This window comes from Sturnira hondurensis, unplaced genomic scaffold (genome assembly GCF_014824575.4).
Source record: "Sturnira hondurensis isolate 20B ecotype Veracruz unplaced genomic scaffold, ASM1482457v3 Scaffold0004474, whole genome shotgun sequence".
Taxonomy (NCBI): domain Eukaryota; kingdom Metazoa; phylum Chordata; class Mammalia; order Chiroptera; family Phyllostomidae; genus Sturnira; species Sturnira hondurensis.
The window spans coordinates 9,385,755-10,499,163 of record NW_028077105.1 but is presented as its reverse complement, the minus strand read 5'-3'; the positions used below and the strand labels follow the sequence as shown (position 1 = coordinate 10,499,163).

At 37.2% G+C, this 1,113,409-nt stretch overlaps 10 protein-coding genes, 1 non-coding gene and 2 pseudogenes across 26 annotated transcripts in view; 6 read left to right on the top strand and 7 right to left on the bottom strand.

Annotated features, from left to right (window-relative positions):
* RSPO3 (R-spondin 3) overlaps positions 1-67,503 on the top strand; it is a 78,065-nt gene extending 10,562 nt beyond the window's left edge. The window contains exons 2-5 of the mRNA XM_037045804.1: positions 19,708-19,899; positions 20,365-20,511; positions 25,083-25,280; positions 65,481-67,503. Coding sequence (XP_036901699.1) covers positions 19,708-19,899; positions 20,365-20,511; positions 25,083-25,280; positions 65,481-65,668 — 725 coding nt within the window. The 3' untranslated portion in view covers positions 65,669-67,503. The remainder of the gene's footprint in view (positions 1-19,707; positions 19,900-20,364; positions 20,512-25,082; positions 25,281-65,480) is intronic.
* A 53,222-nt stretch (positions 67,504-120,725) lies between these two features.
* On the top strand, positions 120,726-141,434 carry RNF146 (ring finger protein 146). 10 transcript variants are annotated; one of them, XM_037045801.1, is made up of 4 exons: positions 120,790-120,879; positions 130,492-130,604; positions 138,093-138,248; positions 139,689-141,434. In XM_037045801.1, exon 4 carries the CDS (start codon positions 139,690-139,692, stop codon positions 140,764-140,766), a length of 1,077 nt encoding a protein of 358 aa, XP_036901696.1. In that variant the 5' UTR covers positions 120,790-120,879; positions 130,492-130,604; positions 138,093-138,248; position 139,689; the 3' UTR covers positions 140,767-141,434. The 10 variants fall into 10 exon arrangements, 9 of the variants coding, with proteins under 9 accessions (XP_036901695.1, XP_036901690.1, XP_036901693.1 ...); XM_037045800.1 differs by lacking the exon at positions 138,093-138,248 and having other exon boundaries at positions 120,726-120,812; positions 130,497-130,604; XM_037045795.1 differs by lacking the exon at positions 138,093-138,248 and having other exon boundaries at positions 120,726-120,812.
* Positions 141,435-143,586: 2,152 nt separating this feature from the next.
* On the bottom strand, positions 143,587-161,508 carry ECHDC1 (ethylmalonyl-CoA decarboxylase 1). Of its 5 annotated transcripts, XM_037045793.1 has the most exons (9): positions 161,301-161,508; positions 160,496-160,626; positions 159,910-159,999; positions 156,904-157,125; positions 155,581-155,723; positions 153,068-153,101; positions 148,296-148,348; positions 146,766-146,846; positions 143,942-144,363 (listed from the first exon to the last, which is right to left on the bottom strand). In XM_037045793.1, exons 3-8 carry the CDS (start codon positions 159,923-159,925, stop codon positions 146,772-146,774), a joined length of 543 nt encoding a protein of 180 aa, XP_036901688.1. In that variant the 5' UTR covers positions 159,926-159,999; positions 160,496-160,626; positions 161,301-161,508; the 3' UTR covers positions 143,942-144,363; positions 146,766-146,771. The 5 variants fall into 5 exon arrangements, with proteins under 5 accessions (XP_036901684.1, XP_036901687.1, XP_036901686.1 ...); XM_037045789.1 differs by lacking the exon at positions 153,068-153,101 and having other exon boundaries at positions 143,587-144,363; positions 161,301-161,488; XM_037045792.1 differs by lacking the exons at positions 153,068-153,101; positions 159,910-159,999 and having other exon boundaries at positions 143,587-144,363; positions 161,301-161,488.
* Positions 161,509-222,567: 61,059 nt separating this feature from the next.
* On the bottom strand, positions 222,568-238,456 carry KIAA0408 (KIAA0408 ortholog). Its single transcript, XM_037045788.1, has 5 exons — positions 238,313-238,456; positions 233,709-234,071; positions 233,529-233,608; positions 230,063-231,395; positions 222,568-227,472 (listed from the first exon to the last, which is right to left on the bottom strand). The coding sequence occupies exons 1-5, from the start codon at positions 238,445-238,447 to the stop codon at positions 227,299-227,301; spliced, it is 2,085 nt and encodes a 694-aa protein (XP_036901683.1). The 5' UTR covers positions 238,448-238,456; the 3' UTR covers positions 222,568-227,298.
* A 16,223-nt stretch (positions 238,457-254,679) lies between these two features.
* MTCL3 (MTCL family member 3) lies at positions 254,680-288,722 on the bottom strand. The gene is made up of 6 exons (XM_037045787.1): positions 287,531-288,722; positions 286,871-287,095; positions 284,720-284,878; positions 261,065-261,136; positions 256,260-257,435; positions 254,680-254,802 (listed from the first exon to the last, which is right to left on the bottom strand). Exons 1-6 carry the CDS (start codon positions 288,626-288,628, stop codon positions 254,692-254,694), a joined length of 2,841 nt encoding a protein of 946 aa, XP_036901682.1. The 5' UTR covers positions 288,629-288,722; the 3' UTR covers positions 254,680-254,691.
* Positions 257,701-257,832, bottom strand: LOC118986821 (uncharacterized; annotated as a pseudogene).
* Positions 288,723-325,427: 36,705 nt separating the features above from the next.
* On the top strand, positions 325,428-339,237 carry CUNH6orf58 (chromosome unknown C6orf58 homolog). Its single transcript, XM_037045892.1, has 6 exons — positions 325,428-325,748; positions 329,678-329,764; positions 331,474-331,658; positions 332,565-332,665; positions 336,752-336,990; positions 338,830-339,237. Exons 1-6 carry the CDS (start codon positions 325,445-325,447, stop codon positions 338,943-338,945), a joined length of 1,032 nt encoding a protein of 343 aa, XP_036901787.1. The 5' UTR covers positions 325,428-325,444; the 3' UTR covers positions 338,946-339,237.
* Positions 339,238-346,869: 7,632 nt separating this feature from the next.
* On the top strand, positions 346,870-346,973 carry LOC118986831 (U6 spliceosomal RNA). Its single transcript, XR_005066462.1, has one exon. It is a non-coding gene; the product is annotated as a U6 spliceosomal RNA (small nuclear RNA).
* A 47,659-nt stretch (positions 346,974-394,632) lies between these two features.
* THEMIS (thymocyte selection associated) lies at positions 394,633-551,711 on the bottom strand. Its single transcript, XM_037045786.1, has 6 exons — positions 551,414-551,711; positions 507,897-508,055; positions 489,699-490,157; positions 474,739-475,790; positions 405,770-405,918; positions 394,633-394,699 (listed from the first exon to the last, which is right to left on the bottom strand). The coding sequence occupies exons 1-5, from the start codon at positions 551,502-551,504 to the stop codon at positions 405,790-405,792; spliced, it is 1,890 nt and encodes a 629-aa protein (XP_036901681.1). The 5' UTR covers positions 551,505-551,711; the 3' UTR covers positions 394,633-394,699; positions 405,770-405,789.
* Positions 415,753-417,185, bottom strand: LOC118986761 (keratin, type I cytoskeletal 18-like). Its single transcript, XM_037045865.1, is given in 2 exon segments — positions 415,753-415,967; positions 415,969-417,185. Coding segments are annotated over 2 exon segments (1,428 nt in total). The 3' UTR covers positions 415,753-415,756.
* LOC118986760 (60S acidic ribosomal protein P1-like) lies at positions 462,582-462,938 on the top strand (annotated as a pseudogene).
* A 51,003-nt stretch (positions 551,712-602,714) lies between the features above and the next one.
* On the bottom strand, positions 602,715-1,101,376 carry PTPRK (protein tyrosine phosphatase receptor type K). Of its 3 annotated transcripts, XM_037045783.1 has the most exons (33): positions 1,100,928-1,101,356; positions 981,890-982,012; positions 912,254-912,525; positions 848,371-848,452; positions 845,968-846,083; positions 833,184-833,358; positions 800,307-800,600; positions 719,696-719,998; positions 707,218-707,327; positions 706,031-706,232; positions 702,054-702,159; positions 695,640-695,913; positions 692,774-692,810; positions 643,460-643,598; positions 640,384-640,413; positions 635,456-635,616; positions 633,582-633,617; positions 631,820-631,831; positions 629,382-629,566; positions 627,544-627,631; positions 626,452-626,528; positions 623,675-623,711; positions 622,015-622,112; positions 621,135-621,251; positions 616,149-616,303; positions 613,907-614,042; positions 613,502-613,651; positions 612,448-612,621; positions 610,373-610,504; positions 610,121-610,246; positions 607,349-607,512; positions 606,703-606,838; positions 602,715-604,204 (listed from the first exon to the last, which is right to left on the bottom strand). In XM_037045783.1, the coding sequence occupies exons 1-33, from the start codon at positions 1,101,022-1,101,024 to the stop codon at positions 604,151-604,153; spliced, it is 4,398 nt and encodes a 1,465-aa protein (XP_036901678.1). In that variant the 5' UTR covers positions 1,101,025-1,101,356; the 3' UTR covers positions 602,715-604,150. The 3 variants fall into 3 exon arrangements, with proteins under 3 accessions (XP_036901678.1, XP_036901677.1, XP_036901676.1); XM_037045782.1 differs by lacking the exons at positions 631,820-631,831; positions 633,582-633,617 and having other exon boundaries at positions 1,100,928-1,101,376; XM_037045781.1 differs by lacking the exons at positions 631,820-631,831; positions 633,582-633,617; positions 640,384-640,413 and having other exon boundaries at positions 1,100,928-1,101,248.
* Positions 1,101,237-1,102,302, top strand: LOC118986715 (atherin-like). The gene is made up of 2 exons (XM_037045784.1): positions 1,101,237-1,101,552; positions 1,101,841-1,102,302. Exons 1-2 carry the CDS (start codon positions 1,101,237-1,101,239, stop codon positions 1,101,843-1,101,845), a joined length of 321 nt encoding a protein of 106 aa, XP_036901679.1. The 3' UTR covers positions 1,101,846-1,102,302.
* Positions 1,102,303-1,113,409: the final 11,107 nt, after the last annotated feature.

Below are 1,113,409 nucleotides of genomic sequence, written 5' to 3'. Positions count from 1 at the left end.
CGGGGGGGGGGGGGGGGTGATCCCGGCGAGCGTGCTCTCCTTTGAACTCTATGCCACGGATGTGCCAGGCGGTAAAGCGTATGGGAGATAGGGTGTTAGCCATACCAAAAAGGTTTTCAAAGCTACTTGATAATAAGCAAATGTTTTTATGTCTTAGCTGAAAACTGGGTCCTCTTTGTTTTTAGAGAAAACGTAATGGTTAGAAAACTGCCTAACGAGAAATATACGTGCCTTTATAGTTTCTACAATTCCTGACCAACTGTAGATTGACTACTGGCAATCAGTAAAACTGCTACGTAAATAGCATAGTTTTAACGTTATCGTAATGGATTAAGTTTTGTGGTAAGTTACAAAGTCACAAACTTAGCGTTTTTAGTTCTCCCCTAACATGACCTTCTTTGGGCATCTACCTTCCTTAAATCTTGTTTATTATTTTTTCTTGCCCAGGAAGGATTTTCAGTCCTTGTCACAAACCAGGGAAAGCTCTGTGTATACGGAGTGGAAGTGTGGGCTTCCTGTCAGACTCGATTTTGCTTGTTAAGGTGGCTTCTTGGGAGAATTTGGGTTCTAGTGAGTCACTAGGCCAAATCCCAATGGCCGCAATTGCCAGAAGTAATTAGATTGAGGAAAGCCAGGCTTCTGGGGAGGGGAGTCATCACAGCGCCCGAACCGTTGCTCCGTGGCCAGGCCTAGTTCCACGTCCCTAAGGAAGGGGAACAGTCATGAGTTATGGAGAGCAGAACGTCCACCAGAAAACAATGCTCCCCACCAGGTTTATTTTTCCCTCAATAGCTCACTCACCCTAAGCAAGAAGGAGATGGAACTACGCCACTGGTATTCATGCACAGTTCACGGCGCCCTGCTCACGCAGACCACTTGTCTGCCGGCGTGAGTACAAACACACACGCAGAGCTCCTGCTGTCGTCATTGCACTTCTGCCCGCCCCTCCGGAGTAGAAGAAAAAAACCCGAGGAATGTGGTGTACGTCTTTGTAAAAGATGCGTCTGATTAGGAGGGAAAAGGAAGGGAAGGGACTTTTGTAAACATCCCAGGGTCAATTTACACCCACTGTTACTAACGTAACCCTTGGCAATAAGAATGTGGTCATACAGTGCACCCACCAGGGCTGGAGTTTTAGAATCTCTGGAGCTAGGAAAAGGCCAAGAGCAAACTTAGGATTTCTTGTACTGAAAAGGACACCATGTGGAAACGTGGTGCTGTCCCTAGCCGGGTAGAAATTACCGATAACTAAGTGGTGCTCTAATTTTGAACTTTTAATATGGTAGAAATCATAGGAGTGTTAAATCTTTCTATAGGCAAATATTCAACTGGCATGAGTATACACAATAACCCAAGTGAAAGTTTGCCTTAGAAACTACCGGCATTGCCTTCATGTCAAAACAAAGATACTCTCTCCCTTTGTGGGTCTTTAAGGAAGGAAGGCACAGAGCTGCTCCACTGCTGATATTCTTCACCGGGGGAAGCATCCCACGCCTTTATGACTTGGATGACTTCAGTGTATTTCAGTACTTTTATGACCTTAGACTCCAGTTCTCTTTGTTTAAACGTGTGGACAGATGATATTGCTTATTTTAAATCCACTGACAGGCAGGCAGATTCACTTTCTGGCCAGCTTTCACTGGCAACTGGCAATTTCTAGGTAATATTTGGCAAATAAACTCTGACCATGTGCACCAAAGAGTCATACGGAACCTGCTGACAATATATTACCAGTCTAATGGAAATGTTTGTTTTTCCCTTGGTCTTGAACTTGACCTTGAGATAATCTAATAGAAGAATCCTAATTTGGGGAAACTCGGCAGCAAAACTGCTCCCTGTGTTTACTTATATGGCTACCTTTTCATGGCATGTAGTTTCTGCCATGAAATCCTAAAGATATAGGCAAATGCTGCTTGGCCACAAAGCAAATGAGCACCTACAGAGCAGATGAATATTTGTTTCTTACAGAATTCAGTCTTGTTTTCCAACTTAGGACCAATTTGTTGATTTAAATCTAAAAGGACCCTCACTACATTTGGTAACAAAAAATGAAGCCCAAAGGTGGTATCCTCAGCCCCTGTGGCCTCAGTCCCCCCACTCATTTCATGCCCTCCTCACAAAGATAACTCTTAACCCCCTTCACAAACACTAATACATAATAAGTCTTTACGTGAAAGGTGCAGTCCCTCTTTCCTATACCACATTTCTAAGACACCCATCCAACTTTTCAGTCTGTCCAGAGCTTGATGTAGATCCAACCTTTTAACACAAGTCAGTGGTATTCCCTTGGAAGCCAGTGGGCTTGCAGGGAACCATGTGGATGCACTCAGGGCCCTGGTGCAAGCAGCAGCGTGTGCCCTTCCCCTCAGTGCAGAGCCCAGGACCCAGCCCTGACTCATGTGCATTCTCAGACTTGTGAACATTACATGCTTGTACCTCAGAATTTAATTTCTGAGAGAATAAAGGGGAGTTTCAAGAAGAGGCATTCCAAACCACTTCAGGTTACCACTCTCGTTTTCAGCACCCTTGTGGACATCTCCCATTGCAGAAATTCATTATGAAGTATTTGCCTCTGAACTTAATATATTACCCATGCCATTCATGGAGGGTCTACAGTCGCAGAAAACTTTATGTAATACTTTTTAACCAAACTACCTAAATCACTGGCTGTGGGCAGACATGCTATCATTCATCAAATAACACATTTCAAATGAAAATTGCCAAGATTTTCCAGTTCAGGATATTTTCTCCGCCCTTCCTAGCCTAAACTCGCTTCCTCATCCACTGCATTCTAAACCGCTACTCAGATAATTGAACAGTCATGATTTTAGAATCTCCCAAAGGAAAAACAAACACACTGATAGCCAAGTTAATTATAAAACACTGCTGCATTTGTCTTGGCAGCTTTTATTCTTCTCCTTGCTAACTCTTGCATGCTGACTCTCACTCAGCAGGTCGTGGGATGAACAAGTCATTTCTGTATATGAAGCACCTTGAGGACTATTGTACAGAATAAGTTTGGTGTTTATTCACACTTCTTAAACAGGTTTCTTTCCTCAGATGCAATTTATTAACTGGGTCTCTGAAACCTAAATAATCCTTTTAAGTTTGAGACAAACAGAGAGTCATTTTTATAAGAGCAATAAACGAAAGTGGCTGGTCAGATACTTTCCTTGAACTGGTCTGCACACTGAAGTACCTTTTGGTTAATACAAACCCTTGGTATTCCAGCAAGCTGCTCCCTGAAATTCTAAGGCTGCACGGAACTATGTGCCCAGGGACCAGGTGTCTTCCCTCCCCCACACACCAGCCCCCTGCTTCTGGGAGTGTGCCAGTAATTTTGCATGATTCGTCCTGACAACTGTTCTGGTATAAATATTTAGAGAAATCCTTCCATTAGAGATTAAACAAAGTGTAAGTAACTGTTCCTAAATGATAGATCTTATTAATGTTTGCAACAGCAGGCATTATGCTATCTGGTGTGAAGAATTCAGTGTTGCACACTGAAGAAGAGGCTAGGGGAAAGAGAATGAAGGCAGAAATTACATTGAATTGTATGTAATCTGAACTGCAAAATATTATTTTAAGCTATCACTGCAGAGATGACTTATCCTTAAAGTGCATGGAATATTGGGGAAATGGGTTCATTTAAACTGAAAATAGCAAAAAACTTGCTTCTTGTATCTTAATGGTTTAAAATCGGTGAGAGGCAAGTACAGATCTTGATCACCATGCCAGTTCAAACGCAGTTCGTAGATCATTCTCCATATTCCTACCAAATGAGGTAATACATCTGAGATCCTGTCTGATATAAGTTCTGGTTTCTACGTAGTTATTCAAGGACTATTCAGAGAGATAATGGATGAGCTCTTCATATCAAATATCACTTGTTAGAATAGGGTGGTACTCATACCTCGAGGGGTGGAAGCTCGCCAGTGTTCCACGTCTGTGCTTTCCAGGTTGTATGGCATTATCGTGTGCTTGTTACATACTAGTGGGCCACACAGCAAGTAATCCAAAGCATCGGAGACTAGACTGGCAGAATTTCAACTTATTTTTGAAACATTAGTGGTTATTGGGATAGTTGACTAGAACAGGTGCACACCCTTTAGTTATTGTTTCCTCCTCCCCTTGAGGATTTAAGGTCGACACTCAAACGTGGAAGGCCATGAATTTTAATTCAACGCCTTTATTCATGTCGCAATCTTAGATTTCTCATTAATGTATGTTCTTCAGGAGTAAGAATTCTTATTTTACTTTAGATGATTTTTTTCAGTAGAAAAGCATTTTAGAAAAATAGATGTTAAAATAGCTATAGTAAGACTTTCCTTTTCCTTCAAATATATAATGACAGTCATTCACTGTTCAGTCTCCCATTGACTCCCACCTGAATCCTGAATTTTTTCCTGGTTTAGCAAAGAAAATAATAAAAATTGATTTCAGGGAGATGAAATGGAAACTTCATAAACTTCATTGCAGGAGAATAACACCTTCTAATTGCCTTCTTAGATTCTAGATCGTCTTGAGTTTGGACTGTAGTTAGAGAAATCCCACATTAAGGGGCAAGTGGATTGATTTCTAATTAATACTGCTGTGTAATTTAGACAGATCACTTAGTCTGCGATTCAGTGGCATCCACTGTAAAATAGGACTCATGATTTTTCATTTACTGAAAGCAGGATAGTGATCTCGAAGGCCCCCCACCTGTAAGATCAAAGCCTTTTGCCTTCTCCTCCTGTAGCTCTAACCTTAGATAGTTGTCAGAACTTCAAGAATGTGGAGTTAGGGCTTGAATTCAAAGGCATAAGTTTCTGTTTCTACTTTCATGGAATGTTTACACCATATTTTTAGAAAGCTAACAAGTGAAAAATAAGTTCTGTTGGGGATAAAGTCTTGGGAAAAATTGAAATTAAACTTAGCCGTAACCAACACAGCATAAATTCATTCATTCAGCAGCTGTTTATTGAATTTAGTATGTGCTGGTATTACAAAAGTGAGCAAAAATCACACATAAAATCTCCCCTCATAGCTTGTCACAGTGGTTAAGGATAGAAAATATAAAGCCAGAATTAAATAGTATTTGGCTCAAGATAAACTAAAACTGCTGCATACTGTTTATAAGCTGTATCACATTTTTTAAAGGTTTGTTTAAATAGAATTACAAATTAATTGGTTTACAAGTGAGCCTAATGCACACCCAGATTCTTCTCTGGAAAACAAGGGTACTAGACAGCACAGGGTTCAGGCAGGAAGGTGGAAGGAAGATCAGCTGAAAACACTGACGTTTATTGGGCCTCCCAGTATTTTCTTGTCTGGAAATTTATGGCAAGTGAACAGGAGTCATCATTTAGCATGACGTTTGTGACAATCATAGGAAGCATGCTATGCGCACTATAAACGTAGTTGGCATTGTTAGGTAAAGCTTGTAATGGAGTAGCATAGTTTGGCTGAGCGAATTTCCATTTTCAGCACATTGAGTCATTGCTATAGTTGAACTTTCACACTAGTTCATTAAGTGGAATTACTTTTACTAAACAAACATTAAAATATTTGATGTTTTAAAATAGTGCATTTTTCCCTATCTCTCCAAGGCATTTTTTCAAATCTTTTATGATAAACCCTTGACCATTACATGGAGCATACAGTCCAATCTACTCAAAGCACAAGTTTGGCAAACACATATCAACAATTTGAGTTTCTCGTGTAAGTCTCTAGATGACATTTCCTAGCATCAATCGACAGCTTTAAAGATGTCAGCTGCCAGACTTCTGAGTTTCAAAAACAACGTGATCCAGTTCTTTTCAATGTGTTATGACCAACTTGTAAAGGGTGTTGAGTAAAGAAAGGTAACTATCAGGTGTTTTTTAGTTGTTAGTTCATGTAACCCTTACAACAATCTCGTGATACATTGATAACTGTTTTATGAAAAAAATAAACTGAGATTCAAAACAATTAAAGAACGGACCCAAACAACATAGCTGGAAATGGTAGAACTAAGTGTATACCCAGATCTTTGTACGTAAAGCACAGCTTTGCCCATTCCATCCTGCTTTTCAGTAAGTTTGCTGCAGAAGAATGCCAGAGGGCGGTGGAATGATGGAGAGCTCCCCTGGTGCAGCCCCGAGTGAGCGACTAAGGCCTCCTTCCGCAAAAGTGGTTACGTGGAAGTGCAGCGAGAAAACTGTGAACCGTTTTTAAAGCAGGAGCCTGATCAGATCATAACTATTATCCTTAAAAGATGACTCTAATTGCTAAATGGTAGCAGCAGTCATGATAGGAAATGGAAAGTTGGAGGTTGCATTAGTTAAAATTGTAGAATCCGTAGGAAAGGGTGATTGGAGATGTGGATGAGGAGGGCTCCTAAGATTTCTGGCTTTAATAACTGGATGGTGTCATTTAGTGAAACAGAAAATATTAGAGAAAAGCACATGTGGATTAGGTGTTCAACATATTTTAATAGGAAGATTTGGGGGAATAATTTATACCACATAATCCCCTCATGTTACTTTGCAGGAAAAAGAGAGGCCAGACAACTTACTTGGTGGAAGTCCCTTTGCAGGGGAGCGGAGCAGAACTAACTCTCGTGGCCATCCTGTAGCACCGATTACCACCTAGCAGATGAGTGCCTCGAGGACTGACCCTCCAGAGAGTGATCTGTGGAGTTTCTGGCAATCTGATTTCTTATTTAATTAGTGCTCATTTCAAAGAGAATTATCTGCTCACTGGATGAAGATTTATTTCCCAGACTCTTTATTCCCTTACTCCAAGAGATTCGAATCTTAAAAAGTTACTATAACCTGTTGCCTGTTCTAACATGACTCATGATAGGGTACAATGAAAAGACAATCAATTACCCATACTGTCATCAGACACAGATGTCAGCTTTCCCATCAAATGAGTTCTTATTCTATTCTTAGGAATGGTTAGGTTCAAATCTGGCCCTGAGTTGTAGAGTATCATTATGCCTATTATTAACAATAACACAACATCATAATTTTATAAAGCTTATTTGATTTTTTCAATACCCTTGTGAAATGAAAAGGACAGATTTTATCATTCTCATTTTACAGATAAAGCTCAAAGACATTAAATGACTTATATAGTATCACAAAGCTAGTTAAGTGGCCGAACTCAGCCTCACAATTTTTGTTGGGGATATTTATTTTGTTTAATTAGAAGTTCATGGCTTTTCCTGTATTGCCACTATCTCATTTATCTCCTGTGGAGTTCCTACTATTAGTCTAAATCCTTTGGCTTTGACATTAGAAGCATGTAAAATAGGGGAAATCTTTGTTCAGATGAGGTTATTCTTACTGGCTGATAAGGTGGATTGGTGAGTTAGTCCTTTCTCATTTGCACACCTATGTGTGAGCCCAACACAGGGAAAGGGATATAGGAAGGATATATAGGAAGACTGAGGAAAAATGCATATATATCTAAGAATAATATTTTAAGTCCAGCCCTGGCTGGTGTGATTCACTTGGTTGGAGCATCATCCCATAATCCAAGGGTTGCAGGCTCGATTCCCAGTAGGGGCACGTGCCTGGGTTGCAGTCCTATCCTGAATCCAGGCACTATGGGATGTTTCTCTTTCTCATTCCCTCTCTCTCTCTAAAAGCAATAAAAAAAATGTCCACAGGTGAGGATAAAAAAATTAAGTGCACGGCTCCCCTAATAGTCCTTTTAAACCAAAAATAACTTTAAAAAAGACTCATAATAATACATTCTTTTGTAAAATTATTAAGAAAGAAAACTTTCCCATTTTGTTATTTCATTGTCTTTAACCATTATTTCTGAATCAGGATCCTAAAATAAGCTCCCTAATGAAAATTCACCAGGGGCCTTTTGGTGATGCAGAGTCCAAAGCAACATGTGTGTTGGAACTATGTGGAAAGTGAGCCATGTTGGATCCTCGTGTAACAAAAGGTTTGGGCTATGTAGTCTCAGTGTACAATGGTCATTTGTAAGGGACCACAGGAAAATCAGTTTCATCCTGTGGGAAAGATAGAAAATCAGAGGAATTACTGTCAGGTGTCTCTGCTCCTACTTTCATGACTAACTTTTCACACCCTGTCTCCACAATGACTGCTCAGCCAGAACTCAACATCAGGGATTGATCTCAAACATCACAACACATAATGGGATACTATTGCTTTAAGAAATTAAATTTAGCTCCTGCATTATAGCTCTGTGTGTCTTTGGAAAACTTGGATTCTCAGCCTACACGAGCGCATGCTCAGGTGTGATGGTTGCACTGCTGAGTTGAAAGCATCCCCTCAACTTTGTTTTCTGAACTCCTATCACACAGGAACACCTTTCCTTAAAATTCTATCACCTTTCAAAGCAGTCATGTTGCTTTGCTATCTTTACAGTAAACTTCTTAAGCAGCCTCTTCTATTTTGTCTTAACTTTTCCTCCCCTCTGTTTCTCTCCATCAATTTTACATTTCAGTCGAACCAACCAACCAACCAAACAAACAAACAAAAACCCAACCTGAAGAGGGCCGCTAATGCTAAGTAATCCCAGTCAAGGCACCCAGACCTCATAAGCCTCAGTTTTGGTTTTGGAGATTTTTTAGGTTTTTTTTAAATATAAAATGAAGGGGGTTATTTATTCTTTATGACTTATTGTAAACCTGTTAATGTACCTAGTCCTGGGCTATATGTTTGGGATCCAAAGGAGAAATAAGGCAAGTCCAAGCCCTTGGTACCTCAAAATGATCATTTTTACCTGCTTTCCTTCGTCCCTCAGTCAACTTTATTCTAGTGTGATATCTGAATCCCCTTTTCTCCATTAATTACATTATTTTGTGCTGGTCTCCCAAGTTACTCCTTGTTTGCCCATATAAATTTGATAGTCCAATCCTGTCTACGCTTCTTTGCAAATAAATTTGAAACCCATGCCCTCTTTTCCCATCCCATCAATGCTTTACTTATTCCACTAACAACGTCTGGTACAGAACGTCACGTCCAAAGGACTATCTCAACATTTAGTTTCTCCTCCATTGATTCTTCTCTCCATCATATCTTAAAATCAAACTAGATTATGCCACTGATTTGCCCATAAATACTTCCTCCAAAGTGCATGTAAGGTTAAACTCAAACACCCACCCAGATTCCCCTTTTTTTTTTTTTCAAAATTCAGCTCAAATGTCAGGTCTTCCAAGTGGTTACTTGCTTCCTTTTTGCCAAAGTCTTGTACATAATATTCACCACACTGGCTTCATTTTGTTTATTATCTTTCACCATACTTTGAACTCCTAGGTCTTAGACACCTTCCCTAAATCACCAAGCACCATTTGATAAACTGTCTTAAGGAAAAAGGAGAAAATGTGTTGGTGCATTCTGTGGTAGTAGAACGTCCTGAAAGACAGGTTTACATTCAATATGGGGAGATGTTTTAAGATATTCAATATGAGGAGATGCTGTAAAATAATTATATTGGCTACCTCCAAACACTATAATATTGTTTTACTAGACATGATTAAATACATTGTTCTGCGGAAGATGTTGGAACTGAATTCCTCTGAAGTTGCAAAGGTTTATGACTCTATCAGCTGGAAGCTAATTGACTGAACAGACCTCAGTGTTCTCATCTGAAATGTAAAAGAGAAGGAAGAGCTCTAAAATCCTTTTAAATTCCACAGTCATAATCACCATTCTCCCAAATCTTTTTTTATGTTGTACACAACCACTCCTGTTTGTAACATTCTCTGTCTTTCCTCCTTCCCATTTGTCTAAGTTATTCTTGCATTTCAAGTGTCATAACTGTTCCTATCTGTCCTCTATAGTCTTCACATACCTCCACCATCTGATAGCTCCTGCCTCTTAATTTCTGTTGTGCTAAATTTGTAGTCTATATACTCGTATTTGTGGCCCTTAGAATATAAAGAGACCATTTTACTAACCGTATTGTAGGCTTCTTTTTCAGAGGCCATGTTGTCCCTTTTAGCCCCCCAAAGAGTATTTCCCATAATCACAGAATATTTATTTTTAAAGATGGCAAAGATGTGGTACAGTGTGGTACTTGTATCACCTGCCTCACATTCACCTGGGGTTACTTTTTATAAATGCAGCTAGCCTTATTAAAAAGCACGCCAGGTTATTTTTACACACAGTACAGTTTTAGAGCCACAGGCACAGCCCTTCGGGCTCTGTATACCATTTGGTGTCATTTCTGTAGCATGCCTGACCAGTTGCAGTCTCTTCAAGCAGTGTGGAGTCCCAGAGGACTTTTTGCTCAGGATGCTGTGTGAGACTACCATTGATACCCATGAAAATCTGTGTCTACAATCCTTAAGAAGTAACCCCTCCCTATGACTATGAATGAGTCCCTGACTCCCTGAAGTTCCCCAGATCTCCTGTGCTAGAAAGAAGCATCAGCATTTGCCTTCTCTGCAGCCTCCTCACTTGGATGTTTCTGAGAGAATTATTATTAACTGCACCTCCCAGCTACCTCTAATGAGTGGCCATGGATTAAGGTACTTCTTGAGTAAAACAAAACGTCTTACGCCTGCTGACTCGTAGTAAGTGCCTGCAAGAGTGCTAAGGCGCTTACATACGACCTCAGTTAGTTTCACTCCCCACCCCAGTCTCTATCAAGGACATAGTCCCATGGTACAGATGAGGAAGCGTATGCTCAAAGAGGTCAGCAACTTTTGTGTAAATAAATAACCAGACTGTGAACTCCTGGACACAGATTATTGGTTGTATTCATCTTTGGATGCCTACTAACAAGCACAGTGTCTGGATGTTGCATAATTTAATGATAGAAATAAATAGCAAGATGAAGAGGTAAATTTTGGCTTTTCAACTGGTAAATGTCAGAGCTCTGTATGAGTCCACAGCCAGTTGTTCACCACCCAGCCCCTGCGCTCCTCTGGGGAGTGTGCAGGGCCCATTTCTAAATAAGGTGGCGATTCAGTGACTGGGCACATAAATACAAAAATGCATCACTCTCCCAAAGGTGCATGTCAGCACCTCCTGTTCTCTCAGCAGTTTTGTGAACCTAGTAGAAAAACCCACTTATTTTTCAGCTCATGATTTTAGACGTGACACATAAAGCTGCACTTATTTCATGGTATACCGACTATTTGCACATCTTCTTGTGCCTGTTAAAATACCACAAGTCCCTTGCCTGCTGTTTGCTTATGCTAAGACTTCAGCCATTAGATATTCTCCTTTAGCAGGCTATGTGGCAAGAAGATCCAAGTTTATTCATAATATAACAAAGTGGAGTTTGTTTTTAGCACAAACTGAAGTTTGTTTCATTCAAGAATGAAACTTAGTAGTTATGGAATCACACCCATGCAGATTCATTACCATTAAACTATCACATTTTCTGTTTATGTTGATTTCTAATTAATTCTCTCCTTTTAAAAAAAAAGGGAATGGCTCTCTCAGCCAGACTGGAGCACATAATGATTCCCACTGTTGGTTGAACACTGTTGGATCTGTCTCATGAAAAACGCTGTTATTACCACCCACTAACTCATCAACAGGTCCTGGCTCGCTGCAGAATCTGGGTCTCCGTCACCCCTATCCACACCCTCTTGTCCTCTATTCACCTCCATTTGGGAACAGAGCCACTTGGAGAAGGGGAAGCTTTCCCTCCCTTAGCAACAGCTGGAGATGCTGATTCGGTACCTTACATTTTACACCCCTAGCAGAGTGCATTGACTTACCATAGAAGTTCTACTTGTGGTTAAGGAAAAACACTATGTTTGGTTCCACAAATGCTTTTTGTTACAGTTTCAGCTGCAGAATCAACTGTAGCTATCTGGTAGGTCACCGGAAAACGAATATGGTTTTCAATACTTTTGAAGAATCAACTTTGGAATTAGCCCTTAGGTTATTAACTTATTTGCTGGAAAAAAAAACCCATAATTTTGAGATTTTGAAAGGAGATTTATATTAGAAGTGAAACAAAAGATTTAATTTAGAAGTGTTGTTCTAAATTATTTAGACTGTGTCAATATGCCTCTCTAATGGCAAGAATTCAGAAAAAAAGATTGTATACAATGTTGCAAATTGTTTTCCTTTTTATTCTCTGTGTGCATTCTTCTAACATCTTATATATTTTGTAATTTTCCTGTTTCTTCTCACCACTCCCACCACCACCACTATCCCTACACACACTACAGGAAGAGGGAATGAGAATTTGAAACCCCAAAGCAAACTAAAACTACTGCTAGAAAAAGATGGGAGGAACAGAGTGGAAACAAAATGTTCCTAAGAGCAAAGAACATGTAGCAAGGCACAGTCTCTTCAAAGATTGTAATCTGAATGTAAAGTCCCAAGTTGTGGCTAGTTAGAACATTCTCTAATATAAAAATTAATAAGAGAACATGTTTTCATGGGATCCAAGATTCTGGTCCTGTTCCATGACCCATAAATTCAACAAAAATTAAAAGGAATAAATAAGTCAGGCAAAATGTGTTCTTGCCTTTCCTTCTGATATTTTCTTAGCAAGGCAGAATCTAAATGCACATGAACAAGTACAAAGGACACATGGACAATAACTAAGGTGGGGGGGCGGAAATAGAAGGGAGGTGGGGAGCACTGGGGGGGGGTGGGGCTAGGAATACAAGATAGAGAACTGTACTTGAACAAGAATTAAATTTTAAAAATAAATAAATAAGTAAATAAATGCACCTGGCATAGATTGCAGCTATTCACTTGATCTACGATGGTGGATAGGATCTGGCTCTAACCTTCTCTAACTCCATCTCATTCTGCTCACAGCACCACAGCCTCGTTGGTTATGCTTCTGCGGCTCCTCGAGCCCAGTTCTTCTCCAAAGACTTAAAATGTTTGCATTTCCTAATGCTCCACCTGGAGTACTCCTTCTCAGGTGTTCATAGCTGACTCCTTCTTATTCTGATCTCAGCTAAAGGGCAACCTTCTCAAAGGAGCCTTCCCTGACCACTGTATTTAAAGTATCTCCCTAGAGCTGCATTCTGCCTTATCTGCCTGTTCATTTCCTTCACAACACTCCGCAATGTTTAATCAATTATTTATTTACTTGCTTATTAATGGATTAATTTCATGAGGAATGGAACTGATGGTCTTTTTCAGTCCTGCATTTATGCATCATGAGTCATGTTGGGCACATAGTGAGTTATCTGAAATTTTTGTTGAAAACATTAGTTGTAGTCTTCACAGTGTATCTACGATGTCCACTTTTGTCTATCTTTTATTTTTAGTCCTGGTTCTATGGTTTGTGGATGGACAAAGCACAACCATCTGCCACCAACTTGGCATCTAGCTACCACATATTCATCCTATCTTAGATTTCAGGGATTCTGTATCAGCCCTCCTTTGCTAGCCATCTTCTTAATATTTTGCGCTGGCTTGATTTTAGTGGAAAGTCTAGCTAATTGCTACCTACCGTTAGGTCTGTTTCACTGCTGTGGTTTTATTTATTTATAGGATATAAATATTAGACTACCTTCAGGAAATTATTATTCAGTAAGAGAAAGAGAATGATTTTCCAAGTTCTGAAAGAAATAGTTTCCATTAAAAACAGTGTGTTCCCCCACATAATAATGGTGGAGCCCTGACTGGGCTGTATTCAACAACTAGTGAATACGTTCCTCTCGGAGACTGTTAGGAATTTTGTGAAACCATTGGTATGGGCACGAGCCTTCAGAGTATTCAAGGTTGAGTCGCTGGGACAAAAGATGTGGCAGACTCCATTATCCTAACAGCTTCAGGTCCGTTCATGCCTGTCTCTTGACTTTGATAAAAGATCAAATACAGTGTGGGTGTGTCATGTGTCTTATTATGTTTATATATATACACACACGTTCATATTCACATGTATATAGGCACACATATAAATATAGCATAGGTGAATTTTAATTTATATAATGATTAAAACATTGGTATATTAGCATGTTTAAACCATCAAAAGATACACAGTATGTCAAAAACAGAAAAGTTTATATATATATATATATATATATATATATACCTATATATTTGTATATATAAACATGTGGCTCTTTCAACAAATTATTAGCCACAAATAATAATGAAGGAATATATCTCTGTTCATCCAGATAGTATTGTTTGAGAATGTAAACAAGTGTTGTATGCCAGTAAGCAATTCTATTCATTCAAACAGCTTTTGATATTTTCCTGTCTACACCTAACACTCCAAATTGCCCAAATGGCTGTGGAGATTAGCCATGGTCAGTTCTGCTTGGATGTTTTAACTTAAGAACAAATCAGAAACATTGGCTCTTTTTGTGTTTTGGGGCTGATTCAATAGAATTTGAAAGAGACTGCCAAGTCATTCAAATTTTTAACATTAGATTTTTCTTAAACTTAATATTGCCAAGCGTTCCAGAGGAATCAGGGAACACCTCTTCCTGTAACTATAACGTTACCTTAAACTTTGAAATGATTCTATAATAATCAAGTCCCAAAGTAGGACAGAAGTGTGCTGTCCTAACTTAGGCAGGAGAAAAAGGCTACATTTTCTGTAGGTGAATGGCTAACTGAAATAAACAGCACTTCGAAAAGCTTTTGTTGTTTTATTTTGAAAGGTTTATTTCATAATTAAGTGTCTTCAAAGTGTTATATGATTAGAAGCTTGTTTTTACCAAATGTTTATAGGCACAGCCTACTTAAAAATGATTCTTTACATACGTCCTATTAAGTATTTACCACTTTGACATCTTTATTATTTAAAAATACAAATAAATAGCTTATTTTTGCATTCCAATCATCCATTCAATAATCAAAAATTCTTTAAGAGAACCTATTCAATAAGCAGCTGCCCTGTGTAGAAAAATTGGAAATTATCAAGAAAACTATGAAGAAATTATCAAGAGAAACCAGACTTCTGCCTTCATGAAGCTTTCAGTCAGTGTGAATGCCCTTGTAGAAGCTGAAGACATGGAGGAAAGAACAGGTGTAAAAATAACTTTGATTATAGAATTTCACTGGTCTCTGCTCCCTACCTTGTCTCTTAAAACTACTCCATAAAGAATAGCAGGCAGTGAATGCTGTGAAGACGAGAAAAAATAACCTTTAATAAATTGTTAGCTTATTGCTTTTTCATGATCTGAATTATAAAATCAACCATTACATTTTATGTATTTGGCATGTCTTTTAAACTTAGTCAAACCAGTTTTATAAGACTGAAGTCTATTGAATGTTTGCAAATGCTCTGGCCACAAAGAAATGATGATCATCAGAGGTAATCGGCAGCCTGCAACGATGGCTGTCTTCCACACGGCAATTCCCAACCGATGTCAGGACAGTTGCCGTTGGGCTGTGGAAGGGGGTTACAGTGAAGCAAATTCATGAAGCCTTCCCTTCAGTTGTCACAGAAACAGAACATAGATTCCAGTGCTGCAATTAGCTGGGCATATCATTAAAATGAAAATAATGACCTAAATATTGTGTATTTACCAAATGCTCATATGTTCTGGATGCTTTATCAAAAAACTTGAAATAACACTCATTTCAGGGACTCCTGCTTCAGTCATTCATCACAAGATTTTTAAAGAGAGAAGTCTTGTTTAACAGCTAAAACATAATAATCAAGTCATTCAGAGTATCAGAAGTTCACATGCTGGAAATTTATTTGTTTATCATTAATACATACTGTTTTCATACTTACTCTTTATGTACAGGTTTAAAAAAATACTTTCCTCTTTCCCAATTTTGAGAAAAGTCATCCTAATTTGACCATGTATTTGACACATTTCTAATCAGAAGGTCTCAGTTGAAAGTTTCCAGGATTTCTGCCCATTTTTCCACTTATAATAACCCATATTACACTTCTAAAATTTACCTACATATAGACATCAGTATAAGATATCAGAGGTCTAGGTTCTAACTTTTGACCATAAGTTAGTGCTTGTCCAGTACTTTACAGCATTTATTTGACTTCTACTTTGGAGTTTTAAAATAAATAATTGTTGTAGATCCTACCATTACTAACAACACTTACGACAGTTTGTTTAGCTTTCTTTGAAAGCAAAAGTGGTACTGAAATACAAAGTAATATTTAGATTGGTGGATTATATATCTTTTTCTCTTACTGAATGTACCTATTTGAGGTTCTGTTTCCTTCACTGACATTTTTCAGCACCTCCCCTCTCAAGATGTCTTCTCTGATTAAGTACTTACCACCAGAGACCAACATGTACATCTCAAGCAACCAACACACTATAAAGCTCTATCTATTGAACATCGCTTTCTGGAAAACATATAAAATCTGAAAAATCAATTATCCCAGGCCATGTTTGTATTTTCAAACCTTTTTGTTTTATATACCTTGCTTCAAACTGCCAACAGGAAATTTTCACTGCTCTAGCCTTCCCTCTTTCCTATTTACTAGTTGGAACTCAAAACACACCTTCTCAAATCCTCTTTCTTGTCCAGTCCACATTCTGTTGCTCTCATTGATTTCTTCTCCTAAATATCCTTGGAATATGCCTCCCTTGCTCACCCATCACATTGCTCCTGTTATAGTTTAAGGTATCACCAGTCTTTTACTCTATCACATCAGTCGCCAAGTTTCCGTGCCTGCCACGCTGTCAAGGAAAATCACCTTTCCAATACAAATGTGATCATATTATTCACCAGATTTAAATGCCCCATATCTACAGAATAATTTCCTTGGCCCACAAAGGGTTTCGTAATCTAGATCTACCCTGTGCTTCCCACCTCCTTGATGTTCCCCATGCTCCCGTTAACCACTACTTAAGCATCAGTTGCACTGAACTCATGCCAGTCTCCTTCTTGATGTGGTAATTGTGGTGTTCCCTCCCCTAACCCCGCCATGGCCACTTCCATCCTGATAACTTCAGCATATTTTCTAAAATTAAGTATAAATGGTAGAGAGTCTATGAAACCTCCCCACCACCAATGCCTCCATTGATTCTATGAATAATAGCACAACAACATTGCTTGAAAAAGTGATTCTGAAATACAAAATGGAATATTATTAGAATGGAACAAAGAAGAAGCATGACAAAATGGAATTCTATTTGCTGTCTCAGAATCATAAGATTTGAAGGTTGAAAGGGTTGTTACAGTCAATTCAAACCAAAGTTTTCTGTGGTTTCCATATAAAAAGTAAAAACTCTTGCCTTAAGATGAAGTTTGGGAAATTTGTGCCTAGTTGTGTAATACTGACTGTATAATTTGAATGATCATTATACAGCTTTCAAGAAAGTAATCATTATGACACTCGACTATAAAAAAATTAGAACCTTAAAATATGAACTTCTTAGTCTCCATTCTTCTTACTTCCCACAACATAATACTGAAGCCTTCCTGAAGGAATAGTGTGCCATCGGATTTGTACATGGCCATATTCGATGTTCCCTGATTAAGAAAAAACAGACAAACAAGAGTTTCTTTACCAGTTAGGACAACTATGCCTTACCTCTTGCAAAAGAGTTTTCTGTTAAACACTTGTGTCTAGAAAGGAAAAAGCAAGCAAAAAGAATGATCATTGCATACTGGGTGTGTGGACTGTGCTGCATTTCATCAGTAAAAGTTTTAAAGAGGGAATTGGGCACCCCCATAATTTTGGTGCAAATTGTTACCAATCATGGGACCCATACCGTGCTTTCCTGGAGAAGTTTCCAAACATCAAAACTCAATTGTTAAAGTGAAATTTATTTTCATGTACATCATTGTTTTTTGAGGCTCTGAACATGTGATTCATGTTTATTTTCATAGCGGATTTATTTAAAGTTATGTCATCATTAACAAACGTTTCAAGGTGCTCAAAAGTATATTATGCTTCCTCTGAGCAGCTGCATTTCAGAGACAGGGACAGATTGGTGTGGACCGAGCCGGTCTATTCTTGTGTAAACCTAGAATCACTCAGTGCCCTGGGTTTGGAATGATTTTCTTTCAAATTGAAGTCCACTCTTCCAGAGTTTTATAGAAGAGTTTCATGAGTTGTTTTTGTTTTTAATCTACACCTCTAGTTTCCTGAAATGGGTCAGTTAGATTCAGAACACATGGAGCTCTCTTCCCTCCTTCCCAGTTTAGGGTCTTTTCCCGCTTAAAATATGTGCACATTTTCTGTAAGTCTCCAATGCTGAGTTACTGGCATGAAAAATTACCCTGTTACTTGGAAAGCAGTCTTCACTTACGAGTCCCCCTGGTCCTATAATGTCTAAACCTCCTGTGCCACTTTATATGTCTGCCCCACCCCACAGAGGAGCATGTGAAGGAAAAGCAGACTTCCCCTCCCCCCCACATTTCCTCAGTTTATTTACAAAACGTCTTGGAATGAGAATGAGCTGCTTGTGGTTCCTGTGGTTGATCCGGGGCTGGTTTCCTCCAGGCAGAGGGTGCGGGTCAACCGAGTGACCTCTCTGCAGCTAACTCATGCACCCTGTGGTGAGGCTGATTGGGCTTATGGGTACTCCTTCCAAGGAAACCTGGTGGGATTTGTGTTTGTGGTAAAGAACTTAATATCAGAAATCACCATAAAACAGACTGATGATGGCAGGGTCCTTCAGAGCCCGTCCCTCCCTCCGCCGACACAAAAAGCCAGAAATATACTAGGATGCATTTACACACTTATGCATCAACCTTCGCTTCTCATAAGGGTTAGGATTTTTCCCTTCTAGACTCCCGAAAGGCCAATAAAGTTACTAATAGTGTACTGAAATAGAGAATACATTAGTAGAATAAATCATCCTGAATACCAGCTTCATGAAATTTACCCTAGTTAGTAGCAATTTTCCAACAGCTCATAGGTGTCATAGACCAGGTAGTTGTAGCAAGGTCTAAAGTTGTGAAGATGTCAAGTCAACATAAACCTTCCAATTGTTGATCTATAATGGCTCTGACTTGCTAATGGACAGTCTCATCACATAACTAAATGACTCTTGAAAGCCTTGGAATTCTCAGGAATGTGTCTAGACGTAGTCCTTAGTGTGGACTGGTCATGTCCTCATCAATACACGTTTCACTGGAGTAAATGGAAGATGAGGACACAAACCCTGCAGGACTTCTCTGCCAATTGGTAAAATGTTGAACATAAGTTCTTTTAAATACTCACGTACGATCCACATGGAAATAAGAGGAAGTTAAACATCGCATTTCACCATGTATCAGTTTGAACTGATAAATATTAAACTCATTTGAGGAGAAATATTTCAGGAAAGCATTGGCAGGTGGAGGCCGAATAGCTACATAGTTTCAGAATCAATTAGCATTGGGACAAAGAGTGAAACTGTGTGCTCTAACAGACCATAGTTGAAAAAAGATATCCTAGAACACAGTGTCCTTAACTCAAGTTAAGCCCCAGTCCGTGTTGTCATCCTTGCTTGAAGAAATGAGAGATGTGCTTATCGTGCACCATGCAAATGAAAAGCAAAATTAATGAGCATTGATTTCAATGAATGAGCACAAAATTAGTATCTCCAAAGTGCCAGAGTGCTGGTTCAATTGGGATATATGTAATTATAAATAGCGTGACAATACACTATACTTTACATGGTCAAATTTTAAGACCTTTTAAATCAGAAACAAGGTATGTATATATTAAAAGGAAATATTAGATCACAAAAAAAGAGGAGAGAAATCCCAACTCATTCTCCCATTACCACCAAATTGAAAATTAATGAAAAAAAAATGTGTGTTCTCCCCGGAGAATGTCACTGGCCTTCTGTATTAACAATTTAACCTTTGTTTTTGTCTTTCCACATGTGCCCCCCAGTGCATCCTAACGTCAGTCAGGGTTGCCAGGGAGGCTGTGCAACGTGTTCCGATTACAATGGATGTTTGTCGTGCAAGCCCAGACTCTTTTTTGTTCTGGAAAGAATTGGCATGAAGCAGATTGGAGTGTGTCTCTCTTCATGCCCAAGTGGATATTATGGAACTCGATATCCAGATATAAATAAGTGTACAAGTAAGTGCCTACACAAAATTGTGTTTTTATCTCATCCTTGGGGACTTTCCAGGTTTGAAATGCCTCTAAAATATTTGTGATATTCAATGGTAAGTAAATAATAATATTTACCTGGTAATTAGGAAAACCCTGCTTGGACTTTACCCTCTGAAAGAGGCAAAGGCTGAAACACTTTCACTATTATTAAACATAAGTAGATATTTGGTTATAAACATTCTTGGTAGTACACTCACTGCCAAAATTGTTTTTCATAAGGCAAACAGTACAATGATTCTAAAATCAGTAATTGATGTACATCAACCAAATGACTGAGGGGGAATCCTTAATTTAGTTTGGCGACATAATTTTGAAGCCTGAACGTTTGTTTGGCACAGAAGTCACACGTGCGAGGGTTGTCAGAACTGGACTGACAAGAGCTGAGTGAAGATGATGAAAAGTTGTTTCTCACTTCTTTTTCTCTTTCAGAATGCAAAGCTGATTGTGATACCTGTTTCAACAAAAATTTCTGCACAAAGTGTAAAAGTGGATTTTACTTACACCTTGGAAAGTGCCTTGACAATTGCCCAGAAGGGTTGGAAGCCAACAACCACACCATGGAGTGCGTCAGTATTGGTGAGGAGAAGCTTTAAGGTTTACAAAGGATGGGAAACACCTCCGGCGATAATTCAGTCTCCATGGAAGTGCCTCTCAAAGTGGTTATTTCACAAGAACCTGAGGGACCGTTCCTAAGAGGCTCTCTCCATCCTCTCATCTCAGCCATGTTCCTGTAACTTTACCCAGCACGTATTAGAGCACAGTTAACACTCTGTGGGAGCTCCATGGTTTCTTAGGGACTGTTAATAATTATTTCAACTCCTCTTATCAGTATAGATTTGTTTTGTATCTTTCTTTCATGAAGTTTTACTTATAGTAATATATACATAACTATATATGCACACTATGTAGATAGATATAGATATAGATAGATATAGACATAGATACGACCATACATATATTCAGTCTTGAACTAAATTTTGACCTTAGGGCAGAAACTTCACAAAATACCTAGGTCTAATCTCATTCAGTGACCAAAGTTGTTTTCCAAGGAGAGAGAAAAAAAACATGCTCAGTGGGTAGATCAAATGCCTAGAGAACTGGAGCTGATACAGTTAAAACTCTTACTCTTTCCTTTCACACTGTTTTGCTGAAATGACCTGCTATGCAGATATTGGGAAACAAGGGGAGATTTTTGGACTTACTCACACTGACGGAGGAGGCAGTCCCAGGGTCTGATTAATTGCAGGCTGAGTTTCCTGGAGGGGAGGTCTCTCAGACAAGTTGTTTGTCTAAATAACAGATCACTGTCAGGCTATATTTTCCTTCTTTTAAATGCCGTGCAGCTACTACAGCTACAAGTTTGATGACCACTTGGGGAGCAGATGCTAAACCAAATGGGAAAACAGCGTACTAAATCCCCAGATCCCCTGGGCTAGAGCTACAAGAACCTTCGATGCTGCGCTGATGTTGGCATGTGCACACAAATGTCCTGCTTCGGTACAAGATAGTTTCCAGGACTCTCCTGGGGTCACCACAGACAGGTCCATTAGAACCTAGAGGGCTGGAGTAATAACCCTGAAGTGGTGATTTAACCATTTCTGGTCCACACAGAACATTTCTTTCTAAACAAGGCTTTGGCAGAATGAAATAAATGATACGTTAAAGATAATTTCAGAGAATCTAGAAGACAACAGTCCTGAACAGTTCATGACTTATTTTGGCTCTGTCTTTTTTTAAAATTTAGTCAATAAAGACACAGAAAAACACTTTAAAATAAGGTAAAAGTTACAACTTTATCTTCTTCTAAGTACCGAGTGTTGATTAGAGGTAATAAGTTTGAAACCGTGGAAATAACAGGAAACAGTTCTGTGGAATATTGAAGTGCAGAAATTCATGATGACTTGCAGAGAGTTCGTGGTACTTCTCCACCCAGAAGAAGGGGCACCTGTTTAGATTTTTCTTAGTTGTTGAAAGTAGAGTGTTTAGTCCTTAAAAGGATATTTATTTTAAATTTATCAATGCTTTCTTATCAGAGAGAGCATTTAACAATTAGAACTGTTGGATGAGCCTTTACAGCTTACTGGAAATTTATACTGCCATCAAGACAAAGACTATTTCTTAACACAATAAAATTAAAGAATTCCTATATTTTAGAAGAAGGGTTAGCAATATGAAACCCATTTAGTAAACCTGGCTCATTGACCTGGTAATACAAGCCAGCAACTTGAGTTCAAGACTGGCTCTTGTTGCTTACTTCATGTGAAGTGTCTCCCGTCATGCGGTGTCTGACCTGTAGGTGCCGTGCAGGCCATGTGCACAGGTGTGCCCCAGAATTCCGTGAAAAATGATGACCTGCTTGATTATCATAGAGGACTGTTAAAGCCAATTCCTTTAACAAATACGAAAACTAGGACTCAGAGAGCTAAAGTGAGGATCTCAAGGATGCAAGTGAGTTATTGCCAAGTGCTATAATTAGTACCTTAACTCTAGCTTTCCAGAGCTCTCCCAACAGGTTGAAGAACATGTTTCTCCCTCTCTTTGCTAAAATCTTAGCATATGGCTTGTTTCTTACCCAGATTTTCAATTGATAGGAAAGGTCATAAACATAGATACCACCACCCTGATGGAGAGCTGGGATAAAAGGCTCACAAACATATCCATTGCCATGGTTTGCAGGTCAAGTCAAGCACAATATCCTCTGAACTCAATTTTATAGGGGAACATATTTCTGCTACTTCATACTCCAGATATTTGCTTCCTTTCTGAACTGTCATTCCATTCTCTCATCCTTGTTGCTTCTCTTGGAAAGTTGGCCTTGTTAAGTAGTCAAAGAGGGAAGATATTCAGCTCCAAGAGTGACAAGTAAGGAACTTGCCCTTGCTATGTTCTCTGTGGAACCGTGCAGTTAGCCAACAAGAATGAAAGCAAACAAGTAATAATGTTATAATGGTGTTGTAAGTATTGGTGGAACATCTAGTTCAGCTTTCCTCCCAGTTCAACAATCCCTCTTACCGCGTTCCTGACTGATGATCAACCACAGCACGGCCACTTCCTGGGACGGGCAACTAGTTACTTTGTGAGACACTTGCTTTATTAGTGATAGTCAATTTCCTGGGCAAAGATTTATCTTAGCACAGGAGACAGAATAAATACAAAAGTGGAGTAGTCCTGTTTTTCCTTAATTACCTCTTAACCGAATAGTGTCCTTATTCTATGTTGTTCATTTAACGACCTGAACAACTAACTACCTTTGTTATTGTCCTTACATGTTTTCCAAAGTTTCTATTTTTCTCAGAAATAGTTTTGGGCACTAATACTATAGATTCATTCCACAGTATTTCTCCAGGAGAAATTTTCCTTCTTTCAAGGCTTTTTAATATACCATCTTATTAGAGCTTTTTACTCTCTGAACTCTTCAGTTTTGAATATTTTTCCTCCTTTATCAATTGAATTATCTATTATTAGATATAATCTACTATTAGAATATTATTATTAGAATTCCACTGTTAGAATCATTTATCCTCTGACTAAGGACTGATAGGTAGCTAGCTGTAATTTTTACAATACTTTTTGAAGTCTAAATATACATTTGCCTAGAGCACCTTTGTTATTGTAAAAAGCAACAAAGTTGCTGTTCACTTCCATGTCATATACCTTTTTTCTCATTTAGTCCCCTTAGTTCTGGTATTAAATGAATACTAGACAAAATGATAGCTGATAAACTTTGATTTTTATTTTTCCATGTGGTTGCTCGGAGGGCTTTTTATTTGTTGTGCTGAAGATCCACTGCTTTTTAATGATTAATATTGGGATGGAAGATACTTCCTTAACTGGCAAGAGATTACAATATCATTATGTGACTCTGTTGCTCTAACATTAGTATAACTGAGCATGAAGACTATTTTGAAAGTGGTTCAGTAAAGTTCACTTGAGTTCATAGAAGCTTAAGTTCACTTATCTAATCATTTCCATTTAACTCTGTGTCGTATTCAGATACCTGAGAGTGACTGAAAAAGCATGTGAAAAACTGTATGTCAAATGGACTTAAAGTTCTATCTCTTTAGGTTGTATGAAATATAGAATTCTTCCCAAAAGTAAGAATTCTTTAAATCAGAATACAGTAAGAAAGCTTACTAGAAAATTGTTTTTGTGGAGAGAAACTTGTTTTATCATCTGAAAGAGTAACTATTAGAAGCTGTTAGTGGTTGTTATAAATTAGGAAGTCTGTGGACATAAATATAAAAATAGCGCCTTACAGATATTTATTTTTATTAGAAAGTGCAAAAGTCTGACCTTGAAAAGTCCTGATTGAAGAGATTAACCCATAAAGAAAAGGACCAACTCTCTCTACAAAAGAAGCTTTAGAAAAAGTACATCAGTTGATCTTAGGAATCACTTGGTCAAGTTAATTCTCGAATTGGTCTAATAGCTAGAATTAATCCAGAATTCACTCAAAATAGATGTTGCCATGTTTGAACCATACCAATTAAAAATGATCAATGAAGTAGAAGAGATAGTGAATTATAGGCTAAGGAACTGGATTCATTTTTTTTTTTTTTTTTGCTTTACCATTCTGTAATGAAGTTATCAAAGTGTGTTCTCAGTAGTGCCAATCAGTATTGTATGCACTGTTAGTAATACGGATTCTCGGGCCCACTCCTAGACAACCGAATCAGAAACACTGGGGGCAGGACGTGGGCTTCTGCGCTTTAGCAAGCCCTCCTGGGGATTCTGTATGCTACAGTTTGAGAGCCAGTTCTCTAGCACATAATAATGACTGTTCTATAAACTTATGGTCAGAATCAATGACTGTCCTATCAAGTTACGTCCTGTGTTTAGAAATTGTAAAACATTGGTCAACTGTGAGTAATTATATTAGTTGCTGGTTAATCAACTCTAAAGTGAAAAGTAAACTAATATAAGAATAAGTTTACCTGATAATATGAGTACTAAACACCTGAAAACATTCTGTTCCTGCCTTTCCCTTTACATTCATTTTATCTTTAAGTCATCTTGCCCAACTTGGTTCTGCAGGATTTGCACTCAGAACTGGGGTATGTGTTGATGGAAGCAAGCTGTTTGGTTCACATAAGGATCGGAAAGGTACCTGTGAGCCCGCTGAGTCTGTGTCCGCTGTTCTGTTTCAGTGCACTGTGAAGCCAGTGAGTGGAGTCCCTGGAGTCCATGCACGAAGAAAGGAAAAACATGTGGTTTCAAAAGAGGGACTGAAACAAGGGTCCGAGAAATAACACAGCATCCGTCAGCAAAGGGCAACCTGTGTCCCCCAACCAGCGAGACAAGGAAGTGTACAGTGCAAAGGAAGAAGTGTCAGAAGGGAGAACGAGGTACAGTCGTACTAAAAAAGTGTTCTTATTTGAATCTTCATAACTTGATGCAAATTTTACTTTATTTCTTAAGACACATTTAGTATTGTCACTCATGTCTAAAACCATAAAATGCATAGCAATCAAATAATATGTTAGCTGTAAATTACAGACATAGATGTGCAATTTTTTAAAAGGGAGCCTGCTGTCAGAACTTCATGCTACTGTAGAAATATGCTAATTGAATCTGGATGAAAAAGGTTGCATCATGGGAATTTAGGCTTATTTGGGGAGCCAGGTGCATTATTTTCTCTATTCCACCTTCCTAGTACCTAAAAAATATTTGGGTAGCCTCATAAACACAAGGTCTAATGCCGTGCAGTACAAGGCTATGGTGAAGAGACACTAGAAAATAAACTTATTCCTTTCTCCACTGCCTACAAACCAAGATAATGCAATTAGGGTGTAAGCTTCTGTGGCTAAATGTATTTTAAAGGTTACATGATATTTTTTAAATGTTTAAATAGATATGTTTTCAATACTGATTTTTTAGATAAAGAACCACGCCATATTTTATAAATATAATATAAGCATTAATGACATGTTATCCTCCATTTTTTCATATTACACTAACTTTATATACCAGATTACAGAACCTATTAGATTAGTATTATGTAACTCTGGGTCAGGTCTTGTTCTGAAGTCTTCTGATTGCCAAGGAGAAATGTATCATTTAATATGACACTTAAGGTGATTAAATTTCCATCTAGAATTTTTTTAAAGTTTAACCTTTTTTCATCTTTCTCACTGTCTTGAGCACCACTGCCTACAAATATGCTGTATAGGTTGATGTAACTATACATGGTCAAAAAATTATCTCAATCAATTTTAACTTTAAAGAGTTTGGCTGCCATTGTAGTTGAACTTCCTTTGCTTATTTCATTCATTCATTCACTCGTTTACTTTATGGCCACACATGGTGCTTAGCCCTGGATATTCACAACTGAATAGGGTGCAGTTTCTGCCAGAGTCCTTTGGAGGTTTGAGATGTTCAAACAGGTAATCACAGTATCATATAGTAAGGGAAGTTGTATGTGTGTGAGCAAGTTCCGCAGGAACACAGAGGAGGTCGCTGTGTAAACTTGAACGTTGCTCGTGTAAGGAGGAACAGGAGTCACTGCACTCTGCAGCCTCACTGTACCGAATGAACTGGCCATCATTAGACTGCGTGAAGCTTCTTGTTGTTACTGCAATCAAGTAGTTAATGTGATAAAATTCTCAAAGACATGGATTGTCCTAAGAGAACTTCAAGCTTTTGTGAATTTGTAAGAGGTTTTGATTAAAATTAGGTTTAAGGAATGGAAGTTGGCTAGTGAAAAAGGTCTTTCTGGCATTTGTTACCAATTAATTTAAAACATCTTAGATTTTAAAATTTGGATTTAGAAATCAAATATTTCTTCACTGTACTTGTTAGCAAGTTCCAATAGTTGTGCATTTACTTATGTTTACTATATTTTCTTTAAATTTAGTGACTTACAGTTGGTCTTTACTCATATTATTATTTCTATAAAGATTCTACCTTACTAATCAGTATTTAGTACACTTGTCTTTTCAAATATAAGTAAAGAAAACATTATCCAATAAAATTTAAATTAGGATACTAATCACTTTTTTACTTGAGAATGTGATCTAATATATTTTGCTAGCACATGACTTAAACATTAGCATTGAAAATATCAGTTTTCAAAACTAAGAATGGATGACAAATAATGTGACAAGAAGTTTAAAAATAGTAACCTGTGACATAAGCTTGGCTTAAAAGTTATTTTTTCCTCCTCTCTGATAGGATATAATGACATTTTATGTTTACAGAGGAACACTATACAACCATAAAAATGTATATTTTATCCTTTTTCAAGTTTGATAATACATAGACAATCAAGTAGGAAGTATAAATTTCATTTATAATTAAATACCAGATTCAGTTCCACTTTTTTAATCTTCATTCATCTTTTTATTTGTCCCCAAAAATTTCTCAAGTAGCCTAAAAATTTAAGTTACAAAGGAAACCACTTCTTTTATTCCTTGCCTCACAAACCGAACAGTTTTCTTAGCTTCTTTTAATGGTAACCTTGAACATGGAGAAACCAAGTGGAAAAGTATTTATAACCTCTAGACAGGCCACTATATTACATCAAAATAATATTACCCAGAATACTCTATTTAGACTCTGAGATAATCTGATATATATACAATGTCCAGCACAAATAACACCCCTTTTTATTACACAATCATTTATTACAAAATGATAAACATGTAGTTCTGTAAGATAACAGTATCACATTTAAGCACACCATATGACATTTTAGGTGAAATGTTCAAATTGCTATCCATCTCATGTGAGACATTCACATACCCTACCAACACACTTGAGCAAGCATTACTTCTGCTGGACAATATAAATATAAATATAAATATGTAATAAAGTGTTAAGGACAAACACAATAAAGTGATAAAGATGTGATTTCTCCAACCATTAATATAGCTATTACTGAGTTGTTCTTAAATGTTTATAGATTCATAAAATAAGATTTTTTTAGGCTCATGGCTGGAGTATTTCTGAGGAATAAGATAAAGGATAAGGTGTTTTAAAATAAAATTTAGCCTGAAAATCTTGAATTTAAACTTATACCTATCATTCCTGCCTAAAAGGTTAACAATAGACAGAGGCAGATAAGGAATATTTGGAAAAGGTGTAGAGCATGTGTTCAGGATTTTTTTTGCTGTGTTGTAATTGCCAAAGGCAAGGTCTCCAGGGAAGAGTGATAAGATCCAGAAATGACTTTTCAAAATGTACACAAAGAGGTTGAATGGAAGAAACTAGGTTTTCATAACAGGATGGATTATTCTAGTTGCAAGATGCATATATATATATATATATATATATATATATACATACTACATATATACATACACACAATATATGTTTGAAAATTGCTAATCTTACACATACACACATTTTCTTTACTAACATTCTTCTCATGCATACAATAGTTACAATAAATAAATGCAAAGAAAAATGCAATTTATTCAGTCTCAAGTCTGAAATGTCATCTGATATACTCTTCATACCATTTAAGATTATTTCCCTTTACCTGACATGCTACCTTTCAATCAATTTGAATGTCTCCATTAATTACTAGCTTTAATAAGTTATTCCCATTACAATAGTTTCTAGCTTGAGCTTGTTTCAATTGAATTGAATGTGTAAAAGGTCAAAGTATATAACATTTTAAGAGATTATAAAGGTTAACATACAGACTACTGTCACAGTGCATTATAAACATGAGAGAAAATGCACTGTCAATGGTTGTAAACTCATATTTATTGATTTTTTTTTATTTCCTCGGTGCAACCATCTTAGATAAGGGGAAGTGAAGCAGGACAATGAAATATACATGTGCCTGCATTTGAGGCAAAAGGGTGATTTTTGTGTGTGTGCAGGGGTTGGGGGACAAAAGGAAAGAGGATCACCAAACATGTTCCTTATTCATTTGTGTATTATAAAGTGACTGAAGAAAATTTGCTACAGATACTGGGTTTTCAGGCAATTTGCAAAGAAAGAAAGAATGAAAGAAATTTTGTTGCATGAAGAACATACTAATTTATTACATGCAGTGCATGATCTTAGGGTAGAAAGGGAGGGACAGAATAGTCTCAGAAGAAATGGTGTCGGGTCTACTTTCTTGACGTCAGCAAGAAACAGCATCCCTCCCGCCAGGAAAGGAGACCAGGAATCCGTTAAAACATAAATAAATAAAATGTCCAGGGACATTTCCAGGGAAGAAACAGTGTGGGAATTACTGCATTATTTGGAAACATTGCAGGTTGCTTTATGTGTCTTCCCCAAATTAAAGTAAAGTAGTAAAAGTCTAGTAAGTTTTACACAAAGGAAACATGTTAATGTTAATTTGTAAATGGCTATTAATCACATCTTCAAATACCACTATTATAATATGCATTATGTGTATCATGAGTACTATATTTTATTTTATTTTATTTTTAAAAGATTTTAGTTGTTTGTTTTAGAAAGAGGAAGATGGAGAAAGATGGAAGAAAGATGGAGAAAGAGAGGAAGAGAAACATCCATGTGTGGTTGCCTCTCTCCCGCCCCCTACTGGGGACTTGGCCTGAAACCCAGGCATGTGCCCTGACTGGGAATCAAACAAGCAACCATTTGGTTCCCAGGCTGGCACTCAATCCATTGAGCCACACCAGCTAGGGCATATCATGAGTACTATATTTTAAACTACAGCAAAAAACGTTTAAAAAAATTAAGCAAATAAAAAATGAGTCTGTTTCATTGCTAAGTATCCTCCCCTGTTTGTTAGTTTACTTCTTAAAATCTTTATGATAAGTATGCCAATGATGAATAGTTGAGTTTTCTACAAGAAGAATTTATATTAAATATTCATTCAAATTCAAAACAAGATATTTAGCCAATATTGTTAGAACAGTGCTCAAAATCCAAATAGATGGATTCATTAACTCAAAATTGTAACATGCCAACTGGCTTAGAGTATGTGGATGATGTCTTCTCCCCACCTTCACTTCATGGAGGAAGACCAGCTGGCCTACAGACACTCATCCTGTTTAAGCTCTGAAGGGTGGGAGCTTTCTGCTCCTCCCCTGCACCCAAGCAGTGGACTAGCCCTTTGATATACATCAGAGAAAATTTCAAAAAGTACAGAGCTAAGATAATAATGGCATAGAGACTGTGGTTATTTTTTATTTTTAATTATTTTATTGTGGTTCAATAACAATTGTACTCCTTCTCCTCCATGGTTCTCCCCTGTCCTGCCCAACTCCCCCAATTCCATACTTACCCTCCTACCCCATTGTCCTTGTGCATAGGTCCTTTATACACACTCCTTGATTTGACCCTCCTCCTTCTTCCCCCTGTCATCTCCTTTCCACCTCCCCTCTGGTCACTGTCAGATTGTTCTTTATTTCCATGTTTCTGGTTCAGTTTAGTTTGCTTATTTGCTTTGTTGATTAGGTTCCTGTCAAAGGTAAAATCATATGGTATTTGCTTTTCACCCACTGGCTTATTTCACTTAGCCTAATGTTCTCCAGTTCTATTCATGCTGTCATGAAGGGTAGGAGTTCTTTCTTTCTGCTGCATAGTATTCCACTGTGTAAATGTACCACCATTTTTTGATCCAGTCATTTACTGATGAGCACTTAGGCTATTTCCAGCACTTGGCAATTGTAAATAATGTTTCTATGAACATTGGGGTGCATAGATTCTTTTGAGTTGGTGTTTCAAGATTTTTAGAGTATCATCCTAGCAGTGGAATTACTGGTCAAAAGGCAGTTCCATTTTTAGTTTTTTGAGGAAATTTTATACTGTTTTCCACAGTGGCTGCACCAGTTTGCATTCTGACCAACCAGTATACTAGGGTTCCCTTTTTTCCCATATCCTCACCAGCACTTGTTGTTTGTTGATGTGTTTATGATGGTCATTCTGACAGGTGTGAAATGGTATCTCATTGTGGTTTAAATTTGCATCTCTCTGATGGCTGGTGATGCTGAGCATAGTTTCATATGTCTCTAGGCCCTCTGTATGTCCTTCTTGAAGAAGTGTCTGTTCAGTTCCTTTGCCCATTTTTTAATTGAATTGTGTGTCTTCCTGGTGTGAAGTCGTGTGAGTTCTTTATATTTTGGAGATCAAAGCCTTGTATCATTGGCAAATGTATTTTTCCATGCAGTTGGTTCCCTTTTCACTTGCTGATGTTTTCTTTAGCTGTGCAGAAGCTTTTCATACAACAAAGACAGAAAACTACAGGCCAATATTGCTGATGAACATAGATGCTAAAATTGTCAGGAAAATATTGGCAAACCACATTCAGCAATACATTAAAAAGATCATACACCATGATCAAGTGGGATTCATCCCAGGGATGCAAGGATGGTACAATATTTGTAAATCAATAAATGTAACACATCACATAAACAAAAGGAAAAACAAAAATCACATGATCATACCAATAGACACTGAAAAAGCATTTGATAAAGTATAGCACCCATTTATGATAAAAACACTCAGCAAAGTGAGAGTAGGAGGAGAATACCTCAACATTCTAAAGGCCATATATGAAAAACCTACAGCTAACATCATACTCAACGGGTAAAATTTAAAAGCTTTCCCCCTAAGATCAGGAACAAGACAAGGGTGTCCACTTTTACCACTTTTATTCAACATATTATGGGAAGTTCTAGCCACAGCAATCAGATAAGAAAAAGAAATAAAAGGCATCCAAATGACCCTGGCTGGTGTAGCTCAGTGGGCTGAGCGTGGGCCTGTGAACCAAACAACCACAGTTCGATTCCCAGTCAGGGCACATGCCTGGGTTGCAGGCCAGTTCCCAGCAGGGGATGCACGAGAGGCAACCATACATTGATATTTCTCTCCCTCTCTCCTTCCCTCCCCCTCTAAAGATAAATAAATAAAATCTTTAAAAAAAATAAAATTTAAATTTAATTTTAAAAGGCATCCAAATGGAAAAGGATTAAGTAAAACTGGCATTGTTTGCAGTTGATGTGATAGTGTACATAGAAAACCCTGTATACTTCACGAAAAAGAGACTGTGGTCCTTAACCAGCATGATTTTGCTCCCCTGACTTTGATTTTGATCAACAGGGGCTATTTCTGATAATCACAACTTGGGAGAAGAGAATGCTATGGACAGCTAGTGGGTGAAGAGCAGGAATGCTGCTGAATAGCCTACATGGCCCAGGATGTCCCACACAATAAAAATTATCTGCTAGTGCCAAGGAGGAGAAATGTTATATAAACTCAACAATCTGTCTTCATTATCCCTTCCTGGGGATCTAGTCAGTTCCTACTCAAATGTGCTGTTAGTTCAGATACTGAGAAGGACCACTTGCCACCAACAAAAGAAAGCCTGCACATGGTATGAAGCTTTGGTAACAAGGACAACATGGTGGAACACAGGGGAGAATTTTTTTCTCCAATGAATATAAAAATAATAGCTTTTATTAAAAATTAATATTTTAGCCCTGGCTAGTGTAGCTCAGTGGATTGGGCACGGGCCTGCGAACCAGACGATCACGGTTCGATTCCCAGTCAGGGGATATGCTTGGGTTGCAGGCCAGTTTCCTGCAGGGGCCAGTTCCCTGCAGGGGATGCACGAGAAGCAACCATACATTGATGTTTCTTTCCTCTCTCCTTCCCTTCCCCTCTAAAAAGATAAACAAATAAAATATTTAAAACAGTCAAAAAAATTAATATTTTAACTTAAAACATTTTGGTGTCACACAAAAATATTCAGCTATGTTAAAACCTCCAAGAAAGGCAGTCCATTGCAGTAAATAAAACCATCTGCTCTCAGAGAGATATTCCCTAATAAAATGTATGTATCCTGTATTTTACAATCATTTGGTAGGTTCTTAAATGTCTCAATCTTAAAGAAAAGGCTCCAAATAAAATAATAAGCCTTTTATTTCATCCTAGGTGCTATACCATTTTTCATAATTCAACCGCCAGTTCTCTATAATTAATACCAACTTTATATTATCCCATTTTTGTAGGCTTTCTAAGATCTTCAGGACATTATTCATGGTGGTCAAAATTCATGGTGGGAAATACCTGTGTTATCATTGTAATCTTTTCCTTGCTACAGTGATAGAAAAATCATTTTTAGGTTTCTCTGCTGTTGATGTGTACCACAGCATCCCTATTCTAAAACCATCATATAATAAATTATCCTCATAAATACCTTTATTTTCTCAGATTTCGTGGTTTATAAATATCTAATGTTTGTTATAATACTTATAGATATGTGATATTTTTAACCTGACCCATAACATGCATGGGTCAGGTTATTAGATCAAGTGATGGTTGTAGTATACGAAGCATTGTTCAGCCCCTTAAACAAACAATGATTTTGCCATTGTTTAGATCCTCTGCATAAAAGTGAAGTTGTTCAGTTAGCTTTCACTGCATAACAAATGACCCCAAACCACACAGGCTTAAAACAACAATAACAATAAATGTGAATGAACAATTTAAACTGAGATCCTCTTGCAAATTCCATCTGGGCTCCTTCATGTGGTTGGCTGGCTGAGGACTAAAAAAACTGTGCTGTTTCTATCATTGTCAAGGTGGCTAGGGCTCTACAAAATCTGAAGAAGGAGAGGGAAAGCAGTTTATCTTGAAGAGCACATGGGGGAGGGGTATCAAATGGTCATGGAAGAAATGTGGGGTAGTGACACAATACAATATACAGGTAATGTATTATAGAATTGTACACATGAACCCTACATAATTTTTTGCCCTGGCTGGTGTGTCTCAGTGGATTGAGTGCCAGCCTGCCAACCAAAGGGTTGCAGATTCAATTTCCAGCCAGGGCACATGCCTGGGTTGCAGGCTAGGTCTCCAGTAGGGGGTGCACAAGAGGCAACCACACATAGATATTTCCCTCCCTCTCTTTGTCCCTCCCTTTCCTTCTCTCTAAAAATAAATAAATAAAATCTTTTAAAAAAAGAAACCTATATCATTTTATTAATCAATATCACCCCAATAAATTAAATTAAAAAGTAATAAGTAAACAAATATTAAAAAATAAAACAATGTAACTATAATTAGAGAAGGTAAAGTCATTTGCGAAAGTTAAGGATGTGTGTGCGTGGTGTGTAAATAATAAAGAGAAGGTAAAAGGGACTGAATTGAAGATTTAATGGAAAGAGAAATACATACGTAAAAGGGCAGAAACATAGTGGATTAAAGACGTTTTGAAGAATTTGCCATGCACACCCATTCTGCCCACATTAATAATGATAGCCTACTGGTGCCAGATGCTGTGCTAGAAACGTCATGTTTGGATTTGTCCATCAGTAAAAAATATACCTCTTTTTACTTGGGATCTGTTTTGACAACAATGTATAAAAATTAAACCATTTGAGTGGTGCATTCCCATTCATGATGCTAAAAGTGGTATATAGTTTAAACGTAAACAAGCTTGGGAATGTTTCTATTTCAATGATATCACAGAATGTAATTGGAACCTGGTTGTATTTGTTTGCTCACACCTCTTGGGAGGCCGAAGGACAAGGCATCCAGCCCTTTAGCCTTGCTCTAACAATCTACAAAGTTAGTCTGTAACGCTGCTATGAAGAAGTTCCTGGAGTAGATAAAAGGAGAACTAGAGAATGATCTATGGAAAGAATAATTCTTTTGTGCTGTCAAATGTAGGTGTCTTCTCTGCCAAAGCAGTTTCAGCAACACCAGCAGTTTCAAGGAGCGACTGTGTTAGGGAGGTGGGAAAGAGAACAGGAGCATGAAAGGAGGAAGTGTCTTTGCAGGAGGAATGTTTACTTTGTAATTAGCAAAGGACAAGAAGGCCCTTTTGGAAACTATACTTGGGGGTCCAAAATTTAAATTTATGCTGATGCTCTCCCAGTCTCTCTCTAGGGAACCCTCTTAATTGGCAGGGATCTCAGTTGGCTAGAAAAGACTGCAAATGAAGCCAAGGTCTCGAGGTCATTTCTCCAAACGGCCCCTGAACTCAGCTCTGTTCCACAACCACAAGCTGTATGTTTAACCCTACTTAACCATCTTGAAAACACATACTAGCACATCAACGTGGTGGTCACAGAAAGAAATACATATGTTCACCTTGAGACCAAAACTAAAAGTATGCAGAGATAGTTTATTTCTGCCAGCATAAACAAATGTCTTCGTAAATGTGCTAGCAAATGCTAATGCTAATGAAGACGTCAGTTACTGATGGAGCAATCTGCAAAGCTGAAAACTGTCCACACAGGTATATATTATAAGTGAGCTGATCATCAATGCTTGTTACCTTGTGGACTGACATAAACCATGATGCCAATGGCTAAAATATAAGATTCATAATGGCAAGGACTTTTTTTGTTTCTTTGGTTCATTTTACATCCTAGAAACCTAAGAGTGCCTAGCACATAACTGCTGCTTTAGTAAATATTTGTTAAGTATATGGAGGTATCTTGGCCTGGCCTTTTATTTTTTTTCCAGTTCTGCCCTTTACAAGTTGTAAAGTATAATAGAAATAATCGTTGCCTGTGTTTTTGCAAAGGAAGAAACAGTACTTAAGATAGGAAGAGAATGTTGAATGATGAGTAATCCCTCTCCTTTCAAGTTTTGTTTAAAGTGCCCCCCTTTTCATGTTCTAAATCAGAAATGGTTTTTTGTCATTTTCTTTCTGTCTTTTCATTTCTCCAAATACATTATTTTCAAATATATGCCATTATTGCTTCAACAGAAGAAGAATATAATAGCATTTATCCCCCTTTGATAATCCTTTTTCACCACGCTCACTGTTAACCTTGCCTCTGTATTCATAGGACATTTAAGTTGAAAATGGCAGGTTCCAAATTACCGTAAGCAAAAAGAAAACTATCGTCTTCGGGCACAGCTTGCTCCAAGTCCTTAAACAATATCACCTGGCTCTTTCTCGCCATTTCCACTCGTCCTGCCTCTGTTCTCACTGTGAATTGGCCGTGCTCTCCCCTGCCGCGCAGAGCCTTTCTTGACGCAGGGGAGAGCTGGCGCTGGGCAGCCCTAAATCTACATCCGCATCAATCTCAGTCTCAACAGTTACTTCTCTCTCTGAGTTTTCACTCATCGCCTCTCGTGAACGGACTCGGATGGGACCCTGCATGGGTCCCATGTCTACCCCTGAATGAATCAATGGGGCAGGAGCACTAGACTGCTGTGACTGGTCTGCCTGAGTCCCAGGCCATTGTTGAAGCCAAGAAATATGGGGGTCACTGTGAGTGATGATTCTATGTGGAAACAAGGGGGCCGGGCTGAAAAAACCACAGCAGTGAATGATCCCCTTCCACAAAGGAAGTTCAAAATTTATGAAATTTAGAAACTTAGACTCCTCTATAAGGTAGTCCTGCCCAATATTATTTAAAGAAAAAAATTGAGTGAGGAGGAGTAACCAAAGTGTTTCTCCATCTATCTTACACTAGAAAGGCATGCCCAGCATAATGCTCAGAATATTACCACCTGTTTTCTTTCTGATTTCTCTGGTTTGATAAAAACTTTTTTATGTGAGTAAGCTGGCTCTGAAATGAATAGAAAAAGAACCCAGTGCTCAGATGAGTGGTTCCTGGGATTGATTTGTGCAAGCTTAAGTAAAGACACGTCCATTTCCATTTCCAGCTGCTGCTGCTCTGTGTGAAATGTACCAGTGTGGGTAATGACCTTTTGCTTGATTATGCACCAGGCCACTGGAACTTCAAAATTGACTCAAACCTAATTACTGAAGTCTTCTGTTTACACTGTTTATACACTACGCGGTCATAACTCTAGCCCCTGTGAGCTCAGGCTTCCATAATTGAGAAATTTGCCTTGTAAAGGGTTGTTTTGTTTATTTGTTGTTTCTGCTGGAAAAGCCTGCTTTTCCTATTTTTGCAAAGAATCAAATTTAGGAAAGAGTTTCTGAACAGAGTCCAATCACATTTCATATCTCAATGCAAAACATGTGCATTTTAGATATTCCTTTTACTTTTGCATTGTATAAAATCTAGAATTTTAGAAACACAGTGCCACTTATTTTTTTATTGATGTTTTATAAAATATCACACTTTTGGCAAGAAAACATCAACATTATTAAATTCACGCTTGGGAAAAATGAATAATTGCTAATTCCCAAAGTCAGACTGACACAGCAATCTACGCAGGATCAGGACCAGCAGTTCATGTCTAATTAATTGGAACCTTATTACCCCAATTGACAGAAATAATAACCCAGTTTTCCATAATGTAATTAGTAGAATGCTAATCGGCCAATTATTTTTTATGGAGCACAGACATGTGATAGTGAAATATCTCTCATAATAATAAACACTCGCTGTAAACATCTGATATAATACGTATCTGCTTTCCGTGCAAAACCGACATCATGAAGGAATTTGGTTTTGTTTCGGATTTGGTGTGTTTCAATAACTAAGACAGCCTACTGAAGTGTTTTATTGGCAGAACTGGGGTGGATTCACACTTGCTCAGTTTGTCAAATTTGGCTCTGAGTGCGCAGGACAAAGGAGAGTCACTGTGCCGTTTCTCCCCCTCGGCCCTTTCGTTTCCTTCCGTTTTATGCCCTGAGCACCCGATTCCCACTTCGTATCTTGTCTTGTCATCCTTTCCTGCCAGGCCTGCGGGTTTTCTCAGTTTTCAGAGAATTGTCTGCTCATACACTCATTGTTTCTTTTTGTGTTTAAAATCTTCACAATATAATGTTTACTACTTAAAATATCAGCTTAGTGAAGTAAAAAAGTACCAACATAGTTTGAAAGGCAAAAGTATCTCAGTTCAATTCTGGATTACCTGTTTATTTGTTTCTTTGTTTACTTTTTTACAAAAACATTATTTTTAATATCAATAATGGTATACATGCTGTGGTATGTGTAGACCTTAGTGGTAAATATACAATATACCATAATGGCATACATGGATAGTAAATTTTTTCCAGACTTTGCTCTTACTACTATAATAAAAAATCTGTATAATATTAATAAATCGATGCCCTCACTTTCAACCAGAAGTAAAAGAGTTGATATGTCACAGTATTTAGAATGCAGGCTCTGGACCCACATGCCTGTGTTCAGATCTCAGTTGTGCTTTTAATCAGTTCCATTACTTTAGGCCAGTTACTTAGTCTTCTTGTCCCCCGTTTTCCTCATCTGTAAAATGGGCATGAGAATAATAACTACCTCACAGTTAATGCAAGGACTTGCATAGTGAGGCATTGACGAGCGTGTAATAGACAGAATATTGTACTTAAAACATAATTAAATAATTTTTTTAAATTAAAAAAAAAACCCTTAGGCTTGTGTCTAGCCCATGGTGAGCATCCAATAATGGTGATACTTAAAGTAAAATGGAGTCCTAGACATTGGATGGATAAGTAAAAGAATGTGCAAATGTTAAATATTAGTGTATTCTGCCAAATTACATTCCAAAAAGCTTTTAACAGTTCACATTTGTGGCTTATCAGAAATGCCTGTTTTCGTATAGACTTACCAGAACCGGATGTTAGCAGTTTTTCAAACTCTTGCTAATTTGATGCATTAACAATAGTATCTTATTGTTTTATTATTGGCACTTTGCTGCTTACTGGTAAGGCTAATCCCGTGTTTGTTATTTATTTGGATTTCTATAAGATAGCTATTTATATACATCGCCCATTTTTCTACTAAGTAATTTCCAAACCAGTTGTAGGAACTCTTACAGGTGCATTAATCTTTTGTCATGAGCATAGCAAATGTTTCTCATACTCTGTTATTTATTTGACTGTTATACCTACGGTGTTTTTTTTTTTCCTATCGTTTAAATAATTACAGTCTTTACTTCAGGGTTGCTGATTTTTGAAAAACTTGTTAAAAGTTTTTAACTGTAACCTTATATGTGTGGGTGTTCATTCAACAAACATCTATTGAGCAGTAGTTGTGTGCTGGACGTCGTGCCAGGCGCACTGGTGAAGAGTGTTTATTTGTGTGGACGTACAATGATCTATACATTGAAGCTGCCTTGCCCTGTATCTATCATAAACTCACTCCTGCCTCTACCAATGGACTTGAGAGGAGAGGCATGTTAGGACTAATCCTATTTCTCTTGTATAGCAGTAACAACATGAGAAAAACCAAAATGAGAGAGTCAAAAGGTGTCTTAGAGAAGCAAAGTTCACCTGTCCTTTTTTTGGCAATAAATAACACTAACACTTAAAGAGATTAGATGACTTTGCCCAAGTGACCTTATCTCAGTCTTAGTGCATGGCAGCAGCCATGCTGCTTTACGAACACAATATTTCCTATAATATTGTTTACTTGCTTTCCATTAACAACTGTGTTGCTGTTACTAATTCAGTGTGTGGAGCTATACAGATGTTTAACAATGTATTGTCATACTAACTTTACTTGCGTTCTCCTCTTTTTGAATCACCTTGTATCAGCCCTATTTTTAAACAGCCATCTACTTCGATGTTATAGTGGAAAAGAGACGAAATAGGGCTCTCTCGGTGAGTTTGTTCTCATTCTGGTGTAGCACAGGGCCAGGCATCCCAGAAGGCAGATTTGAGCATTAGGCTAAAAAGAGTGCTACCTGGAAATGTGGTCTGGGAAAGGACACCAAAAGAGGGGACCAAAAAAGAAGAGGGAATGAAGAAACAGGCAAGAGGTTTCTTATAGGGGGAAGAGCAGCCTTTTTACTAGGCTTTTTACTGAGCCGTCTTGCTTTGGTCCTGGTAGTACAGTACTGGGCTATCTACAGATGCTTACAAGATGAGAAGATTGGATGAGCAAAGTCATTTTAAAATGGGTTTTAGTAACAGACCCCTCAGCTTATTGAAATCGTATGCAGAGCCCAATATATAAAATAGATCAAAATAGAAGTGCACTTTGGTGGAGAGGATGTGGAGAAATTGGAACCTCTGTGCACTGTTGGCGAGAATGTAGAATGACAGAGCCACTGTGGAAAACAGCATGGTGGTTCTGCAAAACATTAAAAATAGAATTATGACATGATCCACCAATTCCACATCTAGTTATATACCCAACATAATTGAAAGCAGGGTGTCAAAGAGATATTTGTATACCCATGTGCATAGCAGCATCATTAACAGTAGCCAAAAGGAGGAAGCAATCCAAGTATCCACTGATAACATTTGTTTATCCAGATGAAGTGTGATATATATGTGTGTGTTTGTGTGTGTATATGTATGTGTATGTGTATAATCTCCACAATGGAATATTATTCAGCTTTACAGTGGGAAAAAACCCTGTCACATGTTACAACATGGAAAAACCTTAAAAATATGATGATCGGTGAGATAAGCCAGTCACAAAAGAAAACACTGCATGATTCCACTTACATGAGACACCCAGAGTAGTCAAATTCATTAGCATTGAACAACAGACCGATGGTTGCCAGGGGCTGGGGGGAGGGAGGAGTGGGGCATTGTTATTTAATAGGTGGTACAGAGTTTCAGTTTTGAAGACAAAAAGACTTGTGAAGATGGATGGTGGTGATAATTGCACAACAGTGGGAATGTACTCGATTCCGATGCCGTGGGCACTTAAATATGATTAAGGTGGTAAGTTTTATGTTCATTTTACCACAGTTTAAAAGAATTAACAATGTAGAAGTGCTTGTACTGAAGTAAGGCCTAAACAACCAATACCCCTGTGCTAGAATACTCTATATAAAACCATTAAAGAAGATCGTTTATGCGATCTCTTTTACGTTTTCTAATTAGATTCAGATAAAACCTGAACTTGCTATTCCTATAGGACCTTTTCTAGGGTAAAGCACAGTATTTTTTCTTAGGGAAACTGCTTGAATCTTGGGAGGGAGAAATGTTCGATGTGCCCCCAAGGCATCACTCAGAGGTTATGTTGGATGTCACAGCATATTTCATGCTGTGGCTATAAGATGTTCCGGGTGACGAGAAATAAGGCACTGTGAACACTAGCTCTCTACAGATACATTGACATGCTGGCCTTTGTTTGTTTTCTTGCTTTTCTCCTCAAATTCATATGCACTTATATTGATTTATGGAAACGTCACTTCCCCATTTGTCATCTATAGCAGCAACTCTATGGAAAAAAGCATGCAATTTCATAGCATTTCATAACAATTACAGTGTACATATAACCCTTAACTTGTAGTAATGTTTAATGTGTGGCACATATAATTTTAAAGAATATCCTTTCTTGTTATCTGTCCCACCTAATGTTTTTTTTCTGTCATTTATATCTTCTTTTTTGCTTGCTGAATACAAAATCTAAAAGACTAGGTTGCAAGCCATCCCTAAATTGGCCAGGAGCTTAAGAGAATTACTCTGAACACTTTTTATATAAACTCTAAGGAGGTCAAATTTAGAAATATCTCAGCTGCTGCATTTGGATCCCATGAGCCGCTGACCATTTATAATTAATATTAATAAATGGCAGATGACAGATGTTTATTGCTTAACAAAAATGTGTGTGCAATACTAAATTTAAAAGAATAAGTTAGTTTAAGACCCTAAGGGCTTGAATATATGTATTCAGAATAATGAAAAGAATAAAACTACCAACATGTGATCCAGAGTCCTCTAACTGCAAACACCACAGTTTCATAGGAGACATAAAAGCATTTTCAATTCATCATATTAAACATTGGATTGCCATGAAACTCTATCCCTTTAAACAAAAATGCCTCTTTTACAAGCCTCGATTACTCTAGAAAGAAGGCTTATGAATCATTAATATGTCCTTAACCATTGATCTCACAATCTAAAATTAAACTGTTTAACGTGTACAGCTTTTATAATCAGAAATTTTTTAAACATAATATCCAAATCCTGAGTTGCTTTAAATCCCAATGTTCCATAGATTCCCACTAAATAGTTTAACAACTGGAAGGGGATTTATTCACCTCTAGACACTAAGAAGTTAAAACACAGTAGTTTAGTTACATAGTTCTGTTATTTGGGGAACCTAATAAGATGATTAAATTGGAGACTATGATAACTTCTAGTTTTGAAGAAATAAAAATCAATTTCTAAGGGAATTACATTGGATCCCAAATCATCTTACAAAAAACCAAAACGGCAGGAAAATAATTTGCTTGGGTTGTATGTCCGTACTCACATTCAATAACCATATCCACAGACACAAATTCTTTCCAATTGGGCTGTGATTTAATAATAAGATTTGTCTAAAGCTCGGCAAGTTGCATATTTATCTCATGTAGTCCTTTAAATATTCTGGGCATTTCTGCATTATAGTCATCAACTCCATTTTAAAAATTAGGAAATTGAGGCATCAGGACTGGAACCTGGATTTTTTGTCTATTAATCCAATCCTCTTCTCATGCTGTCTCTTTCAACTGTTGAAAGAGACACATGACCATTAATTTTTATTTGTCTGACCTTTTGTAATGATACCCACACACATGTGCTTGGCATTAGCCATTATTTCTTATTATTGTTATTGTTGTCGCTGATAAATTTGAGAACATTCTATTTCTACCACCAAATCTGCTGTCTTTCTTTGTACTTTCCAACGATTCTGGTATTCAAAGAGCAAACTTGAGCTTAATGAGCAAATTGGCCAATGATTTCCCTTTTGCCTCAAATCACAAGGCTGTTTGAAAGCCAAATGGTTTTCACAAATTGCCAACATCATATTTACATGCAGTAAATAGTTATGTTAGCCAGCATCACTTTGTCTAAACAAAGACACTGTCAATCAATAGAGCCAGTGACCTTCAGGCTCTAAGTACTTTACGCAATTTTCACAGGGTTACGTTTAAATGTGAATCCTAATAAAGATCCTTGCTTGGCTTTTTAAAAGGTCATGAAAATTAAGACCCCTTCCAACTACTATAAAATAACATTGAAGACATAAAAATGAAATTCACTAAAAAAAATGTGTTTCAAAGGTTCAGACTTTCAACTCAATTTATGAAGTACTGTATATATGGTCTCCTAAGTGTCATGTGAATCAGTGGATATGCCAGACACGGAGCAAAGTTCCAACCCCAGGAGGCTTCCAAAGCCCAAAGCAAGCTGTAATGGGAGAGAGTTCCAAGAGAGAACACAATGTGCGTGTGCGAATAAAGCAGATGCAGCATGACTTTTGGTTTGTTCTTTGGGAACTCACAACTATATGGAAAAATCACACACTGCTCTCAGTTGCTGTAGACATCTGTTGAAGGCACGTGAGATTGAAGCGAAGGCAGTGGTGCAGAATTCCTTCTAGAATATGACAGCTTAACTTTAGAAACCAGGGAAACTGCTCACCGAATAACAGATCCATTCTAACATTAGAAATGCACAGCGTGCCTGGTATACACGGTGGCAAATGGAGGGCAGTAAGCTATTTGTTTGCAAAAAAGATGGGGGCATTCCTTTCCTGTATAACATCATTAGATACCTACTTATACGGCCTTTCATGTGGGATGTCAAAAACCAGCTCATTTCTAATGGCACGTGTATTTGTAATACCTTGCTCTTAGCAGACTTAAAAATTTAAAGAGGCTTGAGGCTTTTAAATATTTTTTAGACGTGAAATTGAGCTCACAAAATAAGTTTAATGGCAAGTTAGTCAAAAACACATGGATATGTTTCCTTTAAATTATATACAGATTTTTAGAATTAAGATTGTGGTAAAACCTACTAGCAATCCATTAAGCCTTCTAAAGCACTTAAAACATAATTAAATATTTTTTTTTCAAATTCAAAGATGTTCTAATGGAAATAGCAAATTGGCAGTTGTCATTTTGGCATTGCCTGTGTATTTTTACAGACACTTAAATTTAACCCTGTCCTGGAGTAGCGGATATTCTCCCGTCAGGGAAAGACCTGCCTTCGTGCTCCATGTCATTTTCCTGCCATTGTCGTGTGGGAAGAAGAGGACCTTCCCTTTCCGGGGGGACCTCACTGCCACCAAACTCTGTAGCACCAACAGAATGGAACATTTTCCTCAAAGATTAAATATGTGTGTGCTGCACAGTACTTAAAAATAACACATTTGGAGTCGGAGAACTAGAAATATAGTCACCAACGCCTTCTTTTTAAAACAAAGCCTATTTTATCACCTATTTGTATTCATTATCAGCTACTCAATAAATTTCCATTTGAAGTGCTCGATAAAAATTTCCTAAGCTAGTTTGATGGGGTGTCTGGCAAAAATAGTGTTTAGATTTATCAAGAAGCTTTCTATCTTTGGACAGGTTTAGCTTAACTTTTTAAACTAGCCACGAAATCATATGAGCGAGGAACTCTTAGACTTCATTTGTATCTCTGACTTTAGACACAAATATATTTGTGTCTAAAATATATTTGCGTCTAAAATATTATTCTACTTTAAAACTTTCTAGTGAATAGATTGTGTATTATATTTCTATGAAAAAAGGTGATTTTCCCAGCTTACTGAAAACATTCAGTGCTCACTTCTTCATTCTCTTTATGCTCTATAGTTCATTTGTCTTCTAACATATACATTTTCCCAGTATACATTCATTAATTTATAGTTTTATTCCTACATTTGACCCTTAGTGTCTCTTACCTTCTGCTGTGGCCATTTATTTTGTTTTGTTCATTTGTCTAACTTAAAAAAATAGAGTTTCTCTCTGAAGATAAAGTCCCAAAGCACAATATTCAGATTTTGTGGAGGCGGGGGTGGGGGGACTCATCTTTCTTAATATTGAAAACCTAGATTGTTCAAAGAAGAACTCTGCTAGTGTGAATTATGGGATACATTTGAAAGATGTACAATTCTCTTCCTTTCTTCAATTTCATATGGTTAAAATCTGTTGCCCCTAAGTACCAGATATTAGTTAGCTCACTGCTTCAGTTTTCGAACAAAATGGCCGGGTGACATTGATTCCTTTTTTCGTAAATGACATAAAGTGCTAGAACACATTGCACCTTTTGATAATTTAAATACCTCTGAAAACAATTGTTTGTTTCCATTTTACATGTACTTAACCATCCTTCTTCTCCCTGGTGATATTGCAAAGGTCAATCTTAGTATACTTATCATGGTGCCTTCCCAGTCATAGACGCCAATTTGTAGAGTTATGGCTGATTTGCTTTTATTACGCAGCCTGATTTCCATACCTCTATACTGGTCTCAGCCTAAAAACTAGTAAGAATAGATCTGGTACCAGATGTGAATATACCTTAAAGACTGCATTCTTTAAGACTTGTTCACCCAATTTTCTAATATTGGTGAGGACGTTTATGTTGAATAAGAGCATTAGTAACCATACTCTAAGGTTCGTCTTAAATTGCTTTGTTATAGGCATTATGAATTTATCATATTTAACATATCTATCATATTGAACATATCTATATCATAATGCCTATAACAAAGCATCACTGTCATTTTAAAAACTTATGAAGTGCCCATCAAAAAATGACATTCCGCTGGATATTTTGTGATGTTAAGCAGATGCAGACATAAATGCAAAAGCAAATCCCAGAGTATTTTTGTAGTCATGAAACCACCATAAAGAGAGGTTTGTGACCCCAATGTTACCTTAATATTGTCTTCAGTGTTTCATATTTAATTATAGTCAATTACTCACCAATATAATAAATATAGATTTATGAGATACTTTAATGTTTTTAAAACAAATGAAAACCACCCAAGAGGAGCCTCACCAAACCTGAGGTTGTCCAGATTGCATTGGCTAAGATTAAGTGGAAGATCGTTCATCTCCAGGGGTCATGCAATTAATCTCAGAGTGGGAGTCAGGGCAATGACTAAGCGAAAAAGGAAGCTGAAGTACAAGCCTGTTACAAAAGCAGTTGTAGCTCCGATGTCAGAGAACTCACTTCCTTTTCTCGTGAAGAGACCTAAAATATCACCTCTTACTCTCAGCTTCTTAGGGCCCTAAAACCCCACCAGTTTGGTCAGCTATTTTTCATGACTATTACTGATTCGGCCAAATACGTGAAAAGAATAAGTTTTCAAAAGAGCAAATGGGTTTTAATTTTCTAGGTGGAAAAGGCCACTTTATCTTAGAAGTCACCAGAAAGTAATTTCAAATGAATTTACGGTAATACAGAGTTTGGGCAATGAAAAAACTCAATAGTCTACTTCAGGGTGTGTATATGAATTTAATTGCAAATAAAAGTTAAAGCTCATTTTCATTTAGCACAGGTCACACCTGTTGACAAAGTGAATTTCGTATTGCTGAATTATCATAGTCTTGATGAACCCTATGATTCCTTGTGGCAGCGAATGTTTCTTTCTAGTAAATACCACCTTTCCTCCCCCTCTTTTCCACTTACCGAGATTGTCAGACCTCACATTGTAAGCAGGACTCCTTCTGAACTTGGTCCTTCCTTAATGGCAGAACCTTGCTCTAACTGGGGAGGGTTCTGACACAAGATTGGCTTGCCTTTGGGGTTTTTAACATGATGTGCCACAGCTGATGGCTTATTAAGTCTATTGCTCACATCAGTGTTCCCTCTGGATATTTTTCTCATTCTTTGGGAATTTAAAAGAATAACAAATAACCAACAAATCACTAAAAACTATAACATGTTACCCAATTCTTGGGAATAGGCCAATGAACTTAAAATCTGCTTACATATCACAAATGTGAATCCCCAGCCTTTCAAGCTACCACATCGTATCAGGTGCTTACCAATCAGAACTCTGCATCTCAGCTTCACAGAAGTGACACTGTCATCTGCTAGCTGCCAACTGCCAGGTTCTGCCCTCTGAAACCTAGCTGGTCAGGCAGCAGCCCGGATCTGGTATTTGCCCCTGAGAGAGCAGAAGGTCATGTCAGAGAGAGGACGTGAATGCAGATGGAATCTGAAATCAGTTTCAGGTTGGCACTAAACGTTCCATGCCAGGAGTAAGTGGAACTTATTACAGTCGTATGAACTTTGTATTCTATTAGAATACGCTGTGAACTTAATATGTCATAAGCTATAGCAGCAAATAGAGCTGGACAAGAAACTAATGTGAGAAAACAAGAATTGAAAAGGTTTTAAAAATGTAAACTGAAAAATAATGTAAACTGGAAAAACTCACAAGAAGCCAACCTTTTTTTACAAATGTGTTTGTTTTTCCTCAAAAGTCAATCGTAAGTGCTACGCAGGGAAGAAAGTCAGAGAGAGCCAAATGGTGATCTTCAAGTTTTGTTTTTGTTACTGGGTTTTTTTGTTTCCTTTCCCCCCAAAAAGGAAATGGTAAAATAAATTTTATTATGCTGGTATAAGTCGCATAATCTGTGGTATATAGTCCTTCTCTGACTCATTTATGAAATAAAAATGAAGTGTGAAATAAAACTGGTATTCATTGAATGTTTATAGGTGTTTACTTAGCTGTTCTTTAAGGCTATGCATGTTAACTAATTATATTTCACTGAATAGATTTTAAACAGGTTAAATTGTAGTTGACAAGCAAAGACATTTTGTATACTTTGGGTTACACAACAACTATAAATGTCACTGACAACTCCTTGACTTTCTCTCAGATATACACATAAGCTTTTTAATTATAAAATTCATAATTTTATAATTATGACTATACATCTTAAAGCAGCCTTAACTTGGGCCCCTTTTCACATATGCATAGAAATTAATAAGTAAAATTACTACATTTGGGGCAAATTGATTTTAGTTTTTCACCCACTTCTTCAAAGATTTTTCTACAACTAAGAATCTGATTAATACATACTCTTAGCTACAAATATGCTCAGTCGTAAGTCAGAATAAATAGTAAAATATCAATTTGCTATCAATATTCAAAGAAACACATTCTGGGATAAAAGTCAGCATTAACATGATAAATATTTGCTGCCTTGCGTTACATAAAGTATATGTAATATTACATATAATATTACATACATAATGTATATGTTCATTCCTAGGTATTTTCCAAAGGATGTTTTTATTTTGTAAGCCTGTATAAATGAAATTAATAAAATACATATACATATGCAAAATATGTATTGTTCTAGATTTCAACTCTATTTTTTCATATTACACTTCAAAAGAATGTAACCATTTCTGCGAAAGGAGCATCTGTGTCTTTTCACGTATAACTTTTCTTGATTATTTCTAGGAGAGCAGACTAAACATGCAACTGTGACATAATGCAGTGTCCCGTTTTGATTTCTGGTTAGCTCAGAAGCCTTCACCAACTGAAAGAAGTTTCTGAAAAAGGCAAAACTTTCTGACCTCGGGAGGTTCTGATAGGAAGAACTGAAGCAATGAACACTGAGAGTAGAGGAAACATTGGAATAAATTCCCTGAAGTTCTGTAACAACATTGGTGTGGGTGCATGGAGGAAGGCATAATTTCATTCTCAAAGAATCTCCCTGTTTTCACATTCTTTGTTTTTCTCAAAAACTGATCTTGTAGATGATATAGTCCAGATGAATTTCTGCTTAATAGGAATTCTTGTTCACAAACTGACACTGAGAGTGAATCCATCATATTATCTAAAAATAAGATGGGGTGAATCTACCTTGTCTCAAAATTTGGCTAATCATTTACCAGGTCATTTTTAAGCCGTTATTTAAATAAATTAAGATGCAGCTCTTTCTGACGCTTTGGCTGCTTTCGATCTACTATTTTGCATCTGGTCATCAATAAATTTAATTCCTCCAAATTTCCTGAAATAAAGTTTCCAGAAATGAAATTAAGGTGCTTATATTTTAACAGTCTGTGCAGACAGGTTAGGTGCTATTCATAGCCAGGGTGATCTAGGTTACCTACGTCATTTGAACAGTGGCATACTGGTCTCCCAAACTGTTTTTGTCATATGTTTATGAACAGAAATATAAGAAAACAATCACAGAGTTCATGCTTGCATTAGTGCTTTATTGCTGTCATAAATTCCCCCAAATTTAGTGTCTTAAACAAAAAAAACCCTATCATCTTTTAGTTCCATAGGTCAGAAGTCCAACATGGGCCTAAACAAACTAAAGTCGAGGTGTCCACAGGGCTGGCTCTTTCTAGAGGCTCGAGGGGAGAACCCAGCTCCTTGCCTTCTCCAGCTTGTACAGTCTGCCAGCATTCCTTGGCTCGTGGCCCCTTCTTCTGTCTTCAGAGCCCCAAATGGCAGGTTGAGTCCTTTTCACACAATGTCTCTCTGACCCTTCAGCCTCTTCTTCCACTTTTAAGGACTATACAATTAGACCGGGCCCATAGGAATCATCCCGCATAATCTGTCTCAGAGTCCGTTGAGGAACAGCTTCCATTCTATCTGCAACCTTAATTCGCTCTGCCGTGTAAAGTAACATATTCACAAGTTCCAGGGTTAGACATTGTCATTTTAGAGAGGTTATCAGTCTGCCTACCATGGAGCTATTCCAGAAAAATAGGTTATGCTTCTTGGAAATTTGAAGGGCCTCCCAACTTGCATAATACTCTCTTAATGGACCCTAGGTGAATGGTCACCAAGCCAAGGACAAACATTAACTGGCCTTGCTAATTTTTGTGAATTGGACACTCACAGTGATGATTCCCTCTACGAGAAATTGTTGACAGATTCAGCTAAGTCTGCCCAGTTCTTTCATTACTCTCACAATTTTCCCTACTAATTATCTTTTACTGATTTAAAAAGGAAAGTTGATTTTTCTCATAAACAAACTGCAGAAAATATTAATAAATCTATCATCCTTGATGTATGTATGTGTTTGCTGTGCATAGTAGTCAGAGGACAAACTGCAGCCTATAAATTGGAAGCTGGATGCATTGATACTGTGAGTAAGCCTTGCATCCTCACTACTCCCAGCTGAGATGATGTAATGACACTGTGCCTCACATAGATCACATCATCACCAAAAGCAAAGATTCTTTTACTAAGAACAGCATAAAGAAACAAAGCAATATAATTGTGCCATAGAAAAAGTAATCTAATAAAATAAATTGATGTCCAGCTAGAAAATTTACTTTTATATGTAAAATTGTCCCTAAATTGTTTCTTTTAAGCCTTGTGGTATCATCACTTATCTTGCTTTGCGTGATTCTGGTGTTCAACATTCTGTCTTTTTATCCTTTCATTTAACTTTGTGTATTGAATAATAGTGATATGCCGGGAACTATGCTAGATGCTAGAAGTGAAAAGGACATGGTAACTATACAAGAATGTCTGAGATTCACAACTTCATTGAAGAGTTGGCTGGAAACTAATAATAGCAAAGTAGATGGATGGGTATGGTGCTCTGCAAATGGAGGAGGTAAACTGTTATTGCCTCTCACAGGCCAAGTAAAATCTTTTCATTGAGGAGCAGATTCTAAGGCACAAAAACAAGAAAGAGCATGATGTGACCAAATAATAGTGAGACATGTAGTATGTAGAAACAAGGACAAATTAGGGAGAAATGATGTTTTGTAAAATTGGCTGGAGTCAGATTCTGAAGGGCCTTCTAAACCATGTAATCCAGACTGTGGGAGAACTGGTACTGGGGAGACTTAACAACAAGAGATCAGAAGGAAAAACAGACCAGCCCACCGCACTCTAAGAAGGTCACCTGACAGGAAGGTGAAAGGCAACAGGAAGCAGACAAAAAACATCACCTGCTTTTGCAAAAGGATATTCTGGAGATGATTGAGACTTAGCTAAATGAGATAAAAGAGGGAATAACACACTTGAGAGATATGTAAGAGGTAAAATGAACTAAATTTTACTAAATTTTATAAAATTTTAATAAAGCAGATGGACTTGAGTGAGTTAAGGAGTTCCACCAAGAGTCTTAAAAGGAATTAAGTACCTTCAAGTTATTACCCTAGTCAGAGTAAACCTGTTCTGTGTTCAAAAATGGTATTTTTTTCACTCAATTGTTTTATATTTTCATAAGGCCCATCACCATCACTATCATTTTAGGGATTATAATTTCACAATGCTTTGCATTTCCTAAGTACTTATGTATTATTTACTCTTCACACCTACCCCAGATAGTGAAAATAACAGGAACCTCCCATTCTGGTTTAATAAATGTGGCAACTGAAGCACAGAAAGCACATTGCTGGTAAGGATTATAGTACAACCAAGTCTAAAATGCACATTTTCTGATACCTGTTGCAGACTTTCTACATTTAATGTAATGTTACACATATTTTTAGCATACTTTAAAAAAATGAGTTTCTAAGAGTTTAGTAACCACCCCCAACAAGAGCCAACGCTAAATGTTTTAGCCAAAAATCAGACTCATCTTTCTAACTTCAGAAACCATGGTCATAAAGGCTGTACTCCGCTGCATCCATCCTCCCCTGGTAGAGAATGACAGGGAAAACTTCATGGAGAAAGCCCTTTGAGAAACATCTTGTAGAATGTGTTGAATATATAGGCAAAGTGTGATTTTCAAAATATTTAGCAACCAGGGTAGTAAAAGACATTGAGCCCAGCTATAAATAAAAATGTTAAATTATAACACACATAAAGAACTGCAACTGCTGACCAATAGAAAATCATCTGTTAGATCATTCAGTGATCTCTGCAACCGTTGCTGGTTTATAGAAATCACTGGTATCCTTTTTTGTGCAGGGAGATCCATACACCCACACCCAGACCTACTCATACTCAGGGAGGGCTGCCCAGGAGGCCTTTTGTGCTTAACTTCCCCGAGTCCCCTGCAGCGAAAAAGTACCAACAGAGTTTGCAGGACCCCAGAAAGCACTCAATTAAGGTGGCCAGGGTGTAATGGAAAAGAGTTTTTGAGACAAAAGAGACAAATCCAGAGGTTTTTAAAGTCTTCTGATTTCCTTAAGGATTTTTACTCCCCGGTATTTTTAATCACCTCCTACCACTGCCCCCTTTCCTAAAAATTCTCTGCAGATAAGGGAACAGCTATATACAATCGTTGTTCACATAGTCTCCTTTCTCCCTTAACACGGTCTTCTGGCACACAGGGAGATTAGTCACTTTGCTCAGAAAATAAAAATTAAAACCATTGTTATTAAAAATGATTTATTCCTTTAAAACATTTTTACAAATTTCATTTGGCCTTTTTATTTCCAAGATCATCTTATTTGACTCTTTAATACTCACCTGAACTTAAATACTCATTTCCATGGAGATTGACCATGGCAGGGTCCATTCCTTCAGGAATTATCACAATTTCTTTTTTTTTAAATTTGCTCTTTGTGGGTTTTATTTTTTTAATTTTATTATTGTTCAAGTACAGTTTTCTGCTTTTTAAAAAATATTTCAACTCATGTGCTTAAGTCTGTTGTAGGACTCTCTCCCCATTAATTCTATTACACATGCATCTCTGCCTGGGCTTCACCCTTTTAAATTAGTTTTATCGGAGTGCCCAGTGGCCCTTCGTTTTGGTAGAATTCCACCGAAAGCAAGGTTCAACAGATTACAACAGAAGCCACAGTCATTCAGAGCTCAAAGGGAAACCAGGCTTCTGAGACTGTGCTGTTACTTCAAAAACCCCCAGATTGGGCCTAGCTGAGCCAGGGTCATATTTCATCATTTTAAAAGAAGACTTCATTGCCAACCCCTGCTGTAAAAGATAATGTAAGGCAGAAAAAAATTATTTTGCCATCATTAAACTCTTCACAATCATCCTGAGTTCTTTCCTCTCCTCCTCCTTCCCCTCTCTGTCCCCTCTCTAACCACCTCTGATTTTCCAGTCTCAGAAATGTTTTGTTAGGACACTGTTTTGCAACATTGGGCTGGAAGGTGTACTCGAGTTCACACTCCCACTCTCGGTGAAATTTTTAGGGCCTTCAAATCCTCCAAACTGCTCTAGAATTACAATTTCTTCTCAAAAATAAGAGGAAAAAGTAGAATCCTCTATAAGCGCTCTGTTGCAACCTGGACTTTCTAAGCTCTCTTCTTACAGCAGTCTTAGAACAGCCTATATATTCATCTTTGGTTCGGTTTCAGACGTGATCTTCTAGAGCCTGACAAGTCCAAGTTATTTCCCCAAGACCGTGATGTAGCTCTCTGGAGTAGGCAGTAGCCACTTGAAGCTGATGTTGGAACAGAAGTGGCTCATTGGCTGAGGACTCCACAATAACAATGAGTCATTAAGATAAGTTGTTTGAAATCCTAGGTAATCACAGCATCCTTGCATGGGACAGAGTAACACCCAAAGCCTCTCTCTCTCTCTCTCTGCCTGTCCTCCCCCAGCTCTTCCTCAAATAGAATGACAGGTATGAAATCAAGAAAAGAGAGCCTTAGTCATAATCACCTTTTTAATTTTTTCAACAAATATGTATTCATTAGCTACTGTGTACAGGCTTTTGCCAAAGAGAAAGGCAAAGGGCCACATTCTTTGGAACAATGATAGTAAATGCTGACCAGACATGTGGGCCTTATGTGCTTCTGAGTTTCTCCGTGTGCAAAATGAATCTATAACTTACGACTACAAGCCCCAATCTTATCCACTCCATTCCACCCCCAAATAACCTATCCTGTGAACTGTATTTTGTCTTTTAATGTTTTTATAAGAAATCAGAATTAAGGTTGAGTTGCTCATCATATGTACAGTTATTACTACATTGTTCTTCCCAGCATTAAAAAAACTAGAAACATAGTTTAATATCACCTGATAAACTGCCAAAGGGCCTGTAATATGGATGAAAATTCAGTCGATAATGTATTATAATACATTTAGGAACCCAAACAAAACAATGCAAGGAAATGATCTAGTTAACAGAGAAAGAGGAGGAAAATTGGGCTTCTGATGATAATGTCATTGTTGGTAAACTCCACATAGACAAGGCTGAGTATCCAAAGGAAAAAAATGATTCTTTGGTTTCTTCTGCAGTAATCAGGTATTTATCATAGGGCCATATTCTGTTTGCCCCACAACACTTTGAAAATTTTCAAGAAAAAAAATAGAGAAGATGCATGTATTAACGAATGTGTTTCGTAAGAAAAGTCAGAAGTCATATAACCTAGCCAAGTCTCTTTAAGGATTCAAGTTTCTGGAGGACCCTTGTAAATGGGATGAATCTCCTTTCAGACTTCATTCAAAATTAAATTGGAAAACAGGCTCTTGGTCTTTTTTTAATTGATATTTTTAAATCAACCAGGAAAATAGAACTTAACCATCTGTGGAGAGAAGGGACCTATAAATAAATATGTGCATATATATTTATGTATACACATGCAAACACACATACACACTTGTACGTGTGTCTTTCCTCCCAACTCTCCCCCTCCACTCTAACGCGCACAGTGAAAAGGGGCAAAACAAGAAGCAGTAACATTTTACTAATCTTATTTAATTATAGGGTTGTTATTTCTAGATTATTAAACTTTCAATTGCCAAAAAATTAAAGTCATTAAATCATTTGTATTTCGTTCAAGTATATGTAACCACTATTGATGATGTAATTACAATGAGCTATCTTCCTGATTATGGAAACACACATGGAAAGTATTTCTAAGAACAAATATTTGCACCAACAAATACAGTGGGAGAAAAAGTATTTTGAAGTTTGCATTGTCTTCCTTGGTGAAATATTCCCCTTATCATCTTACTTAACTCATGAATAAAATGTATTTTTTACAAATTTTGATATAGTAGAGGTTAAGTGAGGTTTTCTATGTTTTCCAATCAAGTTATTAATAGTTTGAAAGAGTTTGTAATAAAAAATAAGAAAGAAAATCCTGAAACATTGTGAAAACATTTGAGAAAGTAATAAAGGTACATAAAAGTATTAGCTTTAGCTCTCTGGAGTAGGCAGTAGCCACTTGAAGCTGATGTTGGAACAGAAGTGGCTCATTGACGGAGGACTCCACAATAACAATGAGTCATTAAGATAAGTTGTTTGAAATCCTAGGTAATCACAGCATCCTTGCATGGGACAGAGTAACACCCAAAGCCTCTCTCTCTCTCTCTCTGCCTGTCCTCCCCCAGCTCTTCCTCAAATAGAATGACAGGTATGAAATCAAGAAAAGAGAGCCTTAGTCATAATCACCTTTTTAATTTTTTCAACAAATATGTATTCATTAGCTACTGTGTACAGGCTTTTGCCAAAGAGAAAGGCAAAGGGCCACATTCTTTGGAACAATGATAGTAAATGCTGACCAGACATGTGGGCCTTATGTGCTTCTGAGTTTCTCCGTGTGCAAAATGAATCTATAACTTACGACTACAAGCCCCAATCTTATCCACTCCATTCCACCCCCAAATAACCTATCCTGTGAACTGTATTTTGTCTTTTAATGTTTTTATAAGAAATCAGAATTAAGGTTGAGTTGCTCATCATATGTACAGTTATTACTACATTGTTCTTCCCAGCATTAAAAAAACTAGAAACATAGTTTAATATCACCTGATAAACTGCCAAAGGGCCTGTAATATGGATGAAAATTCAGTCGATAATGTATTATAATACATTTAGGAACCCAAACAAAACAATGCAAGGAAATGATCAAAACAATGCAATGTAAGTAATTAATAGCTGACAATGTTAAATTATAGCTATGACATTGGGTAACATCTTTACTAAAAATATTGTAGGGTAGAGCATGCTAAGTAAGTGATTTGATTTTTCCCCCTGTAATTCCTGATTAGTTATATTTCCCCCCCACGGAACAGTGAAAAGCTTCAAAGAAAAGAGTGGGATACAGTAGGATAAGAATTAGCGAGGCAACTAGAGCATAAAATGATGAAAGAGACTAGAATAATATCAACATTTTTTGTGTAATCAATCACCGCATATGTGTCAGCAAGTGTGAGGCCATCACCTCCTGTCACTGCAACCAAGCAGACGACTCGGGTAGGGGAGAAAGGACAGCACAGTCAAACATGGTTATCAACACTTCTTTTTCTGTTTCAGAAGAACAAAATTCTGAGACAAGTTTTGGAGCAAATGGAAATTTATCCAAATGAAAATCAAATGATAAATGCCAAGAAAATATTCTCTCTTTGGAATTCTTTCAGTTCTTTAATTTAACCAGCTGGAATGAATTTTCAAGTAGCATTCTGTTCAGCCTTTTGAAATGAAGGACTTTCCTGTTAATTGGAAAGCTATATTTCATCAGCGATGAAGACAGTGCTCTTGGCTTAGTGATTCTCTTTTTCTTTCAAAAAAAGGAGGGGAGGCATTTGGTGGATATTTACCATAAACAGATCCTAGAATATGAAAGACTTAACTGTGTGCCTACACATCTAACTAAAGAAAAATAAGGAAAATTCAAATACCAGTGTTATTCTTAAAAAAAAAAAAAAACCCTAACTATCTCTGTGCTCTCTAGTGAGAGGAAAATGTGGAATACATAAGGATGGAAAAAATCAAACAATAGTATTAACTTGCAGAATCAAATATTGATACAAGTGAGGTTTCTGGTTTCTTTAAGGTAAATGAATTGGGTAAATCAACAAATTTAAACATTCTTTACTATGTTACTTTAATTATTTGTTATTGGGTCTGAGGTAATGATTGTCAACTCAGATTTAGAGTAAAAAAATAAAAATTCCCCCAGAAACAAATATTTTTAAGACTCAGATTTTCAAAGCAATCTACTTTTTAGACAGTACTTTCAACTTATTTGTTGGTTAGTGATATATTAAATAAATTGTTACAGTTAAATTTTAAATTAACACAAAATTAGGCAAAACTTACTCATCACAAAATATGCTCAAAGTTTTAAAAAATAATTATAATGCAGTATTGAACACATAATGTATCCAGACTTCTTAAAGAAATTGCTTGATACAGGGTCTGAATGATAATTGTGTATTCTGCTGTAAAATAATTTTATAGGAAAACCTATCCGTGATACTATTTATATACTTTAAGTTTGCCAGTATGGTATGATGATAATTTTCAAAAAGTCTATTTCACTATTATTCTTACTATGTATTATTGAAATCCAGTTTTAAAGGATAATATGAAAGAACTGTTTGACATAAACATTTCATAGACGCGCATATCCAGTACCTTGAGAATACAAGGTGGCAGCCAGAGTGAGTCAGGGGTGGGCAGTGAGGAGGAGGACCAGGTAGAGTATGAGTTCCATGAAAGATAACTGCATCAATTCATCTTTGATACAATCATCAATACTTTGAGAACACTGGTCTAAACCAGGGAGAACCAAAATTTCAGGGAGAACATTTGACAAGTTTCAATGGGTTTTGAAATAGTGGAGGCAGCCACACATCTGTCTAGAATGAAGGAAGATAAGCAGTATATCACACAAGCCTCTTTATTAGAAGTTCATAAGCAGCATATCGTACAATCAAACTATAGAGTCATTTTTTTCGTAAAGGAGCAATAGTGTTCATTTTTACATCTAGTCATGAGTTTTATGGCAAAAGTAATGAACAAAATTTGACTGGACCTAATAGGTGAAATTTAGCAACATACCTTTGACAACAATTAAAAATTGGGATATTACATGCTTATTCAATAGATACAATGGTCTAAAACAAAAGATATAGTACAAAACACATTATGCAAATGTGTATAGGTCCAGAAATTTTCAACACAGAAATTAATGTGCATGACTTAGCCTCTGAGAGTTTTGTAATGTAGCCTAATATGGTGGATAGAATTTCAAAGTCAATTTAAGAGATGTTGCATTGAAAAAAGAAACACTGAAATGACCAACTTCAAATAAACTTTTTTTAGTCTTTTTTAAAGATTTTATGTATTTATCTTTAGAGGGGAAGGGAAGGACAGGAGAGAAATATCAATGTATGGTTGCCTCTCATGGGTCCCCTGCTGGGAACCAGCCTGCAACCCAGGAATGTGCCCTGACTGGGAATCGAACTGAGATTGTCTGGTTCACAGGCCCACAATCAATCCACTGAGCTATACCAGCCAGGGCTCAAATAAACTTTTTAAGCAAAAGACAGTTGATTCAAGAGAAATAAGCCCACATAAAGAATACTAAACTTTTTCTTTTTCCTAGCACTTAGTAGCTGGGTTAACAGCTAATATTTTTTAAACAGGTTACAAAGAATTCTAAACTTTGAGTAGTTATGCAATATAAATTATAATGCTGTATGTTTTTAAAATATTATAAAATGAAATATAGGAAATATAAAATGAAATATTACAAAATAAAATTAAAATATTTTATTTTTATAAAATAATGTAAAATGGAATATAGGCTTTACGTATAATGAGCAAATTATAAATGTTGCAAATAGTAAGAAATCTTTGGGTACTTTTCCTCTTTGCACTTTTAACTTTTGTCCTGTTGATTTGCAACAGGGGGACAGTCCAGTATACAATCAATATTCAGTATCTTTAACCGTTTCTTTGAACTCTAGTCAATGTCCCTTTGGAAGGCAAGGAGTCCAGACCAGAATTCTGGACAGCAGAAGCAATGAGGTGGGAAGCAGTTACCTTGGGTGATAGGGCTGTGGAAACTTCTGTCAGGGAGTCTGACTTGGGATCAGAAATTCGAAATTTTAGATCCTAAGGCTTCATTGAGTAATGAAATTACTGTCACAAAAGAGGAAAAAAATTCTGTAAAGACTTATTGACATAGTTGATTCATAAGTATTTACTGTGGCAAAAACAGTTCATTATGCTAAAGCAGATTATAGAAATATAGTTTCTAAAAATGTGATTATTGATATTTAGGATCTTTGTTATGAAATTAATTGATAGAACTGCATTTAAACCTCAGTGGGTTTTAAACTTTAAATTCACAGTTTCTTTCTCTTTTTTAGTAATAAGTATAATAAAATAAAATCCCTGATAATTTTATTTGGATTTTAAAATGTAATAGTTGTTTAAAGGTAAAATAAAGTTTCTAAATTAGATACTCCACATAAATAATTTCAAACTATGTTTACATTGTATCTTACTTCTGTCTGACGGGTGGAGGGGAGAAGTACTGAAAAGCAAACGCATTTGCCGCGATAAGAAAAGGAGAAATGGCGAGTGAGGCAACTGAATGGCGGCGACATGAAGTGCCATTGGGCTCTGAGGAGCAACTCGCTGCTCAGAAAATTCAAATTCCAAGAGGTTGAGTATGTTCTCAACCTTGATTTTTATAAAATCCATGTATTTAATAAGTTCACTCCTAGACACTTTCCTTTTTTTCCTTCTTTTTTAAAGGATTTTATTTATTTATTTTTAGAGGAGAAGGGAAGGAGAGAGGGAGAGAAATATCAACGTATGGTTGCCTCTCGTGAGTCCCCTGCTGGGAACCAGCCTGCAACCCAGACATGTGCCCTGACTTGGAATTGAACCATGATACTCTGGTTCACAGGCCCGTGCTCAATCCACTGAGCTACACCAGCCAGGGCCGACACTTTCCTTTTTTTTCTTTTTTTTTTCTTATCTGTTGTTGTTGGTTATTTTTTACTCAGTAGCTTCAGTGCTAAATCCGACCACGATGCTATGCCACATTGACGTGAGGTGGAGGTGGGAGGGCGCAAGGGCGGAGCCCTCCGTTTCCTTCTCTTTCAAATGGGGTTTCTGGTGGAGATTGTAGACTCGGTGCTCTTGCTTGCAATTATCCCTGGCATGTATAAGTGTTCGCTAACTTTTTGTTGCTATTACTCTTCCTATGTTTTTGGTGATTTTATTTATTTATTTATTTATGTATGTCTTATCGTTCAGCTACAGTTGTCTCCATTTCCCCACCACCACTCTCCCCCCATTCATCCCCATCTCCCACCCTTGATCTTATCCCCATTTGGCTTTGTCCATTTATCCTTTTCCTATTTTCAAAAGCAGATTCCTAAGTCTTGGCATTATTGCAACAAGCTACTTGGAAGTTTATGGGCCAAAGAGAATAGAATCATACATAACCTAGGGTAGGAAAAGATGAGGGTTACAACAAGAGCTAGAGAAGACATTTTAGGTAATTAAATCAAATATTTGGGATGAAAGAGGACTGTGGGTTGCGGTGAGTGGCGTGAAGAGGGCCTGGGAGGAGAAGTGTGAGGCTGTAGAAATGGATGACAAGGGAAGCCAGAGGCTGGGTCACAGAGGGCAGGGACCCAGGGTGCGTGTTAAGCAACTTGGGTTGGTATCCTCTCACCTCCTAAAATTTACCCTCTGTCTTACAGTCAGGACAGACTTATTTCAGAATTCTGAAAAGAATGGGTCACAAATAGAAGACATCTCTTAAACTGGCTCTGCTCCGTCGGCGGCAAAATGCTGTTTCCATCTTAATATGTTTAGTATCAGAGCTCTCTTTGTAAAAAATGGGTTCAAGGTCATTTCCAGAATTAACAGCATCTAGTAAAGTGTGATGATGACAACATGTCAGACTATTTTTCTGTGAATAATTAGCCAGAAACATCTTGGAAGTTAAATAGAAATTCAGCTGAATTAATTCGTGTCTTAAAACTATGGAGTAGATTTAGATTTAGGAAAATCAAGTGTGTGTTTTAAAGCTATTATTTCATTTTCACCATGTTATTATACATCTCTAGGTTAAAATAACAACAAAAATAAGTATTTCTATTTTATTAAAACAAACACCCAAATGAAAGACGAACGGTTGAGTACATTTCTCAAATCAAGTCCCCTCGGTAATAATACAACTGAGAAGGAGGTGAGCCTTGCTGATTGTCAGCTCTGTTCTTCACCCCAGGTCAGGCGGTTCTGTCTTTCCACAGCCCACAATTCAAAGGCCTTGATCATAATGGTGAAGAAGTTATACTGTAGCAATTGGCCTGTCTTTGTAAATGTTCCCTAATTTTTAATTTCTGTACATAAAAACTAGGTCCAACTTTAAATCAAAAATTCTTCAGATTACTGTGTTTTCACATGATTTGTGCCTATTTGAAGGTATAAAGCAGTGGGTTTCCAACTGCATTCCATTCCACACCTAGTAAAGAGAAAAGACCTAGCAAAATTTGTAATTTTAATGGAATAATTATTTAATTGGTTTGAGTTGTGTAGTTGGTGATATTTAATCCTCAATCTAGAGTGTGGGATACATATTCAGTTTTTGGAGAAAGTTTTCTCGGAAGTGGAGCTACTTAAAGCTCAATGGCTCCCCTTAGTGGTGTCTTTTAAGAATTTCACTAAGCGGCAGCTTTTCTAAAGACCAACACGCAGATGTTTCTAAATCTGGAATATCATACACTGATTGTCTATTTTGAGTAATTCTCAATAAGTGAATTCAACTTGTGATTATAGGGAGGTAACTTTTTTATTCATAACCTCATTACATTGAAAAGGGTAATGGAGCATTTCCTATAGTTTTTATTTTCACTTGGGACTTAAATTAGTATTGTATAATTTAAGAAAATAATTCAGGATCATTTCCTTCTCTCTTTATTCCCTTCTACATGTTTATGCTTCTTAGTTCAAATTTCCATTTGAGCGGGTTGACTGCTCAGTCACCGGGGGTGGGGGAGCCTTACACTATGAAGGTTTAAAAGTCATCTACGCTTGGAAACCTTGTCTGCAGAAGGCCCTGCTTATATAATGACTCTTTTTTATTATTATTGTATTTTATTTTTTAAATCCCCACCCAAGGATAGTTTGTTTATTATTGATTTTAGAGAAGGAGGAAGAGAGAGAGAAGAAAAAATTAATATGAGAGAAAAGCATTGATGGTTCAGAAGCACTTCCCGTAGGTTCCCTGACCAGGAATCCAACCCATGACCTACTCCCCATTAGGTGTGCACCCTGATGGGAAGTAGAACCCACAACCTTTTGATGTATGGGATGATGGTCAAACCAACTGAGCCACCAATAGAATCGGCCAGGGCTGATTCTATTTTTGTATTAATGGAAAATAATTTCAGAATCCCAAAAGTGTCAGTTGCCTGTTCAATTATGTAGTACTGTTTTGCAACAAAGATTTTGAATAATATGTGGCTAAATGGTCTAAACAGAGATGTTAACTACTCTTAAAAGTTGCTGTTCAGAAGCAAATACCAGTTACTGCCTATACCCTCTCTATGGATTCTTATTACTTACAGAGGTGGTTTCTGAAATAGGAAGTAAGGTGATATGTCAAAACATCTTATTGGCCTTTCCCAGCTAGTCACAGAAACACTCACACTCTCTCCTCTCAGATTCTGATACGTGCTCTCATCTGGTTTTCAGCACCCCTGGGCCTTAGGACAAACTCCCAATATGGTAATCGCACCCTGAGTGTCCTTCCAGATTCTCGCATAATAAATAACCTGTATACAGAGCCTGATCAAACCGAGAAAGACTACTTTCAGTTCCCCAGTTTTATCGTGTCCTTGCATGCCTTCATGCCCTTGAAGTATTGTTTGCTGCCCCACATACCCTTCTTCCCCCTCAGCCTGGTAACCTCTCATTCATTCGGTAAGGCTCTCCTCAAAGGTCACCCCGTCGTGGGCAGTGCGTCTCAATCTCCACTGGCAGAGTTCAGTGCCCTCCTCTCTGTGCTCCCAACAGAATCTATTTGAGTACTAGCTTGTGACGGTAATAATTGTGTCTGTCTCCACATCTCACTCGGATCCCCAGGTTTTGGCACAATTTGGGGCATGGAGTCAAGGCTTAATTCATGTTTGTGTAATGAGTTAATAACATTAGCTTTCATTTCCCCCCTGATTAATGTGTGCCAGGCACTATGCTAAGTGCTTTACAAGCACCTGTGTAATGCTTACAAAGTTTAACAAGTAGCAACCATTATCCACACCTTAAGCATCAGACAATTAATTCCTAAAGATAGCAACAATGTGCCGAAACCACACAACAGGTAATGGCAGACTCGGAATTGGAACACCAAGTGACTCTGACTCTAAGGCAGTGGTCTTAAACACCCCACTCCAGTGCTTTCCTGCCAGGTCTCGGGTCGTACTCAATTGCTTATGGCAACGTCTCTTTACCCAAACACCATCCTCATAGCTGGAACGTGAAGAGAAAATGAACTTTCTTTTAATCATAAGAATGGTCCAAGGCCCAATTCCAGGACACATGTGCCCATGCATAGGCGCATAATCAGTGAAGGACCATACATAAACATCTATGTGAGACTGTGATAACTGGACTGATTGGTTTGCAAAATTACAAAAAAAAAGGTATTAAAGTAACTATTGACCACGTCAATGAAAAGTCATCAGCATAGCAAAAAAGAAGTCCCCGCTAATGAAAACCTTGCAGAATTTCCCAAATGGCACATGATTTTTAATGGAGTACAGCCACTCTTCAGTATTTCTATTTTATTTCTCGGACAAGAGGAAAATATATTATTTATGCAAAGGGGTAGTTAGTGTTTCCAACCACTAACACATGGCCTGTAAAAAATAATAATCCCCTTTTTCTGTTGTGCAACAGCCCTCCGTTGGGCAACACGGATATACAACGTGCTAGTTTTCTGTTTCTTTGCTCGAGCCTCCCCTTTGCTCACCGCCCGCACTTAAATAGCTGTTCCTTGGGTAATAAAAGTACAATACTGAGTTTCACGCGACTTTCAAAAATGTTTCTGCCCGTCTTAAGAAATAATCCTATCAGTTTGCTAATAAGAAGAAATGCACTGTGAGTTGAGTATGTTGTCACATGTGGCTAAAAAACACATACATCAACCTGTGATCAGGAAAGAAACAATGTATTTCTTATGTGTTCAAAACATTTCGGTCCTTGTCACAGCTGACAGGTGCTGGGCCATCAACAAGAGAACAATGTTGAACACTGAACTTTTGGATGATTTCCATAAAAGTTACATTTTGTCTGGGGTCAGTAGTTTCTATGAAACTTTGGAATAATTTTCACCGACAATTTTTTTGGAGTTGAGCTTAAACTACTCCAAAATGCTTTTTAAAATAGAAGTATTGTGTAATCTAACCTCTGCAGCCGGGTCCTTCTGAAAACCAAACACATACCATGAAAACCAGCATCTTTCCCTTTTAGTTTGTGAAGCTTTATGAAAATTAAAATATGCTATATATTCAGTAAGGTAAATTTACTCTTCACTTTTCTCTGTTCAGCTACCAAGTGCAAGTCAGTACTTGTATAGTAATGAAAGCCAATGTGGGGGGAAAACAAGACAAAACAAAACATGGATTTCTTCCATAGGAATCTTATCAACCCAGCAGCATTCTTTTGAATGAAAAGAAAAGTAGAATTGGTGATTCAGTGTACAAATAGTTCGGCCCTAGGCCTAGTAGTCAACTTCAATATATTTTGTTCATGTCTACATATTCAGAACAATTTGATATTTGTTTTACAGTGGTCTGAATTCTCATTATTGGTTAACTATCCTTTTACAGTCCAGAATTTGGAGGTGTGTTATGTTGAGCCCAACAAGGCAGGTTTTCATAAAGTAACTAGAAGCTTTTGTAAATATAGTCTCGGACAAAGCTGGTTGTGGCAAAAAGTCATCAATCCAAGGAGGCTGTATTGGCCGGGTACATGGATGCACTATTAATAATATCGCTCCCTGGGATTCTGAAACCAGAGCTCAGGAAAAGGAAAGCCAAACCGCTGAATTCAATATTTGCAGACTATTTCAGGACATGAAAATATTTTGGTTCCCTCATGCAAATCATTTCCCCAAAATACCTTTGTCCAAAATAACATTTTGTAGACAAAGACTAATATCAGATTTTGCATGGCTTAGTAGGTGGGGATAGGAATTATCAGAATTTGTTCCATATCAAGGAATAGTTGATTCCTGGTTTTCATTTACTATAATACTGAAATAGTAATTTCTCATTGAGATATGGGTATTTTTTTGGATATGGGTATTAATGGATGTTATTAAACCCATGATCTCTGAAATTATTTTACACTGTTGATGGTGTATGTCAAATGTTTACATGATAGTAAAACATCCAGTTAATCCTCTATTTAGAGATAAATTTAAAACTATCCATTCCAGGCTCATACAATTCGGTCAAATTACTCTCGTCTAAAATTCTCAGCCATTCTCCAGTGCCAATGGAATGGAATTCGGTTCTTCAGCCTGGCTCCAGTCTACCTCGCAATATGCCTTTCCACATCAAAACCTTTAAACCCCTATTGAGGCCGCTTTGTAAAATGCCTCATAGTGCAAATTTGACGTGGTGCAGATCTATGCCTGAAGCCCAGTTTAAAATCAGGCTCCCATGGAACCCGACACACATGCAATAACTACCCGCTCATTTGATTGATGGAGACAAAATCCCCACTCTTGCAGCTTATGCTCTGCAGTTATTGATGGTACAGTCACCACAGCTCCTACACACAAAGAAACAGCCATGGAAATTAATATCAACATGCAAATGTTTGTGTTAAAAGTTGTCAGTTAAAGTTGTCTGTTAAAGCAATTGTCCTGGTATTTCCCATGAGCCATTATTTGCATATTTGTATGCAAATCAATTCTGTTCTAAATAGTAGATGTCATGCAGATATATTGGCAGGTTGCAAATATGTAATTGCTACTGAGAAACTTCTGAACACAAAATAGTGCCTTAATAAGAGCCAGATAACACATCATCATTAATAAATTTCTAATGTGGCAAGAAATCTATTTGAAACTTTCTATCAAATATCCCTACATATCCATCATGTTAAATATTACCAAACATATCAATAAAAGCTTCTGAAGGTTGGAACTATTATCTATTCATTGCTTCCTCATCTTTTGTGTGTTTCATGTTTCTCCTGCTTGAAATATCACATGGACTTAATAAAGAGTAACTGAGTGAATGACTTAAACAGTAAATATTTGGTATCTATGGGTATAGTATGTAAACTAAGAAAAATGTAACCCATTTTTAAAAATTTAAGATAACCAAATAAAACATAATTGAATGAATTTTTAAAAGCATATCTTTTATTTCAGGAAAAAAAGGAAGGGAGAGGAAAAGAAAAAAACTTAACAAAGAAGAAAATAAGGATGCAGTACCTGATAACAAAGGTCTGGAACCGAGCAGAGAAACCCCAGAACAACGAGAAAATAAACAGCAGCAGAAGAAGCGAAAGGTCCAGGATAAACAACAGATATCAGTATCCGTCGGCACTGTACATTAGAGGGTTCCATGAGGTCGTCGTAGACTCATGATGCTGCTATCTCAACCAGATGCCCAGGACAGGTGCTCTCGCCATCAGGACCACAAATGGACAACGTGTCAGTTACTGCTCAGTCTAAACAACATTCCAAATAGTTGCTATACCTTCATACAAGCATAGTTAACAACACAGAGCCCAAAGTTCAAAGAAGGGGTGCTTTCAAATGGTTATCTTACATGCTTCTGTGCATTTTAAGAGACAAGAATTTTGTACATACTTATCAATAGGCTATAAGTTGTAACAACCTAATGATGTCATCTGGAGAATCAACATCTTTTCCCTATTAAAACAATATTTTTTCAAGCTATTGTTTTAAGAAGCAAAAGATAGCTCTGCAAATTCAAAGATACCATATCCCTTCAAAACAAACAAGAGATCAGGGGAGAGAAACATCTTTCAAAGGACAGTGTTGTTTTGTCCAGGAGATTTGGAGAGTGCTCAGATGTTAGGGCCTGGCATTTGGAATCAGGAATTCTCACCACAGAAACAACTGTTGTAAGATTGGTCCTATTGCCCTCATCCCATCTTGCAAGAAGCATGAGAGTGCACATAGGGTTAAATATGCTGTATGGGATTGGAGAAAGGCAAAGTGTGGAAGAAGCCATAGAGTTGGAGATGAGTTGTGTGCTTTGCAACACTGTGAAAGGTTGTGATCACCTGGAACAGGTCTCCAGTCTATGTTGGCACCACGTGGTTCAGCCTCTGCTGCCCCTGGGGTTATATAAGTCTGTAACACGTACCTGTAACTTGCTTCCAAAAGCAAAACCATACTTATTAGAAGGAAATTGTGATTTCATAGAAAACAGAAACTAGAGCAAGGAGAATATAACAGGTTTGCAAAGTCATGTGTTTTCTTTCTCTACGAGGGAGAAACCATTTTATACCTGCTTAATGGTCCACCTGGAACTAAGAGGGATACTACTTTCTAACAAGGTGTATCTAGTAGGGGGAAAGCCACCACAATAAATATATTTGTTGATAGTTTTAAAAGTTTGGTTTATTTTGTTTTATTGGAAAATTGTTACTCTTAGAGACTGATAAATTAGGAGAGAACTCTGTATCTGATGTCATTCAGAACATACTACATTTCTTAGCGTTTTCTTTTTAAATTTTCCTTGGGATATGAACCAATGGAGATTTACTTAAAGGATATCAGGAGATATTTATTCAACTTATTTTCTTATCGTAATCAACAAAACTCTTATTACAGATATATAGGCCTCCCTAAATTATTTCACTGACCCTTTCATTGCTTAGAAATGAGCACCTTGTTTGCACGTGGATGCATCTTGAACATTTGGCCTTTTCTTCCCTGCATTTTCTCAGGCTGTGGACCTCTTTGGGGGACTGAAGTCACACTGGTTGAAGGCCTCACCAGTGTTTCGCAGAGGACATGGCCAGCCCAGGGCTGTGCACATCATCGTATGACCCAACTTCCTGTTGTAGTGGGAGGGATGCTGTGTGGCTGCTCTGTCCACCATGCCTCCTCACCCTCTAAAGATCGCTGCTTTCTGAAGAATTTGCAGTGAATTGGGCTTCTGGCTCAGTTCTTCCGGGCACTCTTTCTCCACCAATTCATGTGGACTGATTGGCTTACTTCATTGCCCACTTCTCCTTTGCTCTTCCAAAACACAAATTTTTGAATAATGTATTCCTATTTCTCACTCTGGTGTTTTCTTAGGCACATGAGAAAAGCATTTCAACTGAGTAGATCTATTTCCAATGTATAAAAACAATTCTTTCTTCAACTACAACTTATGTTACCAAGGATAACCAGAACTTTTTCTACAGAACAACATTAGGTAGAAAAGAAAATATTCCCATGTTTTAAATTTTTTTCTTGGTTTCAAACATCATCTTTGTCCTCAGTCCTACCTAATCAAGCATAAGTGGCCAAATTATTTTATGTGTATCTTTTCATATTATCATTGTCTTCATTGTTTCAATAAGTAATTACTGGGAAGGCCTGTGCCTACATACACAGTACTGGGAAAAGGTTAAATAAACCAGGACACAACAATTGTGGCACATGACTATCACGTCTTCTCATGTGTTTTGACTCAAGACTTTCACCCCGTGGTCATCTAGACGATGCCAGACCATCTAAGTCTTTGATGCCGTACTTAAACAAAGGTAGAATTCCTGCAGGGGAAAAAATGAAAACTAACACAGATATTTACAAATTGGGTGAGGTATAAATGCAAACAACAGTAGCATGAATTTTACCACCCAATTCTCAGTCCACCTATAGTAGATCTTTAGGTATATGGGATTGTTCTAATCTTTGTACTAGCAGACTACTCAACTTTGAGCACAAACTCACAATCAGCTTCTGGTCACAGAAGGCATTAACTTTCTGCTCTGATTCTGTGTCTAAGATCTGGCGAACCAATAGTGGTAAAAGATGGCTGGTCAGTTTGGGTACAAAAAAAGATCAAGAGAATACAGCAACATAAATCTGTCTATGCCTGATCCATATTCTGGATCCGGCCTCCATGTTCTGCTTTATAATGGGGGGGGAGGGAGGTCTCTGTTCTGTCAGCATGTTTAGGCTCCAGTCCCAGCTGTTATTTACTGGCAGATCACTAACTTCTCTGGGTCCCCATTTCTTTTCTTTTTTAAAAATATATTTTATTGATTATTCCATTATAGTTGTCTTATTTCCACCCGCCCTTCATTCTCTTCTACCCTGCACATCCCCTCCCCTCCCATTCCCCCCTTTAGTTTATGTCCATGTGTCACAAGTTCTTTAGATTCTACATTTCCCATATTATTCTTGCCCTCCCCCTATCTATTTTTTACCTACCATCTATGCTACTTATTCTCTGTACCTTCTCCCCGCTTCTCCTCCTCCCACTTCCCTGTTGCTAACCCTCCATGTGATCTCCATTTCTATGGTTCCGCTCCTGATCTAGCTGTCCTCTTAGTTTGCTTTTGGTTTTTGGTATCATTTTAATAACTGTGAGTGTGCTGTCCTTTCACTGTTCATATTTTTTATCTCCTTTTTCTTAGATAAGTCCCTTTTAAGCACAACATACAAGAGGTGGGCTGGAGATGATCACTGTGATCCCAGTTAGGGGAGGAGTTGACACTCCCAATAGTTCAGGCGATGCCCTAATGTGTCCTCCTTAGCGAGAGTGTCCTTTGGGATTCCCCAACCTTGCTTTTCCCAAATGTGGAAATGTATGGGCTTTTAGGAGTATGTAGATTAAACTCCACTGCTCCGATGGGTATTGAATTAAAGTAATCTACACTACTGGTTTTAAAATATTGACATCAAAAACATTGAGACAGAAAGAAGAAATACATAAATAGGGCAAACAATAGGAATTGAGGCAGATTCCCACAAAGGGAGACAGAAAAGAAACGGGAAATTTACCATAGCCAAAATTAGACAGCTGAGTTAACATCCCAGTTCTATTATGTGACTGGCTATCACGTGTGTGACCTTCGGCGAGTCCTATGGTCTCTCAGGGCCTCTGTTGGTCATCTGCAAACACAATGTGAAAACCCCTATCTTGCACAATTATTATGAGAACTAAAAGTTTAATCACTCATTATAATAATAACTATTACGTATATAAATAAATATTGATGGAAAGTGATGATTCATTCCATAAGTAACCCATAGAAATCTATTTTATTTATTGATTAGAACATGCAATTATATCCGATAAGTATATACATGTAATAATTCCAAGGAGTAAGCATATATATGAAAATAATGGAAATGAATAATAGTAACTAAAATGTAAATGTCAGTTTTGTGTAGGATCTTCTTAAAAGTAAGAAATTACTTTTTTAAACTATACATTTTTATAAATGGGCATAAATAGACACTATCTTTCCTATGGACATATTTTAATGGCAGAGAAACTGAATACACTGTTTCTCAATTTAACTGCTACTATTTATGTGCAAATTAGGGAGGTGGAGCTTCTTTCTAAAGCTGATTAGTTACAAATAGGGAATTACTTCTTATAATACAAATGGAACTGTGAAGGGATCGGCCAGAGAACACAAATCCAAAACCCATAAACACAGGTGACAGTGTGCAGATGGCCAGAGGAAAGGGGTGGAGGCTGGATGGAGGTGGGCAAGTGGGGGGACATGGGGACATCTGAAAAAAAAGTGAGTTGTCTGGAAGCCAGTATAAATCCATTTCCTTTTGAAATAATAAGATTAAATGATATTGGTGGTCGTATCAAATGATGTTTTTCCCCCTTCAAGCAATACTTGATCTCACAAATTTTATGTGTATTAGCTTTTATTATATTTCTAGATTTATTAGAAAAGAGAAACAAAACAAAAACATTGTCTATACCTTCTTTCTGCTAGCTGCTTACCATTGACTAAATGACATTATGGAATTATCCCAAAAGCCCTCTGAGAGCGTCATTGATATTCTTGTTTTTAAAAGGAGAAAACTGAGGCACAGGAAAGTGCCCAGAGTCACAGAGCCAGCACACAGTGGACCTGGAAGTCACTCCCAGCTCTTGATGACTCCAAAATCCACATTCCTTCCCTACATCATATTCCTTAAAGCCATTTTTATTATTAGTTCCAAGAATGTCCATGACATACATTATGGAAGCATTTTCCTTCCCATGATCTGAACCAGACCTCATGAAGGAGAAACCTGGAAGTCAGCTCACAGAGGCCTCACCCCAGAATAATACTCAACTCTGAATCTGAACTCACTTGTGACTGAGTGTGTGTGAGGATGTGGAGAAATGTTGTGTGTGTGTGAGCTCCAGAGGGCCCATGGGATGGCTGACAGGGCTGTGGATGAGGGGAAGCAAGAGTGCTTGGAGGGAAAAGGAGAAATGAGAATGACATGCAAACAGAAAAAGACCACAGTTCAGACACAGAGGGAAAACATGTATGACCCCTGGAACAAGTTCTGGATGGCTCTTGCCCTTTGTGACATTGGGCTGACTCTCAATTCAGTTCCCTTCCATGTAAGCAAGATATTTTCCAACACTATCATTTTTTCCCTTAGTCCTTGTTCAGAATTGCATTGATACAGTAAGAAACATCAACAAATCTTTTCTATTGGAACTGCCAAAACAACTTTGTTCAAATAATGCCTCACTTTCTTCCAGCTACTCCACACATTCGACATGGGTATTTTAATTGTCACACACCTTTTCTTCTTAATCATTCTACATCTCAGGTAATTCAAAGAGTAACACATTCATCATCTAAACAGATAAGAAAAATGGAAAGGAAGACAGGCTAAAGATAATAATCACTTTTTCCATGTTGACTAAAGTACAGTTGTAAGAGAACCTCTTCTAGTAGGAATATTCCATTAGCTGGAAAATTGGTGACATAATTTCAGAAGACAGAATTATATAACCATAAAACAGTCTGATGAATAAGCAGTTGGAAGAATATCTTACACTTCTGTATCTATAGTTGTGCAAAATGGAAAACAATGTTTGAAATGGTGCTCAGATAGTCCAAGATACTGACTCATCGACTAAAGATTAAGTTTTACTTCTAAAAACAGAGAATTGGAAAATGCATTTAGAAATACTCTTAAACAAAGTTAAATAATTTCATTACCAATGTTTTCTGGCTAGTTAAGGGTTAACTGATTTGCTCTCAAATAATCCCTGTTAAACTTTTGTCACAAACAGGTTTTAAGCGAGGGACATATTTTGCAACTAATTTAATAACTCATTAAAAATTTTGCAAAGCCATCTACATTTATAATAAAATCTGAAAAGATATAATACATTTATAAATGCTTTGAAATTATAAAGCCCAATAAATATAAGCTACTATTATTGCTAACTGTTCACTCACTACAGAGATTTCCTTTCATTTCCTCATTCCTCACACTGTTGACCTCACTGGTGACTTTTTTTAGAGGAAATTATCTATATCTTTCCCTAGAAGGAGTTAATAAAAGCACTAATTCCTGAGGTGACCACAAATTTGAGAATGTAGCATGCAGCCTTTCCTTGCGGCATATTTTTCTGTAGCTGCTGGCATTGGAGATACATCCGTGGTGGAGCAGGAAGCTACACTTCACTTAATAAATTTTGTGGTGCCCAAACAAATAACATAGGCTACCGCTAAATCTTGATATTATACCAGAGACATTTTTGAGTCAATTGATGCTAACAAGCATGCTCTCTCTCCCAAGATCATGCTCACTCCTGGTGGGTCCCAACCTCTCTAGTGGTAGGGAGTTCTGTAATAGCTCAGCCAACTCAAAGTTAAAGAAAAAAAGGAAGGAAGGAAGGAAGGAAGAGAGGGAGGGAGGGAGGAAAGAAGGAAGGAAGGAAGAAAGGAAAGAAGAAAGGAAGGAAGGAAGGAAGGAAGGTATGATCCTTCCCCAAAACTGGGGGGCAGGGCTCTTACTTTCATCATTACAGCTAGTCAGTGACAACCACATACTGAAGCTCCTCTGCAATGCTATACAAAACAAACACACATATAACAAACAAACAAACAAACAAACCCAGCCATGCTCTTAGCCTGGGGCACATGCTCTTAGCCTGGGGCAATGGGCTCTCCTACTGGCAATGTCAATGGACCTGGCCTTTGACCTCTTTCCCTACTTTGGTTCTCTACTTTGCTTGTTTACATTCTTTGGTTGGCTAGTTTGCGGGGGCGGAGGGGGGGATGCTCCCAACGATTTAAAAATTAATCTAGGGCCCTGACTGGTGTAGCTCAGTGGATTGAGCATGGGCCTGCGAACCACACGATCAAGGTTCGATTCCCAGTCAGGGCACATGCCTGGGTTGCAGGCCAGTTCCCAGCAGGGGATGCATGAGAGGCAACCATACATTGATACTTCACTCCTTCCCTCCCCCTCTAAAGATAAATAAATAAAATATTTAAAAAATATTTTAAAAAATTAATCTAGGAGTTGAAGAAATCTTTCAGTAAGTTACCCTATTTTTAATGTAAAACTAAGGAAAAATACTGTTTACACTTACAGTAGTATTTTAATAAGACAAAACAAAAGGAAACTAGAAAAAACAAATAGAAACACTTGGTATTTAACACTCAGGAATTTTCCTTGTGCAGTACCTATTTAGGAGTAGGGCACATTTATCACTAAGTTTACCCTACTGATTTTTTGCCCATAGTAAAAAAAATGATTATGACTCACTTTAGGAGCACACCAAATGCTACAGGAAAATTCATTCCATTTTTATCCAAACCAGCAGTGAGAATAATTTATGATAGACAAGTAGAGTCAGTTTAGGAAAGTGAGTCATTTTTATGCAAATGAATTCTAGCTTTCCTGATTGCCATCTCCTTTTAAAAGTTGGAGTTTCTAGGGTGGTGTGGGGGAGAATGAATTATTGTGGTAAACCAACAGTTCCGCTTGTTGCCTGTGGAATATTTAAAGCGCAGCTTAATACGCAACATGTGAAAGGGTCAAGAGAATAGAGCTTAATTTGTATTTCCATATGACTCAATCAAATCCAAAATGCTATTTATTTATTTATAGAAAAGAAGAGATCATTAGAATATGCCATTCCAGGTCCCCAGATTTTCCAAATTTATTATGAAAATTATCCTTTCCCCAATCATCAAAACAGATTGCTTGGGCATATACATTCATTCTGACATGCCTAAGCCATTTGAAGTTCAGTACCAATATCAGCTTCCTTGCCTTCACACTTTCCATCCCCCCAAAACAACCAGTCATTTACAAAACAAATACATATAGACTAAATTGTTAGAGGAGGATTAAAAATGGATAAACTTTGCCCTGACTAGTGTGGCTCAGTTGGTTAAGCGTCATCCTGTAAAGCAGAGTCACCCATTCAATTCCCATTCAGGGTGCATGCCTGGGTTGAGGTTTGGGAGGGGCAGCCAATAGATGTCTCTCTCTCACATTGATGTTCTCTCCCTGTCTTTTTCTCTCCTTTCCCCCTCTCTAAAATTAAATAAGTAAAATCTTTTAAAAATCAATAAACGTAAAGAGAAATTACTATAGAAAAAGCATCAATTATTTCAGGTTTAATATAGTCACTTTGGGAAATGACCATAATACCCGTTAGTAGAACTTGCAATCCGTCTGGGTCCAATGGGGCTGTTAGGATAAAATACCAGAGACTGGGTAGCTTATAGACAACACTTGTGGAAGATGGAAGTCTGAGGTCAAGGCTCTGGTAGACCTGGTGTCTAGGGAGGGCCCACTGTATACTTCACAGATGCCACCTGCTCCCTATGTATATATGTGGTAGAAAAGGGCTCGAAAGCTCTCTGGAGGCTCTTTTGTGAGTGCGCTAACCACAAATATGAGGGCTCCACCTTCATGACCTAAGTATCTCCCACAGGTCTCACCTCCTACCATCACATATGACATTAGGATTCCCACATATGAATCAGGGATGGGAAACACATTCAGATGATAGGATTATCTGTTAACGAGCTATTGCTTAACTAAATAATCAAACAATAGACTCTTACATCCTCATCATATAGCTAATTAGCAACAGTGCTCCAAAATCTAGCCATTACACTTAGTATTTTCATATGTAACAGCTACCTAAATATTTTCCTAAAATTTTCTATACGGTCTCTAGGTGGAGGTTAAAGGCCTTGTGTTATGTTGTTAAAATTGCTGCACCAATCCTGGCATCCACAGAAAGTGTTAAGGTTTTCAAGTCTGTAAAGATAATAAGAAAACGTATTGCTTTTGTAGTTACATAATTTCATAAGTCTTGATTTTTAAAAAAACAGAAAATGGGAAAACACAGAACTCCAACTTTGTAAGGACACGGTGTTTTAATGATCAGTTTGAAGAAAAATGTCTTGGTTTGTAAAAACAGTCATGGCTGAACCACTCACTGAGCTAGGTAGGAAAACCAGGGTCTTGACCTGCTCCCCAAGCAATGTTCTGAAGGACTGAAAAAAATAAAAAATACCTTTGAGTAGCATTTCAACTAGAGAATTAACCAGTGTAAGATGATTTCAGATCCTCAAAACAACAACAAAAAAAAGGATTCTATTGTCCCACTTTCTGTTGTGTTAGTTACTTGAAACTCTATGTAATACTCAATCATTAAGAGGGAATTGAGGAGAATACTTCAGAAAACAAATTGATTCCCAAATCACTTCTTTAACTGTGGAAAGAAAAACAATGCTAAAGTAGAAGAAAATAATTAAAAGTGGAATTCCCTAGATATTCTGATTTGCAAAAGGAGGCTTCAATCCTTCTGCAAATATCAATATTATGGTTCCAGCGACGCTACGCTGGCCAAGTCCAAAGCTGCTCTCAGTGCTTCCTTCCTCAGCCTCACTGGCTCTCACACTCCCAGCTTCTATTTTGCAACGCCCTGGCCTGCACTCCCACAGACTCGGTGCTGGGTGCCCCGACAGAAACATGAAGCCCACTCTAAGGGGCCTCGAGAAGGCAGAGGTAAAGACAAACAACTTTTGGAAAAAATTATATGCTGAAATAATTTTAAAAGGAAAAAGTTATTCATATTATTAAAGTGACATTGAAGTAGTTACAATGAGGAAAAGAAGAACTTACTCTTTCTGGTTTTTCAGTTTAATATTGTTTTATTTCATAACACATAAAGGAAAAGGATAGCAGAATCGTTCAGTGCACGTGGCCTCCGCAAACTTCAACGACCCTAGTGCACAAACACAGCCCCCTGTCTGCTAGCCAGGGCACAGCCTGATGTGAGAAGCACCAGTACCTCCATCAGAACAGAACAAAGTGCTCTCTATCCTGGGTGCCTTGGGAAAATCTCCTTGCAGCTTTGATGGAAGCCAGTTTTGTAAGCAAGTGCACCAGGGCTCAGTCACCCATTCTGCCTTGTGCTTCTTTCATTTCTGGTCAGATGAACAGGTCCAAGAGCTCAACTCTTTCTCACAGGGTGAATCACATAAAATCTTATAGAATCAAAAAAAGAGAGAAAGGAAAAAACAGCATCCTCATAATGAAAGGAATAACAGAGAACATGCTGGAGAAAACCAGCCGCACCCTCTCTTTCTAGTGCTGTGTGGCTTTAACCCACAAGCCCAAAGTAAATTGTCCTCATTTCAAGAAGCTGTCTCTCTATAAATAAACTGACCAATGTATCTTTAAAACATAAGCAGCTCAGACTGTCATAATAAACATTGCAAAATAAATATGAAATAACATCTGGAGACAAAGCTTTGGATGGGTGAGTTGAGTGTGCTAACTTTTCCTAGTTCTGTTAATAAAGTATGAATTTCATTTTTTAAATTTAGGAAATACTTTAGATTATTAACCAAACACAAACCATAGACATTCTGATTTTGCTTTAAAATACCAAAGAATGTAATGCTGTCTGTACATAACGTCTCTTCACAAACTGGGTTACTCATTATTTTAATGCTCATTTTCTACTCTTTGAAACTAGGATAATATGTGTTGTCACTAAGCTGCTTCAGCTATATATAAAATGGTTCATAATTAGCTTTAATTATCATTAGTACTGGTAGACTAGAAAACTACCTTCTTTTTGCCTCAGGAAACTAAAATCTTCAATGTAATGTACTAGAAAATGCAGCACTTCCATTGTAAGACAATATTATAGCAATTATTACATTTAATTGTTATTCCTCACTGCAGTTGCATGCAAAAAGACTACCTTTCCTGTAGTTCTTATATGCAACCAACTTCTGTGTAGCAATGCCATTCAATTAATGTTTATAGAGAACCTATAGCAACCGGCTCCCTTCTTGTGCAAAACAACCGCATGGCTTGCTTGAGTCCTCTCATAAACCGTTACACAGATACTTTCCTAGTAGTCACTTCGCCCACTTTATGTAATACTCTGATAAAGTTGTTGTAGGTGTATATTTCTATATACAGTGAAATATACCAGTAAACCTGGTATGTCCAATGCTAAAAAAAACAATAGAAACTTCTATCATCTGTGAGTAAAAAACCTGTATGTCTAATTTACAGTAAATAATTACAATCAGTTAAATTATTCCAAACTTACATACTCTCAGTTATTTCTGTCTCCAGTTTATGAAGTTTGGTTTTTTTTAAAAGGAAACAAACATGTTAATTAGTAGTAGGATACTCAATATTTCTCATTTAGTCAGGTTAGTATGTAAGGATATCTAATCTTATACAAGTGTTTTTTAAAAGTGTACTTTGTTTTCTATCCATAGTAAGTAGTCCGGGCGAAGGAAAAAAGCTGAGATATGATCTGAGATACCGTCTCATCTGCTAACAGTCTGCTCTTCATTTCACATATTTATTGCATTTTGCACATGTGGCCTAACTATACAAGCAAAATGAGGAACGCGATTTTCCTTAAAAGAAAAAAAAAGTTCTCTTTTGAAAATAACAATCATTTCATTCCATTTTTTCTTTTTCTTTTTCTGATTAACCGAAATGACACTTGTACCCAGGCTGCATAAAGGACCTTCTAAATGTTAAATTGTAAAGTGTGCATCGAATATTGCAAAGGTTGGAATTATTCCAAAGGTTGGTGCAGGTGATGTTTACCTAGGCTGCAAATCGTAATAAATTTAAAAGAACCACCCTCCACTTTGATGACTAATTATTTCCTCTCTTTCAACAAAGATTCATCAAACAAAAACAAAACTTTATTCATATTACAAGTTTCAGAAAGAATATTTTATTTTTATATTACAAGGTTCTAAATGACAAAATAAAACATATTTAGCCAAAAGTAAATATTTCAAAACTCAACAGAAAGGAAGGAAGACGAAATATGAGAGGAGGGGCACATTGGCAGCACGTTATGCATAGCCATTCACCAGTCCCCCCGTTTCCCTCTCCTGGGACTCCTGGCCCTGCCTCCCTCCCAACCAACACACCCCCAGTTGACTGTTTCACAGAACAATCCAAATGTGCTTCCGAAGAAATGGCTAAGATGAATAATTAGAGATGTCACTGGAGAACACTAGGATTTAAGCTGGGGTTGCTGCCCTACTGAGTGAAAGTTAGTAGAGAGAGCACAGGCTTTGGAAACAGAAGGAGTTTACGTTTAAATCCCTCCACCACTGACTACTTATGCAATCTTGGAAAAATAAGTTTGTGATTCTCAGTGTCCTCTTATTCAAAGGGAACATATTACTACAGAACTGGATAGAGTTTCGAAGGTTAAAGGAAACTAAGTACCTGGCATGCCAGGCACATGGTGGATGGCCTATAAATTGGTGCTATCATTATTAGATTTTACATATGCTTTTTAAAAAATATTTGTATGTGATTTAGACATATATACACACACATATATCTACACAGAGGTATCTAACACAACACATATACCTCCCTCTATAACTAATCTTTTAGATTCAATTTAATAAAAGAGGATTTACTGTATACCTACCCTTTGCCAGAGACAGGCTTGATACTCTTGTTACAAATAACAGAAGACAAAATCCTTATCACTGAATCTTCCTAGTGGAAGAAGCACATACACTACTCTCATGCTATTAATATGTTTTTACCTAAATACATGCTTGGCGGTGTGGGGGTCAATAGGAACGAGCCCTGATCTCAGCCTTGGGAGCACTGTCAGGGGAGGGTGAGTGGCTGATTCCCAAAGTGTGAGTAACTCTTTGCCCGTGAAACCAGTCAGGAGACGAGTGCTGGCATCCCTGCGCATGAGGACGGTCTGGCAAAAAAAAGAGCATATGCTGTATGGGGAACTCTGAGTAGCTTTTGGGTACTGAGGCAAGAGATTTGGGAGACATATGGGCGGGAACAGATGACAAGCGGCCTTACATAATCTGTGAAAAACTTTGGCCTTTTTCTGGAAAGCAGTGATGAGTCTGTTAAGGATTTTAAGAATGATAATGAAATTATTCTATTTGCGCTTCACAGGTACCTTTGGTGAAAAGGAGAGGAAGGCGTTTTTAAAGAGTAAAGGAAAGGAGACTCAGGGAAGCAGCAGTTTTAAGTATATGGATTTAGACTATGTCACTCAACGGCAAAATAAGTAGAACCTGGCCCTGACCTGTGTGGCTCAGTCGGATGTCGCCCTGCAAAGCAAAAGATCACTCACCCATTGATTCTGGTTAGGGCACATGCCTGGGCTGCGTGGGCAGGTCCTCCTCTGGGGCCCGGGCGAGAGGCAGCCCATTGATGTTTCTCTCACTCATCGATGTTTCTCTCCCTTTCTTTCTCCCTCCATTCCCCTCTCTCTAAGAATAAGTAACTAAAATTTTCAAAATAAAATAAAATAATAAAACAAAATAAAATAGAGCCTGAATGAATTCAGGGAGAAAGGTGAAGGAGAGAAGGGGACAGGTATCAGAGACCATTTGAAGGTAGTAGCCACAAGTCAGGGGGACCACCACAATTAGGACACAGTGAGTGAAATGAATCCCACATTTGTCATGGTGAGTCCGAGGAGAACGTGTCACCACCGGAAAATCACCCGAGGCAAGACGGAGATTGCTCGTTCGCTTTATTGATTTTGAGATATAGGAGACATTCAACGGAGGTAAACTCACAGGAGTCTGAAATAGGGGTCTATCCCTGGTTAAAATGTATGAAATGCAGAGATGATCAATTTAGGAATAATCATCTAATAAAGTAATCAGAGGACATGGGTCAGTGGGCCTGAGAAGACCACTACAGTGAAACGGAAGAAAAAAGGTTAAACGCATTTAGCAATATTTAAAGAGTAACTGGAGGAAAAGCAAGTTATGAAGGAAACTGAGGAAGACAGACTCAGAGTAAATAACTATGAAACAAAGAAAGTGATAACATGGAAATGTTGGGGTGGGGATTAAAAGGTGTGATTATAACAAAATCATTCAATCCAAAGACCTCATGTTCCTAGGATTCGCCAATGGGGTCCTCTTCCAGAGCACGTTTCAAAAAGCCTGTGAGAAGGATCTCAGTATGCTGAGGATAGAGTGGGAGGTAGAGAATTGCAGGTATGGAATGTAGGTAACACAACAGAGAAGCTGCTTCTTTCAGTGGATGAGAAAGGGCACACCGCCCGGGGACAAAGTTTGCTTTCCCTGGGTCAGCCAGCTTTATCAGGGAATTAGACTAGCGCTTCGTAACTTCTGAAGCCAAGGAGAAAAAGAAATGTGCCACCACAGACAAAGAGCAGAATCATGCTAATCTCTAAAGAAATTCCAAGTGTAACTGAATACATAATATTAAGTGTGGTTGACAAATAGCAGTTTAACCCTTGTTTCTATCATAACCTGTTTCCCCCAACACATCTTCCAACCCTCTCTCAGATGCCCACCCCACTTCATAATTCTCAGCAAGGGAATGATCTTGCCTTTTCCTTGATCTGATTGTCTCCTTTCCTATAAAAATGCATGTAGTAATGCTATTCCATCTTACTCGGTTTCTCCATCCAAAATTAATCTATATTCTTTCTCACCTTAACACCTACTACAAGTTTCTAAACTTTTAAGCCATATCGCCTATATACTTTTTGGCCCAAAACTTACTCATATATATGTTGTATATATTAATTTCCACTTTTTTGTATGTTGCTTGATAGATGAATTACAAATTAAATTTTAAAAGGCATACATTTAATTTAGAGTATAATAATATCAACTGAAGGATGTCTTATCTCTTCTTAATTATGTTGTAAGTCAGTTTTTTGAATCATGAATACACACCTTTGACAAGAAGGAAAACTGTTCAAGTGAGCTTCTTGCTACCTAGTAGAAAAATTTTACGAAGAGAAATTTAGACCTAAGTATGTTTTATATGAAGCATAATTTTTTTTGCTCCATATTTGCTTTCCTTTTTCAAATACGTGCAACAACCTACTACATGCAAGTTGGTTTGGTGACACCTATTATATTTTATTATAATTAATAACTGTCTTTCCCATATTGACATGGGTTCAGCTAGTCAATTAAATAGAGAACAGGCTGACAGGGACCAGAGGGGAAAGCGGAGGGAATTTCAGGGGAAAAGAGGAAGAAGGGTTTACAAGAACAAGTATAAAGGACACATGGACAAAAACTAAGGAGGGTGGAAATGGGAGGAATGTGGGGAGCACTGAGGGGGTGTGGGCTGGGATGGGAGTAAAAGACAGAAAATGGTACTTTAACAACAATTAAAATAAATACATTTTTAAAAAATCAATTAAAAATTAGATGTTTTATTAATATGTTCAGTTGCTGATAAGAAGCATCCTGTGCTTAGCATATTCATCAAAAATAGGGCTAAATTGTCTCCATTAGCTTATACGATGTCTAAAACCAGAAACCTAATGTAATGCCTATAGTATAGATTCAGTGATAAATATAGATGCTATTTGTGTGCCTGATAGAAACTCAGGTAATGAGTAAAAATCACATACCTTACAGTTCCTTCTAAACTGAAAAAGATAGAGAAATAGTTGATTTCCAGTCAAATTGTAAATCATAAAAGCTGATATAGAAGGATCAGAAAAGCAAGCAGTTTTCTAATATCTATTGTGTATCTTATTAAAAAAGACATCCATGACATTTTCCTACTTCCTTAAAACTGCTAATTATTTTCAAGACATTTATTTTTTGCCTAAATAACAGGGCCTGCCCTGAGGAACAAATGCAGGATCTGAGGACTATGATAAAGTTGTGCATTTATACCTGACAAAATTCAAAACCCACTATGAAGCCGTTGATGTGGAAGCAAGAAGAATAGACCTGACTGACCATCGGAGTGCACTGTTCAGGCCCCCGAGGTCTCCACAGCTCTCAGACCCCAGGCTCTGCCGTGAGAATCACACTTTCCTGTCATGTTTCTCTGGGTTGGGATGTTGGTTTTGTAAAACAGCTTTTGAAGTAATAATTTAGGGAAATTTTATGAACTGTATGAATCTTGAATTTAACAAAGGATTCAACAGAACTTCTTTGCATATATTTATGAATAACATTTACGGAAGTGGCTACAATTAGATGGATCTATATCTAGCTGAGCAAACCCATGTAAGAAGTGTTGACAAAATGATCTGTGCCAAGCTTCAGGTTTTGAAAGAGTGCAGCAAAGTCTTTGTCCTTCGTTCCTTACTGCTATTTCATCCCACTAGCTTAGAAGAAGCTAAAGAAAGCATGCTTATCTAAATTTGAAAAAATAATACAGTGCTAAGAGAAATAACTGATATTTTATTTTTCATGTTTTTTTTATTTTAATTGTTGTTCAAGTACAGTTTTCTGTCTTTTACTTCCATCCCAGCCCAACCCCCAGCCCTCCCCACCTCTCTCCCATTTCCACCCCTCCTTGTTTTTGTCCTTTATACTTGTTCCCGTTAAACCCTTCCCCCTTTTCCCTGAAATTCCTTCCCCTCTCCTCTCTGTCCACTGTCAGCCTGTTCTCTATTTCAGTGTCTTTGGTCATATTTTGCTGGCTTGTTTGTTTTATTGATTAGTTTCCTATTAAAGGTGAGATCATATGGTTAGAAATAACTGATACTTTGGATGTGAACATAAAAACTGTAAAATGGACAAATAGAATGGAAGGATAGACTAGGACAAAAATAAAATCAATAAAATGAGAAATCATTAAAGCACAGCAAATGCCAAAGAAGAAGGGAAATAATTGCCACTGGCATGGGGAAAAAATCAGCTCTTAGAGACAAGCTTAATAGGAGCCAGGAGTCTGGACAGGTGCCTAAAGCAGCTGATGAAGCAGTCCTGCTGCGGACAGCTCGGACAGCTCGGCGTCTTCCCCGGGCTGCTGCGGCTTCCACCTCCACGTCAGGCCCTGGGAACCAGCTAATCTGGGTGTCTGCTAGAGTTTCTTCAGAGGCCCCATAATAAAATCCCCTGTCAGTTAGTCTGGGACTTTGAAAAGTGACTGTTTATTCATGTTCTCTCAAGTTCACCCCTGACCTCTGTGGGGAAATGTGAGACCAGTGAGTTCCAGAGCATGAGATGAGATTTTCACAGGAGGGGAGAGAATCCACCTGCCTAATTAAACACCAATGCCCCTCTCCAATCTACCCCTGCCTTTGAGAGAATTATTTAAATTTCAGTTAAAGCAAGGAAATGGAGAGCTCAATTTACAAAAAGTTTGATAATACAGGGTCCAGCACAAATAAGGCTCCAGTTTTATTTCAAAATCTTTTATTACAAAATCATAAGCATGTAACTCTGTAACATAACAATATCACACTCAAGCACACCATATGGCATTTTAACTGAACTGTTCAAATTAAAACTATAAATCATTACACCCACATTATTACCCTGCCAGGCACAGTCAAGCAGGCATTACTTCTGCTGGACCCTGTATGTTGGAATCTAGGTATCAGTTGGGAGAGATGAAAGTAAGGTGTGAATAATTCAGATTTGAAGCAACACAGATTAAACAAGGAAATAATACAGTTTGGGGGCAATGATCAGAGATGAGAGGAAGGTACATGGAGGAGGAAGATCAAAAAAGATAAAGATTTTCTGCCAGTGTTTTTGTACATTAACTTCTTTTTTAAACTCAGACATCTAGCATCATCAAACTTTATATTTGCATGCAACTATCATTGTGAATCCCTATTCATTCCCTTTATGCTTATCAAAGACTTGAGCAAATCATTTGTAAAGTCAAACATGTAGTCTTTTCTACTATATCTTAGATAACTGTCCCGTATATCTCTATATGCACACCTCAAGCCATGTCACATCTGGAATTCTTCCAGCTCTGGACTTACAATTTATGGATCAGCACACTCCACAGTGATTTCCTAAATTTTCTGTTAAATTTCCTAAATTTTCTGCTCTCTCAACTTGTAGGTCCACAAATAACATTCTTTAAATCTCATTAAGAACTCTAACCTGTGGTAGTTCAATTTATCTTAAACCCTTATCCTCTTCCTGATTTCATTAAATTACTCAACTAAGATTCATTTTCCACATTTGTAAGTGATATGTAAATCATACTTGATCTGAGGGATAAAAATAAATTACATAAAACACAGCAAAGCAGTGCCTACTCTTTTTGCTAAGAGTAGGCACTAAACAATCATTGCCAACTTGGTCTTCCTCCACTTCATAATTTATTATTTAAAAAACATCAGTAGATGAGTGTATCAAAAAAACAGTGGTACATTTAAACAATGGAATACTACTCAGCAGAAAGAAAGAAGGAACTCCTGCCTTTCATGACAATATAGATGGAACTAGAGACAGACTATCATGCTAAGTGAAATAAGCCAATTGGTGAAAGACAAATACCATGTGATCTCACCTATAAGAAGAATCTAATGAACAAAATAAACTAATGAGCAAAATAGAACTAGAGGCACAGAAACATGGAACAGAGTGACAGTGGCCAAAGGGGAGAGGGGAGGGAGTAATGAAAAGAAGAGGAAGGGACTAGTCCAAAAAACATGTAAGAATAACCCATGGACAATGGTGTGGGGATTGACTGTGGGAGTGGGGGGTGGGGGTGGGCTGAGCAAGGGAGGGCAAGGGGGTAAAGGTCTCCCACATCAGTCACACTATTACTATTACACAGTAAAATTTCTAACTACCGCTAGTCTGCTTCCTTTTTCATTCCGCACAGTAATATTTGCAGATCCTCGCCACTGTGATTTTCTCCACCACTCTCAGAAAATGAAGTCTACTTTAGAGAGAATGTAGAGACCATTATGGAAGAATGGTCTTCACTTCCTGTCTCTCCCCAGAACACCAAAACAATATATAAATGTACTCAGACCTTCTCTTCCTATTTTAGTTAAGTGGTTGTTTTGCATTTAGATGTTAATCCCTCCATCTGCTTTTTGTACCACATATGTCCATTTCTTTGGAAACCTTACGTCAAGTGTATCTCCTCTCTTCTCTATCTTTAACTTCTTTTTTTCTTTCAACATCTCCCATCTTGTCTCTTTTCTCCTTCTAGCGATGATTTTACTTTTCCTTTCCCTCCTATAGGAAAGTACAAACGCAATATGTACTTACTTTTGCCATCCTCGCCATCCCATTTTTTAAGTCTGATTCAACCAATGTGCTTTTTTTCAATGCATCATTAATTCCAATCTTACAAATGTCTTTCTAGTTGCTTAATATAACAGACATGTTTCAATCCTTACCTCACAGGACCTCTCTACTACTAATGGTGTTATTTACCATCTTTCTTCTTAGAATTCTTTTCTTCTGATGCCTATGATATCAGTTACCATTGATTTTCCTCCTTTATCTCCCATATGGAAAATCTCATTGATTTCTCGATTTTAACTGCCATTTAATTTTAATATTCTAACATTTAAATTTTCAACCCTGGTCCACTCCAGACTCATGTAGACGATGGATAATTTAAGAAAAACAAACAAACAAGCAAAACTTCTTGACTTGAATGTTTGATGGCATTTCAAACTTATGTTACAAATTGAGCTCACCATCTTCCTCCTACCTGCAAAGGTGCTTGTCTCCTGTTTTTCTTATCTTGACACATGACCACTTCCCATCCATTTTCTCAAGTCAGAAATTATATTCAAACTTCACATTTGTCTGGTAATGAAGTCCTGTCACTTTTTTCCTTAATATTTCTTAAATCTGTTGCTTTGTTGTTATTGTTCTTCCATGATCATTGCTGCACACTTGGCTATCCTTGTAGTTTTCTACAAGACATTCCTCGTTGTGTCTGCCAAACTTCACTGGAGCTACACGCCACGGCCAGGTGTCCTCCCAATCTAAAATTACCCAGCCCCTCCCCTGATATTCACCATTGCTTTAAAAGTTATTAAAAACTACCCTTTTCCTTAAAAAAAAACTCACTATGCGAGTAAGTACATATGGGCCTCTTTCCCCAGAAGCCTCTGGACAGTCTCAGAATATAAGGGACTTCCTCTCTTATGAATCCCTGTCCAAGCACTGCCCACTAAAGCTTGCTGTCTGTTAGTGCCTCTTATGGCCTACCTATTCCTTTCATGGGCTCGAAATCTCTTGAACCTTGACAGTGGCCATCCTATACTCCCTCCAGGATAAAATCCAAATTTCTTTTTAAAATTTTTTTATTTATATTTAGAGAGAAGGGAAGAGAGAGACAGAGGGAGAGAAACATTGAGGCTTGAGAGAAATATCAATTAGTTGCCTCTTGCACACCCCCAACCAGGGACCAGCCCGCAACCCACGCATATGCCCTGACCTGAAATGGAATTGGCAACCTTGCAATCTGCAGGAGGATGCCCAACCCACTGAGCTACACCAGTCTGGGCAAAAATCCAAACCTCTCATCCGAGCATATCAAAGATTTCATCATTTGGTCTCTGTCTGTTCCTCCGGCCTCATCTCCTACAAACATTTTTCTTTGTACCTTCTACATTTCAACAGTAACCTATTAACTGTAAATCCTCCAAAGGCCATATTCTAGCTCATTTTTGGACTATGATAACTTCTTTACTGGGATAAATAAATAATATCTATACATAACTAGAAACATTTAAATCAGCCAAGGTTAATAAGAAGTTAGATAACTGTGTATGCTATATTCCTCAGAGGTGGCTTAAATTAATAATCATTCATTTATTCCTTCAATAAATAGTTAGCATATACTTACTCTGTACATGGAATTATTCTAGGTACCCAGGGAAAATCTATCTATGAAATAGACAAACACACACACACACAAAATCCCTGTGCTTGTGAAGCTTCACTCTGGGGGGGATGAGACGGCAGTGGCCATTTTAGAAGAGTGGACAGAGAAGATATCAGGGAGGTGGCACTTGAGTGAGTTTGGGGCTTTGCTCTGGGATAGATGGGGAGCTACTGGACAGTTTGAGTGGATAAGTGCCATGACTAAAATTTCAACAGAACCACTTTAGCTTCTAGGTTGAGAACAGACTGCGGGGACAAGGAGCAAAGGAAGTGATGAGAAAAGGTGGTCTTAGAACAGGTTGGTGGCAGAGGAGTTGGTGCTAGAAGGTCAGATCCTGGGATTATTTTGAAAAGAAAGTCACTGAGTTTGATCAGAGGTTATAAGTAAGGCGTGAAAAAAACAGTGGAGTAAGGAATGACTCCAACATTTTTTTGTTCTGAGCACCTGGAAGCATGGAGTAGCTGTTAACTTTATGTGTAAGATTACAGTATGGTCTTAGTGTTCATTTTTTTTACTTCAAACTTAACCTTTCTCCTCAATAAACAGTAATTGTTATTACACATGGTGGGCAAAAGTAAGTTTACAGTTGCGATACAAATAAATAACACAATAATTAATAAATAATAATATAATAATAAACTGTTTTGTATACACACAACCATAAACCTACTTTTTCCCATTTCTGTATATCAAAGTTTTGAAGAAAATAATAATCCCCGGAGAAAAAATATCTGAACCAAGCAATCACATTTCAAATGTCAAAATAAAATAAGGACAAGTTGGATGGTTCAGTGTGTTCTAGATATTCTGATATTTCATATCGTCTAAGAATAGTAAAAGGCAGACTGCATCTGTAATAAATGAGTCACAAACAGGAACTGTTTAAGAATTGCAAAAATACAATATAAATACCAAAGTGAACTTTAAGATTTATTTTGAAAATCTATTATTCTTTTGTTTTATAACCCTTCTTTTTTCTGTCCTCCTCTTCTTCACTCTTCTTCTATTACCCTCAATTTTGTTATTCTTTTCTTCTCTGTAAACTGTTGGGAACTTCTGCCTGGTTTCAGGAACTGTAACTACCCCCCATGGCTAAGGATGAGTGAGTGACCTCCGGAATGTGAGCCATAGGAGACAAAGCTTATCTCTGGTAGCAAACACTGCCTCAGCTTACTCCCCTGCCCCCAAAGCATGGTTGATGTCCAAAGATGGGTAAGACTCCTCACGGCGAGGGGCAACCTAAGCCAGACACGATCACTTGGGAGGGCATCAGGGAAGGACTCGGAGGGCTGTGACAAAGAGGGGGCAATGGACCCTTGCCCCCTGGCTATGTGACATAGCCTGAGTCCCCACGTCCTCTGGGAGAAGCACTTCCTGGTTCTAATCCACTTAAGCCTGAAAACCTGATGGGGAGGGGTGCAGCTCCTTGGGGAAATCTGGCATCAGAAAGAATTCCTAAAATTCCTGTGAAATCTGCTTTGCTAAGAGTGCTTTCGTTCATATGATAAGGGTCCAAGCAGGAAATGAGTATGTCTCCCACAGTTTCTGAAACCCCCTTTCCTGACAGGCTCTGACTCAGACTAAGCTCTCAGATCTCTTTGAAATGTTATGTACTATTTGATCATTGCCGCACTGTATCCCTGTGAATTACAACCCAATTAAAGCCCCTGGAGAAAGGGGCTCCTGGTCTTTTTCCTCTGAGAAACTAGCCACCTCTCCCCCCGAAGCAGATCATGTCTTGGTAGTTTACTTTCATCTGTTGTGGACGNCGCCCCCACAGTAAACTGCATTTTTAACTTGGTTCCTCTTCGGCCCTTGAAATTGTCAAGGTCTTGGTTTTATTCTGTAGTTAAAGTGTGATTTCTGGAGCATGTGTGTGGATTAAAGCTTATTCAAATCCATCCTGTTCTATCTTAATCAACCTCTTTCTATCAGCAATGCAAAAGATCCAAATCTACTAAAACTTTAATTGGTAACAGAGGGGAACTGATGAGTCTTTCATTGTGAGTAGGTGGAATACATACTTGCCTCATGATTGCCTGAGCAATATATATACACTTCTGTAAAAATAGGAAGTCCTAGGATGAAGAGAATTAAATATTTATGCAAGGCTAAAAATAAGGACATAAATTTTAAAGCCAAGAGACTTGGGAATTACGCATTATATCTCGTAAATGGAGTGACTTTAGGCAAGACATTTAACCTCTCTGAGTCATAATTTCCTCATTTGCTGTCACGAGTGTATGTTTGTGATATAGTCTTTCTTAAAACTCAGCCTGGCAACTGTTTGGCTAGCTGTCTGCTGAGCAATTCAGCACCAAGGAGCAGACAAGAGTCACACACAGTAACTATGCTATTCACTCAACTTTCATTAAACACAGGTTCATTCAAAGTAGAACGTCAATATATATTAATATCCAACTCACACTTTAACAACCTAAGAGAAATGTCACACACACACACACACACACAGCAATCTATGAGGGATAATAAACCGATTCCAGAGTCTCAGAGTTTCAAAATAGTTGGACCCAAGAAAGCACACACCAAGGCACGTCATAAATACATTACCTAAGATTAAAGATAAGGAGAGAATCTTAAAAGCAGCAAGAAAAAAGGAGAGAGTTATCTACAAAAGAGTTCCCATAAAACTGTCAGCTGATTTCTCAAAAGAAACCTTGTAGACAAGAAGGGGCTAGAAGGAAGTATTCAAAGTCTTGAAAGGATGCAAAGACCTACATCCGCGATTACTCCATTCTTCAAAGCTATCATTTAGAATGGAAGGACAGATAACGTGCTTCCCGGAAAAGATCAAGTTAAAGGAGTTCATAAATAGAAGCCCTTATTATATGAAATGTTAAAGAAGCTTATCTAAAAATAAAAGATCAAAACTACGAACAGTAAATTGACAACAAATTCACAACTATCAACAACTGAACCTAAATAACAAATACAAAAACAAACTAAGCAAACAACTAGAAAAAGAACAGAATCACAGAAATGGAGATCACTTAGAGGGTTGTTGACAGAGAGAGGGAGGGGATAGATAGGGAAACGGTACAAGGAATAAGAAGCGTAAATAGTAGGTACAAAATAAACAGCAGGAGGTTAAGAACAGTATAGGAAATGGAGAAGCCAAAGAACTTATACATATGACCCATGGACATGAACTGAGAGGGGGACGGAATGCTGGTGGGTGAGTTGGTGCAGGGTGGAGGGAGTTAAAGGGAAGAAGAAAAATGGGACAACTGTAATAGCATAATCAATAAAATATACTTAAAAAGTGATATTTGTCATATTTATAGTTTCACCCATACTCATGGGATGGAGGTTATACAAGGCAATGGGTCTGTGGGGGTCATCTTAGAATTCTGCCTGTTGCAGGTGATATACCATGATATCTACTCCCCATAACTAAAACAATTAAAATAAGATTTTATAGGAAATGCTACTTGGTTTAATGTCTTTCATATACCAGAATCTTGACTGTAATAATCAACTCAGTCTAGGTATATTATTGAACAGTGTTACCTTGAGGCTTTCTCAAATTCATTAATTTTTTTCTTTATTCACCTATATCTGCCATTTATTTAACAAATATTTGTTAAATAAATATTTGCTATCTTGTTGACTGTCTGCTATATGCTATCCACATTTCTAGGCCCTGGTGTCGGGATAAGGTAGGCATGGTTTCAGCCTTCATGGAGCTTACCAATCTTCCCAAGAGAATAAAACCAACAAATAAAATCTCTGAACAAGGAAAAAAAAACAAATAAATACAATCTTTGCTAATTATGGTAAGAGCTTTCAGACACTGAAAGTCTTTTAGCAGGGTAGTGACATTATTCAGTTGGCATTTTTAGAAAATGTCAGTGAACAATAATATTAAGAGATTAATGTTTGTTGAGAATGACTAAACCCGTTCATGAAATGAGAATTCGGTACTTTTGCCACACAAAAACATAACTATATTGGCCTTAGGGAGAACTCAAGCCTCTTTCATAAATATAACATAAGTTCTACAGTCAATAAAAAAAAACAACTCTAGTTTAAGTCTTTTCTCATGTGGAAAAAAAAAAGCTTGAAGATATGTGTTCCAGGGCGTGTAGGGGGCTCAATGATGTCACAGATCCAGGTTCCATGGACCTTAGCTCATCACTTCCACCTCATGGTCCAAGAAAACTGGTCATTCCCAACTGGATTGTATTACAACCGGCTGAGAAGGAGGCTTGAAGAGTGGAGCAAAGAGCGTATGCCAGCTGATCCAAGTAAAGAAGCTATAAAAACAAAACAAAACCTTCTGCTTACATGCCATTTATCTCATTTACCAGAACTTAGACACGTGGTCATATCTTGCTCCAAGGAAGATTAGAAAATGGGCCTTCTTTCTAGACAGCCATATTTCCAACTAAAACCCAAGGTGTCCATTACAAGGAAGAAAAGGAGAATGGAAACTGAAATAAGCAACTAGCTGTCCCAGCCATGTGGTAAAAGCCGGGAAGTGAATTTGCATGGAGTAGGCCACATCCACAATGTGTGGCCAGTTTTTTGGGGGATCTCTCAAGCTAACTCAGTGTAGACAAAGGGGTCTTCTACATGGGCCAGCCTCAGCAACTAGAGTTCCCAATGCAGAATGTGAAGCTGAAGCCCCAGGTAGGAGTGGTATAGCAAACTGTCAATGTAAATGTGAATGTAAACAAAACAAAACAAACAGAAGGAATGAAAGTGTTGGTATATCAGTCAGGACTATCAGGCATATGTAACAGAAGCTCACCTTGAATGAGCTGAAGCATAAAAAGATATTTTATTGGTGAGATATTTGTCTAATGCTCAGAACTTAGAAAATTGCCAAATAACAAGACTTTGGAAGAACAAGTCTTGAACTAGCCTCAGGGATAAACCAGTTACTGAAAGGATCTTCTATACACGGTAATATTCTCACCACGTTCTCCCTACTTCTCACGTCTGTTTTAGGGATTGAGGGGACTCAGCTTTATTTTCTTGGATTTACCAACATGGTGAATACGTGGAATGCTTCTCAAAACTCAGTCAATGGTTTCTGACCAGGAGGTGATAGAAAGGGATGAAATTCCTGGAAAGGGACTCTAGTTTGTCCAGTTTGCAAGATATTTCCATCCATAGACTAATCATTGTCAGCCCCTAACTGAACAAAGTGGATAAAAACGTGGATGCATGGAAGCTGTACGTGGAGAAGGAGGAAAGCTACAGAGCAAATAAACTCCACAGAGGTCTGTTAGACTTGGAGCTGATACACTAAAGCTTTGGAAGTCCTGAACACCAGATCCAACAGAGGAATAAGAGGGGAAAAAACGTTTGTAAACATATTTTAGAATTTTAAAAACTTTCAGAAACAACAGTAAAATCCATTTAAGAGATTTATCATTTCTTGTGGGAACAAAGGATGTTCTTGATTAAGAGAAAGATTCATTTTGTTTAGTTTTATAGAGAGAAAACAACTTTCAGACACTTTATATTTCTGGCCTCATATAATTGAGCTAGGGCTTTTATCTGGTATGTGTTGCATAACCCTGGCTAGTTCTTCCACCCAGCTGCAAAAGAAGAGCCAAAGGAGCTCCCATGAGCTCCTTTTCCAGCCAACCCGAAAAACACAGGAAAAGAGAATCCAACCAGCTCTGCCCGGTGCTTTGGGCCAAACATTCTCTTCACTTTCTGCGCTTTCTTCCACTGTTTGTTGCTAGATGGTGTGCTTTCCTTGACTCAAAGAGAGCTGACATTCAGAATTTAGATTTAAATTTTGGAACAGAAGCAAATAAAGCAAGCAGGCCATCCACTGAACTTTGGTCCTATGCCTCTTAGGCCCAAGAAGCTCAGACGAAAGAATCGGCGTGTGATCGAGGCTAGCCCGGTCCAGTGGAGCTCTCCATGGGAATTTGGAGCCAACCCCAGAAAACAAGAAAGTGTTCCATTGTCTGATTTTGGTTTGGGGGGCATGTTTTTTTTTTGATTTGTGAGTATGGGAACCTATTAAAAATAGAATTATGGTCCTTGTGGTATTCTGTTTTGGCTAGCCATATCTCTTTCCATAAAATTTTTTTGCAGTTCACACACATATATATATATGCATACACACACGTACTTATCACAACTAAATGCATACATACATATGTGGGGTTCTGATATACTAACATAGTGTTAATTCTTTTTTGCTGAGGAGCTTATGAGATTCCTTTAGCCAGTGTCGATAAGGATATACAGTATCAATACAGCTTTAGTCTAGAGTCCTCTTATATTCTCTTCTGTGACTGTGATAGTTTTTTATCAGGCCACCTACATTGGGATTAGTGTCTCTCTTATTTAAAAGCACACTTACTACTACTTTCAGAGTAGTCTTCTTTTTCTCATATCTACATGTGCAAATTTCACCATCAGTTGAGTTCTATACAGAGTCAACTTCTCTAATTTGTTCCATTAAATACTTCCAGCCTGCTTTACTTCTTAACTTTGAAATTCTCTCTCTCTTTCTCAGATGGATGGAAGGATGATGGATGGGAAAAAGAAAAAAGTTAGCTATCATAAACAAAGCAATAAACAACAAATGTTGGAGAGGGTGTGGGGAAAAGGGGACTCTGGTCCACTATTGGTGGGATTGCAGACTGGTACAACCATTATGGAAAACAGTATGGAATTTTCTCAGAAAACTAAAATTGGACCTGCCTTTTGACCCAGCAATTCCACTGCTAGGATTGTGTCCTAAGAACCCTAAAACACCAATCCAAAAGAACATATGCACCCCAATGTTCATAGCAGCACAATTTACAATAGCCAAGAGTTGGAAGCAACCTAGCTGCCCATCAATAAATGAATGGATCCAAAAACTATGGTACATATACACAATGGAATTCTATGCAGCAGAAAGAAAGAAGGAGCTCCTACCTTTTGCAACAACATGGATGGAACTAGAAAGCATTATGCTGAGTGAAATAAGCCAGGTGTTGAAGGACAAATACCATATGATCTCACCTTTAACAGGAAGCTAAACAACAAAACAAACAAGCAAGCAAAATATAACCAAAGACACTTAAATAGAGAACAGGCTGACAGTGACCAGAGGGAAGAGGGGAGGGAATTTCAGGGGAAATAGGGGAGGGATTTAGAGGAACATATATAAAGGATATATGGACAACAACTGAGAAGGGTGGAAATGGGAGGGAGGGGGAGCACGGGGGGGTGGGATGGGATGGGAGTAATGGACAGAAAACTGTACTTGAAAAATAAATAATTTTTTTAAAAAGTTAGGAAAGAAATTAGGAAGAAGGAAGGAAAGAAGGAAGGGAGGGAGGAAGGGAGGGAAGGAGAAAGTTCTCAGAGAGCATTGGTATTGTACTTCACAAATAGCAAAAAGACTTATCCTTGATTAGGGTAATAACAACTTTCACAATGACTAACACATGAATATCATGTTATGACATGTCCTATGTCAACACTGACTGCGGGAATTGAAGATGTATCTGCCTAACAATTTCACCCCAGAGCACCACAGAGGTTATAACAAACACAGTTATCCTTGGTAGAGGATATCCACAAAGGTGATAGATTCATAGGAGTCCCGGAGGCGGGTAAAAGGAGTCTCAGAAAAGAGAGATTGTGGCTGCCAAAGAAACATTTTACTACCTCATTGCTTAGCATTTTCTGTGCCTTAAAACAAGTCAGGGAAAATGTCTGCTAGGCCTAACAGTGGGTTTAAGAGTCCATTTGGCACGTTGGAAACAGGAAATCTAGGAAACAGGGGCCTATAAAATGGCCCCTTTTTTAACTCCCATTGTTTCATGTTGGCCTGGGTCGTGTCCAATCACCAAACATAGAAATTAGATGTTACTGCTTCATTTAGAAGTTTAACTGACCTTAAAGAGTTAGTGCCCTGGCTGGTGTAGCTCAGTGGATTGAGCTTGGGCCTGCAGACCACACGATCGCGGTTCCATTCCAAGTCAGGGCACATGCCTGGGTTGCAGGCCAGTTCCCAGCAGGGGACGCACAAGAGGCAACCATACATTGATATTTCTCTCCCTCTCTCCTTTCCTTCCTCTCTAAAGATAAATAAATTTTAAAAAATCTAAAAACAAAGAGTTAGTAAATTTGTAATATGGATTCACCTAGGAATGACTCTTTTTCTCTCTTACATCATTCTTACCTGTGCTGACTTGTAAGTACAGTCATAATACAAGGAAAATATGTTTAAAATAAGACATAGATATTCTATAGTTACTATTCTAAAAAATTAACTAGTGTCTAAGCTAGTCAGATATAAATTGCATTGTTGTGACATGGTTATAGCAACCAGATGGGGAGAGTGCCACCTGCTATGTGTTAAAGCACCAACACCCATGATTGACTTGTTTTTAAAAGTAAATTTGAATCTTGGGAAAGAAGAATATAGTTGGAGGTATCACACTCTCCATTCTCAAACTATAATACAAAGCTATAACAACCAAAACAATATGGTAGTGGCACAAAAATAGACACATAGATGAATAGAATGGAATAGAATAGAGTAGAATAGAATAGAATAGAATAGAATAGAATAGAGAGCCCAGAAATAAACCCTCACTTACAAGGTCCACCAATCTATGATAAAGTTGGTAAAAAATACAAGGATGACAGAAGTAACTCCTGCTTAAATGTGGTTGCTAGGTAATAATATAGGTGTAATAATTTGTAGTTTTAATTTGAACATTTCACCTAAAATGTCATATGGTTTGCTTAAGTGTGACACTGTTATATTAAAGAACTACATGCTTATGATTTTGTACTAAAAGATTTTGTAATAAAAAAGGGGTGTTATTGGGGAGGTGGAAATGGGAGGGAGGTGGGGAGCACTGGGGGGGTGGGTTGGGATGGGAGTAAAAGACAGAAAACTGTACTTGAACAATAATTAAAAAGAGAAAGAGAAACATTTTTTTAAAAGGGGGCATTATTTGTGCTGGACCCTGTAGACTGGAATAATGACAGTCTCCTCAATGAGTGCTGTTGGAAAAACAGGATGGATACATGCAAAAAATGAAACTGGACTACTCTCTAACACCATGTATATAATAAACTCATTAATGAGTTAAAGACTTAAATATAAGGCCTGAAAACATATAACTCCTAGAAGAAAACATAGGAAGTAAACTTCTGACATCAGTCTGAATAATATCTTTAAGGACACATTCCCTTGAATAGGGAAACAAAAATAATAAGTGAGACTATATTAGACTAAAAAGCTTCTCCTCCGTGAAAGAATGCTTAACAAAACAAAAGGCAATGCACTGACTGAGAGAAAATATTCATATATGACATAGCTGATAAAGGGTTGCTATCCAAAATATATTTGCTCAACTCAATAACAAAAAAATAAACAATGGATAAAAAACAGGCAGAGAAAATGAAAAGAAATTCCTCCAAAGAAGACATACAGATGGCCAACATACACACAAAAAGATCATCAACTAATCATCAAGGAAATGCTAATCAAAACCACAATGAGATACCACCTCACACCAGTCAAAATGGCTGCTATAAAAAAAGTGAACAAGTAGCATGGATTAGGAGGACATAGAGAACAGGGAACACTGGCGCAACATTGATAGAACTGCAAACTGGTGCAGTCTCTGTGGAAAACAGTATGGAGATTTCTCAAAAACCTGAAAATAGGCATACCATACAACTCAGCAATTCCACTTCTGGGTATTTATCCAAAGAAAATGAGAACACTAATTTGAAAAGATGTATGCACACCTATGTTCATTACAGCACTATTTACAATAGTCAACATATGGGAGCCACCTAGGTATCCATCAATAGATGAACGGATAAAGAGGTTATGATATAGTTACATAAATAGAATATTACACAGCAATGAAAAATGAAATCTTACCATTTGTGGCAACATAAATAGATCTAGAGGGTATTGTGCTAAGTGAAATAAGTCAGACAGAGAAAGACAGATACCATATGGTTTCAATTACATGTGGAATTTTAAAACAAAAGAATCAAATAAAACAAAAACAGACTCATAGAAACAAAGACCAAAGGAATGGTTACCAGAAGGAAGCGGGTGGGGAGAATGGGTGAAAAGGGAAAGAGGAATATAGGCAATAATATTGGAATAAGTTTATATGACAACAAGTGATTACTAGAATTAGTGGGTTTATTAGAGTGTAACATATAAAAATGTCTAATAACTATGTTGTACACCTGAAACTCGTGTAAGATTATAAACCAATTATAGGATTATATATCATCTATACTTAAATAAAAAATAAATCTGAACCAATTCAAATTTTATTTCTAAACTATCTCACTCTCATTCTTTCCATTCCTTGTATTTTGATGTGTGTAGGGCTGCGGACAGTTTCAGTGTCTTGTCTGTGTCTTGGATCCTCTTCCATCAACTCACCAACCTTCCCCACCAGTTTCCCTCCCTCCCTGAGTTTCTGGCCTGTGCCAGAGACTCTTGAAAACTGCCTGAGGAAAACTGAAGCTGTTTGCCCACAGTCTCAGAGCAAAATTGCCAAAGGCTCCTGAGGGTTTAAGTATCTTCCACACTACACGACCCTGCCCCGACCCCCTGCCTCCCCTGCCTTCCGGCCCTCCACCAATTACTTACTGACACAGAAGTATAAATGCCCAGTTTTTTCCTCTTCCAATCAGGAAAGGTTATGAGGTGAATTTCACATTCCAGAGAATTTGACATTGTCCACAACACAAGTCTGGGTCCCTGCGTTGTTGTGCTTCCCTGACCTGCTAACCCTACTCTCTTTCTGATGTCTCCTGTGTACACATATCACGTATCTCTTACATATCACGTATCTGGGGGTTTGTATGCTCTGAGAAACCTGGCCTAAGACAATATCCTGTCTTTATAGAAAGGAAAATTATAACTTTGGAGACACTCTGTCAGAAGTTGCACGGATTGCACGGGGCTCAAAATCCACCCACAGAACTGTCCTTCACAGGAATATAGGAATGTCACCTGTCAGATGTGCAACTCAAAAAAAAAGTTAGAATCTCTCCCCAAATGAAGCCTGGAATATTTTTATATATTCAGTCTTTTGGCCTCAAGAGAAAGAAAACATAAGTCAATATCTGTACAAGTTCAAAGTTTCTTATATCAATTTGGGATTTTTTAAAGGCAGAAATGTATTACAATCTACTTATTTTTTATTTAATTCTTGTTCAAGTACAGTTTTCTGTCTTGTATTCCCAGCCCTGCCCCCCAGTGCTCCCCACCTCCTTCCCATTTCCGCCCCCCCCCCTTAGTTATTGTCCGTGTGTCCTTCATACTTGTTCATGTGAGTCCTTCCCCTTTTCCCCCGTGATTCTCTCCCCTTATTTTTAAAAAAATCATGGGGATGTTGAATTCTACATTCATTCTACAATTCCACAAGGTTTATTTCAAGAATTATTTTCACTTTAGTTAACTTTCTAGTGAAAAGGAAGAAATAGAGGAGGAAAATAGCAGTGGATGGAAGAATGGAAAGAAAGACCCAGTGAGAATCCAAACACACAATCGTGCCTAGTGCTCAGAGAGTGCTTATTGTGAGCCAAGTATCGCTCACATACACACATACAGATGTGTGTACATACAAGGTGTGCCCAGAAAAAGTTCCAGTCGTTGTTAATACAACGACAATGGTTTGCATGACATCGATATGTAAACTGTCAGCCAAGGAGAGTGGCCGAAAGTGTGCATGTGTGAACAGTGATGACTTCACTGTATAGTCAGAGGAGGTGGTAGGCACCACTGAGTGAGTAGGTGTACCATATGGCCATCGCATTAAAATGACTGAGCAGGTAGAGCAACAAATCTGCATCAAATTTTGAGTTAAGTTTGAAGATTCCTCTGTGGAAACCATTCAGATGATTCATAAGGCTTTTTTTGGAGATGATGCAATGAGCGCAGGGTAAATAAAAGTGTGGCACAAATGCTCCAGAGATGGTTGAGAACCTGCTGGAAAATGATCCATGTTCTGGAAGGCCTCCAACAAGCAGAACACCTGAGAATGTTGAACGTGTCTGGGCTGCAATCAACAAAGATCAGCAACTGATCTTCATCAGTTGAGAGATACAATACTACAAAAATAGCCACAGCTATGGGCAACTGGTGATTGGCAGCTTCACCACCATGCTCACACTTCATGTCTGGTGTAGAATTTCTTGGCAAAACATCAAATCACCCAGGTGACTCAAACCCCATACAGCCCAGATGTGACACCCTGAGACTTCTGGCTTACCCCCAAACTAAAACCGCCTTTGAAAGGGAAGACATTTCAGACAGTTGATGAGATTCAGGAAAAATGTGGCAGGGCAGCTGAGAGTGACTCCAACAAAGGACTTTGCAGAGTGTTTTGAACAGCGGAAGAGATGCTGGGAGACCTGTGTGAGGTCCCAAGGTGTGTTCTTTGAAGGGGACTGGGGTGTCATTGTCCTATGTACAATGTTTCTTATGCCTTGCATCTTCTTCAGTAAATGTCTCTATTTTTCATAGTATGTGGTTGGATACTTTTTGGACAGAGTTTGGTATATACACATGTACATATAGATTATATAGGCATATGTATGAGTTGGGGACTATTATTATCTTCATGTTTCAAAGGGAATAAATTTTAATGCTGAAATATTAAGTAATTTGTCCAAGTCATCCCAGAATATGTGATAGAGATAAGGTCTGGTCCCAAGGCATCTGGCTCCAGGGTCTAGGCCTAAACCGCTGTGATGCACTGCCTGTCCTGGGGGACAGTGAGAGCAATGAGTGGGAAGAGGCAGAGACTGCAATAGAAAGATGGAAAGTTAACTGTCTCATCTGCAATTTGATCTATTTTTCTGCTTTCTTTTAGATCAAGCATCTTTTTTTATTCTATTGATTCCTACCATTGACTTACTTATTACCTTTTCCTTTTTATTTGTTTAGTGATGGCTTTAGATGTTACAATATAGCAACATTACAGTCTGCCTTCAAAAATATTTTTAACTCATGTATAGTCTAAAAATCATAAAACTGTATATATTCATTCTCCTCTCCCATTCTTTGTGCTATTTTTGCTATAATTTTATTCCATTAATGCTTTACTGTACAACACATTGTTATTCTTTTGGCTTTAAGTAGAAATTATATTTTAGAGATGTAAAAAATGAGTTAAAAATAAGATATCCATCTTTCATCTATTTAATATCTCAGATTCTTTTCATTCATTAGTTTAAATTCAAATTCCCTTTATTATCATTTTCCACCTGCCTGAATAAGTTTTTTCCTTTTCTTTTCTTTCTTTCTTTTTTTTTTTTTACATTTCTTGTCATTTATGTCTGGTAGCAATAAATTCTTCCAACTTTATTAGTCTGAAAAAAGTTATATTCTGCTTTAGTATTTGAAACATATTCCTACTGGCTAAAGAATTCTAAATTAACCATGTTTTATTTCAGTGCTTCATAAAAGGTACTCCATTCGCTGTTTTCTGGCTTCCATTGTTTGTGTTGTTATTCTTGGATATGTTTCATTATATAATTTTTTTTCTCTGGTTCCTATTAAGGCTTTCTCATTATATCGAGTTTCCTGTAATTTGATTATGATGTGAGTTGACATGGTTTTCTGAGTTATTTTACTGATCATCTTGGATCAGTGGATTTATAGCTTTCATCAAATTTGGAAAATGTGTACTCATTGTATCTTCAAATGTTTTTCTGACACTCCCCACACCCAACCCCTTTCCTCTGCGGTTCCAATTACATGTATATTAAACTGCTACATGTTCTCCTCCTGGATATTGATTGTTTCTCAACCTATTTTTTTCCTCACTGTGCTTCATTGTAGCTAGTTTCTACTGCTTTGTCTTCGATTTCACTGATATTTTCTTCTACTGCCTCTAGTCTGCTCTTAATTCCATACTATGCACTTTTCATTTCTGATATTATATTTCCATCTCTAAAACTTCCACGTGGGGTGTTTTCATTCTGTCTGTATAAAAGACTCCTCTTCTCGTCATGTCATGTTCTGCTCTAGTAACTCAAACATGTGGATCTCATGTTCTACCATCTTGAACATGTGGATCATGTTTGTAAGAGCTGTTTAAACACTGTTGTTCATTTTACCCTCTCTAATGTTTCTGGTTCAATATTTTCCAGAATTGTTATTGACTTATTTTCCTAATTGTTATAGGTCATAGGTTTATACTCACTTGCATAAAAATTTTAATTTTAATTTTGATTGGTATTGATTATTATAGATTTTATAGTATCAGTTACTCTATATATCTTATTTCTTTAAATTGTGTTGACTTTTTTCTGGCACATTAATTATAAGACATAAATTATAAGTTACTTATATAATCGATTAGATCATTTTGAGTCTTCTTTTAAATTTCATTTAGAGTGTCCGTAGTATAAAAACTAAAAATTCCAGCAGTGCCTTAATATCTTTGACCTTCACATGGCCCACATGTCTACCTGTGAATTCTGCTCTCATCGGATATATCTTCCTCCCTGTAGGAAAGCCTGACACCTGATTAGTTCCCTTATCAGTTGTCACAGTTGTTCCATACTTGTTTTCAACCTAGTATGTTTTACTTCATTGCCAGCCCACATAATTTGTCAATCATAATTTTGTTAGTGATATACTACATATGACAAGTACAAGTCAATCATAAAATCCTCTCAGAAGCAAGGGGCATGTGTTGTTATTTCCACTCTTCCAATGGCCTCTTTGGAGTTAGTTTGATTCCCAGTACAACCTCCATGTGGCCCTGCATGACAGATGATGTCCACTCTCAAACTGTGAGTATATATGGCCAATAAATTGCTGCCAAACTCTTCTGTTCCTTGTTGGGTACCACGTGGTTGGCTGTCTCATGTTACTTAGGGCAGGAACTCTTCCTTCACCAACAGGGTAAGTAGGACATCATTGAACAGTGTCCAAAGCAGCCTTCGGTCTAGGGCTACTGTAGTCCCATTAAAGTGATACTCTTTTGAGAATTCTATCTGATGAACTTCATACTGCATGGTCTTCACACATGTGCTGGTAGGAAAAATGAACAATTCCCCGTATTAGGTGATTCCTAGGAATCCTTCTGCCTATTTCTTCTTGGTGGTTCTTCCTGTGATCTTTAGGTAGCTTTTCTTATGTGTGTATAGATCACTTCTTAGTTAAGATTCAAGAGATACCTCTAAAAATCTTAAGAACTCTTTTTTCATTTTTTTTTACCTCACCAGCAAATTCTAGCCCACTCAGCCTCCCTAAACTCTGACATTGTTGTTGTTGTTGTTGTTGTTGTTGTTTTTAAATATATTTTATTGATTATACCATTACAGTTGTTCTATTCCCCCTCTTCATTCCCCTCCACCCACACACTCCCTCCCCAACCATTCCCCTCCTTTAGTTTATGACCACATGTCTCAAGTTCTTTAGATTCTATATTTCCCTATTATTCTTGCCCTCCCCCCTATCTATTTTTTACCTACTGTCTATGCTATTTTCTGTACCTTCTCCCCCCTTCTCCTCCTCCCACTCCCCTGTTGCTAACCCTCCATGTGTTCTTCATTTCTATGGTTCCACTCCTGATCTAGCTGTCCTCTTGGTTTGTTTTTGTTTTAGGTGTGGTTGTTAATAACTGTGAGTTTGCTGTTCTTTCACTGTTCATATTTTTCATCTTCTTTTTCTTATATAAGTCCTTTTAACATTTCATATAATAAGGGCTTGGTAATGATGAACTCCTTGAACTTGACCTTATCTGAGAAGCACTTTATCTGTCCTTCCATTCTAAATGAAAGCTTTGCTGGATAAAGCAATCTTGGCTGTAGGTCTTTGGATTTCATGACTTGGAATACTTCTTTCCAGCCCCGTCTTGCCTGGAAGGTCTCTTTTGAGAAATCCGCTGACAGTCTGATGGGTACTCCTTTGTAGGTGACTGTCCCCTTATCTCTTGCTGCTTCTAGGATTCTCTCCTTCATTTTGGTCTTGGCTAATGTAATTATGATGTGCCTTGGTGTGTTCCTTCTTGGGTCCAACTTCTTTGGGACTCTCTGAGCTTCCTGGATTTCCTGGAAGTCTATTTCCTTTGCCAGACTGGGGAAGTTCTCCTTTATTACTTGTTCAAATAAGTTTTCCACTCGTGGCTGTTTCTTTCTCCCTTCTGGTACCCCTATAATCCAGATGTTGGAACGTTTAAAGATGTCCTGGAGGTCCTAAGCCTCTTCTCATTTTTTTGAATTCTCATTTCTTCATTCCTTTCTGGTTGGATGTTTCGTTCTTCCTTCTGGTCCATTCCATTGATTTGAGTCCCAGTTTCCTTTCCATCACTATTGGTTTCCTGTGCATCTCCCTTCATTTCAATTAGTTTAGCCTTCATATGTTCCTCTAATTTGTGACTATAGTCAACCAGTTCTGTGAGCATCCTGATAAACAGTGTCTTGAACTGTGCTTCTGAGAGGCTGGCAATCTCTTGGCCGCTTAGAGTTATCGGCTCTGGGACTTTGAGTTCTTCTTGCACCATCTTTTGGGCTGTTCGTGCCTGTTAGGTAGCAGGATCGGAGCCCTAGGTGTTCATCAGAGCAGGGCAACTCAGTCGCTGGGTTGTGACGCTGTATGTGGGGGCGGAGCCAAAGAGGAGCAATGGTGTCCCGTCTGCCGCCTCCCGCCGCAGCCCCCACAGGTGCCGCAGCTGCCACCGTCACCTGGGCCCATGCTTCATCCCACTGCACGCGAGTGTGCCACCACCGTCAGCCCTCCACCACTGGGCTCGCCCCCTGGGGCCTGCATGGTCCGTCTCACTGTGCGCAAATGTGTGACCCTGGTCAGTCTGCCCCAAACCCTGACTGGGTCCGGGCTACCTGCAAGGTCTGGGATCTTTCCTGCCCCGACCCTGCTCTGCTGCTGGCTCTGCCCCTCTTACCTTCCTTTGTTGTCGGACTTCTGTATAATTCAATTTTCTGTTCTTTGGCCGTGTCTTTGTTCTCCAAACCTTTGTTGTATTCAAACTTGGTTGTAGGAGAAGGCACAGTGTTTCCACCTATGCCTCCATCTTGGCGGAAGTTTGTTGTTGTTAACTAGCAAGATTCTTGGCCTCTGTTTGGGTTCCTATGCCTGAACTGCAGTGTGAAACTGTCTCCTGTAATGCAACGTGAAAATTTCTTTAGTCGCAGGCCTAAAGACATTAAACTGGGATATGTTTAGCTACCTGTTTTGTTTTATCGTTACATTTATTTGTCAGTATTTGAATGCTGCCTCAGATAAGAAATTCTCCACATTTTTGATATAACATTTATGAATGTTTACTCTTTGCCAAGTGCTATATTCCAAATGACAAATATGAGTACACACACAAATAGATAATATGTAATAGGGTTATATAACATACAGTTGTTAAAACTTTACATATAAAATAGTGTTTGATTTTAATACAATCCTCTAAAATAGGTTTTACAAGTATCTTTATTTTATAGTTAAGGAAATAGACACAGTGGGTATGTAATACACAGAAATGAGATGTATATATGCTTTTGTGATTCCAGAATTGATCATCTTAAACACTATATATAAATAGGCAATGTGTGTGTATATGTGTGTACATATATATGTACATATATGTACATACTTATACACATTTAGCCATACACATAGATATATAGAAGATTCAATTTTTATTTATTTATGGAATCTGGAAATAAATTATAATTTAAGCAAAAAATATAAATTGAAAAGGAGTGCTACACAGTAATAAAGAATAAAAGCCACAATGACTATTTGATAGTATATAGCTTTATATACCATTGTATCTCCTATATATCACACTAATTTTTATGCAAATTTGTTTAAGTACCATTTATTTAAATACCATTAAATTCTAACACAAAAAATTTCAAAAAAACATTTTTAGAAGCACAAAAGAAGTAAGGAAATGTGTAATGTCATTCTCAGTTCATGAATGGTCAAATAAATAAAAAATTGTAAGTATAGAGTATAACCAAATAATCTGTCAACAATAAGATTTATATAATTATGTATCAGCTACATTTTACATAAATTACATGGCCTTTTCAAGCATTCTTGTAACAGGGAATTTTTTTCTTGCATAACTCTGTACAAATAAAACCTCAGTAAATTAAAAAGATCTGTAAAAACAAAGAACAGTGCTACAAGTAGAAACTAAGAAGATATTCAAAACATACCTCTTCTTAAAATTTTCTTCAAGAGTCTTAAGTACTTTTATAAAAGCTATACTAAATAATAACAAGAAAATAAGGGGTCCAATCCAAAAGACTTTTAAAAATGTAAAAAAATATAGTTGTAATAAATTAATAAGCTAAAAGTAGGACTTTTTATCTTAGCAAGAAGGAATTAATGACAGATGGGAAAGCCGAAGAAGAGCATGAGCAAAGACATTGAGCTGAGCTGGTATAGATGGCTTCCTTTTGACTATAATGAAAATTTTGGATATTTTTTAAGTGGCTTAGTACAACTTTTAACTTGAAAGGAGGACAAACTCCAGCAACCATAAATATAAAATAAAGCAATAATAAATGGAAAGATAAAGCTGAAGTTGGAGCTCATGGAGTATTCAACCAGATACATCTATTAAGTTGGACTAGGATTGGGTTGTAAGGCAAATAGGAAGAGTAAATAAAGTATGACAAAATATTGACAAAGAAAATTATAACACATGTCCCTCCACAACTGATAGTCAAAGCATAGTTACTGATAATTCATATTTAAAAAACATTTTTTAGCCCTGGCCATTGTGGCTCAGTAGGTTGGAGTGTCATCCAGTGTACCCAAGGTTATGGATTTGATTCCCGGTCAGAGCACATACCCTAGATTGCAGGGGTACTTATGGGAAGGCCATCAATCAATGTTTCTCTCTCACATTGGTGTTTCTCTCTCTCTTCCTTTCTCTCGCTATATCTCTCTCCTCCATCTTCTCTCTCTACAATCAATAATCATATTTTAAAATTGTTTAAAGATGTGAGCAATACTGTTAATAATTTAGAGAACAATTAAGAAATGCACATCCTTTTAAAATTCAAAGAAGGTATATTTTATGGAAGAGATATAGTGAAAGGTAAGTGGGAAGGGACACGGAGCTCCCATGGTCTCTCCAGATACAACACTTTCCCAACCCCTCCACGTGTTTGGCCACCTGGAAGTTGGTGCACCGTGTACATTTGTAGGGGCTTCGTTATGTAGGCATGATTATTATCAGCTTAATTTTCAGCCTCTCTCCACTTCCTGCATGATGAGGGATGAGGCTGTTACCTCATTAGAATAAAAGACACTGCTACAACCCAGGAAAGTCCATGTGATTTAGAAACTCTGTCAGGAACCATCATCAAACACTAAATGTTGGAACACAGGATGCCCTTGGTGCTCTCGTCACTTAGAAAATTACAAGGATTTTAGAAGCTTTGTGCCAGAAACATATTTATCTTTATATTTATATTATTTCACACAGCTTTTTGCCTTAGAGCTGTATAGCTAAAGAGACATTTTAAATAAGTCTAACACAAAACATAGGCACATCTTTCCAAAAGATAAACTCAATTTTTGACCCCGTAACTCAGGAACCTCAGCCCTGATAATATCTACGTTGGCCTATTTATTCCTATTAGGTGGCAACAAAAGGGGAAAGGAGAACCTCCACATCACTAATCATTACTTTCATTCATATTCTTCTCTTTACATCAGAAATTTGGAGTGCTTTTGATTTGAAGCAATAAAAAGCAAAGAGGAAAGTACTATAGTTTTAAAATGAGTCATGACAGTCATTTGACCTCAGTAACCACATTCCAGGCATGATCTGATCATAGCCCCACCCAGTGGATAGATCCAGCCTCAGGAGAAAAGTAGACCAAAGGAGCAATTGAGGTTGGTAAGATTTAGGATTCTAGCACAGGAAAGTAGAAGCAACCAAGTAACATGACATTTGGAGAAAAAGCATACTTATATAATATGAAATCATAAGTAGAATTTGTAGCAGTGAGTCTTCTTTAGGTGCAAGAAACAAAGATCAGCCCAGTCTAGCAAGTACAGAGGAATATATTGGAGGACTGAAGAATATGAGACATCTTTATATAATCTCAGAGTCAGTCTTGGAAAAGTAACCAAAGTATCTAAGAGGGAAATGGAAACAAATGGACAGTCACAAGCAGATGGGGTGGATCAGCTCCAACTGCTTTTTCCACCTTTCTCCACATTTTACACGAACTTCAAATTCCAAAGACAGGAAAACATCTGACTGGCATAGCATGGGTCACATGCCTATCCTTGGCCAGGGGAAATGGAGACATCTTGTTTGATAGTTGCATGGTTGTATCCAATAGTGAAGGAGTAGTTTTCCCAATATAAGTTCAAGGCTCCATTTCAAAAGAAGAGAAAAAGGATTTCTGGCAGACATAAAAAACAGAGGTCCACTGCATGACTGAATAATACAGGTTTTGGGAAATGTACCAATGTAGAACAACATTTTAATTGCCAGTTGAATCTTGGTGCAAGACCATGATTTTTTAATATATATTAGAGAAAGGATATATAAAGATTTATCATTCTAGGAAGTGGTTGATACTAGAATAGGACATGATGGTGGACCTCTGTCTGGGAGAGGAAGGGTCTTTCTTCAGTCTCTGGGATGGGGGGCAGGTATGCTGACACCAAGACCTTATTCTAGAACCACTCCTGCCCGTGGTGGCTCCTGTGAATCTCTGCTTGCTCTGCGAGATGCAAGAGCAACAATAATGAAGAAAGAAAAGCTATATTCTGGAGCCTCCAGTATCCGTGACAGTGGCTAGGAAATTCTTCCTTGTTAAGGAAGATATCTGTAAGTGAGTGGTGTATAACAGGTACATAGCAAAAACAAAACAACACCCACACGTACTTTGCCATCTCCAATCACAAAACTAAAATCCCTAGTCAGTTGCACTGCAGGAGAGTTTTCTTTGCCTAAGATCAGGATAGCGTTTCCTCAGTGGTGACCAATAGAGGGTCTATGACCAGGATAAGACTATGGGGAGTCAGCTGTGTTCTGGATGGTGTGGTTCAGTGGATTGACCACTGGCCTGCAAATCAAAGGGTTACTGGTTGGATTCCCAGTCTACTGCACATGCCAGAGTCGTGGCCAGGTCAGGTCCCCAGTAGGCGGCGCATGAGAGGCAATCACACATTGATGTTTCTCTCCCTCTTCCTCCCTCCCTTCTCCTCTGTCTAAAAATAAATAAATAAAATCTTTAAAAAAGGAAAAATAAAGGGAGTCAGCTGCATCAACATAGGAGAGAAGCAAGATGAGGATGCTGGAGTGAAATAAACTGCTTAATCTAGAGCAAACATATGTTCCTTACACATTACTGAAAATCCATATAACCATTCTTCATAAAAGAATACAAAGAAGGTAACATAAAAGAAGACAAAGAACAAAGCAGAAATGCCCACATATGTAATATATAATATACATTTATGTATATGTATGTATATGATATATATATATATATATATTTCACTTAGAAAATAATTTCCAGTAATACTTTGAATAGTTTTTCATTCCCCTTTTAATTTAAGGTATTTTTGATGTACAGAAACTTGCCATTTTTATGACATCACATATTGCCCTTTTCCTCGGCAACTTTTTCCAACTCTTTTATGCTTAGGAAGTGCTTCCCACAGAAGACCAGTGTTATGGTGTCTCTAATTCAGTTTAAAGAACTCTGGCATAGACAATGTGCTATTATGTATATGATATCTGGCTTAAGCAGTATGTTGTTATGTGTGGTAATTTGCCCTAATAGATTTCCCTCTCCAAAGGATAACTAGTTAGTATCAATCAGAAAGTCCAGACTCCAAGTGGGAGTGCTTCAGCTAATTTATCTCTGATCACCACCAGAACTTTTGCTGATCAAAATATGAATAGTAGAAAAGGGGAAAGGTCTTTGTAGATGAGATGGGTTCTTACTGGTAAAACTAGTGGCATTTGAGGTATAGACAACAAATAAAAAAATACAGATACACTTACATCCCTTGCTTGAATGGTATACAGTACGAGAATTTTATTTTATTTATTTATTTTTAGAGAGAGGGGAAGGGAAGGAGAAAGAATAGGAGAGAAATGTCAATGTGCAGCTGCCTCTCATGTGTCCCCTATGGGGGACCTGGCCTGCAACCCAGGCATGTGCCCTGAGTGGGAATCGAACCAGTGACTCTTTACTTCACAGGCCTGTTCTCAATCCACTGAGCTACACCAGCCAGGGCACAGTACTAGAATTTAAAGAGTCTGCTATCTTGTTTGCTTAAGGACGGCGCCAAAACTTGATCCCTAATGAGACAATTTTTTGCCCTTTTTAATAACAACTTGATAAATGGGTTCATGTGGGGAATAATTTGGCCCACAAGTTTCTTTCTTCATAACCTGATAGAGGTTGTGGGGAAATAGTTAATCCTAAACCACCTCTAAGTATTGGAAACTAGTGCTGACAAAAGTAACCTAAAAGCCACACAAGTTCATTTGGCTTAGGCCAGTTCATAAGAGCCAGTAAAATATCCAACAGTATCTTCTTCTAATTTATTTCATGGTTTTTTATTTTCTAGCTAACTCCTGAGCCATCTGGAGTTTTTAGTCACAAATGACTACAGGAGTGGAGCCACTTACGTCAGCGTGTGAGGCAAGCTGGCACAAAATGGGAGGTAGGAAAAACTGTGCCAAATTGGGAGCACCGGGGGGTCTACCACTCCTGCTCCTGCCAAAGGCTGCCATCTGGGAACGTAGGTCCATTGTTGTTACACCTTCTGAATCACGTTTTTCCCCAGGCTTTTTTGTTTTTTAACATTTATATTTTGATAAAGTTTTTTTTTCTGATTTTTAAAATACCGGTATAGTTTTGTGGCCCTGTTCTGATATAAGGGTGGCCCATCCTCAATGTTTGCTTTATAGTATAAGTGGATGCAACATATTCTTCTCTCTGGGTAATGAACATTTCCTCATAAGGCAGCTTCATCATGACAATAGCCTCTCTTATTAAGAGCTTATTCTTTTCTCACTGAATATTGCACTCTTGTTTACTAGTGCTTATTATTTCCTGCACATTTGGGTAAATTTAAGAGTAACTCATCCATCTCCAATAACATCCTTTCAGATTTTCATTTGAAATTTGAATTTCAAAATAAGTCCTTACTAATTTGAAAATAATGTAAATGTTAATAAAATATTTATTTTAAAATGTTTTAATAAAACTCTTAATTTTTGTACATTTATTTTGTATCTAAATATTTGACTTAAATTTTTCTGGTTCTGAGAATTTTACAGTTTATTCTTTTGGGATTTCTACAATAAACATGTAATTAAATAACTGGTCATCATTTTCAGAGCTAGCAAACATTTTACGTAACAAAAAATTTTGGTTAAAGCTTGAAAGGTCTCTAAAGTGACTGTTGTGCTTTTTAAGTAATTCCATGATTATTGACTATATGCTTTGTGATTCTTGTCATTTTTGTTTTCCTAACAAATGTATTTTATTTTAGACTTTTATTGTTAGCAACTATGTGACATCGTTTTATGAGCATTGGACAATAAAGTCATACAACACCCCTTTGCTTAAGGAATTAATTCTCAGAAGGCAAGACAGATAATAAGCCAAAAAATAAAATTTTAAAATATCAAGAAAAATGCTCTGGTGGAATTAAGAGTGTGATATGGTAGGAAGTGACAAAGTTGAGGGATCTTCAGGAATCACAATTACTCAAGGAAAAAATAAAAGCCTCTAAAAAAACATGACATTTAAGTGAGACCCATTGACTGAAGAAACCATCAAAGATCCTGGCAAAGAGATTTGTCTTAGTCCATTGGAGCTTCAATAACAATAAACCAAGACTGGGCAGCTTATAAATAACCAAAATATGAGGGCTGTCCAGAAAAAGTCCAGCCATTGTTAATACAACAAGAACTGTTTTTGAGACATTCATATAGCCTGGCAGCCAAGAAAAGCGGACTGGAATGTGCCTGCATGAACAAAAACTACTTTGCTGTACTAGTCAGAGGAGGTGGTAGATGCCATTGAGTGAGCATGTGTACTGTGTGACCATCACATTCAAAATGACTGAGTAAAGCAACAAATCTGCATCAAATTTTGTGTTAAGCTTAAACATTCCTCCATGGAAACTACTCACATGATTCAGAAGGCTGCAGCTATGGGCAACTGGTGATTGGAAGCTTCGTCACAGCAATGTGCCTGCTCAGGCATCATGTCTAGTGAAGACTTTAAGCAAAACATCAAACCACACAGGTGACGCAGCCTCTGTACAATCCAGATTTGGTGCCCATCTTCTGCCTTTTCTCAAAACTAAAATCACCTTTAAAGAGAAGAGATTTCACACCATCAATGAAATTCAGGAAAATACAATGGAGCAGCTGGCGGTGATTGGCAGAACTGTGTGCAGTCCTAAGATGCTTACTTTGAAGGAGGCTGAGGTATCCCTGTCCTATGTACAATGTTTCTTGTATCTTATGTATTCTTCCATTAATGCCTCTATTTGTATCGATGACCTCTATTTTTCATACTACATGACTGGATACTTTATGGACAGACCTCCTTGTATATCGTTCACAGTTCTGGAGTCTGTGAGTTCGAGACCAGAGTGCCAGCAAAATGGGTGAGAGCCCTTTTCCAAGTTTCAGAATTTTTTGCTCTCATGACCAGATCTCTTCCCCAAAAGCCCACCTACTAGTACCATCACCTTTGGGATTCGGGACTGCAGCACAAATTTGTGGGGGTGTGGAACACAAACATTTCGACCATAGCAAAACTCTTGTAGAAGGCACAGTTAGTCCAATGTGTAGGAAAAAATTCTATGTATACAAAGATTGGTATGTTCTCAGTTACTCGTGTTACTGGAACTTTCAAATTTACTAATACAGTATTTCCTAGGAATGTTCACTTCTTTAATACTATGGTTGTTTTTCTCATTCTTAATAATGCTTATTTATATTTTATATATTTTCATTACAAAATTTGCTCAAGATTTATGTTATAGTGTACATTAATTTTTAAATCGGGCAACACTTTTGTATTATCAATTCTACTTTGATTTTTCTATTGGGTTGGCCAAATGATTGTTTGGTTTTTAAGTAAAAGACACATTTGTTTATTTTCATCAATAACTGTATTGAACAATGTATCTACCTTTTTGTTCCCCTTCCTTCTACCATCTTTCAGGAAACTTCATAATTTCAACTTCCCCAAAGTTTTTATCTTTTTGAACAAAGAACTGATCCCTGTGGCTATTGCAGTCTCCCAGGGAATTGAAATTTTTTCCATCAAGAGAATATTGTAAAGACTGAAATAACTGGAAGTCCGAAGGTGCAATGTCTGGTGAATGTGTGGAAGAATCAGAACTTCCCAGCCAGGCTGTAACAGTTTTTGCCCGGTCATCAAAGTAACACATGGCCTTGCATTATCCTGATGGAAGATTATGCATTCTCTGTTGACTAATTCAAGATGCTTTTTGTTTAGTGTTGCTTCCAGTTGGTCTAGTTGAGGGAAGTACTTGTTGTAATTAATCATTTAGCTTTCTGGAAGGAGCTCATAATAGACAACTCCCATCCAATTCTGCCATCACCTTCTCTGGATGAAGATCGGATTTTGAGGTGGTCGGTGGTAGTTCATTTCACTTGCCCCACTAACTCTTCCATTCCATATTATTGTGAAGTATCCACTTTTCATCACACATCACAATTTGTTTTAAAAATGGAAAGTTTTTGTTATGTTTAAGTAGAGAATCAAATGTGGAGTTATGGTTAAAAAGGTTTTTTTTTTTCCATTAACTTATGTGGGACCCAAACACCAAAGCAAGCAGTATGACGAACATAACCACGTTGGTACAAATGATTTTCTACACTTGATCCAGGTACTTTGAGTATGTCATCTATCTGCCGCCTGGTGTAACGCTGATTGTTCTCCTCAATGTTTTGATTTGGTCATTGTCAACTTCAACCAACTTCAACTGGTCTACCCAACCATGGAGCATCCAGCAAGAAATCTCCAGAATGAAACTTTGCAAACCACTTCTGACATGTTTGATCAGTCACAGCACTTTCTCCATATACTGCACCAATCAATTTTGCATTTCAGTTGTTATTACCTTTCTTGAAATAATAAAACATAACATGCCAAAAATATAGCTTATTTTCTTCTATCTTCAATATTAAAATGGCTACACAAAAATTCACCGATTTTGATAAGTTTTTTCAAGGCACACTGATATGACAGCTGTCATAATATGATCTAAAAAAATTGTTTCAAGTGAAGTTAAAAACAACTAAGTGCTACTAGAGCCATCTTACAGAAAAAAAACAAGTGAACTTTTTGGCCAAACCCCACAATATACCCAACTTTTTGACTAACCCAATATTTAGGATTTTATTCCCATATTCTTGTATTCTATTCTAAATTTCTAGTTTCTGTAACAAATTTTAAGACTATAAAATTTTCTCTGATGTACATTTTGCTCACATTAAAAATGCTAGTAGTATTCTTTTTAAGATTGTATCAAATTATATTGATTTTATTGTTAGATTCTTTTGAACTTTGAAATGATAGAGAATTTTTTCCCATTTAATATTTTGTTTTAATATCCAGCTTAATTAGATTGGTATCTGAAAATATATATTCCAAGTAAGTCATGATTTGAGAAATTTATTAAAATGTACTTTGTAGTCTAAGTACATGAGTTTCTTCTTTTTACCATTCTGTTTGGTAATTATTACATGTTTGGTAATTATTACACTTAGAAAAAAGGTATATTCTCATATAGATACAAAATTTATTGTATATCTATTGATTCAACCTTAAAATATTATGCAACATCTCCTTGCTATTACTTTTTTTATTTTAAGCTATGTACTCTATCAAAGGTTAAGAGATGTACCAGTTGTGCAAAACAGGTTTTTTCTTTACACTTTTTGCCTTATATTTGACAGTTTGGTAGGACAAGTATGAGAGCCAGAATGATGAAATTCTGGAGCTAGAATATGGGGCTATTTGGTGCCAGCATGTCTGTTGCTAGTAGGAACTGTGTCATGTATTATTGCATTCCTTGTTTCAGATCTACAGGAAACGTTAGCTCAAACTGACTTAATAAAGGGGCTATATGAGCTCGCATAATTGAGAAACTCAGAGAAAAGGCAGCCGGGAAAAGGCAGTGTGCTTCAACAAGGCCTCCGCCATTCTCCTAGCCCAGCTGTACTCTATCTATCTATCAGTTTGGTTTTCCACATGGGAGCAATGTCGTTGAGGCAGCTCAATGTGTGACAGTTGTACTTGACTCCATCCAAAGGACAAGGACTGTATTCTACAACTCTCTTCAAAAGTCTCAGAAAGTCACATGATAGCACAGTCTTAGGTCAAATGCCCACATCTTACAGTCTAGGGATTTGTATGTGCTGGGGTTTGTATGTGCTCACTGACTTAGGCCAGTTTACGTGTCCTATTTACAGAAATGGAGTAGTGTTTCCCAGAATCTCATTGACCACCCCCCCCCACCCCACCAGGGAAACCAGGGAAACAGGGAAGAACAAAAGGGGAAACGATTCCAGTCAGAGTAGCAGCAAATTTCTTTTCTCTTGATGCCCAGCCTCATGCTGGCACTTCTATATTCTACTTTATATGTAAGGAAGCTGGAAAAGGTTATTTTCCAAAATCTTCTGACCACTGGTTTCCTGTAGGGTTCTACTGATGAAAGGCACTCATGAGCAAACAAAAGGTGGGAAGCAAGATGACTCTTTTCTTGTTCCTGGCTCTGGCAGTGACAGGGGTAGGGGACTGCTGGTGGCCATGCATGCCTGGATCCCTGCAGCTCCTGTGAGCACGTGACCTCCTGACTTCCCCTCACAGTCATTCAAACAGGAGGGCTCCGGCAACCCGTGAGTCAGTCTGGGAACCCCGATAAACCCTTTGCTCCTCCCACCTCAGAAGTTCGAGTGACTTTCTGCACTTACCGATATCAGGGTATCCTTAGCTGCTCTTTTTTGGCTCCTCCAGTTTATAATACTTTTGCAACCAACTTACTGTATTAAATTCCCTTTGCTTGAAATACTTAAGGTGGTTTCTGTCTTCTAAATAGGACACTGACCGATATGCTGCTGTGAAAAGTATTTCAAATTTCTAGGTTATAATTGTATTAAACTGGGATAATATGAGTATAATTTTATAAATAAATGATCACCATCCCAAATATGTCTGATTATAAAGCCATTTAACATTGATTTGCTAAATCCTAATCATTCTGAGGAAAACGTGGCATTGAAAACATATTTGCTATCTGTACAACTTTAAGCTTTTTCCTTTATGTAATAGGGTGTACTGTTTCACTGGCATTTTAGTAAAACAATAAAAATAACAAATCAGTTCTGGCTGGTGTGGCTCAGTGAACCAAAGGGTTGCAGGTTTGATTCCCAGTCAGGTCACAGGCCTGACCAGGTCATACTGCAAGCCAGGTCCCCAGTAGTGGGGTGTGTAAGAGGCAACCATGCATTGAGTTTCTTTCCTTTTCTTTCTCTTTTCCTTCCCCTCTCTTTAAAAATAAATAAATAAAATCTTTAAAAAATTAAAAAGTAAAAAACCCACATTTAAAAAAATAAAATAAAATAACAAAAATAACAAATTATTCTGTCTAAAAATAAAATAGAACATTTAGTCTTATCTTTCAATATTATGCTCAGTGAGAGGTCATGTCATGAACTTTGGAGATAATATTGTCAATGTAAGACATCTAAAAATCAATACATATATCATGTATACATAAAACCAGGGTTAGGAAAGGCATGCTTTACTCTATGGTCACACTGTCACAGTTGACTCAGTGACTGTTTGGCATCGGGGTAGTTCCCAGGCATACAATTCACATAATTCACTTGTAACTTCTGGGGCTGCAGTAGGAACACTGAGAACTCGTCAAAGAGAGAGCATTAATTATCACATTAGGTAAAGGAAAAACACAAGGAAAATTGTCTACCATACTGTTATTTACAATGAAATTCTACTAGAAAAGTATATATTATTCGATTACTGTAAGTAGAACAACAGCTAATGGTAGGACACAGACTACGCTACATATCAGCTCTTGGCACAGAATTTTCAACTGAAATGGAAAAATTTGCTTCCCAAACTTCCCCTTGGCTTTATTTCTATTCATCTGCTAGCTATAATGACTCGTACATTCCCGAATCTGGTTTGTTCTGTTTCCAGACATATGAGAAAATTGTGTCCACAGTTATCAGATGATTGTTGGCATGTGGGAAGAAATCTAGCTTAGGGTTGGTACACAAAATAGCTTCAGACCAGTGTTCCCAAAATTTTCTGGTCTTGGGACTTCTTTATACTCTTAAAAATTATAGAAGAGTCAACAGAACTCATTTATATGTATTAATCTATCAATATTTACCAAGTTAGAAACTAAAACTGGAAACTGTGTAAAATACTTCTTAATTCATTTAAAATAATAAGCCAGTTAAGTGTTAATATAACTATTTTCTGAAAATTACTATATTTTTCAAAACAAAGTTAACTTAGTGAGAAGAGAGGCACTATTTTGTGCTTTGTGAAACTCTTTAAAACCTGGTTTAAGCAATAGAGACAAAATCTAATATCCGCATCTATATTCAGTCTGTTGCTACATCACACATCACGTAGCCTCTAGAAAACTTGACTACATACTGGAGAGAGAAAGTGAGTGAGTGAACAAGGCAGTGAGGGGTTTAGTGTAATTTTTACCTGTGGTTCCCTCTGAAAGCATCTCAAGAACCGCAGGGAATGGTAGAAACAGTTAGAAAACTATTGCCCTAGACTAGCTACACCAATGGTTCTCAATATGGTTTCCAATATAAAACATAACTTTCTCATGCCTGTTTTCATGGATGTCTTCAGACATCAATAAAACAAAAAGAGTATTTTGATTATTAAGCAAACAAGTAACATCAAAAATTTGCAAGGTAGGAGGGGGAAAAGGGAATGCCTGGAGGTATTCATGAAAACCTTTTATAAGCTTGTAGGAAACAGACAGTGGGTTATGAATAATGAGCAATTCCTAGTATTCTGTTGGAACTACTTTATCTCTGATTCAATGAAGCAAAATAGAATGCCAGTGACAGTACCATTATGACAAGGATACCTTATATCTGTTAGGATTAATTTATTTGTTTAAGTAAATCACTCAAAAGTTTGGGCACTTTAATAATTGCTCAAAAGCAACTACTTCTAGCCCTGGCTGGTGTAGCTCAGTGGATTGAGTGCGGGCCTGCGAACCAGAGGATCATGGTTTGATTCCCAGTCAGGGCATATGCCTGGGTTGCAGGCCAGTTCCCAGCAGGGGATGCATGAGAGGCAACAACACACTGATGTTTCTCTCCTTCCCTCCTTCCCTTCCCCTCTAAACATAAATAAATAAAAAATCTAAAAAAATTTTTTTTTAAAGCAATTACTTTTAAAACACTTGTGATAATGTTGAGAGATTCTGTCCTGTAATATTCACAGACAGAAACTCATTACTCTCTTTCAGGTGGCTGGTGGAGGTGAGGCACATACTACTCCACACATTCAATTCTCCTCTTTATATATAATTTCTGACAAATAGCAAGAAGTTTTTATTCATTTATATATGACTTGGTATATAAGCATGTGTGCATTCATTCAACATAGTTCCTGAAAGCTTCTCTAAAACTGTCAGGCAGTATTCTTGGCAGTCGGGATACGAAATAGAATACAAATTCCTGTCCTTGAGAGATTTATATTCTAGAGTGGAGAGATACACAGTAAAGACGAATAAGCAAACTAAATCATTCCTTATACTGTGAAAAGTACTAGGTAAAGTGAAGGAAGGAATAAGAAAAATCGGGAATGGGAGATGTCATGGTTTACAATGCAATACGGTGGCAAGGAGAGGACTGACTGTAACATGGCATCTGAGCACAAGCACAGGGAGGAAGCTGTAATGGGACCCAGGGTTCCAAACAGGAAAAGCAGCTGCAGAGACTGAGGCAGAGAGCTTATGCAGAGGCTTCTCTGGTCACTAAGTCGAGCACGCAGTTTGTGAGTCAGAGAGGTAACAAGGGGCCTTTTAGAGCCAGTAAGGACTTCGTTTTTTCCTTTTTTCAGGAAGCCATGGGAGACTTTGAACAGAGGGGTGTTATGATGTGACTTCCTTTTTAATAAGTTTACTTTGGCCTCTGTTTTGGAAATAGACTCAGGAAAGCAAGGATGGAAGTAAGAAAACCAGCCCCTGGCCTAAGGCAACAATCCAAACAAGAGATTCTATAGGTTGTAGTAGAATGGGTAAGTAGTTAGGTTCTAGGTGTGTTTTGAAGTGAGAACCAATAGAATATTTGCAAAATGGATATGAGACACAAAAGAGAGGAAGTTTGGACAAGGAAAGATGGAGCTATTCATTGAAATGACTAAGTTTATAGGTGTGACTGAGAGAAAGTTAAACATCTGGATGGGTGTTTTAGTGGGATTCCTGTTCATTCTTGCTTGCAGATGAATAGAGAAATAGATATGATACAGATTATAATATTCATTTAGTGGCCCTGTTCTAAATATGTGTCTAGAGCATCTGAAGAACTGTGAATAACTTTTCCTAAATTAAAAGTATTTACTGGTCAGGAAACATACTTGTGTTCTGATTCCAGTTTTATTTTTTTTAAATAATTTGATTTATTTATATTTAGAAGGGAAGGGAAAGAGAGAGGGAGAGAAATATCAATGTATGGTTGCTTCTCATGTGTCCCCTGCTGGGAACTGGCTTGCAACCCAGGCATGTGCCCTAGCTGAGAATTGAACTACAGTCCTTAGGTTCGCAGGCCAGCACTCAATCCACTGAGCTACACCAGCCAGGGCTGACTCCAGTTTTATTTTTAACAAGAGTCTTTAAGCAAGTCCTGTAACTTTGTTCTATCTATTTCATAATTGAAAAATAGAGAACCTGACTAAGTCAATTCTGACAGTTGCTGTATGGTTTCAAATCCTAGCTGTACCTGTGTCTGTAAAATGGGAATAACAATAGTCCCTAAATCATCGTTTATTGTCAGCTAACATGTGTAAAGCACTTCAAACCTTGCATGGTTTTGGTTAATAGTAGTATTTATCTCTTGAAGCTGGAATCTTCAAGTACATATCAAATTTTTGCTGTTATGTTTTTACGGGGTATGTAGGGTAGAGGGGTAAAACGGGAGAGTTAAGGAGGGCATAAAGATAGAGGCTTCAGTTTAAAGCTGGAGAACATACAATTCAAGATTGCTACATTTATGTAAGTTATAAAAATATTGCTTTTACTTACATGAAAAAGCATCGCTGAGCTAGATGGTATTCTTCAAGAACGGGTTTCAGACTGATATAGACCTTGTATGAATAAGAACCTCAAAAACATTCATTTCAGCAGAATATAAGAAAAATGTAGTCCTCTGTATATTTAAGGACACTGAAAACTTCCAACATTGAATAAAGTTAATCTGATCACAAATGCAACAATAATGCAAGTAAGAAGATACTGGCATGGAATGTTTGTCTTGTAGAAGACAAAAAGGGGAGAACTAGACTGGTACTTGCAAAAAAATGAAACTAGACCACCAACTTACACTATACACCAGAATAAATTCAAAATGGATAAAAGACTTAAATATAAATCTTGATATCATAAAAGTCCTACTGGAAAACATAGGCAGTAAAATTTGAGACATCCCACATAGCAATATTTTTGCTGACATATCGCCTAGGGCAAGGGAAATAATGGGGAAAATAAACAAGTGGGACTACATCAAATTAAAAAGCTTCTGCATGACTAAAGAAACCATCATCAAAGCGAAAAGGGTACTGACTGTATGGGAGAACATGTTTTCCAAAGATACATTGGACAAGGGTTTAATCTCCAAAATATATAAAGAACTCACACAACTCAACACTAGTTTAAAATAATCCAATTAAAAAATGGGCAAAGGACCTGAATAGACACTTCTCCAAAGAGGACATACAGATGTCCCACAGTCATCAGCACTAGCTCAACAGCACTAGCCATCAAAAGAGGTGCAAATTAAAACCACAACAGGATATCACCTCACACCTGTAATAATGACCATCATTAATAAATCAATAAACAAGTGCTGGTGAGGATGTAGAGAAAAAGGAACCCTAGTCCACTATTGCTGAGAATGCAGACTGGTGTAGCCACTGTGGAAAACAGTACAGAATTTCCTCAAAAATTAAAAATGGAAGTGCCTTTTGACCCAGTGATCCAGCTGCTGGGAATATATCCTAAGAATCCCCAACCACCAATTCAAAATAACACGCACCCCTATGTTCATAGCTGCGTTATTTACAATAGCCAAGGGCTGGAAACAGACTAAGTGCCCGTAAGTAGATAAGTGGATAAAAAACTATGGCACATTTACACAATGAAATACTATGCAGCAGAAAGAAAGAAGGAGCTCCTACCCTTTGCAGCAGCATGGATGGAACTGGAGATTATTATGCTAAGTGAAATAAGCCAGCTGGTGAAAGACAAAACCATATAATTTCATTCATAGGAAGAGTCTAACAAAATAAACTTAGGAGCAAAATATAACCATAAATATAGAAATATGGAACAGAGGAAAGTGGCCAGCGGGGAGAGATAGGGGGGATAATAGTGGAAAGAAGGGGAAGGAAATAGTCAAAAACACATATGAATGACCCACAGACATGGACAATCATGTGGGGATTGATTGGAGGGGGGATGGGAGCTGCTGGGTGGATGATGGCAAAGAGGGAAAAGTAATAAACAGGTAAATAAATAAAAACAAAAGGCACGCTCTTCCACTCTCTTTATTTTACTACATATTAATAAAATACCGTCAGTTCCATAAAAGATAAAGTGAAATGGAGGATATAGCCTAGCTTTTGATAGCCTAGGATATAGGATATAGCCTAGGAGGATATAGCCTAGCTTTTTAAAACCACCCGCATGCAACAAAATAACCCATTTGTTTAGGTTTAGATTCTTATGCAAATTAACCTTTCTCCAGCTTCCTATGCCTAGTCTAAAAAAAAAATGGGTCCAAAAGAAAGATCCTTTTTTTTCCGATTACACTGCTCAACCTTTCAGAAAATGTCCAAAAGGACTTCCTTTCTTTCTTGAAATGAGAACAAACGGTGTTTTGCCAACAGCGGTTGACCCCCAAATCCAGCTAGGCATTCAAAGGCTTCTTCTGGGTTCAGGGTTTCTGAGCAGCACCACCTGCTGGTCCTTTGCGTGTCTTACTCCTAGGTCCCAAATCTCTCCCTGCGGGACCCACACTCTTTCAGAGTCTTCTGCACCCGGTAACAACTGAAGCAAAATATCAACCACTTGGATGGGCTCAGGAAGTGAAACTGCAGATGCGCGCAGGCAGGCGAAGGCGGGCAGCCAGCAGCGCGCTCTAGGGGGCAGGAGATCTGGGGCTGGGAGGGGCTGACGCGAGCGCCCGGGTGCGCGGCGCTGTTCCCGCCCCCCCGCGGCGCGACGGGCGGTCACGTGACGGCCGCGCGCGTCCCCGGCCGCTGCGGGCTGTGAGGCCGAGGAGAAAAGACTGTGAGGCGGCCACGGCTGTGGCCTGAGAGGTGGGAGTCGGAGGTGAAGTCCTCGCGGGGGCAGGGTGAAAGTCAGCCCTTCCGGGGTCCTAACTCGGTGAGAGGTCTGGGGTCCCGCAGTGTCACCTCCAGCCGCGACACGGTCCGGGTCGACTCTGCGCTCCGGGCCTGAGAGGGGCGGTGGCGGGGTCAGGGGCCGGTACCGCGGCGGACGCCCTTGGGCCGGCGGGGCCGCGGCTGTCCTCCACGAGACGGGATAGGATGGGCCGGCTTAGCCCTTCCGGCCGCCCCCCACTGTACATGCTGTCGCAGGCTAGAAGACTGTGACGGCTCTGCTGTGCTGGCGACTCGCCGCAGCCCCTGTCCTGGTCGTCGGCCCGGAGGTGGTCACGGTCTGGGTGCGAGAGGCGGAGCAGCGGCCATTACTGCGCAGCCTCTTCCGCCGGGGTCCTCGTCGCTGCCTCGGTTGGGAGCCAGGTCCCTGTGATCTCCCCTGGCAGCTGTGTCCTTCTGGCCTCAGAGTTAGGGGCCGCGACGGTTTAGGGCTGTATCCTGCTCTCTGTGTCCCGTGTGGAGGCCTCTACCCGGGCCTTGGGGTAGATCGCAGCCAGGGTGTACTATCCCTGCATTTCGTCTTTTTCCGGAGCGTCTTTGGCTGCTCCTTTCCCTTCCTTCTCCCCCTCCCCTCGCTCAGTGTCTGGGTCTTGCCTAATGGGAAAAGTAGTACCTCCGCCTTGTCCTGGTTAAGCCCAGAGCTGCATAGTCTAAGTTGCTTGGATGGTTATTAAAGTATTGGAACAACTAGATCTCTCAGTGCCAGTCGAGCGTCCTAAACCTCAGTGCATCTTAAAAGCGGAGGCTGTTGCTTTGTTCTGGTCGCGGAGTTCTCTCCCTACTCCCATCCCGTCTGAAGGAGTGCGGTCTCCCATTGTTGTCGTAATTTTACTTTTCCATAGGCTTCTTGCGAAACGCTGCGCAGCTGTTCTCAGGGTACTCACACATTCTGACAACTAGATCTTTTCCCTCGGTATCCGTTTTCGTAAGTGTTTTTATTTTTCCCGAATGCCAGTTTAGTGAGCTTTTATTTTGCAAGTTTTCGGAAGTGCGTGTATTTTGTTTAAGTGCTATTTTTGTAATATTGAAGCGAATTGAGAGGAGACGAAAGCCAAAAAATGTTAGAAAACGCTTTGTCTTATGATTGACATCTCAGGTGCCCCCTCCCCCGTGTTTACTTTTTAAATAGGATGTGAAAGTATAAATTGGCATTGAGAGCAGTATATAATTACAGAATTTGGAAGGCCTAAGACTTTTTACGTAAGTGAATCTATATTTAGATTTTTAAAAGACGTGGTATGGTATATAGGACACATGAAGAAGATCCACACGAATAGGATTTATGATACTGGCTTTGGTGTTTTTGTGACCAGCAGATATTGTTTGTGATGAGTCTCTGGATGTTCCAAAAACACATGAAAATAGGTCAAGTGAATCCCATTTAAAAGAGAAAACCAGAAGAGCGAAAGCCACTCCAGAAATAGGTTTTGGGTGTGTTTATTTTAGTTTTGTAAGTCTTAAATTGGAGTAGTTTGTTAAGCCCAGTCTTTAATTTAGAATTTACGTTTCAAACGGGCCCCTGGACGTTGTGGGCAAAATGAATATAATGGTGGACATTTGAATGTTTTTGTTATTTATGGGCTGTTAGAACCTTGATAATACGATAGTCATCAGGGAATTATATTTCTAAAGAGCTGGCCACTAGACAAGAAGTTAAAAAGAAAGATAGACATATGTCAACTGGTAAAATACATTGTTTCATTTTCCACCAACTTGAATTGCCAGAAGAATGAATGAGACAGGTTTGTTTGTTTGTTTTTTTAATGATCCGAAAATGATTTCTTTACTTGGAAGAAAAATATACTATTAAGTCTTTTTATGTTATTGGTCTGTTTGGATATTATGTGTGAGCAATTTATTAGCATGAAACACCTGACAGACAGTCAGTTGGATATTTGAATGCTTTTTTCCCCCCAGCACTACACTGGGGAGAAACAGAAGGTGCTGAACCTTTTCCATTCTCTGGCATGGCTTCTGATTGTGCCTAAGGAAGCTGAGTTTGTGAAAGGAACAGGCCAGATTATGTGGCTGTGGAAACCATCTTACCAACATTCTGCTGCAACCCCTTGTACTTACTGATGGACTATTTAGTGTTCATGGCTTATTACCTTTTGGGTTAATTAAAACAAAACATGTTGTTAAATTGCTTAAAGTATTTAGAATTTAGAATTACAGAAGTATAGAGTGGGGTGAAATAACTAATAAGTTACAGGAGTCACGACTTGACCAAGGTCACACAGATATTTAGCAGCAGAACCTTTCGTACTTACAGAATGGTTGCAGGCTATGAAACTTTTGTTTGACTCCTGTGATTAAAAGACATTTGTTCACATTCACATTTCATGTTTTATTAAAATGCAAAGCCCACTTTTGGGGGTGAAAATATAAAGGTTTAATGTTTGAGTGTGAAGATTGTGAAGGCTATGTAGATAGTCCTCCAGGAATGTTCTTTAAGGGAAGTGCTTTTACAATAAGGGAAATAATTTAAGATTTTATTTCTTTATTTTTAGAGAGGGGGAACGGAAGGAGAAAGGGAGAGAAACATCAGTGTGTGGTTGCCTCTCATGTGTCCCCTACTGGGGACCTGGCCTGCAACCCAGGCATGTGCCCTGACTGGGAATTGAACTGACAGCCTTTTGTTCTGTGGGCCAGTACTCGATCCCCTGAGCCACACCATCCAGGGCAGGGAAATCATTTTTAAAAATAAAGTATTTGGTCCCATGGAGTTGTGAGTTTTCAGGAAAGACTTATTTCCCACTATGACTTGTGCTTTCAGTAAGCTGAGTTTTAACGGGATGAGAGGGCAGGCTGAAAATGGAAACATTAGGGCATTTAGTTACATCTCAGTTTGGGACTCTCTTTTAAGAAATAGATGTATAAGGTAAATTACAACCCGACTCTATTCCTTTTACTGGTTCTTCTTCTCCTGTTTCTCCTCCTCCTCCTCCTCCTCCCTTCTCTTCCTTCCTTTTCCTCTTCTCTTCCTTCCTTTTCCTCTTCTCTTCCTTCCTTTTCCTCTTCTCTTCCTTCCTTTTCCTCTTCTCTTCCTTCTTCATATACCAAAAATTCAAATTGAAGTATTTTTCTTTTCTGTCACTGATAGCTTTTATATAGAATATTCCTGTTCTATGTGTTTTGAAAATAAACAGTAACAACTCTTTTATTCTATTATTTTATTAGTAATTGGAAAAATACAGGAAATCTTTAAATCTCTATAATTTGATATTTGAACCTGTATACTTATCTTTTTTGGTTCTTTAAAAAGATATGTGAATCTAGTATCTAAAAATAAGCTTGATTGTTTTTTTCCTTGTGACTGACTTGAAAAGTAGAATTATAATTAATACTAGATGTTTTTCAGAGAAAATAACAGTGTATACAAATTATAGGAGTATAAATTTGTTGAGTGGCCAGAAATTGTAAATAATACAATATACTTTATTTTCTATTATTAAAAATTGGTTGAGTGGGTAAATTATTTAAAATCACTGATGATCTCTAAACTCTTTCATCTGTTTTAAAATATAGATGTCACTTTTTTATCTCCAGAATTGTTAAGAGAAATATCTAATTTAGTTTAAATCTTTTTCCTTTTTTTGCTTTTGATGTTACCTTCCTAACCATTTCTGTATAAATTTGCATCTAAAGAAGGAACATTAATCCATTAACTAATTGGTATTTGAATGTCAAGATTTTTTGTAAATTTTACTGTAGTGATCCATAAATTGTATTGAGATTGGTATGTAATTTACAAATCATTCGTTGCAGCAGGAATTATGTATGTTTGAATTATTTATTTTTGCCAAATTATTTCTGGCCTGTAGTTAGAATTACACTATTCTATTTTTGGTTGAAAGTAAAAGCCTCTTTCTCCCCACCCCCACTTAAGAAAAAAAATATTTGGTTTCAAATACAGAAGTTTTGTGAGGGTTACTTCACATGTTCGTTCTGAGTATTACATTCTGTGCCTTATTTTGTGCTTATATAATTATTGTGAGTGCAGAGGCTGGAGTTAGTGGATTGGTTTGGCAGAATTGGGACCACCTAAATCTGACAGATTTGATCACAACAGAATATGCAATTTTATTTTTCATCTGTGCCAGCAAAAGCATGAGTAAACTAACATGGAATATATTTTGTTCATTTAAAGATTCCTGTAGTAGGTAGCCAGTTTTGTGTTAAAAGCTAATTGTTCATGTGTAAGATACTCAAAACCCGTACTGTCTAGTATTGTAGCCACTAGCCACGTGGAGCTATTTAGCACTTGATATGTGGCTAGTCTGAACTGAATTGTGCTGTATGTGTAAAAAACACACCGGATTTGAAAGAGTGTACATACACATTTAAGAATGTAAAAATAGCACATTAATAATCTCTTTACATTGAATATATGTGGAAATGGTAATGTTTTGAATATATTAGGTTGAATAATATACACATATATATCTTAAGATTTTATTTACTTATTTCTAGAGAGGGGAAGGGAGGGAGAAAGAGAGGGAGAGAAACATCAATGTGTGATTGCCTCTTGCCCTTTGCGGACCTGGCCCACAACCCAGGCATTGATTGCCCTAGACTGGGAATCGAACCAGCAACCCTTTGATTCACAGGCCACCACTCAATCCAGAGCCACACCAGCCAGGGCAAATAAAACATATTATTTAAAATTAACTTTACCTGTTTCTTTTTATTGTTCTTAATATTGCAAATAGACTATTTGAATTTACGTATGTGGCTAGCATCATTTGCATCTATTTCTATTAGATATTGCTATTCTAGACCTTTTCTCTGAGACACAGTACACTGAAGAACATTTTTTAAAGGCAGTTTTTTAAACTTGAGTTTGAATCCCATCTCCCACTACCGATTTTGGGTTAAATCTTTGTGAACTTGGGTTTCCTCGTTTATAAGCTGGGTTTAGTTATATCTCATAGGGTTTTAAGTGTTCAGTGATATAGATTATATAGTGTTTCCAAATTTTAATATGCATATGAGTCACCTGAAGATCTGATTCCTTAGGCGTAGAGTGGGGTTCCAGACTTCATTTTTCAGGAACTCTCAGCTAATGCTGATATTGTTGGCTGGGGATCACAGTTTCATAGCTAATATCTAGATTACTACATGGATTTTTATTCATTTTTCCTTACCTCAGTGGTTATTACTCATTTCGAGTCTACTTTGAAAATTACCCATATGATACAGAAGTTGGAAAAGTTACTGTAGATTGCAAGATTTACTAAAATTGATTTTATCCATAGATATTTATCTGCATTCTGGAGAATTCATTGCCATTGAACAGAGAGGTAAATCTTGTGCTTGTCAAAAGACGTAATGGTGGCTTGAATCTTACAAATGTAACTACTGCTGTTAGATTTTAAGTTCTTCAAAGAAAGGTTTAGAACTTAGACATCTTTATATTTTTTGTAGCTGTGTGCCTTGTTCGCAATTAGAACTCAAATATGGTGATATGTGAATAAGTATATTTAGCTTTTTGATATTTTATTTTTCCCAACAGTTATTTCAGGAAGTTAGCTTTTCATTCATCCAAGAGATACCAGTTCAAGTCGATGGGCTCCAGCCTGGGAAGGAAAGAAAATGAGATCAGGAACTGGCTAAAGGAAATGGTGGTTAAGAGACGGGAAGTCCCATGAAATTAAAAGAAAAGGCGTGGGAGTGAATTAATGATCTTGAAGGACCAGAACTTGTGATCTGAAGATGATATTAAGATTTGAGAGAGGCCACAGTTTTAGGTGGCATACAGTTCCAAATGTTGCCATTATATTTTGTTGTTGGAGGACGGGGGTGAAATTCTTTGAATTTAAGATTTTAGGAATTGAAAATTGAGGACAGTATTTCTCAGATTGTGTGTGAAGCCCTACCTGCATCAGTATCATTTGAAGTGAGATTCCTCAGGTTCAGCCCACATTTATTGGCCCTAGGGTTAGGGCCAGAGAATGCCTATTTTTAACAAGCAGCCTCAGAGGGACAGGTTTAAGAACCTTTGAGTTAGGTGTTTGATGATTCATTCTCAGGGATATTTAAATAGGTTCATAGTGATGTATCAAGAGTTAGTCTGAAGAAAATAACCAAGAGAGAGAACATTAAGTCATTGCTTTGAAGGTTAGGGGAGAACTGTAGGTGATTATAGCCAGTGGTAGAGACGTCAAAGAATAAGTGTTGTTAAGAGTAATGATGTTAGCATAGCAGCACAATTTACAATAGCCAAGAGTTGGAAGCAACCTAGGTGCCCGTCAGTAAACGAATGGATCAAAAAACTATGGTACATATACACAATGGAATTTTATGCTGCAGAAAGAAAGAAGGAGCTCCTACCTTTTGCAACAACATGGATGGAACTGGAAAGCATTATGCTGAGTGAAATAAGCCAGGTGTTGAAGGACAAATACCATATGATCTCACCTCTAACAGGAAGCTAAACAACAAAACAAACAAGCAAGCAAAATATAACCAAAGACACTGAAATAGAGAACAGGCTGACAGTGACCAGAGGGGAGAGGGGAGGGAATTTCAGGGGAAATAAGGGAGGGATTTAGAGGAACCTATATAAAGGATACATGGACAACAACTGAGAAGGGTGGAAATGGGAGGGAGGGGGGAGGATGGGGGGTGGGATGGGATGAGAGTAATAGACAGAAAACTGTACTTGAAAAATAATTAAATAAATTGGGGGGGAAAAGAGTAATGATGTTAGAATAGTAGAATGTTTCTTCCTGTCCTGTGTGTGCAGTTGGGCAGTTCTATTTTGAGTAGGAGTCTTCTGTGGTGCCCTTGAAGTTACAGGTGCCTAGAGGGTAAAGAAAATGGGTTAGGTGGAGGGGGAATTGGGTCAGTGTTGTTCATATCATGTAAAGATTAAGTTCTGAAGTCAGAGTAAAACAGATTATGTAGAAATCCTATTTAGTCAGTTTTGAAAATTATCTAGTTTTGAGACATTATTGTTTTATTAAATATTTTATGGGATAAACTAGTATTTTAAGGCCATATATCAAAAAAAAGCTGTATCTTTAAACACTAAAATAATCCAGCTTTTTTAGTGAGATAGATTCCCACACTATGAGAGGCATATGGAACTGAAAAGAGATTGCAAGCTTCTATCTTGCTGTTTTCTGTGAGGCCCTTCATTTCTTCACTCTGTGTGTGTACTTGATTCTAAGTTTTATGTAATATGATGCCTTCTGCATTGGCCATGGTGAAGTGGAAGGAGGAAATACGGAATGAGAAGAAAAAGGTTTCAGGCCTTGAAGTTGTTTTGTTGCCTTTGGATTCTCTGAACAGGACGCAGTCGGAGAAATTTGGCATGGCTGTAAACTTGTTTATACAAATATATGGCAGGAGGTCTTAATGTGACAAGTTTATCTCTGCACAGTGTCTCCTTGTAGGAAGGTGATGGCTATAGAATGCATACCATGTGGGCCACTTATGCATGAAAAACTTTCACTTAAAAAATTGTTACTGTAAAATATAAATAATGAAAACTTCACTATTTTAACCATTTTAAGTCTACAGTTTAGTGTCATTCATTTCATTTTCAGTCTTTTTTACACCCATCAGCACTGTATATTCCCACAACTTTTTCATCACCTCAATCAAAAACTGTACCCCTCTCTCTAACCACTGGTAACCTCTAGTCCAGTCTGTCTCTAAATTTGCCTATTTTTAATATTTCGTATGAGTGAGATCATACATTTGTCCTTTTGTGTCTGACTTATTTCACTTAGAGTGAAATAGGGTTTATGTTTTCAAGGTTTATCCATGTTGTAGCATGTATGAAAACTTTTATTTCTTTTTATGGCTGAATAATACTACACTTTTACATGCCACATTGTTTATCCATTCATCTGTTAGTGGGCACTTGGGCTGTGCCCACCTTTTGACTTTTGTGAATAGTCACAGAAGACATTGATATGCAAGTATCCAAGTCCCTGTTTTTAGTTCCTGTGGATGTATGCCTGGGAGTAGAGTTGTCGGGTCAAATGGTAATCTTACGTTTAACTTTTTTGAGGAACCACCAAACAGTTTTCCATGGTTGGCTATACTATTTTTCATTCGCACCAACACAGTACAGGGTTTCCAGTTTCTTCATTCTCACCAATGCTTGTTATTTTCTTTTTCTGTTTGTTTAAATTGTAGCCATCCGAGTAGATGTAAAATGACATGTAATTATGATTTTCGTTTACATTTCCCTAATGACTAATAATATTATCTTTTCATGTACTTGTTGGCCATTTCTAAGTCTTCTTTGAACAAATGTCTATTCAAGTCTTTTGCCCACTTTAAAATTTGTCTTTTGTATTTTTGTTGCTTAGTTGTAGGAATTCTTTATGTATTCCAGATAGTATCCTTTTCATAGACATAGTCTCGTGTAATGTAGGTTTTCATTTTACTTGCCTGACAATGTCCTTTGATGCCTGAAAGTTTTAATTTTGATGAAATCCAGTTTATCATTTTTTTCTTTTGTTGCTCATGCATTTATTTGGTGTCACATCTAGGAATCCATTACCAAATTCTAGATTATGGAGATTTACCTCTAATGTTTTCTACTAAGACTTGCATAGCTTAACTCTTATATTAGGGTTGTTGATCCATTTTGAGTTTATTTTGTATATGGTGTGAATTGGGGGTCTGGGTTTCACTTTTTGCATGCAAAAATTCAATTGTGGCAGCATTTTAGAAGAGACTATTCTTTCTCCATCAAATGGAATTGGCACCCTGTTTGAAAGTCAGTTGGCCTTCTATATATGTGGGTTTATTTCTGGACTCTCTTTTACTGCCTCATTTGTCTGTTGTTATGCCAATATGACATTGCCTTGATTACTTTTGCTTTGTAGTAAGTTTTATAATCAGGAAATGTGTGTTCTCCAGCTTTTTTTTTAATCCCCAATTGTTTTGTCTATTTAAGGCCCCTCACAATTCCATATTAATTTAAGAACTGCCTTTTCTATTTCTGCAAAAAATGCTGTTGGAATTCTTATAAGAATTTTTTGAATCTATACATCATTTTAAGTAATATTGCTATCTTTATGCTCTTCCAGTTCATGAACACTAGTTGTCTGTCCATTTATTTAGCTCTTTAATTTCTGTCAGCAGTTGGTGATGTTGATTCCTGGGTATTTTTTTTTTTTTCATTTAGATGCTATTATAAATGGAATTGCTTCCTTGAGTTCCTTTTTGGATTGCTGACTGCTAGACATAGGAACAAAATGGACTTATGCCCTGAACTTGCAACCCTGCTGCTGAATTTGTGTGTTAGCTCTAAGTGGACTCTTTGGGATTTTCTGTGTAGAAAATAGAGATAGTTTTACTGTCTCTGCAAATGAAGGTGGTTTAACTTCTTTCTTAGATTTGTATGCCTTAAATCTTTTCAGGTCAAATTGCTCTGGCTAGAACTTCTAGTATAGTGTCGAATAGCGGGGGTGAAAGCAAACATCTTGGTCTTGAAATTTTTTCACTTGTAAGATAAAATTTGCCACTGCGTTATGTTATATGAAAGGGTCATACCCTTTCATAATTAAATAATTTTGTTGTTCTTAATTAGTCTGTAGAGAACTTGATGCTGAATTTTTTTCTTTTGCAGCACAGGATGAACCAGCAGTGGAAGAGCAAATACTGTAAAGTGGCTGGGCTGTGTGGCGGTAGAGATGACACCTTACTTTTGTGATGAGCACCTGTAGGGTCTATAATAGAAATGTAAGTGTGGCATCGTGGTTTCCCAGCGCTGTAGTAAATTATGTGTACTGGGATAAAATGCAGTAAATCAAGTATCTGTCATTTCTCATTTTACAAAATGAGCGTTTTTGTATTGATTTTTAGATATTTTATTGAGTTAGCAATTTTATTTACATTAACTTATCACTAATGTAGGATTTCCAAAAATCTCATAGGTAAAAGTCTCTTCAAATAGTGAAACTGTAGACAGAAAATTTGCTCATAGAAGACTAAAAAAACTAGAAAAATCTCACAGGTTCTTCTAGATTCTGTTTTCTCTTTACATAGTAACTTACTTAAATAACCATGCTAGGTAGACAGCAGCAGCTTTTATAAATAAGAAGCACTTGTGGGTTATAAAATACTAGTGAGTTAAAAACTTGTTTTGCTAAAATAAATTGATTTTTTTATTTGTACATTATTGCATTTTAATTTATATTGATTTCATTCTTATCCCCAGTTTTACTAGCTATTTTCTTATTATTTAGTCTTTATAAAATATACTGTCAAATGTTAGAGTACCAAATGATCATACCTATATGGAACTTCATTCTATTCTGGATGAAACATTTTTATACAATAAACATCATATCTACATCTTCCACATTAATATGAACACCGTCCTGCTTGATATCACTAACGAAAAATGCAGTGAACATTTTACAGACATTTGTAGTATTGGTGGTGACAGTGTTTAAAATACTAGTCAAAAAAGTGACTCTTACACATACTATTTGCACATGTACTTCTAGTTTGATATATAACTACTGTCATCTACTTTTCCAATATGATGCTTTGATTATATACACTCATTAAAAGTGTGACCATATCATTCTTGTTGAGAATTTCATAAAAAATTAAATCAGTAAGCCTTTTCTTCATAATTAGGGCAGATACATCTTTTATTTAATTTTATTGATGTTATCTGTCTGTCTGTTATCTGTCTTTTTAATCCTGTAGTTCAGAGAGTCTTTGTGCTGACTGTTAAGGACCTCTGTGGTCAAATAAGAGAGACATATATATAAAATTAATAATTAAACAGTGGAAGAAATGCCATAGTGAGGTAGCAATAAAATGCTTTTGGAACTGAGAGCATTTATTTCATCTGAAAGGTTCAGGGTAAACAGAAGAACTTTTGGCATGATCTTAAAGAATCAATAGAATTTTAACAATCAGGAAATTAGGTAATATTTTTCAAGCCAAGGGGATGAGGAGGGGCAGAGCTGCCTGAAACATGATGGCCCCTCAGGGGAGTCAGGAAGCAAGCCTGAGTGGGAAAGTGGGGTGGGAGAAAGAGATTTCATAGGAAAGGGAATGAGTGTTTGATTAGTACCTACTATATTGCCAGGTTCTTAAGTGGGTATTTTATTTAATTATTGAAATTAATCACTGTGATTAATCACTGTGAAAGATAGTAGTAGCTTTAGTTACTGATAAAGGAACAGAATTAGATGAAGTTACTTTGTCGGTGTTTACCAAATTTCTAAGTTAACCCTTTGGGACAGTTATTAAACAAAACAAGTTTTTAGACTCTAACTCAGTTAAGTCCAGATTTCTAGGGGAAAACACATCAACTTATTCTTACCTTTAGGGAAGTTTGGAAAATACTGTTTTGGTCAACATAGTGAAAATAAATGTAGAGCCAGGACTTTAACTGATTCTGTATTACTTTAAAGGCTGTATCAGTGTAATTAAGCCAGTGTTTAGGAATTTGCTGTAGATTATGTAGATAGTAGAAAACTGTTAAAGATTCAGTGGAGGGAAGACTTAATTAGACATGACTGAACTGAGAAAAGATGAGAGGAAGAAAGGCTGAAGTCAGGGAGGTCATTTAGGAGGTCAGTATTTTGTACATGAGGGTGTCCAGGAGTAGAATTTGGGAATAAGGGGAACACATAATAAAGAAGTTTCTGTCATAGAAAAGAGAACAGCCAAGGAATAAGGGAACAATGAGAATGGTTCAGAGTTTTTTATAAGGTAAAGATTAAAGGAAGAAGATACAGCTTTAAACCAGCAGATATTTTATTTTTAGTTACATTTGGTTTCATTTAGTATTTGGAAAATAATAAGGTAGACTTTTTGAAAATGTAGGTCTGAGGTGGAACGGTTCTGGATATTAGATGTTGGGTGCCATGTAAGTATGTGTATTTGGAATATTCAGTTGATTGTTTAAGTATAGAATGTTGTGTGAAAATAGGGCCTTTGTGAGGAATACTGGTATTTAAGGGGAGCTAGAGAAAATGAAATAGAAAGGAGAATTGGGAGAGAGTACCATCATGAAAATGAAGAGTAAAACTTTTAGAAAAAGAGCTCTGCCCAGTGTGGCTTAGTTGATTGGACATAGTCCCCCAGTGAAAAGTCACTAGTTCGATTCTTGGTCAGGGCACATGACGGGGTTGTAGGATTGGTCCCTGTCAGCGCTTGTATGAAAGGCAACATACGGATGTTTCTCATGTCAGTGTTTCTGTTCCTCTCTTTCTCCCTGCCTTTCCCTCTCTGTAAACATACATAAATAAAGCCTTTTAAAAAACTTAGAAAAAGAAGCCAGTGGTTAATAATATTCACTGCAATGTGATCATATAGATTTAGCCTGAAAGAGGCCATTACTATTTTTCACATGTAGTTGATTTTGAAATGTAGGGTTAGAGAATGTTGTTCAAAATCTTGGAGGAACTAAAATGGTTCTAATACCAGAAATTGAGGGGTTAACTTGGAAGACAACTAGCAGTGCCCCATCCTGAGCCAAGAGGAATGATAATAAGGAAGATTGAAAATAAAGATAAATTTTGGAATTCATTTTTACCTAATTTCTTAATGATAAGGGACTCCTGTATATCTCTTAACTAAAAGGTTGGAGGAGCTGTATAATAGCCTGTTCGAGAATAGGGAATATAAGATGTCTTAGCTGAGTGATAAGTTACTGATACCAGGCTCAGTGGTCTCTGGGACAGCAAAATGGCTAATCACTGTGTGGTGCTCACAGTTTATGCACCAAATTTTCACTACAAAAGTGGAGATTTTCCTGAGTTAAAGAGTAACTTTTGTAAGTTCTCTCCTTGTTTGACCCTTCTTTTTTGCAAGTGTCTCTCTCATGGCTTTTATGGTGGTGGCCTCTCTCTACTCCCTATTTCTCTGTGACCATTTTTTGTATCCTTTGCAGTCTACGAGGGGGGGACCCCAACCAAAACCCCAGATTTATTAAAAATTGTGTTTTTATTCATATAAGTTGAAACTTCAGTCACCTTCAAAGTACTCCCCATTTGCTACTACAGTACACCCATGAAGACGTTTTTCCCACTGCTCAAAACAGTTTTTGAACTCGTCGATTTTGATGCCTTTTAGTGCTTCTGCCATTTTTTGTTTTACCTCTTACATATTGGCAAAATATTTCCCTTTGAGGACTTTTTTCATCAGGGGAAACAAAAAAAGTTCCTCAGGGTGAGATAGAGTGAATAGGGAGCATGGGGCACAGGGATCCTCTCATTTTGGGGCAAAAACTGCTGAAGACGCACCGCCATTTGGGCAGGTGTGTTCATAAATCACCCACCATGAAATGGGCAAATATATTGAGTCTTCCAAAAATTTCACTAAAGCCTAAGGCAGCCCCTCACAACAATACCAGTTGGTGCACTGATATAGATGGGTTCCTAGAACACTCACTGAGAGGGGGAAGCTAAAAGGGGGCCCACCTCCAGAAGATAATTCCCGATTTCTTTGGGTCCCCCTCATATTTTGCCTTACTTAGAAACGTTGGGGTAATTCAGGGTTCTTTAATTGACTCTTTTTGTCTGTTGTCTTTATAGGTTTAATTTGGGCACTCATCCATTTTCATGTGTCCAAGAACCATGTACATTGATTCATCAGTATTTGAGCTTAGATTTCTTTGGAGTACCAGTCTAGTAAATTCAGCTTTTATCTACCTGTCTTCATCTGGTGACTTCATAATTATCTCAGAATCATTATATCTGAGACAGAACTTTCTCTCAGTGAGTGAGTTGTATCTCAGGATACAATTCTGTATCCTGATGGATATAGTACCACCACTCATCAGTAACCAATGTTGTTATTTCTGTTTCCGTCCTATTTCTCATTATCTGTTGATGGAACCTTACATCTGCAGCCTCCTTCCCATTGTCTTAGAAAGTATGGGGAATCCAGGTATTTGCACTGTGCTACCAAATCTTCCTTCAAACTGCTGTCCAAGTGATCTCGATAAGTTACTAAAGGTGGCTGTCACTTTATTACATAAAATCCTTCAGTAAATTCCTCTTGCCTCTTTGGGGGTTCTAGGTAGACCAGCTTTATAGAGATTCTTGAACCCCTTGAAATTTTATGTAAGATTTCATCAAATTCTTAGTAAGTCTGTGACCTAAAATTTTTTAAGAATCATTGGCATTTAGAATAAATGTTTAAATTTGTTAAGATAGCATAATGTACAAGGTCTTTGCGGCACTTACTGCATAGTACATTTTGTTCATTCAAAATGTATTTATCCCATCCCTGTTAGTTACCATTCCTTTCTTTTTTCTCTCTGATATCTGTTATACCTTTTGTAAAACTAATCAGTAATGTATGTATGTGTTCATTAACTTGTCTGCCTCTACACTTTGATGGCAAGTATTTTGCATCTCCTTTCTTGTGCCGTGGGCATTTTAGATGCTCACATACTTTTCTGTGTTCAAAATGGAAGGGGGGAAAAGGGAAATATTGAAAGTGACAGAGCTCTTGAGGCAGGCAATATAAATTTCATTACTTTATTACTTTGTGAAACTTCTTAGTAACTCCTTGGAGCTCTACCTTTCCTAACATTATTGATGGTGGTTCTTATATTTGGGCAATCATAATTATTTTGGAGGCAATCTCTGTAGCATTTAAGAGTGCAGACTGTGAAGTCATTCAGCTCTGAATGAATTTCAACTCCTGTAACAGCTAAGGAGTAGTTACATTTATACAGTCCTAAAATTATTTCAGCCCTTTGATGACAACTGTGAGGCTGATGTGGCCCCTGGTGAAAATTAGTTTGCCATTCCTGTTTAAGAGGACTTAGGAATGGTCATTTTTAAATTTAAATTTGAAAGTTTCATTTTTAACTTGTATTAAAGTTTAAACTCTTTGTATTCTAGGAGGGCTCAAGATTTAAGGAATTTTTTTCTTTTAAAAGTAGTCAAAGTTTGGGGAAGATGACATTCATTTTTGATAGCTTTGGACTTACCAAAAGGTAGTATGTTAACTTATTCTTTGTTTCCTTTTTGTTGTGTTTATAATTAGATTCTGAGCTCAGACTTTTAAAAAATCTGGTTTTTAATATTTGAAATTTTTATTGCTATCTAAGAACTTAATACTATGTAAGCTAAAGATCTTTTTCATTTATAGTAATTTTACCTTTTGACTAGATGTCTTCAAGAAGATTAAACAAAATCTAAGTACTTAGTAGTTTTCCATATCCCTCTAAGTCTTCTATGGGAAGAAGAATGGGATTTGTGCTTTCAAGTTATAATGCCACATTACAAATCCAGTTATATGTATGTTCTTTAGCAGAGTTGAGCTAACTTTACTCCAAATTTTTACATATTAAGTTAATTTAGTAACCAGGAAATAGATTCCCTTTTTTGAACAGCCACTGAAGTTTCCTAAGACATTTATTAGTTAGAGAATACCTCTCATTAATTAGCATTAACTCTTTCAGACCCTTGCTCTGCAAAAGAGGGCGGGGCATTTCTTCTTTACATATTTGTATGATCCTCTGCACACGTTAGCATCTGACCTATTTGAAGGTCATTGAAACTATGCAAAATAGAGACTTTGTAGGAAATTAAAGTGGTATGTCTTATGTTTTGAAGTATGTGTTATGTTTTATAGGCAGTCTAGTAGTTTGGGTTGTCTTGTCTTTATCTTGTCCTATGTCTTAGTTTTATCTTGTGTACTCTTATGTGCCTCATCCAGAATTATGTAAGATGTATTTACTGAGTTTTTCCTCCATTTCTTATTTAGACTAACAGTATAGTTGGTGGGCTAAATGAAAGCAGAATTTCAAGTCTGCTATGCCAGATAGGTAGTTGAAAGTGCTTCAGGTGAAATAATGAAGCTTTAGCTGTCTGTCGTTTGTTTTCTGATGAAATTTATCCACCTTTACTTCATTCTTTGAGAACTCCTCTCTAATGAGAATTCCTGCGCAAACAGAATTGTGCTTTTACAAGTGTGTTATTTACAGCTCATGCTTTCCCTGGGGTGGTTGTAATTGCTTCTCTCTTTTTTTTTTTAGTTTTTAAATTATATATTTAGTTTTATCCATGCATAGAATAAGGATTATATAAGATATTGGTCCTATTAAGTAGGGCGGAGAGTAATGTTTTCAGGTTGAAAACTTTTTGTAGATAAGCTAACTGCATCTGATGGAAAATTGATGTTTTGTGTCAATTTTATTTAAATATAGCAGGGGTTTGGATTATGTATTTTTTAAAGTATTTGGCAGTTACACACTCAGCATTTTGTTTAAAATTTACCAGGCTTTTGGGTTTTTTTCAAGTTGTACATTTATTCAGTCTGCCTTCTGATTACCTTATCGCTTCATCTCCTGCTTTCCATTGGTTATTTGACTCATTGTCTCTGCCTTGAGTTTCCTCCACTCCCAGCCTCCTGTACCCTAAACTTTCTAACCTGTATCCATCCTGTCATCTCTCTCATGATTATTTTAATAAGTATCTAACACATTTTTTTTTACTGCAGGAATCAAGCCATTGTATGATTATAGGCTTGCTTGTATGTATGTTTGCTTATTCTGCACAGTGGATGTGTGTCCTACTCATCTTCACTTCTGTCAGTACTCTCCATTGTACATGGACCATAGTAGTTGTGTAGGAAATGCTTATCTGAATCAACAATGCACAAGTCCCAAATTCTAGGCTAGTGTATAACCTTCATACACTCAGTTTGACAAGTCTGTGTCTTTCTTTTTTTCCTCTCTTCTCTTCAGGGCATCTTGGACATTCGTGTCATTTTCTCCCTTGGTCTTACATCAGGGGAGCTTCAGTGATTACAAAGCTTTTTTGGGGGGCGGGGGGAGGGAGTGCTATTCTCACCTAAGTTTTATAAACTGTGATATGCAGGTGAGGAAATTTAGACTAAGGGTTTAACTGAGTGCCTAAGAGCATATAAGTATCAGGGAAACCAGCACTCAGGTTTTTAGATTTATTGTCCACTCTTGGTTTCATTGCATTACCCTGCCTTTATTTAGGTTATCCTTTCTCCCTTGGCCATCTGCAGCATTTCAGCATATAGTCATCAGGGTGCTATATGCTTCAGGACTGATCGTTAATTGTACCAACAGAATTTTTATACATTCCAAAGGTATGTGTAAGTAAACACTTTGGGAAAAAAGTGTTTATCAGTCAGCTGTTTAACTTAATGTTATTGAAAATAAAAACCCCCCACAACTTATTTCATAATGTGATGTATTCATATTTTTCTTAGGGAAAACATTCGTTTTCTTAACAAAATTTTGAGTGTTCTGTGTCTGCCATACACTATATATGGGAATACAGAAATGAGCCAAGAGTGACCTATTCTCTGCCCTTATAAAGCCCACCCACCTATGGGGAAACTGACATTAACAAAATAATTCCACAGGTAGGTGTAACACTGCAATTCTGTTAAGTGCTACCAAATGAGAAGTGCATGGTAGTAGGGGGGCAGGGAAGGTGATTTGACGTAGTCACGAAGGCTTTGTCCAGAGGGATATTACATGGGAAGTAGTTTGCCCATGGAGAGCTGGGGAGGTGAGAAGTGAGGAAATGTTCCATATGGAGAAAAGCTTTTACTGGAGAGAGTAGCCAGTGTGGCTGGAAGGCCAGTCAAGGCAGTTTCAGGTGAGATGAGGTTGGCATGGGACTTGGGGTCCAGACCATTCTGGGCATAGAGATATCCTGGTCTTTTTCCTAAAATCAACTTTTTAAGCAGGTGGTAAGGTTGAACCAATTAAAAGGCATGCATAGTAGTTAAATAAACAATGGTCACTTGGTGGCTAGGGAAGTGTAGAGATGGATGATAGCATGATTCAGGAGATAGAGAATAAAATGTTGGCTTGCTGATGTTTTGGATAGGAAAATGTTAAGAAAAGGGCAGTTTCAGGTATGGATTTCTAGCTTGAAAAAGTGGATGGTGGTGCTGTAAAAGAGGAAATGAGGAGGAAATAGATCTTGAATTTAGTTTTTGTGTCTCCATGGCATCGGAGAAGAGATCTAAAACAGGCAATTAGAACTGTAGGTCTGGGGCTGAAAAGAGAGACCTGGGCTGGTGATACCAATTTGTGAATCATTTGTATATAGGTAACAATTGAAGCTATTAGAATAGATAAGGTCATTTTGAAAGAGTACAGCAGGAAGAGTATATGTGGTTTAGAAGAAGGTCACGGCAACAAAAGGAGGCCGTTACAAGAGAGTGTTTCACGGAGAGGGAATGAAATGACTGGTTTTACCTATGCTTTCAGATTGACAGCAGGGCTAGGGAGCCTCTGGGATTGCAGCTTTAGTCTTAGTTACGTATGGTGTACTTGTCAAGGACCAAAAGTATATTAACATACAGTAATATTTGCAAAATTGACACCATTAATATCCTAAAAGGCTACAAAATCATCACTTTCTGTAATGGTCATCTGAATTACTTTCAGCCATTTTTTTTGTTTCTGTAACTGCTTTCCAGACTGATTGTCAACGTCAGTCTAGAATGGACTGTACATTTTTAAATCTTTGCATTTGGTTCTATTTTACACGGTCAGTGACTGAATAAAATGGTACATTTATTTAAAATCTATCTGTACCTTAATTGTATTTTTTTAATTTTAGGCTTAACATTTGTGAGCCTTATTGCCCCCAACAAGCAAAAATTAATGGTATACAAACCAAAAAGATTTTTTACATGTTAAGAGTTTTTTCCTGTATTTTCATTTTTGTATCCTCATTATCTAGTACATAGCTTACATATGATAGGTGCTTTATAAGTTTTTTCTGAATTGTTGAATTAAAAGTTAAAACAGCATCTTAACATACGTATTTTCTTTTATTTTCTTAGGATGGCTGGCTGTGGGGAAATTGATCACTCAGTAAACATGCTTCCTACGAACAGGAAAGCGAATGAGTCCTGTTCTAATACTGCACCTTCTCTAACTGTCCCTGAATGTGCCATTTGTCTGCAAACATGTGTTCACCCAGTCAGTCTGCCTTGTAAACATGTTTTCTGCTATCTGTGTGTAAAGGGAGCTTCATGGCTTGGAAAGCGATGTGCCCTCTGTCGACAAGAAATTCCTGAGGATTTCCTTGACAAGCCAACCTTATTGTCACCAGAAGAACTCAAAGCAGCAAGTAGAGGGAATGGTGAATATGCATGGTATTATGAAGGAAGAAACGGGTGGTGGCAGTACGATGAACGCACTAGTAGAGAGCTGGAAGATGCTTTCTCCAAAGGTAAAAAGAGCACTGAAATGTTAATTGCTGGATTTCTGTATGTTGCTGATCTTGAAAATATGGTTCAGTATAGGCGAAATGAACATGGACGTCGCAGGAAAATTAAGCGGGATATAATAGATATACCAAAGAAGGGAGTAGCTGGACTCAGGCTGGACTGTGATGCTAATACCGTAAACCTAGCAAGAGAGAGCTCTGCTGATGGAGCGGACCATGTATCAGCACAGAGTGGAGCTTCTGTTCAGCCTCTGGTGTCTTCTTCTGTAAGGCCCCTGACATCAGTAGATGGTCAGTTAACAAGCCCTGCAACACCAACCCCTGATGCAAGTACTTCTCTGGAAGACTCTTTTGCTCATTTACAGCTCATTGGAGACAGCCTGGCTGAAAGGAGCCATAGGGGGGAAGGAGAAGATCGGGAATTACCATCTTCAGGCAGGGTACCAGCACCAGATACTTCCATTGAAGAAACTGAATCAGATGCCAGTAGTGATAGTGAGGATGTATCAGCGCTTGTTGCACAACACTCCTCGACCCAACAGAGACTCTTGGTTCCTAACACAAACCAGACAATATCTGATCGAGTAGATCGATCAGGAACTGATGGATCACCAGCAGGGGGTGTAACAGTGAGTAGCACAGCTAGATCTAGAAGGCCTGATGGACAGTGCACAGTAACCGAAGTTTAAATAAAAGAAGTCTTCAACTCCATGCTCAAGGTTAAAATGGTTATCTGTAAATTTATGCCCACATAACATTATACTCATCCCTAATAATACATTTTGGGAGTTGGGGTGGGAAGGGGTATAGGAAGGATAGATCTGTAATTAAAATGTCTAACATGTCTCTGTTGAGAAATTTATTTAATATAAGGAACTTGGGTGTTAATAGTTGAGAGTTGTTTAGTAATAACCCAGTTTTCTTGAGGTCTGTTTATTTTATAGTTTTTAAAGATTTCTAAAGTTCTTTTGGCGGATGTGTCTGTATTTGTGCATTTAATTGTCCCATCTGACGACTCTTGCATTTTGTCTTTTCTGCATGGATTGACTTAAAACCATTAACTAAAATTTGGCACCTATGAAATGTCTGGTATCAGTTTTAACAGGAAGCTTAATGTAAGAATACATGTGAATTTGGGATTTTAAAATACGAAAACTATACTAGTGAAGTTACTGAAACGGAAGTGTAAAGGACACCTAATAACTGAATGTTCCGTAACGTTGTCTGTAACACATTTCATGGCGTTCCCATACACTTCGCTGTCTAGTCCTTGTAGTTTGATGTTCCTCTTGATCCAGTTTTCTTTTTGATTACGAAATTTATAATTTAATAAATACTAGAGTTTATCAAAAATAAATCGTCTCTTGCTTAGGTCTGGAAAGGGGATGGAAACATTTTGACATTTGTGGCCAAAGGTCACTAAAAATGTGGTAGTTTGAAGTGGTGGTGTTCAGCTTAAATAAGTCACCTGCTCAGAGAAGTCTTTTTTTCGTAGGGAGCATTAAACAGAATCTACAGGCAGTGTGCATGGAGAAGTAAATGAAAAGCCTATGAGATGGATTTCTTAAATAATCAATAGTAGAGAATATGATTTTTCTTGCCAGTCTTCATTAGCAATCTTAATACTAATCTGAATTAAATTAAATGGTAGACTTATAAACAGTATTTGTAGACACAAATTCACTTTATACAAAACGTTGTAGACCCTATGGCCAGGTAGGAAATACTGGGTTTACTTGGTTACTCAGAATTTGATTATGCAAAAAAGTAATGTAAGTTGGTCTTACTACATTTTCCTAACTCGAAACAGGAGGATCATGTTGATGAAGTTTGTGTAAGTGTTTAATACGATTTTAAAGTGTGAACTGAGTTTTAAAAATAGCAAATAAAAACTGTCACTATTTTGAAATTATATTTTACCTCTGTGATATGTTAAAATTGGGACTTAATTCTTTCACCTATGTTTTTTATAGTCTGTTACTGATATGATCATGACTTTAAGTTGTATATTTTTATTAGTTTTAAAAGTTATAAAAGAAGAAAGGCTAGCTACTTTTCAGGAAAAACAGAAATCCGATGTACAGTGCAAATGTAGGTTACAGAATGATTGTGTCACTTTGAGCATCAGGCAATCTTGATAGAAAGTTAAATTTTACTACACAGTAGTAAAATTGAAAAAACAGCAGTAAATTCCAGGGCACACAAATGAATGGCCAGTTTTGTAGTCAGTAGACATGCTACATGGTGGCCATTCTTTTTTTTTTTTTTAATATTTTATTTATTTATCTTTAGAGGGGAAGGGAAGGAGAGAGGAAGGAAACAGCAATGTATGGTTGCTTCTGGTGCATCCCCTGCAGGGAACTGGCCCCTGCCAGAAACTGGCCTGCAACCCAAGCATGTGCCCTGACTGGGAATCGAACCACGATCATCTGGTTCGCAGGCCCGCGCTCAATCCACTGAGCTACACCAGCCAGGGCGTGGCCATTCTTGTTTAGTACGGAATTTAAAATAGAAAATTATTAGAAACATCAAATAAATAAAACTCCAAATTTGTAGGGGGGTAAGCTGGGGAGCATCTTTCATTCTCCATGCCTTCTTAGAGCACAAAACGATTGATGATACCTTTTCTTGTTTCCACTTTTGTTCTTTAATTTCAAGTTTCATTAAGGTTTTTTGTGTTTATAAATTATTTTCCAGATAAGGCAGAAAAAACACTCAATAAAAATAACCCCAGGAATAGGTTTATATAGAAAATTTCTTTAAATATGAGTAAATTTTTAAAAGATTTTTATTTATTTATCCTTAAAAGGAAAGGGAAGGAGAAAGGGAGAGAAATGTCAATGTATGGTTGCCTCTCATGTGTCCCCTGCTGGGAAATGGCCTGCAACCCAGGCATGTGCCCTGACTGGGAATCAAACCGGCGACCCTTTGCTTCACAGGCCCATGCTCAATCCACTGAGCTATGCCAGCCAGGGCTGAAATTTTTTCCTTTTAAAAACTAGTTTTTGGTTATAGGCTAAGAACTGGTATGGAAATTTGGGAATGGGCATTAATTTTAAAGCCAAAAGTATTGTGTATTTTAGCCAAACATTCCAGATTTACTTGGTAAATGCTGAAATACAATAATTTCCACCCCTCCCTTCATATGTGCTTTCACTTGAGGTTTTAGTTACCTACAGTTAACTGTAGCCCCAAAATATTAAATGGAATATTCTAGAAATAAGCCATGATTTAAATGGTATACTATTCTTGGTAGCATGTTGAAGTCTTACATTGTCCTACTCCAGGACTTGAATCTCTGTCCAGCGTATCTGCGCTGTGTATTCTACCTGCCTGTTGGTCACTTAGTAGCTCTCTCAGTTAGTATCATAGTGCCTATATTCAGGTAAACCTTATTTTACTTAATAATGGCCCCAAAGTGCCAGATTAGTGATGCTGGCGATTCAGATGTATCAGAGAAACAATAATGTGCTTCCTGCATGTAAAAAGGTAAGTAGAATACAATAAAGTATTTTGAAGAGACCACATTCACAGAGCTTTTATTAAAGTACATTATAATTGCTTATTAGTAGTGTTAATCTCTTATTGTGCCTAATTTGTAAGTTAAGCTATATCACAGGTGTGTAATTAAAGGAAAAAACAGTATACAGAGGGTTTGTTCCTATCCTCACTTTCAGGTTTCCCCTGGGGATCATGGAACCCAACCTCTGCAAGTCGAGGGGGTACTAGAGTATTCTAAAAATTACGCCAATGAGTTTAGGTACTCAAAAAATTATTAAAAACCCAAATACCACCGGTACCCTTCAAAGTAATTCTGACATTTAATATTTAAGTCTTTTACACATTAATCATTGCAGTATTTCATATTTTAAAACACCTACTTACAGAATTTTCCTTTCCTAGCAATAGCTTCCAGATTTGCTGGTCCACCCCAAAGTGTCCCTAAAAGATCTCTTTCGGTCTGTAATGCCTCCTCGAAACAAAGCTCTTTGCCTGAAGAAACAGCTTTTTTCAAAGCTCTAATTACTTCTGTTGGCCCTTGGGTAAACTGCTTTAGCCACTCTTGTGCCGCTCCCAGACTTTCAGTTTCACCTGAAGACTGCAAGACCTCGTCAACCATTCCTAGGTTTAAAGCTTGTTCTGAATCCATTTTGAGGGCCCCACTTAGCACTTTAAGAGCTTGTCTACTGCCGATAATTTCAGCTAGCCGGGTAGCGCCACCCCAGCTTGGTATTATACCCATCTCCTTGTGAACAAATCTGATCTCACTCCCTGTAGTCATTAATCTGCAACACAGAAAAGAAAAAAACAACTTAATTTTAAGTAAGTATACACGCTTTAGTCATCAACTACCAACCATTCATGATCTGATCAGAAATCTCCATAGGTCTTTATAGGTAGATACATTAAAAACTGAATGTTAAAAAAATCTGGCTAAATACAGAATTCAAATTATATACAATACTTACAACCTCCCTCTAAAACCAGTATCAACATTTTTGTTGTGCTTGCTTCTTTATAAATAAGAGTGTTGTCTTTATATTTATTTTTAAAAGCCCAAAATGTACCTCTAAAGTAAGTGGTGGCCTAATGAGAAAACCTAGGTTAAGTGAAGACATGTGAGTAGGTAATGTTATGTGTATACCATGAAAAAATAAAAAACAGTAATCAGTCAGTTGCCCACAGGAAAAGAAAAACTGTCTTTTAACCAGCATCTATCTAGTCTCCCAGCAAGTATGCACTGAGCACTACCAATGCCAGTTTCAAGAAAAGACACTGAATGACATAATGTCAGTGGTGGTAAGAGCTATAAAAATAAAATGGGGCAAGGGACTGGAGAAGGAGGGTGTGTGTGTCAGGGGTGTGCTATTTTAGATGGAAAAGGCCTCTGAATATTTGAGCAGCTACCTGAGTGAGGGAGCGATGAAAAAATCGGGGGTCGGGGTAGGGGGGTGGGTCAAGCGTTCCAGGAAGAGGGACTACAAGTGCAAAGGCCTTGAAGTAGAATTTCTTAGAATCTCTGGGGAACAGGCTACTGTACTTGGAATGCAGGAAACAGTAATGGCAGTAGAAATTGGAGAGGTAGGTGTATAAGCCTCACATGAGAGTTCAGATTTTATTTTTTAAGTGTGAAGCTATTTAGAGGAGGTTACTCAAGAGAGTAGTATCTGACTTATTTAAAAGGGTTACCCTGGTTGCTCTGTTAAGACTTTAGCATTCAATAACATACAGTTTTCTACAGAACTTCATGTCAATCCTCAGAACAATTGTATGGGGTACAGTAGTAGCCTCATATTACAGAGGAAAAGCTGAGGTAACTATATAAACACCTCAGCATCTTGTGCAGCTATAGCAGAGCTAGAATGAGAACCCAGGCAGGGCAGCTTCATTATGTGTGCACTAACCTCACAGTACCCACAACAGCTAGCTAGGCCGAACTGGAACTGGAGATACCATTCTGAAAGTTAATAGCAGCTGAGTGAGACTGAGAGCAGTGATTTTTCTCTCGCAGGAATTCACTGTCCCCAAATCTTGGGATTTTTATGAATAGGGTGGTTAATAAGCAAAGGGGTACAATAAAGATGAGTTAACAAAGAAATTAGTGAACATAGCAAAAGGTGTTCACAATTGCCAGTTCAGTATTTGTACTCTCTTAATAGACTGCATAAAGTTATACTGTTTAGGGGATGGTGCCTCTGAGTTTTATTTTGACTCCACACTTTAGTGAGAAGATTTCACTATGTTAAAAACTTAATTTGGACCAAAGGTCATGTCTGAATTTTTCTTTAAAAAAAATCATTGCTTTCACCTACTCATTACAAACAAATCCCACAAGTTAGTTTAGCTTTCGAAAGGGTTCAATGCTCAACCATAGGTGGTTTGGTTCCATCAGCACCAAGAATAATAAACTTACTCTTTGACCCCATAATCAGAAGAGAGAGTCCAGTAGAATACGCCTCACAAACGCCTATTTATTAAACCACTGGGAAAGAGAACTTCCTCCTCAGGTGTGAGTTCCTCCTACAAGGGTAAATCTTCCTCAATTATTAACCATTGCTTTTAGCTGCAAATATCCATGAAAATAGTAGTTTTCGATAACATAATTTTTAATTGGACGAAAGAACAAGTCCCCTAAGAATCTGAATCTAGCTCCAAATTTGAAAGGAAACACTGCTTGTTAAATAGAAGATGTCAAAAGAGAAGTAGAATAGAAATTACAGAAATAATGCCAAATGGTCTAGAGACGGGAATACTGTTAACACTGAACGCGATCCTATGAAGTGGCTTTCCACAGAATAAATTTAATAAATCACAGGTCTAAATTACATTCTGGAACTGACTCAAACTGGCTCAGGGCTATTCCTACAATACAGAAAAGGATTATGTCAGGAATAAATACACTGAGTATCACCTGAACATAAAAGGTGGTTAAAGCCCAAGATGCTGGGAGGGATTTTGCTAAAATGAATTTGAGTTCTTTAAACTCAATTTATTTTGTTAACTTTTGGAATGAGTGGTAATAAAATGATGGCAGAGTTATGCTTGACTGACTATTCTAATGATAAAAAATAATGTGCTAATTGATTTTCCTATTTTAAGATTATGAAATACTTATATTCAGGTGAATAATAAATTTGAGTATATGTTAGTTGTACCTGTGCAAGGGGTAATGCAGTTTTCACCCTACCTGAAATCACATGCCGTAATAAACTCTGCTCCTCCACCCAACGCCCAGCCTTGAACTAGTGCGACACTTATTAATGGAAGTCTGTATGTTGAAGGAAAAAGGAAAAATATATGTTCACATTTTTCATTTCAGTATTAATTTGCAAATATTATTTTAAAACTTGAGATGCAATAGAAACAAAATTATTGAACTATGTTTATAATCATAAAATCTCGAGGGATCATGAGGAGCAAAACAGTATATCTGAAGATACATAATTCATACTAAATACCGTGCAAATTTATCAAAATACCTCTTTGAATCATATATTTTTAAATTGTAGTCAGTTTGTAACTTTATTCCAAATAAATGGATATTTTTGGATGACATACAGTTCCTGGAACTTTTCAACTACTTCCTGGCAATCAGGAATAATTCGATGTGAGACTATTTTGGTCCACTTTTACTGATATCAGATTATACCTGGGGAAGTTAAGGCCGTAGCCAAAAGGAGGAAATGAGATACAGAAGAATGAGTTCCCAGACTGTGTTGTTACAAAGTCTTTTCACTGCTCACCGAAATGATCCATAGACAACTCCTATGTAAAAGGAATGTTCTGTGGTAAAAATAAATCTTGTCCCCTCTCCTGTGGGCATGACCCACCTTGCAGTGCGGGACTGTTCCAGTATTAAAAGATAAGTCGAAAATGTTTGGACAGTCTGGATTTTTTTTTTTTAGGTTCTAACGGAAATGCAAAGCTGTAGCTTTAAAGTGACTGCAAATTTCTTAACACTACTCCCAATTTAAAAAAAAAATTTAAAACAAAACTCAAGATTTATCTAAGAAAAAGTCAAATGTAATAGGAAAATGGAGGTGAACAGTTGCCAATACAATAAAAAGTATTTTAGAATAGTATGATTCCTTTGTTCTTTTTTATTGAAGAACAACAAAAGTACAGTGATGTCCAATTAGTAAATATACTAAATAAATATGAATTTCCTTAGTTTTTGTAATTAAGTTGTTTCCAGTTGGAATACAGAAGTAGAGAGCTAATCAGCCCAAACCAGTCATTGTTTGTAACTCCAAATGCACAGCAACAAGCCAAGAATTCTCTCCTTTTGCTTGTTCATTTAGGTGCAAAGTGAAGCCATCCTCCCCAGAAATCCACGGTTCTTTTTCTCTCTCCTCTAAATAACAGACCATGCTACCAACTTAGATTAGGTAACCTTTATGTGTCTTTATTCTGCTATAATATCAGTATTTAACTTTCTCATCTCTATAGCTACATATATATAGCTAATAGTAATATAAGTGCTTTAGGGAAAGTGCTGTGTCTTAAATTGTTTTTCTCTCGTGTCTTATTTTTAAAATACTTGTATATATTTCACTAACGTTTAATTAAGTGATTACCCTTGATGGCACAAATAGGTCATCATTAGAATAAATATAATTGGAAAATCAGCTTGCTCTTTTAAGTGGTGCAACACATAGAATAAAGAGCTATTTTTTTGTTTTTTAGAAATCATATTTTGAAAAGAAAATTGCATTACCTCATAAATCTTGTTAAGGTGTTTTGCATGAACATACATAAGGCCACTCCATCCTTTAAATAAAAATAAACACAAAGGTTTAATGCAAATTATTACATAAGATTTTTATTTCAGGAGTTAGAAGCAAAGTCAAAAATACATCTAACATTTTTAAATGAGGTTTCATTTAAAACTCTTTGATGCTGTGAAATGCACATTGATGCAGTTTTTGATACTGATTTTCTAGGATTCGAGCTCAGCTTTGCATGAAGCATTAGCAAACACTTAGATGTGAGAGTTAAATCAAATAACCCAGAAGAGTGTGTTCTGAGTAGTATGGAGGGAGGAGACATAAGAGACACCCGCTAATTATCCAAAACTCCGATCCCTAAGAATATAAACATATAAAAGCAATTTCTTAAAGGCAGTCTAAACTCACTGCATTTTTTCCTCCTTCAGGCCAGTATACTCTGATCTGTAGACTTCTCTCAAGACTCCCCTCAAAAGTTTCTAATAATCTTCATCAGGTCAGATTAAACAGCTTGTCCTTTCCTCATCTTCCTGTCTCTCCATAAGAAATGGTATTTTGCTTTGACAAGTTTCTTTATTTTGATATTCTTTCTCAGTTTCTAGTAACTGTCTAGTTACTAGTTCCCTGTCTACTCCTGAGTCTCTTCTCTTTTATTGTTCTTTTCCAGTTTTCTTTTTGTTTCTTTTTATTCAGCTAAATCTTCTAAATGCATGTATACGAATCTAATCCATGATTCTCTTCACCATCTTTATCTACAATTTCTTTGGAAATCTGATCCATTTCCATTGCTTCAACTATTGTTTTCACATAGAGTCGCAAAACTGACTAGAAATTTCACATTCTGCCAATACTTCATATTCATGATGGCAAAACAGAGGTGAGTTTGAATCCTAGCATTACCACTGTATAATAACATGCACCTGAGCAAGGCATAACTATGAACTTCAGTTTCCTCATCCATAAGGAAGGACTAAAAAATAAAAAAATACCTGTTCTATTTGACTTAAAGGACAGTTGGAAAAATGATCACAGAAATTTAAGAAAGTTATGAGTTAAGAGACAAAGGTCTTCTTGTCAATAAGACTCATAATTTTGGTTTTCTTTGGCCCTTCCACTTCACAGTTCTTCCACACTTGTCTAGTTACCAAGCATGTCTTCCAAATTCTTCCTTCAAAATATTTCCAACATAATCCCTTCATTTTTTTAATTTTCACTGTCATTACACTAGTCCAGACTTTTGTTATTGATGCTTAGATTATTAAAATAGGCTTACTTCCCAAATCACCTTTCTGTATTTAACTTCTTTTTCTTCTGCAATATATAGGGCACCCTGCTTCCTGATGAAGCTTCCCATAAGATGATTATTTCATATCACCAATAAAATAGTCTAAATCCTTAGGAAGGACAGATCCCAAACTATTTTACCAACTTTACTGACACCTGTACTGTTCATCCAAGCATCTTAACTTCAGCCACAACAAACTACTTGCCATTCCTTTAGTAGTTTACACTTGTTTCCATGTCTTTGCTCACACCATTCCCATTGCTCCGAAGAAAGCCTGTCCTTGCCTCTACGTATTTTAGGGAGTGCACAGATCAAATATTTTCCATCAACATTGTCTAAATCCTACAGTAATAGTGTCCTTTGTGTTTCTGCAATATTTTTATTTTTGTAATTTAATAATAATACTTACAGGTTGTCTTGTATGCATTGTGTCTGGATTTATTCTTAGGCTTGTCTCTACAAGGTAAGGGCTAAAGGCTACAGTAAGTAGACTGTGGTCCCAGTTCCTATTCCTCAAAAATCTTATGAGATAAAGAAATGCAATACATCAAGGTATAGCATAAATATTTTTTAAAATGCTCGAACAAACTGAGAATAGTACCAAATAAGAGACAATTCATTTCAATTGGTTGGGAAGTTGGGAAGGCCTCATAAAGTAGAAAGGGAGATGGCATTTACTTAGGCTTAGGCAGTAAGTTCCTTGAAGTTGGAAAAATGCCTTCTTTATTATCTTCAGAGGCTGGTACAATGTTTCGCTACATATAAATAGTATATGCCTGATGAAGTTAACTGAGTCAGATGACTTTTAGATGGATAACTATGCTGATCAATAAAACAAATGCAGACAACGAATGCTAAAAACCAGTATGATACCAATTTTCTAAACAAAATCCTTTCTCAGGAAGGGCAGTCTATATTATAAAGTGATAAGAAAATTAATGCAAGCACAAAGAGCTATAAGTTTAAAACCAGAATGATTTATATTCTATTGAAAACCTGTCTAATACAGACTGTTAAAGGATCTCAAAATAATTCTAATAGGCATATTTTCTGTTACTAGGTTTAGAGCACTTAACATTCTGATGGAAGTATTTAGAACTGATCGAAATGAAAGTGAGGAGGTATTAACCTGTGTACTGTTATAATTCTCATTCAAAAGTAAAACAGTAAAAAAGTTTAAAAGCAGTATGAAATCATGGCCAACACTACAACGCCACACAGACTCTACAACCAAACTGCCAATCAGCAATAAATCCGTACTTGTGATAGAACTAAAAGAAAGGAACCAATGAAAAGCTAGACTTGCTCTGAAAATGAAAGCTGGAAGCTGGCAAACACTAAAAATAGGTCAGTAGAGCTGCTGCAGGGGGTGATATTTTCATCCTTTCTGGAAGATACCCTGAGACCCAACCCTACTTTTCCAGAGAAGTGCAATACGCAGCCTAAGTGCCAAAGGAACTATATTAACATCCTATTTACTCTAGGCCACATTTATCTTAAGTGGAAAATGCCCAACCCGTAAAGTATCTTATCCTAGAACCATAAATGAGCCTCTTTCTCCCACTAAGTGCCTGCTATGTGGACTTATTTATATCCTCAGAATACTTTGGAAGAGCTTAGAGAAAAACATAATAGCTTGTCTATAAATCAGTAAGGCTAAAATGGAACTGTTCAATAGTAGTCACAGCCCTGGCTGGTGTAGCTCAGTGGATTGAGCGTGGGCCTGCAAACCACACGATCAAGGTTCGATTCCCAGTCAGGGCACATGCCTGGGTTGCAGGCCAGTTCCCGGTTCCCGGCAGGGGATACATTGATATTTCTCTCCCTCTCTCTCTCTCTCCTTCCCTTCCCCTCTAAGATAAATAAATAAAATATTTAAAAAAATAAAGAATGGAACAGTTTGCTAAACTGGTATCCGTTTAAAAAAATAGTAGTCACAAAAGCGATAAAGGTAGACAAGAACTTTGAGGTTGCTGTAGAAATTTAAGCAATGAGAAATAAGGAGCAATGGATTGGCAGAGTAGGAACAAAGTAGGTCAGGGGGCAAAAGATATTTTCAAGCTAGATTAAGTGTGTGAAGGTTTCTAAAATGTTAGACTTTTCCTTGAGGTTTAATACCCATTCAGTGCAAAGTAAAAGCATTTTTATCTCCTATCTTAAAGCTTATAATTAGATCTTAATTATTTTTGCCCTCTGACAAAAAAAGACTTATTGTGACCTACAGAACATCTGTGAAAACAAATTCAAATCATATAATTGGGTTAATATTGGGTTGGCCAAAAAAGGTCATTTGGTTTTTTCAGTAAGATGGCTCTAGTGGTGCTTAATTGTCTTTAACTTCATTCAAAAACAACTGTATTGTGACAGCTGTCATTTCAGTGTTTTTTTTAAAAAACTTATCGAAATTGAACTTTTGTATAGCCACTTTAATACTGAAGATAGGAGAAAATAAGCAACATTTCCAGCATATTATGCTTTATTATTTCAAGAAAGGTAAAAAAGCAACTGAAATGCAAAAAAAGATTTGTGCAGTGTAGGGAGAAACTTCTGTGACTGTGTCACAGAAAGTATCAAAACTGGTTTGCGAAGTTTCATGCTGGAGATTTCTTGCTGGACAATGCTCTACAGTCAGGTAGACCAGTTGAAGTTGGCAGCAATCAAATCCAGACATTAAGAACAATCTACATTATACTACAAAGGAGAGCCGCCATACTCACAATATTCAGATCAATTAAGTTACTGGTTAAAATGAAAAATGAGTCTTTTATAAAATAAAAACACATATGGACTTTTTGGCCAACCCAGTACTTACATTAGATTTTTTTCCTACTTTATTCTTTTCTCTGTCCCATAACTTCTGGGGGCCTAATGCTTGTGCTGTGCTAATTCATCTCTCTGCCAGAACTTTTCTCAATACCAAGAATTCTTGGTATACTTTCTGAAGAATTAATTGACTTGTAGGGACAGTTGAGGCTCTTTTCCTGCTCATTAAACAAAGAATACCAAACAAAACCAACTTCTTAAGAGACCAGCTACATAAAAAAATGGAATGATAAACAGATTAATAAAACGATTATGGTTGCTGATGCTGTAATGAGTACATACATGAGGGTTTCACTGTATTAGTCTCTCTACTTTTGTTGATATTTGGTCATTTTCATTAATAAAAATTTTTTTAACTGAAAAAAATACAGTGGCAAAAACATCAACACAATCGCGGTTTTTTTAATGCCATCTAATAGTCACTTTCAAGTATCTAATTGTAATGAGAAAGGAAAGTAAGCCAATTTCTAAAATCATCATGCTCAAAGAGCAAATGCACCCAATCGGCAGATGCTACTGATGCCCCTACAACAAAAAGAGTAAGTGCACTCTTGGTGGTGAGGGCGGATGCATTCATACACACAGCTGCAATTCATACCCAAGGACGAGCCACAGAAGTCCCCATGCCACTTCAAATTTCAGTGTCACACATACCTGTAGTTATTTCTGAGACATATAGAAATGCCATCTATATGAGAAATAGAAATACTTATCAGGAACTTTATGGACATTATTTCTACTGCTTGTTAATTTTAAAATCATTGTGAGACAAATATACCCCACACTTTACACATATTACTGTGCTTTTTAATATTATCCATAAGAGAAGTTTATGCAGATTTCCTATTTCTATGCTACATATTTCCTACACTATTACTGTATTTTGCCATGTATAATGCACAGTTTTTAGCCCAAATTTCTGAGGGGAAAATAAGGATGTGCATTATATATGGGTAGTACCTGAAATACCTTGTATCTGGTTCTCATCTTTTGTAATTATTTGTTATATAATGTTTCTTGTATAATGATATGGTCCACAATAAGTTCCTTTATAATACAAAAAAGTATCTAAATATAAATTAATTAAAAATTAACATGAAAGATTTTTTCTTGAAAGTTTGGGCCAAAAATGTGAGTGCACATTACACATGGGAGTGCATATCCATAGCAAAATATGGTAATAGGCAGATTTCATAAAAGTACAAGAAAGGATTCATCTACCCAGGAAAGTGCTTTAAATAAAATGAGGTACTTTAAGTACTGAGCTGGGTTCTAAAATACACATTGTAAAGTAAAATCACAACTCCAGGGTTTTTTGATTGGACTGGCAGCCTGGCATCACTACGGGTGACTGACACCCCCAGTGTGCTTTAGCACTGGGGGCCTCTCCACCTTGGTTGTCAGCAGTTGCTCAGAAGTTAATCTTACTCTACCGCAGGCATTCAGCAGAGCAGAGAACTTGGAGAATGTCCGTACGAGAAAGAATGGACTTTTTAAAGTGACCCCTTACCTTAAGTATGTATAAAAACTACACATTTTCCTACACAACTTAGATCATTCCTGTGTTTCCACTTTAACTTTTACATGCATGGCGGGGAAAATCCTGGCTGCATCATCTGAAGAGACAGAAACAACCTTCTAACTAGAAGAAAACAAAATAACCTTTCACCGTTTTAGGGATGTTTTCCTACCGGACTTGTATCAGACCCACAAGCACCTATTATTCTACCTTTACAGTGTCTTTAGTGAACAAAGGTGCCGAGTAATTCAATCGTTGTGGAGATGAAAACTTATAATCAAGTGACTTGCAGGTCACATGTTTAATTATTAGTAGAGCATGGGTAAGAGTCCATACATTTGATTTGCCAGCTTCACACTCTAACCAGACGCATTACAAATTTAAGTCTGGTGGTGCTACAAATTGTGAACCATTTCACGAATATTTATCGATATCAAGAGATTTAAAATAAAAATAGCTACATTTTTCAGATACTGTGCTAGAACTCACTTTATATACATTACCTTGAGTCCTCACAATAGTTTGTGAAATCCATAATTCTCATTTATGGATTAGGAAGATAAGATTTGGAAAGATTAAGTGACTGCGCAATAACTTAGCCAGAAAGTGTTGAAACCAGCCTTCAAATCCAAGTCTGCCAAAATTAACAAAAGAACTCTTTGCTCCCATATATTTATGCAAACATAGGTAGTGGTGTGAGAGTTGTGGAATACCAAAGAAGCAACTCTAACCCTTTGTGACAGCATGGATGGACCTGGAGAACATTATGCTAAGCAAAATAAGCCAGTCAGAGAAAGACAAATACTATATGATCCCACTCATATGTGGAATCTAATGAACAAACTAAACTGAGAAACAAAACAAAACCAGAGGCATGGATGCAATGGAACTGACTGACAGATCTCGGGGGAGGATGACTGAAGGCTGGTGTCAGGGCTCGGGGAGGGAAGGAAAGGGAAGGGAAATGGGGGGCATCTGTAACAGTATCAACAATTTTTTAAAAATAAGTTAAAAATAAGTGAATAACACAACTCCCTTTTTATTACCTAAATACGGCCCAGATCTATAATTAAATGGCAACAAATACATTTTTTCCTTTTCCTTGTCATTTTTTTCCTCTCTCTCTCTCCCCCCTCCCTCCCTGCCCTTTCTCTCTCTCATTTTGTTGTATGTGGAAGCCTGAATTTAAGAAAAAGAGGTTCCTAGGAGGATTGATAATGGAAGATGATTAAGATTTTTTTCTATAGGCATAATAATTAAAAGCAAATTTTTAAATTGTTATCATTTGTTGAAGCCTACTATGTACCAAAGCTATAACAGTACTTTATACCTTGCGTAAAATTCTTTCTCAGGAAATGGAAGGGGCTTCCACTTAAAAACTCAAATTCTTGCTAAATTTAATAATGTATAACACTTTGGTTATTGCTAATTTTCCTGTCTTTTTTTTAAATTCCAGTATTTCACACTACTAATCTTTAAGAAGCAAAACAACAACAACAAAAAACCTCTGATCCTTGAAAAGCTATTAAAGAGTAGCTGTCATTACAACAAATATAAGTAAGATATAAATATAAGTAAAATATAAGTATCTCAGCCATAAACGTCTAATAAACTTGTAGAACCTAGTATACAGTTCATATATACTTGCCTCTGGAGTTCCTAGTGCCTTCACAGCATTCAGATCAGACCCTGAGCAGAAAGTATTTTTTGCCCCACGAACAATGAGGCCTTTCCCTTCTGTCCAATTCTCCAATTCAATCACTTTTTCCAAAAGCTGTAGCATCATAACACCTGTCAGAGAGTAGAGGGGGGATCACAAACAGCTAAGACACTCAGAGAATAGAAATAATTTAGAAACAATGAGGTGGCAAACAGGGTACTTAGATGGTACATTTTACAAGTTTTTACCGAATGTTAAATCCCTGCTATGTTGCCACTGTGAATATATCCAGAAAAGGTATACATAACAGTGCCTGCTTTATTTACTTATTTTTTTGCCTATTTTAAAAGTTCATAATTTGTTAGCAATCTTTCTCTCTCTCTACCTTAAGAAATTACACAAATATATGGTTATGAAGAAAAATGAGAACATATATATGTCTTAGTAATACGAACACTAGAATCAAACTGTGGAATATGGTGTTAAGAAAACATATTCCTTAGGGTAAAAAGGAAATACAGGTCTCACTTCACAGCAGTACGCACTGTCTTAGACAGCAAACACTTAACGAGTTGTGCCAATATCCCTAATTCAACTACAGTACTGCCTCAGAGCATGAGGTTATGGTAATACTGGGCAGTACTGGGATGACTGAAGGTCCATATTTACCAATATAGATTTATTCTTACCCTAAATGTGTGTTTTTCTATAAAAAAAACGATTAGACTGTAAGTGTTTTGAGAGCAAGAATAAAATCTTGTATGCTAAGAGCACTGCCTAGCAAACAGAAAGTATTTACCATTAACTAAGAGTTAGGAAAGGAGCAACAAACAGGTATGGGAAGCATTTTCACTGGTAATACTGGAATTACATGGTTAAAAATCACAGTCTTATTTCAATTCACACAAAAAATTTAAGCTAATCAGTAATTTCTTTTTAATGTATAGGTTTTTCTCTTTAGTTTTTAAAAATATTTGAAAACCCCTTTTCTTTGTTTCCCAGTGACATTAGCTGAACACAAACAAATGAAGTTAGCAAGCAGTTAGTACATTTCAATGGAAAAAAATAGTCAAGATTAATTTGACAGTTTCCTTTTCATCAGCATCTGTATTCATGGGTTGTTTTAAAAGAAAAGCATTCAAATTTCCACAATTAGGAAAAAATGTTCCTGGCTCATATGACAGTTTTGTTTTCATGTTCTACAAGGATCCATGACTTCCAAGAGTTAATGTCACCAGGGTAAGGATAAGAGTTATGTAACAGCAGGTTACTTATGTTACTCTTTCACAAGCAAAAGAAAACTCTCTATACCTGAGAAGGCATTCCGTTTACTTGGATTGTTCAGAGTAAGAATGCCAATGCCATTGTCTTCCTTCTGAAGGTCAATGGTTCCCCCAGGAAACTGCTGAAGTATTTTCTTTACTTTCTCTTCATGGAAGCCATGAGATGTATTATAAAGTGACAATCCTGTTTGATGTAGCAATTTTGTCCTTAGAGACATAGATGATGTCTTCAAAAGACTTCTTGCCATTTCTGGAAAAAGAGACATAAGTATATGTAGTACAGATGAACAGACACTTTTGTAATATTATTTTGTTAATAGACCTTTCTGTTTAATTGGAAGTATCTCCCAACTTATGAAAGCACTCTTAGAAGAGATGGTTATAGTATGGAATTCCTTTCCTTTTCCCCCTTTCTCAAACCAAATAAGTCACAAAGGACATCATTTCAGGATCTACCACTGAGTGATGGTAACAGAGTGGCAGGGCATTTACACAGATTTAATATACTAGGGAGGGTTAGAAGAATGTTGCTATTCTGTATTTAGCGCCATTTCCTGCCTCCAGGTAATCCTTCTCATGACAGTAGTTATTTTTCCAATTCTAACATTTCCAAAATTTAAGAAGAAATCAGTTCAAATGTCTACTTAGAGACAGTCTCAATGCAGAAATGCTACAAAAGAAATCCCACTCTCTAACAGAAATTTGATTCTTAGCATTATCCTTACTTTCTGTGATGTTTTTATAGAGGCTGGAAGGGGTCCAGAGGAAGAAGGAAAAAAATAGGAATGTGTGTGTGGGGTTTCTGTGTTCCCCGGGGTCCTGTTACTCTTCTCTCACTTTTACCAAGTAATCGCAACTCTGCCCACAGACTTTTTACCTTACATAAGCATTGCTGTTGACATAAAACATATGTTAAGAATATACAGCTCAATGAACTTCCCCAAGGCAAATACATTTAAGTACCTAGCACTCAGCAGATAGCATGAATCTCAGGTTTGCTCTGCCAACTTTCGATCACCACTCCAAATAAGGATAACTATCTTGACCTCTAATATCCAAAATCAGTTTGTCTGCTTTGAATTTTATATAAAGAATATGAGATATTCTTTGTATCTGATTTCAACACTCTCTTTCCCCACTACTCTCTCCCTCTCTCCCATTTCCTCCCCTTCCCCCTCTCTCAAATATGTCCAAGCTTGGATTATGCTCTTAGATTATGTTCTTGCATGTTTTATACCTAGGGATATATCAGACATACAAGAGACAACTCTATAGAAAGTTAAATTGGGGAAGAAATCTTGATCTTTTCCACATTGACTATGACTTCAGTATAAAAGAAATGTGCCAAAGAAACCAGATAAGGACTTGGGTGGCTATTTTTAAAAAACTGCCTTTGTTTTCCACAATATTCTGTTTGGGGAAAAGAACAAGAATTAAACAAGAAGATAATGGAGTATGGTTTATAAAATCACTAGCATTTTAAATTCTTATTGTGGGATAACAGAATCAATAAACAACAGGTCTTCTTTCATTGCAATGAGTCTATTCTCTCTTCATAAATTACTCCCCCCTCCAAGCCCACAACACAAAGACAACTGGCACTGATTCCATCAGAGCTATTTCTCTTTGTCCTTAAATCATTACAAATTTAAATATTTATGTCACTAATATTTTGCCTCATTAGACATCTTCGATATGCTGATTTTTCCTAGGAAACCTTACAAATACTTCATGCTAGCCTTCTCTCTAGTAATTCCATATATTTTCACTTGCCCCCCCCACTCCTGCCCCCTTCCACTAACTCTCCCCCTTTTCTCTCCTCTTCTCATATTCCCTTGTCTATACCACAAACAGTACCATAAAAACTCAAGGGCCCTGCTTAAGCCTACCAGATTTGCTGACCTCGGTTCAGGAATCCAATTCTAGAAATTTGCTAATAGCTAATATGTACACTTTCATCCCAATTCTAACTTCAGAGACAAGGCTTCAGTGCTGAAGAGCTGACAAAGTGTTAGCTACTATTAAGTGATTATAGTTCCTGAAAGTACAAATAATTGAACAAGGACTGAGATTCAGGTTTTGTATATACATGCAGCCAAGCAATCAGTTCCAGACTTACAATATTATGAACAGATTCGAAGGCATTTACAATTCATAGACTTTCTTCAGGACAAAGCAAATGTTTACAACTTGTCATGCAGAAAACTTTGCTGTCCCGCCTTAAGCAGATTGGGTTCAGCTAAACGAGGTTGCAGTCAAGTTGCACCCAGGAAAAGGGAAAGAAAAGGGAGCACTGCAGAAGTCTGAGATGGAAGGTGCCACTCTCCATGTTTGTAAAGTTCTGCTAAGGTGAGCAAAGGGCTGCCCTCTCTGAGTGGGGAATAACCTAGCCATTCTCTTAAAGCCTGTTACACACTCTGAAATTCAGTAAACCACAAAATAACCACAAACACATACTTAATAAGAAAACAATTAGCCTACGACAGGTAATAAACAACAAAAAATTAGATATATTCTATTTCAGACCATCAATATAGGACCTTTTTAAAAAAGTCTTGAGTTCATTTTAGGCTCTCATTATATAATTTCAAATTTCATACACACATTTTATTACATGCCACCCACACCCTTCTTCCTCACACAGCCACAATTAACTTCTTTCAGTTCCTCAAATTCTTCAGGTGTTCTCTTCATTCGAAGTCTCTGTATTAGCTGAGCCCTCACCTATTACACTTTCTCTCCATGAGAGTAACTCCAGACCATCTCCTTTAACATGCTAGACAATGTAAAATACTCTTTCTCACTGTCTGTTCGCCTTCATGTTTTTTATTAACCCTCACACTGTTCCGTAATTACTTCCTTAACCAAATCTCCCACTAGATTTAACAGCAAGAAGGCATTTGCAGTGCCTTGAGCAGTGCTTGACAAATGAAATCTGCCAATAATCAGGTGGCATACAAGGCTTAAGAATCCATAACATCACAGGAAGCTTAACAGTTCTCCACTTAACACGCCAATTATTCTCACCACTTACCCTCATTAGACTCCATTCCTTTTCGAAAGCTAGTTTTTCACACTGGAATGATGATCGCAGCTTGTGCTCCACTGATCTTTTCACACTGGTCTTTCAGTCAGAATAGTACAATTTCAAGAACAAGTAAGCTGGTTGATCTCATTATTATGTTCCTCTCTCCCCTAGTAGATTTCACAATTTCTGTCTTTCCCCTACAAATTTTTTTTCTAGGCCAAGTTTCAGGAAGAGAGTTCTCACCTAGATCACTGGTTGGTAAACAATAGGCTCTCACATGTATGAGAAAAAGGGGGGTTGGAGGAGGGAGATGTAAATGTTTCTTTCTAGATCTTATCGGTCTTTTCCACAGGTAAGTAATCTGTGGTTTTGATCCCCTACATTTGTAACCTTGTATGTGTGTGGCAATAAACGGATTATTCAGGTTCTAAAAAATTCTAAAAGACACATTCTAAAAATGAGTTGGGCATTTTTGTTTGTTGTTCTTGGAAAGTTGGCTGCACAAAACAAATGATGTAAGTTTTAGTTCACCCAGCTAATTTAATGCATAGGTAAGTGAGAGGACAATTACAGAGATCCTCGGGAACATTACCTTCCCAGGACCACACATCAGCAAGCCAATAGAAAATATTGCCATCCCATAAATGCTCCCTTTTACCAGAAACGCAGTATGTTGTGTTGGGCAAATCTCCAAAAGCCAAGCCGACTCTGGGCCTTCTCAACCTATAACAGAGATTGAAGTAAACCTAATATACTAATCAGGTGGTGATTACAGAATAGGCTGTACTAACAAACTCATAAAAGATTCAGGTATGAAAAGTTTCCTTGTAAGTATTTTCCCAGATAGCAGCAGTGAAAACTGCGGATACAGTGATAAAACTACAGGATGATGTATGCAGGAGATGACACCGAAACCTCCCAAGGGCAGAGTCGGAAACAGCACGTTGCCAGAAATGTCTTAGTTCTCTTCCTCCTGCACCGTTCCCCTAAACTAGCCAGGACGCCTGCGTTGCTAACATGGGCTTTGAGACAAGAGGATTTCCTTCCTCCAGGATTTCCGGAAAACCACTTTCCTTTACATCAGCACCTGCCCTTCGGTTACAAACCTACACAAGGTTGACTATGGGGCCCACTCAATCTGATATATCTTGTCTCTTTCTTTATTTATTCTTTGTCCTATAAAATCTTCGGCTTTTTGGCCCCACTTAGCAATTCTTGGTGACTGCGTGCTTCAAGACATTAGACTGTATCAGATAACTGTTTTCTTTAGCCATTTAACACTACCTATCCCAGGACCTGTAAAGTATTCCTAATTTAAGTCAGCACGTTGAAATAATGCCTCCCAATGCAGCTATTTCTCCACGTTCTAAGGAAAGTTTTCCCCACCCGCTGTTCACCTGGCAAAGTCCGGCCGCAGCGCCGGGCACTGCGTCTCCACGCCCGGCAGGGGGCAGAGGGCGGCGCGGAGACGATTTAGAAATCGTATGGAGAAGCGACGAACTCCGTTACACAACGACCTGCTGGGGTTCCCTCCTAGACGTTACTTAAAATCCAGACCCTACAGCCAAGGTCCTGCTGTGCTCCCGGCTCACTCCCCTTCCTCTCTTCCGCGCCCCTCCTCCGCCCCACGCGACCCACTTCCGCTTCGTCGCGCGACGCTTCCGCCCGGCTGTGCCCGACCCCCGGCGGCTGACAGTTCGAAATCACCGGCCTCGGTGTCTGGGCGAGCCTAGGGCTGTACCTGCTGCGTGCTTTTGGTTCTACGACCGAGGGTTAGAGCTGGTCCCGGGAAGTTTCCAAACCCAGTTTATTTTCAGTCTCTATTGTAAACTTTGGAAATAGGGAAGCGATAGAGGAAGAGGCTAATTTGCGTAGCCACTGAGAGGATCCTCGGGGTCTCTGCTGGCGATGAACCTGGGTAGATGATATAAGCGCACAGAAAATTTGCAAAAAAAAGTCCTGTGCCTAGAGGGAAACTCCGAAGAGGCCGTGCACACGGGGTTGTGTAACGTCCCCAGTAATCTGTGGTTTCTGCCTCGCGGACTAGATTGCCTTACTCTGCGCCATTATGTAAACCTCTCAGAATTTTGTCACCGGCATTAGAGCAAGGCGAAACAACCCTTAAAATCTAAAAATATGATCCCACTCCATCCATGAGAACTGGGCTACCAGAATAGAAGTGAGACTGAAAGGAAAAGAAATTTCTTGCATACCTGTGTTTACACCTTGAAAGTTACACCCAGTATGTGTGCTGCTGTTTGTTACCTTTGTGAGTGTTTTACGTTGTAGTTTGTAATATGAACCATTTCACATATTTTTATTTTCCTTAATGCTTTAGAAAGTATGTATTTTGATTTTAATTCTACTGTGGTTACTTAAATTTCCCTAGAATCTCTGTCAAAGTATTATTATCTGTTTCTACCAACACAAGGTATAAAATTTGTGTTTACTCATTCCTTTGTAAAATAATTAAGGATTTTTACTTTTTTTATCTTCTTTTTTCTTTGTTTTATTTTTTTTTAAAGATTTTATTTATTTATTTACTTTTAGAGGGGAAGGAGAGAGGGAGAGAAACACCAATGTATGGTTGCCTTTTGTGCGTCCACTGCTGGGAGTTGGCCTGCAGGGAACCGGCCTGCAACCCAGGCGTGTGCCCTGACTGGGAATCGAACTGCGATCCTCTGGTTTGCAGGCCTGTGCTCAATCCACTGAGCTACACCAGCCAGGGCTTCCTTTTTTCTTTGTTTTAGATAAATAATCTGGTATTTGAGACCTACCATACATTACAAAAATATTATTTTGTATATTATCATTTATTTCAGTAATTTTCCAAAGTTGCATTTTATATTTTAGACCATGTTTAAATGGCTTTAGACTTAATTTTATGTTTAAAACCATCAGTTGTTTTATATAGCCTATTTCAACCTTTCATTTTAATTAACCTCTTACTTGGTTACAAAGGGGTTTAAAATGATTTTTTTGTGCCCTGAGGGGCTCAGTGTGTTGGACATAGTCCCACAAACCGAAAGGATTCCAGTTCGGGGCACATGCCTGGGCTGCAGGCTAGGACCCAGGTTGGGGGTGTGTGGAGTGGCAACTCATCCATGTTTCTCTTGCACATTGATGTTTCTCTCCCTCTGTTTCTCCCTCCAATCCCCTCTCTCTAAAAAATAAATAAAATCTTAAAGGTGTATTTATTAGTTTTGTTTGCTTTGTTCATTTTTTCCAAGAAGTACATATATTGTCTATTTTCAAAGGCTATGCATTTTTGAAATTGTCTCTTTGTTTTTACTAATGAACTTCAATGGCTGGTTGTTAATTCTTGACCACAACCTCCCTTTTCTCTGTAGACCTTACTGTCTTCTGTTCTGCTAGAGGGGAGACCTGAAGCCACCCTGATACTTGCTTTTTTAATAAGAAATTCTCCCTCTACCTATATGTTTCTGAGACCTTTATACTAAACTTGTAATGCTATAGATTACATTATATTTTATTATAGATCACAAAATATTGTCTAGGTGTGTATCTCTTTTCAATGATGATACATGGGCTAAGTGAACATTATCTCATCTATATATACAGTATTTTGTATCTCCCTGAAGAAAGTTTTCTTATTCGTTGTCTTCTTATTTCTGCAGTAATAACTCAGTTTAGGTGAGCTTTCTATTTGTGGCTCCCATTTTTCCAGCATTTCTCTGGACCTCATTTATCTTGCATAACTGAAATTTTGTGCTCCTTGACCAACATCTCCCTACTTCCGCCTCCCCCAGTCCCTAGCCACCACCTTTCTCCCTCCTTTGACTCATTTAGATTCCACATATAAGTGAGATCATGCAGCATTTGTCTGTCTGCCTGGTTTTCATTTAGCATAACGTCCTCCGGGTTCATCACTGTTGTCTCGAATGTCAGTATCTCTTTTTTTAAGATGGCATAATATTCCAAAGGAGTTTTCTTAAACTCTTCACTTTTCTCTTGGTTACGTAATTGAATGAGACTTACATCTTTGTATTTATGATGAGCCTAGGAGTAGACAAAAGTTTATTGTGTACTTGGCTTTGCATTCAAATTCAGAATGTCTTGAGTTCTCATTTCCTCTAACTTCATGCAAGTTTAAAAAACAAGTAGAAAATGGCTCTGTCTCTGAGAAAAATCCTTATACTAATATTCACACATGGGGTTTCAAAACAGAACAAAACAGTTTCTATGTAGATTGCTTCTTGAGAGACTGACCAAAAATCACTTACTAAAGAATGCCTCCTGCCACCTTTTGTCTGTGAAAAATGAATTTCATTTGACTAATTTTTGCTATTTTTTTTCAGTGTAATTTGAGTAAGTTTTGCTTTTTTCAGTATATACTATCTCAAAATTTTGTTCATAATAAAAGTATGTCTCATCCAATAAGATTTTTAGCAGAATAACGCTAAGAACAATAGTGTTCTTGACTTTCCATTCTTCACCTTGGAAAAATATACTGCTCCCCTAGTGGCAGTTCACATATATAACAAACCTAGAAATTCATTAAGCTGAAGAAATTTGAGCCCGGTAATAAATATAGTTCTTTAAATTGAAATACAATTTTTCCTAAAATTAATACCCTTGAAAGAAGCATAACATGCCCTTTTAAACTTATTTTCATAGGCGTATGGTATTGTTATTGTTGCTGCTGCTATTGCCGTTTTTTTGCAATTGAATTTTATTTTGTGGGGTTCGCTACCTCTTTGGCTTTCTTTCTCTGCTACCTGCCTTTTTCCAGTGAATTACTTTTGTTTAAACCAAAGCATAATCACAAGGACAATATGCTATTAACTGGGATATGATGGGCTTTGTTTTAAGGTAAAATGCTATTTTGAAATATAATTTTAAAAATTTCATTTTGGACTACGTGATACATATATACATAGTACAAAATTACGTGGGGTAAAAAGTCTTCTTCCCCTCTGTTCTCTACCTAGTTCTCCATACTAATTTTTTATCTATTTCCAGAGTTTACTATATCTATATATTAGATATAACACACACATTTATTATATCTATTATAATATATTATGTATACATGCTTTTTATATACATAAGAGGAAGGACACAGAAAACTCAGAATGTATTTATAAAAGTTGTATATTATTCTTACATGTCTAAACTTCAATAATCTTTAAAGTACTTTCCATTTGATGCAAGATACCTACTGAGACAGTTTTTCCACTGCCAAAAATAGTTTTTGAACTTGGCAATTTTGATGCCCTTTTGTGCTTCTAAAAGAAGCATGCTTTTGTATTTCTTTAGTGCTTTTACCATTTTTTTGTTTTATCTCTTCCACATTGACAAAACATTTCCCTTTGAGGTCTTTTTCATCCAGGGAAACAAAAACACATTGCCCAGGGGCTTGAATGGGGAGGGTGGGAGATGGGGGCCATAATGTTCTTTGTCACAAACTGCTGAACACAGCACGGTGTGGGCAGGTGTGCTTCTAAACCACCCATCACGAAATGGGCAAATGTGTTGAAAGAGTCTTCAAAAAAAATTCACCTAAGCCCAGTGCAGCATCTCACAACAACACCAGCTGGTACAATGATACAGATAGGTTTCTAGAATAGTCACCTAGCGGGGGAAGCCTGTACTACCAGGGCTCACCTTCCAGAGGGTAATTCCATTTTTTTGGTGCATACCCCTCATATATAAATATATGCCTTCTAATGCATTATAAAAATACGTTATAAGTAAATATGTAATTATGACTATATACATATACTTATGGTGCATTCATTCAAAGAATATGCAGTCTTAAATATAAGAATGAGGCACCACTTTGTACTGATATGGAATAATCAACAATATAAACTTAAAACGTGTACATTAACAAAATATTTGTTAATGTGTGTCTTTAGGGGTTGGCAAAAGTAGTTTAATATTTTTATCTGTAGATCTAAAGTGTGTCTACCGCCCTGGCTGGTGTAGTTCAGTGGATTGAGCACGGGCCTGCGAAGCAAAGGATCGCAGTTCGATTCCCAGTCAGGGCACATGCCTGGGTTGCAGGCCAGTTCCCAGTGGGGGACTCATGAGAGGCAACCATACATTGATGCTTCTCTCCTCCTCTCCTTCCCTTCCTCTCTAAAGATAAATAAATAAAATCTTAAAAAAAATAAAAAAATAAAGTGTGTCTACCTAAGATAGTGTAGAGTTGGTTCTTGTTTTTTCATCCAATATGACAAACTCTGCCTTTTTATTGGATTGTTTAACTTATTCATATTTAATGTTATTGTTGGTATAGTTGTATCTGCCATTTGAAATATTTTTTTCTGTGTCTAAATTTTTTATCTATTTTTCTTCATTTCTTAGTTTGGCAGTAATGAATATTTTCTAGAGTTACATTTCATTTCCTTTTTCATTTTTTTCTGTATTTGGGGATAGTTTTTTTAGTGGTTTGCCATATATGTTAGCTTAATTTATCACAGTCCACTTCAGATTTATACTAACTTAGTTCCAGTAACATATTGAAATATTACTTCTATATAGTTTTTGTTTCTGACTTTTGGTACCATAATTGTTATACATATTATATCTAGAAATCTTACAAACCTGACATTTTTATAAGTATTAATTTATATAATTACATATCTTTTGGAGGAGCTGAGAGAAGAAAAGAAAGCAAATGTGCATTTACAGCATTAGTTATAGTAACCTTTATATTTATTTCTTAGGTTTGCCTTCATTTATCCCGTAGAGTTAAGTTACCATCTGCTGTCGTATCTGTTCTCCAACGCAGCTTTGTTCCCGACAATCTCCTTTGTGCCTGGAGAAATTCTCTTTGAATGTCTTGTTAGTTGGGTTTGCTTACAATGATTATTTTTCAGTTTTTGTTTATCTGACAGTGTCTTTATTTCAGCTTAATTTTGCTCTTTGAAATTTTCAATGTAGACAAAAATATCTGAACATTTTCATTCTGATATTTCTTGATGAAGCAAGCTCTCGTGTTTTTCCTCCTTGGAGTTTGTTGGACCTCTTGGATGTTTCTCAGCAAATTTTTGTTTCTCAACAAATATGGGAAATTCTCAATCATTATTTTTTTAAAGATTTTATTTATTTATCTTTAGAGGGGAAGGGAAGGAGAGAGGGAGAGAAATATCAATGTATGGTTGCCTCTCATGTGTCCCCTGCTGGGAACTGGTCTGCAACCCAGGCATGTTCCCTGACTGGGAATCGAACTGCGATCCTTTGTTCACAGGCCCGCACTCAATCCAGTGAACTACACCAGCCAGGGCATTTCTTTTTTAACTTTACATTTTAGGTAATATATTGTTCCCTCTCTGGATATAATTACCTCCCACTTGTTTGGTGCTTATTAGTGTTGTTTGCCTGTTTATTGTATAGCTACTGGTGGTGCTGTCTTAGTTTGAATCCTCCAATTTTTCTCTCGAGAAGGGGCACATCCTTGCAACCAGTCGGCTTTCAGCAGGGCTGTGTTCGGCTGTCTCTTTCCCTGAGCACACCCAGGGATTAGACTCCTTTCGTTACTGCCCAACCCCTCTGTTTTTTTCACAATGCCCTCGTGCACAAATTGCTCCAAAGTTTGATACAATTAAATTTGGGCCTCATTTTAGAGGTAGCTTCTGAAGCCAGTGTATGGGGATTGCTTTGACCTGAGGAATGATTTCTGAAGGTGGTAGTTCTCCTGTTTCTCACCCCAACTAATGTGTCTATTGTTTTTAAGAGCATCCTTAAATTTTTATCTTTCCCACACTCTGTTTAAAATAGTTAGTTCATTTGAGAAAACTTCATAACTCCCTGTTCTAAAGGCCTATCCCTCCCCCTAAGAAAAAAAATGCCTGAGCCATTTTTCCTCTGGAACCAGAGTGGGGACTTACCTATGTATGGTACACTTATTTTAGGAGGAGGGTGCTGGGTGTAGGCAGTAGCCTGCGGTCCTCTTGTCTTGCCTCTCCTATAGTGGATTGCCTCTTGTCTTGCCTCTCCCTCTACTGGACACATAGCTGGGCTGAGAGAGATTGAGGCTCCAGTCTCTCAGCTGACACTTGTGATAGAGTCTCTGTCCTGTAAAGAGAAGCTAGATACAAGAAGGGAGTCTCTGATCTCTCATGCGGTCACCTAGAATTTAGTTTCTGCAAAATATAGCTGGAGTATTTGATAAATGCTAACAGCCTGGTCCTTGCATAGCTGTTAAGGGAAGAGGAAACCCCGTGGTCCAGGCTGCACCTGTCTGGACTGAAGTTTCTTTCATGCAGAGCTGGAACAAGGGGCAGAGGAAACAGTCCGTAATTCAAATGCCCCAGGTTCTCACTGTCCTTACTGACTTTTAGTATTTTCTCGAATGATTGTTTATTTATTGCATCCCATTTGCCACTCTCCACATGTATTAAATCATTGTGATTTTTTTAAATAATGTATAATTTTTAATCAATTATGCGCATTTGACTTGGAAATGGGTCCATGGAGCTCCTCAGGCCACCATTCCAGAAGTGGTACTCCTGAAGGTCCTCACTTTTGAGACAGAAGCTTCAATTAAGGAAGGAAGAAAGAGCGCAAATGATTTTTTAAAAATCCAAAGGATAGCAATGAAGCAAAGGCAAAGGCTATGATGTTACTTTATTCTTTGATGTTTTGATGCAAGGTAGGATAGCTATAAAATCAGAAAAAAGTACAAGGTGTGGAGAGATACTTTTAAATAAAGGCAATCTCTTGAGAGTCTGTGAATTTTAGTGTTGGAAGTAGGTAAGAAAGTTAACAAAGTTTGACAAGGAGGAAATATAGTGTTTTTCCCAAGTAAACAAAGATGGTAGAGCTGAGAGATCACTGTATATTTTTTTGATGAAGGGAAAGGTGGGGCGATGTGTCTTGAGGTAAAAAACAGGAAAACTAAAGTAAATTAGGAGTGCTGTCTTTGGTCCTCAGGCTGCAGCATAGACTCCCACAGTGTCTGTGAGGAAAATGTGTTGGAATGTCCCAGTGTCTTTTTTTTTTTGCCTCCTCCAAAGCTGACCTGTACCCAATGGTTCGTTTGCAAGCAGTTGGTTGAAAGTGCTAGGAACACAGGTGAAATGACACAGAAAAGCAAAGGAAGTACCACTGAGCACACTGCAGTGCAAAAGTGGAGCCTAATACTTGGGGAAGCTCTGGAAAACAGTGCAAAATAAACATACAAGAATTGCCCCAGCCAGGGAATGATGACAACTAGAGTGCCGGTGAGTCATTCATGAGCGTCTCTGGGGATGTCAATTTACTTCCACATCTGTCCTGCTGTGATCTCCAGCAAAATAAGTGCTGGCAGCCCAAGGGTAGCTCTCCAGCAAAGATGCAATAACTAGTTGTTAGAAACTATGATGGTTCACATGGAAATGATGCTTATGGACAGGGTGTCAGCAGTAGCTGCCTGCTGCACTCGGAGTTTTTCAAACAAACCAGTCTGTGTGCTTATCTTTCCTTCATCTCCTCCAAATTCTGATCATCATTGTACACAGCAGTATGGAGAAGAGGTGCGTGTAGAAATATCTCCTTCATAAAGTTGCCCCAGTGATTAATAGCTTCAGCTTATTTGTTAAAGACCATAGAAGTTAAATAAGAAAAAATTTCCAACTCAGGCTCATGGACTGAATGAGTCCATGAACCTGAGAGACTAGGGAAGAGAAAGAAAAACATTTACTAAGGTCTCTTTGGGCTTTGGAGGAAATGTAATTGTGAGTCCACGAGGAAAGAATCAAAAGATTCCTGGGGTTGAGGTGAAAATTGCAAGAACTCACATGACCGAGTCAGCACCACATTTGACATAGAAAGATCTTAGGCATTCTAAGGGCAAGAAATGAAGATTGTGAATTTGGGAATTGTCATGATTTATGAACTGATTCTGTAAGTCAGTGAAAGATGAAAAAATCTGGGGCCTCAAAGGTGCTAGATAACAAGGCAGAGCTGAAATATGAGAGCACAAAATTAGGCTAAAGAAGTAAGAGAAGTCAAAAGAGACCCTAATGTACTGAAAGAAGAACACGGAAGAGGCAAGAAAACCAGAGATCCTCTGATGACAGAGAGTAAGCGCATCAGACAGGGAGGAAACGGGGGGAAGGATAGGACAGAAGTGGAAACTTGTGATTTCTCGAGTGGAGTCGTTGGAGTGTCAGATTGTGGCTGAAATGAAGTGGAGATAAAAGTTTGGGAAATATGGAACTTGAGAAATTATGAATCCAAGCTTTCTGATGAGTCATTTGTAAATATAATGGCAGGAAATAAGAGGAAAAAGAAAAATATCAGCCTTGTATTAAAGTTTTGGAAGAAGATATGTGGGAGGATGTTTTGTAACACAACTGGAAGAAGCTGCAATACAACTTTGGAAAGAATAATGTAATTTTCAAAATTCTGTATTATGTTCAAAATTATTTTGATATTCGACACAGAGATGTAATTTGTCTTATTTCATGCTACCCACAACTTTAGTTTTTCTGATTTGCATGGAAAGAACTCACCTTCTTTAATGTTAAACAATATTCAAAGATATGCTTATCTGAAAGATAAGTTTTTAACAAATATTTAATTTATTTATTTTTAAGAGAGAGGGGAAGGGAAGGAGAAAGAGTGGTAGAAAACATCAGTGTGTGGTTGCCTCTCATGTGTCCCCTACTGGGGATCTGGCCTGCAACTCAGGTATGTGCCCTGACTGGGAGTCGAACCGGTGACCCTTTGCTTCACAGGCCTGTGCTCAATCCACTGAGCTACACCAGCCAGGGCTCAATAACTTTTTGAATTTCATAAGAAGCTCTCATTCAGTAGAATTAGACTGTTACCTAAGGAATGCAGTTGAGACCTGGCTGCTCACCCAGTGAGTGTTATTTTCATAGAGTGTTTGCCCATATGTTTGCCCAACACTCCATAGAGTGTTTTCCCCGATATGAAAACAGTGTGTTCAATCTTTAATCTATAAGCATGATGGGAAGCAATCTTTAAATTTTAAACTGCGCCTATCAGCAACCTAATTATTTTATAATTACCAGTTCAGCAACCCTGCTAAAACAGAGCCTGCATTTCAGTATGATCTTAGGACTTGTCATGTCCTAGGAAACTGTGTCAGAGGATGCCCTGTCTTAGGATACTATCTCCCAGGGAACAAGATAGACATGACTGCAGCTTTCTAGGAGAAGGAGGAGGTGACAAAAAAACAATTGTCACAAATGTGATTACTGTTGAAAAAAAGAAATAGAGATATTATCCTAAGAACCCTGAAACACCAATCCAAAAGAACCTATTCACCCCAATGTTCATAGCAGCACAACTGACAATAGCCAAGTGTTGGAAACAACCCAAGTCCCCATCAGCGAATGAATGGATCAAAAAACTATGGTACACTTACACAGTGGAATACTGCACAGCAGAGAGAAAGGAGCTCCTATCCTTTGTGACAGCATGAATGGAACTGGAAAACATTATGCTTAAAGAAATAAGCCAGGTGGTGAAAGACAAATACCATATGATCTCACCTTTAACAGGAACCTAATTAACAAAACAAACAAACAAGCAAAATATAACCAAAGGCACTGAAATAGAGAACAGGCTGACAGTGACCAGAGGGGAGAGGGGAAGGAATTTTGAGGGAAAGGGGGAAGGGTTTGGAGGAACAAGTATAAATGACACATGGACAAAAACAGGGGGGGGGGGTTTGGAAACAGGAGGGAGCTGGGAAGGGCTGGGGGGGTGGCCTGGGATAGGAGTAAAAGGCAGAAAACTGTACTTGAACAACAATTAAAAAAATTTTTAAAAGAACTTGTTACTCAGCAAAAAAAGAAACAGATTTCCTCCCCATAACTGCTTAGTTTATTCTAAGCATTTATTTATTCTGGCAATAAATAAATGAACACAAAGATTGGGATGAAAAAAACAAATAATTCTCATGGCAACATCTATCTGAATTCCAAGTGAATAGACATCACACAGTTTGACTTAATAATTTAAAAATATAATAAGAAATGCTTTTTGAGAGTACCTACTACGCATGCAAGCGGTTCACATACGTGAGCGCTAGTGGTAGTAGTGCCAAAGTGGGCAAGTGCTGTTTTCTGTGCGAATGTGAGTGTAAGGCCTCACTGCCTCACCCCCAACCAGCTTTCACCCCTTGGTCTCTGCTGTAGAGAAACCCTGTAGCACAGCTGAAGGTGGGTATTATTAACTTCATTTTATAGATGAAGAAACAGGTTGATTAAATAAATTGCCAAAGTCCTCACAGCTTAGAAAAGGAAAAGACATAATTTGAACTCAAATCTTGTAGAGATTTTTTTCTTTACAGCATTTCACTGAAGGTTATATTTCTTGTTGTATATCTACTGAGAATTTAGCTGTATATTTAAAAAATCCCCTCTCCATTTGGTTTCTTATGTCATTTTTAGAGCTTCCTCCACTTCATTTTTTTTCTTTACTCAGAGTTATGTCTGAGTACTTTAAGATTGCCAGCAAACATTTTTGACTGTGCGGCTACATATCCTGGCTGATACAGAGGTAGGAAGTAGAGAGTTCAAAGCCAATATTCCCAATGTTGGTTAGATATTTCTAATTCCTGTTTTATATTTCCTTTGAAGGTCTTGGGCCAGTTTGTCCTCAAACACCCACCACCTTGGTATGTTCTGTTCTGCAAAAGGGTGAACCCCCATGACAGTTGGTTTATTGCCAATGACCACGACTGGAAAGAAACTGAGGGGCGGGGGAAGACGAAGGCCATGGCTCTCCATCTCCTTGCCAGGGTGTCATAATTGGCAGCCATGTTCTAAAGTGGCTCCAGCTCCGGCTGGATGACCCTGACCGCTGAGCTCTGATAATGCCATTTCTGCCTTTTGTCTTTGCAGACTGAGATGGGGAAGGTAATGGTTTCCTGCTGTTTCGAATCTGAAGATAGCTTCACCTGTCCTCTCAGCTGGGCTTCCCGGTTTTCACCACTACAACTGTCCCACTGCAGGAAGTCCTGTTAAATACTCAGCTGTTTTTTGTTTTTCTGATCAGATCTTTACATGCACCCAAAACACTTTATATTTCATTATATAAAGCTCAGTGCATTTGTCAATTTATGTCTAATAAATATCTTCTTAGCCAAACTCCAAGTTTCATAAGGGCAGAGATCAGGCCTACTTCCCTCACCTTGGTACTGTGTAGTGTTTGCCACCCGAATGGTACTTGAAAAAATGAATGGATGAATAAGACATGCAAAAAAGTTTTTCTGTCCTCAACCCATCTCAGTCTCTTCCTCACTTCTTATTGTTGTCCTGGAATAATGAGGTAAAATAACAACAGACAAGCCCAAACTGCGTTTGTTCTATACTTGCTGCAATATCCTCAGATCATCGAGCCCCAAGAAAAGTCAGTTCACACACACACACCAACAAGTGACATCTGTCCAAACAATTAAAATAAAAGCGGAATAGTTGAATGTACCAAAGGGGAAAAAGGAAACTCTTCATGAAACAAACTGGAGAAGCTGGCAATGTGGATGCTAAACCTGGTGTGGCGTTTGAGAACCAGACAAAAACCAAGTGAGCACTGAACACATTTTATTGTAACTTGAAAGTTGTTCTTTCCTGTCATCTTTTCTTTCTGTCAAATGATTTGAATGGATTATATAGGTCACTCAGCATTTTGAAAAGCATTACTATTACTTAATTCAGTAGGGAAAAGGAGAGAATTAATTTTGAAGTTTCAGAAATCTTAAAAGATACGTTAATTTTTAAGAACGCTCTCCCCAGAAGTCACAACTTGGGTGGTCCCTGCAGATTTTTCAGATCTGTTTTCATCATGAAAGCGCTCACTGTGTATCTTCCTGACGTTTTTGGAGAACCTTCTATCCTCCTTTCTTCTCCTTCTTTATGAGGATAGCAGGAGGACATTGTAGTGGGGGAAAGGATGGAGTTGTCAGTTCAGTCTTTCGTTGCCATGATTGTGAAAAAGCAACTCAGTCCCTGCAAAAAGAAAGCACAAGAATGCAAAGAAGTACTCAAACTAGGCAACAATCATCTAGTCGGCTTTAAAAAGCAATGAGCTGGGATTTGGAGAAGGATGGTGGCAGAGTAGGACAAAGGATTTCACTTCTCTCCACGCACCGGAGACGGACCTGGCTGATATGCGGAGGAGCACAGTAGATGCCCAACAGGGACCCAGCATATAAGAAGGCAGGACTCCAGAGAGTGTAGCGGACGCTGAATGACCAGAGGTTGAGGAGAGGAGACGACCGCATATCAACAAGGTACGAGGGAGCAGTGTAGAGGCGGCAGCAGGCCCCCCACCAGGCCGTGCCAGGGCCCTGGCCGGTGGCCCTGGTCTCTGAGAACCGAGGGTAGGCAACACCGACTCTGGGAGAGAACTGGTCACCGCCCCCCCCCCCCATCTGGCAGGGCGCAGATTGGAAAACACCATAAGAGATCGGTCTGCCAGTAGTGGCAGAGAGAGGAGTGAGCATTTGGAAGCAAACCAGAAAGCTCTGATAACTCGTGGAGTCAGGTTGCCGGCTTGGGAGAACTGAGAGTTGCCTGAGCATTCCCTGCTTCGCGGGGCCTGTACCGACCCTTGAACAGTCTCAGGGAGACTTGGGCTGCTGGCAGGACCTCTAGAATTGAGTCGGTTGTGAGCTCCATCCCTACTCAGCCTGCGTAGAAGGGAAACACAGGAAGTCAGGCTGTTGCTGTTGGTTTGGGAGAATTGTGAGTTGCCCTGTGTGTTCAGCCACAACACAGGGAAAGGTCTGCATCCAAGCCTACGAGAACAGGAAAGCCTGGCTGGGAGCACACACCCTCACGCCAGGCCAGGGCTGGGAAGCCTGGGGAAAAACCTGCTCTCAGCGGACCATGGGAGAGTGGCACCAGTCTGGATCTTGGGGGGGTACTGGTGAGACCAGTTGAGCGTACCGAGGCACAAGAAAAGCCACACTAACAGCCCCTCAGGCTGCTGCAGCTAGTGAGACCAGAAGAAAAGGTTTGACTAGCTGGAAACCAACCAAAGGAGTAGTGGAAGTAGAGAACACCAAGATACCTACAGGAGACTGCGCCACTGAATTTCACAGGTATGCTACCACAGAAGTTCACACCATAAACTCAGGGTACCAGAACAGATCAATTTAAGAAGCTGAGGCCAACAAGAAGAGCATCACAAACAATGGGAAGACAAAGAAACAATCCCCAAATGAGAGAAAAGGAGGAAGTCTCAGAAAGAATGTTAGATGAAATAGAGGCAAGTCAACTATCAGATATTGAATTCAAAGCACTGGTTATCAGGAAACTCAAAGAGCTTACAACGAGCTACCAGAAACTACAGGGGAGCTACAATGAACTCTCTGCAAACTATACCAACATGAAAAAGGAAATAGAAACCACCAGCAAAGTCCAAGAGGAAATGAAGAATACAATTTCTGAACTGAAGAACACAGTAGAAGTTATGAATAGTAGGATTGATGAGGCAGAAGACCGCATAAGCGAGCTCGAAGACAGGGTGGAAAGAATCTCCCAGACGGACCAAATAATGGAAAAGAGAATCAGAAAAAAATGAGGAGAGTCCAAGAGAAATGCAAGACAATATGAAATGTAATAATATCTGAGTAATAGGAATACCAGAAGGAGAAGAAGAACAAGGGATAGAAAACCTACTTGAAAGAGTAATAATGGAAAATTTTCCTAAGTTGAGGAGAGAGAAAGTCACACGAATCCAGGAATCACAGAGCAGGTAGAACTCAAAGAGGCCTACTGCAAGACACATCATCATTAAAATGGCAAAACTCCAAGACAAAGAGAGAATCCTAAAGGCAGCAAGGGAGAAAAAGGAAGTAACATACAAGGGGGTCCCAATAAGGTTCGCTACTGACTTCTCAACAGAAACATTCCAAGCAAGAAGAGAATGGCAGGAAATATTCCAAGTAATGAGAAACAGAGGCCTACAACCAAGACTACTTTATCCAGCAAGGCTCTCAATCAAGAGAGAAGGCCAAATAAAGAGCTTCCAAGATAAAAGAAGTCTAGAAGAATAGGCCCCCACCAAACCAGCTCTATAAGAATTACTAAAAGGGCTGCTTTAAGGAAAGGAAGGAAAAGAGTGAGACGGAGAGGAACACTGGTACACAAATGGCAATGAATAAGTACCTTTCAATAATAACCTTAAACGTAAATGGATTAAATGCACCAATTAAAAGACATACAATAGCTGAATGGTTAAGAAAGCATGACCCACACATATGCTGTCTACAAGAGACCCACCTCAGGTCAAGAGACCACCACAGACTGAAAGTGAAAGGATGAAAACAAATTTTCCAAGCAAATGGACAAGAAAAAAAAAGCTGGGGTAGCAATCCTCATATCAGACAAAATAGACTTCTAAAAAAGGGCCATAAAGAGAGACCCAGAAGGTCACTTCATAATACTCAAGGGGAGAATCCACCAAGAAGACATTAACATCATAAATATATATGCACCCAACAGAAAGATATTGACAGCAACACAATTATAGTAGGGGATTTTAACACCCCACTGTCTAAAATGGACAGATCTTCCAAACAAAATATCAACAAAGATATTGCAACATTAAACAACACTCTAGAAGAAATTGACCTAATTGATATATATATAACCCTCCATCCCAAAGAAGCTAAATACACATTCTTTCCAAGTGCACATGGAACATTTTCAAAGATAGACCACATGATGGGGCATAAAACAATTCTCAACAACTTCAGGAAAATAGAAATCATACCAAGCATCTTCTCTGATCACAAGGGACTGAAATTGGAAACCAACCCCACAGGAAAAAACCCAAAACACCCAAAATCATGGAGATTGAATGGTATGCTATTAAACAACGAATGGGTCAAGATTGAAATTAGGGAAGAAATCAAAAAGTTTCTGGAAACAAATGAAAATGAACTCACCACAACCCAAAACGTATGGGACACAGCGAAGGCAGTCCTGAGAGGGAAGTTCATAGCAATGCAGGCTCACCTAAAGAAGATAGAAACATTTCAAACAAACAACCTAACCCAACACCTGCAAGAACTCGAGGAACAACAACAAAGACAGCCCAGAGCAAGTAGAAGGAAGGAAATAACCAAGATCAGAGCAGAACTAAATGACATAGAGACCAAAAGCACAATTCTAAGGATCAATGAATCTAGGAGTTGGTTTTTTGAAAAGATAAACAAAATAGACAAACCTTTAAGTAGGTTCATCAAGAAAAGGAGAGAGAGGACCCAAATAAATACAATCAGAAATGAAAGAGGAGAGATTACAACTGATACCACAGAAATAGAAAGGATTGTAAGAAATTACTATGCGGAACTGTATGCCAAGAAATTTGAAAACCTGGGTGAAATGGACAAATTTCTAGAAAAATATAATCTTCCAAAACTCAATGAAAAAGAAGCAGAAAACCTGAACAGGCCAATAACAGCAAATGAAATTGAAGAAGTAATCAAAAAACTCCCATCACACAAAAGCCCTGGGCCAGATGGTTTCACAGGAGAATTCTACAAAGCTTTTAAGGAAGAGCTAACCCCTATTCTTCACAGACTATTCCAAAAAATCCAAAAGGAGGGAAAACTCCCCAACTCTTTCTATGAAGCCAGCATCACCCTAATCCCAAAGCCAGATAGAGACACAACAAAGAAAGAAAATTACAGACCAATATCACTGATGAACATAGATGCTAAAATCCTCAACAAAATATTGGCAAATCGCATCCAACAATATATCAAAAAGATCATACACCACGACCAAGTGGGATTCATCCCGGGGATGCAAGGATGGTTCAATATACGCAAATCAATAAATGTAATACACGAAATAAACAAAAGCAAAGACAAAAACCACATGGTCATATCAATAGATGCGGAAAAAGCTTTTGATAAGGTACAACACCCATTTATGATAAAGGTACTCAGCAAGGTGGGAATAGAGGGAACATTCCTCAATATAATAAAGGCCATATATGAAAGACCTACAGCCAACATCATACTCAATGGGCAAAAACTAAAAGCTTTTCCACTAAGATCAGGTACAAGACAAGGTTGCCCACTTTCACCACTTCTATTCAATATAGTATTAGAAGTTCTAGCTGCAGCGATCAGACAAGAAAAGGAAATAAAAGGCATCCAAATCGGAAAGGAGGAAACAAAACTGGCATTGTTTGCAGATGACATGATAGTGTACATGGAAAACCCTATAGCCTCTACCAAAAAACTGCTGGAACTAATAAATGAATTTGGCATAACAGCGGGATACAAAGTTAATATCCAGAAATCAAAGGCATTTTTGTATACCAACAATGAAGCAGCAGAAGCAGAAATCAGGAAAAAAATCCCATTCGATATAGCAAAAAGAAAAATAAAATATCTGGGAATAAACCTAACCAAGGAGGTAAAAGACCTGTATGCAGAAAACTACACAACACTGAAGAAAGAAATCAAGGAAGACACAAATAAATGGAAACATATACCGTGTTCATGGATTGGAAGAATTAACATCATCAAAATGTCCATACTACCCAAAGCAATTTACAGATTCAATGCAATACCTATTAAAGTACCAATGGCGTATTTCACAGACATAGAACAAACACTTCAAAAATTTATATGGAACCATAAAAGACCCCGAATAGCAGCTGCAATTTTGAGAAAGAAGAACAAAGTAGGAGGGATCACAATACCTGATATCAAACTGTATTACAAGGCCACTGTAATCAAAACAGCCTGGTACTGGCACAAAAACAGGCACATAGACCAATGGAATAGAACAGAGAGCCCAGAAATAAACCCAACTCTCTACAGTCAATTAATATTCGACAAAGGGGGCAATAACATAAAATGGAGTAAAGACAGCCTTTTCAACAAATGGTGTTGGGAGAACTGGACAGCTACATGCAAAAAAATGAAACTTGAGCACCAACTTACACCATACACCAAAATAAATTCAAGGTGGATAAAAGACTTAAATATAAGCCGTGAAACCATTAAAGCCCTAGAGGAGAGCATTGGCAAGAAAATCTCAGATATTCCACGCAGCAATATTTTTACTGATACGTCCCCTAGAGCAAGGGATATAAAGGAAAGAATAAACAAATGGGATCTCATCAAAATTAAAAGCTTCTGCATGGCTAAGGAAAACAGTATCAAGATTAAAAGAGAAGCAACTGTTTGGGAAAACATATTTGCCAATGATACTTCAGACAAAGGTTTAATTTCCAAAATATACAAAGAACTCACTAGACTCCACTCAAAGAAGACGAGCAACCCAATTAAAAAATGGGCAAAGGACTTGAACAGACATTTCTCCAAGGAGGACATGCAGAGGATCCAGAGACACATGAAAAGATGCTCGATATCGCTAGCTATCAGAGAGATGCAAATTAAAACCACAATGAGATACCACTTAACACCAGTCAGAATGGCTATCATAAACAAAGAAACAAACAACAAGTGCTGGAGAGGTTGTGGGGAAAAGGGGACCCTAGTTCACTGTTGGTGGGATTGCAGACGGGTACAACCACTATGGAAAACAGTATGGGATTTTCTAAGAAAACTAAAAATGAACGTGCCTTTTGACCCAGCAATTCCACTATTAGGAATATATCCTAAGAACCCTGAAACACCAATCCAAAAGAACCTATGCACCCCGATGTTCATAGCAGCACAATTCACGATAGCCAAGAGTTGGAGGCAACCTAGGTGCCCATCGGTAAATGACTGGATCAAAAAGCTATGGTACATTTACACAATGGAGTTCTATGCTGCAGAAAGGAAGAAGGAGCTCCTACCTTTTGCAACATCTAGAGATGTTGCAACACCTTTTGCAAGAACTAGAGAACATTATGTTGAGCGAAATAAGCCAGGTGGTGAAAGACAAATACCATATGACCTCACCTTTAACAGGAATCTAAACAACAAAACAAACAAGCAAGCAAAATATGACCAATGACACTCAAATACGGAGCAGGCTGACAGGGTCCAGAGAGGAGAGGGGAGAGAATCATAGGGGAAAAGGGGAGGGCCTCACATGGATAAGTATAAAGGACACATGGACAATAATTAAGATGGGGGGAGGAAATGGGAGGAACGTGGGGAGCACTGGGGGGGGGCAGGGCAGGGAATATAAAACAGAAAACTGTACTTGAATAAGAATTAAATTAAAAAAAATTTTAAAAACCAATGAGCTGAAAATGATCTCTTTGTGTAAAGAAGTTGCACAACATTATAAATATCCCTTTGGAATCCAAATTCTCTTATGTTAGCAACATATCGGAAATGCTACTCTGCGATGTTCTTAAGCGCGGCTTAGGATAAGAGACAGAGAAATCCCAGCTGCTGTTTTAATTTAAAATATCCACACAAAATTAAAATAGGGGACCTGCATGAAACCTAGAGAACAGCGTAATCCCTCATGTGTAGCTATTTTGGTTTCATTTAGAACAGGAGACATGACGCAACTGAAGAGCTATAAAAACAAAGTCTTTAATAATATATTTTATACTATACAGCAGTACAGTTCATGCAGAAAACTGGGAACATAACTCTGTAGCTCAAGTGGGGGAAATACATCCCTGTACCTACCAAACTGCCTGCATTCCTCAATTTTTCTTGATTATAATTGTAGTGGATTTTGAGTATGGTAAATTGCACTATTGACTCTGTTCTTTCTCTCACCCAGTTCCCACCCCTTTGACATGTAAGTGGACATTTCCTTTCTCTAGAGCTGAGTGTCTTCCCCAGCTTTTGACTTTGCCCATGGGATATGAACAGATGAGAGGCAGGCAGAAAGTTGAAATGCACTTGAGTATATGTGGGTTTAACCTCCTGCATCTGTGTATTTCTGCCTTTATTATGGGAGACCATCCTTGGAGTAGCTGCTGATGCTGTTGTCTGTATAGGAGAATGAAGACACAGAGTAGAATCATACCATCTAACCAATGGATCCAGGAGTAAAATAGATGCTCGTTGCTTTTAGGTCACCGACATTTTCTGGATTTTTGTGTGGAGGGAAGTGTTGTTGCTGACATGTTGAGGATCAATACATAACACCTCTTTCTGTTGCCTAATTGCAGAGTTATTTGAAAGAAAAAGAGGGAGAGGAATTGGGTAAATAGTGAACAAATGCTATCTTTATTATTAAAATCCTCCTTTGGAAGATGGGGCTTAGTTAAGTGTATTTGAACACTGGCTTTACAACAGCAACTCCTGAACCCCACAGTCCTCTTCATCCAACTACTGGCAAGACTGGCCAGCAGAGACGGAGCCTTTCCTCCCACACCTGTGGGAGGGGCAGCGCCGGAGGGCTGTACTTGGCAGGCAGGTCCCAGAGGCAGGGGAATGTGAACAAGGTGAGATATGCTCACCTAGTTCCCACTCTCGGGTTACCTATAAGAGCATTCCCATCTCTAAAATGGATAGAACTAGAGTTCTATCCATTTTCAGGATGCCTGCTTTTCAGGGTTCTAGGAGAGTTTAATGAAAATATGAATAAAGTGCCAATATAGCACGTGGTAGAGACTGTACTCAACAAATATCCTTACTCTTACTCTTTCTCTACTCTAAACTACCTCTATTTTGTGTCTTTATTTGGGTTATTCTTTCCATTTTGCTTCTTCCTTTTGATTTTTTTTCCTGTCTCTCCATCTTTCTAATTCAACTCTAAATTAATGATAATATATACACGGTTGTATTTTAATAATTTTATGCTCCTTTTCTTAATTTACAAATCCAATGTATTACAATTTATATTCTTTTATAAATGTCAAATTAAATTAAATGTCTTTAAAACATCAGATTGGATATTCAATTGATTTTCACTTTTTATGTTTTATTTTATTTTATTTTTGAAAATATTTTATTTATTTTTAGAGGGGAAGGGAAGGAGAGAGGGAGAGAAATATCAATGTATGGTTGCCTCTCCTGCGTCCCCTAACGGGAACTGGGAACTGGCCTGCAACACAGGCACATGCCCTGACTGGGAATCGAACCGCGATCATCTGGTTCGAAGGCCCACGCTCAATGATTTTCACTTTTTAGGTCCTTGACTCCTCACAATATAATGTTCTGTTCCTCGGGAGGTTTCTGTCAAATTTTTCAACAGTTTTCTGTTTTTACTTGTGACTTTCTATGGAGAACTTACTCATTCTAACTTAATATTTTTGACTTGTTTGTACTTTTGATTTCAAATACTTTTAAATAGTTAAAAATCAAGGCGATATGTAGGTCACTAAACAACACTGTTGTGTTTCAATTTTCATTGCTGATGTGCTTTTCTTTTTGGTAGATTTAAAAAATCAATTTTTGAGAGACTGACAGAAGAGAAAGTATACAAAAGTGCAGCCCAGGGCCTTGGTGAAATGGTTACTCAATGGCTGGATGACAGGAAGAACGGAAGGCACGGGTGAGGGAGAAAGGAATGGAAAAAGAGAAAAAAAATAAATTCAAGAGTCAATGGATGATGTAAACACGAAAGGGGTGAATAAAGACTACCTGTTCTGTGATATCAAAGGGACGAGCAGTCTCACTTGTCCCTTTGAGCCTGGAGTAACACGGGCAAAGGCAAGGACGGTCTACAGCGTGAGAGTGGTGTGTGAACAGACAGCCTGAGTCCGCCCACAAGACAGTCTGTGTAAAGGAGATAGATATAAAACTTCTGAATCGTCCACACTTGTCATGTCCAACTTACTTATAACATGAAAAATGATGCAAGGAAAGACTGAAATAATATAAATACTCTATATACCAAAATACTTTAGAAGGTCAAAATAATAGTCACAGCTGAACAGCATGAAAATTTCAACCTACAATCAGCATGTACTCCAGCAGCTCTTTATTGGGGTAAAAATGTCCTAAGATTTGAGGAAAATACATTTTTTTCTTCTATAGCTCATTTCATTAGCCTTTAATGGACAGGGCTCCATTTTTTCCTTTTCCACACACAATTCTGCAGAAGGCCTGCAGCACCCGAAGCGTTGCAAAAAAGAAGGCAAAACCTGCTTCCCTCACTGGCAATAACACTTGCTTCTCGTAAGGGCCTGCTCCTCTGATCTTCCCATATTTAGTAAAGCAGGGAACAGCACAGTGAGAGGCATCAACAACACTGGCAAGTTTGGACGAGATCGGTAGTGTTTGGGGTGGTATGGCCGTAAACAGCACTGGCAGGTTTATATAGCAGCTCCTAAAGGTAAAAAGAAGAAGAAGAAATAATAATAATAATAATAATAATAATAAGAAGAAGAAGAAGAAGAAGAAGAAGAATGTGAATATAGTATGCATTTTAGCCAGATGAGATGAAACTTTTGAAACTTTTTATCCGAACTACTTAGACAGTTTTTTTCCGAAATGTACTCTTGATAGTAGCAAATATTAATTTCCATTGTGTGGGACTAGTGATTTGACCCATGGTCTGTGTGGCAGACTTGGGTTCATCCTGGTGTCCTCAAACAGCCTAGAATTATGACGTAGGGACTTTTTTGCCCCTGTCCTGAGCACAGTAAGTGGAGGGAGTGTGTGCTCTGTTTTATTTCAATAAAGCCTCCCATCTCCTCTTGTCCAACTGCGAAGTCTTGTAGCTATCACACAGGGATATCTAGGAAGGGATCAGAAGCAAACTAAAATGAGTATTTTTGTCAACTCACTCAGCACTATCATTGTGGTGCATATCTAATGTATTTCATGTTCTGACCCAGCTTCTTCTAGTTCTTGGTGAGAGAGCTAGTCTACAATGAAGGGCTTTGCTAATACCAGAAGTGGAAACACGATACAGATGTTAGTCAACATGTGGAGAAAATATCTTTTCATTTTATTCTCTCAGCAATAATGCATATCAAATTTTGCTTGGCTTCTAGTGAGAAAGCTATAAATTATTACCTTTGATTTATTGATTGAATTAATTATATGAATATGCTTTCTAATATCAAACCATTTTAGTATTTCTTGATTAAAGCCACCTAAAGTATATTACTTTTAGTATATGACTAAATTCATTTTGCTTCATTTTAATTTGGGGTTTAAGTGTATATGTTATAAGAAAATCATTGTTTTGATTTTTAAGTGCAGATTTAAGTTCTTGAATAAAAACATTATGAAATGTCTGACTTAAGTTTTTTGATATCTTGTTATAATGTAATTTTTTAGTAGTTGGAGACTACTCCATAACTGATAAACATACACACACACCAACATCAACACACACACACACACACTGTTCACTGTAAATTTTATCAATTAATGTCTTGATCCTATTAAATAAAATTTTCTTGAATTCCTTTCTTTTTGAAATTGTAATATTATTACTTCTTTTTTAAAATTATATGACTCTATTAAGTTGTGCATGAAAAACATGTTGGGGTGCTTATACATTTAAATTGATAGTATATTTTTGATGGGAAGAGGCTTAATGTATTGACATTTATTATTATTCTTGAGATATCTGGTTTTATGCTTTCTTATCATGCTTCTCTTCTCTTCTTTCTTTCTTTTACTTTATATTTATTCCTTTCTTTTTTCTACAGAATGTACTTTCTTCAAATGTCCTTTTTTTATATGACTTTACTAATATCACTATGAAGGACTCAAAACTCCATGTAATTGAGTAAATCTTTTGCTGTAATCATCCACGCATTATGAAGGATTCAGAATTGGGAAATAACATCATTCATAAATACCAGCCACCACATCGACCTGTTAGCTGGCACTTCAGACTGAGTACCCTACCAGCATCTCATTTGTGTAACACTGAGGTGAATGAAAGCAGATTAGCATGGCCCTAGTTCTGCTACCTCCAAATACTGAGCCCACATTCCATCAATCCAAATTTATAAACATTAGCAGACATTAATATGTTCAAAGGGCATTTAAACATAGTATAAATATTTACATTTGCATTTAAATATTATTTTGCCATTATGTATGTTCTTGAGGATAATAGTTTTGAAACTCTCTTTTTAAATAGGTTTTTTACTTCTTAGAGAAGCATACTGAAATATTATATATGAAATGATATCTATGCGATTTATTTTGAAATATTGTGGAAGACAGCCAGTTGTTCAGAGTATGGGGTGGTGTGAAGAAGCAGTGGGAGAATTCAACGTAGCTATTTCTCTGGTAAGTTTCTAGGTAACTTGAAGTTACCTAGAAACCTAGGTAAGTTTCTAGTTGGACAAATTTTAAAGCAGTGTTATCAGATAATTTTTTTGCTTATATTCCAGTGAGCTTAGGCTCTGGAAATAAGTTTAGGTGATCATATACCATATTCCAGAAGAGACATATTTGCATGAAATATGTATGGTACACTTTCTCTCGCTCTTTCAATCAAATCAGACTTAAGAGAAAGAATTCTTACTACTCTACTGTTCCTTTTTGATGCTTAACGCTGATCTGATATTTCCCCCACTAGTTTCTGAAACGATTATTTCTCCCTTAGAAGAACATCCAGAAATACAACACAGAATCTTCTAACAGTATTATGTTATCCTTGGTTTGATAGGAAGAATTTCTGTGTCAGGGAAACAAATGCTTTTCTTGGTCTGGATAGTAATTGCTTTCCCACTCACTGACAGCCAAGCAGCAGGCTCATTCTGTGTAAGACAAAGAATGGCCTGTCCCAGTGGTTGACAAATTGTGTTTTGGAAACAGATCCTTTTCTTTTTCAGTTTAAATTTTACGTATTTAATCATGTGTCTGTGTGTGTGTAGGCAAACATACATGGATAATTCAAATGGACCTTAATTCATTCACTTCCTACCTCAGTCAGGCCTTGAAGTGTGGGCAAAAAACCTAAAATCTTTTTGAAAAAACTAATATGGATACTATGTAGTTGTAACTTCTTTCAATTCAATAAGAACTAAAATATCTTGTATTAGACTTGCGATGCTTATTCCTCCACTTTGAAAACTAGAACATTGTAGAGTTAGATGGTGAAATGTTGATGAAGAAATTTGGAATCCATAGCTATAGTGTTGGATTAAGTAGATGAGGTAAAAGAAGAAAAAACTGATCAAAAAAGAAGTGGTGAGATTTCCTGGTAGCACTAACCTTGCAGCCTTGCATTTATGATGTTTCCTTTTGGTTAATTATAAATGATTCTTTCAAATCGCTGCTTGACTGAGAGTGCACTACATACAAGATTCATGATGTCGGTTGGGGCTGATGTTGCACCTTGTACCGGGTAGGATTCTTGTTCTCCTAAGTCGTAGTACATATTTGCCCTTGTACCACCAGCCTATTTGGGATCCTATTCATTCGCATGCTTGCCAATACTTTATGTTTTCAAATTCTAACTTTTGTTTATCTCATAGGTGTGAAAATGTAAACATCTTTGGTGCATTTATAGCCCATTCTTCACCTCCTGTGAATTATCTGTTTGTGTTCTTTCCCCATTTCCTATTATTTTTTCTTTGATTAATTTGTAGGAAAACATTTATTCTGAGTATTAACCATTTATGAATTATGTATTGTTAGAAGCTCAGCTGAGCTGGGAGAATGAGCTTAGCCGCCAGGTGCTAGAGTAATGGATTAAAACAAGAAGCCAAAAAATGAAAGAGCCAGGCCTTTAATGACTTACTGCCATGGTATCAGAGGCTAAAACCTGAGAAAGTGCCAACTTCCTGCTTCTTTTTACCTCAGTGGAAAGGTGTGCCAGTTGAGGGTCAGGTAGATCAGTCTAGACTCAGGGCATTGCTGGGGTTTGGGGTGTATTATTTTACTGTGGAGGGATCCTGAGTAAAAGGCCCCATCAGTGTATGAACTCTAGGATAGGGAGAGGATGAAGGGGTAGGGCGAGGAATAAAAACGTGCTAAGTTGGAGGAAGGAAATGGTTCTTCAAGGTTTCCCCCTCTTCTACCAGGTAAGGTCTCCACAGATAAAGAATGAAAGGGAATATGCACAGACCACCACCCACCAGGGGGCCTGGGCCTCAATGGAAACTCCCTTCAGAGGCTGTCACGCCCAAAAGCTGGTGAGGGGCAGTGGGAGGGTGGTGTTCTCCAGGTGGCCCTGTCTCAGAAAGCCTTTGGCGGGGCTGAAAAAAACGCCACATTGGTTTTAACCGGGAGCAGGGCTTCTTATGCTGCAAATGTCTTTTCCTGTGCGCAGTTTATTTTTTAACTCCTTAAATAAGTTAAACTTTTAAATTTATTCTTTTCCATCCCAAAGTCATAAGTCTCTTACCATTCCTAAAAGTCACCCTTTCGCTTATCACATTTAGGACTTGACTTGATAATGGTTTTTGTGTATGGTATGACATGAATTTATTTTTTTTATATTTATGACCAATTATTTAACAGCATTTATCGAATTGCCCATATTCTCACTATTGATTAGCAGTGCCAGTCTGTTTCTAGACTTACCATTCTGTTCTTTGGTCTTTTGTTTGCTTCTGAACCAACACAATATTGTGTCGATCATTACTGATTTATAGCAAACCCCAATTTTTTTTGTTTTTTTCTTTCTTTCTTTAAATTATTGTTCTACTAGAGTTGTTCTAATTTTCCCTCATTGCTCTCCCTGCCCCATCCCCCACCCCGCCACAGTCAGTCCCCACCCTGTTGTCCATGTTCATGGGTCATTTATCCTTGTTCTTTAGCTAGGTCCTTCCCCTTCTTTCTTCCCTTATGCCCCACCCCTCTCCCCTCTGGTTCCTCTCAGTCTGTTTTTTATTTCCATGTCTCTGTTTCTATTTTGCTTGTTTGTTTTGTTGATTAGGTTTCTCTTATAGATGAGATCATACGGTATTTATCTTTCACCCCCTGGCTTATTCCACTTAGCACAATATGCTCCCATTCTGTCTATGCTGGCCCGAAGGGTAGGAGTGCCTTCTTTCTTTCTGCTGTGCGTATGTACCATAGTTTTCGGATCCACTCATTTACTGATGGACACCTAAGCTCTTTCCAGCACTTGGCTACTGTAAATAGCTATGAACATTGGGGTGCATAGGTTCTTTTGAATTGGTGTTTCAGGATTCTTAGGGTATAATCCAAGCAATGGGTCAAAAAGCAGTTCCATTTTCAGTTTTTTTTTGAGGAAATTCCACACTGTTTTTCATGGTGCTGTACCAGTCTGCATTCCCATAAACAGTGTACTAGGGTTCCCTTTTCTCCACATCCTCACCAGCCCTTCCTGTTTGTTGGTTTGTTTATGATGGCCATTCTGAACTGTGTGAGGTGATATCTCCTTGTGGTTCTAATTTGCATCTCTCTGATGGCTAGGGATGTTGAGCATCTTTTCATATGTCTCTGGGCTCTCTGTGTGTCCTCCTTGGAGAATTGTCTGTTCAGGTCCTTTGCCCATTTTTATTTTATTTTTTTTGCATTTTTAAAATATATTTTAGTGATTATACCATTACAGTTGTTGTTCTATTCCCCCTTCATTCCCCTCCACCCTGCACACCCCCCTACCATTCCCCCCCTTTAGTTTATGACCACGTGTCTCAAGTTCTTTAGATTCTATATTTCCCCTACTATTCTTGCCCTCCCCCCATCTATTTTCTACCTACTGTCTATGCTATTTTCTGTACCTTCTTCCCCCCTCTCCTCCTCCCACTCCCCTGTTGCTAACCCTCCATGTGTTCTTCATTTCTGTGATTCTGCTCCTGATCTAGCTGTCCTCTTGGCCCGTTTTTAATTGGATTTTTTTTTCTTCCTGATGTTGAATCATATCAGTTCTTTATATATTTTGGACATCAAACCCTTGTCCAACAGCCATTATTGATTTATACTAAGCACTGGTATTTAATCGAGAAAATCCTTCCCTCTTGTTATTCTTTCTCAAAATTGTCTTGGCTGTTTTTATCCATTAGCTGATTTATATATATTTTCAAGCTAGTTTGTCAAGTTGCATAAAACAAGTGAGATTTTGATAAAAGGTCACATTTAATTTAGAGGTTAAGATCTAATAATGAACATCTTTTCTATATAGGAGTCTCTTCTGCATATACGTAATTTATTTCTTGAATATCTTCCAATTACATGTTCTTAATTTCCTCCTTGGTATTTTTTATTTTTGTTGTTACTATGATTGCTATCTTCAAAATTCTTTTTAAACAGTTTATATATATATATATATAATCATATATAATCTTAGTCTTGTAAAAGATCCTGTTATTGCTCTTTTTTCTTTCTTTTATTGTTATTTAAGTACAGTTGTCTGCATTTCCCCACCACCACTTTTATATTATTAACTGAAATGTTTTCTACAGATTCTTTCCATACAAACATGCTATTCTCATATAATGACTACTTGGTTGATTTTGTCTTTCTTTATGTACATTTTATTTTTCAATTACAATTTACATTCAATATTATTTTATATTAGTTTCAGGTGGATAGGATAGTGGTTAGATTGCATACTTTACAAAGTGGCTCCTCTAATATTTCATATACCCACTTAGTGCCATAAATCGTTATGCATTTATTTATTTTACTTGTCTAACTGCACTGCTATGGGTTTCTGTATGATATTCAATATGTTGATGATATAGTAAGCCCTGTTGCCTGAATCTTGATGGTAATGAATATTCACCTGGCATTTGGCCATCAGGCATAGTAATTTTGACAGGTTCCATTTATTGGTAAAGTTTTCTTCTATTTTTAATTTGGTATGAATTGCTGTGATAGTAAATACTGAATTTTAATAACATTTTTCTCTATTTAATTAGATGATCAGATAAATTTTTCCTTCAGTATATTATTAATATAGTGAACTCTATTAATAGACTTTTTTTAATTTTTGAAATCTTTATTATATTTTTTCTATTACATTTAGCTCCATTATACTCCCCCACCCCCAGCAATCACCACAGTCACCCATGTCAATGAACCCTCTTGCCTTTTTTTCCATCTCTCCTCTCCTTAGCTCCCCCTCAACTAGCTGTCATCCTGCTCTCCATCTATGAGTCTGCTCTGATTTTACTTGTTAGTTCAGTTTGTTCATTAGATTTTATATGTGAGTGAAATCATATGGTATTTGTCTTTCTCTGACTGGTTTATTTCACTTAGTATGATGTTCTTCAGGTCCATCCATACTGTTGCAAAGGGTAAAACCTTTGTTATGGCCAAATAGTATTCCATTGTATAAATGTCCCATAGTTGTTTTATCCACTCATCTACTGATAAACACTTGGACTCCTTCCATTCCTGGTGACGGCAAATAATGCTGCAATGAACAGGGCATGCTTATGTTCTTTCTAATTAGTGTTTTGGGTTCCCTCGGTTATGTTCCCAGTGGGATCACTGGCTGGGTCAAAAGGCAGGTTCATTTTAAATTTTTTGTGGTATCACCATACTGCTTTCCACAGTGGCTGTACCAATCTGCATTCCCAGTGCAAAAGTGTTCCCCTTTTTTCATATCTTCATCAGCACTTATTGTTTGTTGATGTATTGATGATAGCCATTCTGATAGGTGTCAGATAATATCTCATTATGATTTTAATTTGCATTTCCCTGATAATTAGTGATGTTGAGCATCTTTTCATAAATGCCTTGGCCATCTTTATGTCTTCTTTGTAGAAGAGTCTATTCAGGTCCTTTCCCAAGTTTTAATTGTTTTTTTTTAATTGAGTTTTGTAATTTCTTTATAAATTTTGTATATTAACCCCATAACACATGTTTTGGCAAATATGTTGTCCCATTCTGTTGGGTTGTCTTTTTATTTTGTTGATAGTTTCCTTTGTTGTGAGAAAACTTGATTTGATGCAGTCCTATTTGCTTACTTTTTCTTTTGTTTCTCTTGCCTGGGGAGATATATCCAAAAAATATTGCTACAGACAATGTCCATTTTGTTCTCTGTTTTTCTCTATGACGTTCACTGTTTCAGGTCTAACATTAAAGTCTTTGATCCACTTTGAATTTACTTTTGTGTGTGGTGTAAGAAGGTGGTCTAATTTAATTTTTCTGCATGTACCTGTCTAATTTTCCCAACACCACTTATTGAATAAACTATCTTTAGCCCATTGTATGTGCTTGTTTTCTCTGTCAAATGTTAATTGACTATACAGGTGTGGGTTTATTTCTGGGCTCTGTATTGTGTTCCACTGATCTCCATCTGTTTTTATGCCAGGACCATGCTGTTTTGATTACTGTGGCCTTAAAGTATTGTTTTATTTTAGGTAGTACAATTCCTCCAACTTTGCTTTTCTTTCTCAGGATTTCAAGCAGAGAAGAAAAAAAGAAAGGTGAGTTTAAAAAAATGAGGAGAGCTTAAGAAACATTTTGGACATTAAGCATAACAACATCTGCATCATGGGAATACCTGAAGGAAAAGAGTGAGTGAGAGATCAAGAATTTATTTGAAGAAATAATCATTGAAAACTTCCCTAATCTGGTGAAGGAAAAAGATACAGAAGTCCAGGAAGCTCAGAGAGTTCCAAACAAGTTGGACTTAAAGAGGCCTATATGGAGACAAATCATAATTACAAGGCTTAAAGACAAGGAGAGAATCTTAAAAGCCACAAGAGAAAAGCAGGAAGTTACCTACAAGGGAGCACAAACTAGACTGTCATCTGGTTACTCAACAGAAACATTTCAGGCGGGAAGAAAGTTGTATGAAATATTCAAGGTGATGAAAAGGAAGGACCTACCATCAAAGCTAATTTAACCAGCAAAGCCTATCATTTAAAATCAAAGGAGAAATAAGGGGCTTCCCAGACAAGAAAAAGCTAAAGGAGTTTGTTAACATTAAACCAGTACTACAACAAATGTTTGGGCTTGCTTTAAGAAGAAAAAGAAAGGAGAAAAAAAAACCAGAGGAAAGTAGTCTAACAATAAAATGGCACTAAATAAATATCTATCAATAATCACCTTAAATGTAAATGGCTTAAATGCTCTAACCAATAGACATAGGGTAGCTCAGTGGATAGGCTGCCTCCAAGAACCCCATCTCAGATTGAAAGACACACACACACTGATAGACTTCCAAATGCTAGAGTGTTATTGTACTCTTGCTTGGAACTTGACCATGATGCATTATTTTAAAATACACTGTTAATTCAGTTTCCTGATACTTTGACAATGATTCTTTTATCTATGCCTGTGAAACATCAGATCACTTTTCTTGTTCTGTGCTTCATTGATTTTCATATTAAATTTTTATTATTTTCTGTTTTCGTTATGGCTTGATTATGTTCTCCTTCTTTCTCCTTTCTGAATTTCTTTTGGATTGCTGGACTTTTTAAAAATTTCTACTGTTTTTTCCCCACTGACTTGATAATTATAAATTCTATTTTTCTTAGCTTATTCTTTGTAAATTAAATATATATAACTTTGATTAAATATTGCTATGCAATTGTCCACTTTCTTTGTTGTATCTTCTTTTCTTGCTTCCTGAATTAGACATGATGTTGCTGTTTTATGAAGTCTTTTAAGATAGACTTATCTACCTTTTTATTTTTTAATTAATTTTTTATCATTTTTATATGGAATCATTTTTTTCTGGCATCATTTTTCTTTTTTCTGACATATAGTTTGGAATTTCTTTTGTTAAGGGTTCGTTGAAGGAGAATGATCTTATTGTTGTTCTGAAATGTTTTTATTTATTCACATTTTAAAATAACAGCTTATCTTTATATGTAATTACAGGATAAAATAGGTCTGCATTGGTTTGAAAAATTTCTGGTTTACATTTGTAATTTGTGAGGTGTGAGGTCATGTTTGGCCCAGCTTTATCTGCTTGAATTTTGGACTCCTGAGAGCTTGTATTAAACTTATGCCCAGTAGAGAAAGTGTTTTGCCAGACACCAGGGCTATGCCAATGAGGGCCATTGCATATACATTTCTCAACCTGGCACTTCTGACACCACCCAGTGGTTTAAATGAAATTCTGGACACTGCCCAAATTATGCCTGTATTCATAAATTCCCAAGGGGGACTTTATCTCACTCCTAGCTCAAGTTAAGATGGACACATTTTCTGATTGCATAGATTTTGCCCTATTTATCATTTCACAGAAGGCATGGCCCTTCACAGATCACAGTTTTGTGCAGGGCTGAGAGTCAGGACTCGGTTTTATCTGCCCACCTGGATTGTCCCCACTGCCTTCTTCTTTTTTCTGTCCTGTCCTCAAAACGAAGAACTCTAATAACCCAGGTCAGAAAATACTCTGAAGTTTCCTTTAACTCACCATTGTAAAGCACACAGAACAGTAACCAGCAGACAGAAAGCATTATATATAACAATACGTTAAATAAATAGATAGAAAATGTCACATAGAAAATGGCTGATAGGACCAGGAGTCTTCTTTTTAAATTGTTGTTCAAGTACAGTTGTCTCTGTTTTCCCACCACCACTTTCCCCTGCCCCACCCACCCCCACCTCCTACCCTCAATCTTTCCCCCCTTTTGCTCTGTCCATGGGTCCTTTATACATGTTCCTTAATGACCCTTCCCCTTCTTTCCCCTGTTATCCCCCTCCCTCTTCCCCTCTGGTTACTGTCAATTTGTTCTTTAACTTAGAGAAATTACAACATTTTGTTAGGGTTGGGGTAGATCATGTGGTAGTTCTTTCTACTCAACTTCAAATATGTGAAAGTTGAAGAAGTTGAAATAGATTTGCTCTAGTGACCTGAATGAACAGGTTTAAGATCAATCCATCAATACCTGGTGGTAGCCACTGCTATCTGGCAGCATAAAATATAAAAGACTGAAATACCATCATTTTATTTATTCACTACAAACTTGGATGGCGCATATATAAAACTTTACTCATTTTTAAAAGTTTAACGTTAAATTATAAAACCTTAATATTAAAGTTTTTATAACATGATTATTGGCTCCACAATATTTCATAATGTGGAAAAGGCATGATTTATTTAACCATTCCCTTGTCGTAGAATTAATTTTTGCTTGTAAGAGTGCTCTGAAAAACATCCATATAAAATGTTTTTTTAAATCTCTGATAAATTCCTTAGAGAATGGCTGGAAGAGCCAAAAGGTCATGAATAAGCTTTAAGAGCGTTCAATATTTGTTTTCAACTCGTTTCTGAAAAGGTTAGCCCAATGTGCACTTCCGCCAGCAGCACGTGGTCATGCCTGTCTTGTTTCTGTGATTTTCTTCCTGGGTATTTTTACTACAGTTTTTAAAGCAGGAACTCATGTTTGCAATCTGTAATACCTAAATCACAGGCGTTGCTCATATAATATATACTAGGTTTGTCTTGTAACACAGATACTTAGATATTGCAAAACTGGTTGGTTCTGTTTGGCGGCCCTTTTCTTTCTTTGTCCTAAAGGAGACTGACTGTTCACAGTTCTCTATTCACAGCTTGAACGCTGTGTTGTTTTAGATGCCAAATGCTACTTCCTTTTGCCACAATAGAGGTAGAATCTAAAAGTAAATATATTTTAGACTACTTCTCTTATAACACTTTATTTTTCTACAATACCATGAACTCCTTGATATCTAAAAAATGCTATTTATTTAAGATAAGAGACTATATTCTTTAGAATAATTTTTTTTTACTTTTTAAAATTTGAAGGTTTTGACATTGAAATATAAATTTTACTCAATACATGGATTATATTGTTATGCATGGTGGTAGAAAAAAACTGAAACTGCATTTGCTGATCATGTATTTCAGTAAGTTATTTAAATAAGTAAATTAGTAATCCAGAATGTTTGCTTTTGTCCCAAAGTTATACTGTGCAAACTTCCCCTGGGCAGAATTGTGGTATGTGACCAAATTATCCCATTAGATCAAAAGTGAGTTTTCGGCTGGCGTGAGTGAGTCAACCTCATTTACTTACACCTTGACGTAATTTTCAAGCAACTCTTCAGGTTCCACAGAGCATCGTGTTTTTGTTAGCATAGCTGACAAATCAAGTACTAAGGAAAGAGAAGGGAGCCAAACGTCTAATTAAGCCTGATTAACTATGAAGGAGCAGCTTCACAGACACCCCAGGGGGCAGACTCATTCTTTGCTAAAGGGATTATTAACTCCCAACCAGTCAGGAAATACTGGCTTTCCACTCTGTGGGGAGGGGGCAGTGGGACAGTGAGAGGGGAAATTCCTTTACTGGGCTCATGTGCAGAAGAAGCCAAAATGGCAACCATAAAGAGGAGGAGACTACCCTGGGATAATCTGGAGAAAGGATGGTAGAGAATAAGGCCACAAAAGCCCTAGAAAATCCAGGGAAGGGCCCAGCACAGCCCCAGCAAGAATCAGGAAATAGTTTGGATAATTTGAAAGATAAACTGCTTGTTCTTGAAATCAAGAAAATATAGGGAGTATTAGTAGGGACCTCAGAGCAGCTGTTCCTAGAGCCTTCCTGCTTTCTACATGCCCAAGGGCATATTATTTCTTTCCAACCCAATATATCTTGCCACTACACTTAAACTACCCCCATGCCTGTGCCCCAGAATTCTTTTCTTGTGACATCTCAAGAGCCCATTTTCTCTGGCAATAGTTTAAAAGTCTCTTCTTAGAAAGAATGCAAGTCTTCCTCTATAAAGGCATGAGGAGTCAGTCAGTCTATACGTAGGCGAATTGTTCTGAGCGACAGGCAGCCTTCCTGTTATCCCTGAAAGAACCTCGCATAGGCAGCCACTAACCGATTCCTCAGACAAGTAAGGCTGACCTTGACCTCAAATGCTTCTTGACTTCATGGCTGTACCAGATTTAGGCAAATATGCACTGGAACACAGTTGAGTTTAAAAATCAATATGATGAAATACAAGGCACTTCTTTTCCATACTGCAGTCATTTATATGTCAGAAATGCTTCCTTTGATATCTTTAAAAACTGAATTTCAGGAAAGAAAATATAACTGGAAAAAAGCCATTTTTGTAGGGAAAAATGTGTCTGTGCCATCTGTCTTTCAAGTAGTCATCAACTGTTTTTGTCTAGGTGAGTGTAGCAACTCATATTTAAAAGACAGCAAGATATAAACAAAGTGTAACTGTCCCCTACTACTTTGAAAATTAAGTGAAATGTTATTCTTTATGAACTTTCAGAAATGTCAGCCTGAAGTTTAAGGTCCTTTGTTGATCAGTCCCCAAGACTATAGCTCATGTTACACGGCTTCAGAACCCCAGCTCTTAATCATTGTGCACAGCAGCTGTCTGCTTTCTTCCCTGGTTCACAGTGGCTCACGATGCTTTGTTCCCTGTAATTCTTCTTAGGGAAACCCTCTTCACCGAAAGACATATTTCAATTTATAAAAATAAATCCATACAGATACAAGTCACTGTGAAACTAAATAAGACAAAAGACAAAAATATCTTAACAGTTAGACACAGAAGAAGGAAGAGACACTTGCTCATGATTACAAAGACTTAAATTGTCAGATTCACACAAAACACTGAGCTGTCTGTAACATCAGGATGCCCCAAACTGTCGGATTCCATTTCCAGAATCCCTTCGCCTCACCAGTATGTACTTAGTTTCAGAGTGCTGAGAGGTGACTATGGGCCAAGTTAGCAGAGGAAAGTTACTGTACATGCCTTTCATTCTTCAGTATGCCAGCTGCAGACTGTTTATTATGACCAATCTGGATGGAATAGGTTGCCATAATAAAACCATCCTTAGCTCTGTAATCAGTACTTGCAACCCCTGCATGATCCTCATGTGTTTCTTAGTAAATGCTACCAGTCAACATGTGCGAGGAGTTCCGTTCAGAGTCACGCTTGCTTCTCGTGTCCATGTGGTGAGAGGAATGGATTATACATCTACTGCTATTCTTTCTATTCCAAACTGCAAAAGGATATCAGTAAGGTTACAGCAAAAATTTCAAGAGTAACAATGAAATCTAGAAGAGATTACTATTGAGAAAAAAACAACTCTGGACTTAGAATTGCATATTTAGCAAAACCTTTTAAGAAAAAGGAAAAACTAAAAATATTATTTACAAATAAAAAACTGCGTGTACTACCTACACACTGTGCAGCATCAAGCAGCATTTAGAAATGTGCTCCCGAGGAAGTGAGATCATCTCAGGGGGTTTGGGGTGCGAAAGGATTGCTGAACAAAGTGGTAAGTTTTATCGTGTTACTATGTGAAACTTACATGAACTAATATGAAAATTTTTAAAAAGCAAAAAGAAAAGAAGGAAATCTGACAGAAAGAAAAACAAGGACTACTCTAGGATGCTTCCCTTCAAAAAGTCACAAAGAAGATCCTCAGCACCACCTGAGTAAGTGGAAAGCCCAGGATACAGCGGCAGCGCACAGCAGGGGGCTGGAGAGCATTTCCAAGGGATTTTGAGATGCCCAGTTACATTGCAGCACAGGCTCTGTGGTGAGGCCGAAAGGAGTCTGGAGACTTGTGAAGGGGACCTGTGACTGGGGAGTCTGACAGCTCTGCCAGGCAGTGTGACTTTTATGCCTTTTTATACCAGCACCGTTTCTATGCTGTTTCTAATATCTACTTATATCATTGTACTTAGGTTAGATTATGGTCATTTATACACTGTCTTTCCTATTATAGTGTGAAGCCCTCTATAGAAATATCTAGGTTGATTTTTGTATTATCAGATACTTAGCAATTCCTGGTGCATAGTCATCGCTAAAAGCATGCCCACTTAATGACTAAAATGCTTAGCATTGTGTTCCTTGGCTGCCTCAGATAGATTTAACTACTTTGTTTGTCTGTGGTCCTGTACAGCCCATACATATCCCTAACATGACGTGTACTTGTTAAAAGATCTTGTCTCTGTTAGAACACTAACCCTCAGAGGATAAGGTTAATCTTTTTATCTCTTATTTCTGTCCCAAGACACTTCATAAACGTTAGTTTGTCAATGAGCATGAGTATGCACGTTCTAGCATATAAGATGAAACCAAACTCCAGGATGGGTTGAGTTATACGAGACGCACCCTCCAGGAGCAGAGTCAGTGGTGCACTGGAGTTCACTGACACCACTTCTTGACAGTCGGTTGATAAATGCTCAGAGACCCTGTGAGCTAGTGGATAGCACGTTAGAACCAGGAAATTGATTATGATAAAAAACAATGTACACCATGGAAGTCAACAAATGCTGTAACAAGGGTGTTTTTTATTTCTGGTTTCCCCAGAAAGCCAGTTGTAAAACATTTACCAGCACCCACATTCAGACCCCTTATCCTTGGGTTATGTTTCCACATGTTGTATCTTGGAAGGAAAGAAGGAAGACTGCGAATAAGCAGGGCAGGATCCAGTTTCTCTACAGCTGTCTTAGTACAGACCCAGATCACTCACCAGTCACCTCCCTCGCTCCTTCCTGCCAAACCCAGGCTGTGAGGTCACTGATTCCAATGCCTGGCAAACTGTATTAGCTACACTAGACGCCCACCAACAGATGGCTGACTTTCCACAGACTGACAGGTCCATGTGGGAAGGGCTTTCCTCTCTTCCGCACGTGGAGGAGAGGACCGGAAAGAATAATTTTTTGACCAGGTGTCTGTAGCTCCTTGCAAGTTACATTACTTGCTATTTTTTGTAAATTTGTATCATTTTCTTCATTTTTCATGTTTGAAACTCAGTTTCTGAGTTTCATGAGATCATAAAGTCATGATCTTATGCTCACATTATGGGCACAGAACGGATTTTGCTGTATAAAGTGAAGGAACTGGCTTAGGTTGAGTAGAAGAAAAAATTGTAAGACTATATCAATGGAACCCCTAAAATAAATAAACAAGAAAATAGCATTAGTAGTTAAACTGTGAAAGTACAAACTAAACTTAGCCAATTTGGCCAACTACAGTGTGGTAAGGATGACAAGTTATCTAGATCATTAACTCCTTCACACAATAAACACTATCGGCACAACTATGGCATGTCAGGCCCAGTGCTAAGTGCATAGGATCCATCGGTGCGCAAATCAGCAACGTTTGATCCTTCCAAGAAGTTTACAACCCAGTGAGGGATCAGACGATGAAACAGACAATTCAAACACAGATGTAGGGAGGGGTTCTGATGAAGTAGCTCAGGATCACGGGCTCCAGCTCCTGCCCTAAAGCAGAGAATGTACCCTCCAAGGAGTGTGTCTTTCTTTAACTTCGCGTCATCTCAATTGTAATATGACTCATTAAATCCTCTCTGTTGGGAGCAGTAGGAATCAATTCTGACTATCATAAGCCAAACCAGAGAACTTGTCAGAAGACTATAGAAACATCTCACAAAATCAACAGAGATCAGAATACAAGGTGGGAAGGAAGAAGGCAGATTCAGGAAACCCAAAGCAGGGGGCTGTGAATATATTTGTCCGGAATCTCCTTGTTATTTAAAGAACTGAGCTCAGCTAATTCTCAGGCTCCCTATCTTTTGATTGATAAGTTTGGTTCTGAAATCCACTCTTGGATCAAATAACTATGGCTATGTTGACAATGGCATTTTCTGTAGATACAGCCCTTAGGAACCCTTACTTCCTACTGTTGGGGTTGGCTACCAGGGAGGGCTGACTTGTGGGTCTCTTAATCACCTCAGAAGGTGACAAAAGTTATCAGTTTGCATTCCTAAGAATGCACATAGGAAAGAAGCATATAAACACGTAAGAGAAGCTAATAGGCCCTGGCCAATGGTGCAATTGGTTGGAATGTCATACTGCACACCAAAAAGTTTCTGGTTTGGTCCCTGGTCAAGGCACATACTTAGGTTGTGGGTTCAATCCCCATTTGGGGCACGTAGGAGAGGCAACCAATCAATGTTTCTCTTGCACATCAAGTTTTTTCTCTCTCTCTCCCTCTTTTCCCCCCATCTCTCTAAAAATTAATAAACCTAGCCCTCACCAGCATGGTTCAGTTGGCTGAGTGTCGACCCGAAAAGCAAAGGTCTCTCGTTTGATTCCCGGTCAGCGCATGTGCCTGGGTTGTAAGTTCCAGCCCCAGTTGGGGCACGTGCAAGAGACAACTAACCAATGTTTTTCTCACAAATTGATGTTTCTCTCCCTCTCTTTATCCCTTCTTGTTCCTCTCTCTAAAGATTAATCAATCTTTTAAAAAATTAATAAACGTATTCTCAAGTGAGGATTAAAAAAAGGTAAGCTGATAGGGGTCGAAACAGCCAAAGTAAACGCAGAGGGTTTCTGACTACCATTGTCACTCCTGATCCACCCGGAAGGATCTATTAATTAGCCATATTCAAGGCCACTGTCACTCAGGACTGGCTCTCTGAAGCTGTTTTTCCGAAGCAAGAAGCAGCAGAAGCGTGTAGAGTTCACCATGTCCTCTCCAAATCAATTCAGTTCATTCAGTCCATTCCGGTTTTCTTGGGCTTTTTTAATACAGTACTGTAATTCACACCAGAAAACATTTGAAGAGAAGAAACCTCTGTAAAACGTGGGACACATACTAACCAACAGCATCAAACGCCGTGGACCCTGGGTGTGGGTATTAGGAGACTGCTGTAAACTGCTCATGCTGTAACCCTCGACAGTGCCGCGGACCAGCGAACGGCCGTTCAGCTAACACCCAACTCTTCCGCGTTGCGATTCGGTCAGGAAAATTCCCCAGACAATCAGTCATGGTCTAAAACTTTACCTCTTCTTTCCTTCAATACTATTACTATTACCTATATTTTTCCAGTGGAACTTGGGTTCTATTTTGTCCATTGAAAATATCCTTGCTAATTGCCAAATTGCCTTTGGTGCAACTTTTCTCCGAGGCTTCATTTTCAGTCTTTTAAAAAGAAATGTCATCATATTCCTAGACAGTTTCATCTGTTACCTTAGTTTTAATATTTATAGACATTTATATTCTTACTTTTATACCTGTGGTTCAGACATTTCCCTGTGGCTCTAAAAAGCCTGTTAAGTATATCTTACTGTCTATTCTCCCTAAAATTTAAATTCAATATTTTCAGGTGAATTTTCTTCTTGTCTTGAAAATTCACTTTTCCTATTTTGCTATTGAGTGGATATTGTCAGCTGCCATTGGCCAATTCCTTTAAATACTTTCCTTTGTGTTTGTAATTCTCACATGTACGTTCTGCCTCCCTAATGTAGAAGCCATTAAGCTTACACCCACAAACACCGTTGCATCTACAGTAGAAGCATAAGAACTGGATTTTATACATTATATATAATAAACGTAATTTATTGTACTTATTATAAATAAATGTAATTTCTAAAACTTCAGAAACTTCTATAGCACTGAGTATTCCTTGTTGAAATAGTCAAAAATTAGATCTGAGCTGTCAGTTTACACTACGACATTTAGTTGGGTCTCCAAAGTCTTTCGATTTCCCTCAGGATGATAGGAAGTCTGTTCAGAAAGTATTCAGCCATGTGCTGTGAAAACTAGAGACGTCTACTGAAGGAGATACGAGGTACAAGAAACACTGTGCATAGGACAATGGTGCCTCAGCCTTCTTCAAAGTAGGCACCTTGGCACTTTACATAGTTCTCCCAGTTGCCATCAGCTGCCCCATTGTATCTTCCTGAATCTCATTATGGGTCTGAAATTGCTTCCCTTTTGAAGATGATTTTAGTTTAGGGAAAAGCCAGAAGTTTTGGGGTGCCAAATCTGGGCTATAGTGGGGCTGGGTCACCTGGATGATTTGATGTTTTGCCATAAAACTCTGAATGAGTCGTGATGCATGTGCGAGCATGTTGTCATGAAGCTGCCAATTACTGGTTACCAAACCTGCAGGCTTCTGAGTCATCCAAATAGTTTGCTTGGAGGAATGTTCAAGCTTAACTCAAAATGTGATGCAGATTTGTTGTTCTACTTGCTCAGACATTTTGAATATGATGGCCACACAGTACACATGCTCACTTAATGGCGTCTACCACCCCCACTGACTGGTACAGTGAAGTTGTCATTTTGCATTCATGTGCATTCCAGTCTCCTCTCCTTGGCTGCCAGGTTACATGGATGTCATGCAAAGTGTTCTCGTTATATTAACAATGACTGGACTTTTTATGGACAGGCCTCATAGATAGTGTCCTTAACATCCTCCTTTATAATTGGTCCTTACTAATCTATATGACTTGGTGTCACATCCGTCCTGTTACCTGGAAGCAGGGAGCTATTACCTTGCATATAATGCTCACATTTTAAACAACATCTCAAAGTACACTACTCAAAGACAATCACCCTTTTAACCTTTTTACAGTTATTAAATTAAACACAGTTACTTTGTTTTGCTTGCATGTCCTGTCTCTTGGATACAAGTTGGCTATGATTTGACAGAAAACTGTGGATTGACCATATATGTTTCCATATATGTGTTTCCATATGTGTTTTATATTACAAAGGATATTTTTAGATTTATAGACTTTTATTTTTTATGTTCATTCAATGGATATAAATATAACTTAAAGAGAATTTATTTAAGAGTCAAGTTAGTGCTCCACCTGTTGTTCAGGAGATAGAAAGTTTGGGATTGAAGGCAAACTTGGATAAAGAACACATTGTATGGAATGTTGAATGAACAGCTTTTGAATGAGATTTTCACTTAATGAGGTAATCAAGTAATAAGAAACTGACTTGGTTGAGTTCTTGGCTAGAACCAGAAGAGCAACAACTTTGCAGGGAAAGCTTCTGAGAATACTGCCAAGAGAGATTCAAACCCACTCTCGTTCTTCTCATCAATTGTGCAGCTCTCTATCAGGCCTGTGCAGGTCTGAGAAGTCCTGGCTTTGGCTCCATTTGTGAACTGGCATGGAGCAGGTTCTCAACAGAATGGTGACCCCATGTTCCCAGGCTCAGCTGCTTGGCACTCTGCTTCAAACCAGTTTCTTTTGTGAAGCACTTTGGAACTGAACAAAATAGTGGGTAAAGCTTAGAATGACTTATTATTCTCCTGGATACGGAAATTAAAAGGGACTGGGATATTTCTTTTAACCAAGTCTAAGGCTACTTAGGACGGAGGAGAGGTGGGGAGCTAACACTTACTAATGCCTGTGGCTCACTGTGCTAGAAGCTTGACGGGTTACCATGTCAAATCTCAAAAAGATATTTTCTCCAAAAAATATTTTTCTATTTCTAAGGTGATGAAACAGGGTCATAGAAGTGGCCATTTCTACCATTGCACACAGATCTAGTAAGGACCAAATGTAGGATCAATTCTACAGATGTCTGATTTTAAAAAATCATGCTCTTTCTATCATGTGCCTTTTTTTTACAGAGTTTGTCTTAGTTTTGGATTTAGTTTCTTACAAAAAATGAAATAGCTCACTTAAAATTAACCCCTAAGTTTCATAAATTACTGATTAAGTGGTAACTCCCTAATGAATCAAATACACATTAATAAAATAACATTTATAAGAGCTGCATGCTGATGTCATTGGTAGCATAAATTATTAAAAAGGGAGAGTAAAACCTGAACATAACATAAAATAAAACCTGAACATAACATAAAACCTGAACAAAAGGGAGAGAAAAACCCCCACTTTTTAAAGATGTTGAAGAAACAGATACATGGCAGAACATGCACCTAACTTATTGACTATTTCCATTATAAAAAATGTAGTAACCACACTTCCCTTAGAATGTAATTCAACATCTCAGACAGATTTTGATACTCTGTTCTCTACTAAAACTAGTAAAATAAATGATATCAAAATGCCTTTTGTGAAAAAAGGCCGGAGACAAGCCAGAAATTGTCTTTGAATGAGAACACACACGTTATAGGGCCAAGAAATCTCTGTACACTTTCATGTGACTGAATAAGGAACAGAAGGTACTAACTGTAGTGTGGGCTAGAGAGTATTGCACATTTTTGCAATGCTGTAGCCATTTCCAAGAATATGATGTCTTGGAATCCTTACACAGCCAGGAACCTTTCACATACAGACTAAGTGGCAGGATGAGTGTGCACTTCATCACAGTGACTGCGTGCTAGCAAGCTAGGTGGAATGTTCATAGCAATAGGATCAACCCAGCTCACAGGCAACCCATTTGCCACCTTGTCTCCCCAAGCTCGTAATTCCCTTTGAGTGGCTCAACATTGACAAAATCTGAGGCCACGTTTGTATAACATCAAGGAATGATTTTCTGAATGTGTAGCATTGCATCAAACATGTAGCTTTTTGACTGTGGAATGTTAAGTTGATAAGTATTCATTTATCTTCCCATTCATTCATCACACAGTTTTCTTTTCTCATTTGGATGCTTGGTATCATTTAAATGTGATCCGGAACTTATTCAGAAATTAAAAACACTTCTTTCTTACAAAGTTGGAATTGCCACGATGATATCACCATTTGTATATAAATAACAGGCATATCAATTATGCTGTTTTCTCCCTCACACAAAGCAGATGGCAAACTCTGACGCCTTCTTTCCAGGGGAAGCTTATTTTGGTATTTCCAGTTTGTAAAAGACTTAACCGAACACTGTTCTTCTATTTTTACTTTTGCAAAAACTGAACCTCAGAAACATTAGAGCTTTTCAGAAAGGCCCCATCAGCACACTGAAAGGCCCCATCTTCTACAGGAAAGACCAGCACACAGTTCCTGACACAGCTTCTTACTTTAGGCCCGGTGGCTCACTAACAGTGTGGTTTCTCTCAGCTCAACCACTGCCAAAGTCACCTTGAGTTATTACATAACACCAGCCTCAGGCAACTTTACCCATTGTGTTGTCATTATTAACATTAGAATCACAAAATTTTATAGTGAGAAGGAAGCTTCTGGATCATTGGAGTTCCTCTCCTTTGTATTAGAAGGGAGGAATCAGAGGCCAGGCAAGGTGTTGGTTTAGAGAGAAGGCTATCCCATGAACCAAGGTCAAGTTGTAGGGTTTTGTACAGAACAAGCCCATGAAATTCTTAGACACATGACTCAGAGTAACAGGCAAGGAATGATAAGAGACCGAGAGAGAGGGTCTGCACCATAAAAATCCGTGGAAAGTAAGAATTGTCTCATGCCAAAGTACAGCAGCTCACAGGGTTGCTGCACAAGGCGGGGTGCCATTTTCAGGGGATGACCTTCCTGCTGGGACCTGGCTGGCTGGTTGGTTTTACGTGGTCAATTGAAACTCCCCGGCCTTCTTTCTGGCATTGATTTGAGTTGTTCCTAAGCTTGAGCTAAGAACTCTTTTTCTGCACCCCAGAGAATTTCCATTAAAAATGATAGTATGCATATGTATATTGAGAGTCTATACATTTTGAATGGGTAAAATTTTCTAGCTCTTCTTTTCTAAAATGTCTTACTGTTGCCGAACAGCCAGTGCGGTCCTGCTGCGTGCTGCCACCCTCTAGGCAAAATTCCAGAAATAGAGGTTCGGTGATAAAGGGAAGGACTCTTTAGTCAAAAGCTACACAATTTAGGAATAACAGCTTTCCACATACATTAACCACTTACTCCTTTAGATTAAGGCTAAACTTTTTAACACCTGAGTTCCCTGATCATTCCTCCTGTTAGTTTTCAATTACCTTATTTCCATAGGAATAATTTACACACTAAATCAACATAAGATACAAAAGCTACACTTTTTTTGAAGAATGGCAGGCTTCTGTTTCACAGCCTGTCCCCTCTACAACACCCAAAAAATGACTCTGCCACACTCTGCCACACCCAGGCTAGCTCCATCCTAGGCTGCGCCTGGAGTTTTCTCTCACACCCATAATCCTTCCAAAAAACCATCCTTTGGGGAGCGCAGGTAGCTGCAGCATGGTCATCCAGGCATCCTAGAGGAAGAAAGCCCAGAGCCAGTCTCTGCTCTCCTTTTATTTTAAGTCTTCTGTCCCATAATTCTGTGTGCTCAGGAGGCGTTCAGCTTCTCAGCCAATCCCACTTAGGCTGTTTGCCATTGCCTCTCCAAGCCTCTGCCTATGGCCCCTCCCCACTCCTTCCCAGTGATCTGATCAGATCTCTCTGCATCATTACCTCCACCCCTCTCTTTAGCTCTTTAATTTTATTCTGCTTTTATCCATTTATTTGTTTGTTTTTCTTCATTATTACATTCAATCATTTCACATTTATTTTTTCCTTTTTGTAAAAAAGAGTTTTATTTATTTACTTTTAGAAGAAGGGACAAAGAGACGAAGAGAAACAACAGTGTGGGCTTTGCCTCTCACACACCCCCTACTGGGACCTGGCCTGCAACCCAAGCATGTGCTCTGACTGGGAGCTGAACTGGCGACACTTTGGTTCACAGGCCGGCATGCAATCCACTGAGCCACACCAGCCAGGGCTCATTTCACATTTATTAAATACTTGCTTTATATAAATGTATAGTGCACATGCTGGATGAGACATAAAGATGTATATGTTCTTTATTCTGAAGAATTTAATAGTGTCCTGTGTCAGATAGCTTTGTAAACAGATAATTTACAGTAGCAGAATACTACAAAAGTATAGAACTGCTGTTGGGGCACAGGAGAGAGTGTTGCCGACTGTACTTGGGGACATCTGAAGCAGAACTTGAAGAGTGAGTTAACTTGGCCAGAGAGAATGAAGAAAAATTCTTCCTTGCGTGGAAGAATTAGCATGGCAATTCATAATAGTATGGGCAAAAGCACGAGTTATAAAAGGGACTGCGATGTTTCATAAATGATAAACTTTTTCATGGGGCACAGGAAAGAGATGCTTTTGATGTAACATCAGCAGAAGTTGTGTGACTGGGTGGATGTTGGAAAAAAGAAGCTGCAAACTGTCTAGCATAGAAACTAAAATAAATAGTATATATTGCAGATACATCTTTAAGCAAGTCTAGTAAGATAGCATAGAGTTCAGTGTGGGACACTCGAGAATGGCTAGAACCCAGAGGTCATTTGTGAATAGTTATTAGTGTGCTTTTTCTGTAGTTACAAAAACTGTTGTCACTAAAATAGGTGGTCTTGCTTGGTTCTCAGTAATCAGGAGAAAAAAGAACATGTAAATACAGTAACAGATACTAACTTAAAAAATACTTCATTTCTTGCTATTGATAATAAAAGTCGAACCACATTTCTACTGTACTCAGTTCATTAACCCAGGAGACCCAATTAGAAGTGTGGCCCAGATTTCCAGTATTATCAATTTTGTAATTAGTTGAAACAGTTACACACACATAACTTGTAATATTAGTTATTAAGACAATTTGAATTAGAATGAGTGCAGTGAATATAGCTTGTACAAAGGTAAAACACACATATTGCAAATAAATTAGATCATGATGGAAGAAATAAAGGGAAATAAAGCCATTTTATATATATTGATTTACACCAGTACATAATATGATTTCCTGCTTACTTGGTGCAAATGTCTATTGTTCTATGATTTATCTACATAATCTATTAAAAAGTATTTTGAACCATTGGATTAGAACAACATATTTAATATATGTTCTTTTCTTTTTCCTAAACTTTTTATGTGAAAATGATTTCCAATTTATAGATAAGTGTTAGAAAAATTTGAATAACATATCACAGTAGTTATCAAACTCAATAAATATAGCATTGAAATTTAAATTTCCTTCAAATTTAAAATAACCATTTACAATGTTAAAATTATGTCTCAGTCATGTAGAAAACTCAGATTTAAAATACTTTACTGGGAATGATTGGCAGTTGTCCTGAACCCTGACCTCCTTTTGATAACCTGCAGAATGACTCATCTTCTCAGTCTCGTATCTGTTGTTGCTGGTTTAATCATTATCAAGCATCTTTTGCCCCAATTTAATTTAGTAAATGCTTTTAACAAAGTTTCCCAAATTGCTCTGTTTAGATTGGAATTTAAAAAATATATATATATTCTCACCCTGGCTGGTGTGGCTCAGTGGATTGAGCGAGGGCCTGCGAACCACACAATCTCAGTTCGATTCCCAGTCAGGGCACATGCCTGGGTTTCCGGCCGGTTCCCAGCGGGGGACTCATGAGAGGCAGCCATACATTGATGTTTCTCTCCTTCTCTCCTTCCCTTTCTCTCTAAAGATAAATAAATTATATATATATATATATATATATATATATATATATATATATATATATATTCTCCATAATCAAAGGCCACTAAGTGCTCAGGCAAACATCAACTCTTTCAAAAATGTTTATTAGAAGAACTATTTTTACATTATACGGTAAAAAGAGATGAGTCAAAAGATTTAAAAAGTTTCTTGTGTTTGTTTTTCATCGTGACCTAAGTTAGAAGAAAAAAGCCAGTGAAACTTTTGCTGAATAAATAATGAAAAAGGCAAACACCCACATGTGTGTATGTATCTGTTCTCCAGAATAAAGAATAACAAAGAGGCTATCTCTGTTAAAATTTAAAGACATAAAAAAACTCAGGGAGGAGGTTTGCCCTGCCTTTCTGAGTTAACATCCACTTGAACTCTGATACCAATAGCAATGTTTTTGTTATACTTGGCCACAGTTTGCTGCTGACCCTGATTTTATCCTGTGCCTCTTAATCTTTCCTCTGCCTGCCTGGAGCTACACACCACATGTTATAGCTCAGGCAGCGGAGTCCTGTATCTCACCCGTTAAAAGGCCAGGCCATAGGTGTGACTCTTGAGTTTCCCACTTGGACAAACAACATTCTCTTGTAACAGCTGGTCAGCTACTCAACAGTCAACAGCTTTTTATTTTCTCTCTCTCTCTCTGCCACATCTTTGGCTGCTTGGCCTCCTGGACTCGGACTTGGCCTGTTCAAAGTTCCTGAGCCTGATGCCTCTATTTTCAGTGGCCCCAGTCACCCCTATGAGGGTGTTTGTACACTCTACCAAGAAAATTTTTTGAAGTACCTCATTACCACTTTCTTAAGCACAATGTGGGGGCAGCAGGGTGGTGTCCTCTTGCCTGTGTGCCTTTGGATAGAAACAAGATTGTGTCCTGGATACCACCCCAGTATTAGAACACTCAGGAAATACCTCTGTCATGAGGGTGGTGTGTATGTGTTTTTCACAGGGTGTAAGGGAGGAGGAGGAGACAGAAAGCAAGCAGATTTCCTGCCTTCTTTTCTCCTCTTACCACTTTAGCTGCCTCCCACTCAGTGTTAATCTTGCTCTGCTCTGGGGCCTATGTTGAGAAGGTAAACTGACCCTCACTCTCCCTGCTCCCCTGCTGCTCCGTGAGAAGAGCAGACCCCACAGAGACACCTCAACACCTTTCTCCCCAACGCTCTCCTTCCTGTGGGAGGGAAATTCACCTCCTCACCCTGTGATCAAGCCCCAGGTTCTATACTACGCTCACACATCTAAATGTTCTAAATCCCTAGGTTACATTCACGCTCTAAGTAATTCAGATTAAAAAGAGAGAGATTTAAGTCAAGCTAGATTTATCTGCTAGCTTGACTTAAATTAGCCAGATAATAATCCAAAGCATTGCTATGCTTAACCATGTGGAACCAAGCCCTGGCTGGCATGGCTTAGTTGGCTGGGCGTCACGCCGAAAAGCTGAAGTTTCTCTGGCTGGATTCCTGATCAGGGCATGTGCCTGGGTTGTGAGTTTGGACCCTGGTTGGGGCATGTATGACCCTCGCTTTCTCCCTTCTTTCCTCAATCTCCAAAAAAAGAAAGAAAAGAAAAAAGATGTAGAACCGATCTGATAGACTATAAATCACTTTCAGTTACATTTTAAATTCAGGGTTTCAGGGACCTCCGAAGTCCTTGATTTCATAAGCTACTCAATGACTCTAATTTAGAAGGAAATTCTTTCACTATTTCAGGTCTCTGTGAGGAAGAAAGTTTTTCTGAGCCTGGTTTTCTGCGCACACTGAGATCCTGCCACACTCCAAGGGCTGCAGGCTCTTCCATTCGTGGGGCCAGTATTGACGCAGAGTCCTTCCTGCCTCCATCCACGCAGCCTGGTCGTGAGGCTCACAGTAACTCCATAGGTAGGGACGAACCAGGGCTTAGCACAGCCAAAGGGGGACTTTGAATCAAAGCCTCACATCTTGAGCCAGGTTCTTGACCACCCACCCTGGTTTCTGATATGTTCTTTTTCTATCTATTCAGGGAAGGAACTGAAGGACCAATGATCCCAAAGAATGCTCTGCCACCTCCCCGGACTCAGAAATAAAGTGAAAAAGGATTATCTCATCTTAGCTTTAAATTGTTCAGTGTCTAGTTTTATCTTAAACATGTGAAATAAATGTGTGCTATATATATGTTTTGAAATTTTTAATGTCTTATTTAATTCAATGTATTTGAAATATTATGTCAATATGTAATCAATACAAAATTATTAATGAGATATACATTCATTTTCATGGTGGCAAATCTTTAAACTGTGTATATTTTATACTTACAGCACATCATTAATGATTTTGTCAAAACGAGGACAAGAAAAATAAATTTAGTGGAATGTATGGTGATTTATTAATATTTGTCTTCATGACTCAACATATCACCAGTCTATAAACAGAATACCAAATGTGTTAACAGTGATGAAATTCAGCCAACTTTGGTATTTTTCAGACTTTCAAGTGATATAAAAAGACCATAGTTTTGTGATTCTCTGGTTATGAAGGTTTGTGACATATAGAATATGGGCCTCTATTTGTACTTCTGCCTCAGGCCCCACCAATGTTAGGGGTAGAACTGATTACTTTCCCCCATACGGCCAGGTCCAGTGGAGAGGAGAATTCACAGGCAGCCACGGGCCCATTCCATAATAGTACTTACCACTGAGTTTTGTTATTCCTAAATATCATCCCACATTCTCTGCATTAACCATAGCCTTTCCCTGTCAGTGAAATAAATATTTGTGGACTAAGTAAATCAATGCAGTTTTGATTCCGCAGTCTATAGGGACTTTCCCATGTATTGTCTAGCTGGTGTACATAGAGCACATCCGTGTGGTAGGTCGTGGCAGGAAAGGAAGCAGGTTGAGAAAGTTCGAAGTGATGATGCAACCAAAATTTAAGTACTCACCCTATGTTTTCCATTTTAATTTTTGCTCTTTCGCCTTCATTTGATTGCTTCATTTTGGGTGTGATTTGGACCAGGAAAAATGGGAGTCAGGAAAGCATTTTAAGTGTAGCAAATGGCATGAACAAAGAGACAGAGCAGAACTGTTCGGTTTGACTGAAGCTCCCTGTCTGTGTCCAGAAAAAAATGGCAAACGTGAGAAAGAGCAGGTCTGTGTTGATGAAGCCTCGTGTGTCAGGTTGGGAGTCTGCATTTTGCCCTGATAGTTTTGTGCCATGTTTTTCAGAGAATGTATCTGAAGTAAAGAAATCTTATTTTTATTAATAAAAATACTGTTTCCTTGCTCTTGAGAGTAAGCTGATTGGTGGGAGTGGTACACCTTGCACCTGCTAATAATAAACTCTTGAGGCCCGCATCCTCCTTTCATTCTCCAGTGGGAAGGAAGCAACTAATCCCGACCAGGTGGTTCCTCAGTGTGTACAACTGGTCACCAGGGTGACCGGGGGAGAGCAGGTGTGTGGGTCTGTTCCCACCCTACCACCATTTTTCAGCCAAATGCTCAAATGAGAAGGAATCTGCCACATTTTTTTTTGTACAAAGGAAAAGGAATTTCTTTTCTCAGTTGATGTACAGAGGTAGGCAAAAAGCAGGTTACAGCTGTAAAGTTTGTTCTTATGTTATTTATTAATTATTGTAATATTTTTCACATAGACGATTGTAAACCTCCCTCTGCCCATCCTTATATATTAGTTTATGAACTCTGTGTTTTCCAAGGCAAAGAAGAATTTTGTATTCACAGTTTCTAAAAAATTCTCCACAGAGCAGTGAGAGCAATATCTTTAAAACACATATAAGACCATGTCCTCTGCTGACTTAAAGGCCTGTTATGGCTTACTATTTTTCCTGGAGTAAAAACACAAGTCTTAAAACACCTCCAAGGGCCTTACACAACCTAGCTCCTCAATGCACCTTTAATTTCTTTTTTTATTTCTCTCTCTCTCTTGCTCACTCACTCTTATCTAGCCACATTGGCTTCTTTACTGTGCCTCTAATATCTGGACACACTGCTGCCTCAGGACATTTGCACCTGTTATTCCCTCTACCTGGGACACTCTCCCCCCAAATACCCATGTAGTTCATCCCCTCAGTCCCTATGATCATTGCTCAAATATCACCTAAATGACCATCTTCTTGACAAGACCTGCCCACTCATGCTGTTTAAATGGAATCCCTACTTCAGCCTACCTTCTGCTCTTTCTATTTCATTTTCCAACATACTACAAGTCATCACATGGAACCCTATATCTTTATTTATATATTTTCTGAGAGAAGGGATTTGATCAGTTTTGTTTGTGGCTGTACTTATCAAGACCTACAACCGTGCCCAGACGGTGCTTGGTAGATGTTTGTTGAATGAAATAAATGAGGCTTTTTGTTCTTTGATAATGGTACATAGCATTTGGGGAATTTGGGGGCTTGTTAAAGAAACTGCTAATCTTCTTATGGGTTTCTATGCATCTACAGAAATGTCTCCCATCCTTCTGAAAAATTTGAGGACTGTGTTCGTTAGAGACTTTCTTTTTTTTCAAGACTGGCACAGTCAGCGGGTTTTAGTCAGATGGAACAAAGATGACCTATTTCTTCTAGGTCATACATAGAACAGGGCTTGCCAAAGCCTGGGATCTCAAAAACTTCTCCATGTGCATGCTGGGATGTGGGCACCATCTGCGGTCAGAAATACTATTACTCAAACTGCCTAACCTGCCATTTCCACTCTATTTTTTATATGTTTGTATTTAATCTGTGCTATTACAATAGTGTTTTATGCTCACAGACTGACAACTCTGGAAATGCCTCAAAGATATATATATATTTTTCCCCTACTTATATAATAACATTTTAATATTTGAGAGCAAAAGACCAGGTTCCTAGGATGTCTAGATTGGTGGTGCACAGAGGCTCAGTAAATATAGGTTGACTAGGTACACTGATGTCTGCCTTTTAATTATGAGAGTCAAATAATGCCAGAGAAATTATAGTCTTTTCCATGGGTATCAATTATATCAGGCTGTTGAAAATCCACATAAGAACAAATAACTCTTGTGAGCACTTAAAGTATTAAAAAATTTAGAATCAGAGAATGGGAGGAAAGGATTAAGTGGGGAGATAAATTTCTGTTATAGTGCTCCAACATTTATTGCCAATATTTAAGTGCTGAGGACATTTTTGCAATATTAATTAATCTTATCCTGGTGTGGCTTGTTTTCATATGTTGTTGTAGAAGTATTTCGTGTAGTCATAAGCATAATTTTAGCGAATCCTTAAAACCCATAGATTCTCTGGATTCTTCATCAACAGAGAATTTTAGAAGAGGGGCAAAGTTCTATTAAAGTACAAGTGGTATAAGCCTTTATTCTGTTGCCTCAGCAAGATGGAAGTTGACTACTTTGGCTCTAACCAGAAAAAGAAAGACAAAGGAGCAATGTTCCCTAACCCTAGATTTGAAGCTGTTGGCGTGGGTGTGTCTCGTAGCCTCAGCCCATCCACTACAAACCACTTGTCACTGTTCTGCTATTCGCTTCCTCTCTGCTATCCCTCTTCCCAGGTTCACGGGGGTCTCAAGGCTTTAGAAAAACTGCACTGTACTTCAGGACATTTTCCACATCCTCAAAAACAAAAACTATTTATTAGAGATGAAAGTTACCCAAATTTCTCATTCAAAAAATTATTCCTAGAATCTTTGGACATTGCTACAAAGAAGCAGTTGATGTAAGTGGATTTCCTTCAGCTACTGTCAACCAGAATGAGAGCATCTGTGATGGGATTGTGATAATTCCATGACATCAATCACATTTTTGCCAAACTTAGTAGTCTGAATATTTATTTTGCCATAATATAACAGTCTTGAGTTCCTAAAAACAACTTATGAAAAATGCTTTTGACTCAGGTACCTTATTGAATGAAGCCTGCTCTTGTTTTCTCCAGACATAATGTCACTCCCTTGTTTCAGAATTTTCATTAGTTAAACATTGGTTTACTGAATAAGACATAAACTCTTAGCATTACCATTCTGGCCTCACCTGAGGCTCCCTTTAGGGTAAATGGGTCTACTTCCCATCCTCCAAATCCCAATAGAAATCTCAAGAAGTCCCATTGCCATGCTCTTACCCCGGAGGTTGTCTTGCACTTAACCCAACCTATGGTTCTGGGTCCAGTCAAATCCCACATCTGTTCCGAATCTCCGCTGATCAAGCCAGACTCCAATTCTGAGCTTCTAGACACTTAATTGACAAGAACAGTCGGAATCATGAATTCCATTTAAGACCTTACCTCCTACTGGATGTGAAAACTTGGACAAGTAACTGTCAACCTAAGTCTCAATTTCTTTATCTGTTGAATGGTGGTAATAATACTAAATTCAGAGTTGTTGTGAAGAATAAACTCTGTAAACTCTGAAAAGTTACAGAAATAGGAGATATATTATTATAATTTCTGTTCAATTCCATGCAGGTTTGTATTAGTTACTGTTTTCTGTGTGAATACCTATTTCTCCCTCCTAGAATCCGGGAGAGTGCTGCCAAGTTCTTACACAGGGTGGAGCAAAAGTAGTTGTGAGTACATGAAACACAGGCTTTATTCTTGCAGTATTACTTATTCATTACTATATTATTTTCCACTTGAACAATCGTAAACCTACCTTTATCCAACCCTCCTTTGTTTCTGCATTGTGCCTGGCCATGTATTCTTTCTATTCTATGGGAACAGAAACATATAGCAATTAATGAACTATATTCAATACAGTGACGAAACAGTTCTGGAGTATCTTACATTGGATATCTTATTTATTGATTAGTAATATATGATGGTAGTACTTAATCAATTTTGTCATCAATTGCAGGGGGGTTAGGAAAATTTAAATGAATCATTGTGGCAAAGATGATTGCGCTTTGTACAATAATAAAAGTCATATACCCCCACTTTTTGTCTCTCTGCCAGAAAACCAATGCTAACTTTGATCACACATTGCCAGCTATTCCCCATTTTCGCTTGAGGAGTTGGAACCCAGCCTCCAAGCTCTGACTGCAGGGTGAGTTGTAATTCAACCTCTTGCGGGCTGCCTGTGGATGGAACACAGTGGCTTTAATTAGAGCTTCAAACAGCTGACAGAAGTGGAAACCTGGGGGTAGGGTGGGGGAAGAGAAAAGATGCTTTGTTTCAGGGACCTACTTTTTCATCCCTTGATTGTAGACACCAATGGCTGCTTCAGAGACTGGGGTCAGGGGAGTCCCCAGGGTTTACTTTAGTTGGGTCTCCAGGGTAAACCAAACAGTTTGGAACAGAGCAAGATAAATAAGTAATACAGCCAAAGAGAGTATTTTTAAAAATCCACCTTTTGGTTATTAATATGAAGTTACACAATCTCTCTATGTGAGTACAAAATGACCCCAAGTGTCCTTTGAGACTTCGAAGCGCGGTGGAAGGCCACCCGAGACTTGCCCTGTACTTTCTCCTCCTCTCATCTTTGACGGCTGCTGTCGGGTTGCTAGCGCAGGCTCCCTGTGCTTCCAGTGAGGGCGAGGAGGGTGGGGCTGTCCCTGAAAAGAGAGAGAGATAAATAACAGGCCTGGTCTTTGTGGTGACTCCCAGAGGTTTTGAGAACTTTTAGAGTTTTTGATTGCGATGAAAAGAGGAAATCATGAAAGTTAACTTAAAAATCACAGACAATTGTCGGAAGGAGAAGGCAGAAGAAAACTGCCTGACAAACTATTGTGTGATTTAGAAAACTAGCTTCTGGCAATTCAGCAACATCTGCTAAAATCTTTAAAATGTTTATTTTATTTACTCAGAAATCCTATTGCTAATAATCTTTCAAAAGAAAATAATAGCAAATCTGAAGGAAAAAAATTTATTCACCAAGATATTACCAATTATATAAAATGAATCATGTACAAACATTAAAACACTGACATTAAACATATTTATAGCATGGGATGTTGAAAGAAAAGAGTCAGACATAAAATAATGTTTATATTATATGATTAAAACTATAAAACAAAGTGACATATAAGATATTATAAGTGTTAATGAGATTATACTCAGGTACATGTCCTTAACTTTTCTATAAAGGCAAATACAATTTACAAATAATAAATTGTATTTGTGCTTTCTTTATTACCTTTTCAACTAGAAAAATATTGCATGATTAACTAAGCTTTTCCAACAATTTTAAATTTTATAAAATGAGCTTCATTATGATTACCAAAGAAGATGTTTTATCTTATAATTAGCTTCTCTTTTCCTAACTGATGGTTCCTTTATCTTTTTGTTAGCATTTATAACTGCGTTGTTAGTTTAATTCTACTCTAAGCTATAAATTCCTCTCTGCTCGAAATCCTTTTGACTTGGAAAAATCACAAGAATTCTTTTTACTTGGAAAGGTCGCAAGAATTCTTTTGACTGTCTGTCCCATTTTCTTCGGAGCAGCACGTCATAGGATTTCAAGCCTGGAAAATACGTGTCAGGGCCATCTTACTACAACAAGGAGCTCCACTAGTACCCACGGAGATTAACTTAAAACCTTCCCTGCTTTTCACAGCAGCCCATTTACTATTAGTTCCTCTTAGCCCTCCCTTCTGTCCCCAGAAAGGGCCTGGGACAGGAGTGGGTCTACCCTGGCACAGTCTGGAAGGTGTGGGTTCTTGCCTTTGGACAGGGATGATTTCACAATCTGAGTCCAGGTGACTTTGAGGGTGCACGTATTAAAGCCGGGGACAGTGAAATGAAGGTGTTAGATAGAAGAGGCAAGATCAGAGCAGCGGGAGGAGGCCTAGCCAGAGCTGCCTTGGCCCTCTGGAAATGCGAGAAACAGTTGAGCCTAAGTGAGGCTGCCTTGGTCCTTTAAAAAAGAAGTCATAGACGAAGAAGAAGGAAGCCTGCTGGGCTGCAGGGACACAAGAAACAAGTTACAGAGACAAAAGGAGGGTCCTTGGAGACAGGTTCAGGGGGTTGGCCCAGGACCGGCTACTGTGGCCTGTTGATACCCTGGTTGCAAGTCTCCTGGAAATCTTTAGGCACAGGGGTGTCCAACTCACCCTGCACATGGCCCAGAATGACTACGAATCTAACCCAACACAAAATTGTAAATTTACTTAAAACTTTTTTGGGGGGTCATCAGTTTTCATTAACGTTTGTGTATTTCATGTGTGGCCCAAGACAATTCTTCTTGTTCCAGTGTAGCCCAGACATGCCAAAAGGTTGATCACCCCTCCAAAAAACTGAGGCCAAAAGGTTGGACACTCCTGCTTAGGAGAAAAAAAGCAACAGTACATGCCGGAGGAAAGAGGTGGGGGAAAGGGGTGCACGTGCTCCAGAGAGAGACTGCCTGCACTGGGTTGTTTGTCTTAAGGCATTTTATTTATTTTTATTTTTTAAAAATTATATATATATATATTTTATTGATTATACCATTACAGTTTTTCTATTCCCCCCTTCATTCCCCTCCACCCTGCACACCCCTCCTCCACCATCCCCCCCTTTAGTTTATAACCCCGTGTCTCAAGTTCTTTAGATTCTGTATTTCCCCTACTATTCTTGCCCTCCCCCCTGTCTATTTTCTACCTACCTTCTATGCTATTTTCTGTATCTTCTCCCCCCTTCTCCTCCCACTCCCCTGTTGCTAACTCTCCATGTGTTCTTCATTTGTATGGTTCCACTCCTGATCTAGCTGTCCTCTTGGTTTGCTTTTGTTTTAGGTGTGGTTGTTAATAACTGTGAGTTTGCTGTCCTTTCACTGTTCATATTTTTCATCTTCTTTTTCTTAGATAAGTCCCTTTAACATTTCATATAATAAGGGCTTGGCGATGATGAACTCCTTGAACTTGACCTTATCTGAGAAGCACTTTATCTATCCTTCCATTCTAAATGAAAGCCTTGCTGGATAAAGCAATCTTGGCTGTAGGTCTTTGGATTTCATGACTTGGAATACTTCTTTCCAGCCCCTTCTTGCCTGTAAGATCTCTTTTGAGAAATCTGCTGACACTCTGATGAGAGCTCCTTTGTAGGTGACTGTCCCCTTATCTCTTGCTGCTTCTAGGATTCTCTCCTTCATTTTAATCTTGGCTAATGTAATTATGATGTGCCTTGGTGTACCAGAAGGGGAAAAGAAACAGCCACGAGTGGAAAACTTGTTTGAACAAATAATAAAGGAGAACTTCCCCAGTCTGGCAAAGGAAATAGACTTCCAGGAAATCCAGGAAGCTCAGAGAGTCCCAAAGAAGTTGGACCCAAGAAGGAACACACCAAGGCATGTCTTAAGGGATTTTAATCTGAATTCTAAAGGCGGGAATTTTAGGGGAGGTCTCAGGAGAGGATCTCAACAGAATATTCCTCATTTAATATGCTGACACATCAAAATGAGTACATAGAGGGGTCAAGGTCATTCTCTGGTCAAATTCACCTTCAACAAATGTCACTGGAGAGGGACCAAGACAGAAGCAATCCTGCCCAGGTGTGTGGGACATGGAAACCCTGTGCCCCTAAATGGCCTTGGTTAGGGAAATGAGACTGTGGGATGTATTAGCTGACTGTAAATCGCTTGGCATTCTAACTATCTCTCAGTTTCCACATTCCATTCGCCAAACATTTTCCCCAGCTTTTTATGTACTATTATGCTTCACTTTGATCTCCGCTTTCTAGTTTTAAAATGTTTCTTGCTTTCCTCACTCCTGTGATACTCCATGGAGGAGCATCAAACAAGGAAAAATGTTTTAGTGTAATTCTGTCCCAAATATTGCATTTATCTACCTGTCATCTACTGATCTTTGTGTTAACAATTGGTTCAGAGTAGAATAAACCAACATGGTGTTTATGAACTGATTGTTGCTTAACTGAAGTTGAAATTTAACTGGAAATTCTGTGTTTATATGTGAAGATTAGCAACCCTCCCATGTACGGTCATCATAAACATGCTTATTGAAAGTTTTCCTCAAAGATGGTAATTTAATCAGGGTCAGGTAACCCAGAATTTCATAGTGTATTATTTAAAATAAGTTATAGAGTAAACACAATAGAGCTCATAATGCTTATATAATTTAAGTAAACAGATATTCACTTAGAAGATTAAACATATTTTCTCATTCTTTAGGAAAATTTTAATTTTTCTATTAGGACACCAAAATATAAACATTATTTGAAAGACTAAATTATATTTTGTTTGTATCTTTAAAATTTTTCTTTTTATACATATTTGTTTCTATAACATTGTACATCAGTGATCTTATCATTTTTCGCCATCACAAAACAGCAACATTTTTTTCCTATAGCCCAAAGAGTAAGTGCCTATTTGCTATTAAGTCCTCTAGATTCCTCTTCCCCTAGCGGCTGAGGTTCGCTGATATAATAAGGAGAGAGAACTTGGGATGCCTGGTGTCGCCAGCTCATTTCCTCCTCTCCTCGGTGGCCAGTTAGACACTGTGCCTGAGCTCTGGAAAACCCCCTTTCCAACAAGGCTACGTTATTCCATGACACTGTTAAAAGCTCTCCTTGTTAACCTGTCAAATCAGGCAGCCATTTCCTTCTCCCCTTTCTCTATTACTATGGAAAATAATAGTATCCACTATCCAGTTCTAGAAAAGGGGGTCCTTTATCCAGAGCCCTTTCCATGACATGTCCTCTGCCCCCAGCTCAGCACACCTCTGTGGGTTATGTAGGCCAGAGAGCGGTGTGTGCTTCGCTGGTTTTCCCTGCCTGTCAGCTTCCCCAGGACACCCACTTTCATTTATGCCTCCCGTTGCTCTCCTGTGTGCCCGTGCCACCTTGCATGACATGTGCTGCCTGAATCCGAAGACAGTAATAGTGAGATAAGTTAGAACCACATCGGCCTTTTCGTTGCACCTTAAAGACCTGAAGGGCTCTGACCCCAGTCTCAGACTGAAGCCAGAAAATCCCATCACTTCATGACAACCTTCTGAAAGCCATCTTTCTCTTCCACTCTGGAAATTTCCATTAGCTCTTTATAAATAAATTTCAGAAAGCAGAACTGTTCAGGAAAGTAAATATGTTTAAAAGTTAAGATTTCAATTAGATTTTGCCCCTAATATGTTTTCTCTCCTGAAATGGGTTTGAAATTTAAATAGTTATGGAAGCTTTGTTTAATAAGTCATGAGTATAGATTAAAAAGAAATGTTAGATGAACCAATATATTTTTGGCTTTGTAAATTTAGGATAACATGGGTTACAATGCTTAATTACAGCATAGATATGAAATGTAGTCTAAATAATAATCAGGAATGATTTATTAATCTATTTTTTAGGGGAAGGAGGAGTGTAGATCAATAGAATACTTTCATGGTGAAAGACTTATTCTTTGTCTTTCTCTGTATCACAAACGAGTTACTATTCTGCGTATAATTCGGGTGGATGGGGTGGGGGACAACCAAACCTCTTTATTCTACGCTCCAACGGTTTGAAATTTCTGCCAATTTAAGCTTGCTAATCCCTTTTGTTAATTTACTGAGAACTAAGTAAATGATCATACTACATTATTCTATTTTGCGGTAAAATATTGGAATAAGCAGAAACAATGTTCTATTATTTTTCCTGTCATTTTAAGGCCTTCTAAATCAAATGTTGGGCTCTAAAATTTGTTCTGCAGAAGTGTTTTGTTTTTTGCCACTAGCCTGTGTGTCCTCCGCTGTGTGTGGCCAGGGCTGGGAGGCTGCAGACTGCCTTTCTTAGGCTCCTTTGATACTGGCAGATCAGAATGATACAGGAAGAGAAAAGCTCCTAGCGTATGAAAACTGCGGGTAGTTTGCAATGGTAATGAGGAGAGGTCATTCCAGACTCTACAGTTCAAATGGAAGCAGCATTTTCCTATATGGCACGGTTCTTACTTAGCATTCCAGTTCAGCCACGAAAGAGCTCCCAATAGTATAACACCAGACGTGATCTACCCAGCCAGGAACATGAGCAACACTTAATCCCTGGGTGTTTTCTCTTTCTCCTTCTTGCTCCTGCAGTCCCCCCATCACCATTTTGTTCTTCCAAATATTCCAGTACCTGTGTTGTCCATTTCTCATGTGTTTAAATTCCCACCATTTTTCCCGTCCCCCTGATTTAAACCCTGACTGATTAAGTACTGGTGAGAAGCCAGTAGAAATCTTTTACTACAAAGAGTGTCTATGTCTTTGACTCCAAATAGCAAAGGCACCTCAACAAGTATCCTTGCTTTTGAAGGTATATAGTTTCACAAAAATGATGAAGTATATTCACATTTATGAAATGAAAATGCAGTGGTGTGCTATATTATAAACTCAACACAGATTTTTGGAATATAAATTTCACTCAAAGATTGTATTTCTAAAGGCAATTTTTTTTCACTCTACAAAGATTTGGGACAGATAATTTTTCTAGTAAATTCTACCAAACACCTGAAAAATTGACACTGATCCTTTACAAACTCTTCGGAAAAATACCGTAAAAAACAGAAAGGGGAGAACACTTCACATTTTATTCTGTGAGGCCAGCAGGACCCTCATATCAAAGAAAAAATCTTGGTGATGCTCCCTGCTGACATTATGGTCAAATATGTTTGGGATTCTAAAAGAAACTGGCTAGGTGGAAAAGATACACTTAGTGAATGATGCTCCCCAGTTTGAATGTACCAGAAGGATATCCAGGAATGACTGGTTGAGAGAGGAATGACAATTTTGCTCTTCATTTTAAACTTAAACACTAATAATTTAGCAATTTGATTATTGACCTTTATTAATTTTATACAGATAATTTATAATAAAATAATGAGTAAATGATTTTTAAAATACATGAGGTACATTTTTAATAAATGTAAAAACCTGCCCTGGTGGGTACGTGCAGAGAAACAGATCCGCAGAGCTGATGTTGGGGGAAGGTCTCTCTCTGTGAATTGGGTGGATCAGCAGCCTGGAGGGGCCCAGAAACCATATCTCTTCTCACACAGTTTGTCTTCATTTTCTTTGTGTATTAATGGGCTGGAAAGAAATGCTGAGTTTTGTTGAAAATTAGAAGAAATAATTATTTAGATGCTTTTCTTTATAGATACATTTAAAGAATTCAGAGTTGAAAGTGAAAACTTGCTCTGTGACTGATATGTATGCTGGCTTAGGCAGAGAAAAATGAAGAACAGATTTTCAATTTAGTGGAATGACTTTTTTAAAATAGAGAGTTGAAAATATTGTAAAAATGGCTAACATATGGGTTAAAATGATAAATCATTGCTTTCCCTAAGAATCGACAGTTCTCAAATTCGGCTTATCCAGCAAAAACATTTTATGATTGAATTCTTTATAAAAGCAAGATTGTGAAAGCTTTCACTGGGTGTGATAAGACTGCAGCAGAATTAAAGTGTAAAAATCATGAAGAGTTGACTTCATTGACAATGAAATTTTGGAAACTTTTAATTCAATTATATGATAAAAGTTACTGCACATATTTGTTTTTCTTCCTTCAAAGGGCTCTTCAACTTATTTTTCCCTTAAGACAATAAAAGACAATATTTCATATGACATGAGTCACTTGATTTTTCAACTAAAAGATGCTTAACAAAACTTCAAGTGTTCTAGTCACTTTGCCTTATGGATTGGATTATGCTTATAAGGTTTGCAAGACGGTAAAAAAATATTCCAATCTGCATGCACATTTTTAAGTGGATTCACATCCTCAAAATATGGTGACACTATGACAAGAAAAGAAATTACTATACAATGTAAATTCAGGTTGGCTCAATTTTATAAAATGAGTACATTCAGTCCAGCTGTGATTAAATAAGGAGAGAACAGAACTGCTGTTTTTCTATTAAAACATCAAAAATTTTGTCAACTTATTCAACAAATATTTATTGAGCCTATTATCTGCTGGCACTTTCAATCAGTGAACAAAGACAAAAATCCATATTTAAGGACTGTAAAAATCTTCAAGTTAAAATCCCCCAAATTTAATGAATTTCAGACACTATTAGAGAGTTTTACATAGTATTTATTTTCTCCAGTATTAGAGAACATCCTGGAAACATTCAAGAAACACTGATCTAGACGTTTTCTTACTTTCTGTAAATACCTAGGTAGTTGATTTGAGAACAGAAGACTGACTGAGTGTGGAAAAGTGAGCTGATGGAATGAGGGCCACCTATGTGCCACAGAACAGTCTGGGGGAACCTATGGCTCTCAGGAAAGAATGGAATAGTCCTGTGTCCAGACATTTCAGGTTCTCAGATCCTACTCTTTTTTGCTAGACAGTAATGGATCAACACTGGGTATTCTTGTTCTTGGGGTACCTTTTCCTCCACCCCATGCATCCCATTTCTTTTTCATTCAGACAGAGCTCAGAGCAGTTAAGTCCCACCTTCTTTAGTTATAGTCACATTTCACTTCTTTTTCTTTAATGCTGTATTTTATTCTCAGATGCAATTTTTCTCTATCCTCACCCACTTCATACATACAATTCTGTGTGATATTCTAGGTGGTTCTTTTAAACACAGACGTACTATTTGATTACGTGCCCATTTTTCTCATCAGAGAAAACAGCGGCTTCAATGTCTAGGATGTGATTTTGCTCTTATGGTCTATTATATGAAGGTGTAGATGGCTTATTATATTTATTTGATTATCTAGATAAAATGTAAGATTCTGCCGATAGTCACAAGACACTGACAACAGAAACTGAAAAGAGTATTTCTCTGTAGCTCCTCATCTTTGCCTGTCTTTTTAAATTCTTCAGTATGAGGTCCTCTGATGGCCTCCTATCAATTCTAGTTCCTAAAGATGCCCCAGTGAGAGCTCAGGCTGCACTGACCCTCCGCTTATTTCACCGTTGTGGTGATTTCACTTCTGGGCCTGAAAATGGGTCCTTCAGTTACTAACCTCCTCTTCTTCGCTCTCAACTTCAGTAATGATCTGGTGTGCCAGTGAAGACCTCTCCATTTTTATTTTGAATAAAAATTTCCCTCCCTACCTCTAGCTGCATCTCTCAATTTCCTTTCATGCTGGTTCCCAGGACTGGCCTTCTAAAGCTAGTATCCTGCTTTTGCCGGTTTACTTCCCAGAACATTTCATTCTTATTCTCTTCCTGGGTCAAGTGTCTGGTCTCAGCTGCTTTACGAAGAAGCCCTTTGAGGATGACCACCTGTCTAAGTTCTGAGCAGGGTAAACCCTGGAGTCCTTGATGTCGGGCTTTTCCAAGGCCTTCGATTTGCCTGGGAAAGTCTAGCATTGATTTTTGCTGAGCTAAATTCACTAGCTTTGATTCCCTGGGCTACACAACCACGAACTTCCTTTTTAATGGGTGACATTGCCTGGTCTCAGCTTCTCTCTCCTGGAATTTCCTAGGAGAACATATTAGAACCAGTGATCTACCTTCTGAGAGTATTAGCATGTAGAGACTATTGTCCCCTTTCACTTCTACATGTACTTCCTTTAAAAAGTACTGTAAATAGCTCTCTGGCTTTTATTGAAGGTTACCTATTTTACTCCAGATTTTATTAACTCAAAGAATCGTTTGCCGAGTTAATTATAACACAAAATATCTTGCAAAGATTGAAATAAAAATGTATTTTAAATCAAGCTAGGTTGAAAAGTGCACATTTTGAGTTTAGACTTCATAAAAACTTTCAGCTTTCCTGAAGACCCATATAGAAAAGGAGGAAAAATCAAAATATTCTCACTGTTTACAGATGCCACAGCCAGTGTTTCCACGCCTATTTTATTTGGTAGCTTCCAATGACCAAAGAAGGTATCATTTAGTGGTTTTGTCACAAATGTGCCTAAAATAATTTTTAAAATCGTTGTAGGGAATCAGATTATCTCTTTTTTAGTCCCAGATGTTTTCTCGGGGTGTGGGGTCTGGCTACATCCTCTATGTAGAAGAAAGTCATGTTTTGTGCATGATAATCCGGTCATCTCCATTGTCTATGCAAAAACAAATAAAAGTTACAGATAATTTTTGTTCAAGTGAATGATGCAAACAAAACTATATTTTTATATTCGGCTTTGACGTAAGACCATGTAGAGTACCTGCGCGAATGGTGTGCACTTGCACACCCATGCCCAAACACACACACACAAACCCAATCATTCTTCTCTGCTGCACTGTATTCCTTTCTGAGATAACCCATAATATTAGCAATCCTCATTTGAAATAACATAAGATTTTCCCGGCAAAAGTCTGCTAGAGAAAACTTTGGTTAACACAAGTGTTTCTCATCAAATAGTTCTAAAATGTTTACAAATTCCTGAAATCCAGCAGTGATGTCACAATGAAGGGTATGGTGTTGGGAAGAAAATGCCCATCCAAAGTAGGAAAGTACTGGCTAAAAATCCCAACACATCAAAAAGTATTTTTCAAAGGTAATTTTCATTCAACTGATAGATTTTTCCATATAAACTTATAAAATATGCTAAAACAGAACATTCACATGATCTTTGTTTTAGTTTCTTCATCTTTACAATCAAGGAGTTTGACTAGATGCTTTTTTTAGCTCTGAAGTTCTATGATTTTAGTCAACATAAGATGCTAAAATGTGTCCCATTCTTTAAATTGGTTGGTAATAGAAAATGTGGCTTAAAATTATTAAGACTTATCTATAACTCTTTTATTTTCAGATCACAAAGGCAAGTCCCAGGGAAGTAACTCAACTACCCAGTGACACCCAGCCACTGGGTGTTAATGCCACTTCTTCCCCATCTTCCTAATCATCAAATGGTTTGCTTTCAGTTTGTTTCGTTTCATTAAATACTCCATATTCTTACTCCCCACCCCGGGAAAATCTCTAGTAATCGTGGGATGAGGTCAGTAATCTAATTTTGTAAAAGAGATCCTCAACATTCTGACTTGTAGTTGAAGGTCAGAACCACTGACCCCCATCAGCTATCTGGGACACAGTGATATAGAGGAACAGGTGTGTCACACAGGCCTCGGGCAGGCTCTCCAACTTTACACAACAGCATCTCTCTAACATGTCCATCATTTTATGCCACAGGCTACCACCTGCCTAGTGTTTTCTCCCTTCTAGGTGCAATGCATACTATATTAATGACCTCATTTAGCATCTGGGTTTCTTTTCTCTGATTGATAGGCTTCCTGTGGAAAAGGATATTCCTGAAAAAACCAAGAATTTAAAAAAGTGGATCAATAGCCCTTACTTACCATCTGCTCCAACCTCACACTCTAGTGTAATTCAGTTCAACTCCTGGGCACTCCCTCATTGAAAAGTGTGAATCTGTCCACCGCCGTGCAACAGTCTCGAGCCTGTTAAGGCAGTCTGGGGTTTGGAAATTACTTACTTGGTGTAAGAGGAAGTGAATTTCTGCAAATTGTTAGAATATATCATACAGAGAAGGCTCTTTGGACACTTTTGTCATAAGAATTTCTTAACCTTTTTGGTAGTAAAGGCAAAGCTTATATAAACTTAATTTCTTAATAATACAGTTGGTTTTATATAGAGACAATGGAGAGCAAAATTATTTCTAAGAGACTCCATGTAAATTCCAAGTACCTCAACATTCACATTTCTGTCAGTTCTCACTGAGATCTTATGTGTTCGCTGTTGGCAATTGTGGCCAAAATACATATTTCTGCCCCTTACACTACTCTTGGGTACCAAAGTTTAGTTTAAGGCTTTTTTTCATGTAGCACACTTAAAGAAACACATAAGAAACCTCATTCTTCATCTTCCTTGTTCACAACTAAGTAAATTGGTCTCTTATCTATTGATTTTAGAAAAAGGAAAAAGTGAATGACTTACCTCTAAATAGGTATGACTCCAAATAAAGCAGCTGAACTAAAACTCACCATTCTAACAAAAATAGAATTCAGCATCATTTTCTTTTTATATCCCATTTAAAGAATGTTTGTAACTAGATTTGACAAAATAAACTAATTTTTAAGTCATGTTGTTTATAAGGCAGTCTCAGGATTCTGGCTCTGAGGACCAAGTATGTATCTAAAGCCCTAATAGACTACCAAATGACGTATAAAAGCTTTCATGAACATTTTATGTTTGCTTCAGAAGGGGGATCTGTTACACCTGTGACAGTTTTATTTACTTAAAAGAGCAAAGCAGGAAACCAATGATATTATCCTTATATGGGTTAAGAAACTATGAGTTGTCTATAGGAACCTACCAATGTTACATATGTGTATCTCTTATTTTTCAATGCAGTTGGGGCCCAGAAAGTGGTTAGTTAACATATGTACCTCAAATGCTTTAAGTGGATACCTATGAAAAGGTATATAAAATATAAATAGTACTGTATATTTTCAAAAATTTAAAATAAACACAAAGAATATATAGGTATACGTGTTATAATTTTGAAGTCAACACTAGCACAAATGTTTTCTTACCTAAATACATACTAGGATACTTCCTATTTCAACACATGCACCTGCAAACACATGGCCATGCACATAACCTTGCTTTCTGCCACTTGCAAGAAAGTTAGAATATACAATATAGTACATTGTTTAAACTTAAATCATACTGGCAAATTAATGAGGATGGCATTAAAAAGTCTGATCTAAGAAATCAACAGACAGGAAGATAAATATTCCATAGGTTAAAAACACTGAAGACTGATGGGAAGTTGAGATTTAAATTTCTTGTCCCACTGATCTTGAAAGACACAGAAGAGACAGGAAGGCCTGTAAACACTCAGGATACTCTGTATATCTGAAATCTAGCAATCCAGGCCAGAGACTCAGACCACTGATGCTTCAGACCGCAGAGAAACAGCAGAGCAGTGAGCAGTTCTCCGCGATGCAGGGGGAGCCGATGGAGATCTCGATGCCCATCTGGATGGGAGACGGCGATGCGCTGGTCTAGCGGGTCGGGAAAACCCTTTTCCATGTGAAGATTTCACTGCCATGGATTCCTAAGACAAAATAAGACATTCCTCTCACTATACCAGCACCAACAATAAGCTTAATATTTTGTGAATCTCAGCAATGGTCTTAATGTGTTAGCATATTTATGAGCAAGAACGACCATCACAAACTAAAAATGTCATCTCATATTTGTGCTCTTGAATGTTTTAATCAAGGCAATTTTAATATGTAATATGACATTTAATAATCTTTTCACATTGACACATTTTAACACAACTGGTTTTAGAATTTTAAGTTTATTATTCAGTAGTTCATGTCATAGATAACTTTGATACGATTGAACTGCAGGTCCTTCTTGGTGCTATTTTATAATGTTTTAAGTGTTATTTAAAAACAAAAAGATAATTTATAGAAGAAACCTCCTTTCTTTCTCAAGTTCTTGACATTTTTAAAGGTCATAAGCAAAAAGCACACAAACCACCAAATGATTTGTTTGAAGCTTTTTTCTGCTACTAAGAAGTAATGTTACAAGCTCTCAAAAATTCTGAAATTGCCAATAGTTACTATCAATATAGGGCATCATTCATTTGATGATCACACTTTTTTCCTTCCCTTCCTTTCCCTTTCTTTCATTTCTTTCTTCTGTTCTTTTTATTTTAAAGGAAGAGAATCATTTTTAGAACCTTGCGACTAAAAAAATGTATGTAACCCATTTTATACCTTTGGTTGTTTCTGGCCTTTTCAACAAAGCCTTTGCTCTTTTATCTGAGATAGGCAGTAAGGATGGCCCCACTTTCTATGACAGTATCCTTCAGGTTCCTATTCTTTCTTTGGAATCTTATTTTGCTAGAGGGAAGGGGATGAAGAACTACTTTTAAGGATCCATAACAGAGGACTCCTCCCAAACCTCCAATCAATGCAAAATTGAAGAATATTTAGTTAATGAGAATTTGGCTGGTTATTGTACACATGTTTTTTATTTCCCACCGGAAGTTAAAGGACCTTACAGGCATTTATGGGCTCAACTGAAATGAAAGATACATATACGCACCCTCATGTTCACTGCAGCATTATTTACAATAATCAAGCTATGGAAGCAACGCAAGTGCCCCTCAACAGATGAGTGGATAAAAAACCTGTGGTACATATATACAATGGGATATTCCTCGACGATAAAAAAACAAAATCTTACCATTTGCAACAGCATGGATGGACCTAGAGTGCCCTAAGTGAAATAAGTCAGAGAAAGACAAATACCATATGATTTCACTCATATGTGGAATCCAAAGAACAATATAAATGAACAAAGAAAACAGAAACAGACTCATAGATGCAGAGAACAGAGTGATGGTTGCTGGAGTGGAGGGGGTTTGGGAAACTGGGTGAAAAAGGCAAGGGGATAGAGAAGCACAGATTGGTAGTTACAGTATAGTCACTACCTATTTGTAAATAGGGTATGTAAAATATAGCATAGGAAATAAAGTCATTAATGCTGTAATAACAATGTATGGCACCAGGCAGGTGCTAGAAATGTCGGGGGATCACTTTGTACAGTATATGATTGTCTACCTACTATGCTGTACATTGGAAACTAATAAAAATAATATTGAATGTATACTGTAATTGAAAAAAAGAAAGATGCAAAGGCAAGGTAATTATTTGTGCCTTGTGCAAACTTGCACAAGATTTCTGATAAAATAGATGAAACTGATATTTATCTAGGGTTTGAAAGCCACACAAAGTATTTTTTTAAGTAATTAGAAAGTAACCTGCACAGCTTAAAACTATGCTGCACACATAGTTGCATTGTGTAAAAACAAGGATTTTTGAAGCATTAGCTAATTTTAACAATAGGTCACTTTGTAAGCTTTTGTGAATTACACATGAGAGGGTACTGTTAGATAGCTCCTCATTGGGAATGCCAACCTCTTCTACCTCTTTTCTGCCTATAACTAATAAAGATTACCCTCTTGAAAACTGTTTGGAACAAAAAAAGAACAACCCCGCTCCAAGTACCATTTTTTTTGCGTTTTCATGCTAAGAATGTACACAAATAAGAACGACCTTAAAATTGTTTAAGTTATAATATCACTTTTTACTTCAATGTACTGCCTGTTGGCTCCATAAATAAGAGAACTTTTTTAAGGCACTATTTTAAATGATGCACTTTACCCATATTTGCATTTATGTGACTAACCCCATGAGAAAAAGCATAAATCAAGTACTGAGAATGACTGAATTATTAATAGTTAATAACTGAAAAGTACAAAATATTTTAAAAATATTTTCCACATACTTAAAAATACTTTAAAAGAATTAAACTCTATAAATCAACAAATGCGTATTCAGAATATCTTTTCAAGAAAGTTATAGCACTTCATCTTCCTGAGGTTCTTAAGCACACATACTATATTTACGTTACCCTATTTCAGAATTTTAAAATACAGTGAAAATGTGCTAACCCCAGTCTTAACACTCCACTTTAACAAGTTCATGTTGAGTAACAATCGTAAGGTTATAGTTATTCACAAAGTGAAGTATCAGCAAGTTAAGACATCATATATAAATGCAAGGGACCAACCTCTGAGCCAGGGCTAAACATAAAGTTCTACCAAAATATACTGACTGCTTTCTCACCTCTGTTACCTTTTTCCAATCTATTCCTTGCTTTACTTGCTGTGCCCCACACATAGCTGTTTTTCCTTGAAGCTCTTGTTCTGTTTGGATTATTTTTAAATGCCGACCCAATGTGGCCCCAATACTGACATCAGAATTATATTTGGGCCAATCATCCTTGAAGCATGTAGAATTTTGCAGTGCAGACCCCTTAGATGGCTCATAGGTTTTCAGCAGCTTTTCCACAACACCATAATTTGACCTAGGATCTGCTGATCTTGGTCGGCCAGACAAATTACTGGGTCTCCAGTCATGCTCGTGGAGCATATTCCGATAACTGCTAGGACTCAGATGTTCCTGCATTTGCCTGAGTAGGCCTGTTGTGGATTTACTGGTGGGATTATCTGGCACATCTTCTCTAGGCACAGGCATGTGGGTACTGGTTTTCAGAATATCAGACATACTGTCATTTTCTGGTACATTGCCTATACGAGTAATTAAGGTATCATAAGGTTTAAGATCTTGAGATGATTCTGAGTAGCTCTGATTTTGCTGTATTGCATGACAATTTCTATCTGTTCTAAACACAGTTCTGTTAAATTCATCAGTCTTTGCTGCCAGTTTTTCATTCCTAGTAGTCCTTTCAAAGCCACAACTGAAACTTCTGAGTGGGCCACTGCTCTGCGTCCCTGAGGAACTATAGTTGCTGCTTCCATGAAGGTCAGCATGAGATTCAGCAGGGTGACCTGGGGCCATCTTTTCATATTTCGACTTATCAGGGGTAGAGCAGGTTTTCTGAAACCACAGGGCGGAGGGGCTATTTTTTGTGCCTATCACAGCATTGCATGACCTCATGCTTAATCCAACACTTTCTTTACATGGAGGCTTGTTATCTACTTTGGCTTCTGGTGCCAAAGAAGAAAACATGACACCATTTTTCAAAGTGTTCCCTTCATTTAGACAGAGCGTAGGCATCTCATCATGCCTCGGAAGGACATGAGGACTGCAGTTCCTTTCACCTGGACCCTCTTGGACCACCTGGCTGTGGAGACTTGCACTTTCCTTCAGACTTTCATAGAGTTGGTCAGGGTATGAGCTGGGAAAATTCCGAGATGTGCTTCTTGGAGGAGGCACTGGTGGGGTTTCATTACTTTGCAGATCAATTGTGTCAATTCCACATTTTTTCAAAGAATTCCTTTGAAGCATATCAGCATAGCTCAGATTCTTTCTGTTTTTCTGCATTTCTTTCTCTAAATTTATGGGAAGAATGCCCTGGCCATTGTTGATCCTGTGGTCTCCATGAGGCATGTTAATTGCATTTGGCATTTCCTGGAGAAAAGAATCTGACTTCATCCTAAACAATGATAAAACATGATGCATTAGCAATAACTTTATTTAGGATAAGTAATAAAAAAAAACATGGCTTAAGCAAGGGATTTTTGCTATAGGAGTAACAACTTCTTGCAGGGTATTTTCTATGTAAGTCCTCTCGTCAAAACCTCCAAATCTTTTTTACTGTGGGACTTCCTCTCAGCGCTGCATTCTGGGATCCATATACTCTGACCCAAACCATTTCTCCAACCTTGGCTCTCATGTTTTTCTATTACCTAAAACCTCACCTACTACATTCAGACTAGATCATGCATAGTATCTTGCGTGTCTGTTACTAGCATTCCCATTTCTACAAGTGTTTTCTAATCATTTCCTTACCTTTGCTCTGCCTACTGAATTCCTACTCGTTTTGTCATGTGAGATTCAGTTTCTCCCCTTGAATCTGAAGCACATTCTAACTAATGCAACAGAAATCTGAATAAAAGTGCAACAAGACATGAGTAATACCAAATAGAAGGTATCATTTGAAAGAAAAGTAAGAATTTTTTGGATGAGTGAAGGGCAGACAGGCAAAGTGAACTGTAGTAAAAGCAGTGTTGCTAATTCAGGGAACAGCAAGCACTATGGTGTGGATGGATTATAAGGCAGAGTGGAGAGGACAATGGAAAACAAGTGAGAAACATCAGACAACTGTAATGCCTTTGAATTATATACTAAGAATTTTAAATTTCTTCCTAAAAACCATGAAGTAACAAGGAAAACTTTATACTTCTCTTGAATTCAATAAAAGTAAAAACTGAAATATAGCCTCAATGAGGATTCTCAAATTAAAGTTAATTATATTGATAAATATAAGTCATATTTATATCTCTTCAACTTATAAAATATTATATGCCAGCTCACCATAAAGTACAGGTAAATACTCATTAACAAAGAATAGGAGACAAAAGCCAAATGGGCAAGTAGAGGACAATATTATGGGAAAAAAACATAAGTGGATAAGAAAATATACTTTAAGTCAGTAAAAAAATTCTCTGAGTTTCCTAAGAGCTAATGAAAAATTAGGGTGCTCACTGATATAGCTTTCTCAGAGATGCATTCTGCCTCACTAGGAGATACATGTTAATTCTAAGATAATCCATCTTTACGTAACTTGCAGAAAATTCCAATTTATTTTTTAATTTGGCTCAAACTTACTTTTACAATTATATAGGTGTCTCTGAGTTGAAACAGTATTTCATAGCACCATATATACATATGCACACATTTCTAATATGTTGTTCTGAAAATTATGTATGTTTCTATTATCCACATAATAGATGTACAGAAATAAATGACCCTTAGGTATAAAACATTTCAGTAGAGCATCATTATGTAATTAAGAAACCACATTGTTAAACCTGACATTGTTTAAAGATGCATTTTACTGGATTAGCTCAGCTGTATACTCTTCTACTGTCTAAATACTCAAAATAGAAAAAAATTTCATTAGAATGTATTTGTTAACTTATTACGAATGATGTATCTTTTTTAAAAAAGATTTTATTTATTTATCTTTAGAGGGGAAGGGAAGGAGAGAGGGAGAGAAACATCAATGCATGGTTGCCCCTCATGTGTCCCCCGCTGGGAACTGGCCTGCAACCCAGGCATGTGCCCCGACTGGGAACCGAACCCCCATCCTCTGCTTCACAGGCCTGCACTCAATCCACTGAGCTATACCAGCCAGGGCTATGAATGGTATATCTTAAATAAACACCAAAAGAGTAAAGTATTCCTGACAGTCAAATTACAAAGAGAATTAGGAGAAAACAAATAAGATTTGTTTGGTGAGATATGTTTGAGATTTTTTAAAAATTGGCTAGGTGAAAAAGACACACTTAGCAAATGAAGCTCCACAGTTTGAACATACCAGAAGGTATGTTCAAAATAAGAATTGTTTTAAAAATTGAACAATAATTAAATTTTAAAAAGTGCAAAAATTGTTTTAAGAATTTGCAAACAGAAAAATAGTCAATTAAATATTTTATCTCTTATCTAAAATCAGATTTTAATAACTCATTGTTAATTATGACTAAGAAAGTGTAAGGAATTCACCAACTAAACAGAATTTTTCTTGATTTTTCCAACACAAAATAATCACAAAAAACCAGCCTACCTTCTGTGGTTAGACCGCTTTCGAATTTCTGCTTGAAAGCTGCATAATTCTTCACTGACTTTGGCAAGTTCTTCAAGAGCCTTTATATATAGATATATATATATATAAGCAATATTGTGTTAGAACTAGGAAATGTAAATAATTTTTGGAAATATTCTCGGCCAGTCATGGCTTACTTACTGTGTTGAGGGCACCAGAACAGCCCTCGCCCACTTCCTCAGAAGTCCTCAGGTCAAGCCAGGCCCCACATTCCTGTTGGTCATCTGTGGCCAAAGGGTCCATAAACGCTACCTTTGATTTTTTGGTTGCTTTTCGTTCCTTACACATTTGATTTCCTTCACTGATTAAGCTCTGCTCTGTTTTAAGTTCTTTTTCCAGATCATCCCTGTGATTCATCCCTGTAAATTCATGTGGTCCTGAATTGGGGTAATTTGGAAAAGATTCCACCACTCTATCTTGAATGGCCTTCTCAGAATCAAGATCAATGACTTTAGCACGTTCACTCATGTTGATTTTCCTCCGAAGCTTTACTTCATGGCAAAGCTGTAAGAAAAACAAAGATAAGAATTTTTACCTCCTTAATTCATGCTGTCAGTATTTTTGAAGTTAAGTACACTGTTTCCAGTTCTTTTTGCCATATGACTATATACTACACTGGGATATTATTCATGCTTATCCCTCTGAATAGTACTTCTAAAATGTGGATTAGCCAGAACAACTGTGATAAACCATAAAGGCTACTTTTTATAGGTCAAAGCATGGATGACAATTTCAGTCTTTCTGAGTAGAAATCAGCTCAGTCCAAAGTAAAATAAACCTGAATCTACATACAGATACCACTAAGATACAGAAGTACTGACATGACATTAGAATGACCTTAATCAATTACTAGCCATGCTCTCTCATCACTTTCAGAGAGAAGCAACAGTTTAACGAACATTAAAGCCATATTTTAAAATACATGACCTCACCTGCATGCCAGCATTTACTGTCAAAATAGTTGACAATCTCATATAGTCAGTTTATCCTGTCCCCTAAAGTAGACATTTTGAACTCAAAGGATGTTTCTGTTGGAAATTATGTTGGCGAGGACTGGTTAATACTGAGATTTTCTAATGCCAGGCTATACACATTTTAAAAAAAGAGTTTTTCGTGCTGATTAAGACAAATGTGACCCTGTCCTATGTGATATAAAAGAACTCGAAGGCTCTGATCATCTATTAGTCTATGTTCAAGTGGAGCCTGAATTTTTTCTTGATGAGAATTTTGTTACCCTGCTGGCATTCACTCAGCTCCCCTCTAGACAGAGGGAGTAAGTAGCTTTCTCTTCTGGCTTGAGTTCTGGGAAAGCTTGTCAAATTTCAAAGGAGACTATCAAATAACAATCCAATCAAAAGACTACATTTTACTGCCACAGCCTATACTCGTACTACATCTATTATTTAAGGAATAACAGATTTATTGCTGCTCAATATTTACCTAAATCTCAAAGGAGAGAAGCACTATACATAGGTGATGCCTGAAAGCTGCCCAGTGTATTTACCTCCCTAGATCATGAAGAGTCTGTCGTTGGACGAAGTCAGGATAGCATCAAATTGTAGCCGTGGCCCTGGTAAAATTATTTCTACTGAACTGCTCTGGGCATTATGATTTTTGCTGACCGTGAGGATATTATAAGAAGCAACCCTCAAAAGCATCATGTTAAATCTAAGGAAGCTGTTGGCCGTGTCCTCTTTTTGAGGAGTCATGGGTAAAAAAAAATTGCTTTAGTTTCAAAAGTAGAGACAGAAGTACTATTTCTGGAAAACAGGTTTGCTTTTGTTTTCTGAATATTGAGAAATATGCATCTGGTAATATTAGTGTTAGTAAAAAGACAGACTTGCTATGTACATTTTATATATGACTCTCCCTCTTGTCTTTATCTCACCTTTCTTTTTGTTTTGTATATGCCATTGTAAGTTCTATTGGGAATTCAGGTGAGGTATGAATAAGCAAATAACATTATGCTATTGATGGAAAACAGTTTATTTTGTATAACAGCATCTGGTATCCAGTCCTTGACAATGGTTACCTAATCATTTGACCAAAGCAGATAAACAGAAAAGATTGCAATGTGATAAAAAAATTCCAGGCATCTATGTACTCTCTACAGCATTTCAATCTGGAATATACCAAGTTTTGAATGATACAAGTATGTACATCCTGGTTTTATAATAGCAAATACAATGATCATGGATAGTGGCTGAATAGAGAATCATCAGCATCTTATATATTCAATGCCGGAACCTCTCACTAGAAAATATTATTACTTAAAATCACTAGAGTTCTATGTGTGTTCCTAAAAATATGTAATTCCCTAATATACAGCTTAATCATTTGCATCTGATTTAATACACAGAACTTAGTGATAAATGTAAACAGTGTATTTCTCTCGTGGTATGTTATAATTTTTCCAAGTATTGATTGACTTTTTTTTATTAATTATACCTCACACACACATATAAACAATTTTTTAAAAGATTTTAAAAATTTATTTATCTTTAGAGGGGAAGGGAAAGAGAGAGGGAGAGAAATATCAATGTATGGTTGCCTCTCATGCATCCCATGCTGGGAACTGGCCTGCAACCCAGGCATGTGCCCTGACTGAGAATTGAACCGTGACCCTTTGGTTTGCAGGCCCATACTCAATCCACTGAGCTATACCAGTCAGGGCCTGACTGACTTTTAATTTTAGTTTGAAACAATCATCTTGATTTTCTGTGACATGTGAGGATACTTTCTTTCTCTTTTCCTCAATCTTTTCTACTTCCAACTTTATGCCCTGTAAGAAGTGATGTGTAACCTGTTCTTACAGGTTACAAAGCTGGGGCTGTAAAAGAAATACGTATTTTACAGCACTAGTGTTCAGGGATTGAAGAGCATCCTCTGTGAATATCCTGGGTAAGTCCATCCTCTAAACATACTCCCTGGTTGTGGAGCTATATACTGCAAGCAGCAAGGTGAAGAAAAACATTATAGCCCTTCTCTCCCCTTGAAGCAGAAAGGGACAGTGTTTTTAGAGATTAACAGCCTAAGCTTAAAGTATGTTTAATACCCAAACTAAGCAAATAAGCAGAACAGAAACAGAATCATAGATATGGAGAACAGTGGGAGGGTGGCCAATTCAGGGGAGGGTTCTGGGGGGAATGAGGGAAAAGGTGAAGAGATTAAGTACAAAATGGTAGTTACACAATAGGCAGAGGGATGTTAAGAACGTGCATAGGAATAGAGTAGCTGAACTTGTATGCATGGCCCATGGACCTGAACAAAGGAGAGGGGATCGCCAGAGGGAGTGGGGGGTGCTGGGTGGAGGGGGCAAAGGGGAAAATTGGGACAACTGTAATAGCATAATCTATAAAAAGTTAAGTATTTTTAATGCCTAGTTGATAAGGCTCATATTTACTACAGATGAAATCTACAGAGCTGTTAGAATTACATATTTTACAATAAAAAATTTAGCCAGACAGCAGATTGTTTTTTTGCAACATGGCTTAACCATTGGCTAGACTAATCATGACTCACTTAGTTATTTTGCTTGGATGCTACAGTTCTCTGAGACTCTTCCTAACCAGACTTTCCAAGCCTTTGGGAGCCACTGACTCAAGACTTCGGGTTTCTGACTGGAGTTGTGGATTCTGATTTGATCCAGATTGTCTTCTGGCTGCTCCAACCTGAGTCTCGGGGGGACGGATTCAGAGTGAGCAAAACACCTGCTCGGAACGCCACAGGGATGAGCAGTGGATCCTCTTCGCCATCTCTAATCATACACTACGTGCCTGCCTTCTCATCTCCACTTCAGAGGAACGATTTAATAGCTACTCTTTTTTCACTTTTCTTGGTGCATGCCAATTTGTATTTTATTCACTACCAATTACATGGCTGTTAATAAGAAAAATATTTGCACTACAAACACACAAAGCACCCGCTTTGACTGCCTCGGAATAAAGGAGTCTGCTAGAACAATCACTTTGGCAATGTGCACAAAGCCATGTAAGTCAATGCCATCGATGTCACCAGAACAAAGCAGGAGAAGCATACATAGTTTTCAGTTGGCACAAGCTTAAATGTACATCTGTGTAAATGCTGAAAGGAACATTATAGACTCCACAGGCGAAGGGAAGGTTAATGGGGATGAAGTGACTATTTGTATGAGAGTCAGGGCATGCCAGTTTTGGTTACCTCTTCTCTAACACAGGTGCCAACACGTGCAACGCACCCAACCAGGGTAAGTATCAGGCCCACTGCATTTTCTGTTTGACAGACGACACTCCTTTTGAGTTTACTGTATTATCTAATATGTAATTTCCTTTGTAGACATTATTCATAAATCTTCTCAGGAAAGATCTGCATTTTAATGCTCAATTATAATTTAGCTAATTTGTTTTACCAATTATGTTGTTTTTACATTTTCTTCCTGGACCCAGTATTTGAAAACTCATGAAAAAATGCATACTTTATTTTTTACTCCAAGGCACTCTGGTCAGAAAATAGTAAACTGATATGTTTTAGAGTGACATTTGAAGTTCTTAATTTTCATGCAAGGCTATAAAATAAGCCTAGTCCATGCGATACCACTGGGTAGGGTTACACTATTTTTGGTGTAGTAAATGTCACCGGGACACACACCTCTTAAATGAAATAAGGAAAATAAAAATAATTTACAATGCAAGACAAACTTCAACAGCATTTTCACCTTCATTATGAGCTTTAAGTTTCCAATGTATTCAAAACAAATCAACTGGTACCTCCTCTATCTTCTTCTGCATGACCTTCCATTGGGTTTCCCATTCCCGCCTTTCATTGTCAAACTGGTCCAGTAGCTCCATCTTTTCCTTGTGCCAGTCAGTCTCTGGGTTCCCCCATTGCTTGTGCAGGTCCATGGCAGCCAGGTGTCAGCGAAGGGGTGTTTCTGCTCGTCTCTGCCTTCTCTTTGTTGTTTCTTGGAATTTTGGAGTTGTTTTATTTGAAGCAGTCTCACTTGCCTTTAAAATAAAGCCTAATATAAACATAACAAGAGAGAGTACCAAATCCATATGCTTTCTAGAAACAATTAATCATTTTGTCAAGAGCCACTGACATAAACAAACTGTAAGGGAATTGGACTCCGAAGAAGAGATAACAATTTCCTTAAGAAGAAACAAATACAGCCAAAAAAAAAAATAAGTATTGTCAGAAGGTTTTCTCCCCCTTTCTAAGATCAGACAGCAAAATTTAAAAAGATAAGATGGTTAAATGTACATGTGAGATACAAGTATTCCTTTAACCAACCACCTCATCTAAACACAGAATGTTTCATGACTGTCTAAGACTGGAAATCTGAAGTTCAAGTGTCACATCCACATAACCACAGCAGATTATGCTGCAACAGAGTCACTCCCTCTGTTCTGATCATGCAACCAGATTGCGTCTCTCTGTGACTGAGTCTTGAGCCAGCGCTGGACCACAGTCTCAATTTTACATTCGGGGCTCCAGTCTACTCGAAATGGGGTTACTCTACTAGTAAGTCCCCAGAGTTGGTAGTCAATCTGAGACTGGTATATTAGCCGGAAACCAAACTCAACCACAACACAGTATTTTCATTATTTTGCTTCAGCAAGGAAAATGTAAAAGCAGCAAAACCATCCTCAGAGCCAAATGTTAAGCTGTACCCATGGTCTCGTTTCCCTCTAATAGATTATGTACCAGAACCAATTTAGGATACCGAATACAGAGAATTAAAGAACACACTGTGCTCAGTGTGGAGGGAAATCCCTGATCACATGAAGCCACATCTAAAGTAATTAGGTTTCTAGCACTTAGGATTTGTGTATTTAGGGTTTAAAGATGCAATTTAAAATACTGCATTAGTAACGCTAGGTCATCTAAAATTTCTGAGATTTAGTTTATTTACATTAAAAGAGGGCTGATCACCGTGTTGTTCCAAAGACAAAATGACATATAAAATGCAAAATAGTTTGAGAAATGTAATTTTTTTTCTTATTTTGCTTTAAAAATCTTGCTCCGATTTCCACTGTAAATAATTTTTATTAATAAAATCATATACTCTTTTAATGGGTAGAAAAGCGTGGATGCTTAAAATGTTTGGATCTCTATCTAAAATACTCGCACTTACAAGAAATCTAACTCTTTGGGTTTCTAGGCCATGACCAAAATGTCTTAACTTAGCAGGTGGCAGTTTATACTCATTATGAGCAAAGTTCCCCGGAGTTAATAGCTGCCAAGGTGATGGAATTGTGGAATGAAGCTGACAGAGCCAGGCAGCACGCCCCACTTTGGGCAACAGAAGACGCCACACATCACAGCCCAAAGAAAAGATAAACATTCAAGACTAGTTTAAACTTTTGTCAGACTGTTCTGAACAAGCATATCTGAGTGGCAAACCATTCCAAACATATATTTTCTGTGCTACAGCCTAGCAATGAATTATAACAGACAAATAACGATAAAAATGTTAGTTCTACATGTAGGCTCCACCATCAAAAACACCCTCGTAATATCGGGTCTGTACTGTTTCTTTTTTCTCAAACAATTTGCTATAGATACTCGGTTCATTTTTATCTAATTCATTGGCACTCACGGTACTACGACTAATAAGTCAAGAAATTTCAAATTTAACCATTAAAGATGTTGCCATGTCTCATTTTCAGCCATGTGCTTTTTCTCATCTCATTTTCCACCCTCTTATTCTCCACCATCCCTTATTTTTGGACCCTATACACCTATGAGAAAATGACCATAAGTACCCACCATAGCAAATGCCAGTTGGCCCCAAAGAAATGCATCAATGAAGGCCCAACAAAAGGAAGGTAGTAAAGAAATATACAATATTTTGTTTTTTGTTTTGGTGAATCTGTCACTGATCTTGAGTATGTAGTAGTCTTTTAGGTTCACTTAATAACTATTCACAGGATATGCAGACAGTTATTTTCAGAGACTAGCAGACTGCTTAAGGCTACATGTAATTAACTGTGAGCTGAAACTATCGCTCTTACTAGCAGGTGCTTAACGCTGGAACTTCTTAGGAACAGCGAAGTGGTTTGAGACCTCAAGAGATGGTTGCAGATTTCACCAAAGAACACATAGAAAGGGAATAGACTAATTTCAAGCTACCTGGAAAAGAGGTATTAAGATATTCTCTATTTCAGTCTAACGGTCTTTAAACACTGGAAATGTCCAGAAATCATCATAAAGTTCCTCTTACAATTACGTAGCACGTGGCTCCAATTTCTCTTTATATCCCTACTTTTCCTTGAATCACTTCTGGACCAGGTTAAAGCTGGCACTCCCTTTTGTTTCTCAGGTAACTGAAGGTCATCCAGGCCAACTCTCAATCAGGTTTGCTCCTGGCAATGGGAAAGTACATGAAGATACATGTATCTGGATACATGTTCCCAAAGCAGATGGAATCTTGCCATTAATTGCAAAGAGCCAAACTTCTCACTTAATCTGGAGAAAGGCCAACCTACAGAACTTCCCCTTTTCAAGGCCAGAGCAATTACTAGTGCCAGGAAATGTCATAGTTATGGATCAAAAACAGGCCTTTGAAGGAAAATGCCTACAAAGGAAAATCTGTGCCAATTTGGGGGAGAAGGTTTATTTCACCCTCTTAGCATCTCTGTCTTGTCATAAATGTCAAGTGTAATATAGCTGGATACATTGTTTTCTCCTCCAAAAAATAAAGTGGGGGCCGTAGAATTGTTGTGAGGATTAGGTGAGCAAAACAGAGAATGCTTAATAAAAGTGCCTAAAAGCATTCTGGGTCATAGTGGTGTTTCATAAATGTCTGTTTCTTGGTTTCTTCCTTCTGGCCCTTTCTCCCTTTGTCTTTTCCTTGTCTTCCCTCCCTTGCCTTTCCTTCTCTTCATCTACCCTTCCCTATTTTTTGTAAAATGAAATTAATGCTTTTGATCTTTAATTAGAAAATTGGTAGAAACAAGTCTCATGTGTGAACTTTCATATTTTCAATGATTTTCCTTTGCACTCAGTAGTTATCAAGTATTTCAAGGATACACTGAAAGTAAAATACTTAGGAAAGTTTTTTATTAGTGAGTTTTTGGATAAATAAATTGTATAAAATTGCTTTTGTTATAATTCTCCTTAAATACATAATTTTAGAAACTCCAACTACCGAGGCAACTTGGTAGGGACACAGTGTTCTACAATAGGAAGTTATGGGGTGAAGAGGTTCGCCAGATTCAGAAACCCAAATTCAGTGTTCCCTACTGAGGCCAGTATGAAAGTTCTCTTTGTTCCTGGCTGTCAGTCATTTCACCCACAGATACTGGCATCTACGTGGGAGGGCAGAAAGGATTTCTGCTATGTGCGCCCCTCCCATGTCTCTCTGGTTCTCCATTTAATTTCATTCCTTTCAGAATTTCATTCAGAATAAAAATTTATCAGAGCACAGGTGAGGGTAGAGTGAGCCGTACTCCTGAATCCTGCACAAGCCCTTCCTCCAGCTCTCAGGTAGCATTACACAACCCGCTACGGATACATCCTGCTCCCTGAGGCTGGGAGCCAGAGCTGTTGAGTACTGGGCGGGAGGGAAACGGTCTGGTGGCCTTCCCACCCAACTCTGTCAGGAGATTCTATGTGTGACACAGGAGTCTCACAAGAAATCATTTTCATTTTCCTCATCGGTCCCAATAGGTCATGGTAATGCTTCTTTGAGGGGTGCTCCACTGTTACTACTCCTGGTCATCACCATTTCCATCTTCCCCAGTAAAAACTGCACGTTAGCCAAACAAATAAAATAGTGTCAGGGAAATCGACTCCCTTGCTCTTCTATTGAGATTTTTTTTCAGCGTATTTGTTTCTTGATTTCTTATTTCCTCTAAACATACTACTTTTTCATACAGTTGAAGTTTTCATTTAAGAAGTTTACGTATTCCCACAGGAATGCCACACACAGTAGGTACTTGTCATCCTCCTCACAGTTCGGAGAAGAGTCGTTTGCCCCGAGGTGCTTTGCTTCCTCTGAACTTTGAGGAACTAGGCGTTCCCACATTCTCCCGTTCCCATGACAATGCTCATCAGAGTAAGGCACCCTTTGCCTTGAAGTTCCCCAGCTCTTTCCCAGGCTGTCAGAAATCACTTGTATCGTTTCAACTAATTAACAGCCCTATTCCTCCCCTATTGTTCACTGGCAAATGCATCGTTCCACAGCCAACCACGATTTGATTTCATTACAGGGAGAAAGGAAATGGTTTTTGTTGCTATTTCTTGTTATTTCAGCATGTCCCTTACGTTCCAATAAGGTGAAAGAGATACAATGCAATTTTGAAGAAATCAATTTTGCCTTCTCATCTTATTATCTTTTCTCCTTCCTTGTTTTCTCTCCAGTTGTATATTCAAAGTACAAAATATCCAAGATATAAGTGTACTGATTTTCCACCTCTTGTAAAATAAAACTTTGAAACTTTTGGCTTGTGTAAAAAAATCTAAAGTTAACCAGCTTTACTTGAAAACGCAGTGGTAAAGGTTCCTACCTAAGCACAGATTAACCCACGATGAAAGGCGCACCCTTTAACTCAAACTACAGAAACACTTATCATGCGGTGAGAAAACCATCACCTTGGATGCAACGACATCTATTTATTATCTTTCACTGCAATTTTCAAATACCAGCAACCTCAAGGGCTGCGAGCTTCACTTCACAAATGCTGAAAATTCTTCATCCTAATAAAAACAGCATTCTGATAAATATAGTGAGTGAAATACCACAGTAGGCAAAACACTGTCTGAACGACTGGGAGGCAGTGTTTGAAAAACAGGGTACGAGAGCGGATGGCACTGTCAGTCCAGAGTTGAGAAGCCCACCCACAGCAGCTGAACCCTCTGTTCCCTGGGAGTCAGTACATCCGTGACGAACCCCACCCCACTGCTGTTAAGACCAGACACAGACGCCAACGCAGGCAGATGTTGAAATCAGCCTCCACTGAAACAGTATCTATAGTTTCAAACGTCTCAGCAGCAGCCCTTTTACATTTTGCCAGAATTAGTCACTCACTTTCAAATTGCCAGAAAGACACATACCTTCTTGCTCTGGGGAGGAATCCTATGGATGTTCGACCACTGGCCAATCTGGCAATGGAAGAACTGCTAGTTGTTTCAAAGAGAAAAGCTCCAGCTTGGTGAAGCTTGCTTCTTTGCAAGAAATGTTAATACAGTATAAGTCCAACCATTCAACAGATCGGTACTGACAAGTCCCTTTGAAACCTTCGCCACTTTCACAAACCAAAAAGCTGCCCAGCTCAGAGTCACGGCAGCAGCAGCAGCAGCCTGGCCACTGTGACGTCAGTTACTCGGAGGCGGCCTTCGAGCCACCTCTTCCAACCAGAGCTCTGTAACTCTAGAGCATCCCTTCTCTGGGTAAACAACTCCAGGTCCAGGACATTTTTAGCTTTTATAACGGAGCTCAGTGTTTCCAAACTTGCCAAGAGAGCTGGGGGTGATATCACACAATGACAATGGCCAATTTTACATCTTTTATTTGAAAACTCAACTCCTTTTCTTAGAAGCAAGAATTATCTCCTTGCATACCTCTCTCCCCCTTTTCGCTAGTATCAGAATGCACTTTTCCGTGCTTTTAGAGGTTGTGTCTGGAGGTGGCAGAGAACACGTGGAGCAATGCTTTATATACGATTTCCAAAGGTTTGTGAGTTGTATCCAATTTCTATCTTTAAATAAAGTAGAAATGGGACATATTTAAAGGCCAACCTCGTAGCTCCTCGCGATTCATAACACTGATTGATGGCCTGTCTCTACAGCTATAGTGATGATGTCTCTCTGCTAGAGAAAATAAGACCCCATGGGAGAGGATGATAGTTATCACCAGAGGAAAAACGCCAGGGAGGCTCCCACGTGCTGGTCTTCCACCGCAGTGGGCTGCAGCCCAAGTACGCGGAGAGGCTCCTTCAAGCACGACCACAGGGAGCTCTGCTGGACAGGCCAGGACACGGCGCCTCCCCCAGCAACGCATCCGGGTTGTGTGAGAACATTCATGCGTCTGGTTGAGTTGGGTCTGAGGGACTGAAAGAGGTGTCTAGCGCAATCTGTGTCTAACTCAACAAATACGCAAGCTAACGGTTTAAACAAGAAGGTCTTATCCTCAAGTCTGTGTGGTTGTTCACGTTCACATTTTTGCCTGCTTCCAGGTAAGTATTTCATGAGGAACTAAAAAGTTTAGTAATAGTAACCTGTCTGCAGGACTTTTAGCACATACAGGACAACTGAACGAAACTGGACCTTGTGTTTTGAAAGCCTGGCATCATCATTTGAAAGGCAGCAACAGCAACAGTTACGGCAGTGATTGCCCACGGAGAGACAGCGCTTGGCGAGGCTCTGTGCTAAGGGCTTCGAATAGCTTCCTTTTCGGTCACCCTTCCAGCAACTGCGTCTGTAGATACTATTATCCCCACTTTGCCCATAAAACCATGGCTCAGCGAGGCAAGGTACCTTGCCAAAATTCACAGAAATGTGCTCGTGTGGAAGAGTCGGCTCTGGAACCAGTTTCTCCAACTGGGGATCCTGCGATTTTGTCACAGAGATCTCGGTTTTAGTTCTACTGTGGCCACTTATCTGCGTGAACTGAGTTTCAGCCTCCCATGCAGGGATAATTATATTTGCTTTAGGAGGTGGTTGTAAAAACATGAGAGATACTTAAGTGCCAGACATACAAGAAATGTTAGCTCATTTCTCCCTTCACCCTTAGGAAGACAGGAGGAAGATCCTGGTGTGTGGGGAGGGGGCCCCAAAGCATCTATAACAGGATTATCTTGTACCATCGTTCCCTCTTACCCACTCTTCCACTCCAGACCTCTTAATCTCCACGTGTCCTTTCTAAATCAGACAGACCGTTTTCTGAATGTTATGAGAACTTCAGATAATAGGTAGCTAAGTTACAGGAGAAAGTATGTTGGGCTACATACTCTGTTCTATCCCTCAGTAGTACCCGTGTCAATGTCCCTTTTCATGGGTGCACCAGTAATTTTTTACCACAGGTCATTCACCTGCTTCTTGTCGTGGTGAAGCTGACCCTAAATTACATAACCTAAACAACTAAGGAAAGACTGTGTGACAAGAATTTCACCCCTGGTCCCCCACTTCTTACATTTACCAACCCTTTCTGTGATAACTTTCTACCTGTTAGCTAAAGTTTCCACGGTATATTTTACACTCAAAAGAAACAAAGTCACAACTAGATGACAGCATACAAAGGCAATAAATATTCAGCACAGGGTTTTTGAACCTTTCCATTAAAAACTTAAGAAAATTTCATGGAAAGTTCCTGCTGCTAGGGACATAAAATTAGTGGATTTCAAGGACTGATGCTGGTGTGCTCGGCCTGCAGTGATACTCAGCCATCTCTACGTGCCTGACATTTTCAGGCTGGTGTCCAAATGAACAGCTGAAAGCCTTTGGGGAAAAATGCAGTATGTTGTATAATCCAGGGTACTCTTAAACCATTTAAGTATTTCAGCTTTCAAATATAAAACTGATCCAAATTTTTGCTCTGTGTATTGCAGAAAATTTGGAATAGTCATTCATATCCAATAACATACTAATCCTATTTTGGTGTGTTACAAATATGTAAAGAAGTGTATCTAATATTTGATGTAAAGCAAATGTAGAAATGCCAGCTGCTGGCAAGAAACCAAAAAGAAAATCCTGGAAAGGATGTGAAAACGTTTATACGAACAGTGATATTAAGCTACAAGCTACAGTATTTGGGAAAGGGTGAAAAGAGAATACTGCGTGCATAAATGTCACGAGTAGGTGTTCCCAGACTTGCAGAATTGTGCAGCCAGGAAGACCTCTGGAATCATTGAGCCGCCTTCTCGTTTTACAGCTGAGAGAGAGGCCCCCAAGCCAAGACATCTGCTCAAGGTCACTAAGCCGTTTACTAGCAACACCAGGAACAGAATCCAGGTCTTTTCACGGTAGTGGAGTACCTTGAGGTTTAAAATTCCAAAGCATTCAACAGAAGGGAAGAGAACCCCGGGATAGAGTTTTGGGTGTGAGAAGTTGATTTCTGGCTTGGTCAGATTTTAAATTCAGCTTTCTTCTAAGTCTAAATGAGAAAGGTGATATTCCATCTTCTAAGGGTAACAAAGGAATCATATAGCAGAGTATTTATTTTGATGAAAGAGGCTTTTTATAGATAATATAAATCCTACATCAAAATACAAAAATAAAAGGATTTTAACTTAGTGGTGGGGGGAAAATCTGGGAATAAGCACACCACCTTGGCCTTCAGTGTGCCAGCATACACCTGATTCATAGGTTTTTGTCTGAAAGATGACCGTGAAGCACTGCAAAGCAGTTGTTCGTTCAACGCTTTATTCTATGACAGCCCTGGCCGGGTGTGAGGCTGGGCGACTTCCGAGTCCTTGTTTGCGTAGCTCTTCAGCCCCTTCCTCCTTTACTCCTTTAACATATTTAGTAGAAGAGGCATCACATTTCTATTTACACTAATAAGGAGACAGGAAAAAATGGAAAACTGAGGACTTTGAAAAACTGCACTTGTTTTTACGCAGATTAAAATTTAGAGGCTACATGATCTCAACTGTTTAGTAAAACTCTCTTGAATCTTAAATAAATTACCCTCCATTTCTAGGAAGAGAGGTCTTGGGCACCCCAATTAACCTTCCACTTAACGACTAATCTGTAAGCACCAACTCCATGCCAGGGGTCGTGTTAGATCCCGAGAACTGGAAGAAGAGAAGTCCTTGCCCTCAGCAAGCTGTCAACTTTGAAGATCCCTCAGGTGTGAGTTGTAGCATGACTGCCCACATCCCCAGTCGCCCACTATCTTGGAATCAACTTACAAACTACGGGGAGGGCCTCCTCTGGTGGTCCCCACAGCCAGCTAGCAGGGGGACCACAGCTGAGTGTTACTCTCAGCCTTTGCTGCACACCACAGTCCCTCAGAGAATTATTTAAACATTGCTAAAGTTGAAACCTTCCCCCACACTTTCTGAATGAGACGATGCAGTGGGTGGCAGCTGGGTTTCTCAATTTCCTTACAGTTCCACACCTGATTCTGCTAAATTTGGCCCTCTGTTATTTGAGCTCTAGAATGACAGAGTTTGGACTCTGTGTTATATAAAGTGGCACAGTTTCGATACTTGTAAGGATATGGTTTGGGTTATAAAATTATGACAGTCATATGCAGAGAGCTCATTATCCATGGAAGTTACACATTTGCAATGCTGGGTTTCAGCGCATGTGCTGGTTTCCCAGTGCCGGATGACTTCCCCCCAGAATCATGGGAGGCTGGCTCTCCTTCCTGTGCCGGGGGCTGGCGACATGTCCACAGAGTTTTTAGTCAAGCAAATCTGTCATGGGGCTGTGTACAGGAATCTCCAGATAATGGAAATATTCAAAAGAAGCAGTTCCAAAACTATGTTCTTTTAAAGAACTGGTGTGTTTTCTGAAGAAATAAAACAGAAATGTGGGCTACTTTAAATGAGTTTTTTTTTAAAGTTTTAAAATTTATTTTTAGTATCTCATTATATTACTTCCAGTTTCAAGACTTGGGAGATGTTGACAATATTGACAACAAAAGGTAAATAATAAAAGGGAGCATTCTTCAGCTATCTCTTATTCCAGAAATGAGCCTTGGGAATGACCGTTCACAAGAGGGCCACCCTGAGTCACTTCTCTCAGGACATACTAGCAGTAAAGCAGGGCCAAGAAAGAGGCCATTTAGTGAGTACAAATTGAAAGCCACAGGAATTAATCTCCATTCCCCCTCACTGCCCACCCCCAGGGAGTTTCTAGACCACCTATATGTCCTACCAGAAATGTGGGGTTTATCACCATTAGTGACAGCATTTCAGCAATTTTCTAATGAAATGCTATAGAGGAAGTAGCATTCGGCACAGACAAGAGCAGTAGCACACAGAAAGGACTGGAAGGAACAAGTCAACATTAAGTCAGCTTTGAGTGGAGCTCATGAAGAGAGCTTGCCTCATACACAGCACATGGAGTGGAGGGGGGGGACAATCAGAATGCAGAACCATATGAGTGGGTGCTGGACTTTGAGGGTTTCGTGATGCATTACAATGTGAGAAAGCACAGGTGAATGATCTGGAGGTGAGGGTACATAAGGGAGGCTCAGAGTCACACTTCAGTGTAGTCTGGGGCCCACTCTGATCAGAGGATTTCAGAGCCCGTCAGACCCATTCTCCACACCACGGGCTCTTAGCAAATCTCCAACACAATGCCTTAACGGCAGTCTTGGCCCTTACACTGTATCTGTCGTTGCCATCAAAATATTTTGAAAAGTAAGATTCCTACCCTGGCTGGTGTAGCTCAGTGGACTGAGTGCAGGCCTGCAAACCACACGATAGCGGTTCAATTCCCAGTCAGGGCACATGCCTGGTTTGCAGGCCAGTTCCCAGCAGGGGACTCATGAGAGGCAACCATACATTGGTATTTCTCTCTTTCTCTCTTTACCTTCCCCTCTAAAGATAAATAAATAAAATATTTTTAAAAAGAAAAGATTCCTATAATTTCATTCTTTCTTATCCAACTATTTTGTATCCACCTGCTACTTGAATTAATCTCTCTACAAATACCAGTACTTCAAACAGTTTATTACGAATAAACTGTACTCCCTTTAAAGTGAGGAGTGTGGCGAGAGACATGAGTTTCCCCTGGTTTCTCCTCTTGGAGCCTTTCTCATAGGATTTGTGAGGTCCAAAGCTGGGGATGCTCAGCCTCCACCAATGATCTCTTTCGGCTGCTTCACTGTGTGTTTTTTTCCCCACAAATGGAGTCAAAGCAGTTAGGGTCCCTTAACACTCCCCATACAGTGGCCTGGTACCTCTGCAGAACCACATTTCCTTTCACACAAAGGAGCTCAGGTTGTTAGATGTCACCTAAAATGCAGAATAAATTAGTTTTTCTGACTTACATTTACCTCTCCCTCTGAAGCCCTAAATTACTGATCTGGGCTGACGTATTGAATGTTCTACTTAAAAAGTCTAACTCTGTTTTATCTGCCCAGGAGTTAATGATATGAAGGAGTTACATGAATTGTGCAAAAGTTGTGCATGTTTAAAGGGAAAAAGAAAGGGAATTTTAAACAATGCACTAAACTGAGCTGACTTTAAGAAATAAAAGACTCTCTAACCTATTTTTCTTAAAGCTCTTAAATTCTCTCCCCATACTAACTCATTTGTGGCCAGTGGCAAATTGATGAGTTTCTTTCTAACCCTCACACCCTCTCAATTTTCTGTGGTCTAGGTTAAGGCAGGTTCTTTCGACGCGCACTGGAAGAACTGACTTTAAAGCTACATCATGTTGGACAACCTCAGAAAGGTGCAAATGCTGTTTGCCAGCCTTCGAAAATCACTTTTGCCTTTTATTTGTTAACATAGATTAGATCAGCAGCTCAACTCATTACACTCAGAAGAGACTACGGAGAGTAAATTTGTAAAGCAACATTTTCGGAACCAGTAACCTCCAGAGCTCCGTCACGGGCGCGTGCTGCACAGGACACCTCCCCAAGCTGCCGCACGGTCCTGACCCTGCAGGGCCTCGTTGCCTTCTGTGGGATGAGTCAGCGTTCTAAGCTTTTCTGGAAGGTTACGGTTTTTCAGCTGCTGCGCAGTCCTCCAACTCGCAGTTTATTTAATATATATTTCGGCTTAAGATAAAACTTCCAATTATTTATTTAATATATCTAAAATGAGCTGACAAAGAAAAATAACTTTTAAAAGAGCAAGAATAAACTGAGCTTGAATTATCCCAAACAAGAATTTGGTGTAGACAATATTCAAAGAAACATTCTAATACACAAGTCAATGAAGTTACATAAATATTTTTGAAAAGGCTGAATAATTAGTAGAAACCACTAATTATATATTCTTATATCATAATTTTGATAAATTTATAAAACATGCAATTTTATTTTCAGATATTGTATTTTGATAGTACCCTATTTTGAAAAACGGCTACAGGAAAACTCATACACCCACGAACAAAAAAACCTTTTATAATTGTAACAATAAAACTGAATAACCAAGAAATGTCAATACATTTAAGTTTATTAAACATAAATATCTGAAATATAAGATGAGGATCTTAGGACAACATGGCCTGGCTGGACAGTGGACAGTGAAACGCGAAGATTCCTAAGGTTTCTCCTTATTTCTAAGAGGCAAGTGTTACACTTGCCGCCCCTGTTCTCTGATCAAGTGAACTTGTAACTACTCCACTGGAAAGTTCTTCCTGGAAGTTTTTTAATAATTACCCACAACTTCAGGATGACAGCAACAGAGTTAATTTAAATCTGCAAGCGAATATTTTGGAATGAGTGAGTGTCTGAGCAGAGAACGTACGGACTACAGTGTATTTATGATGTTACACTGAAAGGACCTTTAAAATTCTATGGTTCTGCACACACTTCCAGAATGCCCAGAATTTAAAATAGCGACCACCATGTCCCCCTGTCCCAGCTGATCGACACAAAAGTACCATTTAGAAGCATTTAGTAAGTCACCACATTTAATATAGTACCACAAAGGTTTTCCTGACAAGTCCAGGCCATAAAGTTTTCTTATTCTGGATGAGTTTCCCACCAGTAGGCCGTTGGGAATACCAGGACCTTCTCAGGAAGTGTTACTTTCACCCAAGCATGGATGTAATCACTTCATCTCCTACAACCTAAATCGAAATTACACACAGAATCAAAACTGTCTTTCACTAGACCTTTAACTGGTTTTAACTAGAGTTTAAGCAGTAGTATTTTCACAAATACTGTTTCTGAACTGCAACGAATTCCAGTAGTTTATAGTCAACTTTTCTCCCTTTCTGACATTATCCTCTACCACTTGTCTCTTCAATCCTTTCATTCATTTGTGGTATCTGACTCCACAACGCATGCCTCTATCAGATGGAAGGTGGGCTGCAGGTCTATAAGCACAGAGCTACGAACACTGCACGAATATTTGAAGTTAAGGCTGAGCTACCAAACTGACATTCCAAACTTCACTGGCAGCTGATTACAGCTGATTAATGCCCTACCACACAAACTGCAGTGGAGGCTGGGGAATGCAGGCCAATACACATTCCCAGCTCAACACTGAATTTTCCTTTGTTTTCAGTTTGTGTTAGTTATGCTTAACATGTATGCTTAAAAAAAACAGTATTTTTTCTTAAATTAGGTCAAAGCTACCAAAGACACTTCTTCCTATACCCAAGAATGTGTGTGCAAGGGAATTTTCTTCAATAAGGTTGGTCTGTTTGAATTTATTTTTAGCATGTTTAAATAGCACAGCTTCAAAACTACAAATAAAGGAGTCTTTGTCTCACTAATTGGGGGATTTTCTCCTGATGAACAAAGAAGGCTTGGTGTTCTTGTTTTACAACTACCTTTATACAATAAAGATAATGCAAGTAACAGGATCAAAGAGAAGATGCAAATGATACCGGAAAATCTTTCTGAGGTCCTGGGCACTGTCTTTGTTCACTTCTCTTCCCAAGCCAGTATCCTGTGGTGTGAGGGAGAGACATACCCTAAACCTAGGGGTCTATAGAACAGCCTGAAGTTCCAAGGAGACTAAGGCAAGAGACAAGGTCACTCCATGCCCTCTGGTCAATTGCTGACATCAGCTCCCAGCTACAAGCCCTCAGCAGCCCCTACAACAGAGGCAAGTCTGGACTCCCTCATGCACTACTCATTGTGCACCACAGTGCAGTAGGGGTGTGTGTGTACACGCAGGGACACACTGCTGAATAGACAAAGAATCCATACTCCATTTTTTGCTCCATTTTCTCATCTCTTGTGTATTCTCGTTACCCTAGTTGGGAGGGGGGAGTCAGTTGGGATCTATCATTTTAGGTGAATTTGAGGGATATCATATTCTCTTTTCTGATCATTAAGGAAGCTTTAGCTTTGTGGCAGGGGTGGCTATGTAACGACAAAGAGGTGGTCTGCTAAGGTGCGTGTTTGCAGAGGGTCATCTTGAGGCTTTAAGTCAGTGTGCACGTGTGCCTGTACCTCCCTGTGTGCGTGACCCTGTGCACACACAATATTCATTATGGTTCTCCTTTGTGTCAAATACTATTCCTATTCGGCTTCTCTGATTTGGTTGGTTTCAAGAACTTGTATTAATGAAAGGACAGTTTTCTAACACTATGACCAGTGTGGAAATGGAACTGCTTTGTCATGGCCAAGACTGGATGACAAAGGTAGAAGTGGTCGAGCTTAAAGCCACACAGGCTAGTGAATGTCCATAATACTCCTGAAGGGAACAAGTGCATTGCATACATTTGCCCACAGGATAATTTGCACACATTAGCAATTTGGGCAGGATAATTATTTGAAATTCTGATTTCTTTCCTCTAAAAGCCAATAAAGCATCTCAGTCGTGTGACAACCCACAACACCTCCATATACCATCATATGTGTCCAGGTTTTTAGCTGAGGGGATCTGGCTCCAAAAGCAATAAATATTTTAGATAAATTTCAGATCTCAAACATTTGCTTTTAGTTTTTTTTTTTCCGTTTGTTTGGTTTTTTTTTTTTTTTGCCAAAATAGTTTCTATGGCCTAGAGACTTATCAAAGATCCAACAGACAGATTTTGGTTTTTAAAGTGGCTGCTTTCCTGAGATAAAATTTTTTTAAAAGTAAATTTTTGAATAATTGCATAAATATAACACTTATGTATTTTCATTCCTTTTTGTCAGGAAGTTCTACCTAGCCTTTTGCATCTCCAAGTGTGCAGTGACAGATCCCTCCTCTGGTTAACCACTTCTTCCTCCCTCTCATCCCCTCTAAAACAAAATGAAGTAGAAACCAAACGGGAAACAGCATGGAGATTAAGAGCAGTTACTCTAAACTGAAATCTCGACAATTGTTAAGTGTTTCTCTTTAATAACTTAATACTCAAATGGAGACACTGGGGCAGGAGGTCACAAAAGTCTATTACCAGTACCAACTTTTGTAGTAGAGCAAAGATTTTCCACATAGTATTCCTTATTCTGAGATGCAAGACACTTTACTACGAATTTTCATGTCCAACAACCAATCTGAGACTATTTCCAAGTATGTGACTTGAACGACTGCTGTGATTTCTGTCTTTAGTGGCACTGGTGTCATTCTTCAGTGGCACTGGTGCCATCCACCTCTCCACTGGGTAAGTGGCCAATGAGATGGACCAATGAGGGGACCTGGTGCACACAGCCCACTTTAGACAGCAGGAGAAGGGGGCTATGGTTCAACAAAGCAAGTTTATGTCTAGAGTAATCCCTATTGGAACTATCCACTGGCTATGGATTGCAACTTATTAAAATTTTAGAGAATGACTATATATTTCCCTACTGAAAACATTTCACATATTATAATTCTAGCCTATTTCCTGCTCCAGAAACAGTTCTATATGACCATGTCTTCTAGACAACAGGACTGCCGGCAACCAATCTGATTAGCAACATATGGTTCCAATAACAGGTAAATGCAGAAATGCTGGTTTGGTTGCAAGCTGGTCAAATGGAATAGGATGGGGACAATTATTTTCTAAATGAACTAAGGCCTAACCCACTCTCATGCTTCAAAACCATCTCTTTAGACAGAACACCATCAGCATTGCAAACAATTAGTTTCCATGGGGGTCACATTTCATCCATTCACCAAAATATTTGTAGATATTTATTAGACATCAAAATTATCCTGTTAGTCTGATGTAACCTAGCAAAAGTAGCTTGCACACCTACATATTTTCTGGAAATGGACCCAATTTGTGAATGTCCAGCCTTTGAATTATCAGAGTAGGTACTACTGAGAAGCAACTGAGAGATTTAGCCAATTTTTAGTTGCTCTGCCAATTATTTTTCCAGAAGAGTACAAATTAAGATGTAAAAGACAGAAGCAAAAATTAAAATGATTTTAAAAAGTCACACTTACTTCCTTACCTGAAATATTTTAGTGCTTGGGCTTCTTATTGAATTTGCTAGTGGTAAGATGGGTCTTTTTAAAGAAATTAAGCAGTCTTCAGTGTTTTTATAGCATTGGTTACTACAGAAAATTATACTTCTTTTACTTCTTGTCTTGAATGGTGAACAAAATAAACAAACTAAAAATACTACAATGAATGGTGAATGATGAAAGATTTACAGTACAAAGAACAGCGTAAAAAGGAAGACAAGTTTAAATATTGTTGTGTAAGAAAGTGATGAAAATAATACAAGAATGAGAATAAGTAAAATGATAGGCTGGAACATCTGGGAAGGTAAATGCAAAGACAAAAAGAAGAGTTAATTAATAATAATTTTAGAAACTTCATGTCAACTAATCTAAGCATTCATTCAACTTCAGATAAAGCAAAACCCTCTTTTATGCCTCAGTTTACCTAATCTGAAAGCCTATTATTACATCCTTTCTCCCACTCTGCCTCTTTTTCCCCAACGATCAAACTGAAAAGCCACATGCTCAAAGTACCCAAAACACTGCAACAAAGAAACTAAAAACCAATTCTTATTTGATACATTACATACAAAGAAATAAGCCTCAACATTTAAAAAATTTAACAAGTTTTATCATAAGACTTTTTTCTTTCCATAGCAAAGCAGAGCAACATGCAAGATCAATAAGCAATAGGGTTGCAATTCTTCCAGTGGTGACTAACGGGCCAGTTAAATTAATGTCAGTCATGCTTGTGAGTATGAACTGATTTTTTAATTTAAACCTCTTGCGTATCTTAAAAGCCATGCATGCTGCTGTACTCCGCGGGTTCTCCAATGGATACAGGATACCAGGCTTGCCATAGGGGGGTGGCACTGCCTGTTCGGTTTTAAAAATCGTCTCTTAGGTGGTTAACTCTGACAAAATGCATTGGTCTTTGGCCACCATACCTGGCTAGAGCAGCTCAGTCCAATTCATCGGGTGTGCCTCTACAATTAGGATGAAGGAAAAATGCTGGTTTTCCCTGTTCGGGAATAGTTATTACTGTTTCTCTGAATTAGTGTTGCCTTAAACAATCCTTCCTCAGTCCTGAGATTTTCCACTATAGAGCCAACAAAGATACTTTTTCAGAAGTAATGATCATGTAACTTCAACTTGTGGTGAAGGAGCATCTTCCACTCATTCCTTTTGGTCCAGCCCTAGACCCAGTATCATCTTTTTTCTCTCCTGGTTTCTACGTTCACCAGTGGCTACGCATCAACTTAGAAATTTTTAAAAATGATTTTAAACTCAGTTTGAATCTTGGCTCAAAAATTGCAAACAACTGAAGATTCTTCTTGCAGTTAGAGCTATTAGAATTTGTGGAGTGATACTGAAAATGTTAGATTTTGTAAAGTTCTTTACGCACATGACCTAGTTTACTGTTCAAAGTAAACTTATGAGTAGATATTTAAACTGGTTTAAAAAACCTTGCTCATTAATAATAGTAAAATAATAAGTAATATCAGTAGTAGTTATAAATCTTAGAAATCCTTTAATCTTTACACAAAAACTGCGGGGCTGGGCAAAGTTTCCCTTTAAAAGTAACAGAGGGCAAGCAGTTACCAAGTAATCGGGTGACGAAAACTCAGGCCTGAAGAAGGACAGTGTGAAAGGTCTGAGCTGGGGCTCCCTAAAGCGGGGCGTGGGCGTCGGTGCGCGGAGACGCCCCACGCGGGACCGAAGCTCCACTGACCAGCCTCGCCATCGCCGTGGCTCGCAATAGGCAGAACTGTACCTGACTCACGGATATGGGCTCCTCGGTGCCGCGGTCGTCCGTGGACTTGGGCACCTCCAGACGGTCGATGAAGGTCTGCAGCTCTTTGCGAAAGGCCTTCATCTGCGCGTTGATGCGGTAGAGCAGCTCGTGCTCACGGATGCGGCTGCCGTCGTCCTCCTCGTCCAGCAGTCCGAACAGGTCCCCGTTGGCCACATAGATGCGCGCCTCCGTGATGATGGTGCTTGTGTCGGCAATGAGCCTGTCGATGGTCTTGCCCAGGCGCTCGGCCTCAGAGCGGATGTCCTTCATTTGCTGCCGGTCGGAGAAGCTCTTGGGCCAGGGCCCGGGAGCTGGGTAGAAGGAGCGCGTGGGTGTGAGGCAGCGGATGTTGCGCACCTCCTCAGAGTCGCTCTCTCCGCCAATGGGCCCTTCACGCTTGCGGTGTGGTGGCCTCGAGTCGTCGTCACTCTCCTTCTTGCCCGCATCGCTCTCAGCATCACTGTCACGGGGGCTGCCACGGATGCCCAGGTGCGAGGCCAGGTCGTAGCGCTGCATGTTGGACATGAGCACGCGGTTCTCATACTGCAGCTGCATGACCTTGCCGCTCAGCTCGTTGATCTGCAGGCGTGCTGCCTTCAGCTCCTCCTGCAGGGCCTCGGTCTTGGCGCTGTCGTGGTGCCGCGCGCTGTCGTGGGCACCGGACTTGTACTTGTACTTGTTGAGCTCCGCAGTGATGCGCTTGTTCTGCTCCTCCAGGTCGGCCACGTTCCTCCGCAGCAGCTCGGTCTCATCTTCCACCAGCTGCAGGTGCTGTCTCAGCTCCGACAGGGATTCGCTCTGCTCCCTCATGAGTGGGTTGGCCGAGCCATTGAAGTCGTCACCTCTTAAGTCATCCAGTTCCGCCTTTAAGCCTCTGTTCTCCACCTCCAGTTCCACGATTTTCCTGCCCAGGATGTTGGCTTCTTCCTCCACCAGCCTCAGTCTAAGCTTGAGCTCAGCCTCCCGGGTGCTGGGAGGCCCCCCGGCTTCTCCTTTGGGCAAAGGACTGTCCAGATCTCCATAAAAGGATCTGTACTTCTGGAGCTCGTGCTCAAATCTGTCTTTTTCTTTATCAATCTTGGCCATTTTCTTTCTCATCAAAGCAGCTTCTTCTTTCACAAACTGCAGCTGGCATTTCAAATCTTCATTGTCCTCCTCATTTGCGAAAAGGGGAAAAAAGGATAGGAGAGCATTTTTAAAATGTAAATCAAGAAAACAAAACAAAAGAGGACACCTGCACAAATTATCTCTTTTCCTTGTAATCAAGATATGAGAGAGAGAGAGAGGTGTAATGCTTCCTATTTTCTCCAACCATTCAAATTCTTTAGCAAAGAAAATATTAGGAGACTATTGCATTTTGACAATAAAATGAGAAAATATAAAAAGAGAAAAATGTGGTCATCATTATTCAGAGCTTATATGTTGTAAACCACATGCAACCATTTAGCTGTCATTTCAAAAATGTTCGTTTTGTTTGCTTGGTTTTTTCAATTAGCAATAATTGCGCCTCGGATAAACCTCATTGGCTACGATACTGCCACTGTGCAAAGCTGTTTGCTTGGTTTTTTAAAGTGGTTTCAATCCTTCCGACTATAATAAATATGATACCTATTTGCCATAAGGAACATATAGTTAATAGGCACTCACTGCGACTAATTGATCAGGGACTCAGGTTTTGCAAAATTCTTTACACATATGACCTAATTTAATGTTCAGAGTCATGAGTAGATATTAAAATGGTTTTAAAATGTTCAGTAACTTGTTCAAGATTACACAACAAATAAGCAGCAAACAACAAAGGTGAAAATTTGAATTCAGTTTTGCCTGACACTAACACTCAGGCTCACAATCACTCAACCATCCAGAAAGAAACTGACCTCACTCTTTACTTAAGGGAAAATTGTTTTTAAAGGCCTTTAAAGTAAGGAGAGTTTAACACTGGAGTGGCCCATCCAAGGAGAAACTGCTAAGTGGTCCATCCAGATCACTTTTGAAATCGGATGTACTCCTGTGAGTCTGAAGTGGATATAGTTGGTTCTGCCTGGCAAAAGGTGAGGGCAAGACCCTACAGAAGTTCTCATACTTTCTTAGACAACAATTAAACCCTGATCATATACTTGAACATACACTGCGTGTAATAAAACCATCAGAGGAAAGGAGAATGATGGGGATAGTAATCATTTTACTTTTTTAGAAGGAATCTTTTCACAATACAAAGTATGACAGTTTCTGCCACGGCAAGAGTTTAAGAACACTGTGTGCCAATGTGCCTTGCATCCCCATCTTCCAACCTAACTGTGGGAGGCTACATTTGGAACTGTGAACAGAAATACCAGGCATAACTGTTGAAGACATTAAATCAGAGATTGCATGGGATGTGCCTTGTTGACAGGCACTGAGCAACTTATGCTTGCTCCTATTTTCACACTAAATAGTAGGCAAAAAATATTAGAATGCTTTGAGATGTGAAGGAAGTTGTTATTTTCGTGTATGTTAAAGACTGACTCTCAAGAATATATAAATGGTATATGACAAGGGGGAACATAAAGATGAGGAAGGAGAACATAAAGATGATGAAGGGCAAAAAGAGGTGAGCTGAGCCTGGTTTTGACTTAGCTACCACTAGAAGCTAAACTGTACAAGAAGAAAATACTAACTTATTCAATCTGTACAACAATTCTCTGTTACAATCCCTATTTTACAGATGAGGAGAAAAGCGTACACAGAGTAAGTAACTGATGTAAAGTCATACAGCTTACATGGAAGAGATTGTCTTCTAGGTAAAGCAGCCCTAAATTTACTGTTCTTAATTATTATGTAATATCATTTCTCATTACGTAAAGTCACTGTGCTGCTGAGGGAACATGCAGGGAACTCATCAAAGAAGCTGAGGCAAATGAACAAAATGAAATACAAAGCTACACAAAAAATAGAAAGTTGAACCAAATCAAACTGTCACTAGTGTGGGTCAAAATTAACAGCATGCTGGCAATGTCACACGGCTATATAAAAATGGGGGCGTGGGAGTTTTCAAAAGTACATACTGAGCATGTTGCAGAATGCCAGACAGTAGACCCCGGTGAGTCAAAGCTGAAGAAGGTGGCTCCAGCCGAGACTACGCCCTGGCTGACTATAGATGAAGATGTGAACAAGAATTACAATACAAAGGGATGTTTGCCCTTAACAGATGTAAATCAACAGTCCTCAGCCTTGCTTGAGCCATAAAATCATCTGTGGACTACTTTAGAGTTGAGATCTCTCCTTCAAAACAGTCCTGTTCAATTTGCTGGAGTGGTTTTTTTGGGCGGGGGGAGGAAAGGCAGTTAATAACCCTGAAAATAATTTAATTACAAATGATGGCAGAAATTTCAAAGGCTATAATAGCATACTTAGAAATTCCCCAAGATGTTTGTAACCATGAAATAAAAACTGGTGGATTCCAATGCATCTTGCATATTGTAAGGTCCCAGGTCCCACTGAGAAACTGATGAAAGCTGTAAGTGCTTTTTGCAGAAAAGTGCTCAAATGCATGTGGACTGGGGTCCATAGAGCCAGGAATAAATAGTGGAGAATTCTTGGATTAGACAATGTTGTTGAAAAGAATACATAAATCTTAACATGGGAAATATAGGAATAGAACATAAGTGGATTAAAAGAAACTGCTGACTAACGCTGACTTCAGATTTTAGAACAAGGAACATAGAGCATCTTCTCACTAAATAAGGTGAAGAGGATTCATGGCAACATGGGGAATGATTCACAGCAGAATACTTAGTGTGAGGGGGCTAAACTTATGGCAAAGATAGTGAGAAAGCTGCAGCAACAACATATTTGACTTAACAAGGAAACTGAGAAAAATGTACGCAAAGGAGTAATGATCTTGGTATAAGATTCTGGCCTATAAATGTTCTTGTGCAAGTACCAGAAGAAAAATTACCCATGAACAGAGCAGGCAGAGAAAGGAAAAGAGAAGATAAACATTTAATATGATATGCTTTAAAAATATGATCAAGATAAACTTCTTCAAATTTTGTGTATTTAAAGTTACTATCTAATGAGAAAACCCGGTGAAAGAATAAACAAAAAGGTATAGTCTTCTAGATTCCAATGTATACATTTAAGGCAGTATCTAGGCAAGTGTTTTTGCAGAGCCATAATGTCACTTCTGCCTCCGAGTACTTCCTCTTCTGTTTTAAAATCTCCTTCACTACACCCACCAGTACCTTCTACTCACCCTGAGGGCAGAACTAGTCTTTACTGTGGCCGTGTTTCTAAGGTTCTTGACAAGCCAATGCTGAATCCATATTTTAACTTTTATTTTTATTCTTTTGTTGTCTTTCTTTTGCTTCTCCAGTCACTGGTATAGAGAATTACTTCAGTCTAGGGCTTAAAACCCTCACAAGCCCCTCTCTCCCTTTGCCATCCCTTCCTACCCCACTTTTTTTGTTACTCTTCCCTGATTCCATAGGAACAGCCAGTCTACTGACCTTACTAATGATGAGAAAACAAGATTAGCACCATGGGTACAGTTCTCAAATATAGGAACTCATAAAGTACTAATGACATTTTGCTGCATGTAAATGCATTAATAACAGGGATGTTAGTGCTAACTTTGTAAGTAAAGGTACTGAATGTTTTATACTGCCTGTATCTATAGCTGCATAATCACTATGCATAACTTTGCTTTACAGGGGTGTATGAGTATAATATCTACTCATAGAAGTGGCTTATTATATACATTTAGAGGTGCTTGATGTACTAGTTGAAATTTTATTTCTACATACCTCTGTGGGAGTCTGTTGAGTCTTTTTTTCAGATTTTGGCAAATCTTTGCTTCCTCTTCTTTTCAAAGACAGCTATAACAAAGCATAAATATATTCAGTTTGATAAACAATATTTTTAATTCAATTTTATGTTTTTAAATGTCCTAATCACATACCACAAAGCCAAGCCAAATGAAAAGCATTAGTTCAAAAGTCATAAAGGAGAAAAATAACTCAAGTCAGATATATTTACATATATTTTTACTTTGGACTAAGATACACATCACAGTAGAACAGAAGCTGGCAATTATCTAGTTAATTGAGAAATATAGAAACATTGTGAAAATGCAGAAAAATAACTGGAGAAAATTTAAATTAATGACTCAATGTACTAGATATTTCAGAATTTCAGTTGAAAGCAAATTCTTACTAGCATTTACATCGCTAAAGAAAAAATAAGCTTGTTATAAGCTTGTAAAGATAAACTTCAGTGGGTGTGTGTGAAATTTGAATAATCTCTTTCCTCACCACACTTCCATGCAACCACACATGACCGAATACACACACACACACACACACACACACACGCTATGTAAACAATAGGAAATGGTAGGGGTTGTGACATGTACAGGAGCAGGTGGACTAGGAATTAGCTTCAACTGATTGGTGTCACACAGGAGTGTGGGCTTTTTCAGGAGAAGCGAGAAATCTGGAATGTTATATAAAATCTCCCTCCTTCTATTGGTTGACTATCATTGAAATTCATACAAACAACACTTTGTAGATCAAATAACACTCATTGAGCGCCAAATCATTTCACGGACTAGCAGCATATGATGTCTGGAGTTCACTTCCATTTCTCTAGCACCAATATAACAAGAAGGGTCTCTCTGTATACATAATAACCCCTGTGTACGAATGGCTATTACATACCAGACACTGAGCTGCAAATACCATTAGGAAGCCCACAATTCTGCATGGAACACAGGGAAGCAAACAATTGCAGTGCTTCCATTCAATATGAAACTGAAACTACAGTGCAAAATAAATAAATAGTCCATGTGGTTATTTTCAGTTTCAACAGAATATATTTCCCTATGTTGCTTGAAACAAAAGCTGTGGGGCTGACTCACCAAAACCAAAAGTAATATAGGAGCCAATCAGCAAAAACAGTCCCAGGAAAACCAAGAACACAGCAAGCTGAACTAGGGAATCCTGGAATATTCTGTGTAGTGGCTACCTACAGAGAAGCCGCTGAATTCACTTTCTTATTTACTGAATGCTTTTGCTTTGATTTGACTCCATTACATGTTTACTAATCTACTTCCTGAGGCCCCTGTGATAGGACAAGAAAAAACAACATAGTCTCTGTTTTCTATGAGTGTTCCTACTTTATCTGGCAGTTCAGTCTACAATTTAACAGTCATGAAAGCAATGACAATGCAGAAACAATATTAAGAAACAATATTCAGAAACAATATTGCCACTGATTGAGCACTAATTCATGTCAAACACTCTTAATTAATTCTTAAAACACCCATTAGCCTCACTTTTCAGATGGTAAACTAAAGCTTAGAGAGGTTGGATAAATTATATAAAGCAGGGTTCTCAAAGTGTGATCCCAAGAACATAATCAATGTCACTTGGTAACTCATTATAAATGCAAATTTTCAGGACCAATCCCAGAACTAATGAATCAGAAACTGTGGAGATAGAGCCCAGAGGGCTATGAATTAACAAGCTCCCTGGGTGATAATGACGCATGATAAAGTTTGAGAAGCACTGGCCTAAAGTCACTACTTGGGGACTTCTGGCCCAGATGGAGACGTAGGTAGACACACTGTGCCTCCTTGCACAACCAAAATAAGGACAACAACAATTTAGAAATAAAAAAATAAAAAAAAAAACAACCAATACTGACAGAAAATTGAACTGCATGGAAGTCCAACAACCAAGGAGTTAAAATAGACACATTCATCCAGACCAGTAAGAGGGGCAGAGTCAGGTAGCTGGTGGAGAAGGGTCGCATCAAAAAAAGCAGTGGCTTGTGGACCCCAGGCACGCAAGATGGCTGTGGGCGGATCCTGGGCACTCAAGCGGTGGCTGGCAGACCCCAGGCGTGGGGTGGCAGCAGGCGAACCTAGCAAAGCAGATTGTAGGTGAACACCACAGGCAAGGCGACTGGTGGACCAGGAGGTCCCACAATTGGGTGCAGATAAACCTGGCAAAACTGGGGAGCGAGACAGACCCAGGGTCTCAGAGGTGGGAAACAAAGCCTCAAATCACTGATTGAAAACGCCTGTGGGGGTTGAGGTGCCGGGAGAGACTCCCAGTCTCACAGGAGAGTTGGAGAGACCCTCAAGGTCCTAGAATGTGCACAAGCCCACCCACATGGGAACCAGTACCAGAAAGGCCCAGTTTGCTTGGGGAAAGCATCGGAAGGGAATGAAATCCAGCAGAGAGCAGAGTAAGCGCCATTGTTCCCTCTCAGGCCCCACCCCCACATACAGCGTCAAAACCCAGCTAATGGGTTGTCCCGCCCTGGTGAACACCTAAGGCTCTGCCCCTCACAGGTGCATCAACACACAAAAAAATGGCCCAAATGAAAGATCAGACCAAAGCTGCAGAACAAATACAACTAAGCAAAAAAAGAGATAGCCAAGCTATCAGATGCACAATTCAAAGCACTGGTGATCAGGATGCTCACAGAACTGGTTGAATTTGGTTGCAAATTAGATGAAAAATGAAGGCTACACTAAGTGAAATAAAGGAAAATGCACAGGGAACCAATAGTGATGGAAAGGAAACTGGGACTCAAATCAAGGGAGTGGACCAGAAGGAAGAAAGAAACAACTGAACAGAAAAGAATGAAGAAACAAGAATTTTAAAAAAATGAGGAGAGTCTTAGGAACCTCCAGGACATCTTTAAATGTTCTAACATCCAAATTATAGGGGTACCAGAAGGAGAAGAGGAAGAGCAACAGGTGGAAAACTTATTTGAACAAATAATAAAGGAGAACTTCCCCAGTCTGGCAAAGGAAAGAGACTTCCAATTCCAGGAAATCCAGGAAGCTCAGAGAGTCCAAAAGAAATTGGACCCAAGAAGGAACACACCAAGGCACATCCATTTTACCCAAGATTAAAATGTAGGAGAGCATCCTAGAAGCAGCAAGAGATAAGGGGACAGTTACCTACAAAGGACTTTCCAGCAGATTATCAGCTGATTTCTCAAAAGAGGCCTTGCATGCAAGACGAGGCTGGAAAGAAATATTCCAACTCATGAAAGACAAGGACCTACATCCAAGATTGCTCTATCTAGCAAAGCTTTCATTTAGAATGGAAGGGCAGATAAAGTGCTTGTCAGATAAGGTCAAGTTCAAGGAGTTCATCATCACCAAGCCCTTATTACATGAAATATTAAAGGGACTTATCTAAGAAAAATATAAAAAACATGTATAGTAAAATGATAGAAAACTCACAGTTATTAACAATCACACCTACAACAAAAACAAACTAAGCAAACAACTTGAACAGCAACAGAACAACAGAAATAGAGACCACATGGAGGGTTATCAACAAGGGAGTGGGAGGAGGAGAGAGGGGGAAAAGGTGCAGAGAATAAGTACCATGGATGGTAGGTAGAAAATAGACAGAGGGAGGGCAAGTACAATATGGGAAATGTAGAAGCTAAAGAACTCATAATTATGACTCATCGACATGAACTAAAGGGGGATGCAGGTGGGAGAGGGTGTGCACATTGGAGGGGAGTGAAGGGGGGAAACGGGACAACTGTAATAGCATAATCAACAAAGTATATTTTTAAAAAGTCACTACTTGGTAAGAAGCAGAATCATGTTCTTGACTCAAGTCTTTCTAATCTTTCTGATCTATTACTTCACAAAGGAGAAAGACTTAATTCCATCTGGAGCTGGAGATGGTAAAGAGAATTAGGAAAGATTTCCAGAAAAAAGTAGTATCTTATCTTGAATCTGGCAGATGAGGGGTTATCCAGTAGAAGCTGGGGAGGGGAGGAATGGAACAACAAAGCATTCTATGGAGAAAGGCCATTTCTGGGACGTAAAGAAATTCTGTGTGGTTGTACAAAGAGTGACGTGGGATTAGGCGTAAGTCAGTCTTGACGGGCACAGTCTGGATTTCCTCTCACCAAGGTCAAATTATCATTCTAAGGTGAATTAGGAGTATTAAAGGGTTTTAAGCAAGTGTCCATAACCAGACTTTGCTGGAAGAAATACAAAGACACAAAGGCGGCAGTTCAAATGCCCAGGGGGTAATGGTATGGCTCGCAAAGAAAATGAATAAAACTATGCTCTAGTTCTGAGAACACTTTTTCTCTCTAGTCATAGTATTTCATTAATTCCACAGATTATCTGTTGAATTCTGTGTATATATGCTACTCTATAACATACAATTATGACTGAGAAATATTTTATTCCCCCCCTCAAAGAGCTGGTTGTTTATGGTGATATATAGATGTGGATAATTAGCTAAAAGAGAAGACAGAATTGACTAAGGGCATGAAATGAAGAACAAAGAATAATTGAGAGTGCAAAGAAGCATCTGTGATTCCAGATCTGGGGCAACAATTCAGAGAAAATCACCCAGAAGAGCTTATATGTGAAGACTGCAAAATTTCACTAGAAATAAAAACAAGTAAACAGCAGAAGAAAAGAGTTGGAGAATGGATGTCTCACAGGTTCACTGATGTCTGAAACGAACTAATGCAAGTAGGTGCACTTTGGAGAAGAGGCAGAAGAAGCCACTGAAAGGAATGAGGTCAGGTTGTGGAGCTGAGAAATTTAGACTTTATCCTGTGGGCAATGTTAAAACAAGCCCTCAAATTAATGCAGGAGAAATGCTGAAACTAGGCCAAGCTTTCCTAAGAGGCAGCTTCTATTTCACTTTTATTTAAATATCACTCAGATGGTGTCAAACTTAGAGAAAGCTCTGAAAATAAGGTTTTCCCTTGAATAAAGGTATATTGCCTTTAAGGTTCCTCAAAGACCTTTAAGTATCACATTTAAATGTTCAATACATATTAAATCATCTTTTCATATTCCAGTAAGTTGTTATTAAATTTGACTCTAATGGAAAAAAAGATGAAACATTCTTTTGGGAGAGAATGTTAGAGAAATAATGTAAGTGCAAAGATTCCTTTTCCTGTGAGGACAGAATGTCCTCAGTTCCCACTTTGTCACCCTGCCCCACTTTCGCCCACTCCCCAGAAACCTGCCTGTGGGGAGCAGTTTGGGAGGCTGGAACTGGATCTCAGATTTTCATCTTTGTTTGCAAACTGGCACTTCAGATGGTTCTCTAGAGAAAATTACTGAAAACGTGTCTTGTCTACATCTTCATTCTTTGCATTCTCAGCCTCAACTCGTCCAAAAGAGGTTGCTGTTCTTTCTATCCACACGAAGGCCAGGAATTAGAGAGATTTGCTGAAATTTTATTTGCATGACAATCATATAAAATGGATTGTTCGTATCCTAGAAATGTTTTCACCCTGCCTTTCTTCCTCAATTGAAATTTGGACCACTTCTTAATATGCAGTCTGTTTATGTTTTCAACAATTAAACAACAAAAGACAACCTGTCAAAAATGCTGCTGAAAGACCTATTATGTGTATGAAATTCTTTTATTTTTGATAAAATTAGCGAGAGCTCCATTTATATGACTGAATCAAGAAAGGGCACTAGAATTACTCCACCTAGGATTTATTGAGCACACGCCATGCACTTTTCCAAGACCATAATATGTATCCACTCGGGTAATCTCGCAATAGCCTTCTGAGTTTGACACCATTTTCTGCAGCACACAAAAGATAAATCACTCAGCCAGTGTTAGAACTACGATGTCATGCAGCTTTAAAGCTCTTATTCTGAACAACTAGATGACGCTCCAAAAAAGGTAAGTGCAAGGCTCTGTTGTTTCCAAGTATTATCTTTCTCTGAGGGCTTATACCTGGCTGCATGGGTTTGGGGGCACTATTTTACACATATTACATGTGAGCAATGTGTGCATGTTCAACATAGGGGTCAGCAGAAGTTACATACACACTCATTGGTTCTCCGAGTCATCCTGTAAATACTGTGACTTTGGGGCAACATTGTGGGGAGGGCTCAAGGCTTCTGGTGAGGCAGTTTCTGATACAAGAAACTCACACATCACTGTAAAAGCCCTCTTTTAGAGCAGAGTACAGGTTGTTAGAGGGGTCTTCAAACGACCAATTATTAAGTGATCCAAAAGCAGGACCATTTTGCTTGAAAAAGCTAAGGCAACATAATAATAAGTGGCTCTCCAATATTCCTATCATATAGTCCACTTGGACAGGAACAATACAAAGGCCTCAGAAAGCTCCACATGAACAAAAGGATTTGGGACTGGAAGCTTTCCCAGCCAAGTTTTTTTTTTGTTTTTTGTTTTTTTTTTTAATCAGAGTACCTGGTTAATGACTGAAACAATTATCATTAAGAATTTATTTTATGCCTTAGGTTCTTGACCCACAGTAAATGTATGCTTTCTAAGCTATGAATGTCATCAGCAAATACAGACATTTACATTCCCCTCTAATTTGCTCTAGTTAATAAACTGGGTTCTAGGCGCCACTGCATTTAGCAAGTAAAACACATTTAGAAAATTATGGGTAAGCACTGATTGCCGTCATTTCTAAGCAGAAATGGCAATTTCTAGTGCTTTTTATATTGAGCGTGAACCAGCTTCTACCTTACTAACACAGTGATATGAACTTGTATCAAGCTGAAAATCTTGTAAGCAGTGTGTTAAAAGTGCCCGTGCAAAATGGCAGGATGCCAAGTGGGCATTATGAAGGTATTTTAAAATTATTCTTTACACAATTATACATTAACATATTAGTGATAAAAAGTTAAAGACTGGAATATTCAGCAATTCCCAAAATGCACTGGAAGGGAACAGAAGCCAGTTTTGGAGGCAATTCCTACATGAGGTTAAGAAATGATAGCCCACAACTGTGCAGTAAAGTTTTTGGAATTAGTTACCAAATTTTAAAATGTAAGCAACTTACATTTCAGAAATCAAGATTTCCAGTTCCCCATAAGCAATTAGAAGGTCTGATTAAGTTGGGTCTTGGTTACAGAATGGACACCTTGGCTTGGAACTGAATATTGAGATATACACCGTATCCAGTTTGCCCCATTGTTCTTACACAGACAGCTTCAATCATTCGTATAACCTGCCTGGACCCTAGTAAAGTGGAGTGTTCAGACTTGCCCAAGACAGCTAGGGTTACATATGTGTAAAAAGTTCAAGAAACCCAGACTCCCTTTAGTGTCATTACAGGAATCATTTCTGTACCACCTAGGCTCTGCCTACTTTTTTCCAGGAGCTTGCTTCTATGTAAGGTAGGCAACACAATCCCCTTTACCGAAAACTTGAATAGAACTTGAGTTAAAAACCACTTAAAAGTGACTGAAAGGATAAATCTACTTTACCTTCTATATTAAATGCCTCCAAAATGGAAGAGAGTGGTCACATCCCAAGTCTTTTTTTCCAGGGTATACATACTCCCCAGTTCTTTCTGGCATTCATTTATCAGATCACTTGGTTTCATGTCTAGCTTATGGTCAACTAAACTCCCTAAGCTTTCGGGGTGTGTGCGCGTGTGTGTGTAAATAGCTGTGAATCAAATAGTCAGGCATCATATTTATTCATATTAAATTTCATCATGTTAATTCAGACTTATCACTCTTGTATGGTGACAACATTGTGAGTTTTTTGTTCTGTCCTTGCCTGTATCGTTTTCCATTGCTACTATGGAGAACTTTCCCTAGATATTCTTTTATTAGAGTATGACTGATATTTACTAGTGATATCACTGAAATAACTTGAAAATAAAAGGTATAAGAAGAAAGAGTGAATTAACTTCTTACTGCAGATTTATAAAAACTTTTATGAGTAAAGCATGACAATCACAATCTCTGTGACCTCTATCCATGAATCAAGTAAACACAAGTCATAAATTAAATGTAATTAGAGAATGTTTTCTCTACAAGTCTTAAATGCACTGGAAAAAATCTTGTTTCTATGGTTTTATTTAATCAACTATTCCTAGGAAATTGGACCTTTCCAATTTTGAAGGACAGTGAAAATAGAGATGGACATAACTGATTTAATAAAAAATTTAGAGGATATTTGAAAAGGCAAAGAGCTAAACCCAAGCTTTTCAAACCAAACCACACATCCACAGAGTGTGTTTTGTTTGTACAACTGTGTGTACTTCCATAGAGCAATGTCTATGAATGCATGCTTATAAACATATGTGCATATGTGAATAAGTGTGTGTATGTGTTTGTGCATGCTTGTGTATGCACATGTGTCTATCTATATGTATGTGTTTTTAGGCCCTGGAAGAAATTTCAGCTCATATTGAAAATTGCTTAGTGAATTCTAATACACAAGGACAACCAGAATTTCTGTATCCTCTACCCATATACCAAACAGATAATTTAAAATATATTATAGATACCAGAACACATGCTCACTGAAATGTCATAATTTGATTTTACATTACATTAAGGGGTGCCTTGATATCCTTTGAAAGTGTACTGTATTTGATCAAATTATTCAGAACATTTCAACATATTTTGAAATAGCACTAAATTTCTGAAACTTTAATTTGGACCAGAACTAGTGTCATTCTAAGCTAAACAAATTTATGGAGTCCTTTGATATACAATGCTGAAGAACACATACATGAGTGCACACACCTTTTTGAGACATAGAAAAACTTAACACTTAATAAATAATAAGTACCTGGGGAATATATGTATGAACATAAGAGAATGAGACCCCACTAGAATAGAATAAGATTAAATATTCTATATACTGAGGAAGTTACAGTAAGTAATCAAAAATGAAGCAGATTCATTTTCCCATGTAATATTTATAAAATAAAATTTACCCTGTTCATATTGTTAATCAAACTGAAAGAATTTCGAGTTAATATGGCATGAACCTATAACTTTCTCTTACTAAAATATACTTGAACACAAGATAAAAATGTAAATACAGTAACACTAGAAAATAAGCTTAAGATTCAAACATTTGCCAGAATCTGCAAAAAAATTTTCTATAACAATGGGATCAGTGGAATTCTACCAAGAAACATAATTAGTCCCATATGTAGCCTTTACTGTCTAAAGCAGAACAAATGAAGATGTAAACCAATCAAAACTAGATATCCTTATGTGTTAAAATGTTAAACATTTTGAAAATTGTTTAACATAAATTTGTCTTATGATCCAGCAATTCCACTCTTAAGAATGTACCCCAAATAAAATGCAATAAAACATATTCATACAAGGACTTATAAAAATATTCTTAGCAACATTATTCATAATAGTCGCAATCTAGAAACAACCTAAATGTCTATCTGATGAATGGATAGTTAAAATGTAGTATCCATTGAATGGATTATTATTCAACAATAAAAAAGAAATAACTACTAATACATGAAATGGCATGGAAAAGCCTCAAAAACATGCCAAGTGAAAGAAGCATGAGACAACTTATTATATGATCATGTACAATGTGTAGGAGAGGAAAATCAACTGAGATACATGGAGGAGAACAGTGGGTGCCTGGAGCCCAAAGGAAGGAAGAAATTGGGCTTAACAGGAAATTGGCATGGGGGATTATATTTAGGCGACAAAATGTTCTACAACTGATTTCTCATCATAGTTGCACACCACTGAAAATTCACTAAAAAGAATCACTAATACTGTTCAGTTGGAATGGGTTAATTGTATACGTAAAATACATTTCCGTAAAGTTATTATAAAACTAGGCATCCAACACTTCTACATTCTAGCCCTATTTTCTTCAATACGTGATGCATAAATATCATACAGACACTGCTTTACCATGTATCTGGAGAAGAGGCTTAGCCCATTTTCGATTGCAGTTCTCCAGTTATTAAAGCTCCAATACAAGTGGGTAGCAAGCAGGAACTAGATGATTAATAGTGCAATAAATCATGAGAGACAGTCCTACTTTACCCTGGGCTTCTGGGGTAGATACATAGGCAGAAAAGCCTTGAGAGCACCCATGGCGGAGTTTACTATTTTTCATATGCCTAAGGTAGATAAAGAGCATTGACATCAGATTCAAATTTTCCTCACACCCGGGATGTCTGGGCGCTGCAGTAGCTGTCAGGAACTGGGTCCGGCACATCAAGTTTTACTACAGCTTTGGATCTGAGAGTGGGCAGTAAGAGGGACTCCAAAAAATCACAGCAGGTGTCCTGAGTCAACACTGAATTTAAAAGAAAGTCTGACAATCAGTGATAATATTTTCTAAAAAGAAGGGAAAAATAGAAAAGGAGATAAAAGTTCACTGGACTAAGGCATTTCAATAGGGAAAGAACAGTTTTTCAACAAACATTGCAGGGATTAACTGAAGCTCCACCTGACAAAAGAAGAATTTAAACACGTAACTCACACCATATACAAAAATTAATGCAAAATGGATTGCAGGCAAAAAGATTAAGACCTACCACTAGAAAACCCTTACAAAACCACAGTAGAGTGAATTTCCCTGTCGGTTAGGCAAAGAGCTCTTAGATGTCACACTAAAAGCACACGAAGAACAAATACTTAGAAGTTGGGCTTTATCAAAATTGAACATTTTGCACCCCCAAAGACACCAGTAAGTATGTAAAAAAGGGACACCATAGAAGAAAACATTGCAAATCATACATCTTATAAGATGTGTAGCCAGACTATATAGAGCTTAAATTAGAATTCAAGAACAAGTAGAAAATACTCCAATTAAAAATGGACAAAGGCATAAATAGATATTGCATCGAAAATCTATAAATGAAGAATAGACACATTAAAAACATTCAACAATATTAGAGAAAAACAAATTACCACAATGATGTACCGCTTATACTCAATAGAGTAAATATAATAAAAAAATGTTGGCAAGGATGTTAGTAAATTGGAGCCCTTATCCACTGCTGGTGAGAATGTAAAATAGTGGAACCACTTTTGGAAACAGTTTGGCAGTTTCTTTAAAAAGTTAAACATAAATTCACTGTACGACCCATAAATCCTACTCTTAGATGTAGAATTTCTTTTCTCAAAAAAATGAAAATGTGTTCACACACAATGTGTTCATAAGAGCATTACTCACAGAAATAAAAAATCCAAAGCTCATTGACTGATAAATAGACAAAATGAGACACGTCCATACAATCAAATATTACTTCAAAGCAAAAAGGAGTAAAGTACTGATACATGGTACAGCTGGGATGATCAAACACTGGCGAACTGAATGAGGCCAAATGCAAAAGGAAACATATTGTATGACTGTAATTGTGTGAAATATGCAGACATACAAAGCTATAGATTCAGAAAATGATAGGTGCTTGGCTGGGGCTAGAGATGAGAACAGAAGGTGACTACAAATGGGCCCCAGGCATCTTTTTGAAATAATAGAAATCTTCTAAAATTTTACTGTGGAGAAGGTTACACAACAGTATATTTACTAGAAACCACTAAGTTGTACATTTAACACAACTGAATTTATGCTATGTAAATTATACTTCAATAAAGTTTTAAAATGTTTTGGTCAATAAAAAGAAGTAGTCAGCTAAAGAGAAAGGAAAAAATAAAAATATATGTCCACAAATTATTGACTCTGGAAAACAAAAGGCAGTTTTAAAAAAATATTGTATTCTCAATAAAATTGTAAATGTGGTTGCTATTAACTAAAAATAGGGAGTCGTGGAGGAAACTAAGCTCTGAAGAACAGAGAACTGCTGGAAATGAGAAAACTCACAAAGGACACTAATATTCAATGCAAGAATTAAATTTTGCACTGGAGTCTTTAAAGGGCATGACGGACATAACAGAAAATTATTTCAATGATTCTGAGAACAAACAAGAAATTGTCTAAAGACACAGGTGTAAGGATGCCAGGAAGGCTAAAGGATGAGATTACAGCAGTTAAGTAGTACAAAGTGAAGAAAATCCTAGATAGAAAAATAGAGCATGTGATTATCAAGCCTATGCTACAAGAAAGCTCCTCTGACCATATAAATGTGGATTCTCATATAAAGGATCTATGTGTTCTGGACATATATGAACAAAGACCAACACCTACGCACGTCGTGGCAATATCTTTGAACTGGTTATTCTCCTTTAGCTATCCGAATGCACTCTTGCTCTGCTTGGCTGTGGGCTTCAGCGGGCTGATCCCTGCGTACTGTTTGACCCAGCCTCCCTCCCTTACTAGTTGTCTTCCAGTTGGGTTTGGCCAATAGAAGGCAATGATGGAACTACTATGAGGTGAAGGGTAGGAGAAAAGATAGTTCAGGATATTTCTCCTCCTCGCTTCCTCACTTTTCAACACCGTATCTTAGCAGCTAAGACCTCTCCAGGAGAAACTGCTGCTGGCTGGACCTTCTTCCCCAGCTCCAGCTTTCACTGGCCCCTGTAACTCTATCGCCACAGCAGTGTCTTCCTCTGAGGTGGAAGATGGTTTCCGAGTGGAGGTCATCTCTGAAGGTCTCACCAGCCGAAATTAATAGTACGTTCCCTTAATCCTGCCCACTCACTGTGAGTAAACCTACCCACTTAATCCATCTAGGGTAAATTTTATTTCCTACTGAAGGACCCAGAATGATACAAAGGGTGATGAAAATACCCATAAATATATAAAGAGAAAATAATTTGGCATACAAAGGAATCAAAGTCAGACTGATCTCACACTTCTCCACTGTAAAAGAAATACTAGAAGCTAATGGGACAAAAAGATATAATGAGAAAAGAAAAATTTCGACTCAATAATTCCATTCTGCCATTCCTGTGTAAAGTCAAATGCTATTTTCGAAAGTGCAAAGGCTCAAATAGTATATACAAATTTTTCCTGAAAAAAAGTCAAGAACATTAATGTGTTTAAAATCACTGACAATAAGTATTAAAAGTGTTTAAATATACAGAATTGTTTATAGGACTATATAATTACATATGAGGCAAAACATATTCTTTAAGTTGAAAGAATTGTTATATACTGTAACAATAAGTAATTTAATACTAACAATCTTAGTCTATAATTTCATGTTAAATTAACAAAGACCAGAAAGTAATCCAAAAAATTGGACTAACCAAAAGAATTTATAATTCCTTGTTTTATTCTTGATTTTAGTAATTGGGAAAATTGAGAATTGTACATGTATTACAACAAAAAAGAACTTAAAGTCAACACTACTGGACTTAAAAATAAGATAACTATGTTCCAAATCACTGCAGAACATATTCTAATTTAAATATAGCCACACCTTTAAACAAACGAATCCAATAGCTGTATTTCATCCTTGAAAGACAATACATTCCCAAATTCACACAGATGGCTGCCCTGTGAAACCAGCTGAGAAAGGTTTATAAAATTTCTTCCTCCATGGACAAGTAAGCAGTGGATACAATCACATACCAACATATTAGTAGCTCACTGCACTTAAATACAGTAATCAATTGTTTTCTAATTATTTCTACTATTATTCAGGGTTCTTGGCCAATGCAATAGTAAGAACACTACTTTGTGAAGGAAAAAAATAATGTACTTCAATTTATTAACCACTTACCGATGTGATTTATTGGCTACAAAAACTGGAAATAATTTAGCTAGTCGGTAAGTGAATGTAAAATAGTTTGAATTTTTTATCTGAAGTGCTTTTGAGTTGAATCATGCTGAATATAAATTGTCCCATTAGGTGTACCATATAAGTATAAAATGGAAAATGTCAGGAGAGAAACTAAATGGCATCTTTAAATGTCATCTTCGAATATCATTTACCATCTGGATAAAGATCAGTTAAACTGACCCTAAAATGTAAAAATGGAATTTGAACAGAGATATCAAATAAGCGGCTGTATTTCCATTAAAATGAAATAAAATCCAAAATCTTCAAGATACAAATGAATCTTCAATTTGGAAAATACTTCCTAAAATACAGTGAAATTGAATGTTACGTTTACTCATATGAAACACAATGTTAGAGAACAAAGGAACCGAACACATTGTTTTCAAAGGAGCTAAAGATGAGCTCCTCGGACAAGACAGCAATCATATCTTCTCAACAACTCGTCTGTTGCCCAAGCTTTTATTGATAGTTTTGGCGTGTATAACAGCCTCTGCATGTGAATTAAATTGAAATAAAATGGTTCTTAAAATGGTTCTTAAAATCAGAAAGCATCAAATTTAGGTGTGGACTCAATGAAAGCTACAAAACAATCTAAAGTATATTGTGCTTGAATACATTAGCCTTCCTCTCTCTGCTAAAATATTCAAGAACGTTTACAGGGCAGCAAACGTAGAAGAGACACATTTATCCAGACAAATTGGAACTGCCAGCCCGGCTGATGAAAGCAAAGGCAGAGAGTGCAGCTGCAGCGTCTGTACCTCCCCAGCCCCAAACAGGAGCAAATATGAGCTGATGCTGATGGTGGGGGAACAGTAAGAACCAGGGACATGCCTCAGGGAAGAGGTACTAGGGAAAGTGGAACAAGTTACAATGGACTTACAGTGAAAAATGTAAAAGGGGAGCCTCAGGTAGCAGTAGACACTCATGGAAAAAGAGAGCGAAAGTGTTTCAAAGGCCTGTATAAAAGAATTGGAGTCCTATATAGACGAAATTTCAATCTCACGGACTTAAAAATTCTTCCTAGGAGTGACGTTTCAATCAGCTCCTCCAGAGTGCTGTGGTAACAAAGACATTTGATGTCCACATGGTTCCTTACAGTTTACAAAGCACTTTCATAGCAAATAGACTGCATAAAAAAATACTTTCCTCTAGGAGGTGATTAAATAGAAAGTCAACTATTAAGTGACCTATCTGAGATAACACAGGTTACTAAATCTATAAAGAATAGGGGACACGATCAACAGGCCTGAACAAGTTTTTCCAGCCCTATGTTTCTAGGTATTTTGTTGTCATTGTTTCCAAAGAGTCTCTCTCTGTGAGATAAAATAGCTTTTCCCTATGGGCACCTTGGCAGTCTTCTGGCACTGCTTGCTCAGAGCATTCCCTACACATGTGCTAGAGGTACAGAACTTGGGGATTCTCAGAACTCTGAGGTCCCTAATGAGGGCAGGCCATTTGTGGGTCAAGAGGAACATGGAAGTGGTCGGGGAAGCGGCAGCCTCAGTAAGGAGGTTGTGATGGACTGGTCAGTGGAGACTGCGGGCTTGGAGGCAGACAGATGGTTGCGGACCCAGACTGTTACTCCTGATATTAACCTTTCCGAGGCTCCAATGTTCATCTCTAAAATGAAGCTATTAACAAAATAATTATACATAAAGAAGCTGGCACAGTGCCTGGCTTCTAATTAGCACTTACTTAGCACATGATTATCAAGCAACTGAAGCCCTGGGGTAATTTTCCATATCTCTTCAGTGAAATTAACTGCTGCATTGACTATCCCAAACACTGAAGATTTAAAGCAGATTTAGTTGAATAGCCTTTGGGAGTGACAGCATCTGCAGGCTTCTCCTGTTGTCTAAATACGCATTTCACATTTTCTCAGCAAAGCACACAGAAATTAAACTGTAGAGTGGGTACTGGGGTGGCAGAATCGTCCTCTTGTTCTTGAATTCCTATCTTCATTTCCCTTCCCGAAAAGCCTTTAAGAGCTTGATGCAGGGAAGACCTTGTTGCTTCTGGTGAGTAACTAGGGTTTGAGAGAAGCAAGGTGGAGGAGGGAGGAGGGAGCAAAGTCTCAGGAGACCTCTGGTTCCAGAAGCAGGGCGAATTCCACATCAGCTTCCCTCTCATTTTGTCTGTGCTACACAAAGCACCATGGAAAGAGGCCTGGTGCTGAGTCATGTTTCTTGTTCTCTGCAAAAGGCGGCCTGAAACACCTATCTTAATTTCCACTCACTCTCTCATCCAAAATTATTTACTGTGTATCAGCTTTGGATCAACAACCGTGGTTGTTGTGGACACAATGATGAATAAGACTCAGTCCTTACTCTCAGGGACTTCAGGGCAGAAGGGCAGGGGAGTGTGTGCAAATGAAATGTGAATAGCAGTTCTTACAGTATTACAGAAGAATGTAGTCTAATTACTGTGTCCCAGACATAGAACTGGATGTTGAGAGTGCCCCAGTGATCACACAGGTATGGCCCTGTCCTCATAGAGCTTATTCTCCTGAGGTAATGTGTATCAAAGTACTCGGTGCAGCGATGCATATGTGTAACTGCTGTCAAAATACAACCTGAACAAGGCTGTCTTTTCTAGCAAAAAAGTTAACTTAAGGTCAAAGACTTTTCTCATGCTGACATTGACTGTTTATCCTTTATATATACTGTCCAAACACACACACACTCAATAAATATTTGCTTTAAAAGTTGGCTAAAATAAAGTCAGATCAAAGTTTTGGGGTGTTAGCCTCAAGGAAAAAGCTGAGACAGAGGGCCAAAGCCATTTTCTGCCACTTCTGAGGGCGAGGACCTTCTCAAGCAGCTGAGGGTGGCCAGGGTAGAGGGGAGTGGTAGAGAATAGTTCATTACAGCCCCAAAGCCTAAAGGCACCATCCCAGTGCTATCCTGAGTCCCTTAAGGAAAAACTATCAATGGGTTGGTAAATGGGGGCTTTTGTCTGTCTTACACACAAAAGGGGAGTAATTAACAAGTAATTTGCAAGGACAAGTAACCCCTAAGAGATTCTTGTGCTCTTGTAAAGCCTTTTACCTTCAAAAAAAAAAAAAAAAACATCAGGGAAGTGATAAGGGGATGAAAATAAATTAAACTTCACTAACAACAAAATACAAATGTTCTGATGTTTAACCGATAACCAGTAATCATTAACTCAGGTGCCACACCTCCCCCCATAGTGAGGGTCTGGCAGTCAGTCATCCAGGGGTGGAATTCACCCCAAAGAACTACAGGGATCACTTCAGACACTTTCTGCACATATCAGAATGTCTAGGTGCCACCATTCCATAATCTGGTTTACTTATAATTGGAAAAGAAGATGACTTATTTGGTTACCCTGAGGTCTCCTGGGGTGGGGGAGCTAATGCTACATCCGAAGTGTGGCTCAGATTATTCAGAAGCTCCACTTGCTCTCAGCCCAGCACACGGAGTCTTCAGTCCTGATTTTTTCACTGAGCCAGGCCCTGAAGGCTGAGCAGTAGCCACAACCAGAAGCACTGCAGGTCTTAGCCTCTGTGGTTCAAAACCGTCCAGCAGAGTCCCCAGAGAATGCAAACTCACTTTAAGGCAGCGTTCTGCTACCTCTCTCTGCATCCTCTGTGGCATCTATGGCCGGCATACTGCAGCAGGTAATAAATTGCTGTGCACTAAATATCTGTTGATTGAATAAGTTAAAAAATACTTGCAGTGATAAAACAGTAATAATGAAATGAAATGGCATACCTGGCTGTGAATAAAAGTTTTAGGGAGCACAGAGATAGGTAACTGACAAAGTAAACAAAAAAATGACATTTTTACAGGAGCCTCAGAGAGCAGTCAGTTTAACTATCACATTTATGAATAAAGAAACCAAGGGCAATAAATTTAATGTTACTTCCTCAATGTCACAGGGAATGAGTGTTGAGTCTTCAAAGCCAGTTTCCAGACTCCATGATACATGACCATTCCAAGAAACCGCACTCAAATTCACACTACTGACAAAATGCCCTAGTTTTTAACATTCTGCAAAAATTTTAATTCCTAATATTTTGATTACATAGATGAGAACTGACAATGTTTAGAGGCTCATCCATCCCTTGGTTGCCATGTAAATAGAGTCTGTTCATATAATTGTCAACGTTTTACTGTACTATAATTGATTTTCTTCATGGTTGCTCAGGAGGCCTCAAAGAAGCTCAGAGGTCTCCTTATATCTGGTCACAGCTAGGAGAGACTTTCTTTTTTTCAGCATCTCTCTCCCTGCCTTGATTGCTACTAAACTCAGAGCTATTCATAATAATGTTTCTCCTTTGGGTCAAGTTTGCCTTCACCTTCCTAGAATTTTTACTTGACCTAATTTTTAAACCATTATCTCAATGTTTATGATTTATTGTGAACCATTTTACATCCCTTTTTAAGATAGGTTAGATAGAGAAGTAAAAGATGTCAACAACTGTTTAAGTAATATATTTCCGTGCAGAAATTTAAACACAGATAAGCTGTGCACGTGTTCAGCCTAGCTCCAGACCCTCAGTTAAACCGAGAGAGCCCAGGGCTGGAGACTTAACTCCCATGAATGGTTTCTCAACAAATTCAGCCAACATTTCAACATACACCGGTTAGACAATTTTTATAAAGCCCATGATGCTTGCAAACATCAAGATCAATGGATATTTCAACTGGGAACTGCAACTCAATAGGAGTTGCTTAACCAGGCAAAATCTTTATTTTTACAGTGTCTTACTATTTCAAAAAGTTCCAAACTTCCACTAAAAAGGGAACTGGGATCTAATCACTTATGTAGGGTGAGTTATGTTGACATTTTATGTTTAAAAATGCAGAAATTTAAGGTTTATAATAAAAGTTCAATATGCTTCAAAAAACAATCCACCAACAGGCTCCTTCTGATCTATGTACTACTGTCCTTTGCTTTCCTGGGGACTTGGCATATCAGTAAAAGAGCCACTTACCCAAGACTGAGTCTTGGGAATCACTTCACAGTACATGTGACTACATATGCCGTTGCAACATTTATAATTCTTAAGTAAGTGCATCTTTAAAAATGTGGGGTGACCTCCTGGAAGACAAGCCTGTCTGTGCTTACCTGGCACACTATTCCTTGTTTTTAATTTCCATTTACTTGCCTATGTTATTCAAGAAACTATTGTCTCTGAGAACAGCAGTCCCCAACCTTTTTGGCACCAGGGACTGGTTTCGTGGAAGACAATTTTTCCACAGACGGGGCTGAAGGGGGCTGGTTTCAGGATGATTCAAGGTCATTACTTTCAAGCTTACCTCCTGCTGTGTGGCCTGGTTCCTAACAGACTCAGAACCAGGGACCCCTGTCTGAGAAGATATGACTTAAGTAGTAGTGTTTGATGCTTTTAAAAATACTATGGCAATTTCATTAAAAAATGTCAATGACTGTTTCATTTTTTTCAAATTATAAGGAAACTACCACAACTAAGGGGAAATATTTAAAACACCAAAAATGTTGTTCATTAAAACTGTCTCTTGGGCTGCTTCTCTTGCTAATTCATCACTCAGCGTTTCTCCTTTGCACTATACAAATTAGACCAACATGTGCGGTCAAAAGCAAGTATAGTTACAAGCAGTTCTTTATTTTATGTATGAAAATAAATAGGTTATTATAATCATGCAGGGCAAGCATTTGTTTGTGTTCTGTCTACAAAGGGAGTCTGGGTATAGATATACTCTCTATAGCAGAGGCCCTCCAAAACACAAAAACCCAGAGACAGAAATTTATAGCATTAATTATTTTTTGGTTCTAGAATGAAAGTTCATTGTAACAGATAGAAGATATAACCAAATTCACAGAAAATAAAAGCCCCAAGATATCTGGTGCTATTGTCGTAGGCCAGTTAAGACCCCTCTAGAGCAAAGAGCAGGAAAAGTTAAGACTCATTTTCTTTTACGACTCTTGTGGGCCAGAGAGGGATGAGAGGACACAGAGTGCAGATTCCGAAATGCAAGAGATCTAACAAACAACTAGCAACATCTGAGTTACTCAATTCTCTATTTTCAAAGGTCCCCTGTTGGTTATTCATTTTTTCAAATGGATGTTATTGACATTTCTGCAAGCACCAGACCTTAAAGGGGATGTGAGAAGACCCCGCCTCCTGAAGAACACAAGAGTTCCAAAGCTCTGAAAACAAAGGTTTCCCTACAGCAGCAGGACTTCACAAAGGGCATGAACACTCAATTAAACAAAGCAAAGACTCACCCTTCACAGACCCTCACTTTATGTTATTTGTGCATTAACCTGTCCTCAAATTCAAAGCACTGGTCGTAGTTTCCATCAGATAATTTTCTTTATAATTTTTTGTGATGTTGAATGATAGGCCATCATTTTCCCCAGGTTACATAAAGGTAAAGGCATTTTTTCTACTGCAAGAAAACACACTGCTAGTGGTGATCAGTGTTTTATAATTGGAGTGAGAATGCTGTTAAGATTCCAAAGCAGCATTTAAAGAGCTCCCTCGTTTGGTATTGGCAGAACATCAGTTACTTCAATACAAGCAACGCACTGTAGTAAACTTAACTAATTGTCTCCATCCGGCCTCTAACTCAACTTTTCTTACCCCCGAGGGCCTAATTCATCCTCTCAGGGGAAGAAGGTAAGCAGATGGATGTGAGCAGATGCACAGAACTTTGCACAGTCACCAGCCCTGAGAGCAATTGGTCAACACCCTTGAAGCCAGTTAAACATTTGGCAAATGGTTTCCAAACTCCAACTGACGGGCTATGGGTCCCAGTTATGCTGTCCAACATCTACAGGGCTGCAGACAAGAAACTAGGATCTGGGAGTTGGAGGGTTATTTCTCTCTAGTATTTTCTATTTCATATTTTATGATTTTACTCCATAACTAGTGTCTTCTTTTCATAACTGAAAGCTTGGCCTGCTTCTATTTTCTCCACTGGTAGAATGACACAAAGGGATGACAGTTGTGTGGTTAGCACTCGCCGAGGACATGAATGTTTTCATTTTACAACCAGTGAAGCAGATGGTTAACTGAAGCTGTTGCAATTATACAGAGACAAGTCAGTCTTCAAACTCACAGCTCCTACAAAGTGAGCCAGTTACCACCGCAGCTCAGTTTTAGTATTTATGCTCACAGAGGGCAACAAAATCACCATTACAAAAAAAAGTTATGTAAATGAAACATTTCTGATTTCCGAACATACTTTGAAGCTACTTTTTCTATTTCTGACTTTCTGAACACTATAAAGGTCAATTTTATATGAATGATTATGGAACTTTCTTACCAGAATATTTTTCATTTCCCCTACATTACATTTAGAATCCCTCAAATCTCTATCTTCCCCTCTCTTGCCCTTCTGCTCTAGTTCTATGTCTGCACCCCTATATTCCCAAACTGTAAATGTTATTTCAGAAGCTATTTTTTAAATAAAAGGTTCCCTTAGAAGAAGATATGCTGCATACCTGTTCCTAAATTTCTTGTAGTTTTACTATTGTAATCTCTAACCAGGGATTTGAATTTTGCTTTTATAATTCCAAGAAGAGTGCAAATTGCTTCTCTGGTGTGAACATACACACCCACACTACTTGGTGCTACAAGAGTGTTTTCCCAATTCAGAGTTAGAACTCTGAAGGAGAAAACTGTCATACGGAAGTGTGGGAGGAAAAGAATCAAAGTAGCGCATCTTTATAATGATTCTCCTGAGGACATTCCCAGGTTCCAGACCTTCTTCCCAGTAGCCAGATTATTTTCAATTTTATTTTAAGATGGGAGCAGCCCCGTCTGTCTGGCTAGTGAACAGCCGTTTATAAGCATTTTCCTCTTTCCCAGACATATGATGAAAATCAGAAAGTCCTAATGCTGTTCTTATATCCAGGGTTCTAGACACCAACCTGAAAAACATTCACATGGTACCAAATCATGAGGTGTTTCTCTTTTACCCTTGGTAAACAAATAAAGTTTGTTTTGACTTGAATAGTTTTAATTGTATAAACAAAGAACATGAGAGAAGGCAAGTTTGGTATGAACATGGAATGAAGCTGAGTGGAACTGACAATGAACTTTCTCTTTGCTTGCCCATAAGCTGGTATTTGGTAGCTACTGTTCTAGGGTTGAATTGTGTCCCCACAATTTGTATTTTGAAGTCCTAATCCTAAGTATCTCAGAATGTGACCTTCTTTGAAGATGGGGTCTTTGCGGAGGCAATCCAGCTACAAGGTCATCAGAGTGCGCTCTAACCTAATATGACTAGTGTCCTTATAAGAAGGGAAAATTTGGACACTGATAGGTACAGGGAGAATGCCGTGTGAATGTGAAGACAGTAATCAAACAAGCCAAAAGAAAAAAAAGACTTGGACTTGACCTTCCCTATATAGCCCTCATAGGAGTCAACCCATCAGTAACCTTCATTTTGGACTTCTTGACACCAGAATTGTGAGAAAACAAGATTTCTATTGTTTAAGCTGCCCAGTTTGTGCTACTTCGTTGCAGCAACCCTAGCTACCTACTTTATTATTTTCCTGGAAACTAAACTTTCAATTTTTGACAAATTTTAACTGTACGCTACTGTTGAAGAAACACATACTTATGTCTATTCAATTGCATATTTGATCTCAACTTTAGAAAAAAATCTATGCTTCTTTTTAATGGTAATGTCCTGGATTTCACAATAACATCTATGATCACCGTAAGAGATGCTGAGAATCCTCAAAAACAACATTTTACAACTGAATAAACAGAAGCAAGTAGAAGTTAGAGGACTCTGAGTCACCACTTAGTTACCAGAAGAGATGGTCACAGTCTTCGAGATTTTTCTACTGTAGCCTACAGCCACCCTTGGGTATTAGTCACTAATTACATATTATTAAAATGTGTTAAATCTACTGCAAGTCAAGTTAGCATAATAATAAGCAGAAACTTAGACCACAAAAGAGTTTACCCCTCTGAAACAGTTATAACACATATTCTTAATCAGACTATTGGTAATTTCACTGTTACATAGTAGATATAATTTTACACCATTTTGAGATAAGCACAGCAAATGGAAAACTGCAATATTAAATTAGTCCATGGAAAGATTAAGATTTTCATTTCAAATCTGCATATTTAAGCAAAGAAAATGTTGAGAGGACCACTTACGTAATTTGGTAATTCTCAATGGTTTTCACAAGTTGTACCTAAACACTCTCAGGCAGTTCTAAAAAATGTTATTTTACTATTTTAATTCAAGTTCTTACTTACTGCAAAGCTAATTATTTCTTAATAAATCTTTTCTGTTTCTTTTCACTTCCAATTATTTTCTCTGACACTGCTTTTGTTAAGATTTGGGGAAACATGGTAGGAGTCTTGAAATAGCTGATATAGATGACTCTTCTACCCTAAAGGGTAGAACTAAGATAACTTAGTCCAAGCGTCATTTAAATACGTTTCAACCCAGAACAAAGAAAACCTTTAAGAGGAGGCATGCTATGAGAGAAATTGCTGCTGCAGGACACCTTCCAAGGGTTAGTCGCTGGTGATGTTCTAAGCACTAGACCATTTGTTCTAAGAAGGATTTGGGCAACGATTAGATTATGTTAAGTGGACTTTATGGCCTTTTTCATCCTAAAAGTCCGTGGTTCTATGAACTCATTATTAACATCAAAGAACTAGTTCTTCCTCTCTGTTTAAACAAGGCTTATTCTTTCATATGCTTGACTCCCTTTTCGTTTGGTATATGGACTTAATTTATTTTTATACATTTAGAATACACAGGATGAAACATTATTCACGTTTCATATATGTCAAATTAGAGGTAGGGCTAAAGTCAAATTCTCATTTTTTAGAACAAACTCACCTAATCTGTTACTATATTAGATGAGAACAACAAACTGTCTTATAATCAAGAAAAAATAAAATTACTTTAACACTAATGTTAGTCCTTGGAATTCTTTTCTGAAGAGATAGAAATAATTACCACACCATGAGATACTTGAATACTAACCTCCTTCATTTTTTCCAATTCATTCTGTAAAGCCTGCTTTGCAATCTCGACTTCTATAAGCTGCTGCCTCAGTTTCTCATTTTCATCTTCTGTTGTGGTTCTCTTTTCTTCCACATTTTCTAATTCATGGTGAAGTCTCACAGATACGTCCTTTGCAACCTAAATTAAAATGTTTGTAACAATAAAATATAACTAAAGACAACAAAACATGTCAGCTACAGTTACATTTACACTAAAAGTAATGAAAGCCAACACTTGCATAGTATTTGATATGCAGGCATCATTCCCGATGCTTTACATACAAGCCGTTGATATACATAAACCATTTAACCCTCACAAAAACCCCACGAAGTAGGTATGGTTATTATTCTTATTTTATAGATGGAAAAACTGAGCATCAGAGACGTGAAGTAATACATTCAAGGTCATAGAGCTGACACGTGGCCAGGTAGCCTGGCTCTCAACCCTGTTCCCTTAACCTCTACACTATGCTATGGAATAAATGTTCAATTGTGCTTTATCATGCATAGAGATATTTCACATATCTTCTCTAATTCTATGAGGATGACATTTCTATTATCGCCGCCCATTTTAAAGACCAGAAAACAAAATTTTCACAAGTGGGGTGTGGGGCATGAATTTTGATCCTGGGCTTCCAGGTACTTTGTTTTAGGAACCACTTTGTTTTAGTCCTTGAGGTTAACTTTAAAAATAATAATAATAAAATAACTGCATTTCTGTCCCTTGTTCTGAGATTATCCTGGAAATTTTAGGGTTTGGAAAAGTAGACCAGTCTTGGGTAGTGGCTCAAGACACAGGGTATATTTTTTAGACTGGATGAGGAGCTAGCCTAGCTACTTACTAGCCAAGTTACAGGGCTGGGTGGAGGCTGGGCACCTAACCCCAGTAAAAGGTTCCATTTAAGCACCTGTTAAATGATGCTATTAATAATCCCTATTTCATAGGGTTTTTTTCCCTTGGGAAATAAATGAGAAAATAATATATGTAACAATGCTTGCCATAATGCCCGGTGCTTAATGAGTACTAAATAAAGGTTAAAAAAAGAAGAAGAAAAAAAGAGCCCTAGCTGGTGTAGCTCAGTGAGTTGAGCACGAGCCTGCGAACCAAAGGATCGCAGTTCGATTCCCAGTCAGGGCACATTCCTGGGTTGCAGGCCAGTTCCCAGCAGAGGATGCACAAGAGGCAAACATACATGGATATTTCTCTCCCTCTCTCCTTCCCTTCCCCTCTAAAGATGAATAAAATCTTTAAAAAGAAGAAGAAAAGAAGAAATAGTGCATCACTTTTCATAATATGTTTTCTCATTGCTTCCTTTAAAACAAATATAGGATAATTACATTTGATTTTTCTACCTCGAAGTTAAATGCAATTAAAATTATATATGTTTTTGGTTGTCCAAGGCCATGAAGACAACACCTGACTTACAGTCAAACTGAGTTAAACAGACAGACCCCTCCTGCTTAAAAAGGCATTTCAAAGTTGAAATTCTCCATTGGGGGATTCTGAAGAACTAACTTTGCATTAAACAAAAAGACCGTGAAGTGTTCCTTTTATTTATTTCACTCTCCCTGTACTTCCAAAAGGGGTCTTAAGTTGCATAGTTTTCCTGTCTGGGAGTTACGGAAGCGGTAAGCACAACCACTAAGGGTTCCTGTAAGACAGGGGGTGGCGACTTGTGGGGAGAAACCTCAACTTCTACCTTCCCAGTGCTGTTCCTATTCAGGGCTTGCACTGTGCTGGAGGAGTCTTCGTAGCAGAGCTCTGGAGTGCCTGATTCTACCTGGCCTTCACTTGGAAGACCAGGTGGATTCTAGAGGTCAGACTAAGGCCAAAGCCTGTGCACTGCCACACCCTTGATTCCACCAGGAAGGGAGGCGCCCTCTTCCCACCACCTCCGTTAGAGCCCCCGTGACTGCCAGGAGGGGCTACAGAGCTGGCTGACACATTCACTCTAGAGATCCACCGGCCTGCCCTTCGCCTTCTTCCTCCAGGACTGACATTTGTGGTCAGAGCTACGAAGCTCCGTGTCGCTAAAGCTCTTTGCCCGTCATCCCTGGACAAGAGCAAAGAGCCCTGACCTGAGCCCCATCTGCCTCCCCTGCCGCGCCCCCCGGCCCCGGCGCCGCAGACCTTGAGGTCCTGCTCCAGGCTGCGCAGAAGCTCCCCGTCGATTTCGCCGGTCTGCGCGTAGCGGAGCCTTTTGCGCTCGGCTTTGCGGAGGCGGTACTGCAGGATCCGGCAGTTTTTGTTGGCTCTCTCCAACTCGTGGCGCATTTCCTGCAGTTGACAGGCATCTTCCTCGAAGAAAGTGTCCCTCATCTCGTCCATCTCGGTCCTTAGCTCGTCAATCTCGTTCTGGGGTGACAGGCCGAGGGGCAAAATCAGCCTCGCCCCCCACCCCTCTGACATACACCGTGCACACCCCATCTCAACTCCAAATCCTCCAGGAGGCAAACGTGACACGGAGAAAATAGGGGGAAAAACAGGCCCTCCTTAGGCCTTCTTTCGCGCTCCTGCTCTATCTAGCTCTTTCCATGAAAACGTGGGCAAGCCACGATAGAAAAAGGAAGGTCCAGATTTAGATTTACAGGAGAACCTAACGCTACCAACCTCGCGCCGTCCTAAAGGCGGAAAAGGGCTAGGAGCCCCCTCCCCTCATTTCCTGTTCTCCTCCCCCTCCGAGGCCCCCTAACAGGTTAGCAGCCTCGCATGGCCGCGACACGCCCTAGTCCTACCGGGCCCACACTGCCACTGCCCCTCCCCCTCCCGGGTCCCCCCCACCCTCCTCACCTTGAGCGTCTCGTTTTCCTCTCGAAGCTTCTCCATCTCCTCCTGCATTTCTTCTTGCTCCTGGAGCTGCTGCGGGTGCGGCTGCGACGGAGGGGGCGCCGCCGCCTGCATGCCCCCGCCGCCCGCGCCGCCCTCTGCGCTCTGCTGGGGGCCCTCCGCTGCCGCCGCCATCGGGGAGGAGGAAGGGACTGCAAGAGATTCGCCAATGGCGGGGGCGCCAGAGACCGGCGAGCTGCGGCTGCCGCCGCCGCCGTTCTTAGAGTGAGTGTGAGCCGCGGCCGCCGCAGCTGCCGCCCGCTCTTTCTTGAGGTGGAACTGGATGAGCTCAGACTGCAGACATCCTTCCTTCCAGTAGCTCCCTCCCCCACTGCTGCTGCCCCCCACAACGCCACTTCCGGAGTTCCTGCTGCCGGGGCCCGGGGTTCTGACCGCCGAGGAGGATGGCGAAGGGGAGGCCCCCTCCCCACCGCCGCCGCCTCTCTGCGGAGCGCGCCCGCTTTTCCCTCGCCAGCCCCTGGGCGGCGGCGGAACGCCCCCCTCCCTTTCCCCGGAGCCGCCGCCGGCTCCTCCTCCTTCCCCAGCCCCTCCTCCTCCTTCCCCGAGTGGAGGGGGTTCCCCGAGTTTAGAGGACACTGGCTCTAGCTCCCGGGGCTGCTCCTCGGTCGGGCCAGGCCTCCTGCCCACCACCGGAGCCAGGGTCGCCGCGGGGGCCGCTTCAGCACCGGCCGCGGGCTGGACAGCTCCCGACACGGCCCCTTTGGGAGCGGGCGGCGCCGCCTTCTCTGCCCCGCCTGCGCTTCCTCGGGTGGCGGCCGGAGTCACCCCACGGCCCCCGGTCTTATTGCCTTGCTGCTGCTGTTGCTGCTGCTGCTGCAACTGCTGCTGCCGCACAGAATTGAGTTTAGTGCCTGCCCCCACTGGGGACCTAGTGGCCGTGGTTGTCTGTCGGACAGAATTGTCCCTCAGTCTGGCTGGTGATTGAGCACGCTGCTGCTTTCTGCTGCTGCCCTCCGGGTGCAGACGAGCCTCAGTGGCAGCGGTGGCGGCAGGAGCTGCGACTGTGGCAGGGGCAGCGCCCCCGGTCGGTGGCTGACTCATGGCTGTCTAGGAAGGATCTGATCTACCGGATGTGATTTAGAATGGTCCATTACCAGATCATTCTCTTTCCTCCTCACTGCCACCAAACTTCTTTTCCAATCTGGAACAAAAATAAACAAAACAACAACAAAAACATATACAGCACGTCTGCATTGTTACAGAGCAAAGGATGAATTTTGTTATGCAAGAAAAACCCTAGAAAATGATGAGATTTGAAAGGCGCTTAATTGAAGCCTGGACTGGAGGAAGATGCGGAATTGTCAGTTCTCCTTTTGCCGGGGGAGGCGCTCTCTCCAACCCACTCCACTTCAATAAAATGATGAGTGAAAGTAGCTGAACCTAACATTCTGAAGGATAAGACATATGAGATACAGAGTCAGAAAAGAATTTAGTGGAGGGAAGATTATAAAAAAAGGATAAAGTCAAGAAGAAGCATCAGAGAAAAAGGAGATAATCACATGCTATAGTTGTCAATACCTTGATTTTTCAACTATGTTTTTTCTCACCTCAAATCTGGAATTTAAAGCATAGTTTAGTGGAGAGAGTCTTTTTTAATATTCTCAGTGTCAGTTACAGAAAAGGGGTTATGAAGGTTCCTGAAGAAAATTGCTGTGGATAAATGGCACTTTTCTCAAACAGGTCTAACACTTACTGTCATTTTTAGTTGGAGAAATGCACCCAATTTCCTTTAGACTGGGATATATATATATATATATATACACATACATACATATATACATATATATATATACATAATATATCCAACTTCAGCTTCAAGAAAATAATGGCATTAGGAATCATCTATGTAGTTTAGCCATTAGCTCTTTAAAGAGATCTTTCTTTTATAAGCTTTGGGAAATAATTTTTAAAAATACTTTTAGAAAAGTTTATTGATGGCTTTGCACAATTTCTTAAATTACACGTAATAATTTTTTCACTTATCCGAATTTCATACTTCTTGTTATTTGCTTTAGCTCTAAGTGTAATTGCTAAAATATTCCTATTTTTAAGCATCTTCTCAAATGAAACACTGTAAGAAAAGGCATATTTTCCAAGTGCTCATTCCTTCCTATGGAGCCAGATTCCGAGACAGAATGACCCTACAGCTTGCGCATCTTGACTCGCGGTGATAAGACCGATTTCTACTGTGCATTTTTTCACAGATTAAGCCATCACTGGCTTTTACAACCTGGAAAATAGCAAACCATTGCTACCTGGGCTCTCCATAGTGATCCCGCTAAGCTAGTCATTTAGTCAATTGATTGACTAAATGTGCCTTTTTCTTAGAATTATAATTTTTCTCTGAAGCACTAAAAAGGGTATGACTAAGCAGAAAGTTCTGCTTTTTCCTTTTTTAAATACTCCTATTTGGAGAGGAGATGCTTGCCAGTTACTTTACTAACGTTATTGCTGTTATTGTCTATTTTAAGTATTATAACTAAGTCAAAGTACCGTTATGCCTTCTTTGATTTTTTAAAAATACTGGAAAAAATAGCTCCTTCTCCACCCCTTTTCTTTTCTCCGGATCTCCTTCCAACTAAGTTTGAAAAATAATAGTGAACAAAGAAGATATTAGGGGAGAAAAACAAAGTTTTTTTATCAACTCATTTTCTACGGGTTCTCTTGAAGCCCCATGCTTCTAGAATATCTGGCCTAGTTTATTGGTGTGGGTCACACTAACGTGATCACCCAAACAAGTTGAACGCTTAAATTTGGTTCCCACACAGCTCTAAGCCAGGAGCAAGCTTGGCTACCACAATCAAAGGTAACTGACTGTTGTCACGTGGTTCTCCAAAGTGACAAGAAGCTGTGTCTTTCCAAGCTTTTCCTTATGGAAACCGTCAACCAAGCACCCCTGAACAGCCCAAACCAAGATTTTAAACCTCCAATTTCATCTGCCCTTTAACCTACCCCATATCTCATCCCCATCCCTTTAGAAATCCAGAATAACTGCTCACTTCTCAGCAGACGCGCTGTTTCGAAGTTGATGTTAATCAACGGCGCTTTCCTTTTGATCTTCCGGTGACCTCAGGGTTTATTGTGTCTTTCAGAGATGAGGAAAGTTTAACTTCACAGCATTATATTCGACTTTCTGGCTGAGCACGACTTTGGGCCCACTCGCCCCAGTTCCACACCCACTGGATTTCTCCAAACAATGGCGTTCTCGTGCAGACGCGGTGGCCCCTGAGCAGGTTACTTCGCGGCAGTCCGCGGCTGGGCTGGAGGTACCAAGCCGTGCCAGACGCTCCCGAGGAAGTGCACTGATATTCATGAGCTGACCTCACCGCACTGGGCAGGGGAGGGGGCGGGATTGCAAGGGAGGAGAGGGTAGAAGTAACCAAAGAGAGGCTACTTTCTAGAGGAAAGAGAAGGCGGGGACAGGGTAAGGGGTGAGGGGTGGCGAGAAGACAAAAAGGCCGAAGCCACGCCCGAGATGGAAGATCCGTAGCCAAGCTCAAAGTCCTCGCTGCATTCCTGTATCCTGTACTTGGCAGACGATTCCAAAAACGCTCGAAATCGGATGCACTAGTTTTCAGCAAAGCTTTGTCCTGGGCTCGATCAATCCCCATCAATTTTTCACTTGAGCTCTTTTCACAGGCAGAAGGATGCAAACAGCCTCCCGGGTGTGACTGAGGTCTCCTGATGCAGCTGCGAGGCGCTGGCGGGCGGCTGCTGGGAGTTCTCTTTGTTCGCTCACTTTAATTCTCAGTCGAGCTCTCCACGCGGCGCACAGTCCCCACCCCCATCCCGGGCGGAGTCACCAGGCGTCGTTTCCACGAGCAGATAGGATTGCCAGACTCATCGTCCCGCAGACAAAGAGTTCTTGAGATGCCACGACTTAATTTAGTGTAAACCAACTAGATGTCGGTTTACAGGCATCGTTAACAGACAGATTTGACCTCGGTACATTTTCTCGTCTCTATCAAGTTCTAATTTCCACTGTGAATACAGGACCATTTGCTAGGAACCATGCTCTTTACAGTAATGCATGTGGATAACAGGAATCATCAAGAGCGAATACATAAGAGTTTAAGGAATTGGGAAGGGGGTTCAGAATAGATGCTTTAAAATGTACACTAATCCATTCGGTTCCACAGTAATAACGCTATAAAAATCTGGCTGGAAAAATTCTCTTTTCCCTCCAAGTTTCATTGTGGGGAGGTGGCGTGGAACCTGAAGGTCCCCTCCTACCTCTAAGATTTTCTTAATGACCTGAAAGATGATAATAAAATAAACACTGCACTGCATTAGAAAGGTTTTTCAATTAAGTTTCTCTTAAATTTCATATAGTGGTTTTATATCTAGAAGGAGGTCAATGTCTTGAAATAATAGTCGTTTATTCTAACATGAATTTTAGTGCAATGTTTTATTTACCAAGAGTAACATGTTGAATTAAAATGAAATTGAAACAACTTAGGAATAGTTTGCATACAAGCAATATTATTACAGCAAAATCAAAAATATGTTCAACCCCTGGTGAATCATATCTCCAGAAATACATCAGCAAAATCATTCCTGTATTCACCTGCTCCAAAACAGATTAAGTGCCTAGTTTATGCCGGGCACTGTCCAAGGTACTGGTTACTCAAAGATGAAATTAAGAAATAGTCCCCGTTCTGGGAAAGCTCAAACCTGCTTATGAGAATTAGAATAATGTCTCTGTCATCATTTGGATTATTTTGGATGGTGGAATTGCAGTATCTGTGACATCTATAATTGATAGCTGAGACCTTGACCAACAAGGGAAAAATAGAGGAATAAAAGGAAAGTAAAATGTAATCACAATTTATTTACCATTTATATTATGTAATTTGTCATTACGCAGCCACATTTGAGTTGTGGTTTCACTGAGAAATACCAAGACCTACAGGCATCATTCAACCAAAACATGTAAAATGGATAAAAATATTTTTCACATTAATTTTTAAGAATAAAATATTATGAACATAGTCTAAGAACACAGAATATTCCTGCCCTGGTCCTCTAAGAACTTGTACAATGTTCAGACATCTATGTTTCAATTTTTTCCTAAGATAGCATTTATTTTAATGTAATTAGTAACTTTAAAAAGAAAATCAAGAATTGATTATTATGCAGTCAATGTACTTAAATGTGTATATTAATAATTTAGTATGCAGTCTCAAGGTCGAAAGCTAAAATAAAACAGAGTAAGTGTAAGTGATATTTAAGATGCTTTTTTATTCCAGTAAATATGCTACTAAAACTTTTGAAATGGGAATTTATCTTGCTTATTCCTTCATTTGCTGAAGTTGTATATATCCAATTAAGCAACCTCAGAGATGATAATTCAGTGATTTGCCAGAATTCAGAAAGGCACTACTGTATTTTAGAAGTAAACAGACCAACAACCTTTTAGTGTCTGTAATATGGATCTTTCCCTTTATAATACAGTAAGATGTGGATCTTCAATCAAGAAGGTTAAAGTCTCAAATTAAAAGCCTTTAAGAAAAACATGTCCTAAAAAATCTACCTTTTTATTCTCATGACTTTTACCATATAGTTAGCTGTATCTTTATCTATATGGCTTTACAGTTTGCAAGGCCCTTCCACTTTGCATGCTCAAAATACTGTAAAGTAGATATTGTCTATTACGCTTAAAACATGGAGTATTTTTGCTAATTAGAACTTGAACTGGGTCCTTTCTTTTATTAAATCTGTTTTTAATATTCTTCCCAGGTGCCTCTTTTTCATGCTGTTAGTGATGCAAGAGAGATAGAGGCAGGAGGAACCAGATGATCTGATTCAAGTGCCTTTATTTGATGCTGAGCTTACAGATGGCTGAGTCTGGACACACTGCAGTCCTAGGGGAAGGCAAGAGTTTTTGTTTTTGTTTTTGTTTTTTTTAAAGAAAAAGCACGGGGCTTATGGAGGGGAGGGGGAGGGTTAGTATCTTATTCTTCTGTGCAGGTGCCTCAGGGTGTCGGGATGTGAGCCAGAACTATGGGTTCGGTAAAGGGCCGGGCTGTTCCCAGGTACAGGAGGGTCAGTCCGACCACGGGCCATTCTGGCTGGCATCAGATGTCTATAGCACACAGTGGGAGAGAGTTTTAATTAAGGAGCCAGGCTACCAAGCAAGTCAGGATAGTTGAGTCATGGGCAGTCCAGTGGGTTGGAAAACTGGCCTGATTGGGTCAAGAGCAGTCTGGTGGGCTGAAACTGGCCTGCCCTTTCACATGTCATGACTTAAAAATCTGTATCTATAATCCTAATTTTTTTATCTGTAAATTAGTCTGCTCGTGTCACTTTTGCATAAACTATATTTGGAGAAAAAACTATCACCTCAGACTCCATGTAAAATTTTTCTTTCTCCCCCAACTGATATTGATTTTTCTTTTAATGGAGGTAAACAGTATATTCTACATGTATTTTTCTTTTAGTGATATCATCATTTGATACTTTCCCACTGAATATTGTCTTCTTCATTCTTTAATCTTCTCCCTTCTCTTCTGTAGTTATTAAAAATACACATTTCCTAGACTTAGCTTTTCTATTTCCTGTGCAATCACCATAAAAATCCATAACCTTATAATTCTATGTTTAGACTACTGCAAATTCTTTCTTATTAGATAAATTATTTCTGCCAAATTCACATCATCAAATGCTGCCAGTTTATACCTTTATTAAACCAAAATTTCTTCATGGCACTCTGCATGTGGTGACCACCTTATTTTCAAACTCTTCTTCCTAGACTTCAAGAAACTGCACTGCCCCGTCCTATACCAGAACGTGTTCCCTAATACTTCTTCACCACACAAACTTCCTGTCCTAGTTAGATTTATTGTCTCTTTCCTCATAAACATGTGAGTCTCGTTCTGCTTGTATGCTTTTCCTCTTGCCATTTTTTATATTTACCTTGTCCTTCCTTTCCTGTCCAAAAGCTCCTATATTCCACAGCTCAGCTTAAGTTTCAAATCCTTCTGCCACATGATCTTAAGCAAATGAAACTTTTTGAGCTTCAGGTTTTTTCATTCACTAATTTATGAATTTATCTATACATTTAATATGTATTGTTGAATTCACATTATTAATAGTACCTAATTTCTGTGGTTATTACTATAAAGTAGTGATGGTAATTCTTGTTATAGTACATGAGACATGCAGTAATCATAACAAACAATAAGTGATAATTACTATGCTCCTGGCATATAAACTGTCCATTAATGTTAGTTATTATTGTCATTCTTCATATTTTAGGACCATTATTACATTAGTTTGCACCAAATGCTACCATTCCTGAATTTCTACAGAACAAATAAATAACATCACACTGTTAGAAACACTTGGTTGGTCTTGGATAATTTTATAATTGTTTACTCAGATGGTACATATCTTCAAGTAATATTCCTGTTTGTATCATTACTTCCAACAGGGAGTTAGACACACAGAAGCTGGCCATTATAGGAGCTGGATTGTTTAGTAGACTTTTAGTGACAGAGAAAAACTGATGTTTTTAGATTCATCCTCTGTTTTTTTTTTTTAGAGTAATTTAGCTTGGATCTGTGCCATTGCCTTGACCTTCATTGACGTATGTATGCAGTTACAAGCTATATTTGTTCTCTGGATTGTATTTTAGATAATATTTTATGAATCATAGACTCCTTGGGTTGCAAATACCATGATTCATATTTTTTTCTTGAAGCAGGCTACCCAACCCGTATTATACGTTGGGTTTAGCCCAATTTGAGGCATCCCAATAAAGTTCATTCCACAATCTCCCAGAGTACATGTACACATTTTAAAACATAACATTATGACAAAAACTAATGTCTAGTCACTCATTATGGCCAAAGTACTGTTGCATGGCTGATTTCAACCCAGCCCATTTTCAATCTTATTTTAGTCTTAGTGGAAAAATTTCACAAGTCTGGTGGATATTATGTAAATGCTGTACACATTTAGGATTACCATTAAATTTCCCCAAATAGCACTAGTGTCATAATTTAGAATCGTCAAAACTTGTTAGCAGTGTTTTAATAGTTATTGTAACTACTTGAAATCTTCCATCATCAATAATTAAACGGCTCTAATATGAGTACAGTAGGCTAATTCTCATTGTGCCTGATCAACAAGAATGCCCTAAGAGCACCCTGAGGCAAGGATGCCTTAAAGTGCCCTAAGTTAGTCTATTCTTCACTAGGAAATTCTAATACAAGTTTTCCATTTTTGCTACCTGCTTTCCTTCCACCATGTTGTCTGAAAAAAACAAGTCTAAGGGTCCTATGTATAGATTTAATCAATCAAAGATCTAATTAACTATAGATAAATCTTTTTATATGTAGTTTCTTATATTATTATATACTGAATATTTGTTAAGTGAACTGCAAAGCTTATATTTTCCATGTAATTGATCGAGTTTTAAGAAAACAACAAAATGGCACCTACATTTTCTGTTATAATATTTTGGTTTCCTTGTTTTTCGATATCAGTGAAGTTTTAAGTTAATGTCTAGTTGCTAAAGTTTTGGATATTATGATATGCTATTAAAGGTCAGAGTACTCTTTTTTTCTGACAGGATTCCAGACTACTTTTACTTTATTTTTTACTCAATGATGTTTATTGTATATGTGTTCATTCAGGCACACATAATTTAGGATAATTTGAAGAGGGTTTATTTACAATAGGACTATCTATGAAATATAGATCAGATGTAGGGGAAACCACCATGGATACTTCAAAAACTCGGGGTTAACTAAAAAAGGGGGCCTGTCACCACACTTTGTTGGAAAAGAAGACACTATTGGCAATAGTAGTAAATCATTTGGGGTACAGAGTGGTCATTGGAACACAGAAAAAGAGAGATGTATCGAGCATAACACCTTGAAAACAGCGATTTTCTACTGGGTGATATAGGCAATTGAAAGGGATCTTACTTTCCTCCCTGCCTCTGGTCTCCTAGAAATCTCCATTGACTAGTCCATTTAAATCCAGAGGGCTATGAAGGTATTTGATGTGATCTACTCAGACCAGCCTCCTGGTTGGAAAGCAGATCTGAAAGAATCAAATGTAAGTTATTCAGCACAGTAAGCTACAATATTATCAAAAACTCAAAGAATTTAAAATTACTATGTTCCATACAAACTCATATCTTTCATGTATGGTGGTGATCTTAAAATTCCTACTTTCAGAAAAAGCATATACTTTGATTTGCTTTTCCAATAGTAGTAATGAATTTTTCTCTGAGGTTATTTTCAGTGGAATTACATATTAATTGACTGAAGGGACAAACATATTTAGGATTGTTGTGGACCACTCTGCCTGGTTTCAAGAATTGTAACTACCTTCCATGGCTAAAGATGAGCGAGTGATCTCCGGAATGCAAGCCACAGGAGACAAAGCTTGTCTTTGGTAGCAATGCTGCCTCAGTTTCCTCTCCCTGCCCCAAAGCATGTTCTATGTGGTTGACGGGTAAGTTCCCTCAGAGGAGGGGCAACCTAAGCCAGACAGGATCACTTGGGAGGCCATCACGGAAAGACTCAGGGGACTGCAACAAAGAGTGAGCAATAGACCTGTGCCCATCATATTCAAACATTTATATCGTTTCTAACTCCTTACAAACAGTAATGTAAAAACCCACTTTGGGCATGGGCTCCTGTGCCCCACGTTTTCTGTGGAGTAGATGTCCAAAACTGAGCCACTGATTAAAATGTATGCTCCCTGATTCTTTTGAAGATTTTCCCCTTTACTCAGTGTCAGAGTGAGGTCTGAGTCCAGCCACTGTGGCTTTGGAATGCACTCTCTTAACTATTTCACTACTTTTACAGTATCTTCTTTTAAGATACTTTTACAGTATCTTAAAGTTCACTGTAAATAGGTATCTTTCCTGTACTGTCCACTATGTTCATCGATCTATTCTTATGCTAACACACGCTGTTTTAATTATTATGAACTCATAGACCATGTTCCTATCTGGTAGGTCACATCCCCTTATTTATTTAAATGTTTTATTGTCCTTTTATTTCCATCTTTGTCTTTCATGTGATTTTTAGAACTAGCATATCAAGTTTTATGAAAATCCTATTGTCATTATCTGACTTTATACATTTATTTGGAAAAATTAATGTCTGCAAAATATTAGAGTATTTTTTGCATAGGAATGTAATCTGTGCATTGATTTTGATTTTTTAAGTGGTACTGAACCATATTCCTTTTTATTTTGTCAAAGACTTGTATTTTTCTTTTGGTTTTATTTTAAGATATTCTAAAATTTATTTTGATTTTAAAAAGCATATTTTCAACTATATTTTCCAATTATTTACTACTATGTGTGAAAACTATAATTAGTTGATTTTTTGTCTCTGCAATGATCTTATAGATTCTGTTTTTTTCATTTACTGTATTAAATTTCTCTTTGAAATAAAAAATATAAAAGTTTTTGGATTTCCTTTAGAAATGAAGGATAGAAAATTGTTGCACAAACTATATTAAAATTATTACTTTGAGAAAGAAGGACAAAGAGAAAAAGTATGACATTCACCAAATGTACCCATAAAAGTAACTAAGTTTTATATGTATTTTGAGCTAGTCAATGTGGGTGTGAACAAATTTTCTTTACTTAGATTATTTTTTCTTTGCTGTAATTTTTTGCTGTTTTTCTTTTCCATAAAAAGGTCTAAGAAAAAAACATGTCAATTTATATTATTATGATACTTTTAAATCTTGCTTATGCAACTAAAGAGTGCCTGATTCAGAGTGAAAACATCAGCGTTCTGTAACAATTTCTTTCATTTCTTTGTTATTCTCAGCACCTTTGAAAGGAAAAATCTTTATACTATAAATGCCATTGATGGCCTGGGACAATATTTGTTTGAGAATAAATAGAATATTTGTTTAAAATGTGTGTACACATACATCCCACATAAACGTATACCTGTGAAGTCCAAAAAACAAAATCAACAAAGCAGTAAACTGCATTTATTTGTAGGTAAAATGCCAGGAGAAGGCAGAACTAGCATAACAGCAGGCTTTAGTGGTATATAAAAATATGGTACCTTTATCCGTGATAGTGTTTCCATACATTGTTATTTTAAGATCTTTATCAAAAAGGGATAGTGGCTTAAATTTAAAATATTTCAGAGGAAATTAAATTAGCATGCAGTGCCAGATAAAAGGGTTAAGTATTTGAGTAATTCTCTTAAACCTTTAGTGGGTTCCTATTTTGGGCTGCAAAATATACATATTAAAGAAAGGAAGTTTTCTACTTTTGGGGAAACTCGCTGACCTTCTCGCACTCCTTTTTTTTTTCAGAAACATTTTAATGTTAAGATATTACTCAGGTATATTTTATAACTTTTTCACGATATTTATTTAGTGTTTGTAAAGTTCAAAGTAAAGTAAGTAAGATGAAGCTCCTTGCCTTGCAGACTTTCAAGGCTGAGCACGTTTACTGGCGATTTGGGCACAGGGAAGAAAATGAGTGAAGGGGTGGGAATGCTTTACATGCCTTTATTCAAGGGTGGCGCAGCTTACACACCCAAAAGCTAGGCAAGCCACGTATCGTGTGTTGGGATGTCCCAACTCCCTATATACTAAATGGACACAAAGCCAGCAGGGTGTCAAGATATATAACAAAGCATGATTCTGTACATGCAGGCCCAGTCTCAAGGCTGTGGGAATACTGCTTATCTTAGTTGCCCAGACATCTGGGTAAGGGAGCCTGACTATACTTCCCCTACACTCTTGCTCTCAAGTTTACATTCTAGACTCTAACTAATGAATACTTTTAAGAAAATAGCAACATAAGTGCACATCAGACTAGCACTGATTTTATGAAGGAGCTGAAACTTCCAGGAGAGACATTTAGTTAGGGAAAGCATCGTGGAATGGCCAAACCCAGGCTGGCCTTGAAAGAACCGCAAGTTTGACCCACTTATTGAATTCCTGTGGCGGACAGCAATCTCTTTTCACTTTAACTCTGATGTGTCATTCTTCTCATTTAGTGTTCATATTCCAACCATGAAGTAATGAGTCGACACATTGAACAGGGCCATCCATGTCTTATACACAGTTCTACCCCTCCTGGGCCTTTGTACTTTTTTATTATTCATAAACATTTGCATATTTGAGTTACAATGTTATGTTATCACAAATGTATGTGTTATTTTTCTCATAGAGATTGTTAGGGATGTGTGTGGTCACAACTTCTCTATTTTTATATCCTTCCCAGTTTCTAGCCAGGGCTTTGCAAAGTACGAGTGCTTCATACATTTCCTTAATTGAATGAGGCTGGTGTGGTGGGAAGATGATTCTAAGCAAAGGAAATGAGAGATACAGATGAAAGCAAGGAACGAGGCCAAAGTGAAAGACATACTTTCTTTCTGAGGAGTGGTTGGGTTTCTTCAGTAGTTTTCTAATATCAGTTAATAGAAAGTCCATTTTTTCAGTTGTTTAATTTATTGTCTTTTTCTTCTCATACACCACCTCAGGTAATTACGCAGTCTTGTCAGTCCTAAATACAAAATAGACTCAGTGTTGAGTCCCATCTCACACCTCTCTCACTGCAGTCCACGGGAAAATCGCTCACCTGAAAGGATCTCCCTGCTCCTACCCTTGTTCTCTTTCCTATGTGAGTAATGTCCAGGTGGTGGCCAGAGGACCAGAGGGACCTTTTCCATTGTAAGCCAGAACATATATTGCCTTCAAATTACTTAGTCCCACCCTAGCCGGGTAGCTCAGTTGGTTGGAGCGTCTTCTCGCAGACCAAAATGCTGTGTTTGATTCCTGCTCAGGGTACATTCCTAGGTTGTTTGTTCAATCCCTGGTCAGGGCGTGTACAGGAGGCAACCGATCAATGTCTCTCTCACATCAATGGCTCTCTCTCTCTGCCTCTCTCAGCGATAAACATATCCTCCTGTGAGGACTTTAAAAAATGGCTTGGTCCCTCTTCCAGAGCAAAACCCAAGGACTATAGACTCACAAAACGCTACATGATCTGGTTTCCTCACTCTGCCCTGTTCTCTTCCTACTTCCCCCTTTCACACCAGCCTCCTTGCTGCTCAGAGATGATGGCTTTTTAAGTGGTTTATCCATCTCGAATTTATTTTGGTGCATGGTGTTTGTTGAAGGATGATTTTTGAAGCATTTATTTCCCCTGATTTAAGAATACTCTTCTCCAAAATAGTCCTCCACCTCATCTCCACGCTCCCCTGACCACCCAAATAGTCTGACTACAGTAATTCATGTCCATTCAATAATCTCTGTCGTTCCTTCTCTGCTTTATGTTTTTCTTTACTGTGCTTATCTCCATCTAACATGGTCTGAGAACTGGTTTGTTTCCTGTCTGCCTTTCCACTCCAGAATGGGAGCTCCGGGATGGTAGACATTCATTTTTGTTTCTGCTTTTCTTTTTTGTTGCTCCATCCCTTGGATCCAGGACAGAGGATCTTAAAAAGCACTAAAATGTTTTATTTGTTTGAATCAACAAATGAATACACAAATACCAAGTCAATCAAAAAGAATTCCTGCAGGTTTCAAAGGACAAAACAGAGTTTTGCTTTGAAATGAAAACAACAGAGGTACACCATGGATACCTGAGGTAGGGGAGAGAGGTCACCTGAAGTCACAGGATATATCTGGGGAAAGACAAAGAGAGTGAGAAAGAAACTGTTGAAATCCAATCTGAGGTCATTGGAATCTGGTTTAAGAAAATAGAAATGGTAATAAAGAAAAAGTGATTAATTCAAATGGGACAAAAAGTGAATTGGCTGAATTGAATTTGGTGGGTGGAGAAAAGTGACATTTCATAGACACTCCAAATACTATGATCTTAAAGAACTGAACCTTATCGGGCCAGTCCTAAAATGGAAAAGGTAGAAATTAAGTTTTTTTTTTCAGAAGAGATGGAGGAAGGGTTATGGCTTGTTGATAGTTTCTTTTAATCATTTTTGAAACAACGTAAAAAAGGATTAATTAAAGTGAAATGTTTATAGTTATAGAAGTCTGTTCTCAAGGCATGTTTGACTTTTTAATTTTATATTGTTCCTTCACACATCTAACAGCTATTATTTGACCAGTGTAGTAGTCAACAGAGAAGTGATTTTTTACTGGTCTAAACTCATTTAGGGTATATACTTGCTGGTTTAAAATACTCACAAAAGTAGTAGATAAGTCCCCAGGTTCTCCATGGCCCCGACTCCCTAGCAGTATCCCCATTTTAGGACTCTGCTTTTATAGATAGTATATTGACATAATGGATTTTAAGATTCTACATCTTCATACTGAGACAAAGAGAGAGCAAGAAAGAGGAAAAGGGATAGAGAAAAGAGGAGGGAGGGAGGGAAGGAGGGATAGAGATAGAGCAATAGAGATGGAGATAAAGGGAGAGATAGAGATAGAAGTAGAGATGGAGATAGAGATAGAGGTAGAGGTAGGGGTAGGGGTAGGGGTAGGGATAGGGTAGAGGTGGAGGTACACAGAGAGAGTTGGTTTATTGCTTTGAGCTTTTGCACTAGAATCCTAGTATCGTCTGCTATTTATTTTATGTTGCGTTTCTGAGAACATAAGTACCTGAAAAATACATGTTTATCCCATAGTTTATAAAGGAGGGATCTAGACCACTATAAGCTAATGGAATAAAGTCACACCACTCACCTACCCTCCAAAAGTACTGTAATCTGCAGCAGCAGCAGGTGTGGCAGGACTGAGCCATCCAGACTTGCAGGACTGAAGTGATGGCTGTCAGAGGGAACCCCCATTTGCAAAGTGCTTGGCATTTCTGGGCGGTTGTATCCTTTCAAGATGCCACTTAGTCCTAATGGGTCACGAGCTTTCTATTTGTTCTCCTAATTTCTGCCTTTTACTCTTTTTGCATTATTTTCTCCTCGGTGTTTCTAAAAACAATGAGAGTTAGACTTGAAGAGGTTATGGGGTACAGATTTAAGCTCCTGGACTACAGTTTTGAGTGGGTAGGGTGAGTGACCCCCTGATGAGTAAGAATTCTGTTGGTTAAAATGATGGAAACCCACATCAAACTAACTGAGGCAAAAAAAGGAGTATGTATTGGAAGATGCCTTGCTGTCAGATATGATTAGAGACATGTGACTAATGAATCCCTGGAAACGCAGGACTGTCATAGGCTCCAGGAACTGCTTGAACTTGGGACATGACTACTGTTGGGACTCTCTCTGTCTTTGGTTGTTGCTCCTCTGCTTTTCAGCTTCACTTTTTCCTACTTGAGGAGACCGGATTCCTGTCCTACTTGCCTAGCACCCGCAGCTCACACCTAGCTGCTCCCACTACCAGAGAGGCCCTGGCTGCATTTCTTAATTGTAGTTGGGAAGAAAAAAAAGGGGGAAGGAATCTGAGTCAGTCTTATGATATCCTGAGCTCACCCTTGGTGTATTCAGCCAAGACCAGGAGGCCATGGCATGAGATCTGACATGAAGACAGAGAGTCTTTTATTGATTTCACTGATGAGGAAACTGGGGAACAGGGAGGACAGCTAACCTGTCCAAGTTGCTCGTCTAGTACAATACAATTTGGTCAGTGTCTACAGAAGTTATTAAATAAATATTACTTATAATGAAGCTTGCAATCATTAAAAGCATCTGGGAAAATTCTGAAAACAGGAAACACCAAAAACAAGGGGAGTAGACTATATTTAATAGGTTTTATAGTACCATCTAGTGGTGATCTAAAAAATTTCATAATTAATTCATATTTCACTAAGGAAATTTTAATTTGTTTAATGTGATCTATAAAAAGTACCATAAACAAATATATATTTATAACACATTTGCATAGTTCACAGGCTCACTGAAAGTACACATTTAAAGAATCATTTCAATTGATATATAAGAAACAAGCTTTGTATCTCTGATATTAACAATAACTTTGAAATTTAAAAAAAATTGCTATGAAATTTTTTGCAGAACATCCCTATTTATTCTGAAATACAGTACAAAATGAGCCAAATATCACAATTTGCAACAGATAGTGGTACCACAGATGTTCTAAAGGCAGGTGAGCACTAGCGGCCTTTCCTGAGGCTGTGCTGGCTTACCCCGGAGACCACCACCGCAGCTGCTCTGCGCTTCGCTGCAGGGCTGGAGCCGGAACCGCAGGCTCAGAGCTGCCCACAGCCGGGCTCGGAATTCACGTGGCCGCTCCGGTCCCATCCATTTGGATGTAATACAGCCATGTTGTGTCCTTTTATAAATGTGTGGTTTAAAATAATATGATTCTAACACTTATTATTTTTATATACTACAGCACAATTTTAATGTATGGAAAATATTAGAAATTTCAAAATTTCTAATATTGAAATATTGGCCTCTTGACTGAATATTTAAAAATTATGTTCTATTGATTTTAGAGAGAGAGGGAAAGAAAGAGAAATATTGATTTCTTCCACTTATTTATGCATTCATTGGTTGATTTTGTAAAAAAAAATTAATTGTATTTTTCCCATTACCATTTATTTAATGATTGATTCTTGTGTGTACCCTGAATGGGGATTAAACCCATGACTTTGATGTATCAAGAGGATGTGCTCACCCACTGAGCTACCTGCCCAGGACCTTGACTGAATATTTTTAAGATTATGTTTAGTTCAAAAACATTTTGTGTATTTTAGTATAAATTTACATTTCTACTGCAGAAATGATGTTTCACAGTGCATGTGGTAATAAATTTGTTCCTTGAGCATCAGATGTGTATGTAACAAGAGATTCCACTTATCTATGGAGAATTCAGCACATCAGATAACTCTCTGGGTTTTCATGAGGTCATTTAAATCTTGATATAATACACAAGGGGAAAAAGTCATGAGAAAGTACATAATTTGAAAGTGATCTTTTTTTCATTGAGGTAAGCGGATTTCATAAAGTTCAAAAATATCATTCTGTTCTTCCCCCAGGTTAAAAAAAGGAGCTGTTATTCCAGCTCTTTTTTGAATTATTGCTAACTAGTTTACTTTTCAATTCTTGCATTAGCTGACAGCATGGGAACAATTGGTAAACTAAGGGCCGATGAATACAATAGATTGAATGGTAAGGTTTAAATGAGATACATTTTGAATGTAAATTTTATTTGCATGAAAGAACAAGTTTTTTAATGGAATCTTAAAATATATGATGCATACCTATAGTCATTTATATATATGTAATATAATTTACTAAGAACATCTGGATATTTATTCAAACCATCTGACTTTCTCATCACTATTTTAAAATGTATCATGTTAACCATAGTTTAAAAATATTTCACAAGGGATATAGAAAGCAGCATCTTCTGCAATAACCGCCCCACCCCCCCGCCTTCACTTCAACCTTCCCAGTAGAGAAACTCACTGATGAATCAAAAATCTTCTGGGATTCATCAAGAATCAACCTTCATTTATACGCTCAGGGCTAAAGATCTTAGGGAGCCTGAAAGATCGAATTTGCTCATATTTTCCTCATTGGGGAAAGTGTACTGGTGAGCCCCTCTGTATCCAAGTAGGATACAGGATTCCCGGTCATCTTTAAAGCATGTTTTATTGTACATGGCATAATAAAAGGGAATGAGCACTATTATTTACCAATTTTTCATGGTAAGATATAATAACCTCCTCTTGACAGTGACAAGGAACTGTTTTGCAAATTATTTAGTTACACTAAGGGACAATCAGGTCAGGTATAGCTATAAAGAATCCAAGCTGCTGTGTCTGAGGGCTAAGGAATATCTGCTCATTTTCACCATAATGGCAGGGTCCTCCTCCAAGATCTCGTGAAATGGAATTGTTCGTGCCTGGCTTTGCCTCTCACTTGAGCTGAAGGTTTAGAAACACAACCGCCTCCAAGATGCTACCTGAAAAAATGAGTACATTTGTACAATGGAATGGAACACTATGCAGCAGGAAGAAAGAAGAAGCTCCTACCCTTCCCAACAGCATGGATAGAACTGGAGAGCGTTATGCTAAATGAAATAAGTCAGGTGGTAAAAGACAAATGCCATGTGATCTTGCTTATGAGTAGAACCTAATCAACAAAACAAGCAAAATATAACTGGAGACATGGAAATAAAAAACAAACTGGCAGTGACCAGAGCGATGGGGGGGGGGGGTGGTGATAATGGGGAAAAGAAGGGGAAAGACCAAGTAGAGGAACATGTATAAAGGACACATGTACAAACACTATGGTGGGAACTGGGGGGTGGTTATGGCAGAGAAGAGTAAAGGGGGAAATGGGGACAACTGTAATTGAACAACAATAAAAATAATTAGTATACACAATAAACAAATAAAAGGAGAGGATGATTACGCTGAGAGTTAATGCCGACAGGACCCCAGCCTTTGCTGAGTCAGTGTGTAAAGGAAAGCAGATGAAATGGCCACCGTAACCCCCTTTCCCTAGAACCTCTGTAGGGTAATTCGAAGGGGATGGGGCCCTGAGGAAGGCATGCTTTAGTTCCTTTTGGGAACCAAGTTTCTGGTTCCATGTGGTCTTTTTACTCTCTCTGTGTAAGACCTTCCCATGTGAGTGGACTTCCAAATGGGTCCTTTCTAATTGGGACCCTAATGCTCTATAGTTTTCCTTGGTTCCTTATATCTATTGATAAGTGACTAAAAGTCAAAAAATAAAACGGTTTTGAGCTTCCCTTTTATCTAGTAACAAATTGTTTTAAATATTTGAGTCAATTTCTGGTCTTTTTTTTTCTGATTCATTTATCTCTTTTTTTCTTTAGCCAATCCAAGTGTTTCATTTACTTACCTATTCTCTTTCTTAGGTTTTATCTATTATTTCTTTTATTTTTCTTATATATAGGAAAATCTTGAATTTTCTATTTTTATTTTAGGAACACATTGCTTTTCTAAACTTTTTCATCTACACTAACAGCTCTTTATTTGGTTATCCTGGATATTCTACATAAATAATCTTATTGCTTATAAATAACAATAAATTTGAATCTTCTTTTTCCATATGTCTACACTGTTGATTTCATTCTCCTTCCATCGCTCTTTTCTTCCTTCCTTCCTTCCTTCCTTCCTTCCTTCCTTCCTTCCTTCCTTCCTTCCTTCCTTCCTTCCTTCCTTCCTCTAGCTCTTTAGGCTGGCTGAATAATTAAAATTACATAAGACATTAATAGGAATAAATCAATTTTAATTTTGTGCACATAGAAAGCCTGAATACATAAGAGTGTCAGAGGCCCCCCAAATACATGAAAGTCTTTGAGACAAAAAGGTAAAATAGCGAACACATGACACCCCGAGCTCATGAATGGGATACAGAGCCTGGGGCTTCGAAGGGAGTGGGGGCAGTTCAAAGGACTCATGGATTAAAGCAGACATTCAGTAATTAGACGTTTGCTCCACCACATAGATAAAAATTTTGTGGTACCACACAGATACCACAAAAATAAAATTTTATTTTCAATAATGATTCTGATTCTGAGAAAGATGCCCTAATTTAGATTCTTCCAGGTGGTTGATGGAAGGGCGAAAGTCTCCCTTGAACCCCCGGGATCATGACTGCCTTCCACTCAGAACAACCCACACACCACAGTAGCACATCTTGAGGCCACTGGTGCTGAATCCTTAACATTCTTTCTTGATTAACGCTCTAAACCTGGTGGCCAACCTTCTGGTGTCTCTGGGCCACACTGGAGGAAGAAGAGATGTCTTGGGCCACGCATTAAATAAATTGTGACATGTAGTTACAAAAAAGTCTCATAATGTTTTTAGTAAAATTATGGTTTTGTGTTGGGTTGCCTTCATAATCCCGCTGGGCCGAATGCGGGCCCGTGGGCCACAGGTCACTTAACAGCAGTAGGCAATGGCTCGGCCTCATTTCCTTTACTTTATATTCTTTGTGACTTTAATGTGAACAGCTAGGTTTGTTTTCACTTTGGCTTTCAATCAAGTACAACGTTTGCTTTTGGCTTCACTTACTGGTGTACATTCTGCTCCAAGTTCAAGACAAGAGGAACAAGAGCCCTGAACCAGCCTCCACGCACCTTCCACCAGATGTGCGTAGGGCAGGTTGGAAACCCCTTCCCCCTCCCCCACTCATCATCAGACCTGGTCAGGCTAGACTTGTCTACATCCCCTGACCTGCAGAGCTGGATTGCGCTTTCAGATCTCTGAAAACTGCCCCTTAGCTTTTTCACGTGAAGTAATGAATTATTGGGTGGTTTGCCATTGTGCAAGTTTCATTTCACCAGTATCAGGTTGCCCCAAAATTGCTTGAAGTCATTCTTCTGCTTTCTCTTAATTTTTAGTATTTCTCTGAAATAACAGTGAGAATTAACTAAGCATATCTGCTCAGCCAACAAACTTGAAATGGTTATGTTTCTTTTAAAAACAATATCTACAATTTTTGATTCTTGTGTCAAAACACAAGTGAAACTTCCCATCAGTAATACAGACAGATGGGAATAATACATTAAAACTGAGCTGCTCTCTACACGCCACTGATGATAGCTTCCTTAAAATTATTATCCTGCCTAATGTAATTGACACTGAATTAAGAAAAGTAGTTCCAAAGAGAAAATATAAATACAAGTTGTCTCTTTCCAGAAGAAGTGAAAACTAAGCACATGTGTTGATAGAGTGTTTTTTATTCAAATTATTCCATGAATTATTTTCATTTTTTAAATGTTAGCAAAGAGCTTTCCAAAGAAGCCAAGTTGAATTTTAGATTAACACTGCATATTAATTATGAAAAACCCCTCTCTTATTATTCTCTCTGAATAACAAATATTTTTGAGTAGGGCCACCTTAAGTTTGTGCATAGCAATGCCTGATTTTTCAAAAGACCTACTGCTCTGATCTCTGTCTCGCAGCACTGTGTCTCACTGTGTCTTCCACGGTGAAATGTCACTGTCTGAGTCACACTCTTGGCAGGATGGTGTCCTGTTCCATTTCAGAAAATCATGGGAGGTTGGAAGGAAGGAAGACAAATCTTATTTATGAAGTTCATACTTGAATTTTGTTTTGGCATTTAGGAATTTGCCCCTATATATGTTAGGGACATAAAAAATTCTGTAATTAAAAAAATAGTTTCTTGCCACAAAGGGATACTATATAACCCTCAGAAGCTCTTTTCTCAGTAGTTTATATGCTTTTAGATTTAATTCAAAATTCAAAATGGGTGCGACAGCTGCCACCAATTCATGCCTCTGCCCCTGTGTTCATTCTCATACCAGATATCCTCAGACACGTTACAATGTCATTTTACTCCTTCAATGGAAAAATACTGCTTCGGTCATACCCCAACCAGTTCTTTCTCACAGCACACCATTCTCAGACTCTTTCCTGTTCTTACTCTTTATACTTCACTCCACTGGTCCCCTGATTTCTATGATCCAGTTCCATGATTTCTAAGGTGGAATCTGGCTGATCTGTCAAACCCATTGTGAATCTAGCTATAGCCTTCTTTTATTCTCTATGCTGTAATCCCACCCTGACCTGTTACTGTGACTATGTTAAAGATGCGATTATATCCAGAGGCTGTGCTATTTTTCAGGGACTGAATATTTGGTTTGACATGCCTCTGCCCTAAACAGCTAGAATCCTACACTGACTTCAATGCTTTCAATTGTACCGAAGCTGATCTATAACTAAGGTATTAAAAAAAGGGATCTACAAATGTTAGCTCATTCTTGTATATCTTCAGATTCAAGTAACTCGGAATCTTACAGCTGTAGAAAGTTTCAAAACAAGAAGTCTTCAACGACACAGAGCATGTTGGTACAATTTGCCAACTTTGTAACTTCTCCTGCCTGATGAATTTTTCTTTTTTTCCAAAAAGACAGTTGTGTGCCCCTTGCTGTTACCTCTGTTACCAGAGGTTACCTCTCTGGTGTGGTCACTCGACTGGTGGAAAGGCCCACATGTTCCCTAGAACTGTCTCCTCTTCCCTAAGGTTGGAACCATCTCTAACTTACACTTGTGATGGGTCCATTGTTGTGGCCTTTTAAATGCATGGCATGTTTCTGCAAACAAATGAGCCAAATGAAAATACTGTAATATCTGGGTTCTAGGCCTACTCCCACTCCTGACTCAACACATGCTTTGGGCAAATCAGTCTCTAGACTAGACCTCAGCTTCTAGCTTCTTAGGACATAAACTGGGTTTTGGGTTGTGCGATATTTAATGTCACTTCCTGTTCTAAACTTGAAACTCTCGCTCACCTCAAGGTTTCTTCAATATTTGTTTATGACTGGTTATCTGTTTATTTGTTTGTGGTCCATTGCTGCTGGGAGGAGAAAACGAAGCAGGTAGGGTAATTGCCAACTCCGGACTGTGAGGAAATTAAGTCCTAGTCCACATATGGGTTTTATTTTCCTTCTCTAGACCATTTAATTTATGTCTACCCAGCAGTTAAAAGTTAAAATAGTAACCAACATTGCTTTTGAGAAGATTTAATAAATCAAACCCAAACGATAAATTTTCTTAGAGAAACGACACTCAGTCTAGGCCATGTTTCTTCACATCAAATGCAGTGGCTGGCATGTTCTTTTAATTTTTTAAAATATATTTTATTGATCATGCCATTACAGTTGTCCCATTCCCCCCCTCCACTCCCCTCCACCCTGCACACCCCTCCCCCATCATTCCCCCCTTTCATTCATGTCCATGTGTCACCAGTTCTTTAAAGTTTGTATTTCCCATAGTATTCCTGCCTTCCCCCTGTCTATTTTCTACCTACCGTCTATGCTACTTATTCTCTGTACCTTCTCCCCACTTCTCCTCCTCCCACTCCCCTGTTGCTAACCCCCCATGTGATCTCCATTTCTATGGTTCAGCTCCCGATTTAGTTGTCCTCTTAGTTTGCTTTCATTTTAGGTGTGGTTGTTAATAACTGTGAGTTTGCTGTACTTTCACTGCTCATATTTTTTATCTTCTTTTTCTTATATAAGTCCCTTTGGTGATGATGAAATCCTTGAACTTGACCTTATCTGAGAAGTGCTTTATCTGCCCTTCCATTCTAAATGAAAGCTTTGCTAGATAGAGCAATCTTGGCTGTAGGTCTTTGGATTTCATGACTTGGAATACTTCTTTCCAGCCTCTTCTTGCCTGTAAGGTCTCTTTTGAGAAATCCGCTGACAGTCTGATGGGAACTCCTTTGTAGGTGACTGTCCCCTTATCTTTTGCTGCTTCTACAATTCTCTCCTTCATTTGAATCTTGGCTAATGTAATTATGATGTGCCTTGGTGTGTTCCTTCTTGGGCCCAACTTCTTTGGGACTCTCTGAGCTTCCTGGACTTCCTGGAAGTCTATTTCCTTTGCCAGACTGGGGAAGTTCTCCTTTATTATTTGTTCAAATAAGTTTTCCACTCATGGCTGTTCCTCTTCCCCTTCTGGTACCCCTATAATTTGGATGTTGGAACATTTAAAGATGTCCTGGAGGTTCCTAAGCTTCTCCTCATTTTTTTGAATTCTTGTTTCTTCCTTCTTTTCTGTTTGGTTGTTTCTTTCTTCCTTCTGGTCCACTCCCTTGATTTGAGTTCCAGTTTCCTTTCCATCACTATTGGTTTCCTGTGCATTTCCCTTCATTTCAATCAGTTTAGCCTTCATATATTCCTCTAGTCTGTGGCTAAAATCAACCAATTCTGTGAGCATCCTGATCACCAGTATTTTGAACTGTGCATCTGAAAAGCTGGCTATTTCTTGGTCACTTAGAATTATAGGCTCTGGGGCTTTGAGCTGTTCTTGAGTCATAATGTTTGGTCTGTTTGCACCTGTTATGTTTGAGGGGTGGAGTCTTAGGTGTTCACCAGGGCTGGGCGACATATTTAGACCATGGCGTGATAATCCTCTTATCCATCCCGCTTGGGAATGACAGGTCTGAGTTTTACCAGAAAGTCAGAAAATCCAAGGGGCTAGAAAGTAATAGAAGGAGGCCCTGTTTCTAGAAACTGATGTGAAGACTTTATACCTTAACTGACCAGAAATTTGGGGTGTGTCTTGGTTCTGGAGGCATCTGATTTGAAGGTATCTAATCCCTGAATGTTGAGACAGTATCAGAGGGTTTTTGTTTGTTTGTTTATTTTGTTTTTCTTTAGACTGTGTCATGTTATTAAAGTTAAAATACAGGTTTGGCAAAGTTCATTTATTTTTTTAAGTTTGGAATGTGTGTGCAAGAAGGAAGTAAAACTCCTGATTGTCTGAAATTTACCTCACTTGATCAGTAGGGTTTCTGGTTGCTTCCCTCTTTGTCATTTGTCCAGGCTGCTCCTGTGAGCCACTGAACAAGCAGGCTGGTGACAGAGTCACTGGGCAGTTCAGGAACTTGAGTGTGTGAGAGGAAGGCCGTAGCACAACGCAAGGCCACAGGAGCCTGACTGGCTGGGGGATGCGGCAGTGGAGTAGCGATCTCTGCCCTCATTCAAGGAGCCCTCTTATTTGAGTTCATCTGGCCACTTGAAATAAAATCAGTTTATTCAGAAAACAAAAGCTAAAATTTAGGCCAGCGTTTGGGGATCACTTAAATTCCATACAATTTATCTCAACCAGAAATTTAAAACACAGTTACAACTTCTTATTAAAAAGAGTATGAACTTCAGTTAATGATGATGCATCAGTGTCGGATCGTTAATCATCATCAGTGTTGAGTGTGTGTATCGACGCTCACATGAGATATTAACAAGAGGGTGAATGTGGGGGGCGGCATATTTAAGAGTTCTACGTGCCATCTTTTCCACTTTTTTGTAAATAGAAAACTACTCTTACACTAAAAGTTTCTTTTAGAAAATCCCTAGATACTGCATTTACCCACAGCAGGTTCTAGTACATGAAAGCTGGTGAACAAATATGTAGTTTTATTGATGCCTCAGCCAAAGACGATCAGCAACTGTCAACTCAAGCTAACGAAGTCCATTGATATATCAGTTCATTACTGGACTTTCTGGGAGACCCCTTTCATGATCAAAGAACAATAGGATGTTTGTCAACACATAAAGTACAAGTTTACATACTAAAACTACCTTTTGCAGGATCCAAGATTCAATTTTTCAATTCGTATGAACTACAATAAATTTTCCTTTTCTGTCATAGACAGTCTCTCGACTTTAGAGGTCCACTCAGGAAACTTTCTTCAATGGGCTACTTTTTCATGCCTGAAGAGGCAAAGAAACTCAGTGTCCATTTTAATAATGCAGGATCTTTGACATTAGTTTAATAAGAGATTCTACTGAGTAAACCTGTTAGCTTTTCTTTATTTAGATGTCTCTCTACCTTGACACAATCAACATTTCCCGCCATGTAATTTTTTTTTGTAGGGGTCTGACATGCGCATTGCAGGATACTTAGTGACATCCCTGGCCTCTGCCCACTAGATGTTGGTAATGGGCAGAGTTAGCAGTTAGTTAGACCCTAGAGAGAGTGTCACACCCCCTTCTGGGTAGGAGAGCCAAAACTGATTCCAATTGTACCCTGGTCAGCACCACCGCCCTCACTTGAGAATCACTGGTTTAAATCCACACTGGGTCTGACTTGTTCACCATAGGGCCTCTTGAGCCCGTGGTTTTAAGGGCCTGATCTTGGTAGTGGCAAGCAACTTAATGACAACGGAACATTTCTGGGTTGTATCCTATCTAGCAAATCTCTCTGAGTGGCACACAATGACACTACCTGTGACTTTAGATATTTCGGGGGGTGGGGAGTGTCTGACGCCAGTATTTAGAATACATCACTCAGTTTGGATGCCTCACTCAGTTAATGCCTAATCTATTTGTCCTCTAGTTTGTTTCTATCTTGTTCCCCATACAGACCACCACTGACTTAAACATTGACCAGCTCTCTTTTGCTCTGTGTCATTCCTTGTGTATTAGCTTTGCTATATTTTGCTACCTGTCTTGTGTGTGTTAAATAGGGGACCCCTGAATTTGAAAGAGTCAACAATCCCCTGAAGGGAATTGCAATTTCTAATGGATATACTCATTGTAGTTTTGATTGTTTTGGTGACTAGTTTATAATGGCTATTATATTATTGTATCATTTTAAAAGAAGAGCAACTGAAGGATTTCTAGAGAAAATATTAGTCCAAACATTTAAAATATGTTGATTCCTTTAGAGAAAGTTTTTTTACTAAAATTTATCTTACAGATAAAAAGAATTCAACTCTAAGCGAAATTAATGGCCATGTTTACAATGTTACTATATAAGAGTTTGTATCAGACCATAGAATAAGACTTACTAACAGAACTGGAGAGCTTTTAAACAACTTAAAAGTTTTAGTAAGTGGAATAATAAGTGTAAAAATCTTTAGGTCATACCCTCAAATGTGGTCAATACTTAGAAATTAAACTGCATTGATGCCATCCTTTTGATTTTATCATAGTTTAAAAATAATATGAACATAATACTATAGTTTAAGCAAGACATAAAGTAATTTTTGTAGATACCTGGATAGATAAGCTAACATCCCTTTGGCAAATTTTAAGATTAAAAACATATAAATATATGTGTTTGAGAAAATAAAGTGATAATAGTTAATATCTCTAACAAAGAGGTTGATTCTTGTAATTTATTCATTATTTTAAAAATATTAACCCTGGCTGGTGTAGCTCCATGGATTGAGCGTGGGCCTGTGAACCACATGATTGTGGTTCGATTCCCAGTCAGGGCACATGCCTGGGTTGCAGGCCAGCAGAGAACTCACAAGAGGCACCCATACATTGATATTTCTCTCCTCCTCTCCTTCCCTTCCTCTCTAAAGATAAATAAATAAAATCTTTAAAAAAATAAAAAAGAAGGCAGTTGTCACTTTAAAAAAATATATTAACTGATTTTCTGTTATTTAATGGCCATCTTAATATTCTAGAAGAAACTTCATACACTCAACTCATATATTAGGTTCAATGAAGACACAATTATACCAAAAATTTTAATAATCTTTATATTTGTTTAATTCAACACAATCAAATCTGAAACATTGTACTCCACATTACAGAGAAATTTTTAATACTTAGACTATGTTATATAAGTAGATTTTATAAATTATTAAGAAAAATAATTAAGGAAGTAGATAAAATAGGTAAAAGGAGTGAGAAATAATTAAACCAAGGTGACAAAAGTGGCTAAAAATCATTTGCAAGGGTTGCTGATTTTGCTAGTATGTACATATAATACAACTAAATATGTATAATACAATTAAAATTTTATTTTAGGAATAAAATCAGTTAGATTGGCCAAGTCTAAGTAAGTTCTAATATTATCACTTACAGCTGTTGGGGTGTGCAAATTTACTTAATGAGTTATATACACTTTAAATTAATACAACTTTCTTCATTTTGCATATGATAATGTCTCTCAAAATTTAAAGTTATACATATTTTAACCTAAAGAAAAATTTCTTATTGCAGGTACAAATTTTTTATTTAGCAAATATTTGCTGCTAACTATTTTGCATCAAGCATTATGTAAAATACTGGAAATAAACTGATAAATAATATGAAAGTTTATTACCAATTAAAATATCTATGCTATGAGGCTGGTGATATGTACTTACAATGTAGTATTATATCAACTTTAGAAAGGACAAAGTAAGTCCATAAGTATAGGCATTTCTTAAAATTTATAAATATGTCTGGTAAAATATGGTATTAAATTACACTTAAAAATAAGTTGAAAAACTACATATTTTCATTTTAGTAAAAAGAATTAAAGTATGCATCATAAAAAATATGAAGAATTTTTACCCAAATTTTGCCACTAAATTGGGCAATATGACCATTGGCCTAAATGAATGAATGATTAAGAAAATAAGTTAATCAGGGTTAGACTGTCAAACATTTAACTACTACTTTTTAAACAATATAATTATTCTTTACACTCCCCCCCCCAAATATGATTAGAAAACTATTAATGGAAATAATGTTGCATGTAAAAGTCACTGTTATTTGTTCTAATAGTCCTTGACAATGATTAAGCCTAAAATGCTGGTAATTGTTTAATAATTAGGTGTTTTTGTTAGGGAGGGTGTGAGACTTCCTAAAAGACCTACAATTAATGAGTCTGTTCCCATTTGTCCTCTCTCTCATGGACCAGTGCCCGTTCTCCTTTGCCACATGGTGGCAGCATCCGAACACTGCCACCCATTTCCTCTGGGGCAAGTACACCTTTTAGCAACGAACACCTTGGTCGCGATGCAGCCCTATAGAGGGATTCGACTGGCCACGACTGATGTGCTGGGTAACGTCTTCCCATGAAAATGCTGTTTGTCACAGAAGAAAGTAATAGTTAATGTTCTGTTGCCATTGTGGGGAGAAACTTTTTTCTACCCTCAAGGTCCTCACAGTTCATCTGATTAAGTCTACGTGAGAACCATTAACAAGAGTTAATAACCAAATTTAACACTTAGGTAGGCATGGAAACCCCACATATGTGACCGGGTCAGAGACCCCACTTATGTGAGAAGTTTGTGGGCAAAAAGTTAAAATGAGGTGTACATGATATTCTGAGCCAAGGAAGAGGTAAGGTGCCTTGGGTCTTCAAAGGATCACTGTAGGATGAAAAACAAAGAAAACTAGTGAAACCAATCATTAAAAAAAATCAATACAATTTATAAACACACAGTTTGATTGATGGAGAGTCAAGCACCAGTGACTGATATGAGGGATACGACAGGGGACATCCCTGCACATTTTACCAAGATTTAAGAATAACATAAAAACTTCATGCCAACAAGTTTGAAAACAGAAAAATACTGATTTCTTGGGAGATTACAACACAAACTCAAAAATAAATAGAAAATCTGAACAAACTAAATAAAGGAATTGAAGAAGTAATTTTTAAAAGTCTTTTCCTAGACCCAATAAGTACTTTTCAGGCCTAAGGAAAATATAATACAATTTTACACAAATTCTGAAAATAAGAAAGAGTAATTCTCAAGTCATTTATCAGGCCTATATTGTCCTGTTACCATCACCAAAAGCAAGAACAGAAAATTACACACCAATGTGCTCTCTGAAGAGATACAGAAACACTAATTGTAATATAAGCAAATTGAATACAGCAATATATAAAAATGGTCCTAAATTTTGAACAAATATGGTTTATCCTAGCATAGAGGTTTAATTTGATCTTTGAAAATGAATCAGAATAATTCACAGGATTTGGGAGAAAAAAGTAAGATTATCTCCATAGGTTTAGAAATATTGAATGAAAAAAATTCTTCACAGTTTTGTGTTAACAATGAGGAGACTAGGAGTAAGAGGGCACTTTCACAAGCTGAAAAACTGCATCTGTGAAGAATCTATGAATGACATTATACAGTGTGAGACAAAAGTAAGCCTATAGTTTTTTGCAAGGAAAATGACAGAATGATAAATAAATAATAATGCAAGTTTAAACTTGGTGTTTCATGCACTCACAACTGCAAACCTACTTTTGCCCTACCCTGTAAGGGTTGCATTTCACTTAAGAGCAGAATCAAAGCTAAATGTCCACTCTTAACTCTTCTATATTTTATTAGAAGTTTTAGGACTACAATACAATACGAAAAATAAAATTGCGCAGACTGGAAATAGAAAATAAACTGTCTTTGTTTTAGACAACATGATTTTATACACAAAGATAATAAGGAATATGAAAAAGAAGCTATTATATAAATTTAGCAAAAGCATTTAATTACATTTCTCTATACAAGCAATGAACAGTTGGGAAATTAGAAGAATCTGTTTAGATTTCTATTAATGTATATATTTAAAGAATCTATTCACATTAGTATTCCAGACATGAAATTTTTAGGGTTACATTTACCAAAATAGATGCAAACCATAGCTACTGACAATTAGAAATACTGCATGGAATGTCTTCTAAAAATTACAGAAGACATAAGTAAACTAAAAAAAAACCATGATTATCAAATGGAATGAAATTTCACTAGGATTAAAATCTCAAGTCTCCTTAAATTGAATGCACTCTGAATTAAAGTACCAGCAGACTTTTCCTGAAAACTACCAAAGAGTCAATTTATTCAAAATTAATATAAATTAATTTAAGAGTATACATATGCACATATTTATAAACAGAGCACCAAAACACATGAAACAAAATGTAACTCCATTAAAGGGGAAAATGAACAATTCAACAATATGAGTTAGAACTTCAATACCACATTCTCAATAGCAGAAGAACTAGAGAGGAAATTAAGAACAATCCAGAAGAATTGATCAACACGATCCACCAATTGAACATAATGCACATCTGCAAAACACCACACACAACAACAGAATGCACATTTTATATATGGAACAGTGATTATAAGATACAATTAAATCTAATTAAGGTCTAACAAGTAATAACATGCACCAACTATACTAGGTTTGCAACGCACCCAGTTCGTGCACACAGACAGTTTATGATATACTTCAGGTTGCATATGAACATGGGTTGATTTATTGATGATGATCATGAAAGCCAGATTGTATAGAACAAAAATGACAACATAAAAGTGAATATGTAAAGCACCCCAGTGGTGGTGAAGGTACTTGAGCTTAAAGGAAAAAAGAACTGTCTACGTAGACATGGAAAGCCTCGGAGAGGAGAATGGATTATGTCATGTACCGAAACAAGGTCACCATTTAAAAAATGGAGAACAGAAAGGAAGTTCAATCCCACACAGAGAAGAGTACCTTAATGAAGAGGGAAGAATCCCTTCCTTCGGCATCTAAAGGTAACACAGTGATGAGTTTAATAGAAAGAGATAAATTTCAAAAAGTTTTAAAGCCCCAATGATGGCATTTTTGCATGTCAATTTAAAACATTGCAGATAAAGATGTCTGATTGAAGGTCTTGAAGTTATCCTACCATTTCATTTAATTGCCCAGTATTATATAAGTAAAACAATACTTTTAATACTTTTTATTTAACTCCTTACATGTGACTGTGCATACATTTCACTGCATAAACACCAATGTATTTGATTACAGGAGTTTGGTTTATATTCTTTTTTAAGGCTGCATAATGCATATATTACTTTTCTAAGAGTAATAAAAATGTAGAGGAGAAGTTCTACATTTCGAATTACTAGAGTGTTTATATCAGTTGTGTGTTGGTATGCTACAAATCACCCCCAATTTAGCAGCTTATGACAACATCATTCATGAGCTCACAGTCTGGCTCAGCAGTTTGGGTTAGGTTCAGCTGGGCACTGGCTCACTAATGTGACTTTAGTAATCTGTGGCTGGATTGAAGCTGGATGGTGTGGACTGACCTCAGTCTTGGTGGTTGGTGGGCTGTTCTCTGATTCTCCACCATGTGTCTCTTCAGCTGGATGCCGCTTGTTTGTATCACGTTTGTTTTTTAAACGGGCAAGAGCAGAAACTGTGAGGCATCATAAGGCCTATGCTTGAAAATGGCTCAACACTACTTTCACTACATTCCGTTGATGAAAACAATTCTCAAATCATACCCATTGAAGAAGTAGAGAGGTAGGCTATCTTTTCATAGGTGAAGAGGCAAAGATTTTGTGGAGTTTTTAACATTTACCACTCTGCTGTCATCAATTATGAACCTACCTAATCACAGGAGGGAGAGGTAAATGTTCCTGTTTCTACTACAGTGTCAAATTCTGAGAATGAGTTTTGATTTTCTTAACGGAATGAATGATAAAAGATGAGGATACACATGTCAGGTGACATATCAAGTTGATTACTTCAACAAAGAAGAATAGTGTTAAAAATCTATAGCAATCACCAATAAAGCAAAGAAATGGTGGTAAAAGTGGAGTTCGTGATATTATGAGACCATGTGAATAGGGTGTTCAGTAAGAGTAGCATCCATCTTGATGAATGTACTCTATGATTTATGAGCTATAAGTGACTAAGGATTAGCGAGAGCTATACACCAGGGAAAAATGTGTGTCAACCCCCTGCCCCCCCAAAATCAAACAAAGAAAAATCAAACAAAAAACAAAACAAAACAAAAAGGAGAAGTGTCAGTAAAGACAAAGAAATGGAAATGTAGGGAATGTCTATGAAGAGACTGAGGATTCTATTCTTTAATTATTTAAAGTGGAGCAGAGGGCACAATGGAAAAACTCAAAGAGATGTAGTGTAGTAACAAAAAGTTTACTCCAGGGGAGTCTTGGTGTAGGTGTATTGAAGGGAACCATAAATGCCTGAGATGTTTGATATAACCAATGAAAAAGTAATTCACTTTTGCTTACAGTGACATGTTGATTATAACCTAGGGAAAGGATGTGAAGATTTTAGGAAAAATATTTGTTTGGGTAATAAAAGGCAATCGACATGTCATTGTATATGTTCCTTGATTAAATCAATTCAATGTACTGGTATTCTAGAACTGGCAACTTATTGAAAAGGAACGATCAATATTTGCCTCTGTGCAAAGATACAGTAAGTTTCATTGAATTCTGACTATTGCAGTTAAGGTCATCTAAGGGCAAGAAAACATAGAGGCTATTAAGAAGGCATGAATTCAAGAATAAAACAAGAGTGACTTCTATTTAGGGATGAGTTTGCAAAGAGTGAGATGTTTTCACTACCACTGTGTATGTATGTACTGGTCTTGTGACAGGTACCCACCTGTATCTCAGGCCAAGCCACGCATCCGCTTTCACTATCCTTTTTCCTTTCATCTGATATATACTTCATCAGTAAAATATACAGGGGTCTGACACAAATAATACCCCTTTTATTACAAAATCATAAGTATATAATTCTGTAACATAACAATATCACACTCAAACACAACATATGACATTTTAGGTGAAATGTTCAAATTACTGTCCATCTCATGTGAGATGATCACATGTCCTACCAATGACACTCGAGCAGTATTTACTTCTCCCAGACCCTCTATACAGTTTCTTTTTTTGTAAAAAAATAGGTAGTTTCTTACAGAGAAAATAAGAGAGTCTTGAGAGAGACTTCCCATGGCGAAAGCAGGGAGGGGGAATAGCAGTTACTAGAAGAGGGACATAAAACTCCTCCTGGACTCCTTTTTTTTAAATTCTTTTATGGAACAAAAGCCGCAATCTGTGCATGAGGGAATAATAGAGCAACAAAGGGTTTCCCTTAGGACACAGGTATAAATCCATTACACCTGGGAGAAGGAAACATGAAAGTCCTCTATATGTGGGGAAGGGCCAAGAATACATGCAGGGAGACCCAGACCCAGAGCGGGAGGAAGGTAGACAGCACTTGTGCTGGTCACATCCCTGACCAGTGCCTACCAAACATGAAGGCTTCATCCTAACATTAGAGAATGACTCCTGTACCCCCAACCCTCCCAGGAAAGCAGGTGTGAAGCAAAGGTAAACTTGAAGTACTGCTGGGAGACCTAATGAGACTGAACTTCCTTGGAGTACAACACAGCAGAAGAAAAATCTGAGATGAAGGTAGAGCAGACATTTTTAGAAATCCTCTGGCAAACCAATCCTCAATGGAAAACACAAAGGATCAACAGAAAAATTTGAAGCCTCTGGTTCATTAATTGCAACTATGACAACAAAACAAATATCACATCCTGCTCAACTAGATTAACACAACCCCCCACTCCCACATCCACACAAAGATCTAACAGAAGGAAAGTTGTGCCCATTGCCATGCAAAAGACATACATGTCTTTTTTCCAGCTTCAGTGTTTTCTTGCCCTGAGATAACCTAAATTCCTAGCTCAGAGTTCAGTGTAACCTGTCTTTGTACAATGGTGGATTAATATTTATTGTTCTTTTAATATGTTGTATGTTAAAAAATTAGGGGACATAAAAAAGTCAAGGAAATAAATGTACTCCCTAGCTGCAAAGAAATTAACACTAGATTCAGATTATGTTCCAGGTGTTGAAACTATCTCTAATGGCATTTAAGCACATTGATTAATATGTTAAAGGCTGTAATGGAAAAAATGGCTAACATATAAGATCACACATGTAATTTTAACAATGAGATAGAAACTATAAGAGCTAAACAAATAGGAATGTTAAAAATCTACACTGTGACAGAGATGGAGTGGACTATAAAAGGCTCATCAATATAACCATCAGTATACTTTCTTGAGGTGACAACAGAATAAATGGTGAACTTGAAAATAGGTGAATAAGTAAATAGATATTACCAAAACTTAAATGAACAAAAAATAAAGAGGAGTGAGAATGAACAGAGAAAAGATAATGAGGCAGAAGAAGTCTTTGAAGTACTAATTGCCTAGAATTTTTTAAAATTAATGACACACGTACAAGTACAAAGCCATGAAACACAGGAAACAACAAGCAGGATGCATAAATTTTTTTAAAATTGGCATATATTCAAACTGCTAAAAACAAAGGACAAAGAGAAATTCCTACAAGTATACAGAGGGAAAAAGACACATTATTTAAGTTACTCTCTAATTCAGTGAAGGAAATAGACATACAAATCCAGGAAACACAGAGTCCCAAATAAATTGGACCCAAAGAGGATCACACCAAGACACATTATAATTAAAATGCCAAAGTTTAAAGATAAAGAGAGAATCTTAAAAGCAGCAAGACAAAAGCAGATAGTTACTTTCAAAGGAGTTCCCAAAAGACTGTCAGCTGATTTCTCAAAAGAAATTTTGCAGGTTGAAGGGACTGACAAGAAGTATTCAGAGTGATAAAAAGCAAGGACCTATGATCAGACTATCCAGCAAAGCTATCATTTAGAATGGAAGGGCAGATAAAGTGCTTCCCAGACAAGGTAAAACTAAAGGAGCTCACCATCACCATGCCATTATTTCATGAAATGTTAAAAGGACTTATTTAAGAAAAAGATAAAGAAAAGAATGTTAAAATGGCAACAAATTCACAAATATCAACAACTGAATCTGAAAAACAAACTAAGCAAACAACCAGAGCAGTAACAGAATCATACATATAGAGATCAGTGGAGCGTTATCAGCTGGGAAGAGGAAGAGGAAGAGGAAGAAAGGGGTAAAAGGTTCAGGGATTAAGAAGCATAATTGGCTGGGGCTCCTTCTTTCTCTTTAATCAACGAAAGAAAAAGGCAAACAAAATATAACCAGAGACACTGAAATTAAGAACAATCTAACAATAGCCAGAGCGGAAGGGGGAGGGAGCATTAGGCGGAAGAGTTTTCAGGAAACTTTCAAGATTTAAAGGACACATGGACAAAACCAAGGGGGAGAGCGGAAGCAAGGGAGAAAGGTGGCATTGGCTGGGGTGGTGAGGGGAGTGGTGGTGGGGAAACACAGACAACTGTAATTGATCAACAATAAAGTAATTTTTAAAAAGGGATGCAAACAGGAAAAAAAGAAGCATAATTGGTAGGTACAAAATAAACAAGAGCCTGTTAAGAAGAGTATAGGAGCCCTGGCTGGTGTAGCTCAGTGGATTGAGCACGGGCCTTTGAACCAGACGATAGCAGTTTAATTCCCAGTCAGGGCACATGCCTGGTTGCAGCCAGTCCCCAGTGGGGGACACACAAGAAGCAACCGTACATTGATATTTCTCTCCCTCTCTCCTTCCCTTCCCCTCTAAAGGGCTATATATATACATATATATATTTGTATATGAACTTTTTCTAAAGGTGGAATATATTTTTTAGACCATAATGTGTATCTTGATCCAGAATATAACAATTTCTAATTCTTCTCTTTTATATCAATATGTTTGGGAAGTTGAATACTAAGTGATTAGGAGACTATTGGGTAAGTCAGATGACAGGGTGAAGCAGCTGAATCCAGCTGAGGGGCATTTAATCTGGACCATGCCCGGAATAAACCATGTGCTTGCCCTGCCAGGAAACAGATGTTCCTAATGATGCTAGCAATTGGGCTTTCCAGCTGCACTCCTTATTAATAGTGAGGCAATCATTTTCACAATGTATAAGCAGAACCCCAATAGCAGTGGTTTAAACAAGATAGAGACTTGTTTCTCTCCCCCAGGTAAAATCCAGATGTAGAGACTCAAGGATGCCTCATGGCTCCAAGTTATTTAGGCTACAGACAATGTCAAGCTTTGCACTCTACCACCCTCAAGATAGTAGCATCATCCTTACATGTCAAAATGGAAATTTAACCATCACATCCAAAATCCAAGTCAAATTGTAGCGAGAAGGGTGAGAAAGTGGCACGTGCTCATTGTGTTTCATTTTTTAAGGGTTATATCGGTATCATTTCCACTTATGTTCCAGTGGCCAGCACTTTAGTAGCATGGCTGCTTTTGTAAGACATACTGGAAATACAGCTTAAATTCTGGGTGTTCATCTTCCCAGCTAACATCTTAAGGGAGAAGGAAAACTGGGAATTAACCAGGAGTTTTTGCCAATAGATTGGGTTGGTCTATTGCATACACAGGCACACTTCAAGCTTCTTCCTTGCAACAGAAATTACTATTAAATCAATCTTTTATATCTTTTAAAGTACATCTTTATACATTACTCTAACTCCTAGTATATCAATTTCACACTTTCTGTGCACTAAATTAAAGCTGTTTCATTTAATGAGGAAGAAGTACCCTAATATCATTCGTGATATGTTTTGCAATCACTGTAGGCTGGGGCACTCCTGGAAGGTGTCTGCTGACAAGTAGTTTATCTGTAATGTTATAGGCCACCCCGACCTATTCTTTAAGTTTTGAGATGGACAGATATCCAAAAATTTAACTCTTTTATGTGTCAGCTAATTAATCAATTTCCTCTACATTAACCCACAAACACTAATTGGAAACCTTTGCTTTTAAGAGAGCCCATTCCGTTATAACAAAATTGTAATCAACAGACATTTCTTTCTTAGTTAGAAATTATACGCCTGAAATTCAAGCCTATTAGACTGTCTCTTTCCCTCTAGAATCTAGAGATGCATGATTCACTACAAGAGCTAGTAGTTTTTATATTCAATAAACATACTAAATGTTTTAAAAGTTTTTTCTGAGCCTTTTGTGAGACATAAACTAATGGGTGTCTGTTTTCTCTCAGGGACTCATGTTCAAACATTTTTAAAAGGACTTCCCAGATTCAGCATATAGATATACTTATGGCTAAGATTCTTCACAGTGACGCAGGATAGATTCATAACTAAACCATAAGGAGAAAGACCCAGGCAGAACCTGGAGTAATGTATATATAGGTTTCCTTATGCTTTCTTCTTTTCATGAACGGTCACACAGAGCACACTTTTCCCACCTGCAATAATAGTGTAGCAGCATGAGTGTGATGTTCTTACCCCGAGATGCCCACTAGAGACACACTACCCATGCCACTTATTGAGGACTGGTCATGTAGGTTTACTGAGGGCATTGGTCAATGTACAAAAGTTCGGACTTTACAAGGAAAACAAGAATTTAGCATAAACCATCTTGATTGCCCAGCCTAGAAACAGTGAATCACCCTTGTCACTTAACTGTAGATTAGGAATTCTGAGAGCCAAGTATATAAATGCTAGCTAAGGACCAACTTTGCAAGCAGTGTTTTTTTTCTTAATAGCAGCCACAAGTCTGCTATATAAATTCTTTATTCTTTTCTGTAAAGTAAATGCCCATATGTTTGAATTTCCAGATAAGTAAGGCAAAGATATATGTGCAGGAGTGTACTTAACTTCATAGACATAAAGTACAATGTAGATATAATAACTGCTTTCTAAAATTTACTCAATCAATAGTAAATTTTCAATAGCTATGAAACAAATGTCAGACTGTGTTATGACTGTTATTTAACAAATAAAGCATCCTGTTTGCATTGGAAAGACACTCTTAGCACTCTATTGTTGGCAGTGGAAAGAACACTGCCACACAGTATTCTTTATTGGCAAACACCGTATTGATTTATTGGCAAACACCGTATTGATTTATTGGCAAACACAAATGAATACAGTGATTCCTTCCTCCATTTCCCAATAAAAAGACTTCCACAACCTTCATCCCCAGCTTTGGCATGATGGCTCTGCTGTCTTCTTGGGCCTGCATTCTAATTGTCTGCTTTTCTCTTTCTTTAGGGGAAGCAGCCAATCTCTCAGATCTGTATCCCCCACTATGGGAGGAGAGTCCTGGTCAGTTCAGTGAGTACAGAGTGGAGAATGGAAAGTACATTATTAATCCCTGGATATATCCCGAGAGAATGGGGATGTATAAAATTTTACTGACCCAGACAGCCAGGTATTTTGAAAAATTTGGACCAGAAAATGAAAACAATATATTGTGGGGATTGCCTCTACAGCATGGCTGGCAATATAAATCAGGTAAGACTGACTCTTGTTTTCAATCTGATGGCCTACCGGTATAACCACATAGTAATTGAGAAGTGGGACTCTGTATTTGTCATTCCATGTTTTTGAAATTGACTGTTTTCTTTCCTCTCCCTCTCCTACATAACCATTATTTTTCTCCTTCTCCTCCATAAATCCTCCTTTAATGTGCTTCCTGTTTTGACTAGAAAGTGCAATGGGCATACAGTATAGCTGTCAAACACAAAAGACGTCACGTCTAATCTAGTGAGCATTTGAAAAATAATTATTGAACTTCTACTAGTCCAGAAGGTCCAGACCCATTCTAAGCCCTGAGGTGAACAAAACAGTCAAGGGGAGCTATATTAAAAACAGAAGGTGACATCAAATTAGTTCGAATTCCTTAGAGTTCTGATTATGATTACCTCTTTGTTGAGGGCATGTGGTGACACCTTGTACATAAGGATGTTTCTCTTCAAATGAAGTACATGCCAGGGGTCATTTAGAAGATAGTTTGTGCCAAAGATTCTGAATCTAACAAGTATTTTTGTTTTGGCGTACAGAAGAAGCTCATGAAAAGGAGTTGTACCTCTTTGCCTGGTGCATACTGATAACACCGCACATAAGGAAACTAGTTCAGTTCCTAATGGGGAAAAACAGAGGGAGATCAGTGTTTATCTGAGGTCTGAGCAGGGGTCACATGGGGGAGTGACTGCAGTTGGTGAGCAATCCATCTTGGTAAGGAGGTATCTTGAGACTCAAATCTATTCTTACGTATGTGGCTTCCCTTGGAGTCAGAAAGACCACAGTCCAGGAGAAATCGTGAACACAGTGTTCACTACGGGAGGCATGTTAGCCTCAGGGGCCTGCAGGCTTGTAGTAGCTGGAAACTGAATTGGCTGGAGTAATGCCTTTCTTACTCTTTCATTACATTCACACATTAAGATGAAGCTTGAATAAACTCACCTAGTGATAGGCTTATATGTGCCTAGCATTTTCTAAGAGCAGTGGGAGTGTCGGGGGTGGGGTGAAAGTAAATATTTCTGAGAGTTTCCCTGCCATCAGAAATCCTACTACATCATTGGAATGAAAAAGATAGAAAAATTAAACAGGTAATAATAAATAACAACTTTTGGACAACAGTTAAAAGTGCAGAATGGGAAAGAGTGTGCCGTGAGCTGGAGTAATCACAAAAAATGGATTTGAACTAAGACTTGAAATGCTGACAGAATTTTACTAGGGAAGTAGAAACAAATCTCCTAGGGTATAAAAGACTGACCAAAACCTGGCATTCAGGTCTGGATGCACACTGAATATTACTGCTTAATTGAGAAATAGGGAGGAGCGCACTTTCCATGAAAGGCTGAAGGCTGTGCCTCTCTGGCTGAGCTGAAATACCGAGGGTGTCTCACCAGGGTAGAGTGAAGGCGACCTGCGTGGAGTAGAGCACAGTGAAGCCTACAGTACAGGAGCAGAGCAAGCAGACCTTTGAAAGCCGAGATGCCTAGCCAGAGAGGGGCGGTGCCAAAGAAGGTCTCAGACCCAGAGCTGGTCTGCAGTACTGCCGTTTTCACAGCGGCTCGGTAACACTGTTGAGCTCTGTACACTGAATCACGTTTTCTTCTTCTCTGCATGCCCACAAAACACAACCACAACAAAACAGCCCTCCAAAAAACCATTGCCTAGGTCCACCATTAGAAATCCTAATCTAGTTTAATAATATGAGAAATTAAGCTAAAGGAAAAAGCCTGGAAACACCACTGCACATGTGTACGTGATTGTGTGTAGGGTATGTGTGTGTGTTAAAAAAGATCCAGGGGAAAGGAGGGAAGACAGAGAAAGGGAATGAAGGGAAGAATGTTGTCAGAAGGTCAACAATGGAAGATCAAATTAAAGCAACGTACTGTATTTCCTGATATGTAGGAATTAATGTTCTTGATATACTGTGTAAATTTAGCTTAGGGCTTGGTTTTTGAAGTTTTAAGAGTTAAAAAATTTTTAGGTTCTGAAGCAAATATGCTTTTACTAAAAAAATGTGCATAAAGCTCGTTGGGTATTTTGGTTTAGATGGATTAAAACAAGGTGCTGGTGTGGTTGGGTCGAGATCAGATCGTGCAGAGACGATCCAGCTCTGAAATGAAGAATCTGAATGAGTGTATGTTCACAATGACAGCTAGGAAGATTATTCAGAGAGAAAGGACAGGACACGGTTTCAGCTTGGAAACAGAGGGAAAAAAAAGGAAGAACTAAGGTTCTTGAAATGAAAGAGTACAAAATTGTATTCCTCTGAGAGAAAAAAAGATATTCAACCTGGCATGGGTATCAAGATCAGTGTACAATTTCAACCATGTTCAATAGAGGTGAAAACAAATCAAATAGGACATATGCTGAAGTGGGTGTCTAAAGCTGAAGAATATTTGTTACCAACATCAGGTTCATACTCGAAGGTGCTCTACATGGTGAACTCTTGGAGGAAGTAAGTGAGAATAAAAGGTGGTGAAGTGATGGAAAGAGGAGGCAGGAGAACCTTCAAAGAAATGGAAGAGGAGATATGGAGAAGGAGAGGTTTACAGACATCTTCAATTCTAATTTTGCAGTCTGAGGATTACTCAGTTAGGAAAATTCACACTTCTAACATTCATGTAGGCTAATAGCATTGACAATTCTTTAACAATCATTGCTTCGGGAAGGATTAGGTTAAGGAAAGCTGAGTAATAGAAAATAATAAAAAGAAAGAAGAGAACTGAAGCTGTAAATGGTAAAGAGATGAGGAGAACTCACACACACACAAAGAATGAAGACAGTGAAATTGTAGAGAAATGGAAGGAAAAGAGGGTGGGCGGGGAGGAGAAAGCCTAGAAACAAAAGGGGCAACATAATGGTCAGTAGAGTCCTGAAAGCAGCTGGGGAAGGAATGAGAAGGAGTCTTAGGTAGAAGCCAGAGAGAAGAAGTTAAAAAGAGTGGGGAGAATAAGCTGTAGAGTGGTAAGATAATAAAGTAAAACAGTAAAACAAAACATGACAAAAAACTATACTGGGAGCAACAGTTGAAAGGGGGGAAGAAAGTATGACAGGAAATTCGAAGATGCAAAGGATAAGCCTGGGAAAAATGGGACAAAATAAATCTGAAAAGTCAGAAGATAGAAGATATCAGTGGTCATCTGATGAGAAAAAGAATGACTACCCTCATTGAAAAGACACTTTTCATGGGTTTTCTCACTCAACACACAACCATATGATAAAGTTAATATCATTATCCCCATTCGATAACTAAGCTATTAGTGGGAAGTTCTTTATCAAAGGTGAACTGAGTAAATGACAGAGCGGGATTTGGTTTGCCTGTAGGCCTCTTTTAATCTATGTGCCTATACCTCCTTAATTTTGAGATGAAGAAGAGAAGTACAAGAGAGAATAATTACAAAATTAAATAATATTCAAGACAGATAATTCAAAAGTAGAAAATTGTGGTATTACTCAAGACAGGAAGAAATTTGGTTCTGAGCAGAGAAATGAAGGGCAAAGAGTGAGAAGATAAATACCAGTGGTCAGAAGATAAATGTTGGAATAGTCTGATGGTTGCCAGATGGGAGGGGCTTTGGGAGCTGGATGTAGTGGGTGAAGTGATTAAGAAATACAAATTAGCAGTGAAAAATAGTCACAGGGGCACAGCATAGGGAATGTAGCCCCTAAAGCTGTAATAACTATGTGTGACATCAGCTGGGTACTAGAGTTACGGGGAGGATAGCTTCCTAAGTTATATAAATGTCTAACCACTATGCTGTTCATCTGAAATTAATATAGTATTGAGCTCAACCGTAATTGAAACATAAAAATAATTTTTAAAATATTTGTGCATTCTTGCGAAAGAACACACCTAATTAAGTGACAATTAATACCGGTTCAAAATGTGCATAATAAATAATCTGTGCATCCCTCTCTCCTAGGTCGGTTAGCTGATCCCAGCCAAAGGACAGACTGTGGCTATGAGTCTGGAGATCGGCTGTGCATCTCTGTGGACAGCTGGTGGGCTGGTAGGTTCATTGACACAGAAGAGATAGTAGCCTTTCTCTCCAAAATGTGTTCAGCATTAAGTTCTAGGCACAGAGACAAAGCTATATTCCTTTGTTAAAAGGAATGTACTTCCTCACACACCTTGTGGCCTTTTTTGTCACATCCTAGGATTTAACAGCCACAATGGCAATGATGATTCCTTAGGACATATTCTGTTTTTCACAGAAGGACTGAAACAAGGAGCTGGAAAGGATGAAGGCCTCTGACAGACCGGTACTGGCAGTTAGGTAGGAGGTCCCACTAGTGACAGGGAGTCTGAGGGATGAGTGAAAATGAGAAATGAGGGAAAAAGAAAATAATACTTTTGCTCATTTTGCCAAGAGGAAGTGTGTTTAACTTTTAAACAGGTAAACACATATTAGTCTATCACAAGTTATTTTATCAATCAATAATCTAAGGCTTCAGTCAGATATTAAATACTAAAATAGTCATAAGGCATTTTCTAAGTCTTTGAATTTATTTTGTTATGAAAGTAATTTACACACAATTTCTTAGGATATTTCTCAATAATTAGGAACAAAATCACTTTAAAGTTCACTTTCTTGGAGTGACACATATCATATACATCTTTACATATTTTTCTAATATGACATTGATTGGTTATTCTCGTACATCAACATACAGTCATGGCCACATCTCTGGAGTCAAATTTCTTCTCCCCTCACAAAATCAATACATGGCTTTTATTTTATCTTTAAAAGATTACAAATAAGTGTCAGCTATCATCTGACATTTTGCAGTTGCTGTAGCTGGCCCTGAGTTCAACATTTACGTAATTGAAGTCCGTTTGCAGGGAGCCCCTGGTCCCCTTCACAATAACTGTGAGTCCCTTCAGAGAAATGTTGACATTTTTTTTAATGTCAGCAGCCTGATTGCCAAGAATGGTCTTCATCCTCCCACTAGATGTGGACAAAAGGGCTAGAATCCAGTTTCTTTATTCTCAGGTTGACTTGGTAGTTTGAGCTATCGGCCTGCTGCACTGGGGCGTCGGGCTGCATTCACAATGTATGCGTACGATAAAAACTGTTTGCATTACCAGTGGGGGTCAGTATAAGCTCTGAGCCAGCTATATTATGATGTCTTAATCTTCTGGAATAGGTAGTTTACATGTAGAGAGAAAAAAATTAATTCATTGTCAATTTAAATATCCAAAAATCTATTGTCAACACTTATCCAAAATTTTGACTTAAAGACTTAATGTAATGCAGGGACTTTGTGATATCATGGTGGCACATTGAACTTGGTTAAATAAAATATAAAATATCAGTGCTATAACTACATATAAATATTTTAGATAAAAAAGTCACTTGTTATGTTAAAATCTCAGTTAGAGGTATAATATTTTTCTGTGCACAAGTAGATACCTATCTTCCTTTTATACCTAGTGGTTTGAAAATGTGTATTACCAAATCCATTAAAATTACTTTTTTGTTTTAAAATATTATAATCAACTACTTTAACTTATATTCATTTAAGAGCATAGAGCTATGAATACAAGTATGTTACATTTATATATATAATCCTTATGAAGATTTAAAATTTTTTCTAGTGATTATTTTATATATTTCTGGCTTCGTGAGTTTTGCTCAATGGTTTACAGATTACTTGAAAATGCCCTTTATCACATTTGTTAGTGCTTGTGGTGATCATATATAATTTACTCTTACAGACATGAACTACTTCCTCTGTGCGGTGCCCTTCCTTGCGGCGGTTGATTCTGGCATAATGGGGATATCATCAGACCAAGTCACACTCTTGCCACCACCCAAGGATGAGATGAAGTTTTGTGTTAATGTTTCTGCTTGTCAGTCATCCATTTCTACAGCAATGAGAAAGTGGAATATCTTCTATAAGGTTTTTTTTATATTTGTAATTTATTCTTGTGGGAGGTGGTAAGATAATTTCTTTTTTTGCATAATGCTTTGGTTTAGGTTTTTGTGTAGGTTATGCATTATTTTCCTAAGTATAAAAATGTAAGTTTTTATGTAAGTTATATTAACATTGTTACTTTGCAGCAGGGCATTGCAAGTCATTAACATCCTCTGAACCAATGAGGCATTGATGCAAAATCTATCCACTCATCTCATAAACAAATTATATTTAAATGTGAGAGCACCCAGGTATCTCACTGAATGAAACTATGCTGGGTAATTGCAACTCCAGGTCAACCACAGGCTAACTCTTGAGTGAAATTTGATCATGGAGTTTGTTTGCAAATAGTCCATTGGCTTATTTAAACTGCATCAAGAAATGATCACACATAGGTAGAACTAACTGTTTGGGGCAATGAAAACCAACTATTCAATGACCAAGAAAAAAATACACTGGTTACACATAGACATGGACCAAGATCAATGCCGAAAATATAGATTTTCTAGCTCTATAGTTTTAGTTCATCAGTTTAGATAGGCTTAAATTAAATATTCTAAGAATTTTTCCCTTTCCTTAAACTTTAATTTTTGTGATAATTTCAACTGTGACAGCAGAGGAAAAAAGGTAAACAAAAAAGCCCTGACTGTTGGGAAAATATTTGCAGTTCATTTCCTATAGATGCTTTCAATATTAATACTAATAATAGATAATTACTATAGTCTATCCAGAGTGTTAGTCACTGATGACTTACACAAATTAACTTTTAGAAACAAAATTCTCCTATTAAGTAGAAAATTGCTAAATTACCCATTTGAACAGGATTAAATTGTAGGGAGAGAAATTGCTATATTTGCTCAAAAATGAATAAATTTTCCCACTTCACAATAGCATTTGCAGTCACCTTTTAGTAGCTTCGAGGACCTGCTGAAGTACTTATGGGATGCGCATACCCAATCCTTGCATGATGTTTCCGAACGATTTGATCACAGGTAAGAATAGATCCCAAATCATTTTATTTAATATGGCAAATATCTTGAAAGTTTATTTATGCTTTTTTATTCTTGTATGTGGCTGTCAGTCTTCCCATTAAATAATACATCTAATCATTGAGGTATTTATTGATGAGGTGTAAATATTTTAGTATGATCAGAATCAGAAAATGTTTTATGAAGGGGCACAAACTTGAGAAGAAAAATCTCTGTTCTCCATTTCAGTGTCTTTGGTTATATTTTGCTTGCTTGTTTGTTTTGTTGTTTAGGTTCCTGTTAGAGGTAAGAATAGAGAACAGGCTGAAAGGGACTAGAGGGGAGAGGGGAGGAAATTTCAGAGGAAAAGGGGAAGGATTCACAGGAACAAGTATAAAGGACACATGGACAAAAACTAACAGGGGTGGAAATGGGAGGGAGGTGGGGAGCACCAGGGGCGGGGGGCTGGGATGGGAGTAAAAGACAGAAAACTGTACTTGAACAATATTAAATTTAAAAAATCTCATACCAACCAATCAACAAATAAAACATACAACCAATTTCTTTATTTAAAAAGAGAGATTTTATTCACTATTTTCACCATAGACACACAATATAATAGATACATACTTGGGGGAAAAAGTCAACCAGCATCTGGGTTAGCACAGAAAATGGCCTGGAAAATTATCAAGTTGCTCCACATGTAAACCTGGTGGTATTATGTACCCAGATGTGAAGGTTTAAGAATAATTTGTGTTTAGATTATGAGGACACTGTATTACTCAGGGTTTCCCAGAGAAATAGACACAGTAGGAAAGAGAGAGAAAGAGTGACGATAAGAAATTAACTCCTAGTAACTCCTATAATTATGGAGGTTGGCAAGTCCATAATCTGCAAAGCCAATGTCCAACTTTAGTTCAAGGCTGGCAACTGCTATAGACCCAGGAAGAACCTGTGCCCCAGTTTGAAGGGCATCAGCTAAAGGAATTTTTCTTACTCAAAGTAAGATTAACATTTTTTTCTATTTCCACAGTTAACTTATTGAATGCTGCCCATTGACATTGTGGAGGGCAATCTGCTTTTCTCAGTCTACTGATTTAAATATAAATCTCTTCCAAAAACAGTCTCACAGAAACACCCAGATTAGCCACAGCTCATCCACAGCTGGCTATGCTGTGGCACAGCTACCATCACAGATACTATTTAGAGGTGGAGTCAACCCTAAAAGTGAGGTGTAGGGTAGAAATCTGGGTATGGTAAAAAAAAACCAAAAAACAAACAAGAACAACAACAAAAAAAATCAAGGACCATTCATATTGTATAAGTAATTTGGTAGATCTAGGCAGGAATGTTTGAGTACCTCATATTTCACTGGTTGTTGTTTCTCTCGTGGACTTCATCATCCAGGAAGGTAAATAATTAGCCTGATTAGCAGATTCACAAAACATTTCCTGCTCTACCTGTTACGACAGTTGGGACAACTTAGTTAACCCGGGCAACAGCGGGGTCTTCTCCCTTGGCTGTGCCAATGATATGACTTGTGGCTGCAGACATCTTAACTGCATTTAAGAACAAAGGCTTTCAATCGATTCATGTCACTTAACACTTCAAAAAAATAGTTCTGCCAAATAGAGTTCTTCTGATACCTTATGTCGTTGGGAGGTGAATTGTTTAAGGATTTTTAAGATGGAAGATTTCAAATGCTTGCTTATGTCCCTTTTGATTTGCCCTAAAATTTTCTTTGAGTGCTTTTAGACTATTGATTGTCTCCTTAAAAAATGTAAGAATGTAGAAGTTAACGTCTTGTGCTTTGGAGTCAGATTTGATTCCAGTAGTCTGGGGATCCCAACAGTGTTAAACTCAGTCTCACCATCTTTACATCTGTAATAGTAATTTTGCATACTACGCAGAGTAGTTTTGAGGATTCGTTGAGGAATCCATGCACCATGCTTATCATACCTCAGGCACACAGAGAAGCACTGAATACAAGTTATCTATTATCATCAAGCCAAGAAGTAGTAGAGGGGACTAGGAAAGAACTTAAAGAACTCTAAAGCCAGAACCCCAGGATTTAAATGTTGTCTCTGCACTTTATTAGGGGTGTAAAACTGTATTTCATCCAGTTTTTCTAACAAGAATATAGCACAACTGATGATCACACAACAGTGTGCCACACAACAGTACGCATTTATAGCTCACATGTCTGAGGTTAGTTGGACAGTTCTCCTGACATCTCCTGGGCTCACCTCATGTTGGTTACTTTTTGTTGGCTCCACAGGGCTGAGTGGGGAAGCTCAGCTCTGCTCCACTGTTCTCTTATCCTCCATAGGGCAGACTTAGCTCTTTTCTATAGTGTTGACAAAATGGCAAGAGAGAGAAAGCAAGTTGTGAAAACTTATTTCAAGCATGTGCTGTGTCAAGTTGGTTGATATCCTATTGGTCAATTCAAATCATATGGCTGAGCCAATGGTAGGGAATTACGCTGTTCTCCTTCCTCCCCACCTCCCACTGTAGCAGGGAAGGAGAAATGGAAAATTCCATACCAGAATACAGGAATACAGAGAGTGTTGAGAAATTGGGGCCTTATGTGTGATGCACAAATGCTAGGGCACTTCCTTAATCCCATGTGTTACTTTCTTTAAGTAAAACATATACTAGCATTTTTTATTTATATAAAACAACACTGGACTCTGTGTAGCCTATATAACTTAAATAAAACTCTGTGATTTTAGAGTATGAGATTGGCTTAGAGTATGCATATATATAATTAAAGTCAAAATTTTAAGTTATATTTTTATATTTTTATTTGATCACATCTCAACTGACATTAGATAAATTATTCAATTATATATTCAATTAAGCCACTTTAAAGACTTCTGGTGAATTACACTTCTGCTCATATGATCTCTGTGTCCCAAACTGGGGGTGCTCTCATGTCTTCCTTCACAGTTTGTTTAATTTGTTGCTCATAAGGCTTTGAGGCCATGGCTCAGAATCCTTGTGAATTCACATATCTTTTTGTTTTTATTTCATAGTCAGCTGTAATCTGACTAAAGATAGTTGACTGTGAATCTAGGCCACAGTTGTCTTTCATCAAGGGTTCACTGACCCCACTCTCCTACTTCTGGATGTTGGGGTCAGGCAGGAGCCCACAAGCATGGGAACCAAACAGCAAAATTTCACCTGTGGGTTATGTTATCGCCCCCTTAATGTTGGGAAATATAACGTAAGCATTTTCTATTTAATGAACCCAACATATGGGATATGGAAACAGAAGTTAGAATATATTTTAATGAGAAAAACAAACTTTAAATATATGAATGACACAGTACCATGGGAATATTGAAGAGGAGGAAAGCCAGCTCCTTCTCAGGTGTGCTGAAACACCATGAAGGACGTGACACCAAGGATGACACTTGAAAGAAAATGTAGCTGGTGGGCAAAGCAGAGAGTAGACAATGTTTCAAGAAGAATGAGTCTGTTATAAAAAACACTGCAAGTTATTCAGCATGTTTACACAGCTGATGGAGGCAGGAACTATGAATTACATAGTTATAAAATCATTTACCATACCATTATCCTTACCACTGCAATAATTTGTCTCCCAAATATGTGAGAGAGTTTGGTTTCCTAGAAGACTTCATCCATGTAGGAAAAGTCTATGTATTTAGAAAATTAGACAAGAAAAACACACACCTATTTCTCTAGGATGCTCAACATTTTAGGGGCCTCCTGACTTTAGGAAATCAATAGTTACAAAGAGTGCCTGAATCTAGCAAAAATGCTGTCTTGGAAACTTTGACTTTATTCTGTATATTTCTAAACAGTATAATTTATTAATAGTGTAACATCTGCTTATTATATAATATGAAGATATAAATCTTGTTAAAAGTGACAAAAATGCCAAATATTAACAACAACTGAGTGGTCCTTTCAAGTTAAAAATTTAACTAACTATCCTTGTTCTTTCAAAGATAGAAGCCATTACATTCGAGAACTAAGAATTACAGTCTTAGTTTGTTGACCAAGGAGAATGTTTTTCTAGAAAATACTAGGCTAAAATTCTGCGTGTGCTAGTTATAATTGTACATATATCCACTATTCTTTCAGGTTGGAATACTATTCTAAGCCAGAAGCAGATTTTGAAAGAACATGGTTTGTGGATGTGAAGTATATAGGTGCATTAAGGTTACCTACAACCTTGATCAGGATACATGAATTGCAGAAGGGTCTGCCCCCACGAATGCTTGTGAAAGGGGATAGAATCCCCTTCATCAGTGACTTTAGCCAACGTCAAAACATATTTCTGTTTGTTCTAAATCTTGTTGGAGATGTGAATAACTGGACAGGTAAGGACATTTTAAAAATAGGTTAAAGAAAATCAATACTACATTGAATTTTAAAGGAAGAAATAATGATGATCTCAGAGATATATGTGTGTATGTATGTATATATAGATGTTTACAATCATAACACATGCTTTCAAAGAAGGTCATGATTTCCCATGGGCATCTATTTTACACATTTTGATCCTTCCACTCATGGTCTGTCTTTTCTCATAAGTTCTTATTGACCCATGAAGCTACCAGACATCAAGTCTATTTTTTAATCTAAAATCTATATGTGTATATATAAGTATATATACATATCCATATATATATACTATATATATAGTATAGATATCTATATATCTCTATACTATATATATATCTATGCATATGACTATATGTAGCTATATAGTTGTTATATATAATATTCTATTTTTATTTACTTATATATGACTCTTAAATTTGGGAAAAAGAAAAGGAATCTCAGAATAAATCCTGCTACAGGTAATAAGGAAACTATCGAATTAATTTAGGTACACAGCCTCCTCCAGCTTTACTAGTCAGGAAAGACAGATTCTGCTCCATTTCCTCAACTGTAGGATTCTGTAGCAGAGTGACAGTAATCTGTCATTGTATGTTTGAATAACTACATTATCACAGATTTTCAGATATGCTCCTATGCAGTGGACCAATCTTAAAACATAATTAAAATATTAGTATTTTTAGATTACTAATATCTGAAAGATATAAAAATATGAAAGGTACAAAAGCACAGTAAATACAATTACATTAAGTGTATTATTTGAAATCTTATTTGCATTATTTCAAGTAACAAATATACCCACATATTTTACGGGCTTCATGCATTTGAATTTTCTTGCCTGGTAGTGGCCCACGTATTTTGCTGATAAAGAAATCGGGGCTTTGTAAGTTTAAGTAATTCCCAAGCTGGTGAATGATCCAGTAAATTTGCATCCTGGAAGTATTGACTTAAAGCCTATCTTTTTTCTCCCTATCAAATCACCCTGCACCTTGAAATCTGTACTGTAGGATAATTAAGAATATGGTGTTCCAGCACTTTGCTATTGTTAGGTGTGTCAAGGTAGAACTGATTCGGTGTTATCAAATCTAAAAATTTAAACTAACCTAACTAGTCTAGATAAAAAGAAGAAAAAAATAGCTATTCTTGGGTCTTAAGACAGTAGTAGATTAGCTCTAGCCAACTGAGAAACGTGAAAGAAATGCCCTCATCCACCAATCAGGTAAGATGTTACAACTACGTGGGGAAGAGTAAAGGATGTTCATGAGAATTAAAGGGAAATCAAGCATTATTCTCTCATTGCCAGAGTCCAGGGAGGAAAAATTGTAGACCTAGGACAAAGAGTTCTGGATATTTCTGAACTGCTACCTCTTGTATATTAATGACATAACTTGAAATATTTTTCGCTTCAAAAATTGTTTTTAAAACTCTTAGTTATTCTTTACTTAAAACACATTTTAATTGCTGTCTTTTTCCTGATGTATTTAAAAGTATGTTTAACCCATTTAAACTTTTAAAGTCTAAGTATATAAACATATGAAATGAAAATAAAAAATCTTCTTTACCTTCTCCTTTCAATCACATTGGAGCGATGGGTGCACCATGCAGTAGGCACACTGTGCTTTATTGCGCTGTACTCTTGAAACCTATATGGTTTTGGGAACCAATGTCATCCCAATAAGCTCAATAAAAAATTATGTTTGAATTATCATGTAACGAACATATAATATTTGTTTGCAAAATACATGGAATTTAAATTAAAATAAACATTTTAATAGTTGGATTTATGTTTACATGTAAAAATTTTATAACTTTTCCAGGTTCACTATCTTTGACAATATGGAACTATTTCATGAAGACACAAAATGCAAGAGAGAAAACTCTAGAGTTTATAGAAACGATTCTTGAAAAGTTTAATTCAACATCTCCGAAGTAATGAATGAGTTAACAGTAGACATTTTTAATTTGTTGGACACAGCAATTTCAAATTTTAACTTGATCATAAGCATATAATTTTCTTGTTTATGTTGTTTTAGATTTGTGCTCATTTGTTAGGATTTTGAACATGTATTCCTAACTATAAATTCAAATTTTGTTCTGATTATTTTACTCTATTAATAATTCTTGATTTATCAATTAATCAATATATAATTTTGAATATCTAAAGAAGTTTGTATTAAGCTACTATAAATCCTTGATAAAATAATAAACAGACATTAAACCTGCAATGGCTTTTTTGTTGTTATCTTATGTAATCTACTTTCATGACATTTAAGGCAATATCTTTCTGATTTACAATTCAAATCCAGAACATTTAAAAAAATACTGACTGTCAATTAAAATTTTGAAATTCACAAAACTGAACTAACAAGCAGAGTACCTAACTGATCTGTCTTTTCGTGTGGGTATGCATTTTCATTGCTCACACATTTATAGCAATTGTGCTATCTTTCTTCTCCTCGGTCCACACGCGATCATGAATGGTTAAGGGTGAAAGCAGCTCTCTTTCAAAAGACAAATGTACTGGTCAGAAGGGGGACTCCCAGAGCTGACATAGGAGGGTTTTCCAGAGCTTTATCCCAGGCTAATTCTACCCACTAACTTTTGGGGAAAATCATATACACTGGTTTGAATAATATGGGCACTGGAATAGGAAGGCGTGGTTTAAATCTCAGTTCTATTGTTTTCCACCAGAGTGAACTTGGCCAATTCTTCTAGTCCGCTCCATGCCACAGCTTAGTTATTGTTAAAATGAAGATTACACAATCCAGTTCCAGAATTACTTTGAGAAGCCAATAAAAACATACAAATCAAGTGACTAGGACTCTTGCCAATGAATCGTATGCATTTACAAAAATTAGCAGTTTTCACAGTAATTGTTCTCCGAGAAGGAAGACACCCATTGTAATGTTGGGGCAGTGAAAACATCTTTGATGAACCAAGATGATGAATCAGTTTTTACTGAATGAAAAAGACAGACAATTTTTTGTCACTGTATGCAACAAAGGCAGTGTAGTAAACTTTCTCCCTACATCTTCTTCCTGAATGATGTGAAATAACTACACATCTATGATATGTCTATACAAAACCGAATTCTCAAATTACTTGAAGACAGATGATACTAAAAAAGCAAACATGCTCTCAGTAAAAAGAGAAAAAAATCAATAAGTAGCAGTTCCCAGTAATACAGATTTTGACCCCATTCTGGTGTCAGGGAAGAAGAAACTTCAGCCCCCCGCCCTTTAGTTCTCACAGCTGTACTTACTTAATGAAATAGTAAATTTAATATGTGCGTACAGGAGAATCACAATATGATACAATACTCAGGTCATAAAATAAGGCTCAAAGAAGTGATCAAAGTAGGCTCATTTTTAAAAAATTGAAAATGTTAGTTTTATTTCTATAACTTCTTTTTCATTAAATAGTTTTAAATTTTATTGTTGTTCAAGTACAGTTTTCTGCCCTTTTCCCCCATCACTCCCCGCCACTCCAGCCATTCCCACCTCCCTCCCCTGATTCTACCCACCCTTGTTTTTGTCCATGTATTCTTATAGTAGTTCCTGAGAACCCTTCACACTTTTCCCCCATTAACCCCCCTGCCCCCTGGTTACAGTCCATTTGTTCTTAATTTCAATGTCTCTGGTTATATTTTGCTTGTTTGTCTTGTTGGTTAGGTTCCTGTTAAAGGTGAGACCATATGGTATTTGCCTTTCAACGCCTGGCTTATTTCACTTAGCATAATGCTCCCCAGTTCCATCCATGCTGCCGCAAAGGGTAGGAACTTTTTAGACAAGAAAACAATACATTTGTGAGTAATTGACAGGACAAAGAGTTAGTGCTCATTTGCAAGGAACCTAAGCAAGGCTTGGGCTTAGGTAGTAAATTGGTGAAGGTGTATCAAGGTTTATTTACGTAGGCTTTTCCAACTTTGGATTTATAACTCTTGCAATAATGTCATCTCTCAGCCCATGTGAGTGGAGAGGGTACCTATCACATGGAGATTTATTTCCTGCGTTTAGAGAGACAGAGCAGAGTTGGAAGCACTCCTCCTGCTCTGGCTGCTTCTCCAATCATTTTATTTTATTTTTTTACATGTTTTACTGTATTTATTATCTTTTCCAAGAAGTGAAAATGTGCAATTTCTTACATATCTGCCTACAGGGAAGACATGTAAGACATTTCTGTTCCACTAGAAATACCCTTATTCATTCTGAAGGCACCCAAACACTGGTCTCCCTTCTTGAATTTCACCTGTTAAGGCTTTCCCCCCCATCCCTCACCAATTCCAATATCCTTTAGGTGCCATTTTTCTTGGAAGCCAATTTGGTCTTTTTTTTTTTTTTGCGGTATGGCCTGGCAATATCTTTTATTTAATGTTTTTTATTTTTTGGTCTAGTTTATCAGTTTATTTTTATTTTATTTTTTAAATTGTTGTTCAATTACAATTGTCTCCATTTTTCCCCATTACCCCCCCTGCCCTACCCACCCCCCACCTCCCACATTCAACCCCCCCCCATTGTTTTTGTCCATGAGTCCTAATCTGAAAGAATCAATGTGCCAGTGGTGGGATATCTTGGGGCAGTTGGCCCTGGGCCCCCAAACCAGCAAGCAAAGGTGACCAAGAAAAACTGTCAGTTAGACCCAGCCCGAGCCTGGAGCCTAATCCTGGACTATCAGCATCACAGGACATGTGGGGGTTTGGGGATTAGAGCAAAAATAATGTAACAGCTCCCATTCGAACCATCTGAACAGAGAGGGGAGAGGGTCAGTTCCAGAAAGAAGGATGCTTTTGACTCAGAAATGCAGGCAAATAAGCCATGTGACTATGCTCTGTATGTGGAGAGGTTTCAAGGGAAATAGAGGTCTATCTAGTTCTCTAAAGTTGGTCTACTACATGCTTGAATTTGGGGCACTCCATTTTACTGACTCATTTTTTAAAAAATTTAAGGCAGCATCCATATTAAAACAAAACAATACTCTCCTAGGAAGAATGTGTAGCACCGATAGTTGCCTGCTGACTGTTATCCTATTTCACCCATTTTCCTTGCTGGCAAAAGCTACCTGTCTCCCTAGAAGCTGGTAACATCCCCAGAACCTACCACCATTTCTGGTACATGGTAGGCACTCAAGAAATGTTGAATATGGAGTAGCTAATACAAACAAATTGAATGTGTAAAGAGCCCCCGCACAGCACACCGAGAAGCTCTTTGATTGGTGTTTAAGTCCACACAGTCATCATGGTATGGAGTAGCAAAGATCTTAGTTCAAGTCCCAGTTCTGCACTTTGGAAAGTTAAAATTTGGAAAACATACATACATACACAGATTTTTTATACAAGTGTCATGCAGAGTGAGTACCTGGAAAATAATTATAATAGCTAACTTATAAAGTGGCAAGGACTTGCCTAAATGCTTAAATATATTTACTCACTAACTTGTTATAACTCTTATGAGCTAGATAGGTAGTTACTATTCCCATTTCATAGATAAGGAAATGAGGTACAGGAAGAATAAGTGACTTGTCTAAGGTCACTCAGTTAGTATAGTGTTATTGGATGAGTGCTATGGAAGTCATTACATAAATATTAATCTTAATTAATTATAATTAGACTCGTAGTCATTAAGATGCCATTTGGAAAGAGCCTGAAAGAAGCAGAGCTGCAATGAAAGGGTGATGCACTATATTTACTAGGTGTTACATACCATCTAGTGGTGATCTAGAGAATTCCATCCTTGAATATATTTTACCCTGTAAAATCTAAGGCAGTTTTATTTTTCCATAATGATCTTTAAACAGCATCATAAAGGCAATGCATTTATAATCACATATTTACAGAGTTTATTAGCCCAGTGAGAGAACAGCACACATTTAAAGGATCATTTCAATCCATAGTCAAGAATACAGCTTTCCAGTGCTGATGTTAATAATAACCGAGATTTAAAAACTTTGGGATACATTCTGTTGCAGAAAACAGTGGTTTATACTCTCAGATGCAGCATGGAACAGGCTAGGTGTTGAGGTTTGTTTTGCGACAGTGGTAAAGACAGATGGTCTTCTTTCTGGGGAGCAATCGCTTGCCACTACAAATGAAGAAAAAAGGCAGGTGAGCACGAGTGGCCTTTCCTGAGGCTGTGCTCGCTTACCCCGAGGTCGCCACCGCAGCTGCTCTGCGCTTCGCTGCAGGGCTGGAACGGGAGCCGAAGGCGCAGAGCTGCCCACAGCCTGGCTCCAAATTCACATGGTCACTCCGGTCCCACCCATTTGGATATAATACAGCCATGCTCTTCCCTTTTATAAATGTGTGATGTACAACAGCAAGATTCTAGCATTTATCATTCCCACATAACACAGTATAAAACTTTGTATATTGAGCACGGGCCTGCGAACCAGATGATCGCGGTTCGATTCCCAGTTAGGGCACATTCCTGGGTTGCAGGCTGGTTCCCTGCAGGCTAACTACCTGCAGGGGACGCACAAAAGGCAACCATACATTGATGTTTCTCTCCCTCTCTCCTTCCCTTCTAAAGATAAATAAATAAATAAAATCTAAAAAAAAAAGACACAAGACTTATTGCAAAAATGTTTAAAAAAAAAAAACTTTGTATGTAAGACACTGTCCATGGACTTTGAATGTATTGTTCAACATTATTTCATGAATTTTAGTATAAACATTTTTCTATCACAGAAGTAATATTTTATGGTGCATGTGATCAATCAATTTGCCACTGGAGAACTAGACATGTACGACAATCTTTTATAGATCTTTAGAGAATTCATCATATTATGTTCTGGAAGTGTAAAATCTGGCTAATATTCAGAAATCAACATTTACTTTGTGAGATCTTTTAATTTTTATATTATCAGCAAGGAAAAAAATTACAAGGATGTTGGTAACTTCTACACGAACTTCTCTTATTTTATCCTTCCCTGGTGAAAAAGAGCTACTGCACTAGTTTGTAAAAATGAGCATAATTAACAGTTTCTGTTTTAAATGCCAGTATGAGAACAGATTCTTTTTTGACACAGGTGAATTAAAGGCTAATTAATGCAACTGATTAAATGGTAGGATTTAAAATTTGATAACTTTTGAATATAAATCTCATTTATGTGAAAGGAAAGTTAAATTTTTTAAACTACTTTAAATAATATGTCATTATTATATTTTGGATTTGGTATAAATATGTGGATAATGACATATCTTCTTAAATATATCTATAATATTAGAGAATTATCTGGCAGCCTTGCAGTCATTTAAAATGTAATACCTTAATAAAAATTTTGAAAATATTTTCTTGAGATACACAAAGCAGCAGCTTCTGAAATATCTTCATCTCTACCTCATTTCCTCCTTCAAAAGAAATTTAGACATGACCATGAACATGACCAAATTGCCTGGGATTATCAGAGATCAACATTCATCTGTACACTCAGGGCTCAAGACCTGGGGAGCCTGAGAGAGTGGCATTTGGTCATGTTCCTCTGATTGAGGGAAGTGTGCTGCTGAGCCCTCCATACCCAAGTAGGATGCAGAATTCTCGATCATCTTATGAACCATAGCCTTGAACATTAAAACGGAACGAACACTATTATTCACTAATTCTTCGTGGTAAAAAAATACTGTAGAAAAGTATTTTCTGTAGAAAATATTCTACAAATACCAATATCTGTAGAAAAGATTTCTTGCAACTTTTAACTTGATTAAAATTTTCCATACAATGAAAGACAGTGTTCCTAAAAAACAATAAAGATATCTGAGTTGTAGATAAAATTTTTATTTTTATCCCAATGTTAAAATTATTTTAAAATTTCAATTTAACTACAATGAAATTAGCATTAATAAAACACACAATGTTTTTATCTTAATATGATATATCTTTATATTAAAACTTATATGATACATAGTAACTAAAGAGAATAATGGATATTAGAGAATGAAAACTCAAAAGGTGGTGCCATTGTTTACATGTCACACTGTTGCAAATTTAAAAAGTGTGCTGATACTCATTTTGGCATAGATGAAGAGACATGAACTTTATTTTATTTTTCGAGACATAAATTTTAATAAATAATTTGCATCATTTTGTTTTTGTTTTTCATTTTATCTTGCAAGAATAAAACCTATGGCATACTTTATTTTATTTTTATTTTTTTAAGATTTTATTTATTTATCTTTTTTAAAGGGGAAGGTAAGGAGAGAAGGAGAGAAATATCAGTGTATGGTTGCCTCTCGTGAGTCCCCTGCTGGGAACTGGCCTGCAACCCAGGCATGTGCCCTGACCAGGAATCGAACCACGGTCGTGTGGTTCGCAGGCCCGGGGTCAATCCACTGAGCCACAGCAGCCAGGGCTATGGCATACTTTTAAATTGCACTTTAGCAATATCTAATCAATGAACTTGTTCCTTGCAAATTAATCTGTCGTGATTCCAACAAATTAAGTTATTAAAAGTCAACATTGAATATCATTTTGCATTGTCTAAAAATGGGAAGAATATAAGTCCACTCAATGGAGCACTATAGACTAATTTTAGAGAATGATGCATATCACTATTTATTGGCTTGTTAATATATCAAATATATGTGGTTAATGAAAAATGTATAGCAACAGTAGTGCCATACATTTAATCACTTTTATCCAAACAACATAGTTTTATCAAATACTTTATTCATTTGTTTACATCCACTAGTTCAAATATTTTTTTTGCAGGAGTGTGCCAAAACATAAACTACATCAGGCAAGGAATTAAGGTGTGAAGGCCAAGAAACAATGATGAAGAAGGTAAGTTTTATTTGCATCTAAGAACTTTCTGTTGCATTTTAATTTTTCAGTGGAGACATATTGAACACATTTAAACATAAATATAAGGGGGATGCTTTATGAAGTATCTGATTGTATAACTATTTTGTTGTGTAGCTAAAACTAATGCAGAATAATACTGAATGTAAACTGTACTTGAAAAATAAATAAATAAAATACAGCTATAAAAATAAAATTCTATTAGGAAATGGAAAACAGAATTTTGCATAGAACAAACATGTCAGAATTGATTGATCAGTCATGTGCCAGAAAGAAAGATACAGAAGTCTCGAGACTAGGACTAAAGAGCTTTTACCTCTGCTGACCCATGTTAGGGCAATCATGTTTATTTCCAATTGATTCATTTCATAGAAAGCTACTTTCATTAACATCTGAGACCCTTACCCCACCTTTAATTCTTCCCCATGGAAATCTCTGATTGGTGGCTGATAGTTGGAGTTTATTCATCAAAAATGTCAAAAGTCAGGAATCACTCTTCCCCACGCTTCTCCACACTATCAGGGAGGCAGGGCAGCCATACAAGTCAGTAGACTGTTCTGCAGACCAAGCTTTCCCCTGCATGGCTTTGCCAAAGTCTGGTTGAGGTGAATGAATGACTATCTTTAAAAATGCCAAATAATAGAGACTTGAAGCCCCAGGAATATTAAAGCATAAAGGCTAAAAGTACAAGAAATTCAGTCCATTTTCCAGTGTAAAACAAAACTTAAAATTTTCTGATTTCAAAAATGTAGTTGAATCTTAATTGAAAAACGTTCATACTTGTTTACTGACTGACCATAAACTAGTTGCTCTAATGTAGAAAACATATTTATTAATGGCATTTAATTCACAATTTTTATAATTGAATTAATTAAAAATATCTGCCAAGGTGTTTGGCACAGTTCCTGACTTTTGAACATCAATGGGAGCATGCAGTTGCTAGAGAAAGCTAGAAAACAAGGTACCTGTTTAACTACATTCCAATTTGTTGTTTGTTTTATTCTTTTAAATAAGATTTTATTGTAGTCTACAGAATCCATTCAATACTCCTTAACAAATTCAAAGTCAATTTTAGTCAAATTGGAGCTTAAAATAATCCAGGAACGATACAGATTGGCATGGCCCTGCTCAAGGATGACACGCAAATCCGTGAAGTGTTCCATATTAAGAAAAAAAACTAAAGTAAAAAAACATCTGGTAAACTTCCTTTCACTTTTTCATTGCTTCTGGAAAGGATGAATGATGGCTAGAAACGTTATGACAAAAATTCATCTGATCCTTGAATGGTGGCAGAAATGTGACATTGTCTGATGGGATCTCTATTATGCCAGAATCAGTCGCAGCAAGGAAGGGTACTGCAGAGAGATAAAAATTAAAGTCTGTGTAAACAAAGAGTTATTATTAATATCATTAACACACAAAAGGGGTTGTTTCTGAAGTAAGGAAATCTATCATAATGTTAAACCTGCAGATCTAGACCTGTTATATACCATAAGCAATAGTTCTGCACACTTCAGAAACTCTCAGAAATTTCCTTTATTGTCATATGTAAATTAAATATGCTTCTTTTAAAAACCCTACTCTCATCAAGCAGAATGAATTTATGTTGTAGATTTATTATTTTAAATCATAAAAAGGGAATAATGTGATACTGTACTGGATTTTAAAAATACTAATGAAATTCTAAAGCACACTAAGTGAAAAAGAAAAAATAAGTTACTCATCTAGAGAATGCTATACTTTTATGAGTTTTTATTCTAAATTTGAAAATCTGATGCATCTTTAACATATTTTAAAATATAGCTATATTTTAAAACAAAGTTTTGTTTGTTAACATATCAGAAATTCCCACTTATGTGCTCTTCAGATCTATAATTCTTCAGATCTATAGTCCTCTCAAGGTACTAACTACCTGGTATGGTAAATCCCTCAAACACTTAGATTCAAAGGCAGCAAGGAAAGAGAGAGCAAACACATAGAAGTCAAAGTCTCTAATGTAGCAGAAGAGAGGTGTCTGTAATCATCAACTGTTTATTCAAACAGGAGTTAATCAAATGACTGTGGTTTCGCCTACATAATTTAGCCAGTTTATCCTCCAAACCATTATGTTCAACCTGACTTTAGAAAATGCACAGGACTAGGAGAGCTTAGGGTAATCACAGTCATAGAACTTGGCACATCAGAGACACACTCTGGGTATAGATGCTTGTACCTAGTTCCAAATTATTTATGCTTTATATTTCTTTGCTCTTCAAACAGAAAGTATCTAATAAGGTTTGGCTGAGGACAACATGTGCTTCAGATTGGGTATATATGTAGAGGATGCTCAACTATGTTCCTTGTGGTCATTCTGCCTAAACTGAAGAAGAGGTTTTCGGTGAACTATCTTGTTCTATCCTCTAAGTTCTTTTAGAGATTCATGTTTCTGACTCTCTTTCCAACTAACCTCCAATACATTTTCTTAAACCATTTCCTTAATACATTTTCTTAAATTTATTACCTTTCTTCTGGTTCTTGATGCCAAATCATTTTTACCAAATACTCAGTATAGTATTTGTGCTTCTGATTTTGGACTATTTGTCAAATTCTCTATTCTCGTATTCATCTAATCTACTGGGACTCTGGCAACTTCCAGTCCTGGCTTATTGCAAAGTCTATTCCTCAGCCAGGCTTTGGCAGTCAGGCATGAATCCATGCTTCCTGTTAGTAAAACACATTTTCCTGCGTTCCTTCTTGGCAACCAGAGAAGGAACCACTGATATTTTTATTGTTAATCTAGTGGTTAAGTAAGATGCAGCCAAGGTAATTAGTGATATAAAATACACAGGAATTTCAAGAAGTCTTTTTAACAAGTTGTTTTCTCAAGTTGTTTTTGAACCTGAGTGACCTCTTTCAACTTCTTTCTCCTTTGAACCCGAATCTTCAAAACTGAATAGATGATTGTCAATATACACTTTATTTTGGACCATCTATCCTGGGCCTGAAAGAGTATTATTTTCATCGTATTTTTCAATTATTTTATTAAAATGTGTTAAAATTTTAAGTTATACTTGATGTTTAATATATTAGTTTCAGCTGTATAGCTTAGTAGTTAGACTTTTATATAATTTACAAAGTGATCACCCTGAGAGGTCTTGCTCCCACCTCACACCATATATAGTTATTATAATATTATTGACATATTCTCTATGCTGTACTTTACATTCCCATGACTATTTTTTAACTGCCAGTCTGTACCTCTTAATACTTTACCCTTTTCCTCCTGGTCCTCCAACACCCCTTTCATCTGACAATCATCAGTCTGTTCTCTGTGTCTGTGCTTGTTTTGTTTTATTTGTTTGTTTATTTTGTTTTTTTAAGATATCACATATAATTGAAATCATATGGTATTTGTATTTCACTCTCTGATTTATTTCACTTAGCATAATGCCTTCCAGATCCATCCATGTTGTTGTAAATGATAAGATTTTATTCTTTTTGAGAAGGAGGAAGATGGCGGTGGAGTAGGACAAAGGATTTTGCTTCCTTCCACGCGCCGGAGAAAAACCGGGCTGATCTGCAGAGAAGCGCAGCGGATACCCAACAGGGACCCAGCATATAGGAAGGCAGGACTCCAAAAAGTGTAGTGGACACTGAATGACCAGAGGTTGAGGAGAGGAGATGACCGCAGATCAACAAGGTATGAGGGAACAGTGCAGAGGCTGCAGGCCCTCCGCTGGGCCTCGCCAGGGCCCTGGCTGGGTCGCCCCAGTCTCTGAGAGCTGAGGGTGGGCAACAAAAACCCTGGGAGAGAACTAGTCACCGGCACCCTCTCTAACCAGCAGGGCACAGATTGGAAAACACCAGGAGAGATTGGTTTGCCTGTAGTGGCAGAGAGAGGAGTGGGCATTGGGAAACAAACCAGAGAGCTCTGATAACCCGTGGAGTCCCGGCTGTGGTTGCCGGCTTGGGGAGCTGAGTCACCCCTTCGTTCCCAGTAGCCTGAGCCAGCACTCTCACAGTCTCAGGGAGCTGAGGGATACTGGCAGGGCCCCTGGAAGAGCGCCAATCGCCACCTCCCTCCCTACCCAACCAGCACAGACTGAGAAGCACTGGGAGTCCGGTTGTGGTTAGGCTTGGGGATCTAGGAGTCCCCGTGCATTCCCAGTAGCATGAGTTCCCAGTAGCACGGGACTCCAGCCAGCACTCCCACAGTCACGGGGAGCTGCAGGCTACTGGCAGGACCCCTGGAAGAGGGCCAGTTGCCCGCTCCATCCCTACCCAGCTGGGCGCAGACTGAGAAGCACCAGGAGTCAGGCTGTGGCTGCCAGCTTGGAAGAATTGTGAGTCGCCCTCTGTGTGTGCAGCCACAGCACTGGGAAAGGTCCAAGCCCAAGCCTGCGAGACCAGGAAAGCCTGGCTGGGAGCGCACACCCTCACGCCACGCCAGGGCTGGGAAGCTTGGGGAAAAACCTGCTCTCAGTGGGGCATGGGAGAGCGGTGCCAGTCTGGATATTGGGAGTGCAGTGGCGAGACCAGCCAAGTTCACCGAGATGAGAGAAAGGCAACACTAATAGCCCCTCAAGCTGCTGCAGCTAGTGAGACCAGAAGAAAAGGTTTGACCAGCTGGAAACCAACAAGAGGAGTAGATGGGAGTGGAGAACACCAAGATACCTGCAGGAGAATGCACCACTGAATTTCTCAGGCATCCTACCACAGAAATTCACACCATTAACCCAGGAAATCAGAACAGATCAATTTAAGAAGCTGAGGCCAACAAGAAGAGCATCACAAACAATGGGAAGACAAAGAAACAATCCCCAAATTAAACAAAAGGAGGAAGTTTCAGAAAGAATGTTAGATGAAATAGAGGCAAGCCAACTATCAGATATTGAATTCAAAGCACTGGTTATCAGGAAATTCAAAGAGCTTACAATGAGCTACCAGAAACTACAGGGGAGCTACAATGAAAACTCTGCAAACTATACCAACATGAAAAAGGAAGTAGAAACCATCAGTAAAGGCCAAGAGGAAATGAAGAATACAATTTCTGAACTGAAGAAAACAGTAGAAGGTATGAAGGATAGAATCGATATGGCGGAAGATCACATAAGTGAGATCGAAGACAGGATAGAAAGAATCTCCCAGACGGACCAAATAATGGAAAAGAGAATCAGAAAAAATGAGGAGAATTTAAGAGAAATGCAAGACAGAATGAAATGTAATAATATCTGAATAATAGGAATACCAGAAGGAGAAGAAGAAGAACAAGGGATAGAAAACCTACCTGAAAGAGTAATAATGGAAAATTTTCCTAAGTTGAGGAGAGATAACGTCACACAGATCCAGGAATTGCAGAGAGTCCCAATCAGGTGGAACCCAAAGAGGCCTACTGCAAGACACATCATCATTAAAATGGCAAAACTCCAAGATAAAGAGAGAATCCTAAAGGCAGCAAGGGAGAAAAGGGAAGTAACATACAAGGGGGTCCCAATAAGGTTCGCTACTGACTTCTCAATGGAAACATTCCAAGCAAGAAGAGAATGGCAAGAAATATTCCAAGTAATGAGAAACAGAGGCCTACAACCGAGACTGCTTTATCCAGCAAGGCTCTCAATCAAGATAGAAGGCCAAATAAAGAGCTTCCAAGACAAAAGAAGTCTAAAAGAATACGCCTCCACAAAACCTGCTCTACAAGAATTACTAAAAGGGCTGCTTTAAGGAAAGGAAGGAAAAGAGAGAGACAGAGAGGAACACAGGTACATAAATGGCAATGAATAAGTACCTTTCGATAATAACTTTAAACGTAAATGGATTAAATGCACCAATTAAGAGACATAGAATAGCTGAATGGATAAGAAAGCATGACCCACACATATGCTGCCTACAAGAGACTCACCTGAGGACAAAAGACCACCACAGACTGAAAGTGAAAGGATGGAAACAAATTTTCCAAGCAAATGGACATGAAAAAAAAGCCGGGGTAGCAATCCTCATATCAGACAAAATAGACTTCAAAAAAAAGGCTATAAAGAGAGACCCAGAAGGTCACTTCATAATACTCAAGGGAAGAATCCACCAAGAAGACATTAACATCATAAATATATATGCACCCAACACAGGAGCACCCAAATATATAAAGAAAATCCTAGAGGACCTCAAGAAAGATATTGACAGCAACACAATTATAGTAGGGGATTTTAACACCCCACTGTCAAAAATGGACAGATCTTCCAAACAAAATATCAACAAAGATATAGCAGCATTAAACGACACTCTAGAAGAAATGGACCTAATTGATATATATAGAGCCATCCATCCCAAAGAAACTAAATACACTTTCTTTTCAAACGCACATGGAACATTTTCAAAGATAGATCACATGATAGGACACAAAACCAGTCTCAACAACTTCAGGAAAATAGAAATCATACCAAGCATCTTCTCTGATCACAAGGGACTGAAATTGGAAACCAACCCCACAGGAAAAAACCCAAAACACCCAAAATCATGGAGACTGAATGGTAGGCTATTGAACAATGAATGGGTCAAGATTGAAATTAGGGAGGAAATCAAAAAACTCCTTGAAACAAATGAAAATGAACTCACCACAACCCAAAATTTATGGGACACAGTGAAGGCAGTCCTGAGAGGGAAGTTCATAGCGATACAGGCTCACCTAAAGAGGATAGAAACATTTCAAACAAACAACCTAACCCAACGCCTGCAAGAACTCGAGGAACAACAACAAAGACAGCCCAGAGCAAGTAGAAGGAAGGAAATAACCAAGATCAAAGCAGAATTAAATGACATAGAGACTAAAAGCACAATTCTAAAGATCAATGAATCCAGGAGTTGGTTTTTTGAAAAGATAAACAAAATAGACAAACCTTTAAGTAGGCTCATTAAGAAAAGAAGAGAGAGGACACAAATAAACACAATCAGAAATGAAAGAGGAGAGATTACAACTGATACCACAGAAATAGAAAGGATTGTAAGAAATTACTATGCGGAACTGTATGCCAAGAAATTTGAAAACCTGGGTGAAATGGACAAATTTCTAGAAAAATATAATCTTCCAAAACTCAATGAAAAAGAAGCAGAAAACCTGAACAGGCCAATAACAGCAAATGAAATTGAAGAAGTAATCAAAAAACTCCCATCACACAAAAGCCCTGGGCCAGATGGTTTCACAGGAGAATTCTACAAAGCTTTTAAGGAAGAGCTAACCCCTATTCTTCACAGACTATTCCAAAAAATCCAAAAGGAGGGAAAACTCCCCAACTCTTTCTATGAAGCCAGCATCACCCTAATCCCAAAGCCAGATAGAGACACAACAAAGAAAGAAAATTACAGACCAATATCACTGATGAACATAGATGCTAAAATCCTCAACAAAATATTGGCAAATCGCATCCAACAATATATCAAAAAGATCATACACCACGACCAAGTGGGATTCATCCCGGGGATGCAAGGATGGTTCAATATACGCAAATCAATAAATGTAATACACGAAATAAACAAAAGCAAAGACAAAAACCACATGGTCATATCAATAGATGCGGAAAAAGCTTTTGATAAGGTACAACACCCATTTATGATAAAGGTACTCAGCAAGGTGGGAATAGAGGGAACATTCCTCAATATAATAAAGGCCATATATGAAAGACCTACAGCCAACATCATACTCAATGGGCAAAAACTAAAAGCTTTTCCACTAAGATCAGGTACAAGACAAGGTTGCCCACTTTCACCACTTCTATTCAATATAGTATTAGAAGTTCTAGCTGCAGCGATCAGACAAGAAAAGGAAATAAAAGGCATCCAAATCGGAAAGGAGGAAACAAAACTGGCATTGTTTGCAGATGACATGATAGTGTACATGGAAAACCCTATAGCCTCTACCAAAAAACTGCTGGAACTAATAAATGAATTTGGCATAACAGCGGGATACAAAGTTAATATCCAGAAATCAAAGGCATTTTTGTATACCAACAATGAAGCAGCAGAAGCAGAAATCAGGAAAAAAATCCCATTCGATATAGCAAAAAGAAAAATAAAATATCTGGGAATAAACCTAACCAAGGAGGTAAAAGACCTGTATGCAGAAAACTACACAACACTGAAGAAAGAAATCAAGGAAGACACAAATAAATGGAAACATATACCGTGTTCATGGATTGGAAGAATTAACATCATCAAAATGTCCATACTACCCAAAGCAATTTACAGATTCAATGCAATACCTATTAAAGTACCAATGGCGTATTTCACAGACATAGAACAAACACTTCAAAAATTTATATGGAACCAGAAAAGACCCCGAATAGCTGCTGCAATTTTGAGAAAGAAGAACAAAGTAGGAGGGATCACAATACCTGATATCAAACTGTATTACAAGGCCACTGTAATCAAAACAGCCTGGTACTGGCACAAAAACAGGCACATAGACCAATGGAATAGAACAGAGAGCCCAGAAATAAACCCAACTCTCTACAGTCAATTAATATTCGACAAAGGGGGCAATAACATAAAATGGAGTAAAGACAGCCTTTTCAACAAATGGTGTTGGGAGAACTGGACAGCTACATGCAAAAAAATGAAACTTGAGCACCAACTTACACCATACACCAAAATAAATTCAAGGTGGATAAAAGACTTAAATATAAGCCGTGAAACCATTAAAACCCTAGAGGAGAGCCTTGGCAAGAAAATCTCAGATATTCCACGCAGCAATATTTTTACTGATACGTCCCCTAGAGCAAGGAACATAAAGGAAAGAATAAACAAATGGGATCTCATCAAAATTAAAAGCTTCTGCATGGCTAAGGAAAACAGTATCAAGATACAAAGAGAAGCAACAGCTTGGGAAAACATATTTGCCAATGATACCTCAGATAAGGGTTTAATCTCCAAAATATACAAAGAACTCATTCGGCTCCACTCAAAGAAGACAAGCAACCCGATTAAAAAATGGGCAGAGGACTTGAACAGACATTTCTCCAAGGAGGACATACAGAGAATCCAGAGACACATGAAAAGATGCTCGATATCACTAGCTATCAGAGAGATGCAAATTAAAACCACAATGAGATACCACTTAACACCAGTCAGAATGGCTATCATAAACAAAGAAACAAACAACAAGTGCTGGAGAGGTTGTGGGGAAAAGGGGACTCTAGTTCACTGTTGGTGGGATTGCAGACTGGTACAACCAATATGGAAAACAGTATGGAATTTTCTAAGAAAACTAAAAATGAACGTGCCCTTTGACCCAGCAATTCCACTATTAGGAGTATATCCTAAGAACCCTGAAACACCAATCCAAAAGAACCTATGCACCCCGATGTTCATAGCAGCACAATTCATGATAGCCAAGAGTTGGAAGCAACCTAGATGCCCATCGGTAAATGACTGGATCAAAAAGCTATGGTACATTTACACAATGGAATTCTATGCTGCAGAAAGGAAGAAGGAACTACTACCCTTTGCAACATCAGGGATGGAACTGGAAAGCATTATGCTGAGCGAAATAAGCCAGGCAGTGAAAGACAAATACCATATGATATCGCCATTAACAGGAATCTAAACAACAAAATAAACAAGCAAGCAAAATATGACCAATGACAATCAAATATGGAACAGGCTGACAGGGTCCAGAGGGGAGAGGGGAGAGAATCATAGGGGAAAAGGGGATGGACTCACATGAACAAGTATAAAGGACACATGGACAATAACTAAGGTGGGGGGCGGAAATGGGAGGGAGGCGGGGAGCATGGGGTGGGGGCCGGGCAGGGCTGGGAATATAAGACAGAAAGCTGTACTTGAACAAGAATTAAATTAAAAAAAAAGGATTTTATTCTTTTTTATGGCTGAGTAATATTTCATTATATATATATATACCACTTCTTTATCCATTTGCCTTTTGATTGGAGCATTTAATCCATTTACATTTAAAGTAATTAATGATAAGTATATAGTTAATGACATTTAATTAACTGTTTTTTGATTCTTATTTTTGTAGTTCTCTGTTCCTTTCTTATTGCTCTTTTTTCTTGTATGTTGATGTTTTTTTTGTAGTGTTGTATTTGTATTCCTTTCTCTTTATTTCTTACGAATTTTTGTAGATTTTTGGGTTGTAGTTACCACATGCTTCATACATGACAAGTCATATTTATAGCAGTCTATTTTATGTTCAATCATATTCTAAAATCACTAGCATTTTTATTCACCCCCTCCACATTTATGTTTTTGTCATTATTTTTACTGCTTTTTGTGTTTGTTTGCATGTCTCCCTTAACCTACTGTTGTAATTACACATGATCTTCATACTTTTGTCTTTTTACCCTTGTTCTAGCTTTAGTATTGGTTAACTCACTGCTTTTATTATGTGCTAGCATTCATCAGTGTGGATTTTATCCCTTGTGATATTTATTTATTTATTTATCTTGATTTTTTCCCCTCCTTCTTAAAGAAATCCCTTTAACAGTTCTTTTAATACTGGTTTGATGCTCATGAACTGCTTCAGCTTTCAGCTTTTTTTTTTTGTCTTGGACGACCTTTATTTTTGAAATGTGCATTTATAAGACATGTTGTTGCCCTGGCTGGTGTAGCTCAGTGGATTGAGCACAGGCCTGTGAACCAGATGATCACGGTTCGATTCCCAGTCAGGGCATATGCCTGGGTTGCAGGCCAATTCCCAGCAGGGGACCCATGAGAGGCAACTATACATTGATATTTCTCTCCTCTCTTTCCCTTCCTCTCTAAAAGATAAATAAATAAAATATTTTTAAAAAGACATGTTGTTTTTAAAAATTTTGTCCCTAGTCAATTTACTTTTCTGAATAAATCATTGAGAAGCAGCATAGATATTAGATATAGTCTATAGTGAAAGTGATCTTTAAAGCCTAAAATAAGTTTCAATTATAAATTAAAAATTAATACAGTTTTGCAGATTGGGCTTTAGGGAAGCAAACTGGTACAGTAATTTTAAAAAATGGATTTTCAAGATAGAAAAGTGGGTGTTAAGAATCTACTACTAGCTTTTCTTTTATAGCCAATTATTCAACATCTCTCAGCTTCTATTTGATTATTTGTACTATAAGGATAATAATATCATGGAAAAAATTTAAACTATGCTGCCAAAGGGCTTAAGTAAGGTGCTAGAATGTAGTAAGTATGTAATAAATAACAATTAGTTGGAGAAGGGGCTGGTGGTGTGTGGAATAAAAAACAGAATGTCTGAAACACTGAGTACCTTTAAGGATCATCTTCTTTAGTATTTTTCTAAAATTAACAATATTTTGTACATAATTTAGAAAGGTCTAAGAGTGACCTTTCTAACTTGTTTTTAAAAGTTGATTAGCTCCAAGGAAAATTGTACTGAAAATTGTGTATCTTTACCCAATCAGGATTTAACCTAACTTACCCTAGCCCCACTAAAATCAGAGAGAGCAGGCTCACAGCCACAGCTCAATGAAGCGTAGGGCAAATATAACACTTATATATTTCCCCCACCACTGTTAACACCTAGACAGCCAGAAGCTCCAGCCTCATAAGCACAGACTGAACTATTAGGAGGCTTTGAAAATCACTCTGCTGAGTAAACAGAACAGGTGAAAAATTCTCTAGGACGAAAGTTTAAACGTTTAATAGACAGTCATGAGAAAGAGGAAAAATACACATATACTCCCCTACAAAGAATGCAAAGAGTAGTATGCTCCATTCACAGCATTTCATTCACCTTGAGAGCTGAAAGCTTCTCAGAGATGCCAGCTTGTGGAAAACACTCTTGTCTAAGTGAGGCGAGCAGAGTGTCTCAATTCTTTTGGTCAGTTTGTTGCTAAATAACGAGAGATGCTTGTAATAAGTCAAATGTACAGCTCTTCCTTGTTTTTCATTCTTTTCCACAGCCTGAATCTGAGAATGAATAGAAAGGAGACTGTGTGTTGAGGGGCATTATTAGATACCTTTTTTCATTTAGAATTTATGGGACAAAGATCAGGCTTCCAAAGGAGAGAATGTTTCTTACCTTAATTTGTGTGAAACTTTTCCCTGGGTTTCATAGTTGAAAGAAGCTTTTGTAATAGTTCCTTTAATAATCTCATTTATAAAACAAAGGTGTTTATAGTACCACTTTCTCTGATAAGATCGTCATACTTTAAGATGGTGAAATCTCAAAAAATGAAGATTTTGAATCCAGAGAGGGGCATTTCTTTTCCAAGCAGTATGCTTTTGCAGTTCACACAAATTTATTCTAAAAACTGTAATTTTTACCAAAAAGTCCATAAAATGTAAAGAAAAGGTATGCCAAATAATTTTACTAATCAAAATTATTTGATTAGGCCATAAGAAGGTCTGAATATTGGAAGATGATAATTATATTGATTATATATTCCATGAGCATTCAGATAGTTACATTTAAACATATTAACTATAAAGACAATGACCCTCTCAGTAATGAAAAAAGGAAAAAGGAATCTTCCTTGGAAATAATTAAAATGTACATACCTGTTTCACATAGCCTCCCATAAAATAAGATAAGTATCCAGAATACAATGCCTGTATTGTTTTGTCCAGATCAAATAAAATATCGGTTTGTTCTTGTTATAAGGGTCTTATACATTTGCAATTAATTAACATATTTCCGGGGATCAATGATTTTTTTTTTTATGTTGTACTTTCTTCACTAATTTGGTCTCCAAAAGGGAGGCAGCTATCATTTTCATCTGGGGCTGATACTGGATTTTGAACCAATTTCACAGTAAAGAAGCTCAAGAATAGAAAAGTGGGGAACATCAAAAAAAAAGCACATCTTCTTCACTGCCCATTGTACTTAAGGTTAAGTCTCAAACTATAGCAAATTATAGAGCTGATAACATTCAGATGGTATTTTTCTGCCAATCAGAGAATGATGAATCTGAACAGATGATTCTCTGACCAACCAGCACCTGCATAGTTAATGATACATAATGATAATAAATGGGCATCTGCTAATATAGATTTGGTAATTAGAATGATTAATGGCTATTGTGAATGACTCAAGTAAATAACTTCCAAAGATAATTTATTAATGTAGTCAAACTGTATTTTGCAGCTTCACTTTCCTACAGGTTCTCAAATTTTTTAAACTAATACCTTAGTTTTATTCCAAATTAATACTTTCATTCTTGCCTAAAAACTGTTTCCCAGGTGATAGTGAACAAAACAAAGAAATACACTTTTTAATTTCATTTTTTCTATTACCATTTAGTCCCCTTATACCTGCCCTCGCACTTACTTTTATCTTTGGGCCATTTCTCCTCTAATGCCATCGTGTTATTTAAAATACTCTTTATTCTTTGAAATAAAGAGCGATCATGTAAAAAAAATACGCTTTATTTTATGTGGCCCAGGAAAACTCAGCAGAAGGGAGGAAAGGGAACTAGAATTTATTTCTCTGGTTGTTATCTAGGTGGTTTTGAGTTATTAGCTCATGCAATCTCAAAATAATTTCATGCTGAAGGCATTATTATTTCTATTTTAAGGATTTGATGACTGAAATAAAAAAACAGGCTAACATAGTTTGTGATTTGGGACAGAGAGACTCAAAACTTTGGGGTCTTCCTGTATAATCCACTATTTCTAATGTGACAAGTGTTTGGAATTCTGGAGAATTTGGAAGTTTCTAATTGGACTCTACATTCAAGAATGGTTTTAACAGTGTACAAATATCTTAGTCCCAATAAATTACTATGAATCCTTCATTAAGTGATTATATTTTGTGTTTCAAATTCTAACATGAAAATTAGAATTCTAATTCAAATTCAAATTCTAACTGAGAAATCCAGAGGAAAGTAAGCATTTGCATTAGATGTTAAAATATCAGTGATATTCCTATTCAAGAGGCAGGAAGATCCAGCAGCCCACCTAGTACTGAGTATCTAAAGGAGTGAGGGGATGTTCAGCCTGGGTTATCTAAAAGTCAATCCATTTCAACAGACATTTTCATTTGATACCTTAGTAGACTGAATCAGCAGGCACCATCGACTCCCTATGTACTTCTAAGTGTTACTGGAATTTTCCTCTAGTACACCTCGTGTGCCTCTCTGTATACACAACTAGGCAGCTACTTCCAATCTCTTACCCAACTTCAGCCATCAAAGTTATCCTCTTTCTTTTTCTGAATGCATAATTACAGTTGTATTTATAGCACTTCATAGTTTACAATGCAGTCATTTATTCACTAAATATTAACTGTGTACCAACTAATAGGCAGTATGGTATTCACCAGCATTTTATGGTAAATGAATTCTCCATGGTGCTCCAAAGTGGGCAGATATATTTATAAACAAACTAATGAAATACAATGATATGTGTGTTAACAAAGACATATAAAAAGGCCAAGTATTTTGGGATAGGGGTTGGGGAGGTGACATAGGAAAATTAATTCAAACTGGATATTTTCTAAAATTGAAAGATTAACTAGGAAGAGACAATGCAAACAAGGCGTAGGAAATTCAGAGAGATTAAAGACTATGTGCAAAAGCATTCAGATAAACATATGAGAAAAAGAATGTTCTGAAAATGAGGGCCTAGTTGTGAACCACCAGAAATTGGGCTGCTGAGATAAGACATGATCGGATCATGAGAGTTAATTTAATTTAAGCCATGAAGGAACCTTAAGTGACTTTATTCTCGGGAGAGATATTGTTATTTGCTTTTATTTTAGAAAAAATTTGCACACCTATCTTTCTAACTGAATCAAATCTAAGCACATATTTTCTGCCAATATTTTGCTTCACTTACCTAATGAATGCATGATGATACAAATAAATAATCAGGTGGCTTAATTCAAAGTTAATTTTACAAAGAAAGAAACTTCGATTCTTCCCTCAAGCTCTCTTTCTACTCTCAGTGACCTGAGCAAGTCAACGACCTGTAGTTCCCTTGTTTATGTAATCAGACAAAGGACATTCTACATCTTGTCTAGCCAGCTTTAAACATGTATGATTCTAAGCTTCATTGCTTCTAAAAATTTTACTTGACCAGGAACAATTAGTAAACTTTCAAAAGCATACTAGCAATGTATCAAATTTCCTGGAATGACCACACTCCAGACACTGCTGCTGCACAGTGTCACCACACACAAATGATGCACTGCAGCTCCGGCGGCGGCAGCTCTTCTCTCCCAGCCTTCACCCGACTAGAGCTCTGAGGTCTTCCTCACCCAAGGGTTCACTGTATTCGAGTCATCCAAGTGTTTTTGAGCAGATTGTGCTGATTATGCTAGAGTCTAAAACTTAAGAGGATGCTAAAGAAAATGAAAACACTTACTAGAGTGCCTCACAACTGCTCAGAATCAAATACTTAAAAAAGTTGTTTATGCTATTACAGTTGTCCCAGTTTTTCCCCTTCGTCCTCCTCCTCCAGCCCCTCCTCTTCCCATAGTCAATCCCTGCACTGCTGTTCAGGGCTAATACATATATGTTCTTTGTGTAATCCACTCACCTTCTTTCAACTAGTCCTGATCTCTCCCCTCCCCTCTTATGGCCATTAGTCTGTTCCTTGTTTCTGTGCTTCTGATTATGTTGTGTTTGTTAGTTTATTTTGTTCCTCAGATTCTAGTTATAAGTGAGATCATATGGTATTTGTCTTTCATTGCTTGGCTTATTTCACTTAGCATAATAGTCTCCAGTGCTATCCATGCTCTCACAGAAGATAAGAAGTCCTTTTTCTAATGCTGCATGGCATTAAATTCCATGGTGTAAATATATGACAGCTTTTTTATCCACTCATCTACTGATGGGCACTTAGGCAGTTTCCATGTCTTGGCTATGGCGAATAACACTGCTATAAACACAGGGGAGCATACATTCTTTTGAATTGGTGTTTTGGGTTTCTTTGGATATATTTTCCATAAGTAGAATTGCTGGTCAAAAGGCAGTTTCGTTTTTAATTTTGTGAGGAAACATCATACTGTTTTCCACAGTTGGCTGCACCTGTCTGCATTCCCACCAACAGTGCCCTAGGGTTCCCTTTTCTCCACATCCTTGCCAACACTTGTTGTTTATTGATTTATTAATGACAACCATTCTGACAGGTGTGAGGTGATATCTCACTATGGTTTTAATTTGCAACTCTCTGATGGCTAGTGATATTGGACATCTTTTTATATGTCTACAGTCCATCTGTATGTCCTTGGAGAAGTGTTTATTCAGATTGCTTGCCCATTTCTAATAGATTTTTTTGTCTCCTTGGTGCTGATGTGTATGAGTTCTTCATATATTTTTATATGAACCCCTTATTAGATGTACCATTGGTAAATATGTTCTCTTATACAGTGAGTTCTCTTTTCATTTTGCTGATGGGTTCTTTAGCTATGCAGAAACTTTTTATTTTGATGCAGTCCCATTTGTTTATTATTTCCTCTGTTTTCCTTGTTCTAGGAGATATATTTGCAAAAATATTGCTATGCAAGGTATCTGAAATTTTACTGCCTATATTTTCCTCTAGAATTTTTATGATATTGTAACTTATATTTAAGTCCTTTACCCATTCTGAGTTTATTCTAGTGTGTGGTGTAAGTTGGTGGTCTAGTTTCCTTTTTTTCAAATACCAGTCCAGTTCTCCTTCTCCTAACATCATTTATTGGAGAGACTGTCTTTACTCCATTTTATGCTTTTACCTTCTTTATCAAATATTGACCATAAAGGTGTGGGTTTATTTCTGGGCCCTCTATTCTTTTCCATTGATCTATATGTCTTTACTTATGCTAGTACCAGGCTGTTTTGATTCCTGTAACCTTGTAGTATAGTTTTATGTCAGATATTGTGATCCCTCCAACTTTGTTCTTCTTTCTCAAGATAGCTGAGGTTATTCATGCTCTTTTATGATTCCGTATAAATTTTTGGAATATTTGTTCTAGATCTGAGAAATATGTATTAAGTATTTTAATACAAATTGCATTGAATCTGTAATTGTTTTGGGTAGCATGGACATTTTAATGATGCTAATTCTTCCAATCCATGAATAAGGTACTTAATTCAATAATAAATGAATCATCAATGAAATCAAGGAAAAAATCAAAAGGTACCTGGAAACAAATGAAAATGAACACACAACAACCCAAAACCTATGGGACACAGAAAAAGCAGGGCTTAGAAGGAAGTTTATAGCATTATACGCCTACCTCAAGAAGATAGACAAATCTCAAATAAGCAACCTCACCCTACACCTAAAAGAACAATAACAAACCCAGCCTAAAGGGAATAGAAGGAAGGAAATTATCAAGATCAGAGCAGATATAAATAATATAAAGACTAATAAAACAAATCAAATTGCAAAGAAACCAGGAGCTCATTCTTTGAAAAAACACGCAGCTGATAAAATTTTAACCAGACTTAGCAAGAAAAAAGGAGAGAGCATCCAAATTAATGAAATCAGAAATGAAAGAGGGAAAATAATAATGGATACCACAGAAATACAAAGGCTTATAAGAAAATACTATGAACAACTACAAGCCAAGAAACTGGGCAACATGGGCAAAATGGATAAATTTTAGAATCATACAATCTCCCAATACTGAATCAGGAAGAAGCAGAACACCTGAATAGACCAATAATGACTAATGAAGTTGAATCGGTAATCAGAAAACTCCCACCAAACAAAAGTCCTGGACTAGATGCCTTCACAGGTGAATTTTAGCAGTCTTTTAAAGGAGAACTAACACCTCTTTTTCTCAAACTACTCCAGAAAATTCAAGGAGAGGGAAAGCTTCCAAGCTCTTTTTACAAGGCCAGTATTATCCTAATTCCAAAACCAGGTAAAGACAAAACAAAGAAAGAAAACTATAGGGCAATATCCCTGATGACCATTGATGCTAAAATCTTCACTGAAATACTAGCAAAGTGGATCCAGAAATACAGTAAAAAGATCATACACAATAATCAATTGGGATTTATCCCTGAGATGCAAGGTGGGTACAATATTTGCACATTAATAAATGTGCTACATCACATAAACAAAATGAAAGATAAAAATCACAGGATCATATTAATTGATGCAGAAAAATCACTTGATAAAATCTAACACCCATTTATGATAAAAACACTCAGCAAAGTGGGAAAAGAAGGACCATATCTCAACATAATAAAGGCACTATACAAAAAAACCTACATCCAACATCATATTCAATAGGTAAATATCTAAAAGTGTTTCCTCATGATTGAATACTTTTGATGATGTGGTAAATAACTGCAATTCCCTTTAAGTGATATAAACAACTCATGCCCATCAGATCTCTATTTGGGGAGGTCATCTTCAAAGAAAGAAATTCCCAGCACCACACAAGTATGCAATGGATACTTAACAAAGATATACCAAAAATAAAAATAAAGTTATAATGGTTTGAAGGATTTTGTTAACTGAAGATGAAAATACACATAGGATTACTTTTAAAAGGAAAAATAAGTCTCCTGTTCCAAATAGACCCGGAGACACTTGATAGTCCTTTTAATCTGTCTTTAAAGAATTGATGGTGCATCAGAATACCTTGACAATACATAAGCCCCTAAGTCCAAACATTTGGTTCTTTTTGCCCAGGTTCTATGTTCATTGAGAAACGTGGTTCCTTCAGTAGATTCCTCTACAAAAATAAAATGCCATACCCAGGGGCATGCATGTATTACATGTTCACTTCTCTATTGTAAATAGTCTCTTCCTTGTTTGAGTTTCTTTTGCACTTGGTTAAGGGTTGCCAAGTTTCAGCCATGCTGAGCACAAGAACAAAATGAACTTCCTATGTCTACAAAGACGAACTCCAACTCTGGGCAAGACAATTTAATTTAGGAGCCCATCCATGAGGAATTGACCAGCTTCACCTCTATTACAGTATGTTATAAATGCTTCCCATTCATTGAGTTTTCCAGTAAGTCAGCTGATACTTATTGACAGTTATTAAGAGTTTGGCATTGTGCTGGGCACTTGAACCATAAATTGAAAAAAAAACATTTTTTTCCTACTATCTGAAGCTCAGTCTGGTGTAGGAACACTGGTGAGTAGACAAATGGACATGACTTATCTGATGAGTGTCATCATAAGCAGAGTAGGAAAGAAAACTCAATCAGTGCTTCCCATTTTGGATTCACATAGTTTTGCAGACTTCATTCCTCACTTACAAGCTACTCTTCTCTAGGATGAGGTATAATGAAATTTAGTGCTGGGGGGACAAGGTGAACTATTAACCACAATGAAAAATAAAGGTCTCATATCCACATCCTGTCGATCACTTACATAATTTATAATTTATAAGTGTTTATAACTATCTGAGACTAGGTCTTATTTCTATTACATTTGTAACAAAATAATTTTGGACTTTTAATAGTCACTTAATTATCTAGAAATACTACTGCTAGCTCATTTAAGGGAAGATTTTTATAGTATTTTTCTAGGTGATTGAAAAGGGTTCTGGCCCTGGCTGGTGTGGCTCAGTGATTTGAGTGCTGGCCTGTGAACCAAAAGTGTTCTGGAACTAATTCCAAAAATGCCTGTGTGTAGGGCTCCACACGCACACACTCATCAGACACCAGCAGGACATTACCTACTAAGAGATAGAATTCAATTCCACAGGTGAAGGGCTCAGTCACACCAAGGTGAGCTCCCCTTCAGATGCCAGTCACAAGCTCAGGTGCCTCAGACCTATTGGCTATAAATCAGAGGTTCCCACAAGCCCCTCCTTAGGTTTGATTGATTTGCTAGGACAGTTTGCAGAACTCAGGAAAATCTATTTCGTACTAGGTTACTGATTTATTACAAATAATAAAGGGCATGAGTGAATAGCTAGATGAAGAGATATAATACAGAGGGTGAGGTAGGGGCTTTTGTCCTCCTGGAGATGGGACCCCCGTACAGTGGCATGGAAGAGCATTCTGGTCTCCCATATGGAAGCTGTCTGAAGAAGGGGTGGCAAGCTGCCCTTCTGAGGGTTTGATAAAGGCTTCTCTACACAATAATGATGGACTCAGTCATTGGTCACTGGAAGGTAAGTTAATTCAAGCCCACTTACCCTACCAGGAAATTGGGCGAGAGGATTGGCTAAATGGTCCAACCCTCTAATCATACGGTTGGCTCCGTTAGGCACCAGATCATCACATTAACATAATAAAAAGCACTTTACCATTCTTAGCATTTAGGAAATTCTGAGGCCTGTGGGAGCTGCGTGTCAAGAATGGTGGTGAAAGACCAAATATATACATGAGAAATACATTTTGGTCATCTGAATTCCCCAATATTTATTTTTTATAAATCACAGTATCTCTGTAATGATTTGTTTATCATGTTGAAAAAAATTGCATCACTAATGGGAAAATCATTGATTTTTTTTTATTTCTTTTAGCTTTCCAGGAAAACATACATATGAGTCTACATTTATAACCGCTGTATTTAAATTATTTATAGATAAAAGTATCTCCGTTTAATTATGTTTTATAGTATGGTTAAACATTTACATGTAAAAATATATTTCATTAGTATTTATATCCTTCAAATTCTCTTTTCTAATTTCAATTAAAACATCTTTTTAATTTATAGTTTGAATATATTTATATAAATATAATTTACATTTTCTATGACTTTCAATTTCTGAAAACATAAAATTTTTATATTAAAGTTGTCTGAGTTTGATATGATTCTTAAAAAATTAAACAGTAAGGAAAGAAGAAAACCCAATAGGTTTAAGAAAAAGAAGGAAGTATATGTAGACTATTTAGAATTTGTGAAACATGAACTAAAAGATAGGAATCAGGCCATCAAAGATTTGGTTATCACACTAAAGGAGCCTCCATTGTTCATAATTACATTGAGTTTATCTGAAGAATGACCTGTGTTGTGACTGGTTTCATTCAACTTTCATTGCTGAATTTATTTTGAATTTTTAGTAAAATAAGTTTTTGTGTAAGTACATTGATCTTTTCCATAGAGCAGTACTTTAGAGTAAATATTTTAATAAAACTGTTTTTTTTTGTGTAAGGTAATTAATATTTTTAGCTATTAGATGCACCACCTGATAAATATGTTGTATTTGTTTTGATTTTGATTTTGTTTATCTGGATGTTCAGTATCTTGTTGCACATTTTCACTTGTTTTGTTTTTTGGCCTAAAAAAAAATTATGCAATGTCCACTAAAGGTATAAAGTGTGTAAGCATAATAGGCAATTGGAAAATGCTTTCAGAAATTTAGAGTAACAATGTCTACCTTGGGAGTAACTTTTCATAGTTCAAAATTAATATAAATGGCCTCCAAAAGTTAGAAAAAACTATATTCTAAATCAATGGTCAGATACTTTCATCATTCGAGGCCTTAAAAAAATAAATAAAAAGGCCTTCAGAATAATCTCTATGAAAGACTCTCTGGTGCCCTCCAAGTAAACCAGAAACTTTCCTGATTGTACCACTCCTTACTGTATTGTCCCCTTCAGTTCTGACCCCTTTTATGCCCTTTGCTCATCTCCCAAAGAATCTATTCTAGTCTCAGGGTTTTTCTCAGAAAATAAAAAAAAATAAAGCATCTCAATAAAACTTCAAGGCTAGAAGTCAGAACTATACAAGGTATACTTGAGCCCTGATTTGTGGTATATCATGATGAAAGCAGAAAAATTCAAATTCAGAGCTTGAGATGTTCCCACTTTTTTCTTCCTCCTAGATAGAATCAGTAAACCAAAAAATCCAGATGCATAAGCAATATCTGAACAACAGTAGCTATCAGTTTGATTTGATGGAAATTGATTGAGCATTACATATAAAAATTGCAGAATGCATATATTTTAAAATTTTATAAGATTTTATTTGAGTCAGACTGATGACATACGGTGAGAAGCAAGATTTCAAATGTTTCAGAGTATAACAGTTTTGCAGCTTTTTAAAATTCATTTGAAATTAAGGGGAGAACATCAGGCAGATTCCATGGAAGTGAGAGAAAGCATCTGGGGACCAGATTACAGTGCAGTTAACAAAGTAATGTGTTATCTTGAGGGTCAGTACCCCATTCAAGGGGTATTACTCTGATATTTCAAAGGTGTGTCAACCTAGATTCACAAGAACAATGAACAGGGCCGGCTTAAAAGCTTTTACTGAAGAAGCTGTAGCCTGGAGTGTGATTACCCACCATGACCTTCCCAGTTAGGAATTGATGATCAGATCACCCTGTTACATTACTTTCCCCCTTTTTTGATCCCCTCTTTTTTGATCCACAGATTTATGACTTATGGCCACAAATTAATCTAGAACATGCATTGATGGTGAACTTTTTGCTCAGATAATGTAGTTTCACAGTGTTAGGGAGGCTCATTCCTGGAAAGTGTCTGTATTGACATTATCTTGTTGAACATTGGTCCAATACTGTAACCATGAGATCTGAGTTAAGGCCAAATTTTCCCAGAAGGGGAAGGTACATGGAAGGCAGTCAGTCTATGGCTTTCACTGTGAAAAAAAAACAACACTCTGGATCAGTTCTATACCATGGACTATCATGATCTGAGTTTTGCCTTCCATCTAATTTTTCTGTATTTGGCATCTACTATTACATTTGCATAAGTCATGAAAAGAGTACTAACAGATAACTTATACATTTTCAGTAATCATAAATAGTTGGACTATACAGAAAAATGCAAAGAACAAGTATAACTATTATAATGACTAATATTATTAGCAAACAAGAATAGGTAGTTAAGAATGTATTTTGAGATCAGTACGAACCCATACACATACAGGCCTTGTCAACCTCTTGGGGTAGCTCTCTCATGTCAGCAGCTTCTTATCCTCAAGGATTCTTTGATATTCATAGACAGAAGTAGATGTCCAGTCATGGTTAGGCACTTGATAAGTAACTTCTGATGAGGTTGAAGAGTGTCTTTTGTTCGATGTCTTTTCTGATAAAATCCTCATGTGACAATCTAGATCTTTCAGGCCTGTCTCCTTGAAACTCATGTGAAAGGCAGTGGTTACCAACTTGAGATTTTCTTAAACCTTGGCAATATTGTAAGATGTCTCCTTTCAATAATGTCAGCTTCTGAATTCCTTCATTCAGGTTCAGCTTAAAAGAATACAAAAGCTAAAAAATGGGGAGCCAGCAATCAGGGAAGAACCAAGCATTCATTTTAGGTTTCCTGTGGCCTGACTATTTTTTAAATTTACAACCATTTTTACCTATTAAATGTACCCTAGAAGTTTGAATCATTTATTTTACAGTGCTTTCCATGCAATTTCATTTTTTGAGGTGTTCCATTGGCTCTTCTGAAACACCACAAAGTTATTCCTACATATATTGAGATTTTAATCCTCAAAACCTCAATGTCTGATGAAAACTAAGAAGTAATCAGTAAACAATACATATATTTTTAAGTGTGCATGGAGCATTCAACCAAGATAGCCCAGATACTGAGTCATAAAGTATCTCAATAAGTGAAAAGGATTGGCATTATATAGAGTTCTTTGACCAAAATGAAATACATTATAAATCATTTGCTGAGTATATGAATGAGTATATGGTGCTACAACCTAAATGTTAGTATGGTGAATCCTTGAGAGGTAATTAGGTTCAGCTCTAGGTAATCTATAAAGATATTAATGACCTATATCTCAAATGAAAAAATAGTGTGTATATATGTATGCATATATTGCAGGTAAAGAAGACATAAAATACATATTTTAAAAATATTTTTGTGACTTGTGCTGCTGTTGATGAACATTTAATAATGCTGATTCCACTATTTGACACCACAGTGTTAGAATGAGTATTCTCTTTCATATAGCTTTATGCACGGGAACTTCAGAGTAACTTTTACTTCAGAATGGTTAGGTAAAAAAGTTTATGCCTCTTTCTTCCTATCACCCACATATTACTAAAATGATTTCCAATAACATTATAGTAATTTGTAATCCACAGCAAAATATATGAGTACTATAACTACATTTTCCCCAAACTAGTTATTTCTTTTCTTTTAACTTTATTCTACCTGGTGGGTAAATTAGTGGTATTTTGTTGGGTCCCTTAAATTTGTATTTTCTCACTGGTATGTCTAAACATGTTTTCATACATATGTTTAAAATTTGCACTTAATTTTATATAAATTTCCCATTTGTATTTTCTGTCAATTTGGCAAATACAGTGGGTGAAAAAATGCCACCCTGCTGCTTATCTATTTATAATTTGCACTTCCTCACCAGTCAGGTTGAAAAATTTGCATGTATTTATTGATAAATGTAATCATATCTTCTGTGATTTGACTGTTTTGGCCAACTTTCATTTTCTAATCAATTTACCTGCAATAAATATCCCTTTGCATTTTTCTTTTCTTTTTTTAAGTGATTTAAAAAATTATTTATTTATCTTTAGAGGGGAAGGGAAGGAGAGAAGGAGAGAAACATCAATGTATGGTTGCCTCTCATGTGTCCCCTGCCGGGAACTGGCCTGCAACCCAGGCATGTGCCCTGACTGGGAATCGAACCGCGATCCTTTGATTCGCATGCCTGCGCTCAATCCACTGAGCTACACCAGCCAGGGGTACATTTTTCTATTCAAACTTAATTCTCTGTGTGGCAAAGAATTTTTCGTTTTCTCTCTTTTCTTTTTTAACTTTTGATATGTTGACTTTCGCCATACATTTCATTATAATCAATCTCCATCTTCCAATTTGTGAATCTGAATAGCCATCCTTGATTTTAAGTCTCTTCCTTCTCAGTTTTATGCAGACATTCATTTAAGTTAATGGCTGCTGACTGATCAGGGTGGTAGTTGCTGAAGGTTGTGGTGACTTCAAATTAGAAATTGTGGCAATTTCTCAAAATAAGACAATGAAGTTTGCCACATTATCTAACTCTCTCTTTCAGAAACTCTCCGTAGTACGTGATTCTATTTGGTAGCATTTTCCCCAGGGTAGAACCTCTTTCAAAACTGGAGTCAAGCCTCTCAAAACCTGCCTCTGCCATATAAACCAAGTTTCTGTAATATTCTAAATCCTTTTTTGTTACTTCGACAATTTTCAGAGTATCTTCACCAGGAGAAGACACAGAGACACGGAGTGAGCCAATGCTGCTGAAAAAATGCTGCCACTAGATTTGCTTCATGCAGGATTGCCACAAAGCATTACTGTGCAAAAACCCTTCATATTTGGGATGCACACGAAGTGAAGGGCAATAAAGCGAGGTGCGTCTGTGTTACAAACTGGGTGACTTAAACAACAGGAATTAATTGTGTCGCAGCTCTGAAGGCTTGAAGTCCAAGATTAAGGTGTCAACAGGGTTGGTTCCTTTGGAGGCTGAGAGGGAGAATGAGAATTGGTTTCCTGCTTGTGTCCTGGTCTCTGGTGGTTTGCTGGCACTTTTTCCTTATCTTGCATATGCACCACCTCATCTCTCATGTTTTCCTGCATTCACATTTTCTCTTTTTGTAAGGACACAAGAATTTGTGTCTTAACTAATCACATTCGCAAAGAATTCATTGTCTTAACTAATCACATTTGCAAAGAATTTATTTTCAAATAAGGTCATATTTGGAGGTGCTGGGCATCAGGACTTCAAAGCACTAATTTGGAGGGATAAATTCCACCCCTGACAGAGGCCACATCACTTGGTATTCCAACCGTGTGATGAGACACCTAGTTCCTCTGCATCCCCACCGACAATTGTCAATATTGTTTTAGTTGTCCTGTGGGTATAGAGGGGTATTCATTGTACTCATTTGTTTAAAAGACTATATTTGACCATTGTATTGGTTTTGTTTTTTGTCAAAAATCAATTGAATGTATATTATAAAAAACAGCACAAAGATTTCTAAAAAATTAAAATTAGAGTTACCACATGATCTCATAATTCTACCCGTGGGTATTTATTTGAAGGAAATAAAATCACTAATTTGATCAAATACATGCACCTCCACATTCACTTCAGCATTATTTATAATAGTCAAGACATGGAAGCCAGCTAAGTGTTCAATGACAGATGAATGGATAAAGAAAATATGGCATACACACACACACACACACACACTATGGAACACTATTCGGCCATAAAAAAGAAGAAAATGTTGACATTTTGTTTGTCTTTTCCCATGAAAGTTGACATTTTCATCTCTGCATATGCTGAATAATTTTGGGGTAGATCCTCATCATTTTGACTATTGTGTTATGAGACTCAGTTTTATTTAAACTCCATGAAGAATATTGATGTTTCTGTTTTAGCAGAGAATGTTCCTAGTAAAACTCTGGCCGCGATTTACTACCTATTTTCTGTAGGCTGGGGTTTCAGTGTTGGTTAATTTTTTAAAACCTCTGCAATGCTCAGTGCTATTGGATTGTCCCACATGTGCCCTACTCAGTAGTCAGTTTGGGGCCTGGGAAATATGTATTTATTAGTTCAGGTTTCAAAATCTTTGGTATGCTAATATGAACCAGATACATGCATAGGCAGGTAGAAATATGACCAGAACCCAGAACTTTTTAAAAAATTGAATCTATTAGGGTGACATTGCTTCACAAAACCATGCAGGTTTCAAGTGTACAACTCAACAAAACATCGTCTGCACACTGCACTGTGCACCCATTGCTTAAAACAAAGTCTCTTTGTAGACTCATTTCCCCGTTTGCCCAACTCCACTTCCATCTATGCCCACCCTCTTCCACCACACTGTTATCTGTGTCTGTGTCTATTTTTTTTTTTGCTCAGTCCCTTCACATTCTTTCATCCAGCCCCCCAACCACCCTCCTCTCTGGCAGTTGTCAGTCCGTTCCATGTATCTGTGCCTCTGTTCCTATTGTGTTCATAAGTTTATTTTGCCCAAAAGTTCTTAAATGAATTTGCAGGTGGCCTTCTGAGCTTTCCTTTTCCCTGAGTCTGAAGCTATAGTGTGTGTTAACTGTTGACAGTTGAGGAATGCTCAGGTTCATTTGTATAATTAAAGACTAAACTAAAACCTTCTTACAAAGAATTTATTCAATGGAGAATACATTACTGTTACAAAAAAAAAAAAAAGAAAAAAGAAAACCAGCAAGTAAAATGCTTTTTCTAAAAACTGTTGCCATATAGTTTATTTCTTTGTGATAGCACCACCCTGTGGTCTTTGTGTCCCAGGGCTTAACTATACCACAAATCAAGTTTTCCTTTCAGATATTTCTTGGATTTCCTGAAAAGAAGTCTGTGGAACCCCATAGGATAACAGGCCTCTGCAGGGTCAGCATTATCAGAAAGGTGCTTAGAACCATAAGTATGTACCTCCAGGATAAAGACAATGCAGATGAGGTGTCGGTTAATGGTTGGTTAACCTGAACCTAGCCTCTAGACTCCATTTTCAGATTAGCCTGTCTTTTATGAACTATTTCAGATCCTAGATTCCTATCTCGAGGCATGGAGACATACTCACAACTGAGAGTTAGCTATGTGTATCTATAGTAAAAACAATTCTGAAATACCAGTGAAAACTGATAGAGACATAATATCTGACTAACCCCCAGATAATGGATGTTTTAAACAGGGTTTCTTTCAGTGGGTGTTTTAAAAAATAAAATTTTGTGAATTTCAAGCTCAATTATTGCCCTGGCTGGTGTGGCTCAGTGAATTGAGAGCTGGCCTGCAAACCAAGGGGTTGCTGGTTCTCTTCCCAGTCAGGAAGGCACATGCCTGGGTTGCAGGCCAGGTCCCCAGTAGGGGGTGCATTAGAGGCAACAGCATATTGATGTTTCTCTCCCTCTGTTCTCCTTCCCTGCCCCCCGCTGTAAAATAAAAAGCTCATCTGTATATCTTTGACAGTGATACAAAATATTACTTAATTTTAAGACATAAAGCATAAAGAAGCTTTTCTACCATGTTGACTGATTAAATTTAATTAAACATCAATTGCTTAATTTATTAAGTCAATGCATATAAAATTTTAGAGAACTATAAGAGTTTATAAAATTAGCATTTAATTTCAGTTAGTTGACAAATTAATTCCTTTTAAATTAATGCCTTCCAGAGTTCCCTTAATCTATTAAAATTGTTGACATTTATTTAAAATTATAGGTACCTATTCAATTTTGCTTCAGGGTAGAAGAGTTACTAATAGAAATGTGATAAAATTATGTAATAGATCTTTGAGAGAGTTTCAGATTGATCTTCTATTGGCAATCACTGTTTCTACACCAGCTTTTGTATAAGGATCTGGATGTAGGCTTTTCCTAAATGATTTATTTATTATTTCAAAAATTATTGGTTTCATATAGAAAAGTTTAAATGGTAATAATAGGCATTACTGTTCGTATAACCATGAATTTTTACCTAATCTCAATTACCCTTTCTTGATGCAGTTGATTCTGAGGTAATGAGATATTTTTAGACCAACTGACAATTTTGGTGAAGGGATTAGGTAATTTTAGTATGTATAACAAAACAAAATTATACATATAATACAATACTATAACAAAAATTAGCTGCCATTTATTCTTCCCAAAAGCAATAAAAATATCCAAATGCATTTAAACTGTTGTGGGGATGGGAAAGACAATTTTTTTTTGTATTTAAAAATAGGTAAGAGGCCCTGGTTGGTGTAGCTCAGTGGCTGAGCGCGGGCCTGCAAACCACACAATCCCGGTTTGATTCCCAGTCAGGGCACATGCCTGGGATGCAGACCAGTTCCCAGCAGGGGACTCATGAGAGGCAACCATACATTGATGTTCCTCTCCTTTTCTCCTTCCCTTCCTCTCTAAAGATAAATAAATAAAATCTTTTAAAAAATAGGTAAGATACTTGGTTTACTGAACTTCATATTTTCCTAAAAATTGAGATACCCATAATGAAAATGTAACATTATTATAGTAATGATATTACTATAGGGTGATATATCATTATTAATTCTATTCAACAAAGTGTTGAGCATATTCATTCATTTCTTTCTTCACGAACTAAGTTAAACATACAGCACAGTTTCTTAAGTGATGGAGAAAGAAGTGTTAGGGTTAATTGAGATTTTAGATCTATCAAAGTTAACTCTTTATACAGGTGTGATTTGGGAATTTGTTTTTGCAAAATTGACCATAAACAGTTTGGGAGGATTTAAAACTAAATATCTGTTGACCAAAATAAGGCTTATGAATCATAGAAAGTAGGGTCTAAGTTTCATTATAGAAAGTGTAAGTTTAGCCCTGGCTGGTGTGGCTCAGTGGATTGAGCACTGGCCTATGAACCAAAGGGTTACAGGTTCAGTTCCTAATCAGGGCAAATGTCTGGGTTGCAGACCAGTTTCCCAGTTGGGGGAGCATGAGACACAACCACACACTGATGTTTCTTCCTCTCTTTCTCTCTCCTTTTCCCTCAGTCTAAAAATAAATAAAATCTTTTTTAAAAAAGAAAGCATAGGTTTATTACACTTTTATATAACCACTTTATTTTAGGATGTTGTATTTAATGCGGTATTATTTTCTTAGTTCACATAAATGTAGTTCTAGCAGGAAAAAAATATAAACCTATATTCAAAATCTGGCTCTAGCCATTTTGGATACTTATTACACTGTTTGGAAGCATTTCAGCTTATTTTTCTAGGCGTGTATGTCATACTACCAAAGCTCTTTCCTGTGTTTTGAGGATAAAGGGCTTTACATATGTAATGACCATAAAATGGTGTCTTTCTTTCTTTGATAACATTATAAAATTACATGTGCAAATAAAACTGTTTTCAGTGAGAGGAATTTTACTTTTGCCTCAACAGTAGTAATTCTCCCCTGTTGGTTTAGCATTCACAGGTATCTTCTAGAAATTTTCATGATCTATTGAAGTATGGATGGACTGTAGGTAGCTTGCCCCCTGTAAGTTGCTGGCAACTTTTTAAATGAGTAATACTGGATCTTTATATCACTTTAAATCATTATTTCTTGTTGATGTAGAACATACTTTCTGTCATATATGTTTCTCCTAAAATATCATTAAATTTTGCAATTTACTAGTATAAAGTTGTTGAGGAGGAAAAAACTGGAAAATATTTATTTATCATGCTCAGAAACCAAAATTAGTAGAAAATAATATGTGAACCAACAATTATGTACTCTCCCTCCAAAATAAAAAATAAAAAGTATAAGGACTTTTCTGAAGTCAATTTATCACTGATTTCTGCCTATAGTTCTTGAAGATACAATGAAAAGTAAATTCTACATAACTGAATATTTTTGATTACAGAACATATCAGAACACTCTGGAACAAGAAAGTTCCCTAAATACAACATGTAAACACAATACAAAACTGCCTGTTAACATGTAATACTGTACGTGTACCTGCTAGCAGAATGGGGTATTGATAATGACGTAACCTAGAACTAGTGACCTAATTTCAGCTCTCCTGATAGGTAGTTTACCTGGCAAACTTGCTGATAGGACACATTCACCCACAAAGTTATCCAGATTTGGATGAGAAAATTTTCTCTTCTGACCTTGTTGGAATCTGAAGAAACAAAGAAAGGAGGTGTTACTGCTCTCAGGGATGTATACCTCCAGGGGTGGATGTTTGAGGAATATGGGTACCTGGTGTCGTCCCTCCCACTGACCTCTTGATTTCTATTATTTCACCACCTCCATATGTTGATAATCCTTCATGACTGCCCCTACGACTGTGTGATGAAGACTCTTACCTGCTGAGGCTTCTGCGAGATGAACTAGGGTTATAACATCTTCAACCGCTGTTCTGCTGACAACTGTTTACCTGAGCCAGGTGTTCCCAGGGTGTGCCTCGTGTGGTTTGTTTGTGCCTCCACGTAGCCGTTGAGCCTTGATTGCTGTTGGGACGTCAGTGGGTGGGATTGGCCCTCAGGCTGAGTGGCCGTCAGGACTGGCTGTGGCTTCAGCAGACAAGCTGTGGTGCAGCTGAGTCGCTTTACAGCTGAGTCGCTTTAGTTGGTTTGCCTTGACCGGGGCTCTCTTACCTGCTGAGACCACTTGGGGTGTGTCCTTTGTGTTGCTAATTAGGTGGTGCTCTGGTGTGGTCCGAAGCAGGCCCCTTGAATCATGCCCTTTGATTGACCTAGAGGTAATACGAAGCCTTTCTATCCTCTTCCCCCACCCCAGGGCTCAGTACTTTTACTTCCTCCATTGCGCCTGAAGAAGAAAAAAGTGAAACATAAAAACCTGCCTAATTGAAGCAAAACTTGAAACTGCCTTACCTGAGTTTTGCCTATCAGGTTCTTCAGATTTCAGACATAATGATTTTTTCCCTCCCAAATCCTAATGTTCTGTTCTAGCCCTTTCCCAACTCCTGGTTGTATAGCGAAGGAAAGAGTAAAAGCAGCCTATAATTAAAAGTTTAAAAGTTACTCATTTAGTTCTAGAATGAATGTGCGCTGTTGAAATAACTCATCATTGAATTATCTGTACTCCTTACAGAAAAATTTCTAAATTAGTATGGGTATGAAAGGAGGTAGGGTATCTGTTAAAACATTATACTAAGAATAACTTTTTAAATATTATGACTGTATTGCAGATTTGAATGTTATAAGCTATCTCTCACTATAAAGAGATTGATAAAGACATATAAAGATATTGAGTGGCGAATTAGAAGCATTTATAATATGTTGATAATTTTAGCTTTTTATAACCTACAATTTTACTGAAAGTTAGCATTAGATTAGAAATCGTGTTTGAAAAACATGGATGACAAAAGGGAAAAACCAAGTTTCGGAAAAATACAACTGCTGAGATTTATAAACCAGGCAACTAGCAACATCTAGTGGTCATTCTCATGACCAACCCCTCTCTCTAACCTCACAGTTGCTCAGAATTCAGTCACATGCCGAGAGTTTGGGCAGGTACTTTGAATTAAGTAAGAAAAATAAAATATAAGTAAATTAAAATTAGGAAACAATATAAGAGAAATATAAGCATCAGTGTTTATATATATATATATATATATATATATATATATATATATACACACATACATGTACTGTTAACAGGACTTAATTCTACCAACATTAATCTTAAAAATTAAGATTTCAAGACTCCTGTTATAGATAATTCTCCATTATTTTAACTGATAGAATTGGCAAGGATTTTGAACAATTACTTATCTTACTCAGCTGTTTGAAATCAGGCAATAAGAACAGCAGGTTTCAGCCCTTGAATGCTTGTAATCTGGCAGTGAGAGCTTGTATACATGTTAAGAAATAATAGCCAATAGCTACCTGGAGGCAAAGGAGTTTGCCTGGGTTTTCTATTTTGATAGTCAATTTACAAATAAATAATCCAAGACCTGAATACAGATGAAAAATTGTCAGGAAAAGTTTGATTGCTACTAACATAATTTAAATGTTTTAAAAATCATTTCTTTTAAATATTGATGATATAATACTGATTTGACACTGAAAACATAAACATGATTGCATTCCAAAACTAGAGTGGGAAATGGAGAACAGGCAGTAATGTTTGTAATGCACCAGTCAAGTGACAGACCCAGGGTGGTGCTTCATCTGCATCTGTGATCATAATTCATCTCCATGACAATTCTAGAAACAGGTGTCATTTGCCACACACCGCTCTCCACTACATTTTATAGACAGAGGAAGAGAGTCTCGCTTCTGTGATCACACAACTGGTAAGTGACAAAGGTGGGTCTGAATTCAGCTCAACACCATTTTGAAATTAATGTTCTCATTATGCATATACACTAAATTTATAACCTGGGCAAAAGTTTTAAATATGATATCAGCATTTATTTTATTTCTAATTATATTTTATGGATTATGCTATTACAGTTGTCCCTATTTTTCCCCCTTGGCTCCCCTCAACCCAGCATCCCCCACTCCCTCAGGCAATCCCCACACCTTTGTTCATGTCCATTGGTCTTTTGTTTCAGTTCTTCGGCTACTCCATTTCTTATACTGTATTTTACATACCCATGGATATTCTGTAGCTACAATTTTTACTTCTTAATCCCCGGCTTCTTCAATCATTCTCTGAAACCCACTTGCCACCTGTTAACCAGCAAGACGCTCTCCATATCCATGATTCTATCTCTGTTCTTGTTTCTTTAGTTTGTTTTTTAGAATCCATTGTTGATAGATATGTATTTATTGCCATTTTATTGTTCATAGGTTTGATCTTCTTCTTCTTCAAAAAATCTCTTTAACATTTCATATAATAATGGTTTGGTGATAATGGACTCCTTTAGTTTTTTTCTTGTCTAGGAAGTTCTTTATCTGCCCTTCCATTCTTAATGACAGCTTTGCTGGATAGAGCAATCATGGCTCTGGGTCCCTACTCTTCATGACTTTAAATGCCAATGCCTTCTAGCTTGCAAAGTTGCTTTGGAGAAATCGTCTGACAGTCTTATGGGAACTACCCTGTAAGTAACTAACTCCTTTTCTCTTGCTGTTTTTAACATTCAATTTTTATCTTTAACTTTTGGCATTTTAATTATGGTGTGTGTTGCTGTAGACCTCTTTGCATCCATCTTTTTATGGGACTCCCTGTGCTTTCTGGACTTGCATGTCTGTTTCCTTCACCAAATTAAGAAATTTTTCTTTAATTCATTTTTCAAACAGATTTCCAGTTTCTTTTTCTTTCTCTTCTCCTTCTGGCACTCCTAAGACATGAATATTAGAATGCTCCAAGTTGCCCCAGAGGCTACTTACACTATCCTTGTATTTTTGGATTCTTTTTTTATTCTTACTGTTCTAAGGTTGTTTTTTGCTTCCTTATGTTCCAAATCTTTGATTTGATTCTCAGCTTCATCTACTCTATTTTTGTCTTCATCTACTCTTCTGTTGTTTCTTTGTAATCGTTCTTTATTTCAATTAGTGTATCCTTCATTTCTTACTGGATATTTTTATGCTGTTGAGGTCCTCACTAAGGTCTTTGAGCATCCTTACAACCAGGGTTTTGAACTCTGCATCTGATAAATTGCTTATCTCCATTTCATTTGGTTCTTTTACTAGAGTTGTGATGTATTCTTTCATTTGGGCCATATTTCTTTGTCTCCTCACTTTAGCAGGCTCTCTGTATTTGTTTCTATGTATTAGGTAAGGCTTCTATGACTTCTTGTCTTGGTAGCATGGCCTAATCTAGTAAGTGTCCTGTAGAGTCCAATGGCAGAGCCTCTCTCTCTCTCTCTCTTTTTGCACAACCTCTCTTATCATGGAAGCTGGGTTCTCAAGATGTGCCCTCTGTGTGGGTTAAGTACACTCTCTTCTTGTAGTTGAGCCTTGATTGCTGTTGGCAGGTAAATGGGAGGGATTCACCTAGGCCAGTCAATTTTAAGGACTGGCTATGACCACTGACCACCAGCCTCTGCCCTCCGTGGAGGGTCAGCTGTGTGGGAGTAGTGTAGTGGTGCTCTAGTGTGGTCTGTAGCTATCCACTGGGTGTGAAGGTACTGGGGTTTCCCTGGTGGTGCAGGCCAGGGTCAGCCCCAACCTGTGTTCTGCCCAGGGCCAGAGAGCAATCTGAAGATGGCTGCTACTATTGCTGGGCTTAGAGGTTCCCAGGCAAGGCCAAGTTGAGAACCTAGGCTGGCTGCTGCTTATGCCAGGCCTGTGGGCACTTAGCAAGAGTTCATGAGCCCGGGGACCCACTGTGGACAGCTATTGTTTGTTTGAAAGAATTTAGGAAATTGTGAAGCATGAGCCAAGACCAAACATTTATATGGAAAAGCCACTGTTAATAGCTTGGGTGAGCCCATAATTTGGGTGGGTCAATACCTCAGGGGATCTCCGGGACAGGGCAAACAGAATTAGCCATGTTGATGGAGTCTCAGATATGGCAGCTGCCTGTCAGCTCTGTGGTTTTGTGGGGGGAGGGTCAGAAAAGGGACAATGGCATCTGTCTGCCTTTTTGTCTAGATAAAGCTGTCTCCTAGCTCTTGCCTTGATATCAGACACGTTAGTTCCTCCCCATATGCCATTGGTGGCTTTCAAGCAACTACCCTGTTGCTGGAGCTCAGAAGAAGTGAGTCTGAGTAAGTTTGTGTGTGGGTTCTTTAAGAAGAACTGCTTGGGATTCCGAATGTTTCTTCCATTGACTCAATCCCTGCTGGTTTTTTCCAGCCAGAAGTTATGGGGACTTATCTTACTGGCACTGGAACTCTGGACTGGGGGCCTGGTGCAGGGTTGGGATTCTTCACTCCCAAAATATCCCCCCAAATTTCTATCCACCACACATGGATATGGGGCCAGCCTATTGACATCTTGTATCTCCTGCCCTCTCACCAGTCTGGATGGATGGGGTTTCTTTAATTTCATAATTGTAGGATTTCCATTCAACTTGATTTCTACTGGTTCTGAGTGATGGTTGTTCTTTAGTTTAGTTGTAATTTTGATATGGTTGGGCAAACAGGCAACCATATCTGTGTTTACTGATGCTTGACCAGAAGCCTTTTTGTAGTTTCCTCATCTTGCAAGCCCTGTAGCTCCAGAACCACACATTGTCTTGAAAGATGTCCCACTGTTCAAATCTGACTTTAATTCAACAATGAACAGTCTTTCATTTCATTTATTCATTCAACTATTATGTAGGTACTCATGGAACTAGAGAAAGCTCAAGATAAAAATCTAAGTTAAAGGCAGCATAGTAAATGAAATTTATATAACATTAGAGATCTACTCATTTAAAAATCATGTTATTGTGTACATACAATGTGTCACTGCTGATATAAAGCCAAATGATGCGATCACTTGAATACCAAGAACTCAGTGAAAATATATATAAACATGTATTCACAACACTGAAGATACATCATTGTACTATATGTATTAAGTGATAAAACGAGTTGGGAATGATGTGGTGTCAGCTCGAATGAATCTCGCAGAATTCTCAGAGGGGAGGTTTGAACTCTGCAGGTTACTAACCCAACTGAAGTGGGATGAAAGATTATGGCATGTAATCCAGGAGGGCCATGTAAAGGCAAGAAAGAGATGGAGAGAAGTAGAGGGATTTGAGGCATATTTAGAAAGTAAAAATACATCAGAGGTAAGGAGTCCTCATGGTCTTTGAGTAATGAGAAATAAACCTCATCACTAGGATGCAGGAGAGTCTGGGGCCATGAGAAAAAACTTCTGACTCTTGCAAATTAACTGATCTAAGAGGACATGATCAATATCTACACATCACTGACTGGAAATAGTATGGAGGAAAAGGAACTGTCCAGTTAAACTAGCTAATGTGCAATGTTTATGCTTTGTATACTTAGTTAATATACTATAAATTGAAACTAGAACCATGTTATTGGGAGATTGTTGTTATTTAACAAAACCACAGTAACTGAAAATTATGTGTATTGGAACCATGCAAGGCAATGACCGACTGTGTACACACCAACACACACACACAGCACCCACCACACCGAGGGTGTAAAACATCTGCAAATTTAATACATTGTTGATTGAAATGAAAAATAGAACAATCTGTGTAAACATTATGGCGGTTTCTTTAAAAGTTACACGCATCTACTACACAACTTGAACATTTTATTTTTCATTACTCAAGAGAAATGAAAGCATGTATCCACAGAAAGACTTACATACAACTATTCATAGCAGCTTTATTTGAAATAACCCCACACTAGGAATAATACAAATGTCTATCAGTGGACAAATGGATAAAAATCGTGTGGTATATTTATACAACAAAACACAACTCAGCAAAATTAAGAAGAAAAAATTAATATATGCAATAACATGTATGACTATCAAAATAATCACACTAAGCTAAAGAAGACAGACAAAAAGGTATATACTCCATGAGTCTATTTATAAACTCTCTAGAAAAAGGCTAATTTATAGTGATCAAAAGATGGAAACTATTGCCTAGAGATGAGGAGGATGGACAGGAAAAAATAAGAGGAGAAAAATATTGAGGGACAGGAAGAAATTTTCTGGCATCATGGAGATATTTACTATGTTTATTGAGGTCATGGGCTTATGGGTATAAATATATATCCAAATTTCTCAAATTTTTCATGGTAAATATACACTATTGTATATCAACTATATTAGTAAAGCTGTTATAAATATATATATATATAAATGTATTCATCCCATTTTAATTGTTTTACTGTCATTAACTTTGCATTAGCTTAGATATAGTATTACTACATATTTGTTCATTGGTAATATAAATTAATTAAAATAAATTTGATTAAAATTTATAAATTGTTCTGACTTTTCATATCATAAGACAATAATTTTGATTAATTATCAATACAATATGTTAAAAGATCTATGTCATTTTTATTGCCTGGCAAATATCTAAAAATTGTTAGACTTTTTACCTTAATTATGTGGCTAATATGTCAATGTAATTTTATCTTTAAAAGACACATTGCTGCCAGCTGTTAGAAGATGGAGCTAATGACTCACAGAAACATTTGAAACTAAAAAATGAGCTGTTTTCCCCACTAAGTTTTTCCAAATAATTATAAAATAAATTGGAATACTTCAAAATATTGATTACAGTTGTTGGATTATTAATTAATATAAAATTATATTTCTAAAAATTTTACTGAAATTCCTATTTAGGATTGGTTTAAATATATTTTGTAAAAAAAACAAGTGATTAATATCCTAAAAAAAGAATTTATTGAGCAAAGCATTTGAAACAATATTTTAAAAATTATCAGTAAATTTTATATCTGCAGAAATTAGGAGAAATCATAGGCCATTACTTCAGTTTTCAACACTTATGTTTAAACTTACATTTTGATATGACTGAGTCAAACTTTAATGTGGTCACATGTATAAATCAGAACAGGAGCCTGTATACAGGAGAAAAGTGGTCAAAAGATGACCATTCGTCCTTTCTTGTTGCTGTTGCCACGTTTTGATTCAGTGTGTATGGTCCTGGCTGCTGTTAATGGTGAGGTGTTTTTGCAAATAAAATTAAAATGAGTAAGTTTACATGTATAGTGTACTTCATACAAACTGATAAATAGTGTTCCAAAAAATACTGTTTCAGAAGCAAAAAGCTCTTAGTCTGGCAATTTGGATACGGGAATCTGGGGAGCACTGTTCCTCGTGGCTTTCTGTAACGAGTTTCACAGAAGTGCAAAGAGAGGTTATGAATGGTGAACACCATGACAAGAGATCAGAAACTGATCTAAAATCTAATATAGCCTAAGCAACATGAATTTCAATGGCAAAACCCAAATCAGGACAAGTACATCAAATATATTCATTGTTAAAAATCGAAATGCATCCCTAAGAAACAATATGCACCCTTACAACCAATCTAATAATGCAATATTTTCTATTTCTGAAATATTTGTCTCAAAACAAAGGTCAACTTTATGGATTAGGACAATTCTTTGTGTGCTATAAAATTTCATTTTAAGAATAACAACTTTTAAATAACAAACATACTGTATTTCATTTTTAGTGATTTTATTTGATATTTATTTTATTAATATTCTCTTTGTTAAATATTTTCTAACATCAAATTACTTCAAGCAGACATCATTTTTATATTTTATCATATGTATTATCTCTTAAGAATAATAAGCCAAGCATTTATTACCATACGCTTATTTTTAACTGAAGAACCCTGAAACTAGAACTGTGACACAACACTATTCATTTTTATCATTATGGGCACTCTATTTTAAAACAGATAAATAAATTATTATTTTAAATAGGAGAAAATCTATGATTTGGAGATTTTCCATATTGTTACAGGAACTGTAACATTCCCAAATCCCCAGTATTAATATCTGTGGGGAATTTAAAAACACCATTAGCAGTTTTCTTATTCTCTGCTTAAACCGTTTCTGATTTACAGAGTTCTATAAAGTCTAACTTTACCTCTAACTTCCATGGCTAGGGGTATCAAACACAAGTTTATATTGGACTTGCCCATTAGGTTGCTCTAGGACTTTGCAAACCTATGTCCAAAATTTTACCTTCTCCTGACTGCTGTGTGAAACATCTGTTAGAGTATTTTTAGTACATCTCTCTATGCATGTATCAAAATGAAATAATTAACTTGCTTAAACACCAACCACAATGATAAAAATTACCAAATGTAATATAAAACAAAACATATGGTCTAATTTCCACTCTCATAAGGGAGTCTTTATGTAACAAACTCTGATAAAGTAAATTTATGTTTCAGAATCTAAATGAGAAAACCATATATAGATAAGTTTTACCTTTTAATACTTTTAAAAACAGAAACCAGTAATCCAGATGAAGTTGTTATCAGGCAATTATTTCCATGTAATAAGAGAAAAGAAATGATAAAGCCATTTTTCTCCAATGACATACTACTAGTGTAATTAAGGATATGAGCATTTATAAATATTTTTGCTACTATTTCAGAAATAGTTTCTAACTTACAAATAAAAACTCTTCATGTATTTTTTTCATGCGTTGGAAGTATTCAACCCAAGTTTGATGTTTCCTCACAATGCACAAAAAATGTCAGGCTAATGTCTAAAAGAGTATGAATATTACATGCATGAGGTCTTCTGATAATACTGACCAAAGAGTTTAGCTTTGATTTTTAAGATTTTATTTATTTATTTTAGAGAGAGGGGGAGAGAGAAAGAGAGGAAGAGAAGCGTCAATGTGTGGTTGCCTCTCATGCATCCCCTGCCAGGAACTGGCCTGCAACCCAGGCATGTGCCCTGACTGGGAATCGAACTGCGTAGCTTTAATTTTGAAATACTTCAACAGGTAGGAATTTTCCATACAATGTAGAAAATGTTTATTTTCAACAAAAGAATTCAGAATGTTTAAAGGTACATACTGGGGAAAATGAATTTCTTATTTTTATTAGTGTGGGGGACAAGTATATAACATACTTACCAGATTACATCAATGGGAAAATGCATTCTAGCCAAAACAGCACAGCTAAAACATATGCTTAATAATGGTACATATGATAAACTAAAGTGCACCCAGAGAACTATAATGTGTATTTTGAGGGAGTTTAACTGAACATCCATCTCTTCCTTTGGCCAAGTTAAATAGTAGTGTTTTCCTTAAATTATTTTATCATGTATTTATCGTGAATGAAATATTGCTATATACAAAACCAAAACATATACAATACCATATGTTTATATACATTGGAATAAAATAAACAGAGACCCCCTTGAGAGCATTTTGTGGGGTGGAAGCAGCTCTTAGAGTAGCGGAAGCAGAAAGTCCACACCTTTCTTCTCCACCTTCAGTGGATTTCCAGCATTTGGTGGTTTTCATTCTTTTGGTACAGGATTTAATCCCGCTGCTTCCCTGGGGAATGGAGGCCTTTTGTCCTTCACATCTTCTGGTAGTACAGAGCTGGGTAACTACAAATCCACATTGACTTCCTCCAAAATCATTAATGGCAAAAAAATCACCCCCAACAGAATCATTGAAAATGGCCAAAAAAAGGGTGGAAGTAGAAGATGGAGAGTTAAAGTTGCTGATAATAAATGGAAAAGAGCAGTTGCTTTGAATCTATAAGTAATTCCAGTCTACATTTAACTTCAAGCACAGTGTGAGAAATAACAGGACATTTTTTGAAGATTGCAAGTGACCTCTACTTTTAAATTGCTACCCCCAACAATTTATACACAAACAATACATGCCAATGCTTATTTGTTTTTATTGCTGGGACAGCATGAATAGGACCTCTGCTTGTTTCTCTTTAAATCTGCTGCAAATGCCTGTATATACTTTTGCTACTCATTCAACATAATTCTGAGGCAGAAAATAAAAATAAATCATCCACATACTTACCTACAACCATAAGAAATAAACATTCTTATGCAAATGAAAACCACAATGAGATAACATCTCACACCTGTCAGCCTGGCCATCACCAATAAATCAACAAACAAAAAGTGCTGGAGAGGATGTGGAGACAAAGGAATCTCATGCACTGTAGTTGGGGATGCTGTAGTTGGGGATGCTGTAGCTGGGGATGCTGTAGTTGGGGATGCTGTAGCTGGGGATGCTGTGGTTGGGGATGCTGTAGTTGGGGATGCTGTAGTTGGGGATGCTGTAGCTGGGGATTGTAGTTGGGAATGGTGCAGCCACTGTGGAAAACAGTATGAAATTTCCTCAAGAAAACTACAAATGGATCTAATTGGAAGGAAAGTGGAGACAACTGTACTTGAGCCATAATAAAAAAAGTTTAAACAAACAAACAAAAAGAAAACTAAAAATGGAACTGCTTTCTGACCCAGCAATCTTACNGATTGTAGTTGGGGATGCTGTAGTTGGGGATTGTAGTTGGGGATGCTGTAGTTGGGGATTGTAGTTGGGGATGCTGTAGCTGGGGATTGTAGTTGGGGATGCTGTAGTTGGGGATTGTAGTTGGGGATGCTGTAGTTGGGGATTGTAGTTGGGGATGCTGTAGTTGGGGATGCTGTAGTTGGGGATGCTGTAGTTGGGGATGCTGTAGTTGGGGATTGTAGTTGGGAATGGTGCAGCCACTGTGGAAAACAGTATGAAATTTCCTCAAGAAACCTACAAATGGATCTAATTGGAAGGAAAGTGGAGACAACTGTACTTGAGCCATAATAAAAAAAGTTTAAACAAACAAACAAAAAGAAAACTAAAAATGGAACTGCTTTCTGACCCAGCAATCTTACTGCTGGGAATATACCCAAAAAATCCTGAGACAGTAATTCAAAAGAATTTATGGACCCCCACGTTTAAAGCAACACTTTTAAAAAAATAGCTAGGATTTGGAAACAGCCTAAGTGTCCATCAGTAGATGAGTGGATTAAAACAGAAGAGCTGGTATATTTACACAATGGAATACTACACAACAGAAAGAATGAAGGGATTCCTAACTTTTGCAACAGCATGGATGGAACTGGAGACTATTATGCTAAGCAAAATATTCCAGTTGGTGAAAGACAAAGATTCCTAACTTTTGCAACAGCATGGATGGAACTGGAGACTATTATGCTAAGCAAAATATTCCAGTTGGTGAAAGACAAATACCATATGATCCCACTTATAGGAGACATCTAAACAACAGAATAAACTAATGAGCAAAATAGAACCAGAGGATAGATGCAGGGAATAGACAGACAGCTGTAAGAGGGGAGGTTGAGGTGGGCACTGATTGAAAGAAGGTGAAGGAATTAGTCAATGAACACTTATGAAGGACCCATGGAATTGGAGGGTGGGCTGAATGGAGGGGCAGCAAAAGGGGAAAAAGTGGGACAATAGTAATAGCACAAACAATAAAATATTATAAAAATTAAAAAATAAAGGCACATGCCTTGGCTGGTGTGGCTCAGTGGATTGAGTGTTGGCCTGTGAACCAAAAAGTCGCGGGTTTGATTCCCAGTCAGGGCACAAGCCTGGATTACCAGTCAGGTCCCTGGTTGGGTACACATGAGAGGAAACCATACATTGATGTTTTTCTCCTCCTCCTTCTCCCTCCCTTCCCCTCTCTCTAAAAATAAGTAAAAATTAAAAAATAATAAAGGTACATAATAAGGAAGGAAGGAAGGAGGGGAGGGAGGGAGGAAGGAGGAAAGGAAGAGAAAGAAAGAAAGAAAGAAAGAAGAAGGAAAGAAAGAAAGAAAAAAAAAGAAAGAAAGAAAGATTCTTAATATACCCCAAAACACTTAAGTTCTCATTCCAATCTCTCCTCTGACTTGACCCTAGGGATCAGTACTATTCTGAAATTTGTGCTTATCCATCATTTCCTTGCTTTAGCATATAAATGAAGTGCACAATTCTTAAATGTGAAGCTTGATGCTTTTATATTTATGTGTATCTCCATATAGTCAGAACACAGACTACGACATAGAACATTGCCAGCACCCTAGAAAGCTTCATAGTACCCTGTCCAGTCATTACCAACTCAAATGCAAACAGCATACTTTCTTTTACTAAGCAGTGTTGCATGCTCTTAAAATAACATCAATGCAATCATACAGCATGCATTATTTTTATGTCTGCTTCTTTCCTTCCAAATTATCATAATGAAACATATTCATGTCGCTGCATGTGTCGTCGCCCGCATGTTGCTTTATCATTTTCTACAACTTACTTGTCTATTCTGCAGCTCATGGGCATGGATGGCTTACCGTCTGGAACTACTCAAACAAGTATACTACAGACATCTTTGTATATGTTTCATTGGTAAGCGAAGACAGTCAGTTTTGTTGGATTTACACGTAAGAGTGGAGATTCTTTGTCACAGGGAAGGTGTATACTCAAATTTAGCTTTAGTAGATAACATAGTTTTTGAAAATAGATGTATTAATTTAAATTTAAATTTCAACTAGAAATATGCATGAGTTCTGATTGCTCCACACTTTCTTCAAAACTTGTTCTTGTCAGTTAAAAATTTTTTTTAGCCATCTGGTGGATTTGTAATTGTATATGTCATTGTAGCTTTAATTTGCATTTTTCTGAAGATTGCTGTGATTTTGAGCACATTTACATATGCTCATCATCCATTTGACTATCCTTGTATATGAAATGCCTGCTTAAATCCTTTACGCTTTCTTAAAATTAGGTAGTCTATATTTTACTTAATGATTTGTAGGAGTTATTCACGTATTCTAAATACATGTATATATGGCAAATATGTCCATCCATTCTGTGAACTCTTTTAACATTTCTTGTTGATTCACAGGTCTTTATTTCTGGATTTATTTTTTTATAGAATACATCCTTTTCGTATTCTATGTACTGAGAATTTAACTGATTGTACATCCTATCTGTTTTTGTTCATCTTAAAAGTCTTTTGAAAATTATTTAATTTGGATCATGGTTCCTGAGAGATTTTTCTTCAGCACCCTGGCTGTCTGCTGTTTGCCCATTTGATGCCTCAGTCTTATCTTTGTACCCTTCTTCTCAAATTTCACTATTATATGATGTGCTGAAAAATTACTTTTAAAAAAACCTTTTAAGACATGCTATCTTTTCCAAATCTGAGCATTAATATTATTAATCAATACTAGAAACTTTTTAGGTAACATCTTTGAATATTGCCTCACCTCAGCCTTGCACCATTCTCAATTTCTCCCCCTCCAATTCTAATTAAATGAATATTATGTCTTCTTAAATTATTTCAATGTGTTTTCACATCTCTTTTATATTTTACATTGTCTTATCTTCCTTTGCATTCTGGGTGATAACTTAAAATCTACCATCTCATTCACTTCCTCTTCTGTAGTGCCTCAGCTTTAATAAGGGGTAGAAGAGACATAGCGAGCACAGTGCGGAGCAAGAAATTGCCAGGGCCTTCAGACACCCAGGTACTGCGTCTTACATACCCAACCATTGCACTGTTCTCAAGCAACAACCAGAAGATGTTATGCTGAATCACGTCAGCATAAGGAAGCCACAGGGGTTAGGACCTCTTGACTCAAGTACCTTGCTTGTCACCTAAAGGGGTGTGTATCTAGCTCTCATTCTTTAGTATAGTTTCAGTACATTAATGACAGAATATATACCAAACAATTGTGAAAGGGTGCATAAAGTCCTTAGATTTACCCTTTCGTAAATAGTGCATTTCCTCTTAGCATAGGTCAAATATAAGTAGAGACTTCTGGGCCACCCTCACCTCCCACTGAGTCCACTGGTTTCAGAGACCCTACCAGTGGCCACTTGTACATTTCTTAAGTTATAATCAAAGTAGACATATGCACCATCTCTCAGAACCATAGAAATGATTCATTGGTCAGTGGAGAAAGAGCTATTACAGTGAAATGGCTGAGTTGGAATTATCTTCCCTTACTTCTGGCCTATGTAGTAGACGTAAAACAATGATCATATCTCAGGTATATTGGCAGACATTAGTGCCACCCTCAAAGATTTAAGTAGATACACAGTATGATAGATATAATCAAACATTAGGGAGAAAAAAATAAGATGGGAATGGAGAAAGGAAGAACCAGGCCAGGTAGAGGGTACAGTTTTGGTATTGTGGTCAGAAGGAAGTGAGGGAGGGACCTGGTGGATACATGAGCAAAAACATTTCTGGGTCAGGAGAAAGCAAATGTGCTGGCATGTGTGTGAGCACACGGGGAGGCCAGCGTGGCTCGTGCATAGTTAGTAGAAGGAGAAGAGGCCAGAGAGATGGCAGGAGTAAATTATGTTGGGATCATTTTAGGAATTTTGGCTCTTACTGTAATTGAGGTAGGAAACAACTGTAGTGTTGAATAATACAATATGTTTTAATGAGGTCATTCTGGCTGCTGCAATAAGAATAGATTGATTGGTAGCAAGAGCAGGAATGGAGCACAGTTACATGGTCAGTACAATAATCCAAGAAGAGATGATGGAAGCTCAGCCCACAGTGGGAGAAGTGGAAGCAATAAGATGTGGTAAAATGGTGGAAATATTTTGATGGTAGAATAGAGAGAATGCTTTAATTCTATTAGGTTCAGTTGTGTATTGCTGTCTATTGAGATGAGGTTGGATCCCGAGTCCGACTCTTCCTTGCCACAAGTTTTAAATGGTAATGGAAAAAATACAATGCAATAAAAAAAATAAAAGCAATAGAAAAATAATACATAGCTTTTTCCTTTTGGAAATAATTTGTACTTTAATATTTTTGATAAGCATCTAGAAATGTCACTGATGTTGACTTTGATCTTAAAGCAGACTTTTTAAAAATTAAAGTTATATAAACAACACATCTCAAGAAGAACGTTTTCCTTGTTTCCATTTCTCACTCGGCGTTCATCTCTTTCCCTTAGCTGCTTGGCTGGTATAGCATTAAAAACTTGCAGCCTTGGCAGTTTCCTGTGCAGCCTGACCATGCTGTGAAATTCGGTCACTGTTTTCAACACGATAGGTCTCTAGTTTGGAGTGGGTAGGGGTGGAGAGGATGTCTCTCTTTCTGCCTTCTTTAAAATGGGCAGCCTCCTTCTTAGTAGTGAAGAATTGATTTCATTCTTAGTTAAGGAACATTGTAACTTACTTGTTATAAAACGATAGTTGTGTCACAGCTAAACATGACAGAGAACACACACACACGTGAATTAAAATGGGAAAATTTATTTTCAACCTCCCCGAATCTTCCATCAATGAGCATAAAGTTTATTACACTTTTCAATATCAAAGAACTGAAAGTCCAGCACACAATTTAATTTATATTAAATTAGAAACGTTATGTATGATTTCCACTGGAAAGCCCTCTATGATACAAAACCAAACTAAGTGGGACAGTATCCTGATTCTTCTAATCAAAGAATTGTACTTATTAAATGTACAAGTTTAATTGTTCTCACATACCAGGAAAAGTCACAACCAAGTATCCATTATTATTTGAAAAATAATGTGAGCTGGCCGAGGCTGTTGGGTTGAGAAAGGCCTCCCTGTGTGCTGCAATGACCACATGTGGGGGCATCACATGAAAAGATCTTGCTCATAGAGGCTGAAACATCCGAGACATTGTTCTCAGAAGCCATCCCAGAAATTTTCAGAAATTGTAGATAATTAGTACTATTACCCCATCATATTGATAAACAAGCTTTTGGATATTGTAAATCAGAATTCCTTTTCACGTAAAAAGACAAAAGGATAAGGGACAGTAAACTGAATCAGAGAAGTTGTGTGTCACTTAACAGTGGAGTTACATTCTGAGAAATGCCTCATTAGGAAATTTCATCACTGCAAACACCAGAGTGCACTCACACAACCCTCCATGGTCTGGCCTGCTACACACCGTGGCTGTGTGGTACAGTGCTGCGAACCTGTACAGCATGTGACTCTACTGAATATTGTAGACTTACCATTTAAATAGACAATGGTAAGTATTTGTATATTTAAACATATCCCAAACAGAGAAAAGGTACGGTAAAATACAATATAAAATAAGAAATGGTGCACCTGTATAGGGCATTCACCATGAATGGAGCTTACAGGACGTTGCTCTGGGTGGGTCAGGGAGGGAGCGAGGAGTGAACTTGAAGGCCCAGGACATCACTGTCTGCTACTATAGACTTCATAAACACTGTACACTTAGTCTACACTAAATCTGTAACACGGATTTTTCTTTCTTCAGTAATAAATTAACCTTAGCTGACTGTAACTTTTTTTTTTTACCACATGTGGTTTTTCATTTTTGAACTCTTCAATTCTTTTGTAATAACATTTAGCTGAACACACAGGCATATTTTACTGCTGTACAATTTTTTTTCTTTATGGTCTTATTCTCTAAGCCTTTTTTCTAACTTGAACATGTTTGGTTACAAATGAAGGTACAAACACACACACGAGCCCAGGCCTGGACAGGGTGAGGGTCATCGACTCCACCTCCTCCCCTGGAGCCTCGTCCCCCACCCAGAGCTGCCACCTCCTGTGAGAGCAGCGCCTCTGGAACACCTCCTGGAGGGCCTGCCGAGGCTGTCCTCGAGGGGGTGCCACTCTTTTCAGAAATATGTCCACAACTATGGTTTGCTTGGCTCATTTGTGTTTTTCACCACAGATTTGCTTGTAAATAGTTAATGTACCGTGCTTATCTTTTGGTATCAGGGGGTCCACATTTTCAAACACTTCAAGGAATTTTTGGAGGTGTGAAAAAGCTTTTGCTAAATGCTCCACTCAATTTGCTCAGGGGTTCTTCTCTTTCTTCTCCCCCATTTTCCTTTTCTCTTGCCTAGCCTTCAACTAGTTACAACAACTCGTGAATCAATTGCTAAGGAACAACCTCTAAGAGCGTCTCAAAGTCATCCTCATCCACACTCAGGTTAAGGTTGTGTGAACCTCATCCACAGACTTGTTGATTTTTGCAACCTTTGTGCAACAATGTTCTGGTGGCTATGACATCACTAGGCAATGGAAGTTTTTCAGCTCCATCATAAACTTATGGAACCATCATTGTATATGTGGTCCATCATGGCCCAAAACATTGTTAAGGGGTACCTGATGGCAATATAAACATTGTGTAAAAGATCTCTAACTGTAATTTTCTTTTTCTGTTGAAAAATTGACTCATCATTTGTTGCCATCAGAAACTCTTTGGCACCAAACCAATGAATAATTTCTGTACATAAAATAATGATGAGATAGAAGATGAACTAGTAACTTCAGTAAAGAGTATAACCTATGAACGAAACCAAGTCCTGACATTAACTTTTGATATAACTTCAATGAGAAACTTCTCTGTCTCTGCACTTTGTTAGATGCAAAATAATATTACCTTTATATATTTAATACATAATCATACATAAATTAAATGGTTTTCCTACAATCCTAATAAACATTAACCTAAAGGGTTAGCTAACATACATCACATAAAATGATAAGGTATATTATCAGTATTTTGCTGATATTGCAGTCATGAATTCTGGTTGTTAGGAAACTCGGGAGACAGTTATGGCAAAATCACTGAGACTCACCAAGGCTCGAGCTGTTAAAGCCTCAAACACACTTATTTACAGAGTGTTTCCAAAACAAACTAAAAATGTGAAGTAAAACTCATTTTTACAGTTCTAAGAGAATGAGATAAGAAACCTGGCTATTTTTAAATCATTCTCAGATATAATATTTTAACGTTAATTTTAAAGGGAATGATTTTAACACCAGAAAAATGGCAAAAGCAACTGTGAAAATAGAAGTAAATACTCGGTGAGATGTCATCCTAGTTTGTACTGCTTTTACTCAGAAACTGAAAGTCAAATAATTTTTCAATTGCTTAATAATTGTTAGTGGAAATAACCCCCCCCCAAAGTATACTTTCAATAAATATGTCCTAGTAACAAGGAAACCACACATAAAGATTTTGGTACAACCAGGTAGACTATATGAATTCTTTACATAGCTCTCTTACTTGTTTTATATCTTAAAACTTTTAAAGTTGTTTTCTTCTTTGCACGGGCAAGTCAAGCTTCTTGGGAAGGTTATTTATTGGGAAGTAGTTGTTTTCAGCCAGAAGGCTATGCTTACTTTTTCATCGCAACACTTGTTTTCATCACCAGTGGCTCCAGTCAACTCTCATTATTTTTGAGGTTTTTCATTTTTGAAGATTCCTATAAGTAAAGGAAAAATGAGAGGGGTCCATCAGAAATATGTATTGGAAATAGCCAGGAAGAAAACTATTTGCTTTCAAATACTGTTTACAGGACACTCTCATGTGTATATGCTTTTTGAGAACTAATTGGGATAAAAATAAGAAGAGTTAAAAAAGTAAGAAATGTAAACTCTTTAGCTACAACGTAAATATTTTTATGAGCTGGGAGATAATACTGTAAATTTGTAAAGTGTTTTTCCATTTACAAAGTGCTTTCCTTTGCATTTTTAGTTTACCCTCATAACAACTCTATGATGTAGGTCACATAAGGCGAAAAACTGAATTCACAGTGAGGAGACTTGCTTCACAAAGAGACGGAAGCTGGTTGCGCTCTAACGTGACTATCTGGCGGCAGGCCCACCACACTGGCTGTGGCATGGTGCCCATAAAATAGAGGCCAAACCTCATGGAGTTCTGAGGACCACAGAGGAAAAAAAGGTTACCTATAAATGTTAAATGGAAGAAAAGGCAACAGGTCTCAAGTTCAAGCTGCATGATCTAAAGCTTCTGATTAACATATACACAGACTTGACTTTCACACAGCATCATATTCATACTCAGGTCAAGAAAGCTACATTGCAAAAAGGAATTCTGTGTGTGTTCAGGCAAGACACTTCATTCTTCTCCAGTACGGTCTTGTGTACCTTGGGTGGCAGGGGGGTGGGCAGGTAAAAAAACCTAGTAACATGTAATAATCAAAAGGGAGAGAAACCAGTCATGCCCTGAGGCTCTTGCCCAAGTGCTCATTAGCCTATGCCTTCCTCTTTCATTTCCTTTCCCCCCCTTTTCTCTTCATGTCATCCTCCCTTCTTGCCCCCTTCCTTTCTCCTTCCCTCACTCTCTCCCCTCTCCTTTGTTTGTGCTTTCTTTCTCTTCTTCCCTCTCTTCCTTTCTTTCCTTCCTCTCTTTCTCTCCTTCCTTCCTTCCTTCCCCTGTTTTCTGCTAAATACCAACTCTATAACCTTAAGGAAGTCATCTAACATTCATGTGTCTCATTTCTTCATCTTTAAAAAAAGAGGAGGGAGGTATGATACTGCCTATTTTACACAATGTCTATGTGCCTATTAGGAGAAAGATTAAATGAGTAATTAAATGTAAAATGCTTTATATTTTACAGAGAGGAATTTTATTGTCTCAGCAGTTGCTAGTTATTTTTATATGTGTGAAATAGAAAGACAAAATACACAGTTTTGTGACCCTGGAGGAGCTCACAGACTAATTGGTAAAGTTTTAAGAAAAGAGATGTCAAAGCAGAAAGGAATGGAATTTCTCCACACATCATATTAATTCCCTGAACAACCTGAATTTATTTTCGTCGGTCAACATCTCTTGTCAGTGTTAACTTGGGTGAAGGGCTGAGGGCTGGGGGCAGAGTGAGGGTAGGCAGTGGCCTGAGGAGAGAAAGACAGCCTGGATTCCATGCTCCTGTTGATTTCATTCCCTCTCCTCATCATCCACTACCCTCAATTGCTGCCCTTAGATATTTCGGCTTTCCTTACATCACAAACAGCAATGAAGCTGCACACTCCAGCATATCCATTATAGATGAAAGAACACAGGGTTTTTAGGCAGCATGCCCAGATTTTATTCCCACTAGTATCTCTGGCTATCTTTATGTGACTTTATTTGTCAAAAGAGATAACAACAGTATTTCTCCCTCATAACGTTGCTTTTTTCGGTGGGGGGGCGCTGTGGAGAAAGGGGTTGAGGGCAAATGAAATAGCTATACTGTAGTATAGAAAAGAGAATCTGCAGCCTTAGGTATGATTTCTTGTTCTAAGACTTACTGGCTATGTGTCTTGAGGAATCTCTGAATTCCATTTCTTTATCAGTGAATGAGTTTTGATAGTAATAACTGAATCATAGAGTTGAAGAAATATTAAATGAAATAATAGACCTGCAAGTGCTTTGTAAAATGTACAGCGTTACAGAGATATTACCTTCTATTAACATCTTTTATTCACGTAAAACTATTACAAGTCCATAGTTTGAAAGTTCAATCTGTCATCTTGACAGTTATTAGTCTCACTGTCCCTTGTCAATAAACTGATTTAAGATAGTACATAGTTAAGCAGAAAAATAGGAGATGAGAGAATTAGAATAATTAGATTATCTCAACATAAAATCATAGGATTTTTTTAAACCAAAGAAGGGTTTTATTGATTTATTGCCAAACTATTTTACAGATAGCCAACCTAAGGTTACAACTGCCAAATGAGTACAGTTCTGGCATGAATATTGGTTATTTTGTTACAGTAACAAATCACTTGCTCATTATAATTCTAGAAGAACTTTTCTCTTTTTTTGTGCTATTCACAATGTAACAGATATGATACAACACCCTTGGAAGTTTAAGAATCATTATTAATATTTTCTCCATCACTTTAAGTCTAATTAGCAAAAAATAAAATAAAATAATATAAAATAAAATAAAATAAACCAAGCTCTGCACAGTAGCCTTTGCTAATTTCTGTAATATAAACACTAACACCATGGCCAATTTTCAGGTTATCAGTGTAAAGTTACTACACAACTGCTTGACAACTAAGAAGCACTAACAAATGTTATATTATTGTTTGTCTTCACATGAAGCTAGAAACTTGCCAACTCCATGGGATTTTTCATCTCATTTCATTTTGTTTTGCTTCTCAGGGCCTCTGGTAGGAGTCAGAGGAGTGGATATGGGATAGATGCTCATCTCTAAAATGTTTCCAGACATTTTCAGGCCCTCCTACCAGACCCAGCTGGGAAAAACACTGTCTGGCTCAGGTGAGGGCGGTGGTGGGGTCTTGGTGGGGAAGGGAGAATTGGGATAGTGGTGTGTTAAAGCTGGCTCAGAGTGACTTACCAGAGCCCACTGATACATTTTCAGGAATCTTGTAAACTGGTTGTTAAAATCATAGCCATTATTAAAAATTAATTTACTTAGATTTATAATTAAAGGAATTATACCACCTAAAGGTAATACATACTAAAACATCACATCTGAATTAGTTTGTATTTTAAAAATTATCAGTATTTTTGAGGTTATGTGTACTTTACCTATACAGAGAAAATACTACATAATGGTATAGTGTTGAAAATATTCAGAAAGGGGTCTTACATGTACACTCATGGCAATTGTTTCTGAATACAGAAATTGTTTAATAGGTGTCATATATTACAGATGGCATAAGGGAGGTAGGCAGTTTCAGTTTCAAATAAGGTGGTTATAGAAGGTGTCATGTGGCTATGAAAACCTGAAAGAGGCAAAGCTAAAGGCCATGTAGATTTCTGGAGGGAAGATTATGGCAATTAGGGAAAACAGCCTACATAAGCATTGAGGATGGAACACCCCTAGGGTTTCTGAGGAACAGTGAGGAGGCCAATATAGCTAGAACCATGCGGAAGGGGTAAGGGTGGGGAGAAAGACCACCAGAGGACTTTGAAGAAAGGAGTTCCTAATCTGACTAAGGTTTTAACACAATCACTCTGGCTCTTGTATTGAGAATGGTCAGTATTGAGCAAGGACAGAAGCAGAGAGACTAGACAGGAAGCCAATACAAGGATCCAGATAAGAAATGGTGATGGCTTGGACTAGACTGATAACAATGACCATGGTTTACAAATTAAGATCATATTCTAGATGCTGTTGAAAGATAAATCCAATAGAACTTGTTGATGTGGCAGTTATGATGAGTGAGAAGAAAAGAAGGGTTGTTCACAAGTCCCCTATTGCATTATTTTTAAGTGTGTGGTTCAGAGTACCCCTGCACCATAATCATCCAAGAAACATGCTGTAATCAATCCCCAGTTCCTACCTGAGAGCTTCTGAATTGGATTCTCTAGAGCAGAGGATAGAAAAATATTACTCTAAAACACCAAGTAATAAGTATATTAGTCTTTGCATGTGGCATCTCAAAACCATTCAGCTCTGCTGATAGAGCACGGAAGCGGCCATAGACAATGTGTAAATGAATGAATGTGGCTGAGTTCCAATAAAACTTTATACACATGTTGAAATTTGAATCACATATAATTTTCACGTCAAAATATTTTTCTTCTTTTAATTTTTTCCAACCATTTAAAAAATTTTTAAATTCTCATTTTACAGGCTGTAGAAAAGTAGGCAATGGGACAGATTTGATCAACTGCCAAAGCTGGCCAACCCTTTTCTAGAGAGCAGATCCCAAGATTAAATACTATTTTTAACAAATCTAAAAAAATTGGGGCCCTGGCTGGTGTAGCTCAGTGGATTGAGTGCGGGCCTGCGAACCAGATGAGCATGGTTCGATTCCCAGTCAGGGCACATGCCTGGGTTGCAGACCAGTTTCCAGCAGGGGACACATGAGAGGCAACCATACATTGATACTTCTCTCCCTCTCCTCCAAAAAAAATAAATAAATAAAATCTTTTAAAAAAGGAAAAAAAAAACTAAAAAAGTGGCTTTTTATGTTCAAGAATTTAGACAAACACTGAGAAAAATTGGGAAAGTGACTGTCATGTGTTCTTTCTTGCTTTGTTTAGTTCCTGGGTCAGAATAAAGATGGGCATCTCTAATAAAATAAGAACTAGAATTGGCTTGGGAAAACAAATAAAAGAAACATTTTCTCCTGCCAACAAAAGAAGATGGTTAGAAGAAAGGGGAATATAATAAGATTAAAAATTATTCATGAGAAAAACGAAGGAATCAGGGGGAGGCTCCAAAGCTTTTTACTTAGTAGTGCCTTTCATATTTAAAAAATTGCACTTACCATTAAATAAGGGAAATCGATGATTTGTACTTGACTCCATAAAAGTCAAAGACAAAGGTCATCAGATAAATCTAGGCCCTTGTTCTGCTGAAGTTAAGATACTGTCAATGATCTAAGAAAAACACTATTTTGTTATATGAAAGAACACTGCCTATCACAAGTTGTACATCACACACATAGCTCATCTCTGCGTGTAGCAGCCTGTGTTCTGTCTCAGTTGTTATGTTTTACAGCACAGCATCTCTTCTTTTTTTTATTTTATCATCTAATGCTTCAGTTGTTCTTTCTAATATTAACCTCAAATCATAAAATAATACTGCGAAAATAAGGAAAAGTTAATGCACTTAAATGAACTTATTAATCATAATCATGTTACTGAAACAGTGATCTTTCAAGTTTTATTTTTTCCCCATTTTTTTAATTTAATTATTTTTCAAGTACAGTTTTCTGTCTATTACTTAGATTTTAAAATAATTGATTTTGTTTCTTCAACTAGCAATTTTCAACCTTATATTACTTTGCCATTATGATCTTGCCTTCTTTGTCTCAAGATTTATCAAAGTTTTATTTTCTGAGAGCAAATACATTAGAAACTGACAATTTTTACTTTAGATAAAATAGTTTTAAAACAACAAACTCAAAGACAGTTTCAAGTTCTAATAGATCTAAAATTATTAACAAAGAACTTGGGGATTTTTTAAAAGAATTTATTGGTGAAAAATAATATGTTCATAATTTCCTAGCAAGCATTATGAAAACTGTAAAAAAGGTGATGAGAAGATTGAAAAAATGGAGTTTAAGACAAAATTTCAAACAGGCTATCTCAGTAATGTTTTAGCCTAACACTCCTAACTCCTGAGAGCTGAAAGATATTTTTCTTCAAATTTCTAATAGATTTCTTCATAAACCAATATGAAGCATGGTTAATATTATGCCACAGCAATTAATATGCAGTAAGTGCTAAATAAAGGTTGTTGATTGAGCTCTGTACTGATAGTATTTTAGTGTCTACTCTGTGTCTCATTACACACTGTCAAGGGAAGCAAAATATCTCTCTTCTCATTTCACAATCAGGAAACGAAATCACAGTGAAATGTGACAGTTCAGTCTTGGGTCTGCCCCGTTGCAGAGCCTGCACATTTTCCTCTGTTCCCCACCATTTCACAGACTCTTTTCCCACTGGTGAATTTTTTCTGCCCAGCCCCAGATTGAGAAGACAATCGAGTGAAGAGGACAGAGAAAACAAAGTTTCCTTCGCCTAGAGAGCTGTTTTTTTTCCCTTTCCACATGGCATATAGTTTTGCTTTTATAATTAACATTCTGCTGATGAGAACTCCCATTGGTGAAGGCCGAGGAGTCAGATTTTCCATGAAGAGCAAGCACGGCAGGAAATAAATTAATCTCTAGGGAAGACGAGGGGCAAGGCTGTCAGTACTCACACAACTGCCTAATGGAAAATGATATTTTGGAATTGTTCAAAGAATGAAATGACTGTGGGTTTTCCTTCTAGCATATTCTTAAACATTTAAACCTTCTGAGAAGAGGGAAATAGGTTGCTATAAAATGAAGAGCAATATTATAACATGTTACTTCAGACTCTCCAATAGTTCCAAACTGAGATAGTATTTTCTGGGAAATGTAAGGGAAATGCTACTAGTGTTATTATTTTGCTTGCATTATGAAAATACTGTATGATATTAAATATAAGAATAAGAAACATATCAGATTTTTGGATCGCCAGTTTGAAATCATCCACTATTTTATTTTATTTTTTATAATGCATAAAGAAAAAAATTTTATGGCCTCTGGGAAGAGAAAGTCTTTTTTTCTTTTTTTTATTTAATTATTTTTCAAGTACAGTTTTCTGTCTAGCACTCCCATCCCATCCCACCCCCTCCCCCGCCTCCCTCCCTCCCATTTCCATCCTTCTCAGTTGTTGTCCATGTATTCTTTATATATGTTCCTCTAAATCCCTCCCCTATTTCCCCTGAAATTCCCTCCCCTCTCCCCTCTGGTCACTGTCAGCCTGTTCTCTATTTCAGTGTCTTTGGTTATATTTTGCTTCCTTGTCTGTTTTGTTGTTTAGCTTCCTGTTAAAGGTGAGATCCACTATTTTAAATAAGAGTTTTCTGGTCTCTGGAGTAAAAACATTTATTGCACTTAAAATTACACACTACTCAGAATAACATTAATTGAAGTGTTCTTTTACTAAAATTGAGAGACAAGCCTATATTTTATGCTATCAAAAGTACCTACCTCCTTATAGCATACATTCAGTCTTCAGTCAAGGTCCTTAATATAGAACCCTCATGTTGTCTAATTCTCAAAGTCATCTGGATAAGGAACTGCTTCTGTTTCGTTTCCTGTCCTAGAAGTGCAATCTGGAGTTTAACATTTAGATTAATGTTAAACCCAATATAATGACTTCTTTATATTCCTATAGATGCATTCTTAACTTCTAGCTTCCCACTTGACCTCTGTGGAGAGTTTTCCCACAGAGCTCTGTCCCCTCCTCCATGTAATTCACCACGCGAAGCGTGTTCCTGGATGTGGGCATCATTTCCACGTGAGTCTCACTGAGAGAGGAGCAGCAGTTGCATCCCTGGATGAGATCAGAGTAGGCCATGGAGTTCACACCTTCAGAATGGACAGAGTACACCTCCTATTTTGGTGAGGAAAGTATAACTTCACCAAAAGTAAAGTAAAATATTTTGTGGAAAGCTACATGTCTAGTGTGTGCAGAGCTGGGACTGGCTGGACCTTAGGGTACCTGCATTTATTTTTTTGCCTAGGGTTCTCACCACTTCACAAGTTTAATTTATGGAGGGTGAATCATGGGTTTAGCTTAGAAAACTGTACTTGAACAATAATTAAATAAATTTAAAAAACAATAAAGCTAAAAAAAGGTATAGGGATAATTAGAAGAGCATAGTTGAAGCTTCAAAAGAAAGGAAATTCCATTAGAAAATGTTAATTAGGAGAGTATAAAATTTGTTCAGTAGAGAACATTTATGTCGGGCAAAATCAAGTAGGCGTATTTTAAAGGGTTATTTTTTCTGGCAAAGATCACAATTTCTAGTGAGACACATGAGAAGGGGGCGGAAACAGCCTCCTGTTCTGCCAATCAGGTTACCTGACGCAATCACTGCAATTAGTGAATGATCTACATAATAATCACATCCTCCTCACAACTAAATGATACTCCTCTGATACCAAAAGCCTGCCCTTGGCTGAAGGAGGGAGCGTACCTTACCTACAGCCATGCCCCTTTCTCGGGGCCATCTGCACCCAATGATTGATTTGCGGGCTATAAAGGCCTGGCCCCCTTACCCCAATAGAGAACAACTCTGCTTTTGCTTCTCTGCCTTACGTGTTGTTCCTGAGAACACTTCTTGATAAACTTCACCTGCAAATTTACCCTAGGAACAGGTCATGCAACAAATTGCTTAAAACAAACACGGCTCTTCAGACATGGCACTTACCAAGAAGAGCACTTACACTTATTAGAAACGGAACTCTGTGCTCTTCCCACCGCAGAGCTAAGGTGGGAAAGGGGTTCGTTAGTGGGATCAGTGCTTTCTTGTCTGTGCACAATTACAGTGTTTTGTGGACTCAGAGGAATCAGTGACTCATCTCCAAAGATTTCCAATCACCTCCCATGTCTATAGGATTCATAGAGGTCATGGAATTCCCAAGAGGATATGGTTCTCAAAGCAAGAAAAAAAAAGAACAGACAGAAACTCAAAGATTGCAAGAGCCACATGAGGTGGTCATAACCACCACTTTGGAGAACGTACTGCTAGGAAGCAGTTTTCCTTAGCAATCAACTCATAAGGATGCTGAAGTTCATTACAATAGCTATGATTCAATTGGAGTTTATTATGCACCACACCAACTCTAACCTATTTCACCTAATGTAGTTTTTGAAAGACCTACGGTGCAGTGTTATTATTTACCCATTTTTACAAATAAAAAGGTAGAGACATTAACAAATCGTTTGTGGTACACAGCTAGTGAAGACAGACAAGATTTAATCCCAGCTGTCTGAGTTCAGACACCAAAGGTTAACCATTTAATCATTCTACTTTCAGGGAACTGTCCTTTTAGTAATGTGTGAACAAAACAACCTGCAGACCTAATCACAATGTTTCTAAGCTAAAACGTGAGCCTCACCAAGCAACCAGAGTGAATGAGGGCCCCACAGAAGAAGGTAACCCCTGAGATCTGGGGAATCACTCCCGTCATCCTCTGAGGGACAGGGAGCGGGGCCTGGCCCTGAGGTACAGTTTACTGTGCTCCTGGCTGACACAGCTGAACTCCTGTTAACAAATATGCGTTCACACTGGAACGTCCAGGTTTTACACCCAATTCCAAAATAGAGAATTCCCTTTTGTGTAATTATTAGATACACATTTGAAGTGGTTCCACTTCATCTAATTGAAAGAATGAGATCTGGGTGTCCAGAAGGAGCAAAACTAGAGAAACAGCAACACGGTCTTAATCACATTTTTGTCTGTAACACGCTAGACGGTGATAAAACTGCCACACTCACCCGAGGAAAATTCAGACAGTGACTGCCTTATGTCTAAATATTAAAAAGAGGAGAAAGCTCAGAAAGGGTATCACTTGCCCATCTGAACTCCAAGGTGGTGACTGAATATTCAGAGATGAGCTGTTCATTCCACATCTGGTACTTGTTCAGTGGCAAGCCAATGAGTCTTTTTTTTTTAAACAAAGGAATATATACTATATCTCAAGACAAAAGAAATTGGAAGAATTACATTTCTGCTTTACTTAACTTTTGTGTTCTTACATATGGAATAGCCATACAACTCTAATTTGTAACGGAGACAGTACCTGTAATGTATTGTAATTACAAATGGGAAAACAAATGAAAATATTGCTCAGATGAGCATACTGAATAATTTCTGAAAACACGCCTGCTGAAATTATCTAAGCTAAGTAAGATTTCATTTCACTCTCTGGAATAAACTTAGGAGTCTCACTTGCCGAAAATCTCTACTGTAATTCAAGGACCTCTTTCTCCTTAAACCATTGCATAAACCACGCAACGTATTCAAAGCAGGTGCTGTCCTTTCTGCAACATACTCTGCACTATTTATTCAGGGGGCAAAGCAAGGCTGCCATGTGCTGTCCCTAGAAGAGGCACACGCAGTGATAGGTCAGATGACACGTTTTCTTATAATTGAAGCAAAAGCTTTGATATCAGGAATTGTGTTATCTGGTACTTTTTAGGATCCATAGTCTTAGGAAAAAATAGTTGCTAATAAATTAATAATGGTTTGAGACTCGACACGCTGCAGCAATTTTTACTGCAGTAGCTGTTCCTTTTATAGTCACACTTGGTTAGCATTTGAAATCTGGAGGAATAGCAATATGCATGGTTTTCAAAGCCCTGTACAGAATTTCATTTTTATCACTCAAAGAGAGTCAATGAAAAGGTAATAAGAAAAGCTCTATGGGATATTTTTATAGGAGTGTCAGAAGCCAGTAAGCTAACTACATGAAAGAACACAGATCGTACAAACAGAGTTTCAGCGGCCACTCTTCAGAGGCTTTATATCTGGTATTGTGACTTTTACGTGCCCTTGGAGGGAAAAAGGCTAGCTGCAAAGCCAGATAAGGAGGGGGAAGAAACAAATCATATGGTTAGGAATAATTACAGTTTCATTTTTCCTGCAAACTAAAATATAAAGTTTCAAAGATAAAATGTAGTAGATATGAAGCTGCTTTGGTGTGCCTAAAATATTTCCCTTGTTAACTCATCCCAGATTTCTACAATATAGATGTTTGTCCAGGCAGTTTAATTGAATGCTATCGACTTCTCCACAAGTCTAGTTGATTCTGTTTTTCTTTTAGTAGAGATAAACAGTGTCATATCACCTCTCTCTAAACTGTCATAATCCAAGTCTGCATTGGATTACTTATCTGACTCTCCTTTACCTGAAACATCTCAATTATGTTAACTTCTTCTCGGGCCATTAATCCTTCTTGTTAATTCTAGCAAAAATCTAAAAATAAAAATTTCACGATAATACAAGTAATCTTAAGTTCTCTGGCCATGAAAACTGTGAGAAAAATATAATAAAAAACAACGAAGAGACCTATCATTGGCACAAATATTTAATATTGTGCTACCCTTAAAACTTTATTACAATGAAATTTGCAGGTCAGGCAGTCACTTTGACTGGGTTATAAATTCTGCCCCCCCAAAAAAAAATAGTAGTAAGAATCTGTACACTGTGCATTTTCCCCGGAGGGGGGGCTTAACTGACCTGCAGTTACATCGGTGCTGCTACAGTGCCCCGCTCTTGCTTCTCTCTTTCTCCAGATCAGCCAAAGAACTTTGACAACCAGCTGGTACTTTTGAATCCAGGCCAGCTTGACTGGAATGCAGTTTCTTGGATATATCTACATGGAGACTCTGAAATGAGACAGGCCAGAGTGATTGATATTACAAGTAAATTATCAGTCCAAAATAAATGCTTCCCAGAGATATGACAAGGATAAACATTTATCATACAGCAAGTTATTTCTTATATGTGAAACAACATTCTACATGTCAAATAGAATTACAAGTTATATTTTCATCAATATATATTTTTAATCTAGGTGGGGGATTTTTGTGGCAATCTAAGTCACTAGAATAAGAAGTCATCTCAGATAGAGAACATCATCTCCAAAGGCAATTTGTATATATTACTTTCTTCTGTTGAATCTTATAGAATATTCTTGATTTAGAACATTTTTATTCAGTTTTCATAAGTAAAAATCCTGCATTTCATTATATAGTTCATGATTGCATACTGAATAATGAAGGGATTTCATTCCTTTGTTATTATCATTCTTTATATAAAACAAATCATAACATCAGCCTAAAAATAAATCACACTTGTACCAGTATTGTGCAAACTTGACAAAGCTCCTCCAGTCATTAAAGAATAATAGTTCATCATAACCATGAATTATTTAGGCACAACATCAGTAGGCCCTAAAACTCATCTCACATATATGAGATGTCATATAGCCTTTGATGTTGTACTCGTCTATTGTATGCTTCAAAAGAATCATCAGATAGGAGCAAAAATTAAGTCCTAAATAAGAAATTGAACTTTCAGCATTATACTTCATACACAAATTTAGACTCCAGGTTTTTCAGTTTGAATATGTTCACCAAGTGTTCAGAAATTCATAAAATTAAAATTAGCTATTTCTGGTGATCCACATAGCCATTTTATGCTAACCAAAGGATAGCAAAATGAATGACGATCCTTAAATTCCTCCTACAGTTTGTATACAGCATTAAATTTATTAAGAGCTTCACTCAAAAGCTTTAAAACTTGGAAAAGACCAATAAAAAATTAAAGTCTAGCACGATTAAATGATTCACCCAAATGAACAAAACAAATAGTGCTGATTCTGGAGGATGAGTCTCCTAACACTTAGGTGCTCCTCATACCATTCTATGATCCATTTGTTCATTCTACAATCCATTAGCTCAATGTGGTGGGTTACTTGTCACTATGGCCCCAGTTCTTTACCCTCCCCTGGATATATGTCCTATCTATATAATGTTTCAGTGCCCTCCTACCCTGACTTTTGACTTGTCCATGTGGCTTCACCCAGACCAACAGAATATTGGCACATGTAACAAAAACAAAGATTTGAAAGATGCTTGCACAGTTGGTTTTGCTCATTCTTATCTTTCCACTCTGCCATGAGGACATGCCTAGACCAGACTGCTGGATGTTGACTGGGACAGAGAGCAGGGTCAGGTCATCCCAGTCATCTGAGTTGAGATGAATAATAGCCAGAAGAGTCCCAGACATTTGGGCAAACCCAGTCTAGGTTAGCTGAACATAAGTCAGGTCAGCTGAACCCCACAGCCTCATGAACTAAACAAATGTTTTTGGATGTATGTTTATTAAGTTCTTCTGGTGAGTTCCCTGAGTCTCCAAACTAGGCTCAAATATTCATTTTCTGTTACATAAAGCTCCCACAAAGCTCTGTTCTTCCCTGCCCAGTTGGATTTCTTTAAGCCTTAATCCTTCTATCTCTTGTCTCTCTTTTTCTCTCTCCCCACCCACTTATCATCACTCAGATTCTTACACTGTGTCTTCAGAACTTTGCTCCATGGTTTGCAAATTGTACTATGTACTCAACTTCCTTTCAGAACATTACCTTTATCTTTTTAAAATTCCATTCTCTATTGAGGACAGCACTCTGTGAGTAAAGATGGCTGCTTCTTCCTCCACAACCTACAAACCCTCAGGCTGATGATACTCTTGCCCATTGCGCTATTTATTGCATTATTACCTCGGTGCAAAAAAAAATCACCATTGCTCTGATATTTTTTCCATCTAGCTATGCACCATATCCCTCCTTGTTGGCCTCCTCTACCTACTAATCTCTAGTAGCAATCCATTGTTCACGTAAAGACTGGATTACTGGATCACCCCACTTAATACCGACTGGATCTCCCTATTACAAATAAACTTTTCATTTCCCCACCTCAGCCTTTCTCTCTCAGAGTCACACTTGAAACCTGTCGTAATCTGTCATTCCACTTCCAAAATCACTGAATGCCTTTCCCTTTCATCTGATGGCCCGTCCTTGTTTATTGTTTCCACTCCTTACCTTCAAGACTGTGGGTTTGTTGTTGTTGTTCCTTCCAACCAGCACTATTCTTGGACGTCACTGGGACCTGAGATCCACTGATCTCTTACTTTGTCTACATCTACCAGCCCTCTAGGCTCTTGTCCCTTTCTCCTCTACACAGCAGGCATCCTAGTTCTAAAGCTGGATGTTAGACTTTACCTTTGTCACCCCCATGCAGCATCTGACATCTTATCACCCACTCTCTTTCCTGTCCCTCCTTCCACTCTGACCACTCATTCTAATTCCCCTTTGCTGCTTTAAACATTGACTGTTAAGTGTTTCTCAAGGTTTTGTTAACAATCTAGCTTTGTTTAGCCATCCCCAGATAATTCCAGCAATTACATGGCTTCGTTTACCATCTACATGTTTATGGCTCAGGAGAGGGACAAGATTTAAGAAATAAAATGAGGCAGGAGGTTGTATAACATGATAAGCACTCAGGACTCCCACTCATGTCTTTTAGTTCTACAATCCCACCATTCTTCCTTCCTGACTTAAGTCTTGGCTATTTTGTTTACCTGCAACAGAGATTTGCATCCTTTCTCACCTCATGGCACACATAAACGAATTTTACTAAAAGCCTGTGGCATGCCAAAAATATATATATTTTTGCCAATCTAACAAAAATAGGCATAATTTTGATTCATTCTCAGCAGTTGGCAATTGTTGTGTTGGCTGTTGTCATTTTTCATCTGACAGCCTAAGGGAAAATAGGTCAGTGCCTCTGACTAGTCTGGTGTTGCATGTTTTAAAAAGTCTTGTAGTGCATCATTGTGCTGTGGCACAACAGGTGAAAATCGCTGACCTAGAACCTTATCACAAACTCTTGCTCCTTGATTTTACTAAGTCTTTAGTTCCTTCAAATCTTCCCTCACCACGTAGACTTCAGCCAGTACCTTTCTTTTCTAGTCTTTGAGTATGTTGTACTTACACTGCAAAGTGCAGTACCTGGTTTAATGTTTAATGTCTATCTCTCTGGTTAAAAATATAAACCTACTAGAATAAGGACTATATCTGTCCTATTCACTGTCTTCAGTCCTTCTCTCGGTTTTTTAAATATAGTGGATATCAAATAACTACATATTAAATAAATGGAGAAATACATAAATAAAATATAGACTTCATTTTCACAACTTTTTCTTTGGTAGCAGATCAATGGCCACCACATATTCACACATTCATGTTATGAGTGCTATCCAGTCACTCCTAACAGTTGTTATTATCATATAGCTGAAAGTCACATAGGTAGGGCCCGGCACAAATAATGCCCCTTTTTATTACAAAATATTTTATTACAAAATCATAAGCATGTAATTCTGTAATGTAACAACATCATACTCAAGCGTACCATATGACATAGGTGAAATTTCCAAATTAAACTATAAATTAATACAGCCATATTATTACCCTACCAACCACACTCAAGTACCTTACTTCTGCTGGACCCTGTATTTTACCTTATTTTAATCCATAAAATGCATATTGCAAATCTTGTGTTTTTACATAAACTCACTGCTATTATTGCAAACATTACAGTTGTGTAATACCCCATACATTTCTTCAGTTCAAGTGAGGACCACAGAATGGCGGCTCTGTGAGGGAAAGCGAGACCCTGAGGACTGAGGGTGTGTGCAGTGGCTCTATGTTCCAGAGGCACAAGACTGGGACCCATGGTGGTGAAAGAAAGAAGATTCTCCATCAGACACTGCTTCAGTGATGTCAAGCCTTCAACTTGAAGATCAGGTCCAATGGAAAATGAGAAAAAATAAAATGTGTGCAAAGAATAAAGAGGAACCCAGATACATTTGAACTGATATGCATGAGGCCTTTGTGACTGCTCTATAGTTGTACTCCCTCAATAAATCCTCTTTTGTTTAGTGTAATTTCCACTTAACTTGCCATTAGAAATGAGTCGTTAGATTCCTGCCTGTTCAGATAAAACAACTATTCAATTATTTCTCATGTTATTCTTGGCTTGTAGTTTGCATACTGCTTTTAGTGTTCCTGCCGAAAGCAACAATTCAGTTACAAGGTACTGAGATTTTCTCATGAACAAAAGAACAAATAAACATTACCCAAAATAAGATTTCCATGAAAAAAAATTTAACAATATTTTCAAACCCATCTTTCATCTCATACCTAAAGCAATGTTGTTGGGTAAACATCATCATTTCCCAAACATTCATTGAGATTCCCAGTTCATGATTATACTCACTCTCGTCCCCTTTCCCCAAGGGCACATAAGGCTTGCTTTTCCTTAGAAAGTCACATAGAGCCTGTCTTGGCCCAGGGACTAAATACCATTCACATTGAAAACAACACGAAGTATCCCAGATAAAGATACCTCACTTTATACTTTGTAAAAAATCACTCACTCTCCTAACAGACCAAAGAATAAGCACCTCCTTCTCTGCTTATACAAACAACTGTTCTTTCCACTGTCCCGACCTTTTTTTATCAGAAAAGTAAATTCAAGTAATACCTGGGGAGAAATTTCTCATTAACTACCTTTCTTACAAAGAATTAAATTCTACTTTGATCAAGAACAATAGAAACAGTAATTCAGGGACTATATGTTCAAATGAAGAAATAAGATTAAAATATAACCATAAGGAGCATAGGTTTGCAATGCACATCAAACTATCATTCCAGGAGAACATGCAATTTTCTATGTAATGTGTCTCTAATATGTGTGTGTGAGGGTGTGTGTGTGTGAGAGAGTGTGTGTGTGAGTGTTTGTGTAGAGTGTATGTGTATTTTCTTTTTTGTTTGTTATATGGTTGAATCATCATAAATAATTTATAAGATCATCAAGTGGTTTTCAAAAACTCATAACATTCTCATCATGTACTATAAATGAAGGCAAAAAATGTTTAAACAAGCAAGAATAGAAAAGGAAAAATCATCTAAAGTTGATCATCCATGTAAATAGTCTTCTCTTTCAGATAGTTATCTGATGTTTTCTACAATTACCATCTATACTCGTAAACTATATCTTCCACACAGAATGTATTCTTTGTACCCACTTAAAGAATATGCTTTTGAATTCACCCCCCCGCCCCCAGTCCCAAAGACAAGCTGTCATCGACATCATTCCTGTCCCTTGCAGCCTTACATTGTTTGCACCGAGGTTGCCCAGGCCTGTGATTGGCAGGCCTTGTATTCTGGGCTCATCAGAAGCCCATGTCCATCTCTCTCACTTCTGGAACTTCAGACTGTGATCCTCCCAAGTGAAAAGCCTTCCGGGCATCACTTAACCTTCCTCAGCCAGTGCCCTTCCCCCTCTGATCACCTTCTTCATCAAATGGGACCATGTGGGTGGGTATGAGCTGGCACTTGATTGGGGGCCTCGGTAGCAGTCACAGGTGCATGCATGTGACTTGACACTTAGACACTCGTGGGCCCAACTGAGGTTGGAACAACCCCTTTATCCCTTACCTGTTCCAATTATCACCAGAAGTTCAGATGTTTATAAGAGTTTGGGTGTTCTATCTTCCCTGCCCATTCTTTTGATTCGGATAAAAGGCAATTGGCCCATAGGAAAGAAAGATGCTAGTGTCTACTTCCTAAGTCATCCTGACAAGGGACAACCTTCCCACCTCGATTCTTTAAAGTCCCGCTTTATCGACTGCACTTGCCAGGACCAAGCCTAAGGCAACACATCCCTTTTGGAACTATGATTAGAGACCTTAACAGGCAATACAATGCTAGTTCTTAAGATCAAAGATCTTACCATGTTCTTTGGGAAAGAAATCCTTCAGTTATTATGGAGATGACTTTAAATCTTTACATTCAAACACATGTTTCAAGAACATGTCATGCATTACAGAAACAAATTCACAGTGCTCATATGTTTCCGTTGCATCTTCCTCTGTTTCTCCTACTGCAATTGGGAACTAGACAATTTAGCTTCTAGAAGTGTCGCCATCCTGATCTGATGTGGGTTTAACTGCCCTCTTGGAAAAAATCAAATTCTAGCTCTTGGCTGCAAGAAGAACTCAATACAGTCACACACTTTGATCAAAACAAGACGAAGAATTTTGTTCCAGAGTACTCATGGTACAGAAGCCCTTCACACACTTTTGTCAAGCTCAATTCAATCTGCTTTTTTTGCTACTCAAATCTTTTATGAATTTAGCCAAAAATGAAATGGACACTTGAGGCAATGCTTCACCAATATATTTTGATTTAAAAATGCAGTCAGAATAGACAGCTTATCCGTACAATTGTTATTCTTAAGAATATAAATGAGAAGTCTGGCTGCCCTCAAAAATGCTAGCGCTGTCACTCCAGATAATGGACGATGATGCAAAGGTTTGCGATTTTAAAGATGCTGTAACAAGTGCACCCCCTTCAAAATGCCAGGACGGGTTCACTCATAACATTGGTATTGTGAACACTGGAATGGTTCTTTGTGTACGAATCAATCTTCTTTTACTTTATTTTCCCTCCTGGAAAGTTTAAAATTATTAATTTCCATAGTTATTGTTATAACTTCCGTAACTTCTATTTTAATTACGAATATCATCACTCTGACTGTGTGAGGTAATCTGTGGCCACGGGGCAGGAGAATTAATCTTAGTTTAAATTATAGAAATAGAAATTACAATAGGACAAACTATATGGCACATTTTCTGTTTAGATTAGTTTTTGGTGAAATTAGTTTTGAATCAGTGGACGTACGAATAGCATTTGAAAGGTGTCCAGCAGAGCAAATCTGCTGCAGATGGCAGATGGGAACCGCAGTGCACCGTATAATAGTTCTGTATCCAGGAGAAGTATTCTAAATTCAGTGCTTACAAATCACGTTTGAAATCATTTTCACTTCCTGGGTACTAAAACACAGCCATTCAATGTGAGTCTTTGAAAGGTATCCATCTTGGCAACCTGATTTAAAACATGGCTATACTATTATTTGAGCTAGAAAAACATTTAATGAGCATCATTCATCTCACTCTTTCTCTGAGCATTCATATTATGTGGTGTTAAATGGCGTTCTTGCCACCAAAATGCTGCTAAAATGAAAAAGCTCATGCTATTGTGAACATGTGCCCAACATATGTGCAGATTGTAGGCCTTGAAGGCTGCTGCCCACCTACCACCTCAACATTTCTTTGAAATGCTTTCCTGCGAAGGCTGCCCTTCTTACTTCGTCCTGCATGCCCACACTATTCCCCAGCCCCTTGTAAAGCATTCTCTGACACGGCCATCCAACACCATCTCTAAACTTCTACAGAACTCAGGCGTGACCTGAGTCATCTCCAGGGTTCTCCCCTGCAAAGAGGGCGTTTGCACATAATACCCTCTTCATCTTGTGTTCTTTTCTTTTTTGTCCCTTAACAAACAGGACATCAGAGGCCCTTAACGTTCACATCTAGTTGAACATTTTTTTCCCACTCCTTTTTGGCCTTGTGGAAGTACAGTCAGAACTTGGACCTCATTGTCCTTTAGAATTTCTTCATTATTGAGATCTTGGATTCTGAGACTTTCCTCTGTGCTCACACTTACTTAACACTACTCTTCCCTCTCAGTCTTCAGGTTACTTCTGCCTGTCAGCCTCTTCCTTGCCTCACTTGCTTTCCTACTCTCAGTCCTTAGGACCAGCTTGTTAACAGTTTTCTCACCATGGCTATGAGATTCTCACTTTCCATTTTATTCTCTTCACCAGTCCCTAATAGATCTCACTTTCTGTTTTCTCACCTCCCAAAATTAATTCATTGCTGGTAATATAATCACTGATGATAATAATAATAATAATAATAATAATAATAATAAAAAATAGAAATGGTCTTGTAATTTGGCTCTGACATGAATTCACGTTGCCCGGAGACACCCAGCTCCTCCAACATCCCTGAGTTATTGGAGGATTTCTGCTTAGGTTCCTTGTGAGGGATCCAGAGATGATGCTCGAAATCTTTTCCTCTTTTATCTAGCTCACAAAGTATGTAGTCACTTAAGTCATTGGGATTGTGTCCCTAGATAATCAATTCTCACATCTCCTTTTCTCCTGTTTTAGAAGTGCACTTGACTTCTTACCTTTCTTGCACAATGTGCTGTCCTCTTTCTCCACCTTTGACTGTGACACTTTCCCTCCCACTTTCCTATTGACTTACACACTCAGTTACTCTGCCCACTTCTAGAGCATTCTCTGATTCTGCCTCGCCATTGCCTTGGTCATTTTCTGCCAGACTTTAATACAAGTGATCTGTTCTTCCTCTTCCTTTCCTCCCACTGACTTACTAGCTGGGTATTTACTGCGTAGCCTCTGGTTTCTGTTCCCACCACTTGACAAAATATTTTCACCAGTAACTTTCTAATCATCAGTTATAAATCCCATGGCTTTTCCTCAGACCTTGTAGTTTCCAAGCTTTCTGCTGCACATAACTCTGTTAACCACCTCATCATTTTCAAAACATCCTTTTCTCCTCAGCCTCTAGTGACACTGTATCCTTGTCTTTATCTCCAGAACTGCCATTCACTTATCTCCTTTGCTGTCTTTTCTCTTTTCTACCAACTTCTAAATCACTGATCTCTGAACCATTCTGACTATATCTCCTTAACAGTAAAAATTTTAAGCATGAACCATAAATGTGATATGGGTATATGTACATTAAATTACATACATATGTACTCTACTAACATATATGCAGTTATGTACATTTACTCTAGTAAGATATCACACACATTAGGAAACAAGCTCAAAGTAGAAATATTAAAATAAATTAAAGTTAAAATAAAAATAGTTTAAGCAAAATTTTATTTTGAATATTAATAATATTGAGAAAATGGCTGAATGGTTTTCATTACCTTTCAAATCATGATTTCATACTTTGCAGTACAGAAATTCAATCATTCGCTTCATAATTCAGTGGACTTACATATTGAATTTTAATAATGTCACCACTAAAACATGCTGCTTCACAAAGATACATGGGCTCAAAAGAAAAAGTATGTTGTTAATTGCTCTAAGTCATGATATGCATATTTCAACAATGTCTACTAATTTTGCAAAGATGTTAAAATTGGCTAGGAAATTCCTACCTTCCCTGATGTCAAACGCTTTTTAAAAACAAAACAGATTTAAATTAGTAGTTAATTAATATTTTAATAATTGCATTTAAAACCCACTAAAAATTCTTTAGAACATTTTAAGAATGGTTAGAAATTCCGTTTCCTAGTTTTTAAAGTGTGCCCAATGAGGGGTTCTATAGGTGGCACCATAGTCACTGGATTGTTTTCAGCAATAAAAAGCATATGACGTTAAAACTATTTCCTAACAATCCATTTGCCAAACTTCCGTACAGGATGATTCCTTTATTACAGTCAGTTTTACTTCTTTTAATTGAAGGGCCAGTCAAGTGTGTATATTCCTCTAGGCAGCAGATGATTGACAGGCACTTACCATGAGCAAGGTAGACAAATGGGAGCACTCATCTCTTTGTAAAATAAATATTAATATTAACACATCTTTAAATTTCAAAATGCTTTATCATAAGGCAATCAGTAAACCTTTATTTTTTTAATTTTTATAATTTATTTTTTATCTTTCAATGAACTTTTTATTGGCCTTCTGCCCTGCCAAAGGATGCCCCACTCTGCTGCCATTAATGCCTCAAACCTTTGGTGTCCTTGACCTCAGAAACCACTCTGCCATCCATAGTCCTGTGGGTCCTGGTCTTTTGGATGGTTTGTAAGGAGAGGCTCTTGTTCAGGACGTCAACAAGATGGAAGTCCTCTATGTCTGCCAGTAAGCTGAGGTAGGTGGCAATCTCAGCCTCCAGCTTGACCTTGATGTTCAGCAGGGCCTCACACTCCAGGCCTGGTGTTGCCCCTCTGCTGGGTCTGGGCCAGCTCTGACTCCAGGTGCAGCAGGATCTCGCCGAGTTGTTCCATCTGCACAGCATAGCATCTCTCCACCTCCCTCGGGCTGTTCTCCAAATTGACCTTAAGATTCCTCATTGAGTCCAGGTTGATCTCCAAAGATTAGACCATATGTCTCAGCTCTGTGAGTGTTGTCTCAGCAGCACCTATCTCAGCGGTCTACAAGGTGACCTCTGTGGTGTTGTCTTTTATCTGATGGGACCGGTACTTGCCCAGCTCCTCTTGGTTCTTCCAAGCCAGCTCATCAGCCTCATCATTCTTCTGGGCCCATATGGCCCAGATGTTTGCCATAATTTTGCCAAGGTCCTGAGATTTTGGGCCATCCAACTTCATGGTCAACCCAGAATTGGCAATCTGATTTTGGAGATCATTTACCTCCTCCTTGTGGTTCTTCTTCATGAAAAGCAGCTTCTCCTTCAGAATCTCCATCCCTGTCTCCAGCTGCAGCCGAGTGATATTGGTGTCATCAATGACCTTTTGGAGCCCATTGATGTCATTCTTCACAGATTGGCACATGCCTAACTCCGTCTCATACTTGACTCTGAAGTCAGCAGCAAGATAGGCATTGTCAATGTGCAAAACAATGTAGGCATTGTCCACAGGATTTGCAGAGATTTGAGCCCTCATATACTCGATGGTCTTGAAATAATGTCCCCAGTCTCTGATCTGGGGTCCCTTCTTCTCTAAATTTTCCTGAATTTTGATCTCCAGTTTCCAATTATCAGCCTCCAGGCTTGTCACCCTCTCCAGGTAGGAGACCAGGTGGTCATTCAGGCATTGCATAGTCCCCTTCTTGCTCTGGATGCCCCCTGTGCCCACCAGACCCCTGGCTATCCCTGCAGCCAGGCCCCCAGGTCCCCAGCTGCCCTGCAAGCTGGTGGAGCTGGACACAGAGATCAGGGAGCCTGAGCCCCTGGCACCTGAATAGACCCTGGATGCAGTGCTGGTCGGCGGGACCTGGTAGCTGGGTGACCGCATGGAGCCCAGGGTCCGGTAGCTTGTGGAGAAGCTGGAGCATGTGCTGAAGCTTATTTTGTTTGGGGAGGAAGGTGAGAAGCCAAGACTCAGGTCAAACCTCCAGTAAACCTTTATATGGCACAAAATAATGCCACAATCCCTTCCTGTCTCAACAGTGTCATGAGGACTCTGCATTTTTGTTTTACACTTTTGTTTCTATACATTACTGAAAACATTCTGCAACACTTTGTAAACTTCTGGCTACTATTTTGTTGCTGCAATAACTTGATTATAATAATACCGGGAATATATTTCATATATAGATTCATCTGTCTAAGCTTCCTTGAGCATCACTTTAAAAAATTCTATCAGTGGGTTGAGCGCGGGCCTGAGAACCAGACAATCGCGGTTCGATTCCCAGTCAGGGCACATGCTTGGGTTGCCGGCCGGTTCCTTGCAGGCTAACTACCAGCAGGGGACGCACAAAAGGCAACCATACATTGATGTTTCTCTCCCTCTCTCCTTCCCCTCTAAAGATAAATAAATAAATAAGATCTTAAAAAAAAAAATCTAGACAATGCAGCTGCTATTTTGGTAGCTGTACTTAGTTCAGTCTGCCTGTAAAAGCAATGCCTTCACTACAGAGTCATTAAAAATGGGATAATGGCTTCTTCAGTGCATTAATTTTTTTCATGGATTTCATTATTGAAACATAGTCTCACAAATATAATAAACATATATGTCAGAGAAAACCTGAACTCTTTTGCAACTTTATAGAAAATCTACCTCACTAGAGTCACTTGTTCATTCAAACTAACAATAGCTAACGCTTATGTTGTGCTTACTGTCTTAGGTCTGTATCGTGTATTAGCACACTGCAATCTTTTGCATTTTTTTCCTAAACATTTTCCAAGAGTAGTTTCAGAAAAAGAAATGGTTTTAATTTGTCAGCACATCACTTCTATTAACTTGCTCACTTTTAGGAAGAAGCAGGGTACTAAAATTATGTAGTTTTTTTAATTACTATTTAAAAAATTCAAAGGATTAATGTTAACTTTAGTGACTTTTAAATGTAATGAAGTACTGGATTAAGTATAACATAATTATAAGCAAAACTGAAAAAGCAATGGAAAATTGCTTTCAGCCTTGGCCGGTGTAGCTCAGTGGATTGAGCGCAGGCCTGCGAACCACACGATCACGGTTCGATTCCCAGTCAGGGCACATGCCTGGGTTGTGGGCCAGTTCCCAGCAGGGGACTCATGAAAGGCAACCATACACTGATATTTCTCTCCTTACTTTCCCCTCTAAAGATAAATAAATAAATAAATAAATTTTAAAAAAGAAAATTGCCCTCATATTTTTGTTGCTTAACTTTAAGTATATATTGTTGATCACCGTGGCTTTGTTTTCTCAGTTGCTAAAATCACATAAAACAACATAAAAATATGGCAAAGTTTATTTTCACTTCAAATGTTTGTAAATCTTCACTTCAGTCTTCGTAACTTCACATTTTTGGCTGACATCTTGAAGGGTATGATTCATCATATTTTTTCCTCCGAATATAACTTATGAAACATTATTAGACGTGTGAAAGTTGTCAGATCTACTTTTTAAAAGAAATCACTCAGTTGTCCTTTGCTTGTATCATAAATACAATATTTTACTAAATTTACTTCCTGAAGTGTGTAATGCTTGTAGAAAAAGGCACAAATAATAAGAGCAGCTCAATGACTTGATACCAACTGAATGAGCCTGTGTAACTCCCACCCAGATCTGGAAATAGGGTATTAATAGTCCGCCAGCAGTTTCCTTGTGCCTAAACACAGTACATTTCCAATCTCTCTTCCCCAAAGCTACCTACTACTCTAACTCCAAAAATCACAATTAGTTCTCTTTCTTGTTTGGAAACCTTATACTTTGAATCCTAGAATACATTCTCTTTTGTATCTGGTTTCTTTCTTTTTAAGTATAACTTTACAGAGTATTCTGTTCTATGAATATACCAAAACCTACTCATCTCTTTACTACTGAAGAACATGTGAATTGTTTCTAATTTTTATCTACTACAAATAATGGTGTTATGAATATTCCTGTATACATTACTTAGTTCACATATATACATTTCTCTTTTGGATACACACATACAAATGTTTCCGTAGGCATATAATTGGGGGGCCATAGGGTATGTATGTGCCCAACTTCACCAAAGGTTTTCTAGGATATACACTTAGAGGGAGTATACAAAGTTTCAGTTTCTTCATATTCTTGCTAAGATTTGGCCTGTCAGTCTTTATTCAACCATTCCAGTGATTCTATAATGTTATCTCGCTGTGGTTTTAGTTTATGTTTCTCAGATGACTAATGTGACTGAATAGGTTTCCAATGTTATCTTGGTCATCGTGAAGTGCCTATTTTGTGAAGTAACTTTTCAGGTGTCTGCCCATTTTGTCTACTGTGCTGTGTGTATTTTTTTAATTGATTGGTAAAAGTTCTTTGTGTATTTTCAATACAAGTCCTTCTTAGTGTCCCTCATCTGTTTTTGCAAGAGTCTCCTTCACTCTGTGGCTTGTCTTTTCACTCTCTTAATGGTGTCTTCAGTAGTATAATCTTTGATTGACAGGTTGAGTGCTTTCTATTTTTTAAAAATAATCTTTTAAAAGTCCTTGTTCATTTTGTTGTGTTTGACTAGAAAAGACAATTTTCAAACACGTTGACCAGGCTCACCGCATCTGCAGCCCAGTACACCCTTATCAGGCAGCCCAGGCAGGGCCCCGGGCTCAGCTGGCTCTGGATGCAAAATCAAGACCCAGTGGCCAAAATACTCCTGTGCTTTCAGTTAACGGTGATCACCAACAGCTGTTAACTTTATTAAAAACAAACAAACAAAAACAGATGTTATGTACATCATGATAAAAAGTAATATTCACTATCCATGGAACGGTTGTCCAAGAAATCTACACCTAAATCTATTGTGCTTCAAGATTAACTATCAATTCACAGGAAAGCAAGTCAGAATACCTCAAAGGATACCCGTTCACAGGGAAAACAACCCTAGGAAATATGTACAATGTGAAGACACAAGAAAAAATATACTGAATTTCAGAAAATATGAGAGCTGTCCAGAAAGTACCCACCCAATTGTATAATAGGAAAAACATGCATTTATTGAAGGTACAGAACACAATAAGCTTTGTACACAGAACAATGATGCCTCAGTCCCCTTCAAAGCAGGTACCTTGGGACCTCACACAGTTCTAATTGCTATCAGCTGCCCCATCCTATTCTCCAGAATCTCATCAACAATCTGAAATCTCTGTCCTTTGGAAGCTGATGTTAGTTTTGGGAAAAGCCAGAAGTCACAGGGTGCCGAATCTGAGCTGTAGAGGGGCTGAATCTCCTGGGTGATTTCGTGTTTCACCAAAATGCTCTTCAGGAGACATGATACATGAGTGGGTGCTGCCGTGACGAAGCTGCCAATCACCAGTTGTCTACAGTGGCAGCCTTCTGAATCACCCAAACAGTTTCCACAGAGGAATGTTCATGCTTAACACAAAATCTGATGTAGATTCATTGCTCTCCTTGCTCAGTCATTTTGACTGCGACACCCATACGATACACATGCTCACTCCAGGGTCTACCACCCCACTGACTTGTACAGTGAAGTCATCATTAGTCATGCGTATTTGTTCCAGTCCACTCTACTTGGCTGCCAGGTTATATCATTGTCATGCAAACCATTCTCATTCTCTTAACAACAGCTGGACTTTTTGTGGGCAGACATGGCAGGATATAGTTTCTTAAATCATCTCATTTGCCTAAGTTGGGGGTTAATACTCAGGATAACCTATGTAGATTTCCTACGGTTTTAGAGGAGAATTTCAGAGTCTTGACTCTACTCCAGAAGGTACACAGGAAACTGCAAATTGGAAAATGTTGCAGGAAGAGGCTTGGGTGCTCAGGAAGGGAGGTTGCAATTTAACAACGAGAATGAGCACATGAATAACATAGAGTACATGATATGTTCAAAGTCAACACCAAGGCTCTTGGGAGGTACTAAAAAGAACAACCTGACCACTTCAGATTCAGGCGACACTACATTAAAGAGGCCCAGGGCTGTAGCCCAGAAACATCCTGCCTCACCCATCGGAGCCTCAGAAAACTTCAAGTGAGTCACCACGTCAGCTCTTCTGACGCGCAGGCATCGATAGGTGATGAAGTAATATTGCTCACACGGGCAACTCTGCGTTGTCTGCTCTAGGGCACGGGATGTAGAGACTTATTTATTTAATGATGATCAATGTCTTTCCTAAAGAACTTCAGGGAAGTCAGCTAGCTAGTTTGTATTCTTCTTGAAGATTTTTGGGCACTAAGCCTCCAAGCATTAATCAGACCACATATACATTCATGGTGAATAAAATAATCAATAAATCCAGTCATTTAGATCTGGACCTTCCTGGAGGGATTTGTTGGTAGACAGTAACACAGACCAGATCCTCCAGCGTGGCCAGGTTCACCATCCATCACGGCATTTGCTCTTGGTTACTTACAGAGAATAAAGAGAAAAGGGAAGAGTGTTTGGATCCAGGTGTCTTTTCCACTTATATATGAAATGCTCACATAATAACAGAAAATTTAGACACATATCTTTTCTGATTTTTTCATAATGCATGTCTAAAGTATTAGCTTGAGAGGAAATTAATTTCATTACATATAGTTTGTACAGAAATTGGAGAGATCTTAAATTTATACTGAGGAAATATTGACTATGAAGTGAAGTTCACACACGCAAACATTCCCACATGCATACATACACGCCTGCATGCATCCATGTACACACATACACACCTGTATGCATTCATACACACACATACTCATGCATACAACTGTATGCATTCATATTCAAACATACTGCATANATCTTTTCTGATTTTTTCATAATGCATGTCTAAAGTATTAGCTTGAGAGGAAATTAATTTCATTACATATAGTTTGTACAGAAATTGGAGAGATCTTAAATTTATACTGAGGAAATATTGACTATGAAGTGAAGTTCACACACGCAAACATTCCCACATGCATACATACACGCCTGCATGCATCCATATACACACATACACACCTGTATGCATTCATACACACACATACTCATGCATACAACTGTATGCATTCATATTAAAATATACTGCATACTCAGCTGCATGCATTCATACATGCATATGTAACATTTGAAATTCTGCAGAAAATGCTCCAACTCACTCACACATCACTTTGAAGAGAGAGAGAGTCAGCAGAGAGTAAGAGTGATGATAAGGCATATTTAAGAGCTGAGTATTTATTGACACAGGTTTTATAACAGCAGAATCTGGACTCAGGGTCATATAAACACTTTAAACACATTAAAATCTCTACAAAAGTACACAATCTGAATTATCTGCCAAATTAAAACTCAGCTGACAGAGAAACTGTAAGAGCCAAAGGTGATTAATCAAACTGAAGTACAAAAGGATTCAACAATATCCTCAAATGCAGAACAGGCTGGAGTCTGGCTAAAGGCTCATCGCTTTCAGACTGTTCAGATTTATGCTTATTACTTGCCATTTTATTCATTCTTCTATATTTGTCTTGACCTCTTAATGTGGTCAGAATTGCGTCTTACATTGGCGGTACAGTAATTAGAGGGTTTACCCCATTTCTGAAAACTAGAAAATAATGAGTAGGGAAAACTGAAAGACTAAGTAGAATAAAAACAACGTATGGGCTGTCCTGTACTTTCCCACCACACTTCAGAGAAAAGGTAAAACAATAGGAAAAAAAAACAAGAAGGAAATTGTGAAATAATAACAATATGGCAATTCATTAAAATAGTGCTCAGGGGCTGTTTCATTTAAAATACGATGTCTCTCTTGCTTTAGAAATTAGGTAGTAAACATATATTTGATCAAGCCACGGGAGGTTGTGACTTCATCTTAGTAGTAATTTTATACTGCCACCAGATGGCAGTCTTCCCTGGCTGTTCACAGCACCCTCCCAGAGTCTAGCATGGCTATTCACTGCTGACAACGCAGCGGCATTGTATCTGTGTCTATGCACTCGGTTCGAACATGGGAAATCGGCCAGGACTCCGTGGCTCCAGGATTAAATGTCTCTCATTTGAAAAGAGACTTCCACGGGCAGAGGTTTTTATTTTTCAAGTCATCCATTTATCTTCTGGATAAAGGCTATTTACATAAAGTCCAGGCTTAAGTTGAGCTGCTCAGGATTGCAGTTGGCACCTTTCCCGGATGCTCAGGACTCCAAGAGGCTGGTAACTGCACTGGCGAGTTTCAGAGTGTTGTATTTCTTAAAGCAGAGCCAAGTGAGAAGTATTCAAATGCTACACATATCTCCAGTATTCTCATCTGATCTCAGCTCCTAGAGTATTGACTTAAAACATTTTCATTTTCTTGGCATTCAATTGTACCTTTCTTTGAGATATTTATGGCTAAGGTGTGAAGCTTGAGAATTTTGTTCTCTGACTACATGTGCACAAATACATCAGAAACTAAAATTCCAGAGTAAAAGGCTTACCTCAATGATCAGTGACACTCGCATTCAGCAATTATCAGCAACGGAAATTCATCCACTCCCTATGGCTAGAAAACCTCAATGCCTTTTCCAAACTATTTTTAATTTGTACTTCTAAGAAATGTATATCCCTGATAAGGATCAGTATTAGTGGATTACTTTTTCCACACCGGAATTCACACAACACAAGATGCTATCTATACGTTATACAGAGAATAAGCTGTGAGCATTTTCACAGGGCACCGGCTCAGGGTAAATGGTGAGGCTTTGGGGAAAGGGGCTTCTCAGGCAAGGGCATGATGGTGACTCAGGGAGGCACATATGAGGTGGGGCTCTGTCCTTATCACTTGGCTTTCTTTTGTTGAATGATGTAGAACATGACATCCCAAAACATGACTGTAAGAGTTCAGCCTTTTTGGAATATGAATTAAAATCTTGAGCTGCCGGTACTTGACAAACAGCCAGTGCAGGGAGAGACCCTCTCTGAACTCCCCTGATCGACCTAAAGACAGATCCTCCAAAAGGAACTTCATTGTCATAAGTCTTCTTTCATCAACCAGAAGTTTGGGTCTTATCACAGGAGACAAAGGAAGTCGTGACCCAGGCAAACTTTGTCACAATGATCTTACCTCTCACCTATTCTTCTTAGGGCCCCCTCATCCTACCTTTTCTAAAACCGTTTACTCTCCCCTAAGAGACCTACACGACCTCATCCCTTTGTCTATTATGATGATATTTAGGCCTAAATTCTAAAGTTACCTCTGGGTTATTTAGTTTTCCTGGGTATCTCCCGCATATACTTGAGTTTTACATCTTAAAAAACTTGCTATTTTTCTTCTGTTAATCTTTCTTTGACTATAGAGGTCTCAGCAAAGAACTCATAAAGGTGGAGAGGAAAATTATTTTTTCCCTACATTACTCACATCTCACAGAAAAGGCACAAGCTATGAACAAAACTATAAGCAACTTAACCCTGCCCTCATTCTCAAATTCTCCCCTCACCCTCTCCACACAAGGCAATATGTTGCAAATCTAGAGAATTTCAACTGTTTTTATATGTATAATATAAACATTACTGTATATGTATGATATTTGTATAATACAACATATGTATAATATAGAAGCATTAGGACTCAGAATAAACTTAAGTTAAAAAAATTCTCATTATCCAGAACTAAATGCACAGTCATTCACAAAGAATGGGACTGTAATACAGTTGTGCAATAATGTATCATCTGTGAATACAATCATGCATAAAAAAAGAAAATTTTCTATGAATGAGGAATTGGAGACCAAATTATTTAGGCAAACAAGGAAAGGCTGTAGTAGTTTTCATCCTAGTGGAAAACAGAGAAGGTTCTATCCTATTTCAACAGCAAGGAGTCATAGGTTTTTCATATACTTAGAGTTTTCAACTTAACTTCAATACTTAAAATTTCTCTATAACTCTTATTCTTTAGCCAAAGGACAAATTCCAGACTAAACTCTGCGACCTTTAAGATATTCACCACCCAAATATCATATGATCTCACCATTAACAGGAATCTAAACAAACCAAACAAGCAAGCAAAATACGACCAATGACACTCAAATATGGAACAGGCTGTCAGGGCCCAGAGGGGAGAGGGGAGAGAATCATAGGGGAAAAGGGAATGGACTCACATGAACAAGTATAAAAGACACATGGACAATAACTAAGGGTGGGGGGTGGAAGGGGGGGCGGGGAGCATGGGGTGGGGGGTGGGCAGGGTTGGGAATATAGGACAGAAACCTGTGCTTGAACAAGAATTAAATAAAAATTATATTAAAAATAAATAAATAAATAAATAAATAAATAAAGATATTCACCACCCAGTTTCACACCTCCCCTCCTAGCTTTGCTTTGTAATTCTCTGAGTGTGCCCTGACCTTGCTTATTTTCCGGTGCGTCTTGCTACATCCTGTGCTCTGGGCAGTCTCCCCACGAGCTTGCCTCTCAAATTTTCAGGGAGTCCTCAATACATATTTGATGAGTGAGTTAATCAAATAACTCACAGTTACTTTTCTGACTAGGCTTTTCTAAAAAATTCCAAAATGCCAGGGAAATACATCTATTCACTCTTCCTTGGGAAGCCCTGGAATACCTGTGTATTGTATCAGCTTCCTTGGGCTGCTGTGGCAAATGACCACAAACTAATTAGCTGAAAACAGCCGAAATCTATTCTCTAAGAGTTCTGGAGGTCACAAGTTGAAATCTAATATCGGCCATGTTCTCTTTAGAGCCTTGAGGGGAGAGACTTTTTTTTTTCCTCTTTCAGCTTCTGGTGTTTCTTGACAGTTCCTTGGTGTTTCCTGGCTCCTTGGCTGCCTTATTCTCAATTCTGCCCCCATCTCCGCATTGCTTTTTTCTTTACGTTTTTGTGCATCTAAACTCCCTTACTTTCTGTCTCACATGATATGTGTAATGGCAGTTAGGGTCCAGCAGTTAATCCAGGATCAACTCCCCTTCTCCAGATTCTTAATTTAATCACATCGTTGCCTTATGAGGAAATATCCATTCTTCTGCCATATAAAGTAATAGCCAAATATATCAGGTGATTGAGATGCAGACACCTCGGGGGAGGGGCCATATGCAGCCTACCACAACCTGAGAACAAATAATTAACCTTTTGAGAGCATGACATTCAAACTGAGTTTGGGGTTTCTATGACCAACACAATAGTTCCTGGGTAGACCTAAGCCCAGACATTTCTATAGCTCTCAAAGGAAAGTTTTACTTACGGTGTCCAAGGAGATTGCTATGCTAAGTGAGCCACAAACAAACCAACACCCAGAAAACAAGAGGATGCAGAAGACCAAATCAATGAAAGGGTAACTTGGAGACAGACTGGATCAGCGCACTCTGCTCCTGCCTATTGGACAGGCCAGTGCTGTGACTGCGTGGGGACGGACATCCCAGACACACACGGTCCAGATGAAGCATCTGGAGCTAGATCCTAAATGTGGACAAGAAGCTCAAAATAAAAGAGCAATTTTCCCTTCCGAGGATCCAGGAGAGCAAGGGTGAACTGCTGTGGGACAAAAAATAAATCAAAATTAATTCCACCTACCTCAATGGGTGAGGAAAAAAGGAGGAACCAGCCAGTGGGAAGGACGAGGTGGAGTGTGAAACAGGGAGGGCCTGGGCAGCCTGCTTCATGCTGTAAACCTAACAAATTGTTCCAAGCACATAAACTAAAAAGAAGTTTTGTTTGACTCTGCAATCTGCCACTTTACCAACATTCTCATACTCTAAGATTCTATTGTACTAGTAGTTAAAAACATTTTAAATAATCATTTTTAAAGTCATTTTTAATAGTATTCATTGAAGGGTTCGCATTCAGCTGGGGGGCACTTGCACTGAGCAGACAGACTAGCATCAGCCTGCAAGCAAGGCACGGATCACTGGCCAGGGCTCATCTTGATTTTCTCCGGTATCATCACTGACTGTTTGCCTGGGCATGTGAGGACAGGCCTGGAGAAGGAGCCACTGGAGAGGAGATCACTGAACCTTGAGGCAGAGATTGTCCCCTGATTCCTCCAAAGAAAGAAACAGGAAAATAAGTAGAGCTTTGGCAATAGAAAGCTAATTGTTATTTTCCTGCTTTATGGTTGTTTTTTTTCTGAGCAGGAAGAAAAATTTTATCACAAAGACCATCTAAAGCGGAAGGGATTAAAATGTATGAATTGTCAGTTACAAAAACAGTCATGGGAGGGAAAGTACAGCATAGGGAATCTAGTCAGTAATACTGTATAGTAAGTCTGTATAGTGTCAGATGGGTACTACAGTGATCCGGTGAAGATTTCATAAGTTATATAACTGTATAGTCAGTATGCTGTACATTTGAAACTAAGATAAAACTGCATGTCAGCTTTAACTAAAAAGTTATTAAATAAATAAATAAACAAACAAACAAAGGCCATCTAAAATCCTCTAAGAACCCATGACACCAAGTGCTGGAAACTCAGACACCCTCAGAGCCCCGGCAACAGGGACCACGGAATGAAATGGAAGGGCCCTGTTTGTGATTGGCTTCAGAGCTGAGGCTACCAGTGTGTGATGGTCCCTGATTAACGAGAGCATCTCATCAGACACGCAGTGCTGAAGTTTGGAAGACTTTAGTGGAATTGAACATTGCTAGAAATCTTTATTGGAAATAAAGTTCAAACTGTTCATGGCCCTAGCTCAGTGATAGAAATAATAGAACAAAAATGCTCAATAAAGTGATTTTAATCAAACTCAATTGCATAGCCAATCCAATTAATTCTCTCAAAAGTATCTCTTAATTGGCCTAAATGTTCCCAATGTCATTAAAACAATGACCATCTACAAGGCCAGCCTCACTTTGCTGAGCTGCTATAGAAAGACATGAGAGCATGAATATCTTGATCATTTTTTTCCTTTGCTATCTGAAAATAAAGCTAGGGTTTGGTTATATATGATCATAGAAAACGAGAAGACTTATTTATTGAACAATCCACAATGAACATAGCATTAGACCTCTAGGGAGCATTTGTGAATTACTACTCCAAGTTAAAACTATAAACTATTTACCATAAAACTTTTTCAAGAAGAAGAAAATAAAAATGTATGGGACATAATATATATCATATGGTTTGATGATATATATCATATGATACATATATCATGTCATATGATACAGGTTATATGACCAATACAATGAATGATACATATTATATTACCAGCACATGGTTTTTTATATAATATTATTATTATGTTTTAAATTTATTTAATTGTTGTTCAAGTACAGTTTTCTGTCTTTTACTCCCATCCCAGCCTACCCCCCTAGTGCTCCCCACCTCCTTCTCATTTCCACCCCCCTTAGTTGTTGTCCATGTATTCTTTATACTAGTTCCTGTGAATCTTTCCCCTTTTCCCCTGAAATTCCCTCCCCTCTCCCCTCTGGTCACTGTCTACCTGTTATCTATTTCAGTGTCTTTGGTTATGTTTTGCTTGTTTGTTTGTTTTGTTGTTTCGCTTCCTGTTAAAGGTGAGATCATATGGTATTTGTCTTTCACTGCCTGGCTTATCTCACTCAGCATAATGCTTTCCAGTTTTATGCATGCTGTTGCAAAGGGTAGGAGCTCCTTCTTTCTTCCTGCTGCATAGAATTCCATTGTGTAAATGTACCATAGTTTTTGGATCCATTCATTTACTGATGGGCACCTAGGTTGCCTCCAACTCTTGGCTATTGTAAATTGACCAGCACATGTTTTAACTAAAAATCAACAGTCTTTTTAATTTGTTGCTTTCGTAACCATGCTTGAAGATAGGTCCACCTCTTTCTTCCCCTGGTCATTTATGTAGGGAGACATTTGCACAAGTGTGCTTGCCCACACCTGAAAAGCAGTTAAATTTTATCGATACCATCTAGAAACCAATGAACCCCCACAAATATTGTAGCTCTGTAGGATATTCAGTTTTAATTGCTTAAGTTTGCTCTGCAAACTTACCATCTAACTTCATTTTTTAACCAAACATGTGGAGAAGCAGAGCAAAACATAATGGTTCCCAATACATACATTATTTAAAAAATGGGAAAGTTTACCATTTCTTTTAAACTTTGCTCTTAAGTTTCCTGGTGAGTATTCAGTACTTTTAAGTGTCAAGTAATATCTATACTGCCACGTTTTTATTTCTCTTGGTGTTTTTTCTGATCCTGAAAAAGGTTCATAGAACAGCATTGTTTATTGGGGCTTATCAAGTTTTATTTGCAATAATATAAACTTAGACTCATAGAGGGAGAAAGAATCTGCCAGACATGTTACACATTCTACTCCATAGCAATATAAAAATGCAAAATGAATTGAGCAAAGAAAGATAAGACAACCGAGGACATATAACAGTTCTAGAATTCATTCTTAAGGCTTGAAGAACACAGAAGTCTGGAGACACAGCAGAAAGTGCTCAGCTACGTGTAATTTGATATTTAGCTTCTCCCATTCCTTAAGTGACCTGTGGAAGTCACTTATGGTTACTATGCTTTTCAGTTAGTCCTGTACTGTAACAGCTTATTCTCAGAAAGACCTGCTCATCTAACCAATTTCTTCATCTGCAGAATGAGAATAATAGTCACTGGCTGGCCGAGATAATGGGTTGAGACTGCTCAGGCTGGATGGAAGACAGGAGAAATCATCAGAACCCTGATCATTTTCTATGGATGGCATTAGAGTCACAAACTAATAATATTTGGCACCAGTGAAAAATGGCAACAGAATGGGTTGTTACAGAATTAAAAAAATAATAAGCAAGCTCTTCGCCGGGCAGCTAAGAGCATCATATGAAATCATAGGGGGAAAGAGAATATGGATCATTGAGGAAACAGTGTGGTAGTTCCTAAAGAAATTAAACTAGAATTATCATGTAATCTAGCTATGTGATTTTTCATTGTAAGAGGTATGTCTAGAAAGCTGTTTCATACAGCGAAGAAGATATGAGATACCAGAAACACTGTACACAGGACAATGATGCCTCAGTCCCCTTCAAAGTAGGTGCCTGGGAACTTCACACAGTTCTCGCGGTGTCTCTTTCACTGTTCAAAAACGTTTTGCAAAATCCTTTGCCAGAATCGCCATCAGCTGCCCCATTGTATTTTCCTGAATCGATTTCATCGATAGTCTGAAATCTCCTGCCTTTCAAAGGTAATTTTAGTTTTGGGAAAGCCAGAAGTCTCAGGGCACCAAATCTGGGTTGTAGCAGGGCTGAGTTAAACATTCTCGGGTGTTCCTGTTGCAGGCCTTCCAGAGCATGGATCACTGTCAACAGATTCTCACCCGTCTTTGAAACGTTTGTGCCAACTTTAATTTGCACTGCACTCATTGCATCATCCCTGAAAGCCTTCTGAATCATCTGAACAGTTTCCATGGAGGAACGTTCAAGCTTAACACAAAATTTGATGCAGATTCATTGCTCTACTTGCTCAGTAATTTTGAATGAGACAGCCACACAGTACATGTGCTCTCAACAGCCTCCACTGACTAGTACAGTGAAGTCATCATTGCTCATGCATGTGCATTCCAGTTCACTGTCCTTGGCTTCCGGGTAACACTGATGTTGTGCAAACTGTTCTTGTTATATTAACTATGGTTGGACATTTTCCAGACAGATCTTGTATATTCAAAAGAATTGAAATCAGGGATGCGAATGTATATTTGTACACAAATGCTCATAGAATTTGGTTGCCTTCACCATTGTAACTGAATTGGTTACAATTTGCAACCAATTCGGTTACAATGATGGAAGCAAATCAGGTATCCATTGACAGATAAGTAAACAAATGTGAAATATACACACAATGGAATGCTCTTCAGCCTTACAAAATGAAATTCTGACACAGTCTACAACATGGATGAACCTTAAAGACATTATGCTAGGTGAACTAAGCCAGACACAAAAGAACAAATTGTATGACTTCACTTATATGAGGTACCTAGAATAGCCATGTTCACAGAAACAGAAAGTAGAATGCTAGCTGCCAGGATGTGGTGGGAGAGGAAACGGGAAGTTACAGTTTAGTGCATCCAAAGTTTCAGCTCAGTAAGGTGAAAAGTTCCAGAGATGGGTGGTGTTGATGTTTGTACAACAATGTGAATATTCTCAATGCCGTTGAACTGTATGCACTCTTAAGTATTGGTTATAATGATAAATTTATGATATATATATGTATAAATATGTATTTACCACAATAAAAATATAGGAATTTTTCTTCCTGGGTTTTACAAAATCATGTCTTAAAATTGTTATCATATAAGAGAGCAATTTTCTTAGAAATATTTTACATGTGTAATGATGAATCATTAAAGGAAGGAGAGAGAGGACATGGGCTATTCTTTTGGTTCTCCAGCATGCCGGGTGGTCCAGAGAAGTCTAAAAGGCAAAACGACTCTTCTTCTTTAGATTAAAATAATGATATCTGAGCTCAGGTGGTAGTTTTGCATTACTATCCTCTTAATTTCAAGTTTATTACTTGACTGCTAATCATCTGGACACCCAATTTTCCAGATATGAAGTCTAAGTCTGAGAAAATGTATGTTACCCTTTAAAAATTGCTTTTGGCCTACAAAAAAAAAAACACTATACAGTAAATGTAAATAACTGAGATCTGGAAATAAAACCATTATTAAATCATTGAAATTAACCAACTTTCCAGTATCTGGTATCAGGTACAATGATCAGAGTTGCTGCTAGAACAGATGGTCCACTGACTGCACCAGGCAATTATTCTCCAATAAGTTACAGAAGCTGCCAGGGTAGTCTGGTCCCTTAGCTCAGCAAGCTGAAGCAGTGGATCCTTTGGAAATTTTCAGTGGAAACAAAGTTTTTCTTTAGTAGTCTCTTCTTGCTCATTCTCTCTCCTTCAATTCCTCCATCTCCCTTAGCACAATTATGTTACACCAGATCCTTTTGTATCAAATGTACAATTAAAAAGTAAGAGAGAGAAAAGACTAAGAGAAATGAAACACAGTGGAACTTATGTTAATGGCCCCTGAGCTTTGGAGACACTAAAACAGAATGACCTAACTCCACGATGCAGTCAGCCAAGGTGACTGGAACAGCACTCTCCCACAGTCTAACTCGGGAGAGCTTAAGTTATTTCCCAACCCTTATGGTAGCAATTTAGAAATATGTATTAAGAACATAAATATTACTATAGTCTTGACCAATAATTCTACTGATGGGAAAATCTGCCTAAGTAACAAATCTTAACTGTAAAGTATTTTATAGAGAAAAATTAGGAACAATCATTCAAATGACAAACTCCAAGTAATGCAGAATAACTAGTGATATTGTGGTTAATCAATAAGGCAGATTTTATTTTTTAATATATTTTATTGATTATGCTATTACAGTTGTCCCATTTTCCTGCCTCATTCCCTTCCACCCTCACACTATCTCCCACCTATATTCCCTCCTTTTAGTTCATGTCCATGTGTCATAAGTTCTTTAGCTTCTGTATTTCCCGTACTGTTCTTGCCCTCCCCCTGTCTATTTTCTACCTACCATCTATGCTACTTATTAAAGCCATTTAAAAAAGATGATCTTTTTAACACATAAATACCTATATGCTATATTGAGAAAAGCAAATAACAATATGGTATTTTACATAATGTATTTGCTCTATATATCCAAACTACAAGTGCTGGTCTGTTGCTATAAACATTGTACATTAGTATTTTGGCCTGTGGGTGGATTTGGATTCAATTCTAATTCAACATACTGAATTATCTTGTTTTAAGAAAAAAAAGTAAACTGTCTAACCTATTCTCTTATATTTATAAACATGAATAGAATTCTCAAAGACTGTCCATACTACTAGAATAAGATTTAAACAGCATATGTAATGCTTAAAGCATGTTTAAGTCTTAATTTTAAGACTTAAAATGTGTAATGTTGATAGTCATACTTAGAACATTGAAATGATTCCTTTCAAACTCAGTTAATGTCCAGCTATTTCTCTATTTCCTCACAAGTTATTCTTTCACTCCCTTCTACTCCCAAGCAGTAATATTCTCTTAAGTATCATGAGGTTCTCTCTCACTAACATCCTCAAAGCACTGCTTCTTTATCATGGTCAAGATACCTGCTGAAGCTCCCACTGTGCCATTCATTGTGATGGCTGATCTTCAACCTCCCTTTGAGACAGTTCTTGAAACTGACATATATCCTTTCATGCTCATATTTTATTTCTCATAACTTTGTCACATAAACAACCTAGCTGCAAATGAGGCCAAGAAAGATAGTGTTATACTGGTAGTCATACCCTACAAATCAGGGATTCCATGTTACAGAGGAGGATGTACAGAAGAACAATTAGAAAACAAATTAGCAATCTGTCATATAGCTTTTACTCTTTATTGCATTCCATAGTACCTAGTGCTTGACCAAATAGGTGTACAAGAAATATTTCATTAATGGTATTTTTAAAGTTTAATTCAACTAATGTGAAGTTATTCAATCACAAATTTGGGAGAATAATCTAGAAATGTGAATTCTAGTTATTTATATTATGTAATAAATCAAAGATGTGCTTAAAGATTTAACAAGAGTATATTGTTTATTAAAATATTTTAATACTACAAAAGTGTAAATCATAAATGACCAATGATATAAGACTGATTATATAAATTATAGTATATCCATATAATATAATACTATGCATGGAAATGTTGGTCTTATATTAAGTGAATTAAAAAGAGCAGATTACAATTCAGAGTGAAGAGAATTATAGGTGAGTTTAGGTTTATGATTATTTATCTCATTTTCAAATAGTTTTTTACAACAGCATTTATGTATAAAGGACAGCTCATATTAAAGTTATTTTTAGATCATAATTGGGTTAAGTAATATCAGCATCAAAAGAGCATAGAGCCCATAATTCATACCAAATATTCCTTATACTTTGGTCAAGTGATAATTGAGAGACACAAGAAAACTCCATTGCATTTTTTCTTATGCATGTGTCCCTACTTCCCTCCCATTCTCTCTTGGCACTTCCTTTTATCACATGCATGCAAGCACATACACACATTTGCACTATTGCACACTTGCGCAGAAAACAACCTGGGTATAAACTAAAAAAATAGAGAAAATAAATTCACAGGGGAACCAAATCAAATCGTAGTAAACCAAAAGAGAACTAAGAAATGCCACATTATGAAGAGAGCACATACAAAAAGCAACCTGATATTTCTTCTAGTATTTTCTACAATTAGCAAAGCTGTGAGTTGGGGCTAATATCTGGTAGGGTCTGCTGGTGGTCTTCCCTGTATGGGCTAGATTGTATTTATGTGGATTTATTCACTTGAGGAGTCTGCTTTACCAACACACATAGTCAAGATTTGATGGCCAGGGCCTGCCTGGTGTAGCTCAGTGGATTGAGCACGGGCCTGCGAACCACACCATCACGGTTCGATTCCCAGTCAGGGCACATGCCTGGGTTGCAGGCCAGTTCCCAGCAGGGGACACACGAAAGGCAACCATACATTGATATTTCTCTCCTTCTTTCCTTCCCTTCCCCTCTAAAGATAAATAAATAAAATCTTTAAAAAAAAAAGATTTGATGGCCAAATGGAGGTGTTATGAATAGCGCACCAAAATGGGAATGAATAAATAAGATTACCTTGCTAAAGTCACAGTTTCTCAGAAACTCAGTTTCCATTTTAACTTAGAATAACAAAATAATATACTATTTATGCCTTACTGAATTAAAATTTGATATTCACACTTCAAATATTTCATGCCTCAAATTATTTCATAATAAGAGTGCCCCTGGATTGAAAGCCAAGAGACATCAGTGTCAGTTCTCAGTCCCACTCTTAACTAGACAGTGTGTTAGGGGCTACCAGTATGCATATAAATGAGGGAGTGAAATAAGATGAATTCTAAGGTCTCATTCAGTTTAACTTTCCATAATTCTTTGAGCATGGCCTCTATAACAATTTCCCATGCCAGAATATTGCCATCGGCAAAAGTCTCCTCATGTGTAAAACCAGATCCAGCCCTGAGGATATTATACCTCGCTGAATCTAGAGCTCACTGCAGGGTGAAAGCTGTTCTTCTTTGGCTGGAAAAGCACGTAATTATTTAGTCTATGCCCCTCACAGTGTGGGTAACTTCTTTAGTCTCAATTGTTCAGATCTGACAAGAGCATAAAGATATGTGGTGATTATAAACTGCAAGAAAAGCAACTGAACTTGATATTTATTCAAACCCCAGGATTGATGCTCTCTATGTCAAGTTAATGAGGAGGAAAAGTCTTCACGAAACTAGATATGAAGCACCACACATCAGCAGCTTCTTTTGAAAGAAGATTTGAAACAGAAAAGAATGAGTCACATTCACAAAATGGCTCTATCTTATTTTCAATTCTCTCTTAGGATTTTTGCGGCATGTGCCATATACTTTCATAGGAACTGGCATCCCTCCTTGCAGCAGTAAATGTACAGGTAAGTCTGAAATAGATGCTATGATAAACCAGAGAAATTTTAGAGAATCTGTGAAAAAAAGGTTAAGACTTCAATTAAGTAATCTTATTCTGTAAGAACCTGGCAAACATTGCCAGGCCATGAGGCTGAATGTTCCTGGACCTTACTAGATTGAAGATGAAATTTAAGCCATAAAATAAGCCTTATACTACCCTAGACATATAGCTGAGCTGGAAGTTTATTAGAGCATAATACATCATAGAGAGTTGCAGCCAGCTCCACTGACCACTATAATCCTCTGTCATGGGTTTTACAGAATATGGGAACAGACTTAGAGTTTTGAGTAGTTCAAAGTATTAATAAAAAGGTGCTTTGCTTGATCTCTCCTGGGACACCAACAAAATGTCATTTTTAACTTGTGCTCATTTCTTTATGAAATAGGGGTACTACCTCCTCAAGCACTTAGAGATGCTTATGAGAAATGTTTTACACAGAAAAAGTGTGTAATGGCTTCATTATAATCATTGTTATTATGGGATATTACCACACTTCTGTCCAGGTGTCAATCAACTAATTCTATTGGGCCCGAGTGGTAATGAAACAGCTGTCCTCATGGGGAGAGAAAAAAATTACTGGTGTCTTACTCTAATTCACAGCATGTTCTAATCACCTTTAGGTGAAAAAAATTAGTTTTTACTGAGACAAAAACAAGGAAACGTGGTTTATATATTCTTCTGAGGAAAGCAAAAATGTTTGCCATAACATTGGACTATATGAAAAGTATCTCTTCATACATATATTTTAAGTATTTATTTTATTTTTATGGATCTCATTGTATTTTGTATGAAATGTGAGGTGTATCTAAAAAAGAAAACACAAAACAACTCATTAATTTAGGTACAATTTTATTCATGTCTCATCACAAATTCTAAACTGGATGGCAGTGCATCATTAATAAAAAAGCTATTCTCCTAGTAAATGTTTGGGTTTGGATTCCCATGACACTTGCACTAAACAGAGTCAAACTCGATCTTCTTATTTGATGTGACATAGGAAAAATTCGATTGTCCTAAGATTGGCTAAGTACTGGTACGATTTTAAGTTAATGGTTATAGTTCATGATAAAATTAAAATATAAAGAAGCTACTTGAAGAGTTCTGGTCAAGTGGAGGCATAGGTAGAAACACTTTGCCTCCTTGCCCAACCAAAGGAAGGGTAACAACCAATTTAAAAACAATAAACAGTTAAAACCGCCAGAAAATCAAACGGCATGGAAATCTGACAACCAAGGAGTTAAAGAAATATTCACCCAGACTGGTAGAAGGGGCAGAGACAGGCAGCCCGGTGGGCAGAGAGGAACTGTGGCGAGGCAGAGGACTGCACAGGCAAGGTGGAGCTGACTGATGGGGAAACTAAAGATTCAAAATGTCTAGCTTCAAAATACTGTGGGGGTTACAACGGTGAGGGCGGGAGAAACTTCCAGTCTCACAGGAGAGTTCGTTGGAAAGTGGGACTAGAGCAGAGCAAGTGAAATTGTTCCCTCTCTGACTCCTCCCCCACAGACAGTGCCAGAGGGTTACCCTTCTTAAGGGGAATACCTAAGGTTCTGCCCCCTTGCAGCTTAACAGGTGTGCCAGAGGAAGAAACATGGTCCAAACGAAAGAACAGATCAAAACTCCAGAAAAAGAGTAGAGGAGCTAGAAAACCTAACTGATGCAGAGTTCAAAACACTGGTAATCAGGATGCTCACAAAAATGGTTGAAATAGTTGCAAAATGAAGAAAAAAATGAAGGCTACACAAAATAAAATAAAGAAAAATACTCGGGGAACCAACAGTGAAGTGAAGGAAACTGGGACTCAAATCAACAACTTGGAACAAAAGGATGAAATAAACATTCAATCAGAACAGAATGAAGAAGAAAGAATTCAAAAAAAATGAAGAGAGACTTAGGAACCTCTGAGACAACGTTAAGCGCTCCAACGTCTGATTCATAGGGCTGCCAGAAGGAGGAGAGGAAGAGCAAGAAATTGGAAACTTATTTGAACCAATAATGAAGAAAAACTTCCCCAGTCAGGTGAAGGAAATAGACTTCTAGGAAGTCCAGGAAGCCCAGAGAGTCCCAAAGAAATTGGACCCAAGGAGGAATACACCAAGGCACATCATAATTATATTACCCAGGATTAAAGGTAAGGAGGTAATCTTAAAAGCAGCAAGGGGAAAGGAGAAAGTTGCATACAAAGGAGTCCCCATAAGACTATCAGCTGATTTCTCAAAAGAAACCTTACAGACAAGAAAGGACTGGAAAGAACTATTCAAAGTCATGAAAGGCAAGAACCTACATCCAAGATTGCTCTATCCGGCAAAGCTGTCATTTAGAATGGAAGGGCAGATAAAGTACTTCCCAGATAAGGTAAGTTTAAAGGACTTCATCATCACCAAGTTCTCATTATATGAAATGTTAATGGGACTTATCTAAGAAATAGAAGAAGATAAAAAACTATGAACAATAAAATTACAACAAACTCACAACTATCAACAACTGAACCTAAAAAAAAAACTGAACAAACAACAAGAACAGTAACAGAGTCAGAAATGGAGATCACATGGAGGGTTATCAGTGGGGAGGAGGACAGGGAGAATGGGGGAGAAAAGATAGAGGAACAAGATGTCTAATTGATAGGCATAAAATAGCTAGGGGGCCGTTAAGAATAGTATAGGAAATGGAGAGGCCAAAGAACTTAATATGTATGACTCATGGACATGAACTGAGGGGGACGGAGTACTGGAGGGTGAGGGGTACAAGGCAGAGTGGAGATACACAAGGGAAAAAATTGGGAGAGCTATAATAGCATAATCAATAACATATACTTTAAAACAAAGAAGCTGCTTGATATTCATTTCACATTATTTAAATGCTTCACAAGGTATACATTATAGGAGCAGTTCCCATCCTATAAAGGGGCTGTATTCCTATAATTGGGTAAAAGTATTTGAATAATTTTTTTATGAAATCCTTCTCAACCATATGTGTAGGCTTCTGGACACTTTCATAACAGTTGCTTTAATGTTGTTGAAATTTAATACAAATAATATTTCAAGTTGATATTTAATACATTATTCTTATGACGAAAGGTGTATGTATCTGCAACTCAGGATGCTACGGATAAATAGCGTTGCCTTAGCCCCATATACTTGTTATCTCTCCACTCCGCCACTCTTAGGGTGTCAGTTCTGCCCACTGGCCGTCATCAACAACAAGCAGACTCGGGCAACACAGTCAGAGGTTATTGCTCATGATAGGCATGGAGTTCCAAAACAAAAAGTACCTTGATACTTTTCAAATTAAATGTTACCATAAGGAACTGGTTAGTTCGCCTTCCCAATATAAGTAAATTTTGGATTTCTGCTGACAGCAATGGAGAGGTCAAAGAATTGTGAGGTTTCCAAAAAGTGTTTAACATTTCACATTTTTATCTAAAAAATATATTTCTCCCATCACCCTACAGAATCCTGAAAGAAACCATCTGGCTTATAAGATACTGTTTTTTAAAGCTGTTTTTATTTTATTTTGGTATCAACTTACTATAACTTTTAATTGTATGTTGCATAAATATTCGCCACCAAGTAAAAGAATAAAATCAGCAACATTCTCATCTCACATGTCAGACTTTACCAATCAACATTTAACACTAAATCATCCAAATACAGAAAAGAATTCATACTATATAACCAGGTGTGTTGTTTAAAAAATTCTCCCACCACCTTTTTTAAGAAGTTGTTATCATTGTCTTTCGAAGTGAAGAATTTCCTTTCAACCCTGTTTAATATAATCTCCTAAACCTACATGTAAAAATATTAGTATGCAAGCATGTTATCATTTCTATGACTTCAGAAGAACAATTGTATAGAGCTTCTGTCACATTAAAAAGGTAGAGCACAAACATCTCATTAACTTGTAGATCAATGACACAAATGTGACTAAAAATTCCTAGACAAATTTTGTCAGGCCTAAGGTTATTACTAATCCATTTTACTTTTTGCAGCAGCAGAAAAGGTAAAAACTATTCTATGACATTTTCTAACAGAATATGTTCATGACCAAATTCAAATGGCTGTGTCTGTCACCTCTAATGCTACTTTTGATAAGATGAGAATAAAAGTAAAGAGATGAGAATGATCAGTATATAAAAAACATTTCAGAAAANATGGAGAGGTCAAAGAATTGTGAGGTTTCCAAAAAGTGTTTAACATTTCACATTTTTATCTAAAAAATAGATTTCTCCCATCACCCTACAGAATCCTGAAAGAAACCATCTGGCTTATAAGATACTGTTTTTTAAAGCTGTTTTTATTTTATTTTGGTATCAACTTACTATAACTTTTAATTGTATGTTGCATAAATATTCGCCACCAAGTAAAAGAATAAAATCAGCAACATTCTCATCTCACATGTCATACTTTACCAATCAACATTTAACACTAAATCATCCAAATACAGAAAAGAATTCATACTATATAACCAGGTGTGTTGTTTAAAAAATTCTCCCACCACCTTTTTAAAGAAGTTGTTATCATTGTCTTTCAAAGTGAAGAATTTCCTTCCAACCCTGTTTAATATAATCTCCTAAACCTACATGTAAAAATATTAGTATGCAAGCAGGTTATCATTTCTATGACTTCAGAAGAACAATCCTATAGAGCTTGTGTCACATTAAAAAGGTAGAGCACAAACATCTCATTAACTTGTAGATCAATGACACAAATGTGACTAAAAATTCCTAGACAAATTTTATCAAGCCTAAGGTTATTACTAATCCATTTCACTTTTTGCAGCAGCAGAAAAGGTAAAAACTATTCTATGACATTTTCTAACAGAATATGTTCATGACCAAATTCAAATGGCTGTGTCTGTCACCTCTAATGCTACTTTTGATAAGGTGAGAATAAAAGTAAAGAGATGAGAATGATTGGTATATAAAAAACATTTCAGAAAACATTCTGGCACTTGTAAATGAAGCTTTTGGTTTTTTGCTTCTGACTTTTCTAACTGCCAGTCACCTGCATCCTCTAGGATTTTCCACTAATTATTAACTCTTTATTAATATGACATCTCCTTTATTTAGCCAAAGAAATAAAGCCTAGAATGATGGTGTATTTTCTGGTATATTAATATGCTACTCAAATTAATTTAAAAGTGAGTTTTATCAGAGTGGCTCATTGTTTAGCTTTTTTAAGGAAGGGTGCAGTAATTTAACTTTGAACTCCAAAAACACCCACTCTGCAGTCCAATTATTTATGTCCTAATAAAATACGCCACTACAATGAGTCTTGATTTTTTTCTGCCAAGTGGACAATACATAATCACTTTTTCTTTGTTAGAAGGTTTCTGCCAATTTTGTGGCAAAAATAATAAAATAGTATATTCAAAAAATGGTCATCACCTTATTTTCTGAAGGGAATGGTAGTTAATCAAAAATAGCTGCACTGCAGGTTAAAAGAACATTTATTTATTCCACAGTAGAGCTTTTCTTTAACACTTTCTAGGATGATAGAAATATTCCATATCTGTGCTATCCACTATACTAGCCACTAGCCACATGTAACTATTGAGCACTTGAAATGCAACCAGTTGAATTAAGAAACTAGATTTTTAATTTCAGCTAATTGAAATGTAAATGGTCCCACATGGATAGTGGCCATATTAGCCATGGTATAATATATTACTGGATTCTACAATTAATGTCAGAGTTTCTGATGATGTATCTAAGCCTTGGATTATATGTATATATTCTTGAATAGACAAAAATATATTAAAAATGTGACCATCTCCAAAGGCACTAATACATGTAGGCACTTTGTATGTTAATAAGCCAAGCGGTGAAGGACAAATACCATATGATATCACCGTTAACAGGAATCTAAACAACAAAACAAACAAGCAAGCAAAATATGACCAAAGACACTCAAATACGGAACAGGCTGACAGGGACTAGAGGGGAGAGGGGAGAGAATCACAGGGGAAAAGAGGAAGGACTCACATGAACAAGTATAAAGGACACATGGACAATAACTAAGGTGGGGGCGGAAATGGGAGGGAGGTGGGGAGCACTGGGCAGGGGGGGCAGGGCTGGGAATATAAGACAGAAAACTGTACTTGAACAAGAATTAAATTAAAAAAAGAAATCAATTCAGCATTCTGAGAAGTGTGGTTGGCTGGCTGTATTAGCTTAAATTATTTAGTTGTGGTATCAACAATCACCAATTTTTAGTAGGTTACAACAGTATAGTTTATTTCTGATTCCTGTTACCTGCTTTTTTTTTTTCAGGGTGCAGCTATAGCTAAGCTTTGGGACCGACTTGGAGTGGCTATTGGTGAGAAGAAGAGAACAATGGTGGATCCATATATTGGCTCTTAAAGCTTTGCTTTAAAGTGGCTCATGTCACATATGTCACATTTTATCAGCCAAGTCAAGATATATGGATAAGTGGGACATTGGTGGTGCTGAGAATACTATCTTCCTTTAGGCACAGCCTGGTCTGGTAGAGCAGAATCAGATAGAGAAGAGTGGAAAATGTTTTAACAATAATGCAATTTATTCTCTATAGATAAATAGATATACCACAGATATGTATATATGTGCATATACATGCATACATATGTATAATATTTAGACATATATAGTTTCATGACAATTTAAAAAGATATTTGAATTGGTTGGCATGTACATATATATATGAAACCAACAGAATACAACAAATGAAGAATTGAGAATACAATAAAAGTAAGATACAGTAAGAAAAGAGGGAGTACAAAAATATCAGATCATAGGTCCTTTACTGTTCATAGTTACCCTTTTACAATCTTATCTTCACAAAGCCACTGAAAGGAACATACCCAAATGCCAATTAGATCACGTTGCTTCCCTACTCAAAACCCTCTGCTGCCCTCTACCTTAGTCAGAAGAGAAAGCTTAAGTTTGTGTTGTTGCGTACAGGATCCGGCCCCTTGCTAACACTCAAAGGCATATTGTGCCTCGTAGCTCTACTCCAGCCAGGACAAGAACGGTCTCATCTCAAGGCCTCTGCACTGTGTGTTCCTTCTGCCTCTGTCTGTTCTTCTCCCAAAAGTAGGCATGACTGGCTTGCTCACTTTATTCCCTCACCATTCTATCTAATTAATTAAAATAGCTGCCCACCTCCATCATTTGCTATACCCTGTCTGAAGAATTTTCAATACTTATCAGCACTGAAAATTATGTTCAGCTTGAAAAATTGACATTGACTTTCCTTGAGTTTATCACGTCTGTCATCTCTTCTCCGTGATCTCTTCTCGGATCTATCGATTTAAGTATTTCTAGGCTAAATAAACAGATGGAAGTCGTTTAGTACTGCCTACCAGTTACCAACTTCCATAAAAATGAAAGAAAAACCTAAGCAATTAGCTCTCTATCTGCACTGAACAAACAAGGATAGGTAACTTCTAATAACTAGATAATCATAGAGCCTTACATAAATTTGAAATATCTGGGTTGGAGGAGATGGGCAAAAAGCCCAGGGGAATGTTTCCAGTGTCCCCTTTTATGATCAGTCCCAACATGGCTTTGTTCCTTAGCTTATGAAACTGAAATTTAAGAATTTGAGAAAGACAAGAATTTGCCTGATTTCTCTGAATAACTTGTAAAGGAAAAGTCCATTAGGAAGGAAAGAAAGAGCATTGTCATTTTAGTTTATTTACATGAGCCAATAAACTTTGTAGGCGATTAAAATATTCCTGATCCTTAATACACATTATATAATGCTTTATAGTTTACAGAAAGCTTTTATATACCTTTTATCATTGGATTATAAAAATCAAGATCTGTGTTATGGTTGTGATTGGATTAACTCATTAACAAGATCCCAAACAAAAGTTAATTTTGAATACCCCAAAGAACTGATGTCTGTGAGAGGCAGGTGTTTCTGAGCAACATTAGGCTTCTGCATGATAGGGTAGGTTATTATTACAAGTAACTTTAAAACAAAAACAAAACAAAATGCATTTGTCCTGGCTTTGTTACCCTCTCTACCCATCTGTACTCTCTCTACTAAAACCCATCAAAAATTACCTTACCCACTTGCAAATGACTGAAAATACACAATTAGAGATGGCTTCTTTTAGCTTAACGTTCTGCTCTATATAGGTCTGCCATATCCAATATGTAACTACTGGGCTCATGTGGCTACTGAATGCTTGAAGTGTGGCTAGTTGGAATGAGGATATGTGTAAGTATAATAGACACACTAGATTTTTCAAACTAAAAAAAAGAATATAAATAATCTCATTAATATTTTTCTTCTGAATACATTAAATCAATGAAATCAATAATATTTTGTAAATAGAAGGATAAAAACATGTCCATCAAATTAATGTGATTGGGGTTTTTGTTGTTTTTTTCTTAATATGATTACTAAGAAATTCAAAACTGCATATGTGCTTCACATTTGTGGCTCACATTATATCACTATGGGACAGATAACTATGGATAAACCGTAATAGATAAATCTTACACATTCTCAAAAGATAGTTTAATCAGATTTAATTAAGGAAACATAAACAAGAGTACAAAGATACCTATCACCAGTTTAGAAAGACTCAGGAAATTATGCAGTGTAATCTCTATCCTAAAATGGGGCTGATGGAATCCCATACAATTTGTTACACCTACTGAAAGCTTAGTCACTACATGACATTGTACATGGTTTGTTCCATTTGATGCTCATAAAACCCCCATGAGGTAGGTGCTAAATCAATGCTAAAGCCATCTGCTGCATATTTTTTCATGGTCACTTGCCAGAAATTCGTTTGTTTTTCTTTTTCATTGGGTTGAAGTCTGCATACTTGAGGCTTTTTTATTCTAGCTGTTTCCCTTTAAGATAGAATTAATACTTAAGAAATAGTAAAATATTGAAAAATAAAAGGGGTTATAAAATGTATATATGTAGGAGAATTCTGTGATCAACAGGATTATAAAATAAAGTCCTTGTTCAGTGTATACAGAGGTAGAATATCTTCAGAAAGGGCTTAAGTGGGACGCTAGTCTACTAACACCTGCCCTTGACTGTGTAAGCCACTATTTCCTGAAATAATGTAGTACTTGGTAAGGACACAGGCCAGGCCATAAGGATGGGTGTTGCTCACTGGCTTTACCTGAAGGCAACAGTGATCATTGGTCATCACACTGTGACTCAATACCAGTTTGTATTTTGTCTTGCATTTACATTCTCTCATTTAATTTTTGAATATCTATATGTTCTTATTTCTTAAAATTTCCAGAAGCTGTTCCAACCCTGCTTTCCTGAAGTGATTAACATAAATATTGTTATGTTAATAAATATTGTTTGTTTTGTTTTCTCTCCCTTTTCTTCTTTTGCACTTTAATAAAATTAGACCCCCCCCACTACAGTAGGAGTTTATGCTTAATTTTGTTCTCACATCTCCATTTGTATAGGCCACCACCAGGGAAATGTCATAACTGTGAATTTCAAAGCTTTGTGTAAACTACAAATGTCCTATTAATCTAATCCTGTTATAAGAGACCCTTGATTTCTCAGGGGATACCCCCTGAGACTGTCAAGAATTCTCAAAGTCAAGGACACTATTATATCCAACAATTTTTTCCTTAAAAATTCAATAATGCAGAGTGAAAAAAACATAAGTGGTCTCTTCGGACTTAGTGGTTCTGCAAACACAAGGCCAAAATCATGTGTATATAGCTATTTGAGGGATAAGAATTGCTACTTTCTTACATCTCTTTATTGCCCACCAATATTATCAGTTGGCTATTTTCTGGGAAATATTTCACAAAGCAACAAAGTTTTCCTCATGTCATGAGTATAGAAGATGATGAAGAGAGAACAATAAAAGCCCGAATTGAGATGAATTGTCAACTAGGAAAAATGGATGGGGAAGCTTACTACAGCACACTAGCTTCAAAGTATGAGAGAGTCAATTCCAGCTATGATAAATTACAAATTATTACATCCATTGTTTGCAAGATAATGAAGAGAATTTTTACCACCAAATATAAAAAAGTCACTCAAGCAATTTACTCAAAACCGAATTGTATTGTTACCATGGGTAGTCAGCTAATTATTAATAAGAAAGGAAACAAAGGGAATTGGACATTTTTGAGCCTAATGGACTGAAGAGCATAAGCCTGTTTGCTTTGCCAGGAAGTTACAGCTTCACACACTCCAGAGCATCACACAATTGTCCAGGATTAACACTCATCCTTTTTCTCCTCTGGTACCAGATTATTGGGGGGTAGGCAGAGCTAAGTACATGCACAGAAGTCAAAAGGACACAGAGGGAGGTGCTTGACCATAGAGGCCTGTCAGTCTGACCTGGGAGAATGATCTATTGGCTAGGGGGTGGACCCATCAGAAGCCAATGTAAGTTTGGGGAATTGATTGGATATTTAAAAAAAAAAATTTTATTTATGGAATTGAGAGAGAGAGAAACATTAATTTCTTTTTTCAATTATTTATGTATTCATTGGTTAATTTTTGTATGTGCTGTGACCTGGGATCAAACCTGCAAACTTGGCATATGGGGGTGATGCTCTAACCAGATGAGTTACCTGGCCTGGGCTTGATTGGTTATTTTTTAAAAAGTTCTTTGGGTCTTTCCCAAGCCCAAAATAATATAATCCTAAGGAACAAAGAAGAGCTCAACATGGGTCAAACATGGGTCAGTGACCCAAGTTTGCGCCTCGTACTGGTGTGTATTCTCTCTCCTTAATCATGTGGCCCTAACAGCCATGCAGCCAGCAGCCATGTGGACTCCAAATGCAGGCTCTAAGCAGGGGCCTGGTACAGCAGGATAGGTGGGAATAGTCCTAAGCTACCTGTGTGGGGACTGACACTGCTTAATAGCCAACTGCAGGCTCCAAAGGACTAAGCTTTAATATAAAACAGAAACTCTGCACAATGGTCCTTTGCTTTGGCCTTGCTGAAGACACAGCTGGACTTTTTCATGGCAGGATGGATGGAGATGGGATACGGGAGCAGCCCTCCTCCAGAATAAAGCTTGCTGCACCTCAGTCTCCCATGTGTGGGTCCATGAAATGCTTTTCTCGGGATCCCATATGTCTTGCAGTTGTTCAAGGTCAGGGGAGTTTACACAGGATTAGGGTAGACAGAAGAAAATTCACAGAGCCATGGGAATGTCTGACATACCTTTACTGTGGGTGGGGCCATCCACACACACCACAGGCTGGGTGTCACCACATGAAGTCCAGACTCCCTTATATACTAAGTGTACACAAAGCTGGCAAGGTGCCAATACTGACCATCAGGTTATATAACAGAGCTTCATTCTAGGCATGCGGAGGTTATATGAACACTGCTAAGTTATGTTTGCTAGGACATCCGGGCGAGGGAGCCTGACTGACTCCATTTTCCCTACACCATGAAAGAGCCCCACTTCCACCAGAAACAGTATTAGGTGTATTTGGGTGCTAGCTGACCATTATAGTAATCCTTGTGGAAAAAGCAGTAATTATTCTTAAATGTAGTGCAAGACTTTATTGAGTGGCTAATGTAGAAGCAAACAGAAATTCAGCAACCAAAATTCAAACAATTTGTGCTAATGACTTGCAGTACAAGGTACACATCTGAAATCACTGTTAAATATTCTCTGAGAATTCTAATAAACTTTTTTTAGTCCTCATCAAGAATATTTTTTATTGATTTTAGAGAGACAGGAAGGGAGAGAGAGAAAAACACTGACATGAGAGAGAGACATTGATCGGCTCCCTCCTGTACACTCCATGACTAGCAAGTGCCCTGACTGGGGATTGAACCCTCAAGCGTAGGATGTACAGGACAATGCTCCAAACTCTTAATTATCATCCAATGTACCGATTACATTGCAGTCTTACCTCTTTTACTGATTGCTTACTTCTTTGTGACAGCCACCAGGAATCCCTAATGTGAAATTTGTACATCTCATGTAGTATTTTTGTCTGTTTGTTGTAGTAACTACCAATTTTATTGAATGAGGCATGAACTTAAATTTTTGTTTTTATTTTATTTATTTTTAAAGATTTTATTTATTTATTTTTAGAGAGAGGGAAGGAGAAAGAGAGGGAGATACATACCAGTGTGTAGTTGCCCTACTGGGGACCTGGCTTTCAACCCAGGCATGTGCCCTGACTGAGAATCAAACCAGTGACTCTTTGATTTTCAGGTCCACACTCAATCCACTGGGCTATACCAGCCAGGGGAAATTTTCGTTTTTAAGATGCTCAATTTAATGATCCTTTTAGTAAAATAGGTATTTATAAGACACAGAGTTAGCCTCTATTCCATTCTACTTCCAGAAAAACAATAATTCCTTTATTCAGATAAGTAAAAAGATGTAAAATATATTCAATAAGTCCAATATAACAATTTGTGAGAATTTATTAATGTTTTAGGGTAGACCAGCCTCCCCTCCCCAATGTTTTAAGTACATCTTCCCGCTTTCTCTTTTGGTCTCTTTTCTCTGAACTACAGCACACAGCACGCAGTTTTCTCTATTTAGTTCTAAGTCAAGGTATTTAATGATTTTTCAGTCTTACAGGTCATAAATTGGAGTGAAAGTCCTTCAAAATATAATTGTCTTTTAAAAATTTAGATATAAAGTCATACAGTGTAATTATCAGTTGAATTATTCATATATTCAGACAATTGCTCAGATCAGAAATTTATTAGTTCCAAAAATATTAAAATGTTTCTAAGAAGTTCCTAAGTTACTTGTTTCTACAAAATTACATGCACATAGCTCAACGATGAAATCTAAAGTATCACCTTGTATTCATCATATTGGCTTTGCTTTCCACTGACAGGCTCTGATCTTTGTGATAGTCCTGGTCTTAGCTCCTATCTATAGCACAAAGTGCATCGTTCTTGCTTATCAAGTGGCTAACGCTATCGAATTGTACCCTTGAGCAGCACCACATTCACCGCCATCTAAAACGCAAATATTACAGTTTTTCAAATACAACACCAGTAAATAGCATTCATTTCAGTTCATTTTGCAGACTTTTCTTCATTAAGTCATTCTCTGAGTTTTGGTCACCCTTTGGCTCTAGTGAAATAGAAACATTAATTACATTTGCGAGAATTATTTGAGTTCTTAAAGCTACACTTCAAATGAAAGGTTTAATGAGGAAAGAAACAAACTGAAATAAATCTAACATTTTTTAAGGATCCTATTAAATCGGACAAATTATTTGAGTTAGTGCTCCTTGGTTTTCTTTAATCAGTAATTCGAACGGCTCTGGGAGTGGGGTTTAGGAGGTGGAAGGATCAGGCAAAAAGACAAAGGGCTCACGGACATGGGTAATAGCGTGGTGATTGCAGAGATGAGGGGGTATAGGGGGATAAATGGTAATGAAAAATACAGTAAAAATAATAAAGAATTTGTTTAAACTTTCATGTTGTTTGTTTTTTTAATGAATGAATGAAATAAATACCAATTGTTGAGAACTTAGGTGCTTGGCAGCGTATAAAGTGTCACTAAATCCATACACTCAGGCATTGCTTTCTACTGCCAATCAGACTTACTTTTCAGACTTAAGAAGATGTCATTTTTGCTCCATCAGCTAAAGGACCTTAAAATTACCTTCATTTTCCATAGTAATCCTTAACCTCACATTGAAAGTTGGAGCTGTGACAGTTTATAATCATTTATGGTTCACTGAAGCATAGTTGAAAACCAAATATTGCACCATAATTTTTCCTATTCCTTTTTTTCTGTGTAATTATAAAACATATATATATATATATATATATATATATATATATATATATATATATATCATTAGTTCACTATTTTTATCTTCCCTCCACAGGGTTACTGAAACCAACATGGTATGTGTGTATAACACCACATACATGTATATATCATATAAAAATGTATAATTTGTGTATCTTTAGTAGTTAAAAGAGTGCTTTGTATTTTGTTTTAAACTTGCTTTTTTACTTAATACTATATTTTGGACACTTCATTTTTCAATACTTCTACATCTGTCTCATTCTTTTAAAAATCTCCATAGTATGAACATTCTTAGTCTGTATAATTATTACATTATTAATAGATGACTACATGGTTTCCATGTGTTCATCATTTGAAATACTGTCACAAAATTTTCTTACATAAACTCAGGTATGGCAGGATTTTCTTAGGCAGTGGTAAGTAAAATTGCTAGGTCAAAAATTCTTCATACAGTGTATGAAAATATGGTTCCTCATGGCCTCTGGTTATTTTATTCTTAATCTTTCTTTTTTCCCTGTTTTTGTCCCTGGTAAATGGGACAAAACTATGCAGAATAAACTATGCAAAAACTTTAAACTTACTTTAAAGTTTGCATATGATTGATTTTCAGTAAGTTAAGAGGTGTTTCATATACTTCTTGGTCATTTTTAGTTCTGTAAATTTTCTATTTACATTATTTATTCATCATTCAGAAAAAGTATTATTTGTTCACTGAGGATATTTAAGAAAAAGTCCTCATATCTGAGCTAATAAAATGTTTTGTTTAAAATTACTTAAAGATTAAGCCCTTGAAATGATCCTCTAGAAAAAAAACTTGAATGTGATGTTTCATTTTTGTATTTAAGAATCACTCAACTATCTTCCTATTTTTGTAATTGCACAGACTACACTCTTATACCTTTTACTAAGGATTCTGGACAACAGATTCTAATTCCTGCGGCCTTTTCCTGGGAAAACAGTAATACGTTTTAAATCTGATGTCATTATGATGTTTCCATTCCTCAAAAAGTCTAAAACCACAAGAAGTTCTAGCACATGATTTAGAAGTCCAATCTTTTCATTGAGGTAGCTCATTAAAAGGGTCAGGGAGACTCAGTCTTCAAGGAATTGTTGTTGTATCAGAAGTACAATTTGTTTATTAGACTTCTCTTGGCTCTGCCAGTCATAATCTATTTAGCATAAAAATGAAGTTGTTCTATACCAAGTTGGTAGCACCAGATAAGTTTCAGAATTCAATGTGTGTATGTGCATAAATATATGCTGATTCAAACTTAAGTACTTAAAGCTCCTCAGTTAATTTTTGCATGATTTTGAAGATAAAAAATAATTAAGAAGCTAGAGGTAATCTCAAGATTTTTGCTGACAAGAGAATAGAACTTTGGCCTGAAACGCACTTTTTTGGGAAACATAGAAAAGAATGTAGCTTTTAATAATGGTTTCATTAGCTAATGTAGAACCATTGAGATCTATCAGAATGTTTTTAGAGTAGCAACTTATAAAAGAATCACTGTTTCTGATCATCAAACATATTCCCGATATATTTCTGTATGACTAGTAAGCCAAATTTTAATGTTAGAAACTTCCAAAAGAAGTATTATATTTTTATAACATATTTGAGCCTCTTTATCCCATTTTCTATCATTAAAATGAATACCATGTTAAAAATACTTAGAGATCTCTTAAAAATGCTTTATGTATTTAAAAATTTTTTTTGTTACTGATAAGTAGCTATAAATATAAACTTCCACTAAAAGAATTTTGAAAGATTGTTAATGACAACCAAAAGATTATGGATATTTTCATCACATACATGACATCTGGTATCTTCTTCCCTGCCAAGATCTATAAATGACTTAAACTCTCACTTAACTTTGCAAAAAGCACCCTTAGGTAAGAAGTCAAACAACCTAAATAATAATTAATACAGGTTGTTTAAGACTCTAATATTGGTGGCTTTGAGCTTACTTGTCAGAGGAAGTTAAGATTAGCTCAGGTTCAAAGATGTAAAATTGAAATTAGCCAATTTATTTATTTTCATTCTATATAATCTTATATTCTTATACATAGTTAGTGGCTTATAACAGTGTCTCAGTTATCAATTCTGCATAACAAATCATTCCAAAAGTAAGTGGCTTAAAACACCACCATTTTAGGACCTCACAATTCCATGGGTCATTTAGTCCCAGCTCCATGAGATGTCCCTAGGTCTACAGCATCCAAAATGGCTCTCTACATGCTTGGCACTTTGGGGAAGTTCATGTCAGTTGGAGGAAAGCTTTTCTTGATCTGAAGACTATGGAATAAAGAAATAAGCTACATGCCCTGACTTACTCAACATACAATGGGGAGACAGGATCAGGCAAACTCTAATGGGCACTTCAATTTTAAAAAATGAATAATGGAAGCAACATAGGAGTTACTGGTCTCAAAAAAATCAGATCCAGAGGAGTACAAGTTGCCATTTCCCTTTGAGAAGGAACAGAATAGGATGAGTAGGACTCAAATATGTTCCCTAGGGGCTTTCTTGGCTGTTGGCCCTGGACCACTACCCTCTGAGTCATATTTTTCTTAAGTAAAGGCCTAAATTTGTAGTCAAGTAGTGTTCTGAGCCTGCTTCCAAGTAGTAGGGAGTTAAGGGCTCAAGGCCTTTCTGTTTTGAAAGGTCTGTTCCTTTGTTTAAGCTGGTATAATTCTTTTTAAAACCTATGTATATATGATATATAAATTACAATCCAAGTCTTTTGATTGTAAAATAGGTTTTTCTTTTATAAAAGAAATTTCTCTTTAAGAACTTCATCAATGTAAAAAAGAAATCAAACTGACAACTAGCTTACTAAATATATTAAGTTTGCCAAATGTAAACATAAATATTAACCGGTTATTTATATTTTATGAAAAAAATTGTCAATGGCCAGTGAGTTCTGTGGTGAAAATATTCACTTGGATGATACCCTAAGAGCCCTGAAACACCAATTCAAAAGAACCTGTGCACATCAACGTTCATAGCAGCACAATTTACAGTAGCCAAGTGCTGGAGGCAACCTAAATGCCCATTGGTAAATGAGTCGATAAAAAAACTATGATACATTTACACAATGAAATACTACATAGAAGAGAGAGAGAAGGAGCTTCTACCTTTTGAAACAGCATGGATAGAAATGGAGATAATTATGCTAAGTGAAAGAAGCCAGGTGGTGAGGGACAAATACTGAATGATCTCACCTTTAAGAAGAACCTAATCAACAAAAGAATAAAAGCAAGCAAAATATAACCAGAGACATTGAAATTAAGAACAATCTGACAGTAACTAGAGGGGATAACTACCACCGTAGGGGATAATGGGGGAAAGGGTTTTCAGGAATAACTATAAAGGACACATGGACAAAACCAAGGAGCAGGTAGAAGCAGGAGAGGGAGGTGGATTTGCCTGGGGTGGGCAGGGGAGTGGTGGGGGGTAAATGCAGACAACTGTAATTGAACAACAATAAAAACATTTTTTAAAGAAAAAATAGGGAAGAAAATACTTGTGGAAAAGTGTTTTCAACAAAGATGTTTATGGCAAAATGCTTATACTGAAAACACCAGAAATGATACATTTATCTCTACTACATCCATTCCTCTGTTGATGGACATTTAGATTGTCTTAATATCTTGGCCACTGAAAATAATGTTGCAGTAAACAGATGTCTCTTCAACATCTAGATTTAGATTTTGGATATACTTTGTATACCCAAAGTGAGATTGCTTGTAGTTCCATTTTTAACTTTTTAAGAACCTTCCACAGTTTTCCATAGTGGCTGCACAATTTTACATTCCCACCACAATGTACAAAGACTCCAATTTGTCTACAACCTCAATACTTATGTTTTGTAAAACAAATAATAGTCATCTTAACAAGTGTGGGCTGATATCTTGTGATTTTGATTGCATTTCCATGATCATTAGTGATGTTGAACACATTTTCTTATACATATCAGCCATTTGTATGTCTTCTTTGGAGAAAAGTGTAATCTAATCTTTTGACTACTTTTTAATCAGGTCATTTGTGGGGGTTTTTTTTTGCTATTAATCTACACTATTTTTTTATATATTTTGGAAGTTAATCCCTTATAGAATATATGGTTTGCAAATATTTTCTCCAATTTCATAGGTTGCCTTTTCGTTCTGTTAATAAGATTCTTTGCTATGAAGATTCTTTTTAGTTTGATATAGTTGCACTTATCTGTTTTTCTATTGTTGCCTATGCCTTTGGTATATACCCCCCAAATTGTTGTCAAGACCAACAATTTCAAGACCAATTGTCAAGAAGCTTTTCCTATATGCTTTCTTTTAAGAGTTTTATGGTTTTGTATTTTACATTTAAGTCTTTAATCCATCTTCCACTAATTTTTGTGTATGGAGTAATGCACAAGTCCAAATTTCATTCTTTTGCATGTGGGGAATATTCAATTTTCCTAACAGCACCTATTAAAGAGTGGGCACCCTTGCCTTGTTCCAGATCTTAGAGAAAAAGTTTTCAATTTTCACCACTGAGTATGATGTTAGCTTAAACATACATGTTTAAGTGGGTGGGATCTTAAGTATGTTTATAACAATATAACCACTTCTAAAAAGTCTCATTCCTAGAGCATTGCCACTATTACACCAATCTGTGCAGCTCCTCGGAAAATCTCCTTTTGTAGGACTTGTCATTACTTGACCTAACTCCAGAAACTATCTGGAAATAGCCCTACCACTAGTAAATTTATTAAAAACATTCATCTTTCTGAAGCTGTGATATCAGGTTATCCCATCCATGTTCGAAATTCTTCCAATTTTCTTGTTTCATTTAAATCTGGCTCTCTCCAACACCCTTGCACACACACACAGTGTCAGGTAGGTAGACGATAGGATAGGTGAGTAAGCAGGTGGACAGGTAGATGATAGATGAGAGATAGACAAATAGATAACCTGACGGGAAACAGGAAGTTTCTAGATTAGCACCCAGTGTATTACTCACAGACCGTCTTAGCACTGGTAAGGCTCTGAAAGGCATCGCTGTTTAAAATCATCCTAAATAAATGGTATTAAAATAACTGGTTAATTACTTGAGGACAAATTAAGATTTTGCACACACAGTGGGACTGTACCACAGGCTCACAAAATAATGACATTCAGCTCCTTTGGGACATTGGCCTTTCCTCTCCACAGAAGAATAGTCTTTGACTTTAGAATGTAAGTAAATATCTAGAGAAGAGATAAGTCTCTAAATCTATCTGAAGCAACAATCTCTATCTTCCAGGACATGTTTGCTTTCCAGTCATTCATTAGCCAAGTTTGTTAGTGGTCTTTCCTCAGAAAGTTTGGACCATGTGGTAACATGAAAGCATTCACAGAGAATTGCCTTCCAACAGTCAGATCTTGGAGTTGAGGCTAAAGACTCCAGTGACCTTTCCTGATTTATTCTATAGCTTTTTATTATTGAATAACAAAAGGTTAGGGGACGAATGTAAAAGGGGAAAGTAAAATGTTTTCTTCAGCAGTATTGGCATTTTCATTAAAGAAATCAATGATATTCATAATTATTGCCCTCGTCTGAACTACCAGAATGTTTGAGAGTAGACATTTACTGGTAGTAACATGATACTAAAGTGTATTTTTAGATTGTAGTATCCTATTTGAAATACATTCTTTTAACATTTTGTCTCTATATCTTTCCTTGAAAAGACAAACAAAAAATTATCATAACAGCAGATTCTACCTTTTTAGAATCTTTGAATAGGTAGTAAACCTTTTTATCTTATAAATTCTGTTAAGACAAGGTTCCATCACTTAATCCTAAGTACTCTTCTGCCCACTTGCCCCAAACCTGACAAACTATTAAACAAATAAAATTGGCTTTATTTACCTTGATGTTATAAAAATATTTTCAAATAAATTTTGAAATCAGAAAAAAAGAGCCCTAATTTCTAGACCACACTTTTTTAAAAAAATTATTTATTTATCTTTAGAGGGGAAGGGAAGGAGAGAGGGATAGAAATATCAATGTATGGTTGCCTTTCGTGAGTCCCCTGCTGGGAACTGGCCTGCAACACAGGCATGTGCCCTGACTGGGAATCGAACCGCGATTGTGTGGTTCGCAGGCCCGTGCTCAATCCACTGAGCTACACCAGCCAGGGCTAGACCACACTTTAGAAACAAAACTCTGGCATCCTGAGCATTACTAACGGTAATCACGCAGGGCTCCCCCCTTACAGCTATAGTAATTCTTTCCCAGCAGAAATCCCAGCATGCCATATCTCTGCTCCAAACTCTTTGTTAGTTCTTCATCTCAGTCACAGAAGATAATCAGAGTTCTTTTCAGGGCCTGTAAAATACTGCATTGCCTGCCCATCCTGGATAACAGTTGTTCTGTTAGCTTCTTTTGTTTTGTTTTGCAATATCTACATAGTCCAAAGAACTGATTGATGGTTTGATAAACAATTGAATATAATAGCAGATAGCTTAGAAATAAGTCCTGGGTTCTTTAGCTTTGCATTGAAACTGGATTACTTCTGCATATAATTCAAATATTTTTCTCAGGTGTTTTAAAAATATATTCTCTTGTTTAACTCCAGACAAAGACTTACTGAGTATCTTTAGAGGACAGTCATATACTCATTCCAAACATGATGTTTGCTGTCCAGAATATTCCAGGTATAACAAAAGAGATAATATATGTACATTAATATTACTATTAGTAAAAAATTGCACAAAAGCTAAGGAATTACAAGGAAACTGTGGTAAAAGTCACTTGATTACTTGGTCCCAAATGGAAAATTCTGCTTAATGAATGAAGAATTTTCAGAGACTTACATTTGTTTTATCTCAGAGAAAGATAAAACAGCCACTTAGGGGCTTAAAACACCACCATTTTAGGGTCCAATTATTATGATGATTTTGTAATATTAAAAAAGTTGGTAGCAATCCTGGTACACAGTACATGTATATTGGCTTATCCTAGTCTTTGTTCACCTGGGTAGCCCACGGAAACACAGATCAGCACAGCTGAGATGAGGAAAGCGGTACACAATACCCGTCTCTCCAACAATTGGTCAGCAACACCATTTTTGTGTGAGATAGAAACGTGCTTGCTTCTGAAGTTATGTTACTGATTTGCCTAGTTATAGTACCTTTCCTCTAAAGGAAATAGCTTTATTTTGCCCTGGCTGGTGTGGCTCAGTAGATTTGACTGCTGGCCTGCAAAGCAAAGGAAATAGCCTTATTTCAAATCATAGAATTTATAAATGACACAAGAAAAAATTAGCTGTCTGTTAGGTAAGCTGTATTAACTCCCTTTGATATGCTATGCTTTTCAGATGTGTTATGTCTTTGGATTTTGTCTTTACAACCACCCTGTGAGAAACACGCTACTGTGCTGTTTTGCCTAAGATGAAAACAATAAACATGGATTCCATGCAAGAAACAATAGAGCAGGAACGTTGAAAGACATTCATGTACCACCTTTCCAGAAGCATCAAGGGACCAACCACACAAAGCGCCTGGGCTTTGTGGGCAGAGGAGCAGGGAGAAGGGCCTGCCCTACCACTGGCCACAAACCTGGGAACCTTGGGCAAGCGGCTTTAGCTACGCCTCGGTGATGATGATACCTACATCACAAGGTTGTGTTACAGGGTTCAGATGACATGAAGTAAACAAAACCACTGTGCACAATTATTATAGTTTCTAAGAAAGACACAGTTTAAAGAATTTCTAACATATCTGTCAATAACCAATGTCACGAAAATTTTAGAATCAGCATTTGGTCATGTTTCTGGCTCTCCCTGAATGCTTCTCATTTTGAACTACTTACTGAAAATCCTGTGTTGCCAATCAAAGCCGAATTGCTGCTTACCTCTACAGACCACTCTTTTGGAGACTGATTACCTTTTAACCATGATTAGAGATTTACTTTTCATAATAGGGAATAACAGCTTCTCAGTGTGGTCTGGCAAGGCTTTATAGAAGAGCAGCAGTCAGGCTGGCACGAGCTTTCAGTACCCATATCTCCTGTAGCTGCCCAGACAATGAGAAATCAACTTTGGTGAGCAGCACCGGTCATAACTGAACAGGTACACTTTTCTCTCAGGCTGGTCATGATGTCAAACGTTTGATTAGAAAGGTCTTGTGCTTTTAGCTAAATGGGGGTAAATTTCCTTTCATTTGCAAGAACAAGCTCTTCCTTTCTGCCTTACATACCATACTCCTTAGTGCCTCAGTTCTGGTCTTACAGTGCCAAATGGAAGCATAACTATGACACCCTTGAGATGCAGAAAACGATATTGTTGTATTTGTTTGAAAACAAATTGAGTTCGCTTCATGAAGGCATAGCTGCATCACTGCACAAAATCAGATGCATTGGGTGATGGAGGAGAGAATAGGGACAGGTTATACACAAAGAATGGGTTCTGGTGGAGGCAACCTGGGCATGGAGTGGGTAGCCCTGGAAAAGAATGTCAAGAAGGGTCACAGATACAGGAAAACTTTAAGGTGAAACAGATAAGAGTGAATGGGAATATTGCCGTGTGCATATTGAATGGAGTGACACAACCACCACAAACTGGGTTTTGGAAGTGCAGGGCCATAATAGGAAAGGGCGATTCTTAAACGAGGCAGTTCCTGGGAACAACCTCCCAGAAAAGTAAGAAAAGAGAAAATAGTGGCCAATTTCCTACTAAATGTAGGATGAAGAAGCTGAAACAGGCCCTATTAAATCAAGCATTATAGACAAGGAAAACTCTTCAGGTGCCACAGATAGAGAAGCAGACAAAGTCACCAGGGAGGCCACCATCCCTGCCAAATACCAGAGCTCATTTTTTTGGTACTTCCTGCTTCTTCTTTTTAACAAAAGAACAAAACAAACTTTTTGTTATTTCAAGAGACTCAAGTGAAGATTTTCAGTTACTTTTGATTCTTTACTGGCCAATGTATAGACACAGAATCATAGATGGGTAGAATATTTAGGTTAAAAAAATAGTACTGATCTTTTACCTTAACTTTATTTTATAGTCAAGAATGCTAAGATTACCCAAGATACTCTAACAAACTAGTAATGGAGCAAGGACAAAAATCACATTTTCTTAATTTCCAGATAATGTTTAATAATGATAAATATGCCTGGCTGGTGTAGCTCAGTGGATTGAGCATGGGCCTGCGAACCACACGATGGCGGTTCAATTCCCAGTCAGGGCACATGCCTGGGTTGCAGGCCAGTTCCCAGCGGGGGACTCACATGAGGCAACCATACATTGATATTTCTCTCCTTCTCTCCTTCCCTTCCCCTCTAAAGATAAATAAATAAAATCTAAAAAATAATGATAAATATATATATGTATACACAATATCAAAACATCATAGAAAGTGCTACATTTTGAACTACTGATTTAAGACAAGCCAGGTAAATGAAAGAACTCAAGTAAAATTTGAGAAACTTCCTCCCAAACAGATAGGTAAGGAACAGTATAATAAATATATGACACTGGGAAAATGTATCAACCATTTTTAAGAAATAAAGGTTTTTTCATAATGTATGCCATATAAATTCCTTATGGATTAAGGAGATAAATAACAAAATATGAAATGGTTTAAAATAATCATAAATTAATCTGATTTTAAAGCAGGTCAGGCTTGCTAAGCTTAAAACTATTTAACTAAATTATGAGACTAAGTATTTTTATTGCATTATGTAACAATGATTATTATAAAACAAGCAATCAATCAATAAATATGAGCTGATCTTGGATGGAGAAGCACTGATTCTGTGAGAAGAAAAGACTTGGAGACAATTAAGAGTCAAGGCATTAGCGTGTAAAAAGTTCACTTCCTATTTCTAGCTATTCTCACCAGACCTTCAGCAAATTCATTTTTACTCAAAAGTAGATTGTTCAGAGTTCCTTGAAAAATCAATGACAACAGATTAAATTCATCATTTGAAGCACTAAAGGCCAGAGTAACCTGGACACATATTACCTTTAGAAACCTTTAGCTCCTTGACAGAGTTGGAACACCTGTATCGAGATGGTACACAAACATGAAGAGTGGAAGCATTAATAAAGAGGGCTGGAGGGAATTGTAGTAGTGATAGATATGTTTATGGTATGGACTTTTGATGGTTTAATGGGTGTATACTTCCAACTAAACTCACCAAGTTACACATATTAATTATGGATATCTTTATATGTCAAAACTATAAAATTAAACAATGAAATCCAGGAAAAAAGTGAACACAGCAAAGGAGGTCACAGGAGAAAATATAAAGCTCCCAGATAAACGTTTAAAAAGAAAGAAGAAAGGCACTGAAATGTAAAAAATTACGTGAAATTGAGGGCTTTTTTGATTTTTATTTGGAAGTTAAAAAACTTGATGTTCAAAAGGATGCCTGGTGATAACTGCATTGCACACACCCACACACAAATACATACAGAAATATGCACATGTGGGTGTATACATATAAAAACAACGATACATGTACATACTTATAAAGAAGTCATTGAGCAAGTTGGACTTGAAAGGATATAAGCAGAAGCTTATTCTTTTTCTTTTATATCTCTTCAAATATCTGTGGTTGTTCAAACTCTGTATAAAATCTTGGGGAAATCCAGCCCTGGCTGGCGTAGCTCAGTGGATTGAGCACAGGCCTGCGAACCAGAGGATCGCAGTTCAATTCCCAGTCAGGGCACATGCCTGGGTTGCAGGCCAGTTCCCTGCAGGCCAACTCCCAGCAGGGGACGCACAAAAGGCAACCATACATTGATGTTTCTCTCCTTCCCCTCTAAAGATAAATAAATAAAATTAAAAAATAAAATAAAAGTCTTGGGGAAATCCCAAAGTTTTTAGTAAACAAATAGTTCATTAAAGTCTATATTTGTATAATAGTCACTTAATTCGAGGCCATTTTAGTATAAACAACCAAAGCTCAAAGACCTTCCCTACTTTGACTTCTCCCTGTAGTAACTTAAACCCTCCTGAAGCTCCCAAATCTGTAGCAGAGAAAATGTGGTTAAACTTCTTGATGATTAGCTTTCTCCACCTCCTTCCCCTACTCGCTAACTTCTCCTTTTTACTTCTCCAGCACAGAGAAAAAGAATAAACACTCTTGGGTCGCTGTCGCTGTAATTTGGATGTACAGTCATTAAAACTGACCCATTCATTCAGGGAATGCTTTTGCAGCACGACTGGAAATCACCCCACCTGGGAAAGACGTGGCAGCTTACTTGCCGACGGCGAAGCGCTTCCAACTCTCACTCTCAGCTCTCGGACATTAGAAAATACATTTATTGGTCACAGGTCCTTCACCTCTAGTCTCCTGAGAACCCATACATTTGCTCTGCCATTGATGAAAGGGCACTTTACTCTCAATATAGCTTATCTCCAAAGGGGAGAAACTCCAGTAATAGTCTCTTGCCTTTAGACTTTGTAGATATGGGGCAAATATCAGTTTCTATTTTTCTTGAACTCTCATAGCCCTATGTCAAAGGCCCCAAATGAATCATTTGATGGCCTCACCACATAACTTGAAGTGGAGAGGAAAAATCCAAGTTTTCTTTACCCAGAGTGTTGGGATAAGAGGAAAATATGAGCACAAAAGTTTCAGATATCCCATGCAGCAGTATTTTCACTGATACATCCCCTAAGACAAGGGATATAAAGGAAAGAATAAACAAATGGGACTACATGAAACTAAAAAGCTTCTGCATGGCTAAAGAAAACAGAAAAATGGAAAGGGAACCATCCATGCAGGAAAACATATTTGCCAATGATACCTCAGACAAGGATTTGATCTCCAAAATATATAAGAAACTCGCACAAGCCCTGGCTGGTCAGTGAATTGAGTGCCAGCCTGTGAACCAAATGGTCGTCATTTCAATTCCCAGTCAGGATACATGCCTGGGTTGCAGGCCAGGTCCCCAGTGCGGAGTATGAGAGAGGCAACCACACGTTGACGTCTCTCTCCCTCTCTTTCTCCCTCTCTTCCCCTCTGGCTATAAATAAATAAATAAATAATAAATAAATAAAATCTTTTAAAAAATAAAGAACTCACACGACTCCACTCCAGAAAGACAAACAGTTCAATTTAAAAATGGGCAAAGGTCCTGAACGAACACTTCTCCAAGGAGGCCCATAGACACATGAAAAGATGGGCAGTATCACTAGCCATCAGAGAGATGCAAATTAAAACCACAATGAAATACCACTTCAATACCAGTCAGAATAGCCATCATTAATAAATCAACAAACAAGTCCTGGCAAGGTTGTGGAGAAAAGGGAACCCTAGTGCACTGTTGGTGGGAATACAGACTAGTGCAGCCACTGTGGAAAACAGTATGGAATTTCCTCAGAAAACCAAAAATGAAACTGCCTTTTGACCCAGCAATTCCACAGCTGGGACTATACCCCAAGAATTCTGAAAAACCAATTCAAAAGAATCTATGCACCCCAATGTTCATAGCAGCACAATTTATAATAGCCAAGAGCTGGAAGCAATCTAAGCACCCATCAGTAAATGAGTGGATCAAAAAACTGTGGTACATTTACATGATGGAATATTACACAGCAGAAAGAAAGAAGGAGCTGCTACCCTTTTCAACAGCATAGATGGAACTGCAGAGCATTATGTTAGGTGAAATAAGCCACACAGTCAAAGAAAAATATTGCATGATCTTAGCTATAAGTGGAATCTAATCCACAAAACAAACAAATGAGCAAAATAGAACCAGACACTTGGTAATAAAGAACAAACGGACAGGAATCAGAGGGGAGTGGGGAAGGGAATAATGGGGGAAAGAAAAGGAAGGGATGAGTCAAGGAACACAAATAAAGGACTCATGGGCACAGACAATGCAAGGAAGGATTGACTATGGTAGTGGGGGAGACGGGGCAGGGGAGGGCAATGGGGAAAAAGACAGGACAACTGTAACTGAACAATAAAAACAAAGAAATTCCAAGGATATGATTAATACTGAAAAACAAATCTTCTTTCCCCACTTTGTTAATTTCTTAGCCTATTTTTTTCTTGATCTGAGGTGAGGCAAAATGCCCTAGCAATCAAAGAACACTTGCTTCTGGCTTGCAAGATGCAAGACTGGCTAATGTTCTTGGTACTGACTGTGGGACCTTCACCTTCCAGGTTCTGCATAGACAGTCTAGCAACACACTGTGGAGTCACTTTTCCAGGGTGATCTGCCTTTCTGAGGGAGCTAAGACCACGTTGGGTTGAAGCCCTCACTTCATCTAGTGACTAGCAATGGGTGAAGGACTTGCCCACATCACAGCCTCCATCTGCATTTACTCGACCCTTATCCTGCAGGACAATGGGGTGAAGGTGACTGAGGACAAGATCAATGTCCTCATTAAAGCCGCTAGTATAAATGTTGAACCTTTCTGGGCAGGTTTGTTTGCAGGGGCTCTGGCCGATGTCAACATTGGGAGCCTCATCCACAATGTAGGGGCTGGACCTGCCCCAGCAGCTGGTGCTGCCACGTGGCAGGGCATGGGGCCCTGCCCCCTCCACCCCTGCTGCCCCAGCTGAGGAGAAACTGGAAGCAAAGAAAAAGAATCTGACATGTCTGATGATGACGTCGGCTTTAGTCTTTTTGACTAATGCACTTTCATGACACTTTCAATGGAAAGCCAAACTCTGCTAAAAAAGTAAAATAAAAGTAGAGATTAAAGAGTCGAATGTAACAATGTATTAAACTACACACATGTATACATATGGGTATATGTCCACATATCACTTACCACACATACAGATATATACAGAATCATACATGTATGTGTGCCTGAGTCTATGTTAATGAATAATGGAAATATTTATAGAACAAAATATTAATGTGATGATTACTGGTGATTTCCTTTTATTCTTTCTGTTTTTCTATTTCCTGAAATAATATGCCTTATTCATAAAACCACTTAAAAAGTACATCTATAAATAAATACATAATAATGGATCTTATTTAAAGGTATGCTTTTAGTTCAAAAATAAAATAAAAGATCACTAAAAAAGAATAATTCAGAAACAAACTGTTACATAGAGAAGTATGTTATGTGATAAAGCATGAAAAATTGGAAGGAATCACTTATCAATTGTATTGATATTTTAGAATTACCTTCATAAAATTCAGATAGATTTAGTAGTATATAATACATATATAGTATGTAGTTTCACATACATGTATACACATATACACATATTTACCTAGGTATGTTCGCACATTTGTACAAATTAAGTACACACATAAATTCAAATTCTAAAAAAAATCAAAACAGAATTGATGAACATGTATTGAATCACTGGAATGAGGATAAGTTTAAAAGCAATAAAAATAAGTAAAAAGGTTAACAGGTTTAGCTGCATAAAAATTGAATATTCCACACAGAAGTATTATAAACCAGTAGTCTGGAAAATTTATCTAAAAAGGTGACATTTTCAGGCTTTTTTAAATACATGGACTGTAAAGGAATTTATTTAGAGAAAAGTAAAGTTAAATGTCCTTCTTTTCTCCCTTTCTTTTTTCTTTTCTTTCTTCCTTCTTGTTTTTTTATCCTTAACTGAAGACATGCTTACTGACTTTAGAGAAAGGGGAAGAGAGAGAGAGAGAGGAAGTTAACTGTTTGTCTCAGCCAGGGCCAGGACTGAACCTGCACCCAGGCACGTACTGTGACCAGGAAACAAACCTGTGACCTTCCGGTTTATGGGAGGACACTCCAACTGGCTGAACTACACTGGCCAAGGCCCTCTCTCCCTTTCTTTCTTCCTCCCCATTTCTTTACTTCTTCCAACAAGCATTCATTCATTGTTCTATAACAAATACAAACACACATTCCTAGGTTTAAAGAAGTACAGAGTCCAATTAGTACCATAGATACATAAAAGAGCCATCAGAGAAACACAAATTAAGAGCACCAAACACAGACTGTGAGCTGGGGGTTGAGAGGTTTTTTTTGTTTTTTTTAAAACAGGTAACCATACAGAGTAGTTTAGATAAAGGGTAAAAGACAGTTTAGAATTCTAAGTCTATCCCTTACTGGTAGCTCTCTTACCTTGAGCAATTATTCCCAGAGCCTCCATTTCCCTGTGTATAAATTAGAAATAATAATAAGACTAATAGGGAAACTGAAAAGATTTTATGAAAATAATTTCATTTTTTTTTAGGATTTAGAAAGCCCCCAATAAATGATTTGAAATGATTGGGAATTCAGGAGAGAATAAAGTTTGCAAAGGGCAAATTGAGTACGGCTGAATTACAAGTGTAAAGTAAGGTATGAGGTGGTGAAAACCTTGAGAAATAAATAAGAGACAAATAATTTAAAAATTAAAAGGAAAATACAAAGCATTTTTAGCAAGAGTTAAACAGTAATATTTTCCCTTTAGAATGACCAGTATATCAGTAGTATGAATAATACATCTGAATATAGTATGACCAGAAATAAAAAGACTAGTTAAGAGACATTCCCAATAATCCATAACAGAAGTCATGAAAATCTGAAGTAATGAGGTATATATTCAACAGATGCTAGAGAAGTAGAATTTATAAGATTTAATGATTAATAAGTGGAAAAAGGGAAAAAAGGGTTGTGTTTAGATGTCTGGTTTAGTAAATCATGGTGGCATTTGCAGAGACAAGAAATATAGGAGGATTAAATGTGATTAATTTTTTAAGACATAGTAGCCCTTATATTGTCAACTAATATCCAGTTTCTCTCTACTTGCAGGCATTAGGGAGAGTTATACCTTCTCATCACAGATAAATATAGACTACAATTTCTTCTGGCCAATTAAATAAGTGCACTGGCTAGAAATAGAGAGAGCAATCCCTCATCAGTGCATTATTCTCAGTTTATGATTCTCTGCCTCCTTATACCCACATGATAACAACCACCTGTGTTCCAAAAGAAGGAGCCTACATCAATATGGGTCCCTGATGGTGGAAGCCACATTTCAGAAAAATTTCCTTTGACAACTTACAGTCCAATAAAATTTTAAGTTACATCCCAATTAATTACATTGATGATTTCCATATTTTTGTGGAAAAAATAATATGCATCAATCATCCATGGCCTGAATTTTAATTCTAAAATCATAAATATTCTCTATGGTGCAAAGTCAATTAAACTAGTGTTCATTAGTTCTTCCTAAAAAGCAATAATTCAGACTTTGGTCTTGAAAAGTTATTCAATGTTGATAAGCATTAATTACCTGTACAATAGAGATAATAATTTGAGGGCTAATATCATTGGGTTTTTGTAAGGATTAAATCAGTCCACATACGTAAAAAGATTAGAATAGTGAGTAATTAATTTAACCACTCGGTTAATTATGCTATCCTATTGCTTATTTGTTAGGCTTTGTGTGTACCTCTTTTGTTCCTTATATTTTTAACCCCCTCACAGAAGTCCATGTCCTTTTTTCATGAACCACACACTCTCCAGCATCTTCTTCCTCTCCCTCAGAACTTTATTTACCAATTACAGTAGTACCCTTCACTCACGGTCTCACTTCCCACAGTTCCAGTCACTCACAGTTAGTCATAGTCAACGATGGGCTGGTGTTTTGTTTTGTTTTTGGATTACTGAAGACTGAGACAAATCTGGATTGCAGACCTTTGGATAGTTTATTGCACTACAGGCTGCCTAACAACCTGGTGAGAGACAATTTGGCCGGGGAAGAGTCTGATATGGATGGAACATGTAGAAATGATTACAGCTCAGAGGAGAAGCTGGAACCAGAGGCAATGAAAAGAAAAATAGCATGGTTAGGGCAATACCCATCCTTGGATAACAATGACCTTACGTGACTTCATGTTGTATCCTATTTTATTAAGTGGTGATTGTGTATTTTTTGAATATCAGTTAAGATCTGGAAAACATTTGCAAGCAACAAACTTCTATTAAGGACCAACAGTATGTAAATTTGTGTAATCCACATAGTATCATGTCACATATTAAAATTACATTCTTATCTCTTACACTAGAAGAACAGATGTTTTTGTTTTTTACATATTGTGTAACTCTATAATTTTGGAATCAACCCTTTTCAAATTTGTAACCACATCAATAATAGGAGACAATATATAGTTCTGTAGTCTTTAATGTATATATTTATTCCATTTGGCTAGCATTGTAGTCAGTGGCCTTCTGATTCATAGAATTTCTTCTAATGTTTTTCTTCCTCATCAAGTTTAAAATTAGCTATGTGGCTGGTTCACGGTAAATGCTTAAACAAAAGGCTCATCTTACAAAATGTTCTATTATAAGTGTATCTTGATGATTAAGTAGTGGGTAGAGTTTTCTAAGACACTATAATCACTGAAGTTAGATTCTGGATGAAGTACAAGGGAAAAAAGTTTAGTGTTATAAAAAGCTGGCTGAGAGTTTGCCCTTAAATAATGTACTTGTATTATCATTTCTATCTCTATGAATTGCTAGAGTGTTTATGGACCCTCTCATCTCTTAAATTCAAAGTTCATTTTGACTAACTACTCTCTTCTATTTCAAGGTAATTTTTTTTAAAGTTTCCTGCTTTTTTAAATCTGAAAAAAAAATACTGGTTTTTGGAAGCCTATCCTTATGCATGCTTTTAAAGCCATCCCGTATTTATTTTCTACCTTAAGATTTATCCAGGAAATTCAGTTTGGAAGGCAAAGCACAAAAATTTGTGGATCTGACATCAATGAAAATACCATCAAAATATTTAAAAGTAATTGTTGTCCTGCAAGAATCTGGGTAGTTTATCAAAATGTATTTGCTCAAATATAGAGCTTATGTCTTATTTTTAGGCAAGATTTTTATTCTAAAATAAACTCAAACTGATAAATACAGTAATAGGAAACTCAGAGAAATCTGTTTTGGGAATTAGAAAGCCAGCTGGAACTTCTCTCCTCTAAATTTCTCCAATTACTCTTCGGATTTCTAAAAATTTATAAAATAAAACTTAAGATAGTGAGCTCAAAGAACAGAACTTAAATATCTAATAAGCCCACACTCCAGTCATTGATTCTAGGCACTGAAATTCCTACAGGGATTATTGGAAGTTGGCAATTCAAGTGCCCTCCCTTTATAAATACTGTGCATTGAACATTCCAAACTGCTGATTTTTCCATCATAATTGGTCATTTCTAAACAAGGATTTCTAAGTTATGGACATTTAAGAAAATGAGAACTATTTTAACCCTTGTAAAAGCCAGAATTCTAATGTGAAATGATTGACTCCAAATTTCATTCAAAGATTTTGGCAATCCATTGGGAATATATATTTTTTAATTCCTATATTTTTGCAGCTGAAAAGTAATACTAAGACTGAAAATATGATAACCTCATAGTTGATGGTATTTTAGTTCTTGTCTCCACAGATGGGAGAGGAAGGTGAAGAACAGTACTAACTCAGGTTTATTGTCAGCCCTTCCTAACTCCTCAAGTGAAAACATTGTCAGTTGGCTGAAAGCCCAAAGAGGGCCACAATTTTGGTGCATTCAAGCATTTCCAAGTACAATTGTTCTTCAGTTATCCCATCAGGAAACAACGTCCTTTGGACATAAGCTCTCTAGAGAGAATGAGTATTTATTAATAGTTTGATAAGTGGTTCATTTTTGGAGGTCAAAATTCTCTTAAAATCAGGCAATGTTTTCTAATGCCTTACTTTCATCAATTATTGTTCATTTAAAACTCACTTAAACCATCATTTGGCTATATAGCTAGAAGTATTAATGTACTGCATGTCATGGCTGGAGTGAAATTTTAAGTCACGATTCCTGCTTCCAGAAACACAAACACAATTTGCAAATATTCTGTATTTCTCAATGAATACGGGTTTCTACCTGTGCTCATTGAGAAATACAGAATATCTACTTGGAGGGTTTCAGCTGGAACTATGGTTTGGCTAATTTTCAACTCAGCACTTAATGTATTCATCCTTTGCCCCTCCTCCCATCTCTTTCCCTTCCTCTTACTCAGCTGTTTACTGGCCCATGTCATTTACTAGAATACAAACCTCAGGAAACTCAAAAACCTGTAAGTGTCCTACTTTAAAAACATCTTGAATACTTGCTGAAGATGTGCCAAAATTATCTCACAGTTGAAATTCCTCAACATTTTAAAGAATAATCGTAAGTTCCCTTCATCTATTTATCAATCAGATTTAAGACCCCAATTTTTAGAGTGTGTCTACACTCCACCTTTAAGCCTTTGGTCTGTGAAAATTGCTAAAACATTAGTTTTCCTTATTCACAGGGAAACAGACTTAATGCTTCTATGTCAGATCGAAAGCAACCACCAAGAGTGGATAGATACCAGTCTACAGAAGTTGGATATAAGAGTTGGTATAAATTCAAATACTCTGTTTTTATACCACATCAGGTTAAAAACATATATAAACAAATCACACTGTTTGTGTGAAATGGCTAAATTCTATAGACGACAAATGAGTGGATATATTATTCTTTAAAGCAGCAATTTTCAATTGGTGTGCCACAAGAGTTTATAAAACATACAACACTGATTTCATCAGGAACACTGACCACTTTTCCCTTAGATTGTCAAATTAAAACAAAAGAAACAGCCAACATAGTAATAGCCATCCAGTGTAAATGAATCAAAATTATAACCACTTTTTTTTCAGATCAGCAACCATTATATTCTTTGGTGTGCCACAGAAGTTAATAATTAGTTTATGTGTGCCATGAGATGAAAAAGGCTGAAAATTGCTGCTCTGAAGATGCAGATGCGGCCCAAGAGTGTGGGTTTCTTTAACACTTCTCAGCCTCTCTGTCACATCGGATCACAAGTAAGTCCCAGCGCCCAGCAGCAGCTGTTGAAGTGTTCTCTGTGCAGCTCCCAGACACTATTGCTTTCCTTCAGCCTTTTCCAGCCCTCACTCCAATTCTGGTCCAGGGTTTGTTTTCTGTTCAATTCTCGGTACCTTGCCATTACTGCCTCCCTTGCTCTTGGCCTTAATGTCTCCTATGGGTGTTCTTGCCCAACAGAAATCTAGAAATTCTGGCAGCAAAGTGGACACTTGGGCATTAAAATGGCCAAACAGTGTTAGCAAAATGCAAGATTTCTGGTCCCAGTTGCAGTCTCTGAAGGAGTGGAATATCTCTCATCTTTCAACCAAAGGTTTGTTTTTCTATCTGGTTATAGGCTCTTTAATCAGAATACAGAAGTTACATTTCTCCTGTGTGGCACTCAGAAGTCATAGCCATATATATCTGTGACAGGCAAACACTCTAATGAGTGTATGTTCTTTCAAAGTCTCTGAAACTACTTACTGACATAGAAACTAACCTTTGGAGAAGAAGAGTCTACCCCACAAAATTCCTATTTAGAACACAATTTTAGGCCCAGCCTTGTTTATTTAGTCACTTCAAAATATTGTTTTCATCTGATTAAAAGTTATAATGTACATTATGCCCTCTATTATAAGCCTAAACATTTTTAAGGGTCCCTTAGTGTATCCTCATCCCTTTGTTTAGACCCCACACATTATTCTCCCAGTTAAGTATCATATTTTTAAAACAGGAATAAAACCCTTCAGTGTAGAATTAGGCCTTCCTTGAGATGTGCTGTTGTCTCTGTTGATATCCATCTGCCTTGCTCAGCTGTCCATGCTCATACCCACAATAAATTCTCAAAGTTTTACTACAGTCCATTTTCTCTTATTTAGGTATTGCTAAAACACAAGAAATGTTGACAATATCACCCAAAAAACATTAATTTCTATTGATTTTAGTTTCTATAACCTGACCTTATATATTTTTAATTTCTAAGTTTCTTAGATGAACCACAGGAAAAACAAAAGCAAACTTATATAACAAAGCATCTGTCTTCTGTTCATATATAATGAGATATTTTAATGAGTTAAGTGTGTTTGAATATTTAAATTCAAATAACCCTCACAAATTGTTCTCTGAATTTAAAGCAATATTTCACATACAGCCCACAAGGTTAGAGGCTTACTTTCAATGGTAGCTTTCTGCCTTTAGAATTAAAAAATGTTCTATTCAATCACTTCAAAAGCATACATACATAGCTTTAATGTAGATATCAGAAGAAATATATGGGAGAATGACACTGTAATAATAAGATATGCTTGGTTACAATAATTTTGCAGTAGATTATGCAGAAACTGACAGATATCTCATTTATATTAAAAAAATTATCCACTAAGCAGATTTCTATTTTTATGGTAAGAAAAATTGTTGAAAATGAGAAGCTCAGTAAGTCTAAACACATAATTTATAGTACCCTTGACATTGTAAAGTGATTTCAGGAAAATAAAGCTCTTTATCTACTACACTAAATTTGATGTAACTATGTAGTCATAAACAGAGAATCATAGACCCTTTTCAATCGACTGATAAAGTTTCAACCAAGCAGAAATCTCCCGACAACATCACTGAACCTAGGATTTCCTAGCTTCTGCTATAACGTTTTGGGGGACAATAAATCTGTTCTAACAATTATATCAAAATTGTCTTTCCTTGACTCTCAACCAAGGTTGTAATGAAAAATAAGAATGTACTCTCATCCTGGCTGGTGTGGCTCAGTGGATTTAACAATGGCCTGCAAACCAAAGAGTCACTGGTTACATTCTGAGTCAGGGTCCATGCTTGGGTTGCAGGCCAGGTCCCCAAAACGGAGTGTGCGAGAGGCAACCACACATTGATGTTTCTCTTCTTCTCTTTTTCCCTCCCTTTCCATCTGTCTAAAAATAAATAAATACAATCTTTAAAAATATACTTTTGATAGCTCTTTAAATGTGTAAAATAACTAATTATCAAGTACCAAGTCATTTAAGTTTTCACTATTACTCAGTTCCCTTAATATGTTCTCAGATGAAAATGTCTCCAGGACCTTTTAACAATTTAACAAACAAACCTTAACGTCTTAAGAAGTTTCAGTTTATCACTATTCTTTAGAAGAAGACTTAGAACTAGACACAATAATCCACATGAGGTTTGACTGGTGAAGAATTAGTTAAGAATTATTAAGTTGATCTAGAATCCTCCATCTATAAATTTAGTCTAAGAGAGCATTAGTTTTGTTTTACTAGGTGTGAGATAATAGAAATATTATTTATATATATGTCTCTGCCCCCAGCTCCTAGTGCAGAGCTCCTGAAATGCTTGTTGTAATTAATTCCCTATGTAATAATAGTCCTAGGAGTACTCCTAGGAGTACTTTTTGTTCTAATATTTCACCTTTGACCCTGGTTCCTGAAACAGGTCTCCTAAACCCTTTGCAATTTCCTAGGTCATAGGAGTATCTTTTGCTCCAGTGAGGAGAATCTGGGTGGGCTCCTAGGTGGCTTCTGGATGGTCATCAGAAAGACTAAATCCATAAATAGAAGCTTAGAATTTTGAGCTCCAGCCCCCTCCAATTATCTGGAGGAGGAAGAGGGACTGGAAGTGGAGTTACTAATTGATCATGCCTATGTGAGGAAGCCTCCACAAAAATCCAAAGAAGTATGAGCTTTGGGGAGCTTATGGATTGGTGAAAACACCCATGTCCTGGGTGAGTAGCACATCGCAACTTGGCTGGAAAGAGAAGCTCCAGATCTCGGGACCCTCTTAGAGCTTGCCTTCTCCATCTCTTCATGCAACTATTCATCTGTATCCTTTATTATCCCTTTAACAAAATGGTCAATGAAAGTAAGTATTTTCCCTGGGTTCTGTAAGCCACTCTGGCAAAGAGAACCCGAAGAGGGGTCACAGCAACCTCTGATTGGTAGCCAAGATAGATGGGAGATGTGGGTAACCCGAGGACCTATTACCTGTGAAAGGCATCTGATGTGGGTTGGGAGCTGTATGGTAGGACTGAGCCCAAAGTAACCTGTGAAATCTGACACTGTCTGCAGGTGGACAGTGTCAGAATCAAGTTGTAGAATAGCTAGCTGGTGCCTCAGAATTGCTTGGTGTGGGAAAACCCGCCCACACCTGGTGTTAGAAATGCTTTGAGTGTGGTAGTAACCTGAGAGTAAAGGAGAGTCACAGGGAGAAGGCCGGAGATTTTCCCAAAACAGTAGCCTAGACACACATGGTTGTTTTGTGGATTCCTCTCTTAACAAAACACTTAACTCATTTTCATCTGACATTATGTCAAAGGGCATTTAAAAAATTTTCATCTCTTTTTCTATAAATGCTTTCTTAGTAGGTTAGAATTTTTTTATTTCTGATTGTGATAGACATCTATTCTTTGGTATCTCCAGATCATCAAATATTGTCCCAATATCTATTATTTGAGGATGACTAGTCCTCATTCCCTTCCCCATTAATCTTGACTGTTTCGGGGCAGCCAACAAGTTGACTGGACCAGGAGATGGACATGTGATCCAAAGTTCTTCTTTTTTTAAATTGTAATCAAAAAGATATTCTTTCCTAGTGATGGAATTATGAGATGCAGTAACTGTAAGCAGTAGTGTGGGGGTATGAATAAAACTAGCTTGTGAAAATAAACCAATTTGTGATGAAAAGTAAGAACCACTCTGGCTATGTTCGAGATCCTACTTCCAATTGGTCCTGGAGCTTAGCTGTACCCTTAGGTTCTTCAAGAGTACATATCTAATAAATTTATTTTTAAAAATGAGCCACTTTGACAATAAAACAAGTTCTAACTTAAATACAAATTTTTTTCCATTAAAAGTTTTTACTTATATCTCCCTCCTAACTATATGCTCTCTGTTAACTTTCTATTGTTGCTATAACATGAACTGGGTGCCTTCAGTGATACAGATTTACTGTCTTAGAATTCTGTAAGTCAGAAATCTGACATGATTCTCACTGGCTAAAATCAAGGTGTTGGCACAGCTGAATTCTGCTCTGAAGGCTCTGGAGAAGAAGGTTTCTTTGCCTTTTCTAGCTTCTAGGTACCGTATGCTTTCCTTGGCTCAAGGCTCCTTTCCTCCATGTTCAAAGTCAACAACAATGCATTTCTCTGAAGATTCTCCTGAAATCCCATCTCTCTGATCCTGACCTCTACTGGGAAAAGTCTTTTTAAGGACTCGTAATTAAATTGGATTTACCTGAATAATCCACGATAATATCATTTTAAAGTCCTTAATTTTAAGATGACCTGTACAAAGACTCTTTTGCTACCCAATACTACATAGTTCCCGGTTCTTAAGCCTTAGGGATGGAAACCTTGGGGTTGGGAGCATTCTACTGCTTACCAGTAAAACACACCCCAGCATTCCATGTCTCACATCACTCAATTCAGCAATAAAAATACATTTAACAGGAGAAGCCAGATACTCTCCACATGAACAGAAGCATGTTAATCAACATTATTTGGAAACAGTTGTTTAATTCATAATGAGTCCTTTAAAATTGTTTTTCTGGAAAGAAATATGGCTGGCTTTATCTTCCTTCTTCTGAAGATGAGTTTGAAGATCCTTACTGGATTTCTCTAGCATACAGTCAGGATGCAATATTTGACATGTAGAATTATCAGTAGTTCCATACCCACACACTTGAAGCCTGAGGCAGCTAGTATTCCTGAGTACAGAGAGTAAACACAGCGTTGCTCTTTGTATTACTAATGGCTTTGTTTCCCCGAGCTGCTAGCACATCTGCCAGGCCAGAATGCACGCCTTCCACACGCCGCCGTGGAATCACTGCCGGCCGGATAAACGACCATGCTTCGTGCTGTAAGGGCAAATGCTTTCCAGACCCTCAGCAGGCAGTTTGCAAAAGGCAAAAACTTCAAGGAGTAACGAAGCTGCAACCCCTCCCATCCCCAAACCTTTAGAGTAGTTATGGAGTTGTTGATTCTGTAATGATCTCATACTGCCTGCAGTTTTATTGATTTTGTTTTTCAATAGAACTGTTAAAGATGCCAATTCCCAGATAGGCAGAATGTGGGCAGATGCTCATATGCTCACGCATAATTCTGCCAAGATATTTTTACATCTTTCTGCACTTAAAACAAAATGAAGACGTGTGTTATAGATGCGCGCTACTGGTAACCCACCAGAAGAAGAGAGGTTTTTGTACACTCATTTATTCCCTGGATGAAGTATTGTATCAAAACAACTCTAGCAGAAAAAAAAAAGTGAACAGCTCTTTCAAAATAAAAGAGATTTTCTTCTGAGTAACCTTACCAAACACGTCTAATTACTAAAACCCATTTAAACGGCAGTTTGGGTCAGCATATTCCAATGCCATCCCCGCTATTTCTAATTCGACATCAACTTCTTGTCACATTCACTGGGTAAGCATCAAAACACAAAATGCTGCAACAGCTTATGCCCTGTTGATGTTCATTCATCCACTGTGCGTCCAAAAGGCTCATTTCAGATACGGCATGAAAGAAAGAAAAGTAAGCAAAAAACAAACTCAGAAGAGGCTTGAAATAAATTGCCTCAAGAAAAACACTCAAGAAGGAAAAGTGCAAAATCACAGCCTTACCTTGGGGGACTTTGGCAGACGCACGGTCTTTTCTTCTGCCACCTGTAGCAGAGTTAGCTTTGCTTCTCCCACTGCGGGGTGCTTGGGGGGGCGGGGTGGGGGGTGCGAGAAAGAGCTCTCGTATCTGCGCATCATGTAATATTGTTCTTCTGTGATCTCTTCAATCAGAGTCTTGACTAGAACTGATCCTGTATCCTGAGACCAATTATTATTAACTAACTGAACAGTCATATTCAAGCGGCTGACAGGAACTTCCCAGCACTCAGTAGGGTTGGCAAAGTCACTTACGAGGAGGTAAGTGTCCGTGATGGTTTCCTCCAACTGCAGTCCTGGAGTAGCAGCCAAAATGTCTTCTTCGATGAAAAGATCTCTCACAGAGACCTTCACATTGAAGGGCCAGTGGAACTGGGCACAGAGCTCAGAAATCTGGTACTGCTTCTTGTCATGGATCACCTCCACAAAGCCTCCTTCCATGTACAAAGGGAGCAGTGCTGCCTCATACGATTTTTTGAGGATTTTTTCACAGGCCAGAACGGTCACCACTTTTTTGGTTCCCTCGCAGAGGACTTCCGTCGTCTGGGAGTGATGCACTAGAAACTGGTCCCCGACAGACACGGATGACAGCTCCTCATGAGGCGGGTGGAAGGCTTTGGTGGCCACCACGTGGAGAGCTTCCTTCTCACTCTTCGCTATCTCCAGGTCATAAGCTGTTGGGAACTCCCGAGGTCGTCGCTTGAACTTGCCTTTATAGCTAGTGGGGATTAAAAAGTGTCTTTTAGGAAAATTGCTTCTAATTTCTGAAGCTAAGATCCTAGATGCCTGGTACTTTTTGTGAATCACAATGGTTTTCCCAGGCTGTAAAACGCTTCTGGGGAGATGGTTTCCTTGAGGCGCTTCTATGACTTCGGCCACCACGGGGAACTCTTTACTGGTCCTTTGGGAAAGATCCTGTGTAGACAACAGCTGAAGAAACCAGTTGGCATCATAACTGTCAGTAATGTCTTTGACTTCAATATCTAAACTGGGGAGGATGCGGACTATGTCCTTTTGGACTGAAAAAAAAAAAGAGTATGACATTCTGTGCATCAAAGTGTTGCTGTGAGGCATTAAAAATAAAGTTATTTGTTATTAACAGGATATTATAATGATTTATTTTTTGACACTTCCTATTACAATGTTTTATAGTATTTTCATGACCCACCATTGTGTCCCAATATCTCCTGGCACCCTCTGTCAATATTTTTTTTTTCTTGTATGCTTTTGAAAATGAATAATGTAGAAGATAGGCCATATTTTTAATAAAATGTTACTTATATTATTGTATCTTATATTATTAACCATTCATGTAGCATTTGAAAACCATAACTCTATACTTTCTGTCACAGTACCTGCACACTTTGTGTACAAAGTTCTTGAAGACACAGAACGAAAAAACTATTATTTCCTTGAAAATAAAAAAGAAAAAATCAAATCTTGTCTGTAGGCTGAAGGTTGGTAAAAATTGTAAAAATTCATCATTAATAAAAGAGAGAGGGGCTAAAAAGAACATTCTTATCTTTATCAGTTCATTTTACAGCATTTGGCACAGGCAAACTTTTGAGATTGGTGCCACAGGCTTCCTAGAGCCCCAGGGTAATTCTAGCAACTCTCAAATCTCAGTTATTTAGATCAAAATGAACTAGGTTTAAGAACTGTGGAGCTAGCAACAGACTAGCTCATGCCATTTCTCAGTTGAGGGAACAGCTAGACATTGGTGGAATAGATGTTGCCGAGGAGTTTCTGGGACTCCCAGGCTGACCCATCAGAACATAGACACTCTAACGTGAACCGGTTCTCAATCTGTCATCTGTGTGTTGAGGGCAAGAAACTGTCTTAATAACTTATGAAGACTCTCCTGATGCCAGAGGGAGCTTCCAGACCAAGCTCTCTGACCTCAGTTACGTTTTTGCTGTTAATTGTTTGCAGCTCCTGCCCTGTTTTCATTATTTCCATACCAATTACACTGACGGTTTGCTAGCCTATCTCATCCTGCTAGATTTATCAGCAGCATTTCACAGAGTAGATTTTACTTTCTCCTCTTTGCATATTTGCCTCATTTACTTCTTTATCTTACTTATGATTCTTCTCAATTTCTTTTATGGTTTCTTCTGTCTATCTACATACCACCCACTTCTTCCCCACACCTTCACACCTTTTCATGTGTCTTAGTTCTGTTGCTTTCTCTATCCACACTCACGCCTACTGTAATTTTACAGTCTCAAGTCTTTAAGTACCATCTGTATGCTGATGGCTCCCCAAAGTATATCTCTAGCCAAATATTTCTCCTGCAGTCCAGATATCTGCTTAGGATCTCTACTTGGATATCTAAGAGATGTCTCAAAATTAACATGCCCAAACTAAAATTCCCATCTCCCCAACCAAAAGCTAGTCTATATATTGCTTTTATCTCATCTCAGTTATTGAAGACTTCTTTCTCCTTGTTCGGCCCAGAGATCTCAGAAATATTATTGCCTTTTCTCTTTTTCTAACACCTAACATCCATTACACAGAACTACGCTGACCTAAGCCACATTATTTCTTGCCTAATGTATTTCAATGGCTTTCTAAACAGGTTTCTTACAGTCAAATCTGAATAGGCCAGCCAAAATTTTTTTCAATGTTAAATTGATCATGTCTCTCTTCGACTTATAGACCCACAAGGGCAGGCTCTTTCATCCAGAATAAAAGTCAAAAGCCTTTCCATAGTCCGAGGTATCTCTTGGATCTCAACTCACTGCTGCCTCCCTGACCTTGTTTTTCATCAGGCCTTTTCTTTGCATGGCATGTTTCATTGCCAAAAGATCAATTTTTAGCCAGCTATATTTATGGCACTTCCTCTTGCTCTGCTTCAAGTCTACTTAACTTCATCTTAAATGAGAGTTGCTCAATAAATACTTGCCATAGACTGAACACTTTTGTCTCCTTAAAATTCATATGTTGAAACCTAATCTGCAAAGTGATTGCTTTGGGAGGAGCTAACTTTGGGAGATGGGTGGGTCATGAGACTAGTACCCTGATAAAAGAGACCCCAGAGACCCTCTTAACCTTATCTCATGTGATGGCACAGTGGGAAGATGACTATCTATGAAACAGGAAGCAGACCTCCACCAGACACAGATCTTCCAGCATCTTGATCTTGAATGCCCCAGGGTCCAGAATGATAAGAAGTTTCTGTTGTTCATAGGCCACCCAGTCTACGGTATTTAGTTCTAGCCAATGAATGGACTAAGAAAGTGTTTTAATTAAAACTGTAACTGTGTCTGTCCCTTGCCTGTTCTGTTTCTTTATTTTCCATGTTACCCTTCACCTTCAATTATTCCATGTAGTTTGCTTATTAATTATTACCAGAGATTATTGTTTGTTTCCCCTGATTGGAACACATGATCCACAGGGACAGGAGTCTTTGATTGTTTTGTCAAACAATCTATCCCCATGTTTAGAATGGTGCCTGGAACATAGTAGGCCCTACATAAATTGAATGAATAAAAAATAATTGCAAAACAATGTCTGTGATTGAACATTAAACGATGTGATCCAGTTAACAGGTGGAATTTCATGTGGAATTTCATTGGAAAGAAACAGTTTCTGTTGCTAAAACTTCTGCTATACATTATAGAATATATTGTATATTTTATATAAAACATTAGGTTGTAATTTATCTTAATGGCTTATTAACTACAATAAATAATTTATCATTTGGTTTCTACAAAAGAATAATCTAGACATGTTAGAGTATAATGATAATCACAATGCATATGCTTTAAGAGAAGATCCAACACAGGGAAACAGCACATACAATGAAAATTAGCAGCTCATCTTAGATCCCTCAGGGAACTGAGGTCTGAAGGCAAACCATTGCCTCTAAAACTAGAGACAGGTGAACACAGAGAGTTACGGGTGTTTTTTGGAAACAGAAACCACTGCTGGAGCTGTCAACTGATAAAGAAAGAGTGATTAACTAATTTTTGGAGACTAAACATGGACAAGCTTGACAGAGAAAATTTCTGGATGGCCACGCTTAGGGGGATTTCCCCACACCTTGCTGAGTTTGCTTCAAAGAACCGCACCAGGTTCTCAGGATAAAGTTCAAAGAAAAATCCCCTCATGCTTCGGGCAGCACGAGGGGAAAAGTAAACATTTTGAACTATACCCAGAGCATTGAGTTCTTCTTAAAAACCGAAAACTAACTACCTTGGGTTTTTTTCCCCCGGAGTCTAACCCACAAAGGGCTAGGAATTACCCAACTCCAGGCCCCTCTCCTTTCTCAGGGCGGGAGGGAAATACCCAGATCCACCCTGCAATCCACACGATCCACTTGATCTCACTAAGGGGGCAAGAGAGTGATAACTGAGAAGCACTTGTAAAGGTCATACCCTAGAGGCACAAAACCACTAAATGAGTGAGACCTAATCATAAGATTATAGGATGCTCCTCCTCTGCCACACCGTACCGAACATATCAACAGGGATTCTATTTAATAATTAGGGATTACAATATTTTAAAATGGCATTTATGGCTCCATTTAAATAGGAGGTCTATAGGAAAGACAACAGAGCAGGCCAAAATACAAGGGCACTACATAAAACTTTAATCTCTGACACCTCAGTTATAGCAAAGAGTAAGCCCAGCCTGATCCCTAGTAAATAAATATAAAACCCCATACTAAAAGTTTCTTTATCTTGGTTTCTTTTACCTGATAGATCATGTCTAGCTTTCAACGAGAAATTACAAGGTATTTTAAAGGGCAAACAATATAGTCTGAAAAGACAAAGCAAATGTCAAAAGCAGACTCAGATATGGTAGAGATTTTGGAATGATCAAACGGATCATTTAAAGTACGATAATATCCTAAGGGCTCTAAAAGAAAAAATGCAACAAAATGTGGATAACGCAAGCACGGAGATGGAAACTTTCTTTCTAGGAAAGAATCAAAAGGTAGTGCTAGAAATTAGAAATCCTGCAACAGTGATTAAGAATGACTTAGATGGGTTCATCAGTAGACTAGACACAGCAAAGAAAAAAAATCAGCGAGCTTAAAGATTTATCAATAGAAACATCCAAAACTGAAAAGCAAAAGAAATAATAATGAGAAAAAATTGAATAGAATATCCAAGACCTGTGGGGAAATTACAAAAGGTGTAACATACATGCCTGAAAAAAATGGTAATGAAAAGGAAGAAAGGAAGAGAAGCAATATTTCAAGTAATAATGCCTGAACATTTTTCAAAATTAACGAAGTTTAGACAACAATAAGCAGGATAATTACCAAAAAATCAAAACCTATGCATATCATATTCCAAATACAGAAAGTCAAAGAAAACAATTTGAAGAAATCAGAAGAAAATAATCTTAACTATCTAAGAAGAAGAAGAATTACATTAGAGTGCTCTTCAAACCATGAAAACAGAAAGGCAGTGCGCGCTATATTTAAAGTGCTGGAAAAAACACCAACTGAGAATTCTTTATCCAGCGAGATTATCCTGCAAAAGTCAAGGTGGCAAAATATGCCTCCCCAAAATATACCACGTTAGCATAAGGATTATTTTGAGGTAAAAGTACTTGAAAAGCAGCAGATGCAAGCAAATCATTCTGATCTCCCCCTTTCTTGTAGAAAAAGGAGATAAAAACTCCCATGTGAAAGATGCCCTCCCTTTACCAAGTGCAAAGAAACTAAGGAGAGTCCGGAGGATTCGGTACAAGCAGACCTTGTTACAACAATTCTTGCCTGCCTTTAACTCCCCACACACTTTAGCTACTTTTCCACAACTGTACCTCTTTGTTTAACCCTATATAAAAGCAAGTGAGTTTCTTTGGTTATTTCCTTATCAGGACTCCCGGGTCACACAAAACAGGTAAATTCATAAGTAAAATGTCTAAATTTGTATGCTTTTCTTCTCTTACTCTGACTAATGTCAGTTTAATGCTCAGGCTCAGCAGAAAAATGATGATAAGGTAAAAACAAAACTTTACCTATGCTATAAAATAAAGGAGAAAGACTTTCTAATATAAACATAAATTAAGAGAGCTTCTTACCTGCCTTGAAAGAAATCTAAAGGAAGTTCTTCAGAGAAAAGAAAAATGATATGGGTCAGAAACTCACATCTACATAAAGGGAGAAAAAGTGTTAGAAAAGGAATAAATGAAGACAAAATATTTTATTTTTCCTACTCTTACTTGATATAACTGATAACATTTTGTTCAAAATAATAATAGCAATACTATATTGGATAATTATAGCTCATGAATGATAAAATGAATGACAGTGATGTTATTAGGGAAGAGAGAGAAGAATTAGGAATACTTTGTTTAAAGTATCTGTACCACACAGGAAGTGATGTAGTATTATTTGAAAGTAAACTCAGATTATAAATGTCTATTGCAAACTCTACTACAACTAGTAAAAACATTTTTTAAATATAAGTGATATGCTGAGAGAAGAGAAAATGAAATCACATAAAAGGCTCATTAAATCCACATTAGGAAGAAAAAGAGTGAAAGAAACAACGCATTTAGCTTGGAAATGGAGAAAAAGATAGATATGAAAGATGCTTCTGTAACATGAGCCATTAAGGATGGGGGGAAATTACAAGTCAAGACAGGAGGCATGAGACAAAGGTTATAACTAACATGTAATCCAGTCTTGGCTTAAACTAGTGCATGGGGTCTAGTTTGGTGCATGGGGACAGGAGAACCGCCGAAGGTGAATCTATGAAGATGATCAACTCCTTGAATACCAAGCAGAAGAAATAACAATTTCAGGAGGATATCAAAAACTGGAAATTAAAAATGACCAAATTAAATTATGAATTTGGCAGATGAATTTGACAGCACAATGGAAAGAGACACCAAAACCCAAACATTTGCTTTTCTTCCTCTACTCCCCGCTATGAAGCTGCAGATGCCCAGTGTACTCACAACTCCACCTGCCTGATTATTTCGCATCAATTTCAAATTTTACATACTTTGCTCTCATGTCTGTTAATAAAGTAAAATAAAATCCCTCTTGGTTTTTTAATACTATTCTACTTACTCTTGCATGTTTTATGTTCTCTACAGTTGAAAGTTAAAGTAAAAATTTATACTTGTTTAAAATTACCTAGCATTTAGAAATTATACACTAAGTGTTTAAACTGGAATGGGATTAAACTAATTTTTATGATCAATTGTGTTATATCTATGTGTCCAAGAGAAAAATGAATAAATCACTCTATGTTTTGTTTTTCTAATAAAAGAAAATTGTCATGATCATAAAAATATATTTTAAAAACTAGAGGAGAGAAAAACAAGATAAAAGATTTGTACTCTTTTTATCAATTTATCAGCTTTATGTTACCACTGCTTACATTTTGGTATGTATAATTCTAGTCATGTGTATGACACATTGTTTAAACAAAGATATTGTGATTTTACAATTGGAAAATGTAATTCTCCCTCCACCTACCCACCCCAGCAAAACAAACAAACAAAAAGAAAAATAAAAAAAAACAAGCTCTAGAGCATAAGCTAAAATAGAAAATTTCCCCCCCTCCCCCAAATTATCTTGACTTCAAAATGATAAAGAGATAAGAAGGCAGCAACTCAAAGCACTTGGGACATTTCTGGAGGTGTTTATTACAAGCTTTCCAGTTTCAAACTAATCTGAAGTAAAAATAATGTATACTCATGCAACCTTAGTTTCGACTTCCCAAACTTTCTTTCTGGGCGAATGTGAATTGTTATTGCCTAGGTATGTTGTATGGTTATTTAGAGGGAGCTCTTGTGAAACAAGCAAAATGTCCATTCCATTTTCTCAAAAAAGTCTGCACTGGTTTCCTCTTAATGTTGCTGAGTCATTTTACTAAACTTTGCCTTTATGCCTGTTCTTTCAGGGAAAGCCCCGTTACAGTTAGGGCTCAAGTTAACCATAATGCGGTGCTTTTTTACATTTCCTGCCCCAGCAACTCTTTAGCTACCTGAATTTTGGGAACCCTACCCCCGTTAAACACTATTTAAAAAATAAAGATATACATTTAAGCTTGTACAATGTTGGGCAATGTACGTTTCCTCGGAAAGTTAATATTTAAATCTGGAATATTCTTGGTTTCAACTCAGCATTTAAGGACCTATCCTTTGCAATTAGCTCTGAATTCATAGCACAGGGTTGAAAATCTGTTGAAGAAATGTTATTCAGGTGTTGAAGACAAGGTGTTTTTTTCTAAACAAGTTTTATAAATTCTAGTACCATAGTTCTCTCGGAATGTCCAGTTCTGCCTATATTGTTATTTAACAACAATAATAATTCATGTATTAGTTGGACATTTTCACTTTCTAAGTTTGTCATTTACTTTCCAAAATTGTACTTATTTCTCTCAAAAGTGCTTTGACAAATTTCATCTCTAGCTCTCATTTCCTCAGTGAATTTGTTTACATTTGCGTCACATTATGCTTATTATGGTGATTATTAGATGCACTAATAATTTCTGAGCTCTGCCTTATTCTACAGTTTTAAATTAAATTTTCTTTTATAGTTCATGCCTTTGGTCCCGATTTTTTATGGCTATTCTGTGAATTTTTTCTTATTTAGTTTCATTACAATAAGAGAAGCTATCCCGTGAATTCCCATTTTGTTGGATGGTTCTCCTCTGGTTCCACTGCTGTTTGTGTTCAGAAACAGAGAAAGTACCGGTTGGATTGCTGACACCAGCTGCAGAAAAAAAGAAATCAGCACGACACTGAGAAATTGAGTTATTTAAAATGAATATACTGGCTTTTCATGTGGGTTTATTTATAACACTGCTTTGTCTTTACATTTTCATTTGGTTTATAAAAGCTAAGAAAAGTGAATAGTCATTTTTTATACTGGATGATGCACTTCAACATGTTTTCCCCACTGATGTTTGTGACAGTGAGTGGGCTCTGGTACCTAGTTAGCTAACCAGACAGTAACCTAGGGACAGCGTGGTACAATTTTGTAGATGTGGGTAATGTCTCAGTAAATTGACTAACTGACTTTGAGCAAAGGGTGTTCTGTTATCCCTGAAAATGTGGCTGAGCCTCGTCCACTCCGTTGAAGGCCTTGGGAGCAAAAAATGAGGTTTCCTAGAGAAGAAGAAATTCTGCCTCAGGACTCTGCATCAGCCCATCTCATAGATGTAAAACTTATTAGACCCATAATTGCATGAGCCAAGTCCTTAAATTAAATAAATTAGTTAATATACAATTATATATATATATATATATTTATAATATTAACAATATGTAACATTATATATACTGTTTCTCTGGAGAATCCTGACTGATAAAACATTAATAGTTGGTAGTGTAAAAATAAATAAAGTTATATAGATGGTAAAAACTGTACTCTTCTCTGCTTGCTGTTTGATATTCCTATTAGCAATAGCATGGCTGCCTAAATGGGGAAAATCAAATGGAAGCTGACTAGAATATTCATTGAATCTAAGTATCATGTTAAATCATAGTATTTTTACAGACACATACTAATACAAATTGAATTTGTTATATGAATATAAATAATATCAACTTTTGTGCCAAGAAGTGAATATTTATGCTCCTTAGATATTAAATTTATGAATATCTCATTGTAATAAAGCAAATCTGGATATGGTGAGAAAACCCTCTTGTTACCTAAATAAAAACTTTGCACTGCACAATGTGTATATACAGAAGCAATTATTTTAGTTGCTTCATTCATTGATTCATGTATTTGCTTTATTGAATATTGAATATTGACTTTATCTCAAGCATTGAGAAGCTAAAAATAAATACATAAGAAATTGACTCTAATATTTTATAAGTTATTGAAAGTTATGTTTTATTAAAATTATTTATAAATTACGATCATCATTTAGAAATACTGGTGACCAGTTGTTTTAAGATTATATGAGGTCCAAGTAAAACTGTGGGTTAGGACTAATTTAAACAAGTAGTAAAGTTTATGGGTGAAATATGTTGCCTTCTATCCCTTTTCTCCCTCAAATTTACCAGTAGTAAAAAGAGAGAGAAAAGGTCCAATGAATCTAAGACATCCACAACCCTTAAGCTAAATGAAAACAGAACTCAGATGGAAGAATGGTAAATGATTTGGCAGAATAGAAAAAGGAAAACCTATATGCCTTAGAAGTCTAATGAAAAGTCAGCTTTTTTCATCTCCCCCAAAGCCCCTTATGCCTACAAATTGGAGGCATAAGGCTCCTCTGAAGGTGGAATAGAAGCTAGGTGGCAAAAACATGGAAATTATTTTGAATGTCTGAAAAGTGGGTAAAACCAGGCTCCAACTCTAACCTGGGACCACTGCTTCCACCTCTTTCTCTGCAGAAAACAGGAGGCACAGGGTCCTAGAATCTGGAAACCAGACACAAGTGGACAGGGGAGAAGCACCTTGCAAGCCAAGGAGGTGAGGCTAAGTCTGTGGGGGAGGGTGAAACTCTCAGCCATTCCCCAGGTCGTGGGCTACAACAGTTCACAACCTCTGGAAGACAGCACAAAGATTCTTCTCAGGTCAAACCAAGTAAGACCCAGGGGAGAGACTCCTAGACCTGAGTGTGAAAATGTGCCTGTGAAAAAAGGTGGCAAAGTGAAACTAATGCATACACAAAGAGATTGTAGATAAACAGTGCCTTACTTGTTTATTAAAAGGAGTCTCACATGCAAAATGAACAAATAGCAAAAAATATTTAGGATTTGAGAAAAAACATTTAGCAAGAATGACAGACCAACACTTTTTCTTAAAAAGCTCAAAAGAGGCAGATAAAATGCAAGGAATAGTAGAAAACTTTTAAAAATGCAAAATAGTCTGAGAGAGATAATGTACTGCTACTTTAAAATAAGAACACAATAACATTTTTAAATTATGTAAGAAATAACTCTTGGAAGTTAAAAACATGACTGCTAAAATTAAAAATTCATTAAAACAGTTGGAAACGTAGTGAAAGAATCTTCCCTGAAGGTAAACCAAAGACAAGAAGACATAATGTAGAGAAGAAAAAAGCCCTCGATCTGCATGGGAGCTTCAACAAGAGATCAGAAGGTACAGAAAAAGAGAAAAGAAAAAAATGGGCAAAGGAAATTATCAAAGAAATAATCCCAGAATGGAAGGACCTAAATTTCCCCACTGAAAACTGCCATCACAGTGAAATAATAGAACCCCCCACCACAGGTGCGTTGCTGTGACACTTCTGAATACTATGGATAATCTCTTAAAGGCAACACTGGAAGGTAGAACATGAGGGGGCAATGCTTTCAAAATTCTGAGAATCATTTCACCCTGAAATTCTATAAGTAGCCAAACCACCAATCTTATGTGAGTATAGAATGAAGATTTTTCAAATATTCAGGTCCTTTAATTAAATAATAACTATTCTTCTCCACCTATCTCAGGAAGCAAGCAGGGGATGGGCTTCTCAAAACTGTAATAAAACCAAGAATGCATTTTTTTTTTTGATTTTACAAATCGCTAGTAGGCACAGAAGCAAGCCCAAGGGAAACCACAGGGATGATTATAAAAAATAAATCCCACCCTGGCTGGTGTAGCTCAGTGGATTGAGCGCTACCTGTGAACCAAAGGGTTGCTGGTTTGATTCCTAGTCAGGGTACATGCCTAGGTTGCAGGCCAGGTCCCCAGTAGGGGGCACATGAGAGGCAACCACACAATGATGTTTCTTTCCCTCTCTTCTCCTTACGCTCTGTCTAAAAATAAATAAATAAAATATTTTTAAAAATAAAAATAAATAAAATACAAATTCCAGGATAGCACTGTTATGGACTAAATGTCTGTGTCCCCCAATATTCATAGTTTGAAACCCTAAATCCCTGCCCTCTAATGTGATGGTGTTAGGAGACCAGGCCCTTGGTAGGTGATTAAAATTAGAGGAAGTCATAGAGTGAAGAAGTCCTTATGAGTGGGATCAGTGACCACAGAAGAATTGTGAGAGGGCACGCTTCCCCTCTATGCTCTCTGCTGTGTGAGGATCCAATGAGAAGCCAGGAGTCTGCAAACCAGCCTGGTTCCTCACCAGAACTCAACTTTGGGAGTAACCTGATCTTATAAGCCACTGGATCTTGGGTGTTTTTCTTGTAGCAGTCTGTGCAGTATAGGTCTAGAGAGCAACAGGTTCTAATTAGAGCATGAAATTGAAGGGGCCAGGAGGAATACTTGCAGGGAGAAAAATAATAGAAAAAAGTAGATCCCCTGATAGTTTGGTCTCTGTGGAAAATTGCATTGAAAGTTTTTTTCCCCCCAGAGATGTTAAAGAATACCGTAAGACTTAGGAGAGGATTTTTAAAAATTAGCATGAAACCATAAGGTCATCATTACAGAAAACCAAATAGTTAAACAAAATGGAATTATAGTAATTACCTACATCTTGATTCAGCAGTGTATTGTCACAATAAAGAAAATATTAATTATAATTTACCATATACTGAGAGAATGGGGTAAGAAAAGAGGAAGTAGAAATATAAGATAATGAAACCTTCATCACCATGGTAGGTAGTTACTGCTGAAAGTCAATAACTTGAAAATTAGCAAATTCCTTGTATGATTTGGAAAAGTAAATGCCAATACAGGAAAGCAGGGACCGTGCGTTTAAAGGAATTATACTGGAGCAACAGAATATGGGGGAAATTAGGAAATGATCGAGAGCACAAAGTTTGCTGACAATTTTGTTACATCTTTTTGCCGCTCTTTGACTTTTTTTTTCCTACTTTGGTAACGATTGGATTGATTTTTAAAAATAAAATGAGATGGTCTTTCACTTGGAACGTTTTTCCGGCTTCCCAGGTCCCACCTGTTGCACAATATTCATACGCTACCTTTCCAACACGGCCCTTTGCTTGTATGTCAGGCCTCTGCTTGTAAGTAAATGAACAGGTCATATCTGAGCAAAAACTGTACCCCCAAATTGCGGACGCCACTGTGTTTTTCCTCCCTAAGGGGAATGCAGCTTCCAACCCTTAAAATTTCAGGTAGGGAAGAAAAAATTGTTAACCTATACTTTAAAACATAACACCATTAAAAGGTTTTAATGATAAAGGCTTCTTTTCTGAAACAAATTTCAGTAACTGATGTAATTTTTCATTTAGAAATGTTATGCATTCCATTTCTTACACTAATATGAATTTCATCTTCCTGTAAAATTAAGGGGGTCTCAGGCCTGTAATAAGGAGCATACCCAAGAATTTCCAGGAACAGATATTTCATTTAAACCTTTTATGCTTCTGTTCTCTTTTATGAAGCCTATTTGAGCAATAAAACCATAGTTAAAGCTAACACCAAAGGATGCCTCACTCTCTCCTACTCATCCTCCAGGTCAGAGTTTAAATGCCATTTCCTCAGAGATCCCTTTCTTGAACAATCCCTAATTTAAATTCATTAAGTGTTCAGATACTTAGGTTGTAGACTGGCCTTTAATTGCAGCTGTGTGATAGGAGGTGCCAATGGTTGTAGGAAATTAACAAATTATAAAATGAGAAAATGCTATCCATTATTTATAAATATTGAGGAAAACTCAATTATTAATTTTGATTGCACATTTTGGGATAACTAACAAAATACTAAAGTGAGTACTGAAATTTTCTGTGGCCTCATTTTTTTGTCCAATTAAAAAATAATCATGCTGTGGCCTCAATCTTTTATAATATTAAAAAATAATCACCATTTGAGTGGGATTCCGTATCTATACCATTGGTTCAAATGAATTAATCAACTTGTGGTTCAATATTTGTGTGTAACAAAATTCAATATGTAGTTCTAAAACCTACCCAGATTTTCACATCAACTTTTTGTAATTGTACAGGTGACCAACAATATTATTAGGAGCAGAGATATATCATATCTGAGAGCGGAGTACACTTTGACCAAATATTTTTACACACTACTTTATGTTCTCAAGTATATTACATAAAGAACCTGAATAGAATCTTAGTTTCTTTTTAAAAATGTCTGTTGACTTGAGAGATAGAGAGAGAGGGAATGAGAGAGAGAGACTGATTTGCTGCCTCCCATAAGCACTCTGAACAGGGACTGAACCCACAAATTTTGGGTTTATAGGACAGGCCTCTAACCAACTGAGCCACACTGGCAAGGACTCATTTTATTCTCAAAACAACTCCAAGAGGCAGACAAAGGAATATCATTATACTTTTTGCATGAATCCAATTGTCCTGGCTCATCCAAAGCCACCACCTACTAAATTATTGATCCAAATTTAGAATTCAGGTCTTTTGACCACAAGCTCAGTACTCCTTCCTCCAGACTTGCCCTGATTATGTACCTAATCTTGCGAATTCAAGGCATCAATTCCTTTAGAGTAACAATACTCTCTCTAATTATTCCTATTTTAAAATGCAAATACTTTTCTGAAAAGTATGTATTTAAGCATACCTGTGTGTAAATTAATTTGCCACATCACTTCCCTTAAATCTTCCAGCTAAAAAGGAAGATTTATCACCAGTGACGGTGGCTGAAGGAAAGGTTGTCACAACAATAGGAGTAAGAGACACATCAGGAAAACTGCATTTTTACCTCTTTTTGGCCACTTCCATACAAGAATGTTTCTTTCTAACCAAATCTGTTGTATTTTTAAAAGTTGCTTTTTTTCTGACCATGTAGATTTCTACATGTAGAACAGTTTACCATGTAGAGCAGTGGTAAAAATGAATGAATACCTTAATCTGTCTGTAGGAGACAGAGCAGCTTACATTTGGTTAGCACCACATAATTCACAATATATGTTTATATACATTATTCATTTTGATCCTTGGAGTGAATATGTTCTTTGCTTATTTGTATATGAGAATCTAACTCTCGGAGGGCTTAATGGACAAGTCAGGGACAAAGTCCCATTCTTCACTCGAAAGTTTTTCTCTTTTCCAAATCACACAGTGCCCCTGCTCACAGAGTATCATTCTCAGTGGATACTTACATTTCATCACACCTTGAATTTCATAAACAGGTTTGAGTATCAGAGCACCATAAAAGCCTTTGGGGAATGGATTCGTTAAGTCCCACTTATTTGAAAAACCTGTGAGTTTCACCGTTCGTGTTCTGTTCTTGGGGATCTTCCACTCAACGATCTCCTTTAGAGTATAAATGCGTTCATCTTCACACTCGTAGAATTCTCCTTCTTGTGACAAAGGCAAAGTAAATGAGTGATTTTGGTGATTCCTTATCACTCCACAGTTCACCATTATTTCTCCATTGATTTCTTCAACTGAGTTGAGCATGATCTGCTCTCCTTGCTTTATGAAGAGATTCTCCAGTTTCATATCTTTCTGATGATAAAAGCAAGGATGCCCCAGCCTACTTGGTCCAATATGGATGGTCCTGGTAATTTCTTCCATAGTAAGGTATGGAGTTTTATCAGCCACAATCTTAAAAAGACCTAAGAACAGAATTGTGTGAATTAAAGACAGTTCTTAAAATGAAAGTGTTCTACAAAAATTGCAGTGAAAGAGTTATAAAACAAGTATAATGTAACTTTTCAAAGTGAGGTATCTTATTTTAAAGATTATATATACTTTTGTGAATTCTAAACTCTTCTAGAAAAATTATAATGAATTGTCTGTAGCTGACTGGACCATCTGATTGAGGCAACATAAATGGAGACCAGAAGAAATTCCCTTGAGAGGGAAAAGGCCCTGTTCTTGGAAACGAGAAATCTGTGTGAGATACTGGCTGTGTGACAGTGAGCAAGGCATTTAATCTCTTAAAATAACGTGTTTTCATTTTTTTTAAATGGGAGGATTGGATTAGACCAACATTCACATAAATGTAATCTTTAGACAAAACAAAATTAAGAGATATTCTGGAAGGAAACTGTTTTATGGGTAAATTAATGAACCAAACAAACAAACGAAACAGAGGCATGGAAACAGGGAACAGCCTGACAGGGACCAGGGCTGGGAGGGGTGGGACATAAGGGAGGAAAGAAGGGGAAGGGCCTAGCTAAAGGACAAGGATAAATGACCCATGGAAAACTGGACGGGGATTGACTGTGGGAGTGGGGAGAGAGGGGGGCAGGGGAGAGCAACGGGGGGAACTGGGATAACTCCAATAGAACGACAATAAAAAATACTTTGGGAGATTAAAAATAAAAATAGTTGAAATTTCTCATCTAACGCAAAAACAACAATAAACATAGATCTAGATAGTGGGGACAGCAGTACAACACTGTGACTGAACTTAAAGACACCAAATTGTATACTTTGAAACAACAGATTTTAGGCCATGTATATTTTACCACAATAAAAAATAATTTAGATATTTCAAATTAACTTAATATTTCTGAGAACATGTAGATATACCGTGACTCACAAGAAGGGAAAACAGGAAAAAATTTTTAATTTCTTTGTTTAAAGAACTCTTGATAAAATATCCACTAATAAGTCACAATATAACACACCATGCTTTGTTGGCACTTCATGTTACTCTCCTTGGAAAATACTAGGTTTCGTAGTTCTGGACTGAATGAATACTCTCAACTACATTTCATTCTTTCTTCTCATTCCTTCTGTAATTTTTTCATAGTTTCACCTTCTGAAATGTTTTCTCTAATACTACCAGGATAGTCACTAATACACTGAATTTTTACTGTGTAAGGTGCATCTTTTTATGGTTGTGTACTTAAGTGTTTAATTCTTCTCTTCGAGTTACTTTGATTTAATGAGCACATCTGCTTTGTAGAAGTTCCAGAATCTATTTACTGCATAAATTTCAATAAATTCCAGAGAAAATATGAATAAAGGAAAATTACATAATTGCTTTCCGAACCCAAAAGTAAATTAATGATAATATTATATTTATACTAGCATGCACAAAGGAGAAAATGTATTTTTTTAAAACTTAGTGGAATGATATAGCTTGGAAAAGTCATTTATTAGTTTTACTCAACATATACATTTCAACCAAGTTCATCTCTATACCAAACCACTATTAGCCAAGTTATAATGCCTTTTATATATATTTTTGTTTACTGTACAAGGACTTATGGTCAGTTAATTTTGTAGTTGATCTTGGCTCAAACAAAGAATATATAAGATTTTTGTGATTTTTAGATATAAACTTCCCGGAAAAGTGTGGGTGACACAGTCCCGGCAGGAATGAAGAAGGTAGCAGGTGAGATCTGTCCTAAAAACCTTCAGAAACTGAAAGCATCCATCCACTGCCAGTGTGCTTGATCACTGTAAGACAAAGAACCATTTACTTTGAAGGACCTTCTTATTTTATTATGTCTTGCATCAGGGAAAAATCTAATAAAGTAGTATTCGTGAATTCTCCACAGTAAATGAAATGTGTGTGTGTGTTCATGTGTGCACATGTATGTTCTCACAACACTTAATCTCATCTGTCTGTGTGTGAAGGTTTATGTCTAAGGGTCCACAATCATTATCAGGGTATAGAAAATTCAGCAGTTTTCGTGAAATAAATTTTAAAAAATCACTACCTAGAATCTCATAAATAGTGGAGAAACACAGCTTGTTTTTGTTTTTCTATCCTAGCTGTATCGATGACATAAGTCACAGAAAATTAATTTAGTATCTTCTTTCTTGGGGAATTGGGTTCACCTAAGGTAATAACAGACCTAAAATGTTATGAAGTAGAAAAAGTCTGAAGCCCTAAGGGCTACCATTATTTCAAGTTAATCACACACTTCAGCTCTGTCTTGTTGGACGTCTCTATTGCAAAAATAATCCATCTTTACATCTGAGTGTTTTACCTTAGAAAATGATTAAGTACACAGTTTAGCATAGTAAGTGGCAGAGTGCAGAAAAATTGATTAACTTATTTCTTCATATACTATTATAGCCAATCCAAAAGTCCTTTCTTATAAACACTAGGGCATATATCTAGATAGTCATAAAGGAACTTCAATTTCACAATAAACTAAAGCACCATAAGCCTGATCAGGTTTAAATTAGACCAATACTGCATCCTCTTCACAAAGAGTATGGTACTTTTTCACTAAAGAGAATATGATTTGTTATTCTTCCAAAGAAAAACAAAACACATTTCAGGAGCTGAGTGGTCATGAAAGTGATTATAAAATAAGCCAATATATGGTCTTCATAAAACAAGTTAACACACAGAAAATAGATTTCTATTTCCAAATTTTATTGTCACCTATTAAAATGGATAGTATTATTATTACTACATTGTAAGAAATTATTCACAAAGAGCATGTCACTTGAGAAAGATCAATTATAGGAAACTTTAAATTGATCTGTTGAAAATTAGTCGATAAGTGAATTTAGCATGTAAGATCTTGACTCTGAATCTTAGATTTTCAGGGAGTTTATACTTTTAACTAATTGTTAATGATCTGCAGTCATTGTTAGTAATAGTAACAAATAAAATTAGCTTAGATATTCATGAGGTTGAATGATTGTTTTCATTCGCATCATTTTTCCTCACAATGATCACTTAAGGACAGTGAAACAAATGCTGTCACCGAGGGGTCTGAAAGTGGCCATGGTTTTCACATTCGGGGCTCTCAAATAAGAGTTCTATGCTCTTGCCACCAGGCAGGGTACCTCCCTACCACGGGCCTGGCTTACCAAGACATTTCTATCGAAACCATGTTTACTCCAGCTTATAAAATAGGTCTATGCCCCTCTAGAGCTGGTCCTCCCTCTGCGTGGGTCAGCCTTTCCAGACCCTCCAGTATGGGAAGAGCAGGAATAATTTCCTGGTTCACTGTCCATAATTCGTACTCATCAGGTTTTCTCACACTTTTTTCTCTATCTCATCAATTCCCACCCAAGGAATCATTTTTAAATTAAAATTTCCCACTGTATATTAGAGTATTACTTAATATGCATAGTATGAGGGCATTATAAAGAATTTACAGTCTTTTATCCTAGTCTAATCTTTAGCTTGCTTTTCTAGTTCTAAGCAAATATAGTCCCTCCATCTTTGGAACAAGTTATCTTAGAGTGAACTTTACCTACTCATTCTCATCTTTCTCTCATAACATTAATATTTAGAATTATTAAAACATGAGCAACTTACAAATAAAACACAAAGATTTCACGGGTAAGCATATGAACGTTTGAAGAGGTGCCATAAATTCTCCATCATCATGTAGATCATAAGACACAAAGTATGTTTTGTGTCTCTGAAGTTCAAGGGCATAATCACAGAATTATACATTTCAGCCTTTCACTGTTATCTGAAATCATAAATTGTTTTTTTCTAGCCTTTTATTGGCTAAAGGAATGGTTGTAAGGGGTGTGTTTACCACGCTTTTGGATGCAAAATGACTTGGAACTTTTAAAACCTAATAAGAAAGTGAACTTCACTGACATTTAAGATGTTGATGGGCACAAGTCTTATGTGTTCACAGGTCAGGTGGCCACATGCCTGTAGGTGCAGGTGAGGCCACTGAGGAGGCCTGGGGGCCACACAAGGCAAAAGGGTTGCCGGTGCTTCACACACCAGTTTATGTACTTTCAATATGCCATGGGTTACCTGGCCATATTTAAGTGGATTTCTAGAATATATTATCATAGTTTTAAATAAAATAACTCTTGCTAATGGATAGATGACTTGAAATACTTCCTGCAAGAAAACCATGTATTGGAATTAAAATTAATATAAACACAAGAATGACAAAGAAATGGCAGAGTTGACATTTCTACTCCCACTGAAGCTTTTCTTCAGCCGTATTTAAGGTAAAATAATGGCACTCAAGTCTAATAAAAAGTCAAGTGGCTGAATCTCCTTTAACAGAAATTTACAAAAATACGGATTCTCATCCACTGCCATTGTAAAGAAATTTTCCCTTGAGATACAAATATATGTCAAATCTGCACACACAGTTTTAAATTCATACACATTTGAGAGGCATGTTTGAGAGGCATGTTTGAGAGGTATTTGAGAGGCATGTTTGGAAATTTTAATGCACTGAGGTATGTGAAGAAGATTTGGAGGTAAATTGGACTACTCCATATTTCTGATTATGCGTCTTGTCACTCTGCCAATAAAGCAAAGTGTGTCTCACTTATTTTTGAGTTTGCTTCATCTCTTAAAAAACTGCACTGTTTGTTCTGTGATAAAATTTCTAAACAGCTTTATTATTTTATACTTGTGTATATGTATTTCTCATTTCACATGCTTCTTGTGGCTTTTCTATCATTTTGTTATATTCCCAAGACAATTCTTGGGTCAGCATATCCTACAAAATCTTCTTCAAAACTATGCCAAATCCAGTATTTTTACTAGAAATTCTAGCTCAAGCCTCTCTATTCAATTTCAGATTGAAATGGAGGTGCATGAAATAATGTACCAAAGCAAAAACCTCAAAACCTTTGAGCAAAGGATATACAACATATAATAACATGTTACATAATAATGTAATAACAGTGTTCATACTATGAGAAAATTCTCCAGATTTCTCAGAGTCAAATATATGATTATCGAACATCATCACTAATCAGTGATTCCAACAGTCTTCAGAGAAGAGTTTTCAAGATCAGAAATAAGGAATGTGAAGAAACGTCAAAGTTCAGAGTAAGAAGATTTTGCATGGTAATTTAATTGAGTGTTTGGGAGGGGAGAAGACATATCAAAGATGGTGACCATTTTAAAATATAAGATGACACAGCTCTGGCTGGTGTAGCTCAGTGGATTGAGCACGGGCCTGAGAACCACACAATCGCGGTTCGATTCCCAGGCAGGGTACATGCCTGGGTTGCAGGCCAGTTCCCAGCAGGGTACTTATGAGAGGCAACCCTACAATGATATTTTCCTCCTTCTCTCCTTCCCTTTCTCTCTAAAGATAAATAAATAATAAAAATAAAAAATAAAAAAATAAGATGACACAGAGTGAAGCTGTAGAATTTCTATGTTTAAATGCCTTTACAATTATAATGGAATCAGAATGGTCTATTATAGCTATAAAGAGTTTTTAATAGTTCTTTTACCTGGAGGTAGAACAAGTAAGTCATAAAACCTACCAATTTATTTTTAACTCACAGTCAATGACTGCATTAAAAAATACCTCTTTTCTCAACTCACATAACATTTAAACTCCTTGAAAAAAGTGATGCTGCAATTTCTAGCACATCTGAGATGTTCAACAAATAATTTACACTAATAATGTTAGGTCTTGAAATTAAATGATGTAATTTGGTATCACTGTCTAAATCTTTGTTATAATCATAGTTTATTAATAAAGCTGCCATACTGACTCGTTTATGTTTGAGCTTTCCATCCCTCAAGTGATGAGAATGAGTAAGAAACCTAGGATGAGGCGGGAGAATGTAAGAGATTCTTCGCATAAGCCTTGGCAGGTGTACAATCCCTGGACTCCAGTTTTTCAGAGTCTTGTCACTTGGGTTACGGGAAGACACACAGATGCATCAGGCTGGGAAAGAAACCCCAAATCTCTCACTAGGCTTTGTTCAGAGGACCTTCAAAATACCAGACCTAATACTCTTAGCCCTGGAGACTTTAGGCGATAGAATTTTCAGGGCCAGTGACACACAAATGTCCCAACAGTAAAGTGCAAGTGTTAAAAGTACGAAGTGTTGATTCAGACAGCCTGGGTTTAATTCTGGTCTCAGCCCTTTCGTTACTGTGTAAATCTGAGAACTTAAACTCTCAGGGCTACAGTTTCCTTTTTTGTAAAATGAAAAAAAATGTAGCATATACATCACAAAATCAATGTGAAGGTTAAATGAGTTAATAAATGCAACATGCATAGAAAACAATATATAACATGCACCAAAGAAAGAAAAAAGAAAAAATGCTTATTATTTTTCCTCGTTTTTTTTAAACTCCAGAATTGTAGGTCATTGTAGGATGGTTATAAAATCAGAGAGATTAGTACCTAAAAGGCCAAGAGGATGAACTAGACATCCCAGATTGAATCAAATTAGGTAAGATAAACTATATAGAATCCACAATTCAGCGCCTGACACAGACCGAGTAAAAAACTCCAGCAATGATGTCTCCCATAGATTTTGCCAAAGTGTTTGCATATGGAAATGAGCCTCAGGTGACTTTTCTAGATAGACTGCCTTTGGGGAAACATTTCCAGGTTGCTTTGAAGAGCACGTCTGACCCCATGCTTTGATTAATTGCTTAGAATTTAACCACCATAATTTTACGGCCACAGTGAGCAGATTACAGGGAGATGTAAGCACTTTTTCAAATGCAAATGTTATGCTGCTTGTAGTTATTCACAAGGTATGCATTTTACACAGTTGCTGAAGTTCCCTTGAACAAAAGAAACAGCAAAATGCCAAGGCATTTTTGAAAATCTGTTTTATTCATGGCTCTGAAAGGTAGTTGAAGCCGACTGAGGGAGGAATATACCCTCCCTCTGTTTTAATGATCTTAATTTTGCTAATGGAATGTTAGTGGAGAGAGTTTGGGAGCCATGTGGTGCTGATTGCGTTGTTCAGTATTGATGTTGCTTGCAAATTAAATGTACCTAAGTAGCCACCTGTTTATGCTTACGATTATGTAAAGCCCCATATGTTTCCCTCTCTACACATGGGAGGTAAATATTGAAAGAATTACTCTGGTGTGAAGGGTGAGAACAGCAGCAGTTCCTCTGCGACTGTCACACAGGCTGCAGCGTTTCCTTAAGTGTGCGCTTTGTCTGACATATTTGCTGATTTTTACCATTCTGTGTTCAAAAAAATCTGTTACCCATGGTTATGCAAAAACAATTAAGATCAGTTTACATTAAATTCAAATAAGGAAGAGATATAATTTTCCGATGTAGCCGTAGGTTTTAAATAAACTTCAGAGCTTATGATTTAAATAGATTTTGATTTGCATGATGAAGAAAACTTTTTTTCCTCAATTCGCCAGCATATAAAAAGGGACATTTTCTTCCTGAAGATATCATTTTGATTCCAAATTACTAGGCAAGCAACAAAAGCAACCACAACCACAACCACAAAAATCCAGCTAACTTGCATCACAAGAATTTGCAAATCTCACCTATAATCGGTGGCTTTTTAACTGGCTAGCACACCACCTCGTCCCCGGCGTTGGCTGTGTAAAGCAGGTTGCTGGACTCCACCTAGAACTGACCTGGTCTGCAAGTGCTCCTGAGCAGTTTTGAGATGAGTTTCCTTAGTTCAGTGGAAGATCTGGTACAGCTAACACCTGTGGAGCTGCCTCAGGCTTTTCAGAGGTTGGTCCTGACAGGGCCTCACAGAAAGACTGGAGACAATGAACTTGCTAATGTTGATTACTTTAGATTCTGAAGATAAACGAATGGTAGTTTTATGTGGTTTGAGTCTGATCAAGAGCGGTTTCAAGATCAATTGTTTGGCAGTCTGAAAACGACAGTTACTGACTTCCAAATTAATTGTTTGCAAAACAACACATAATACGATAGAAAAAGATGAAAGCTTACCACACCACCCAAAACTATGAACAGACCAACTGCCTCCCAAAGACAAAATTTACTTTCATAATAAGACAGACAGAGCTGAAATGAGAACATGAGAGTCCTGCAACCCTGGGTCCCATGAAACAGAGGATCCTCTCTAAATTTTCCAGAGGTAAAAAGAATAAAAATAGCCCTGGCTGGTGTAGCTCAGTGGATTGAGCACGGGCCTGCGAACCACACAATTGCAGTTTGATTCCCAGTCAGGGCACATGCCTGGGTTGCAGGCCAGTTCCCAGCAGGGGACTCACGAGAGGCAACCATACATTGATATTTCTCTCCTTCCTTTCCCCTCTAAAAGATAAATAAATAAATCTTTTTAAAAAAGAATAAAAATAAAAGGAGTTAAAATCATTGAGTACTTTTCATAGGCCACATTTTGTAGGAAGCACTTAATGACGGCCTCACTTATTTAATTCTTGGAAGAGTTTTACAAGATAAATAGTATTTGCATTTTACCAACTTCATAGATAAAGAAATGAATAAACTGATGTACTAAAATACATCAGAGAGGACACCCAAGTCTTTTTAAATGTTGGTATTTCTTTCAGTCTTGATATATACATACATAGGTATAGATAGAAAAGTTGTCACAACATTTAAAGTATACCAAATACATTTGTTTGAATCCCCGTTTCACTTAATATTGAACCAGGATTACACCTCATGTTTTAAAATTTTTTTCACAAATTTGATTTTTAATAACTGTGTAATACATTGTAAGAGATGTAACATTTTTTCTTACTATTGGGTGTTTAAATTGCTTGTATTATTTTGCTAGCATAAATAGTCCTAAGAGGTTATTTCCTTAGAGTTCATTTTACTAAGTGGAACGACGGAGTAAAGGCCCTGCCCTCAGCGACTGTTGGTCCCAGGAGGGCGGGGCCCGGGATGCAAATGCACCCCTGTCATCAGTCACTGTCTGCACAGATGAAAGCAGCCGCATTTGCCGATTGATTGGCAGGTGGCTATGGTAAGGTATCAAATTCATTTTTAGAAAGGTTACAGCATCTACATACCCTTCAGGTAGGTTTGTGAGTGACCTCTTGATAATGCCTTTCTCGACCTCATTAGCATAAGTGTAAAAGCTCTGCTGATAAATATGTAGGAAAGTAGTCATTATTGTTTTAATTTACGGAGTCCAAACTAATTTCTGTGTGGCTACAAGTCATCTAAATTTCTTCTGTACTTTATTCATTCCCACTTAGTCTTGCTCTAAGCCATTTGATTTTTTGTCTTACATTTTAGTGATATCTAGCACTTTTGAAATTGTGTCATTTTTGCTCTTGAAATTTTCTTTCTGTTTTTATTTTTGTGATGTAGAGAAAGTGCCTTTCTGTGTAATTGGGTATATTGATTCTTTGTGGCTTTTCATTAGATTTATCATCTCAAAGTTGTTTTCAATACAAACATAAAATAATTTTACCTAAAATGTAATTTTTTATTCAACTTCAAGTTTCCTTTGCTATGTAGTGTAAAGTTGATGATCCAATTTCATCTATTGCTTTCTCAACTGATAAGTACACTACATCAATTTACTAAATAATTTTTTCTTTAACCCCATATGTATAGTACCAACTTTATCAAGTAGAAAGTAATAGTCTACATTAAAGTCTGTTTAAGGTCTACCAGCAAAGGCTGAAATTCAGGGACCCTACAGTCAAATTGGAAGCATTGCTCTAATGCTTATATAATAACTGGTGCCACCACTACTACTAACTTACCGGCTCAGCTTTTGATTTTCTGCAGCATTCACTATAATTTATTCTAACTTTTTAATGGGTTTTAATATTGTCAGGACAAGTACTTCTTATTGTTCTAAGAAAAATATTTGCTTCAATATTCTCACTTCTTTATTCTCTCAAATGAACTTTAGAATTACTTTTTCAAGAGACAACATAATAATAATTATGATTATAGTATATGAATTAAGTTTATCACTGTGTTTATCTCATAAATTATTTCATGTACATTTCATATATATAATATTCACTTTTCTGATTCCAGAACTTAAAATACGTTATTGTTTATTTTAATAAATAAGTGAGTTTTAATATTATTTTTAAATAAATAAAAAGGGAGTTAGTTTTATAATATTATTACACTGTATATAAAGATATTAAGCATAGTTGTTTTGTGCTTTTCCATGGCTTTTAAAAATTATATTACCATTATATGTTCTAAATGGTTATAAATGGAAAGTTATGACTATATATTCTCCTATATATATAAATGTTTGTTTTATTCATGTTTTATGTATATTCATGTTTTATGTATGTAAATATTTTTCTTATATATTTTTATTCTGTCTTCTTAAAAAACTAGCATGTTACTTACAACACATTAAAAAATTTTGTTTAACTTCATTCCATTGGTTTCTCTGTATGATCCTACTGCAAATAGCAGTCATCACCTCATTTCTAAAGGCCTTCCAATGCATTTGTTCCTATCCACGTTTACTTACTCAAAATTACAGAACAGTGTTCAATGAGAGGGACAGTAAACACCCACACAAGAATAGTGTTTCTTTCGTCTGACTCACTGGGCCTTACTGCTCGGCGCCCTAACCTGACTACAGAGAACCCTGCCTGCCCGCCCAGCTGGGTGACCTCCTGTCACCCAGGGATTCTGGGGGGTTATAAATTCATCTTGCTTTTAAAAAAATGATAGAGGATTACTAAAAATCATGGAATTATATACTTTAAACAGCTGAATTTTGTGATATTTAAATTGTATCTCCATACTGCTGTTAATTTTTTTTTAATTGGGGAAGGGAGAGATGGACAGTAAGTAATAGCTTCAGAAAACAGTTGAAGTGGCCCTCTCATTAGTTTCTGGTGGGAATGTAAATTGCCAGAATATTTATGCAATATGATTTGTCAATATGCATCAAAATCTTTCAAAAATTTTAAGTTCTAAAGTCACAATTTTATATATATGAAATTATAATAACAATGAAACATCCAGACCAAACTTCAATTAAAAGCTGCTCAGTATAGCATAAACTGCATAAGTAATCATTTTCAGAATGGACTTAATAAACTGTGATATATGTATATGAGAGACTATGATATAGAAAATAAAAAATTGCTTTTTGAGGAATATTTGATAATATAGGCAAATCCTTAGAAATAAGCTTGCTTCTCATTATATTAAATGTATCTATTTGTGTGTGGTTGTATAATGTACTAGAAAACAGTGGAAGAAATGTAATGAATATTAATGGTATACAGCTCGGCTGAAGGGATTACAGGGAGATTTAATTTACTTCTCTGCATTTTCTTCTGCTTTCTATTTTTCTATGAGATTGTGTGATATTGAGAAAAATCAATATATCTTATTACTTTAAAAAAATGTGTTCCTTATGTTTACACTAAAACCTGCATGTGGATGTTTATAGCAGCTTTATTCATAATTGCAAAAATTGAGAAGCTACCAAGATGTCCTCCAGTAGGTATATTGATAAATAAACTGTGGTATATCCAGACAATAGAATATTATTCAGTACTAAAAGAAATGAGCTATGAAGCCCTGTGAAACCATGGGGAACCTTCAATACATATTACAAGCCAATCTGAAGAAGGCTACATACTTTCCAAATATATTTTGGAAAAGGCAAAACTAAGAAAACAATAAAAAGATGAGTAGTTGTTGGGGTTTTGGGGGAAGGGAGATGGACAGGCACAGCACAGAGGACTTTTACAGCAGTGAAAATAGTCTGTATGATACTATAATGGTGGATACACATCATTATACATTTGTCAAAACCCATAGAATGAACAAAACCAAGAATGAGCCAATGTTAACCATGAACTTTGGTCATGATGTATCAATGCAGGTTCATCAGTTGTAACAAAGTGTACCACTCTTGTGGGGAATGCAATAATGAAGGAGGCTATGCATAACTGTAAGGGTAGGGGATAAAGAAGAGATTTCTGGACTTTTCACTCAATTTTACTATAAACCTAAGATAGCTCTTAAAAAATAAAGCCTACTAACAAAAGTTTTTGTTCCAATGGCAGAACCTCTACATCATTAATATATAATTATGTGTAAATATAATAATGTGCTTTACTAATATCCAGTTGACAGAACTAAAGATCTTAGTAGACATATTTTTTAAGAAAAATCTGGTTCCAACATGGTGATGGCATTGAGGTAACACCATAAAGAAATGTAGAGGAGTTATGCCCGTAGGAAAGGGAGCGGTGTGAGCAAAGTGTGATTAAATAGATTTTTAGAAGACATACATACAATGTTAACACTATGAAAATTTAGAATAGTGACAATTGTGGAAAAGCTGACTTTAGGATGATCTTTCTGGGAGCATGTTGGTCTTGGGCTTAAATGTACATAGGTGGGTGAAAAGAACATTTTACCCTAGACTTGAAAGGCCCACTTGTCTTCCAGATGCCACACATCTTAGTTATTCAACAATCAAAGATTCAGAGAGACAATCTGATGAGGTACTATGAAGCAGAAGAAAAAATAGGCCAGAAAAGGAACTCAGAATTAGTGTAAACGCCTAAATGCTTTGTACACCCAGACTGCATCATAGATTTTTGCATAGTGTATCTAGAATATCTCTTTTTGTCTAGGAAAGTATTTTGTATAATAGACATGGCTGAACTTGTTTTGCTTAAGTGAGCACAGTGGGGAAACAATGCCTTAAGAGAAGTTGACCCAGAATAGTTCATGATTCCTTGAATAACAAATCATCCAAAAGGCAGGGAGTCTATTTAGGGACACTCTGAATCATGTCTTCATAACATCCAGATGGAAAAATAGGAGCAGATTCTGCCTTGTACTTTGCCTCTTTTAACAAAAGTCCTTCAAAAAGCAGAAGCTAAAGAGGTTATTCACTACTAAGCTACTAAATATATTTCACCTAACAATTTTCCTATCAGGCAATTTCTCAAAGAAATTTATAAGCTGATATTATTGTCAGCCTCTAAAAAATTAGGTATAATTATAAAATGGTGAATCATAAAAGATTTAGTCATTTTAATGGTAGATAAAACAGAGCAATTAGCAAAAGTAGTTTTACGGTTTTGAGTATGTGAAACATAGATTTTAGTCTTGTATTATTATTTATTATTATATTATTTTCAATATGAACAACTGTAAACCCAAAAGTAGGTTTATTGTAGAACCTACTTTTAGGTTTACAGTTGTTCAATGACTTTTTAGATACGATTTTAAAAGTAAAATCTATTAGAGAAATAGTTGATAAACTGGTAGGTGAATGATATCTTAAGAGAATGAGAAGATAATCAACAGACTGGTAGAAAATATTTATAAAAACATATCTGAGGAAGAACTTGTATCCAAAATACATAAAGAATTCTTAAAATTCAACCAGAAGAAAATAAACAACCTGGTTAAAAAGTAGGCAGAAGACCGGAACAGAAACCTTACCAAAAAGATAAACACATGTCAAATAAATGCATGAAAGTACGCCCATTTTCTGTCACTAAGGAGTTGAAAATCAAAACAATAAAGAGATAACATTGGTGTATACATTTTAGAAGGCTCTGTACCTGAAACACCAACAACACAACATGCTGAGGAGGATGTGGGGCACCGGGAACTCTCGCTCTTTGCTGGTAGCAATGCAAAATGGTGCAGCCACTTTGGAAGACACTTTGGCAGTTATTTAAAACCAAACATACTTTTACCATATGTTCCAGTGATCATACTCCCTGGCATTTATCCAAACAAATTGAAAACTAATATCTACACAAAAACCTGCATATAAATGTTTATGGCAGCTTTATTAGTAATTATCAAACTTGGAAACAACTACGTTGTTCTTTAACAGGTAAATGCCTAAATTAACAGTGGCACATCCAGACAACGCAATATCATTCAGCGCTAAAAAAGAAGTCAGCTATAAACCAAGAAAACACATTGTGGAACTTTGATGCTGGGGAACCTGCTCATATCTAGAAGTAAGTACCTTCTGCTCGAATTTGTTGTGAACCTAAACTTGCTCTAAAAATATTAAAAAAAAAACAAAACAAAGGAAGTGAAATGATACACTAGGAAAGATCTACTTAACTCAAAAGAAGGCAATAATGGAGGAGTGGAGAACACAACAGGTCTAAAACATACGGAAAACAAATAGCAAAATGGGAGAAGTAAGCCCTATATTACCAATATTTGCATTAACTATAGATAAACTTAACACTCTAATTAAAAGGCAAAGATTCACAGAATGGATTTTAAAACATCATCCAACTATCTGCTGTCTATAAGAGATATGCTTTAGATTCAGATACAAATCCTTTGAAAATAAGATGATAGAAATTAAGCTGGCACATAACCCAGAGAGAATGGGAATGACTGCACTAATGTCAGAGAAAATAGACTTTAAAACAAAAATTGTTACTACAGACAAAGAAGAATATTATATAATGATTAAAGGGCTTATGGGGTCACTCCACTAAGAAATGATAACAGTTATAAACACATTTACGCCTTATATCAAAACCCCAAAATACATGAAGCTAGAGCTGCAGAATTGAAAAGAAAAATAGACAATTAAATGACAATAGTTTGAAACTTCGACACTCCACTTTCTATATTGGGCAGAGCTAGCAAGAAAATCCACAAGGAAGCAGGAGATTTGACAACACTGTGAATGGACAGACATGTGTAGTGCACTCCACCCAGCCGCAGAACGCATGATCTTCTTAAGTACACGTGCAATATTCTCCGGAAAAGCTATATGTTTGGCCATAAAATGAATCTCAATACACTTAAAAGATATAATATAACTGAAATTATACAAAGTATGTCTTCTGACCACAATAGAATAAAATTAGACATTAGTAACAAATAAATTTGGGGAAAGTTCTCAAATAAGAAAGAATGTTTAAAAATATATTGAATTTTTAAGCTTAAAATCTAACTGCAACTAAAATTGAAAGGTTTGAGTAGAGTCATAATTGAAGAAATTTCTATTTTGAAATTTATAAAAGAAACATTAGTGGCTTTGATTTTTATCTTACTCCCTAGTGTGGATATAGACAAATTTACGCCTATATCTGAGATTCCTTTTAACATGACCTAGAAGGTGTTTTTTAACTAAACCATTCCCCAATCTTCACCAGTCACTTTACCCCTTCATTTTAATCCTGATCATTGCAATAAAATTAAGCATATATATATACACTTTCCAAATTGTTACTCAATCAATACAGGATGATTATGTCAATTGAAAGCTCAAGGGGATATTCTAAGTAGCAACTTCCCAAGTTAAATTACTAGTCAAAAGCTAAGTGTTTTGACTACTATAATAAGATATGCTCCTTCTACCAGAAAATTCTAGTTTGTTTTGACTTACTAAATATTTATTATACAGGTCTTCTAAACACTGTGGGGATTATAGCACTAACCGAGATTCAATTCAGCCCTCAGCAACCTCGTGATCTATTCAACAGATGGTGTTCATAAGACAACCACACAAAAGAACTTCCATGACATGCAAAATGTAATTAATGCAATGATTAAGGCATGAAGGCCTATGGTGGTTCAAAATGTGATACACCCAGTTAGAGCACTTAGGAAAAGCTTGGAAGCAGTGGTCTCAACCATGGCTACTCATTAGTAACACTCTGGGGGCTTCAGAAAATCTTGATGACCAAACTTTAGCCCAGATCAAAAAAAAAAAAATCAGAATATCTCAGGCAAGTGGCATGAGCATCAATATTTTTTAAGTTGCTTTAGCAATTCCAATGTGCAGCCCAGTTTGAGAATCACTGAAATAAAAGATGGGGTGAGGAACAAATAATTAGAACTAAATAATGAGAAAGATTTCCACTGAAAGAGGTGGAATATTGGAGCACTTGGAAAAAACCTCTCCTCATATAGGTAACTTATTTTTATTCTCCAAACCTCAGCTTCACTACAACATTCGCTACAAAGCTTTGCCTGACTCCACCAATGATAATAACAATTAATAAAGGTAATAAAAGCTGACACATTTTATAGCCCTTGCAAATAATAAGTACCATTCTAGGCACTTTGAATATATTTCAATATTTGATCCTCCCAACACTGCTAGGACAGAAATAGCATTAGTATTCCTATTTTATACGAAAGGAGGATAAATAACTCGACAAAGTTACACAGCTGAGAGTGGCAGAGCTGGTATTCAAACATTGTATAAGGACTCAGAAACCTGTTCTGAAACATGACTGAATGGAGTTAGATGCCCTTTTCAAGACTCTCACAGAACCCATGCATACTTCAGTGATACCACAAATCTCATTATATTGTAAATGTTTGCTAGATTTTTCTCTTCCATGAATCATTCATTCAATAAACAATTATTGAGCATATTCTCTGTGCCAGAAAATGTGCCTGTTACTAAAAATACAAAGTTTCTTATGTTATATTTCATCTGTGAAAGAATTTTAGTTTACAGCAGAGGTCAGTGAACTAAAATTCACAGGCCAAATTCTGCTGGCCACCTGTTTCCATAAATATAATTTTTGATCCATGCTCATTGGTTTATTATCTACAGTTTTTTTATGCTATGATATCAGAAAGGAGTAGTGAGGGTGACGATCTGGCAGCAAAATCTAAAATTTACTATCTGGTCCTTTATCGCAAAGGTATGACACCCCCTGGTCTAGAGAATAATACAAGTAAGAAAATCACCAATGATTAAAATAAGGTACACACCTTGGTGCCCAGTACACTGTGGGAACATAAAAGAGAGAATCTACATCAGGTTGGAGGGTCAGCAAAAGTTTTCCAGGAGACCTGGCTGGTGTAACTCAGTGGATTGAGTGTGGGCCTGCGAACCACAGGATCGCAGTTTGATTCCCAGTCAGGGCACATGCCTGGGTTGCAGGCCAGTTAGTTCCTAGCAGGGGACACACGAGAAGCAACCATACATTGATATTTCTCTCCTTCTCTCCTTTCCTTCCCCTCTAGAGATAAATAAATAAAATTTTTTAAAAGATAAAAAGAAAACTTTTCCAGAAGACACGCTATTTGGTCTAATTGTGTAAGGCTGAGGAGACTTACCTACACAAAGAAAAACAGACTCATCAGCAAGTTTCAGGCAGGAAAGTTGAGTGGCAATCCAGAAAGTGAGAAAATGGCAGTTGGAATAAAGAGAGTTGATGTGTTTCATATATACCAATTAGTGCCCCATAATTTATGAAAATATATCTTTGATGTTTTCATTTTTTTTGCTATGTAGTATTGCTAGTGGTGCTTATAATTGAAACTCATCAAATATTTGTTAACGGAAAATGTAAAGCCCTAAGCAAAGGATGTTTATTTAAAAAGAGAAGAAAATACTTGCCTCCTATTAGTTCTTTTCTTTAAGATTTTATTTATTTATCTTTAGAGGGGAAGGGAAGGAGAGAGAAGGAGAGAAATGTCAATGTATGGTTGCCTCTCCTGAGTCCCCTGCTGGGAACTGGCCTGCAACCCAGGCATGTGCCTTGCCTGAGAATCGAACTGCGATCGTGTAGTTCGCAGACCTGTGCTCAATCCACTGAGCTACACCAGCCAGGGCTCCTATTAGTTCTTAAAATCACTGGACTATAAAAATCATGATTCTTTTACCCACTATCACTATCAAAAGTGGTAGTGAAAAAAACTACCACTTTTTCCTTGTTTTCAATTGTATAGGTGAATATATCTATTAACAATAAAGTTTTACAAATGTGAAATGGTTGCAATATACTCTACCTGGAAAATTCATAGGCAGTTCAAATGGTTGTGGAGATTCACGACCTTCAATGTGCTCACAAATTTCAGCTATGATTTTTTTAATTTTGAGACCAGTAATTTTAATCACTTCTCCTGTTGACAAACAGCATTCATTTCCAAACATTTCATAAATAGAGCCTGAAAAAAAGAAGAATAAAACAGCTCTTAAAGATGAATTAAATCATGAAGAAAAAGATAAGAGTCAAAAGCCTCATATTAAGTGTTTTTATTCAGTTCCTCTCGTAGCTACCTACTAAACAGAAATTTAATCAAGCTCAGCAAAATGTACGGCATGTTCCAAGAAAAATATTAGATTTTTACTTTATCCATTGGGCAAGGTAGAAACAATCTTATTTTTGTCATTATTATAAATTGAATTTATGGTTTCCTCAGAACCTTTAGTTCATCTTCCAAGGTCAAACTACAAAAATGTCCTTCCTTATTGGGATTTATGGTCTATTTTTGCAGGGTCACAGAATTAACCTCATGTGAGTCAACAATATTCTGAGTAAATACTGCAAACGCGGTTGTGATACAATCCAAATCCAAAGACAGAGGGTCTGCACAGCAGGGCTTTATACCAAGAGCATCATATCCATTTCTTGACCTGGTTCTCTTCATCATTGTGCATGTAAGACTTCTGCTCATTTTCTCTCTGGATTTTTGACACATTTGAAACAATATTTTTTATGGTGATAGGGGGCGGCCCAGTCCAGATAAACTGAAAAGCTTCATTTTAGTTCAGGATTTCAGTCTCCTTCCTAGCAAACCTTTAATCACAGATGCTAGAGTAAGCCTTTTACTCATTTATTTTCCTTTCTTATCTCCTGGTGGAGGAAGAGCAAGCAGTGAAGTGACAAGAAGATGAGCAACAGAAAGAAGAGGCAAAAATTCTGGATGATCTACCCCTAGTAAAAATGAAACAACCCCCAAACCATATCTTTGGGATCTTGGCAATTTACAGTTAAACACCAAATAAACTGGTTTGATGTAAATAAACATTATAAAGCTGTAGCATTTAAGACATATCAATTTTTCCTTACCTTCAAAGATGATATGACAAAGATGATATCACCTTTACCACACTAAAATGTGAACAACATAAGGGTAAGATTCGAGGTTTGTTTTTGTTTTTCTATTTTTTCTCTATTGGACCCACTCTTCCTAAAATCTTGCCTGCTATATAGCAAGCACCTAAAATTTTTTATAGCATTAATAGTTGTCATAAAAGTTGTGGAGACTGACATACAATCTAGCTTAACTCTTCACTTGTATTAGAATCTCAATAGAAATCGGGGTCACACTCAAAGTAAAATAATTTGAGAAGGTTTTAACAAAGGGGCAATTTACACAGAGGCACAGTCCATTCTAGGCAATGCAAGAAAATAAATACCCTGATCTCATTGTTCTCCCTCCACTTGATCCTCTGCCAGGCACCTCACTGGCCAGAATCAGCCAGAAGCCAGAAGACAAGGGAGGGGCTGATAACCCCACAGAAGTCACAGCCTAAGTAGAGAGCAAAGTGAAAATCCGGCACACCAAACTTAACATCCTTTTTTTTTTTTTACTTTTTTTTATTTAACTTTTGTTCAAGTACAGTTTTCTTTCTTGTATTCCCAGCCCTGCCCCCCCAGTGCTCCCCACCCCCCTCCCATCTCCGCCCCCCGTCTTAGTTATTGTCCATGTGTCCTTCATATTTATTCATGTGAGTCCATCCCCTTTTACTCTGTACTTCTCTCCCCTCTACCCTCTGGACCCTGTCAGCACGTTCTGTATTTCAGTGTCTTTGGTTACATTTTGCCAGCTTGTTTGTTTTGTTGTTTACATTCCTGTTAAAGGTGATATCATATGGTATTTGTCTTTCACTGCCTGGCTTATTTCGCTCAGCATAATGCTTTCCAGCTCCATCCATGATGTTGCAAAGGGTAGGAGCTCCTTCTTCCTTTCTGCAGCATAGAATTCCATTGTGTAAATGTACCATAGTTTTTTGATCCAGTCATTTACCAATGGGCATCTAGGTTGCTTCCAACTCTTGGCTATTGTAAATTGTGCTGCTATGAACATCGGGGTGCATAGGTTCTTTTGGATCGGTGTTTCAGGGTTCTTAGGATATACTCCTAGCAGTGGAATTGCTGGGTCAAAAGGCACGTCCATTTTTAGTTTTCTTAGAAAATTCCATACTGCCTTCCATAGTGGTTGTACCAGTCTGCAATCCCACCAACAGTGGACCAGGGTCCCCTTTTCCCCACAACCTCTCCAGCACTTGTTGTTTGTTTCTTTGTTTATGATAGCCATTCTGACTGGTGTTAAGTGGTATCTCATTGTGGTTTTAATTTGCATCTCTCTGATAGCTAGCGATATCGAGCATCTTTTCATGTGTCTCTGGATCCTCTGTATGTCCTCCTTGGAGAAATGTCTGTTCAAGTCCTCTGCCCATTTATTAATCGGGTTGCTTGTCTTCTTTGAGTGGAGTCAAGTGAGTTCTTTGTATATTTTGGAGATTAAACCTTTGTCTGAGGTATCATTGGCAAATATGTTTTCCCAAACAGTTGCTTCTCTTTTAATCTTGATACTGTTTTCCTTAGCCATGCAGAAGCTTTTAATTTTGATGAGATCCCATTTGTGTATTCTTTCCTTTATATCCCTTGCTCTAGGGGACGTATCAGCCATTATTTAATAGAGACCATTTTGGCAGACATGCTGGTGTATCTGTTCCTCAAGTCTTTGTATATATTTCCATAAATCCCCTATTTTCCCATACTCTTCCCTTAGCTACATGTGTTCATCCCTTTCATTAACTCTAATACATAGCCTTGTCAGCCATCACAAACCCTTTGTAGAACAAGTTGAGATATTAAAAAATAATAATAAGTCCATAGTGACATTTTCCTCCAGTGAACTCAGAATAGTTAATTTCTATGATCCTCATTTGGCAATTAATCAAATACTAACATTTTACATCTTCAGTATTATCTCATCCTGTACTTAACTTTTTATGACTTTAGTTTTTGTTATTGCCAATTTCAAGCTTTATGAAAGGAAATATTGCATTACACTATTGTATAACTACAACCTATCAACTTCCCTTTTTCATTTAAAACCTACTATGTACCAGGCATTGTGATTGACAGTTGGCATCAAAGATGAAATGCACAATCTCTCCCCCCTCTCCCAACAGAAGCACTGTCTTGAAGGGAACAGGCTAGTAAGCAAATATTGAAACAGATTATGAGAGAGTTATAATTTAAGGAATACAAGACATTGTGGGATGATACTGGAGTCATTTAATTAAGAAATTACATGAGAAAGAGATTAGAGAAGGATTCCTGGAGGAAAAGACAGCTGAGCTGTTTTAAAGGAAGCCTGACAAGATATCAGGACAGGCAGAGGCAATAATATTTGAAAGGTCACCGAGATGTGATACATTCTGGAAATTTCAAGTAGCTTGTTATGTCTCAAATACAAAGTAGAAAAAGGGACTTGGTAAAAAAAAGAAAAAGAAGATGACGAGCGAAGTTGAGGGCATCTAGATCATGCAGCATCCTTATGAAATCATCAATAAAGTAAAAGGCCAACAGAATCCCGCAACAATGTCAAAATCAAAGGATCTACATTCTCTGTTACCAGGGTTTAGGAACTAATACCAATTTAATGAGAGGTCATACGCATCAAGGTGCTTGTTATCCAGAGTCTAATCTACAGCATCACTTGGGAGCTTGTTAGAATATTGGCCAGACCCCAAACCTGCTGAATCAGAACCTACATTTTTAACAAGGCCCCCAGATGATTCATAAGCACATTAATGTTTGGAAAGCACTGGCCAAGGCAACAAAATGTATAACTGAAATAGTCTCTGTTCTGAGATTGTTGTAGCAATAACTGGATAGGGAAGACCGTGCCCTGTAGAGGAAGCATTCAGTGTCATCGGGGTAAAGGATGTCAAAAATGGAAACAAGAAAAGGGAAAGATTTTAAGTAGGCAAGTGATGTGGTAAGACTTTTCCTTGTCACATAAAATAGAACATAATGTAACCCAGTTCATTTTAGCTGAAGTCTGTTGGGCTTAATTTCAAAGCAATGAATGTCTAATTGTAGATGTATATCAAACTGACTGACTTGGAACACCAATCTTTTCAAAAGCTACACTGGAAAACTGAAAGATGAATTTATGTGACATTATATAACAAGTCATAGAGAACAGAAGCCAGAGAATTCTATGAGAAAATTCTGGGAGTTTTAGTCAACACACAAAAATCTTCCTTACTCTTCAGGTCTCATTCCAAATGTGTTAGTCCTTCAGAAAAAAGAAAATCACTTCTTTCAGTCATAAGAGGAATAGAACTTCATTAAAAAACTAATCTTTAACATTTATTAATAATTCTTTGTGGTTCTAATTTTCTCTAACAAAGAAAGCTGTTAATCCACTTTCGATAAAAAGAATGTTAGCCACACCCAATACTAGAAATGCAAGTTCATGATAGACGAGAACATATCTGAACTTGAAGAGGTCTTGTACTTTATCATCAATACAATGCCTCTTAAAATATACTTTTTTTCTCAGCAAAAATATAAAATGGTTAATTTAAAAAATAGCCAACTTTCATAATCTCAGAACAAGCACATATAACATGCATAAATGCCTTTCAAAAACTTGTTGAGATGAGTGTCCAAACTGTTTGTGTGTATATAGATATTAAGCTTGTTTTTATTTCATTTTAACAAGACATGTGTTTTGAATATGCAAATCTATTAAATCTTCACAGACTAATTCTTTCCAAGTCAATAGCATAAGTATTCAGGACAGTGCCAAACATCAGAGAGAGCTAGAACAAAGCGGCCTGTTTCCAGTGATCAAACATTCCCCCTGAAGACTGTAATGAAAGAGCCACGTGCCTTTGAAATCACCTTCTCTAATGCTACTTTGCACAACAGAAATGACACATTACTATCCTTTTATGAGCTCATTTCGTATTTGACAATTCATATAAGCAATACTGTGATCACATCAGAAGGGCCAAAACAATTGGTTCAATAGATGTTTTTCCATTTCCTCTAAAAGTTAAAAATGTATGGTAGTCAGTGCCGAAGAAACCCACCTCAACCAGTCGGTCCTAAAGATTCAGCTCATGTTCCTGGTCTCTTTTAAACCTTCCTTGACCCCCACACCTAAGTGAGAATTAATTTTCTCTTCTGTGCATGTGTCTCCATCATAGACCTAATGTGGTTATTACTGCAGCCTGCTATCGGGGCATTATTTTCTAACTCTTTATACTATGCATATTTTAGAATTTATTATGAGTTCTTGGAGGAAGCTATTTCTTAACTGTATTTATACTTGTCCTCACATACACACTGCTAGTTAACACCATTTTTGTCACTTAGTAGATTCTTAGTAAATGTTGAATTATATATCAGCTTTACATAAAATGACAGTAAGTAATTTTTTAAAGATTTTATTTATTTATCTTTAGAGGGGAAGGGAAGGAGAGAGGGAGAGAATATCAATGTATGGTTGCCTCTCCTGCGTCCCCTGATGGGAACTGGCCTGCAACCCAGGCATGTGCCCTGACTGGGAATCGAACCACGATACTCTGGTTTGCAGGCCTGAGCTCAATCCACTGAGCTATACCAGCCAGGCAACAGTAAGTAATTTTGAATATAGTAGTAGTCCTTCTACACCAGCAGTTGAAAGCATGGGCAACCCAAAGCTCTAGCATGGGTTATATTTTCACTTGATATGTTTAATATCAAATACACGAGCATATGTGAGAGTAGCTGGCCACCCTGTGAACTACATATACAAGGACCATTAGGATAGGCAATTCTATATTATGAATCTCTGCTTGAGTTTGCTACTTTACAATTAGGTTTTTATATTACTGGACTTGAAGAGGAAGTGAAGTGATGAAAAGAAATCATCTGAGACAGGTTTGGAGGAGTTAAGATTGCATCTGTAAAGTTTGCTGGGTATTGTATTACAGTGTATATAGAACCACATCAGATTGGGTTGCCAGCAGAGATGTAGCTTTACTCTTCATAGTTAGATATAATTATTCTTTCCAATGTAGTGAAAAAAATAAGCATGAAACAGCAAGCTTGCAGCTTTCCTAGAGTCAGATTCAACTACTTAGATATTGGAGTTACCACAGAGAGGTGTATCTGAACATGGTAGAAAACGATTTTTCAAGGTCATAGACACTCCCTTACCCCACCTCTAAAATATCAATACAAAAGACAGCAAAATACTGGCCTTAGATAGTAAGAGAAATGTCCACACTAAGAAGAACTAAGGTATAATCTCTCTTACCTTAAAAAAAATATAGGGCTCTTCTTGTACATTGGGGATTTGAATGTTATCCAGAAAGTCAAGCTTAAAGACAGAAATGAGCTGGAGACTGTGGTGAATGTTGGTGAGTCTTAAGAAGTCTGAATATGGGGAAGCGATGAAAGCCACAAGTTGGAAAGGCTGGAGCCTGAGAGCCAATTAAGCAGCCTAATATAGTAGTGAGTCCAGAAAATAGAAAATGGCCAGCTTTTCAAACACTGTGTGAAGTGCATGTCATTTAAATAAGTTGTACTGGTTGAGGAAGAAAGATTCGCAGTTTTATACACCAGCTAAAAGCTTAATGTTCATTTAATGGTGGAATAAATTTAACAGATTGAATAAAACTACGCTAAGTGGGTTTGTAAGTTGGTATGATAGAAGTCATCATTGCGGTTTTTTGTGTTAACAATGATCGGAGCAAAGGGAAGTGGGATGTGGGAGTATGAAAGGAACATCCTTCCTACACATCTACAAAACATTTCCTTATGATGGTGGAACAAATCAGTGGTTCTTCATCTCCTGACACTAGTATTGATCAAATGTTCCCCACATTTCACTCAAATTTTAACCTTCAAAATGCTATCATTAACGGTAATATAATTTCTTATGTGAACAACATTGCATTGGAAATTGGGCTTATCATTTTAGGAAGGACTTGGTTTCAAGTAATTTTATATACTCTAATATGTTTGCCTATTGTTTTATATTCTAAATACTAAATAAAGCTATTATAGACCTCTATATGCATTTAAAATAGTAAACCTGGTCTCTACATTTATTTAATGACTATGGATATACTGGTTGAATTGATTACATAGGGGCTCCAATACACTACAATGCATTCATACAATGCATAAAAAACAAAGCATCACTGTATTATAAATTTCCTCTAAATTCAAGTGTATTGAACACTTCATTAACTATTCTGCTTATGGAGCATAGTTTAGAATTTGAAAGGTTTAGAAACATTTATAGGAATTTTGAAGTTATTTTATACCCACCAAATTAACTAATAAAATATGGTTGCGTTTTGTATATTTTAAATTTTAAATATTATTTTTACAACAATTTATTTTCATTACCTTTTATTAAAGTACCAGTCAATGATCGATTGAGAAAAGAAAATAAATTGGGCCTTCACCACACAGAGTTTAAGAAGCTCTTTCATGAACCATTAATTATAAGTGAAGGACCAACCACAGTCAGTGCCAGGAAATAGGATCTACTTGGAGGGAGTTAGAGTAAAATGTGAACATATTGAAAAAAAAGGAAAGTTCTAACTTAATACATAAAGTTTTAATTGGTATTATTAACTCATCTATCTCGGTGTCACCAGCAGCCTGGGTGCCCTGGCTAAAACACGGGGATTTTAATCAACTTGACAGTAATAGTTCTAATTGCAAATTTTTATATTGGCATTCTGATTTGTACACTATGTTCTTCTGAGTTGAATGAGGCAGTGCTTGAGCCTAATTGACCCTGGATGCACTGAATCGTTAGACTTACACAAGCTCAAGCCCAAAGCCACAAGCAGGTAGAATCCCCTAGGAAATGAATTCCAAGAGTTCTACCTAACTAACCTGTCAGGCATTCTCCATGACAGAGACAGCAAACACCTGGAGAATATTCTGACCCCATCACTAATCATCCACAGCACATACGCAGCTGAATCCAGATGAGGCCTAATAATCCTCTTCAATATAAAGTTCCAGGTGACCATCCATCAGCTGAAGAGTGTGTGTCAGGTAGAAATTGCTTCCAGCCCAGTCCTACACCATGATTTAGCTTGCATTCTTTATGCCCCTTTGGTTGATATTTATTTTTACAGATTTTAACCCTGAGTTTAGGCTAATCTTTTACCCCCAACAACTTAGTCAACAGAAATACGGCAGAATATACACTCCCCTGATCCATCATTTTTTCCAAAGCAACTATCGAAACTGAGGCATAAAACATCTAACTTGAGAACCACAACAACTTTCTATAGTCTAATAACAGGTATAGGGTGAGTTTCAGTTCCATCTACATCTCTGAGTAAAGTGTCACTAATTTTGCTGGTATCTGGAATCACTGAATCTCAGTGTCAGACAGGAGCTTAAATATGACCTTATCCTACTAATATACCACGATGTCTGACTGAGTCTCGATACAATGTCTCTACCAAATGGTTGTCAAAACTATATTTGAACAATTTCAGTGACGGAATTCCAATTATTCTAAGGTGATCTATCTACTTTTGAGCCACTCTCATTGCAAAAAGTCCTGCATTTTATTAAGTATGATATGCATTCTTATGGGATATACATATTAGAACTATTTTTAGCCTTTGGAATCACACACAAAAAACAACTGTTGAACTTTTCCAATAGCAACTTTAAAATGTTCAAAGGCAGCTGTCATTAGCTGTTCTTTATAAAAATCAATCTGTCGAACCACTGAAATATGCTCGGGACCATGGCTTACCGCCCAGTCTACTCATCATAAAACTGCCTAAAGCACAACTTACACGAATGCAGCTGGCATGCCTGGGTTTGTGCAACATGGTAAATTGTGTGCCCTTGAGGGTTCCAGGGGAGGTTTGAGAGCGCCTGCCAGGAATGTTCAGGGGGAGTTTCTTCCTATCAAACTAGAAATCTTTGTGTGAGGAAAAGGGCAGCTAATTTCGTACTAGCAACATTTAGCTTTGCCAACCAAAGTAATTCCTACAGTATAAAAAGTAAAGACGTTCTAAAACTGAGTAGTAAATTTAAGAAAATAGTATATCACCAGAAGGTGTATTCTTCCTCTGCATTCTTTTAATCATCAAAGGCAAGACACGAAAATTATTTCCCCAGGAAAGAAGAGAGATTTAGTCATTGTTATTTCTGAGACTCAAAGATTTTTTTTGAATACCTGGGAGATAGTAATCATGAAAATACAGACTTTATTAGAAGGGGCACATATTTTTTCACAGTTGTCATAATCTTTTTATGTGAACATAAGAATCAAATGATTAAAGATTATCATATAGTAGATTTCAGACAAGACTTGGTGTATGACATAAAGTAATTTTTGCCTGACTGCAGAGAAAATCAGGGTTTGTTTTTAATTGCAAAGATGAAAAAATTCAGCATTTTAGTTTTTACTTCAAAAATGGGCTGTTTCTTGTTGAGAGAAGTCAAAATCAGGTCCTAAAGAAGAAGGTCATAGAACTGATACTTTGAAGTCATCTTGTAAAGAGAACACAGAAACTCCAGAATATCTTCTAGGAGACCAACTGAAATGGAGAGAGAAGAGTTTAAATACGAGTTATCTCAGAAAAGATTAGTTGGGATGGATTTGGAGAAATGATGTGAAAGAAGTCTAGAAAGTGCCATAAATTGCCTGTTCAGCATCCTCTATGTTCAAACTCAGGAAGCTGGGACTGCAGTCTGTAACAAAGGACCACTCTAACATGCACTAAATTAATGTGAAAAAACAAGTTCAGTTACTGTCTGTCAAAGGCCTCCTCCAATGGCTGCCTGAATATCAAGGAGAAATGATACAGATTAAACCACAAGTATCAGAGGCCCCCATGCCCACCGTTGGGTTTCACAACTCACTAGAAGGACTCACAGAATTCAGAAATCTGTTTTACTCACACTTACCATTGATTACACAGAAATGATACAGATTAAAATCAGTAAAGGAAAGAGGTGTGTATGGCAGAGTCTGGGAGACAAGTTTCTGGTTGTCCTCTCCCAGGGGAGTCACATGGACAGAGCTTAAGTCTCCCAGCAATGTCAGATAACAGCATGTACAAACTACTGCCAATCTGGAAAGCTCACCGGAGCCCTGGTGTCCAAAGTCTTTGTTAAAGGTCAGTGACATAGACATGCGATACCCACATCACTGTCCTTAACTACTCAACATTCATCAACCCCTTAGAAGTCAAACTAACAGAGCACAGCCTGGCACCCCAGTCAAATCAGAATTGGAATTCACTACAAGTCACATTGTTAACATAATCTGTTTGGGCAGTCCAAGTTCCAAAGTATAAAAAGACACTCTTATCAGGCCAAATATTCCAAAGAACCACTCCAAAGGTCAGTCTTTTCTATAGAATGTGCAGCACATCCAAAGCCTGCCGAGTTAACCCTTCACTACCTACCATGTCTCAAGACTTGTCAAAGCTTGCCAGGAAAAAGCTGTCCAAGACTTGTAAAGAGGAAAAAAAAGGTGTCTTTGGAATGAAGAGTTGGGTATTACTTAGCAGACCTTTTGGAAATTACTACTTCTATAGAGTTATGTAGCTTTTAATACATTACATTGATTTATAGAAATTGAGAGGTATGGAAACGATACTCAGCCTTAGGTTAAATGGTTATTTTTCCACTAAAATAAAAAAGATGTTTTACTGCACATACAATTGACATATATCTTGTAAAAAAGATAACCCTAAATATTACATATTTGAAAATGATACCAGGTTTGGGAACAAGAGAATTCTCTTGAGCATTTATGAATGTATTTTTGCACTTGTATGTGTGTGTTTGACGTGGTTATGACATTGCACTGGCTCTCTCATTTAATGAGTTCAATAAAATCTTTCACATGTTCATTTATGTTTCCATGAGAGTGATGTTTTTAACTTTGTGAAAAGTTTTACTTTACTAATCTCACATTAGTTGTACAATATACCTTTCGATATAACTAGTTATTTGTAAAAATGGGATCCTTCTTCCAAGAAATGCATAGATAATTTCATAAGGAAAGTGTTCAATATCTATATTTGGGTGAAAATGCTCAACAGTGAAATTTACCAGCCTTACATTTGTGAAATATTGTGTCTGATTTATGCTGTACACTTTCTTCCCCTTTTTTGCTTCTATTTTCCCTTTCCTTGTTTTCTGATTTAGTGAAGAATTTTAAAAATTGCTCTGATAAAGAGAAGATCAAAGACCTACGTTGTTTTCAAAATACATTAAATGTACTCAAGTCTTTCTATAAAGTGAAATATTCATTATAAGTCACTTGCCCAAAATGTCTATAGTTTTATTCAGTAAATAAAAGGTATAAAATAAACACTGATTAACATCATTATATAGTTATGTGATTTCATGGTATGTTTTTGCAGATCAAATTATGTTCTTTTTAAAGATTTTCTCATCAATACAAGTCTGCAACAGATAAAATTTCAATATCATTTATTTTTAAGAATAACTGTTTTTTAACTTTATTTCACGAGTCTGAGAAATTTTAAATACAATAAAATTCTAAATTGCATTCTAAATATTAAATTGCCCCCCCTGTGAAAGAGCTCACTTTCCCCATATTTCCACAAAGTTTTTCAAACAATGAGGAACAATTTCACATGAAATTGAGCTGACGGTTGTGACATTTACAGAAATTTCAGTACTCACTCTTTTTAATTAGTTACTATCATCCACTGAGCTCTTAAACAGTTCAGAGCACAATACCAGAAAAAAAAATCTAAAGACACAAACAAACAAAAACCAACCAACCAAATAAACAAACAAAACAAAGAATCCTTTTTCTTTGTGAAGTTTGCTTTCTAGGTAGCTGGACTTGGGAGCTGGACTCGGGAGATGCACACTGATGGTAAAGAATAAAAATAAGTGAACTAGTAGCTGCTAATGCCAGGCACAAAGAATTGTAACTAAACCTACTAAAGTGTTTCTGATTCTTGATGGGTCTGATGGGAAGCAGGAAAAAGAACAGTTTTCTCTGCTATAGAAGAGGATATTTGACAACTCCTTTTTGAAGACTATTATTTTCATTTTGCTGGGGAGGGAATCTGAAGAGTTCTTTTCGTTACATAAAACACTGTTGTTCTTGAAAAAAATGTAGACACAACCATGGGCTTGAATGCAGCTGTGCTTAACCAAGCAATTTCTCTGTAATATTAATTGGTATGTTTGTGTCACAACACTTTCTCCATTTTGGGAAAAAAATTAATGAATGGTTGTGAAGCCATCCCCAAAACCCCAATTCAGATGCTGAAACAAATACCGTAACAACAGTTGCTTAAACAAGAAATATGTTTATTTCTCTTTCAAGTAACAAGTCAGTGGTGGCTTGTCAGAGTATATATAGAATCTTCATAGCATCCAGCTTTTTTTTTAATGCTGCTATTCTGGCCTCTTTAGCACAGGACCTTGTTTTATATTCTAAGATGGCTGTTCTAACTCCTACCATGTCATATCTGAATTTCAGCCAGTAAGAAAGAGAGATGGAGAAGAGGGGACAATGTTCCTTTTGTCTTAGTGGCATGCGATAGAAATCTCACACTTCAAATACTTTCACCAACCTATTACCCCAAACTTAATCAAGTGATAACATTAAGCTTCAAGAGAGCTGTGTAATGTCATCTGTAGCCTGGCAGTTGTGTTCTCAGCTGGAACCCCTGTTACTACAGAATCAAGAGAGATCAGATACAATTAAAGAAACAGCTAACAGTCCCAGATCCAAAAGGTTAATGAAAAGGTATGTATATTTCATGGTTTAAATTAGACTACACAGTGCCTTTAAGTCTTATATTGTCTAATGGAGAGAAATTATGTATCTGTGTGTTTGAAACACCACAGAGAGGAGCGTTGTTGCTAAAGTTGAGGCTTCAGGATGGAATATCAGGGCTGATCGTTATCACCACCAAAGAGGCACAGCTGTTAAACTAACTGCATACGTGCGCACTTGCACACACACACTTCCTTTCTGCATTCATTCTTAGGCATTTGTTGAGGTAAAAGTCACATGCAAGAATGACTTTTCTAGATTCAGGTTCATGTCCAGGGTCTACATTTAATAGATGTGTGGCAATAGCTTCATTTTTAAAGTAGAAATAGTGCCTCAACTTCCTTATCTTTAAAATGATGATAGTAATATTACCTCAAATAATTATTTTTAAAATAAAAAAAAGATAATCAAATTTTAGGTGCACAGTCCAGCACCTGGCATCTGCTTAGGGCTTACTAAATATTAATCATCATTATTATTTTACATGATATTGTTTAAGACTGAATAATTTAGTATAATGTTATATTACTGTAAGCTGGTATGATTTTATTAAGATGAAAGATGTTTCCTCTTATAGATGGGAGAGGGGTTTCCCTGAATAAAAATATATATATTTTTTTGTTAAATATCTTAAGGAAGAGAAGATTATGGAAGAATAAATAGGAACTTAAGAGAATGGAAATAAAGATACATTCAAGGCCACTTTTTCCCCAACTTGTACCAGTGAACCTTGTTATGCCACATATGGATTATAAGTATGTCAACATACTTATACTGAACATACAACATACTGAACTTCTCATTCCTTAAAGTGACCTGCTCAGGTGAGTCTGGGATGACTACTGGCTTGGGCTGGTGGCCTCTGGCTGCAAGTTGCCTTGTCTGTTTGTGGGCATGTGGGCATGCCAAAGTAACATTTCTATTGTGTATATGTGTCTGACATAATTTAAAGAGATAGGGAGAATGGTCCATGAGCATTCCTAGTGCAAAACATAAGCTGCCTTCTTTCACATGGAAGTTAGCTGAGAATTAACTGTTGTACTAGGCAAGGCTGCAGCTCTACAGCCATTCAGAAAGAAGCCTTGAAAGATACTTTGCTTACTGACTAATTCACGTTTATCTGCTCAACAAATTAAGTAAATATCTGTGTTCTGCTAAGCAAGAGAACTATGAGAAGTACTGTTACAGGAAAAACTTGGTTCTTTTTGCTGATGCAGAAAAGAATTACAGATTAACAAGACTATTAGCATGTAAACAAAGTTTGTTATTGCTAAATGATCATGGAAGAGAACAAGCCTAGCTAAGATGGGGGTTAAAGGGAAGAGCTTGGATGGTAAAAGCAAGGGTGGCAAGAGGCATCAGGTCCTTTGCCCTGAGGACTTATACAGTTGGTGGGACGCTAGTGAGGGAGTTACCTATTGGTAGGTGGTGCCAGCTTCCCCTGAGGGGACATGACTACCCAAACATAGGTATGCGTGGGGATTCTTTCCCAGAGAGTGGAAATGGTGCATAGAATTTCAAGGACTCCCCTCCTGCCTTCCAGTCCTTGGGATGTTTAAAATACCTGTAAATCTTAGTAAGATTGTTACAGGAGCTTACAGAAGCCTAGTCTCAAAGACTGTCCCCTCCCCCTGTACGATCGTCGCTGTGTTTGTGCTGTGCAGCATGCCCAACAATATCACTGGGCCAGACTCAGGACTGCTGGGTCGAAGGACGAGACGTGTGTTCCTTTGCTTCTAGCCTCCTCTGTTAAGTTCTTTGTCAGATTATAGTGGCAGGGGTTCTGCCTTCCTGTCCCCTTTGGCTGCTCATTCTTAGCTGTTACCGGAGAGTAGCACTGATACAATTAAATGGCGAGGAAATAGGTGGTCTCGCCTTCATGAAATTTCTTCATACATTGGAATAAAAAATATTAATCAAAAAAATCATACCAATGTATGATTACAAAATGATAATTACTATGAAAAAAATTGCATGATATAAGGAGAAAGGGCCTGACCTTCTAGTATCCATGAACAGGGTATTTGTACTATATGCATTGATTAAATCATTCAACAAATATTTATTGCCAGTCTCAAGCTCATAGTAAGTCTTATTAAAAGGCTTAAAGACCACTGTTTCTGGGAAGATGGAGTGAGATATATATTGTCCTAACCTCATTTATCCCACACTTGAAACTGAAGGACCTGGCAATGCCAATGGGTACAGATACTATTTTTTTTAAGAAGCTCCAACAAAATTTGCTCTTTCTAGCAAAGCGAAAGGAACAGCAAAGGAACAGTCTAGTAAGAAAGAAAATTTCTGACAATAATCACTCCATTCAAGCTGAATACCACAGACAAAATTTTGGTTCCACAACCACCCACACCAGGAAAGGCTGAGTAGAGTGCTTAGAATCCCCTCCTTGATGTGTCAGGAAGATGCTCACCCTCCCTTTGCTGAGGTGGCAGCAGAAAGGGCAGGGGTAAGAGATGAGACTTGCATCTCTGTAAACCATTAATGAACCTCCACCCCCATGAGGAAAACGAAGTGGGGAGTGTGGACTTCCACCCCTACCCAGAAATACTGAGGTGCCTTTTCTCCTCCTCATACTGGGGTGATATCAAAGGATGGCTAGTAATAAAATAATTAGCACTGTTACTACTGAATTGGAGGTCAGTGATGAGGCATGCCTATCCTTCCAAGTGTGGTATTGGTGAAGGCACAGCAAAGAGCCAGTACTCACACTCAAACAAGCAGTCTGAAGGATCCCCTCCCTCTCAGGTGTCGGCGGAGGCTGAGGGGGAAACTGGACTTCTAACCCCACCTGGCAATAATGAGGTAATATGCCCCATCCCCTCCAGGAGAAACAAACACCAGAAACCAAACAGCAAAGTAAAGATATAATGGCAGACACAAGCCTTGACATATCAATAGTCATATTAGATGTAAATGGTTTAAGTATATCAATAAAAAGATAGTGATTCACAGTGTGAATTTTAAAAAAAGACCCAAATGTATGCTATCTACAAGAGACTTGTATCAAGTATAACAACATAGGCAGGTTGAAAGGAATTAGGTGCAAAAAGATATGCCATGCAAATATTTATCAGAGGAAAGCAGAATTAACTATATTAGTATCTTGTAGACTTGAGTAAAGAAAACTACTAGAAACAGAGATGTACATTACAGAATGATAAAAAGGCAAACCTACCAAGAAGATGGAGCAAACTTAAATGTGTATATACCAAACAACAGAGGTGGAAAATATATAAAGCAAAATCTGGTATACCTAGAAGAAAAAACAGGTAAATCAACAATCACAGTTGAAGATGTCAATATCCATCTCTCAACAATTGACAGACATGCTAGACAGTAAATGTATAGAACAGTAACACCATTAAACAAATAATCTAATCTACTTTTATAGAACACTATACCTAGCAACAACAAATATACATTGTTTTCAAGTGCCCACCAGAACATATGCCAAGATATCTTGTGCTGTAGAGCAACTCTCAACAGATTTTAAAAGTTGAACCACAGTATTTTCTGACCACAATGAATTAAACTAAATATCAGTAACAGGAAGGGAACATAAAATCTTGCAAACCCTTGAATACTTAAGCACCATACCTCCAAGTAGTCTGTGACTGAAAACTTAAAAAGAAAATGTATAAAATATATGTGAACTGAGTAAAAATGAAAAAAAAAAACTATCCAAGTTGTGAAGTACAGATACAGAACTACTGAGGAGGAAGTAATTTAGTACTATAATTGAAAAAAGAACAAAAATCTCAAATCAATCATTTAACCTTCTTCCTCAAGAACTTGGAAAAATGGAAAAAAATCAATGAAGCAAACAGAAGATTCTTTTAAAAGGGCAATGAAATTGACAAGCCATTAGCAATTCTGCAAAAGAAAAATATGCAAACTATTCATAAGGGGGAGTAAAAATCCAGAATTGGATGTAATTTGACAATTTAGGTGAAATGAACCAATTCTTTCAAGCAAAACCCCCACAATGTATCACAACTCACTCAATATAAAATGAATAAATGGTTCAGTACTAGAACTATTAAGAAAATTGATCATAATTACAGAATATCCAAAAAAGAAATCTCTAGGCCCCTCTTCACTGGAAAATTCTTTCAAAATTCTAAGGAAATATTTTCACCAATTCTATAAAACCCCTTGCAGAAAATAGAAGAAGAAAGACTCACCACTCTGTTTTTCATAGCTAGTATTATCATTATACCAAACCCAGATGAACATTACAAAAAAAGAAAATTGCAGACCAATATCCCTCATTAATATAGACCAAAAAATCCTTCACAAATATTAGAAACAGAATCGACCAGTATATAACAATAATTATCTACTAAGCCCAGCATGGTTAATCCCAGAGATGCAGGTGGTTCCATCTCCCAAAAGCAGCTTTGGCTGGCATGGCTCAGTTGGCTGGACGTCGTCCTGTGAAGTGGAAGCTTTCCAGTTTGATTCCCAGTCAGGGCACATGCCTGGGTCACAGGTCTGGTTCCCATTTGAGGCACATGTGAGAGGCAACACATTGATGTTTCTCTCTCACGTCAGTGTTTCTCTCTCTTTTTTTCCCTTCATTCCCCCTCTCTAAAAATAAAATCTTTAAAAATATATGCAAAAAACAACCAATGTAATCCTCTCACTGGTGTCCAACCTGTGGCCCACAGGCTACATGCAGCCCAGGATGGCTATGAATGTGGCCCATCACAAAATCATAAATGTATTTAAAACATTATGAGACTGTTGGGGGATTATGTGTAGCAATATATTTAATGTGTGGCCCAAGACAACTCTTGTTTTACCAATGTGGCTCAGAGACACCAAAAGGTCTAAAGAAGAAAAAAGTGTATAATCAGATAAATTGATATAGAAAAAGCACTTGAGATAGTTAAACACCCTTTCGTAATAATAATAGCAACAATAATAATGATGATAATAACAAAAACTTTCTGAAAAACTAGGGAATAGGGTAACTTTCTCAAACTGATACAGAGAATTTGCCAGAAACAACTGCACAGATAATGGTATTCTTAATGGTTAGAGACGAAAGGCTTTCTCCCTAAGATCAGAAACAAGTCAAGACCGTCCATTCTAACCATGCCTATTCACAGAATCTTGGATGTTCTACCCAGTGCATTAAGAGAAGAAAGGAAATAGAAGGCATGCATATTGGAAAGGAAGATATAAAACTGTCCCTAATTGTAAATGACATGATTATCTACATAGAAAATTCTAAAAAACTTACAAAAAATTTCCTAGAAACTCTCATGTGAATTCATTAAAATCATAGAACATAAGATAATATACAAAAGTTAAGTGTTTTTATAACTAGCAATGAACTTAGGGACAATTGAAAATGAAAATACAATTTACAATCTCTTAAAAACAAAATACTTACTTGTAAATCTAACAAGACATGTATAGGACTTATATGGTGAAAAGTAAAAAACACTGATGTGAGAAGAGAAAGATCTTTTGAAAAAAGGAGAGACATACTCTGTTCATGGGTTGGAACACGTGACATAATAAAGATGTTAATTCTCCCCACACTGGTATCCCGGCTAATGCTCCTCATATGAAACTTTCAAAAAGATCTTTTATAACAATTGACAAGATTTTTCTAAAATGTGTAAGGAAAGAGAAAGGAACTAGAAAGCTAAATTTTGAACAAGAAGAGTAAGGCGGAGGGAACTAGACTACTGGAGTTCAAGATTCATTACACAAGTGCAATAGCCATCACCGTGGTCCTCGCAGAGGCACAGGTAAACGCACCAAGGAGACACACTGAGGTAGTGCCTAGCAACAGTCCCACGGAAATAAGTACACTTGATTCTTGTCAGAGTTGCAGAAGCAAGTCGGTGGGAGAAAGGTGGACTTTTAAACAAATGGTGCAGGAGAAACTGGATACGCAGAGGCAAAATAAATAAAATGTTTATATAAATAAATAACCTATTACTAAACCTCACGCACACAAATGTTGACTCAAAATTGAGCATAAATGTAAATGTGAGGTATGAGAAACAAACAGAACAGTGGAAATTTTTAGGGCCTCGGGTTAGGCAGAGTTCTTAGAATTAACATCAAAAGTATAATTCATAAAGGAAAACTGATAGATTGGACTTCATCAAAATGAAATACTTTTGTTCTAGCAAATATGAAAGAATGAAAAGACAAGTAGAGATAGAGAAAAAATGTTTGTGAACCATATACCTGCCAGAGAAATTATATTTAAAATTTATAATGAATTCTCAAAGTCAAATATGTATTTCTATCACACAATAATTAGAAAGGGGGCAAAAGACTGAACAATCATTTCACTGAAGAGAATATATACAAATAGCAAATGAACACATTATTGGCCATTACTGATGAGTACATTAAAACCACAGTGATGTATTACTACATACCTAACAAAATGGCTAAAATAAAAAATAGTGGCAACACCAAATGCTGGTGAGGGTGTAGAGAAACTGGATGATTTGGACATTGTTGGTGGAAATGTAAAATAGTAGAGCCACTTGGAAACACTGCTTGTTAGTTTCTTAAAAAATTAGCCAATAAGCACTATCAGCCTTTCACTGACTGGTATTTATCCAGGAGAAACAAAAGAAATTCATACAAAAACTTTATACAAATGTTTATAACAGATCTTTTTTTAATAGCCAAAAAATGGAAATAGTCCAAATATCTTTCACCATGTGAGTAGTTAAAGAAACATTGGTAAAACCATACCTTGAAGTACGACTCAGCAATAGAAAAGGAATGAACTATTAATATATTCAAAACCTTGGATGAATCCCTAGAGAACTATGCCAGGTGAAAAAAGCCATTCCCCAAAGTGTATATATTCTATGATTTGCTGTATACAACCTTTGTGAAATAACAAAATTATAAAAACGCTGAACAGTTTGATGGTTAAATCTGATTAAAGGCATGATGGGGAAGTGGGAAGCAAGTCAGTATCACTATAAAAGGGCAATGTGGATGATGTGAGGGGAGCCATGTTTGCTGCCTTGACTGTACCAATGTCAATCATCTGGCTGGGATAGTGTGCCACAGCTTTGTAAGACGCGAAGGTGGATGTAGACTAGATGAAGGCTACATGTCATCTCTTTGTATTACTACTTAGTTGTGTGTAACTTTGCAATCATCTCAAAATAAATAATTGAATTTAAATAAATTGTGCGTGTGCTGCAGTGCAACTTTTCACACTACTGACAGACTGAAAAAGTTGAGTCAAACACAGAAACACATGTGTTCAAGGTAAAGCAGTACAACAGAAACACCCTGAGGAAAATCTGTAACCACAGAACTGCAGTAAGTCCTTACGAGAGTCATGATGGCAGAGAGAGGGCGGTAGGTTACACTGTCGCTGTAGAAGACAGGAGCCTCCTCCCAGCTCCGGGACTCCCAGGGACTCCAGAACAACACTGCCCAGCAAAATAGAACTCTGTGCCATAATGGACATATCATAATTTGAGGTGCCCAACACTGTGGCTAACAGCTACATGAGGCCGGTGAACATTTGAAATATAACTAATGTAACCGAGGAACTCAATTTTTAAATTTACTTGCTTCAGGGTCCAGAGGGGAGAGGGGAGAGAACCATAGGGGAAAAGGGGATGGACTCACATGAACAAGTATAAAGGACACATGGACAATAACTAAGGTGGGGGGCGGAAATGGGAGACAGGTGGGGAGCACTGGGGGGGCAGGGCTGGGAATATAAGACAAAAAACTGTACTTGAACAAGAATTAAATAAAAATAAAAATTAAAAAAATTTACTTGCTTCAATTAATTTCAATTTAAGTAGTCACATAAAGCTACATAAAGTTATTGTATTGAACAGCCTGTCTTTCTTTCTCTCTCTCTCTTTCTTTCTTTTTTACTAAAAGGAAAAATTGAAGCTTAAATAAGAGCCTACATTTTGCTTGTTCAAGGTGCCTCAGAGCTTTGGTAAATTCAGCATCTTTGTGTCACCTTCATTGTCCTCTCATGCTAATGAAGTCGGCAACAAACAATTTAACGCGCAATCTCTTACACATGCAGTAGTTGATGTGTGATTGTAGCCAAACAGGGTCAGCCTGGATGGAGAGTTATTAACAGTGATGAAAAGGGCATTTCAGAAAGTACAAACACCACTTTGCAGATTTAAACAAATGAACACATGTTAAAGGATTATCCGAAGGCAAGTGTCTTTCCAAGATGATCTGATCACAAAATAAAAAGTCAGGGGTTGGAAAAATCTAGGGAAAGTGGATTCAAACTTACGGCATTATAATGCTATTCTCAGAAAGTTCTAAGATCAGGTTGCAGCGTAAGGAAAGACACTGAGGGAATTGAGGGAGTGTCGCCACGTGCTTCAGTGACACAAGTACAGAGTAAAGAGAGCCTGAATAGGGTGACAGTCTCAGACACTGAAATGACACCACAGGAACTGTTGAAAGAAACGTAGACACCCAGGGGATGGTGGCGTACCTGTATGTGGAAATGCTGAGGGAAAAAAACCCACCAAGATCGGTTCTTGATTTATTGTTTCTAAAGTTAAATGGTCATCATGAAGCAGAGATGGTCTTACCCAGTTCCTCTTAAACAATTGTTTGCCAACAGGCTGCACCAGAATTAATGGAGGACAATTTAAAATAAAAATTCTTGTGCTATAGTTCAGAAATTCTAAATCAGATTCACCAGAGTGCAACCCAGGAACAGACATATGTGTGTGTGTGTGTGTGTGTGTGTGTGTGTATAAAAATATATAAAATATATATATATATATTTAAGTTCCCTAGAAGATTTCAAAGTTTATTTATGTTTGGGAACTGTTGGTACAAGTCACTGAATAGAGGAAAGACAGGGCCACATATGTTGACCTTGGAAATCAGGTTGACAAAATTTAGAATTAGTTAAAATTATAAGAATACAAGCAAAACAAAACAAAAGCATTTCTATGTATAAATCAGCTCCGCTAAAAGTGGGAAAAACAGAGCATCTGGGGCACATATGAAGATAAATGCTTAATATTATTAGAATGTGCATGCAATTTTCTTAAAATGCTTCAGCACAGACAGTGACATTTATAAGTAGGTTCTTCCATTGTTTTAACCTATAGCCCTGAGAAACAGATGAAGAAAATGCCAACATGTACAGTACACTAATCAGAAATATAAACTCAGGGTTACCAGTTAACCTGCAAGAGATTATTTAGAAGTCTATATATACTCTTAAAACAACTGCTACAAGTGTCCTCTACATTTATTCCCTATTCACACAAAAGTTTTCTTGGTTACAATAATGGGTACTAGTAAGGCTGCTTCACTGGTGAAGTGAGTGGTGTTCAAAACGTGTTAATTAGTTCCGAACATGACATAGGCACTCCTGTTCTTGCAAAGAGGTATAAGAATATGTGGAGCCCAATACAAACCCTGTGCTTCACGGTCCTGGTGCAGCTGCTGATTCAAAGCAGATCTGTCACGTAAGCGGAAGGGAAACTGGGGCCTGGGCTGGAACGCTGCTACAGAAGTCTCTAAGGAAACTTTCCTGCAGCGTGCTGTTGGAGCATCTGAAAAGACGAATAGCTGGGACTATTTCCAGTTAACAAACAGGCCACATAGCTGTTTTTATGCCAACTTGCAAATTAATGTTTTACATCTGGCAAAATTTGACCTAAAATTTTCTTTCACTACGGGAGACCATGTACTTCCAAGAACTGAAGTCTCTCAGTGTCTATTAAAAAAACACACCTAACAATGGTTAATGACCTAATCAGTTCTGGTCAGTTTGCAACAAAGTCATTTTTCTCACCCTGACTGGTGTGGCTCAGTGGGTTGGGTGTCATCCCACAAACCAATGTAGCACTCGTTTGATTCCTGGTCAGGGCGCAGGGGTTATGAGAGGCAGCTGATCAGTGTTTCTCTCCCTCTCTTTCTCCCTCCCGTTCTCTTTTCCTAAAAATAAATAAATAAAGTCTTTTCAAAAAGTCATTTTCTCCAGAAAGCTTGGCATGACTTTTTGTTACTCTTAATAAAAACAATGAAATTAATATTTGCCAATGGGCTACCTTAATAAATAGGAGCTGCTGAATTTTACTGAGCAGTGAGACTGTTTTTTTAAAAACATGGTGCTTCCTTGGATATGCTGGCTTTGTTACACAATGGATTCTGTTTAGAAAAGCCCAGCAACAAAAAAGCAATGCTAAAGGTCACTTGTCAGATGAATGGCATCTATCAGTTATTAATTTCACTGTCAAACTTTAATGAGAACTTGTCCATGAATCGCTTATTGTTCCAAGTAAGAGAACACTCTGAAGAGTAGAAATCAAAATTTCCATTCTTGTCTTCAGTGGTTTGAAGCACTCATTTAAGCTTCGAAGCATGTGTTGCAAGTAGTTTATTAAATGTCAACTTTTAAAGAATCTTTAGAATAATGTTCTTTATACTGAGAAACAAATGTTCTCTTAGTTACATTATCTGAAAATTCATACTTGACCCAAAGCATATCAATCCAGGAGTGAGTAACCTGTTGTGAGTGTGTTTTTGTGGAGCAGGTCACGATATCTTTGTAAGTGTCATGCCTGCCATCATGAGCAGGTCTTGTCTTCTTTGAGAAGGTCATGGTTATTTAATGATCTTGGTTGCTGCAAATTCAGCATACTGCCAAGTCACTCACTGTTAACTAAATAAATGGTCATTCTTAAAGATTACTTTGTTCATTTCATTGCTTACCTGCCTCCTTACATTTAAGGATCATAACAACCCAATTACAACATGGGCAAAGGACCTGAATAGATACTTCTCCAAAGAGGATATACAGATGGCCAATAGACATATGAAAAGATGCTCAATGTCACTAATCAGCAGAGAAATGCAAATTAAAACCACAATAAGATACCATCTCACACCTGTCAGAATGGCTATCAGCAATAAATAAAAAAAAAAGAAGTGCTGGTGAGGATGTGGAGAGAGCGGAACCCTTCTGCAGTGGGAATGCAGACTGGTGCAGCCGCTGTGGAAAGCAGTGTGGACACACCTCAAAAAAGTAATATGGATCTGCCTTTTGACCCAGCAATCCCACTTCTGGGAATATATCCAGAGGAACCCATAACACTCATTCGAAAGAACGTAAGCACCCCTTGTTCATTGTGGTTGTATGTACAATCATCAAGATGTGGAAGCAGCTCCGGTGTCCATCAGTAGATGAGTGGATAAAACAACTATGGGACATTTACACAGTGGAATTCTACTCAGCCATAAAAACAAAAGAACGTTTTACCCCTTGCAACAGTATGGATGGACCTGGAGAACATTATGCTGAGTGAAGTAAGCCAGTCAGGGAAAGACAAATAATGTTGTGATTTCACTCATATGGGGAATTTAATGAACAAACTGAACTAACAAGCAAAGCAGAGACAAGACTCCTAGATGGGGAGCAGATGACAGCTGGTGAGGAGGGAGAGATTAGAGGGTGGAGGGGCTGAGCAAAACAGAAAAAGGACTCATGGACATGGACAACAGGGTGGGGACTGCTGCGGGAAGGGGGACAAGAACTAAATAGTAAAGGAAAAATATAATAAAGATGATATATTTAAAAAAGAGTAAACAGAAAAGAAAGATAATTGTTGATCCTGTTTTAGAAAAAATGTTTTAGTCTTCTATTAATAATCTGTGAATGGACTGATTGCACAAAAACGTGACTTCAAACAGGTCTCTGCCTCAATAAAATGAGGTTACTTTTGTTGCTCTAGAATGCAGTGTCATTCTAAAAAGAGTAGACCGACTAGAAATGTAGAAAACGACTTTTTAAAACAATGGACAAATTATGCGGGGGCAGGTGTAGGGGGAAAAAGGAAAATGGATCCTTAGCGCTGTTAGGGAAACGGATTCTGCTGTGCCTGGAGAGGCCGGGGGCGGGGTGAGCGCGAGGGCGGAGGGAGCAGAGGCGGTGGCACCGCGTCCTTACAGTTTGCGGCGGCTCTTTGAGCTGGAGCTGTGCCTCCGTCTCCGACCGTTTCCGACCAGACCTGTCTCTCTGAGTTGGTCTTTCAGGATTTACAGCCTGTCCTCTAGGCCTTCTGCTGTTGCATATTTTACCCGCAGGTCCAGGGAGCCGAGGCCTGCATTAATCCTCCGTAGGTGGCCCTGATTTAGGCCCTGATTTACACTAGATTCTGGCGCCCACTCCTGCACTGACTTCGCAGCAGGTTTAGTCCGGTCATCAAAGACTCAGACCTTGTCCCCTTGGTATTTTAAAGCACGCAGTAGGCGTATAGCTGATCTGGAGTTGTTTTTAGGTGCCATCTGTTACTTATTTGCCCTTTGAGTAAAAAAACTTGGTGGCAAGTTTGTTTGTTTGTTTGAACCGCAGCACATGGTGGGTACTCAAAGAACATTACTGTGGAAGAGCATCTGTAAATGTATCAAATCTCACCTGACTAAACACAAAAGAGAATGACAAGAAGGAAGGGCCAACTTGTGTGTGAGCTAAGACAAGTTCAAGATTTTATTACTGTCGATTTTATAAACAATTTGAGCATGCTATATCATTGCTAATTTTTAAAAAAAATTACTGTAAGAAATGCATAGTCTATTTACATAGATATGTATTTAAAATTAGTAACTGTGTTCCTAATGTTCAAATTCTGAGAGATCTCTGTTAATGAACAGTTAATTCAAAACTAACAAGATTTTATTTCAGAACTTCTGGAAAAAAGTTGTTTTTAAATATGCCTTAAGCTTTTGCTGATTATAATAGAGAAGTCAAAAATGTGCTTTGGTCTGTGGTTAGAATTTACACATCATTTATGGGGCAGGTGTTCCTTCTTTAACCGACATAAATGCTGACTCATTAAAACCAACTCTTACACCGTAGAGTAAAACTGGAGACCTAAGTTTTCCTTACAAGAATCAGAATATTAAAGAGCTAATTTCATTACATAAATTAGAAGAAAACTTGTCTCAAATTCTAATAACTTAATTTTATTTAAAATAACAACCACAAAATCTTATCAAAGTATGATTGTCCATTGCCATTTACAAAGTATTATTTCACATGAAAAAATATATTTCATATAAGTAAATTTTACCTCATTGCTTTTGCTAGCATCTTATTTTTTAAAAGGTGTGATGATCCCCACTATTTATTAGGAGTAAAACAAAGTTGATGCCCCAAACAGTAATATTTGGTGAGCGGTAAATACAGACAACTGTAATAGTTTTAAAAATATAAATGAATAAAACTTAACAGAAAAACTATCAAAAACTTGAATACTGCATCAAAGACAGACATTTCTAAAAATGTTTTCATGTTTTTACACATTATTTAAAGTTGTTTTCATTCCCATTTTCAATACTTACTCATTAGTCATTTAGTAGTGCTTAACAAAATGTATCAATATCATAATATACAGAAAATAAACTACTATACTTAAGGCAAAAGTTTTAATTTTCTTTTCCTTTAATAAATGTTGCTCAATATTAAGTAAAAGAGCAATAATTTGTACCTGTTAAAATAAATTTAGGCAATTAAGATCCCTAACCAAAATGTCCATTTCACAACATTGGCAGTCTAGCAACCAAAAAAACCCATTATTTTGATTTAAATCTTGCTCAGTCTTTTCTTTGTATTTATAAAATGAAAAATTACATTACACTATATGTAACAGGTTTCAGTGTAGATTACACTATATGTAATCTATATTTATGTACCCATACAGAATCACATACCGCACTCCACTTTTCAATGTTGTGTTACGTAGTCAGGTTCGATACTTGGCGACAGGGAGTTAGAAATGTCTGAGAGTCAGCACTCGGCTGTAGGTGTAAATACTGTGCTCCCTAGTACAAAAACCTCTGCATTTTAGAACATCTCCATTTCAGTAAATAACACAAAAAATTTCTGGCAGTCATTTTCTTCTAAAACTTTAAAAATAATACAGCTGAAGTTACTCTTAACTGAGCTTCTTCTGCTTGTTCTTCAAATACCGATTTTAGGACATTTTCCTAAAATAAGACCTGCTTGAGCTAAATTTTAGGGTGACAAACTTTTATTCAAGCATGCATAGAAAAATGCACTAAGCTTGAAAAAATTTTTTTATGTTTTTAAACTTTAAGCATTTTTATTCTTATTTCTAAAAATATAATGTCTAATTACACTATAATGTTTAATTGAAAGAACCATAGATCAATGGTTCTTATTGATCTATAGTGTATGGCTTATAGGCAATCTAATAGTCAAATTATACGTTAGCTGAAGTATCAAGTCTTAGATAAAAATGATTGCAAAAAAAATCCATATCATTTCAAACACGTTTATACCTTAAAAATGTAGGCACAAGTGTAAGTTTTGCATATTACCAAATCAGTATGATTTGAATATGTATTTCTTAAATGAACATAAACACAAGTTTCCAAATTTTATTTTAATATTTATTTTAGTATCTAGCATTATGCTAATAACACTGAGCAAATTTAGATTTATTTAATAAAACATTGTCAATTTTAAGTTTGGGGTAAAACAAATTTCACCCAATTTAGAGCTGAGGTATAAAAAGTTTTCAATTTTTAACATCAGTGAACTTAGATTGTCTCTTGAATCTCAGTTGGGGAAGTTCAACAGAACATTCGTAAACATAGAAAAATTCTACTTTAGTGATTTAATGCTCGTCTTTCATTAATCTTATAAATATATGCTCATGTAAAGATGTTGCTGTTTTGTTTTGTTTTAGTTGAAATTTCTTTTTTAAAAAGGTGAGAGGCCATACATATTTCATTAGATTTTTATATAATTCCTTTCCTCTTGAGTCTATGTGAACTAATATTAGTATTGTAAATGCATATTAAAAAGTGAAAGTTTTTGCTTTGTCTGAATATGTAAAGTATATAAAATATGAGTAAATACATGTTAAATACAATGCTATAGTTTTCAAATTTGTCCTGATTTTACTACCATGTTCCTAACTGACTAAATTAAGCCTGAACAATTTAAATTTAGTTACATATAAAATAATTATGATGGCATTAAAATAGGCATAATTTGTTGCTATATGAACTTTATATATGCATCAAATTCATAAAAGTCATGTTCACGTAACACATAATTCACTATCATTTTTCAATATACTTGTTCAACCAGCTTTAAAGTTAATACTTCAAGGTTATACTTATCAAATGGCAATTGCAACCAGTAATAAGTTATTAAAAGACAAAACAAATGTGTAACTAGTACTAGTTATTTCTTGTGCATGTTTATTCTAGCAACCAAATTTGTATTGTCAAAGTGCCATTAATAAATTGTTATTATATTTCTTAAAACATTGATGGTTCTATAATGATAGAATTCACTATAGAATCTTGTAAACTCTTCAGGTAAGCTGGGCAAGAATGAACTTTACTCTAAATTTTATCTCTAGGGCATATGTAGGTGATATGGCAAATAGGTGACTTGAAAAATGGATATTATAATAATAATCTCACAAGATATGGCCAGGGATTAAGTCGCTTTGTAGAAATAATGAATTAAATAATTTAAGTAAGATTAAATATATGTGCCCATATATACATATACATACTAAATTTTAAGCTAGATGAGCATATTGTTTATATATGGTGTTTTAGATATATTCACATATATTTATATATAGCCACACATGTACATAAAATATATTTATGTATATATCATATATGTTTACATACCCAAATATATATATACAAAGGGCATGGCAGAGTGCCTGACACATAATAAGCTTTATATACATAGGGCTATAGTCATAGTTAATAATCCATCATAAACAATGTGCTAAAAATATTTATCCTTGACACCTTTAAACTTATTGTTCTGTGTCATTTCGTTCTGTCAAACTACCCCACTTTTTCCTGCTTCTCCTCCAAAAGACGCTTTTTGTTTTGACAGGCTCCTGCTCTATCCACACCTTCTATCTTGTTCTTTGAGACCCTAGCTAGTACTTCTTCTCAAGTGGACTACAGAGTCATTCCTGAAATAAGATTTATTTCACCCATTTACAAATATGTTAAAAGTGACAAGTTGATGACTCCTTTTACTTCAGAAGTACATTTTGGGTGGTGTAATGTTCATTTGCATCTGAGTGTCCTATAGGAGCTTCAGACTCATTGGGCTGTAGCTGAATGGTGCCCACATCTCCAAAACCTCTGCTGCTCCGTAGTAACGCTTTCAAGTAATGTTTTAAACACCTACCACATTTACTTAGTCCAGGGACCTCAGACCTGTGATCAACTCTTTTTTGCTGGCTGCTCCTTACAAACTGTGAAGTTCAGAAGATTCTACCTGAAAGACTGTAGATTCTGTTTCCTTCAGCTGTTATTAGCTCCTTATGGTTTGACTCAAATCCATCTGATAAACCTCTACTGGAATCTAATCTATTCATCAGAGCTGGGGGTTTTTTTGGTCTTAAACATCTCAAAAATTCCTTGGCTTTTCCCACATTTTAAAAATCGTTTACAATGAACACGTTTTAATTTTATAATCTGGAAAACACATTAAATAATATTTTTATGGATATCTATTGATTACAGAATAAATTCAATATCCTCCTTAGAATTCAGAAGCCACTTAAAATATGACCACAAATTATGTAATTACCTGCTGTTCCCTGGGTTCTTCTTGGGCCATATTTTAAATTTTTAAATGTATACCACCTTTAAACTCTTTTCTCTTATTTTGAAAATTTCTTATTTACCCACTCATCTTTAGTCTGCAAGACCCAGCAAAATACATATATTATGTGTGTATATACATATACGTATACATATACATATATATGTATATTTGTATCTCTTGTTAAGCTCCCTCTGACTTGAGTGGTAATTTGTGCTCTTCCCAGTGTTTTCAAAGTTTATACCTATTAGAGAACCTTTCACTTTATATCAGAAATATAGATTTCAAAATATTTATATCTTTTTACTGTCCTATGGAGTCCTTAAAGGGAAAAATCATACTTCATTTATTTTGTAAAAGGAAGAGATAAATAAGGAAAAATAGAGGAGAGACATATACAACTTTACAAAATAATTTCCATGATTCTAGTATATTTTGGCAGAAAAAATATATATAATATTTAATATATTCAAAACAAGGTACTTAAAAATCTTACTTTTCAAGAAGGGAAACTAATCTTTATGGCATTTAACAACTGGTATAAGATAAACTTTGAGCATTGTATTTATGAGCTCATTTCAGCAAAACTGTGCTCTGACTTATGTAAATGTGTGTGTGGTTTCATCAAGTATTCCTTTGCTGATAAACAGTAAAAAGAAATAGCTCATATCTCAATACATAGTGAAGAGAATAGTTCTATCATTGTGTTAGCTGTTTTGCTAATGTGATTAGTACCTCCAAGTTTCCAGTTCTTTTAAGAGTAAAATTTTGAATGTCCAAAAGTACCGTGTATTGTTCTCTACCATTTCCTCTCTGTGATCATTTTTGATCAGTCTTTCCCTCCCTCCAGCCTCACTGGTTTCTCACTCTTTCTTGAACTATATTAACACATTTCTCTTATAACATTTTGGTAAAGATGCTCTATGAGTTTGGAAAGCCATTCACCCAGCTATCTGGGAAACTCCCTCACTTCTCCCAACTAGAAAGTCTTTTCTGACTGATTTGTTCCTGGCATGCTTGATAACTGTATAAAGTTGGTTAATTTTTTTGTTGTTATTTGGATTTAAGACTTTAGAGAATTGTAACTAAGTCAAATGGAAATTAGATCTAAAGATAAGAGATAAAACTCTTTTTCAAAAAAACTAAGAAGTAAAGGGTTAATTCCATGGGTTTGGGGTGCTCAAACTCTGCAGATTCCAAAGAAAGGATTAGGCTTTACAGGCTCCTGAGAGACAAATCTAAACCCTTAAAAGAACCTGCCAGATTAGAGTGTTATCCTATATCTAAAATCTCAGGCCACACCAGGTAGTTTATGCTAACAATGTTATTAATGGTAAATGTCTGTTTTGTACACCCATGGTTCTGAATCACACTGTGTAACTTGACCTCTCCAACCCCTCTGGAGTGCTGGAGACTCAGTAACTAAGGTCAGTCGCCCAAATACCCCATGGCTAAGTCACTGTTCCAATAAAGATGGTGGACACAAGGGCATGAGTGAGCTTCCTAATTGGAAATATTCTGCCCGTGTTGTGACACATCATTTCCAGGAGACTTAGAGAATAAGTAGCAGCTTGTGCCTCTTTTCTCATGAACTCTGCCATATGTGTCCTTTTCCTTTGTAGACTTTAATCCATATCCTTTCTGTGTAAAAACCATAACTCTAAGTAAAACTACTTTTCTGAGTTCTGTATTTCCTGAAAATCATCAAAACTGGGAGTGATCTAAGAGACCCCCAATGTAAAACATTGGACAAAATTTGTGTGACCTTAATTACAAATATGAGTGCTAAAGAAAAAAATGACAAATTGGATTTCATCAAAATTTAAAACATTTTGCTTTGAAAGATGTTAAGAAAAATGAATAAAATAAGTCACAGAATAAAATATTTGCTGTCTATATCTGAAAATACTTGTAAATCAAATATTAGAGTGGAAATGCAGAAATAATTCTTTTATTAACATTCCAATAAAATTTTATTTATAAACAGAGAAGTTTAAATTGTATATAATAATCACTTGTTACAAAATCACCTTTTGAATTTTTTCAACTACTTGTAAATATTTTAAAAATCATTCTTAGCTCAAGGGCTGTACAAAAACAGGAAGTCTTCCATAAACAATAGATCCTAATGATAAAACTGGTGAGCTATGCTTAGTGGAAGCCATTCCTCTTATGTGTAAGTATAGAATAATCAATTCTAAGGTAATGCATATAGATTATTTTAGCTGTAGAAAGAACTGGCTCCACCAGTTATAACTCAATAACAAGAAGACAAACAAAGATGGGCAAATAATATGAAGAGGTTTTTATCAAAAAAGCCATGTAATAAACACAGAAAAAATTGCTCAGCATCACTTGTTATTAAAGAAATGCAAATTAATAACTACAATGTGATACCATTGACCATAATATAAAAATAGAAAATACCAGGTTTTAGTAAGAATTTGGAGACACTGAAATCCTAATACACTGTAAGTAGAAATGTAAAATGGTACTTTATTCATAGTATATTCAAAGGGAAATAATACAAGTGCCCTTTAATTGATATTAGATAAACAAAATATAGAGTATTTATATAATAAAATAGTATTTGCAATAAAAAGGAACAAAATACCTATGCATGCTACAACATGGATAAACCTCAAAACATTATATGAACTAGAAAAAATATATAAAAGACATACACTATATAGTTTATTGTATATGAAATGTTCAGAAAAGAATAATTTATAGACAGAAAGCAGATGAATGGTTGCTAGGGGGCTGGAAATACCAGTGACGATTATTGGCAAATAGTTCAGGGGACTTCTTTGAGGTGATGGAAATGGTCTAAAATTAGTGGTGGTTACACAACTCTATAAACTTGCTAAAAGTCACTGAATTACATATTTATAATGGGTGGGCTTTGTGGCTTAGAAAATTATACCTCAGTTAAGATGTGAGAAAAATCTGATAGAAGAAAACAGAGAAATAAACAATGAATAACTTATATGGCATGGAAGAATGAGATAGGTGTTTGGATTCCAAAACAAAACAGAAGAACATAGTAGAAAGAATAGGGAATATAGGGAGGAAGTGCAAAATTTTTGCAGTATTTGACAGGGTAGTTAGGGTAAGACATGTGTTAAAAAGGAGTTAGCCATGTTCCCATTTGGTAGAAGAGCAAGCCAGCCCAAGGGAAGAGATCCAGCAAAGCTTTAAGGCCAGGAGCGTATCCCACAGTTTGAGGACCAGTGAGGAGGTCAGTGTGGCTGGAAGGAGGAGATTAATAAACAATAAACTCAGATAGATAATGGGAGCAAGAAGGGGGAATTAGGGCCTTATCACCCATTGTAAAAAAAATGGAGAACCATTGGAGGATTTTTAACAGAGAAACAGCATAACCTGACACACAATTTAAAAGCATGATTCTTTATGTCATGTAGAGGACAGATTTAAGGAGTGATGGAGAAGCAGGAAAACCAGTTAAAGTGGCTACTTTGATATTTCTGGCAATAAATTATGATGGCTTGAATCAAGGTGGTAGATGGTGGTTGTGGTGAGTAGTGAGATTCTGGATAGAGCAAGGCAAAATAAATTTTAGCATCAATTTTTCTCTTTTTAAAAGTTAATTCATACTTTCATAAAAATTAGAAGAGAATACATCAAAATGTTAATAGTATTTCTTTCTGTTTGATGCAGTTTTTGGTAATTCTGTGCTTCTGCATTTCCTAACTTGTCAGCTGTGTCACTGAATTATTCCTATAGAGCAAAAATATTTTCCTCAATATTCAGTTCATTGAACAAGATAATAATGCAAAGCAGGTGTCTTTTGCCATATTTTTAATTCAACACCAAAATGGTTACATATGTGAATAGTGATGAGTGCTAATATTAGCAATATAAAGAATATTCAAGGAAGAAATAAGTTTCCTGAATACAGAGTCTTGGACTCACTCTTTCATGAACATGTGGTAGCATTATTACCCAAGGAACTTCTTTGACATTTCATGACTCTCTCCAGAATAGATCTCATGGCTAATTTTTAAAATTGGTAATAAATGCATTCCTAGAAATAATAAATACCACTTGTATCAGTCAGGAAAGTTTAGATTGTGCTGAAAGAACGGAACACCTCAAGTCTTAGAAAACTGAACAGTGTAGGTATATTTTTCACTCCACCAGGGCAGGGTCTCTAATAACTCTAGAAGCCAGATTGTTGGAGACTCCATCTTGTAATGGTCTATCAGGATCGAATGCATTAAAGTATCAACTGGTTCCTAAAAACATCTGTTTCCAAATGGTACGCATTCTTCTGCTCTCGTTAAACTGGCCAGTGTAAGTCCTACGGCTGCAGAAGTGTTGGAAAGCACAATCCTATGATGTACTCAAATGGAGGAAATTGGAATAAATGAACACTGTTTTTAAAAATTCTTTGATTTTTTTTCTTAGCTACAAACCATTCTTTTGAAGAATTGAGGGTGATATAATGGCACAGGTCAAGGTAGCGATGTTGTGCACCACAATGATTCATGCAATAGCTTACGTGATCTTTCATGGATTTGTGATGCAATTATGTTGTCTCTCAACACAGTTCTCTAAAATGGGTTGCATATTCCATAGTATATTACAAGATGGGAGGTAAGAGAAGAAAATATTAGAACTGCAACTTATATGGGTGTTTTAAAGATTGTATTTATTTATTTTTAGAGAGAGGAGAAGGGAGTGAGAAAGGGAAATATCAATGTGTGGTTGCCTCTCACACACCCGCTACCTGGGACCTGGCCTGCGTGCAACCCAGGCATGTGCTCTGACTGGGAACCAAACCGGCTACCCTTTGGTTTGCAGGCACTCATTCCACTGAGTCACACCAGCCAGGGCTAATTCATATTTGTTTTGACATAAAACAAATAAAAAATTAAACAATCCTACTATTCAATATAAAGGTTTTCTAATATTTAATTTTAATATTTGCTAGTATTTAATAGCACTTGTATTCCTACCGCAAGTTTGTTGTCAGCTGCATATAATCTGAAGAAACTTAAAAATAAGATTTATGAAGATGACATACAATTTGATAGTCACCAACATTAATGATAAATCTGTTCTAAGTATGTGTTATGCATAGTGTGTATATGGTGTTTATTGGGTCTTTATGAAGTATCTTTAAGAGCTATCATTCAAAACAAGTACTTAAATAAATCAGAACCATATATTTGAATTATTATAGCACATGATATTAAGTGAACATTTTCATAATATTGAAGTATTCAGTAGTGAAAATATGTTATATATTCCTTTTCTTAAAAAGTTCATTTTTTTAAAATTTATTTTTAAAGAGGGAAAAGGAGAGGGAAAAAGAGGGAGAAAAATATCATTGTGTGGTTGCCTCTCGTGCATCCCTAACTGGGGACCACCCATTCTGCAACCCAGGCATGCGCCCTAGACAGGGAATGGAACCAGCATGGCCTTTGGTTCCCAGGCCAGCATGCAATCCACTGAGCCACACCAGCCAGGGCTAATATTTTCAATAATTTTCAGTTATACTGCTTTCACTAAAATATATTCATAGTCAATATAATAAAGTTATCTTTTATGAAATAAAATATATTCTGTTAACAGAAAATTAAAATTACTTAAAACATTGTTAATTTCATCTTTATCCTCTTACAATTTTTATTATTGTGTATACTTTAGAACAATCATAAAAATCAGTAGAAAAGTTCATACTTATCATTTTTAACTGACAAGGTTTGTGATCATATAAAATACAGATCAGTTATATTATGGATGGGACATTCCAACCATGACCTTTCTCTGTGGCCAAAACACACTTTTCAGTTGTCTACTTGAAATCTCCACTCTGATAAATATTTATATTTAACATGTCAAAACAGAACTTTCGCTTTTCCCACCGGACCTCTTCCTCCCCTGGCCTTCGCCACTCTGTCAAATATACAAATACCAATCTAGTGGCTTAGCTCAAATCCTTGCAATTATCCTTTAGTCTCCACCTCTCATGCACACTGAATCCACTACCAAGCTGTGACATTTCTATCTCCAAAGCATATCCTGACTAGTCATTTCTCGGCAAACTAAATCAAGCCACCACAGTCTTTGGGACTACTGCATGGTTTCCTGATGCGTCTCATTGTAATTCCGCCCTCTTCTCCCAACAGCAGCCAATGAGTCTCCTAAAGCAACCATAGGGCCCTGTCAATCTCTTGCCTCATGCTGCTCATTGGCAGTTGTCGTAAAATCCAAACTCCTTGAAATGCTCTTGCCTACTCCTTAAACCTCTTCTCCTAAACTCTTTCCTCTCTGTTTTCTTCTGTCTGTACAAGGTACAGGGATATTTTTTCTCTTCCTCAAACAGACTAAATTCTCTTTGGTCTCCATATGTTTGCATGGCTGATTCCTTCCCAGCATTCAGTTCTCTGTCCCTAAATCAGCTCTCTAGTGTGACTATATCTTATAGCCCCCACCTGTTCCCCAGCCCACTCTGTACCAAATTAAGTATTACTTTGGCCTTTGAGTCCTACGCAATCCATACCTCCCCACCACATTCCCAAGCTCATCTCCCACCATCCTTCCCTGCAATTGCAATGCTTCATTCCCACTGACCTCCTCCTGTTTCTTAATTAGGAAGAATGTTATGTGATTTGTACTTGCTCTGTCCTCAGCAAGAATGTTCTTCCAGATATGTGTCTGGCTCATTTCCTCAGTTTATTCTGGCCCCTGCTAAATTTCGTCTCATCAGAGGTATCTGCCCTAATTACCCTATCAAAAGATCATTTCTTCCCCCTGCCTCGATTTACTACCTATTTATTTCTTCATAACACTTGCATGTATATTAAATCTGTCATTTGTTTCTCATTTGTCCCATTCACAAAAATATAAGTTCCAATAGGGTAAGGGCTTTGCTTTCTTCCCCCACTATAATTCTGGCCCCTTGAAAATGTATTATTTTACTTTATATAAGCTATTCCATGCTGATATTCACTTGATGTTTGTATATAAAAGATGGTGCTTATGATCATTCTTGTATAATCATGATTTTTACTTTTGTAAGTATATTTTAAGTTAATTTCTAGAGGTCATATATTTATGCACATGTTATATGAAGATGCATATTTCCCAATTGATATTTTGAAATCCGTAACAGTCTACACACCCAACAACTGTGCTTCTCCTCATTTTAATACACGCAGGCCTACATTGGATTTTGTCAATCTTTTTAAGACCTGTGACCTAAAAAGTGATTAAGTGATTTCTTTTTTATTTGCATCTTATTATTAGCAAGCTTGAAAATTTTTATTATGATTCTGACATGCGAACTTCTTTTATATATATATTTTCTCATTTTAAAATTTTACATTAATTTTTGTTTATTGTTATTTAATAATGCTTTATACACTTACATATTTACACTCTGGTGTATGTACTACAAAATTTTTCTCAGTTTGTAGTTTGACTTTCATCTTCATTTATGTATTTTAGTTTGTTTTTAATAAGGAAATTTGTCCTTCATAAGTCTAACTTTTTCACTTTTTAAAGCACCTAGTTGAATATTTTTATGGTTTCTTTTAGTGTTTTTATTGTTAATGTTTTAACTTTTAATATTTCTTCTCCATATCCAATTTATGTTGGTGTATGTAACAATAGTGGAATTCAAAGCAGTTGCATTTGACTTTTTGAGAAATGGTTGCTCAGTTTTCCTCATAATATACCAACATGATAATCATAATAGTAACACTTAAGATTTACTGCAAGATTCTTAAAGGACAGTCATTTTGCTAAATATTTTATGTGCAATAGCTCAATTAATCTTCACCTCAACCTTCAGGGTTACGATGAAGCCTATTTTTCTTGAGAGGGACAAAACAGATTTGGACTGTTTTAAGCTGACCATGGAATTACCCCTCATTTATAACAGCCAGGATTCAGAGACCTGAGTTTATAACCCCAGTGCCATGCTTCACACCAACAGGACAATTTACTAAGTGCTTGAGCTACATATGATTGATGGCCACGCTGTTTATTATCACTGTGGTTGCAAACTGGGGGGTATTCAATTCAGTAACATAGAACCTTACACTACTTGATTTTCTCAGTTTTCCTCAAATCTCCTTTCCCCTCAAATTTTCTGTCCTGAAGTCATCGCCATGGTGTGGGCCAAATCTGGTTTTGCTGCCTACACTGATACAATAAGCAGGAAAAAGATGAAGAACATGTTTTCTTGTACTTTAAACAAAATGCCAAAAAGTTGAAAATAAATGCTTAGAAAAAGATGTTCCAAGAGAAAACTAGATTAGTAACATTATCTAACAACCTAGAACTTAATGAAAACATCATATAAAAAAAGAACAATAATAAGCCCTGGCTGGTGTAGCTCAGTGGATTGAGCGTGGGCCTGTGAACCAGAGGATCGTGGTTCGATTCCCAGTCAGGGCACACTCCTGGGTTGCAGGCCAGTTCCCAGCAGGGGCCATTTCCCAGCAGGGGATGCACGAGAAGCAACCATACATTGATGTTTCTCTTCCTCTCTCCTTCCCTTCCCCTCTAAAAATAAATAAATAAATATTTTTAAAAAGAACAATAATAGCAGAGTAAGGTATAGCCCTCATTAACACAAGCAGATGCAACAACCTCAAAAATATGACCAAACAAAAAGCAGAAATAAGGAGTAAACTAGATATATCAACAGCTGTTAAAGGATTTTTTTAAATAGCCCTCTTAGGAAATGATAAAACCATAAAAAAATAAGCAATGAAAGCAAGATCAACACAAAGCAATGAAAAACTTGGGCAATTTGTTAAGTACTGAAAGATGCTATACCAAACAACAAAATATGTGTTTTTTAAAGCACATATGAAATATTTCATTGTAAGATATGGTTCATGCCATCAAGCAAGGGAAGCCTCACTCAATGACAAAGACACAAGATAGTGCAGACTATTGCTCTCTAACAACACACAATAAAATTATCAATTAAAGCAAAAGAACAGCTGAAAGAAGTCCCATATCATCCGTAAATAAGTAAGTATGCATTGGATCAAAAATAATAAATTGTATTTGGAACTTTTTGGAAGTGAGTAATAGAGTAATAGAAACTGAGTAATAGAAAAACTGAGTAATAGAAAAACTACTACATGGCAAAATTTATGGGGAACAGTTAAAGACATATTAAAAGGAAAAGTACAGTTTTAAACACAGTTATCAAAAATCAACAAATGTTTTTTAAATGATTGCCTATTTAAACCTAGAAATCTAGAAAAGGAACAAACAGATAAACAATAAAATAATAGAGATCAAGTTAAAAATCAATGAAAGAAACAAAACAAAACTAAAAAATTATAAAATTAAAAGAGATCTATATAACTGAAAGACCACAGGAGGTTCACGAATTAAAAAACTTTAAATGGTGGCAATTCTGTCCAACCAATGCACTGTTAATCAGAATGCCAAGTGGGCTTTTGTGGAAGTTGATAAGTTAATTCTAAAATGTATATGAAAATTCATGCTGCTAAACCTGGGGAGGAATAATAAATTGGGAGAACATTATATAATAGTTCTCAAACTAGCAGTTCTCAAATTTGGGTGCATGTTATAATCATCGGGGAGATTTTTAAAAACCTCAAGGTCATGCCTTATTTCCTACATAATTAAATTCTTATCTTTTCAGGAGAGACTAGGCATCTCTAGTTTTCATACCTCCCAGATATTTCTAATGTACAACTAAGTTTGGGAAGCACGGCTCTGCCACATATTATCATGTTCAATATAAGTTGCACATTACATTGGTGTAAATATATATTAATTAAGATGAGGTGAGACTGGACAGCAATTACATGAATGGGACAGAATAGAAGCTATAGAAAGAGACGCAGTCATGTATGGACACTGTTTACAGCCAAGATGACACAGTTAGAAAGAAGGAAAAAAGGCAGTTTGTCCATAAAAATACTGTAACAATTGGCTCCATAGAAGAAAAAAGTAAACATTGATCTCAACTTCAAACCATATACAAAAACAAAAAAGTTCTAGGTAGACGCAGATCTTAAGGAGAGACTAAACGAAAAACAAAAGACAATGTAAGAAATTATCTTTCACAATAAACAAATGGGACTCCATCAAACTAAAAAGTTTTTGCACAGCAAGGGAAACCGTTGACAAAACAAAAAGACAACCTGTTGAATGTGAGAAGATACTTGCTTATGATAAAGGGTTAATATCTCAGATTTATGCAGAACTCATACAACTCAACACCAGAAAATCAAACAATCCAATTAAAAATGAGCAGAGGACCTGAATAGCCACTTCTCCAGAGAGAACGTACAGATGTATGAAAAGATGCTCACTGTCACTGATCATCAGAGAAATGCAAATTAAAACCACAATGAGATATCACCACACACCTGTGAGAAGAGCTGTCATTAATAAATCAACAAACAAATGTCGGTGAGGATGTGGAGGAAAGGACACCCTTGTGCACTGTTGGTAGGAATGCAGATCGGTTTCCTGCAGCCGCTGTGGAAAACAGTGCGGAGGTTCCTCGAGGAATTGAAAATGGACCCAGTGATTCAATTCCTCAAGGAATTGAATTGTGACCCAGTGATTGAATTTCTGGGTATATATTTGAAGAAACCCAAAACATTAATCACTAATTCAAAAGTCAATATATACCCTCATGTTCGTTGCAGCACTATTTACGATAACCAAGCTATGGAGAGCAACCCAAGTGCCCACCAACAGACAAATGGATAAATAACGGTGAGATTTTGTATATATATATAAACTTGGCCAAAATAAAAGAATGAAATCTTACCACTTCCAACAATATGGCTGGACCTGGAGGGTATTTTAATGAATCAGACATAGAAAGGCAAATACCATATGATTTTACTTATGTGTGGAACCCAAAGAGCAAAATAAAAGAACGAACAAAATACAGAGTCATAGACACTGAGGGCAGACCGATGGTTGTCAGAGGAAAGGAAGGTTGGGAGACCGGGTGAAAAGGTGAAGGGATTGAGAAGCACCAGTTGGGAGTCACAAAATAGTCATGGGGATGTAATCAATAATACTGTAATAACTAGGCATGGTGCAGGTGGGTGATTGAAATATGGGAGGACTACTATATGAAGTACATTGTTGTTTAACCACTATGCCGTGTATCTGAAACTAATACAAATAATACTGAATGACAATTGTAATTAAAAAAAAGAAATTGGAAACTTAAAAAAAGAGAGAAAATATATTCATGAATTTAGGGTAAAAAAATTTTTTTGACAAGACATAAAAAAGAAAGCAATTATAAACTGAACACAATTCCATTAAAATTAAAACCTTCATCAAATGCACCATTTAAAAATGGAATATTAAGCTATAGACCAAGATACATATATCAGCATGGATAACAGGCAAAGAGTCAGAAATCCCTGTGTGTGTATGTATATAGTATATATATAGCATATATATATATATGTTAGAATATACATATATTCCAATTGATTAAAAAGTTTATAAAGTCCAGTGGAGAAATGGTCGAGAGATATGAACAATGTTTTTATACAGGAGTATCTCCAAAAGGCCAGTAAATGTATATATAAAAAGGTGCTTAATTTCATTAGCTACCAGGCAGGAAGATGCAAACTACCAACACTATACTCAAGAATAATAAAATTATAATTACTGATAACATCAAATGTTGTGAGGGATATAGATGAATTGAAACTCCTATATACTGATGGTAGCAATGTATATTGGTATAACTACTAGGGAAACTTGTTTTTCATTATTCACCAAAGCTGAGTATACCATACATATGACATGGAAATTTCACTAATTTATATGTGCAACTGAATATATATACATGTATACACACATGTACAAAAATTTTCACGATGACATTACTGGTAACAACTCCATACTAGACATAATTCAGATGTCCACTAGCAGTAGAATGCACTAATAAATTGTGTATATTTATTCAATGAAATGTTATACACATTGAAATGAATAAACTATATAGAACATCATTGATTAACTTTTAATAGATTATGTTGAGCATATATGCCAATTAGGAAATGATACATGCTATAATGTTTTATTTAGATAAAGTTCATAAATGAACAAAAGTTATGATAGTGATCACCTTTGAGGAGGGTAAAGGAAAGGGATTGAGAGAAAAGCACAAGATAAGATTTCTAGAATATTTGTAATTTTTTATTTCTTCACCAGGATGATGGTTACATAAATGCACTTACTTCATAAAAATTCCTCTACATATATACTTTGCCCCCTTAACTGAAGTATAGCATAGTAGTAAAGTATTAAAGGGTGAAGAGGGTCTGAACACATGGGGAGACATACTATGTTTTTTTTCTAAGACTTAATATAAAAATGTGAAATCTTCCGAAATCAATTTACAAAGTCAATATAATCCAATACAAATTCTAGTTGAATTTCTTAAGTAACTGACTGATTTCTTTAAGAGCATATTCAAAAACATCTAGAATAGCTAAAGTCAACTTAAATAAAAGTAGCAAAAGCAGGAATTGATCTATACATGGACTACATATTAACACATTTCAGAGCCATAGTTACAAAAATAGGGTGATCTTAGCACAGCTGAGGAAAAAATAGACTAATGGTATATAAGTGATATTTCAGAGACAGATTGTTCCAGATGCAAGTTTAAATATAACTAACAAGCAGCAATACAAATCAATGGGAAAAGGATGGCTAGCTGGGTAAATGGTACTGGCGGGTCAAGTTTATTTTAAGGAAAAAACTCTAAAATTGGATCCCTCTGCACCTCAGAGCAAAGTGTTCTCCAAATGAATTAAAAACTGAATGCAAAAATGGATAAACTGATATAAAATAATATAGGAAAATATTTTTGTAACCTGGAAATGAAGACCAACTTTTTATGTAAAGCCTCCATAGCACAAACTATGAAACAAAAAAAATGATTGGGGGCTGACTTGTGAACAAAAATATATTGCATAATATTGTATATATGGAAAAATGTGTTTTGATTTCAAACAATCAATATATAAGTGAATTAAACAAAACCCGATATTAAGCTGATAATAGCTTGTATCAACAGGTGTGTGTGTGTGTGTGTGTGTGTGGGTGTGTGTGTGTGTGTTGAATCTGACATTTGTCAATCTTTGTTTCATTTTATAATATAATATCTAAAACCTTTTTTTCAATGAAAGGTTTATCTACCAACACTTCTTTAAGTTACTTTCCTAGTAGTTTTACTGTATTTAATTTTGTTACTGCATCAGTTCTACCACCATTACGACAAGAAATACACGTTTGCCTAGAAAACACCTTTTTTCTCACATCTATCCAAACTAACTGCTTAAAGAATCTCTAGGCCTTAACATATTTTTGCTGAATGAACATAGTGAATTACATGAAAACATGTTAACTTACTAATCAATAATCCAAATTGAATCCAGACTTTTCAACATGAATTTTTAAAAACTATCTTGTGATTAAAAACCATTAATTTCTATACCTTCAAATAAGAATGGCATCATTTAAAGAATGAGGAGTTTGGCCCCTACAGAAAGGGTGTAAGAAGCACTGACAAAGGCAACAGCAAAAAGTGGTTAAGAGCTGACTGAATTTTTCTTTCTAAACACCGCCCTTTTAATAATTACTTTTGTTTTATAAAATTAAATTTTATTCTCTACATTCTAGAAATGTAAATATGGATAACTTAACTTTTCCGCCTTGCATTACAACCCATTTCAAAGAAAAGGCAGAAATAACTCACCATTGCTGTTGAACTATTCAGAAGGGTATGAAAACTCAGGAAGCTTCACACAATTCCTGCCCCCTATTTGCCCAAGTCCTATCTATTTCTCTCTTCTGTAATACTCTTGGGTCTTGACCATTACTTTCTCTCTTTTATGGTCACCTTTTCTTTAACAGAACTCATACATGTTCTACTGAAATTTCTTCCTCCAATTCCCAAGAGTATACACCTTACAAGTACTTTTAGCCAGCCAACAGACAGGAAGGTGCTTACCTTCAAAGTAGATGCCTGACTGGACTTCCAGGACCCTGGGCAGGGTCCTGAGGTCCAGGGAGTGGACAAATTCTTCCAGTGACAATGCCATTGCTCTGACTTGGGTCTCTTGCAGACCTCGTACTTACAGAAGCCTGTGGCTTCTGGGTGTCACTTGCCTGTAAATGCAGACCCTGCTCATGATCCCTCCCTCTGGCAGGCAGGGATGTCTCACCAGAGCCCAGCTGGGGTGGTGTAGCTATAGGTGGGGAGGACAGTGAGGGGGGAGGGAGGAGGCAGGGGGCAAAAGGTGTCAGAGCTCTTTTTGTTCTGGTTGTGGCTTCATTTCCTCCTGACACTGAAGTAAAACAGGATGGGGGTGGGGTGAGCAGGTCTGAGCAGACTTTGCCCCAAAAGTGAGATATGGTAAGCAGCTCAGTGACTGTTGCTAATCCAGGTGTACATCTACAGTTTGGGGTCAGAGTTGCTTGTTGGCCAGAAAAGAACAGAAATGCAGGACTGAAGTCTAATCTTAAACAAGTCTTAATCTTGATTCTTTATCTCTTTAGTTCATTTCTAAAGTTTGCCTTTATGCCTCATTTGCATACTCAGTGCTTTTATATTAAATTTGGGTCTGAAAGTGCTTTGTGTCAGCAGTTTTCAGAAACCTGATACTATGGAGAGAGAGGATCGAAACCACTTTTTATTCTTCCACGATAAAAAATTGTGCTGAATCTTAAAGGAGAGTGGGACAGGGGTGCAATATGCAAAGTGATACAGTAAATTAATTCAGTAAGTTAACATGAATCTCCACAGTATAGCGAGAGTATCTAAATCTGTCACGAGCAACCTGGGTTTCCTGAGTTTGGCTCTGCTTTTGATTTACATGGTACTCAGCCTTGTCTTCGCTGTTCTTTAGTTGTCTCATTTATCAAGGGAAGAACCCATAGGAGTCAAATAGATTGTACAATTTCTTTCCAGGTTAAAATTCTGCAATTCTGATCCTATAAAAACAAATCTTAAAAGTTCACCCTTTGTATTTAGAGCTAGGCTATACAATTCAGAGTGGTATTTTCTAAGTCTCTCTAAGGGTGAAGAAGGAGAGGCTAGTTGGTATAGATAGAAGTGAAAGATGCTAAGAAACTGCATCTAAACAAACTCTCTGTCTAGCGACTGTTTTATCTTCAGGCTGCAGAGAGCATGGCCAGAACAGAGAGGGTCAGCTCTCATCACAGCTCTACCATATCCTTCACATAAACGACCTAGTAATCAATATAGTAGTACCTTACTTTGATATAGAGCTGATAAAACTTCTGCAGCTCTTATTAACACACTCGATACTTGCAATAATCTGCTGGAATTCATTTCTTTTTTCACAAGACTAGAATTTATGGGGCCGTGTCATCAGGTTTTTCACCAGTAGCTTCTATATTCTCACTTGCAATTGTTTTTGCCCTAAAGTCTCCCAAAGTTGATTGCTCTGCCTTCTGCACCCCTCTCTCTAAGCTTAGGCTCCTTAATTGCCTGCAAGCACTGGGTAAAGCTTAACAGTGTACAACACACGGTGGAATACATGAGAAGGCTGCTGTGCACAGCTCCTTAAAATCATACATCTGTAGCATTGGTACCTCCACAAATTTCATTTGACATCTCATCCATACTGGACTTTACTCGATATTTTTTGATATTGATAAGTGAACTTTCTATACTACTAGCTAAAGAAGTCGTTTTAAAATATCACCAATCTTTTATAATTATCTATGCTATCCTTGCTTCTGCTCTTTCAACAGATAATCCTTTCTGTTACAATCTGCTTCTCTTATATTCCCAGTCATGGTTAAGGACACCACCATTCTCTTAGTTTGCTGAGCCAGAAGGCTGCATCATGGGGTGTGCCATCTCCAGCCTCCAAAACCCTCATGCACTAGAGATGGCAATACTCCATATCTCTCGCTCTGCTCCGCACCCCCACCATCCCCACTTCAGCCTTCATCATAAGCACTTCTGACACTGTGGGCAAAGAAATACTGATGTGAACGCCAAGACAAAACTGACACAGAGGAGTATTGAAAGGGTATTTGAACCACCAGGGGTAAAATGAATAATTAAAGTTCAATCATTGAAACTGCAGATTGCAGGTGTAATAGTAGTCAGACAAATGCTACTATATGAAAGGGTGAATTTCCAAAGCAGTAGGGAAACATATTTTATTCAAATAAATCTGATCAATGCTCCTACCAAGGACAATGTGAAATATGGATAATTCCTTATACATCTGTCTCAAGGAACAAGAGAACTATCAGGGCGGATGGAACTTGAGAGACCAATGTCCTGAAAGGTGAGAAAACACAATGAGGGGACACAATATTCTGCACTCCTTTCCCATCAAAACAGTTGTGGATTAGAAACTGGCACCACAAGAGAGTCTGAGAAGCAGAGGGTTAAGGAGGAGAGAAGCTCAGTTGAGTTTTTAGCAGTTTCGCGTAGCTAGAAAGACAAAAATTGGAATTTGGGACCATCGAGCACCCAGGAAAACTCCAAGAAATGAATTGTGCAGCACCCCTTGGCCCCTTCAGAGGCTGGCCTTTCACAAGCAGCATAAGGTTGGTTTCGTGAGGCACCAGTTAGAAAGTGATCAGTAGGAATTTGAAGAAGCCAAGAAGTGCTTTCTAGCAGTCTCATGGTGCTGGGAAGTCAGGGCCTGCCAAGATGCAGGGAGGAACTCCTGTAACTGCCCTTTGCTTTCAGCTAGGGCCCCAGAAGTCTACTGGTCAAAAGAAAATACTGACTATCAATAGAACATGCTTTCCCTAGGCTAAAATGAGCTTAATCCCTGATTGGGCTAAGGTGCTCTGCTCCATTTTAGCTGCCAGACAAAAGCAATCAGAAATCCTGCCATTGAGAAAAAGGAACCAGAACTTCTATAATTTTTTTAATGCAATGTCTAGAATTTAATAATTAAATAAACTCAGATATAGAATTATTAGGCATGAAGTTTAAAATAATTTTGATTAACATATTTGTTGTAGACTGCTCTGCCTGGTTTTAGGAATTGTATCTCTACCCCTTGTGGCTAAGGGCAAGGGATGACCTTGTTACCGAACAAGGGGTCCGGGGGGGGGGGCAATACTTGGCCCACCAAGGGATGCCAAAAACTGCTTCAGAAAACAGGGGCCCCTCCCAAGGACGATACTCTAATATCTATAGGGTTCTTCTGTCCGCCGCCAATTGGAAACACATCTCTCAATGCCAGAGATTTGTGAAAAGGAAACAAAATGTTTATTTAATGCTATTTAGGCCTAATGCCTTCCTTAAAATATTAAAGTCTTTAAGGATATACACCTACACAGACACACACACACACACAGCTGCCTTCTCCCACTGTCCCAACTCCGGGTACCGTAAATCAGGAAAAGAGCACACGTCCGTTTTTCTCCCAGGCCGCTGGCAGGTGAGCTGTGTCGCCTGCCTGTCCAGGCAGGATCTCCAATTAATCCAAAGTCATGCGGCACCTTCCACTGGCAAGAGTTCTTTGTACCAAGTTCTAGTCAAAGTCTCTCCTGCTTTCCAGGCTACTCAGCCAAAGGGAGCACGCCAAAGCCGTGTGGGCCTCTTCTACCAAAGCCGCGTCTTTCTTCCTCACCTGGCCGCAGGGATCTCCATTCTGGCAAAGTTGCGTGGTTTTCTCCTCCACCTGGCCAAGAGGGGGTCTGCACTCTGCTGAAACTGCATGGCTCTCCCTCCTAATGGCTACAGGGGTCTACATCTTTCTAAATAGCGTGACTCTCCCCCTCATCTGGCCAAGAGGGGGTCCTCACTCTGCTAAAGCCACATGGCTCTCTCGCAGGCACTCTCTCCGAGAAGCAGCTCCCAATTCTAGCCTGGTTTTTTTCACCACCCACTTCTCCCTGGCCCAAAACTTGGCCACAGCTATTTAACATATCTATGAAACCAGTTAAAGGTTATAGATATGTTAAATGCCATTCTAGAGGTTAGCTACAAAACTGTTGCTATGCAAAACAGCTCTCAATGGCCCTGCTCCATTCGTCCCTTCCCCCAACTGACACCTGGGGGGGGGGGGGGAGGACATCCTAATATTTCCTCCAATATTTCTGTACACTTTGAGTTCTGGACACCATTCCAAATCTTTTCTGCCCCCCCCCCCTTGGCTGCACCCTGTATCAACCTCTGGACTGGGAGCCGACGGAGACAAAGGCTGTCTCAGGTAGCAAACCGCTGCCTCAGCTTCCTCTCCCTGCCTCCAAAGCTTGGTTGGAAGTCAATGAGGATAATACCCCTCACAGCGGGGGCCAACCTAAGCCAGACTCAATCACTTGGGAAGCCTTCATAGAAGGACTGGGGGGGGGGGGGGTGGCAACAAAGAGCAATGGACTCTCGCCCCCTGGCTTTGACATAGTCCAGTTTCCATATCTTCTGGGAGAAGCACTTCCTGGCTCTAATCCCCTTAATCCTGAATAGCTGATGGGGAGGGGTGCAGCTCCTTGCCTTGCTAGAGCATGTCCTGGGGAAAAATCTGGCATCACAAAGACTTCCTGATAAACCTATGAAATCTGCCCTGCTAAAAGTGCTTTCATTCATATGTTAAGGGTTCAAGCAGGAAACCTTAAAACTCTGTTCCTGATAGACTCTGACTCAAACTAAGCCCTCACATTTCTTTGAAATGTTATCTACTGTTTGATCCTTGCTGCCCTGTATTCTTGTGTATTACAACCTAATAAAAGGACCTGGAGGAAGGGGCTTGAGGCCTTTTTCTCCTCAGAGAAACTGGCCGCTGCTGGTCTTTTTCCCCTGAGAAACTGGCCACTGCTCACAGCCTTTTTCCTCTGGGAAAATGGCCACTTCTCCTCCCTAAGCAGATCACATCATGTCTCAGTCATGATTACTCTCCATCCTTGGCACATGGGGGGACTTGTGAGGAAAGTTGCCCCCCCACATATTCAAAACCAGAAGAAGGAGAATTTCAGAAGAGAAGTGCCATTTATAAAAGCATCATTGAGCCCTGGCTGGTGTGGCTCAGTGGACTGAGCATGGACTATGAACCAAAGGGTCACTGGTTTGACTCCTAGTCAAGGCACATGCCTGAGTTATGGGTCAAGTCCCCAGTAGGGGGCCTTGGGAGAGGCAACCACACATTAATGTTTTTCTCCCTCTCCTTCCTCTTCCTTTCTCCTCTTGATAAAAATAAATGAATAAAATCTTTTAAAAAATAAAGGATCAATGAAAATTCTTGAGTTGAAAAATACAATTGAAAATATGACTGAGGATACATATCCAAAGGAACCCAAAACACTAATTTGAAAGAGTATATGCACTCCTATGTTCATTGCAGCATTTTTTACAATAGCCAAGGTACAGAAGCAACCCAAGTATCCATCAATGGACACATGGATAAAGATGCAGTACAACTATACGATGCAATATTACTCGGCTATTAAAAAGAAGATATCTTACCACTTACAGCAAGGTGGCTGGACCTAGAGAGTATTATACAAAGTGAAAAAAGCCAGACAGAGAAAAAAATAACATATGGTCTCATTTATATGTGGAATCTAAAGAAAAAATAAACAAAATAGAAACAGACTCATAGAGATAGAGAACAGACTGATGGATGCCAGACCTGAGGGGTGGGGCTGGGAGGAATGAAACAAGGTGATGGGATTAAAAGTACTAATTGGTGGTTACACCATAGACACAAAGATATAAAATACAACATATGAAATATAGTCATTAAGATTACAATAACTGTGTATGGTGCCAGGTAGGTACTGGAAATATCAGGGGAAACACTGTATACATATAATTCACTAAACATTATGCTGTACATCTTATACTAATACAAAACAATATTGAATATAAACTGTAAAAAGAGTATAAAATTTCTTCAAAATATTAAATATGAAACAGCCTTTTATCCAGCATTTCCTCTTCTGGAAATATATCCTAAGAATCCTGAAACACCAATTTAAAAGAATATATGTATTCTTATGTTCATAGCAGCAATATTTACGATCTGAAAACAGCCTAAGTAGCAATCAGTAGATGAGTGGATGAAAAAGATGTGGCACATTTACACAATGGATTGCTGCACAGCTGTGAAAAAGGAACTCTTACCTTTTGGGACAGCATGGATGGACCTGAAGATTATTATGTTAAGTGACATAGCTGATCAGAAAAAGGCAAATACCATATAATATCACTTATATGTATAATTTAATGAGCAAAATAAACTGAAAAACAAAATAGAAATGGTGGCATGGATACATGAAACAGACCGACAGCTGTCAGAGAGGAGAGGGGACTGGATGGAAGACGTGAAGGGATTAGCCAAAGAGCATGTATGTATAGCTCTTAGACACAGACAACAGTGTGGTGATGGCCAGAGAGAAGGGGAGGCCAGGGCTGGGTGGAGGTGGGCATAGGGGACAGATGGGGACATCTGTAATAATGTCGACAATGAAAATAAAAATATAGCCCTGGCTGGTATAGCTCAGTGGATTGAGCGCAGGCCTGCGAACCAGAGATCGCAGTTTGATTCCCAATCAGGGCACATGCCTGGATTGCAGGCTGGTTCCCTGCAGGCCAACACCCAGCAGGGGACGCACAAAAGGCAACCATACAGTGATGTTTCTCTCCCTCTCTTTCCCCTCTAAAGATAAATAAATAAATAAAATCTTAAAAAAAAAAAAGATTTGGTAGTAAATTCAAGAAAGCAATTAAAAAAAAAAAGAAAGAAAATAAAAATATAAATTTCTAAAAATAAAAAAGAACAAAAAATACAACTGAAATGAAAACTTTAATAATTAGATTTGACAGCTAATTTGGATATATAATAAGAGAAGACAATGAGAGAGTAGAAAATATCTGCTCTCTATCCACAGAGATGAAAAGAACTCAGTACTGAGAAAAGAATGTAGGGGACATTTTAGTCATAGTGAGATAGTCTTTGCTTATGTGTTCATTGCACCCTAACATGAGAGGAGAAAGAGAATAGAGGGAGAAACGATATTTCAGGAGATAATGGCTGAAGACTCTCCAAAGCTGAAAAAGACATCAATCCATAAATTCAGCAATTTTCAAGAAAACAAGAAGGGTAAATACAAAGAAAAGCCTACCAAAGAACATCAGACTGAAACTTTTAAAGCCAAAGTCAAACAGAATATCTTAAATATAATCTGAGAAAGAAAATCATCACCTTAAAGGGTAAAAATAAGACTACTGTATATGTAACTTATTAACAGAAAAATAAGTCAGAATATGATGGAAATAGCATCATCAAAATGCTGAAAGATAATAACTATCTACTTAAAATTCTACATTCAGAAAAAAAATTAATATAAGTAAGGACAAAGTAACTATAATTTTCAAACAAAGAAAAACTAAGAAAACTTGTTCTTAGTAGACCTGCACTAAAGCCATTTGAAAGGATGTTTTTCAGGGCAAAGGAAAGCGATCCCAGACAGAAAGGCAAAAATTCAGGAGAAATTAGGACATTAAATTTAAGGCTAAATTGAATGTTGACTGTATAAAACAATAATTACAATGGCTTAAGGAATTTAAAATATACGTAAATTATATATAGTTAAAACAAAATATTGCAATATGTAATAATAATGAAAAAACGCTAGTAAATGAGTTAAAATGTTCTCTGGTTCTAATCTTCTAGAGAAGCTATAAAAGTAATCATTAACATTAGACCAAAATAAATAAAAATGTATTTTATAATTTTTAGGCAAACCACTAACTATAGCAAATTAAAAATAAAATTATTTTTTGATTAATCAGAAAAATGGAAGGGAAAAAAGCTAGCAAAGAGTAGGATGATAGATAAACTAAAATATATTATTTTTGAATTAATTTAAATTAAATAAATACACATGTGACTTTTAAATAATTTCATAGTTCACTATATGTTGCTTAGAGAGCAGGCTGACAGTTCTGGGGTGGGGGTTGGGAGCTGGGGGATCAGGCAAAAAAGAAAGCAAAAGAGAAAGAACTCATGGACACAAGTTCTTGAGGGGGGAGGAGGGGGAGGGTAGGTAGAGATAGAATAATGTTTAGTGGGGATAAATGTTAATGAAAAAATAATATTAAAAAAGGTACACCTTAATTATAAGTGAAGAGAAAAATCCAAAAGTAAAAGGATAGAAAAAGATACACCAAGAAAACATTAAGCAAAAGAAGCTTATGAAACTCCACCAATATCAGATAAAGCTGATTTAAAGACAAGAGGCATTCTTAGAGTCAGAAATGCTGTATTATTTAATAATGAAAAAGTGATAAATTCTTGAGGAACATAGTACAGCTTTAAATCTCCATGCACCACAATAACATGCATAGCTTCAAAGTATCTAATGAACAATTAACCAAATGAAGAGAAGACATAGAATCCATTATTAAACTAAGAAACATTTACACATACACTCACCACTTGCAAGAACAACCAAATTTAATTTATGAAAGACATACTGTTTAGGGTATAGTATTTAGTCACTCAGCATAATGCAAACTGGTGTGATCTATCCTAAAATGAATTTGATACAGTAATTTTACCTTTAAACATCATCAGATACACACAAAGATATATCCATATCCTTTAAATTATTTATTAGTTTTAGAAGGAGGAAGAGAGAGAGAGAAACATCAACTTACTTACCAATGCATTCATTGGTTGGTTTTTGTATGTGCCCCAGGCAGAGATGAAACCCACAAGTTTGGTGTATTGGGACAATGTTCTAACCAACTGAGCTACCCAGTCAGGGCGATATAATCACCTCCAATGCCAAAAAATGAAAGGCACCTAAAATGTTAGAATGGAGCTTATTAAATCAATTATCCACATGATTGTACATTATGCTGCTTCAAAAAGCATGTTGTCAAAGATAAAATGTGTTGACTTGAGAAAATGTTAACAATATTAAAAATTGAGTATATCAGAGAAGCATCATAGAAAACAAAATCCAGAATATATACCAAATTATATATTTTTGATGTACTTGAGTGTGTTTTACTTAAAAAATTAAAAGATTGAAAGTGAATGAAACATCTTTTTGCTGTTGAACAAATAGAGATTACTTTTCTATTTTTGAAATACCTAGCTCCTTTGCACGATTTTCACTTACCACATATTACCCTATTTCTTTTTTATTATGTGGACAATTGTTGTTCCTTATCTTCATGTTCATGGCCACACTGCTTTCCTTGGCATATTATCCTTTCTTGGCTTCCCTAATTTTTTATTCCTTTTCTACCTTCTCCTTCTCAATCAAATTTGCAACTCCCTTCTTCTCTGCCTTTTAAATATTGCTGTGTTCGCACCAAAAGACATGCTGGAAACTGAAAATGAACTGTCTTTAAAATGAGAACGTTTAAATGAGAATGTTTAAAAAGCTAACCATAAATCCCTGCTTCTAAGACCGGCTTCCCCTGGTTTTCACATTTCAAAGGCCTAATCGTTCAACATTTCCTTGGATTACATAAAATATTATATGTTTCTAATACACTTCTCTTCTTGCTTAAATTAGGCTGAGTCACCTTATCTCATTGGTATCTGAAAGAACCCTAATCACTAAAGTGTCTAGTTAAGGTCCCCATTTCAAGATTATTCATGGCTGGACTAACTATAGAGGCTCCTTCTAGGGAAATTCCTAATTCCAGTGCCTCATCCTTAATCCCAGACTGGCTCTTTAGGTCCCAAAGCACAGATACCCATCATTAAAAATAAATAAATAAACCCATGTACAACATCTACCCTATGAATAGCATTGGATCCTTAAAAAGAGAGAGAGAGAATTCGCAACCTGATTCTGCTGGTAGCAGTAGCATTTTTTAGAGAAATTTTTATCCAGCCTAAGTCTCTGTAACTGGCAACTTGAGAGGAGAAACCCGTGAGAGTACCAGTGATAACTGCAGTGCGGCCATGAAAGTCTTATGCTAGGAAGATTATCCTGCAAAGAGCTGTACCTTTTGATCACAGAGACTGATGCTAAGGATCACTGAAGCACAAGGGAATTGGAACCGCCCAGGTCTTCCCTTCCTTTCCTGCAGGGAGCCTTGCAGGGTCTCTCACCACCACCAGCAGCAAAACAGAGCAATGTAAATATAAACCTTGAGCCTTCAGAATGCTCCATTTGTGAACCTGGTGTGTCTACGAATGGGGTGGAGCTCTTAAATCTTGATGTGGTTAAACCCAGATTGGACCCGACTCAGTGTTTCCTGCTATGGTAGCTGAAAGTAACAGAAACTAATTCCAGTTAGATTAACCTGAAAACTCACATTATTATTAAGGTTCAGAATTGTTTAAAGGCAAGCTTGCTCCTGGGGATCAAGTAAAAACTAGAACTACAAATCAAAAACACCTCTGGAACCTGAAAACTATGTAATTGTATTAACCAGAGTCACCCCAATAAATTCAATAAAAAGACATCTGGAACTTAATGTATTCTCTCATCATCTTTTATTTTTATTTTCCCTGCAAATTTTAAAGAGCCCAAGTAACCCTTTCGCATTCAACTCAGGTAGTGTGCAGTAGAAGCGAAACTTCTGGTTTTGAGCAATTTCTACTTGATTTCACTATGCCTCCAGAACAACTGAAATCAGCTATGCAAATCTAATTCCTTCCACATCTTAGTAATTGGTAAACTGCACCAAATGAGGTTGATGACTAGGTGCTTGAAGTCCCAGATATTTCCCCCCTCCCTTGTGTCTGCCTATTTTCCAACACAGTGTAGTAGATGGAGTTGTTGACCACGGCGTCACTTTGTCCTGATGCTGCACCACACTAGGCAGACCGTAAGAAAATCATTTAAACTCTCCAAGTCTTAGTTTTCTTCCTTTTAAAACAGGATAGTCATTGTATCAACCACAGAGTGCTGCTGTGAGGGAGAGAGAAATAAGAAGTTGCATATTCATGGCACCCAGAGTGCACCAGAACGTAGCAAACCTTTCTGATAGTACTAGAGCTATTAGCATCAACGATTCCACGTCAGTCCTCCAGGCAGCTCTGCAGTCCCATCTCCAGTCCTAAACACAAATCCCACAGCCTTCTTGAACATTCTCCAAGCAAAGATGTTGATAAAAAGTCTTTTAATGCCTACTTTTTTGTGTGGTGGAATAGGTGAGGTAAACAGATGAATTGGTATTCATTGATGACCTAATCCAAGTGTCACTGTCTGGTTTCCCAAAGAGAAAGACCGGCATTTCCGGGCAGCTCTCAGACCTTCAACTTACACAGGTGCCAATGGCACCTGCTGAATTAGCCTGTGGCATTTGCCAAAGCCAACCTCTGCCAAAAGCAGATCTCTCTCCTCCTGGCATGCTGAATAAGACATGGGGGTAGGGATGCATTAAACATTTACTGAGACACTTCAAGATTACCTCAGGAAACAGGAAGTGCTTTAAGATTTATTTAGCATGCTGTAAGTGCACGTAAATTAGTAGGAGATACACAGGGAATGTTCCTGAGATTTTTTTCTATTCCATAAACCTCCTCTGTGACTTTTACACTATAATTTATTTTTAAAGAGGCATCATAGTTTTTTTGGATGCCATATAAAATCTAAAATAAATGTTTTGCCCAGACAAGCACTATTTAAAAGAGAAGAAAACTGAATTCATTTAAATACATTTGCAAAAGATTGATTTCCCAGGGGAGAGTGTACATATTCTATTTATTTAATTATTCTTGAAGTTTTGCCTATCAACTGACAATTTCCCACAGAAGGGAAGCAAAACAGCCTGCCTTTCCTGACAGCAAAGAGCTACAATAATACTAGAATGAAAACTGGTGTGTCGTTTGCTTTATCTGTTCCAATGTCTGAGTTACTGGGAGTCAGACATGAAAAATCCACTACTCTAGTAAACACAGTTGCTAAGAACAGATTAAGCTAAAAGTTCATTTCAAAGACAACTTTCTCTAGATTTGAATATTAGTATACTCATTAACTCTAAGTAGCCAGTAAAATGAACTACACAAAATTAGAGTCAAATATAGCCGTATTTGGTTTATTTTTCTACTACTGTTCTGCTCTTCTCTAAAGCCTAGAACCTGCCACCTGGCTGTTAACGCAGGGCTTCTGAACAATGCATTCACGTCTGATTAAACCCTCCCCACCACTTTCACTAAGCCTAAGGCACCAGCCTCCAATGTCCTTTCTATTCTTTAGAAGCTGCGGTTTCTTTCTTGTCGTTCAACTTGGCTCAGTCCTCCTGAACTTGGTCTTCCCTCAGAAGCTCTGATCTCTGTTGAAGAGTCGCAGTGGTTACATCGTACGGCATTATGAATGTACTTATTGCACAACATTGTGATTTACATTACCTAAAATGGTTCAAACTTTTATGTTGTATATATTTTATTAAGTATTTCTAGGTAATAGATGGGCTTACTGCCCAGAGGGCTCTGACCTTCTTTTTCAATTAAGTCCACCCTCTCTGTACCTTTGCATACCAAAGACAAAGGCATTTTGTACAAGTTACAAGTATACAACATACACTTCATTTGTACTCTTTCCCTTCTCTTTCAAGAGATGGACTGTAATTTCTCTCCCCTTGGATCTTTGTGGGCTTATGTTGGGAACCGCTCTGCCTGGTTTCAGGAGTTGTAACTGCCCCCCATGGATAAGGCTGAGTGAGCGACCTCCAGACTGCCAGACACTAAGGAGACAAAGCTTATCTCTGGCAGCAGCTCTGCTTCTGCTTCAACTGCCCCCAGCGGTTGGTTGGTTAGTCAGAGATGGGTAATACCCCTCAGAGGGGTCAACCTAAGTCAGACACTATCACTTAGGAGGCCCTCAAGGAAGGACTCTGGGGGCTGCAGCAAAGAGGGAGTGATGGACCCTCGCCCCCCCACATCCCCACCCCAGGCTATTCTGACATAGCCTGAGTCCCCATTTCTATCTGGGAGAAGTGCTTCCTGGCTCGAATCCACTTAAGCCTAAAAACCTATGACTGGGAAGGCAGTGTATCCCTTTCCAAGCTAGAGCAGGGGCCGGGGTGATGGGGTATAAGAAAGAATTCCTAAAGTCCCGTGAAGCCTGCTTTTCTAAGAGTGCTTTCATTCATATGATAAGGGTCTGAGCAGGAAATGAGTATGACTCCCAAAGTTTTTGCAACCTCCTTACCTGACAGACACTGACTCAGACTAAGCCCTCAGAGTTCTTTGAAATGTTTTCTGTTGTTTGATCCTTGCAGCCTGACATTGATTGATGAGCTTTACCTGTATTCCTGTGTATTACAACCCAATAAAGGCCATTGAAGAAGAGGTTCTTGGTCCTTCTCCTCTGAGAGACTGACCACCTCTCCTCCCCAAGCAGATCATGTCTTGGTAGTTTCATTTTCATCCGTGGTAGAGGGACTTTCAGGCAAAGTTGCCCCCACAGGCTTATGACTCTCTTGAAACCAATCGAATGTGGCTAATAAGATGCTCTGTAAATTGTGAGGCTAGATGGGTTAATGGCAATTCATCTTTTCTCTTGCTTGCTCAAACTCTCATGTTGGTTTCCTCCACTACCCTGAGGCCACCATACTGTAGGGAAGTCCCAACAAACCCAAGAAGAGAGACCAATGAATAAGCCCTAAGACTCCATGGAGAGAGAGATTCATCCCTTAGCTATTCCACTTTAAGTCACTGACTGCAAGTCCACGAAACTCTAAACCAGAACTACACAGTTAAGTCCTTCCCAAATTCCAGACGCACCAAAACCATGAGAGACAATAAAATTAGTCTTGTCAATTTTGATCCATAAATTATTATACAGCAAGAGAGAAATGAAACAGAATTGGTACCTAAAAAGGGGTGCATAATAGAAACCAAAGATATGTGACATTGGGTTTAGGACCAGGCAAAAGTTGAAAAAACTTTGAGGAGACTGTTAAGTCTAAAGAGTCTGGAGAAAAATTTAGTTGAATCTTAAAAGAACTGAAGAATGCCATCTGTGAAAGCTTAAAGGAAAGTGAGGGACTTATAAGGGGAAGGAAATGAGATCTTTTCATGTGGTGACAGAAAGTTGAGGGAAGCAGTCCTCTGAGGTAACTTGGAAAATAGGAAATATATTCAATGAACTTAGTGATCTAGCTAAGAGGGGACTTCATGGCTGGGCATTAAGAGTGTTGCCTACTGTCTTCTAGCTACCTATTATGAAGGGAGAGAAAAGAGGAACTAAAACACAAACTATTCATTCAGGTTTTGAGTTGCATTTGAGGATTTGCAAAGGGCCCATAATGGACTTTTCAGCTAGCAAAAGCCTCTCAAAATAAGAAAGGGTCTCATACCAAAGGTCAAATCCAAAAGGTGACCATCAAGTTATTGGAAAGACCTAAGGCAGTGCCTCATGGTACCTTTCAGGCAGATAAAAAGGCCTCAAAAGATTGTGAGGGCACGGCTTTCAGATAAACAGGGTTTCTAAGAATCTTAAGGGCATTGTCCTTCAGCCTCACAGGTAAACTCAAGGTAGAAAAGAGATGGTCTTAAAATGATCTGTGGGTGTGGCTTTTGTTTAATGAGGCAAATTAGAAATTAATGTATGGGAAGCCTATAGCATTTGAAAAGAATTGTTTTTGAAAATCTGAAAATTAATAGACCTTTGGATTCTTTAATTTCCAAAGGCAGAAAGCAGAATGATAAATCAAATCAAATGCATATCTAGGCTCCAGGCTCACCTTACCTGCTTCTTGCCACACTCCTAAAATCACTCATTCCCCAAAAGTCCTACTTTCTTTTATTAAAGGATGGTACTAACACCAAGACCTGAGTTTTGGGTATGTTCACTGCTACTGGGATGTCATTACTTCTAGGACAAAGCAAAGAAATATATGTGTGTAGTATTCCACATCTACACACATATTTATAAATATTTCTAGATATTTATAGGCACTTATATCAAGCTAACTTAGAGTCCATAGTGATTCTATAAATGCTAACCTATTATTATTTAATCAATTATCTCCCACTGGGGGTATGGGTTAACAAATATTATACAGTTTGTGTCAAGGTAAGAAATGTTCAGTCCTGCAGAGAATTCTTCTAAGAGTTTGAGCCAAGCTAGTGACATGCTGGGAAGCAAGATCTCAAATACTCTAAAGAATGAGAGTTTTGGATTTTTTTAAAATGCATTTGGAATTAAGGAAGGACTGTAAGGAAGATTATGTGAAAGTGGGAGGAATAAAGGAAGGGGAATCTCTATGATTGGATTATAGGATAGCTAACAAGATTCTGTGCTATTTTGAGGGTGGTCACACCTGAATTGCAAGGGGTCTGGAAAAGAGGTATTTCAAAGGGGAGTCAATCTCCATAGGTGAGAATAACAGGGCTTAAGTCATTGATAACCTTTCAGTAGGGAAGTTATAGGCCTGAGGCATGACTATCCACCATGACCAGCTGGAAATTTACAGATCACCCTCTGAGGTTAATTTCAACTAGATTGATTGCAGAGCCCCCTTTCTGTCCAGACTCTACCTGTGCACTGATACTGAACCATTAAGTAAGTGGATGACTGATTTTAGGACTGAGACAAGAATTACATAAGATGAAATGAGCCTATAACATTCAGTAATGTTAGAAAGAAAGTACTCAAAAGCACAAAACAAAACAAGCACACACACATTAGCATGCACACACATGCTCTCTCTCAGTGACCGGGGACGTCAAAAGGACACAGGAGCCAACTGAAAGTTTCAATGGCCATATCTGGAACCATTTGAAAAAAACACGATAACATAGTTTTGAAGTAAAACCCAAAGTACAAAGAGAATATTGAAGAGTTCATACCAATATTAAAAAATGATAAATGAATGGAAGATAGTATCAAATATCCTATGAAAAAGAACTCCAAGTAATTTTTACAGATATTCCCCTTCAAGGAGGTAGAGCATAACTCTCCATGATTCAGTAACTTCTATCCAGAGATTGCATTTTGGAAAGGGAAGGGCAAAAGATTACTGTATTTTTAGGACTATAAGATGCACGAGACCATGAGATGCACCTAAGTTTTAGAGAAGAAAAATAGAAAAAAATTTTTGGAAGCAAAAAATGTGGTAAAATATTTAATACCCTGTGACCCTGTTCCACTGCCGCCCTCCCCCAGAGAGCCAGGTTAGCTACATTCAGATTACAAGATGCACCAAATTGGAGGTGTGTCTTATAGTCTGAAAATATGTAACTTTACAAGTAAGAAATCTAACAGACACTACCTTAACTAGGTAATCAAAGTCAACAACAACACTGGTAATTCATGTTGATAGTATGTGCCCTTGCTATGACGTACCATGAATAGCACATTATCACCAGAGTTTTTTCTCCCCAAACTCATAACTCCAGTCTAATAATGAGAAAATCAGACAAACCATAATTGAGGGCATTTAAAAAATACCTGACCCATACCCTTCAAAACTGTCAAGGTCATTAAAAACAAGGCCAGTCTGAGAAATTACTATGACGAAGAGGAGCCTAAGGACACGTAAGTAAATGTGACATGATGTCCTGAACGGGATCCTGGCACATTAAAAGAACGTTAAGAAACAACTAAGAAAATCTGAATAGAGAATAGCGTTTCGTTAATAATAGTGTATCAATATTTGTTTTGTTAATTTTGACAAGTGTACATAGTAAAGTTAAATGTTAGTAACAGGAGAAATTGGGCATAAATGAGAATACTTGGCATAATCTTTGTAATTTTTTCTATAAATCTAAAGCTATTCTAAAATAAAAAAGCTTATTTTTAAAAAGGAATTATGGAAGGAATTGGACTACCCTAAGAACATCACAGAGTTGTTATACCAATCCTGGATTACCGATAGCTGAATTTCTAACTACATCAAGGAAATTTCCATGTCATTAAATTACTCTTGATATAATTTTCTAATGCCCCCCAGGAGAGCAAAGCAATGATAAAGAGTATCCTGGGTCTCAGAGGTGTGAGAGAATGGCAGGGCTGAGAAAAGAAAGGACGAAGTTCTTTCAGAAGTAGGACCATTATTGTATAAATCCACGTCAAAATTGTGTGAATGACTATGCTTTTTTTTAAATGAACAAATTATTTGCTTTCCAAAGTTGAAGAAAAATCTTTAATCCTGTTAAATTATATTATGGGGAAAATAATAAGAAAACACAGTGAACAGAAGAAACCAGAGACAACCTGAGGTAACAAATGAAGTTTGGGGGAGACAAGGGAGAACACCCATGATGATGGAGTATTTGGGAGAAATGTTTAAGATTCGGTGTGGAAGGAGAACAGGTGTACATTAAAGGTCATATCAGCGTTGTCAAGAATCCTTGGTGTTACCTGCAACCTTAAAGAATCTTTTCAATTTGGCAGCCCTCACCATTTGCAGATCAAAGGAAGGTATAAATCTGGCAGCCCCTTGTTTGTCTTTGAGATCGTGTGCACCTGTGAGCAGAGGCTACAAAGGCCCATTTCCTGAGTGAATGTCTCATGAGACCCCCTAGAAAGGGTCTGGGCCCCTCTTGTTAACTGGGTGGCCCAAAGTTGATGTTCAAGTTCAAGAATGCCTCATCCACCTCATGAACAAAAGGGACAAAGAGGAAGTAGATTTAGGTTTGAAACCCAGAATCTTGTATTTGAGGGGAAACAAACCGACAAATTAAAAACACAGTGATACCAGACATAGGAAAGCAGAATGGGCTAACCAAGTGAAGGCCACAACTCCAACAGCGACAGGGCGGTGAAGCAGAGGGAAGACTGCCAGCATGAAGGAACCCCATAAAACAAATCACTGCAAAGGTAATTTAGTATCTATTTGCTCCTGGTTATAACTCATCCTCTGAAGGCCATATTTATATCATCCCCACAGGGTTTTAATGGGTCTGGGGAGGAGATGTATAGGTGCAATTGTGGTCTTCAATTTTGACACCCTAGGAATAGAAGCCGTCCTATAGACACACATTGCATTTTATTTCATGTGTTAGAAAACCTCATGTCTCATTTCATAAATTAAGAACGTGGCATGATATATTTAATTGTAATTTCTTCCTTGGCCTATGCAAAGTTCAATCCGAAACAATTTCAGAGTGCTTCATTTTAATGACTGAAATGTATCTTCAATTCCTGTAAAAATCCAAAGCTCCATTCTGAATGCTGTTGACATTCTCTAGCACATCATTTAAATTTCTCCTAGTAATCTTCTGCCTTCTGTGAGACAGTGATATTACATTGCCTCAAGGCATTTTGCATATTTTGTTGATTTTAACATTTAAAGTCCTGGTGGTTTTTACTCCCTCATTATGTCTCTGTTCATGCCCTATAATTCCCTCTACTCCTCTTTAGGAAGCAGTGAGAAAGTTGAAATGATTTGTGTGAGTTTAAAAAGCAATTTCTCAGAGATGGAGACTAAGGAGGGCTGGAGACAGAAAAATTGATGAAGATATAAGGAATCAAGGAAGTATGTTCTGGTTGTGATAGCTATGAAGATAATATAATTGAATTCTTCTACTTACTATGTAGAAGTCCTCAAAATAAAATGGGAGTTGAGGGCTAGAATTACATTTAGCATTTAGGGAAACAAAAAATAAATTTATAAAACCACCATATTACATGAAATTTCTTATGCAGGAGAGTAGGAAACTCATGAGGGAAAATGACAAAATATTCCAACGCTCTGATTTTTCAAAAGTAAATTATTCAGTGGAGAAGGAACGCTTGAACGAAAACAGAAGAGAATAATAAGCTAATCTGACCACAAGGTAATGCCAAGAGCCATTATGCCTGCTAACATTTTCCAGATGCCTCTATTCCAATGTATTAGTCTGAAAAGAGAGTCTGCCTAGTACCTACTTGCTAACATACATACACATTATATATTTTACTGACATATTTTATAATATCTAGACTATGACACATATTCCCAAGTACTTTTAAACATTTACTAGCCATAATCTTTGTAATATTTTCATTTTTAACCTACCTTTACCCCTCATATGTTTTTCATCCACCTACTTTCTTTGGCCTAGATTTTTTTTTAATGTATCTGTGCATTAATCAACCCATCAAACACTTACTGAGAAATGCCAGAGAGCCACATTACAGATGGCCAATGGAGAAATTGGATTCAGGTTAGAAACCCAGATACTCGCTTTGAGGGGAAATAAAACCAATAGAAACACAATGATATCGGAAATAGAAAAGCAAAATGCGGTGACCGAGGCCATACCCCTTGCAGTGAGAGTACGATGAAGCAGAGGGGAGACTGCTGTCACGAAGGGACCCCCGAAACCAACCACTGTAAAGGGGACTTAATCTTCAAATCTAGATGAGCTCTGCAACTGCTCTGGCCAATTCAAATAACTGATCAAGCCAAGTCCATACTGTTCCAGAGTTTGAGCCAGGTTTTAAGAGACTGGGAGCTTCTACTTCCTATTTCTTAATATGCTTGTTCTGGGGGAATTCGGTCACCAGGGGAGGAGTCCGATGCCCCAGTGTCTACAGTGGTATGAAAAGGCCCAGGCCAGCCACGTGCAGGGGCCACAAAGAGAGATGACCTGGACTAGATTATCAGCTAGTCCTGGTGACAGACATGTGAGTAAGAGCTTTTGATGACCCCAGGCACAGGTCATCTGACTGCAACCATATGAATGACCTTGAGAAACAACAAACTGAGCTTGTCAAAACCCGGAAGAAACTACATGTATCTTACATGTATGCATACATATCTTAAACTTATAAATTAAGTTTGAGAGTGATTATTACACAGAATTAAATAAATGAACAACCACACACTGAGTTCTGGGAAGATATGATGAAACACAGAAGAATAAAGGACTAATTATGGCTAGGATCAGGTTTCATAAAATGTTCATTGTTGAAGTAAGTGAGGTGAATTGGACTGTGTGAATTACTTAAATTCTCTGAACCTCAGTTTCCTTATCTGTAACTCTTATGAAAATCAAATAGGTTAATTATGTGAAATGCTGACAAAATGGTCCACAGAAAATATTAGCAGCTATGATCATCACCATCATCACGTCACTCCCACTTGCCACCCCATCGTCTGCATTATTCCACTCAGGGAGAAATCAGGAGACTAAGGAAACTTTTTCAAGAGAGTAAGAGAAGCCCCAACTAAGGTTCAGTCACAGGAAAGAACAATGGAATCCCTGAAATAAAGTTATCAGAAGAGACAGAAGCAGTGGGTTGGACAAGAGGAAAAGGAAAAATAAAGTTTTTGATTTGTGAGCCAGAAAGCCCAGAAGGAGATCTGACTGAGAACAGACTAGCACTCTGGGGAAATACATGCACCTAAAGAACCGTATTCCTGACAGCCCTGGCCTGCTCTGGTGTGGCGCGGCTCTCAGCGTGGTGTCTGTGGAGAGGGGGCGCCATTCCGTCTGCCTGGTGGAAAATCTGCACTCGGCAGCTGTTGGAGTTCCAAGAGAAGTGGAGAATCCAACCACACCTCTGCGAATTTAACCATAAGTGATGGCACTTATTTACTATGGACAATTATTCTGCCTTAAGTGATCCTGTATAATTTACTTAACCTCTTGGTGCCTCTATTTTCTCATCTGTAAAATGGAGTTAATAACCTGTGCAATGTCTGTTGTACAAATTATGTTTAAGTAACAACAAAATAAATGCTTGCTGTTAACAGGACCTATTTTTCACCGTATTTTGCTATGATAATGTTTCATTATAACAACAACAACAAAAAGCTATAGCCTTGGAAGCCCAGAAGAGTTTTGACGTTCAACTTCTCTGACACCAAACTGACGGAGCACAAGTACCTGTCCTCTTTGAAGGTCCAACTATCCTAGACAGTAGGAGAAGACACCCAATTCTTCTAGCCTTTCCCTATAATTCTGACACCTATTCTTGAGCCTAATGATCCAGCAGAGAGCCAGAGCACCTAAAAAAAAAACCCTAACAATAGAGGGGGCAGCTCATTCTCCATTCTCAGAGCATGCACTGGGGCCAATACCAGCTCTGAGATCTGGGAGTGACCAGACCTGGAAAACTTGGCCAAGGCTTAAGACACAGGGATTCTAGACATGTAAGGGAAAGAGGGAGTCCCTGATGCGGGCACACATCTATTTCATCTTAAACATTTAGGCCACCACCTCAAAGCATGATACCCCTCACCCAATTAGACAGGCACAGAAAGGAAAACAGAAAGAAAAAGTCCCCTGTTGTTCACAAAGGATACATTCCAAGACCGTCTGAATTTCGGAAACCTGGGAAAGTATCAAACCCTATACATACTATGTTTTTTCCTATAAGTAATATCTGTGGTCAAGTTTAATTCATAAATTAGTCACAGTAAGAGATAAAGAACCATAACTATTACTAAGATAGAACAATCTCAACTATACTGTAATAAAACTTATGTGAATGTTCTCTCTCTTTCTAAGTATCTCACATTACTGTACTGCCTTTAAACTTAAAGGAAGCACTTTGTTTTTCTGTGGCATGTCCAAATCGCCAGCATCACTACTCTTGTGCTTTGGGGCCATTATTATGTAAACTAAGGGCTCCTTCATCACAACCACCTGGAAAGCACAATGGTTGATCCGAAAATCAAGATGGAAGCTGCCAAGTAACTTACGTAACAGGCAGGCATGAACTTATAGGGTGTGAGTACCCTGTACAAAGGAATGATTCCTGCCTGTAGGGGAACAGTGGGACTTGTTAGATTTCATCACTACTAAGAAGGACATGCAATTTAAAACTTATGGATTGTTCGTATCTGTAATTTCTCACTTCATATTTTCAAACCATGATTAACTATGGATAATTGAAACTTCAGAAGGTGAAATTGCAAATGATGGGCAGCTACGCTAGCAGCATCCAGCTCTCTATTCACTGTAAGGAGCACAGCTGCCTTTGGGTGAAGGTCAGACAGGTGTGCCCTGCTGAGGTAAAGAGGAGAACAATATAGAGTTGTTGATAGATCAGTGGTGTGAGCGCCTCCTGTGTTTTCCATTTTCATTAAAGAAAACAAGAACTCAATTCCTACATCTCCTTTCTCAGCACCTGAACCATTTTTCATCTGTTCTAGAAGCTAAAAATATGTTATTTTAATTTCATCATTCATGCAGTATAGCATGTTTTAATAGTCAGTAATTCCTGGATATGGCTGGGTTAAAGTCATGCTGACAGCAGTGTGTGACATTAGTTTGTTTTTTAAAATTATGGAACATTTCTACAATATATCTTTTGCATAACTTTATTTGTTTAAAATCCAATAAATATATTTGGACAAATGCAAAAACAGAAGAACAAAAATTAACCCTGTATTTGTTTTTCAACATTTTTTTCCTCTGGGTGGTTCTTCTTATTTTTGGTTTGCTGACTCAATATCTGAGTGTTTTGACCCCAAGGCCACTAACTCCTTTAAGGTTTTTTTAAATTTTATTTTTTAAAACCCATATCCTCCTGGTTAAAGCACATTTACAGCTGTTTATTTTCTTCTTTTCTTCTATCACTTCTCAACGCGAATACAGTACTTGCAATTTATAAAATGATAGTATGCACTACTCTCTTCAATACTTTCAGAAATACATTTAGAGCATGTTTGTGGATGGCAAAATGATGTCAACACATTTATCCATCTGCCTTTCTATTAAATTGTAGATCAATGCAGAGTGTCTGATGTATACTGTGGATTCTAAGTGCTGTCCTCAACACTTCTGAAAATGGCTTACATCAAAAGCTGTGTGATTCATGACACTTTACTTAGAATTGGAAATCTACAAACCTCAGAATAGCTTATTCCATATTGATTCTCCTGTGCAAGAGATTTAATCTTTGGAGATTATGTTGGATAGAATTTTCCTTCCAAAAAAATAAACAGAGCAAACAAACAAAATAGTAAAACCCCTTTTCCTTCAGAGAGGCCCTGGTGAATTTTCCTAGTAACAAATAAGCGAGAGGTCGTCAAGGAGGACTTCTCTCTTTGCTTCTGTGATGTGTGTGGAGAGATATGAACACAATTTTGAGGGCTTTTTGAAACTGCAGAAACCTGCAGAACTTAAGGATCCACGTTCTTTAGCCCCCTGGAAGCAGAGCCAGTCAACCACAGGCCATCATGCTGTACCAAAGGCCACGATAGAACACTTGTAAAACTCAGAGAGACTCCGCACTGAATGAAGAACCAGTGCCCAGCTGACCCAGCCCCACATTGCTTTCCGACTGCCACTTCATGGAATGCCCTGAGCTGAAACCTTTCCAAAAATTCTACCCACAGAAATGTGAGAGATAATAAAACCATGATTGTTGTTTTAAGCCACATGCACACACACAAGAAGGAAAATGGAAAGCAGATACTTTCCTCAGGGCAGGTGCCAATTTTTGGAGCACTGTGCAAGACCAACATCTGGTCAGGGGCAACTGAAAAGAGGCAGAGAACCCTGAGAACTTTTGAAAATACCATAGTGTTAGAGATGAAACTTGGAGTTCAAGACTTCCAAGAAGCCAATGTCCATAATTGATGGGTGGTTTTTAAATTTTATCAGCTGCTTTTTCCAGATCATACTCACAAAAAAGCTAAATTTAAAAAAATTATAACAACATTGGGAGCATGTGGAGTGACTCAAACTCAAATGTCGGTAGAGAGAGTTTGAAGTGTTATAGCCACTTTGCAAATCTGCTATTTAGTATCTATTCATGGCAAGCGTGCATCTTCTAGGCCTAGGTATATACTTAGATATGTACTTAGCAGTAATGACTACCTGTGCTCGTGAAAAGATTTGTACTCTAGTGCATAGCAGCTCTGTCCTTGATAGAGAAAAACTGGAGACAATTGAAGTGTGCATCTCAGTAGAATGGACATGTTATACAATAAACAACTATTCAGTTGTGGGAATGAATGTACTACTTCTACATATAATAGCTCAGCTTAATCTTATAAATATTATGTCAACTAAAATAAAGCCAGGCACAAAAGAATTTCTTTGGTTTGATCTCATTTATATAAAGTGCAAAAACAGGTCCAACTAACCTGTGCTGTGAGAAGGATAACAGTTACCTTGGAAATAATAGTGACTGGAAGTGGCTGTGAGCTGGGTTCTAGGATGCTGGCAATAATCTATTTCTTGATCGGGTTGTTGGTTATGTGGGTATTTCCCCTTCGAGAAAATTTGCTGAGCTGTTCTTTTTTTTTCATTTGATTCAATCATTATTGTATGTTTCCACCACCATTAGTCACCTTATACCCCCCTACCCCCAGCACTTACCACACTGCTGTCCCTGTCCATGAGTCCCTTTTACTCATTTTTACCAAAATCTCATTGAGAGATTTTCTCAATCTCTCCACCCCCTAAGCAACCCCCCCGCTCCCCGCCCACTAGTTGTCATCTGCTCTCATTCTATGAGTCTGTCTTGGTTTTGCTTGTTAGTTCAGTTTGTTCATTAGATTCCACATACAAGTGAAATCATATAGTATTTGTCTTTCTAACTGGCTTATTTCACTCCTGATTTGTGCATATCTGTATGTAAGCTACACTTCAACACTTAATTATTTCAAAAAAAGCAATATCTTACCCCTATACTTTTATGGGTTTTACTTTGGAACCTGGGTTTTTACTACAAAGAGCTAAGAAATATCTATCCTGGCCCTGGCTGAGGGAGAGAAAATAACTCTTTTGAAATACACCTAGAGAATTCTCTATAACAAAGGCCTACTCTCCAGAGGGGAAGGACTTTATTCTAGCTTGTCTTAGCTCCAGCTCCCTCTAGAATTCCTGGCTCACCTAAGGAGGGAATGAAAACAAAGAAACACTTGTGAAAGTCAGATGCTTATGAAAGACACAGGCCCACTAAATGACTGAGCTGCAGTCATAAGATTATAGCTCACCTTCCCTTCCCCACATCTTACAACCACACTAATAGGCCTCCAGGATAACAACAGATTAGAACTCAAAGAGCTGCAATGTGTAAAAGACTAACAAGTTCTTATGGAAGCTCCCCAAACAACAAGGACATCGGAGGAATCTGAAGTCAATGGCACTACAGCTGTGGCAAGCATTAGGCCAACTCCCAGCCAGATTAACACAGAACCTCACCATAAAGGCCTGTTTACCTTAATTTCTATTACCATAAGTCTGACTTTCAACAACAAAATCACAAGGCATGCTAAAAGGCAAAAAAAAAAAGGTCTGATTTCCTGGCTGGACTGGTAGATATTTTTTATAAATAGTATAAATTATATCTTGAAAAGCTGAATTAATTCACTTGGTTTAAGGTAATTTTTCTTCATTGGGTATAATATTTAGTTGCCTATTTGAGTTATAAATTATACCAAACTTTTAGAAATTGCAATACTGAATTTAATTAGTACATTTTCTCACAAGATGAATAATATTTTCTATCTCAGATCTCTGCTCACCTGTCACCGCATCAGTGAGTCCTTCCATCATTTAAAATAAAAACCCTTCTCCACATTCCCGAGTCACTCTGCCTGTTTCTTTCTCTTCACAGCACAAATCTTTGTCTGACATGTTGTATATCTTACTCTGTTGTTTGTTATTGGTCTCCCCCACTAAAAGTTAAGCTTCATGAGAGCAATCTGTTCTTTTCATTACTCCTTCCAAAGTGCCTACAACAGTTAAATGAACAAATATATATTCCATCAATATTTATTTACAGTTAAATTAACATGTCAGATTATATGATGGTAGCTAACACTGACTGAATTCTTATATGTACTAAGATCTATGCTAAACAACTGTGGGGATTACATGCATCGCTTTATTTAATTTTCACAGCTCTCTGTGTAGGTGTTACTGTCTTCTCTCTTTCACAAACAAGAAAAACAAAGAACACACCAATGAAGCAAACTATTCAACACTCCCCACAGATGAACTGGAATTTTTAAAAAATGTTTTCTTCTATATTTGTGGAATATGTCATTGATATTTTAATAGGATTGTGTTAAATCTACAAATTGCTTTAGGTAGTATGGAATTAACATGTTGATGATGTTAATTCTCCCAGTCCATGAATGTGATATACGTTTCCATTTGTTTGTGTCTTCCTTAATTTCTTTCTTCAGTGTTGTATAGTTTTCCGAGTACAGGTCTTTTACCACCTTGGTTAAGTTTATTTCCAGGTACTTTATTTTTCTTGTTGCTACAGCAAAGGGAATTTTTTCCTGATTTCTGTTTCTAATAGTTCATTGTTGGTGTACAAAAATGCCTTTGATTTCTGAATATGGACTTTGCAGTCTGCTGCTTTTCCAAATTCACTTATTAGGTTGAGTAGTTTTTTGGGGGAGTCTATAGGCTTTTCTATGTACACTATCATGTCATCAGCAAACAATGGCAGTTTTACTTTCTCCTTTTCAATTTGGATGCCTTTTATTTCTTTTTCATATCTGATCACTGTGGCTAGGACTTCCAATACTATGTTGAATAGAAGTGGTGAAAGCAAACATCCTCTTGTTGTTCCTGATCTTATTGGAGAAGCTCTTAGTTTTTTTGCCTGTTCAGTATAATGTTGGCTGGAGGTTTTTCAAATATGGCCTTTATTTTGTTGAGTTGCGCTCCCTCTACTCTCACTTTGCTGAGCGTTTTTATCATAAATGGGTGTTGTATCACATCAAATTCTTTTTTCACATCTATTAATATGACCATGTGACTTTTGTCTTTCCTTAAATTTATATGGGACCATAAATGACTGAATAGCCACAGCAATTTTGAAAAAGAAGAACAAAGTAGGAGGAATCAATACCTGATATCAAGCTATATCGCAAGGCCACTGTAATCAAAACAGTCTGATACTGGAATAAGAACAGACACATAGATCAATGGAACAAAACAGAGAGCCCAGAAATAAACCCAAGTCTCTATGGGTAATTAATATTCAACAAAGGGGGCAGCAACATAAAATGGAGTAAAAATAGCCTCTTCAACAAATGGTGTTGGGCAACCTGGAGAGCTACATGCAAAAAACTGAAACTTGACCACTAACTTACACCATACACAAAAATAAACTCAATATAGATAAAAGTTGTTGTACCATAAAAGTCCTAGAGGAGAATATAGGCAGGAAATTCTCAGATATTCCATGCAGCAATATTTTCACCGATATGTCTCTTAGAGTAAAGAACATAAAGGAAAAAATAAACAAATGGAACTTCATCAAAATAAAAAGTTTCTTCACAGCTAAAGAAGCATCAGCAAAATAAAAAGGGAACCAACCATATGGGAAAATATATTTGTCAGTGATACCTTGGACAAGGGTTTGATCTCCAAAATATTGTAAGTACTCACACAATTCCACTCCAGAAAGACAAATAACTAAAAAATGGGCAAAAGTCCAAAATGGACACAACTACTTTTCCCAGGAGGACATACAGAGGGCCCAGAGATATATGAAAGGATGCTCAGCATCACTTGCCATCAGAAAGATGCAAATTAAAACCACAATGAGATACCACTTTACACTGGTCAAAATGGCCATCATAAATAAATCAACAAACAAGAAGTGTTGATGAGGTTGTGGAGAAAAGGGAATCCTAGTACACTGTTGGTGGGAATGCAGACTGGTGCAGCCACTGTGGAAAACAGTAGGGAATTTCCTCTGAAGACTAAAAATGGAATTGCGTTTTGACCTACCAATTTCACTGCTGTGATTATACCCTAGGAATCCTGAAACAGCAGTTCAAAAGAATCTGTGCAAACTAATGTTCATAGCAGTACAATTTACAATAGCCAAGTGCTGGTAACAGCCCAAGTACCCATCAGTAAATGAAGGGATCAAAAAACAGTGGTACATTTACACAATGGAATATCGCAGAAAAGAAAGAAAGAAGGAGCTTCTGCCCCTCATGAGGATGGTTGGAACTGGAGAGCATTATGCTAAGTGAAATAAGCCAGGCAGTGAAAGACAAATACCATATGATCCCATCTCTAAGTGGAACCTAATTAACAAAACAAACAAGCAAGCAAAATATAACCAGAGACATTGAAATAAGAAACAAGCTGACAGTAACCAGAGGGGTTGGGGTGGGGTGAGGGGAATAACGGGGTAAAGAAGGGGAAGGGTCATCAAGGAACATGTATAAAGGACACACGGACAAAGACAAAGTGGGGCAGGATTGAGGGTGGGAGGTGGGGGTGGGTGGTGTGGGGGAGAGTGGTGGAAGGAAAATGAAGAGAACTGTATTTGAACAACGATAAAGAAAAGGAAAAAATTTCTTATACTGATTGTAATGAGAGGGAAAGGGAGGGAGAAAGAACGAGAGAAACATGAAAGTGAAAGGGAAACATTGATCAGTTGCCTCCTGAACTGGGGACCCAACCCACAACCTAGGCATGTGCCCTGACTGGGAATTAAACCTCTGGCCTTTCAGTTTGCAGAATGACACCGGACCAACTGAGCCACACTGGCCAGGGTTGGACTTTTTTGATCTCAGAATTTTTACTAAATTACCAATGTTATAAGCCATATATAACAGGAGCCCCCTCAGTCTAAAGAAGAGCCAATATATACCCCTCTGTAGGACTTTTAGAAGGCATAGCAAACAATTCTACCATCATCAGACAATATATGTCAAAGTATACAAAGGGAAGCCTAAGCATTTGGAAAGGATGTTTTAGATGTAATTATCTTTTTAGATATTCATGACTAGATCAATGGAAAGGGCTGTGGCTTTTCTCATCTTCCTCCTTCCCTCATCCTTTCTCCACTCAAGGGCTATGCTGCCCAGTAAAATAATCCAGAGTGGTGATTTTACTCCCATACTTACTGAGCCTCAGAAACCCAGAGACCCTCACTAGCTCACTGAACCAAGGTGTGGTGCATTGAGATACTTCTCAATAGCTTCACCTGGGTCCTTTGGAGTTTGGGAACATACATTAACATAGAATCAGACATTTACCTTTCACCTGTACAAAGTTGAAGTTCAATTGATAACAGAAGCAGTTCCTTATGGCAGGGAGCCATTCACAGCCATCACTCTCCAAATTTTGCCATGACAGAGCTGGGAGAAATTCATGTTGAAGATCCCCACTTACGATGGTGGAGTGCTGGGGCAGGGGAAGCTTAGCAGTGAGAGACAGTGAGTTAAACCTGCTGGGTAGAGGAGGTGAGCTGGGTGTGGCCAGATGTCAGCCAGAGAGGGAATCGTGGGTGTTGGGAAACCATGCGGTGCAATGCAGAAGCCTCCACAAGTTCTCCAAAAAAACAAAGCGTAGCACAGGCTGGCCTTTGGGTGTCTGCTCCAGAGCAGGTATTGACCACTTTTCAGTGGCAGCCAAAGGAAGATAAAATTGCAAGACAAAAGAAATAAAAAATGAATAAAAATGTTACACCTTGGCTTTAATCTCTTCTCTCCATTACTGTGCTGTTTCAGATTTCTTTTGCCAGGTACGAGGGAGGGAGAATAAATGAACAGGCCTCCTACTCACGAGAGACCACAGTCTCAGGTCAGCTTGAGTTGGGATAGGAAAGGGAGTTGCTTTTCACTTGATTAAAATTTAGGCCATATCATGCTCTGTTCTAGAATTTGTAACACTACACTTCTTTAATTGTAAATTCTCAGAAAGCTATGGTATCTATCTGTCTACCCTAGACATCATCGAGGGATGAAGAAAGCAAATTAAAATTAAACAGGTTGAAAGCAATGGCAAAGAAAAATTAAACTTTCCTTCTTGTACCTTAAGTTATTCTATAAACAAGTTACAATGATGCATTTGTACTATATAGAGCTTTAATGTATCAGAAAATAATTAAAAGGAAATACAAAGTAATTTTCTTGATCTCTAAAAACACTGAAATATGGCAAAATCTGGGCTGGGAATTCACTTTTTATTTTGGTACCAAAGGACTTATTTTGGTAGTGTTAGTCCCGGCATAAAGGGACTAACATTTCATGCTTTCCCTCAACCATTTTTCATCTCCTCCAATAGCCATAAATGGAGTCTAAAACATTCAGTAAAGACCAACACAGTTGAGGAGACACAGTGACATACCCAATCTGCTAAGAGGCCATATAAAGTGGTGAAGATTACATATAAAGGAAGAACAAGACAACTGCTTAGATAATACAATAACCACGACCACTGACCACTGATTGATGCTAGTCACTATACAAAATTCTGTACTAATTCATTTAATTCTCACAATCAACTCATGAAATCAGTTCATTATTATTCTCATATATTTGACCTATGAGGCAACCAAGTCACAGAACAATTAAGAAACTAATTTCTTACTCAGCTAATAGGTGGCAGATAGTACTTCAACCCAAGTAGAATTCAGTCAATGTTTCCTCTAGCATTTATGTACCATAGATACCAAAAGTGGCAAAACAGAACTAGTCAAAATTCTTTAAAAGTCGTTATGAAATTACAAGAGAGTTGTTCCCCTGTGTTTCTTTAAGAACCAAGAACTCCTAGTATCAGAGGTGTCAGTTTTGAAAAATTTCCTCTGCCCAAAGTTGATCGTAGCATTATTATAAAATTCTTGGTGATTGTCTCTTCGGGGTCTTCAAACACAGTATGGTGGCAGGAATTTCTTTAAACTCAAATTTTGCTGGAGGGGAAAAATTAATCATTAAATGTGGACTGGCCCCAAAAGGTTAGTTCTTCTGTTCTTTCATCTTTACATTTACTTCTTGCAATACAAATACTACAAAATTATACAAAGCCTGTCCAGAACATATGCAGCCATGTAACTTGAAAAATGGAGACACTTTTTGAAGAAGATACAAGATACAAGAAAAATTGTACATAGGACAATGACACCTTAGTCTCCTTCAAAGTGGGCACCTTGGGACCTCACACAGTTCTCCCAACGGGCATCAGCTGCCCAGCTGTATTTTCCTGAATCTCATCCATGGTCTAAAATCTCTTCCCTTTCAAGGGTGATTTTAGTTTTGGGAAAAGCCAGAAGTTGCAGAGCACCAAATTTGGGTGATAGCAGGGCTGAGTCACCTGGGTGATTTGATGTTTTGCAAAAAACTCTCCACAAGACATACTGTCTGAGTGAGCATGTTGTCCTCACAAAGCTGCCAATCTCCAGCTGGCCATAGCTGTGGCCTCCTGAATCATCAGAATAGTTTCTGCAGAGGAGTGTTCAAGCTTAACACAAAATTTGATGCAGATTCATTGCTGTAGTCACTCAGTCATTTTGAATGTGATGGCCACACAGTACACATGCTCACCCAGTGGTCTATTGCCCCCTCTGACTAGTACAGTGAAGTCATCACTGTTTATGCATGTGCATTCCAGTCCTCTCTCTTTGGCTGTCAGGTTAGATCCATGTGACACAAACTGTTCTTGTTATATTAACAATGGTTGGACTTTTGCTGGACAGAGCTCATATATTCTACGTATCTTTAAAGCCTAAATATACATTGGCTTCATGCATTTGATTATTACTCTTGTAACACTCCAGTTGAAGTAAATGCTAAGTGTTTAGAACTAATGAACTTATTTCCTCAGCTACCATGAGTATTGCTGCCATTCCTCCCACCTGACTTGATCTCCAGGAATTGTTCTCGACAGAAAGAAATGCCTTAGTAAACGTTAAAACACTTTCTAGAAAGCTGTTTGAATTTAATGAGTGTTCATAAGTGTGGTTCCCTTGACTCAATGGAGACAATTTTGAAGGATTATCCCAGTTTCAGAAACCATCATAGAATGAGGTGAGGCCTTGCTGCAATGGGGTCACTGTTCATTTTCAACCTCTACAGTATTTGCCTCTTTCGTCCCTCACTTGTGTTGTTCCCTAGTAAAGGAACTCTCCGATAGATCTGCATGCAAATCCCAGGACCTTGGAGTTTATTTCCTGGGGAATGCAACCTAAGGAAGTTGGTACTGGAAAGTCGATATTGGGACTACGCCTGGAAACAAGCTCAGAAATGTCATTTTGGAGACAGGTCCACCACTGGCCATGTGGCAATAAGGACCCCATCACTTGCAGTGCATTTTGACAGTGCTGAACTGAGGTGAGATACTAGTGGAATGGAATATGTGGCTGCAATATCTTAGGATTTTGAGAGCTTTGGAGAAATAGTAATTTTAGGAGAGATGGAATCAGGGCACTACTGCTGGGGCAATAAACTTACTGAAAAATGACAATGAAAAGCTGAAGAGTATTAATCACCAACATAAGGTATAGTAGTAAAGTTAATGACTTTCTCTGACACCATATACTCTTATTTCCTACAGCTAGAGAGCAGGAAAATCTGAGGACTAGACCTAGGACTTGCTGTAATTATAAGAGAATCTGCTCCAGAGCAGATTGAATTAACCCTGGCAGGTCCTATACAACAAGATCCAGGCACTGATGTAGAAAGAGTCGGACCCTGAGACTTGAATGGGGACATCTGGGAAAATGTACTAATGGATTCTGAAGATCTAGAGTCCTCTGAACCCCTGGGCTTCAGAAATATCTCATTCTCCTAAATGACTTTAATTCTCCCTTTCTTTGAAGACAAAGTACAGGTTTTTTACTTAAAGACAATAGATTACTTGTTTACCATACTTTCTCAGCCCTACTTTCTCTTGTGGTTATGAGAAAAGCTGCTGAAATTGGGTCACAATGTAACTGGGTTAGAAAAGTGTTAGGCCTACTAAGAGAAGACAGCCTCTAGATACAAAAGGCAATGAAGGACTTAAGCTACATGTGCACATAGGAGTTATGAGAACATATATGAGTGGATCTTGAGAGTGCACTGACAAGGGGGATGGAATACAAAGTTGGATAAGGACATTTTTATCAGTATAGAGTCACTATAAATCACCCCAGGATTTAATATATTGGATTTAATATATGGTGCTATTACACTGTTAGATTGGGTCCAAAATGCTTGGAAAAGTGATGACTCATACTGAGTGAATAGAAAATATCAAGATTGTCAGTACAAATGGTAAAAAAAAAAAGAATTAAAGAGCTCAAAAATGGGCATACTACAGTGGAGAGTCTACATAAATCCAAGAAAATTACCAGATGACCAGAACCTATTGGAAGTCCCAGAGGACACTCTATTTACTAAGGAATGTGCTTGGGAGATGGGAAGTGACATTTTAAGAGTTTAAAGAGGCTGTCATCTGTAGCCTAGAGCTAATGACATGATATGTTGGAAGAAGAGAGAGGTCTGGCACACAGAGAGCTATGAAAGTAGTTAATGAAACATTCTGTTAGCAGAGCAAGATAAATGAACAATCTACAAGAGTATTCAATCTATGCAACTAAAATAAATCATTGGTTCACTATCAGAAGGCCACTACAATATCAAGCCATGGTTCACTACCCAGTTTCCAGACCTGAGCTAGTTCTTAGATCTTGGAACCCAATGACTATAGGCAAGGCTGGTCAATAGTCAACCACCAGAAAGGATGGAAGGTATATGGATAACAATTCCCATGGCCCTTTCCCAAAGAGAACCATGACATTTGTTACCATACATTGAAAAAAAGAGGGATACCCAAACAAGCAGAGGACTATTGAAAGCATCCTCATGTCTGACTAGTGAGGGTCAGATGATAAAAGGAGGTGTGGTCCAAATCCAATTCACAGTCACATCCAATGGTCATTTCTCTAGCCTCCAAATCTCGTATCCCATGCTTTGGCAGAATCTTTAAATTGGTTGCTTGATTTGTGAAGTAAGAGCTATTGTAGACAAAAAACTAAGGGAAATCTCTTGAAACTTTCTCACAAGATGTAAGTTAAGAAACAACGTTGCCCAAGTCTGTGAGAATAGTAAAAGTATTGAGTTGTGCAGTTTAAATTAGTAAATCACATGGTATATTGATTATGCCTCAATAAAACCATTAAAAATATTGTGACATTGGAAAATATCAGACTTTAGCATCACTCTTAAACACCTACAGGATTCTCTAGGTGACGATGATTACCAAACAGTCAATTAAGTAGGAACTTCAGTTATAATGGACACTCCAGATATGTTATCTTAACTAGAACAGATTAACATGGTCATAGAAATGTGATATGGGGCCACTGGCCGGGGAAGTTAGTTTGTTCCATCCCAATCAGACATAGGGCCACACGTGGTTCCCGTTCACGCGGAATGTGTGGCGGCACCTAGTTATGGTTGAGAGCCACTGTTTTCTACCACCATCTGTCAGAAAATAGTCTGCAAGGACCTGGGTATTTGGGACATTCTGCAAAAGATTAAATTGGCTCACCATTCAATGAAAAAATGCTAATCACACTTAGTGAGCAAGAACTGATAAGTATATTGTAGGACTTGGTAAAGAATAATAACTCCTGAACGTGGTGGCTAAAATCTACAGAGATTCCGTGACATGCCAAATTTGTAAGGTTTTCAAAGGTCTAGGGCAGGCTAAGACATCAAAAATTAAGGAATAAGGAATTGTCCAAAGTAGCAAACAAAGAATAGCATCTTTCACTTCCTAAGTTGAAGGCAGGGCAGTGCCTAGGACTCCTCCAGTTCTGGAGACAGAATCCTGCTGCCTGCGGGGGTATCCACAGCAAGAAAGGACTCTGAGCAGGTCCAAGTTGCACTTCAAGCATCCCAGCCTCCTGCATCCACAAACCACAGACTCTATTGCACTAAATTTATCTGTGGTAGGAAAGATATCCTTTGGCATTTGGGCTACTTCCTAATAGAAGTATCCTTGCATGGGTTCTGAAGCAATGCCAGCAGAGAACTCATTTAAAAAAAAAAACAACAGCCCTTTGCTGTTGGACCCTTGTGGAAATTGAGCATCTGACCATAGATATGATGCAACAAAGGGGACTGAGCTCTCGTTTTGAGGAGAATTTTCTCAAACCCACCAACTCCTAAAATCAGACAGGCCTAGCTGTAATCGATTCATTGTAAAATGGAAGTATCACCTGAAGCAAGCAAAGGAAGACAAGGAAACTACACAGTAAGGTAGTGCAGACGCCATGCCATGCATTACTCTTGCTCCAGTGCCCTTCCCTCGCTGCACAGCTGTAGCTAAATGAGAAGTGACTAGCAAAAATGGGGGTGGTGGGGCAAGTTAAGTTCATAAATTGTTTAATTCAGTACATGGGTGCAAGCTGAAAATAGACTACTATCCCACTACAGCCCCACTTAGTGGTGACCTTGAAAGACAGTGGTTAGAGAAAGTTATAGCACTTAATACAATTTTGAGCAGTGCAACTGGTCATCCACTTTGCATGGAAAGAGGAATAATCATGTTTAAATCTACACAGATTCATGGACAGTGACAGATAGCTTTCTATTCATTTGAGGTCTTGGAAGGAGAAAAATGGCATGATTGCAGATAAGGAGATTTGGGGAAAATGTGTGGAGACACATCTATAGAGAGGGCATGATGTGTGAACATCCTTACACTGTATGTCGCCACTAAAGAGTGTTCACTGCAACCAAGTGGGCAGAACTGCACAGCTAATTGTTCCACTGTCTCTCAAGGCCACCACTAAGTAGGGCTATAGTGGGGGAGCAATCTATGCTCAGTTGCACCCATATACTGAATTAAACAATTTGTGAACTTAAGTTGGCCCCCCACCCTCATTTTAGCAGGTCACTTCTTATTTGGCCCCTGGCAAATGTTCAACCTGACAGCAACTTAAACAAAGACTGAGCCCCCAATGTGGTACCAACCCTTGAAGAGATGAACCAGTCACTTGGCGTTGGTGGCAAGTTGAATACATTAAATTTCTTTTATGCAGGGTGGGCAAAAGAAGGTCTACAGTTGTAAGTACATGAAAAAACAGAGTGTATTCTTATATTGTTATTTATTAATGATTGTATTACTTTCCATATGAACAGCTAAGAACTTACATTTGCCCCACCCTGAACTGCAATAACCAACAATGTGTGTTGGCTAAACCCACAGTCATTCTGAGTGTGGGTTATCTCTCCTGCATCAAGGGCCTCAACCAGTGACCCGCTATCCAAAGTCTCACAGAGTTTTACAACCATCAGCATGGGAGTCCACTTACTGACAAAACCAAAGGGAGCATTTTAAAGCAAAATCAGTACAGCAGTGAGCACATAACCATGAGACCCACTCGTCCTAACACATTTTATATTACTCAGAAACCACCAGCTTGATGGAATAATGGAATAGCTTGTGAATGTGCAGACGAGACATCAGCTCAAGTAATGGAGCTGATGAATGTGACCCATACCCCAAATCAGCATCCACTATATGGTGCTGTATCCCCGATGTGTACATATATGGTTACAGGAACCAAGGGATACAGGTAAGAGCGGCTCTAATTATCATCGATCAGAGTAAACCCTGAAGTTTTGTTTCCTGCACCCTCAACTCCAGACTCTGTGGCACTAGATATTCTGTTTCCACAGAGAGAGTATTTCTGCCCGAGGACACAGAGTCCCATCAAACTTTAAGTCAAAGTTGACCCCTGGCCACTTCAAACTCCTTATACTCATGGTTTGGCAGGTAAGCAATGGTGTCGCTGATCTGGAAGGTTTCACTGATCCTGATTTTCATGGGGAGGCAAGGCTGTTGGTACACAATGGGGGTGCAGAAGAATTCATTTGGCCAAATAATCCTCTGGGGCATCTGGTGGTTCTCCTACGCTCCTGAGTACCGTAAACAGATGAGCACAGCCGCTGGGCTTGGGAAAAGTGTGCATGAGAGTCTATATCACTCCACTACATAAGCCACCGATACCAGTAGAGGAGCTAGGCAAGAATGAGGTATTTCTGGAACGAGTAGTAGAGGAGGAAGATGACAGATGACTTTGAGATTTAACTGTAATAGAGGGATCTAAAGTTTGTGCTGTTAACCTTCCTCTCGTTTTTTTTTTTTTCTGGAAATGGAGACTAACTGGAATCTTGGAAGATCTGACTCCAAATGGTGTAAGCTCATTATACAAAATAAATGGATCCAACAAATGGGGTTGGCTGGTGATGAACGCTGGAGCGTACCACCCAGATCCTTCCTCAGATTTGATAAACCCATCCCCCAGACAACAGAAGCACTCACTACTGACAGCTCTAGGAATTGCCCTTGGTGTGTGGAAACTTCCTCCCTCCAAAGTTGAGTGCCTTCCCTCTGGGGCGTAACCCATTGGGTAATCTGCAGCCAATGATCGGTCGATGGCAGGACACAAATGCCTGGCCTCTTTAGGGGCAACCTGCCACTCTGAAGGGCCACCCCAGCTCTGCTGCCACCGCATTGTGGTAAACCCTCTCCCACTGCCCCATCCTGCTTTCCTCACCCTCACAACCATCCTCAAAATGCCCCATAAACTGTTTACATGCTAATGTCCACTTCGGGGTCTCTTTTTAGGGAACCAGACCTGCACCATTTCCTAACTTGTTAGAATGACACTTCTTTTTTTCTTACCCAGCTGTTGTAAGTATATACGAAACCATTTTCTTGATGCTCCTCTTTCTAAGACAATAAAGAGTGCTTTTAACTGTATACTTAAATTATTTTTTGCTTGTTTCTTGGAAGCCTGTGTGTCAAATGTCAATTAGAACATTTTTTAGTGCCTTCTTCTCAAGATAAGATTGCGAAAGCTGGGTAACTAAGCCTAATATTCAAACCACCATCATCTATTTCCTCTATTTCTACAGGGCTGGCAAAAAGAAAAACTCTGCAACAGCTACTTTTAATATAAAAAAAAACTCAAACTCATTACCAAAGCCACCAATTTCCTGTATCTTTAAGCCTCCTTGTCTCATTTCAAGAACCACAAAACACAACATTAACAAAAGGCAACACTGTTTCTCAACCTAAATTGAAATTTGATATTTCTGTGTATGATTACCATAAGACGCAGTTCTAGGAGAGTGTAGTTATGGTTGCCTGGATAACTTTATTGACAACAAAATAAAGTCCAAACCTCTGGTGCGTTGGGCCTCCACACTTGCTTTAAGTTAATCGCCACTGTATTCTCTGTTCCAGCTAAGCTGGTTGGTACGTAATAACCTGTCTTGTCCCCCTCCTTGTTTTTGAATCCTGCCTCTCTCACCACTCTCCCAACCGTTAGTAAAGCCCCATCCCTCCTGTCATCTCTTTCAAAGTTTTCAGACCAATGGAGGTCAGGGAAATGTTTTTCATTGGTCATAAAAAAAAATCCTCATCCTTAACACAGCAGAGAAGGACCTGGATTGTACACCTCGCTCCTTGCCCAGCTTAGTCTTGCACCTTGCTGTCTAAGTTTCCCTCCAACTGGCATTTGTTGTACCATATTCTTCCTCACAAAGGGTTATTTGCATACCCGCCTTCATTCCTATAACACTTCCTGTTGGCCTGAAAATGTGAGCCTTTTGCCCTATTACTTTTTCAGTTTTTCAGATCTAAGATCAGTCTTTACTTCCTCAGGGAAACCTCTCCTGATTCCCAGAATTATGAGGAATCCTTCACTCTCTATTCTTGCAGAGCAGGTAACTCCAGTAGCGGTTGTGAGCCACAAGCCAGTCACCTGGTCTTCCTCGCTGATTCAGTGTTTTTTCATGTTGACTCGCCAGGTTTGAGGAGAAGGTCAAAAATACCCACTATAGGTTTTTTCCAGGAAGAACAGATTAAACATCAGAATTCAGGAAATCATAAAGAGAGGGGTCCTTTGTCATCTCTGCCGGGTCTTTGCGGCTAATTCACCAGAGAATGTTGAGAAGATTCTGGCAAAAACCCCTATTAGTGGCCTGCCAAAGTCCATGAAATTTCTTCACAGTGAGCAAGAGAATATGACCCTCTGCTCCTTTGCTTTCCTCTGAGCTTCCCATGAGCACCTTCCATTAGTGGGATCTAATCTCCTAAGAACTTGGGACAATATGGTTCCCAGGCTTCTAGATAAGAGTTAACATTTTTCACTAATGGTCCAGATGATAGTCAATGTTTTAGGCTTTGCTGTTCTAGCACAGAAGGCACCAGAGACACTGAATTTTTGAATTGCAGATAATTGTTTACATACTACAAACTCTTGTTTTTCTTTTGGTTCTCCCCCAACCCCAACCGTTTACAGATACAAAAGCCATTCTGAACTCAGGAGCGGTGCAAACAGGTGGTTGGCTGGATGTGGCTGGCAGACAGTGGTCTGCCAGCACCTGTTCCAGACCCTGCCATCCAAGGGGAGTGGGAAATGTGCTGCCATGCCAACAGACAATCTGGTACCTAACTATTAAAGCCAAAATGAATTTTGGCATCTCAAAGAGGACCGGGTGTGAGTTAGGGAAGAGGAAGTAAGGGTGGAAAGCAGCTGTCAGCAGGGACAGAGCCACCACACCTGAAACGCAGTTGTGACTTCTTTTTCTGCTCAGTCTTAGCCTCATACATGCCAATCACATTTCAAAATGGAATGCTGCCACACACCTTATCATTGCTTGGGGCAGGTAAGCCTCAGTTCGTGATAGTAGCCATTCCTAGGGTCCATTTTCATAGTGCCGGTGTTCTGCACCATACTTGGCTGTTCTTTTTCTACTAGGGCCACGTAGCAAACCCAAAGGAGCTCTACCGATGGAAAATCTTAGTTGGCAGAAAAGAAAATACTACTCCTCCAACCTCAGGAATCTTCATTGTGGTGTTACTATTGCTACATATCTCATCTCTATCTGCCACAAATTCTTCAAGTGCCATTCAGGCTTCTGGGGCACAGGTCTCAGTGGCAGGTCAGCGTGTGCAGCAGCCTGGGTCTGCCTCAGGTCCTCTCTTGCTCCACGTATTTCTTGGAACAGGGAGCCTTACAGGTTACCTGGTAGAAGGGCCAGAGCAGTAGACACATATATAATGCCTTAAATATACTAAGTGCTAGGGCTCTTTCTGCCTTAGACTGTGCAAAGTGAGGCAACTTGTCTCATTTAAGAGGCAATATCTTGACATTTTTCACACCACTGTTCTCCTGGAAATGTCATAATATCAGAGGTCAGTGAATTTTCACACGTTTCCCTTCCTCGGTCATGCTTTGTCTTCCTAAGGCATCTGGTTGTGAGCTTCTTGATGACAGAGTGAAATTGTCATGTCCCAACATGATACTCGGTTGTACATCAAGATGATCAAGGTCCCTCTAGACAAGAATACCAGCCATTTAAGGTACATTTCTGCAACAATAAGATAAACAGCTTGCACCAGACTGTAAATCAATACCCTGGTCCCTCAATAAAAATCCCGCTAAGATAAAAACTGTCAGCTGAACTGAACAGTGCACTTAGTGACATGGTTCACAAGCTGGTGCAAAATCTTTAAATTCACTGGTGACAAGAAAGAAGCATAAACCAAAATCCAGTTCACAGATGACACTCTGAGGATCACTGCTTCAGTCTAGACTATAACGTGACAGAGATCAGGCGCAGCTTTGATAAAAGGCAGCGAAGGAGTGCTGCTGAGCTCGGGCTGAAGGTGAGATACTGCAGGTTATATTTACTGGTAGAAACTAAAGGGAGAGCGTTTGCCAGGGCAATAGGCGTACATCATATTTCAGAGACAGATTTGTTTTAGAAAAGATACCAGCTATGGCTTGCCTCTGATTCCCAGGGTCTCATTTTTACCGGGCAAAGACCTTACAGGCACTCATCGAATCTGTGAGTGATTTGATGAACAGTGTTTGTAGGGCCACTTCTGGAACCCATTATTGTATCAGTCAAAATGTTGGCAAGAAATTGATGACATACTCAAATAATAAACTGAGGATTAAAAAAAAATAAAGACCATTACAGTGTAGCCAATGAGTTTAGAGATCAATGAAGGTGGGTGAAGCAGCCTGGAAATATCAAGGGCTAAAACTCATCACCATCCCTAGCCCGGAAGGGTAAGAGGATAAAGAACCTGGAGTGCTAAAGTCACAAGGTCAGTTTGGTAGAGAAATGTAGCCAGCATAAAAACCGTAGACCCGCAAAAGAAAACACCACTCCCCTTTCCTCCTGCCAGCTCATCTCCTATTGGCATCTTGCCTTGGCAAAACCCAGGAGATGCAGTCTGTCCCTAGAGGTAAGCTTCCCAGAACACACCAGCGGGCAGAGAAGGGCAGAGAGTAGCTCTTAAGAGGCCAGCAGAGAAAAAAGATACACTTTTTAAAGTCACATAGAGAATAACATACATTCATCCAAAGAGAACATTGTGATAAAATAGCTTAGATCTCTACAATAAAATAAAGCAATTTAAAAAATGAACCAGCTTTCTAATGTAAATGAATCTCAAAAACATAAGTGAAAAACAGAAAGGAGCAGCAGGATACCCACACTATAGCATTTGTATTACATTTAAAATCGAGTGAAACGACATTTCATGAGTACACACATGTGTGGAAAAAGATGTTCTAGCAGCTACTGGGAAGGCAGTTCCGTATATATACACCACTACGACTGGTTGACTATGTCTAAAAACATCTTCATTCTACCCTCACACTCGAATCATTTGGCCGAGAGTGTTAGTTACCTACTGCTGTGTGTTGGGGGCTGAATCACGTCCTACAAAAAGTACGTTGAAGTCCTAGCCCCATTACCTCAGAATGGGGACTTATTTGGAAATAGTCTCATTGCGGCTGAAACTAATTAAGTTAAAATAAGGAATATTGTAGAAAGGTGAGTCCTTAATCCATGATGACTGGTATCGTAGGAGGAGAAGAGACCAGGAGGAATACCATGTAAAGGCGAAGGCAGGGATTGGAGGGAAGCAGCTGTCAAACAAGAAATGCCAAGGTTTGGTGGCCACCCACCAGGAGCTAGAAGACACAAGGAAGGATTCCTTGCCACAGGTGTCAGAAAGAGTTTGACACTCTGACTTCAAACTTTCAGCCTCCAGCACTACCCATTTAAGTTGTTGTAAGCCACCCCATTTGTGGTAATTTGTTATGACAGCCCGAAGAATCTAATACAATCTCAGCACTGACACTCAGGATAACGGACATGCTTCTTGACTCTCAGTCCACATTAAGTAGAGGAGAGTGACTCCATCTGTCAGTCAAGGGCAGCCTGTTCTTCTTCTGGCCTTGCATGGCTCAGGCTACAGATACGCAGACACGGGTGGTCCATCTCTAAAATTCTTTCATTTTCAAAAAGTTTACATAAATGGAATCCTACAGCATCCACCCTTTTGGAACTTTTTTTTTTTTTAACTTAAAATGATTTCAGGAGCCCGGCACATCTCTCACTGTCAGTCAGCCATGTGACTTCAGCTTGGCCCTGGTCCTGGCCACCTGTCCCAATACCCCTAGGTTATACAGCTCAGTTCCCCTCCCCCACTCCCCCACTCACTGCTATGAATTTCTTTTAAAAAAAATATTTATTTATCTTTAGAGGGGAAGGGAAGGAGAGAGGAAGAGAAATATCAATGTATGGTTGCTTCTCTTCTCGTGCATCCCCTGCTGGGAACTGGCCCCTGCCGGGAACTAGCCTGCAACCCAGGTATGTGCCCTGACTGGGAATCGAACCGCGATCATCTGGTTCGCAAGCCCGCACTCAATCCACTGAACTACACCAGCCAGGGCTGCTATGAATTTCTATATGCTGCCTTTCCAGTACTCATTGGTGAGATTTTCATTTCTAGTCTTCATAGTAGGCTCCGTATTTATAAAATATATTTCTATATAGCTATTATTTGCATGTTTGGACTGAAATGGGGAAAAAGTTTTTCTTACATTCAATCAGTGATATTGAATTGGATGAATTGCTACGGTCCCCTTAGGGCCAGATTTATTTTTTGTTTATCATGGTCTAGAGTCAAATTACTTACTAAAGAGCTCATTGAACCCATGAATACTATACATGAAATACCAAAGTGCTCAAGGGAATGAGCTATACAGTGTAACCAAAAAAAAAAAAAAAGTCATCCTGGAAAGATCCCTGAAGCAGATGCCTGAGGGATTTATTTGTGCTCTTTTTAAGAAGCAGAGGCGCTCTGCGATGTTGTGGAGAATACAGGGGAGAAGCAATAAGCCCAGATTCTAGGTATGGCTTCAATGACATCTAACAAACATTTTTTGAAATTGGCCATGTGCGATGCAACGCATTACACACGACGCAATGTGAGGGTGGAGGAGAATGGAGCTTCAAGATGAATCATATATCCAAACGGTTGGTTCCGGCTTCTTCAGTTCAGGTGCTGTGACCACTCTCCCTGACCTCACGCCATACTACTCTCCTCCATGTGCTCTGCCTCACCGGCCACTTTCTTCTCCTTCTACACGTTCCATGTTTGAAGCCTTGGATGGAAAGGATCCTCTCCCTTAATTCTCTGCACGTATCCAGGCAATGTAACCTCACCAGCTATAACCTTCTGCACATACAGCACATATCACTGGCTGCCTCGTTTACTTGCCCCATACATTTTCCTCTCTGCGTTGTCTCTCTGGCTTCACTCTTTTGGGCTTGGTTTTGGACAAATGCAAGATTTGGATTTGTCATATTCCCTTTCTTATGCATATTTCTAACACTCCAACAGTAAGAAAAGATATATGCTGGAAAGGGTACTGTCTTCATGTGAAAAAGGGATTATGGACTCAGGATTTAATGATCACCTAATATTTTCCTCTATATTTAATACACGGGGACATGGCTTTGGATTATTTGCCACTGAAGAGTAGCTGAAATTTTTTGTAATTGTACGTTGCATATGGCCGGGTCATCTGGTCAGCCAAGTGTGTGCAGTGGCGAATCTTAGGTCGATGGACTCTCACTCAAGCTTCATGTTTCAGGGAAGCTTGAATCTGCTTTTCAAAACTGCCATACAATATCACAACCAGAATACAGATATTGAAATAACCCACTAATCTTACTCAGATTTACCCAGTCTTCTTTTACTCACTTTTGCTGCATGTGTGTATATATTTAATTGTATGCAATTTTGTTGCATGTATAATAAATTCATGCATCCACTACCACAGGGAAGATACTTTCATCACAAGGATCCCTTGTGTTGACCTTTTATAACCACGCCCACCTCCCGTCTCCCATTCACCCACTTCTCCCACATTCTGAATCCAAGGCAATAACTCATTGGTTCTCCATAACTAAAATCCCGTCATTTCAAAAGGTTACATAATGGAATCTGACAACATAAACCCTTTGTGGATGGGCTTTTGTTCTATTTTCTTTAAACAAAGCATAATTCCCTGAAGATTCTTTTGAGTTGTTGCCTATATAATAGTTCAATTCTTTTTTTATTGCTGAGTGGTGTTCTATAGTAGAGATGCACTGTAGTTTATTTAACTATTCACCATTTGTAGGACCTTTGGGCTGTTTCCAGTTTGGGGTTATTAAAAACGCTGTTGTGAATATTTGGTTTTTGTGTGAATACAAGTTTTATTTTTCTAGGAATACAATTGCTGGGTTGTGTGTTATTTTTGTGTTTGGTTTGATGTAAGAAACTGCCATGCTCTTTTCCAGAGTGCCCTTACCATTTTACATTTTATATAAAACTGCGCGCCTTAATTTCCATTTCCTAACGGTTAATGGTGTTGACCATCTTTTCATGTGCTTATCTGTCATATGTGTATCATCTTAAGTGAAACGCCTTTTCTTGTGCACATTTTCTAATGGCACTTTTTAAATGCTGGGTTTTGAGCATTGTTATATATCCTAGATGCTGGTGCTTTCACTGGGCATGCAATTTACGAATATTTCTTCTAATCTTATCCCTCATCTTTTTACAGGTGTTTTCCCAGAGCAAAGATTTTAATTGTGATGAGGCCTAAATAATCAATTTTAGTTTTAGGAATCATGCTTCATGGGTCAAATCTAAGAACTCTGCTTATCGCTAAATCCAGAAAATTTTCTATTTTTTTAAACAATGCCACACTCTTCTCATTAGTATAGCAGTATCAAAGACTTAATATTGGATAAAGCGGTTTCTTCCACCAACACCACACTTTTCAGATGAAGACAGCAATACGCAAAGCCTTAATTAATATAGGGTATAGTAATCCCTCCTGTTTCTCATTTTTTGGTCAAGATTGTTTTAGCTATCCTAAGGTGTGTGTTTGGAATGGCTGTGGTAAGATGGGAGATACCTTAAATCAATTTTGAGAAAACTGAGTGTGAACTCTGTTGGATCTTCCAGTCCACAAGCAAGTATCTATCTCAATTTATCCAGGTGTACTCTTTTTTATCAATATTTTGTAATTTTTGACTTGCAGATTCTGTACATGTTTTAGTAAGTATGTATCTAAGTGTTTCATTTTCTTTGGAGCAATTGTAAATGGGATTAATGCTTTTCAGTTTCATCACTTTATTGTTAATATATAAAAATGCAATTGATACTTTTGTATTGATCATGTATACAGTGAACTTACTTAACTCAATGATTCTAGGTCTTTCTTTAAAACTTTTTTTGATTCTTGGGATTTTTTTTACATGGATAATCATGTCATTTGCAAATAGGGTAAGTTTTTATATTATCCTTCAAATCTGTATGACTTTGGTTTCTTTTTCTTGCTTATTGCTGATAGAAATTCCAGCACTCTGATGAATACAGTAGTGAGAGGATATTATCTACCTTGTTTCTAGTGTTGGAGAGAAAGCATTTAGTCCTTTACTACTTAGTGTGAAGTTAACTGTGAGTTCCTTTAGATGTCAGTAAGCTGGGGAAGTTCCTCTCTCGAGTTTACATGAACGAGTGTTGGATTTTAGCAAATGCTTTTTCTCAAGTCTATAACATGATCATATCCTTGTTTTCTTTAGATTGTTGATATATCAGTATGATATTTTCAAATGTTAATGTAGCCTTACATACATGAAAATAATTTCACTTAGTTTCTTGCATGATTATTTTTACTTTGTTGAATTCAGCTTGCTAATTGTTTATTGGACATTTTTATGTAAAACTGATGGCGTATATTGGTCTGTACTTTTTCTTGCTTTTGTTTGGTACCATATTGGTATTTTGTTTGGTATTATGGATTTTGGTAATATGTTTATATCGCCCTCATAAAATGAATTCAAAAGTGCTCCTTTCTCTTCTATTTTCTAGAAGAGATTCATGTAAAATTGTTTGTTAATTCCTTAAATGTTTAATAGAGTTCTCCAGTGAAACCATTTGGGCCTAGAATTTTAAGAGGTTTTTTTTTTTCCAGGAATAGTCACTTTTTTCCTAAATTCTACAATTTGTGAGTATACATGTGTATAATTTGTATTATTTTAATGGCAGCATTCTCTCTAATAATGCCATTATAATCCTGATATTGGCAATTTGTCTCCTTTTTCACTTTTGTCTGTCTTGTTAGAGGTTTATTATGACTTTTTAGATCAAGATTTTCATTTTATTGATATTCACTAATTTCCTATTTTCATTGCCATTGATTTTTGTTCTTTGTTATTTTCTTCCTTCTGCTTGTTTTGGGTTATCTTGTTCCTTTTCTATTTTCTTGATGTAGAAACTTAGGTTATTGTTTTGAGACCTTGTGTCATTTCAAATGAAAGCATTTAGAGCTATAAATTTCCCTCTCACTACTGCTTTAGCTGCATCTTACATATCTTGACATTGTACTTCCTTTTCTTTCAGGTCTGTTTTTAAATTTTTTCTTTGAAAATTTTTTGTCATATAAATTGTTTAGTAGTGTCACTTAATTCACCTGTTTAGAGATGTTTCTATCGTCTCTTACTGAATTCTTTCAGCTGGATGTCTTTATGGTCAAATCATATACACTATAGAATTAAATTTGTTGAGGTTGTTTTATGGCCCAGTGTGTATAACCTATTTTGGTAATTGTTCCATGAGTACATTCTGCTGTTGTTGGGCAGTGTGTTCTAAATCTTTAAGTTAGACCCTGTCAGTTAATTGTTTTGTTCAGATCTGTATTTTTGCCGATTTTCTGCCTACTAGTCCCATCGATTGCCATGGGCAGGGAGGAGGGAGCAGGGCTTGTGGTTTCAATCCATCAGTTTTATTCATTCACTTTTGAGGTCTTGCAATTTGATGTTTCTGCATTTAGCATCATTATATCTTCTTTGTGGATTGATCCTTTTATCATTATATCATATCCTTTATGTAGTAATTTGATTTGCTTAGAAGTCGACTTTATTACATGGTGATTGTAGCTGCTCATTTTCTACATAGAATATTTGCATGGTGTTATCTTTTCCAATCATATTATTCTCAGTCTGTCTTTCATTGAAATATGGAGTTTCCTGTGTATGGCATATAGCTATCCTTTTAAAATCCAATGACAATCTGATTTTGTTAGCATACTTAGACCCTTTAAAGTAACTATTGAAATGTTAGCTCTAAATTGTCATTTTATTATGTTTTGTTTATGTTCATTCTTATTTCTGCTTCACTTTTCTTAATTTGCTCTGCATTATGTAAACATGCTTTAAAATTCCATCCTGATTCATGTGTTTTTGAGACCATTTCATGCATAGTTTTTTTCAGTGATTTCTCTGGGCATTAAACTATAAATATGTAACTTAATATGGTCTAGTGTTATTATTTTATCACTTTGAGTAAAATGTGTAAACCTCATTCTGTTTAGATTCTTTTCTCCACTCTATCATTTTCTTGAATACCAGATGGTGTTATATTTGTTTCAAATCATCAAATATGATTTTATAAAGCAAATATATGAAGAAAAGTATATTCTATTGTATTCACCCAAAGTTCTGCCCTTACTGCTCTTCCATTTTGATGCTTGGAAATTTCTTCTTTTATCATTTTTTTTTCATTTAAAGAGCTTCCTTTAGCCATTCTTTAAGAACAGGTCTAGCAACAAAGGAAACAGACAACAATAGCCACAAGGCTTAAATATTTACTATCTGACCCTCCTTTACTGGCAGACATACGACTTCTCTAGGGTTTAATTTCTTCCACTTAACAACAAGGGCATCGGACTCAATCATCTCTAATATCCTCTTAATAGGTATCATTTCATTCAATGAACTTATGTGATCTATTAGGTGAACATAAACTTATTCCTCCAATGATACTTTTGAGATCAGGCAATAAAGAACTAAACACTGGAACATAAATAATTAAAAAAGTTATTTACTTTATCAGGCCAAGAATATAACATGAAGGTGAAAAGAAATCAATTTCAGTCTGCTGACTGTGCTTCAAGTAATTAGATTTATGGAACTGGAGTTCAGGTTCCCACTGTGGGCTGGCAAGAGCTCATACTGTTTTGCACCTGCCATGGAAGTCAGCAGGCGCCGCACAATCTGGAAGGCTAGAGCTTCCGCAGACACTTTTCTGCACTTGTGACTGAAACAGTTCAGCCCATCCCACGGCTCACAGAACAAGTGCTCCCCTTTTGAGTTCTTTATACTATTACTTCCAGAAGAATTATTTCTAGTCATCATTTTTGGGCTGCTTACTAGGTGAAATGTATGAATTACTTCCTAAAACATGCTGTTCTGAATTTAGTCCAGGTAGGCGAGAAAGACACGTTTTGTTTTCTGTTTTACATCTGAGAAGTCACGATTCATCTATACACATTTTTAAGACAGAAAAATAAGAGAAGAAGGTAAAGGAGAAACAAAAAAATAAGTATGAAAAGTAGTCATGACAGCTTTTTAAAGACAACTGAAGTTCAAGTTTCTTTAAAAACATTTTCAAAAGGTATGGCAAAACAAGTTATTCTCCAGTGGAGTTCACAAACTGGGTGCCTAAAGTTCTTAAAATGACCAGACGAAGCCTCCTGACAGGTTTTGTTCTGCACAGCATCGGTCCAAAGTTTATTTTAGTTTTTGAATTTAATTGCCAACATTCAAAATTTTGAGTTCACATAAAAATCGACCCTTTGGAAAGTGAGTCCACATTTCCATGCAGCTGGGAGGTAAGTCATGTTCTATTTGGGTGTCACATATGCTTTCAAGTCCAAGTGCGAGTTGACTTTTCCACCTTGTTCCCTCCAGTCCCCATGTCAAACAAGAGTTGCCATTTATTATCAGTCTCATGCTATTGTTTCTTATAGTAGAGCTGAAGATGGCATAAAGTTAGCAACCATTTTTACATTCAGAGTAGGTAAATGCACGAAGCGATATGTGTTTTATTAAGAATGAGATACTTATTTTCTAGAGTTGACAACTATTCCTACTAGAAAGTGCACAAGCTGAGGCTGCCTGACCTGAATGACCATTCTGAAACACACCTGCCCCATTTCCCTCCCTCACAGTACCCATGGGCCTTTCTGGCATTTCTTCTTTCCCAACAAACAAGGAGAGGCCGTGGCGACCTTGTTTTTCCTTGTTTCCCAGTCTGATTTCATCTCAGACAACACAGCGTGGTGGCAATGCCTGGAAGTTGATAACAGTGTCCCTTTGGTATTTGTTATCTTCCAGGTTAGCATTTCAATTCACTTTGGAGGAAGTTGGAAGCTCAGGAGTGTTATGCATCTACCACATTTTCATCGATTTTTGGACAATTTATATGTGAGAAACCACTCATAGCTTACTTAAAGTAGATTCCAAGACAAAGCTTTTCCTTTTAGTTTCAGGGGGATGACATTGTAATACTCCGCCGACTGCTTGAACAGACCAGAATTGTAAACAAATTCAGGTAATCTCTCCCTTGCATAACCCTCCTACCATGTGGGGAGACTTTATGAAATAATATGTAAGTAGAAATTGCTATGACAGGCACAGCCAGCTGTCTTCTAACTTCACTCAGGATAGTGTTTAATAAAGCAGCATTTTCCCCTATCTTAAGTAGGGGTGTTTACTAAGACACTTAAATGAGTCTGGAAGATCGTGGAGTTTCTGATCATGGAAATATTTTATAGAGTAAATAATCATCATATTAGACTGGGGTGTGGGATATAATATTAGTTTCTGGCTATTTTGTTATTAAAAAGAAATACTTGTTGAAGTTTACAGACATTAAATATAAATGTATAATTGTCACTCTTCCATAAAACTTAGGTAAATCTCAAAGGCGATCTTCCAGAGCTAACCGACTATCTCATATTTGCTTGAGCTAAGGACAATCATTTATCTCCTGCATTTTAATGTTTAATATTAAATATTATTTTATATTAATAAATATTCTAATATTTATTAAGTTTTTAAGGAGCTGTTTTTGTCTGAATTCCAAGTTTGTCATATGAGTGCCTGCAACCCAAGACAGTCTCAATAAGGTGAACACTGAATGAACAGAGCACATCAGTATAGAAGTAAACATGTCTCCTCTCCCTCCTCATCCAAGTAAAAATATCTTTCTTTTGTTTATCTTTCAATGTCAAAAATCATTTGCCTGTGACACAGAAACACATTCATGCAAAAGTTTTTTCTTTCTCCAAAGTATTAGAAAAAGGCTAGGTAGCTTGGTTAAAACTTATAAATTCTCAGTTGCTTGTGTGTTTCTGCTGACACACTTCCAACATTTCCCTAGTGATAACATACAGGAAAGGAACCTATAAAATTCAACTTCACGACAGGAATAAGGGACACAGAGACATGGGGCCTTTGAAAAATATGGTCACTTTTAAAAAGTTCTGGCAGACCGTTTCTTGCCTGAGGGGACCCCGCCAAGGGCCAGAGCCAGGGGACTGCTCAGGGAGCTCCACCAGGGTACAAAGCACAATTTTTTAAGCACGAGTTTTGAGAAAATTGGCCTGAGAACCACTCCCCTCCCAATCCTGGTGAACTGGTCTCTGTGGCGTCAAACAAAGCAAGCATGACATTTTCATTTCCTGCTAGAGAGAAAGAGAACTCCTTTTGTTCTTTGCTTGGAGTTTGGAGGCCACATGGACCCCTGAGCTTTGTGAACACTGGTGCTCATGGTGGCTTTGTTGGTGTGTGGATGCAATGATGCGAGTAGAAATGAAGGCAGGGTCATGCAGAAAAGCAGAATCCTCCCCAGGATTAGTGCCACTGGGTAAAAAAATCTTGGGTAAGTCTGAGTCATTTTGTTAAACACATCCATGTTTAAATGGAACTTAGTCCTCCCAGAAAAAGAAGAAGTCTCTTTATCTAAATTCTTACCAATAAAAGTCACAACTGTTCTAATAATGTACAAAGCAAGTGGATTTTGAAGATACCCGTAACGGCTAACATTTTATGAGAAAATCAATTAATAAGAAAAAATAAGAATGGAGTGCCTAATTTTTGTTGTCACACAACAGGGAAGAGGTGTGGTTAGTGGAAGAGAGGAAGCTGCTAATTCAGACTCAGATTTGAATCAGTTGACAAATCATTTACGTTCTCAGTTTCAATTTCATTGGTAAAATAGAGATGATAATTACTATTTGTCAAGTCTGTTACAAGAAAGTAATGAGAAAATATATACTATATAAAAGAATAGTGACATATAACTATAAAAACTAAAAACGTAATTGATGTCAATACCTTGGCCTTTGTTTCTTCACTCATATGGACTTTTTGAAATTCAATTTTAAAAAGCAAAATGAAAGAAATTTGGTGCTTAGAGATTAGCTTTACTCCTAATAGAATTTTTGTGTCTACCTTTATCATTGAGAATAGGGTATTTAATTGGGAGTGCAGGCATGGCAATGAGGAGAAAATGATGTGCAAACAATACCTGATATAATTATAAAAACTTTATTTCACTCTTACTTTAATTAAATCTTTATAAGCACCATGTCGTGTACGGGCGACCTAGAACGAGGAGACCAGAACGCTTCAGTCAACAACAAACTGCAAGCCGATGGTGTCCAGTTACAGCTACATGGAGCACAGGAACAAGACCACATTTACGAAGGCTCCCTTGAGAATCTTGGGACGCTGCACAGAACAGGACTCTGGCATTCATTTGTGCACACTTTCTATGGTCAGAACCCAACGCTCGTGCATGTAAACATCCAAAGAAATGTTTTATCACCTTGACAGTTTACAGTTTGCTAAGACTCGACCCTGAAAGCATAAATGCTGCTACTTTGTTTTCTGCTTGGCCATAGGCTGAAAGGATCAAGTCCTTTAACATTTAAATGATGCTTGAAGGCTATGCTCTACGCTGCACACGCTACCGGCGAGGATTTTGAATGTGTTCGACTCTCATATGTCATCACCAAACCATTATTTATTTACCTAGTGAAATTGTGAAAAATTATACCTTTTCAGCGAAATGTTGTCATTTGGTCCTATATTAAAAGACCCAATTGCCAAGGTGTTTTACATAAATTTAATTCACAATCATGTTCACAAGAGGACCCACTATAAAGAACATTGCTTCTGGGTTTACGAATAAAGAGTTTATCCTCTACTTACACTAAAACCTACAAAAAATAATCTACAAAAATTGTTTACGATGAATTTTAGTGAAAGAAAAAGCTTCAGAAAAAAAAAGTGAGAGCGTGGTGGTAGTACTCTAGCCATCAAAAAAGGAATGTCAGTAACCAATAAATATAATGTGCTTTCTTCATATAGACATATTTACACTTGAGTCTTTGGCTTATGTTTTTTTTTTCTAAAAAGAACTTTAAATGATCCAGCCATCATTGCACATTAAAAGAAAATAAGCCAGTTATATATATTTATATATTTATATAGAGATCTGCTACACCTGAAACATATAAAAAATGAACTTTACTATGAATTTGCACAGCTTTTCTTTCTTCTTTCTTTAAAGATTTAACATCTTTTGTCTACAAAAAGGAGAAAAATACCACATAGAAAGTATTAATTCATGCAACATGTGGCGGCTGCTCTACCAAAACCAGGAGAGAAAAGGCTGCATATTCACTGTACAAACACTGATAAGTTCTCATTTGAATCTGGTTCTTATTAAATATAGTATATGTGGCACGAAATGTCAATGCTTTCATACAGTAATAGAAATTAATTGAGTCCTTTTTATTAAGATACACAACTTCATAGGAAAAATACTTTTACCTCTCGAATGTAAAAGTCGCCCACCCCCCACATTAAAATCTTTCTGCACAGGTGTAACAGGTACATCAGCTGCTGGCTCAACAGACGAACAGGTTTCTGATGGGATGCGGACGCCTCACCCGACTAAGACGATTCCAGGTACTCCAAGGCTACATCGTAGCAGAAGCGGTACTGCTCCTGAAAGACGTTAGCACAAAAGAGTTGGGGAGAGTTAAGAGCAAAGATACTCACGGTGAACGAAGGCTACCCCATGAATACTCAGCAGACAATTTACATTACTCAAGAATGACAAATTATTTTTTCTATATATAAGTTGAGTATCTGGGAATACATATTTTACATTTCAGTCTAATGGCTGCTGTTTAAGAAAAACAGATAATGTAAAAAGATATGTTGTCTTTGCCTTATAGTTCCTATCAAATTAAAAAAAAACACTATTTTTAAAGTTGATTATAATAGTAATACCTGATCATGACATATGGAAAAATATAAAGATCAATAAGTAGATTTTCTATACTTCCACCATCAGAAAATAAAATTGTTACTATTACTGCCTTAGTTTTGCTTCAGTCCTTTTTAATGCATGGTTGAAATAATAATTACTTTAGAACAAATATACTTACACACATACATGAAGATATAATTTTAAATTCATTGTCTTTTGTGTAACATGAAGTAAATCTTCCCATGTTAACATATCTTTTAATCCTATACAATAGACTAATAGGTGGACTGTTTGTCTATTAGACTGCATTTATTTTCTTCTACTATAAAATAATGCTACAGTGAATACATGCAAATATTTTCCTTCATATTTTAGACATTTCCCTTAGCAAAAGAAAAAAAAGAAGCCAGTCATTTCAGACTGCCACTTTACAATTTCAAATTCTTAATTTTTGACCGTTTTTGGTCCATCCAGGTATTCAAGTAAGTTTTTGACATTGGTTAGTGGTTCTTAAATTTTTTTGAGCTTATTTACATCTGAATATTTATTTATGCTTCCTTGATATACTTAAAAGATAATTTTGTTAGCAATAAAAAGTTTGAGTTTAAACTGCCTTTCCTCTAAGTCCATCTCCGTGTTGCTTATTCAGAATTTGAAAAAATTGAGAGACTGCATTACTAATTATGACTTACAACATTTAACTCACTAAAAACTTTCCAATTCAATCCAAGTAGATAAATTCAGACTGAAATGGAGAATACTGTGAAACTCGTATTCTTTCTAAAGCTAACTTCTGATTTGAAACACAAATCAGAGGGTGGGGGGTGTGTTATGATTCACTGGACATAAATTAAAAGTAAATCATAACTTTTTGGAAGATTTTAGAATGGAAGAGTTTAGCCATAGAATTATTTTCTTAAAGTAATGGTGGAAAATCAAAGTGAAATTTGGAGGTACAATTTGAATTCTGAGGTCAGAAGAAACCCCATTAATAATTTTAAGAGGACTTGGTCAGAGAGATAGAGGCAGAGTTTACATTAAGAAATCTTCAGACTGCAAACAGTTTGAAGACATAACCATTACCCATGTGCTTTTAAAGGCACCTGAGAGTTCTACCTCAAAAATTCCTCAACCTATCCCCCTTTCTCCACCTCGATTGCCAACACCCCGGTCAAAGCCACCACACCTTGTTTGGACAGCGGCAGTCACCTAAGGGATGCTGGGAGCAGAGGGGGTTGGAGCACTCGTAGAAGGTGAAAAAATCTTGCTATCACTCTTGAAAGTGAAAGAGTATGAATGTACCTCTTCAGATTTAGTCTCAGGAAGCAATGCACCCCTTGTGTGAACAATCCAAGGGCAGGAAGTGGTAAAAAAAAATGCTTAAAGGTTTATTGAATTGCTCATTTTGGTTATCTGATAATCTTGATAAATGTAGGGCAAGCAACAGTGATGCCTTGGTTTTTCTGGTTGACTTTTCTGTGAACACACACTACACAGGTGCTCCTGACTCTATCCCACCGTGCACATATGTGTAACCCACAGACATCTCTCCTTAGAAGTGCAATGTGCTGGAAGTGTAGCTTGCTTTCTTGTTCGTCATACAGCTTCAGCCAGACATACTCCCACACACACATATACATCTATTCTTATTTTGTAAGTTATATTCTGATTTTATGAGCTCTGGTAAAGTCAGGTAGCATCCTATGAACTAAACTCTATAACTGGTAAAAGCTGAAAATTATCAATGATGAGTTTAAAAATTTATACTTTGACCAGAAGTAATGAATGATAAAATTGCAGTTGCCCTTTAAAAACATTGGTATCTAAAGTTCCGATGTATATCCCTCAGATTAGTTTTATCAATAAACTCAATATACTTTAAGAAATTAAAAATAAACAAGAATAATGCCTAGACAGCAAATTTATTATTATAGAACCACTTACCCTAACTTTATTTTAGCAAATGTTTGTATCTGGAATAGAAAAACAAATTCCTATACAGTTTCCCAGTTTAATAAAAATAGTTTTCTTTATTATTGGCAGCTTATGAGATTTGTGATTAAGTTTCTTTGGGTAGAGGGGCTGCTCTATAGTTCATCAATTACAGGGAAAAGTCCCCACGAAGACAGATTTGCACCTCTCATGCCCAATGTGTGCATGAAACCAATTCACAGGTAGGTAAATGTCTGACTAGTCTCTACGCTCCCTTCTGTCTGGAAGACAGACTCACCGGGGCTTCCACCATGTTGGGCTTACTGTTCCTCAGTGTCTTGACCGCGTGGAACACATCAACGACGTTTTGCCGTTTCACCATTTCCACAACAATGCCGATGGCACAGAACATGCCACTTCGCCCGCCACCGTTTCTAAAGCCAAGGAAAGCAAAGGCATTTTACATCGGAGCTTTTGGAGACTATAGGTCACACAAAGATAGATCTTTGGAAAATAAAACACGATCTTTTAAATTTTTTGTGTCTTAATTTTGCTTCAGATGTACACCTGTATGGGTACCGGGTCAAGGGGAAGGGCATTTGTGGAAGATGTCAGCTCAGTGGCTTACGCTTAGGAGTGTGCTACAGGCACAGCTTGCCAACCAAGATCCTCAGAAATTGTGATAGATTTCCAAACCGTGTAAGTCAGAAAAGTGGTTCAGAGTAGTGTTCACGAGTTTATTTGAAATTCTATAAAAACTATGTAACAATCAACTTTTAAAAACATCTCAAAATCAAAGTTAGCCAGTAGTTAATTACAGGATCATGAGACAGGAAGGTCTACGGAGCTGTGTGAGATGTGAGCCGGTACTCTCCAGCACGGAGGAGGGAAGGCGAAGGCGGGCACGGGCGCCGCGGCTCCCGGGCCGCCACCTTGGTACTCACAGGCAGTGGATGATCGTGCGGCCTTCCCCTTCCTCACATTCCTCCTGCCACTTTTCCACCTGAAGTATCAGCTTCAGAAATGACCGCTTGGAGCCAGGCACTTCTCGATGAGAGGCCCATCCTAGATACTGAAACTGCTGTACCATCAGATAACCTTCCTGTGGCTGTGGAGGAAAGTGTTTTTATATAAGTAGGGACTAGACACTGAACCAAAAAGCAAGAAGTCCATACCAATCAACACCATGATATCAATGGCTGTAAGTCCTAAATAGGTTCATGCACGCCAGTGCAGAAACCCCCTAAGTTTCAGCAGCAGGAAACCTCAACGTTATCCTTTACACAAGCTTCTCCCTCAGAGCCCTACCCAATAATCAACTCCTACGTGTATACTTCTTGAAGAACTTTCAAAGTCATCTCTTCTCTATCACCACTGACATCAGTGCACTCCCGATCACGGGTTATGATAATTACCTCCTTCCTAGTGGATCTCCTGGAATACACTTTGATCTCTTTCCAACACTTTCTTACTGCAGGCATTATGATTATTTTGAAATGAAAATTTGATCTGGTCATTCTTCTGCATTAATGGTTTCCAAATGATCTTAGCATAAAATTCAAAGGACTAACATGGCTTAAAAATCCTTACATGATCTGGCTCCACCTTCTTCTTCAAAATTCCCTTTACTCAAACAGACCATTCAAGTTCCAGACACATCAGCCTTCTTTTAACCTTGCCTTGGGGGCTCTGCACATATATTCCCTTTGCCCTGAACATTTCCTTCTTGCTTGCCTTTCTCAGTTCCAAATGGTGACCAACTTGTCTTGGGTTTGCCTGGGACTTTTCAGGTTTTAGCATTAAAACTTGCGTGTCCTGAAAATCTCTCTAAGCTGTTTAAACCAAGACGGTTGGCTATCCCATCCCCAAATAGCTTCTACCAATTTCTCAAATTTTGAGTTAACTACCAGTGCCTCAAAGAAAGCTTCCCTGATCGCCCAGCTATGTCAGATCACCCAAATACTTTGTATTCTGTACTTTCTCTATAAAATTATTCCTATCTGTAAATAAATGCTTATTTAATTAGTTGTTTAATACTTATCTTCCCTGATAAAATATAAATTTTTAAGGACAAGAAAGGTTCCCCGCCCTCCCCCCCCCGCTCAAACTCTGTACCACTTGAACCTAGCAAAGTACTTTCCAGAGTTTTGCTGAATGAGTGAATCAAAACCTTAAACCCTCAAATAATGGTGTGAAGGAAGACTATGCAATTCGTGAGTAAGCCATATCATAAAGCATCAGATCTGAACCTCTGTTAGGTAAGGAGGGCTCATGCATCTTTTGACAGAATTGGGACATACCAAGTATAGCACCCAACTCCTTGTCGGTGCATGTACTAAATTTTTGATGAAGTGAATGACATTAGATAATGAGATAGAAAACAGAAAAATAATCCTGCATTGTTAAGACCCAGAATACCAAATATTGAAGAATACGCAAACAAATATGCCGGCAAAAATGTAACACCAATTTCAGTTCTTGTTACTGGAATATTTTTCATATAAACAGCTCAATTACCAGACAAATCTTACTTTCTTAGTTTAGCCGCTATGGTTTCCAGCTAAAACATGAGAAGAACCATAATGTAACAGATGTGCAGATATAATGAGATTTCATTGAAATTTACATCTAAGATATCCATGAACATTATGACATAATTGAATTTATCTTTTTCTCCATGAAAATGAGTGATAGAATTGGATAGGATTTTATCCTCTGTTTATAGTTATATACATATAGATTTACTAAGCAGAAACACATACAGCCATTTTGAGATGAAAAACATTGAAATATGATCATCCTACTCACACAATTAATATAATAGACACAGATATTTAGCTCATGTAGTGTAGTGCTGCTGCTCTGAACTACAGAGTGATTTTTCTTTTAAAAAAAGGAGGAATATCTAATGGAAGTTACTAATGTTTTATTTTCAAATTATGCCTGTTGTTTGGTTATATAACCTAAACAGTTTTTATCAGTACTTTTTTTAAAGGAAAGACCCAAGACACCCCACCACCACCACCACCACCACAAAGCACATGAATAGTCAGGGAAAGTTGCTATTTTGTTTCCAGAAAGAGCACAGTGGTAGAGCTGGTTCTACACACAGATCTGGGCAGAGGGAGACGTTGGGACATTTAGAAAGACACAGTTGTAGATGGGAGGAGAATCAGTGATGTCAGTGATGTACCTTCTTCCTGCCTTGCACAGGAAGGGCTCTTCCTCACACACAGGACTTGGAATAGTGATATGGAACCTTCTATAATGACTTCTAATAATACAGTCTTTCCTTTGGACATAACCCTTCTTTGTCATCATTATTATTATATTATTTTTTAACAGCATGTCTTCTCTGAGCTGGATGTCAATACTAATAAAACATGCAGTCAACCTGGAGGTATGTCTATATGTGTTCAGGAGCCAGGTAGACTAATCAAATTCAATTAAGCCAGTGCATCCAAATCTAGATATTCAGATGGAATACTTTAGTCTAGTAATGGACCAGAAAACAGTAGCTTCCAGCTTTCTGCTTTCCTGTTTTCATACTGCTTTTTGTTCATACTAAGGTATAAGATGATTTCTAATTTGGGGACTGATTATGTAATGTTTATTAATTCTACTCTCCATGTTGTCTGAATGGAATTATACCCCGTCATGGTTATGACCCACATATTCTGGATCAACTCAATTAGAATAATTAAACAATGACTTACTCTGGTGAGATTGCATATCCTAAAAATCCGGTTTATCACATCACAATCCATTGAACACGACATGCACTCCACTTGAATTGGGCCATATCGCAGCATCCCTTCTTCCGGCCAGTACTGAGGGCAGCCCTAGAGGATGAGGGTTTTGAAAGAAAAGAGTGTGATTTTTTTTCCTAATTAGGGTGGTATAAAGAATTTTATTACTATGCTATTAAGTTGTGTATACATACACAAAGGCAACCCACAGCCACTAACCTGGGACAAGTCGACTTCATTTAACATCACAATGGAAGTACAGCCATAGTCATACACTAATCTCCAGAAGTCCTTCACAGTGTTTGGCAGAGGGTATTGTGTGACGATGAAAGCAGCCGGTTGCCTGTAGCTCTGTGAAGAAACAATGTAGATGGGAAAACATAAGAACTTAAAATGCATGATCAGTTGCATAAGCAGGTTCAATGCACTTCAATGTAGGACCAGTAAAATGTAACAGCTTCACATGGGGATGGAGCCAGACTGTTCTACAAGGCATGGAATAACAGATCTGAAACACTGAAATGCACTAGAACTAGCAATTAGTTGTCTGGTGGTAAGACTTTGATGTGTAAACAGCAAACCGAGTAAGGAATTTAAGTTTTATTTTATTGAGAAAAGTAAATGGAAAAATAGAGAAGAAACTAAAGAACTTCTTGAGGTTAAGATACTCCATGAGGTGCCTATCAGGTTGTTTTAGTTTTCCAAAGGTAATCAGTTAGCCTGACAGGCTGAAGGTAAAGCCGCTGGGGTGTGTGTACGTAGGTACCTCTCTATCAATCAACTATCAATCTGTGATGCATGAAACTGCTTGCTTCTCCTCCACTCCAAATAAGAAAATCCACATATGCTCCAGAATCATGTGCTTTTACACTATCTAGATATTATAAGCACATTTTGTACATCTTATAGATAATCCACTTCCTTTAGTTTTCTGGGCATTTTTAATGTGTATCAATAAGCATGATCATAGTTTTAATCATTTAAGGTTTCTCGAGTACCAAACAGTAAAACCAGTGCACTCCTTTGCTCCTGAGAGGAAATGGGCCCTAGTTTGCCAAGTGACCCTTCAATGGGACACAGTACAATATCTCTTTTAGGGGCTAGAAGGAGGGGCTAATAAAGGCAATGCTCATCTAGCATGGATCTCTGGAGTTCTACAGATTGATGTTCTACACTGAAATAGAAATGTATATAATGACTGAAATTATTTAATAACATTATGCATTCGTTAATAACTTAAATGTATACATTTGATAACTTAAACTAATGATTTATAAAACAAACCACCATATTGTTACCTGAGATAGATTTCCTTAATGCTGATAAAAATTGTTGGTGATCTCCTAACTCATTTGTTAACTACTCTGAGTGCTCTACGTGTCTTCACATCAGTGTAGAAACCGATCCTTGAAATTCACTGATCCCACTACCATTTGGGAAATGCCGCTAACCATGGCATTTCACTCCATGGAGGACTTGAGGGTAAATGTGAGTAGACGGTTATTCACCTGGCTGCTTCTAAATGACCTCAGTGTTTTACAGAGCTGCACCTGCAGCTGCAGTGAGTCGCTCCTAAGAAAGCAAGAAAGTCCCTCCTAAGAAAGAATCAGAAGAAAGCAGGAAGCTTTCCTTTCAATGAAATGCCTACTCCATGGGAAAGTCAGTCAAACATGCTGATTGCTGTTTGCTCATCTTCTTGAGTCAGAGGAGAGGGAAGATGGATGAAGAAGAGGACAGGGAAGACACCAAAGATTTCCTGTTTCTTTCCTCCTTATGTACAGGAGCACACCTAAGACTTTTAAATCACAGAATCCTTGGCCTTAACCTCCTAATCCTTCTCAGGTATGGCAAAAGGGTGTATAACACTAATATTTATTGGAACGGTGAATGTCAGAGATAAAACTTTCCCTAATTAATACAAATTCAGAAAGATACGGCATCCTATGATTTTTAAAATTCCTTCTTAACTGTATTTAAAACAGATAACATGATTTTCTTTTCTGAAAATAATTAAGATAAAAACTCTCACCTGAAGATATTTGCTGTTCAGAATATAATAATCGACAACCAAGTTCCAGATTTACAATAAAGCCTAAAACTTATCATTCTTAAGAATCCCTATAGAAAAAACTCAAAAATCATTCTCACGATTTTGTATTTCATTGAACATTTCCAATTTTCCTTTACAGGGCCAGTTTTAATTTTCTTGGACAGAAAACGAGCCCTTGTTCACTTTCATGGAACTGTGTAGCTTTTCGTGACACTTTTCACTAACAGAGAAAGCAGGGTCTTACATCCATAAGAGCAGCATTGATGTAGTTGCTGCTCTCTCCGTCAATTGTAATTAAAAAAGGCAGGCATCTGTCAGGTGGCAGCATGTCCATGAAGCGGTTCTTGTCATGGTTCCTTGGCAGGCAGGCTATACTGCAGTCTTCGGCTTGCAGTCGAGGGGTGACTGAATTCAAAGTCTGTAAAAGGGGAACCCAGGTTAAAAGACAGTTACCCATTTAACAGCACAATACAGATTCATCAGGTATCTAGGAGGCCAAGTGAAGGATTTGTACGAGGTGATGGCACTTGTCACTATAACAGGCTGATAGACTTTGTAGTTGAAGCTAATGATACTCTTTCTTTGTAAGAACGACAAAGAAAAAAAAATACATGTACTGTACACCGTGCCTCTTCTTAAAAGGAAAAGGGAAGCCAGGCAATGCAACTACCCACAAAACGCAATCAGAGTCTCCCATGATGATAACCCATCACCGACGCTGGAAAGTGTCATTTATGAGGACATGTGGCACGCTGTACTTAAAGATAGGCTGTGGTATGCCAGCAAGAACACTAGGTAAAGAATTGAAGGATCAAGTTTCTGGAAGTACTTCTGAGTTCATTTTCACATCATTGTCTCACAGCTTTATGGATGCTTTAAGGGAAATATAAACATTTAGGGTATTTTTAGAAACAATGTTTATCACAAACTTAAGCTATTATTACTAATGTGCTTGATCTCATGTTTTGATTGACACAGGCCAAAATGCATTAGACCGAATTTTTAAAAAGGTTGTAAAAATACACAAATCACTAAAGTTGACTTTTATGATACCTTCCCCCCATTCTCTTCCCTGAATCTGAACTCATTTGCTCTTCATGATACAGCAGATATGAGCTCGTTAATACAAAAGTGACTGCATAATATGTATAATGAAAGAGACAGTCATTATAGTATACTTAAAATTGGGTCATAGGTTATAAATTTGACCCAAAAGACCTTCCTTAGAAGAATTAATAATACCCAGAACAAGTCAAAATAAATTTGCTCATAAAAGAGGCCCTAGAAATAGCAAATACCTGGAATTCATCTTTGAGATGTGAAGAGTTAGTCTGGGAATCTATTCTAATCATATCAAAATATGCAGCTTTAAATTCACAGACAGGTATGGCAGTTTCTCCACACAAGCAGGCTTCTAAAATGGCATCATGAATAAAAATGTACTGTTCCTATCAAAAGAAAGAGAAAGAAAATCTTCATACCATTTTAATAAAATTTACTTGTCATCAAAGGCAGAAAAAATACAGACTTTTTCTCCACAAGGAAATATTAATAAAAACACCGATATTAAACATACCAATATTAGTTTGATGAGCTAATCCTGATTCTATGTAAAAAAAAAAAAGAACATTGATCTATTTGAAAAATGTTAGAAAAGGCTAAAAATAAAACCCACTGGAGGTAAATGAACAACCGACACATACCTCTGTCTGGACCATATTGATGCGCCGAGATCTTAAGGCTTTGACACAGTTGTAGATGTCAACCACACCCTCCCGTTCAGCCATGTCCAGCATGATATCGATCACGATGTAGCACCCAGTTCGCCCAGCACCAGCACTGAAGAAATTAAACAGAAGAACTGCAGGAATCGTGTCTCTGCAACCTTACATAAAGATCCTTTTGGCTTTCAGACACGTGGGACTGAATGAATTTAACAAAGCACAGGCATAATTTGTACATACCCTGAGAACACTTATTAATATACAAAAAACTTCCTGTGGAGTATATAGTTTGGTATAAAGTGAAGACTGAAATAAGAGTTCCAGATGAGATGATATAACTTTATAAAAATAAAAGTTATTTTTATAAACCACATTATATTGAAAATAATGCATACATGTTCAAATTCTGTAGCTCTTACATAGTCTTCATTTTATGCAAATCAAATACACATAATTTTAAGTTCATAGAATTGTAACTGATCAAGGAATGAACTTAGACTTTAACATTTAACCCCCCAATTAAGGACGTTAACCCTCAGGTAGTTGTGAGTCCTCTGAGAAATGGAGGCTGCTGGCTCTCTTAGTCAAACAGACGCTGGTAAGCACCAAGGTAAAGAACATTAATCCCAAAGCCTTTCAATGGGGAATCTGAGGAGCCACAATACAGGAGAAATTCCCATGAAGAGAGTGGGGGGAAATAGTGGTTACCGATGGGGAGGAGACCAATAGTAGAGAGAATATTTGAAATGGAAATCTAAAGAAAAAATGAAAATGAATTGTTAGGCATAGATATTTAATTAATTACTTGAATTATAACATACTGTTGGTGAATTTACACCTTAGGATAGCTTCTCCAATTCTATGTATAGAAGTCAATGGAGGAAGCAAGATACAGTTGGGATTTTGGGAGGAGAAATCTTTTTCCCTTTGTAGTCTGCTACCTCGTTTCCATAAATTCACAGACACCTGAGTCCAAGTAAAAAAATGACACTTGTGTTTCAAGAGAGTATCTAAGAATCTTGGAACACTTCTGAAGCACAGAATTCATAGGAAAATAAACCTCTATGAAAAGACAACCCTGAACTGAAAACCTATTTATCTCATTTTCTAAATGTGTAGATAGATTATTCCCATTGTTTCTTTTTTGTCCAGTCACTTCTCTTAAATTCACTGTTCTTTAAGAAATTTAAGTGCTAGATATTGTGAATATCTCTTCCCCACCCCCTTTTCTTTCTCTTTCCCTCTTTTTTTTTTTGTGCTGACTGTCTCTCAATCACAGTTCCCAGGATTTGAGATAGGAAAGTAATTGAAGAGTACATCAGATTTCTTGAGTAGGACTGAATTTAGATTTTTTTCAGGGTACATAGTATCTGATTTTTATGAGATGACTTACTTTTACTTCGTTGTCTGTGGGTTTTTTTTCTTCTTTTATACATGGTCATTTAAACTCTGAATAGGTTGGATTTCAGAAAGAAAAATATATGCTTAAGTATAAACTATTATGTGGCTTGGAGGAGTTAGTATTTGAGAATGGTAAGTAGCATTTAGAAAAAGATGCTCAAATTCAGTATATATATATATTTTTTTGTTCACATCTCAAAATGAGGCCATGTAATTTGCTTTTAGTATTTCTGAATGCTTATTTTAAGAGAAGCTTCTAATCAGAAGAAAGTCTGGATATACTGTTCACATTTTTCTGGCATGTATTTACTGGATCTCTTTGATATAGTTTTCAAGGTCCTCTGATAGATTTTTTTATATATTAAATAGCTGTTTTATAGCACAAATTCTTGTAATTTAGGCCATTCAGTAACTCTGTATGCCTCAAATTTAGTTTTAAAAGCTGGGATTCTATTGGGAATTTACTGGATTGGCAAGAAATCTCTATTTCAATTTACCATTCCATAAAATGTGGGGTTTGCAAAAGCAATAAAAAACCCCCCAACAAAAACCCAAACACAGATGTTGCCCCTGAAAAGTAGTTCCTACACTCACAATCATGGATAACACTATACACATTAGAATGAATGCACTTATTTCTTAAGTTCCTATTTTATATCCTCCTTATGGCTAACTTTTATTTTATTGCTGTTTTACCTAATCTGTAATACATGCAAGCTGGAATTTTGTACACATGCATTAGTTTGTGCTTAAAAGCCTTATGTTTATGCTTTAAAAAAGCTGGCTGTACACAGTCATCGCCATTTGGACCATCACTCACCTGCAATGCACAACGATGGGGCCAGCACTGGGAGGGTTGGAGAACTTGACTCGCCGGATAAAGGAAAGCAGCCCCGTGGCGTGGTAGGGCACTCCGTGGTCAGGCCAGCCAGTGAAATGGAACTGCTTAACTTCCCGGATCTCATTGTAGCCCCTCTGCGTAAACATGTAAACAAGTGTGTTTAGATGGTCCAAAATCTAGTCATAAAACACAGTCAGGAGTACTAGACCTGCCAATGAAAAAAATGAATTTACCAAGATCAGGCTTTTTCTGAAAAAGGATGCTGGGCTGTTATGGTTTACGAGTTTAGGTTTATTGTCAGACAACTACCAGAGGAAGAAAATTAGAAGTCTTGCTCAGTTTTGTAAGTCTGGGTAAATTTCATTTACTCTGACTGTTTGTTCCTTACTGGGAATGGCAACACACAAAGTTAGGGAAAAGGGAATGGGAAAGCTAAAACGCTGCCCTACTGACCCAATGCGCTGAGTACTCAAGTGATTTATCAAAGCAACTTTCTAGCTTCTCACCTCACAAAGAGATTTTAATGCCTCGCTTATCCATGTTGAAAATAGTTTTGAAGCATAGCACGTGCGGATTTTCCAGGAGAATGCTACTCTAGATTGGTTTATAAAAAGATACGGACAGCTAAACTATTCTTTGGGCGGCCTATTTTTCTTCACTCTGTGCAACAATTCAGCACACAGAATATTATTTATAGTAACAAAAATACAAAATGAAAGAGGTAGAGTATCTATTGTTGTGCCCCTCTCATATTGGGCTAATTTAAGAGATCTTTAAATGCAATTTCAAAGCTTTTCCCTTCTTCTTCTTCTTTTTTTTGTTGTTGTTATTGAAAGAAGCCCATAGGCTGCGGTAATGCAGCTTGGAGCATACATGAAGTGCTATGGAATTTATTTTTCAGAATCCACCTTTGTAGCAAAAATACCCAAAACTGAAAAAAAAACAAAACAAAACAAAGCAAACTTCCCACTATGATCTATACAACTCTACTTCTACTGTGAGCTCTCTGTCAAATGTCAGTCTCGGTTGTTCAAAAGACAGGATAGGTAGAACAACTGCATGAAATAAATGAAACAAATTAAGAAAGTTAATGTTTATATTCCATCCTATATAGACCAATACAACTGAAACCTTGGAAGCCAGCGGTCATGTCTTATTCTTTTTCATTCTAGTTCTTAATAAAACACCCCACAGAAAGGAGGGCTCAGCAAGTCACTATACTAGTGACAATAATAAACAGCACCGATGGAGTCATGCAATGGAGAAATCCCTTTGTTACTCCTTTCAAAGGCAACACTAGTGCCGATTTTAGCTGTTACTTCACTTCCTCTACATTAATCCCTTTCCGGTAGTTGCTACGAGGGCCTTGCTCCTTTTCCTAAGTTTTCATATCTGGCAGCACAGGTTCCCTTGTTGTTCTTTTTACTTAATTTTTCCAAAATGATTTTCAAATATGTGGTGTTCATCAAAAAATCACTCTTTCCAGTTCTAAATACAAGGAAACATATTAAAAAGAAAAACCCAATGACATTCTGATTAGTACTGCACTGAATCCAGAATGTGGTATTAAGAACAAGTATACACAAGTATACCTGGGGCTCGTAGCATGTCTCCATTTGTTCCCATCTTATTTTATGTCTTTCAATACATTTCTGTGGTTTTTTCACCTAGGACTTCTATCTTTCTTGTATTTCTAGAAACTTCTCTAAATTATTACTGTTCATTCCTAGACAATATATTTCTAGATATTTTTTATTATTGTGAGAGATACTTTTAATGTCTACCCTGTTTATTGTTATAAAAGCTAGATTTTATGAATGTTTATTTTGAATTAGTCACTTAAATAAGTGATTATTAGTTAATATTGAAAAATATTATTGGTAGTTTTCTTGGTATAAGATCATTTCATTTAAAAATAACTTTGTCTCTTCTAACAGTAATGCAGTTTATTCCTTTTGTCTTATTTCATGTGACAGAGCTTTCTAATATGTTGAATTCTAGTGAGAATAATTATCTACATCACATTTCTGATTATAACAGCAATGCCTTTAATTTTTTACTCCTAAACACGCATGCTCCTAGTTGTTGTTGAAACACCTTTATTTAGGGACTTTCTTTATTTTCGTAATATAATTAGAATATCATTATAAATGTCACTTAAATCAAATTAAGTGCATTACAATGTCTATTAATGAAATCACATCATTTTGTTCCTTTAATGCACTGTCATAATGAAATATTCTGCCACAGTTTTAATATCTTTGTATTCTTAGAAAATAATCATGATGGATCATGTTATGATCTTTTCTTAATTCACTTCTGGATTCAAATTATCAGTATTTTATTTTGAAGTTGTTTCAATCATGTTCTTGAATGTAATTGATTCACAAGTTGTGGGCACACACACTGAAGAGACTGAGATAAAAAAGAGAGGGGCTTCTTTATCTGGTTCTGTTATCACAGGTATGCTATCTTTTAAAAATATATTTAGTTAGTTTTAATAGTTTCCTGTGGCCTAAATGTTTTGATTAAGGTAGGCATTGGTAATCCTGTAAATGTTAAAGAAACCTCAACTATGAAACCACTGTGCAATTTTAATGGTAAATTTTAACAATCATTTTATTTTCTTCTACCATTGGTTCGGGTTTAACTCTGAGTTAAATTTAGGAAGGTATCTTTTTTTTAGCAAATCAGTGTATATAGATGAAAATCTGCATCTGTACGTTTAAACAAAATATATTTATAACTTTCCTAATAGCAAGCATAACTGCAATTATATCTTTTCTCTATTACTAAAATTGCATATTTTTAAAAAGATTTGATTATTTTATTTTATTATTTTCTTTTAGAGAGAGCAGGGAATGGAGGGTGAGAGGGAGAGAAACATCAACATGAAGTTGCCTCTTGCATACTCCCAATTGGAGACCTGGCCTGTAACCCTGGCATGTGCCCTGACTGGGGATAGAATCAGCAACCCTTCAGTTTGCAAGCTGGCACTCAGTCTTCTGAGCCACACCAGCCAGGGCTACTACAGCTGCATATTTTTTTGATTGTTCTTTATTCTGAATCAGTGGTTTAGTTAGTCTATTGATCTTTTCAAAGAACTAGCTTTGTGATTTTTTGTGTTTCTGTTTAGTAGTTATTTTTTATTTTATTGATTTTTAAAGTTTTCTAGTTTAATGATTTTTCATGTGATCTAGGCTACCTTTAAAAATTGAAATGATTTACAGATATATATTTTTTAGAGAATAACTTGTGGGAAATTTTGGTATAAATCATTGATTACTACAGTATAATTTTAGCTTTGAGGCAATCATTCACTCAGGGATTATTTAGAAGAGGCTTTGGTGATTTCTAAGAGCCTAATTTGTGGAGTCATGGGTTAGTGATTTGTTATTTTCTATTGGATTTTGGGAGCATCTTGAATTTTTTGTTATATATTCACATTTCCTTTATAAGTTCATGATTGATTTCCATCAAATTTTCATTTACTAATAAGAAAAAGGCATATATTCTCTATATTCTCTCTTTCCATAATAATGAGGCCTAGTTAATCACTAAATCAAATTTGATGGCTCTTTTTGAAAATCAAATTTGATGGCTCTTTTTGAAATCTGTATCTTTGCTTACTTTATTAAAGCTGATTTGTTTAAGAAATCCATACTTTTTTAGAGTTGTGATAATCATAATTATGTTATTCTGTATAATGCTACTTTTAATATTTTCCCTAATTATATTAATGTGGGTATAAATACTTAATATGCTATTTCTAGGCCCTGGACAGGTAGCTCATATGGTTAGAATGTTGTCCTGATACACTAAGGTTGCAGGTTCAATCTTGGGTCTGGAAACATACAAGAAACAACCAATTAATATATAAATAAACAGAACAACAAACCAATGTCTCACTGTCTCTCTCTCTGCCTCTATTTCCCTCTCTTTCATCAATACATTTTTAAAAATGCTATTACTATATCAAAAATGTATAATATCTTCCTATTGCTGGATGGGTATGGTCATCTAAATTTTCCAAGCGTATATGTGAAGTCATTTTTTTAAAATACACACCTTACAACAGATTAATGGAAAAAAATTCTTGGCCAAAGGACATTGATATATTAAGGCTCTGAAGATATACAGAGATACCTATGCAACAACGGTATCTGCAGCAATGTAGTTCATTGCTTGCTTCCATGTCCCACTTAAATGTCCTTACACTGCCTACTTTGTTTTCGTCTTTCTGTTCCTGTTAAAAATAAAAGTCAGATCATGTCACTCCTGGGCTCCTAACCCTTCAACGACTGCCTACCTTCTTTTGATACAAGCTAAAACCATCATAATGGCTCACAAGGCCTCACTTACCTGGCTCTGTGATTTCTCTGACTTCATCTCATATTTCTGTCTCATCTCTGAACACTTCGGACTCCTGGCTGTTTCTCATTGTGACAGGAATACTCATGCCTCAGGGTCTCTAAAATGAATCTTCCCTCCCTCAGAAACATTCTTCTCTGGGCTAACTTCCCGGGGATATAGTAGTTAAATCACTCACTCCCTCACTTTCCACAGGCCTTTATTTGTAGGTCATTATCTCAATGAGTCTTTTACTGATCATCCTTTTAAAACTGCAAACCATTCTTCCGCCTCAGCAATATTATCTGTTGTACTTCCATTCCCAACATCATTTTTCTCTGTGGTACCTTTCATAATATATGATGTATTTGCTTTATTAATGTTTATTGCTTGTCTCCGCTCAACAGACTTTAAGCTCCACAAGAGCAGGGATTGAATGTGTTCCAAGGTTTTGAAACATGCCTTGCATATGATATGCTCTTAAATAAATATGTGTAAAATAAATGAATAAAATGGATGGACTTATAGCATAGTTGAAACATACCTTGACAGGAATTTTAAGAGAAAAAGAAATTTCAATATTCATTTTTAAAAATAGAACTTTAGGGTACCTACCCTTTCCAGGGTGAAAGTCCTAACTACATATTCAGCAAGTGGTTCCATTTCTACACAAGTTACTTTGAAGTCGCCATAAACTTCAGTATCATCAGGCCAATACTTATAGCATTTAACCTAAATGACAAAGAGGAAGACATAGGTTAACCTGAATACCTAATACATAAGCAATACTATTTAATTTGAGTGGCAACTCTTCATGTCGCAGATAAAATACAGTTTAAACAATCTAGCATAATATTCTCCAGGTCCTAAGCCAGTCAGAGAAGGGAAATACCATATGATTTTGCTCATATGTGGAATCTAATGAACAAACTGAAATAACAAGCAAAATAGAGACAGATTCACAGATAGAGAATAGGCTGACAGTTCTGGGTGTGGGGGGTCTAGAGCGTGGAGGGATCAAGCAAACGAAAAAGAAGTCATGGACATGGACGACGATGTGTTGATTGTAGTGAAGGGACTAAAGGGGGTATATGGAGGACAAATAGTAATGGAAAAAAATACAATAAAATATATTTAAGATAGTTTGAAAAATCTATAAATGAGACATCATTGTATATATTATACACTAAAGAGAAAGACTTTGTGTAATCTCACAAAAATATATATTCCTGACAATGTCATTAGTCTCCAGTGGAAAATCAAAGCTTATTTTATTAATAAATGAGCAATCAAATAATTTCTTAGCCATCCAAGTTTCACTTAGGGAAGCACTCATTTGATAAGCTATGCCTATAATTTTTGTTAAACAATTGAATGACATTCTATTTGAAATTTGTTATGGTTTGCTATTCAAATTATACTCATGTTTTATAGCCCCCTCTAAAAAAGCAACCCAAAGAAACAAACAAAAAAAACAACGCATTTTTTTTCTTACCCGGCCGACCTCAACTAAATTTGTCACCATCACGATGCAGGCAGACTGTTCTTGCCAGACCATCCTCCAGAAATCATACACCGTTTCATGAACAGGGCCTAGCAAATAATTAATTTGAATATTATATTATCAGAGACATTTGATAGTAAGATGTTTGGGAAGTTAAAAAGTGATGTAAAGTAACTAAATGAAAAGGAAAATTAAAGACCTAACACAAAATGTCACTGAAAGTACTTCAAACGCATTTCCTATCCAAACTCACACTATAGGTAAAAATATGAGCATGTGCAAATTTTTTTTAAATTTGCCATCTATATTGTAATTCCCACTTCAGAAAGAAAAATTGGTTGCTAGGGTATTTATATCTAAGTCATGTTAGTACATCTTCAAATATATATGAAAAGAGGTTTATGCCATCACCAACCAAAAAGTACATTGCCATACACTGTCAATTAAAATTATATGCATATCATTTCTAAGCAGTGCATGCTGAGGGGTTAATGAAGAAATGTCATACATACAGGACACACCTTAATCTTAGAGAATAATCTCCAAACTGCAAAAGCATCTTCTGGCCTTTCCTTATTACCATAAAACTAGAATACTGTTCACCATGGATGACTTTTCTAAATTTAAATAGTTTACACAAACTCAATTACTTTAAAAATATGCGAAAACACTTATAAAATAACCTCTGTCAAAGAGCAATATAGCTTTTGTGTAACTTTCCTCTTTATACAATAGATGTGTAGGTTTTTCTTCTAACGACCTGTGGCCAATTTCAATAGATAACTCAAGCTGTTTCTTGTTGTCCATGTTAGGATACTTTTACTTCCCAATGCGCCACTATCACAAATTCCCCCTACTCTTTTCTTATTTCCCATGAAGAAAGAAGTTGACAAGGTTCCCTTTAGCCCTTTGTTTTGTCTCAGTCTTAACTTGCCAAAAATTTGCTGGAAGATAGTATAACATCTCATATTAACGATACTGGTCTTGGGTACTATCACATTCCGGGCTCACAGACTGCTCCAGAAAACAAGGCACTTTATGTGAGACGAGGCTTCCCTTGCTTTCATCAGAAATAAGTAATTCCTCCATCATGCACTGTTGCCTCGTACTCTGGGACATCAGGATACCAAGAACCCAATCACAAAAACTACCAGCAGCTTTTCTTTCACTTGTAATTAAAAACTGTACTTGAGCCCTGGCTGGTGTAGCTCAGTGGAATAAGCACAGGCTTGCAAAACAAAGCATCACCGTTTTGATTCCCAGTCAGGGCACATGCCTGGGTTGCAGGCCATATTCCCAGTGTGGGGTGTGCAACAGGCAACCACACATTGACGTTTCACTACCTCTCTTTTTCCCTCCCTTCCTCATCTCTCTCAAATAAATAAATAAAATCTTTAAAAAGTAAAAAAATAAAAACTACTTGAGCAACAGTAAAATTGATAAATAAATAAATCAAGCTTATATATACATACACTCACATATATTTTGTACAGATAAAACAATTTGTATTATATAAATGATTAATAGTGTTATTCAGAAGGGATGATCATTTATCTAATTAACTGAGATGAAATTGCAAAAAAACCTCCCACCATATGGATGAAAAAGCAAGTTTGGTTGTTCTATAACACTTAAAAAGGCAAAGTTCTACCTTGAGTTGCAATGTAGTGGCTTGGTCTCTGGTAGCCCTAAAATGGGAGAACAAATTGGTCATAATTTTACATCAGTATCAGAAATAAATGAATGAAGGCATAAAAAGATGAAGACAACCACCTGTTAAGATTAAGTTATAGTAAAAAGTCCAGAAATGAGTAGTGAACTCATAGTTCACTTCTCAAAGCTATGTTATCTGAAAGGTAAAGATTAAAAATATATAAATATTTTAAGGGCTCCGATTAGAATATATATATTGGACAGTTAAGGTTTGTTTGCTAGGGATTAACCTCGTAGATTTTCTTTGGTTTCACTAAAACGTTTATGCCTTCATGTTAATCTTTAATCATTCATTCCTGGCAAAACCGTGTTCAAAAAGACCAGTTCTCATTTTATCATCCAAAAGTGCAACACACTGCATTACAAATGGACAACGACATATTAGAACCATAAAAAAATAACAGAACATTCCAATGTTAGAGCTGGACAATGCATGTGTGCATCAAGTCAAAGTCCTGCAGAGATTTTATAGAGAGTATTCCTATTCTATTAATACATTCAGGAATCTGCCCAAACTGCTTTATGTGTGCTGATAATAATAATTCACACACACATAACTATAGGCACACACATATATAGGAAGAGTTTTAAAATATATATCTTATCTTCCTTTTTAACATGCCAAGACCTCTATGTGGTTAAAGACTTAATATTGTTTCAATAAAAAACATTATTCCTGATAAGGAACAAGTTGTGAGTTGTTATCAATTGGTTTAAATTCCAATGGATCATGAGTAGAAAAAATATTAATGGTATAATAGGGTTGAGCTTTGGATCTGTTGTATATTTACCAGGGCACTTTAGTAAAAAAGCCTTGGGTATAATTTATCCACATTTTGGGTGGGTGACTCAGTACAAATACAAGTACATATAAACAAATCTCCAATCTGAAACTTGATAACATGAGCATTAAGCTACTACAAATTTGGAAGTTCTCTATTTTTAAATATACCCACACAGCACAGTATTTTATGATTTTTCTCAAGCTTCATAAGCATTTCATCTCCTGTTTTTCATGAAAAATTTACCAATTGCAGGGGACATCTTTAAATATAATAATCTAATGGGAGAGGGGAAATTATAAAATTGTGTAATAATCAGCCCAAATACACTGGGGTCTTAACAGAAATGCTGGATAAAAAAGTCTCACTGGTAACATGTGAATCACAAAGTAGCACAACAACAAGGCTCCAGTGTATATATATGTCTTGGCAGACACCCAAGGTCAAACTAAGTTGGTAAGAACAGGGATGAATTTGTCAGAGAACTGTTAATGTGTTTTATTTAAAAAAATAGACCAAAAGCTTAGTTTTCCGTGTTAAGGTGTCTAGTAAATTTAAAATATTGAATGAGAGTAAAGTGAGGATTAAAAATTTAACTAAGAATAAAATTTATTCATTCAAAAATATAAATAATTACAATTTACAAAATAACTATAAAACATGAACTTAATATAAAAATATTCTTTATTTTGGTAAATTAGAAAATGCTGGCCCCTAAATTTCTTACATTTTATAGATGTAAATGTATATATATATGCTGTAATACTTGATATTTCTTCCTTGGCCTTCCAAATAATGCATATTTTGAACTGATTAATTTAAGCACACTGCGATTTAAATTAGCTTAAAAATAGCTAAAATGAATGAACACTTAATATGTTTGAGGCATTGTGCTAGAAGCTCAACAAGCATTACTTCATTTAATTTTCACAAAAAAGTGATAAAATTAAAACTCTCATACCCCCACTTTAAAGAGGAGGATACTGAGGCTCAGAGAGGTGAAATAACATTTCTATGATTTCCAATGTGATTTTGAATGAGGAAGTACAAAGAGCCTGTCGTTCTTATATGTAATGTAATATATTGCTCCATAAACAACCTTTTATCTTTCATTAAAAAATTCTTTTCCATTAAACAAAGAATATATGTGTAGATGTGTTTTTAACTAAAATCTAACAATAGAATATATGATTAAAACAAACTTTTTTATTTGTATGATTCGATACGTATATGCGATAGGTGTACTTGACAAATGCAATTTGGTAGTTATTTTGCCTAAGTAATTTTAATATTTCACAAACCAATACCATATACCACAAAATAGTTTCCCTACCCATTATTCACATCAGAAGTTAAATGTAAAAAGTAAAATTTCAGAAACACTAACACATCATACTATCCAGCTTCTCACATGTGTTTAGGGAAGGGTAAGAATAAAAGCCAAAAACAGAAATCATCAACAAATAAAACTCAAGTACGTAAGAAACTGTCAAGAGCTAAAAATGGTCCCGTTTTTCTAAACATAGATAAGGGAAGGAGATAAAAGATCTTAAGACATGTAAAGGAGTTACAAAGAAATGAACATAGATATACTATATGAGGCTAATTACGTGAAGCATGCAGAGAAAGCTAGTAGTAAGCATTAGTAATAACTGTAATTAAGAGTAGTTACATTAAATATTTATAATAGGATACTGTTATTTACATGTAGTGGTACTTACATCCCTGTACAGCCAAATCTACAGCCCAAACCAAAGTCAGGTGTGAAAGAAAGCACAACAACGTCAGTAAGTACTAGGACGTGGAACAAGGAAAAGTGTACAGTTTGTTCTTTATTTTAAAAAGCTAGCAATCACTTTATAGGTAATAACAATCAAAAGATTCACATATGCAAGCCAACAAATTGGGCACAATGAACTATACAAATACTTACATCTATATAGTTGGCATTAATGTAATCTGAAGACGGATCATCCTCGACAGGTTGCAAAATTACTCTGGAGTGATCATCTAAAATTTTTAAACAATAAAATAACAGCTATTAAATATCCCCCTGTTCTGAGACAATGCCACTGGTAGAGACTTAGAATAATCCAGTACGTAAATTTCCTGAAACTGCAGTTATTTGAAGAAATTCAAGACCACTGATGATTTTATCACTTATTACAATTGTAACAGCAATTGTAGTAAGTTAATGTTTTACTGACTAACATCTGCATGGTTAGGAAGCTTTAGGAGGACATGATAACTAGTGTCCGGTGAATCATCATTGAGTCATGGACTTGTCTAAGGAACTAAACCTGCCTTGACTCCTACTTTCGCTTCTTAGACATGATTTTAAAGGGCTGGGATCTTTCTGCCTGCACTTTATAGCAAATGAGCCAGTGAAGCAGGGAATGGATTCTGAACCCCTGCTCTCAACTTATTTCTTGAGCATCAAGATTAGTATCAGATGCATTCATAAGATCCTTTAATATAATTTCAACTGAAAAAAGAAAAGTCGAAGTAAGTAAGTAGCTAGTTGCAAGCTAAATTGTGTTACTTCCCCCACCTCTTCTTCGGTTTCATATTATGCTATTTATCCATGTACCCATATTGACGAGGTAAGGAGGAGGGAGTCCCTATGGGATACAACATGGAGCAACTGGAGTTCAGACAGATTCCAAGGGAATAAGTTTGGAGGAGGTCATTTATCACCGAAAAGATTGTTCTTTTCATTATTCTGATATTCTCAGCCATTTCATAACACCCCGTGCATTTGCGTGCAAACATAAAATCACACAGAACCATCTCCACAGGGCGAAGAGTGTGAGTTAATTTAATTAACAAGGATGATGACAATTTCAGTGTCATTACCAATAGCCAGTGCCGTTTTAATATTAAGTAGATTATTTTATAAGGAGATGTGGCACCCTCTGGGATTGTCTTAAAATTTAAAACCATGTAAAGAAGAATTGCAACTTACTATTTATCTTCTATGCACAACATTTACAGTACATTTACCACAAATGCTATGAGAACTTACATGCTATAATGTTTCCATATCGGTTTTTTGCTCTATTTTGGTCTTTTTTAGCTACATCCCATGATGCTGACTGTCCTTCGAAGAAGCTCTAGAAACATAAAACGAACAAGCAGACTGAATTTAATTCCTTTTCCTAAATCAGGTTTGTCTGTTCTGAAGACCAAAAAAGTAATTGCCACTGTCTCGGGGAGGGAGTCCTACAGCAGCAGACAAGTTCCATTGTCAGAACAAAGTTTATTTGCTGGACTCCCACTTGTTCAGCTTAGATTGGACTGAGTTCAAATTAAGGACAAGAGACAACCTCAGAAAAAGAAGGACCTTAAAAGTATTTCAAATTTAAGATCACTATAACTTTGTAAGAAAGAGGTAGCGAAAGCATCAAAAACTTCCAAACTACTTTTAATGAGTTATCTTTCAAATGTGCTTTCTGTAGCATATATGATGGGGGGGGGGGGGACTTGGTTTTCCCCATAATCATGCATTAAATCATGTGTAGTACATCACATTTCAGTTTCTTTGAAGATCGTGAAAAGGACTGAATCTCTACAACAAGGGACCATATGAGAATTTTTAAAAAGTCATTATCTCCAAGAATCTTGGAACAGATGAATATGTTGACTGGTTTAATTGTCATATGTAGCAATTTAAAATATGGGTACACATTTCTTTTTGCAGAAGAGCTTTAACTTTGCTCAACACAGGAAATAGGGTCTTCAAAGAGTCAACGGTCTTTGAAGTGAGGTACACAGAAATACACATGAAATGAACAAAAAGAACCAACTCTGGCAGCCTATTATAATTCCTTGCACTAGTTCGTTACCACAGCCTAGTGTTTCCGGCAAACATCTAAAACCAACTTCGAAAATTCAAAGATAATTGTATTCACTCCCAAACTGAGTATACAAATAATTGGCAAAGAAAATGTAATGTTTAAAGAATTCCTCATGTAGTTGGATGTATTTTTAATGGTCTTTTAAAATAAATTATTGCTTGAATGCTTTCACTTTAACTGCGTGTGTCTGGCAGTGCATGTGTGGCGGTGCATGTGTGGCGGTGCATGTGTGGCAGTGCGTGTGTAGCGGTGCATGTGTGGCAGTGCATGTGTGGTGGTGGAAGAGCTTCCTTCTCTGCATCACACTGATATTTGTCAGTGAGCAAAGGTGGCAAAGGAACTGTTTCCTTTTTGCTATGCATTGTTTATTGGAATGCTTCATTTAAATCATTTCCCTTGCAGCTTAAATCTTGATATTTTGGTTTGAGTAGGAAGGGGAAACAAGGTTGGCGGAATAATTTCTCAATTCCTTCTTTTGGCTTCTGAACATTTGGATTTGCAGTGCTCTGTTTTTTTCTTTCCAATCAACCTCAAAACTAAGAGGGACAAATAGCATTTTTAGAACACAAGACTTCATCCCATCCCATTTCTTAACAGTGTGTTAACAAGCAAAGAGGCAAAGTAGTACCGACTGTGTAAATCACTGGAATGATAAAGCCTGTAGTGATACAATGGAACCCAAGGGATCTTGCCATGGATTTTTGACTGAGGAAATAAAAAGCCTAAGAAAGTGGATTTTAAATAACATAGTGAAGTAAATTACGGAACTCAACATTTTTAAGTTCTTAAAATGTATTTAGAGCCAGATATAGCCGCAAGAAGTACCCTTGTCTTTCAATCTGTCTACTTAATCTCCCCATATACACACTTGATTTTTCACTCAAACACAGGATTAGAGTGTCTAGAGAGTATTCAAACCTTCATTATGTTAAAGGAAGGAAATCTGTTAAATACCACTGAGTATCACCATTAAAAAAAACATTGAACACAGTACTGAAACTTTCACCTCATATTCCTCTTTGAACCCATAGCTGTCTGATGTCTTCATGAGATTAATGTGCTGCAGTAAATCGGCCACCCTGATGGCTGGGTGCAGCTGTCCCGTCTGGTAAGGGGATTCTGTCCCCTCACAGAGGTAGCGAGGTACATCAAGAAGACGACTGGACTCTGCTGTAGCACTGTGGTTCTCATCTGGCATTTTTTCAGATTCAAGAACATTAAAAAAAAGACAAAGTTTATCTTGTTTAATATATATCAATGCAAAAAACATTCTTAAGATCTCAAGCTCTTTCTGATAACAGGAAAAAGGGAAAGAAATACAGTAGAGGCCTAGGGCAGCATCCTCATAAACACAAAGCCTTTCAGTTCAGCTCAGGGCATGAGGTCAGAGTACATTATGTGTATTGCACCAAGACAACAGATGCTCTGAGATGTAAAAACAGCTGATTCACTTTTTTAAAAAGTGTAATGGGAGATTTTGCTGGGTTCTTATTTTTTTCTTGTATCTGCATTCATAGAAGTATGGAGTGGGACTAGAAGAACAAATTGTCAATTGGAGAGGTATTTCATTGTTGGTTAAAATGAACAAATTCCTTCACACCCACAACCCAACCTCTCTCTGGGCAACCATCCCACAGGTCTGCTTGCCTTGCCCTGTGGCCTTACTATACCCAGCCCCTGAGGCTTCTTACCCTGACACTGCAGACTGGGAAACACGGGCATTCCACAGAAGCATCCCCTGGACCCTCTTATGTCGGCTAGCCAGGTCACACGTTATTCATACCAATCTCTACCTCTTGGTTTATTATTATTATTGTTGTTGTTGTTGTTTTTATTGCTAATATATTTGGACTCTTCTGGCTACTGTGTAAAAGAAACCAGTATATTTCTCTGGAGCAAAGTATGTAGGTCCTTCTTCTGGAATTCTTCCTGGGCCCATTCAGGCAGAGCTACACAGCTCCTGCTTTATGTTCTCATGACCTCTTGTTCTACATTCATTTCATTTATTTTATATTTTAATAGTTTGTCTCCTGGTCTTTTATCTTCACTAAACTCAACACTTAGAGTATAGAGACAGAGACATTTTTTCTTATTCCTAGTCCCTGGTGCAAAGCAGTCAATAAACATTTCAATGAATGAACTAGTTAAAATCAGCTGAATCTCTTACCACCCACATTTAAGTGTAGGCCCATCCCAATTGTGTTCTATTAGCTTAAAATGAAAAGAAACCTTAAGCATTTTTCTGTCATAAGGAGAAAGAAAAAAACCAAGAACATTTTACCTATGAAGAATAAATATTATTTTAATGACCATAGTACTAATCATTACAATGAGAAAAAGCATGCTTATATTTATCACATTTAAACTTACCACTTTAAAAAATGTTTTAAGGGGTGTTACTTTGAAAAGCACTATATTGCCACGCTCATTAACAGAAGAGAAAGTACACTCTTAGGGGAACTTTTGTTTTTAATGATAATGCATACTGTAGAGAACGATATTTAATTAACAGTGAAACATATTTCAAATGCTGGTACATTTGCCTGTTCTATCACCAACTCTACAAATAGGATATGGCAAAAAATGAATTGTTGTCCCCATGATAAACATTTTTTCTTCCTGGAGAAGGAAAAAAAAAAGAACCCCACAATCAGATTTGTGTGCTTCTATAATTTAGCTTGATTGCATTTACTTTACTTTGTCTTACTAGGCAGAACGCATTTTTATTTTTTTTTTGCATTTCCTTCCAAAATACCACAATGAATCCAAAGCACTCCTGGTGGATTCCGTTCTGAACTAATCACCCAAATGAATTAACGCCCTTTATTCAAGTTTGGCCCACCCCTCTATACACAAACATTTGATAGCAAACATAATTCATGAGATTCTCTTCTTCTATGACACTATACTCAATTGATCTATCTCTGCTAAAATATTACAACTGATAGACTGACATAAAGCTCTATACATCTCTCCCATAAAGTTGGCCAAAAGGCACCAATCTGGGCACCACACAGCTGAGGCCGAGAAGAGGACAGATGAAGTCAGTGAGGTCAAGTGCAACCACCAAGGGGCTCTGTGGAGTGGCTCCAGAGCTCACCCGGCACCTGCTGGAGCGGCAGGATATTTACATTGTAAACGGCCCGGCGAGAAACGCAGACTTCACCCATACTCCAAATCTTACACAACTGAGTCCCAGTATGAAATGCCTTTTGTTTTGAGTTGAGCTTTAACACAGTAGTACAATGAGCAGTATTCTTTAAAATGATCACATATGAATTATTAATATAATACATTTTCACCTCGTTAAACCACCTAATAATGTGACTACTAGTGAGAGTACACATACTAATCATTATCCTTATTACACATTTAAGAATAATAACTTTTAAGTATTTCCTGGATGGAAAGGTTTTCTAGAGTTCTTTGCAATAATACACTTACCAGTTATAGGGACTTTAACCCAAAGAAGCAGTAAAACACACAAAAAAAACAAATATATGAATTACCACGAAAAGTTTCTAAGCTCTTTTTAAATTAGTGAATAGCTACAAATATCAAGCAATAGTTGAAATGATTTCAAGATTGCTTTCTAGACACAAAATCACTTGGATACAAAACTGTAAACATCAGGATTCCAAGAATGATGAAAAATGCAACAAATGATATGATTAATGTGATTAGCTTTTAAACAAAAATTTCTGTTAAAAATTCAGAACACTGAACTTTCAAAATGTGATAAAACTCAAAATGGTTGTTTATATGAACAGATTTGAGGACTCTATTGTGTTAACTGTAGCCTTCCTCCACATAAATATCCCCTTTTACAGGGAATATGATTATCATAACATTTTAAATTTCATAGTTTTTTAAAACTCACATATCATCTTATTCTCTTTTTACAAAACTGTCTGGAAAAGGCATGGTAGGAATTATCATATTGCTTTACAGATGGGAAAGCACAGATGAGAGGTATTTTCCAGAGTTTATACTGTGAGTCCACAGCACTGCTAGATGTGACCCCAACTCTATCCACATGTCCTTAACGTCCTACTGTAATACAATTTTAACAACTAGGCAACTATGGTTTCCTGTGCATAATTAACACTTTCATTGAATTTTACTTATGAATTGGATGCTGAAAGCCTTCTAGAGTGCACGGCAAGGATGCTCATTTCAGAGGCATTTGCTGCCTTGGCAAAGATGGCGACTCCTGACTCCTCTCTAAATGGTCAGGCTGCCCCCTGCTTGAATCCCTCAGTTCACTCCCATTACCTCTGTTGGTGTGGGCATTAACGGAAGGGTGCTGCCAGCAAACAGCGAACACCGACTTTCTGATTCTTTTAGAATATATAACTTTAACTTTAAGTAATTATTTTAGTGAGAAAGAGGTGCATTTTGGTGCAGTTTGATGCAGTTAACAGTTAACTGAGTTAGTGTAACTGTTCCACAATATTTTGAAAATGGAAATGAATGTTGAATACATGGATAATAAAGCATGCATAAAATGCAAGTTAAAGTTTTATGTTCACAAGACATTTATACATAAAACATGAAAACTGGAATCTTTTGACACATTTCTGGCAATTTCTAGATTTCTTTGGTTAAATCTTAACATTAGAAACACAGGATTGAAACTGATGTGTAACTTGTGAACATATATGCAAATGGTCATGAATCATTGCTGTAAAATCAGTAAAGCATATGGTACAAACTGAAATAAAACTCATTCCATTCTTAAGTATGTAATTAGCTTACAATTTAATGTAATTTTACGCCTGAAAAGGACTTATCTATTGCTAGGAATACAGGTTGTCTTAGGTGTTATATAGTAACTATAATATCAGGAGAATTTAGGAAATCTCTTTTCATCAAATCAAATCTTTATATACAAACAACTTATTCAGGTAGCATTGCTCCCTGACACATGCGCACTTGGGTTCATCCTATTCACCCACACAGATAAACGTGCATCTTACATTGTGGGCCATTGTGCTTTTGTCCCAGTCTAACGGAACTAGGAATTAGTGAACATGTTGCTTCTAGTTAGGCTGACAATGGTTGTTCTCTTTGATAAGGCGATGACTATATATTTTAAATCAAGCTGCTTCCTAAACAGTAAATAATAACTCTGTTGACAAAATTATAACCCATGCAAGGAGGTGTGATCCATGCAAAGGAAAATGATGAAGTAGCAGGGCCTCACCTAACACAGCAGTCGGCACAAGTGGATCATTGGGCACTGTGTGGGAAAACAAAGCTCATGAAGGAACATGTTGCCCTAAAGGAGTATTTTACTCTTTCCCCTTAAAAGTATATGTTTTCTTAAGAAATATAATTATTAAACAGCCTTTGATTAGTGTATCCTGAAAAATTAAAATTCTTTTTCAGCTTGGGTTATCACAAAACAAGAAAGGTATATCTATAATTACAGTTTAGTATTCTGCTCAATTTAAAAAGCCAGGATGATTCAACTTGACAGTATTAAGCTTATAAAATGATGGGGGAAACCCGTGAATTTTAGATCTATCAAGTGCAAAAAACTTAGAGAAATAATTACCTCATATTCATTCTGAATAAATTTTATTTTAGTTAAGTGTGGGAAATAGATTTAACCCTTTCTCCAAGTTCATGAGTGGGTATGTACAACACACTACTGAATCCAAACTCCCCAGTAAGGTACAAACCCAGGCAACAGAAAAGTGTGGGGAACAAACATGCTCTCAGATCCTTAACAAATTAACTATTAACGGAAGTTGTTAGAGAGGCGGCACATCTGTATTTTCAGGCAAACTTCCTTGCAACAATAATTTTTTTATGTTCTTTTCTATTATTTATCTTACAGTGAAATAAAAAAATAGATCAGAAAGGCCCTATCATGATTAAAATTTAATTCAAAAATGACTATAACCTTTCTAACAACTTTGGTTAGAAATGTAACAAGGAAAATAAGGGGCTGCATTTAGGGCCAGTAATGCCCGAAATTTTCACCAAGCTGAACAAAAGGAAAAAAAACTTCCCTTTATGAAAAAAAGTAAATGCATACAACTGCAAACACTCTATTTTTCAACCTTATCACAACATATGTTTATAATCTGTAAAAGAAATAATACTTTCATGGTCTCATCTTCCCTTATATATGTTTTCCAAACTGAAGTAAGCACACCTCCACTACCTGCGGCAGAATGCCCATATATACAAGGCCAAGGATAAACATGATTTTCTTTTGTCAAGCGTCAATTTTAGATGAGGATTTGAAGAAACAGAGTCAGATAGTTTAACTTAAATTTAAGTAGCAAACATGGGTATAGAAAAAATATAAAATTCATCAGAAAGTTGAAGATAAACTAATATTGATGGTGGGGGTGATTACTCAAATTATCTGCTATTAAACTACTTCAGTAGAAATATTTTAAAAGCCCTTCTTTGTAGATCAACATGAGGAATTCTTAACAAAGATGAAGGGGTGGATAAAGTGACAGACAGATGAATGGAAGAATGGAAGGATTTCACTATTTCATGCCAATTCCCTAATTCAAGCAAATTTTGGACTTTACACCAGCCACTAAAGAGCATGTAGTTCCTCTTTCCCCTCATTAATTTTTTGTTACTGAAATTCTCCAGGAGTCTATAGAATATTTTGATAGAATAACTTTACCCATGCTAATAATTCTCTGAAAATGTATGGTGTTTCTTATCTCACAAAAAACTTTATCTTGCAAAAAGGAAGACTCAAATGGTAAAATAACTATGAATCTGACACAAACTAATTTTATGTAGGCCATCAAGAATATTAAAGCAATGAAATATGATTAGGTCTGAGTGGTATATCCAAATATCTCTTATGATGATATAGTAATAAAATTCATGCAGGTTGAAGTTACAGTAAATCTAGTATCAAGACTGAAAATGAGTGAGCTCTTATAAATTCTATATTATCTATTGCCATTTTTCTTCTTTCTAGCTATCTCTTCCATCTGTTTTTCTTACTTTCTCTCATTATTCAAAAGCTGTGTTGGCCACAGAGTGCACTAAAAGAGCCTTGAAAATCATGTACAAAAATGTTAATGAAGAACTTACATCTTGGACTAAAGTTATGTTGGTCCATGAAGGTGATGGAAAGAGGGTCTTCTGCATGCAGAGTGGTCTGATCAGCGTAACTTCGGTCCATTGCATTCACCATGTGAGTCATCTCCTGCCGGGTGTTCCCCATGGCATCTTTGCGTTTTTTAGCAAGCTTGCTGCCAAGGCAAATACACAAGGGAAACCTTAATGTGACGTTTGAAGGAGAGCTGAGAGCAGTAGTAAGTGGTCCAGGAGTGTCCAAGGGTAATGATACAGATGTGGGTTACAAATAACTTAGGGCATAGTTTTGGGAATTAAATTTGACACTCAAACAATATTTGCTGCTTGCTATAAAACTAGTTTGTCATTTGGGTATTTCAACATTCAAGCTGTCAGCCCCAAACTCTTATTTTTTATATTTTATCATTAAAATAGAGTAGTATAAACATAATTATACTTTATTAAAGCCATAACTGAATACTTCCTTATTAGAGTTGTTCAAGAAAAAATTTAGATAAGGCTAAATTCTGATATTCCTCCTGGATGATTAATTCTTTTATCAACCCCCATTCCTCATTGTTTTATTACTCGGTAACAATGGAACATGTGTAGCATGGACATATTTAACAATATATTTATAACATTAATCCAAGCCTAACCTGGACACTTGTAAAAATCAAGCACAGTCGGATATAATGCAAATACATAGGAATATATGGAAAAATTATATTCTGTATAAGAAAATTAGATGTATTACACAAATGATTATAATCTTAAATTATAGACATGGTCAAATCCTAAAAGAGTGTTTTAGACCCGCATTGCAGAGTATCCCCTATAGAAATACCTTATAAATTAAGCAGGGCAAATGACTCAGGGGACTTGCAAATAACAGAAGGTACTCTTTTCAGCTAATCAAATAATGAAATCTTTATCTTGCATATCAAAGATAAGAAATACATTCTGATTCTCTGTGACCGTTATACATGAAATGTAATAAAAAACCATTAAAGTTATATAAAACATTTATATCACACTAACAAGGCGATTTATATAAGTAAAGGCACTCTAAAAGCTTATAGTAACCAGATTATGTTTCTAAATTTACGGCATCAGTTTATGTTGCCTTGGAAATATTCTCCAGCAGTTTTAAGAATACCATTTCTCAGCCAGATTATTAGCTAGGACATATTCTTCTGATTTTCATTAGTATTTACACTAGAGTAAATATTCTACAAATACTTTCTTAATGCCTCATTTAATAGTTGTATTTATGTCCGAAGGCTGTTCCTTTAAAAGATTATCCTAGCAATGGAAGAGCTACTCCTAAATATAATTTTCCCCCAAGAATAATACTACTTGACTTTAGGGGTTTTATACCCAACATATGAACACAGCAGATGTGACATCTAAATAAGACAGTCATAAATTAAGCTTTAAGGATCAAAATAGCATTACTATTTTTCTTTAGAAATAAATCTAATGATAGTACTAGCAGTAAGAAAACAATGTCCGAAGTATAATAAGAATTACCATCACCACCACCACCATTCCTGCCACTAACTACACCGTCAGTACCACGACCACCACCATTTGTTAGCAATATTTGCTCTATTCATCGAAAATGAAAAAGTTATCTTTTTTTTCTAGGGGAGGCAGTAAAATCCCCATAAAAACCTTACAGGTTTCAGATAGAAACTGGAAACCCGTGTGGCTGCCAGTGGTAGGACGCCATTTGCATGGGGATGGGGGAGAACTGGACAGCAGTTCAGGGAGACCTTTCTAGGTGACTGTTGGCATTTGGTCCTAGTATTGAGCTTCTGATTTTTAAGTTATATTTAAAGAAAAGTAATGAATCTGAATATTTATGTCAAAATTTTGGATTTTTTCCAGCTGCTTTTTTTTTGAAAGAGTGCATGAAGCAAATTAAACACCAGCAGGTCATATTTTAGTTCATAGACCACTTTTTAAACTTACCTCTGTGGTGTCTTACAGGATATTTGTTCTTTGACTTACGATGTCTATTTACCTCTAAGGTCTGGTTAACTTGTATTCTGTTTCACCTCAACAGGAAGGCTTCTCTGACTGATTCCAACAACCTGTTTCAGGTTAGGTCTTCCTGCTAGGTGTGTTTAAAACACGATGTTTTCTGCCTCTAATAACACTCATCACATATCACTGCAAATGTGCTTTTAACTGTTTTCCCCACTGTGTGTTCCACGAAGGGAAGAACCATCTGCATATTTCTCACATTTAGAGCAGTGTCTGGCACGTAGCAGGTATTCAAATACTTGCTGAATGGACAGATTAGGCCTGTTATATGCTTTGCAGTTTTCCTTTGCTAATTCAATTAATTCTCAGACCAACCCACTGAAAAAGCATGAGAATTCTAATTGTATAGATGAGTTTATTGAGGCTCAGACAAGTTAAATAACTTGCCCAAGGTTACTTATCTAATAAGCAGTGAAAAATGACCTGTTTCAGGCCTTATACTCTTATACGACATCCAGTTGCTGACATTTATTAATGCTGCATTATAAAGTATACTATAATAAAAGCATTTACTTAATTTATGAGTTAAAAATTGTTACAAATTTGAGAAGAGGAATGTGAATGCAGCACACATTTTTGACATTTTAAAATTTAAAACAGCAAATTAGATCGTTTAAGAAGTAACTCTCAGTCTTTGCTGGGCAAGAAGAAAGAGAAATTCATTTCTCTAAAAATGTAAGAGATTGAATTAGATAAAAATAATTACTTGAAATACAAATTAAAATGCTAAAATTTTGAAGATGGGAACTTCAAAGCAAATAGAAAAGACATGTATAAACTTTGAGGCTTTACTTTAAAAGTTTATAATTCATGCATGTTTCATGAGTAAGGAAAAATATAAAGTAATGGATTCGCCAAATTCATGACAGATGAAAGCTTTCATGGCAATGAAGGATCTCGACTTTTCAGATCTACAAACCTCTATCAGTTGTCAACTTACAGGGGACTTTATGTTTGTTAACATCTGCCAACCAACCACCATCAGCTTTGTTCTAATAACTTAATTCTCACAACAACACTGTGAGGTAGACTTTAAATCAGGTTATTGCAAAACAAATAAAAATGAACAACAGAATCAAGTGTTTTGGTTGAGAACTGAAAGTTACTATGATGATGTCAATGAATGTTAGCTCAAAGGTCACATCAGATTTACTTCTAAATTCTAATGTAATGTATTATTGATTTTATTTTTTAAAAATCCTCTAATTCAGATAAGGTTCACTAGGTATGTTTAAGCAACTTTTAACAGCATATCTCCAGGACATTCTCTTTAATTATGATTAATGATGCCAGTGTTCCTAAGTATTACAGTAACGGTGTCATAACTTACTACCCAGCATAGAATACTGGAATGTTATCCATCCACTAAAAAGGCAACCCTACACTAACATCATGAATATAGAGAGTTAACAGAAAGTTTATTGATATTCTCTTAATAAAATACTTAATGATTTCTGTGTTTGATGCTTTGTCTCCCTCTGAGTAACCAGCATGTATAATGTGTACTTCAGGACAGTTAAGCAATTCATTTTGCCACTACTTGAGTTTGACAGATGTGCAAATGACTTTCATTATCAAAGCAGCCAACAGCATAAACTTCTGCAGGTGGATATATGGGTGGGCTATAAAGAGGGAAAGTGCTCCATCATTGTATGAAATGGTACAGTTAATTATCTTTGGCTTCATCCAACATGATTTAACAAGGATATTATGATTCATCACGATAAACGAGGAACATTGTTAGTTTACACCTGCTTGTTTAGTGGATTTTAAGAAGGCAAATGTTTATAATATTTAAAAAGGTTGCCAGAATTCTGCTTTAGTCATTAAGACTCAACAAATTTTGTTGTAAAGCTAGCTTAAATTTACCTAGTGAAACAAATAGTGTGGGACTCAAATGTACACAATCGCAATCCTTAGGCCTTAAAACTTGGTGAATCAGTAATAATAAAAAAAATGTCGAGTTCTTTGTTGTCTTATTCCTTTGGACTGGACAAATATCCTGGCCTCCAAAGTAATAAATTGACAATGACTAGGGAAATAGAGTGAACAATAGTCTCGATCTTTATTCAAATTAGTATTTCATACCTAATTACAGAATGAGCTTATTAGACTTTGGAAGGGAAAAGGACATATGTGACACACATGTATGTCCTATGTAGGTAGAAGAGACTCCTCCCCCCATCAGCCATGGTTTTTTAAATAATAATCCTATTTAAGTTAAAAAAATAATAATTTTCTTCTCTAAGGAGGAATTTTTATTTCTTTGCCACTGCAATATTATTATCTTACCCATTTGTTTTCACAAGAGTATACTAATGGTGTAGACGACTAGACCAAAGGTTTTTATTCTAAAGTTACAGCCCATCTTGGATTTCTGGAATTGTGGAGACGAATGTTTTCACAGTAAGTTCTGACATGAATCCTGTGAAGGCACTTTTGTTTGTTCTTCTATGAACACATCACTTTTATATTTTTATATTTTTTTGTCAAATACAATAGTGCTACATAAAGATAGGGATTAGTGAGTTACAACCTCTATCCCTACCACACGAGTGAGGTATCATATTGATAAGTTACAGGTTTGACTCAAGTAAATAAATGATGTTTTGGGTTGTAGCCTAAAGCTACCTATGGAAAATTGAAAATTAAAATTAGAAGAAGCTGAATATACATAAATACAATATCCCTTTTTAAAAAGATTAACAAATCATATCATAGGTAAACTTTATAATATGAGTCCAGGGGGAAAAAAAACACGTTTTGAAATGTCACTAAAATCGCAAACACTGTTGGTTTTTCTTGTTTCGTTTTTGTTTTGTTTTGTTTTTGAAAAGGGATACTGCATCTTTAACACATGTAAAGTCGTATATCACCCATTTTCTACTTACAGGTAGTAGGAGTAAGAATAGTAGCTCCTTCTGGCAAGCAAATCACAGACAGTGGAAAAAGAGAAGCAATGGTGAATGAAAAGCGTGACTCCGTCACATCCAATAAAGCAGAAAAATGTGCGTTAAAATTAAGATGAAATAAATTAAAATTAATGTTGTTTTTTGAGTTTGCATTTCAATTTGCTCATGCATTGGTTAGATACCTTTTGCCATGCAATTAGACGGATATGCAATAGAAAAATAAATTTAAAATACGTAATTTGGGAAAAAATAACATGCGGACATTTCTTTTATAGGCAAAAAAGAAAAAAAAAAGAAAAAGTAAGTGGATTGTGTATCTTTGACATGCAGTTAGGCATATCATCCACCACCATCTAAATGCCATGACAGATGGAACAGCTGTGTATAGAACTTGTACACTAAATTGATTATTTTTCTTCAGATATAAAACATGAAGACCTACTAGGTTAATATAGAATATATACAGAATGACACCTAGAGTTTTTTATAAACAAGTCATTATATTTTAATGGTACACAGGTACATACATATATTATGTGAATATACATATGCACCACACACTATATACACACGCAATATGTCTACAGTAGATGTATGTGACCATATCATACACAAACATTTACTGTACTGAAACATAATTTCAAATTTATGTTTGGAATTAATAAATTATTCATGCTGCGCATTTAAAATATAATACATAACCAATGAAATAATGGTATACATTTGGAAATAATTAAAAAGCAATTAAATTAAAAAATGGCATTTGCGTTTTGAAAGATGCAATATCCCTTTTCTTAGCCTAAAAACTTACTTTATATATACCCTCAGCTGTAGAATTTTACTAAATTGAATTCCAAACCATTTCTTTACATGACAACCAAAAATGCACAGAATGTTTTTCAACATGAGAAATATACCTGTGTATATCAATATTCCCAGTGAGGGATAAAATCTTGAGAAATATAATAATTTCTCATAAAAATAAAGATAATAAAAGACTAAAATATTTTGCCTTTCTATTATTTTATAATATATTTGTGTATTAAAAGGCTAAGTGTGTTATATACTGAAATTGCTTCCCTAAATTTGATGCTATTCAATATTGTTATGTAATCTATGATTTTGTGTATAATAATAAACATAGTTGTGATTAAATCATACAGGATAAATGTACGGCACACAACTTATGAGTAAAAGGCATTAAAAAGTTGCTTAGATACATAAGGGATTCAAGTAATTTAGTTATATATTATAATGGAATATATCTAAAAATGTAACTTTATCTAAAAATTGCAACTTTTCCTAGTCATGGAGGGGATGAGGAAGAGAAACAAAAGCCCTAGCATACTCTCTACCAAAAGGCAATCAGTTAAAGCATAACTGAAAACTCCAATATTCAACATTTTAATTGAGGCTCATTTATCCAACCACTTAAAATATGAACCAGAAAAGAATTTCTTACATTATGCAATTATAGAAGTTGTCAGTGCGTATCCCCACCCCAATCATGCTTACAGATTGTTTAGGTGTTCTTGAGACTTATTTTTTCATTTTTTTGGTTATTTTTAAAACGGAAAGCCATGGATAAGGAAGGCTCCAATAACAAATAAATGTTTTCAAGTACATAATAAAACTGATCATTTAACCCAATTTTAACTAAATGAGAACATAATCAGAGGCTATGTCCAATCTGATCTGACTGAACTGATTTTAATTGTGAAGCAAAGTTGAATTAACTCTCTTAACTGTTTGGTGTAGTTAACCCTCCAAGTATAAATTTATAGGATAAAGAGAGAGAAGATCTGGAGGTTATATTGAATACTTTTACTGATCTTGACTGGCAAATTTGTATTACCAAATACTTAAATCTTCCTTTCTCAAATAGGATGTATTTTCCAACCACAGAGGTAGACAAGAGCGAAAAGAGAAAGCACTATTGGGAAAAGCACGTATGTAGCTAATTTAACACAAAATACTATAATGCATACCTAATGTTTCTAATGCAGATGTGTCTTCTCCAACATATATATCTCCAGGAAATAATTGTAAAGAGGCAATATATTAAAATAAACTCTGATGGAATCATTAAACATGTAGTATGAATCATATCTATATTGTTAATGATTTATTTGGAGTATAAAATAATCACAATAGTATATTATATGATTCAATATAATTCATAGCATTTATTATATTATTCAATATAATTCATAAATTACAAACACTTCTATACACAAAACTATTTTGGGATGAAGTTCGCATGAAAGATGTTTTTTAAGAAGTCCTTCCCATTTGTAGTATTATCTAAAGCATGTAATTGGAAGGATGAGAGAGTTGTATTAGTTTCTAAGACAATGTCTGACAGACAATGACACAGTATAGAATAAAACAAAGTTCAAATTATAAAAACTGCATACTTTTTAAATGCTTTAGAAGGAATATAACTTAACCTCCAAGTTAAAATTCATTTGAAATTCTAGTGGGTCTTAATATCTGCATAGAATTCTGGAAGATGACTCTAATAGTTGATATAGTAGAAAAGACTAATGCTCAACTTTTAAAAAATGACTTTTCATATTAAAATGCTAAAATACTCAGTGAATATTTAATGTACAACTTCACAAAATAATGTTTACATTCTTATCATATCTTATTTATAGCCAGTATTTAGAAAAGTACAGTACAAAATAATTCATACCCCATAACCCAAATAGTATGATAAATTCTTATATCGTCATTCTGAATAAACAACACTTGATATTCAAGATAAACTGATATCTCAAGTATCTTTGCATTTGAGAAATTTAAATTCATATACTAAACCCAAGGTTAATGTGACAAAAACAGATATTTATATCTGAAATTAAACTGCAAATAACCAATAAAAATTTATTTGAGAAGAATGAGAAATAGGCTCAGATGCGAACAACATGGTTAAAAAATGCAATTCTTCTACATTCAATTCTTGCATTTAAAAGAGCTTAAAGAAACAAAAAAGTGGCTGACATCTAGTTAGATAAGTGAGTGAGTGAAACAGAAAAAAATTAGGCCTTACCTCTTTTTTACAATTAATATGACAACTAGGAGGAGGAGGATGAACACCAAAATCCCAGCACTAATTCCTGCTATTTTCACCACTCTGTCTGTCTGCTTTGCTGGGTCTGGAATCACTTCGGGTTCTTCTGTTGCTGCAGCTAAATGAACCACAAAAAAAGTTTACTAAAAGCAGCTAATTATCACAGAAAGGAAATTGCGAACCATTACAAAAGGCAGCATGTTTATTTGAATAAAAATAGCCTGCAAGTATAAATGCAGAAGCATCTTAAACTACAACATGGGAGACATAAGGTCAAGTTAAGGGAAAAGCTTTCTGAATAGGGATTAACACAAAGAATGAAACAAAACTCTAGACATAACTACCAAAGAGAACACTGAACGATTTTTCTCCAAATGTCTTTACAAATGAGAACACAAGATTTTTCGCAGTCAGTACATGGGAAAGAGATGGGGTCAGATTTAAAGATTCATTTGTCTATTGTTTCGTTCAGCAAACTCATCTCCACTCCAGCTTAGGGTGCTGTGGTTGGCCCCTTTAAGGTTCTGTGAGTGGCACTTGCCTGGCACACAAGTGGTTAAGTTAAATAAATGTCTAATCAAACTGCTGAAAGTGAGAGTTTATAATTTGATAAACTTGAATAATTGGTTTGGAGAACAGAAAGAATAAGAAAAGTAAAACAGATATATCAAGAAATATTTCACATTCTCGTAATAAATAAAACCCATACAGCAAACTTAGAAAATGGAACTTTGAGAAGATAAAATCTTAACAAAGATTTTTTATATATGTTCACTTCCTTTCTTTCTTGAAGTTACCACCATCCCCCATACACACACATACTGGTAATTATAATCTTTAATCAATTTACAAGCTCTCTGAAGACATTTTCCTTTTAAAAATTAGCAAGGAAAGTATTACTACCTATATTGTACATAAAATATCGAAGCTTAGAGAGATGAAGAGAGATATACATTGCTCAAAAACAGAGACAAAATCCAACATATCTTCTATCTTCTCAAGGGGCAGTTCTCAACATTTCCAGATCCACAGCCTCTCCTGCTAAGAATGTGTGTGACAAGTATACAGGTGACTCTTAGGAATTGGCGTATTTGGAAAACCACCTTAAAGCCCCATTTGCAGAGTCAAGGAATGGTAGCTGAGTACCAGTACATCCCTAAATCTAACCTCCTATCTTTCCAATGAATACTTTGCTAATTCCACCTTTAAAATAATTTATTTTTCTACATTCCAACCCTTTTCTCTTTATATTCTCTCTCTTGGCTTCTTTACCCCACCCCTCCCTCCATTTTAACCCCCAGTTCTGCACATCTAAATACCTGCTCCAGTTTTCTAACCAACTGGTTTCACTTAAAAGGGGATTGACAGAAGGATTTAATTTTTCCAGGTAGCACAGTGAAAAGGACTAATGCAACAGTGAAAAGGACTTAACAACATTATTTCATCGAATGATATTTTAAAGCTAAACCAGTATGAAACATGGTTCTGAGACAGGGTTACAGAGAATGGTTAACTTTGCAAATCAATTCATTATAACTGTCTTAATTTATCTTATTTCAACTGGATAAAATAAAGCTTCCACATGGAACACTATTTGGTAACTATTATTCTCAAAGAGAAAAATCAAGCCTTCAGCTTTTTTTTTTTTTTTTTTTTAGTAAGAAAGGGGTTTTTCCTGTCCAATTTCATACTTTCCACATATGCAGGCTTCAGGGAATTTCCAGTCTCATTAATTATGAATAGAGGTAGTTCACTGTTTACCACATTTCTAATTCCACATTATGGTTCAATTCATCAAAACATGTGTTAAATACATTGGAGATCTCCTTTCCCCAAAGAAACTTTAGAAATATATAGATGATGTATTATGGAACTGTACATCTGAAACTGATATAATTTTAATAACCAATGTCACACCAATGAACTCAATAAAATTTTTAAAAATATATACACACATAATAAAGACAGGAAATAGATTTTAAAGTTGCATATGAAGCTAAAAAGAACATTGCTTGTAATTCTCAAAATAAATATGTTTGACACAGGTACCACTTCAAATAGAGAGACAGGATGTTTGATATAGAAATCTCTAGAAAAACAAAAAAACAAAACTAAAGTCCGGGCAACAAATCTTCCTTATTCACTAATTAAAGCTTATCCTCATCAAGTTCTATGTCACACTTAGCTTTCAGAGAGTAATCCCTTCTGAAACTCTTTAAAAGACCAATTCTTGGACTTCCGCCAAGATGGAAGTGTAGGTAGAAACACTGTGCCTTTTCCCTTACAACCAAGTTTGGATACAACAAAGGTTTAGTAAACAAAGACACAGCCAAAGAACAGAAAACTGAACTATATGGAAGTCCGCCGACAACAACGAACCATTCAACAGGGACCGGTAAGAGGGGTGGAGCCAGCAGCGGAGCAGGATCCAGCAGGAAAGATCCCCCCACCCAGGTGCGCAGGCTGCTGGGGTAGAAGCTCGGACCCAGTGAGGGTGCGGGGCAGGCTGAGCTCGGTCACACATTCGCGAGCAGATACCCAGAGGCGGAGGGCTGACCACAGTCGCATATCCATGGTCAGCCATGCAATTAGACGCAGTGGGATGAACCATGCGGGACGAAACACACAGGCCCCCAGGGCGATGGTGGCAGCTACTGCGGCAGCGGCTGCCATTGCTTTCCTTTGACCTCACCCCCACATACAGTGTCACAACCCAGCGACTGAGTTGCCCCACCCTGGTGAACACCTAGGGCTCTGCTCCTCACAGGTAACAGGCACAAACAGTCCAAAATATGGCTCAAGAAGAACTCAAAGCCCCAGAGCTGATAACTCTAAGCGAAAAAGAAAAAGCAAACCTCTCAGATGCATAGTTCAAAACACTGGTGATCAGGATGCTCACAGAACTGGTTGATTATAGTCACAAATTAGAGGAACATATGAGGCTAAACTAATTGAAATGAAGAGAAATGCACAGGAAACCAATAGTGATGGAAAGGAAACTGTGATTCAGATCAATGGAGTGGACCAGAAGGAAGAACGAAACATCCAACCGGAAAAGAATGAAGAAACAAGAATTCAAAAAAATGAGGAGAGGCTTAGGAACCTCCAGGACATCTTTAAACGTTCCAACATCCGAATTATAGGGGTACCAGAAGGGGAAAAGAAACAGCCATGAGTGGAAAACTGATTTGAACAAATAATAAAGGAGAACTTCCCCAGTCTGGCAAAGGAAATAGACTTCCAGGAAATCCAGGAAGCTCAGAGAGTCCCAAAGAAGTTGGACCCAAGAAGGAACACACCAAGGCACATCATAATTACACTAGCCAAGATTAAAATGAAGGAGAGAATCCTAGAAGCAGCAAGAGATAAATGGGCAGTCACCTACAAAGGAGCTCTCATCAGACTGTCAGCTGATTTCTCAAAAGAGACCTTACAGGCAAGAAGGGGCAGGAAAGAAGTATTCCAAGTCATGAAATCCAAAGACCTACAACCAAGATTGCTTTATCCAGCAGTTTTCATTTAGAATGGAAGGACAGATAAAGTGCTTCTCAGATAAGATCAAATTCAAGGAGTTCATCATCACCAAGCCCTTATTATATGAAATGCTAAAGGGACTTATATAAGAAAAAGAAGATGAAAAATATGAACAGGGAAAGGACAGCAAACTCACAGTTATTAACAACCACACCTAAAACAAAAGCAAACCAAGAGGACAGCTAGATCAGTAGTGGAACCACAGAAATGAAGAACACATGGAGTGTTAGCAAGAGGGGAGTGGGAGGAGGAGAAGGGGGGAGAAGGTACAGAAAATAGCATAGACAAGTGTAAAATAGATGGGGGGGCAAGAATAGTGGGGAAATATAGAATCTAAAGAACTTGAGACATGTGGTCATAAACTAAAGGGGGGGAATGGTAGGGGAAGGGGTGTGCAAGGTGGAAGGAAATGAAGCGGGGAATAGAACAACTGTAATGGTATAATAAGTAAAATATATTTAAAAAAGAAACAAAAAAATAAAAGTAAGATTAGACTAAAAAAAAAAACAATTCTTGTTCAATGAGGTAAATGGATATTTAACCTAACATTGTAGTTCAAGAAAATATTCTATAATGGGATAAATTTTTAGAGATATTGTTACATAAGTAGCATGTTTTCATAATGCTCAGAACTGCTAAGCTGCATCAGAAGCAAGAAGCATTCAGGTGCAAACAAACTACCACCATAAAGTATGAACAGCCAGCCTTAATACTAGCTGGGTCCAATAATTAAATAACCAGATAGACATGAAGGTGATGGGTAAACAATTTCAAATTCAGAGCTTTAACATTTTTAAGTTTTATTAAATAATATAAATTTGCTAATGAATTAATACAAAAATATTTCCAGGAATAAAAAGCCATATCTAAGAGTAAATTTCTGACCAAAGGTACTGATAACCTTGAAGTTGTATTCAGGGTGTAAGACTCATAATCTATTATGCAAAACTGTTATTACTTTAAGGTCACAGTCTATGTGTCTTTGTTAAACATTGGATTTCTATAAATATTTACCCAATGGTTAAAAAAGGAAATAGAAGGACAAATGGAGAAGCACAATGGTGTGGTGATCGTGGTAGTGGTGGGGGGGGACAGGGGGGTAAAGTGTAATGGAAAAAATACAATAAAATAAATATGAAAAATGAAATTTAAACCATCAAGTTCATTCATGTGGGTTGAGCAAGGGTACTTGTGTGTCATAATTTTAACTCTCGTGCAAAGAGTTTTTCATCGATGCCCCAGCATCATTACTAAACTTGAATACAGAAAGCTAGCGCAGGTCTTCCCTAGGAATATATGATTGGGTGGCTGTTTCCCCTTGATTGTGAGTCCTCCTCAAATCTTTAGCTGTAAAATGTATTATTATTATTTCTACTACTGGGGGTACTAAGAGCACTTTTATTAAATGTCTGCATAAATGTATCCCTTTAGATTCTTTAATCAAACATATTTTTCTAAGTTCTTAGCCTAATAGAACTAAGGAATATAAATATCCTATCTAAAATCATTCAAGCTTAGAAAATTCATTAACAGAAACACAAGCAGTAGTTCCTAAGTGAACATGTTCTGTTTTCTTTTTTTAAAAAAAAGAGCACAGAGCTATTACAGTGACTGCGCCCCTGAGTCCCGTTTATAATTTGAACTCACAGGCAAAGGCAATGTGGAGCACCTTTTTCAGAAATAATTTCCTTTGTCATAAATCTTTAGCTTTTTATCTGTCAGAGAATATTCAGAGTCCCTGGTGTTCTGAAGCCAAGAGCAGCATAATTCATTGGACAGTGGGAAAAACTAATGCAGTATTTCATTTTTATTGTGCAACTTTGAGAGATGATTTTTATTTTTGCAAAAATAGCTAAAGCAACTTTATAAATTGTGTTCTGCCTCCCCATTACTTAAAAGTAATTTACCTAAAATTAGGTTAAAAAAAACCCTACACAAATTCCTCGAAATTTACTTACAAAGTCAAATTATTTAATAGCTGTAATCATATAAAAACATTCTTCCATTTTTATGAAGGATATTAGTGATAGAAGCCTCTAAGTATAATATATTGAGTGATCTCACAGAATACCATTGAGATGCTTTTGAGATACCATTGACCTGTAAATTCTGCAAATCCTCTAGGTCAGAGGTCCCCAGCCTTAGGGCCATGGACCACTATCAATCCATGGCCCGTGAGGAACTGGACTGCACAGCAGGAGGGGAGTGATAGGTGAGCAAGCAAAGTTTCATCTGTATTTACAGCCACACCCCATCACTCACATTACCCCCTGAGCTCTGCTTCCCCCAGATCAGCCACAGCACTAGATTCTCATAGGAGCATTAACCCTACCGTGAACTAAGCGTGTGAGGGGTCTAGGTTGTGCGTTCCTTGTGAGAATCCAATGCCTGCTGACCTGAGGTGGAGCTGAGGTGGGGATGCTGGCACTGGGGAGTGGCTACAAATACGGGTTTATCATTAGCTGAGAGGTCTGACCGCACAGAGACCATCATCAATTGCCTGCAGACTCATATCAGAACCCTATTAGTGAGTGGGGCAAGTGGCACGTAAGCTGCATTTGCTGGCAAGCTGTAAAGCCATCTTCCACCCCATCCCACCCATCTTGGAAAACTAGTTTTCCATGAAACTGATCCCTGGTGCCAAAAAGGTTGGGGACTGTGGATCTAGGTATTTCGCTAATGCTTTCTTCCCTTCTCAGTTATAATGAATTCTGAAAAATTGTTTACATTCACTCCCCAATCATTAATTTCTCATCTAAAAAATAAAAATAATATCAGTGCCTATATCATATAGCTTTCAAGAATACTAAAAGACATAATGATGGGAAAAGTTTTCATGAACTGGCAAACACCGGCACCAGAAGTAGTGGTAGACACTGCTGTCCCTGGTGGAGATGGTCTGGGTGTTAGCTACTTGGGTCCATCACATAAAAAGTAAAATTATGGACAGGGGCTCTGATGTTACTGAAAAAAGTTTTTCAGAAAAATATCAGCAGTCTATTGAATAAATTATGATGAGAGTTTTGTAAAGTACATGTTATTAAGGGCTCTGCCTCACTGGACACGGGAGCCCTACAGTCATCTTGAAGCAGGTATCATTTAACTCAGTGATCCTCTGAAGTCGTTCTGCTTTATTATGTCATGTGATCTCATGAAACTTCTCCAGTCTTACACTGTTGACAATAAAAAGCAGGGTCTTCTAGAGTCTTGTATTAGTGAAAATATTAACAGCTGTATGTTACATATTTCAATAGTAACTAGAACATAGCTTAGCCTTTTTTAATAAAAATGTGAACATTACCTGAAAAATCATGATGTAGAAAACAATAATGCAGACCTGTATACAAATTTTAACCCACTATGAAACAGAAATATAGATTTATATTGTGAATATTTCAAATTAATTTCATATGGCTTATGGCATCTCCTTGTGGTCTTAGATTTTCTCAATTTGTTTTGGTTTTAGAACCACAGCTCAAAACTTACATATGATCCTGAAAGAAATGATAAAAAGGCAGTAACATAACTACCACATTTCAGGAGTTTACCTAAAAGTTAAAAACTTGTGAAATATTATTTTTTTTGCTACACAGTAACTTAGTGAAAGGCAAATATTTTATTTTACATGTGCATTTTTCATTGAACTTTTCATTTAGATTTATTCAATTGAGCAAAACAGAGCCTTAGTGTGTTCTCTTACTTCTTAAACACAGTCGAGTCTATCTGAAAAGTTATGTCTGAAATCTGTCCTTAATTCTCATTCCATCTTCTTAAGTCAACCTGCTGTTTCACCAAGACTCTCTGTTCCCCACATAGGCCTCCGCGGATTTATCTCCTCTATTGCCACCAGAAGGAGTTTCCTAAAATGCCAATGTGATTAAATGACTTCCTTAACTGCTTTCCATTCAAAAGTAAAAGCAAAAGTTTTTGGTATGACATACAAGGCTTTTCAAAACTAGGCTCTAACCTCCCTTCTCCATCTCATCTACCGATGATTTTCTTAGGGCATCACATACCCTAATTATCTGAGTGCATCAGCCATCCCCCCAAACACTCAACTACTCTTTGATCTATTTCAGTCTTGGCAAACCGTGGCTCCATGAGTCCTTTCCATTGGATTTTGACTGCAACTATTATGTGATTGCAAATAGTCAACTTCACAGGATAATGTTAAATTGCTACCAATCTATACACCCACTGGCACCGTATGTAAACTCCATTTAAATTACATTTTAGCAGTTTGTATTATCAGATTATTACATTTTTGTCAATTTGTGGTAGAAAATATGCCTAATATGCGTTTGGTTACTGGAATTATCTTTTGAGATACTTATTTAAACACTTATACTAGTTTCTTCTCTAAAAATGCTGGGAGCACAATTTTGACCCCCTTTTTTTCCTATTTGATCTTCATGTTTTTCTTATTGATTTATAGAAATATTTTACATGTGGTGATAATCCTTTGTCAGTTATACATGTTGTAAATACCTTCTACTTGGTGGCTTTCCTTTCATTTTAATGGTGGTATTTTGATGACTAACAGTTCTTAAATTTAATGAAGTCAAATATATCAATTAATTATTTGAGCTTTAATTACAATGTTTTCATTTTTCTCTAATAGTTTTAAAACTGTACATTTCATATTTAATCCTGGATCCATCTGTAATTGTTTTCTGAATATGATATGTAGTAGGAACATATTTCAGCAACCCCCACTTCCTGTCTATTTGTGCACAAGTTTCCAGTTGATCCATGATCTTCAAAACCACTTCTGTCTCCAAGTTACATAAATGCCTGAATTCAATTTTTAGATTATCCATTACTTTATATGAGGTAACATATGTATTAAGTTGGTATAACATGATTTTAATTATTATAGATCTACAATATGTTGTGCTACACGAGAGACACATGTCCATGCCTAGTATCTTTCTTCTCGAGCATCTTAGTGTGCCTTTGTATCTTGCTGGGGGTAACTTCTTCAGATTCAAGGCCAGCCAATAAATTATCTCTTTATTTTGGTAAAACTTGCTACTTAGCCCATCCTATGAGTCACTTTTATTTTTTTTATTATTATTTTTTAAGATTTTATTTATTTATCTTTAGAGGGGAAGGGAAGGAGAGAAGGAGAGAAACATCAATGTATGGTTGCCTCTGGTGTGTACCCTACTGGGAACTGGCCTCCAACCCAGGCATGTGCCCTGACTGGGAATCGAACCATGATCGTGTGGTTCCCAGGCCCGCGCTCAATCCACTGAGCTACACCAGCCAGAGCCTATGAGTCACTTTTAAAATTTAAACAATTGTACTGTTTCTTCCTAAAAGTTCCATTTGGTTCTTTGCAAATGGTTCTTTGTTTAGTTATTCCTGAAAGCATCTTGCTAAACTTTAAGATTTGTACTTTGTTTTTCTGAATATTTTGTATACCTCTCTTGTTAAGAAAAATCAAATTTAGGGGGTTATATTGGTTAATAAAATTATATAGGTTTCAGGTATACAACTCTGATATATCATCTGTATATTGTACTGTGTGTTCACCACCTCGAGTCAAATCACTGCTGTCGTATTCTGTACCTGACAATCCAAATATCTGTAGTTCTTTGGGGATTTACATCTGCTGCTTCAGCTAATTTTCACAGTGAGTTACTTTCATGGATGCTTGGTGACCTTTGTGAGTTAACTGCTTTGTTAAACTGTGGGAATCCTGCAGGCCTAAATTGATCACGCTTTCATCTTAAAATTCTGCTACTAACCATGTGCTATGACAGGACCCAGACTGCCTCTGCACCCCGCCAGAGTATCAATCACCTCACCATAGAACCCCTGTATGACCAGCCTGATAAGGGATCTTCAGCCTCTCCCTTCAGGGGCTTCCGATCCCTCCTGCGTATTCTTGTCCCCAGCTCAGTCACCTACCTTTGTCGGGGTCGAAGAGGCAGAATGGGGACCTCCCTTGATGCTGTGAACCCAGCAGTGTCTAAAGATACATCCTATCCAGGTGAAATTGTTCTGCAGAGTTTCTCAGAGCACATTAGCTGGCTTCCAAGAGTGGAAGTCAGAACGTAAAAGTTTATGCTTTTATTTTTCCCAAGACCTCCGTGATTACCCTCTTGCCTCTAAAACATGAGTTAATTATCTGTCCACCAACCATATGTAAAATTGTGTTGCAAATATTTTTCAATAAGCCTGCAACATCTACCAGTTTGAGAGTTTATTGAGAGCAGAGATATAATCTCATTCATCTTTTTACGTCCAGTGATCTACATAGAAACCAACCGTTTAGTCTAATGAATAACTGACAAATAAAAAAACATTCAATATTTATCAAGTGACACAAATGAAAGCATATATCAGCTACAATATACTGTTTAAAGTTTTAACATTTTTGAAACAAAAGACATTAAGTCTAGAGGTAACTGATTTATGAGGTCTCTAATTATGCTTTAAGAAAAAATTTGTTCTATATAATAGCAATGGGAAAAGAAAGTTAACATACCTAGAAAATATACTTACAAGAATTAATCTAATTGTGTGGCATTAAATAATTTTATAAAACAAAACCTTTGATATGAATTTGAGATCCAGCTCTAACACTTACTCGCTTTGTGACCTTAAGTTATTTAACCTCCATGTTCCTTAGTTTTTGTAGTAGTAAAGGGAAGTGAGCAAGACATGGCACCTGCCTTCTAGGGGGATTGAGGCTAAGATTACATGTATTAAAATACATAAAGGATACATGGAGAACAACTGAGAAGAGTGGAAATGGGAGGGAGGGGGGAACACAGGAGGTGGGATGGGATGGGAGTAATAGACAGAAAACCGTGCTTGAAAAATAATTAAATAAATTAAAAAAAAAAGTATGAATACCTAGTGGTGCCATGTAAAAAAATAAAGAAGTACAAATTGGTAGCTACAGAATAGTCATGGGCATGTACTGGGAATATAGTCAACAATACTGTAATAACTATGTATAGTGTCAGAGGGTACTAGATTTATCAGGTGATCACTTTGTAAGTTTCATAACTGTTTAATCAGTATGTTGTACACCTGAAACTAATATTGTAGGTCAACTGTAATTGAAAAATAAAAAAAATATTAAAGATGGAAAAAGAAAAAAATAAAATAAATTACATAAAGGGCTTAGGATAATATCTGATATATAATAAGGTCCCATTAAGTATTATTTTAAGATATAATTAAGTTCAGATAAGATTCTCTTTCCAAATCTAGATGTCTGAGCCATAGCTAATGAGTTCAAATAAACAGCACCAACTAGGCAGAAGTCTAATTTTTAAAAATACAGAGATATTAATGTTACTTGTCATCATCTATCATACATTTATTAAATATCTCAGGGGCAGGAAAGATTTCACTGGGCTGAAAACAAGAAAGATGAACAAATGCTTTTTCTTCAGAGAGTATATAATGTAGAAGCAGAGATAAGTACTTAAATAGCTGTGCTTATTAACAGAATATGGCAACACTAAAAAGCAGCATAGCTAGGGATCTGTACATGGGGAAAAAATTGTACCTGGTTTGTTAACATCCTGAAACATTTCTTAAAAGTCGTTCAGCATCAAAGTCCAACTGTGATTTTTAGATAAAAGGAAAGCTCAGAGGAGGTAAATGTCTTTATTATGGCCACAATATTAGTTAATGGCACAATTCAAAATATACCCCATGCTTTCTGACCCCCATCCAGTACTTTTGCTTGAGAGAAATATGATTAAGAATATTTTTACCACTGTCTTTTCAGAGAGGGAGGGAGGGAGAAGATGTAGAAAATAAGAGAGAGAGAAATGATGACCCCTCCATTACTACCTACCATAAAGAAAGAAGTCGTCACATCAAATCCTCTCTAGAAAAAAGCAGATATGGGTGGGTACAGAGATAGATGGATGAAAGGACGAAATCTGAGTAGTTTTTAGAGAACACTATAAAATATTTTTTAAAGAAAAAATATAGCTCTTGCTGGCATGGCTCAGGGGATTGAGTGACAGCCTGCAAACCAAAGGGTTGCCAATTCAATTCCCAGTCAAGGCACATGCCTGGGTTGTGGGGCAGGTCCCCAGTAGGGGGCACATCAGAGGCAACCACTGATGTTTCTTTCCTTCTCTTCTCTCTCTCTTCCTCTCTCTAAAAATAAAAAAAATCCTTTAAAAATAACTAAATAAAAAGAAAAATATACATCCATGCCCCACCTTAAATCCAGGAAGAAGGTGTAGGCTTCCTTCCTCTCATTACTACATTACTTGTTGCCGCTGCCACCAGCCCGGCACATGTCTAGGCTCTGAAGCATCGTTACTGAACAAGACAAAGAAATCTCTGGTCTCACACAGTTTACATCTCGTTTTGTAAAGCAAAAGGCACACAAGTACAAAAGGATCCTATGATAGTGATTAGTTCCCTACTGAGAATTAAAATTGGGGATGAGATCAGGAACAATGGTGACCTCTTTAGATTCACACGTGCGGGAAAACCTCTCTAAAGAAGACATGGAGGTGGATGGTGTGGCTTTTCACTGACATGACGAAGAGTGCATCATATCAGTAACAAAACGCTTCGAATGTCTATTTACTATCTTTAACGAGAGTTCAAAGATGATGGAGCTGTCTTATTGATAAGTATTTTTAATGTCAAGTAATAAAGGGGGTCAGAGAATAAAATAGGGTGAAATTAAAAATTAACCTGAAGTGAAAAATAAGACAGTGCCATAACCATAACCCTGGGGAATAATGAGCTGGCCTGCTTTTATGCCAAAAGTGAAGGGAAAATATAAATAATCAGAAACTACCTATCCTCTGTATACTGCTTATTATGTGTGGGACATCTGGGGACTAAGGGCCTGTTGGATGTGAAATAGATTGAGCTGAAAATCACTGAGAAATAAAAGGAATAAATTAAATGATGCTGGATCTCATATTCACACGTAAGGTTTAAAGCAAAGTAGGCTAAAAACAACTAAATCTGAACCTCAGAGTAAAATGTTTATGAACTGATGAGTGTGAAAATCCAGAGATATAAGGAGAAAAGGCTTCATAATAATGTCAGTGATTTTTTTCTCTCATAAAATACAGGAACAGAAAATTCTCTTCTTCAGGGAACAACCTGGAACATGAAATCTAGGCACTGCGTGTAATTAAAGGGCAACTGCACTTGACATTTTTGTTGGCACAGAACTCAGAATGCCAGATTTGGTCAGTCATCCAAACACGCCATTCAAAACACGAACGAAAACACACACACACATACATTTGAATGTAATATAATTTGAGATATTAGAACAATATAAACCAAACAAAACCTTTAATAATGCTCAAGTTAATAAGGATGTACTATGACCTAACATATAAATACGTTTTTTACTTATTTTCACTTTCCTTATTTATAAAATGAGGGGTTAAGATTAGCTAGGGGTTTTTTTTTTTGGCTGCTTTTAGTTATGGATTCTAGTTTTATTTTCAGCAGTTCATTTTCTTCCAAGGCTGGGATAATTCATTAATCTGGCATATCTCAGGAGAACACGCAACATGGTTTAAATCATATTAATAGAGGCTGCACTGCAATTTTCACAGGTCTTTGTTTACTAAATTAGAAACTGACTTAATATTGTTCAGAGGAGCCAGATTAAAAAATGATTTTGAGTTCCAGCTTTTCCACAATGATTTAGTATAAAGTATAAATTATTAATGAATGTTTTAAATTTTGAGATTGGTTTTTAATCCTAAAACATCTTTTGGCCTTGAGTGAAAAATGGGAGCCATATTTTCAAATGGTTCTTAATAGTCTAAAATTATCTAAGCACTGGCTATATTTCACGATTTCTATGTTTCAAAATACCTGGCCAACATTTATATCCAAGATACTTTAAATGACATTTTGTCCCCTTCTAGATAATGAACCTTTTGTTTTTATACTCAAAGACCCCCCCCCCAAATCTAGACAGGACCCTTTCAGTAAGAAGTATCCATCTCTTCAACGAAGCCTTCTCTAGTCCTTCGAACTTATTCTCTTTTGAATTCCTATGTGCTTCCTGTTTCTCTTTCTTATCTGCACTTGAAATCACAGCTCCGTAGAGGTCAGCTGGGGCTTTAGGAGGAGCAAGGGTTTCTGGGGTTGCCATTCACTAATTACATGGAGTTTGGGAAGTTTCCTAACTTGCTTGAATCTCAGCTTCTTCACCTATAAATGGGGCAATAATATTCTTTTACACATATTTTAAGAATTAAGTGAGACAATCTTAAAGAAAGCTCATAAATATTTGTTTCCTGGATTTTCCATATCTTTCTTCTTTGTAGGCACACACTGGCCTCTCCACTTCCTAGAAGAGAGTAGGGACGCAGGAAATATTCGATCTCCAAATACTTCCATTATGATAGAAATTGAACCACTGACAATCTGGATGCTGCTGTTTGAAAAACAGAGTTCTACAGTGTAAATGCAAATAGGCTCTTTAACCTTTTGCCTACTATTCCAAAAGCCAGAAGAATGCCCATTACTGAGCGGTGCCTTCACACTCTCATACTCTGAGCAATATCCTTTTCTCCTTTATCACTGCTTCGTATTATACTCTGACCAATTTTTGAAACACACTGGGTTTTGTTGTTGTTTTGTCTTTTTGCCATTCCAACTTTTGGCCTCTCACCTTTTTCTCCTAAGATCTAATTTACAGAAGCCTTCACACAAGTGCCAACATTTTTCTCTGACCTGTAGCATCTTTGTTTTGTCAATTACCTCCACACAGTGAATTCACTGTTCACGTACTTCTCCCACTTACCATTTTGAATTCCTTAAAACTGGTTTCTAAGCACCTCACTCCAAATGAGTACGGCTACTTTCAAGGGCTCCTAGCTCATGGAGAAAAAAGAAAACCCTGCATTTATTCTGAAAAGATCTCGAGGGACTGTCTTCTGGCAACACCACCAGACCCCGGAGCTGGGCTCCCGGTCCTCACCACTCTCTCCAGTACCTACCTTTCCGGGGTGGTGCCAATCGACCCCTCCTTCACTAACATCCTTGTGAGCGTGCTGCCTCCTAGGCTTCACTGAGCCTCAGATTCTACAGCAATAACTTTTCTCAATCCCCCCAAGCCTAATATGGTTTCATATTTTGAGCATATAAAAAGCGAAGCTTTTGGAGGAAGAATGTGCTCTTCTACAAAGTGTACAAATAATGGGTAGATCAAGTGCTGGATCCTGCCCAGCCTTAGCTACTGGGTATCATTACTTTGACAGAGAGATTCAAAACTTACATTATAAAATACCATCCTTTTCACATTTCTCTGCTTTAAAAATACGGAACTTTCCTGACCTGTGGTGAACTGGGTAGTAGAATCAGCAGAAGCAAAGGGAAAAGGGCAAAACTGATAAAGCAAAGACTAAAGTCAGAGAAACCAAGACGATCTGCAAAACAGAGATCTGTAAAGATAGCCAATAAATTATTAATAAATGCCATGTGTTAATATTAACATTCCAAAATTGTTAGCTAAGGACTGATTTCTAATTTTCTTTACAAATAAAAGATAAATTTTAAGTGAAGAATCAGGTGAAACCACGAGCTCTACTCTATTTTTCTTATCAGTTTTAGCAACACAACAATTGCCTCCATTTTATAAGAATAAAGACTAGTTTTTATTCTGATTCTTTCATTTCTTTCAGATTATGTTCACTCTGTTTGCTCCATCTCCTTTTCATTTATTAGATTGAAGAGATGTTGCCAAACAACCTGGTCTTGTTTCTGCAGAAAACAAGACCAGCAGGATGGAGACGTTCCTCACACAGGCGCCGTGTTGCATCTGTGATCGCCAAGCTGCTTTCATGCTGGGGCAGGTTAACCGGCAAAATTCCACCCATACCTCTTTCATCAGAGGTGGACCCACAGTCAAAGTAATTCAGTCCAAACTGGCAGAAGAAACCTGGCCCTGACCCTCTCTGATGGGAAGATGAACCGGCATTGACAATGAGTGATTTTCCTGGTAAACAAGCAGGTCTTCGGGAGCACAAACAGAGCCCAATGGTCCTTTGCTCAGGTGTGGACACATTTACCTACTAATGGACAGAGGAAAAAGGTAATCTGATTTTCCTAAATGGTGAGGCCAAAAGCAGGCAGATGGGAGACAGAGCCTAGGCTGTGGTTTGAACCATTTGGTCTGATGAAACAAAATGAGGCAGGCACAGAGCTGGGAAGGGATGGGCCTCATTCACTTTGTTTTCTTGTGCTTGATCCTAACAGTAGATCAGCAAACCCTGGTTTCTCAACATTTCCAAGAAAAACTGTAAAATGAGTGGTACCCTTTTAAATGTTCACAATGAAAAGAAAAACATAAATTTAGTTTCAAGTACCAAAAGTGGTAATATTTTCATAGTGTACAAGGCTAGAACTACATTTTAACTAATCTCCGAAAACTACTAGATTATATCAGTGAATTTACAGGGAATTCTAGGCAGTGCATCACAATAAGAATAAACATTTTTTTAAAAAATTGTTCTGCATGGCTAAGAAGAGAACCACTTCTTGATAGGAACAGAGAGGGGGCCCAACTTTCATAGTATTCCTATTAAGAAGCATTGAGAGAAAGGTGGAGGGCCTCTATGTGAGATCAGAAGTCGCCTCTCTTGGGAATCAGTGTGACCTGAACATAGAGGTGGAAATCAGTACCAGTCTTTAGAGAGTACCTGACAAACTCAGGCCCACACAGCTGTACTGTATGTAGTCTTTCTCTGCAAGTACCAGCTTCTGACTCTGAAGGCACACCTTTCTGAAGTCAGATTTGACCCATCAAACCTCCCTGGAAGCGAGGTTCATGAGAAAGCCCTTCTGAACTTTCTCCACTCTCCCTTGTTCGTAGACCTGATATCGCCACCTTTCCCTTACTCCCTATGGTAATTAACTGTATGTGCCAAGCCGGACTGAGCCATGGGTACCTGCATACCTATTTAAACGATATTCTAAGTGTGTCTGTGCCAGTGAGATTAGCATCTGAATCAGTAGATGGAGTCAAGCAGATGGCCCTCCCCAATGTGGAGGGGACTCATCCAATCCACTGAAGGCTTTTCTAGAACAAAAATGCTAAAGCAAGGAGAATCTCCTCTACTTGACTGCTGAGGTAGGACATAGGTCTTCTTCTGCCCTTGGGCTGAGACTAGAATCTACCCTATTAATTTTTCTGGTTCTCAGGCCTTTGGACTCAAGATAGGAGCCACCCTACTGGCTTTTTCAGGTCTCCAGCTTCAAGACAATTGTGGGACTTCTCTGCCTAACATATTCTTATGAACCAATATTTTTAAATAATAAATTGTATCTATATCTCCAGTTGATTCTGTTTCTCTGCAGAACCTTGACTAATATACATCTCTTCATATTATCTTCCCCAAAGAAACTGCACCCTACACATTTGTATGTTCTATATTTTGATATGGTTTCTCATTAAAACTTTGCTGGAAAGTATTCTTTCCAAAAATTGATAAAAATAAAGAAACAAATTCACTTCTCATCTAGTATATTTTAAAACAGAACTATCTGACCTCTTCTTTTTACAAATAGAGTACATCACTAGGGCAAGCGGATAATTCACAGATTTTAGTCTCTGTCTACCATATTTCTTTTCAAATATTTAACCTACTTCTGAAGTTCAAAGCTGCTTAAATAACCCAAGTCATAACAGTAATTCAATCCTTTAGCACATAACATTTCAACTCCTGTAAACACACCTAAAATAATTCCTCATAAGAGCTGCGTAAACATCTGGACAAATCTTATCCTATTACATCACCAGGCACTTTAGGAACTAAGAACATGTCTTCAAGGCATGTGACCACTACAACTTGCATTGTAATAGGCCATGTTCTCAATAGAAGACTATGTTGCAATGGCTTCAGCAAACCATGATCTTATGAATCTTCCTGTTTACAGGAAATATTTTAAGAAAACAATAATTGTTTCCTGTCACATCTTTGTATTTATAATAAATGTAAACTCAGTATCAGGAGTGGAAATCATTTAATATTTTTAGTGAACAAAACCAGAAGCACATTTAGCTAACACCCCAAAAACTCATCAGTAGACTTTGCAGCCCCCCTACTACACTGTCAGAGTTCATTGATATGTATCAATAAGATGAGTAAGAAAAAATTAAATGTAATGTGCAATATTTACATTTTCAGTTAAGGTCACCCACAGCGCTAGTTTATTTCATAGCATAATAAGTAAGTCTTTGACACAAGTGGAATAAATTCTACAAAGCTAAAGGAATTCACCAGTCCTTTTAAATTAGATTATCTCAAGCTATTTCCAAATCCCCAACAAATGTATAAATTCTGCACGTATGAACTTGGCTGACTACAAAAATTTGCATTACGACATCCTCTCCCTATGAGGCCAAGTTTTGTTTTTCTTCATTAGTTTCTATGAATTCATATACCAATGTCTCTGATTCCAGGACTGTTTTCTTCAACTTTTATTTTTATTTATTTAAAAAAATTTTTTTTAATTTACTTATCTTTAGAGAGGAAGAGAAGGAGAGAGGGAGAGAAATATCAATGTATGGTTGCCTCTCATGCGTCCCCTGCTGGGAACTGGCCTGCAACCCAGGCATGTGCCCTGACTGGGAATCGAACTGCAATCGTGTGGTTCGCAGGCCCGTGCTCAGTCTACTGAGCTACACCAGCCAGGGCTCTCCAACTTTTATTATATCAAGGTTATTTAAGCTGAGCCTCAAAGGAGACAAAACTTATAGAAGAGTAAGTAAACACATTCAGAAGATGAAAATCAATGGTTTGTAGATTAGCAAACCCTGGTTCTATCATTGCTCAAATAAGATAAAATGCTGACTGAACAGCCAAATCTCAGAGAAAAGTCATTAAATCATTTTCCATCTACATATTCATTTCCAATGGCCACTGTAGCAAATTTACCACAAACCAAAGGTCCAAAAGCAGCATCACTGGGACAAAGCCAAGGTACCAGGTCAGAGGCTCTAGGAGAGAACAGCTCCTTGCCTCTTCCTGCTTCCAGTGGCTGTCAGCATTCCTTGATCTAAGGTCACGTCACTGCATAAAATGCTTCTGTAGCACATTGCTTCCTGGTCCTTTGCATGTCAAATCTTCCTCTGTCGCTCTCTCAGAAAATACATGTGATGGGAGTTAGTGCCCACCTACTGAATCCAGGATAATCTCCCCAACTTAAAATCCTTGTGAGGTAACATTTACAGATTCCAAAGATTAGGACTTGATATGTTTGGGTGATTATTATTCAGCCTGCTAAAATCGAAGTACTTTACAACATGTTTTAAATAGTATTTTTCAAGGTACATGCTTTCAGTATCAAAAGAATCCCGTAGGTGAGAGACCAAAGTGACAGTATTGAGTAGCAAGTATAATAGAAGACAAAGAGTATCATTTACGACACTCGACAGATTTTGGAGCCAGGTCTACTTCTCTTCCTTTCCACTGTTGTTTTTATTGCTAACAGAGCCCCTCCTTATTCTCCACTTACTCATACATGCCCATGTAGTAGCCGTGGAAGGCTATGCAATTTGCTTCAAAAATCATTCTTTTTTTTGCATGATATAAAAATCATTTTTCTTTTAAATCAGGTAGATAATACAATCCTGTCATACTACCTCTTCCTCAATAGCTGAGGGCTAAATTTGGAAAGGGCTGAGAATCACTCATACGCTCCAACCTTACTTCCACAAAGCCTTTATGATAATTACCCCAGTTCCTCTTGCTTTGCCACATGTGCCAAGCTTATCTGGCTATTCAGCTTGTAATGGGCTGCTGTCCCTCCCCACCACTCTTCTGCAAGTCCAGTCTCCTATGTTTCTTCAATGCCTACCTCAAATCTATCTTTTCCATGAAGCTTTCACCACTTTCCTGGTAATATGATACTTTATCCCTTCATATACCAGAATCTCATAGTCTTTTAAAAAACAGGCTTGATTGTTCCTTGTTTTATACATAGTGAAATATGTGTATATTGTCCTCACTACATTAAGCTCTTTAAAAACAAAGACTGTCTTACTCAGAAGTGCTTTGCCCTGATCCCATCCATCGACATCTTGCCAGACAGACTTCCATATAGCTGAGGCTCAACAACTCTTCAATGAATTAGGTTTTTTCTTTACTTTGGGCAAAGTATTTCTGACTATATGACTTTGCTTCCCTAGTTGCATTATAAAGGAGAGGGATTATCTCCTCTAATTTCTAGTTTTAAAAAAGATAGGTATAAGACACGATATATATTTATTTTGAAGACTCTGAATTCCCACAGAGGGACAAGCACTATACTTGAAATCGCTATTTGAAATAGATACCTAGCAAAAAAAAATCATTCTTTCAAGAGAAGAAATAACTATTAAAATATTGCACTATAACATATGCTTTAGTCTTTTAAATAATGCCATTTTGTTAGGTAGTAGCTAGGAATGAGCAGCCAGAGGGGAAATAAAGGAGAGCCCGGGCCACTATAATCTAACAAAGAACTTAATACAGGAGGCTAGAAGCAAAGGAAGACACGTCTCACCTGTTGACCCAGCAGTCCTGAGTCTGGCGCAACAAGAACCTGGCCAGGGATGCCAGACAACACAAGCAAAACTATGATAGTACAAACCCGAGGAGAGTCCTTGAGACGAGGCTTTCTGTAAGCTTCTGCAACAATCTTATTAAGATTGCTGGGTGTCCTGAACATCCCAAGGCTTAAAAGGTGGGGATGTTTCTATGGACTATTTCCACTATCTGAGACAGAACCCCTACACAGCTATGTTTGGGTAGACACATCCCCTCAGGGGAAGCTGGCACCACCTTTACCCACCAACCAATATGTAACTCCCTCACCCCCATCCTGCCAACTATGTAAGTCCTCGGAACAAAGGCCCTGATGCCTCTTGCCACCCTTGCTTTTACCCAAGCTCCTGACTTTCACCCCTACTTCCGCAAGGCCTGTTCTCCTCCATGAGAATACATCACTAATAAACTCTGCTTGCACGCTAATAGCTTGCTGATTTGTAATTCTTTACTGCGTTGGCAAGAAGAACCAAGTTTCTCCCATAACAATAGTTTTGAAAAATCAAAATGATTTCCAAGCATATATTCCAATAGTACATCTTGTTTCTAATATTATATTTCAAAATGTATATCAGAGATAAGTTTATTTTATACAAGCCAAGCAGTATAGATTCACTATTTGTTGAACAAATATTGAGTGCTTTTTGTGTGAAGGGCCCTGGGTAGGTGCTGGGGGTATATCTTTTAACTTATAGGGGATAAAGGACAGCAGAGTTTTATAACTAATTTTGATAAATCTTCTGACATAAATGATAGGGCATTATGAGAACACATAAGAGAAGATTCTCATCTAGTTTTGGGGAATAAGAAAAGTATGATGATGCCGAGACTTCAATGGTGTGTGCCAGTGCGACACAGATGCTGAATGAATACATATTGCAGTTACTGGGCTGGAACTCTGAAGACAGGTCTGAAAGAAGACAGGCAGGTTTGCAAGTCATCCCAGGATAGCACGTAGTGGAGCCACAGTAAAATCTTACAGCAAAAGTCCAAGTAAGGAAAGAGGGCCCAGATCCAAGTACTGAGCAGTAGTTAAAAATGAAGGTAACACCGGAGATAAGCATTGGAGACAGTGGCAGAGGACTTCTTGCAACAACTAATTAAAGACCTTACAGGCAAGAAGGGGCTGGAAAGAAGTATTCCAAGTCATGAAATCCAAAGACCTACAGCCAAGATTGCTTTATCCAGCAAAGCTTTCATTTAGAATGGAAGGACAGATAAAGTGCTTCTCAGATAAGGTCAAGTTCAAGGAGTTCATCATCACCAAGCCCTTATTATATGAAATGCTAAAGGGACTTATATAAGAAAAAGAAGATGAAAAATATTAACAGGGAAAGGAGAGCAAACTCACAGTTATTAACAACCACACCTAAAACAAAAGCAAACCAAGAGGATAGCTAGATCAGGAGTGGAACCATAGAAATGAAGAACACATGGAGGGTTAGCAACAGGGGAGTGGGGGGAGGAAAAGGGAGGAGAAGGTACAGAAAATAGCATAAACAATAGGTAGAAAATAGATAGGGGGGAGGGCAAGAATAGTAGGGGAAATACAGAATCTAAAGAACTTGAGACACGTGGTTATAAACTAAGGGGGGGAATGGTGGGGGAGGGAGTGTGCGGGTGGAGGGGAATGAAGGGGGGGGGAATAGAACAACTGTAATGGTATAATCAATAAAAAATAATAAAAAAATAAATGAAAAAAAAGACATCTTTAGTGTGGCTAAGTAGTTGCAAGTGCCTCAAGACCACACTTGGAAGTTAGGGTTACAAGCAGATAATGCAGGGCTTTGTAGACCAAACTAAAGATTTTAAACTTTCCGTCAGGGGCCTTTCAGAACCACAACAGTATTTTAAATGTGTAGCACAATCAGATTTGCATTTGTAAATGCTCCCTCTGGTTGTCCTACGGAGAATCACTGGGGAGAAGGCAATGGCAGGTGTGGGCATTGGCACCTTCATCACCGCACTACCTGCTGCAGCGATAAAGTGTCCCTAGAAGTGCTGGAGGACAGCAGACAAAGTTCAGGAGTTTAGGCAGTGGAATCAGCACTGCTCGGTGACTGCTTGGACAGCGACCGGAGGAAGAGAGCAGAGCTCCTCAGTGAATGGCACTGATTCAAATTCAGATAAAGAACACTAAAATAAGAGCAGGGTTTGGGGGAAAGATCAGGATAGTTGATTGAGTCTGACAGGCCGGGAAGCAGTGGATACTGCAGTTACAGGGCTGTAACCCCGAAGAGGTATCTGATAAACAGCTTTACAGGTCACCCTGGCACAGCACACAGTTGCAGCTATGGTGAAATCTTGCAGAGTGAACATGTGTAAGACGAGAAGAGGCCCAGATCCAAGTTCTGAGAAACCCTAAAGGAGGAGTAACAGCTAGCAAAATACACTAAGAAAGTGTGTACGAAGAAAGGAAAAACCCATGATAGTAGGGTATTATGGAGGAAGCCCAGGAAAGCAAAACTCTTGGTTTAGTCCTATTCTAAGGTTGGATAAACAGAAGAAGTATTTACCCCAAAAGTTATTTTTAATTGTTATTTTTAAGTCCAAGAACTAGAGGGCAATAACATGTTTATTTGGACATTTTCAAATTGCAAAAAAGATGTATGTTCTTTGTTAAGTTTTTGAAGCATTAAATATATAAAATTTTATGCACTGAATAAGTTACTAAGCATGATATATCTAAAGGCCACAAGCCATTTAAAAGCAGCAACTAGAAATTGACACGGGACATTTTTAGGGGATGAAGTTGATAAAGCAGTGACAAATTATCAACAGTTATCTAAAAGTTTATGGATCAAGAAAGAGTCATCTATAGATATGCTTTTGTATTATGATGGAAATCACGTATGTCTAGTTTGAATTTCATAAGATGTCTCTTCTAAAGAGCTTAGAGTATGTTTGCAGGTTTGTTTGACTGTTGTAACAACAGCCAAAGGATCCGAGATACTTTATAATCTGTAAAAACATTGTTTTATGTATCAGACAGACGGCAGGAAAAATCTGAGTCGGGAAAAATTATTGTGTAATCTGAGGCAGGTTATCCTGCTTTTTCTGAGGCCCAGTTTTCTCAACTTTAAAATGGGATAAATAATTCCTGCTCTCTAGGTATGTCTTGAAGATTATTGAATACATATTTAAAGACCCTGAAAGTGCTTGGCACGCAGCAAGAACTGAATATTCAGTTAATATTAATTTTAACTTAATATCAGGTAGTAAAAAATTAATGCACCATATTATATAATTTGGCAGGACTACATAATTTTGAAAAATATTATAAGCAATTCTTTTTGTATAGTGTCTCATGAAAATCTTTTTTTCTAGTTTTAAAAATGGAACAAGGAAGAATTCAGTCATAGAAGAGGAGGTTCTTCTTCCCATTACAGTTTTCTTTTCCATTACAGTAAGTAGGCTCATCCTCACACTGACACTGTGGCTGATCCAACACTGATTAGTGCCACGTTTCATTCACTCACTTTGTATCTGTCATTCATTTAACAAATTATGTTTGTGCACCTGATGTGACAGCTGCTGAGGGCAGATCGAAGTTTGACCCCCGTCCTGGGCTCATGGAGCCTGAAGACTAGAATGGGAGACAGATATTAAACAAAACTTAAAGAAACCCAATTCACCTCTTTTCCAGACATGACATATTTCATAGTGACCAGAGAACTTCTGGATTCTTAATGGACCTCATTAATTACCTTGTGCTTCATAATAATCACTTGTCTAGCCCCATTAACGTACACAACTAACATACTTCCACTAGCAAGAGAAGAAAATACATAACCATCACCATGCAATACTTCAAGTATTTTCACTTACTCATCATTTCTTGGAATAGTGAATATATCATTTCTTTTAAAAAGCATGCTTCCCACTAGAAAACACTGTGTCCCTTTAGTAAATTTGAAATTATTGCCTGGCTGTTCATTAGTTTAGTCATTGGAAAAATACGTACAATGAGCAGTAACGTAAGTCAAGGGGTATAGTTAGCACGTGAATGCGCAAAAGTGAGCACCGGCCTTCAAAGAGTTCGAAGAGTCTTTCAGAAACTTGTATGCCAACAAGTCAAAGTAACCTTTAAATGTTTTCCACAACTTCCTCTGCTGAATAAACGATTATTTAACAGCTTCCTAAATGCCAAGTTCTTTTAATATATTAATTCAATTAAGAGGCTTGTGAGGCAGGCGTGTGCATTTTCTTTTCCAGTAAAGGCCGAGGGCACAGGGGTGTGCGGCGCCTCTTTCCCAGTCCGCCCCGGTCTCTGCCAGCCCATTCGCTCTCTCGCTATTCATAACTCTTTTGTGGCATGAGCTACACCAAATTTATTTTTATTTTCTTCATGTGCAACATAATTATATTACTTAAATATTCTTATTCAACAAAATTATATTAAATATTCTTGTAAAATTTTATGACTAAGAACATTTTTGGTTGATAAGACACTTTGATAGTTTCCAATTTCAGGATAATGTGTTAAAACGGATTCCACTTCGACAGCGTAACTCCTCTGCTCCCTAATTCTGCCCATTTCCTAAGTCTTCAGTGAGCTCATAATTCAGATTTCAAGTTAGGTAAGAATTGTCCTAGACTGATGATGACTTCAATTATTCATATTTCACTGTGAGGACTTTGGCCAAATGAAGATCAAATTTTCTTCTTTTGTCCACTCTTCAAAATACTAGTGCGCATCACATTCCAGATGTGCTGGAGAACATGGGTGAAAGATTAAAGATGACGATATTTATGCTCTCAAATACGTATCACTGCCATAGGCTAGGCTCCCTGGAAGCAGAGCTTGAGACAAGGATTCAGATGCATGCGGTTTATTAAGGGCATGCTCCAGGGGGAAGAAGAGCAAGGGACACAGAATGGGATGAGGAAAGGAGGTAACTAAGAATGTGGTCTCAGTGGGTCTTTTGGGAGCAGGTCTTTTGGGAGCTCATGATTTGCCCCAAAGGTGACCTCACTTGATACGAGCGGGGCTAGTTTTTCTGTGCCTTCAGGTCAGTCACTCATTGGCTACGAGCTAGTAGGGTTGGGAGGTGGGTGCATAAGGCTCTAGGGTAAGAAAATGCTTTTCAGCTAAACGTGATCCTGAAGAAAAGAGGGGAGAGGGGAGATATTAGCAGAACACTCACGGCAACTAGAAAATGGGTCCACAAGCTCAGTTAAAGGGATCTGGTCAGAGCAGCAAAACTGACTAGAATTACACCAAAGCACCCCCTTCAAGTGCGAGCAGAATGGGCTCTAAGAAAAAGAATACATGGAGGAGGAGGGGGGGGGCGGGAAAGGGCAGCAAGAAAAGCAAGAAACAAGACATTTTGAAAGGCACACATTATAAGATTTCTACCTTAACCAGCAGTGTTTCTCGCTCAAGCAGCAGCTGTTCATATATACCTGTGTATCCCATGATCCAAAGAAGGTCCTTAAAACCTGACTCTTCCACTAGGGGGTTGTGGCACGTGAGACACGGATGTTTCTTAAGCTCCTGTTTCTAGCTGTGACTCTTGCAATTGCTTCCTTGGATTATTTAATCTTATCAAAACCTTCATATGTGTGACTGAATTTTTAAAAAAGTTTTTAAAAGAATTTCCACAGAATAACTCCTACATGGCTGATCAGATAGCGGCTGGATTACGCTCTAAAAAGCACCTCACTCCTTGCACAGAGCATGTGCGCGTGGGTTTACTTTCTATCTCCTTACGTTGGAAGTCAGGTTCAAGAAGAATTGTAAACTGATGTAAAAAGAATTCTCCTCAAAAGTCAAAACTGTCATTGGCTACAGGCTGTACTCAACTTTTCACATGGAAATGGTTGAGGACAGCTGAACACTGCATGACTGAGTAACAGCCTTCATTTCTTCTCCCCCAACAAGTATTTATTAGACACTTAGTCAGTCTTCAAGTTTGGAAGAGTTTAGGTAACATGATATCAGTCAAATTTTTCATAGCAAGGGGAATTTTTAAAAAAATATTAAAAAATCCCACGTAGAAGCCCAAGATATAAACTAAATGAGAGAACAGATGTAGCAGCTGAAGCAGAGATAAGGCACCTAAGGCCTGAAAGTGCTGACTTTATCTTTCCAAACATCCTTGAAAACCACTCAGTTAGTGGGATTTAAACTTTAGGCAATCTAGACACTGGCCAGTGATTTGGCTAAGGCTGCACAACTGGTGTGTGGAACACAGGTGATGTGATTCTGAGCCTGTACATTCTCCTTCACCCCACAGCTAAAGATAGAGTTTCTGCTCTCTGAAACTTTGCATCTGGTTGGGAAAGAAAACAAATGTATAAAATAATACAGGCTGTGTAACATTAATGCTATATAAAGGCTACAGAGTAAATGCTGGAAATTTAAAAGAGGGGGAGAGATGTGAAGTTGAACTCCCAGAACCATTCTAAGAAATTGATGAAGTAATTGCAATTGTCTGCTTAATGTTTCTGAATGTTTTATAGAAGGCTAAACGATGACAATTACCTTTTTTTTGGGAGGGGGGTCAGTGGGTATGTGTGATAACTAGCAAGAGAATACCAAGTAACCAAGACCTCAATTCCATTTTTGAAGAATTATTTATACCCCTAAGCCCAAATAACTCATGACCCAGCTATTTCTGAAATCAAATCGGATTTGGCCTTGTTTTCTATTTCTTTAAAAATCTTTTCCTTATCTCTCAGTCTGTATATTTTGAACTATGTGGGAATAGCTTCAACACTAAAATTTAAAATGATGAAGCCAAAAAGATGTATCAATTCCTACTTTTTTTCCTTATAAGAAAAGCCCTGTATCGGTCTAGTGACCCATCCAAATCGACACACTCAATCCCATGCGCTGCGTTTCCGCACCCACACCCAGTATCAGGACTCATCGGGTGTGCCCAGCTCCATAGTTGCACTTGTATCAAAGTAGCCACAGTGGGGCAGCAGTCGTGAGAACAAGGACTTCCTGTGGAAGACAGCCACTTTTTAAACAGTGCAAGTGTTTCTGGGGTTGTTATGCTGGCTCTGATCTCAAAATCGGTCTGATTCTAGCTTCTGGGTGAGGTGGACTGTGGAGGTCCCTCTGGCCTGCTGACTCTCACCTCTGGAGGACATTTAAGCTCTGGCTCCAGACTTCATCTTCCCTTCCAAGTCAGTGGGGGGTGGTGGGGGGGTTGGTTCCTGCCCCACCCTACCCCCTGCTTCTGGGCTCTGTGCTGTGTTATTCAGTCTCCTGTGGTTTTCCTGCTCTGGCTTCTGGCTTGGCCTGCCAGGTCGTGCTGGTTCCCATAAGCTTAGCCAGTCACCAAATTCGGATCAGTAACAGAAGATTCAGTATTTTGTAAAGGCCACAGCTTCAACTGCTTCATCAGGTCAAACTTCTAGGAGAGTAATTCTAAACTCATTACAATCCAAGAAATTTTCAACCCAAGTATCGGTCATTATATGTCTGACTTGTTCATAAGCTGACTGTAAATATTTAAAAAAATCAAACCACCAACAAATATGAACATTCAATTAAACTACCAGGGCAAAGACATTCATCTCTTTAAGGGGATGAATAGATGCAATAATACGGGTTTCCAAGAGCTCAAATGTTCTGTGGACTCTACGTTTAAAATTTTTTTCAGCCTGTCCCATGAAAGAGTCAGTGGCATCTGCCACAGACCTAGGTCTGTTCCCTACAGGGCCATCCACAGTGGTGAGGCTCACTGTGTACAGTCCAGCACCTGCACGACGGTATTGCCTGGGCCTGACACTACATCTTTATTCCCGTAGAAGATACATATTTTTCCTTTTTTTAAATTTAATTATTGTTCAAGTACAGTTTTCTGTCTTATATTCCCAGCCCTGCCCACCCCCCAGTGTTCCCCACCTCCCTCCAATTTCCGCCCCCCACCTTAGTTATTGTCCATGTGTCCCTTATACTTGTTCCTGTGAGTCCTTCCCCTTTTCCCCTGTGATTCTCTCCACAGATACATGTTTTTAAAAAGACTAACCAGGGTGTGCTGTAAACCACTGCCAAGCTATGTGATTTTCCCAGAGTTTTAAATGTGTGAACAGCTGATGGAGTGTTGGTGAGGACACTAATACACGCTGGAGAAGTGGAGGGGGAGGTAGATGTGGAGAATGCAGGAACAGAATGAACAACAGGTTTTTGTTTTTTTTAGTATTTCTAAACTAGTATTTTAGTGTTTCCAGTTGATCGTAATCCCTGGGGAGGATATCAGACAAGCACTACTGATTGTGGTACATAAGGGTAGCGTTCGGGGCCTAGCACTGATGCCAGGGCTATGCTCTTAATTTGAAAGTGGGTCCTGTGGAGGAATGTGGGCAGACACTAAGGGATAATGCATAAATGTGGTAGAAGGTAGCAACTGTTGAAGTCAGATTTGGAGCATGAGAACCCTGCTGACAAACCTCTTTCCAAAGAGTTTAGGCCCATATTAAAACGTTAGGGGGTCATTGCTACCTCTACAATTTATACTTTGCCAGATGTCTGAGGATTTTAGAATAGCATATGTCTGCTATTATTGCATGAGGATAAAGTTGTTTTGTTTTACTGACACAGATTTAGAAGTTAAATGAAATGGTGGTTTTATATTTAACGCAAGATTTTCCCTATAAGGTAAAATTAATAATTAAAGGTCAATTCCACAAGTCAGGAATAATTTTATACACAATATTGGGTCTGACTGGGGTCCCATGAATGCAAATGAGGATTTGAACCCCTTAGTTACCACACACATCTGTATTAAAGAAAAAACACTCCTTTGGATTTAGGGCCAGATCCTGGAATACAGACCAGTCCTCTAGCACAAGATACACCCTGGGCCATAACTGTGTAGATAGGGTCACTAAACTATCTTGAAAATTATGTTATTCATACTATGCTTTTTACACAAAGAATACTGAACTTTTAAACAATCAACAGAAAGAAATATTTGCAACAGAAAGAAATATTTGGTACTGCATTTAAAAAATCAACAGAAAAATATTTGCACAGTTAAAGTAATTAAAGTCTAAATATGTCTCATTATAGAGAAAAGCAGCTAAGGCATCCAATCAACTTCTCTTTTCTATTTTTGGAAATAATTCAACTATATATATATAAGGCATAAAAACTATAACATGCACTCAAATTGATAATCAATTTTTAATCAGCAGCATTTCAACCATCAAAGTGTTTAATCCAAGTTTCCCCTTTGGTAAAGAAAAAGAACCATTAAAATATTCATCAAAAATACGTATTTGCTTGTTGAGATTCTTGTATTTACATGTTTCACAAACAAGCTATATTCATCTACACATTCATTCATTCATGTTGTCTGCACAAAATTATCAAACAAATATGCAGCATTGTAAAGTAAATGAGTTGACGAAGAGACAGATACAAAAGAAAACAAACATGGGTTCTGTGTTTTGTGAAACCTATCGTCTTCGTAGACCTAAAAATAAGCCATCAGAAATGTTTTAACATTTAACAAATGTTAACAGTTTCAACATTTAAAACTGTTAACGTTTTATATTTTACATTTCCTCTCTGGAGAATGAAGTAGTTATGTCAGATACTATTTCTGTTTTGCTTTCAACTTGAAGAGAAAGGACTAGGAAATCAGAGATGGATGAACAAGACTTGTTGACTGAGGCATGACCTGGAGTCATGTAAAATATTTACATCCTTAATAAATAATTGTGGATTAATCTAATAAAATGTTTAAATCAAATTGGTATACGGTAAAAATATCTGTTGAAGCAGCATCTAAAGTAATTTTGTGTTTCATAGCTTTGTGAGAAATATAGAATATTAGCAAAGAGAAAGATGCAGGTGAAAGAAACACAAAGATTTTGAAACTAATTATTTAACGTTGTTTGTGCTGATTAAAGAAAATCTAGGAAGTTCTCATTTTCTGCTGCATTCAGTGAGTGGCTTCTGCCAGTATCATCTGGACACACGAGGGCAACAGTGTCATAATACAGTAAAAGGAATTCAGGTTTCAACTCTATAATCTGCCACTTGAAGATACAGTGACTCAAATATATCATGCCCACTGTGGCATGTCTCAGTCTGGCAGCTAGTGATTTCTGGAGAACGTAGAAAATGTAGGAATACTTTGGTCTCCCAAAAATTAGAGTTAAGAATTTCTAATATGTAGGTTTAAAGGGACACACAGGGCAGGCTACATTAATAATTGCTGCATTCTGTGATTCCATATACAGTGACAAATATCAGAGTATTCCGTTTATCTTCTAGTGGGACTGGGTCTAATCATTTAGAAAATTATTTATGTCTTATTTGAAATATTTTCTTTAGCTCTTTTTAAATAGTAATGTTAGAACATTTTATTGACTACTTTTAAAATTACATATGTTGGTACAATAAATACATTTTGTTTCAGGTGTGTGAAGAAGGCCTTACAAAACAGTTGTTTTATTTGAAACCAGTAGGGTTGGGGAGTCTCTGTTGCATAAATATGCCTCAGCATCTGAACAGAAGAGGCTCAGATAACCAAAGCACAGGGCGTCCAGGGATGCGGGAGAAAGTGCTTAACGAAACCAGGGTCCTACCACATCTGTATTCTGGGAGCAGCTACATCTGGGAGATCTGTGAGACAAAGGCTTAACCTTTCAGGTAGCCAAACTGAAATGATTATATGAGGGCTGCTAGCAATATAATTATATACAGAAAACTAATTTTATAGGTAGGAAATGATTACCAAAAAAAGGTTGAAGAAAAGCACAGTTATTAGCCATAAACAAAAGAGAGAGGAACCTTTATCAATGGAAAATGATCAGGAAAAAAGACGATGTAGGACAGTAACTAGGATGTGAGTGCCTCAAGGTCAGCGAACAGACCTTTATCTTGGTACTCTTGAGACTGTTCATACTCAATGCCCAGCATATATACTTGAATAAAATATTGAAATAAATATGGAGAGTAAAAATGAACCAAATAGCAAAAAATAGATATATCACAAAAGTATAAGGGATCCTTAAAAAGAACTACCATTCATTCTGATTTTTTTTAAAGTAAATGATCCGATGATTCCTTTCAGCCTTCCTCGATGATTCCAAACTCATCCTCCCAGGTGTGTTTGGAAGTGAATCTTGTTCTCAGTGCCACCCCCACCCCCCACACTTTTATTGTGGACTAATTGGATTTTTCTGCCTTCTCGCAGGAAACAGTTCTGTGCATTTGACCACTGGACCTAGGTCTATATCACTGATAGATCTTCTTCGGGAGAAACAACAGGCATCATATACTAAGTCATTTAAGTCATTCCAGATACAGGGTGAATTAGTTTACACCGCAGGGCAAATTTGAAACTGGAGTCCTGTATCCTGAGGTGCCTCTAGGTCCTGCAGGAAAGTTAATTTAGGTCATTTTCCAACACCCTGCGTGATGAGCAACTGTTCCTGTGAATGGTCCAAATAAAAGCAGGATGCAAATGTGGGGCAAGACAGTCCTCCGAGCCAGTGACCGGAGTCAGGTTCTGGGTCTGCCCAGCCTCACTGTGATGTTCGCCTATCAAGGTTTAAAAATGTGTATCTTAAGCTAATATTATATTTAGAAAATCAAGTTTAGATTTCATTACCCCCATGACACCAACACTTTCAGGAAATAAGTGAAGCATAATTAGGATTTTACTACATATTTATTTCAATAAAGTCTTTAGATAAACAAAAGTGGAGAGAAGGCAGTCATGTCTAAAATATCTGCCAAAATCATTTTGGCATTATTTTGGCAAATAAATATATTGTGATCATGATAATAAATTAGGTAAATAAGCACATCACTAGTTATTAGGCCAATTCTAAAACGGAATTCCTTTGAAACTAGAAAGGAAGTGATCCAGAGTTTAGAAATATGAAATATCCTACTTCCCCCCGCTACATATTTAGATGACTGTACATATCATAGAGAAATTAACTTTTTTCTTTCAGATTTATAAAACAATTATTATATTGAGAGAAAAACTGAAATGTTTGCTTCACAAAAATTTTCCATGTAGCCCTGACTGGTGTGCCTTGGTCGGTTGGGCCATGTTCTACAAAGTGAAATTTCTGGTCAGGGCACATGCCTGGGTTGCAGGTTTGGTCCCCAGTCAGGGCACACATAAGAAGCAACAACAGATCAGTGGTTCTCACTGACATCAATGTTCCCCTCCCTCTTATCTTCCTCCCTTCCCCTTGCTTTAAAAATTAAATAAGTACAGAAATAAATAAAAATTAAGAAAAATTTTCAATGTGGTTTTAGCAATGATTCTCAAACTCATTTGTTCTTTATCAGTAAACAAAATATCTAGTTTAGACATTTCACAGCAATGTTTCACAAACATTATTATATTGAACACAAAAAAGACTTCTATCAAAATATCTGGTAAACAGAAGTCAAACTGAGCTTAATTGGTGCTGTACATATTTTTCTAATTTTTTTCAACTTGGTTATACACCTTAAAAGACATATAACTTATTTTTTTCAGGAGAAATTTGAAATATTAGTTTGTGTGTATGTATTAGTATGTATTTTCTATGATTAGTGTGACCATTTCAGCTTGCTCTGCAGAGCATCATGTGAATTTTTCAAATAGCTTCTTTAAACTGCATTTTTTAAAAAGTTCTCTTAGCAGTGAAATGAAAATTGCTCTCCACAGTTGCTCCTGCCACCTGGCTTACCTAATGAATCCCAGCTTACTCCTCTGCCTACCCATGCTTTCTTCTACTTGGACTATTTTTTGACACTTTTGTTTTTAATGAATAAAAAGTACAGTTTTCACAACATCTGGGAGGAAATGTTGCCCTACTCAATATGAGAAAGTCTGAAAAATTCTGAAAACAGAGACTTCCAGTGATTAATAACAGCATATATATCATAAACCAAGATGATTTAGAATTTCTTCAGCTCAGGAAATGTGAAAGAATCACTATGTACCTAAAGATATTCCAAAGCAAAGTGAAGTATTGGCAGGCTTTTCCTAAGAGGCAGCCTTCAATAAAAGAGCTTGAATGTTCGCTAATTTTTTTGATTCATCAACCTGAAACAAAATGTACCACATAAACTGAACAGTTAGTTATTCATGTGGTCATCTCTTCATTCTTTATAGAACACTTATAAAACAAAACCAGAGGTATCATTATGTAAATAGTTTAACAACAAAACATAAAATGCCAACCATGTTTCTGCCTGTTAGGTCAGCAAAATCCTACAAGACTGGTATCAATTAGTAGAATAAGAGTATGGATAACCAAGCATTTGAGTATATTGTGTGGAACGTAAATTGGTATAATTCTTTATGAGTGTAATTTGACTTCGATTATTTTAAAATATATAAATAGCATATGACTTACAATATTGATTTTAGGAATTTATTCTATAACAGACAATTAACATCTTAGCCAAGGACGCTTACTCCATTGCCTGTAATTGCAAGACATATGAACGATATTAAGTGTCCCTCAATGGAGGACGGATTAACATATTCATACATCATGGAATATCTGTGTCTTCTAACGTCAAAATATATCCAAGACTTTTTAAGTTAGAGAAAAAAAGCAAGCTTCAGGCCACTATTTTAGGATGATGGCAACTTTATAAATCTGTATATTTTTTGGCAATAAAACTAAAGGTATGTCTCCATAATCACAAAGTTGGGAAAGAGGTCTTCACCAGGTTGGGTAATTATACTAATTTCTGTATCTACAACACATAAGATTGATATTATATAAAATTGGATCCAAAGCTTACATAGTTTTTATACAAGGCTATATGGCTATATTTGTTTAATGAAAGTTATTACCAAATCCTAAATTATAATAAATCTATAACATAGGCTTTCAATATTCTACCAGAATGAAAAGAATAGCATTCTATATCCAAGATAGATCTTGACAGAGTTGGGAATCTCCATTCAGAGTGTGATATCTCATGATTTAGACAGATGTGTCCAATGACAATTTTTTTAAAATGTTATTTTATTGATTATGCTATTAGTGTTATTAATTCTCCCCCTCCACCCAGCCTCCCTACTCCCTCAGGCAATCCCCCATCATTGTTCATGTCCATGGGTCACGTGTGTGAGTTCTTTGGCTACTCCATTTCCTACACTGTACTTTGCATCCCCATGGCTATTCTGTAGGTATACATTCGTACTTAATCCCCTTACCCTTTGACCCATTCCCTCACACCCCCCCTCTCATCTGGCAGCCATCAAAACATTCTCCATATCCATGATTCTCTCTGTTCTTCTCATTTGTTTAGTTTGTTTTTTAGATTCAATTGTTGATAGGTAGGTATTTATTGCCGTTTGATTGTTCACAGTATTGATCTTCTTTTTCTTAAATAAGTCCCTTTGTATAAGTCCCATTTTGTATACTAATGGTTTGGTGATGATGAACTCCTTTAGTTTTTTCTTGTCTGGGAAGCTTTTTATCTGCCCTTTGATTCTAAATGATAACTTTGCTGGATAGAGCAGTCTTGGCTGTAGGTCTTTTCATGACTTTGAATATGTCTTGCCAGTCTCTTCTAGTCTGAAAAGTTTCTTATGAGAAATTAGCTGACAGTCTTATGGGAACTCCCCTATAGATAAACAACTGCTTTTCTCTTGCTGCTTTTAAGATTCTGTCTTTATCTTTAATCTTTAAATGTGTCTTGGAGTGGGCCTCTTTGCATCCGTCTTCTTGGGACTCTCTGTTTCTTGGATTGTATATTATTTCCTTCACCAAATTAGAGAAGTTTTATTTTATTATTTTTTCAAATAGATTTCTAATATTTTGCTCTTTCTCTTCTCCTTCTGGCACCCTTATGATGTGAATTTTGGACCTCTTGAAATTGTTCCAGAGGCTGCTTATACTATCCTCATTTTTTTAGGTTCTTTTTTCCTCTTCTTCTGATTGGTTGTTTCTTGCTTCTTTATGTTCCAAATCATTGATTTGATTCTCAGCTTCATTCACTCTACTGTTTCCCTGCAAATTGGTCTTTATTTCAATTAGTGAATCCTTCACTTTGACTGGATCTTTTTAAAAAGCTGTTGAGGTTCTCACTAAGTTCTTTGAGCATCCTAATAACCAGCGTTTTGGACTCTGCATCTGATAGATTGCTTATCTCCATTTTGTTTAGTTCTTTTTTCTGGAGTTTTAATCTGTTCTTTCATTTGGGCCATGTTTCTTTGTTCATTTTGGTAGCCTACATGTGTATGTTTCTATGTATTAGGTAGACCTGCTATGACTCCCTGTCTTGGTATTATGGCCTCATGCAGTAGGAGTCCTGCACAACCCAGTGGCACAGCCTCCCCTATCAACCAAGCCAGATACCTGAGTTACACCCTTTGTGTGGAGTGAGCACATCCTCTCCTCTTGTAGTTGGGCTTTGGTAGCTGTTGGCAGCTCAATGGGAGGGATTTACCCAGCCCAGTCAGTTGCAAGAATTGGCTGTGACCACTTAACACCAAACTCTCCCCTCCATGGAGGATCAGCTGTGCAAGGGTGGGGTCATGGTGCTCACTATGGTTTATAGCTCTCCACTAGGTATACAGGTCCTCAGGTTTCCTGGGTGGTACAGGCCAAAGTTAACCCCTACCTGTGTTTTGCTCAGTTCCATCCTGCCTGAGCTATAGAGCAATCGGAGATGGCTGCTACTATGCTGGGCTTGGAGATTTCCAGGCTAAGCCAAACTGTGAATTTAGTCTGGCTTCTGTTAGTGTAATGCCTGGGGCCATTTAGCAATTCCGCTTGGGGTTCACTGAGGCCAGCTGCTGTTGTTTCAAAGTATTTAGGAAGTTGTGAATATGAGCTCAAACCAAGCACGCATATGGAAAACCTACTGATAACAGCTGTAAATTGGGTGGGACAGAGCCTCAGGGGAATCTCCAGGGCACAGCAAACAATGTTAGCCAGATTGATAGAGTCTTAGATATCGCAACCTCCTGCTGGCTCTGTGGGTCTGGCTGATTTTCTGTTTGGGAGAAAGCTGCCTCCCAGCTCTTGCCTTGATGCCAGACATTTCAGATCCCCCCTGTATGCCACTGTGCCTTTAAAGCTGCTACCCAGGTGCTGGAGCTCAAAGGGAGTGAGTCTGAGTAAGTTTATGTGTGGGTTCTTTGAGAGAAACTGCTTAGGTTTCCAGAAGTTTCTCCCACCAACTCAATCCATGCTGGTTTTTGCACACAGAAGTTGTGGGAACTTATCTTGCTGGCACTGAATCCTGGGCTGGGGGGCCTGGTGTGGGGCTGGGACTCCTCACTCCCGTGAGACCATCCTTATTCCCTGTCTCCACCCCCCCCACCCCCCAGTCTGTATGGATATGGTTTCTTAAATTCCATAGTTGTCACACTTCCATTCAACTCAATTTCTGCAGTCTGATGGTAGTTCTATAATTTAGCTGTTAAGTTTAATGTGGTTGTTCAAGGAGGTGAGCAGTGTTTAGCTATGTTGCCATCTTGACTGGAAATTGGCCAATATCTATTTCCACATCAGACCTGCTCTTCATGGTAACTGCATACAGGTGTTATGCCCTCCATTCCACGGCTGTCTTCCTCAGAGCCCAAAATCTGGCTTAGAGCCTGGCAGAGTGTAAGCAGGCAATGAATACATTCTCAGCGGACGACCAGCCTCCCAATGTTTAGCAGCTGATGGAATAGTTAGATGTAGGGAAATTGAGCAAAGCACAAAGATATATATTCAAGAGATGACTGCCCTTCACCATGATGATGTAAAATTTATATGTTTAAAAAAATCAGACACCAAGAATGTAAGGAAGCCTTGAGAAATGCCCAAATTACAGGAGGTGATGTCTTAGCTACACACTCTTTTAAAGGCATATTGCAATAACTTTTTATTTGGTATTTCTCCACTTAACCAATTATCCCCCTTATACACTCTTCACCTCCATAATCATGACACTGCTGTCCATGTGCATGGACAACATGTCTGTATCTCATTTTAGTTTTAATTTATATTCCTTTTATTGTAAGTAATGTTGAATATTTTTTCATATAATGAAGAGCCATTTGTTTCTGAGAACTGTCTTGACAGTTTTTTTAAAACTCAAAATGGTAGAGCCCTGGCTGGTATAGCTCAGTGGATTGAGTGCAGGCCTGTGAAGCAAAGGGTCGCTGGTTCGATTCCCAGTCGGGGCGCATGCCTGGGTCGCAGGCCAGGTCCCCAGTGGGGGACACATGAGAGGCAACCACACATTGATGTTTCTCTCCCTCTCTTTCTCCTTCCTGTCCCCTCCCTCTAAAAATAAATACATATTTTTTTAAAAATGGTAGAGATCTAAATGTTAGAGTTGAAACCATAAAAATCCCAGAAGAAATGTAGGCAGCAAATCTCGGACACTTCTCTTATTGATATTTTATCTGCTATATGTCCTCAGGCAAAGGAAACAAAAGAAAAAAATAAACAAATGGGACTACATCAAACTAAAAAAATTTGGCAGCAAAGGAAACCATCAACGAAATTAAAAGACAACCTATGGAATGGGATAACATATTTGCTGATACATCTGACAAGTGGTTAATATCCAAAATTTATAAAGAACTTATAAAACTTCACACCAAAAAACCAAACAATCCAATTAAAAAGTAGACAAAGGACCTAATTGACATATCTGCAAAGAGGACACACCGATGGCCAACGGATATATATGAAAAGATATTCAGCATCACTAAACATCAAAACAATGCAAATTAAAGCCACAATGAGATATTTTCTCACACCTGTCAGAATGGCTATGGTCAATAAATCAACAAACAAGTGTTCACTACATATTCTTATTACACCTTTTTTGTTCTTCCTTGTCTCTCTACCAAAATGTTCTTATTTGCTGTAGTCTTTAATGTATGGTTAGGTCACCAACAATAAACCACATTTACTTCAGCTATCTCTTCTAGTAGCTACACTTGTCAGAAAAATAGCAACTGGCCAATACCACCTTTTTATAAAATCAGACCTGAGATGAAGGTGATCAGAGTAAGTAGAAGAAAGTCTTAGTAATACAGTGAAACTCTACCTCAAAAACAGCCCAGTGTAATTTTCATCTGGGAAAAAACATCAGGCAAAGAACAGATGCAAAGCCAGGTGTTATTTGTAAATAACAGCAGCAGCCAGCAATTAAAATATCATCTTTCTGAATTTACAATATGGAAGACACACCTGCACACACAAGCATCTATCAGGAAGAGTAGCATTGTTTTAAAAGGGCAATTTGTACATTTACTTAAGGGTCATTGATATGCAAACTGTGAATGTTCTGCTATTACTGGGGATAGAAAATTTGGCAAAGGTCACTTTATCCCCTCTACTATCGTATTTACAAATGTTAATTTCTACATTTCCTTAAACAATGAAGTGGGAATAGTAATTTCTTCCCCAGTAAATTCAGCAGCTCTTAAAAGAGTAAAAAATATAAGAAGTGAACAAGATTCCAAATTTTGAAGCCAGGTTGTGATGTGTGTCAAAAACAGGACATGAAAGCCTTGGCTGGTGTAGCTCAGTGGATTGAGTGCAGGCCTGCAAATCAAAAGATTGCGGTTCGATTCCCAGTCAGGGCACATGCCTGGGTTGCAGGCCAGTTCCCAGCAGGGGACAAATGAGAGGCAACCATACATTGATATTTCTCTCCTTCTCTCTTTCCCCTCCCCTCTAAAGATAAATAAATAAAACCTTTAAAAAACATGACATGAAAAATCAAGAACTATTTAGATGTTTGAGTGATAACACTCACTTCCAGTTTTCAAAGTAGAAACACATTGAACTATGGGGTGTTTTTGTGTTTCATTTTCACAAAATCTGAGAAATTTTTATTTTAAAGTGAATTAGAATTTTTCCAAGATTTTTATAAGTGTAATAGGGAATACATAATTTACTTAATAAAACTGATCACATCAATACTTTCTAATCTATATAATGAATACTAATCTAAAAGTTTTAAACATATTGAACAAATTCAAAGGTATGTAATTTATAATCCTCTTCCAATAGTGATCATTGCTCATTCAAGAAAGATTCAATTAACTTTCTACTTTTATGTCATTTATTCAGTCATAGAGATAATCTTTAAAGTAATCCATGTTTCATTAAAAACTGAAAAGAATGCAAAATGTCAGACACTAAATGAAGGGGGATAAAGAACACTTCAACTACTATGGAGCAATAATCATAAACCAACGCTCTATAACACTCAGGAAGTATGTTTCAAGGAGGTCAAACTCGATTTTAATATTTTATCCCTAGAACAGAATAAACAGAGAAATAGGCGAGGCAGAGCTCATGATACCATAACATTGCAGGAAAAGTAATCCAATATTTTGATGTGCAGATTCATTCGAGAGATGTTTTTAATTGTTAAGAACAAACGTACTTCAAGTTTATTTATTTTTTTAAAATATTTTATTTATTTATCTTTTTAGAGGGGAAGGGAAGGAGAGAGGAAAGAAACATCAATGTATGGTTGCTTCTCGTGCATCCCCTGCAGGGAACTGGCTCCTGCCAGAAACTGGCCTGCAACCCAAGCATGTGCCCTGACTGGGAATCGAACCACGATCATCTGGTTCGTAGGCCCGCGCTCAATCCACTGAGCTACACCAGCCAGGGCTTTCAAGTTTATTTTTTTTAATTTAGCATTTGCTTTTTTCAAAGTCAAAGGATTAAAATAAGGACTTTGTACTTCCAGTATATAAAGATAATGATATCAACAAATAACATGTATGTGTGTATGTGAATAAGCATATATGTAATTTGTGAGTGTGTATGTTTTTAAAAAGGTTGCCCTTTCAACACTGCTTGAAAACCTGTTCACCTAAACATTTAAGTTCATCATTTACAAATTTTGTTTCCCACATACCTGCAGGATGCAGCTCAGCTAAATGGGTCACAGCAAACCCCTTTTCTATTATTTTTTTCCTGAGCCCTTACTAGCAGAGACTTTAAAATTCGTATTTCTAAGAGTGTGTTAAAGGTAGTTTAGGTTTTTGTATCCTGCTCCATGTGCCATTACTTCTTTCAATCTCTCCACTGCCAATTCCAAAGTCACTTTCATATTTTTAGGTGTTTGTTACAGTTGGACCCTACTTTCAGTAACTAATAAAAGCTACATTAGTTATTTTTTAAGCTGTAACAAGTTATCATGCATTAGTGAGTTAAATCAATGCAAACTTATTATCTTCAAGTTCTAGAAGTCAAAAATCCTAAATGAATTTTATGAGATTAAAATTAAGATATTTGTAGACTTGTGCTCCTTCTAGAGACTCAGGGGAAAAAAATCGTTTGTCCTTTCCTGCTTCCTGAGACCACCTATCCTCCTGGGTTCCAGACCACTTCATCTTTCCGAAAAGCGCATCATAACACCAGTACTTACTTCCGGCCTCACATCCGTTCTCTGACTTGAGCCTCCCACCTACCACTTAGATGAACTCTTACTGAGTCCATCTGTATAATCCAGGATAATGACCCTATGCCAAGATCTTTAAAATATTTGAGAAGTATTTTTTGCCACGCAAAGTAACAGCTATAGAGTCTGAAGATTAGAATGCGGACATCGTGGTGGGGTTGGGGTTAGGGAAGTATTATTAAGCCTACCATCACCTATTAAATCTAATATTTTTGCCTAGAAATGTGAATAGGCTCAGTGTTGATTGACAGCTTTAAAAAGTGACTTTGAAAAGAGACAAACTTATCACCAAGAATTTACCATCTCTGCTCTGTAAGGGCATGCTATTTCTAACCCTTGCTCATAAATGTCTATGAAATGATGTATGAGTAGAGGAGTTATTTAATTTTCATTAGTCCCTTAAGGCAATTTCCTAAAAATAAAGCAATGCTTTAGACTTTGCTGTTGATATTATTTGAATGAAACTTAAATTATAAAACTCTCTCTGATAAACAACTGCAACCCTCAGTTTGATGTTATCAGTATATACTAACTACGAAATAAAATCTCAGGATTGGCCTTTAATTGCACCAGAGAAATAATTACTATAGTGGACTTGTGGTAATCATAGTGCCTTGGTTGACATGAAAATGAAAATTGAACACATATTAGTATTAGTATTAGTATTCACATATCAGTATTCCCATTAATGATTCTAGACAGGCAAAGTGGCATGAGTACAGGAAAAAAGTACAGGAATCAGTTTCTGACTGATACTATACTTTCGTCTATTCTACTTTGGAAAAATCAAATTATCAGTGAACATCAGTTTTCTCATCCATGAATAAGGGGATGACTTAAAGCAAGGTTACTATCATTTCAGCATATAATCTTTTGCTAAAGAAATACTGAGTAAAATATAAGTATTGTATTAATATAAATTTATATGATCAAATTCACTTATTACCAATACCATTTCCGTTATTTACGTTAAAGCCCACTGGTGAAAACCTAAGAGCTGTTCAGTGGTAGATTTGAAATCATGGGTTATGAGTAGTAGCTTCAGAATTTAGGAATCTATTCATTTGAACAGGTTTCACATTATCAATACATGTGATCAAATGACACGATCAATTTAGTAATTAATGTGAACATTGACCAATTACATGAATGCAGAGGTAGAAGTTTTATTTTTCTATCTTTTCGGAAGTAATGGAAACTCTTGGGAAAGGCATCTGTTAATATTCTATGTATAGATTTGTATATGTAAGCATTGTTCTCAATTTGAAAAAAGTTTATTATAAAAGTAAATCCTCAATCTCTAAAATGTCTGCAAAATGAACTGGTAATATCTTTGTATTATATCATTGCTAAATAAATAAACAAATATAGTAAGTAAATACAATTCAATTGGCTTCTTTTTTTTTTTTTGGCCCCCCTCAATTGGCTTCTTTAAACAGAGATTAGAATCCATTACTTGCCAGAAATTTCCCATCAGTAGCTTTGTTGTTTTTGAAAACTCTGCATTACATTAGTAGAATGCTTATATAGTACATATATACTTATATTACATGTAAAACTTCTACTGTATTTGTTTTTAGACTACAGTTTTCCTCAAGTTTTTATATGTATCATGAATTGCTCAATAAGCTTCTCAAAGTGAAGGTCTCTATTTATAGAGATGTAAATAATCTCTCAGCAGGGTTGTTGAGGACAGGACATTGTGGCCATAACTCATTCAAGTCTTCAGGAGTCAGCTGACTTGATTACAAATAACACACACACACACTCTGTACCCAGTAAAGGGGAGGGTAAAATTGCATCAGTTTTTATACCCATACTCCTCATGAAAAGAAAAGGTGGAAATGAAAATAAGAAATCATAAATTAATAACTCAGACAAAGCTTTTCTTTCTACATTTTTTTTAAATTCTAAGAGTATAACACAATTTAAATGGAAAGTGAGCAAAAGTTAATGGGAATACTAAGAGGCAACATTTTTAGTCACTAATTTTTTTTACTTTCTGTACAAATTAAAAAGAAAACAAAGACTTCAAATTATTTCAAAATTATGTAAATAAAATAAAGAATAGGAAAATGTGTATATATTCAATGTTTTAAAAGGAGAAAAATTCTGGACAGTAATAGTCTTTCATTCATTCATTCATTCATTCATTCATTCTAAAGAGAATGACTGCATTTATATTAAATATCAGACATGGACAAAAAATATAAGCAGACTGTCACCCCTACCCTTATAAACCTGGCAGTGTATCCAGACAGTTCTTCAGCCTATGAAAATTTTGAAAAATAAACAATTGGTACAGTCATTAGCATTTGAATCCAATGTAGAAATATTGGATTCAATATGTTTTTAGTCTACTGGAGTTTTACAAAGATAAAGGGATATGTCAGTTTTGCAAAGAAGTTAAAATACTGACTAAATCTTTATTTTTCAGCATATATAGTATAATGGAGAAAATACTTTCTTTATCTTAAGGAAAAAATTACAATGATAAGATCTTTGACAAAACACCAGGAAAGACTGGTGCTTAACAGAGGATAGTTTTAAGCCATAAGTACTGACTTAAGTTTTATTAAAATTGTACCTGTTCCCAGATTGTTTTCACTTAGACATGCTTTCATTTTCCTCAGTTCAAAAAATAAAAATAAAAAGAGAAAGAAACTCCAAATTAGATTAATTTTTGAAAACTAGGACATAGACTAGTTAGTTCCCTCAGAGAAGAAAGGAGTGTGAGTACAAAAAGGAGCATTTAGGGTTCAGAGGAAAAACACAAAGTTATTCTCACTGATTAAAATTTTTCAGAGAGCTGGTAGCTTCCTCAAAGCTAATTTCATCCTAGGGACCAAAAAAAGCCACAGCCTTGCCCAAGATTTCTTAATAGCCAGAATAAACTATAACAGTTGACCATAATGATTTCCACTAGCTTTAAAACAAGTTATATAAGTATCTGAAAATTTATATTTGATGTTTTGCCATTTCCTTCAACATGTTGCTAGCAAAACATAAAGCATGTCAGTAGACTTCACTCCTGTTTCCAAACCATCCTCCACTGCAGTTTTAAGTTCTGAAAGGGGTAAAAGTCAAAAGTGCAATTTAAGAGCTGATTATTGAGTTGTTTCAAGTTCAAGTTCACCTGTGGTAAATCTGATGAAAATAAATTCAGTCAAGTAGCTTCTATATACATGATGCAACCAAGGGAAGCTTCCACAGTTCTATTGCAACTTCTTTTTTTTTAAAGATTTTATTTATCTATCTTCAGATAGAGGGGAAGAATAGGAGAGAGGGAGAGAAATATCAATGTATGATTGCCTCTTGTGAGTCCCCTGCTGGGAACTGGCCTGCAACCCAGGCATGGGTTGGGAATTGAACTGTGGTTGTTTAGTTCACAGGCCCACGCTCAATCCACTGAGCTACACTAGTCAGGCCTACTGTAACTTCTTGACAAAGTGTTTTCTTCCCGTGTTTGTTACTTTTGAATGTCTGATCACTCAAAAAGACACTTTTATCCTTCAGAGAAAAGGACAATGAAAGATTTAACAAAAGCAACACGAATCAAAATTAAGGTGATAAACAACCTACTTTTTAAAAATAAACTAATTATCCAGTAATTCAGGAATAGGCAGCAAAGAAGGGATGAAAGAATAAAGAAATAAATCAAAGGTACCAAAAGAATAAATAAGCTGGTATCAAATGAATGGATGAATGTAGATATGCATGACTAGCAGGGGTGGCCAACCCTTGGGTGTCTCTGGGCGGCACTGCAAGAAGAGTCGTTCTGGGTCACACATGAAATACGATGTAACATGTAATCACACACACACACAAAAATCTCATAATGTTTTAAGTAAATTTACGATTTTGTGTTGGGCCACATTTGCATGGATCCTGGGCCTGGGCGGCAGGCAGCCGGTGGGCCACAGCTTGCAAACCCCTGCTAGAGTTTGGAATTTCCTTGTTTCCATGGCTCCTCGGGAACTGTGTAAGGTCCTCCTTTCCAGCCCTCTTAGAAGAGCCTGGTGAGGATAAATCCTACTCAAGCACCTAAGCCAAGGCAGCAAATGTGTTCCCGCTGTGCAACACAGATATCTACCAGGAGATTGCCTGTTTTTAAAATGCCATTGGTAATGATTAGGTTATATAGACTTCAAGTGCTTTCTTGCAATTGTTCTGTGATATTTTTACTTTTATTCCTAAGGTGGGTAAAAATCTAACATCAGTTCAGACATCATTTGCTATAGGTTATACATTACTCACCAGTAGTGGTTTTCATAATAAGAATGTTAATTTTAGCAAATATATATCTGCGGTTAAGCAGTTTCAGCAGTGAGTAGCTCAACTCATAATAGGGTTATTGTTTTCTTTGACTTTCTCCTCTTTTCAGCTAATCTGGCCCTGAGCTTCCAAATAACAAACCCTCACAAAATAATGCCCATGATAAGAAGGATGAGTTGGAGATTATTCTTGCCATCTCTTTTTCCATAAATTAGAAAGAAAAAAAGGACTATTTCTTAGAAGATCAGACAGAAAAGATATTCTTAGATCTCTGTAGCCAAAATTGGGTTACAGATAGAACCCTAAACCAAGCAACGGCCTCAGTGCATGGGAGCTGTTTACATTGGTAGCTCTCCAAGTGTGGTTACCTGAGTAACATGGGCAGAAGAAGCATCAGCAAACTTGCTAGAAATGCCATTCTAGGGACTCTCTCTAGGCCTACTGATTTAGAAACTCTGAAGCTGAGACCAAATAACCTGTTTTAATAAATAAGGCCTTTATTTGATTCTGACTCAAGCTAAAGTTTGCGAATCACCAAGGCCGATCTGACTCACCCCAGGGTCTGAGCCTACTTTCCTTAGAAGCAAAGCACACAGCCCCCTCAAGGTCTTTGCAAGTGTTCCCTCTGCCTTGAATGTTTCTTTATCACATGTTTTCTCCCTCATTCCCATCACCTGACCAGTGAGTCTGATAATCTTATATAAAACTGTGATGCCCCAGACACATGCCCCAGCATTCCCTAACCCCCTTAATGTTTTATTTCTCTCCCCAAAATGTACCCTCCATCTGATTATCACGTATTATTTGTTTCTCGTCTGTTTCCTGCCAGTGGAATTTAAGTTCCATAAAAGCGAAGGCTTTGTTCTATGCATTCACTGCCCTGTCCCAAAGAAATGGGGAGAGTCAAAGAATGGTTATTTATAAATGGGCTTTATCCATTCTTCACTTAGAAACTTAAGTGTTTGTCATTATATAGAATACAGCCATAATTCATTAACTTTAAAAACCCTCCCCTTCACCTTAAATGCTATGTTCAAATAAATTGGCATATATGACATTTTTTGTTCGATCAAGTTGCATGGCTTTTAACAATAAACATGTCAGATATTTTTTTAAGATTTTATTTATTTATCTTAGAAGGGAAGGGAAGGAGAGAGAGAAATATCAATGTATGGTTGCCTCTCATTCGTCCCCTGTCGGGAATCAGGAACCAGCCTGCAACCCAGGCATGTGCCCTGACGGGGAATCAAACTACAATTGTGTCGTTCACAGGCCCGCGCTCAATCCACTGAGCTACACCAGCCAGGGCTTCATGTCAGATATTTTTTAATAGACAGATTTGTACAATATAGAAGCCTCTTTTGAAATTAAATTTTAAGTAAGTGGTTTTCTTCTAAAAATCCAGAAATTCATAAGAGGGGGAAAACATAAAACTATTACTCATTGAAATAATTTCCTTAAGAAGAAAAGTTGGCGGTTGCAGTACCCACTCTCTCAGAAGGCCCTTAGCTGCTTATTCATAAAGAATTGTGTGTGTCCTGATTAGGAGCACTGCCCTAAGTGCTATGTGAAAAGATAGACAGAGTACTGACATCAACAGGCTGCACTGTGCTCCCACCACACTATACAAGTGACTTTTGAGTGATGACCATTTTTTTTAATGTACCACTGAAATCTTTCCTGATACTTATCCTTTTTGCTTCTGAGACGCAAGTGACTAAATTTCTTTTCATATGTTTGTAGCAATTCTGGTTTTGGATATGCTATTTTATAAAGGGAATAATGTTCATGACATCCGATATAATCTAGACAACCCCTTCCACTCCATTTGGATGTGTATTTTTTTCTGTGACTTCTTACCTAAATGTGAATCAGACAGTGTAACCTGTGACCTCAACTACAATGACCACAACCCCCCAAATACCCCTTCTCTCGTCCCAGAGTACATATTCACGTCACTCTTTATGTAGAAATTGTGATGTTGGTTATCTGCTCTATCAATGGTCAGACCGATATCGCCACCCTCTTTATGCCTTAGTGCCATCAGGGATGAGTGCCAAGAAGGCGACAATCTATTACAATGGAAATTTTGTAGAAAAAGTCTCACGTGTCACAAATTTTTCAAAATAATTATACTAGCTATTCTTGTATTTTAAATACTTTCACATCCCACAAATATATTCAGTGTCCTAAACCAATACAGTACACACAGTTTACAGTTTAATGAATTTTTATGTGTGTTTACATCTGTACAATATTTAGCCATTCTTTGCTCAAAAGGTTCCTTTGTGTCTCTTTCCAGTCAGTATGGTTGTGCCATTTTGTCTATTAAGTGTGTCTTCAAAATACCCTGTAGGAAACCTTTTAATTTTCATATCGAAAATTTGTATACCAAAGATGACCATACTTGGATGGTGTTAGTTACAAATGAAGTCAGACAATAAGTTGATTTTACCCTAATAAGTGTGGGAAGAAGCTAAATGGTAAGGGAAGGAATTATATTAGATCTGGATTAAAACACTGATAATTTGCTTTCCCCTCCGAATAATATGTATCATAAAAAATTAGTTTTGTTTTCATACACATTTCCTTCATAACTATGTAACACAAAGTATGTCCTCTGAAGGTACAAAATGATTACAAATATAATGAAAAATTAGTAGTTAATTCATGTAATAGTCACACTATAGGGCATTATTCAAGTATTTCATATATTAAAACTATTTTAATCCTCACAATAATAATGAGACTCAAATACTCCATTTTTATATTTTGGGAGTGAAGGGTTAAATATGTTGCAAATGCTGAACGACAGTAAGATGCAAAATCAGGATATGAACCAGATAGTCCAAGGTCAGAGTTCGCCTCTCTCCCTCACTAAACCACATTGTCAACCTGAAATCCAGAAGTATAGCAGGAATAAATCATTAAATAAAGAAGAAACTACCACAAATGGACTCTTTCTTATTACCTCTGAGTTTCTGGCAAATATGTGCCACATGATAAGTTTAATTTTCGTAATCTTACTCCTCCTGCAGTCTGAATTGCATAGAATATTTTATTATAATTTTATTTGTATTGAGAGAGGGATAAAATGCCAAATAGCTTGTGTAAATGCAAATGCTTAAATAACCAAATAAGACAAACTTAAATTTTAGAGTCATTTATAGATATCTTTTCTCAGTTATAAAAATATAGCATGACCATATCTAAAAAAAACTTTTTAGAGGCTGATGCAAGACACTTTTACATTTCTGGCTTTATGTTAAATGTGGAAAAACATATATACATAATTGCTTTCTGCCATTATCTTCTAAAAATCTACTCTAACTCTTGATCCGCAAGCTGTTTGTAAAATAAAGTTCTTATATATTAGATGCCTCTGTGTGTATTTTCTCTTCCCCTCCATTAAGGGTTGCTTTTTTCATCTCATGAAGAATATTAGTATTAGAATTGAAAAGTATATTTTTTCTCTTTTGTGAAGCTTTTTAAATTAATTCTCACGAGTCAAGAAAAAAAAAAGCCTCTACTGTCTTCACAAACGAGAGTACAACGTAAATGCTCAACCGAGCAGATTGGTGATGGACGGGAAAAACGGTGGAAGGAGTGATGCCAACACACACAGAATATGGCCATTCATTTTCGCCCCAACGGAATCAGCTCCTGCTCATGAATGCGGGTCTGATACTAATTCTGGCAGAAAACCGTCCAGAGCGCCAACTCTCTGCGGAGCCCCACGACTGCACGCAGACAGCTTTCTCTTGTTCCTCCTGTGAAAGCCCACCAATCCCTCTCCCTCTCGTTGGCACAATCACTGAAGTCTTCACTGAAAGATTATAAACATAGTGAATGCTGGAGATTTTCTCCCACTCTGAACTCTAAATACTCATTCAAAGATGAAAATGTTTCCTCCTAAAGAAACCAGACAATAAAACTATGCTGTGAAATGTCAGCAGGAATTGCCCTGGCCACTGGCCATCACAGATCTAATTTCTTGGCATCAGATGGATTAAAAAAAAATAAGTTGAAAAAAAAGTAAAGCTTCTTCAATGAAACTGCACTACTGATGGAGATGAGTCTCCATACCTATGCTCTTCCATATGCATGGACTTGGGGTCTTTTTTGTTGTTTTTTTTTTTTTACCTTTGTCTACCACAGAAAGTAACAGAGGTTTTTAAACAAGCACCTTGAGAGTTTGAACTAATGTTGCTGAGCTTTACCCAGTATGTTGGTTGATCAGTAACACAAGACCTTTCTGATACTTAATGGCAGAAATAAGCCCTTCTAAGGGTTTCTAAATCCTTCCTATTCTCATAACAAGATTCTTCCAGTCAATTACTAGAGGATGGAAACTAGCACCCCATTAAGTGTTGAAAGACACCCAGGTGAGTCAGAGGACTTGACTGGCAGTTTAACTGGGCCCTACTACAAATGCCCTGGAATAGAAGTGCCACATGTAATTAGCCCTAAAGCAGGGAACAAAGCCCTTTCATTTTAGAAAGCAGTAGAATGAAATTTGAAAAAAAAATAAAAAAGCAAACCTCTTACCTTTTGTAGCAATTCGAACACACTGTGTTTTAGTTTCCTGATGGGGTAAAAATGAAAGAAAATAGTCAGGGTATACATGTTTCTTATTTCATAAACTATAACTATTATGAATATCAATCTGGGAGTATAAATAGGTTTATAATGAATGGAACTGCAGTATTAAGGAAGCTTTAATGTTTTTATATGTATTCTCAGATATCTTTTATTTTTAAATGTACAATAAGAACTTAAAAATTTCAACATTTTTCTAAAGATTTAGGTGTCTTTTCTCACCTTGTAATGAAACAGTCTATCTTGTCTAGGATCAGTATAATGGCATTCCATTTTCATTTTTGTACTTTATGAACAATCAGGGGAAAAAAAAGTGTTTGCAAAGCTAATACAAATCGGACCCAACAGCGACTTCATTTTCTTCTCGTGGCTGTATACTTTGACTAAAGCTGGGTGTTACATGCTCTCACTAGGAGCCTGGCATGACTAAAGCGCTAAATGACAGCAGTTAGAAAGATCTTCAAGAAATTACATCACAGTTGCAACATAATTTATCCTTTTTTTCTTTTTATTCGGCTGTTTGGGGGTAAATCTTTCGTGCCCCCCCCCGCCCCTTGTTAGACAGATGGGGTTGAAGAAATAGTAGAAATAGGAAAGGACAAGTTATTTCAGATTCTATTTTTATCTTTTCTTTCCTTTTCCTTTTTAAATTTTTTTTAAAAAATGCTGTGGGATGGCGCTAGGAGGGGAACACACTTTTATTTTATTTTTTAAAGATTTTATTTATTTATCTTTAGAGAGGAAGGGAAGGAAAGAGGGAGAGAAATATCAATGTACGGTTGCCTCTCATGCATCCCCTGCTAGGAACTGGCCTGCAACCCAGGCATGTGCCCTGACTGGGAATGGAACCATGATTGTCTGAACACACTTTTCTGGGTAAAACTCTTAGACTTATTTAATTCAGTTTATGTCTTTGAACATACAAGAGGTTGGAAAAAATGTTAAAGCCAGTGAACAAAACAGAGGCTATTAGTTTTTAATCTCATCTGAAATAGTTCTATATGTTGATAAACCAAGAGTTTATTAATTTCTCTTAAGCATGTGTTATTTTTAATTAAGTAAAATAAAGCATTGAGGGATAAACAGTAATTAAAAATGAAAGTATGCAATTCTATTCCTTAATTATGACCTAAAGCCTTCATAATAAACTGTAAGAGATTATTTCACTTTCTCATAAAGCCTCAGGGGGATTTTGATTCCCTAAAAGCAATTGCTGTTAACTCTATGGGGATTACCAGACTCTGCTGGTAAGGACAATGTCAATTTTAAAACTCTTTGCCAGGATAACTGTGAAATGTATTGTTGCTACTCTGTACTTTGATTATACCACATGGAGAGACAGTAACAATTAGAAGAGAAAATTCAGAAGGATGCTTTTAAAGAATGCCAGAGAAAATCCTACATAAGTAACATGCATTTATTAATACCCTTCTCATACCATACACCAAATGACAAAAGTTAATTTGAAATCTTTCAGCTCTATAAGTAAGAACATCCAAACACAGAACTATGCTTTCTATCACGATGTAAACTTCATGTCCAGAATGGAATATTAACTTCTATAGTCCTCTCTTTTTTGAGGAGCCAGTGGTAGAGAACGATGTGTAAGTGAGGAGTGGGCAGCTGACTTGCTCTTAAAGACCCCCTCTTATGCAGAAATATAATAGAAAATGACAAGGGCAATTGCAGCCACGAGCAGTCTCAGCTTTGGGGTACGTTTTAAAAGACGCTATGACATTTTTCTCTGCCGTAGCCTGTAAGCCAACCATTTAGGGTAAGGAGAAAAATAAAGTTTTCATCAAAAGCAACTGGTCAATACTCTGAAGTTCCCATGGTCCCTGAAGAAATAAATGTAAATGGACTGCTGCGTCTTCCACTTAAGCTATTCCAAGACATAACATGACCATTGCAACTAGATATCAAGTACTCTCTTCAGGGACTCAATTACCCAAACCCAGCAACCTCCTATAAAGTTACAACTAAACAAAAATATCCTTCACCTATTGGATTTCAAATTGTGGACATTTTCTCTTCTCAACTTTTTATTTTCTATCTCTCACTGAAGAAAAAAAATGAAGTAAGTTGTAGGAAAGGAAATCCTTCACAGAGAACAGCACGAAGCATGAAAGGCCAGGTTATTTCCCCACATAAGGAACCTCTGGTTGTTTCTAACTTCCTGTTGTGTTTCCCTTTCCGATATTCATTTGGGATCAGCGGCAGTCCTCAAAAACAACTGTGTCCAAAATGGGAAAAGGAGGGGCAACCAGGGAAAGGGAAAACAGACTCCCCGAACGGCACAGCACTCAGCCGTCTCCAGGCAGCCTCTGTTTAGGTTCTGTCAGATATACCACAGGCATCCTAGTTGTAATCAGAGGATTGTTACTTGTTGTTTACTATTTGGCTTGTACCCCCTGAAAGTTTATAAGGGTTTATTAGCCCGCGGTGGAGCACGCTTTCTGTTTATCCTGCAGTAAACTTAATCTTCTGAAGTGTGCCACTACTGAGCAAAGACAGAACAATTCCTGGTATTTACTCGGGCTCGAGTGCCAGCAGCACACCCACCTTTTCAAATCATTGTGCTCACAATTGCCTGTGTGGGCTTTCCTGAAGAAGGTTCAAGTGGAAGCGGTTACTAGGAGACAGGAATCCTGTGCAAGGTAACACATGGAGCCAGAGCTCAAAACTGGGCATGACAGCCCCCCACACACCAAATTTCCCCCCTTTGTTTAACTGACAAGCACTACTGGGTATTTATAACATTCAGCTATAGCATTTCCTTGGGGCAGTGAAAAAGCAAATCCTGGAGAAAGCTTACCTTCTCTACACTGCTCATTGCTTGGAAATAGATGTTGTATCCTTTGCGTGGAGCCAAAGGGGGGTTCCAAAAGCCCTGATAGGTCCTATTGTCTCCCACGGTGAAGGGGGCGGGTTCAGGAAGATTCCCCGGGGGTAGCTCAGCAGCGAAGTAGTAGGGTGCACCCCCACTCATGGCGCTCTGGTACGTGACAGGAACCTGGTAGCATTCCATCGCTCCGGCTTCTCGCTTGGTTCGGTGTGGATGCAACTCCTCCACAACAATCTGATAGGCACTTTTGGGGAAAAGAAAATACAGCACACATTTAGAGGTTCTAGATACTGGGATTTCTCAAAAGAAGAAACAATCCATTTAACAGTAACATGAAACATTGAAAAGGCTTTAAGGTCAGTCTAAACACCCTGCGTTCTTGCTTTCAGCTATTGTGCAGTAAAACAGAATTTCACATGGATTCCAATCCCAACATAATGATCACCAAACTGAAACAAAAAAGTTAAAAATAATCAGCATAGAACTCTACTCATGTTTAACTGTTGAGAAATGAGCCACCCTAGTAAGGAACCTGACATTAACCAGAGACACGTAAGTTTCTTGTCTGGCATTTTAAAATACTTAAAGTTCATATTTTCCTTTGAAATGATAGTATCGAAGGTCCAGCTAGCTCCAAGGCCCAACAGAATGGCTGCCTTGGGGCAGAGCGCAAGGCACCGGTTCACAGTTGTCACAATGTTAGAGACAGAGCGTGCTGGCAGGCAGTCCCCACCTCTTGACCTTGCCCTGGCAACAACTTTGGCTCACAGCTCTGCAGAGCTAAAGCACAAATGACACGAGGAGCACAGATGGACAGAAATCTGTCCTCACCACCAAAATAGAGCTGCCTGCTTCTTCTAGAGTTGTTAATAATAAAGTGTCGCAAATTGTAGAAACAGATGGCATTTGGCCTATTAAAGCTCAAATCTAACTAAAACTTTCAATACCTTTCTTAAATGTCTTAAACTTTTCTATAACAGCTATTATTTTACAGACAAAAGGAAGAAAACTGCAACTTTACAATAAAGATCTGCCTGGGTACTGGTAATGTATTTTATTAATTTATGAAACTGGTATATTAATGATATTCTTCCTTGGTAAGGAATTCTTTAAGCAAACATTTTTAGGAAATGTATACCCAAGAAAGTTGACTTTACTAACATATTTATTATATTATATATATTTAACATGTATTAACATAATGTTTAACATACATTAACATGTTTGTTAAATATATTATTAACAAATTTTAAAAATTGCATTTCAAAATTCTTGCAAGTTAGGAGAATGTGTTGCAGTCACAGGTAAATTGCTTATAAATGAGCTGTGTGTAGAGCTGCGTGTCTGACTCTGAGCCTCCAGGAATTTATGCTCATTCAATGCAGGGAAGATTGTTGCTATTGGCTGGATCTCCAGCAGAAATAGAATGTTGTCTTTAGGAAAGTTCTATGAAAAGGAATAGAAAGAGAGAGGGGAGGGACACACACGCAGAGAAAAAGATAGAGACGGAATCTGCCTCTATGACAATAAAAGATAAAAATTTATACAGCTTAGAACCTGGTGTAAAATTCTAATTTAATATAAACTGTGTTATCCCTACAAACAGAAGACCTTCCTATGATTAAGAAAGGAGTTTCATAAATCAAATATTTTTCTCCTTGATTATTTAAGTTTCATTTCCCATTAAAATATTGCAAAACAATTGGTAGGTTGATATCCATCTTCTTTCCCTTAGAAATAGTGTAAAAATTGCATTAACGTCAGAATTTCAGATTGGGATTAGTAACTAAAGCAGAAGTCTATGTTATTTGAAATGACATGTACTTCATCATGCCCTCTTACTCTCCCAGGCTGAGTTTGGAAGTTCTTAGAAACACTATTAAAACGATACATGTTCTCTTAGTGGTCCATGGAAAAGCTACTGGTTAATTTTACTTTACTTTGGTATAATTTATTTTTTTATTGTATTTTTTCCATTACCATGGAGTCCCCGTAGACCCCCCCACTTCATGCATTTAAAAATACTGGAAACACATAAGCATAGCCCTTCCAGAGGAAAAAAGATCATAGCTGACATGTTCCATGTTAAGCAAACCTAGTATTTTTTGTCTATTCACTTGCAATTTAGAATCTGTATCTGTATGATGTATGTTTGCATGTCCTCCGGAAACATACATATATAGAGAAAATTTGTAGATAAACTCATACATGCACACACATTCCATCTTGACTAATTCTATTAAATTGGCATAGTTATATATTGCAAATTAAGAAATTTCACACAAAATAGCTCGTCTCTTCAAATCCACCAGGGGCAAAGCAAACTGCTGATGTTGGAGGGAAGTGAAGGAAGAAAAAGTGAAATCTATTCTTGGGGAGAAATCTCATCAAACTTGAGATGGGCCTAAACTCAAAGTTGTTAGATTCATTTTTAAAATAACATATATTTCCCTTCATTGTTGAATTTGTCTGAGAAATCTGTTCCCCCACCTATTCTTTCACTTATTTTGAACTGTTCTTTTTCCCCTGCTACTTTCCTATTTATCAATACAAATTGAATAAAGGGAAGAAAATAAGGAAAGAGAAATCAAATTAGAACTGATTTGACTGATTACATGAAATGGGCCTGTGCTTTTTCATCCTCCTGGTTGTCTAATTTCATAATGGTACTTAATTCTAGCTAGATGTAAATATTATTTGAGCTCAGCACTCTAGCAATTTAAAATATTCCGAAGTCACTTGAAGAGTTTATTTGCTCTACCCGTATTTCATATAGTCCCCCTTCTTTTTAATTACATTTAAAAAATATTTCTATAATTAAGTTAAAATCCATATTTTGGCATTATGAATCTTCACTCAATACCCAAAATATAATTTTCTTATATTAAAAAACAAAAATGATTTTGCTATACTATAATCTAATGTTATTAAACCTGGAATGTAGTCATTCTTATTTTCTGTGAGGTCAAATAATGACATCTCATAATATAATTTCTCTTCACTTTATATACCTGTAAGAAAATATACAAAGGGGTTTTGACATTAGCTCAAAAAGTGATATGATATATTTCACAGATACTTTTCTTGATGTAATGCTTAAAATGTTGACACTCAAAACAAAATTACCTAGAACAGCCTGCTGTGGATTTTCAATTACTAGTAATCGAACTCTCTGTGAATCCAACTACAGTTTCAGCCTGTAGACCTTCTTAGTAATATCAAATAACAAGTTTTATACAATTTACACTTCCTCATTTTTTTTATCTAAAATGTCTCCTTGAAGCTTCAGGAGAAATTCCCCAGCACTGATATTTTACTATTTCTCTAGTGAACAGACTTCCCACAACCTCAGACACCATTGCTTGTACTGCCCCATTGCCAGCCTTTGACGATCCAGAATAAAGGTTTTAGATATTGTTTTGGTTAGCATCACATTTATTGCTCCTCATTTCAGAATAACAAGGCTCAAAATCCTGGCATTGACTTTAACAGGGTCGATTTCTTAACCATGGTTTACCCTCCTCGTAATTAACCACTTGGGGGCACATACTAAATTGCCTTGTGTGGATTTCTATTCCAAGTATCCAGCTCAGCTCCTGGCACACAGTGGGTCTTACTGGATGAATGAATTTATAGAAGCCATTGACAGACAAGCTCTACCCAACTAGGAATTCACAGGTGCTACAACGGAGGCTTTTGGAATTGCAGTTTGCTTGACATTAGGAAGACCAGAGCAGAAAGAATGAGATATTTCACTGGAGTTGGGACAAGTACAGGGTGAAATGCAGTCTGGCAGAGGCTAGTTATGCTGTCAAATAAGGCCAGATAGAACCTGGTATTTAGAGCCTATGATAGCAAACAAAGCTAACAGATGGATGCTCTCAGGAGGTTTGGCTGGGTGGTATGTAAGTATGGCTTTCATTGGGAGGGTAGGACATGGGTCAGGGACAAAGTGGGAAAGTCAACAAGCATTAGCACAGAAGAGATTCTGACAGGCTGACATAAATAAAGAAGAAACTGGATGGAAAGTAAAAGCATTCCAAGAACCTAAAATAGTAATGAGGATCCAATAAAAAATTTGAAGTACCAAACCATAAATACAGTGCTTTGAAATGGATTACATAAAGTTGGGTTCTTATTAAAAAAATAGAGTACCACACAAGATAAACTGCAGGATAAGGCTCCGGTTAGCAATACTGAAGGTAGTAATGTGGTCAGAGGGAAGGACACAGGACTACCTGACTGGAGGGTTCGAAAAGCAAAGGAGGCAAGGCTCATCCGAGGCCAGACTGCCTGACTAGACCAGTCCAGTTCCACCACCTCGCCCTGACTTTGGGGTGATACCAGAAACCTGTGCAAATCGTTATAAAAAATTAAAAATGGAAAAGATGGGATAAGATTAACAGTTGGAAAACTGGCAGCTTTTTTTCCTGGTAGTAACATTCTTTTAAAATATTTTTAATTTGTTTATATATCATTTAATTATTTTTTTCATGTTACTACATGAAAAAATCTGTAATACTTTACAGATTTTAAATGTATTTGAACCCTAAGCTCCCAAGTATAAAATTGGGAGTTCTGAGACACTGAGCTCAGTCTCAAAAAGGTCAAATGTCTTTCCAATAGATAGAAAGAGGTGCATCTCTGTGGCAAAGAGTGAGAATGTATGATTATCAAGGATTGTTTTTACACTACCATAAATTCAGATTATGTTGGTTTTTAGCAATTAAAAATTTGTGTTAAAAATAGAAGAAAGCATTTGATTTAAAAATGTGTCATTGATAACATGCTCATTAATTCAACAAATTTTTTTGAATACCAGATATAAGCAAGGTATTTACCAGGCTGCACAAACGTGGACACAGGCTCCGTGTTTTGTTGTGATCATTCTCTTTGATTTACAATGCCCAGCACAGTGCCTAACGCATAATCCATGGCCAGTACATGTTTGTGTAATACGTTGGTCAAATGAATACAGAGTGCATACTATAGCAGTGTAGAAAAATTATACACTGTGTTTTCAACATACATTAAATAAAGCTGAATTCACTCAAATATCTAACTCTTATAAATACATGCAGGTACCTGGCAGCTCATATAAAAAGCAGTAATGGAACTGAACATCTACAAACTAAATTTTATCACATGTGAATGATCCTGGTTTCTTGTCACTAGGAAAAGATTTTGAATGCAGGGCTTTACTCTTTCTCCTTTGGATCTGCCATCAGACTCACAGATCACTGACTCATGAATAGCACTGCATACTTACTTTGCATTTCCAAGTAGGAATGTTTTCTAAGTGTTTATATTACAATACAGCTTATCTGACTGTATTCAGTCATCTCTCTTTTCCTTTGGTGCAGTAGTCCCATGCATTTTGGCCCAACAGACTTCAGAGAATTTCCTTTATAAACTCAAGGTCTTTTATTAATATATTTTTAAAATTAAAAGCATTTCTTCCTTTTTAGTTATATAGGATTATCTGAATGGTTGGTATGTGCTCATAAGGTCAAATGCATTTATTTTACACACAAAATAAAGGCTAATTTTATTTTTAATGAACATGTAAACAACTTGAGATGACTTAATTATGAAATACCTGCACTGATTTCTGTGCTTCTATTTATTTCTCAGTAGAAATATGAAAACAAAAGTATCCACAAAAAGCCACAAATTTCTAATAGAAACTTGCATCAGTTTTAAATATGGATCTAAAATGGTTGGAATAATTTGACTCAATCCCTGAAAACATAGCTCATAATTTTATGCAAGATGAAGAAAATATGAGAGCTTTTAATATTGAACAATAAAGAAAATACAATGTAAATTTTAACGTTTACTATGGAATTTCTGATAAGTGATAATTCAGGAATTAAAAGGTCACAGGCTAAATTCATTATAAATATTCTACTTTTATTTCCTCAAAGCCTCCTATTTTTCAATCATTCATATGAAATTATTCATAACAATTTAATGCATTGGATAGGAGGTATTTTCTCATTCTATTTATGACAAATACCTTCAAAGCTCATACACCACAGATATCAGCAGAGGAAGTGAAATGAAATGGGACTAGAGAAAAAAATAAAAGAGCGACGCTTTACAATCCAACAGCACAGAGAGGTGAATGACTGCGTTCATGAATATCTCAACAATCCCCTCAGAGTTCTTCTCTTAACTATAAGTCTATCCTTAGGCTTAGTCTAAATGAAAAGCAAACAAAGACAAAACCAAAGAGAAATAAAAGCTTCTGGTAGTAATTTTTAAAATGATTCCCTATAGGAATGACCCACTCAGTATATTGGCTTCTAAGCAACTAGGAGAAAACGTCCCTCTTCCTGGCTGTTTTTTCCTTTAGCTATTGTGTTTTTCCCCACCTCTTACCTGATAGGTGCCCCTTTGGCCTGTGCTGGTCTCAACAATACGGTTATTGTGGTGGCAGTCTCATTGAGAGAGGCATCAACTCCTTCATAGTCAGGCAAAGTTGGAGCTGATGAGTGATTAATGACAAAAATAAGTTTCAATCAATTAACAGGAATAAATCTTAATTCAGGTTAAATAAATGATGGTGACGGAGGAAAATATTGACTTAATACTTGTTTTGATGAATAGCATATACCAGTGAACACAAACCCTGGAAACCTAAAGCAGCAAAAGAAGCCAAGAGCTGTAGCAATTTAAATAATACTTTGGCAACTTGTGACACTCCAAACACTTGGGGAAGATGCTTTAGGTTTTAGTTTCCCGAGACCTTGAAATAAGCAATGATGGGATGGGCTGAGATGAAGGTGGTAACAGTGGAGACTCTGGGAGTGCCTTGGTTATGGAATTATAAATGGAGATGTGAAGAAAGGAATGGCAGGAACTGAGGTAATGGCTGCCTGAGAGGAGATGCCTTTATGATCTAACGGTTGTAGAATGACCTTGTATTAGTACCTGGGACCATTTCACCATTCTGGTTACAATGGAAACATATCAAGGAAGTGTGATGAATGAGAATGAAACATTAGTGTTTATTTACCACATACTGATAGATTCTTGAAAAGAAGAAATACATATTTTTTAAAATGATCCTTTTGTAGGGAGAGAGGGACTTCCTTATCAAACTGTTGAAAAAGTAGCCTCAGTGGCTTTTAATAATTTCTATGTAGAAAGATGTTTAAGAGAGTATGTAATCTCTGAAATGTGTACATTATCATAATAACAACTGCTATCTAATAAATTTTTAAGTTTTATTCATTTAGTAAACATTTACTGAATAGTACAAATACAAAGGAAAAAAGCATGGTCTCTTTTATAGAATTAAAAGGAAGGTATATAGAATCAAAGGTATCGTTTACCAAAAAATGAGAGGCATAAAAAATTAATAGCAAGATATTAGGTGACCAGAAGAGGAACACAATTTGCCAAAACAGTATTTACTGAATGTAAGGAAGGTATCATTTACAAAAAATGAAAGGCATAAAAAATTAATAGCAAGTTATTAGGTGACCAGAAGAAGAACCCAATTTGCCGAAACAGTGTTTACTGAACTAGCGAGATTAGTAGCACCTGGAAGGCTTCTTATAACACAAATTGATGCCCTTCTCCCCTAATTCAGTGGGTTTGGGGAGGGGCCTGATAACGTGCCTTTCTAGAGAGTTTCCACATGACCTTGATGGGGTTGGTCTGGGCCCGCACTTGGAGAACCACCACTCTAAACTAGGGTTGGGAGTTGGGCACAGGAAACAAGGCAGACTTCAGGATTTAGGTAATCCTTAAGCTGAATGTTAAAAGAGCAAAAACTCATCAGAATGAGAAAGCATAGAACAAAATTCCAGAGAGAGAAAACAGTACATTTGAAGACGCCTAACATGAAATGACAAGGTGTGTTCTAACAACTATAAGCAGTTTATTTTACCTGGAACTTTGTATTCATGAGTGGGAGTTGAGAATGACTGGAAGGAGCTATACAACGAACAGCCACAGATGCCAGCCATGCATGGACTTTGGGTTTTATCCCAGTAGATGCAATATATTAGATTTTGGAAGAAAAACTTAAGAAGGAAATATATTGTATAAAGACCAATCTAGCCCTGGCTGGTGTAGCTCAGTGCATTGAGCACAGGCCTGTGAAGCAAAGGGTCGCCGGTTTGATTCCCAGTCAGGGCACATGCCTGGGTTGCAGGCCAGGTCCCCAGTAGGGGACACATGAGAGGCAACCACACATTGATGTTTCTTGCCCACTTTTTCTCTTTCCCTCCCCCTCTCTCTAAAAATAAATAAATAAATAAAATATTTTTTAAAAAGACCAATATAAAAATACATTGAAGCAATGTAAGTCTGAGGGCAAAGATACTGCTTAACAAGATGATCTGCTTCCAATGATCTGTTTAAAATATGATCCAGAGAGAAAGAAAGGAATAGTGGTATTACAAAAGGGGAAATTCTGACAGTTATTTAGAAAATAAAATCAATAGATATTATATGTGATATATATAGTATTATAAATATACATATACACATATATAAATCATATCTCTAAGCACCGTTCCTCTAATAACTTGATTTCATGTTTATTTAAACTATTTTTAAAACACTGAGGAAAAGAATCACTGTACTCAATGGGTAAATAACAATAAATTACCTTAAAAGTTCTACTGATTCTTAGAACTACAAACATGTTTCACCAGCATGAGCTTGACTACTGTGTGTTCATAAGATACAATGATTGCACCAAGTTTTTAAAGTTTGGATCCTAGAACCCATGGATGTAGATTATTTTAAGTGAAAGAGCAAATAAATAATTCAACAAAAATACTAAATGGGTGTTTGGTCTTTAATTATACATTTTCTATTCAATAAAGTATGTGTCAGAACCAAAAGAAATTATGGCTCTCAACAATGTCTATTTGTTCAATGCTATGAGCGTCACAAGTTTATGAACATTTTGTAGGTATGTCTGTTGAAAGATCTCATGCATTTATAACACCCCTGCTAGTTCTAGAGTGGAGAAAACATTTCTCACTATATCATATCATCAGGCCACATTTTCTAGCAAAGTGACAACAAATATTTTAAATGCTCTTTAAAAAAGATTTTATTTATTTTAGACAGATGCCGATAAATAATCTATCAGATGCAGAGTTGCAAAACATTGGTTATGAGAATGCTCAAGGAACTTAGGACCTCAATAGCACAAAAATGATACAGTCAAATGAAGGAAAGAAATAGCAACTTACAGGGAAACAACAGTACAGTGGATGAAGTCAAGAATAAAATAAAAAGTTTGGAACATAAGGAAGCAAAAAAACACCAATCACAACACAAGGTGGAAAAGGAGAAAGAGAGAGAGATATCAATGTGTGGTTGCCTCTCACTCACTCTCTACTGGGAACTTGCCTGTAACCCAGGCATGTGCCCTGACTGGGAACCCAACCGCAACCCTTTGGTTCACAGGCCTCCACTCAATCCATTGAACCACACAAGCAAGGGCAAAAATAAATATTTTAAAGAAATCATCACTCATACTGGAATAGCTAATTTTTCATGATATAAATTTGTAAAGGTCTGTATTATATTCAAAACCTTTCCAAATACAATTTTGGTCTTAAATTCAAAATCAGTATTTTAATATAGTAAGTGATAGATATTTATCAATTTTAACTCCAGTTATATGTATAATATATGATCATTTTACAAATCATATACAAATAATATATAGCATTACATAAACTGGAGTAGATTTGGGCCATTTTACAATGCTAATTCCCGGAAAAAATTTTTTTTAAGGTTTGATTGGCAACTTGATTGAAGCAGTCACATCTATAATTAATCTAGTCAAATGCAAGCAAGGAAATTATGAGCATAACATAATAAAATTTTAACTGTATTTGTTTATTAACCTAACAGTGCCATTGTGAAACACAGATGAATTTATGTAAGATTGCTAAGAAAAATAAAGTCGTATTTGTTTAAAATTATCAGAATGCCAGTAAAAATGAAGCAGAAAGACAAGCTATGTGGTACTAAAATAGTAGAGCACAGATCATCTACCATTCTTTGATAAAATCATTTATAGTAACGATCTGATACCATAACAATGATCAACTTCTCAAAATTACTATAAGCCCATTAGCATAACCAATGAGATTTGAAAGATTTCTAATAAAGATATAATGCAATTTTTAAAAAGACCACTGTCAATTAAAACTGCCTTTGGACATATAACCAGGAGTAAATGTATTCAAATAATTATTTCAAGTGCCTTCAATCATGAATAACTACATTAAAGATTCAGTAAGTGAGACAAACTATACTCAAGGTATTTGTGATTCTCTATGACATACTAACCCAATCCAGTTTTATATTCATTTGCATACCTGAGATATTGGTTGTCACATTGATGCCTGTGGCTGGCCCAAAGCCCTTGATGGTGCTGGCTCTTATGAAAAATTGGTATGTGGTTCCGGGATGGAGATGCATGAAGACATGGTGTGTACTGTTCCATAAATTCGATACAGTCTGTGGAGGTCCGGCCACTGGAACCGCAGGATCAAAAGATCTGATGCTACTGTAGCTAACCTGTTTTAGGAAAGATATTTCCTATTACATATCCAGCATAAGTCATAACAAATTTTAAATAGACATTTTTAAATAAGATAGAATTCCGGAGCATCTCTGTGGAGGGAATCACATGTTCTCTCACTTCTTTTCCTTCTCATTTTCATATGGTTATACTCATATATGTATCTACTCTCTATTTGACTGGACCAATGTACATCCATGTTCTTTTATCAAAAATGAATTAATGTACTTGATGTGAATACATTATCTTACGGTTATATATTTTAATTCATATGAAATACAGACCTGTTCAACAAATAGTTCTTTAAATTAGCTTAATCTATACTTCTTTCAAGTTACATAAATTATATATAACTAGTATTCAAGTTTGCTAATAGAGTCACAGATTATACAATTGCACCAGTGATTCCCCTTCCCAGGATGCACTCTGTAGCCACCAGCAATTTAAGTTTTTTATGCTTTAATCAACACTGACTATACAAGAATATAAGTACACATTAGTAGAATCAAAATGATCCTTTCCTTTCTTCTTTAAAAATACTGTATTTAAAAATAATAATTTATATTCTAAGTTCAAAAAAGTGTATATAAGATTTTGGTTTTTCTTATTAATCTGTTACTATGAACTGACAATCAATGGCCTTCCCTAAATCACAGTCTAAAATGAGTTTCTCAATTTTATAAGAATTCACACTTCACAACCATCGTCTGCTTGAAAAACACAATCCTGCTTTTATAAAACAGCCACACAAAAAAACCCTATACATTTACTTTAAGCATTTGAAAATTCTAGGTGCCATATAATATTTGCTCTGATGCTAAATTTTGAAATCAAGAAATACCAAATTAAAACAGGAGAAATAATAATGATTTTAGTCCCTTAACACTTGCTCTCCCCCCACCCCCCTTATTTCCCTCTAACCATTTCCTTGTACTTTCCCTCTAATCCTCATTTCAATGAACTGTCTTGTTCTCCCAGTACCTCATATTGAGTGATGATTCCATTTGGATCCAAAGGTTCCTTCCAGTTCAAGAAAATCTTATTCTCAAAGGATGTTCCTTGCAGAGAATTGACTGGTACAGGGCCAGGCACTAGAAATACATACATTTTGCTTATAAGACTGCTTAGCTCAGAAACAGAAAAGGTAAATTATGTGAGCCAGACAACCAAATTAAAAATACATAAAATAAATAAAAATATGTCCTTAAAAAGAAAATATATGACCAGTTTTCTGACTTTAATATAGGGAAGTTTAAAGAAAGTCTATAAGCTTCTTTTTTTTTAAAGATTTTATTTTATTTATCTTTAGAAGGAAAGGGAAGGAGAGAAGGAGAGAAATATCAATGTATGGTGGCCTCTCGTGAGTCCCCTGCTGGGAACTGGCCTGCAACCCAGGCGTGTGCCCTGACTGGGAATCGAACTGTGATCGTGTGGTTCGCAGGCCCGGACTCAACCCACTGAGCTACACCAGCCAGGGCTTATAAGCTTCTAATATAGAAAATATACAACCAAAAAGTTATTTTTATTCAAAGAATATTCTAATCACCCAAGAGAGCTGAATAAACTGTTTCTTATGTACCTCTAATAACAAGAAAATCTTACTGGTAATTTGTTTCATGAACAGAGCCGTATTTCCCTGAAAGATATTGTGAAGATTATAATCCCCCCAAAAGTCTCTATAAACTAAGTGCATAAAATAATAAAACATAATAGATAATGCTTGTTACACTGGAAAGTAAAACCACATAGTGGCATTAAGCTTTTTGACAGGGAAGAAAACAGAAGCACAGGGAAGTGACCTCACCTGTCTGAAGTCAGATAATTAGAAGACAAGACAATCACGACTCAAACTCAGGTACACAGGGCACTTTGTACTGTTCATAAAGCTGCCAAATTGTAAGTCTACTACCAAAGTTCCTGGACTATCAAGTCCATCACAAGGAAAGAGAAACGGGATAAAATGGGATTGCGTAGGATGTGGTCAGTTGACTATTCATCATCCTTTCTTCCTCCTCTGAAAAGAATCCCAATTCTGCTTAACTATCCATCCATCTTTCACACAATCCATGGACCAAGGAAACTTATAACTTTCTCATTCTGGGTCTAGATTCTGATTATTCAAAACAAATCAAGGAATAGCATTTTCCTGGTGATTCTCACTGATTACAGAATGGACATATACTCTAAATTGGCTCAACCAGATTAAATGTAAACATTCATATTTAAGGAAGACCTCCCTCCCTTATTCTCTCCCTCCTCTCCACCCCCCCTCTCTTTTTCTCCTAATGCATGAAATACAGGACACAGCTTCCCCCAGTTGTGATGGGATGTTACACTGTAACCAGAAGAAGCCTGAAGAAGAACAATGCATGGACTGGCTGTCACAGATACTAAGACAACCTGGCTTCTTTGATATTTCTGTGCCATGGAATCACTCAACTCTGAAACTTACCCTACTTGTGGATTTATATAAGATAGTAAGTGTTCTACTTATTTTTTTAAAAGCAGACATGCCCATTAACAGTCAATTTGACCTTTATAGCTATATTAATGTCTATGGTTAAAAAAGACATATTAATTATGTTTTTAAAAACTGCTAAGATAAATAGGTCAAAATACTATTATTTCAGTCTTTTAAATAAAATTCACTTTTTCAAAGCCAAGACTCAAATCATTTTACCACATCACATTTGTTTAGAAGTCATCAATCGACATGACCAGTTTTAAGTATCCCCAGGTATGACAAGATTTGAGGAACCTTTATTCCTGTCCTTATTTGCAAATGTCATTTTTTAACAATACCTCATGGCAGCAATAAATGATGCGTCAGCTTCTATTGATAAAGTATGACACAAGATACTTTTGTTACTGTGTATATATATTCTATGTATTTTATTTGAATATATAGTTACTATTTTTTCGTATATTCAGTTTCTTTTTTTGCTTATGTTTAAAACTACATTCTCTCCACCCTACTTCACTTAATACTGTCTTTGGTTAGAAAATGTTGACCTAATATGGAAAAGTTTGGTTTTTCATGAATCTTTTTCCTTAATATAAAATTTCAGTGAATTTCACACATAACATTATCTTGAAATGTAGTTTTAGAGTATAGAGCAATTTTGTGAGTATTGAAATAAATTAAAAATAACTGGATCAAAGGAAATGCATTGCACTGTGGCTAGCAGCATAAAGAAATTCTGAACGATACGTCAAAAGAGTCAGATTTATTTTAATCTACAAGGAGATGATGAATGATGCTATGACCTCTGGGACAGCAAACATAATTTGGCACATTAATAACAAATTCATAAAGGAAAGAAACCCACGGTAAACAGAAAAGATACCACTACTGAACTTCAGATGATCTGTTCAGGTGCCTGTCAGCTGAAGGCTCAGGGAGAAGTTAGCCACAGGTGCTCAGCAGTTCCCCACATCACCCCAGTCCATAGCATTGCCACAGCTGGGTCACTGACCGAGGCCGAAGGCCCCTGTGTGCAATCTGTAGCATCTACTGAAATTGCCATGGACATTCGTTTGTTTTTCAGGAAGAGTACCTGCTGCTTCCATTCTACTAGAATAATACAAGTTCATGATTGTAATTAAGGAAAAAATGTCTTCACCTTTCCATACCTCTTATGTAGAAAATGTGGTTGTTGGGGAAAGGAGGAGATAAAAGACCAATTCATCACCATATTTTTATATAATGGTATGTAATTAGTATCCCTGTTCACCAAACACAATTTGGTCCATAAGTACCATAAAATGCCATGGATGTATTTCAAAATGTTTACCAATAGGGATAGATTTAAATGTTTGCATAATTCTGCATCGCATGGGGGTTGAATTGGAGAAAAGTCTCTCTAGAACGCATGTATTTCTCCACTCTCCTTAAACTTGTTCTACTTTGCCAGTTGGATTTACTTTAAGAACCTAAGGTCCTGTCTGCAAGAGAAAAAAGTCTGTGGGAAAATCATGGCTAAGAGAGTGCCATGCTACTGAGCTTGCAGTGGGACAAGTATAGTGACAAGAGAAAGAAGTACAAGGGCAATAGGAAAATTACATCCAATAACTTTCTACTATTGAAGGAGGACAATGTCTTCCCATATACATATGTCTGGATGGACCCGAAATTCGTATAAATACAACAGAGTTAGGAAGACCGTCATCATGGAAGCCCGCACGCTGCCGCGACTGCCACTTCGTATTTCCACATCAACAACTTTTACTGGAGAGAGAATGCTGACTTTTATTCCCCTGCTTGTGATTTACTTGAGAGCTGTTTCAGCTAAATTTTTTGCATGTAAGAAAATCCTTTAAAGTATAACTCTCAAAATGGAAAAGAGAAAGAATAATAAATGTGGTTGGGTCAAGTTTATATTAAATAAGCATTACAACCTTTAAAATATAATAAATGTACACTTAAAAATAGCTTTGTATTAGCAAAACAAACAAACAAACAAAACCCCCATCCCTAAACTAGGCTTTTCTGCTGAGCCAACTTTTTAATATTGATTTTTATCAACGTGGGAAAAAATGAAAACAAAATCTCATACAAAAAAAACTTCTACCATGGATTAAAAAATGTATGCAATAAATTAAATATAAATTCTACCTTAGGGTCCTGGTGGGAAATCATTCTACCTTTGCTGTCATGATTTATGGATGTCCCCAGAATTATTTTCATGAAATTACATTCTTTCATTAGATGGTTGATAATTTATTCTTTTTCTGTGTATATAGGGCAGCAATAATTTAGTAAGACAGACTTAATTATATCATCAGACTCCTTCGATCTTCACAACAAGAGATTACAGTGCAGTAGACATTCTGTCCCCACCGCAGGAACTCTGAGACACATCAAGCACTGTGTGTAGAAACTAGAACTCACATGGGCAGATCTGAACTGAGTTACTTGCAAATAGGTCACAGAAAGTTTGTGCTTCAAGCATTATCATTTAGTCTTATAGATAAAGCAAAGAGAAAAAGACAACCTGAAAGTACAAGGAATTACTTCTTGACCATACTTTGAAGTAATAATATGCAATTCAATATCATTAAAACCAATTAAAAATGCTTCAAAGCACAAGTTAATATAAAGTTAGGGTAGAAAATGTTATTGACATTGCATCAAATAATGCCATTTTACTTTTAAAAAACTGTTTCTGGATAAAAAAATAAGATACAGTCATGAGTTGATCAATTTAGAACATAATTTAAAATTTTACAATTCACTTCATGATTATTAATCTAGTCAAATGTATATCTAAAGTACATTTAAAAATTTTTTAAAGTATGAAAAACATATAAACCTGACTGCATTATTTGATTTGTGGGAAAGAAAGGTAAGTTAAAAAAAAAACATACCAAAGAATACCATCAAAATGAATTATAATGAAAAGAGTGAATGACTAAGGAGCATAGAACTCATGTAATTTGGCTTAAAATTACCAATGAAGGAATCTTTGTTAAAAAATTAAAAAATTCTATGGGTAGGCAATAAAACATGTGAGTCCATTCTTATCACTAAAAATATGGGTTACAAAATGTCTAGTATAATACAGACTTTTTAATATTTATCCCACCTTATGAAAGGGGATATTTTTTAAGACTTTTGAATCTATGCTTAGATTCCCCATTTTGCACCTGTAACACTACTATACTAGCCGCTCTTTCTTGCATAAGCGTGTGCTAAGGTATGTTGTGTATGTATATGGGGGGTGATATGAAGGTTGGTGTGTTTTTATATTAGAGCAGGTTCTGTTGTTTAAAATGCTGTAAATGCTTCAATTAGGTCCAAATTTAGCTATCAAACATGATAGCTAAGGCTTCAAAAATGGAAAAAGTATATTTATCCTTAAGTTTGAGGTTTACTTTTTGATGTTTTAGAAATATGAGAATAACCCAAACCATAATTTTTGGAAAATATTGTTTCCCTCAAAGTCTGACCAAATGAGATTAAAGGGCTCTTATTTCCCTTTATTACAACAAAATCAATAGGACAAACCAGGGTCACTTTAAGTTTTTCAGAGTGATAAGGAAAGTATCTAGAAATTACGGTATATTGGCACATTACACATCAATCTCATTCATACATAGTGGGCATCAAAAATTGAAGCCTAAAGTTCAGATATTGAGGGGAATTGGTACCACTAGGGTATAAATTCACTATATGGTACTTTATTCCCCTATATAATTTCTTTTCATACAAGTTTTTTTTAAATGAAATGTCTTACATTAGAAGACTATATTTGGGAGAGGAAAGATGGCGGCTAGGTAAGAGAGTGGATTCCACTTCCCCATATACATGGGTGAAAAACCTGGCCGATCCATTGAGGAACAGAGCAGACAACTACTGGTACCGCAGCATATATGAAAATAGGAGATCAAAAATTGTAGCCAACATTGAAAAACCAGACAGTAAGTAGAGTGCTTCAGGACAATAAGGGCCCAGAGATCAGCGCCAGCACCAGGCACAGAGCTCTTGGAAAAGAGCGGGATCTTTGCTCCCTTCCAGGCCAAGCAGGGCTTGAGGAGCACTGGGAGAGATCTGGGTGCTTGAAGTCACAGAGAGGGGAGTAAGGACTAAGTGGCAAACACACTGGGGCTGTGGGCACCCAGGCATAGCCCTGGGAAGAGTGTGTGCCTGAGCCCATGTGACCAGAGGTGTCCTGGCCAGCCATTCGTGCCTGTAACCTTTGTGGAATGCTCAGGGCTCACACCTGTGGAGAGAGAGTTCACACCCTTAAACCCGGAGTAAGCATGTGCCTCAAGAGAGCCAGAGGAGCCCACACCCAGAGCCCTGCAGAGATGCACCAGGCTAGCTCTGGGGAGAGTGCATGCGAGGCTGACTGAGTGCTGAACAGGAAGAGAGAAAAGTATACCAGTCACCGCTCAGCCTTCTGCAGCCAGCAAGAACAGAAAAACTGGTTTGACCAGTTTGAAACCAGAAAGATGGTTTTTTTGTTTGTTTAATTTTTTAAAAGTAACTTCTAATTTTTATTATTTTTTATCTCTCAATTCCTTTTGCTTCTCTTTCCTTCTTTCTTGTATTATTCCTTCTTCCTTTCTTTCCAATTTCATTTCTCCTTCCTTCCTTCCTTCCTTCCCCCTCAGCTTTTTTTTGAAATACACACAGGTGAGACAAAAAAACCTGGAACTGTGATAAGACAAGAGTTGGACCCAAAGAGGGGGCATCCCAACAGCTGAGACAGAGAGACAAATTTCATTTTGCTATTACAGAGAACCTGCAAGTTACTGCATATTTGTATTATTATTTTTTCATTATTTTTACATCTTTTATTTGAATAATACTTTTGTATTCCTCTTCTTTTCATTTAGTCTTCTTGGCTTGGCTGGATATATTGTATCCTTTGACAGGTTTCCCCTGTCCTCTCATTCATAGTGTATTGCTAATTTACTGTCCTTCACTTCAGCTGTGTTCCATTAGCATACCACTGAAGGTCCAATATTCCCTGTTCTTGGTATCTAGATCTCATAGATTCTGTCACATGATCGTTGCTCTAATATTATTGTGAATAATAGCTGCTCTATACTGTTGTAAACACTACACAACATCCCTCCCAGATATCAGGCCAATTCACAGTTTCCTGAACTCTATTACCATAGTGGTTAACTCTATTCTCTCACACACTAACCTATTTACTATCCTTTACTCTCACCTTACCTCAGAATCTGACCTCCCACAACCTCCTCGCTTACTAGATCCAACTCACAATCCTTCCCTCCCCAACAAGATTCTTATCTTATTTCCATCCTTCCTAAAAGGTGGCTAGTTAGGCTGAAGATCACATTTAATACTATACACAACCAAAGGATCTCCTATCTCTTCTCTACTGGCTGCTACTGTAAATAGTATAGAATATTCTTTTTGTGGTCTTAAACCATTTTGCCTTACCCCTCCAAATGATCACAAAAAAGAGTAGATGGAAGCGGTAAACACCAGGATACCTGAAGGAGACTGCACACACCACTGAATCTCACACGTATTCTACCACAGAAGTTAATACCATAAACGCAGGGAGTCAGACAGATCAACTTAAGAAGCTGAGGCTAACAAGAAGAGTCTAACAAACAATGGGAAGACAAAGAAACAATCCCCAAAGGTAAGGAAAGGAGGAAGCCTCAGAAAGAATACTAAATAAAATAAGGCAACTCAACTATCAGATATTCAGTGCAAAGCAATGGTTATCAGGAAGGATTATCAGGAAGCTATATGAGCTCACAGGGAATTACCAGAAATTACAGGGAAACTACAATGAACTCACTGCAAACTATACCAACATGAAAAGGGAAACAGAAACTATCAAGAAGGGCCAAGAGGAAATGAATACAATATCTGAACAGAAGAAGAGAGTAGAAGGAATCAAAAGCAGGATAGATGAAGCAGAAGATCAGATCAGTGAGCTGGAGGACAAAGTAGAAAAAAAAAAAACACCCAGAAAGAGCAATAAAAGGAAAAGAGGCTCAGAAAAAATGAAGAGGGATTAAGAGAAATACAAGATAATATGAAACACAATAATATCCAAATGATAAGGATACCAGAAGGAGAAGAAGAGAAGCAAGGGATAGAAAACCTATTTGAAAAAGTAATGATGGAAAACTTCCCTAATTTGATGAGAGAAAAAGTCACACATATTCAGGAAACACAGAGAGTCCCAATCATGAGAAACCCAAAGAGGCCCACTTATAGACACATTATAATAAAAATGGCAAAATGCCAAAGTAAAGACAGAATCTTAAAGGCTACAAGGGAGAAAAAGAAAATAACATACAAGGGAGCCCTGATAAGGTTAGCAGCAGACTTCTCAATGGAAACGGTCCAAGCGAGAAGAGAATGGCAAGAAATATACTTTATCCAGCAAGGCTTTCAATTAAGATAGAAGGCCAAATAAGGGCCTTTTCAGACAAAAGAAGTCGAAAAGAATACACCTCCACCAAACCAGCTCTGCAAGACATGCTAAAGGGATTGATTTAAGGAAAGGAAGGAAAAGAGAAAGCCTGAGGAGCACAGGTATGAAAATGACAATGAATAAGTACCTATCAATAATAACCCTAAATGTAAATGGATTAAATGCTCGAATCAAAAGACAGAATAACTGAATGGATAAGAAAGCATGACCAACACATATGCTGCCTACAAGAGACCTACCTCAGGACAAAAGACCTACACAGACTGAAAGTGAAAGGATGGAAACAAATTTTCCAAGCAAATGGTCAAGAAAAAAAAGATGGGGTAGCAATACTCATATCAGACAAAATAGACTTAAAAAAAAAAGGCCATAAAGAAAGACCCAGAAGGTCACTTCATAATACTCAAGGGAAGAATCCACCAAGAAGACATAAACATTGTAAATATATATGCACCCAATGTAGGACCACCCAAATACATAAAGAAAATCTTAAAGGAATTCAAGAAAGATATTAGACAGCAACACAATTATAGTTGGGGATTTTAACACCCCACTATAAAAAATGGACTGAGCTTCAAAAAAACTATCAACAAAGATATTGTGGCATTGAAGAATGCCCTAAATTAAATATATTTAACTGATATACATAGAGAGAGCTCTTCATCCCAAAGAAGATAAATATACATTCTTCTCAAATACACATGGAACATTTTCAAAGATAGACCACTCAATAGGACACAAAACAAGCCTCAACAAATTTAAGAAAACTGAAATTATTCCAAGTATTTTTTCTGACCACAAGGGACTGAAACTAGAAACCAACTCCAAAGGAAAAAAACCAAAACACTCAAAATCATGGAGACTGAATAGTATGCTATTAAACAAGGAATGGGTCAAGAATGAAATTAGAGAAGAAATCAAAAAGTTTCTGTAAACAAATGGAAAAGAACTTGCAACAACTCAAAAGTTATGGGACACAGCAAAGGCAGTCCTGAGAGGGAAGTTCATAGCAATACAGGCCTACCTAAAAAATATAGAAACATTTCAAACAAACAATCTAACCCTATGTCTACAAGAACTCAAGGAACAACAACACAGTCCAGAGCAATTAGAAGAAAGAAAATAACCAAGATCAAAGGAGAATTAAATGACATAGAGACTAAAAGCACAATTCTAAGGATCAATGAATCCAGGAGCTGGTTTTTTGAAAAGACAAACAAAATTGACAAGCCTTTAAGTGGGCTAATCAAGAAAAAACCAAAATATTGCCAAACCACATCCAACAACACATTAAAAACATCATACACTGTGACCAAGTGGGATTCATCCCAGGGATGCAAGAGTGGTTCAACATTTGCACATGTAGTACAAATGTAGTTTGCACTATCTATGTTTACACCAGATAAACAAAAGCAAAGACAAAAAGCCCCCCACATGATCATATCAATAGATGCAGAAAAAAACATTTGATACGGTACAGCACTCATTTATGTTAAAAACATTCAGCAAAGCAGGAATAGAGGGAGCATCCCTCAACATAATAGAGTCCATATATGAGAGACTTACAGCCAACATCATACTCAATGGGCAAAAACTAAAAGCTTTTCCACTAAGATCAGAGACAAAACAAGGTTGTCCACTTTAAGCACTTCTTTTCAATATAGTATTGGAAGTCTTAGCCACAGCCATCAGACAAGAAAAGGAAATAAAAGGCACCCAAATTGGAAAGGAGGAAACAAAACATGATAGTGTACATAGAAAATCCTATAGACTCCACCCCAAAACTGCTCCACCTAATAAATGAATTGGGCAAAACAGCTGGATGCAAAGTCAATACCCAGAAATCAAAGGCATTTTTGTATACCAACAACGAAACAGCAGAAGCAGAAATCAAGATAAAAATCTCATTCGATACAGCAAAAAGAAAAATAAAATAGCAAGGAATAAACCTAACCAAAGGGGTAAAAGACCTGTATGCAGAAAACTACACAACACTGATGAAAGAAATCAAGGAAGACACAAACAAATCAAAACATATACTGTGTTCATAGATTGAAAGAATTAACATCAAAATGTCCATGCTATCCAAAGCAATTTACAGATTAAATGCAATACCTATTAAAGTACCAATGGCATATTTCAGGACATAGAACAAACACTTCAAAAATTTATATGGAACCATAAATGACCCCAAATAGCTGCTGCAATTTTGAGAAAGAAGAGCAAAGTAGGAGGGATCACAATACCTGATACCAAACTATATGATAAGGCCACTGTAATCAAAACAGCCTGGTATTGGCATAAAAACAGGCACCTAGACCAATGGAAGAAAACAGATAGCCCAGAAATAAACCCAAGTCTCTAAGGTCAATTAGTATTTGACAAAGGGGGCATCAACAGAAAATAGAGTAAAGACAGCCTCTTCAACAAATGGTGTTGGGAGAACTGGACAGCTATGTGCAAAAAAATTGAAATTCGAGCACCAAATTACACCATATACCAAAATAAATTCAAGGTGGATAAAATACTTAAATATAAGCCATAACACCATTAAAGTCCTAGAGGAGAACATAGGCAGGAAAATCTCAGATATTTTATGCAGCAACGTTTTTACAGATATGTCCCCTAGAGCAAGGGGCATAAAGGAAAGAATTAACAAATGAGATCCCATCAAAATAAAAAGCTTCTACAAGGCTAAAGAAAACAGTATTAAAATAAAAAGAGAACCAACTATATGAGAAAACATATTTGCCAATGATACCTCAGACAAGGGTTTAATCTCCAAAAAATATAAAGAAGTGACATGACTCCACTCTAAGAAGAGAAGCAACTCAATTAAAAAATGAGCAAAGGACTTAAACAGACACTTCTCCAAGAAGGACATACAGAGGATCCAGAGACACATGAAAAGATGCCCAATATCCCTAGCTATCAGAGAGATGCAAATTAAAACCACAATGAGATACCACTTCACACCCTGTCAGAATGGCCATCCTAAACAAAACATCAAACCACAAGTGTTGGAGAGGTTGTGGAGAAAAGGGAACCCTAGTCCACTGTTGGTGGCATTGCAGACTGGTACAATCATTATGGAAAACAGTATGGAATTTTCTAAGAAAACTAAAATTGGATCTGCCTTTTGACTCAGCAATTCCACTGCCAGGATTATATCCTAAGAACCCTGGAACACCAACCCAAAAGAACCTATGCACTCCAATGTTCATAGCAGCACAATTAACAATGGCCAAGTGATGGAAGCAACCTAGATGCCTGCCAGTAAATGAATGGATCAAAAAACCGTGGTGCATTCACACAATGGAATTCTATGCAGTAGAAAGAAAGAAAGAGCTACTACCCTTTGCAACAGCATGGATGTAACTGGAAAGCATTATGCTGAGTGAAATAAGCCAGGTGGTAAAAGACAAATACCGTATGATCTCACCTTTAACAGGAACCTAAACAACAAAACAAACAAACAAGCAAAATAAAACCAAAGACACTGAAATAGAGAACAGGCTGACAGTGTCCAGAGGGGAGAGAGTAGGGAATTTCAGGGGAATTTTAGGAGAAAAGGGGAAGGGTTTACATGAACAAGTATAAAAGACACATGGACAAAAATGAGGGTCAGGGAAATGGGAGGGAACTAGGGAGGGCTGGGTGGGTGAGTTCAGATGCAAGTAAAAGACAGAAAACTGTACTTGAACAACAATTAAAATAAAAAAGAATTTTAAAAAAGAAGACTATATTCTTATTATTAGAATATTATCATTTGTAACAATTTTTCTATGTGATATATTTTTGTTTTATAAGAAATTGTATTCATATTCTCACTGATATATTGTAATGCTACATCAGGTATGTGTACATATTATAATAATATATTTGTTCCTATTATTTAATAATTCTGAAGTAACACAGAAATTGGGTAAGATACAGTTCAATTACTCAGGTGGTAATAAGATAGATAAAAGATGATAGTTTGCAAATATGTAAGTAGGGTATTTATTTAGACTTAAAGGAATAAACTTTTACACCCAGACTTTCATAGTGCCATATGCAAATGAAAGGAATGGGTAAAAGGGCTGTTTTCAGATGCTAAGGAAAATGAAAGCTATTGCTGTTTGCTTGTAAAATGTGAAAAACTAAATAATTAATGAAATGTATTTTTACCAATTGGTAATTGCGATATTGCTCTGAACAGTGAAAACTATTTTTGAACATTTGATAAAGAAAAATTTATTTAGACTGTTAGTGCAGTTGCCAATTCTCTAACACTGTATACAAACAGAACACTGTAGAGTGAAATACTAAATGAAACTACATTTCATCTAGTATTTGGTGCTACTCTGAAGAATACTAAGCCCTTTTGTTAAGGGCAGATTCTTTCCAAAGTTAACCTTATTAAAAGTATTTAGCAGTTTTCAGAATTTAATTCAATTTTGGCTACTCTAGGAAAAAACTGTATGCATTTATGTAATTCATGTTATATAATCCCCCTTTCAAAAAATAGCAAAATAGGAGCATACCATCTTCATCAGTTTGAATAATCGTCTCTTCACTCTCCTTCCTGCCTTCTGGATTGGTTAGGATCATCTTGAGGCTGACGTTTGTGTAAGGTGGTAGATGGTTCACAACATGCTGAGGGGCTTTGGGGTCCATGTCCAAACAGTCAGCTTTGCTCTCATTGTGACCACGGAAGTAATGGTAGCAGATAGTGACATTAAAAGTATGACAACGAGTAATGTTGTAACCCAAGGATTCCCAGTCCACAGCAATGCGTCTTGCCTGTATCTCAGCAATCTTCAACGTCTTTGGGGTTCGCATAGGTTCTGAAGAATAAGCCAGAGACATAGAGTTGTCAACTTTATAATAAATAATCTTTATTTTTCATAAAATACTGATCATGACATATGTGTAATCCAGGAAAATCTAGAACTCATCTTTTATTCTCATTTTCTTTGCTTACTCATGATTTCATTCTTAAAGACTTTGGTCAAGGGCTATAATTTACCAAAGGAAAATAAGTGAAATGTAAAATGTCAACAATCCACAGTACTTAGGAACACAGTGCAACATAAAGATTTGAAAATGTAGCCAAAGTACCTTTATAGTTGCTGCTGTTGTTACTGCCCAATTCCCCATCTTGTGTCATTACTGAGTGAGTGAATTAGCTAATATATCATCATGGATAAAAGTCAACATGTTCTGCTCTATGATTTGTCATGTCACCAAGCTATGCTGTATCCTAATTAGTCTAATTGTAACATAAACTACCACTTACAAAAAATGACACAGATATTAATTAACATTTATTACTTCAGTAATGATATTGTTCATCAAAGCAGAAAAATATCTGAAAAAAATTCAACAACACATGTGGATATTCACATTGTCATCTTTACTTCTTGATTTCTTTCTGTGTTTTTTCTAGGAAACATTCAGGTTGAACAATCCATCCACTGTCATCCAACTAAACTGGAAAGTGAATATTCACTCAAGTGGAAAATGCTGGCAGAACTAAACACTCCAAAGATGGGAGTCCATCCATCACTGCTTCCCAAGTGTATTCTTTCCTCATGCAAGACTAACTTTAATTGTCTAATTTAATCAAAATAATTACTCTATGAAATTATGGCCATTGCAAAGACTATGCCATAAACAAATCAGTACATAGCACACTTATTACAGTGACTTGACAAGGAGATTCAAGTCAAGGCCAAGGTCAAGGTCTTGTTGGGACCTCACTTAACTCATCAAAGATAGTCACTTCGCTTGCTAAATGGAAATCAGTAGGGGAAAAAGAAAAAAAGTAATTAAAAAAGCCTAATTTGGTGTTTTTATGTATTTTGACTTTTGAGGTTAAAATGTCAGTTATGTAAAAACAATCAGCATGGTACACAAATGGCAAGTGCCAACTGAAATTCCAGTTCAATATATTTAATGTGTCATCTGTAATGCACTGTGGAGGCCACTTAATTAAAAATCTGAAGTTTACAAAAATATACACATTCATACATGCAAACTAAACTTTGGTAGAATCTAAATGCTTAGGGTTTTTTGCATCATAACTTTACATCCTATTATTAATAATGTTATAACATAATGTCCAAGAATTAAATTGCTCTCTTGAACAAGGATTTATCTACAAAAACTACAAAGATATAAGAGAAAATATTTCCTGTGTCTCAATAAATATACTGGTAGAATAGAATTTAATAAAATTGTATCAGTCACTGGAGATATGAAGACATATGACATGTTTCCTCTTTTTAAGTAATTCACAAAATATTAAAGCAGATTCATAAAAAAGCAGATCATTTTTATTTTACTGACTGATTGATTGTTGTTCCATTTCCCACCTTTTCCTCCATTGACATGCTTAGGTTAAATGCTATTTTCCAGTTTTCTGATGGTTCACAGTACTGCGTCTTCCTATTTTATCACTTTTGTTGCATGTGTTTTACCTCAAACACTGTAACTAGGTTGGAATAAAGATGTGTCTCTTTAACAATTTAACAAATTTATATGTCTAGCTCTGTGATAACACTTATTTTACCAGGCACAAGGGATACTTTCAGTTCAGCATAGTTAGACTAAAGCAGTCTTCAGCACCATTGGCTGGCTACCAGCTGACCAGAGTTAGGATCACCCTCAGATTCCCAGGCAGACTGATTTTGCTGCCTGCTGGGCAATAAGCAAACACAATTTAGTGGCCATGCTTAGGGGAGGCCAACTTTGCTCTAAAAGTTATGTATAATGAGAAAGTGAGATTTCCCCCAGAAAATATGTGAAATGCATGAACAAAGAACTCCCATACAACAATAAATATTTGCTCCTCTGTTCAATTTTTTTGAATTAGTATTCATGTACTTGCTTTCACTCCTCATTTTGATTCTGACATTTCCCCCCTTTATGAATTTTTCTTTTCCCAAGTAATCACCCTCTCATTCACCTTTTCATTCACTCCCACAGTTCCATGTTCACCTACCCTGCATTCTAATACAACTCTAAAAGCACACCTAGAGGGCTTTCACTCTGTGAAGATGGACCAGCTCTACACCTTTAGTTTTTACTTTTTAAAGGGTTTTCAAAAGACGTATTTACTACATATTACGTAAAAAATGCGTGCGGTTTACTTGGTGCACAAATTTTGATCTTGTGTATTTAAATGTTGCTTACTTTGACTATAAGTCATAGTATAAATTATACTAAAAACTCTCATTTCAAAATCAGGAGAAGATAGCTTTATAAACCCTATACATATGTGTATAAACCACCATCATAATTTTAGTAACCAATACTTTATTAAGTGATACAAAAAAATACAGATGTGTGGAAAGAAGTGGTTTTCTGTTAGGCAATGAATCATTCTACAAAGTCAATATGGTATTTAAAATCTGTATTTTCTCAGTGCATGAAAGAAATGCTAAAAACTGTCATTATTTCAAAAATGTAACTTAAATATATAATTTCACTCTCACCTTAGGGCAATATTTAGAAACATATACACAAAATAAACACACACATACAACATACACATATACACTCATTAACACATACATATGATAGGCACTGTGCCATGCAATTCCTCTGAATTCTGTTAGGTCTCAGATGAGCTGACAACTACCTGAACTCAAATTTTTATATTAGAATCTTCATAAAGAGCAGAGACTTGAGACTGTTCTACTATTAAGAAATTCATTTTAGCCCTGGCTGGTGTAGCTCGGTGGATTGAGCTCGGGCCTGCGAACCACACAATCGCGGTTCGATTAACAGTCAGGGCACATGCCTGGGTTGCAGGCCAGTTCCCAGCCGGGGCCAGTTCCTGGCAGGGGAGCACATGAGAAGCAACCATACATTGATATTTCTCTCCCTTTCTCCTTCTCTTCCCTTCTAAAGATAAATAAATAAAATATTTTTTAAAAAAGAAATTCATTTAAAAAATTCTATCAGAGTTCAAAAATAAAATTACCTAAATTTCTCATTCTGATCCAGTATTTCTTTTGCTTCACCAATAATTACACTGTATTTGTGAGATAATGCATAAATTTAAAAATGTAACTTTCTAAGTTGAAATAATTACTTAAACTATCATAAAACACCTGAAAGCAGAAGGATATTGCTGGAACCCACTATCTTCTATACAAGAGGGGCATGAGTGCTGTTTTAAGGATAAAAAATTTGAAGAAATGACCCAGCGTGGTTAATGTTACATAGAGGCACAATAGTAGACAGTATTTATAACCAACAACATTAATAAACATAAGGAACGTAAAGGAATTGAGATCAATGTACTATCTATCAAGTGTTTTTGAAACATACTAATATTCTCTTATTTTTCCAGAATTTGACTTTCTATATTCAACTTTTCATTAGGTATTCTATATATGTAATTTGGTAAAAACAGTTCTTTCTCATTCTTTTCTTTCTTGGTAAAAGAAAAATTGGGAAAGAAATAAGTAATTAAAAAAACTTTTGAGACAAAGTTTTGGCAAATTTTGGGGAAGAAATATAGCCAGAAAGTAAGTTTTATGTAGTAAAGGATCATATTAAAATATTATGAAGCCCTGGCCTATGTGGCTCTGTTGGTTGGAGCATCCACCAATGGGTTGAAAGGTCATGAGTTCAATTCCCAGTAAGGAATTGTGTGAGAGGTGAACTGATTAATGTTTCTCCCTCACATTGTTGTTTCTCTCTCTCTCTCTCTCAAAGAAATGAAAATGTCCTCAAGTGAGGATAAAAATGTTAATTAAAATATTTTAAATAATCTATTAAGAAACAAAAATACATTACTTATTATATAAATTGTATAATACCAGACACAGTACTAATGTGAACAAAACAATGACAGACCTCAAGGAGCTTCACATTTATTTACTAAAAATGACGTCATGAAAAATACATAAGTAATTAAGTAGTATGATATAAGTGCTATATAAGTGGAATAATATAGTATAACAATTCAAGAGGAAGAAATGTTCTCCAGTTGTGAAAGGGAGGAGACATTTGCGTTACATCTCAATGGATAAAGGCAAGATGGATAAACATCGTTTGGATACGTATTACGCAAGCAGGAGAAACAGAATGAATAAATATGCGGAACACAATTGGGAAAAGTATGTAATCCCACTTGGCTGCTGTACCAGTTATTCAGTAGATTATGTAGAAAACGACTATTGAGAAACTTTGGATATCAGGGTAAGAAATTTAAGTTGATGTAATAGATTATGGAAAGTCACTTAGCAGATAATTAACATAATTTTAGACTTAGGGATGGAGGAATGGGAGAGAGGGACATTAAAAACCAGGTAAAAACTGGTACTCTAAGAAAAATCTCATTCTTTCAAATTCTACCCTTTAAATGATTAATCATAACCGCTCTTGTTAAATGTCTGTCCCGCATATATATGCACACTAAAACTGGTATAAAGTTCTCATTCATTCATTCCTAATAAACCCTAGGAAAACACCTATTAATATAAAAAAGCACATGCAATGAGAAACGTCAGTATTAGCTGATTTTATTCTCCTTGCCAAATGTTCAGGCAGGCCTACTAACTTTTCCCATTCCATTTTCTTTTTATTTTTCACTTATTTCCTAGTTGTTATAGTGCAAAAGGCTCCATAAAGTTGAGGCAAAATAACAGAAAATGGCAGAAAATTCACATATCAAATCTATGACCAGTATTATATAAGTAGCAGTAAATTAAAAAGTAACATATCATTGCCCTTTAATTCCAAATAGATAGAGCCACGGGGGTTATGTCTGTAATAATTTATGTGTTGAATATCTAGACCAACTTAATAGGATAACATAAAGAACTACTTGATAATTCTCTTAAGGTTAAGAAAAATAAAGGCAACATGAACAGACAAAACCTGTTGACTTTGGGTCCCCTCTGAAGAGCAAGATGATTTGTCAGTGGTTCTAGACAATAGATAAAAGAGAATTTGAGTTTTTGGTATTCACTAGACAACATGTGACATGGCAGGTCAACATCCATATCCTTTTGTAGTGGTAATCTCTCGTTACTCGGAAAGAATTGTGAAAACAAAAGCTTTATAAGCTACAAGAGAATCGAGGGCAAGGGTCCTATTTCCCTAGAATCAGTTTTTAATGATAAAACTTATTATCCAGCTGTCAGTCAGAGAAAAACAGAAGATGTCCCAAACCTCATGGCAAGAAAAAAAAGGAAGAAAGATCTTGTCAAAGATGTGCACAAACTGAGAACACTGAATCATGACAGGCGCTGCATGCCCCTGGCTGCCTTTCCATCAGAAATCTGAGAAGCTGACTGCAAAGCACAATTTCCATTCCATTTATCAAAACAAATACAAGGAGAGTGAATTTCCTGACTGCCAGAGAAAAATATTTGTTAGTGTAAAACAAAAAATAATTGGGGTAAAATTTCTGAACACAGGTAAAATTTTACAAGGTAAAAAGGAAGAAAACATTGGCATTCCTTCCGGGATGAAAAAAGTCTTTGGAAGATATTCTCTTACTTTTCCCTATTGATGCTTTGTATTTTTATTACTTGGCCCATGGTAAGAATTGAGAATAATCAAGGCTTTGCACTGCACATTTTTTCAATCTTATAATATCACCAGTCTTGCCAAAAAGATTGCATCTCTGCTCCCCTGGGTCAGATTGAGTTAATGATAAGTTGGTGAGATGACCTGATGAATACTATAACATGAGGGGGCCTCGGGTCCAGAATAATCGCAAGCCAACTGTCAGCTCTTCTGGCTTTATGGCTATGTTGTTGAAATGACATGCTTGGGCTCAGGGGACACACAGTGACAGAGGGGGCAAGGCTCACTTGGCTCTCCTGCAGCCACAGTAATATTTAGCCAGTACCATCAGAACAAACACTAAGCACATAGAAAATCAAAGCAAAACCTGTCACCTTCACTGCTCTCAAGAGTCTTACTGGAGTTCATCAAATAATTTTAATGAATTTAACATTCGCATACTCTCTACCATACTGCCAAGAAAATGAATTGATTTTTAAACAACAATAATACCAAAGTGACAGGAAAAAGAGAGAATAACTCTTTTTCTAAAAATTAAATCCCACTGAATGTCATTTTATCATGAAATCTACTTCTCAGTATAGCAGGCAGTTGAAAATTGGGGGACACTTCAATGGTTTTTTCATTTAAGTTTTTATGTAATAATATTAGGCTTGTCAGAAACATATAATCAGTGAGCCCACTTCAATTCCTCTTTGATATTGGATATCCCACTTGTGTTTTTTTTAGCAGATTATTTTCTAGTCCACAGATTTTATTCCTCTATACATCGATGAAACTAATGCTCTTTATTGAACACAGTGAATAATTTACATGATTAAGTCAAGATGATTTTTTATTGTTTCTTTGCTTTATTTATCTTAAAGCAGAGCATGTAGGTCTCATTTATGTTTTAAAACTTAAATAAAAAAGTAAAATATTCTCTACAGATAATTGCATACATTTGTATAAAACATACAATTGAAAAAGACATTTTTTAAATAATGAAAATAAAGAAGACAATAATCTACTTTTCCTGTTTAAAAAAGAATTGTTTTTATATAAAAAATAGCAAAGCAGTAATGAGGTGCCAAAAATGTAAAGTGATTTGTACAGAATGCTAGTAAAATGTAATATTATAAATAGCACTCCCATATATGTATTTATAAAGGTGACTTTAGAGGAGTTGTATATAGCAATTAAAAAACTCTAGAGGGGATTTTTCAATAACTTATTTATCCCTAAATAGAAGATAAATGATCTACTTCTTAGATTGTTCTAATAAAAGAGGTAAATATTTCGTATGCCAAGCATAGTCATTGATTCATAGTATATTCCTAGAAAACTTTATTTTTGGAACAATAAAGCAAATAATTTAAAAAATGTTTTATACTCAAGAGCTAATGAATTAGAACCAAAGGACCCAATTCTGTGTGGTAGTTACAATGCAATTAATTCTTCATCTCCCCTTCTGTTCGCAGTTTGTCATGTGACTGTAATTCCTCACACCAAAAAAAGTGGGGTTTCTTTCCTCATCCTTTAATTCTGGACTTCCTTTGTGACTTGCTTTGGTCAACTGAATGGAGCACAGTGACGGTGTGCTGCTTCTCAGGGTGTAATGTATCTCAAAGGCTGGCACGCTCCTGCTTGCTCTTGCACCTCCACCATCAGCTCTAGAACAAGGTACCTGTGAGTTGGAGCTGAGGTGTAACAGCAAAAGGTCGGCACAGTTCAGTCAATGGAGTCTACAGGCAGACCTGGGAGTCACCCAGGTTGGAGGGTTCCACCCGAACATTCTAGGGTGCGAGCTACAGTACACGCTCGCTTTAGGCTACTGGTGGGCTTCTGTGGCTAGTTTTGGCTCAGAATTTTGATATAGTCTCTATTCTTAATCTCTTCATTTATAAATTACATTAGTATTTGTGTGAAGACGAGATCCGTGATCTCTCCACAAAACAATACTTTACAAATTTTATTTCTCCATTAACAGGTTGTGCTGAGCCATGACACGCTTAGCTTATTTAGTATTATGCAAATGCTTGACATACGCCAGATACTGTGGTAACGGTGTATGCTTTAAAGCATATACTTTAAAAATGATCAAATGATTTTGGTTGTGTCTTATTTCCTATATGCTCTCTGAGGGCAGGTTTAGTTGCCATAGTAATATATCAAAGGTTAAACTAATAACTCTGTGAGTGATAAGACATGTGAGTCCTTTATTCAAATCTATAAAAATTAAAATTGCAGGTTTGAGTACCCTGCTCTATCACTGTAAGGCATTTATTAAAATTACTTAATTATTTATATTAATATGACTTTGTAGGTATACATAAGGTTGAGTCTGTAATATAGTCCAACATTTTTAAAAATATTTTATTTATTTATTTATCTTTAGAGGGGAAGGGGAGAGGGAGAGAAACATCAATGTATGGTTGCCTTTTGTGCATCCCCTGCTGGGAGTTGTCCTGCAGGGAACCAGCCTGCAACCCAGGCATGTGCCCTGACTGGGAATCGAACCGCGATCCTCTGGTTCACAGGCCTGTGTTCAATCCACTGAGCTACACCAGCCAGGGCCTCAAATTTCTTTACTTTTGAGATGATAGGCCTGACAGAAAAAGGTGCATTTACACATACAGGCGTGGGCAACCACGGGTTTATAGCTGTTCGGATGACAAAGGACATGAAGGTTATGATTATTACATAATCATAAACTGCATACAGTAGTTTACATTACATTACATAAACTACATATAGTAGTTTTATTAACTCAAAAGAATGTTATGGTGCAAGTGTACCACTACTTTTGTCCATCCCTGTACACTTTCCAAATTCCTCTAACACTGTTTAGTACCTTTTCCGTAGCTACATAACTCTGTTGTGAAAATCTTACACCTGACCTTGAATGAATTAGTCAATTCAACTTAGGAAAATTATTATAAAGTATATTTACTTACTAAAATGTTAAGAAGGCCCATTTTTAGTGAGGCTATCTTATGAGATAAAGTCCCACCCTCCCTCCAACACAAAAAAATATCATAACTGCATTTTAGTGACATCTCAAGTATGTATGGCTCATTTTCCTCTTTACAAATACTATGATTTTAATACTTCAACTTAGGTCCTTTCATTCCTACTGGAAATTTAAGGAGAATAATTTGTTAAGAAAAAAGAAAAATCTCTAGATAATAAAAGTAAAAAGCTGTAGTATGCAGACTTCAAAAGTGATGCAGGCTATTGACATACCTTGACACATATTTGATTTTATAAAGCCCACGTGTCTGGGAACATGCTTGCTCAGGGCAATGGAAAGATAAGGACCGCCAAGTTGCGGATTACTTGTCCATTTCCTTTTCGGCAGCCACCATTTATTCTATGCTTTCATGCATGAGTAACAGCTTGCAGATCCTTCACGTGTAATCAATAGTTGTGAAGTTTTATATTAGGTTTAGAGATTAGACAGCCTTGATTATAAATTTTATCGACTTGTACAGCTTAGCAACAGAAATCCCTGTACATTTTTCAGAGATTAAATTAAAAGGAGATATATGGCCTACACACTAGAAATGCCAGTGTGATTATAAGGCACAGCCTTTTTTATGCTCATTCCTCTAGGTGAAGAAAATCTATCTGCACAGTCAAACATGAATCAGCATGTCAACGGGCACCAGGCTGAGAAAGCAAACACAGTGAAAATGTGACAAAAAGAATTACAAAACCTCAAGAAAATCTGTCCGAGACTATAATTAATATAGGAGACTTGAAAGGATTAATTGCTTCAGCTCATTTGTAAATTAGCAAATTGACAGAGATAAGATTAATGAACTCTTTAATTTCTACCTGGAAAACCTGATCCTATATCAAACTGAAGAATCATGATCTATTTTAAGATCAAGGAAAAGGAACTATTTTTTAATTACTACAAAAATAATATCATTTAAAGATAGTAAATAACCTAGTGGCAATGAAATTCACAACTAAATCTATTTTAGATTGTTCTTAAATAGAATGCTCTCCCCTTAAAATATTTTAAAACACTGCTGAATATTTTATGTTCACTCTTTCAAGGTCTGAGGATGTCCAGAAATATTTATAAATTAAATGCATTCATCATTTATAAACTTAAGTAACATAAATAGATTATTATTTTCCAAGCTTAAAATCTTAACTTTGTTTTTCTATGTTCTATTATGGTTTTCTGAATATTGTATCACTGGTCCTTTGCAAAATATTTTTCATTATTCTAATTGAGTATGTTCAAGATCTGTGTAAGTCCTATGTATGATAACACATAAGGCAGAAATAAATAAAAGGTGATTCATACTGACACACACTCTGAAGAACTCATTTCTTCAGCATTAGAAAGGTCTTCAACAAATAGGTTGAGAGCTTGTACTGCCTTGCGCCAGTCTAAAGAGTTAGACCATGTTCTAGTGCATTGGTATTGGCCTTCAAAGACAATGAAGGCCCCTTAAATTACACAAATAAAAAATTACATATCTATCATTGAGTAATTTATGCAAGATATTCGATCAAGATATTTCTATAAAAATCTACTAGTATTTTCAAATGACCCACTGGAAAGCATAAAACGGTAACACTAGGAATGATGATGACCTGGAAGATTGCTTTTCTTTGTTTCTGCTAGTAAATGCTATTAATCTCCAGCTTGATCCCTCTCTAATCTCCAGATTCATATACCAAATTGCCTGCCAAATATCTCAACTTGGTTGTCTAATGGGTAGCTCCAAAATAGAGCTAATGTCATTCTACAGCCTATTCTCCTTGTAGCCTTTCCTCTCTCAATGAAAATAGCTCTAATAAGCCAGGCTAAGAATCTTGGAGTCATCAAAGACCTTCCTCCTTTTAAACCTCACGTCCATTTCATTTTCAATGCCATCTGTACTCTCTGCAATATAAGTTTAAAATCTGACCATCCAGCCCTACTTGCATCAGTGCTATTTCTTTGACCTTAGCTACTAACACCCAGGGTGCAATTCGTGAAAACCTCTCAAAACTAAACCGGAATGAACATCTGCTCCCTTTTTTCCCCTCCTTCACATAAGTTGTCAGTGGGACCCTGATGAATCCTCCAGTGACTGTCCACCTAAGTCAAAGTAAGAGTGAAAGTCATCAAAATGGGTTACCACATCCTGCACTTTCTATTATCACCCCCCCACCCCACATAATTCCCTGCCTGGCCTCATGCAGCACCTTCACACTTGCTATTCTCTCTTCCTGAAATATTCTTCCAGACATGCACTTGCCTCTCCCCTCCTTCACCTTATTTAAATGTCAATGTCATTTGCTGTTCATTTCTCTCCTTAGCACTACTGCCATCTAATAATATTTTATTTAATTATCTTTATTATTTCCTGTCTTCTCATAATAAAATCTTTGGTACATAATCATTGTTTAATAAATATCTCAGTTGATGAATGAATGGATAGATGAGTGAGTGAATGAATGAATGAATATATATATGAATTAATGAACATATGTATCTTCTGCAGGCTGGAAGTTCTTGACACATCATAAATAAGCTACAATTTTCCTGAATGAAGGACATTTTTAATAACAGAAGAGCCACCATTGAAATTCTATCTGAATTTAGTTATAAAATGAAATCTAAACTACTGACCATATCAACCCTCTAGAAATAGCTTTAACATGTAACATGTTCATACTTAAGAAGCAAATAAAGATTTCCATTTGAGCAAAATTCAAATTACTAGGAGAAGTTAGTGAAGAGGAAGGAAAAAGGCTATTGTAGAACATTGAAAAAATAATGTGGAAAGTTTTTCACAGAAGGAAACATACATTTAATGTTAGAAATTTGATGAATATTTTAAGTTTTATCCATCATGAATATCAGCCTATATTAATGACATACATTTGGAACTGTCCTTTATTGTTGTAGTTTTTTGATCTTTCAAGTATTTTTTTAACTTTCTCAACTAGAGAGCAAGTTTCTCCAGGGCAAGAAACATACTTACTACTGCACTTCTTGGTGCTAAGCATAGAGTAAGAAAGCGATGAATGCATTTAATTTAAGCAACTTTACCCTTAAGGAGTTAGGAAATTTATAGCCTTTGAACATAAAACATAAAAATAAACTACATCAAGATAGAGGGGAAAAATCCCTTGCAATCAATGGTTGTTATTTTCAAAGCATAGGAATAATAGACTTTAGGTATTTTAAATTATTTTGTTATTCCAGCTTAAAAATTAGGTGTTCTATATAAACAATTGACTTCATTTTAGGTTACACTAAAGAACAGATGGCATCATTAAAGGCATATTAAACTTCTTTTTCATTCACATGGGGTCTAAAGAACTGGTTCTTTCATGAGAGCCTGCATCAATACCATGGCTTTACTGGCAATCACACTCTGATTCCTGAAGTGAAGTTCCTTTGCTCGCCGTTTTTATTTTATCCTAACACGTTTGTTATTGTGGCCTAGAACAAGTTTGACAAAAATATTTCTGAGCCTCTGTGTGTTTCCACAAGTGATATACATCTTAAATTACTGTATGTAGCCCTAATAGGAAGGCAGAAACCTCAATTTGTGAAAAGATCATCTATCTATCGATCTATCGATATATATGTGTGTGTATGTGAGTGTATATGTGTGAATATATATACACACACACACACACACATATATATACATATGGGCTGTGGAATGGGACTTCTGGTTACTTAAGTGTAAGTTGCTAACATCCATGTGCATCATTGCCAAATGCATAAAATGAGAAAAATTAAATCTGCCTCAAAGAATTATAATAAGGATAAAATAAGATACTACATAAAAAGTGACTGAAAAAATACCTGGTTTATTTGATGACTAAAACAAAGCCATTAACTTTATTCTAATTACATATATATTAGTGGTCTAGTAGTAGTATCACTTACAGAAATTAAGTCCTGGAAAAGTATGGACGAGTTCTCCCCCAGCCCCTCCACAGAAACATTACTACACATGTGGCTATTTGTCCATCTTTTATGCTCTATGCAGAAAATAAAATCATTCATTTATAATTCTCAAAATGTCAGATTAAGTAATTTTGGGGAAAAATGCCAGATTTATGGGCCACTCTGCCATTTCTGGTCCATAAAGAATATGTTTGTAAGTTAGGGAATATATCTAACTTCAAATAAAAACAAGACTAGAATCTAACAGAAATCTAACAGATGGAAAAGTTTAGAATAGAAGAATAAAAAGAATAAAAAGTTTAAAAGGAATAGAAGGAATAGAAGAAGAAAAAGAATAGGAATAGAATAGAAGAATAAAAAGAATAAAAAGTTTAAAAGGAATAGAAGTTTAAAAGGAATAGAATAGAAGAATAAAAAGAATAAAAAGTTTAAAAGGAAAGTTTAAAAAGAATAGAATACGGGGCTGAGCATAAAACTTTTCTACTAAACTGAATCCCTTGAGCCTGCCCCCTCATTTTCACACATGAATGCAAACTCTTTTTCTCTATAAGTGAAGTTCTCAATGTCATTAAAGAGTGGTATGGAAATTGTCAAAAATAGTTGCTTTGAACGTAAAGCTATAGGGAGAGTTGTTTGAAAGGTTTTGTTTTTTCTTTATCTTCTAATACGAATGGCTGCTCAAGGGTATTTTCCGGAAACTAAAGGTCATAATCAAACAGTAGATATTTATAATATTTTAAAATACTCTAATGCTTTCTTGGAATATGGTCATTTTTTTTGCAAATGCAAAAAAGACTTTGGTAAGTCAGATAACCTGAACACTTAAGAGAAGTTGTTTTACTATGAATTCTACAAAATTCAAATTAAATAAATATCTAAGTAGTTCATTTTTGGATTTTTGTATACTGATTTATCTTAAACACAGGCAGTACTTCCAGACATTTACTAACACATCTTCATAGGCAAATCAAATAGAAAAATTTAAATAACTATATCTCAACAACTAAGGTGACTTATCTCTCACTGCCACACAGGACTTTTGTTTGTTTTTAGAAACAAAATGGAGAAAATTTGTGCCATCAGTGGAGACCCTTCAGCACATCATTACAATGGAGGACGGAAGTCCCATCACAGTCCCTTTCTTGAGGTACATGCTCTGGGAATTCATTTTTGTAAGCATTCCCTAAAGCGTAATTCATTTTTCTGTTTCATGCAGTGATAAAATACATCAGAAATATATATATTTTAATGATATTTGAGACATTTCCTTATAATATTCAGTGTGATTATTGTAACCATTTAGGAAACTTTTTTTAAAGCAACCATACTTTCCTGATATCTTAAACACTGTATATTAAAAATATTAACCAAAACAATTATTTGAGCTCATCCTCATTGCTGTGGTGTCACTCTCCTGGTAATTTCAATATTCTCTAGTTTTAATATTTGTTAGGCTGTTAGAATGGTGCATTTTCTGAAAACAGGAATTATGCCATATTTTCTTTGCATTCATCATGGATCCCTGCATAATATCACATAGTAGATACTTACTGAAAATTAACATATTGAATAAAAGAATGAATAGCTTCAGTAATTCCCAGTAAATAACCACATTAAATCTGTATTGTTTGAAAACAACCACCTTATTTTTTTAAATGATGTTCCCTGAGTGGGCAGAAGCATATAGATCCTCTAGCCCAACGTAACAGAATGCACCCACTGATGGAAAAATAAATAGTATTTATTCAATGTCTCTACCTGTTAGTTATGTTCAAGTAAAAGAATATATAATTTTAAATAAATATAACAATTTTTAATAAAAACTGAAACAAAAAAGTGTTAATAGTGAATCATACCTCAAGTTGCTATATCACCATTTTTAATGTAATAAAAATAAGCATGTGAATGAATATTTGTCACAGTTTACAAAATGAGGATTTTAGGTTTCCAGGGGAATTCCTGATTTTCCCCTTATGGTTCTACATCATGGGGCAAGGACTCACTATTAGAGGCTTAATTAAGATGGCACCTCCTGCTGAGTAAGACAGCAGTCCCCTTGTAGGGCCAGGGCCCTACAGTAAGAGGCCTCTATTTTTTCTTTGACACAACTGTATTCCTTTTTATTTATCAACCACCTCATCATTGAAAGTCTCTGTTAATTTTACATGGACCTGAAGATGATCTCTCAACTGCTTCATTATGTCACCAGGTCATACGGAAACTAAACCAAAGCCCTAAAGAGCGGAAGGAAACACACACACACACACACACATACACACACATGCACACACACAGACTAGTCAAAACTAGTTGTTTCTAAGCACATTCCTAAGAGTCAACGGTTTCAGTGCCAACTTTGGACTGCTTAAGAATTGTACTAAGCTTGTTGCCTCCTCAGTATGATATTGTAAGATAACAAGCTACTGTAGCCAATTTAGTAAATAAAATGTAGCTCAAAAAAGTAAATCTTGTCAATAAAATACCAAAAAAAGCAAACGAAATGTTAAATTTTTGATGTGATGTACTTCCCCCTTCAATTTTATGAAAAATAAAACTGAGACTAGGAGGGTGCTGAGTAGTTTTACAACTGGTATCTGATTCTGACAGACTCAAAAACCACAGTGTATGAGAACTCATATTAAGAAATCTGGGAAAAGTAAGGAATAATTACAGGCAGAGTTTTCCACAGAAAAGTATTATAATTTAGTAGAAGACATAAAAAATTTTAAATAGCTATTATATGCCATCAATAGCTCACATTTGTGCTGTTGTGACCATAGCTTTTTAAATATGTATCCAAATGCAAATGAGCTGCTACGTCAACCATCCAAGTATGCCCCATCCTCCCCACCCTTGCCTTTTTCCCCATGTTTCAGAAGTTTGAAATGTAAGATTAATTATGATTTTTAACATAATCTACTTACATTCCTAATAATGGTTACATTATAATGGAGTACAGCTGATATAAAGCTGTGCTGGTCCAGTTATCCCATCTAACTTACTTTCAAGCCACATCTGCTATTATTTACACATGTTAAATGTGCTTTTCATTTTTTATTTATTTTATTTACATTTTTTAATCTTTAAAATTTTGTATCTTCTTCCATTACCATTTAGTCCCTTATAGCCCCATCCACCAGCATTCATCACATTGTTGTCTAAGAGTTCTTTTTTGCTTTTTGCTCAATCCCCTTTCCCGCTATCACCCCCTTAGCTGTCATTCTGCTACCTATGAGTCTGTTTGCTTGTTAGTTCAGTTTGGTTGTTAGATTCCACATCTGAGTGAAATTCTATGGTATTTGTTCTTCTCTGATTGGTTTATTTCACTTAGCATAATGTACTCCAGGTCCATCCATACTGTTGCAAAGGATTAAACTTTCTGCTTTCTTATGGCCGAGTAGTATTCCATTGCATAAATATCCTATGATTATTTTACCCACTTATCTATCGATGGACATTTGGGCTGCTTCCATATTTTAGCAATTGTAAATGATGGTGCAACAAACATAGGGGTACTTATGTTCTTACTTTGGGTTCCTTCAGATATATTCCCAGAGGTGGGATTACTGGGTTGAAATGCCAATCCAATTTTAATTTTTTTAGGTATCTCCATATTGCTTTCCACAGAGGCTACACCAATCTACATTCCCATCAACAGTGCAAAAGAGGTCCCCTTTCTCCATCTCCTTGCCAGCACTTGTTGTTTGTTGATTTATTGATGGTGGCCATTCTGACCAGCATGAGGTGAAATTTCATTGTGGTTTTAATTTGCACTTATTTGATGATTAGTGACATTGAGCATCTTTCTGTATTTTTACTGGTCATCTGTTTTTCCTCTTTGGAGAATTATCTATTCAAGCCATTTGACCATCTTTTAATTGGTTGTTTGTTTGCTTGTTTTTATTTTTATGTTTAGTTTTGTAAGTTCTCAATAAATTTTGCATATTAACTTTTTATCAGATGTCTTGACAAATATGTCCTTCTGTTCTGTGGGTTTTCTTTTTATTTTGTCATTTTCCTTTGTTGTGCAAAACATTTCTAATTGATACTTTTTTCTTGTTACTCTATGATAACAATGAAAAATGTATCAGTGTCTCAGATTTGGTTCATTAAAGCCTAAAAACAGTGACAAACAAACCCAGATCCTTAAAGAGTAAATGAGAGTCAAATGTCAAAATACAATGTGAACATTTGTGCTAGGACAAGCAATGATAAAATGGACCAAAATATACTTACAGAAACACAAAGCAAAACTTTAGTCCCTGAAACCTGGGTTTTCTTATATTGGTGATCCATTAATCTCTGTATTATCTGATAATAAAATATTATCATATAGTATCTTACACTTACTGATACTTCCTCATCATTTCCCCAAAGCACTCAGTAACCACTGTACTAAACTGAAGAAGTCTTCACAGAATGAGAGCAAAATGTTTTCCATGACGAAATTCACAATTTTATTCACCAAAGATGAGAAGGGCCCAAATGCCAACTTCAAATTGATTCTCCTGGAGGCAAAAGCAAGTAAATTCACACTCTCTTTGAAAGGCTTGTAGTGCCACTGAGAAAATTAATAATAAATACTATGCTCTCAAAAAATCAGTAAAAGCTATTGGAAAAATGTCTACATCAATGAACACTGTTGTTAGGTATCACATAATGTCAACCTGGAGGAGCAATGTCTGTCTCTTGGATGCAGTTCCTTTTAACAGCTGAGCAAGTCACTGACATGCCCAGGAGATGCTCTTCATGAATGTGTGGAACAAAGTTGGGAGACAATGTTCCATAAATGTTGGAACCAGTAACTCCTGAAAACCAGGACTATGCAAAGATACAGGAACAAGACAGTGTATTCAACAGAAGCAGGACACAGCTACGGATGCCTGGGGGAAAGCTGGCTCTTTGAAAAGAGAATTAAATAGCTCAAATGTCTATGCAGGTATTTTATTCACTAAGAACACCAAAGAGTTCAGCATAATGCTACCTGATCTTGTTTCAGTATTGAAGGAAATAATAAAACTGTATATAATCGCCTTGTATTTCCCACCTATGCAGTGAAATGGGCAATGAATACAAGACTGTCTAGCCATACTGTGGTGTGCTGACTACTGAGTGGAAAAAAGTTCACATGGGTTTCCAAAATCCAAAATAAAGGATGTGATAAACACATTTCTTCCTGACACTGACCATGCTATTAAAGACCTTTTCAATGAATTCAAGTGGCATGCCTAAATAACCCAATTTCAGAATATATTCAATGTATTAAATCATCTATATCTATCATGGTGGGGCTAGAATAATCACCATATTTAATTCTGAGCATCAGAAAGATTCTTTAAAATGACTGAATTGTGACGCAAATAACATGGTCACTACAAGTTTAATCTAATTCAACATATAATCATTTTCTATATTTTTAGAAAAAGACATTGCTGTCTTAGTGTTAGGTACATTTAAAAACATATCCAATGCTCCACCAAAACATGAAAAAATAATTTCTAGTCCTTGATTCAATAAAAGGGTATATTAAAGTCAATTTGCCATTACATCCTAGGATTAACACATAATTTCCTAACTTCTAAGTAGGATATGCTTGCCAATTTAGACCTTGACAGTTTGCTAAAAAGATCTTTCCAATAATGTATTATCTATCTGTCACTTCTGGTTCCGTATTACATCCAAACATCCAGAACAAATAGTCTCTAAGCACTTGCTAGAGTTCATTGGCACTGACTTATAATTAAGCTACAACAAAGAAAAGTTTAAATGCAGACTGGATATAAAACTTAAGATGTTTATGAAGAATATTCATCTTAAATCTACAAATAAGTAACAATTAAAATTGAAATTAATAACTTTTAATGAAATGAAACAAATACCACTTTTAATTTAAAATAGTTTTCATTTTACTTAAAAATGTACCTATAATAGAGTTTTCCAAGTTGCAATAAAATCCTTTATGTCACCTGTAGGTACCAAAGTGGTGAATAATACTGACCTATTGGGTAAAGTCCAAATTCCTTAACAATGTATATAATACCCTCATTGATCCAGACTCTGCTTACCTTTCCCAGTCTGCTCACCATAGTCTCCCTCTTCATGTTTCTGGAACACCAGGCTATCTGTAGTTTTTCATATCCACACGCATTTTCTTCCATGTATGATGCTGTTTTTGCTCTTTCCTCTGATATATTTCTCTCTCTGATAGTCACTTGCTCATTCTACAGTTTCATGAGGCTAAAACCCCTCAGCCACCTGTGAATATCTCTTAGTTAAGATGTTCTCCAGGAACTCTGCCTACCCTGATCCCACATCGTCTCCTTGCTCAAAAAGATGTCTTTATCATTTGGTTTTTGATACAAACACCAAGAGACTTATGGTTTTAAATTCTCTGTTTACATGCTTATTTTACCACTGGAATGTTAACATCTCTTTGTCATTTTTATATTGCCAGAACCTAGCATGATGGCTAATACACAGCAGGTGTATCCATAAATGACTAATGATTGAATCACCTGTGAAGTTTCACCTGTGAGGATGGAGGAGAGAGTATTGCTAAAGGTTTTATTTACAGCTTTAATAAACTTATTCCTCAAATTACTGCTCTCATGATCCAGTTTTTAAAGGATTTTATTTATTATTTTTAGACAGAGAGGAGAGAAGAGAGAAAGGAGGGAGAGAAATATCAATGTATGGTTGTCTCTTGTGTGCCCCCTACGGGGGACCTGGCCAGCAACCCAGGCATGTGCCCTGACTGGCAATCTAACTGGCAACCCTTTGGTTCACAGGCTGGAACTCAATTCATTGAGCCACACCAGCCAGGGCTTTCTTTCATAGTCGATTTTTTAACATGGTGAAGTAAATCTTGATGAACCAGACAAAAGGGGTAGTTATAGATTTGCTTAGCAAAGAAATTATTTTTAGAAATTAACTTTAAACTTAATATGCAAACTTTTTGATATACTATTTTTTATTTGTATTTTATTATAATAACACCAAGTCCTTGATTTTTGCACTTGGTTTGGTTCACACTGAAGAAAAATTTAATGAAGGGAATGGGGTAAAAGATGAAAAAAGTAATTGCTTTTTATATATGATAAAGTTTGTTGAAGTACATGTCATAACTTTCTTGAGTGAAAACATATTAAAAGGTAAAACAAGCCATTAAAGAACTAGTGCTTTTTAAGTTAATATGAGATCTTGGCATCTAATTTTATGACGGAAAGGATATTTAAGTAAATTACAATAAATATGTATGGGTTTAGCAAAGGGAAAACATTTTTTATAAAAGCTGTGGTTCACTAGAAGCACATGACAGAGTCGACATAAACATAAGTTTATCACAGGTTGAAAGCTTGGGGAGAGCTCTTGGCAGGTTAGCTGGGCTGGCAACCCTCTTGCCTTGGAAAGATCACTTTCACAACACAGCAGACAAATGCTTCTGTGCACTTAAAAAAATCCTCCAGGGGAAGAGGAGTCATAATCTCCTTTAATAATTCATTAAGACTCCTTTAAACATAGTATCTAAATCTAGTTTAGCAAATAGAGTTCAGAGACCATATATTTGTCCTTTCCCCTTAGTAATGAATTAGAACAGCCTAATTCACTGGGTATGCAGTTTGATTTTTTCTATGCAACTCAAACCCATGTTAGTACCAGTCATGTTCTTTCCCTATCTCCCTTCTCTGAACTGGTTTCCTTCTATAGCTGCCACCCACTTACTCAAACCTGAGCCACCCTGGATATCCCAGGATTTCCCCCACTTCTCTACACTCAGCAAATCAAGCTACAACTCCTTACTGCTCTGGAGTGTGACTCACAATAGTCTCCTAACAAATTATCTTTACCTCCACAGTCTGGCTTCCCCTCATTTACAATTACACAGGAGAAAATTCTAAATATGATAGTTATAAAAAGATGGACATGAAATGTACCTATGGTGTTGTTCCAGTTAACTACACTCAGATACAATATACATATCTACACAGAGATAGGAGAAAAGAGTCTCTTTTTATCAATAACATGGGAATATTAACTCCTATCTCATAGTAGCTCCCAAGGTGGATACGTAATTGTAATTGGAGTAATATATAGAAAGGGTTTTGAAAAACAGGTCTACAGGTATATATTACTATTAGGTTTGAGCTTGGAATTAAAAATCTGATTATTTACATGCTCTTACCATGAACAAGTCTTACTTGAAAGGTACTAGAGATGGGAAATAATTGAATTTGCCCTGCAATGCTTATATTTTTTTACTCTTCCACCCTTAATGTTCTAGTCACAAACTTGCAAATGTATTTTTTATTGCAAAAACAAATACATAGAATGATATGCAGTCATAAGGAATTTATTAGGTAATACTGTAAAAAAGATTATAATATTTAAGTTTTAAAGACTTTTAAACTTTAGAAGGAAGCATCTCAAATTAATTTTAAGTTTAACTGCAAACAGAAATAGATATATCCCAAATGTCATTTTACAATCAGCTATATTTACAGGCTGCCATGTTCTCTATCAATTAAGAGCTATACTTTAAATAAATAATGTCTAGTTTTTAGGATATAAGCATTCATATTGTAATAAAGATTCTTGTATTTTATAATTAAGCCATTTATCTAAGATTGAGTAAGTGCATTCCAAGACCCAACACATTTACGGGCACCACAAAGAGGTTGTCTCAGTGTGGAAAGCAGAAGGAATCACCCATCAAACAAAAGTTTTTCAACTACAACAACATTCATAGGCAAACAACAATGTTAGTAAATAATAGTCAGAGTGGTGTACAACTCCAAAAGCTCCCGCTATTCTTCGATGCACCAGGCTTTCCAAAAAAGGGATCAATGACTTCATTTGCATCAAAAAACAGGAAACTGAGGTTTCTGGACCTGCACTGTGGCATGTCTCTTTTGCACAAATACCCTGGTACAACTGCCAGCTGTCCAGTCCCAATTGTGGAAGTAACTATGCAGAGAAGTAAAACAAAACAAACAGCTCTGTTCTAAATACAATTTTGGTATGTATATAAATTTTTCTCTAGTACATTTTTCTTTATTATGGAGATTTCTTTTGATGCATATAGGTTATACAATTTAGAAAAGCAAGAACAAAGCTAAATTTTACATCACTTATTCTCTTATATTAACAATAAAGCTTGAAGTTTTCCTGGATCAATTTCCTTTGTGTCAATTACATGCAACTATAGGATAGTCAAATGTATGGAATTGTCTCTTTCTATGAATGTTTATAAATGCATTTTTTTAGCTGTGTTCTTAATTTTTGCCTGCGTTTACTGTAAATTAAATGATGACACTAGCAAAACTTCTCTAGTTTCTCTTCCAAATCATTAACAGATTTAATACCATCAGTATTCAAATTGATCCTGAGGATACCCGCTATTAACTTCTTTCCACTTGAGAAAACAGCCATTTCTTTCTGGGCATGCTTCTATCCATTCCACAGTTTTATAGGGAAAATTTTCCTGTCAGCTCTTTGTCATTAGCTTTCCTTAGCTCTGTCTTATAAAGAACCTTCTCAGAAATTCTAAATCGCAACAAGCATTTCCCTTCCTCACACACAACTTTTGCCAATTCACTTCATTGAGTAAATTTCTCTCAGAGGAAGGTCTCTTTAGCCTTGAACACAATAGCTAGAAACATTATTAAAGTGTTCTAACAATATAAATCAGCCACTTTGAAAAAGTCAAGCAAACAAGTTAGAGTGGCGTGAGTAACTTTAAATTTCACCCATCTACTAGACATGACCCATTAATTACATGAAATCTACTATGTTGGTAAAGCAGGCTTGATTTTCTCCAGCAACGAAATCATATTTCAAAAAAAATGGCATCAAAATATCACTAAACAAAAATGTAACTTTGTTAAAAACTTATACTTTATTATTATTTTAAATTAAAATTTGAAAGATCAAAATGATACTGTTTAAAATAGATTGTTAATTACCAACTTTATTTTCCAAATAAAAAATAAAAAGTGTCTTAATATATGAGGTTTTAATATTTACCTTCTTGCTAAAATACATTTTAGAAAACATTTAGGTATATTTAAAAATCCAGAACCACTGTATAGTAGTTGCTTGAAAATATTTTCTCAAAGGATTTATTTCAAATAGTAGTGCTGATTTGGCAGTTATTTTCAAGAAGAAGCTAAAGCTATTTAAAAAATAATAGCTAAAAATGTAAATTTACTCAAGGATGAACTTGAGTTTATCCCCAAAAAGGGACACTTCAGCTTTACACAGGCTTCTCATTCATGATTTTTCCTGATTCCACATTAACTTCACAACACCATGATGAACCTAAGCACAATGGAAAACCAGTAACTGCAATGCCTATGAGACAGGCTTTGTAGGCATCTAATATATTGATGTTAGACTGAACTAATGGAAAAATTCTATGATCAATTACTGGCAGCATGTAGTAGGTGATAACATGTAGTTAGGCTAGGCACTTAAGTGCTTTACCTGTTATTTCTGTTAATTCAAACAATATAATATAAAATTCTTCTATTTTGTCTTTGCTTCCAAACTTTTCTTTTTATAACAAACATTGATTTTTAAAAATATTTATTTATTTATCTTTAGAGGGGAAAGGAAGGAGAGAAGGAGAGAAATATTAATGTATGGTTGCCTCTCGTGGGTCCCCTGCTGGGAACTGGCCTGCAACCCAAGCATGTGCCCTGACTGGGAATCGAACGGTGATTATGTGGTTTGCAGGCTTGAGCTCAACCCACTGAGCTACACCAGCCAGGGCAAACATTGATTTTTTAAAAAATGAAAACCAATTTGGACTTCTAATTGAACATTAAATGAAGCTGTTCTTACGGTTATCTCCATACTAGACATAAGATTAAATATTTTGTCTAAGGGCACTGTATTTCAGGAAGAACTCTGATTCTTCAGAATTTTATCCAATAAAATCTAGAACAAAATAACTAAAATAAATGTTCTTACCTAGTTTACAAGAAAAATTTCATTTTTATATTATTTTGTTTTCATAATTTTATATTTAACTCTGCTTTCCAGGATGACTAGTATTACCTTTTTGTATACCAATTCTAGTCTTTTTCTATGCAAATCTCTTTTCATAGATGTGGTTTCTTTTTAAAATTTATTTATTTTTATTGTTGTTCAATTACAGTTGTCCCCATTTTCCTGTCATTACCCTCCCTTGCCCTGCACCCCCACTTCTCACATTCAGTCCCCACTCTTGTTGTCTTTGTCCATGGGTCCTTTATACACATTCCTTGACTTGACCTTTCCCCTTTTGAGATTATATTCTTAAAAAATGACTTTGGTAGTTAGCTCATAATTTTAAGAAGTATTTGAAATTATTATTCCTATAGGTCTTCTATGTGGAAGATTTTCTACATTCTGAACCTCCTCCGCCTTTTTTTAAAAAAAAAAAATTTCCAGATCAGAAACTTCTAAGCTGTTTCCAATTTAAAACAAGAGTGTCACTAAAGATAAATTTTTACCTCAATTTCAAGTTGCTTCTTTTGAATACAGTAATTTTACTCATCAAAATCTATCAAAAAGACAACTGGATACACATGGTCACGTGGGTAGAGTGACAATTTTTAAAGCTAGACATTACCAAACACACAGCCTTGAAACCAGGCAAGAATGAAGGGTTTGCTAATGATTGTATTGCATGCATGTGTGGAAAAATTTTTCTACTTATTGAGGATTCTCCAGGATCAAAATGGAAAACTATGATTTCTTACCTTCACAAGAAAAATATGATGATTAATGCATAAGGTTTGTTTGGAGGATAACTCTGACAACAGATGTCAAAATCCCTATTTTTTAGTTTAACTGTTTTTAGGAAAAGTATGCACCATGTACTTGATTATATCTGTTATATAGGGAGTATAATACTAAATAAAAATGATGAAATATTTCAATAAAATAACATTTAAGTTACTAAAAATAAAACTTTTTATTAAAAAGAAAAAAGTAATATAACATAATACACATTTTCCCCATAACAATCTGTCTCTGTATATTAGTTGGACAAGTTTACAATTTTAAAAGGATGTTAACAAACAATATACTTTAAAGTACTAAATTAAATAATGTTTTTTTCTTTTCAGAAAAAAACTCCATTCTATTTTTCTTCTACAGAATTGAAAGAGAAGGAATGTAGTAAAAATAGATAAGATGGGCTTTATCAATCAAAATTACTTATTGAGAAATTATTAGCTAGCAATAAATAAGATACTTGTGAGTCGTAGGGACATTCACTATAAAAGAATAGTTGTGAAACTACTATCGTATAAAAACACAAAAACAAAAATTAAAATCATGACTTAAAAAATTATGGTGATGCTGAATACAGCTCAATTCAGAGATTCAATTCAAAGTTACAAAATCAAATTAAATCTGTATATAAAATTTGCTTTTGTAGTTGAGTAGAAGATGGAAGGGAGTGAGGAAATGTTCCCATTTCAATCAGACATTAGGAATCTTTTCCAGTGGGGCTCGAGACTTAATACTTTCTTGGTCTAATGCTGTAATAGATATGCTAAATAAAGTAACAAATGTTTATTCTTCACAATACAGAAATCAAATTAAAGTGATAATACTTCAGTGACCTATAATTTGTGTATATTTGGCTATCTATGTTTTCAAATATTTCCGGTCAAAGTGATTAAAATATGAAAAACTACTTTAAATGCTTTATTCTTATGCTAAAATAATTTATTAATTTTCTTCTTACTCTAATATAAAATGCTTAAGGCTATAAAGAAAAATACACAGACTTATCTACATTGAAACTTTTTCTTGAAAATGGTATTGCAATACTGTTTCCCATAAGAACTCAGGTAATTTTAAAAAACTCAAAGGAATTCTTCATAACAGCTGCTTCCTTTTCCCCAAATGATTGACTTTTTGGACTTTGTGCCTTCCAAGTGTTGAGTGAATTTAAATGTCTTTTTAATGTTCAGGGCTTTTTTTCTCCTCCCAGCAATCAACGTTAAGATTACACCACACCTGTTCTACTGTTTAAGTTCCACTTTTTCTGAACTTAGCACTAGACTCCAAGAACTGAATTTAGCTTCCTGACTCATGCCTGAAAAATGAGCCAACAGAATTTTTGCTAATTTGAGGCTATCAGTCATTTAACTATGCCTTACTAGTCTTCGGAGATGTCTCACTTCATGATAGAAGGGCAGTTAACACCTGTAAGGTAATTATATCTACCAAATGTCGCTGGCCAGGAATATGAATATATAATTGTTCCTGCCATCTGCTAATTGTTCTATTTAAATTACTTACTTCATTATATGCATTTACTTGGTAGCTACATTTTACTAGCCTCTAGAAATGCTACATTAGCTTGTAGTAAAGTTTATAAGCCTTTATATTATTAAGAGAATTTTTAAGACTTTCTGTTCAAACACAAATTAAACGGATAAAAAGGCATGCATATGCCATAAAAAGGTGTGCATATGCCAGGGGAATAGGCAGGAACTTTACTAAGAGGGAAACTCAATTAAGAAAGTAAAATATTTTAGGGTGAAAAATAGCTATTTAAATAAAGAAGGTAAAAATTGATTGGAGGACAGCTGGATAATTGAGATGGAATCTTATCTGATATCTTGTACCATCAAAAAGGCACAACCAATCTCTGTCACAAAGAACCCCCAGCAACACGGACTGATAAATCTTCACTTCAAGCAACTGAAAAACATTCAAGGCCTGCCAGCACTCCAGGGCTTTAAGCCTTAAAGTGGAATCCTGAGGTTCAACAGAGGGATTCGGGACTTCTACAAATGTGTGATATGCATTTTATTTTCAACATTTTAACTGCCATAAATGCTATTAACACAGGTCTACAATGTACCAGAGCTCTGTGACTTTAGGCAAGTGTCTTCATTACTCGCTTCAGATTCATCACCTATAAACCAAGAATAACTGAAATATGAAGCTTACGAGTTATGCACGTAGAGCACTCACATCAGTGCCTAGCACACAGTGAAAAAATCAACAATAATTACTTTTTATTGTCATAATACATTTTGACAATTCTAATATTTAATAGACCACTATCACGTTCATTTGTCCAGCTAATTATTTTCCTGCAGGATTTTTTACCACGTTTTTGCCATGTATCTTATGCATACAGCAGGGTGTAAGTAGGTTGAATAGTGGTCCCTGCATGCCTAGAACTTCAGAATGGGCAGAAAAAGGATCTTTGAAGAAGTAATTAACATAATCTCAAAATAAAGCCACCCTAGATTAGGTGCCACAAATTTAGTAAGTGTCTTATAAGAGACAAAAAGGGAAAATAAGAGCATAAGGGAGAGCTAGGTGAAGACAGAGGCGGAGGTTGGGGTTTGGAGCTTGGCGTCTACAAGTTAAAGAACTGCAAGGAGAGCCAAGATGCCGCCCGCCCACAACGGGGAGAGGCAAAAAAAGGGTTCTCCCCTTAGAACTTTCAGAGATGAGTGAGATCCTGTTGACACTTGGATTTGGGGGCTTTGGCCTCTGGAACTGTATGAGAGTAAAATTTGCTGTTTCAAGCTACCCATTTTCACGGTAATTCATTAAGGGAGCCCTGGGAAATCAATACTCATGGTTAAGAGGTACACTGTTTGCACTGTTCTTTTCCCGGCCCCTGTGCTTCAATAACAGTTGCCAGGCATGGGCCTTGCTCTCTCTCTCATAGTTGTACTTAACTGTACTTACAGAAAAAGTTGTACTTACAGAAAAATTGCAAATTTAGTACTGAGTTTCCATATAACCCACACACAGTTTCCGTTTCCCCTGTAAATAAGGTCTTACCTTGATAGTGTACCTTAGTCAAAATTAGTGCAGTAATATTGATATATTATTAATAACTAAACTGCTTACTTTATTTAGACTTAGATTTATGGCTTTAAACTAATGTCCCCTTTAAATTTGAGGTTCCCACCCAAGATGCCATGTTACATTTATTTATTATATCTCTTTGGTCTCTTCAAGTCTGTGATAATTTCTCTTTCCTTGTTTTTTGGTGACACTGACAGTTTTGAGAAATATTGATCTAATATTTTGAAAAATGGTCCTCTACTGGGCTTTGTCTGATGTTTTTCTCAGGCTGAGAGGGCTTTCGGGCAGGAGACTAAGGAGGTGAAGTGCCAGTCTCTTTATATCATACCCAGGGCACAGAGAATCAACATGACTGACCATGATTGATGCTGACAATCACCTGGCTGAAGTAGTGTCTGTCTAGATTCTCCACTATAGCGCCATTCATCTTCCCCTACTTTGCATACTCTAATCTTCGGAAGGAAGTCACTATGTGTATTTCAGCCTCAAAGAGTGGGGATGTTATGCTGGAACTTGTTAAAGGTGGAAATAACTACATTACCTTGGGTTTGCTAAATAAACTAGTAAAGTATATTTTCTTTCTTTTATTTTTTTTTAGATTTTTTTAAATTTATTTATCTTTAGAGAGGAAGGGAAGGAGAGAAGGAGAGAAACATCAATGTATGGTTGCTTCTCCTGAGTCCCCTGCTGGGAACTGGCCTGCAATCCAGGCATGTGCCCCGACTGGGAATTGAACCGCGATCATGTGGTTTGCAGGCCCGTGCTCAATCCACTGAACTACACCAGCCAGGGCATATTTTTCAATTATATAAATTATCTACACAAATCAAGATTTTCCAGACACCATGAAATCAAAAGAAAATACAAAAAATCAGGTGGATGTGGAGCCCAAGAAGATAGTAGCTGTCATCTAAAGCCAACAAAGTCAATTTTTGCTTTTATCAAAATACTGTTGTTTTCACTGATTGGCTTATAAGGAAAGTTCATAAACTGCTGAAATAAATATGTTTAAAGAAGCGGAAATGGGAGGGAGGTGGGGAGCACTGGGGGGGGGGAGGGCTGGGAATATAAGACAGAAAACTGTACTTGAACAAGAATTAAATAAAAAATAAAATAAAATACCCCCCCTAAAGAAGTATCTGTAAGGCTTTCACATTGATTTCATTTTAAAAATGGCTTTACGTGCTAAAGATTCACTGACTACCATATGAGGACCAAATTCCTCAGTTTGTATTTCAGGCTAAAAAAAGTTGTCTGTGAGTGTCTTCCCATCTTCATCTTTAGTTACTCTCATACCATCTTCCAGCCACACTGCTTATGCAATGGTAGGCCTCTTCTTTCAGACTGGGAGGTCTTCCTTTCTTTATTTTCTCAGGCTACTGGAAGGACTGCCTTCCTTCAAAGCCCAAAGTGAAAATTCCCCTTCAAGTTGATACAGGCCCAGCCATCACCTCCCTTCCCAGGACACCCACAGTACTCCAAGGAAACATCATTTCCTAACTTCATGGTAAAGTCCTTATGAGCAACATCTTATACTATGTTTTTCAAATGGAGGTACGCGTGTGTCCACAGCAGACATGAGGAACTACAAATGAACATCGATTACTCCTCCCAAGAGACACGAGAAACCTCAAGTTTACTAGGACCAACCTTCCCTGGATTCCAAAGATTTGAGGGAGAAACTTCATTAAAATCACAGAACAATAAATGCAAATTTTACAGGAATATTTAAGATCTAGCAAAACTTCCAAAGAAACTGCCCTGCTGGAGATGAAGAAAGCAGGCTATACCCGCAATTCTCCCCAACAGTTTAGCCTTTCTTTCCCAACACTAGAGTTCTTAAGATGAGAAAGTCTGAAAGACTAAGTTATTTTGTATATTCACAAAGTACGAAGAAGATGATCTTGGAGTGGATGGTAAGTGAGAGCTAAATAAGCCACAGACATGACATGAATCAAAACTTCCACGAATCGTAAGAGGTGTTCTTTCCGTTAAAGATGTTACTAGTTTCCAGCCTCATTTTGAAAAGTGAGGCTAAAGGAGGTCAATTGATTTCATCAGGAGATATTGTCCCTGGTCTCTTGACTCATGATTTGTAGAACTAGAAATCTTGGTTTTGTATGGGGTCCTCTTTCTTGCTTTGAAAATCGTACAATTTGCCTTTATCCATGATTTACCCTTTACCTGTCTCAGTTGGCTTATGACTTCTCCTACACCTATTTGTTCTAATTCTGACTACTCCAAACTGAAGCTCAATGTCTCCTCAGATTTCTTTGCATACTTCTCAGAGTAAGCCACCTCACCATCACTGTCCAAGATAGAACACTCACCACTATTATTCATGGGCAGTACATGTTCTTACTAATAGATTGGCTTGTATGAAAAAATCATGACTTCCCATTTGGTAGTAAAATCTGTTCCTTCAATGTAACACTGTTATCCCCCCGCCCCAGTCACCAATTAGCTTTGAGCACCAGAAATTAAGTATTTGCCTAAATTGATGCTCTCTTGCTTTTTTCTCCCTTTTTGCTACATTCATAGAAGAGGTAGTTTCACAGCATCTTAAACAGAGAAATTACTCAATAAATGTTTGCTAAATTGAACTGAAAGGAATAGAAAAATGCCATTGCTTTTCTGAGATACAAGAATCAAGACAAAAGGAAAGTGATCTATCACTGCTAACGAAAACAGTGCGCACACATAAATATAGAAACATCATGGCAGAGTCAACCCATTTAGAAGTTAAACATCATTACTTTCAGAAAAATAGAAAACTAATAATATCTAGGAAAAATTAAGGCAGTGCATTTTATTAGGCATGTCTCTATTCCCATTTTGTATACTTTATTGTCATTTCACGACTAGATGTCATCCTGTCAGTTGAGAACATTAATCTTGCTTAGACTCAGAGAGAGAAAAAGTTGTCCTAGGAAGGCAATGAAGCATTTCTCTCTATCTTTTATGTTTAAAGGCTTTTTGAGTATCATCAGATAATGTCACATTCAAACAATCATTGTAACAGTTCTGAAGGTACAACTGTGCTCCTATTGCTGGACAAGCAGATTTAAGAACATAGTAAGAGTTACGACTGGCAATATTTTGTCCAAATCAAATAACATTTTCAGATAATAGCGATGCAGCAATTAACTAATTGCCTAGGCCAAAAGATTAAAGTATCTTAATGTGAAATATAATTTCTCCTAATTATTCTAGCTATAATTTTTCCCTATCATATTTTTAAATTCCATTTCCTCACACTGCTAAAATACCAATCTATTTCTATAAACATTACATTTTCCCCCCTAAGAATGTGTTCTGAATAATACGTCTTACAATGTACAGGTTGACTTGCTTTTCTTTAAAGCAAGAACAATCATTCCACTTCATTGCCAGGACATATATGAATGTCAAAATACACAGCCAGTATCCTATCTTGGTGAATGACACCATGAACCACTGAGTCACTGAGAGAGCTAAGAGCCTGGCTCACCTTCCTGCCATATTCTTCTCTCTCTGAACCCTATTAATTTTTCCTTTTGCATCTTTTGAATCTATGTAATTCTTTTAGCTACATGTTAATCCAAGAGGAAATAAAAATAGACATAATGGGGAAAAAGGTTGTATTTAGGAAATACTGGGTTAATCAAATCAAATAAGGTTATTTGTTATAAGACTTCTTGAGCACTGAACATGGTTGTCATTGTGTCTTGCCAAATCACATTTTAAAAATTCATTTGGCAATTACAGCAAAAGATTGGAGACTATCTGAACAAACAGTGAACTGTTTTCCACAAACAAAAGGTGGTATTGGTATGGAAAGTATATGAAAATGGAGACATTTCATCTCTAACTTAGATAACCAAGACTCTGGAAAGTGACACATGAACAAATAAGGAAACACTTGATAAGAAACACACTCAGAGAAGTGAATAATTGAATTATATTTTAAGGAAGATGGTTTGAAAGCTACAAGGTTCCGAGGTCAGCTTCTCTACTCCAGAATTAAAGAATCTATTGTTGCATGAGAGAGCAATTATTGCCTTTTGTCTTATAATTTCCATCCATTTCATATCCTTATGGGATTTAAATGCCTACTTTCTGCTCCTCTTCCCAAACACCTTGTGCAGTGTATTTTTTTTCTTTTTTCCATTTTAAGGGAAGAGAATTGAGGGGAGGGTGGTACACTGAAATGAAAAATCAATTCCCAAAGAAGCAGTAAAAACCAGAACTGAAATAATACACAGCAGATTGTTCAGGGTCAGAGTTTTGAGCATTCAATTCATGCTGCGTCTTTCTTTCAAAGTCGCGGGAAGATAAAGCAGCGATGGTGACTCTGGCAATCTTCCAACTCTCAGGCATGCACTGCTTGAAAAACTAATTCTGTGGCAGCAAAACATGGGTGATCAGGTAGGGGCTGGGCAAAGGGCACATGACATAATACAAATCTATGGGGAGCCACATCAGGTGAGAGACCACCACTTAAGAAAGCTCTAGTCTGCATCCACTGGTGGAGAGATGGAAGGCAAGCATTTGGACCTAGGCAGCCTATTAACTACTGCTCACCAGTAAACTTAGCTCTTTCCTGTGCCCAGGCATCTCAGCACCTCAGTATAGAATAGATATTCAACTCTCACTGCGGTTTTGGCTAAAACTCTTCCAATGCCACTCTAGCCAGAAGTGAAACCAGGACACCTGCAGAATGAAATGTCCTTCTTCAAGTCAAGCAGAGTTGTACAATAGTGTTATTATTTTTCTCTTGATGAGGCTGAGTTTTAAAAGGGATATCCCCAAACCAGCATCTCTTAGTTTATCAGGGAAGCATGATTAACTATTCAGGGATTATTTTTTAACTATATTTATTTAATAATGTCAAATCAGAGTTAATAATGCTGTGATAAAAACTGCAACTGAGTCATTAATGTTTTTATTTTAGTTCTGATCTTCCCTAGAGAAAAATATTAGAATGATTAATAATTGGTATATAAGATATTTAAATTATTGTCATTGATGTGCAGAAATTATGGCTTCAAAGGCCAAATATACTTTTCACAAAATAATTATACAGCACTGTACTGCAAAACATTCTATACTTGTACTCAAAGCAAAGAAATAAAATACACACTAAAAATACTGCTTAAGATAAAGGTCAGTAAGAGAAAAAGTACAGGCTTTACTTTTTCTAAAATAAGTGTGACCATTATAGTTGCTTCCTGTAATTCTCTCTTTTCCCAACCAAGGCCCACTCTGGAGACCATTAGTAATATCTAGCTTTATCAGAGATCTTTCCTGAATCACAGAGATGACACCATTCCTAATGTAAATCAAGTACATGACAATAAAGTTATGCTTGATTATCACTTTGTAGATGACTATCATACTCATTTTGCCCTCCATGAAATATTGCCCACCACACACAACCTGAGTTCTACGGGGGCTGCTGCACCTCTAACTGATACACAGCAAACGGCGACAGCCATCCTCCCTGCCATTCTGTAAAGCACTGATGCTGTGCACACTGCGGACACTGATGCTGCACACAGTGGAGAACAGTCTCAGTTTCCCAGTCCGCTGGGTCTGAACACCTGGGCGTGTGTGTACCTTCCATTCCAGTAGGAGCAGCTCTTCACAGAGGGATCCGCAAAAGCTACCGAGGCTGTCAGACTCACACACATTGTCACAGCAGTCACTAAAAGAAGCTAAACTGATACATTCTAACAATGTGTCATTAGTGAAAAATGTTATAATAGTGTCAATACTATGCTCCATTCCTGCATTGGGAGTGATGTAATTTTCATTAATTACATTTCACAAACCTTTTATAGTCACTGGAGATGGGTAATTTTTTGCTTGTAGTGTTCCATTTGTGGGAATTATACTCTACAGGGTGTGAATTATAACTACATATCCTCTCCTCCATATCTTTTATTTGCTCAGTTACTTTTCTGAATAGATTTTAAAACTGATAGGTAGGTAATTGAATATGGGGTTTCCACTGAAAAGAAAAATGTCTATAGTATATGAGCAGTTGACCAGTTTTTCATTTTGAGGAAATCTTTTGTTTTAAGCCAGGATCAATATAGCTTTTAGTTCTTGTTTCAAAGTGAGCTTAATTAGCTCCATTTTCAGAAGCCTAGCACAGGTAACCCACCAATTCTATTTTAAAATCCAGTTCTAACAATAGAGTTATGAATATATGTATGTGTGACAAAGCAAGTAGAATAAAATGATAACAGTAAAATCCAGGTGTTGGGTGCACAGATGTTAACTATAAAATGATTTCAACTGCTGAATTCTTGAAATTTTATGCAACCAAACATAGCGGGGGAAAAGAAAAAGAAAAAATTCCTCCCAAATTCTGGCAGTAAGTTGATCATCAGTCTATGTTCTCCATATTGTGAATTATCTTTTTCTGGGTCTTCATAGCCCATTTAGTGAGAAGTTTAGGGATGTTATGACCAGGGCTGCTAGCCAAATACCATTTAAAATAGAAAATCAGTATCTCTTACCAGTAGCAAATGGTTATTTACTGAATCCAAACAGCATCCAAGATACTCTTTTTGAACCAATGGGAGGCTCACAATTTAATGAAAAATAGCTAAAGCAATTATACTAAGTGTTCCCACAAGCTGAAGCAATGGCATAATGCAAAATTTAGTAAACCATATGAAACTGTTCTAGCAGTGGATGCAAAGATTATACATCCTTTATAAATTATTTCAAAGAATACACACTATTAATCAAGAAAAACAAAGGAGAATCATTCCCCCAAATTTCTGTCAACCATGTTAGGTTTTTCTTGCCCATATGAAATATAAAAATGTGCCGCATATTCATTAAGCAACAGATATTCCATTTTGAAAATATATAGCTTTACAAGAATAAAGGTGTATTATTAATGGGAAGATGTAAATATGAATATGTGACAAATTACTTTTCTTTAAAAGAGCTAACAAATACTCAGTCCCCAAATTATTTAAAAATGGAATCATCTACATGTTCATGTTCAGATTTTAAGAAATATAAAAGAGACTGGCCAGAGCAGTGTTTTTATCTTGTCTAGTGGAGATTATTTTTCGGACAGCCCTGGATAAATATATAACTTTACAAACCATGTGATTAACTCTTTCCCTGTTACTTTTCCTGCTTCCTTCCCTTTGGACAGGGAGGAATGGGTATGCGATCCAGGTGCACTTTCCTGAATCATGATCAGCAAGAATGGGAGACATCTCGTGATTTCACTGATTCGTATGACACTCCCATAACTTCACTTCTTAATTCAAAACGGTTCTGCAATTCTGTTTTCTCTTAGAAATCACTGTCCAATTGACTTAGACAAAACTTTCCAAATGCTCCTTGGTGATTTCACCAATTTGATTTTTAAAAAAAAAATTTTTTTCTCAACCTATACTCCTTCAATTAAGTTCAATCCTTCTTGTTTTTCTTCATCATTTGATTTGCTAACTTTTATACTGAAACAATTATTTCTTCCCCCATTATTTAGGGGTCCAGGGAACTACACATCCCGTCTTTGAAGCCTCAGCAATCCTGAGCCTCTCAGACCCTCTGTTTAGCTGTCAGTGGCAGCATAATGAGACACGAAGTGCGGGTCTTGTACTGGGGAAACTTAATGGACATAGTCCATAACCACCTGAGTGCCTTCGCTGCAGACAGCACTCCTCATCATCACGGTAAAGTGGGGAACACAAAAGAACTGTCAAGGCCTTTTCCCCATCTCCCCAAGGGACTTCAATCACATGGGGTGAGGGGTAATCAGCTAAGTAACACATGCAGAGGGGTATGCAAGGGAGAACAGCATGAGGTGGGGCAGCCTGGAGAAGTCAGTGTGAGCAAACCCTGTGGTCAGGGGACAGTGAGAGTCCCTGGAGTGGGAGGTGAGGCTTTGGTCTGAGATTAGCGAAAGACAAAATTGAACCGAGGAGGGCCATGTTATCAAGAATCTTAAAGATTAAATGAGGAACTGGACTTCCTGCAAACAGCGATAAGCTTTGCAAGTTTTGAACCCAGGCACCAAGTATGTTTAAAGCAGAGTAAGAGAAAGATAAATCTGCTGGTGCGCGGAACTGGTTATTTCAGAACCGGTTATTTTCTATGAGAGTCTGGGAAAAATAGGTTGTTTTGAAGCAGCTGCAGTGGTCCCTGTGCGAAGTGATGAGGGCCCTAATAGCTTTATACTGTAGTTATCTCAGTCATTTTGAGAAAAAGGGGGCACAGAAAAGACATATCACTAATGTATAAAATGTGGAATTACATGAAAGTTTAGTTTATAGAGCTTCCTCTCTTCTTTTTTGCTTCCAAAGGTCCCTGATTGAGATCGTTGTGGTTATGAAAATAGGCTTTCACACTAACAAAAAATAGGAAACGCTGTGGAAGGTCTTTTGAATGATTCAATTTCTTTTTTATCATAAAGTTAAAGCAGTCAGTACATTCTTCTTCTGTCCTCTCTCCCCTGCCCTGACCAAAATCCATGAAGCTTTAGAAAATGCAGTCTTTGACTTTAAAATTCTTGCATCTCATTTTAGCCTTGGGTCTCCGATACCTTGTCCTTCTTCATGTACTGGATGTTTTAAGAATCTTTTGAATCCTTACTTCATTGAAGCCAGAAGGAAAACATTTAAATGATTTCCTAGTGTTACCTTTGGTTTTATGTTATAAAACTGTTCTTTTTTTTCCAAAGCCAGTAGTGTAATATATTGCTCATCTAAATTCAGATAAATTTTTATCCCTTCCAAGTTTCAAATTCTTTCTGATAATCAATATTCAGAACTTATTCCCTACTCCTTTAGTAACCAAAACTACATTAAGATATATCTGTTATATGTTATTAATATGTACACACATGTATTGTATAAATGTGTGTGTGCATACACAGATGCAGCGCAGCCACTGTACATGATAAACCATGAACTTGCTTTCCACTCATAGGTTATGACCTGAGAACCAGAGAGCAGGCATAGCTCGGGCTCCACAAGTAACACAAATTCATTCATTTTTACTTTAAAATTCAAATTGAGAAGCCTGCAGAGAAGCTGATAAACTGTCCAGTAGAGTATAACATCTACCACAAGCCTTAAGATCTTACACAGGTGGATTATGTGTAATGAAGTAAAAGGAATAAATATCATCTAAGGTGATAAGTCCGTCACAAGTCTTACCCAGCAAATCGAACATGGAAAGTATAGTGAAAGTATGAATGTAACATTCCAGTGGAAGCTATGAATATAAAGACCACCGTATACATATTGCTTTCAAAGACACATGCCTTCCAAATGCAAATATATTTATCTTTTTTTCATTTGACAATAGTAATCTTTATTTACTGAGTCCTTGCCTTTTATTTTGCACACATTATTTCTTTTCTTCATAGCAATCCTGAAAGGTAGGCACTATTATCTTTGTTTTACCAACAGGAAATTTAAGCTTGAATGGATTATGTAACTTGCTCATGCTGGACTGCCAGGCTTTAGACAAGGTCTAACTCATGAAAACCTGTATTTTCATGACTCCTTTCTTTAGGGCACATGAGGCTGCCTCCTTGCTAATGGCCAGAGTACTTTTCAAACTCAAATGGCTCATGAATCTGTTCTACTCAACCCTGGCCACAAATACACTCGGTGAGCCAACCAGTATTTTAAATGTATAGGAACAATTGATTAAAAAAAATCGGTCTGTTATCAATTTTTCTTTTTAAATTTCAGTTTACATTTTTATATTACTTTAAGGTGTACATCTCAGTGGTTAGACATTACATAACTCCTGATAAATCTTACACCCATCTGACACCGTATGTAGCTATTAGAATAGCTGTATTCCTTATGCTGTACTTTACACTGTCATGACTATGGTAACAACCAATTTGTACTTCTTAATCTCTTCACCCTTTCACCCATCCCCACAACTGCCCTCCCAACTGACAACCATCAAAATGTTTTCTCTGTCTATGAGTCTGTTTCTGCTCTGCTTATTCACTTATTTATTTTAGATTCAATTGATAAATATGTATTTATTGTAATTTTCTTGTTCATATTTTTTGTCCTTAAAGAAGGATCTAAACATTTTATATAATACTGGTTTGGTGGTGATAAACTCCTCAGCTTTTTCTTGTCTGGAGGGCTCTTTGCCTTTTGATTCTAAATGATAGTTTTGTTAGTTAGAGTAATCTTGGCTGTGGGTCCTTCCTTTTTGTCACTTTGAATATTTTTTGCCAATCCCTTCAACCATACAAAGTTAAAGTTTAGAAATCAGCTGACAGTCTATGGGAATTCCATTGTAGGTAACTAACGGCTTTTCTCTTGCTGCCCTTAAGATTATCTCTTTGTCTTTAACATATTACTTATGATGTGTTTCAGTGTAGGCATCTTTGGGTTTATCTTGTTTGGGACTCTCTGCACCTTCCTGAGCTTCTACTCTATTTTCCTCACCTAGTTAGGGAAGTCTGCTATCATTATTTTCTTCAAATAGAATTTCAATTTCTTGCTGTCTCCAAGGCTTCTTAGAGGGACCTAATGCAGTAGGTGTTCTGTGGGGCCCTGTGGCAGAGACCCCCTAATCTCCCAAGATGGGCATTTGAGGAGCACCCCCTATATGGGCTGTGTGACCCTCTTCTTGTATTTGAGCCTTCCTTGTTGTTGGCATGTCAGTGGGAGGAATTTACCACCAGGCCAATCAGATGCAAGGACTGGCTACGATCACTGACACCAAACTCATGCCACAGTGGAGGATCAGTGCCTCTACCAAGCCTTGGAGACACAGCAGCACTACCTAATATGTAGAAACAAATATAGAGAGGCTGCCAAAATGAGGAGAAAAAAAAAAAACACGGCCCAAACGAAAGAACAGACCAAAACTCCAGGGCCCACTCCACAGAGCAGGATTTACTTCAGTAGGGCTCTGGTGTCCACTGAGTCTGCACCTTGAATGTGTCATTTATGGAGGTGTTTGGATGGTGGTACTTCAACACAATCTGAACCTGTCCACTGGGTACATTAACTTGGGAACTGAAGGCCAAGGCCAGCTGATGCCTGTGTTCTGTCCAGCACTGCCCGGCATGAGCTACAAAATGATCTGCCAGCGGTTGCCACTTGTACTGGGTTTGGAGACATTCGAGCAAAGCCAAGCTGCAAACAGGACTGGCTGCTGCTATTGCCAGGTTTGAGGGCACTAGGTGAGATACATGAGACATGCTGAGGCCAGATGCTTCTTGTTTGAGAGATTTTGGGAAAGTATGAAGTATGTGACAATACAAGCCATTTGTTTGGAAAAGCCAATGGAAACAGTTTACGTCGACTTGAGAGTTGGGTAGAGCAATCACCAGAGTAGGGCAAACAGTGTGAGCCAGGTTGATGGAGACTCTGATATGGCACCTGCCTGCTGGCTCTGTGGAAGGAAAGCTAATCAAAGGAACAATGGCCTCTGCCAGCAATTCTGTCTGGGAGAACACTCCCCTGCCTCAGTTCTTGCCTTGATTCTGGACACTTCAGTTCCTCCCCTTATGTCTCCAGTGCCTTTTAAGCTGCTGCATCAGTACTGGACCTCAGAGGACATAAGTTTGAGCTAGTCCTTGTGTAAGTCCTTTAAGAGGTACTGCCTTGGAATCCAGAAGCCCTCTGTCTCACTCAGCCTCTATCCCTACTAGTTTTTATAGTCAGAAGTTATGGGGGCTTCTCTTCCTGGTACTGGAACCCTATACTCTGAGGCCTGGGGTGGGGCTGGGACTTTTTACTCCCCAGAGGGTACCTCTGCAGGCAAGGTATCTCTCTAGGTTTTTATCTGCCACAAACAGGTGTGGGGCCAGCCATTTCTGTATCTCCGCCCATCCTGCCATTCTCAATGTGGCTTCTTTAATTCCCTAGTTATAGGACTTCCATTCAGCCAGATTTCAAGTGGTCCTAATTGATGGTTTTCTGTAGTTGTCATTCTGATGTGGTTGTGGAAGGAGGCAACTACTGTGTTTTGTAAATATATTTCTTACAGATGGTAGTGTAGAAGAAAATTTTGAAGTGTTTTGTTTATGGAAAAGTGGATTCAAGAAAATTAGGATATTTAAATAAAAATTAAATCTTAGTTTTTAACAAGAAAAGAATAAATTTATAGTAAGGCACAAATGCTCTTCTATTCATACAATACCTCATAATTTAGTATCATGATATCACACACATAAATGCATTTTTTTTCAGACAGGAAAGTTTTGGTACTATCATATAATATATGATAGGCTATATTGTAAGGCTCAGCCAAACATAAACAACTTGGTACATCACTTCTTAGTAAATTTTATATTATTATGACTACTCATGATATTTATGGTCTCTGTGTAAAATACTGACCTACTTTTCAAATCCTTTTCAAAATGTTAAAGGAATCACTATTATTTTCCCAAAGTAGATTGATCCTGCAATATATCACATTTCCTGCTTTCACTGTTATAATGCAGACCCCTCCACTATCAGTGCCTCCCACGTACCTCCCAGACACAAAGGAGTTCAAAGCAAATGGCTAGAGCTTGGTCTTGAGATACAGGATAGCAGACACGAATACAACAACTTGGCTCCTAGCTTGCTCTTTACTTCCTCCCAGTAAGTTGATTCAGTGCTGAACACAGAACACAGCTGACCTCTCCTCAGACAGAAGTGGAAGGGAACTATATATTCATATATGAAAAGCATTTGATGAAAATCTTTTAAATTTTTTTATTTGAAACATTAAACGTCATTAGAACACAAGTATTTTATCTTTAGATAAAGTGACTGACTTTATCTAAAACATAGTGTGTAAATGCTATGCTGTCTTGTGTAAATTGGAAAATGAGGCTCTACTAGTAATTTAAGATATTACCACAATTATGGTGACCTCTTTCCCACCTCAATCAATACCAGTAATTACAACATGTCCAAAACACCAACTGGGGCATCCCTCTCATTGACTTACTGTCCTCACAGACCACTGGCCCAATTATCTTTTCACTGACCATCATCCTTTTATGTCCCTTCTTCCCTCCTTTCAGGCACATCAGTATAATCACATCCTTTCAACTCTTTTGTTCCTCTTAATAATTGCCTGGAGAGACCCGTGCCACCAGTGAAGTCCTACTCTCTGTCTGGTCTGCACGTGCAATGAAGCAGCTGCAAGTTGTTGAAGAAAATAGTGTAACCAGTGATGACTGGTGTCACGTTAAATATTTGACCACAAGTCTGAGGTGGGGGTTTTGCACAGCCAAGCAACCATCAGCACTGCTATTTCACACCTCTCTCCTCTCTGTACCCAGTATCACTCTTAGCTGCTCAGCTTGATTCTTTCTCACTCAGAAGACAAACCCTCATTGTCCTACTGGTTCTGGGCAATGCGAGGTCCTCCCTCCTAATTCACGACACTGGGTCCCCCTTTTCTCCCTCTGACACAGGGCTTCTCAAATTATCTGTGGTGAAGGACAAGGTCCTATACCCCAGTCTGGTGTGAACCTAAACTTGTAAAATATAATAAAAATTGATTAATAATGAAAGAGAAGATTAGACACGCACCATGTATCAAATATCACATTCAACACACCCAGCCAACTACCACACCAAATATCTTAAAAGCTTCTTGCCAGTTTCCCTATCTTGTTGCCCATCATTGACAAATACCTTGCCCTAGCCACCTGCCCAGGGAGCCCACCTTGAAGGGCACTGCCCTGTCCAGTGACTGAGCTCTGGTTGTTCCCTTTACTGGAATATTCTTCCTGCAAAGAGCCACATGTCTTCCCTTTATTTATTCACTTCAGTTCAAATGTCACCACCCCAGAGAGGAGTTAGGTCCCTGACTCCATGCCTGTGGTCAGTTAACTACCAAAATAAGGCCCTGCCGCCACTTTCCATCCCCTTGTATTATTTTTCCTTCTAGTTGTTGTCATTTACTTGGCATTTCTATATAACCATTTTTATCGTTTGTTCTCCTAATACAAGTTTAATTTCATGAAGTCAATCACTTTAGTTTTTTGCTACTGAGTTTCCACATTTGAAATACAACCAATCACACAGTAGGTATTCAGTGGAAATTAATAAATGCATTAATTTCAACAAATATATAAACAAAGATAACTAATATGATACTATCACAGGTGTTTGAATAACAAGGAAAGATTTCAGTTGTTTCTCAAATAACAATAATATATAGTATTTTTTTACAATAATATACCTTCTTTTTTTTTTGCCATGTGCTATAAAATTAGGAAATACAAATTAAGCATCCTCGCTGTCTTTCTGTCTGACTGTCTCTCTTTCCATCTCTCTCAGTGAATACTGTGAGGACAGGGCTACATTTTAACTGTTAGAAGTGCTATATGAAATAAAGTTTCCTTCACAAAAGCCACACAAGAACAAGTGTCTAGGATTGCTTTAGGGTGTTTGGAATGAAACAACTGTAACAAGCTCTGATGCAGAAGAAGCGCGTACTGAAATAAAGGCATGAACAATTAAAGCATTGCTTTTAATGAAAATGAGAAGTGGAGTCATAAGATTACTGTTCCCTTACTTATGATGGGATCTGAGTCTATTTAGCTTCAGTTTAAAGCTGGGTTTACTGCGTACTCTCTACATTAAGAAATCAAATATACTTAGGTAAAATTCAGAATACTAAGAAACTAAAAGAAAAACCATCATACTTCTTATTTTTGAGGCAAATGAGCAAGAGTGAAAAACCAATTTGTCAGAGACAAAAATGATCAAAAAGATTATCTTTTTAATGAATATCAATCATAAATTTTGATATTATATTTGCATCATAAATTGTATTTTATATCAGATATAAAGTGCATCCTACGATCACACAACATAGAATATCTTAAAGGTAACATATGAAGATCTCTTTTATTTAAAAAACTAATTGTAACTTAACTTGTTTAAAATTAAATTTTGCCAAATGAGTATAATAATAGAAATTAATGATTTTTTGTACCCAGGACCCCAAGCCTGTGCCCTCAGGAGAAGCAATCACCGTCTCATAAGTACTCCTTCCCCCATCTTTGGTTCGATGGGCACTACGGCAGTTCACACAGGAAGCTTTAGCCACAGGCCCCAGGTGTGGTACCCTTGCCCTCTGCATGTGGTTCCTGGGTGGACTGGTGGGCCTTAATCTAGGCCAAGCAAATCAGAACCCTTCCAATGGACCTGGGAGTAGAAGTTTCATGCTTTTTTTTTGGGGGGGGGGGGTATCCAAGATAGGAAAGAGTTAATTTATTGGCACTGCATTCTGACTACGAAAGGGCATCGGGGAACTTTTGGGGTAACAGAATCGCTCATATCTTGATCAGAGTAGTGATTTGTAACTATTCATAAACGTACACACTGCAAAGGACAAATTTTACTCTATATAAATTGTACCTCAACAAACTGGCTTTAAAACTTTTTAAAAATCAAATATACTGTTTTACATAATTTGTTAGTAACTGGAGTAGTGTTTTAGCACATTGTGTGTATGGGAAAATGGGGTATTTTTGCATTCTAATTTGCAAATACAACAGGCCATGACAAGGTATTAAAATTAGTACTTTAATATCATTTGGTGGAGCAGTATGTGATACTCAACAATTTCATATCTCATTTGCACAATCTATAGACATCATATAATGTTCTCAATTAGGAATCTATATTAATAAAAATGAATTGCTTGAAAACACAGGTGCTTGAGAACTAAAATGGGAACATTTCTCCTATTCCAATCTAATTAGCTCATTCGTCTATCTCGATTTGCCCTCCTGTTATCTTCTAGGGTATTTCTCTTATATAAAGAGAATATTACACCCACTTTTTAATGCTTGGTTTAAGTAGTAAGTATATTGTTACTTACCATATGTGAAAATGAATGCTGTACAAACATGCAGTTGATCTACGCAAGAGATGTAGGAAACACTTATGATTAAAGATGTCAGCATTATAAATGCTTAAATATCTACTAAAATAATCTGTTTAAGGCTAAATAGTTATAGTTTTTCTGTAGCTTTTGTATTTGCCATGACAAGAAACCAGAGGCACTATATGGTTTCAGAGAAACTACTCATCCTTTTGGCAGTACATGAGAAAAAAAAAAAAAAAAAGACAAAACCCGACACTTTTCCCAGGACGGAACTCCAGATATTTATCATCAGTGTCTCTCTTTCAAGTGAAAAGCTGTTTCCAAAATCTATGAATTTCTGGAATCCTGTGACTATACAATTGACAAAAATATAGTATCATTAGGAATCAAGGCCAACCCTGAAGAAGAAAATGGATGCAGTGAGTAACTGTCAATAGTTATCAACACTCATACAGAGAAATCTTCATTGACTGTGAAGGCTCAACACAAAGGCCTGTCATTATGTTTTAAAAATTCTCATTCAAATAAATGTGTTCAAATACCTGGGCTCCACAACAGTTTGTAGAAACACGACACACCATAACAACACAACAAAACAAACAACAAAACCTGAGAGGGAGAAAGTGCTCTGCAGAAGGAAATACCTGACAGACCAAAAATAATTAACATAAGCTTGCAGTCTCTCTGCCTCCTTCTATCCACTAAAGCAAAGGTTTTCCTGCCTGCTAAATTTTCCATTTCACTGCTCTTACAATGCATAAAATCTTGCTTATGGTAGAGAATGTTAAAAGGTCAATTTATGTAATAACAACATGATGGAGAGAACAAACACATAAAACACACAGAAATTTGAGTTGACTGCTAAACTTCAACCAAGAAACGGTCACCCAAATTTGCCATGTAATCCTACTGACCAGAAAAAGGAAGACGAAAACCCATCACATCTACTATTGGTTGAAGCACTTCACGAGGAGTTTGGCTCTCCATGTCATATTTGAAAAGGGTTACTGATGAATGTGTTTGAATAACAAATATCTGCAGGGTAATCATGGTGAAAGAATTAGGGTTTTGTTATTTAGTGCTGAAAGATCAATAAGAATACATTTAACTTAGGTAGATGCTGTTTAAAAATGAAAGGGTTGCTTTGTGGGTTAGAAAAACCTGATTATTGAACTTTTAAAATATGCATTCAAAATTTTCATTAGCATATATTATGCAGGAGGCTACACAAAACAGTACAGAATTACAGTTAGTAATGATAACAAAAAGCTTCATTAAAAAATTTCTATTCCATCAACGATGACAGGTAGCAATAATTCCTGCATTAGATTACTATAGGAGGCAATTCTCCCTGGGTAGAGAAAATATACAAGTGTTTCTCTATAAACATTTGCAAGTTAAATGGTTAATGCTGACCATTAACATTTTATTATTTGCATTCTGAGGAGACTTGATATCCCTTAACAGGTAATATATTTTATTAGCATTTCTTCAATGTAACAATCAGAGTAGAAACCAAGAATTGGCAGATACATGCAGAAAGAATGCATTAGCCTCTCTTTTATATCTTTGCATATTTTCAAAAACAATTTAGAGTTATCAAGAATTTTTAAAAATTTCTGCTTAAAATAATGTTTTTATACTGATTTACTTAGAACAATCCCCAGCATGTCAAACATTTATTTGCATGTTAATGAACTTTGGGGGATTTGAGACCTGGTTTACTCTAAGATTATATGATATCTTTCCAGGAAAAGATCAAAGCCTAGGTTTGGGAAAATAACAGAATTTAATTACCTGTTCTCATGATTTCAAGGGGAACTCATCTGCCATATTTTACATAAATGACTGATGCATTTTAGTCAAAGGGAACCGTGCACTGAATCAGCCTGCCTGACACTGCAGGGTAGGCTGCCACCAATACCAAACAAAATCTTCGCGGTGCAGCCTAACTAAGGAAAATACATCGATGATAATAATGACACTAAAATACAATAAATAAATGGGCTATGCTGTAATGATGTTACAGATTTGTCTGACTTAAGAACAATATTTTAATTTATGAATAGTTATATTGCAGAAGTAACATAGTGCCACACACACGCGCAGCAGAGAGTTTTGAATCTGTTGCGCACACAGTTCCCTCTCTATCTAGTACTCGGTGTGACATTCACCTAATCTCATTCAGGCTGTGCATTCATTTATTTTAGATGGGGTTCATACTACCTACATCATACGGTAGTGGTGAGAATTAAAATAGATACGGCATGCAAAGTCCTTGGTAAGGAACACAGACTCCACTTGGTGGAGTCTCAATAAATAGGGCCAAAGTCCCAATAAACAAAACTGTATATAATGTTGGTATTATGATTTTCTATTAGAGACACTGAAACCCATGTGTTACTCTCCCCATTCTTCCCCACCTCCCAACTTGTTTCTGCCTAAACTAAATCAGCTTTGTATTTGTTTGCAAATACATGACAAGTAAGGAAGAAGTAAGGATTCCGAACGCCATTCAAACAGAGACCACTTTCGGCTAAATGCAGATGTTCACTATGTGGAGTGGTGTTCTGGGAGCCAGACACGCCAGGGTTTCATAAGAATTATGGGATGCTCATCAGTAACCCTAAGTGAGTCATCATTCCACTGGGTGAAAGACACAGGATGTTTGTTCCTGGGCTTCAAGCAGGATGTAGTCTAAAGACATTCATTAGTATTAATTTGGACTACCAAGGGATAGAGGGAATGCCAAGGAGCTCAGTGGATTTGGCTGAATTTTTGCTACAACTAGTATAAGAGCCAGCCAGCAAATAGCCCCTCCAGGGGAGGTATGAAGAGGAAGGAACCAAACCGTAATCACTGTAATGGGCTCAGTGCTGCTCTTTTAAGCTTTCAGTATCACAGAAAATTATTTCTGATTTGGCTCCCTTTGACTTACATAAATACATACAAGGCAATAGGCCAAATAAACTGCATAACCCCAGTCCCTTTAAAAATACTGGATGTGAGACAGGAGCTACATTGTGAGGCAAATAAGGCAAATGATCAAAAACAACACATTGGTCTATGTCTTACATTCCAGGCCCACTGGACTCGGAAGGGCCTGTACTTTGCACTCACCCTGTCCTCCCTGGGGGATATGTTCCCCTCCCCTCCCCTGACTGCTTCATCTTTCCAGAGGCATACCAAATGCTCCTCCTTCTGTTCCACCTTCCCTGCTTCACTGCAACTTTCCAACGGTTGACTGCCATCCATGCCTTGAAAATGTGCCCTATTATCCCATTACACAAACATCTGTTTATTTACCCCTTCCTTCCCTGATCTCACATTTTTCCTGAGGAGTCACAAATTAATAAATATACAAATATGAGAAGGAGGAAATGCAAGCCTATAAAAAAAGAGATTGACGTCAAACCCTGATGGTACCGGTACAATCTGGGAGAAGTTAGTTCAACTTTCCATGTCCACTCCTCATTGCAGAGCAATAACGTCAAACTTTTGGGTTAGTGTCAAGAACCAGACATAACATATGCCAGAGGATTGGGGTAGCATTTGGCAAAGAGAATTACGTTTCAAAATATCATTATTATAATTTTTGTCAATAACTCAAATATGGAATATCATGTGACATGTACTATAGTTTAAAAAATAAAAATGCTGCCCTAGCTGGTGTAGCTCAGTGGACTGAGCAAAGGCCTGCAAACCACAGGGTCTCTGGATCGATTCCCAGTCAGGGCACATGCCTGGGTTGCCGGCCAGATCCCCAGTAGGGGGTATACGAGAGGCAACCACATATTGATGTTTTCCCCATCTATTTTTCCCTCTCTTCCCCTCTGTCTAAAATATATATAAAATATTTTTAAAATGCTAAAGGAATACAAGGTACAAAAGTAATTTTGGCTGAGATGTCAGAGTGTGAATGAAGCCTGTCCCATAGGAATTCACCAAAAGTCTTTTAAATGATTTGACTTTCTAGATCTATTCAAAAGTGAAGTAGAAGTTAAAAGACAAACAGAATTTGGAAAAGACAAAATAAGTAGAAAGAGTTTTATTTTTACTCCATTTTATGGATTTTGGCTTTTTTCTTGTTCATTTATAAGGTATTCTGAACTACAGCAAGTCAAGAAAATCCTGTAAGATTACTATACTACTGTATTTTATGGATGTACATAGCCATAAAAATTTAAGCAAAAGGGGGAGTGGAAAGAGAGAAAACAAATTAAGATAGTGTTAAAGAAAGGCTGTCCTTCATCTTAATGTTTAATTTTAGGCATCGATTGACAAGATTATTTTCTTATATTGGATACTACAAGGTAAATTACCCAGCCAGAGAACAACACGCATCTAATGAGCCACAATAAGTAGTGCAAAGACCAATTCATCATAGAAGAAAAATCTTAGGTCAAATAATTCTCTGAAAACAACGTGTGTGTCTATTCAGATGCATCATAAATATAAGTGAGTATAGTGTATATTGTATAAATATATCTTTATTGTATTTTACATAAACATTTTTGCTATAGTGAAGGTAATATCTAAGAGGAATGACTTTGGTTTGCCTCTTAGAAAGTTATTACAAACTTCTAAATGAGTTTGCAATTTTAATGGAGTGGTCAAAGAAACAAATGATTAATGAGTAAGTAAATACTTTAGGGAAAGAAACCACAGCATAAAAAAGTCAATTCTGTTGATACTTTAGTTAATGCGAGAAATAAAAGGACAAAGCAAAAAGAGAGAAAACTGCAGTAAAAATTAAGTGTTCTTTTCCTTTGACAAAGTGATTAAAGAATACGCATATTGGTAGGTTGTTTGGAAGAAGTGGTATAGAGAATAAACAGAAAGACGTCAAATTAATTCCTTGAGGAAAAAGGTTTCTGGAAAGACAAGCAGCTGAGATTGAGCAACTTCAGGAAGGTATTGTTATACCTGAAAGGGACAAAGGACATACTGGCCAGAGGGTGAGGAAGGTCTGTGGGAGTAAATTCTGAAAAAATGTTTTGTTGAGGAAAGTAAAAGAAGAAAGAGTAATGATGGAGTTGAGATCAGATGGCTTTGATTTTCCTCACTACAAGCAAAGGTAAGATTTTCGACTGAGAGTTAAGAGAGCAGTTAGATGTTTGAAAGGAAGATACATTATTAGTGATACCATCAGTTGCTCTCATAAATAAGGACACAAGGAAATGAATGAAAGTACTGATGATGGTAACCACCTGGGCTTGTACTATAGCCTAGTCTTGTGGCATCCCAGAGGGAGGTGATGTTTGTTCAAGGATGAGGTCTGGCAAGGGATAGGGGCAACCTAGCCAGAGTAAGTATAGTGACACAATAAGTCAAGAAACTGAATTTTTGCAGGAGCAGGCAGAGGGACACAGGGGTGTTGAGGAACTGGAGTTTATAATAGAATGAGAGGAAGAGGTTGAATCTAACCTAATCAACAAAGCAAACAAAATACAACCAAATTAAGAACAAACTGACAGTAACCAGAGGGGAGGTGGGTGGGGATAATGGGAGGAAGAGGAGGAAGGGTTGTGAAGGAACATGGATAAAGGACACATGGACAAAGCCAAAGGTGGGTAGGATTCAGGGTGGGAGGTGGGGATGGCTGGGGTGGGGAGGGGGGATGGAGACAACTGTACTTGAACAAACAATAAAAATATTTTATAAATAAGTTTAATCCTGGAAATCAAAGGATCTTAGAAACCTATGAATGACCATTAAAAAAGAAATAGTCCAAGAAATGAATATCTACTTGGCTAGTTAAAGTCACCTCAGATGGGTGCAGAGTTAAAAGTAAGAGGGAAAACTATGACCTAGATGGCATCAAAACATTCGCCAAGTCAGCAGATCAGGATAACAGGGAGTAGCATTTGTTTGTATGTGTGCGTCGGGGAAGAGGGTACGGTGACAGCATCATGAACAGGCATCACTTAGGTCTCAGGGGGCAGGTCAGACCTTAAATCTGAAGAACTGACCCCACAGCACCACTTGTTCATTTTAAAGTTCAGTAATTCAATCACAGTAGAATTTGTCATGTGTGCCTACCATGTCTTGAAAACTGAATAAAAAATGGTATCTGGCACAGGAGAGCTTTTGATTTCAAAGAGCACAGACTGTGTTTGGAAAGAAAACTAAAATATGTGAAGCAATTCGCTGATTAGCAAAACCAAAATATAAATAACTGGAGTGAATTATATGTGAAACCAAAATCCAAAGAAGATTAGACATGAGAGAATCAGAATTTCAATGAGTTGAAATGGGAAAGGTGAAAAATGGCAAGATGGTGAAGAGTGTATGGTAGGTAACAAGAGACACGTTACCCAGTAAGGTATGAAGCACAGGGTGCTGCAGCCACCAGGACATAGTTGAGAAAGCTATAAATATACAGTGGAAAAAATAATTAAGTCTATTCAATCATGCTCATCTTTCCCTAGCATGTGAGTTTCTATTACTGTGAATTATGTATGTGCTAGCACAAGAAACAAAATGTGTGCTCCAGAATTTAATTTCTATGACTTGAACGTGAACCTGCATTATCAGGTGACTAGACCAATCAAATTACAATTAGCACTATATTTTCCACAACAGTTCAACAGATTGAAATCCATCTTTCAGGGTACAATGATTAAAAGTAAATACATTATCTTCCTCTTTAAGAATCAGCCACTTTGGAAAGAATTTAGATAAAGGCATTGCATTGCTATTCTGACAGACAATGACAACATTTTAGATACAATGCCTACTAAATGAAAAATATGAAATTCAGCAAGGTCTTATTAATCATTTCATTTGACAGAAATGTATTCAATGAACATACCCATGGAAAAAATGTCCATTTCCTCTGAAATATTAAAATAGCTACAAAAGGCACATGATAACCACTGGAAAGGTGTAGTTAGGACTTCCATTTATCAAAATAAGCTTCACTATCTATGGTCCCAGGAAAAAAGTGAAACTCCATAAATTGATCAGTAATGATGATGGAAGATTAGGAATTCAGAAGCATGTATAATTTAGCAAAGATTTGATTTATGACTGGAGCAGGCTATGAGTATGATTTAAAAGACTCTATAAGAGAGGGAGAGCAGTCAGGGTCATTGGCGAAGACTTAACAAAGGGGTCACAACTTTCTATATAATTTAGTGATCTCATTTGCATATCACATCTCTTATTATTGTTACTACTCTTATTATTTGTTAATAATAATCAATACCAGTAGTAATTAAGATATTATATTTTGACAAGAGACATTTCAATTCTTAATAAATGATTGGTAACTGAGGAATATTTATGTATTGAAGACTAAAATATTAGAATATCAACAGCAAAAATGTTAGGGAAAAACTGAACAAAATTCATTTTTATTGATAATTCTATCATTACTATCTCTAAAAGATCACTGTAACCAAAAATGATATATCTGGCCCTGGCTGGTGTAGCTCAGTGGATTGAGTGCAGGCCTGCAAACCAAACGACTGCGGTTCGATTCCCAGTCAGGGCACATGCCTGGGTTGCAGGTCAGTTGCCAGCAGGGGACACATGAGAGGCAACCATACATTGATATTTCTCTCCCTCTCTCCTTCCCTTCCCCTCTAAAGATAAATAAAAAAAACATCTTTAAATGATATATTTGACCTATAAAGTAATGAAGAGAAAATCTGAATCATGCTTAAACGTCACATTTTAAGTGAATGACTACGTTCAAGAATCCACATGTTGGTTTAAAAAATTATCATTTACTTGTTTATTGAAGAAAAGTTTTGTTTCTGCAGAGACATACATTATACTACTTCATTTTCTGAACACAATGTATTATAGATAATTAAAACTAAATGGATATTTGGAATAAAAAATGATTCCTCTAAGGAAATATTTCAAAGTGAAAATAAAAATGTGATTAGAGATGATTTCAAGAATACTCAAAATGGTATAGATACTCATAATGTTACTTGGGTTGCAATACAAGATCATAATAGAATTACATGCACAAAGTTACATTTCATTTTTGTTTACCATGGAAACTACTAAACATAGAATAATTTAACAAACCCTCACATATTCAACAATTATTGTTCAATAGTTTTTAATTTATTTATTCAGATATGAATTTAAGCAATATTTACACATTACGTTTGGTTGATATGTCTTTTACGTCCTTTGTAATCTATACACTTTCTGTCTCTCATGTTGCATTTTAGTAATTAAAGAAAGTAGGTCACTCACCCTATGTAGTTTTCTAAACTCCAGATTTTTATCCCTGCATATGCTTAGCAAAACTTACACATCTGTCAATGACCAGAATTTCCTGTAATGGTACTTATAAACCAGTACTTATAAACTTATAAACTGGTACTTTTCTACAGAAGCTCAGTTAGATTCAGGCTTGAATTTTTTAGCATTAATATTTCATCGGTTTGATGTATGTCTATCAGATGCAAAGAATATTCAAAGTTCTTTCTTTTGGTATTATTAATAGCCATTAATGATCTTCAACTAAATCCAATATTTGAGTTTTATAAAATGAAAATATAATTTTACTGTTTTTTTCTTTACTTATTCTTTGGAATAATTCTATAAAAAGAGATTTGAGTTAGTTACACTGAAAGACAGGCTAGGTGTTTGATATTTTTTCTATATTTACAAGTTTTCAGAGTACTATGTTGACTTCTTAGCATGAATCAAAAATTATAAATGATATCAATTTTAAGTATTATGAATTTATAAATTTTAACATATTTCATGATTCAACCTGATAGTTTATTCTTTACCTTCCTTCCTACTTTTCTTTTTCCCCTCAAAATACCCCAATTTTGGCCAATGGGAACTGGCTCTCCAGTCACTGCGACAGCACTAGTGACCTTTGATAGCTTCCTTAGTTTCTGGTGTCACCTGATGTTTCAGGCTCAACCTTTGTATTTCCTGTTTCAGATGCTGTATTAGCCATTTCTCCAAAGGATCACAGAAGTTTGGGTGAATTAAAAAGTGTAATATAAGACAACATACAACATAAATATTACGTTGTAGACAACATAAATATTACAAAGTATTCCTAAGTGCTGAGCGAGCAAAATTCAATTGTCAGTTTTTCTCTCTTGATGGGTACACCAAGTTGAAGAACTGTAAGTTCAATGCCCAAGTAGCAATTATAATAAAGTCTTAAATCGTACAAGGTTGATTATGTTTTCTTTTCTTGATTTCTAGGAGTGTTTTGTCTTTGGTCATCTATGTATTTTCATCTAATGTATCACAAAGTTGCAATTCCCAGTATAAGCTAATAATTTACAAATTGTATCTAATATAAAAATACCAAATGTAGAATTTCCAGAAAGTCAGACTAAATATAAGGTACATATAAGTTTCAGTACCAATTATTAATATAGAAATAATATAGTAGTTAATATATACTAACAACAAAATTACATGCAACATGTTATTGTAATACAGACTCCATTTAAAACAATCACATACATTTCTACAATTTTCAGAACCCACTTCCAAACTGTCCTTAATGAGTTGCTTTCTTACACGTAGTATCTCCGTTGGGACCCACGTACGCATGAGTGAGTATATGCCAAAGAGGCAGCATGACAGCCCTGCTACAAGTGTGGGTTGTGCAGCCGGCCTGCCTCTGACTCAGAAGAAGCCACCTAATTCCTCTTTGTTTCAGGCTACTGTGCCTTTAGAGTGGGGGTAATAGAAATTAATTAATTAGTTAATTAATTAATTAACTGTGGATGATAGTACCTCATCCTGTTATTGTGAACATTTAAATGAAATACAGGCATGTAATCATTTATCCAAATTCTAACGTACAAAGCAGTTTAGGATTTTTTATTTTTCCTTTTGGTTTTTCTGCAGAGGTGTTAATGCGTGTGTTACTTTAGAACCCAATGGAGAATTCTTATGCTTTTATATCTAAGCATAAACTATTGACTTTTCTAGTCTCCTTAAATCTCTTGAATATTATTGCATCCTTTCAATACCTTCTATCGCTTTTTCTTTTTAAATGGGAAAAGTACTTCATGATTTGTCAGGATTATTTCTTAAAGCATATAAATTAAACTAATTTCTTAATTCATTGATACATATTGTATTAGGTATATACATATCTCAAGTGAAAATATGAGGTATATCACATTTGACTAAAAAAGTGAAAAAGCACTGTAAAAATGATATTTCTATAACATCAGTGACCTGTCTACTTACTATTATACTTGTGAATGGTCAAAAACATTCAACAGTAATTTGAATATTTAATTTTATCTTTCATTAAATGCAAATACTCAACAGAAAGAATTTTTGAAGAATCTGTGATAAAAATAATGACAATTTTTAAGTGAATGGCCGCTCTATCTAGTGCTGTGGAACTGCGTGGTGCTCCCCCTGGGAAGCGAACGAGGCGCACACTTAACGGCAGAGGAACGAGGCCACCGAGGAGAATCCGAGCGCCTTCTCCACCCCACACAGATGTCGTAAAATGAATCACCAAGAATTAAATCACACAGGTCTATATAAACTTCTCAGTTTCTAGTTCCCATTTATTATTTTTTAACTCTAAGTCCGCACATGGCTCTAGTGCTCTCATATACTTGACTCTTTAAGTAATAATTCAAAACAGCTGTACAGCGGCCATTCAGATTTCTCTTTTCTCTTACCAGACCTTTAGTAAAGAGTCATTATCATAGATTTTTTCTTTCCCTCCATTTAAACCGGAAACCTGATTAATTCTTCTATTTCATTCAATTAGAAATTTACAATTCTATCCTTCTTTACTACATGTACCTGGAAAATGTAACAGTTGGTGCAAGTCTCCCCTCCAAAGTAATAATTTCTTTGTAATAAGCAATAATTTCAAAGTAATAAGTTCCCCTGGACTCCACAGGACTAACATATGTTAATATCATTTGGGGGGTCACTATCTAAGCTCCTTGTTTAACTAATAACATTCCTTTTAATTTCTGGAAAAAAATACGGGGTCACCAATGAGATGAAAATTAGGTTTGCGTGTCAACAGAAACTACTAAAATGCCTCTTAGTTGTGAAGGGTTGTGAAATCCAGTACACAACAACAACAAAAAAACTTTCACAAAAAAGAAGTGGAGACTGCTATAGAACAAAGAAATTCTAAAAACCTAAGTCTGTTGTTTTTATCTATACAAATAATTGAGTATTGAGGGTATCTCCAAAGAGGTAGGAAATGTCTTATGATTCAATTTTTCATTTGTTAATTCAATGAATGGAATGAAAGGCCCAGTCTGTTTCCACCGATGACACACAGAAACACCAAATGACATCTCTGTTTTACTTTCCCAGTGTAAGAAACTACCAATGAGGGCTAATTCTCACTGCTGTATTTTTGCAGAGCATACGAAAGCTTTTTTTACATACAATTTTTATGGTTGAGAAGCACTGAATAACCAACCGCTTTAGCTAAGGAAAGGAGTCAGACAAAAATGGAGCGACCACAAGTCATGGAAATTTAACTCAGAAAAGGAAACAAGGAGTTCAGAATGGATCACAAAAGAGACAGTTCAGTGGAAAAGAGTTCAATCAGAAAACTTTTAAGATATGTTACCAGTCAACATCTTATTAGACATGTGTCTTGTCCACACTACTTAAACCCTTTCTGAACTTCACTTTCCTAAGTCTACATGGAGACACTATCTAAGCTCATCAGATTGTTGAAATGAATGCTATAATGTAAATGAGTACTTAGCACAGAGTACTTAGTACAGAGAGTACTTAGTACAGAAAGACAGAGAGAGACTAGGACAGAGAGAGAGAGAGAGGATACTTAATTAAGTGCATTAAATTAATACATGGTATTAAATAAATAAGAACACAGTTTAACAAATTTATATTGACCAAGGGATACACTACGGTGATTGTCTTCAGAAGCTTAGAAAATGACCTTAGAAGATGAATTTAAATTTAAATAGTTTGAATATAAGAGTCCCTTAACAATCAGAGTGATCAAATTCAAAAATGAGTTCCCGAAGGAAGCTTTAGAACCTGTATTTCTATACACTTGCAGGTGACTACGCCCCCATCTGTTCGAGATGGTTTACACATTCAAGAGCCTTTAGGACAGGGGCTAGACAGGTGGTCTTGAATTCCCTTCCACCTCCATTATTTTCAAGCCTCAAATAGGATTTGTTAAATATGCTGGTTTAAAATCATATGTAATGGAAATAATGCAAAATATAAAATTCTAGCCCATGTTGAAAGGACACAACAGTTTACATCTTGAAACAATTTGTTTATCCGGTGAAATTATGTCAAAAGTAAGAAATGATGGCTGCATTCACAATTAACAGTTCCAGGGCTTGCTGGAATATAAATCAGAAAGAAACAATATTTGATTAATACACATTACTGAAAGTTCATGTTCTGGTAGCCCTATGTGAATTGTCAGTGTGCGTTCCACAGTTCATTGTGATTTATCTTCATCAGCCATAGGCCAAAATTACCAGACTCCAATTATTTTGCTTCCCAGTTCCAAGGGAGAGGGAGAGAAATTATGTCAGTCTACGACAGGAGATGGCTTAAAATGCCCGAGGTAAAGAAAGTAATCTACTGTTCTCTGACATTCACCGCCTGAAAGTCACTCACATTAACAACCATTCAAAGTTGTTTAGTGCAAGCCAATTGCTTCTACCCTCCTGTCAGTTACATTAGCTTCCATACAAATTTACCTCTTGATAAAATTAAGGAATAAAACTCTCAGAAAGTCTGACAAGGGCATATATGGGTCCTGGCAGAAGATAATGCTTCAGAGTTTACCAACTTTAATATAATAATCTTCAGATTCCGATTTTCACAAAGAACACTGTACCCTTTAGAAGTACGCTCATTTCATCTTATTATTTCCCCCCCTAATCCAGGGTGTGATGAAGGGCAAATAAATATATTTAACAAGATTTAAAAAAATGAAAATCCTTCACACTAAATACAGCATCAGCAGAAAAGAAAAAACAAATGTCCTTAATTTCAACTGAGACTGTCATTATTTATGATTATGAGATAAAGTTACATTTAAAACTGCATGATATAATCTAATATTCTTTCACTACGAACTATTACTGCCATATAACAGACCATTAACTTCCAAACATTGTAAAGCTCACAAGGTTCACAGCAGCACTACAAAAGGAAATGGAGATGACATTTAAATAGCAGTAAGTGCCAATGCACTATTATACAACCTAATATAGATATTAGTTTTAATGTTTATCTATTATGTAGTAATAGAAGACTTTGATGGTTGACAGCAGATTAAACAGTTTTTGATATTATTCAAAACATAAATCTCACAAGTAAAAATAGAAATGTATGATACACGTTACAACTACCAATGAATTGACTCTTACCCGGTTTTCTGTGTTTACACTATTTTATATTGTTTTCTCCTCTATGTGTGTGGGCGTGTTTGTAAGAGAGAGGAATGACTTTAGGCTACGTATTTCTGAGTTTCGCCAAGGCTGCATGTGGTGGGAAAAGCCAAAAGGTAGGCACAGCTAATCCACTCACCAAAACCATCATAAACACTCACACACAGGAAAAGAGCTTGAGATAAAAGCGATGGATCCAATTATATTAGGAAATAATTGTCAAATTCTGGGTGAAGGCTGCATTTCAGTTCAGGAATGAGTCAAATACCTTTTAATGTGTCCAATCAATAAAAGAATCAGCAGACTCCAGTTAACTCTATCTGGGTGAGTTCTATTAATGAAACTTGAGAAAGGAAACAAATTGCAGGAAGCTGCAAATATTGACAAAATCTGCACAGTATGCTTCTCGGAGATGGTGATCAACAGGTCAAAAAAAAAAAGACACATAATGTCTACATCAACACTCACAGGCTTTTCTGTTTTCTAATCTATAGGATTTGTATATGTTTAGTGTCATCTGCTTATCACTGTATCAACTGTTCTTAGAATTATTTCAAACCATCAAAATAAAACCTATGACTATTCAGGAAGAGAATTTGTAATGTTTTTATCTCATCTTTATAATAATAACATCTTTTTTCTGGTGAGAATTTTCTGTAAATGGAGTTTTCATTCTGCCTTTTCTTTGCTCTGATGTTTTGATAGTCTGTGGAGTGGAACAGACATAAATAAATTACCAGTTTTTCCCCATTACATATGGTACAATTACTTCATAAAAAGATGACAGCATGATTTAACAGCTCATCAGTAGAAAAAAATATTTCTTAACTTCCCTGAGAACTTTATGCTTGATGGCAGAGAAAAATGGAAAGATATCACCATATTTAAAAAAAGAAGGTTAAGAGCTAGTCCAATTAGCTTACCTCTCACATAAAATGTTCCTATAATATTTTAGGCTGAAGCTCCCTTTGGTAGTCTACTGAAGTCTAGTCCTCTTATGAGAATAAGGTTTACAAATGCGTAAAATACAGAAGTCACAGTGAATCCAGTTAGAATGAATAGCAGTTATACATTTTCTTTTAAATATGTGACATAACAACAGATGTGTTCATTTCAATTTTTATTGATTGATTTTTGAGAGAGAGAGAGAGAGAGAGAGCGCCATCGATTTGTTGTCCCACTTATTTACACATTCATGTGTTGATTCTTGTTTGTGCCCCAACCAGGGATCGAAACCTGCAACCTTGGTGTACTTGGGATGATGCTGTAACAAACTAAGCTACCCAGGCCAAGCAAGATGTATTAATTCAGTAACACAATAAATAAAAAGAGGCAGGTCTAATAACTACTGTAAGTTTAAAATAGTGATGCATAAATGCTATATCAAAGTATTTACAATATATGTAACGTGATATGAAAATATCTGTCATGATTGTTAGAAATACAATCAGCAACTGACTATCAGAGGGTGTGGCATTTATTCACAAGGAAATACTAAATTAGAGTTAGAGATTTGTGGAAGTAAAAGTAATTTATTCTCATGTCCAAATTCTCCAATGGCCTTAGTTTATTTCTAGAAAAGCCTAAAACCCCCTTTCTCCTCCTTCCTTTTCCTGTCTCCACCATCACATTCCCTTACAGCTCACTCCCATCGCACATACACATCAGCCACCCATCACCATAGCCTGGAGGACACCCCATAACTGACTCTAGTTATTCCTTCCCCAGTAACAGCTGTCACTGAAGCTATTTTATGGCAACTCTTGCATGCCTGTGTAAACATCCCTGTGCTAATAAAAGTATTTGCAAGGGAGCCCTGATGATGAATCAGAGAAAAAGGTGACACGCTGAGATGATTGTTCAAATTGGGAGATGCAACCCTCATCATGGAGAAAGTTAGTGACAGTTCTTACATGAAGCATGATCCTATGATCTTAGTTATCACAGTCATGGCCCTATGCTTATCTCAGCTGCGTTCTCCAGAACAGAAACTCTTCCCCCACTGGTTATATATTATTACTAATGGTTTTACTTTAATGGGGTTTTGTATATGACATTACTATAAAATTGTATATCCAGGATATCAAGTTTTCCTGGTGAAAATAGAACTCTCCAACACTTCAAACTTTTGATGAAAAAAAAGTGTGTGAGTCTGCTTTGACAACAGTAATACAGAATTAGTATCTCCACCTTTAAAAAGCTGTTAAATACAAAACTGGGTCTTAAGTTAACTTTTGCATTCCAATCACTAGCTGGAGTAAATTGGTTTGTTCAACTGTATAGAATAAAGACCACTTTAAACAGCATGAAATAAAAATACAGTTGGGGATTGTGGAAGACTAAAAATATTAAACACATTATTAAAAGTGAGGGGAAGGCCAGCCAGAGGAAAAGGAAATTGTGAAAAGGCAGACAACATATTGGTACATAAAAATAAAATTAGCTGAAGAAGATAGGGAGACAATCAAGTGTTTTTCATATTTTTAAATACATGTCAGAAATAAAAATGATTTAATTATAAGCAATAACGTTTAAAAAAGGGAGTGTAAAACAAAAGAAGATGAAAACACATTGCTAAAATTCACTTAGAAGGAAAGCAAAACAACCAATGACTATGTGATGTTCAATCTCCAAATAAAAAACATAAATAAATACACTCAACTTAAATAAAAAACCAAATTTTAAGTTTACACTCAGGCTGTCAAAGAGAAAGCCAGACAATATCAACTGTTAGTGAAGAAATACAGAAAATGGGACTCTACTAATCAATGAAGAGGGTATTGCCAAATATGAAACTTCAGAATATAATTTCATAATTTCTGATAGAAGTGAATATTGATATACCATATCACCTTACTAGTCCAATTTTAGCCACATACCACAGGAAAAACTTGTACATGTTTATAAGAAGATATATATAAATACATGTACAAATAGTGTTTATAACATCATTGTTTATCATTTAAAAAAACTGGAAATAATTTAATATCATCTATAGAAAGATGATATTAAATGACAAGTCACAGAGTGGGATATTTTTTCAGCTGTGAACTTAATATTCAATTGATATGTTTCAACATGGATAAATATCTAAGTCCAAAAGTAAGAGAAAATGTTATCTGAGATATTTGTTTATATGTTTAATACACTTAAAATACAATGAAAATGCTACATTCTTTTAATAATCTACTGGAAAAAAATCAGTGAAAAAGAACATATCGAATAAAGAATACAGTGTTAGATAAATTCTTGTAAGATACTAATTATAAGAAACTTATATGTGGAACTAGGATTAGAGAAAAGTGAGTATTATGGCTATAACCTGGAAAACAAATGTTATACTTGTATAACATCACAAAGTAAAATGACACAGCTGTAATATATCATTAATACCAATGTATTATTTTGGCTTGCTACCAATTAATAAGAAATAATTGATAGGAAAACATCAAGAGTAACCAACTAAAATAACAAATGAATTTTAAAATATAGTCATTTTGACCCCTTAATAATTACTATTTTAATTTTTTAATCTTTTAATTAATTATTCTTTACTTCTTTTTTATTGTTTTTCAAGTACATTATCTCCATTTTCACCCCTCCGCAGCTCTCTGACCCATACATCCCGCCTCCCACCCTTGAGTCTACCCACTTTGGCTTTGTCCGCATGTCCTTTACACATACATGTTCCTTAAATAATTAATTTTCTAAACTTATGCAATATTTAAAATATACCTGACTTTATTGACTAGTTTTCTCATGTTATAAAAAACATAACACTCCTTCATGAAAATCTCACAGATGCAATTCTACATAGGTTTGCATGGATATATATATGGAGATACATAGATATAGATATAGATATACAAAATCTGGCAGAAGTGAGGCCTGCTTGAGTGTGGTTGCTAGGGTAATAATATGGGTGTAATAATTCATAGTTTTAATTTGCACATTTCACCTAAAATGTCATATGGTGTGTTTGAGTGTGATATTGTTATGTTACAAAATTACATGCTTATAATTTTCTAATAAAAGATTTGTAATAGAAAACAGGTGCTATTTGTGCCAGACTATAAATCTATGTATCTTATTAATTCTACGTGTGCAAGGTTATGTTTAGAAAGTTTTCCCTAGGACTTTTTTTGTACATTGCATTAAACAAATTTGAAGGTAGGAAAGAACCCAAGAAATTTTTAAAAATTAAGAAATATTTGCAGTGGGAAAATTTTACCTAGCTGACAGCCATAATTTCAGTTATATCTATTTTGTTTTTATTATTCAGTTTCCTATTTTATTATATAAAAATTGATTAAATAATTGTTAATAACTAGTACGTATGAAAAACATTTCACAAAGTATTTTATCCAACCATTAACCCTTCCTCTCTCTTTTTCCTCTTTATACACATACACATAGAAAGAGATGTATAAAACGAAGTTCATTGAAAGTTAATAATAATTTTTTCTGTATGATAGAACCTTTAGGTGATTTTTGTTTTTTTTTCTTTTTACACTTGTTTCAACATTTAAAACTATAATAGAAATGCAATAGAAAAACCAAACTAACTTTATGGGCACAAAATGTAATTAGATGTGAACCTTATTTTTAAAACATTTACATGCATAAAGTAATAAAATACAGATCTGAAATATACAGAAATATAGGAAGGTTAAATAACATATTTTCATAGTGATAATGAGATGATTTTTAAAATTTCTAACATTGCCTTCACTAAGACAAACTTTCAAAAGTCTCTGCCTTAAATCAGTAATACAGTTTATTATAAATTCATATGGCAATATAAATATTTAATCATTGACTAAAAATTGATGCAGGTAAAACCTAAACTCCTGTGTTTGTAAAAGTTTATATATAGAAGAATTGTAGTTCAATAGGTAGGTAAAAGTTGATAGAAAAGTAAAACAGATATGAAAAACATTTTAAACTACTTAAAATAGCATTGAATATTTAACAAGATTCTGTATGGCAGAAGAATTTCTAGACTAAGCTTTCAGTTATAAGAGTATTTTTTCTAGATCTTGGTGCATTTTTATTTTTCCAGGTCTTGATATGGACAAAGTTACTGAAGTTCTAACCATCAAGTCTTCCTATTGACTTAAATATTAACTGTTCATAGGAGACACAGCGCTTATTAGAAAAATCAATGTCCCCATAGCCTGAGGACGAAATAATCTGGTAGCAACAAAGAGCAAAGAGGTGTTCATAAGGACTGCCAGAAGGATGTGCATTACAGACATTTCTCTAGACCTTTCCATTTATTTTTGAAGTAGGCCTGAGTACCTCAGAAAGTATTTTTCCTTATCCTTAGAACTTAAAAAAGGTATATTTTCCTGAAACAACTGATTTATTTTATCTTATAAAAACTGTACTCCTATGGAGAAGAGTATTGATTTTGGAGTCAGAAGTGTTTAGATTCACATCCCAGCTCAACTGGTTAATAATTGGGTAACCTTGGACAAAACATTTAAATTCTCTGAGATGCTTTTCTTCATATGGAAAATGCAACAAATTATCACTTTGGAGGGCCATTGCACTGATAAATAAAAAATCACGTGCCAAATACTGAGCACAGTTCTTAGAATGCTATAGGGATAGATAAACATTAACTCTTGATTATAAACAATAATGAACATCATAGTTACTGATTGATGCAGATTTTGCTTTTACTACTAATACTCAAAACCAAATACATGGTCTCTAATAACACCAGAATCTATGACAATAGAATGCTTGCTTAACTCTCAAAATATATCTAATTTTCCCCTTTTGCACCCTTCTTTCTCCCCAAGGGCCTTAATATTCTTCTATTGACTATTGTATCTTCTAATAGACTATCTCAAATCATTCTGGAAATTAATAAGATGGTAAATACCATTTATTCTTAAGCAAATATATAAATAAAGACTTCAAATAACATTTTATATCCTATTTAATTAACATGGGTGTTATGTTTTCTGCTACTTAAATTCACTTGGGTTATCAATATCCTCAGGAAACAATTAGGAATAAAATATAACCACTCAAGACAAAACATTCAGCTTCTCCAAAGTTAATCAACAATGATAACAAAACCATTTTTGGGATAAGTTCAATGTCTTAACTGAGGCATAGCTAGAACTATGCCCTACAAATAAATACATATATAAAAAAATTATTATGACTTGTTTGGTGAGAAAAGCAAAATGGTAGAGAAATATATACCCAAAATAATTTAATTTTAATAGCAAATATTACATTAACATACTCTTTGCCAGCAACCACTCTGACAAATGAAATAAATCTTAAATATACAAATTTAAACTAAAAACTATACCAGAAGATTTTTAAAAGTTTATTGCATTATTATTTTATATGAAAAAAAAAACCAGTGATGATTCACTTCTAAATTGAACAAATTAGTCTCCTATTTATTATTCTAGTATCTTTTTCATCTGAGACATTTGACACTGACTTTGTTTTCCATACTAGTCTTCCATCTCTAATAGAGGTAAATTTTATTTTACATTACACGATTACTATCCAAAGGTAAATGGGTTTTAACAAAATTTTCTACAAAAACTTATTCCTAGGTGAATAAATTTATGTGAATTCAAATAAATTCAAAATTTAAAAGTAGAATGGACATTTCATAAATTTGATTCTCATGATATAATTATTAATTCACTTTTTAAATACTATATGCCTTCCCCCAAACTCAATGTGGGGCCTATTCTACCTGCTGCACCTTGCTTAGCATTCTCTAAGGTTAAGTGCTAAATAAAAATGTGTCAACGCAGCTACTGTCACTAACAACCCATCTGTAGAAAAAGAACTAACTAACTTCTAGTCCAGGGCCAAACATTTGGTTTTGAGATTTTTAAGAGTCTAATTTAAAACAACACTCTAAAATGAAAGCAGAGAGATATGTTTTATACCTGAAAAGCGAAAACAGCACTCAGTGGTTGAAATCCTTTTCCAACTAAGTTGTTGGAATAAAAACAGTGCTGAGTGACCTGTGAGTGCTGGAAAACATGTTCTAGAGAAGCACAATGCTACGAGTGAATCTTGTGACATCTCCCAATTAGTAACAGTTCAATTTCATTCTTCCATGCCGTTTTTTTTTAAGATTTTATTTATTTTTAGACAGAGGGGAAGGGAGGAAGAGAGAGAGGGAGAGAAACAATGTGTGGTTGCCTCTCTTGCACTCCAATCTGGGGACCTGGCCCGCAACCCAGGCATGCACCTTTGACTGGGCATCAAACCAAATACCCTTTGGTTCACAGGCCTGTGCTCAATCCACTGAGCCACACCAGCCAGGGCTGTTCTCTCATGCATTTTGATTGAAAATGGGAAAAATAAATTTTGTTACAAATAAAATCTTCGCAAACCTAAATTAATTGTGTTTTTCAAAGTGCATGACTTTATGAAATGATCAATTACACCTATTTACAGATATGTGTGTTAAATATATACTGAAATAAGTTTGCCATGTTAACCTGCAATGTCATTAGGACATTTAGTCCTCAAATAGACCCTTTTAAATATCCTCATTCATCCTAACTTTAAAGATTTGGAAATGAAAGTTAGAAAGTTTAAGAAACATGAACTAGTTAAATTTGTGTCTATAGCTAAAGATTAATCTCCTATTTCTACTTTCTTTTTTGGGTAAATTTTCTTCTACAATAAACATTTAATTATATAACTGAATAGCTTTAAATAGTGTTAGGAAATAAGAAATAAGAAAACTATATATAATATTATTACCAGACTTTTATTCTTATTTAATCATACCTTGATTTTCTTGCTTAACATGATCTTATATTCAAATTAAAACTTTACACACATTTAAATGGCTACAAAACATTTAATACAGATTTGTAATTTATAAGATCTTTCCTTCCATTGAATATTTAGTTTCCAATTTCTAAAACTATATGCCGTTTTAGTTTAAAAAATACATGTTTATATATGCATTGTTTTAAGACTATTATCATGACTGAGGTAATACATATAAACATAACAATTCCATGTACTTTTCAAAACAATATATATGAGATAAAAGAACTTACATTTGATTTGAAACACAAAAATAAATCAGCAGTGGCAAAATAAATGCTAAAATCCTAGTGAATGAATATTTTTAAGTTACAGGTTTTCTTTTTTTAATGGCTTTGTTTTTCAAATTTATTTAATAAGACAAATTTTAACAAAACAGGTTTCTTGAAGAAAATCAAAATTCTAATTATTGTATAAAAATAATTAGAAATTTGATTTTAAATAAGACTAAGTGAAATATAATTAGGACGTTCATGCCACAACTACAACAAAGCAGACAAGGCTGCTCCCGAAGGCGGCCTGCAGGAGTTGGGGTGCATCTGGGGAGAACGAACCTCCCCCGCAGGCCACACACGAGTGAGTGAGTGGGCAGACAGACATAGGTATCCCCATTAGCCATGTCCACACTTCATTTGTACGTGCCTGCGTCTATAACAACTTCCCGAACTATTTCTATGCTCTTCCTCAGCAGAGCCTAGTCTACGGGGCGGGACTGAAGAGAGACGGAAGACGTGGGCAGTTCCTCCACATCCTGCTTGTGAGTTAAGACAAACGACTGATTTTAGTCTGTACTTTTTAAAGATTATATTTTCTTACTCAATGATTTTACACTGCAAACAGATCTTACCTGGCATATTAGGTCACCAAGAAATGACCTCTTTGTCCGCAGTGCCACTCGGGAGCTAGCAGTGAGAGTGCACGAGTCACCTTTTAAAATAGTAACGCAATGAACCTTTCGCTCCAATTCCATGAGAGATACAGACGGAACACCGAAAGAAGGAAGAAAAAATAAAACAACTACATCCGAACCACACACGAGTGCAAATGGCATCTTAGGAGAACAAAATTGTAACTACAAAAGTATAAAAATTAACGGCAAAATGTGCATATTTCATACCAACTGACAGATTATGAATGACTTTAAGAGTCTCGGGGAAGAGATTTTCAACCAATGTGCCGAGAGAATTTTACAACATGCGGTGCTGGACTATTTAGTCAGAGCACCAACCTCTTTTCCCTTAGATTATCAAACAACAATGACAAAAATGACAACACAACAATAGCCATCCTGTGTGAGTGAGTTCATCAGAGAGGCAAAAAAAAATTTTTGGCATGTTGCAGAAGTCTAGTAATTAGTTTGTATGCTATGAGATGAACAACTTTGAAAATCACTGGTCTAGGATTACAAACACTGTACAATTGTTGTTGTTGCTGTTTTTGAGAAAAAGAGCCCCTCATAAGAGAGCAAAAAGTTTTAAATTGCTTAAATTGTGCACTAGCGTGCATTGATATAGGCACACACATAACTGAGAAAACAATAAAACAAAGAAGGAAACTACACTCTTCCAAGGAAAGCTACCTTTCCTGGGTGAAACAGTTCCTGGTATGATATAGCTTATAAAGAGTATAAAGAAACAGGGAAGTAAGCTGAATCTGAACTCAGGGCAAAGGGAGGGTAGGGTGAGGTGGGGAGAGAAGGAAAGGGAAATGTAAGGACGATAACACCTTACTTGACATTTTACTTTCCTCAATACAGTTAATCCAAAGTCCTTCCAGCTAGCATGTCACCAGCTACTTATACACCAACTGGGTTTGAGTGATGGAAATTTGCCCAGATGGGAGTGATGCAGTATTTGGCAAAAAGATTTAATTGCACTTTCATATTAGTGCTAGGAAGGAAAAAAAAGACAGTGATGCTTATAGTCCCAAGCACCAGTAGATGTTTACAGGTAATTCGAGCACCTTAACAGTAGATAGTAATAGAAAATGTCTCTCTCTTTTTTTGCTTTCAAGGTAGGCACTTGTAATATGCCTTGTTACACTGCCAAATGATTTCTCACTCCAAACTCCTTAAGATCACCTGTCCAAGCCAAGAATATATATTGTAACTGAAGATATATGTACTGTTTCTTGCTAAAAATCACAATATAACAAATGCTTTACTAGTCCCATGAAAATTAAAGTATTATGTACTGTTTGTAACACAGAAGCTCTATTCTACTGTTCTGCTTACAGACAAGAACACATTTCTTTCTCTACTATTCAGATATTTGATGATAGGTATATAAAAGGACTGTGATTACACTCTCTTATTTTTTTAAAAGAATATTTCTAATTCTAACAGAATTTCTTCCTCAAATCAATTCTGGATTTTAAACTCAAGTAATAGTAACATTACTCAATTTTAACTTTATTGTTAAAAAAAGATATGTATATACATTTGTGTCAAAACATATTTCCAGGAGTTTAGCAGATTTCCAAGTCTGGCGCTTTGTCTCAGAGCCAATATAATAATATGAGGTGATACTAACTCATGTCATTAAAAAATAACGGAACTGATCAACCAATTTGTAAACACATTTTGATCATCATTTCATTGAAGTTGTAAACAACAAAATAACTGATTACACTAAACAGATTTTTTAAAACGTCCTGATCATTTACAAAATTACAATCATAAAAATATTTTAACTGAGAGAAAAAGTTATCAGCTAAAAAAAGTAGAAGCCCAAGTAACCTAGGCAATTTACTTTGCATTTTATTTAAAGACTAAGGGACAGCTGAAGGAGTAAATCACTAAAAAATTCTTCCTGTTTTTGTTTTAATAAGTTAGTTGTAGATCATTTCTTTAAGATGATATTAGTACTATTATGTTATAATACAAACCCAGTCTTGCTGATCTAGTTTTTCATTTATAAGAACATTCCACCAAAATTGGACGTAGTGCAAATATTTATTGTCTGCTCTTCACTTAAACACACAGGTGCTTCTGATCCTTTGCTCCGGTGAATATCTTTGGAAAGTCTACATACTTAAGTTTGTTTTACAAAGTCTTCTGATTTGAGGGTGTAACCAAACTACTTATTTGCACTCAACTGTAGAAATTAATACAAATTAAAGTAAAACTGAGTTTTTATACTTCAAAGTTCCAGTAAGATATCAGAGCAACATCGTCTGTCTCATACTATCATCCCAAAGAATGAGCACACCCGCCATGCTGTTAATCCCATGAACACGGGATCCTGATCCCCTCCTGCCATGGTTTGGAGATACCTGTAGGTGCCCATTGTGCATAAGAGCACCATGAACCTGTGAGGTGAGGGTGAAGGGCCACAGGAGTTCAGAAGACAACGCCAGAATAAAGATAGAAGTACCCTCTACAGCATTAGCCTATCTGTGAGTTCACCTAGGATCAGCTGGAGAAAACCAACACTAAACCACACTCTGATTCTGCCCTTATTTCTGTGCTGTTACCTGCTCATTATGGGGAACATAGGATGCACAAATGGATGTCACAATTCACCAAACTAATCAGTTTTTATAAAGCATGTCCTGAACATGTTTAATGCATTTGTCAATAAAAAACAGCAATTATATATTTTAAAGTTGCTTCTATGTAAACACAAGAACAATTCCAGTCATTTGTATAGTTCATGCAACAAGATACTAATATGTACAATATAATCCCCCCTCCAGGGGAAAAATAATATTTTAAATGTGGTTGAATAAGATTTACTTAAATTTCTAATTGAAGGACAGCATACCCATGACTCTGGCAACACAGTGACATGTGATGGCACCCAGATCTGTACACTCTTCTCCACACTCTCCACTGAAGTGTAAAGACCCCCAAATATTACCTGCCTGCCAAATATTTCATTTGTAACACTAAACATAGCTACTTCACTTCTAATGCTTTCCCCAATGTTTTACTCTTTTCAACTTAAAACCTGGCACTATACCTTAAACATTCTAAGCCAGAATTCACTTACAATGTGTCACCAAATTCTATTGATTGTACCACTCAAATCTCTTTCAACTCGGCCACCTCATTGGAATTCTTATCTCCACTGCTTCACTTCAAGCACTGATCAATTTTTGCTCCGACTGATGTAGCCGCCTTCTAATCTTCCTGAAATCTTTCAATCCTTTTCCTAAACTACCACTACAGAATCACCTCTAAAAACAAATCATTCTAAACATTTTAATAAAAGTAGTTCAAACTAATTATTCTTTAGAATTCACTCCACTGAACAAAAGATTTCAATATATAAAAAAGTTAACATGGAATGATGGATGAATAAAAGGTGAATAGGTGAATAGGTATGTGACATAGCAAATACAGCAAAAGGAAACATTACAGAGGAAGGCTTATGGGTGGGTCAGAGCACCATCGTTTTAGATTTTCTTCATTTCAGCAATTTTGAGAATATCAAAAGTAATTTTAATGAAATGGCATTCGATGCAGTAATGGCTAATATTTGTGGTGGCACACATGCTAAGGATGCATTTCGCATGCATTATCCCCAGTGTGCAGGAGATGTTTAACGCATTTAGAATGCTTTTGGCTCTCCGAAAAACAGAGAAGATGGTGGGGTGAAGGAAAAAGCCTGGGTTTGTAGCATTTGCCAATTTCCATGCTGTAATACTCCCAAAACATAATTAGAAGAGATGAACATTAGTTTATGACACAGTATCTTCAACATAGAGATAAAATAGACCTAAATAGCCTCAAGAACATAGATAATGGTACAATATATTGAAATAATAAGGAAGTTTTGAGTACCTACTACTTTTGTTTAAAATATAACTGATATTATTGTTTGTATATTTATTTTTTAAGAATAATTTAACAACCAGCTGGAAAATTCCTGAAAATTTAACAACTAATTATCAGCTTTAGCACATCAATAATTATCTCACAAATACCAAGCTGGCAAGTTCAATTATTGATCATTATTTTATAGATGACAATATGAAACATTAGAGAGATTACATTATTGGCTCAGTAGCAAAGCATGAGAGTATGTTACTTGCCCAGCAATAAGTATTTTACTGACTCATGAACCTTAATTTATCACCACTAATGAGTGTGATCTGCTGCTTCATGAAATTCTCATAATTCAAGGCTTCTTTGTGATCCCATAGAGCCCAAAGCACAATGTATTATACCACTTATTAGTCTAGTTATTTACCTACATGCCCCTCTTCTAACCTCTCTAGGCAGCTCAGCATAAAAATACATTCAGGCAGCCTGGATTGGAAGCTAAGAGCTAGTGCCTGGCACAAAGGAAGTACTCGATACATGAGAACTGCAATGGCAATGGTTCTCTTGACACTGAGTGGCCACACAGCCAAGTCTTCATCTCAGAATACCCAGCGTGGAGGCAGCATTTGCCACATAGGAGATACTGATGTAAAGGAAAACAGAAAATGCAGTATGAGTGAGTCTTGGTTTTCTCATCAATAAATTATTTGATATTGATCAAATTATTTCACTACTGAGAACAAATGCCCCAAATGGTGATAAATGGGAGAGTTGGACTTGATTATGAAGCGCTTTCTTACAGTAAAACTACACGACTTCATGCATGTCTTCGCTAATGTCAGGAAGAGATGGCAATGGAATATTATTTGTCAAGAAATTTTCAACCATGTACAAAATAATGATACATGCATGACCCTCATTGAAGCATTTAAAATAACTGATTCATTGGAGGTAGTCCAAACTTTTAGTAGTAGAAGAATGGTTCAGTACACTCTAGTGCTACATTTGTCTAGCACAATATTAAGCAGTCACTAAAGGTGAGTGTTAGAATGTCCTGTAGAAACACAGGAAATGAGATATGATGGCAAGTACAGTAAGCAGAATACAGTATTGCATATATCTGATTTTTACAACTTAAAGAATAAAACCACAGGCACTGAAAAAAATAATAGGGCACTGACAAAAATGTTGATAGTTGTATATAGACATTTACTGTAGTAAGTGCTTTTTAAAAAAATTCAATTTGTTAAATTTGGTGTAATATTTCTTATGCATAATTTACAAAAATGACTTGGGTGCATAAATTCTAAGGAGCTGTTTCTAAAGCCTGGGACTTCTATCTCAGACATAGTTAGTGCAACCCTGGTGCATCTTCTCATACTAAGTAGAGCAAAGCTGACAGAGAGCACAATGCACACAACACATATGACGCAGCATTCACCAGAAGACGGATGGAGAAACACGAAAGGGAACAACGATTCTGCCTTTTAGTATTCCTCAGTAATATAATGTTAAGGTGGTATCCAAACTGTTAATATTGATTACAAACTTTTAAAAGAAAACCCAAATTGGTTTCATTAGGCTGAAACATCCAGTGTAAATGTAATCCAAAGACCTGGCTTTCTTCCCAAAGTAGCTAGCTCATTCATGGAATGTAGCCTTAAAAATGAATGTTCCCTCTGTGGATAGTAACCCAGAGGGAAGAAGCAGCCAATGTAAAAGGACTATCTGAATCAGATGGAAGGAGGACTCGGAGCAGAAGTCCTCTCCGTGCTGCTCGGAAAATCAAGCAGCATTCTGGATTCTACTGATATAATGTAGGTGAGGGAGAAATAAGGTTAAAAGATTATTTAAAATTAAACAGACTGATGATTCAGTCTCCACATTCTGTCACTTGTTAGAAGAGGATCTACATGTTAGTTACCTGTTAATTTTACTTTTAAAAACAAGATAAATAAGAAAAAATACTATCTTATCTCTACCACCTTGAAATCTGATGAGAATTCAAAATTCATTGACTAAATAATTAAGGAAAACAGGACCAATGGCCCCACCCACTAGAGAGCCTGTGCTCACAATCTCATATCAACAGGTGGTTTTTGCTGAAAAAGAAGAAGGCTTCATTCCCTACAGCATATTTTTCCATGATGGGCCATGAAGGGGTTCATCTGGTGAGAGAACGGCTATTGTCTTCTTCATTTTGTAATTCTGAAAATACCAGAGAGAACTTTACTATCCTTCTCCAAAAATCACAAATTCATCAATATATCGATTTGTGCTTTAAAATGTCATCATATAAAGGGAATGAAATGAAGAAAAGTTTAAGATATTGTTAAATCCTGGAGAAACTGAACCTTTAAAGCATGTTCCTAAATTTTCTACACTATAATAATTTACTGGATGGCAAAAAAACAAGTTAAAAATTAATGCAGTATGTAACAAGCAAAGATTACTACCATTTATATTTCAAAACTAGATATCAATTTCTTTATTCATGTAGAGAAAACACTTCTCGCAATGAAATGTGTTATGGTTTCCAGTAAACATTATCCTGAATCACGAGCAAGCACGTTTGGTGCTCATCATGTATAGAAATACCTAAAAATTGGAACAAACATGACTTCATTTCCTTCTATAATTACTATTAAAAGGAAACCATGTGATTTATTTTATGCATATATAAATAAAACCTTGTTTTAACAATAAAGTATCATAGATTCACATGCAACATTAGGATAAAAATATGATGTTTGTATAGTTTCAGGGGTGGATATAACAGCACCAGCTTAAAAATACAATAATAAGTAAAGATATTTTTTTTCTGATTGTATGTTATCCCTTTACTGTGAAGGACCACACAGAGGTGGAAAATAATAACAAAGCCTGAGAATGACAGGTGAGCTATTTGAACTCAAACTCTGCCCAGATGATCTGCCTGAGACAATTAAAATGGACATCACTCAGTGATTTTTAGGCCATGTCATACACAGTGACAGCTGAATTTGTGCAGATCTTTCTTTGGTTGACACAAAAGGCATAAATTTCTGCCCTTTTGGAGTTTTTATGGAGATTACAATGTTTAATATAACAGAAGAAATAAGATAAGATAAGATAATGCTCACGCATTATCTTTGCCATGGAATATGTTTTTTTTTCCTCTCTGCAGTTTCTATACAGGTTGGTAGAGAAGAAAAACAGAAAGGCATCCCTACAGAATTTGTTGGTTATAATAAGGCCATATCTTGGAGAAAGACAGTGAAGACTAGAAAGTGAGACTCTGCGATGATAATCCAATCTTCAGATTTAGTTAAGAGTCAAGTTAAATAACAAAAATAAGATACATCTTTATAAACTCATTTTTTCCCATTCGAGAAACTGTTGGTACAGAGTGACCACCATTCTCCAAAAATGCTGATCATAACTAAGATGGATCTGGATAAGTCAGGTCAAGAATAATCAGGAATCTATACTCCTGCCCAAGAAAATGTGACTGCATTTTTTTTTTGCCAGAGCCTGAATAAGAATTTTTTTTCTTATTCTGAAGCAAAGAAAACAAATTATAATTTAAGTTAGGAGGAAAAAACAGGGAGTGGCAACTCCAGACAGAGGTAGATTATCTGGGTAAAAAGGAAGAAAAATTACGGGCCAGGACGCCCGTGGAAACACAACGAGACTGACACTCAGGGGTTTAGTGACTCAAACTCATCTCAAATTCAGCGCATCCATTAGTGATCAACATCTGGTTCCATAGCTTTTTAATTCTATCTAGGTCATTTTCTATTTCAGATGCTCTTGTGTTATTATCATTTGAGATATTAAAATATCATTTTACTTTTATTTCTACTTTCTAATATAAAAAAAGACATAGGACCAAAGGGAAAATCTGGGATATTTAATGGGACTGATGCTGTTATTCAAATCATTTCCACCTGTCAGCTTTATTGTATAGTATGCAAAATTCAATAAAAACAAATGAAGCCAATAAAAAGAGTACTTAGTGATACCGTTAACAGACTCAGCATGTAGTTAAGCACGACAGATAAATAAAATAGTGTCGTTTTTTACTGGTTACCAAATGCTTTCTCGCAGCAAAGTAAGTTAGAAGACAATTCTGAGCTCAAAGTAACCCAACTCCACTTGGTAAAGTTACTTACACAGTTACTAAAGATATTCCCCATAAGAAAGTGTTCCATGAACTGTATGTATGGTTAACTATACATCCCATGCCAGAGGTAAAAGACAAAGAAAGGTAGGAGAAAGATGATTTTCATATTAGTTCCCATTTCATGACTCTTAGGTTAGGAGATCCTAGCATTACAGACCATTGGCAGAATTAATAGAAATTGAATATATTATAAGTGCATCTCCCCCCACCCACTGGACATCTGGAATATATGTGCTCTATCCAACTTAAAATAACATTTCTATAATCCACAGGTCCTAGAGAATTCAAATCAAACAAATTATTTTGATGATTTAAATTAAAAGATGAATTATATATATTTCCCATTGAATACCACCATCTGGCATACAGTTTGCCTAAGTGTTGGTAGAAAGGAAAGAAACAAGGTGTCATCCTTACTGTGACAACTGGTTAAACAGTGTTTTCTGCATTATATCACAGTTGAGGGTCAAAGAGGAGGCGATATACGGTGTTACCCAGCTCTGTTCAGAAAACAAATATTGTGTTCAAACATATCACTTGAGAAAAATTAACTTTTGCTCAGAAATTATTCTGCTTTACCCTGGATTTCTAAAGCACCTTTTATCTTCGTTACATCATTTATTGCGTTTTTGTTGTTACTACAGTTCTAACACTAAAGTGTCGGTTCCTAAAGAGGGGGGATCTTGTGTTACTAATGTTGTATCTTCTGCTTCCTAAGTGCGGCAAAGTGTACAACTTTGACACTCAATATAATTTATGAAATAAATTCTAAGTATCTTATCAAATGCAGAGTAATTCTTGAACTTCTCTGCAATCTTTCGTAACTGTCTCTTCTAAAAATGTGTTGTATTAGAGTTTTGCATATTTGTTAATCACATTGGGAAACATACATTTTTAAAAGAGAAGTAAATCAAACAATGAAGTAAGTTAGATCGCCTATAAAATATCTTTAAAATCCTTGATGATAGAAACTAGCTTGATTACTAGGAACGATAATGCTTTCCAAGAATTTACAAATTTTGTGTGTCTCACTGAAAATGAGACATGCTGTAAAGAAGGAGATAACAAGTTTTATAAAATTATCCTAAGCATGTTTTCACAGTCTTTGCTCCTAGTCTTTCCTGAACTCAAACTGATCTTCCTCAGAAATGGGATGATTGGTTTAAATAGCAAACCTAGTCATGTTAGTGTGTTTCTTAAAAACAGGGTAAGGGCAGCCTGGACCGTGTGAGACCTGGCCACACTCCATGGTGGCCCCGGCTCTCCCATGGCACAGAGACAGCCAGTGAATACTCCATCTGTTTCCAAACCCCAAACCATCAGCAATGTTTACTGCCGGGTTAGACATGTGGTTCCTCTCTGTTTACTTTCTATACTTGTCTGCCTTAAAAACTTGCTGTTAGGTTTTAAGATACAGCTTATAAGCCACTCTTTCCTGGGCACAGCTTATCTAAAACACCCCTCAAAGAACAGCTTCTTCCTCCCAATGTCTATCACTTTGTATTTTCACTCATTGCTTACAGGTCTCTTTCTGGTGTTTCCCAGGGACCTGAGGGGAAAGCACTGCAGGTATAACTTGGAAGACCTGGCACTTAACCTGGTGCTGTTAACCAGGAAGCCAATAAATGTTTTTCTCAGTAAATATATGTATTTCAAGCTGTAATTCTCAATAAATATATGTATTTCAAGCTGCAATATTTTTGATAGAATCTGAAAAACAAGATTGGGTTATTACAAAAAGAAAAAAAATTACAGGATTTTACTTTCCCAGAATTTTTTTTTAAATTAAAAAATGGCTTTTCATGACTTTTCTTACAGCCTTTTTTACCTTTGTTATTTTTAATTTTTAAATAATACCACTGCCTTTTAAAATTTTGGTTGGAAGCAAGAAAAAAAGCCACATGAAGTTCATATATAAGAAATTAATACATTTCAAAAAATTTAAAACAAGTATTGATAGAAGCCTTCAATTTAAATCAGATGTCAGCCTTACACTGGTAAACCATGCTGATTCTTACAGAAGTGGTTTCTTCTCTTTTAACCTCGAGGCTCAGTTTCTACGAGACCTCGTCTCTGTGAGAAGTACCTATCCGGGATCACAGTAAAAACCAATTCATGGTTCCCTTTTGCTGATGAAGTCATAGCCATAAGGCCCAAATTTAATTCCTCACCTTTTGGTTTCTGGTATATGATGGAGTTTTGTTTTGACTTTTCCTTCCAGTTTGAATTTGGGAGAGAAAAAATGTATTTTTAGTAAATGTTTATGTGTAAAATAAGATACTCTCCCTTTCACTGCTTCATGGATCAACATGTTTCACTGAAAATTGCCAAGAGCATCGAACTTCAATATAAGAGCAGAAAGTTGTTTTTGCAACTGTGTAAATATATTCCATTCTGGACATCCTGAACTCTTCACCTTTTCTAGGAGGGAAATACTGCGAAAATGTCACTTAATCATAAAGCACGGCTGCAATGGGTTGCCCAGAAGGAGAAGGCAATTTAAAAGAGCAATTTTAACATGCAATCGCGAAAGCATGCGATGCAGACAATTTCTGAGGATGGCATATTTTATTTTCATTTAATAAGAGAAAGAGAAACTGTATTTTTGTAGCTTGAATACCAGATGGTATACCCAGAGGAAGCAGACACATGGGGGAAAAAAGAGCATACTTTCTTTGATTGTTCACTGAAGTTTTTGAATTATTTCTCATTTTTAAGACAACTTCATATTTACACTTTTTAAAAAATTGATAAAATGCCTGAAGAAGCATTACGTGAACAAAACACGGGTCAGGCTGTAAGCAGAGAGTGAAATCATCGAACCCCTCGGGGCACTGGGAAGCACGAGGCGAGCACAGGCTGCGACAGCCATGAGAGACCGTAATTACTGCCTCTCCGAAGCTGCGAGACCCTGAAGCAGGTAACTTCCCTTACAAGATGATTTTAATACACTTCACAGAAAAAGAAAAGAAAACAGCAACAAAGAGCTTTGGCAACTAGGTAGGACATTTTCAGATAAAGATTAATTAAAACTGATTAATATGTTTCTTTAACTGATTAATATGTTTAACACAGTGAAGGTACTTGAGTGAATAAAAGTGAAGTTGCAAACATCAAACTGTGATTTTTTTCAGGGCATCCACACAGATATTCTTTATAAAAATGTAAATTCCTCCCAGATTCTATTGTACATTCATTTCTCATGAAAAGAAAAAGATCACCTGTGGTGGAAGAGGGGAAAGAATTCAGGCTTTTTACGTGAAACCCCATTTTCAAAAAATGCATTAGAGCCATAGCTGCCAAGTAGTCTCACATTAGACAAGTCTTGTTTTGTTTTGCTTTTCCTGAGTCTTAGGTTCACAACTTGCAAAATATACCTAATTCACAGGATTGGTGTGAAAAGAAAATACCATGATAAATTCACTTCATATGCTAATTATAAAGTCATGTTAACCAATACTTAACTATGAAAACCTACACTGCATGTAGAAATACAAAATTGCATCATTGATGCACATAAATACATAAAACAATTTATTTAACTTGCTATAGAATTATTTAGAGACAGATTTCTGCAAGAAATCAAATTTCAATGGCTTAAATACATTAAAATAGAATATGTAACATAGAATTATAACTAATATACTTTTTAATTGGTATGTAATATCAAAATTGTTCTCTTCTGATACACCAAAATAAAATCAGAATTTCTTGGAGGCAGAAAATAATCATCATTCCTTTGTTATTTATAAGAACTTCATATATAACATTGATATCAAATCCAAACACAGCAAATAAGTTTTTATACTTGTTTTTAAGGCTTTCTGGTGGTCTACCAGGCAGGGTTTCTTAAAATAGCTACAGTGAAATAATCAACATTTTCAGCCCCATGACATTAATGGTGAAATGCCACAACTACTGGGCGCACTCTCCCAGCCCCGGTTAAAATGGAAGGGGTTGCAGGCCAGTGCTCAGGGCTTGCCCAGCTTAATACAGTTGTGTGGACCCTGCTCCAAAGACTATGTTGGGGGCTTCAAAGGGCTATTTCCCCATATTAGGAAGCACTTCATTCTTTTGCTTTTCAAAAGAAGTAGTTTCAACTTTAAAGTAATACATGCTTATTTAATAAAAAATAGTTTCATTGCCAATAATTAAGAGCAATAGCAATGCCTAAGTGTTTTTGAACACTCCCTATATGCCAGTCCCTGTGAAAAGAGCTTATGACATGCATGGAAACACAATCACTTGGGGGAGAATTTTAAGCTTCTGAAATCTATACTAAATACTAGATAAGGCCATAGTTAGCATATATTGTGTTCTATTTTGTTGTTCTGGGACCCCTGGGCTGAGACCAGCGACAGCGCTGGTAGAGTGTGAGGGCCCTTGTATTGGGTGAAAGGTATGTGGATCTTGAAGAAAGGAAGTTGATGGGCACTGTAATTTTAACTGATACTGACTCTGAGTTGAATATATCTAAATATGCTCAACTTTGCAGGGTCAAAGACTGTTTAATAACTAACACAATATATTCTTTCATAAGCTTTCCCTGCTTTTCTAACTACAGGGCCAGGTTAGTAGACATTCCTAGTAAAACAGTAACCCTGGTTTCTTTCAAATCTATAATGTACTTAATAAATCTAGTCTATAAGCCCCTTTTTTTACCATGAAAATCTGTATCAAACACAACTTATAAGGACATTAATAAATTAATAAACATGAGAACAAGACTTACCACATGTGAAAGACAGGTTTAAAAACCAATAAACTTTCTACACTTGAAATGAAAACTGTGAGTGAGCCAGATACTGCTCAGTGCTACAAAGTCCACAAATTAAATGTTTCTTCTCAAATAAAGAATTAGGGGGAAAGACCAATATAATTCCAAAAGGTCAAGACATTTATAAATTTGAAAGCAGCTATGAATATGTTATTTTTATTCTATCCCCTCCCACACAGATGAGACTATTCTTAAATTACCTCTAAGCACTTTCTAGTCATATTTTATTGCATTTCAATATGTATCTTAACTGCAATTCAGTACGGATTTTAAGGGCATTCAATGAGGATAAATGAATGCTCATGGACATGTTGTTTTCATCCACGTAAGACAGCACGCCTAGCTTTAAAACATTACCCCACTCACTTGCAACATCCACTGGCCCTCACACCAATAACCAACATCAAGTAATGTCTAAATGAAACAAAAATTACATAGTTATGAGCAATATATTGTGTGGTATTGTTAATTTTCAATTGTTTGTTTTGATGAAATAAAAATAAGAAAGCAGTTTTGATATTTAAAGAAGTCTGGACACAGGAAATCAAAAGGGAGAATGCTGGGATAACAAAATTACCACTATTATTTTAATTTGTATATTAACTATAAAAATTAAATGTAAAAAAGAAGGTAATTTTTACTTGAAAATGTACATGCCATATCCTCTGTAAAATGAACCCCATTGTTCATTTTCTGTTATCATGGAATATTAATTTTGGAAGACAGAATGAGCTACTGCTCAGCTATCAAACTGTCTCCTTTCTAAATTCTTCCTCCAACTAGAGGAGGCTGTGACATGAACTTATCTCTCCCCACTACAATTAGAACAATTTGCCACATAACATCAATCAGCACATTAGTAGAGTCTCTATTTCTAAATCTCAGACCAAAGATTGAGGCTAATGATTGAGCAGATAAACTTCCTGTTTCTGAAAATCTTTCCATATTAATATGACATGCTAATATATGAATTAATGTGTAAATATTACGATGTAACATTAAGCCAGATTAAAATATTTTAAGATGAGAGTATATAAACAAACTTCATGGGTTTTGTTTCGACCTTAGATCAGTATTCTTTGTGAGTAGCCACAAGATACTGTAAATGCTAAACAGATGTTCAAGAAACAAAAGACATTTTATAGGCATTTACACCTTCATAGATCCCCACAGTGTTCATTTTCAATTTCCAAAACCTAGATCATTAAATGTTCACGATGCACAAATCCACGACTCAATTCTGCAGGTGTTTCAGTATAATGCTTGATGAATTTAAAAAATGTCTTTTCAAGAAAACCATTTTCAATAACAAAATAAAGAGTGCACTAAAACACGCACTGTTAATAACTTAGATGACTAAACTTTTCAGTGGCTTCTAACAAGTAGCTAACAACTTCTTTCCTTATAACAATATGTTAGAAAAGGAACTAGGATGTATGTTTGTACATTAATTTCTACTTCACTTTTCATTATTTCTTTGGGCTTTCTCCATGTGTTTTTATCTTTACCAGTCCGTTTCAGACATGGGGAAGGCAATAACAAGGCTTAGAAACACAAGGCAAGCCTCCGTGTGTTCTCCAGCGAGCTGTCAACCTGTTGACTCGGTTCTCAACCACTGGCTTTCCTGAATAGCAGAGCTGCCTCACTGAGGCTCGATTCAGAGTCACGTTTTGTATGTGATATGGTCTCTGCGATGGCCAAGGAAGATAACTGTCATGTATTAGAAAGGTATTCAGTGCTTGCTTGGATTACCAAGGTTTGCTCTCAATACTTTCACCTGTGTCTATCAGAGATTTGGGGATGAATATAGGCAAGCTGATCACAATTAACATACAAGAAAAGATTATGGATACAAAATAAATACTGAATAGTAATAGTGGAAGATTCATGATGCACCAAAAATAGTCCAATTATGACGAATCCAAGGGTACAATTTACCAAATTCACTAAAACTCTTAGAATAGTGTGATTACATCATGCACCTAATAACTGGAATGTTCAATATTGTACGTATAGTATGTGTCTTATGCTCAAATTTGTCACTACACAGAGCAGCTTGCTATTCAGTCTTACCTGCACATTTGGTTCTGGTGATCAGCGGCGGTCCTGGGAGCCCTGTCCCACCTTCACCAGGCCTTGTAAGTAGAACACGGATCTCATATTCAGTATCTGGATCCAAATGCCATAATTTATAAGTTGGAGCATTGACTGCATGGGTCTCTGTCCAGGAACCTGATGTCATTCGGTACTCCACTTCCTTCAGGATAATGGGACCATCGCCAATGATGGAGTTGGCATTTAGCTGAATCAGCAAATATGTAGGCCCAACACCGAGCAGCTGGGGAGGAGCAATGGGTCTTGGTGGTTCTAGGAGAAATTAATATACGACCTAATTAGTTAAAAAGCCAAAAGACTATAATACATAGAAATAAACCAATGGATCTCAAAGCCTAAAGGCTTAATAAATAATTTATTTAGGAGTGCCCAATAAACACATAATAGAAAACTGGGGCGTGAGTGGTCTTGCAACTGTACTTTTAAAGGTCAAATATTTTCACACATGGGCTATAATCCATAATGGTAAGTTTTTCTCTTATTAAAATCATGCTTCTCCAGGAAACAAAGTTGTAAAATGATTGTAAATAAGTAAAATAAAGAGAAATATTTAGAAATGGATAGCTCTGATTAGCTACTAACAGAGTGCAGTTTGCCTTTGACCTTCCTGAGGTCTTATGACCTTTACAAATCTTCAATACTGCTATCACTTGTCATTCAGTTCATGAAATATATCTATGTGGTCTTTTTTTCTTTGCTGTATTTTTTCTACTTCTGCAGAGTTCCTGCTGATGAAATAAGGAGAAAAGCATAAAGCAGAAATCAGAAGCTAATCCCAGGTACTGAATCATTTCCACACCCCCACCTCAGAGTGTAAGAAATTAAAATTAACACTGAGGCAAATCTCAACTCACTGCATATCACTGACCTTTGGGAGCACCACGGATTAAGGCAATGCATCAAATATTAAACTCAAATGTCAAAGGTATACCACAATTTAATTTTGGACAGCTTAGATAGTTTCTTTCTTTGAAAGAAACTGCAGGAAACATTATTTCAACATTTGAACTTATAGAAATGACGAATGACAAGTTAAAGCACTTCTTCCTTATTTGACAACGGTGTAGCTGAACTTCAGTGCTGGGCTTTATGAAGGTCTCCACAGTGCTAACTCTGTCCATGCTATGTCACAGAGACACTCTACTACTACTTTGTGATCAGGTGAGGTCTTCTCTTAGTGTCCAAAAGAACATTTCCAGTAGCCAAAATACTTTAAAGCAGGAATATCCAACCTGTGGCCAGTGGGCCGCATGTGGTTCAGGATGGCTATGAATGCAGCCCAACACAAAATCAAAAATTTCCTTAATACATTATGAGATTTTTTTTTCTGATTACATGTTTCAATGTATTTAATGTGTGGCCCAAGACAACTCTTCTTCCTCCAGTATGGCCAAGAGATGCCAAAAGACTGGATACCCCTGCAAGGAAGGCGTTATTCTTATAAAATTGTAACTGCCTTGACATTGTTTCAAAGATTATTTTTAAAGAATGAATATGAATCTAGAATACCTCTGGAACTCTTTTGACTTAATAAAAGACAAGCAACCCAAAGAAAAAATGGGCAAAGGATCTGAACAGCTATTTCTCCAAAGAAGAGGAACATGGCCAATAACCATTAAAAAAGATGCTTAACATCACGGGACACAAAGAAAAAAGTCAGATAATAAAAAGTGTTGCCAAGGACATGAAAAAGACTGGTGGGACTAAAATGGTGCAGTCACTGTGGAAAGCAGATAGCTCCCCAAATGTGAAACTTAGGGTAGTTTCACAACCCAGCAATTCCGCACTCAGGTGTATAGCCAGGAGAAATGGATGCTTGTACCTGCAATAATATAAACAACAACAAAACAAATACTCGCCCACATTTGGAATTGTTGGATAAACAAAAGCTGACACTATCCATACAATGCAACGCTACTCAGCCATAAAAAGAAATGAGATTCTGACACATGCTAAAAAATGGATGAACTTTGATTACAAACTGAAAGAAGCCAGTAACCAAAGGCCACATATTGTGTGATTTCATTCATATGAAATATATGGAAGAGACAAATCTATGTAGAGAGTAGATGGTGGCCACCAGGGCCTGGGCAGCGAGGGGAATGGAGACTGACTGCTCACGGGCATGAGGTCTCTTTTAAGAGTGATGAGCATGTTCTAAAACTGATTGTGGTGGTGGGTGCACAACTCTTAACATACCAAGTTATTAAATATGCTAGAAATCACTTTGGGAGAATCTTGTATGTGGATTTTCTCTCAATATAGCTGCTAAGATTTTTTTTAAGTAAAAGCAATCACATAAAGAAAACTATTAAATCTAACTGCATGAGGTGTGTCCCCACCCTTGCAGAAGTAAATTGGAGAAGATACAGAGGAAAGGTAAGGAGAGCCAGTGCATTGCAAAACAGATTTTCTGTCTTAATAATAATGCATGCTTGGAATAAGACACAATGCAAAACAAAAAACAACCACAACAAAAAAACTATAGATAGGTTTTACCTTCTGATGCAGATTAGAATGAAGTAAGGGTTTTCTTTTATAGCCCAGGATTTGCCTTTAAACCCTAACTGTATAAAATATAGTTCCCATCGTATGTAACCCTGAGTCACAAACAACCATAACCTAAAAGATAACACTAGCTGGCCTAGATCTCTACACAGGCTAAAGTGTTTCTGGATATTATTTTTTCAAACTCATTATTTAAAATTGAGATGCTGTCATAAAAAATAAATGATTGGAGGGAGTATCTAGAGAATAACACTAACTTATTAAAATCAAAAATCTATTGGAAAATATTAAGTTAGTCCCATCATTAATTCTGGCTCATTACTTTCAAACTAGTTATCAGTAGTACCATATGAACTTGTCCTTCACTTTGCTCATGTTTAAAGTGAAAACAAAACTAACATCCAGTAACATACGTGCTATATTGTTGGGAACCACCCTGCCTGGTTTCAGGAGCTGTAACCACCCCCATGGCTAAGGCCGAGTGAGCGACCTTCGCACCATAAGTCACTAAAGAGACAAAGCTTATCTCCCTGGCAGGAGCGCTGCTTCTGCTCCTTTTTTCATAACTGGCCTCCAATGCTCGATCAGTCAGCCAATGACAGATAAGATTCCTCAAGGGGGGAACAACCTAAGACAGGCATGATCATGTGCAGGCCCAAAGGAAGGACTTGGGGGGCTTTAAAGGGGGTAATGGACCCTTGCCCCCTGGCTTTGACCAAGCCTGATTCCCGAGTTCCCAAGAAGTCTCCAAAAATTTCTTGGCTATCTGCCTGACTTAAGCCTGAAAAAATAACAGAGGGCAGTACAGCTCTGTGCTGGAAAGGGCAGGCTCCCTGGGTGATCAGGCCTGGGAAAGGATATGTAAAATCCTGTGAAGCCTGCTTTGCTAAGAATGCTCTTAGTTAAATGATAAAGGTCTGAGCAGGAAATGAGTTTGTTTCACGAAGTTTTTCAGCCTTTTAGCTGATAGACCCTGACTCAGAAGAAGCCCTAATAGTTCTTTGTATGCTATCTTCTGTTTACTGCCTGACAATGATCAATAAGCTATACTTAAACTCCTGTGCAAAAAAACAATAAAAGCCTGTCTAGGTAAGGGTCAGGGCGCTCTTCCCTTGAGAGGGTGGCCAGGCCATTCTGAGGCTCTTCCCGCTTGAGGGAGTAGCTGTGTGGTCCCTTTTCTTCCACAGGACTCAGTAGCCCGTGTGAATTTGTCTCATGTCTCATCCATGATGCCACGGGCACTGTGGGCTGGTGTCTGTGTCACTATGTAAGCTGTTTATATTTAAAATTACTTTTATTGCTTTGGAAAAGTAGTTCTTTTTTTAAAATAAGGTTTTATTTATTTATCTTTAGAGGGGGAAGGGTAGCAGAGAGGGAGAGAAATATCAATGTATGGTTGCCTCTCATGTGTCCCTTGCTGGGAACTGGCCAGCAACCCAGGCACGTGCCCTGGCTGGGAATCGAACTGAGATCCTTTGGTTTGCAGGCCCACACTCAATCCACTGAGCTACCCCAGCCAGGGCGGAAAAATAGTTCTTAACACAAATTTATAAAATTTAACTACAAAATTTGTACCTTATGGATTGAAATATATTTCAACAGATATAGTTAAAATTGTGTACATGGTAAATGATATCGAATTACACAACTAACTTAAATTGGTGTTACAAAATAAAAAGATTAAATACAACCAAAATACTTAAGAATTTTAATTTATTAGCTAAAGAACAATAGAGCTAGATACTTCATACAATAAAATTTTACCAGCCTAGCATTTTTCGATTTGTAGTCAACAAAAGTTTGGGTGTAGAGAGATAAAGTTGATAAATTTGCTAAACTTTTAACTGGAATGAAATTGCATAGAGGAAAAAAAAACATAACAAAGAAACACAAACATCTTGCCAGACTATCTAAATGTTGTACGTATTTTAAGCAGTCTCTATTTTACAAACTGAGTTTCTCATCTGCAATATTTGCTTTCATTCCACATTGCTCATACCCTCACTAATATAAAAGTAGAAAATGATGCTAAGTTCATAGCTTCCTGGAGTTCTACCCCAGAACAGCAATGCCTCACTCACATTACAGCTGAGCAACACAGACACCTGATATTAACAGGATGAAATGATTTGTCCAGTTAAGTAATTAATAGCAAACCTTGATGAATCTATAAACTTATGGGTATTCTGAAACCTGACCTAATGAGTACATACTGAATGTTTAATCTTATCCATCACAGCTCTGCACAGCATTGCCATAGAAAACAGGAAAACAAAAGAAGAAGGAGAGAATGAAGGGGAAAAGCTATAACAAAACATTGCAAAGAAGTGAAAAACTAAACCATAATATTTCTTCCGTCATTTCTATCTTTAAGGAAATGGCATGCAAAAGATCATGAATTTAAAGTCAGGAGATCTAGTTTCAAAAAATGCATACACTAATAGCTGGGTAAACCTGAATATTTTATTTAACTTCTTGGCATTACCATTTGTTCATTGGTAAACTAGGGTTGTTTTAAGAATTTTTGAAGACCCCACATTCATACATATGTCCAAAAATCGTCCTATATTTCATGCTATTTTGCTTTGTTTTTCCTTCAGACAGCACATAAATATTAACACCCAAAATTAACATTAAATACTAGTGGTTTTATGTATATGAAGACATGAATTTGAAGTAATCAGGTTCTTGGCCTGAAGTACGGAAACAACCCACTCAGACCAGTTCTACTTCTCATTGGTTAGCGTCAAGCCAACCAAGAGGCAGTCCAGTAATCAAAGCAGTACTTCATACTTGGAAATGTGGCAGTGTTCGGAGAGGCTTAGGAGCGTAGACCTTGATTTACAGCATGATTATAAGAAGTGAAATCTAGCATTAATGAGACTAATATACCACTACATATTAAATTTTTATGTTGGAGGTAAAAAAAGTAGACTCATATTAGCATATATATTTTGGTTTTTGGCCCTTGAGAACAAAAAGGCTTATTTATAAAATCTCTATTCATTTCAATAAATTATGCATGAATTTTAATCAGTTAGCAAATGAACAAGTAATTGTTCTGTAGCAATATTAATATTCTTCATAACTTACTACACTATCAGACCCAGAGGTGTGTGAATAAATCCCAAATGCACAATAGGTGTCAACTGAAGCATGCAATATCCAAAATACAAGATAAACCATGCCAATGTTACCAATTAACTTTCAATTAATAACTTATATTCATTATTCTTGAGCTAAACCTATTATAAACCATAATTATGCATTCAAATTGCTTGTTTTTATGTTTCAAATGATTTTTAAAATTGTCTGGAAATCATAGTAAGTCATTATGAAAGTATATCCTTATCCCATTATTACCATTACAAATGCTATTTCACAAACATATGTGTCACATCTCAAAATGTAGTTAAGTACTTAAATACAAAACAGAAATAGAAGCCACAAAGCCAGAAAAGTTTAGTTTCATGAAGTAAATATGAAGGACAATGACACGTCTACATTCCTCTTTCCAAATAAATAAATGAAATGCCTCTTGATTCTATCTTCTCCCAACTTGTTTTATTTACTTGGCAAAGACTCCTTAACAAAGGAACTGTCTCAAGATTAACTTCCCCACTGTAAAAGCAACAGTATTGGGTTTGTTTGCTATGGCTGCTACAACAAAGTAACATAAAGTCGCTTTAAAAACAACAGAAATGTATTCCCTCAACATTCTGGAGTCCGGATGTTCAAAAGCAGTGTCGCCGGGCTGAAATCCGGATGGCAGCTGGTCGTACTTGCCCCAAACACTCTAGGTTAAAGAATCAGCTTCTTGCCACTGCCAGCATCTCCTGGCCATTGCGGTTCCTTATTGGTTGGCACGTCTCTATCTCACTGCTCACCCTGCCTTCTCCCCTTCTCAAATTTCCCCTTCCTCTCACCTACAATGATTGCGTTCAGGGCCCACATAGATATCCCAAGACACTCTCCTTCTCTCAATACCCTTAACTTAAATCCACCAAATCCATTCTTCCAGATAAAGTAATATGCATAGGTTCCAGGAATGGAGACCTCATATTTGGGTGGCCATTTCCACCTACCACAGGCATCAACTATGATATCACCCTCATTCTGAAAAACTATGATATAACCCTCATCGAAGATGTACTTTTTCTTCAGTTAGTTGTGAGCTTGGGAGGAAAAAACAATACCTCACCTAGGAAAGTTTCTTAGCTAGGTTCAGAGTAATGGAAATTATTAAAGACCTAATAATTTATCTTTCTGCACTCTTTTTTTTGGAGGGAGGGTGAAAATAGAGATTAAAAGTTATTAATCAAAATGGCTACAGAAGTCTATGTTCCCTTACCATACCTCAATTCCTATAAAGAAAGAAAAGAGAAACCTCAAAAACAATAAACAACTTTAAACAACTGCCTTGGAGACAGATATTTCTTTATTTGCTGTCACCTGTTTACGTAAATGACTGTATCACTTCAAAATTAATGTTATTCTGTTTCTTCAGCATTCTTCTCAGTACAATTCTGATCTAGTTCCAGGTGAAAAGACAACATTGCTAGTTCATGGTCACGTTGTTTCATTTTTTTCCTCGTCACCTATTAAGTGCTGAGGTAAAGGGGAATTGACGCTGAGACTGAGAGAAGCCAGAAGGACATTGGTGAGCCAAATAATTTAAGCATTTTCTTATCAGCTAACCTATAATAATTTTAAGTGACTATAAATTATGTCTCAAAAAGATAATAATAACATTGAAAGGTCCTTGAGTGTTTCAATAAATCAGAAGTAATAACACTTGAGGAGTGGGAAGATGATATTTCCTCCCCCAAGAAATGGAAGGCAAGTCACAGATTAGAAGCACTTTCTGGGGCCACTTAATATCATACGTGTAACCACACAATGTTGCATTTTTACTTAGATGGTAAAACAAAATACACATTTTAAACCTTTTAGATTTACTTAACAAGATTCCTATGGCACCCGAATTTTATGAACTGTAACGCAGATAAATTAATGAGAGAAGTAATAGTACTTCATGATTTTCACTGCCCTTTTTCTGCTACTTCTGATTTCCAGTCCTACCAAATGTCCTAGTCACTTGTGAACCTCTCCATTCAGTCTTCTGGTTTCCTTCTCATCACTTTTTCTCATATCAATAATGTACTTGGTAAATTCTATACATAATCTTTCAGACAGATTTGTATTTTAATTATGTTTACACATCTGTGTGTTAATAGACTTTTAAATCAAATGGTTTTTACTTCAATATATTAAAATCTCTTTTTAAATCCCATGATGGAACTGATAGATACCCTTTTAAAATCATGTCATTCACATGGTTCAATACAGTTTACTGCTAAGACAGTTCAAAGTTGGGGCATCATTAAACCCGAGGCTCCCATGTCAACATAGACGATTTGTTACTTATTATCAAATCCATGAAAATCTGAGGGCTGTTAGGATAGCGTTTTAGTAGATAATTGAGAGAGTGTACACAGTATTCCACTGCCAACACTCACAGCTACCTTACACACACACTAAACTTCTGAGAAACATAAGAGGAGCATACATGATTTCACAGCTGCAAGTGGGTAGAAAAACTAGAAGTCAAAAAAATTGCAATTGAATAACAAAAGCTTCATGGCATACATCATATTCATGTTTGTTTATACTATGTGTTTTTATCACTGTGAATTATATTCAGCTAGACAATAGATTCTTCTTCACTCCCTTCTAGTCGTTGTCCATGGATGACAGTTGTGCTTATGACCCAGGAGTGCCACTGGCCATTAGTGGGCTGGGCACAGGCTAACTAAAGGACATGAAATCCACAGGTTATCTCACATCATAGAAAATTCTCCAACCTAAAACACCAGTAGATTTCTCTGGAGAAACCCCACAACAACATTAAAAATAATTGCCCTTCCGTAACCCAAGGCTTATGGTTACCTAAAATTACATCACACACACTTCCATTTCTCCAAGGAGCACTGCAGCAGAATTGGAGGAAGATAAGATCATTTATTCACACAAACTGACCATGGCCAATGAGGCATAAATGGGCATTTGAGTACACAGCTTGCTCATAGGCAAGTGAATTGATTAGGTTGTTCGAATAAAGTCATCAATATATATCAAAAAATTAGTGAGCACTGTGTACCTGGCTGGTTAGTTTTCATTCTGTGGTTTCTCCTGTAAAGGAAAATGTCATGTCCATTTTGCTTAGTCTTCTGAGAACTGGATCATTGTTTGCTAAATCTTGCCAGGCTGATTTTTGTTTCCATGGAGAAAAACTTAGAACAATAAAGGGACTTCCAGTCCTGATGGAGACATAGGTAAACATGGCTCACCTCCTTGCACAACCACAGCAAAAATTACAACTGAACTATAACATAACTATCACCTGGAATGAGAAAACTGAACTGTATGGAAGTCCAACAACCAAGGAATTAAAGAAGCCACATTCATCCGGATGGGTAGGAGGGATGGGGATGTGAAGACAAGGACACAAACAGGCAATACCACACCCACATTTGGGGAATAAAAATTGAGAGGGATACCTTGGGAGCAAGGGATCACCATCCCACACCAAAACACCCAGCCCAGGGTTCCAGTACCAGGAAAATGAGTCCCCATAACTTCTGGCTGTAGAAACCGGTGGGGGCTGGGGCGGTGGGAGAAAGTGTGGGATTCTCAGGCATCTCCTCGTAAAGGTCCGACAACAGACTTAGGACTTACACAGACTCACTCCCTGTGGGCTTCAGCAGTGAGGCAGAGGCTGGAAGGGTATCGGTGGCATATATAGAGAAGCTGAAGTTTCTAGCATCAGGTGGAATGCTGGGAGACAGCTTCCTCTTGGACAAAACCCCAGAGGCCAGACAATGGCCATTGTGTCTTTTCTGAACTGTTCCCAGACAGAGCCACAGAGCAACAACACCATATCTGAGACGCTATCAACCTGGTTCACATGGGTTGCTCCACCCTGGCAACTACCTAAGGATCTGCCCCATCCAACTTCCAGGTGCATTTTTCTCCAATAGGTAATGCTACTAAGACAGAGTCAAAGCATCTCTACCTAATACACAGAAACAAACACAGGGAGGCTGCCAATGAGGAGACAAAGAAACATGGGCCAATTGAAAGAACAGAACAAAACTCCAGAAAAATAACTAAATGAAATGGAGATAAGCAACCTACCAGAGGCAGAGTTCAAAACACTGGTTATTGCAATGTTCATGGAACTCACTGGGTAATTCAACAGCATAAAAAAAGACCCAGACAGAAATGAAGGTTACAGTAGTTGAAATAAAGAACAATTTACAGGGAAACAGCAGTAGAGTGAATGAAACTGAAAATCAAATCAATGATTTGGAACATAAGAGAGCAAAAAACAACCCAAAAGGAGAACAAGAAGGAAAAAAAATCCATAAAAAATGAGGAGAGGCTGAGGACCTCTGGGACAACTTCAAACATACCAACATTCAAATCATAGGGGTGCCAGGAGAAGTGAAAGAGTGAGAATTGAAAACTTATTTGAAAAAATAATGAAAAAAAACTTCCCTAATTTGGTGAAGGAAATAGATATACAAGTCCGGGAAGCACAGAGAATCCCCAAAAGATGGACACAAAGAGGACCACACCAAGATACATCATAATTATAATATTCAAAGTTAAATATAAAGAGAGACTCTTATAAGCAACAAGAGATAAACAGATAGTTACCTACAAAGGAGTTCCCATTAAGACTGTCAGCAGATTTTTCAGAAGAAAGTTTGCAAGCTAGAAGGGGCTGTCAAAAAATATTCAAAGTGATGAAAAAAGGATCTACAACTTAGATTACTCTATCCAGCAAAGGTATCCTTTAGAATGGAAGGACAGATAAAGTGTTTCCCAGACAAGGTAAAGCTAAAAGAGTTCATCATCACCAAGCCATTATTATACAAAATGTTCAAGTGACTTATTTAAGAAAAAGGAGATGAAAACTATGAACGATTAAAATGCCAATAAATTCACAACTATCAACAGTTGAATCTAAAAAAAACCCTAGCAAACAAGCAGAACAGAAACAGAATCATAGATATGCAGACCATCTGGAGGGGAGGGGGAAGGGAGAGAATGGGGGGAAAAGTGCAGGGATTAAGAAGTACAAATTGGTAATACAGAATAGACAGCAGGTGTTAAGAGCAATACAGAAAATAGAGAAGCCAAAGAATTTATATGCACGACCCAGGAGCATGAACTAAGGGTAAGGGAGATTGCCAGGGGGCATGGGGGGTACTGGGTAGAGGGGATCAAAGGTGGAAAATTTGGGACAACTGTAATAGCATAATCAATAAAACATATTTTTAAAAAAGAAATAAAAGTGTGTTCATAAGTAAAAGTAATCCCACTTCTAGGAATAAATTGTAAGAAGATAATTTAAATACCTGTTTACAACAAAAAATTAATGATTCAAAATATTCAAAGTAAAAAATGGCGATACAAATTGTGATATATCTATTTAATGGGATTTCACACACAGTTTTAGACCTCAAGCTGTGAAGATTATATAATAAAAGTCACAGGATGTTTAAAATTATTACATCTTTCATTTGAAAAACACATATGAAAAATAAACAAAACCCACCAACAACCACCACCAGGAAAAAAATATACCAAAAAATTAACAGCAGTGACTGAAGATCTGGGAGATCATGAGTGCTTTGCTTTCATTTGCATGTTTTCCAATAAAATTTGTAATGTGTTCATAAAATTTCTCATCATTACATTCTTAGAAGCTATCAGAGTGCCTGACAAAGTTCAAGAATGTTGTACGGGAATGAATGACTGGTTCGATGACACCTAAAGTAATGATAAAACGTTATTCATGCCACTGCAGGAGAAAGCATCTACATAAATTATACCTATGCCATACAGGAAAAGGTAGGCTGCAACTTCAGTGTGACAACCAACATTTAGAAGTGGCATTCCTAAAACTTGTGTGTGTATTTACTAATTTACCTTCAAACACAGGAATTAGGTCCTCAAAATACAACATTTACTGCCTCTTGCTTTGAACCATGTACTGAGCCAATGGCTCTGACATTGATACACAGCACCTACAAAATGTTACTATTTAATTAAAGAAGTTAGTTTACTGGAACCAAAGAACACTTTCTAGGCAACTGCTTAGTGACCAAGTGGCATCAAATGATTTATACAGCTTGTAAAAAAAAGTTACAGCTGCAAACATATAATAACTCCCTTTTGTCGAAGTTTGCCAACCTGACCCCTGGGTTGTGCTGACTCATTGTAACACACAACACAGAATAAGCATATGTTCATTATGAATATGTACTTTGTGATTACACCAACACACTTTAGAATGATGGGTGAAGTTTTTATGTATCTGTAGCCAGGAACAGACGGCCATTTTCCAGGGTAATGACTTAGTCAGAAATAGAAGGAAAAGATGCTATTTGCTCCCTCCCTGGTTTCCAGGCTCATAAAATCCAAGACAGAATTTACCTCAAGTTAATAAGGAGAACTATTATTTACTCACTATTTTTCATCACTCTGGAAAGTACAGAGTAACAGCTTGCGGAGCAGGGTGCAGACATATATCTCTCTATGTATAAAAGTACTATATTTAATTTTTATGAAAAATTTGTGATGGCACAGAAAAACAATTGAACAAGAATTCAATCATATAGATAACTCCTTTAGATAATAGGTTTATGCATGCACTATTAACTCCAGAGCAGTCATATTTTAGGATGCTTTTCAATTCAAAAGGCATAAATCTTCAGAGACTTTAAAAATCTTTATAGAAAAAAACAACTGTGTCATTAGCTTATAAAGATCCAGCTCGGTGTTATAATGTGAAGATTCCCAATATATACTCATTTCAAAAAACACATGATACAAATTAGCAATTATAGAACATTTCCTTAATTTTGAGATTAAAGAAAACACAAAAACAATTATGTCTTCTCTTGCGTTAGATGAACGTGACAAAAACCAAGGCTGTTTCTGAGTTGTATCCTTTTATAATAAGAAGGTGATCTAGTAAGTAAAATGTTTCTGAGTTCTGTGGGCCACTCAAGCAAATTACTCAAATCAAAGGAGGGTTTGCAGGGCACAGAAACCTCTGATTTATAGCCGCAAGGTCAATAGTTCAGGTAATAACCTAGACTTGTGACTAGCATCTAAAGAAGGGGGTTCTATGGAACCTGCAATTTATAGCCAACCGGTAGAAGCACTGTACTGTGACTGGCATCTGGAAAGAAGGTGAGGAGGGCCAGATCGGTCTGAGGACAGAACCCTTAACCTGTGGAGTCTGATGCTATCTCCCGATAGATGGTGTCAGATGAAGCTTTGGACACCCAGTGGATGTCCAAAGAAATGCTTGCTGGTGTGGGCAACACCTTCCCTCCCCACTCACATTGGAATTGGTACCAGATCTTATTTATCATCTAAAACAGAAAATACTAGAACATGGCCCTCGTTGTGATCCACCTAAATAAAGGGTGTCGAGACCACAGCAATGCGGTTATACGGCTGAGGGGCTGGGCTCTGCTTTCACAGCTACTGTTAAGTGATGAGAAACCTCTACTTGGAATGGCTACAGCCAGACCATTCAAATATTCTTTGAACTTTAAACTTTCCATTTTGCTGCAACTTTAGCCAGATCAACTGAAAAATTTGCTAAGGAAAGAAAACGTAAGTAAAATATGCTAACATTTTCATGGGCACTATATAATCTTGTAAGCAGTACCTCCATCAGTGGACTTAAGGTGAAGAAAAATTGGATAGGAAAACCCACTATTTTAATATTTTATTTCTTTTTTTTATTTTTAGAGAGAGGAGAAGGGAAGGAGAAAAGGAGGGAGAGAAACATCAATGTGTGGTTGCTTCTCACATGGCCCCCAATGGGGACCATGTCCGCAACTCAGGCATGTTCCCTGACTGGGAATCCAACCAGGACCCTTTGGTTCACAGCGCACACTCAATCCACTGAGCTACACCAGCCCGGGTGGAAAACCTACTATTTTAAACAGAATAAAGAGGAGACGAAAATATCCTATGTTTTTCGGGTATGAATTTTTATAAAATGACCACACTTATAAAAGGAGAGAGCTAAGAGATCTCCCCATTGTAACTGAAGTGTGCCATTTCTTTTTCCAAAGCCATACACTTACAGTTTTCAAAGGTATATATCTATAACTACATTGAAATTCTAAATTAAGAGCCTGGCATTAGACAAAGATCAAGAAAGCTAGTTTGGAAACTCATTATGGAGGTGTGCCAGACATATATAACGCCTGTAAAGCACAACGATATGTTTAAAGTGTAAAGGCACTGCTTTGTGCCTGAATATTTTTACTTGCTCCAAAAGTTATTCCATTTTAATATAAATCAAAATATATTGAATTAATACATTACTAATTGTAAATTTAAATTTTTCTATTTATAGGGTCCAGCAGAAGTGACCCCTGCATGACTGTGGCTGGTAGGGTGATAATGAGTGTAAGAGCTTATAATTTTAATTTGAACATTTCATCTAAAATGTCATAAGGTGTGTTTGAGTGTGACATTGTTATGTTACAGAATTACATGCCTATGATTTTGTAATAAAAAGGGGCACTATTTTTGTCAGACCCCTGTGTAAAATAAAATGTCAGCTAGGTGATGAAGAGGTCAAAGGTCAAGCCTGTGTTCTCTATATTCCATGGTGCCATATGGGTGGTATTCACACTATAGGTAGAATAGCAGGGATGGTGGGGGGGGGGGCTAGATAATTTTTGTGATTGTCACAGTATTATATATAACAAAAAATGCAAAAAGACAAAATAACATAGTAACTGCAGTGGTTTGAAAACATGGCCACAAATTCTCTGAGAGCCTTCTCATTAAGAGCTTGGGTCCACGTTCGACCCTCTGGACGCTGGGCGACCTCGGACCTGCCTTGCCTGGATATGCGCAGATATGTGCAGCGCAGAGGAAGTAATGGAATGAGACTTTGATGCTAGGTCACAAAAGACCACATGGCTTCCCTCTCTTCCCTAAAACCTGGAACACTTGCTTTTGAAGTGCTGTGCCACCAACCAAAAAGTTCAATTAGCTGGTGGAGTTACCCCATCCCAGTGCCAGACAAATACATGAAGAAGTTTCTAAATAACCCTTTCCTCCAGGAATCTGAGTCACCAGATTTCAGCACTGCTAGCTGAGGACAGAAACACCATGGGACCGAGAAAAATCATTCCCGATGTTCCTCCCTGAAGTTTTAGCACAAGGAAGCTGTGCATTAGAAAATGATTACTGATTTACACCAATAAGTTTTGGGGTATTTTGTTGTGCAATAGTTAATAAATGGACCATTATGTTTTATTAAGAGGTTGAAGGTAAACTTTGATGACAGATGCATACTTCTTAACATAAAGTACACCATTCACTCATTATCTGTCCCTTCCTTACCTATCAAGTCTCATGTCTTACCACTCTAAATTTTCAGACCCTGGTCATATATAACAACTTGCATTTTATATTGGAAAATCTTCTCTTATATTCATCCACCATTACCCTTTATATACCACCCAAAGTGCTCCTTCATTATTTATAAGCTTGGCAAAATCATTCATCTTCATATCTCGGCTTACTTATTACGGCCTCTGCAAGCCTTCCTCAGCACACCTTCTCCAGTCTGAAATAAGCACACTGTTTTCTTGTAAGAGATTTATCTATATTTCCTCTCTGTGTGTGTATTTAGTTATTGAGGCCTTTGAAAGGCAAAGCTTTATATTGTTTGTCTTTGGGTTTATGCTTTCAGTGTTTAACATATTAAGAAATTGACCAATGATTACTGTATGAATGCATTTATAAACCAATTAAAGAAGAAACATAAGAAAGCAATTTTAAACAGAAGGCAGGATAACAACCTAGTGTTGGTGAGGATATGGAACTTTCACACAGCAAGCTGGATTATAAATTGATAAAACAAATTTGTGTAACTTTTCCAGGACCTACAAAATTTGAACATAAGCATGCCTGGCAATCCCACTTGTAGGTATGGGCTTCCCCAAATTAGTTCATCTGTTCCACAAAGCTAGAATATTCAGATACCATTACAATAAAACAGCTCAGTGAAAATAAATACCTCTCATCAATGAAATAGACAGATTGCGGCAAGTCACAACAATGATGTCAACTGATTGAAAGCTACTTGTAACAATATGAACAAATTATGCAAATTTAATATTAGAGAGAGAAGCCAAGAGAAAAAGTATGAGCTACAGAATCCCATATACTTATGTTATTCACCACTGTGAGAAGCCAGGGACAGTGGTTACCATGGGGAAGGGAGGTTAGTGCCTGTGTAAGAGTGAGGAGAGCTTCGGGAGTGCTGATAATATTCTATTTTATATGGATTATGAGTATATTTAGGTTCTGAAAATTCATCAAGCTACACATTTATTAAGTTATATATTTAATGGACAATTTTCTACACCATACTTAAATAAGAAATTTAAAAGTAAGTAAAGACAAAGGTGACTGTGTATCTAATTGGAGCCAGACTCCTACCCAGAAAGTCCCTACATGAAACTCAAGAACCACAAACACAATTAGAATCTCATCCTAACTGATATTTAACATTGAAAGCCAGCATTTAAAATAAAAATTTAATTCAGTCAAAATTTATCTGGAAAATTCCTAAAACACTCACAAAATCTGGGTTACAGGTTTTTCCTTATACACTTGATCGCAACAGCTCTTTTGACTTGAAAGATATGAGAATCTCTTAGAAAGAAACAGGAGGCATGGTCATTCTACGAGTTTCAGCATTAAAATATTTCTTCAGTTAAGACGGGTCAAGTTCATCTTGGAGGGAGCACTTGAGTAGGACAGTCACCTTTGTACATTAAATATACTATGAGGTGATTATATCATACAAAACCATCAAGTAGACTTTTTTCTGTTTTGTAACTATAAGTCTTTGGGAATTATTTATTTGGATTCATCCATGTATAATAAAATATTTTTACACAGTTCGTTCCTTTGCCATAGCTCCTATTATAATTTCCTTTCATTTAATATAATTCTGGGATCAAGTCAACATTCAGTCATTAGTATCTGATGCTATCTGAACTTCGCACTGCCACTATTACTGCACAGAGAACTTCAGAGAAACTTTGGGAACCCATCACACAGCATCTCCAGATTTTCGCTCAGGCAGCAAACACAGAAATGGAGCTACCTTGAGAGTGAGTCATTGAAGAAGAGAAAGAGGCTCATGATTTCCCCTTCAATGTGAAGAGTTACTCAGAGTATACCCCTACCTGAAATATAAAAATAGACTAAATGGAAAAGAAAACTTCCTCCAGAGTATACATTAAAAGTCCCCATTTAAAATAAGTAAATAAAAATAAAAACAAAAAAATAAAAGTTCTCTAACCCTATTTGACCAAGCTAAAAAATAAAATAAAACAATAAAGGTAGCATAGAAACAAAGAGAAAAAGGGAGAGGAAAGAGGGAGGGAGGGGAAGGTGGGGCTGGGAGAGGGAGAGAAAGGGCCAAGAAGCCTAGGATTTTGATTAAAGGGGACCAGACCATAGAAAAAAGCAGGCTGTAAAAATTTTTAATATTCATATAAAATTAGGGATAATTACAAGTGTTTTTTTATTGAATACTAAAAACTGTGACTTCAGAAAGAGGATAGGCTGTTGAATTCTGAATTACTTTTTCCACAATCAAGGAAGCTTTGAAGTCCAAACAAATCTTATATTGTTAGAAACATGTAAGATATTTCCCAAATTTTCATAGACCTCCAAAATCCATTCATAAATCTCAGCAAAAAGTCCAAGAAGAATGTTCAGGAAAGAGGTAAAGAAGAATGCAGGTGGAATATCAGAATAGTTTCCTACCTTTTGATAAACCCATGAGCTACATTCTGCCTAGATTCAAACAAAGCTTCCTAGGCTTCTTGGAATCTGAGTTTAGTGAGAACATATATGAGCTAAAGTGTATGCAGGTACATGCACCAGTCTCCATTAGTATATCAGAATCTGAGAAAGGAAGATTTGTGATGATAATAATTTTTTAATAGCCAATATATTTGATTTAAAGAGGACAATGCTATCTCCTGCTCACTCTGTTGGAAACCACTATGATAAAAAGGCGGGCTACAGTTTACGATGTCACCTGTAAGAGCAGGATGTAGTGAAAAGCAGTAGCCAAGCAACTCTATAAATGCATTATTTCTAAAGGAACAATAAAATGATGATAGTTGCAGAGTAAATTAAAGCCATTAGAATTTAAGAAAAATAAATACAAATATATTTCTTATCAATATTTATTTAAATGTAGCTTTTTCCCAGAGCCACTATATAAAGTAAATAAGTCTACGTATAGCACATTTTCACCACGGTGTGGTAAGAAGAGTATGAGTTCTGGAGTCAGCCGTGGGTTACAGTCTGGAGCCCACCCCTTGGAGCCAACACTGAGCAGTGTCACCTGTCAGCCTCTGGTTCCCTGTGGCCAAACTGGGGATAATAATAGTAGTCATGAAATTAGAGAAATAATGTTACACACATTATCTATCTATTATTAACCATCTATCACAGAACCTGGCACACTGTTAATGCATTATAGCCCAGGCCTGCGTGGCTCAGTGGTTGGAATGTCATCCAGCACACCAAAAGTCACTGCTTTGATTACTGGTCAGGGCACATGCCTGGACTGCAGGTTCAGTCCCCACTCAGGGCAGGTGTGGAAGGCAACAGATCTATGATTCTCTCTCTTTTTTCTTCTCTTCACCCGCCCCCCCCACCTTGCTCGCACTCTCTCAAACCAATAAAGAATATATATTTGGGTGAGGATTAAAAAATGCATTATAAGTGGGTGTTTTTTATCAAAAATTACACTAAACAGTTGTTTTATGTTTTATTAAATTCATATTTACTAGAAAGAAGAATAGATGGCTTAACCATATCCATATTCCATCACACCAAACAGTTACTAAAATAAGCTTATGAGTTGGAGCTAAGCAACCTTCATTACCAATGCACATACAAAGTGAACAAATATGAAGCACAAAGATTCAACAAGAAACAAGCCTTAAAGGACATGCCCCGCTTATTGACATATTTCATTAAAATGGTCACATTTTCAGATATCTTTTTATTGTCCATATATTCATTATCAACTGAATTTAATGCAAATTTTTTAGTTGGAAATAAAAATGAAAAAGCATAAACAGAAGGTTTATTGGCCTCTTGGACCTTCATGGGCAGAAAACCAGAGGAGAGAAAAGAATTACAGTATCAAGTACAAAAAAGAAATTATAATTTAACGACTAGATATTCCCATAGCTGGTACCTTTTATTAGCAACAAATACAATGCTTCACCTATGACAAGGGTCAAACATGTTAATCAAATTAATGAATAAATCAAGAATGCTTTTGTTTATAATAAAATGTTTGTTAAAGTGAATTGAAGAGATGCAAGAGAGAAAGGATAAAAGTGATGCTATTTCAAACAAATGTCACTTCATTTGGGTATTTCAGAGATGCTCTCTTTTAAGAGTCAAAGAAAACACGCACATCAGCGAAAGGGCACACTTTCATCATCCAGCAGAAACTATGTGCTTCCCAGGATAAAAGGTGTTCAGAAAAGCCATTTCAATTATATCTGTGCCATTCCTAACCATTCGATCAAGGCCTCTGAAACAACAAAACACTTTACGTTCAGTAACAAAATAAGATTATTAGTATAAACTGCTTAAACTCATTGTTGACAAACAAGATAGTTTAACATTAGGCAAGTAAAGCAAGAAAAGAGAAAATCTAGGGCGTGGGGAGAATTTAAAAAGTAACTGCGATAAAATTTTTGTACTCATCTTAACAGTAGTTTTGTAAAACACCACAGGTTCAAGGTGATAAAAGGTCACTAATATACTGCCAAATGCATTTTTATGAGACAGATTCAATTATAATTGCTGCAACTATCCCAGACACAATTTAGACATAGAATCCAATTATCCATTTCATTTTCATTTATACTTCATGGACTAGATCATTTATCATGTTTCATGATAATGATCAGAAGACACATGGAAAGTGATTTCTGAAGGTAACAAATTACCTTCCATATTAGCATAGCTTACAAGATCCTGTCAACAAGTACTATGCATAAACATGAGGTAATTAAATTTACAATGTGCAGGAGTGCTTGATATGCTACTTGCTTCTTTCACAGCTGCCAAAAAATCTGGGTTGCTAAATGCAGCAAACCCATTGGTTGCAAATTAGAAATCATTATGCCCCAGAACTCCAACAGGTAGCCAGTATGCAGCGGCTGAAGATGCTGAGATGCATCTTTCATCATCTGGTATTATTACTTCTTGCCACCGAGCCATCCATCATTACTGCAGAGACAGCTGGGAATGATAGTCCTGGGCCCTCACATTACTGCTCCTTGAACTCTGTCTCATCCGTCTTTTGTATCATTCCTTATTCACAGCTAAGTACACTTTGTGGCTGCAAAACCAACTGTGAACTTGTAATGCCTTTAACCTCCAGTGCCTCTCTAATAGTAAATGATTTCTCCTTATCAGGGAGCCGTGGTTCAGAAAAGAACATGCTTGCTGATGCTAAGAGATTATGTGTAAAAGAGTGATAAAAAAACCCAAAAGTTTTACAGAAATACAATGTTTTTATTTTGCTTTTGCAACTGAATATTCAGAATTTCATTAGTATTTCAATTTTGATATTTATTCATCAAACTCAGAAACACAAACTACACCCAGGCATCAATGCCTCTGAGTGCAAAGGTACATGCAACAAAAAAGAAAAGACAGCCTGAACTATATATATATGCAAAAGTTCAATCTAGAATCTATTAGAGTTTTGAATATGTTTATAGTAAAAATAAAAATTTAAGGTAGTTAGCATATTGAAATTGCAAATCATAATGAGTTTATCCTTGACACAGTGCAAACAGAAGAAACTTAAACTTAGATGCAAGGGTATTGTTGAAAAATGTCACTTAAAATAAATCTCTTATGCTTCCATCTTTTACTTTTTCACTGATTGCTAAGAGGACTTTCAAAAATGACACCAGTTACATAGTGGTTGGCGTACCGCAAACTATCCAAGACCAAAGGGTCTTAATTCCATTCCATCCGAATGCTGTTATAAAAGTTTAATAAATCAAAATGATCAAAATGTTCCCAGTGGCAGATGGGAATTCAGTTTCTAATTCAAATTCTCTTTAATATATGGTTTCTCTGACACCTCGCGTTCCTACTATTCATGTTGAATCCCAAACACCCTGCTTTTCATCATTACCATGCATCAACCCGCCCCGTCATGGTGACTACTTTTTAACAATCTGGCACAAGAAAAAGAAATGTCAAACCTACTGGGAGTTTTAACACAGGAACTTTATGGCAGGTGGGAACTCTTTATCTACCCTTAAGTAAACATTTTTAAACCACCCACGGCAGTGAATGCCATTCTTTGAGGATTGAGACACGTCTAGGAGCACTATTATCAGGGGCAATGAAATTCTGAAGAGCAGAGAAAGTGAAGAAGTCTTTAGAGAATTTGCCTTATTTCTATAAAGTAAAAAGTTTATACAAAAAACAGGAAAAAGATTTTCACTTAATAGATAGTCTATAATTCAACCAGGAATGTACGTAAAGCAGCAGAAAGATATTTACACATTATATATTTTCAATGTGGTTTTGTATATGCATAATGTCAGCAAGCAAGAAAAAAAGAGTGCTGACTGATGTGGCTCAGTGAACTAAGGGGTTGCTGGTTCAATTCCCAGTCAGGTCACAGGACTGGGTTGTGGGCCAGGCCCCCAGTTGGGGGTGCACAAAAGGCAAATACATGTTGATGTTTCTCTCCCTCTCTTTCTCTTTCCCTTCTCCTCTCTCTAAAAATAAAATGAAGTCTTTAAAAAGAAAAACAGAAATAGCCCTGGCAAGCGTAGCTCAGCGGATTGAGTGTGGGCTGTGAACTGGAGGGTCGCCGGTTCAATTCCCAGTCAGGGCACATGCCTGGGTTGCAGGCAGTTCCCCAGCAGGGGGTGAGTAAGAGGCAACCACACATTGGTGTTTCTCTCCTTTTTCTCCTCCTCCTCTTCCCCTCTCTCTAAAAATGAGTAAGTAAAATCTTTACAAAAAAGAAAAAGAAAAAAAAGACATTTAACCCTGTCAGAGTCACCCTTTTTAAAATTCCACTTATATGAACACATAGATTTTTAACCCTAAGTTTAACAAAAGGAAAATTTCTAAAAATATTGGCTGAATTTTATGAAATGAAAGCTTACAAAATATAAAATAGTTCTATGCAATACATATTGTTTAATTTACCTTGTGTTGAGTTCCTGTTTAAATAATACCCTACAATTAATTGAGTCTTTCTCACAGGCCTACAGATTTTACACCTGTCTTCAGCACCCTAATCAAGAGTTCAAAAATGAAATTACCATCTGTGCTCTCAGTTAGGTTCTTCTCTAGGTCTGCCGAATTTCTGCCCATGACACCATATTCCACCTAGTACCCCAGGCTTCTTTCATTCCACATGTTCTTAACGCCATTTCCACCACATTCTCTCTCCCTTTTCCTGCTCCTTTCACCACAAAGTGTTCTTGTCCTTCCCATCAAGAACACCTCCCCATCTCAAGCTTTTACAATTTTTAGAGCCTTTTATTCACTGAAAACTTTTTTACCAAATCATCTCCCACCCCAGTTTTCTGATATACAAAGACAAGAGTAACTACTCCAAAACTCCCAGAAATTCCTAAATCAACGGACACAATAAATGTAAACAGGTTCCTCCTGCTTTTCGAAAGTTTGCATTACACCACTTCAGTTTCTTCAATATATACTTTTCCAGCTTTATTAAGACAGAATTGAGAACACATTTTGTAAGTTTAAGTACACTACTTCACTTTTATGGAAGACATACATTACTACCTGTTTTTGCCTACTCAAAGAAATCACAAGAGGATTTTTACTTTTACAAAACAGAGCAAAAAGCATAAATAGGATTCAGCGTTTGTTTTTGCAGAGAGCAGTTATCACAGGCAGCAGAACCTCAAACAGCCAGCGTGGCCTTGCCGAGCTCCTTCCCTGGAAACCACACTTAATGTTTCAGCCCCAAGCCTCGATAGCCGGTGAGCATCTGTGCTCTATCTCAATTTATGTTGTGCATCGTTAACAACATGGGTCCTAAGGTATCCAAAAAGCTCGTAAAGGTGTGATGCTTGGTATAAAACTGGACATAATTAAGCATTTTGATCATAATGAAGGAAATAAAGACATTTGTGTGTGTGTTGAATTTTCATTCTGGGAATGATGAAAAAATTTTCCTTGCAAATTAATAGTAATTGCTTCTTCGCTTTACACCATTTTGGCACAGGCACATTTCCATAGAAATGCTCTATTTTCAGATAGCGGTGGGGGCCCCCTGTATTCCTTAGCCTGGCATTCAAACTGCTCCACAGTCAGGCCTCAAAGTACACCTCAGATTCTTCTCAATCTTCTCCCCTGGAAACCACTGTGTTACAGTCAACATTTAATACTAGTCCACAAGAACACATGCTTGCGTACACCAAGCCTTCTGTTTGGAATGCCCTTTACTTTTCTTCCACTACTCAAATCCTACCCATGCATCAATGGTAAGATAGAACTTTACCTTCTCCTCAACACAACCCCTGGTCGCCCTAGACATCAGTGAGTCTATCCTCCTCTGCTCCACACATTAAGTCCATGCCATTCATATGGCCCTTTACAATCCATGCTAACTTTGTTTCTTTAGCAACAATTACTTAATTATATTTACTGGATGCTGGCCAGGGGGCTGGCCACAGAGACACAACAGTAACGAGCAAAAGGGAACAGTCACTGACTTGTCAATGCAGTGGAAGAGGCAGATGGTAGAAATGCAGTATGATTTTTAAGACAGGTGAACAAACACGACAGGCAGGAAAAGCTGAGTCCCTAAGGGAGAAGAGAGTGAGTGCATTAAATCAAGGGAAAGGAAGCCAGCGTCGCTCGAGTCAGGTGGGCAAAGGAGCGACAGAAACAAGGAGAGGGCCACATACACAAAAGCGATGGCAGTGAAGATGAGACAAAAGAGCCAGGCACCCCGAGGATGTGCAATAAAACTCAGACTAAGGGAGGATGCAATTAATTAACGTGCATTTCTATTTGTTGTATCTCACCAAACAACACAAAAATATGTGATGCCATTGTCTTGTACAGATACTGCTCTGCACACACCAATAGCAGCCACTACACAAAGAGCTTTAAAAAACTTAGAGCTAAATAACTAGGAGAAAAACTAGTTTTTAAAAAATCAATAAATTCTCTTTTATAATAGAAAATAAGTATTACTTGGTTTTCAGGTATTTTAGAAAAAATTGAGAGGAAACCTGAATGAAATAATATGAAAGCATGCAAGTATTTGAGGGGGAAAAAAGATGTTTGGGTGGAGGAAACAGCCATTGTGAAGGCCCTAGGAGAGGAGCTAGGGGGAGTCAGCGCATGTGCAAAGAACTGAGACAACTACAAAGGACCCAGGGACAGAACCAAGGCAGGGTGGAAGCAGGGGAGGGGGGTGGTGGGAGTGGTGGGAGATAAATGCAGACAACTATACTTGAACAACAATAAAATATTTTTTTTAAAGAAAAGAAATGTTAAGGATATCCAGGGGAAATTTCATCAAAGGCCTTTTGGACCAGAAAAGGGCTTTGGTTTTTATTTTCCTCAATGTGAAGGGAAACTAGTGGAGGGGGAAACATGGGACTACGACAGCAGCCATGGTTTCCTCTCTCTGTGCATAAAGATGAAAGAAAATGCCAATGGCAATTAAGAAGATGTAAATAACCATGTGGGCAAAACTTCCTCTCAACAGGGTATAGATAATTATCCATTTGTTGTTTCTTTGTTTAAACACAAGAACAGATTCTGTGACATCACAAACAAATCTGTTTCCAAATGCAATACAGCAGAAAGATAACAAATATTAGTTTGAGGCTCAGAAAGTAGAAATGGAGAGCAAAACAAAGTTAACTTCCAAATTAAATACTGAATTCAAAAGTAATTCTGTCCCTGTTCCTGGTAGGAGATCAGAGAGAGCACGCCGGTAGGCCATGATTTCTTCAAAAACAAATATCAGACTAAGAAAAGCTGCATAAAGAAAGGTGTTTGTGAATACACATTGATAAAATCCTTGTATATTTTCTACAACAATTTAAACTCTGTCCAATCCACTTTTACTCCCCAAATCCTTACTTTTAACACTAAAATAGTACAACTTCTCCTTTTTTCCTAAAAACTCGTAACTGTGAAGCAAACACAATCCATGCTGAGAACTAACAATATACAAACATCTATCTATACTTACCCGTGTACGCTTTATGAGTGTTTTTATTTCCACTCGACTAAGTGTTTCTTAGAAGAGGAAATAGCGTGAATTATATTAACTAAGATGGGGGGGTTCCTTTAGGAGGTAATATGACAAATATTGTGGAAAACCTTGATTTTGACTGATTTACCCTTGACTTCTAACTAACACCTCATGAGTGTCTTCTGGTTTTCGTGTAAGTCTTAGTGTGCACTCCTAGTAAGTCAAGTTCCTGATGATATTTTACTAGGAAGTGGAAAGTGGGTTAGCAGGCCTTTAAAAGGACGTAACCATCTATGTGGCAAGCGGTGTATGCTAACTGCAAAAAGCCAAATATCAAAGGCAGCTGTCAGTCACACACTAATAAGGAAGCACGCTATTGCTGACTGTGTAGAAGATGAAGCGGTAGAAGAGTGGGAGAAACCTAAGAACTACAACTAATGAAATACTGTCCCTCCACAAGGCATATCGTCCCCTTTACTCATTGCACCACTGAGTAAACACGGTGAATTAACTCTCTATCTTGCTGATCCAGTTTAGTTAGATACAGAACTCCCATTTAACGTTCTATAATGATCTCACAGTATAACATTATTTATCAAATGAATGCATAATAAAAGGTTTTAATAGAATAGATCCTTTGGTAGGTATTTCTATTTTATGAAATTAAAAAATTTACCAAAATCAAGTCAAAACTCTGTGCTGCAAATTCAGTAACTCTACATTTTCCTATACAATAATTAAGTCATAAACTGTTTGAGACCTGAGACTATGCCTGCCCTTTCTTTGTAATTTCCTAGTTTCTATTACTTGGCATTTTAAGTGTTCAATAAAGGCTGCTAGCTGATTTTTCCAATGAAATTGCAAATCAAGTTCATTATTTCCTAATTGGATTGGGGTAAGGGAAAAAATAGTCAACAGGGAGGGAAAAATAAATTGCAAAAACACTGTTAGTTTGAGAAGTTGACATGTCTTTTGGAAGAAGTTGGACACAAATTCCATTTGTCACAATCTCCAAGAGAACAGAACTGAGAGATTCTGAAGGAAAGTAAGGACCTTCAGTCAGTGTACTGAAATCAAATTCCTGAGAGTTCAACAGAAAGAATTATTTGGCACACAAATCATTCTCCTTCCATTCTGATCCTTCTCAAATTCTTAAGAAAGCTCCAACAAAGCAAACTCCCCAAAGACTCACTCCAAAAGCAGGGCCCAGCACCTGAAACGCTACACATTATGTAGAGGTCTACACGCGAATCGTCTACGTAAATGCAATCAGATATCCTTTGGGAAAGAACTCTGGCTATGTCTTTATTTTTCAAGCAAACAGAGAATACATAACATGAAAATAACCACTCAGGCTAAATGAGAGCTGCACTCTACCATTTGTATAAAGCAGCATACGGAAATTCAGAGGAGGAGAAAAACATTAAGAAAAAAGTATTTGGAATGATGAGGTACACAAGTGGAGAAAACAGAGGTGCGGTAATAATGCACTGTCTAAAATAAGGACATCTAGTATTCTTTTGCTCATTGAGAATTTAAAAATGTACCAGATATTTCCTACATTGAATCACCTCAATTACAAGTAATTATGATGAATGAAATGCCAGGAGACTCCAAATGTGTCTTTTATCATACTCAAGGATAGAAAAGTAAAATTTTTAGATATGCAACATTTGGAGTCTCCTTCAAATTGTAGACATTTGATATCGCCTGACCAACGGGAGGTACTTATCTAATTGCCCATGGGGAATCAGAGAAAACCACTATGTGGTTTATCCATGTGTCCTTATACTCTCATGATGGCTCAGATTTTGTAAAACATGGGGTTTTACAGAGCATGAAGATTTTATAAATTGAATTCTCCCAGATAATACCATATTTTCTGTCGAACTGACTAGTTTTCACATTATAGGCAAGGAAAAGTTATCAAGTCACTATTAAGAAAAAGGATCTTTATGTGGATGCATGAGTCTTAACAGCGGTGCTATGAAAATGAGTGAAAATCAACAGTGTGTTTTTAAGCAGACTGCTTAGGGTCTCAAAGTAGAAATCCCATGGGCTTTAACCACTAAAACTAATAAAAGTGTTAGTAAAGTATGTCGTCTTTACCACTTCCTATATATCCTTACTTCTAATGTAAAAATATTAAAATCAAGTATTCAGACCAAATTTTTAACTGGTATATACAGAAAGACTAGAATATAGCATACTCATTAAATCACAATTATTTTACATGTTAAACAAGTTTTAATGCTAAAAGTAATGGTTACTAGAAATTCAAGTAACCATTTCTAGTTCATACTAAAAATGAAAGAGAATACATGAAAACAATTGTTGTATTTTCCCGTATGCCGGCAATCCTCACTCTATCTGTAGATGAGAGGAATATGCAGTTCATCAGTCATTCCCTCCATCTTTTAGGGTCAGCCCCACTGCTCTGCCTTCAACTAGCCAATTTTATTAATTTTTAGAAAAGCATCAATGTCTTTTATTTTTAAGATTTTATTATTTATTTTAGAGAGAAGAGAAGGAAGGGAGAAAAAGAGGGAGAGAAATACCGATGTGTGGTTGGCTCTCCCACTCCCCCTACTGGGGACCTGGCCCACAACCCTTGGCGTGTGCCCTGAATGGGAATCAAACCAGTGACCCTTTGGTTTGCAGCCCATGGTCAATCCACTGAGCCACACTAGCCAGGGTGAAAAGCATCAATGTCTTTATGTAAAGTTGTACTAGGTGATGAAGCCAACAAAAATGAACTAGATAGGCTCTGATGGAACGTAAACTATAAATAATTACAATAAGAACATAATCTAAAATGTTCAAATGCAAAACTAGTGTTAGTTGGGACTTCTTCCCTATTTCACATACATGTGTAGTGAGTAACTGGTATAGGCCACTGAATCCATTACCCCTCACCTTTCATCAAATATGCCATGATCCCACTCCACACTGTTACCTGACTTATAGTAACACCCTTTCACACATTACCAAATTCCGAACTCTGTGTGTCTTTCCAGGTTAAGTTGTACCTTCTTATGAAATGCTTAACCAATTCCTATCTTACCTGACAAGACTTAATAACACCCTATAAATAACATCATTTATGCCCTTTAGTCTCATGTACAAAAATTCTCTACAGAACATTCTAGTTGTCACTCAATATGCAATCATGCAATTTTTTTAAACGTATGGGCAGCAATAACCTCTGCAAATCCAAGTGGATGTGACCAAGGAATTATATCCATATTGCTACCCTATGACCATAACCCTGGCTTAGGAAAGGAGGCAAACCCATGGACTGCTGAGCAAAGAATTGGAAAGAATCCAGCTCTTTCATGACTAAATGAACCAGCACCGAAGCCTATCTCTGCACTTCCCAGTTACAAAAGTCAGTAAACACCCTATTTTTCTTTCTGCAGGTTGGCATTGTCTTACAAAGGTGCGTGTCAACAACAATTCAATTCTTCATTATCTTAAACACCAAACATGTTTTACAGATCCAGCCACTCTGAGTTAGGCTGGATAAATGAAATGGCATTTACTTTACAGCTAAAGGTCATGGATACTTATTAAAATACAAAAAAAATATTAACGATACTTATGTACAGAGCATCTTGACAACGGCTAATAGATGCCACTAAACTTTAAAAATCAAACCAGCAACAAAGCCAAACAAAAAACCTGTGCCTTTGACATTAAATGACCTAAAGTGTAATTAGAATTTTCCAGATAGACACAATAGATATAAGCATAACTAACAAATGGAAATAAAAATTGTCTATTGTAGCAATCAGAGAATTTTATGGACGTTTATTGTGGTTCAACTGGTTAGAAATGCAAGTGGGCCTTTAATTCAGACAGGTGAAAAGGAAAAGAGAGGAGTGCAAATGAGGTAGAAAATGAGAATCCATAACAGAATTTAGGCTATAAAGCTGGTGCTTTTGGTTTAAAGCTTGTAAACAGCATTTCAACCTGTATTTCACATTTTTACACTTCAATTTTCCAGGAACATCAAGCAAAAACATCTGCTCTTCAGCTCATCTCTGTAAAAACTTCTTTGTCAATAAAGATTGGCTTCCACAAGCTGAAGACATTATCATTACTCACAATGATCTGGAAGCAGCAACGCTAAAGTCATGGCAAGGTACATTCCATTTCAACATACTTCTTTTTCCCCTTTCTCTAGTTGGGTGAACACAGATCAATACTCTTCAACATGAGAATTTTGCAGTAAAATTTTCATTTGTAACAAACAGGAACAAAAAAGCCTTAAGCGTGCTCTGTCACTTTAGTTTAGGAGAAAATGCACTAATAAATCTTGCCCTTGGGTCATCTTTGACAACAGGCAATCCTATGCCAGCTCTTATTAAAGACTATTCATATCACTGCTCCCAAAATTTCCCTTAAAATTACCATCTTTTTTATCCTTGTAACAGGATGTCAGTTTTGAAAGTGCCAATGAGATACAGGACTAGTCACCAGAGTAAATTCTCAGCATTATTTCAACACCAGGACAGCTGGCCCCTGAAGGGTATGTGGGCTAGCAATATTTCCTTGGTGTTTATCTGGACTGTATATTACTTTCCAAATACAACAGCAAGCAAAGTATCACCTGTAAATATTAGATATATGACAAAGTAAAATATTGAAAAGAAAAATGTTGAAAAGAAAAATAAAACAGCCCAAACCATCAAAGTGTGTTTCTAAACTGCTAGCAGCTTCTGGATAGCACACCCAAAGCATTGTCATATTTTAACCCAACAGGTAAAATATAAAACCTAAGTAAAATGTGTACGTTAAATGGTAGACCTTTCTTTACAAAAATAAAAATAAAGAAAAAAAGCCTAAATTTTCTACGATAATCAAAATTCTCCACTCATAAATTACTTTTAAGTTTTTATTTATTTATTTTTTAGAGGGGCAAGGAAGGAGAAAGAGAGGGAGAGAAACATGGGTGTGCAGTTGCCCCTCACACGCCCTTGACCAGGGACCAGGCCCATGACCCAGGCATGTGTCCTGACTGGAAATTGAACCAGTGACCCTTTGGTTCATAGGTCAGCACTCAATCCACTAAGCCATGTCAGCCAGGGATCCACTTATAAATTTTATAGAAAAAAAACCACATTAATTCCACAAGTAACAATCTTCAAATAGCCACAAGGTAGTTCCAGGTTTAAAAAAAATGTAAAATCTACTCGGTTATTTAGATAAACAAGGGAGATCTAGTAATGACGAAATAAATATCTAAAAATAAACAGCATAGAATAAAGAAATTATATCTATAAAGGGTGCCCTGGATAAAAACTGTAATCTCTGCCTTCTATCAATTGTTTAATACATTACAGGATCATTTCTGCAAAAACCAACTACATGTGTGTATAACAGTAAGGTATTCAAAAGCACTCTATTTGCACTACTAAGAACCATCACCTCCTTCAGTGGCTGCACAGTGCATGAACATATAGTGCCATGTGATTATAAGGAGAATAATGAAACAAGAACACACACCCCTTCCCACATCGCCAGCACATTAAACACCGAGACAAGAGCTCAGTGATGGCCAGAGGGAAGGGGGGATCGGGAGTGGGTGGAGGCAGGCAAAGGGTGGGGGATGGGGACTTCTGGATCAGTGTCAACAGTAAAAAGGAAAAAAGGAGTTTGCTCAGGTGAGACAGACGCTGGAATGAAGCCCAACAAATATGAATCCACAAGCATGCATGAGCAGAAGACAAACCTTTTTTCTACATTTTCTACCTAAACCTTGGAGTTGAAAATTATCAGATTTTCTTATTCAATTAATTGGGGCTCTGATTTCATAAATGTCAAGCAGGTGATCTGAGCTGACTCTGCAAACACAAGAGGAGTTACACTGAAAACAGGGGTCATATCAATCTGTAAAGATAAAGTTTTTGTTGATGAGCTATAGGATCTGCCAAGGCAAACGCATTGTAAGAGGCTAACAGCATTACTTTATAATGTAAATGTTATATAAAGCTGCGGTGGGAGAGAATGCGCGCAGCATCAGGGGTCTGGAAAGACAGGGTTAAACCCTGGCATGGTCCATTATTAGATCACTGTGGCTCTCGGCAATTATGAAATACTCTGAACCACATTTTCTCTTCTAAAAGTACTAAAGTTAAGACATTAAAATCAAGTAAATCTTAAAATGAAATAATGTATGTAAAGTCATTCGGTGTCAAGCATTATAAAATATATTAACTTGAATACGGATGTATCTCATTCTCCTTCCAACCTTGGGGCTTTGACACACGCCTTACTGTCTGCCTGAGGACACTTCTTTCCCTTAACCCTGTCCCCACAGCCACACCTCTTACTAGAGCAGCCTTTTCTTGACTTTCAGATCCAATTTCAAAGAAAACTTCCTTACAAGGGCCTTCCCTGGTGCCTCTGATAAATCTCAGTCCAGTTTGGATATTTTGTTGGAATCTGGCAAACTTCTCCCTGAAGTGACTTACACAATCTACATTTTCATTTATGTCATTATTGATTGATGCTTGAACAAAGCTGCATCACCTCTAAAGTTTCACATGAGAGACATCCTCATTTTTTACGGTTTTAACTGCGTCATCACCTCTCTAAGAGGCCTTACAGATCTCTTTAACTAAAATAGAAATCCTTGTCATTTTATACGCTTACTTTTCTTTGTAACACATACCACAATACTGCAGTTTTAGTACCTAACGTAACTCGATGGTAAATTTCATATGGGCTTGGGATTTGTATTTTGTTACAGTTCTAGCTCTATAGACTAGAACAGTGTGTGGAATAAAATGGAGTCAGTAAATTTTGAATGAATGTGATAACACATTAGTACTTGTAGTCATTTCTCCAGTATTCACTTCTGATATGTACTCATTTGTCATAATTCCCTGCAATTCCTCTAGCAACCTTAGTATTCAAGAATATTAATGAGGACCTCTTAGCAAGTCTAACTCTGAGACTACATGAGTCTAGAATTAGAGAGCATCAAGCACTGTGTTTTGACACCAGTAAAATTTACAGGTCTCCATAGGATAGAAAGTTTGAGGTTGACCTCATGGCCACAAGGTTTTAAAGAACAAATGAAGTATCTGTGTAACTGTTTAAAAAAGGAAATATGATCCACCCCCATCAGTAAATGAGTCGATCAAAAAACTGTCATACATTTACACAATGGGATACCACCCAGAAGAAAGAAAGAAAGGAGCTCCGACCCTTCTCAACAACATGATGGAACTGGACAGCATTACACTAAGGAAAATAAGGCAGGGATGAAAGACAAATACCATAGGATCTCACCTATAAATGGAACCTAATCAACAAAACAAATAAGCAAGCAAAATATAACCAGAGACATTGAAATAAAAAACAAACTAACAGTAACCAGAGGGGTGAGGGGAGGAGGATAACAAGGGAAAAAGGGGGTCTTTAAGGAACATGTATAAAGTACCCATGGACAAAGCCAAAGGTGGGTAGGATCGAGGGTAGGAGGTGGGGATGGGTGGGGCAGGGAGGAGTTGGGGGAATAAAGACAAGTGTACTTGAACAGCAATAATAAATACATAAATAAATAAATAACAACAGAAGTCTATGAAACTGCAAGAAGAAAAGGAAATACGGATCTAAAGTTACATGCACACCAGACAATGGCAATATAGAATAAAATGTTTGTATGCGTAGCCCTATTACTGCATTTTAAAGGAGACTCCATTCGATGAAAACACTTGCTGAAAACTTGTTGAAAAACTGCAGAACTACAGTCTTAATTTTATCTTAAGACATTACCAGAACTTCTATAACAATATAATTTTATAGTAACTTGAGATGAAGAGAACTAGGTTTCAAAATCAATGCAAATATTTACAGTGTCACTTTTGTTCGAATAAAACTGTGCAATGTCACACAGTGAAAACATTTTACCTTACCTCTCACAATAAGTTGAGCAAAATTGGACACACCAGAACCTAGTTCTGATTGAGTTACGCAGCGATACAAATCCTGGTCCGTTTTTGTCACCTCTTGCAGTCTAAAGGAAGCAGCAAATCTCCTGTGATTGATGTTCTTAGTCTGGGCTACTGGTATATCCTCTCCATTTCGCCTCTGCAAACAGAAACCAATCTTTAAAAAAAACAGGTTCTTAGCATTTCCATAAATCTGAAGCATCTTAGCAACCAATATCTGTGAGAAATTATTCTTGTGGCTAAATTAGTAGAAAATGTCTATGCAGTCCCCACAAACTTTTACCAGGTTTGATGACACAGTATTTCTTATAAACTGAACCAAAGCTGCTGTTTTTATTGGTATATGTCTAGCCCAACAAATTCATTACTTGTTGTTGAGCCTTAATTAATGCATTGTACCAATGAGAAAACATAATCTACTATATCAGACATTGCTTTATTTACTCAACTTCCAGTATGCATTACAGTTAAATATAGCAGTTGACGACATGTACAGAAGTCAAAAATAATGATAAGTATTTCTTTTATCATGGAAAATAATAGGTCTTTGCCTTACTACAAACTATCATTTTAGTAGAGTGGGCAGGGCTATGAAGAAGGCAGTAACAGTAACAGCTAATAGTACATTTTTCTTATGCAGCAATGTTTGCATGTAGTTTTCTGCCTTCATTTATTTATTCTTCAATTCCAGGTGCCTTATCCTGCTTTGAGGTTTTATATAATTTTTCCATTCCAAATAACCCTACTTCTGAGAAATGCTGAAAAATCAATCAAAACAATTAAATGATCCAGGGATTACAACCTATTACTTCCTTTTTCTATTCCTCTTCCCCATGCCCAGATCCCTGCCATGCTTTTTCATATACTTTGTCTACAGTGTAGGTTGGAGAGACTTCTCACTCACCAAGTGTCCCTGGCAAGTCCTTGTATTCCCTAAGTATTATCAACTCTCTGTTAAACCAACTAAGCTTCATCATGCAGGATGCATTCGGCGTTTATTTGACTAGTCCGGTTCTTGGCATAAGGCAGTTCAGTGGTGATCTTGGTTAATTCCCAGCATCTATAGTAACAAGGTTATTAACCCAGCCCTTTGCTACTCACAATGTGGTCTACAGACCAGTAGCCCCTGGATCCCCTCTCAGATTATTACAAAGTCTATAGGTCCCTCTAGACCTCCTAAATCCAAGTCTGCATTTTAGCAAGATCCCTAGGTTACGTATTGAGGCATTACAGCCGTAGGCACATTGACTGAAAACAATCACAGTGGTCCTATTCTCATTAGCAGTGACAGGCCTAAAAACGGGTGTGCACCCCGATTCTGTTCAATGACAGTCTGAAATGCTGTCAACAATTCCTAGAATCCCCTTTTTTTCCTGGACTGTTAGTAGCATAAAAGTAATTATTTTCTATTATTTTCAACATGAAATCCTAAAAGTTAATATGGTACAGTTAGAATTCAGTACAGTTTCTTTCATCTTCTCTTTTCAAAGGTTGAGAAATAAATTAATAAAACTTAATTTTAAATTAAATAATGTGGCACTTAGAACACTTCCAGAGATTATGTCACTCTATTGACTTGAAAACAAACTAAAATTATGTTTATTGCTTTATTTATTTTTTATTGCTTTTCCCGAGTACACGATGATCTGTAACTCCTTTGTCCTCTTAGAGTTGGAGACTGGAGACTGGTTTTCTGATTGGTATTTAGGTTACTGCCTAATAGCACCAAGAGGAGGACATGTGATTTGCCAGGACTTGTCAAAACTGCCCCCAAAGTAAATCTGAACACATAATTAACTGTGACGGAAGTGAATCATATATTAATCTAGCCAAATTAATCCCGAGGACAGATGGAATCCTCCCAGGGCTTGTCTGCCAGGTGAATATTTTTTGTTCTCTGTCACAGGGATAACACAGCTATTACCATCACCATCATCATCATCAAATAATTAAACTGAAGCACTTTTGAAACATGAAATAGTATCATGGCAAACATAAATATTAGAAACCTTATGTTGTTTCTTGGAGAAAAGCACTCATTTCTATCTCCTAGCAGTTGTATTTTTTTTTTCAGTAGAATCACACTAAACAAGGAAATGGCGTTGCTCTATCATTAATTACACTAAACTGCTAACAGGAAGCTCACCAATGTATTTACTATGTGGTAATGAAAGGACTGAATGGGGTGAATAACACCTGACACAGAAAAAGAAAGGCGACAATTGCTATAATTTTGGTACAAAGCAGGACAGAAATGTGCTGGGGATAGCAAATTACTAGACTCAGGATCATAAGTGACAAAAAATAAAGTCAGCGATTAAACAAGAAAAGAAGTTTTAGCCTAAGAAGCACAGTTACCTTTGCAGTATTGGGAGCAGGTAACCCATGTGAGGGGTCACACCGTGAGCCTGGGTGGGCAGACTGACCCTTGCCTAGTTGGGATGACCCTTTCCTAGGATCTCGTCCTAAATCGACCATTGATCAGCTTCACAGTTCTCATTACAGTCGTCCCTCTCAAATAACGGGGGTCATGTTTTAAGACCCTCAAGCCATGTATACTATACATACATGCCTATGATAAATTTTCATTTATAAATTAAGCACGGTAAGAGATTAACAACAACAGTTAATTTAAAACAATTATAGCAATATACTGTCATGAAAATTATGTAAATGTGGTCTCTTTCTCTATCTATATACTTTTTTTTCAGTTCTAATCTATATCTGAATCTGTGCAACCATCCCTCACTCGCAGTAAATGGCCCAGTGTCATTCTTTTCAGGGGACTCTGCCGAAGTCTCCCTAGAGGCCCAATGCCTTCTGGCTTGACGGGCTGCCATCCGTTGTAACACAGTTTCTGTTCATGACTGCCCCTCAGAACTTTAAGGCTCTTTCCATCATAACAAGCACTTGCCGTGGCCTGCGGCCACCACTTTTCCAGCTTAAGTAAGGTGGGACAGCAAAACTGGCACAAAAGTCCTTTCCTGTCTTCACAATTTCAAGGGTAGAAGATTGAGTCTTAGCATACACACATCTTAGCAACCTCAGCATACTTTTTTTCTTTCCATACAAAGTACAGACGTTTCACTGATTCTCTTAAAGGAAGTACTCTGTGTCTTCTCTTTGGTATACTGAAGCATCACTGCCATCTAAGCATCTCCACTCTTGCACTTCGGGACCACTATTAAGTAAATAAGGGCACTGTGGTGCTGTTAATGTCAATCCGGCAATAAAGACCACTACTAAGAGACTTATAGGTGGACAGTAAAGCCATGTGGACATGCTGGACAAAGGGATAATTCACATCCTAAAAAGAATGGAGAAGGCTATCCAAGATTTCATAATGCTACTCAGAAAGGCACACAATTGAAAACTTATGAAGTGTTTACTTCCAGAAGTTTCTGTTTAATATTTTCAAACCTCAGCCTACCATCAGTAACTGAAGACACAGAAAGCAAACCTGTGAGTAAGGGGGGAGTAAGGGGGGAGTACTAAACTTCTCAAATCTCCACCTTTTCATCTAAAAATGGGAATAGCAATTTGTACCTGTTTATTCAACAGAGAGGTTGAGAGTATTTGATGTCTTGCAGCACTTGGGAAGAGCCTCCCAGAGGGCAGGCTGAGTCTCCTTCCTGACCTGTGTGCTCTGTACCTCACAAAAATTCATTGAACCACAGGCTTAATCTTGTGTTGTTTTCTGTATCTGTTGTATTTCATAATGAAGTGATGTTGTAAACATTACATCTTTGTATTAAACCCCCTTCATGAAGAAGGAACCTGGCCGGCCGCCAGAGCCCCCAAGCAGTCATACTGATCACAGGAGCTCAATGGAAAGTGCCAAGTGCGGGACGTGACAAACCCCCTGAAAGCACGCTGAAAGGGCAGCTTGAGGAGCTATAGGAGAGGGTATTATTTTGCACAGGGAAAGTAGTAAATTGTAATTTATGAATATCGATAAGAAGGAATCCTTGAGCTTTTATGACTGCCTAGCTTTTACAGAATACTCCAGGGATAGATAAGGAAGATGAAGAACATTCCATACGTTACTCATTTATAATCGATTATGTAATCTGTAGACTACAAACTTAGACTTTATAAATTATTGAAGGAAAAAGAATGCACTGTATCTTTAAGGCACTGAATTCTTTAAAGTAGAAAGCCACATAAAGCCAATCTGAGGAACATGTAATAATCACATAATTTAAATATATTCAAAATATCTGATGCTCATTGTTACATGCATACACACCCAAAATGCTTAAAGTTAAAAAAAACATTAAAACCCATGATCCTTGGTTGATAATTTTACTTTAAGATCAATGACCATAATTCTTTATAGAAAGCCATCAAGGAAAAATATAATGCCATGAGCTGAAATAAACCAATGTCCTGGGGAAACAGCAGGACTGACAAGAGTAATAGCAATTAGCTACCAAATAGAACATGGTCTCTTAAGTGGAGCAGAATTAATTGTAAATTAGCATACACCACAGAAAAAATCACTAGTGCTTAAATGAAGGATAAACAGAGAAAATTAGAGTTAAATAGCAGGCTAGTGTTCATCTACCAGCTGAAGTCTAGAACAGTCTACATGTCAGGAAAGCACAACAGGCATGGCTAACACTGGTCTCTAGCGTGACCCCTGTTCCCTAAGCCACAAGGCCCAGAGAGGCCACAGCCGAAAGCACCTCGAGCCAGCCCATAGATGGATTCTCCTAAGTGACACCAGGACAAACAACCCTGAGGTTGGTCGGGCCACAGCTTCGGACTGCCTTGTTAAACTTTCACTACGGTTTAAAAGAACCCAAAGGGATGGAAATGTCTCCTCCTTTTTCACTCCCATTTAGGATAACTTCTGTGCAGTTATGAAGGTCGGGGAGAAAAATGTAAACCAATGGATCTAACAGACAAATTGAGTTCCAAGAGAGAAAAATGAGAAACCAAATTCATTGGCTGGCTGTAAAAAATAAACTATTGGGGATATTCAGAAAGGGGGCTGTTTTTATTGTGTGTCTCTCACATAGTCCCAAATTCTGTCAACAGTACCAAGTAGACCTAAAGCTCTATTGCCTTCTTTCATCTGCCCCCCTCCTCCTCTACCTACAAATGTTCCATCTCCTTTGACGCTGTCCAATCGAAGGCCTTTGTCACTTACTGTCTGCACTGCTAATACTAGTTTCCTTCCTGCTTCTGCCTGCGTATCACTGCATAGCCCTAACCCGTCATAAACTGTATTCATTTCTACCTCCCATTTTGACATTCCACTCCAATAAGATCTTCCTCCTTACGTTCCTATACCACCCACATACACATACTATTTTTCAGAAATAACTATGCCCACTGATTCTTTGCTCATTCAAGGCCTACATGTCCTTCAGTGACTTGGTCAAATCTTTCATTCATTCCGATTTATGTTGCTGTCAACTATGAAATAGTGCAGTGCTTAGATACTATACAGTTTTTTTCTTAGTTATAGAAGCATTTCTCAGGGCTGAAAGGATCTTAAAAAAGCATTCAGTTTCAAATTACATCTTTAGCAAGGGCTTACCCAGACTATGTTTGGATACTTCCACTAACTGTAATTTTACTACCTTCTGGAGTAGCTCATTGTAGGTTCAATAGACCCATCATTAGAAAGTTCTCCCTTATAATCAGCATATCACTCTTACCATAGAGATTTAAAGCATTAGTTATTATTGTACTATAGTCTCTATAGAGAACAAATTAAATCCCTCTTGTGTATTTCCAATATTCTAAGATTTTAAGAAATATCTTTAGTCTCCCACAAATCTCAAGATTTATGTATAGCATGTCACTTTAGCAATACTTATATTGTTTCTTCAACTCTAGTCACTGTCCTGGTAATTACATGCTTCTTTTCCTTAGTCTAGTATTTCAAATGTGAGTCAGCCATTTTTAAGGACAATGACCTGGAAAATGTTAGAATTTTCACCAAGCCTAGGCAGGACCATTTTTACTGTATCTCATCCCTTTGCTTCTTTTTCCATGATACTCAGTGAGAGCTTATTCCATACTGCACATTTAGTCACTTTGGCTTTGAAATGTTTCTCTCAAATTAATTTTCAATGAATTGTGCATTGTAGAGTGCATATTTCTAGGCACAGATTAATTTTTCCCAAGGACTTATCTTCATGATAAGAAATGCAAAAATTACTAGATTTTGCTATCAAAAAGTAATAGCAGCAGGAATAATAAAAAGCCCATGGAAATCAAATATGCTATAAACGTCCTGACACTTTATATGACAGTAGAAATGTCATGAAAAAATACTAGACCATGGGGCCCCCAGAAGGAGCTATGTAGGTGATTAGGTAGATAAAAGTTGAAATAGTAGAGTGATATATATCACCAGTTAAAAGTTTGTACTAAGTTTTCTTAAATCATACTTCTGATTCCCATGGTTTCAGTGCCAGTGTTCATGTGTAATGTAGAAACACGGCTATGACATCTGCCTGGACAGATAAAACACTGTGTGGCCAGGTAATTCTGACCAACCATTTTCACTGACCCTCGGGTGACACCAGGTGTTACTGCAAGAGATGGGTCTCCCTCTCTCCAGCTGTTTTGAAGAGCCATTTGCATCTTATTTTACTAATTTTACTCTCCAACTATTACTCTCAATCCATCACTTAAATTATCTATTGCTTCGTAAGGAATGACATTTCCTTTGGCTGAGGAAGGGCCACATCACACTACATTAGTCATGACAAAGCTCACCAAGGGCAAAGCCATGGCAGGCTTCCCTGTTTTGGCAGGCCCACTGTGGTGGCACAGTGCCAGCACCCGTGGCACTTACTGACAAATTGGCCCAATCACCACAGCTTCGATGGCACTCTGCATGGGATTACCAATCACACGTTAAACAGCCTCAATTCAATTCACTGAAACAAATGGTGCCACCAAATCTACCCACACAATTCCCTACTTTCAATGACTCCACGGTCAAATTTCCCTGTCCAATGCAATGATGCATGCCCACAAAGCTCTGTAATGATGGATGAGGTCATTAGCATTTTCGTTTCTACACTGAACCTGCAGCCAAAGCATATGGTCTGGCAGATGTTCCAGCCATGGGCTCTATTTGACTCGCCATGTGGGTGTCCACTTATACTGGACCTTCGTGAAAGAATGCTGATTTATATGTTTCAGTCTTTCGATTCCTTCACATCCTCAAAAGTTGTAACATGTTCTGAAAACAGAACACTCAGGCAGGCTTTATTTTATATTTCAGCTATACTAACACAAAAATTACATTTAAACCTAATCAAATCACTGCAACTAGACAAGATGCACAAAAATGTAAGTAATATCTGCAGGCTACTAACATCTCTGGCTTGATTAGTACTGACAATGATTTAGGAATTTGATAAACTGTATCATATACTCACTTTTCCCTCATTCATAATTTGTGAGGTAAGCTATTTATACAGTGAGCTGGATGGATCTAAACTTCCGACAAATGTATATACACACATATATACTAAAGAAATACGATGCTTACATTATTCCCGAAAATTTTCTCCTGCCCACCTCCAGTCAATCCTCATCCTCCAGAAGCAAATACTATTAGAGTTCTACCATCCTAAATTAGTTTTATCTCTTCTAGAGACAAATGGATCGTTTAAATGATTTATATGGACCATTAAATGATAAAGGATCCATATAAGTGGATCATTCAGTGTGCATTGTTTTGTGTACCTGTCCTCCTTCTGAAAACACAATCTTGCTGAGATTTAGCCACACTGGTGACCAGTCAGTACTTCATTCTTTGTTATTACTGAGTGACATTCCATTGCACGACTGAACCACAGTTTGTTGATCGATTCTCTTATTAAAAGACATTTGAGATCTTTACAATCATTGGTTATCAGATGAAAAAATCTGTTATAAACACTCTTGCTCAAGTCTTTTTGTGAACATCTGCCTTTATTTATTTTGGGTAGATACTTAGAGTGGAATTTCTGTGTCATGTTAGTTGTTGGCTTATATGTTCATTGTTCTTGCCATCACATTACTATTCATATTAGGAAGAGTTGAAATAAAAAGGACATAATTAAAACTATCAACCTATGAAAATGTCTAACCTAACTTTGCTGTGAGAAAATTCACTGATATTTCTCAGTAATATAACAAGATAATTTGATCATTTTACTGAGGAATAGAACCAGTATAAATCATTCATTAAAATTTTATTGTGATCTTATTTTCCAAAATCTGTGTTTTACACTAAGCCTTAATGTAAGATCCACAAATACTGTACTACAGGGGATTCCCAAGGAACACAAAATGGCTTATTTCTAAAACTTGTTGTGAGAATTGACTACAGCGAAAAAAATTACAAACCACACATTGACAAAAAATGCTATGCTTATATCTAGATACATGCTATTTCATTGAGTTTTATTACTACAAGAATTTGGAAAGTCTCTAAAAGAGACTAAAGACTATATTCTAAGTTAATAACTACTGGATTGGCAAAAAAAAGTCTTTTCAGTTTTTTCCGTAAAGCAAAAGGCACATTTTTCATGTTCACCAATAACTTCACTGATTTGGATACTTTGAGTATGTCAGCTATCTCTCACATGGTATACACTGACTGCTCTCAATTAAAGTCTCAATTTGATTGCTCCCAATGTCAGCTAGCTGACTATACACTGCACTGTACAGTTTTTTCCATACACTGCAAAAACTTTTTTTTTGCATTTCAGTTGGGTTTTTGCCTGTCTTGAAATACATCAAAATGTTGCATATTATCTTCCATCTTCAATGGTAAAATGGAAACCCCAAAATTTACTGATTTTGCCCTGGCTGGTGTGCCTCAGTGGACTGAGTGCCAACCCGCAAACTAAAGGGTCGCTGGTTTGATTCCTAGTCAGGGTCCATTCCTGGGTTGCAGGTCAGTATGAAGTGTGGGAGAGGCAACCACACATTGCTGTTTCTCTCCCTCTTTTTCTTTCTCCTTTACCCTCTCTCTAAAAATAAATAAATAAATCTTTTTAAAAATTCACTGATTTTGATAAGTTTTTTTAAGCACACTGCTATGACAGCTGTCACAATACAATCTAACAAAATTATTTCAAATGAAGTTAAAAACAACTCAGCGCCAATAGAGCCATCTTATGGGGAAAAAAACAAACAAACTTTTTGCCAATCCCATAAATTGATTGACCTCAATTTGGAAAACTATATTCCAGAAACCATCATGATTCCACCCTATTTATATAGCTCATCAACCGTCTAAAAACATTCATATGGGTTGTTTTATGTATTACTAGACAGCTCAGCATACACAAGGAAGTTCATTCAAATTACATGTTTTGTCATTGTTTACTAAATGTTCAGAATAAATGACCTACTTCTAAGGTTCTATAATTATATAATACGACATCTTACACGTACCAACACTCCCTAGAGATACATCTAGAACCGCTATGATAAGATTTATGGATTATTGTAGATTAGCTCAGGTTTTGTTCTCCATTTTATAATTTACCTAATTTATATATCATTTTAAACAATAAAATTGGTTACAATATAAATTATAATCTAAAGATAACAAGTGAGAGAATTTATTCTGCATATGTATTTTCATACGAAAATTATTCTAAATATCAAATAGTATCAAACATTATCAATATCTTTCATAAAAGTTGTATTATTATTTCTCCTTTAAAATAGAAAATCGGTTGTTTTTTGTTTTTGTTTTTGTTATTCTATCCCATATTCAGACATTTTAACAATTGAAGTACCATGCTATAGATGATGTAAGTCATTTGGAGGGTGTAAAAATTGATCACGATTTTTAATTACACCTGACCGGGGCCACTCCATTCCAGCACTCTTTTGATAGGAAGCAGTGACCTCTCATTGAATTCCTTTAAGTGTATTCATTCTCAATACTCTAAGCAGATATTTTAAGCAGTTGTCCTCACAATGATACTTAAGACATATTTTCCCCCCAAGGTCTAATAGCATAAAAATTTGACATTCTTCCACCAATAAAAAGGTAGTCAAGGTAATGTTTCAGGGCATCAAAAATACTATAAAGGGCTACAGTTTATCATCTTTTGCTGTTAGAAATTTTAGTCTCTAGCCAACCACTTGTTTTATAGATTAGAGTAAGAAGATTGAGGTCCAGAATAGTTCAATAAACTCTTTAAGCCTACACAATTAACTAGGTAATCAGACTTAAAGGGTTAGAATTAAGGTTAGAATTAAGAACTAGACTTACTGGCCCCTCAGTGGATTGAGCACAGGCCTGCGAACCAAAGCATCACAGGTTTGATTCCCAGCCCTGGCACAGGCCTGGCTTTCAGTCCATATTCCCAGTATAGGGTATGCTAGAGGCAACCACACAATGATGTTTCACTCCCTCTCTTTCTCCCTCCCTCCCCCATCTCTCTAAAATAAATAAATGGAAACCTTTTAAAAAAGAACTAGACTTCCTTATTTCTAGGAAGTGGTTCTACATCAAGCATAACCGACTTGACATACGTTTGTGTGGGATGGCTTGAAGATTCAGTGTGGAACCAAGTTTCTTTCCGCTTTATCATGTTTTTACTAAAAGTGTAATAAGTTTTTTAAGTAACTGGCCACTTTCTGATCAACTCGTTTTCTGCATGTACAATAGCTAGTCTTACTAATTTGAAAACATCCCTAAACGAAGTAATCAATAGTTTTCTTTTCTCTTCAAAGTACTTTTCAACTTTCCCTTAAGGTACTTGTTGACTATTGGTCTCTTGCCTCCTCTTAATGGTTTCACACCCCCATGAACTCTCTCTTCAATAACTGATAATTTTCAATACATATTAAACATGGAGAAGAATATTTAAGTGAACAAATTAAGGTAGCTTAGGTAAGGAAAGTTTTTTTAAAATTAATAAAGTGAATATGCAGACTGCTGATGAATTGGGCAATCCCAATGTCAAAATAGAAGAGAAATACACAAACACACCTCAGCAAATATGAAGAAAATGAAGAGAAGAAAGCAAAATAGAAGTTTCATGGAATATTTTTATCTCTCATCTTAGTTTGAAAACATGGGAAGAAGAAATTTTTAAGAAACTACAATGAAAGGAATCAATCTACAAAGTAGCAAAAAAAAAAAAAAAAAAGCAGTATTTTGACCACAACCCACTCAGGCCACTGGGGCCGGGAATGTGTTGCCAGAAGGCAACAGGTATCTGAGTTTACAAAACCCTTTTATTTCAATGTCACATTGAATCCTGGAGCATGAAACCAGGGACAGACTGCAAAGACTCTAGTTTCCCAAGGCAAGACTCTCTGGATCACAGCTAAAAAGCAAATGCCAACTAACGGTCTTACCTACAAATAAAAAAATAACTAGCAAGATAATTAATGAAAAACATTTACAAGTATTTTTTTAAACTATTATTTAGGCTGAGAGGGAGAGAGTAAGGCACATTCTGACTTAAGGTTTAGATGATAAAGCAAGTTCCATATTATTCAATTTGCTGTCCAGGAATAATTATATTTTAATATCTATATGGGAAATTAGCATAATCAGAAAAAGGAGCTTCATTTCCTTTTCACATATTCAGTATGGTATCTTTATACCTGCAAATCAGAAAAATTATAAAAGTACTAATAATTAGATTTATATGAAGCACATCTGTTAACCAATTTTATTGTGAGAATTAGGTGAAATAATACATTTAAAACATCTAGTATAATATCAGGCACTATACTAGGTATGGTTTTATAATTTGCTTATTATAAACATTAGCCAAACCACCTGCAAACTAATGATTATCCTCAACACGAACTTCACCTCTCTAAAGATATACTAAAATAAATCCTGATGTCTATGTTCAAGAAACTAAGCTAATCCTACATTAATTTCTCTTTTTCATCTCGATTGGCATTCTCAATAATTTAAAATTCAAACTGATTAATCTCTTTCTTCATTGTGATGCAAATAGAAACAAAATAATAATAAATGTGCTCAGAGAATATTATTACTTACATTATTTCAAGTATTTTTTCAACAGGCTTTGGAACTGCTCTTACTTAGCTCCTTCCCACACACACTGACCCAGGACTGACAAAGAATTCTCAGAAAACAGGGAATATTCCTTAGGCTATTGTTTTGGTTCTTCTAAAATTCTTTATATACATGATTTATGTTTCTCTAACATATATGCTAAATTGCAACTCATTAAATACATGCTTATTGAAGATTTAATATATTCAAGGCAATTGTCAACCTAAGTCTATGATTAAACTTTACACACAAAAATTCAGAAAAAAAAAATAATTGGTTGTCTTCCAATTCACATTTCCAGAATACCAAAAATTCCTTAAAATACTCTTTATACATGTATCTGAGCATGACAGTTTGTACTTAAGTACTATGCTCTTTTTAGTTGAGTTTTCAAAATATTAAACAAGGAAATTTTCATTTTGGTCTTATATCGTGGGTCTAGAAAAATTGTTTTTACAGTTTGCATGAAATGCATGAAACATTAGAGAATCACTAAGTTTCCTTAGACACTAATCCAAATACTTTTTAACTGTATACTGTTATATTTTTTTCATATTCCAAAAATAAAAATATATGAAATGGATCTGCAGCTAATTAAATCAAGTGGAAGGGAGCATCTCTCTCTCTCTCTCTCTCTCTCTCAGAAAAGAATGACACCACAATCAGTACATCTTTTAAAAAAATTAAGTGTACCCTTTAGCTTAGCTGCCAGCTTGGGCTTACCTGCAGCCATAACTTGTTATGCACAGCATCTCTCCCTGTAGCGATACACTGAAATGTTGCATTCTGCCCTGCATTGACTTCTACATCCCCCAGACGGAGGAAATGAGGAGATTTATCTGTGAAGACAAAAAAAAAATGTTGTTTTAACATGAAGAAAATAGGCAGTATTACTTTTCCCCAAGAGAGTAATGTTATTAATATTCAATCTTTGGTCAAGACTTATATGGAACAAAATTGAGCTTTCTTTGCACTGAAAAATACCTCCTCTCTTTCATACCACTTTTTCTCAATAGCTCTGTCACTTACTGCTCCATAATTACTAGAGCACTGTTCTACAGACTGAGCACTCAACATGTAGCATAGAGGACCGTCATGGACTTTTGCATATGGGTACCAACAAAATACTTTCAAGTCCAACAAGAAAAAGAGATCAAACAGGCATAAAATAAAGCATAATAGAAAAATGATAAAAATATATAATGATATTTAAGCAGTCAGATCTTTAAAATTTCAATAATTACAACGCTCTAATATTTCAAAGAGCAAGGGAATATCTGTGTTTCTATCAAATAGAATATTAGCTTAACTACTGGTATATCCACTTCCTCTTCTTTGATATTCCAAAGAAAGTCATCCAAAAGAAATATTAGACCAACAACAATTGATGAGTGCAGTCAAAATACACTAGACATATATGACTGTCAAAATCATGTTCTCTGTAACTCCCTTTTAAGACAGGAACTTAGTTGTTTTCAGTGGAAGAAAATATAAACAAAAAAGCCCAGCCTCGGTGAGCAAAGAATTCTTGGAGAAAACTGTATCACAATGAAGCTGCTGTTGTACTCAGTTCATACTTTTTTATTTTACCCATGAAAGCTTTTTTTAAACATCTCTCTTTCAAGAAGTGTAAATGAACAGTAGGTAGGAACATAACTTTCATATACTAATGGACTGAAAGAATTTGGTAAGTCAACTTGAATTCTGAGTGTTATCATTTTATTCTCCTTTTTCTTAAAACTTGTATTAAGCATTTGATCCTCAACTGCTATCTCCCCCTTTCCAGTGTTGCATTCAGTAGGCACTTCAGAAAAAAGGAACGCTTGAACTAGAAGATGAACTAGATCAGCGGTTCTCAAATTGTGAACTCCAGACCAGCAGCAGCAGCGTCACCTGGGAAACTATCAGAAATACAAATTCCGAGGTTCCCGCAGCCCTGCAAATTAGAACGAGGAAGGGGTCCACAATGTGGGATCCTCCATGGGGGACTCTCCTGCACACTAGGGCTTTGTAACCACTCACTAGAAGCGTGAGCCATGACCCCGGACACACTGCTCCCTGTGCAAGCTGCATCTGATGTGCTAGGGAAGTTCCACCAGGAGGATTACTCAACATACTCTCTAGAATTTATGGACCCTCATCAATGCTGCTGTTGGGAAATAGGGGGAAAGTTCGAGTTTTTGCCAGCTATTTCATGCCTGGCTGTGGGGACGCAAGCGGTAATTGTCTTTCAGAGAATGTAATGTAAACACAAATTTAGCGTATTTTGCTGCGTATAATGTGCACTTTTGCCCAAATTTTTGAGGGGAGAAATAAGGATGTGCCTTATACATGGGTAGTAGCTGAAATACCTTGTATCTGTTCTTGTGTTTGTGATAATTTGTTACATAAAATTCCTTGTACCATAATACATTCAAAAATAAATGCTAAAATTCCTTTATAATGCAAGAAACAAGTATGTAAATATAAATAAATAATTGAATTAAAAATTAAAATGAGAGATTTTCTCCTGAAAGTTTGGGCAAAAAACATGGGTGTGCATTACACACACCAAAATACAGTAGTTACACTCACTGACTGAACAATCGCTGTGCATGTAATATAACCAAGCCATGTGTTGGAAAACTGAGTTTTTTGTTTTACTGGCTTTCCATTGTTTTGTTTTTTTTAATATAGATTAACCAGTATCTATGATGACATTTTGGAATAGGGTAAACTAATTCATTCTCTTCACTTTACTTCAAATTTTAACTTGGCAGATTACGTAAGTTAACAAGGGTTCTTTATATTTTTCTTTCAAATGATCCATGATTTGTTATTTTTCTATGATTTCCAAGAAAATCCAATACCAAATGACTGAACAAGCCTACCTACAGTTACATTTGCATTTGGTTCTCAGTAATTAATTAGAAGACTTCTTTAATATATGTATAATTAATTGCAGGTTTGACAAATATTTGATTTAAAAACTCTACAAATATATCAGTCTTCTTTTAAAGCTGAACAGAAGGCCAGGAATAATAACAATAGAAGAGACAGCAGTGATCAACTGTTAAACAATCAACAGTCACAGCCAATATAAGTGTTGAAAGGACACAGAAAAATACAATTTTTAATCAAACCTACCACACGGATAACTCAATACTTGGATGTCATCAATGGCAATATAACCACTTCTCCCTCCTGAGACTTCGGCTTCAAATATTACCTGTCAGGAAAAATAGAAAACATTTACAACAATCATTTATAGAAACTTTGCAGAGCAGAAGAACAATAGCTATAAAAAGCTTAAGAAATTTAATTCGATTTTTTGTCCTATAAGAAATAAAACTTTATCTTATAATATAGAGTAATTTTCTAACCTTTCTACAAGCAAATGAAAGATTTTTTTTCTGAAGAGCCGTTAAATTACTGAGGTCGAGCAGTTCTCACTAGATGTTTTGAGCAACTTACCGAGTGTTGCCAGATTTCCTGACTGGTCAATACATATGCAGAAGGAACAGGCAGATCCAACAAATCCCACATCCTTAAACTTTCTCTTACTGATGTTCCTCTATTTTTCTTATTTATTTAACATACTTTGGGCACTTACAATATGTCAAGCAGTAAGCTACCCAGTGAAGATATCAAATGACCTAACCTTTTTAAATAGTTGAATTTTCAGAGACCTCATAAGATGGATTAGTGACATTCTAGGCAAAAGGGACAATATAAAAGACTAATACCAAAAACTAATATGGAACCAAAGGCTAACAGCTAACAAGCAGTAGTCAGGAATGTACCCTAGCTAGCTTGCCTCGAAGTTGCATTCTTCCATCAACTGCACTGCACTGCCTCTCTCAAGATAAAGCAGCAAACACAGTGAGAACACTTCCTTTAAATAGGCTTTAAATTTCCTTTTGAAATTTAAATTTTAAAAATTAATGTCATTCAGCTAGCATTCTAAATAGGTATTATATTGACAAAACAGCAGTATCATCAGTATGACAGCTTCCCCATCCCACTATACTTTCCCATCCCACTATACTTCTAGAACCACCAGAAGCCAATGACAATAGTACACAGGCAGTAGGCTGGGTGGCCTATTCATTTCCCATCCATCCACTTTCATCATAAGCTTTCTCCTATGTTACTTCTTGTCCACTTCAAGTTTGTCCTTTGTGATTATTGATTTCACTATAATAACTTAAAGTTGAGAAGTAGGAGAACAAAGTCTTTAGGGGAAGAGAAACGAATGCTTCATAGTGAAAGGACAGCTGATCTAGGAACACAGAAATACATGTCTGTGTATGCAGAGGATTCACACTTCATCTAAACGCGTTTGATATAAAAACAACCACCATGTTACTCTTTAAATACTGAACCAAAGGCTTAGCAAGAAATAGAGGAGATCAGACTTTAAAATATAGATATGATGCAGTCTCACTACAATATTTTATGAGGATTAAATAACACCATATGCAAAAGTGCTACATAAACAAAATGTAAGGTTATCACCATTCTTTTTACGTAAGATTGGTATAAGTGTATCCCAGAAAAATACTGTATTTGCTTGAATGTAGTTCAAGGAAAGAGAAGGCATTGAAAGAAAAAGGAAAAAACCCATTTTTGAAAAACAAAACATCCTTATGAATGTACCATATAGTTGTATAATTAGTCGGTTTTGTTTTAGTCAGCAGTACTTATTCTAATTTCTAGGTTTATTTTAGTTTTATTTGCTTGAATTGTTTAACTTCCATTGCTCCTTACAAGTGATAACTTTAAACATAATGACTACACCCTTGAGAGAAAAGTCTATTTGTTCTTTTAAATTGAGCTTTATTCTGGACAATAAATTTAGGCCTTGATTCAAAAGAATCGGTTCTTTATTAACGAAAAAAAATTTTTTTCTCTTTTTAGTCACCTCATTTTCCCTACTAAGTGTTGTCTTTGCCTCATTAATGAGAGCTAGAGGAAATTTCTAAGATCAGATGCCTTTACTGCTAAGGATCTAATCAGTGTTACCACTTCGACAGAGCCCTCACCTTGTAAGGCTCTTCTGTCCAGTCAGGGGAAACAAATCCGAATAGCTTAATTACGCAGAGCTTGGCTGGGCTAATGCTCAGGTCAGATCTAATGCTTGGTGTCAAGCAGTCTACCAGGGCTTCCCAGAAGAGAGAGATGAAAGCTATACCAAACATCAACTTGAACCCACACAGGAGGCCATCCCAGGAACAGAATGAATGGGCTCTGCTTTTAATGCTGCCTTCACTCCACTCCATTACCTGAAATACTGAAGGTGAGGATTCTCATCAAGTTTTTGCTACTCTAGCAGCATTCTTGGATTATTAACTAAATAACTGAAGTTGAATTAAAGTAGGGAGGGGACTACAAACCCCTAAGACAAAGAAAACTATACCCTTTGGTAAACGGACTTAACATAGAGGAAGTACCTCATATAATGGAAAGCTGAACTCAAAATCAGGAAGCCTGGGATCTAGTTGTTGGTCCACTACCACATGTACTCTGTTTATTTAGCTCTGTTCTCTGTACCTTCATCTAGGCATTACTGGCCTTGCCTGTATCACACGTTTCTTGTGAAGACTGAATGGTATATGTGAAATGATTAAATTATACATGAAATATTATGTAATAAAAGATATTATAGGTACAAAAATTGCACTGCATTTTCTTTCCATATATACTGATGTCAAACTAGTGTTGCCTCCAAAGTCAGGCAAACATTTAGTTCACATTCTGTAAGTGTAATTTTAACTTATGGAAAAATGTATGTAAAATTACGCACGTGGCTTCATGTAAAATTGAAACCTATTTAAAATGACCTTAACTTTTTTAATTTAAATTTTAGGCTTTAAAAGAAAATTTAAAGCCTGTTTAAAGGATTTTTGAGGGTACCTGAGACGGAAATGATAACTGCTAGTGTGAGATAAACAAGTACAATATCCAAAGCATCGGTCATAGGAGGAGGTCTACACTTTTTTTATAATGAGGAAAAAAAGGAGAGTATAAATGAAGATATGAGTAAATTTAGAGGTTCGCTAGATAAGGGAGTTTCTGTTGTATGGCTTCAATTTTCTCGGTGATGAAGGACAGACTGGTAAGGAGGAGGAGTGGTGGGAGTTGGTGAGAGTCAGAGGCAGTGGGACGAAAGGGAGAAGGAGCAAGGAGGACGAGACGGAAAACTACAGCGGAAAACTACAGCGGTCCATCCAAGGGCATAGTGAGCACAACTGGAGTGGGCGCCTGCGGGTTTCTTGCCATTCCAACCTACCGTGAACAGTGCTTTCTTTTAAACATGGTGTACTGTACTTGGTTTTAAGCCCATGAAGAGTAGGCAGGAAAAAAAACCAAGCAAAACTTATATGGAAACAGTAAATGTAATGAGAAAAAGAACAATGAAGTCAAGTTTTACTATGGTAAGCAAGTTGATGAACTGACAAAAGATGAAATGTTTGATGGACTGGTGATCCCCATGAGGTTGACGGATGATCTCAGTAACATGAGTAGAACAGAAGAGAATGAGTTTATGTTATGGTCAGAAAGTGAGATGCTTGCATGTAAATTGAGAACACTGGTGAAATATTAATATTATAGGATCTGTTTAACCAGTGCCTCAGGTTAAAATAAGGTAGGTGATTTGGGGAATTAAGGTAAAATAAGGAAGGTGATTTCTGGAGATTAGACAAACTAAGAAAGGTGATTTGGAGGAAGGGGAGGTGACGAAAACTAACAGGGGAGTTTCCACAAAGATACTAAAGTCATCAGGATGGTGGTGGGCCTTAGAAGTGGGGAAAGCAACTAGTACTGAAGTTTATAATGAAAAGCAGAAAATAGCTATGTGATATGAGTGGATTCTAGTTAATGGTTTTGCCTTACGAGAAAGTATGGGATAAAATATTTAGTTCATCTTTACCTGATACAATTCTGTTGGCATAATATAACTCTCCCTTGAGAAAGTTCCAGATTATTTTAAAAGCTAACTTAGAAATCATGAAAATAAAATTACTTCCCTTGAATAGTTAAAAACCGTAAGGAATACATTTCTGCTTAGGGCTCCAGAAGAGCTTGTACCAAATAAGTCAAATATACAGATGCATAATGATTCAAAACTCAGTTATTTTTCTTAAGACTTCCTAACATTAAACAGGGTCACTTCCTTAGGACTGGTCCTGTCAAGTCTTAACCTTAGGACTCTGCAGTTTTCAGGGAGTAATTAGGGTTCCAGAGATTCTAAAATCACACCCTGTCTCCTGAGTGCACACGGGCTTTGTGCATCACTACAAGTGCTGCGGCTCAACACGAGCTGCTGACAGGCTTTCTCTCTGTCTCTCTCTCTCTCTCTCTCTCTCTCTCTCTCACACACACACACAAAAAAACACACACACACACAGAGTCCTATCTATCCACACAATTATAACAATCTACTTGTAAATTAGGTTTATTTTAGTGTGCAAATTCTATGTATAGTATAGCCAAGTATTCTTGAATAAAATGTCAGTGTTACAAAAAATACCCTGAGGTTTACCATTACCAACTGCCTAAGTGAGGAAAGGTACTGCTACATGATCTGACACAGGTGACAATATTAGTTATACCAAGGACGCACTTGCATGGACACTACACCATCCATCCAACCACAAACCTTTTCAGTGATACTGAGTTTACCTGACAATAAAAGAACATCAGCCAAAGCACGCAGCCCATGTCTGGTAAAACAGTGAAAATGCAGGATCACAGATCAAAAGGAGAAAATGAAACTTAGGGGATTTCAAAGTGGACTGATTTTTTCTTAAAAAAGCCCGAAGAAGGTGATTTTCAGAAGCCTCTACACCAAAATGAAAATGCAAGCATAGTACAGTTCTGTACTTCCCATTAGTCCAGGGAGTTAACTATCCCTAATGCAATCACCAAAATTATGGAGAAGATCTAAAATAAAGCAACTAACAATAATTATTTTTAGAGCCTGTGCTAGAACATTTAAGTTCACAACAATAGTCCATTAGCTATTTAAATTAATTTTCATTCCCAAAATCCTGCACTTGTAAAAAATTGTCAAGTCTTTTTAATTTGAATAGATATTCATATCAATTAATATGAATAAAAACAAGACTCTATAATGTGGCAAAGAGAGTACCAGACAAACTTTTCATCTCTGGGGGGAAAAAACTCAAAACTTGAACAAAGAATAAATAATATTCACAAAGTGAATGTCACAGGAGCGTTTGTGTTCTCTGCATGTCAAACATAGCACTGAGGTTCCTTTGGGAGGGCGGACATGGGAGAACATAGACTGCTCTCTCAAACAGGTTTTAGTGTGAGTCCTTTCTGAAAAGAGAGATAGACCCAACACAGGAGCACGCATACACATCCATACCACAGACAAGTGCACCCTGGGTCACAGGACTCAATTCAAATCTTTTTTCTGGGGTCCCTGTGAGGATTAACAGAGGTTATACACAATTTAGGTGGTTCTCCACAAATGTTAACTCCCTTTCCTGTCCTTCTCCAGGGACTGTTTCATCATAACCAGCGCCTTTGACCCAGCCAGTAATAATAGGACCAGCAGCTCCATGTGGCCGTGATGCTGAAGACCACAAGGAAACACTTCTTGGCCCTCAGACTGCAACAGTCTCAGCACCAGACACTCACTAGGTTCCTCATTCTTCATCTGTAATGCAGAAACAACAATAACACAAATGCTTGGAACCATGTGACATGTGCATCATCGAAGGACCATTGCATGATTCTCTTTTTCATGTCAATTAAATGGCTAAATGTGAAGCTTGGCCACAGTATAATGTGCCCAACTCCTTGAGCGGCACCCACAGTGCTGAAGTAGGCAGACAGAGCATAATACTACATTCTAAACACCTGTAAATATGTATTCAGAAACAAACTGAAATAGGACCCACTATTCATTCATTAGTAGAGACTAATTTATGTTAGAGTATGAATTTAGCAAAAGAGAGGGAAAATCAAAAAGGCAATTGGAAGAGGGAAATGAAACAAAAGTTAACTGAAATAACCCAAAATCTAAAAACACCATTCAATACATGTTTCATCCTGTGGGCCCACCCTAAAATATATAAACAAGAAACTTACACCATAAAAGATGTGGTGTAACACTGAAAGTGGAGAAGCAAAGGGTAGCAAATTCGTCAGCAAAATGTCATTTCTGTATCTTTACTATCATAGCTCCACCATCTGGGTTATATTTTATGGTTAGCTGTCTGAGCCAAAAGTAAATGATGACTGGTTAAGGTTGCTATTTCTATCAACATGACACTGAATTACAGGACTATTTCTCCTCACTTCTAGAGATGTGCCATTTGTCTTCCTGCAATCCACAGCCAGAACCTTTTAAATTTTAGCACCAGCGGTCCAATCTCACACATAGCAGATCACTTGCACAACCACATATGAAAAAAATGCTTTCAAACGAACACAGTAAATCTGTTTCTTAGCAAAGTTTAGTGAATCTCAAGAGGTTTAATTTATGATCATGCAGCTCAATTACAGAAATTAAAATTAGTAATGCAATCTATATGTACCATCACATGAAATAACTACTAACACATGAAATCTGCTGATAGTATGTACTTATAGATAAACACCAGCTTTAAGTGAACCAGCTGATTGATTGTTATTGAACAGGCAGCATAACTAGATCTGTGTATATCAAGGCCAAGGTCAACTAAGCTTGAGCTCTTCCATCACAAATGCAAACATATTAAGTAATGACTTTATTAAGACCACATGTAAACGAGAACGCTCTATTTTCATCATATTGGTTTAACAATTTAACAACTGAATAATTTCAAAAGCACCATAACCTTTCCCTCTTGAATAAATAGGTTAGGGTTAGAATTAGGGTAGGAAGAGATTTGTACCCGAAATTAATTAGAGTGACCAATGTATGTACTCCTAGTTGAATTTAGGGATAAAAATCTCCATGAACTTTTTATTCTTATTTTATTTCACAAGTAAATGGACAAGTAATATATTTTTGCTATACGGATTGAATGGTGAAAATATATCTAGCTATTACTATATACTTTAAGATGTTAGTGCTTATAGCCAGTAAAAAGTTAGTGAAAATTTGTATTTACTAGGGGGAGTACTGGGAAATATATTTAATAGTCAGCTTCCACAAGGAGAAAAATAATAGAAAATATCCTAAGAATACAATAGAGCTAGACATCCTAGTACTGTTAAAAAACACTACAAATATAAATACATACATGTACTTGCTTTGACTTTTTTCCTAATGCATACATTTAATTTGCATATATTTAATTTGATTGTTTGCAAAATACCAACTCAAACATTTGTTGATATATTTAGTAAAAAGTTTGTGTACCATAAATCAACAAAAAATACAAACTTACTTTTAAAGTCTTTCTTGAAAAACTTTTAAGAAAAATTGCTATCTATAATATTCAGAGATCTGAAATTAGCTGGAACTGAAGCCTGAAATCTCAGTCCAAAAAAATTAAAAGAAAAAAAAATTAGAAAGTGGCACGCTTTTCCATATTATAAAGTCAACATTGTTTCAGAAGAATAGCCATTACCCCACTGGGTATCTGGCAATCTATCAAAATAGGTTATTTGAGGCAGATAATTTTAGAAATTGCAGTACTGATAAGAAAGGCATCCTTGGAACTCTATACAATCAAAAACTCTGAAACTATATTTAAAATGTGACTGATTCATAAACCATTGCTTGTTACCCAGACAGTACAAAAGAAATAGAATAAAACTGGGTGCTAAAGGAGAATGCAGAAAGATAAAAGTACAGGGTCCAGCACAAAGAATGCTCTGTTTTTAACTACAATTCTTTTATTACAAAATCATAAGCATGTAATTCTGTAACATAACAATATCACACTCTCTGCACACCTTATGAAATTTTAGGTGAAATGTTCAAATCAAAACTATAAATCAAAGCCCTGGCTGGTGTAGCTCAGTGGATTGAGAGCGGGCCTGAGTACCAGAGGATCACGGTTCGATTCCCAGTCAGGGCACATGCCTGGGTTGTAGTCCAGTTCCCTGCAGGCCAACTCCCAGCAGGGGACACACAAAAGGCAACCATACATTGATGTTTCTCTCCCTCTCTCCTTCCCCTCTAAAGATAAATAAATAAATAAAATCTTTAAAAAAAGATTTAAAAAAGCAAACAAACAAAAAACTATAAATCATTACACCCATAACATTACCCTACTCAACCACACTCAAGCAGGCATTACTTCTGCCACATCCTGTACCTTCTCTGAGAACAGGCAATGAGAAAAGAGGAAAAGCCTCTATTTTCAGTGACAGTATTTAGTGAAAGGTGAGGAAAAGTGATGGACACTGTAATGACAAATTGCTTTCTTTAATGAATATAGTAAAGAATAGAAACAAACTGAAATGACATGAAAGAGCCAGTGACATGAATCTAGAGATATTTAAGCTACTTGAATTTGCACTGCTGCATACAGGCATTAAAGTATCAACAAATCAAACAGCTGTTGAAGGCTGCAAAATACTACCTTAGAGAGACCAGGGCAGTTAAGGGTTCGTGTTCTCCAGGCTCCAGTAGAATCGGCAACATCTGGGGACCAGTAGAAATGCATGCACACAGCCCCTTAGGTGACTCTGATACAGGGTAAAGTTTGAGAACCGCTCACCTAAGCTTACCTACCTTAGTTTAAAGATAAACTGAGCCAGACGTCTTTGTCTTAGTTTTAGAGTGTCTAATTTTTAAACCTTGTCCTCAAAAGAGTTACAATGTGGCAGAAGAGACAGAGGTGACAGGAAATGACTATAATACAATTATTTGTGATAAAGCAGAATTAGAGATATGAGAGAGTTCAGGGGACAAAGAAAATTACTCCACCTGGGGGAAGACCAAAAAATATCAGAGAAAGCAATCTCTGAGTGATTCTCTGGTCAAAGAAATCATCCTTCACTTCCCAAGCACTTAGTGAGTATCCACTAAATATCGCAGCCACCAGGGTTGCAAAGGATGGATCAAAGACAGAACCACATACCACCAAAAACCCAGTAACGATTTACTGAATAAATCCAATTCAGAGTTCCAACTCTCAAAGATCAGAGAGTTCTCTGATTTGTAAACAGGTGTAAACTGTTCTGGTGATAAGCTTACAATGAGTCTCGGTGGAAAGAAAAGTAGCCAACAAATATTTAATTCAGAAATCAATTACAACTACTGGAAATTATTTAAATATGCTATTTTGAGGAAGTACAAAGAGAGGACTGCAATGGGAAATAAATTATTTTTGCCTAAACTACAGTTTTATTCATTTAAAAATAACGCTAATTTAGTTTTGTCTATATTGTTTATATACTTTTTTGTATATTTTTCTTTTGTAAAACTGAAAAGAGAGGTTATGGGAAATCTTTGAAATTATCATAAGAAGACCATTACATAATATTAAACAAGCAAGGTAATAATTAAAACTTTAATAGCATTATATTAAAATGATCAAAATATTTTATACAATCAAGGATACCACAAAGTTAATCATGTATACCTTAGTTGACTGATAGATTAACTAGGTCTTGATTTTTATATTCCCTTTTAAATTTCCTGAAAGGCCCATGCTGATAATAGAGAAAATGGTTCAGAAAAATCCAAAGCAATGAGAGAAAAAAGGAAGTAAATGAGATATATATGTGGAATATAAATATGAATCTCATTATCTACTGACCCTTGTAGCATAGTCCAATACATGTGTTTCTTCATCAAATAGTTATTTGACATCTAATATGCACAAGAGATGAACAGCACAGAAGGAGTCAGTGCCTTCATAAAAAACCTTCTATGGGAGAAAACAATGACCACACAAGCATGGTGATAAAGTGTTACGGAGAGGAGGAGCTAGAGAACAAAGGGGTTGAGACACAGTCCGTGATCAGGGAAATCTCTGTGCAGGTAAAATATGAACAGACACCTCAAAGTGAAGATGGAGGGAATCTGATCCAGGCAGAAGAAGTAACAGCACAAAGACTTTGAGACAGGAAAACTCTTGGAACATTCCAGAAGCATAGGTCAAAGTGAAGAAGGCAGACAGCAGCAGCCAACTTCGTGTGAAGTTGGCCAGGAGTAAGATCCAGGGTACAAAATTTAGATTTCATTCTAAGTGCCTTGAGAAGCCAGAAGAAGATTTGGGATAGGATCCTTAAGATCTGATATATGTTTTCAAAAGATCTGTTGGCAGTGAGTGCAAGAGCCTACCAGCGACAAGAAGGGAAGCCGAGAGATCTGTTGGGAAGCAGACGTTTGCAGTAAGAAGGATGGGAGTCTGGACCTCAGCAGTGCCTCACCTCAAGTTTTTCCACTGTGAAAAAATAAACAAGCCACCTCAAAAAAGGCCAGGGAAATTATAATATCTGTAGGACTTCTTGGAGTAAATGAACAGAATAGGCTGTGTGTAACTTGAGTCTCAAGTCTATAGGCAAAGTTGCCCCAATAACAAACCCATCTCTAAATTGCTATATAGATAACTGGAAGGAAGGAAAGAAGGGAAGGAGGGAGGGAGGGAGGGAGGGAGGGAAGTAAAAAGAAGGAAGGAAGGAAGGAAGGAAGGAAGGAAGGAAGGAAGGAAGGAAGGAAGGAAGGAAGGTTAAGAAACAATTTTAGTTGGTTTCTTACATGGTAGACTAGTTAATTATTTAATGTCACCAACAAGCAAAAGTGACATGATTAAATCTAAAATCTTATACCAGGAGTACTCAGCCTGAGAAAAGTCTGTCCATGTATGCAAATGACAGAAATGATGACGGGTGTTTTATTTGGATCCCATAATGCTGTTTTTACTATTACAGTCAAATATTACTTTCCAAGTTTGGATTTTGGCCCAATTTTATAAATCACAAACTAAGCAGCATGATGAAGTTACAGTACAATCCAAAATTGTTGCTATACCAATACTAATGTCCAGCTTTAAACACATTTTCTCCCTTGACTCCAACAGGGTGGGACAAACTGAAAGTTAAATTACTGAAACCCATTAAGTTCATATAGTGAAAAAATATATAAACCATACTGTCTTGAAAGGAGATTTTTACCCTTAGTGAACTATATTGAGAGTCTTAGTCTTATATTAAAATTCAAATATTGATCAATATCAGCATCTTAAAATCCTAAAATTTGGCCTTTTTTCTTAAAGTGCAGGAGTGAATTATATTGAACTGTTAAACTCTCGACCTAAAAAGAGAAAATTGACGTGTCAAGAAAATAGAAATTGTTACCTTTATAAAAGCTAAGCCCTGAGCTACCCCCAATTATAAGCCTGATCTGGGATCCCAGGTCATCACATATCGCGTGGCTCTGAGAACATTACATAAGCCTCCCATACCCCTTTAAAATTCTGTGAAACACGGGGCTGATTTGAAGGGGTCATGTGATAACATGTGACCTGTTGCAACAAGGAGTTGGCATTCAATACATTCATTTTCCATCAAGAGTCCTGCTGAGAAAGGTCATGGCTTCGTTGAGGCTTCTTCCTACATACTAAAGCTCTCATGGAAGTCATCCAGTTTGTGGGCCAGAAAGAGTTACACTGATCTACTTCTGGAATCTCTTGAATCACTCATGTTACCTTCAGGAACAGAAACATGCCTGGGAGTCATTGTTCCCGTTTCGTATACAAAGTCACTAACAACCACCTCAAACCTACTTACCCACCCGACACACATACTCCAACCAAATTTTTGAAGATGATGGAAAACATGAGATGGAAAGATACAAACAACTGCTGTTCACTGAGCACTTATCTGCCAGACAATACCTTAGGCAAGTTTGAACAAATCTGCAGCCTAGACACAGTAAATAAATTGTACAAGGAAAGAGATAACAAGTGATTCAGCTGGGATTTTATTATATCTGGATTTGATCCTGTAGCCCATGCTCTTTAAAACTGTGTAATGCTTTTTCCAATGTTTAGCTACTACTAAGAATTCACAAAACTGCTTCCCGAGAAAAGTTTATACTAAGGAGTTGATCAAACACCCGACAGGTCTCCAGAGTTAACAATAACATCTAAAATACCCCTCTCTGTGGTCTTGAAAACTCTGTCTACGTTCAGAACTCAAAATACCGAGTACAATGTTCACCTTTACCTTAAATATCTTAATAGTATGCATTTACACATATAAGAATGTATACCAAAATTATCAGTAGTAATAAAATACATGTCTAAGTTGAAGATTTACGACAGGGGCAGATCTGGTAAGTCTAACTGGAAAGGGCATGAACAAACGAGCTCAAGAAAAATCTATTTTTTATTACACCAAGTTGTTTGGCTAATGGACCATTTTGATTTCCTAATGATTATAAGTAAATGTACAGCTCAGGTAGAATATGTACAGAACCATCACAGAAATACCAGCATCACAATTTACCGCAAGAGAAAAATTATTCCTCTTCCAGACTCACAGAGTAGCAGGTAAGCTGGGGTAGTAGAAAGACTGGAATGGAAACACTCACATATAAAAGAGCCATCACGTCAAAGGACTAGGTGCACTCATGGACACCCTTCCTGTGTTTAAGCCCTGGAGGTGTGTGATTACCTTATAGTCATTGCTATTCCTCAGAGAAACACATTTTGTTCCTCGACACAGTTTTTTTCAGTGAAAAACGTATTACCCAAGAAGCTTGTTAAATTGATGATGATGACTTAAATTAACCAACATTTGTCACTGAATTCCAGGGGTCATCCATTACTGAGTACAAAAAGGCCTACTTTCCACATAAAAGGAAACAAAATTTAAAGAAAGTAAGAGAACCATAATTAAAGTTTATATCAAGAAGATAGATAACTGTGAGAAGCCTTCTTTGGGAACAGGGTCCATATTCAGAAAAATGAAGCATCAAAGGGAGGCAAAAAAGAAATTATCTTGCAATAATCACTGTGCCTCAGTGAACAGTAAAATTATTTTTAACAATTCATTTGTTTTACAATCTCTAAAACACAATGGCTTTAGTAAAATTACTGTACAGAAATCTGATCATCTAAATTTAAATCAATCCTTTATCTGTAGTACTAAGCCCTCTTTAAATGAGAATGTCACCTGTAGTAATGTGTTTTCAATATATTGAACTCACTCTTACTATTTGAATTGTGCTAGCTATATATTCTCCTAAGACAAAATAAAATAAAGTGTTTCTCCATGAGTCTAAGAACAACTGCAGAGGATTTAATACATTGCTCTGAAAGATACTTTCCAGTTTCTTTTCCTACCTTGCTAAGAAAGAGAGAATTATATTTTTAACACTCCTTAAGGGAATCACCATTAGTTTTATCACTTGCTTTGCACCAAAAATATAAATATGAAATCTTAATGAAGATGCCTTGTGAGTGTTCATCTAGTATATGATCTTCTTCAGTCATTTCCTATACTGTTATCTTTATCAAAAGAAATGATCCAGGTGAAATCATAAGCAATAAGCTGTCACTCCGATGTCATACACAGAAAGAAAGATGACATCAATCAGTAATAACCTTGTCGAGTTAAAAATCACACAGGAGAACAACATGATAATAAGCATCTCATATCTCACATGCTAAGGGCTAATTAGTTCCAGAAAAGTCCCAGAGGGCAGGAATTTACTCTCTCTGATAAGAAAAGGGAAGTTTAATAAAATGCCCTCTAAAATTTAGCTCTAAAATTCAAGAGTTTAACAATTTTATGAGAAAAATGGAATCTAACTGTCCTGCCAAAAATGTAACTATTTCATTCATTAAATGCACTAGCTTCTTCATTATTAAGGTAAGAATTCAATTGCTTTGTTGTAAGGGAACTACTACAAGTAAATTTGTGAATGTGTCATTGAAAATACATAAATAAAAATTAAACTTCTACAACTGCATATATAAAAAGTATTATTATACATGAAGCAATAAAACTAACAATGTTCTGAACATGTAAATTATCTGTGAAACAAAAGTCACTAGATAGTATATATAAATGCTAATCAAGAATATGTAAGTACTAATACAGAGAGAAGGGTTCAAGGGGCAAATCTTCATTTTAGCACCTAATTCTGTGCCCAGCACAGTGCAAGCCAACACAGAGAATACACGGATCTTGTCCTCAGTAACAGAGACACTCTTTTGAAAAACAGGCATCTGTACATGTCAGGCATGGGCAGGACCTGCAGAAATCTACTGAAATGCAGAGGAGAATCTAAATATCAGGCGAAGCTGGAGAGGCTCAAAAGAAGGTTACACTCCATCTAACAGGAAGGCTGATAAGAGAGGCCAGACAAATGGTTTTGGTTCCCCAAAATCAGTTTGAAGGATACCCAAAGGTTGGACATTGATACCCAGGGGGCCAGTTAATGGCACATAGAAATCTAGATCATGGCGGGAATAATGTTACTCAGATATGGAACACATTAGAAGATAATGTAATTCATCAACTGACTTTATCATAAAAAATAAGATATGGTTTGGGTTGTGATAAAAGTTGAGTCAGTTCCAGCTACAAAGTTTCCAGCCAGAGAGATTCTGAGCACAATGTGTCACTGATAGAAATACAGAAACAGAGACAGAGTTGGAGTATAAAGAGCAAATACATATAAACAGCACATGTTCAAAGTATTAAGAGCTACATACATAAAATATTCTTTATACAGGTATTCTTAGAGAAGAAAATCTTTCTTTAGTTACACACAATAGTCCTAAGGAAAAGAACTGACAAATGGTAAATCTGGGATAGCTGTTCTCATTTCTTGAAATCATTGGTGTAGTATATAGAAAGTAATACATTCTCTAAAAGCAACTTCTAGGTAATGAATGTGCTGCAATTTTTCCGTGTAATAAGGCAAAATCAATTTAACATTCTCTGTGTCTGCAAGAAAGTCTTTAAACCAATTAAACTAACTTTCCCTTCTGCTGATTGTACTTTGCTAGTCGATTATGCTTAACCCAGAGCAGAAAGCCCTTACTTTTGAGCCCTGATAGTTTCCTAGAAATGACATTTTACAGCTGTAAAGGGGATTACACTTTCCCATAGGAATGATGCTATAATTTTGGTAGAGCTTTTGACATCAATAAATTATGAAGTTGTCAATCATGTGTTATTAAAACAGAAGAGAAATGCAAATATATATTCATGCACAATGATAATCATTTGAAAGAGTAAAATGATGTTCAAAGTCAGCTCCTAGAATTTTAGTACCTAGGAAACCTTAGAAAGTATCTAAATAGCAACATCCTTATTTCCTCATATAAGAAAAGAGACACTCAATAACTTAAACTGTATTCCAAAAGGTTTCAGTAGATTAGAGATGGAAACAGGACTTTAACTGAGTTCAACTGATCAAAGGTCAAGGTACTTAACATTCTATTACACGTCATTCCCCAACTTTACAAAGCCACATACAATGGCCATGGGTAATCAGCACTGGCTAAGAGGAGAGCCCATGTATTTAAAAGTAAAGATAGTCCACGTGAATGTCAACTCTATCATATTCAAGTCTTTGTATTTTCACATATAATACAGATACTGGAAATTTTAGAAAAATCACCCATACATGTTTCTTTAGAGAGCATATAATCTGAAGCATTTAATAGCCTTAACTTTTAGGATGGACTTTTTGGAGGTTCTTTAGATACTATCCATATATTTCTTCACCAGAAGAGAAAAAATAAAACCATCTTAGGAATTAGGCTGTTCGACTGTATCCCATGTATCATCTGTCACGGAGGTTTCAGTGAACTGGGCAGGCATCAAGGGACCAAAAGTCCAACTCCTGCTTTGTTATTGATATGCACAGATATGCTATATAAAATGAGATGGCAGAGCTGGGCAGCTCCTTCTTTTTTAAATTTTAATGAGCTATGACTCTGACTTCAATCACCAGCTTTTGGTGAGGAAGACTTGCTATATTCAGGTCTCTAAGGTCCCGGGCAGTCCTGAAGGAATAAAGAAGGACAGAGAGACGTTGCATGAGAGCTGTGATCTATTGGAGGGAGGGGAGAGAGGGGGTGACTCTTTGCCCTGATAATAGCGGGAGAAACACAAACTTCCAACACCGAAGTCTTCTGTACTCAGTCCAAGGTAGCTGAGGTGGCTGGCAGAGGACCAGAGGCCGAAGAGGACACAGCAGCTGCCAAGTTAAAAGCAAAAGAAAGGAGGCATCCTGCTGCCCCAGTGTTAGAGTAGTGATTGCTAGTTAAATGCTCTAAACGTTGACAGGGATGGAAAGGGGACCGACCAGGTGTCCGCAATGCAGACATGGTCCTCCCAAGCTCTTAACAAATCAAGATGAACGCTCCACAGGGGAGTTGGAAGCAGATGATTTCATGCAGCCCCACCTGTTATCAGCTTTATAAGAGCTTTAGCTGGAAAATGGCGGATAAAACCCAACGTAGTAATCTCTCCTGCTATGCTTTGATCTGCTCTTCTGGCAGAAGTAGCTATTATCTACTCAAAAAAGGAAAGGTCTGATCAGGTGCAAATCTCTCCTGGCACCCTGGCCTAAATTCAGAAGCCCCCCTCCTCGATCAAAGGTTAAGCCTTCACAAAACACTAGCACACTGGTGTTCTAAACTTTGAAGAAATCATTACTCAGACTTGGCAAACTGCGATTGTAATACCTCTGGTTCCCTTCCAAGACTATTGATGCATAATCTCTGAATGATGCTTTCAGTTCTCGGCAGATTGGACTCATTTCTGTACTTCATTTGGAGGAGTTGGAACAAATACACTTAAAATTAGTATCAATCCCAATGATTTAATGTGAAGTTTATCAGGAAAACAAGTATTATATTAATAACACTCACCAATATACTAACAATTTAATTTCCTAAAACAAGAACCCTGATATCAACTGTAATGTTTTGCATATGTTGATAATACTGGATTCGTCCACATATAAATTAGCTATTAAAACACAAGGTAAAGAAAATATCAAGTGTTTAGAGAAAGCACTGACATCAACATCTTGTGAAGTCCCAGAACGCACTGTATTAAAACTCCACCCTAAAGGAGTGTATGAAACTGAGTCTACAAGCCTAGAAATTTAAAACTGAACAACCTAGTGATACACAGATCCCAGACAATAAATTGAAATCTCCCAAACTCCTTCAAATGTACAGGCTAAGATTTATGTCCTCTGCTGTCATCACTTCAAGACTGAACTCCAGACCAAAAGATGTCTTGGTGTCAGGGATCAACAATTCTTCTATGCCCAGAGTACTCTCCCTTGAGTACCCGCATGGAAATCCCAGTTAAGAAGTATTCAAGTAAAGGAAATATGCCATACTAGTCAAGGAGGAAATAGCATTTTATTACTGTAATGTCAAAAGCATCATAATAATATGAATTTCACAAGCTTTCTTCTATCAAAATCAAATAGCTGTTCAGCAAATAAAATAAAAACTATCATTATAAATGTATACCCCCCTCTGTTCTCCAAATACAAAGTCAGGGTTGCCTTTTCATTATTAGTGAACACCATTCACTGAATTTATTATAGTGAGTGAAACCCACAGAAACTACTATACTAACAATACTGAAAAATAAATTTTCCATTATGCAGTGTTCAAACCCCCTCTGCTCAAATGTTTAAATTGCACTTTTATCATATAATTATAATTAAAAATGTTCCAATAGAATAGCAAGTCTAATGAATGACTCCTATTTCAAATAAACAAGATTATACATTATAACACTAAAATAGTATTGTTTTTGTTACTGTTTTTAATTTACTGGAGGAACTGAATTCCTATGATGTAGGACAGAGGGTTCATTTCCCTGCTCAAACTTTGTCCCCTCATAAACCATATCACATTTACTAGTTCTTAAAAAAGCTGACATTCTCTGAAACTCAAAAAATTACAACTGTAATCCAGTCTTTGGCTATTACAATGAGCATATAAAGATAACTTAGTAAATATTAAAAACACAATTTGAATATACCTTTTAGAACATTTTATAAGCTTCATAATAAACTGGGATTTACAATTCTTCTACATAAATTCAGCACAGCATCACAGTTCCATGCGCAGATACATCTGCAGTAGCAATTCATAGCGCTCATATTCAGATGAAAAAAATTTAAAAAGCCCAGATTGCTCCACTGGCCACCACAGAAAGAGACTTGAAAGCATTTTTATTTTGGGTCCAGATAAATGATTCAGAAACACCTCCTATACGTTACAAGCAGGTTTCCTCATGATTTCCTTCATAGACCAGTTCACAGAACAGTATGAACTGAAAGAGCCTGATTTAGGTAAAATGAATGTCTGTATTATTTTAGATTATCGCCGAAAAAAATCAAAAAGCAAATTTCCGGTTAAGGCTAACCAATAGCACAATATGAATGAGCATGACCTTTTTTTATTGCTGGTGAGGTCTGACAACTAAAATTATTCAATAGCATCATGTATGAAAGCACCTTGCAATACTATCAATTCAGTAACACCATAAGCCAAATTATGTTCCTTTTTCCAAAGTGAAGAATAGGTAAAACTGTGTGATTGCAGTGAATGGCACTAGCACAAAATGACTAAGAATATTATCTTATGCTTCTAGAACACTGTGCAACACATAACAATGCTTTATTCTATCCATAACACGCTTGTGATGCCTTGTGATTATTCCAACGATGAAGACACTAAGCTTCACAGGTGTTAACATACTTGACCAAACTCAAACGTTTCCAAAGTAGGTGCTCCTATTTTTCCGGCAGTGCTGCAATATCGTTTCTGTGCGTGTTTGTTTACTTTTTTTAAGGTGGAGCTAAGTGTTCAGAGCCCAGAGATGGCTAAGTCTACACTGTTTTGTTTGTTCATGGGTTTTTTTGGTTTAATTATAACCAACAGGCAAACTCCATAATGTTTCCTGGAAAGTGTAAATAAAGTGTTCAAAGACCTATATACAAACCCTCGTGGGTGTATTTGGCTATAAAGAGAAAAAAGATAATAAATTAGTGAGTGAGTGCAGTGCAACTGAATTTTAGAGTGGTCACAATAATGAGGGGCTGAAAGGAGAACAGTACCAAACCAGGAGCTGGAGACCCTGACGGCAATCATTGGGAATAAGGATCAGACCGCTCAACTCCATCTCGAGTTGTGCACGGGATTAGCATGGTCCCAATGAGTACACTTTACATGGAGATTTAACATTTATTTGAGTGCTCTGGAATTAGAATGGGATATGACAGCAGGAGACAGGACGTAATACAAAGAGAACTGTACTAGTTACCAAGAGATATGACTTGAAGCCCCACTGTCAGTAAGGAATTATATAAGACCACTTAAGTGATAAAAATTCAGGACCCCGCTTGTTTTCATCCCTATAATGAGAAGGCTGTACAAATTGTTTTCTGAAGTCCCTTTTAATATCAGCAGTTGAGGAGGCTAAAAGACATCTTGTTACAATGGGTGAATTATAAGTAACTCTTCATTTTCTTTCAAAATTGGGTATATTGCTTTCCTTTGCCACATGAGCTATACATACCTATGTACACATATTCACACATACATGAGGGGAGCCCCCAAAACCCAGAGTTATCTTCTGGAGGGCAGTGCCCTGTTAGTACCAGTTTCCCCCACTAGGTGAGTGTTCTAGGAACCCATCTGTGTCAGTGCACCAGCTGGCGTTGTTGTGAGAGGCTGTGTGGGCTTCAGTGAATTTTTTTGTTAAACTCTTTCAACACCTTTGCCCATTCCATGATGAGTGATTTACGAGCGCACCTGCCCACACCGTGCTGAGTGTTCAGCAGGTATTGACCAAAAAAGGCACGATCCCCATGCCTCATCCGCCCTACTCACCTGATCTTGCCCCTGTCCAGAACAACTTTTTTTGTTTCCCCGGTGAAAACACTCCTCAAAGGGAAAAGTTTCACTGATGTGAAAGAGGTGAAACAAAGAAAGGCCTATATTTCATGTAGGCATGAAAACCCACAAGTTCACCAAACTGCTTTGAGCAGTGAAAAAAAGTCTCCATAGCTGTATTACATCAAGTGGAGAGTACTTTAAAAGTGAACGAAGTTTAAAGATGTAAAAATAAACACATTTTTTATAAATTAATTCTGGATATTTTGGATTCCCTCTCATATACATGCAAGTGAAAACCCAATCGAGCCTTTAAAATGGGGGGAGGGGTTATATGGAAACAATGTTTACTATGTAGAATTAATCAGCATGATGGGACATGTAAACCTTCATAAAATGTTTAAATATGCACATTAGAGAATATTACATATTTAATTAAAGATTAAATGTCTAGACATTAAAATAATTTGTTCATATAAGGTAGTATGTATTATAAATGTTCATGTGTTAAATCATTGAATAAATAAATAAGAGCATAACATTCTGCTCAAGGCAACATATATACAGTTTTATGATATCTCTAAGTAATTTAAACACAAATTTCTTTATGTCAAATAATATTGCTTTCCAGGACATCTTAAGATAGCAAAAATATTATCTGTAACCACAGAACAGAAGTTCAAGAGAAGTTCAAAAGGAAAACAAATTTATTTGTTTCCTAATTATTAATTTTGCTTACAGATGTTCTGTATTTGTTTATTTAGATTCTGCCTCTTTTCTAGGAAAGACTAGTGTCAGCTGAAAGGATACATCAACCACAAGAAAATTCCATAACCATAAAATCAGAGGAAAAGAAGGGGAAAAGGAGAATGAAGACATCAGTTACCGTCAGAAATAAAGCTCAAATAAGTTTACCATAAACACTTATATGCTTCATATTAGGGAGCTGTAAATTGGCTCTGAGCTGTCTAGCAATAAACACAGCACACAGCTCCTGGAGTAATTTGATCAGTAAAACAGTTCCACTGAGAGGCAAACAGATATGTTTCCATGTACCAGTGTCTGTAGATATGGTTTGATTTGGGGATCGATTTAAAATAACATGGGAAGCCTAGAGAAAGAAAGAATTGCATATCTTTCAAGCAATCCTCCCAAAATATTGTTTCTCTAAACTATGGGTGCCTAGAAACGTCTGTGACAAGGGTCCCCAACCACTGGGCTGCAGACTGATGGTGGTCCTTGGCCTGCTAGGAATCAGACCTCAAGGAAAGCTTGCCTGAGCTCGGCTTCTGGTCTCTGTCCCTCCATCAATCTCCGCCCCCACCACTGCTGACACGGCCCAACAACCGGAGGTGAGCAGAGGTGAGCAAGTGAAGCTAGCCTGAGTTCCACCTCCTGCCCCGGGCTCCCCACCAAGTCGGCATAAAAACTGGGCTTTGGATGTAAAAAGGTCAGGGACTGCTGGTCTAGGGCATCCCACTGTCCAATGAAACCACTGTCCAACGAAACCATTTAGATGCACGCATTTCAAACAACTCTAAATTCTAAGAAATTATGTATACAGAGTTCATATACTCTTATCAGAATTAGGAAAACTAGCCTTAAAAAGACTTAAGCATGTCCAAAAGGGTGTTCAGACTTTGTTGAATGTAGTATCACGGAACATATACTTCTTAGAAAGGTTTTTCTAAAACTTTTCTAACTGCAACATAATGCATGACCTGCTGCCTAGAAAGTGGACTCTTTGCAGCCTGGCATAACAATGTGAAAGTGAAAAGAAGTTTTCACTAAGGTGAAAACAGCTTTCTGCTTGGTTTGATTATTTTTAAAAGAGCATTCAATAAAACACACAGTGCAAGTTTAACCAGGAGCTAAGCTTAAAAATACTACCTGTGAGGTATAAACCAAAGCAATTTGGCTGGGTATTATAAATAAAAGTCAGTCACAGTACACTGACAAAATAAAATAACACATTTTGTAGGGGCAGTTATCTGTTTACACCCCTTTTAGATTAAGATAACAGAACTATGAAACTGTCTATAAGAAAATGGTTATCTTTTGTCCCCTATTAGTGAGTAGGCATGCAAAACACTGAGAATCAATTTAAAAAGAAGAGAGGTCAGAACACAACCATATATTACCCTGATGAAATATGTGACCTGCTCTCTCAAAACAGCATTTCTGCTGACCCGGACTCTAGATGGTTACACAGAGACAGACTCTGAAACGAGATCGATAACTGGGGTGGCCAGTCTGTGTTGAGCTCTGGCGGCCTGGCTCATAGAGGACTTGACAAAAACAGTAAAGGTTAGGGAAAGGACAGACATCAGTTTTGTGTGGTTACAATAACATTATAGCATGATTTATGAAATGACCTCAGCCAATCACTTAAGCTGAAATGAATAGCCATCTTGAATTAATTCCAATCCCTTGGTTCAAACAAATTATATCTTAAGTATGGAGAAAACCTGCACAAGTACCTGGTCCCCTTTCCAGTACTGAAAACTGTATGTTGAATGGATGACTGAACGTTCAAAGTGCAATTTGCTAAAACAGAGAATAAAAACGCACATGATATGAGAACATGGAAACAAATACAGTTCCATTATTTAAAAAATGAGTACATTTTGTTTAAAAAATTGTAAAAAGTAATGTTTCCAAGTTCCCAGTGAAATTCTATTAGTAGTTTAAATGAATAGTTTCTGAGTATTGTCAAAGAAAAGCTAGAAATACCAGACTAATAGATAAGGGAAAAGATGCAATTCTTAATTTGTCCATATTCCAATGAAGCATTTGGCAAAATCTCTCACCCTTCTACTGAGGCAAGATGCAGGAGAGAGAGATGGGTAATAACACAGGTATGTCACTTTCTGCCTGGTCTAACCTCTATACTGAAAAAAGAACTGCCCAAGACATGGCTGTCAACCAGGAAGAAGCTGTTCTGCACAAGACCACAGGGCTTGACCTGCAGCCTTAGTCTGCTCATCATCAGTATCAACACACACAAAAGAGAACATAAGTAGCTAATACACAGCAAACACAAAAGACTGCTAAGAGTACTTTATGCTCTGGTTGAGAAAATTAGGATAAAAAATTCTTAACAGGCTGTGATAATGAAATATATCTAATAACAACAACAACAACAAAAGAAGGTATTAGGGACAAACTACAGTCCTTGGTTCAAATACAATTCTCCTGATGTCTCAGGTCATGGCTTTTGTTATACTCCAATCCCAGTCATACACAGCAAAGATTGGAAACCTCTAATACCGATGAAGAATGGTGAAGGAAGGAGGCTTGGGCCAAGAGGCCAGGGATGGAAATAGCTTCAGACTGCTAAGTTCTGTTCTTCGGGCCACAAAGCGCTGTGTTTACCCCTCCTACTCAGCCATTAACCACCCTGGGATATGACTTAAGCACTTATTTAGACTAGAAGTAACTTACACTATGACCCATTATAAATTGAATGTAACAGAATTTAGAACTGAGAATCATATTAATTCTCCCAGATTTCAACCAAGGGCAGATTTTTTTTAAAACGTGCCTGGAAAACCTTAGTGCTTAGGTCTGTTCTTTGAATTTCTTACAGCCTAATTCTAATTAACAACAACAACAAAAATTAATAGATATCAGACCCTAGATTAAGAAAACTTAAAAAGAATTGACTTTTGAAGCTTTGGAAAATGAGAAAGCAAGGAGCGCTCCAGCATTAGACACCTTTAATTAAAAACACAAAGTAAATGGACTCATTTCTCAATGAGTGGTTTTCCTTAGCAGACTACAGAACTGCTTGTCAGGTAAATCTGTTATAGCAACAGCCATTTCCATAAGAATCAATGCACTCAGAAGCCAAGCAGATAAACTCGGGTGGTAAGCCAAAGAGCTATTTGTAACCCCCCCACACACACCCCGTTTTTTTCAAAAGGGAAACCATTAAAGAAATGGCTCCCAAAGTTTATTTTTAAACATTTCGGATAGTTAGGTATATGCATAAAAACAAATGCAGAAAAGCATCCCAGTGACTACTAAAATATTTACTGTAATTTGTTTTTAATCCTCACCAAGGATATACTTATTGATTTATTTTTAAGAGAGAAAGAAACATCAATCCATTGCCTCATGTGCACGCCTCAAGCAGATGGAACCTGCAACGTAGGCATGTCCCCTGACCTGGAATGGAGTCCGCCCCGTTTGGTGCACGGGAGGACCCTGTGACCAAATGAGCCAGCCGGCCAGGCCTCACAATTTTGACAAATAGAGTTATAAATAATTGTTGTTACTGTTTTCCTCCCAAATTTTAGTTGGTGGGTAAATAAAAATATATGGATAAATAAAAGCTAAAGCCATTTAAAGTATGTACCTATGAAAACTATCAAGTTTTGTCCTTTTAAATCAGCTTCATTTCCTTCTTTTTTTTTTTGAAAGATTTTATTTATTTATCTTTAGAGGGGAAGGGAAGGAGAGGAGGAGAGAAACATCAATGTATGGTTGCCTCTCGTGTGTTCCCTGCTGGGAAGTGGCCTGCAACCCAGGCATGTGCCCTGACTGGGAATTGAACCGCGATTGTGTGGTTCGCAGGCCCGCGCTCAATCCACTGAGCTACACCAGCCAGGGCTCATCTCCTTCTTTTAAGTCAGTCTCCTCTGGGCTCCCAGGGTTAGGGACATAGGGTCAGGGCTCCACAGGCACATCCCTGGGGGCCTGGCACTCAACACCATGATGAGTCTGCTGTAGCTTCTCAATGTCAGTGAAAATAATTAAGCGCTGTTTCTGTAGGACTTTAGTGGCCATAACACTGTCACTGGCCTCCTGTTTGTGAAAATTCTGTCAGGACATTTCATCAAAGGAGAAAATAATACTCCCTAATAAAGCAGAAGTCTAAACAATCACTCGTGTTGGCACAATACTTTCAGAAAGCAGCTTCCCAATACAGCTCATGAGCCATCCTTTCTGAGTCCCAATGCTATCCTTGGGGAATTAGAGTCTAAGGAAATAATATGAGAAAAATACAAAATGTATACGTAAAACTGAGGAGAAAAAAATATGGAATCAACAGGATAACTAAGTCAATGATAACATTTTCTCAAGCATGTTTTCCACTCTGAAAACTTCAATCATGAAAATAATGTCAAAATGAAGAGGTCTGACTATTTTATATTCACACATTTAAATTTTTAAACAGGATATAACAGTGTACTGACACTATGATTACAACTATGTGAACACAAACAGAAAAATCAGAAAATGCAAATATAGTAATTGTAGTCATGCAGTATGTTTGGAACTTAAATCATTGTAAAACCTATTTCCCATACCTTTTGTAGAAAATTATTTGAATTCATTCTTTTCTAAAAAAATACTTTGCTACTTAAGCAAATCAAACTTTTGGGGAAAAGCCTAGGTAATAGTGGGTTCATGTTGTGACCCTTTGAGAGGATTAGAGGAAGTAAAAGAAATTGGTATTAGCAAACATTTGGTCATATTACAGCAGAAAGCAACAACTGTCTCTCCATGTCAACACAGAAAATAACTAGACATCACAGTGACCCCACGAACATGATCTGCCCCACAGAACCTTGCTGAGCTGGTCAGGAATCATACAGCCATCTGAAGCCAACAGGCTGAGGGGGCTGCAGCTGAGGGGGCCGAGGGGAGGACAGGGCATGCCCCAAGGGACTTCTCCAAACAAAGCAAAGGACTAAGCTTTAGGACCGAATGGCAAAGAAAATCCATAGTCTTTTGTCCATTCAAAAATAATCTTAGGCATATTTAATAAGAAATATTACATCTCCCCTCAAATACTTCCTCCAAATGCGTGTTAAAGAAAGCTTAGGAAACCAAAAGAAAAGCCCTCTGAGGCTAAAATGATGATAAATTACTTTTCCATTAATGTCACTCTTATCCCCCTATTCTCCCTCTTAAAATCTTCCAGAAGCCCCCCAATGCCTGGCATTTGAGTCATCCGGAATCAGGGGCTTACATATTATTGAAGTCCTTCCCAAGAAAGAACACATTATGTCAGTAATCACAGAAGACCTCCTGTTATCCTGGAGCCCATGTGACTACAAATTAAAACTTTTTATCTCTGCAATTATCATCCCACCAATTCCAAACCTACCAGGCATCCCTTACTATTGTATCCCAATAAGAGAGAGAGAGAGGTACAGAGCAGCGGCCATAACTTATATACAAAACTCAATATTCTTACAACTCCAGAGCTTTTCTGGCACACCCAACAATCCCTATCAGAATTAATCTGCTACCTTTGAGGGTTTAGATGGAATCAGGATCTAAGATCAACACTTTCCTACTAATTCAATAGCCACAAGAAATAGGAGGAATGGGGAGTAAGGCAATGTGCAGATACTGAGCAAAGAGAAAGGAAAGACCTTCTCCTCCTGCCTTCTCCTTCTACCCATCACTCATTTGGTATTTTCCCAGTGGGTCCATATGACTTGGAATAGGGAACACTAATGCACCTTAGGACTATACCTTGCTTTCCCTTAAACAGCAGAGTACCCACTCTTAAGGGGAAAAGTCTTTAGAATATTTTGTTTGTTTTGAAAACAGGGTAGTCCCAATCCCAAAGAACCACATCAAACTGTAAAAGCTTAAACACTTTTCTGGGCTTTATTTTTTTTAATTTTTTATTTATTTATCTTTAAAGGGGAAGGGAAGGAGGGGAGAGAAATATCAATGTATGGTTGCCTCTCATGAGTCCCCTACTGGGAACTGGCCTGCAACCCAGGCATGTGCCCCGACTGGGAATCGAACCACGATCGTATGGTTTGCAGGCCTGTGCTCAATTCACTGAGCTACACCAGCCAGGGCCACTTGTCTGGGTTCTAATAAATATTATCAGTATATCAACATAAAGTTCTAATGATGCAAGTCAATTAAGGTATTATATATATGTACTATGAGTCACACACATGCCACAAGAGCTTGCTGTAATTTTTAAACAATGCTATCAAAAGTCTGGTTTTGTCATATGCTGGAATCCCAGTTCAGTAGCTCACCGACCCCTCATTCAGTAGCTCAATGACTCCCAGACGGGCAAGACAAAGGAAATAACTTATCTAACAGAAGTTTAGTATGTGGACCTAGAAGAATTCTTTGAACAGCAGAAGTTGATAGAGCATGTTTTACAACTGCAATTTTATGCTACATGCATGTTCCTATCTTTATCAAGGGATTCAGTTTACATCAATCTCTACAAATTTATGTTCTCAGTATAGAAAATTGTAACGTATTAATAATCCTCTATCATAACAGAGAGACAGCAAATTGTGTGATGAAAACCCTCTTTAGCCCTATCTATCTGCCTCCTAGGGATTCTGTAAAGATTAATTAGTAGATACCTCTAAAAAGTACTATGGGTTCTTTTCCAATAAATATCTTACAAACACCATGTGTTTATTATACCAGAAAGGGGTAAAGAGGCAATAATATAGCAATGAGAATTTTCAAAAATGGCAATTGACATAGAAATAAATGATGTAGCTGCTGAAAGAGATTGCAGGAGATACTAAATATAAGAAATATGGGTATAGTAGTCCTGTGAATGTAACAAAAGCTAGTTCTTCCTACCCAGGCACTCAACAAACCAGCCCCCCACAAGGGGTTAAAACAGGACAGACCTTCCTTCATAGACTTGCCTGACTCCTCCTGGAAGGCAGGTACCACCAAACACCAGCTTGCCTTCGACTTGCATTCATCTCTAGGCTCCCTCCCCACCTGCCCTGGCTACACAGTCCTGAATGTGCAAATGTCTACCCTAGATGACTTTCTCCAGCAGCGTGCCTATCAACTTAGAAAATGGCATGGGTAATGGGAGCCAGAAGGGAAAAGTGCTGTTGTAGAGCCCAATCTAGTCAAGAGTCAGAAATCTATGTGACCTAGGAGTAAAGAAGAATTTCAGTTACCTAACCCACAGAAGATAGTCCTTCCTTGTCTGGTCAGCAATATTGCTTTTGTGCTGGTGGCAGGGGTGTGTGGTGGGGAGGGGAAGGGAAGGGAAGGAGTGGAGCCCATTTTAAAAAGCTTGTAGTTTGATATAAAAATCATTATGATATCATTGTAAGTTCATAAACACTTCCTGGTAGGTTAAATAATTGTCAATGCTCTATTTCATAAATTAATCATTCCTAAATGATCATTTTCAGATACAGGAATATAGACTAAATATAGCATACTTTTACTAAAATTAAAACCAATAGCATTTATTAGGAGAATACACTAAACAATTATGGAAATGATTAAACTGCGGTTGAAGGAAACAGCAAAGCAGCAACTTTGAAGATTACTCACTTTGTTGTACAGTATTAGCAATTCCTAACAATAGCTCTGGTATCCACTCCTCACTTTTCTTCACTCTGTATTTCACTCTTACAGGTCATTAGCACGTTATACCTAGACTACTACAACAGTCCGCAAATAAGTCTACCTAACTCTTGAGTCACCTGTTGCCTACATGTGCCAAGATTACATTTTCCTAAAGAAAGATTCTGAAGCTATCATTACAGGTAAACCTTCAGCGGGTTCTCTATTGTCCTGCTCAAAATTGTTAGCCTGGCACTCACAGCTCTTCACAATCTGGCCCCATTCAGCCCATTATGTCCTCACTCTCTGTTCCAAAACTAATCTTAAATTCTATTTACTTTGGATTTCTACAGTTCACTGAAAATGCCTACTTGTCAACTCCCAAAACACTTTTCCAAATCTACTCTCTGTTCCTAGGGGTAAACCCTAACAATTCGCAGGCTTCCTCATCTTCAAAATCCTTTCCACATCGCTGTGATTAGATGCCCACAAGCACACTCCACCTCCCTCCCCTACACAGTCAGAGTAAATATCATGCACAGATAACATGACCCTTTTCATATACTGATTGGACTGTAAATACTGACCCACGTGTGTTTGTTCTGAAAAGATGAAAACGTAGCTTCCCACAATTCTGTGCCTCACGGAGGCCCTGCTTAAATTATTCATTCAATGAATAGTCGAATGTAACAATGAATGCTTCCACTTTTCAACAAAACTTCTAAAGCTTATTCTCAATTTAACTAGAGTTTGGAAGGACAAAAACACAACGGCCTACTTTCTAAAACCTGCATATTTATAGAAAAGATGCATCCATTTTATAAAGTACATGAAGTACATGTACTTTATACATGTACTTTATAAAGTACATTTTATAAAGAACATTTTATAAAGTACATGATGTTTTATAATTATCGTTCATAATACATATAAAGTAGGTCAGAACCATCACCTTCCCCTTCAAGTTAAGGAAAGCGGAATGCAAACAGTGTTCTCCTAAGTCTCAGCCATACAATGATTTAACAGAACTTCAGGCTACTGTTACTGTGATTGGCTGATAGGTATGGGAGGTTTGTTTTAGATTTTTCTTATTCTTGATTTATTTCTGCTATTAAAGAATTGCCACCTATTAAAAAGAGCATGGGGAGTACATTAAATAATATATTTCTAGGTCCTAAGTTATGGGCCAGGTATTGTGCTACTCAAAGAGAATATACAGCTGGTTATATAAACAAATAAATGTGCTACCTTATTGCGCGTTTACATACCAATAATTTCTATTCATACTAAATACTACAAAGATAGCTCTCTTCTCTCTACCAAAATTTCATAAGAACACCTAAAATTTCACTGTTGCCATGCCTTTGCAAATACTGTAGCAAACCACATCACCGTCCTGAAGGCATATTTGTCACTGTCTGAGAATCTAAGCCAGTTCTAGCATGAAAATGTCATAAACCAAAATGAAGAACATTGAGCCTATTCATTACAGCCCTGGTAATCCTCAAGCACCAGGAGGTTCCTCTTAGCTTTCATTGTTCTTTCTACTCAATCTCAGTGACTGCTGCCACCCTCCAAGCAAACTAACACAACAAAACGATAACAAAACCCCCACCTGTTCTGCCCATAGAGGATCCTGCTATTGTTCAATTTCCCTCTTTGTGGAACCCAGAACCTCCAACCCTTTGAATGCTGCTGGCTCCCAAGCCATCACAGGGTGAAGACTGGGCTCCAGCCCAGCCTCTGTTGTGCTCACCGCCCCCTACAGTAGCAGAAAGTGAGGGTTGTACCTTTCTCCTCTGACCGCTTCTTCAAGTTCCTCTTTCTTACTGGTAATTCAGCCACTTTATTACGATGTACCTTGGTGCAGTTTAAATTACATTCAATCTGCTTGAATTAATTGTGCTCTTGGATCTGTGGGTTTATACTTTTCATCATTGAAAAATATTTAGCCATTATTTCTCCAAATATTTGCCTGCTCTCCTTGTCATGTTGGGTCTTCGATTTCATGTTAGACTTGTTGATACTGACTATTCACAGCTCACTGAGACTCTTTTTGTTCACATTTTTTGTTTCTTTTTGTTAATTTTTTTTTATTGATTGATTTTTAGTGAGAGGAAGGAAGACAGAGATTGATTTGTTGCTCCAGCTCTTTACTCATTTTGGCTGGATTTTGGCTGATTCTTCTATGTGCCCTGACTGGGGATCAAACTCACAATTTGGGGGGATAGGACACGCTATAACCACCTGAGGCCAGGCAGGGCCTCTGCTTCATTTTTGTTAGCAGGAATAACCCTAGAACTTCCATTTGGTTTATTTCTGTATCTCCCATTTTTTTTTATCATGCTCATATTTTCTTCTGTGTCTTGAACAGATGGCACATATGCATATAATAGCTGTTTAACATCTTTGTTTGCAAATCTCATCATCTCTTTCTTTCCTGGCAATGTTTCTATTGATTATTATTTCCAACTACTAGTTATAGTTCCTATTTTCCTGCTTCTTTTGACATGCAAGGTAATTTTTATTGGGTGTTAAACATTATGGATTTTACATTGTTTCATGCTGGATTTTGTTGTATCCTTTTATAGAGTATTGAGCTCTTTTAGGGGCACTATTATTTGTGAATCAATATAACATGATCATCTGAAGGGTTGGTTTTAAGCTGTGCTCTGATGGGCCCAAGAGCAGCCTTTAAAATAAGGCCAATTTACTCTTTTTAATAGATCAATATCATTCTAAGGACTCTACTCAATGCTCCATGTAGTTGGAAGAGCTCTCTATCCTGGTTGGTGGGAATGCAAATTAGTTCCACCTCAGAGTGGCTTCTGATAATTATTTGTCCCTCTGCTTTCTAGTGGTTCTTTATCCTGACTGTTACAGAGTTTCACCCATGTGCAGTCTGTTTTGAAAAGACCCTCTGCAAAAAGCTATACATTTCTATGTTTGTTCACTATTGTTACTCCTGTCCATCATTCTGAGAAGATGAGCTGATGCTGCCCATTCATGGCCAACTTGGTGGCTTTGACTACTTGTTTCCCTGGATTTCATTCCATCATCAGTTTCTTCCGTACCTTCAACATTTCCTTTCCATTTGCTCCTTTCCCCTAGCCTTTTTATAAATATGATCAAGTAGCTCCTTTGATTTGTAAAAGCTTGCATTTGGTCATGGTTATCTTGTGGCTACTGTCCAAGCATACTCTTTTCACCCAACTTTCTACCCTCTATTTACTTACTGAATTTATAACATCCACCTAACTTAACAACCTACTAGATTTGGCTTCTTCACCCAAAACTCACTCGAGCCTTTCTCCTCAAAGCAGACTATCTAACTATCAAATGCACAGGCCACTCTTCAGCTGTCTGACTCTGCGACAGCATGCTTCTCGACTCTTGACTACACTGGCTTCCAAGATGCTGAAAGTTTCTAGTTCCCTGTGTACTCATTGGCTGCTCTCATTTTGGAGTTCTTCTGAATGAAGATAAATGAAGACATTAATTAATTGTCTATTTTAAGTAATACTCTTTCAAAGAAATAAGTTATAAATCAAATTTATAAAATCCATGTCCCTGTGTTCAAAAGATTGTGACAAACTATCTAGATTAAATAGTTTAAATTACACAAGAGTTCAAAGTACTTCAATGATGCACTTGATTTCTCTATGCAATGACACTGAACTTCTTTAAAAATCATGTGTTTTTTTTAAAGACAGTTGCTTTTGTAGGGCTACACTTTTTAACAACTTACTTGAAGGTTTTAATGAGAATTCTCTGAGGTCTTTTTCCTCCCTTTAAAGTATCAGTCTCTTACCACGTAGATAAATACAGAAAATTTGACCTGGGCCTCCTGGCATACCTTATGGAGATGAAATGTGTTTTGGAAACTTCCTGCAGGATTCTATATCAAAGGAAAATTGACTTTAAATATGGCACAAATTGTTAGGTATTTTATAGTACCATAACTCAAGGACAATTTCAAGGATGTGTCAGACAACATTATTAATTTAACAGTTTATCTTTCATGCATAAGTGTCATGTTGCAAAATAACAACATTATGTTTAGTAACTCAAGACAGTATTATTATAAGACACTTGATTTGTGAAGCAGTAACACAATCAGATGGAGAACAATTCAATTTTATTATTTTCACAAGTGAGAAAGAGCCTGCTATACTAAGTAAAAAAATAGGGGAAAAATATCAAAATATCAATATGAATCTTGATCGGACTCTTCCTTGGGTGGAAAGGCACAGATTTTTGATATCTACTCTGTGGTTATAATTTGCTTCACTTCAAATAACAGCGTTTTAGAAAGCAGATTTGCATTCTGCTATAAAGAAAAAATGCTAATGCATTTTCACTAAAACTTAGCACTTTCCACCCAGATATCTTCAGTATTTGGGGAACTACACACCAAAACAAAACAAAAACAAAAGCACAGAGATACACTTAACTGGATATGGGAAGAAAACAAAATTAACCCCATTTTTATGGTTATTTCTAGAGCACTGATTTCTCTATACATAATTTTAGACCAATGATATTCATTGTCTCCTGGGACCTAGTGAAAAATGCCAATTCTTGGGTCAGAAACTCTGAGGATCAGGCCCAGCAACGTCAGTTTCCCAAACCCTCCAGGTATCCTGATGGCTGCCCACGTAAAAGAACCCGGTGAACAGTGTGTTGGACCAGGAGCACTGGGGAACAGGACAGAGAGTATGAAGATGCTTTAAAGGATTCTACATTTGTGAGATTTAATTTTTTGAACTTTAAAAATTTCTAACTTATTTAAGCCCCTCTATATGTATTAGTATAAAAACTACACATCTGAAACTTCATTTTCTTTATTTTTATTGTTGACACTGATACAGATGTCCTCATGTCCCCGCCCCTTTGCCCACTTCCACTCAGGCCCTGCCCCCACCTCCTTCTGGCCATCACCATACTGTTGTCTGTGTCTATGGCTTATGCATATACATTCTTTGACTAATTCCTTCATTTCTTTTCATCCAATTTCCCCCTTTCTCCTCCCCTCTGACAGCTATCTACCAGAGAATATCTCTCACAGTTGATTCTAGAAATACCAGGCACGATAAGAAAGAAATTGAGAGTATAATAGGACAGGCAATGCAGGAAACAAGAAATAACATCAGATATACCACTTACAGAATTCCTTCCATATACAAAGCATAAATGCAAGGCATTTAATACATTTTAATTTTTTGCTGGTAATCTTCATAACAGTCTCACTTTACAAATGAAGAAACAAAAGGTAAGTGCAGTAGCCAGAATAATGAACCCCCCATAAGAAATATCTACATACTAATGCCTGGAACCTGTGCATATGCCGTTACATGGCAAAGAGAAATTAAGGTTGCAGATGTAAATAGGACTGATGACAAACTGAACTTGAGATGAGAAGATTATATAAAGAGTCCTTAAAAGTGGAAGAGTGAGACAATTACCAAGGAGGTGAGAGGGCTAGAACTCAGGAAGGGTTCAACCTGCCATTGCTGATTCTGCAGCTGGAAGAGGCCATAAGCTAAAGAATAGAATGAATAGCCTCTTGCAGGTGGAAAAGGCAAGAAAACATTCCCTCCTAGAGCTGCTGGAAAGGAACACAGCCCTGAATACACCTTGGTTTTAGATCAGTGAGACTGTATGAGACTCCTGACCTCAGAACCGTAAGATTACAAACTTGGTAGTTTTAAGACACTAAATTAGTGGCAGCAATAGAAAACTAATGTAGTAAGTAATGTGCTCAAGGACACAATGCTGGGAAGGGAATGAGCCACGTACTTTAAACTCAGATACTTGCCAGGGGGCATGTTGTTCTCCCATCAAAACCATTGCTGTCTAGCATTTAACAGTTCTTCCAGCACACTGATATTTCTAATGCCGCCCTAGTTACAATCACCCTTTTACAGATGGGATTGCCTGTCAGCAGTCCCCTACCGGAATTAGGCTTGCAGATATGTTGTGTTACTCCCATGGTGTTTTACAAGAATGCTCATTAGCTCTTTGGTCCTCTTGTTTTTCATTTTCTTGCAATTGGCCCAGTTTACACATTTAGGCTACCAGCCTGGCCCGGTTGGCGTTTGTATTTACGTTTCTTGTTGTAGATAAAACATAAAGTTCTCTTACGCGAACTTTTAACTAACTCCCTTGAATACTTGGAAACTTATCTGTGGTTTTGGAAGTTCATACCAGTGTAATATAGCATGGAAGATAAATAAAATACAGCACTGTTAGAAAACAAACTATATGGCATTCTTTGAGCTGGTACCACTGGCTACAAACAAAATAGTAAAAAAAGACTGAATTAAGTAGATTGATTGGTCAGATGTTCATAAGGAAGATTACTATATATTTTATACACTTGCCGAGAATATACAGTAAGAAATACACTGATATACACTATGTTAGAAATATATTTGTTGAATAATTTGAATAATATAATTCACAAAAAACAAAACAAAGATTAGTAACATAAATATGTTTTTGCTAATTCTGTGTCGCTGACCTCTAGGATTATAATCTCTACATTTCTCTCTTGGAATTATGCCATATATTTTAAACAGAAATATTTTAATGTAATTTATTCAGAGAAAAAAATGTACAGATGCATTTTTTAAAAGACTTTGAAAAATATTGGTTTATATAAAGACCAGACATTTTAAAACTTACCAAGTAATATTCCTCTTGGTATTCTAATTACATTTTTATCAAAACTAAAAATTACTTTGTATATAAGTAAGAACGTATCTTTCCCTTCTGAAACACTGATTTCTCTGTCACATGGTCTTGTATTTTTTCGCAGGCTCCAGGCACAAAGAAATATAATCTCCAAAACATTTCTTTCACAGCTCCAGATTTGTATGTGTTGTATTCTCTTATCTGTTGTAAACATCCCTCTTTTCCCTAAAACAGAATGTAATGCTACATTCAGGAGACAGTGCTTCTGCCCTATGACTTCTTCTTTTACAAATCTCAGGCAACAGGTAATCCTCCCTTTGTTTGCTACATTTATTGTAGCACTTGAATTTTAATATAATTATTTGTTGATTCCTTTACATGCGCCATAAGACTATTCAAGGAGGCTACTCTCAGTTAACAGCAGTGAATCCTATTTCTATCCCAGCATCTACAAGAATGCCTATCTTTCAGAAGCAATCCCAATAACCTTTGTTAAAGAAACAACGATGTCTTGCTTGTCAAAGAACAGCCAATGGAGTGAGACACTTTAGAGTTCAACACACAAGTGACATTTCCTAGCTTGTGGCCCTGGTTAAGACAACATCACCAAGCCTTTAATAAACTAGTTTATAAAAAGTTTATGTAACTTTTATATACCTGTATAAGCTAGACACAATATTTCACTTCATCCAGTTGTGAAAGTCAGGGTAGATAATGCAAGTAAAGATGTAACATAGGAGAAGTAAAAGTAGCTGTTAATACAACAATGATTCTGTACTCCAGACCTTCCTAAGTCTTTACTTTCTTTCACTTGGTGGAGATTTCTGAAGCTGTACCAGAAATACCAAACATCACTTACCAGCCTATCTCATGAAAGAAGTGAAGTTCCTAATAAAAATTTAGGGAAAGCAAAATTCAGGCCTTTTCCCTTGTACTATATCAGGTCTAAATATTTTCCAGAAATTATTTGAGCTATAAGTTGTTGGGTATACTAAACATAAATAAAAATAATAATTAAACAATATAAGAAAAGAAGAGGTACCCCACTGACTGAAGCAGAATCCAATTCACTTCAGCAATCTTTTTTTGCAAGTGCGCAGCATGGGTAACTCATGTGCAAAACGTCCAGGGAGATGCGCCAACAGGAGGTTGACTGAATTGTCACACTGTGAGGCGCCAACAGGAGGTTGACTGAATTCCCTGCCCACTCACTGTGATCAGATGGACTCAAGCAGACAATGCAACCGACAGAATCTGAGAAAGTCTGCTTGTTATCCCAGGGATAGAGCCTTTCTGAGTGTAGGTGTGGATGTTTCTTTTTCTTTTAATTCTACCTTTTACATGTTTCTCAGTCTCTACCATATTACATATTTTCCACAAGGACAATTACAAAACTATTTAGCACATTAGTATATTTTGTGGAAGATTAGTATATTTTGTGGAAGCTATTTAATGCATTATCAAATTAAGTACATTCCTTAAATTTAGGGTGTTTTGGCACTTTTAGTTTATTTTACTCAATGTAGCTATATGTAAACAAATATTTTAAGAAGAGACAATCAATAAACATTTGCTGTGCAAGTTACACGAGGTAAACATTATATTCTTCCTAACTCTGGTGGCTAATAATCAACCTTTCTAGGGTTTCCACTACTGATTAAATGACAGCCTTCCCCTCAAGACACAATGTCGAAAATAACCTGAAATATACCTGTAGTAACTAACAAAATTTTAGCATGCAGCGAAGCATCGCATTGGCTTAGCACCCAACGTGCTTAGCTCTATCCTGTCTGCTCTATCCTAAATTCAATTAAGTTTTATTAAATAATATGTAAAAATTATGATTTTGTATATATGAATAGATGACATAGGGCTGATTAACTCAAAAAGAAATCATAGACCTTTGGGAACAAAGCCAGAGTCATTAAAACATACAGTATATTTGTGTGGAATTAAAGTATAAAATAAGAAATATATAACATCTTATATAAGCAGGTACATAATTGCTTTTGTAATTATTTATATTATATGTAAACTATGGTTATTGAATGTTCTTTTACAAGTTAACCATGATTAGTTTACTTTGAGACATACTACAATAAACTGTGTGTCACCATGTAAATATTCAATCCCAAGTCATTTTCATAAGGAATTAATACATTTCTCCAAAGGCACTGAAGTCACAATATAAACAAGAGCACATAAAAAGTTTTATGTAGGAAAAACAGAGTTGAAAAGAATGGATATTTCCATATTAAAATACAATCAATGATAAGTTCAGAGTACAAGAAATAGCCTGCATTCATTTTTAAGATTTAATATGCTTGGACTAGTTCTGCTAATTGAACAAGGCAGCTTGAGCTTCATTCAGAGACAACCACCCCCATTCCCCTCCTTCAACATCAGGTAACGCAAGAGGAAAGATAAGCTAAGGCAGACGGTAAGTTCGAAAAGGACCACGCTAGGGGAATACTTCTACAGTGTGGTCAGTCCACGGCCTGGCCACGTCTAGATCACCCCGGCAGAGAATGCAGTCTTGAGCCTCACCCATACCGATGGCATCTGAACCTCTGGGACTGACGCCTAGGAACATGGTGTTTCAACAAACCCTCCAGGCAATTCTACCCACAGCAAAGTTTTAGAAGCATGTTCTAGAACAGAAGTCAACAAACATTTTCGTAAGGTGCTTGATAGAAAATACCGATGGCTTTGCAGGCCATATGCTCTCTGTCACAATTACTCAGCTCTGCCCTTGGAGCACAAACGCATCACGGGCACCAGGCAAAGCAGCGAGCATGGCCGTGGCTCAATGAAGCCTTATTCGTGGTGAGTGATATTTGACTTTCATGTAATTTGAAGCTCATGAAATATTCTCCTTTTTATCAAACCATTTTAAAGTGCAAAAACCATATTAAATCACAATGCAAAAACACAGGCACAGGCAATAATTTGGTCATAATTTGCTGACCTCTGCTGCAGGATACGGAAAATCTATAGAGTAGGAATAGGTATAAATATCTACCAAGATGCATATAAAGCAAGAATTATTTTGAAAATTGACTTCCGCCAAGATGGAGGCGTAGGTGGAAACACTGTGCCTTCTCCCACAACCAAGTTTGAATACAACAAAGGTTTGGGGAACAAAGACACAGCCAAAGAACAGAAAACTGAACTATACGGAAGTCCAACAAGAACCATTCAACCAGGACCGGTAAGAGGGGAGGAGCCAGCAGCAGAGCGGGGACAGGTAAGAAAGATCCCCCGACCCCAGGCACCCAGGCAGCTCCGCATCGGGATGACCCAGTGAGGGCTCGGGGCGGCGGGCTGGCTGCGGTCACCCATTCGGGCGCACATAAACCAGCAAAGAAGTGAGCAGTGAGACAGACCTCGCAGGCCCCAGTGGGCGGACCCAGCTGCAGGCTGACCATGGTCGCACATTCCCAAGCAGTGGGACAGGCCTCCCGGTGGCGGCAGGAGGCAGCAGGGGGGCCTGCCATTGCTTTTCTTTGGCCCCGCCAGCACATACAGTGTCACAACCCAGGGACTAAGTTGCCCTGCTCTGGTGAACACCTAGGGCTCAGCTCCTCATACGTAACAGGCACAAACAGTCCCAAATATGGCTCAAGAAGAACTCAAAGGCCCAGAGCCAATAACTCTAAGCAACCAGGAAATAGCGAACTTCTCAGATGCACAATTCAAGACACTGGTGATCAGGATGCTCACAGAACTGGTTGATTTTAGTCACAAATTAGAGGAACATATGAAGGCTAAACTAATTGAAAGGAAGGGAAACGCACAGGAAACCAATAGTGATGGGAGAAGGAAACTGGGACTCAAATCAATGGAGTGGACCAGAAGGAAGAACGAAACATCCGACCAGAAAAGAATGAAGAAACAAGAATTCAAAAAAAAATGAGGAGAGGCTTAGGAACCTCCAGGGCATCTTTAAACGTTCCAACATCCGGATTATAGGGGTACCAGAAGGGGAAGGGGAAGAGGAAGAGTGACAAGTGGAAAAGTTATTTGAACAAATAATAATGGAGAACTTCCCCAGTCTGGCAAAGGAAATAGACTTCCAGGAAATCCAGGAAGCTCAGAGAGTCCCAAAGAAGTTGGACCCAAGAAGGAACACACCAAGGCACATCATAATTACATTAGCCAAGATAAAAATGAAGGAGAGAATCCTAGAAGCAGCAAGAGATAAGGGGACAGTCACCTACAAAGGAGTACCCATCAGACTGTCAGCGGATTTCTCAAAAGAGACTTTACAGGCAAGAAGGGGCAGGAAAGAAGTATTCCAAGTCATGAAATCCAAAGACCTAAAGCCAAGATTTCTCTATCCAGCAAAGCTTTCATTTAGAATGGAAGGGCAAATAAAGTGCTTCTCAGATAAGATCAAATTCAAGGAGTTCATCATCACCAAGCCCTTATATGAAATGTTAAAGGGACTTATCTAAGAAAAAGATAAAAATATGAATAGTGAAAGGACAGCAAACTCACAGTTATTAACAACCACACCTAACACAAAAGCAAACCAAGAAGACAGCTAGATCAGGAGCAGAACCATAGAAATGAAGAACACATGGAAGGTTAGCAACAGGGGGGTGGGAGGAGAGAAGGGGGAGAAGGTACAGAGAATAAGTAGCATAGATGGTAGATAGAAAATAGATAGGGGGGAGGGCAAGAATAGTGGGGGAAATACAGAATTTAAAGAACCTAAGACATGTGGTCATAAACTAAAGTGTGGGAGGGGGTGTGCAGGGTTGAGGGGAATGAAGGGAGCGAATAGAACAACTGTAATGGTATAATCAATAAAATATATTTTTTAAAAAAGAATTGTTTTGAAAATTGGTCCAGAGGAGGACAAAAAGATTTATTTTTACATAGTAATTAACAGGAAAAATGTAGTAGTAAAAACCATGATATACTCACACCTAGACAAACAGATGTGTAAAAGATCTCTGTCTATAAGAGATCTTTTTGTCTAAAAACATGTATAAAAGAGTAATATAATTTAAGTGGGAGTTGGCTTGGATTATAAATGAAGCACTGAGCACAAATACAGAGGTGGACAAAAGGTGGGTTTACAGTTGTGAGTGACATTCTTTTGAATTAATAAAGCTATTGTAAAATTACATTCTGCATGTCTTTATCCATACACACAACAGGAAACCTACTTTTGCCCACCGACCTCTGTATAAACAAAGTAGGAAGGTTTTAGTTCTTGCTTCTCAACCCAAATCTTACTACTAGCTCTAGCAAATACAACTAAACAATCTTAGCTAAATCAGTGTCCATATCTATAAATTAAGGAGATTATGTAAAACAAATCTTAATTTTCCAAATTAAACTTTTAGGTTTTTGAAAATGAGGCACATGCAAAGCCAATATAACTTAAACTTAGGAGCCTATAAAGCCCCAGGGCAATTTCATATATGACCTATAGACTATACTGTAGCAACTATTTAGAGCACACTGTTATAAATATTAATTTTAAAAAGTTTGAAATTACAATCTTATACAGTATGAAGTTGGACCCCCAACAAAAGGAATTATCTTCTGGAGGGTGGGCCCCTTGTAGTACAGGCTTTCTCCACTAGGTGGGTGTTCTAGGAACCCATCTGTATCAATGCACCAGCTGGCATTGTTGTGAGAGGCTGCATTGGGCTTTAGTGAATTTTTGTGGAAGACTCTTACAAAGCATTTGCCCATTTCATGATGGGTGATTTATGAGAGCACCTGCCCACACCTTGCTGAGTGTTCAGCAGTTCTTAACCAAAAACAGCATGAGCCCTGTGCTCCCCCTCCCTGTTCATCCACTTTTGCCCCAATAGACTTTTATTTGTGTTGCCCTGGATTTAAAAACGTCCTTAAAGAGAAACATTGTGCTGACGTGGAAGAGGTGAAACAAAAAACAGCAGAAGCACTAAAAGGAATGAAAATCAACACTAAAAATCTTTTGAGCAGTGGAGAAAAATGTCTCGATAGGTATATTGCATCAAATNCCATCTGTATCAGTGCACCAGCTGGCATTGTTGTGAGAGGCTGCATTGGGCTTTAGTGAATTTTTGTGGAAGACTCTTACAAAGCATTTGCCCATTTCATGATGGGTGATTTATGAGAGCACCTGCCCACACCTTGCTGAGTGTTCAGCAGTTCTTAACCAAAAACAGCATGAGCCCTGTGCTCCCCCTCCCTGTTCATCCACTTTTGCCCCAATAGACTTTTATTTGTGTTGCCCTGGATTTAAAACGTCCTTAAAGAGAAACATTGTGCTGACGTGGAAGAAGTGAAACAAAAAACAGCAGAAGCACTAAAGGAATGAAAATCAACACTAAAAATCTTTTGAGCAGTGGAGAAAAATGTCTCGATAGGTTTATTGCATCAAATGGGGAATATTTTGAAGGTGCTAAAGTTTAAATATGTATGAATAAATATACAGTTTTTATACATGAATTATGTTTGTTGGGGAGTCCCCCTCATATGGATTAAAGAACAGGAGAAACAATTAAATTCATCAAAACCAAGTGTCTCCTCTCCTCAGAAGCTCTCAATGAATCTCCATGCTCTCTGAGTTAGTCAAGTCCTTCCAAGGCACTAGGAGTTTTTAAGTGACCAGATCCAACACCCTTCTCGGCCTCTCACCTCACTTTCTTCCCCCGCCCCCACCCCCGCCCTAGGCTCACTTCCCTCCAGCCACAGTGGTTACTCCTGGACGCACAGGCATAGGACCTTCACCCTGGGCTCTTCCCTCACCTGAAATGCTCTTCTGGCAGATATTCACCTGCTTATACCCTCATCTTCTACACATCTCTACCCAAAAGCCTGTTCCGTGGAAACTACCCAGACTATTCCACGTAAAATTACAACCTGCCCATCAACTTTCAACACCTCCTTCCACAATTCTGCTCTATTTTCTTTTCCGTAGTTCTTACTAGCTTCTTGTCTTACATATCATGTTACCTCTTTATTGTTAGTCTTCTGGGACACCCCACCCAACACAAAAGCTTCTTCAGCGTAGCAATTTGTTTCTTTTATTTGCCAGGACATTTCAAGTACCCAGAACAGTGCCTGGCATTTAAAAGGCCCTTTAATTCATTTATTCAACAAGTATTTTTCATGCTTGTCTTATTAAAAGATAAACATTACTACTTTTTAAATACAGGCATATGGTACAAATATTAAAATGTTTAGCATCGCTTTTAATACAAATCAATGTTCCCCAAATAACAATATTTTTACTTATACTATCTTTCTTAGATTTTTTCATTGTTTTTTCTTTTTAAATTGTTGTTCAAGTACAGTTAAAATTAGAAAATTTCATGTTAATTTTTCTCAGATGCCCTGATGCTTAGCTCTAAGTACAGTAACCAAAATAGTATTTTTATCACTCTCCAACATTTTAAATATTTTGAATAAAAGCATGTATCACATTCAAGTGTATGTAAATGGTATGTTTTGTCACTTGCTTTAAAAGATAAGATGAAACATAAGTAAAGACAAACATTAAATACAAAAGTACATTATGATTTTAAGCATATAGTATGTGCGTTTTAAATACTAATTTATTTAAACATTAAAAGCACTCTTTTATCTTCTTTCAGAAGAAACCTAAAATGCACATCAAGCCCTTATAAATACTGCTCATATAATTTTGTTTTAATAAACAAATTGTTTGTGTCTACCTTAGAGTTAGAGAGTCATAATTGTTGATGTATTCTCTGATATCTAAGCTGCCTTGTTTCTACTGCCAGAAAAGTATATTATTTTATTATTTTTTAGGGATAAGGATATTATCTCAATGATTTATGTTCTAAATTTATCTAAGCTAAATGAAATAATTTATATTCATCCTCTTGCCTGTTACTGGTAGATTATTTTATAACGTATTCAAAAAATGTCTACTAAGAATAGCATATAATACCAAAAAGCAAACGGAAATAAAACAATAAAATCATCATTTTTATAGAAAGCCTGGAAAAATAGAGAACATTCTTTGCCCCAGAACTATCTGCCTGACTTTTGCTCTAGCCCTGACTTGTCTGTGGGGCGTACATTCCCAAAGCCCCAGTGGATGCCTGGCACTTTGCATAGTACCAAACCCTACCTACTATATTTTTCCTATACATACACACGCATACCTATGATAAAGTTTAATTTATAAATTAGCCATAAGAGATTAACAACAATAACTGAAAATAATAAAATAGAAACTTTACAATAACATACTGTACAAAAGTTATATTCATGTGGTATCTGCCTTACTCAAAATTGTACTATACTTACCTTTTCGCTTAAAGGCAACATTTTATGCTTCTTTTTGCCATGTCTGAATGACCAACATCACCACTCTTGCATGTTGAGGCCATTATTCAGTTAAATCAGGGCTGCTTTAACACAAGCCCTGTGATCCTGCTACAGTGGATCTGATAACCTAGATGGCAGCTACTACATGACCAATGGGCAAGGAGTATATATGCAGTGTTGATACACTGGACAAAAGGACGCCGCACGGTAGGGGTGGGAGGGACCGGTAGGGGTGGGAGGGACCAAGTGGTATTTCATTACACTACTTGAATGAGATTACTTTTTATTTACTGAAAACATGTATTTGAAAAAACATAAAACTAAAGTTGTCCATGCTAAATGTAATAGACCTCATTTCTTTTATCTTCTTTGAGATTTCTATAGGATTTCATATTCTTATCCTTTTCCTTCTTGAAATGTTCTCTTCCCTTAAATTTCCTATGGCTCAATTTCATGGTTTTCCCTTAATTTTTGTATCACCCTCTCTGTCTCCATTGTAAGGTCAATTTCTGGACTCCTCTACAGATTACCATACGTGCTAGTGTCCAAGAGACCATCTTCTCACTCTGTCATCCTCCCAGGGTAGTATCACCTTCCTCTGACTTCTCTCAGCATCTTTATGCTGATGACATCCAAATCTGTTTCTCTAGTTAAGATCTTTCTCCTGATATTAACGATATCCAAAGTCGACATCAACTCCACATAGACGACTCATTGTCACTAAAATCAGCATCATCCAACCTCACAACTCCTACTGCACACACACAACACACACACACTGCCTTCTTTCAAATCACCCATATGTGAACAAATAGCATCACACTCTACCACTTGCACAATTAGAAAATGGGGAATCACCTCTGCCTTCTTTCTCTAGTCTGACATCCAAATCAGCCTTCAGTCCCTATCTATCCATGTCCAAATAATTTCTATAATCAACTGACTTCATTCAAGTCTGCCCAATCAGTGGCCTATTTCATGCTCTCCATTCTCTAATTGTGACCTAAACTACTAACCATGAGTCTCCTGAATCAGCAAGCTAATTACAGTACTTCATATTAGCCCTCTGCATTCCTAACTAGATCTTCCAAAAGTAGCTCTCTTTTTTGGGTCCACGGAGCTCTGCCTTCAGATGCACTGGAACTTACTACTCTGGAACACTATTACTGGTGTTCCTTTAGGGAGCAGATGACTCTGCAGGTCTACACGAAGGTACCCTTGGTGGATGTTGCGGGGGGCGGGTAGGGGGGGTGTGAAGGCAATCACATGGCCAAAGAGTGGGTCACAGAATAAATATTTGAAGATTATATCCATCAGTGTATCATCCCACTAGACTTCTCATCAACCATCTTCCACGCATTGCCTGAGTGACTTTGTAGTGATGCGATTCAACATCAGACAGATACCATTCAATGGTCACTCATGTTATTCTATAGAAATGACTCTCTACTACCTTAAGGGGTAAACCTAATCTCTCCTCTAACTGATTTTCTTAAGCTAGAAAACTTAAGTTAAAGCTATAGCATGAAGATTCATTACTTAATTTTATCCAATTAAAGTAAATTGTTCAAGCAAATTCCTCTTCATAAAATGGAATGTTTCTCTTTAAAGCACATGGAATACTTTTACTTAAACTTTAGAGAGCACAAGATTCCCACTACTATTGTAGTTCCAAGAGTCAATTGTCTCAATTACAACACTCATTTAATAATTATTTGAAGTCTAGATACCTGTTTAAACAGCAGAGACATTTACCGTCAGAAAACAAAAGCAGCACTGTAGTCGGACTAAAGCCCAGTCATGGAAGATCGTATCACAGCCCAGACTTATGCAACTCCAGAGCAATATAATTACTATGAAATGTGTTTCATATTTTGCCTGTGGCTTACTTAAAAAGACCAAGTACTGCCAATACCTTTTGCTCTTCAGTGGTAAATTAGAGGTGATGTAAGAGCTCTTGCTACATAATCTTGCCAACAATACCAAAGTATAACACTGAGAAAGAGGAACATGCTCTGTTTAGGAGGAAAAAATGTTTAAAACAATCCTCAAAGTATTAAGCTTTATCAAATTAATATCACTACTAAAGAAAGCATTAAACACCAGGAAAGCAAAATGCTACCAAATATATTTCGTTTAAGTACCCATGACTTGTTATATTCTAAAAAGCAAATAACTGCAATAGAAGCAAATACAAACACGCTTTTGTTTGAGGTTAAGGAGAAAAAGAGTTATTTGATTGTGAAATGCACAAACTAGCTAAGTTATCTTGAAAACAGTTGGAGAGAAAGGACATCCTGGCCACTCAGACACCTCTCTGCGTGTGACACACACAGATCGCATTGCCTCTGTGAACCTCCCAAATCCGAGGGTTAGATGAAATGGCCATCAGAGCCTTCCAACTTAAACAGGCATAACTCTCCCAGTTGGTCCGTTTAAAGGCTCCTTTTACCTGTATTAGAAATGTGCCTGGGCAAAACAAACAAACAAACAAAAAAATGTTTTCAAAATGTATTTATGCATTATAATGAAAAAGAATATTAAATCCCCAAGGAACTCTTTAACATCACGTCAGTGTATGCCCCCTAGTCCTGCTGAAAGGATAGTAATGGGCCAATAATCCGGAGGGGAAAAGGCAAAAATTGCATGTTTTATTAACAAAAATGATGATAAACAAGTTGTTCTAACTCACATAGCAGTTTAAGAAATGGATTAAACAGCATAACTGTGCCTATTTGGTTATTTCTGTATTTTTCTTTTCTTAAATAAAATTGTTTCTGAACATAAACACTGCTCTTTATTCTACTTATATGTTGAGTATTCTCTTTTTGATTGTCATGAAGGAGACCAAAAGTTAAAAATAACAAAAGTGTGTGTGCCTTTTAGTAGATTTCTCCGAAAGCCCCTTTAAAAGCCACCATTTCGTTGATTTATCAGTGCCATTCTGGTACAGACCAATTAACAACTGAAATAAAGTTGACTGTGGGGAGGCCTAAACTGGATTTTCCCTTTGCTTTAACTTTTTTTCTACCTTGTATGAGTCACCAAAGAACAATGGGTTCACCTTCTACATTATTACTATCTTAGAGAATTTAAAGTTTCTTCTCTCTACTCTCTGTCTCGAATAGTTAGTGGAGGCATTTTCACTATTACTTGGTCTGTTTATACAAAATGAAAAGGGAAGAAAATAAGTCTATTAGAATGGGGAAATATTATTTCTATAGACATATTGAGAAAGTAAAAAAAGATACAGAAAAGAAAAAATCAAGAAAAAGAGAAATTAACAACTTACAATTAGAATAAATATGACATGTAACTTAGGAAGGAAAGATTCTCCATTAAAATTTTTAAAAAATGAATCTCACCCTGGCTGGTGTAGCTCAGTGGTTTGATCCCCAGTCAGGGCACATGCCTGGGTTGCAGGCCAGTTCCCAGCAGGGGATGCACAAGAGGCAACCACACATTGATATTTCTCTCTCTCTCTCCTTCCCTTCCCCTCTAAAGATAAATCTAAAAAAAAATGAATCTCTTAGAAAAAATATAAAATGTCAAATATAATTCCATTTCATAAAATTAATATGCCTCTATAAATCAACTGACTAATATGTGTTATCTATGTGCATGTTGAGTATTGTGATAGGTGATACAGAGAATATAAAAATAGAAGAACTGGGACCTTCAGTTCAACAAAATCATTCAGGAAATCTCTAACTCAGTGAATCACGAATGCCATATGAAAGACAGGAAGGGTTTGATTCAGATTTGCCAAGAAGTAAAACAATGGGTACAAAGGAATAAGTAATAATAAATAAAATCAAAAAGCACAAGATGATTTAAAGAGAACTTAATTTAAAAGAAGAGAGATTTTAGAGTAAAAGATAAGGTAAAGCAGAGTTAGGGCCAGAAATGAACTGCAGAAAGAGTCTCAGGGACTACACACAAGCATGAAAATGTTTAAAAATTAACAAAGGTATTTTATTTGCGAAATCAAAGTTTTACTTTAGAAAAATTAACTTTAATATGGTACCAATACCCATGATCAGGGTGGGAAAAACAGATGCTAGATGTCTACTCAACACATTACAGAGATCGGAGGTTTAGGTCACAGGAATGAAATAGGACAGTAGCAGGAATAACTCCAAAATTCATTTCAAATTCAGCACTGAAAGAATTCAGGGACTAATTAAATATGAGGGTAAGGGTTGGGAAAGAATGGGAAAATTTATATTTTATATGTGAGTTTAAGGTGGTATGTATCAACATGGAAATTTCTAGCAGTCAGTTGGAAAGAGTACTCAAAGCACACACAAAAAAAAAACACAAAAAGCAAATATATGTTAAATACACACATATACAGAGAGAGAATGCACATGAATGAGTCCAGCCCTAAGGAAGATTATTATAAAATGCCCTACTTCACACCATATATAAAATCTACTTCAATGTCATTAAATAACTAAGTTTGGAAGGCAAATCATTAAACTTTTAAAATAAATACAGAAGAAAACAACCACAGAGTCATAAAGTGTTTCTTAAAACTTAAAAAAAACCTCTGCCTAAAATAAAAATAAAAAATCATGAACATTGTAATGAAAACTTTGTCCAAAGAATTATAACTGAGGTAAAAAAAATAAGCCCAGACCTGAAACAAACACACCACTGTCAAGTGATTAAAAGACAAGATAAAGACTGTCTACCAATTAGTAAGGAACAGATAAACCAAAAAGAAAATGAGTTCAAGACATGAATGGGCTAAAGGCACTTACAAAAAGTAGAAACACAAATGACAAACACCTGAAAATACACTCAATCTCAACAGTAGAGAAATTCAAAGAGTCAAAAAAAAAAGACAAATTTTGATTATGATTTTACACTCATGCAATTTTTTTAAATCTGAAAAGCCTAAAAGTACCAGTGTGAAAAACCTGAAAATCAATCAATACAAATATTATCACAATTAATGAGAACATGTAAAACAGAAATGCTTATGTAATGGTGGTTGAAATGCCAACTGTTTGATTATATTGGCAAACAATTTATGTGTTGTGAAGTCAAAATATTTATATATGCTCAAAGTCCTGTGTACAAGAATTTGTACATACATACAACATTGTTTTTTAATAGAACAATTAAAAACCCCAGAAATAACTCAAATACCCATAGGCAGAAGTCTGGGTATCTAATCTAGTGTACTCCACAACAGTGTAGTATTCTTTGTTTTATTTTTCTTTATATCTTTTAAACAGCCATCTATTTATAAAATATCATTTTACATAAATTATGTAAATTTTATTTTACTATTTTAATAATTTATATAAAAACTTTATGAATTTGTTAAATTTTATTTTTCATATGGAATGAATATTTACAAAGAAAAATAACTATATACTCAGATATGCACATACACACACACACACACACACACATATATGAAGAGAAAGAAAACAAAAATTAAGGATAGATTGGTAAACTGGTCATAGAAAATTGAGGACATTACGAACTTTTAGATCTCCAGAAGGAAAAGTGGGTCCAGTGAAGTCAAGAGGAATAGGCCTTGGAAAAAATTAGAGACATGTTATCATCTTAAGACAGGAATTGTCAGATGCACGAAAAGGGTACCAGCCAAGCTATAAGATGTAAGAGAACAATCTGAGAGATACTAGAGGAAGTAAAAACCACCGTTGGAAGAAATAGGTGTGCACAAAAGTAGGGTGCCAGTTTTTTTTTCCTGCTGGGTGAAAACTCCACATGCTTGCAGAGAGAGAGAGGTCTGTGCCAGTGGGCATCTATGAGGGTGGACCTGGAGAGAAAGACCAAAATGCAGGAGGAAAAAAACTAGAGAGATCATATGTCACTTTTAAATAAATAAAATTATGGTTGTGGGCATTAAAAATGATAAGGTTGCTAATCCCTAGATTAAATGTCTCATTCGACAGAGAGCTATAAATTACAACTCAGCTATAGGACAGCTTCTTCATTCAAAGAGTGCACCTTTCCCATTTATTTTAACACCCTACAAAGTCTAGTCTAATTAAGCACTCACACGCTTTTTAAGAGTCTTATTAAAGGGAATGCTAGAGGCACCACCTCTGTCTCTCCCCAATTCTCCTGGCAGCTGGTCCAAGGCCAAATTCTTTCCTCAGACGGGCAATGTTCCCCTGGGGACAGGAGTGGGAGGTATAAATGGGGCCTCCAGGAGAAAGGCAGAAAGCAGAGAGGGGTGGGGAATAGAGTCCAGGATCAGTCATTAGTTTTTAGGAACCTTCCAAACAGTGCCCGAAGCAGATGCAGCAGTCCTGGTCTGGAAGCAAGGCTCTCATGCTACACAAAGCAACAGCAGTACTAGGGATATAAGGCCTGCTCCATAAAACGGCTTGGCCCTCCTCTCTCCAGAGTTACTGCTCCCAAAGTCTGTCACATCAGAAGGTGTCATTAATTTTTCACAGGTCTTACTGCTTTGTACTGCTGAAGCAGAGAACTGTAATAATGTTTAGAAATTATTTTTTGTAGTCTGGTTGTGATAAGAAGTACAAATTTCTCTCTAATGTATATGTTCCAAATGATTCCCTCCAAATTAAAATATTCATAATTTTAAATAATTTATCTTTTTTCAAAGATAATAAATATCATCTTAACAGAAAATTTCCAATTCTTACACCAATACAAGTTCACCTCTCCAAGCAATATAATCACAAATTATAGTTTGGTTTAAGAAATCTCCCTTATCCGCTGTCTTTCTAGTAGCAGAAATAATATTTTAAAAATACAGTAAAAAGTTCCAGTCCCTGATTCTCTAAACCTGCCATGTATTTATATGATGGCTCATCAGAAATGCAAAGGTATTGGACAACCCAGTTTCTTTCCTTTTTCCCCCTCCCCTCCCCTTTCTCCCCTCCCTCCCCTTCCCTTTCCAAGCTTACTGAGCTATATATCCTGTCTTGGCCTAAAAATCAACATGTTTTACTAAGTTAGTTATAGATAACTGTACAGCCTTAACTTGGAGAACAGAAAAACTCCCTTTCCTTCTGATTCCCAATTATACCATAATGTAGCGGTACATAATCTCATGGGGTGTAGAGATGATTTGTTGGAAGGTTTACATGATCGAGGTGAGGATTGTTTCTGCAACAATAGCTCTCTATGAAATACAATAGGGTTCAAGGTTGAAATCCAACCTGGAGCATAACCTCTTAACAAGTTAGCTAAGTGAATTAAAGTCTGTACAGAGATAACTCAGAAGCAGTGGATAACTCTGCCTCCTGGATTTTTTGTTTGACTCTTTTCCAAAAAAGAACCCTCACAAAGACCTCAAAACAAATGCATTTCAAGTTTCTGTGCCTTACAACTCAGGCCCATGACTAAATAACTCAACTGGTTCCAAACTGAGAAGCAAATGGCAATGAGAAAAGCAGAAAAGGGCCTTTTGTTCCATCACAAAGGCAGCACACTGATGATGTACAGGGGCTAGAAATCCCGCAGAAGGGAGTCTCAATGTGAGCAAGGAGCTTCCTGCTGCCAATCAATAGGGCGCTCCTGGTTGTACAGGGAGCAAATGCCATTTACTAACTGGGCTGCATTAAAACTGGCAAGTCCATTTGTGAACAGCAACCCACTTTATTTTCCAGGAGATCGTGGGGCACAGCATGCCCTTTCATGGCACAAGGAGACTTACTTGGCATATGCGATGAAGAACTTGTCTGACTTGGAACCACTGGTACATAAAGCAAAGAAAAGAGTTAAAGCCACCCAGGTGTAGGAGATTAAGGATTTAACGGGCACATGAAAGACACGAGCATCATCTGGACAGCCTTCATCCTTTGCAACAGGGGAGAGTTCCCCAGCGACCCCAGCAGAAAGAATAAGCTTAAATGAACAAAATTTAGCAATTCTGTTGACAAAGGCAGAATCCTTGAATAGACTTTTTCTTTTAAATACGAGTTTGTCTGCCAAAACTTGATTACCTTTCATAACAAATAAATGTCTTCTAAGCAAACATCTCTTCCAAGTAGCAAAAATATGCCTTGCCCCCCACAGGTCATCGTCCAAAAACGGTGAACGTCACAACTTTAAGAGTCCGTTTGAACAGATGGGTCTTGAATAATAGCCGTGCGGAGAAGGGCAGCAAATGCTGAGTTAAGGGCCACCTTCAATCTGCTGAGCCAAGACAGGAGAGAAGGACTTTCAAAAATCATCCCTGTCATCACACTGCTCTGTTCATTAGATGCTTCTGAGCAGCCCAAAAGGTTGTGGGAATCACAATAAATGTTTTGTTTTCTTCTTTATATATTCTTATGTTTATTCTTCTTTTTATACTTCATCTAATATTTTTTTAAAAATCCCTTGACCTGGATTTGGAAATCTCTCAGTCATAGGGTCCAATCTGTTCAACCTATTTTATCGTTGTTCCTCATTTCAAAACCCTCCCCCTCAGACCTGCACNCTGAGCCAAGACAGGAGAGAAGGACTTTCAAAAATCATCCCTGTCATCACACTGCTCTGTTCATTAGATGCTTCTGAGCAGCCCAAAAGGTTGTGGGAATCACAATAAATGTTTTGTTTTCTTCTTTATATATTCTTATGTTTATTCTTCTTTTTATACTTCATCTAATATTTTTTTTAAAATCCCTTGACCTGGATTTGGAAATCTCTCAGTCATAGGGTCCAATCTGTTCAACCTATTTTATCGTTATTCCTCATTTCAAAACCCTCCCCCTCAGACCTGCACGAAGTCCCATCACCCAGAGTGATCATCCTCATTTCTGAGCAGTGTGGGCACTCTCGATGCTGTGTAACAATGAAACCTGAGCCCCTTTTACTCGCCGCTTCACAAACCCAGATTCACCTCCACTCGTCTGACCCCTGGAGCCTGTGTGTTGCTTCCTTCCTGGGGCTCCTTTCATAGTACAGATGTCTCTAGTCCTTTGGACACTGAGTTCAATAACAATACAAGACAACCAATATGAATGCTTCATCTCCCTCAGATCACTGTTTCCCATCTTTCATCATAGTATTTTCAAACGTATAAAATTAGAGACATAAAATTATCTGAAGTATGACAGGCTAACTATCTGAAGAGCAATGTAAGCAATACAAATACAGAAAGTGATATGTCTAGCAAAGGCTTCATAGAGAAGTGGGCATAAAGTTGAGTCTTAAAAGATAAAGGGAACATAGGCAAGAAAAAGGAAGAAACAAGGACATTTTGGAAGGTAGATATATCATGTGTAAATTCAGTCTCACACACACACACACATACACACACACACAGTGCCAAAACTGTTCAAAGAACCATCAGAGAGAGCAACTTTCAGTTTGCCTAAATCAGAGGGTGTCTGTAAAAAATATTGGTAGAGAGGCCGGAACTGTTGACTGAGGCTAAATTATGAAGGACCTCAAATGAAGGCTAATCATTTTGACTATAAAGGAAGTATTGACAAAATCAGAGAAGCTCAATATTAGTAAATGAGCATCCCCAAAGAGTAAATGATTTATAAGAGTTTAAAGTAAGAGAAAACAGGAAACTGTTGTCAGCATTATCCAGACGGTGCACACTTAGAGCTGTGACTAGAGAGTAAGGAGTGTGATTACTAAAAAGGAATATAAATTTGAAAATGTGTAAGATGAGGCCAAGAATAAGTAAATAGGACCCCTTGATCGAGACCTTAAAGTGTTCAAACTCTTCACTTGAATTACATAGCTCCACATAACTAGAACATAACCATCGCATCTTCAAAAGGTCACCCCTTTGACCATTATGTCTGTCTTCATACTTCCACCATGTTAATCTCCTTCCAGATTCAGGGCCTTGGATTAGCTGTTTGCTCCATCTCTAACGTATATCCCTGATAAAGACCAGGAAAATTATCGGTCCCTGAGTCCTTTTCACCATTTACATCTCCAAGTGAACATGACCTTCTCTAATAACTCCTCTTTAACCACCTGGTCCAAGGTGGTTTCCAAGACATTTAACTCTCATTATTCTAACTACCTGCTTAGCACTTACTGTATTCTGATCTTTCTCTCATTTGTTTATCTGTTTTCCCCCTTCCACTCTTACACTGAAATTCCTGGGAGAACAGGAACCTTGAGACATACTCAGCATTATAGAAGATCTCCAGCAGCAAGAATGGTACCCAGTACAGATTAGGTTCCTGGATAAATATTTGTGGAATGGATACATAAACAAGTCATTCATTGTCAACCTTCAGAGAGGAAGTAGTGTCCTCAGACTGCCCTGAACCCCATGTCTTCTTCAGTCTTGGATATTCCAGTTCCCTTAACTGGTATGAGAGAATGCCAAATCTTCTCAATTCTGCCTCTTTCCAACTTTGCTAGCTTTAGTTGGTTTCTTTACTTGTAAATTAGAACTTTACATATACCACTTTGCAGTTTCATTACTTCCTTTGAACTTTAAAAAAAAAAAAAAAAAAAACCTGTGTAACAAGTGACTGGCTATCATTCGGTCTAGCAGGGACTGAAAAAAAAGGGCCCACAAAACACTCAGTCAAAGAACAGAGGCATTGACCAGTGGCCCTGGGATTGAACACAGGCCAAAGGGCATCTTAGTTGAAGCATAGTTAAAGCAATAAATAACATAGTGTCAATGTTACTGTCTGTCCACTCTATATTCTCTATGTAGGCATGAGATCTTCCACCTCTCTCATGCAGCAGGTCACAGTACCCAATGTAACAAATAAAGTCATTAGGTTATATGTTTATTGTTCTGCTTACCAATGCCCTGCCAAAAACAAAGTCTCTTTGTTTTGGGGGGTTAAAAACAAAGAGAAGGAATTTAAAACATGAAAGAAAACAAATAGCAACTCAGCCACCACCCCCAAAACAAATTTACCCTGGCATTTACAGATCAACCTGACTTCATCCCCATGTAGGCCTACATTTTTGAAGCTCACAAACACGCCACAAATGACTTTTAATAAAAATTAACCCAAGAGATGCTGTGTCTATTTACAAGCATTACATTAGTGCTATTGTTGCAAAACACCTGGATCTAAAGATGTTTCAGTTTGAAACAAATTTTGATCCCTAGGTGCTGAAAGTTTTCCATTCTTTATTATTTACTGAATTATTACTTGATATAAATTTGTGACTATAGACCTCATTTTTAACATAGAATAATTGATTTACTGTTTGCAGAAAGCTGAAGAAAATTATTTTTTTTAAAAGATCATTCAAAAATACAAATCTCATCAGGGAATTGCAGAGGTATGTACAATAGCTATTCATATAACTAAATGCAAAAATAAGATGTAGCAGCAAGTTTTATAACACATTTTAGAAATATCTTTTGAGCCTTGGCTGGTGTGGTTCAGTGGATTAAGTGCTGGCCTGTGAACCAAAGGGTCACTGGCTTGATTCCCAGTCAGGGAACACACCTGGGTTGCAGGCCAGGCCCTCTGTAGGGGGCGCAAGAGACGCAACCACACATTGATGTTTCTCTCCCTCTCTTTCTCCCTCCATCCCCTCTCTAAAAATAAATAAGTAAATAAATTTTTACAAAGCTTTTGAAAAGCATGACAGATAAAATTAACCATAAATTGTCTTCTAGATGAGATAAGTGGATATTTTTCTTTTCAGTGTTCAAAGTTTGTTTTCCTTTATATTCCACTTTGTATCACTAACAAGAGAATTAGATTATATACAATATTATCTAAAGAAATAGTAAAATAGTTACAGACTACACATTTGTTTGACATTTCCCTTATATTTTCTGTTTACTACATCCCCTCAATTAAAAAACTAAAATAGATAATTACATCCTTTTACTATTTATATAAATTGTTCTAAGTATTAAAACTGAAATTTCCACAGCATAAAAGATTTAGATAAGATTTAGATAAGAGATAAAAACATGATGTCACTCAGTTTTGTTTTGCTTAGGAAGACCCAATATTTTGTTCACATACCAACCACAGGCAGTCTGAAATGAAAAAAAAATTAGTCTTTGAAATGGAAATGAGTGCAGGTCATACAGAAATTCAAGTTGTACAGAAACTCAAAAGAAATCCAAAAAAGACCAATTCTAATTAACTATCAAAGTCAATGGGCAAAATAACTGAGAGAATTGATTTTAAATTACTATCTATATTTTTCTTATATGACATGGTATTGTACTAATAAATGGCACAGCATTGTCAGAAACATCATTAAACTGATAAGAAAGGAATTCTTTCATTTTTTTAAAGATTTTTATTTATTTATCTTTAGAGGGGAAGGGAAGGAGAGAGGAAGAGAAATACCAATGTATGGTTGCCTCTCATGTGTCCCCTGCTGGGAACTGGCCTGCAACCCAGGCATGTGCCCTGACTGGGAATCGAACCGCTATCCCTTGGTTTGCAGGCCCTCACTCAATCCACTGAGCTACACCAGCCAGGGGTGGAGTTCTTTCATTTTTTTGTGTTTGACTATCAACTCTGCCCCAGTAAAATGCACGTTTTTCTAATCTTGATACATGAAAACCAGCCTGTTAAAGGTATGTGAAATAACTTCCACAAAGATATAGGAAACAAGGAGTCAGAAGTGCATTAACTCAGATTCAACACACGAGGCTGAAAGAAAGTGAGCGAGCAAGCAAATTTCTTCCACTACTTTTGGATCATGTCTCTTCCCCAGCCTCCTCGGATAAAACAACCTAAGAGAAAAACACTACCTAAGTCTCCCTACCAGTCATGAATTTTAACTGCTATTAAAAGGAAAATGAATTAATTTCATAGATGTATTTCTCAAAAGAATGAGTAAAGGGCACTTGACAGCTCTTGCTACACTAAATAAAAACAGGTATGACTTAGTAGAAAACAAGAGAGTGCCGTCATGTACTTGCAATGATTATCGTGTTAACTAGAAAGACCCTCCTCTTTATTTGTTTACATTCATTTACAAACTACAAATTTTGTCAGTGAATCAATGCAAACGGAGTCTAAAAGGAAAGTAAAGCTGATGCTTTATTAAAAAAATTGCTGTCAGGAACCAGAAAAAAGTCACCCTCACAGGGTTATGTTTTAAGAAAGTGATGGCTATAATAACCTGGGAGTTTTTCCAAATCCTTTTGGAGTACTTTAAATGAAACAACTAGGGAATCAAGATGAAAAATCAGCAACAAGAGGCTGCTTCCCTAATAACAAGTATTTTACCAGAATAAAAATGAACCCAAGTGCCCGTGGTAGGAAATGAAGGTTGCCATAACTAAAATCAGCCGATCTAGTTGTGACTAACTTCAGAAGTCACTCATATGGCTAAAGTCCAAACACGTAACAGCAAGATCAAATCACTAAAGAAGAGAAAGGGGAATGATTTTGGCCACAAAATTGTCAGCAACTTAGTCCATGCAATAGATAAGAAACTTTCACGTAACAAATCAAATTAGAAATGTTCAAGACTGCACAGGTATTTTGTGAGTTTATTTGAAAAAACTGACAATAGCAGAACACAAGGTCTCAAAAGCTCCCCAGAAATGACAGTTCTGCAATTTCTTTTATACCTTTAGTATCATGGAGGGAATGTAAAGAAGATTACAAGAAGGGAGGAGAAAGCAAGGCAGAGACCACATTACACGGTAATTATCATATTTTGCCATGTATGAAGCACTCTCATGTAGAATGTGCACCCATAATTTTGGCCCAAACCTTCAGGTAAAAAATTGTTTAATTTTGAACAATTTTAAATTGAATTGTTTAATTCAATTTATATATATTTGTATTTACAAACAAAACTAATTACTGTATTCCAGGGTATTAATTTGCATTGGATATTGTTATAGCTTTCTAGAGTTACACTTTTAATACATAAGCAAAAAAAAAAGAATTAAAAACATTTATATAGATACAGAATTAGTACTACCCATATATAATGCACATCCTTATTTTTTCCCCTAAAAAATTTGGGCAAAAAATTGCACATAATACATGACAAAATACAGTAACAAAATTATGTGCCCTAGAGGATGGTCGGGCTTCCAAGGGGTCTGAAAAGGAAGCATTTTAAAGGTGTGATAACCTAGACACACAAAATAATGGACAAGGCTCGCTTAAGGCTCAGATAACCTTTTACAAAAAAATTATAGGCCTGAGGCATGACTACCCTGTTAGGAATTTATGATCAAATCACCCTGTGAAGTTACTTTCAGTTAGATTTATTACAGAGCCCTTTCTTCATCCACACACTTGATTCCCCTATTTTGCCATGTATAATACATGCATTTTGGCTCAAAACTTTTGGGAGAAAACAAGAATGCGCATTATACATGGGTAGTACTAAGGATGTGCACTATATATGGGTGTTGCTTAAAAGCATGGGTGCACATTATATGTGGTGAAATGCAGCAAATATTAAAGCCAGACAAGTCGGCAAACGTGAAGTCTCCAGCTCTGTCTTACACATGGTAGGCTCCTAGCAGATGACCTTTCCTTCCTTTCTTCCTGCTTCCTCCAGTCACTGGGTTATTTTCTGACAGACCTATTGATAGTTTCAAGTATCTTGTCTCTACACCTGAGCTGAAAACCATGAATTGTTTCATTCAAAGACAGATACGAATACTTTTAATTCCCCCTCCTATGTCTCACATGGTTCATCTGTAAACGATGTGGTGATGACTCGAAAGTTCAAAACAGATGTGCCATGGTACTGTAGGATGCTTTTGGCTATATAGAGAAATACCCACCTAAAAGTGGTTTAAACATTGTTTATTATTATTATTTTTTTATTATTTGACCTGAGAGTCAGCCCCTGGCTACTTCTCCTTCCACACTTTCTCTGTCGCCCGTAGTCTGTCATCTCCCCCCTCACAGCTACATGGTTACTGCAGCAGCCCCAGGCATCAGAGTCTGAGGGAACAACATGCCTCTGTCTTTTTCTCTGGGAGGAACATCTTTCCCCACCATAACTCTCTGGCCAGACCTGTGTCACACGGCCACCTTCATCTGCAAAGAAAGTAGTGAAAGGAAGAAGGACTAGTGAATAAAAACATTAATAAAATCTGTAACAGTGCTAGACAACATAATGAGCCAGAGTCATTTATAATGCTCATAAATGAAGAAGTTACAGCTATTGGCTATACCTAGTTTTGATGACTACACTGTATCTTCCCTGTCTCCTCCACACACACACACACAAATTCATGTGTTGAAATCCTAATCCCCATTGAGACTGTATTTGGAGACAGGACCTTTGGGAGGTAAAGTTAAATGAGGTCATAAAGATGGGGTGCTAATCTGATAGGCCTGGTGCCCTTCCCTTATAAGAGGAGCAAGAGACTCCAGAGTTTATGTGACCATACCAAGTGAGGACACAGTAGGAAGGGGGCCATCTGCAAGCCAGGAAGAGACCTCTTGCCAGGACCCAAAGAGGCCACCCTCCTGATGTTTGGGCTTTCCGATCTAAGAGAAATAAAGTTCTCTTGTCTAAGCCACTGGGCCTTTACTTGGTTATGGCCCCCAGCAGTCTTATCCATCTAAGGAAGGAAAGCCAAGCGAACCTCCCTCCTTCGGGGGGCTCTACGTGGTTGAATGACGACCTGTGGAAACTGAAGAGTTCGAAGAACTATGGCACCGGGGTGATATGTCCTCCTCCTCACATTTTGCACGGATGGTTCATGAGCATGTTCTTACTTCAGCTCCTATCTCCAAGGATCGGTCTTTTAAAGATTTTTTTTATTTTAACTAAACAGTCCCTTGGTTTCAGTCCCAGACTTCTTAGATTCAAAGCCAGCAGTATCTCTGGAGTGTAAAAATCATCCCATTGCCAAAATATCAGTGCACTACATGTTAACATAAACCTTTAAAAAAGAAACAAAAACAGAAAATCCCATGCCTATTCAGTTCTCACCATTTTTTTTCAAACCAATTAAAAATGTTAAGAAAACTGGTTGCTAAAGTTCAGTGTTTGTTTCTCAGTGAATTCAGAGGTTTAAAAACAAAACAAAACAAAAAACCACATTCTGCTGTATTATCACTTTCTAATCTCTGGCCAAACCCCTGTGGTTTTCATCACGCATCATTTTTGTGATTAATGATGTGCACCCAGTTAATGGAAAACTGCAGATTAGGTTTTCGCTAATAGTTTTGGAAGTTATGTCTGCCTGCCTCATTTGGTAACAACCTCACTGTTCAGTAAGAAACTAATGGATTTAATCCCAAAGCAGAACTTAGTTTTATAAATACAAGGCAGGTCAGATTTCCAGAGAGGAGAAAATTACACTTTCAGAAGAGTGCTGATCTTCCACTGAAATTTAACACCGAGATAATGCCTCGTAATGTTTTTCTTTTTTTCACTTCTACTTAATCAATTTTAAATGTTACAGTACTTATTTGAAGCCTAGACAACTAGGCAAAAACTAGTACTTTGTGACATGGCAAATAAAACAAATATAATATGATACCTTTTCTAATTCCTATATTGAAAAAAAGAGACATCTATTGTTTTGAAGACACAGGTGAGAAACAGCTCCATATATTAGTGTTTCACTGCAGTACTTCATAAAATTTACATTTCCTTTTTTTTGTTTCACTGCAGAAAGTGTTAGCTCCAAATAACTGTGGTTTAAGAAAAACAATGTGGTACAGTGGGAAGCATAGTAATCAGAAACAAAAGAATCAGAGGCAAGAATCCTAGTCCTATTTCTGCCTCAAATTACTTTGGAAACAAATCTACACTTTGTTTTCATTTTCCCCACTACATTTTATATCTCTCTTAAGTCACTTAACAATTGCTATACTATTTCAAAGTTAATCTATTTATGTTTCACATTTCCCATCTGGACGAGGCTCCTTAAGGCTAGACCCCACATCTGATTTACATTATGATCTCCTACAGTGCCAACCTAGAATACAAGGTTATGAGAAGAGGGACTTTGCTGTATCCTCAGGGGTTTAGCATAGTTTGACCTTATGCTAACAAAGTACCAAGTATGTTAAAATTAAAAAGAAAAAAAAAACTAGGAAGAACAGCGTGAAGAAGGAGAGGGGTATAGGTGAAGCACAGAAGCAAAACTGGGCAGTGGCAAAACTCCGAATGAAACTATAATGATGAACACAAGTCACACATTTGTCAGCCTCTTAGAATGTGCACACTAGGTGTGAACCTTAATATTAACTATGGACTTGGAGTGATTCTGATGTCAATATAGGTTCATCAACTGAGTACCACGCTGGTGGTTGATGGAGATTATAGGGGAGGCTATGCATGTGTGGGGGTGGGTAGTAGATGGTAAATCTTTGTACTTTCCTCTCAGTTTTGCTGTGAACCTAAAACTGCCCCCCAAAATAATGTCTTGTTTTTAAAAATAGCATGATTTCGAAACAGAATGAAATTCTCAGCACATATTAAATTCAGTGGAGTCTGCAAATTTTGTGTCTATCCATCATAATGTTAACTAAACTTTATGGTAAAGGTATGCTTTCTATCATTTTTCTAAATATATATATATCATATATATATATATGATTCATATATATACACACACATAGATATTTATTCATGTGCTATAATAATCCAATGAATAGAAACTATTGTGATTTTCCTTTTTCAGAAGAGGAAACCACAAAGAGATGAAGAACTATGTCCAATTCTGCAGGGCTGAGAAATAAGAGTCAAAATACCCCAGAAGACAAACCCCAAAGTTCATGAGCCTCATCCTGATCTGCCAGGCAACCAAATTTATTATTTGGAAAATCATTTTTGCTTTTATTTCACCATTTTATGTATATTATTTTTCCTTTTTCAAATCAGAGGTTAAGTTTCTTAGGGTTAAAGCTAGTATCTCCTCATTATTGAATAACACCCATCATAAGTAATTAAATTACCACGTCATTCTCCCATTAAGGCATCTGGCAAGACAGAATCACTGGGAAGCACAAGTGACAGCACTGATGTCCTACAGCTGTTTCAGATTCTTAGTCCAACAGAAAAATGGACACGAGAACAGCATGCAGATGTATGTAAACTAGGGAGCCCGACCATGCAACATGAGGGGATCCCCCACTTCCGGGAGTATGCTCTAGACAAAAATTAGTCCAAGTTCATTAAAAGTATTGGGACTATTTTCTTTTTAATAGTTTTATTGCTGTAAAAATTGTGTGAGAAGGGGGTTGACTAGAGAAGTGGTCAGGTAAGGAATGGCTCAGGCAAAGAAAATATAGGCAGCCCCTCTAGAAATAAAAAAATAAAAATAAAAATAAAAAAATCAGAGTATTAAAATGTTTAATAAGAAGTTTAGAGGGGGGCGGGCAGGGTTGGGAATATAAGACAGAAACCTGTACTTGAACAAGAATTAAATAAAAATTATATTAAAAAAAGGAAGTTTAGAGAGTGTAAGTTCTCTGGAGAAGAGAAATTGAGTAAACAATGGAACAAAAGGAGAATAACTTTTACTTAACCTAGAGTCTGGGGAATTTTTTAAAATTCCATTTTTCTTTTTATAAGAATTAAAATGAATAAACAGCTAACATGACACACTGCGATGAAAACATTTTAATTGTTTTAAATCCATAAAGAATCTGCATTAAGCAACAGTCGAAAGTGTTTCGTGCTATTTCCTAAGAGCAAAAAGGCTACATAAATACAGTTCATGTCGAGCTGGTTGTTTCTAATAACTGACGTACAGGTACAAGTATGTATCTAAATGACAGAATCGATGAAAACATCAACCAAATAATTTACTGAGCACTATGCACATGAAAAATGTTCTACTCTGCTACTTGTTTTCATTGATTGTTAAGTTTTGCAAGTTAAGTAAAAATATGTGGAAGCAAAGTAATCACTTAAAAAGTGATCTATGACTCAAATTTCAATCTGCAACAAAGAGACATTAACCCATGGGTTCTTTTATTTCATTATCTTGTTCCCTGACAAGAGATCTGCAAAAAGATCTTACTAGCCAGGCTGAAACTGTTCCAGAAACTTCTTTCACTGCTTGCTTATTGAACACACTGTAGGTCCATGTAAACTAGAGGGCTTAGTCCTGCAAATAAGACTGAACAAAGAAGCATCCATCCAGTTCTACATACTATAACTCAACATTAATATTGCAGAATTTGTGCCATCAAAAAAGTTCTTAATATCACCCTGGCTGGGTGGCTCAGTGGATTGAGCAGCGGCCTGTGAACGGAAAGTTTGCCAGGGAAAGTTTGCCAGCGTGGTTCCCCGTCAGGACACATGCCTGGGCTGCAGGCCAGGTCCCCACCTGGGGGTGTGCAAGAGGCAATGACTAATGTTTCTCCCTCTCGTTCCCTCTCCCTGAAAATAAATTTTTAAAAAAGTTATTACTATCAATGGTTCAAAAATAGAGCTTAGGAAAAATAAGGAAGAAGTGATCGTATGCCATTTCTTTGTCACTGAGGAACAGAAGTATAGTACCATACATATACTATTTGATGGGTTTATCAAACTCTACTTCTATGTTTTATTTTAAGGTATAACAGTTTGATTCCTTAACTATCTACATAGGCAGCAAAGAGCAAATAGGGTTCAATATAGGCAATATGACTCCAGAACCCGGATTTTTAACCATTTTGCTTTGTAATTAGATTTGTAAAAAACAGATTTTTTAAGGTTAAGGAGTCTGAATACATTGACAGTTTTATTTTGCTGAATCGGGGGGCTTTTTAGTGCTAAGCTCCAATAACAGATTCCCTGTGATGTTAGTATGATGATGCAGCGGCAGTCATGAGCCCACTGTTCTCAGAGATGTGCCCACTGAGCTTTCCTCCAGTATTTGAGCATCAGTTTCACTCACTTTCCCCAATCCAGCTACCATGAACACAACCCTTCCAAAGCTTTGGACCCCCCAAAGCAGATGGCTCTCCCAGACGGAATAAAGACATCTTTCTGTTCTGGGATAATGGAATCAACTGTTACCTAATGAAAACCCACTGAACTCTCAATGACACATAACCCTGACTGGAGAGCTTTACCGGTGATACAGTATCTATGAAGTGAAAGGCTTTTGACAAATAGAGAATCAACTCAGAACAAAGCAATTAAAACAATGCATTGAATCTTTCCCTTCCTTGGAAGTAAAGACTAACATAACCTGAAGAAAGAGTTAAAATTTTTAATAACAGAAATAAAACTGTTCTTAATTTATACATTATTCATTGCATATAAAACACACTGTTGTACAGCCACATTCTGATTAGGCTCTCTAATAAGCTACAAATAAGAAGTCATACAAATTAAATTGCAAATTCTAACACAAAAATGAACTTTGAAAAGAGGTAACTTTCTGTTTCCAGGAATTGAATCTCATAATGAGGATTACTGAATAACTCTCTGATATGTTAACTGAACTTTTTTGTTAAACCACATAAACTCAGTCACACAAAATATAAGCTGGGTATTAACAATATTTATTGCCTGATTTAAATGTAACTATATCAAGCATGGGGGGGGGGGAGGTCCAAAAAAAGCTTTTCTTTTTTTCTTGTTTGCTTAATTTTATACTTCATGTAACTAACAAAAATTATTCAAAATGCCTCCTTCTTAAATAACATATTTTCTGAAACACTATTTCATATTTATTTTCCAAATGTTATTTTCAAGAACTGAATAAACCAATCACTTGCAAATACTGCACTGCAATCAAATGCTATTTCTTCCTGAACAGAGACGCAGAACAGAAATATATCTGTCAATAAGGAAGTAGCTTTTTGCCAAACAACCAACAAATTCTGTACCTGAACTACTTTTCTCTATATGAGAAATTATTTTTCTCTATTTTCGAAAATTTTATGCCAAGGTATTTAAACATTTGCTCAAGGGCAGGGTTGTTGGGAGTTAGACTATTTCGCATTCCTGCCAGGCTAATGTTTACCTCAACGTATTCCATACACAGTGAGATTTAATGACATCAAAGCATTAACCAGAAAAGAAAGCATGATTACCTGATATTCATTTGGCCAAAAGGTGCTCACGGCTAGCTCAGCCCGAAGCCAATCTCTACCGGTGAATCCAGTCACATTCCAAATTGGATTAGCAAGAGGTCCCCTGTTCACCCTAACTAGTATGTTCAAGGTGCCAGGGTTCAACCCTTTTTGGCTATATAACAGGTAACTGAAATCAATACAGTGAGTGTCATTCTCCTTCATTGTAGGCAGCTGAAGTCTGGCTTTTTCTCCGGGGTCATGATTGGAAGAGTCCACTATCATGTAGGAACCTGAAATGACATTACATATAATAATTTAATAAATATATAAGCAAAAAGGAATATATAATAGAAAAAAACACTAAAAACAACAGCAATCTATCCTGAGTGTTAAATTGAACTCAGAATTATGTCTTTCAGAACAGAGCCATAGAAAGATATCAAACCTGTACATAAATTATTATAGCTGACAGATATTGTTCAAAGCACTTAACATGTATTAACACATTTGCCCTCTGTAAGAACCTGTTTTTATTCCTATTTCAAAAATTAGCGCGGGCCTGCGAACCATAGGATCGCGGGTCAATTCCCAGCAGGGGACCCACGAGAGGCAACCACACATTGATATTTCTCTCCCTCTCTCCTTCCCTTCCCCTCAAAAGATTAATAAAATCTTAAAATAAATAAATAAATATAAATAAAAATACTGTCCATTACCTTTAAAAAAATTAGAAAATTGAAGAATAATTAGTAACCTCAAAGCCAAATACCCTCTGATTATTTACATGGCCAAATAGGTAGGGTCTGGTTTAAATCCAGATCCCACTCTAAAAGATACCTAGTATTACTAAGCAAGCGTCTTTTAATATCGAACAAAGCAATACCCTCTGGGCCTGGTTTACATCCAGTGAGCATCTTTCCTTTTCCGTATCTATACCATGACATAGGAAAATGGACTAAGAGTGTAGACACTGAAATAATTTACTCCCAATGCCAAGATCATCAGTCATAAAAGCTGTGTGACTATTCCCAGGACACTAGCCACGCTAAACCTCAGGTCAGGGAAAAAAGGATCCTTCGCAGCGTAATTATGAGGACTGAAATCTATAAAGACTGAGAGTCTGATACAGAATAGATTCACCCGTCTAGCACCTCCCCTGTGACGCTGTCAGCTATTCACTGTGGCCATTAGGCCTAATTCTGCAACAGTGCCTACCTTGCTCTAGAGCTGCCAGAAACCGCATCTGACAATGACTAACCTACTTTACTTCCTTTGATTTAGTAAATGTTTGTTGGCTATTTATCATGGGAAGGCACGAAACTAGAGAGGCTTACCCCTCATACTACCTCACAGCCCCACCCTCAAACGTAGTCTGTTCTGCAGGTAAATCATAAAGCGCTAAGTACAAAAATGAGACCTGAACATTAGCTGCCTGTATTAGGCCAAGGTCATCTCCAGAGAAAGTGTTTTTCATGTTACTGTGCATTTTAACAAAGATCCATATGGAAAAATTGGGTATATATTTATCACACTTGAGGTAGGACACCGATTTTATTATGCAATACTTTCTCCCTAGGATATAAATTTAACCTAAATGCAATGGGTGCAGTGTTACAGAACCCTGTGTTACTAGGTTGTATTTGGGCCCATCTTCCTAGCCCTTTTGTAGAATTAATCAACCCTCTGGATTTTCTCTCTAAAACACGGTAACTTTTACCCACAACACTGCATGTTCATTGACTGCTGGTCTAATTAGTTCAATTAACCTGCCAAAACTTATTCAAATCATGGAAGAGAAGAGGACTTCTACTGTAGAAGAAATCAAAATTTTAAATCTGACCAGTTCCCTTTTGGGGGTGCCATGATTCAGAGCTTGTACGAAGACTTTATACAACAGCACTACCAGGCCCAGTACAGAATAATCTTAGTACAGGGATAAGTTACACATATTACTTTTGCTTCATTTTTCCCAGTTCTCATCTTTTTTTGTGATCTGGAATTCCTTTTCTTTCTTTCTTCTTGATTCTTAGAGATGGCACACTAACAAATAAATTGGCCATGTATTTTTTTGGATAACTTATACTTTTTTTAATCGGGTATCCTGGATCCCAACCCAACTTATAGAAGCAGGATGTATCTATTTTTGGTTATATTCACATTCACATGCATGTAAACTGAAGAAATACAAAGAACATGTAGCAAAATGTCAGTTGTACTATAGGGGGAGCTATGATAGTCTTCTGTTCTCTTATTTGTGTTTATGTACATTCACCAAATGTTCTCTACCTGATTATACAATGGATTCGAAATTTTAAAAAAAGAGAGAGAAAATACATGAACACTATTTTACAAGAGGAACATCAAGTAAATAATGATAAATACTTAGAAAATAAAGACATGTATTTTGCCTTTAAAAATAAATCTAATTTGCTTTCTTCAGATTAAGAGCATCTTGGCTTTCTTTCAACAACAAAAAATATTAAAAAATCAGAAACTTCATACTGTAATTCATTTAAAAAGAGAGAGAAAAAGAGAGTACTTAGACTAAATAAAATTTTTATTATAAAAAATAGCCAGAGACTACAAGACCCATATTCATAAACACCGGTCTAAGATCTAGATGAATAAATAATGTCCTATGAATTGTGTATCTTAATAAAATTTTTATCTTTAAGCCAGAAAAAGGATTAACTGCAAAGAAAATAAGGAATAAAAATAAGTTGCCATACTTCATCCTAAAACTTTTATTTATATATGTGTGTGTGTGTATGTACACACACACACACACACACACACACATATAGAACACCACCAACATATTTTTATTGCCAGTTTTTTAGGATGAAGTTGCCATAAAACTCCTTTTATTTATATATGTGTGTGTATACACACACATACACACACACACACACACACACACACACACACATATATATAGACCAACACCAGCATGGTATTTTTATTGCCAGCTTTTAAAATATTTATTAATTTATTTTAGAGAGAGAAGGGAAGGGAAGGAGAAAGAAAGGAAGAGAAACACCAATGTATGGTTGCTTCTCACACACTCCCATACTGGGGACCTGGCCTACAACCCAGGCACGTGCCCTGACCAGGAAACTGAACCGGTGATCCTTTGGTTCTCAGCCCATGCTCAATCCACTGAGCTACACCAGCCAGGGCTTATTGCCAGTTCTTATTTAAAATATGTAGAATGTGCCCTATAAACTAAATGAAGAGAAATCCCCCCCTTTTCTGTCTTAGTACTGACAACCCTCCATAATTTGGTCACAAAGTAATTTCACCACTTTACCTCCCACCCCTGCTCCTCACAAACCACCTTCTCCAACCTGACAGAACCCTCCCTGTTTCTGTACACAGCATGCCCATTTTCTTCTCCAGTTGGGTGCATGTTCTTGGAAGGAAGTCTCCCCTCATCTAAAGCCCTAGCCAATTTTTACCCACAATTCTTCCTCATCTCCAGCCCATGTCGGGCTTTTCCTATTTAATGCCTTTGATGATACTTTCTGCCTCTATGGTTCTGACTTTTAATTATGCACTGCTTTTTTACACACTTTAAATCATAAACATAGGGACCCTGGCTGGGTAGCTCAGTTGGTTGGAGTGTTGTCCAGCTACACCAAGGTTGTGGGTTTGATCCCTGGTCAGGATACATAGAAGCAGCTACCAATGAATGCATAAACAAGTGGAATAACAAATCAATATCACTCTCCCCTCACTTTCTCTCTATATCAATACATAAAAAAAAGTTTAAAAAATGCAGATAGGGACAATTTATCTCCCTCAGAAGATAGCACTTAATTCAGAGTCCAATCAGAAGAAAGCAGTCACACAATAAATGTAACAGTGCAAGTGTAATATAAAGAATTACTAACTATAAGAGAGCAGAAACTTTAAAGTTGTACAGAGAACCCTAAAGGATAACTTCAATACCCAAAGAGGGAAAGAATGTGGAAAGGAGAGGAAGGCTGCTGAGGATCAGACCTGTTTAGAAGGTGTGGCTGCGGCCTACTGGGCGGTAGAGGAGTTTGTTCAGTCCTTTGGGCCAGAGCTGGCAGGAGACACTTCCCTACAGCAGGGTGGCGTGAGAGCTCAGGAGTGCTGTGTGCACTTTGGAAGGGTCACAGCAAGGTGGACACCAGACCAGAGCTGAAGCTGCAAGCTCACTGGGGGACTGCAGGCACTGGGCACATCACCCAGCAACTTTCAGCTCTGCTGTACCAGCAAGAGGAAACTAAAATAGAAGCACAATTCAACCAGTAGAAGCTCCTTCCTACTTAGATGCCCCTTCAGCACCCTGTACTGACAGAGCTTAACATTGTGAAAGCTACAAAGAAGAAATGGCGAAAGAGTCAAGCTCCACTATCACAGGGCAGGTAATGAAGAGGAGATTTTGAGTAGCAAAAAAATGAATTGATAATTGGAACACCTTCTAGCAAAGGCCTTGTACTTAGAAATTCAATAAATCTTGTTAGTTTTATTTGGATAATCGAATGGCTGAATGAGTAAGAGGAAAATAGTATAGCTCTTAGAACATAACAACATATAACTGTTCAAGCAGTACCAACATGTAAAATAAGTTATCAGAAAATATCAAAACAATAAGAGATTTGCAAATCTCTTTAAGATACCTAGATTCTCATTTGTGTTCTTCATCCAAACTAATGTGATACAATACATTGTGTAGCCTCTGGGAAACTCTACTATACGCTTAATAAGAGAATGAGAGAAAACAGAAAAAACTTTATCTTCAGGTTTTTATGATAATAGTTTTGACCTCAAGAATCCCAGAAGGGTCTTGGGGACTCAAAGTGGTCCCAGACTACATGTGGAGACACTATATTATAATATACATAATTCTTTTCATCTTCATGCTCTATGAAGAACATTATGAGCGCTTTCATTTATATTGACTCTATTTCCCTCATGCAGTCTTTGCATTATGTAAAAATATACTCCATAAATCAAAAGTCTTTACTGGGATACTGGATATCTGGAGAGTGAAAATAGAAAAAGCTGAATACTTTTACACCAGTATAAATTTACAGGGTGTATTATTTAGAGTTCATTAAAGAAACAGAATAGGATAGATACATGTATACATTCACACATTCATACAAGCACATGTATACACATACCTGTTTCTTTGGTTGACTAATGACAACCAAAATCATGATTTGGATCCCTGCTCATCCAGGTTAAATTTTTTGTTATTGTGAATGTTTAAGCATTTCTGTTACTATTACCTTTGCACTAACACCAATGCCTCTGATCTTTTTATTTTTCATTTTTTACATCGTTCATCTTCTCCTTTCCTTTCTTTAAGTTTCTTTCCCTAGCCCCTTCATTCTTCATCTAATCAGGTGACAACATAACTTACCGAGGTACTCAGACTAAGAACTTGGGCATCAGCTTGCTCCCCGCCTTCCCTCCCACTCCTCTTGTAATACCTAATTCCAAACTATCTCCTCAACCTGTCCTCTTCTCTTCATCTTCACTAGTTTTATCAAGCTCCTGTCATCTCTCAGGCCAACCAGAATAAGCTTCTAACAGGTTTCATAATTTCCACATCAGCAGCCCTAAAATAGTTTTCTACAGGCATCCGGACTGCTTTCAAAACATACAATTAGTTTTCTCTCACCTCACCATGGCTATGAAAATAAAATGCAATCTCTTCCTAGCCTACGAGGTTCAATAAAATCTGGCCTTTCTCATTATCTTCTAGCATTTTCTTCCCCTACTCAGATATAGTAGGTTTCCTTCTGCCCTTTGAAAACCCAAACTCACACCTGCCTCTGCGTTTCTCCTGGATTTTCCCCTCCTTGGAATGCTCTTTACTCAGCTGGTTCATTTTCACCATTCAGGTCTTGGCTCTAATGTTATTTATTAGTGAAGCATCCCTTGGTGTGTTAACTAAAGTAGTTCCTCCTAAGGTTCTTTCTAACATGTCCTTCGTTGTTAATTCCTTCATAGCACTTGCCTCAAACTGATTTTAATTTATTTGTGTACTTGATGGAAAAACTCTAGTTAAAGTCTAGATTTCATCTATCTCGTTCATGACAAAACCTAGACCAATGTCTGGAACATTCAGTATGGAACTGAATTATGCTTAATCACTAAAACTAAATAGGACAACTACTCCCTATTTGCATTTCCTGCTCTGCATGTCCATAGCACTTCTATAATGACCTGTAATGTGCCAAACACAGCAGACCTATCTGTGCACCCTCGAGACCTAGCACAAGCATTCAAAGATCAGAAATATCATTTCCCTCTAGCATCGAACAGATTTTGCACCTGTAAACTCCTGGTGAACTCAACTGAAGGAAATCAAAAATATGTAATTATAGAAATAATAACAACATTGTTTTTTCAGAGAGACTAAAAAGCTGTGGAATCTGAAAAGATTAAAAATGTTCTCAATCTTGACAGTTCCCCCAGTGATTCCATTATCTGCATAAGGTTGAAATAGGTGCCCTCACATTTTTTGCACGCTCTATTATTAATTCCTGAAACTTGTATGTTCCATTATCTCTAAGACAGTGCTTCCCTTCTAAAAGAGTTCACCCTGTACACCACGCCATTGCTCCTAAAAGACAGACTGAAGCACCCATTATAGAATGTCAGGTTAGAAAAAGTAAACTTGTCCCCCAAACTCCATTTCAAAAGGACTGAACATGCATCCTCACAGCATTCTATTTCCAACATATTGTGCTTCCTAAAATATTCTTCCCTTTGCTTTAGAAACATATAAATCTGTGTTACTGACATTCTGCAGGACTACAATTTCTCATATTCCCTGAGTAAGTTTTTGTATTTGTTCTAGAGAGCCAACTTATATTTGAAAATGTAAAAAGTCTTGATTTCAGAAAACAACTGCTTAAATTTTCAGACAACACAACATTTCAGGTACAATTAGAACAATACTCCTCCTCGGGGCACTAGCATTCTCGGGCAGTTTAACTGCTATACGTTAAGGTTTAGGAACGGGGCCAAACATTATGCTATGGCTCCCCTACAACGTCATAGAAAGCAGAAGCATGAATCTACTTGGCCCTTACTCTGCCCACTAAAATTTTCATGAAGTCTGCTGTCAAGACTAACTGAGCTTGTCTTTAGGTGTTACAGGATGCTGACTGAGTAGGTTCTTAGTATTTGCTTTTTATAGACATAGTCATTTCTTTCTCTATTAAATAGTAGTGAGAATCTAGCTGGAAAGTGTATTAAAAAATTCCAAAGCTAAAATTGAAATGACATTGTTAAAAATTAGTACACTTCAAGATTTCCAAACTTTCCTCACAACCTCCCTCAAGCCTTTACCTAACACCATTCATTCCAATGTGTCAACAACCCTCCTCCCAGCTCTTTACTTTCTATTCCTTTATTTATTTATTTTCTTTATTTACATTTACAGAGAGGATAGGGAGGAAGAAAGAGGGAGAGAAACATCATTGTACCAGAGAAACACTGAATGGCTGCCTCTCACATACTCCCAATTGGGCAGCTGGCCTGTAACCCAGGTGGGTGCCCTGATCAGGAATTGAACCTGTGACCTTTCAGTTTGTGGGACGATGCCCAATCCACTGAGCCACACCAATGAAAGCCCTCCCTACTCCTTTCCAACCCTCTTTTCCAGAAAGTTCTTTCTTTCTTTAAAACTCGATGTAAATATAGAACATTCTCTCTGGAAACACACATACAGATAGAACTTCACCGACAACAGTAAAGGACTCACAGATGTAAGTGTAAGATCTCCTATTATTTCTTCCTCCATTTCTGAAACTGTATCACTCTTCCCCACGGCTCCCCAACCTGCGTACCTTTTCTCTTATGTGACACTGAAATGTCTTGAGAAGTAGCTGCTAAAATAAAAAGTAACTTGAAAGAGAATAACCATTCTCTTATATTATGTAGGCAAGAAGAGTCTGTGTCCTACAGCTAATTTTGTAAGTCATCACTTGTCTTTTCAAAGGAAGGAAGATTGAAAAGAGCAAGAGAAGATGGTACAACCTGCAGCCTCTGGAGACAGCAAAAAGCCTAAACGCCACACTAACAATTCCAGCCTATTGTCTAGATACACTTTAACTCTTAGTAACAGAAGACAAGGACTTAAGGGCAGTAGAGACTACGTAAAGTGCTTCCATATCTCCATATAAGTGGATATTCCCAAAGTCAAACTATTTTACTCAGTTGTTGTAGTATGTCTGAAAGAACCAAAAATCTATATTAATATATTAGAAGAATTAGGCTTTCTTCTGACTCAAAGTTAATAAATAAAGTCAACAACTACAACTGAAAAAACAATGGTAATGATCAATTAGAAACAATCTTGGGTTGGGCAAGATTTCTCAACTGAGTTCTCACACTCAAGAGTGAGTGATCAGGCTACAGGAACAGTTCCATGGCCAACCAAGGAAACTGCATTCTTTATTCAGCAATGAAAGTTCTAAATTATAATAATAGATATTTTATAAAAGCCTCAAAAGGAAGAAATGGCATTTTTTCTACTGTTGTCCAAATGAAATTATATTTTTATCTATGAAATGGTTAAAAATTCAAGCTCTGAAGTCAGAGACTTGAGTCTGCTCCCTAACTCTGACAGTACCCACCCCAACCATCCAACTCCCCTCTAGTATTTCGGAGACAGATACCTTAGGCTCAGAAAAGGTAAGTGTCTTACATATAATAAAATTACTGTTTGAAAGCAGTGTTGTGGAGAATTACAGAACTGGGAACTATCAAAGTAAAAACTTTTTTCTTATTTACAAGTATTATCTAAACCAAAAATCTATCTGTCTGCTTGTTTTTCAAAAACACCATCTGTGTTACAAGGCATATGTCAAACAAAGCGGGGGGGGGAGGCAAAAGGAATTGATAGTAGATATAGATAGAGTATTAAAGATAGAGAAATGAAGAAAAGAATCCAAGTGAGAGGACTAAAAGAGAAGAAATGAGCAATTAAACTTTAAAATATTAGATCTGGGAAGACAGAAAAAAAAAAGAGGAAAAACAGGGTGCTAGAGAAAATGGAATTAATTATATTTCTTTTCTGTCTCTCCAAGTAACTTCATGACCCATACAAAAACGACAATAGAAACTGTGGTCCCAGAAATAAAAAAGAAAATGAGGATGGTATCATCACCTCAAATGCTGAGATTACTGGTTTTGGTCACAAGGAGTTTAATCATCTACATTCAAATATTAAATATAAAAATTTGTTTAAATGACACATTTCCGTAAATCTCCTGAGCCTATATTAATTTAAGATAGCTCTAGTGGAGTTTGTGGCTCCCAATACTATAGCTAAGTCTAATACTGAATCATACCACTGTTCTCTAGGATAATCTCTGCCATGCCCAGTGCTGCCAAGTCAGCTGTTATTTTCTTAAAAATCACTAAAACACACTTAGTCAATTGTGAAGAGCGATACTGACCAATGGTGAGGAAAGAAAGAGCATGAAAATACTTTCCTGACTGCTGGCATGCAATTAAGTCAACTTCCTCTTAGGAAAAACAATCACCCCAGGATATTCATCCAACAAAACATGCCTTTTAAATTTCACCAAAAAAGCTTGCATGATGCAAGTGACCTCTATTCCCATAGTGTTCTCACTGCCCTGAGAGCAAATGGAAATTGTACTTTAATGTTTTCAAAAATGTTAACTTAAGGCCCAATGGGAGAACACAAACACTGAGAAATTGTAGAATTTCACTTTTCATACTAACTTTGTAAAGCTTTATTCTGGGGTATACTGTAGAACATAAAATGAAAATAGTTTTATCCAAAACAAATAACAGTTGGGCAAGCAACTCTGACTAACGACCAAGCACAGGTGTTTCCCCACCTCCCCCCAAAGGCACAGAGGCCTTCTTTTATGGAAGAAAAGAAGAAACGTTTAGTAATTTAAGGAGTTTGACTTTCAGATTTTTCAATCTACTAAGATATATTTTCAAGATTTCAGTAATATTCATGAGATAAATAGAAACACCTTACACACACAGAGTAGGATCAAACTACTCACCCGGAGAATAACAGAAACAAAGACAGGTCTCCAACATTACTTTCTTCTAACTACAATATTATCAAGTATCTCTCTAGGACCTGTTTATATGACTTTAAAAAAGTGATTGCTGTTAAATGGTCCTACAAGCAGTGACTAAACTCTACAAGCATGATAAACTAAACACGATTACTCCAATCATGTTGATATACACCCATTAGATTCAGTATGATTCTACTGGTTAAAGAAATCAAGTGCATGTCCAGAAGGAGATGATACCATATATATGTAATACTCAAGATCCTCTCAAGTCTGGTCCATAGAAACCCTGCAATGCTTGTACATTATAAGTCACCAGCATAAACTCATAGTTCACAATTCATACTGACACAATAGGCATTTTGCCCTTTTTTACCCTCCATTTTGCTTTGAAGGCTGTATACTCTTTTTGTCTTTTATGGAGTTCAAATTGGCAATCTCCTTAGATTCTTTTCATCATCATGTAACTGTAGGTTATTAACAAATCTGACATTTCCAACTTTGTAGTGTTAAAATGTACAGAACTTTCCAAAATTAATAGTAAACTTCTAAAGGGCTATTGCCACTGATTAACCCTTTCCACACCCTGAGGAACATATAGCAGATATCTCCTTAACAGAAATGATGACGGAGCCTAACTGGAATGTATAAAGAACTAATTAAAACAGTAAAAATATTTTATTAATGCAAACTTCTAGTTAGAAAGATACTTAATACGTAAAACACTAACCATTATACTGAAGGATGTGAGGTTTAGGAAAGTTTAGATTCAGTCCAGAACTGAATCTAATACAAAAACCATTATTATTCAGCTCCTGAATTATGCTCTTATCAAGGTGCTCTTACAAAGAAATATCATAATTTATTTTTTAAAATTGCAGGGAAACCTAGTGAGCATAAATTTAAAGTGCTCCAGAAAATATCATTTCAGTATTTTTCCCTTCTTGAAGCCTTGGTTTACAGCTTGGCCTCTTAGGGTCACTTCCAAGCCCAGCATAAGAAGCAGCCATGTAAGGATTGCTCTGTAGCTAATTCCCAGTGAATCCAGGCAAGATGCAGCCAGCATCTGATCTTGGCCTGCACCTCCCGAAGACCTCAGAGCCAGCACATTCAGTGGAGAGTTTCAGACCACCTAAAAGACAACCTCCACTAGTAATACACTGAAGGAGCAGACTCATCAGGCACCTGAGTGTCACTGAAGTACATCTCACTCCATGGTGTTGGCCACCACACAACAAATCCTCCACTGTATTTACAACCAGTCGTCAGAGACAATCAGCCTGGTGGTAAATCCCTCCCACTGCTATGCCAACAACACTCAAGGCTCAACTAAACAGGAGGGTGGGCATAGCCCAAATAAGGGGTGCACCTGGAATGCTCAGCTCGAGTAACAAAGGAGGCCATGCTACCGAGCTCTACAGAGTACACTTACAATATTAGGCCACTCTACCAAGACTGGAAGAAATACTGACTCAACCTAATACATAGAAACAAACACAGGGAGGCAGCCAGAATGAAGAGATAGAGAAACAAGTCCCAAATGAAAGAATAGAATGAAATTCCAGAAAAAGAACCAAATAAAATGGAAACAAGCACTCTACCAGATACAGAGTTCAAAACACTGATTATAACAATACTCAGTGAACTCAGGTGAAGAGTAGATGAACTAAGTGAGAACTTCAACAAAGAAATAGGAAACATAAAAATGAGCCAGTCAGATATAAAGAATACAATAACTGAAATAAACAATACATTTCAGGCAATCAGCAGTAGGGTAGATGAAACAGAGGATCAAACCAGCTATTTGAAAGATAAGGAAATAGACAATATCCAATTAGAACAGCAAAAATAAAAAAAAGAATCCAAAAAATGAGGGTAGTTTAAGAAGCTTCTAGGACAACTCCAGTACCAACATGTGCATCACAGAGTACCAGAAGGAGAAAACTGACAGCAAGAGATTGAAGATGTATTTGAAAACATAACAACAGGAGACTTCTGTAGCCTGGTGAAGGAAATAGACATCCAAGTTCAGGAAGTGCAGATAGTCCCAAACAAGATGAACCTAAAGAGGCCCATACCAAGACAGATCATCATTATAATGTCACAAATTAAAGACCATGTAGAATCATAAAAGCCGCCAAAGAAAGATAGTTATCTACAAAAGGGCTCCCATAAAACTTCTCAACAGAAACTTTGCAGGCTTGATGGGATTTGCACAAAATTTCCAAAGTGATAGAAAGCAAGGATCTACAATCAAGATTACTCTACCCAGCAAAGCTATCACATAGAATTGAAGGACAGATAAAGAGCATCTCAGAGAAAAACAAGCCAAAGCAGTTCATCAGCACCAAAACAGTATTATTCAATACAAGAAATATTAAAGGGTCTTTTTAAAAAATATTTTATTTATTTATCTTTAGAGGGGAGGGGAAGGAGAGAGGACGGAAACATCAATGTATGGTTGCTTCTTGTGCATCCCCTGCAGGGAACTGGCTCCTACCGGAAACTGGCCTGCAACCCAAGCATGTGCCCTGACTGGGAATCGAACCACGATCGTCTGGTTCGCAGGCCCGCGCTAAATCCACTGAGCTATGCAGGCCCACACTCAATCCACTGAGCTACACCAGCCAGGGCTTAAAAGGGTCTTTTTGATGAAAGTGAAAAAGAAGATAAAAAAACATAAATAATAAAATGGCAATGCACACGTCTAGATCAACAATTACTTTAAAAGCAAATGGATCATATGCTCCAATCAAAAAACATAGGGAGGCTGAATGGATAACAAAACAAGACACTTACATATGTTATCTACAAGAGACTCACTTCATATCAAAAGATAAATACAGACTCGAAGTAAAGGTTAGAAAAGATATTTCATGAAAATAAAAACAAACAAAAAAATGGGGTAGTAATACTTACACTAAACAAGATAAACTTCTTAAAACAAAGGCTATAACAAAAGACAACAGAGAATCCAACAATTCCACTTCTGGGAATTTATCCAAAGAAATTCAAAACACTAAATTGAAAAGACATATATATCTATATGTTCATTGCAGCATTATTTATAATATGCAATATATGGAAGCAAGCTAAGTGCCCATGAATAGATGAATAAAGAAGTAGGGATATATATATGATGACATAAGACTCAACCATTAAAAAAAGAATAAAATCTTGCCATCTGCAACAACACAGATGGACCTTAAGTGTTCTGTGATGAGTGAAATGTCAAAGAAAGACAAATGACACATGGTTTCACTTTTACTTCAGATCTAAAAAACAAAGTGAACAAACAAGCAGACCAGAAACAGACTCATAGGTACAGAGAACATTCTGACAACTGCCAGATGGGAGGGAGGTTGTACCAACATAGTTACAGATTAGTCACAGGGCTGTAAAGTACAGTGTAGGGAATACAGTCAATAATATTTTAATAACTATGTATGGTTTCAGATGGGTACTAGATTTATCAAGGTCTACTTCCTGAGTTGTACACTTGAAACTAATATAATATTCTATGTCGACTACAATTGAAAAAGCATTTTAAATGTTAAAAAACCAAAACGGTGGTAACCTCTTTAAAGGAGAAATTGGCTATGGGCTCATATAATGGAAAGGTATGATCACATCCCATCTTTTTTTCTGAGAAAATGAGGTTGGAGCTTTATTTGAAGAGGGAGTCATCATAGCTGAGGAGAAGAAAAATCACCTCAGGCAGTAGAAACCACTTGTGTCAAGGACCTGGAGCAGAGAGATTATAAGGCATAAGATGTATTGAACGTTTGGCTAGATAAGAATAGAAGAGATAAGCATGGAGAAGCAGGAAGTATACAGACCAAGAAGGCCTGTAGAGAAAGATATGGAGTTTTGGCTTAATCTTAAATGTTATAGAAATATACCGAACAGATTGAAGCTGGGGAGGCAGAGGTTGCTGTCCTAATTTAGATGTACACGTTGAAAAATCACCATGGCTACAGTGCAGAGAATAGATGGGTAAAGAGGTAAGGAGCAGAGTGTTTAAGGGAGACCAGTTACAAAATAGTTGTAGCATTCAGGTAGAGAAAAAATCTATTTAATTATGGTAGTACATGATAGAAATGATGGGAAGCAACCATTCAAAACTTGCATCAGGTAAAAATCAACAAGAATTGATGCTGCATGAGATATTTAAATCATCGTTTGGGTGTTAGAAAGCCCAAACAATGACTTGAATATAACTCAAGACGCCTCCAGTGGAGACACACTGCTGGGAACAGGCGACACTGCATATCTATGCTTCCGCCCCTTGCAAAAGGAAATCCCCAGGCTGCAGTTAATAGCTTCCTACGTCAGAGTTTATTTGCGGGGTGTGAATGATGGAGATTTGGTCGCCTGTCAGTATCCTATCTATGAGGGTAGTTGAAAGGTGTTTGACTTTTCTCAGGCCTGGAGAATTCATAAGGAAATAAATTAAACAAATATAGGAAAGCCTGACAAAAAAACACAATAAATCATCTAAGAAAGAATGGGCATTAATTTTGTTGAAACATATTAGAGAAGATATCAAGTAGGCAATTAGATATGTGATTCTGTATCTCATTGGAGGAAAGACTTTGGCTATAAACATTTGTGAAACATCTGTAAATCATCTGCGCGTATATTACACCTGCAAATTCTATAATGCCACTACTTTTCACTGTTTGTAAACTCTTTAACAAAATCTTAAATATTTTACAGGAGTGACAGGGTAAATTTAATGAAATTATTGCCCCACCATGTATGTTTTGTATTACTATGGGGCATGTACTGCCACAACCTGGTTACAAAACTTTTTATCACTAGTAGCGACAGAAATACTAGAGAAGGTAGGAGAGAAATTCATTCTAAATTTCTAATTTACATGGCTAGTTCCGATAACTAAGAATGTTCTTACCATGTTGTACCAAAATATTATTTCAATAGCGATTAACAATTTAGGTGATTTCCAAGACCCCACATGAAAATCTGTCTGTGGCTGGATAAAAGCAACTCAACCTTGCACTCATAAGTACAAATAACTAGTTTGTCTGTCTTGAGTATATTCATCTCTTGACCCTCACTAACCACATCTTTGAATCGGAACAACCATTTCCTACTTTACTTTTTCAAATACAAAACCAAAATTCCTGAGTATGTTGTATGTTTATACTGACCAGCATTCAATTAAAAAGATGTGCTTTGAGGGGGAAGAAAAAAAACTCAAGAAGACACTAAAATAGACATGTGTATTTGGAGAGAAAAAAATGGAAACTAATTGTGATTGAAGCCCCATTTTGATTATCCTCTCCACAGTAGTTATATCGCTTCCTGGAACACAGAAAAACACACAAATATCCTTTGACACCTGAAAAATACAATAAATGAATGAGAATCAAACAAGATCATGAGGATAAATTAGGTGTGCATAAAGAAATTCACACTTACGTAAACACTGAGTTTCTAGAAAGAACTTCAAGCTAAGGATGCCCTTCCACTTAGAAAAGATCTCACAAGGGGCACTAGTCATACCACAATGCCTCTGATTCTTCTTCTTTTTAAAAATTTAATAACTAAATTGGGTTATGTCATTTGATCAGAAGTATATCCCTGATTCTTTCTTCATAGGCAGTCATGGCCTCACTATCAAGTTTCTTAGGGTAGTAATGGAAAATGAGGTCTTGCCACCTTTCTATTGCCCAGAATCACATTTGGGGTAAAATCAGCAGGTCAAAATGGCTACCATAATCCCCCTCCAAAACAAAACCAGATAAGACAAGAAGTGGGAGAGCTGCAAGCCGTTGAGGTGCTCAGCAAAAAAATCGATGCAGAAGCAAAAGGAACCTAAATCTTAGACAAATTCAATAGATTTGTTCAGATGACCTACTAAAAGAACAAGATTTCTCCAAAGGCTACAATGTCTTCTTCCTAACATAAGTCATTTTATCTAAGTATAAACTCTTTCTTGGGTCTCTATCAAAGAAGTAAAAACAGCTGAATTCCATGGCCTGTCAGAGTAAAACCATATGGCTCATAACATAAACATGACAACCAGAGAGGGTTGCAAGGTTTTTCCTTTGTTGATGAGCATTTGCTTCAGGCATCAGTCAATTTTCTTAAGGAATCCCCTCATCTAGCAGATCTAGTAAGTAAGCAGCATTACGTTTACCTTAAAAACCTCCATATGTGCAACAAAGCATGCTCTGTTCAATCCCTATGGGCGTAAAACCCTTTAAGAGTAAACCCGATTCAGTGTTTGGAAAGGAAAACTTCCTCACTGGCCTCAGTGTTAACTTGAATTATTCACAGACAAATCTGAGTACTATAAGAGTTTACTCATACAAACGTACAAATCAATCCAATTAAATTCACATTCATTTAACATAATAAATTCTGTTTGGCAGAATCAATATTACAAATGTTACATTTAATAGGGAAAGTATATACTTTTTTTACATACTAGATTTTACTTCTGGGTCTGAGTCTTTTAATTTTGATCACAATGAAACATCATTTGAGTCAATGTTATTATAATCTATTTTTGTTTCATAAAAATCTTTAGCCACTTATTTATGTTTTATTGACCAATAAATTTAATAATGCATTCCCAAATACAAAACTAAGAAAACTTAAGTCCACTTATTAAAAAGCATTTTCTGGCTATTTACTATATTTTAATGAGGTTTTGCAAGGTAATATGTAGAAATCCAGAAGCTGCACAAAATATATGATAAAAAATAGTATGACGCCAGCTAACAAAGTCACAATCTACATGTTTCTCATATTCATGGCATGTATATCTACCCAGAGGAACTGAATCCTCCCATCAATTTTCTCTATGTGAAATACTGTTAAACCTTCATTTGTGCCCTAGACTACGGTGCAATGTATACTTTAACTTAGCAAACATGTAAATAAAGCATCAACACAAATGCAAATAATGCCTCAGCATTAGTTCTTAATCATCTGACAAGATCACCTTAATTATAAGATGTATAAGTAAATATTAATTTGACTCATAAAAATAAAAATACACAATTTTTTAACTTTCATAGATAGAACTCAGAGAATATGCCAATAGATCGTAATTTAAGAGGCACTCCCCTAGCTCAATACACTCAGCACCAAAAGAATTTCATCATCTACAACACAGATAACTATAGAGTAAAAAAAAAAAAATAAGCACAAAAACTACACTGGAACAAAATTATGTCTACCCAGACTAAATTCATTTTCTCGGAAAAAAATGTATTAACTTAAATTTTTTGAAGAAAAAGGTATTTTTAAAAAGATACACAGAGGGCTTCAATCCCTTAAAATAAGATCTGCCACTCTATGCTCTATGCCCTCCTCTTTACCCTTAAACATTGGGACCAGAGGGGAGCGGGGAGGGAATTTCAGGAGAAAAGAGAAAGGGTTCACAGGAACTAGTAGAAAGGACACATGGACAAAAACTAAAGGGGGTGGAAATGGGAGGGAGGTGGGGAGCACTGGGGGGGTGAGCTGGGATGGGAATAAAAGACAGAAAACTGTACTTGAACAACAATTAAAATCAATAAATTTAAAAAGTAAAAAAAAAATGAATTCAATACAAGGGAAGGCTTTGCTTTCTCTTAACACAGTAAAGAAAAACCTAAGTGACTAGTGATGTGCTTCCTTTGGATTTGGTACTAGGAAGCTTGCATCTTAATTTGAGTCTCAAGCAAAACTAGCAACATAGGTATCAGTGGCAATAAAATTTAGGTTTATTTGCCATGAACTGGATTTTATAATCACGCTTGCATTATTACTTATCTGGGTTTTCTTTTCCTTATTTACCCTTACCTTTGGGTAACTGTCTTAGAAATAGACACGTTAAATTATTTGTGTAATGATGAAAGTTATAAGATAGTATGTAAATTAAATAAGGAATGATTAGGAAATGAAGAAAGCCTCCACTTCTTATGAAGACCACTCTTATTAAGTGCCTACACTACCATGCCAAAAGCTCTCAAAGCCGCCAATTCTACATAATATTGTGATGAAGATAGTCAACTGTGATTGCCTGCTAAGCTGTATCTAAGAAGAAGTAAAACCATTTACTATGTACTGATCTCAACATTAAAAACTGTTATATATACAACGTCTGTCCAGAAAAAGTCCAGCCAGTGTTAATGTAATGAGAGTGGTTTGTGCAACAGTGAGGTAACCTGGCAGCCAAGGAGAGTGGACTGGAACGCACATGTGTGAACAATGACGACTTCACTGTTCCAGTCAGTGAGGACGGTGGACACTGCTGAGTGAGCATGTGTACTGTGTGGCCACTGCATTCAAAGTGATTAAGAGAGCAAAGCAACAAAACTAACATCAAGTTTCGAGTTAAGCTTGAACATTCCTCCCTGGAAACTATTTGGGTGATTCAGAAGGCCGCAGCTATGGGCAACCAGTGATTGGCAGCATCGTCATGACAACATGTCCACATGCATAACATATTGTGCAGAGATTTGGGGGGAAACACCCAATCACCCAGGTAACTCAGCCCCCCTACAGCCCAGATTCGGAGCCCTACAACTTCTAGCTTTTCCCGAAAGTAAAATCACCTTTGAAATGAAGAGATTTCAGAATTTCGGTGAGATTCAGGAAAATATGATGGGGAAACTGATGGTGATTAGGAGAATGGTGTGAAGTCCCAAGGTTCCTACTTTCAAGGAGACTAAGGAGTGATTGTCCTATGTACAATGCTTCTTGTGTCTTACACCTTCTTCAATAAATGTCTCTATTTTTCATATTACATGGCTGGATACCTTCTGGATAGACCTTGTACATTAGCTTCTATCAGCCTAAAGGAAAGCTGAAATACTGCCTCTTGCAACAACTTGGATGGACCTTAAGAGTACCATGCTAACTGACATAAGTCAGACAATAAAGGACAAGCATCGCATCATTTAATTCACATGCGGGATATAAAATAGAAAGCAACAAATGAACACACAAAACAAAAAAACTCACTGACACAGACAAAAAAAAGTACTGTAGTTAGCAGAGGGGAAGCCGAGTAAGGAGACTGAAAAGGATAAAAGGGGTCAGATACATGGTGATTGAAGAAGACTTAACAAATAAACAAAAAAATCCCTAAGCGTAGTTATGTCAAGAAAAAACTGCCCATTATGTCATTACATTGTCCACACACCATTTCATCTTCATTAAATAGCCATGTGCTGGCTATAGAATAGGGTATTATAAAGTGTATAAAATATATTATAAATTATAAATTAATTCTGATTTTTAGAACAAAAGGAAAATCCAAACTATAAACAAAATTAAAATGGTAGAAGCACAGGAAAAATATCAATTTTTTATTTTAATAAAAATAAAGATTTAAAGATGTATCATCTTTTATTTTAACAATTTCATTATAGCAAATTATAAAGAAGAAATGATTTAATTATAAGAAATCTGTTATTTTGAAAAATATAGGTATCAAAACTTATCTAATGAACTTCATTTATGAAAATTCAGGAATGCAATAAAGATGTCCTCTCTCCCTCTCTGTTGAGCACTGTTTTGGATACCCTGGACAATGTAGTAAGACAGATGACACAAAGACCTATAATTTCTTAAAATCAATAGTTTGTTATCATTAATAAAAGTAATAAGTATTTTCTAACATTCCAAGTCTTAAAATGAAGAAATAAAAGATGACTTGATTTATATAAACAGATTATTCATCAGTTAATTCTGTAGTACCATAAAACTTCTATAAACAAATTCCTCTAAAATAAAAAAAATTAGATAGAAATTCAGCTGTTAAATGCTTTATCCAAAAACGTTTCATAAGTTATGTGAAGCAGAGTTGTTTGCATTTTTAGCTGCTTGAAGAAATATACAAGGGCAAAGTTCTTATTTCTCACAAGTCCAGTTGAAATAAACAGAATACTTCTTAAACTAAGAAACATCTGCAATTTTGTCTATTTTTCTAAGCATATAGTTAAGAGAATGAACTCTGGAGTCAGATCAAACTTAGTTCAAATCCTGGCTCTATCACATGAAAATTAAGCGACTTTCACAACTTCTTTCCCCCTTTATTGAGTTGGAGTCTTTATCTGTCAAAGAGACAGAATACCATGCGCTTTATGGAAGTTTGGAGAGACATATATGGAGTATATTTATACCTTTAAATGTTTATTGCAGAAAATAGTTTCTGAGATTTGATTTGTTATGTCAAAAAATACTTCCTAATTCTTCTCGCCCAAAGAGAAGCCCAACTCCCTCACATGGATCCCCTAGGACAACAAGTCAGTAACTGCACCCTCACCGACAGTACTAGGTAACTGTTTCTTATGTTATCCTCTCTGTTCCAGTAACTCTGCTCCTTCTCTTAGAAACCCTCCCATCTGACCTAGCCAAAGAAATTACACTTATCTTTAAAACTAACTCAGGATCCCTACCTGAATTTGCTAACAATTAAGAAATCTGCATTTGCCAAAATACTGCAAAACACGGTGGCTGGCATACTGCAATATAGGATATGTGCAGCCAGACTCAACCAAAACTCTGAATTAAACTATGATTATTCAGTCTTTTTAACTCTCCCCAGTCACCTCTTATGTCTATGGAAGACTTGTGTTTGTACACCTCAGCTAATGTCATACAGGTAGAATAAAGGGAGGAAGTTCTGAATGAATCTAGAGAGATTTGTTTATTTAATAAAGGGCAGACAGTTACCTGGAAAATAGGAAAAAATAGTGTTAATGTAGAATAACAACAAATAGGGGGGAGAATTAAGGTCTCTAAATATAAAGGCAAGTGATTATTTTTGGAGAGCTGCACAAAATTAGAGCAACCACTACATGGTGTAGAATTTTGAGGAATCATATAAAAGGGTTTTTCTTTTTTAAGCAGCTTTTCCACTTATTGTGATATCTATGATACACACCCACAAATACCCTGATACATATATATACAATGCATGAATCAGCAGGTTCTGTGAATGCATGCTATTGTAAACGCTTCGTGATCTTGAATATATGCTTCTCCTTGAATGACACCAAACAGAATTGAGCCTTTAGGTACGGGTAAGAAGATGTCCCCATTATATACGTAAAACACTTAACTCTACATGTGGCACCAAATAGGTATTGAGTGAATGGTTGTCTATTCTTTAATTATCCCATGTGTTCGCCACCTCCTCGAGAAGGCAAACATCATGCTGAGGACCATACCCCTTTTAAAGCCAGGAAATCTGGCACTGCATTAAAAAGAGGTCAGGAATCAATAAGTATCAGCTAATGGAATCACTGACATTTGACAAAATCCCAACATCGGAGACACAAATAATTAAGTTATGATTTGAGAAGCTCAGCTTCAGAAGCAATAATGTTTCCCAAGTTATTTCTCTTCCAAAACTATCTAGGATTCCTCTTCAGTACTTAAGACAGACTGGAAAGATAATATATATGTATATATATGTTAGTCATCATGTAAGGGAACAATGCATTACTTGCATTTGTATCCCTTCTCAGGAACCCATCTTCTTACCATGAAGGTGTCCTGTGATACCAAGTGCTCTGAGAGAATGAATCCAAATGTATAAGCTGTATTATCATTACAATTATATATTTATCTAATCCTTTAAGTAGAATTACTCAATTTCAACTACAAAGGAAAGTGGTGGGTGTTTTTTCTTAATACCCACTGTATCCATTTTTCATGTTACATTTTAAAAGGATGTATATCTCTGGCAATAAATGTCTTTTTTATCTACTTTCACCTTAGTGAAAAGCAAGACGAAATGCACTTTAGCATTAGTATACACCCTCTGTCTCAAAAAGGTTCCAATGAATAACAATCAGAAGCAACAAAGAACAGAGAAATACAAGGGTATTATATCCCAGATGGCCTCTAAGGGGTTGCAATCTCATAAAATTCTCTGGGTTTTAGAAATTTAGCCATCATTCATTTGCTACATGTTTTATAGATTAAAAATCTGAAAGACACTAAACCTAAGTAACATATATAAATAGCAAGTATTTTAAATGTTCAAGGAAGCAAAGGGAACTAGAAAGATGAAAACTGAGAAAGTCTTTTGTTTTTGTCTGAGAGTAAATAATCCTGTCATTTTAAAAGTTAAAAATTTTAGCCAATTTTACAATGCATCCTATAGTAAAATGAAGCTTCAATTAATTAATTTCCTGAGTACTGTAGTTTTATTAATAGCCTGCTATAAAGTTCCAATCTAAAACATTTCATAAATTTTGTGAAATAGAATTGCTTCTCTTTTTGGCTGTCTGAAAAAGAAATCCAGTACAGATTCTATTTCTCTCAATAAACACATCTTAGGGAATGATAAAAACACTTATAAACTCTTAATTGTCCCCAATAATATGGATGGGATCAGACTAACGTAGTTTGATACACGGTAAATGTGTGATCTTGAACATCTTATTGAAGACACAGGTCCTTCATCTAGCAAATAAGGAGAACAGCCTGCCTCATAGAACCAGAATGAAGAAAACATAGGGAAGTACTGTGAAAGCACTCCGCAAGAGGCTTGGTTCATAGTGAGCCTATAACAAATGATAATCCCACGCTTACTATTCCTGCAACAATAGGAAAGGAATCAAAGTATGTTAATTATATAAAACAATACTCTGACTTAAAGTCATAATACTTTGACTCTTTAGAACACTAAAAACTGTAAATAAGTTTCCTAACAACTGACTAGTACAATGTTATTTCACTACAAAGAATAATATAAATTAATATTTTAAACTTTGATCAAAATCTTACTTATTCACCATCAAGTGGGGGGGGGGGGCAGTAGGAGCTATGGGAATTGGTGAGAAGACAGATCATTTAGAACCTGGTGGTTTGTATGCTCAGTCAGAGGGAAACCTGATTTTGTCCCTTCGGGACAATGAGAATATCACCCAAGAACTGCTTATCCCTGCTCCTTTCAAAATGGTACCATAAAAATGTTGCCAATTCAGGAAACTGAAAGATGGACTAAGTTCCTTACAGAGCCATTATCTGCTATTCTGAGGCATCTCTAAACTTGTGGAAAATGGTCAATATAATATGTTGAGACTATTTTCTTCATTTGTGTATATGGTTTTAAGAAGCACAAAAGCAACCCTATACAACGGACCTTTAAATTTTTCAGTTTGTCTGTATGTGAGTCTGTCTGTGAGAGAGAGGACAGCAGGTGCATGCAAAGGTAAAGTCATCACCTCAGGTAGTTCTCAAGCTTAATTACTGTTGCCTTCCTCATACAAAATACAGTTAACAGGCATGTATACTAATCTGTAAACATCACAGATTTAGATAGGGTACTTCATACACTGTAAGAAATCTAAAAGTGTCCTGCATTTTATGTATTTAATAACACTTCAATCTCTACATTATAATTTAAAAGTACAACACAGACTCAAAACACAGTATCTATGAATTGGCAACACATATTAGTTGTTTTCATTTTTACTCAAAAAGCTTATTCTAAGTTCTGAAATCTTGTTCCGTCAGACAGAGAATACCCACAGAAATTAGATTACGTCAGTAACTCAAAGATTATGAGAAAAAAATAATGCATGACTTTCAATACAGATGATCTATTGTAGATTTCACACAAAAAGAGATGCTTGAATAAAAAACTATGGAAAATAATAATATTCAAAAGTCATCATCATTACTAGTATAAAAACACGAAATAAAACATTATTGCCAAATATGTATTTATTGACATAATTTCCAAATAGATTTTCCAATCAAATCATTACATCAAAAATAATGTCATATCTCCCTGGCTGGTGTAGCTCAGTGGATTGAGCACGGGCCTGCGAACCACACGATCATGGTTCGATTCCCAGTCAGGGCACATGCCTGGGTTGAAGGCCAGTTCCCAGCAGGGGACTCACAAAGAGGCAACCATACATTGATACTTCTCTCCTTCTCTTCCCCTCTAAAGATAAATAAATAAAATCTTTTTAAAAAAGAGCAAAAAAAATAATGTCATATTAACTAATACATCTGATTAAATGAAGCTCCAAATTGTGAAGCTGTGTTCAAAATGATTTACTATCCATGGAGTTTTAAACTTAATACTACCACATCCAGGTCAATGAAAAAGTATCTTCTACTTGCAAATAACATACATTAATTACATTAATATAATAAAACCTTCCCCCAAATCTTTAAATTATGAATGCTTTGGAGACCTATGTTTATTGTATTTTACTCACAGTAAATTATTAATGTCATAACAATACATAAAAATAATCTGTGAGAATTACAATCAAAATACCCCCCTTGTAAGTTGAAACAGTTCAGTTTATCTTAATGAAATATATAATCATTTTTAAATTTTTTCCTACTTCCATTATATGAGAAGATTTACTAGAAATATAATCCTAATAGCCAAATTGAAGAGAACTACTTTTCTGTTAGTTATTAAGTATTTTTAGCTATGCCTTTAATAAGTCATGTGTGAGAACTTAGAAGCTTTGTAACAAGTTGTTGAACTTCTAAATTGGAGGTAGAGCAAATCAAACAGCCTGTTGAACGCTGATAAGGAAAATAATAACTAGTTTGGCTACTGATGAATAAAACTATTTGGGAACCAAAGCAGAGGAATGACTGTGTCCTTATTAAATAAGAAAGGAAATGAAAAGCCACCTATCTAAGAATGCTAGTAATTGCTACAGGCTTTTGCAAACAGATTTCTGTACCATACCTTCTCTCCTATATACTACACAAGAAGGCAATTATAGGCTAAGGGGAAAAAAAATGAATGTACATGAGAAATCATGAAAAGAGGTATGAATAAGGCATGAGAAAAAAATTCTCATGAAACTCCCAAAGAATTCAAGTGTGAGATCTAGAAAAATGAACAGAAATCCACCGCCAATCAAGGGCAATGAAAAGTACTATATAGCAAACCCATACTCATGATGTTACTCTCACGTCGCCTACGCTCATTTACCTAATCAAATGAAAGAAGAAAACAAAATGCAGAAATAAATCTGCCTATAAATATCCCCTAGGGGATTTTTTTCAAGATTTAAATCTCTTGGATAATGGTTTATAATTGAATGTACAACTGCAGATGAATGAGAGATTTTTATCACCAGAAAAATATAAAAATTTATTCTAGCATTATGCTTTCATGATCTCTGCCTTCTTATATTTTTATTGCATCAAAAATAAATAAATAGACAGTGAGATGTACTGGCCATTGGGACAATTTAGATAAAGGGCTTCTGCTGTTTTACTACCTTAGTTAACATCAAATGAGCATATAATAGAAGCTGATGTAGCTAAGAGGGAAAGAAAGATAATACAATTTTATTCACTCAATCTAATAGTGTGCATCATAGGCTTTACTTGGAAAATACAGGCAAATTTTTAATAAAAGTAAGTACTATTAAGTAGATGTAGGTGTTATATTCTGTCTGTTTTTTTGTACTTGAGTAATCATACATTTTTGTGCATGTGGAATCCAACACATTTTGGAGCCTGGGCTAGGGTCCCAACAATGGAAATTCAATGATGGATGTAGGAGAAAAGGCCTGGAGATAGAGTGACCATATGCACTTTCCTCTAAACCAGAACCCAAAGTGAAATGGGACACCACTAATAATGAAGCCCAGGCAGCAGGTATAAACAAGGACAGTCTCAGAAAAATCAAGTCATGTGAGCAATCTACCCCCAATTTCAGAATGTGGAGCATGGCGTTTGCACTGTGGCCAGTCCTGAGAGAAGACCCTGTATTGAGTCCACGCACATGGACCCACCCAAGCATCCCCTCTATGGGGAGGGCAGAAAGGGGAAATTTAAAACTCCAGGTAAGAGGCAAGGAACCAGAAATAACAAGCCACATGGATAAGTTAGATGAACAAAGACACTAAATTTGTATAGTGAACCTATGAACTAGCTCACAGCCAAGGTAGAAGGCAATGGTGGTATAAATTAGGGTCAAATACAAAAATGTTCTTAAACTTCAAAATTTTCAGTTTGTTGTAAAAAGTAACTCAGCAGATATTGTATTTGCTGGGGGTACAGAGATAGAGGATGCAAAGGAAGCTAACTTTTTTGTTCAATTCAAAGACAAGTACATTTACCAACAGCATCAAAAACCCTTAGAGAAGAAAGGATACAGGGTAAAAATGAGCATGCAAAAAGATATCAATTAAACTAACATTGACATAACCCAGTACTGTGTACACTTGACCAAGATTTTCTAAGAGATATGTTAGAAATGTTTTGTTTGGATTGCAGAGTGTTTTATAAACATTTAAGCAAATTATGTATAAAAGGAAACTTAAAACATTTAAACTTTAAAAGGAAAAATCACTGAATCAGCTTTTATTACCTGTTGGCTTAGCACAGTGGTTTTCAGCCTTTTTCATCTCATGGCACACATAGCTAATTACTACTAAAATTCTGCAGCACACCAAAAAACATATTTTATTATATATATTATATATTTTGCCAATCTGACCCCCCAAAAGTATAATTTTGATTTGTCCACACCGATGGCTATTGTTGTCATCGCTTTAGTTGACAGTCTAAGGGAAAAGAGGACAGTACCCCTGACTAAATGGTCAGAAATAGCAAGTTTTAAAAATCTTGCAGCACGCCAGTTTGAAAATTGCTAGTCTAACATATCTCTGAATTTGCAAACCACATGAATTCATTCTAACCAGAAAGCTAGACTTTTATTTCCAGTTTAATGTGGGACTCTTTCACCTCTAACTCTCCAACCTAGAAGTTAAAATTAAAAAAGCAACCAAAAAATTGGTTTCAGCTGTCTACTTCTTCAACTCTAACTTCTAAGCACCTCGGCATACAAGTGCATGTGAGGCTTTGCTAGGTGTTGAATCAGGTGTTGAATACCAGTGAGGTAAATCCTGAATTTAGCCAGGAGTCTAAAAGAGAGGGCATCGCATCTGTGGTTGAAAAATGACTCATTCAATTTTGGAGTCGTAACTTCTACCACAACCCACTAGTTCAAGCTCAAGGGCCTCAAGAGTAAAGGATTTAATCAAGAAATAGGAATTTAAGCACTTCAAGGAAAGAAAAGATGGCACCACTTTGTCAAAATGAGTGTTTATACACACACACACACACACACACAAACACATAACAAACACACACATATATACAGAGTCCAGAACAAATAATGCCCCTTTTTGTTATAAAATCTTTTATTACAAAAGAGTGAGCATGTAATTCTATAATATAACACTCAAACATACCCAATGATGTTTTAGGTGAAATGTTCAAATTAAAACTATAAATTATTACACCCATATTATTATCATATTAACCACACTCAAGCAGGCCTTAACTTATGCCAGATTGTGTGTGTGTGTATACATACACCACATCTGTACATCCCAAAACAACAGTTTTCCTTATAAACAAAGCATGTTCAGAAAAGTAGGAAAGCATCACTATAATTTCTTAAAGGCCTGAAAGAATATTTGGTAGAACTGTAATGAACATGGGAACTTAACTTCAAAAATAAAATATATCTCTGAGGATAGATCACCAGCTTCTCACATAATTTTCACAAGTCAAATTGATTAAAGGAAAGTTCCTGATAGTTCATTTTCTCTCCTAGTTCCTACTTAAAAAAAATGTACTCCAGAGTTTAAATCCCCCTTCTCTAAATTAGAATTTACCAAACTGAATTCCTAAAGCCCTAAGGGTAAAAAGACTTTCAAACATTTTGTTCACTGAGAATTTTTGTAAAAATAAAATCATGACTGAGCGCGGGCCTGTGAACCAGAGTATCGCGGTTCGATTCCCAGTCAGGGCACATGCCTGGGTTGCAGGACAGTTCCCAGCAGGGGACACACGAGAGGCAACCATACATGGATATTCTCTCCCTCTCTCCTTCCCTTCCCCTCTAAAGATAAATAAATAAAATATTTTTTAAAATAAAATAAAATCATGCACTAAAAGTTACACAGAACAGGTAAAATCTAAAATACTGTTGTTAAAACGGTAAGGGGTCTCCTTGCAATGCACTCTAGACTACGAGGGCCACCTGCATGCCAAGTCTGGAGAGATGGAGTGAACATTTGGTTGTATGTAGGAAGGAAAGTAAGGTGGTGCTTTGATCCACCCCAATTTAAAGCAGAGTAGTTCAACTTCGGTCTGCTTCACATTTTGGTATTAGTGTCACGGGTTAGTACATAGTCATTTGAAACATCCTGCTAATAAAAAATATTCTACTCAAACACCAAAACAAACACTAACACAAAACCATTTTAATGTAAAACAACAGTTTATAAAGTATTCAATGATTGAGTTGCATTGTCCTACAATTCATGCCTATACTGCAGTCGGGGGGTCTCTGTGAATGGCACATTTCACTGGGGTCTCTCTCATGGCCGTTGTGTAATGACCATGTGCCCTTGTTAGGTAACAGCCAGGAATGAGTGGCCAGAGGGGAAATAAAGCAGGGCCACTACCCAGGACAATCTAATGAAGAACTTAAAACAGGAGGCAAGAAACAAAAGGGAGACACGTCACACCCACTGATTCAGCCACACTGAGCCTGGTCCAGTACGACTGCCAGGTGTTACAGAGATCACAAGCCAAACTATGATAGTGTAAGAGGAGGGGAACTCTTGAAATTCTATGTATAACAATTTCACTAGCTGAGGAGAGGAGTACCTAAAAACTGGCTAAAGTACGAAACCCCTGAGTCCCAACAGGGCACTCAGATTAGCTGGGTGCCCACTTGCAGCTTCAGGCTCAAGCGTACAGAAAAAAAAAAAACTTACCAACACACTTACTAACAGCTATTTCTTCTATACGTGGGGCATTCAGATTAGCTGGGTGCCTGCCTGTAGTTTCATCTCAAGTGTATTTCATAAATAAACTTATCTCATTTCCACTACACATGCTGTCTCTTGCCTCGATTCTTCCCTTGTGAACAAGGCAAGAACCAAGAAGGGCAGAGCTCCCTAACTCGGGTCTCCCCTGTAACATCTTGACATTGATCATATATCTTCATGACCTTGCCTTTCCCCATCTTTGCAGCTGCTCAACTGCCTTTCTTGCACTCCAACTCTCAGCCACACTGAACTTCTTTTCTTTTCTCTCAAGTGCCATGCGGTCTTGGACCCCCAAGTCTTTGCGCATGCAGTTTCCTCCCCCTGGAAGGTGCCCCTCTCACCTGTCTTTGCCTGAATAGCTCCTATTCCTTGTTCAGATTTCCACTGAGACATTATTCTCAAAACTCTATACTTCCACAGCATCGTGTACATCCCTAGCAAAGCACCTCTCACCTTCTATAATGACTACAGTCCTCTCATTGGTCAGCAGTATGGGACTGTAAAAACGAACATGCAAGCCGAAGCTGTGCAAACGAACTTTTAAAATCAATGAGAAAATGTATAGTTGTTCAAGGTCCTTAAAAATTTTCTGTTGAAATCCTAAAAAGCCCTCTTATATTCAGTCAGAAGTTAATAGGGAAATTAAAAAGGTGTGAAACTAATAATTATTTCATACACTGAAATATAAAATATTAGAAATGCAGAGAAAGCAATAGAATAGACACTTAAAAATAACAATAAAATAAGATTTGGGAAAAAAAACAGATACTTCACTGAAGACAGTTCACAGATGGCAACCTAGCACATGAAAAAATTATTCAATATTATTAACTATTAGATAAATGTTCATTAAAACCACAATGAGCCCTGGTGGTGTGTCTGAGTGGAATGCCTGCCAGCCTGTGAACCAAAACGTCACCAGTTCGAATTTCAGTTAGGACACATGCCTGGGTTGCTGGCCAAGTCCCTAGTTGGGAGCATGAGAGATGCAACTGATCAATGTGCCTCTTACACATCAACGTTTCTCTCCCTCTCTTTCTCCTTTCCTTTCCCTCTCTCTAAAGTGTAAATAAATATAAATAAATAAATAAAGCCAGAATGAGATCACTAAACAACTATCAGAATGGCTAAAATAAAATAAAAACTAGTGCTAACACCCAGTGCTGGAGAGGATGCTGAGAAAATCACTCACTCATTCAACCACAGGTGAAAATGTAAAACGGCTAAGCCACTCTGTAAAACAGACGGACAAATTTTAATAAAACTAAACAAGCATTTACCATATTATTCAGTAATTTTACTCTTGGGCACTTATTCAAAAAAAATAAACTTTACACTCACACATGTACAGCTGTTGATAGCAGCTTTGTTCATAAAATCATCAAAAGTCATTTGAACAGCATTTGTCTTTTTGTCTCCACAAAACTTACAGTATGAAGCTGGCAAGTGTTCTGTGCCTCAGCAAATTTTCACATCCCTTTCTAAATCTGCATTAGCTTCCAACAATTTCCCCTTTGCATTTCTTAACTACAAGAGCTCCTTTAATGTGAATACTTTGCCCATGTCACTTTCCCCGGCACAACTTTTCCTTTTTGTCAAACCATGTTCTTCAGTTGTGCCGATCAGTAACTTTCTCTGGCTAGAGTCCCTTGGGTAGCAGCAGGAAGGTCAACACGCCCACGGTCACCAATTTCCTCGAAAACCCCAGTTTGGTTTGATTCGAACTTTACTTCCAGTGTTATCACTTTTTGTTTCTTCACTGCACTTTCATCTTTGCCCACCAATCCCCTCTTTATATTACCCGATTTTATTCAATGTCATGTAGGTTTATCCCTGGCAGACAAGGTAAACACTGGTTGTCTGCTTCAACTGAGTGACAGATGAGCAGCCGCCACTCACCAGTAGACTTTGAAAGGAGGGGCAGGACAAGTCCTGGGTCACGATGCACATTTGTTCTCGTGCAGTGATCTGTGAGCTGAAGACCTTGTGGTAAAGTCCGTGCTCTAGGCAATTACTCACAGCCAATAGACCACGGTCACTGAAATTTGGGCAGTGGTGCCGGGGGACTGGTGAACAGCAGTGCAAGTGAAGGCTGCTTGTGCTTGTCCAATGTGCCACCTGGTACACGATCCTATTTTCTCTCCTAGGGGACCATACAATGCTGCACATCGGCATTCTGACCCAAAACTCCCTTATCCTAATCTTTATCTCCTCATTATATAAACATCTAAAGAGGCTTTGATGAATGTTCCCAATAAATGTGAGCTCTCGTGACTAGTATTAAAAAAAGCCTGAATACAAACCACATACACAGTAATAACCATGTTAACACCAAACTCTAATGAAAGAACACTACACAAATTCTGCGGTCTCAAGTCCACTTACGATTATCTAATCTTAATAAAGTAAGAAAGAAAAAGCCTCCAGTAATAATTTATACATGGTTTGGTGATTTTTTTGTTTTGTTTTAATTGTAGTCTTCTTCAGACAACAATTTCCATGCTAAAATGCTGGTTTTCACCCCTTGAACAGACACTCACTGACATTAGGATGAGCTATCTAAAAAGTGCGTTGCAGGATGGCAAAAGAATCTTACCCCAAGATGAAAAATCTAAAATCACCCACTTACTTACTATGCTCATTGGTTAATTTCAGAAAGTGCTTTGATTTCTTAGAAGAGAATTGAATCCCGAAATAAATACACTTATCTTGTTAAATATTTCATATTTAAAATGATCTGTATTATTTCATAACATTTGCTATATGTATTTTACAAAAGTAACACATATCCCCCATAGAAACTATGAAAAATGCAAAAAAGCTAAAATTAAAAGCTTACTCATAATCATACCATCCAGAGATAATGTTTACATTTTACATAATTTGTTTTCTGTGTGTATGGAAATACTTTTCTATCCAACAAAATTATATTCCTAGGATAGCCACTCATCCTTATAAATCATTTCTTTATATAACATACCCAAATGTTGTACTTTTATTCAATTTTATTTTACTACCTAACATAGGAATCAATATAAACAGCAATAAAAATTGTTGGCGTCCCTAAAAAGAGTCGGGCAAGTGGTAAAGGCCAAGAGGCGGGGGGAAGTTTGGTGGAAAGAGAAAAAAAGTGGGGTGGGGGACACATCTGTAATAGTGTCAACAATAAGAAATTTTTTCAGAGTAGGACAAAATGATAAGCATTTTGTAAGTGTCCATTTACTCAATTCTTATGACAGTGTGAAGGCAGTATTATTATCCCTGCTTTATATGGAATGTGAGCCTAGAGAGTTTAAAGAAACTTGCTTAAGATGGCACAGCTAATACATGGTGAATCTCAGATTCAAGTGCAGGCCATTTTATCTAGACTGTCATTTAATCACATGCTTTTGGTTTCGGATGGTCAGCCCTTACCCATTTAAGGTCAGTCTGAATTAATTAGGTCCAAATTATAGCATGTTTTAAAATAGTGTTATTCACTGGCAAATATTTAATGGAAATCGAGTAACTGAATATAGCATAAAAGATGTTTTCATGAATTGAACACTTTACTGGAATATAAGGATTATTGTTACAGACATAAAAAGCTGTTTTTTCTTTACGGTAACAGCTAACTCTAAAGTTCAAAGTTCTGTTTTTTTAAATATTCACTGGAGAATATGTTTATTGATTTTAGAGACAGAAAGNATATAACATATCCCAAATGTTGTATTTTTATTCAATTTTATTTTACTACCTAACATAGGAATCAATATAAACAGCAATAAAAATTGTTGGCGTCCCTAAAAAGAGTCGGGCAAGTGGTGAAGGCCAAGAGGCGGGGGGAAGTTTGGTGGAAAGAGAAAAAAAGTGGGGGGGGGGACATCTGTAATAGTGTAAACAATAAGAAATTTTTTCAGAGTAGGACAAAATGATAAGCATTTTGTAAGTGTCAAATTACTCAATTCTTATGACAGTGTGAAGGCAGTATTATTATCCCTGCTTTATATGGAATGTGAGCCTAGAGAGTTTAAAGAAACTTGCTTAAGATCGCACAGCTAATACATGGTAAATCTCAGATTCAAGTGCAGGCCATTTTATCTAGACTGTCATTTAATCACATGCTTTTGGTTTCAGATGGTCAGCCCTTACCCATTTAAGGTCAGTCTGAATTAATTAGGTCCAAATTATAGCATGTTTTAAAATAGTGTTATTCACTGGCAAATATTTAATGGAAATCGAGTAACTGAATATAGCATAAAAGATGTTTTCATGAATTGAACACTTTACTGGAATATAAGGATTATTGTTACAGACATAAAAAGCTGTTTTTTCTTTACAGTAACAGCTAACTCTAAAGTTCAAAGTTCTGTTTTTTTAAATATTCACTGGAGAATATGTTTATTGATTTTAGAGACAGAAAGGCAGGGGGAGGGGGAAAGTGGGGAAGAGAGAAACACGGATGTGAGAAAGAAACATCAATGAGGTGTTTTCCATATGCACCCCACAGGGAATCAAACCCACAACCTAGTATGTGCCCTGACCAGGAATTGGACCTGCAACCTTTTGGTGTACAGGACAACACTCCAGCCATCTAAGCCGTTCAGCCAGGGCAACTCTGAAGTTCTGAAAGGTATATTGCCTTTGTTATTGTATAACTTCTAAACACGCTCTCTTTAGAGTTTATGATCTGAACATTATGTTGTGAAGATGAATGAGTTTTTCTACACCTATGTGCAGAACAGTTAATTTCAGTAAGTCACACCATGTCCAAAATTGGGAGAATATAGGATGAAGCTGCTTAACAAACCATTTTACAAAATTGTACAGAAAAGTACATTTCTATCCACAATACCCAAATTTTTTTCAGTTTAAATCAGCAGATTTGAAATACTTATGACTTGATATGAATTCAATCTTTTAATTTCCCTTTCCTTTCGTAGCTAGAGGAAGTAGGTTTTTAATATTTTTCACAAGGCACATTCTAAACACACTTAGGGTCTAGGATGTGGATTGTAACCTTTGTTTACCAGCAGTTCTTGTGTGTGTGTCCTAGGGTAAAACTCTAGCAACTCGAGAGCAACGAAAATGATCCAAGTAAACTTTTAAAAATATTTTCTCCAAAGTTGCCAATTTTTCTACCCATAAATATTCTTCACTGAAATTTCTTAATTTGAGAATGTTGATGAATACAGTTTCTCCCTAGTCATACTTAAAAAATCCTTCTCTGATGTTAAAACACAGCCAATTAAAAGGCAAATAGCTTTGGGAAAAGTAAATAAATGTACAATCAGTCCACACAATGTCAAATGACTTGCTAAAACAGAGAAATGCCCAAGCCATCCTGTTCAAGACCAAGCCTTCCCTCTCTCTAAGTGCAGGATGTCTCCCCCCATCAGTTAACCCCTTTCTCTCCTTCTTTAATGTTGCCCCCCTGACTCATCTAGCCTCGAATACATTCTCCTCCACCTTAATAACTAAAGTCCCTCATTTGGGCCCAGATTCCTGTCTGTCATTCTTCCTTCCTCCACCCAAGCTTTTGACGGCTTAATCAGTGAATGGGGTTTCTCATGGCACAGCAAGCCCATTTCACAGCAATTTTGCTCTTGTCTCTTTCTAAGGGTCAAACTGGTCCCTCTAAAGTTACCGTGAGTCCTTAATTAATGGATCATTTAGGTATTTTTCATTTCTCATCTCAGGATGTATTTCCATAGCAACACGATCTGTTTACTATTCTTCTGCCTTCTTAAAACTCTCACCCTCATGCACTTCCACACAAAACTACTGCTATTTGTCTTGCTACCTCTCTCATGACCCTCCTCAGTTTTCTTATAATGTCATTTCTCTGCTGACCCCTCAATGAAAGGTGTTTATCTAGGTTTCTTTCTTCTTTCTTCACGTTGCAACCCGCAATGTTTCATGGGCAATCTTCCACACCCATGGTGTTAGCCATCAATTTGTGTTGATGATGCACAAATCTGTATTTCTACTTCAGATCATGGACAATGGAGGTCTGAAAATACTTTAATTTGTTCTATATCACACAGAGAACCACAATCGGATTTGAAATTATAAGCCTCCTTGACTCTACTTTAGTCCCATGCTTTTTACAACATGGTAACTAACTCCTTTACTTCTACAAAGTGGGAAATGCTAACCTTCAAAAAAGCAGTAAGAGAAGGCTGGGCTTAAAAATCAAGAGGATTTAAAATTTCTATACACAATTTAAGAATAAAATAGAGCCTGGAATGTTTGGGAAATTTCTGCTTGTTGTATTTTCAATGACAGAATAAAGCAATGCAAGGTAGCTGCTACCATGCTATTAAATCTGAGCTTTAAGCATGCTCACTCTGTAGCTATAACTTAAAAACCATTTAATCAAGATATGAATCAGAGTTTCCATTTTAATAGTCCATATAATATAATATATAATATTAAGCAATAGAAGAGAGGCAAAGATGGAAATCGTGGACCTCTGATGAGTCCTTGGCTTTTACAACTTATACAGAATGACCTAGGAAATAGTCACTTCCCTTAGAGGGCAAGAAAGGCAGGAGGAACAGGGCTGACATATGGAGAGGGGAGTGATCTTTCAGAGCCTAGGTGGGGAGTCGGTTCCAGATATCTAGTTACATGATGAGTGTTAAGAATTCAGCGTTTCTGGCCACTGTCACAGTACACACCGTTCCAAGCCTCAATTTACTTATATCTATAGAATAGTTAGGTCTCTGTAGTCAAAAGAGAACATCACCCAAATAAATATAAATATTCAAACTTATATGGATAATCATATTTATTCATAGTAATAATTAAACTATAAATATTCAAAAGAACTGTCTTTGTATTTTAAAATTATAGCAAAAAATACAATATTTCCATTTTAAGGTCTCTACTACAATTACCTTATTATTGACCATATTATGTCTTATTATACTGCAACAATTACTTATGTCTGTCTGCCTAACTTGACTGCAAACATTTTTTATCAGTGCATACATTTCAAGAAATTTAAGAGACAGCATCACATTTACGAATTGATGAAGTGTCGATACATTTTAACAATAACTAGTAGTGATATTAATTAGCCATTCCTCTATATTCAATAACATCTTATCATCCCTACATGCTTCTCATATTTCTATGAAATACATGAATAATTATAAAGAATAGGTCCAAAGAGCTGTGTTAATTAAAATTTTACTTCAGACTTCCTATCTTATCTCAAAGTTAAATTCAATGGATTTTTATAATGATAATACACAAATACATCAAAACAGGTTTACTTACTCAAAAGCAAAGTGGTAGAAGCCGCCAAATGATATTCTAAGTTGTAATAAAGCAGAAGCCAAATTCCACTTGATCCACAATAATCACCACTCACTCTAATGGTCCTTAGCCCTGAAGGAAGGGATATATGTGGGCCAGAACCTACAATCCCATTAAAACACTATCAGTAGGCAGTACTGGCTGGGCTGTGGTCACTCACACCTTTGTGTGCAAGGTGGCCACTGTGCTCATGGTTTCTGGGACAAATAAGAGTTCAATACCTGCTACCTTTTCAGAACAAACCAGCTGTGTGCAGGCAAATGAAAACACAGCTCTAAACACAGAGAAACATTGGCAGAGGGGGCTGCACATCCTTAAGTTTTGGTCACATCCAAGGATGAGAAAAAGAAAGAGGGAATCTTGAGCAGAGCTCTCGACCATTTTACAAAGACCAGGAGGTTTAGTCTACCAAAAACTCTCACTGGACAGTGGAATGACTTCAATGACCCATGCTGTACTCAGGAGCAGGTTACCTGGAAGTAAACGTATTGCTAAATTTGATGTTTTAAAGCAAATAATTATCCTGATAAACCATGCAAATAGAACTCTGGTTCAACTCTCTTTCACAAAAATATCCAGTACATTATCGGAGCATGTGGGCAGGTATAAAAATACAAAACAAGATGCTTGTTTCAATTTTTAACTGTCTGCAGGCAGCCGCTGAAAAGCAGCAATATATTTAAGTTAAGAGGAGTAGCTCCTGAAGTTGTAATAGACTGCTCAGATTTGAAGGCAGGAGAAAAAAAGTGGGGACACTGATATACATAAGGATAATATATATATACACACACACACACACACACACACACATACACACATGTATTGTACATATGGCATATCATATGGATACATATGATATACATATGGATGATACATGTGGATATCCATATCCACATACATACAGATAAAAGCATAACTATGTGATAGTTATGCTCATGGTTTCCATCACATGAAACAGAAAAGATGTGCAATGTGGGCAATAACCCATCTAGCCTTGTGTTCTCTAAGACAGAGGCTCGCCAGGAACACTGGCACTCACCTGTGAGCCAGGAGTCCATGGGAGGGCAACCACACACCCCACTTGTTGCTCACTAAGTACAAGTTCTAGGTGCCACCCGCCTGATTTTTAGGCCTTTTAATAAGAACCCAGAGAATTCAGAAGTACAGGGTTCTTTGGTCACACTGTGAGAAAATGGCATGATTCCTAGAACTCTGTAACTCTTCCATCTCTGGCCGCCTAAGAACACAAATGATGTATAACTAAAGAAAGTTTTAGGGAAGTTTATCAATTAAGAAACAGTTAATTTTACAATGGTTTCCATTATCCAGTTTGATAACCACATTATATTATTTCATTTATTTTATGAATGTATTTTGTGCCTCATGAATTGCTATATTATACTGAATTTTATAGATAGGATTAAGCATCTGAGAATCATGCATTTCAATTGCTTGCAAATGTTCTTGTTTTAAATTTACATTAGCAGTCATACCCTGTAAGTTTACTAATATTTTTATTTTATTCAATTTCAAAGAGTATTTTCCATCTTTGAGTACAAATAAGTATTATTCTCTATATAATGGTATAGTTCAATTTTTATGACACTTACTAGAAATCCAAAAGTGAAAATTATTTTTCTTTTGTGTTTGCACTTCAACAGAAAGTTGGTAACACATCTGGAAGTGAGTGTCTGTCTACCAGCTCAACTGATAAGTGAAGAATTAGCCATAGGCTACACAGTAATCTTCCAGAGAATGCTCAGCGGACATTATCCTGCAGTCCAGAGTCAAAGGAAAGCTGGTCTCTTTCACAGACATTTTCCACTGTCATAGTTCAACTCACTGCTTCCTGAGCAACACGAGTTAGGAAAAGGTCTTTGTCATGAATACACATGTATGCAAAATAAAAGGGAAAGTTCTTATTTCTCTTCAAATATAAGCATGTTCTCATTTATTGTTGCTCAAGGTTAGACCCTACAAAGTTTTTACCATTCAAATAGTTGTTTGGGATAATGCATGATCTTTAGGGAGTTACAAAGCTTAAGAGAACATCTCATAACATTCCATCATTTTAGCATAATCTAGGAAAGTTTAAGAAACTTAAACTTCTCTTATTTCCCAGGGCTCGTTCACTTAACTATCAGAAAAAACACAAGCAACTATTATTGATCTACTTATATGTATTAGGCCAGAGTACTAAACTATGACATATATTATTTCACTGAATTCTCATTTAATCCAGTATTTCAGATAAGGTAGTGATGGTCTTAAAGTCACAGGCCAGTAAATGGCGCTGCCAGGATCCTAAAACTTGGCCCTGTTCAACACCATCTCATGGAAATTTCATCAGTCAGAGGCAAAGAAGGGGTAGAGGCAGAGAACATTGGGATGTGATGACAGCTGCCCTTACACAATGTCAAGGTGAGTCATTAATTAGCATTTGAGAAACATATCTCGGTACTGACCTAACACGGATGGTGAGTGTGAAGCGGGTACAACGCACCTCCGCACTCATTCTTCCGTGCCTTCTACTTCCCTTGGCAGAACTCACGGACTAATTCTCCAAAACGAACATAATCAGAGGATCCCAGGTGACTCCCTTCACATTGATTTGAGCAGTGATAAAATTTAATGTGCTTTAATATGCTTTTAGTTGAAACTAATAGCTAGGAAACTACGAAGAGCTGGATAGCAATGTTATCCCACACCCCTTACAACCAAATTAGAATGAGCTTGTTATGATCAACATAACATCACTGCACAAATTTTTATTTTAGTTTTGGATACATTAATACTGCCAATCTAGGGCTTCTGCATAACATGAATAACTTATGTCACAACTATAAAATAATATAATCAATTAAAGAAGTTTGATGCTTCAAAAGCACAATTCTACATATACAATAGCCTTTAGTTTGTTTTTGAAATATTGAAAACAGGACATAAGACACCCACTGCCTCACTCACAGCTTTCCTACACTTACAAACTCAGAGTACACTGAGCATCGTTAACTACTTGAAATGAACAGGGCCAAGTGTCAAATATCCAAAACCAAAAGGACTAGCTTTCCAGTTATTTAGAATGTTCATAATTAGCACAGTATTAACTCAATTTATAAACTCTACTTTTAGGTAGCTCTGCGTAAAACCTATACATAAAATTAGTACTCCCAAAAGAATAATAATCTACCTCTGAGAAAATCTGCTTCCCCCATTTGTGCTATGAATGGTTACCTGTTTTCTCATGTGAAACTAAGCCTCTATTTCTCCATTAGAAAAAATAAAAAACAGTATCCAGCTACTTTTTGCTATCATGTCTTATATTTATTTCTTTTGTTTCTTTGTTCATTTGTTTGTCTGTTTTATAGTACAGGTGTGACTATGCAGGCCTTTGAGCACACTGCACAATCCTTTAACTTACGAGAAGGGACCAAAAAAAAAACCCCAGAATTTATTTATTAAAAAATTGATTAAACTTCAGTGACCTTCAAAGTACTCTCTGTTTTGATGCAATACAGGGCACAATGTTCCCAGTGACTTTGCTACAGACATGCACCATAAGTGAGAAATAAATTGTTGTTGTCCCTAAATGCCACAGTGAATTAGGAACTAAAAGAACTTCCAAAGTCAGAGATGGTCAAAACAACGGTCTGTTCTAGACTACTTGGTTCAATAGCAGGTGCTTCCACTATTAAGCTCCTACCTGCACATCGGGAAGCCTTCTTTGTGCCACTGTATTTTATCTCATAAAGCACCTTCTCACTAAAAAATAGGCATAAACATTGCGTTTCTTTACCTGGAGATCAGTTTACTCACCATTTGTTACCGATTTATCACTTTTACCACTAATGGGTAATCAAATCAAACCATGACAAAGTAAAAACTTTACAAAAATAAATCAAAGTCCCAGAAAAGCCCATTGAAGAGGAAGGCCCTCCTTTTTAACTCCGAAAATTTTCTGCATGTTTCTTTTAGGTCCAGAATTTAAGCACCTAATACAGTCTTCTTTCACCCTGCATTTGGTAAACCACACCCTTGCAAATCACATTTCCAGAGTACCATTCATGGTTAGTTATCTTATCTAAGTTACAGCATTTCAGGTGCAGAAGAAACATTATATAGTCAGCCCCCATTCCAATGTATAGATCAAACCAAAGCCCTCAGATATAGTAATCAGCAGAGCAAAAGCCTGGACTTTTTGGTGTTGGTCTAACATCCAAGTCAGACAGCTGGTGACTTATGTCAACAGATCACACACAAAATTTACAGTCTGTTACATAACTATAGTACTCAAACTTAGAAACATTATAATGTGTTATATAATAAACGTCTCACATACTGTGATTCTGAGTCATGATGATTTCCTTAAGGCTTCCTTTTTCTTAAACATTCTCAATGTTGTTTCATATTTTAATTATATTTCTTGGAAGCAAATGATGTTCAAACAATTATATTTTATTTCCTCTCCTGGTATGGGGACCAAATGATCCATACTTAAACTTGCCAGATAATTATAGAAGTTCCCATTATTTTTACTTTATTCATACCTAGTATGTTAATATAGGATAACTATAAAAACATATCATTAGAAATACATAATTGATTTGTCATCTTCATGAAAACAAGTTCAATTTATCATCACAAATATCTCTCGCATCTTGATAAATAACTGGCAACATTTGGAAAAGTGAAGGTATTAGTAAGTAAATTTTTCAAAAAAGCCAATAAGTATCATTGATTTCTTTTAAAAAATTAAATCAATAATTTCCAAAGTAGTAATGTTTAAATATCATATTTAAAGTATATGGATAATGAGTTATCTCATCTGTTGATTTCACTCTGCCAGCACAGATTAAATGTACATTTTCATTTACATGTAGTAACAGTCACACCCAATACACCGCACGCATGTTTTGTATTAGGGTGACCCACAGGCCTATAAAGTCTTTAATACTTTTAATTAATTTTAAAAAACCCTCTTTTGCCCTGGCTGGTGTAGCTCAGTGGATTGAGCGTGGTCCTGTGAACCAAAAGATCACGGTTCAATTCCCAGTCAGGGCACAAGCCTGGGTTGCAGGCCAGTTCCCAGCAGGGGACTCACAAGAGGCAACCATACATTGATATTTCTCTCCTTCTCTCCTTCCCTTCCCCTCTAAAGATAAATAAATAAAATGTTTAAAAAAACCTCTTTTTGTTGTACCTCTTGTATCCAAATCCAAGTTTATTAAATAGGCTGCTATAGTAGAATCACTCACTGTGTTTTCCTAGTTATGGTGTGATTTTGATGAGCTATATTTCTGTATTGTCAGTGACAAATTTGAAAACAGGTTATTTTAAGTATATTGTATCTGGGGCGGGGGGTGGGGGGAGGCTGGGCGGTGTACGCAAGCTTTAGATATATTCTGAAAGGGGCCAGAAATGTCTAATGAACACTGGGATTCAAAAGTCCTACAAAACCTAGTACAACATACCACATGAAGCAGACACAGACAAGACTAAAAAATTTAAGCCTTACTAATGTTATCTCCCCACTATTTCTAGCAATCTGTTACCATTCAAACAGTATATTTGAAACTAATGTAACTATTATAATATTGTTAATATTATCAGCTATACTTAAATAAAATTTTTTTTTACAAATGTATACCACAGACCAAATTCAAGCTCTAGTCAGGGTTATAATCCACATGCTCAATTGTTTTTCCTGAACAATCTTACCTACAGCTTCATAGCCAGGAACACAGATATTTTACTCAGTTTACAAATCATTTGTGGGCTTAAGTTTAAGGACCTGATGTGTCATTTGAAACTTTCATTTGAGTAGAGGTAGAGGTTAAGAAGAAAACTGGGGTGATATTTATCTAAGATCCTTACTGGCCAAATGAAAATACTCTCAGAGGATCCAAAATTAAATTATAAAAGTCCTTCGAGAGCCTTTCATAGCTGACCTGAAGTGGAACTGGTATTTCTTCTAGCCAGGGGCTATTTACACCCACAGGCTGCAAGTACTTAACCAACAGTCATGGTGCTGAGAGCGGGCCACTGACAGCATTTTGGCATTTCGGGACTGTATTTGTTTGTCTGTTATATAACTTGCCCATAACAGTCCCGTAGAGCGGAGAGAACAGGCCCCTTTCCTCGTTTTAGGGCTGGATGTTTCCCAACTGTTTCTGTAATGTTTAAGTTAAATCAAAAACAGGAAAAAAAACAGAGAAGAACTAATCAGGTTTGATATCCAAATGCTAAGCCATTCCTGAGTACTTTCAAAGAAACTACCCACAGGCCTATAATTGGGGGACCTGTCACGCACTTCCCAAGCCACAGAGAGGAGTGTTTTCCTAGTCTCTGAATCTTTTTGCAAACCTTGTGGAAGTACTGAGCCAGGAGAGTTCATCCGTGTTCAGATGAGCCAGAAGAAATGAGTTATTTGAGTGTAAGACAGAAGCCTTTCCATTGAGTACACCTGACGGACTAGCCCTCATCATTAGAAAACCTTGTCAGTGCAGGGGTCAAACCCAGAAGCCCACGGTAAGCACATAAATGAAATGGATCCTAGATGTTTCTGGAAGCAGTTTATCACTCTGACTAGCTTTTTAGCTGCAAAATTGTAGATGTCAGAGCATTATTTTGGATGTCTGCAAAGAAGGAAACTTGAATCACTTAGACAAAAAAATTGTAGCTATCCAAAGCAGTTTTAACTTAACAGATTCAGTTAAAGAAATTAAACCTTGGACTAAAAGATTTACAGGAAGTATGTCTCACACCCCTTTTATTATGGTACATTGAAGTTCTTACAATTTTCATATTTTTTAATTTTAAGTCTAAATAAAAATTCTTGTCCTTTTCCCTAATAGCACAAACATTTCTGTTCACTAAGCTCCTCTATATACCAAATGCTGGGATAAGTAAGAGCTTTACGTAAATCAGACCTGCCCAAAGTCCCTATAAACTAAGTATCATTTTTCAACTTTCAATTCTCTTTAAAATTATATGAACTCAAATGTGTGGGGGTTCAAGAAGCAGAAGAGAGGGTGAGTTAGAATCACGATGGCAGTTTGGCTCCCTTTAGATTTTCTGAACATGACTGTGAGACGACAAACACGGACCTGCAATTGCTTCCATATACATTGTCACCTCTCTCTTGCTTCTCACACTGTCAGCCTCCGCAAATGCCGAGGATGACTCCAGTCCTAGCAGATAGGGGTCTTCATGGCAGTGGCCTCCTAACTCCAAGCAAACTACTCTCTGAGGCTCCCATGGTCTAGCACTCGGTGACAAAATAGGAGCTCTGTTAGACCTGCTGTACAGGAAGGCCTTGGCCACTCCGTGGCATCTTCCTCAAAGATCTAAACTCCATGGGGGCTGAATGTCTTTGCATTTGTTTACTTTTCTAACCCATGTGCCTAAAACATAGCTGACCCTCAATAAATGTGTTGATGTACGATTAAATTAAATGTAATTCTAATGTACACAATACTTCCTGCTAGCTTTCCAACACAGCCATAGGTGATACTAAATCGTTCAGGGCCCCCCACAGTACCTGCACATTAATTCTGCCTAATTCTGCCATGTCTTTCAAAACGACTGCCAGTGTCACATGATTCTAGACTTTTAAATATACATAAAGTTACTCAATAGAAGATCCACGTGGGCCCCAAACAGTAGACTTCTCAAATCCAAACTTGCCGAGTTAGAGAGCCTCCACCATGACATACCTTGGAGTACTTTTAAAAATACCAATATTCTGGTCCTGTCCCTGGAGAGCTGGATGTAATTGGTGGGACCAGCACAGGCATTTTTCCAAGCTCCCGTAGAGGCTAAGTGGCGAGGTTTGATCACCAATGCCCTTTGCTGCATCTCTGAGTTGTGCTGACAGAAAGCCCATATAAAAATGAATGATAAGAGTAAGTGCAGCCATAAAAAGGGTCTCTCCTTCCAAGGTGTTTCATACATAAATCAAACCCCTAACTTGGGCCTCATTAATACTAGGTCCCTACATCGAACACAGGTCTCTTAGCACATAATAGCAGTGCTAAAATGGAAACCATTAACTACCGTAAAAAAAAATTTACAAAGTAATGTCCTATTTGAGAGTCTGAGAGAACCTTGGGGAAAAAATATTCTCACTTTAATGAGTTACAATGTTAGTTCAATTTTATAAAGCAATTAAATGAAGTGAATCCAGCACCTAATTTTTAAGATTCGACTTTCTAATGTGAGTACATGGCCTTCCCACACCCACAATCCAAAGTAATGCATAGATGTCATCTCATTCCAGGATTTCTGAGTTTACATTAGAAATCATTTGGGGTTAGATCTACACATGTCAGGAAATTATAAAATTGTTCTCACTGAAATCAGCCATGAAAAAAAGGAAGGGTGTTGAGGGTAGGCAGGGACAACAGGAAGCAGAGACTGAAGGAGATAATAACTCACTTTAGAGTGGCAGAGAGCAAAGAAAAATTGAGGAAGGACCTGAGATAAAAAGACAGCGACAGAGCCAAGATCTGCACTTTATCTAAACAAACAACAGCAACAACGAAGTCAATTAATGTAAGAGCAATTCCAATAAAAGGTGAGGTGCCTTAACACTTAACTCTTCTGTTTAAAAAAAAAAAAATCTGCAGGCAAATCTGTGACAAGACCAATGAGCAAAATCCTGTCTTTACCAGTTGCTTCCTCTGACTAGGTGCAGCTTCCTTTGAGTAATCCTGATTTTACCTCAATGAAGTTTTACCATTCTTTTCAAGTTGTTTCAATTTATTTATAACACAGTAAGTGCTACAGACCCAAGATTGCTATTAACTGGAATGGGAGTATCTGAGTCATTTTCCTTAACTCTTTAGAATCACAGGACCAGAGTAAGGGAAAAGCCACCTTGATTGTAACCGAAGTCTAAGTAGTAGTTTTCTTCTCTGCAAGGTAAGGAATTGGGCTAGGTTTCTAAAATACTCCTCAGAACCAATGTACTATAATATTACAGAGTGCAATAATGTTTTAATTCAGGTATCAGAAAATCTTTCCATTATTCAGAGAGTATATAAGAATGAAATGCCTCCCTTCTTTCCCAAAAAGCAAGAATCACCCAAGGGCTAAACTGCACAGTGGATTTGATTTACTTTCTTTTAAAGAGCTTTGACTTTGCATGCAATTTAAAGTCCACCAACACTTCACAAGTCAAGCTTTCTCTCTTTAAGATATAGTAGGCATTTCACCAAAGAAAAAAAGTTATCCTGAAAGTACATTTATATAATTTTGCCTCCCCACTATCCCACCACTCGTAACCAGTTTCACTGCATCATTTCCTACTTCTACATTCCTGAAGGAGGGATGCAGTTTTCAGAAGTGCAATAATAACGATTTCAGAGAGTAGGCATTTTTCCAAAGTACAGTTTAGCTTCAAAGAGCTCTGAAGAGAAAAATGAAATGGTTCCACATGTAAATGAGTTTCAAAGGCTGAACATTCTAAGTAAAAATTCGAGGAGGTAAGCACGGTATAACTAGACATCTTACAAGACATTCAAAATAGATCAGAGATCTTGGCCTGATGAGTCTAAATTTAATTTTGCCTTTCCTCAGGTGAAATAAAACATTATGGGTGAAAATGGACTATTCTTCATCCTTAAATACCTGACATAGATATCTGAAGAAAACTGAGTGGCATTCCTTGCCCAAAGAATTAGATTTATTATATTAACTTATAATCAACCTATTACTATCTTACAAACTCAATGTACGCTGATTGTGAGATTGGATAGATTATAAAATCTATTAAGTTTTCAAAACTTTGGAAATTCTTTTAATGTTATTTAGTGTATATCTCTTCTCTCACATTTTAGTATACACCTAGTGGGGCGTATGCCCAACAGATGTGGATGTCGTGTTTCTGAAGATCCCTTTATGGCTAGTCTTGTGAGGAAATCTATTCCAGGACTGATTCTGATGATGTGAGATAAGCAGAAAGCAGTGAACACTGTTCCTTTCTTTTAAAGCTAACAGATTATAGAGGGAAAAAACACTCGACCTTGGGGGGTACCTCGGAATAAAACAAAAAGCACATAGAAGCCTAAAAATGTGAGGGGAGAGCAAACAGTTTATTCATAAGGAACTAAGAGTAAAGAAAAATAAAACTTAGATCTCTTGTTCAAAACAAAAGGCCCTCCTAATTCAGTTCGACTCCCCTATACATGCACACAGTTGGTGGCTTAATACTCATAAGACAACTCTATGTCATGCATATTTATAGTCTAAATGAATACTGCTGATTAGTCCCACACAGCAGTTTGAAATTAGGCCTTGAGTGGACAGGATACAATAATAAATAACAAGTGGACACTGCATTTCACAGTCTCAGATTTTACCGGGGAGACATGTCATTTGGTCCCTTGCACCTAACAGGCCAAACATAAATACTTTTCAAACAAACATTTGTTTTAAATAAAACAAGTAGCTTGATGATAACTGCGTGGGTTCACATTGTACTACTTGCATTGTAACCTACAGAACTTAATGAACTAAATAAAGATCATCACCTACTAGGACAACTCTATTATTCATGTAGCTGGAAACTATTACTCATTCTTTAGCCAAATGAGGAGAAGGCTTTGAAGGTTAAATTTGTTGCTCATGGCTATGGAGCTAACAGTGAAACAGGGAATAGAACTCAGGGATCCCAAAGCTATTGTTCCAGATTTTTTTTCATTATCTAAATAAAATATTTCTCTTATATAGGTCTTTAGGGATCTTAGGTAGTTTTCTTGGGCAATATTCATGATGCAGTGTGTCTTTAATATCAAGGTAATGCCTCATATCAAATTTGCATTTTTCTATTTTAAACCTAGCTAACTGGACATTATTTTCTGATGAAAAATTTATAAGAAAACTTTTACGTTTTAAATTCAAAATTACCTCTTAGGCACTCCACATTTCTATACAAAAGTCCCAACCAAAAAAGAACCATCACTTTGTAAATTAGTTTTATACTTTCATTACAGTTTTAATAAGAAATAATCAATTGATCTCATTAAAAAATAACTTTCAACTTACTAATTAAAGAATTAAAAGACTGCCTGCCTCCTGATTTATTACCAAAAATGTCAATATTAAATTGAAGTTTGTTTGCCTCCGAGATAATATAAATATTTAGTTCCAAGCAATAGCACCAACATTACTAAATACAAATTGTGTTTTAGCATTTTGCCCTTTGTTATCATGGTCAATAACTTTACGATGTCCAATGGCGATTGTTTCAGGATAATTGAATTTTTAGAAGACTTCGTTGCATCAAACATTTCAAGAGTACAATATGAAAAAGTCCATCATAATCAAACAACTCAGTGAACTGAAACGGAATAAACAGAAATACTGGAATTTCTCTATGAATTATACCCTGCCTCGCTACAGTCTACCACTCTCACTATTCCCGTCAGCAAGAAACTCAAAATACTTCCTTCATCTTTGATTCTTCCCGTTCACAATTACTACCCTGCCAACTCATTTATTAATACATCTGTTTAATTAGTTTTGAATCTATCTGTTGTGTAGAACGGAGTTAGTAAAAATAAATGGCTACTTTAATTTTTGTAATTTTCCATTAAGTTAATAATATAACATTACAAATTATTAAAGACAATTCTATAATAAGTATGCATCCAGGTATAATGGCCTCGAATGTTGGCTTTTCCATCACCCATCCATTCTGTGTTAGTGGTCAGTCCAAAATGTTTATGCAACAAATCTTTGGCCTGCTTATGTGAATTCAAGTAACTGTCACTCTCTTGAGTAGCAAAACTGTCTCACAGTATATGTGACTATCTTTTATTATATGTTGCAACTAATTTATTTACTTTTTTTTACTTGCTATACAAAAAAGAAACCAACTGCAGAAGAAAAAAATGGCACCCCCATCTTCCAAGTTTCAAGGAGCACTCCAGTGTACTTTTTAATATTAGTTTTATCCTTGTTTCATATCATTTTGTGCCTCACTGTATTCAAAGCAGAAATGATCTCTGATCTTTGATCTCTGATCTCTGGAGTGATGCTCGGTTCATTCCTTGGAACTCTTCAGTTCTCTGTTTACACCGAACTTTGTGATCTCATCTAATTTCATGGTTACAAATATTATTTATATACTAAAGCCCCTCGAATAGTCTCTTCCTCTGAATATAAGACGTAATTAACATCTTTAATATATTTTACAAATACAGAATATAAAATACAAATACATTTGAATATAAAAAGTAATTAACATCTCTAAAACCTATTCTCCAAATAGCTGCCCCTCCCAAACTCAGCCCCATCTCAGTTCCTATTCCATTGCCAGGTGTTCAAGCCAAAGCACTATTCATACTTGACACCACAAATCCAGTCTGTCACCCAACACCATTAACTCTAGTGTTTAATCATCTCCTTTAATTATATCTTGGTCTCAGGTCACAACCTCTGTCACTCGGATTATCACAAAAGGCTCCTAACTAGTTTCTCATTTCTAGTCTTGCTCTATATCTCAATATCTTTTTTAACATATTATTTGTTTGTTTGTTTGTTTATTTATTTACTTACTTATCTTTAGAGGGGAAGGGATGGAGAGAAGGAGAGAAACATCAATGTATGGTTGCCTCTCCTGAGTCCCCTGCCGGGAACTGGCCTGCAACCCAGGCATGTGCCCTGACTGGTAATTGAACCTCAATAGTGTGGTTTGCAGGCCCGCACTCAATCCACTGAGCTACACCAGCCAGGGCTCAATATCTTTTCTTTACATCCTGCCATTAGTTTGATCCCATCAAGATATAAGTCAAATCATGTTATTCCACTTCAAACCCTGCACCGTCCTGTTGACAGCTCTACAAACTACTATGACCACCCCGACCTTCTCTCTTTCTACCGATCCTCACAATCACTGACCTTTGGCCAAACTGGCCATGTTGCTGTTGCTCAAAGATCAGGAGTACTCCTCCTTCGGGGACTTCCCATTTACTGATCCCTCTGCCTAAAATGCATTTCCCCTAAATATACGCATGGCTAGCTTTCTCATAGGTTTTTAAGTCCTTAGTTTTCTCCAGGGCACTCAGAAGCAGTCTCATTTACTTATTTGTATTATCTTGTTTCCTATCAAAATATAAGCTTCTTGAGAACAAGAATTTTGTCTTTTTTGCTCATGAATTTATCCCAAGTGCTTGGAAGAGTACCTAACACATACAATAATAAATGTTTGTCATTGAATGAATAAATGAATAATAAATAAACAATGACTATTCATCATAGTATTTTGACTTGTCATTCAAATTTTGGAAGACAGCAAAAAGAGATCTGAAAGTGATAAACTTTATTAAAGCAAGAAGGGCCCAAGAAGAGAATCAAAGTTTATATTGAACAAAGAAAATGTACTTAGCTCCAAGATGAATGAAAAAATGTCCTAATTAACATGGAAGGTCAACTAAAATGAGAACTACATGCAATTTTCATTCACTCTACAGATTTTAATCAACCTCAGAACTGTTGTAAGCATATAAATTAGACTGTTTTTTAAACACATTAAAATTCTTCTTTTCTTAATGTGAACAAAGAACTTGTTTCTTGCGCTAACTCCAGAGCAGTCAGGAATCATCCTTCTGATGTGATCTGTGGATGCAGTATACTTTTTAGGGGTCTTCAGCCTCACAAATCTCTACAGAAATAAGACAAATAAGCTACACATATAAAGTGAAAATTATATCTTAATAAATAAAAATTAGAAGCTATTTTCATTTACACTTTAAGAAATTTTTATATTTATCTACTGAAGAGTAAATATAATAAAGTAAGATAAATAAAACATAAGTTATGCTCTGCCTCTGACCAAGACTAAGAAGTTCCTATTGAGACAATCTTCTGATAGGTAACAATTATAAACTATAAAAGTGTTGGATATTTACTGCAGCATTAGTGACAGAAAAAGCGTATGTGCCTAATACTCTCTAATAAAGAATCTTTATATGTTACCCATCCCAAAATTATCTTAGATAATGAGGAAATACCAATGATGTATTAGATAACAAAAATGGAAATAATGTTACATGCTACATGCTGTAATTTTATAAACATACAGATGTACATATATATGTGCACATAGATGCACACATAAACACTCTATACACTTAAACTCTCACTGGAGAGAAAATATCGAAATGTTGATAATGGTTTTCTCTTAGTTATGAGACATGCAATTGTTAAAGTTTTCTGTTCATTTAAATTTTTGTACTTGTACTGTTTTTGATATCAGAAATAAGCATGACAGAAAATTACCACTGAATGTACAAGTAAAGTAAATCTTGAGAAAAATTATCTTTTAGGAATCCAAAAGCAAAAACTAGACTCCAAAATAATTACTGTTAATGCATCGGTAAAATCTCTTTTTTAAAGAAGCCCAAAGAATTCCATGTGAAAGATGCTCTGTAACCAGAAACAACATATATTTCACTTTGGTGGGAATTTTCCAGAGCAGAAATCTGTCATTTCTTGGTGTTACCTATTTTCTTTTTAAAAATGCTATTTTTCACCTATCATAATTTTCTTCCACCTTCCTTCCATTCCAGGATCATTGTACACTACATAAAGTTCAAACAAGACTGAAAATAACAGAGTGAAATGATCATTTATTTGTTATGGCCAAAATGTCCTAATTATCACAGTACAGCACCACTGTGGGCACTAGTGGGGAAGAAAAAAAAAGCAAAACATACCACCTAATTATTAATCGCTTGCCTCATCCCCTGATATTCCTCTACAAGTCAGTTTAGTTTCTGACTAAAAGCTCTACCCTGCTCTTTCTGCAACTTGGTCAACTTATATTTCTACCACTTTGTTTCCACACACTCCAGTGTACCTGCTTCTTGCTTCCTACTCTCTCCCTATACTCTGCCACTGCTACCTACTGTCATAAGATAACATGAATCAAGTAATTTTTGTACAATGCACTGTGGGGAAACAGACAATTCACTCTCTTCTTTGAAGTATCTGGAAGTGAAATGACCTGAAATAATTAAAAGACACAAGGTCCAATCCTTTCACATTATCTGCATGATACACTTGTTACTTGTTGGGGTTATTAACGTGCACTTGCACTGTTTTCAAATTATGTTCACACCATGTATTACAACTACTATCTGGAAAATAAAAGGCAAATGGTAATGTCCTGATTTTATATTTAAAGAGAAGACCATTTGTTTAAATCACATGAATTTGTGTTTAAGTCTTGAGTGTTAGAATCTAGAGTCTGAGTCTTCCAAAATAATAAGCTCTTACTAAAAAAATGCTTCAGTCACTTCCTTTTGTTCAAAGAGCCTATCTACCAGAAATATCAAATCATCTACAGGTTGTAAATATTCTCAGACTCTTGGGAAATTCTAAGTAAGTTGCCTGTTTCTCTCTAACACTAGTTGGCTAGACCAGGGAGAAAAAGCTTTGGCATTCCAGGGTATTCATTTTATAGAGTGGACAGCAAACTGCACCAGTGTTTATTTTGTTGTTTAATAATGTTTGCTACCTTAATATTTTGTTGCTTACTGATGCTTTTGTGTTTGTGTATTTTATTTATTTTTGCTTATGGCTTTACGTGCAACAATCAACAACGAGTTGCAGGAAATGGAGAACACAAGGAAGCACAGAGTAATGTATCTAAGATTTCCCATGGACAGTAGGTAAGCACATAGAATGAAAAGCAGAAAAGAAGCTTTCTAAATCCCGTTCATCCGGATGTAAACCACTGCCAAAATGGACGTCAGTGCCCACACAGTGTGGCAAGAACATCAAACAATAGGTTCGTCTAATAATAGAAATAAACTACATTATGTCCTTGGGAGGAAAATAAATTCAGAGAAAAATCCTTTAAAAATAAAAGATGTTAAATCATTTAAACTTTGATTATGACTAACTCTGAAGAAATGGAGATGAAATTAACCAAATGTAGGGGAGACTTACAGAAAGATATCATCCTTGATAAGGTCAGTATAAGATACCAGACCAGAAGATGCATGCAGTGAGAGTTTTGTCTCCTACTATAAATTCAAGTTTCCACTAACAACTCTATTTGAGAGAATTGCCCAAATTTTGGACTCTAAAAAAAATTGCACTATTCTGTGTGATTTCTTCTGACATCCAGTGTCTAATATTCCCTGGGAAATTACATGCACACCTATGCACAAAAATATACAAATACACATATGCAATATTATAATTTAAAGGGTTCATAAACTCCTAAATATTCACTGTTAACACAATAGGTAGATGACATACGTGTAAACAAACAAATGAACTTAACCTTCTCTCACTCTTCAAGAGATGGAATGAAATCGTGAGAAGAGCCAATGCAATCTATTTCCAATTAGAACAAAAACTTCCAATTAGCAACCTGGACCTATCTCTAGAGTATGATTAAAAGATAAAAATTTTCCCAAATATGTATATATGCTAACATGTACTTGGGTTAAGTTCAACTTTAAGCTTCAAATACCAAAATCAGTTTACATGATAAAAAACGAAATCCAGATTTACAAAAAAAAAAAAAAAAAAAAGAAAGAAGCCATATCAGACAGATTCAGATTCATTCTTCCAAATCTAGGTACTTAGTGGTGCTGGCGTCTAGTAAGTAGGCCTATTAAATCTGGCCTATTATATTTGTATAATAACAGACACTCAATTTCTACAGTGAGAGATACTTTAACATTTTTTTAGTTTCTCAATGTTTTATTTCTTCTTCCTATGCCCTTATGACAGTACAAACTGCAGCTTCATTTAACATTACGTAAAGTCCAAAGAAAAATGACGCATTTAATTTTTTAAATGTGAAAGTAGAAATGGTTACAAAGCAATTCAGTAAGTCAAATAGAAAAATAATTACGTAAAAACAGCTTTAAAGGGTTGAGAAATAATAAACCTTTTTTGAAACTATTTCCATGTCTTAAATATCCTCTCTTTTCCAAGAATAATATTTGCAAAGTTCAAGCTGCCCTACAATACTTACCATGGAAATCATTTTCGATGTCATTATGTGTCAAAGTGCAAAGCACTTTCATTCAGTGAACAATTATGTAGGAAAGGTAATTTTCTGCACTGGATGTAAAATAATTTCTAACGAGCCGCTGAAAAATTATAGTGGGGAAATGTAATTTATCCCTTGTTAAGAAAAAGTAAATGAAAGAAATTCAAATCAATTTTTTACAAATTAATGAGATTAATAACCAGCCATGTCATCTCCGGCCAGAGGGAAGGAGAAAAATAATGTTAGGCACCAACTGCACGCTAGACACTACCAGACGCTCACAGACATTATATCCTTCCTCGATACAACAAAGTTGAGAGGCAGATCTTACTCCTAATTTGCTGACAGGAAAATGGAAGCTCAGAAAGGGGAACGTCATGACCAAATGGCAAGTAACAGGATCTGAACTTAAATTCAGGTTCCTGTGGTTCCTGTACATCTACACCATTGTATTTGTAAAATGAAAGGTTACACTTGAGATGACCTCTAAGGTCTCCTTTAGATTAATGAAAACTCGTTTTGATGATGCTAGGGGTGCTATTCTTGTACTACCAAAACAGGTTATATAATACACTGAATTGAGGAAATTCAAGTATAAAATGACAAGGAAAATTCAGCACAAAGAAACCTATCTTCCATTATGGTACACTATCATTATTATACTATACTAGTATAACTGGGTATGGTCAAGGGCCCATAAAAAAAACAGATAGGAATTTTTTTAAAGCATGCAGAAAAACCTATCTAAAAATTACAAAATGTTTTTGTTGACCACTCATTTCTCTTTACTGACTGCAAGATATCTAATGATATTTTGGAGCCTGAGGCATCCAATTACTAAGCACAGATACAAAGCATTTAAAATTCCAAATAACTTTTGTACCACTGCCACTGAACTAGCAAAAAAAAATTATTTAGACTGAATAAATAAGAGAATAACATGAAAGTTGTCTTATTTTTTTTCAATGGAGTTCAACACAAAGGGTTGATATAAACACTGTGCCTTGAGAAAAACCTGGACTTCATCCGGGGGAATATGACATATAACAGCACCAGTCAGCTCTTTCCACAGGCTTATTGTGTTCATTGATTTTAGTTTTGAGTAAAAAAGAAGAGAAGAAATATTCAGCTTCACCAAGCTGAAACTATTATTCGGTTTCATTGGCAGTGAATCTATTTGAGTAATCCAGTGGGGGTGAGGGAGATCAAAATCAGTGCCTATCACATATAGCAAGGTTTTACTGTCACAATTATATTCTCAATAGCCAAGTTCAACTGTAAAACACAACATGAAATATCTTCCAACACTGCTGCAAAGACCTACAGTTTCCAAGAATTCACATAGCACTCAGAAGAAGCATAAACACAAACAATACTAGTAGAGTGTTAACCACTAGAAATTGCTTAGTAATTCGAAGTGAAACAAAAAAGTATTAGAGATTGTTTCTACCTACTGAAAGAGGAGGAAACACAAAGGGTTGTAACTAAACCCATTTAAAGCATCAGTAGACACACCCTATTCATTTACATGGAAATACTTAAAAAGGCCAATTTAGCAACAGCAGATAAATTTACAGGAGTCAATAATTTAAATGATTGTCTAAAACCCTTCCTACAGCCTTTTTCATCAATATTATTATTTCACCTACTTATTCATTCAAAAATAATTTAAATTCCAAGATAATTAGTATATGCATTCAAGAATAAACTTGAAAATGCTCATTCACATTTTAAAAGATTTTGAGTTATTCAACAACTATGTATTGCATGTCTACATGCCAAGCAGTGTTAAATGGCAGAAAAGTAAGTGGTGGTTTTGTTTCACACTATTCTTAATTTTAAGTATCAGTTTCTTGATGCTATTTTTCAAAAACAACATCATTTTATGAACCAGTAAACCCTTAAGCAACATTTTAAAAACCATTGTTATAAGCAACAAGAGTGGTAAATCAAAATCAGTAGTAGGATTACACTTACAAGTCTTTTAAAGTTTGAAAAACAAACAAGCAAGCAAAATATAACCAAAGACACTGAAATAGAGAACAGGCTGACAGTGACCAGAGGGGAGAGGGAAGGGAATTTCAGGGGAAATAGGGGAGGGATTCAGAGGAACATATATAAAGGATATATGGACAACAACTGAGAAGGGTGGAAATGGGAGGGAGGGGGGAGGATGGGGGGTGGGATGGGATGGGAGTAATAGACAGGAAACTGTACTTGAAAAATAATTAAATTAAAAAATTGGGGGAAAAAAAAGTTTATTTTTCATAAAATTCTGTTATTTCTTAGCAGTATATAGAGCAGATCACAACTCCACATCCTGGGAAAAATAACATAGCCAAACGCTTCTTGGTGTTAATACTCAATTTATTTCTTAAACATTTCAGAGAAAGATAGTTTCTTTGTTGTAGTACCTACTAATTTAGGAAGTACAGTCATACCCTAACAGGCTTGCTACTTACCAACAATTAAACCACAAATGTCATATTAAGTCCTTCCTTTTCAAAAAAAGACACTCATTTTTCATTAAAGAATAACTTTGTCTTGATAACTGGTTGCAGATGAACCTGTAAATGATATATTCCACACATAGGCATATCCTATAAAATGCTTTCCTTGTTAACATTTTTATAAATAGAAAGATTTCTTAATGTAATACCCAACTTAATAGAGATATCACTCCAGACAAAGACTTTTGGACAGTATTTCTTTCTGAGAATATATTTTTACTTATGATTCAAAAACTCAATATAGTATCCAGGGTCAGGCAGAAGTGATTCCTGCTTGAGTGTGGTTGGTGGAGTATGTGAACGTCTTGCACAAGATGGTCAGCAATTTGAACGTTTCACCTAAAATATCATATGGCATGCTTGAGTGTGATATTGTTATGTTAGAGAATCATATGCTTATGATTTTGTAATGAAAGATTTTATAATAGAAAGAGGCATTATTTGTGCCTGACCCTATGTAAATAAAATTATGTATAGAAAGATTTGTGAGTTACACTCAAACTGTTAGTAAAACATCAGAATTGTGTAAATATTCTTGAAAAATTCGTAGTGATTACAAATGGTCCATGTGCAATATATAATAAATACAGAGCAACTCTAATAAATTTAATTTTTAGATAAATACTAATTGTTTGGATCATGAAAAAATGTTTTAAGGATTATACCACCTACTTCAACAACAGATTATGTATGCTGTACTTTAGTTACATTTTAACTATTTGGGCATTATATTTAACAATCTAACACCATTTATTTATTTTTTCATTTAATGAAGATGAAAGTTGAAGATGCCTGGAAATCAAGTGATGTCCTATTATATACCTGGGAAAAGAGAGTAATTTTGACCTGGGGAGGGGGATGATTATTTTAGAATGTGGAAGAAATTTGTCAAAGACAACACTTCAATGGATATAAGAAATTGCAACATATTTGCAGAGAAAAATTTATTTATCTTGGAGTATAATACATGCAAATAATGTCTTGAAAAGAAGCAGTGAACTGTGCTAAAACTTGTTAAAGTTGGCTCAGTTTTAATAGGCTTTTTAAAAAAAATTTAAAAATCTTTTACTGCCAAATATCACATTAATGCCAGACTGGAATTATGTTTTCTTTCTATTAAAATAACAAATTGATCTCAGTAATTTCAATCTTCTCAACAGGAGGTTGTAAAATTCATTCCTAACCTTCTGTTTAATTTAAGCAGAGGTTCTGTATCTCTCCAGAACAATTTTTTGTGCAGTAAGTTGATTTTATTATGGTCTGATTATTAAAAACATAACTTCACTACTTATGGAAGAGCCGTTTTCCTTTAACTATGTTAACTATTTTATTTTATTGATTTTTGTAAGAGAGAGAGAGAAGCACTGATTTATGGTTCCACTTATTTATGCATTCATTGGTTGATTCTTCCATGTGCCCTGACTGGGGATCAAACCCTCGTCCTTAGTGCATAGGGACGATGCTTTAACCAACTAAGCAACCTGGCCAGCGCCCTTCTATTTTATTTCTAGGTACTAAATATTAATTGCAATTAATACTACCATTTTAATAAATATTAGTATTAGTTCTATTAAAATATTTCAGTTCTCAGGCATCTATGCTACTTGATCAAGTGATCAATCTCATGCAATAAAACTTTTAGATCCTGCCTGACTGATAAGACTCTAAATTCAGAAAAATTAAAATTTCAAGAAGTCCCCTTTTAAAAATTGCAGAATTTTCTATAGGGCTTTGGATAACTACAAGGATTTGTTCCCTTACTTTATGAACTAGGAAAACTAAAAATAATTAAGTTTGGTTTGCTCCACATATTTTTAACTAGCTCAACATCATTGTAAAGGTTGCACAGGAAGGGCTTCCAATCAGAAAAATTCAAGCTTTTGTTAATTCATTTTCTTCAGATAAATGTAATTAAAATAAAATATGTGCCCAACATATGGCAAGTTACAGGAAGAACTTAAAACTTGCCAATACTCTCATTGCCCAATACTCTCATTACCCTCAAGAGAAAAACAATAATCAATTCTTCATGAAATAGGCAAACTCAAGGCCTTGGTAGATAAATTTTCTCCACTCAGATATTGTTGGTTAACATGATAAGTCACATTTAGTCTTATCAGCAAGTCATTTCTGTATTCCTCCCATACTTTACCTGAGGGCTGTGCTATAGAGTCTAGAAATTAGGTCCTTAACTAATGACCTTAGTGGAAAGGACTGAGCCAGACACTCCAAGGACTAGCTTCAGGAGTACCACCTCCGGGTACAGACTTCAGTACTGATATCATTTACACATCAGCCAGACTATATCAGGCTGCAGAGCAAGAGTTTCCATAGCAGATGACTTCCTAAAACAGACTGCAATCCCAAAATTTAAGAGGACTACAAATTACCGTATTTTGTCCCGTATAATGCGAACATACATGTTTGGCCCAAACTTTCAGATTTTTGTTTTTACTTTTTTTAATTCAATTTTTTAATTTATTTATATTTAGAAAAAACTGATTATCTTATTTCAGGGTATTATTTTGCATAGAGATACTGTCATTGCTGTCTAGAGTTTCACTTTTAAAACATAAGAATAAATACAATAATTGAAAATATTTAAATAGATATGGAATTAGTACTATACATGTATAATGCACATCCTTACTTTTCTTTCAAAACTTTGACCAAAAAGGGTGCATTATACACAGCAAAATATGGTAGTTAAGTATAACTTAATAAATGATGAGAGAAATCTAATTGGAATTCTTAGTTTGGAAGACTATTGATATTTTTTAATGTTCTATTTTCTGATTAGTATATGATAAAGCTCTTTATCCTTTTTGATATCTAATCCATACTTTAATAGGAACTTAAATGATACCTTGTTCCCATTGACCCCTCAAAATTCAATACTACATTTTTTTTGTTGTTACTTTTAATGGCAAAGTAGTTAAGAGGATAAGTACTAGAAGAATCTGTCATTCTTTACACCAGAATATGATTTGTCAAACCAAACCGTTTGGATTTTACAGTGTTATGTTTAAAATTGACTTTTACTAAAATGTAAGTGGTAATAAGCCTTTCAAAGGGGCAACGGCTATACTTAAATTCATATGTGGACCAACACCTATAAAACTCTCTCAGTATTCAGATCTGTTCCTTGGTCAAGTATAGGTTCCCAGCATGAGAAGAAGGTCACTTCCAGACAGGCTAGGCATCTCAGCTGATTTGGAAGACATACAAAAGAAAGGAATTGACTCACTTTTATAGGTACTTCAAGTGATACCTTCTGTAGATGAATAATTTGAGTTGAATTTCTAAGCTTCTAAACAGAAAGAAAAAGACTTTTTTTTAATTTGTGGAATAATAGAAGCTATTTAAGAAACCTTGCTAGGACCTGACCAGTGTGTCCAACAAAGCAAAAGGTCACTCTGGTTCAATTCCTGGTCAGAAAACCTGCTCAAGTTGTGGGTTCAGTCCCCAGTAGGTGCACATAGGAGAAACAACGACACTCTTTCTCCCTCCCTTCCCCTCTCTCCAAAATAAATAAATAAATAGATTAATTAATTACTTAAAAGATTAAAAACTAGCCTAAATTTTTAATAAAATCTCCAAACAGAATTTTCTGAACTTACTAGTTGTTTAATACTGTATGACACTATATACTTTGATCCTACTACAACGCTTATATTTATTAATAAATACTTCTTGGTGTACCTATGTAAATGAATCAGAGCAAAACAAAATGAAACCATCTTTTTTGGTTGTTTTAAACAAGAACTGTCCTTAGAGATTATTTATCATCATAAGGGAAACTCTTAGAGAAAAAACTTATAACTAGACAAAAGAATAACTGAATATTCTTTATCCAAGGGTTACCCAATTTTTTAAGAGTATATACCTTTGCTGGAATGGCTATTTATTGTCAAGATATTTTATAAATTTATGAGACAAGACGTTCATTTGGGAAATAACTTATGGCAATACAAATGGTACTTATATGATAATAATGCAAATAAATTGTCTAGTACAGAAGCAAATGACTTTTGTCTGGTAGTAAAGAATACCTCAAAGGTTTTCATTTTATTGCCATTATTCTATTTAATATAAAAATCAGGAATCTTATTCCAGTGTTCTTTCTTTCAGTGACTATAAATGCTTCTCTTGTTCCTATAATCTTTTGAACCAGGCTCCCACCCTGCTGACTCCCTCATTAATGAATTAAATGTACCTTGGACATGTGTTCACCCCATATATAACATGACTCATTTTTAGGTTCTGAGTTTTTTAGAAGGCATGTTATCTTATTTCTTTCATGCCATAAACCTGAGGAAGAAAATGAGAGAATACAAAACTTCTCAATAGTAAAAATTGCACGTTATAAAGCTAAAATAAATGTGTTAAGGACAGAGAGATTTTCACTTTCAAGTTACGGATCCTGTGAGTGCTTTAAAGCAAAGGAAAAACTAGGAACACTAGGCTGAGACTGCAGTCCAGAGCACAATGCTTCTCCAACAACCGCTTTGTCTACTCTTCTAAATTCAGCTTCTAAATTCTACTACCTACAGATCTATGCTACCACATACTCGTCAAATAGTCCTGTAACAGGCATTGCTGTTTACCTACCCCACACCCACCCCTTTCCTTATTCCAGTACACTCTGGTTGCTCATGGGAAGCCTCAGCCTCGGCTCCCACTGGGGCAAGAGGATGGGCCTGGAAGGATAAGCCAAACCTTGTCATATTCGCTCCATTGCTGGTGGATTTAGTCATAGATATGTGACATAATTCTGGCAAATTATACAAGAAGATCAATCTCCTGATGGTAACCTGAGAAAAGTTCTTTGCCTGTTTAAAAGAAAAACAGGCATAATGAAGAAATAAGCACATTTTCTTCATGTCTAAATGTCATGATTATTAGCAGCTGCAGATCTTATACCCATGAGAGAACTGGCCTGAGGTAAAAAAAAAATAAATAAATAACCTTTCAGAAGGGAGGAACAGAGAGACAGAAGAACCTGTTTCCTTGGGAACATGGAAACATCAATGAGCCACTTCATCAGCCAATCCTGGACCTCCTGATTTGTGACAGCAGCTCTCCTTACGGTTTGGTTTAAAGGCGTTTTGATTTGGGGGTTCCCACTCCTTGTGGCTGGATAAGCATGAGAGAAACAAATTTTGCCACACTCCCAAGTCACCTCATAGTCTGTTTGTTTCTTCCTGAAGCCTCTAAAGAAGGATCTCGACTTACACTCATTTACATAGACTTCCAAAGCCAGCTCTTTCTCCTATATTTCTATAAGCTCAGATTCCTAACCTTGACTCTCCCAGGACATGAAACCTCTGGCAATTTACTGAACCTCCCTGAACTCCAGTTTCCTCACTGACAGCAAGAGGGGACCACATATTTCAAGGGCTTTTATGAGAATTAAATGAAATGACATATAAAAATGTTTGAGATTAGGTAACAGTGGTAATAAAGGCATTTAAAAATACATCCTGTAAGCATAACCTGCCTAAAATAAACACCAGACATTTAAAATACAATTTTTGAATAGCCAAATTTGCCACTGCACTTTCCCACTTAACAGACCAACTGTTTAAAACTGGTGGTAATGGAGGAGGTACAGAAATATACCAACTTGAAACTTGTGGAACTGTCTCCTTCAGTTTTATTCTCAAAAACTGCAAGAAACAATAAGATTTTATGATGCTGTTGGTGTTTCAAAGTTGTCATGTGCTGTAAATATATAAAACATTCACTTGTTATTGAAAAATAGGTCTCAATAATTTCCTTTTGGGGGGAGGGAGAAGAGACCTGTAAACACATCATCCTACTTATTAGATTTGAAAACTGGCCCTCTTCCAAGATTTTTAAAGCATTTTTATGTAATAATAATACAATATATAAGCATAACTGCATTTTCATAACATTAATTATATGACATTATTAAATCACATATTTTAAAATAATCCCTAATTTAATCACTTGCCTTTCATTGACTTTTTTGTATATTATTTTTCCTGGCAGTCTTCGTGTATTTAAAAGACAATAAACTTTTAAATTGCAAATGTCTGACTTGCTCAGCCATCATGGGGCAAGTTTATTTTTGGAGATGAACAGTATAAGGTCATAACTGTACTTCCCTTCACACTCCCCACAACAAAAAGTAATTCTGTTCCTTTGGATTATGTATTGATTTTAAGATACCTGTTAAAGGTGACTATACAGGCTTTGAAATTACTCTGTCTCCTTACCCATAATTCATTTAGGAAGTTGGAAGTTCTCTAGCAACGGCATCAATATGTTGTTTTCTTTTTTTAATACTAGGCTGTCTTTTCCCCCTAAAATTTATTGGCATATATCTACTTAGATACGATATGTCCCTGAAATATCAAGAAAATACTCCTGTCTCAGCATGGCATTTCTGTCCATTGTAATTCAGACATTCTTTATGCTGCATGTATATCCAACAAGGGTAAGAAGAGTCCTTACTCTAAAAACCAGCCCTCATGAAGTGGCTTAACTCACACGTGGTTCATTACAGCCTTTCACTCTCTGACTCTGCAATGCCTCCAGCTCCCACTGGTTTTAATAAGCAACTCAAATGTGGTAAACTACCTTCTCTGTGCTGAGCGCACAGGCACCAGCAGACACATGATAACACAGTTTGGAAGAGCACACTGAAATAAGCCCATAATTCCAGTCCTAAAATACCCCCATTGCAAACAAAGTCCAAAAGTATTTTCAAACCCTAAACTTTAGTCTGAGTCCTTTAGTCTGTGAGTTTTTCTACTACCATGCATGCTCTAATGAGACACCAGATAATATATGTATTTCTAAGGGTTTGCTTAAACAGACATGTAGCAAGTGTTCATCAAATAACTAAAAATAGCAGACAGGTAAATCAAAAGAAGGACAAAGCATCTTCCTGGGGGTAAGAATATTACAGGGGAAACACTGAAGTGCCCAAATTCCAAAGAACAGCCAAGTCTGAAATTCCATTTCATGTGGCATTCAAGAAACAAGTCATTTACAGCTTTAAAAGGCTTTTTTAGAGCTTAAAAAATAAAGGATATATTTTATATAAAGTAGAAAATCATTGTGAACTGAATTTAATATATAGCTGATTGTATAGTGAATGTAAATGTCCATGATCAAGGCAAGGAAATTTGTCAGCTACACCGTAATTACAAAGCAGGATGGTACTATGGCCAGAGTAATTTTGATATTAGACAGAAAGACCAACATTCAAATCCTGTTCCTGGCTGGCTGTAATGAAATTATTCACTCTACTCTCTAAAATTTCACTAATTTTGTCAGGTGCATGATTTTACATAGTATTTACTACTGAGAAATACTGCTTTCCAGGAAAAAAAAAAAGAATTCTGTTGTTTAAAAGAACAAAATCTTAAAAATCACTGAATGATGCATAACATTCCAGCTTTAAACTGAGATTTTCTGGTTGTGTCACGTTCTTAGAATCGAACACCCATCTCCAATATTTCGAACGTCTTACAACTGTTCAAATGAACGCTTCCCCCCTCTCCTTCTTGTCTCCCTTCCCCATCTGTGACTTAGTTCTCCCCAGGCAAACGGCACAGATTCATGCATACACTCTCTTTGGCCATTTTAATAAACAGGGGTAACTAGATGACAAAAAGAAAATAAATCCCCATTTCAACCTGATAAGCTTCGTCCTTTAACACAAACAAAACTGGCCACACTATTATAACGCACTATCTTTTTACCAACACTGTACGCACAGAACTGTATTCTGCCAGTCTCTGTCATGTTTGCCTCTGATAGATTTGTTGTCAAATAATTCTATTAGTTCAAACATGTAAGATTTCAGCAGTTATGACCTTGTAGAAACACGCCTTACACTGGCTATAAGAGGGTGATGAAAATATTACACAAAGTGATCCCTGAGTGATTAAGGTTCCCTGAGAGATTGACTATAGGTTAGAAATGGTAACTCACAAAAAATACTCCCTCAAAATTAATCCTCATAGGTATTAAAATGTGATACATTTCACACATATCGTTTACTACATTAAGACTAAGTCTTCCCTTATAAAATTAAGACACGAGTATCATTACATAGAAATCTTAGCTAAAACTGTACTACCTAAGAAATGTTACCATATGACTCAAATGCGGACACCAAAATTTTATCTGATTTCACTACATCACACTGTCAGAAGAAAGCTGGGCACAGAAATCATGGCATGTGCATGGCTCCTACTGGATACACAAACACATTTAGTCTCTCCAAAAAAATATTTGAAGAAGGCAAGCCTTATTTTAACAATCTGGCTAATAATCCTGCAATATGTATCAAAAAGAGAATACACAGTTCTTACAGCAACATTTTCACATAAAGGACCATTTCTTAACAGCCTGGTTCATTCCCCATCCTTCTCGTTGTAATGTCACTTGCTCTCCCCATTAGTTTAGGAGCTGACAAGGGGGCAGCCCTGGGACCCAGCAGGGCCTCACACCACTGTATCCCACCTCACTACGTTTTAGGTCAGAGGAGCAATAGTTTCAGATTCATTTAATAAAAGAGGACTTTAATGTTTTACCATAAAAGAGTGTACATATGTGTGTGCATTTTACAGAAGAAACGCCGTCTGGAGATTTATATTATGTTCAGTAAAACCTACTAGATTGGAAGGGGGATAGAATGTAGTCATGACTTTAAATACTGTCAAACACGTACTCCAGGGGCTCTGAACTAAAACTCAATTAGTCATTTTACCAAAACCTCTTAAAAAGAAAAAGCAGTTATAATTACAGTAGAAGATAAATGTATTGAGATGTCAATCACGATCCCCACGTTCAGATCTGAGACAGAACATAGAGCAAAGTGGTCGAATGAATTTGTTTCAAGAGGTCATACAGATAAAAGAACGTGTGACAAACAAGGTCACGGACACAGGTGTAGTCAAGATGAAAAACAATTCCTAGTTCCATGCAACATCTCTCATTCTCTGTGGCTTTGCTTATTTATATACCAGACTTTTGAGGAGTAGAAAATTTTAATTAATTTAACAAACAAAAGACAGAGACACACAAACACACGGTGAGAGAAAGAGAGAGACAGAGACAGAGAGAGAGAGAGATCCTTAAGGGAGCTTCTTCTTTGTAGTATTAGTAACATTTAAAATTGTACCCACAATGAATAGGCGAAAGCATTTATATGGTAAAAGCCAAATATTAATAATTCTGTGAAGGTTTTTTAATTACTTTAAAATTGGAACTGAATGTAATGCTTGGGAAATGGAGAAATTTATTCTTCAATTAATTTTCTAAAAAAGAGGAAACCATTTTGATTTATTACTTGATCAAACTATTTTAACTCACATTATATAAATTGACATTTTTGCCCGAGTAAAATGAACTAGTGTCTCATGGGAAATCAAAGATGAAAAATATAGTTTATGCTCAGGAAGACACTACAGCTTAGTGGGGAGAAGGACATAAATAATGACACTATAATAGCTGCCACTGAAATGTGTAGAAAGTACACTGGCAATATAGTTGGATATGAGGACTGAAGTAAAAATGAGTTCCAAGTCAGTCAAGAAAATCTTCTGAATACAGATGAAACTTGACTAGACACAGTAAGAAGGGGTGAGAGTTTATGAGTGGATAAAGGCACAGAGAATTGTCTAAGCAGAGAGAAGAGAACATTCAAAAGCCCCGAGATGTCAAAAAACACCTATCTTTGGTGGGAGGTGGGGAGAACAGCTTGGTGGATTAAAGGTTTGGGGCCCGTTTAGGTCTCCTATTACTATATTTTATTCTAATCTGGAACATTTTTAATTATTAGTTGTATCTCCATAGCACACCTGTAAACACTGGCTTTATTCTCCTTTATTTTTGACCATTCTTATAAACAAGACACATGATAAAAAGTTCACAAGTCACAACGGCACAGCTCAGTGACTTCTTGCACAGCTTGAGCATAACTGTGCAAAGGATACCCAGGTCCAGAAACAGAGTATTAGTAACATCCGAAAGCTAAATTCATGCCACCTTCCAAGCACTAACTACCCCACCTCTGCTAGCCCCTCCTGCAGGTAAACAATACCCTGACATCTACTAACATCAGTTAATTTTGCTTGTGTTTGAAATTTACATAAAAGAAATACAGTACCTACTCTTTTGGGTCTAGTTTCTTTTCCTCAAGATTATGTTTGTGATCTCTACTGATATCATATATAGTAATAATTTGCTCATTTACATTGTAATGTAATATTTCATTATACAGATATGTCAGTATTTATTCACTGCACTGTTGATAGGCATTTAGATTGTTTTCAGTTTGGGGCTATTTTGAATATCGTTGCTGTAAATATCCTGCACATGTTGTTTGGAAAGCAAGTGCACTCAGTTCCCCTGGGCTTATATCAAAGAACAAATGTGCTGGGTCATTAGGCTGCACAGAGCGGTTGTACAGATTTGCACCAGGAGTATATGAGAGCTGGGCTGACTCCATACTCTCGCCAACATTTCAAATTGGAATCTTCGTGTTCTTCCGAGTATGTAGGAGTTTCTCATTGTGGCTTTAATCTGCGTTTCCTTGATGACTCAGTTGAGTAATTGCTCACACTTTCATATGGTTTTTGGCCATTAGGATATAGTATTTTTTGGCTTGCTATTTTAAAAGTTCTCAGCAGGCCTTTCACCCACCCTCATTGTCACTTGACAAAGGTAGTGTGGGGGGTAGAAAATACTGAAAAATACTGTATGCAAACATTTTTTTAAGATCTTTTTAAAAACATTTTATTTATTTATCTTTAGAGGGGAAGGGAAGGAGAGAAACATCAATGTACGGTTGCCTGTCATGAGTCCCCTGCTGGGAACTGGCCTGCAACCCAGGCATGGGCCCTGACTGGGAATCGAACCACAATCGGGTGGTTGGCAGGCAGACGCTCAATCCACTGTATGCGAATATTGATGGCATTATGTCTTCAAGCAAGGACAGATCATTTTCTTTTCTCTATTCTTCTACCCATCTTCATTCTTCTTTTATTCTATTTATTGACCCTGTCTTTCTTCTTCTATTTTTCCAGTCCAAAAAGGTCAATAAAATGAAGTCAATTAACAATATCCAAATACCTTGTAGAGAGTTCAGTAGTTCAAGAACAACTCTGCATCAGAGGCCCAGCCTTTATACTTTGGGATTGCCAAACACTTCAAAAATAAATGTTAAAAGGAAGCATGTCTGACAATTTATTTGAAAACAAATGAAGCATTCATTAAATTTTAATGATAAATCTAAATATCTCCTTTTACCTCAAATTATGAACAGATAATATTCAGTGAGCATTTTAGAGAAACACCAGGAGGAAAATGGGGGAGGGGTGGTATATACTGTAAAAAGAGGCCAGTGAAAGAAGACTGTGTGGATGCTCTCCTTCGCCTTCTCTAAGACTAAACGTAAGTTACATTTGGCAAAAATAAAGTGGCTGTGACCTTTCTGCCTCCTCTGCATGATTAATTACTTAATGTCCTACTAATTGGAAGATGTGGCTGAATTTCAAACACTTTCATTTTCTGTGCCCATCATCCTGTCCTGTAAACCACCTATTAAGCTGTTCATCAGAGGTGAGCCACCAAGGTCATCTGAGCAGTATCTCTTCAGCTACTCATTACCCATCTTCAATGGTAATTAACAATGGTCACATTTCCATAAATCAACATATTTCTGATTATTTCCTGATGATAAACAGAATGTGTGCATCCCAGCCCACCCCTTTTAATTTTATAAAAAACTTCAGTCTAAATATACCTCAGAGAAAACTCAGGTGAAATATTACAGTAGTTCTTTTCATTAACATGGACCAGGAAAATAAGGTTATGTACCTTTGAAGAGAAAAACACAAACCTATGCACAAAACTAAATGAGCCTGCTGACAACTCAGGGGTCAAACATAAGAAGCAAAGGTCAGCCACCTAGCACCAATTTGTTCCTGTGGCCAAAAAATTAAGATTCAGTTCAGCTTCACAAATAACTACTTGCCTACTCAGCCACGGAAAGTGACAATTTAGAACAGAAAGTAGATTTACTTCACCCTAGTCTCAAAGAATACATCACCAGGTATACGAACTAACTGAAAAACTTTCCTAAGGATATATTCATTTATAAACCATACTTTGGAAGTGTAACATTGTGGTTTTATTTTCTTTGTGTACTTGTGGTGTGTTATTGTTTACTGTTAATGTTTTCACTTTTGTTTTTTTTAATATTATAGTATTTAGCAATTTCAATCACCAGGTTGACATTTTCATTTCCATTCCATTGGCTATGTCTAAAAATCTCATACCTAAAATTCACACTCAGTTTGAAGCCTTTTCTGAATCTAGAAAATTCATAAAGATTAAAGTATTTTAAAGTAATTACGGTAAAAATACTGAAAATGTATTTTAAAACTGAAATTATAGTAGCCAATCAGCCCATCAATTATGCATCATTATATATTATAATCAATGTTGATCTATTATTATACAGTATATTATTATATTAAAGTGTTAAATATTACTATACTTTCTCATAGGGGTTCAGAACAGGTTGCCCCAAGATGTGCCTCTGTGGTATGCAGACTGTTTGGAGCCAAGGGCACCTTTAGCCTCAGGGTCAAGGTAAACTTATGTCCCTCCCTTAACCACCTAGAACTTCCCCATAATAAGAGATTATCAGAGATAATCTCTTGTTGACCTTTTTATAGGGCAGCACATTCATTCATTAAGCATCAGCTCTTCTTAACATCCCCAAATGACCCTCTGAAGCCCTCAAAGCACCTCACTTCATCCCTCACTCAGGACATCTTACATTCTCACGTTACTTTTCTATCCCTAAAGCTCTCATGCACATGGGGCCTCAGGCTCTGTCATATATGTGGCATTGCCTCACACACGCAAGTATTAAATTTGGTTATTTTCTCTTCCTAATCTGGCTCATGTCTATTTGATCGTTAGACCAGCCAGAAAGAACCTTCAGATAGAGGGAAGTTTGTTCCTCCTCAACAGCATATTATATATGCACATGATTATACAGAGTATATGATCATACCACATTTGTTTATTTCTACATACTGGAAGGAAACAGTTTATTCTCTCTAGCACAACATTTTCAAATTACTGTCTGCATTTTCAATTTTGACAATTAATTTTGTTAAATATATATGCATAGAGTTTAAAATAAGTTCCAAATTACCATGCAGAATTGGAGGTAGAAATATTAGTCTGAGTGTGTGTACATAATACGTATACCTTGATATCCCATATTAATCAAGAGAAAACACAACTCAAACTGGTTTAAACAATGAGACAAGGTAAAATTTCACAAAACCAATATCCTAAGAGTTTAACAAGGTCTGAGTAAGGAATGGTCAGAGCTCAGCCTTATTTTTTCTACAACTCACTGAGAAAAGACCTTCTCTAGTTGACAGTCTGGTGCCCAGGCTGCCTTTCTTCAGCACCACAGGCACGGTCCTGACCAGACGGACAACGAGACAAGCAATCTCCCACCACGGAGTAAAAGGCTTCCTTTTGGTGTGATCGGGTCAAACCTGCCCTGGTACTAAGTGAGCTGATCTCACATTTTAGGTTATTCTGAATAAATTTTGTTTCTTCTTCATTGCATGTATTTATTTTTTTCTTTCTTGGTTTCATTTACATTTGGCTTTTTATTAAACAAGAATTTAAAAATATATTTTCAACATCAGAAATAATAAAGATATAATGAGCTACTGAACAAAAACAGAATTAAAGAAAGGTATTGAGGGAAAACAAAGACTATATTAAGGCTTTTAGATGTGGTCAAGAAACTTGATAGAAGTTATTGGTCAACAACTAAACTATTATTAGTTTATACCTAAAATAAGAAAACGCTGCCCATTCCAAAGTGATTCCCTCAACACTGGGTAAAACAGAATGATTCTCACCTTGAGGCATATCAGGCGGCAGGTAATGAGGTTCTTGAGCACTAACATGTACCCACTCAAAATCGTCATACAGATCCTGGTGGTAATCACAGGCCCCTGGACCATCCTCAAAAGTGCAGCCACCTAGAAGGGGGAAGATAACATTAGCTTGCTCATGTTAAACAGGTGTGCTCGCAGCAGACAACGTGCTGGAGAGGGAAGCATTACACTGCAATATGTGAACCTGGTACTCATAACTTTACTAATAAATGGTCCTCCTGCTTATCACCACTCCTGTTAAATTTTCACCCAAAACGAAATTTCTATTAGGATTTTGTCTGAATAGGAAACCAAAGGAGCCTCAGATGGAAGTCTGGGGCACAGATTTTAAAATATAAAAACTAGTATTAGATATGTGTGTAGTATTACATATACGTTTTTAAAAAGATTTTATTTATTATTAGACAGAGAGGAGGGGAGGGAGAAAAACAGTGATGTGAGAGAGAAGCTCCAATCAGCTGTCTCTCGCATGTGGGCCCACAACCCAGGCATGTGCCCTGACTAGGAATCAAACTGGGGACCTTTCATTTTGTGGGGTGATGCCCAACCACAGGCTGGCCAGGGCATGTTAGATACACATTTAGTGAGGATTTCCTGCAATTTAGGAACCACATAGAATCTTAATAATTTTAACACCTTTATTGTCTATAAGGGGAGAAAGGCAAAGAGTGAAAACCATCTTTTTCCATAATGCAAGTTCAAAAAGGTGAAGTTAGTACTTAAGTTGTATCAAGTTCCTTGCTTTAAAGGAACACTTTGGAAGGTACATATAATATCAAATGAACCAGTCAAAACTTTATAGGCTCTAAAATGTTTGAGGTCAGTGATACACTCCAGTACTTTATTTAGATTACTTTCATACACAATTATAACTTATTAGGAGGGGAAAAACTAAAGCATAAAACCAATCACATTAGCCTATAATCATACTCACCACTTCCAGTACATTTAATAATTGCTTTAAGAAATGGAGGTAGGCTTTCCCCATTTTATCAGTAATTTTTCCTGGCTTTATTTTCAAGGGAAATGTTATGACAGTGATAGAATTATATTAGCTTGTCCCCCCACATAGATACAGGCATGAACAGCTCAACATGTTTAGTTTATTCAATTCATGAAAATGAGAATTGGACTATATGTCTAATCTTGAAAGAAAATGAATCAGTACTAATGAAAATCCAGCAGCAGGTTTAACAAGAAAAACCAATAACCTGTCTCCTTTTAAGTAGCGTATTTGTGTAGTCTCCATGGTGAATCTTTGGAAAGAAACTCGGTGAATTCTGTAACCAAACAGCAGACTACAGAGTGGTGAACTTCAGTCCTAGCAGTTCTGCTCTGTAAACAAGGAATTCACTTTCCTCATCAAAACTGTGTCCATTTGAATATCAACAAAAGTTCTATTCCCAAGCCAGCATCACAGGCAAAGAAGAAAAGATCAGATATGTCCCGAAGACACTTATAGCCCTAATGACCTTTTAAAAAGCAGAATATGTATGTGGGAATCCTTGAATCACATACATAAGTATGTCAATCCTTTAAAATAAGTAAACTTCACCGGCTTAAAAGCTTAATATTCTCCATTAAATATGCTTAAAACAGACTTTCTAGAAATGCGCTTGTAAAAAAATAATGTATTTTTAATTTAAAATTGATCAATGAAAGAGGTCGCGAGGAAATGCATCTTCACATAGCATGGGGAAAGTTTTTCTCAAAATATAATTTGCTCTCAACCCAAAAATGACTTACTGCTTTGCATCGCATGCCCTGAGGACCCCCATTGCCCTTTGTAATAGTGGGTGCCCTCAGGATATAAATTTAAACTACCAGTGCAACCTGCATTAGCTCACTTGGAGACAAATGGCCTTACTGCTGTCCTTCATAGCAATTGTTAATTTGAGACTCCAGGGTTCTCATTAGGAGTAACAACTAGAAGCTGCAAAAAACCAGTGGCTGACCCGGACTGTCTGTTGCACATCACAGCCATATCAATCACGGGACTTGAAAACAGTTCTCAGTGAACTTGACTTTGGTGGTAAGAATGTTTTTAAGATTTTATTTTAGAGTTTAGTATTTAAAATAAAGTATATTTTGTTGATGATTTCCTTTGCTGTGCAAAACCTTTTTTGTTTGGTGTAGTCCCATTTGTTTGTTTCCCTTGCCTGGGGAGATATATCCAATAAAATATTGCTATGAGCAATGTCTGAGATTTTACTGCCTATGATTTCTTCTACAGTTTTTATAGTTTCGGGTGTAACATTTAAGTCTTGGATCCATTTTGAATTTATACTTGTGTGTGGTGTAAAACAGTGGTCTAGTTTCATTTTTCAGCACATAGCTGTCCAATTTTCCCAACACCATTTATTGAATAAACTGCCTTTAGTCTGTTGTATGTGCTTGCTTCCTCTGTCAAATATCCATTGACTATAAAAGTGTGGGTTTATTTCTGCACTCCCTATTCTGTTCCATGGATCTATGTTTTGCTTTTTTTATTTTTATGCCAGTACCATGTTGTTTTGATTATTACGGCCTTATAGTTTGATATTAGGAACATGATTCCTCCTACTTTGTTATTCTTTCTCAGGATCCCAGTTGCTATACAGGGCCTTTTGTGGTTCCATGCAAATTTTTGAAATATTTGCTCTAGTTCTGTGAAACACATCTTTGGAATCTTAATAGAAATTGCACTGAATCTATAGATTGCTTTTGGTGTAGTATAGACACTTTGGTAGGTTAATTCTTCCTATCCATAAACATAGTATGTGTTTCCACTTATTTGTATCTTCAATTTCTTTTTCAGTGTCTCATAATTTTCCAACTACAGGTCTTTTACATCTTTGCTTAGGTTTATTCCTAGGTATTTTATTATTTTTGTAGCGATTATGAATGGGATTATCTCCTAATTTCCCGTGTTGTTGTTCATTATTGGCATATAAAATGCAATTGATTTCTGGATATTAATTTTGAATCCTGCTACTTTGCTGAATTCGTTTATCAGTTCTAGTAGTTACCTGGTGGAATCTTTGGGGCTCTCTGTGTACAGTATTATGCTATCTGCAAATGATGACAATTTTGCTTCTCCCTTTCCAATTTGGATGCCTTTTATTTCTTCTTCCTGTCCGATTGCTGTGGCTAGGACTTCCAGTACTATGTTGAATAAGAGAGGTGAAAGTACACATCTTGGTCTTGTTCCCAAATTTGAAGGGAACACTTGTAGTTTTTGTACATTGAGTATGATGCTGCCAGTGGGTTTGTCATCCATAGCCTTTATTATGTTTAGGTATGTTTCTCTAATCCCACTTTGCTGAGAGTTTTTATCATAAATAGGTGCTGTATTTTATCGAATGTTTTTCTGCATCTATTGATATGATTATGTGGTTTTTATCCTTCATTTTGTGTATGTGCTGAATCAAATTTATTGCTTTCTGAATGTTGCACCAACTCTAAATTCCCAGAAAAAATCCCACCTACTCAAGGTGGTGTCATCTTTTTGATGCATTGCTGTATTCAGTTGGGAGACCATAGTCACCAATACATCTGATGAGGGGTTAATATCCAAACCTTATCAAGAACTTGCAAAACTCAACACCAAAAACACAAACAACCCAATTTAAAAATGGGCGAAGGCACTGAAGAGACACTTTTTCAGAGAGGATATACAAATGGCTAATATATATGAAAAAATGCTCAATGCTAATCATCAGAGAAAAGCAAATTAAAACCATAAATATCTTCTCACACCTGTCACAATGGCTATCATGAATAACTCAACAAACAACACGCGCTGGTGAGAATGTAGAGAAAGGGGAACCTTCTTGCACTACTGGTGCGGATGCAGACCAGTACAACCACTGTAGAAAGCAGGATGGAGACATCTCAATTAAAAACGGATCTGCCTTTCGACCCAGCTAGGCCACTTCTGGGAATATATCTGAAGGAACCCAAAACACTAATTTGTAAGAACATAAACATTCCTATGTTCACTGCAGTGTTATTTACAATCACCAAGATATGGAAGTAGCCCAAGTGTCCATCAGTAGATGAGTGGATAAAATAACTATGGGGCATTTACACAATGGAATACTACTCGGCTATAAAAAAGAAGAAACATGTATGCTTTGTGACAGTATGGATGGACCTGAAGAACATTATGCTAAGTGAAATAAGCCAGTCAGAGAAAGAAAAATACCATACGCTTTCACTCACATGTGTAATTTAATGAACAAACTGAAGTACCAAGCAAAACAGAGACAGACTCATAGATGGAGAACAGATGACAGCTAGCAGGGAGGGAGGTTAGGGGGTGGAGGGATTGAGCAAAAAGGAAAAAGGACTCATGGACATGGACAACGGTGTAGTGATTGCTGGGGTGAGAGGGGTATAAGGAGACTAAATGGTAATGAAAAAATATACTAAAGACTAAATAAATATATAAATACAGAAATAAAATTCTAATCTAAGAGGTACTATATATCTATTTACCACATATAGACTATATCAATAAATCTTTAGTAAAAGTTTTTAGAAGTCTTTTTGTAAACTATTTTGCACTTCAAGGTTAAGGATTAGTACAATGTAATGAACTAAATGACAGAAAATACAAAAATCTCTTCCTTTCCTGAGTAATGGCATTGAAAGACATGGGTGGGTGGTGTGGTAGGTCATATATCATGTACATGTACATTAATTGCAATGTGTAACAAGGAATAGTAATGGTACGGCCAAAGTCACAAAGAATAAAAATGACAAACGAATTGGTTACATATACCTGGCTTGGTTAGAGAAGGATTCATGGAGTTGTTAGGCCTATGGAGATGAGTGAGGATACACCAGGCCAGAATGCAAACAAAACGTAAATTAGAGAAAAGGCAAGAACACGCATAGAAATCTAAAGAAACATGGTATGTAGGAGAAACTCAAATTTCCCCCCAAACGTCTGTGCAATGAATATGGAAAGAATGTAGGCAGCAAGACCCAAGGAAAAGTAAATGGGTAAGATTTTCGATATGATAAAATCTTAGATTTTATTCTAGTTGTAGTGAAGCCATTAAATAATTTTATCCAGTGGTATGACACAATCCAAGCCACATTTAAAAATAATAATAATAGCCCTGGCTGGTGTAGCTCAGTGGATTGAGCATGGGCCTGTGAGGCAAAGGGTCACCGGTTCAATTCCCAGTCAGGGCACATGCCTGGGTTTCAGGCCAGGTCCCCAGTAGGGGGCACATGAGAGGCAACCACACACCGATGTTTCTCTCCCACTCTTTCTCCTTCCCTTCCCTTCTCTCTAAAAATAAATAAAGTATTTAAAATAATAATAATAATAATAATAATAATAATAGTAATAGTAACAACAATAACAATTCTGGCAGCCATAGAGAGTTTAAAGTGGAAATGACTGGGGTGGGTAGAGAATTTGATCCAATCTTACAGCAGATACCACATAATATGTCTTGAGGTAACTCCATTATACACAATCCCTGTTCACTGTTTAAGGATCACCAGAAAGCCTTAGACACAAAGTATTCTATAACAGACAATCTTCTTTATACATGTCCCTGAGTTCAAGACATCTTTATATATAGTATTATAATCTGTTTTAAAGAAATATCTTAGTGACATTCCAATTCTTAAATAAAAATTTTATCAATTTTAAATAAAAATTTTAAGAAACTTAAAGTCTCACTGAGTTAAATGGCAGAACAAAAGAGGACAATACTGAAATGATGTTGAGGAAATTTAGCTAGGCAGAGAGGATGAAAAATCAGTAAGGAAACATCTTACATCCCCAGTTGTTGTATTTGCTACTAGTAATAAGACTACAGACAGTACCTGCAAATCATGTCAGAGACATGGCTGTAAGTTCCTGGATTCTTAGAGGAAAATTACTTCTGAATAGCCATTTCACAGATTGCTAATTCCTCTGTGCCCATCAGCCAAGCGGCTGATCTGTCTGGGAATAAACTATATTAACTCAGATTATAAATGAAATTATATTTAAGATATTCATTATAAGTTTCCTTTGTTCTTTTCAATTCTTTATGTTTGTGAAATGTGTTGGCTTCTTTGTAATGAGTTTTGGGGGGGTTATAACAATAAACTTATATTATTATAGTTTCTGATTAGCATAGATAAAGCAGACCTCTTCCAAGTTAGTTTAATTCAGTATTGCATATATCCTGAAGTGACATGTATTAATCTTTCTTTGTGTCCTTAAAAGACAAAAGACTGTTCCAAAGTTGGTGTCACTTAAGTGAGAAAATGTGTGCATCCCAGCTTAATTCATAATTAGAAAAAATTAATTTGTCCATTTATGAGGGTCATAAACAACTGTGACATATTTTTGCCAACTTATTTTGTCTAAGTCTTTCTTCTTACTTTTTCAAACTGTGTGTTCCAAATGATTTTAAAAATTAAAAATAAATATTGTGTGTTCTTTACAAACAGCAAAGAACCAGGAAAGATAATTCTGTGTGGTGCTATTACACTCATTCAAAAAATTAAGACTGGGTTGACATTCAGGAGGGGTAAAGGGTGAAGATCTTAGTACAACATATTTTTTTAAAAAATGACCTTCACAAAATGTTCAGAGCTGTCCAGAGCAGTAGTTCCTTTTTATTTTAATCTACTGGGAGATTATATATGTATACATAGTCCCCCTTTCAACTCTATTATTCTGGGAACACTGAAAATACGAAATAAAATTGACATATTGTGATCAGTGTTCACAGAGTTTACATCTGCTGTGAGGATGGGCAACACCTTCTCAATGGAAGCACTGGAATTCAAACAGGAAAAAGTATCCCAAGTAGATGGAAAAGACTAATGTCTTTGAAGGCGTGGTATGAATCACTGGTCATAACACATTGCTCTGGTTTACTACCAAAGAGGAACACTCAAAGAAAAATAAGAAAAGTTATCAATAAGAATATGCCAAGTGAAATAAGGCAGGTAGTGAAAGACAAATACCATATGATCTCACCTATAAGTGAAACCTAATAAAAAAACAAGCAAGCAAAATATAACCAGAGACACTGAAATTAAGAACAAACAGATAGTAACCAGAGGGAAGGTGGAAGGGGATAAGGGGGGTGGAAAGGGGGAAGGGTTTTCAGGAACATTTATAAAGGACACATGGACAAAACCCAAGGGAGGTATGATCAAGGGTCAGAATGGCTGTGGTGGGGGAGAGTGGGGGGGAGGGGGGGGGAAATGGAGATAACTGTACTTGAATGATAATAAAAAAAGTTAAAAGAAAAGAAAAATAATTCCTTAAAAATATAATCATTTCAGATCCAGGAACAAATCCTTTGCCCTGCTTGTAGTTAATTAGTATGTGAAAATATTATTTGAACCTAGCTTCTTTATTCAAAAAAAGGAACTTGAAACACATTTGTGGAAGTCTAAACCTATCATTTATTGATAGATACAAATGACTCTTAATGATGAGAGAACTCATTTCAAACACACCCACAAATTAACTGACTATTCATCCCTAGAGTTCCATTGCCAGCCAAGAATGTATGTTTAATATATATAATCCACAATTATTTAGCTTGTAAGACTTCTGTTGAAATTGTCTATAATTCAAAGAAAATGCTATAATCCATTTGACAGAATACTCTTCCTTCAATAGGACTGAATTAACCAGAATGGGATAATAAGCCCCATTTCCCTACATCTTTGCTGAGAAACAAGATTAACATCTTAGAACTTCAGTTAATAAGACTTAAGGAATTTTAAGGAACTGGAAGCACTTAGATGGTAGAAGACAGTGTTTCTAGACACAGTGTGGAGCAATCACCAGCACAAGGTGGGGTGGCGACTAAGTATTTACACAGCTTTGTTACTCTACTGCTTTGAGCTTCAATCCCCCCACCCCTCCAGTGAAATCAAGATAATAATAGCTATGGCGTAGTGGTATGAAGATTAGTGAAAATACTTGTAAATAACTCAACAAGTTTGTTTTCAAAGCACCCTTTTTTTTCAGACCCCATTCTTTACAGATTATTCTGTATATCATGAGGCCTATTCCGAAAGTACCCATACATGTAATATAAAAAACAGAGACATTTATTGAAGACGATAAAAGATATAAGAAACAGTGTACATAGGACAATGACACCTCAGTCCCCTTCAATACTTTGGCACCTTGGAACCTCACACAGGTCTCTCAATCACCACCAGCTGCCCTGTCATTATTTTCCTGAATCTCAGTGACAGTCTGAAATCTCTTCCCTTTCAAAGGTGATTCTCATTTGGGAAAAAGCCAGGAGTCGTAGGGCACCAAATCTGGGCCATAGGGAGCTGAGTCACCTGGGTGATTTGATGTCTTGCCAAAACACTATGCATGAGACGTGATGCATGAGTGAGTGTGTTGTCACAATAAAGCTGCCAATCACCAGCTGCCCACAGCTGTGGTCTTCTGAATCCTCTGAATAGTTTCTACCACACAGTACACATGGTCGATCAATGGACTCTACCGCCCCCAGGGACTAGCACAGTGAAGTCATCATTGTTCACACATGAGCATTCCAGTCCACTCTCCTTGGCTGCCAAGTTACATGAATGTCTTGCAAATTGTTCTTGTTATATTAACAATGGCTGGACTTTTTCTTCACAGAAATCATTATGCTATACCGATGAAATCCTATGCACATATCAAATAGCTAAAGCCTAATAAGAAAGAAACTTAGAGTTTCCACATAACTCGTCTAGAAAGAGTAAACAGAATTTCCATAAGGGCAATGTTACCATATTACTGTAACCACTTTTCTCTGAACAATCACCAGGTATGCTTTCAGTTAGGAAAAGACCTTCCTTTATATCAGAGGTCAGCAAACTTTATCTGCAGAAAGCCAGTTAATGAATATTTTAGGTTTTGTAGGTCATACCATTTCTGTTGAAACTATGTAAGTGTGTCAATGTAGCGAGAAAGCAGCCGCAGAGAATATGTAACAATGGGTATGGCTGAATTCAAATAAAACTTTTATTTACCAAAACAGGTGGCAGGCTGCTTTTGGCCTGCGGCCATAGTTCACCAACCCCTGACTTAGATCACTGATCTTAAGAATTCTGAAAATTACAGGTAGGGCACAGTCTGGTTGAGAGCTCACCACCAAGGGTCTCTGATCTCGGCATCACCTGTATATTACTCAATTTTCTTTGCTATATATAAACATGAGCAGCAATAGACCACAGCCAGGAAACTGTGAGAGAAATGGAATTACAATAATATATTTGAAAGGAAATCAGATTATCTGGCTAGACAGAGGGGTAAGTCAAAAAGTAAAAACATAAAGAGAGCTAAAGACACTTTCAAGGTCTTCTATTCTGGGCTTCAAACTTTTAAGACCACAAAGGGTGAATATTTAACATTGTGCCCCAGCATACATATGCAACCATGGATGTAAATATTTATATACACACTGTGTGGGAACACACATGTACATTTATTCACTCATGTTGGAGGAGGTCATTGAGAGCACGTGGCCACCAGTTGACCCAGGAAGTGGACCCAGGCAACAGGACTCCCTCCCATGTCCTGGGGATGTATGCTCCACTGACACAGCCATCAGGAAGAAATGTGCTGTTGAGCCCATCTGGGTGGTATTCATGGCTGAATCCTGTTAAGGACTCTATGTAAGCTTTTACAATTCTGGCGGGAAGGTATAGAGACATACCGTCTTGTGACCACCCCATGACAAGCCTCATAGATAAATTCCCCTGCTTCTTAAACCTGCGTCTCTTCTCACCCTCCATGTACAGGGGCCAGTTTCGAATTTCACCCAGGGAATCCCCAAGGTTACAGAGCAACAACGCAATCGCTTATTATCCTCTACTACAGGTCACTAGTCCCGAGGTCTTTCTATGACTGAAATAAAATACAGTAGCTATATGAAATGGGGAAGTAAATATTAAAAAATAAAAAGAGGCCAGCAATCCTTGGCCTCAAGTATCTCTAAGAATATGTCTATCGTGGGAGGGGACCTAGAAGACAGATGTGATCAACCCACATCTCTACCTTTACCTGCTTTTCAGGCATCAGGCCAGGTTAAAGTCCAAAATATGCCCGTGCGACCTGGCTAGTCCTGATAGTATACACGTAACTCCATCCAACCCCATCATGGACTTGATGAATAATTACATGACATACAGCCATAGACATGATGGCACAGATGAAAATGACTTGTTAAAATATAAAAGGAACTATCAATGAAAAGTATCTCAGAAAAGAAAAAAATACAAATTACCTGGGGGTCACAGAACAAGAAAGTTATCAAGAGCCAAGATCTGAACCCAGGCACAGTGGGCTCTTTACTCTTAACCGCTACATGACCGACCTCACAGAAGGCCAAACTCAGCTCGTGCAGCTTCCTCCAACCAGCATTGCCTCGAGCTGTTAGTAAACACAGAAAACACTGCCCATCCTATCCAATTAATGGTAATGGCGGGGCTACATTCTTTAAGGATAAAACGTAGTAAACTTTGAATCACATCACACAGCAAAGTCTTTCAGGTATGATGCCACAGACAGGAGAGCGTCATTAAAACAGACAGCTATAAAAGCCTCACTGATAACTAGCAACATCAGCAAAGAATTTTATTCATACAAGTTGACTTTAGATTAAGAAATTGTGTGGTCATGATACTGCCCTGTCACTCCGGGTTGACAACCTTCAAAATTCACCTCTTCTCCCCTAAATCATGTATGAACAAGTAGATTTTCTAGCTTTGAAAACATGATGATAAATTCAAAGCAGTTGTGTTCAGCCAACTTCTGCAGTAGCCCTCACATTAGTCCTGGGATAAGAAATTAGGTGTTTCTCCAAAGATCATGTATGTATTTAACCCAAGTTTCCCTTCCTATTTTATTATTCTTTTATCTACTCCAATAAAATCTCATCTTTTTTTTTTTGCTTGGTGTTAGATACACAATCTAGAGAAAGCCACTGAACAAAGTAATAGAAAGTAAATGTACTGAAAAATAAAATTTCCAGCTGAAGCCATATTTACATTTTGGTAAAATTGGAAACCACTCAGGCTCACATTTAAACATTCTCTTTTGGTTTTGTTTTATTTTGTTTCTCATGGAGGGATTTCTGGTGGGCTTGACTTCACCCACATCACACACATTTGGGCTTACTTCAGCAGTTGCTCCTGACTCAACTCAAGCATGATGGGTAATAGGTTATTTTTCATATATGAAAGGAGTTCTGTGAAATGTTGAAGCCATAAAATGGAATATAAAATGGAATTCCATAACCCAGCCTCCTAGAGGAAGGGCAAAGGACTGCATTGAGACTTTGAATATAAAGTTTTGTATCAGATTGGCAAAGGAATCTTAAATGTACTTGACTACGTTCTAAAAAGGCAAACAATTTAACTGAATGATTTTTGTGAGACTTTGAACTACACTTCAAGAAAATGATAATCAGCTAATTTAGGTAAATAACTGAAATTTATCACTAAGATAAAAAAAGTATATCATTTTCACTAATATTCCTATTATTATTCCCTTTTTCTATGAAAATGTTGGACTTGGTATAATAAAGGCCATCATTCAAGTTTTTCATGGTTCTTAAAATATATTCTTAAGAGTAAAAAAACTATAGCTCATTCTGTCAATTTCTTTATTGAGGAAAAGAAAGTTAGATATCATTATTTCAATCAGTACATAACACCATCATGAACATATTAACCGTTCTATCATTCTACACATCATCGACACAGACAGTTTGGCCAGGTCCACAGCTAACAAGCTGCTCACACAAACACAAGAAAATTATATACAAACATGAGAAAATTGTTAAGTGGAGAGTTAAGTGATGTCAGAAACCTTGCTGTCAAGGACCTTTGCCCTTTTTCTCATAAAGGAAGCACTCTAGGCTTTAACCACTGTTTTAGTGAGACTTGAAAGAGCCTTTGAAAGTGTCAACTTCTAACCAAGTCAGTGCTGAATCCTAACTCAGAATAACTTTCTCTTCTCAAGTTTCCTTGCTCAGAAGAGTGAGTACACGTGGTTACCATTTAGTAAGATCATCCCATAAAATACAGATTTCTCAAGCAGCAAAAAGCACTGTTATATACTAACATTTAAATGACATGTGCTTCAAGGGTCATTCGAACCTAAAAAAGAGTCCTAATTGGGAAAACTGGTGAAGAAGGTCTTACACAAGCCCTCACCAAGATTCAAGTCTGTTTGTGTCTTCATTTTCTCATTTCTATCCCAACCAAAACAAAACTTTTTGGCTTCATTTTCCCATGTCTACATCTACCTATTACACAAGAAGTCTGTGCCAATTAATTTCAAAATCTCCTCCACAATATCCTATGATTATTAAATCTATGTGCTTTGCATATTTAAAAATCATCCTAAAATTAAGATGTTAGTTAAGAAAACATGTGAGATCCTTATTATTGTTTTATATTTACACGGAATTTAAGTAACATGACCAATAATTTGGAGGGTTGAAAAGGGAAAATAAGCTTACAACACTAGCCCGTCATTTGCAGAAAAAAGAGAAAGCTATATGATTATAAAATCAGTTATGTTAGAAATGCATGCTACCACTGATGTTCCTCCCCAGTAGAACTCCTAAAATGCAAATAGCACACATCAACTATTTCTGCATGATAAAATATTTTAAAGATGTTGACTCTGCCTATATTAGAATTTCATATGAAATTCAAGAATATGAAAAATGCTTCCATGCAGAAAGCACATCTGAGCTTGGAAAAATAATTTAATAGAGATAGAAGTTAACTTTTCTTTGCCACAAACTCCATGCAAATCAGGGGCTCATAGTTCCCAAGAACAGTAGGTATAAAAATATATAAAGACTTAAAATATCCTTCTCATCAAATTTAATGACTGGACTGAAGCATTGTATCCCATTTATTTAGCTTTCTTACTTTATTTAATACTCCCTCCAGTTCTTGCTCTAAAACATAATGACCAAATTTAAATCTCTTGGGCTGCATGGTTTACTGATAAAAGGCAAACAATTTTTCAGAATTAAGTTTAAAAACCTGCAAATTTTTAATTTCAAATATGAGGGGCTGAGAAGCTGACAAATCAGGTTTGAATAACAGATGAAAAGCAGCAGCAGCATGAAGAGAGCCCATGAGGTCTGGAGTCCACGGGGCCGCAGGACAGCTTTCCTGCCTGACCTCTCACCTCACACCACAGCTTCCATGCTGAAATTGCTAAATGTCTAAAAATAGGTAAACTAAAAGACATTATTACAATGTGGCACTGATAAGGCCATCTTGGCAAGTAATTAGCAAAAACAAGTTGTCTTAATTGATGCCCCTATAAAGTTAAGAAAAGTCTGTCATCCTTGCTATTCAAGTAAAGGCAAATTGAGGGGAAAAAAAGGAGAATTTTTATCCGTATCACTTGCAAAATTTCAAAGGACTAATAATATCCGGTGGTAATCAGGGATGGGGAGACAGCAGTTGCCACTTTCTTTTTTAGAGAGCAATTTGTTTTTATTTATTAACATTTTAATATACTTGCCCTTTAATCCAGCAATTACACCCCTACAATTCTACTCAACATAAATGCTCACATATGTGCAGTCCTGAGTCCTATACATACAAACTAGGGCTACCAACCCTCCAAAAAAGAAAAAAGAAATTATTGTGGATCTTTTTAATGACACTGAAAGACAACAGGACTACCTTTCCAAGCTTGAAGGGTACTTACAGCAAAATTGCTTGCAAATACAATCACAAACTTTGGGTTAATGATCACTGGGAAAGTATTTTAACACAATAGTTAATGCTCAAGGGGACCTAAATGTTCAGTGTTATCAATTGGTGAAGGGGAAGACAATGCATATTTCAAGGGGCAATGTAGAATCTAGTAATTATTTGGCAAATGTTGAGACAATAAAAAAGACCTAAAGATACTATAGAGGTAAAAGGAAAGTTGATCAAGTGTACAAATGAAAGAAGGATCAATAACAACACAAAAAATAGTATCCCTCCTTACCACCAGTTCTTTCAAGTGGCTATTTCAGCAGATTGAGAAAACAAACAAAGGGAAACTACTTATAAGAAGTAACATTTTAATAAATGACTCAAGACAAGATTAATGACACCAACGGCATTGTAAGTCAGCCCGAAACAAAATTATCTGAAAGAATGACTTCCAGTGTAACTTCCTAGTACTTACTCTCCCAACATGAAACACCTTAATTCCTTTCTACTTATCACTTTGATAACTTCAGACCTCATTTGAAGGTACAACCAGAATGCAAAGGCATAATAGAGAACTAAACACGTCAAAACCATTCCTGTTGCTGACTTATCTGCAAGAGTGGATTTATAACTTTGTCAGAGAAGGTATACATATTCCCATATGAAATGTTTGAACATATTTCCATAGTCATGATTGTGACTATGTAACTGCTATTCATAACATTATTCAATGCTACATTTTCTAATAACCTGATTTTAGTAAAACAAAGTCTATTCCCAGAAATAGCATTTTCAATAAGTGGAATAGAAATCAACCAACCAGCGAAATCACCTATTAAAATTATTAGGGGACACAGGAAAATACCTTCCAACTCAAGTCCCTTCCTAGTCCCTCTTTCTTATCTCTCAGTTTTGTGTTTAATACTAGTCTACAGTTTGGACATTAACACAGAGTTTTCTTAGAAGATGGTGAACAGAGGATGTAGAGATGAAGAAACCAAGACATGAAAATCACAGGAAGCCATCAGCTGATATTCCAAGTGGCTGTATTTGATTCAGATCCTTCAAGAACATACGTGGCAGAGTGGACAGGTACAGGGAGAAAGGCCGTTGGGTTAGAGCAAGTGGGAAAGAGACCCAGAGTGAAAGCCTGTGTTGGAGAAGAAGGGACTTGGGGAGAGACTGGGGAGCTGTGCTGAAGATGAAGACTGAGATGAAAGGGTTCAAAGGGGTAGAGGATGGGGATACAGAGACCACCAAGGTGAGACTTAGATGGCCCAACAGTTGCAAGTCCGGGACCTACTCAATCTAAGCAACAAAGCCAGAATTCAGGTATACCCAGCAGGCCACCCAGGATACCAGGAGTCCTACAAAGTTGTTTCTCTTTAAGAACTGCCTGTAAACAAACAAAAGGATTTTAGATAAGCAAGAGGCACTCAGATTCTTGTTCAATAGGTTTTAAACTCCAACCTGCTAAGGGCTCCCTCATCTAAAAGGAGACGTGTGAGGTTAGAAACCTTCCCCCTGCTGTGATCACATCCACCAGCAAATATCCCCACGAGATGAGAATCACCCATTCACAGGATTCTGCAGCCTACTGCCACCCCACCCTCCCCTTAGTAATCTTTAAAAGGCACTATGTTTCATAGAAAGATTTGTTTTTCTTCTGTTCAACACATATTGTAAAGCAGACAAAAATACTTATGTTTTCCGTGGACATATTGGCAATAATGTGGTGATGTTTTGGGGGGAAAATATCTACCAAAACATTAACAGTCATTAAAAGTGACCAGTCACGTGGCCCTAGGCCAGGCTGCGGCCATGTCTACAAAATGCAGGCTCAAACAGGGATGTCTACGAGTTCTTTTAAGACCACAAATGCTTGGTGAGTGAAAGGCAACTGAATCTGACTCAACGGCATTAATTACACCTCCAAGGGTGAAATGAAAATTCTGAGTCGGAGAATAAAATTTTATAAGTACTATAAAACACTGGCCTAGAAATCTCAGGGGAGAAGGGCCTGGTAAGTAATGGAAGGCAGACGGGTTGACTTCCTGCCCAACCCTGACTTGGCTGAACCTTCCGCGGTGGGACTTTTTTTCCCAGCCTTAAATTTATAATCACAGTAACAACCAAAGCCTCCAAAGAAAACCAAATGAACACATTCCTCTTTTTAAACATTTAAGGTACAAAGTATATATTTCCAAGGACCCAGAATGTCAAACATACATTTTTCACATCTTAATGTTATCATGGAGAAAAGTCAGATCTAAACCAATCAACATTACTGTATACATTAGACACAAAACATATAAACATGTATTTTCATAGAGAGGAGTTTTTTATGTTTCTAGTCCAGAACTGAGAGAAATTTTATTTCAGTCCTATGATCAAACCTGTTCTCTACATATCAACAATGTCAAGTGGATATAAGGAACAGCAAAATACAGTATGTGCTATTTGGTACGCAGTTGTGCAGTTACAATCTTTAGATACATTAGAATTCACAAACAAAACTCAGAAAGGCTCTGTGAATCTCAAAGGGGATTAATGAAAATATTTGATCAGAATGCAAAGTGTAAAACCAACAGATACAAAAAATATTTAACACTGTTCATAACACCTAGCACGTACTAAATAAACATTAGTTACTTTCACGTTAAATTTTTAAAAATCATATATTCCCACCAACCAGAGATAATAATTATTAACATTTTGGTGAGTATTTTTCTAGGCTTTCCAACTTCATATTTCCTTACTACTGTTGCTGATACTTAGGAAAGCCACCCACTTTTTAAAAATGTAGTTCTGTGAATGTAATAATATTACTGTTGATGCTATCGGCACTTCTGTGTACAAACTCATAATATCTAAATAATGCTGACTGTTTCCTCTGTGTGTATATCTATGTGTAGTTATTTAAATCGATAGAATTTCTAAAACAGTACTATAATGATAGTATTGAACACCTGTTAATTTATCTGTGCTCTTCCTATTCGCTAGAGTGTTACTTTTTTAGGGCAGATTAGCAACCCTGGTCACTCATTTTCAATGCTACTCTGTAGGCACAAGGTAAGAGTAGTAGAAGTTCTAACAGTGTCAGAAGTAATAACAGAAATAGCTGTCAGTATAGTAGCAATTAAAATTGCAACAGCAGCCCCAAAAGTGATAGCAAGAACAGCTAATAACTACTGAGTGAGTACTACATGCTGAGTACTGTTCTAAGTACTTCATATGAAGTAATTCATTTAATCCTCACAACAACCTAAACAGATGGGTACTGTTATTATGTCTATTTTTTTTTTCAGATGAAGACTCTAAGGTAAGCTTTTTACCTCAGCTGAAGTGAGTTGTTCAAAGGCACATTGCTAACAAAGGCACCCACGCAGGAACTAAATCCAAGCAAAGCAGGCATGCCAAAACTTTTTCAAATGAATGAAAATAAGCACTTCAAAGAACAGAAGCATCACACTTTAGGAGAAAGACAACAGGAAAGCCAGATATTACCATGTCAAAAATCCAGACTAAACAAGCAGCCACAAACCATAGGCCAGACACCACGGTATTCCTACAAGCCCAGGAAAGACCGTTTGAGAAAGATACATGTTTGTACAAAGTATGGCCAACTGCAAGTTCCTTAGGAAGAGCAGATCTCATGCTCCCAACACCCCTATGTGGTCGAGTAATGACTTCCTCTGGGCCCAAGAATCTCATGTATTTCACAAGCCAGTGAACTTTAAGTAGCTCTTGGCCCTAAATCCCTTTCACTTCTTTCTCCCTGTTTCTTCTCTCCGAGAAGGGGAAGGGGACACAGCCTCATTTTAGCAGCTGTGACTCAGCTGTCTACATGCCTATACCAAGAATTTGGACATCCCTTCAGAGATGCCATTTACATGTGAGAAACCGTTGGGAGCGCAAGGATATGTGCCTCTTTCAGTAGCATCTCCTGTGTAATCAATATTTTTAACCCAGCTTACTTCAGGACCTACAATCCACACATTTCCTCCGCAGTAGAGGGCATTTAATTTACTTACTAGCTATTTGAGGGCAATGACTGTAGTTCAAGCCCACCCACAGCTCGCTAAAGCACAACAAGGCAGTGGCATTCTAACCTGAATCCTGACAGATCAAAGCAATCCCATCACAGTATCCAGGGTATCTAGCAAGTGTTTATCTGCATGGAGTGCCGCTCAGACTAGTGAACAAAAGAGCATTCATTTGTCCCTTATCTCAGTGAAGTCCAGCCTGGCGTTCTGGGAAAATGCACAGCTACCCTTGTTCTAAGGATGTATTTCTTTAGGATGAAGGAATTTGAAATTGTCAGGAGTTGCAAAAGGCCTTCAAGGACATCAAGAGCCATTCTCCACCCAATATAAGAATGTCCACTAGCGTCTCAGGACAGATGGCATCCCTGCAGCTGCTTGGATATTTTCAAGCCTCATCTTAAGGCACGGACCCCTGTGGTATCAGTGGTATTTCACCATGATGGCTTTGAAATCATTTGACAGTTCAGATGGAATGATGTGACACTCTTGAGAAATTTGACCTCCCCAAAGACTACACCCTGTTGAGTGTAGAACAATCATTAGAATTCAGAATTGGAAAGGATGTTAAGGATCATTTTTTGTGTTAACCTTAGACCATAACCGAGGTTTAGTTAAGCAGTAGCTTTATAGGTACATATATTGAGAGGCTTAACTATAACGATCGCTATGAGAATTGCCCTCCTATATTGAGCCAACTTTTCAAAACAAAGGCTTCGTGTCTGTTGGCATTTTATTCAAATGATACCCACTTAATTTTTCTTTTTCTGTCTTATTTAATTGACCTTAAAAACCCTGGTTACAAAAAAAAGACTAATACAATTTAATAGGTCACTAAAAGAAGCAAAAACCACAGTACTGGGATTCCAACAAACATCTCATGGGTTACAACCCGGAAACAAAAACAAAACTGGATTCCGTCAGCCTTTAAGAGGGATTGTACAGAGAAATAAATTCTATGTGATGTGCCCCAAAACTTGAAGGCACAACTCTATTAATACTAAATATATTTGTAATATTAAGTAAAAGAAGTGCTCATTTAAAAAAAGCCATTTTCTCCAACTACTATATAGGCAAGTATCAGAACTCCAAGACATCAGGATTTGTTTACCTGAATCAGCTTTCCACCTCCAGGTAGGAAAGGTATCAGAGGCTCCTTTTACACTAGTGATTCTCTAGGATAACTGACTCTCTCAAACTCGGTAGCTGATGAGAGAAAGCCTATCCCAGGCTCCTCCGTCCCAACACAGCACTTCTGTGCAGCCCACTACGCACCAGCCCCACGGTTTGCACTGTCCCTCTGCAAGCCAGCAGCCAATTTATTTTTACATTTTTTTGCAAGTATACACAGATTACATTTCCTCCAAGTGGAAGAAATTTTTTTAAGATGGCAAATATTGCCTGCCATTCATCTAATTTTTAAGAAATGATTCAAACAGACAAGAAGTTGGATTGCTTTGCCACTACTTATTTTGAAAACCTCATCTCTGGAAATTAGTTCTTTTATTGGTCTGTCCAGTTGATCTAATGAAATAAAGCCATTGCAGAGCTTTTCTAAATACGGTTTAGAATAAGAGAAAACAAACACTTCAAAAAAAGATGAAACATTTTAAAATGAAAGTAACCTAAGTGTTTCTTACAAACTATATTTTATTTGTCAGACACTGTAGGTGTCTTTCAATTTAATATTTACAAACAGCTCGTTTAATTTTATATAATTTAACCTTTACTAATGTTAATTTCCGTATTTTTTCATTTAATAGGTATATGTAGATTTACTTAACATTTACCAATAGAGTCAGTGAAAACATTCTCATTTCACAGATCACAAAACTAAGGAAGAAAACAGTTCATTGATTTGGCTAAGATCACATAACCATTATTTGACAAACTGAAACCTGTCTACGTATCTTTGATTCAAAAGCTTGTGTACCTTTCAACCTGTCTGAAAAAGTAAAGTAACTGAGGTCTAGGTGACATCCAGACAGCCCAACGAGGAAACGGCAGGGACTCATTATAAGCACACAGTCTAGATTAGGTAAGGGTTACTCAATCAGGTAATTTTAAGTTTCTCTTTGACAAAATTTATTTAATTTCTGCTCACTTGCTCACGTGGCAAAGCTATTCTCTGCATTTCACCTTTCAAACCACCTCCCCAACAACTTCAGAATCCTCCAATGCAAAAGCTTCTGTGCAAAAAAATAAAAGAAAAAGCTGAATGGGGCATCATATAAAAACTTAACTTGTGTTTGCACTCAAGGCCATAGGACAATTGACACAATTAATTTTTATTTTAATAAATGAATAACCAGCCATGGTCTGAAAATATATTAAACGGAATGTTTTAGAAATAAACAATTCATAAATTTGAAACTGCACACTGTTCTGAGTAGCATGATAAAATGGAGTCAGCGTGCTCTATCCCATGGAGCATTAAAATTGTGGGAGCACGCCAGCCAGTGTAGCTCAGCTGGTTGGGCATCACCCTGCAGATCAGAAGGTCATTGATCTGATTCCTGGTTAGGCACATGCCTGAGTTGTGGGGCCTATCCTGAGGGAGTGAGTGATAGGCAACCGATTGATGTTTCTCTTCCTCCCTTTTGACTTCCCTTCTTTCCTCCCTTCCCCTTGCTCTAAGAATAAATAAGTGAAATCTTAAATGAAAAAATGTGTGGGTAGAAAACATCACAGTAAATGTGGTCCAGCTGACAGCAATATGTTGTATCAGAAAGCACTGAGCCTACACAAATACTTCAGCAAAGAATCCCCTAAAACAAATGACACCAAGCCATTTACTACAAATAAGGGATAGTTACTGTAAGATGTCTTAAGAGAGTAACCACATTCACTAATTCTTAATATGGTATATTGTGATAATTGTTCTATTTTATTAGCTATTGTCATTAATGTTACTGTGTCTAATGTATGAATTGCACTGTCTCATAGGTATGCATGCATGCATGCATGTATGTATGTATGTATAGAAAAAGCAGAGTATTCATAAAGTTCAGTACGATCTGAGCTCTCAGGCAACCAATGGGGCCTTGGAACGATACATATGCCCCTCGGATAAGAACGGGAGTGAAGGACATCACTGTATTCATACTGCAGTAAAGAAAAAGGTGCCATTAGGGATGTGTTTTGAAAGAAAATGAAACATAATTTTCACAAACCATTTCAACTGTTACCTTCCAGGTAAGGGTTTAAAGCCAGATCAACTGTGAGTACAGCTGCATAGAGATGTTTTCCTTTTTGCAAATGATTGGGGGAAATAACATAAAACTGTACATTTATAAGTTACTTCTGTAATTAAACAGTTACACATTCAATGTCTTGAGACTTTCCTTTAAAACTGAAGTTAGAGGGGAATACATGGGCATACAAAACATCCATGTGCATGCACATAAAAAAGACTGAAAAGGTAAGTCAAAATCATGGTAGTATTTCTTTCAGGCTACTGTGATCACGCACTTCTTTATATTTCCTAACTTCCTTAATATAAATACTTTTCTTATCTAAAAATTAAGGTGTTGTATTTTTCCACTTTTCCAATAGGGAAAAACCTTTCTAAAATAAATGGGAGAATGTTCACATATTTTAGTAGATATTTACTAAGTAAGACAAATCATACTGTATCTAATCTCCTAATAAAGCAGGAAAAAAGCCCTGGCTGGTGTAGCTCAGTGGATTGAGCGCGGGCCTGCGAACCACACGACCGCGGTTCGATTCCCAGTCAGGGCACATGCCTAGGTTGCAGGCCAGTTCCCGGTTCCTCGCAGGGGATGCACCAGAGGCAACCATACATTGATATTTCTCTCTCTCTCTCTCTCTCTCTCTCTCACTCTCACTCTCACTCTCTCTCCCCGCCGTCCCTTTCCCTCTAAGATAAATAAATAAAATCTTAAAAAAAAAAAAGCAGAAAAAAATGTACCCAAAATTCTTGTTTTCCTTCCTTTGTTCTTTTTTTTATAATATCCAGCAAGCAATGAAAAAGTAATTCCATTTTTTCTTAGGTTACTGTTTCCACTTTCAGAAGATGAATCAGTTAGGTTTAACAAATGGTCCAGGATAAAATACACGTGGTGTGTGGAAGGGGCAGGGCCTGGGCGGTAAAATGCTCAGGCAAGATGCGCCCTCCTAAAGGCCATAGGCAGGAAGACAATAGAGAGTTACTTTAATTTCATATTGCTCTATGGATAATACAATTGGCCCTGCAGCCTGATACAAGGATAGGCCATTAAACAGCACCTCTAAAGACAATTTTATATACTACTCATACATAGAAAAAATATAATGGTTAATAATGCAAATTCACAAAACAATAATGCTGTAATGGAAAGCATGGGAGTCATCGAATGAGCACAGATCATGTTAATACAAGAAAAGTAATTTGTTGCATATCATTAGAGATGCTTTCTTGATCTATTGCTATTATTAAATCATTCCTACTTCACGAAGAAACAAGTATTTTAAAATTAGACAATGCCACTGAAACTTGCCTCTTGATTTACTTAATATCACCAAATTTTCTTTGGTAGTGGCAGTAGTTTTGTCACTCATTTCCTCTCCCTTAATTTTCTCATTCCTAATAATATTGCCATGAATTAAGAGCTCACCTATATTCCCTGTGAAACAAAGCATTTCACAGTAAATCGATTTACCTAATGTGAGGGGGGGAAAAAAAGAACGTGCTCTTTCTCATCTAATTCCCAGAGATGTTCTCCTTAATTCTTCTCCCACTCTTCACAATCTGAAGTAACAAAGTGCGTTACTTCCTACCCACGCCCACCAGATAAAAAGGAAAATAAAATGGTTCAGGTACAAGGAGGCCTGTTTGTTTTCTAATTAAGATATTTTTAAAAACCACAAAGACAGATTCCAATATTCCGTAAGACACCATATCTAGTCACAAAAAAAAACATTTTTGCAAATACCAGCTTTTATGAATCCTATTTCTTACAAAGTTATGACCATGTAAAATCCATTTACTTACCATTTCTTGAACATAGTCATAGTTCCTGAAAACTCCTCCCTTAAAATTTTAAATATGCCAAATGCTGTTTTTTACTTGTAGGAAGAAATGTGGTTCGAGTGAACCCGAGTTCATGGTCCTCAGAGAAACATTTTTCGGCATGTACTAAAGCATGCAGGCAAGCGTATGTCCACGGGACCCACGTCTGGCAAAGGGGCCCCTGAGAATTAGCCTGTTTCCCCCTCGGTACCAGAGCACCAGAGAAAAGAAATAACAGGGGAATAATTGTACAGGCCATTGCTCTGCCCAATGTTACATGTTGCACAGAGCGTCTCTGACTTTTTCATCAAACCACCTTCTTGCCCGCCCATCCCCCTTTTCCTATCCCTGTTTTTGATGCCTCCAGCTCCCACACTGTTTTAATGATTCCCTCTAGTTCTGTAAGACACTCTCATGTCAAGAATCCGCACCACTCACTCCATACACTCAATCAACTGCATGAAGGCTTCTCCCTCTTGCCCTTCTAAAATTCTTATCAGGACTTTACGGAGAACTTTCCAAATACCTACAATTAACTAGTACCCAATAATCCCAAATAAAGATAAAATACTCTTTTTTTAATCTTAGTACATGAAGCTCAGAAAACATGAGGGCAAAACACACTTTGGGGTAGGGGGCCGTTATTTGAAAAATAAGACCGAGTCTATTCAATTTGTGTATTAACACAAAGGAAGGAAGAAAATGGAAGCTAAAAGGAATAGATGGGACTTTTAGTTGCCTCTTTCAAATAATGGAAAGTGAAAAAAAGAGGGAATTGGAATTCAGTAGGAAAACAACCTAAGAACCTGTTGAAGACTTAAATTTCAAATCAGCTTGCTGCCTCAGGAGCCCTCGCGACCAGTGGCAGAGGAGCCCAGACCAGAAGGGTCACACGCTCCTTGTGTTCTCAACAGAGAGCGTTTACACAGTAATGATGAGAAACACATCTGTTCCTCCAAAGCTATCCCCCAGAAAAGAAAGTACCAAGGAATCCAGAAACCCTGCTTCGATCTCTTGCTGGTGGAAATAGGATTCTTCCACAAAGTCGCAAGGAAAGCATTTAAGAAGCATTTCAGGACCCCAGCATGCATAGGAGGATATGAGCCACTGTGGTTAAGGTTTACTGAGTGAAAACAAACCACTGCCCCCAGGTGCCCAATGTCGCCTTTAGGAGCAGGTGGCTCAGCTCTATCTCAGCTGCAGACGTCCACCTCTGGGGCCACAAGCCCGCACTTGTCCTTACCAAGCTCAGGAGGACCAGGGCCCAGAATAGTTGTGCCATTACCTGGGCACAACTACCTTATTCTGTCCCCCATCTGGCTAGCTCGGTCTCAGTTCCCATCCACCTACAGCTTGGGCCCCCCTGGCTGCCACACCCAGCCCATGTGGCTGCTACAATGAGAGAACGGCGCACAAAAAGAAAAAAAAAGAACAAATCCAGGGCCTTTGTTAAACTTTGATTATATTACCTCGGGCTTGGGAATCAGCGGGCTTTCTTTCAAACTAACCCGTCTCTTTCCCAGCTTGGCGGGGTTTGTGCTGGGAGGTCCCCTTCCCCTGTGCCATCTTGGCTTCTACTGCACATGCGCCCAGCAAAAGAATTAAGGAATTTCTCCTTTAACGGGGGAATGGTTCTTCCCTTCCCTCTACCCCTACAATCTTCAGGAGTGGACTGGTTGTTCCCTGGGGAGATGGGAAAGCGGATCTTCCTGCCTGCTCTGGGATTAGGTCTCCACTGGCAGAGAATCAGGCTTCCCCCTGCAGTGTCTAAAGCTGTAACTCCCAGACTTAATCATGCTTAAGTTTAAATTTAGCCACTTCTGTCCTCTTCCTTTTTGGTAATATCGATCTTACTGCCTACTGTAATACAACCTTCTCAAGATCGAGCTTTCCCTCCTCTTGTGGAAACTCAGGAGGTTGGTTAGTTATGGGTAAGTGTGAAATCCTTCATAATAGCTGCTCAGTGCTGAAGCTTATTTATACAGAGGAATAACATGTCAGTGACCATGTATAAGATCTATTTTGCTTGAGTTTATGGCATTACATTTCCAAACTTGGTTCATGTGTACAGTACATCCTCACATCATCGATGGGTTCTTGGAGACTACAACGTCAAGGTAAAGTACTTATAACAAAACAAATTTAACCCTAAACTGATACATAATCAAGGATTAAATTTTTAGGGTATATTTGTGGTCACAAAAAACATGACCAAACTTCGAAATAACGGCCCAAACCACTTCTAATATTAAACATTCAATAAATGTGAGGCATGTATATATTTAAGAAGTATCAATAAAAAACAGGTAAGATAATTACATTCCAACCAGATTATTTCAGTTCAGGGTCTGCGGTGGCCACAGCCCCTTCCAGCAGCCCAGGGCACAAAGTGGAAACCAACCCTGGCCAGGGTGTCCTTCCACCGCAGGCTCCATCTCACACACTCTCACTCAGACTGGAGCAAGGTGGCCACGCCAATCCATCCCATGCACATGACTTTGGCTATGGGAGCAACCTGAGCACCGGAAGAACACCCACACAGACATGGGAGAACATTCCAGCTCCACACAGACAGTGGCCCTGGCTGGAAATCCTTCTGTGTTTTTTCTCATCGATGTTCTAATGAAACGATGTTGAACTAAATGACATTATCCGATGACCTGCTAAAATCAGGTCCTACTTTGCACATTGCTTAAAATACAGCTGTTCGCTCTCCCAGAAGAAGAAAGGAAACTGTCATGAGCTATAGAGTTTATAGGGAAAAACAGCCATCTCGAATAAGTCATCAAATGGAAAGAAACAAATATATTTTCTCAATGAGGTTGAAATTCTAGGAATAGTCTTTTTCCTACACATACTGAAAGTAATGACTTAAAGTAAATCTAAGGCATTCAATTGAATTATTTGCACAATATTGCCTTCAAGTCTTCCCAGTATAAAAGCTAAACTATATATTTTCTATCCTTGATCTATGAATCAACTGTTCATTTTCGGTGAATAAATGTTGAATTGGGCCTTTTGACTGCCCTTAGAGAGCTTATCCTGGACATGGATACAAAAAACGAACCAAAACAACAACAACAACAACAAGCAATCTATGGTAATTACGACAGAAAGTGCAAGCAAAAATAAGTGCTTAGGAGAAAGCAGGAACACAAGCATTTGCCCCTTATGGTCAGGAAGAGTTTGCGGAAACGGCTGCACTATGACTAAGCCATAAAACCTTTACCAGCTGGAACTGAAACAGAACATCCACATTGTGCAAACCACAGAGGATAGACACGGGGTATGTCTGGGGAGCAGTGCTTCCTGTAGACTGTTTTTTAATAAAAAATAAAAAGTAGGAAATATTGAGCACAGGCCTGTGAACCACACGATCGCAGTCGCGGTTCGATTCCCAGTCAGGGCACATGTCTAGGTTGCAGGCCATTTCCCAGCAGGGGACTCACAAGAGGCAACCATACATTGATATTCCTCTCCTTCCCTTCCCCTCTAAAGATAAATAAATAAAATAAAAAATAAAAATAAAAGGTAGGGAATAATGATAGAAATTAGACAGTTGTTCTTAGTATAATCATCTTTGACTCTGGGCAAAAATGACAGCATCCGATTTTCATATTTGGAAGACACTTTCTGTGCCCAGGCAAGACACCTAACTTTCTACCTCAGTAGTTTGTTTGCCTCTCAAATATCATCATTTTTTCCACATAAGTCTCTAGCTGCTTGTATACAATACAATCATTCATTTCCAGATTCTTTAAAATTATATTTCTACATCTGACAGGTCTATTTTTCCTACTGCTACCTTTTAAACAAATAAAAGTTTTCTATATTTTTTGTACATTAACTGGTAAAGAAAACTATTAAAATACTTTGTCTTAAAATGATAAAGCAACAAAGTTTTAGAGGGAAATATCTTACCACATAGAATGAAATTGGACAATACAATTTTTTAGTTAATGAGTTGGGAAAGGTGGGAGCAAAATGGGGTGTAAAAACAGATGAGGCAGCCCTGGCTGGTGCGGCTTAGTTGGTTGGGTATCAATCTGTTAAAAACAAGAAGGTCACAGGTTCAACTCCTGGTCAGGGCACATGCCTCCGTTGTGGGTTCAGTCCTCAGTGAGGGTAAGTACAAGAGGCAACTGATCAATGTTTTTCTCTCACATGGATGTTTCTTTCCCTCTCTTTCTCCCTCCCTTCTATTTCTCTAAAATCAATAAGCATGTCCTCCAGTGAGGATTTTTTTTAAAATGCACTTCCCTGGGTCTCATTCCATACCTTTCAGAATCTGCATTTTAAAAAAAAGCAAAACAGATGAAACATACTGGTAGTCAGAAATAATCCTGTAAGTATTTAAAAGAACACTGAAGTTTGTGGCAGAAAATACTAGTCAGATTTTTTTCCAAAAAAGTGAGATGAAGGTAACAGTGCGGAGATAAAAAAAAAAGGGCTCGTGGTTTGGTTGTATTTCTCCTCCTCTCCCTCCCACCTCTTCTTCTTCCTTCTTCAAATCTAACGAAAATACTTGTCTGGCAGAGCCTCAGATAAATAGTAAGAACTAGATATTTTACAAAGCATTCAGGACTATCTTCACAGGTGTCCACGCTTCCAGAGTTACAGTCCCTTTAAGGAAAGAAAGACTCTGTTTCCACCTCACACAATATACTCAAAATGAATTGCTAAATAGATGAATTAGTACTATTGTTCTTCTTTAGCTGGAATTACAAATATTTGCATATAAAAAGCAGAGAGTTACAGAGATTGATTATAATGATAGAATTATCAAATAATGTATTTCTTCAAGCTCCACAATAAATCTAAGAAACTAAACTTGTGTTCTCAAAATTCTTCTGGTATAAAAAGGGTCTGGGTTTGGTTACTGTTTTGGCAGGCTTGTAAGAACACCTTACTCTTGTAAAGCAACAGTTCGTGATTCATGAGGCTTGATCCATTCAAACAAAACAGACACACACACACATTGCTAAGCAACATACAAAGGCTCACACACCTCTGAGCCCAAGCCAGCAACCAGGAGCCAACAGAGCTGCTTTGTCCTTCCACTCAAAGTCCCCCTGCCTAAAACCCTGTTGTAGATTTTCTCATTGTGTTGACAAAAGGTCACATTTAGTTTCTCGGTGGTACATTATTTTCCCCATGCACACATTTTTAATGTTATTTTGGGTATGTATTTAATGACACAGTTCATGTGTGTGCATACATGTGCGAACACACTGATTTTGATACCTTAGAATCCCTCTACCACAAAACTGCACTGCTCTCCACTTTCTCCCGATGAATGTAATTATTTCTGTACCACTACAACAATTCTTCCACATACAATTACTCTTAATGTATTGAGGAAATTTCAAATCGAGCATCACGTGCAAGGCATTGTGAGGGTGGCGCACTACAAACGCCCCTGGCAGTGCTGCGTAGCACCTATCTAAAAAGGATGCTTCTGCGGCATCCTTGCCCCTCAGAGACACACTTATTCAGGGAGCTGCAGTGGGAACTCCACAGACCTTGTTCCCTGACCCTAGTGACTGGGCGCCAGGGTGGGACCAAAGCTAACACATCAGAATTCCCTGCCTCAAATTCGGGACTCAGTGAAGACTCACCCCATGGACAGAAATTGGAATGCAGAAATCGGAAAACTCTTAATCACTGCAATATTGTGTGAAGGAAAAGGGTGCACCTTGAAGAAAGAAAACTGATGCTAACAGGCAGAGAAGTAGAGACACAGGAGGAGAGAGAACCCTGAGGGGCTCTGAACCCCAATTCTACCTGTTCCAGAGGTAAGACTGCTTTTCCGAACTCCCCATCATTGGTTCCTTACTATTCAGTTTATCTTTACACTTTATTAGATTGCCCTGCAACTTTCTACTGTATTCCCTTTCCCCTTCAATCAGTCTACAATCAAAAGATTCTTCACTAACACATTATTGGTCCCATTTTTTATAGCAGTAGGAAAATGTGTTTTTCCCCCCAAAGAACTCAAAATAAAAAGTTCCACAGATGTTTTAAAAAATAAACTGAGCACTTCTGCTCCTTAGAAATATTAGAAAAACAAAAAGAGAGGTTAAGAGGTTGAAATGACTGGCATAGTAACCTGGCCAATCAGTGGTATACATACAATGCTGAATTTAGAATTTTCATATTTACTCTTCTCTGTCCCCTAATCTACGTGGTTCAAAGACTAGCACGGTCACCTGAAAACAGATTCAGCTACTTCTGGCAATTAATAACCCTTTGATGAGTACAGTGGGGTGTGGTCTTCTCTAAGCACCTAAGATCAACTTTAAATGTCTGTCTAAAAAGCCTGGGAAGTCCAGCTTTTCTGATTTGAAAAGAGGAAGTTATTTGTGATTATTTTTCTTTTTCTTTTTGAACACAGGATCTGACCATAGGTTAATAATAACAGCTGTGACTTAAATGAATTAAAACTATTTTCAGATCTTCCCATGACCTAGGCACATTATCAACCTAAAAATAAAACAAGGAAAAAGAAAAGCTTAATATTTTTTACAAAGAGACTAAAACTCTGTCAAGCCACCATTATAGACTGGTTCGGGGACATTTTATGATTTGCTTTTTTTTTCCCATGAAGGTGGCCAGAGCAGAAAAATAAGGAGAAAAAAATATGATCATGTGCTTCATGGTAAACATTTATGAAGGTCTGTGTATAGAGTCAAACAATATATTTCAGATCAATTTTAAAAATATATATTAAATAAACTTTATGCTCTTTCATAATTTGCTGGATCAAAATCTCTGTTTCAGACTGGTTTCTATCTTCAATAAACATTTGTTGGGATTTTTAGACTATAAAAATAGACTGTAAGGTATGAACACAAATCTTAATTTGAATCTTTAAGAAGTAACATTAAATTACTCTTAGAACTATAACAAATAAACTGTAGTACAAAGTGTTTTATTTTTTTCAGCTAGAGAGTAAAGCTCTACTGGAGAGAAAGATTGGGAACCTTTGAAAACTCACTTGAAGCAGGAAGTTTCAGCCTGCTTACCTTGTCCAACTGATACCTAGAAGATCGAAGGTAGGGTCCACATCTCTCAGCAAACCAGCATTTTACATAAAGTCACACTATTTGTAGTAGCTGGATAAAATAGGAATTAGTAAGTAAAATAAGGCAGTGAGGCCTGTGGAAGTTCAGAAGGATTTCCTCCCTGTTATAGATAGCTCAAAAAACCCCATGGTACAACTCATAAGGAAATCCTGGTTCTGATGCTCAGTCACTGTCTTCCTCTGAATCAAATCCTCATTTCCTCTGGCCCACATGAATGGAGGATACTCTTCCAGTACCCCCCCTCTTCCAAAAAGTAGAGAACATCAGACTGTTAGAAATAACTCTTTGACTTATTTCTTTACATACAAGGATCCATGACAACATGAGATTTTAACAAATTTGAATTTATGTACCCTAAGAAGGAAGGGCACCAGCAATTACATGACTAAATGCTAAAATGCTTACTGATTCAGAGAGGTTAACATGTGCCTGTGTGCGCATGTGTGTGCGTGTGTGTGTGTGTGTGTGTGTGTGTGGTTGGGGGGGAGAGGACTTTAAAAGTCTGACATCAAAAAACCGACAGCTCGACTTTTACAAGATTCTTTTCTTGCAAACCGTTCCTCATATTACTGCCATGACCACCTCAATTCAGACCTACATGACCTCAAACTCAGTCTGCTGAAAAGGATTTACTACTGCACGCCCCTCCATAAATCTCTTCGCAGTCTCCAATCCAGCCCACCTCTACACAGTCTCCAGATGAACTCTTGTAAAAAACGAACCAGGTCACAAGAAAGCTTCACTTTGCTATTCAGACCTTCCACCACCCTGGCTCAACCTACCTTTATGGACCAACATTTTCCAATAAGCATCTGCAAGGAATGGTATCATAGCACTTCTGTGCATTTTACTCAAAAAGACAGTTTCATGATGAACTACACTTCTCTATACATTTTTAATAGAAGACTTCTCCGAGTCTGTAGTGTTTGAAGGTTTCCAAGAGGTGTGTATGGCATCCAAAGTTTCATGAACTAATTTCCCCACAGAAATCTCTTTGTGTGTGTTATCTCTTGCGATCAGTATTCTTGGCAAAATACACTATGACTTACAGCTTCTCATAATTACTCCTCTGATTTCTCTCTGTAGCCCTTAACACATTCTAGACCCTTTGTCAGAGATGCATTTTCCCTTCATGGCTTCCCATGTGTCCTGGTATTTATTGGCATTTATCAGTTCAAGGCCAGTTCAAACACCAGTTCATATTTAAAGCTTCCCTGGGGTCCGCAGCTGGAAGTAATACCTCACAGAGCACAGTGAAGTTGCTTTTCTTTCAGCATCTACCACCTTCTACTTTCTACTAAAGCTATTTTTCTAGTATTTTTTTCATTTCCTATAATCCCTTTGAAAGCAGCATTTGGGCCTTATTTGTCTTTTTAGTCTTCACAGCACCCAACGGCGGGTTTTAATTATTACTTAAGTGAAAAATTCAAATGTGGCATAATCCTTATAACTTTGTATAACTCCCTATGACCGCTATCACACAGCATGCTCCTTCAAGTGCCCTCTGCTTTGTGAAAAAGGAATGAAAAACTCAGCATTTCCAACACTTAAAACCATATAGGAACGATATCTAACATTTTCAAAAGTAAAGAGTGTAGTTTCAAAGTTTTACTGAACATTCTGTCACTTTATGTTGACACATGTAACAAAAACATAAACCGAAGGCCCACGTTTGGGGGGAGGAAGTGAAAACAAAAGACTGTTCTTGCGTAAGATAACCTTATACAGTCATTTGTCTTGGTTTACCTAAAATTAAACACACAATGGTCCTCTTGGACTATAATTGTCAAGGAAATATTTCGCATTCTTTTTTATTTTAATAAAATGTTAACACCCCGAAGATGTCAGAGCTTTGACTTTTGCTGGTATTCGTCAAATGCAGCTTCCCCCAGGGAGCCCTCCCCCTTGCCAGTGCTGCAGCTAGTGAGGCTGGAGATCTCCTTTCAAAACAGAAAGGGCCAGTAACCGGAAAGATTATGGCCATCACTTACATTCTGGGTCTGGCACATAGAACACTCCTTTTTATCACAAAATCATAAGCATGAAATTCTGTAACAACAATATCGCACTCAAGCCCACCATATGACATTCTAGGTGAAATGTTCAAATTAAAACCATAAATTATGACACCCATATTACAACCCTACCAACCACACTCAAGCAGGCGTCACTTTTGCTGAGCCCTGCATTTCCCAATGATGTATTCTGATGTGCACCACAACTGAACAGGCACATATTAAAGGTACAAAGCTAGACTCTGATTCTATTAATAACAGCAATAGCAACTAACACTTATCGTCACTTACCATGTGCCAGAGAATGCTATGTGCTTTTACACCCTTTATCTTATTAAACCCTCACAACAGCTCAGTAAAGAAATCATTACTATAATCATCTCCACAAAAGAAAACCTGAGGTGTTTCATAACTCATCCAAGTTCACACAGGTGGTAATGACAGTTCCAGGTAGTCTGACACCAAAGCCCAAACTCTCAGTCACCATCCTATCCTTCCAGTCTCCCACTGAGGCACCAAGAAACACTGAGCAATTACATCACGGCTGGAGAGCCGCTCCCCTCAGCCAGCACACGCCTTGCCATCACCAAGTCTGAAGACACAATGTCAAAATACAGGAAAGGAGTAATGTCTGTACTTCTTCCTACGCAAGTGAAGTATGTCCTCTAGGAAGAAGACACAGTGTGAAACATAAGCATGACTTACAAAAATTTTATGATATAATTAGTAGATTTATAGATTAATTGCAGATTTAATTTAGTAGTTACCTAATAAAGACAATAGAATATTTCAAAAAGACAAGGCCATGTCAGAAAAAGGAGATATTAACTCAGTAAGTATTGATTAAGCAGCCTACTGCGTGCCAGGCCCAGGACTGGCACCAAGCATGCCTCAGCAGAGGCCTAGAGATGCGAATATACATGGTGTCTCCTGGAAAAAACAAGTGCGTGCTGTATACTCCCTCCCCACTGCCCACCCCACACTTCCACATAAAAATACATATGAATCGACAGTGATTTGGAAAACATTCTTAATTGTTGTACAAATGTGTAGGTTTGGTGTTGTGTTGAAAATGTTCTCTGGAGAAGTTCTTTATATATTTTAAATAAACATACAGTCTTAAAACTCAGGTGTCTTTTATATCTAAAACATATCTTGAAAAAAATGCAAACTACCTTTGCAAGTAAGCTGAGCAATTTGAAAAAAAATATTTTATATAATGAATAACTAACAGTACAATCTTTCCAGCTCCATTGGTGGTCATAGCTGATGATGTTAAAATAAAATCATTTTTTAAAAATATTTTATTTATTTATTTTGAGAGAGACAGGACGGGAATGAGAAAGAGTGAGAGAGAAACATCAATGTGTGGTTGCCTTTCACGTGTCCCCTACTGGGGACCTGGCCTGCAACCTAGGCATGTGCCCTGACTGGGAATCGAACCTGCGACCCTTTGCTCCACGGGCCCATGCCCAATCCATTGAGCTACACCAGCCAGGGCTGAAATATCATTTTTTAAATATGCTTTTAAAATTTACCAAATGTTACAACTAATGTGCAATGCATATCAACTAAAATGAATTGTCATTAGTTAGGGCAAGCTCATTATGAAGTGGAACAGCTCAAGATATATTCATGTAAAACCATCAAGGAGTCCCGCATTCTACTGGCCCTAACTGCTTGCTTTTCTGTCTCTTTTAATGAAGCAACAGTCTTATAAAACCTCATTGAGGTACATAGGACACACTAAAGCTTAACATAAGTTTTCACTTTTTACTTTATTTAATTGTATGTATTTATTTATTTGAGAGAGAGGGAAACAGAGACAGAGAGAGACAGACACACATATCAATTTGATTTTTCCACTTTTTATGCATCCATTGGCTGATTCTTGTATGTGCCCTGGCCAGAACTGAACCTATAACTTTGGAGTATCAGGACAATGATCTAACCAAATGAGCTACCCAGCCAGGACCATGAGATTTCCTTCAAAATCATGGAGACATAACAGTAAAACTGCTTTCTTGTAAAGCCAACACAAATACTCAAATGAGTAAGACTTGGCCTAAGGACCAGGTGAAGTTATCATGATACCCTGATATTTTCATTTAAAAAACAACTCACTGTTTTTTACATCCATGTGTGAGAGATACATCCACCAGTTGCCCCTCACACACACCCAACCAGGGACCTGGCCCACAACCCATAATCCAGGCATGTGCTCTGACTGGGAATAGAACCCACGACCCTTTGATACGCAAGCTAGTGCTCAATCCATGGAGCCACACCAGCCAAGGGTATTTTCTTATGTCTGATAGTGGAAAGAAGGAAGAGAGTAAGAGAGGCTATTGAAAGCACAGCTCCTTGCCTAACCAGTGTAGCTCAGATGCTTGGGCACTGTTCCCCAAAGCATAAGGTAGCAGGTTCCATTCCCAGTCAGGGTACATACCTGGGTTGCGGGTTCCGTCCCTGGTAGGGGTGCACACATCAATGTTTCTCTCTCACATTGATGTTTCTCTCCCTTTCTTCCCCTCTCTCTAAAAATAGATATTTTTTTAAAAAAGAAAACATAGCTCCTTACTTTTTATTTACTATAATACACCACAGATCACAACCTTTATAACTACTACTCCACAGGATTTTGTTCTACCAAAAAGTAAATACTGTTCCTCACTCCCAAAATAGGTAAACTATGAATATCCTGGAATAGCCTTTAAAAACCCAGCTTTTTGAAAAAGTCAACATAAACTAAACCTTTGAAGAATTACTACTGCAATATATAAAATAAAAGTGTACCTTTGGTGCATTTGCAAATGCAATAATGTAACTGAAAGCTGAGATAAAGGTTGGAACAAATGCAATTTACTATTATATAACTGTCTACTTATTGTTATGTAGCAATGGGCCTTGAAAATTTACCATGCTTTGTATAAGATTGGAGAACCATTTAAACACATTACGAACCATTAAAATGACCAGAGCTCTGAACCATACAAAAATATGCCTGTTTCCATTAATTCCAAAATGAAACTATTTCAGGGTGGGTGATCAATTAATATTTTCAAAGTCTAATTAATATTCTCACAAAGAGCTCAGTCAAGTCATGTGAGCAAAATGCCATAAATATGAGATCAGTCTACACCAGCAATTTTCAACATTTTTCATCTCAGGCATACATAAAGTAATTACTAAAATTCTGTGGCACACCAAAAAACAGTATATAAGAAGTATATATATATATATATACTTTTAAAATTTATATATATATATATCTCCAAACTGACAAAAATAAGTATAATTAAGCTTCGCTCATATTCGATAGTTATTGTTGTATTGGATGTTGTAGTTTTTTGGGGGGGTGGGGGGCAGCCTAAAGGAAAAAAGGTCCGTGCCCCTGACCAAACAGTGAGGTATTGCATGTTTTAAAACTTCGTGCAGCACACTGGTTGAAAATGTCTGGTCTCAACAAATGTTAACCTCTAGCACACAGGTATGTCATACACACACACGGCTCAATGCAATTTATTCAACTGCATTTCTGTATTTTTCTATAAATTTTTATTTAGTATTTATCTTGTTACTTAAATTCTCAATCCATTTGCATTCACCTAACTCTCTTCTGATATTTGTGACTTTATTTTTACCCTGATTACAATACTATTTAAAATAGTTCATTATTTATTTATTTATTTCCCACAGCATCTTCTAAGTACTTTTTTCTTTAATTTTGAAGTAACTTTTACCTTCTTTTGAAAAGAAATGAGGAAGGCACTTGAGCTTACCAGATAAAGTCAAAGGAATGCAATTCATAAACCATAACAGAGAAGACAGGGCATCTTTCTTTTAAACGACTTTTAACAGAGAAGCCCTGCATCCCAAATCAGAGATCTCCGAGGCAATCCTAAAGAAGATATTTGATCCTGCCCATCATTCGCTAGTTGTGGCTGGCAGGCATATATTTTACCCATCTGGACAACAGTCTAAGAACTACCACATGGGTCGAATCATCCCTCAAGAAGATGACAAACTAGCCTAGAAAAGACCCCAGACAAATTCAAGCCGCAACAGTGTCCTGTCTCTGGGACGATGTGCAGCCTCTCTGAGGACGCAGGTGCACATGCTAAAAAATACAGTGTCAAAGAGCAATTAGAGAATTGTGGCTTTTCTCCTAAAAAAAAAACCTGGCCTTCTTCAATAGACAAGAAGACCCTATAGGGCTTTTTTTAACTAGCCTTTTCATCACTTAGTTTCAAAACACGTCATACTAGAACGTATCTAAATATTTCTGAACCTCCCTTCCACCTTCTTTGAAGAAATGCATAATACTTAGGGCGCAGAGCACAGCTGTGAACAGGAGAGTAAATCCATCACGTAATAGTTAATGACCTTGTGCAAACCAAAACCTCCCGAAATCTCAGCTTATTTGCCTACTCTGTGAGTCAGGCAGAGAACTTGCCATATCTATACATATATAAAATGAGATCGTGCATGTAGAGCAAGACTGGCACTTTAAAAACTCAATAAATGTTAACTATCTGGGGAAAAAAGTAACCTCTGAAGTAATGGAGTCTCTCTTATGCTGGCCTGTTCCAAAATGAACTCAGATAAACAGAATTATTTCATATCAAGAAAGGAAACTAAATATTTCTCTCATGTGTAAACCTTGCCAGTGTACTATCTTTATTTTTTCATTTTTCTTTTTATATATTTTATTGATTATGCTATTACAGTTGTCGCATTCTCCCTCCTTCATTCCCTTCCACCCTGCACACCCTCTCCCACCCACATTCTCCCACTTTAGTTCATGTCCATGGGTCATAATTACAAGTTCTTTAGCTTCTACATTTCCCATACTATTCTTACCCTCCCATGTCTATTTTCTACCTACCATCTATGCTACTTATTCGCTGTACCTTTTCCCCCTCTCTCCTCCTCCCACTCCCCTGTTGCTAACCCTCCATGTGATCTCCATTTCTATGGTTCCACTCCTGATCTAGCTGTCTTCTTAGTTTGCTTTTGTTTTGGATGTGGTTGTTAATAACTGTCAGTTTCCTGTCCTTTCACTGTTCATATTTTTTATCTTCTTTTTCTTACTTAGATAGGTCCCTTTAACATTTCATATAATAAGGGCTTGGTGATGATGAACTCCTTGAATTTGATCTTATCTGAGAATCACTTTATCTGTCCTTCCATTCTAAATGAAAACTTTGCTGGATAGAGCAATTTTGGATATAGGTCCTTGCCTATCATGACTTGTAATATTTCTTTCCAGTCCCTTCTTGCCTACAAGGTTGTTTTTTTTTTGGGGGGGGGGTGAGAAATAAGCTGATAGTCTGATAGAAACTCCTTTGTAGGTTACTACTGTCTCTTTATCTCTTGCTGCTTCTAGAATTCTCTCCTTCATTTGAATCTTGGCTAATGTAATTATGATGTGCCTTGGTGTGTTCCTCCTTGGGTCCAACTTCTTTGGGACTCTCTGAGCTTCCTGGACTTCTGGGAAGTCTATTTCCTTTGCTAGATTGGGGAAGTTCTCCTTTATTATTTGTTCAAATAAGTTTTCCACTTGTTACTCTTCCTCTTTCCCTTCTGGTACCCCTATAATTCTGATGTTGGAACATTTAAAGATGTCCTGGAGGTTCCTAAGTCTCTCCCCATTTTTTTAAATTCTTGTTTCTTCATTCTTTTCTGTTTGGTCGTTTCTTTCTTCCTTCTGGTCCACTCCATTGATGTGAGTCCCAGTTTTCTTCCCATCACTACTGGTTCCCTCTGTATTTTCCTTCATTTTACTTAGCGTAGCCTTCATTTTTTCATCTAATTTGTGACCAAATCCAACCAATTCTGTGTGCACTCTGATCACCAGTGCTTTGAACTGTGCATCTGATAGGTTGGTTATCTCTTCATCACTTAGTTGTATTTTCTCTGGAGCTTTGATCTATTCTTCTGTTTGGTCCATTTTTTTTTTTTGTCTGTCGCACCTGTTACATATGAGGGGCAGAGCCTTAGGTGTTTACCAGGGTAGGACAACCCAGTTGTTTTGTTGTGATGCTGTATATGGGGGTGGGGTCAGAGAGAGAACAATGCCACTTGCTCGATTCTCTGCCAGTTTTCAGTCATTTTCACCACTACTCACAAACAAACTAAGCTTTTCTGATGCTGGTTCTCAGGTGGGTGGGCTTGTGTACATTCTAGAACCTTGGGGGTCTCTCCAACAAACTCTCCTGGGAGGCTGGAAGTCTCTCCCGGCACCTCAACCCCCACAGGTGTTTTCAATCGGTGTTTTGAGGTTTTATTTCCCAATGCTGGGACCCTGGGTTTTGAGGTTTGTCTTACTCTCCAGTTTTCCCTGGCTTATTTGCATGCCAATGTGGAACCTCCAGGACGGCCAGCTGCCTTGTGCGCCATGCCCAGCTTCACATTCGCCACCTGGCTGGGTCTGCTCTTGCCGCCGAGCATGGGGTCTGCCCACTGCTGACTTGCCCAGAGGTGCCGCCACTTTTTCTCCCACCACCCGTCTTCACTGGGCCGCCGGACTCCGCCCCTCCTACCAGTCTGGATGAATGTGTCTATTTCAACTCTTTGGCTGTCAGACTTCCATGCAGTTCAATTTTCTGTCAGCTCTGGTTGCTGTTTTGTTTCTAAATTGTTTTCCTTATTTGGTTGTGCGAGGAGGCACAGTATTTCTACCTATGCCTCCATCTTCTCTGGAAGTCTATCTTTATTATAAAAATCATGAAAATGCCTATAGTTAAGATCCTTTTAAATAGGTTCTACAGTTGTTTGGACCAATTTCAAAGCCTAAAATCTTCCGAAAGCTTGGCTTGCAATGGCCATGCTGACAAGGTCTAATATTATGAGTGCCACAAAAATGTAAGTAACTGGCTTCTCCTAAATTACTTTGTCTTTTGAAAATGAAGAGTTTGAATGGTAGAATCTTGTACATCTAATAGTGTGGAACGTTTAAAAAAAAACACCTTTTTGATGTAGAATGACCTCAACATAACGAGCCAATGGCTTAGATCTGAATTCCCTACAGTACCCAGGGAGAGGCTATGCAAAGACCAAGAGTCTTCACTGAACAGTTTGGGTCTGTGATGTCAAGTAGAAGAAAATGATAGTTTTCTATCCCACTAGTGGGTAATTTAAAAGCAGTTCCTTACCTGTTACTTGAAAGCAAGGCGCTGACCCCAACAATCATTAGCAGGCTACTCTTAAGGGACAAGTCATAATGGTTGAGGAGAGCAATCATGACCGTCTGTGCAGAAGTAAACCCCTTTAGTAGTCCATAAAATAAAGCCCTCTAGTATCACAGTAGCGTAGCCACTGTGTGATGTGCAGAAAAAAATTTCAGAAGAGCCAGTACTCAGAAACTGTAATGAAAACAACCTGCTATGTGCTTTGTAGTCATCAAAAGTACTCTAATAAAAATTGAGCTCTCAAATAATCACACTAGAAATAAACATTTTGGCATTATGACTAAATGCAGTTTGAGAACAGAATCCAACTAATTGGCTTCCCATGCCTGCCTCCCAAAAAAGATAATGCAAAAAGCAAGAATTATACTTCTTACAGGTTCTGGAGCCTCACAGGCAAAGTGACAAAGGATACCCTTAGGCTGTATACAAAAAAATAATTTATAAATTGCTCTTTGGGGTCTCAACCAACATTTTCCAAAACACTATTTAAAACAACGATTAGTTTCCCAGGATAGCCTCCTAAGTATTTGTAAGCAGTTTAAATCTGGTTTTATGGGGTAGTTTTTAAATTCTGCATTTAAATTGGAAAATGACAGAAAATAACAAAGTAGTAATATTAGCAATTAAAACAGTACAATGATCCAACTGAAGGAATTATTTTAAAATATATCACACCTGCTAGAGCTTCAAAAAGAAAATCTGAAAATTTGTGGAGGAAAATATTTAAAGATATATGAAGTCTGAGGACAACTTTTGACATTTTGCTCACTTTAGACTTGGATGTAAAGCTACTTTGAAACTAGCGTTCTCCAAAACATCTTTTCCTTACCAGGCGTCGAGTGCACACTGACACCAATTTCACCAGCTGAGATTCCTTAGGGCACATAAATGAGAGGGTAGCGTGGTAGCTAAACAATAAAAGCTACCAACTATTGAGTAACTTTTTCACATAAAATGATATGCTGAGAACTCACATTATTTTATTTTAGCCTCAATACAACCCTGCATGCAAAGTAGGTATTATTTTTCCCACTTTAGAAGAAAGCAAAGGCACAGAGTTCAAGCTAACTTGCCCAAGATCATCAGGTAGAAAGAAGATTCAAGCATGCATGCAGTCCGATTCCACAGCCTTCACCATTACAGTATATTGCTTTTGTCAAAAGGTTTTGCTGAAATTTATCTGGCCAAAAGTGGGAAGAGAGAAAAGAATGGAGATAAGTTCTTGATAGAAAGAAATGCAATGAGATAAAAAATGAAGTGAGTGGCAAGTGTAGAAATAACGAAGGCACACCCCACAAGTAAGAGTAAGGCAGTACCATCTATCCCTGTTGGGTATGGTGGGGTGGGAGAGAAGCAAAGCAGTGTGGCTTATGGGCTTTCAGGAGAGGGAGGTGAACTTGGCAGACAGCTACCATCACTGGCCAGAAGGTGTCACTTATCCCTAGAGGCACAATGTGCAATGCATTGAGTGTGTATGTTAGGGCTAATCTAATTTAGTAAACCACTCATCACAGGAGTTTCAAAAAAGACGCTTCTCTGTGAGTGAGCCACACTAACACTTCCACTTGTGCTCCTGAGTGAAGGAATAAATGACGATTCGGCACGCTGCTTTTCAATGGATGCCAATCCCCGACTCTTTGCTCTGCCTACTCTTACACCTCAGTAACACTACACCATAACTATTCTACTGTAAGTTTCTTCTCCATTCAAATGGCAATTGCCAGCAGTAATTTTTCTAAGAGGAATGTGCTCTAAAATTGCCAGGGCACAGAGAATTTGATTTAAGAAACCAGCAGGCTGCAGGTCACAGGCAGGGAATGGAGAAAAGAAAAAAATCGGTCAGCCTCATCTCTCTACTTCTGTCTAACTAACTTCCTTCTGCCTTCATCTTTCATCCTTTGATTTAGGGATCAAACCAAACAACTGATGCTTCCCCTCAGAGGCCATGTATTATCAACTTACGGATAGAGATGGATGTTGACCTAGAGTTGCCCCAGGTGCCAAGGTAGATTGAGAAAAGCCTAAAGCAAAAGAAGACAAGGCTCTAAGACTCAAACACACTCAGCTCTTACTGATCAGCAGCTTCTGAATTAATCACCAAATAATGGCTAGCATTCACACAGCTCCTACTGTGTGCCAGGTACACAACAGACACCTCCAATCTTTTGTCAGTTCTGGGAGTTGAATTTGCTTTCCCACCAAAAGCTGAAGATCAAAGAAAATATCTTAAATATGGTTATATAATTATTAAGTAATGGATCAGTATTCCAATCATATTTCCAAATCCCTGTTCTTTCTATTACACAAAGATATATTTCCAATACAAGGGACACACTGAGAATTATGTAGAAAATACTTTGTAGCAATCAAGAAACTACTTTTTAAAATTAGAAAAAGTTCTTAGTAGATCAAGATTCAAACAAATGTTGATAAATTTCTTTACTAAATGGGAATTGAAACAATAATAAGAAACAGTTTAACAATTATGCATCTTTTCCAATTCCTTCTACTTCCCAATATTTTTAAACAGAATTAGGGCCTTGGCAGGGGGAGGGGTAGGAGGAATGAATGAACAAAGTAAACAGAATCTGTATTTATAAGACTACAGATTAAAATGGAGGTGAAACTTTAAAACACTGATTCACTGGTGAACTCTCAGAGCCATAAATTCTGGCCCGTGGCAAGTAATCGATATACTGGTTTAAACAAAACAATTAAATAATTAATTAAAATGAAAATAGTAGTCCCACTAATATGTGAATCAACCAGTCCTAGTTCATAGGACTTATTTAACTTTAAAACAATTACAGTAGGTTCACGATGATTCAAATCTCCTTTAACATATTATCTTCATTAGTACTGCTATGATTTCAGAATTCTGAAATATATGCTTTAGGGTAAAGAGAAGGATCGAAAAAACTGGCCAAACATCAAGGGGTAAAGTCCACACTGAATGACAGGGCCTATGACCCTGCAAATGATTACACGTTCTTCCTAATTAGTCTTCCACATGATAGAGAAATAAGTTTGCTGAAAGTGAGAACTCAGTTACAATCAGATAGAGATTTCTAAGTGTTAGTAAGGTTTCCAGAGTAAATGACTGAATACACTTCGCCTGTCATACACCTCAACCACATGCTAATTCTCCGCATTACCTTAAACTCTGATTCTGAATCAGAAAGAAATCCCAATTTGTACAAGAAACAAGAGAATGTATAGGAAGAAGAATGCCCCCATCTTATCTTTTGTTTCGCCTGGAGTTATTGGCTGTAGGCAAAATTTCAAAGCAGTTTCAGTTAGCTTTGGGGTCCTTTCACCTCCGTGTTCCTGCGAAGTGCCTACTACCTAATTTTCCGATTTCTGCAGGACTCCATCATGTCCTCGAGCAGGATTTGGATGGTGCACCCCGCCTTGCCTGAGGGCTCGAGGCTCTGAAAATTGCTAAATTCCTCCCTCCTTCCAGTAAGAACTCTTCCCCTACCTCAGGGCAGCTGATTTTAGATAAGTGTTAAGAGGGAAACATTGGGATTAAATTAATTCACACTAAAGTATTGGGGTTCTTTTTACTTAATTTTCAAAAGATGATATATTTGCATGTTTCAAAAATCTAAACATTTAAATGTGAAAATTCCCCCTTCCATGGGTAACTTCTGCTACTAGCAACTTGTAGATTGTTTCTAAATTTCTTTTTATGTATATATATATGTGTGCATACGAGCAAGAAGAAATACACTTTATTTCCTCTGCTGTTTAATAGAAAAGCTAGAACACTATACATGGAGTAAGCACCTTTTCTACCTTTAATAAAATGACTTGAAAATAATTCAATATCAATATATAAGGCCTCATTATTTTATTTTGTTGAACAGCTGGGGAGTTTTCTACTGTATGATTGGACTATAATTGACTTGGATAGTTCCCTATTAGTGGACATTTAGTTCTTTTTTAACCTTTGGCTATTAAAAACAACACTGCAATGAACCTCTTGTACACAGATATTTTGAATAAATTATCAGAGGAGGTGTTATTGCATATACCCATCTGTATTTGAGAGATGTTGCCAATTTGGTGTATAAGTTGGAGCTATACAGTATGAGCTCCAACAGAAAGAGAACTCCTGCTTCCAAAACATCTACTAACAGAAGTGTTATCAAACTTCTTATTTGCCAATCTGATAAGTCAAAAATGGAATTTCTGTCATATTAATTTGCATTTCTTTATTAAAAGGGTAATCGAGCATCTTTCCCTCTGTTGAAAAGTTCGTATTTCCTTTTCTGCAAATAGCGTTTTGTATCCTATCTATAATATGAACTTTGGGTAGCCAGGTAAACACCTGAGGAGCATTGAACATTTTTTAATAAGACTTAATCACCCAAATTAGCCTGTAAGTGGTGCTATTTCATAAAACATAAAAATGTGTAATAAAGACTATAGGCTGTTGACATTAAACAAATAGCCAGATATTTCTCCAGCAAAACAGTTTTCTTTATTCAGGAACAGCCAAAAAAACCTGCAATTCGGGACATGGTAGCAAACCACTTGCAAGCCCAGATAAATGGAAGGGATTTATCCATGCTCTTTTAATGGACTTGAAGGAGCTGCTGTAAAGAAACCATTGGAGGCAACTAAGTTCGAAGCACAGTGACTTTTCATTGGTTGAGTTATGGAGGAATCTTCTCTTTCTCCTGCTGAGGTAGAAAAGTGGGATCACTTCCTGTAAGAGCTGCAGCGAATGTCTCTTCCTGTTGGGGTCAGTAGCACGGGGAGAGCGCCCTGTTTGGGCAGTCTCTTTTAGACTCCGAGCTCCGTTTTAAATGAGGTTTCTATTTATTAGTTTTCACAGGCAGTGCAGAGAGAATATGTTATTGATCAGAAGTAATCGACAAAGAGCTAGGGCAGCCAGGCCTGGGTGTTTTTTTAATGCTCTTTTAAGAATAAGAAAACCAAAGATTAGAAAATTAAGCCAACTGACAAAGGGCATTTGTTTTCATGCCAGTGAGGCCTGAGTTTACTCTCAAGGCTCCCCTCCCAACGACCAGTTCTTACCAACTGACATTATTCTTCTCCAGACAACCTAAAAAAGCACTAGTCTATGTAAGGTTGGAAGTGAAACAGATCCATCTTCTGTACAAAAGGACGAGGTAGTAAAGGTATAAAACAGTCAATTCCAAAAAAGGAATAAGAAGACAGATTCACAAAAGTGACCCCTAAGAAGTAATGGCAGACTAGCATTTTAAGCAGACATGTATGGGATGGATACATATGAAAAGCTGGGCAGATGGTGTTATTCACTATTACAGTCATTTTTAAAAGGTTAGGAAAGTACAGCTAGTCCATACCAGCCTCCTAAAAAGAAGCCATGAAAAAAGAAAACTAAGAAACAGTTCAGAAGAAATCGCAGCCACCACAAACACTCAATAATTGGCTACAGTAAGTCCCACATCTGAAGAACAAGCATAACTAACCTTTGAGGGTCCTCAGACTTCCGAACCCAGACCCACCACCAAGAACTCACTGAAGGTCAGGTTTCAGCTACTGAATCAATATTTGAATAAATATCAAATAGGACAGGCAAAGATGAATATTAGTGGACATGTCCTCAAAACACTTCAGAACACTATTATTTACAACTCTGCATAGAGATGCATTTGTAAAAGTTTAAATAGGCAATAGTTCTGCAACCATAAATAAATTAAGCAGGCGGAGTTTTCCTCCCTGAATTCTCTCTACTCTGACGGGTAAAATCAGTCTTTCTAGCCCTACCACCAGAGTAACTTTGTTGTTCTGTATACCGTCTATCCCCTTTTGTTCTATACCTTTCTCCTACTTCTCTCTTCTATTATTTCATCACTGTCCATATTCTCTTCCTTTCATTCAACACTAGTGTAACCCAGTACATTAGGAAAGTAAGATCTAACATCCCTCCTACCCCCTTTTTTCATGCTCCAAAAATCACCTCAAGTAAACTCCATTCCAAGTAAATAAATATTTCCTTGGTATCAAATGTAGCTTCAAAACAAGCCCCTTGGCCCCCCACCCACACTGCGTGGCTGCCCATAAACCTCTCTGTAGAAAACTGAGCCACCAATGCCTATAAAACCCAATAACTAGTTTCTGAGCACAGACATTTGTTCCCTACCAATTACCTATGTCATATCTCCCACACAGTGGTGAGTTTCCAAAGAATAACAATATGTCTTCACATCTGGCAAAACATATATTCAAACTGAAAGTGTGCAAAAATGATAGGGCAGCCCTGGCTGGTGTGGCTCAGTGGACTGAGTGCCAGCCCACAAGTTGGAGGGTCGTTGGTTCAATTCCCTGTCAGGGCACATGCCTGGGTTGCAGGTCAGGTCCCCAGTCAAAGGGGAGGGGGGTATAGGTAGCAACCACACATTGATGTCTCTCTCACTCTCTTCCTCACTTCCCCTCTCTCTAAAAATAAATAAATAAAAATCTTTTAACAAATGGTAGAGCAGTCTCCATTAGGCTATATCCCACTTAAGTCCTGAGGACAGTCACAGGCACTTAAAGGGTTAATGAAAAAGCTCTAATTCATTGACTGACTCTTGCATTTACATGGCTCTAATTAGTGTAACCAGAACTCTAATTCAGTATCAGTTAAGTAACTACCCAGGAGCCTTAATGACTAATTGAGAAGAAAAATCAAGATTTATTGTAAAAGCTATTCAAATTCTGATAGCATTGGTGAATAGCACACACATGTGTAATTTTAGCAGAACTGTAAAGCTCAAAACATTAGAAGTTGGTTGCCATTTTAAAAACTGCCAAATAAATTATAATAACAATGTATAACAGGCTACGTTTCATTCACCAAGGAAAAAAAATACATAAAATAAAGAGATTAATGTCTTTACAATGGAGGCAGAGAAAACATTCTGGTCACTCTTTAAAAAAAAGAAAACAGGTAATTTTACATTGTCTTTAAATAAGCTTAGTCTAACTCATTAATAAGCACCAAAGTTTACTTAAACACATTAGTCTTTATCACTCCAATTTACAGGTACTGGAAAAGGGAGAGGTGAGAAGGAGACGAGGGAGGCTTGAGGAAGAGAACTGGAAAAGAAGAAAGGAGGAAGGGAATAAGGGAGAAGTACAGGAGAGAAATAAAGAAGGAGAAAAGGAAGGAAAAAACGGAGGAGAAGGAGCCAGTAGGAAGAGTGGGGGCAAGTAAAATGACCATAGTTACAAATCAAAGGTATATGATCGATGAACAACGAATCTGAGGGAACTCTGAATAAATTAGGGAGCAAATACAGTAGTCTAGGTAGCACAGACTAAAATGATGAGGTCGGGCTAAACATCACGAAGCATTAGAAAGCCCTGATTATAGGCTAGGTAGAGCTTAATGCTCGAAAGAGAGCCATGAGGGAGGAAGAAATTAAGAATGACTCCTGGGCTTCAGTGAAAAGGACAAAGGACTCACAGATGTGGACAACAGGGTGGTGATTGCGGGGATGCAGAGGAAGGAGAGTATAAAAGGACTAAATAGTAATGGGAAAAATATAATCAAAAATTTTTTAAAAACTCCTAGGCTAGTGATAGTAACCATGGAGTCAAGGCTAGCAGGGAGGGCTGGAGGAGCAAAGTACAGATTGATGCAGGAATTTGATGATTTCAATGTGCTATGCATAGGAAATAACCAAGTGGAGAGGTGGAGTGAGTTTAAAACAAACAAACAAACAAAATTCTGGGGCTTAATAAAGGTTACCTCATTGGTTAGATTTTAGACAAGATCCTCTAAGCTCTATTCTCAACTAGACCTCACAGTTTACCAGACTTCTACAGCCGGATTTTAGCAAAAATCCATCTACGTCACTTTAGCAAGAACTCCTTTCCCCTGAAATCTGGTCAACCTCAACGCATGGCCAAATATTTTATCTCCCACCATCCTTCCCCCTGGTGGTATCTGGTCACCCTGGCCTGCATTCAGCAAAAGTACTGTCACCTTAGTTCAACCAGAATCTCCTCTCCCTCTTATGTTTCCACTTAGGAAGTTTCCATCCACGGACAGCCACCCTGCTCCTGGCTGTGAATCCCTACTCCCCTGTGCTATATTTAAAGCTTAGCAGAGTTCTCGCACTGAGGTCTCTCTTCCCTGCTGCACTGGTCCCCAAGTAAAATCTACTTTTACCACTTTAATGCCCAGCTCTAGTTTTCTTTAACAGGCTCAGAAGAAAGGTCAGGACAGAAGTAAGAAAGAGTAATAAATGGGTTTGTAAATGGTACTAGTAGCTATAAGATTAAACTATCAAGGAGTGGGTAGCATAAAAAACAGGGCCATTGGGAAGCACAAAGGACAGCAAACTAAAACTTAAAGTTTCAGCCAAGCTTGAGTGGCCAAAAATGTAGCGGAAAAAAAACAAAGAATGAGATTATGGAAAACAAGTAGCTGTTTAAGGAGCTTGTCACCAAAACAGTAATGTCCAAAGAAAAAGAGAATTTTCCTCCAAAGCCAAAATTTTCACATACAATTTCAATGGGTAGATAATTGTTATCAGAAAAAGGTAAGAGCTTGAACTTCAATTTTTCACATATAAAGAATACTCTATAATAATCCTGTATTTATAACTTCTGGCACATGCCGACACTCAAAAATGAGAGCTGCACGAGAATAAAAATGCACAGAATGAGGGTACATATATTCACAGTAAAAGTCTTTCAAACTACAACCACTGGTACAAACAGATAGCAATGGTAGTAGGTATATAGCATTTGTATATCCTGATTTTTTATATATATAATTTTTTATTTAATTATTGTTCAAGTACAGTTTTCTGTCTATTACTCCCATCCCAGCCCACCCCCGCCCAGTGCTCCCCACCTCCCTCCCATTTCCACCCCCGTTAGTTGTTGTCCATGTGTCCTTTATACTAGTTCCTGTAAATCCTTCCCCTTTCTCCCCTGAAGTTCCCTCCCCTCTCCTCTCTGGTCACTGTCCCCCTGTTCTCTATTTCATTGTCTTTGGTTATATTTTGCTTGCTTGTTTGTTTTATTGTTCAGCTTCCTGTTAAAGGTGAGATCATATGGTATTTGTCCTTCAACACTTGGCTTATTTCACGCAGCGTAATGCTTTCTAGTTCCATCCATGCTGTTGCAAAGGGTAGGAGCGCCTTCTTTCTTTCTGCTGCATAGAATTCCATTGTGTGTGTATGTACCATAATTTTTGGATCCATTCATTTACTGACGGGCACCTCGGTTGCTTCCAGCTCTTGGCTATTGTAAATTGTGCTGCTATGAACATTGGGGTGCATAGGTTCCTTTGGATTGGGGTTTCAGGGTTCTTAGGATATAATCTGTACATCCTGATTTTTTTAACTGCTTTGAAATTTTAGTTTTCCCTTGGAAATGGGTATTGATGTTTACTATAGTTGTATGGCCTCAGTAAGAAAAACCATATTAATAAGATTGTTAAGTCTAATTTGGGAATCCCCCAAATAATGCTTCATGAATGGATAATACACTGCTCACAGTGCTCAATTCTTTACCTCCCTTTCTCCATGTTTTTAAATCTGAGCAGCAATTAACCTTGGCACAGTTGCCAAACCCTCTGTGTTTGACAGGCCTAACAAGTCCCATCCTGACTAGGTGAAGACTGGGCTGGTTTTCTTTGCTTAGAATCCTAGGCTGGCTGCTCACCAAAAACACACGCTACCTGAAAGATCAGACCAAATCAAAAAAGAAAACAAAGAAAGAAAGAAAAAATACTGCAGATTTCCTAACGAATGGTGATAAACCCAAGTATGACTGTGCAACCTGCAATTTCTCACTAATGTTGAGATGTCTGGCTGGATAAGTGATTTCCAGATAAACAAGAGAAAGGGTAAAACCTCTTTCAGAAAACTCCCTCAATTAGCAATCACCTTCATTTAGCAGCAGCACCTCCACTATGCCAGCTGCAGGGGAAATTAATTAAATTTAATAGAAGCCACGGGGGAAGTAATTAAATTTAATAGAAGCCATGGATTCCAAATGAAGACAAACTGTATTTGTAATCAGACCTACTGTGTCACTTAGTCCCAGGTTTGTAAAAGCATGGGCCAAGTGCGAACCACCTTCCCTGGGAACACCAAGTTACCTGGAATCACTCCCTCAATCCCACTGCAAATGGTGAAATGATTGATGCATCTCCAATTTTTTTAATTCTTTTTTCAAAATAAAAAAATCTGCACCACCATCACACGTTGATGATGCGTAAATGAGCAGACTGGAATAGCGCAGAAGCCATAGCACAGACAAGTCGTGAAAGGGTGGCGGCATGTTTGCTTTGGGAAGGAAAACGAGCGGCCCATTCATCTAAATGCAGTTATGTTTCAATTGAACAAAATTACAAGGTTGGAAATTAGCAACGCTTCAAGCACTCTGGGCTAGACTGGTCCCACCAGAACACTTCATCTTTAATACCTGCTCCAGCTTGCAAATAAAACGAAGAAAAACAGTAGGGGGAAACGCTCAAAACATCTTTTTTTTTTTAAACAAAGGCCTTTTCTAACAACTGAAAGCTTATGATTTTTGCCCCTCGGAAAATGTAAAGCTTAAAGGAGAAAGAGTGAAGTAATACTTGATCCTTTTTTTTCTATCTGCACAATTATTTAACTATTTATCTTTTATCTATTTAACTATTTAACTATTTATCTATCATGATAAAGCGTAAGTGTTTTAGGGACAAAGATAATTTCAAGTCTCTTATTTCTAAAAAACTCAGCTCCATGCGTGGTACACAGCAAAGGTTTAGAAAATATTAATTACCCCTCATCCCACTTTTAACAGTAAAGTGTTGGACAGCAGGGCTCTCCAAGAAGTCATTACCAGGACTGGTTTGAGCAGGCATGCTTCTCTTGGTAGCACATGGCCAAGTAAAAAAGCATTTCCACCTGAGCTTTGAAATAAGAAAAAATTCTATTTTGGAGTTATTTTGAAGATGAACTGCTATGTGGTTTATTGGTGCTGTTTAAGTTAAAAAATAACCACTAGCTTATAAATCAAGCATCTGCCCTGTGCCAGGCACCATGCTAAGCACTTTACATAGATTATTTCATTGAAAGGTCACCCAAACCCTAGGGGTTAGCTACTGTTTGTATCTCTCATTTACAGTTGAAGAAAGTACAGTTGAGAGCAGTCACGTAACTGATTCAAGAACCTAAGAGCTAATTAGTATTGGGACCCGGGTTTTGAACCAGGCTTAACCTCCAAGAGTGCGTGAAGGCAGTGGGAAACCTTGGCCATTTTCCAGTGTGTAGAATACAAAACCTTGCTCCTTACGCATAAGAAGTATGTACAATACAAAAAGCAAAGGGCTCCTGTTTATTTAGAAATGTTGGTACAAAGCACACAGGAAAGTATTCCACGATTTAGTAAACATTCTTCTTTACATTGTGACAAACACCAATGTCTTGCTGATCTGGCCAGCCACTGTGTGTGTCAACTTTGGGACACTTAAAACATTCATTGTAAGTATGTGTCTCTCTCACTAGACTATAGCCCAACTGATGATAAGAACCACGTTGCTCATGCCGACATCACCAGGGGCCGGGCCTGCCACACAATAGACGCTATAGATGCTTCACAAACGTTTTGTGGCTAAAAAAAAGAACTATTAATTATTTATAACCTTGTTTCTACCATTCTAGAGAATCAATAAACGATCACTACTTAAAATTATTAACTCATCTGAGTACCTGTCATTCCCAGGTCACATGTTCTACAAATGCCTGTCTGGTCTTTTTCAATTCACATACTCCCTTCTCCATTACATTAAACTTTAACCAAGTCCCCTGTATATATCCCTACTGTAGACCTCAGAACACTTCCTGCCCACCCCACCCCCACCCCCGCTTACAGTCTGCAGTGTCTCCCTCTGTCAGACTATAAAAACTTATCTCACTCCTGTTTTAGATTTAGCACCAAGCACAGAGCATGGCATATGTGAGGCCCTGATTATTGGAAACAAATTATTTATGTGTGCATGTCTTTAAGATGTTTGCTAGCTCTTTGCCATCAGAGTCAAACTCCTTTTACTGTATATATTTGGAGGACATGGCAAGAGCAAGAAATTACTAATATCATTTACAATTTTAAAAATTATTAACTTATATATAGCTTAGATATATAGATATAAATCTATAGATATAAATCTATAAATCATATATATGTGTGTGTGTATATAAATATATAAATAAATAAATATATAAATATATACATAAAGCATAATATTTAGAAGTGGCCCCCTAACAGAATATCTTGGCTTGTCAAAGTAGCAAAGATTACATCGATTTCTCATGTTTGTTCTAATGCCATCCCAGTTTTACAAAATAGGTTTAAATCTTTGTACTCAAGTAATTTTTAAACATAAACATGCACGTGAAGGAAGAAGAGACTTCACAGAATCTCATGCTAAACATAGTTGAAAACGCGCTCCTTTAAAACCCTCTAACAATCTATTCCTTTGTCTATATAACTCTGCATTATTTAAAATATAGACTAATACCTGTATTTATTTTTCGAATTTACTATTTTCTTCACTTCTGGTGTGGATATTTACAGAACTGTTTTAAGTTCTTAATGCAACTGTAGCGCTTGTAAAGAGAATGCACTATAGGCATTTTTATTGTCAGGACCCTTCTCTCACGGTTCTAAGACTTAACTGTTGTTTCTCCCTACTCCGCCCCCACCCCCACCCCCACCAGAGGAAATCTGGGGGGAAAAAAGCCAGAAAATTCTAGAAAGACATACTTTGATCTCTATTCCCCCAAGGTACATTTTGGTTAATTGACCATTAACCAAAATTAGGAATAAATATTTAGCAGTCGTATGTACAATAGACCTTGTGTGAATTCAATAAACTAAGAGTCCACCACATTCACCCTTAAGCTATTTTGCCCATATACTTACTGTGTGAGATGGAACAGAAGTAGCATAAAAATCAAACCTAAAATCCTATAGACAGAGAAATGACAGAATACTTCGACAGTGTTGAAGCATGTCACCTGCTCAAACCGTATTTGCTTCAAAGGATGCACACATAGTTATAATGATGAGTGTGATTGCTCTTAAGAAATTCACTGTGAGGCGATGTACTTAATTTATTTGAAAATTAAAAACAAATTATCTACTTCTCCATAATAACAACTTAATTTTTTTCAAGCTGTTAATGAACCAATTAAACAAAACCATTTATTCTAATGCATGGAAAAATTATACTGCGATAAATACACACCAACGTAATACTTCTTTACATATACAAGCAATTGGTTTTTTATCTTTTTATTTTAATTGTTGTTCAAGTACAGTTTTCTGTCTTTTACTCCCATCCCACCCCACCTGCCCTTCGTACGAGCAATTGTTTTACATGACTATACAACAACCACTCAGCTAAGCCAATGACATTCAAAATGTGAGTTCTCTGGGACCCATCTAGGAACTGTAGGGTAAAAACTATTTTCATAATGATGCTAAGATATCCTTGTATTTTCACGGATGGTGCAAAAGCAATGCTGATCAAGCTGATGGTGCCATTCCCGTGAAGGAACGTAGGGGCAGCGGATTTTTCTAGTTGTCATTTTACTCTTCACTGACATGCAATCACAGTGAAATAAATGCAGTTTCACTCAAGAATACCTTTGATGTGCCCGTAAAATTAATTTCAAAAATCACAACCTTTGAGTACATGCCATTATATTATCCTAGGTGAAAAAGAAAGGGGAAACTATGCATAATGCATTTCTGCTGCGTATCAGCACAGGACGGGTCTGGTCTCAAGGAAAAGCACTGAAGAGACTGAGATATGAGGGGGAACTAGCCACTCTTCACGAAACACTATTTTTTACTTGACTGAATGCCTAAGACAAACTATTCAGAATTGGGTATGACTGACATTTTCGGAAAAGGAAGAAGTGAGACTGTCACTTCAAGAAAAATAACTGACAGTAGCTGTTGCCAATGATAGAAATTGAACTTTTAAGTGAGAATTAGTATCTTGGAAGTTTTATTCATCATCCTGAGCTTGACAGCTATAGAACACTTAAAACATTCTCTAATGTTAACAAATGTGTTTGATATTATATAATGAAGTGTGTCAACATTTGGAGATCTGCATAACTTAGTGAAACTGTTATTTTCTGTTATTTTCTAGTTGACCAAGGCATGATGTTACAAAATCGTGTTCAGATAGAAAGATCTACACAAGATACAAAAAAAAATGCAACAAAGGAGAAAATGTTAATTGAAAAGTTTCTGATTCTTCATTGAAACTTTTAAGAAACTACAATGTATAAGGTTTTATTCTGTCAAAGGAGAATAGCTACGATTATTTAGAAAGTCCAAATACACCTCCCTTTTCTTTCATATATTCCACCAAAGACATAATACAAGAGATTGGATGCAAAGGCAGGTTTTAAAAAGCAAACGCCTGCTCTCATCTATTAAACTAGAAATTAAAGAGAATTGTAAAATATGTAAAGAAATGCCAGTTTTCCTACATTTTTTTCAAAATGTAGGGGCTCCCCCCCAACAAAAAAACACGTTTCATGTTAACATGTAATGGAGTTTTAACTGTTGGGTTTTTTGAACTTTTCAGTTTTAGTTTGTTATAGGGTAAATATCAACAGACAGAATCCACATACATAAATGTTCTTTAGGGTCCTTAACAATTCTTAAAAATTGTAAACGGACTTAGCTCAAAGTCTGAGAACCACAGACCTAAATTAAAACCTCGTTATCTAGGCTCTGGCTGGGTAGTTCGGGTGGTTGGAGCATCATCCCGATAGCAAATGCTTTTTCAGTAGAGTTTTTACCAAACCCATAGTAAAAATAAAAATTAAATTAAAATATGCTTTTTCTACGCACACTTAAAAAAGCCTATAAAATTGTCAAGCACCATGTTAATTCCTTAGGATACAAAATGAAAGTGCTCAGTTTTTGCCCTCCTGCCCTAGTCATCCCAGACTATCTAGGGACAGGGTACGTGGCAGCTTGAACACTCAAAATCGGCACCACTGCTCAATCAGTTCAGAGGGCTTGTTACTAGTTCAAGGGCCACTGTCAATCTCTGCTTTTATTTCCTACAGGGGTTTTTGTTTGTTTTGGTCTTCTTCCACTTTCTCCAGATTCCCCAACTCCCACATTAAAGGTCCCACCTTTTAAATAAACAAGGCTATCCACCTGAGGTCTCCCTTCTCCTCACATAAAGTATATACAAGTGAGTTTGGTATAACCTTTAGGTCACTTTTTTTCTTTGTCTGAGTTAATGTTTTTGCAGGTTACTGATTGTGTCTTCATTACCAAAGCGTGTTGTAGGAATTCAGTGTATGTTTTTAATGAGCTTTTAGATTTTGAAAACTTTTGAAAAGGTAACATTATATACCTATAAAACCTAAGATTTCATCTGGAGGAAATAATACAAGCTTTCTTACTTAAGTTCAAATTTCTACGTCTACCATAAAGCACACCACACAAAAACAAGACGCAATACTGAGTGCCCATTTCCAACACCTACTATAAAAAAATTACAGCTCATCACGATTAGCCAAGACCTTATTCCTTCACTGATGATTAACACTAGGGAGTAACTGGGGGAAAAATGAAACAGACTACAGAGAAATGACCAAGTTCTGCCACGGAGAAAATTAATTGGAGCATACTCTCTCTGACTTCTGTTGATCATGGCTTTGTAGGTCTCCTGCACTTGTTGAGAAACAACCTTAAATGTCTTCAGGAGAAGGTTATATGCTGCTCTCCAGACCACTCCGACTTGCTATTAACTTTTCCTCTTCCCCGTCAGCACAATGTAGAGAAGAATAAAGACAGCAATCACAAGAGCTTCGGCTCAAAGTTCGCTGTGTGACATGGAGCACTTGACTTCCTTAATCTTATTTCCTCAGACAGTAAAAAAAAAGAGCTTGTTACAACTAACCTGCAGATTTTATGACTAAATGATACCATAAAGGTTAAGTAACCACATTTTAACTATTTGGAAGACACTAGTTATAATGGTCTAATCAAAATTCTAATTACATACAAGTGTACACATGTTCATTTTCTTATGACAGGATCTACCGACTGAAAACACAATCCTTCCATTTCTTTGCCTCAGAAAGGAAGCAGGGAAACCCCACATGCAGGATATCATTCGACACACGAGATGACCTACTCTGGCAGGAGCGGAGAGCAGAATCCCCGCACAGGCTCTGGGTCTCCCAACTGCCTGCACCCTTCGCTGATCTCATACCCTTGGACAAGTGGGTAAATTTCAGCTTCCGATTCCCTCTCCATTGCGTGAAAAATTAGATTATCTCCTTCACTGGGTGTTATGAGCATCACAGGAGCTAATTTTGTATAGGCCTAAGTGCAAAGCCAGGCAAAGAATAAGCCCTGAATAAATGTTAGCTAGTGTGCTATCATTTGTAGGTTGCCTTTAGAGGGTTTCATCTATGGTCCATTTACTTTCAGTTTATAATTTAACAAAAATAAGCAAGCACCTCCCAGAACACTCCTACATAAATTGCTCTGAACGAAATCCATATACTGTGATAAACCTTAGCTAAGGAATATATCATGTGTAAAAACAATGGCTGTCTTGTAAAATCCCTTTTATAATAAGTAATAAAACCTTTTCAGTTTGAGATGCATTTGAGCTCTAGTTTGGTGCTTCTCTGCGTAAGTGTTACCTGCAGAGATTTTTAAAAGTACAACACACACAGAGGGTCCAACCTAACATTCTGAAAACTGATACATAAGGAAGGGCATTATCCCACCCTCCCAGTATGAACTGTATTTCAAGTAACCAAATAGCCCTAGCAGATAAAAAGTTCTTCTGTATAAAACAATTCTAGACAATATATGGAGAAGGAAAAATACAATTAGGAAATCTTCATTTTACAACTATTAGAGTAAGACAATGGTCATGAATGAATGACAAACGCTTTAGGTATAAAGTTGACGAGGAATCCTATGATAAAACAATTCAGCTTTGACCAGTCACAGCCACTACTGAATATGATTCCTTGAGACAAGATGCAAGAAAAGGAGAGGTGGGGGATGAAAAAGGAGAAGAAGGTTTGGGAGAAAAGGAGGGAAGACAAAGGGGCAGAGAGAGAAAGAGAAGGAAGAGGTAGAGGGGAAAAGAGATGAGAAGAAAGGCCTGAAGAAGAAAGAGGAAAGGAACAGAGGATAGGAGAGTGCATGGGGATGGGAGACAAGAAAGCATATGGCTGAAGCAGAGAAGGCAAAGAAGTACAGTTCCTGACCCCCACTGACCCTGAAACTCACCACACTCTTTAGTAGCAAGGCACCCAATTTCCTTGTAATAAGTTATTACAAGACAGCCTTTCAAGACAGCTGATGCCAGTTCTATTATTTAAAAGCTTCAGAGTTTTGAATTATAAACAGAATTCAGAGAACAGAAAAGGGATCTATTGTATTCCTAAATTAAAACTCAGCAATAGTCAATTAAATGAACTATTTCAGATTGATTATTGATAGATATTCCAAATCACAAAACATTAGAAAATGAATGCAATCAATAATTTACCACATTATGAAAAGACTCATTACAATGAGTATAAATTGGAATTGTGACCAAAAAAATAACACAAATTTTAAATAATAACCAGAAAAAGCAGAAAATATGTTTAAAACAAACACATTCTCTGGATATTTCAGAAATATAAGTCAGAATTGATAGATGGATGGAAGGGGAGGGAAGGAAAGACGGAAGAATGAGAAAGGAAGGGAGTACGGACCAGAGGAGGGCGGGGAAAAAAACACAAATTCAGATACTGCTAAACAAATATGGATAATTCAAAAAGGACTGCCTAAACAGCACAGATTTGTGTAGTGGTGACAAAATGCCTCAAAGGAAACGGGTTCTACAGACCAGGCTCTGACCAGCGGCCATGTTGTCCTAAAGAAATCATTCCACGGTGTTCCCTTCCCGTCAGATGTACTATCAGATGAACTAGTCTGGGGAGAAGAGGGGTTCTGGTGAGGACTAAATGTGGCGTCGTACATGAAAGCCCTTCTCAAAGAACTGATCTCTGCGTAGAAAGTATTAACGTATTTCAAAAGTCCATAGTGTAAACAAGATCGAAGACAGAGGACTCATGTAAAATAAACTATTCTAGTAAGCAACTGAGCTTAGTTTTCTCCGTTCCTAATTGATAGGCTAATTATGTCAGGAAAATAAAAGCTTAATTTGTATAAAATTGTTCAGTGATTCAGACTTGGTTAATTCAGGCAGGTGTCGCCCACAATTCATCTATATCATCAGCAAGTTTTTACTGCAATGCTATTAGGCTTCATGGGGAAAAATTAAATGAATCCAAAATGGGTATACTTGCTCATTTGAAATCTCATTACAATTTCTTATCATTAAGCCTACTCATTTTCTTTTGTGCTTCATGCCAGCTCCCTGTTTCTGTAACCTTGAAAGCAGGAGGGCCACAGGTAGGAAACCACCATTCCCACTTCGGCTCAACAGTGAGATGTTCCCAGCTTCCAATATTAAAAAACAGTAAAAATTAAGACATAAGGAGCACTAACCACCTTTTAAAAAAAGAAGAACTGTCAGTCTTTATAGGAGCCCAGAATCAAATTCCAGCCACCCACTGATTTCAGGACGTGATTTGAGGCAAGTTACTGCACATTGCTGAACTTGCCCTCTCCGTTATATAGGGAGAATAGAGTAGATGTCTCCTAGGACATTCGAACAATTTGAAGGGGGTGGGGGGAGCACGTAAAAAACTAAGCCCAATGTCAGGCACAGAGGCACTGCTGACATGCACTGGTAGGCATCATCACAGAGTCCCAGGGTGCGTTCTCAGGAAGGTTAGAACTTGAGTGTATAAGCAAAACCATCACAAGTTTACTCACTCTTGTGTGAAGTAATGACCAAAGGAAGAGCAAAGATATGCAAGTCATTTGAGGAAAAGAAACATGTAATTATTGGGGGTTGTATGGTTAGAGTTCTTCAAAGAAACAGCCAAAGGGATGTATTAGACATATTATATACAGTGTATATTACACTATTAGATATCTTATATATCATATATAGTGTATATGATATATACGCTACATATAACCACAGGATAAATACATATACATGGGATAAATACATATGTATATGAAATACATACATATGCAAACTTAGAGGAATCGGCTTACACAATTACGGAAGCCAAAAATCCCCTAATCTGCCACCCACCAGGTTGGGAAGCCAGTAGTAGTACACTTCAGTCCAAGTTCGAAAGGCCAGAGAACAAGGGGAGCTAATTGTATGAAATACAGCCTTAGATTTTAGGCTCAAAAATTAGGGTCAAGGGTGCAAGTCCTGGAATGAGTCCGAAGGCTCAGGAACCAGGAGCTTCCATGTCCAAGAACAGGAGAAGACGGATGCCTCAGCTCCAGCAGAGCAAATGTGCCTTTTTGTACCATCAGAACCTAAAGACACTGGCCAGCACCAGGGAGAACAGTCTTCTACGTCCCGTACACCAATTCGGATGCTGTTCTCATCTGGAAACACCCTCACGGACACACCCAGAAATGTTTTACCAGGTGTCTGGGTGTCCCCTTTGCTCCACCAGTGGACAAATGAAATTAACCATCACAGGGTGCTTGTCCAGTGCAGTACAGAGTGAGAAAAATCTTTCATCCTAGAGATGGTTATCAGGTACCTGGACAGAAATGTCCAGAGACAATTTACACAGCAACCAAAACACTACAGAACATTTAATTTCCCAAACCGTAGGGCTGGTTCACTCAGGAGCCATCTCATCTGTAACATAATCCTTTGCATGAAGTTGTTCATCAAAGGAAGTTACATCATAAGTCTGTTTTTTTTTTTCAGTTCTTGATGAATCAGTCTCTTAAAAACAGGTAAAACCAAATTGCATTGAGTTATCGGGATGATATTGGTTAATAAAATTATACAGGTTTCAGGTGTATAATTCTATATTACAGTATCTGCATATTTTATTATGTGTTTACCATATCAAGTCAGTCTTTACCATCATTTATTCCTCCTATACCTTCTTCTACCTTCCCTTTCCCCCTTTTCCTTCCATTAATCATTATACTGTTGTCTGTGTCTATGAGGATTTTTATTTTTTGATTTTGCCTAATTCCTTCATATTTTCAGCCCCACAACCCTCCTCCCCTCTTACAGCTGCCAGTCTGTTCTCTGAATCTGTGAGTATGTTTCTATTTTGTCTATTAGTTTATGTTGTTCATTAGATTTCACATGAGTGAAATCATATGGTATTTGTCTTTCTCTGAGTGGCTTGTTTCACTTAGCATAATGTTCTCCAGGTCCACCCATGCTGTCACAAAGGGCAAGATTTTCTTCTTTTTAATGGCCAAGTATTATTCTAGTGTGTAAGTTTACCACAGATTTTTATCAACTCATCTACTGATGGGCACTTGGGTTGCTTCCCAATCTTGGCTGTTGTGAATAATGCTATAATTAACATAAGATTGAATAGTCTTTTGAATTAGTGTTTCAGGTAAAACCAAAATTTTAAACCTACAAAACTTAAGGTCCAGCTGTGGAACAGAGTGACACCAAAAACATTCTGAGAATCTGCAATGCCCCAACAATCTATCAGGTCACATTTATTTACCAACAAGCAGACTCAAAGTACCCACTATATGCCATACACTGAGAGTATAAAGACAACATCCCTGCCTCCACTACCTAGTTAGTGAGGCAAAATCCCAAATAAACTTTAATGTGAACAGCCTTATGACAAGTTAATACAAAGGGCTATGGAATAAAGAAGTAACTTTAGGTTCAATAAAAAAGTTTGTTCATAAGAATCTGTTTCCCCTGAGAGTGAGCAATAAAACACTGATAGAATTGTATCTGGAATAAGCAATAGAATACAAAATACTCTTCACTGGATCCCATAACACAAGAATGAAGGCAATGCACCACAAAATCGTTGGAGCTATGCATCCCTGTGTTATGGAGGATCAATTGTAATTATGACACCCTAAACCAAAGAGAGATTACGTAATTTAAAGTTGAGGTACCGCACACTGAGAATTTATATACATCACTTAACTAAAAGTAAGAGGTTCTGACTTTTATTATCCTGTACCACTGCCAAATGCCTGAATCTTACCTATGTTTTTGAGTGAGCATTAAATCAGATTTGCATACTTGCAATTGTCACAAAAAGAGCAAATGCTCTTCATCATGTCTTTGTATATATAGAAAGGTAGGAGACTATACATAAACTTTATATACAGTTTTATATTTTCTCTCCTAAAGTAAACCTAATTTTTAAAAAAAGAAACTTAAAATTAATTTTCCAAGATATTTTTCTGTTTCTCTTTCTTAAAGACCTGTGCTGCAATAAGAACTCCCAGCCCATCCCTGCAATCCAAATTCTATTTGGTCCTACAGTGAAGTCAAATCTAAGATCCTGACATCAATTTGTTGCCATGGAAATAATTGAGATGTCAATGTTTCTGTATTATGACTGTACCATAGAGCAGATGGGATGAAAAGGGGGGAAACCTTTATAAATATCTCCTTAATAATTAACCAAAGTATCAGCTATTATTTTAAATTTACATTATCATCAAAAGTTGAGTTCTATCAATTTGAACAACACAAAATACTAGCCAATTTCAACTTCTGAATTTTCTTTAAGAAAACATTTTCAATTATACAAACAAAAGAGCTTGTCATATTCTTTTATCCATTTTATGTTTTCTAGCTTGTTGCATCACTTTGTGCTGCATATATACATATGCATATATATGTGAATATATATATATGTATGTATATATATATATATATATCTTCAAGTTCAAAATAAATCAGAGTTGACAAAAGCAAATTCTATCCACTCAGACGAGCAGTGACAATGTTAGATGAGAGAACAGACACACTCAGTCCTTTATCTTTCTTCTATCTCCTGATTGAAAATATTTTCTTTAATTTGGCTAAATAACTCACATAGCTAATCATTGATAATATACCTTTACTGTTAAAATGTTTATCAGGTCCTATATTTTCCACTGTAGTATGAATTTCTTCCAGAAAAAGTGGTTATTTGAGTACAAAGACAAAGTTTGTTTCTGAAACCTCCATGGTACTTAACCATATCTCTTCCACTAAGCTGAATTAAGTTATTTGTGCATTCACTCACAGGGATTTTTCCCCTTAAAAGTAACAAGGGTTAGTATACTTAAATAAAATATGTGGGAGATCATGTATATATGCATGTATTGGCCATACATGCCTCTCCCCTGAGGCATAGGACTGTCACCTAATCTCCATAAGATATTTTCATTTGTAACCTCTTACTCTACCTTCCACCCACTGTGAGCTCTTTTTTATCCAAGTGAAAAAGTTGTTCTTCCCCATCGTGGGCTAATTACACCATCTGTTTAGCCACATTGCTATTAATGTTGACTCCTTAACATCCTTACGTGTACTGACCTCAAACACCTTGTCCTGTCGAATGTACAAATGGTAGGCAAGGCAAGAAACCAGTCTCCTGATTCAAATTCGCAACTTTCTCTACTGAGCCAACACTACGGTCTCCACAAGGACTTGCACATTTGGGCATTTCCCCTCCATGTCACCTTGGTTTGAGGGTGTGAGACCTAGTAACAACAGCAGCAACAATCAATCCTTTCCTGCAACCAAAACTGCTAATTGGAAAAGATATAAATGTTTTGGGGAACAGATGGCAACAAAGCCAGGAAAGGGAAGGGAAGAGTAAATCCTCTGACAGGCATGGCTTATCTTTAAAATTAAGCCAACCAGTTTATTTTTTATTGTAAAACCAAAACAAATCTAGTTCATACAAAGAGTCAAAGCTCCTCACGGAGTAGAGGGTATATAGCCATATTCCCACAGACTTATGGATGGACAGCTACCTCTACTAAGATATTTAAAATACAACATAGAAAAGGTCATATAAAAGATATCTGAACTTTGATAAAAATAAATGGATACCTCACAGTAAGAAAACAATAAGAAACAATACTCTTTGAAAGAACAAGAGTCTTTTTAAATGTAATTAATTATAAGACATCTGGAAGAAATCCATTAAGCTCATCTTCTTTCTATTGTTCTCTGCACCCATCTCAGTCACCACAGAATTCCAGAAAGACTGGCATTAATTAATCTTAGTATCATACACAAATAAAAAGCCAACCTTATAGCTTGGACACTGGAAATTTAAAGATGAGTTAAAATTATCACAAGTCTGCAGACTGTGAAAAGGTGACTCTGATACTGTGTCCAGAGCTGCTTATTAAAAGACAGAGTGACACCACACCCACAGCAACAAAGGGAGTCATTGGGACCAATGAAAAAGTAGGGGCCCTCGCCTCGGTCTGGCCCCACCCTCTTCAGGACTCCAAGAAGTTGCTAGTATGTTACTATCATTCTTTAAATTCCTCCAAATAATAAACCTTTAAGGGTTGCCAAATCTAATAAATGGGCCAATAACAGTACCAATCTATCATACTAACATTATTTTGAAGATAATAGTAATATCTCAGTCAATTCAGGGTATTAGGATAGACTAGGAAGCTTGTAAATGACAGAAATTTATAGAGTAGGAAGCTTATAAATGACAGAACTTTACTTCTCATTGTTCAGTAGGCTGGGAAGTCCAAGGTCAAGGCACCACAGATTTGGTATCTGGTGAGGGTCGCCCTTCCTGCTTCATAGATGATGACCCTTTGGTTGTGCCCTCATATGGCAGAAGGGGGTAACGGAGCTGTCTGGGGCCTCCTTTAAAAAGGCAATAAAAGCAATGATCCAAATCATGAGGATTTCACCCTCAGGACCTCCTACTTCCAAAAATACCATCACATTGGGGATTAGGTATCAACATATGAATGTTAAGGAGATACCAACATTCCGTCTACAGCAATTCATCCACAATCAATGGGAAACAATGAAAAGAGGTGAAGAGTCTTAACATATTACTGGTTACATATTTGTGATATGACTTAACTGTAACTCAAAAATCATGAAAAATCTCTTTTTCCTTAGAAAAAAAGTAATCATTAGGGTGAATACAGTTGCAAATTTGGGGCTTCCTTGCCTATCAGTCGCTGACACAATTCAAGTGACCACAAAGTTCCTGACTTAGGAGAAGAAACAGCCGCACCCTATTTAATGAAAACACAACTTCAGCTGATGGAAAAGATGCAAGAAAATTTCTATAGAAGATGATAAACTTTTACATGAAATGCTAAAACCATTCAACTTTAATTTCTCCAATTTTCCTCAAGTGTCAAATCAAAGGGGCAGGCAACATCTGTCAAAATTTATGTCAATTTACAACTATTTCCCTACATACTTATTTTTAAGGTTAGGAAAGTAAGCCCTTCAAAATGAAGGAGAGATATAAAATAATAAACAAAGAAATATAAATATAAAAATATTGTCTTAAAATACTGCAATTTTAGCCACCTTTAAAGAAAAATGGTAAAAGAAAAAACACATCCAGAAAAAAAATTGTTTCTAAAAATTCTTCTATACTAATCTTTTTTTCATTTCTTGTAATGGACCAATTTTATCAAAATGGTTCTCTTCAGCACATAGACCTGGGTATTGTCTGGAGTTGTTAGAAAAAAAATATGTATTTATGCACTTGTAGTATAAATAAATATATGTAACCAGCTCAGAAATAAAAGAGATTTTTCTCTTTTGTTATTCTTTTTTTTATATATAGGAAATCCACATATCCTAATGAAAAGCCACAATTCATCAGATGTTGGCACATCATGTAGGTATAAAGGAATAAAGAAAGCTATAAAAATCCATTAAAATGACACTTAAATACATTTGCCTAACAAGTCTGCTTAGGGAGAAACTGCATTTAAAATAAATGTTGTGCCTATACACCAATTTTAAAAAGGGAATGGCCTACAAACGTTCCTACATACACTGACCTATTTTTTCATGTTTTAAGATGAAAGCAACTGACCACTACTAACACAATTAAGAACAGACACAAATACTAGGAAGAGTAAATGATTAGTAAAGGATAAGTCATATTTGTCCTAAGAAGCAGGAAAAGAGGAACAGAAAACCATGCAACACCGACCCAAGACACTTGGATGTGATGAGAATAGTCTAACATTCACTGTTTTAACAGCTGTAATGAAATATAATTCATATACCATAAAAGTCACCTTTTAAAAGTGTACAATTCAGTGGTTTTTAATATATTCAGAGTTAAGCAACAGTTACCACTGTCTGATTTTACATGTCATCTCAAAAACAAAACCCTAGAACCAACCAGCAGTCATTCCTAGCAAGTCCCAATCCCTACCATACCACTCTCTAGGTAAGTACTGGCCCACTTCCTGTCTCTATAGCTTTCCCTATACTAGACCTTGCATATAATTGAGGTCATATGGCATATGTGCTACTATGACTGGCCTCACTCAGCATTTCTTGGGTTCATCCATGTGATAGCATGTATGAGCACTTCGTGGTTTGTTATTCTGAATATTCCAACTAACATTTATTTTTAAAGACAGTTTCAAGAGATTTGCCACTTTTCTCATTTCTGGCCTCTGTAAAAATGAGGTGAAGGGGGATGAGAATAAAATAGGAAAGAGTGTCCAAGTGAATTACTACAAAAAAAATCAATAGAAGAATCTATAAGAGCACTCTCCAAAGGAAATATAATTAGATCCATCTATGTCATTCTACATTTTCTAGTTAGCTGCATTTTCAAAAATGAAACGCAGGTAATACTAACTGTAACATTTTATTTAATTCTAAACATCATCAACCTCAATGTGCAATCAACGTAAAAAATTGAGATATTTTACATTCTTTTCCTCATACCATGTTTACTAGATAACTTGCATTTTTCACAGACCTCAGTTTGGACTACCACATTTTAAAGACTCCAAAGACACATGTGGTTAGTTGCTGCCATTTGGACGGCACAGATTGAGAGGGTGAACTGGCAAGAGTGAAACATCAGAAAAAAATGGTTTGAAAGGGTAAGGAATACAAAGTCAAAAAGAGTGGACAATGGAGGAATATCAGGAGGAAAAACAGATTTCAATCTATCAGATATTTTTTGAGTCTCAAATCCATGGTACTACCTACCTACCACACATAGTAGAATTAACTGAATAACTGAGTCACTGACGTGACCATAAAGAAACGTACAATATTTGTCTGTCTCAGCAGAGTGTTCTTCCAGTAGCCTCTAGCATGCTATTTCCAGGGATAATAACTAGGTTAAGATATAGAGCTCTGCTCACTTAATGCTGCATACCTGTGACCCCCTTATTTGTGGGGGATTCATTCCAAACCCCCTAGTGGATACCTGAAACCAATAATAATACTGGACATTATGTATACTGTGCTTTTTCCTACATATTCATACCTGTAATATGAATATACAGTACAATTTATATACAGTACAATTTCTAACTTAGGCAGAGTAGTAAACGTAAAATAATTATAATAATGTACTATTAAAAAGTTATATGAATTTTGTTTCTCAGACACTTGTATTCACTTCTCACCTAAAGGAAGCACTTTCCAACTCCATTTTGGAGTATCCAAGCAGCTAGGATCACTATGGTGCCTTCTTCGAGTAAAATAAGCTCTGCAATATTCTAAGAGTCAATCAATCTGACAAAACCACTGAGTGGCTAAAAGGGGGGGGGGTCGTGTATACAGGGCAGATAAACCGGGCAATGCGATGATTCATGTCGTGGGCAGAGTAGAGCAGGAGAGTGGGAGATGTCATCGCCACACTCAGAATGATGTACAATTTGAAACTTATGAATCGTCCATGTAATATCTTCAGCCTGCAGGTAACCGAAACTGCAGAAAGCAAAAGCACAGAATCAGGGAGGACTCGCGTACACTCACTCCTTCACACCACTATGACCACAGGCATCTGTGAGCTGCACTTTTGTGCCCCATGTAGCCAACATCCACCAACCATTGCAGATCGCTTATTAATATGCAGTTCTGTATCATTCGTATGATAGCTGAAGTAATATTACATAAAACAAATTTACACTGGAAGCTAAATAATGTGCTCCTATAGATAACTACAACATAAAACTAAGGTAGCTCTTAGAAAGTAAATAAAAAAGTTGAAGCACTTTAATTCAAATTTTATCATACTTCCAGGAAAATAATGTAGCTTTCTCTAGAAAAGTCAAACTTTACTTTTAAATAAATGATTTCACCATTGAATTCTAAGACAAACTAAATTAGGCTTGGAATGCAACACCTATTCATTATTGCAAGATATTTTAGGCAAAGAGCCAAATTACAACAACAGCTTTACATGTCTCTATATAGCTAAACAGTTGTTTCAACTGTGAAATCATTTAAAAAGTCACAAATTCGACTATTAAATCAGAGGGGCAGTCCAACTTCTAGATGGAAACACAATGCTAGATCATAAAGCAGAAAAATACTTGTATAGAAACCAAAATAAGTTCCTTTAAGATTTCTTAGGACTTTTGAGAAATAAAGGAGTGCGTTAATAATTCAAAATATCCATTTGTGTCATCTGCCTTAGCAGACATTAAAGAAAACTCAAGTAAATTTGGATAAAATCAACAAAGTACCTTCAATAGATCTCTGAAATATCAAAAAAAGGTGGTGATGTAATTCTAAATCAAAAGTAATACATTAGTAATCTTTGAACATCTCTTTATTACATATTTCACAAGGAGCCCTTTAGAAGCTTAATTTTAGTTTTTAAGCAAATAGGACAGATGGCCACCCTAAGGTTCATTTCACTCCTCAGTGAGTACCTGTAACAGCAACTTGATCAATGCTCCCAACTCATGACAAAGAAGAAAACTTGAATAGCAACAGCACTATTATCTTTTAATTAAGAAAAAAAGACAGCATTTTTTTAATTTTTAAAAAAGATAACAAAAACGACCTAAACATTGTCAGTTTATGGAAGTGGATATAACAGAGGTCACAAAAGTTAACGATGGGAAGATTAAATCCAGTTTGTTCTCTCTTCCTTTTGAGTTTGATTTTTATGATGAAAAAAGGTTTGAGAATCTGTCATGAGCAGGCCCACAGTACTCATATGAATTAAAAGGACTTGTGCAATGCATATATGACCTTCAATAAAACAGTCAAACAAAATTTGTATTTTCCAACTAAATTAGTTTGGCACCAAGTCAACTGAGAGTGAAAAAAGGCCCGAAATGCACAGTAGGGACAGACTGAGGTAGTGCTGGTGTAAAAAACCTCAACTGAGAAATCTCTCCAAACGCTGACTGGTAGCTCAGTTGGTTAGAGTATTGTGCCGATATATGAGGGTTGCAGGTTCAATCCCCAGTCAAGACCCATGCAAAAAATCAACTATTGAATGAATAAATTAGTGGAAAAACAAATTGGTATTTTTCTTTCTCTTTCCCTTCCTCTCTCTAATATGAATATTTAAAAAATGTCTCCAAATACTGTCATTAAATGAAATTACAATAAAAAGACTATGACACAAGAGTTTTTATTAGTATCAAGCAGCTTATTTATCAATGAAAGGTAAAAACAATTGAACAATAATTGTTATTAATTTTGTAAAGTCTTATTTTAACTCCAAATTTTGTGTGTTACTACTGTGAAAGTACAAAAGGCCCATTTTAATAGGAAGGAAATTAAAAGACTAATATGACCAGTATGTCATTCCAGTATGACCTGTGGAATGACAGCTGCTATCATAAAATACTTGGGTTTAACTACAATCAAATCCATTCATATACCATGTTCCATAACAACTATAAAAAATTTACAAACTTTTAAAATCCTATTTTTTAATTTTATTGTTGTTCAAGTACAGTTGTCTACATTTCCTCCTCACCCCAGCCAGCCCCACCTCCATCCCCCGATTTCTCCCCGCTTGGTTTTGTCCATGTGTCCTGTACATGCTCCTGAAATCCCTTCCCTCCTTTCCCCCATTATCCCTTCCCATCTCCCCTCTGGTTACTGTCTTATTGTTCTTAACTTCAATGTCTCTGGTTATATTTTGCTTGCTTGTTTGTTTTGTTGATTAGGTTCCTACACGCCTATCAGCAAACGAATTGATCAAAAAACTGTGGTACATGTACACAATGGAATGCTATACAGCTGAAAGAAAGAAGGAGCTCCTACCATTTATGACAGCATGGATAAATCCTATTTCTAATAATACAATCAACAAGCTGCAAAGATAAAAATCTGTTTCTGGGCACAAGTTCATATTAACAATTGTCAGAACCAAAAATATAATTTGACCAAGCAAAATAAAAATTCAAGACACTTGGTGAAAAACCAGGAAAAACTGTTTTACCCGTTTTTCTTTTGCCACGGGTCAACCTGCCATGATTCTCATTTGCCTGTGTCCAGTCCCCTTGGATGTGGGCATACTCATAGGGCAATTACAGACCCGCACACGTGAGCGGGGCCCTGTACTTGAACTCAGTAAGCAGGAGGGACACATTAGATCCAACCCTCCTCACACCGGCACCCAAACTCCCTCCACGGGCAGAGTCAAAGTCACTGTGTTGTGCCGGGACAGGAGAGTGGGTGGCCAAGAACCCATCACAAGGGGTGGAGGGGGGCAACGCACAGTGGACCACATGAGAGCTGGGGGTTCAAGTCTGAATCTCTTTCTCTGGTGTCCCATGGGGATTCATTTACAAAGCTCTAACAAAAGATAATATTAAGAAGAATTTTAAGACAGAATCACAAGGCATTAAGCCCCAAATGCGTGCCAGCTTCTGGATTTGAAGCCCTGTGTGACTACACGGGGTGCCTGCCCACGAAGCAAGCCCTGATAACTGTGACTTGGATTACAAGAAAAATATCACCGAACTCTCTCTTTTATCATCTACTGCCAGTTTACTTGGTTAGATCTGTCTTTATAATATCTACCTACAAGTCTTTGTCAATGCTATAGTCACAAACAGGAGAAATCTAACAAGAAGAAAAATATACTGGATATACAAGAGCTATTAATTCGTGTCAGACAATCCATATTAATCACAATGCAAGTTATTCCTGACTTTTAAAGAAGATAATAGTATGCACAAAAATGGCCCAAGATATATACTAACAAATAAGTTTTTTTTTTTTAATTTACAAAATATTGCACTGGATGGTATGGCTCACATTCTTGACTCCACCTTCTTTCCCACTCCCCCTCTTCAATCCATCCCCAAATCTTGAGGTTTATCTTCCTCTCTCTCAAATCCATCCCTTTCTCTCCATATGCTCCACAGTAACCAAGTTACCAAACTTCTCTCACCTGGACAACTGCAGTCTCAATTCACCTTCCTGTCCACTCGGCTTCCACTCTGCTTTCTACACTGTAACCAAAATAATCTTTGAAGCAGAAACGCGGTTTTACCACCACCACCTTCCTTGTTTCAATCTTTTACTGACTTTTTTAAAGAAGAAATGCAGGGTCTCTATTATAATCAGTATTAATTTTGAAACTAACAACTGATAAGCTCATTCAGAAAAACATTTGGTTTTCAATGACTTAGTCCACAGATGCATGCCCGATACTGTTAAAGTACACGAAACACGCATCTTGGGGAAAAGCGTGGCGCTCCTGGCTGCAAAACTGAGAAGTACCTGGGATGCACACTAATTTCTGTGGCAGAGGGGGCAGTGGTCCACAAAGGCCCCCCAGGATGAGAGCAGGATGCTGCCTGCTCTCAGCATCCCTTCTAGATGGCCGCTCCAAGAGCTGGCTGGGGAGAGTCTGCTTGCTCCACGTGCCCCATGACAGTGCTGCCTACCAAGTCTGCATCTCCAAATGCCAGGATCAGTGCATACCAACATCTCAGAGATCAAGAAATACCAGATCTGAGGACATGGTACCTTCAGGGTTCCACCGCCAGCTTCTGTAAGTCAATGAGATGTCAAAATGAACACTGCCTTTAGAATGTAAAAAGGAGTATGCTTTTTCCCCCTTAGGGAAGACCAAAAGGTCAGTCTGACGAGGTCTGCAATCACTTACCAGTCAGCAGGCAGCCATGGGTTTGATAATGACATCAGAGAGGCCATGGCGTGCACACTGCTCACTGCTGGCCTGCAGCCAACACCACTGCTGGCGAGTGGGGCAGTTAGGGATGCATCCTCTCCAAAACCATCTGCTCTGGAAGATTTTTTTTTTATTTTTTAACCATTTATTCATTTTTAAATACATAAAATGTAATTTATTTTTTTATTTTTAAAATATATTTTATTGATTATGCCATTACAGTTGTCCTATTCCCCCCTTCATTCCCCTCTACCCTGCATACCCTCTCCCCCACCATCCCCCCCTTTAGTTTATGTTCATGCGTCACAAGATCTTTAGAGTCTGTATTTCCCATACTATTCTTGCCCCTGTCTATTTTCTACCTACCATCTACGCTACTTATTCTCTGTACCTTCTCCCCCCTTCTCCTCCTCCTACTCTCCTGTTGTTAACCCTCCATGGAAAGAAGTATTCCAAGTCATGAAATCCAAAGACCTACAGCCAAGACTGCTCTATTCAGCAAAGCTTTCATTTAGAATGGAAGGGCAGATAAAGTGCTTCTCAGATAAGGTCAAATTCAAGGAATTCATCATCACCAAGCTCTTATTACATGAAATGTTAAAGGAACTTATCTAAGAAAAAGAAGGTAAAAAATATGAACAGTGAAAGGACAGCAAACTCACAGTTATTAACAACCACACCTAACACAAAAGCAAACCAAGTGGACAGCTAGATCAGGAGCGGAACCATAGAAATGATGCTCTGGAAGATTTTAACGTCTAAGTAAAAGAGCCCTCTGGCTTCTCAGAAAAGCAGGGAACTAGAGCCATGAGCCAGAGAGCCTTCTAGGTCAGCTGTGGGCAGGAAACACACGCAGACAGCAGGACAATCTGATGTGTCCAAGAGCATGTGGGCCCAGGCACACGTGCTCTCAGGCAGGTCAAATTCTGGGCAGTCAGACTAAGTGACAAACAGGTTTTTCTAAGTCAAATGGAATGTGGTGTTTCTACCTTCCCTAGGGAGACAAAGGGCAGGTTTTCATCTGGTCTTTCTACGCATTCAAAGTTCTTACACTGGATCGTTCTGTGATTAGTTATGTCTGCCACTCCACCTGGTCAATGATCAACTCAAGAATCCAAAGCTTCTAGAGCTGTTTGTAACGACCCTCTCCAGTCTGTGCTCAACCTGGGAATCGATTCCTCTCCATCCTCTTCTCTCTCAAAACATTCTACCACTCTGTACTCTGTGAATGCCAGCTCCTTCAGCCACAGCCTTTGAAATGTTCTCTCAAGCTAGAATGCTTTGCCTTTCCCCAATTCCTATTTCTTTACTTTATTAATTTCTAGTTATCCTCAGATTAGAACTCACCGTTTGGGAGAATCTGTTCCAGATCCTCATAGCAGCATTTACGTTACTGTTGAGTGATTAATTAATATGCATCTTCCTCATTAGATTATAAACTCCATGAGGTCAGGAAGAAGTTTGCTTGTGTTCAGTACCTTAGACCTACCATCTAGCATAACTCCTGGCAATTAATAGACACTAAAATCCTACTTAACACTGGACAAGACTTTTTGTGATTGAGTCATCAGGACAAACTAATTTAGGAATAGTAACAGGATGATATTTCCACATTTACTAACTTTACACACACACACACATACACAATCTTGGACAACATTTCAGTCTGGCAGCGTTGTGCAAATTTTTAATTTCCAGGTTTGCTTAACATGGAAAATTTATCTGCAAGTAGTATAATTTGTCTCTATTTAGGACTCCTTTTCAGTGTTTGGGTTTATATTACTGTTGAACCTACTGTTTTTGCACAAAGTTTCCTGAGTGAAGTTGTTCTGGAATAGATTTACAGAAAAGGACCCCCCAACAAATCCACTAATAATTCCATGACTCCCACGAGCAGGACACAAATATCCTCACTGGCCACTCACTTATAGACATGTCAACACCCCCATCTCCTACTCTCACCCCCAAAGTAGAGCGTTACTAGTTCCAGTTTCTTTTCTCTTAATTACCTTCACCTAACTACCCTTTAGTACTTCCCTTGAATCAGAGATTTTTTTTCAACACTTTGAAAAGTTGGAATGATTCTACTTCAATCAGGAATAATTTTCTAAAATATTTGTACCAAACAGAAGCACTGCCTTGGGCCAGGGTAATTCAACATACAAGTTAAATACCTTTTCCAAAAAGAGAAAGTCTTAATGCATCTGATTTTACCAACACAGCGTAAGTTCCTTTCCCACAGCAGTTCCCTTTGATAAATAAATCTGGCAACTCTGAAACAAGGTAGTTAGTAGATAGCAATGACAAATGTACTTTTCACATTTGTAGAAAAATAAAATCACAGTATCCATGGCGAGATTAACAAAACTAGATCAGTATCTAACCTTGAAAAAACAGTAATGACACTATAAATGAGTGCCTTCCTCTGCTTATTTTATCTAGCTAGAAAGCATATATTATTCTATCAAGAAACAAAAGGTTATCTTTTGTACTTAGCTGTAGATGTATGCCAAGGGAAATTGCTGCTACAAATTAATAAGGTAAGAATACACACAAGGAGTATTTACTCCTGTCTGATTTACTCAACTTCCAATAACTTGAAAGTGCCTCCAAAATAATTTATATTCTGACCAGGAAAGCCACTTCAAATCTAATAAAACAAAATGCTGGCCATTTCTCATTGTGTTGTTATTTATTCACACCCTACACTGCTTTAAGAAGATTTTCTAACACCAGGGTTGAGGATAGGGGAAGAAATCTGAGCATTTAACTATCAAATAAAACCTATCTTTGTGCCCAAGCAAGCATGCAGATGCTTCTGGTCACATTTTTTTTTAACATGAGTATTCAGATTAGTGCTTGTGATAGACAGAATAATGTCCCCCAACAATGAAAGTATTCTAATCCCCAAATTCTGTATACATGTTAGAGTCGATGAGCAGTGATTCAGGTTGCAGATGGAACTGAGGTGGCTACTCGGGTGACTTGCAGACTGGGAGATTATCCTGGACCACCCGGGCAAACCCTTGTAATCACGGGGAGGAAGTTGAAGAGGAAAACCACAGAGACCCCAGCGTGTCAAGGGCTTGGCCTGACTCTGCTAGCTTTAAAGATGGGGAGCAGGAACCATGAAGCAAGCGAGGCCACTTCCAGAAGATGAAAAAGGCCAGCAGCTGAATCCTCACCCAGAGCCTCCAGAAGGGGCGCAGCCCTGCCACGCTTTACCCACTGAGATCCACCTAACCTCCGACCTCCAGAAACATGTCGTTAAATTGATAGTTTGAAGCCACTAACTTTGTTGCAATTCATTGCAGTTCCCATAGAAAACTAATATCAGAAATACTTCACAGCTAACCAAAAAAAAAAAAAAGCTACATCCTGTTATTTCTAAATATAATGATAAACTCACCATTTTAATTTTATATACATTATTGTTTAATAAATCATGGTCTACTTCAGATCTCACTGAAACAGTTAAGTGACTTCTGCTGGGGTCTCAGTTTCATTACTTTTAATATAATGGAGTTTCTTGGAATGTTCTGAGGTTCCTTTGAGCTCTGAAGTTCTTTGTGTCCTTGTCTCATGAATGCTAATTTTGAGGTATTGCTTGAGCTTTGGCTTTTTCTATAAAATCATTCCATTAACCTCTAATGAGCTTTGAACAAAAGCAGTCATGTTAAAATAAATCTGATATAAATCCATAAAATCATTCACAGTAACCTACCACTTTTTCCTCTAGGTCTCTGACAGATATTTTGCTCTGCAATGGCACTTCTGTCTTCTTACAGAAAGACAAAGTTGAAATTTTTTAAAAATGCTTTGGTGAGTAACTACAGGAGGCTTTTTTGTTCTTACTGTAGAAGAGGCAAGGCAAGAAAAAAATCAATATAGGGCAGAATTTTGCTTTTCAATAATTCCTAACACAGAGGTCTTCAGAGGTTCAATAAAGCATTACCTAGAGAAGACACAATATATTTACTTTTTTAATGCTAAAAAGCCTTTCCTATAAACTACTATAGGTCCTGGTTCTATTGCTCAATATGTACAGTTTAAAAAATACTGATTTTCGCCCTAGCTGGTGTGGCTCATTGGATGGAGCGATGGCCTGCAAGCTGAGTGGTCATCGGTTTGATTCCCAGCCAGGGCACATGCCTGGGTTACAGGCCAGGTCCCCATTGGGGGGTTCTCTAGAGGCAACCACACATTGATGTTATTCTCCCTCTCCTTCTCCCTCCCTTCCCCTCTGTCTAAAAATAAATAAAATCTTTTTTTAAAATACTGATTTTTCACTACACTTGACCATGCAGGAAATTTATTTCTCTTAAGGAAAAGAGAGAATGTGACATCCAATGGAAAAGAAACCAGACAAGGAAAGTGAAAGACACATTAAAGGCCAGTTAAGTCTCCCTTAAGTTGGAGAGTCAAAATACCTTTAGAATATATGATAGTGCCTTCAAAAACTATAAATGAAGGACATCATTTAAAAGTAAATTTTTTGCCACAATGTTCTCTTGGCCTTAAGTGAAGTTAGTGTGTCTGAGAGTAACTGACATCAAGGGCAGTAGCTGACCACATTCTGCATACATACGTGCAACCTTTTCCCAACTGCTATCATAAATATGCCAAAGAGTAAAGGTATTTTCTAGGATATCCAGTTTCCGATAACTGTGACATTGTTGTGGAAACTTTTAGTGAACAAAATGTTTCATTTTCAATACATGTGAACACAGAAACTGAGGCAGGAAATGAACATGAAAAAAGAAAATAGGCACAGAATTCTAGATATTACAGAAGATGAGCTAAATGAAATAAGCCAGACAGCGAAAGACAAATACTGTATGAAAACACATATATGTGATTTTTTTAAATCAAAGACATAGAACCAGAGAATACCACAGTGATTTTCAGAGGCTGAGGGAACAGAGGAAATGGAGGGATGCTGATCAGTTCCACGGGTCTCATATACAGCATGGAGATTACAGTTCCATCACGGCATTTTACACTTGAACTTGGCATAGAGTAGATCTTAAGTATTATCACCACACACACACAAACTGGTAACTCTGTGAGATGATGGATATATAATCATTTCACAATGTCATGCATTAAATTATCACACTGTGCACCTTTAAAAATAAAATAGAACTGCTGTACAGACAGAAAAACAAAGTTGTCCAGAAGAGTTTGAAGCAAAGTGCAAACGGGACAAAAGGGATTCACTTAGGGACTGTACTAGCGAGGAAAAGTGAGGTCTTAGATAAAGGGTAAGAACTACAAGTAAGTGAAAAATGGAGCTAAGAAATGTGTTGAATAAATACAAAACAACCTCCAAAAAACCCCAACACACATGGAGGCCAATCAACAAGGAGAAAGCGACCTGTCTGAAATGGCCACTGAACTCACAGGTAAACCCCATTCCTTCCTATTTTTAACACAGGTAGAGGTCCAGCAGGTGTATGTGAGAGTGTGTGTGGTTCACAGCGGGTATGTTCATGTCGCGGTTCCGATGCTTTGCTTCAAGGGACTGGAACACAAGCTGGGCAGGTTACAACTACTCTACAGTGATTTAAACTGAGTTACTGCATAACAGGCATGTATCAGAAGCGTATCTAGATGCTATCTTATGAGAGGGAGTTGAAGAGCAGAAGGGAGGGCAAAGACTGGGAAAAAAGGCCAACAACAGAAACAATGGGAGAGGGAGAGGGAGAAGGGCAGGGAAGGAGAAGCTGATTGACTCTGAGGAGGATAAAGAAGGCAGAGCAAGAGCCCGCAGCCCTCCTCCTCCCGCCTTCTCCCCAAGGCCTGTGCCTCTAAACATAAAAGCCAAGTGACACAGGAGGTTCTGCTGAGCCTTTTGTTCCTAATTCTGTTCTTGTTTCTCTTCTCTCATGAAGCTTGCCCTTTATTTGAATCGTCCCTCAGTAGCCTGTTTTTGTAGCTTCTGTTGATTCACATGGTTCTCTCTGGCACAGATGGCACAACACAGGCAAATGCAATGAGTGGCGGGTGTGCATGTGTGTGTTGTTTGCTTGCTTGCTTCTAGTTCCACATTCAACATAGGGATCCCTCTTAATTTGCTTTTTTTTAAACTTTGAAATGATTTCAAACCTACAGAAAAGTCTCAAGAATAACACAAAGAATTCCTGGATACACTTTATTATCCAAATTTTCACCAACTTTCAACATTTTGACACAGCTGTTTTCTCTTTCTTTTTCCATATATTTAACACTTTTTCACAGTGTTAACACTTTTGTAACACTTCTGTACACTTAATTTACATGGTCAAAATAATCTGATAGTAGCTTGCATACATCCTTCCCTTTACCTCTCAATAGTTCCATGGTGTACGTTTCCAAACCACAAGAATATTCTCTCAATAACCACAATACTGTTACCAATCAGAAACTTGAACACCGACACAATATAATTGTATAAGGCAGGGTTCGGCAAACCTGTGGGCCCAATCTGAGTCGCCAGTGACTCGGCATGTGAAGCCTCACTGGCACCCAGCCACGCCCCTCACTTCTGCACTGTCCACAGCCACGGGGTGAACAGTAGAGCCGGGGAGTTGGTGAGACAGTGTGGCCGGCAAAGCCTCAAAACATTTACTATCTGGTTCTTTTAAAAAAAGATCCCACTGTTAATTGTGTCAGTAACATCCATTTTAACTATAGCCTCCATCTATGAATCCAGAGTCAGGCATTGCATTTAATTGTCACACTTCTGAGTCTCCTTTCACCCAGAACAGTTCCCCAGCCTTTCTTTTTCTTTGTTTTCCATGAAATTGCTGTTTTGAAGCAGAACACCAGCTAGTTCTTTTAGACTCTCCTTCACTTGCGTTTATCAGGTGTTTCCTCATGGTTAGATTCAGGTAATGCATTGGCTGTCTGAGCACCGCAAACACAGTGTCATACCCCTCCTTAATGTGCCCCTCCTTAATATCATTAACCTTGGTGTTCTGCTGGGCCAGTATATAGCTACTACTTTTTGTCTTTGCAATTAATAAAAATCTGTAGGCAGATGTTTTAAGACCATGTACACGTTCTGTTCTCCATCACACTTCTCCTGCCTCCCAGTTTAACATCTAATGTAAATGCTTTCCCAAATCAATTTTTACTATTATAGACACACAATGGTAATTTCCCAAGTTCACTTCCAATATCACAACACCCAAAATAGTATGGACTACCAATTTATGAGCAGAAATCAGACATTCAGAAATATTAAATGTTTCATCAGATGCTAGTTATTTTTCAAGGATCCCGTAGGGAACTCTGAACTTTTAAAACTCTCGAACATCAATGGTCCTAAAGTTTCTCAAGCCACAAAAGACCAATTAGACAAATGTTTTCAAGACTCAAATAAGAGATCTCTTGCACACCACTATACAAAACCTATATTTTGAAGCTACAACTTATATATTACAAAGGCTACATTTCTTTAACTTCTATTGTTTTCACCAAAGGTTGAAGATTCATTTCTGCAGTACAAATATCAATAGAAAAGAAATATGCAAGACAAAATAATACAAAAAATAAAACCTAACGAATTTTGTATAATCTCGATTTCGAGCCCGCCCACAAATCATGCCTTTCCACTTACACTACCGGGGTCACACATACGGTTCAGTAACCACTTTCTTTAGCTTGTGGAAATAAGGCACAGTTTGGAGGCTTTTTGTTTGCAATGGCTAGGACACACTACCACAGCCTGGTAGTGTGTTGTCACTGAGAACACACTACCAGGCAGTGGTACAGGAATTTATGTTCTCATAATTCTGGAGGCTGTGAGCCCAAGATCAAGGTGTGACAGATTTGGTATTTTTTTGAGGCCCCTCTCCTCTGCTTCCAGATGGCCACTTTCTCATTGTACCCTAACACATACTCTTCTCTTCATACTTGTCTTACGTGCTAATCTCTTTTTATAAAAACACAAGTCACATTGGATTAGGGCCCACCCACATCACCTCATTTCATTTTAAGTACCTCTCTCAAGACCTGTCTCCAAATACTGTCTCATTCTGAGGTACAGGAGATCGGGACTTTAACACGTGAATTTTGGGGCAACATAATTCAGCTCATAACATGGACCAGTAATGTGTTTCTATTGAAGATAACTGCCACTAACTTTCTAGGTAATGTTAAAGAAGATCTACTAATATACTTTAATTCAAAGTATTCTAATTCAAAGTGGAACAAAGTCATATTATAACAGGAAACAATATTTTTTAAAGGAAAGGGGACACATGATGGCTATTATCAAATAGATAAAAGGTTGTCACATGGAGGTTGTCTTTCATCATCTGCAAGTTTTAATGATGACTAGAAAATATTTTCCAATGGAAAAATGGTCTTTCTAACTTATTTAACAATAGAAGGGAAATTGATGACCTCAGAAGAGAAAATAAATGCTTAGACTACTAAACTGTGGGTTGAAATAATGGCAAGAAGTTGGCAAAATGAGGGTGTATATTTGTATGCTTCTTTTTCTCAAATCAAAACTTAACTTTTAAGACTGCAAGTTTCCAATGACTCTGTCCATCAAAATGTTAGTTTGCTGAACTTCTCCAACACTGAAAACTCATGATTGCCTCAGGCAGGAGCAAAAACTGAAATATCTTCTTACCAAGGCTCAGTGTCATTATATTTTTCTCTGGAGCAAAATGTATGCCCCAAACTGTCAACAACACAAGGGCAGGGAAAGGCACTGATAAAAAATATGTATACATATCCTCGATGAGTGTTGCAAACACATGTCCATTTAAAAATGCCTAATGACTCAACTAAAACTGAAGCCATACGACATACCTAATAATTTAAAAACAATTAGTACTTATAACAGCTCTCAGGCCAAGAACCATTCATTGCCTTTCAAGATTAATTCTATACCATAAATGTAAAAACAATCACCTTTGGAAGCATCATAGCACAGTGTTTAAAAAACAGGGGGTCTGGCATCAGTCTCCCTGACCCAAATCCTAGCCCTGTTATTACCAGTTACATAACCATGGGCCAGGTACTTAATATCTCTATGTCTGTTTCCTCATTTGTAAAGCAAAGACAAGAACCTCAGTTACTTGCTAGGAAGAGTCTACAAGATAATAAAAAAAGGCCTCATACCTGGAAACCATTTTAAGAGGTGAAGCCATATTTTGTTAGGTATGGGGAGGTGGTGAACATTTAAGATGGGACTAAGGTGATCATAATTTTGCTTCAGATAAATCAATTTGAGAATATAGTGAGAAATGAGTTGGTTGGAGGAGGTCATGTGTGCAAAGCAGAGAACCAGATATAAGGAAGCTGCAATAGTTCAGTAAAGATGTTCTGAGGGTCTTTATGAAAGCAGTATTAGGATGGGAACTGTTACTGGGATAGCACAGAATTCGGTGTCAGAAAGGGATGAGGAGCAATCAGCTGAGTAACTGGACCTCTGACGGACTTGTATGAACATACTTGAGATCAAATAATACAACGGCTGCTTCCCGTGAGGTACTGCCTGGAGCAGGAGCGAAGGAGAGGACTGAGCTGGGATACCATTTTGATTGCGAGTCAACCCTATTCCACTGATGAGAAGAATATTTTAAACGTATTTGAAAGAAGAAACAGATGGCACTTCTTCATAAAAGAGGGAGTTTTACAGCCATGTCCCAGTATAATGTTCGGCATGAAGTATTTTTGTACAGTATTTTATGCTTATATTGAAGTCATTCCACCAACATTATATCAATTCTTCAAAATCAGCCCTGGTGTTGACAGACCAAGTGCTTTTTCTTAAAAATTTAGGAAGAAGGTTTTACCAACACATGCCTTACATTAAGTTGCATCCACTATTTCATTCTGTAATTTCTAAGAGAGGACATTCATAGTGTAAATCTAATTCTGCAGCCCCAAAACTACACCTCCCATGGCAACCCCTGTGTTCACTAGCAACTTCTCCTCTCATACCAAGAGGTGATCTGGATTTTACTAAACAAATCCTTGAAAACACCCCACAGAATAGCATGGTCATCAATATGCTCAGCATGTCCTGTGCATTGGGGAGCATCTTTTTGTCTGAGGTCAACTGTCCACCAATCCAAAACTACGTAAGCAGTATTGTCAGCTTCATGTGAGTCTCCAGATTAAAGTGTGTGTGAATAATACACTGCAGAGCCATAGGCATCATGTTAATAAAGAGATTTAATTTAATAAGCATGTAAAAATGTAAACCTAATTCTATTTCAACACTTTTTACTATGATTTGGTAGTCTTTTTAAATAATTTAGTTTCATTCATGGTTAAGAAAGCATCATTTCCCTTCGGTTTTATTAAACTACTACATATTTATAGGTTTATGGTTTAGCACTTATTTAAAACCTGAAAACCTACAAGTAATCACTGAGGAATTCAAGCTATGTGATATCAAGTCCTAGATGGTGATTAATATCAAGAAATGTGTATCACTTCTAAACTGATTTTTAAATCAATCTCAAGACTGAAAAAATTCAAATTTTACCCATGTTATTGCCAACAGTATATAAAATAAAGCTGCAGCCATGTGTTTATTTTTCTCAAACACTTAATAAAAAAGCAATAAGAAGTTAAAATGTGATTCCCAATTTTATGAAGAATTCAGAGCAATCAAGAAAGCAAGAAAGAATAAAAATGTTTGCCCATTTTGGTGTGAAATTACCCTGAACTAAACTCTAGAAAAAGTAACACACTTATGACAAATAAAACAAGCCAATTTTATTTCAGGAAGCTAACAAATTCTCTTAAAGAAAACACACACAGTTATACTTAGGAATCTCTAGCAGATGTATTATATCCATGAGAGAGAGAGAACTAAAGGTAGTAATATTATTTTCATGGTCGCATTCAAAGTTTACCACAAAGTTGCAATTTTTTTTCTGTAACCTATGAATCAAATTCTAAAAGCTAAAATTCAAGAGGAATAACCACCATAAATGAATTAATAATATTTAAAAGCACTTACCTAGTTTTTCCTAAACACTCAGAAAGAAAACACTATTTTGTATAAAAAGCAGCTATTTGTGATGGAAACCTGATACAGACAGTACATATTGAAATACATAAGTTAGACAGTGACACTTTTTTCCCATTAGGAATAGAGCAGCCCTGGCCAGCTGGCTCCGTTGGTTGGAGCATCACCCTGTACACCACAAGGCTGTAGTTTGATGCCAGTCAGGGCACATACCTAGGCTGCTGGTTCATATCCCTCACGGGTCAGAGTGCCTATGGGAGGCAACCGATGAACGGTTCTCTCACTTTGATGCCTAAATCTGTCTATCTCCTCTCTCTCTCATACCAATTAATATATCCCTGGGTAAGAATTAAGAATAGAAATTAAAAAAAGAATAGAGCAACGTTGATAATAATAAAGTTCCTATTTAAAAACCACCTTGTTTTCACAGGTGTGAGAGAATAGGAACGGCTCCATTCTGAGGCATTTACAGCTCCTCCACTTGCCATGGCCACGGAATTAAAGGGCCCAGAGAAAGAACAATGCACTGCAAGTAAAGGGGCGTTTAAGCACCACCTTACTTAGGGCATATGTGTTGACAGTTACTAACACTAACTGCAAGAGGGGGCATGGCATCCCTCCCTAATTGAAATTAATGAATGCAGGCAATCTTTGGAGACACTGGTTTGATATCAGTGTTCGATTAGAGAGAGAGAGAGAGAGAGAGAGAGAGAGAGAGAGAAACAAAGAACTGGTCCAGTTTTGCTTGTGGTTCATGGACTCCTTCCCACCTTACCCACATCTCTCCTCCCCACACCACTGTTTTCTGATAGTGATACCACACACAAGCCCTTCACTTCTTCCCTCCTCACTGGATCCAGCCCAGGGCCAGCAGCACTGCATCTGAGCATTCGTGATTGAAATGGGACTCATCTGCCTGCCAGTCGCAGGCAGATGCTTGTGGTGGATTCCCCCACCACATGAACTGTCTCATACCTGAGGTACTGCTTGGTACTTTCACTCACATGCCTGTGCTGGGATTGCTCTCATAATCCTTTGGTCATCTGTCTCCTCTGGAAAGTGGAATACATGTATTTAGGGAACCCTAACATGCCCTCTGCACTGACAAACTCAAAAAAATGTACTACAAAATGTGAGTGTCAATACAGGCCACTTTGCATCTTAAGGATGCTTTTGCCACTCTAAGAGAGAAATGGTCTCAAATAAATGTGAGGTTTTGTTTGTTTTTTGTTTTTTTTTTTTTGGCAAAAGGAAAGAGAACCATGCCTTGGATGTCTGTTACTTAGCAGATCATTTTCATAGTTGCTTTGCTTTTCCCCTGCCCACATCAAAGGAAAGCAGCATTATATCTAGAAAAAGATAGGAAAATAGTATTTTAAGTTTGCTAATTTGCAAGCACATAAAAAAGTGCCTTCTGTTGTAGGCTAAGTTACATTGTTAGGAATAGATTTCCTAGGATAGAGAATTCAGCAGTCATTCCCTATAGCACTTCCTCACCCAGCCTCAAGTCAGCCATTCTGCTGGCTTAATCTTCCTCACACAAGGATCTCCTTCCTTCCTAGAGAGCTACAGAGAAAAACCAGATGTACTCAGTGGGTCAGAGGGGCGGGTCTCAGGCTGAGGTAAAGCCTCAGCAAACACTGAGTTTACCAGCACGGGCCTGGGATCGCTGTACCTGACAAATGTCTACTCAGTGGCCAGCCACACTCTTTAAGATCCACAAAGATGATAGTGGGGTGGTTCGGGTGTTCACTAGTCCTTTACGTCCCCAGCTTCAGTACAACTGTCACAGCAAGGAGTGAGATGTCTCAGATGGACAAAAATGTCTGCATTTCACTTCTGAAAGGATTATGGCACTGAAAATAGGAGTTCAACTCCTAATTTTCAGCTGGGCCTTCCTCAGGTAGATGTTTCTCACCGTAACATCTAGCTTCCAAGTTCTTACTGACAAACTAAACAAGAGTCACTCCTGTATTGACTTAATCGCCCTCTCCCAAGTCCACTGTAACAAAATCCACCTTAGCACATACGGAGTGTTTACTGATAGGGGTGATCAAACCACTGATAGGGGTGATTGGGAGGGGCTGTGCTCACACCTTTAATCTCAGTAGTTATGAAAGAGGAGGTTTCACACATCGGTTTTCTCTCTCTGCCTTCCTGCAAAGGACAGGCTTTGTTTTTGGTAGATGGCAGTACCAGTCAGGTAGGGCCTGAGGGAGGAATTAGAAAGGACTGTTAACTGCTCAATGAACACAGCACTAAGGTGGTGTGGTAGTGTTTCCTTTCCCTTGGCACACTACTGAACTGTCTCCAGGTTTACTTAATATTATTTATTTTCCTAGAGCACAGAACTTCTATGCTCTGTCTTGTGGTTAACATGGGCGGTGTATTCTTATCATTTCCACTTCTCCCAGAAAGTTCTTTCTTACGCATCAACATTTTAGTAGTCCAAGGAAACTACCTGAGGCCATCTACTATCTCATAGCCAAACTCTCTGGCTTGCTCAACCCTCTCAGGCTCCCTTGGCCTTCTCTGATTTCCCTAACTCGTGTTTGCCTCACTTCCACACTGTTGAGTATGAATTACATGAAGGGCTTTCTCCCATCCTCACTACAGCCTCAGCCCAACGCTTTCTCTGCCCATTAATTCCTTCCCCAAAGAGCTGGTTCACTTTCCATTCAGAAGACTGGTGGCACTAGCGCCAGGCTGGACCTCCCTCATTCCCCTTTCACTCCGGATGCCTGCGGGATACCTCATTTAGATGCCCACTAAAATTTGACACGTGAAAGCCTGAGCTCATCTTCTTCTCCCAACAATCAGCAAGTGGTTGCAAAATTTCCTGTAACTGTCGATGTTAACTTTGTCCTCAAAATCCCCTAGGCTCCAAATCTGTAAGTTATTTTTGACTCCCTCTTCTCCATCCTCAACATTCAACCTGTCTGCAAACTGCCATCTCCCCCTCTACCGCTTCTCCCTGATCTACACTCTCCTCTCCATTGTTGTGTCAACCCCAAGCCTGTACTCCTCACTCATGCACAGTAAGTCGCTACCTCATCTGCCCACCTTCAAGTTCTTCTACAGCGAATTGTCAGATTAACCTGCACAAAATACGGAACGCTAACACTCTCATTTAGATCAGTCTATACTGTCATTTTTCCAGATAAAAACAAAGGCTCAAGGATGTTTACATACCTAAGTTGGAGGTGGAGTCCAGGATACAAAACACAAGGCTCAGGACTTCCCGTCCAGAGTCCCACCCACTTTTCAGGGAGCTTTCTAATATCACAACCACTACCATGGCCAAGGGCCATTCTGAGTCTTCATACACCACATCATACAAGGCCTAAAATCTGATAGTGTACCATTCAAGCCTAAAATCTTATACTGTACCATTCATGCCCTTAGCACTTTTAGTGCTTCTCCACATTCATTTCTTGTCACTATGACACCCCTCTTCCCTAAGTCACTCTAGTTGTCACGCCCATACCAACATAACTTGGAGCACCACTGCAGGATGGGTGTACAAACATCACCTTTAAAAACAGGGTCCTCTATTTTTAATGCACAGGTAAGTTCTGACACCAGTTTTAAGACAAATATGGGAGTCAAATAAGCTAGCATTTCCAATTTAAATTTCAGAGACCAAAAAATTTATTTAAAAGCCCCCATTACACCTTATCTTTCAAAGTAATTTGGAAAATGCATTTTCATCATCTCTTACATATTCTTTAACTTTGTTCTATAATTAAAACTTAAGTATAGCCAATTACTTATGTTCAGATTGTTAACTGGTTACTTACCTTACTTCACTGACCACTGTTTTTTTTATGATGTAGATCATGAAATCCTTTATTCTTTTAAATATTTACAATTTTGCACAACAAATGCTTTGCTTTTTTTTTTTTTGCTTACATAGTGTAGGATGCTTACAACACACAACAATCCTCAAGAGACTCGCCAATCCAGACCATGAGAAAGTGAGCAAAGATGAACAAACGGAGACACAATTGTAAAGTGATGAATTAATTTATCATTTTCCTGATTTCCCCATGCAACCTCTGCAATAATGCAGTGATTGTGGCATCAGAGCCCCTTTACTAAGAAACCCTTTCATACCCTTTTCTCCTCCAGTTTAAAGTCTATCTCCTTCTTTCTTGACCTGATTTAATAATCATTCCTCAGTTACCTTAGAGTGTCACATAACACCTCATCAGTTAATTTGTTTTAAATAGTAATATTAATCATTAATTTAGTGAGAGCTACTCCTCAGTTTCTACTAAGAATCTTTAAAAATCTACATTTCAAAAGTCTCCAATAAGATTTGCATACTTAGCCCTGGCTGGTGTAGCTCAGTGGATTGAGCGCGGGCCTGGGAACCAGAGTATGGTGCTTTGATTCCCAGTCAGGGCACATGCCTGGGTTGCAGGCCAGTTCCCAGCAAGGGACGCATGAGAGGCAACCATACACTGATATTTCTCTCCCTCTTTCCTTCCCTTCCCCTCTAAAAATAAAATAAATAAAATCTTTTAAAAAATAATGTCAAAAAATGATTTGCATACTTAGAGGAATTGGGTATCACAGGTCTTTTACCTCTCCTGATACTACTATATAATATACCATTTTCCAGACAGTAAGTACAAAATAAACACTTGCTAACTAACTCAAGAGGGGTTCTAAAATGGACCATCTGGCTACTATGCATTTTCTTCTCAGAATTTAATTTTGTTCTAATCGAATCAGTCAAAACTAAAACATAAAAATAAATGATTATATTAATCCTGCTTGCATGAATGCCAGGCATTAACACAAATTCGCATTTTACGGGGTTTCTTTTATGTTGTTGATTTGCTTGTTTTTAACACTCACCCCTAATGGCAGGAAATACATTCTTGCTTTCTTCAAACAGAAATCAATGACCCAAGAACCCTAATAAGACCCATTCTGGATGATGCTGAGCACTATTTCCCAACCCCACGAAGAGGTAAAGTACTAAATGAAACACTTACAATGATAATATCTACCCCAGCCTAGAAGTAAAAATATATTCCTAGTAATAGTAAAAACAAAAATAAATGAATGGGACTACATCAAACCGAAACACGTCTGCCCCCTGAAACCACCAACAAAACAAAAAGGCAACAAACTGAACGGGAGAGGATATTTGAAAATGATACCCCCAATAAGGGGCTGATATCCAAAATATATAAGGAATTCCAACAACTCAGCAATAAAAAAAAAACTAATTAAAAAATGGGCAGAGGACCTGAAGAGACTGTTTTCCCAACTGAACATACAGATAGCCAACCTCACTAGGTATAATGGAAATAAATGCAACCTTTTTATAGGTATAAAAAGACACTCAAGCTCACTAGGTATAATGGAAATAAATGCAAATCAAAACCACAATGAGATACCACCTCACACCTATTAGAATGGCTGTTATCAACAAGACAGTAAATGACAAGGGTTGGAGATGTGGAGTAAAGGGAACACTCATAGACTGCTGGTGGGCATGTAAATCGGCGCAGCATCTATAAAAACTCATTCGGAGGGTCCTCAAAAAATTAAGAATGGAGTTACCACATAAACAAGCAACCCCTCTTCTGGGTATTTAACCCCCCAAAATGGAAAACACTTATTTGTAAAGCTATCCCTATGTTCAACACAGCACTATTTACAATTGCCAAGACATAGACACAGTCTAAGTGTCCTTCAGTGGATGATGGGACAGACAAGATGTGGTATGCATATACAATGGGATACTGCACAGCCATAAAAAATAACGAAACCTTGTCATTTGCTACAACAACATGGATGGATCTTGCGAGCATCATGCTAAGTAAAGTTAGAAAGAAAAGGTCAAGAACCCTATGATTTCACTCACATGTAGGACAGAAAACAACAAACTAACAAAACAAATAAACAAACTCATTGGTTCAGACAATAGTAGGATAGTTGTCAGAGAAGAAGAGGGAAGATGGAAGATGAAGAAGGTAAAGTGGGTCAAATATATGCTGATGGAAGGAGACTAGAGTGAGTCGTGAGCACACGATGCAACACGAGGATGATATATGTATTACAAAGCTGTACACCAGAAGTGTATATTAACCAATACTACCCCCAATAAATTAAACCAAAAGAAAATAAATTCCTGTGACCTGGCTCCATCTACCTTTTCTCAAAGTTCATAGTACATCATTGTACTGCATTTGCTTTCGTCGTGATAAATGGCTTTTTCTACTCCAATACGGGAAGAGTTCTAAAGAAAAGTCTAATTGTGAATTATGTGTGGACACGGCATGAGACATAGAAGGAGATGGAGAAAGAGAAGGGGGACTAGACACAAAGGACATCTAAAAGAAAATGTACATATCCGAAGAGTCAACCAGAAACACACTGGGGGAGATAGGGTTAATAGAAATGCTACCAGTGAACTAGCAATGAGGACATTTTTAGGTACTTAGTGGTCACATCAAAGTAATAAAAAACAGCCAAATCACAGACAAGCTGCATCTTCTCAAAACCACCAACCTGCAGTTTTGCTACCAATGGACACACAAGGACATAGAAAGCAAGGTGTGAGAGAACACAGAGAATTCCCTACTGTTTGCAATCCACAAGACAGCGATTGTTCTTGGTCGAATGGTTTATTCTGGAAATTCTTCTGACAGTAGGGATCAGATAGCATCTGTCTCTTACAAGTAAAGGCATTAAGCCAGTGAACAGTTCTCATTATCACAGACAACAACAAGTGAAGTCAGAGCAAGGAGGAACCAGGTGGTATCCTGCTGGCAAAACGACCTGATACATCAACGTCAGGAATTTTTCTTGGCTGAGCCATCTAAAGGCCAACTTCCTAGGGGCATGATTTAATAAAACTTTACTAACCTGACTGTCTAATTATTAAGTATCATGACATGGGCTCTTAATAGTATACTAATGCCACCAACACTGGACCCAGCAAAGTCCCTCTCATGTTTAAATGTTTAAGCAACATACAATACTATATTACCAAGGCCTACAAGAGCAGAGTCTTTTTCTACCAATGTATTTGTATCTTATTGATGCCTTGACACCTTGTTTTTCACCACTCTGAATGTTTGAAAGGAAAAAGGCAGCATGTCTTTCATAACAATAATATAATTCAAAAGTAATAATTCTGATTGTTTACTTCATCTTCCTTTCTATCTTCTTTATCTGGAATATTACGAATTGGTGTTACTACCTGAAACTCAATTAGTAACATTGAGCTTGACTCTCTTCTGAGTGACTACTTACTCATAAAGATGAACAAGGGAAGCGAAAGCAAATTAGGAAGGGAAAACCAATGTCCTAAAGGAGCTCACGCATTTCCTTAATGTCCAAGTCACAGAAACACTGCCGTACATTCAAGGTCACTTTGCACACAATCATAGATACTGCCTGATAGGAAGATCCAGTCCCAAATAAAATCTCTGTACTTTATCATCATCAGATAGTCAGTGCCTACAGCTAGTTGAGAATTATACTGTAATTAAACTGAAGCTCTGATTAAGAAGTACTAGGCTAATGTGGTATGAAATGTTCTTTATCATCACAGGCCAATTATGCTGCTGCTTGCCATTGTCCTCTGGTATGTATAGATTTTATCTTTTTATAAAAATAACAGAACACAGATCTGGTATTGACATCCTGGGCAGGATGTCCTGATAATTCCCAGGGTCAGTCATTTCCTTTTCAGTCTATCCCGCCACCGGCTTCACGGTTCCTTACACATCCCCAGTGTCCCCTGATTCCGCAGAGACATAGCCTAACTCCTGACCAAAGTGTCCTTCTACTGCAGTAACTGATGAACGCTAGATACACGGGTTACAATTGCCATGTGTAGCAAGCAAAACAAAAGAAAACAAACGTCTGATGTTAGTTATTTCCAAGAGAGTATAAAATAGGTTTAATAAGCAGTAACTTTTAGCAAAGTTATTTTTTTAAGAGTAGTGGGTTTCAGTTCCACTAACTCTTCTTTCTAATTCACTTTATAGAAGCCTTAACAGCAAAATTTTAAACTCCTAATAGTAAAATAACCTAATTCTTTTGGAAAATTATGGATTCTACAGGTTATTTTCAATCATGTTTATAATCTCAGTTAAATTTTCAAGTGATTTGTTGACCTTCAATAATCATCTGCCTTCAAGTCTTAACAAGTAATCTAATGCTAACGTCTACGAATTTGAGTAAGACTGAGTCTGTGATACTAACTTCATGGCTGTTGAGCCCATTACCACATTTGTTCCCATGATTAGAAATAAACTAGAGAAGAAAATATTTCTTGTCTAGTCCATTATAAAGTAAACTTTCAAACTGCAAATAAATCACTTGTTAATAACTTTGTTAATGCTCTATCTAAAAAACAAAGTGTTGAGAAAATACTGAGTTATATACTTGAGAAATGCAGAAAAAAGCAATGGAAAATTATCCTTATTTACGATTTTGCTACTAAGAGTGGCCTCAAAAATAAATTTAATTAGCATAATTTGTTCAAAGCAAATCACATTTTTAAAATCAACAGTTTCCTTCCTTTCAGAAAATACAAATCAAATCCACAGCCCTGTATGTGTTTCCTTCAAAACATATACAAACTTCATAGAAATTAAATTTCCATTTTTAACAGACTATCTCAACAGGATGCTCACAGCATCAAAAACATTACAATGGAGTCTTGGAACCCACAATAAAAAGGAAGAATGAGCTACATATAACAATGTCAACTTTGTGACATTATAATGCTACCCAGAAATAAATACAAGGTATATAATCACAATTCAACTATATGATTAAGAAAATTGTCAGAAACACCTAGTCATCTATAAAAATGTTAACCTATGGTTTTGTTGCAATCAACCCATAATGACATTTTTTAAATAACTTAAGCAATGACATTCTAAACACAGAACAATGATTTATTACTAGCACACATTACACATTTATTGTTAGGTTCTAAGCAAGTACCCAGTACTCAGGCTATTTAGTCTTACTAGGAATTGCTAGGAGCTTGGTGTTGCCATCAAATTCCTAGCAATTCCCTTCAATGGAAAAAAAATAAAATTGTAAAGGAAAAAAAACTACCCAGCATCTGATAATAATGTGACTTTATACAGATCAGTATCATTAAAATGCTTTATCTAGCAAATCATTCATTGAAAATTTGTAGAGATGACTAATACTGTTATGGAACACTGGAAATACACTGAGTAGATTTCAGACGCACTCATCACACACAAAATGTTAACTGTGTGAGGTGATATGTTAATTAGCTAGACTATAATAATCACTTCTCTATGTGTACCAAATCATCCCTGTAAATATACACAATTTTATTTAAAAAATATATCAACAAAGGGGGGGAGGTATACACACACGTGCACACACAGACAATGCCTACTACATGATAGGCAATGCTATTGTGGAGACACAGAGATTACTTATGTTACATGTTTTATTACAACAAATAAAAATGAAGTAAAACAAAAAGAGAAAGAAAAGAAGAAGGGACTACTTGGGCGACAGTTTTTGTCACATGAGGAATGCCAGTGAACAAAAGAAGACCCCAAGGAGCAGCTGAGAATAGGCCTTCCGAGGGGACCAGGACCAGACAGGAAGGATACAGGCACACTGGAAGGTGGCCGGCAGGGCTCACGAACAGACAGTAGGTGCTTCTACTGCAAACCTGTTTCCATGAGCAAATTAACAATAATCGGGTAAGCAGTGATGGGAAAAACTCTTCTAGAAATGAGAAATAAATAACAGTTTTATTTGAGCGAAAAACTACTTTTTAAAATTCTAGGCAACATTTTTTTCATTTAATCTTTATAACAGCCAGAAAACAGGTGGTGGTATTATTATGATTATTAACCACATTTTAGACCAAAAAGAAGTTAAACAATGGTTTAACTAATGTAATTTAGTGACTACCATCATTTGGATTTGGACTCAGTTTTATTTGAGCTCCAATATCCATGCTCAACCCATTATTCTGAATTCTGTGACAAGATCTATAAGTACCTGTTCCCCACCCCCAACCATGCTAAGTCACCCATTTGTTTTTTTCTCTAAAAATCATCATTTGGGGACCAAGACCACCTAATGTATGTACCATTTTTGTATGTTTACTGAAGCATAAGTATCCACCAAAATGCTATCCTATTTTAAAGACTACTATAAAGCATATAACATGTAGCACATATTTTTAAATAATTAAAAGTACTCAATCAGTCAGACAAGTCTCCGGCACTAACGGGGCTACTCGAATTCAAACAGCTTCTTTTTTTCTCCTTTTCTTCTTCCTGTCCTTTCCCAGACATTATTTTCCAAAACATGGCAGTCAGCAATATACTATGGAAGCAGCGTTTAACAAAACTATACGACTGATGCTGGGAAATATTGAAGGTGAGTTTTGCTACTATTTGAAAGTTAATGCATGACAAGAAAAAATGTAGCAGTGTTTGCTGACCCTGCTCATTTTGAACCATGAAATTGCTTGAGCCACTGCAAATAACTAACCAGGATAAGAGTAAGGGATTCTGCAGGTGTGTTATTCCCATTCAGTGCAGCCCAAAGTAAGCACCATGGATGTCACTAGAAAGCAGGGGGGCGGAAGAGGAAAGGAGGAAGGGAAAACGCTAGAGGCAGCACATAGTCACACCACCCAGGCCCAGACAGTGAGGAGCCCTACCTACAAGGGAACCAGCACAGCTCAGTGTTTAACTGCACTGATAATATAATCACACTTTCCAAGTGTGAATCCTGGCCCTGTCATTCTCAAAATGTGTGGCCTTGACCCAGCTATTTAATCTCTCCGTACCTCCATTTCTCCATGTGAACAAAAACCATGTATGTATTCATCTGTTACGGCTGCCACAGCAAAACAGCACTGACTGAGTGGCTTAAACAGCAAATGCATTTTCTCACAATTCCAGAGGCTAGAAGTCCAAGACCAAGATGCTGCCTTCTCCCTGTGTCCTGACAGGGCCTTTTCTCTGCGTACTTGCATCCCTGATCTCTCTCTTTTATTAGGAGACCGGTCCTATCGGATTACAGCCTCACCCTTATGACCTCATTTAACCTTAATTATCTCATTAAAGACCTGAATCTTCACATAAAGTCACATCAGGGGTTCTGGCTTCAACCTATGAATTTGGGGGGCACGGTTGGATCTGTAAGAGTGCACAATAATACCTACTTCAGATGACATGGTAAAGATGAATGTGTTAATTTATATAACGTGTCTGGCCAGTGGGAAGTGCTACTAGGAGTGCTTGCTAATAAGCTAAGCACCATTAAATTTACATTTCTAACAAGTAGCCACAGATTATAGCATGAGGTAGATAAAAACAGACATTTATGGTCTGTGCTTGAACGGTGACATCTTTGGGGGAAAGGTAGGACACATCTTGCTGAAAACATTTACCTGCATTTGACACTAGAGTGGCTAATACAGAAATGTTAGTGATTCCTAACCAGGAGCAAAGCCAATATATAGGTTTGATTTTCTCGCATTCCCAGTGGGACACAAAGGCTTTTGTACCTCAGGATCACGTGCTGATAAAGAATGCGGAAAGAGTGTTTACGAGGAAGCAGACAAAAACAGCCTGGCTCCTGTGTACCCACACTTGGCAGCTGTAATGTCATTTGGGTTATACCCATAATTTCCAATTATTTAAACCTGCGGTTTGTCAGTTCCTGAGCTGGAAAATTGTGATGAGAACGTCAGACTAATTTAGACCCCAGTACTCACATGAGCACCAAAACAAACATTAGGTTTACATTAATACATCTTTTCTTTCTCCTGTTACTTTTTCCCTCACCCTTCATAAACCCGGCAGGGGCTCAGTGTTCCACAAACACGACAGAGGCAGATGAGAACAGCAGCAAAAACAAGGGTAGAAAAAATCACCACCATCGCAGAGCACAGAAAGCTCAGCCTTCTAGGTAACGAAAGACCAAGCAAGCATTAAGGCGGAATCAGTTCCAGCTGGTGAAGCTTCTGCTGGAAATAGATCCACCAATGTTCCCAATTTTTAAAATAAATAAAATGTAATCTAATAGTGGAAGTCTGATTCCATCACTGCCCTGCCTCAAATCCTTCAGTGTCATCAGGTCGCCTCCAAAGTAGCCCACATTCCATGGCACAGGACCCAAGGTTTTCATGATCTATTTCCCCAAAACCTGCTTTAATTCTGAGTCCTTCACAGGCTGCTCACTTTGTCGGTCCCAGAAAGTCCTCACTGGCTCCCTCTTACCCTTCCAATTCCTACACATCTTTAGGTCTCAAAGTTGGTATCACTTTCTAGGTAAACTCCATCCACCCACCCTCCACTGAGTAATCTGCCTCTTTAGTGTGTGTCCCCACAATATAAAACCTAACACTATTACCCAACTGCTCAACCTGTATTTATATCCTGTATTTAAGCCACTCCTTTGCTCTTAATTTGGAAACTCCACGGGTAAGACTTAATGCAGCTGCCCACCTCCTCTCTGAGGCTTCACCCAAATTTTCCAGGTACAGTCAGTTCCTCCTCATCTGTCTTCTCTCAGAACTTAATTCCTAAGACAATTACAACATTTACCAACATGTCCATTTCTCTGAACAGACTGAGTCTGCTGAAGAGCAAAGTCGAAACCGAACCTAACGTGGCCCTCAGCTTCCATGTGGCTTAACACATTTGCAGTTATTCTTCATGTGAATGAATAGAGTAGCTCCTGGAACCAGTGATTTGGTGAATTTTCTTGAGGTTTTATGTTGACATATATCATAATTGATTTTCAAAGGATACAATTAGATTTTACATAAAAAATAAAATCAACTGTACCGGTAGGTTTTGACAAAGATTTCCCTTGAAAATATACCCCTTAAGACTCATATACTCCAGGTGAGACCGAGGAAGTTTCCGAAGCAGCCGGAATTGCGGTGTGCACACATGGCCCAACTTCGAAACTGCGGCCCAACAGCCGGGGCGCGCAGCGGGAGCTTCAGAGCAAGAAAACGCTTTTGTTTCCCTGGAAGGCAGGTGGGAAGGGAAGGTCGGAGCTAAACACAATGGTACAAGAGAAACAACAAAATGGGGAAAGTGTTTACAGGCTTTATCTGGACTCTTCGGGAGAGAAAATAAAAGTGTTACAAGCCTTCAATCGAGGCGGCACCATGCTGTCATGCAATCCAAAAGCATTTTAAACTCTGCCCATGCTTGCTAGTAAACATTTCCGAAAGAGGCTAAAACTCAATTTTTGTGCGTGAAAGGGAATTAGAGCACGGCTCTGACACTTTACAATTCATGTTAAATCTGTCATAATGTCCTGAAAGTATGTGAAGGGAATACGAACTGAATTCCTATTTTTCTCACTTTAGTAAGCAGACAAATGGTAAAATATTTGTAATCCCCCCAAAAGATCACCAGTTCTTTACCTTCTAGCATGTGTCCATCTTCTAAGACAAACCATTAAAGAAAACAGGTTTTAATTTTTTCTTCCTTTCTTCATATTATATTACACACCAACTCTGTTCAGTCTTAAAAAAAACTGCATGTGTAGATGGGTGATACTTATATATGTACTTGTATATATCTTCTAGAGAAAGAAAAATTAATAAGGGAAGAACTTCAAAATTCATAAAGCTTAGCATTCATTCAAGAAAGCTCAAGTATAAAGGAAAGAGAATCAATATAGAGAGGTGCCAGGGGTTAAGGACCCAGTTATTTGGAACTGAAACGGATAATTTTAAAGGACTAAGTTTTCAAAAGACAAACATGCATACTTACAAAGATAATAGACCTTAAATAACAATAGAAAGGTAAACAATGTGAAAAAATAAGAATATTTAATCATGATGTCTGGAACAAAATTATGTAAGGAAAAAGTAATATGCAAATCTGTCTTTAAGTTTTCACAGAGGCAAAGGGCCACAAAACCTACCTTTAATGTTCCTTGTTTGGGTAATTGTTAGAGTTCGAACCATGTGCTTGGGCAGCATCTCTCATCCTTTAAGATGGGAGACGCTCATCTCATCCTCATCCTCATCTCTCATCCAATAAGCCCCCACAAACCCATCAGGCAGCCCCGTCATTCTTACCTTCAAAGTCCCGCTGGTGCTCTTCCATCAGACCCTATCAGGACTATCAATCATCCCTCACTTAGATTACAACGATGCCCTCCTCACCAGTCTCACCAAAATCCATGCTTTTCACACTAGGCTCGTAGCCATCCTTATAAAACAAAAACATACATAGTGTGTCTTTCTGTCTCTTTGGTTCCACTTTTTTCCGTACGGAAAAAGTTCTCAAAATTGCTTACAGCTGAGCTCCTCACAATCTTCACTCCAACCACCATGGGCTTCTGACCACTGCTACACTCCACCGTACTGTGTTCTGTCTCCACGCCCTGCTCACACAGGTTGTGCTCTTTGCCTACATCTTCTGTCCAACTTCCTTCACACCCTGTTCAGTCTTCAGTTCTCAATAACGTCAAGCAATCTTCCTGGGAGACATTCTCCCATCTCCCTGTTGTTTGTCACAGTACTTCACAAACTTACGGATTCTTAACTATCTGTAGTTATCTGTTTAATATCTGTATACCCTGGACTTTAATGACCACAGTGGAAGGTCCCTGATGAAAAGGAGCACGTCCTCAGTCCCTAAAGCATGCCACAGTGAGGGTACTCGGTGCACATTAAAGACTCATTGAGTGTCCTCCAAAATCCTAGGAGGTGAAACAGGCCTAATGAGGAAGTCTCATCTTAAATCCCAACAATGTGTTAGTTTGGAAAAAATGTGACAGGCAGAAAAAAAAAAAAACACTTTCTTAAATCTTGAGGTAGAAAAGTAGGACAGACAGAGAGGGGGCCTAGTCCTAAGACTCTGTCCAGTAAAGTGGAAAATTGAAAGTATTAATTATAAAATTCAAGGTATGATTGTTATATAGTTCATCTATTAGGGAATTTATCATATACTCACAGTTTTAAGCTAACTGCTGTACATATAGTATTCAATAAATGACTACTTGTAATATAAAATATTAAGCCAAAACAAAGTAACTTAAATTTAACCTAGGATCTTTCTCTCCGAGACCAGGTCCAAATCTAATCCTTACCTGGTATGATAAGAAAGACTGCAGTTTTTGAAATAATGTAACTTCCTTCATTTTGACCATTAGTAACAACATATATAGTCTTTAAAATTATCACCATCCTGTGGAATTTATCTTCTAAACAAAGACATATTGTATACACCAACTCTACCTGCATCTAGATTTACAGAAGGCATAAAAGTCACACATACATGGTAATGAACTAATGAAGATAACACATGACATTTTCAGGTGTGACTCATAAAACTGTTCTCACTTTATAATAAAATTCTTTTATTTAAACAGAAGACTGTAAGTTCCTTCAGAAAATTTCACTCAAAATATGTTTATCGTGCTTGGCATCACAGTAAACTAGTAAGGCCAAGGTGGTTCTGAAGTCAGTAAAACACTGTAAGTAGCTAACATTAGGTTACTCATAAACTAAAAAGGATTACATCCAAAAGCAATAACAAAGTAACTCCCTGACAGAACTCTACCACATACACGGGAGCATGTGATTTTATCACTTATAAAATTGCCTTGTATCAATTGTCAAAACTGAAGATGACGATAGTCCACACTACCAGCAGCAGTTCATTAAGTTCTCACTTAAGAGACACAGAATAAGCACAGTCAGTAGCAAAACACAAACCTTAATACTACTAGTTTTAAGATGCCAGGGAATTGAAAGACAGGAAACTGTACTTGAACAATTAAAATCTAAAAAAAAGATGCCAGAGAAATGAGGTAAAGAAACAACATTAAAGTAAGCTCTTTTTAAAAATATTTTAGCCCTGGCTGGTGTGGCTCAGTGGTTGAGTGCCGTCCTGCAAATCAGGGGGTCACTGGTTCAATTCCCAGTCAGGGCACATGCCAGGGTTGCAGGCCAGGTCCTCAGTGAGGGGTGTGTGGGAGGTGGCCACACATTGATGTTTCCCTCACTCTTTCTCCTTCCCTTCCCCTCTCTAAAAATAAACAGTCTTTTAAAAAAAATTAAATTTAATTATTCCTAGCTATATACTAAAAAAATAATAATTTTTACAAAAACTAGACAAATAAAATACCTCAAAATACTTGAGATTTTTATTGTATTTTGGTTTTTTTTAAATATGTCTCTTTATAACTTTATTTTTTTAAATATTTTATTCATTTATCTTTAGAGGGGAAGGGAAGGAGAGAGGAAGAGAAACATCAATGTATGGTTGCTTCTCCTACATCCCCTGCTGGGAACTGGCCTGCAACCCAGGCATGTGCCCTGACTGGGAATAGAACTGTGATTGTCTGGTTCACAGGCCGGTGCTCAATCCACTGAGCTACACCAGCCAGGGCTGTATTTTGAAATGAGTAAACGTAGAAGTTCACACTTAACTAATAAACATCAAATGATAGTCATATTTACATACCACAGCTTTCTTGTTTGGACCAAATTCTTCCCATTTCCCTCCTTTATTTCTTACCTCCTATCTCTTAACTGTTCTCTCCCACTATTAAAGCCTTGTTCTCTGAGTTCGGATCCAAAGTTCGGATCCAAAGTTTAAGTGATTATCACTTATCAGAATGTACCATTTTTCCCTTTCTATCAGATGCAGCTGAAATAGGAACAGTAAAATCTCACTAAGGTGGACTGTGACGATTTGTGAGTCACTTTAAAATCCCAATTGCACAACACTTTCAAAGGACGTTTTTATGCTTTGAAGTATTTTTCAGCAGTGAGTGTTTTTTAACACGATGACTGACGTAAGTCCTCCAGAGACTTCCTCTCATGAATTGCTACGGATGCTTTGGCGATTAGCATAGTGTTTGTATCTGAAGTGTGAAAACGTGAGGCAATTCATTCTCTCAGGAACTGTAAATAAATCCCCCCAAAACGGCAGCCATCCTCCTTCCCTGATGCTCCCTTTTCTGTCAGGTTGTTAACAAGATAAATCACAGCCCAGCTTCCATTCCAAGGACCCTCCCTTCCAAACAATGAACTGCCCCCCGTGGCCAAGCAGGTAGTTTTTCAACCTGAGCTCCAGGAGGGGAAATGGTCCTCAGCCCCCCCACTCCCTGCAGGGACCCAGGGAACCTCCATTGGGATATTTCTTTGAGAAACCTGGGGCCTAGAAAGATGGCAGGCAGGCGCTTCCTGCGACTTAAATTTACCAGCTCCCTCTGACCCAGCGGGGAGACAGTTCCGCAGTTCAATAAACAACACTTGGCAGAGGGCCTTCCTCTACCTAATTTGCATCCCAATGTCCTCCTCTGCTTTTAGTAAGACTAGACTAAGGGGCTGCTGAGGCACAGAGGCACCAAGGCACCTCTGTCCAGATAACTGCCTTGCTCCTGTTGACAGACATGTTTAAACATGAAAATGGTCATAACTCTAAGCCTTCAGAAAATACACTGAATTAAGAGGTTATGCCAATACTCACATACAAAATGCAAAACTATCTGTATTTGTATCATTACATCCTGGAAGTGTGGTTACATGGCCACTTAGAGAGATAAATGACTTCATGAGAACGAACGACAGAAAGACAGGAGAAAGGCAGCAGACAGCTCCTTTGCTGGATACGTTTATTTATTGAAATGTCCAAAGCACATTTGTATTCAGTTGGTTTGTCAACAAAATAGGAAAAGTAAGTATAAGTAAAAATCATAGCTTCTTTATTCACCACAACATCCTGTCGTAAACAAGAAACAAAACACTATAAAAAATACTCAACAGGAGAGATCTCCACTCAAGAAACACGGAATTGTAAAATTCTGAGTTGGAGAAATACAAGACACTTAATCTAACCATCTCTAGTAATACATGCTTGTCAATCAAGTAGTGTTTTAAGACCCAATGAACAAGTCACTTTAACAATGTTACATTCCCATAGCTTCTTCAAGGTCGGTAAAGCTTATTCACATTAGTTACCTTATTTGATCCAACAAATAGTTGGTAGTGGCATTTTACCCAGGTTGAGAAAAAAGAAACAGGCCCAAGTAAGTTAAATCACCTATTTACCAAAATAAGCCAGCCCTGTGCTCTTTATAACCTACAAGAAATGGCAAAACATAGTATTTGAGGTTATATTAGAGTTTATAACTGTGTGACCTTGAACACATCCCAGACCTCAGGTTACTTCATAAGACTGTAGTGAACACGACATAAAAAAGCGTGGTGGCTTTCCTGCCTTTTTGGTGCACAGGGACATAAAGACGATAGATACATAGATATAGATAGATAGATGATATAGATAGATAGAGACAGAAATAGATATTTATTTAAAACCAAGGTTTCATAACATAATCCCCCTTCACAAGAGGCATGCTCACTTTTATTATTGTGATATCTCCTTCTATTTCATGTTTCTAAAGCTGGTTGCTACCCACTGAATTAAATTCCATACCCGCAAAACGGGCAGTTACATGCAATCTGAAAACACTGTGCTGATGCTCGGACAGTACTTAGCGCTAGACCCAGTGACCACTGAAATGTCACCCACTGAAAATAATATTTTAAAGTAAAGTCACTATAGGTTAGTAGACCTAAAACATTAAAAATTATTTATTTTACCCATGAGATGACAATCTAGACCAAACATGTAAAAGCCCAGAGAAATATATACCAATGGCTTCAGTTTTCAATGCAGAATAGGGTTAAATCCTGATGCCAACGCATTGCTGTGTCATGTAATCAGACTTCAATGAAGGAGGGACTAAAGAGATTGAGAAATCAATTCTAGGTCTATAGTAGTCCCTGATAAATAAACAGTGTTGATATACAAAGTAACGCTAAGTAGAAGTAGTCTGCCAAAACCAGATAGTCTGACATGGGTTGTCCTGGGTAATATAATCACATGATTACCTCAGAATTAGGGGTGGAAGGGTCCTTCCATTTTAATCACTGTGGCCACTACTGGTACATTTTCTAGCCCCATGAATTACCCAATATACATAGCATAATTAAACCTCTGATGATGCTTAGTGAACCCATCATTCTTAAATCAATTAATTGCTACAGTATTACAGGCATTAAAGTAAGACTCTACACTCAGTCTACTGATCCCGGTCATACAGTAGAAACTGGTAGTTTCCTGAGAGTTCATACTAACATAGGTCTCTTCCTACAACCATGTTTAAGTGTAGAAAAACAAATGTCCAGTCAAGGTAGTACTATGCCATTAATACGAAGTAATATTTGTCTTATCTGTTCTCCCACTTTGTTTCAGGAGAGACCAGTAATTCAAAAGTATTAAAATCTGTATTTTGTTTTGAATACACTGGGTAAATTTTGTTAGGGAAGCTAGTTTTAAGTTGTAAAGTTGGGAATGCTTCCAAATTATTGAAATTGTTCTTATATGAGGAAAGATAATTTTTCCCAGATATTAGATGAAAGGTTTTATGTAAAAGATACAGAGAAAAATCATAGAGAAATCTATTTTATCAAAATAAGTGACTTGAGTACTTGTCAACACTTGGTCATATGCTATTCAGTTCCATTAATACACACACACACACACACACACACACACACAGAGACACACAGGCTGTTACAAAAAAAACCATACATATACAACATATTAACAACCCACCACTTTCAAAAACATCTTACAATATACTCTGAAGTATAAGTATCTTACTTTTAGGTAAAGACTTCCTTGCAGGCAGAGCCTTACAAAGGCATGCGGAGCACAGGAGCTGTTACTTAGCATCGCCAGATCAACCCACAGGACATTCTTTAGGCACAGAATCTTTGTCTTACAGACATACACGTCCCAGGAGCATGTGATAAAGGAACTTTCCACTTGTATGTGACATTGGCAGAAATTAAATTATAATTTTAAGTAAAAATACCAGAAATAATTTTAGTTAACAACTGATAATTCTGTGGAAAAGATTAAACTAAGAGCTCAAATTAATTTGTAAGAAATATGTTTATTTTAAAATGCAGATTTCTTTTATAAGTGTTAATGCCATAAACCCCCCAAAATCACGAAAGCCACAATGTATAGCAGAATGGCATGCAAATGCGTTCACTTTCACTGGCAACGTTTGCCTTCCAGTACTTCTGAATGACTTGCAGTGCTCTTGCAGACCACAACTGGTGTGTTATTACAAGGATTAAATAATAACTTTTGAGCTGTATTGGCTGGAAACACACTTCCTATGGTGTAATATTCTGGAAAAGATGGTGCTTAGCATGAAAAGGTACATAATTCAAAGTCATTTAAAAGCTTCCTCTTTAAGTAGACTTAGCAGGAATCTAAGTAAACAGTCCGTAAGGAGAGCTTAACTACTCACATCAACACCTAGGACCAAAGATATTCATCCCGGGCAGTGCAGAAACTGGAGCAGAAAGCCAGTCTTCTCTGGACTTTTCCTAAGATTAGGTTCTGTAATGGACGCTTCAAAAGCCTTCTGATGTCTGCATTTTATATCAATGAACCTAAATCTTTTTGAGAACCGAATCCTCCCTGATGAGTTTCAACATGGACAAGCCTTTCTCACACTAGATTCCACTCTGCTGGGAGAGCGCTATCGAAGGGCCTATAAATAAAGAAAATTTGCTCCCTGGACCCCTCACACCCATATCCAAAATTATAATGTATTCAGTGGTATTCTGGAGCCAGCCCATACCAGCTCCTGACAATTTTTAAATGTTCAGCAATTTTGCAAAGCCAGTTGTTAATCACAACCTGTTTTTAAAAATAAAATTAGAGAAAATAACATTTGAATAAATTATACTTAAAATAGCTAGTAACTCAGCCCTGGCTGGATTGAACACAGGCTGCGAACCAAAGGGCTGCTGGTTCAATTCCCAGGCAGGGCACATGCCTGAGTTGCAGGCCAGGTTCCCAGTGGGGGCCATGTGAGAGGCAACCACACATTGATGTTTCTCTAACTTTCTCCTTCCCTTTCCCTCTCTCTAAAAATAAATAAATAAAATCTTTAAAAATAAAAAATAGCTATTAACTCAAAAGTCATCATTTCCTAATTATTTTACTACATTTTACTCTGACTCCATTATATTTATGTCCTTGAGGTCATTTACTTCTCTCTTATCTGCGTGGTGGGAATACCGTACCGTGGTGTGGGCTGACACATTTCCTCCAGCTCTGTTCATGATGTCACACCGGCAATTGGAAATCAGCCGCAGTGGGAGGATTTACACGGTGGAAACTGACAAATGCTAAAACCTGAACTTTGCTGTTTTTTTTTTTAAATTCCATTGCTAAACATGTCCTGTCGTCATTGTTACTTCCTCATTCTTCCAAGAGCACTGTGTGCCCATTCTTGGGAATTTTGTGGCTTCTTTTTAATTCCACTGCTAAACATGCCCCACCATCACCTTACTTCCTCATTTTTCCAAGTGCCCTGTGTGACCATTCTCGGGAATTTTGTGGTTGATGGTCTTCTGATCCAGAAAGGACTAAGTCATCCCACAAGGACTGAAAGATCATTCTTCTCCCATCTGCTGATGGTACTTCCTTCTTGTACCTCTCACTCTGAATTATAACTTATTTATTTCTCTGTTCCCCCAACTAGTCTGTGATATCCGTGAGTGCAGGGACTTAGTCAATTGCATCTTTTTGCCCTCTGTGTTACACACAATGTCTGGCAGAAAATGGACATCCATTAAGTACAGACATACTTTGGAGAGACTGTGGGTTCAGTTCCAGACCACCACAACAAAGCAAGTATCACAATAAATGGAGTCGTAATCTCTTTGCTGGTGGAGGGTCCTGCCTTCAATTTGCTAAAAACCCACCATCTGTGAAGCACAAAACAGTGAAGTGTGCCTGCTGCACTTGGTGAACTTAACCAAATCCACATGAACAGAGTGAGACAAGCTTTGTCACACACATCTTATTGAATGAAGAGGCCACTGGCTCACCAGCCTAATAGGGACCTTAATCAATCACATGCACGCACAAATCAATGTTGCCTGCCCCAACAAGGTACTGCCAAAAAGAAAGTGCTAATAATTTACAATGGTATAACCTAACAAGCTTCAAAGGATATTAGATCTGACATGCTATCATTAAAGTTCAAGCTATTTCCATAATGTACAGAACAGATACATTCTTTTTGTGACTGCTCACATAAAAAGAAAGGAAGAAAGAAAACAGCCCTGGCTGGTGTGGCTCAGTGGTTGAGGGCTGGCCTGCAAACCAAGAGCTTCCAGGTTCGATTTCCAGTCAGGGCACATGCCGGGGCTGTCGGCCAGGCCCCCAGTAGCAGGTGTGTGAGAGGCAACTGATTGATGTATCTCACATACATCGATGTTTCTCTCTCTTTCTTTCTCCTTCCCTACCCTTCTCTCTAACAATAAATAAATAAAATCTTTAAAAAAATGCTTGATGTAGCTGTGATCCCAACAACAGATGGGGCGTCAATAACAATAAAAGTCTCCACCTCAAAAAAATAAATCCTCATTGTTTTCAAGGCATGGTTTTCAAGGCACTGGCACCTGAAAAGGTAGATGGTGACATGACATTCTGCCTCCTTTCCCCCCCTTCCTAGACTTTATTGGATAGCAACAAGAGACACTCTTAATAAAATTGTATGCTTTTCTAAAATGTCTAGGCAACCAGGGAAGTCTGTGTATAATAATGACTGAGTGACGGGGGTGGATTGCGTGCTTGCTCCTGTCTACTGACGCTAAACCGCTGAGAGGCTGAGAGAGATCTTAAATAAATACGTAAGTGAACAGCATGTACCTGAGGGAAATTCAAAGTCATGCCCATGGATTCCTGTATCTAAAATAAAGGAGTGAACACAGCACTCCAAGCAATTCCCAGGCCTCACCTGGGATCTGCATTCCTGATAAGAACGGGCCAGTGAAAAACAAAATCTGCTCTGCTCAATCCAAGAGACCGCCTTAAAAGCAAGGAGTTGAGCCCCCTGGGTTCTTCTGGAGCTATCTAGCGTTTGCTGGCTCAGAGATCTCCCCACCTCCTTCATGAAAAATGACTGGAAGCCACAGGCTGAACCACACCAGTTAGAATTCATAGTTCCTGTACCTACTATTTAATTTCTCAGCGTAAGAAATGTCCAAACCTGTAAAGAATTTAAGAGTTTGAGCCAAAACTGACAACAACTGCCAGGAAGCAAGATCTCAAATGCTCCCGAGAATGACAGTTTTGCAGTTTCTCCTCTGCATTTGAAATTAAGGAGGGAGTTAAGGAAGATTACATGGAGGGGGAGGAAAGGTGGGGAATGGATTCCAAGGTTATGCGCTTTCTTAGGGTGGTTACCCCTCACAGGTGTATTACTTGTGGCATTTCAAAGGTGTGTTAACCTAGCTGCACAAGAACAATGGACAAGGCTTGCTTAAAACCTCTCAGTACAGAAGGTACAGGTCTGGACCATGACTATCCACCATGAGCTGCCCCGTTAGGAATTTATGATTTATTACAGTAATCCCGTTTCACCCACAAAGGATACTGTCTATTATATAGTGTTTTCATTCCATACCTAGGCCTAACATAATTTTTTCTGCTTCCGCACCCTTTAGATTATTTGTTGTGACACATAAAAGATGATTCCACATTCAAAATAACAACTGGATCGTGATTCTGGAGCCCAGAATAAACAGTCCAGAGACGCAGCCCCCTTTTTTGAATGGTTCCATGTTTAAGTTTACACATGCTGTAGGAGTCTGTTTTTATTTTCACTAAGACTATAAACCAGGACAGATAACACTGCAGCGAGCAGAATGTGCCACCCCAAAATGTGGGTCTTAGGGACACTGGTTATTTTAGGTTGGTTAATTTTAAGAAATAGCAGCCCCAGGACAAGCTCTGGGAAAACCAAGAAGAACCATTTGTAAAAGGACATGTACATTTGTAAGGGTGTTTCCCTCACAGTACCAGGCCTGTCTCCAAAGAAGGCAGGGGCTCATGTGTGCATAAGAACCTTACCCTGGTTTTCTGTGCTTTTCCTGGTCACTTCCCTTAACTGACTCCCCATCCCTCAACATCATCTGTTGTCTTTAACTGAACGTGGTATTTGAGGCGATGGCTTTCATCATTTTGGTGAGTACTCAGTGTTCCTAGGTCACACCCAAAGACACAGGAGTTATATATGTTACTAAACTTTAGTTTGTTTTTCTCCTCCTAATCTGTCTCCCAGTACTTTGATTATTAGTTCAGTCAGAAGGCTCTTGAAGGGTAGAGGATGTTCTTTGTCTCCCCAGGCAATGTACCCAAAGGACAACATCTTTGGAACCTTTTTAAATAAGAGAGGAACTTAGGAAGACACCTGCTGCTACCATAGCTGGTAAGACCTACACAGAGGTGAGCAAGAGTGGGTTTGCAGCTGTTTGCATGGCAAAGGACATGCACTGCAATATTACAATAGCTTTATTAACTCAAAAGAATGTCATAAATCAGCCACAACCTGCTTTGCCACCCTGTATTAGGAGCATCTAGCCAGGACACAAAACTGCATTATGATGGTAAACTGAATATTACAAGACCACTTATTTTGGTGAGATTCAAACCTACAGTGCAAAGAGCTTCCCTAATAAGAAAGGTCATAATGATAACTGGAGAGCAAAGATTTTCATTAAGTATGATACATGGAAAAGGAAAGACTGTTTCAATTACAGCTAGAAGAGAGAGCAGGCAGGTGAAAGGGCACAGGAAATCTGAAACTCGAACCGCCCATGAAGTCCTGGTACAGTCTAGGCAGGCTCTCCTCTGCAGTGACTGGCCAAAGAGCAAATCTGTGCCAGAGCTCACAATGGAGGAAGGCTTCACCAGCCCCAGCTTCCCAGCCCAGACTTTACCCTCTTGACAGTGGCATGGGGGTTAAATGGATTTGAAGCTGCCAGGGCTAACAAAGATTAAATATCAACAGCAAACTTTATAAAAGAAATGGAAAATGCTACCTAGAATTCGTAGGTAAACGAAGTCCCCAATGCTAGTGACACACTTAGCATGTGTCACATGCAAATAGAGCGACAGGAATACCCTTTTCTCACTCTGTCACCTTTGGGAAACCGCATTCTTCAGGAGCTAAGGAGGCCTCTCTCCTCTGCTGCTGCATTCCAACAGTGGCATTCAGAAATCTGAGTGCTGCTCCCAGACAGGACATTAGTCTCACTAGAACGGGATAGGCAGGACATCTCTAGAGGTAAGACAGATCTCACTCTTCAACTTTCTGGTCAATTCCCATTTTGATCCTACACCCAAATTAGAGCTTTTCTATTTTAGCTGAGATTCAGTCTCTCCAGGGAGTAAGCAGGTTCGTGAATGCCCAAAATCTCACACTTCCTCCAACCTGCCCAAGACCAAATGAATTGTAGTAGTGTGCTAGGCACTCTTTAAAGCACTTCAGTTCAGCATTCCTCAGAACACACACCCAGGAGAGATACGTGAATTTATCCTAGTTTACAGGTGTAGAAAATGAAGCAATGTGGTTAGATCACGTAGCAAGAAAACTTTGGAACCAATAGTCACACTCAGCCAATCAGGATCCAAAGACTGAGATCTTAATCTTATGCTGTATTTTCTAGGAATGTCCTCTGCTTAAAGATAAAATGAGCACAAAAGGTTACTGACTCAACTAAAACAAAATAGTTTTCTAAATTTCTGTTTCTGAAGTTTGGTAATTCTGCTTAGAAAAAATCTGCACATCTCCCGGATTAAAGTTTCTTTAAACTCACACCGAAAGTCTTGTGGGCCTCCTCTAAATACTGATGTTCAAAATCTCCATTTCCTGGGAGGGCAACGGGTGTATTTAAATGACAATACTGTTGCCCCCTTCAGAATGAATGACCAAAGTGCAGGAATGCAATTTGCTCTCTCTGCTTCCTGGTGCAGGTGCCGGCGCAGGTGCGGGTACAGGTGCCTGCCCAGATGCAAGGGCAGTTAGGGAAGGTCAAGGTCTGCCCAGATTCCTGGTAGCCAGTTCTCTCTGCGGGCCTCTGGCCTCCCTCTCAAGCAGTGGCCCACTGCTTTGGACAACCCACACTACTGAAGCAGCAGAGAAAAGGTTGATGAGAGTCAGGTCAACAGCGGCAGCTGAGAAGCATCTGCAGGTCTCAGAAATAAGAATCTGCAGCCCAACAGCCAGGGGCTCTGCCTACAAATGTTCACGTTGTGAATGCCCATTAACAGACATCGTCCTCTCCGTGGAGCACACCCCAAGCTTCCTGATTTTGTTCCCAGAAGGAGAGTAAGTGACTGAACCCCCAGGAAACAAGTGTGCCCTCTCCTCCACCAGACTAGTTTGCTCTGATTACTCAACCTTTGGGAAATTCCAGTTGGTGGAATGTTACTATCATTGTGGAAATTTTTTGCATAATTCTTTTTTTGGTAGGCTTCAAGTTTTTTGTGTTTAAATTCAAGGGTATGGAAAAGCTAGTGATGCCTGTATTGACCCAGGCAAGTTTTAAAGTGGACCAACAAATTGCCAGAGACTGACTGTGCTTTGACTTGCCAAGAAGACACAGGGGTGAGAGAGTTACAAAATAGCCCAGTTCACCAGTTAATCATTAGATGTGGAGCTGCACAAAGATAACCACTCCATGGACGGTCATAAAGTCACATGTGCTCCCAAAGCAAAGGGACGATACCTGGCTTATTTGACAGCATACCCAGGGCCTGACAGAGCAATCACGTGTAATGATAGATGTTCAAAGACATATGGAATATAAGAACAAATAAAGGGACACAAACTTTATCAGAATCATTCTCTCACCAACAAGGCAAACCAGCTCAAATAGCAAGGGCATTTTTAATCTCTTCATAAAATTGTTTAAAAAAAACTATACATATAACCAGCCATATATTATCACAGCCTCAAAGTGTATGCTGAAAATTTTTCAGTGAAAATACTTTCTTATCCTGTAAACTTTAACATATCTGTTTAAAATACAAAAACTATTTTATGGCATTACAGAGTAAAATTTATGGACATAGGAAATATATAATGGGAAAATGAATTTGGGGGGCTACATGTGATGGTACGTAATACAATTACTCATTTTTACAAGAAGTTTACTCCTTTATCACACCACTTTACTCAGCTATGTAAACAACTTAGATATGCAGTGTACAACTCAGATATACAAATATAGAACCATCTACAGTTCTCATTTCCATTCTTTAGCATATGCTCTGTACCTTCAACAATATCCTTATTATTAAAATTTACATTCCCGATAAAAATATTCACAGTTATGGTAGTCTCCAATTTTAAAACGTACTTTCACATATAATTACTTTTATTTTTAGAGAGAGGAGAAGGGAAGGAGAAAGAGAGGGAGAGAAACATCAATATGTGGCTGCCTCTCACATGCCCCCACTGGGGACCCAGCCCCGCAACCCAGGCATATGCCCTGACTGGGAATCGAACCATGACCCTTTGATTCATAGCCAGCACTCAATCCACTGAGCTACAGCAGCCAGGGCACACATATAATTACTCATTTTACCTTTCAAAGTGTCCTACTGAGCAACTAGAGAAGAGATGAAAATCACTTTCATTGCAATATTTCCGCCTAAGTGATAAGGAAATTAAAGCGAAAGCAGAAAGGAATTACCTCCAGATCACAGAGCTGGCAAGTGACAGCCAAGCCTGGAAGGGTCTTAGAGCGAGCCCAGGGCTCTGCGCATGAAAACGGTCTTGTTCGCAGATCTCCAAAGCAGCCCTTGGCACTCTCTGAAGCTGCCAACCCCTTGACTGTGTACGTTTCCCAAGTATTTAAATGTGAGTTTAGATGAAGAAGCAATAATGAGTCAACACTAGGTATCACTCTGCAACAACCTGCCAGGATGTTCGACAAATTATTACAAACTTTATCACATTCAGGAGTCACAGTCATCACACCTGATACGACTGTAACATGAGGCTAAAAAAAGAAAAAGTAGGCAATACACAGGGGAAAGTAATAATCTATTGATTTCTTTACGACAATAGACACAGGTGTGTGAAAATAAACTTCCTGTGACAGAAGGAAGCATGCTGAAGCCAGTAGGTCTTTCTCCATGACCACAGTCTTTTGCTCCTATGTACCAGGCCAGCTGCTCTGGCCAGAGAAGGGCCGTTAGCAGCTCTGGCTGTGCCCAAGGTGAAACGCTGCTCTCAGCTGGCACGGCCACATTTGGGGCACTGGTTCTCCAGTCGCACCCAGCTTTGGGCCACTAGCACTGACTAGCCCCTGACACAGGCCCAGTGAATCTCTCCCGGGGAAGGGCGCTGGGCCAACAGCTGGTGCTTCTCTCCGTTTTATTCATTATTCAGTGCCTTCTGACAGCCCTGCTTTCAAATACCCCATGTTGTTGTTCAGATAGGCCTTATAAAGTTGGGCAGAGGACAAAGCTGAGATCAAAATTATAAACAAGTTCACCTCTTCCTCCTGAGTTTTTCAAAATTAAGTTTCCAAAGTAAACAGTTACTAGATTTTATTTCTGTATCAATTAGTGTCATTTATCACAGCTTAGCTTACCCCTGACTTCCAGTAAAAATATATAAACGTATACACATAAACAGCTATTTGTGCACATACGTACACTTAAATCCTGCAGGAGACCTGAAAACCAAGCAGTTACCTAAGATGGTCTTTTACAGGCATATTAATTATTAGCGCCTCATATTTGGGTTACTGTTCTAATCAAAGCCAATCATTATGTAAGGATTGCATCTGGAAATATTGTTTTAGAAATTCAGAATAAAAACAAAAATAATTATTCAAAGACTGTAAATAATTATCTATATAAATTACCATTAAGCAAAACAATGTCCATGTTCATAGCAACAGTGACCTGTAAATCAAAACTTGAGTTTGACCTCAAGTTCTTCCAAGCTGTATGACTTCCAGCAAATTACATCAAATGGAGAGATATTAATTTATAAGGTCCCTCAGCACTCAAAGTTCTGTCAGCTTTTAATGGTGGGCTTATTCAATATTGAGGCAATAAAAATAATAACATTTGTACTTTAAAGCAGGGATCAAAGGGAAAACCAAAAAGGAATCGCTCCCTAAATTATGAACAGCTGGGCTGTAATGCCCACAAACCTGCCATGCGACTTGCCTCTTGCTTCCTCGCCCCCCCCCCAACCTCCCCCCCCACCCCCCGCTCTTCTCCTTGGAGACGAAGGCTCAGGCCGCCATGTCTTCCTGATGTTTCCACCCAGTGCTCCAGAGCTGGGGACTACCTAATCCAACCTCTTTTCCCCACCACCTCCTTTCTTCTTCTCAGAAGGAGGCAACCAGGCTATAGTTTGGATGACTTTCCACATCCCAAGGCCCTGTATGTTGACAGCTGATAGTTTGATCCACCATCCCACGTCCGCCTCCCCCTCCTCTCCCCCCACCCCTTGCCTCAGTCCATATGACCTGGTTGAGGACCCAGAACCCCAGCAAACCAAGCCAATCAGCACCCTTTCTTTCCCTCAGGACACCTGATTCACTAGGCCCAACCGCAGTGAACCTCAGGACCTCTTCAGGTGCAACCAGCACTTAAGTTCACGTTTTCCTATCAGACCGAAATGTAAGATCTTCTGCCGTGGGAGCTGTGGGACCTACCTGCTCTCTCCTTGGGGGCCCTGAGAACAAAGCTGCTGGAGCAGGCAGAGAGAGAGGATATACCAGAGGAATTACGTGAACTCCTAAGTCAAGCTCTACCTTAGCTGCAGCAAACTCCCCTTTCGTTGCGACCAGTCAGGGTTGCATTTTCTGCCAATGTGCAACCCTCCCAGAAACGTCCAATTGCTACACGTGTGTGTACATTCAATAACAAACCTGGCTCTACTAGTTCCTGTACTGTCACCTGAGACAAGCTTGTGGAGACTTAGCCTCCGTTGTCCTCCGTTTGCAAAATGAAGATGATTTCAATCTCAAGGGATTATCATGAGAATTCAAAAATGACGTAAAAATCATAAGACCCGGTGGGTCACAGGAACTCAGAAAACGGCAGCTTCTATCGTTTCTGCCACTGCTTTCGGGCGATCTCTCCCCTGCCGTAAGAGGATACATAAACCTACTTAATGCTGAAAATAATGAAAGTAGAGCTAATCCAAAAAGCAAGTTCTAGAATTTGAAGTAAAATTAGAAAAAGTAACACGTCATTGCCTTTAGACTCTAAAGCTCTTGAAAATGTGTGGGGAGCACCTCTCACTCAGAGCTTCCCTCCATCACTAAGTTCTCTAACACTGAACCTGCCTGCAATGAAACATCTTCCTATAAACACCAGTGTCTAACACAGGTACATGTAACAACCTTGATCTGTAGTTTATTCATTAATCCAGAGCTATTGTTTTTGTCTTTGAAACAATACCGGTTAAGCAGGCTTTCCTTTATAGTATCAAACAGGTAAGAGATTTCTGCTGTGTATTACCCCGAACTCCAGCTCCCGAGATCAAAATACAACCAACTACAATGGGTTAACATTAATTTATACTTCTTGTTTTCCTTTAGTCTCTGCCATAACTGTGTCATTATGCCAGTATTTTCTGAATCGCTAGTGAATGGCAAAAACAAATACAGCAGTTGTGAGTTAATCAGAGACTTCACTGTTGAAACAACCAGCAAAAGTAGACACATTTAGAATAGTAAATGGTAACAAAACACACAGGCTCATTAATAAGAAGGCAATTAGGTCTTCTGGGAGAATTCGTCTTCTAAAAGAATGCTAAAGCAAGCTACGAAATTCAAGTGAAATTGTGTTTTGACATGAATAGTGTGCCCTGTCTATTACATCATCATTTTTCTCCTGAGAAAACTGACAAGAAGCTCTGTTCTTAAATATGAGCACGAAAGATAGGAAAAAGAACACGAGGAATAGTTAATATATTCCACCTAACTCTCATTCACGATATTTGACTGTCCTAAAAATGAGCTCCTTATTACAAAGATCCTTAAATTACCCCTAGGGGAAAATGAGAAATGTAAAATAAGAAACTGCTATTACTAGAAATGTCAGAGGGAATATAATTTCCTAAATCAACATATCAATAGACTAAAATGATTAGCATATATCATGTTTGGTTCCTCAGATACTTTATTTATCTCTACATATTCTTACACAACGGGTTTATAACCCAAACCATATTGCTTTATTTTTGTTCTCTTGTAAAACTATTTCTTTCAAAATTGCTTAAGTATTCTTTAAGAACCTGGATGGTGTTACTGTTTTCATGTGTCTTGGATGTTAAATTATAATTAAGTAAATACTGATCAGAAATAAAATTCCAGGGAAATTTGTTTCATGTTGTAATTAATCCTTTCAAAATACTCTTACAATTCTACAGTAAAGTGCATGTAGCAATTATTTTCAAGCTGAGCTTTTTTTTTTTTTTTTTGTCCTAGAGCAGTGTTTCTCAAAATTAAACATTCAAGCAAATCTCCTGGAGATTTTATTAAATGGCAGTCTGGGTCGGCTCTGACAGGCAATCACAAGACCATCAGAAGTTCCCAGGTGATGCAGATACTGCTGGCTCAGGAAGCACACAATTCAAGCATCAAAATTCTGGGGTGTCTTGCAACTGAGGGATCCAATGACCATGAAGGAATCAGCTCTCAACCGCAAGGTGGGCAGTGAGGGTGCTAGAACAGGCTTCCTCTCCACTCTTGAATTTGCTGACTGACCTTAGGCGAATCACATCAAAGAGCTGTGACCAGTCTGCCACTTACAAAGCTGTTAAGCCACCAACCACCAAACAAGGATTAGGGGTATTTCTGTAGCTGGTCAGCTGCTGCCCTGCCTGGTCAGGGTTTGGAGAATCAGCCTATATTCCACCAGGTAAGGAGCCGGCTGCCTGGAGAGCCGGTTTATATAAATAGATACCAATCTGGAAGAAGATTTATTATGTTTTCCTTCAAAGTATGGCATAGTAAAATATACCATATACTATATAGTTATTTTATTTTCCATTTCAGTTTTCTCATCTATGAAATAGAAACAATAATTATCTGTGTTCAATACTGTTCTCAAGAATCTATGTATAGGGGCTTGACCCCATCTCTAGATGTCCTTAGCTTCCTTGTAACCTGAACCTTTGGACAATGAGATGCAATCACCATTAAGATGTGTGTATGCATGTAAATACATATTTACATCTTTTGGCTTTCCCCACAACAAATTTAACTGGGAACGAGTTTATTTGGCTCTATTTCTGCATTCCACGTGTTGAAATAACTTCTAGAATGGCACCTGTGGAAGGATCCAGCCAGCACTGCCCATTCGTCTTTTTTATTAACAGAGCTCTACAATCTTATAAAGCAGAAACATGGGCTATTTCATCAAGGACTACTTAATTTGCTCCTAAAACAACTGCAGTGTCAAAATAAGCCACTTGTAATTTTTATGGATTATCCACACACAGAGGAGAATGCCAAACATTCAGTGGAATTAAGTGGGGAAGTGGCAGGGTTTCACAACAGAACTGATACGGCCCTTCCACCCCCAAAACCTGCCGATTTCCCAGAGCCTCAGCCATCTGACAACCCTCACTAAACTAAGGTTTTTTTTATTGTGTAAGTTGTTTTATTACTAGAATATTAACTACAAATTAAAAGGATTCCCACAAGAATATGAGAGGAAACTAAATATGCCTCTTACAACAGAATCTTTGAGGAACTAATAAAACCTTTTATGGGAAACTATGTTTTTATAGAACATTTTTCATAAAACATTTCCACTAAGATGGAGTTTGAAGTTTATAAACTATCTGCCTCCAGAGTTTGCATTGCTATCAAACATTCAAACATAATTTTTAAAAAGTTTTCCAAAGCATAGCTGTGTAATATAACTTATCTCATGTATTTCAAAGTGTCAGGCAATTTTCTTATCTCATGTATTTTCAAAGTGTCGGGCAAGTGTGATGGCACTTAAAAATCCCTGTTCCCATTTACAAAACAGTTCTTAAAGTTCCTCTTCAGTTCAGAGATATATAAGCAAAGACAAATAAATCTTTTGCAGCATTAAAAGATTATCTCATGTATGTGTAAGTTCACTTTTGGTTCCCATAGAAATGAAAATTATCCTGATTGATGTACTTATTCACTTACTTTGTCATCAAATACCAGTTTAAAACATATTATGACTTGATAAAATACCATTATTCAGTAACTATGACAATCGACACGAGTTTTGATGAAAAAACAAGTCAAAAGCAATTATAACCTTTTTAGGCAAAAAGAAACACCATGTGATAATGGAACACAAACCAACTGTATACGATCAAAGGGTAGAGTCTGACAGGAATCCCGAGGGAATTTTTTAGACGTGAACGTGTTTGGACCAATAAATAAGTCAAGAGGGCTTTTTTTCCTCTTTAGAAAATTAAATACAACATCGAACACATACACACACACATGTGTGCACACACACTCCCAGCATTCTTTGTTTCTTCTTTCAGAATAACCTGTAAACTTTCTTGATGTTTCCTGTCAGGAAATCTTCCAGAATTCCTGAAACCCTGCCCTGCATGAGGACCAAGTAGGGGGAACAGAAAGAGCACGAGACAGGTGAGAACCGCATTTGCTGTGCCTCTGAGAAGCAAATGCATATTTAACATACCTTACACTGTCTTCAGTACCACCTTGAACAGACCTAGAACCCTGCACTTCAAAAGCACCAGAAGGCAACAACACAATTTCTCTAGAGAAGACCACATTGCATGAATTAAAAAATTGAAGGCCACAACAATGTGTAGTAAACCATCATTGACAGAAACGTGACATGTGGTAGGAGGACTGGTGTTTGCTCTGGGCAGCAGTGGAGTCATAGTTCCAGTTTCAAGAACACGCAGCACTGGACGATACTGGGTGAAAACTTACAAAGGCTGTGATTCTGTGCACGTGTGTATGGAGCTTTGTTGTTGCTAGAGTGGTGTGGGAAGGAGTGAGTGTGGCAGGGGGTGGCATGACAGAGGACTTGATTTATTTTTCAAATTCACATTTATGAACACAAAGAGAAGAGCTGTCCGCAGTACACATGCCACAGCCCCAGTGCAGCCAGAGCTGCCTCTTTTCACCTGGGCAGGCCAGACACAAAAGGACATCTTGCAATCCAGGAAAATCAACAGGGTAGAGTGTAAAGGACCCATGTGAGACAAAAACCAGTCCTGGAAATATCCCTTCACACATCATTCCTAGTGACCAGAATTTGGAGTTTTAATGAATTAAGAGACTGATGGATTCTGGCCAATCAAAACCAGAAAACTAAAGGGCCAACCTGAAAACAAGCTGTCCCTGATGTAATGTCCTGGTAAAAAGTAAGTGTAAGATAAATTAATCTCTCATACAAGGACATCAAGAAGCCAGACCCTAGGACAGTGGCACTGCTCAGAGGCAGGGCACTGAGGAATCAAGTGAGGGCTGCTTACAAGCACAGTGTGCTGTGCCCGAGATGACACTCAAAGCAGGTCTGGAGCTGCACTCCCAGGCTCGCGTCATACCAGAGAGACAATAGTCCCTCTCTAGGTCATTGATAAGACTGCATCTAAAAGGCTGCCTGGTGTTCTCCACACTGAGATGAAAACGCTGAACAGCCAACAGTTAGTTGAACAAATAGGTAAGGAAAATCACTCAAAATATATTTATTGTGTAGCTAGAATACTAGGGATGTTAATAATGACTCTTCCCCAGATCTAGCTCAAGTAAAGATTTATATGAGGTAAGTAAAAATACAAAAGCATAATTCTCTCACTGTGCTGATGAAATTATGATATGGCCAATCTGGGATGTTAATGTTTAATAATGATTAAAAACCTATGACTGGCTGACTGGCGGATATACACACAGCACCCTGAGCAGCCTGTCCTTACTAGGAGATAGTGCAGGAGTAAGTAGAGACGGAAGTCAAGGCACTTGGCTACCTTCATGTATGATGATTACACCCTAGACAGCTGCATAATGCCCTACAATTGACAGTGTCAGTTCACATAAATTATTTTATACGATTCTCATCTAAACCACATGGACAGTTCAGGGTAGATATTATTAGCCCCATTTTAGAGAGGAGAAGGTTGAGTTTCTCAGTGGCTTCATCTGTGACTGGCTTTGTCAGCCATCTGCGCCCTAGTGCAGAAAACTGTCTTATCCTATGCATGATAGACATCAAGAGATAACAGCTACACAACCCAGTGAAGAACTTCAATATATCTTTGTGCTTCTACACCTCTGTCTCCCCAGGTGTGACATATGACACTGGTGTCATTTTCAGTGAGAGATTAAACTGAAAAACATAAGTTGATAGTTATAAGACGTTCTAGTTTGAAAGAGGCTCACATGTAACATTTTTATACTTTAACTCTAAAAGCTAAGGCAGAAGTCATGATGAAAATATTCTTAAGTTTGTGGTTAAACAAAGTAGACTGGATAATACTTATATCAAAAATCCAACAAGCCTCAGTTTTTCAAAATTTGCTTTTGAAGCTCACTTTGTTCGGAGTCACACGATAATATCTAAAAGGAGTGAATTGGCCTCAGTGGGTATGATTTAAAAGACATGTAATGGGTAACTAAAATTCTGAACACATATTTTAGATTTTAAAGCACTTTTATTCAAATTTCTCAAAAATACAAGTTCACTTAGAGAATATCCTAAGAAGATCAGCAAGAAATAACACACAGCCAAATTCTAAATCTGTCTTTGGAACAAATCTGACTGCCAAAAAAGCTGGTGACAAAAGAACACTGAATGATTTAGCCAGAAAGATTGGACATTTTTACAAAACAAACTTTTAATTTATGAAGAGAGGAAGATCCACAACCTGACTTTAAACTGTGGTAATAAAAGGCACTCATTTCTAGGCATATATGTAAATCCTGAAGAGCAAAGTTTTGAGATATAACTTTGGGAAAATTGCATATTAAGACTGCATATTCTTTTACTTAAATGTAATATAAAATCAAATGCTTTTGCCTGGTCAGTATAGAAAAGCCAGGCATATTTAGTCAAATTAATTGAACTGTATGTCCAAGAACACAATTGTTCACTAGAGAAAGCTGAACTCCAGGGACCAGAAAAGCTCATCTCCTCATTCAGGTGTAGGAAATTTAATATTTACTCGCTCATTAAAGAGTAAGTGATATTTGAAAAGAGAAAAAGAAAGGTTTCTTTACTGCTGGAAATACAGCCATCAGCTGTTGAGACATAAACAGTTTCAGCCTTTGAATACACGTAAGTTTTAATCATGCAACTGGTAGAATTCAAACTTTCAATTAGCAAACTATATGCCTTTCCAAGCACAGGCTCTCCGTGCAGTGATAATAAACACGGTGAAGAAATCAATACTCACTCCAACTTGCCTGCATAGGATGACTTACATCAAGCACAGTTCCAACACTAATAGGCATTATATGTCACAGATGCATGCAGTGATGCTTACTCCAGGAAGAATCAAATTGAGCCATGGGGTCATTCACTGCATAGGGCTGCTGTTGCCCTTTGCACACATCACCGATAGCCATAGCTTTTCCTCTAGACTCTGCATTTCCTAATCTGCCTGAGTGAACACCACATGCTGCCACCTGAATCTGTTGTCGAACTCCTTTTATAGAGAGTTCTAAAGAGGGGGGAGGGGAAGGGAAATAAGAATTACTCCGGATCACAACAATTTGAGTGTATTTCCTGGAAACCCTGCAGCCAAAACAATGAGGGAAACGGACTCGTGCAAAGTTAAGTTCTTTCTCCGCGTCCGTCGGCCTCAGCCAGGAAGGCGACGGTCGCTTCCCTGGTCTTTTCTCCAGCACCGCTCGGCCACCTCTGGTTCTCCCTCTGCACCGCGAACCAAGGAGCCAGAGGTAACTCGGCGGCTACGCTGAGCTGGGTGGGTTGGCCAGAAAAGTTGGTAGGATCGGCGGGAGGCAGACGAGCGCCTGGGAGCCCGCTCCCCAGCGTCCACCAGGTGAAACTCCAGAGCCCCCAGAGGAGAGAACGAAAGAAGCAGCCAACGGGAAGGACAACAAAACTGGAAGGAAACAACAGGACGGGACCGGGAGAGAGCGGGTTTCAAGGACTTCACTAAGTGGCTTTACCTAGAACCCAAAGGGATAACATGGGAGACCGCGCCACATGCCTCCTTTAGGGTTCTCCTGGCGGGCGGCAATCGTTTGCAGCCCCCAGCACCCAGACCCGCTCCGGGAGTAGCTGGGCTCCAACACCGGGACCAGGCTTCCCAGACCCGGCTCCCAGCCATCGCTGCCCAGGACCCCTCCATCTGGATCCTTAGCATCCGATTTCAGAACATGAAACGCGCGAACGGAACCCACTCCACTCAGTGCCCTAACCCAAAGGGCAAAGCCGGGAGCAGCCCAACGCTGTGGGAGGAGAAAGGGACTGTGGGAGGGACGGGGAAGTAGTTGGACAATAGTCAGGGGAGGTTATTCCCGGGACAAAAAGCACCTGGCAAAGCGCGCCGAGGTCGGTCCAGTCCCTGAGAGTCTCCACGTTTCTGACAATGGCTTCCCGGGGAAATTTTTTTTGAACACTCTAGTGGCAGCCAGCAACAACCTTGCACCACGAGCAACAGAGTCGTCCCCAGAGTCGTAACTACTTTTTCTTTCTCTCTTCCTCAGCTCCGGGCAGCCTGCGCTGGGCACCGAGGCGACCAGTTTCCCATGAAAAGCAATGTCTCACTCACTCCCGCAGAGCGCAGCCAACCTGCGCCTGGGGAAAGCCTCAGAGGGGAACAATGGGTCCCAAAGACGAAAGTTACCTGCCCCGAGTGGCGCCCAGCCCCGGGTCCCGCGTCCCACCTGGTACAAACTCTTGGGACCTCTCACTCCGCCCTGCCCCCCAACCCCGGGCTGCGAAAGCTTCCCCTAAATCCTAGCCCCCGGCCCTTCCAAGGAGCCACTCCACCCCCCTGGAGCCCAGGATCGCGGGAAGCCAACGGGGCCACTCACCTGCGGAGAACTGGCCTTGGGCCGACCCCAGCAGAGGCCAAGGAGAGAGGAGGAAAAACGCCAGAAAAGCAGGCAGCGCCGCTGCCGCCGTATCCATGTCGACTTTGGGAGAAGTTTCAAGCAGCTTTGCAAAGAGCTGCCCGGAGGATCGCAGAGAAATCCACAACTGAGAGCCAGCCGGGCCTCGCCGGGTGAGAGCGGGAAGTCCGTGGCCACCCGCCGGCACTTTTTCCCTCTTAGCTGTCGCCGAACTACCTCGGGGGCGCCAGCGTCGCTCGCGTGGCCGGTCGGCCGCGGCGGCAGCTCTCCATGGCTCGGCGGAGGCTGCTCCTGTTAGCCAAGAGTTACTTTGCTCGGGGAGGGGCGGGGGCGGAGCCGGGGGTGACGTCGCCCCGCGGGCTCCGGGAGCTTCGCAGGAATGCGGGCTCGGGCGCGGCGCCGCCGCTGCCTCCTGCCGGAGAGACGCGCGCTAGCCCCGGCCGCGCGCCCCGCGCCCCGCGCCGCCTTTGTTCGCCGCCGGGGCCCCGCCGCCCGCCGCCGCTCCGGGGGAGCGGTGGCGGGAAAGGGGGCCCAGCGCCATTCCCAGCCCTTTTCCGGAAACCGGAGTTTGAGACGCTAGAGTTTGGTGAGCACTGGCCAGACCTTTGAGGACGGGCGCACGCACACCCCCGCCGCCCGAGCAGAGGTGCGCGGGGGTCGGGTCCCCAAGGTGGAGGGCCCGCCCGAGCGGCTGCGGGGAGCTAGAACGGGGAGTGTGCGAGCGCCCCGAAGAGATGTCTACCTGCATCGATAGCTCCCCGCTTCTTATTCCTGAAATAGGGACCAAGACCCCCCTCCCCCGCTGAAAACTTATTGTTCCGTAGTCACGTAAAAATAAAACTTGAGCCAAAATAAACGTCCGGTAACTTTCCAGTGTGAACAGCTGGCATGTCTCCTTCCTGGTTTATTTGTCATTTGCCGAATATTTGGATTTACTCTCTGCTTCACTGACTTCGCTTGTTGCTCGGAAACCTTCCGGCCTCTTTCCACGTCTGCCCCCAGGAAGAACCTGAGAACTGCATCGGGGCTTCCCGTGCTTTCCTTCACACAGGTCTGCTGGGCTAGAAGAGGGTTTTGTTTTGTTGTAACGTCTAAGAGCTCCTGAAGACGTAAGTTGTTAACAAAAGGACAATGAAACAGCCAGGAGTGATTTCATCCAGAGGGAAAGAATGCTGTACGCCTGTTTCGACCGCGGAGTATTTTAGTTTGCTGCTTCTCCAGCAGCCGTTGCACCATATGCCACACTTACTTGCTCCTGAAAAGACTGTGTAGTGCATACTTTATTCGTTTTTTGTAACGTAGCCAATAAAATAGTTGTGGTCACAACTGAATAAACAATTTCCATTCAGAATGTTGATGTCATACATACAATTCCTAAAACACAATCTATTGATTGACACCTGTCAGTTACTCGGACATTTTATCTTTAGCCTTTGCAAATCGATACAATGTAATATTCAATTTAATATAAACATAATTTACCAAGATACATATTCCTCTATTCAAGTTAAATACATTATATTAAAGACCAGGGTTATGATAAAATTGGAAAAATACTTTTATATATAACAAATATACAGGGTCTAACACAAATAATGCCCCTTTTTAATTACAAAATCATAAGCATGTAATTGTAGTGCAACGGTATCATAGTCAAGCACATCATATGACAATTTCGGTGAAATGTTCAAATGGCTGTCCATCTCGTGTGAGACATCCATGTACCCTACCAACCACACTCAAGCAGGCATTACTTCTGCCGGCCCCTGTATACATGCGTGTATATAATCAGGAAGGAAAAAACTTTTTAAAAACTTGTGGTAAGAATAGAGGCTTGATTGAACATGATTTGGAGTCTTATAGCTGGCTCATTACCACACTAACTAGCCAAATAATTCAATTCAGCATAGTTAAGTTCATTTTTCCTTAGGATGCACCATAGAAGCTTTAAAAATTAATTAGCCTATAACTTTTAGCACATCATTGTTCTTATTTCTTTGATTGGGGACCATTCCTAAATCCTAGATGACAAAATAACAGAAGGATATATATTTTCCTTTTGAAGGACTTAGCAGAACTTTGTCGAATTTAGCAGCAATATGCTTCAGGAAAAACAAAAACCCACCATCTATATACTAATTAGTCTGTTCTTCTATAATTGAAGGAAAAATTAAGTTCATGACTTGGTAGATATGTTTGATTAAACACATCAAACACTCATTTAAAAATTGACATACAATCCTGACTAGGTAGCTCAGTTGGTTAGAGCATCATCCAATATGCCAAGGTTGCAGGTTTGATCCCCAGTCAGGGCACATACAAGAATCAACCAATAAAAGCATCAGTAGGTGGAACAACAAATCTCTCACACTCTCTCTCTCTGTCTCATCAATACATAAATAGATTAAATTCTAAAAATTGGCATGTTAAGGCAAAGCACACACAGTTCTTACCTTGTCCATTCCTTGGGTCAGCTGATACATGATTCATCTCACAGTTCCCTGTCCTAGAAGTAGTAACAGTAACAAGTAATATTTATAGAGTCCTCACAATTTGCTCAGTACTGACTTAAGATACACAATGTATCATGTAGACATCAAGATACACAATGTCTCCTTGAGCTTGGACAACAATTCCATGACTTTCTTAACAATCATTACTACCATTTGACAAATGAGGAAACAAGGTTACGGATTAAGTATTTGCCCAACAGCTTGCCTATGGGTGAGAAGTGAGAGAGAGGAAACAACGAGGGACAAAGAAATTCTCAAAAGGAATCAGCAATCTACCAAGGATATCTTATAACCGAAAATCAAAGAAATGCAAGAAAACTTTCAGACAAGTAAATCAATCTTGTTGTCCTTAGTTGTCACTAATGCTGGCCATAATAATTAATGCTGCCAAAGTGGATTAAGATTAAAATACTTTGAGTAGAGAATATGTGTGCCTGACACAAATTATCTGGAAAATATTAGGAACTTACTGTTTTCATTTGAAAGAATAAATGATTTAATCAATCAATAGAAACATGAATTTGGTATAATAAAAATTATAATAAAATTGGGTATAATAAAAATTATATCCAATTGGGTATAATTTAAAATTCACTAAAATGTTCATATTCTTTATTTACTAGATAATCCAAAGACATAATCCACAATGTGGAAAATGCTATACACACAATGATATTTACCATTTATAACAAAAGAAAAATATGGAACTTATATAAATGTCCAACAATAGGCAGATTCCTATCTCACAGCCACTAGAAATGAAAGTTATTAGAAAAGAGAAAGTTGCAATGTGAGAAAACGCGTATGAGAAAATGTTGGGTAAAAAAAATTCAGAAAACAGTGTCGGAAGATGAAAAAGTTCTGCAGATGGATGATAGTGATGGTTGCACAACGATGAGATTGTTTTTAATGCCGCTGCAGCGTGTACTTAGAGTGGTGAAAACAGCGATTTTTAGCTCTGACCAGGTGGTTCATCTGGTTGAAGTGTCATCCATACACCAAAAGGTTGCAGGTTCGATTCCTGGGAGGCAATGCCGATGTTTCTCTGTCATATCAATATTTCTCTAGCTATCTGTCTATCTCTCCCTTTTCCTTTCTCTCTCTCTAAAAGCAATGAAAAAATGTGCTGGGTGAGGATTTTTTTTTTAAGGTACTCTGTGTTATGCACATCTTACTAGAGAAAAAAATAAGTCAAAAGTCAACATGCACCATGATTAGAGCTAAGAAAAGAAGACTGGAAAAGAAACCCCATAAACCATAATATTGATGTAATTATTAATAGATATAGAATAATAAAATTGCGTAACTGTTCTTTAGATTCCTACTGTTTTCAATATACCATAAGAGTATATTTTGTTGAAAGAGGATTTGTATTCTGACTGCAGTTTTTTCACGTAGTAACTCCAGTCACGAATTTAGATCTGCATTTGGCAAAACGACTTCTGTAGAATTCTATTAACATTTAGTCAGTGTCACTGGAAAATAGGGTCTTCATCTCAAACAAGTTTGGAAAACTCTGAATTGAACAACATTGAACAGTTCCCTTAACTACAGCAGGCTTCTTTACTAGGAGACTTTTCCATCACTATCAGTGTGGCATTGCATTCTGAGAATAAGTTGGAAGAGGAGGAAATGCATTCTTTCTCAGTTTTGACCGTAGAACTGTTTCAGAGAGAAGTATGTCTTAGGATTGGAGTTCTTTTAGGGAACAGAATTTAGAGCCCTGGCTGGTGTAGCTCAATGGATTGAGCGTGGGCCTGCAAACCAGAGAGGATCGAGGTTCGATTCCCAGTCAGGGCACATGCCTGGGTTGCAGGCCAGTTCCCAGCAGGGGACTCATAAGAGGGAACAGAATTTAGAAAGTACTGCTTTAAGCAACACTTAATATCTCTGTTTTTCTTTTTTCATATGACAATGAGGCTAATGAATCGGATTTTCCAAAGAATTAAATGAAATATATATTTCAATATATATTTTCCTATAGATATAAATTTACTTACAGGTATAGACATGAAAAGGCCTGGGTGATAATAATTCCTGAATAAATGTTCTTTTCCTTTACTGTTTTACTAAAAGATGGCATACACACTAATAATACCAAGCAGAGGCAAAGTGTTATTCACCCAGTGACTGACCTTGAGTTTGGCCACAGCATATATTTATAAGCAATTCCATAATATTCTCAACTTGTTAATAATAACTAATTGCTTATATTATGCTTTTCGGTTTGTAATGCTTGTCCACCCACGTGATCTCAATCCATCCTCATTGCAAACCAGTGAAGGAGGCAGGTGGTATAATTAATTTCACTTAACTGATGAAAGAAACAAAAGCTGAGAGAGATTAAACTACCTGGCCAAGGTTATACCACTGGTCAATAGCAGAGATGTCCTCTCACCTGCATATTATAATTCTGAATCTCATTTTCCCCCATCTGCCTAATACCTATGAACCTAAGGTATATTTTAGTTTTGTTCAGTTACTCTCCCCTGTTCTGCCCATACCCCTCCCCACATCCAATCCATCCCCCCACCCCTGGTGTCCTTGTCCATGGGTCCTTTATACATCATGTTGCTTAACTTGACCCTTTCCCTTCATTCCCCCATTATCTCCCTCCCCACTCCTCTCTGGTCACTGTCAGTTTATTCTTTATTTCTAAGTCTCTGGTTCTATTTTGCTCACTTGTTTGTTTTGTTGATTATGTTCCACTTATAGGTGATATCGTATGGTATTTGTGTTTCTCCACCTAGCTTATTTCGCTTAGCATAATACCCCCCAGTTCCATCCATGCTGTTGCAAAGGGTAAAAGTTCCTTCTTTCTTTCTGCTGCATTGTATTCCATTGTGTGAATGTGCTGTAGTTTTTTGATTCACCCATTTATTGATGGGCACTTAGGCTGTTTCCAGTACCTGGCTATTGTAAGTAATACTGCTATGAACATTGGGGTGCACAGGTTCCTATGAATTGGTGTTTTAGGGTTCTCAGAGTATAATCCTAGCAGTAGAATTGCCAGTCAAAAGGCAATTCCGTTTTTAGTTTTCTGAGGAAATTCCACACTGTTTTCCACAGTGGCTGCACCAGTCTGCATTCCCACCAACAGTGCACTAGCGTTCCCTTTTCTTATCTCTTAAAAAGTTTCGTTTGTGTTAGAGGTGAAAATCCTCAAGGCCAATCTATCAAACAGAGCCTCTTGGGTGGGTTGGTGAAAATGACCTTGTATTTTTCTCTTTGAAAGTAGGAAAAAAGAAGAAAAAGAAAAAAGAAAAGCACTTTCTTATAGTAATTGTGTTGCGTGAGTATGTATGATTTTAGTAAAGTCAACCCTTTGGGAAAGGAGGAACAGGAATTTCTGACAACATAGCCCTTGAGCAGAATAAAGATTTACAGAAAAGGAGAAAAAAGTGCCTCTTATGCCTTTGAAAGCTGTTGTCCTGGATGAGTGTTTGAATCTTCCACTGGAGGGCAAAGCCCAATCACTCCCTGGAGTCGTGCTGGGACCTGGCCAGTTACTACTTAGGTCTCATCTAGGAACAAGTGGAATAGTCACGGCAGTGTGCTCAAGTCCCTAAGAAAATTCTCCTCCCTATAATTTTTTACTTGATTTTTAAATGAATGGAAAAGGTGCCTTGTACTTAAAATAAGTTCCCTGCACCCCTAAAATATCCATAACTGGGGACTAGTTCAGAAACACTAGTCAAAAACGGCACGCTCCAAAGGTTTTATCCAGGGAAGAAGAAAAAAATGCGAGCAGCTTGAGAGCTCAGTGTTGCCAATTTGAAAGAGCAATTTTCCTACAGCTGGATATAATTAACAGGCATGGGTCAAAAAGGAAGCCAATCATAAAAGTGTAAATTGGATTGAGATGGAGGGATGGGACAGTGACAGTCACTTCCAGAACTGGTATATTCTGACTTCAGAGTCTCTCCCCATTTTCAAAGAACCTGGTCTAATGATGTTAATAAAAGACTAAACTATCATGGAAAATAAATGTTTGGTCTTCACGGTCCCCTTGTAAGTGTTTCATAAATTAACTTTTCTGGGACACTATATGGTGCATTATTCATCCTTTATACTCACGACTAATTTTCACGCCCCCCCAAAAGTTAATCCTCCCATTGATCCTGTTTGAATTCTGTTGGTCTGGATGGACAAATTATCCTGAAGCTGTGTTTAGTTTTGTTTTCTTTTGTCTTTGCTTATTATTTTATCAAAAACCAGAAAAGAGGATAACTCTTAAATCTAATTAAATGCATCATGCATTCAATAATACAATTTGCAGGGTTAGGAGCTCATACACAAAGTTGCAGCCTGAGGACGCATAGCACAGCTGAATGAGAAATTATCTAATGATTTTGCTTCGTACTCCCTCCCACTCACTCCTGAAAGGGGTTGTGGGGTGGCTTCATGTGTGGAACCCTGTGGATCTTGACATCTTCCTCTTCTGCTTATTCTTGCCCCGAGATACAATAAAGCAGAATTCTGAACTCAGAATGTGGTGCCTCCCAGGCTCTGCAGATCTCTTTAATCCTTCATGTGCTCTCCTCCCCTCACACTGTTGGCGCTGCCGTGGCGTTCATAACCAGGGGGAGTCTGACAAGAAAACGAACCATTAAAACCTATGCACAAACATCTCCATTCTGAAGTCCTCTTTAACCAAAGCAAAGAATTTGTTTTGTCATTTGCAAACATTTATTAAGTGCACAACACAGTGCTAGTTACCCTACAGGGGACCTGAGAATTAGTAGCTTACATTTATCAGGCAAAAAACAAGAGGCAACAAACCAAGAGTGTGTGCACGCCTGTGTGTGCTTTATACTAAATGCGAAAGCAAAGTATTAGGTCCCAGTGAAGTTCTGCTGAGAGTAAAAGTTTTATGGGGTCAACGGTTTTGAGTTAGATCTTAAAGGAAGTAGTGGTTGTGATGGGCAGAAAGAAGAAAGATTGAGGTGTTAACTTTCAGAACTTGAACTTCTTACTTGAATAAGCTGTCTGTGAAATAATTTGCTCTTGATAACTGACTGAAATGTGCCTCTGGTTGACTGTGATATCTGCCCGCCCCAAAAGAGATGAGTTCTCATTTTATTGTTGAATGTTTTTAAATCACCTGAGAAGACTTGTTGAAAACCACATGAAATACCAATTTCTTGTAACATCAGTTTATACGCTTTTAAAGCTGCACAACTGCCTAAACTAAATAAGCTCAGAAAACAGTTCATTAAGAAATAGCCGTATGGGCACAGTAGACTATTAAAATCACATACAATTTCTTTGGGGCCATAATGAAGTAGTCAATTAGCTCATTTACTTGTTGACAACTACAGCTGATATAAACTAATGGTCCACGGATCTCAGCAGAAAGTCAAAGGATGACAAGCTGCAATAGTCTGGAGAAAGAATCAGAGGCTCAGCTGGTCAAAATCTAGTTTTACTTAAACTTGTGCATGATGTAAAGAGGCTACTTAAGTAATTTATATAAACTTTAGAGAAGTGTGGTGAACAATGTAAATGTAAGAAATATTACTAGCTGATTTCTTAAAAAACACTTTACTTGTTTTTAGGCAGAATAATGGAGTGGTAGGCAGAACAATGACAACCTAAACCCCCCTCCCTCAAAAAAATCCGTGTCTATGGAAACTGTGAACATATAAGTATGTTTCCTTACCTGACATAAAGACTTTGCAGATGTGCTTAATTTCAGGATTTTGACATAACAGTATTGTCCAAGAATATCTATGTAGGCTCAAAGTTATCTACAAAGTTCTTATGAGAGAGAGGCAATAGAGATATCCAAATTGGAAACAAAGAAGTAAAATTGGAGAGCACTTCGAAGTGCCTCCAAGCCAGGCCCCAAACTCCATGGAGACAGACACACCTTCGTTCAGGACATTGCCCAATGTCACTTCATCTGGCTGTTGGTTGAGTTAAGAAATATTATCAGCATAAGCTGATTTCTGCTCAAGATGGAGGCATAGGTAAACATACTTTGCCTCCTCGTACAACTACAGCAAAAAGTACAACTTGACTGCAAAACAAAGATCACCCAGAATCATCAGAAAATTGAGCTAACTGAAAGTCTGACAACCAAGGAGTTAAAGAAGGCAAATTCATCCAGACAAGTAGGAGGGGCTGAGAGGCACAGAGGGACCCTGAAACATTGAATGGGTGGTCCCACATTCATGTGTGGTGGGTAAAAATCAAGAGGGATACCTCAGGAGTAAAGCATCCCAGTGCCACACCAGACCACCCAGCCTTTGGTTCCAGTGTCATGAAGGTAAGTCCCTACAACTTCTGGCTGTAAAAACCAGTGGGGGTTGGGGTGGCAGGAGAAATAGCAGGATGCTCAAGATACTCCTCTTTAAAGGGCCCACAATGGTCTTGGGAATTATGTAGAGCCATCCCCTCTGGGATTCAACATCAAGACAACAGCTGAAAGGGCACCAGCTGTTGCCAGTGAAGAGACTGGCAACAGGGCGAGTGCTGGGGAACAGCTTCCTTCCAGGCAATTCTCTAGAGGCCAAGCAGTGGCATTTCCCCCTCTCTGAGCCCTCCCTCACACAGATCCCAGAGAGGTGATACAGGTTGCCCTGCCCTGGAGATTACCTATGGCTTCACCCCATATAAGTCAGAGGTGTACTCTTCTACCATAGGCCATGCTGCTAAAATGGAGTCAAAGCAGCTCTACCTAATACACAGAAACTAACACATGGAGGCTGCCAAATTGAGGAGACAAAGAAATATGGCCCAAATGAAACAACAGAATAAAATGCCAGAAAAAGAACTAAACAAAATGAAGATAAGCAGCCTATCAGATGCGCAGTTCAAAACATGGGTTATTAGGATACTCAAAGAAATCATTAGTTACTGCAATAACATAAAAAATACCCAGGCAGAAATGAAGGTTACATTAAGTGACATAAAGAAAAATCTATAGGGAATCAACAGTGAAGAGGATGAAGCTGAGAATCAAATCAATGATTTGGACCATAAGAAAGAAAAAAGCATTCAATCAGAATAACAAGAAGGAAAAAAATCCAAAAACAAGGATAGATTAAGGAACTTCTGGGACATCTCCAAGTGCACCAACACCTAAATCATAGGGGTGCCAGAAGGAGAAGTGGAAGAGCAAGAAATTGAGAACTTATTTGAATAATGAAAAAAAAAACTTTTCTAATTTGGTGAAGGAAATAGACATACAAGTCCAGGAAGCACAGAGAATCCCAAACAATTTGGACCCAAAGAGGACTACACTAAGACACATAATGATTAAAATGCCAAAGGTTAAAATAAAGAGAGAATCTTAAAAGCAACAAGAGAAAAGCAGTAGTTACCTACAAAGGAGTTCCCATAAGACTGTCAGCTGATTTCTCAAAAGAAACCTTGCAGGCTAGAAAGGAATAGCAAGAAATATTCAAAGTGATAAAAAACAAGGACATATAACCAAAATTGCTCTATCCAGCAAAGCTATCATTTAAAATTGAAGGGCAGATAAAGTGCTTCCCACACAAGGTGAAATTAAAGGAGTTCATCATCACCAAGCCATCATTGTACAAAATGTTAAAGGAAACCATATAAGAAAAAGAAGATGAATATGAAAATAATGGTAAACATTAAAATAGCAATAGATTCACAACTATCAACAACTGAATCTAAAAAACAACTAAGCAAACAAGCAGAACAGAAAAAGAATGGTAGATATGGAGGTCATCGGAGGGTTATCAGCTGGGAGGGGGAAGGGGAAGAATGGGGCTGAAAATGTTCAGGGATTAAGAAGTACAAACTGGGAGGTACAGAATAACCATGGGGATGCAATGCACAGTATAGGAAATGGAGTTGCCAAAGAACTTATATGCATGACCCATGGACAGGAACTAAAGGGGCAGGGGTTGCTGGAGGCAAAGGGGGTATTGGGCAGGGGAGGGCAAAAGGGGAAAAATTGAGACAACTGTAATACTCAATAAAATATATTTTAAAAAAAGAAGTAAAATTGGCACTATTTGCAAATAACACGATGCTATACATATAGAAAGCTCTAAAGTTTCCACCAAAAATCTATTAGAATTAGTAAATAATTTCAATAGCATTGCAAGATAAAATATTAATATTCAGAAATTTGTTGCATTTCTACACATTAATAATGAACTGTCAGAGATAAATATTAATAAAACAATTTCATTTACAACTGCATAACAAAGAATAAAGTACTTAAAAGTTAATTTAGCCAAGGAAGTAAAACACCTATACTGCAAAATCTATGACATTGATGAAAAATACTGAAGGCACAAATAAATTAAAGGACATACTATGCTCACAGATTGGAAAAATTAATATCATTACAACTGTAATTTATCCAAAGCAATCTACAAATTTAATGAAATCCTTATCAAAATGCCAAAGACATTTTTCACAGAACTAAGAAACAATCCTAGAATGTGTATGAAACCATGAAAGACTCTGAATAGCCAAAGCAATTTTGAGGAAAAAGATTGTAGTTAGAGGTATTACACTTCCTGATTTCAAATTATGCTACAGAACTAAAGTAATCAAAAAAAGCATGGTTCTGGAACAAAAACAAACATAAATTAAAGGAACAGAATAGAGAGACCAGAAACAAACCCAAGCCTAGATGCTCAACTAATCTCTGATAAAGGAGGCAAGAATAGACAACAGAAAAAAGATAGCCTCTTCAAAATGGTGTAAGGTAAACTGGATGGGTACGTATAAAAATGTAATTAGACCATTTTTTTTTTACCATATAACAAAGTCAACCCAAAGTAAATTAATGACTTAAATGTAAGGTCTAAAACTGTTAAACACCTGGAGAAAAAAATAGGCAGCAAACTCTTTTCCACTGGTCTTAGCAATATTTTTTTGGATATGCCTCCTTGAGCAAAGGCAACAAAAGCAAAAATAAACTAGTAGAGGACTGTATCAAATTAAAAAGCTTTCATAAAAGGAAGGAAACTATGAGCAAGATAAACAGGCAACCTACTGAATGAAAGAAGATATTTGTAAATGGCACATTCAATAGGGTTTACTGTACAAATATACAAAGAACACATACAATTCAATATCTGAAAAACAATCAAGTTTAAAAATAGGCAGAAGATATCGATAGACATTTCTCCAAGGAATACATGCAGGAGGCCAACAGACACATGAAAAGATGTATAGATCTTTATCTACATCTATATCGATGTCGATGTCAATGTTGATGTCTATATCTATGTCTATGTCTATGTCTATATATATATATATATACACATACACACAGGGTGGAACAAAAGTAGATTTACAGTTATGAGTACACAAAACACAGAGTTTATGCTGGTATTATGTATCTACTATTGTATTATTTTTCATATGAATAACTATAAACCTACTTTTGCCACAACCTATGTTCAAGGGAATATAACTCAGCTGTGAAAAGATTCTATATTGTCATGTACAACAACATAGATAGGTCTGGAGGATATTATATTAAGTAAAGTAAGTCAGACAGAGAATGACAAATACTATACTATTTCACTTGTGTGAGGAATTCAAAAACAAAAAGCAAGGAACCAAAATGAAACCAAAACAAACTCATAAATACAGAGAACTAACTGATGGTTGGCAGAGGGGAGGGTGGTTTGGGGAATGAATAGAAAAGGGGAAGGGGGCTAAGAAGTAGAGATACAGAGTTATAAAACAGGTCACAGTCATGTAAATTACAGCATAGGGAATACAGTCAATAATATTGTAATTACTATGTACAATGACAGATGGTTACTAGACTTACTCTGATGAGTACTTTGTGAGGTATACACATGTTAAATCACTCCTGAAACTAATATGATATTGTACATTAACTATAATTCTAAATATTTTTTAGAATAAGAGGAAATAGAATGAAGAAAAGAAAATGTGGAAACAGAGATCAGAGTGCAAAAA

What these genes read in the sequence shown, in the direction of transcription:
- ECHDC1 (XM_037045789.1), bottom strand. An exon ending in ACCTTAACAAGATTTATGAG is followed by an intron (nt 146,847 to 148,295) that starts GTAATGCAATTT and finishes TTCAACATACAG; the next exon opens with ACTTCCATTAATAAGTGTCG. An exon ending in ATTACGGCATGTGATTTCAG is followed by an intron (nt 144,364 to 146,765) that starts GTAGGGTGAAAA and finishes TCTGTGTTGCAG; the next exon opens with ATTAATGACTACAGGGAGTG.
- KIAA0408 (XM_037045788.1), bottom strand. Translation starts at nt 238,447, where the DNA reads ATGGACCTGCACAAGCAATGGGGGAACCCAGAGACTGACTGGCACAAG. An exon ending in GTTCTGGTGCCCTCAACACA is followed by an intron (nt 233,609 to 233,708) that starts GTAAGTAAGCCA and finishes CTATATATAAAG; the next exon opens with GCTCTTGAAGAACTTGCCAA. An exon ending in ATTGGAAAAAGGTAACAGAG is followed by an intron (nt 227,473 to 230,062) that starts GTGAGAAAGCAG and finishes ATTTTGTCTTAG; the next exon opens with GAATCCATGGCAGTGAAATC.
- MTCL3 (XM_037045787.1), bottom strand. Translation starts at nt 288,628, where the DNA reads ATGAGTCAGCCACCGACCGGGGGCGCTGCCCCTGCCACAGTCGCAGCT. An exon ending in AGGAAAACGAGACGCTCAAG is followed by an intron (nt 287,096 to 287,530) that starts GTGAGGAGGGTG and finishes CTGTCACCCCAG; the next exon opens with AACGAGATTGACGAGCTAAG. An exon ending in AATTGGAAAAAATGAAGGAG is followed by an intron (nt 261,137 to 284,719) that starts GTTAGTATTCAA and finishes GCTTTGTTATAG; the next exon opens with CTGTCTTTGAAAAGAAGAGG.
- CUNH6orf58 (XM_037045892.1), top strand. Translation starts at nt 325,445, where the DNA reads ATGATGGCTCTGCTGTCTTCTTGGGCCTGCATTCTAATTGTCTGCTTT. An exon ending in TGGCTGGCAATATAAATCAG is followed by an intron (nt 325,749 to 329,677) that starts GTAAGACTGACT and finishes CCTCTCTCCTAG; the next exon opens with GTCGGTTAGCTGATCCCAGC. An exon ending in TCCGAACGATTTGATCACAG is followed by an intron (nt 332,666 to 336,751) that starts GTAAGAATAGAT and finishes CTATTCTTTCAG; the next exon opens with GTTGGAATACTATTCTAAGC.
- THEMIS (XM_037045786.1), bottom strand. Translation starts at nt 551,504, where the DNA reads ATGGCATTGTCACTGGAAGAATTTGTCCACTCCCTGGACCTCAGGACC. An exon ending in AATTCAAGGTGTGATGAAAT is followed by an intron (nt 475,791 to 489,698) that starts GTAAGTATCCAC and finishes TTTTTTTTTCAG; the next exon opens with TCCAAAAGGACATAGTCCGC. An exon ending in GTCTGCCAAAGTCCCCCAAG is followed by an intron (nt 405,919 to 474,738) that starts GTAAGGCTGTGA and finishes GTCTCATTTCAG; the next exon opens with AGTCTCCATGTAGATATATC.
- PTPRK (XM_037045783.1), bottom strand. Translation starts at nt 1,101,024, where the DNA reads ATGGATACGGCGGCAGCGGCGCTGCCTGCTTTTCTGGCGTTTTTCCTC. An exon ending in TATTCAAACTGATGAAGATG is followed by an intron (nt 707,328 to 719,695) that starts GTATGCTCCTAT and finishes ATGTATTTCTAG; the next exon opens with TGCCTGGCCCTGTACCAGTC. An exon ending in ATGAAGTCGACTTGTCCCAG is followed by an intron (nt 610,247 to 610,372) that starts GTTAGTGGCTGT and finishes CTCATCCTCTAG; the next exon opens with GGCTGCCCTCAGTACTGGCC.
- LOC118986715 (XM_037045784.1), top strand. Translation starts at nt 1,101,237, where the DNA reads ATGGCTCGGCGGAGGCTGCTCCTGTTAGCCAAGAGTTACTTTGCTCGG.